The sequence below is a fragment of the Bombus vancouverensis genome, chromosome 10, assembly GCF_051014615.1.
Source record: "Bombus vancouverensis nearcticus chromosome 10, iyBomVanc1_principal, whole genome shotgun sequence".
In the NCBI taxonomy this organism is placed as follows: domain Eukaryota; kingdom Metazoa; phylum Arthropoda; class Insecta; order Hymenoptera; family Apidae; genus Bombus; species Bombus vancouverensis.
This window is the reverse complement of record NC_134920.1, coordinates 3,293,500-4,446,932: the sequence shown is the minus strand read 5'-3', so window position 1 is coordinate 4,446,932 and position 1,153,433 is coordinate 3,293,500. Positions and strand designations below refer to the sequence as shown.

Genomic DNA, 1,153,433 nt, shown 5'->3' with positions numbered 1-1,153,433 from the left:
TACAACGTTATACCATATAACGTAGTACGTTATGACGTTATTGTATATAACATAGTACGTTATAACGTTATTCCATATAACGTAATACGTTACAACGTTATACCATATAACGTAGTACGTTATGACGTTATTGTATATAACATAGTACGTTATAACGTTATTCCATATAACGTAATACGTTATAACGTTATACCATATAACGTAGTACGTTATGACGTTATTCTATATAACACAATACGTTATAACGTTATACCATATAACGTAATACGTTATAACCTTATACCATATAACGTAATACGTTATAACGTTATACCATATAACGTAGTACGTTATGACGATATTGTATATAACATAATACGTTACAACGTTATTCCATATATCGTAATACGTTATAACGTTATACCATATAACGTAATACGTTATAACGTTATACCATATAACGATATTATATATAGCGTAATACGTTATAACGTTATACCATATAACGTAATACGTTATAACGTTATTCGATATAACGTAATACGTTATAACGTTATACCATATAACGTAGTACGTTATGACGTTATTGTATATAACATAATACGTTATAACGTTATTCCATATAACGTAATACGTTACAACGTTATACCATATAACGTAGTACGTTATGACGTTATTGTATATAACATAGTACGTTATAACGTTATTCCATATAACGTAATACGTTATAACGTTATACCATATAACGTAGTACGTTATGACGTTATTGTATATAACACAATACGTTATAACGTTATACCATATAACGTAATACGTTATAACCTTATACCATATAACGTAATACGTTATAACGTTATACCATATAACGTAATACGTTATAACGTTATTCGATATAACGTAATACGTTATAACGTTATACCATATAACGTAGTACGTTATGACGTTATTGTATATAACATAATACGTTATAACGTTATTCCACATAACGTCATACGTTACAACGTTATACCATATAACGTAGTACGTTATGACGTTATTGTATATAACACAGTACGTTATAACGTTATTCCATATAACGTAATACGTTATAACGTTATACCATATAACGTAGTACGTTATGACGTTATTGTGTATAACACAATACGTTATAACGTTATACCATATAACGTAATACGTTATAACCTTATACCATATAACGTAATACGTTATAACGTTATACCATATAACGTAGTACGTTATGACGATATTGTATATAACATAATACGTTACAACGTTATTCCATATATCGTAATACGTTATAACGTTATGTTATATAACGTAATACGTTATAACGTTATACCATATAACGATATTATATATAGCGTAATACGTTATAACGTTATACCATATAACGTAATACGTTATAACGTTATTCGATATAACGTAATACGTTATAACGTTATACCATATAACGTAGTACGTTATGACGTTATTGTATATAACATAATACGTTATAACGTTATTGTATATAACATAATACGTTATAACGTTATTCCATATAACGTAATACGTTACAACGTTATACCATATAACGTAGTACGTTATGACGTTATTGTATATAACATAATACGTTATAACGTTATTCCATATAACGTAATACGTTATAACGTTATACCATATAACGTAATACGTTATAACGTTATTCGATATAACGTAATACGTTATAACGTTATACCATATAACGTAGTACGTTATGACGATATTGTATATAACATAATACGTTACAACGTTATTCCATATATCGTAATACGTTATAACGTTATGTTATATAACGTAATACGTTATAACGTTATCATGTTATACCATATAACGATATTTCATATAACGTAATACGTTATAACGTTATACCACGTGACGTATTACGTAACGACGTAATTTTATATATCATAATACGTTATAACGTTATTCCAAATAACGTAATACGTTATAACGTTATACCGTATAACGTAATACGTTCTAACGTTATACCATATAACGTAATACGTTATAACGTTATACCATATAACGATATTATATATAGCGTAATACGTTATAACGTTATACCATATAACGTAATACGTTATAATGTTATTCGATATAACGTAATACGTTATAACGTTATACCATATAACGTAGTACGTTATGACGTTATTGTATATAACATAATACGTTATAACGTTATACCATATAACGTAGTACGTTATGACGTTATTGTATAAAACATAATACGTTATAACGTTATTCCATATAACGTAATACGTTACAACGTTATACCATATAACGTAGTACGTTATGACGTTATTGTATATAACATAATACGTTATAACGTTATTCCATATAACGTAATACGTTATAACGTTATACCATATAACGTAATACGTTATAACGTTATTCGATATAACGTAATACGTTATAACGTTATACCATATAACGTAGTACGTTATGACGATATTGTATATAACATAATACGTTACAACGTTATTCCATATATCGTAATACGTTATAACGTTATGTTATATAACGTAATACGTTATAACGTTATCATGTTATACCATATAACGATATTTCATATAACGTAATACGTTATACCGTTATACCACGTGACGTATTACGTTACGACGTAATTTTATATATCATAATACATTATAACGTATATTCCAAATAACGTAATACGTTATAACGTTATACCGTATAACGTAATACGTTATAACGTTATACCATATAACGTAATACGTTACAACGTTATACCATATAACGTAGTACGTTATGACGTTATTGTATATAACATAATACGTTATAACGTTATTCCATATAACGTAATACGTTATAACCTTATACCATATAACGTAATACGTTATAACGTTATACCATATAACGTAGTACGTTATGACGATATTGTATATAACATAATACGTTACAACGTTATTCCATATATCGTAATACGTTATAACGTTATGTTATATAACGTAATACGTTATAACGTTATCATGTTATACCATATAACGATATTTCATATAACGTAATACGTTATAACGTTATACCACGTGACGTATTACGTTACGGCGTTATTTTATATATCATAATACGTTATAACGTTATTCCAAATAACGTAATACGTTATAACGTTATACCGTATAACGTAATACGTTATAACGTTATACCATATAACGTAATACGTTATAACGTTATACCATATAACGATATTATATATAGCGTAATACGTTATAACGTTATACCATATAACGTAATACGTTATAACGTTATTCGATATAACGTAATACGTTATAACGTTATACCATATAACGAAGTACGTTATGACGTTATTGTATATAACATAATACGTTATAACGTCATTCCATATAACGTAATACGTTTCAACGTTATACCATATAACGTAGTACGTTATGACGTTATTGTATATAACATAGTACGTTATAACGTTATTCCATATAACGTAATACGTTATAACGTTATACCATATAACGTAGTACGTTATGACGTTATTGTATATAACACAATACGTTATAACGTTATACCATATAACGTAATACGTTATAACCTTTTACCATATAACGTAATACGTTATAACCTTATACCATATAACGTAATACGTTATAACGTTATACCATATAACGTAGTACGTTATGACGATATTCTATATAACATAATACGTTACAACGTTATTCCATATATCGTAATACGTTATAACGTTATGTTATATAACGTAATACGTTATAACGTTACACCATATAACGATATTATATATAGCGTAATACGTTATAACGTTATACCATATAACGTAATACGTTATAACGTTATTCGATATAACGTAATACGTTATAACGTTATACCATATAACGTAGTACGTTATGACGTTATTGTATATAACATAATACGTTACAACGTCATTCCCTATAACGTAATACGTTACAACGTTATACCATATAACGTAGTACGTTATGACGTTATTGTATATAACATAGTACGTTATAACGTTATTCCATATAACGTAATACGTTATAACGTTATACCATATAACGCAGTACGTTATGACGTTATTGTATATAACACAATACGTTATAACGTTATACCATATAACGTAATACGTTATAACCTTATACCATATAACGTAATACGTTATAACGTTATACCATATAACGTAGTACGTTATGACGATATTGTATATAACATAATACGTTACAGCGTTATTCCATATATCGTAATACGTTATAACGTTATGTTATATAACGTAATACGTTATAACGTTATCATGTTATACCATATTACGATATTTCATATAACGTAATACGTTATAACGTTATACCACGTAACGTATTACGTTACGACGTTATTTTATACAACATAATACGTTATAACGTTATTCCAAATAACGTAATACGTTATAACGTTATACCGTATAACGTAATACGTTATAACGTTATACCATATAACGTAATACGTTATGACGTTATTGTATATAACATAATACGTTATAACGTTATTCCATATAACGTAATACGTTACAACGTTATACCATATAACGTAGTACGTTATGACGTTATTGTATATAACATAATACGTTACAACGTTATTCCGTATATCGTAATACGTTATAACGTTATACCATATAACGATATTATATATAGCGTAATACGTTATAACGTTATACCATATAACGTAATACGTTATAACGTTATTCGATATAACGTAATACGTTATAACGTTATACCATATAACGTAGTACGTTATGACGTTATTGTATATAAAATAATACGTTATAACGTTATTCCATATAACGTAATACGTTACAACGTTATACCATATAACGTAGTACGTTATGACGTTATTGTATATAACATAGTACGTTATAACGTTATTCCATATAACGTAATACGTTATAACGTTATACCATATAACGTAGTACGTTATGACGTTATTGTATATAACACAATACGTTACAACGTTATACCATATAACGTAATACGTTCTAACCTTATACCATATAACGTAATACGTTATAACGTTATACCATATAACGTAGTACGTTATGACGATATTGTATATAACATAATACGTTACAACGTTATTCCATATATCGTAATACGTTATAACGTTATGTTATATAACGTAATACGTTATAACGTTATACCATATAACGATATTATATATAGCGTAATACGTTATAACGTTATACCATATAACGTAGTACGTTATGACGTTATTGTATATAACATAATACGTTATAACGTTATTCCATATAACGTAATACGTTATAACGTTATACCATATAACGTAATACGTTATAACGTTATGTTATATAACGTAATACGTTATAACGTTATCATGTTATACCATATAACGATATTTCATATAACGTAATACGTTATAACGTTATACCACGTGACGTATTACGTTACGACGTAATTTTATATATCATAATACGTTATAACGTTATTCCAAATAACGTAATACGTTATAACGTTATACCGTATAACGTAATACGTTATAACGTTATACCATATAACGTAATACGTTATAACGTTATACCATATAACGATATTATATATAGCGTAATACGTTATAACGTTATGCCATATAACGTAATACGTTATAACGTTATTCGATATAACGTAATACGTTATAACGTTATACCATATAACGTAGTACGTTATGACGTTATTGTATATAACATAATACGTTATAACGTTATTCCATATAACGTAATACGTTATAACGTTATACCATATAACGTAATACGTTATAACGTTATTCGATATAACGTAATACGTTATAACGTTATACCATATAACGTAGTACGTTATGACGATATTGTATATAACATAATACGTTACAACGTTATTCCATATATCGTAATACGTTATAACGTTATGTTATATAACGTAATACGTTATAACGTTATCATGTTATACCATATAACGATATTTCATATAACGTAATACGTTATAACGTTATACCACGTGACGTATTACGTTACGACGTAATTTTATATATCATAATACGTTATAACGTTATTCCAAATAACGTAATACGTTATAACGTTATACCGTATAACGTAATACTTTATAACGTTATACCATATAACGTAGTACGTTATGACGTTATTGTATATAACATAATACGTTACAACGTCATTCCCTATAACGTAATACGTTACAACGTTATACCATATAACGTAGTACGTTATGACGTTATTGTATATAACATAGTACGTTATAACGTTATTCCATATAACGTAATACGTTATAACGTTATACCATATAACGTAGTACGTTATGACGTTATTGTATATAACACAATACGTTATAACGTTATACCATATAACGTAATACGTTATAACCTTATACCATATAACGTAATACGTTATAACGTTATACCATATAACGTAGTACGTTATGACGATATTGTATATAACATAATACGTTACAGCGTTATTCCATATATCGTAATACGTTATAACGTTATGTTATATAACGTAATACGTTATAACGTTATCATGTTATACCATATTACGATATTTCATATAACGTAATACGTTATAACGTTATACCACGTAACGTATTACGTTACGACGTTATTTTATATAACATAATACGTTATAACGTTATTCCAAATAACGTAATACGTTATAACGTTATACCGTATAACGTAATACGTTATAACGTTATACCATATAACGTAATACGTTATGACGTTATTGTATATAACATAATACGTTATAACGTTATTCCATATAACGTAATACGTTACAACGTTATACCATATAACGTAGTACGTTATGACGTTATTGTATATAACATAATACGTTACAACGTTATTCCATATATCGTAATACGTTATAACGTTATACCATATAACGATATTATATATAGCGTAATACGTTATAACGTTATACCATATAACGTAATACGTTATAACGTTATTCGATATAACGTAATACGTTATAACGTTATACCATATAACGTAGTACGTTATGACGTTATTGTATATAAAATAATACGTTATAACGTTATTCCATATAACGTAATACGTTACAACGTTATACCATATAACGTAGTACGTTATGACGTTATTGTATATAACATAGTACGTTATAACGTTATTCCATATAACGTAATACGTTATAACGTTATACCATATAACGTAGTACGTTATGACGTTATTGTATATAACACAATACGTTACAACGTTATACCATATAACGTAATACGTTCTAACCTTATACCATATAACGTAATACGTTATAACGTTATACCATATAACGTAGTACGTTATGACGATATTGTATATAACATAATACGTTACAACGTTATTCCATATATCGTAATACGTTATAACGTTATGTTATATAACGTAATACGTTATAACGTTATACCATATAACGATATTATATATAGCGTAATACGTTATAACGTTATACCATATAACGTAGTACGTTATGACGTTATTGTATATAACATAATACGTTATAACGTTATTCCATATAACGTAATACGTTACAACGTTATACCATATAACGTAGTACGTTATGACGTTATTGTATATAACATAATACGTTATAACGTTATTCCATATAACGTAATACGTTATAACGTTATACCATATAACGTAATACGTTATAACGTTATTCGATATAACGTAATACGTTATAACGTTATACCATATAACGTAGTACGTTATGACGATATTGTATATAACATAATACGTTACAACGTTATTCCATATATCGTAATACGTTATAACGTTATGTTATATAACGTAATACGTTATAACGTTATCATGTTATACCATATAACGATATTTCATATAACGTAATACGTTATAACGTTATACCACGTGACGTATTACGTTACGACGTAATTTTATATATCATAATACGTTATAACGTTATTCCAAATAACGTAATACGTTATAACGTTATACCGTATAACGTAATACGTTATAACGTTATACCATATAACGTAATACGTTATAACGTTATACCATATAACGATATTATATATAGCGTAATACGTTATAACGTTATGCCATATAACGTAATACGTTATAACGTTATTCGATATAACGTAATACGTTATAACGTTATACCATATAACGTAGTACGTTATGACGTTATTGTATATAACATAATACGTTATAACGTTATTCCATATAACGTAATACGTTATAACGTTATACCATATAACGTAATACGTTATAACGTTATTCGATATAACGTAATACGTTATAACGTTATACCATATAACGTAGTACGTTATGACGATATTGTATATAACATAATACGTTACAACGTTATTCCATATATCGTAATACGTTATAACGTTATGTTATATAACGTAATACGTTATAACGTTATCATGTTATACCATATAACGATATTTCATATAACGTAATACGTTATAACGTTATACCACGTGACGTATTACGTTACGACGTAATTTTATATATCATAATACGTTATAACGTTATTCCAAATAACGTAATACGTTATAACGTTATACCGTATAACGTAATACGTTATAACGTTATACCATATAACGTAATACGTTATAACGTTATACCATATAACGATATTATATATAGCGTAATACGTTATAACGTTATACCATATAACGTAATACGTTATAACGTTATACCATATAACGTAGTACGTTATGACGTTATTGTATATAACATAATACGTTATAACGTTATACCATATAACGTAGTACGTTATGACGTTATTGTATATAACATAATACGTTATAACGTTATTCCATATAACGTAATACGTTACTACGTTATACCATATAACGTAGTACGTTATGACGTTATTGTATATAACATAGTACGTTATAACGTTATTCCATATAACGTAATACGTTATAACGTTATACCATATAACGTAGTACGTTATGACGTTATTGTATATAACACAATACGTTATAACGTTATACCATATAACGTAATACGTTATAACCTTATACCATATAACGTAATACGTTATAACGTTATACCATATAACGTAATACGTTATAACGTTATTCGATATAACGTAATACGTTATAACGTTATACCATATAACGTAGTACGTTATGACGTTATTGTATATAACATAATACGTTATAACGTTATTCCACATAACGTCATACGTTACAACGTTATACCATATAACGTAGTACGTTATGACGTTATTGTATATAACACAGTACGTTATAACGTTATTCCATATAACGTAATACGTTATAACGTTATACCATATAACGTAGTACGTTATGACGTTATTGTATATAACACAATACGTTATAACGTTATACCATATAACGTAATACGTTATAACCTTATACCATATAACGTAATACGTTATAACGTTATACCATATAACGTAGTACGTTATGACGATATTGTATATAACATAATACGTTACAACGTTATTCCATATATCGTAATACGTTATAACGTTATGTTATATAACGTAATACGTTATAACGTTATACCATATAACGATATTATATATAGCGTAATACGTTATAACGTTATACCATATAACGTAATACGTTATAACGTTATTCGATATAACGTAATACGTTATAACGTTATACCATATAACGTAGTACGTTATGACGTTATTGTATATAACATAATACGTTATAACGTTATTGTATATAACATAATACGTTATAACGTTATTCCATATAACGTAATACGTTACAACGTTATACCATATAACGTAGTACGTTATGACGTTATTGTATATAACATAATACGTTATAACGTTATTCCATATAACGTAATACGTTATAACGTTATACCATATAACGTAATACGTTATAACGTTATTCGATATAACGTAATACGTTATAACGTTATACCATATAACGTAGTACGTTATGACGATATTGTATATAACATAATACGTTACAACGTTATTCCATATATCGTAATACGTTATAACGTTATGTTATATAACGTAATACGTTATAACGTTATCATGTTATACCATATAACGATATTTCATATAACGTAATACGTTATAACGTTATACCACGTGACGTATTACGTTACGACGTAATTTTATATATCATAATACGTTATAACGTTATTCCAAATAACGTAATACGTTATAACGTTATACCGTATAACGTAATACGTTCTAACGTTATACCATATAACGTAATACGTTATAACGTTATACCATATAACGATATTATATATAGCGTAATACGTTATAACGTTATACCATATAACGTAATACGTTATAACGTTATTCGATATAACGTAATACGTTATAACGTTATACCATATAACGTAGTACGTTATGACGTTATTGTATATAACATAATACGTTATAACGTTATTCCATATAACGTAATACGTTATAACGTTATACCATATAACGTAATACGTTATAACGTTATTCGATATAACGTAATACGTTATAACGTTATACCATATAACGTAGTACGTTATGACGATATTGTATATAACATAATACGTTACAACGTTATTCCATATATCGTAATACGTAATACGTTATGTTATATAACGTAATACGTTATAACGTTATCATGTTATACCATATAACGATATTTCATATAACGTAATACGTTATAACGTTATACCACGTGACGTATTACGTTACGACGTAATTTTATATATCATAATACGTTATAACGTTATTCCAAATAACGTAATACGTTATAACGTTATACCGTATAACGTAATACGTTATAACGTTATACCATATAACGTAATACGTTATAACGTTATACCATATAACGATATTATATATAGCGTAATACGTTATAACGTTATACCATATAACGTAATACGTTATAACGTTATTCGATATAACGTAATACGTTATAACGTTATACCATATAACGTAGTACGTTATGACGTTATTGTATATAACATAATACGTTATAACGTTATTCCACATAACGTAATACGTTACAACGTTATACCATATAACGTAGTACGTTATGACGTTATTGTATATAACATAGTACGTTATAACGTTATTCCATATAACGTAATACGTTATAACGTTATACCATATAACGTAGTACGTTATGACGTTATTGTATATAACACAATACGTTATAACGTTATACCATATAACGTAATACGTTATAACCTTATACCATATAACGTAATACGTTATAACGTTATACCATATAACGTAGTACGTTATGACGATATTGTATATAACATAATACGTTACAACGTTATTCCATATATCGTAATACGTTATAACGTTATGTTATATAACGTAATACGTTATAACGTTATCATGTTATACCATATAACGATATTTCATATAACATAATACGTTATAACGTTATACCACGTGACGTATTACGTTACGACGTAATTTTATATATCATAATACGTTATAACGTTATTCCAAATAACGTAATACGTTATAACGTTATACCGTATAACGTAATACGTTATAACGTTATACCATATAACGTAATACGTTATAACGTTATACCATATAACGATATTATATATAGCGTAATACGTTATAACGTTATACCATATAACGTAATACGTTATAACGTTATTCGATATAACGTAATACGTTATAACGTTATACCATATAACGTAGTACGTTATGACGTTATTGTATATAACATAATACGTTATAACGTTATACCATATAACGTAGTACGTTATGACGTTATTGTATATAACATAATACGTTATAACGTTATTCCATATAACGTAATACGTTATAACGTTATACCATATAACGTAGTACGTTATGACGTTATTGTATATAACACAATACGTTATAACGTTATACCATATAACGTAATACGTTATAACCGTATACCATATAACGTAATACGTTATAACGTTATACCATATAACGTAGTACGTTATGACGATATTGTATATAACATAATACGTTACAACGTTATTCCATATATCGTAATACGTTATAACGTTATACCATATAACGTAATACGTTATAACGTTATACCATATAACGATATTATATATAGCGTAATACGTTATAACGTTATACCATATAACGTAATACGTTATAACGTTATTCGATATAACGTAATACGTTATAACGTTATACCATATAACGTAGTACGTTATGACGTTATTGTATATAACATAATACGTTATAACGTTATACCATATAACGTAGTACGTTATGACGTTATTGTATATAACATAATACGTTATAACGTTATTCCATATAACGTAATACGTTATAACGTTATACCATATAACGTAGTACGTTATGACGTTATTGTATATAACACAATACGTTATAACGTTATACCATATAACGTAATACGTTATAACCTTATACCATATAACGTAATACGTTATAACGTTATACCATATAACGTAATACGTTATAACGTTATTCGATATAACGTAATACGTTATAACGTTATACCATATAACGTAGTACGTTATGACGTTATTGTATATAACATAATACGTTATAACGTTATTCCACATAACGTAATACGTTACAACGTTATACCATATAACGTAGTACGTTATGACGTTATTGTATATAACATAGTACGTTATAACGTTATTCCATATAACGTAATACGTTATAACGTTATTCGATATAACGTAATACGTTATAACGTTATACCATATAACGTAGTACGTTATGACGATATTGTATATAACATAATACGTTACAACGTTATTCCATATATCGTAATACGTTATAACGTTATGTTATATAACGTAATACGTTATAACGTTATCATGTTATACCATATAACGATATTTCATATAACGTAATACGTTATACCGTTATACCACGTGACGTATTACGTTACGACGTAATTTTATATATCATAATACGTTATAACGTTATTCCAAATAACGTAATACGTTATAACGTTATACCGTATAACGTAATACGTTATAACGTTATACCACATAACGTAATACGTTACAACGTTATACCATATAACGTAGTACGTTATGACGTTATTGTATATAACATAATACGTTATAACGTTATTCCATATAACGTAATACGTTATAACCTTATACCATATAACGTAATACGTTATAACGTTATACCATATAACGTAGTACGTTATGACGATATTGTATATAACATAATACGTTACAACGTTATTCCATATATCGTAATACGTTATAACGTTATGTTATATAACGTAATACGTTATAACGTTATCATGTTATACCATATAACGATATTTCATATAACGTAATTCGTTATAACGTTATACCACGTGACGTATTACGTTACGACGTTATTTTATATATCATAATACGTTATAACGTTATTCCAAATAACGTAATACGTTATAACGTTATACCGTATAACGTAATACGTTATAACGTTATACCATATAACGTAATACGTTATAACGTTATACCATATAACGATATTATATATAGCGTAATACGTTATAACGTTATACCATATAACGTAATACGTTATAACGTTATTCGATATAACGTAATACGTTATAACGTTATACCATATAACGAAGTACGTTATGACGTTATTGTATATAACATAATACGTTATAACGTCATTCCATATAACGTAATACGTTACAACGTTATACCATATAACGTAGTACGTTATGACGTTATTGTATATAACATAGTACGTTATAACGTTATTCCATATAACGTAATACGTTATAACGTTATTCGATATAACGTAATACGTTATAACGTTATACCATATAACGTAGTACGTTATGACGATATTGTATATAACATAATACGTTACAACGTTATTCCATATATCGTAATACGTAATACGTTATGTTATATAACGTAATACGTTATAACGTTATCATGTTATACCATATAACGATATTTCATATAACGTAATACGTTATAACGTTATACCACGTGACGTATTACGTTACGACGTAATTTTATATATCATAATACGTTATAACGTTATTCCAAATAACGTAATACGTTATAACGTTATACCGTATAACGTAATACGTTATAACGTTATACCATATAACGTAATACGTTATAACGTTATACCATATAACGATATTATATATAGCGTAATACGTTATAACGTTATACCATATAACGTAATACGTTATAACGTTATTCGATATAACGTAATACGTTATAACGTTATACCATATAACGTAGTACGTTATGACGTTATTGTATATAACATAATACGTTATAACGTTATTCCACATAACGTAATACGTTACAACGTTATACCATATAACGTAGTACGTTATGACGTTATTGTATATAACATAGTACGTTATAACGTTATTCCATATAACGTAATACGTTATAACGTTATACCATATAACGTAGTACGTTATGACGTTATTGTATATAACACAATACGTTATAACGTTATACCATATAACGTAATACGTTATAACCTTATACCATATAACGTAATACGTTATAACGTTATACCATATAACGTAGTACGTTATGACGATATTGTATATAACATAATACGTTACAACGTTATTCCATATATCGTAATACGTTATAACGTTATGTTATATAACGTAATACGTTATAACGTTATCATGTTATACCATATAACGATATTTCATATAACATAATACGTTATAACGTTATACCACGTGACGTATTACGTTACGACGTAATTTTATATATCATAATACGTTATAACGTTATTCCAAATAACGTAATACGTTATAACGTTATACCGTATAACGTAATACGTTATAACGTTATACCATATAACGTAATACGTTATAACGTTATACCATATAACGATATTATATATAGCGTAATACGTTATAACGTTATACCATATAACGTAATACGTTATAACGTTATTCGATATAACGTAATACGTTATAACGTTATACCATATAACGTAGTACGTTATGACGTTATTGTATATAACATAATACGTTATAACGTTATACCATATAACGTAGTACGTTATGACGTTATTGTATATAACATAATACGTTATAACGTTATTCCATATAACGTAATACGTTATAACGTTATACCATATAACGTAGTACGTTATGACGTTATTGTATATAACACAATACGTTATAACGTTATACCATATAACGTAATACGTTATAACCGTATACCATATAACGTAATACGTTATAACGTTATACCATATAACGTAGTACGTTATGACGATATTGTATATAACATAATACGTTACAACGTTATTCCATATATCGTAATACGTTATAACGTTATACCATATAACGTAATACGTTATAACGTTATACCATATAACGATATTATATATAGCGTAATACGTTATAACGTTATACCATATAACGTAATACGTTATAACGTTATTCGATATAACGTAATACGTTATAACGTTATACCATATAACGTAGTACGTTATGACGTTATTGTATATAACATAATACGTTATAACGTTATACCATATAACGTAGTACGTTATGACGTTATTGTATATAACATAATACGTTATAACGTTATTCCATATAACGTAATACGTTATAACGTTATACCATATAACGTAGTACGTTATGACGTTATTGTATATAACACAATACGTTATAACGTTATACCATATAACGTAATACGTTATAACCTTATACCATATAACGTAATACGTTATAACGTTATACCATATAACGTAATACGTTATAACGTTATTCGATATAACGTAATACGTTATAACGTTATACCATATAACGTAGTACGTTATGACGTTATTGTATATAACATAATACGTTATAACGTTATTCCACATAACGTAATACGTTACAACGTTATACCATATAACGTAGTACGTTATGACGTTATTGTATATAACATAGTACGTTATAACGTTATTCCATATAACGTAATACGTTATAACGTTATTCGATATAACGTAATACGTTATAACGTTATACCATATAACGTAGTACGTTATGACGATATTGTATATAACATAATACGTTACAACGTTATTCCATATATCGTAATACGTTATAACGTTATGTTATATAACGTAATACGTTATAACGTTATCATGTTATACCATATAACGATATTTCATATAACGTAATACGTTATACCGTTATACCACGTGACGTATTACGTTACGACGTAATTTTATATATCATAATACGTTATAACGTTATTCCAAATAACGTAATACGTTATAACGTTATACCGTATAACGTAATACGTTATAACGTTATACCACATAACGTAATACGTTACAACGTTATACCATATAACGTAGTACGTTATGACGTTATTGTATATAACATAATACGTTATAACGTTATTCCATATAACGTAATACGTTATAACCTTATACCATATAACGTAATACGTTATAACGTTATACCATATAACGTAGTACGTTATGACGATATTGTATATAACATAATACGTTACAACGTTATTCCATATATCGTAATACGTTATAACGTTATGTTATATAACGTAATACGTTATAACGTTATCATGTTATACCATATAACGATATTTCATATAACGTAATTCGTTATAACGTTATACCACGTGACGTATTACGTTACGACGTTATTTTATATATCATAATACGTTATAACGTTATTCCAAATAACGTAATACGTTATAACGTTATACCGTATAACGTAATACGTTATAACGTTATACCATATAACGTAATACGTTATAACGTTATACCATATAACGATATTATATATAGCGTAATACGTTATAACGTTATACCATATAACGTAATACGTTATAACGTTATTCGATATAACGTAATACGTTATAACGTTATACCATATAACGAAGTACGTTATGACGTTATTGTATATAACATAATACGTTATAACGTCATTCCATATAACGTAATACGTTACAACGTTATACCATATAACGTAGTACGTTATGACGTTATTGTATATAACATAGTACGTTATAACGTTATTCCATATAACGTAATACGTTATAACGTTATACCATATAACGTAGTACGTTATGACGTTATTGTATATAACACAATACGTTATAACGTTATACCATATAACGTAATACGTTATAACCTTATACCATATAACGTAATACGTTATAACGTTATACCATATAACGTAGTACGTTATGACGATATTGTATATAACATAATACGTTACAGCGTTATTCCATATATCGTAATACGTTAAACGTTATGTTATATAACGTAATACGTTATAACGTTATCATGTTATACCATATTACGATATTTCATATAACGTAATACGTTATAACGTTATACCACGTAACGTATTACGTTACGACGATATTTTATATAACATAATACGTTATAACGTTATTCCAAATAACGTAATACGTTATAACGTTATACCGTATAACGTAATACGTTATAACGTTATACCATATAACGTAATACGTTATAACGTTATACCATATAACGATATTATATATAGCGTGAGACGTTATAACGTTATACCATATAACGTAATACGTTATAACGTTATACCATATAACGATATTATATATAGCGTGAGACGTTATAACGTTATACCATATAACGTAATACGTTATAACGTTATTCTATATAACGTAATACGGTATAACGTTATCCCATATAACGTAGTACGTTATGACGTTATTGTATATAACATAATACGTTATAACGTTATTCCATATAACGTAATACGTTACAACGTTATACCATATAACGTAGTACGTTATGACGTTATTGTATATAACATAATACGTTATAACGTTATTCCATATAACGTAATACGTTATAACGTTATACCATATAACGTAGTACGTTATGACGTTATTGTATATAACATAATACGTTATAACGTTATTCCATATAACGTAATACGTTATAACGTTATACCATATAACGTAGTACGTTATGACGTTATTGTATATAACATAATACGTTATAACGTTATTCCATATAACGTAATACGTTATAACGTTATACCATATAACGTAATACGTTATAACGTTATACCATATAACGTAGTACGTTATGACGATATTGTATATAACATAATACGTTACAACGTTATTCCATATATCGTAATACGTTATAACGTTATACCATATAACGATATTATATATAGCGTAATACGTTATAACGTTATACCATATAACGTAATACGTTATAACGTTATTCGATATAACGTAATACGTTATAACGTTATACCATAAAACGTAGTACGTTATGACGTTATTGAATATAAAATAATACGTTATAACGTTATTCCATATAACGTAATACGTTACAACGTTATACCATATAACGTAGTACGTTATGACGTTATTGTATATAACATAGTACGTTATAACGTTATTCCATATAACGTAATACGTTATAACGTTATACCATATAACGTAGTACGTTATGACGTTATTGTATATAACACAATACGTTATAACGTTATACCATATAACGTAATACGTTCTAACCTTATACCATATAACGTAATACGTTATAACGTTATACCATATAACGTAGTACGTTATGACGATATTGTATATAACATAATACGTTACAACGTTATTCCATATATCGTAATACGTTATAACGTTATGTTATATAACGTAATACGTTATAACGTTATACCATATAACGATATTATATATAGCGTAATACGTTATAACGTTATACCATATAACGTAATACGTTATAACGTTATACCATATAACGATATTATATATAGCGTGAGACGTTATAACGTTATACCATATAACGTAATACGTTATAACGTTATTCTATATAACGTAATACGGTATAACGTTATCCCATATAACGTAGTACGTTATGACGTTATTGTATATAACATAATACGTTATAACGTTATTCCATATAACGTAATACGTTACAACGTTATACCATATAACGTAGTACGTTATGACGTTATTGTATATAACATAATACGTTATAACGTTATTCCATATAACGTAATACGTTATAACGTTATACCATATAACGTAGTACGTTATGACGTTATTGTATATAACATAATACGTTATAACGTTATTCCATATAACGTAATACGTTATAACGTTATACCATATAACGTAGTACGTTATGACGTTATTGTATATAACATAATACGTTATAACGTTATTCCATATAACGTAATACGTTATAACGTTATACCATATAACGTAATACGTTATAACGTTATACCATGTAACGTAGTACGTTATGACGATATTGTATATAACATAATACGTTACAACGTTATTCCATATATCGTAATACGTTATAACGTTATACCATATAACGATATTATATATAGCGTAATACGTTATAACGTTATACCATATAACGTAATACGTTATAACGTTATTCGATATAACGTAATACGTTATAACGTTATACCATAAAACGTAGTACGTTATGACGTTATTGAATATAAAATAATACGTTATAACGTTATTCCATATAACGTAATACGTTACAACGTTATACCATATAACGTAGTACGTTATGACGTTATTGTATATAACATAGTACGTTATAACGTTATTCCATATAACGTAATACGTTATAACGTTATACCATATAACGTAGTACGTTATGACGTTATTGTATATAACACAATACGTTATAACGTTATACCATATAACGTAATACGTTCTAACCTTATACCATATAACGTAATACGTTATAACGTTATACCATATAACGTAGTACGTTATGACGATATTGTATATAACATAATACGTTACAACGTTATTCCATATATCGTAATACGTTATAACGTTATGTTATATAACGTAATACGTTATAACGTTATACCATATAACGATATTATATATAGCGTAATACGTTATAACGTTATACCATATAACGTAATACGTTATAACGTTATTCGATATAACGTAATACGTTATAACGTTATACCATATAACGTAGTACGTTATGACGTTATTGTATATAACATAATACGTTATAACGTTATTCCATATAACGTAATACGTTACAACGTTATACCATATAACGTAGTACGTTATGACGTTATTGTATATAACATAATACGTTATAACGTTATTCCATATAACGTAATACGTTATAACGTTATACCATATAACGTAATACGTTATAACGTTATTCGATATAACGTAATACGTTATAACGTTATACCATATAACGTAGTACGTTATGACGATATTGTATATAACATAATACGTTACAACGTTATTCCATATATCGTAATACGTTATAACGTTATGTTATATAACGTAATACGTTATAACGTTATCATGTTATACCATATAACGATATTTCATATAACGTAATACGTTATAACGTTATACCACGTGACGTATTACGTTACGACGTAATTTTATATATCATAATACGTTATAACGTTATTCCAAATAACGTAATACGTTATAACGTTATACCGTATAACGTAATACGTTATAACGTTATACCATATAACGTAATACGTTATAACGTTATACCATATAACGATATTATATATAGCGTAATACGTTATAACGTTATACCATATAACGTAATACGTTATAACGTTATTCGATATAACGTAATACGTTATAACGTTATACCATATAACGTAGTACGTTATGACGTTATTGTATATAACATAATACGTTATAACGTTATTCCATATAACGTAATACGTTATAACGTTATACCATATAACGTAGTACGTTATGACGATATTGTATATAACATAATACGTTACAACGTTATTCCATATATCGTAATACGTTATAACGTTATGTTATATAACGTAATACGTTATAACGTTATCATGTTATACCATATAACGATATTTCATATAACGTAATACGTTATAACGTTATACCATATAACGATATTATATATAGCGTAATACGTTATAACGTTATACCATATAACGTAATACGTTATAACGTTATTCGATATAACGTAATACGTTATAACGTTATACCATATAACGTAGTACGTTATGACGTTATTGTATATAACATAGTACGTTATAACGTTATTCCATATAACGTAATACGTTATAACGTTATACCATATAACGTAGTACGTTATGACGTTATTGTATATAACACAATACGTTATAACGTTATACCATATAACGTAATACGTTATAACCTTATACCATATAACGTAATACGTTATAACGTTATACCATATAACGTAGTACGTTATGACGATATTGTATATAACATAATACGTTACAACGTTATTCCATATATCGTAATACGTTATAACGTTATGTTATATAACGTAATACGTTATAACGTTATCATGTTATACCATATAACGATATTTCATATAACGTAATACGTTATAACGTTATACCACGTGACGTATTACGTTACGACGTAATTTTATATATCATAATACGTTATAACGTTATTCCAAATAACGTAATACGTTATAACGTTATACCGTATAACGTAATACGTTATAACGTTATACCATATAACGTAATACGTTATAACGTTATACCATATAACGATATTATATATAGCGTAATACGTTATAACGTTATACCATATAACGTAATACGTTATAACGTTATTCGATATAACGTAATACGTTATAACGTTATACCATATAGCGTAGTACGTTATGACGTTATTGTATATAACATAATACGTTATAACGTTATTCCATATAACGTAATACGTTATAACGTTATACCATATAACGTAATACGTTATAACGTTATTCGATATAACGTAATACGTTATAACGTTATACCATATAACGTAGTACGTTATGACGATATTGTATATAACATAATACGTTACAACGTTATTCCATATATCGTAATACGTTATAACGTTATGTTATATAACGTAATACGTTATAACGTTATCATGTTATACCATATAACGATATTTCATATAACGTAATACGTTATAACGTTATACCACGTGACGTATTACGTTACGACGTAATTTTATATATCATAATACGTTATAACGTTATTCCAAATAACGTAATACGTTATAACGTTATACCGTATAACGTAATACGTTATAACGTTATACCATATAACGTAATACGTTATAACGTTATACCATATAACGGTATTATATATAGCGTAATACGTTATAACGTTATACCATATAACGTAATACGTTATAACGTTATTCGATATAACGTAATACGTTATAACGTTATACCATATAACGTAGTACGTTATGACGTTATTGTATATAACATAATACGTTATAACGTTATTCCACATAACGTAATACGTTACAACGTTATACCATATAACGTAGTACGTTATGACGTTATTGTATATAACATAGTACGTTATAACGTTATTCCATATAACGTAATACGTTATAACGTTATACCATATAACGTAGTACGTTATGACGTTATTGTATATAACACAATACGTTATAACGTTATACCATATAACGTAATACGTTATAACCTTATACCATATAAGGTAATACGTTATAACGTTATACCATATAACGTAGTACGTTATGACGATATTGTATATAACATAATACGTTACAACGTTATTCCATATATCGTAATACGTTATAACGTTATACCATATAACGTAATACGTTATAACGTTATACCATATAACGATATTATATATAGCGTAATACGTTATAACGTTATACCATATAACGTAATACGTTATAACGTTATTCGATATAACGTAATACGTTATAACGTTATACCATATAACGTAGTACGTTATGACGTTATTGTATATAACATAATACGTTATAACGTTATACCATATAACGTAGTACGTTATGACGTTATTGTATATAACATAATACGTTATAACGTTATTCCATATAACGTAATACGTTATAACGTTATACCATATAACGTAGTACGTTATGACGATATTGTATATAACATAATACGTTACAACGTTATTCCATATATCGTAATACGTTATAACGTTATGTTATATAACGTAATACGTTATAACGTTATCATGTTATACCATATAACGATATTTCATATAACGTAATACGTTATAACGTTATACCACGTGACGTATTACGTTACGACGTAATTTTATATATCATAATACGTTATAACGTTATTCCAAATAACGTAATACGTTATAACGTTATACCGTATAACGTAATACGTTATAACGTTATACCATATAACGTAATACGTTATAACGTTATACCATATAACGGTATTATATATAGCGTAATACGTTATAACGTTATACCATATAACGTAATACGTTATAACGTTATTCGATATAACGTAATACGTTATAACGTTATACCATATAACGTAGTACGTTATGACGTTATTGTATATAACATAATACGTTATAACGTTATTCCACATAACGTAATACGTTACAACGTTATACCATATAACGTAGTACGTTATGACGTTATTGTATATAACATAGTACGTTATAACGTTATTCCATATAACGTAATACGTTATAACGTTATACCATATAACGTAGTACGTTATGACGTTATTGTATATAACACAATACGTTATAACGTTATACCATATAACGTAATACGTTATAACCTTATACCATATAACGTAATACGTTATAACGTTATACCATATAACGTAGTACGTTATGACGATATTGTATATAACATAATACGTTACAACGTTATTCCATATATCGTAATACGTTATAACGTTATACCATATAACGTAATACGTTATAACGTTATACCATATAACGATATTATATATAGCGTAATACGTTATAACGTTATACCATATAACGTAATACGTTATAACGTTATTCGATATAACGTAATACGTTATAACGTTATACCATATAACGTAGTACGTTATGACGTTATTGTATATAACATAATACGTTATAACGTTATACCATATAACGTAGTACGTTATGACGTTATTGTATATAACATAATACGTTATAACGTTATTCCATATAACGTAATACGTTATAACGTTATACCATATAACGTAGTACGTTATGACGTTATTGTATATAACACAATACGTTATAACGTTATACCATATAACGTAATACGTTATAACCTTATACCATATAACGTAATACGTTATAACGTTATACCATATAACGTAATACGTTATAACGTTATTCGATATAACGTAATACGTTATAACGTTATACCATATAACGTAGTACGTTATGACGTTATTGTATATAACATAATACGTTATAACGTTATTCCATATAACGTAATACGTTATAACGTTATACCATATAACGTAGTACGTTATGACGATATTGTATATAACATAATACGTTACAACGTTATTCCATATATCGTAATACGTTATAACGTTATGTTATATAACGTAATACGTTATAACGTTATCATGTTATACCATATAACGATATTTCATATAACGTAATACGTTATAACGTTATACCATATAACGATATTATATATAGCGTAATACGTTATAACGTTATACCATATAACGTAATACGTTATAACGTTATACCATATAACGTAGTACGTTATGACGTTATTGTATATAACATAGTACGTTATAACGTTATTCCATATAACGTAATACGTTATAACGTTATACCATATAACGTAGTACGTTATGACGTTATTGTATATAACACAATACGTTATAACGTTATACCATATAACGTAATACGTTATAACCTTATACCATATAACGTAATACGTTATAACGTTATACCATATAACGTAGTACGTTATGACGATATTGTATATAACATAATACGTTACAACGTTATTCCATATATCGTAATACGTTATAACGTTATGTTATATAACGTAATACGTTATAACGTTATCATGTTATACCATATAACGATATTTCATATAACGTAATACGTTATAACGTTATACCACGTGACGTATTACGTTACGACGTAATTTTATATATCATAATACGTTATAACGTTATTCCAAATAACGTAATACGTTATAACGTTATACCGTATAACGTAATACGTTATAACGTTATACCATATAACGTAATACGTTATAACGTTATACCATATAACGATATTATATATAGCGTAATACGTTATAACGTTATACCATATAACGTAATACGTTATAACGTTATTCGATATAACGTAATACGTTATAACGTTATACCATATAGCGTAGTACGTTATGACGTTATTGTATATAACATAATACGTTATAACGTTATTCCATATAACGTAATACGTTATAACGTTATACCATATAACGTAATACGTTATAACGTTATTCGATATAACGTAATACGTTATAACGTTATACCATATAACGTAGTACGTTATGACGATATTGTATATAACATAATACGTTACAACGTTATTCCATATATCGTAATACGTTATAACGTTATGTTATATAACGTAATACGTTATAACGTTATCATGTTATACCATATAACGATATTTCATATAACGTAATACGTTATAACGTTATACCACGTGACGTATTACGTTACGACGTAATTTTATATATCATAATACGTTATAACGTTATTCCAAATAACGTAATACGTTATAACGTTATACCGTATAACGTAATACGTTATAACGTTATACCATATAACGTAATACGTTATAACGTTATACCATATAACGGTATTATATATAGCGTAATACGTTATAACGTTATACCATATAACGTAATACGTTATAACGTTATTCGATATAACGTAATACGTTATAACGTTATACCATATAACGTAGTACGTTATGACGTTATTGTATATAACATAATACGTTATAACGTTATTCCACATAACGTAATACGTTACAACGTTATACCATATAACGTAGTACGTTATGACGTTATTGTATATAACATAGTACGTTATAACGTTATTCCATATAACGTAATACGTTATAACGTTATACCATATAACGTAGTACGTTATGACGTTATTGTATATAACACAATACGTTATAACGTTATACCATATAACGTAATACGTTATAACCTTATACCATATAACGTAATACGTTATAACGTTATACCATATAACGTAGTACGTTATGACGATATTGTATATAACATAATACGTTACAACGTTATTCCATATATCGTAATACGTTATAACGTTATACCATATAACGTAATACGTTATAACGTTATACCATATAACGATATTATATATAGCGTAATACGTTATAACGTTATACCATATAACGTAATACGTTATAACGTTATTCGATATAACGTAATACGTTATAACGTTATACCATATAACGTAGTACGTTATGACGTTATTGTATATAACATAATACGTTATAACGTTATACCATATAACGTAGTACGTTATGACGTTATTGTATATAACATAATACGTTATAACGTTATTCCATATAACGTAATACGTTATAACGTTATACCATATAACGTAGTACGTTATGACGTTATTGTATATAACACAATACGTTATAACGTTATACCATATAACGTAATACGTTATAACCTTATACCATATAACGTAATACGTTATAACGTTATACCATATAACGTAATACGTTATAACGTTATTCGATATAACGTAATACGTTATAACGTTATACCATATAACGTAGTACGTTATGACGTTATTGTATATAACATAATACGTTATAACGTTATTCCATATAACGTAATACGTTATAACGTTATACCATATAACGTAGTACGTTATGACGATATTGTATATAACATAATACGTTACAACGTTATTCCATATATCGTAATACGTTATAACGTTATGTTATATAACGTAATACGTTATAACGTTATCATGTTATACCATATAACGATATTTCATATAACGTAATACGTTATAACGTTATACCATATAACGATATTATATATAGCGTAATACGTTATAACGTTATACCATATAACGTAATACGTTATAACGTTATTCGATATAACGTAATACGTTATAACGTTATACCATATAACGTAGTACGTTATGACGTTATTGTATATAACATAGTACGTTATAACGTTATTCCATATAACGTAATACGTTATAACGTTATACCATATAACGTAGTACGTTATGACGTTATTGTATATAACACAATACGTTATAACGTTATACCATATAACGTAATACGTTATAACCTTATACCATATAACGTAATACGTTATAACGTTATACCATATAACGTAGTACGTTATGACGATATTGTATATAACATAATACGTTACAACGTTATTCCATATATCGTAATACGTTATAACGTTATGTTATATAACGTAATACGTTATAACGTTATCATGTTATACCATATAACGATATTTCATATAACGTAATACGTTATAACGTTATACCACGTGACGTATTACGTTACGACGTAATTTTATATATCATAATACGTTATAACGTTATTCCAAATAACGTAATACGTTATAACGTTATACCGTATAACGTAATACGTTATAACGTTATACCATATAACGTAATACGTTATAATGTTATACCATATAACGATATTATATATAGCGTAATACGTTATAACGTTATACCATATAACGTAATACGTTATAACGTTATTCGATATAACGTAATACGTTATAACGTTATACCATATAACGTAGTACGTTATGACGTTATTGTATATAACATAATACGTTATAACGTTATTCCATATAACGTAATACGTTATAACGTTATACCATATAACGTAATACGTTATAACGTTATACCATATAACGTAGTACGTTATGACGATATTGTATATAACATAATACGTTACAACGTTATTCCATATATCGTAATACGTTATAACGTTATACCATATAACGTAATACGTTATAACGTTATACCATATAACGATATTATATATAGCGTAATACGTTATAACGTTATACCATATAACGTAATACGTTATAACGTTATTCGATATAACGTAATACGTTATAACGTTATACCATATAACGTAGTACGTTATAACGTTATTCGATATAACGTAATACGTTATAACGTTATACCATATAACGTAGTACGTTATGACGTTATTGTATATAACATAATACGTTATAACGTTATACCATATAACGTAGTACGTTATGACGTTATTGTATATAACATAATACGTTATAACGTTATTCCATATAACGTAATACGTTATAACGTTATACCATATAACGTAGTACGTTATGACGTTATTGTATATAACACAATACGTTATAACGTTATACCATATAACGTAATACGTTATAACCTTATACCATATAACGTAATACGTTATAACGTTATACCATATAACGTAATACGTTATAACGTTATTCGATATAACGTAATACGTTATAACTTTATACCATATAACGTAGTACGTTATGACGTTATTGTATATAACATAATACGTTATAACGTTATTCCACATAACGTAATACGTTACAACGTTATACCATATAACGTAGTACGTTATGACGTTATTGTATATAACATAGTACGTTATAACGTTATTCCATATAACGTAATACGTTATAACGTTATACCATATAACGTAGTACGTTATGACGTTATTGTATATAACACAATACGTTATAACGTTATACCATATAACGTAATACGTTATAACCTTATACCATATAACGTAATACGTTATAACGTTATACCATATAACGTAGTACGTTATGACGATATTGTATATAACATAATACGTTACAACGTTATTCCATATATCGTAATACGTTATAACGTTATACCATATAACGTAATACGTTATAACGTTATTCGATATAACGTAATACGTTATAACGTTATACCATATAACGTAGTACGTTATGACGATATTGTATATAACATAATACGTTACAACGTTATTCCATATATCGTAATACGTTATAACGTTATGTTATATAACGTAATACGTTATAACGTTATCATGTTATACCATATAACGATATTTCATATAACGTAATACGTTATACCGTTATACCACGTGACGTATTACGTTACGACGTAATTTTATATATCATAATACGTTATAACGTTATTCCAAATAACGTAATACGTTATAACGTTATACCGTATAACGTAATACGTTATAACGTTATACCATATAACGTAATACGTTACAACGTTATACCATATAACGTAGTACGTTATGACGTTATTGTATATAACATAATACGTTATAACGTTATTCCATATAACGTAATACGTTATAACCTTATACCACATAACGTAATACGTTATAACGTTATACCATATAACGTAGTACTTTATGACGATATTGTATATAACATAATACGTTACAACGTTATTCCATATATCGTAATACGTTATAACGTTATGTTATATAACGTAATAATTTATAACGTTATCATGTTATACCATATAACGATATTTCATATAACGTAATACGTTATAACGTTATACCACGTGACGTATTACGTTACGACGTTATTTTATATATCATAATACGTTATAACGTTATTCCAAATAACGTAATACGTTATAACGTTATACCGTATAACGTAATACGTTATAACGTTATACCATATAACGTAATACGTTATAACGTTACACCATATAACGATATTATATATAGCGTAATACGTTATAACGTTATACCATATAACGTAATACGTTATAACGTTATTCGATATAACGTAATACGTTATAACGTTATACCATATAACGAAGTACGTTATGACGTTATTGTATATAACATAATACGTTATAACGTCATTCCATATAACGTAATACGTTACAACGTTATACCATATAACGTAGTACGTTATGACGTTATTGTATATAACATAGTACGTTATAACGTTATTCCATATAACGTAATACGTTATAACGTTATACCATATAACGTAGTACGTTATGACGTTATTGTATATAACACAATACGTTATAACGTTATACCATATAACGTAATACGTTATAACCTTATACCATATAACGTAATACGTTATAACGTTATACCATATAACGTAGTACGTTATGACGATATTGTATATAACATAATACGTTACAGCGTTATTCCATATATCGTAATACGTTATAACGTTATGTTATATAACGTAATACGTTATAACGTTATCATGTTATACCATATTACGATATTTCATATAACGTAATACGTTATAACGTTATACCACGTAACGTATTACGTTACGACGATATTTTATATAACATAATACGTTATAACGTTATTCCAAATAACGTAATACGTTATAACGTTATACCGTATAACGTAATACGTTATAACGTTATACCATATAACGTAATACGTTATAACGTTATTCGATATAACGTAATACGTTATAACGTTATACCATATAACGTAGTACGTTATGACGTTATTGTATATAACATAATACGTTATAACGTTATTCTATATAACGTAATACGTTACAACGTTATACCATATAACGTAGTACGTTATGACGTTATTGTATATAACATAATACGTTATAACGTTATTCCATATAACGTAATACGTTATAACGTTATACCATATAACGTAGTACGTTATGACGATATTGTATATAACATAATACGTTACAACGTTATTCCATATATCGTAATACGTTATAACGTTATACCATATAACGATATTATATATAGCGTAATACGTTATAACGTTATACCATATAACGTAATACGTTATAACGTTATTCGATATAACGTAATACGTTATAACGTTATACCATATAACGTAGTACGTTATGACGTTATTGAATATAAAATAATACGTTATAACGTTATTCCATATAACGTAATACGTTACAACGTTATACCATATAACGTAGTACGTTATGACGTTATTGTATATAACATAGTACGTTATAACGTTATTCCATATAACGTAATACGTTATAACGTTATACCATATAACGTAGTACGTTATGACGTTATTGTATATAACACAATACGTTATAACGTTATACCATATAACGTAATACGTTCTAACCTTATACCATATAACGTAATACGTTATAACGTTATACCATATAACGTAGTACGTTATGACGATATTGTATATAACATAATACGTTACAACGTTATTCCATATATCGTAATACGTTATAACGTTATGTTATATAACGTAATACGTTATAACGTTATACCATATAACGATATTATATATAGCGTAATACGTTATAACGTTATACCATATAACGTAATACGTTATAACGTTATTCGATATAACGTAATACGTTATAACGTTATACCATATAACGTAGTACGTTATGACGTTATTGTATATAACATAATACGTTATAACGTTATTCCATATAACGTAATACGTTACAACGTTATACCATATAACGTAGTACGTTATGACGTTATTGTATATAACATAATACGTTATAACGTTATTCCATATAACGTAATACGTTATAACGTTATACCATATAACGTAATACGTTATAACGTTATTCGATATAACGTAATACGTTATAACGTTATACCATATAACGTAGTACGTTATGACGATATTGTATATAACATAATACGTTACAACGTTATTCCATATATCGTAATACGTTATAACGTTATGTTATATAACGTAATACGTTATAACGTTATCATGTTATACCATATAACGATATTTCATATAACGTAATACGTTATAACGTTATACCACGTGACGTATTACGTTACGACGTAATTTTATATATCATAATACGTTATAACGTTATTCCAAATAACGTAATACGTTATAACGTTATACCGTATAACGTAATACGTTATAACGTTATACCATATAACGTAATACGTTATAACGTTATACCATATAACGATATTATATATAGCGTAATACTTTATAACGTTATACCATATAACGTAATACGTTATAACGTTATTCGATATAACGTAATACGTTATAACGTTATACCATATAACGTAGTACGTTATGACGTTATTGTATATAACATAATACGTTATAACGTTATTCCATATAACGTAATACGTTATAACGTTATACCATATAACGTAATACGTTATAACGTTATTCGATATAACGTAATACGTTATAACGTTATACCATATAACGTAGTACGTTATGACGATATTGTAAATAACATAATACGTTACAACGTTATTCCATATATCGTAATACGTTATAACGTTATGTTATATAACGTAATACGTTATAACGTTATCATGTTATACCATATAACGATATTTCATATAACGTAATACGTTATAACGTTATACCATATAACGTAGTACGTTATGACGTTATTGTATATAACATAATACGTTATAACGTTATTCCATATAACGTAATACGTTATAACGTTATACCATATAACGTAATACGTTATAACGTTATTCGATATAACGTAATACGTTATAACGTTATACCATATAACGTAGTACGTTATGACGATATTGTATATAACATAATACGTTACAACGTTATTCCATATATCGTAATACGTTATAACGTTATGTTATATAACGTAATACGTTATAACGTTATCATGTTATACCATATAACGATATTTCATATAACGTAATACGTTATAACGTTATACCACGTGACGTATTACGTTACGACGTAATTTTATATATCATAATACGTTATAACGTTATTCCAAATAACGTAATACGTTATAACGTTATACCGTATAACGTAATACGTTATAACGTTATACCATATAACGTAATACGTTATAACGTTATACCATATAACGATATTATATATAGCGTAATACTTTATAACGTTATACCATATAACGTAATACGTTATAACGTTATTCGATATAACGTAATACGTTATAACGTTATACCATATAACGTAGTACGTTATGACGTTATTGTATATAACATAATACGTTATAACGTTATTCCATATAACGTAATACGTTATAACGTTATACCATATAACGTAATACGTTATAACGTTATTCGATATAACGTAATACGTTATAACGTTATACCATATAACGTAGTACGTTATGACGATATTGTAAATAAAATAATACGTTACAACGTTATTCCATATATCGTAATACGTTATAACGTTATGTTATATAACGTAATACGTTATAACGTTATCATGTTATACCATATAACGATATTTCATATAACGTAATACGTTATAACGTTATACCATATAACGATATTATATATAGCGTAATACGTTATAACGTTATACCATATAACGTAATACGTTATAGCGTTATTCGATATAACGTAATACGTTATAACGTTATACCATATAACGTAGTACGTTATGACGTTATTGTATATAACATAATACGTTATAACGTTATTCCACATAACGTAATACGTTACAACGTTATACCATATAACGTAGTACGTTATGACGTTATTGTATATAACATAGTACGTTATAACGTTATTCCATATAACGTAATACGTTATAACGTTATACCATATAACGTAGTACGTTATGACGTTATTGTATATAACACAATACGTTATAACGTTATACCATATAACGTAATACGTTATAACCTTATACCATATAACGTAATACGTTATAACGTTATACCATATAACGTAGTACGTTATGACGATATTGTATATAACATAATACGTTACAACGTTATTCCATATATCGTAATACGTTATAACGTTATACCATATAACGTAATACGTTATAACGTTATACCATATAACGATATTATATATAGCGTAATACGTTATAACGTTATACCATATAACGTAATACGTTATAACGTTATACCATATAACGTAGTACGTTATGACGATATTGTATATAACATAATACGTTACAACGTTATTCCATATATCGTAATACGTTATAACGTTATTCGATATAACGTAATACGTTATAACGTTATACCATATAACGTAGTACGTTATGACGTTATTGTATATAACATAATACGTTATAACGTTATACCATATAACGTAGTACGTTATGACGTTATTGTATATAACATAATACGTTATAACGTTATTCCATATAACGTAATACGTTACAACGTTATACCATATAACGTAGTACGTTATGACGTTATTGTATATAACATAGTACGTTATAACGTTATTCCATATAACGTAATACGTTATAACGTTATACCATATAACGTAGTACGTTATGACGTTATTGTATATAACACAATACGTTATAACGTTATACCATATAACGTAATACGTTATAACCTTATACCATATAACGTAATACGTTATAACGTTATACCATATAACGTAGTACGTTATGACGATATTGTATATAACATAATACGTTACAACGTTATTCCATATATCGTAATACGTTATAACGTTATACCATATAACGTAATACGTTATAACGTTATACCATATAACGATATTATATATAGCGTAATACGTTATAACGTTATACCATATAACGTAATACGTTATAACGTTATTCGATATAACGTAATACGTTATAACGTTATACCATATAACGTAGTACGTTATGACGTTATTGTATATAACATAATACGTTATAACGTTATTCCATATAACGTAATACGTTACAACGTTATACCATATAACGTAGTACGTTATGACGTTATTGTATATAACATAGTACGTTATAACGTTATTCCATATAACGTAATACGTTATAACGTTATACCATATAACGTAGTACGTTATGACGTTATTCGATATAACGTAATACGTTATAACGTTATACCATATAACGTAGTACGTTATGACGTTATTGTATATAACATAATACGTTATAACGTTATTCCATATAACGTAATACGTTATAACGTTATACCATATAACGTAATACGTTATAACGTTATACCATATAACGTAGTACGTTATGACGATATTGTATATAACATAATACGTTACAACGTTATTCCATATATCGTAATACGTTATAACGTTATACCATATAACGTAATACGTTATAACGTTATACCATATAACGATATTATATATAGCGTAATACGTTATAACGTTATACCATATAACGTAATACGTTATAACGTTATTCGATATAACGTAATACGTTATAACGTTATACCATATAACGTAGTACGTTATGACGTTATTGTATATAACATAATACGTTATAACGTTATACCATATAACGTAGTACGTTATGACGTTATTGTATATAACATAATACGTTATAACGTTATTCCATATAACGTAATACGTTATAACGTTATACCATATAACGTAGTACGTTATGACGTTATTGTATATAACACAATACGTTATAACGTTATACCATATAACGTAATACGTTATAACCTTATACCATATAACGTAATACGTTATAACGTTATACCATATAACGTAATACGTTATAACGTTATTCGATATAACGTAATACGTTATAACTTTATACCATATAACGTAGTACGTTATGACGTTATTGTATATAACATAATACGTTATAACGTTATTCCACATAACGTAATACGTTACAACGTTATACCATATAACGTAGTACGTTATGACGTTATTGTATATAACATAGTACGTTATAACGTTATTCCATATAACGTAATACGTTATAACGTTATACCATATAACGTAGTACGTTATGACGTTATTGTATATAACACAATACGTTATAACGTTATACCATATAACGTAATACGTTATAACCTTATACCATATAACGTAATACGTTATAACGTTATACCATATAACGTAGTACGTTATGACGATATTGTATATAACATAATACGTTACAACGTTATTCCATATATCGTAATACGTTATAACGTTATACCATATAACGTAATACGTTATAACGTTATTCGATATAACGTAATACGTTATAACGTTATACCATATAACGTAGTACGTTATGACGATATTGTATATAACATAATACGTTACAACGTTATTCCATATATCGTAATACGTTATAACGTTATGTTATATAACGTAATACGTTATAACGTTATCATGTTATACCATATAACGATATTTCATATAACGTAATACGTTATACCGTTATACCACGTGACGTATTACGTTACGACGTAATTTTATATATCATAATACGTTATAACGTTATTCCAAATAACGTAATACGTTATAACGTTATACCGTATAACGTAATACGTTATAACGTTATACCATATAACGTAATACGTTACAACGTTATACCATATAACGTAGTACGTTATGACGTTATTGTATATAACATAATACGTTATAACGTTATTCCATATAACGTAATACGTTATAACCTTATACCACATAACGTAATACGTTATAACGTTATACCATATAACGTAGTACTTTATGACGATATTGTATATAACATAATACGTTACAACGTTATTCCATATATCGTAATACGTTATAACGTTATGTTATATAACGTAATAATTTATAACGTTATCATGTTATACCATATAACGATATTTCATATAACGTAATACGTTATAACGTTATACCACGTGACGTATTACGTTACGACGTTATTTTATATATCATAATACGTTATAACGTTATTCCAAATAACGTAATACGTTATAACGTTATACCGTATAACGTAATACGTTATAACGTTATACCATATAACGTAATACGTTATAACGTTACACCATATAACGATATTATATATAGCGTAATACGTTATAACGTTATACCATATAACGTAATACGTTATAACGTTATTCGATATAACGTAATACGTTATAACGTTATACCATATAACGAAGTACGTTATGACGTTATTGTATATAACATAATACGTTATAACGTCATTCCATATAACGTAATACGTTACAACGTTATACCATATAACGTAGTACGTTATGACGTTATTGTATATAACATAGTACGTTATAACGTTATTCCATATAACGTAATACGTTATAACGTTATACCATATAACGTAGTACGTTATGACGTTATTGTATATAACACAATACGTTATAACGTTATACCATATAACGTAATACGTTATAACCTTATACCATATAACGTAATACGTTATAACGTTATACCATATAACGTAGTACGTTATGACGATATTGTATATAACATAATACGTTACAGCGTTATTCCATATATCGTAATACGTTATAACGTTATGTTATATAACGTAATACGTTATAACGTTATCATGTTATACCATATTACGATATTTCATATAACGTAATACGTTATAACGTTATACCACGTAACGTATTACGTTACGACGATATTTTATATAACATAATACGTTATAACGTTATTCCAAATAACGTAATACGTTATAACGTTATACCGTATAACGTAATACGTTATAACGTTATACCATATAACGTAATACGTTATAACGTTATTCGATATAACGTAATACGTTATAACGTTATACCATATAACGTAGTACGTTATGACGTTATTGTATATAACATAATACGTTATAACGTTATTCTATATAACGTAATACGTTACAACGTTATACCATATAACGTAGTACGTTATGACGTTATTGTATATAACATAATACGTTATAACGTTATTCCATATAACGTAATACGTTATAACGTTATACCATATAACGTAGTACGTTATGACGATATTGTATATAACATAATACGTTACAACGTTATTCCATATATCGTAATACGTTATAACGTTATACCATATAACGATATTATATATAGCGTAATACGTTATAACGTTATACCATATAACGTAATACGTTATAACGTTATTCGATATAACGTAATACGTTATAACGTTATACCATATAACGTAGTACGTTATGACGTTATTGAATATAAAATAATACGTTATAACGTTATTCCATATAACGTAATACGTTACAACGTTATACCATATAACGTAGTACGTTATGACGTTATTGTATATAACATAGTACGTTATAACGTTATTCCATATAACGTAATACGTTATAACGTTATACCATATAACGTAGTACGTTATGACGTTATTGTATATAACACAATACGTTATAACGTTATACCATATAACGTAATACGTTCTAACCTTATACCATATAACGTAATACGTTATAACGTTATACCATATAACGTAGTACGTTATGACGATATTGTATATAACATAATACGTTACAACGTTATTCCATATATCGTAATACGTTATAACGTTATGTTATATAACGTAATACGTTATAACGTTATACCATATAACGATATTATATATAGCGTAATACGTTATAACGTTATACCATATAACGTAGTACGTTATGACGTTATTGTATATAACACAATACGTTATAACGTTATACCATATAACGTAATACGTTACAACGTTATACCATATAACGTAGTACGTTATGACGTTATTGTATATAACATAGTACGTTATAACGTTATTCCATATAACGTAATACGTTACAACGTTATACCATATAACGTAGTACGTTATGACGTTATTGTATATAACATAGTACGTTATAACGTTATTCCATATAACGTAATACGTTATAACGTTATACCATATAACGTAGTACGTTATGACGTTATTCTATATAACACAATACGTTATAACGTTATACCATATAACGTAATACGTTATAACCTTATACCATATAACGTAATACGTTATAACGTTATACCATATAACGTAGTACGTTATGACGATATTGTATATAACATAATACGTTACAACGTTATTCCATATATCGTAATACGTTATAACGTTATACCATATAACGTAATACGTTATAACGTTATACCATATAACGATATTATATATAGCGTAATACGTTATAACGTTATACCATATAACGTAATACGTTATAACGTTATTCGATATAACGTAATACGTTATAACGTTATACCATATAACGTAGTACGTTATGACGTTATTGTATATAACATAATACGTTATAACGTTATTCCATATAACGTAATACGTTACAACGTTATACCATATAACGTAGTACGTTATGACGTTATTGTATATAACATAGTACGTTATAACGTTATTCCATATAACGTAATACGTTATAACGTTATACCATATAACGTAGTACGTTATGACGTTATTGTATATAACACAATACGTTATAACGTTATACCATATAACGTAATACGTTATAACCTTATACCATATAACGTAATACGTTATAACGTTATACCATATAACGTAGTACGTTATGACGATATTGTATATAACATAATACGTTACAACGTTATTCCATATATCGTAATACGTTATAACGTTATGTTATATAACGTAATACGTTATAACGTTATACCATATAACGATATTATATATAGCGTAATACGTTATAACGTTATATCATATAACGTAATACGTTATAACGTTATTCGATATAACGTAATACGTTATAACGTTATACCATATAACGTAGTACGTTATGACGTTATTGTATATAACACAATACGTTATAACGTTATACCATATAACGTAATACGTTCTAACCTTATACCATATAACGTAATACGTTATAACGTTATACCATATAACGTAGTACGTTATGACGTTATTGTATATAACATAATACGTTATAACGTTATTCCATATAACGTAATACGTTACAACGTTATACCATATAACGTAGTACGTTATGACGTTATTGTATATAACATAGTACGTTATAACGTTATACCATATAACGTAATACGTTATAACGTTATACCATATAACGTAGTACGTTATGACGTTATTGTATATAACACAATACGTTATAACGTTATACCATATAACGTAATACGTTCTAACCTTATACCATATAACGTAATACGTTATAACGTTATACCATATAACGTAGTACGTTATGACGATATTGTATATAACATAATACGTTACAATGTTATTCCATATATCGTAATACGTTATAACGTTATGTTATATAACGTAATACGTTATAACGTTATACCATATAACGATATTATATATAGCGTAATACGTTATAACGTTATACCATATAACGTAATACGTTATAACGTTATTCGATATAACGTAATACGTTATAACGTTACACCATATAACGTAGTACGTTATGACGTTATTGTATATAACATAATACGTTATAACGTTATTCCATATAACGTAATACGTTACAACGTCATACCATATAACGTAGTACGTTATGACGTTATTGTATATAACATAATACGTTATAACGTTATTCCATATAACGTAATACGTTATAACGTTATACCATATAACGTAATACGTTATAACGTTATTCGATATAACGTAATACGTTATAACGTTATACCATATAACGTAGTACGTTATAACGATATTGTATATAACATAATACGTTACAACGTTATTCCATATATCGTAATACGTTATAACGTTATGTTATATAACGTAATACGTTATAACGTTATCATGTTATACCATATAACGATATTTCATATAACGTAATACGTTATAACGTTATACCACGTGACGTATTACGTTACGACGTTATTTTATATATCATAATACGTTATAACGTTATTCCAAATAACGTAATACGTTATAACGTTATACCGTATAACGTAATACGTTATAACGTTATACCATATAACGTAATACGTTATAACGTTATACCATATAACGATATTATATATAGCGTAATACGTTATAACGTTATACCATATAACGTAATACGTTATAACGTTATTCGATATAACGTAATACGTTATAACGTTATACCATATAACGTAGTACGTTATGACGTTATTGTATATAACATAATACGTTATAACGTTATTCCATATAACGTAATACGTTACAACGTTATACCATATAACGTAGTACGTTATGACGTTATTGTATATAACATAGTACGTTATAACGTTATTCCATATAACGTAATACGTTATAACGTTATACCATATAACGTAGTACGTTATGACGTTATTGTATATAACACAATACGTTATAACGTTATACCATATAACGTTATACCATATAACGTAGTACGTTATGACGATATTGTATATAACATAATACGTTACAACGTTATTCCATATATCGTAATACGTTATAACGTTATACCATATAACGTAATACGTTATAACGTTATACCATATAACGATATTATATATAGCGTAATACGTTATAACGTTATACCATATAACGCAGTACGTTATAACGTTATTCCAAATAACGTAATACGTTATAACGTTATACCATATAACGTAATACGTTATAACCTTATACCATATAACGTAATACGTTATAACGTCATACCATATAACGTAGTACGTTATGACGATATTGTATATAACATAATACGTTACAACGTTATTCCATATATCGTAATACGTTATAACGTTATGTTATATAACGTAAAACGTTATAACGTTATCATGTTATACCATATAACGATATTTCATATAGCGTAATACGTTATAACGTTATACCACGTAACGTATTACGTTACGACGTTATTTTATATGACATAATACGTTATAACGTTATTCCAAATAACGTAATACGTTATAACGTTATACCGTATAACGTAATACGTTATAACGTTATACTATATAACGTAATACGTTATAACGTTATACCATATAACGATATTATATATAGCGTAATACGTTATAACGTTATACCATATAACGTAATACGTTATAACGTTATTCGATATAACGTAATACGATATAACGTTATACCATATAACGTAGTACGTTATGACGTTATTGTATATAACATAGTACGTTATAACGTTATTCCATATAACGTAATACGTTATAACGTTATACCATATAACGTAGTACGTTATGACGTTATTGTATATAACATAATACGTTATAACGTTATTCCATATAACGTAATACGTTATAACCTTATACCATATAACGTAATACGTTATGACGTTATACCATATAACGTAGTACGTTATGACGATATTGTATATAACATAATACGTTACAACGTTATTCCATATATCGTAATACGTTATAACGTTATGTTATATAACGTAATACGTTATAACGTTATCATGTTATACCATATAACGATATTTCATATAACGTAATACGTTATAACGTTATACCACGTAACGTATTACGTTACGAAGTTATTTTATATAACATAATACGTTATAACGTTATTCCAAATAACGTAATACGTTATAACGTTATACCGTATAACGTAATACGTTATAACGTTATACCATATAACGTAATACGTTATAACGTTATACCATATAACGATATTATATATAGCTTAATACGTTATAACGTTATACCATATAACGTAATACGTTATAACGTTATTCGATATAACGTAATACGTTATAACGTTATACCATATAACGAAGTACGTTATAACGTTATACCATATAACGTAATACGTTATAACGTTATACCATATAACGATATTATATATAGCGTAATACGTTATAACGTTATACCATATAACGTAATACGTTATAACGTTATTCGATATAACGTAATACGTTATAACGTTATACCATATAACGTAATACGTTATAACGTTATACCATATAACGATATTATATATAGCGTAATACGTTATAACGTTATACCATATAACGTAATACGTTATAACGTTATTCGATATAACGTAATACGTTATAACGTTATACCATATAACGTAGTACGTTATGACGATATTGTATATAACATAATACGTTACAACGTTATTCCATATATCGTAATACGTTATAACGTTATGTTATATAACGTAATACGTTATAACGTTATCATGTTATACCATATATCGATATTTCATATAACGTAATACGTTATAACGTTATACCACGTGACGTATTACGTTACGACGTTATTTTATATATCATAATACGTTATAACGTTATTCCAAATAACGTAATACGTTATAACGTTATACCGTATAACGTAATACGTTATAACGTTATACCATATAACGTAATACGTTATAACGTTATACCATATAACGATATTATATATAGCTTAATACGTTATAACGTTATACCATATAACGTAATACGTTATAACGTTATTCGATATAACGTAATACGTTATAGCGTTATACCATATAACGAAGTACGTTATGACGTTATTGTATATAACATAATACGTTATAACGTTATTCCATATAACGTAATACGTTATAACGTTATACCATATAACGTAGTACGTTATGACGTTATTGTATATAACATAATACGTTATAACGTTATTCCATATAACGTAATACGTTATAACGTTATACCATATAACGTAGTACGTTATGACGTTATTGTATATAACACAATACGTTATAACGTTATACCATATAACGTAATACGTTATAACCTTATACCATATAACGTAAAACGTTATAACGTTATACCATATAACGTAGTACGTTATGACGATATTGTATATAACATAATACGTTACAGCGTTATTCCATATATCGTAATACGTTATAACGTTATGTTATATAACGTAAAACGTTATAACGTTATCATGTTATACCATATTACGATATTTCATATAACGTAATACGTTATAACGTTATACCACGTAACGTATTACGTTACGACGTTATTTTATATAACATAATACGTTATAACGTTATTCCAAATAACGTAATACGTTATAACGTTATACCGTATAACGTAATACGTTATAACGTTATACCATATAACGTAATACGTTATAACGTTATACCATATAACGATATTATATATAGCGTAATACGTTATAACGTTATACCATATAACGTAATACGTTATAACGTTATTCGATATAACGTAATACGTTATAACGTTATACCATATAACGTAGGACGTTATGACGTTATTTTATATAACATAATACGTTATAACGTTATTCCATATAACGTAATACGTTACAACGTTATACCATATAACGTAGTACGTTATGACGTTATTGTATATAACATAATACGTTATAACGTTATTCCATATAACGTAATACGTTATAACGTTATACCATATAACGTAGTACGTTATGACGTTATTGTATATAACATAATACGTTATAACGTTATTCCATATAACGTAATACGTTATAACGTTATACCATATAACGTAGTAGGTTATGACGTTATTGTATATAACATAATACGTTATAACGTTATTCCATATAACGTAATACGTTATAACGTTATACCATATAACGTAATACGTTATAACGTTATTCGATATAACGTAATACGTTATAACGTTATACCATATAACGTAATACGTTATGACGTTATTGTATATAACATAGTACGTTATAACGTTATCCCATATAACGATATTTCATATAGCGTAATACGTTATAACGTTATACCACGTAACGTATTACGTTACGACGTTATTTTATATAACATAATACGTTATAACGTTATTCCAAATAACGTAATACGTTATAACGTTATACCGTATAACGTAATACGTTATAACGTTATACTATATAACGTTATACTATATAACGTAATACGTTATAACGTTATACCATATAACGATATTATATATAGCGTAATACGTTATAACGTTATACCATATAACGTAATACGTTATAACGTTATTCGATATAACGTAATACGATATAACGTTATACCATATAACGTAGTACGTTATGACGTTATTGTATATAACATAGTACGTTATAACGTTATTCCATATAACGTAATACGTTATAACGTTATACCATATAACGTAGTACGTTATGACGTTATTGTATACAACATAATACGTTATAACGTTATTCCATATAACGTAATACGTTATAACCTTATACCATATAACGTAATACGTTATAACGTTATACCATATAACGTAGTACGTTATGACGATATTGTATATAACATAATACGTTACAACGTTATTCCATATATCGTAATACGTTATAATGTTATGTTATATAACGTAATACGTTATAACGTTATCATGTTATACCATATAACGATATTTCATATAACGTAATACGTTATAACGTTATACCACGTAACGTATTACGTTACGATGTTATTTTATATAACATAATACGTTATAACGTTATTCCAAATAACGTAATACGTTATAACGTTATACCGTATAACGTAATGCGTTATAACGTTATACCATATAACGTAATACGTTATAACGTTATACCATATAACGATATTATATATAGCGTAATACGTTATAACGTTATACCATATAACGTAATACGTTATAACGTTATTCGATATAACGTAATACGTTATAACGTTATACCATATAACGTAATACGTTATAACGTTATACCATATAACGATATTATATATAGCGTAATACGTTATAACGTTATACCATATAACGTAATACGTTATAACGTTATTCGATATAACGTAATACGTTATAACGTTATACCATATAACGTAGTACGTTATGACGATATTGTATATAACATAATACGTTACAACGTTATTCCATATATCGTAATACGTTATAACGTTATGTTATATAACGTAATACGTTATAACGTTATCATGTTATACCATATAACGATATTTCATATAACGTAATACGTTATAACGTTATACCACGTGACGTATTACGTTACGACGTTATTTTATATATCATAATACGTTATAACGTTATTCCAAATAACGTAATACGTTATAACGTTATACCGTATAACGTAATACGTTATAACGTTATACCATATAACGTAATACGTTATAACGTTATACCATATAACGATATTATATATAGCGTAATACGTTATAACGTTATACCATATAACGTAATACGTTATAACGTTATTCGATATAATGTAATACGTTATAACGTTATACCATATAACGTAGTACGTTATGACGTTATTGTATATAACATAATACGTTATAACGTTATTCCATATAACGTAATACGTTACAACGTTATACCATATAACGTAGTACGTTATGACGTTATTGTATATAACACAATACGTTATAACGTTATACCATGTAACGTAATACGTTATAACCTTATACCATATAACGTAAGACGTTATAACGTTATACCATATAACGTAGTACGTTATGACGATATTGTATATAACATAATACGTTACAGCGTTATTCCATATATCGTAATACGTTATAACGTTATGTTATATAACGTAATACGTTATAACGTTATCATGTTATACCATATAACGATATTTCATATAACGTAATACGTTATAACGTTATACCACGTAACGTATTACGTTACGACGTTATTTTATATAACATAATACGTTATAACGTTATTCCAAATAACGTAATACGTTATAACGTTATACCGTATAACGTAATACGTTATAACGTTATACCATATAACGTAATACGTTATAACGTTATACCATATAACGATATTATATATAGCGTAATACGTTATAACGTTATACCATATAACGTAATACGTTATAACGTTATTCGATATAACATAATACGTTATAACGTTATACCATATAACGTAGTACGTTATGACGTTATTGTATATAACATAATACGTTATAACGTTATTCCATATAACGTAATACGTTACAACGTTATACCATATAACGTAGTACGTTATGACGTTATTGTATATAACATAATACGTTATAACGTTATTCCATATAACGTAATACGTTATAACGTTATACCATATAACGTAGTACGTTATGACGTTATTGTATATAACATAATACGTTATAACGTTATTCCATATAACGTAATACGTTATAACGTTATACCATATAACGTAGTACGTTATGACGTTATTGTATATAAAATAATACGTTATAACGTTATACCATATATCGTAGTACGTTATGACGTTATTGTATATAACATAGTACGTTATAACGTTATTCCATATAACGTAATACGTTATAACGTTATACCATATAAGGTAGTACGTTATGACGTTATTGTATATAACATAATACTTTATAACGTTATTCCATATAACGTAATACGTTATAACGTTATACCATATAACGTAGTACGTTATGACGTTATTGTATATAAAATAATACGTTATAACGTTATTCCATATAACGTAATACGTTATAACGTTATACCATATAACGTAATACGTTATAACGTTATTCGATATAACGTAATACGTTATAACCTTATACCATATAACGTAATACGTTATAACGTTATACCATATAACGTAGTACGTTATGACGATATTGTATATAACATAATACGTTACAACGTTATTCCATATATCGTAATACGTTATAACGTTATTCGATATAACGTAATACGTTATAACGTTATACCATACAACGTAATTCGTTATAACGTTATACCATATAACGATATTATATATAGCGTAATACGTTATAACGTTATACCAGCTAACGTAATACGTTATAACGTTATTCGATATAACGTAATACGTTATAACGTTATACCATATAACGTAGTAAGTTATGACGTTATTGTATATAGCATAATACGTTATAACGTTATTCCAAATAACGTAATACGTTATAACGTTATACCATATAACGTAATACGTTATAACGTTATATCATATAAAGTAATACGATATAACGTTATAACATATAACGATATTTTTTATAACGTAATACGCTATAACGTTATGCCATATAACGTAGTACGTTATAACGTTATGTTATATAACATAATACGTTATAACGTTATCATGTTATACCATATAACGATATTTCATATAACGTAATACGTTGTAAGGTTATACCACGTAACGTATTACGTTACGACGTTATTTTATATAACATAATACGTTATAACGTTATTCCAAATAACGTAATACGTTACAACGTTATACCGTATAACGTAATACGTTATAACGTTATACCATATAACGTAATACGTTATAACGTTATACCATATAACGATATTATATATAGCGTAATACGTTATAACGATATACCATATAACGTAATACGTTATAACGTTATTCCATATAACGTAATACGTTATAACGTTATACCATATAACGTAGTACGTTATGACGTTATTGTATATAAAATAATACGTTATAACGTTATTCCATATAACGTAATACGTTATAACGTTATACCATATAACGTAATACGTTATAACGTTATTCGATATAACGTAATACGTTATAACCATATACCATATAACGTAATACGTTATAACGTTATACCATATAACGTAGTACGTTATGACGATATTGTATATAACATAATACGTTACAACGTTATTCCATATATCGTAATACGTTATAACGTTATTCGATATAACGTAATACGTTATAACGTTATACCATATAACGTAATTCGTTATAACGTTATACCATATAACGATATTATATATAGCGTAATACGTTATAACGTTATACCATATAACGTAATACGTTATAACGTTATTCGATATAACGTAATACGTTATAACGTTATACCATATAACGTAGTACGTTATGACGTTATTGTATATAGCATAATACGTTATAACGTTATTCCAAATAACGTAATACGTTATAACGTTATACCATATAACGTAATACGTTATAACGTTATATCATATAAAGTAATACGATATAACGTTATAACATATAACGATATTTTTTATAACGTAATACGCTATAACGTTATGCCATATAACGTAGTACGTTATAACGTTATGTTATATAACATAATACGTTATAACGTTATCATGTTATACCATATAACGATATTTCATATAACGTAATACGTTATAAGGTTATACCACGTAACGTATTACGTTACGACGTTATTTTATATAACATAATACGTTATAACGTTATTCCAAATAACGTAATACGTTATAACGTTATACCGTATAACGTAATACGTTATAACGTTATACCATATAACGTAATACGTTATAACGTTATACCATATAACGATATTATATATAGCGTAATACGTTATAACGTTATACCATATAACGTAATTCGTTATAACGTTATTCGATATAACGTAATACGTTATAACGTTATACCACGTAACGTATTACGTTACGACGTTATTTTATATGACATAATACGTTATAACGTTATTCCAAATAACGTAATACGTTATAACGTTATACCGTATAACGTAATACGTTATAACGTTATACTATATAACGTAATACGTTATAACGTTATACCATATAACGATATTATATATAGCGTAATACGTTATAACGTTATACCATATAACGTAATACGTTATAACGTTATTCGATATAACGTAATACGATATAACGTTATACCATATAACGTAGTACGTTATGACGTTATTGTATATAACATAGTACGTTATAACGTTATTCCATATAACGTAATACGTTATAACGTTATACCATATAACGTAGTACGTTATGACGTTATTGTATATAACATAATACGTTATAACGTTATTCCATATAACGTAATACGTTATAACCTTATACCATATAACGTAATACGTTATAACGTTATACCATATAACGTAGTACGTTATGACGATATTGTATATAACATAATACGTTACAACGTTATTCCATATATCGTAATACGTTATAACGTTATCATGTTATACCATATAACGATATTTCATATAACGTAATACGTTATAACGTTATACCACGTGACGCATTACGTTACGACGTTATTTTATATATCATAATACGTTATAACGTTATTCCAAATAACGTAATACGTTATAACGTTATACCGTATAACGTAATACGTTATAACGTTATACCATATAACGTAATACGTTATAACGTTATACCATATAACGATATTATATATAGCGTAATACGTTATAACGTTATACCATATAACGAAATACGTTATAACGTTATTCGATATAACGTAATACGTTACAACGTTATACCATATAACGTAGTACGTTATGACGTTATTGTATATAACATAATACGTTATAACGTTATTCCATATAACGTAATACGTTACAACGTTATACCATATAACGTAGTACGTTATGACGTTATTGTATATAACATAATACGTTATAACGTTATTCCATATAACGTAATACGTTATAACGTTATACCATATAACGTAGTACGTTATGACGTTATTGTATATAACATAATACGTTATAACGTTATTCCATATAACGTAATACGTTATAACGTTATACCATATAACGTAGTACGTTATGACGTTATTGTATATAAAATAATACGTTATAACGTTATACCATATATCGTAGTACGTTATGACGTTATTGTATATAACATAGTACGTTATAACGTTATTCCATATAACGTAATACGTTATAACGTTATACCATATAAGGTAGTACGTTATGACGTTATTGTATATAACATAATACTTTATAACGTTATTCCATATAACGTAATACGTTATAACGTTATACCATATAACGTAGTACGTTATGACGTTATTGTATATAAAATAATACGTTATAACGTTATTCCATATAACGTAATACGTTATAACGTTATACCATATAACGTAATACGTTATAACGTTATTCGATATAACGTAATACGTTATAACCTTATACCATATAACGTAATACGTTATAACGTTATACCATATAACGTAGTACGTTATGACGATATTGTATATAACATAATACGTTACAACGTTATTCCATATATCGTAATACGTTATAACGTTATTCGATATAACGTAATACGTTATAACGTTATACCATATAACGTAATTCGTTATAACGTTATACCATATAACGATATTATATATAGCGTAATACGTTATAACGTTATACCAGCTAACGTAATACGTTATAACGTTATTCGATATAACGTAATACGTTATAACGTTATACCATATAACGTAGTAAGTTATGACGTTATTGTATATAGCATAATACGTTATAACGTTATTCCAAATAACGTAATACGTTATAACGTTATACCATATAACGTAATACGTTATAACGTTATATCATATAAAGTAATACGATATAACGTTATAACATATAACGATATTTTTTATAACGTAATACGCTATAACGTTATGCCATATAACGTAGTACGTTATAACGTTATGTTATATAACATAATACGTTATAACGTTATCATGTTATACCATATAACGATATTTCATATAACGTAATACGTTGTAAGGTTATACCACGTAACGTATTACGTTACGACGTTATTTTATATAACATAATACGTTATAACGTTATTCCAAATAACGTAATACGTTACAACGTTATACCGTATAACGTAATACGTTATAACGTTATACCATATAACGTAATACGTTATAACGTTATACCATATAACGATATTATATATAGCGTAATACGTTATAACGATATACCATATAACGTAATACGTTATAACGTTATTCCATATAACGTAATACGTTATAACGTTATACCATATAACGTAGTACGTTATGACGTTATTGTATATAAAATAATACGTTATAACGTTATTCCATATAACGTAATACGTTATAACGTTATACCATATAACGTAATACGTTATAACGTTATTCGATATAACGTAATACGTTATAACCATATACCATATAACGTAATACGTTATAACGTTATACCATATAACGTAGTACGTTATGACGATATTGTATATAACATAATACGTTACAACGTTATTCCATATATCGTAATACGTTATAACGTTATTCGATATAACGTAATACGTTATAACGTTATACCATATAACGTAATTCGTTATAACGTTATACCATATAACGATATTATATATAGCGTAATACGTTATAACGTTATACCATATAACGTAATACGTTATAACGTTATTCGATATAACGTAATACGTTATAACGTTATACCATATAACGTAGTACGTTATGACGTTATTGTATGTAGCATAATACGTTATAACGTTATTCCAAATAACGTAATACGTTATAACGTTATACCATATAACGTAATACGTTATAACGTTATATCATATAAAGTAATACGATATAACGTTATAACATATAACGATATTTTTTATAACGTAATACGCTATAACGTTATGCCATATAACGTAGTACGTTATAACGTTATGTTATATAACATAATACGTTATAACATTATCATGTTATACCATATAACGATATTTCATATAACGTAATACGTTATAAGGTTATACCACGTAACGTATTACGTTACGACGTTATTTTATATAACATAATACGTTATAACGTTATTCCAAATAACGTAATACGTTATAACGTTATACCGTATAACGTAATACGTTATAACGTTATACCATATAACGTAATACGTTATAACGTTATACCATATAACGATATTATATATAGCGTAATACGTTACAACGTTATACCATATAACGTAGTACGTTATGACGTTATTGTATATAACATAGTACGTTATAACGTTATTCCATATAACGTAATACGTTATAACGTTATACCATATAACGTAATACGTTATAACGTTATACCATATAACGTAATACGTTATAACGTTATACCATATAACGATATTATATATAGCGTAATACGTTATAACGTTATACCATATAACGTAATACGTTATAACGTTATTCGATATAATGTAATACGTTATAACGTTATACCATATAACGTAGTACGTTATGACGTTATTGTATATAACATAATACGTTATAACGTTATTCCATATAACGTAATACGTTACAACGTTATACCATATAACGTAGTACGTTATGACGTTATTGTATATAACACAATACGTTATAACGTTATACCATGTAACGTAATACGTTATAACCTTATACCATATAACGTAAGACGTTATAACGTTATACCATATAACGTAGTACGTTATGACGATATTGTATATAACATAATACGTTACAGCGTTATTCCATATATCGTAATACGTTATAACGTTATGTTATATAACGTAATACGTTATAACGTTATCATGTTATACCATATAACGATATTTCATATAACGTAATACGTTATAACGTTATACCACGTAACGTATTACGTAACGACGTTATTTTATATAACATAATACGTTATAACGTTATTCCAAATAACGTAATACGTTATAACGTTATACCGTATAACGTAATACGTTATAACGTTATACCATATAACGTAATACGTTATAACGTTATACCATATAACGATATTATATATAGCGTAATACGTTATAACGTTATACCATATAACGTAATACGTTATAACGTTATTCGATATAACATAATACGTTATAACGTTATACCATATAACGTAGTACGTTATGACGTTATTGTATATAACATAATACGTTATAACGTTATTCCATATAACGTAATACGTTACAACGTTATACCATATAACGTAGTACGTTATGACGTTATTGTATATAACATAATACGTTATAACGTTATTCCATATAACGTAATACGTTATAACGTTATACCATATAACGTAGTACGTTATGACGTTATTGTATATAACATAATACGTTATAACGTTATTCCATATAACGTAATACGTTATAACGTTATACCATATAACGTAGTACGTTATGACGTTATTGTATATAAAATAATACGTTATAACGTTATACCATATATCGTAGTACGTTATGACGTTATTGTATATAACATAGTACGTTATAACGTTATTCCATATAACGTAATACGTTATAACGTTATACCATATAAGGTAGTACGTTATGACGTTATTGTATATAACATAATACTTTATAACGTTATTCCATATAACGTAATACGTTATAACGTTATACCATATAACGTAGTACGTTATGACGTTATTGTATATAAAATAATACGTTATAACGTTATTCCATATAACGTAATACGTTATAACGTTATACCATATAACGTAATACGTTATAACGTTATTCGATATAACGTAATACGTTATAACCTTATACCATATAACGTAATACGTTATAACGTTATACCATATAACGTAGTACGTTATGACGATATTGTATATAACATAATACGTTACAACGTTATTCCATATATCGTAATACGTTATAACGTTATTCGATATAACGTAATACGTTATAACGTTATACCATATAACGTAATTCGTTATAACGTTATACCATATAACGATATTATATATAGCGTAATACGTTATAACGTTATACCAGCTAACGTAATACGTTATAACGTTATTCGATATAACGTAATACGTTATAACGTTATACCATATAACGTAGTAAGTTATGACGTTATTGTATATAGCATAATACGTTATAACGTTATTCCAAATAACGTAATACGTTATAACGTTATACCATATAACGTAATACGTTATAACGTTATATCATATAAAGTAATACGATATAACGTTATAACATATAACGATATTTTTTATAACGTAATACGCTATAACGTTATGCCATATAACGTAGTACGTTATAACGTTATGTTATATAACATAATACGTTATAACGTTATCATGTTATACCATATAACGATATTTCATATAACGTAATACGTTGTAAGGTTATACCACGTAACGTATTACGTTACGACGTTATTTTATATAACATAATACGTTATAACGTTATTCCAAATAACGTAATACGTTACAACGTTATACCGTATAACGTAATACGTTATAACGTTATACCATATAACGTAATACGTTATAACGTTATACCATATAACGATATTATATATAGCGTAATACGTTATAACGATATACCATATAACGTAATACGTTATAACGTTATTCCATATAACGTAATACGTTATAACGTTATACCATATAACGTAGTACGTTATGACGTTATTGTATATAAAATAATACGTTATAACGTTATTCCATATAACGTAATACGTTATAACGTTATACCATATAACGTAATACGTTATAACGTTATTCGATATAACGTAATACGTTATAACCATATACCATATAACGTAATACGTTATAACGTTATACCATATAACGTAGTACGTTATGACGATATTGTATATAACATAATACGTTACAACGTTATTCCATATATCGTAATACGTTATAACGTTATTCGATATAACGTAATACGTTATAACGTTATACCATATAACGTAATTCGTTATAACGTTATACCATATAACGATATTATATATAGCGTAATACGTTATAACGTTATACCATATAACGTAATACGTTATAACGTTATTCGATATAACGTAATACGTTATAACGTTATACCATATAACGTAGTACGTTATGACGTTATTGTATGTAGCATAATACGTTATAACGTTATTCCAAATAACGTAATACGTTATAACGTTATACCATATAACGTAATACGTTATAACGTTATATCATATAAAGTAATACGATATAACGTTATAACATATAACGATATTTTTTATAACGTAATACGCTATAACGTTATGCCATATAACGTAGTACGTTATAACGTTATGTTATATAACATAATACGTTATAACGTTATCATGTTATACCATATAACGATATTTCATATAACGTAATACGTTATAAGGTTATACCACGTAACGTATTACGTTACGACGTTATTTTATATAACATAATACGTTATAACGTTATTCCAAATAACGTAATACGTTATAACGTTATACCGTATAACGTAATACGTTATAACGTTATACCATATAACGTAATACGTTATAACGTTATACCATATAACGATATTATATATAGCGTAATACGTTATAACGTTATACCATATAACGTAATTCGTTATAACGTTATTCGATATAACGTAATACGTTATAACGTTATACCACGTAACGTATTACGTTACGACGTTATTTTATATGACATAATACGTTATAACGTTATTCCAAATAACGTAATACGTTATAACGTTATACCGTATAACGTAATACGTTATAACGTTATACTATATAACGTAATACGTTATAACGTTATACCATATAACGATATTATATATAGCGTAATACGTTATAACGTTATACCATATAACGTAATACGTTATAACGTTATTCGATATAACGTAATACGATATAACGTTATACCATATAACGTAGTACGTTATGACGTTATTGTATATAACATAGTACGTTATAACGTTATTCCATATAACGTAATACGTTATAACGTTATACCATATAACGTAGTACGTTATGACGTTATTGTATATAACATAATACGTTATAACGTTATTCCATATAACGTAATACGTTATAACCTTATACCATATAACGTAATACGTTATAACGTTATACCATATAACGTAGTACGTTATGACGATATTGTATATAACATAATACGTTACAACGTTATTCCATATATCGTAATACGTTATAACGTTATCATGTTATACCATATAACGATATTTCATATAACGTAATACGTTATAACGTTATACCACGTGACGCATTACGTTACGACGTTATTTTATATATCATAATACGTTATAACGTTATTCCAAATAACGTAATACGTTATAACGTTATACCGTATAACGTAATACGTTATAACGTTATACCATATAACGTAATACGTTATAACGTTATACCATATAACGATATTATATATAGCGTAATACGTTATAACGTTATACCATATAACGAAATACGTTATAACGTTATTCGATATAACGTAATACGTTACAACGTTATACCATATAACGTAGTACGTTATGACGTTATTGTATATAACATAATACGTTATAACGTTATTCCATATAACGTAATACGTTATAACCTTATACCATATAACGTAATACGTTATAACGTTATACCATATAACGTAGTACGTTATGACGATATTGTATATAACATAATACGTTACAACGTTATTCCATATATCGTAATACGTTATAACGTTATGTTATATAACGTAATACGTTATAACGTTATCATGTTATACCATATAACGATATTTCATATAACGTAATACGTTATAACGTTATACCACGTGACGTATTACGTTACGACGTTATTTTATATATCATAATACGTTATAACGTTATTCCAAATAACGTAATACGTTATAACGTTATACCGTATAACGTAATACGTTATAACGTTATACCATATAACGTAATACGTTATAACGTTATACCATATAACGATATTATATATAGCGTATTACGTTATAACGTTATACCATATAACGTAATACGTTATAACGTTATTCGATATAATGTAATACGTTATAACGTTATACCATATAACGTAGTACGTTATGACGTTATTGTATATAACATAATACGTTATAACGTTATTCCATATAACGTAATACGTTACAACGTTATACCATATAACGTAGTACGTTATGACGTTATTGTATATAACATAGTACGTTATAACGTTATTCCATATAACGTAATACGTTATAACGTTATACCATATAACGTAATACGTTATAACGTTATACCATATAACGTAATACGTTATAACGTTATACCATATAACGATATTATATATAGCGTAATACGTTATAACGTTATACCATATAACGTAATACGTTATAACGTTATTCGATATAATGTAATACGTTATAACGTTATACCATATAACGTAGTACGTTATGACGTTATTGTATATAACATAATACGTTATAACGTTATTCCATATAACGTAATACGTTACAACGTTATACCATATAACGTAGTACGTTATGACGTTATTGTATATAACACAATACGTTATAACGTTATACCATGTAACGTAATACGTTATAACCTTATACCATATAACGTAAGACGTTATAACGTTATACCATATAACGTAGTACGTTATGACGATATTGTATATAACATAATACGTTACAGCGTTATTCCATATATCGTAATACGTTATAACGTTATGTTATATAACGTAATACGTTATAACGTTATCATGTTATACCATATAACGATATTTCATATAACGTAATACGTTATAACGTTATACCACGTAACGTATTACGTTACGACGTTATTTTATATAACATAATACGTTATAACGTTATTCCAAATAACGTAATACGTTATAACGTTATACCGTATAACGTAATACGTTATAACGTTATACCATATAACGTAATACGTTATAACGTTATACCATATAACGATATTATATATAGCGTAATACGTTATAACGTTATACCATATAACGTAATACGTTATAACGTTATTCGATATAACATAATACGTTATAACGTTATACCATATAACGTAGTACGTTATGACGTTATTGTATATAACATAATACGTTATAACGTTATTCCATATAACGTAATACGTTACAACGTTATACCATATAACGTAGTACGTTATGACGTTATTGTATATAACATAATACGTTATAACGTTATTCCATATAACGTAATACGTTATAACGTTATACCATATAACGTAGTACGTTATGACGTTATTGTATATAACATAATACGTTATAACGTTATTCCATATAACGTAATACGTTATAACGTTATACCATATAACGTAGTACGTTATGACGTTATTGTATATAAAATAATACGTTATAACGTTATACCATATATCGTAGTACGTTATGACGTTATTGTATATAACATAGTACGTTATAACGTTATTCCATATAACGTAATACGTTATAACGTTATACCATATAAGGTAGTACGTTATGACGTTATTGTATATAACATAATACTTTATAACGTTATTCCATATAACGTAATACGTTATAACGTTATACCATATAACGTAGTACGTTATGACGTTATTGTATATAAAATAATACGTTATAACGTTATTCCATATAACGTAATACGTTATAACGTTATACCATATAACGTAATACGTTATAACGTTATTCGATATAACGTAATACGTTATAACCTTATACCATATAACGTAATACGTTATAACGTTATACCATATAACGTAGTACGTTATGACGATATTGTATATAACATAATACGTTACAACGTTATTCCATATATCGTAATACGTTATAACGTTATTCGATATAACGTAATACGTTATAACGTTATACCATATAACGTAATTCGTTATAACGTTATACCATATAACGATATTATATATAGCGTAATACGTTATAACGTTATACCAGCTAACGTAATACGTTATAACGTTATTCGATATAACGTAATACGTTATAACGTTATACCATATAACGTAGTAAGTTATGACGTTATTGTATATAGCATAATACGTTATAACGTTATTCCAAATAACGTAATACGTTATAACGTTATACCATATAACGTAATACGTTATAACGTTATATCATATAAAGTAATACGATATAACGTTATAACATATAACGATATTTTTTATAACGTAATACGCTATAACGTTATGCCATATAACGTAGTACGTTATAACGTTATGTTATATATCATAATACGTTATAACGTTATCATGTTATACCATATAACGATATTTCATATAACGTAATACGTTGTAAGGTTATACCACGTAACGTATTACGTTACGACGTTATTTTATATAACATAATACGTTATAACGTTATTCCAAATAACGTAATACGTTACAACGTTATACCGTATAACGTAATACGTTATAACGTTATACCATATAACGTAATACGTTATAACGTTATACCATATAACGATATTATATATAGCGTAATACGTTATAACGATATACCATATAACGTAATACGTTATAACGTTATTCCATATAACGTAATACGTTATAACGTTATACCATATAACGTAGTACGTTATGACGTTATTGTATATAAAATAATACGTTATAACGTTATTCCATATAACGTAATACGTTATAACGTTATACCATATAACGTAATACGTTATAACGTTATTCGATATAACGTAATACGTTATAACCATATACCATATAACGTAATACGTTATAACGTTATACCATATAACGTAGTACGTTATGACGATATTGTATATAACATAATACGTTACAACGTTATTCCATATATCGTAATACGTTATAACGTTATTCGATATAACGTAATACGTTATAACGTTATACCATATAACGTAATTCGTTATAACGTTATACCATATAACGATATTATATATAGCGTAATACGTTATAACGTTATACCATATAACGTAATACGTTATAACGTTATTCGATATAACGTAATACGTTATAACGTTATACCATATAACGTAGTACGTTATGACGTTATTGTATGTAGCATAATACGTTATAACGTTATTCCAAATAACGTAATACGTTATAACGTTATACCATATAACGTAATACGTTATAACGTTATATCATATAAAGTAATACGATATAACGTTATAACATATAACGATATTTTTTATAACGTAATACGCTATAACGTTATGCCATATAACGTAGTACGTTATAACGTTATGTTATATAACATAATACGTTATAACGTTATCATGTTATACCATATAACGATATTTCATATAACGTAATACGTTATAAGGTTATACCACGTAACGTATTACGTTACGACGTTATTTTATATAACATAATACGTTATAACGTTATTCCAAATAACGTAATACGTTATAACGTTATACCGTATAACGTAATACGTTATAACGTTATACCATATAACGTAATACGTTATAACGTTATACCATATAACGATATTATATATAGCGTAATACGTTATAACGTTATACCATATAACGTAATTCGTTATAACGTTATTCGATATAACGTAATACGTTATAACGTTATACCACGTAACGTATTACGTTACGACGTTATTTTATATGACATAATACGTTATAACGTTATTCCAAATAACGTAATACGTTATAACGTTATACCGTATAACGTAATACGTTATAACGTTATACTATATAACGTAATACGTTATAACGTTATACCATATAACGATATTATATATAGCGTAATACGTTATAACGTTATACCATATAACGTAATACGTTATAACGTTATTCGATATAACGTAATACGATATAACGTTATACCATATAACGTAGTACGTTATGACGTTATTGTATATAACATAGTACGTTATAACGTTATTCCATATAACGTAATACGTTATAACGTTATACCATATAACGTAGTACGTTATGACGTTATTGTATATAACATAATACGTTATAACGTTATTCCATATAACGTAATACGTTATAACCTTATACCATATAACGTAATACGTTATAACGTTATACCATATAACGTAGTACGTTATGACGATATTGTATATAACATAATACGTTACAACGTTATTCCATATATCGTAATACGTTATAACGTTATCATGTTATACCATATAACGATATTTCATATAACGTAATACGTTATAACGTTATACCACGTGACGCATTACGTTACGACGTTATTTTATATATCATAATACGTTATAACGTTATTCCAAATAACGTAATACGTTATAACGTTATACCGTATAACGTAATACGTTATAACGTTATACCATATAACGTAATACGTTATAACGTTATACCATATAACGATATTATATATAGCGTAATACGTTATAACGTTATACCATATAACGAAATACGTTATAACGTTATTCGATATAACGTAATACGTTACAACGTTATACCATATAACGTAGTACGTTATGACGTTATTGTATATAACATAATACGTTATAACGTTATTCCATATAACGTAATACGTTATAACCTTATACCATATAACGTAATACGTTATAACGTTATACCATATAACGTAGTACGTTATGACGATATTGTATATAACATAATACGTTACAACGTTATTCCATATATCGTAATACGTTATAACGTTATGTTATATAACGTAATACGTTATAACGTTATCATGTTATACCATATAACGATATTTCATATAACGTAATACGTTATAACGTTATACCACGTGACGTATTACGTTACGACGTTATTTTATATATCATAATACGTTATAACGTTATTCCAAATAACGTAATACGTTATAACGTTATACCGTATAACGTAATACGTTATAACGTTATACCATATAACGTAATACGTTATAACGTTATACCATATAACGATATTATATATAGCGTATTACGTTATAACGTTATACCATATAACGTAATACGTTATAACGTTATTCGATATAATGTAATACGTTATAACGTTATACCATATAACGTAGTACGTTATGACGTTATTGTATATAACATAATACGTTATAACGTTATTCCATATAACGTAATACGTTACAACGTTATACCATATAACGTAGTACGTTATGACGTTATTGTATATAACATAGTACGTTATAACGTTATTCCATATAACGTAATACGTTATAACGTTATACCATATAACGTAGTACGTTATGACGTTATTGTATATAACACAATACGTTATAACGTTATACCATATAACGTAATACGTTATAACCTTATACCATATAACGTAAGACGTTATAACGTTATACCATATAACGTAGTACGTTATGACGATATTGTATATAACATAATACGTTACAGCGTTATTCCATATATCGTAATACGTTATAACGTTATGTTATATAACGTAATACGTTATAACGTTATCATGTTATACCATATAACGATATTTCATATAACGTAATACGTTATAACGTTATACCACGTAACGTATTACGTTACGACGTTATTTTATATAACATAATACGTTATAACGTTATTCCAAATAACGTAATACGTTATAACGTTATACCGTATAACGTAATACGTTATAACGTTATACCATATAACGTAATACGTTATAACGTTATACCATATAACGATATTATATATAGCGTAATACATTATAACGTTATACCATATAACGTAATACGCTATAACGTTATTCGATATAACATAATACGTTATAACGTTATACCATATAACGTAGTACGTTATGACGTTATTGTATATAACATAATACGTTATAACGTTATTCCATATAACGTAATACGTTACAACGTTATACCATATAACGTAGTACGTTATGACAATATTGTATATAACATAATACGTTATAACGTTATTCCATATAACGTAATACGTTATAACGTTATACCATATAACGTAGTACGTTATGACGTTATTGTATATAACATAATACGTTATAACGTTATTCCATATAACGTAATACGTTATAACGTTATACCATATAACGTAGTACGTTATGACGTTATTGTATATAACATAATACGTTATAACGTTATTCCATATAACGTAATACGTTATAACGTTATACCATATAACGTAATACGTTATAACGTTATTCGATATAACGTAATACGTTATAACGTTATACCATATATCGTAGTACGTTATGACGTTATTGTATATAACATAGTACGTTATAACGTTATTCCATATAACGTAATACGTTATAACGTTATACCATATAACGTAGTACGTTATGACGTTATTGTATATAACATAATACTTTATAACGTTATTCCATATAACGTAATACGTTATAACGTTATACCATATAACGTAGTACGTTATGACGTTATTGTATATAAAATAATACGTTATAACGTTATTACATATAACGTAATACGTTATAACGTTATACCATATAACGTAATACGTTATAAAGTTATTCGATATAACGTAATACGTTATAACCCTATACCATATAACGTAATACGTTATAACGTTATACCATATAACGTAGTACGTTATGACGATATTGTATATAACATAATACGTTACAACGTTATTCCATATATCGTAATACGTTATAACGTTATTCGATATAACGTAATACGTTATAACGTTATACCATATAACGTAATTCGTTATAACGTTATACCATATAACGATATTATATATAGCGTAATACGTTATAACGTTATAGCATATAACGTAATACGTTATAACGTTATTCGATATAACGTAATACGTTATAACGTTATACCATATAACGTAGTACGTTATGACGTTATTGTATATAGCATAATACGTTATAACGTTATTCCAAATAACGTAATACGTTATAACGTTATACCATATAACGTAATACGTTATAACGTTATATCATATAAAGTAATACGATATAACGTTATAACATATAACGATATTTTTTATAACGTAATACGCTATAACGTTATGCTATATAACGTAGTACGTTATAACGTTATGTTATATAACATAATACGTTATAACGTTATCATGTTATACCATATAACGATATTTCATATAACGTAATACGTTGTAAGGTTATACCACGTAACGTATTACGTTACGACGTTATTTTATATAACATAATACGTTATAACGTTATTCCAAATAACGTAATACGTTACAACGTTATACCGTATAACGTAATACGTTATAACGTTATACCATATAACGTAATACGTTATAACGTTATACCATATAACGATATTATATATAGCGTAATACGTTATAACGATATACCATATAACGTAATACGTTATAACGTTATTCCATATAACGTAATACGTTATAACGTTATACCATATAACGTAGTACGTTATGACGTTATTGTATATAAAATAATACGTTATAACGTTATTCCATATAACGTAATACGTTATAACGTTGTACCATATAACGTAATACGTTATAACGTTATTCGATATAACGTAATACGTTATAACCATATACCATATAACGTAATACGTTATAACGTTATACCATATAACGTAGTACGTTATGACGATATTGTATATAACATAATACGTTACAACGTTATTCCATATATCGTAATACGTTATAACGTTATTCGATATAACGTAATACGTTATAACGTTATACCATATAACATAATTCGTTATAACGTTATACCATATAACGATATTATATATAGCGTAATACGTTATAACGTTAAACCATATAACGTAATACGTTATAACGTTATTCGATATAACGTAATACGTTATAACGTTATACCATATAACGTAGTACGTTATGACGTTATTGTATATAGCATAATACGTTATAACGTTATTCCAAATAACGTAATACGTTATAACGTTATACCATATAACGTAATACGTTATAACGTTATATCATATAAAGTAATACGATATAACGTTATAACATATAACGATATTTTTTATAACGTAATACGCTATAACGTTATGCCATATAACGTAGTACGTTATAACGTTATGTTATATAACATAATACGTTATAACGTTATCATGTTATACCATATAACGATATTTCATATAACGTAATACGTTATAAGGTTATACCACGTAACGTATTACGTTACGACGTTATTTTATATAACATAATACGTTATAACGTTATTCCAAATAACGTAATACGTTATAACGTTATACCGTATAACGTAATACGTTATAACGTTATACCATATAACGTAATACGTTATAACGTTATACCATATAACGATATTATATATAGCGTAATACGTTATAACGTTATACCATATAACGTAATTCGTTATAACGTTATTCGATATAACGTAATACGTTATAACGTTATACCACGTAACGTATTACGTTACGACGTTATTTTATATGATATAATACGTTATAACGTTATTCCAAATAACGTAATACGTTATAACGTTATACCGTATAACGTAATACGTTATAACGTTATACTATATAACGTAATACGTTATAACGTTATACCATATAACGATATTATATATAGCGTAATACGTTATAACGTTATACCATATAACGTAATACGTTATAACGTTATTCGATATAACGTAATACGATATAACGTTATACCATATAACGTAGTACGTTATGACGTTATTGTATATAACATAGTACGTTATAACGTTATTCCATATAACGTAATACGTTATAACGTTATACCATATAACGTAGTACGTTATGACGTTATTGTATATAACATAATACGTTATAACGTTATTCCATATAACGTAATACGTTACAACCTTATACCATATAACGTAATACGTTATAACGTTATACCATATAACGTAGTACGTTATGACGATATTGTATATAACATAATACGTTACAACGTTATTCCATATATCGTAATACGTTATAACGTTATCATGTTATACCATATAACGATATTTCATATAACGTAATACGTTATAACGTTATACCACGTGACGTATTACGTTACGACGTTATTTTATATATCATAATACGTTATAACGTTATTCCAAATAACGTAATACGTTATAACGTTATACCGTATAACGTAATACGTTATAACGTTATACCATATAACGTAATACGTTATAACGTTATACCATATAACGATATTATATATAGCGTAATACGTTATAACGTTATACCATATAACGTAATACGTTATGACGTTATTGTATATAACATAATACGTTATAACGTCATTCCATATAACGTAATACGTTACAACGTTATACCATATAACGTAGTACGTTATGACGTTATTGTATATAACATAATACGTTATAACGTTATTCCATATAACGTAATACGTTATAACCTTATACCATATAACGTAATACGTTATAACGTTATACCATATAACGTAGTACGTTATGACGATATTGTATATAACATAATACGTTACAACGTTATTCCATATATCGTAATACGTTATAACGTTATGTTATATAACGTAATACGTTATAACGTTATCATGTTATACCATATAACGATATTTCATATAACGTAATACGTTATAACGTTATACCACGTGACGTATTACGTTACGACGTTATTTTATATATCATAATACGTTATAACGTTATTCCAAATAACGTAATACGTTATAACGTTATACCGTATAACGTAATACGTTATAACGTTATACCATATAACGTAATACGTTATAACGTTATACCATATAACGATATTATATATAGCGTAATACGTTATAACGTTATACCATATAACGTAATACGTTATAACGTTATTCGATATAACGTAATACGTTATAACGTTATACCATATAACGAAGTACGTTATGACGTTATTGTATATAACATAATACGTTATAACGTCATTCCATATAACGTAATACGTTACAACGTTATACCATATAACGTAGTACGTTATGACGTTATTGTATATAACATAGTACGTTATAACGTTATTCCATATAACGTAACACGTTATAACGTTATACCATATAACGTAGTACATTATGACGTTATTGTATATAACACAATACGTTATAACGTTATACCATATAACGTAATACGTTATAACCTTATACCATATAACGTAATACGTTATAACGTTATACCATATAACGTAGTACGTTATGACGATATTGTATATAACATAATACGTTACAGCGTTATTCCATATATCGTAATACGTTATAACGTTATGTTATATAACGTAATACGTTATAACGTTATCATGTTATACCATATTACGATATTTCATATAACGTAATACGTTATAACGTTATACCACGTAACGTATTACGTTACGACGTTATTTTATATAACATAATACGTTATAACGTTATTCCAAATAACGTAATACGTTATAACGTTATACCGTATAACGTAATACGTTATAACGTTATACCATATAACGTAATACGTTATAACGTTATACCATATAACGATATTATATATAGCGTAAGACGTTATAACGTTATACCATATAACGTAATACGTTATAACGTTATACCATATAACGTAGTACGTTATGACGTTATTGTATATAACATAATACGTTATAACGTTATTCCATATAACGTAATACGTTACAACGTTATACCATATAACGTAGTACGTTATGACGTTATTGTATATAACATAATACGTTATAACGTTATTCCATATAACGTAATACGTTATAACGTTATACCATATAACGTAGTACGTTATGACGTTATTGTATATAACATAATACGTTATAACGTTATTCCATATAACGTGATACGTTATAACGTTATACCATATAACGTAGTACGTTATGACGTTATTGTATATAAAATAATACGTTATAACGTTATTCCATATAACGTAATACGTTATAACGTTATACCATATAACGTAATACGTTATAACGTTATTCGATATAACGTAATACGTTATACCGTTATACCATATAACGTAATACGTTATGACGTTATTGTATATAACATAGTACGTTATAACGTTATTCCATATAACGTAATACGTTATAACGTTATACCATATAACGTAGTACGTTATGACGTTATTGTATATAACATAATACTTTATAACGTTATTCCATATAACGTAATACGTTATAACGTTATACCATATAACGTAGTACGTTATGACGTTATTGTATATAACATAATACGTTATAACGTTATTCCAAATAACGTAATACGTTATAACGTTATACCGTATAACTTAATACGTTATAACGTTATACCATATAACGTAATACGTTATAACGTTATACCATATAACGATATTATATATAGCGTAATACGTTATAACGTTATACCATATAACGTAATTCGTTATAACGTTATTCGATATAACGTAATACGTTATAACGTTATACCATATAACGTAGTACGTTATGACGTTATTTTATATAGCATAATACGTTATAACGTTATTCCAAATAACGTAATACGTTATAACGTTATACCATATAACGTAATAAGTTATAACCTTATACCATATAACGTAATACGTTATAACGTTATACCATATAACGTAGTACGTTATGACGATATTGTATATAACATAATACGTTACAACGTTATTCCATATATCGTAATACGTTATAACGTTATGTTATATAACGTAAAACGTTATAACGTTATCATGTTATACCATATAACGATATTTCATATAGCGTAATACGTTATAACGTTATACCACGTAACGTATTACGTTACGACGTTATTTTATATAACATAATACGTTATAACGTTATTCCAAATAACGTAATACGTTATAACGTTATACCGTATAACGTAATACGTTATAACGTTATACTATATAACGTAATACGTTATAACGTTATACCATATAACGATATTATATATAGCGTAATACGTTATAACGTTATACCATATAACGTAATACGTTATAACGTTATTCGATATAACGTAATACGATATAACGTTATACCATATAACGTAGTACGTTATGACGTTATTGTATATAACATAGTACGTTATAACGTTATTCCTTATAACGTAATACGTTATAACGTTATACCATATAACGTAGTACGTTATGACGTTATTGTATATAACATAATACGTTATAACGTTATTCCATATAACGTAATACGTTATAACCTTATACCATATAACGTAATACGTTATAACGTTATACCATATAACGTAGTACGTTATGACGATATTGTATATAACATAATACGTTACAACGTTATTCCATATATCGTAATACGTTATAATGTTATGTTATATAACGTAATACGTTATAACGTTATCATGTTATACCATATAACGATATTTCATATAACGTAATACGTTATAACGTTATACCACGTAACGTATTACGTTACGAAGTTATTTTATATAACATAATACGTTATAACGTTATTCCAACTAACGTAATACGTTATAACGTTATACCGTATAACGTAATACGTTATAACGTTATACCGTATAACGTAATACGTTATAACGTTATACCATATAACGTAATACGTTATAACGTTATACCATATAACGATATTATATATAGCGTAATACGTTATAACGTTATACCATATAACGTAATACGTTATAACGTTATTCGATATAACGTAATACGTTATAGCGTTATACCATATAACGTAATACGTTATAACGTTATACCATATAACGATATTATATATAACGTAATACGTTATAACGTTATACCATATAACGTAATACGTTATAACGTTATTCGATATAACGTAATACGTTATAACGTTATACCATATAACGTAGTACGTTATGACGATATTGTATATAACATAATACGTTACAACGTTATTCCATATATCGTAATACGTTATAACGTTATGTTATATAACGTAATACGTTATAACGTTATCATGTTACACCATATAACGATATTTCATATAACGTAATACGTTATAACGTTATACCACGTGACGTATTACGTTACGACGTTATTTTATATATCATAATACGTTATAACGTTATTCCAAATAACGTAATACGTTATAACGTTATACCGTATAACGTAATACGTTATAACGTTATACCATATAACGTAATACGTTATAACGTTATACCATATAACGATATTATATATAGCGTAATACGTTATAACGTTATACCATATAACGTAATACGTTATAACGTTATTCGATATAACGTAATACGTTATAACGTTATACCATATAACGTAGTACGTTATGACGTTATTGTATATAACATAATACGTTATAACGTTATTCCATATAACGTAATACGTTACAACGTTATACCATATAACGTAGTACGTTATGACGTTATTGTATATAACATAGTACGTTATAACGTTATTCCATATAACGTAATACGTTATAACGTTATACCATATAACGTATTACGTTATGACGTTATTGTATATAACACAATACGTTATAACGTTATACCATATAACGTAATACGTTATAACCTTATACCATATAACGTAAGATGTTATAACGTTATACCATATAACGTAGTACGTTATGACGATATTGTATATAACATAATACGTTACAGCGTTATTCCATATATCGTAATACGTTATAACGTTATGTTATATAACGTAATACGTTATAACGTTATCATGTTATACCATATAACGATATTTCATATAACGTAATACGTTATAACGTTATACCACGTAACGTATTACGTTACGACGTTATTTTATATAACATAATACGTTATAACGTTTTTCCAAATAACGCAATACGTTATAACGTTATACCGTATAACGTAATACGTTATAACGATATACCATATAACGTAATACGTTATAACGTTATACCATATAACGATATTATATATAGCGTAATACGTTATAACGTTATACCATATAACGTAATACGTTATAACGTTATTCGATATAACGTAATACGTTATAACGTTATACCATATAACGTAGTACGTTATGACGTTATTGTATATAACATAATACGTTATAACGTTATTCCATATAACGTAATACGTTACAACGTTATACCATATAACGTAGTACGTTATGACGTTATTGTATATAACATAATACGTTATAACGTTATTCCATATAACGTAATACGTTATAACGTTATACCATATAACGTAGTACGTTATGACGTTATTGTATATAACGTAATACGTTATAACGTTATTCGATATAACGTAATACGTTATAACGTTATACCATATAACGTAGTACGTTATGACGTTATTGTATATAACATAATACGTTATAACGTTATTCCATATAACGTAATACGTTACAACGTTATACCATATAACGTAGTACGTTATGACGTTATTGTATATAACATAATACGTTATAACGTTATTCCATATAACGTAATACGTTATAACGTTATACCATATAACGTAGTACGTTATGACGTTATTGTATATAACATAATACGTTATAACGTTATTCCATATAACGTAATACGTTATAACGTTATACCATATAACGTAGTACGTTATGACGTTATTGTATATAAAATAATACGTTATAACGTTATTCCATATAACGTAATACGTTATAACGTTATACCATATAACGTAATACGTTATAACGTTATTCGATATAACGTAATACGTTATAACGTTATACCATATAACGTAATACGTTATGACGTTATTGTATATAACATAGTACGTTATAACGTTATTCCATATAACGTAATACGTTATAACGTTATACCATATAACGTAGTACGTTATGACGTTATTGTATATAACATAATACTTTATAACGTTATTCCATATAACGTAATACGTTATAACGTTATACCATATAACGTAGTACGTTATGACGTTATTGTATATAACATAATACGTTATAACGTTATTCCAAATAACGTAATACGTTATAACGTTATACCGTATAACGTAATACGTTATAACGTTATACCATATAACGTAATACGTTATAACGTTATACCATATAACGATATTATATATAGCGTAATACGTTATAACGTTATACCATATAACGTAATACGTTATAACGTTATTCGATATAACGTAATACGATATAACGTTATACCATATAACGTAGTACGTTATGACGTTATTGTATATAACATAGTACGTTATAACGTTATTCCATATAACGTAATACGTTATAACGTTATACCATATAACGTAGTACGTTATGACGTTATTGTATATAACATAATACGTTATAACGTTATTCCATATAACGTAATACGTTATAACCTTATACCATATAACGTAATACGTTATAACGTTATACCATATAACGTAGTACGTTATGACGATATTGTATATAACATAATACGTTACAACGTTATTCCATATATCGTAATACGTTATAACGTTATCATGTTATACCATATAACGATATTTCATATAACGTAATACGTTATAACGTTATACCACGTGACGTATTACGTTACGACGTTATTTTATATATCATAATACGTTATAACGTTATTCCAAATAACGTAATACGTTATAACGTTATACCGTATAACGTAATACGTTATAACGTTATACCATATAACGTAATACGTTATAACGTTATACCATATAACGATATTATATATAGCGTAATACGTTAAAACGTTATACCATATAACGTAATACGTTATGACGTTATTGTATATAACATAATACGTTATAACGTCATTCCATATAACGTAATACGTTACAACGTTATACCATATAACGTAGTACGTTATGACGTTATTGTATATAACATAATACGTTATAACGTTATTCCATATAACGTAATACGTTATAACCTTATACCATATAACGTAATACGTTATAACGTTATACCATATAACGTAGTACGTTATGACGATATTGTATATAACGTAATACGTTACAACGTTATTCCATATATCGTAATACGTTATAACGTTATGTTATATAACGTAATACGTTATAACGTTATCATGTTATACCATATAACGATATTTCATATAACGTAATACGTTATAACGTTATACCACGTGACGTATTACGTTACGACGTTATTTTATATATCATAATACGTTATAACGTTATTCCAAATAACGTAATACGTGATAACGTTATACCGTATAACGTAATACGTTATAACGTTATACCATATAACGTAATACGTTATAACGTTATACCATATAACGATATTATATATAGCGTAATACGTTATAACGTTATACCATATAACGTAATACGTTATAACGTTATTCGATATAACGTAATACGTTATAACGTTATACCATATAACGAAGTACGTTATGACGTTATTGTATATAACATAATACGTTATAACGTCATTCCATATAACGTAATACGTTACAACGTTATACCATATAACGTAGTACGTTATGACGTTATTGTATATAACATAGTACGTTATAACGTTATTCCATATAACGTAATACGTTATAACGTTATACCATATAACGTAGTACGTTATGACGTTATTGTATATAACACAATACGTTATAACGTTATACCATATAACGTAATACGTTATAACCTTATACCATATAACGTAATACGTTATAACGTTATACCATATAACGTAGTACGTTATGACGATATTGTATATAACATAATACGTTACAGCGTTATTCCATATATCGTAATACGTTATAACGTTATGTTATATAACGTAATACGTTATAACGTTATCATGTTATACCATATTACGATATTTCATATAACGTAATACGTTATAACGTTATACCACGTAACGTATTACGTTACGACGTTATTTTATATAACATAATACGTTATAACGTTATTCCAAATAACGTAATACGTTATAACGTTATACCGTATAACGTAATACGTTATAACGTTATACCATATAACGTAATACGTTATAACGTTATACCATATAACGATATTATATATAGCGTAAGACGTTATAACGTTATACCATATAACGTAATACGTTATAACGTTATTCGATATAACGTAATACGTTATAACGTTATACCATATAACGTAGTACGTTATGACGTTATTGTATATAACATAATACGTTATAACGTTATTCCATATAACGTAATACGTTACAACGTTATACCATATAACGTAGTACGTTATGACGTTATTGTGTATAACATAATACGTTATAACGTTATTCCATATAACGTAATACGTTATAACGTTATACCATATAACGTAGTACGTTATGACGTTATTGTATATAACATAATACGTTATAACGTTATTCCATATAACGTAATACGTTATAACGTTATTCCATATAACGTAATACGTTATAACGTTATACCATATAACGTAATACGTTATAACGTTATTCGATATAACGTATTACGTTATACCGTTATACCATATAACGTAATACGTTATGACGTTATTGTATATAACATAGTACGTTATAACGTTATTCCATATAACGTAATACGTTATAACGTTATACCATATAACGTAGTACGTTATGACGTTATTGTATATAACATAATACTTTATAACGTTATTCCATATAACGTAATACGTTATAACGTTATACCATATAACGTAGTACGTTATGACGTTATTGTATATAACATAATACGTTATAACGTTATTCCAAATAACGTAATACGTTATAACGTTATACCGTATAACTTAATACGTTATAACGTTATACCATATAACGTAATACGTTATAACGTTATACCATATAACGATATTATATATAGCGTAATACGTTATAACGTTATACCATATAACGTAATTCGTTATAACGTTATTCGATATAACGTAATACGTTATAACGTTATACCATATAACGTAGTACGTTATGACGTTATTTTATATAGCATAATACGTTATAACGTTATTCCAAATAAAGTAATACGTTATAACGTTATACCATATAACGTAATACGTTATAACCTTATACCATATAACGTAATACGTTATAACGTTATACCATATAACGTAGTACGTTATGACGATATTGTATATAACATAATACGTTACAACGTTATTCCATATATCGTAATACGTTATAACGTTATGTTATATAACGTAAAACGTTATAACGTTATCATGTTATACCATATAACGATATTTCATATAGCGTAATACGTTATAACGTTATACCACGTAACGTATTACGTTACGACGTTATTTTATATAACATAATACGTTATAACGTTATTCCAAATAACGTAATACGTTATAACGTTATACCGTATAACGTAATACGTTATAACGTTATACTATATAACGTAATACGTTATAACGTTATACCATATAACGATATTATATATAGCGTAATACGTTATAACGTTATACCATATAACGTAATACGTTATAACGTTATTCGATATAACGTAATACGATATAACGTTATACCATATAACGTAGTACGTTATGACGTTATTGTATATAACATAGTACGTTATAACGTTATTCCATATAACGTAATACGTTATAACGTTATACCATATAACGTAGTACGTTATGACGTTATTGTATATAACATAATACGTTATAACGTTATTCCATATAACGTAATACGTTATAACCTTATACCATATAACGTAATACGTTATAACGTTATACCATATAACGTAGTACGTTATGACGATATTGTATATAACATAATACGTTACAACGTTATTCCATATATCGTAATACGTTATAATGTTATGTTATATAACGTAATACGTTATAACGTTATCATGTTATACCATATAACGATATTTCATATAACGTAATACGTTATAACGTTATACCACGTAACGTATTACGTTACGAAGTTATTTTATATAACATAATACGTTATAACGTTATTCCAACTAACGTAATACGTTATAACGTTATACCGTATAACGTAATACGTTATAACGTTATACCATATAACGTAATACGTTATAACGTTATACCATATAACGATATTATATATAGCGTAATACGTTATAACGTTATACCATATAACGTAATACGTTATAACGTTATTCGATATAACGTAATACGTTATAGCGTTATACCATATAACGTAATACGTTATAACGTTATACCATATAACGATATTATATATAACGTAATACGTTATAACGTTATACCATATAACGTAATACGTTATAACGTTATTCGATATAACGTAATACGTTATAACGTTATACCATATAACGTAGTACGTTATGACGATATTGTATATAACATAATACGTTACAACGTTATTCCATATATCGTAATACGTTATAACGTTATGTTATATAACGTAATACGTTATAACGTTATCATGTTATACCATATAACGATATTTCATATAACGAAATACGTTATAACGTTATACCACGTGACGTATTACGTTACGACGTTATTTTATATATCATAATACGTTATAACGTTATTCCAAATAACGTAATACGTTATAACGTTATACCGTATAACGTAATACGTTATAACGTTATACCATATAACGTAATACGTTATAACGTTATACCATATAACGATATTATATATAGCGTAATACGTTATAACGTTATACCATATAACGTAATACGTTATAACGTTATTCGATATAACGTAATACGTTATAACGTTATACCATATAACGTAGTACGTTATGACGTTATTGTATATAACATAATACGTTATAACGTTATTCCATATAACGTAATACGTTACAACGTTATACCATATAACGTAGTACGTTATGACGTTATTGTATATAACATAGTACGTTATAACGTTATTCCATATAACGTAATACGTTATAACGTTATACCATATAACGTATTACGTTATGACGTTATTGTATATAACACAATACGTTATAACGTTATACCATATAACGTAATACGTTATAACCTTATACCATATAACGTAAGATGTTATAACGTTATACCATATAACGTAGTACGTTATGACGATATTGTATATAACATAATACGTTACAGCGTTATTCCATATATCGTAATACGTTATAACGTTATGTTATATAACGTAATACGTTATAACGTTATCATGTTATACCATATAACGATATTTCATATAACGTAATACGTTATAACGTTATACCACGTAACGTATTACGTTACGACGTTATTTTATATAACATAATACGTTATAACGTTTTTCCAAATAACGCAATACGTTATAACGTTATACCGTATAACGTAATACGTTATAACGATATACCATATAACGTAATACGTTATAACGTTATACCATATAACGATATTATATATAGCGTAATACGTTATAACGTTATACCATATAACGTAATACGTTATAACGTTATTCGATATAACGTAATACGTTATAACGTTATACCATATAACGTAGTACGTTATGACGTTATTGTATATAACATAATACGTTATAACGTTATTCCATATAACGTAATACGTTACAACGTTATACCATATAACGTAGTACGTTATGACGTTATTGTATATAACATAATACGTTATAACGTTATTCCATATAACGTAATACGTTATAACGTTATACCATATAACGTAGTACGTTATGACGTTATTGTATATAACGTAATACGTTATAACGTTATTCGATATAACGTAATACGTTATAACGTTATACCATATAACGTAGTACGTTATGACGTTATTGTATATAACATAATACGTTATAACGTTATTCCATATAACGTAATACGTTACAACGTTATACCATATAACGTAGTACGTTATGACGTTATTGTATATAACATAATACGTTATAACGTTATTCCATATAACGTAATACGTTATAACGTTATACCATATAACGTAGTACGTTATGACGTTATTGTATATAACATAATACGTTATAACGTTATTCCATATAACGTAATACGTTATAACGTTATACCATATAACGTAGTACGTTATGACGTTATTGTATATAAAATAATACGTTATAACGTTATTCCATATAACGTAATACGTTATAACGTTATACCATATAACGTAATACGTTATAACGTTATTCGATATAACGTAATACGTTATAACGTTATACCATATAACGTAATACGTTATGACGTTATTGTATATAACATAGTACGTTATAACGTTATTCCATATAACGTAATACGTTATAACGTTATACCATATAACGTAGTACGTTATGACGTTATTGTATATAACATAATACTTTATAACGTTATTCCATATAACGTAATACGTTATAACGTTATACCATATAACGTAGTACGTTATGACGTTATTGTATATAACATAATACGTTATAACGTTATTCCAAATAACGTAATACGTTATAACGTTATACCGTATAACTTAATACGTTATAACGTTATACCATATAACGTAATACGATATAACGTTATACCATATAACGTAGTACGTTATGACGTTATTGTATATAACATAGTACGTTATAACGTTATTCCATATAACGTAATACGTTATAACGTTATACCATATAACGTAGTACGTTATGACGTTATTGTATATAACATAATACGTTATAACGTTATTCCATATAACGTAATACGTTATAACCTTATACCATATAACGTAATACGTTATAACGTTATACCATATAACGTAGTACGTTATGACGATATTGTATATAACATAATACGTTACAACGTTATTCCATATATCGTAATACGTTATAATGTTATGTTATATAACGTAATACGTTATAACGTTATCATGTTATACCATATAACGATATTTCATATAACGTAATACGTTATAACGTTATACCACGTAACGTATTACGTTACGAAGTTATTTTATATAACATAATACGTTATAACGTTATTCCAACTAACGTAATACGTTATAACGTTATACCGTATAACGTAATACGTTATAACGTTATACCATATAACGTAATACGTTATAACGTTATACCATATAACGATATTATATATAGCGTAATACGTTATAACGTTATACCATATAACGTAATACGTTATAACGTTATTCGATATAACGTAATACGTTATAGCGTTATACCATATAACGTAATACGTTATGACGTTATTGTATATAACATAGTACGTTATAACGTTATTCCATATAACGTAATACGTTATAACGTTATACCATATAACGTAGTACGTTATGACGTTATTGTATATAACATAATACTTTATAACGTTATTCCATATAACGTAATACGTTATAACGTTATACCATGTAACGTAGTACGTTATGACGTTATTGTATATAACATAATACGTTATAACGTTATTCCAAATAACGTAATACGTTATAACGTTATACCGTATAACTTAATACGTTATAACGTTATACCATATAACGATATTATATATAGCGTAATACGTTATAACGTTATACCATATAACGATATTATATATAGCGTAATACGTTATAACGTTATACCATATAACGTAATTCGTTATAACGTTATTCGATATAACGTAATACGTTATAACGTTATACCATATAACGTAGTACGTTATGACGTTATTTTATATAGCATAATACGTTATAACGTTATTCCAAATAAAGTAATACGTTATAACGTTATACCATATAACGTAATACGTTATAACCTTATACCATATAACGTAATACGTTATAACGTTATACCATATAACGTAGTACGTTATGACGATATTGTATATAACATAATACGTTACAACGTTATTCCATATATCGTAATACGTTATAACGTTATGTTATATAACGTAATACGTTATAACGTTATCATGTTATACCATATAACGATATTTCATATAACGTAATACGTTATAACGTTATACCACGTAACGTATTACGTTACGACGTTATTTTATATAACATAATACGTTATAACGTTTTTCCAAATAACGCAATACGTTATAACGTTATACCGTATAACGTAATACGTTATAACGATATACCATATAACGTAATACGTTATAACGTTATACCATATAACGATATTATATATAGCGTAATACGTTATAACGTTATACCATATAACGTAATACGTTATAACGTTATTCGATATAACGTAATACGTTATAACGTTATACCATATAACGTAGTACGTTATGACGTTATTGTATATAACATAATACGTTATAACGTTATTCCATATAACGTAATACGTTACAACGTTATACCATATAACGTAGTACGTTATGACGTTATTGTATATAACATAATACGTTATAACGTTATTCCATATAACGTAATACGTTATAACGTTATACCATATAACGTAGTACGTTATGACGTTATTGTATATAACGTAATACGTTATAACGTTATTCGATATAACGTAATACGTTATAACGTTATACCATATAACGTAGTACGTTATGACGTTATTGTATATAACATAATACGTTATAACGTTATTCCATATAACGTAATACGTTACAACGTTATACCATATAACGTAGTACGTTATGACGTTATTGTATATAACATAATACGTTATAACGTTATTCCATATAACGTAATACGTTATAACGTTATACCATATAACGTAGTACGTTATGACGTTATTGTATATAACATAATACGTTATAACGTTATTCCATATAACGTAATACGTTATAACGTTATACCATATAACGTAGTACGTTATGACGTTATTGTATATAAAATAATACGTTATAACGTTATTCCATATAACGTAATACGTTATAACGTTATACCATATAACGTAATACGTTATAACGTTATTCGATATAACGTAATACGTTATAACGTTATACCATATAACGTAATACGTTATGACGTTATTGTATATAACATAGTACGTTATAACGTTATTCCATATAACGTAATACGTTATAACGTTATACCATATAACGTAGTACGTTATGACGTTATTGTATATAACATAATACTTTATAACGTTATTCCATATAACGTAATACGTTATAACGTTATACCATATAACGTAGTACGTTATGACGTTATTGTATATAACATAATACGTTATAACGTTATTCCAAATAACGTAATACGTTATAACGTTATACCGTATAACTTAATACGTTATAACGTTATACCATATAACGTAATACGTTATAACGTTATACCATATAACGATATTATATATAGCGTAATACGTTATAACGTTATACCATATAACGTAATTCGTTATAACGTTATTCGATATAACGTAATACGTTATAACGTTATACCGTATAACGTAATACGTTATAACGTTATACTATATAACGTAATACGTTATAACGTTATACCATATAACGATATTATATATAGCGTAATACGTTATAACGTTATACCATATAACGTAATACGTTATAACGTTATTCGATATAACGTAATACGATATAACGTTATACCATATAACGTAGTACGTTATGACGTTATTGTATATAACATAGTACGTTATAACGTTATTCCATATAACGTAATACGTTATAACGTTATACCATATAACGTAGTACGTTATGACGTTATTGTATATAACATAATACGTTATAACGTTATTCCATATAACGTAATACGTTATAACCTTATACCATATAACGTAATACGTTATAACGTTATACCATATAACGTAGTACGTTATGACGATATTGTATATAACATAATACGTTACAACGTTATTCCATATATCGTAATACGTTATAATGTTATGTTATATAACGTAATACGTTATAACGTTATCATGTTATACCATATAACGATATTTCATATAACGTAATACGTTATAACGTTATACCACGTAACGTATTACGTTACGAAGTTATTTTATATAACATAATACGTTATAACGTTATTCCAACTAACGTAATACGTTATAACGTTATACCGTATAACGTAATACGTTATAACGTTATACCATATAACGTAATACGTTATAACGTTATACCATATAACGATATTATATATAGCGTAATACGTTATAACGTTATACCATATAACGTAATACGTTATAACGTTATTCGATATAACGTAATACGTTATAGCGTTATACCATATAACGTAATACGTTATGACGTTATTGTATATAACATAGTACGTTATAACGTTATTCCATATAACGTAATACGTTATAACGTTATACCATATAACGTAGTACGTTATGACGTTATTGTATATAACATAATACTTTATAACGTTATTCCATATAACGTAATACGTTATAACGTTATACCATGTAACGTAGTACGTTATGACGTTATTGTATATAACATAATACGTTATAACGTTATTCCAAATAACGTAATACGTTATAACGTTATACCGTATAACTTAATACGTTATAACGTTATACCATATAACGTAATACGTTATAACGTTATACCATATAACGATATTATATATAGCGTAATACGTTATAACGTTATACCATATAACGTAATTCGTTATAACGTTATTCGATATAACGTAATACGTTATAACGTTATACCATATAACGTAGTACGTTATGACGTTATTTTATATAGCATAATACGTTATAACGTTATTCCAAATAAAGTAATACGTTATAACGTTATACCATATAACGTAATACGTTATAACCTTATACCATATAACGTAATACGTTATAACGTTATACCATATAACGTAGTACGTTATGACGATATTGTATATAACATAATACGTTACAACGTTATTCCATATATCGTAATACGTTATAACGTTATGTTATATAACGTAAAACGTTATAACGTTATCATGTTATACCATATAACGATATTTCATATAGCGTAATACGTTATAACGTTATACCACGTAACGTATTACGTTACGACGTTATTTTATATAACATAATACGTTATAACGTTATTCCAAATAACGTAATACGTTATAACGTTATACCGTATAACGTAATACGTTATAACGTTATACTATATAACGTAATACGTTATAACGTTATACCATATAACGATATTATATATAGCGTAATACGTTATAACGTTATACCATATAACGTAATACGTTATAACGTTATTCGATATAACGTAATACGATATAACGTTATACCATATAACGTAGTACGTTATGACGTTATTGTATATAACATAGTACGTTATAACGTTATTCCATATAACGTAATACGTTATAACGTTATACCATATAACGTAGTACGTTATGACGTTATTGTATATAACATAATACGTTATAACGTTATTCCATATAACGTAATACGTTATAACCTTATACCATATAACGTAATACGTTATAACGTTATACCATATAACGTAGTACGTTATGACGATATTGTATATAACATAATACGTTACAACGTTATTCCATATATCGTAATACGTTATAATGTTATGTTATATAACGTAATACGTTATAACGTTATCATGTTATACCATATAACGATATTTCATATAACGTAATACGTTATAACGTTATACCACGTAACGTATTACGTTACGAAGTTATTTTATATAACATAATACGTTATAACGTTATTCCAACTAACGTAATACGTTATAACGTTATACCGTATAACGTAATACGTTATAACGTTATACCATATAACGTAATACGTTATAACGTTATACCATATAACGATATTATATATAGCGTAATACGTTATAACGTTATACCATATAACGTAATACGTTATAACGTTATTCGATATAACGTAATACGTTATAGCGTTATACCATATAACGTAATACGTTATAACGTTATACCATATAACGATATTATATATAACGTAATACGTTATAACGTTATACCATATAACGTAATACGTTATAACGTTATTCGATATAACGTAATACGTTATAACGTTATACCATATAACGTAGTACGTTATGACGATATTGTATATAACATAATACGTTACAACGTTATTCCATATATCGTAATACGTTATAACGTTATGTTATATAACGTAATACGTTATAACGTTATCATGTTATACCATATAACGATATTTCATATAACGAAATACGTTATAACGTTATACCACGTGACGTATTACGTTACGACGTTATTTTATATATCATAATACGTTATAACGTTATTCCAAATAACGTAATACGTTATAACGTTATACCGTATAACGTAATACGTTATAACGTTATACCATATAACGTAATACGTTATAACGTTATACCATATAACGATATTATATATAGCGTAATACGTTATAACGTTATACCATATAACGTAATACGTTATAACGTTATTCGATATAACGTAATACGTTATAACGTTATACCATATAACGTAGTACGTTATGACGTTATTGTATATAACATAATACGTTATAACGTTATTCCATATAACGTAATACGTTACAACGTTATACCATATAACGTAGTACGTTATGACGTTATTGTATATAACATAGTACGTTATAACGTTATTCCATATAACGTAATACGTTATAACGTTATACCATATAACGTATTACGTTATGACGTTATTGTATATAACACAATACGTTATAACGTTATACCATATAACGTAATACGTTATAACCTTATACCATATAACGTAAGATGTTATAACGTTATACCATATAACGTAGTACGTTATGACGATATTGTATATAACATAATACGTTACAGCGTTATTCCATATATCGTAATACGTTATAACGTTATGTTATATAACGTAATACGTTATAACGTTATCATGTTATACCATATAACGATATTTCATATAACGTAATACGTTATAACGTTATACCACGTAACGTATTACGTTACGACGTTATTTTATATAACATAATACGTTATAACGTTTTTCCAAATAACGCAATACGTTATAACGTTATACCGTATAACGTAATACGTTATAACGATATACCATATAACGTAATACGTTATAACGTTATACCATATAACGATATTATATATAGCGTAATACGTTATAACGTTATACCATATAACGTAATACGTTATAACGTTATTCGATATAACGTAATACGTTATAACGTTATACCATATAACGTAGTACGTTATGACGTTATTGTATATAACATAATACGTTATAACGTTATTCCATATAACGTAATACGTTACAACGTTATACCATATAACGTAGTACGTTATGACGTTATTGTATATAACATAATACGTTATAACGTTATTCCATATAACGTAATACGTTATAACGTTATACCATATAACGTAGTACGTTATGACGTTATTGTATATAACGTAATACGTTATAACGTTATTCGATATAACGTAATACGTTATAACGTTATACCATATAACGTAGTACGTTATGACGTTATTGTATATAACATAATACGTTATAACGTTATTCCATATAACGTAATACGTTACAACGTTATACCATATAACGTAGTACGTTATGACGTTATTGTATATAACATAATACGTTATAACGTTATTCCATATAACGTAATACGTTATAACGTTATACCATATAACGTAGTACGTTATGACGTTATTGTATATAACATAATACGTTATAACGTTATTCCATATAACGTAATACGTTATAACGTTATACCATATAACGTAGTACGTTATGACGTTATTGTATATAAAATAATACGTTATAACGTTATTCCATATAACGTAATACGTTATAACGTTATACCATATAACGTAATACGTTATAACGTTATACCATATAACGTAATACGTTATAACGTTATTCGATATAACGTAATACGTTATAACGTTATACCATATAACGTAATACGTTATGACGTTATTGTATATAACATAGTACGTTATAACGTTATTCCATATAACGTAATACGTTATAACGTTATACCATATAACGTAGTACGTTATGACGTTATTGTATATAACATAATACTTTATAACGTTATTCCATATAACGTAATACGTTATAACGTTATACCATATAACGTAGTACGTTATGACGTTATTGTATATAACATAATACGTTATAACGTTATTCCAAATAACGTAATACGTTATAACGTTATACCGTATAACTTAATACGTTATAACGTTATACCATATAACGTAATACGTTATAACGTTATACCATATAACGATATTATATATAGCGTAATACGTTATAACGTTATACCATATAACGTAATTCGTTATAACGTTATTCGATATAACGTAATACGTTATAACGTTATACCGTATAACGTAATACGTTATAACGTTATACTATATAACGTAATACGTTATAACGTTATACCATATAACGATATTATATATAGCGTAATACGTTATAACGTTATACCATATAACGTAATACGTTATAACGTTATTCGATATAACGTAATACGATATAACGTTATACCATATAACGTAGTACGTTATGACGTTATTGTATATAACATAGTACGTTATAACGTTATTCCATATAACGTAATACGTTATAACGTTATACCATATAACGTAGTACGTTATGACGTTATTGTATATAACATAATACGTTATAACGTTATTCCATATAACGTAATACGTTATAACCTTATACCATATAACGTAATACGTTATAACGTTATACCATATAACGTAGTACGTTATGACGATATTGTATATAACATAATACGTTACAACGTTATTCCATATATCGTAATACGTTATAATGTTATGTTATATAACGTAATACGTTATAACGTTATCATGTTATACCATATAACGATATTTCATATAACGTAATACGTTATAACGTTATACCACGTAACGTATTACGTTACGAAGTTATTTTATATAACATAATACGTTATAACGTTATTCCAACTAACGTAATACGTTATAACGTTATACCGTATAACGTAATACGTTATAACGTTATACCATATAACGTAATACGTTATAACGTTATACCATATAACGATATTATATATAGCGTAATACGTTATAACGTTATACCATATAACGTAATACGTTATAACGTTATTCGATATAACGTAATACGTTATAGCGTTATACCATATAACGTAATACGTTATGACGTTATTGTATATAACATAGTACGTTATAACGTTATTCCATATAACGTAATACGTTATAACGTTATACCATGTAACGTAGTACGTTATGACGTTATTGTATATAACATAATACTTTATAACGTTATTCCATATAACGTAATACGTTATAACGTTATACCATATAACGTAGTACGTTATGACGTTATTGTATATAACATAATACGTTATAACGTTATTCCAAATAACGTAATACGTTATAACGTTATACCGTATAACTTAATACGTTATAACGTTATACCATATAACGTAATACGTTATAACGTTATACCATATAACGATATTATATATAGCGTAATACGTTATAACGTTATACCATATAACGTAATTCGTTATAACGTTATTCGATATAACGTAATACGTTATAACGTTATACCATATAACGTAGTACGTTATGACGTTATTTTATATAGCATAATACGTTATAACGTTATTCCAAATAAAGTAATACGTTATAACGTTATACCATATAACGTAATACGTTATAACCTTATACCATATAACGTAATACGTTATAACGTTATACCATATAACGTAGTACGTTATGACGATATTGTATATAACATAATACGTTACAACGTTATTCCATATATCGTAATACGTTATAACGTTATGTTATATAACGTAAAACGTTATAACGTTATCATGTTATACCATATAACGATATTTCATATAGCGTAATACGTTATAACGTTATACCACGTAACGTATTACGTTACGACGTTATTTTATATAACATAATACGTTATAACGTTATTCCAAATAACGTAATACGTTATAACGTTATACCGTATAACGTAATACGTTATAACGTTATACTATATAACGTAATACGTTATAACGTTATACCATATAACGATATTATATATAGCGTAATACGTTATAACGTTATACCATATAACGTAATACGTTATAACGTTATTCGATATAACGTAATACGATATAACGTTATACCATATAACGTAGTACGTTATGACGTTATTGTATATAACATAGTACGTTATAACGTTATTCCATATAACGTAATACGTTATAACGTTATACCATATAACGTAGTACGTTATGACGTTATTGTATATAACATAATACGTTATAACGTTATTCCATATAACGTAATACGTTATAACCTTATACCATATAACGTAATACGTTATAACGTTATACCATATAACGTAGTACGTTATGACGATATTGTATATAACATAATACGTTACAACGTTATTCCATATATCGTAATACGTTATAATGTTATGTTATATAACGTAATACGTTATAACGTTATCATGTTATACCATATAACGATATTTCATATAACGTAATACGTTATAACGTTATACCACGTAACGTATTACGTTACGAAGTTATTTTATATAACATAATACGTTATAACGTTATTCCAACTAACGTAATACGTTATAACCTTATACCATATAACGTAATACGTTATAACGTTATACCATATAACGTAGTACGTTATGACGATATTGTATATAACATAATACGTTACAACGTTATTCCATATATCGTAATACGTTATAATGTTATGTTATATAACGTAATACGTTATAACGTTATCATGTTATACCATATAACGATATTTCATATAACGTAATACGTTATAACGTTATACCATATAACGTAGTACGTTATGACGTTATTGTATATAACATAATACGTTATAACGTTATTCCAAATAACGTAATACGTTATAACGTTATACCGTATAACTTAATACGTTATAACGTTATACCATATAACGTAATACGTTATAACGTTATACCATATAACGATATTATATATAGCGTAATACGTTATAACGTTATACCATATAACGTAATTCGTTATAACGTTATTCGATATAACGTAATACGTTATAACGTTATACCGTATAACGTAATACGTTATAACGTTATACTATATAACGTAATACGTTATAACGTTATACCATATAACGATATTATATATAGCGTAATACGTTATAACGTTATACCATATAACGTAATACGTTATAACGTTATTCGATATAACGTAATACGATATAACGTTATACCATATAACGTAGTACGTTATGACGTTATTGTATATAACATAGTACGTTATAACGTTATTCCATATAACGTAATACGTTATAACGTTATACCATATAACGTAGTACGTTATGACGTTATTGTATATAACACAATACGTTATAACGTTATACCATATAACGTAATACGTTATAACCTTATACCATGTAACGTAATACGTTATAACGTTATACCATATAACGTAGTACGTTATGACGATATTGTATATAACATAATACGTTACAGCGTTATTCCATATATCGTAATACGTTATAACGTTATGTTATATAACGTAATACGTTATAACGTTATCATGTTATACCATATTACGATATTTCATATAACGTAATACGTTATAACGTTATACCACGTAACGTATTACGTTACGACGTTATTTTATATAACATAATACGTTATAACGTTATTCCAAATAACGTAATACGTTATAACGTTATACCGTATAACGTAATACGTTATAACGTTATACCATATAACGTAATACGTTATAACGTTATACCATATAACGATATTATATATAGCGTAAGACGTTATAACGTTATACCATATAACGTAATACGTTATAACGTTATTCGATATAACGTAATACGTTATAACGTTATACCATATAACGTAGTACGTTATGACGTTATTGTATATAACATAATACGTTATAACGTTATTCCATATAACGTAATACGTTACAACGTTATACCATATAACGTAGTACGTTATGACGTTATTGTGTATAACATAATACGTTATAACGTTATTCCATATAACGTAATACGTTATAACGTTATACCATATAACGTAGTACGTTATGACGTTATTGTATATAACATAATACGTTATAACGTTATTCCATATAACGTAATACGTTATAACGTTATACCATATAACGTAGTACGTTATGACGTTATTGTATATAAAATAATACGTTATAACGTTATTCCATATAACGTAATACGTTATAACGTTATACCATATAACGTAATACGTTATAACGTTATTCGATATAACGTATTACGTTATACCGTTATACCATATAACGTAATACGTTATGACGTTATTGTATATAACATAGTACGTTATAACGTTATTCCATATAACGTAATACGTTATAACGTTATACCATATAACGTAGTACGTTATGACGTTATTGTATATAACATAATACTTTATAACGTTATTCCATATAACGTAATACGTTATAACGTTATACCATATAACGTAGTACGTTATGACGTTATTGTATATAACATAATACGTTATAACGTTATTCCAAATAACGTAATACGTTATAACGTTATACCGTATAACTTAATACGTTATAACGTTATACCATATAACGTAATACGTTATAACGTTATACCATATAACGATATTATATATAGCGTAATACGTTATAACGTTATACCATATAACGTAATTCGTTATAACGTTATTCGATATAACGTAATACGTTATAACGTTATACCATATAACGTAGTACGTTATGACGTTATTTTATATAGCATAATACGTTATAACGTTATTCCAAATAAAGTAATACGTTATAACGTTATACCATATAACGTAATACGTTATAACCTTATACCATATAACGTAATACGTTATAACGTTATACCATATAACGTAGTACGTTATGACGATATTGTATATAACATAATACGTTACAACGTTATTCCATATATCGTAATACGTTATAACGTTATGTTATATAACGTAAAACGTTATAACGTTATCATGTTATACCATATAACGATATTTCATATAGCGTAATACGTTATAACGTTATACCACGTAACGTATTACGTTACGACGTTATTTTATATAACATAATACGTTATAACGTTATTCCAAATAACGTAATACGTTATAACGTTATACCGTATAACGTAATACGTTATAACGTTATACTATATAACGTAATACGTTATAACGTTATACCATATAACGATATTATATATAGCGTAATACGTTATAACGTTATACCATATAACGTAATACGTTATAACGTTATTCGATATAACGTAATACGATATAACGTTATACCATATAACGTAGTACGTTATGACGTTATTGTATATAACATAGTACGTTATAACGTTATTCCATATAACGTAATACGTTATAACGTTATACCATATAACGTAGTACGTTATGACGTTATTGTATATAACATAATACGTTATAACGTTATTCCATATAACGTAATACGTTATAACCTTATACCATATAACGTAATACGTTATAACGTTATACCATATAACGTAGTACGTTATGACGATATTGTATATAACATAATACGTTACAACGTTATTCCATATATCGTAATACGTTATAATGTTATGTTATATAACGTAATACGTTATAACGTTATCATGTTATACCATATAACGATATTTCATATAACGTAATACGTTATAACGTTATACCACGTAACGTATTACGTTACGAAGTTATTTTATATAACATAATACGTTATAACGTTATTCCAACTAACGTAATACGTTATAACGTTATACCGTATAACGTAATACGTTATAACGTTATACCATATAACGTAATACGTTATAACGTTATACCATATAACGATATTATATATAGCGTAATACGTTATAACGTTATACCATATAACGTAATACGTTATAACGTTATTCGATATAACGTAATACGTTATAGCGTTATACCATATAACGTAATACGTTATAACGTTATACCATATAACGATATTATATATAACGTAATACGTTATAACGTTATACCATATAACGTAATACGTTATAACGTTATTCGATATAACGTAATACGTTATAACGTTATACCATATAACGTAGTACGTTATGACGATATTGTATATAACATAATACGTTACAACGTTATTCCATATATCGTAATACGTTATAACGTTATGTTATATAACGTAATACGTTATAACGTTATCATGTTATACCATATAACGATATTTCATATAACGAAATACGTTATAACGTTATACCACGTGACGTATTACGTTACGACGTTATTTTATATATCATAATACGTTATAACGTTATTCCAAATAACGTAATACGTTATAACGTTATACCGTATAACGTAATACGTTATAACGTTATACCATATAACGTAATACGTTATAACGTTATACCATATAACGATATTATATATAGCGTAATACGTTATAACGTTATACCATATAACGTAATACGTTATAACGTTATTCGATATAACGTAATACGTTATAACGTTATACCATATAACGTAGTACGTTATGACGTTATTGTATATAACATAATACGTTATAACGTTATTCCATATAACGTAATACGTTACAACGTTATACCATATAACGTAGTACGTTATGACGTTATTGTATATAACATAGTACGTTATAACGTTATTCCATATAACGTAATACGTTATAACGTTATACCATATAACGTATTACGTTATGACGTTATTGTATATAACACAATACGTTATAACGTTATACCATATAACGTAATACGTTATAACCTTATACCATATAACGTAAGATGTTATAACGTTATACCATATAACGTAGTACGTTATGACGATATTGTATATAACATAATACGTTACAGCGTTATTCCATATATCGTAATACGTTATAACGTTATGTTATATAACGTAATACGTTATAACGTTATCATGTTATACCATATAACGATATTTCATATAACGTAATACGTTATAACGTTATACCACGTAACGTATTACGTTACGACGTTATTTTATATAACATAATACGTTATAACGTTTTTCCAAATAACGCAATACGTTATAACGTTATACCGTATAACGTAATACGTTATAACGATATACCATATAACGTAATACGTTATAACGTTATACCATATAACGATATTATATATAGCGTAATACGTTATAACGTTATACCATATAACGTAATACGTTATAACGTTATTCGATATAACGTAATACGTTATAACGTTATACCATATAACGTAGTACGTTATGACGTTATTGTATATAACATAATACGTTATAACGTTATTCCATATAACGTAATACGTTACAACGTTATACCATATAACGTAGTACGTTATGACGTTATTGTATATAACATAATACGTTATAACGTTATTCCATATAACGTAATACGTTATAACGTTATACCATATAACGTAGTACGTTATGACGTTATTGTATATAACGTAATACGTTATAACGTTATTCGATATAACGTAATACGTTATAACGTTATACCATATAACGTAGTACGTTATGACGTTATTGTATATAACATAATACGTTATAACGTTATTCCATATAACGTAATACGTTACAACGTTATACCATATAACGTAGTACGTTATGACGTTATTGTATATAACATAATACGTTATAACGTTATTCCATATAACGTAATACGTTATAACGTTATACCATATAACGTAGTACGTTATGACGTTATTGTATATAACATAATACGTTATAACGTTATTCCATATAACGTAATACGTTATAACGTTATACCATATAACGTAGTACGTTATGACGTTATTGTATATAAAATAATACGTTATAACGTTATTCCATATAACGTAATACGTTATAACGTTATACCATATAACGTAATACGTTATAACGTTATTCGATATAACGTAATACGTTATAACGTTATACCATATAACGTAATACGTTATGACGTTATTGTATATAACATAGTACGTTATAACGTTATTCCATATAACGTAATACGTTATAACGTTATACCATATAACGTAGTACGTTATGACGTTATTGTATATAACATAATACTTTATAACGTTATTCCATATAACGTAATACGTTATAACGTTATACCATATAACGTAGTACGTTATGACGTTATTGTATATAACATAATACGTTATAACGTTATTCCAAATAACGTAATACGTTATAACGTTATACCGTATAACTTAATACGTTATAACGTTATACCATATAACGTAATACGTTATAACGTTATACCATATAACGATATTATATATAGCGTAATACGTTATAACGTTATACCATATAACGTAATTCGTTATAACGTTATTCGATATAACGTAATACGTTATAACGTTATACCGTATAACGTAATACGTTATAACGTTATACTATATAACGTAATACGTTATAACGTTATACCATATAACGATATTATATATAGCGTAATACGTTATAACGTTATACCATATAACGTAATACGTTATAACGTTATTCGATATAACGTAATACGATATAACGTTATACCATATAACGTAGTACGTTATGACGTTATTGTATATAACATAGTACGTTATAACGTTATTCCATATAACGTAATACGTTATAACGTTATACCATATAACGTAGTACGTTATGACGTTATTGTATATAACATAATACGTTATAACGTTATTCCATATAACGTAATACGTTATAACCTTATACCATATAACGTAATACGTTATAACGTTATACCATATAACGTAGTACGTTATGACGATATTGTATATAACATAATACGTTACAACGTTATTCCATATATCGTAATACGTTATAATGTTATGTTATATAACGTAATACGTTATAACGTTATCATGTTATACCATATAACGATATTTCATATAACGTAATACGTTATAACGTTATACCACGTAACGTATTACGTTACGAAGTTATTTTATATAACATAATACGTTATAACGTTATTCCAACTAACGTAATACGTTATAACGTTATACCGTATAACGTAATACGTTATAACGTTATACCATATAACGTAATACGTTATAACGTTATACCATATAACGATATTATATATAGCGTAATACGTTATAACGTTATACCATATAACGTAATACGTTATAACGTTATTCGATATAACGTAATACGTTATAGCGTTATACCATATAACGTAATACGTTATAACGTTATACCATATAACGATATTATATATAACGTAATACGTTATAACGTTATACCATATAACGTAATACGTTATAACGTTATTCGATATAACGTAATACGTTATAACGTTATACCATATAACGTAGTACGTTATGACGATATTGTATATAACATAATACGTCACAACGTTATTCCATATATCGTAATACGTTATAACGTTATGTTATATAACGTAATACGTTATAACGTTATCATGTTATACCATATAACGATATTTCATATAACGTAATACGTTATAACGTTATACCACGTGACGTATTACGTTACGACGTTATTTTATATATCATAATACGTTATAACGTTATTCCAAATAACGCAATACGTTATAACGTTATACCATATAACGATATTATATATAACGTAATACGTTATAACGTTATACCATATAACGTAATACGTTATAACGTTATTCGATATAACGTAATACGTTATAACGTTATACCATATAACGTAGTACGTTATGACGTTATTGTATATAACATAATACGTTATAACGTTATTCCATATAACGTAATACGTTATAACGTTATACCATATAACGTAGTACGTTATGACGATATTGTATATAACATAATACGTTACAACGTTATTCCATATATCGTAATACGTTATAACGTTATACCATATAACGTAATACGTTATAACGTTATACCATATAACGATATTATATATAGCGTAATACGTTATAACGTTATACCATATAACGTAATACGTTATAACGTTATTCGATATAACGTAATACGTTATAACGTTATACCATATAACGTAGTACGTTATGACGTTATTGTATATAACATAATACGTTATAACGTTATTCCATATAACGTAATACGTTACAACGTTATACCATATAACGTAGTACGTTATGACGTTATTGTATATAACATAGTACGTTATAACGTTATTCCATATAACGTAATACGTTATAACGTTATACCATATAACGTAGTACGTTATGACGTTATTGTATATAACACAATACGTTATAACGTTATACCATATAACGTAATACGTTCTAACCTTATACCATATAACGTAACACGTTATAACGTTATACCATATAACGTAGTACGTTATGGCGATATTGTATATAACATAATACGTTACAACGTTATTCCATATATCGTTATACGTTATAACGTTATGTTATATAACGTAATACGTTATAACGTTATACCATATAACGATATTATATATAGCGTAATACGTTATAACGTTATACCATATAACGTAATACGTTATAACGTTATTCGATATAACGTAATACGTTATAACGTTATACCATATAACGTAGTACGTTATGACGTTATTGTATATAACATAATACGTTATAACGTTATTCCATATAACGTAATACGTTACAACGTTATACCATATAACGTAGTACGTTATGACGTTATTGTATATAACATAATACGTTATAACGTTATTCCATATAACGTAATACGTTATAACGTTATACCATATAACGTAATACGTTATAACGTTATTCGATATAACGTAATACGTTATAACGTTATACCATATAACGTAGTACGTTATGACGATATTGTATATAACATAATACGTTACAACGTTATTCCATATATCGTAATACGTTATAACGTTATGTTATATAACGTAATACGTTATAACGTTATCATGTTATACCATATAACGATATTTCATATAACGTAATACGTTATAACGTTATACCACGTGACGTATTACGTTACGACGTAATTTTATATATCATAATACGTTATAACGTTATTCCAAATAACGTAATACGTTATAACGTTATACCGTATAACGTAACACGTTATAACGTTATACCATATGACGTAATACGTTATAACGTTATACCATATAACGATATTATATATAGCGTAATACGTTATAAGGTTATACCATATAACGTAATACGTTATAACGTTATTCGATATAACGTAATACGTTATAACGTTATACCATATAACGTAGTACGTTATGACGTTATTGTATATAACATAATACGTTATAACGTTATTCCATATAACGTAATACGTTATAACGTTATACCATATAACGTAATACGTTATAACGTTATTCGATATAACGTAATACGTTATAACGTTATACCATATAACGTAGTACGTTATGACGATATTGTATATAACATAATACGTTACAACGTTATTCCATATATCGTAATACGTTATAACGTTATGTTATATAACGTAATACGTTATAACGTTATCATGTTATACCATATAACGATATTTCATATAACGTAATACGTTATAACGTTATACAACGTGACGTATTACGTTACGACGTAATTTTATATATCATAATACGTTATAACGTTATTCCAAATAACGTAATACGTTATAACGTTATACCGTATAACGTAATACGTTATAACGTTATACCATATAACGTAATACGTTATAACGTTATACCATATAACGATATTATATATAGCGTAATACGTTATAACGTTATACCATATAACGTAATACGTTATAACGTTATTCGATATAACGTAATACGTTATAACGTTATACCATATAACGTAGTACGTTATGACGTTATTGTATATAACATAATACGTTATAACGTTATTCCACATAACGTAGTACGTTACAACGTTATACCATATAACGTAGTACGTTATGACGTTATTGTATATAACATAGTACGTTATAACATTATTCCATATAACGTAATACGTTATAACGTTATACCATATAACGTAGTACGTTATGACGTTATTGTATATAACACAATACGTTATAACGTTATACCATATAACGTAATACGTTATAACCTTATACCATATAACGTAATACGTTATAACGTTATACCATATAACGTAGTACGTTATGACGATATTGTATATAACATAATACGTTACATCGTTATTCCATATATCGTAATACGTTATAACGTTATACCATATAACGTAATACGTTATAACGTTATACCATATAACGATATTATATATAGCGTAATACGTTATAACGTTAAACGATATAACGTAATACGTTATAACGTTATTCGATATAACGTAATACGTTATAACGTTATACCATATAACGTAGTACGTTATGACGTTATTGTATATAACATAATACGTTATAACGTTATACCATATAACGTAGTACGTTATGACGTTATTGTATATAACGCAATACGTTATAACGTTATTCCATATAACGTAATACGTTACAACGTTATACCATATATCGTAGTACGTTATGACGTTGTTGTATATAACATAGTACGTTATAACGTTATTCCATATAACGTAATACGTTACAACGTTATACCATATAACGTAGTACGTTATGACGTTATTGTATATAACATAGTACGTTATAACGTTATTCCATATAACGTAATACGTTATAACCTTATACCATATAACGTAATACGTTATAACGTTATACCATATAACGTAGTACGTTATGACGATATTGTATATAACATAATACGTTACAACGTTATTCCATATATCGTAATACGTTATAACGTTATACCATATAACGTAATACGTTATAACGTTATACCATATAACGATATTATATATAGCGTAATACGTTATAACGTTATACCATATAACGTAATACGTTATAACGTTATTCGATATAACGTAATACGTTATAACGTTATACCATATAACGTAGTACGTTATGACGTTATTGTATATAACATAATACGTTATAACGTTATTCCATATAACGTAATACGTTACAACGTTATACCATATAACGTAGTACGTTATGACGTTATTGTATATAACATAGTACGTTATAACGTTATTCCATATAACGTAATACATTATAACGTTATACCATATAACGTAGTACGTTATGACGTTATTGTATATAACACAATACGTTATAACGTTATACCATATAACGTAATACGTTCTAACCTTATACCATATAACGTAATACGTTATAACGTTATACCATATAACGTAGTACGTTATGACGATATTGTATATAACATAATACGTTACAACGTTATTCCATATATCGTAATACGTTATAACGTTATGTTATATAACGTAATACGTTATAACGTTATACCATATAACGATATTATATATAGCGTAATACGTTATAACGTTATATCATATAGCGTAATACGTTATAACGTTATTCGATATAACGTAATACGTTATAACGTTATACCATATAACGTAGTACGTTATGACGTTATTGTATATAACATAATACGTTATAACGTTATTCCATATAACGTAATACGTTACAACGTTATACCATATAACGTAGTACGTTATGACGTTATTGTATATAACATAATACGTTATAACGTTATTCCATATAACGTAATACGTTACAACGTTATACCATATAACGTAGTACGTTATGACGTTATTGTATATAACATAGTACGTTATAACGTTATTCCATATAACGTAATACGTTATAACGTTATACCATATAACGTAATACGTTATAACGTTATTCGATATAACGTAATACGTTATAACGTTATACCATATAACGTAGTACGTTATGACGATATTGTATATAACATAATACGTTACAACGTTATTCCATATATCGTAATACGTTATAACGTTATGTTATATAACGTAATACGTTATAACGTTATCATGTTATACCATATAACGATATTTCATATAACGTAATACGTTATAACGTTATACTACGTGACGTATTACGTTACGACGTTATTTTATATATCATAATACGTTATAACGTTATTCCAAATAACGTAATACGTTATAACGTTATACCGTATAACGTAATACGTTATAACGTTATACCATATAACGTAATACGTTATAACGTTATACCATATAACGATATTATATATAGCGTAATACGTTATAACGTTATACCATATAACGTAATACGTTATAACGTTATTCGATATAACGTAATACGTTATAACGTTATACCATATAACGTAGTACGTTATGACGTTATTGTATATAACATAATACGTTATAACGTTATTCCATATAACGTAATACGTTACAACGTTATACCATATAACGTAGTACGTTATGACGTTATTGTATATAACATAGTACGTTATAACGTTATTCCATATAACGTAATACGTTATAACGTTATACCATATAACGTAGTACGTTATGACGTTATTGTATATAACATAATACGTTACAACGTTATTCCATATATCGTAATACGTTATAACGTTATGTTATATAACGTAAAACGTTATAACGTTATCATGTTATACCATATAACGATATTTCATATAGCGTAATACGTTATAACGTTATACCACGTAACGTATTACGTTACGACGTTATTTTATATAACATAATACGTTATAACGTTATTCCAAATAACGTAATACGTTATAACGTTGTACCGTATAACGTAATACGTTATAACGTTATACTATATAACGTAATACGTTATAACGTTATACCATATAACGATATTATATATAGCGTAATACGTTATAACGTTATACCATATAACGTAATACGTTATAACGTTATTCGATATAACGTAATACGATATAACGTTATACCATATAACGTAGTACGTTATGACGTTATTGTATATAACATAGTACGTTATAACGTTATTCCATATAACGTAATACGTTATAACGTTCTACCATATAACGTAGTACGTTATGACGTTATTGTATATAACATAATACGTTATAACGTTATTCCATATAACGTAATACGTTATAACCTTATACCATATAACGTAATACGTTATAACGTTATACCATATAACGTAGTACGTTATGACGATATTGTATATAACATAATACGTTACAACGTTATTCCATATTTCGTAATACGTTATAATGTTATGTTATATAACGTAATACGTTATAACGTTATCATGTTATACCATATAACGATATTTCATATAACGTAATACGTTATAACGTTATACCACGTAACGTATTACGTTACGAAGTTATTTTATATAACATAATACGTTATAACGTTATTCCAAATAACGTAATACGTTATAACGTTATACCGTATAACGTAATACGTTATAACGTTATACCATATAACGTAATACGTTATAACGTTATACCATATAACGAAATTATATATAGCGTAATACGTTATAACGTTATACCATATAACGTAATACGTTATAACGTTATTCGATATAACGTAATACGTTATAACGTTATACCATATAACGTAATACGTTATAACGTTATACCATATAACGATATTATATATAACGTAATACGTTATAACGTTATACCATATAACGTAATACGTTATAACGTTATTCGATATAACGTAATACGTTATAACGTTATACCATATAACGTAGTACGTTATGACGATATTGTATATAACATAATACGTTACAACGTTATTCCATATATCGTAATACGTTATAACGTTATGTTATATAACGTAATACGTTATAACGTTATCATGTTATACCATATAACGATATTTCATATAACGTAATACGTTATAACGTTATACCACGTGACGTATTACGTTACGACGTTATTTTATATATCATAATACGTTATAACGTTATTCCAAATAACGTAATACGTTATAACGTTATACCGTATAACGTAATACGTTATAACGTTATACCATATAACGTAATACGTTATAACGTTATACCATATAACGATATTATATATAGCGTAATACGTTATAACGTTATACCATATAACGTAATACGTTATAACGTTATTCGATATAACGTAATACGTTATAACGTTATACCATATAACGTGGTACGTTATGACGTTATTGTATATAACATAATACGTTATAACGTTATTCCATATAACGTAATACGTTACAACGTTATACCATATAACGTAGTACGTTATGACGTTATTGTATATAACATAGTACGTTATAACGTTATTCCATATAACGTAATACGTTATAACGTTATACCGTATAACGTAGTACGTTATGACGTTATTGTATATAACACAATACGTTATAACGTTATACCATATAACGTAATACGTTATAACCTTATACCATATAACGTAAGACGTTATAACGTTATACCATATAACGTAGTACGTTATGACGATATTGTATATAACATAATACGTTACAGCGTTATTCCATATATCGTAATACGTTATAACGTTATGTTATATAACGTAATACGTTATAACGTTATCATGTTATACCATATAACGATATTTCATATAACGTAATACGTTATAACGTTATACCACGTAACGTATTACGTTACGACGTTATTTTATATAACATAATACGTTATAACGTTATTCCAAATAACGTAATACGTTATAACGTTATACCGTATAACGTAATACGTTATAACGATATACCATATAACGTAATACGTTATAACGTTATACCATATAACGATATTATATATAGCGTAATACGTTATAACGTTATACCATATAACGTAATACGTTATAACGTTATACCATATAACGATATTATATATAGCGTAATACGTTATAACGTTATACCATATAACGTAATACGTTATAACGTTATTCGATATAACGTAATACGTTATAACGTTATACCATATAACGTAGTACGTTATGACGTTATTGTATATAACATAATACGTTATAACGTTATTCCATATAACGTAATACGTTACAACGTTATACCATATAACGTAGTACGTTATGACGTTATTGTATATAACATAGTACGTTATAACGTTATTCCATATAACGTAATACGTTATAACGTTATACCGTATAACGTAGTACGTTATGACGTTATTGTATATAACACAATACGTTATAACGTTATACCATATAACGTAATACGTTATAACCTTATACCATATAACGTAAGACGTTATAACGTTATACCATATAACGTAGTACGTTATGACGATATTGTATATAACATAATACGTTACAGCGTTATTCCATATATCGTAATACGTTATAACGTTATGTTATATAACGTAATACGTTATAACGTTATCATGTTATACCATATAACGATATTTCATATAACGTAATACGTTATAACGTTATACCACGTAACGTATTACGTTACGACGTTATTTTATATAACATAATACGTTATAACGTAATTCCAAATAACGTAATACGTTATAACGTTATACCGTATAACGTAATACGTTATAACGATATACCATATAACGTAATACGTTATAACGTTATACCATATAACGATATTATATATAGCGTAATACGTTATAACGTTATACCATATAACGTAATACGTTATAACGTTATACCATATAACGATATTATATATAGCGTAATACGTTATAACGTTATACCATATAACGTAATACGTTATAACGTTATTCGATATAACGTAATACGTTATAACGTTATACCATATAACGTAGTACGTTATGACGTTATTGTATATAACATAATACGTTATAACGTTATTCCATATAACGTAATACGTTACAACGTTATACCATATAACGTAGTACGTTATGACGTTATTGTATATAACATAGTACGTTATAACGTTATTCCATATAACGTAATACGTTATAACGTTATACCATATAACGTAGTACGTTATGACGTTATTGTATATAACACAATACGTTATAACGTTATACCATATAAAGTAATACGTTCTAACCTTATACCATATAACGTAATACGTTATAACGTTATACCATATAACGTAGTACGTTATGACGATATTGTATATAACATAATACGTTACAACGTTATTCCATATATCGTAATACGTTATAACGTTATGTTATATAACGTAATACGTTATAACGTTATACCATATAACGAAATTATATATAGCGTAATACGTTATAACGTTATATCATATAACGTAATACGTTATAACGTTATTCGATATAACGTAATACATTATAACGTTATACCATATAACGTAGTACGTTATGACGTTATTGTATATAACATAATACGTTATAACGTTATTCCATATAACGTAATACGTTACAACGTTATACCATATAACGTAGTACGTTATGACGTTATTGTATATAACATAGTACGTTATAACGTTATTCCATATAACGTAATACGTTATAACGATATACCATATAACGTAGTACGTTATGACGTTACTGTATATAACACAATACGTTATAACGTTATACCATATAACGTAATACGTTCTAACCTTATACCATATAACGTAATACGTTATAACGTTATACCATATAACGTAGTACGTTATGACGATATTGTATATAACATAATACGTTACAACGTTATTCCATATATCGTAATACGTTATAACGTTATGTTATATAACGTAATACGTTATAACGTTATACCATATAACGATATTATATATAGCGTAATACGTTATAACGTTATACCATATAACGTAATACGTTATAACGTTATTCGATATAACGTAATACGTTATAACGTTATACCATATAACGTAGTACGTTATGACGTTATTGTATATAACATAATACGTTATAACGTTATTCCATATAACGTAATACGTTACAACGTTATACCATATAACGTAGTACGTTATGACGTTATTGTATATAACATAATACGTTATAACGTTATTCCATATAACGTAATACGTTATAACGTTATACCATATAACGTAATACGTTATAACGTTATTCGATATAACGTAATACGTTATAACGTTATACCATATAACGTAGTACGTTATGACGATATTGTATATAACATAATACGTTACAACGTTATTCCATATATCGTAATACGTTATAACGTTATGTTATATGACGTAATACGTTATAACGTTATCATGTTATACCATATAACGATATTTCATATAACGTAATACGTTATAACGTTATACCACGTGACGTATTACGTTACGACGTTATTTTATATATCATAATACGTTATATCGTTATTCCAAATAACGTAATACGTTATAACGTTATACCGTATAACGTAATACGTTATAACGTTATACCATATAACGTAATACGTTATAACGTTATACCATATAACGATATTATATATAGCGTAATACGTTATAACGTTATACCATATAACGTAATACGTTATAACGTTATTCGATATAACGTAATACGTTATAACGTTATACCATATAACGTAGTACGTTATGACGTTATTGTATATAACATAATACGTTAAAACGTTATTCCATATAACGTAATACGTTACAACGTTATACCATATAACGTAGTACGTTATGACGTTATTGTATATAACATAGTACGTTATAACGTTATTCCATATAACGTAATACGTTATAACGTTATACCATATAACGTAGTACGTTATGACGTTATTGTATATAACATAATACGTTACAACGTTATTCCATATATCGTAATACGTTATAACGTTATGTTATATAACGTAAAACGTTATAACGTTATCATGTTATACCATATAACGATATTTCATATAGCGTAATACGTTATAACGTTATACCACGTAACGTATTACGTTACGACGTTATTTTATATAACATAATACGTTATAACGTTATTCCAAATAACGTAATACGTTATAACGTTATACCGTATAACGTAATACGTTATAACGTTATACTATATAACGTAATACGTTATAACGTTATGCCATATAACGATATTATATATAGCGTAATACGTTATAACGTTATACCATATAACGTAATACGTTATAACGTTATTCGATATAACGCAATACGATATAACGTTATACCATATAACGTAGTACGTTATGACGTTATTGTATATAAGATAGTACGTTATAACGTTATTCCATATAACGTAATACGTTATAACGTTATACCATATAATGTAGTACGTTATTACGTTATTGTATATAACATAATACGTTATAACGTTATTCCATATAACGTAATACGTTATAACCTTATACCATATAACGTAATACGTTATAACGTTATGCCATATAACGTAGTACGTTATGACGATATTGTATATAACATAATACGTTACAACGTTATTCCATATTTCGTAATACGTTATAATGTTATGTTATATAACGTAATACGTTATAACGTTATCATGTTATACCATATAACGATATTTCATATAACGTAATACGTTATAACGTTATACCACGTAACGTATTACGTTACGAAGTTATTTTATATAACATAATACGTTATAACGTTATTCCAAATAACGTAATACGTTATAACGTTATACCGTATAACGTAATACGTTATAACGTTATACCATATAACGTAATACGTTATAACGTTATACCATATAACGATATTATATATAGCGTAATACGTTATAACGTTATACCATATAACGTAATACGTTATAACGTTATTCGATATAACGTAATACGTTAAAACGTTATACCATATAACGTAATACGTTATAACGTTATACCATATAACGATATTATATATAACGTAATACGTTATAACGTTATACCATATAACGTAATACGTTATAACGTTATTCGATATAACGTAATACGTTATAACGTTATACCATATAACGTAGTACGTTATGACGATATTGTATATAACATAATACGTTACAACGTTATTCCATATATCGTAATACGTTATAACGTTATGTTATATAACGTAATACGTTATAACGTTATCATGTTATACCATATAACGATATTTCATATAACGTAATACGTTATAAAGTTATACCACGTGACGTATTACGTTACGACGTTATTTTATATATCATAATACGTTATAACGTTATTCCAAATAACGTAATACGTTATAACGTTATACCGTATAACGTAATACGTTATAACGTTATACCATATAACGTAATACGTTATAACGTTATACCATATAACGATATTATATATAGCGTAATACGTTATAACGTTATACCATATAACGTAATACGTTATAACGTTATTCGATATAACGTAATACGTTATAACGTTATACCATATAACGTAGTACGTTATGACGTTATTGTATATAACATAATACGTTATAACGTTATTCCATATAACGTAATACGTTACAACGTTATACCATATAACGTAGTACGTTATGACGTTATTGTATATAACATAGTACGTTATAACGTTATTCCATATAACGTAATACGTTATAACGTTATACCATATAACGTAGTACGTTATGACGTTATTGTATATAACACAATACGTTATAACGTTATACCATATAACGTAATACGTTATAACCTTATACCATATAACGTAAGACGTTATAACGTTATACCATATAACGTAGTACGTTATGACGATATTGTATATAACATAATACGTTACAGCGTTATTCCATATATCGTAATACGGTATAACGTTATGTTATATATCGTAATACGTTATAACGTTATCATGTTATACCATATAACGATATTTCATATAACGTAATACGTTATAACGTTATACCACGTAACGTATTACGTTACGACGTTATTTTATATAACATAATACGTTATAACGTTATTCCAAATAACGTAATACGTTATAACGTTATACCGTATAACGTAATACGTTATAACGATATACCATATAACGTAATACGTTATAACGTTATACCATATAACGATATTATATATAGCGTAATACGTTATAACGTTATACCATATAACGTAATACGTTATAACGTTATTCGATATAACGTAATACGTTATAACGTTATACCATATAACGTAGTAAGTTATGACGTTATTGTATATAACATAATACGTTATAACGTTATTCCATATAACGTAATACGTTACAACGTTATACCATATAACGTAGTACGTTATGACGTTATTGTATATAACATAATACGTTATAACGTTATTCCATATAACGTAATACGTTATAACGTTATACCATATAACGTAGTACGTTATGACGTTATTGTATATAACATAATACGTTATAACGTTATTCCATATAACGTAATACGTTATAACGTTATACCATATAACGTAGTACGTTATGACGTTATTGTATATAACATAATACGTTATAACGTTATTCCATATAACGTAATACGTTATAACGTTATACCATATAACGTAATATGTTATAACGTTATTCGATATAACGTAATACGTTATAACGTTATACCATATAACGTAGTACGTTATGACGTTATTGTATATAACATAATACGTTATAACGTTATTCCATATAACGTAATACGTTACAACGTTATACCATATAACGTAGTACGTTATGACGTTATTGTATATAACATAGTACGTTATAACGTTATTCCATATAACGTAATACGTTATAACGTTATACCATATAACGTAGTACGTTATGACGTTATTGTATATAACACAATACGTTATAACGTTGTACCATATAACGTAATACGTTCTAACCTTATACCATATAACGTAATACGTTATAACGTTATACCATATAACGTAGTACGTTATGACGATATTGTATATAACATAATACGTTACAACGTTATTCCATATATCGTTATACGTTATAACGTTATGTTATATAACGTAATACGTTATAACGTTATACCATATAACGATATTATATATAGCGTAATACGTTATAACGTTATACCATATAACGTAATACGTTATAACGTTATTCGATATAACGTAATACGTTATAACGTTATACCATATAACGTAGTACGTTATGACGTTATTGTATATAACATAATACGTTATAACGTTATTCCATATAACGTAATACGTTACAACGTTATACCATATAACGTAGTACGTTATGACGTTATTCCATATAACGTAATACGTTATAACGATATACCATATAACGTAGTACGTTATGACGTTATTGTATATAACACAATACGTTATAACGTTATACCATATAACGTAATACGTTCTAACCTTATACCATATAACGTAATACGTTATAACGTTATACCATATAACGTAGTACGTTATGACGATATTGTATATAACATAATACGTTATAACGTTATTCCATATAACGTAATACGTTACAACGTTATACCATATAACGTAGTACGTTATGACGTTATTGTATATAACATAGTACGTTATAACGTTATTCCATATAACGTAATACGTTACAACGTTATACCATATAACGTAGTACGTTATGACGTTATTGTATATAACATAATACGTTATAACGTTATTCCATATAACGTAATACGTTATAACGTTATACCATATAACGTAGTACGTTATGACGTTATTGTATATAACATAATACGTTATAACGTTATTCCATATAACGTAATACGTTATAACGTTATACCATATAACGTAATACGTTATAACGTTATTCGATATAACGTAATACGTTATAACGTTATACCATATAACGTAGTACGTTATGACGTTATTGTATATAACATAATACGTTATAACGTTATTCCATATAACGTAATACGTTACAACGTTATACCATATAACGTAGTACGTTATGACGTTATTGTATATAACATAGTACGTTATAACGTTATTCCATATAACGTAATACGTTACAACGTTATACCATATAACGTAGTACGTTATGACGTTATTGTATATAACATAATACGTTATAACGTTATTCCATATAACGTAATACGTTATAACGTTATACCATATAACGTAGTACGTTATGACGTTATTGTATATAACATAATACGTTATAACGTTATTCCATATAACGTAATACGTTATAACGTTATACCATATAACGTAGTACGTTATGACGTTATTGTATATAACATAATACGTTATAACGTTATTCCATATAACGTAATACGTTATAACGTTATACCATATAACGTAATACGTTATAACGTTATTCGATATAACAAATACGTTATAACGTTATACCATATAACGTAGTACGTTATGACGTTATTGTATATAACATAATACGTTATAACGTTATTCCATATAACGTAATACGTTACAACGTTATACCATATAACGTAGTACGTTATGACGTTATTGTATATAACACAATACGTTATAACGTTGTACCATATAACGTAATACGTTCTAACCTTATACCATATAACGTAATACGTTATAACGTTATACCATATAACGTAGAACGTTATGACGATATTGTATATAACATAATACGTTACAACGTTATTCCATATATCGTTATACGTTATAACGTTATGTTATATAACGTAATACGTTATAACGTTATACCATATAACGATATTATATATAGCGTAATACGTTATAACGTTATACCATATAACGTAATACGTTATAACGTTATTCGATATAACGTAATACGTTATAACGTTATACCATATAACGTAGTACGTTATGACGTTATTGTATATAACATAATACGTTATAACGTTATTCCATATAACGTAATACGTTATAACGTTATACCATATAACGTAGTACGTTATGACGTTATTGTATATAACATAATACGTTATAACGTTATTCCATATAACGTAATACGTTACAACGTTATACCATATAACGTAGTACGTTATGACGTTATTGTATATAACATAGTACGTTATAACGTTATTCCATATAACGTAATACGTTATAACGATATACCATATAACGTAGTACGTTATGACGTTATTGTATATAACACAATACGTTATAACGTTATACCATATAACGTAATACGTTCTAACCTTATACCATATAACGTAATACGTTATAACGTTATACCATATAACGTAGTACGTTATGACGATATTGTATATAACATAATACGTTACAACGTTATTCCATATATCGTAATACGTTATAACGTTATGTTATATAACGTAATACGTTATAACGTTATACCATATAACGATATTATATATAGCGTAATACGTTATAACGTTATACCATATAACGTAATACGTTATAACGTTATTCGATATAACGTAATACGTTATAACGTTATACCATATAACGTAGTACGTTATGACGTTATTGTATATAACATAATACGTTATAACGTTATTCCATATAACGTAATACGTTACAACGTTATACCATATAACGTAGTACGTTATGACGTTATTGTATATAACATAATACGTTATAACGATATTCCATATAACGTAATACGTTATAACGTTATACCATATAACGTAATACGTTATAACGTTATTCGATATAACGTAATACGTTGTAACGTTATACCATATAACGTAGTACGTTATGACGATATTGTATATAACATAATACGTTACAACGTTATTCCATATATCGTAATACGTTATAACGTTATGTTATATAACGTAATACGTTATAACGTTATCATGTTATACCATATAACGATATTTCATATAACGTAATACGTTATAACGTTATACCACGTGACGTATTACGTTACGACGTTATTTTATATATCATAATACGTTATAACGTTATTCCAAATAACGTAATACGTTATAACGTTATACCGTATAACGTAATACGTTATAACGTTATACCATATAACGTAATACGTTATAACGTTATACCATATAACGATATTATATATAGCGTAATACGTTATAACGTTATACCATATAACGTAATACGTTATAACGTTATTCGATATAACGTAATACGTTATAACGTTATACCATATAACGTAGTACGTTATGACGTTATTGTATATAACATAATACGTTATAACGTTATTCCATATAACGTAATACGTTACAACGTTATACCATATAACGTAGTACGTTATGACGTTATTGTATATAACATACTACGTTATAACGTTATTCCATATAACGTAATACGTTATAACGTTATACCATATAACGTAGTACGTTATGACGTTATTGTATATAACATAATACGTTACAACGTTATTCCATATATCGTAATACGTTATAACGTTATGTTATATAACGTAAAACGTTATAACGTTATCATGTTATACCATATAACGATATTTCATATAGCGTAATACGTTATAACGTTATACCACGTAACGTATTACGTTACGACGTTATTTTATATAACATAATACGTTATAACGTTATTCCAAATAACGTAATACGTTATAACGTTATACCGTATAACGTAATACGTTATAACGATATACCATATAACGTAATACGTTATAACGTTATACCATATAACGATATTATATATAGCGTAATACGTTATAACGTTATACCATATAACGTAATACGTTATAACGTTATTCGATATAACGTAATACGATATAACGTTATACCATATAACGTAGTACGTTATGACGTTATTGTATATAAGATAGTACGTTATAACGTTATTCCATATAACGTAATACGTTATAACGTTATACCATATAACGTAGTACGTTATGACGTTATTGTATATAACATAATACGTTATAACGTTATTCCATATAACGTAATACGTTATAACCTTATACCATATAACGTAATACGTTATAACGTTATACCATATAACGATATTATATATAACGTAATACGTTATAACGTTATACCATATAACGTAATACGTTATAACGTTATTCGATATAACGTAATACGTTATAACGTTATACCATATAACGTAGTACGTTATGACGATATTGTATATAACATAATACGTTACAACGTTATTCCATATATCGTAATACGTTATAACGTTATGTTATATAACGTAATACGTTATAACGTTATCATGTTATACCATATAACGATATTTCATATAACGTAATACGTTATAACGTTATACCACGTGACGTATTACGTTACGACGTTATTTTATATATCATAATACGTTATAACGTTATTCCAAATAACGTAATACGTTATAACGTTATACCGTATAACGTAATACGTTATAACGTTATACCATATAACGTAATACGTTATAACGTTATACCATATAACGATATTATATATAGCGTAATACGTTATAACGTTATACCATATAACGTAATACGTTATAACGTTATTCGATATAACGTAATACGTTATAACGTTATACCATATAACGTAGTACGTTATGACGTTATTGTATATAACATAATACGTTATAACGTTATTCCATATAACGTAATACGTTACAACGTTATACCATATAACGTAGTACGTTATGACGTTATTGTATATAACATAGTACGTTATAACGTTATTCCATATAACGTAATACGTTATAACGTTATACCATATAACGTAGTACGTTATGACGTTATTGTATATAACACAATACGTTATAACGTTATACCATATAACGTAATACGTTATAACCTTATACCATATAACGTAAGACGTTATAACCTTATACCATATAACGTAAGACGTTATAACGTTATACCATATAACGTGGTACGTTATGACGATATTGTATATAACATAATACGTTACAGCGTTATTCCATATATCGTAATACGTTATAACGTTATGTTATATAACGTAATACGTTATAACGTTATCATGTTATACCATATAACGATATTTCATATAACGTAATACGTTATAACGTTATACCACGTAACGTATTACGTTACGACGTTATTTTATATAACATAATACGTTATAACGTTATTCCAAATAACGTAATACGTTATAACGTTATACCGTATAACGTAATACGTTATAACGATATACCATATAACGTAATACGTTATAACGTTATACCATATAACGATATTATATATAGCGTAATACGTTATAACGTTATACCATATAACGTAATACGTTATAACGTTATTCGATATAACGTAATACGTTAAGACGTTATACCATATAACGTAGTACGTTATGACGTTATTGTATATAACATAATACGTTATAACGTTATTCCATATAACGTAATACGTTACAACGTTATACCATACAACGTAGTACGTTATGACGTTATTGTATATAACATAATACGTTATAACGTTATTCCATATAACGTAATACGTTATAACGTTATACCATATAACGTAGTACGTTATGACGTTATTGTATATAACATAATACGTTATAACGTTATTCCATATAACGTAATACGTTATAACGTTATACCATATAACGTAGTACGTTATGACGTTATTGTATATAACATAATACGTTATAACGTTATTCCATATAACGTAATACGTTATAACGTTATACCATATAACGTAATACGTTATAACGTTATACCATATAACGTAGTACGTTATGACGATATTGCATATAACATAATACGTTACAACGTTATTCCATATATCGTAATGCGTTATAACGTTATACCATATAACGTAATACGTTATAACGTTATACCATATAACGATATTATATATAGCGTAATACGTTATAACGTTATACCATATAACGTAATACGTTATAACGTTATTCGATATAACGTAATACGTTATAACGTTATACCATATAACGTAGTACGTTATGACGTTATTGTATATAACATAATACGTTATAACGTTATTCCATATAACGTAATACGTTACAACGTTATACCATATAACGTAGTACGTTATGACGTTATTGTATATAACATAGTACGTTATAACGTTATTCCATATAACGTAATACGTTATAACGTTATACCATATAACGTAGTACGTTATGACGTTATTGTATATAACACAATACGTTATAACGTTATACCATATAACGTAATACGTTCTAACCTTATACCATATAACGTAATACGTTATAACGTTATACCATATAACGTAGTACGTTATGACGATATTGTATATAACATAATACGTTACAACGTTATTCCATATATCGTTATACGTTATAACGTTATGTTATATAACGTAATACGTTATAACGTTATACCATATAACGATATTATATATAGCGTAATACGTTATAACGTTATACCATATAGCGTAATACGTTATAACGTTATTCGATATAACGTAATACGTTATAACGTTATACCATATAACGTAGTACGTTATGACGTTATTGTATATAACATAATACGTTATAACGTTATTCCATATAACGTAATACGTTACAACGTTATACCATATAACGTAGTACGTTATGACGTTATTGTATATAACATAATACGTTATAACGTTATTCCATATAACGTAATACGTTACAACGTTATACCATATAACGTAATACGTTATAACGTTATACCATATAACGTAGTACGTTATGACGTTATTGTATATAACATAATACGTTATAACGTTATTCCATATAACGTAATACGTTACAACGTTATACCATATAACGTAGAACGTTATGACGTTATTGTATATAACATAGTACGTTATAACGTTATTCCATATAACGTAATACGTTACAACGTTATACCATATAACGTAATACGTTATAACGTTATACCATATAACGTAGTACGTTATGACGTTATTGTATATAACATAATACGTTATAACGTTATTCCATATAACGTAATACGTTACAACGTTATACCATATAACGTAGAACGTTATGACGTTATTGTATATAACATAGTACGTTATAACGTTATTCCATATAACGTAATACGTTATAACGATATACCATATAACGTAGTACGTTATGACGTTATTGTATATAACACAATACGTTATAACGTTATACCATATAACGTAATACGTTCTAACCTTATACCATATAACGTAATACGTTATAACGTTATACCATATAACGTAGTACGTTATGACGATATTGTATATAACATAATACGTTACAACGTTATTCCATATATCGTAATACGTTATAACGTTATGTTATATAACGTAATACGTTATAACGTTATACCATATAACGATATTATATATAGCGTAATACGTTATAACGTTATACCATATAACGTAATACGTTATAACGTTATTCGATATAACGTAATACGTTATAACGTTATACCATATAACGTAGTACGTTATGACGTTATTGTATATAACATAATACGTTATAACGTTATTCCATATAACGTAATACGTTACAACGTTATACCATATAACGTAGTACGTTATGACGTTATTGTATATAACATAATACGTTATAACGTTATTCCATATAACGTAATACGTTATAACGTTATACCATATAACGTAATACGTTATAACGTTATTCGGTATAACGTAATACGTTATAACGTTATACCATATAACGTAGTACGTTATGACGATATTGTATATAACATAATACGTTACAACGTTATTCCATATATCGTAATACGTTATAACGTTATGTTATATAACGTAATACGTTATAACGTTATACCATATAACGATATTATATATAGCGTAATACGTTATAACGTTATACCATATAACGTAATACGTTATAACGTTATTCGATATAACGTAATACGTTATAACGTTATACCATATAACGTAGTACGTTATGACGTTATTGTATATAACATAATACGTTATAACGTTATTCCATATAACGTAATACGTTACAACGTTATACCATATAACGTAGTACGTTATGACGTTATTGTATATAACATACTACGTTATAACGTTATTCCATATAACGTAATACGTTATAACGTTATACCATATAACGTAGTACGTTATGACGTTATTGTATATAACATAATACGTTACAACGTTATTCCATATATCGTAATACGTTATAACGTTATGTTATATAACGTAAAACGTTATAACGTTATCATGTTATACCATATAACGATATTTCATATAGCGTAATACGTTATAACGTTATACCACGTAACGTATTACGTTACGACGTTATTTTATATAACATAATACGTTATAACGTTATTCCAAATAACGTAATACGTTATAACGTTATACCGTATAACGTAATACGTTATAACGTTATACTATATAACGTAATACGTTATAACGTTATACCATATAACGATATTATATATAGCGTAATACGTTATAACGTTATACCATATAACGTAATACGTTATAACGTTATTCGATATAACGTAATACAATATAACGTTATACCATATAACGTAGTACGTTATGACGTTATTGTATATAAGATAGTACGTTATAACGTTATTCCATATAACGTAATACGTTATAACGTTATACCATATAACGTAGTACGTTATGACGTTATTGTATATAACACAATACGTTATAACGTTATTCCATATAACGTAATACGTTATAACCTTATACCATATAACGTAATACGTTATAACGTTATACCATATAACGTAGTACGTTATGACGATATTGTATATAACATAATACGTTACAACGTTATTCCATATTTCGTAATACGTTATAATGTTATGTTATATAACGTAATACGTTATAACGTTATCATGTTATACCATATAACGATATTTCATATAACGTAATACGTTATAACGTTATACCACGTAACGTATTACGTTACGACGTTATTTTATATAACATAATACGTTATAACGTTATTCCAAATAACGTAATACGTTATAACGTTATACCGTATAACGTAATACGTTATAACGTTATACTATATAACGTAATACGTTATAACGTTATACCATATAACGATATTATATATAGCGTAATACGTTATAACGTTATACCATATAACGTAATACGTTATAACGTTATTCGATATAAAGTAATACGTTATAACGTTATACCATATAACGTAGTACGTTATGACGTTATTGTATATAAGATAGTACGTTATAACGTTATTCCATATAACGTAATACGTTATAACGTTATACCATATAACGTAGTACGTTATGACGTTATTGTATATAACATAATACGTTATAACGTTATTCCATATAACGTAATACGTTATAACCTTATACCATATAACGTAATACGTTATAACGTTATACCATATAACGTAGTACGTTATGACGATATTGTATATAACATAATACGTTACAACGTTATTCCATATTTCGTAATACGTTATAATGTTATGTTATATAACGTAATACGTTATAACGTTATCATGTTATACCATATAACGATATTTCATATAACGTAATACGTTATAACGTTATACCACGTAACGTATTACGTTACGAAGTTATTTTATATAACATAATACGTTATAACGTTATTCCAAATAACGTAATACGTTATAACGTTATACCGTATAACGTAATACGTTATAACGTTATACCATATAACGTAATACGTTATAACGTTATACCATATAACGATATTATATATAGCGTAATACGTTATAACGTTATACCATATAACGTAATACGTTATAACGTTATTCGATATAAAGTAATACGTTATAACGTTATACCATATAACGTAATACGTTATAACGTTATACCATATAACGATATTATATATAACGTAATACGTTATAACGTTAAACCATATAACGTAATACGTTATAACGTTATTCGATATAACGTAATACGTTATAACGTTATTCGATATAACGTAATACGTTATAACGTTATACCATATAACGTAGTACGTTATGACGTTATTGTATATAACATAATACGTTATAACGTTATTCCATATAACGTAATACGTTACAACGTTATACCATATAACGTAGTACGTTATGACGTTATTGTATATAACATAATACGTTATAACGTTATTCCATATAACGTAATACGTTATAACGTTATACCATATAACGTAATACGTTATAACGTTATTCGGTATAACGTAATACGTTATAACGTTATACCATATAACGTAGTACGTTATGACGATATTGTATATAACATAATACGTTACAACGTTATTCCATATATCGTAATACGTTATAACGTTATGTTATATAACGTAATACGTTATAACGTTATCATGTTATACCATATAACGATATTTCATATAACGTAATACGTTATAACGTTATACCACGTGACGTATTACGTTACGACGTTATTTTATATATCATAATACGTTATAACGTTATTCCAAATAACGTAATACGTTATAACGTTATACCGTATAACGTAATACGTTATAACGTTATACCATATAACGTAATACGTTATAACGTTATACCATATAACGATATTATATATAGCGTAATACGTTATAACGTTATACCATATAACGTAATACGTTATAACGTTATTCGATGTAACGTAATACGTTATAACGTTATACCATATAACGTAGTACGTTATGACGTTATTGTATATAACATAATACGTTATAACGTTATTCCAAATAACGTAATACGTTACAACGTTATACCATATAACGTAGTACGTTATGACGTTATTGTATATAACATAGTACGTTATAACGTTATTCCATATAACGTAATACGTTATAACGTTATACCATATAACGTAGTACGTTATGACGTTATTGTATATAACATAATACGTTACAACGTTATTCCATATATCGTAATACGTTATAACGTTATGTTATATAACGTAAAACGTTATAACGTTATCATGTTATACCATATAACGATATTTCATATAGCGTAATACGTTATAACGTTATACCACGTAACGTATTACGTTACGACGTTATTTTATATAACATAATACGTTATAACGTTATTCCAAATAACGTAATACGTTATAACGTTATACCGTATAACGTAATACGTTATAACGTTATACTATATAACGTAATACGTTATAACGTTATACCATATAACGATATTATATATAGCGTAATACGTTATAACGTTATACCATATAACGTAATACGTTATAACGTTATTCGATATAACGTAATACGATATAACGTTATACCATATAACGTAGTACGTTATGACGTTATTGTATATAACATAGTACGTTATAACGTTATTCCATATAACGTAATACGTTATAACGTTATTCCATATAACGTAATACGTTATAACGTTATACCATATAACGTAGTACGTTATGACGTTATTGTATATAACATAATACGTTATAACGTTATTCCATATAACGTAATACGTTATAACCTTATACCATATAACGTAATACGTTATAACGTTATACCATATAACGTAGTACGTTATGACGATATTGTATATAACATAATACGTTACAACGTTATTCCATATTTCGTAATACGTTATAATGTTATGTTATATAACGTAATACGTTATAACGTTATCATGTTATACCATATAACGATATTTCATATAACGTAATACGTTATAACGTTATACCACGTAACGTATTACGTTACGAAGTTATTTTATATAACATAATACGTTATAACGTTATTCCAAATAACGTAATACGTTATAACGTTATACCGTATAACGTAATACGTTATAACGTTATACCATATAACGTAATACGTTATAACGTTATACCATATAGCGATATTATATATAGCGTAATACGTTATAACGTTATACCATATAACGTAATACGTTATAACGTTATTCGATATAACGTAATACGTTATAACGTTATACCATATAACGTAATACGTTATAACGTTATACCATATAACGATATTATATATAACGTAATACGTTATAACGTTATACCATATAACGTAATACGTTATAACGTTATTCGATATAACGTAATACGTTATAACGTTATACCATATAACGTAGTACGTTATGACGATATTGTATATAACATAATACGTTACAACGTTATTCCATATATCGTAATACGTTATAACGTTATGTTATATAACGTAATACGTTATAACGTTATCATGTTATACCATATAACGATATTTCATATAACGTAATACGTTATAACGTTATACCACGTGACGTATTACGTTACGACGTTATTTTATATATCATAATACGTTATAACGTTATTCCAAATAACGTAATACGTTATAACGTTATACCGTATAACGTAATACGTTATAACGTTATACCATATAACGTAATACGTTATAACGTTATACCATATAACGATATTATATATAGCGTAATACGTTATAACGTTATACCATATAACGTAATACGTTATAACGTTATTCGATATAACGTAATACGTTATAACGTTATACCATATAACGTAGTACGTTATGACGTTATTGTATATAACATAATACGTTATAACGTTATTCCATATAACGTAATACGTTACAACGTTATACCATATAACGTAGTACGTTATGACGTTATTGTATATAACACAATACGTTATAACGTTATACCATATAACGTAATACGTTATAACCTTATACCATATAACGTAAGACGTTATAACGTTATACCATATAACGTAGTACGTTATGACGATATTGTATATAACATAATACGTTACAGCGTTATTCCATATATCGTAATACGTTATAACGTTATGTTATATATCGTAATACGTTATAACGTTATCATGTTATACCATATAACGATATTTCATATAACGTAATACGTTATAACGTTATACCACGTAACGTATTACGTTACGACGTTATTTTATATAACATAATACGTTATAACGTTATTCCAAATAACGTAATACGTTATAACGTTATACCATATAACGTAGTACGTTATGACGTTATTGTATATAACATAATACGTTATAACGTTATTCCATATAACGTAATACGTTACAACGTTATACCATATAACGTAGTACGTTATGACGTTATTGTATATAACATAGTACGTTATAACGTTATTCCATATAACGTAATACGTTATAACGATATACCATATAACGTAGTACGTTATGACCTTATTGTATATAACACAATACGTTATAACGTTATACCATATAACGTAATACGTTCTAACCTTATACCATATAACGTAATACGTTATAACGTTATACCATATAACGTAGTACGTTATGACGTTATTGTATATAACATAATACGTTACAACGTTATTCCATATATCGTAATACGTTATAACGTTATGTTATATAACGTAATACGTTATAACGTTATACCATATAACGATATTATATATAGCGTAATACGTTATAACGTTATACCATATAACGTAATACGTTATAACGTTATACCATATAACGATATTATATATAGCGTAATACGTTATAACGTTATTCCAAATAAAGTAATACGTTATAACGTTATACCGTATAACGTAATACGTTATAACGATATACCATATAACGTAATACGTTATAACGTTATACCATATAACGATATTATATATAGCGTAATACGTTATAACGTTATACCATATAACGTAATACGTTATAACGTTATTCGATATAACGTAATACGTTATAACGTTATACCATATAACGTAGTACGTTATGACGTTATTGTATATAACATAATACGTTATAACGTTATTCCATATAACGTAATACGTTACAACGTTATACCATATAACGTAGTACGTTATGACGTTATTGTATATAACATAATACGTTATAACGTTATTCCATATAACGTAATACGTTATAACGTTATACCATATAACGTAGTACGTTATGACGTTATTGTATATAACATAATACGTTATAACGTTATTCCATATAACGTAATACGTTATAACGTTATACCATATAACGTAGTACGTTATGACGTTATTGTATATAACATAATACGTTACAACGTTATTCCATATATCGTAATACGTTATAACGTTATGTTATATAACGTAATACGTTATAACGTTATACCATATAACGATATTATATATAGCGTAATACGTTATAACGTTATACCATATAACGTAATACGTTATAACGTTATACTATATAACGATATTATATATAGCGTAATACGTTATAACGTTATACCATATAACGTAATACGTTATAACGTTATTCGATATAACGTAATACGTTATAACGTTATACCATATAACGTAGTACGTTATGACGTTATTGTATATAACATAATACGTTATAACGTTATTCCATATAACGTAATACGTTACAACGTTATACCATATAACGTAGTGCGTTATGACATTATTGTATACAACATAGTACGTTATAACGTTATTCCACATAACGTAATACGTTATAACGTTATACCATATAACGTAGTACGTTATGACGTTATTGTATATAACACAATACGTTATAACGTTATACCATATAACGTAATACGTTCTAACCTTATACCATATAACGTAATACGTTATAACGTTATACCATATAACGTAGTACGTTATGACGATATTGTATATAACATAATACGTTACAACGTTATTCCATATATCGTAATACGTTATAACGTTATGTTATATAACGTAATACGTTATAACGTTATACCATATAACGATATTATATATAGCGTAATACGTTATAACGTTATATCATATAACGTAATACGTTATAACGTTATTCGATATAACGTAATACGTTATAACGTTATACCATATAACGTAGTACGTTATGACGTTATTGTATATAACATAATACGTTATAACGTTATTCCATATAACGTAATACGTTACAACGTTATACCATATAACGTAGTACGTTATGACGTTATTGTATATAACATAATACGTTATAACGTTATTCCATATAACGTAATACGTTATAACGATATACCATATAACGTAGTACGTTATGACGTTATTGTATATAACACAATACGTTATAACGTTATACCATATAACGTAATACGTTCTAACCTTATACCATATAACGTAATACGTTATAACGTTATACCATATAACGTAGTACGTTATGACGATATTGTATATAACATAATACGTTACAACGTTATTCCATATATCGTAATACGTTATAACGTTATGTTATATAACGTAATAGGTTATAACGTTATACCATATAACCATATTATATATAGCGTAATACGTTATAACGTTATACCATATAACGTAATACGTTATAACGTTATTCGATATAACGTAATACGTTATAACGTTATACCATATAACGTAGTACGTTATGACGTTATTGTATATAACATAATACGTTATAACGTTATTCCATATAACGTAATACGTTACAACGTTATACCATATAACGTAGTACGTTATGACGTTATTGTATATAACATAATACGTTATAACGTTATTCCATATAACGTAATACGTTATAACGTTATACCATATAACGTAATACGTTATAACGTTATTCGATATAACGTAATACGTTATAACGTTATACCATATAACGTAGTACGTTATGACGATATTGTATATAACATAATACGTTACAACGTTATTCCATATATCGTAATACGTTATAACGTTATGTTATATAACGTAATACGTCATAACGTTATCATGTTATACCATATAACGATATTTCATATAACGTAATACGTTATAACGTTATACCACGTGACGTATTACGTTTCGACGTTATTTTATATATCATAATACGTTATAACGTTATTCCAAATAACGTAATACGTTATAACGTTATACCGTATAACGTAATACGTTATAACGTTATACCATATAACGTAATACGTTATAACGTTATACCATATAACGATATTATATATAGCGTAATACGTTATAACGTTATACCATATAACGTAATACGTTATAACGTTATTCGATATAACGTAATACGTTATAACGTTATACCATATAACGTAGTACGTTATGACGTTATTGTATATAACATAATACGTTATAACGTTATTCCATATAACGTAATACGTTACAACGTTATACCATATAACGTAGTACGTTATGACGTTATTGTATATAACATAGTACGTTATAACGTTATTCCATATAACGTAATACGTTATAACGTTATACCATATAACGTAGTAAGTTATGACGTTATTGTATATAACATAATACGTTACAACGTTATTCCATATATCGTAATACGTTATAACGTTATGTTATATAACGTAAAACGTTATAACGTTATCATGTTATACCATATAACGATATTTCATATAGCGTAATACGTTATAACGTTATACCACGTAACGTATTACGTTACGACGTTATTTTATATAACATAATACGTTATAACGTTATTCCAAATAACGTAATACGTTATAACGTTATACCGTATAACGTAATACGTTATAACGTTATACTATATAACGTAATACGTTATAACGTTATACCATATAACGATATTATATATAGCGTAATACGTTATAACGTTATACCATATAACGTAATACGTTATAACGTTATTCGATATAACGTAATACGATATAACGTTATACCATATAACGTAGTACGTTATGACGTTATTGTATATAACATAGTACGTTATAACGTTATTCCATATAACGTAATACGTTATAACGTTATACCATATAACGTAGTACGTTATGACGTTATTGTATATAACATAATACGTTATAACGTTATTCCATATAACGTAATACGTTATAACCTTATACCATATAACGTAATACGTTATAACGTTATACCATATAACGTAGTACGTTATGACGATATTGTATATAACATAATACGTTACAACGTTATTCCATATTTCGTAATACGTTATAATGTTATGTTATATAACGTAATACGTTATAACGTTATCATGTTATACCATATAACGATATTTCATATAACGTAATACGTTATAACGTTATACCACGTAACGTATTACGTTACGAAGTTATTTTATATAACGTAATACGTTATAACGTTATCATGTTATACTATATAACGATATTTCATATAACGTAATACGTTATAACGTTATACCACGTAACGTATTACGTTACGACGTTATTTTATATAACATAATACGTTATAACGCTATTCCAAATAACGTAATACGTTATAACGTTATACCATATAACGTAGTACGTTATGACGTTATTGTATATAACATAATACGTTATAACGTTATTCCATATAACGTAATACGTTACAACGTTATACCATATAACGTAGTACGTTATGACGTTATTGTATATAACATAGTACGTTATAACGTTATTCCATATAACGTAATACGTTATAACGATATACCATATAACGTAGTACGTTATGACCTTATTGTATATAACACAATACGTTATAACGTTATACCATATAACGTAATACGTTCTAACCTTATACCATATAACGTAATACGTTATAACGTTATACCATATAACGTAGTACGTTATGACGTTATTGTATATAACATAATACGTTACAACGTTATTCCATATATCGTAATACGTTATAACGTTATGTTATATAACGTAATACGTTATAACGTTATACCATATAACGATATTATATATAGCGTAATACGTTATAACGTTATACCATATAACGTAATACGTTATAACGTTATACCATATAACGATATTATATATAGCGTAATACGTTATAACGTTATTCCAAATAACGTAATACGTTATAACGTTATACCGTAAAACGTAATACGTTATAACGATATACCATATAACGTAATACGTTATAACGTTATACCATATAACGATATTATATATAGCGTAATACGTTATAACGTTATACCATATAACGTAATACGTTATAACGTTATTCGATATAACGTAATACGTTATAACGTTATACCATATAACGTAGTACGTTATGACGTTATTGTATATAACATAATACGTTATAACGTTATTCCATATAACGTAATACGTTACAACGTTATACCATATAACGTAGTACGTTATGACGTTATTGTATATAACATAATACGTTATAACGTTATTCCATATAACGTAATACGTTATAACGTTATACCATATAACGTAGTACGTTATGACGTTATTGTATATAACATAATACGTTATAACGTTATTCCATATAACGTAATACGTTATAACGTTATACCATATAACGTAGTACGTTATGACGTTATTGTATATAACATAATACGTTACAACGTTATTCCATATATCGTAATACGTTATAACGTTATGTTATATAACGTAATACGTTATAACGTTATACCATATAACGATATTATATATAGCGTAATACGTTATAACGTTATACCATATAACGTAATACGTTATAACGTTATACCGTATAACGATATTATATATAGCGTAATACGTTATAACGTTATACCATATAACGTAATACGTTATAACGTTATTCGATATAACGTAATACGTTATAACGTTATACCATATAACGTAGTACGTTATGACGTTATTGTATATAACATAATACGTTATAACGTTATTCCATATAACGTAATACGTTACAACGTTATACCATATAACGTAGTACGTTATGACGTTATTGTATATAACATAGTACGTTATAACGTTATTCCATATAACGTAATACGTTATAACGTTATACCATATAACGTAGTACGTTATGACGTTATTGTATATAACACAATACGTTATAACGTTATACCATATAACGTAATACGTTCTAACCTTATACCATATAACGTAATACGTTATAACGTTATACCATATAACGTAGTACGTTATGACGATATTGTATATAACATAATACGTTACAACGTTATTCCATATATCGTAATACGTTATAACGTTATGTTATATAACGTAATACGTTATAACGTTATACCATATAACGATATTATATATAGCGTAATACGTTATAACGTTATATCATATAACGTAATACGTTATAACGTTATTCGATATAACGTAATACGTTATAACGTTATACCATATAACGTAGTACGTTATGACGTTATTGTATATAACATAATACGTTATAACGTTATTCCATATAACGTAATACGTTACAACGTTATACCATATAACGTAGTACGTTATGACGTTATTGTATATAACATAATACGTTATAACGTTATTCCATATAACGTAATACGTTATAACGATATACCATATAACGTAGTACGTTATGACGTTATTGTATATAACACAATACGTTATAACGTTATACCATATAACGTAATACGTTCTAACCTTATTCCATATAACGTAATACGTTATAATGTTATACCATATAACGTAGTACGTTATGACGATATTGTATATAACATAATACGTTACAACGTTATTCCATATATCGTAATACGTTATAACGTTATGTTATATAACGTAATACGTTATAACGTTATACCATATAACCATATTATATATAGCGTAATACGTTATAACGTTATACCATATAACGTAATACGTTATAACGTTATTCGATATAACGTAATACGTTATAACGTTATACCATATAACGTAGTACGTTATGACGTTATTGTATATAACATAATACGTTATAACGTTATTCCATATAACGTAATACGTTATAACGTTATTCGATATAACGTAATACGTTATAACGTTATACCATATAACGTAGTACGTTATGACGATATTGTATATAACATAATACGTTACAACGTTATTCCATATATCGTAATACGTTATAACGTTATGTTATATAACGTAATACGTCATAACGTTATCATGTTATACCATATAACGATATTTCATATAACGTAATGCGTTATAACGTTATACCACGTGACGTATTACGTTACGACGTTATTTTATATATCATAATACGTTATAACGTTATTCCAAATAACGTAATACGTTATAACGTTATACCGTATAACGTAATACGTTATAACGTTATACCATATAACGTAATACGTTATAACGTTATACCCTATAACGATATTATATATAGCGTAATACGTTATAACGTTATACCATATAACGTAATACGTTATAACGTTATTCGATATAACGTAATACGTTATAACGTTATACCATATAACGTAGTACGTTATGACGTTATTGTATATAACATAATACGTTATAACGTTATTCCATATAACGTAATACGTTACAACGTTATACCATATAACGTAGTACGTTATGACTTTATTGTATATAACATAGTACGTTATAACGTTATTCCATATAACGTAATACGTTATAACGTTATACCATATAACGTAGTAAGTTATGACGTTATTGTATATAACATAATACGTTACAACGTTATTCCATATATCGTAATACGTTATAACGTTATGTTATATAACGTAAAACGTTATAACGTTATCATGTTATACCATATAACGATATTTCATATAGCGTAATACGTTATAACGTTATACCACGTAACGTATTACGTTACGACGTTATTTTATATAACATAATACGTTATAACGTTATTCCAAATAACGTAATACGTTATAACGTTATACCGTATAACGTAATACGTTATAACGTTATACTATATAACGTAATACGTTATAACGTTATACCATATAACGATATTATATATAGCGTAATACGTTATAACGTTATACCATATAACGTAATACGTTATAACGTTATTCGATATAACGTAATACGATATAACGTTATACCATATAACGTAGTACGTTATGACGTTATTGTATATAACATAGTACGTTATAACGTTATTCCATATAACGTAATACGTTATAACGTTATACCATATAACGTAGTACGTTATGACGTTATTGTATATAACATAATACGTTATAACGTTATTCCATATAACGTAATACGTTATAACCTTATACCATATAACGTAATACGTTATAACGTTATACCATATAACGTAATACGTTATAACGTTATACCATATAACGATATTATATATAACGTAATACGTTATAACGTTATACCATATAACGTAATACGTTATTACGTTATTCGATATAACGTAATACGTTATAACGTTATACCATATAACGTAATACGTTATAACGTTATACCATATAACGATATTATATATAGCGTAATACGTTATAACGTTATACCATATAACGTAATACGTTATAACGTTATTCGATATAACGTAATACGTTATAACGTTATACCATATAACGTAATACGTTATAACGTTATACCATATAACGATATTATATATAACGTAATACGTTATAACGATATACCATATAACGTAATACGTTATTACGTTATTCGATATAACGTAATACGTTATAACGTTATACCATATAACGTAGTACGTTATGACGATATTGTATATAACATAATACGTTACAACGTTATTCCATATATCGTAATACGTTATAACGTTATGTTATATAACGTAATACGTTATAACGTTATCATGTTATACCATATAACGATATTTCATATAACGTAATACGTTATAACGTTATACCACGTGACGTATTACGTTACGACGTTATTTTATATATCATAATACGTTATAACGTTATTCCAAATAACGTAATACGTTATAACGTTATACCGTATAACGTAATACGTTATAACGTTATACCATATAACGTAATACGTTATAACGTTATACCATATAACGTAATACGTTATAACGTTATACCATATAACGATATTATATATAGCGTAATACGTTATAACGTTATACCATATAACGTAATACGTTATAACGTTATACCATATAACGTAATACGTTATAACGTTATACCATATAACGATATTATATATAACGTAATACGTTATAACGTTATACCATATAACGTAATACGTTATAACGTTATTCGATATAACGTAATACGTTATAACGTTATACCATATAACGTAGTACGTTATGACGATATTGTATATAACATAATACGTTACAACGTTATTCCATATATCGTAATACGTTATAACGTTATGTTATATAACGTAATACGTTATAACGTTATCATGTTATACCATATAACGATATTTCATATAACGTAATACGTTATAACGTTATACCACGTGACGTATTACGTTACGACGTTATTTTATATATCATAATACGTTATAACGTTATTCCAAATAACGTAATACGTTATAACGTTATACCGTATAACGTAATACGTTATAACGTTATACCATATAACGTAATACGTTATAACGTTATACCATATAACGTAATACGTTATAACGTTATACCATATAACGATATTATATATAACGTAATACGTTATAACGTTATACCATATAACGTAATACGTTATTACGTTATTCGATATAACGTAATACGTTATAACGTTATACCATATAACGTAGTACGTTATGACGATATTGTATATAACATAATACGTTACAACGTTATTCCATATATCGTAATACGTTATAACGTTATGTTATATAACGTAATACGTTATAACGTTATCATGTTATACCATATAACGATATTTCATATAACGTAATACGTTATAACGTTATACCACGTGACGTATTACGTTACGACGTTATTTTATATATCATAATACGTTATAACGTTATTCCAAATAACGTAATACGTTATAACGTTATACCGTATAACGTAATACGTTATAACGTTATACCATATAACGTAATACGTTATAACGTTATACCATATAACGATATTATATATAGCGTAATACGTTATAACGTTATACCATATAACGTAATACGTTATAACGTTATTCGATATAACGTAATACGTTATAACGTTATACCATATAACGTAATACGTTATAACGTTATACCATATAACGATATTATATATAACGTAATACGTTATAACGTTATACCATATAACGTAATACGTTATTACGTTATTCGATATAACGTAATACGTTATAACGTTATACCATATAACGTAGTACGTTATGACGATATTGTATATAACATAATACGTTACAACGTTATTCCATATATCGTAATACGTTATAACGTTATGTTATATAACGTAATACGTTATAACGTTATCATGTTATACCATATAACGATATTTCATATAACGTAATACGTTATAACGTTATACCACGTGACGTATTACGTTACGACGTTATTTTATATATCATAATACGTTATAACGTTATTCCAAATAACGTAATACGTTATAACGTTATACCGTATAACGTAATACGTTATAACGTTATACCATATAACGTAATACGTTATAACGTTATACCATATAACGTAATACGTTATAACGTTATACCATATAACGATATTATATATAGCGTAATACGTTATAACGTTATACCATATAACGTAATACGTTATAACGTTATACCATATAACGTAATACGTTATAACGTTATACCATATAACGATATTATATATAACGTAATACGTTATAACGTTATACCATATAACGTAATACGTTATAACGTTATTCGATATAACGTAATACGTTATAACGTTATACCATATAACGTAGTACGTTATGACGATATTGTATATAACATAATACGTTACAACGTTATTCCATATATCGTAATACGTTATAACGTTATGTTATATAACGTAATACGTTATAACGTTATCATGTTATACCATATAACGATATTTCATATAACGTAATACGTTATAACGTTATACCACGTGACGTATTACGTTACGACGTTATTTTATATATCATAATACGTTATAACGTTATTCCAAATAACGTAATACGTTATAACGTTATACCGTATAACGTAATACGTTATAACGTTATACCATATAACGTAATACGTTATAACGTTATACCATATAACGTAATACGTTATAACGTTATACCATATAACGATATTATATATAACGTAATACGTTATAACGTTATACCATATAACGTAATACGTTATTACGTTATTCGATATAACGTAATACGTTATAACGTTATACCATATAACGTAGTACGTTATGACGATATTGTATATAACATAATACGTTACAACGTTATTCCATATATCGTAATACGTTATAACGTTATGTTATATAACGTAATACGTTATAACGTTATCATGTTATACCATATAACGATATTTCATATAACGTAATACGTTATAACGTTATACCACGTGACGTATTACGTTACGACGTTATTTTATATATCATAATACGTTATAACGTTATTCCAAATAACGTAATACGTTATAACGTTATACCGTATAACGTAATACGTTATAACGTTATACCATATAACGTAATACGTTATAACGTTATACCATATAACGTAATACGTTATAACGTTATACCATATAACGATATTATATATAGCGTAATACGTTATAACGTTATACCATATAACGTAATACGTTATAACGTTATACCATATAACGTAATACGTTATAACGTTATACCATATAACGATATTATATATAACGTAATACGTTATAACGTTATACCATATAACGTAATACGTTATAACGTTATTCGATATAACGTAATACGTTATAACGTTATACCATATAACGTAGTACGTTATGACGATATTGTATATAACATAATACGTTACAACGTTATTCCATATATCGTAATACGTTATAACGTTATGTTATATAACGTAATACGTTATAACGTTATCATGTTATACCATATAACGATATTTCATATAACGTAATACGTTATAACGTTATACCACGTGACGTATTACGTTACGACGTTATTTTATATATCATAATACGTTATAACGTTATTCCAAATAACGTAATACGTTATAACGTTATACCGTATAACGTAATACGTTATAACGTTATACCATATAACGATATTATATATAGCGTAATACGTTATAACGTTATACCATATAACGTAATACGTTATAACGTTATTCGATGTAACGTAATACGTTATAACGTTATACCATATAACGATATTATATATAGCGTAATACGTTATAACGTTATACCGTATAACGTAATACGTTATAACGTTATACCATATAACGTAATACGTTATAACGTTATACCATATAACGTAATACGTTATAACGTTATACCATATAACGATATTATATATAACGTAATACGTTATAACGTTATACCATATAACGTAATACGTTATTACGTTATTCGATATAACGTAATACGTTATAACGTTATACCATATAACGTAGTACGTTATGACGATATTGTATATAACATAATACGTTACAACGTTATTCCATATATCGTAATACGTTATAACGTTATGTTATATAACGTAATACGTTATAACGTTATCATGTTATACCATATAACGATATTTCATATAACGTAATACGTTATAACGTTATACCACGTGACGTATTACGTTACGACGTTATTTTATATATCATAATACGTTATAACGTTATTCCAAATAACGTAATACGTTATAACGTTATACCGTATAACGTAATACGTTATAACGTTATACCATATAACGTAATACGTTATAACGTTATACCATATAACGATATTATATATAGCGTAATACGTTATAACGTTATACCATATAACGTAATACGTTATAACGTTATTCGATATAACGTAATACGTTATAACGTTATACCATATAACGTAATACGTTATAACGTTATACCATATAACGATATTATATATAACGTAATACGTTATAACGTTATACCATATAACGTAATACGTTATTACGTTATTCGATATAACGTAATACGTTATAACGTTATACCATATAACGTAGTACGTTATGACGATATTGTATATAACATAATACGTTACAACGTTATTCCATATATCGTAATACGTTATAACGTTATGTTATATAACGTAATACGTTATAACGTTATCATGTTATACCATATAACGATATTTCATATAACGTAATACGTTATAACGTTATACCACGTGACGTATTACGTTACGACGTTATTTTATATATCATAATACGTTATAACGTTATTCCAAATAACGTAATACGTTATAACGTTATACCGTATAACGTAATACGTTATAACGTTATACCATATAACGTAATACGTTATAACGTTATACCATATAACGTAATACGTTATAACGTTATACCATATAACGATATTATATATAGCGTAATACGTTATAACGTTATACCATATAACGTAATACGTTATAACGTTATACCATATAACGTAATACGTTATAACGTTATACCATATAACGATATTATATATAACGTAATACGTTATAACGTTATACCATATAACGTAATACGTTATAACGTTATTCGATATAACGTAATACGTTATAACGTTATACCATATAACGTAGTACGTTATGACGATATTGTATATAACATAATACGTTACAACGTTATTCCATATATCGTAATACGTTATAACGTTATGTTATATAACGTAATACGTTATAACGTTATCATGTTATACCATATAACGATATTTCATATAACGTAATACGTTATAACGTTATACCACGTGACGTATTACGTTACGACGTTATTTTATATATCATAATACGTTATAACGTTATTCCAAATAACGTAATACGTTATAACGTTATACCGTATAACGTAATACGTTATAACGTTATACCATATAACGTAATACGTTATAACGTTATACCATATAACGTAATACGTTATAACGTTATACCATATAACGATATTATATATAACGTAATACGTTATAACGTTATACCATATAACGTAATACGTTATTACGTTATTCGATATAACGTAATACGTTATAACGTTATACCATATAACGTAGTACGTTATGACGATATTGTATATAACATAATACGTTACAACGTTATTCCATATATCGTAATACGTTATAACGTTATGTTATATAACGTAATACGTTATAACGTTATCATGTTATACCATATAACGATATTTCATATAACGTAATACGTTATAACGTTATACCACGTGACGTATTACGTTACGACGTTATTTTATATATCATAATACGTTATAACGTTATTCCAAATAACGTAATACGTTATAACGTTATACCGTATAACGTAATACGTTATAACGTTATACCATATAACGTAATACGTTATAACGTTATACCATATAACGTAATACGTTATAACGTTATACCATATAACGATATTATATATAGCGTAATACGTTATAACGTTATACCATATAACGTAATACGTTATAACGTTATACCATATAACGTAATACGTTATAACGTTATACCATATAACGATATTATATATAACGTAATACGTTATAACGTTATACCATATAACGTAATACGTTATAACGTTATTCGATATAACGTAATACGTTATAACGTTATACCATATAACGTAGTACGTTATGACGATATTGTATATAACATAATACGTTACAACGTTATTCCATATATCGTAATACGTTATAACGTTATGTTATATAACGTAATACGTTATAACGTTATCATGTTATACCATATAACGATATTTCATATAACGTAATACGTTATAACGTTATACCACGTGACGTATTACGTTACGACGTTATTTTATATATCATAATACGTTATAACGTTATTCCAAATAACGTAATACGTTATAACGTTATACCGTATAACGTAATACGTTATAACGTTATACCATATAACGTAATACGTTATAACGTTATACCATATAACGATATTATATATAGCGTAATACGTTATAACGTTATACCATATAACGTAATACGTTATAACGTTATTCGATGTAACGTAATACGTTATAACGTTATACCATATAACGTAGTACGTTATGACGTTATTGTATATAACATAATACGTTATAACGTTATTCCAAATAACGTAATACGTTACAACGTTATACCATATAACGTAGTACGTTATGACGTTATTGTATATAACATAGTACGTTATAACGTTATTCCATATAACGTAATACGTTATAACGTTATACCATATAACGTAGTACGTTATGACGTTATTGTATATAACATAATACGTTACAACGTTATTCCATATATCGTAATACGTTATAACGTTATGTTATATAACGTAAAACGTTATAACGTTATCATGTTATACCATATAACGATATTTCATATAGCGTAATACGTTATAACGTTATACCACGTAACGTATTACGTTACGACGTTATTTTATATAACATAATACGTTATAACGTTATTCCAAATAACGTAATACGTTATAACGTTATACCGTATAACGTAATACGTTATAACGTTATACTATATAACGTAATACGTTATAACGTTATACCATATAACGATATTATATATAGCGTAATACGTTATAACGTTATACCATATAACGTAATACGTTATAACGTTATTCGATATAACGTAATACGATATAACGTTATACCATATAACGTAGTACGTTATGACGTTATTGTATATAACATAGTACGTTATAACGTTATTCCATATAACGTAATACGTTATAACGTTATTCCATATAACGTAATACGTTATAACGTTATACCATATAACGTAGTACGTTATGACGTTATTGTATATAACATAATACGTTATAACGTTATTCCATATAACGTAATACGTTATAACCTTATACCATATAACGTAATACGTTATAACGTTATACCATATAACGTAGTACGTTATGACGATATTGTATATAACATAATACGTTACAACGTTATTCCATATTTCGTAATACGTTATAATGTTATGTTATATAACGTAATACGTTATAACGTTATCATGTTATACCATATAACGATATTTCATATAACGTAATACGTTATAACGTTATACCACGTAACGTATTACGTTACGAAGTTATTTTATATAACATAATACGTTATAACGTTATTCCAAATAACGTAATACGTTATAACGTTATACCGTATAACGTAATACGTTATAACGTTATACCATATAACGTAATACGTTATAACGTTATACCATATAGCGATATTATATATAGCGTAATACGTTATAACGTTATACCATATAACGTAATACGTTATAACGTTATTCGATATAACGTAATACGTTATAACGTTATACCATATAACGTAATACGTTATAACGTTATACCATATAACGATATTATATATAACGTAATACGTTATAACGTTATACCATATAACGTAATACGTTATAACGTTATTCGATATAACGTAATACGTTATAACGTTATACCATATAACGTAGTACGTTATGACGATATTGTATATAACATAATACGTTACAACGTTATTCCATATATCGTAATACGTTATAACGTTATGTTATATAACGTAATACGTTATAACGTTATCATGTTATACCATATAACGATATTTCATATAACGTAATACGTTATAACGTTATACCACGTGACGTATTACGTTACGACGTTATTTTATATATCATAATACGTTATAACGTTATTCCAAATAACGTAATACGTTATAACGTTATACCGTATAACGTAATACGTTATAACGTTATACCATATAACGTAATACGTTATAACGTTATACCATATAACGATATTATATATAGCGTAATACGTTATAACGTTATACCATATAACGTAATACGTTATAACGTTATTCGATATAACGTAATACGTTATAACGTTATACCATATAACGTAGTACGTTATGACGTTATTGTATATAACATAATACGTTATAACGTTATTCCATATAACGTAATACGTTACAACGTTATACCATATAACGTAGTACGTTATGACGTTATTGTATATAACACAATACGTTATAACGTTATACCATATAACGTAATACGTTATAACCTTATACCATATAACGTAAGACGTTATAACGTTATACCATATAACGTAGTACGTTATGACGATATTGTATATAACATAATACGTTACAGCGTTATTCCATATATCGTAATACGTTATAACGTTATGTTATATATCGTAATACGTTATAACGTTATCATGTTATACCATATAACGATATTTCATATAACGTAATACGTTATAACGTTATACCACGTAACGTATTACGTTACGACGTTATTTTATATAACATAATACGTTATAACGTTATTCCAAATAACGTAATACGTTATAACGTTATACCATATAACGTAGTACGTTATGACGTTATTGTATATAACATAATACGTTATAACGTTATTCCATATAACGTAATACGTTACAACGTTATACCATATAACGTAGTACGTTATGACGTTATTGTATATAACATAGTACGTTATAACGTTATTCCATATAACGTAATACGTTATAACGATATACCATATAACGTAGTACGTTATGACCTTATTGTATATAACACAATACGTTATAACGTTATACCATATAACGTAATACGTTCTAACCTTATACCATATAACGTAATACGTTATAACGTTATACCATATAACGTAGTACGTTATGACGTTATTGTATATAACATAATACGTTACAACGTTATTCCATATATCGTAATACGTTATAACGTTATGTTATATAACGTAATACGTTATAACGTTATACCATATAACGATATTATATATAGCGTAATACGTTATAACGTTATACCATATAACGTAATACGTTATAACGTTATACCATATAACGATATTATATATAGCGTAATACGTTATAACGTTATTCCAAATAAAGTAATACGTTATAACGTTATACCGTATAACGTAATACGTTATAACGATATACCATATAACGTAATACGTTATAACGTTATACCATATAACGATATTATATATAGCGTAATACGTTATAACGTTATACCATATAACGTAATACGTTATAACGTTATTCGATATAACGTAATACGTTATAACGTTATACCATATAACGTAGTACGTTATGACGTTATTGTATATAACATAATACGTTATAACGTTATTCCATATAACGTAATACGTTACAACGTTATACCATATAACGTAGTACGTTATGACGTTATTGTATATAACATAATACGTTATAACGTTATTCCATATAACGTAATACGTTATAACGTTATACCATATAACGTAGTACGTTATGACGTTATTGTATATAACATAATACGTTATAACGTTATTCCATATAACGTAATACGTTATAACGTTATACCATATAACGTAGTACGTTATGACGTTATTGTATATAACATAATACGTTACAACGTTATTCCATATATCGTAATACGTTATAACGTTATGTTATATAACGTAATACGTTATAACGTTATACCATATAACGATATTATATATAGCGTAATACGTTATAACGTTATACCATATAACGTAATACGTTATAACGTTATACCATATAACGATATTATATATAGCGTAATACGTTATAACGTTATACCATATAACGTAATACGTTATAACGTTATTCGATATAACGTAATACGTTATAACGTTATACCATATAACGTAGTACGTTATGACGTTATTGTATATAACATAATACGTTATAACGTTATTCCATATAACGTAATACGTTACAACGTTATACCATATAACGTAGTGCGTTATGACATTATTGTATACAACATAGTACGTTATAACGTTATTCCACATAACGTAATACGTTATAACGTTATACCATATAACGTAGTACGTTATGACGTTATTGTATATAACATAATACGTTACAACGTTATTCCATATATCGTAATACGTTATAACGTTATGTTATATAACGTAATACGTTATAACGTTATACCATATAACGATATTATATATAGCGTAATACGTTATAACGTTATACCATATAACGTAATACGTTATAACGTTATACCATATAACGATATTATATATAGCGTAATACGTTATAACGTTATACCATATAACGTAATACGTTATAACGTTATTCGATATAACGTAATACGTTATAACGTTATACCATATAACGTAGTACGTTATGACGTTATTGTATATAACATAATACGTTATAACGTTATTCCATATAACGTAATACGTTACAACGTTATACCATATAACGTAGTGCGTTATGACATTATTGTATACAACATAGTACGTTATAACGTTATTCCACATAACGTAATACGTTACAACGTTATACCATATAACGTAGTACGTTATGACGTTATTGTATATAACATAATACGTTATAACGTTATTCCATATAACGTAATACGTTATAACGATATACCATATAACGTAGTACGTTATGACGTTATTGTATATAACACAATACGTTATAACGTTATACCATATAACGTAATACGTTCTAACCTTATACCATATAACGTAATACGTTATAACGTTATACCATATAACGTAGTACGTTATGACGATATTGTATATAACATAATACGTTACAACGTTATTCCATATATCGTAATACGTTATAACGTTATGTTATATAACGTAATAGGTTATAACGTTATACCATATAACCATATTATATATAGCGTAATACGTTATAACGTTATACCATATAACGTAATACGTTATAACGTTATTCGATATAACGTAATACGTTATAACGTTATACCATATAACGTAGTACGTTATGACGTTATTGTATATAACATAATACGTTATAACGTTATTCCATATAACGTAATACGTTACAACGTTATACCATATAACGTAGTACGTTATGACGTTATTGTATATAACATAATACGTTATAACGTTATTCCATATAACGTAATACGTTATAACGTTATACCATATAACGTAATACGTTATAACGTTATTCGATATAACGTAATACGTTATAACGTTATACCATATAACGTAGTACGTTATGACGATATTGTATATAACATAATACGTTACAACGTTATTCCATATATCGTAATACGTTATAACGTTATGTTATATAACGTAATACGTCATAACGTTATCATGTTATACCATATAACGATATTTCATATAACGTAATACGTTATAACGTTATACCACGTGACGTATTACGTTTCGACGTTATTTTATATATCATAATACGTTATAACGTTATTCCAAATAACGTAATACGTTATAACGTTATACCGTATAACGTAATACGTTATAACGTTATACCATATAACGTAATACGTTATAACGTTATACCATATAACGATATTATATATAGCGTAATACGTTATAACGTTATACCATATAACGTAATACGTTATAACGTTATTCGATATAACGTAATACGTTATAACGTTATACCATATAACGTAGTACGTTATGACGTTATTGTATATAACATAATACGTTATAACGTTATTCCATATAACGTAATACGTTACAACGTTATACCATATAACGTAGTACGTTATGACGTTATTGTATATAACATAGTACGTTATAACGTTATTCCATATAACGTAATACGTTATAACGTTATACCATATAACGTAGTAAGTTATGACGTTATTGTATATAACATAATACGTTACAACGTTATTCCATATATCGTAATACGTTATAACGTTATGTTATATAACGTAAAACGTTATAACGTTATCATGTTATACCATATAACGATATTTCATATAGCGTAATACGTTATAACGTTATACCACGTAACGTATTACGTTACGACGTTATTTTATATAACATAATACGTTATAACGTTATTCCAAATAACGTAATACGTTATAACGTTATACCGTATAACGTAATACGTTATAACGTTATACTATATAACGTAATACGTTATAACGTTATACCATATAACGATATTATATATAGCGTAATACGTTATAACGTTATACCATATAACGTAATACGTTATAACGTTATTCGATATAACGTAATACGATATAACGTTATACCATATAACGTAGTACGTTATGACGTTATTGTATATAACATAGTACGTTATAACGTTATTCCATATAACGTAATACGTTATAACGTTATACCATATAACGTAGTACGTTATGACGTTATTGTATATAACATAATACGTTATAACGTTATTCCATATAACGTAATACGTTATAACCTTATACCATATAACGTAATACGTTATAACGTTATACCATATAACGTAGTACGTTATGACGATATTGTATATAACATAATACGTTACAACGTTATTCCATATTTCGTAATACGTTATAATGTTATGTTATATAACGTAATACGTTATAACGTTATCATGTTATACCATATAACGATATTTCATATAACGTAATACGTTATAACGTTATACCACGTAACGTATTACGTTACGAAGTTATTTTATATAACGTAATACGTTATAACGTTATCATGTTATACTATATAACGATATTTCATATAACGTAATACGTTATAACGTTATACCACGTAACGTATTACGTTACGACGTTATTTTATATAACATAATACGTTATAACGTTATTCCAAATAACGTAATACGTTATAACGTTATACCATATAACGTAGTACGTTATGACGTTATTGTATATAACATAATACGTTATAACGTTATTCCATATAACGTAATACGTTACAACGTTATACCATATAACGTAGTACGTTATGACGTTATTGTATATAACATAGTACGTTATAACGTTATTCCATATAACGTAATACGTTATAACGATATACCATATAACGTAGTACGTTATGACCTTATTGTATATAACACAATACGTTATAACGTTATACCATATAACGTAATACGTTCTAACCTTATACCATATAACGTAATACGTTATAACGTTATACCATATAACGTAGTACGTTATGACGTTATTGTATATAACATAATACGTTACAACGTTATTCCATATATCGTAATACGTTATAACGTTATGTTATATAACGTAATACGTTATAACGTTATACCATATAACGATATTATATATAGCGTAATACGTTATAACGTTATACCATATAACGTAATACGTTATAACGTTATACCATATAACGATATTATATATAGCGTAATACGTTATAACGTTATTCCAAATAACGTAATACGTTATAACGTTATACCGTATAACGTAATACGTTATAACGTTATACCATATAACGTAATACGTTATAACGTTATACCCTATAACGATATTATATATAGCGTAATACGTTATAACGTTATACCATATAACGTAATACGTTATAACGTTATTCGATATAACGTAATACGTTATAACGTTATACCATATAACGTAGTACGTTATGACGTTATTGTATATAACATAATACGTTATAACGTTATTCCATATAACGTAATACGTTACAACGTTATACCATATAACGTAGTACGTTATGACGTTATTGTATATAACATAATACGTTATAACGTTATTCCATATAACGTAATACGTTATAACCTTATACCATATAACGTAATACGTTATAACGTTATACCATATAACGTAATACGTTATAACGTTATACCATATAACGATATTATATATAACGTAATACGTTATAACGTTATACCATATAACGTAATACGTTATTACGTTATTCGATATAACGTAATACGTTATAACGTTATACCATATAACGTAATACGTTATAACGTTATACCATATAACGATATTATATATAGCGTAATACGTTATAACGTTATACCATATAACGTAATACGTTATAACGTTATTCGATATAACGTAATACGTTATAACGTTATACCATATAACGTAATACGTTATAACGTTATACCATATAACGATATTATATATAACGTAATACGTTATAACGTTATACCATATAACGTAATACGTTATTACGTTATTCGATATAACGTAATACGTTATAACGTTATACCATATAACGTAGTACGTTATGACGATATTGTATATAACATAATACGTTACAACGTTATTCCATATATCGTAATACGTTATAACGTTATGTTATATAACGTAATACGTTATAACGTTATCATGTTATACCATATAACGATATTTCATATAACGTAATACGTTATAACGTTATACCACGTGACGTATTACGTTACGACGTTATTTTATATATCATAATACGTTATAACGTTATTCCAAATAACGTAATACGTTATAACGTTATACCGTATAACGTAATACGTTATAACGTTATACCATATAACGTAATACGTTATAACGTTATACCATATAACGTAATACGTTATAACGTTATACCATATAACGATATTATATATAGCGTAATACGTTATAACGTTATACCATATAACGTAATACGTTATAACGTTATACCATATAACGTAATACGTTATAACGTTATACCATATAACGATATTATATATAACGTAATACGTTATAACGTTATACCATATAACGTAATACGTTATAACGTTATTCGATATAACGTAATACGTTATAACGTTATACCATATAACGTAGTACGTTATGACGATATTGTATATAACATAATACGTTACAACGTTATTCCATATATCGTAATACGTTATAACGTTATGTTATATAACGTAATACGTTATAACGTTATCATGTTATACCATATAACGATATTTCATATAACGTAATACGTTATAACGTTATACCACGTGACGTATTACGTTACGACGTTATTTTATATATCATAATACGTTATAACGTTATTCCAAATAACGTAATACGTTATAACGTTATACCGTATAACGTAATACGTTATAACGTTATACCATATAACGTAATACGTTATAACGTTATACCATATAACGTAATACGTTATAACGTTATACCATATAACGATATTATATATAACGTAATACGTTATAACGTTATACCATATAACGTAATACGTTATTACGTTATTCGATATAACGTAATACGTTATAACGTTATACCATATAACGTAGTACGTTATGACGATATTGTATATAACATAATACGTTACAACGTTATTCCATATATCGTAATACGTTATAACGTTATGTTATATAACGTAATACGTTATAACGTTATCATGTTATACCATATAACGATATTTCATATAACGTAATACGTTATAACGTTATACCACGTGACGTATTACGTTACGACGTTATTTTATATATCATAATACGTTATAACGTTATTCCAAATAACGTAATACGTTATAACGTTATACCGTATAACGTAATACGTTATAACGTTATACCATATAACGTAATACGTTATAACGTTATACCATATAACGTAATACGTTATAACGTTATACCATATAACGATATTATATATAGCGTAATACGTTATAACGTTATACCATATAACGTAATACGTTATAACGTTATACCATATAACGTAATACGTTATAACGTTATACCATATAACGATATTATATATAACGTAATACGTTATAACGTTATACCATATAACGTAATACGTTATAACGTTATTCGATATAACGTAATACGTTATAACGTTATACCATATAACGTAGTACGTTATGACGATATTGTATATAACATAATACGTTACAACGTTATTCCATATATCGTAATACGTTATAACGTTATGTTATATAACGTAATACGTTATAACGTTATCATGTTATACCATATAACGATATTTCATATAACGTAATACGTTATAACGTTATACCACGTGACGTATTACGTTACGACGTTATTTTATATATCATAATACGTTATAACGTTATTCCAAATAACGTAATACGTTATAACGTTATACCGTATAACGTAATACGTTATAACGTTATACCATATAACGATATTATATATAGCGTAATACGTTATAACGTTATACCATATAACGTAATACGTTATAACGTTATTCGATATAACGTAATACGTTATAACGTTATACCATATAACGTAGTACGTTATGACGTTATTGTATATAACATAATACGTTATAACGTTATTCCATATAACGTAATACGTTACAACGTTATACCATATAACGTAGTACGTTATGACGTTATTGTATATAACATAGTACGTTATAACGTTATTCCATATAACGTAATACGTTATAACGTTATACCATATAACGTAGTACGTTATGACGTTATTGTATACAACACAATACGTTATAACGTTATACCATATAACGTAATACGTTATAACCTTATACCATATAACGTAAGACGTTATAACGTTATACCATATAACGTAGTACGTTATGACGATATTGTATATAACATAATACGTTACAGCGTTATTCCATATATCGTAATACGTTATAACGTTATGTTATATAACGTAATACGATATAACGTTATCATGTTATACCATATAACGATATTTCATATAACGTAATACGTTATAACGTTATACCACGTAACGTATTACGTTACGACGTTATTTTATATAACATAATACGTTATAACGTTATTCCAAATAACGTAATACGTTATAACGTTATACCGTATAACGTAATACGTTATAACGATATACCATATAACGTAATACGTTATAACGTTATACCATATAACGATATTATATATAGCGTAATACGTTATAACGTTATACCATATAACGTAATACGTTATAACGTTATTCGATATAACGTAATACGTTATAACGTTATACCATATAACGTAGTACGTTATGACGTTATTGTATATAACATAATACGTTATAACGTTATTCCATATAACGTAATACGTTACAACGTTATACCATATAACGTAGTACGTTATGACGTTATTGTATATAACATAATACGTTATAACGTTATTCCATATAACGTAATACGTTATAACGTTATACCATATAACGTAGTACGTTATGACGTTATTGTATATAACATAATACGTTATAACGTTATTCCATGTAACGTAATACGTTATAACGTTATACCATATAACGTAGTACGTTATGACGTTATTGTATATAACATAATACGTTATAACGTTATTCCATATAACGTAATACGTTATAACGTTATACCATATAACGTAATACGTTATAACGTTATACCATATAACGTAGTACGTTATGACGATATTGTATATAACATAATACGTTACAACGTTATTCCATATATCGTAATACGTTATAACGTTATACCATATAACGTAATACGTTATAACGTTATACCATATAACGATATTATATATAGCGTAATACGTTATAACGTTATACCATATAACGTAATACGTTATAACGTTATTCGATATAACGTAATACGTTATAACGTTATACCATATAACGTAGTACGTTATGACGTTATTGTATATAACATAATACGTTATAACGTTATTCCATATAACGTAATACGTTACAACGTTATACCATATAACGTAGTACGTTATGACGTTATTGTATATAACATAGTACGTTATAACGTTATTCCATATAACGTAATACGTTATAACGTTATACCATATAACGTAGTACGTTATGACGTTATTGTATATAACACAATACGTTATAACGTTATACCATATAACGTAATACGTTCTAACCTTATACCATATAACGTAATACGTTATAACGTTATACCATATAACGTAGTACGTTATGACGATATTGTATATAACATAATACGTTATAACGTTATTCCATATAACGTAATACGTTACAACGTTATACCATATAACGTAGTACGTTATGACGTTATTGTATATAACATAATACGTTATAACGTTATTCCATATAACGTAATACGTTATAACGTTATACCATATAACGTAATACGTTATAACGTTATACCATATAACGTAGTACGTTATGACGTTATTGTATATAACATAATACGTTATAACGTTATTCCATATAACGTAATACGTTACAACGTTATACCATATAACGTAGTACGTTATGACGTTATTGTATATAACATAATACGTTATAACGTTATTCCATATAACGTAATACGTTACAACGTTATACCATATAACGTAGTACGTTATGACGTTATTGTATATAACATAATACGTTATAACGTTATTCCATATAACGTAATACGTTATAACGTTATACCATATAACGTAGTACGTTATGACGATATTGTATATAACATAATACGTTATAACGTTATTCCATATAACGTAATACGTTATAACGTTATACCATATAACGATATTATATATAGCGTAATACGTTATAACGTTATACCATATAACGTAATACGTTATAACGTTATACCATATAACGTAATACGTTATAACGTTATTCGATATAACGTAATACGTTATAACGTTATACCATATAACGTAGTACGTTATGACGTTATTGTATATAACATAATACGTTATAACGTTATTCCATATAACGTAATACGTTACAACGTTATACCATATAACGTAGTACGTTATGACGATATTGTATATAACATAATACGTTATAACGTTATTCCATATAACGTAATACGTTACAACGTTATACCATATAACGTAGTACGTTATGACGTTATTGTATATAACATAGTACGTTATAACGTTATTCCATATAACGTAATACGTTATAACGTTATACCATATAACGTAGTACGTTATGACGATATTGTATATAACATAATACGTTACAACGTTATTCCATATATCGTTATACGTTATAACGTTATGTTATATAACGTAATACGTTATAACGTTATACCATATAACGATATTATATATAGCGTAATACGTTATAACGTTATACCATATAACGTAATACGTTATAACGTTATTCGATATAACGTAATACGTTATAACGTTATACCATATAACGTAGTACGTTATGACGTTATTGTATATAACATAATACGTTATAACGTTATTCCATATAACGTAATACGTTACAACGTTATACCATATAACGTAGTACGTTATGACGTTATTGTATATAACATAATACGTTATAACGTTATTCCATATAACGTAATACGTTATAACGTTATACCATATAACGTAATACGTTATAACGTTATTCGATATAACGTAATACGTTATAACGTTATACCATATAACGTAGTACGTTATGACGATATTGTATATAACATAATACGTTACAACGTTATTCCATATATCGTAATACGTTATAACGTTATGTTATATAACGTAATACGTTATAACGTTATCATGTTATACCATATAACGATATTTCATATAACGTAATACGTTATAACGTTATACCACGTGACGTATTACGTTACGACGTTATTTTATATATCATAATACGTTATAACGTTATTCCAAATAACGTAATACGTTATAACGTTATACCGTATAACGTAATACGTTATAACGTTATACCATATAACGTAATACGTTATAACGTTATACCATATAACGATATTATATATAGCGTAATACGTTATAACGTTATACAATATAACGTAATACGTTATAACGTTATTCGATATAACGTAATACGTTATAACGTTATACCATATAACGTAGTACGTTATGACGTTATTGTATATAACATAATACGTTATAACGTTATTCCATATAACGTAATACGTTACAACGTTATACCATATAACGTAGTACGTTATGACGTTATTGTATATAACATAGTACGTTATAACGTTATTCCATGTAACGTAATACGTTATAACGTTATACCATATAACGTAGTACGTTATGACGTTATTGTATATAACACAATACGTTATAACGTTATACCATATAACGTAATACGTTATAACCTTATACCATATAACGTAAGACGTTATAACGTTATACCATATAACGTAGTACGTTATGACGATATTGTATATAACATAATACGTTACAGCGTTATTCCATATATCGTAATACGTTATAACGTTATGTTATATAACGTAATACGTTATAACGTTATCATGTTATACCATATAACGATATTTCATATAACGTAATACGTTATAACGTTATACCACGTAACGTATTACGTTACGACGTTATTTTATATAACATAATACGTTATAACGTTATTCCAAATACCGTAATACGTTATAACGTTATACCGTATAACGTAATACGTTATAACGATATACCATATAACGTAATTCGTTATAACGTTATACCATATAACGATATTATATATAGCGTAATACGTTATAACGTTATACCATATAACGTAATACGTTATAACGTTATTCGATATAACGTAATACGTTATAACGTTATACCATATAACGTAGTACGTTATGACGTTATTGTATATAACATAATACGTTATAACGTTATTCCATATAACGTAATACGTTACAACGTTATACCATATAACGTAGTACGTTATGACGTTATTGTATATAACATAATACGTTATAACGTTATTCCATATAACGTAATACGTTATAACGTTATACCATATAACGTAGTACGTTATGACGTTATTGTATATAACATAATACGTTATAACGTTATTCCATATAACGTAATACGTTATAACGTTATACCATATAACGTAGTACGTTATGACGTTATTGTATATAACATAATACGTTATAACGTTATTCCATATAACGTAATACGTTATAACGTTATACCATATAACGTAATACGTTATAACGTTATACCATATAACGTAGTACGTTATGACGATATTGTATATAACATAATACGTTACAACGTTATTCCATATATCGTAATACGTTATAACGTTATACCATATAACGTAATACGTTATAACGTTATACCATATAACGATATTATATATAGCGTAATACGTTATAACGTTATACCATATAACGTAATACGTTATAACGTTATTCGATATAACGTAATACGTTATAACGTTATACCATATAACGTAGTACGTTATGACGTTATTGTATATAACATAATACGTTATAACGTTATTCCATATAACGTAATACGTTACAACGTTATACCATATAACGTAGTACGTTATGACGTTATTGTATATAACATAGTACGTTATAACGTTATTCCATATAACGTAATACGTTATAACGTTATACCATATAACGTAGTACGTTATGACGTTATTGTATATAACACAATACGTTATAACGTTATACCATATAACGTAATACGTTCTAACCTTATACCATATAACGTAATACGTTATAACGTTATACCATATAACGTAGTACGTTATGACGATATTGTATATAACATAATACGTTACAACGTTATTCCATATATCGTTATACGTTATAACGTTATGTTATATAACGTAATACGTTATAACGTTATACCATATAACGATATTATATATAGCGTAATACGTTATAACGTTATACCATATAACGTAATACGTTATAACGTTATTCGATATAACGTAATACGTTATAACGTTATTCCATATAACGTAATACGTTACAACGTTATACCATATAACGTAGTACGTTATGACGTTATTGTATATAACATAATACGTTATAACGTTATTCCATATAACGTAATACGTTATAACGTTATACCATATAACGTAATACGTTATAACGTTATACCGTATAACGTAGTACGTTATGACGTTATTGTATATAACATAATACGTTATAACGTTATTCCATATAACGTAATACGTTACAACGTTATACCATATAACGTAGTACGTTATGACGTTATTGTATATAACATAGTACGTTATAACGTTATTCCATATAACGTAATACGTTATAACGATATACCATATAACGTAGTACGTTATGACGTTATTGTATATAACACAATACGTTATAACGTTATACCATATAACGTAATACGTTCTAACCTTATACCATATAACGTAATACGTTATAACGTTATACCATATAACGTAGTACGTTATGACGATATTGTATATAACATAATACGTTACAGCGTTATTCCATATATCGTAATACGTTATAACGTTATGTTATATAACGTAATACGTTATAACGTTATCATGTTATACCATATAACGATATTTCATATAACGTAATACGTTATAACGTTATACCACGTAACGTATTACGTTACGACGTTATTTTATATAACATAATACGTTATAACGTTATTCCAAATAACGTAATACGTTATAACGTTATACCGTATAACGTAATACGTTATAACGATATACCATATAACGTAATACGTTATAACGTTATACCATATAACGATATTATATATAGCGTAATACGTTATAACGTTATACCATATAACGTAATACGTTATAACGTTATTCGATATAACGTAATACGTTATAACGTTATACCATATAACGTAGTACGTTATGACGTTATTGTATATAACATAATACGTTATAACGTTATTCCATATAACGTAATACGTTACAACGTTATACCATATAACGTAGTACGTTATGACGTTATTGTATATAACATAATACGTTATAACGTTATTCCATATAACGTAATACGTTATAACGTTATACCATATAACGTAGTACGTTATGACGTTATTGTATATAACATAATACATTATAACGTTATTCCATATAACGTAATACGTTATAACGTTATACCATATAACGTAGTACGTTATGACGTTATTGTATATAACATAATACGTTATAACGTTATTCCATATAACGTAATACGTTATAACGTTATACCATATAACGTAATACGTTATAACGTTATACCATATAACGTAGTACGTTATGACGATATTGTATATAACATAATACGTTACAACGTTATTCCATATATCGTAATACGTTATAACGTTATACCATATAACGTAATACGTTATAACGTTATACCATATAACGATATTATATATAGCGTAATACGTTATAACGTTATACCATATAACGTAATACGTTATAACGTTATTCGATATAACGTAATACGTTATAACGTTATACCATATAACGTAGTACGTTATGACGTTATTGTATATAACATAATACGTTATAACGTTATTCCATATAACGTAATACGTTACAACGTTATACCATATAACGTAGTACGTTATGACGTTATTGTATATAACATAGTACGTTATAACGTTATTCCATATAACGTAATACGTTATAACGTTATACCATATAACGTAGTACGTTATGACGTTATTGTATATAACACAATACGTTATAACGTTATACCATATAACGTAATACGTTCTAACCTTATACCATATAACGTAATACGTTATAACGTTATACCATATAACGTAGTACGTTATGACGATATTGTATATAACATAATACGTTACAACGTTATTCCATATATCGTTATACGTTATAACGTTATGTTATATAACGTAATACGTTATAACGTTATACCATATAACGATATTATATATAGCGTAATACGTTATAACGTTATACCATATAACGTAATACGTTATAACGTTATTCGATATAACGTAATACGTTATAACGTTATTCCATATAACGTAATACGTTACAACGTTATACCATATAGCGTAGTACGTTATGACGTTATTGTATATAACATAATACGTTATAACGTTATTCCATATATCGTAATACGTTATAACGTAATGTTATATAACGTAATACGTTATAACGTTATACCATATAACGATATTATATATAGCGTAATACGTTATAACGTTATACCATATAACGTAATACGTTATAACGTTATTCGATATAACGTAATACGTTATAACGTTATACCATATAACGTAATACGTTACAACGTTATACCATATAACGTAGTACGTTATGACGTTATTGTATATAACATAGTACGTTATAACGTTATTCCATATAACGTAATACGTTATAACGTTATACCATATAACGTAGTACGTTATGACGTTATTGTATATAACACAATACGTTATAACGTTATACCATATAACGTAATACGTTCTAACCTTATACCATATAACGTAATACGTTATAACGTTATACCATATAACGTAGTACGTTATGACGATATTGTATATAACATAATACGTTACAACGTTATTCCATATATCGTTATACGTTATAACGTTATGTTATATAACGTAATACGTTATAACGTTATACCATATAACGATATTATATATAGCGTAATACGTTATAACGTTATACCATATAACGTAATACGTTATAACGTTATTCGATATAACGTAATACGTTATAACGTTATTCCATATAACGTAATACGTTACAACGTTATACCATATAGCGTAGTACGTTATGACGTTATTGTATATAACATAATACGTTATAACGTTATTCCATATATCGTAATACGTTATAACGTTATGTTATATAACGTAATACGTTATAACGTTATACCATATAACGATATTATATATAGCGTAATACGTTATAACGTTATACCATATAACGTAATACGTTATAACGTTATTCGATATAACGTAATACGTTATAACGTTATACCATATAACGTAATACGTTACAACGTTATACCATATAACGTAGTACGTTATGACGTTATTGTATATAACATAGTACGTTATAACGTTATTCCATATAACGTAATACGTTATAACGTTATACCATATAACGTAGTACGTTATGACGTTATTGTATATAACACAATACGTTATAACGTTATACCATATAACGTAATACGTTCTAACCTTATACCATATAACGTAATACGTTATAACGTTATACCATATAACGTAGTACGTTATGACGATATTGTATATAACATAATACGTTACAACGTTATTCCATATATCGTTATACGTTATAACGTTATGTTATATAACGTAATACGTTATAACGTTATACCATATAACGATATTATATATAGCGTAATACGTTATAACGTTATACCATATAACGTAATACGTTATAACGTTATTCGATATAACGTAATACGTTATAACGTTATTCCATATAACGTAATACGTTACAACGTTATACCATATAACGTAGTACGTTATGACGTTATTGTATATAACATAATACGTTATAACGTTATTCCATATAACGTAATACGTTATAACGTTATACCATATAACGTAATACGTTATAACGTTATACCATATAACGTAGTACGTTATGACGTTATTGTATATAACATAATACGTTATAACGTTATTCCATATAACGTAATACGTTACAACGTTATACCATATAACGTAGTACGTTATGACGTTATTGTATATAACATAGTACGTTATAACGTTATTCCATATAACGTAATACGTTATAACGATATACCATATAACGTAGTACGTTATGACGTTATTGTATATAACACAATACGTTATAACGTTATACCATATAACGTAATACGTTCTAACCTTATACCATATAACGTAATACGTTATAACGTTATACCATATAACGTAGTACGTTATGACGATATTGTATATAACATAATACGTTACAACGTTATTCCATATATCGTAATACGTTATAACGTTATTCCATATAACGTAATACGTTACAACGTTATACCATATAACGTAGTACGTTATGACGTTATTGTATATAACATAATACGTTATAACGTTATTCCATATAACGTAATACGTTACAACGTTATACCATATAACGTAGTACGTTATGACGTTATTGTATATAACATAATACGTTATAACGTTATTCCATATAACGTAATACGTTATAACGTTATACCATATAACGTAATACGTTATAACGTTATTCGATATAACGTAATACGTTATAACGTTATACCATATAACGTAGTACGTTATGACGATATTGTATATAACATAATACGTTACAACGTTATTCCATATATCGTAATACGTTATAACGTTATGTTATATAACGTAATACGTTATAACGTTATCATGTTATACCATATAACGATATTTCATATAACGTAATACGTTATAACGTTATACCACGTGACGTATTACGTTACGACGTTATTTTATATATCATAATACGTTATAACGTTATACCATATAACGTAGTACGTTATGACGTTATTGTATATAACATAATACGTTACAACGTTATTCCATATATCGTAATACGTTATAACGTTATACCATATAACGTAATACGTTATAACGTTATACCATATAACGTAGTACGTTATGACGTTATTGTATATAACATAATACGTTATAACGTTATTCCATATAACGTAATACGTTATAACGTTATACCATATAACGTAATACGTTATAACGTTATACCATATAACGTAGTACGTTATGACGATATTGTATATAACATAATACGTTACAACGTTATTCCATATATCGTAATACGTTATAACGTTATACCATATAACGTAATACGTTATAACGTTATACCATATAACGATATTATATATAGCGTAATACGTTATAACGTTATACCATATAACGTAATACGTTATAACGTTATTCGATATAACGTAATACGTTATAACGTTATACCATATAACGTAGTACGTTATGACGTTATTGTATATAACATAATACGTTATAACGTTATTCCATATAACGTAATACGTTACAACGTTATACCATATAACGTAGTACGTTATGACGTTATTGTATATAACATAGTACGTTATAACGTTATTCCATATAACGTAATACGTTATAACGTTATACCATATAACGTAGTACGTTATGACGTTATTGTATATAACACAATACGTTATAACGTTATACCATATAACGTAATACGTTCTAACCTTATACCATATAACGTAATACGTTATAACGTTATACCATATAACGTAGTACGTTATGACGATATTGTATATAACATAATACGTTACAACGTTATTCCATATATCGTTATACGTTATAACGTTATGTTATATAACGTAATACGTTATAACGTTATACCATATAACGATATTATATATAGCGTAATACGTTATAACGTTATACCATATAACGTAATACGTTATAACGTTATTCGATATAACGTAATACGTTATAACGTTATTCCATATAACGTAATACGTTACAACGTTATACCATATAGCGTAGTACGTTATGACGTTATTGTATATAACATAATACGTTATAACGTTATTCCATATATCGTAATACGTTATAACGTTATGTTATATAACGTAATACGTTATAACGTTATACCATATAACGATATTATATATAGCGTAATACGTTATAACGTTATACCATATAACGTAATACGTTATAACGTTATTCGATATAACGTAATACGTTATAACGTTATACCATATAACGTAATACGTTACAACGTTATACCATATAACGTAGTACGTTATGACGTTATTGTATATAACATAGTACGTTATAACGTTATTCCATATAACGTAATACGTTATAACGTTATACCATATAACGTAGTACGTTATGACGTTATTGTATATAACACAATACGTTATAACGTTATACCATATAACGTAATACGTTCTAACCTTATACCATATAACGTAATACGTTATAACGTTATACCATATAACGTAGTACGTTATGACGATATTGTATATAACATAATACGTTACAACGTTATTCCATATATCGTTATACGTTATAACGTTATGTTATATAACGTAATACGTTATAACGTTATACCATATAACGATATTATATATAGCGTAATACGTTATAACGTTATACCATATAACGTAATACGTTATAACGTTATTCGATATAACGTAATACGTTATAACGTTATTCCATATAACGTAATACGTTACAACGTTATACCATATAACGTAGTACGTTATGACGTTATTGTATATAACATAATACGTTATAACGTTATTCCATATAACGTAATACGTTATAACGTTATACCATATAACGTAATACGTTATAACGTTATACCATATAACGTAGTACGTTATGACGTTATTGTATATAACATAATACGTTATAACGTTATTCCATATAACGTAATACGTTACAACGTTATACCATATAACGTAGTACGTTATGACGTTATTGTATATAACATAGTACGTTATAACGTTATTCCATATAACGTAATACGTTATAACGATATACCATATAACGTAGTACGTTATGACGTTATTGTATATAACACAATACGTTATAACGTTATACCATATAACGTAATACGTTCTAACCTTATACCATATAACGTAATACGTTATAACGTTATACCATATAACGTAGTACGTTATGACGATATTGTATATAACATAATACGTTACAACGTTATTCCATATATCGTAATACGTTATAACGTTATTCCATATAACGTAATACGTTACAACGTTATACCATATAACGTAGTACGTTATGACGTTATTGTATATAACATAATACGTTATAACGTTATTCCATATAACGTAATACGTTACAACGTTATACCATATAACGTAGTACGTTATGACGTTATTGTATATAACATAATACGTTATAACGTTATTCCATATAACGTAATACGTTATAACGTTATACCATATAACGTAATACGTTATAACGTTATTCGATATAACGTAATACGTTATAACGTTATACCATATAACGTAGTACGTTATGACGATATTGTATATAACATAATACGTTACAACGTTATTCCATATATCGTAATACGTTATAACGTTATGTTATATAACGTAATACGTTATAACGTTATCATGTTATACCATATAACGATATTTCATATAACGTAATACGTTATAACGTTATACCACGTGACGTATTACGTTACGACGTTATTTTATATATCATAATACGTTATAACGTTATACCATATAACGTAGTACGTTATGACGTTATTGTATATAACATAATACGTTACAACGTTATTCCATATATCGTAATACGTTATAACGTTATACCATATAACGTAATACGTTATAACGTTATACCATATAACGTAGTACGTTATGACGATATTGTATATAACATAATACGTTACAACGTTATTCCATATATCGTAATACGTTATAACGTTATACCATATAACGTAATACGTTATAACGTTATACCATATAACGTAGTACGCTATGACGATATTGTATATAACATAATACGTTACAACGTTATTCCATATATCGTAATACGTTATAACGTTATACCATATAACGTAATACGTTATAACGTTATACCATATAACGATATTATATATAGCGTAATACGTTATAACGTTATACCATATAACGTAATACGTTATAACGTTATTCGATATAACGTAATACGTTATAACGTTATACCATATAACGTAGTACGTTATGACGTTATTGTATATAACATAATACGTTATAACGTTATTCCATATAACGTAATACGTTACAACGTTATACCATATAACGTAGTACGTTATGACGTTATTGTATATAACATAGTACGTTATAACGTTATTCCATATAACGTAATACGTTATAACGTTATACCATATAACGTAGTACGTTATGACGTTATTGTATATAACACAATACGTTATAACGTTATACCATATAACGTAATACGTTCTAACCTTATACCATATAACGTAATACGTTATAACGTTATACCATATAACGTAGTACGTTATGACGATATTGTATATAACATAATACGTTACGACGTTATTCCATATATCGTTATACGTTATAACGTTATGTTATATAACGTAATACGTTATAACGTTATACCATATAACGATATTATATATAGCGTAATACGTTATAACGTTATACCATATAACGTAATACGTTATAACGTTATTCGATATAACGTAATACGTTATAACGTTATTCCATATAACGTAATACGTTACAACGTTATACCATATAACGTAGTACGTTATGACGTTATTGTATATAACATAATACGTTATAACGTTATTCCATATAACGTAATACGTTATAACGTTATACCATATAACGTAATACGTTATAACGTTATACCATATAACGTAGTACGTTATGACGTTATTGTATATAACATAATACGTTATAACGTTATTCCATATAACGTAATACGTTACAACGTTATACCATATAACGTAGTACGTTATGACGTTATTGTATATAACATAGTACGTTATAACGTTATTCCATATAACGTAATACGTTATAACGATATACCATATAACGTAGTACGTTATGACGTTATTGTATATAACACAATACGTTATAACGTTATACCATATAACGTAATACGTTCTAACCTTATACCATATAACGTAATACGTTATAACGTTATACCATATAACGTAGTACGTTATGACGATATTGTATATAACATAATACGTTACAACGTTATTCCATATATCGTAATACGTTATAACGTTATGTTATATAACGTAATACGTTATAACGTTATACCATATAACGATATTATATATAGCGTAATACGTTATAACGTTATACCATATAACGTAATACGTTATGACGTTATTGCATATAACATAATACGTTATAACGTTATTCCATATAACGTAATACGTTATAACGTTATACCATATAACGTAATACGTTATAACGTTATACCATATAACGTAGTACGTTATGACGATATTGTATATAACATAATACGTTACAACGTTATTCCATATATCGTAATACGTTATAACGTTATACCATATAACGTAATACGTTATAACGTTATACCATATAACGATATTATATATAGCGTAATACGTTATAACGTTATACCATATAACGTAATACGTTATAACGTTATTCGATATAACGTAATACGTTATAACGTTATACCATATAACGTAGTACGTTATGACGTTATTGTATATAACATAATACGTTATAACGTTATTCCATATAACGTAATACGTTACAACGTTATACCATATAACGTAGTACGTTATGACGTTATTGTATATAACATAGTACGTTATAACGTTATTCCATATAACGTAATACGTTATAACGTTATACCATATAACGTAGTACGTTATGACGTTATTGTATATAACACAATACGTTATAACGTTATACCATATAACGTAATACGTTCTAACCTTATACCATATAACGTAATACGTTATAACGTTATACCATATAACGTAGTACGTTATGACGATATTGTATATAACATAATACGTTACAACGTTATTCCATATATCGTTATACGTTATAACGTTATGTTATATAACGTAATACGTTATAACGTTATACCATATAACGATATTATATATAGCGTAATACGTTATAACGTTATACCATATAACGTAATACGTTATAACGTTATTCGATATAACGTAATACGTTATAACGTTATTCCATATAACGTAATACGTTACAACGTTATACCATATAACGTAGTACGTTATGACGTTATTGTATATAACATAATACGTTATAACGTTATTCCATATAACGTAATACGTTATAACGTTATACCATATAACGTAATACGTTACAACGTTATACCATATAGCGTAGTACGTTATGACGTTATTGTATATAACATAATACGTTATAACGTTATTCCATATATCGTAATACGTTATAACGTTATGTTATATAACGTAATACGTTATAACGTTATACCATATAACGATATTATATATAGCGTAATACGTTATAACGTTATACCATATAACGTAATACGTTATAACGTTATTCGATATAACGTAATACGTTATAACGTTATACCATATAACGTAATACGTTACAACGTTATACCATATAACGTAGTACGTTATGACGTTATTGTATATAACATAGTACGTTATAACGTTATTCCATATAACGTAATACGTTATAACGTTATACCATATAACGTAGTACGTTATGACGTTATTGTATATAACACAATACGTTATAACGTTATACCATATAACGTAATACGTTCTAACCTTATACCATATAACGTAATACGTTATAACGTTATACCATATAACGTAGTACGTTATGACGATATTGTATATAACATAATACGTTACAACGTTATTCCATATATCGTTATACGTTATAACGTTATGTTATATAACGTAATACGTTATAACGTTATACCATATAACGATATTATATATAGCGTAATACGTTATAACGTTATACCATATAACGTAATACGTTATAACGTTATTCGATATAACGTAATACGTTATAACGTTATTCCATATAACGTAATACGTTACAACGTTATACCATATAACGTAGTACGTTATGACGTTATTGTATATAACATAATACGTTATAACGTTATTCCATATAACGTAATACGTTATAACGTTATACCATATAACGTAATACGTTATAACGTTATACCATATAACGTAGTACGTTATGACGTTATTGTATATAACATAATACGTTATAACGTTATTCCATATAACGTAATACGTTACAACGTTATACCATATAACGTAGTACGTTATGACGTTATTGTATATAACATAGTACGTTATAACGTTATTCCATATAACGTAATACGTTATAACGATATACCATATAACGTAGTACGTTATGACGTTATTGTATATAACACAATACGTTATAACGTTATACCATATAACGTAATACGTTCTAACCTTATACCATATAACGTAATACGTTATAACGTTATGTTATATAACGTAATACGTTATAACGTTATCATGTTATACCATATAACGATATTTCATATAACGTAATACGTTATAACGTTATACCACGTGACGTATTACGTTACGACGTTATTTTATATATCATAATACGTTATAACGTTATACCATATAACGTAGTACGTTATGACGTTATTGTATATAACATAATACGTTACAACGTTATTCCATATATCGTAATACGTTATAACGTTATACCATATAACGTAATACGTTATAACGTTATACCATATAACGTAATACGTTATAACGTTATACCATATAACGATATTATATATAGCGTAATACGTTATAACGTTATACCATATAACGTAATACGTTATAACGTTATTCGATATAACGTAATACGTTATAACGCTATACCATATAACGTAGTACGTTATGACGTTATTGTATATAACATAATACGTTACAACGTTATTCCATATATCGTAATACGTTATAACGTTATACCATATAACGTAATACGTTATAACGTTATACCATATAACGTAGTACGCTATGACGATATTGTATAAACCATAATACGTTACAACGTTATTCCATATATCGTAATACGTTATAACGTTATACCATATAACGTAATACGTTATAACGTTATACCATATAACGATATTATATATAGCGTAATACGTTATAACGTTATACCATATAACGTAATACGTTATAACGTTATTCGATATAACGTAATACGTTATAACGCTATACCATATAACGTAGTACGTTATGACGTTATTGTATATAACATAATACGTTATAACGTTATTCCATATAACGTAATACGTTACAACGTTATACCATATAACGTAGTACGTTATGACGTTATTGTATATAACATAGTACGTTATAACGTTATTCCATATAACGTAATACGTTATAACGTTATACCATATAACGTAGTACGTTATGACGTTATTGTATATAACACAATACGTTATAACGTTATACCATATAACGTAATACGTTCTAACCTTATACCATATAACGTAATACGTTATAACGTTATACCATATAACGTAGTACGTTATGACGATATTGTATATAACATAATACGTTACGACGTTATTCCATATATCGTTATACGTTATAACGTTATGTTATATAACGTAATACGTTATAACGTTATACCATATAACGATATTATATATAGCGCAATACGTTATAACGTTATACCATATAACGTAATACGTTATAACGTTATTCGATATAACGTAATACGTTATAACGTTATTCCATATAACGTAATACGTTACAACGTTATACCATATAACGTAGTACGTTATGACGTTATTGTATATAACATAATACGTTATAACGTTATTCCATATAACGTAATACGTTATAACGTTATACCATATAACGTAATACGTTATAACGTTATACCATATAACGTAGTACGTTATGACGTTATTGTATATAACATAATACGTTATAACGTTATTCCATATAACGTAATACGTTACAACGTTATACCATATAACGTAGTACGTTATGACGTTATTGTATATAACATAGTACGTTATAACGTTATTCCATATAACGTAATACGTTATAACGATATACCATATAACGTAGTACGTTATGACGTTATTGTATATAACACAATACGTTATAACGTTATACCATATAACGTAATACGTTCTAACCTTATACCATATAACGTAATACGTTATAACGTTATACCATATAACGTAGTACGTTATGACGATATTGTATATAACATAATACGTTACAACGTTATTCCATATATCGTAATACGTTATAACGTTATGTTATATAACGTAATACGTTATAACGTTATACCATATAACGATATTATATATAGCGTAATACGTTATAACGTTATACCATATAACGTAATACGTTATGACGTTATTGTATATAACATAATACGTTATAACGTTATTCCATATAACGTAATACGTTATAACGTTATACCATATAACGTAATACGTTATAACGTTATACCATATAACGTAGTACGTTATGACGATATTGTATATAACATAATACGTTACAACGTTATTCCATATATCGTAATACGTTATAACGTTATACCATATAACGTAATACGTTATAACGTTATACCATATAACGATATTATATATAGCGTAATACGTTATAACGTTATACCATATAACGTAATACGTTATAACGTTATTCGATATAACGTAATACGTTATAACGTTATACCATATAACGTAGTACGTTATGACGTTATTGTATATAACATAATACGTTATAACGTTATTCCATATAACGTAATACGTTACAACGTTATACCATATAACGTAGTACGTTATGACGTTATTGTATATAACATAGTACGTTATAACGTTATTCCATATAACGTAATACGTTATAACGTTATACCATATAACGTAGTACGTTATGACGTTATTGTATATAACACAATACGTTATAACGTTATACCATATAACGTAATACGTTCTAACCTTATACCATATAACGTAATACGTTATAACGTTATACCATATAACGTAGTACGTTATGACGATATTGTATATAACATAATACGTTACAACGTTATTCCATATATCGTTATACGTTATAACGTTATGTTATATAACGTAATACGTTATAACGTTATACCATATAACGATATTATATATAGCGTAATACGTTATAACGTTATACCATATAACGTAATACGTTATAACGTTATTCGATATAACGTAATACGTTATAACGTTATTCCATATAACGTAATACGTTACAACGTTATACCATATAACGTAGTACGTTATGACGTTATTGTATATAACATAATACGTTATAACGTTATTCCATATAACGTAATACGTTATAACGTTATACCATATAACGTAATACGTTATAACGTTATACCATATAACGTAGTACGTTATGACGTTATTGTATATAACATAATACGTTATAACGTTATTCCATATAACGTAATACGTTACAACGTTATACCATATAACGTAGTACGTTATGACGTTATTGTATATAACATAGTACGTTATAACGTTATTCCATATAACGTAATACGTTATAACGATATACCATATAACGTAGTACGTTATGACGTTATTGTATATAACACAATACGTTATAACGTTATACCATATAACGTAATACGTTCTAACCTTATACCATATAACGTAATACGTTATAACGTTATACCATATAACGTAGTACGTTATGACGATATTGTATATAACATAATACGTTACAGCGTTATTCCATATATCGTAATACGTTATAACGTTATGTTATATAACGTAATACGTTATAACGTTATCATGTTATACCATATAACGATATTTCATATAACGTAATACGTTATAACGTTATACCACGTAACGTATTACGTTACGACGTTATTTTATATAACATAATATGTTATAACGTTATTCCAAATAACGTAATACGTTATAACGTTATACCGTATAACGTAATACGTTATAACGATATACCATATAACGTAATACGTTATAACGTTATACCATATAACGATATTATATATAGCGTAATACGTTATAACGTTATACCATATAACGTAATACGTTATAACGTTATTCGATATAACGTAATACGTTATAACGTTATACCATATAACGTAGTACGTTATGACGTTATTGTATATAACATAATACGTTATAACGTTATTCCATATAACGTAATACGTTACAACGTTATACCATATAACGTAGTACGTTATGACGTTATTGTATATAACATAATACGTTATAACGTTATTCCATATAACGTAATACGTTATAACGTTATACCATATAACGTAGTACGTTATGACGTTATTGTATATAACATAATACATTATAACGTTATTCCATATAACGTAATACGTTATAACGTTATACCATATAACGTAGTACGTTATGACGTTATTGTATATAACATAATACGTTATAACGTTATTCCATATAACGTAATACGTTATAACGTTATACCATATAACGTAATACGTTATAACGTTATACCATATAACGTAGTACGTTATGACGATATTGTATATAACATAATACGTTACAACGTTATTCCATATATCGTAATACGTTATAACGCTATACCATATAACGTAATACGTTATAACGTTATACCATATAACGATATTATATATAGCGTAATACGTTATAACGTTATACCATATAACGTAATACGTTATAACGTTATTCGATATAACGTAATACGTTATAACGTTATACCATATAACGTAGTACGTTATGACGTTATTGTATATAACATAATACGTTATAACGTTATTCCATATAACGTAATACGTTACAACGTTATACCATATAACGTAGTACGTTATGACGTTGTTGTATATAACATAGTACGTTATAACGTTATTCCATATAACGTAATACGTTATAACGTTATACCATATAACGTAGTACGTTATGACGTTATTGTATATAACACAATACGTTATAACGTTATACCATATAACGTAATACGTTCTAACCTTATACCATATAACGTAATACGTTATAACGTTATACTATATAACGTAGTACGTTATGACGATATTGTATATAACATAATACGTTACAACGTTATTCCATATATCGTTATACGTTATAACGTTATGTTATATAACGTAATACGTTATAACGTTATACCATATAACGATATTATATATAGCGTAATACGTTATAACGTTATACCATATAACGTAATACGTTATAACGTTATTCGATATAACGTAATACGTTATAACGTTATTCCATATAACGTAATACGTTACAACGTTATAACATATAACGTAGTACGTTATGACGTTATTGTATATAACATAATACGTTATAACGTTATTCCATATAACGTAATACGTTATAACGTTATACCATATAACGTAATACGTTATAACGTTATACCATATAACGTAGTACGTTATGACGTTATTGTATATAACATAATACGTTATAACGTTATTCCATATAACGTAATACGTTACAACGTTATACCATATAACGTAGTACGTTATGACGTTATTGTATATAACATAGTACGTTATAACGTTATTCCATATAACGTAATACGTTATAACGATATACCATATAACGTAGTACGTTATGACGTTATTGTATATAACACAATACGTTATAACGTTATACCATATAACGTAATACGTTCTAACCTTATACCATATAACGTAATACGTTATAACGTTATACCATATAACGTAGTACGTTATGACGATATTGTATATAACATAATACGTTACAACGTTATTCCATATATCGTAATACGTTATAACGTTATGTTATATAACGTAATACGTTATAACGTTATACCATATAACGATATTATATATAGCGTAATACGTTATAACGTTATACCATATAACGTAATACGTTATAACGTTATTCGATATAACGTAATACGTTATAACGTTATACCATATAACGTAGTACGTTATGACGTTATTGTATATAACATAATACGTTATAACGTTATTCCATATAACGTAATACGTTACAACGTTATACCATATAACGTAGTACGTTATGACGTTATTGTATATAACATAATACGTTATAACGTTATTCCATATAACGTAATACGTTATAACGTTATACCATATAACGTAATACGTTATAACGTTATTCGATATAACGTAATACGTTATAACGTTATACCATATAACGTAGTACGTTATGACGATATTGTATATAACATAATACGTTACAACGTTATTCCATATATCGTAATACGTTATAACGTTATGTTATATAACGTAATACGTTATAACGTTATCATGTTATACCATATAACGATATTTCATATAACGTAATACGTTATAACGTTATACCACGTGACGTATTACGTTACGACGTTATTTTATATATCATAATACGTTATAACGTTATACCATATAACGTAGTACGTTATGACGTTTTTGTATATAACATAATACGTTACAACGTTATTCCATATATCGTAATACGTTATAACGTTATACCATATAACGTAATACGTTATAACGTTATACCATATAACGTAGTACGTTATGACGATATTGTATATAACATAATACGTTACAACGTTATTCCATATATCGTAATACGTTATAACGTTATACCATATAACGTAATACGTTATAACGTTATACCATATAACGTAGTACGCTATGACGATATTGTATATAACATAATACGTTACAACGTTATTCCATATATCGTAATACGTTATAACGTTATACCATATAACGTAATACGTTATAACGTTATACCATATAACGATATTATATATAGCGTAATACGTTATAACGTTATACCATATAACGTAATACGTTATAACGTTATTCGATATAACGTAATACGTTATAACGTTATACCATATAACGTAGTACGTTATGACGTTATTGTATATAACATAATACGTTATAACGTTATTCCATATAACGTAATACGTTACAACGTTATACCATATAACGTAGTACGTTATGACGTTATTGTATATAACATAGTACGTTATAACGTTATTCCATATAACGTAATACGTTATAACGTTATACCATATAACGTAGTACGTTATGACGTTATTGTATATAACACAATACGTTATAACGTTATACCATATAACGTAATACGTTCTAACCTTATACCATATAACGTAATACGTTATAACGTTATACCATATAACGTAGTACGTTATGACGATATTGTATATAACATAATACGTTACAACGTTATTCCATATATCGTAATACGTTATAACGTTATGTTATATAACGTAATACGTTATAACGTTATACCATATAACGATATTATATATAGCGTAATACGTTATAACGTTATACCATATAACGTAATACGTTATAACGTTATTCGATATAACGTAATACGTTATAACGTTATACCATATAACGTAGTACGTTATGACGTTATTGTATATAACATAATACGTTATAACGTTATTCCATATAACGTAATACGTTACAACGTTATACCATATAACGTAGTACGTTATGACGTTATTGTATATAACATAATACGTTATAACGTTATTCCATATAACGTAATACGTTATAACGTTATACCATATAACGTAATACGTTATAACGTTATTCGATATAACGTAATACGTTATAACGTTATACCATATAACGTAGTACGTTATGACGATATTGTATATAACATAATACGTTACAACGTTATTCCATATATCGTAATACGTTATAACGTTATGTTATATAACGTAATACGTTATAACGTTATCATGTTATACCATATAACGATATTTCATATAACGTAATACGTTATAACGTTATACCACGTGACGTATTACGTTACGACGTTATTTTATATATCATAATACGTTATAACGTTATACCATATAACGTAGTACGTTATGACGTTTTTGTATATAACATAATACGTTACAACGTTATTCCATATATCGTAATACGTTATAACGTTATACCATATAACGTAATACGTTATAACGTTATACCATATAACGTAGTACGTTATGACGATATTGTATATAACATAATACGTTACAACGTTATTCCATATATCGTAATACGTTATAACGTTATACCATATAACGTAATACGTTATAACGTTATACCATATAACGTAGTACGCTATGACGATATTGTATATAACATAATACGTTACAACGTTATTCCATATATCGTAATACGTTATAACGTTATACCATATAACGTAATACGTTATAACGTTATACCATATAACGATATTATATATAGCGTAATACGTTATAACGTTATACCATATAACGTAATACGTTATAACGTTATTCGATATAACGTAATACGTTATAACGTTATACCATATAACGTAGTACGTTATGACGTTATTGTATATAACATAATACGTTATAACGTTATTCCATATAACGTAATACGTTACAACGTTATACCATATAACGTAGTACGTTATGACGTTATTGTATATAACATAGTACGTTATAACGTTATTCCATATAACGTAATACGTTATAACGTTATACCATATAACGTAGTACGTTATGACGTTATTGTATATAACACAATACGTTATAACGTTATACCATATAACGTAATACGTTCTAACCTTATACCATATAACGTAATACGTTATAACGTTATACCATATAACGTAGTACGTTATGACGATATTGTATATAACATAATACGTTACAACGTTATTCCATATATCGTTATACGTTATAACGTTATGTTATATAACGTAATACGTTATAACGTTATACCATATAACGATATTATATATAGCGTAATACGTTATAACGTTATACCATATAACGTAATACGTTATAACGTTATTCGATATAACGTAATACGTTATAACGTTATTCCATATAACGTAATACGTTACAACGTTATACCATATAACGTAGTACGTTATGACGTTATTGTATATAACATAATACGTTATAACGTTATTCCATATAACGTAATACGTTATAACGTTATACCATATAACGTAATACGTTATAACGTTATACCATATAACGTAGTACGTTATGACGTTATTGTATATAACATAATACGTTATAACGTTATTCCATATAACGTAATACGTTACAACGTTATACCATATAACGTAGTACGTTATGACGTTATTGTATATAACATAGTACGTTATAACGTTATTCCATATAACGTAATACGTTATAACGATATACCATATAACGTAGTACGTTATGACGTTATTGTATATAACACAATACGTTATAACGTTATACCATATAACGTAATACGTTCTAACCTTATACCATATAACGTAATACGTTATAACGTTATACCATATAACGTAGTACGTTATGACGATATTGTATATAACATAATACGTTACAACGTTATTCCATATATCGTAATACGTTATAACGTTATGTTATATAACGTAATACGTTATAACGTTATACCATATAACGATATTATATATAGCGTAATACGTTATAACGTTATACCATATAACGTAATACGTTATAACGTTATTCGATATAACGTAATACGTTATAACGTTATACCATATAACGTAGTACGTTATGACGTTATTGTATATAACATAATACGTTATAACGTTATTCCATATAACGTAATACGTTACAACGTTATACCATATAACGTAGTACGTTATGACGTTATTGTATATAACATAATACGTTATAACGTTATTCCATATAACGTAATACGTTATAACGTTATACCATATAACGTAATACGTTATAACGTTATTCGATATAACGTAATACGTTATAACGTTATACCATATAACGTAGTACGTTATGACGATATTGTATATAACATAATACGTTACAACGTTATTCCATATATCGTAATACGTTATAACGTTATGTTATATAACGTAATACGTTATAACGTTATCATGTTATACCATATAACGATATTTCATATAACGTAATACGTTATAACGTTATACCACGTGACGTATTACGTTACGACGTTATTTTATATATCATAATACGTTATAACGTTATTCCAAATAACGTAATACGTTATAACGTTTTACCGTATAACGTAATACGTTATAACGTTATACCATATAACGTAATACGTTATAACGTTATACCATATAACGATATTATATATAGCGTAATACGTTATAACGTTATACCATATAACGTAATACGTTATAACGTTATTCGATATAACGTAATACGTTATAACGTTATACCATATAACGTAGTACGTTATGACGTTATTGTATATAACATAATACGTTATAACGTTATTCCATATAACGTAATACGTTACAACGTTATACCATATAACGTAGTACGTTATGACGTTATTGTATATAACATAGTACGTTATAACGTTATTCCATATAACGTAATACGTTATAACGTTATACCATATAACGTAGTACGTTATGACGTTATTGTATATAACATAATACGTTACAACGTTATTCCATATATCGTAATACGTTATAACGTTATGTTATATAACGTAAAACGTTATAACGTTATCATGTTATACCATATAACGATATTTCATATAGCGTAATACGTTATAACGTTATACCACGTAACGTATTACGTTACGACGTTATTTTATATAACATAATACGTTATAACGTTATTCCAAATAACGTAATACGTTATAACGATATACCGTATAACGTAATACGTTATAACGTTATACTATATAACGTAATACGTTATAACGTTATACCATATAACGATATTATATATAGCGTAATACGTTATAACGTTATACCATATAACGTAATACGTTATAACGTTATTCGATATAACGTAATACGATATAACGTTATACCATATAACGTAGTACGTTATGACGTTATTGTATATAACATAGTACGTTATAACGTTATTCCATATAACGTAATACGTTATAACGTTATACCATATAACGTAGTACGTTATGACGTTATTGTATATAACATAATACGTTATAACGTTATTCCATATAACGTAATACGTTATAACCTTATACCATATAACGTAATACGTTATAACGTTATACCATATAACGTAGTACGTTATGACGATATTGTATATAACATAATACGTTACAACGTTATTCCATATTTCGTAATACGTTATAATGTTATGTTATATAACGTAATACGTTATAACGTTATCATGTTATACCATATAACGATATTTCATATAACGTAATACGTTATAACGTTATACCACGTAACGTATTACGTTACGAAGTTATTTTATATAGCATAATACGTTATAACGTTATTCCAAATAACGTAAGACGTTATAACGTTATACCGTATAACGTAATACGTTATAACGTTATACCATATAACGTAATACGTTATAACGTTATTCGATATAACGTAATACGATATAACGTTATACCATATAACGTAGTACGTTATGACGTTATTGTATATAACATAGTACGTTATAACGTTATTCCATATAACGTAATACGTTATAACGTTATACCATATAACGTAGTACGTTATGACGTTATTGTATATAACACAATACGTTATAACGTTATACCATATAACGTAATACGTTCTAACCTTATACCATATAACGTAATACGTTATAACGTTATACTATATAACGTAGTACGTTATGACGATATTGTATATAACATAATACGTTACAACGTTATTCCATATATCGTTATACGTTATAACGTTATGTTATATAACGTAATACGTTATAACGTTATACCATATAACGATATTATATATAGCGTAATACGTTATAACGTTATACCATATAACGTAATACGTTATAACGTCATTCGATATAACGTAATACGTTATAACGTTATTCCATATAACGTAATACGTTACAACGTTATAACATATAACGTAGTACGTTATGACGTTATTGTATATAACATAATACGTTATAACGTTATTCCATATAACGTAATACGTTATAACGTTATACCATATAACGTAATACGTTATAACGTTATACCATATAACGTAGTACGTTATGACGTTATTGTATATAACATAATACGTTATAACGTTATTCCATATAACGTAATACGTTACAACGTTATACCATATAACGTAGTACGTTATGACGTTATTGTATATAACATAGTACGTTATAACGTTATTCCATATAACGTAATACGTTATAACGATATACCATATAACGTAGTACGTTATGACGTTATTGTATATAACACAATACGTTATAACGTTATACCATATAACGTAATACGTTCTAACCTTATACCATATAACGTAATACGTTATAACGTTATACCATATAACGTAGTACGTTATGACGATATTGTATATAACATAATACGTTACAACGTTATTCCATATATCGTAATACGTTATAACGTTATGTTATATAACGTAATACGTTATAACGTTATACCATATAACGATATTATATATAGCGTAATACGTTATAACGTTATACCATATAACGTAATACGTTATAACGTTATTCGATATAACGTAATACGTTATAACGTTATACCATATAACGTAGTACGTTATGACGTTATTGTATATAACATAATACGTTATAACGTTATTCCATATAACGTAATACGTTACAACGTTATACCATATAACGTAGTACGTTATGACGTTATTGTATATAACATAATACGTTATAACGTTATTCCATATAACGTAATACGTTATAACGTTATACCATATAACGTAATACGTTATAACGTTATTCGATATAACGTAATACGTTATAACGTTATACCATATAACGTAGTACGTTATGACGATATTGTATATAACATAATACGTTACAACGTTATTCCATATATCGTAATACGTTATAACGTTATGTTATATAACGTAATACGTTATAACGTTATCATGTTATACCATATAACGATATTTCATATAACGTAATACGTTATAACGTTATACCACGTGACGTATTACGTTACGACGTTATTTTATATATCATAATACGTTATAACGTTATACCATATAACGTAGTACGTTATGACGTTTTTGTATATAACATAATACGTTACAACGTTATTCCATATATCGTAATACGTTATAACGTTATACCATATAACGTAATACGTTATAACGTTATACCATATAACGTAGTACGTTATGACGATATTGTATATAACATAATACGTTACAACGTTATTCCATATATCGTAATACGTTATAACGTTATACCATATAACGTAATACGTTATAACGTTATACCATATAACGTAGTACGCTATGACGATATTGTATATAACATAATACGTTACAACGTTATTCCATATATCGTAATACGTTATAACGTTATACCATATAACGTAATACGTTATAACGTTATACCATATAACGATATTATATATAGCGTAATACGTTATAACGTTATACCATATAACGTAATACGTTATAACGTTATTCGATATAACGTAATACGTTATAACGTTATACCATATAACGTAGTACGTTATGACGTTATTGTATATAACATAATACGTTATAACGTTATTCCATATAACGTAATACGTTACAACGTTATACCATATAACGTAGTACGTTATGACGTTATTGTATATAACATAGTACGTTATAACGTTATTCCATATAACGTAATACGTTATAACGTTATACCATATAACGTAGTACGTTATGACGTTATTGTATATAACACAATACGTTATAACGTTATACCATATAACGTAATACGTTCTAACCTTATACCATATAACGTAATACGTTATAACGTTATACCATATAACGTAGTACGTTATGACGATATTGTATATAACATAATACGTTACAACGTTATTCCATATATCGTTATACGTTATAACGTTATGTTATATAACGTAATACGTTATAACGTTATACCATATAACGATATTATATATAGCGTAATACGTTATAACGTTATACCATATAACGTAATACGTTATAACGTTATTCGATATAACGTAATACGTTATAACGTTATTCCATATAACGTAATACGTTACAACGTTATACCATATAACGTAGTACGTTATGACGTTATTGTATATAACATAATACGTTATAACGTTATTCCATATAACGTAATACGTTATAACGTTATACCATATAACGTAATACGTTATAACGTTATACCATATAACGTAGTACGTTATGACGTTATTGTATATAACATAATACGTTATAACGTTATTCCATATAACGTAATACGTTACAACGTTATACCATATAACGTAGTACGTTATGACGTTATTGTATATAACATAGTACGTTATAACGTTATTCCATATAACGTAATACGTTATAACGATATACCATATAACGTAGTACGTTATGACGTTATTGTATATAACACAATACGTTATAACGTTATACCATATAACGTAATACGTTCTAACCTTATACCATATAACGTAATACGTTATAACGTTATACCATATAACGTAGTACGTTATGACGATATTGTATATAACATAATACGTTACAACGTTATTCCATATATCGTAATACGTTATAACGTTATGTTATATAACGTAATACGTTATAACGTTATACCATATAACGATATTATATATAGCGTAATACGTTATAACGTTATACCATATAACGTAATACGTTATAACGTTATTCGATATAACGTAATACGTTATAACGTTATACCATATAACGTAGTACGTTATGACGTTATTGTATATAACATAATACGTTATAACGTTATTCCATATAACGTAATACGTTACAACGTTATACCATATAACGTAGTACGTTATGACGTTATTGTATATAACATAATACGTTATAACGTTATTCCATATAACGTAATACGTTATAACGTTATACCATATAACGTAATACGTTATAACGTTATTCGATATAACGTAATACGTTATAACGTTATACCATATAACGTAGTACGTTATGACGATATTGTATATAACATAATACGTTACAACGTTATTCCATATATCGTAATACGTTATAACGTTATGTTATATAACGTAATACGTTATAACGTTATCATGTTATACCATATAACGATATTTCATATAACGTAATACGTTATAACGTTATACCACGTGACGTATTACGTTACGACGTTATTTTATATATCATAATACGTTATAACGTTATTCCAAATAACGTAATACGTTATAACGTTATACCGTATAACGTAATACGTTATAACGTTATACCATATAACGTAATACGTTATAACGTTATACCATATAACGATATTATATATAGCGTAATACGTTATAACGTTATACCATATAACGTAATACGTTATAACGTTATTCGATATAACGTAATACGTTATAACGTTATACCATATAACGTAGTACGTTATGACGTTATTGTATATAACATAATACGTTATAACGTTATTCCATATAACGTAATACGTTACAACGTTATACCATATAACGTAGTACGTTATGACGTTATTGTATATAACATAGTACGTTATAACGTTATTCCATATAACGTAATACGTTATAACGTTATACCATATAACGTAGTACGTTATGACGTTATTGTATATAACATAATACGTTACAACGTTATTCCATATATCGTAATACGTTATAACGTTATGTTATATAACGTAAAACGTTATAACGTTATCATGTTATACCATATAACGATATTTCATATAGCGTAATACGTTATAACGTTATACCACGTAACGTATTACGTTACGACGTTATTTTATATAACATAATACGTTATAACGTTATTCCAAATAACGTAATACGTTATAACGTTATACCGTATAACGTAATACGTTATAACGTTATACTATATAACGTAATACGTTATAACGTTATACCATATAACGATATTATATATAGCGTAATACGTTATAACGTTATACCATATAACGTAATACGTTATAACGTTATTCGATATAACGTAATACGATATAACGTTATACCATATAACGTAGTACGTTATGACGTTATTGTATATAACATAGTACGTTATAACGTTATTCCATATAACGTAATACGTTATAACGTTATACCATATAACGTAGTACGTTATGACGTTATTGTATATAACATAATACGTTATAACGTTATTCCATATAACGTAATACGTTATAACCTTATACCATATAACGTAATACGTTATAACGTTATACCATATAACGTAGTACGTTATGACGATATTGTATATAACATAATACGTTACAACGTTATTCCATATTTCGTAATACGTTATAATGTTATGTTATATAACGTAATACGTTATAACGTTATCATGTTATACCATATAACGATATTTCATATAACGTAATACGTTATAACGTTATACCACGTAACGTATTACGATACGAAGTTATTTTATATAGCATAATACGTTATAACGTTATTCCAAATAACGTAAGACGTTATAACGTTATACCGTATAACGTAATACGTTATAACGTTATACCATATAACGTAATACGTTATAACGTTATACCATATAACGATATTATACATAGCGTAATACGTTATAACGTTATACCATATAACGTAATACGTTATAACGTTATTCGATATAACGTAATACGTTATAACGTTATACCATATAACGTAATACGTTATAACGTTATACCATATAACGATATTATATATAACGTAATACGTTATAACGTTATACCATATAACGTAATACGTTATAACGTTATTCGATATAACGTAATACGTTATAACGTTATACCATATAACGTAGTACGTTATGACGATATTGTATATAACATAATACGTTACAACGTTATTCCATATATCGTAATACGTTATAACGTTATGTTATATAACGTAATACGTTATAACGTTATCATGTTATACCATATAACGATATTTCATATAACGTAATACGTTATAACGTTATACCACGTGACGTATTACGTTACGACGTTATTTTATATATCATAATACGTTATAACGTTATTCCAAATAACGTAATACGTTATAACGTTATACCGTATAACGTAATACGTTATAACGTTATACCATATAACGTAATACGTTATAACGTTATACCATATAACGATATTATATATAGCGTAATACGTTATAACGTTATACCATATAACGTAATACGTTATAACGTTATTCGATATAACGTAATACGCTATAACGTTATACCATATAACGTAGTACGTTATGACGTTATTGTATATAACATAATAGGTTATAACGTTATTCCATATAACGTAATACGTTACAACGTTATACCATATAACGTAGTACGTTATGACGTTATTGTATATAACATAGTACGTTATAACGTTATTCCATATAACGTAATACGTTATAACGTTATACCATATAACGTAGTACGTTATGACGTTATTGTATATAAAACAATACGTTATAACGTTATACCGTATAACGTAATACGTTATAACCTTATACCATATAACGTAAGACGTTATAACGTTATACCATATAACGTAGTACGTTATGACGATATTGTATATAACATAATACGTTACAGCGTTATTCCATATATCGTAATACGTTATAACGTTATGTTATATAACGTAATACGTTATAACGTTATCATGTTATACCATATAACGATATTTCATATAACGTAATACGTTATAACGTTATACCATATAACGTAGTACGTTATGACGTTATTGTATATAACATAATACGTTATAACGTTATTCCATATAACGTAATACGTTATAACGTTATACCATATAACGTAATACGTTATAACGTTATACCATATAACGTAGTACGTTATGACGTTATTGTATATAACATAATACGTTATAACGTTATTCCATATAACGTAATACGTTATAACGTTATACCATATAACGTAGTACGTTATGACGTTATTGTATATAACATAATACGTTATAACGTTATTCCATATAACGTAATACATTATAACGTTATACCATATAACGTAGTACGTTATGACGTTATTGTATATAACATAATACGTTATAACGTTATTCCATATAACGTAATACGTTATAACGTTATACCATATAACGTAATACGTTATAACGTTATACCATATAACGTAGTACGTTATGACGATATTGTATATAACATAATACGTTACAACGTTATTCCATATATCGTAATACGTTATAACGTTATACCATATAACGTAATACGTTATAACGTTATACCATATAACGATATTATATATAGCGTAATACGTTATAACGTTATACCATATAACGTAATACGTTATAACGTTATTCGATATAACGTAATACGTTATAACGTTATACCATATAACGTAGTACGTTATGACGTTATTGTATATAACACAATACGTTATAACGTTATACCATATAACGTAATACGTTCTAACCTTATACCATATAACGTAATACGTTATAACGTTATACCATATAACGTAGTACGTTATGACGATATTGTATATAACATAATACGTTACAACGTTATTCCATATATCGTTATACGTTATAACGTTATGTTATATAACGTAATACGTTATAACGTTATACCATATAACGATATTATATATAGCGTAATACGTTATAACGTTATACCATATAACGTAATACGTTATAACGTTATTCGATATAACGTAATACGTTATAACGTTATTCCATATAACGTAATACGTTACAACGTTATACCATATAACGTAGTACCTTATGACGTTATTGTATATAACATAATACGTTATAACGTTATTCCATATAACGTAATACGTTATAACGTTATACCATATAACGTAATACGTTATAACGTTATACCATATAACGTAGTACGTTATGACGTTATTGTATATAACATAATACGTTATAACGTTATTCCATATAACGTAATACGTTACAACGTTATACCATATAACGTAGTACGTTATGACGTTATTGTATATAACATAGTACGTTATAACGTTATTCCATATAACGTAATACGTTATAACGATATACCATATAACGTAGTACGTTATGACGTTATTGTATATAACACAATACGTTATAACGTTATACCATATAACGTAATACGTTCTAACCTTATACCATATAACGTAATACGTTATAACGTTATACCATATAACGTAGTACGTTATGACGATATTGTATATAACATAATACGTTACAACGTTATTCCATATATCGTAATACGTTATAACGTTATGTTATATAACGTAATACGTTATAACGTTATACCATATAACGATATTATATATAGCGTAATACGTTATAACGTTATACCATATAACGTAATACGTTATAACGTTATTCGATATAACGTAATACGTTATAACGTTATACCATATAACGTAGTACGTTATGACGTTATTGTATATAACATAATACGTTATAACGTTATTCCATATAACGTAATACGTTACAACGTTATACCATATAACGTAGTACGTTATGACGTTATTGTATATAACATAATACGTTATAACGTTATTCCATATAACGTAATACGTTATAACGTTATACCATATAACGTAATACGTTATAACGTTATTCGATATAACGTAATACGTTATAACATTATACCATATAACGTAGTACGTTATGACGATATTGTATATAACATAATACGTTACAACGTTATTCCATATATCGTAATACGTTATAACGTTATGTTATATAACGTAATACGTTATAACGTTATCATGTTATACCATATAACGATATTTCATATAACGTAATACGTTATAACGTTATACCACGTGACGTATTACGTTACGACGTTATTTTATATATCATAATACGTTATAACGTTATTCCAAATAACGTAATACCTTATAACGTTATACCCTATAACGTAATACGTTATAACGTTATACCATATAACGTAATACGTTATAACGTTATACCATATAACGATATTATATATAGCGTAATACGTTATAACGTTATACCATATAACGTAATACGTTATAACGTTATTCGATATAACGTAATACGTTATAACGTTATACCATATAACGTAGTACGTTATGACGTTATTGTATATAACATAATACGTTATAACGTTATTCCATATAACGTAATACGTTACAACGTTATACCATATAACGTAGTACGTTATGACGTTATTGTATATAACATAGTACGTTATAACGTTATTCCATATAACGTAATACGTTATAACGTTATACCATATAACGTAGTACGTTATGACGTTATTGTATATAACATAATACGTTACAACGTTATTCCATATATCGTAATACGTTATAACGTTATGTTATATAACGTAAAACGTTATAACGTTATCATATTATACCATATAACGATATTTCATATAGCGTAATACGTTATAACGTTATACCACGTAACGTATTACGTTACGACGTTATTTTATATAACATAATACGTTATAACGTTATTCCAAATAACGTAATACGTTATAACGTTATACCGTATAACGTAATACGTTATAACGTTATACTATATAACGTAATACGTTATAACGTTATACCATATAACGATATTATATATAGCGTAATACGTTATAACGTTATACCATATAACGTAATACGTTATAACGTTATTCGATATAACGTAATACGATATAACGTTATACCATATAACGTAGTACGTTATGACGTTATTGTATATAACATAGTACGTTATAACGTTATTCCATATAACGTAATACGTTATAACGTTATACCATATAACGTAGTACGTTATGACGTTATTGTATATAACATAATACGTTATAACGTTATTCCATATAACGTAATACGTTATAACCTTATACCATATAACGTAATACGTTATAACGTTATACCATATAACTATATTATATATAGCGTAATACGTTATAACGTTATACCATATAACGTAATACGTTATAACGTTATTCGATATAACGTAATACGTTATAACGTTATACCATATAACGTAATACGTTATAACGTTATACCATATAACGATATTATATATAACGTAATACGTTATAACGTTATACCATATAACGCAATACGTTATAACGTTATTCGATATAACGTAATACGTTATAACGTTATACCATATAACGTAGTACGTTATGACGATATTGTATATAACATAATACGTTACAACGTTATTCCATATATCGTAATACGTTATAACGTTATGTTATATAACGTAATACGTTATAACGTTATCATGTTATACCATATAACGATATTTCATATAACGTAATACGTTATAACGTTATACCACGTGACGTATTACGTTACGACGTTATTTTATATATCATAATACGTTATAACGTTATTCCAAATAACGTAATACGTTATAACGTTATACCGTATAACGTAATACGTTATAACGTTATACCATATAACGTAATACGTTATAACGTTATACCATATAACGATATTATATATAGCGTAATACGTTATAACGTTATACCATATAACGTAATACGTTATAACGTTATTCGATATAACGTAATACGTTATAACGTTATACCATATAACGTAGTACGTTATGACGTTATTGTATATAACATAATACGTTATAACGTTATTCCATATAACGTAATACGTTACAACGTTATACCATATAACGTAGTACGTTATGACGTTATTGTATATAACATAGTACGTTATAACGTTATTCCATATAACGTAATACGTTATAACGTTATACCATATAACGTAGTACGTTATGACGTTATTGTATATAACACAATACGTTATAACGTTATACCATATAACGTAATACGTTATAACCTTATACCATATAACGTAAGACGTTATAACGTTATACCATATAACGTAGTACGTTATGACGATATTGTATATAACATAATACGTTACAGCGTTATTCCATATATCGTAATACGTTATAACGTTATGTTATATAACGTAATACGTTATAACGTTATCATGTTATACCATATAACGATATTTCATATAACGTAATACGTTATAACGTTATACCACGTAACGTATTACGTTACGACGTTATTTTATATAACATAATACGTTATAACGTTATTCCAAATAACGTAATACGTTATAACGTTATACCGTATAACGTAATACGTTATAACGATATACCATATAACGTAATACGTTATAACGTTATACCATATAACGATATTATATATAGCGTAATACGTTATAACGTTATACCATATAACGTAATACGTTATAACGTTATTCGATATAACGTAATACGTTATAACGTTATACCATATAACGTAGTACGTTATGACGTTATTGTATATAACATAATACGTTATAACGTTATTCCATATAACGTAATACGTTACAACGTTATACCATATAACGTAGTACGTTATGACGTTATTGTATATAACATAATACGTTATAACGTTATTCCATATAACGTAATACGTTATAACGTTATACCATATAACGTAGTACGTTATGACGTTATTGTATATAACATAATACGTTATAACGTTATTCCATATAACGTAATACGTTATAACGTTATACCATATAACGTAGTACGTTATGACGTTATTGTATATAACATAATACGTTATAACGTTATTCCATATAACGTAATACGTTATAACGTTATACCATATAACGTAATACGTTATAACGTTATACCATATAACGTAGTACGTTATGACGATATTGTATATAACATAATACGTTACAACGTTATTCCATATATCGTAATACGTTATAACGTTATACCATATAACGTAATACGTTATAACGTTATACCATATAACGATATTATATATAGCGTAATACGTTATAACGTTATACCATATAACGTAATACGTTATAACGTTATTCGATATAACGTAATACGTTATAACGTTATACCATATAACGTAGTACGTTATGACGTTATTGTATATAACATAATACGTTATAACGTTATTCCATATAACGTAATACGTTACAACGTTATACCATATAACGTAGTACGTTATGACGTTATTGTATATAACATAGTACGTTATAACGTTATTCCATATAACGTAATACGTTATAACGTTATACCATATAACGTAGTACGTTATGACGTTATTGTATATAACACAATACGTTATAACGTTATACCATATAACGTAATACGTTCTAACCTTATACCATATAACGTAATACGTTATAACGTTATACCATATAACGTAGTACGTTATGACGATATTGTATATAACATAATACGTTACAACGTTATTCCATATATCGTTATACGTTATAACGTTATTTTATATAACGTAATACGTTATAACGTTATACCATATAACGATATTATATATAGCGTAATACGTTATAACGTTATACCATATAACGTAATACGTTATAACGTTATTCGATATAACGTAATACGTTATAACGTTATACCATATAACGTAGTACGTTATGACGTTATTGTATATAACATAATACGTTATAACGTTATTCCATATAACGTAATACGTTACAACGTTATACCATATAACGTAGTACGTTATGACGTTATTGTATATAACATAATACGTTATAACGTTATTCCATATAACGTAATACGTTATAACGTTATACCATATAACGTAATACGTTATAACGTTATTCGATATAACGTAATACGTTATAACGTTATACCATATAACGTAGTACGTTATGACGATATTGTATATAACATAATACGTTACAACGTTATTCCATATATCGTAATACGTTATAACGTTATGTTATATAACGTAATACGTTATAACGATATCATGTTATACCATATAACGATATTTCATATAACGTAATACGTTATAGCGTTATACCACGTGACGTATTACGTTACGACGTAATTTTATATATCATAATACGTTATAACGTTATTCCAAATAACGCAATACGTTATAACGTTATACCGTATAACGTAATACGTTATAACGTTATACCATATAACGTAATACGTTATAACGTTATACCATATAACGATATTATATATAGCGTAATACGTTATAACGTTATACCATATAACGTAATACGTTATAACGTTATTCGATATAACGTAATACGTTATAACGTTATACCATATAACGTAGTACGTTATGACGTTATTGTATATAACATAATACGTTATAACGTTATTCCATATAACGTAATACGTTATAACGTTATACCATATAACGTAATACGTTATAACGTTATTCGATATAACGTAATACGTTATAACGTTACACCATATAACGTAGTACGTTATGACGATATTGTATATAACATAATACGTTACAACGTTATTCCATATATCGTAATACGTTATAACGTTATGTTATATAACGTAATACGTTATAACGTTATCATGTTATACCATATAACGATATTTCATATAACGTAATACGTTATAACGTTATACCACGTGACGTATTACGTTACGACGTAATTTTATATATCATAATACGTTATAACGTTATTCCAAATAACGTAATACGTTATAACGTTATACCGTATAACGTAATACGTTATAACGTTATACCATATAACGTAATACGTTATAACGTTATACCATATAACGATATTATATATAGCGTAATACGTTATAACGTTATACCATATAACGTAATACGTTATAACGTTATTCGATATAACGTAATACGTTATAACGTTATACCATATAACGTAGTACGTTATGACGTTATTGTATATAACATAATACGTTATAACGTTATTCCACATAACGTAATACGTTACAACGTTGTAGCATATAACGTAGTACGTTATGACGTTATTGTATATAACATAGTACGTTATAACGTTATACCATATAACGTAATACGTTATAACGTTATACCATATAACGTAGTACGTTATGACGTTATTGTATATAACACAATACGTTATAACGTTATACCATATAACGTAATACGTTATAACCTTATACCATATAACGTAATACGTTATAACGTTATACCATATAACGTAGTACGTTATGACGATATTGTATATAACATAATACGTTACAACGTTATTCCATATATCGTAATACGTTATAACGTTATACCATATAACGTAATACGTTATAACGTTATACCATATAACGATATTATATATAGCGTAATACGTTATAACGTTATACCATATAACGTAATACGTTATAACGTTATTCGATATAACGTAATACGTTATAACGTTATACCATATAACGTAGTACGTTATGACGTTATTGTATATAACATAATACGTTATAACGTTTTACCATATAACGTAGTACGTTATGACGTTATTGTATATAACATAATACGTTATAACGTTATTCCATATAACGTAATACGTTACAACGTTATACCATATAACGTAGTACGTTATGACGTTATTGTATATAACATAGTACGTTATAACGTTATTCCATATAACGTAATACGTTATAACGTTATACCATATAACGTAGTACGTTATGACGTTATTGTATATAACATAGTACGTTATAACGTTATTCCATATAACGTAATACGTTATAACGTTATACCATATAACGTAGTACGTTATGACGTTATTGTATATAACACAATACGTTATAACGTTATACCATATAACGTAATACGTTCTAACCTTATACCATATAACGTAATACGTTATAACGTTATACCATATAACGTAGTACGTTATGACGATATTGTATATAACATAATACGTTACAACGTTATTCCATATATCGTAATACGTTATAACGTTATGTTATATAACGTAATACGTTATAACGTTATACCATATAACGATATTATATATAGCGTAATACGTTATAACGTTATATCATATAACGTAATACGTTAGAACGTTATTCGATATAACGTAATACGTTATAACGTTATACCATATAACGTAGTACGTTATGACGTTATTGTATATAACATAATACGTTATAACGTTATTCCATATAACGTAATACGTTACAACGTTATACCATATAACGTAGTACGTTATGACGTTATTGTATATAACATAGTACGTTATAACGTTATTCCATATAACGTAATACGTTATAACGATATACCATATAACGTAGTACGTTATGACGTTATTGTATATAACACAATACGTTATAACGTTATACCATATAACGTAATACGTTCTAACCTTATACCATATAACGTAATACGTTATAACGTTATACCATATAACGTAATACGTTATAACGTTATTCGATATAACGTAATACGTTATAACGTTATACCATATAACGTAGTACGTTATGACGTTATTGTATATAACATAATACGTTATAACGTTATACCATATAACGTAGTACGTTATGACGTTATTGTATATAACATAATACGTTATAACGTTATTCCATATAACGTAATACGTTACAACGTTATACCATATAACGTAGTACGTTATGACGTTATTGTATATAACATAGTACGTTATAACGTTATTCCATATAACGTAATACGTTATAACGTTATACCATATAACGTAGTACGTTATGACGTTATTGTATATAACATAGTACGTTATAACGTTATTCCATATAACGTAATACGTTATAACGTTATACCATATAACGTAGTACGTTATGACGTTATTGTATATAACACAATAGGTTATAACGTTATACCATATAACGTAATACGTTCTAACCTTATACCATATAACGTAATACGTTATAACGTTATACCATATAACGTAGTACGTTATGACGATATTGTATATAACATAATACGTTACAACGTTATTCCATATATCGTAATACGTTATAACGTTATGTTATATAACGTAATACGTTATAACGTTATACCATATAACGATATTATATATAGCGTAATACGTTATAACGTTATATCATATAACGTAATACGTTATAACGTTATTCGATATAACGTAATACGTTATAACGTTATACCATATAACGTAGTACGTTATGACGTTATTGTATATAACATAATACGTTATAACGTTATTCCATATAACGTAATACGTTACAACGTTATACCATATAACGTAGTACGTTATGACGTTATTGTATATAACATAGTACGTTATAACGTTATTCCATATAACGTAATACGTTATAACGATATACCATATAACGTAGTACGTTATGACGTTATTGTATATAACACAATACGTTATAACGTTATACCATATAACGTAATACGTTCTAACCTTATACCATATAACGTAATACGTTATAACGTTATACCATATAACGTAGTACGTTATGACGATATTGTATATAACATAATACGTTACAACGTTATTCCATATATCGTAATACGTTATAACGTTATGTTATATAACGTAATACGTTATAACGTTATACCATATAACGATATTATATATAGCGTAATACGTTATAACGTTATACCATATAACGTAATACGTTATAACGTTATTCGATATAACGTAATACGTTATAACGTTATACCATATAACGTAGTACGTTATGACGTTATTGTATATAACATAATACGTTATAACGTTATTCCATATAACGTAATACGTTACAACGTTATACCATATAACGTAGTACGTTATGACGTTATTGTATATAACATAATACGTTATAACGTTATTCCATATAACGTAATACGTTATAACGTTATACCATATAACGTAATACGTTATAACGTTATTCGATATAACGTAATACGTTATAACGTTATACCATATAACGTAGTACGTTATGACGATATTGTATATAACATAATACGTTACAACGTTATTCCATATATCGTAATACGTTATAACGTTATGTTATATAACGTAATACGTTATAACGTTATCATGTTATACCATATAACGATATTTCATATAACGTAATACGTTATAACGTTATACCACGTGACGTATTACGTTACGACGTTATTTTATATATCATAATACGTTATAACGTTATTCCAAATAACGTAATACGTTATAACGTTATACCGTATAACGTAATACGTTATAACGTTATACCATATAACGTAATACGTTTTAACGTTATACCATATAACGATATTATATATAGCGTAATACGTTATAACGTTATACCATATAACGTAATACGTTATAACGTTATTCGATATAACGTAATACGTTATAACGTTATACCATATAACGTAGTACGTTATGACGTTATTGTATATAACATAATACGTTATAACGTTATTCCATATAACGTAATACGTTACAACGTTATACCATATAACGTAGTACGTTATGACGTTATTGTATATAACATAGTACGTTATAACGTTATTCCATATAACGTAATACGTTATAACGTTATACCATATAACGTAGTACGTTATGACGTTATTGTATATAACACAATACGTTATAACGTTATACCATATAACGTAATACGTTATAACCTTATACCATATAACGTAATACGTTATAACGTTATACCATATAACGTAGTACGTTATGACGATATTGTATATAACATAATACGTTACAACGTTATTCCATATATCGTAATACGTTATAACGTTATACCATATAACGTAATACGTTATAACGTTATACCATATAACGATATTATATATAGCGTAATACGTTATAACGTTATACCATATAACGTAATACGTTATAACGTTATTCGATATAACGTAATACGTTATAACGTTATACCATATAACGTAGTACGTTATGACGTTATTGTATATAACATAATACGTTATAACGTTATACCATATAACGTAATACGTTATAACGTTATACCATATAACGATATTATATATAGCGTAATACGTTATAACGTTATACCATATAACGTAATACGTTATAACGTTATTCGATATAACGTAATACGTTATAACGTTATACCATATAACGTAATGCGTTATAACGTTATTCCATATAACGTAATACGTTATAACGTTATACCATATAACGTAGTACGTTATGACGTTATTGTATATAACATAATACGTTATAACGTTATTCCATATAACGTAATACGTTATAACGTTATACCATATAACGTAGTACGTTATGACGTTATTGTATATAACATAATACGTTATAACGTTATTCCATATAACGTAATACGTTATAACGTTATACCATATAACGTAATACGTTATAACGTTATACCATATAACGTAGTACGTTATGACGATATTGTATATAACATAATACGTTACAACGTTATTCCATATATCGTAATACGTTATAACGTTATACCATATAACGTAATACGTTATAACGTTATACCATATAACGATATTATATATAGCGTCATACGTTATAACGTTATATCATATAACGTAATACGTTATAACGTTATTCGATATAACGTAATACGTTATAACGTTATACCATATAACGTAGTACGTTATGACGTTATTGTATATAACATAATACGTTATAACGTTATTCCATATAACGTAATACGTTACAACGTTATACCATATAACGTAGTACGTTATGACGTTATTGTATATAACATAGTACGTTATAACGTTATTCCATATAACGTAATACGTTATAACGATATACCATATAACGTAGTACGTTATGACGTTATTGTATATAACACAATACGTTATAACGTTATACCATATAACGTAATACGTTCTAACCTTATACCATATAACGTAATACGTTATAACGTTATACCATATAACGTAATACGTTATAACGTTATTCGATATAACGTAATACGTTATAACGTTATACCATATAACGTAGTACGTTATGACGTTATTGTATATAACATAATACGTTATAACGTTATACCATATAACGTAGTACGTTATGACGTTATTGTATATAACATAATACGTTATAACGTTATTCCATATAACGTAATACGTTACAACGTTATACCATATAACGTAGTACGTTATGACGTTATTGTATATAACATAGTACGTTATAACGTTATTCCATATAACGTAATACGTTATAACGTTATACCATATAACGTAGTACGTTATGACGTTATTGTATATAACATAGTACGTTATAACGTTATTCCATATAACGTAATACGTTATAACGTTATACCATATAACGTAGTACGTTATGACGTTATTGTATATAACACAATACGTTATAACGTTATACCATATAACGTAATACGTTCTAACCTTATACCACATAACGTAATACGTTATAACGTTATACCATATAACGTTGTACGTTATGACGATATTGTATATAACATAATACGTTACAACGTTATTCCATATATCGTAATACGTTATAACGTTATGTTATATAACGTAATACGTTATAACGTTATACCATATAACGATATTATATATAGCGTAATACGTTATAACGTTATATCATATAACGTAATACGTTATAACGTTATTCGATATAACGTAATACGTTATAACGTTATACCATATAACGTAGTAAGTTATGACGTTATTGTATATAACATAATACGTTATAACGTTATTCCATATAACGTAATACGTTACAACGTTATACCATATAACGTAGTACGTTATGACGTTATTGTATATAACATAGTACGTTATAACGTTATTCCATATAACGTAATACGTTATAACCTTATACCATATAACGTAATACGTTATAACGTTATACCATATAACGTAATACGTTATAACGTTATTCGATATAACGTAATAAGTTATAACGTTGTACCATATAACGTAGTACGTTATGACGTTATTGTATATAACATAATACGTTATAACGTTATACCATATAACGTAATACGTTATAACGTTATTCGATATAACGTAATACGTTATAACGTTATACCATATAACGTAGTACGTTATGACGTTATTGTATATAACATAATACGTTATAACGTTATTCCATATAACGTAATACGTTACAACGTTATACCATATAACGTAGTACGTTATGACGTTATTGTATATAACATAATACGTTATAACGTTATACCATATAACGTAGTACGTTATGACGTTATTGTATATAACATAATACGTTATAACGTTATTCCATATAACGTAATACGTTACAACGTTATACCATATAACGTAGTACGTTATGACGTTATTGTATATAATATAGTACGTTATGACGTTATTGTATATAATATAGTACGTTATAACGTTATTCCATATAACGTAATACGTTATAACGTTATACCATATAACGTAGTACGTTATGACGTTATTGTATATAACATAGTACGTTATAACGTTATTCCATATAACGTAGTACGTTATGACGTTATTGTATATAACACAATAGGTTATAACGTTATACCATATAACGTAATACGTTCTAACCTTATACCATATAACGTAATACGTTATAACGTTATACCATATAACGTAGTACGTTATGACGATATTGTATATAACATAATACGTTACAACGTTACTCCATATATCGTAATACGTTATAACGTTATGTTATATAACGTAATACGTTATAACGTTATACCATATAACGATATTATATATAGCGTAATACGTTATAACGTTATATCATATAACGTAATACGTTATAACGTTATTCGATATAACGTAATACGTTATAACGTTATACCATATAACGTAGTACGTTATGACGTTATTGTATATAACATAATACGTTATAACGTTATTCCATATAACGTAATACGTTACAACGTTATACCATATAACGTAGTACGTTATGACGTTATTGTATATAACATAGTACGTTATAACGTTATTCCATATAACGTAATACGTTATAACGATATACCATATAACGTAGTACGTTATGACGTTATTGTATATAACACAATACGTTATAACGTTATACCATATAACGTAATACGTTCTAACCTTATACCATATAACGTAATACGTTATAACGTTATACCATATAACGTAGTACGTTATGACGATATTGTATATAACATAATACGTTACAACGTTATTCCATATATCGTAATACGTTATAACGTTATGTTATATAACGTAATACGTTATAACGTTATACCATATAACGTAGTACGTTATGACGTTATTGTATATAACATAATACGTTATAACGTTATTCCATATAACGTAATACGTTACAACGTTATACCATATAACGTAGTACGTTATGACGTTATTGTATATAACATAGTACGTTATAACGTTATTCCATATAACGTAATACGTTATAACGTTATACCATATAACGTAGTACGTTATGACGTTATTGTATATAACATAGTACGTTATAACGTTATTCCATATAACGTAATACGTTATAACGTTATACCATATAACGTAGTACGTTATGACGTTATTGTATATAACACAATACGTTATAACGTTATACCATATAACGTAATACGTTCTAACCTTATACCACATAACGTAATACGTTATAACGTTATACCATATAACGTAGTACGTTATGACGATATTGTATATAACATAATACGTTACAACGTTATTCCATATATCGTAATACGTTATAACGTTATGTTATATAACGTAATACGTTATAACGTTATACCATATAACGATATTATATATAGCGTAATACGTTATAACGTTATATCATATAACGTAATACGTTATAACGTTATTCGATATAACGTAATACGTTATAACGTTATACCATATAACGTAGTACGTTATGACGTTATTGTATATAACATAATACGTTATAACGTTATTCCATATAACGTAATACGTTACAACGTTATACCATATAACGTAGTACGTTATGACGTTATTGTATATAACATAGTACGTTATAACGTTATTCCATATAACGTAATACGTTATAACGATATACCATATAACGTAGTACGTTATGACGTTATTGTATATAACACAATACGTTATAACGTTATACCATATAACGTAATACGTTCTAACCTTATACCATATAACGTAATACGTTATAACGTTATACCATATAACGTAATACGTTATAACGTTATTCGATATAACGTAATACGTTATAACGTTATACCATATAACGTAGTACGTTATGACGTTATTGTATATAACATAATACGTTATAACGTTATACCATATAACGTAGTACGTTATGACGTTATTGTATATAACATAATACGTTATAACGTTATTCCATATAACGTAATACGTTACAACGTTATACCATATAACGTAGTACGTTATGACGTTATTGTATATAACATAGTACGTTATAACGTTATTCCATATAACGTAATACGTTATAACGTTATACCATATAACGTAGTACGTTATGACGTTATTGTATATAACATAGTACGTTATAACGTTATTCCATATAACGTAATACGTTATAACGTTATACCATATAACGTAGTACGTTATGACGTTATTGTATATAACACAATAGGTTATAACGTTATACCATATAACGTAATACGTTCTAACCTTATACCATATAACGTAATACGTTATAACGTTATACCATATAACGTAGTACGTTATGACGATATTGTATATAACATAATACGTTACAACGTTACTCCATATATCGTAATACGTTATAACGTTATGTTATATAACGTAATACGTTATAACGTTATACCATATAACGATATTATATATAGCGTAATACGTTATAACGTTATATCATATAACGTAATACGTTATAACGTTATTCGATATAACGTAATACGTTATAACGTTATACCATATAACGTAGTACGTTATGACGTTATTGTATATAACATAATACGTTATAACGTTATTCCATATAACGTAATACGTTACAACGTTATACCATATAACGTAGTACGTTATGACGTTATTGTATATAACATAGTACGTTATAACGTTATTCCATATAACGTAATACGTTATAACGATATACCATATAACGTAGTACGTTATGACGTTATTGTATATAACACAATACGTTATAACGTTATACCATATAACGTAATACGTTCTAACCTTATACCATATAACGTAATACGTTATAACGTTATACCATATAACGTAGTACGTTATGACGATATTGTATATAACATAATACGTTACAACGTTATTCCATATATCGTAATACGTTATAACGTTATGTTATATAACGTAATACGTTATAACGTTATACCATATAACGATATTATATATAGCGTAATACGTTATAACGTTATAACGTTATTCGATATAACGTAATACGTTATAACGTTATACCATATAACGTAGTACGTTATGACGTTATTGTATATAACATAATACGTTATAACGTTATTCCATATAACGTAATACGTTACAACGTTATACCATATAACGTAGTACGTTATGACGTTATTGTATATAACATAATACGTTATAACGTTATTCCATATAACGTAATACGTTATAACGTTATACCATATAACGTAATACGTTATAACGTTATTCGATATAACGTAATACGTTATAACGTTATACCATATAACGTAGTACGTTATGACGATATTGTATATAACATAATACGTTACAACGTTATTCCATATATCGTAATACGTTATAACGTTATGTTATATAACGTAATACGTTATAACGTTATCATGTTATACCATATAACGATATTTCATATAACGTAATACGTTATAACGTTATACCACGTGACGTATTACGTTACGACGTTATTTTATATATCATAATACGTTATAACGTTATTCCAAATAACGTAATACGTTATAACGTTATACCGTATAACGTAATACGTTATAACGTTATACCATATAACGTAATACGTTATAACGTTATACCATATAACGATATTATATATAGCGTAATACGTTATAACGTTATACCATATAACGTAATACGTTATAACGTTATTCGATATAACGTAATACGTTATAACGTTATACCATATAACGTAGTACGTTATGACGTTATTGTATATAACATAATACGTTATAACGTTATTCCATATAACGTAATACGTTACAACGTTATACCATATAACGTAGTACGTTATGACGTTATTGTATATAACATAGTACGTTATAACGTTATTCCATATAACGTAATACGTTATAACGTTATACCATATAACGTAGTACGTTATGACGTTATTGTATATAACACAATACGTTATAACGTTATACCATATAACGTAATACGTTATAACCTTATACCATATAACGTAATACGTTATAACGTTATACCATATAACGTAGTACGTTATGACGATATTGTATATAACATAATACGTTACAACGTTATTCCATATATCGTAATACGTTATAACGTTATACCATATAACGTAATACGTTATAACGTTATACCATATAACGATATTATATATAGCGTAATACGTTATAACGTTATACCATATAACGTAATACGTTATAACGTTATTCGATATAACGTAATACGTTATAACGTTATACCATATAACGTAGTACGTTATGACGTTATTGTATATAACATAATACGTTATAACGTTATACCATATAACGTAATACGTTATAACGTTATACCATATAACGATATTATATATAGCGCAATACGTTATAACGTTATACCATATAACGTAATACGTTATAACGTTATTCGATATAACGTAATACGTTATAACGTTATTCGATATAACGTAATACGTTATAACGTTATACCATATAACGTAATACGTTATAACGTTATACCATATAACGTAGTACGTTATGACGATATGGTATATAACATAATACGTTACAACGTTATTCCATATATCGTAATACGTTATAACGTTATGTTATATAACGTAATACGTTATAACGTTATCATGTTATACCATATAACAATATTTCATATAACGTAATACGTTATAACGTTATACCACGTGACGTATTACGTTACGACGTTATTTTATATATCATAATACGTTATAACGTTATTCCAAATAACGTAATACGTTATAACGTTATACCGTATAACGTAATACGTTATAACGTTATACCATATAACGTAATACGTTATAACGTTATACCATATAACGATATTATATATAGCGTAATACGTTATAACGTTATACCATATAACGTAATACGTTATAACGTTATGCGATATAACGTAATACGTTATAACGTTATACCATATAACGTAGTACGTTATGACGTTATTGTATATAACATAATACGTTATAACGTTATTCCATATAACGTAATACGTTACAACGTTATACCATATAACGTAGTACGTTATGACGTTATTGTATATAACATAGTACGTTATAACGTTATTCCATACAACGTAATACGTTATAACGTTATACCATATAACGTAGTACGTTATGACGTTATTGTATATAACACAATACTTTATAACGTTATACCATATAACGTAATACGTTATAACCTTATACCATATAACGTAATACGTTATAACGTTATACCATATAACGTAGTACGTTATGACGATATTGTATATAACATAATACGTTACAACGTTATTCCATATATCGTAATACGTTATAACGTTATGTTATATAACGTAATACGTTATAACGTTATACCATATAACGATATTATATATAGCGTAATACGTTATAACGTTATACCATATAACGTAATACGTTATAACGTTATTCGATATAACGTAATACGTTATAACGTTATACCATATAACGTAGTACGTTATGACGTTATTGTATATAACATAATACGTTATAACGTTATTCCGTATAACGTAATACGTTATAACGTTATACCATATAACGTAATACGTTATAACGTTATACCATATAACGATATTATATATAGCGTAATACGTTATAACGTTATACCATATAACGTAATACGTTATAACGTTATTCGATATAACGTAATACGTTATAACGTTATACCATATAACGTAATACGTTATAACGTTATACTATATAACGATATTATATATAGCGTAATACGTTATAACGTTATACCATATAACGTAATACGTTATAACGTTATTCGATATAACGTAATACGTTATAACGTTATACCATATAACGTAGTACGTTATGACGATATTGTATATAACATAATACGTTACAACGTTATTCCATATATCGTTATACGTTATAACGTTATGTTATATAACGTAATACGTTATAACGTTATACCATATAACGATATTATATATAGCGTAATACGTTATAACGTTATACCATATAACGTAATACGTTATAACGTTATTCGATATAACGTAATACGTTATAACGTTATACCATATAACGTAGTACGTTATGACGTTATTGTATATAACATAATACGTTATAACGTTATTCCATATAACGTAATACGTTACAACGTTATACCATATAACGTAATACGTTATAACGTTATTCGATATAACGTAATACGTTATAACGTTATACCATATAACGTAGTACGTTATGACGATATTGTATATAACATAATACGTTACAACGTTATTCCATATATCGTAATACGTTATAACGTTATGTTATATAACGTAATACGTTATAACGTTATCATGTTATACCATATAACGATATTTCATATAACGTAATACGTTATAACGTTATACCACGTGACGTATTACGTTACGACGTAATTTTATATATCATAATACGTTATAACGTTATTCCAAATAACGTAATACGTTATAACGTTATACCGTATAACGTAATACGTTATAACGATATACCATATAACGTAATACGTTATAACGTTATACCATATAACGATATTATATATAGCGTAATACGTTATAACGTTATACCATATAACGTAATACGTTATAACGTTATTCGATATAACGTAATACGTTATAACGTTATACCATATAACGTAGTACGTTATGACGTTATTGTATATAACATAATACGTTATAACGTTATTCCATATAACGTAATACGTTATAACGTTATACCATATAACGTAATACGTTATAACGTTATTCGATATAACGTAATACGTTATAACGTTATACCATATAACGTAGTACGTTATGACGATATTGTATATAACATAATACGTTACAACGTTATTCCATATATCGTAATACGTTATAACGTTATGTTATATAACGTAATACGTTATAACGTTATCATGTTATACCATATAACAATATTTCATATAACGTAATACGTTATAACGTTATACCACGTGACGTATTACGTTACGACGTTATTTTATATATCATAATACGTTATAACGTTATTCCAAATAACGTAATACGTTATAACGTTATACCGTATAACGTAATACGTTATAACGTTATACCATATAACGTAATACGTTATAACGTTATACCATATAACGATATTATATATAGCGTAATACGTTATAACGTTATACCATATAACGTAATACGTTATAACGTTATGCGATATAACGTAATACGTTATAACGTTATACCATATAACGTAGTACGTTATGACGTTATTGTATATAACATAATACGTTATAACGTTATTCCATATAACGTAATACGTTACAACGTTATACCATATAACGTAGTACGTTATGACGTTATCATGTTATACCATATAACAATATTTCATATAACGTAATACGTTATAACGTTATACCACGTGACGTATTACGTTACGACGTTATTGTATATAACATAATACGTTATAACGTTATACCATATAACGTAATACGTTATAACGTTATACCATATAACGATATTATATATAGCGCAATACGTTATAACGTTATACCATATAACGTAATACGTTATAACGTTATTCGATATAACGTAATACGTTATAACGTTATTCGATATAACGTAATACGTTATAACGTTATACCATATAACGTAATACGTTATAACGTTATACCATATAACGTAGTACGTTATGACGATATGGTATATAACATAATACGTTACAACGTTATTCCATATATCGTAATACGTTATAACGTTATGTTATATAACGTAATACGTTATAACGTTATCATGTTATACCATATAACAATATTTCATATAACGTAATACGTTATAACGTTATACCACGTGACGTATTACGTTACGACGTTATTTTATATATCATAATACGTTATAACGTTATTCCAAATAACGTAATACGTTATAACGTTATACCGTATAACGTAATACGTTATAACGTTATACCATATAACGTAATACGTTATAACGTTATACCATATAACGATATTATATATAGCGTAATACGTTATAACGTTATACCATATAACGTAATACGTTATAACGTTATGCGATATAACGTAATACGTTATAACGTTATACCATATAACGTAGTACGTTATGACGTTATTGTATATAACATAATACGTTATAACGTTATTCCATATAACGTAATACGTTACAACGTTATACCATATAACGTAGTACGTTATGACGTTATTGTATATAACATAGTACGTTATAACGTTATTCCATACAACGTAATACGTTATAACGTTATACCATATAACGTAGTACGTTATGACGTTATTGTATATAACACAATACGTTATAACGTTATACCATATAACGTAATACGTTATAACCTTATACCATATAACGTAATACGTTATAACGTTATACCATATAACGTAGTACGTTATGACGATATTGTATATAACATAATACGTTACAACGTTATTCCATATATCGTAATACGTTATAACGTTATGTTATATAACGTAATACGTTATAACGTTATACCATATAACGATATTATATATAGCGTAATACGTTATAACGTTATACCATATAACGTAATACGTTATAACGTTATTCGATATAACGTAATACGTTATAACGTTATACCATATAACGTAGTACGTTATGACGTTATTGTATATAACATAATACGTTATAACGTTATTCCGTATAACGTAATACGTTATAACGTTATACCATATAACGTAATACGTTATAACGTTATACCATATAACGATATTATATATAGCGTAATACGTTATAACGTTATACCATATAACGTAATACGTTATAACGTTATTCGATATAACGTAATACGTTATAACGTTATACCATATAACGTAATACGTTATAACGTTATACTATATAACGATATTATATATAGCGTAATACGTTATAACGTTATACCATATAACGTAATACGTTATAACGTTATTCGATATAACGTAATACGTTATAACGTTATACCATATAACGTAGTACGTTATGACGATATTGTATATAACATAATACGTTACAACGTTATTCCATATATCGTTATACGTTATAACGTTATGTTATATAACGTAATACGTTATAACGTTATACCATATAACGATATTATATATAGCGTAATACGTTATAACGTTATACCATATAACGTAATACGTTATAACGTTATTCGATATAACGTAATACGTTATAACGTTATACCATATAACGTAGTACGTTATGACGTTATTGTATATAACATAATACGTTATAACGTTATTCCATATAACGTAATACGTTACAACGTTATACCATATAACGTAATACGTTATAACGTTATTCGATATAACGTAATACGTTATAACGTTATACCATATAACGTAGTACGTTATGACGATATTGTATATAACATAATACGTTACAACGTTATTCCATATATCGTAATACGTTATAACGTTATGTTATATAACGTAATACGTTATAACGTTATCATGTTATACCATATAACGATATTTCATATAACGTAATACGTTATAACGTTATACCACGTGACGTATTACGTTACGACGTAATTTTATATATCATAATACGTTATAACGTTATTCCAAATAACGTAATACGTTATAACGTTATACCGTATAACGTAATACGTTATAACGATATACCATATAACGTAATACGTTATAACGTTATACCATATAACGATATTATATATAGCGTAATACGTTATAACGTTATACCATATAACGTAATGCGTTATAACGTTATTCGATATAACGTAATACGTTATAACGTTATACCATATAACGTAGTACGTTATGACGTTATTGTATATAACATAATACGTTATAACGTTATTCCATATAACGTAATACGTTATAACGTTATACCATATAACGTAATACGTTATAACGTTATTCGATATAACGTAATACGTTATAACGTTATACCATATAACGTAGTACGTTATGACGATATTGTATATAACATAATACGTTACAACGTTATTCCATATATCGTAATACGTTATAACGTTATGTTATATAACGTAATACGTTATAACGTTATCATGTTATACCATATAACAATATTTCATATAACGTAATACGTTATAACGTTATACCACGTGACGTATTACGTTACGACGTTATTTTATATATCATAATACGTTATAACGTTATTCCAAATAACGTAATACGTTATAACGTTATACCGTATAACGTAATACGTTATAACGTTATACCATATAACGTAATACGTTATAACGTTATACCATATAACGATATTATATATAGCGTAATACGTTATAACGTTATACCATATAACGTAATACGTTATAACGTTATGCGATATAACGTAATACGTTATAACGTTATACCATATAACGTAGTACGTTATGACGTTATTGTATATAACATAATACGTTATAACGTTATTCCATATAACGTAATACGTTACAACGTTATACCATATAACGTAGTACGTTATGACGTTATTGTATATAACATAGTACGTTATAACGTTATTCCATACAACGTAATACGTTATAACGTTTTACCATATAACGTAGTACGTTATGACGTTATTGTATATAACACAATACGTTATAACGTTATACCATATAACGTAATACGTTATAACCTTATACCATATAACGTAATACGTTATAACGTTATACCATATAACGTAGTACGTTATGACGATATTGTATATAACATAATACGTTACAACGTTATTCCATATATCGTAATACGTTATAACGTTATGTTATATAACGTAATACGTTATAACGTTATACCATATAACGATATTATATATAGCGTAATACGTTATAACGTTATACCATATAACGTAATACGTTATAACGTTATTCGATATAACGTAATACGTTATAACGTTATACCATATAACGTAGTACGTTATGACGTTATTGTATATAACATAATACGTTATAACGTTATTCCGTATAACGTAATACGTTATAACGTTATACCATATAACGTAATACGTTATAACGTTATACCATATAACGATATTATATATAGCGTAATACGTTATAACGTTATACCATATAACGTAATACGTTATAACGTTATTCGATATAACGTAATACGTTATAACGTTATACCATATAACGTAATACGTTATAACGTTATACTATATAACGATATTATATATAGCGTAATACGTTATAACGTTATACCATATAACTTAATACGTTATAACGTTATTCGATATAACGTAATACGTTATAACGTTATACCATATAACGTAGTACGTTATGACGATATTGTATATAACATAATACGTTACAACGTTATTCCATATATCGTTATACGTTATAACGTTATGTTATATAACGTAATACGTTATAACGTTATACCATATAACGATATTATATATAGCGTAATACGTTATAACGTTATACCATATAACGTAATACGTTATAACGTTATTCGATATAACGTAATACGTTATAACGTTATACCATATAACGTAGTACGTTATGACGTTATTGTATATAACATAATACGTTATAACGTTATTCCATATAACGTAATACGTTACAACGTTATACCATATAACGTAGTACGTTATGACGTTATTGTATATAACATAATACGTTATAACGTTATTCCATATAACGTAATACGTTATAACGTTATACCATATAACGTAATACGTTATAACGTTATTCGATATAACGTAATACGTTATAACGTTATACCATATAACGTAGTACGTTATGACGATATTGTATATAACATAATACGTTACAACGTTATTCCATATATCGTAATACGTTATAACGTTATGTTATATAACGTAATACGTTATAACGTTATCATGTTATACCATATAACGATATTTCATATAACGTAATACGTTATAACGTTATACCACGTGACGTATTACGTTACGACGTAATTTTATATATCATAATACGTTATAACGTTATTCCAAATAACGTAATACGTTATAACGTTATACCGTATAACGTAATACGTTATAACGATATACCATATAACGTAATACGTTATAACGTTATACCATATAACGATATTATATATAGCGTAATACGTTATAACGTTATACCATATAACGTAATACGTTATAACGTTATTCGATATAACGTAATACGTTATAACGTTATACCATATAACGTAGTACGTTATGACGTTATTGTATATAACATAATACGTTATAACGTTATTCCATATAACGTAATACGTTATAACGTTATACCATATAACGTAATACGTTATAACGTTATTCGATATAACGTAATACGTTATAACGTTACACCATATAACGTAGTACGTTATGACGATATTGTATATAACATAATACGTTACAACGTTATTCCATATATCGTAATACGTTATAACGTTATGTTATATAACGTAATACGTTATAAAGTTATCATGTTATACCATATAACGATATTTCATATAACGTAATACGTTATAACGTTATACCACGTGACGTATTACGTTACGACGTAATTTTATATATCATAATACGTTATAACGTTATTCCAAATAACGTAATACGTTATAACGTTATACCGTATAACGTAATACGTTATAACGTTATACCATATAACGTAATACGTTATAACGTTATACCATATAACGATATTATATATAGCGTAATACGTTATAACGTTATACCATATAACGTAATACGTTATAACGTTATTCGATATAACGTAATACGTTATAACGTTATACCATATAACGTAGTACGTTATGACGTTATTGTATATAACATAATACGTTATAACGTTATTCCACATAACGTAATACGTTACAACGTTATACCATATAACGTAGTACGTTATGACGTTATTGTATATAACATAGTACGTTATAACGTTATTCCATATAACGTAATACGTTATAACGTTATACCATATAACGTAGTACGTTATGACGTTATTGTATATAACACAATACGTTATAACGTTATACCATATAACGTAATACGTTATAACCTTATACCGTATAACGTAATACGTTATAACGTTATACCATATAACGTAGTACGTTATGACGATATTGTATATAACATAATACGTTACAACGTTATTCCATATATCGTAATACGTTATAACGTTATACCATATAACGTAATACGTTATAACGTTATACCATATAACGTAATACGTTATAACGTTATTCGATATAACGTAATACGTTATAACGTTATACCATATAACGTAGTACGTTATGACGTTATTGTATATAACATAATACGTTATAACGTTATACCATATAACGTAGTACGTTATGACGTTATTGTATATAACATAATACGTTATAACGTTATTCCATATAACGTAATACGTTACAACGTTATACCATATAACGTAGTACGTTATGACGTTATTGTATATAACATAGTACGTTATAACGTTATTCCATATAACGTAATACGTTATAACGTTATACCATATAACGTAGTACGTTATGACGTTATTGTATATAACACAATACGTTATAACGTTATACCATACAACGTAATACGTTATAACCTTATACCATATAACGTAATACGTTATAACGTTATACCATATAACGTAGTACGTTATGACGATATTGTATATAACATAATACGTTACAACGTTATTCCATATATCGTAATACGTTATAACGTTATACCATATAACGTAATACGTTATAACGTTATACCATACAACGATATTATATATAGCGTAATACGTTATAACGTTATACCATATAACGTAATACGTTATAACGTTATCCGATATAAAGTAATACGTTATAACGTTATACCATATAACGTAGTACGTTATGACGTTATTGTATATAACATAATACGTTATAACGTTATTCCATATAACGTAATACGTTACAACGTTATACCATATAACGTAGTACGTTATGACGTTATTGTATATAACATAGTACGTTATAACGTTATTCCATATAACGTAATACGTTATAACGTTATACCATATAACGTAGTACGTTATGACGTTATTGTATATAACACAATACGTTATAACGTTATACCATATAACGTAATACGTTCTAACCTTTTACCATATAACGTAATACGTTATAACGTTATACCATATAACGTAGTACGTTATGACGATATTGTATATAACATAATACGTTACAACGTTATTCCATATATCGTAATACGTTATAACGTTATGTTATATAACGTAATACGTTATAACGTTATACCATATAACGATATTATATATAGCGTAATACGTTATAACGTTATATCATATAACGTAATACGTTATAACGTTATTCGATATAACGTAATACGTTATAACGTTATACCATATAACGTAGTACGTTATGACGTTATTGTATATAACATAATACGTTATAACGTTATTCCATATAACGTAATACGTTACAACGTTATACCATATAACGTAGTACGTTATGACGTTATTGTATATAACATAGTACATTATAACGTTATTCCATATAACGTAATACGTTATAACGATATACCATATAACGTAGTACGTTATGACGTTATTGTATATAACAGAATACGTTATAACGTTATACCATATAACGTAATACGTTCTAACCTTATACCATATAACGTAATACGTTATAACGTTATACCATATAACGTAGTACGTTATGACGTTATTGTATATAACATAATACGTTATAACGTTATTCCATATAACGTAATACGTTATAACGTTATACCATATAACGTAATACGTTATAACGTTATTCGATATAACATAATACGTTATAACGTTATACCATATAACGTAGTACGTTATGACGATATTGTATATAACATAATACGTTACAACGTTATTCCATATATCGTAATACGTTATAACGTTATGTTATATAACGTAATACGTTATAACGTTATCATGTTATACCATATAACGATATTTCATATAACGTAATACGTTATAACGTTATACCACGTGACGTATTACGTTACGACGTTATTTTATATATCATAATACGTTATAACGTTATTCCAAATAACGTAATACGTTATAACGTTATACCGTATAACGTAATACGTTATAACGTTATACCATATAACGTAATACGTTATAACGTTATACAATATAACGATATTATATATAGCGTAATACGTTATAACGTTATACCATATAACGTAATACGTTATAACGTTATTCGATATAACGTAATACGTTATAACGTTATACCATATAACGTAGTACGTTATGACGTTATTGTATATAACATAATACGTTATAACGTTATTCCATATAACGTAATACGTTACAACGTTATACCATATAACGTAGTACGTTATGACGTTATTGTATATAACATAGTACGTTATAACGTTATTCCATATAACGTAATACGTTATAACGTTATACCATATAACGTAGTACGTTATGACGTTATACCATATAACGTAGTACGTTAAGACGATATTGTATATAACATAATACGTTACAACGTTATTCCATATATCGTAATACGTTATAACGTTATACCATATAACGTAATACGTTATAACGTTATACCATATAACGATATTATATATAGCGTAATACGTTATAACGTTATACCATATAACGTAATACGTTATAACGTTATTCGATATAACGTAATACGTTATAACGTTATACCATATAACGTAGTACGTTATGACGTTATTGTATATAACATAATACGTTATAACGTTATTCCATATAACGTAATACGTTACAACGTTATACCATATAACGTAGTACGTTATGACGTTATTGTATATAACATAGTACGTTATAACGTTATTCCATATAACGTAATACGTTATAACGTTATACCGTATAACGTAATACGTTATAACGTTATACCATATAACGTAATACGTTATAACGTTATACCATATAACGATATTATATATAGCGTAATACGTTATAACGTTATACCATATAACGTAATACGTTATAACGTTATTCGATATAACGTAATACGTTATAACGTTATACCATATAACGTAATACGTTATAACGTTATCATGTTATACCATATAACGATATTTCATATAACGTAATACGTTATAACGTTATACCACGTAACGTATTACGTTACGAAGTTATTTTGTATAACATAATACGTTATAACGTTATTCCAAATAACGTAATACGTTATAACGTTATACCGTATAACGTAATACGTTATAACGTTATACCATATAACGTAATACGTTATAACGTTATACCATATAACGATATTATATATAGCGTAATACGTTATAACGTTATACCATATAACGTAATACGTTATAACGTTATGCGATATAACGTAATACGTTATAACGTTATACCATATAACGTAGTACGTTATGACGTTATTGTATATAACATAGTACGTTATAACGTTATTCCATACAACGTAATACGTTATAACGTTATACCATATAACGTAGTACGTTATGACGTTATTGTATATAACACAATACGTTATAACGTTATACCATATAACGTAATACGTTATAACATTATACCATATAACGTAATACGTTATAACGTTATACCATATAACGTAGTACGTTACGACGATATTGTATATAACATAATACGTTACAACGTTATTCCATATATCGTAATACGTTATAACGTTATGTTATATAACGTAATACGTTATAACGTTATACCATATAACGATATTATATATAGCGTAATACGTTATAACGTTATACCATATAACGTAATACGTTATAACGTTATTCGATATAACGTAATACGTTATAACGTCATACCATATAACGTAGTACGTTATGACGTTATTGTATATAACATAATACGTTATAACGTTATTCCGTATAACGTAATACGTTATAACGTTATACCATATAACGTAATACGTTATAACGTTATACCATATAACGATATTATATATAGCGTAATACGTTATAACGTTATACCATATAACGTAATACGTTATAACGTTATTCGATATAACGTAATACGTTATAACGTTATACCATATAACGTAATACGTTATAACGTTATACCATATAACGATATTATATATAGCGTAATACGTTATAACGTTATACCATATAACGTAATACGTTATAACGTTATTCGATATAACGGAATACGTTATAACGTTATACCATATAACGTAGTACGTTATGACGATATTGTATATAACATAATACGTTACAACGTTATTCCATATATCGTAATACGTTATAACGTTATGTTATATAACGTAATACGTTATAACGTTATCATGTTATACCATATAACGATATTTCATATAACGTAATACGTTATAACGTTATACAACGTGACGTATTACGTTACGACGTTATTTTATATATCATAATAAGTTATAACGTTATTCCAAATAACGTAATACGTTATAACGTTATACCGTATAACGTAATACGTTATAACGTTATACCATATAACGTAATACGTTATAACGTTATACCATATAACGATATTATATATAGCGTAATACGTTATAACGTTATGTTATATAACGTAACACGTTATAACGTTATACCATATAACGTAGTACGTTATGACGTTATTGTATATAACATAATACGTTATAACGTTATTCCATATATCGTAATACGTTACAACGTTATACCATATAACGTAGTACGTTATGACGTTATTGTATATAACATAATACGTTATAACGTTATTCCATATAACGTAATACGTTACAACGTTATACGATATAACGTAGTACGTTATGACGTTATTGTATATAACATAATACGTTATAACGTTATTCGATATAACGTAGTACGTTATGACGTTATTGTATATAGCATAATACGTTATAACGTTATTCCAAATAACGTAATACGTTATAACGTTATACCATATAACGTAATACGTTATAACCTTATACCATATAACGTAATACGTTATAACGTTATACCATATAACGTAGTACGTTATGACGATATTGTATATAACATAATACGTTACAACGTTATTCCATATATCGTAATACGTTATAACGTTATGATATATAACGTAATACGTTATAACGTTATCATGTTATACCATATAACGATATTTCATATAACGTAATACGTTATAACGTTATACCACGTAACGTATTACGTTACGATGTTGTTCGATATAACGTAATACGTTATAACGTTATACCATATAACGTAGTACGTTATGACGTTATTGTATATAACATAGTACGTTATAACGTTATTCCATATAACGTAATACGTTATAACGTTATACCATATAACGTAGTACGTTATGAGGTTATTGTATATAACATAATACGTTATAACGTTATTCCATATAACGTAATACGTTATAACCTTATACCATATAACGTAATAAGTTATAACGTTATACCATATAACGTAGTACGTTATGACGATATTGTATATAACATAATACGTTACAACGTTATTCCATATATCGTAATACGTTATAACGTTATGTTATATAACGTAATACGTTATAACGTTATCATGTTATACCATATAACGATATTTCATATAACGTAATACGTTATAACGTTATACCACGTAACGTATTACGTTACGAAGTTATTTTATATAACATAATACGTTATAACGTTATTCCAAATAACGTAATACGTTATAACGTTATACCGTATAACGTAATACGTTATAACGTTATACCATATAACGTAATACGTTATAACGTTATACCATATAACGATATTATATATAGCGTAATACGTTATAACGTTATACCATATAACGTAATACGTTATAACGTTATTCGATATAACGTAATACGTTATAACGTTATACCATATAACGTAATACGTTATAACGTTATACCATATAACGATATTATATATAGCGTAATACGTTATAGCGTTATACCATATAACGTAATACGTTATAACGTTATTCGATATAACGTAATACGTTATAACGTTATACCATATAACGTAGTACGTTATGACGATATTGTATATAACATAATACGTTACAACGTTATTCCATATATCGTAATACATTATAGCGTTATGTTATATAACGTAATACGTTATAACGTTATCATGTTATACCATATAACGATATTTCATATAACGTAATACGTTATAACGTTATACCACGTGACGTATTACGTTACGACGTTATTTTGTATATCATAATACGTTATAACGTTATTCCAAATAACGTAATACGTTATAACGTTATACCGTATAACGTAATACGTTATAACGTTATAACGTTATACCATATAACGATATTATATATAGCGTAATACGTTATAACGTTATACCATATAACGTAATACGTTATAACGTTATACCATATAACGATATTATATATAGCGCAATACGTTATAACCTTATACCATATAACGTAATACGTTATAACGTTATACCATATAACGATATTATATATAGCGTAATACGTTATAACGTTATACCATATAACGTAATACGTTATAACGTTATTCGATATAACGTAATACGTTATAACGTTATACCATATAACGTAGTACGTTATGACGTTATTGTATATAACATAATACGTTATAACGTTATTCCATATAACGTAATACGTTACAACGTTATACCATATAACGTAGTACGTTATGACGTTATTGTATATAACATAATACGTTATAACGTTATTCCATATAACGTAATACGTTATAACGTTATACCATATAACGTAGTACGTTATGACGATATTGTATATAACATAACACGTTACAACGTTATTAGATATATATCGTAATACGTTATAACGTTATTCGGTATAACGTAATACGTTATAACGTTATACCATATAACGTAATTCGTTATAACGTTATACCATATAACGTAATACGTTATAACGTTATACCATATAACGATATTATATATAGCGCAATACGTTATAACCTTATACCATATAACGTAATACGTTATAACGTTATACCATATAGCGTAATACGTTATAACGTTATTCGATATAACGTAATACGTTATAACGTTATACCATATAACGTAGTACGTTATGACGTTATTGTATATAGCATAATACGTTATAACGTTATTCCAAATAACGTAATACGTTATAACGTTATACCATATAACGTAATACGTTATAACGTTATACCATATAACGATATTATATATAGCGCAATACGTTATAACCTTATACCATATAACGTAATACGTTATAACGTTATACCATATAACGTAGTACGTTATGACGATATTGTATATAACATAATACGTTACAACGTTATTCCATATATCGTAATACGTTATAACGTTATGTTATATAACGTAATACGTTATAACGTTATACCATATAACGATATTATATATAGCGTAATACGTTATAACGTTATACCATATAACGTAATACGTTATAACGTTATACCATATAACGTAGTACGTTATGACGATATTGTATATAACATAATACGTTATAACGTTATTCCATATAACGTAATACGTTATAACCTTATACCATATAACGTAATACGTTATAACGTTATACCATATAACGTAGTACGTTATGACGATATTGTATATAACATAATACGTTGCAACGTTATTCCATATATCGTAATACGTTATAACGTTATGTTATATAACGTAATACGTTATAACGTTATCATGTTATACCATATAACGATATTTCATATAACGTAATACGTTATAACGTTATAGCACGTAACGTATTACGTTACGACGTTATTTTATATAACATAATACGTTATAACGTTATTCCAAATAACGTAATACGTTATAACGTTATACCGTATAACGTAATACGTCATAACGTTATACCATATAACGTAATACGTTATAACGTTATACCATATAACGATATTATATATAGCGTAATACGTTATAACGTTATACCATATAACGTAATACGTTATAACGTTATTCGATATAACGTAATACGTTATAACGTTATACCATATAACGTAATACGTTATAACGTTATTGTATATAGCATAATACGTTATAACGTTATTCCAAATAACGTAATACGTTATAACGTTATACCATATAACGTAATACGTTATAACCTTATACCATATAACGTAATACGTTATAACGTTATACTATATAACGTAGTACGTTATGACGATATTGCATATAACATAATACGTTACAACGTTATTCCATATATCGTAATACGTTATAACGTTATGTTATATAACGTAATACGTTATAACGTTATCATGTTATACCATATAACGATATTTCATATAACGTAATACGTTATAACGTTATACCACGTGACGTATTACGTTACGACGTTATTTTATATATCATAATACGTTATAACGTTATTCCAAATAACGTAATACGTTATAACGTTATACCGTATAACGTAATTCGTTATAACGTTATACTATATAACGTAGTACGTTATGACGATATTGCATATAACATAATACGTTACAACGTTATTCCATATAACGTAATACGTTATAACGTTATTCGATATAACGTAATACGTTATAACGTTATACCATATAACGTAGTACGTTATGACGTTATTGTATATAACATAATACGTTATAACGTTATTCCATATAACGTAATACGTTACAACGTTATACCATATAACGTAGTACGTTATGACGTTATTGTATATAACATAATACGTTATAACGGTATTCCATATAACGTAATACGTTATAACGTTATACCACGTAACGTATTACGTTACGACGTTATTTTATATAACATAATACGTTATAACGTTATTCCAAATAACGTAACACGTTATAACGTTATACCGTATAATGTAATACGTTATAACGTTATACCATATAACGTAATACGTTATAACGTTATACCATATAACGATATTATATATAGCGTAATACGTTATAACGTTATACCATATAACGTAATACGTTATAACGTTATTCGATATAACGTAATACGTTACAACGTTATACCATATAACGTAATACGTTATAACGTTATACCATATAACGATATTATATATAGCGTAATACGTTATAACGTTATACCATATAACGTAATACGTTATAACGTTATTCGATATAACGTAATACGTTATAACGTTATACCATATAACGTAGTACGTTATGACGATATTGTATATAACATAATACGTTACAACGTTATTCCATATATCGTAATACGTTATAACGTTATGTTATATAACGTAATACGTTATAACGTTATCATGTTATACCATATAACGATATTTCATATAACTTAATACGTTATAACGTTATACCACGTGACGTATTACGTTACGACGTTATTTTATATATCATAATACGTTATAACGTTATTCCAAATAACGTAATACGTTATAACGTTATACCGTATAACGTAATACGTTATAACGTTATAACATATAACGTAACACGTTATAACGTTATACCATATAACGATATTATATATATAGTAATACGTTATAACGTTATACCATATAACGTAATACGTTATAACGTTATTCGATATAACGTAATACGTTATAACGTTATACCATATAACGTAGTACGTTATGACGTTATTGTATATAACATAATACGTTATAACGTTATTCCATATAACGTAATACGTTACAACGTTATACCATATAACGTAGTACGTTATGACGTTATTGTATATAACATAGTACGTTATAACGTTATTCCATATAACGTAATACGTTATAACGTTATCATGTTATACCATATAACGATATTTCATATAACGTAATACTTTATAACGTTATACCACGTAACGTATTACGTTACGACGTTATATTATATAACATAATACGTTATAACGTTATTCCAAATAACGTAATACGTTATAACGTTATACCGTATAACGTAATACGTCATAACGTTATACCATGTAACGTAATACGTTATAACGTTATACCATATAACGATATTATATATAGCGTAATACGTTATAACGTTATACCATATAACGTAATACGTTATAACGTTATTCGATATAACGTAATACGTTATAACGTTATACCATATAACGTAATACGTTATAACGTTATTGCATATAGCATAATACGTTATAACGTTATTCCAAATAACGTAATACGTTATAACGTTATACCATATAACGTAATACGTTATAACCTTATACCATATAACGTAATACGTTATAACGTTATACTATATAACGTAGTACGTTATGACGATATTGTATATAACATAATACGTTACAACGTTATTCCATATATCGTAATACGTTATAACGTTATGTTATATAACGTAATACGTTATAACGTTATCATGTTATACCATATAACGATATTTCATATAACGTAATACGTTATAACGATATACCACGTGACGTATTACGTTACGACGTTATTTTATATATCATAATACGTTATAACGTTATTCCAAATAATGTAATACGTTATAACGTTATACCGTATAACGTAATACGTTATAACGTTATACCATATATCGTAATACGTTATAACGTTATACCATATAACGATATTATATATAGCGTAATACGTTATAACGTTATACCATATAACGTAATACGTTATAACGTTATTCGATATAACGTAATACGTTATAACGTTATACCATATAACGTAGTACGTTATGACGTTATTGTATATAACATAATACGTTATAACGTTATTCCATATAACGTAATACGTTACAACGTTATACCATATAACGTAGTACGTTATGACGTTATTGTATATAACATAGTACGTTATAACATTATTCCATATAACGTAATACGTTATAACGTTATACCATATAACGTAATACGTTATAACGTTATTCGATATAACGTAATACGTTATAACGTTATACCATATAACGTAGTACGTTATGACGTTATTGTATATAACATAATACGTTATAACGTTATTCCATATAACGTAATACGTTACAACGTTATACCATATAACGTAGAACGTTATGACGTTATTGTATATAACATAGTACGTTATAACGTTATTCCATATAACGTAATACGTTATAACGTTATAACATATAACGTAGTACGTTATGACGTTATTGTATATAACACAATACGTTATAACGTTATACCATATAACGTAATACGTTATAACCTTATACCATATAACGTAATACGTTATAACGTTATACCATATAACGTAGTACGTTATGACGATATTGTATATAACATAATACGTTACAACGTTATTCCACATATCGTAATACGTTATAACGTTATGTTATATAACGTAATACGTTATAACGTTATACCATATAACGATATTATATATAGCGTAATACGTTATAACGTTATACCATATAACGTAATACGTTATAACGTTATACCATATAACGATATTATATATAGCGTAATACGTTATAACGTTATACCATATAACGTAATACGTTATAACGTTATTCGATATAACGTAATACGTTATAACGTTATACCATATAACGTAGTACGTTATGACGTTATTGTATATAACATAATACGTTATAACTTTATTCCATATAACGTAATACGTTACAACGTTATACCATATAACGTAGTACGTTATGACGTTATTGTATATAACATAGTACGTTATAACGTTATACCATATAACGTAATACGTTATAACGTTATTCGATATAACGTAATACGTTATAACGTTATACCATATAACGTAATACGTTATAACGTTATACTATATAACGATATTATATATAGCGTAATACGTTATAACGTTATACCATATAACGTAATACGTTATAACGTTATTCGATATAACGTAATACGTTATAACGTTATACCATATAACGTAGTACGTTATGACGATATTGTATATAACATAATACGTTACAACGTTATTCCATATATCGTTATACGTTATAACGTTATGTTATATAACGTAATACGTTATAACGTTATACCATATAACGATATTATATATAGCGTAATACGTTATAACGTTATACCATATAACGTAATACGTTATAACGTTATTCGATATAACGTAATACGTTATAACGTTATACCATATAACGTAGTACGTTATGACGTTATTGTATATAACATAATACGTTATAACGTTATTCCATATAACGTAATACGTTACAACGTTATACCATATAACGTAGTACGTTATGACGTTATTGTATATAACATAATACGTTATAACGTTATTCCATATAACGTAATACGTTATAACGTTATACCATATAACGTAATACGTTATAACGTTATTCGATATAACGTAATACGTTATAACGTTATACCATATAACGTAGTACGTTATGACGATATTGTATATAACATAATACGTTACAACGTTATTCCATATATCGTAATACGTTATAACGTTATGTTATATAACGTAATACGTTATAACGTTATCATGTTATACCATATAACGATATTTCATATAACGTAATACGTTATAACGTTATACCACGTGACGTATTACGTTACGACGTAATTTTATATATCATAATACGTTATAACGTTATTCCAAATAACGTAATACGTTATAACGTTATACCGTATAACGTAATACGTTATAACGATATACCATATAACGTAATACGTTATAACGTTATACCATATAACGATATTATATATAGCGTAATACGTTATAACGTTATACCATATAACGTAATACGTTATAACGTTATTCGATATAACGTAATACGTTATAACGTTATACCATATAACGTAGTACGTTATGACGTTATTGTATATAACATAATACGTTATAACGTTATTCCATATAACGTAATACGTTATAACGTTATACCATATAACGTAATACGTTATAACGTTATTCGAGATAACGTAATACGTTATAACGTTATACCATATAACGTAGTACGTTATGACGATATTGTATATAACATAATACGTTACAACGTTATTCCATATATCGTAATATGTTATAACGTTATGTTATATAACGTAATACGTTATAAAGTTATCATGTTATACCATATAACGATATTTCATATAACGTAATACGTTATAACGTTATACCACGTGACGTATTACGTTACGACGTAATTTTATATATCATAATACGTTATAACGTTATTCCAAATAACGTAATACGTTATAACGTTATACCGTATAACGTAATACGTTATAACGTTATACCATATAACGTAATACGTTATAACGTTATACCATATAACGATATAATATATAGCGTAATACGTTATAACGTTATACCATATAACGTAATACGTTATAACGTTATTCGATATAACGTAATACGTTATAACGTTATACCATATAACGTAGTACGTTATGACGTTATTGTATATAACATAATACGTTATAACGTTATTCCACATAACGTAATACGTTACAACGTTATACCATATAACGTAGTACGTTATGACGTTATTGTATATAACATAGTACGTTATAACGTTATTCCATATAACGTAATACGTTATAACGTTATACCATATAACGTAGTACGTTATGACGTTATTGTATATAACACAATACGTTATAACGTTATACCATATAACGTAATACGTTATAACCTTATACCGTATAACGTAATACGTTATAACGTTATACCATATAACGTAGTACGTTATGACGATATTGTATATAACATAATACGTTACAACGTTATTCCATATATCGTAATACGTTATAACGTTATACCATATAACGTAATACGTTATAACGTTATACCATATAACGTAATACGTTATAACGTTATTCGATATAACGTAATACGTTATAACGTTATACCATATAACGTAGTACGTTATGACGTTATTGTATATAACATAATACGTTATAACGTTATACCATATAACGTAGTACGTTATGACGTTATTGTATATAACATAATACGTTATAACGTTATTCCATATAACGTAATACGTTACAACGTTATACCATATAACGTAGTACGTTATGACGTTATTGTATATAACATAGTACGTTATAACGTTATTCCATATAACGTAATACGTTATAACGTTATACCATATAACGTAGTACGTTATGACGTTATTGTATATAACACAATACGTTATAACGTTATACCATATAACGTAATACGTTATAACCTTATACCATATAACGTAATACGTTATAACGTTATACCATATAACGTAGTACGTTATGACGATATTGTATATAACATAATACGTTACAACGTTATTCCATATATCGTAATACGTTATAACGTTGTACCATATAACGTAATACGTTATAACGTTATACCATATAACGATATTATATATAGCGTAATACGTTATAACGTTATACCATATAACGTAATACGTTATAACGTTATTCGATATAACGTAATACGTTATAACGTTATACCATATAACGTAGTACGTTATGACGTTATTGTATATAACATAATACGTTATAACGTTATTCCATATAACGTAATACGTTACAACGTTATACCATATAACGTAGTACGTTATGACGTTATTGTATATAACATAGTACGTTATAACGTTATTCCATATAACGTAATACGTTATAACGTTATACCATATAACGTAGTACGTTATGACGTTATTGTATATAACACAATACGTTATAACGTTATAGCATATAACGTAATACGTTCTAACCTTTTACCATATAACGTAATACGTTATAACGTTATACCATATAACGTAGTACGTTATGACGATATTGTATATAACATAATACGTTACAACGTTATTCCATATATCGTAATACGTTATAACGTTATGTTATATAACGTAATACGTTATAACGTTATACCATATAACGATATTATATATAGCGTAATACGTTATAACGTTATATCATATAACGTAATACGTTATAACGTTATTCGATATAACGTAATACGTTATAACGTTATACCATATAACGTAGTACGTTATGACGTTATTGTATATAACATAATACGTTATAACGTTATTCCATATAACGTAATACGTTACAACGTTATACCATATAACGTAGTACGTTATGACGTTATTGTATATAACATAGTACGTTATAACGTTATTCCATATAACGTAATACGTTATAACGATATACCATATAACGTAGTACGTTATGACGTTATTGTATATAACAGAATACGTTATAACGTTATACCATATAACGTAATACGTTCTAACCTTATACCATATAACGTAATACGTTATAACGTTATACCATATAACGTAGTACGTTATGACGTTATTGTATATAACATAATACGTTATAACGTTATTCCATATAACGTAATACGTTATAACGTTATACCATATAACGTAATACGTTATAACGTTATTCGATATAACATAATACGTTATAACGTTATACCATATAACGTAGTACGTTATGACGATATTGTATATAACATAATACGTTACAACGTTATTCCATATATCGTAATACGTTATAACGTTATGTTATATAACGTAATACGTTATAACGTTATCATGTTATACCATATAACGATATTTCATATAACGTAATACGTTATAACGTTATACCACGTGACGTATTACGTTACGACGTTATTGTATATAACATAGTACGTTATAACGTTATTCCATATAACGTAATACGTTATAACGTTATACCATATAACGTAGTACGTTATGACGTTATTGTATATAACATAATACGTTATAACGTTATTCCATATAACGTAATACGTTACAACGTTATACCATATAACGTAGTACGTTATGACGTTATTGTATATAACATAGTACGTTATAACGTTATTCCATATAACGTAATACGTTATAACGTTATACCGTATAACGTAATACGTTATAACGTTATACCATATAACGTAATACGTTATAACGTTATACCATATAACGATATTATATATAGCGTAATACGTTATAACGTTATACCATATAACGTAATACGTTATAACGTTATTCGATATAACGTAATACGTTATAACGTTATACCATATAACGATATTATTTATAGCGTAATACGTTATAACGTTATACCATATAACGTAGTACGTTATGACGTTATTGTATATAGCATAATACGTTATAACGTTATTCCAAATAACGTAATACGTTATAACGTTATACCATATAACGTAATACGTTATAACCTTATACCATATAACGTAATACGTTATAACGTTATACCATATAACGTAGTACGTTATGACGATATTGTATATAACATAATACGTTACAACGTTATTCCATATATCGTAATACGTTATAACGTTATGTTATATAACGTAATACGTTATAACGTTATACCGTATAACGTAATACGTTATAACGTTATACCATATAACGTAATACGTTATAACGTTATACCATATAACGATATTATATATAGCGTAATACGTTATAACGTTATACCATATAACGTAATACGTTATAACGTTATTCGATATAACGTAATACGTTATAACGTTATACCATATAACGTAGTACGTTATGATGTTATTGTATATAACATAATACGTTATAACGTTATTCCATATAACGTAATACGTTACAACGTTATACCATATAATGTAGTACGTTATGACGTTATTGTATATAACATAGTACGTTATAACGTTATTCCATATAACGTAATACGTTATAACGTTATACCATATAACGTAGTACGTTATGACGTTATTGTATATAACACAATACGTTACAACGTTATACCATATAACGTAATACGTTATAACCTTATACCATATAACGTAATACGTTATAACGTTATACCATATAACGTAGTACGTTATGACGATATTGTATATAACATAATACGTTACAACGTTATTCCATATATCGTAATACGTTATAACGTTATGTTATATAACGTAATACGTTATAACGTTATACCATATAACGATATTATATATAGCGTAATACGTTATAACGTTATACCATATAACGTAATACGTTATAACGTTATACCATATAACGTAATACGTTATAACCTTATACCATATAACGTAATACGTTATAACGTTATACTATATAACGTAGTACGTTATGACGATATTGTATATAACATAATACGTTACAACGTTATTCCATATATCGTAATACGTTATAACGTTATGTTATATAACGTAATACGTTATAACGTTATCATGTTATACCATATAACGATATTTCATATAACGTAATACGTTATAACGTTATACCACGTGACGTATTACGTTACGACGTTATTTTATATATCATAATACGTTATAACGTTATTCCAAATAACGTAATACGTTATAACGTTATACCGTATAACGTAATACGTTATAACGTTATACCATATAACGTAATACGTTATAACGTTATACCATATAACGATATTATATATAGCGTAATACGTTATAACGTTATACCATATAACGTAATACGTTATAACGTTATTCGATATAACGTAATACGTTATAACGTTATACCATATAACGTAGTACGTTATGACGTTATTGTATATAACATAATACGTTATAACGTTATTCCATATAACGTAATACGTTAAAACGTTATACCATATAACGTAGTACGTTATGACGTTATTGTATATAACATAGTACGTTATAACGTTATTCCATACAACGTAATACGTTATAACGTTATACCATATAACGTAGTACGTTATGACGTTATTGTATATAACACAATACGTTATAACGTTATACCATATAACGTAATACGTTATAACCTTATACCATATAACGTAATACGTTATAACGTTATTCGATATAACGTAATACGTTATAGCGTTATACCATATAACGTAGTACGTTATGACGTTATTGTATATAACATAATACGTTATAACGTTATTCCATATAACGTAATACGTTACAACGTTATACCATATAACGTAGTACGTTATGACGTTATTGTATATGACATAATACGTTATAACGTTATTCCATATATCGTAATACGTTATAACGTTATACCATATAACGTAGTACGTTATGACGATATTGTATATAACATAATACGTTACAACGTTATTAGATATATATCGTAATACGTTATAACGTTATTCGATATAACGTAATACGTTATAACGTTATACCATATGACGTAATTCGTTATAACGTTATACCATATAACGATATTATATGTAGCGTAATACGTTATAACGTTATACCATATAACGTAATACGTTATAACGTTATTCGATATAATGTAATACGTTATAACGTTATACCATATAACGTAGTACGTTATGACGTTATTGTATATAGCATAATACGTTATAACGTTATTCCAAATAACGTAATACGTTATAACGTTATACCATATAACGTAATACGTTATAACCTTATACCATATAACGTAATACGTTATAACGTTATACCATATAACGTAGTACGTTATGACGATATTGTATATAACATAATACGTTACAACGTTATTCCATATATCGTAATACGTTATAACGTTATACCATATAACGATATTATATATAGCGTAATACGTTATAACGTTATACCATATAACGTAATACGTTATAACGTTATACCATATAACGATATTATATATAGCGTAATACGTTATAACGTTATACCATATAACGTAATACGTTATAACGTTATTCGATATAACGTAATACGTTATAACGTTATACCATATAACGTAATACGTTATAACGTTATCATGTTATACCATATAACGATATTTCATATAACGTAATACGTTATAACGTTATACCACGTAACGTATTACGTTACGAAGTTATTTTGTATAACATAATACGTTATAACGTTATTCCAAATAACGTAATACGTTATAACGTTATACCGTATAACGTAATACGTTATAACGTTATACCATATAACGTAATACGTTATAACGTTATACCATATAACGATATTATATATAGCGTAATACGTTATAACGTTATACCATATAACGTAGTACGTTATGACGTTATTGTATATAACATAATACGTTATAACGTTATTCCATATAACGTAATACGTTACAACGTTATACCATATAACGTAGTACGTTATGACGTTATTGTATATAACATAGTACGTTATAACGTTATTCCATACAACGTAATACGTTATAACGTTATACCATATAACGTAGTACGTTATGACGTTATTGTATATAACACAATACGTTATAACGTTATACCATATAACGTAATACGTTATAACATTATACCATATAACGTAATACGTTATAACGTTATACCATATAACGTAGTACGTTATGACGATATTGTATATAACATAATACGTTACAACGTTATTCCATATATCGTAATACGTTATAACGTTATACCATATAACGTAATACGTTATAACGTTATTCGATATAACGTAATACGTTATAACGTTATACCATATAACGTAGTACGTTATGACGTTATTGTATATAACATAATACGTTATAACGTTATTCCATATAACGTAATACGTTACAACGTTATACCATATAACGTAGTACGTTATGACGTTATTGTATATAACATAGTACGTTATAACGTTATTCCATATAACGTAATACGTTATAAAGTTATACCGTATAACGTAATACGTTATAACGTTATACCATATAACGTAATACGTTATAACGTTATACCATATAACGATATTATATATAGCGTAATACGTTATAACGTTATACCATATAACGTAATACGTTATAACGTTATTCGATATAACGTAATACGTTATAACGTTATACCATATAACGTAATACGTTATAACGTTATCATGTTATACCATATAACGATATTTCATATAACGTAATACGTTATAACGTTATACCACGTAACGTATTACGTTACGAAGTTATTTTGTATAACATAATACGTTATAACGTTATTCCAAATAACGTAATACGTTATAACGTTATACCGTATAACGTAATACGTTATAACGTTATACCATATAACGTAATACGTTATAACGTTATATCATATAACGATATTATATATAGCGTAATACGTTATAACGTTATACCATATAACGTAATACGTTATAACGTTATGCGATATAACGTAATACGTTATGACGTTATTGTATATAACATAGTACGTTATAACGTTATTCCATACAACGTAATACGTAATAACGTTATACCATATAACGTAGTACGTTATGACGTTATTGTATATAACACAATACGTTATAACGTTATACCATATAACGTAATACGTTATAACATTATACCATATAACGTAATACGTTATAACGTTATACCATATAACGTAGTACGTTATGACGATATTGTATATAACATAATACGTTACAACGTTATTCCATATATCGTAATACGTTATAACGTTATGTTATACAACGTAATACGTTATAACGTTATACCATATAACGATATTATATATAGCGTAATACGTTATAACGTTATACCATATAACGTAATACGTTATAACGTTATTCGATATAACGTAATACGTTATAACGTTATACCATATAACGTAGTACGTTATGACGTTATTGTATATAACATAATACGTTATAACGTTATTCCGTATAACGTAATACGTTATAACGTTATACCATATAACGTAATACGTTATAACGTTATACCATATAACGATATTATATATAGCGTAATACGTTATAACGTTATACCATATAACGTAATACGTTATAACGTTATTCGATATAACGTAATACGTTATAACGTTATACCATATAACGTAATACGTTATAACGTTATACCATATAACGATATTATATATAGCGTAATACGTTATAACGTTATACCATATAACGTAATACGTTATAACGTTATTCGATATAACGTAATACGTTATAACGTTATACCATATAACGTAGTACGTTATGACGATATTGTATATAACATAATACGTTACAACGTTATTCCATATATCGTAATACGTTATAACGTTATGTTATATAACGTAATACGTTATAACGTTATCATGTTATACCATATAACGATATTTCATATAACGTAATACGTTATAACGTTATACAACGTGACGTATTACGTTACGACGTTATTTTATATATCATAATAAGTTATAACGTTATTCCAAATAACGTAATACGTTATAACGTTATACCGTATAACGTAATACGTTATAACGTTATACCATATAACGTAATACGTTATAACGTTATACCATATAACGATATTATATATAGCGTAATACGTTATAACGTTATGTTATATAACGTAACACGTTATAACGTTATACCATATAACGTAGTACGTTATGACGTTATTGTATATAACATAATACGTTATAACGTTATTCCATATAACGTAATACGTTACAACGTTATACCATATAACGTAGTACGTTATGACGTTATTGTATATAACATAATACGTTATAACGTTATTCCATATAACGTAATACGTTACAACGTTATACCATATAACGTAGTACGTTATGACGTTATTGTATATAACATAATACGTTATAACGTTATTCCATATAACGTAGTACGTTATGACGTTATTGTATATAGCATAATACGTTATAACGTTATTCCAAATAACGTAATACGTTATAACGTTATACCATATAACGTAATACGTTATAACCTTATACCATATAACGTAATACGTTATAAAGTTATACCATATAACGTAGTACGTTATGACGATATTGTATATAACATAATACGTTACAACGTTATTCCATATATCGTAATACGTTATAACGTTATGTTATATAACGTAATACGTTATAACGTTATCATGTTATACCATATAACGATATTTCATATAACGTAATACGTTATAACGTTATACCACGTAACGTATTACGTTACGACGTTATTCGATATAACGTAATACGTTATAACGTTATACCATATAACGTAGTACGTTATGACGTTATTGTATATAACATAGTACGTTATAACGTTATTCCATATAACGTAATACGTTATAACGTTATACCATATAACGTAGTACGTTATGAGGTTATTGTATATAACATAATACGTTATAACGTTATTCCATATAACGTAATACGTTATAACCTTATACCATATAACGTAATAAGTTATAACGTTATACCATATAACGTAGTACGTTATGACGATATTGTATATAACATAATACGTTACAACGTTATTCCATATATCGTAATACGTTATAACGTTATGTTATATAACGTAATACGTTATAACGTTATCATGTTATACCATATAACGATATTTCATATAACGTAATACGTTATAACGTTATACCACGTAACGTATTACGTTACAAAGTTATTTTATATAACATAATACGTTATAACGTTATTCCAAATAACGTAGTACGTTATAACGTTATACCGTATAACGTAATACGTTATAACGTTATACCATATAACGTAATACGTTATAACGTTATACCATATAACGATATTATATATAGCGTAATACGTTATAACGTTATACCATATAACGTAATACGTTATAACGTTATACCATATAACGATATTATATAAAGCGTAATACGTTATAGCGTTATACCATATAACGTAATACGTTATAACGTTATTCGATATAACGTAATACGTTATAACGTTATACCATATAACGTAGTACGTTATGACGTTATTGTATATAACACAATACGTTATAACGTTATACCATATAACGTAATACGTTATAACATTATACCATATAACGTAATACGTTATAACGTTATACCATATAACGTAGTACGTTATGACGATATTGTATATAACATAATACGTTACAACGTTATTCCATATATCGTAATACGTTATAACGTTATGTTATACAACGTAATACGTTATAACGTTATACCATATAACGATATTATATATAGCGTAATACGTTATAACGTTATACCATATAACGTAATACGTTATAACGTTATTCGATATAACGTAATACGTTATAACGTTATACCATATAACGTAGTACGTTATGACGTTATTGTATATAACATAATACGTTATAACGTTATTCCGTATAACGTAATACGTTATAACGTTATACCATATAACGTAATACGTTATAACGTTATACCATATAACGATATTATATATAGCGTAATACGTTATAACGTTATACCATATAACGTAATACGTTATAACGTTATTCGATATAACGTAATACGTTATAACGTTATACCATATAACGTAATACGTTATAACGTTATACCATATAACGATATTATATATAGCGTAATACGTTATAACGTTATACCATATAACGTAATACGTTATAACGTTATTCGATATAACGTAATACGTTATAACGTTACACCATATAACGTAGTACGTTATGACGATATTGTATATAACATAATACGTTACAACGTTATTCCATATATCGTAATACGTTATAACGTTATGTTATATAACGTAATACGTTATAACGTTATCATGTTATACCATATAACGATATTTCATATAACGTAATACGTTATAACGTTATACAACGTGACGTATTACGTTACGACGTTATTTTATATATCATAATAAGTTATAACGTTATTCCAAATAACGTAATACGTTATAACGTTATACCGTATAACGTAATACGTTATAACGTTATACCATATAACGTAATACGTTATAACGTTATACCATATAACGATATTATATATAGCGTAATACGTTATAACGTTATGTTATATAACGTAACACGTTATAACGTTATACCATATAACGTAGTACGTTATGACGTTATTGTATATAACATAATACGTTATAACGTTATTCCATATAACGTAATACGTTACAACGTTATACGATATAACGTAGTACGTTATGACGTTATTGTATATAACATAATACGTTATAACGTTATTCCATATAACGTAGTACGTTATGACGTTATTGTATATAGCATAATACGTTATAACGTTATTCCAAATAACGTAATACGTTATAACGTTATACCATATAACGTAATACGTTATAACCTTATACCATATAACGTAATACGTTATAACGTTATACCATATAACGTAGTACGTTATGACGATATTGTATATAACATAATACGTTACAACGTTATTCCATATATCGTAATACGTTATAACGTTATGATATATAACGTAATACGTTATAACGTTATCATGTTATACCATATAACGATATTTCATATAACGTAATACGTTATAACGTTATACCACGTAACGTATTACGTTACGATGTTATTCGATATAACGTAATACGTTATAACGTTATACCATATAACGTAGTACGTTATGACGTTATTGTATATAACATAGTACGTTATAACGTTATTCCATATAACGTAATACGTTATAACGTTATACCATATAACGTAGTACGTTATGAGGTTATTGTATATAACATAATACGTTATAACGTTATTCCATATAACGTAATACGTTATAACCTTATACCATATAACGTAATAAGTTATAACGTTATACCATATAACGTAGTACGTTATGACGATATTGTATATAACATAATACGTTACAACGTTATTCCATATATCGTAATACGTTATAACGTTATGTTATATAACGTAATACGTTATAACGTTATCATGTTATACCATATAACGATATTTCATATAACGTAATACGTTATAACGTTATACCACGTAACGTATTACGTTACGAAGTTATTTTATATAACATAATACGTTATAACGTTATTCCAAATAACGTAATACGTTATAACGTTATACCGTATAACGTAATACGTTATAACGTTATACCATATAACGTAATACGTTATAACGTTATACCATATAACGATATTATATATAGCGTAATACGTTATAACGTTATACCATATAACGTAATACGTTATAACGTTATTCGATATAACGTAATACGTTATAACGTTATACCATATAACGTAATACGTTATAACGTTATACCATATAACGATATTATATATAGCGTAATACGTTATAGCGTTATACCATATAACGTAATACGTTATAACGTTATTCGATATAACGTAATACGTTATAACGTTATACCATATAACGTAGTACGTTATGACGATATTGTATATAACATAATACGTTACAACGTTATTCCATATATCGTAATACATTATAGCGTTATGTTATATAACGTAATACGTTATAACGTTATCATGTTATACCATATAACGATATTTCATATAACGTAATACGTTATAACGTTATACCACGTGACGTATTACGTTACGACGTTATTTTATATATCATAATACGTTATAACGTTATTCCAAATAACGTAATACGTTATAACGTTATACCGTATAACGTAATACGTTATAACGTTATAACGTTATACCATATAACGATATTATATATAGCGTAATACGTTATAACGTTATACCATATAACGTAATACGTTATAACGTTATACCATATAACGATATTATATATAGCGCAATACGTTATAACCTTATACCATATAACGTAATACGTTATAACGTTATACCATATAACGATATTATATATAGCGTAATACGTTATAACGTTATACCATATAACGTAATACGTTATAACGTTATTCGATATAACGTAATACGTTATAACGTTATACCATATAACGTAGTACGTTATGACGTTATTGTATATAACATAATACGTTATAACGTTATTCCATATAACGTAATACGTTACAACGTTATACCATATAACGTAGTACGTTATGACGTTATTGTATATAACATAATACGTTATAACGTTATTCCATATAACGTAATACGTTATAACGTTATACCATATAACGTAGTACGTTATGACGATATTGTATATAACATAATACGTTACAACGTTATTAGATATATATCGTAATACGTTATAACGGTATTCGGTATAACGTAATACGTTATAACGTTATACCATATAACGTAATTCGTTATAACGTTATACCATATAACGATATTATATATAGCGTAATACGTTATAACGTTATACCATATAGCGTAATACGTTATAACGTTATTCGATATAACGTAATACGTTATAACGTTATACCATATAACGTAGTACGTTATGACGTTATTGTATATAGCATAATACGTTATAACGTTATTCCAAATAACGTAATACGTTATAACGTTATACCATATAACGTAATACGTTATAACGTTATACCATATAACGATATTATATATAGCGCAATACGTTATAACCTTATACCATATAACGTAATACGTTATAACGTTATACCATATAACGTAGTACGTTATGACGATATTGTATATAACATAATACGTTACAACGTTATTCCATATATCGTAATACGTTATAACGTTATGTTATATAACGTAATACGTTATAACGTTATACCATATAACGATATTATATATAGCGTAATACGTTATAACGTTATACCATATAACGTAATACGTTATAACGTTATACCATATAACGTAGTACGTTATGACGATATTGTATATAACATAATACGTTATAACGTTATTCCATATAACGTAATACGTTATAACCTTATACCATATAACGTAATACGTTATAACGTTATACCATATAACGTAGTACGTTATGACGATATTGTATATAACATAATACGTTGCAACGTTATTCCATATATCGTAATACGTTATAACGTTATGTTATATAACGTAATACGTTATAACGTTATCATGTTATACCATATAACGATATTTCATATAACGTAATACGTTATAACGTTATAGCACGTAACGTATTACGTTACGACGTTATTTTATATAACATTATACGTTATAACGTTATTCCAAATAACGTAATACGTTATAACGTTATACCGTATAACGTAATACGTCATAACGTTATACCATATAACGTAATACGTTATAACGTTATACCATATAACGATATTATATATAGCGTAATACGTTATAACGTTATACCATATAACGTAATACGTTATAACGTTATTCGATATAACGTAATACGTTATAACGTTATACCATATAACGTAATACGTTATAACGTTATTGTATATAGCATAATACGTTATAACGTTATTCCAAATAACGTAATACGTTATAACGTTATACCATATAACGTAATACGTTATAACCTTATACCATATAACGTAATACGTTATAACGTTATACTATATAACGTAGTACGTTATGACGATATTGCATATAACATAATACGTTACAACGTTATTCCATATATCGTAATACGTTATAACGTTATGTTATATAACGTAATACGTTATAACGTTATCATGTTATACCATATAACGATATTTCATATAACGTAATACGTTATAACGTTATACCACGTGACGTATTACGTTACGACGTTATTTTATATATCATAATACGTTATAACGTTATTCCAAATAACGTAATACGTTATAACGTTATACCGTATAACGTAATACGTTATAACGTTATACTATATAACGTAGTACGTTATGACGATATTGCATATAACATAATACGTTACAACGTTATTCCATATAACGTAATACGTTATAACGTTATTCGATATAACGTAATACGTTATAACGTTATACCATATAACGTAGTACGTTATGACGTTATTGTATATAACATAATACGTTATAACGTTATTCCATATAACGTAATACGTTACAACGTTATACCATATAACGTAGTACGTTATGACGTTATTGTATATAACATAATACGTTATAACGGTATTCCATATAACGTAATACGTTATAACGTTATACCACGTAACGTATTACGTTACGACGTTATTTTATATAACATAATACGTTATAACGTTATTCCAAATAACGTAACACGTTATAACGTTATACCGTATAATGTAATACGTTATAACGTTATACCATATAACGTAATACGTTATAACGTTATACCATATAACGATATTATATATAGCGTAATACGTTATAACGTTATACCATATAACGTAATACGTTATAACGTTATTCGATATAACGTAATACGTTACAACGTTATACCATATAACGTAATACGTTATAACGTTATACCATATAACGATATTATATATAGCGTAATACGTTATAACGTTATACCATATAACGTAATACGTTATAACGTTATTCGATATAACGTAATACGTTATAACGTTATACCATATAACGTAGTACGTTATGACGATATTGTATATAACATAATACGTTACAACGTTATTCCATATATCGTAATACGTTATAACGTTATGTTATATAACGTAATACGTTATAACGTTATCATGTTATACCATATAACGATATTTCATATAACTTAATACGTTATAACGTTATACCACGTGACGTATTACGTTACGACGTTATTTTATATATCATAATACGTTATAACGTTATTCCAAATAACGTAATACGTTATAACGTTATACCGTATAACGTAATACGTTATAACGTTATACCATATAACGTAACACGTTATAACGTTATACCATATAACGATATTATATATATAGTAATACGTTATAACGTTATACCATATAACGTAATACGTTATAACGTTATTCGATATAACGTAATACGTTATAACGTTATACCATATAACGTAGTACGTTATGACGTTATTGTATATAACATAATACGTTATAACGTTATTCCATATAACGTAATACGTTACAACGTTATACCATATAACGTAGTACGTTATGACGTTATTGTATATAACATAGTACGTTATAACGTTATTCCATATAACGTAATACGTTATAACGTTATAACATATAACGTAGTACGTTATGACGTTATTGTATATAACACAATACGTTATAACGTTATACCATATAACGTAATACGTTATAACCTTATACCATATAACGTAATACGTTATAACGTTATACCATATAACGTAGTACGTTATGACGATATTGTATATAACATAATACGTTACAACGTTATTCCATATATCGTAATACGTTATAACGTTATGTTATATAACGTAATACGTTATAACGTTATACCATGTAGCGATATTATATATAGCGTAATACGTTATAACGTTATACCATATAACGTAATTCGTTATAACGTTATACCATATAACGATATTATATATAGCGTAATACGTTATAACGTTATACCATATAACGTAATACGTTATAACGTTATTCGATATAACGTAATACGTTATAACGTTATACCATATAACGTAGTACGTTATGACGTTATTGTATATAGCATAATACGTTATAACGTTATTCCAAATATCGTAATACGTTATAACGTTATACCATATAACGTAATACGTTATAACCTTATACCATATAACGTAATACGTTATAACGTTATACCATATAACGTAGTACGTTATGACGATATTGTATATAACATAATACGTTGCAACGTTATTCCATATATCGTAATACGTTATAACGTTATGTTATATAACGTAATACGTTATAACGTTATCATGTTATACCATATAACGATATTTCATATAACGTAATACGTTATAACGTTATACCACGTAACGTATTACGTTACGACGTTATATTATATAACATAATACGTTATAACGTTATTCCAAATAACGTAATACGTTATAACGTTATACCGTATAACGTAATACGTCATAACGTTATACCATGTAACGTAATACGTTATAACGTTATACCATATAACGATATTATATATAGCGTAATACGTTATAACGTTATACCATATAACGTAATACGTTATAACGTTATTCGATATAACGTAATACGTTATAACGTTATACCATATAACGTAATACGTTATAACGTTATTGCATATAGCATAATACGTTATAACGTTATTCCAAATAACGTAATACGTTATAACGTTATACCATATAACGTAATACGTTATAACCTTATACCATATAACGTAATACGTTATAACGTTATACTATATAACGTAGTACGTTATGACGATATTGTATATAACATAATACGTTACAACGTTATTCCATATATCGTAATACGTTATAACGTTATGTTATATAACGTAATACGTTATAACGTTATCATGTTATACCATATAACGATATTTCATATAACGTAATACGTTATAACGATATACCACGTGACGTATTACGTTACGACGTTATTTTATATATCATAATACGTTATAACGTTATTCCAAATAATGTAATACGTTATAACGTTATACCGTATAACGTAATACGTTATAACGTTATACCATATATCGTAATACGTTATAACGTTATACCATATAACGATATTATATATAGCGTAATACGTTATAACGTTATACCATATAACGTAATACGTTATAACGTTATTCGATATAACGTAATACGTTATAACGTTATACCATATAACGTAGTACGTTATGACGTTATTGTATATAACATAATACGTTATAACGTTATTCCATATAACGTAATACGTTACAACGTTATACCATATAACGTAGTACGTTATGACGTTATTGTATATAACATAGTACGTTATAACATTATTCCATATAACGTAATACGTTATAACGTTATACCATATAACGTAATACGTTATAACGTTATTCGATATAACGTAATACGTTATAACGTTATACCATATAACGTAGTACGTTATGACGTTATTGTATATAACATAATACGTTATAACGTTATTCCATATAACGTAATACGTTACAACGTTATACCATATAACGTAGAACGTTATGACGTTATTGTATATAACATAGTACGTTATAACGTTATTCCATATAACGTAATACGTTATAACGTTATAACATATAACGTAGTACGTTATGACGTTATTGTATATAACACAATACGTTATAACGTTATACCATATAACGTAATACGTTATAACCTTATACCATATAACGTAATACGTTATAACGTTATACCATATAACGTAGTACGTTATGACGATATTGTATATAACATAATACGTTACAACGTTATTCCACATATCGTAATACGTTATAACGTTATGTTATATAACGTAATACGTTATAACGTTATACCATATAACGATATTATATATAGCGTAATACGTTATAACGTTATACCATATAACGTAATACGTTATAACGTTATACCATATAACGATATTATATATAGCGTAATACGTTATAACGTTATACCATATAACGTAATACGTTATAACGTTATTCGATATAACGTAATACGTTATAACGTTATACCATATAACGTAGTACGTTATGACGTTATTGTATATAACATAATACGTTATAACTTTATTCCATATAACGTAATACGTTACAACGTTATACCATATAACGTAGTACGTTATGACGTTATTGTATATAACATAGTACGTTATAACGTTATACCATATAACGTAATACGTTATAACGTTATTCGATATAACGTAATACGTTATAACGTTATACCATATAACGTAATACGTTATAACGTTATACTATATAACGATATTATATATAGCGTAATACGTTATAACGTTATACCATATAACGTAATACGTTATAACGTTATTCGATATAACGTAATACGTTATAACGTTATACCATATAACGTAGTACGTTATGACGATATTGTATATAACATAATACGTTACAACGTTATTCCATATATCGTTATACGTTATAACGTTATGTTATATAACGTAATACGTTATAACGTTATACCATATAACGATATTATATATAGCGTAATACGTTATAACGTTATACCATATAACGTAATACGTTATAACGTTATTCGATATAACGTAATACGTTATAACGTTATACCATATAACGTAGTACGTTATGACGTTATTGTATATAACATAATACGTTATAACGTTATTCCATATAACGTAATACGTTACAACGTTATACCATATAACGTAGTACGTTATGACGTTATTGTATATAACATAATACGTTATAACGTTATTCCATATAACGTAATACGTTATAACGTTATACCATATAACGTAATACGTTATAACGTTATTCGATATAACGTAATACGTTATAACGTTATACCATATAACGTAGTACGTTATGACGATATTGTATATAACATAATACGTTACAACGTTATTCCATATATCGTAATACGTTATAACGTTATGTTATATAACGTAATACGTTATAACGTTATCATGTTATACCATATAACGATATTTCATATAACGTAATACGTTATAACGTTATACCACGTGACGTATTACGTTACGACGTAATTTTATATATCATAATACGTTATAACGTTATTCCAAATAACGTAATACGTTATAACGTTATACCGTATAACGTAATACGTTATAACGATATACCATATAACGTAATACGTTATAACGTTATACCATATAACGATATTATATATAGCGTAATACGTTATAACGTTATACCATATAACGTAATACGTTATAACGTTATTCGATATAACGTAATACGTTATAACGTTATACCATATAACGTAGTACGTTATGACGTTATTGTATATAACATAATACGTTATAACGTTATTCCATATAACGTAATACGTTATAACGTTATACCATATAACGTAATACGTTATAACGTTATTCGATATAACGTAATACGTTATAACGTTATACCATATAACGTAGTACGTTATGACGATATTGTATATAACATAATACGTTACAACGTTATTCCATATATCGTAATACGTTATAACGTTATGTTATATAACGTAATACGTTATAAAGTTATCATGTTATACCATATAACGATATTTCATATAACGTAATACGTTATAACGTTATACCACGTGACGTATTACGTTACGACGTAATTTTATATATCATAATACGTTATAACGTTATTCCAAATAACGTAATACGTTATAACGTTATACCGTATAACGTAATACGTTATAACGTTATACCATATAACGTAATACGTTATAACGTTATACCATATAACGATATAATATATAGCGTAATACGTTATAACGTTATACCATATAACGTAATACGTTATAACGTTATTCGATATAACGTAATACGTTATAACGTTATACCATATAACGTAGTACGTTATGACGTTATTGTATATAACATAATACGTTATAACGTTATTCCACATAACGTAATACGTTACAACGTTATACCATATAACGTAGTACGTTATGACGTTATTGTATATAACATAGTACGTTATAACGTTATTCCATATAACGTAATACGTTATAACGTTATACCATATAACGTAGTACGTTATGACGTTATTGTATATAACACAATACGTTATAACGTTATACCATATAACGTAATACGTTATAACCTGATACCGTATAACGTAATACGTTATAACGTTATACCATATAACGTAGTACGTTATGACGATATTGTATATAACATAATACGTTACAACGTTATTCCATATATCGTAATACGTTATAACGTTATACCATATAACGTAATACGTTATAACGTTATACCATATAACGTAATACGTTATAACGTTATTCGATATAACGTAATACGTTATAACGTTATACCATATAACGTAGTACGTTATGACGTTATTGTATATAACATAATACGTTATAACGTTATACCATATAACGTAGTACGTTATGACGTTATTGTATATAACATAATACGTTATAACGTTATTCCATATAACGTAATACGTTACAACGTTATACCATATAACGTAGTACGTTATGACGTTATTGTATATAACATAGTACGTTATAACGTTATTCCATATAACGTAATACGTTATAACGTTATACCATATAACGTAGTACGTTATGACGTTATTGTATATAACACAATACGTTATAACGTTATACCATATAACGTAATACGTTATAACCTTATACCATATAACGTAATACGTTATAACGTTATACCATATAACGTAGTACGTTATGACGATATTGTATATAACATAATACGTTACAACGTTATTCCATATATCGTAATACGTTATAACGTTGTACCATATAACGTAATACGTTATAACGTTATACCATATAACGATATTATATATAGCGTAATACGTTATAACGTTATACCATATAACGTAATACGTTATAACGTTATTCGATATAACGTAATACGTTATAACGTTATACCATATAACGTAGTACGTTATGACGTTATTGTATATAACATAATACGTTATAACGTTATTCCATATAACGTAATACGTTACAACGTTATACCATATAACGTAGTACGTTATGACGTTATTGTATATAACATAGTACGTTATAACGTTATTCCATATAACGTAATACGTTATAACGTTATACCATATAACGTAGTACGTTATGACGTTATTGTATATAACACAATACGTTATAACGTTATACCATATAACGTAATACGTTCTAACCTTTTACCATATAACGTAATACGTTATAACGTTATACCATATAACGTAGTACGTTATGACGATATTGTATATAACATAATACGTTACAACGTTATTCCATATATCGTAATACGTTATAACGTTATGTTATATAACGTAATACGTTATAACGTTATACCATATAACGATATTATATATAGCGTAATACGTTATAACGTTATATCATATAACGTAATACGTTATAACGTTATTCGATATAACGTAATACGTTATAACGTTATACCATATAACGTAGTACGTTATGACGTTATTGTATATAACATAATACGTTATAACGTTATTCCATATAACGTAATACGTTACAACGTTATAAAATATAACGTAGTACGTTATGACGTTATTGTATATAACATAGTACGTTATAACGTTATTCCATATAACGTAATACGTTATAACGATATACCATATAACGTAGTACGTTATGACGTTATTGTATATAACAGAATACGTTATAACGTTATACCATATAACGTAATACGTTCTAACCTTATACCATATAACGTAATACGTTATAACGTTATACCATATAACGTAGTACGTTATGACGTTATTGTATATAACATAATACGTTATAACGTTATTCCATATAACGTAATACGTTATAACGTTATACCATATAACGTAATACGTTATAACGTTATTCGATATAACATAATACGTTATAACGTTATACCATATAACGTAGTACGTTATGACGATATTGTATATAACATAATACGTTACAACGTTATTCCATATATCGTAATACGTTATAACGTTATGTTATATAACGTAATACGTTATAACGTTATCATGTTATACCATATAACGATATTTCATATAACGTAATACGTTATAACGTTATACCACGTGACGTATTACGTTACGATGTTATTTTATATATCATAATACGTTATAACGTTATTCCAAATAACGTAATACGTTATAACGTTATACCGTATAACGTAATACGTTATAACGTTATACCATATAACGTAATACGTTATAACGTTATACCATATAACGATATTATATATAGCGTAATACGTTATAACGTTATACCATATAACGTAATACGTTATAACGTTATTCGATATAACGTAATACGTTATAACGTTATACCATATAACGTAGTACGTTATGACGTTATTGTATATAACATAATACGTTATAACGTTATTCCATATAACGTAATACGTTACAACGTTATACCATATAACGTAGTACGTTATGACGTTATTGTATATAACATAGTACGTTATAACGTTATTCCATATAACGTAATACGTTATAACGTTATACCATATAATGTAGTACGTTATGACGTTATACCATATAACGTAGTACGTTATGACGATATTGTATATAACATAATACGTTACAACGTTATTCCATATATCGTAATACGTTATAACGTTATACCATATAACGTAATACGTTATAACGTTATACCATATAACGATATTATATATAGCGTAATACGTTATAACGTTATACCATATAACGTAATACGTTATAACGTTATTCGATATAACGTAATACGTTATAACGTTATACCATATAACGTAGTACGTTATGACGTTATTGTATATAACATAATACGTTATAACGTTATTCCATATAACGTAATACGTTACAACGTTATACCATATAACGTAGTACGTTATGACGTTATTGTATATAACATAGTACGTTATAACGTTATTCCATATAACGTAATACGTTATAACGTTATACCGTATAACGTAATACGTTATAACGTTATACCATATAACGTAATACGTTATAACGTTATACCATATAACGATATTATATATAGCGTAATACGTTATAACGTTATACCATATAACGTAATACGTTATAACGTTATTCGATATAACGTAATACGTTATAACGTTATACCATATAACGATATTATTTATAGCGTAATACGTTATAACGTTATACCATATAACGTAGTACGTTATGACGTTATTGTATATAGCATAATACGTTATAACGTTATTCCATATATCGTAATACGTTATAACGTTATACCATATAACGTAATACGTTATAACCTTATACCATATAACGTAATACGTTATAACGTTATACCATATAACGTAGTACGTTATGACGATATTGTATATAACATAATACGTTACAACGTTATTCCATATATCGTAATACGTTATAACGTTATGTTATATAACGTAATACGTTATAACGTTATACCGTATAACGTAATACGTTATAACGTTATACCATATAACGTAATACGTTATAACGTTATACCATATAACGATATTATATATAGCGTAATACGTTATAACGTTATACCATATAACGTAATACGTTATAACGTTATTCGATATAACGTAATACGTTATAACGTTATACCATATAACGTAGTACGTTATGACGTTATTGTATATAACATAATACGTTATAACGTTATTCCATATAACGTAATACGTTAAAACGTTATACCATATAACGTAGTACGTTATGACGTTATTGTATATAACATAGTACGTTATAACGTTATTCCATACAACGTAATACGTTATAACGTTATACCATATAACGTAGTACGTTATGACGTTATTGTATATAACACAATACGTTATAACGTTATACCATATAACGTAATACGTTATAACCTTATACCATATAACGTAATACGTTATAACGTTATTCGATATAACGTAATACGTTATAGCGTTATACCATATAACGTAGTACGTTATGACGTTATTGTATATAACATAATACGTTATAACGTTATTCCATATAACGTAATACGTTACAACGTTATACCATATAACGTAGTACGTTATGACGTTATTGTATATGACATAATACGTTATAACGTTATTCCATATAACGTAATACGTTATAACGTTATACCATATAACGTAGTACGTTATGACGATATTGTATATAACATAATACGTTACAACGTTATTAGATATATATCGTAATACGTTATAACGTTATTCGATATAACGTAATACGTTATAACGTTATACCATATAACGTAATTCGTTATAACGTTATACCATATAACGATATTATATGTAGCCTAATACGTTATAACGTTATACCATATAACGTAATACGTTATAACGTTATTCGATATAATGTAATACGTTATAACGTTATACCATATAACGTAGTACGTTATGACGTTATTGTATATAGCATAATACGTTATAACGTTATTCCAAATAACGTAATACGTTATAACGTTATACCATATAACGTAATACGTTATAACCTTATACCATATAACGTAATACGTTATAACGTTATACCATATAACGTAGTACGTTATGACGATATTGTATATAACATAATACGTTACAACGTTATTCCATATATCGTAATACGTTATAACGTTATACCATATAACGATATTATATATAGCGTAATACGTTATAACGTTATACCATATAACGTAATACGTTATAACGTTATACCATATAACGATATTATATATAGCGTAATACGTTATAACGTTATACCATATAACGTAATACGTTATAACGTTATTCGATATAACGTAATACGTTATAACGTTATACCATATAACGTAATACGTTATAACGTTATCATGTTATACCATATAACGATATTTCATATAACGTAATACGTTATAACGTTATACCACGTAACGTATTACGTTACGAAGTTATTTTGTATAACATAATACGTTATAACGTTATTCCAAATAACGTAATACGTTATAACGTTATACCGTATAACGTAATACGTTATAACGTTATACCATATAACGTAATACGTTATAACGTTATACCATATAACGATATTATATATAGCGTAATACGTTATAACGTTATACCATATAACGTAATACGTTATAACGTTATGCGATATAACGTAATACGTTATAACGTTATACCATATAACGTAGTACGTTATGACGTTATTGTATATAACATAATACGTTATAACGTTATTCCATATAACGTAATACGTTACAACGTTATACCATATAACGTAGTACGTTATGACGTTATTGTATATAACATAGTACGTTATAACGTTATTCCATACAACGTAATACGTTATAACGTTATACCATATAACGTAGTACGTTATGACGTTATTGTATATAACACAATGCGTTATAACGTTATACCATATAACGTAATACGTTATAACATTATACCATATAACGTAATACGTTATAACGTTATACCATATAACGTAGTACGTTATGACGATATTGTATATAACATAATACGTTACAACGTTATTCCATATATCGTAATACGTTATAACGTTATGTTATATAACGTAATACGTTATAACGTTATACCATATAACGATATTATATATAGCGTAATACGTTATAACGTTATACCATATAACGTAATACGTTATAACGTTATTCGATATAACGTAATACGTTATAACGTTATACCATATAACGTAGTACGTTATGACGTTATTGTATATAACATAATACGTTATAACGTTATTCCATATAACGTAATACGTTACAACGTTATACCATATAACGTAGTACGTTATGACGTTATTGTATATAACATAGTACGTTATAACGTTATTCCATATAACGTAATACGTTATAACGTTATACCGTATAACGTAATACGTTATAACGTTATACCATATAACGTAATACGTTATAACGTTATACCATATAACGATATTATATATAGCGTAATACGTTATAACGTTATACCATATAACGTAATACGTTATAACGTTATTCGATATAACGTAATACGTTATAACGTTATACCATATAACGTAATACGTTATAACGTTATCATGTTATACCATATAACGATATTTCATATAACGTAATACGTTATAACGTTATACCACGTAACGTATAACGTTACGAAGTTATTTTGTATAACATAATACGTTATAACGTTATTCCAAATAACGTAATACGTTATAACGTTATACCGTATAACGTAATACGTTATAACGTTATACCATATAACGTAATACGTTATAACGTTATATCATATAACGATATTATATATAGCGTAATACGTTATAACGTTATACCATATAACGTAATACGTTATAACGTTATGCGATATAACGTAATACGTTATGACGTTATTGTATATAACATAGTACGTTATAACGTTATTCCATACAACGTAATACGTTATAACGTTATACCATATAACGTAGTACGTTATGACGTTATTGTATATAACACAATACGTTATAACGTTATACCATATAACGTAATACGTTATAACATTATACCATATAACGTAATACGTTATAACGTTATACCATATAACGTAGTACGTTATGACGATATTGTATATAACATAATACGTTACAACGTTATTCCATATATCGTAATACGTTATAACGTTATGTTATACAACGTAATACGTTATAACGTTATACCATATAACGATATTATATATAGCGTAATACGTTATAACGTTATACCATATAACGTAATACGTTATAACGTTATTCGATATAACGTAATACGTTATAACGTTATACCATATAACGTAGTACGTTATGACGTTATTGTATATAACATAATACGTTATAACGTTATTCCGTATAACGTAATACGTTATAACGTTATACCATATAACGTAATACGTTATAACGTTATACCATATAACGATATTATATATAGCGTAATACGTTATAACGTTATACCATATAACGTAATACGTTATAACGTTATTCGATATAACGTAATACGTTATAACGTTATACCATATAACGTAGTACGTTATGACGATATTGTATATAACATAATACGTTACAACGTTATTCCATATATCGTAATACGTTATAACGTTATGTTATATAACGTAATACGTTATAACGTTATCATGTTATACCATATAACGATATTTCATATAACGTAATACGTTATAACGTTATACAACGTGACGTATTACGTTACGACGTTATTTTATATATCATAATAAGTTATAACGTTATTCCAAATAACGTAATACGTTATAACGTTATATCATATAACGATATTATATATAGCGTAATACGTTATAACGTTATACCATATAACGTAATACGTTATAACGTTATGCGATATAACGTAATACGTTATGACGTTATTGTATATAACATAGTACGTTATAACGTTATTCCATATAACGTAATACGTTACAACGTTATACCATATAACGTAGTACGTTATGACGTTATTGTATATAACATAGTACGTTATAACGTTATTCCATATAACGTAATACGTTATAACGTTATACCATATAACGTAGTACGTTATGACGTTATTGTATATAACACAATACGTTATAACGTTATACCATATAACGTAATACGTTATAACCTTATACCATATAACGTAATACGTTATAACGTTATACCATATAACGTAGTACGTTATGACGATATTGTATATAACATAATACGTTACAACGTTATTCCATATATCGTAATACGTTATAACGTTATGTTATACAACGTAATACGTTATAACGTTATACCATATAACGATATTATATATAGCGTAATACGTTATAACGTTATACCATATAACGTAATACGTTATAACGTTATACCATATAACGTAGTACGTTATGACGTTATTGTATATAACATAATACGTTATAACGTTATTCCATATAACGTAATACGTTATAACGTTATACCATATAACGTAATACGTTATAACGTTATTCGATATAACATAATACGTTATAACGTTATACCATATAACGTAGTACGTTATGACGATATTGTATATAACATAATACGTTACAACGTTATTCCATATATCGTAATACGTTATAACGTTATGTTATATAACGTAATACGTTATAACGTTATCATGTTATACCATATAACGATATTTCATATAACGTAATACGTTATAACGTTATACCACGTGACGTATTACGTTACGATGTTATTTTATATATCATAATACGTTATAACGTTATTCCAAATAACGTAATACGTTATAACGTTATACCGTATAACGTAATACGTTATAACGTTATACCATATAACGTAATACGTTATAACGTTATACCATATAACGATATTATATATAGCGTAATACGTTATAACGTTATACCATATAACGTAATACGTTATAACGTTATTCGATATAACGTAATACGTTATAACGTTATACCATATAACGTAGTACGTTATGACGTTATTGTATATAACATAATACGTTATAACGTTATTCCATATAACGTAATACGTTACAACGTTATACCATATAACGTAGTACGTTATGACGTTATTGTATATAACATAGTACGTTATAACGTTATTCCATATAACGTAATACGTTATAACGTTATACCATATAATGTAGTACGTTATGACGTTATACCATATAACGTAGTACGTTATGACGATATTGTATATAACATAATACGTTACAACGTTATTCCATATATCGTAATACGTTATAACGTTATACCATATAACGTAATACGTTATAACGTTATACCATATAACGATATTATATATAGCGTAATACGTTATAACGTTATACCATATAACGTAATACGTTATAACGTTATTCGATATAACGTAATACGTTATAACGTTATACCATATAACGTAGTACGTTATGACGTTATTGTATATAACATAATACGTTATAACGTTATTCCATATAACGTAATACGTTACAACGTTATACCATATAACGTAGTACGTTATGACGTTATTGTATATAACATAGTACGTTATAACGTTATTCCATATAACGTAATACGTTATAACGTTATACCGTATAACGTAATACGTTATAACGTTATACCATATAACGTAATACGTTATAACGTTATACCATATAACGATATTATATATAGCGTAATACGTTATAACGTTATACCATATAACGTAATACGTTATAACGTTATTCGATATAACGTAATACGTTATAACGTTATACCATATAACGATATTATTTATAGCGTAATACGTTATAACGTTATACCATATAACGTAGTACGTTATGACGTTATTGTATATAGCATAATACGTTATAACGTTATTCCATATATCGTAATACGTTATAACGTTATACCATATAACGTAATACGTTATAACCTTATACCATATAACGTAATACGTTATAACGTTATACCATATAACGTAGTACGTTATGACGATATTGTATATAACATAATACGTTACAACGTTATTCCATATATCGTAATACGTTATAACGTTATGTTATATAACGTAATACGTTATAACGTTATACCGTATAACGTAATACGTTATAACGTTATACCATATAACGTAATACGTTATAACGTTATACCATATAACGATATTATATATAGCGTAATACGTTATAACGTTATACCATATAACGTAATACGTTATAACGTTATTCGATATAACGTAATACGTTATAACGTTATACCATATAACGTAGTACGTTATGACGTTATTGTATATAACATAATACGTTATAACGTTATTCCATATAACGTAATACGTTAAAACGTTATACCATATAACGTAGTACGTTATGACGTTATTGTATATAACATAGTACGTTATAACGTTATTCCATACAACGTAATACGTTATAACGTTATACCATATAACGTAGTACGTTATGACGTTATTGTATATAACACAATACGTTATAACGTTATACCATATAACGTAATACGTTATAACCTTATACCATATAACGTAATACGTTATAACGTTATTCGATATAACGTAATACGTTATAGCGTTATACCATATAACGTAGTACGTTATGACGTTATTGTATATAACATAATACGTTATAACGTTATTCCATATAACGTAATACGTTACAACGTTATACCATATAACGTAGTACGTTATGACGTTATTGTATATGACATAATACGTTATAACGTTATTCCATATAACGTAATACGTTATAACGTTATACCATATAACGTAGTACGTTATGACGATATTGTATATAACATAATACGTTACAACGTTATTAGATATATATCGTAATACGTTATAACGTTATTCGATATAACGTAATACGTTATAACGTTATACCATATAACGTAATTCGTTATAACGTTATACCATATAACGATATTATATGTAGCCTAATACGTTATAACGTTATACCATATAACGTAATACGTTATAACGTTATTCGATATAATGTAATACGTTATAACGTTATACCATATAACGTAGTACGTTATGACGTTATTGTATATAGCATAATACGTTATAACGTTATTCCAAATAACGTAATACGTTATAACGTTATACCATATAACGTAATACGTTATAACCTTATACCATATAACGTAATACGTTATAACGTTATACCATATAACGTAGTACGTTATGACGATATTGTATATAACATAATACGTTACAACGTTATTCCATATATCGTAATACGTTATAACGTTATACCATATAACGATATTATATATAGCGTAATACGTTATAACGTTATACCATATAACGTAATACGTTATAACGTTATACCATATAACGATATTATATATAGCGTAATACGTTATAACGTTATACCATATAACGTAATACGTTATAACGTTATTCGATATAACGTAATACGTTATAACGTTATACCATATAACGTAATACGTTATAACGTTATCATGTTATACCATATAACGATATTTCATATAACGTAATACGTTATAACGTTATACCACGTAACGTATTACGTTACGAAGTTATTTTGTATAACATAATACGTTATAACGTTATTCCAAATAACGTAATACGTTATAACGTTATACCGTATAACGTAATACGTTATAACGTTATACCATATAACGTAATACGTTATAACGTTATACCATATAACGATATTATATATAGCGTAATACGTTATAACGTTATACCATATAACGTAATACGTTATAACGTTATGCGATATAACGTAATACGTTATAACGTTATACCATATAACGTAGTACGTTATGACGTTATTGTATATAACATAATACGTTATAACGTTATTCCATATAACGTAATACGTTACAACGTTATACCATATAACGTAGTACGTTATGACGTTATTGTATATAACATAGTACGTTATAACGTTATTCCATACAACGTAATACGTTATAACGTTATACCATATAACGTAGTACGTTATGACGTTATTGTATATAACACAATGCGTTATAACGTTATACCATATAACGTAATACGTTATAACATTATACCATATAACGTAATACGTTATAACGTTATACCATATAACGTAGTACGTTATGACGATATTGTATATAACATAATACGTTACAACGTTATTCCATATATCGTAATACGTTATAACGTTATGTTATATAACGTAATACGTTATAACGTTATACCATATAACGATATTATATATAGCGTAATACGTTATAACGTTATACCATATAACGTAATACGTTATAACGTTATTCGATATAACGTAATACGTTATAACGTTATACCATATAACGTAGTACGTTATGACGTTATTGTATATAACATAATACGTTATAACGTTATTCCATATAACGTAATACGTTACAACGTTATACCATATAACGTAGTACGTTATGACGTTATTGTATATAACATAGTACGTTATAACGTTATTCCATATAACGTAATACGTTATAACGTTATACCGTATAACGTAATACGTTATAACGTTATACCATATAACGTAATACGTTATAACGTTATACCATATAACGATATTATATATAGCGTAATACGTTATAACGTTATACCATATAACGTAATACGTTATAACGTTATTCGATATAACGTAATACGTTATAACGTTATACCATATAACGTAATACGTTATAACGTTATCATGTTATACCATATAACGATATTTCATATAACGTAATACGTTATAACGTTATACCACGTAACGTATAACGTTACGAAGTTATTTTGTATAACATAATACGTTATAACGTTATTCCAAATAACGTAATACGTTATAACGTTATACCGTATAACGTAATACGTTATAACGTTATACCATATAACGTAATACGTTATAACGTTATATCATATAACGATATTATATATAGCGTAATACGTTATAACGTTATACCATATAACGTAATACGTTATAACGTTATGCGATATAACGTAATACGTTATGACGTTATTGTATATAACATAGTACGTTATAACGTTATTCCATACAACGTAATACGTTATAACGTTATACCATATAACGTAGTACGTTATGACGTTATTGTATATAACACAATACGTTATAACGTTATACCATATAACGTAATACGTTATAACATTATACCATATAACGTAATACGTTATAACGTTATACCATATAACGTAGTACGTTATGACGATATTGTATATAACATAATACGTTACAACGTTATTCCATATATCGTAATACGTTATAACGTTATGTTATACAACGTAATACGTTATAACGTTATACCATATAACGATATTATATATAGCGTAATACGTTATAACGTTATACCATATAACGTAATACGTTATAACGTTATTCGATATAACGTAATACGTTATAACGTTATACCATATAACGTAGTACGTTATGACGTTATTGTATATAACATAATACGTTATAACGTTATTCCGTATAACGTAATACGTTATAACGTTATACCATATAACGTAATACGTTATAACGTTATACCATATAACGATATTATATATAGCGTAATACGTTATAACGTTATACCATATAACGTAATACGTTATAACGTTATTCGATATAACGTAATACGTTATAACGTTATACCATATAACGTAGTACGTTATGACGATATTGTATATAACATAATACGTTACAACGTTATTCCATATATCGTAATACGTTATAACGTTATGTTATATAACGTAATACGTTATAACGTTATCATGTTATACCATATAACGATATTTCATATAACGTAATACGTTATAACGTTATACAACGTGACGTATTACGTTACGACGTTATTTTATATATCATAATAAGTTATAACGTTATTCCAAATAACGTAATACGTTATAACGTTATACCGTATAACGTAATACGTTATAACGTTATACCATATAACGCAATACGTTATAACGTTATACCATATAACGATATTATATATAGCGTAATACGTTATAACGTTATGTTATATAACGTAACACGTTATAACGTTATACCATATAACGTAGTACGTTATGACGTTATTGTATATAACATAATACGTTATAACGTTATTCCATATAACGTAATACGTTACAACGTTATACCATATAACGTAGTACGTTATGACGTTATTGTATATAACATAATACGTTATAACGTTATTCCATATAACGTAATACGTTACAACGTTATACCATATAACGTAGTACGTTATGACGTTATTGTATATAACATAATACGTTATAACGTTATTCCATATAACGTAGTACGTTATGACGTTATTGTATATAGCATAATACGTTATAACGTTATTCCAAATAACGTAATACGTTATAACGTTATACCATATAACGTAATACGTTATAACCTTATACCATATAACGTAATACGTTATAAAGTTATACCATATAACGTAGTACGTTATGACGATATTGTATATAACATAATACGTTACAACGTTATTCCATATATCGTAATACGTTATAACGTTATGTTATATAACGTAATACGTTATAACGTTATCATGTTATACCATATAACGATATTTCATATAACGTAATACGTTATAACGTTATACCACGTAACGTATTACGTTACGACGTTATTCGATATAACGTAATACGTTATAACGTTATACCATATAACGTAGTACGTTATGACGTTATTGTATATAACATAGTACGTTATAACGTTATTCCATATAACGTAATACGTTATAACGTTATACCATATAACGTAGTACGTTATGAGGTTATTGTATATAACATAATACGTTATAACGTTATTCCATATAACGTAATACGTTATAACCTTATACCATATAACGTAATAAGTTATAACGTTATACCATATAACGTAGTACGTTATGACGATATTGTATATAACATAATACGTTACAACGTTATTCCATATATCGTAATACGTTATAACGTTATGTTATATAACGTAATACGTTATAACGTTATCATGTTATACCATATAACGATATTTCATATAACGTAATACGTTATAACGTTATACCACGTAACGTATTACGTTACAAAGTTATTTTATATAACATAATACGTTATAACGTTATTCCAAATAACGTAATACGTTATAACGTTATACCGTATAACGTAATACGTTATAACGTTATACCATATAACGTAATACGTTATAACGTTATACCATATAACGATATTATATATAGCGTAATACGTTATAACGTTATACCATATAACGTAATACGTTATAACGTTATTCGATATAACGTAATACGTTATAACGTTATACCATATAACGTAATACGTTATAACGTTATACCATATAACGATATTATATAAAGCGTAATACGTTATAGCGTTATACCATATAACGTAATACGTTATAACGTTATTCGATATAACGTAATACGTTATAACGTTATACCATATAACGTAGTACGTTATGACGTTATTGTATATAACACAATACGTTATAACGTTATACCATATAACGTAATACGTTATAACATTATACCATATAACGTAATACGTTATAACGTTATACCATATAACGTAATACGTTATAACGTTATACCATATAACGATATTATATATAGCGTAATACGTTATAACGTTATACCATATAACGTAATACGTTATAACGTTATTCGATATAACGTAATACGTTATAACGTTATACCATATAACGTAATACGTTATAACATTATACCATATAACGTAATACGTTATAACGTTATACCATATAACGTAGTACGTTATGACGATATTGTATATAACATAATACGTTACAACGTTATTCCATATATCGTAATACGTTATAACGTTATGTTATATAACGTAATACGTTATAACGTTATCATGTTATACCATATAACGATATTTCATATAACGTAATACGTTATAACGTTATACCACGTAACGTATTACGTTACAAAGTTATTTTATATAACATAATACGTTATAACGTTATTCCAAATAACGTAATACGTTATAACGTTATACCGTATAACGTAATACGTTATAACGTTATACCATATAACGTAATACGTTATAACGTTATACCATATAACGATATTATATATAGCGTAATACGTTATAACGTTATACCATATAACGTAATACGTTATAACGTTATTCGATATAACGTAATACGTTATAACGTTATACCATATAACGTAATACGTTATAACGTTATACCATATAACGATATTATATAAAGCGTAATACGTTATAGCGTTATACCATATAACGTAATACGTTATAACGTTATTCGATATAACGTAATACGTTATAACGTTACACCATATAACGTAGTACGTTATGACGTTATTGTATATAACACAATACGTTATAACGTTATACCATATAACGTAATACGTTATAACATTATACCATATAACGTAATACGTTATAACGTTATACCATATAACGTAGTACGTTATGACGATATTGTATATAACATAATACGTTACAACGTTATTCCATATATCGTAATACGTTATAACGTTATGTTATACAACGTAATACGTTATAACGTTATACCATATAACGATATTATATATAGCGTAATACGTTATAACGTTATACCATATAACGTAATACGTTATAACGTTATTCGATATAACGTAATACGTTATAACGTTATACCATATAACGTAGTACGTTATGACGTTATTGTATATAACATAATACGTTATAACGTTATTCCGTATAACGTAATACGTTATAACGTTATACCATATAACGTAATACGTTATAACGTTATACCATATAACGATATTATATATAGCGTAATACGTTATAACGTTATACCATATAACGTAATACGTTATAACGTTATTCGATATAACGCAATACGTTATAACGTTATACCATATAACGTAATACGTTATAACGTTATACCATATAACGATATTATATATAGCGTAATACGTTATAACGTTATACCATATAACGTAATACGTTATAACGTTATTCGATATAACGTAATACGTTATAACGTTATACCATATAACGTAGTACGTTATGACGATATTGTATATAACATAATACGTTACAACGTTATTCCATATATCGTAATACGTTATAACGTTATGTTATATAATGTAATACGTTATAACGTTATCATGTTATACCATATAACGATATTTCATATAACGTAATACGTTATAACGTTATACAACGTGACGTATTACGTTACGACGTTATTTTATATATCATAATAAGTTATAACGTTATTCCAAATAACGTAATACGTTATAACGTTATACCGTATAACGTAATACGTTATAACGTTATACCATATAACGTAATACGTTATAACGTTATACCATATAACGATATTATATATAGCGTAATACGTTATAACGTTATGTTATATAACGTAACACGTTATAACGTTATACCATATAACGTAGTACGTTATGACGTTATTGTATATAACATAATACGTTATAACGTTATTCCATATAACGTAATACGTTACAACGTTATACCATATAACGTAGTACGTTATGACGTTATTGTATATAACATAATACGTTATAACGTTATTCCATATAACGTAATACGTTACAACGTTATACCATATAACGTAGTACGTTATGACGTTATTGTATATAACATAATACGTTATAACGTTATTCCATATAACGTAGTACGTTATGACGTTATTGTATATAGCATAATACGTTATAACGTTATTCCAAATAACGTAATACGTTATAACGTTATACCATATAACGTAATACGTTATAACCTTATACCATATAACGTAATACGTTATAAAGTTATACCATATAACGTAGTACGTTATGACGATATTGTATATAACATAATACGTTACAACGTTATTCCATATATCGTAATACGTTATAACGTTATGTTATATAACGTAATACGTTATAACGTTATCATGTTATACCATAAAACGATATTTCATATAACGTAATACGTTATAACGTTATACCACGTAACGTATTACGTTACGACGTTATTCGATATAACGTAATACGTTATAACGTTATACCATATAACGTAGTACGTTATGACGTTATTGTATATAACATAGTACGTTATAACGTTATTCCATATAACGTAATACGTTATAACGTTATACCATATAACGATATTATATATAGCGTAATACGTTATAACGTTATACCATATAACGTAATACGTTATAACGTTATTCGATATAACGTAATACGTTATAACGTTATACCATATAACGTAATACGTTATAACGTTATACCATATAACGATATTATATAAAGCGTAATACGTTATAGCGTTATACCATATAACGTAATACGTTATAACGTTATTCGATATAACGTAATACGTTATAACGTTATACCATATAACGTAGTACGTTATGACGATATTGTATATAACATAATACGTTACAACGTTATTCCATATATCGTAATACATTATAACGTTATGTTATATAACGTAATACGTTATAACGTTATCATGTTATACCATATAACGATATTTCATATAACGTAATACGTTATAACGTTATACCACGTGACGTATTACGTTACGACGTTATTTTATATATCATAATACGTTATAACGTTATTCCAAATAACGTAATACGTTATAACGTTATACCGTATAACGTAATACGTTATAACGTTATACCATATAACGTAATACGTTATAACGTTATACCATATAACGATATTATATATAGCGTAATACGTTATAACGTTATACCATATAACGTAATACGTTATAACGTTATTCGATATAACGTAATACGTTATAACGTTATACCATATAACGTAGTACGTTATGACGTTATTGTATATAACATAATACGTTATAACGTTATTCCATATAACGTAATACGTTACAAAGTTATACCATATAACGTAGTACGTTATGACGTTATTGTATATAACATAATACGTTATAACGTTATTCCATATAACGTAATACGTTATAACGTTATACCATATGACGTAGTACGTTATGACGATATTGTATATAACATAATACGTTACAACGTTATTAGATATATATCGTAATACGTTATAACGTTATTCGGTATAACGTAATACGTTATAACGTTATACCATATAACGTAATTCGTTATAACGTTATACCATATAACGATATTATATATAGCGTAATACGTTATAACGTTATACCATATAACGTAATACGTTATAACGTTATTCGATATAACGTAATACGTTATAACGTTATACCATATAACGTAGTACGTTATGACGTTATTGTATATAGCATAATACGTTATAACGTTATTCCAAATAACGTAATACGTTATAACGTTATACCATATAACGTAATACGTTATAACGTTATACCATATAACGATATTATATATAGCGCAATACGTTATAACCTTATACCATATAACGTAATACGTTACAACGTTATACCATATAACGTAGTACGTTATGACGATATTGTATATAACATAATACGTTACAACGTTATTTCATATATCGTAATACGTTATAACGTTATTTTATATAACGTAATACGTTATAACGTTATACCATATAACGATATTATATATAGCGTAATACGTTATAACGTTATACCATATAACGTAATACGTTATAACGTTATTCGATATAACGTAATACGTTATAACGTTATACCATATAACGTAGTACGTTATGACGTTATTGTATATAACATAATACGTTATAACGTTATTCCATATAACGTAATACGTTACAAAGTTATACCATATAACGTAGTACGTTATGACGTTATTGTATATAACATAATACGTTATAACGTTATTCCATATAACGTAATACGTTATAACGTTATACCATATGACGTAGTACGTTATGACGATATTGTATATAACATAATACGTTACAACGTTATTAGATATATATCGTAATACGTTATAACGTTATTCGGTATAACGTAATACGTTATAACGTTATACCATATAACGTAATTCGTTATAACGTTATACCATATAACGATATTATATATAGCGTAATACGTTATAACGTTATACCATATAACGTAATACGTTATAACGTTATTCGATATAACGTAATACGTTATAACGTTATACCATATAACGTAGTACGTTATGACGTTATTGTATATAGCATAATACGTTATAACGTTATTCCAAATAACGTAATACGTTATAACGTTATACCATATAACGTAATACGTTATAACGTTATACCATATAACGATATTATATATAGCGCAATACGTTATAACCTTATACCATATAACGTAATACGTTACAACGTTATACCATATAACGTAGTACGTTATGACGATATTGTATATAACATAATACGTTACAACGTTATTTCATATATCGTAATACGTTATAACGTTATTTTATATAACGTAATACGTTATAACGTTATACCATATAACGATATTATATATAGCGTAATACGTTATAACGTTATACCATATAACGTAATACGTTATAACGTTATTCGATATAACGTAATACGTTATAACGTTATACCATATAACGTAGTACGTTATGACGTTATTGTATATAACATAATACGTTATAACGTTATTCCATATAACGTAATACGTTACAACGTTATACCATATAACGTAGTACGTTATGACGTTATTGTATATAACATAATACGTTATAACGTTATTCCATATAACGTAATACGTTATAACGTTATACCATATAACGTAGTACGTTATGACGATATTGTATATAACATAATACGTTACAACGTTATTAGATATATATCGTAATACGTTATAACGTTATTCGATATAACGTAATACGTTATAACGTTATACCATATAACGTAATACGTTATAACGTTATACCATATAACGTAGTACGTTATGTCGATATTGTATATAACATAATACGTTACAACGTTATTCCATATATCGTAATACGTTATAACGTTATGTTATATAACGTAATACGTTATAACGTTATCATGTTATACCATATAACGATATTTCATATAACGTAATACGTTATAACGTTATACCACGTAACGTATTACGTTACGACGTTATTTTATATAATATAATGCGTTATAACGTTATTCCAAATAACGTAACACGTTATAACGTTATACCGTATAATGTAATACGTTATAACGTTATACCATATAACGTAATACGTTATAACGTTATACCATATAACGATATTATATATAGCGTAATACGTTATAACGTTATACCATATAACGTAATACGTTATAACGTTATTCGATATAACGTAATACGTTATAACGTTATACCATATAACGTAATACGTTATAACGTTACACCATATAACGATATTATATATAGCGTAATACGTTATAACGTTATACCATATAACGTAATACGTTATAACGTTATTCGATATAACGTAATACGTTATAACGTTATACCATATAACGTAGTACTTTATGACGATATTGTATATAACATAATACGTTACAACGTTATTCCATATATCGTAATACGTTATAACGTTATGTTATATAACGTAATACGTTATAACGTTATCATGTTATACCATATAACGATATTTCATATAACGTAATACGTTATAACGTTATACAACGTGACGTATTACGTTACGACGTTATTTTATATATCATAATAAGTTATAACGTTATACCATATAACGATATTATATATAGCGTAATACGTTATAACGTTATGTTATATAACGTAACACGTTATAACGTTATACCATATAACGTAGTACGTTATGACGTTATTGTATATAACATAATACGTTATAACGTTATTCCATATAACGTAATACGTTACAACGTTATACCATATAACGTAGTACGTTATGACGTTATTGTATATAACATAATACGTTATAACGTTATTCCATATAACGTAATACGTTACAACGTTATACCATATAACGTAGTACGTTATGACGTTATTGTATATAACATAATACGTTATAACGTTATTCCATATAACGTAGTACGTTATGACGTTATTGTATATAGCATAATACGTTATAACGTTATTCCAAATAACGTAATACGTTATAACGTTATACCATATAACGTAATACGTTATAACCTTATACCATATAACGTAATACGTTATAAAGTTATACCATATAACGTAGTACGTTATGACGATATTGTATATAACATAATACGTTACAACGTTATTCCATATATCGTAATACGTTATAACGTTATGTTATATAACGTAATACGTTATAACGTTATCATGTTATACCATATAACGATATTTCATATAACGTAATACGTTATAACGTTATACCACGTAACGTATTACGTTACGACGTTATTCGATATATCGTAATACGTTATAACGTTATACCATATAACGTAGTACGTTATGACGTTATTGTATATAACATAGTACGTTATAACGTTATTCCATATAACGTAATACGTTATAACGTTATACCATATAACGTAGTACGTTATGAGGTTATTGTATATAACATAATACGTTATAACGTTATTCCATATAACGTAATACGTTATAACCTTATACCATATAACGTAATAAGTTATAACGTTATACCATATAACGTAGTACGTTATGACGATATTGTATATAACATAATACGTTACAACGTTATTCCATATATCGTAATACGTTATAACGTTATGTTATATAACGTAATACGTTATAACGTTATCATGTTATACCATATAACGATATTTCATATAACGTAATACGTTATAACGTTATACCACGTAACGTATTACGTTACAAAGTTATTTTATATAACATAATACGTTATAACGTTATTCCAAATAACGTAATACGTTATAACGTTATACCGTATAACGTAATACGTTATAACGTTATACCATATAACGTAATACGTTATAACGTTATACCATATAACGATATTATATATAGCGTAATACGTTATAACGTTATACCATATAACGTAATACGTTATAACGTTATTCGATATAACGTAATACGTTATAACGTTATACCATATAACGTAATACGTTATAACGTTATACCATATAACGATATTATATAAAGCGTAATACGTTATAGCGTTATACCATATAACGTAATACGTTATAACGTTATTCGATATAACGTAATACGTTATAACGTTATACCATATAACGTAGTACGTTATGACGATATTGTATATAACATAATACGTTACAACGTTATTCCATATATCGTAATACATTATAACGTTATGTTATATAACGTAATACGTTATAACGTTATCATGTTATACCATATAACGATATTTCATATAACGTAATACGTTATAACGTTATACCACGTGACGTATTACGTTACGACGTTATTTTATATATCATAATACGTTATAACGTTATTCCAAATAACGTAATACGTTATAACGTTATACCGTATAACGTAATACGTTATATCGTTATACCATATAACGTAATACGTTATAACGTTATACCATATAACGATATTATATATAGCGTAATACGTTATAACGTTATACCATATAACGTAATACGTTATAACGTTATACCATATAACGATATTATATATAGCGCAATACGTTATAACCTTATACCATATAACGTAATACGTTATAACGTTATACCATATAACGTAGTACGTTATGACGATATTGTATATAACATAATACGTTACAACGTTATTTCATATATCGTAATACGTTATAACGTTATTTTATATAACGTAATACGTTATAACGTTATACCATATAACGATATTATATATAGCGTAATACGTTATAACGTTATACCATATAACGTAATACGTTATAACGTTATTCGATATAACGTAATACGTTATAACGTTATACCATATAACGTAGTACGTTATGACGTTATTGTATATAACATAATACGTTATAACGTTATTCCATATAACGTAATACGTTACAAAGTTATACCATATAACGTAGTACGTTATGACGTTATTGTATATAACATAATACGTTATAACGTTATTCCATATAACGTAATACGTTATAACGTTATACCATATGACGTAGTACGTTATGACGATATTGTATATAACATAATACGTTACAACGTTATTAGATATATATCGTAATACGTTATAACGTTATTCGGTATAACGTAATACGTTATAACGTTATACCATATAACGTAATTCGTTATAACGTTATACCATATAACGATATTATATATAGCGTAATACGTTATAACGTTATACCATATAACGTAATACGTTATAACGTTATTCGATATAACGTAATACGTTATAACGTTATACCATATAACGTAGTACGTTATGACGTTATTGTATATAGCATAATACGTTATAACGTTATTCCAAATAACGTAATACGTTATAACGTTATACCATATAACGTAATACGTTATAACGTTATACCATATAACGATATTATATATAGCGCAATACGTTATAACCTTATACCATATAACGTAATACGTTATAACGTTATACCATATAACGTAGTACGTTATGACGATATTGTATATAACATAATACGTTACAACGTTATTTCATATATCGTAATACGTTATAACGTTATTTTATATAACGTAATACGTTATAACGTTATACCATATAACGATATTATATATAGCGTAATACGTTATAACGTTATACCATATAACGTAATACGTTATAACGTTATTCGATATAACGTAATACGTTATAACGTTATACCATATAACGTAGTACGTTATGACGTTATTGTATATAACATAATACGTTATAACGTTATTCCATATAACGTAATACGTTACAACGTTATACCATATAACGTAGTACGTTATGACGTTATTGTATATAACATAATACGTTATAACGTTATTCCATATAACGTAATACGTTATAACGTTATACCATATAACGTAGTACGTTATGACGATATTGTATATAACATAATACGTTACAACGTTATTAGATATATATCGTAATACGTTATAACGTTATTCGATATAACGTAATACGTTATAACGTTATACCATATAACGTAATACGTTATAACGTTATACCATATAACGTAGTACGTTATGTCGATATTGTATATAACATAATACGTTACAACGTTATTCCATATATCGTAATACGTTATAACGTTATGTTATATAACGTAATACGTTATAACGTTATCATGTTATACCATATAACGATATTTCATATAACGTAATACGTTATAACGTTATACCACGTAACGTATTACGTTACGACGTTATTTTATATAATATAATGCGTTATAACGTTATTCCAAATAACGTAACACGTTATAACGTTATACCGTATAATGTAATACGTTATAACGTTATACCATATAACGTAATACGTTATAACGTTATACCATATAACGATATTATATATAGCGTAATACGTTATAACGTTATACCATATAACGTAATACGTTATAACGTTATTCGATATAACGTAATACGTTATAACGTTATACCATATAACGTAATACGTTATAACGTTATACCATATAACGATATTATATACAGCGTAATACGTTATAACGTTATACCATATAACGTAATACGTTATAACGTTATTCGATATAACGTAATACGTTACAACGTTATACCATATAACGTAGTACGTTATGACGTTATTGTATATAACATAATACGTTATAACGTTATTCCATATAACGTAATACGTTATAACGTTATACCATATAACGTAGTACGTTATGACGATATTGTATATAACATAATACGTTACAACGTTATTAGATATATATCGTAATACGTTATAACGTTATTCGATATAACGTAATACGTTATAACGTTATACCATATAACGTAATACGTTATAACGTTATACCATATAACGTAGTACGTTATGTCGATATTGTATATAACATAATACGTTACAACGTTATTCCATATATCGTAATACGTTATAACGTTATGTTATATAACGTAATACGTTATAACGTTATCATGTTATACCATATAACGATATTTCATATAACGTAATACGTTATAACGTTATACCACGTAACGTATTACGTTACGACGTTATTTTATATAATATAATGCGTTATAACGTTATTCCAAATAACGTAACACGTTATAACGTTATACCGTATAATGTAATACGTTATAACGTTATACCATATAACGTAATACGTTATAACGTTATACCATATAACGATATTATATATAGCGTAATACGTTATAACGTTATACCATATAACGTAATACGTTATAACGTTATTCGATATAACGTAATACGTTATAACGTTATACCATATAACGTAATACGTTATAACGTTATACCATATAACGATATTATATATAGCGTAATACGTTATAACGTTATACCATATAACGTAATACGTTATAACGTTATTCGATATAACGTAATACGTTATAACGTTATACCATATAACGTAGTACTTTATGACGATATTGTATATAACATAATACGTTACAACGTTATTCCATATATCGTAATACGTTATAACGTTATGTTATATAACGTAATACGTTATAACGTTATCATGTTATACCATATAACGATATTTCATATAACGTAATACGTTATAACGTTATACAACGTGACGTATTACGTTACGACGTTATTTTATATATCATAATAAGTTATAACGTTATTCCAAATAACGTAATACGTTATAACGTTATACCGTATAACGTAATACGTTATAACGTTATACCATATAACGTAATACGTTATAACGTTATACCATATAACGATATTATATATAGCGTAATACGTTATAACGTTATGTTATATAACGTAACACGTTATAACGTTATACCATATAACGTAGTACGTTATGACGTTATTGTATATAACATAATACGTTATAACGTTATTCCATATAACGTAATACGTTACAACGTTATACCATATAACGTAGTACGTTATGACGTTATTGTATATAACATAATACGTTATAACGTTATTCCATATAACGTAATACGTTACAACGTTATACCATATAACGTAGTACGTTATGACGTTATTGTATATAACATAATACGTTATAACGTTATTCCATATAACGTAGTACGTTATGACGTTATTGTATATAGCATAATACGTTATAACGTTATTCCAAATAACGTAATACGTTATAACGTTATACCATATAACGTAATACGTTATAACCTTATACCATATAACGTAATACGTTATAAAGTTATACCATATAACGTAGTACGTTATGACGATATTGTATATAACATAATACGTTACAACGTTATTCCATATATCGTAATACGTTATAACGTTATGTTATATAACGTAATACGTTATAACGTTATCATGTTATACCATATAACGATATTTCATATAACGTAATACGTTATAACGTTATACCACGTAACGTATTACGTTACGACGTTATTCGATATAACGTAATACGTTATAACGTTATACCATATAACGTAGTACGTTATGACGTTATTGTATATAACATAGTACGTTATAACGTTATTCCATATAACGTAATACGTTATAACGTTATACCATATAACGTAGTACGTTATGAGGTTATTGTATATAACATAATACGTTATAACGTTATTCCATATAACGTAATACGTTATAACCTTATACCATATAACGTAATAAGTTATAACGTTATACCGTATAACGTAATACGTTATAACGTTATACCATATAACGTAATACGTTATAACGTTATACCATATAACGATATTATATATAGCGTAATACGTTATAACGTTATACCATATAACGTAATACGTTATAACGTTATTCGATATAACGTAATACGTTATAACGTTATACCATATAACGTAATACGTTATAACGTTATACCATATAACGATATTATATAAAGCGTAATACGTTATAGTGTTATACCATATAACGTAATACGTTATAACGTTATTCGATATAACGTAATACGTTATAACGTTATACCATATAACGTAGTACGTTATGACGATATTGTATATAACATAATACGTTACAACGTTATTCCATATATCGTAATACATTATAACGTTATGTTATATAACGTAATACGTTATAACGTTATCATGTTATACCATATAACGATATTTCATATAACGTAATACGTTATAACGTTATACCACGTGACGTATTACGTTACGACGTTATTTTATATATCATAATACGTTATAACGTTATTCCAAATAACGTAATACGTTATAACGTTATACCGTATAACGTAATACGTTATAACGTTATACCATATAACGTAATACGTTATAACGTTATACCATATAACGATATTATATATAGCGTAATACGTTATAACGTTATACCATATAACGTAATACGTTATAACGTTATACCATATAACGATATTATATATAGCGCAATACGTTATAACCTTATACCATATAACGTAATACGTTATAACGTTATACCATATAACGTAGTACGTTATGACGATATTGTATATAACATAATACGTTACAACGTTATTTCATATATCGTAATACGTTATAACGTTATTTTATATAACGTAATACGTTATAACGTTATACCATATAACGATATTATATATAGCGTAATACGTTATAACGTTATACCATATAACGTAATACGTTATAACGTTATTCGATATAACGTAATACGTTATAACGTTATACCATATAACGTAGTACGTTATGACGTTATTGTATATAACATAATACGTTATAACGTTATTCCATATAACGTAATACGTTACAAAGTTATACCATATAACGTAGTACGTTATGACGTTATTGTATATAACATAATACGTTATAACGTTATTCCATATAACGTAATACGTTATAACGTTATACCATATGACGTAGTACGTTATGACGATATTGTATATAACATAATACGTTACAACGTTATTAGATATATATCGTAATACGTTATAACGTTATTCGGTATAACGTAATACGTTATAACGTTATACCATATAACGTAATTCGTTATAACGTTATACCATATAACGATATTATATATAGCGTAATACGTTATAACGTTATACCATATAACGTAATACGTTATAACGTTATTCCATATAACGTAATACGTTATAACGTTATACCATATAACGTAGTACGTTATGACGTTATTGTATATAGCATAATACGTTATAACGTTATTCCAAATAACGTCATACGTTATAACGTTATACCATATAACGTAATACGTTATAACGTTATACCATATAACGATATTATATATAGCGCAATACGTTATAACCTTATACCATATAACGTAATACGTTATAACGTTATACCATATAACGTAGTACGTTATGACGATATTGTATATAACATAATACGTTACAACGTTATTTCATATATCGTAATACGTTATAACGTTATTTTATATAACGTAATACGTTATAACGTTATACCATATAACGATATTATATATAGCGTAATACGTTATAACGTTATACCATATAACGTAATACGTTATAACGTTATTCGATATAACGTAATACGTTATAACGTTATACCATATAACGTAGTACGTTATGACGTTATTGTATATAACATAATACGTTATAACGTTATTCCATATAACGTAATACGTTACAACGTTATACCATATAACGTAGTACGTTATGACGTTATTGTATATAACATAATACGTTATAACGTTATTCCATATAACGTAATACGTTATAACGTTATACCATATAACGTAGTACGTTATGACGATATTGTATATAACATAATACGTTACAACGTTATTAGATATATATCGTAATACGTTATAACGTTATTCGATATAACGTAATACGTTATAACGTTATACCATATAACGTAATACGTTATAACGTTATACCATATAACGTAGTACGTTATGTCGATATTGTATATAACATAATACGTTACAACGTTATTCCATATATCGTAATACGTTATAACGTTATGTTATATAACGTAATACGTTATAACGTTATCATGTTATACCATATAACGATATTTCATATAACGTAATACGTTATAACGTTATACCACGTAACGTATTACGTTACGACGTTATTTTATATAATATAATGCGTTATAACGTTATTCCAAATAACGTAACACGTTATAACGTTATACCGTATAATGTAATACGTTATAACGTTATACCATATAACGTAATACGTTATAACGTTATACCATATAACGATATTATATATAGCGTAATACGTTATAACGTTATACCATATAACGTAATACGTTATAACGTTATACCATATAACGTAGTACGTTATGACGTTATTGTATATAACATAATACGTTATAACGTTATTCCATATAACGTAATACGTTACAAAGTTATACCATATAACGTAGTACGTTATGACGTTATTGTATATAACATAATACGTTATAACGTTATTCCATATAACGTAATACGTTATAACGTTATACCATATGACGTAGTACGTTATGACGATATTGTATATAACATAATGCGTTACAACGTTATTAGATATATATCGTAATACGTTATAACGTTATTCGGTATAACGTAATACGTTATAACGTTATAAGATATAACGTAATTCGTTATAACGTTATACCATATAACGATATTATATATAGCGTAATACGTTATAACGTTATACCATATAACGTAATACGTTATAACGTTATTCCATATAACGTAATACGTTATAACGTTATACCATATAACGTAGTACGTTATGACGTTATTGTATATAGCATAATACGTTATAACGTTATTCCAAATAACGTAATACGTTATAACGTTATACCATATAACGTAATACGTTATAACGTTATACCATATAACGATATTATATATAGCGCAATACGTTATAACCTTATACCATATAACGTAATACGTTATAACGTTATACCATATAACGTAGTACGTTATGACGATATTGTATATAACATAATACGTTACAACGTTATTTCATATATCGTAATACGTTATAACGTTATTTTATATAACGTAATACGTTATAACGTTATACCATATAACGATATTATATATAGCGTAATACGTTATAACGTTATACCATATAACGTAATACGTTATAACGTTATTCGATATAACGTAATACGTTATAACGTTATACCATATAACGTAGTACGTTATGACGTTATTGTATATAACATAATACGTTATAACGTTATTCCATATAACGTAATACGTTACAACGTTATACCATATAACGTAGTACGTTATGACGTTATTGTATATAACATAATACGTTATAACGTTATTCCATATAACGTAATACGTTATAACGTTATACCATATAACGTAGTACGTTATGACGATATTGTATATAACATAATACGTTACAACGTTATTAGATATATATCGTAATACGTTATAACGTTATTCGATATAACGTAATACGTTATAACGTTATACCATATAACGTAATACGTTATAACGTTATACCATATAACGTAGTACGTTATGTCGATATTGTATATAACATAATACGTTACAACGTTATTCCATATATCGTAATACGTTATAACGTTATGTTATATAACGTAATACGTTATAACGTTATCATGTTATACCATATAACGATATTTCATATAACGTAATACGTTATAACGTTATACCACGTAACGTATTACGTTACGACGTTATTTTATATAATATAATGCGTTATAACGTTATTCCAAATAACGTAACACGTTATAACGTTATACCGTATAATGTAATACGTTATAACGTTATACCATATAACGTAATACGTTATAACGTTATACCATATAACGATATTATATATAGCGTAATACGTTATAACGTTATACCATATAACGTAATACGTTATAACGTTATTCGATATAACGTAATACGTTATAACGTTATACCATATAACGTAATACGTTATAACGTTATACCATATAACGATATTATATACAGCGTAATACGTTATAACGTTATACCATATAACGTAATACGTTATAACGTTATTCGATATAACGTAATACGTTATAACGTTATACCATATAACGTAGTACTTTGTGACGATATTGTATATAACATAATACGTTACAACGTTATTCCATATATCGTAATACGTTATAACGTTATGTTATATAACGTAATACGTTATAACGTTATCATGTTATACCATATAACGATATTTCATATAACGTTATACGTTATAACGTTATACCATATAACGATATTATATATAGCGTAATACGTTATAACGTTATACCATATAACGTAATACGTTATAACGTTATTCGATATAACGTAATACGTTATAACGTTATACCATATAACGTAGTACGTTATGACGTTATTGTATATAACATAATACGTTATAACGTTATTCCATATAACGTAATACGTTACAACGTTATACCATATAATGTAGTACGTTATGACGTTATTGTATATAACATAGTACGTTGTAACGTTATTCCATATAACGTAATACGTTATAGCGTTATACCATATAACGTAGTACGTTATGACGATATTGTATATAACACAATACGTTATAACGTTATACCATATAACGTAATACGTTATAACCTTATACCATATAACGTAATACGTTATAACGTTATACCATATAACGTAGTACGTTATGACGATATTGTATATAACATAATACGTTACAACGTTATTCCATATATCGTAATACGTTATAACGTTATGTTATATAACGTAATACGTTATAACGTTATACCATATAACGATATTATATATAGCGTAATACGTTATAACGTTATACCATATAACGTAATACGTTATAACGTTATACCATATAACGTAGTACGTTATGACGTTATTGTATATAACATAATACGTTATAACGTTATTCCATATAACGTAATACGTTATAACCTTATACCATATAACGTAATACGTTATAACGTTATACCATATAACGTAGTACGTTATGACGATATTGTATATAACATAATACGTTGCAACGTTATTCCATATATCGTAATACGTTATAACGTTATGTTATATAACGTAATACGTTATAACGTTATACCATATAACGATATTATATATAGCGTAATACGTTATAACGTTATACCATATAACGTAATACGTTATAACGTTATACCATATAACGTAGTACGTTATGACGTTATTGTATATAGCATAATACGTTATAACGTTATTCCAAATAACGTAATACGTTATAACGTTATACCATATAACGTAATACGTTATAACCTTATACCATATAACGTAATACGTTATAACGTTATTCGATATAACGTAATACGTTATAACGTTATACCATATAACGTAGTACGTTATGACGATATTGTATATATCATAATACGTTACAACGTTATTCCATATATCGTAATACGTTATAACGTTATGTTATATAACGTAATACGTTATAACGTTATCATGTTATACCATATAACGATATTTCATATAACGTAATACGTTATAACGTTATACCACGTAACGTATTACGTTACGACGTTATTTTATATAACATAATACGTTATAACGTTATTCCAAATAACGTAACACGTTATAACGTTATACCGTATAATGTAATACGTTATAACGTTATACCATATAACGTAATACGTTATAACGTTATACCATATAACGATATTATATATAGCGTAATACGTTATAACGTTATACCATATAACGTAATACGTTATAGCGTTATTCGATATAACGTAATACGTTACAACGTTATACCATATAACGTAATACGTTATAACGTTATACCATATAACGATATTATATATAGCGTAATACGTTATAACGTTATACCATATAACGTAATACGTTATAACGTTATAACATATAACGTAGTACGTTATGACGTTATTGTATATAACACAATACGTTATAACGTTATACCATATAACGTAATACGTTATAACCTTATACCATATAACGTAATACGTTATAACGTTATACCATATAACGTAGTACGTTATGACGATATTGTATATAACATAATACGTTACAACGTTATTCCATATATCGTAATACGTTATAACGTTATGTTATATAACGTAATACGTTATAACGTTATACCATATAACGATATTATATATAGCGTAATACGTTATAACGTTATACCATATAACGTAATTCGTTATAACGTTATACCATATAACGATATTATATATAGCGTAATACGTTATAACGTTATACCATATAACGTAATACGTTATAACGTTATTCGATATAACGTAATACGTTATAACGTTATACCATATAACGTAGTACGTTATGACGTTATTGTATATAGCATAATACGTTATAACGTTATTCCAAATAACGTAATACGTTATAACGTTATACCATATAACGTAATACGTTATAACCTTATACCATATAACGTAATACGTTATAACGTTATACCATATAACGTAGTACGTTATGACGATATTGTATATAACATAATACGTTGCAACGTTATTCCATATATCGTAATACGTTATAACGTTATTTTATATAACATAATACGTTATAACGTTATTCCAAATAACGTAATACGTTATAACGTTATACCGTATAACGTAATACGTCATAACGTTATACCATGTAACGTAATACGTTATAACGTTATACCATATAACGATATTATATATAGCGTAATACGTTATAACGTTATACCATATAACGTAATACGTTATGACGTTATTCGATATAACGTAATACGTTATAACGTTATACCATATAACGTAATACGTTATAACGTTATTGCATATAGCATAATACGTTATAACGTTATTCCAAATAAAGTAATACGTTATAACGTTATACCATATAACGTAATACGTTATAACCTTATACCATATAACGTAATACGTTATAACGTTATACTATATAACGTAGTACGTTATGACGATATTGTATATAACATAATACGTTACAACGTTATTCCATATATCGTAATACGTTATAACGTTATGTTATATAACGTAATACGTTATAACGTTATCATGTTATACCATATAACGATATTTCATATAACGTAATACGTTATAACGATATACCACGTGACGTATTACGTTACGACGTTATTTTATATATCATAATACGTTATAGCGTTATTCCAAATAATGTAATACGTTATAACGTTATACCGTATAACGTAATACGTTATAACGTTATACCATATATCGTAATACGTTATAACGTTATACCATATAACGATATTATATATAGCGTAATACGTTATAACGTTATACCATATAACGTAGTACGTTATGACGTTATTGTATATAACACAATACGTTATAACGTTATACCATATAACGTAATACGTTATAACGTTATACCATATAACGTAGTACGTTATGACGTTATTGTATATAACATCGTACGTTATAACGTTATTCCATATAACGTAATACGTTACAACGTTATACCATATAACGTAGTACGTTATGACGTTATTGTATATAACATAGTACGTTATAACGTTATTCCATATAACGTAATACGTTATAACGTTATAACATATAACGTAGTACGTTATGACGTTATTGTATATAACACAATACGTTATAACGTTATACCATATAACGTAATACGTTATAACCTTATACCATATAACGTAATACGTTATAACGTTATACCATATAACGTAGTACGTTATGACGATATTGTATATAACATAATACGTTACAACGTTATTCCATATATCGTAATACGTTATAACGTTATGTTATTTAACGTAATACGTTATAACGTTATACCATATAACGATATTATATATAGCGTAATACGTTATAACGTTATACCATATAACGTAATTCGTTATAACGTTATACCATATAACGATATTATATATAGCGTAATACGTTATAACGTTATACCATATAACGTAATACGTTATAACGTTATTCGATATAACGTAATACGTTATAACGTTATACCATATAACGTAGTACGTTATGACGTTATTGTATATAGCATAATACGTTATAACGTTATTCCAAATAACGTAATACGTTATAACGTTATACCATATAACGTAATACGTTATAACCTTATACCATATAACGTAATACGTTATAACGTTATACCATATAACGTAGTACGTTATGACGATATTGTATATAACATAATACGTTGCAACGTTATTCCATATATCGTAATACGTTATAACGTTATGTTATATAACGTAATACGTTATAACGTTATCATGTTATACCATATAACGATATTTCATATAACGTAATACGTTATAACGTTATACCACGTAACGTATTACGTTACGACGTTATTTTATATAACATAATACGTTATAACGTTATTCCAAATAACGTAATACGTTATAACGTTATACCGTATAACGTAATACGTCATAACGTTATACCATGTAACGTAATACGTTATAACGTTATACCATATAACGATATTTTATATAGCGTAATACGTTATAACGTTATACCATATAACGTAATACGTTATAACGTTATTCGATATAACGTAATACGTTATAACGTTATACCATATAACGTAATACGTTATAACGTTATTGCATATAGCATAATACGTTATAACGTTATTCCAAATAAAGTAATACGTTATAACGTTATACCATATAACGTAATACGTTATAACCTTATACCATATAACGTAATACGTTATAACGTTATACTATATAACGTAGTACGTTATGACGATATTGTATATAACATAATACGTTACAACGTTATTCCATATATCGTAATACGTTATAACGTTATGTTATATAACGTAATACGTTATAACGTTATCATGTTATACCATATAACGATATTTCATATAACGTAATACGTTATAACGATATACCACGTGACGTATTACGTTACGACGTTATTTTATATATCATAATACGTTATAACGTTATTCCAAATAATGTAATACGTTATAACGTTATACCATATAACGTAATACGTTATAACGTTATACCATATATCGTAATACGTTATAACGTTATACCATATAACGATATTATATATAGCGTAATACGTTATAACGTTATACCATATAACGTAATACGTTATAACGTTATTCGATATAACGTAATACGTTATAACGTTATACCATATAACGTAGTACGTTATGACGTTATTGTATATAACATAATACGTTATAACGTTATTCCATATAACGTAATACGTTACAACGTTATACCATATAACGTAGTACGCTATGACGTTATTGTATATAACATAGTACGTTATAACGTTATTCCATATAACGTAATACGTTATAACGTTATACCATATAACGTAGTACGTTATGACGTTATTGTATATAACACAATACGTTATAACGTTATACCATATAACGTAATACGTTATAACCTTATACCTTATAACGTAATACGTTATAACGTTATACCATATAACGTAGTACGTTATGACGATATTGTATATAACATAATACGTTACAACGTTATTCCATATATCGTAATACGTTATAACGTTATGTTATGTAACGTAATACGTTATAACGTTATACCATATAACGATATTATATATAGCGTAATACGTTATAACGTTATACCATATAACGTAATACGTTATAACGTTATTCGATATAACGTAATACGTTATAACGTTATACCATATAACGTAGTACGTTATGACGTTATTGTATATAACATAATACGTTATAACGTTATTCCATATAACGTAATACGTTACAACGTTATACCATATAACGTAGTACGTTATGACGTTATTGTATATAACATAATACGTTATAACGTTATTCCATATAACGTAATACGTTATAACGTTATACCATATAACGTAGTACGTTATGACGATATTGTATATAACATAATACGTTACAACGTTATTAGATATATATCGTAATACGTTATAACGTTATTCGATATAACGTAATACGTTATAACGTTATACCATATAACGTAATTCGTTATAACGTTATACCATATAACGATATTATTTATAGCGTAATACGTTATAGCGTTATACCATATAACGTAATACGTTATAACGTTATTCGATATAACGTAATACGTTATAACGTTATACCATATAACGTAGTACGTTATGACGTTATTGTATATAGCATAATACGTTATAACGTTATTCCAAATAACGTAATACGTTATAACGTTATACCATATAACGTAATACGTTATAACGTTATACCATATAACGATATTATATATAGCGTAATACGTTATAACGTTATACCATATAACGTAATACGTTATAACGTTATACCATATAACGTAATACGTTATAACCTTATACCATATAACGTAATACGTTATAACGTTATACCATATAACGTAGTACGTTATGACGATATTGTATATAACATAATACGTTACAACGTTATTCCATATATCGTAATACGTTATAACGTTATGTTATATAACGTAATACGTTATAACGTTATACCATATAACGATATTATATATAGCGTAATACGTTATAACGTTATACCATATAACGTAATACGTTATAACGTTATACCATATAACGTAATACGTTATAACCTTATACCATATAACGTAATACGTTATAACGTTATACTATATAACGTAGTACGTTATGACGATATTGTATATCATAATACGTTACAACGTTATTCCATATATCGTAATACGTTATAACGTTATGTTATATAACGTAATACGTTATAACGTTATCATGTTATACCATATAACGATATTTCATATAACGTAATACGTTATAACGTTATACCACGTGACGTATTACGTTACGACGTTATTTTATATATCATAATACGTTATAACGTTATTCCAAATAACGTAATACGTTATAACGTTATACCGTATAACGTAATACGTTATAACGTTATACCATATAACGTAATACGTTATAACGTTATACCATATAACGATATTATATATAGCGTAATACGTTATAACGTTATACCATATAACGTAATACGTTATAACGTTATTCGATATAACGTAATACGTTATAACGTTATACCATATAACGTAGTACGTTATGACGTTATTGTATATAACATAATACGTTATAACGTTATTCCATATAACGTAATACGTTAAAACGTTATACCATATAACGTAGTACGTTATGACGTTATTGTATATAACATAGTACGTTATAACGTTATTCCATACAACGTAATACGTTATAACGTTATACCATATAACGTAGTACGTTATGACGTTATTGTATATAACACAATACGTTATAACGTTATACCATATAACGTAATACGTTATAACCTTATACCATATAACGTAATACGTTATAACGTTATTCGATATAACGTAATACGTTATAACGTTATACCATATAACGTAGTACGTTATGACGTTATTGTATATAACATAATACGTTATAACGTTATTCCATATAACGTAATACGTTACAACGTTATACCATATAACGTAGTACGTTATGACGTTATTGTATATGACATAATACGTTATAACGTTATTCCATATAACGTAATACGTTATAACGTTATACCATATAACGTAGTACGTTATGACGATATTGTATATAACATAATACGTTACAACGTTATTAGATATATATCGTAATACGTTATAACGTTATTCGATATAACGTAATACGTTATAACGTTATACCATATAACGTAATTCGTTATAACGTTATACCATATAACGATATTATATGTAGCGTAATACGTTATAACGTTATACCATAGAACGTAATACGTTATAACGTTATTCGATATAACGTAATACGTTATAACGTTATACCATATAACGTAGTACGTTATGACGTTATTGTATATAGCATAATACGTTATAACGTTATTCCAAATAACGTAATACGTTATAACGTTATACCATATAACGTAATACGTTATAACCTTATACCATATAACGTAATACGTTATAACGTTATACCATATAACGTAGTACGTTATGACGATATTGTATATAACATAATACGTTACAACGTTATTCCATATATCGTAATACGTTATAACGTTATGTTATATAACGTAATACGTTATAACGTTATCATGTTATACCATATAACGATATTTCATATAACGTAATACGTTATAACGTTATACCACGTAACGTATTACGTTACAACGTTATTTTATATAACATAATACGTTATAACGCTATTCCAAATAACGTAACACGTTATAACGTTATACCGTATAATGTAATACGTTATAACGTTATACCATATAACGTAATACGTTATAACGTTATACCATATAACGATATTATATATAGCGTAATACGTTATAACGTTATACCATATAACGTAATACGTTATAACGTTATTCGATATAACGTAATACGTTATAACGTTATACCATATAACGTAATACGTTATAACCTTATACCATATAACGTAATACGTTATAACGTTATACCATATAACGTAGTACGTTATGACGATATTGTATATAACATAATACGTTACAACGTTATTCCATATATCGTAATACGTTATAACGTTATGTTATATAACGTAATACGTTATAACGTTATCATGTTATACCATATAACGATATTTCATATAACGTAATACGTTATAACGTTATACCACGTAACGTATTACGTTACAACGTTATTTTATATAACATAATACGTTATAACGTTATTCCAAATAACGTAACACGTTATAACGTTATACCGTATAATGTAATACGTTATAACGTTATACCATATAACGTAATACGTTATAACGTTATACCATATAACGATATTATATATAGCGTAATACGTTATAACGTTATACCATATAACGTAATACGTTATAACGTTATTCGATATAACGTAATACGTTATAACGTTATACCATATAACGTAATACGTTATAACGTTATTCGATATAACGTAATACGTTATAACGTTATACCATATAACGTAATACGTTATAACGTTATACCATATAACGATATTATATATAGCGTAATACGTTATAACGTTATACCATATAACGTAATACGTTATAACGTTATTCGATATAACGTAATACGTTATAACGTTATACCATATAACGTAGTACGTTATGACGATATTGTATATAACATAATACGTTACAACGTTATTCCATATATCGTAATACGTTATAACGTTATGTTATATAACGTAATACGTTATAACGTTATCATGTTATACCATATAACGATATTTCATATAACTTAATACGTTATAACGTTATACCACGTGACGTATTACGTTACGACGTTATTTTATATATCATAATACGTTGTAACGTTATTCCAAATAACGTAATACGTTATAACGTTATACCGTATAACGTAATACGTTATAACGTTATACCATATAACGTAATACGTTATAACGTTATACCATATAACGATATTATATATAGCGTAATACGTTATAACGTTATACCATATAACGTAATACGTTATAACGTTATTCGATATAACGTAATACGTTATAACGTTATACCATATAACGTAGTACGTTATGACGTTATTGTATATAACATAATACGTTATAACGTTATTCCATATAACGTAATACGTTACAACGTTATACCATATAACGTAGTACGTTATGACGTTATTGTATATAACATAGTACGTTATAACGTTATTCCATATAACGTAATACGTTATAACGTTATAACATATAACGTAGTACGTTATGACGTTATTGTATATAACACAATACGTTATAACGTTATACCATGTAACGTAATACGTTATAACCTTATACCATATAACGTAATACGTTATAACGTTATACCATATAACGTAGTACGTTATGACGATATTGTATATAACATAATACGTTACAACGTTATTCCATATATCGTAATACGTTATAACGTTATGTTATATAACGTAATACGTTATAACGTTATACCATATAACGATATTATATATAGCGTAATACGTTATAACGTTATACCATATAACGTAATTCGTTATAACGTTATACCATATAACGATATTATATATAGCGTAATATGTTATAACGTTATACCATATAACGTAATACGTTATAACGTTATTCGATATAACGTAATACGTTATAACGTTATACCATATAACGTAGTACGTTATGACGTTATTGTATATAGCATAATACGTTATAACGTTATTCCAAATAACGTAATACGTTATAACGTTATACCATATAACGTAATACGTTATAACCTTATACCATATAACGTAATACGTTATAACGTTATACCATATAACGTAGTACGTTATGACGATATTGTATATAACATAATACGTTGCAACGTTATTCCATATATCGTAATACGTTATAACGTTATGTTATATAACGTAATACGTTATAACGTTATCATGTTATACCATATAACGATATTTCATATAACGTAATACGTTATAACGTTATACCACGTAACGTATTACGTTACGACGTTATTTTATATAACATAATACGTTATAACGTTATTCCAAATAACGTAATACGTTATAACGTTATACCGTATAACGTAATACGTCATAACGTTATACCATATAACGTAATACGTTATAACGTTATACCATATAACGATATTATATATAGCGTAATACGTTATAACGTTATACCATATAACGTAATACGTTATAACGTTATTCGATATAACGTAATACGTTATAACGTTATACCATATAACGTAATACGTTTTAACGTTATTGTATATAGCATAATACGTTATAACGTTATTCCAAATAACGTAATACGTTATAACGTTATACCATATAACGTAATTCGTTATAACGTTATACCATATAACGATATTATATATAGCGTAATACGTTATAACGTTATACCATATAACGTAATACGTTATAACGTTATTCGATATAACGTAATACGTTATAACGTTATACCATATAACGTAGTACGTTATGACGTTATTGTATATAGCATAATACGTTATAACGTTATTCCAAATAACGTAATACGTTATAACGTTATACCATATAACGTAATACGTTATAACCTTATACCATATAACGTAATACGTTATAACGTTATACCATATAACGTAGTACGTTATGACGATATTGTATATAACATAATACGTTGCAACGTTATTCCATATATCGTAATACGTTATAACGTTATGTTATATAACGTAATACGTTATAACGTTATCATGTTATACCATATAACGATATTTCATATAACGTAATACGTTATAACGTTATACCACGTAACGTATTACGTTACGACGTTATTTTATATAACATAATACGTTATAACGTTATTCCAAATAACGTAATACGTTATAACGTTATACCGTATAACGTAATACGTCATAACGTTATACCATATAACGTAATACGTTATAACGTTATACCATATAACGATATTATATATAGCGTAATACGTTATAACGTTATACCATATAACGTAATACGTTATAACGTTATTCGATATAACGTAATACGTTATAACGTTATACCATATAACGTAATACGTTTTAACGTTATTGTATATAGCATAATACGTTATAACGTTATTCCAAATAACGTAATACGTTATAACGTTATACCATATAACGTAATACGTTATAACCTTATACCATATAACGTAATACGTTATAACGTTATACTATATAACGTAGTACGTTATGACGATATTGTATATAACATAATACGTTACAACGTTATTCCATATATCGTAATACGTTATAACGTTATGTTATATAACGTAATACGTTATAACGTTATCATGTTATACCATATAACGATATTTCATATAACGTAATACGTTATAACGATATACCACGTGACGTATTACGTTACGACGTTATTTTATATATCATAATACGTTATAACGTTATTCCAAATAATGTAATACGTTATAACGTTATACCGTATAACGTAATACGTTATAACGTTATACCATATATCGTAATACGTTATAACGTTATACCATACAACGATATTATATATAGCGTAATACGTTATAACGTTATACCATATAACGTAATACGTTATAACGTTATTCGATATAACATAATACGTTATAACGTTATTCCATATAACGTAATACGTTACAACGTTATACCATATAACAGAGTACGTTATGGCGTTATTGTATATAACATAGTACGTTATAACGTAATTCCATATAACGTAATACGTTATAACGTTATACCATATAACGTAGTACGTTATGACGTTATTGTATATAACACAATACGTTATAACGTTATACCATATAACGTAATACGTTATAACCTTATACCATATAACGTAATACGTTATAACGTTATACCATATAACGTAGTACGTTATGACGATATTGTATATAACATAATACGTTACAACGTTATTCCATATATCATAATACGTTATAACGTTATGTTATATAACGTAATACGTTATAACGTTATACCATATAACGATATTATATATAGCGTAATACGTTATAACGTTATACCATATAACGTAATACGTTATAACGTTATTCGATATAACGTAATACGTTATAACGTTATACCATATAACGTAGTACGTTATGACGTTATTGTATATAACATAATACGTTATAACGTTATTCCATATAACGTAATACGTTACAACGTTATACCATATAACGTAGTACGTTATGACGTTATTGTATATAACATAATACGTTATAACGTTATTCCATATAACGTAATACGTTATAACGTTACACCATATAACGTAGTACGTTATGACGATATTGTATATAACATAATACGTTACAACGTTATTAGATATATATCGTAATACGTTATAACGTTATTCGATATAACGTAATACGTTATAACGTTATACCATATAACGTAATTCGTTATAACGTTATACCATATAACGATATTATTTATAGCGTAATACGTTATAACGTTATACCATATAACGTAATACGTTATAACGTTATTCGATATAACGTAATACGTTATAACGTTATACCATATAACGTAGTACGTTATGACGTTATTGTATATAGCATAATACGTTATAACGTTATTCCAAATAACGTAATACGTTATAACGTTATACCATATAACGTAATACGTTATAACCTTATACCATATAACGTAATACGTTATAACGTTATACCATATAACGTAGTACGTTATGACGATATTGTATATAACATAATACGTTACAACGTTATTCCATATATCGTAATACGTTATAACGTTATGTTATATAACGTAATACGTTATAACGTTATCATGTTATACCATATAACGATATTTCATGTAACGTAATACGTTATAACGTTATACCACGTAACGTATTACGTTACGACGTTATTTTATATAACATAATACGTTATAACGTTATTCCAAATAACGTAATACGTTATAACGTTATACCGTATAACGTAATACGTTATAACGTTATACCATATAACGTAATACGTTATAACGTTATACCATATAGCGATATTATATATAGCGTAATACGTTATAACGTTATACCATATTTCGTAATACGTTATAACGTTATTCGGTATAACGTAATACGTTATAACGTTATACCATATAACGTAGTACGTTATGACGTTATTGTATATAACATAGTACGTTATAACGTTATTCCATATAACGTAATACGTTATAACGTTATACCATATAACGTAGTACGTTATGACGTTATTGTATATAACATAATACGTTATAACGTTATTCCATATAACGTAATACGTTATAACCTTATACCATATAACGTAATAAGTTATAACGTTATACCATATAACGTAGTACGTTATGACGATATTGTATATAACATAATACGTTACAACGTTATTCCATATATCGCAATACGTTATAACGTTATGTTATATAACGTAATACGTTATAACGTTATCATGTTATACCATATAACGATATTTCATATAACGTAATACGTTATAACGTTATACCACGTAACGTATTACGTTACGAAGTTATTTTATATAACATAATACGTTATAACGTTATTCCAAATAACGTAGTACGTTATGACGTTATTGTATATAACATAATACGTTATAACGTTATTCCATATAACGTAATACGTTATAACCTTATACCATATAACGTAATACGTTATAACGTTATACCATATAACGTAGTACGTTATGACGATATTGTATATAACATAATACGTTACAACGTTATTCCATATATCGTAATACGTTATAACGTTATGTTATATAACGTAATACGTTATAACGTTATCATGTTATACCATATAACGATATTTCATATAACGTAATACGTTATAACGTTATACCACGTAACGTATTACGTTACGACGTTATTTTATATAACATAATACGTTATAACGTTATTCCAAATAACGTAATACGTTATAACGTTATACCGTATAACGTAATACGTCATAACGTTATACCATATAACGTAATACGTTATAACGTTATACCATATAACGATATTATATATAGCGTAATACGTTATAACGTTATACCATATAACGTAATACGTTATAACGTTATTCGATATAACGTAATACGTTATAACGTTATACCATATAACGTAATACGTTTTAACGTTATTGTATATAGCATAATACGTTATAACGTTATTCCAAATAACGTAATACGTTATAACGTTATACCATATAACGTAATTCGTTATAACGTTATACCATATAACGATATTATATATAGCGTAATACGTTATAACGTTATACCATATAACGTAATACGTTATAACGTTATTCGATATAACGTAATACGTTATAACGTTATACCATATAACGTAGTACGTTATGACGTTATTGTATATAGCATAATACGTTATAACGTTATTCCAAATAACGTAATACCTTATAACGTTATACCATATAACGTAATACGTTATAACCTTATACCATATAACGTAATACGTTATAACGTTATACCATATAACGTAGTACGTTATGACGATATTGTATATAACATAATACGTTGCAACGTTATTCCATATATCGTAATACGTTATAACGTTATGTTATATAACGTAATACGTTATAACGTTACCATGTTATACCATATAACGATATTTCATATAACGTAATACGTTATAACGTTATACCACGTAACGTATTACGTTACGACGTTATTTTATATAACATAATACGTTATAACGTTATTCCAAATAACGTAATACGTTATAACGTTATACCGTATAACGTAATACGTCATAACGTTATACCATATAACGTAATACGTTATAACGTTATACCATATAACGATATTATATATAGCGTAATACGTTATAACGTTATACCATATACCGTAATACGTTATAACGTTATTCGATATAACGTAATACGTTATAACGTTATACCATATAACGTAATACGTTTTAACGTTATTGTATATAGCATAATACGTTATAACGTTATTCCAAATAACGTAATACGTTATAACGTTATACCATATAACGTAATACGTTATAACCTTATACCATATAACGTAATACGTTATAACGTTATACTATATAACGTAGTACGTTATGACGATATTGTATATAACATAATACGTTAGAACGTTATTCCATATATCGTAATACGTTATAACGTTATGTTATATAACGTAATACGTTATAACGTTATCATGTTATACCATATAACGATATTTCATATAACGTAATACGTTATAACGATATACCACGTGACGTATTACGTTACGACGTTATTTTATATATCATAATACGTTATAACGTTATTCCAAATAATGTAATACGTTATAACGTTATACCGTATAACGTAATACGTTATAACGTTATACCATATATCGTAATACGTTATAACGTTATACCATACAACGATATTATATATAGCGTAATACGTTATAACGTTATACCATATAACGTAATACGTCATAACGTTATTCGATATAACATAATACGTTATAACGTTATTCCATATAACGTAATACGTTACAACGTTATACCATATAACAGAGTACGTTATGGCGTTATTGTATATAACATAGTACGTTATAACGTAATTCCATATAACGTAATACGTTATAACGTTATACCATATAACGTAGTACGTTATGACGTTATTGTATATAACACAATACGTTATAACGTTATACCATATAACGTAATACGTTATAACCTTATACCATATAACGTAATACGTTATAACGTTATACCATATAACGTAGTACGTTATGACGATATTGTATATAACATAATACGTTACAACGTTATTCCATATATCATAATACGTTATAACGTTATGTTATATAACGTAATACGTTATAACGTTATACCATATAACGATATTATATATAGCGTAATACGTTATAACGTTATACCATATAACGTAACACGTTATAACGTTATTCGATATAACGTAATACGTTATAACGTTATACCATATAACGTAGTACGTTATGACGTTATTGTATATAACATAATACGTTATAACGTTATTCCATATAACGTAATACGTTACAACGTTATACCATATAACGTAGTACGTTATGACGTTATTGTATATAACATAATACGTTATAACGTTATTCCATATAACGTAATACGTTATAACGTTACACCATATAACGTAGTACGTTATGACGATATTGTATATAACATAATACGTTACAACGTTATTAGATATATATCGTAATACGTTATAACGTTATTCGATATAACGTAATACGTTATAACGTTATACCATATAACGTAATTCGTTATAACGTTATACCATATAACGATATTATTTATAGCGTAATACGTTATAACGTTATACCATATAACGTAATACGTTATAACGTTATTCCATATATCGTAATACGTTATAGCGTTATGTTATATAACGTAATACGTTATAACGTTATCATGTTATACCATATAACGATATTTCATATAACGTAATACGTTATAACGTTATACCACGTAACGTATTACGTTACGACGTTATTTTATATAACATAATACGTTATAACGTTATTCCAAATAACGTAATACGTTATAACGTTATACCGTATAACGTAATACGTTATAACGTTATACCATATAACGTAATACGTTATAACGTTATACCATATAACGATATTATATATAGCGTAATACGTTATAACGTTATACCATATAACGTAATACGTTATAACGTTATTCGGTATAACGTAATACGTTATAACGTTATACCATATAACGTAGTACGTTATGACGTTATTGTATATAACATAGTACGTTATAACGTTATTCCATATAACGTAATACGTTATAACGTTATACCATATAACGTAGTACGTTATGACGTTATTGTATATAACATAATACGTTATAACGTTATTCCATATAACGTAATACGTTATAACCTTATACCATATAACGTAATAAGTTATAACGTTATACCATATAACGTAGTACGTTATGACGATATTGTATATAACATAATACGTTACAACGTTATTCCATATATCGCAATACGTTATAACGTTATGTTATATAACGTAATACGTTATAACGTTATCATGTTATACCATATAACGATATTTCATATAACGTAATACGTTATAACGTTATACCACGTAACGTATTACGTTACGAAGTTATTTTATATAACATAATACGTTATAACGTTATTCCAAATAACGTAATACGTTATAACGTTATACCGTATAACGTAATACGTTATAACGTTATACCATATAACGTAATAGGTTATAACGTTATACCATATAACGATATTATATATAGCGTAATACGTTATAACGTTATACCATATAACGTAATACGTTATAACGTTATTCGATATAACGTAATACGTTATAACGTTATACCATATAACGTAATACGTTATAACGTTATACCATATAACGATATTATATATAGCGTAATACGTTATAGCGTTATACCATATAACGTAATACGTTATAACGTTATTCGATATAACGTAATACGTTATAACGTTATACCATATAACGTAGTACGTTATGACGATATTGTATATAACATAATACGTTACAACGTTATTCCATATATCGTCATACGTTATAACGTTATGTTATATAACGTAATACGTTATAACGTTATACCATATAACGTAATACGTTATAACGTTATACCATATAACGTAATACGTTATAACCTTATACCATATAACGTAATACGTTATAACGTTATACTATATAACGTAGTACGTTATGACGATATTGAATATAACATAATACGTTACAACGTTATTCCATATATCGTAATACGTTATAACGTTATGTTATATAACGTAATACGTTATAACGTTATCATGTTATACCATATAACGATATTTCATATAACGTAATACGTTATAACGTTATACCACGTGACGTATTACGTTACGACGTTATTTTATATATCATAATACGTTATAACTTTATACCATATAACGTAATACGTTATAACGTTATTCGATATAACGTAATACGTTATAACGTTATACCATATAACGTAGTACGTTATGACGTTATTGTATATAACATAATACGTTATAACGTTATTCCATATAACGTAATACGTTAAACCGTTATACCATATAACGTAGTACGTTATGACGTTATTGTATATAACATAGTACGTTATAACGTTATTCCATACAACGTAATACGTTATAACGTTAAACCATATAACGTAGTACGTTATGACGTTATTGTATATAACACAATACGTTATAACGTTATACCATATAACGTAATACGTTATAACCTTATACCATATAACGTAATACGTTATAACGTTATTCGATATAACGTAATACGTTATAACGTTATACCATATAACGTAGTACGTTATGACGTTATTGTATATAACATAATACGTTATAACGTTATTCCATATAACGTAATACGTTACAACGTTATACCATATAACGTAGTACGTTATGACGTTATTGTATATGACATAATACGTTATAACGTTATTCCATATAACGTAATACGTTATAACGTTATACCATATAACGTAGTACGTTATGACGATATTGTATATAACATAATACGTTACAACGTTATTAGATATATATCGTAATACGTTATAACGTTATTCGATATAACGTAATACGTTATAACGTTATACCATATAACGTAATTCGTTATAACGTTATACCATATAACGATATTATATGTAGCGTAATACGTTATAACGTTATACCATATAACGTAATACGTTATAACGTTATTCGATATAACGTAATACGTTATAACGTTATACCATATAACGTAGTACGTTATGACGTTATTGTATATAGCATAATACGTTATAACGTTATTCCAAATAACGTAATACGTTATAACGTTATACCATATAACGTAATACGTTATAACCTTATACCATATAACGTAATACGTTATAACGTTATACCATATAACGTAGTACGTTATGATGATATTGTATATAACATAATACGTTACAACGTTATTCCATATATCGTAATACGTTATAACGTTATGTTATATAACGTAATACGTTATAACGTTATCATGTTATACCATATAACGATATTTCATATAACGTAATACGTTATAACGTTATACCACGTAACGTATTACGTTACAACGTTATTTTATATAACATAATACGTTATAACGTTATTCCAAATAACGTAACACGTTATAACGTTATACCGTATAATGTAATACGTTATAACGTTATACCATATAACGTAATACGTTATAACGTTATACCATATAACGATATTATATATAGCGTAATACGTTATAACGTTATACCATATAACGTAATACGTTATAACGTTATTCGATATAAAGTAATACGTTATAACGTTATACCATATAACGTAATACGTTGTAACGTTATACCATATAACGATATTATATATAGCGTAATACGTTATAACGTTATACCATATAACGTAATACGTTATAACGTTATTCGATATAACGTAATACGTTATAACGTTATACCATATAACGTAGTACGTTATGACGATATTGTATATAACATAATACGTTACAACGTTATTCCATATATCGTAATACGTTATAACGTTATGTTATATAACGTAATACGTTATAACGTTATCATGTTATACCATATAACGATATTTCATATAACTTAATACGTTATAACGTTATACCACGTGACGTATTACGTTACGACGTTATTTTATATATCATAATACGTTGTAACGTTATTCCAAATAACGTAATACGTTATAACGTTATACCGTATAACGTAATACGTTATAACGTTATACCATATAACGTAATACGTTATAACGTTATACCATATAACGATATTATATATAGCGTAATACGTTATAACGTTATACCATATAACGTAATACGTTATAACGTTATTCGATATAACGTAATACGTTATAACGTTATACCATATAACGTAGTACGTTATGACGTTATTGTATATAACATAATACGTTATAACGTTATTCCATATAACGTAATACGTTACAACGTTATACCATATAACGTAGTACGTTATGACGTTATTGTATATAACATAGTACGTTATAACGTTATTCCATATAACGTAATACGTTATAACGTTATAACATATAACGTAGTACGTTATGACGTTATTGTATATAACACAATACGTTATAACGTTATACCATATAACGTAATACGTTATAACCTTATACCATATAACGTAATACGTTATAACGTTATACCATATAACGTAGTACGTTATGACGATATTGTATATAACATAATACGTTACAACGTTATTCCATATATCGTAATACGTTATAACGTTATGTTATATAACGTAATACGTTATAACGTTATCATGTTATACCATATAACGATATTTCATATAACGTAATACGTTATAACGTTATACCACGTAACGTATTACGTTACGACGTTATTTTATATAACATAATACGTTATAACGTTATTCCAAATAACGTAATACGTTATAACGTTATACCGTATAACGTAATACGTTATAACGTTATACCATATAACGTAATACGTTATAACGTTATACCATATAACGATATTATATATAGCGTAATACGTTATAACGTTATACCATATAACGTAATACGTTATAACGTTATTCGGTATAACGTAATACGTTATAACGTTATACCATATAACGTAGTACGTTATGACGTTATTGTATATAACATAGTACGTTATAACGTTATTCCATATAACGTAATACGTTCTAACGTTATACCATATAACGTAGTACGTTATGACGTTATTGTATATAACATAATACGTTATAACGTTATTCCATATAACGTAATACGTTATAACCTTATACCATATAACGAAATAAGTTATAACGTTATACCATATAACGTAGTACGTTATGACGATATTGTATATAACATAATACGTTACAACGTTATTCCATATATCGCAATACGTTATAACGTTATGTTATATAACGTAATACGTTATAACGTTATCATGTTATACCATATAACGATATTTCATATAACGTAATACGTTATAACGTTATACCACGTAACGTATTACGTTACGAAGTTATTTTATATAACATAATACGTTATAACGTTATTCCAAATAACGTATTACGTTACGACGTTATTTTATATAACATAATACGTTATAACGTTATTCCAAATAACGTAATACGTTATAACGTTATACCGTATAACGTAATACGTTATAACGTTATACCATATAACGTAATACGTTATAACGTTATACCATATAACGATATTATATATAGCGTAATACGTTATAACGTTATACCATATAACGTAATACGTTATAACGTTATTCGATATAACGTAATACGTTATAACGTTATACCATATAACGTAATACGTTATAACGTTATACCATATAACGATATTATATATAGCGTAATACGTTATAGCGTTATACCATATAACGTAATACGTTATAACGTTATTCGATATAACGTAATACGTTATAACGTTATACCATATAACGTAGTACGTTATGACGATATTGTATATAACATAATACGTTACAACGTTATTCCATATATCGTAATACGTTATAACGTTATGTTATATAACGTAATACGTTATAACGTTATCACGTTATACCATATAACGATATTTCATATAACGTAATACGTTATAACGTTATACCACGTGACGTATTACGTTACGACGTTATTTTATATATCATAATACGTTATAACGTTATTCCAAATAACGTAATACGTTACAACGTTATTCCATATATCGTAATACGTTATAACGTTATTTTATATAACGTAATACGTTATAACGTTATACCATATAACGATATTATATATAGCGTAATACGTTATAACGTTATACCATATAACGTAATACGTTATGACGTTATTCGATATAACGTAATACGTTATAACGTTATACCATATAACGTAGTACGTTATGACGTTATTGTATATAACATAATACGTTATAACGTTATTCCATATAACGTAATACGTTACAACGTTATACCATATAACGTAGTACGTTATGACGTTATTGTATATAACATAATACGTTATAACGTTATTCCATATAACGTAATACGTTATAACGTTATACCATATAACGTAGTACGTTATGACGTTATTGTATATAACATAATACGTTACAACGTTATTAGATATATATCGTAATACGTTATAACGTTATTCGATATAACGTAATACGTTATAACGTTATACCATATAACGTAATTCGTTATAACGTTATACCATATAACGATATTATATATAGCGTAATACGTTATAACGTTATACCATATAACGTAATACGTTATAACGTTATTCGATATAACGTAATACGTTATAACGTTATACCATATAACGTAGTACGTCATGACGTTATTGTATATAGCATAATACGTTATAACGTTATTCCAAATAACGTAATACGTTATAACGTTATACCATATAACGTAATACGTTATAACCTTATACCATATAACGTAATACGTTATAACGTTATACCATATAACGTAGTACGTTATGACGATATTGTATACAACATAATACGTTACAACGTTATTCCATATATCGTAATACGTTATAACGTTATGTTATATAACGTAATACGTTATAACATTATCATGTTATACCATATAACGATATTTCATATAACGTAATACGTTATAACGTTATACCACGTAACGTATTACGTTACGACGTTATTTTATATAACATAATACGTTATAACGTTATTCCAAATAACGTAATACGTTATAACGTTATACCGTATAACGTAATACGTTATAACGTTATACCATATAACGTAATACGTTATAACGTTATACCATATAACGATATTATATATAGCGTAATACGTTATAACGTTATACCATATAACGTAATACGTTATAACGTTATACCACATAACGTAGTACGTTATGACGATATTGTATATAACATAATACGTTACAACGTTATTCCATATATCGTAATACGTTATAACGTTATGTTATATAACGTAATACGTTATAACGTTATCATGTTATACCATATAACGATATTTCATATAACGTAATACGTTATAACGTTATACCACGTGACGTATTACGTTACGACGTTATTTTATATATCATAATACGTTATAACGTTATTCCAAATAACGTAATACGTCATAACGTTATACCGTTAACGTAATACGTTATAACGTTATACCATATAACGTAATACGTTATAACGTTATACCATATAACGTAGTACGTTATGACGTTATTGTATATAACATAATACGTTACAACGTTATTCCATATATCGTAATACGTTATAACGTTATTCGATATAACGTAATACGTTATAACGTTATACCATATAACGTAATTCGTTATAACGTTATACCGTATAACGTAGTACGTTATGACGTTATTGTATATAACATAATACTTTATAACGTTATTCCATATAACGTAATACGTTATAACGTTATACCATATAACGTAGTACGTTATGACGTTATTGTATATAAAATAATACTTTATAACGTTATTCCATATAACGTAATACGTTATAACGTTATTCGATATAACGTAATACGTTATAACCTTATACCATATAACGTAATACGTTATAACGTTATACCATATAACGTAATTCGTTATAACGTTATACCATATAACGATATTATATATAGCGTAATACGTTATAACGTTATACCATATAACGTAATACGTTATAACGTTATTCGATATAACGTAATACGTTATAACGTTATACCATATAACGTAGTACGTTATGACGTTATTGTATATAGCATAATACGTTATAACGTTATTCCAAATAACGTAATACGTTATAACGTTATACCATATAACGTAATACGTTATAACGTTATATCATATAAAGTAATACGATATAACGTTATAACATATAACGTAGTACGTTATGACGTTATTGTATATAACATAGTACTTTATAACGTTATTCCATACAACGTAATACGTTATAACGTTATACCATATAACGTAGTACGTTATGACGTTATTGTATATAACACAATACGTTATAACGTTATACCATATAACGTAATACGTTATAACCTTATACCATATAACGTAATACGTTATAACGTTATACCATATAACGTAGTACGTTATGACGATATTGTATATAACATAATACGTTATAACGTTATTCCAAATAACGTAATACGTTATAACGTTATACCGTATAACGTAATACGTTATAACGTTATACCATATAACGTAATACGTTATAACGTTATACCATATAACGATATTATATATAGCGTAATACGTTATAACGTTATACCATATAACGTAATACGTTATAACGTTATTCGATATAACGTAATACGTTATAACGTTATACCATATAACGTAATACGTTATAACGTTATACCATATAACGATATTATATATAGCGTAATACGTTATAGCGTTATACCATATAACGTAATACGTTATAACGTTATTCGATATAACGTAATACGTTATAACGTTATACCATATAACGTAGTACGTTATGACGATATTGTATATAACATAATACGTTACAACGTTATTCCATATATCGTAATACGTTATAACGTTATGTTATATAACGTAATACGTTATAACGTTATCACGTTATACCATATAACGATATTTCATATAACGTAATACGTTATAACGTTATACCACGTGACGTATTACGTTACGACGTTATTTTATATATCATAATACGTTATAACGTTATTCCAAATAACGTAATACGTTACAACGTTATTCCATATATCGTAATACGTTATAACGTTATTTTATATAACGTAATACGTTATAACGTTATACCATATAACGTAGTACGTTATGACGATATTGTATATAACATAATACGTTACAACGTTATTAGATATATATCGTAATACGTTATAACGTTATTCGATATAACGTAATACGTTATAACGTTATACCATATAACGTAATTCGTTATAACGTTATACCATATAACGATATTATATATAGCGTAATACGTTATAACGTTATACCATATAACGTAATACGTTATAACGTTATTCGATATAACGTAATACGTTATAACGTTATACCATATAACGTAGTACGTTATGACGTTATTGTATATAGCATAATACGTTATAACGTTATTCCAAATAACGTAATACGTTATAACGTTATACCATATAACGTAATACGTTATAACCTTATACCATATAACGTAATACGTTATAACGTTATACCATATAACGTAGTACGTTATGACGATATTGTATACAACATAATACGTTACAACGTTATTCCATATATCGTAATACGTTATAACGTTATGTTATATAACGTAATACGTTATAACATTATCATGTTATACCATATAACGATATTTCATATAACGTAATACGTTATAACGTTATACCACGTAACGTATTACGTTACGACGTTATTTTATATAACATAATACGTTATAACGTTATTCCAAATAACGTAATACGTTATAACGTTATACCGTATAACGTAATACGTTATAACGTTATACCATATAACGTAATACGTTATAACGTTATACCATATAACGATATTATATATAGCGTAATACGTTATAACGTTATACCATATAACGTAATACGTTATAACGTTATACCATATAACGTAATACGTTATAACGTTATTCGATATAACGTAATACGTTATAACGTTATACCATATAACGTAGTACGTTATGACGATATTGTATATAACATAATACGTTACAACGTTATTCCATATATCGTAATACGTTATAACGTTATGTTATATAACGTAATACGTTATAACGTTATCATGTTATACCATATAACGATATTTCATATAACGTAATACGTTATAACGTTATACCACGTGACGTATTACGTTACGACGTTATTTTATATATCATAATACGTTATAACGTTATTCCAAATAACGTAATACGTTATAACGTTATACCGTTAACGTAATACGTTATAACGTTATACCATATAACGTAATACGTTATAACGTTATACCATATAACGTAGTACGTTATGACGTTATTGTATATAACATAATACGTTACAACGTTATTCCATATATCGTAATACGTTATAACGTTATTCGATATAACGTAATACGTTATAACGTTATACCATATAACGTAATTCGTTATAACGTTATACCGTATAACGTAGTACGTTATGACGTTATTGTATATAACATAATACTTTATAACGTTATTCCATATAACGTAATACGTTATAACGTTATACCATATAACGTAGTACGTTATGACGTTATTGTATATAAAATAACACTTTATAACGTTATTCCATATAACGTAATACGTTATAACGTTATTCGATATAACGTAATACGTTATAACCTTATACCATATAACGTAATACGTTATAACGTTATACCATATAATGTAATTCGTTATAACGTTATACCATATAACGATATTATATATAGCGTAATACGTTATAACGTTATACCATATAACGTAATACGTTATAACGTTATTCGATATAACGTAATACGTTATAACGTTATACCATATAACGTAGTACGTTATGACGTTATTGTATATAGCATAATACGTTATAACGTTATTCCAAATAACGTAATACGTTATAACGTTATACCATATAACGTAATACGTTATAACGTTATATCATATAAAGTAATACGATATAACGTTATAACATATAACGTAGTACGTTATGACGTTATTGTATATAACATAGTACTTTATAACGTTATTCCATACAACGTAATACGTTATAACGTTATACCATATAACGTAGTACGTTATGACGTTATTGTATATAACATAATACTTTATAACGTTATTCCATATAACGTAATACGTTATAACGTTATACCATATAACGTAGTACGTTATGACGTTATTGTATATAAAATAGTACGTTATAACGTTATTCCATATAACGTAATACGTTATAACGTTATACCATATAACGTAATACGTTATAACGTTATTCGATATAACGTAATACGTTATAACCTTATACCATATAACGTAATACGTTATAACGTTATACCATATAACGTAGTACGTTATGACGATATTGTATATAACATAATACGTTACAACGTTATTCCATATATCGTAATACGTTATAACGTTATTCGATATAACGTAATACGTTATAACGTTATACCATATAACGTAATTCGTTATAACGTTATACCATATAACGATATTATATATAGCGTAATACGTTATAACGTTATACCATATAACGTAATACGTTATAACGTTATTCGATCTAACGTAATACGTTATAACGTTATACCATATAACGTAGTACGTTATGACGTTATTGTATATAGCATAATACGTTATAACGTTATTCCAAATAACGTAATACGTTATAACGTTATACCATCTAACGATATTATATATAGCGTAATACGTTATAACGTTATACCATATAACGATATTATATATAGCGTAATACGTTATATCGTTATACCATATAACGATATTATATATAGCGTAATACGTTATAACGTTATACCATATAACGTAATACGTTATAACGTTATACCATATAACGATATTATATATAGCGTAATACGTTATAACGTTATACCATATAACGTAATACGTTATAACGTCATTCGATATAACGTAATACGTTATAACGTTATACCATATAACGTAATACGTTATAACGTTATACCATATAACGATATTATATATAGCGTAATACGTTATAACGTTATACCATATAACGTAATACGTTATAACGTTATTCGATATAACGTAATACGTTATAACGTTATACCATATAACGTAGTACGTTATGACGTTATTGTATATAACATAATACGTTATAACGTTATTCCAAATAACGTAATACGTTATAACGTTATACCATATAACGTAATACGTTATAACCTTATACCATATAACGTAATGCGTTATAACGTTATACCATATAACGTAGTACGTTATGACGATATTGTATATAACATAATACGTTACAACGTTATTCCATATATCGTAATACGTTATAACGTTATGTTATATAACGTAATACGTTATAACGTTATCATGTTATACCATATAACGATATTTCATATAGCGTAATACGTTATAACGTTATACCACGTAACGTATTACGTTACGACGTTATTTTATATAACATAATACGTTATAACGTTATTCCAAATAACGTAATACGTTATAACGTTATACCGTATAACGTAATACGTTATAACGTTATACTATATAACGTAATACGTTATAACGTTATACCATATAACGTAGTACGTTATGACGATATTGTATATAACATAATACGTTACACCGTTATTCCATATATCGTAATACGTTATAACGTTATGTTATATAATGTAATACGTTATAACGTTATCATGTTATACCATATAACGATATTTCATATAACGTAATACGTTATAACGTTATACCACGTAACGTATTACGTTACGAAGTTATTTTATATAACATAATACGTTATAACGTTATTCCAAATAACGTAATACGTTATAACGTTATACCATATAACGTAATACGTTATAACGTTATACCATATAACGATATTATATATAGCGTAATACGTTATAACGTTATACCATATAACGTAATACGTTATAACGTTATACCATATAACGATATTATATATAGCGTAATACGTTATAACGTTATACCATATAACGTAATGCGTTATAACGTTATTCGATATAACGTAATACGTTATAACGTTATACCATATAACGTAATACGTTATAACGTTATACCATATAACGATATTATATATAGCGTAATACGTTATAACGTTATACCATATAACGTAATACGTTATAACGTTATTCGATATAACGTAATACGTTATAACGTTATACCATATAACGTAGTACGTTATGACGTTATTGTATATAACATAATACGTTATAACGTTATTCCAAATAACGTAATACGTTATAACGTTATACCATATAACGTAATACGTTATAACCTTATACCATATAACGTAATGCGTTATAACGTTATACCATATAACGTAGTACGTTATGACGATATTGTATATAACATAATACGTTACAACGTTATTCCATATATCGTAATACGTTATAACGTTATGTTATATAACGTAATACGTTATAACGTTATCATGTTATACCATATAACGATATTTCATATAGCGTAATACGTTATAACGTTATACCACGTAACGTATTACGTTACGACGTTATTTTATATAACATAATACGTTATAACGTTATTCCAAATAACGTAATACGTTATAACGTTATACCGTATAACGTAATACGTTATAACGTTATACTATATAACGTAATACGTTATAACGTTATACCATATAACGATATTATATATAGCGTAATACGTTATAACGTTATACCATATAACGTAATACGTTATAACGTTATTCGATATAACGTAATACGATATAACGTTATACCATATAACGTAGTACGTTATGACGTTATTGTATATAACATAGTACGTTATAACGTTATTCCATATAACGTAATACGTTATAACGTTATACCATATAACGTAGTACGTTATGACGTTATTGTATATAACATAATACGTTATAACATTATTCGATATAACGTAAAACGTTATAACCTTATATCATATAACGTAATACGTTATAACGTTATACCATATAACGTAGTACGTTATGACGATATTGTATATAACATAATACGTTACACCGTTATTCCATATATCGTAATACGTTATAAAGTTATGTTATATAATGTAATACGTTATAACGTTATCATGTTATACCATATAACGATATTTCATATAACGTAATCGTTATAACGTTATACCACGTAACGTATTACGTTACGAAGTTATTTTATATAACATAATACGTTATAACGTTATTCCAAATAACGTAATACGTTATAACGTTATACCGTATAACGTAATACGTTATAACGTTATACCATATAACGTAATACGTTATAACGTTATACCATATAACGATATTATATATAGCGTAATACGTTATAACGTTATACCATATAACGTAATACGTTATAACGTTATTCGATATAACGTAATACGTTATAACGTTATACCATATAACGTAATACGTTATAACGTTATACCATATAACGTAGTACGTTATGACGTTATTGTATATATAATAATACGTTATAACGTTATTCCATATAACGTAATACGTTATAACGTTATACCATATAACGTAATACGTTATAACGTTATTCGATATAACGTAATACGTTATAACCTTATACCATATAACGTAATACGTTATAACGTTATACCATATAACGTAGTACGTTATGACGATATTGTATATAACATAATACGTTACAACGTTATTCCATATATCGTAATACGTTATAACGTTATTCGATATAACGTAATACGTTATAACGTTATTCGATATAACGTAATACGTTATAACGTTATACCATATAACGTAATTCGTTATAACGTTATACCATATAACGTAGTACGTTATGACGTTATTGTATATAACATAATACTTTATAACGTTATTCCATATAACGTAGTACGTTATAACGTTATACCATATAACGTAGTACGTTATGACGTTATTGTATATAAAATAATACTTTATAACGTTATTCCATATAACGTAATACGTTATAACGTTATACCATATAACGTAGTACGTTATGACGTTATTGTATATAAAATAATACGTTATAACGTTATTCCATATAACGTAATACGTTATAACGTTATACCATATAACGTAATACGTTATAACGTTATTCGATATAACGTAATACGTTATAACCTTATACCATATAACGTAATACGTTATAACGTTATACCATATAACGTAATTCGTTATAACGTTATACCATATAACGATATTATATATAGCATAATACGTTATAACGTTATACCATATAACGTAATACGTTATAACGTTATTCGATATAACGTAATACGTTATAACGTTATACCATATAACGTAGTACGTTATGACGTTATTGTATATAGCATAATACGTTATAACGTTATTCCAAATAACGTAATACGTTATAACGTTATACCATATAACGTAATACGTTATAACGTTATATCATATAAAGTAATACGATATAACGTTATAACATATAACGTAGTACGTTATGACGTTATTGTATATAACATAGTACTTTATAACGTTATTCCATACAACGTAATACGTTATAACGTTATACCATATAACGTAGTACGTTATGACGTTATTGTATATAACATAATACTTTATAACGTTATTCCATATAACGTAATACGTTATAACGTTATACCATATAACGTAGTACGTTATGACGTTATTGTATATATAATAATACGTTATAACGTTATTCCATATAACGTAATACGTTATAACGTTATACCATATAACGTAATACGTTATAACGTTATTCGATATAACGTAATACGTTATAACCTTATACCATATAACGTAATACGTTATAACGTTATACCATATAACGTAGTACGTTATGACGATATTGTATATAACATAATACGTTACAACGTTATTCCATATATCGTAATACGTTATAACGTTATTCGATATAACGTAATACGTTATAACGTTATACCATATAACGTAATTCGTTATAACGTTATACCATATATCGATATTATATATAGCGTAATACGTTATAACGTTATACCATATAACGTAGTACGTTATGACGTTATTGTATATAGCATAATACGTTATAACGTTATTCCAAATAACGTAATACGTTATAACGTTATACCATATAACATAATACGTTATAACGTTATCATGTTATACCATATAACGATATTTCATATATCGTAATTCGTTATAAGGTTATACCACGTGACGTATTACGTTACGACGTTATTTTATATAACATAATACGTTATAACGTTATTCCAAATAACGTAATACGTTATAACGTTATACCGTATAACGTAATACGTTATAACGTTATACCATATAACGTAATACGTTATAACGTTATACCATATAACGATATTATATATAGCGTAATACGTTATAACGTTATACCATATAACGTAATACGTTATAACGTTATTCGATATAACGTAATACGTTATAACGTTATACCATATAACGTAGTACGTTATGACGATATTGTATGTAACATAATACGTTACAACGTTATTCCATATATCGTAATACGTTATAACGTTATGTTATATAACGTAATACGTTATAACGTTATCATGTTATACCATATAACGATATTTCATATAACGTAATACATTATAACGTTATACCACGTGACGTATTACGTTACGACGTTATTTTATATATCATAATACGTTATAACGTTATTCCAAATAACGTAATACGTTATAACGTTATACCGTATAACGTAATACGTTATAACGTTATACCATATAACGTAATACGTTATAACGTTATACCATATAACGATATTATATATAGCGTAATACGTTATAACGTTATACCATATAACGAAATACGTTATAACGTTATTCGATATAACGTAATACGTTATAACGTTATACCATATAACGTAGTACGTTATGACGTTATTGTATATAACATAATACGTTATAACGTTATTCCATATAACGTAATACGTTACAACGTTATACCATATAACGTAGTACGATATGACGTTATTGTATATAACATAGTACGTTATAACGTTATTCCATATAACGTAATACGTTATAACGTTATACCATATAACGTAGTACGTTATGACGTTATTGTATATAACACAATACTTTATAACGTTATACCATATAACGTAATACGTTATAACCTTATACCATATAACGTAAGACGTTATAACGTTATACCATATAACGTAGTACGTTATGACGATATTGTATATAACATAATACGTTACAGCGTTATTCCATATATCGTAATACGTTATAACGTTATGTTATATAACGTAATACGTTATAACGTTATCATGTTATACCATATAACGATATTTCATATAACGTAATACGTTATAACGTTATACCACGTAACGTATTACGTTACGACGTTATTTTATATAACATAATACGTTATAACGTTATTCCAAATAACGTAATACGTTATAACGTTATACCGTATAACGTAATACGTTATAACGTTATACCATATAACGTAATACGTTATAACGTTATTCGATATAACGTAATACGTTATAACGTTATACCATATAGCGTAATACGTTATAACGTTATACCATATAACGATATTATATATAGCGTAATACGTTATAACGTTATACCATATAACGTAATACGTTATAACGTTATTCGATATAAGGTAATACGTTATAACGTTATACCATATAACGTAATACGTTATAACGTTATACCATATAACGATATTATATATAGCGTAATACGTTATAACGTTATACCATATAACGTAATACGTTATAACGTTATTCGATATAACGTAATACGATATAACGTTATACCATATAACGTAGTACGTTATGACGTTATTGTATATAACATAGTACGTTATAACGTTATTCCATATAACGTAATACGTTATAACGTTATACCATATAACGTAGTACGTTATGACGTTATTGTATATAACATAATACGTTATAACATTATTCGATATAACGTAATACGTTATAACCTTATATCATATAACGTAATACGTTATAACGTTATACCATATAACGTAGTACGTTATAACGTTATTCGATATAACGTAATACGTTATAACGTTATACCATATAACGTAATACGTTATAACGTTATACCATATAACGATATTATATATAGCGTAATACGTTATAACGTTATACCATATATCGTAATACGTTATAACGTTATTCGATATAACGTAATACGTTATAACGTTATACCATATAACGTAATACGTTATAACGTTATACCATATAACGATATTATATATAGCGTAATACGTTATAACGTTATACCATATAACGTAATACGTTATAACGTTATTCGATATAACGTAATACGTTATAACGTTATACCATATAACGTAGTACGTTATGACGATATTGTATATAACATAATACGTTACAACGTTATTCCATATATCGTAATACGTTATAACGTTATGTTATATAACGTAATACGTTATAACGTGATCATGTTATACCATATAACGATATTTCATATAACGTAATACGTTATAACGTTATACCGTTAACGTAATACGTTATAACGTTATACCATATAACGTAATACGTTATAACGTTATACCATATAACGTAGTACGTTATGACGTTATTGTATATAACATAATACGTTACAACGTTATTCCATATATCGTAATACGTTATAACGTTATTCGATATAACGTAATACGTTATAACGTTATACAATATAATGTAATTCGTTATAACGTTATACCATATAACGTAGTACGTTATGACGTTATTGTATATAACATAATACTTTATAACGTTATTCCATATAACGTAATACGTTATAACGTTATACCATATAACGTAGTACGTTATGACGTTATTGTATATAAAATAATACTTTATAACGTTATTCCATATAACGTAATACGTTATAACGTTATACCATATAACGTAGTACGTTATGACGTTATTGTATATAAAATAATACGTTATAACGTTATTCCATATAACGTAATACGTTATAACGTTATACCATATAACGTAATACGTTATAACGTTATTCGATATAACGTAATACGTTATAACCTTATACCATATAACGTAATACGTTATTACGTTATACCATATAACGTAATTCGTTATAACGTTATACCATATAACGATATTATATATAGCATAATACGTTATAACGTTATACCATATAACGTAATACGTTATAACGTTATTCGATATAACGTAATACGTTATAACGTTATACCATATAACGTAGTACGTTATGACGTTATTGTATATAGCATAATACGTTATAACGTTATTCCAAATAACGTAATACGTTATAACGTTATACCATATAACGTAATACGTTATAACGTTATATCATATAAAGTAATACGATATAACGTTATAACATATAACGTAGTACGTTATGACGTTATTGTATATAACATAGTACTTTATAACGTTATTCCATACAACGTAATACGTTATAACGTTATACCATATAACGTAGTACGTTATGACGTTATTGTATATAACATAGTACTTTATAACGTTATTCCATACAACGTAATACGTTATAACGTTATACCATATAACGTAGTACGTTATGACGTTATTGTATATAACATAATACTTTATAACGTTATTCCATATAACGTAATACGTTATAACGTTATACCATATAACGTAGTACGTTATGACGTTATTGTATATAAAATAATACTTTATAACGTTATTCCATATAACGTAATACGTTATAACGTTATACCATATAACGTAGTACGTTATGACGTTATTGTATATAAAATAATACGTTATAACGTTATTCCATATAACGTAATACGTTATAACGTTATACCATATAACGTAATACGTTATAACGTTATTCGATATAACGTAATACGTTATAACCTTATACCATATAACGTAATACGTTATTACGTTATACCATATAACGTAATTCGTTATAACGTTATACCATATAACGATATTATATATAGCATAATACGTTATAACGTTATACCATATAACGTAGTACGTTATGACGTTATTGTATATAACATAATACTTTATAACGTTATTCCATATAACGTAATACGTTATAACGTTATACCATATAACGTAGTACGTTATGACGTTATTGTATATATAATAATACGTTATAACGTTATTCCATATAACGTAATACGTTATAACGTTATACCATATAACGTAATACGTTATAACGTTATTCGATATAACGTAATACGTTATAACCTTATACCATATAACGTAATACGTTATAACGTTATACCATATAACGTAGTACGTTATGACGATATTGTATATAACATAATACGTTACAACGTTATTCCATATATCGTAATACGTTATAACGTTATTCGATATAACGTAATACGTTATAACGTTATACCATATAACGTAATTCGTTATAACGTTATACCATATAACGATATTATATATAGCGTAATACGTTATAACGTTATACCATATAACGTAGTACGTTATGACGTTATTGTATATAGCATAATACGTTATAACGTTATTCCAAATAACGTAATACGTTATAACGTTATACCATATAACATAATACGTTATAACGTTATCATGTTATACCATATAACGATATTTCATATATCGTAATTCGTTATAAGGTTATACCACGTGACGTATTACGTTACGACGTTATTTTATATAACATAATACGTTATAACGTTATTCCAAATAACGTAATACGTTATAACGTTATACCGTATAACGTAATACGTTATAACGTTATACCATATAACGTAATACGTTATAACGTTATACCATATAACGATATTATATATAGCGTAATACGTTATAACGTTATACCATATAACGTAATACGTTATAACGTTATTCGATATAACGTAATACGTTATAACGTTATACCATATAACGTAATACGTTATAACGTTATACCATATAACGATATTATATATAGCGTAATACGTTATAACGTTATACCACGTAACGTATTACGTTACGAAGTTATTTTATATAACATAATACGTTATAACGTTATTCCAAATAACGTAATACGTTATAACGTTATACCGTATAACGTAATACGTTATAACGTTATACCATATAACGTAATACGTTATAACGTTATACCATATAACGATATTATATATAGCGTAATACGTTATAACGTTATACCATATAACGTAATACGTTATAACGTTATTCGATATAACGTAATACGTTATAACGTTATACCATATAACGTAATACGTTATAACGTTATACCATATAACGATATTATATATAGCGTAATACGTTATAACGTTATACCATATAACGTAATACGTTATAACGTTATTCGATATAACGTAATACGTTATAACGTTATACCATATAACGTAGTACGTTATGACGATATTGTATGTAACATAATACGTTACAACGTTATTCCATATATCGTAATACGTTATAACGTTATGTTATATAACGTAATACGTTATAACGTTATCATGTTATACCATATAACGATATTTCATATAACGTAATACGTTATAACGTTATACCACGTGACGTATTACGTTACGACGTTATTTTATATATCATAATACGTTATAACGTTATTCCAAATAACGTAATACGTTATAACGTTATACCGTATAACGTAATACGTTATAACGTTATACCATATAACGTAATACGTTATAACGTTATACCATATAACGATATTATATATAGCGTAATACGTTATAACGTTATACCATATAACGAAATACGTTATAACGTTATTCGATATAACGTAATACGTTATAACGTTATACCATATAACGTAGTACGTTATGACGTTATTGTATATAACATAATACGTTATAACGTTATTCCATATAACGTAATACGTTACAACGTTATACCATATAACGTAGTACGATATGACGTTATTGTATATAACATAGTACGTTATAACGTTATTCCATATAACGTAATACGTTATAACGTTATACCATATAACGTAGTACGTTATGACGTTATTGTATATAACACAATACTTTATAACGTTATACCATATAACGTAATACGTTATAACCTTATACCATATAACGTAAGACGTTATAACGTTATACCATATAACGTAGTACGTTATGACGATATTGTATATAACATAATACGTTACAGCGTTATTCCATATATCGTAATACGTTATAACGTTATGTTATATAACGTAATACGTTATAACGTTATCATGTTATACCATATAACGATATTTCATATAACGTAATACGTTATAACGTTATACCACGTAACGTATTACGTTATGACGTTATTTTATATAACATAATACGTTATAACGTTATACCATATAACGTAGTACGTTATGACGTTATTGTATATAACACAATACTTTATAACGTTATACCATATAACGTAATACGTTATAACGTTATTCGATATAACGTAATACGTTATAACGTTATAACATATAACGTAGTACGTTATGACGTTATTGTATATAGCATAATACGTTATAACGTTATTCCAAATAACGTAATACGTTATAACGTTATACCATATAACGTAATACGTTATAACGTTATATCATATAAAGTAATACGATATAACGTTATAACATATAACGTAGTACGTTATGACGTTATTGTATATAACATAGTACTTTATAACGTTATTCCATACAACGTAATACGTTATAACGTTATACCATATAACGTAGTACGTTATGACGTTATTGTATATAACATAATACTTTATAACGTTATTCCATATAACGTAATACGTTATAACGTTATACCATATAACGTAGTACGTTATGACGTTATTGTATATAAAATAATACGTTATAACGTTATTCCATATAACGTAATACGTTATAACGTTATACCATATAACGTAATACGTTATAACGTTATTCGATATAACGTAATACGTTATAACCTTATACCATATAACGTAATACGTTATAACGTTATACCATATAACGTAGTACGTTATGACGATATTGTATATAACATAATACGTTACAACGTTATTCCATATATCGTAATACGTTATAACGTTATTCGATATAACGTAATACGTTATAACGTTATACCATATAACGTAATTCGTTATAACGTTATACCATATAACGATATTATATATAGCGTAATACGTTATAACGTTATACCATATAACGTAATACGTTATAACGTTATTCGATCTAACGTAATACGTTATAACGTTATACCATATAACGTAGTACGTTATGACGTTATTGTATATAGCATAATACGTTATAACGTTATTCCAAATAACGTAATACGTTATAACGTTATACCATATAACGATATTATATATAGCGTAATACGTTATAACGTTATACCATATAACGATATTATATATAGCGTAATACGTTATAACGTTATACCATATAACGATATTATATATAGCGTAATACGTTATAACGTTATACCATATAACGTAATACGTTATAACGTTATACCATATAACGATATTATATATAGCGTAATACGTTATAACGTTATACCATATAACGTAATACGTTATAACGTCATTCGATATAACGTAATACGTTATAACGTTATACCATATAACGTAATACGTTATAACGTTATACCATATAACGATATTATATATAGCGTAATACGTTATAACGTTATACCATATAACGTAATACGTTATAACGTTATTCGATATAACGTAATACGTTATAACGTTATACCATATAACGTAGTACGTTATGACGTTATTGTATATAACATAATACGTTATAACGTTATTCCAAATAACGTAATACGTTATAACGTTATACCATATAACGTAATACGTTATAACCTTATACCATATAACGTAATGCGTTATAACGTTATACCATATAACGTAGTACGTTATGACGATATTGTATATAACATAATACGTTACAACGTTATTCCATATATCGTAATACGTTATAACGTTATGTTATATAACGTAATACGTTATAACGTTATCATGTTATACCATATAACGATATTTCATATAGCGTAATACGTTATAACGTTATACCACGTAACGTATTACGTTACGACGTTATTTTATATAACATAATACGTTATAACGTTATTCCAAATAACGTAATACGTTATAACGTTATACCGTATAACGTAATACGTTATAACGTTATACTATATAACGTAATACGTTATAACGTTATACCATATAACGATATTATATATAGCGTAATACGTTATAACGTTATACCATATAACGTATTACGTTACGACGTTATTTTATATAACATAATACGTTATAACGTTATTCCAAATAACGTAATACGTTATAACGTTATACCATATAACGTAATACGTTATAACGTTATACCATATAACGTAATTCGTTATAACGTTATACCATATAACGATATTATATATAGCATAATACGTTATAACGTTATACCATATAACGTAATACGTTATAACGTGATTCGATATAACGTAATACGTTATAACGTTATACCATATAACGTAGTACGTTATGACGTTATTGTATATAGCATAATACGTTATAACGTTATTCCAAATAACGTAATACGTTATAACGTTATACCATATAACGTAATACGTTATAACGTTATATCATATAAAGTAATACGATATAACGTTATAACATATAACGTAGTACGTTATGACGTTATTGTATATAACATAGTACTTTATAACGTTATTCCATACAACGTAATACGTTATAACGTTATACCATATAACGTAGTACGTTATGACGTTATTGTATATAACATAATACTTTATAACGTTATTCCATATAACGTAATACGTTATAACGTTATACCATATAACGTAGTACGTTATGACGTTATTGTATATATAATAATACGTTATAACGTTATTCCATATAACGTAATACGTTATAACGTTATACCATATAACGTAATACGTTATAACGTTATTCGATATAACGTAATACGTTATAACCTTATACCATATAACGTAATACGTTATAACGTTATACCATATAACGTAGTACGTTATGACGATATTGTATATAACATAATACGTTACAACGTTATTCCATATATCGTAATACGTTATAACGTTATTCGATATAACGTAATACGTTATAACGTTATACCATATAACGTAATTCGTTATAACGTTATACCATATAACGATATTATATATAGCGTAATACGTTATAACGTTATACCATATAACGTAGTACGTTATGACGTTATTGTATATAGCATAATACGTTATAACGTTATTCCAAATAACGTAATACGTTATAACGTTATACCATATAACATAATACGTTATAACGTTATCATGTTATACCATATAACGATATTTCATATATCGTAATTCGTTATAAGGTTATACCACGTGACGTATTACGTTACGACGTTATTTTATATAACATAATACGTTATAACGTTATTCCAAATAACGTAATACGTTATAACGTTATACCGTATAACGTAATACGTTATAACGTTATACCATATAACGTAATACGTTATAACGTTATACCATATAACGATATTATATATAGCGTAATACGTTATAACGTTATACCATATAACGTAATACGTTATAACGTTATTCGATATAACGTAATACGTTATAACGTTATACCATATAACGTAGTACGTTATGACGATATTGTATGTAACATAATACGTTACAACGTTATTCCATATATCGTAATACGTTATAACGTTATGTTATATAACGTAATACGTTATAACGTTATCATGTTATACCATATAACGATATTTCATATAACGTAATACATTATAACGTTATACCACGTGACGTATTACGTTACGACGTTATTTTATATATCATAATACGTTATAACGTTATTCCAAATAACGTAATACGTTATAACGTTATACCGTATAACGTAATACGTTATAACGTTATACCATATAACGTAATACGTTATAACGTTATACCATATAACGATATTATATATAGCGTAATACGTTATAACGTTATACCATATAACGAAATACGTTATAACGTTATTCGATATAACGTAATACGTTATAACGTTATACCATATAACGTAGTACGTTATGACGTTATTGTATATAACATAATACGTTATAACGTTATTCCATATAACGTAATACGTTACAACGTTATACCATATAACGTAGTACGATATGACGTTATTGTATATAACATAGTACGTTATAACGTTATTCCATATAACGTAATACGTTATAACGTTATACCATATAACGTAGTACGTTATGACGTTATTGTATATAACACAATACTTTATAACGTTATACCATATAACGTAATACGTTATAACCTTATACCATATAACGTAAGACGTTATAACGTTATACCATATAACGTAGTACGTTATGACGATATTGTATATAACATAATACGTTACAGCGTTATTCCATATATCGTAATACGTTATAACGTTATGTTATATAACGTAATACGTTATAACGTTATCATGTTATACCATATAACGATATTTCATATAACGTAATACGTTATAACGTTATACCACGTAACGTATTACGTTACGACGTTATTTTATATAACATAATACGTTATAACGTTATTCCAAATAACGTAATACGTTATAACGTTATACCGTATAACGTAATACGTTATAACGTTATACCATATAACGATATTATATATAGCGTAATACGTTATAACGTTATACCATATAACGTAATACGTTATAACGTTATTCGATATAACGTAATACGTTATAACGTTATACCATATAACGTAATACGTTATAACGTTATACCATATAACGATATTATATATAGCGTAATACGTTATAACGTTATACCATATAACGTAATACGTTATAACGTTATTCGATATAAGGTAATACGTTATAACGTTATACCATATAACGTAATACGTTATAACGTTATACCATATAACGATATTATATATAGCGTAATACGTTATAACGTTATACCATATAACGTAATACGTTATAACGTTATTCGATATAACGTAATACGATATAACGTTATACCATATAACGTAGTACGTTATGACGTTATTGTATATAACATAGTACGTTATAACGTTATTCCATATAACGTAATACGTTATAACGTTATACCATATAACGTAGTACGTTATGACGTTATTGTATATAACATAATACGTTATAACATTATTCGATATAACGTAATACGTTATAACCTTATATCATATAACGTAATACGTTATAACGTTATACCATATAACGTAGTACGTTATGACGATATTGTATATAACATAATACGTTACACCGTTATTCCATATATCGTAATACGTTATAACGTTATGTTATATAATGTAATACGTTGTAACGTTATCATGTTATACCATATAACGATATTTCATATAACGTAATACGTTATAACGTTATACCACGTAACGTATTACGTTACGAAGTTATTTTATATAACATAATACGTTATAACGTTATTCCAAATAACGTAATACGTTATAACGTTATACCGTATAACGTAATACGTTATAACGTTATACCATATAACGTAATACGTTATAACGTTATACCATATAACGATATTATATATAGCGTAATACGTTATAACGTTATACCATATATCGTAATACGTTATAACGTTATTCGATATAACGTTATACGTTATAACGTTATACCATATAACGTAATACGTTATAACGTTATACCATATAACGATATTATATATAGCGTAATACGTTATAACGTTATACCATATAACGTAATACGTTATAACGTTATTCGATATAACGTAATACGTTATAACGTTATACCATATAACGTAGTACGTTATGACGATATTGTATATAACATAATAACTTACAACGTTATTCCATATATCGTAATACGTTATAACGTTATGTTATATAACGTAATACGTTATAACGTGATCATGTTATACCATATAACGATATTTCATATAACGTAATACGTTATAACGTTATACCGTTAACGTAATACGTTATAACGTTATACCATATAACGTAATACGTTATAACGTTATACCATATAACGTAGTACGTTATGACGTTATTGTATATAACATAATACGTTACAACGTTATTCCATATATCGTAATACGTTATAACGTTATTCGATATAACGTAATACGTTATAACGTTATACAATATAATGTAATTCGTTATAACGTTATACCATATAACGTAGTACGTTATGACGTTATTGTATATAACATAATACTTTATAACGTTATTCCATATAACGTAATACGTTATAACGTTATACCATATAACGTAGTACGTTATGACGTTATTGTATATAAAATAATACTTTATAACGTTATTCCATATAACGTAATACGTTATAACGTTATACCATATAACGTAGTACGTTATGACGTTATTGTATATAAAATAATACGTTATAACGTTATTCCATATAACGTAATACGTTATAACGTTATACCATATAACGTAATACGTTATAACGTTATTCGATATAACGTAATACGTTATAACCTTATACCATATAACGTAATACGTTATTACGTTATACCATATAACGTAATTCGTTATAACGTTATACCATATAACGATATTATATATAGCATAATACGTTATAACGTTATACCATATAACGTAATACGTTATAACGTTATTCGATATAACGTAATACGTTATAACGTTATACCATATAACGTAGTACGTTATGACGTTATTGTATATAGCATAATACGTTATAACGTTATTCCAAATAACGTAATACGTTATAACGTTATACCATATAACGTAATACGTTATAACGTTATATCATATAAAGTAATACGATATAACGTTATAACATATAACGTAGTACGTTATGACGTTATTGTATATAACATAGTACTTTATAACGTTATTCCATACAACGTAATACGTTATAACGTTATACCATATAACGTAGTACGTTATGACGTTATTGTATATAACATAGTACTTTATAACGTTATTCCATACAACGTAATACGTTATAACGTTATACCATATAACGTAGTACGTTATGACGTTATTGTATATAACATAATACTTTATAACGTTATTCCATATAACGTAATACGTTATAACGTTATACCATATAACGTAGTACGTTATGACGTTATTGTATATAAAATAATACTTTATAACGTTATTCCATATAACGTAATACGTTATAACGTTATACCATATAACGTAGTACGTTATGACGTTATTGTATATAAAATAATACGTTATAACGTTATTCCATATAACGTAATACGTTATAACGTTATACCATATAACGTAATACGTTATAACGTTATTCGATATAACGTAATACGTTATAACCTTATACCATATAACGTAATACGTTATTACGTTATACCATATAACGTAATTCGTTATAACGTTATACCATATAACGATATTATATATAGCATAATACGTTATAACGTTATACCATATAACGTAGTACGTTATGACGTTATTGTATATAACATAATACTTTATAACGTTATTCCATATAACGTAATACGTTATAACGTTATACCATATAACGTAGTACGTTATGACGTTATTGTATATATAATAATACGTTATAACGTTATTCCATATAACGTAATACGTTATAACGTTATACCATATAACGTAATACGTTATAACGTTATTCGATATAACGTAATACGTTATAACCTTATACCATATAACGTAATACGTTATAACGTTATACCATATAACGTAGTACGTTATGACGATATTGTATATAACATAATACGTTACAACGTTATTCCATATATCGTAATACGTTATAACGTTATTCGATATAACGTAATACGTTATAACGTTATACCATATAACGTAATTCGTTATAACGTTATACCATATAACGATATTATATATAGCGTAATACGTTATAACGTTATACCATATAACGTAGTACGTTATGACGTTATTGTATATAGCATAATACGTTATAACGTTATTCCAAATAACGTAATACGTTATAACGTTATACCATATAACATAATACGTTATAACGTTATCATGTTATACCATATAACGATATTTCATATATCGTAATTCGTTATAAGGTTATACCACGTGACGTATTACGTTACGACGTTATTTTATATAACATAATACGTTATAACGTTATTCCAAATAACGTAATACGTTATAACGTTATACCGTATAACGTAATACGTTATAACGTTATACCATATAACGTAATACGTTATAACGTTATACCATATAACGATATTATATATAGCGTAATACGTTATAACGTTATACCATATAACGTAATACGTTATAACGTTATTCGATATAACGTAATACGTTATAACGTTATACCATATAACGTAATACGTTATAACGTTATACCATATAACGATATTATATATAGCGTAATACGTTATAACGTTATACCACGTAACGTATTACGTTACGAAGTTATTTTATATAACATAATACGTTATAACGTTATTCCAAATAACGTAATACGTTATAACGTTATACCGTATAACGTAATACGTTATAACGTTATACCATATAACGTAATACGTTATAACGTTATACCATATAACGATATTATATATAGCGTAATACGTTATAACGTTATACCATATAACGTAATACGTTATAACGTTATTCGATATAACGTAATACGTTATAACGTTATACCATATAACGTAATACGTTATAACGTTATACCATATAACGATATTATATATAGCGTAATACGTTATAACGTTATACCATATAACGTAATACGTTATAACGTTATTCGATATAACGTAATACGTTATAACGTTATACCATATAACGTAGTACGTTATGACGATATTGTATGTAACATAATACGTTACAACGTTATTCCATATATCGTAATACGTTATAACGTTATGTTATATAACGTAATACGTTATAACGTTATCATGTTATACCATATAACGATATTTCATATAACGTAATACGTTATAACGTTATACCACGTGACGTATTACGTTACGACGTTATTTTATATATCATAATACGTTATAACGTTATTCCAAATAACGTAATACGTTATAACGTTATACCGTATAACGTAATACGTTATAACGTTATACCATATAACGTAATACGTTATAACGTTATACCATATAACGATATTATATATAGCGTAATACGTTATAACGTTATACCATATAACGAAATACGTTATAACGTTATTCGATATAACGTAATACGTTATAACGTTATACCATATAACGTAGTACGTTATGACGTTATTGTATATAGCATAATACGTTATAACGTTATTCCATATAACGTAATACGTTACAACGTTATACCATATAACGTAGTACGATATGACGTTATTGTATATAACATAGTACGTTATAACGTTATTCCATATAACGTAATACGTTATAGCGTTATACCATATAACGTAGTACGTTATGACGTTATTGTATATAACACAATACTTTATAACGTTATACCATATAACGTAATACGTTATAACCTTATACCATATAACGTAAGACGTTATAACGTTATACCATATAACGTAGTACGTTATGACGATATTGTATATAACATAATACGTTACAGCGTTATTCCATATATCGTAATACGTTATAACGTTATGTTATATAACGTAATACGTTATAACGTTATCATGTTATACCATATAACGATATTTCATATAACGTAATACGTTATAACGTTATACCACGTAACGTATTACGTTATGACGTTATTTTATATAACATAATACGTTATAACGTTATACCATATAACGTAGTACGTTATGACGTTATTGTATATAACACAATACTTTATAACGTTATACCATATAACGTAATACGTTATAACGTTATTCGATATAACGTAATACGTTATAACGTTATAACATATAACGTAGTACGTTATGACGTTATTGTATATAGCATAATACGTTATAACGTTATTCCAAATAACGTAATACGTTATAACGTTATACCATATAACGTAATACGTTATAACGTTATATCATATAAAGTAATACGATATAACGTTATAACATATAACGTAGTACGTTATGACGTTATTGTATATAACATAGTACTTTATAACGTTATTCCATACAACGTAATACGTTATAACGTTATACCATATAACGTAGTACGTTATGACGTTATTGTATATAACATAATACTTTATAACGTTATTCCATATAACGTAATACGTTATAACGTTATACCATATAACGTAGTACGTTATGACGTTATTGTATATAAAATAATACGTTATAACGTTATTCCATATAACGTAATACGTTATAACGTTATACCATATAACGTAATACGTTATAACGTTATTCGATATAACGTAATACGTTATAACCTTATACCATATAACGTAATACGTTATAACGTTATACCATATAACGTAGTACGTTATGACGATATTGTATATAACATAATACGTTACAACGTTATTCCATATATCGTAATACGTTATAACGTTATTCGATATAACGTAATACGTTATAACGTTATACCATATAACGTAATTCGTTATAACGTTATACCATATAACGATATTATATATAGCGTAATACGTTATAACGTTATACCATATAACGTAATACGTTATAACGTTATTCGATCTAACGTAATACGTTATAACGTTATACCATATAACGTAGTACGTTATGACGTTATTGTATATAGCATAATACGTTATAACGTTATTCCAAATAACGTAATACGTTATAACGTTATACCATATAACGATATTATATATAGCGTAATACGTTATAACGTTATACCATATAACGATATTATATATAGCGTAATACGTTATAACGTTATACCATATAACGATATTATATATAGCGTAATACGTTATAACGTTATACCATATAACGTAATACGTTATAACGTTATACCATATAACGATATTATATATAGCGTAATACGTTATAACGTTATACCATATAACGTAATACGTTATAACGTCATTCGATATAACGTAATACGTTATAACGTTATACCATATAACGTAATACGTTATAACGTTATACCATATAACGATATTATATATAGCGTAATACGTTATAACGTTATACCATATAACGTAATACGTTATAACGTTATTCGATATAACGTAATACGTTATAACGTTATACCATATAACGTAGTACGTTATGACGTTATTGTATATAACATAATACGTTATAACGTTATTCCAAATAACGTAATACGTTATAACGTTATACCATATAACGTAATACGTTATAACCTTATACCATATAACGTAATGCGTTATAACGTTATACCATATAACGTAGTACGTTATGACGATATTGTATATAACATAATACGTTACAACGTTATTCCATATATCGTAATACGTTATAACGTTATGTTATATAACGTAATACGTTATAACGTTATCATGTTATACCATATAACGATATTTCATATAGCGTAATACGTTATAACGTTATACCACGTAACGTATTACGTTACGACGTTATTTTATATAACATAATACGTTATAACGTTATTCCAAATAACGTAATACGTTATAACGTTATACCGTATAACGTAATACGTTATAACGTTATACTATATAACGTAATACGTTATAACGTTATACCATATAACGATATTATATATAGCGTAATACGTTATAACGTTATACCATATAACGTAATACGTTATAACGTTATTCGATATAACGTAATACGATATAACGTTATACCATATAACGTAGTACGTTATGACGTTATTGTATATAACATAGTACGTTATAACGTTATTCCATATAACGTAATACGTTATAACGTTATACCATATAACGTAGTACGTTATGACGTTATTGTATATAACATAATACGTTATAACATTATTCGATATAACGTAATACGTTATAACCTTATATCATATAACGTAATACGTTATAACGTTATACCATATAACGTAGTACGTTATGACGATATTGTATATAACATAATACGTTACACCGTTATTCCATATATCGTAATACGTTATAACGTTATGTTATATAATGTAATACGTTATAACGTTATCATGTTATACCATATAACGATATTTCATATAACGTAATCGTTATAACGTTATACCACGTAACGTATTACGTTACGAAGTTATTTTATATAACATAATACGTTATAACGTTATTCCAAATAACGTAATACGTTATAACGTTATACCGTATAACGTAATACGTTATAACGTTATACCATATAACGTAATACGTTATAACGTTATACCATATAACGATATTATATATAGCGTAATACGTTATAACGTTATACCATATAACGTAATACGTTATAACGTTATTCGATATAACGTAATACGTTATAACGTTATACCATATAACGTAATACGTTATAACGTTATACCATATAACGTAGTACGTTATGACGTTATTGTATATATAATAATACGTTATAACGTTATTCCATATAACGTAATACGTTATAACGTTATACCATATAACGTAATACGTTATAACGTTATTCGATATAACGTAATACGTTATAACCTTATACCATATAACGTAATACGTTATAACGTTATACCATATAACGTAGTACGTTATGACGATATTGTATATAACATAATACGTTACAACGTTATTCCATATATCGTAATACGTTATAACGTTATTCGATATAACGTAATACGTTATAACGTTATTCGATATAACGTAATACGTTATAACGTTATACCATATAACGTAATTCGTTATAACGTTATACCATATAACGTAGTACGTTATGACGTTATTGTATATAACATAATACTTTATAACGTTATTCCATATAACGTAATACGTTATAACGTTATACCATATAACGTAGTACGTTATGACGTTATTGTATATAAAATAATACTTTATAACGTTATTCCATATAACGTAATACGTTATAACGTTATACCATATAACGTAGTACGTTATGACGTTATTGTATATAAAATAATACGTTATAACGTTATTCCATATAACGTAATACGTTATAACGTTATACCATATAACGTAATACGTTATAACGTTATTCGATATAACGTAATACGTTATAACCTTATACCATATAACGTAATACGTTATAACGTTATACCATATAACGTAATTCGTTATAACGTTATACCATATAACGATATTATATATAGCATAATACGTTATAACGTTATACCATATAACGTAATACGTTATAACGTTATTCGATATAACGTAATACGTTATAACGTTATACCATATAACGTAGTACGTTATGACGTTATTGTATATAGCATAATACGTTATAACGTTATTCCAAATAACGTAATACGTTATAACGTTATACCATATAACGTAATACGTTATAACGTTATATCATATAAAGTAATACGATATAACGTTATAACATATAACGTAGTACGTTATGACGATATTGTATATAACATAATACGTTACAGCGTTATTCCATATATCGTAATACGTTATAACGTTATGTTATATAACGTAATACGTTATAACGTTATCATGTTATACCATATAACGATATTTCATATAACGTAATACGTTATAACGTTATACCACGTAACGTATTACGTTACGACGTTATTTTATATAACATAATACGTTATAACGTTATTCCAAATAACGTAATACGTTATAACGTTATACCGTATAACGTAATACGTTATAACGTTATACCATATAACGATATTATATATAGCGTAATACGTTATAACGTTATACCATATAACGTAATACGTTATAACGTTATTCGATATAACGTAATACGTTATAACGTTATACCATATAACGTAATACGTTATAACGTTATACCATATAACGATATTATATATAGCGTAATACGTTATAACGTTATACCATATAACGTAATACGTTATAACGTTATTCGATATAAGGTAATACGTTATAACGTTATACCATATAACGTAATACGTTATAACGTTATACCATATAACGATATTATATATAGCGTAATACGTTATAACGTTATACCATATAACGTAATACGTTATAACGTTATTCGATATAACGTAATACGATATAACGTTATACCATATAACGTAGTACGTTATGACGTTATTGTATATAACATAGTACGTTATAACGTTATTCCATATAACGTAATACGTTATAACGTTATACCATATAACGTAGTACGTTATGACGTTATTGTATATAACATAATACGTTATAACATTATTCGATATAACGTAATACGTCATAACCTTATATCATATAACGTAATACGTTATAACGTTATACCATATAACGTAGTACGTTATGACGATATTGTATATAACATAATACGTTACACCGTTATTCCATATATCGTAATACGTTATAACGTTATGTTATATAATGTAATACGTTGTAACGTTATCATGTTATACCATATAACGATATTTCATATAACGTAATACGTTATAACGTTATACCGCGTAACGTATTACGTTACGAAGTTATTTTATATAACATAATACGTTATAACGTTATTCCAAATAACGTAATACGTTATAACGTTATACCGTATAACGTAATACGTTATAACGTTATACCATATAACGTAATACGTTATAACGTTATACCATATAACGATATTATATATAGCGTAATACGTTATAACGTTATACCATATATCGTAATACGTTATAACGTTATTCGATATAACGTAATACGTTATAACGTTATACCATATAACGTAATACGTTATAACGTTATACCATATAACGATATTATATATAGCGTAATACGTTATAACGTTATACCATATAACGTAATACGTTATAACGTTATTCGATATAACGTAATACGTTATAACGTTATACCATATAACGTAGTACGTTATGACGATATTGTATATAACATAATACGTTACAACGTTATTCCATATATCGTAATACGTTATAACGTTATGTTATATAACGTAATACGTTATAACGTGATCATGTTATACCATATAACGATATTTCATATAACGTAATACGTTATAACGTTATACCGTTAACGTAATACGTTATAACGTTATACCATATAACGTAATACGTTATAACGTTATACCATATAACGTAGTACGTTATGACGTTATTGTATATAACATAATACGTTACAACGTTATTCCATATATCGTAATACGTTATAACGTTATTCGATATAACGTAATACGTTATAACGTTATACAATATAATGTAATTCGTTATAACGTTATACCATATAACGTAGTACGTTATGACGTTATTGTATATAACATAATACTTTATAACGTTATTCCATATAACGTAATACGTTATAACGTTATACCATATAACGTAGTACGTTATGACGTTATTGTATATAAAATAATACTTTATAACGTTATTCCATATAACGTAATACGTTATAACGTTATACCATATAACGTAGTACGTTATGACGTTATTGTATATAAAATAATACGTTATAACGTTATTTCATATAACGTAATACGTTATAACGTTATACCATATAACGTAATACGTTATAACGTTATTCGATATAACGTAATACGTTATAACCTTATACCATATAACGTAATACGTTATTACGTTATACCATATAACGTAATTCGTTATAACGTTATACCATATAACGATATTATATATAGCATAATACGTTATAACGTTATACCATATAACGTAATACGTTATAACGTTATTCGATATAACGTAATACGTTATAACGTTATACCATATAACGTAGTACGTTATGACGTTATTGTATATAGCATAATACGTTATAACGTTATTCCAAATAACGTAATACGTTATAACGTTATACCATATAACGTAATACGTTATAACGTTATATCATATAAAGTAATACGATATAACGTTATAACATATAACGTAGTACGTTATGACGTTATTGTATATAACATAGTACTTTATAACGTTATTCCATACAACGTAATACGTTATAACGTTATACCATATAACGTAGTACGTTATGACGTTATTGTATATAACATAGTACTTTATAACGTTATTCCATACAACGTAATACGTTATAACGTTATACCATATAACGTAGTACGTTATGACGTTATTGTATATAACATAATACTTTATAACGTTATTCCATATAACGTAATACGTTATAACGTTATACCATATAACGTAGTACGTTATGACGTTATTGTATATAAAATAATACTTTATAACGTTATTCCATATAACGTAATACGTTATAACGTTATACCATATAACGTAGTACGTTATGACGTTATTGTATATAAAATAATACGTTATAACGTTATTCCATATAACGTAATACGTTATAACGTTATACCATATAACGTAATACGTTATAACGTTATTCGATATAACGTAATACGTTATAACCTTATACCATATAACGTAATACGTTATTACGTTATACCATATAACGTAATTCGTTATAACGTTATACCATATAACGATATTATATATAGCATAATACGTTATAACGTTATACCATATAACGTAGTACGTTATGACGTTATTGTATATAACATAATACTTTATAACGTTATTCCATATAACGTAATACGTTATAACGTTATACCATATAACGTAGTACGTTATGACGTTATTGTATATATAATAATACGTTATAACGTTATTCCATATAACGTAATACGTTATAACGTTATACCATATAACGTAATACGTTATAACGTTATTCGATATAACGTAATACGTTATAACCTTATACCATATAACGTAATACGTTATAACGTTATACCATATAACGTAGTACGTTATGACGATATTGTATATAACATAATACGTTACAACGTTATTCCATATATCGTAATACGTTATAACGTTATTCGATATAACGTAATACGTTATAACGTTATACCATATAACGTAATTCGTTATAACGTTATACCATATAACGATATTATATATAGCGTAATACGTTATAACGTTATACCATATAACGTAGTACGTTATGACGTTATTGTATATAGCATAATACGTTATAACGTTATTCCAAATAACGTAATACGTTATAACGTTATACCATATAACATAATACGTTATAACGTTATCATGTTATACCATATAACGATATTTCATATATCGTAATTCGTTATAAGGTTATACCACGTGACGTATTACGTTACGACGTTATTTTATATAACATAATACGTTATAACGTTATTCCAAATAACGTAATACGTTATAACGTTATACCGTATAACGTAATACGTTATAACGTTATACCATATAACGTAATACGTTATAACGTTATACCATATAACGATATTATATATAGCGTAATACGTTATAACGTTATACCATATAACGTAATACGTTATAACGTTATTCGATATAACGTAATACGTTATAACGTTATACCATATAACGTAATACGTTATAACGTTATACCATATAACGATATTATATATAGCGTAATACGTTATAACGTTATACCACGTAACGTATTACGTTACGAAGTTATTTTATATAACATAATACGTTATAACGTTATTCCAAATAACGTAATACGTTATAACGTTATACCGTATAACGTAATACGTTATAACGTTATACCATATAACGTAATACGTTATAACGTTATACCATATAACGATATTATATATAGCGTAATACGTTATAACGTTATACCATATAACGTAATACGTTATAACGTTATTCGATATAACGTAATACGTTATAACGTTATAACATATAACGTAGTACGTTATGACGTTATTGTATATAGCATAGTACTTTATAACGTTATTCCATACAACGTAATACGTTATAACGTTATACCATATAACGTAGTACGTTATGACGTTATTGTATATAACATAGTACTTTATAACGTTATTCCATACAACGTAATACGTTATAACGTTATACCATATAACGTAGTACGTTATGACGTTATTGTATATAACATAGTACTTTATAACGTTATTCCATACAACGTAATACGTTATAACGTTATACCATATAACGTAGTACGTTATGACGTTATTGTATATAACATAATACTTTATAACGTTATTCCATATAACGTAATACGTTATAACGTTATACCATATAACGTAGTACGTTATGACGTTATTGTATATAACACAATACTTTATAACGTTATACCATATAACGTAATACGTTATAACGTTATTCGATATAACGTAATACGTTATAACGTTATAACATATAACGTAGTACGTTATGACGTTATTGTATATAGCATAATACGTTATAACGTTATTCCAAATAACGTAATACGTTATAACGTTATACCATATAACGTAATACGTTATAACGTTATATCATATAAAGTAATACGATATAACGTTATAACATATAACGTAGTACGTTATGACGTTATTGTATATAACATAGTACTTTATAACGTTATTCCATACAACGTAATACGTTATAACGTTATACCATATAACGTAGTACGTTATGACGTTATTGTATATAACATAATACTTTATAACGTTATTCCATATAACGTAATACGTTATAACGTTATACCATATAACGTAGTACGTTATGACGTTATTGTATATAAAATAATACGTTATAACGTTATTCCATATAACGTAATACGTTATAACGTTATACCATATAACGTAATACGTTATAACGTTATTCGATATAACGTAATACGTTATAACCTTATACCATATAACGTAATACGTTATAACGTTATACCATATAACGTAGTACGTTATGACGATATTGTATATAACATAATACGTTACAACGTTATTCCATATATCGTAATACGTTATAACGTTATTCGATATAACGTAATACGTTATAACGTTATACCATATAACGTAATTCGTTATAACGTTATACCATATAACGATATTATATATAGCGTAATACGTTATAACGTTATACCATATAACGTAATACGTTATAACGTTATTCGATCTAACGTAATACGTTATAACGTTATACCATATAACGTAGTACGTTATGACGTTATTGTATATAGCATAATACGTTATAACGTTATTCCAAATAACGTAATACGTTATAACGTTATACCATATAACGATATTATATATAGCGTAATACGTTATAACGTTATACCATATAACGATATTATATATAGCGTAATACGTTATAACGTTATACCATATAACGATATTATATATAGCGTAATACGTTATAACGTTATACCATATAACGTAATACGTTATAACGTTATACCATATAACGATATTATATATAGCGTAATACGTTATAACGTTATACCATATAACGTAATACGTTATAACGTCATTCGATATAACGTAATACGTTATAACGTTATACCATATAACGTAATACGTTATAACGTTATACCATATAACGATATTATATATAGCGTAATACGTTATAACGTTATACCATATAACGTAATACGTTATAACGTTATTCGATATAACGTAATACGTTATAACGTTATACCATATAACGTAGTACGTTATGACGTTATTGTATATAACATAATACGTTATAACGTTATTCCAAATAACGTAATACGTTATAACGTTATACCATATAACGTAATACGTTATAACCTTATACCATATAACGTAATGCGTTATAACGTTATACCATATAACGTAGTACGTTATGACGATATTGTATATAACATAATACGTTACAACGTTATTCCATATATCGTAATACGTTATAACGTTATGTTATATAACGTAATACGTTATAACGTTATCATGTTATACCATATAACGATATTTCATATAGCGTAATACGTTATAACGTTATACCACGTAACGTATTACGTTACGACGTTATTTTATATAACATAATACGTTATAACGTTATTCCAAATAACGTAATACGTTATAACGTTATACCGTATAACGTAATACGTTATAACGTTATACTATATAACGTAATACGTTATAACGTTATACCATATAACGATATTATATATAGCGTAATACGTTATAACGTTATACCATATAACGTAATACGTTATAACGTTATTCGATATAACGTAATACGATATAACGTTATACCATATAACGTAGTACGTTATGACGTTATTGTATATAACATAGTACGTTATAACGTTATTCCATATAACGTAATACGTTATAACGTTATACCATATAACGTAGTACGTTATGACGTTATTGTATATAACATAATACGTTATAACATTATTCGATATAACGTAATACGTTATAACCTTATATCATATAACGTAATACGTTATAACGTTATACCATATAACGTAGTACGTTATGACGATATTGTATATAACATAATACGTTACACCGTTATTCCATATATCGTAATACGTTATAACGTTATGTTATATAATGTAATACGTTATAACGTTATCATGTTATACCATATAACGATATTTCATATAACGTAATCGTTATAACGTTATACCACGTAACGTATTACGTTACGAAGTTATTTTATATAACATAATACGTTATAACGTTATTCCAAATAACGTAATACGTTATAACGTTATACCGTATAACGTAATACGTTATAACGTTATACCATATAACGTAATACGTTATAACGTTATACCATATAACGATATTATATATAGCGTAATACGTTATAACGTTATACCATATAACGTAATACGTTATAACGTTATTCGATATAACGTAATACGTTATAACGTTATACCATATAACGTAATACGTTATAACGTTATACCATATAACGTAGTACGTTATGACGTTATTGTATATATAATAATACGTTATAACGTTATTCCATATAACGTAATACGTTATAACGTTATACCATATAACGTAATACGTTATAACGTTATTCGATATAACGTAATACGTTATAACCTTATACCATATAACGTAATACGTTATAACGTTATACCATATAACGTAGTACGTTATGACGATATTGTATATAACATAATACGTTACAACGTTATTCCATATATCGTAATACGTTATAACGTTATTCGATATAACGTAATACGTTATAACGTTATTCGATATAACGTAATACGTTATAACGTTATACCATATAACGTAATTCGTTATAACGTTATACCATATAACGTAGTACGTTATGACGTTATTGTATATAACATAATACTTTATAACGTTATTCCATATAACGTAATACGTTATAACGTTATACCATATAACGTAGTACGTTATGACGTTATTGTATATAAAATAATACTTTATAACGTTATTCCATATAACGTAATACGTTATAACGTTATACCATATAACGTAGTACGTTATGACGTTATTGTATATAAAATAATACGTTATAACGTTATTCCATATAACGTAATACGTTATAACGTTATACCATATAACGTAATACGTTATAACGTTATTCGATATAACGTAATACGTTATAACCTTATACCATATAACGTAATACGTTATAACGTTATACCATATAACGTAATTCGTTATAACGTTATACCATATAACGATATTATATATAGCATAATACGTTATAACGTTATACCATATAACGTAATACGTTATAACGTTATTCGATATAACGTAATACGTTATAACGTTATACCATATAACGTAGTACGTTATGACGTTATTGTATATAGCATAATACGTTATAACGTTATTCCAAATAACGTAATACGTTATAACGTTATACCATATAACGTAATACGTTATAACGTTATATCATATAAAGTAATACGATATAACGTTATAACATATAACGTAGTACGTTATGACGATATTGTATATAACATAATACGTTACAGCGTTATTCCATATATCGTAATACGTTATAACGTTATGTTATATAACGTAATACGTTATAACGTTATCATGTTATACCATATAACGATATTTCATATAACGTAATACGTTATAACGTTATACCACGTAACGTATTACGTTACGACGTTATTTTATATAACATAATACGTTATAACGTTATTCCAAATAACGTAATACGTTATAACGTTATACCGTATAACGTAATACGTTATAACGTTATACCATATAACGATATTATATATAGCGTAATACGTTATAACGTTATACCATATAACGTAATACGTTATAACGTTATTCGATATAACGTAATACGTTATAACGTTATACCATATAACGTAATACGTTATAACGTTATACCATATAACGATATTATATATAGCGTAATACGTTATAACGTTATACCATATAACGTAATACGTTATAACGTTATTCGATATAAGGTAATACGTTATAACGTTATACCATATAACGTAATACGTTATAACGTTATACCATATAACGATATTATATATAGCGTAATACGTTATAACGTTATACCATATAACGTAATACGTTATAACGTTATTCGATATAACGTAATACGATATAACGTTATACCATATAACGTAGTACGTTATGACGTTATTGTATATAACATAGTACGTTATAACGTTATTCCATATAACGTAATACGTTATAACGTTATACCATATAACGTAGTACGTTATGACGTTATTGTATATAACATAATACGTTATAACATTATTCGATATAACGTAATACGTCATAACCTTATATCATATAACGTAATACGTTATAACGTTATACCATATAACGTAGTACGTTATGACGATATTGTATATAACATAATACGTTACACCGTTATTCCATATATCGTAATACGTTATAACGTTATGTTATATAATGTAATACGTTGTAACGTTATCATGTTATACCATATAACGATATTTCATATAACGTAATACGTTATAACGTTATACCGCGTAACGTATTACGTTACGAAGTTATTTTATATAACATAATACGTTATAACGTTATTCCAAATAACGTAATACGTTATAACGTTATACCGTATAACGTAATACGTTATAACGTTATACCATATAACGTAATACGTTATAACGTTATACCATATAACGATATTATATATAGCGTAATACGTTATAACGTTATACCATATATCGTAATACGTTATAACGTTATTCGATATAACGTAATACGTTATAACGTTATACCATATAACGTAATACGTTATAACGTTATACCATATAACGATATTATATATAGCGTAATACGTTATAACGTTATACCATATAACGTAATACGTTATAACGTTATTCGATATAACGTAATACGTTATAACGTTATACCATATAACGTAGTACGTTATGACGATATTGTATATAACATAATACGTTACAACGTTATTCCATATATCGTAATACGTTATAACGTTATGTTATATAACGTAATACGTTATAACGTGATCATGTTATACCATATAACGATATTTCATATAACGTAATACGTTATAACGTTATACCGTTAACGTAATACGTTATAACGTTATACCATATAACGTAATACGTTATAACGTTATACCATATAACGTAGTACGTTATGACGTTATTGTATATAACATAATACGTTACAACGTTATTCCATATATCGTAATACGTTATAACGTTATTCGATATAACGTAATACGTTATAACGTTATACAATATAATGTAATTCGTTATAACGTTATACCATATAACGTAGTACGTTATGACGTTATTGTATATAACATAATACTTTATAACGTTATTCCATATAACGTAATACGTTATAACGTTATACCATATAACGTAGTACGTTATGACGTTATTGTATATAAAATAATACTTTATAACGTTATTCCATATAACGTAATACGTTATAACGTTATACCATATAACGTAGTACGTTATGACGTTATTGTATATAAAATAATACGTTATAACGTTATTTCATATAACGTAATACGTTATAACGTTATACCATATAACGTAATACGTTATAACGTTATTCGATATAACGTAATACGTTATAACCTTATACCATATAACGTAATACGTTATTACGTTATACCATATAACGTAATTCGTTATAACGTTATACCATATAACGATATTATATATAGCATAATACGTTATAACGTTATACCATATAACGTAATACGTTATAACGTTATTCGATATAACGTAATACGTTATAACGTTATACCATATAACGTAGTACGTTATGACGTTATTGTATATAGCATAATACGTTATAACGTTATTCCAAATAACGTAATACGTTATAACGTTATACCATATAACGTAATACGTTATAACGTTATATCATATAAAGTAATACGATATAACGTTATAACATATAACGTAGTACGTTATGACGTTATTGTATATAACATAGTACTTTATAACGTTATTCCATACAACGTAATACGTTATAACGTTATACCATATAACGTAGTACGTTATGACGTTATTGTATATAACATAGTACTTTATAACGTTATTCCATACAACGTAATACGTTATAACGTTATACCATATAACGTAGTACGTTATGACGTTATTGTATATAACATAATACTTTATAACGTTATTCCATATAACGTAATACGTTATAACGTTATACCATATAACGTAGTACGTTATGACGTTATTGTATATAAAATAATACTTTATAACGTTATTCCATATAACGTAATACGTTATAACGTTATACCATATAACGTAGTACGTTATGACGTTATTGTATATAAAATAATACGTTATAACGTTATTCCATATAACGTAATACGTTATAACGTTATACCATATAACGTAATACGTTATAACGTTATTCGATATAACGTAATACGTTATAACCTTATACCATATAACGTAATACGTTATTACGTTATACCATATAACGTAATTCGTTATAACGTTATACCATATAACGATATTATATATAGCATAATACGTTATAACGTTATACCATATAACGTAGTACGTTATGACGTTATTGTATATAACATAATACTTTATAACGTTATTCCATATAACGTAATACGTTATAACGTTATACCATATAACGTAGTACGTTATGACGTTATTGTATATATAATAATACGTTATAACGTTATTCCATATAACGTAATACGTTATAACGTTATACCATATAACGTAATACGTTATAACGTTATTCGATATAACGTAATACGTTATAACCTTATACCATATAACGTAATACGTTATAACGTTATACCATATAACGTAGTACGTTATGACGATATTGTATATAACATAATACGTTACAACGTTATTCCATATATCGTAATACGTTATAACGTTATTCGATATAACGTAATACGTTATAACGTTATACCATATAACGTAATTCGTTATAACGTTATACCATATAACGATATTATATATAGCGTAATACGTTATAACGTTATACCATATAACGTAGTACGTTATGACGTTATTGTATATAGCATAATACGTTATAACGTTATTCCAAATAACGTAATACGTTATAACGTTATACCATATAACATAATACGTTATAACGTTATCATGTTATACCATATAACGATATTTCATATATCGTAATTCGTTATAAGGTTATACCACGTGACGTATTACGTTACGACGTTATTTTATATAACATAATACGTTATAACGTTATTCCAAATAACGTAATACGTTATAACGTTATACCGTATAACGTAATACGTTATAACGTTATACCATATAACGTAATACGTTATAACGTTATACCATATAACGATATTATATATAGCGTAATACGTTATAACGTTATACCATATAACGTAATACGTTATAACGTTATTCGATATAACGTAATACGTTATAACGTTATACCATATAACGTAATACGTTATAACGTTATACCATATAACGATATTATATATAGCGTAATACGTTATAACGTTATACCACGTAACGTATTACGTTACGAAGTTATTTTATATAACATAATACGTTATAACGTTATTCCAAATAACGTAATACGTTATAACGTTATACCGTATAACGTAATACGTTATAACGTTATACCATATAACGTAATACGTTATAACGTTATACCATATAACGATATTATATATAGCGTAATACGTTATAACGTTATACCATATAACGTAATACGTTATAACGTTATTCGATATAACGTAATACGTTATAACGTTATACCATATAACGTAATACGTTATAACGTTATACCATATAACGATATTATATATAGCGTAATACGTTATAACGTTATACCATATAACGTAATACGTTATAACGTTATTCGATATAACGTAATACGTTATAACGTTATACCATATAACGTAGTACGTTATGACGATATTGTATGTAACATAATACGTTACAACGTTATTCCATATATCGTAATACGTTATAACGTTATGTTATATAACGTAATACGTTATAACGTTATCATGTTATACCATATAACGATATTTCATATAACGTAATACGTTATAACGATATACCACGTGACGTATTACGTTACGACGTTATTTTATATATCATAATACGTTATAACGTTATTGCAAATAACGTAATACGTTATAACGTTATACCGTATAACGTAATACGTTATAACGTTATACCATATAACGTAATACGTTATAACGTTATACCATATAACGATATTATATATAGCGTAATACGTTATAACGTTATACCATATAACGAAATACGTTATAACGTTATTCGATATAACGTAATACGTTATAACGTTATACCATATAACGTAGTACGTTATGACGTTATTGTATATAACATAATACGTTATAACGTTATTCCATATAACGTAATACGTTACAACGTTATACCATATAACGTAGTACGATATGACGTTATTGTATATAACATAGTACGTTATAACGTTATTCCATATAACGTAATACGTTATAACGTTATACTATATAACGTAGTACGTTATGACGTTATTGTATATAACACAATACTTTATAACGTTATACAATATAACGTAATACGTTATAACCTTATACCATATAACGTAAGACGTTATAACGTTATACCATATAACGTAGTACGTTATGACGATATTGTATATAACATAATACGTTACAGCGTTATTCCATATATCGTAATACGTTATAACGTTATGTTATATAACGTAATACGTTATAACGTTATCATGTTATACCATATAACGATATTTCATATAACGTAATACGTTATAACGTTATACCACGTAACGTATTACGTTATGACGTTATTTTATATAACATAATACGTTATAACGTTATTCCAAATAACGTAATACGTTATAACGTTATACCGTATAACGTAATACGTTATAACGTTATACCATATAACGATATTATATATAGCGTAATACGTTATAACGTTATACCATATAACGTAATACGTTATAACGTTATTCGATATAACGTAATACGTTATAACGTTATACCATATAACGTAATACGTTATAACGTTATACCATATAACGATATTATATATAGCGTAATACGTTATAACGTTATACCATATAACGTAATACGTTATAACGTTATTCGATATAAGGTAATACGTTATAACGTTATACCATATAACGTAATACGTTATAACGTTATACCATATAACGATATTATATATAGCGTAATACGTTATAACGTTATACCATATAACGTAATACGTTATAACGTTATTCGATATAACGTAATACGATATAACGTTATACCATATAACGTAGTACGTTATGACGTTATTGTATATAACATAGTACGTTATAACGTTATTCCATATAACGTAATACGTTATAACGTTATACCATATAACGTAGTACGTTATGACGTTATTGTATATAACATAATACGTTATAACATTATTCGATATAACGTAATACGTTATAACCTTATATCATATAACGTAATACGTTATAACGTTATACCATATAACGTAGTACGTTATGACGATATTGTATATAACATAATACGTTACACCGTTATTCCATATATCGTAATACGTTATAACGTTATGTTATATAATGTAATACGTTGTAACGTTATCATGTTATACCATATAACGATATTTCATATAACGTAATACGTTATAACGTTATACCACGTAACGTATTACGTTACGAAGTTATTTTATATAACATAATACGTTATAACGTTATTCCAAATAACGTAATACGTTATAACGTTATACCGTATAACGTAATACGTTATAACGTTATACCATATAACGTAATACGTTATAACGTTATACCATATAACGATATTATATATAGCGTAATACGTTATAACGTTATACCATATATCGTAATACGTTATAACGTTATTCGATATAACGTAATACGTTATAACGTTATACCATATAACGTAATACGTTATAACGTTATACCATATAACGATATTATATATAGCGTAATACGTTATAACGTTATACCATATAACGTAATACGTTATAACGTTATTCGATATAACGTAATACGTTATAACGTTATACCATATAACGTAGTACGTTATGACGATATTGTATATAACATAATACGTTACAACGTTATTCCATATATCGTAATACGTTATAACGTTATGTTATATAACGTAATACGTTATAACGTGATCATGTTATACCATATAACGATATTTCATATAACGTAATACGTTATAACGTTATACCGTTAACGTAATACGTTATAACGTTATACCATATAACGTAATACGTTATAACGTTATACCATATAACGTAGTACGTTATGACGTTATTGTATATAACATAATACGTTACAACGTTATTCCATATATCGTAATACGTTATAACGTTATTCGATATAACGTAATACGTTATAACGTTATACAATATAATGTAATTCGTTATAACGTTATACCATATAACGTAGTACGTTATGACGTTATTGTATATAACATAATACTTTATAACGTTATTCCATATAACGTAATACGTTATAACGTTATACCATATAACGTAGTACGTTATGACGTTATTGTATATAAAATAATACTTTATAACGTTATTCCATATAACGTAATACGTTATAACGTTATACCATATAACGTAGTACGTTATGACGTTATTGTATATAAAATAATACGTTATAACGTTATTCCATATAACGTAATACGTTATAACGTTATACCATATAACGTAATACGTTATAACGTTATTCGATATAACGTAATACGTTATAACCTTATACCATATAACGTAATACGTTATTACGTTATACCATATAACGTAATTCGTTATAACGTTATACCATATAACGATATTATATATAGCATAATACGTTATAACGTTATACCATATAACGTAATACGTTATAACGTTATTCGATATAACGTAATACGTTATAACGTTATACCATATAACGTAGTACGTTATGACGTTATTGTATATAGCATAATACGTTATAACGTTATTCCAAATAACGTAATACGTTATAACGTTATACCATATAACGTAATACGTTATAACGTTATATCATATAAAGTAATACGATATAACGTTATAACATATAACGTAGTACGTTATGACGTTATTGTATATAACATAGTACTTTATAACGTTATTCCATACAACGTAATACGTTATAACGTTATACCATATAACGTAGTACGTTATGACGTTATTGTATATAACATAATACTTTATAACGTTATTCCATATAACGTAATACGTTATAACGTTATACCATATAACGTAGTACGTTATGACGTTATTGTATATATAATAATACGTTATAACGTTATTCCATATAACGTAATACGTTATAACGTTATACCATATAACGTAATACGTTATAACGTTATTCGATATAACGTAATACGTTATAACCTTATACCATATAACGTAATACGTTATAACGTTATACCATATAACGTAGTACGTTATGACGATATTGTATATAACATAATACGTTACAACGTTATTCCATATATCGTAATACGTTATAACGTTATTCGATATAACGTAATACGTTATAACCTTATACCATATAACGTAATACGTTATAACGTTATACCATATAACGTAGTACGTTATGACGATATTGTATATAACATAATACGTTACAACGTTATTCCATATATCGTAATACGTTATAACGTTATTCGATATAACGTAATACGTTATAACGTTATACCATATAACGTAATTCGTTATAACGTTATACCATATAACGATATTATATATAGCGTAATACGTTATAACGTTATACCATATAACGTAATACGTTATAACGTTATTCGATATAACGTAATACGTTATAACGTTATACCATATAACGTAGTACGTTATGACGTTATTGTATATAGCATAATACATTATAACGTTATTCCAAATAACGTAATACGTTATAACGTTATACCATATAACGTAATACGTTATAACGTTATATCATATAAAGTAATACGATATAACGTTATAACATATAACGATATTTTTTATAACGTAATGCGCTATAACGTTATGCCATATAACGTAGTACGTTATAACGTTATGTTATATAACATAATACGTTATAACGTTATCATGTTATACCATATAACGATATTTCATATATCGTAATTCGTTATAAGGTTATACCACGTGACGTATTACGTTACGACGTTATTTTATATAACATAATACGTTATAACGTTATTCCAAATAACGTAATACGTTATAACGTTATACCGTATAACGTAATACGTTATAACGTTATACCATATAACGTAATACGTTATAACGTTATACCATATAACGATATTATATATAGCGTAATACGTTATAACGTTATACCATATAACGTAATACGTTATAACGTTATTCGATATAACGTAATACGTTATAACGTTATACCATATAACGTAATACGTTATAACGTTATACCATATAACGATATTATATATAGCGTAATACGTTATAACGTTATACCATATAACGTAATACGTTATAACGTTATTCGATATAACGTAATACGTTATAACGTTATACCATATAACGTAATACGTTATAACGTTATACCATATAACGATATTATATATAGCGTAATACGTTATAACGTTATACCATATAACGTAATACGTTATAACGTTATTCGATATAACGTAATACGTTATAACGTTATACCATATAACGTAGTACGTTATGACGTTATTGTATATAACATAATACGTTATAACGTTATTCCAAATAACGTGATACGTTATAACGTTATACCATATAACGTAATACGTTATAACCTTATACCATATAACGTAATGCGTTATAACGTTATACCATATAACGTAGTACGTTATGACGATATGGTATATAACATAATACGTTACAACGTTATTCCATATATCGTAATACGTTATAACGTTATGTTATATAACGTAATACGTTATAACGTTATCATGTTATAACATATAACGATATTTCATATAGCGTAATACGTTATAACGTTATACCACGTAACGTATTACGTTACGACGTTATTTTATATAACATAATACGTTATAACGTTATTCCAAATAACGTAATACGTTATAACGTTATACCGTATAACGTAATACGTTATAACGTTATACTATATAACGTAATACGTTATAACGTTATACCATATAACGATATTATATATAGCGTAATACGTTATAACGTTATACCATATAACGTAATACGTTATAACGTTATTCGATATAACGTAATACGATATAACGTTATACCATATAACGTAGTACGTTATGACGTTATTGTATATAACATAGTACGTTATAACGTTATTCCATATAACGTAATACGTTACACCGTTATTCCATATATCGTAATACGTTATAACGTTATGTTATATAATGTAATACGTTATAACGTTATCATGTTATACCATATAACGATATTTCATATAACGTAATACGTTATAACGTTATACCACGTAACGTATTACGTTACGAAGTTATTTTATATAACATAATACGTTATAACGTTATTCCAAATAACGTAATACGTTATAACGTTATACCGTATAACGTAATACGTTATAACGTTATACCATATAACGTAATACGTTATAACGTTATACCATATAACGATATTATATATAGCGTAATACGTTATAACGTTATACCATATAACGTAATACGTTATAACGTTATTCGATATAACGTAATACGTTATAACGTTATACCATATAACGTAATACGTTATAACGTTATACCATATAACGATATTATATATAGCGTAATACGTTATAACGTTATACCATATAACGTAATACGTTATAACGTTATTCGATATAACGTAATACGTTATAACGTTATACCATATAACGTAGTACGTTATGACGATATTGTATGTAACATAATACGTAACAACGTTATTCCATATATCGTAATACGTTATAACGTTATGTTATATAACGTAATACGTTATAACGTTATCATGTTATACCATATAACGATATTTCATATAACGTAATACGTTATAACGTTATACCACGTGACGTATTACGTTACGACGTTATTTTATATATCATAATACGTTATAACGTTATTCCAAATAACGTAATACGTTATAACGTTATACCGTATAACGTAATACGTTATAACGTTATACCATATAACGTAATACGTTATAACGCTATACCATATAACGATATTATATATAGCGTAATACGTTATAACGTTATACCATATAACGAAATACGTTATAACGTTATTCGATATAACGTAATACGTTATAACGTTATACCATATAACGTAGTACGTTATGACGTTATTGTATATAACATAATACGTTATAACGTTATTCCATATAACGTAATACGTTACAACGTTATACCATATAACGTAGTACGTTATGACGTTATTGTATATAACATAGTACGTTATAACGTTATTCCATATAACGTAATACGTTATAACGTTATACCATATAACGTAGTACGTTATGACGTTATTGTATATAACACAATACTTTATAACGTTATACCATATAACGTAATACGTTATAACCTTATACCATATAACGTAAGACGTTATAACGTTATACCATATAACGTAGTACGTTATGACGATATTGTATATAACATAATACGTTACAGCGTTATTCCATATATCGTAATACGTTATAACGTTATGTTATATAACGTAATACGTTATAACGTTATCATGTTATACCATATAACGATATTTCATATAACGTAATACGTTATAACGTTATACCACGTAACGTATTACGTTACGACGTTATTTTATATAACATAATACGTTATAACGTTATTCCAAATAACGTAATACGTTATAACGTTATACCGTATAACGTAATACGTTATAACGTTATACCATATAACGATATTATATAAAGCGTAATACGTTATAACGTTATACCATATAACGTAATACGTTATAACGTTATTCGATATAAGGTAATACGTTATAACGTTATACCATATAACGTAATACGTTATAACGTTATACCATATAACGATATTATATATAGCGTAATACGTTATAACGTTATACCATATAACGTAATACGTTATAACGTTATACCACGTAACGTATTACGTTACGACTTTATTTTATATAACATAATACGTTATAACGTTATTCCAAATAACGTAATACGTTATAATGTTATACCGTATAACGTAATACGTTATAACGTTATACTATATAACGTAATACGTTATAACGTTATACCATATAACGATATTATATATAGCGTAATACGTTATAACGTTATACCATATAACGTAATACGTTATAACGTTATTCGATATAACGTAGTACGTTATGACGTTATTATATATAACATAGTACGTTATAACGTTATTCCATATAACGTAATACGTTATAACGTTATACCATATAACGTAGTACGTTATGACGTTATTGTATATAACATAATACGTTATAACATTATTCCAAATAACGTAATACGTTATAACGTTATACCGTATAACGTAATACGTTATAACGTTATACCATATAACGTAATACGTTATAACGTTATACCATATAACGATATTATATATAGCGTAATACGTTATAACGTTATACCATATAACGTAATACGTTATAACGTTATTCGATATAACGTAATACGTTATAACGTTATACCATATAACGTAATACGTTATAACGTTATACCATATAACGATATTATATATAGCGTAATACGTTATAACGTTATACCATATAACGTAATACGTTATAACGTTATTCGATATAACGTAATACGTTATAACGTTATACCATATAACGTAGTACGTTATGACGATATTGTATGTAACATAATACGTTACAACGTTATTCCATATATCGTAATACGTTATAACGTTATGTTATATAACGTAATACGTTATAACGTTATCATGTTATACCATATAACGATATTTCATATAACGTAATACGTTATAACGTTATACCACGTGACGTATTACGTTACGACGTTATTTTATATATCATAATACGTTATAACGTTATTCCAAATAACGTAATACGTTATAACGTTATACCGTATAACGTAATACGTTATAACGTTATACCATATAACGTAATACGTTATAACGCTATACCATATAACGATATTATATATAGCGTAATACGTTATAACGTTATACCATATAACGAAATACGTTATAACGTTATTCGATATAACGTAATACGTTATAACGTTATACCATATAACGTAGTACGTTATGACGTTATTGTATATAACATAATACGTTATAACGTTATTCCATATAACGTAATACGTTACAACGTTATACCATATAACGTAGTACGTTATGACGTTATTGTATATAACATAGTACGTTATAACGTTATTCCATATAACGTAATACGTTATAACGTTATACCATATAACGTAGTACGTTATGACGTTATTGTATATAACACAATACTTTATAACGTTATACCATATAACGTAATACGTTATAACCTTATACCATATAACGTAAGACGTTATAACGTTATACCATATAACGTAGTACGTTATGACGATATTGTATATAACATAATACGTTACAGCGTTATTCCATATATCGTAATACGTTATAACGTTATGTTATATAACGTAATACGTTATAACGTTATCATGTTATACCATATAACGATATTTCATATAACGTAATACGTTATAACGTTATACCACGTAACGTATTACGTTACGACGTTATTTTATATAACATAATACGTTATAACGTTATTCCAAATAACGTAATACGTTATAACGTTATACCGTATAACGTAATACGTTATAACGTTATACCATATAACGATATTATATATAGCGTAATACGTTATAACGTTATACCATATAACGTAATACGTTATAACGTTATTCGATATAACGTAATACGTTATAACGTTATACCATATAACGTAATACGTTATAACGTTATACCATATAACGATATTATATAAAGCGTAATACGTTATAACGTTATACCATATAACGTAATACGTTATAACGTTATTCGATATAAGGTAATACGTTATAACGTTATACCATATAACGTAATACGTTATAACGTTATACCATATAACGATATTATATATAGCGTAATACGTTATAACGTTATACCATATAACGTAATACGTTATAACGTTATACCACGTAACGTATTACGTTACGACTTTATTTTATATAACATAATACGTTATAACGTTATTCCAAATAACGTAATACGTTATAATGTTATACCGTATAACGTAATACGTTATAACGTTATACTATATAACGTAATACGTTATAACGTTATACCATATAACGATATTATATATAGCGTAATACGTTATAACGTTATACCATATAACGTAATACGTTATAACGTTATTCGATATAACGTAATACGATATAACGTTATACCATATAACGTAGTACGTTATGACGTTATTATATATAACATAGTACGTTATAACGTTATTCCATATAACGTAATACGTTATAACGTTATACCATATAACGTAGTACGTTATGACGTTATTGTATATAACATAATACGTTATAACATTATTCCATATAACGTAATACGTTATAACCTTATATCATATAACGTAATACGTTATAACGTTATACCATATAACGTAGTACGTTATGACGATATTGTATATAACATAATACGTTACACCGTTATTCCATATATCGTAATACGTTATAACGTTATGTTATATAATGTAATACGTTATAACGTTATCATGTTATACCATATAACGATATTTCATATAACGTAATACGTTATAACGTTATACCACGTAACGTATTACGTTACGAAGTTATTTTATATAACATAATACGTTATAACGTTATTCCAAATAACGTAATACGTTATAACGTTATACCGTATAACGTAATACGTTATAACGTTATACCATATAACGTAATACGTTATAACGTTATACCATATAACGATATTATATATAGCGTAATACGTTATAACGTTATACCATATAACGTAATACGTTATAACGTTATTCGATATAACGTAATACGTTATAACGTTATACCATATAACGTAATACGTTATAACGTTATACCATATAACGATATTATATATAGCGTAATACGTTATAACGTTATACCATATAACGTAATACGTTATAACGTTATTCGATATAACGTAATACGTTATAACGTTATACCATATAACGTAATACGTTATAACGTTATACCATATAACGATATTATATATAGCGTAATACGTTATAACGTTATACCATATAACGTAATACGTTATAACGTTATTCGATATAAGGTAATACGTTATAACGTTATACCATATAACGTAATACGTTATAACGTTATACCATATAACGATATTATATATAGCGTAATACGTTATAACGTTATACCATATAACGTAATACGTTATAACGTTATACCACGTAACGTATTACGTTACGACTTTATTTTATATAACATAATACGTTATAACGTTATTCCAAATAACGTAATACGTTATAATGTTATACCGTATAACGTAATACGTTATAACGTTATACTATATAACGTAATACGTTATAACGTTATACCATATAACGATATTATATATAGCGTAATACGTTATAACGTTATACCATATAACGTAATACGTTATAACGTTATTCGATATAACGTAATACGATATAACGTTATACCATATAACGTAGTACGTTATGACGTTATTATATAAAACATAGTACGTTATAACGTTATTCCATATAACGTAATACGTTATAACGTTATACCATATAACGTAGTACGTTATGACGTTATTGTATATAACATAATACTTTATAACGTTATTCCATATAACGTAATACGTTATAACGTTATACCATATAACGTAGTACGTTATGACGTTATTGTATATATAATAATACGTTATAACGTTATTCCATATAACGTAATACGTTATAACGTTATACCATATAACGTAATACGTTATAACGTTATTCGATATAACGTAATACGTTATAACCTTATACCATATAACGTAATACGTTATAACGTTATACCATATAACGTAGTACGTTATGACGATATTGTATATAACATAATACGTTACAACGTTATTCCATATATCGTAATACGTTATAACGTTATTCGATATAACGTAATACGTTATAACGTTATACCATATAACGTAATTCGTTATAACGTTATACCATATAACGATATTATATATAGCGTAATACGTTATAACGTTATACCATATAACGTAATACGTTATAACGTTATTCGATATAACGTAATACGTTATAACGTTATACCATATAACGTAGTACGTTATGACGTTATTGTATATAGCATAATACGTTATAACGTTATTCCAAATAACGTAATACGTTATAACGTTATACCATATAACGTAATACGTTATAACGTTATATCATATAAAGTAATACGATATAACGTTATAACATATAACGATATTTTTTATAACGTAATGCGCTATAACGTTATGCCATATAACGTAGTACGTTATAACGTTATGTTATATAACATAATACGTTATAACGTTATCATGTTATACCATATAACGATATTTCATATATCGTAATTCGTTATAAGGTTATACCACGTGACGTATTACGTTACGACGTTATTTTATATAACATAATACGTTATAACGTTATTCCAAATAACGTAATACGTTATAACGTTATACCGTATAACGTAATACGTTATAACGTTATACCATATAACGTAATACGTTATAACGTTATACCATATAACGATATTATATATAGCGTAATACGTTATAACGTTATACCATATAACGTAATACGTTATAACGTTATTCGATATAACGTAATACGTTATAACGTTATACCATATAACGTAATACGTTATAACGTTATACCATATAACGATATTATATATAGCGTAATACGTTATAACGTTATACCATATAACGTAATACGTTATAACGTTATTCGATATAACGTAATACGTTATAACGTTATACCATACAACGTAATACGTTATAACGTTATACCATATAACGATATTATATATAGCGTAATACGTTATAACGTTATACCATATAACGTAATACGTTATAACGTTATTCGATATAACGTAATACGTTATAACGTTATACCATATAACGTAGTACGTTATGACGTTATTGTATATAACATAATACGTTATAACGTTATTCCAAATAACGTGATACGTTATAACGTTATACCATATAACGTAATACGTTATAACCTTATACCATATAACGTAATGCGTTATAACGTTATACCATATAACGTAGTACGTTATGACGATATTGTATATAACATAATACGTTACAACGTTATTCCATATATCGTAATACGTTACAACGTTATGTTATATAACGTAATACGTTATAACGTGATCATGTTATACCATATAACGATATTTCATATAACGTAATACGTTATAACGTTATACCACGTGACGTATTACGTTACGACTTTATTTTATGTATCATAAAACGTTATAACGTTATTTCAAATAACGTAATACGTTATAACGTTATACCGTATAACGTAATACGTTATAACGTTATACCATATAACGTAATACGTTATAACGTTATACCATATAACGATATTATATATAGCGTAATACGTTATAACGTTATACCATATAACGTAATACGTTATAACGTTATTCGATATAACGTAATACGTTATAACGTTATACCATATAACGTAGTACGTTATGACGATATTGTATATAACATAATACGTTACAACGTTATTCCATATATCGTAAGACGTTATAACGTTATGTTATATAACGTAATACGTTATAACGTTATCATGTTATACCATATAACGATATTTCATATAACGTAATACGTTATAACGTTATACCACGTGACGTATTACGTTACGACGTTATTTTATATATCATAATACGTTATAACGTTATTCCAAATAACGTAATACGTTATAACGTTATACCGTATAACGTAATACGTTATAACGTTATACCATATAACGTAATACGTTATAACGTTATACCATATAACGATATTATATATAGCGTAATACGTTATAACGTTATACCATATAACGTAATACGTTATAACGTTATTCGATATAACGTAATACGTTATAACGTTATACCATATAACGTAGTACGTTATGACGTTATTGTATATAACATAATACGTTATAACGTTATTCCATATAACGTAATACGTTACAACGTTATACCATACAACGTAGTACGTTATGACGTTATTGTATATAACATAGTACGTTATAACGTTATTCCATATAACGTAATACGTTATAACGTTATACCATATAACGTAGTACGTTATGACGTTATTGTATATAACACAATACGTTATAACGTTATACCATATAACGTAATACGTTATAACCTTATACCATATAACGTAAGACGTTATAACGTTATACCATATAACGTAGTACGTTATGACGATATTGTATATAACATAATACGTTACAGCGTTATTCCATATATCGTAATACGTTATAACGTTATGTTATATAACGTAATACGTTATAACGTTATCATGTTATACCATATAACGATATTTCATATAACGTAATACGTTATAACGTTATACGACGTAACGTATTACGTTACGACGTTATTTTATATAACATAATACGTTATAACGTTATTCCAAATAACGTAATACGTTATAACGTTATACCGTATAACGTAATACGTTATAACGTTATACCATATAACGTAATACGTTATAACGTTATACCATATAACGATATTATATATAGCGTAATACTTTATAACGTTATACCATATAACGTAATACGTTATAACGTTATTCGATATAACGTAATACGTTATAACGTTATACCATATAAAGTAGTACGTTATGACGTTATTGTATATAACATAATACGTTATAACGTTATTCCATATAACGTAATACGTTACAACGTTATACCATATAACGTAGTAAGTTATGACGTTATTGTATATAACATAATACGTTATAACGTTATTCCATATAACGTAATACGTTATAACGTTATACCATATAACGTAGTACGTTATGACGTTATTGTATATAACATAATACGTTATAACGTTATTCCATATAACGTAATACGTTATAACGTTATACCATATAACGTAGTACGTTATGACGTTATTGTATATAACATAATACGTTATAACGTTATTCCATATAACGTAATACGTTATAACGTTATACCATATAACGTAATACGTTATAGCGTTATACCATATAACGTAATACGTTATGACGTTATTATATATAACATAGTACGTTATAACGTTATTCCATATAACGTAATACGTTATAACGTTATACCATATAACGTAGTACGTTATGACGTTATTGTATATAACATAATACTTTATAACGTTATTCCATATAACGTAATACGTTATAACGTTATACCATATAACGTAGTACGTTATGACGTTATTGTATATAACATAATACGTTATAACGTTATTCCATATAACGTAATACGTTATAACGTTATACCATATAACGTAATACGTTATAACGTTATTCGATATAACGTAATACGTTATAACCTCATACCATATAACGTAATACGTTATAACGTTATACCATATAACGTAGTACGTTATGACGATATTGTATATAACATAATACGTTACAACGTTATTCCATATATCGTAATACGTTATAACGTTATTCGATATAACGTAATACGTTATAACGTTATACCATATAACGTAATTCGTTATAACGTTATACCATACAACGATATTATATATAGCGTAATACGTTATAACGTTATACCATATAACGTAATACGTTATAACGTTATTCGATATAACGTAATACGTTATAACGTTATACCATATAACGTAGTACGTTATGACGTTATTGTATATAGCATAATACGTTATAACGTTATTCCAAATAACGTAATACGTTATAACGTTATACCATATAACGTAATACGTTATAACGTTATATCATATAAAGTAATACGATATAACGTTATACCATATAACGATATTTTTTATAACGTAATACGCTATAACGTTATGCCATATAACGTAGAACGTTATAACGTTATGTTATATAACATAATACGTTATAACGTTATCATGTTATACCATATAACGATTTTTCATATAACGTAATACGTTATAACGTTATACCACGTAAGGTATTACGTTACGACGTTATTTTATATAACATAATACGTTATAACGTTATTCCAAATAACGTAATACGTTATAACGTTATAACGTTATACCATATAACGTAGTACGTTATGACGATATTGTATATAACATAATACGTTACAACGTTATTCCATATATCGTAATACGTTATAACGTTATGTTATATAACGTAATACGTTATAACGTTATCATGTTATACCATATAACGATATTTCATATAACGTAATACGTTATAACGTTATACCACGTAACGTATTACGTTACGACGTTATTTTATATAACATAATACGTTATAACGTTATTCCAAATAACGTAATACGTTATAACGTTATTCGATATAACGTAATACGATATAACGTTATACCATATAACGTAGTACGTTATGACGTTATTGTATATAACATAATACGTTATAACGTTATTCCATATAACCTAATACGTTACAACGTTATACCATATAACGTAGTACGTTATGACGTTATTGTATATAACATAGTACGTTATAACGTTATTCCATATAACGTAATACGTTATAACGTAATACCATATAACGTAGTACGTTATGACGTTATTGTATATAACATAATACGTTATAACGTTATTCCATATAACGTAATACGTTACAACGTTGTACCATATAACGTAGTACGTTATGACGATATTGTATATAACATAATACGTTACAACGTTATTCCATATATCGTAATACGTTATAACGTTATACCATATAACGTAATACGTTATAACCTTATACCATATAACGTAATACGTTATAACGTTATACCATATAACGATATTATATATAGCGTAATACGTTATAACGTTATACCATATAACGTAATACGTTATAACGTTATTCGATATAACGTAATACGTTATAACGTTATACCATATAACGTAGTACGTTATGACGTTATTGTATATAACATAATACGTTATAACGTTATTCCATATAACGTAATACGTTACATCGTTATACCATATAACGTAGTACGTTATGACGTTATTGTATATAACATAATACGTTATAACGTTATTCCATATAACGTAATACGTTATAACGTTATACCATATAACGTAGTACGTTATGACGTTATTGTATATAACATAATACGTTATAACGTTATTCGATATAACGTAATACGTTATAACGTTATACCATATAACGTAGTACGTTATGACGTTATTGTATATAGCATAATACGTTATAACGTTATTCCAAATAACGTAATACGTTATAACGTTATACCATATAACGTAATACGTTATGACGTTATTGTATATAACATAATACGTTATAACGTTATTCCATATAACGTAATACGTTATAACGTTATACCATATAACGTAGTACGTTATGACGTTATTGTATATAACATAATACGTTATAACGTTATTCGATATAACGTAATACGTTATAACGTTATACCATATAACGTAGTACGTTATGACGTTATTGTATATAACATAATACGTTATAACGTTATTCCATATAACGTAATACGTTACATCGTTATACCATATAACGTAGTACGTTATGACGTTATTGTATATAACATAATACGTTATAACGTTATTCCATATAACGTAATACGTTATAACGTTATACCATATAACGTAGTACGTTATGACGATATTGTATATAACATAATACGTTACAACGTTATTCCATATATCGTAATAAGTTATAACGTTATGTTATATAACGTAATACGTTATAACGTTATCATGTTATACCATATAACGATATTTCATATAACGTAATACGTTATAACGTTATACCACGTAACGTATTACGTTACGACGTTATTTTATATAACATAATACGTTATAACGTTATTCCAAATAACGTAATACGTTATAACGTTATTCGATATAACGTAATACGATATAACGTTATACCATATAACGTAGTACGTTATGACGTTATTGTATATAACATAATACGTTATAACGTTATTCCATATAACGTAATACGTTACAACGTTATACCATATAACGTATTACGTTATGACGTTATTGTATATAACATAGTACGTTATAACGTTATTCCATATAACGTAATACGTTATAACGTTATACCATATAACGTAGTACGTTATGACGTTATTGTATATAACATAATACGTTATAACGTTATTCCATATAACGTAATACGTTATAACCTTATACCATATAACGTAATACGTTATAACGTTATACCATATAACGTAGTACGTTATGACGACATTGTATATAACATAATACGTTACAACGTTATTCCATATATCGTAATACGTTATAACATTATGTTATATAACGTAATACGTTATAACGTTATCATGTTATACCATATAACGATATTTCATATAACGTAATACGCTATAACGTTATACCACGTAACGTATTACGTTACGAAGTTATTTTATATAACATAATACGTTATAACGTTATTCCAAATAACGTAATACGTTATAACGTTATACCGTATAACGTAATACGTTATAACGTTATACCATATAACGTAATACGTTATTACGTTATACCATATAACGATATTATATTTAGCGTAATACGTTATAACGTTATACCATATAACGTAATACGTTATAACGTTATTCGATATAACGTAATACGTTATAACGTTATTCCATATAACGAAATACGTTATAACGTTATACCATATAACGATATTTTATATAACGTAATACGTTATAACGTTATACCATATAACGAAATACGTTATAACTTTATGTTATATAACGTAATACATTATAACTTTATTCCACATAACGTAATGCGTTATCACGTTATACCATATAACGATATTTTATATAACGTAATACGTTATAACGTTATTCCATATAACGTAATACGTTATAACGTTATACCATATAACGAAATACGTTATAACGTTATTTCATATAACGTAATACGTTATACCGTTATACCATATAACGTAATACGTTATAACGTTATTCGATATAACGTAATACGTTATAACCTTATACCATATAACGTAATACGTTATAACGTTATACCATATAATGTAGTACGTTATGACGTTATTGTATATAACATAATAAGTTATAACGTTATTCCATATATCGTAATACGTTATAACGTTATTCGATATGACGTAATACGTTATAACGTTATACCATATAACTTAATACGTTATAACGTTATACCATATAACGATATTTTATATAGCGTAATACGTTATAACGTTATACCATATAACGTAATTCGTTATAACGTTATTCGATATAACGTAATACGTTATAACGTCATACCATATAACGTAATACGTTATAACGTTATACCATACAACGATATTTTATATAGCGTAGTACGTTATAACGTTCTTCCATATAACGTAATACGTTATACCGTTATACCATATAACGTTATAACATATAACGATATTTTATATAACGTAATACGTTATAACGTTATACCATATAACGTAGTACGTTATAACGTTATACCATATAACGTCGTACGTTATGTCGTTATTGTATATAACATAATACGTTATAACGTTATTCCATATAACGTAATGCGATATAACGTTATTCGATATAACGTAATACGTTATAACGTTATACCATATAACGCTATTTTATATAACGTAATACGCTATAACGTTATACCACATAACGTAATACGTTATAACGTTATATCATATAACGATATTTTATATAACGTAATACGTTATAACGTTATGCCATGTAAAGATATTTTATATAACGTAATACGTTATAACGTTATACCATATAACGTAATACGTTATAACGTTATTCGATATAACGTAATACGTTATAACGTCATACCATATAACGTAATACGTTATAACGTTATACCATACAACGATATTTTATATAGCGTAGTACGTTATAACGTTCTTCCATATAACGTAATACGTTATACCGTTATACCATATAACGTTATAACATATAACGATATTTTATATAGCGTAGTACGTTATAACGTTCTTCCATATAACGTAATACGTTATACCGTTATACCATATAACGTCGTACGTTATGTCGTTATTGTATATAACATAATACGTTATAACGTTATTCCATATAACGTAATGCGATATAACGTTATTCGATATAACGTAATACGTTATAACGTTATACCATATAACGCTATTTTATATAACGTAATACGCTATAACGTTATACCACATAACGTAATACGTTATAACCTTATACCATATAACGTAATACGTTATAACGTTATACCATATAACGATATTATATATAGCGTAATACGTTATAACGTTATACCATATAACGTAATACGTTATAACGTTATTCGATATAACGTAATACGTTATAACGTTATACCATATAACGTAGTACGTTATAACGTTATCATGTTATACCATATAACGATATTTCATATAACGTAATACGTTATAACGTTATACCACGTGACGTATTACGTTACGACGTTATTTTATATATCATAATACGTTATAACGTTATTCCAAATAACGTAATACGTTATAACGTTATACCGTATAACGTAATACGTTATAACGTTATACCATATAACGTAATACGTTATAACGTTATACCATATAACGATATTATATATAGCGTAATACGTTATAACGTTATACCATATAACGTAATACGTTATAACGTTATACGATATAACGTAATACGTTATAACGTTATACCATATAACGTAGTACGTTATGACGTTATTGTATATAACATAATACGTTATAACGTTATTCCATATAACGTAATACGTTACAACGTTATACCATATAACGTAGTACGTTATGACGTTATTGTATATAACATAGTACGTTATAACGTTATTCCATATAACGTAATACGTTATAACGTTATACCATATAACGTAGTACGTTATGACGTTATTGTATATAACACAATACGTTATAACGTTATTCGATATGACGTAATACGTTATAACGTTATACCATATAACTTAATACGTTATAACGTTATACCATATAACGATATTTTATATAGCGTAATACGTTATAACGTTATACCATATAACGTAATTCGTTATAACGTTATTCGATATAACGTAATACGTTATAACGTCATACCATATAACGTAATACGTTATAACGTTATACCATACAACGATATTTTATATAGCGTAGTACGTTATAACGTTCTTCCATATAACGTAATACGTTATACCGTTATACCATATAACGTTATAACATATAACGATATTTTATATAACATAATACGTTATAACGTTATTCCATATAACGTAATACGTTATAACGTTATACCATATAACGTAATACGTTATAGCGTTATACCATATAACGTAATACGTTATGACGTTATTATATATAACATAGTACGTTATAACGTTATTCCATATAACGTAATACGTTATAACGTTATACCATATAACGTAGTACGTTATGACGTTATTGTATATAACATAATACTTTATAACGTTATTCCATATAACGTAATACGTTATAACGTTATACCATATAACGTAGTACGTTATGACGTTATTGTATATAACATAATACGTTATAACGTTATTCCATATAACGTAATACGTTATAACGTTATACCATATAACGTAATACGTTATAACGTTATTCGATATAACGTAATACGTTATAACCTCATACCATATAACGTAATACGTTATAACGTTATACCATATAACGTAGTACGTTATGACGATATTGTATATAACATAATACGTTACAACGTTATTCCATATATCGTAATACGTTATAACGTTATTCGATATAACGTAATACGTTATAACGTTATACCATATAACGTAATTCGTTATAACGTTATACCATACAACGATATTATATATAGCGTAATACGTTATAACGTTATACCATATAACGTAATACGTTATAACGTTATTCGATATAACGTAATACGTTATAACGTTATACCATATAACGTAGTACGTTATGACGTTATTGTATATAGCATAATACGTTATAACGTTATTCCAAATAACGTAATACGTTATAACGTTATACCATATAACGTAATACGTTATAACGTTATATCATATAAAGTAATACGATATAACGTTATACCATATAACGATATTTTTTATAACGTAATACGCTATAACGTTATGCCATATAACGTAGAACGTTATAACGTTATGTTATATAACATAATACGTTATAACGTTATCATGTTATACCATATAACGATTTTTCATATAACGTAATACGTTATAACGTTATACCACGTAAGGTATTACGTTACGACGTTATTTTATATAACATAATACGTTATAACGTTATTCCAAATAACGTAATACGTTATAACGTTATAACGTTATACCATATAACGTAGTACGTTATGACGATATTGTATATAACATAATACGTTACAACGTTATTCCATATATCGTAATACGTTATAACGTTATGTTATATAACGTAATACGTTATAACGTTATCATGTTATACCATATAACGATATTTCATATAACGTAATACGTTATAACGTTATACCACGTAACGTATTACGTTACGACGTTATTTTATATAACATAATACGTTATAACGTTATTCCAAATAACGTAATACGTTATAACGTTATTCGATATAACGTAATACGATATAACGTTATACCATATAACGTAGTACGTTATGACGTTATTGTATATAACATAATACGTTATAACGTTATTCCATATAACGTAATACGTTACAACGTTATACCATATAACGTAGTACGTTATGACGTTATTGTATATAACATAGTACGTTATAACGTTATTCCATATAACGTAATACGTTATAACGTAATACCATATAACGTAGTACGTTATGACGTTATTGTATATAACATAATACGTTATAACGTTATTCCATATAACGTAATACGTTACAACGTTGTACCATATAACGTAGTACGTTATGACGATATTGTATATAACATAATACGTTACAACGTTATTCCATATATCGTAATACGTTATAACGTTATACCATATAACGTAATACGTTATAACCTTATACCATATAACGTAATACGTTATAACGTTATACCATATAACGATATTATATATAGCGAAATACGTTATAACATTATACCATATAACGTAATACGTTATAACGTTATTCGATATAACGTAATACGTTATAACGTTATACCATATAACGTAGTACGTTATGACGTTATTGTATATAACATAATACGTTATAACGTTATTCCATATAACGTAATACGTTACATCGTTATACCATATAACGTAGTACGTTATGACGTTATTGTATATAACATAATACGTTATAACGTTATTCCATATAACGTAATACGTTATAACGTTATACCATATAACGTAGTACGTTATGACGTTATTGTATATAACATAATACGTTATAACGTTATTCGATATAACGTAATACGTTATAACGTTATACCATATAACGTAGTACGTTATGACGTTATTGTATATAGCATAATACGTTATAACGTTATTCCAAATAACGTAATACGTTATAACGTTATACCATATAACGTAATACGTTATAACCTTATACCATATAACGTAATACGTTATAACGTTATACCATATAACGTAGTACGTTATGACGATATTGTATATAACATAATACGTTACAACGTTATTCCATATATCGTAATAAGTTATAACGTTATGTTATATAACGTAATACGTTATAACGTTATCATGTTATACCATATAACGATATTTCATATAACGTAATACGTTATAACGTTATACCACGTAACGTATTACGTTACGACGTTATTTTATATAACATAATACGTTATAACGTTATTCCAAATAACGTAATACGTTATAACGTTATTCGATATAACGTAATACGATATAACGTTATACCATATAACGTAGTACGTTATGACGTTATTGTATATAACATAATACGTTATAACGTTATTCCATATAACGTAATACGTTACAACGTTATACCATATAACGTATTACGTTATGACGTTATTGTATATAACATAGTACGCTATAACGTTATTCCATATAACGTAATACGTTATAACGTTATACCATATAACGTAGTACGTTATGACGTTATTGTATATAACATAATACGTTATAACGTTATTCCATATAACGTAATACGTTATAACCTTATACCATATAACGTAATACGTTATAACGTTATACCATATAACGTAGTACGTTATGACGACATTGTATATAACATAATACGTTACAACGTTATTCCATATATCGTAATACGTTATAACATTATGTTATATAACGTAATACGTTATAACGTTATCATGTTATACCATATAACGATATTTCATATAACGTAATACGTTATAACGTTATACCACGTAACGTATTACGTTACGACGTTATTTTATATAACATAATACGTTATAACGTTATTCCAAATAACGTAATACGTTATAACGTTATTCGATATAACGTAATACGATATAACGTTATACCATATAACGTAGTACGTTATGACGTTATTGTATATAACATAATACGTTATAACGTTATTCCATATAACGTAATACGTTACAACGTTATACCATATAACGTAGTACGTTATGACGTTATTGTATATAACATAGTACGTTATAACGTTATTCCATATAACGTAATACGTTATAACGTAATACCATATAACGTAGTACGTTATGACGTTATTGTATATAACATAATACGTTATAACGTTATTCCATATAACGTAATACGTTACAACGTTGTACCATATAACGTAGTACGTTATGACGATATTGTATATAACATAATACGTTACAACGTTATTCCATATATCGTAATACGTTATAACGTTATACCATATAACGTAATACGTTATAACCTTATACCATATAACGTAATACGTTATAACGTTATACCATATAACGATATTATATATAGCGTAATACGTTATAACGTTATACCATATAACGTAATACGTTATAACGTTATTCGATATAACGTAATACGTTATAACGTTATACCATATAACGTAGTACGTTATGACGTTATTGTATATAACATAATACGTTATAACGTTATTCCATATAACGTAATACGTTACATCGCTATACCATATAACGTAGTACGTTATGACGTTATTGTATATAACATAATACGTTATAACGTTATTCCATATAACGTAATACGTTATAACGTTATACCATATAACGTAGTACGTTATGACGTTATTGTATATAACATAATACGTTATAACGTTATTCGATATAACGTAATACGTTATAACGTTATACCATATAACGTAGTACGTTATGACGTTATTGTATATAGCATAATACGTTATAACGTTATTCCAAATAACGTAATACGTTATAACGTTATACCATATAACGTAATACGTTATAACCTTATACCATATAACGTAATACGTTATAACGTTATACCATATAACGTAGTACGTTATGACGATATTGTATATAACATAATACGTTACAACGTTATTCCATATATCGTAATAAGTTATAACGTTATGTTATATAACGTAATACGTTATAACGTTATCATGTTATACCATATAACGATATTTCATATAACGTAATACGTTATAACGTTATACCACGTAACGTATTACGTTACGACGTTATTTTATATAACATAATACGTTATAACGTTATTCCAAATAACGTAATACGTTATAACGTTATTCGATATAACGTAATACGATATAACGTTATACCATATAACGTAGTACGTTATGACGTTATTGTATATAACATAATACGTTATAACGTTATTCCATATAACGTAATACGTTACAACGTTATACCATATAACGTATTACGTTATGACGTTATTGTATATAACATAGTACGTTATAACGTTATTCCATATAACGTAATACGTTATAACGTTATACCATATAACGTAGTACGTTATGACGTTATTGTATATAACATAATACGTTATAACGTTATTCCATATAACGTAATACGTTATAACCTTATACCATATAACGTAATTCGTTATAACGTTATTCGATATAACGTAATACGTTATAACGTCATACCATATAACGTAATACGTTATAACGTTATACCATACAACGATATTTTATATAGCGTAGTACGTTATAACGTTCTTCCATATAACGTAATACGTTATACCGTTATACCATATAACGTTATAACATATAACGATATTTTATATAACGTAATACGTTATAACGTTATACCATATAACGTAGTACGTTATAACGTTATACCATATAACGTCGTACGTTATGTCGTTATTGTATATAACATAATACGTTATAACGTTATTCCATATAACGTAATGCGATATAACGTTATTCGATATAACGTAATACGTTATAACGTTATACCATATAACGCTATTTTATATAACGTAATACGCTATAACGTTATACCACATAACGTAATACGTTATAACGTTATATCATATAACGATATTTTATATAACGTAATACGTTATAACGTTATGCCATGTAAAGATATTTTATATATCGTAATACGTTATAACTTTGTACCATATAACGATATTATATATAGCGTAATACGTTATAACGCTATTCGATATAACGTAATACGTTATAACGTTATACCATATAACGTAATACGTTATAACGTTATACCATATAACGATATTATATATAGCGTAATACGTTATAACGTTATACCATATAACGTAATACGTTATAACGTTATTCGATATAACGTAATACGTTATAACGTTATACCATATAACGTAGTACGTTATAACGTTATCATGTTATACCATATAACGATATTTCATATAACGTAATACGTTATAACGTTATACCACGTGACGTATTACGTTACGACGTTATTTTATATATCATAATACGTTATAACGTTATTCCAAATAACGTAATACGTTATAACGTTATACCGTATAACGTAATACGTTATAACGTTATACCATATAACGTAATACGTTATAACGTTATACCATATAACGATATTATATATAGCGTAATACGTTATAACGTTATACCATATAACGTAATACGTTATAACGTTATACGATATAACGTAATACGTTATAACGTTATACCATATAACGTAGTACGTTATGACGTTATTGTATATAACATAATACGTTATAACGTTATTCCATATAACGTAATACGTTACAACGTTATACCATATAACGTAGTACGTTATGACGTTATTGTATATAACATAGTACGTTATAACGTTATTCCATATAACGTAATACGTTATAACGTTATACCATATAACGTAGTACGTTATGACGTTATTGTATATAACACAATACGTTATAACGTTATTCGATATGACGTAATACGTTATAACGTTATACCATATAACTTAATACGTTATAACGTTATACCATATAACGATATTTTATATAGCGTAATACGTTATAACGTTATACCATATAACGTAATTCGTTATAACGTTATTCGATATAACGTAATACGTTATAACGTCATACCATATAACGTAATACGTTATAACGTTATACCATACAACGATATTTTATATAGCGTAGTACGTTATAACGTTCTTCCATATAACGTAATACGTTATACCGTTATACCATATAACGTTATAACATATAACGATATTTTATATAACATAATACGTTATAACGTTATTCCATATAACGTAATACGTTATAACGTTATACCATATAACGTAATACGTTATAGCGTTATACCATATAACGTAATACGTTATGACGTTATTATATATAACATAGTACGTTATAACGTTATTCCATATAACGTAATACGTTATAACGTTATACCATATAACGTAGTACGTTATGACGTTATTGTATATAACATAATACTTTATAACGTTATTCCATATAACGTAATACGTTATAACGTTATACCATATAACGTAGTACGTTATGACGTTATTGTATATAACATAATACGTTATAACGTTATTCCATATAACGTAATACGTTATAACGTTATACCATATAACGTAATACGTTATAACGTTATTCGATATAACGTAATACGTTATAACCTCATACCATATAACGTAATACGTTATAACGTTATACCATATAACGTAGTACGTTATGACGATATTGTATATAACATAATACGTTACAACGTTATTCCATATATCGTAATACGTTATAACGTTATTCGATATAACGTAATACGTTATAACGTTATACCATATAACGTAATTCGTTATAACGTTATACCATACAACGATATTATATATAGCGTAATACGTTATAACGTTATACCATATAACGTAATACGTTATAACGTTATTCGATATAACGTAATACGTTATAACGTTATACCATATAACGTAGTACGTTATGACGTTATTGTATATAGCATAATACGTTATAACGTTATTCCAAATAACGTAATACGTTATAACGTTATACCATATAACGTAATACGTTATAACGTTATATCATATAAAGTAATACGATATAACGTTATACCATATAACGATATTTTTTATAACGTAATACGCTATAACGTTATGCCATATAACGTAGAACGTTATAACGTTATGTTATATAACATAATACGTTATAACGTTATCATGTTATACCATATAACGATTTTTCATATAACGTAATACGTTATAACGTTATACCACGTAAGGTATTACGTTACGACGTTATTTTATATAACATAATACGTTATAACGTTATTCCAAATAATGTAATACGTTATAACGTTATAACGTTATACCATATAACGTAGTACGTTATGACGATATTGTATATAACATAATACGTTACAACGTTATTCCATATATCGTAATACGTTATAACGTTATGTTATATAACGTAATACGTTATAACGTTATCATGTTATACCATATAACGATATTTCATATAACGTAATACGTTATAACGTTATACCACGTAACGTATTACGTTACGACGTTATTTTATATAACATAATACGTTATAACGTTATTCCAAATAACGTAATACGTTATAACGTTATTCGATATAACGTAATACGATATAACGTTATACCATATAACGTAGTACGTTATGACGTTATTGTATATAACATAATACGTTATAACGTTATTCCATATAACGTAATACGTTACAACGTTATACCATATAACGTAGTACGTTATGACGTTATTGTATATAACATAGTACGTTATAACGTTATTCCATATAACGTAATACGTTATAACGTAATACCATATAACGTAGTACGTTATGACGTTATTGTATATAACATAATACGTTATAACGTTATTCCATATAACGTAATACGTTACAACGTTGTACCATATAACGTAGTACGTTATGACGATATTGTATATAACATAATACGTTACAACGTTATTCCATATATCGTAATACGTTATAACGTTATACCATATAACGTAATACGTTATAACCTTATACCATATAACGTAATACGTTATAACGTTATACCATATAACGATATTATATATAGCGTAATACGTTATAACGTTATACCATATAACGTAATACGTTATAACGTTATTCGATATAACGTAATACGTTATAACGTTATACCATATAACGTAGTACGTTATGACGTTATTGTATATAACATAATACGTTATAACGTTATTCCATATAACGTAATACGTTACATCGTTATACCATATAACGTAGTACGTTATGACGTTATTGTATATAACATAATACGTTATAACGTTATTCCATATAACGTAATACGTTATAACGTTATACCATATAACGTAGTACGTTATGACGTTATTGTATATAACATAATACGTTATAACGTTATTCGATATAACGTAATACGTTATAACGTTATACCATATAACGTAGTACGTTATGACGTTATTGTATATAGCATAATACGTTATAACGTTATTCCAAATAACGTAATACGTTATAACGTTATACCATATAACGTAATACGTTATAACCTTATACCATATAACGTAATACGTTATAACGTTATACCATATAACGTAGTACGTTATGACGATATTGTATATAACATAATACGTTACAACGTTATTCCATATATCGTAATAAGTTATAACGTTATGTTATATAACGTAATACGTTATAACGTTATCATGTTATACCATATAACGATATTTCATATAACGTAATACGTTATAACGTTATACCACGTAACGTATTACGTTACGACGTTATTTTATATAACATAATACGTTATAACGTTATTCCAAATAACGTAATACGTTATAACGTTATTCGATATAACGTAATACGATATAACGTTATACCATATAACGTAGTACGTTATGACGTTATTGTATATAACATAATACGTTATAACGTTATTCCATATAACGTAATACGTTACAACGTTATACCATATAACGTATTACGTTATGACGTTATTGTATATAACATAGTACGTTATAACGTTATTCCATATAACGTAATACGTTATAACGTTATACCATATAACGTAGTACGTTATGACGTTATTGTATATAACATAATACGTTATAACGTTATTCCATATAACGTAATACGTTATAACCTTATACCATATAACGTAATACGTTATAACGTTATACCATATAACGTAGTACGTTATGACGACATTGTATATAACATAATACGTTACAACGTTATTCCATATATCGTAATACGTTATAACATTATGTTATATAACGTAATACGTTATAACGTTATCATGTTATACCATATAACGATATTTCATATAACGTAATACGTTATAACGTTATACCACGTAACGTATTACGTTACGACGTTATTTTATATAACATAATACGTTATAACGTTATTCCAAATAACGTAATACGTTATAACGTTATTCGATATAACGTAATACGATATAACGTTATACCATATAACGTAGTACGTTATGACGTTATTGTATATAACATAATACGTTATAACGTTATTCCATATAACGTAATACGTTACAACGTTATACCATATAACGTAGTACGTTATGACGTTATTGTATATAACATAGTACGTTATAACGTTATTCCATATAACGTAATACGTTATAACGTAATACCATATAACGTAGTACGTTATGACGTTATTGTATATAACATAATACGTTATAACGTTATTCCATATAACGTAATACGTTACAACGTTGTACCATATAACGTAGTACGTTATGACGATATTGTATATAACATAATACGTTACAACGTTATTCCATATATCGTAATACGTTATAACGTTATACCATATAACGTAATACGTTATAACCTTATACCATATAACGTAATACGTTATAACGTTATACCATATAACGATATTATATATAGCGTAATACGTTATAACGTTATACCATATAACGTAATACGTTATAACGTTATTCGATATAACGTAATACGTTATAACGTTATACCATATAACGTAGTACGTTATGACGTTTTTGTATATAACATAATACGTTATAACGTTATTCCATATAACGTAATACGTTACATCGTTATACCATATAACGTAGTACGTTATGACGTTATTGTATATAACATAATACGTTATAACGTTATTCCATATAACGTAATACGTTATAACGTTATACCATATAACGTAGTACGTTATGACGTTATTGTATATAACATAATACGTTATAACGTTATTCGATATAACGTAATACGTTATAACGTTATACCATATAACGTAGTACGTTATGACGTTATTGTATATAGCATAATACGTTATAACGTTATTCCAAATAACGTAATACGTTATAACGTTATACCATATAACGTAATACGTTATAACCTTATACCATATAACGTAATACGTTATAACGTTATACCATATAACGTAGTACGTTATGACGATATTGTATATAACATAATACGTTACAACGTTATTCCATATATCGTAATAAGTTATAACGTTATGTTATATAACGTAATACGTTATAACGTTATCATGTTATACCATATAACGATATTTCATATAACGTAATACGTTATAACGTTATACCACGTAACGTATTACGTTACGACGTTATTTTATATAACATAATACGTTATAACGTTATTCCAAATAACGTAATACGTTATAACGTTATTCGATATAACGTAATACGATATAACGTTATACCATATAACGTAGTACGTTATGACGTTATTGTATATAACATAATACGTTATAACGTTATTCCATATAACGTAATACGTTACAACGTTATACCATATAACGTATTACGTTATGACGTTATTGTATATAACATAGTACGTTATAACGTTATTCCATATAACGTAATACGTTATAACGTTATACCATATAACGTAGTACGTTATGACGTTATTGTATATAACATAATACGTTATAACGTTATTCCATATAACGTAATACGTTATAACCTTATACCATATAACGTAATACGTTATAACGTTATACCATATAACGTAGTACGTTATGACGACATTGTATATAACATAATACGTTACAACGTTATTCCATATATCGTAATACGTTATAACATTATGTTATATAACGTAATACGTTATAACGTTATCATGTTATACCATATAACGATATTTCATATAACGTAATACGCTATAACGTTATACCACGTAACGTATTACGTTACGAAGTTATTTTATATAACATAATACGTTATAACGTTATTCCAAATAACGTAATACGTTATAACGTTATACCGTATAACGTAATACGTTATAACGTTATACCATATAACGTAATACGTTATTACGTTATACCATATAACGATATTATATTTAGCGTAATACGTTATAACGTTATTCGATATAACGTAATACGTTATAACGTTATTCCATATAACGAAATACGTTATAACGTTATACCATATAACGATATTTTATATAACGTAATACGTTATAACGTTATACCATATAACGAAATACGTTATAACTTTATGTTATATAACGTAATACATTATAACTTTATTCCACATAACGTAATGCGTTATCACGTTATACCATATAACGATATTTTATATAACGTAATACGTTATAACGTTATTCCATATAACGTAATACGTTATAACGTTATACCATATAACGAAATACGTTATAACGTTATTTCATATAACGTAATACGTTATACCGTTATACCATATAACGTAATACGTTATAACGTTATTCGATATAACGTAATACGTTATAACCTTATACCATATAACGTAATACGTTATAACGTTATACCATATAATGTAGTACGTTATGACGTTATTGTATATAACATAATAAGTTATAACGTTATTCCATATATCGTAATACGTTATAACGTTATTCGATATGACGTAATACGTTATAACGTTATACCATATAACTTAATACGTTATAACGTTATACCATATAACGATATTTTATATAGCGTAATACGTTATAACGTTATACCATATAACGTAATTCGTTATAACGTTATTCGATATAACGTAATACGTTATAACGTCATACCATATAACGTAATACGTTATAACGTTATACCATACAACGATATTTTATATAGCGTAGTACGTTATAACGTTCTTCCATATAACGTAATACGTTATACCGTTATACCATATAACGTTATAACATATAACGATATTTTATATAACGTAATACGTTATAACGTTATACCATATAACGTAGTACGTTATAACGTTATACCATATAACGTCGTACGTTATGTCGTTATTGTATATAACATAATACGTTATAACGTTATTCCATATAACGTAATGCGATATAACGTTATTCGATATAACGTAATACGTTATAACGTTATACCATATAACGCTATTTTATATAACGTAATACGCTATAACGTTATACCACATAACGTAATACGTTATAACGTTATATCATATAACGATATTTTATATAACGTAATACGTTATAACGTTATGCCATATAAAGATATTTTATATATCGTAATACGTTATAACTTTGTACCATATAACGATATTATATATAGCGTAATACGTTATAACGTTATTCGATATAACGTAATACGTTATAACGTTATACCATATAACGTAATACGTTATAACGTTATACCATATAACGATATTATATATACCGTAATACGTTATAACGTTATACCATATAACGTAATACGTTATAACGTTATTCGATATAACGTAATACGTTATAACGTTATACCATATAACGTAGTACGTTATAACGTTATCATGTTATACCATATAACGATATTTCATATAACGTAATACGTTATAACGTTATACCACGTGACGTATTACGTTACGACGTTATTTTATATATCATAATACGTTATAACGTTATTCCAAATAACGTAATACGTTATAACGTTATACCGTATAACGTAATACGTTATAACGTTATACCATATAACGTAATACGTTATAACGTTATACCATATAACGATATTATATATAGCGTAATACGTTATAACGTTATACCATATAACGTAATACGTTATAACGTTATTCGATATAACGTAATACGTTATAACGTTATACCATATAACGTAGTACGTTATGACGTTATTGTATATAACATAATACGTTATAACGTTATTCCATATAACGTAATACGTTACAACGTTATACCATATAACGTAGTACGTTATGACGTTATTGTATATAACATAGTACGTTATAACGTTATTCCATATAACGTAATACGTTATAACGTTATACCATATAACGTAGTACGTTATGACGTTATTGTATATAACACAATACGTTATAACGTTATACCATATAACGTAATACGTTATAACCTTATACCATATAACGTAAGACGTTATAACGTTATACCATATAACGTAGTACGTTATGACGATATTGTATATAACATAATACGTTACAGCGTTATTCCATATATCGTAATACGTTATAACGTTATGTTATATAACGTAATACGTTATAACATTATCATGTTATACCATATAACGATATTTCATATAACGTAATACGTTATAACGTTATACCACGTAACGTATTACGTTACGACGTTATTTTATATAACATAATACGTTATAACGTTATTCCAAATAACGTAATACGTTATAACGTTATACCGTATAACGTAATGCGTTATAACGTTATACCATATAACGTAATACGTTATAACGTTATACCATATAACGATATTATATATAGCGTAATACGTTATAACGTTATACCATATAACGTAATACGTTATAACGTTATTCGATATAACGTAATACGTTATAACGTTATACCATATAACGTAGTACGTTATGACGTTATTGTATATAACATAATAAGTTATAACGTTATTCCATATTACGTAATACGTTACAACGTTATACCATATAACGTAGTACGTTATGACGTTATTGTATATAACATAATACGTTATAACGTTATTCCATATAACGTAATACGTTATAACGTTATACCATATAACGTAGTACGTTATGACGTTATTGTATATAACATAATACGTTATAACGTTATTCCATACAACGTAATACGTTATAACGTTATACCACATAACGTAGTACGTTATGACGTTATTGTATATAACATAATACGTTATAACGTTATTCCATATAACGTAATACGTTATAACGTTATACCATATAACGTAATACGTTATAACGTTATTCGATATAACGTAATACGTTTTAACGTTATACCATATAACGTAATACGTTATGACGTTATTGTATATAACATAGTACGTTATAACGTTATTCCATATAACGTAATACGTTGTAACGTTATACCATATAACGTAGTACGTTATGACGTTATTGTATATAACATAATACTTTATAACGTTATTCCATATAACGTAATACGTTATAACGTTATACCATATAACGTAGTACGTTATGACGTTATTGTATATAACATAATACGTTATAACGTTATTCCAAATAACGTAATACGTTATAACGTTATACCGTATAACGTAATACGTTATAACGTTATACCATATAACGTAATACGTTATAACGTTATACCATATAACGATATTATATATAGCGTAATACGTTATAACGTTATACCATATAACGTAATACGTTATAACGTTATTCGATACAACGTAATACGTTATAACGTTATTCGATATAACGTAATACTTTATAACGTTATACCATATAACGTAGTACGTTATGACGTTATTGTATATAGCATAATACGTTATAACGTTATTCCAAATAACGTAATACGTTATAACGTTATACCATATAACGTAATACGTTATAACGTTATACCATATAACGTAGTACGTTATGACGATATTGTATATAACATAATACGTTACAACGTTATTCCATATATCGTAATACGTTATAACGTTATGTTATATAACGTAATACGTTATAACGTTATCATGTTATACCATATAACGATATTTCATATAACGTAATACGTTATAACGTTATACCACGTAACGTATTACGTTACGACGTTATTTTATATAACATAATACGTTATAACGTTATTCCAAATAACGTAATACGTTATAACGTTATACCGTATAACGTAATACGTTATAACGTTATACCATATAACGTAATACGTTATAACGTTATACCATATAACGATATTATTTATAGCGTAATACTTTATAACGTTATACCATATAACGTAATACGTTATAACGTTATTCGATATAACGTAATACGTTATAACGTTATACCATATAACGTAGTACGTTATGACGTTATTGTATATAACATAATACGTTATAACGTTATTCCATATAACGTAATACGTTACAACGTTATACCATATAACGTAGTAAGTTATGACGTTATTGTATATAACATAATACGTTATAACGTTATTCCATATAACGTAATACGTTATAACGTTATACCATATAACGTAGTACGTTATGACGTTATTGTATATAACATAATACGTTATAACGTTATTCCATATAACGTAATACGTTATAACGTTATACCATATAACGTAATACGTTATAACGTTATTCGATATAACGTAATACGTTATAACGTTATACCATATAACGTAATACGTTATGACGTTATTGTATATAACATAGTACGTTATAACGTTATTCCATATAACGTAATACGTTATAACGTTATACCATATAACGTAGTACGTTATGACGTTATTGTATATAACATAATACTTTATAACGTTATTCCATATAACGTAATACGTTATAACGTTATACCATATAACGTAGTACGTTATGACGTTATTGTATATAACATAATACGTTATAACGTTATTCCATATAACGTAATACGTTATAACGTTATACCATATAACGTAATACGTTATAACGTTATTCGATATAACGTAATACGTTATAACCTTATACCATATAACGTAATACGTTATAACGTTATACCATATAACGTAGTACGTTATGACGATATTGTATATAACATAATACGTTACAACGTTATTCCATATATCGTAATACGTTATAACGTTATTCGATATAACGTAATACGTTGTAACGTTATACCATATAACGTAATTCGTTATAACGTTATACCATATAACGATATTATATATAGCGTAATACGTTATAACGTTATACCATATAACGTAATACGTTATAACGTTATTCGATATAACGTAATACGTTATAACGTTATACCATATAACGTAGTACGTTATGACGTTATTGTATATAGCATAATACGTTATAACGTTATTCCAAATAACGTAATACGTTATAACGTTATACCATATAACGTAATACGTTATAACGTTATATCATATAAAGTAATGCGATATAACGTTATACCATATAACGATATTTTTTATAACGTAATACGCTATAACGTTATGCCATATACCGTAGAACTTTATAACGTTATGTTATATAACATAATACGTTATAACGTTATCATGTTATACCATATAACGATATTTCATATAACGTAATACGTTATAACGTTATACCACGTAAGGTATTACGTTACGACGTTATTTTATATAACATAATACGTTATAACGTTATTCCAAATAACGTAACACGTTATAACGTTATAACGTTATACCATATAACGTAGTACGTTATGACGATATTGTATATAACATAATACGTTACAACGTTATTCCATATATCGTAATACGTTATAACGTTATGTTATATAACATAATACGTTATAACGTTATCATGTTATACCATATAACGATATTTCATATAACGTAATACGTTATAACGTTATACCACGTAACGTATTACGTTACGAAGTTATTTTATATAACATAATACGTTATAACGTCATTCCAAATAACGTAATACGTTATAACGTTATACCGTATAACGTAATACGTTATAACGTTATACCATATAACGTAATACGTTATAACGTTATACCATATAACGATATTATATATAGCGTAATACGTTATAACGTTATACCATATAACGTAATACGTTATAACGTTATTCGATATAACGTAATACGTTATAACGTTATACCATATAACGTAGTACGTTATGACGTTATTGTATATAACATAATACGTTATAACGTTATTCCATATAACGTAATACGTTACATCGTTATACCATATAACGTAGTACGTTATGACGTTATTGTATATAACATAATACGTTATAACGTTATTCCATATAACGTAATACGTTATAACGTTATACCATATAACGTAGTACGTTATGACGTTATTGTATATAACATAATACGTTATAACGTTATTCGATATAACGTAATACTTTATAACGTTATACCATATAACGTAGTACGTTATGACGTTATTGTATATAGCATAATACGTTATAACGTTATTCCAAATAACGTAATACGTTATAACGTTATACCATATAACGTAATACGTTATAACCTTATACCATATAACGTAATATGTTATAACGTTATACCATATAACGTAGTACGTTATGACGATATTGTATATAACATAATACGTTACAACGTTATTCCATATATCGTAATACGTTACATCGTTATACCATATAACGTAGTACGTTATGACGTTATTGTATATAACATAATACGTTATAACGTTATTCCATATAACGTAATACGTTATAACGTTATACCATATAACGTAGTACGTTATGACGTTATTGTATATAACATAATACGTTATAACGTTATACCATATAACGTAATACGTTATTACGTTATACCATATAACGTAGTACGTTATAACGTTATACCATATAACGTCGTACGTTATGTCGTTATTGTATATAACATAATACGTTATAACGTTATACCATATAACGTAATACGTTATAACCTTATACCATATAACGTAAGACGTTATAACGTTATACCATATAACGTAGTACGTTATGACGATATTGTATATAACATAATACGTTACAGCGTTATTCCATATATCGTAATACGTTATAACGTTATGTTATATAACGTAATACGTTATAACGTTATCATGTTATACCATATAACGATATTTCATATAACGTAATACGTTATAACGTTATACCACGTAACGTATTACGTTACGACGTTATTTTATATAACATAATACGTTATAACGTTATTCCAAATAACGTAATACGTTATAACGTTATACCGTATAACGTAATACGTTATAACGTTATACCATATAACGTCGTACGTTATGTCGTTATTGTATATAACATAATACGTTATAACGTTATTCCATATAACGTAATGCGATATAACGTTATTCGATATAACGTAATACGTTATAACGTTATACCATATAACGCTATTTTATATAACGTAATACGCTATAACGTTATACCACATAACGTAATACGTTATAACGTTATATCATATAACGATATTTTATATAACGTAATACGTTATAACGTTATGCCATATAAAGATATTTTATATATCGTAATACGTTATAACTTTGTACCATATAAAGATATTTTATATAACGTAATACGTTATAACGTTATACCATATAACATAATACGTTATAACGTTGTACCATATAACGTAATACGTTATAACGTTATACCATAGAACGTTAGTCTATAGAACGTAATGCGTTACTACGTTATACCATATAACATAATACGTTATAGCGTTATACCGTATAACGTAATACTATACTACGTTTTACTATATAAAGTAATGCTACATTACGTAATGCTATATAACGTTATGCTATATAACGAAATAACGTATTACGTTGTAATGTAACACTATGTTACGGAATACTATATAACGTAATACTATATAACGTAATGCTATATACCGCAATACGTTATAACGTAATACAGCATGACATAATGAAATATACCGTAATAGGTTATAACGTAGTTCTTCATAACATAATACTATATATCGCAATCTGTTCTCACGTAGTATCGGACTACGTAATACTATATACCGTAATACGTTATAACGTAGTACTGTACATCGCAATGCTATATAATGCAATTCTATATACCGTATTGCTATGTAACGTATTATGGCAAACCGTAACGCTATATGACGTAATACTGTATAACGTAATACTATATAAGATAATAATTTATAACGTAATACTATATAACGTAATAGAATATACCGTAATATTATATCACGTAATACTATATATCGTAATGCGCTATTACGTAGTACCATATATCGTAATTCTATATGCCGTAATACTATGTAACTTAATCCTGAATATCGTAATACTCTATAAAGTTATACTATATATCGTAATGCGTAAGAACGTGATAGTATATAACGAAATACTATATAACGTAATTGTGTATACTGCAATACGTTAGACGGTAATGCTATATAACGTATTGCTATATACCGTAATTCGTTAAATCGTAATTCTATATCTCGTACGAGTATGTAGCGAAATACTATATACCGTAATACGTTAGACGGTAATACTATATATTGTAATACTATATACCGTAATACGTTATAACGTTATACTACAACGTATTCTATAATGTACAACGTAATACCAAATACCGTAATACTTTATAACGTATTACTATATACTGTAGTACGTTATATCGTAATAATGCATAACGCAGTACTATATAACGTAAAACGCTATAATGTAATACTATAGAACTTAAAACGTTATGACGTGTTACTATATAACGTAAATCGTTATAACGTAATACTATATAATGTTATACTACATAACGTAATATAATATAACATAATCTAAAATATTATACTGCTTATAAAATACTTACTGAAACAGTTTCATTGCGAACTATGAAAAATTTGTTGCGCGTGCATATTATTATGTGTCAATTGCGATTTATAGTGGGACCTTTCTTACAGTTACACCAGGACAAGCTTTTACTTCCTACCTTACATGTTTATAAATTATAATACTTCTTTATCTCTCTAGCACTCTACTTCAAAATAATCACTTTACATAATATTATTTCACTTAAATCTTCCTGTTTTATCAGCTGCGTTATATCTTGCTATTTTTTCCTTTTTTTTTTTTTGCTGTTGAACATGTAACCGTGTTTTTGATGCAAATACCACTTCAATATTAATCAACATTAATATTAATAGAAATAAATTTTTCTATCCTTTAATCTATCTTTAAGTCATACCTTCCTTTCTCCTCGAATATATACAATTTAAATATTGGTGCTGCTTCTTTATTTCTGCAAATCGTCCAATTCTCAATATAGTTCTTTCTATTAAAGTTAAACAAATATATTTTCTAATCTATAAATTTTAAATTATCTACTTACACATTAATTTATACATAGAAAAAGGTTAAAAATATAACCTTTTACAATCAAGACACTTCGTATTTTGTACTTTTAATTATTTATAATTACTTAATATAATATTTAAAATTGCACAAATGCTTACGGCAAAAATTCAATGCCGAAGAAAACCGTCGATCATAGATTAATTTAATGCGATTGATTATCAGCATAGTAACCCGTGGCGCTTCGTATCGGCGCCGCGGCGGTACCTTGAGTCGTGCGCGTTGGAGTGGGGAAGCTTGTGGAAAGTCCAATGGAGTAGGGGAAGCGAGGAGCCCGGCGAGCTGCCGGGAAGGAGTACCACCGCGTGTCTGCCATCTCTGTCTTTAGTTTAGTTCGAGTTCGGCGCGCAGCCGGTTCGTGTCTGTGTGTTCTGCGTGCGATTTCCGCCTGATCGACGCTGTCTCATCTCCGCGACTCGCGTCGATACGTCGTCGACCTCCACAGTGTTTCCTCATCTTCCTTTAATCCAGAACGCGGTCACCGGGTCGAATTCCCAAAATGTTCGTATATATAACGTTCATATAAATTCGTAGCGTCGCTAACCATTTTCACGAGTTTCTGCAGTTTCTATGATTCAGTGTGATCTTTAGTCGAAAACATCGTTGTTTCGTGTAGGTGAATCTGCGTAAAATTCCATGGTGTACGTCGATCTATGGTGGTGACGTACAGCAATCGATAGTATGTAGATTGCTTGTTGCGACGCTTCCAAAGAAACGGTGATTCATTGGACGCACGTAAGAAACACGTAAGCGGTTTGTTTTGCTAGTATTGTTTTCGCGCGAACGATTCGTTGTGTTTACCTATCCAAGCTTCTTCGATATTCATTCTCCGAATAGTGACATTTCACAAACGTAAATACGTATTGCTCTCTAAATTACTCTGAAATATCGATTGGTAGAGATACATATGTTCACGAAGCAACGATCGATTATGTACGTGTTCGAGCTGCGACATTCAGACTAGTAGCACACAGTTTTCCTTTAAAACACATCTTACTTGTGTTGATGTGTTTTTGGTTATGACAGTTTTCGTTATAAGTACGCGAAATAAAAACGTGTTCGATATTATCTCGTTATTATATTGTTGTTGTTAGTTCGAAATATCGAGATAATTAACTTTAAAAGTGAGCTCTTTGTAGCGGTTATTAAGCTAATAATACTATACTATTAGGTTGTCCGAAATGTTTTTTTCCTTTCATAAGGTGACAATAGATGAACAACAATTTCTGTTTTATATTATTTTATTGATTTAGGTATGATCCATTTCGTTCTATTTCAATTATTATGTTCGTGCATAATTCAATAAACTAATATAAAACAAAAAACATTGTGCGTCTATAGTTATAAAACGAAAGAAACATTTCGGACAATCTAATATTTAACATGAATGTCATAATTCGATATAGAGCCGATTTAACACTTTTTTAAAAGATTTTTCTGTTGATTTAATAGTTCAAATTCTAGAGACTATTAACTAAATTAGAAGAATACGAAGAAAACGAAATTTTTCATTGTTAAATGGTTGAATATTCAATGGTATTCCATTTATGGTCGATTTGTAGAATTTACTCTGTTAACGAACCGATGCGACGATATATGTACGTAGTTCTATAATTAGTGTTTTGCAGTGAATAATCGTGTGATACAATTAAATTTGAGGCTTTATAGTGGGGATAGTGTTATTATATATAGTGCATAGTTTTCTTGTCGTTCCTCCAACATTACGTAGATTATACTCGAAGCTGTCTCGATTTTTCGACCGTGGTAATGGTGGTAGACGTGATGAAAATAAAAAACTTGAATAAGATTTCAAGAGCAGGTACAGATTTTTCTGGAAATTCGAAGTTAATTATTGGCTTCATTATTGCGACGAACGATTAATCAAAAATACCTAGGTAGCGCTGACATCATTGGCGACTAATTAATCAGTGGCATACGTATCTTCTGTACAGCAGACATCCCTCGTAAGACGTTCGTAGAGATGTCTACCGTAACGAAGATTCTCGTTGTTTGACAGCCATATTGTCAATATGTTTTCCTCGCCAAAGAATAGAAAGTAATAATTAATTGATTTCGATATCTATATTTCTCGCGTTTATTGTGTAATTGCTAAAGATCACACATGATAAATGTATAAATTGTTGCCTTGTTGACCAAAAAAGAATAATTTCTTGTTCTTTGAAAGATCATATCAGTGAGACATCTCTTTTCTGAAATGTCATTTTATCTTGAATTTATAATTTTTCGGTTGAGTAACTATAATCGAGTATTTCAAGCATATCGTGTTGATAGTGGTTTATTGATAAGGCAATGAATAATGTTATCGATACAATCTATTCATTTTTAATATTTTTCTTTAACTTCTTTTTCAAAATTAACACATCATCACTATTAATATATTTTTTTTTGTATCTTGCATTGAAATACAATTGCAGGACGTTCACCCATATTGACGTGCAAAGACCTTATTATGCATGAACGGATCACAGGGACTGTAGAAGTTCTTTGCTAGTCGAGCTTGAAAGTTTTCTTATCGTCAGTTACTCGAGAAAAAAGTTACACAAACGTCGATAAGGAAGCATTAATAAGTCGCGTTATCCAAAGAACATGTTATTTGGTTTTATACAGGCAAAAAATAGTTGAGATAGATTCTATGACTGTAGTTGATTCAAATTAAGCGACTAATTAGTCGATAGGATTTTTGGTAGCAGCGCTACGATTGGTAGTTTGTTTCGATCGTCTCGCGAATCGCGTAACTTCCCGCGCGAATCAGTAGACCAATTAGGGAGTTTGTTTGACTCTTTTTGCAGCGGATTCGTGAGAATCAATTGATCAAGTGTCGAGCTGTTCGCGATAGACCGATAACGGTGCGAAATAAGAAATTACATAGTGAACGATCATGGTGTGACTCGGGTGACTAGATTGATCTTTCGGAAAGATCGACGAGATTGACCGGTGGTTGTGTAGTGATTGGTTTTGGTTGTGGTGGTTGATACGCTCTTGGGAGTCGGAAGCCCGTTGGCACTTGGGCCTCGTTTACATCGGTTTACTCATGCTGGGAGTTTTGAAGCGGCGCTGGAAGCCATCAAAAAGGTGAGTGCTCTTTTACATTTTTCTTTCTTTTTCACTGCTACATCGTACATGTATCCTAAAAGTGTTACGACTTGTAATAATTCAGTTGTATTAAAATGAAGAGATTCACTTGAATGTTCTACAGCTTGTTTTACAAAAAAAAAAAAAAAAATACATTGAAACGGTGAAAGGGGGGTTTCAAAGGCTAAGAATGAAAAATTACAAAAATAATATTTGACAATTATTCCATAGAATCTATACATTTTATCAACGTTATGTGTTTAGTAACTTATCCTTTTTGTAAGTGCTGAATAATTTGTTGCTTTTTCTCAAGAACTTGTCCGAAATGTCACTTTTGAAATAACATGTACAATGTGGTACTTGACTTCAAAACAAGAGATATTAACTAAAAAGAAACGTCTCAACGAGTAACAATTTTATTTAACGATTAATTTCCTAATTTATAAAAAATGTGCTAGGAGAAATATCGATAAATTGCTTTGTTTGGAAACGATACGAGAAATTGGCGTCGTTCGGTAATCGATAATCGCGAGGTATCGTTCGGTGCATTGAACTTGCCGCGTAAAGTTAGAGCAACGTAACGTGACACTTTAATTACGAAAGTGAGGTCGTTGTACGATAATTGCGCTTCAAATTTCATCCGAAAACTAGTCATACCTAACGTTACTCTTATCAATGATTAACAAATATATCCGTGGTATCGGCGTTTTCTTTTTGTTAGTTATCAGTATCGATTCTTATATTTCGTTTCAATCGATCTACATAACCTCTATATCAAAAGTGATGTAAATAATATTGCGAATATATTCAACTACGATATACCTATCTAATAGTTTATTTGAGTATACATAGCTATTTCAGTACACACGCACTCGAAAGATATCCAAAGTCGACTTTCGAACACAAAACCACGTACAGTGGCTCATAAAACTGTTCGAATATGTATCTATTTATAGAAACCTTTTATGAATGTACTGTGCGTGTTACATAAAACATATTGAAATTTCATTAATATGTAATAAGCTGTTATATTGATAATAAATAATCATCATATTTCTTAATAAATCTCGATATTGAGTGGGTACATTTGCAATGTTTATTACAATATATGCTATGACACCTACTGAAATATATGTATGTTTGCAATAAATATCTTGTAACTTCTATATACACTTTCAGATTGGCTTGAAACTTTACCAACATAATCATGACAATCGTCTCTCATTACAGTACTACGATGAAATGTTTTCTATACAATATACATAGAATAGGTTTTATATACCATAATATATAGGATGAGAATTATTTATGGTAGGTAAGTGTTCAAATATATTAGTGAGCCACATTACACGTATATCTGTACACGTACATACGTGTACCATAAAACACGGGTAAATTTGTGCCAATATTTACGGCACGAAGAAATTTGTTAGTGCGTTATTTATAACTGTGCTACCTATAACTAACCACAGTAGAACAATGGAACAATAGAATAATGCGGTCGGTAACGAGAGGCAGCGTTGTAAGAACCAGAATCCCTCTAACCATTCGGTTTACCGAAAAGGCAGAAAAATAATCGGGACATGGAGTCGAGATCAAAGACAAATTCCAACGTTTCGTTATTTGTCGTGGAATTTTTCTTACACTGTGGATCTCCTTGTGTGTATCCTGTTCATGGAACGTCCTAAGGAGGTTGTCTTTGTGACTCGGTGTGCTCGTCAGTTTCGTTCGTAGAAGCAAATATACCTGTTTTTTTTTTCGTATCATATTCGTCGGACGAACGCGCCACATGTATATAGGTTTTATAAGAGCGAAAAGCTTTGAAAAGAACAGACGCTTATCGGAGCAACGACTTCAACAAACGATTGGTATTAATTTCGAGTGAAAAATTCATTCGAATGGAATCGGAATGGCGAACTGACGTTATCCTCTCCTGTTATATTTTTCCGTTATGTAGAAAATTTTCTTTTTTATTTTTCTCGCCTGTTTCGATACCGAAACAACGGGAGCCGTGTATGTAGCTTTTCCTCTGCGTTTTTTCTGGATTGAAAAAATTTTGGAATTTTTATGTTTCGTGCTTAGGCTAATTGGCATTGAATTTGAAATTGGAGAGAAAGTTTGTAAAACGAAGGCAATATAGATAATAATTAGGCGGATTTCTGTGCACACGCGAACGTTAGACTAATTGGAGAAAGCAATATAAAGTTTGTAGTAAAATAATCGATTCGTTGGTATTTATCGTGCCAAGTAATTAAACTTCTCACGTTTGGCTCGAAGTTCAGCAATATATTTATGATGCGGCACGCGAACTTCTTGATGCATCTTCCTTCAGGCTATCTGAAAGTTTTGTAGGTCGATCCTTCTTTATTCCTGTAGTGGCTGGCTAAAATTAATTTATCAATATCTGTGTAAGTAGTGATAATGTATGCACCATCAAACAAGTGAACCACGTATATACCTAGAATATTCAAACTTAATTTATATTCCATATTTGAGTACAAATCATGTCCCATATCGTAAAATAAATATCTATCTCTGTTAAATTTCTGTTAAATCATGAGATTACACAATTTTAAAAATTACCTTTTGTAAAATTAATAATGGGTTTAATTCATCTCCCACGCCGGTTTGTACTCGCTTTATGTGTTCGTTTGTTCCATCGATTAAAATATACCTGGTGGGCACGTCGAGTTCCACGAGATCTTTCAACAAGCAGAGCACAAACGACGAACTACATCTATTATTATCGGAACTGAACTGTAATCCAGATAAACATCGGTGTGCATACTTGCACAATAAATTAAAATAATACAGGCAACAGGGTTGCGGGATCAATGTAACATAATTGCAACGGCGTAAATAATACCGCGATCCCTAGTGTACGGCGATTCACACGACGAAGGTTTAACTCCCTGCATAATTTTGCATGCCGATGTTTACCTGGACTAATTTAAACGAATTATCATAACACCTGCTGCGTTCTGGTCTCTCTGCATTAATTTTCATTAGACTACTTGTGGTCGATTAGGTTTGAAACGAAATGATTGTTATCAAACGATGATTCTTAAAAAATTATTTTTGCTTATTATAACGCAAGAACTGTAAAAAAAAGTGGGAAGAAAAGCAGGGCGTAAAAGCAGGGCGTTGTTTAAAAATACAAGAGAAATATGAAATGTGTATTTTTTAAGTTTTACCGTATGGATATTGTACTTAGGTAATTAGGTTATCTCAAGTGTTTCGTATAATTCAACTTTTTTATAATGACAGCTTTTAACCTTTGTTACGTAGAATCGAAGAAGATCATTGGAGCAGCGATCTTCCACTCGTTTTTCTATTATTACAAAATTCTTTTAAGTTGAGGAGAATAGTGTTTCTTAAAAGTCTTTCAAAAGACTTTTGAAGTTCGTAATAGACGAACGAAATTGAAATCATCTCAGGATTAAAATTCAATACACTGTGCTTAACTATGCCACATTATTTAGGTTTTGTTTCTGGCTAATTCGTAGATTGCGTTTGTATTTTTCATCATCCTCTCAAATATTTCGAAAATATCGATTGTTTTTTGTGTATCTTAACAATTATCGCATGCCTTAAAAATTATTAGCGTAACGAGCACGGTGAATTCTTCACGTATCTTCTCGAGGATTATTCAAACGGCTTTTCCACTTGTTTCCTCTTAGAAACGAATCGTCGACATACATAGGTGCACGTATTTATTTGCTCTCGAACGTGTTGCTCGGAACTCCGTTCTGTTAAAATAGATCTCAAGTGTTTTAAGTACGACCTGCGATAAAATGTTGCACCGACCTTACACGCTTCTAAATGTCGGCTATGATTCGTAATCTGATGATTCGTACGAGCAAAATCTACTATTTAAAATCATCATTTACGCGTAATCAGAGATTGCTTCGTGTATATCGAACATTTGATACATTTCACACCTTTTATGCCAAAGTATATTCAGTTTATTTTGCACGAAATGTGTTGAGGAATATTTCTGTGTGAAGAATAGATATAGATATAAATATGTTGCAACTATCAAGTTATCAAAAATCAAGGTATCAAAATAACTTACGTAAGTATCGTCAAAAAAAGAGAGATGTAAAACATTCGTCAAATACTACATTATTTTATTTTATTAGTTTCGATAACAGAGGTCTCCTTATCTTTTCAATCTCGTCCTCGCACGTTACATTATCTGCTATATATGTATTTTCTTTTAGTTATTATTCAACGGTGAATATTTAAAGAAATTTATGTTCTTGTGAAAACAATTAAAGGGATGAAACTTAACTTTGTACTTTCAAATTTCTCATAAATACGTAAGAATCTATAGCTTAATTATTATTTTCCTTCTTTCTCCTATACGTTATTGTCATTCCGTTCTGCTACGTGAAACTATCGTTCTTATAAATTTCGATTTACCCTTGCTCATTCTCATCACGCATTTCCTCGACGAAATGAACTCATTAGCCGAATCATCTGTTATCTAGAATTTTCTATATTCTATAAACTTCTCTAATCACGATATTAAAAATTCGAGAAAACAAATTGATTTCAATTAGATCGGTTTCAGTCGTCAGAAACATAAATTCGATATAATTTATTTTTTACAGAAATGGAATGATAGTGGTAAAAAAATAAAGATAAAATAAATCAATTATTATACCCGAAAGATTTGCAATCTAAATGACGAGTTAACTCGTCTTGCTCGTTTAATAGATCCATATCGGATACCTATATCTCTTCTAATCCGCAACTTATCGAAAACGACCGATCTCTCGTCAGTCTTATCGGCTCGATTCATTCAATATAAATTTGTCGGGCGAGTAATTTCGTAACGGTACTTCTGATCAAGCTTCTATTCGGTCAAAATGTTAACTGGTGCGCGGAATTCCCGAGCGAAAAAATGCGCGCGATGCGGTCGAAATGCAAACGTAGCTGAAAACTAGTTCGTCAAGGAATTTACCCACAGGAAATGCGCCGAGTGTATCATGCGATACAGTTATAGGGAATTTAGGGGAGAAGAGAGGGAATGAACCGAAAAGGACAGTGGGTGGTACGGGAGAGGATTGTGGTTATTCTAAAAACAATGCAATTTCGCGCGCTTGGATTATCTCATGCAAAATACGTTCCTTTTGCTTGTTCGCGTGAACATAAATGGACAAGCTGGACTTTCCTTTTATAAATTTCCGCGTCGATCGTTCGAGCGTTTCCATTCGAAACGCTGCACCAGGATATTTAATTAATTCATCCTGCTTTTCCCCGATATTTTATAATTTATGGAGCTTTTTCTCGTGTCGTGTGTGTAACAGAGTTTATTGGCTTTGGTCCACTGAATGGAAGTTGGAATTAATCGAGATCCCTTGAAGTTTTCGCAAGTAGCTTTGAATAATGTCACATTACATATGTATGTCGATAATCACATAGTCGTAATATAAATTTAGATATATACATATAAACGAAGAGAATACTGTTCGTTGAAGAAGATAAATATTCGCGTGATTTTTTGCTGATCAACGCGACAGACACACGCGTGGTGGATTTATATTTTGCAGGAAGACGCGTATCGTCATTGCTATTGTTCACATTTGCACTTTAATAAAGTTTGTAAAAAGGTTGATTAGAAGGTTGAAAGAGGAAATTATTCTCTGATAAAAAATATCTCTCTGTCTATCTTGTTTCGTTTAAAAACTATTTGCAAGTCAAGGGATAGCCTAATAAATAAAGATAAGAAAGTAATAAATAAAGACAGCAATAATTCCTATTTCAATCCGATAGAAGTATTCCAAATTAGGGACACAATTCTTATCTGTATAAAATTCATCTGAACGCGTCATGTTGTTGTTATGTGCATAACTGTGTAGAAACAGGAAATGCTAGGAATAAAAGAGACAGGATCATGCCCGACGTCAAATAAGCTGCAATTAGACGGTAGAGGTGGCCTTTTGGAAAGAGTATAATGGACGAACGCATCGTTACTCGATAAAAATCAGCTAGCTTTTTTCCCTGCTCTCTTGACGCCGGTGTATCCATCTCGCAAAAGTGCATGAAACGGGGAGCTACGTGAAACCGTTGAATAGGATTTGCTGGAGGCTGTAATCTCATTCACAATTATATCTGTCGCGCGAGAGAAGCGTGCAATTCGATCAAGCGAAATCCTCTCTCGTTTCCGGATATTCCGGCCTTCATGCGCAAGGAACGAAAGAAAGGGGGGATGAAAGGAGACGAGAGGAGCAGAGAAGTCTAAAGAGACCGCGCACGGCATGAAAAAGAGAATAAGCTGCCACGCTACGAAAAATAAGAAAGGATCGTAATCGGGTTCCGTTGCACTCAAATTTCGTCAGCTTCTTGCAAATAAAGTAAGATAGCTCGAGAATGGATGGATCATGGGCATCGGATGAAACGACGTGATATTTCGAAAAGAAATATCCAGGAGAAAGCCGTTAATTATTAGTTAAATCAATCTTTGGTACAATAATAGGGAAGAAATTATCTTGAATTTTAATTGGAAGAGACATAAAAAACGAACGAGCGTACTTTTAATCGACTGAAAGATGTATAAATATGTAAAAGGATCGCAGTAATTCATGCATTAGAAAAGCAGTGATTTTGGTTGGAATTTCATTGTGTCGGCACATAACGATGGACAGATGAAATTCCAGCGGTAAATCCAGCCTCTCGGGCTGCTTTTGCGGCGCCAATTAGAAGTGGAAACGAGCAAGAAATCGTACTGAACGGAGTAGAGCTGCTAAATTCCGACCGAGTTTCTGGCCTGTCGAAAGTTTTTACTCGTGGAAATACGATGCGCTCTTCCTCCGCACGGTTACTCGACGATTTCGTTGCGTTCCTCGTATTTTCGAGGAAAGCGTCGTGGCTTCAGATTTTTTGAAAGCAAACCGAAACCTCTAGATCGCCTCGATAACGATTCTCATCAAAGAGAACGCTTTACCGTTGGGTATTTGGGTCACACGAGACTCTGAGTCGTCGCGAAAACTCCTTTTTCTTCTCTTCTCACCTCTTTAGTATGTTCCAATAGTCGAGACATTGGTTTTTAAGCGACGATTTATTGGCATCGAACTTTTAATCGTGACTTACGCAACTTGTATGTATAAAGTATACAATTGCTTACGAAAATATTTGAATACTCCCCATAGAAATCTTTTATATATGTCGGGTTAACATTAGAATTAGGGTTAGGGGCGTAAAGCGAATCTTCGTTTGGATTACACGTCGTCGTTATGCAATAGAGAAGACATTGGCTAGTGCAAATGGTGTCCTCTTATCTCCGACATATATATACAGTGGCTACAAAAAGTATTGCCACACACCCTTATTAATTAATAAATCGTTTTTTTGTCAGATTCTACATTTCTTTTTCATAGCGCCAAATTTTCCTAACGATATGAGTGCGTTGCTAACTCATACGAAATTTAATATGCTTGGATCTAGTTGGTCAAGTAAATTCAGAAATCATCAAAATCGAGTAAATCTAGTTGATGAATGTAAATGCTATAATAATGTATAAATTTTTGTAACCGTTATATCGTACGTGTTAGATAGAATATTTTGAAATTTCATTAGCACAGTAACGAGACGCGACTGTCGTGATTATGTTGGTCGAATTTGAAACCAATCTGAAAATTTATATAAACGTTACGAGCTATTTACTGCAAACATATATATGGTACAAATTTGGTATGTAGTAGATATTCTACGAGTATTCGAACACTTCTGTGAGCTGATGTGAGTTGAAAAGAAACAAAAGAACGTTCTGAAATAACATACTTTTAAATGTGTCTTTTATATGTGGTAGAAATGCGAAATATTCAAGTCGTAGTCGTAGAACTTTGTTGCCTATCCAGCGGAATTTGTTCGGTTAGCAACAACCAAACACAATTCTGCGAACTCGCGTCGAACAGAAATTATGCAGAGAGTCGATCTAACTTTAGAGTCGACCTTACCTATACTTGATCGATCCTTCTTTTCGAAGAAACTGGTTGCGTACCTACGCTTTAACCTACGACGTACGTCTTTGTCTAAAAATAAAGTAATTTAAAGATTCGTAAAAGGTGTAAAACCAGAGAACTGAAACACAAAGAGCTTAAAAGAGAAAAGTGATAAATGCTAAAACTTTGTTGGAATAATTTCGAATGAAAATCTGAATCGGATAAGAACAAGTAAAATATAAAAATTACATTACGATACAAATGTCATGATTGAAGGAATAAAGAAAAAAAGATTTTATTTTGTAATACTCAAAGATGAGATTTTTCTCATCAGGTTCCAAACGAGATAATAATTCTTAAAAATGTAATAGTAATCTCTGCGGCTTAATTCGTTTTCTGTAAGTGTCCTAATACTTAAATGCGTAAAGCTTTTCGGTGACCGTGAAATTATGAGAAACGTTTGTCGCATTTGTCGATACTTTCTTTGAAACATCATCATTGATAGTAATCGGTCGTAAACCGGGGAACGAGATGCGATACCGACGTGTTTTACGTTCGCATCGCTTGAAAAGTTTGGATATTTTCGACTTTTCTGAGTACCATCCTCGGTTCTTCCTCCGGTTACCCGCTTTAGAATCATAGTCGAAGCTTGATCAGCGGCTAGACGTGTTTATACAGTGCTTGATATTCGGGCTAGTGATCGAACTCGTGTTTGGAGTTGGCTTTTACTTGCTTTCGAACGTGTTTTGTCAAACGAAGTTGTAAAACGCTTTAATCCTACAAACAACTTTTTAAAAACAGGCAATGTTTATTTCATTATCGCTGGACTACGTTTCTACTTTGTATCTTTAATTGTAATTTTATATTTTTACGAATATATCTTCCTTGTTGGGAATTTGTTTCGCTTATCGATTAGTATGACTAGTATTCCATTTTTGTTATCCTATGTAATTTTGCATATTATGTGTATTCTATGTATCTTTGCACTTTGAAATATTACATTGACTTACTGTAAATAAAATTACAGAATAACATAGACATCTGCATCATTAAGAATTAACGAACGATTTATTTTCCTCGTTCAAAAGTTTAACTCACAAGAAATATTTCTCGTTTCCTTTTCTTCTTTTAATTTATTTCACAAATCTGAAGAGCGTCAGTGTGAATCGTGGTTTTACATTCTTCTTTCGCGGAGCTTTTCGAGTACACGCAAGCTTTGCGAACCTGAATCGCGGGGACCCTGGTTGGGTTGCGCGTGTGCACCGACTAAAAGGAGTAAAAATAGCAAAAGCTAAGCAGCGGTTGCAGCGATTTCGTGTTCCTCTGGCGGAACCCGAAATTCCGACGCAGCTAGGTGCTAGGCGCGCAATAAACTCACCAGAGTGCCGACGACTCGGCTTGGAGCTGCGAACATTCGACCACGTCACGAGAATAGCTTTTTCATGTGAAACTAGAATCGCATAGCGTTTGCACGAAAAATACGGCTTATTGGAAAAATGATCGAAAGAGTTTTATTTTAAGAATTTTATACATCCATTGAAGCGTTAAATATATATGTTTCTTCCAGAATATCCATTACAGAAAGTACTTGCATTGTATTTGTATTGTATTTTTATTATATTGTGTTTGTTTATTGCGCCGAACCTTATTCCTATTACAATCTTTTTGTGCATGTGCCCGCCCTTTACATTTCGTTTCTGTCTTAGCTTATTGCGTAAAGCTAAATCTTTATTGAAGAACGTTGATAGAAAACACTGTAAGTGCCAAGAAATAAATTTCCCAGGAGGGAAAATTATGCATTAACGTAGCATTAACGTATGCATAAACGAAGCGATGTTGTGACAGTATCGTTTAGCATTATTAATAACTATTTACAAAGGGAAATTGCACTTAAATTCTGTGCTACAGCGTTCTCATTGATATACAGAACATTTTCCAATAAAAAATAAAGATTCTCCAATTTTACTTACATTTTACGAAGTTCCTATATTTGTTTTTCGGTCGTCGTTGTTACTGTTATCTCTGACCATTTCTTATTTCTCAGTGTAATTGGTCTGATTTTTGTATATATTATACAGTTGTTTATTATGTGTTTTCTGTTTTATATTTCTCCGGTGTCACACAGTTGATATATTAGATTCTCTTCTATTTTATATTTCATGCCTTGTCATGTTATAATTAAAGCGCTGTAATCGATTCTGACATCGTCAGTGTTAGTATCGACTCCAACGATCTTTTTTTAAAAGTAACTTATCATTCACAATCCTTTGCCACTTCTTCCATCATGATCTCCTCTATTTCTCTATAAAACAGAAACTGCCTCGTGGTTCATATAGAATCCATTAAGTCTGGATATAAATCGTGAAAAAGCGAAGGAAAACCATAAAATCTCATTGCAACTATATTTCTCTCGCAATTACCAGAACCTCGTCAAACGCAATGTTCTCAGCAGAAATATCGGTCACTGTGTCTCACGATCGGTGTACCAACTCGAAACTCGCACTTTAAGCCGATAATCCATTCAGAGTGCATCGATGTATCGTCATATAAATCGTGAAAAAGTAGAACATAACCGTAGAAACTCGTTACGAAAAACCTCGTCGAACACGATATTCTTTACAGCAGGAAGATCGATTAAAGTGTCTCGTGACTAGTCTACCAGCCTCAAAGTCACGTTTGAAACCCGTGACCCGTTTTCACGGTCGGTTTGATAAGGACGAAGAGTTTTGCGACCTCGAGCACATCGAAGCGTTAGCCATCGAGTCTCTACCATCCGTACGAGCGTTTGAAAGAGGGAGGCTGATGGAGTTTTGGCGTCTCAAAGTTCCATTATCGTTCTGGCATCCACGATGACGCAGGCATAACAAACAAATTCCGCCGGTAGAAGCGCTTTTTCATTTGGCAAGGAGCCGGTCTCTCGCTCTTCTCTGGCGGATAAATTTAATTGCTAGAGGCTCGTGGACACCATGGAAGAATGACCCTACGACCGGCTCACCTTGACGGTAATCATGCCTTGAATTATTCAAGTTCTTCCGTTGATAAGCGACTGTGGGTAATATATTGCTTCTAATTAGCGTTTGTCCATAGGAAAAAAAGCCATGTTGGAAAGAGAGAGAGAAAGAGAGAAATAAAGAGATTCGTATCGTTAGATTAATTACCTCGGTAGAAAGATCGTTAGGCTTCGGGACACGTTCAGTTTTTCTTTATCTATTCTGTCTGTTTCCCCTCTCTTTCTCTCCGTATTTAACATATGTGTAATATATGTATAATACACTACCGTTCATAAACATCCAAATGCTATGATCGATTTATGGTAACGGTATTCGAATTTCACTAAACTGTGCAACTTAACGATGAATAAATATGCAATTCGAGTAATACTTTTTATCTTCGTACAAAGATAGCGGATTAAATATCTATACGCTTGAAACAATAAATGTAAATTATTGTTAAAAGACTACCGTATATAGGTCGATGTAAGAAGTTTTTCTACCTTTGGAAGAACCTTCCTGATTTGATTGATGACTCAAGGATTGTAGAATCTGAAGATGAAGCGTTTTCGTTAAGAAAATAATTCAGCAAGGATTGAAAATTATAAATACCAGCTTTATCGTTGCATATTGGTTTTTAAAAAAGTAACGTAATCGCGTCAAAATATTCTATTATACTAGACGATCGTAAAGCAGGTATTTGTAAAAGCATTTGTAAAAGCATCTGCAACTTCATAAATAAAATATATTCTCTTGAACGATATTGTACGTTATACGTGTGTGATTAATGATAGCAGTCGATCGATTTGGAGGAGGCTGCGATTGCTTCGATCGATATCCCGATCGTACGGATAGATTCGAATGGTATTGTACTGGAACAATAGAATTGAAATGATTTTCCTTTAAATTGCCTGCGATTTTATCCTATTTTATACTTGAAATAATGGTATAATGGTGTGTTTTCTGCAATTCGAGCAGGTTAATAACATTGGACTATAATGCACGGTGAAAATACGAACACGAAATAGCTTCGTCCACGAAATTCCAGCACCTGTGCCAAATAGTTGGAGGTCCCTCTGAATTCCGTTTATACAGAATTCTGACCTCTTGGATTTTGCAAGCGCTGAGAAAGCTATTTTCATAGCCGGTTGCTTGAAAGAAATAATCTTCTTTAGAAAGTTATTGAAGGGATAGGATAAGATTCATCGTCGGTAGAAATTTAATTTACCGGACTAGCGATGCAGTATAGTAAATGGTATGTCAAACATCGTAATGAGAAGGGATAGCGTCCTTTAGGTTAATCAATGTCCGCTGGTTTTACGTTAAACTGAGAACACGAGACACATCTGATATTTAAGTTTAAAATATTTTCTTTACTTCAGTTATTTGTATCCAGAGAATTCTTTAATAATATCGATCAACAGTTTCAATATTCTTTCTCAAAGTTTTTTTGGAAGATATATCGCGGGAAGGGAAGGATATAAATATCCGCATTCAAAATTTAATTTATTTATATACGCTAGCTAACCGTCTCCTTTTCTTTATCTTCAATTCGTGAACAAAAAATCGAATAACACTTTTCAATGAGTCAAGTCGCATTACGTAATATCAAATGCAAAAAGGCTTTTTTTTATTAATTCTTTAACAGTATACACTTAGAGAGACTCAGAAAGATGATCAAATGTAACGTTATAAATTTCACGCTTTAAATATTATCACACGCATTGTGAACAATTTCTGTGAACAATTGAAAATATGTATTTTTGTATGTCATAGAAACGCAGGAAATCTTGAGGGCCAGAGAATAATTATTTTTTAAATCGTCCATTTCTGCATTCCTCGTGATTTTATCACGCCATCAAAGAGCAAAGGATCTTTTGAAACTGATATACATTCGATTTCGTCCATTTATCAAAACGTATCATCCTGTAGCTATTATCGTTACAAACTCTCGAAACAGATGTCCGCTTATTACGATGCAACGTGTATATACATAACGTGGTGTCCACTCGACACACCTACTCGCCGAAAATTTACGCGTGGCGTTCGATTCGCGAGATGAGCCGCGCAGATTTCAAGGAATCGCGGATTTAGAGGCGCGCGTTAGAGTCGTGGTTGGCGCGTTCTTTAATGGCTTGCTTCCAACGCTCGTATATCCCGAGTCTATGCGTTTATAGCGGTTTAACGACGTCTGGTCGTTTGTTGAACGACGATGCACGGCTACCAGCGCCGCATAATGTTCACGGTGAATTCTTCGAGACACGTTGGATTCACGCTCTACGCGAGACTTCTAAATTCTGGTGTTGTTACTGCTGTATGAGGATTTCAATCGTTGTGACCATTGGCTTTTAAATAGTTTATTTGCATAAGTCTTTTTCTGTATCGTTTCTTATTTTTACGTTTAGTATCTGGATTAGCGAACTTAGTCTCATAAAGAACGAAAGCACGTTCGTCTTAACTGAAGAAATTGGACATTTCACACGTTACGACATAATACCATCTGTTCTTGCGGTATCATTGCGGTCTGAGAATGACCAGTTGTAGGATTTTATCAAATCATAAGATGCATTTCATTTTCCAGACGTATGAGAATGAAGTATCTTGGATTTTTAACGAATAAACGTAAAATTTAAATATCCGTATCGACGAATTTTCAGGCTGGCTTCGAACATTCGAATATAAACTACTATACAGAATTGTTCAAGCGACATCAAGAATCGGTAGGTATTTTTTGTATAATTTAAATTTAATTATGAGATTTATATGTATATTTAGTACCTACTCCAACTATAACGTACAAGCACGCGTGATTAGTTAATTCTACGCAAAATTCGTAATTAAGAACCTCGTAATTACACAGTTCTAAAATTACACTCCATCACATTGGCCAGATTATAAAATCAAATATCTATAATCATAATAGATATTGAAGCGTAGTTTTTATTCCGAATTGCATGCAGATCTAACCAAAATAGGGGAGCATCGGAGTTATATAGTCCTGATACTATTGTTTTGTGCGGACTACGGACGCGGATGAACTTATCCTCTTGCTCTTTTCACCTTTTCTCGGCTGACTTGAATCGTAGGTATCCTCTCCCATCGCGGGTCGAATCTCAAAGGTCAGTGTGTTCGGTTGCCAGTGTGTTCCGTGTTTAGTCGATAGAGGTAGCCTCGCGATCACGAACAGGGTCGCATGCAAAATTCTGCATAAGGGTTGCACGTTCTCACACAAAACTGCCGGATATCTTGAGTTTCTTCGAGCCTCGTCGTCTCGGGTTCTTCTCTTTTCCCCGTAGAAAAACGCGCTCTGGTTTCCAACTTCCGTTTCTACTCGATTACCTGCCAGAGTTTCGTGCGAGTTCTAGCCTTAGAACGATGGTTCAGCAACATTTCTAGGATGTGGAATGTTCGCGTTCCGATGCTAGAAATTCTACTTGCGCTTCCGCGGTTCGGTCTTGTATGTTTACTCCAGGGAGTTGTAGCGTTTTGTCTATCTAGTACGGTGTCCAAAGAATGTAAGCAAAAAGGTAATTCTTAGGTAACTTGAAAAAAAAAAACAGCGAAAAATAAGTTCTTTGAAATCATTGGGGAATTGCATAGTGCAATCATCGTTTGCTTAGTTTGATGTAACGTTTTCTTTGATATCATCTGTTTCTCTAGTTGTATGCTCTTTGCTTGTACAAACGTTATACAGTGGATACAAAGGTATTTGGACGTACTTTGTTTCACTATTTCCAATGAAGCTTTTTTTGATAATATTCTGTACATTTTATTTTCATAGTATTTATTTTTATAGTCACATAAGAATATTGGTAAATGGTACGAAATTTAATAACTCGAACCTAATTAAACTAGTATGCAAATGTTATAATAAATATAACAATACGCAAATATTTTTGTGTACAACTGATAGAATTATTATATTATATTACATTGCTGTGTCAAACCGTTTAAAGTAATGATACTCTAATTATCCCGAACGGTGTATATTCATTGATTAATACGAAATATGAAATTTAAAAAGTTGAACAAATATTTTATAATAATTCCTTTTGATTAATTTTGCACAAAACATGCACGCAGAAAATAACCCTCCTCTACACATTTCTTTGCGGTACAGTCACATCATTTCGTTGAAATCATTCACTGATATTTTTATGAATGAACCCAACACTGATTACGACATTCCCCGGATGAATGGTAGGAATTCAAGAATGAGCTGGCAGTATCCTTTCCTTTTTCGTTCGTTCGACTGAGAGAAAGAGAGAGAGAGAGAGAGAGAGAGAGAGAGAGAGTGAGCGCGGGAGGGAGGGAGAGAGAAAGAGGGAGGGAGAGAGAGAGAGAGAGAGGGCCAGGAACGTTGTTGGCTTGCTTTTAAATACGTCACTGAAATATGACGTGAAAACAGCCAGATTCTGCTTTAATCGTATACAAGTGGGCACCGGTGACTTCCTTGTTCGTAGATTGATTATCATGGGACTATGGAACATCGTTTTCGCACAGGCAACCGCAGCATTGTTGGTGGGTGGTTACGTTGAACGACAATTCCAAACGATGTAACTCATGAATACGCCTTTAAAAGGTAACGGTACCTGTCCTGCGTACATCCGTTTTGTAGAATCGGATTCTCCCGCGTGTAGGAGACTACTTGCATTGTACGTAACTCTACCGACGAAGCAAGGGAATTTTCAGTGGTCTCAGTGGAATTAGATATTTAAACTTTTATATTTCCAAGATTATTCCCTCTAAGTTTTACGGTATCGATCCAATATGGCATTCGTCCAATGCTTCAATTTGGTAATATTTGATGACTACAGGAGAAGCAAGGAATAAGTAAGATTTTTTTATTTTTAGCGGAGGACAGATTAAAAAGTTGAGTCACGTTGTTATTCGTCGTACCAAAACTGTTTTTTTATTTGGTTTTGGTACTAAATGCGTATTATTGCACCTTCTTCATAAAATTCTTCATAGAATTCTTGAGAATATTAAAAGTATTGGAGATATGAAAATGTTGTTTGCCTTAAAATGATTGTAAATTTCACATCAAATTCTAGTATTACATTTTTATCGTTGTACTTCGTTGCTAAACTTCATAGAATTCTACTGCAACAGTACGTAGGTAGAAAGGTCTTGGCAACGTTTCATCTCCATTTGTCTTTTTCTTTTCTTAATCATTTCTCGGCGACTTTCCTCTATTTCAGTTGGAAACTCTCAACGAAATGTTGCAAGTTTCGGCCTTCGTATACTCTACGCGTTTTTCACCATCTCCCAGGCTACCACCTCTTTGGGTCGTTGGTTGCACCACTGTAACGCAGGCAATTGAATTATTGCCTTGGCACATCCTGGCGAATCCGACTGTACTCGAAAATCCTTCTTCGTTTCTTTCGCGTCGCGTCCAGGCGAGAACTTTTGTTTCTTAAATAATTGACATGGACGACGAACTCGAACGGGGAGATCGTTGCACATAATTTATCATTTCTGCATTTCTCCACGACTTTCGTGTTCGTTCATGCCTCTCGAGCTGTGCACCGTGCCCGGTCGCTTCGATACATTGAATTATTGCCGCAGTACAGGTGCACCTGCAACCTGTAAGCGCTCTCCGCATATGGCGCTCTTCCACTTTACATAGGTAGCTGCGTGTGCATTGCATAATTCCGGGTTATTGCGGCGCTTGAAAATAAGCTAGCTCTGTTTTGTTGCATGAGAAAACCGCCAGAGTATTCGAAAACTATTGTAATTATTGCTCGACTGGAATCTCGGTTACTACGCGGCTGCAAACGTTTCCATTTCTTGGTTGATTTATACAAGTTCGTGTTTCAAGCTAATTTCAAGTTAGAAGAAAAATTCAGTGGTAAGTGATTTACATAGTACTTATTACCATCGGAAATTGCTGTTTGCGCGTTTAACGTGTCTCGCTTGAAGGAAATTGCAAATACCGGCCAAAATTTTTTAATTATTTTACTAATTGTGTCTTCAATGAACTTTTGTTAATTTTCTCATTAATTCGAGATTAGTACCACGGATAGGAATATTGATTTCCTTTATTTCGACAGATTTTTAATTACAAAGTATTCTAGGATAAAAGAATTTCGATCCAACTTGTCTTTCAATCCTTAGATCTCATGGAATCACTTGTAAATATATGTTATTAATGTATACGTGTAATGTATTTAAGAGGGAGGGGAGGGAGTAAGGTTAATTCGTACAAAATAAAACATGTTTTTGTGAATTATTTGTGACGACACAGTTAAAATCTCTTTATTAAAACCAATAGTACATTAAAGTATGACATTCGAAGAATATTGTATAAAATTTTCACGGAGAAATATTAAAAAATACGGCAATGGCAGCAATTATTCGGACGTGTCTCGGAAAAAAGGTAGAGTTGCGGTGCCTCTGATAACTTGGTGCTGGATCATCTGAAATAAAAAAATCAAAGTTCATTCGTTAGGTAACAGTTTTCCCCAGGTAACGCTGGGAGGGTTTTTTGAAATTTCAATTTTTCACTTTTTTGGAACACTTTAAAGGGAAAATTAGCCGCAAATTTTCGCAAAATCGGCTAATTTATCCCTTCAAAGTGTTTCAAAAAAGTGAAAAATTGAAATTTCGAAAACCCTCCCAGCGTTACCTGGGGAAAACTGTTACCTAACGAATGAACTTTGATTTTTTGATTTCAGATGATCCAGCACCAAGTTATGAGCAATTCTATTTTTCTCGGAGACACGTCCGAATAATTACTGCCATTGCCGTATTTTTTAATATTTCTCCGTGAAAATTTTATACAATATTCTTCGAATGTCATACTTTAATGTACTATTGGTTTTAATAAAGAGATTTTAACTGTGTCGTCACAAATAATTCACAAAAACATGCCTTATTTTCGCACGAATTAACCCCGCCCCCTTAATGTATATGCGTGTGCAACATCAATAAAATATAGATATTATATATATACTTATATACCTACAGGTATATCTACTATCTTAATAACGATCAAAATAGACAAAAGTGTTTCAAAATGAGTTCTAGAAATCGAGTTAGACCAAATCTCCGAAGTTACCTAATGCCTCCTAACAAAACGTTATTAACTTAGCTGGCAGTTGTTGTTTGTCTATGTTTCTGCCAAGTAATTATGACAAGTAAAAACACAAAGGGGCAAGGCTTTGGGTAAGGCGCTTCTTGTTGCCGGTTGAAAGGAAAAAATGTTCGTTTCTGTCGTTTCATGGTTAGAGAGAGGCTCCCTTCATCGAGCCGGTTCGTCCCTACGATACGCGGCCACGTAACCCCCGTCTAATGGATGCTCTTGTCACATAGTGGGTAGCGATTGTGAAGGTACCGACTGCATTTAGAAAGGTCGTTAAGGACTTATTATAGAAACGTGGCGTGCTACCCGTATCTCGAGGGTGAGAAGTAGCAGGCCTCTCCTCTTCACCCTCGAGCGCTTGAAGCGCCTTCGCCCGTTAAGCTTCATTCACACGTGAAACTAGCTGTCCTCTTTGTCGTCATAACGTCGTTCGGTCGAGACTTAATATCGTTCTTATAATTCTGCAATGAATTTAGAAAACGATATTACGTTTGCTTAAGTGTGCTTAACGATCTCTGTGGTTCTTAATTCAAAGGTTTCATGTACGTCGTAGAATCATTGGGAACTATAATCGTAGAGTATTACGTAGCAGCGTTAAGTCCGAAGTTTGATCGATAAGCTCGCGGAGAGTTGATCGTGTTCTTTCGTTCTTGAAAAATATAGTAACTGTAAATGATTTGTAATCTAAAAATTTTGTAGAATATTAGAAGAAACAAATTTAATAAAACGTATCCTTCCACTTGGTCCTCAAGCTGTGGTCATTTAAACGAACAGTAGCGTATATACGATAGGTATTCTTGATTAACTTAAGAAAAATGATCTCAAAATTAGTCGAAGATCAACGGATCAGTCATTTGAGACAAGCAAACAAGCCTATCTATTTTCACGAAAATTCCCATCTGAAACTCGCTGATCGTCTTGCACAAAGATAGACCTTGTTCCTAATTGTCAGGGAAAAAAAAGTTCAAGGGCAAAATTTAATTCAGGTTATCAACGATCCAGTTCCCGTACAAAACGTTAGATGATGAAATGAAATACGACAGTAACTCGTAGAGAATATCTGGAAAGCAATAAAGAGAGGTTAAGAATAGTGAGAAACGTAGTTGTACCGTGACGATCTGTGGACAGACCTTTAAATATGCACGCGTACGTCGACAATATGCATCGCACGCGTTTGCTTCTGGAAGATGGTGCCACGATGCCGCGTATTTATAGGCGTCATGCTGTTTGCTTCTGTATTAGCCCAATTTGCTGCACAACCCCCCAGTGGCATCGTGGCCACCCTCCAATTAGTAGATTAGTCGGAGCAGAACGCCTCCGCCTTGTTGGCGCGATTCGCGAATTCCAGCCTCGCTATGGGAACGCTCGATTTAACGCCGGGCGAACCCGCGAATTCGCTTCGACGACCAGTCAGTATTTCTGGCAAAAAATCGGAATCCTTCTCCTGCGAGTGTTGGTTGATCTGTGTTCCAGCTAATTGCTCGGTATCTTAACGACGCTACTGAATCTCGTTTCCGTCGGACGTCTCTAATTTCTTTTCCCTCTTTCCTTTATTTAATCGAATCTCCACAGTGCACTTAATTCGTGGAAATTACGTTTATTATCCGAGGTATTGCCAAGAGAAAGGACAATGTTTATTTTATTCGACCTGTGAAAGTTAATCGGAGAAGTTACAAAATTCCTGCGAGAATTGTTTTCACAAGAACAGCAAACGAAGGTTACAGATGAAAAGTTACAATATTTTGAAAGTCGAAATGTTTAAAACACATATACTGTTATTACACTACGAACAAACGTAAAATTTCATACTATATCGGTAAAAGGTTTTGGAACACGTATTCTTCGCGCGCGATGGTTGTCTCGCGATATTTTCGACAATGCAAGAAAGTATATATTATTACTTGGTTTCCGGGGAAGTATTTGTCACCGTGTTTCTCGCAAGAAGGCGTTACACGAGCAGCAAGCTTCTCGCTTTTTGAATTTGTCAACCGTGCGTCGTTATCCGAAATAAATTTCTACGTACAAAATTTTCTTGCGGCCGCGGGGCACGCCGTCAGCAAACTTCCCACCCTGTCCCGCGTCGTTTCTTTTTTACCACCGTTATTTCGCCGGATTTCGCGGAACTCTTGCATGACACATTAACGTTGCAAGAAAAATCAAAACACGGTGCCGTTCTCTGGAAGCATTTGTCTCGACGTATAACACGCAACGCTTTTAACTTTACACGCGCCTTTTTCCTTTCCATTCCTTTCGTCCAGAGTGCATTTAGGAATCGCCTGAAACATTCTGTAAGAAAATGATCCTGGCGCGAACCATTTCAGAAGTTTCCTACAAATTCGAAGGTTGCGCAATATCAGTTTGATTTAATTAACATTAACCGGTGTATAGATAATGTTATTAATATTTCTAAAATGTCTAAGAAAGTGACGAATATACACATTTACAATTCAAAAGTCAAATGGAAAGATTGTTTTGATATAAAGCTAGTCGACAACATTATTGAAATGCAAGATTGCTTGTCCATAAGAGCCGGCAAATGTGACGAGGTGGTTTGTTATACGTGTTGGTTTATTGAAGAGACGAGTGATAAAATTATAATAAATTATAATTATAAATATAATTATAAATTATATAATTATTATATAATTATAAAATTATAATATTATTATTATTATATATTATATATATTATATATTATTATATATTATATAATAATTATATAATTATAAAAAATCAGTTGAAATACAAGTACAGAGATAGTGTATGCCGGTCGTAATCGTCGCTCCCTCAATGCTACTGTTCAACTCTACGCTTGCTATTCGACTGTATGACTTGCTATAATAACTCGCTATAATAATTGTCCTAGAGAGCACGTTCGTCTGTTTGTATCGACCGGTGGTATTATAAAAAGTTCGAATGTAACTCCGGTTGACGATTACAAATAACGGCGATAATATTTTGTCCGGAGTTCATTTACCTTTCAACCTAGCAAACCAAAACAACGTTGACACTCCAGGTTCCAGTTGACACACAACAATATGAGTCTCTCCCGATTCGAATCTTCCGTTTACTCATGTGCCACTACAGTGACTTCTCGGACATTTCAATTTTTAAACTTCAAAGAATTATTTAAACGATTTATATCATTGTCTTCTTGAAGACGGCTCATGCAGTGTACACTGGCAATCTGTTACGTCAACGATATTTGCGTTTCTCTTTACCAAAGGGCATCCCAAAACGGTTACATAAATATTACGGTAGAAACGGAGTTTGAGTCCCTCTTTTCGTGTACGGATGGTACATTTCGTGAAGCGACGACCTTACGGGCGTAGTTTCTTCTGTTAGACCGAATTCATAGGGGGCTGGTTCAAGGGAAACACACAGGAGGGCAGGAGAGATACGCTTCGCTGCCTTTGCGCCTTCGCCTTTTCGCCCATTCCCTATTTTCGTGTTTCTCTGTTTTCGAGGCGGAACTAATAACTCCTAAATGACTCGTTACTCTTTCTGTACGAGTTACTCGTATGACATACTACATCCACTCACGAAAACTAAAGAAACCACGTTGGACGAAAAGTTTGATGTTGATACGGTAAGAATTGATTTTCGATCTTTGAACAATAAATAGAGACTCTTTCAAGTACTTGTCTCTTTCTAGATGTCTTATAATTTATTTCAAGGGAAAAGAACATTTTTATCTCTTCAATTACATTGATGATTTATTATTTGCATAGTTTTTCCGTGTTAGACATTTTCTGTTTTAGCCATATACGTATCTGAAAATAATTATCCGATAATTCAATCTTCAGATTTAAATTCTATTTGATACAAATAGAATCCACTTCCCCTCTATTTGATTCCTAATCCACGCTACAAGTGGATTTGATGTAATTAAACTTATGAATAAACCGCAGAAAACTTACCCCATTAAGCACCGAGCAGTGATTTATTTTAACGAATGTAGAAAAAGATATCGAGCGAGCTCTCGGAATTTTTTTTCGTAATCACAATGTTAAAAAGACAATTGTGTGGATAAAAATATAAATCTGTGCATAGTTTACTCATAATTTATGATTCAAGATCTTAATTCCTTAACGAGACCTATTTTTAATTTTGACCTCCTGCCGATCTACGAACAGCAGCAGAACGAAATGTGCCCTTTGCACCAGCTGCAGCTTGAGCAGTGCACAGGAAACGTATCTCTACGGTTTGAACGATTCTATTTTTAAAGGGCCAGACAATAATGCCGTCTATGCGTTGAAAGATCCACGCTCGGATCTCTTCGGTTCTTCTCGCTTTTATCCAGCGTTTGTCCGCGCGCGTTGCTCTTAATGAAAGCTCGTAAAAATTGCGCGAGCTATGCGCACGTCACATGGAAATTTAGTGTCGCGAGAAATTGCAGCGAAGCCAGGCAGAAGTAAGGAAGGCCTCCGTGGTTCCTCGGGCAGAGGTCGTAAAATTCAAATTTCTTTCCCTTTTTCGTCTCTTTTTCTCTTACCAGAGTTTTTGGCACCGACACGGGGTATAACGAACCCTTCGAATGACACGTCCGCGAAAAATATCGCCGATAAACTCTCGAACGCGATCCCACGTTCTTTACGAGGTCGCTTCGACGTGGATGAAAGTTCCGCTGGAGTTATTTTCAGGCTGATAACCGGACCCATGGATCTTCTACATTCCCCTAAGCATCTTCTGCACGATACGTAACCTTGGAATACCTTGTTTGTCTTTATCATTTACGATTTTCGGCAAGTTTTTGGCATAGACAAACCATTAAGCTTGAATAAGCTTGAATTTGTCTGAGACAGTCGTTAGGTTAATGAATATGCGTTCTTCGTGTTCAACTCCTTATATTAATTTACTCTTGTATCGAAGACTCGTCTCTCGTTATATCGATACTTGTCTCGCCATACTTAAGTAAGATACTCGACGAAATATTAAATCGTTTTCTCCGTTATCATCGTGAAACATATACATGAGAAATCGAGTGGGTGGATCTTGAAGTGAAACTCTGTGTTTAACCAGGCGGAACACCCTTTGCCACTGCGAAGTTCCCAGCAGTTAAGACCTGTTCCGAATTTATAAGAACACGGTCGACGCAAGTTTCTCGACCGTGAATTCAGATAAGATCGGGTCAATTCGTTAATATCAGCGAGTGTTATTCGAACAACGACGAGAAGTCGAACGTTGTAACATAGATAGGGGAATGTTGATGCAAAGTTTCCGCATGTAAGAGTCGGTTGTTTCTGGAGATATCATCTTTTTCCCATCAGGGTCTGCGGCGGAAAGTTTAAAGTCCGTTCTGGCGGAAGCGGTTAGACACCGAAACCACTTCCGGGCAGAAGAGACAATCAGCTTTCAGGACGGTTCCCCTGTATTTTAAGAGCAGTCTACCGATGAAAACCGAACCGGGAAGCAAGGCGGAAAGGAAGTTGCACACAGTTGCCGCACTGATATTGATTTCTTTCCATTGAACGTGCACAATAGCTTATCTTTGCTGGGATTAAAGAAGTTGCGCTGCTTCGAGTCTAATGACTGTCCTCGATATGTTCGTTGTATCTTTTAATTTCCCTCTACATCTCTTTCCTTTCTCGTTTCTTTTTTTGCTCCTTTTCCTTTTTCATCTTTTTGAAAGTTGTCATGGAACCGTGGAAAAGTTGTTCGAGAAGAGAAGGATTCACGATGGGTTGGCAGGGCGACGCGTTTAACCTTGAAACGTCGCCTCTTAAAATCTCCAGTGGACCTTTTAGACCCACTCGACCGCGCGGGATCTTTTTAAAATTTGAATTCGAGCGACAACTCTTTACGATCTCGAGGCGCCGTCGATTCGCGTTCTTTTTTCGATATTCATGCGAGCAAATGCCCGCCACGGGATGCTCTCAGGATATTAAAAAGAGACGCTACAATCGCATCGGGCTTCCGCCACGCTCTGTCGTATTAATTTAACATGCCACGGACATATCTCCTTCTGGCCTCAGTCGCATTGCTTATCATAACCATTAACCTGTTTTCATGGCGTATAAATTACAGCTTAAAAGCTTTCGCAGCTTTCTGCGAAATTTCGTAATATATCTAGTCGTTTTCGTTTTAAACGATGTTCTGGGAAAATTAAATTAAACGATGATAGTTTGGTGTAAAAAAAGGACTCCGACGTCGCTGATGTTTATTGGTAAAAATAATCGGTAATGGTTATTCCCGACGAAAATCATTTAAACTAAAACACTAATTCCTATATTATGTAATAAGTTTTATAATTTAGGTCATAACTGTTATATGATCAGCAAAGATATCCTTAATCAATAATTGCCACGATTATGGTTCGTGTCTACAAATTAGCGTAAACCTCAATTTTCCATAGCAGCCGTGTACTTATGAGATCGTAGATGGAGTATATCTTAGAGTCTGTTAGTTGGTGGTATATTGGCACGATCGTTTAGAAACACCTCGTTGAACCAGCACTTTCCTCGTTTGCTCTGTCAGATTTTTCTGTTATTAGCGAGATACTTTACGAACGTGTAGCCGATACTTATTAATTTTCACGCGGCTCGCGGATCGGGCCTCGCTCCAGTGCATCGCCATTAAGCGCAACATCCTAGGAGAAAGATTATAGGCGAACGTTTTATGAATAGCTCGATAAATCTTGCCCCTTGATACCGTTGCGACCGGTTATGCGTTGCTTTTAAATACTCGCTTAACGCTCGTGACGATTTATTACGAGATTATCATTCCGACCAATTCGCGTATTACTATACTCTCGGAGAAGAATGACCATACGATTTCAGCAATTGTTCACGTTGTCAGAATTTTTGCCGCGTTTGTCGTTCGACAACAGTCGATGTGCGAGTGCAAGAGATTTGGTCTCGTTTACCTGATTGCTTTCTTCGTTATACGAGATTATACTATAATGCCATTCGCGTGACTTATCTTTATGATTGATCGTGAAAGAAGGTGTGTCTATGAGGGAAGTTTGAATTCTCATCCAAAGCCATCATCTGTAGATGACATTTAGGATAAAAAGATCGTCAGGTAATTATAGACTTTAAACGAGGCACTTCAAATTTTTTCACAGACGGTTGACCATGTTTTAAGAAAACACAGCGTAATTTTGATGTAACTATCTCAATTACTAATTACGTTATTAAACTATCCGCGTGATGTCAAAGACATTTTCAATGAGCCTATGTTTAACATTTCAAGCGATGCATCCTTTTCCGTAAATGTCGGGAACACGTTTTTACAGAAATTTTCACGCGTTCTTAATAATAAAAAAACACGACTATTTAAAAAATGACTAAAAGCATCGTAGCAAAATTAATAATTATACAAAGGAAGGATTTCTCGATCGATTCTTCGTTATTACGCTTTTAAGCGATGATTTTAAACGGGAAGGAGCATTGGCAAAGATGGCATTAGGTCGTTATAAATTCAACGATAAAGTCATGGTTGAACGTTTAACTATCTTGTCAACGTCTGTCTCCATGGGAGTTGACGAGATCGCACTGAAACCATTATATGCCTCTCATTATACGCTCTTAGGTTCCATTGTACATCTCAGTTGCAATTCGGTGCAGTCCCTCGGGGCAGGTTTTGGAGGTCAGTCTATTCTTACCTACCTCTATTCGCTTCTTCCGTCTACCGAAATACGATCCTCTAAGCATTGCCGCGAGCCCGAGGTGAATCGTTAGAGCATCATAATTTGCACAGTTGTCTTCTGTCGTCCGGAAGATAGAGATTTTCCGAGACTGAACAGACAAAATCATACTTATGACGTGCTAAAACCCATCGTTGAGTTTTATTAGCTAATTTGGCACGATAGGCACAGCTAAAGTAGCAGAGATTAGTCTCTCAAGTATAACAGTTTTGAATACATAGTGGCGCCATGTAGAGCAGAGTTTAAAGAGTTCGAATTCGAATCTGTTTTGGATTCGTTGTTGGAAATATTATATTAAGCCGCGTAAAGGTCATCCTCCTCAGAATGATAATTTTGTGCATTTCACCTCTTGTATCTCATATCGGATACAAATGTAATAATCTTAAGGATACATATTCAAATCTTATCGAATTACATGCCTTAGTTTTTTTTACAAAATTCTAGTTCAAAATCGCGCAGTAACAAATATCTTGGTTTTAGTTTTACGTTTTCGCGATTCCTTACTCTCCGTGGAGTAAAATAGCGTTTCACCTACTTACGACCTTATAATCAGATCCTGTACTCGCACTCGGTAGGAATGAAAATGTATTTAATTCAGCGCAGCCTCTATATCAGAAATTATTTGCTTTTGAAAAGATCGATCGCCTTGTCACAAACCAGTCGAGCAAGTTTGAAAAATACAGAAATAATCCTTGTTACCGACAGAGAAGAATGATATCATCGTTGTCGAGTGCGCGGATCGATTCGAATTCGAGTCCCGTGTGGAAACGAAGCGTTAAGGAGGTTGTTGTGGTATAGCGTGGCTGTTTGCGGAGAACACGGGATCGTTTGTATGTAGCCCCATTTGCCATTCGGCGAATAAACGAAGGACAGGGCCAGCATGTTTGACACAGGAAGGTAGTTGCCTGTGCGCGACACTCCTGTATGCCGAATAAATAAGACTCCACCCCAAGGGCGCTGCTTTGTTGAATTTTCCGAGTGCCCCATTAGTTTACGACATTGGACAACGAAACGACTACGGAAGAAATGATTTTAAAAGAACCTCGAGAAAACCTTGAAGGAAATGTGAACGAGACAGGGTTCTTTTGGACGATCAGAAAGGAGAAAGCACCAAGTCATCTATTAAGTAGAAATCATGACAGAAGTAACGTGATTTCTTATCATAACGATAAGTGCATCAGGCGAAAAACCAGCAATTATTTGTCGGTAATTAATACATTAAGAACTACTGTTAATATGATGTCTTTCAGGATTAGGGCAGATAGGTTAATTATTATTAGTATCAATGATTCTGAAGAAATAATAATTCACGAAGCATATAATATTCGAAAGAACATTCTCCTAATTTTTATTTTTGACTTAATTTTTAGAAACTTGCGATTTTCTAGTTTCAAATTTTCATAAAATTACCGATTGCAAATGTGTCAATTAACGTTTATTAGTAGTGTATTTTCTCTCATTTCTATATTTATTTACTATGTTTCTTCAGATATTTTACTCCACATTTATAAATTCTTACAATTCCACGCTTAAATTCTTGACTTCTATTGCTTCGAAAATTCAACTCTCAGAGAAGCATCGTTTTTTGTAAAACGACTTAATATTTTGTTTTAATTGATTTACTTCTTTCAGTTTATTTCATCCCACTGCATTTGTTGATTATGGTTTTGTCGACCACATGTAATTCAATAACAATAGCGTCGAGTTTATGTCCGATGCAATAACTGTGTTATATTGTGACACACGAACGTAGAATGCGAGATGGAATAGCATCCGATCTTTTCCTGGAACAAACGACGACAGTTTCTTCTCAGGTAAACCACGAGAACTCGTATCTTTGAAGATTAGAAGCATGGAAAACATGCACGTTTGTATTCCGCCGAGCTGTGCGTGAATTTCTTCATTCAGGTACCAAGAACTTCGTAATTATGGGAAACAGGTAAACGTATTTTCTTTACTACGACATCCAAACAAATAACGCTATCTGACCGGTTTTTCTCGTTCTAATCTTGAATTCATTTTTATCATTGCTTGTTTTAATTACTTAATGATAGCGTTTTTCATCTTTCTTCGTTTAAATATATTCTCAACTTATACAACGTATACCTATGCAACATCGTTTATGGCTGATAACAATATAAAAAATATTTTGTCTGTAAAAAGGTAGACAGTTTCCTAGAAACCTAATAGTTTCTTTTAAAGAAAATCCACGCTGTTAATGTTGGAACGGTTTTTTACTACATGTTCTCTCAGCGATCTCATCTTTTAGTAATCTCATCTCTTAGTATCAGGATTGATATATCTAATGCAACGTTCCTTCAATTTCCTGCTTATGTTCGGCTCATTTCCTTCAGGTATATAACGTTCTATGGAATCGTTTTCAACATGTATGGAATAAGACTACTCATACGTATGAAACATACCTACATACCATGTGTATGTATCTATCTGCATGTTACATATAACAGGTTATGTTTCATTTTCCGCATTTATGATATATATATATATATATATATATATATATATATATATATATTCGGATTATACAAGCTGTTTTTAAACCTCAAAACGTATCAGACTAAAGAATACACTTCTATATTTGAAAAGAATTGCATTTAAAGCAAAAGTAATACTCGTACCTTGAAAGATAAGAAACCAGATATATTATCATCTTTTATTATTTTATTTGTGATCCATGCCTTTCGGTTTTGGATGGCTTTCGGTTACGTCTGCATTTAGAATATTTTATCTTATATAATATTCTCACCATAAATTATACCTTCCTATCCTCATAGTCTTACTAAATTAGAATTAGAACCAATAGAAGTAAGCTTAACATAGACTTTATCGATTTTTCTGGAATTTAATACTGCGAACTGAAGCTATTACGAGCTTTCGGCTGAAGTTTTCACGCAAAAGATTTCGAATTTACATGGCCAAGTTTAAATTACACTTTGAAATTACCTCTTAACTTTTCTAAAGTGCATATTTGTGAAAGATTCTTACCTATCTTGTCTAGATTCCTTCTCTCGAGATACCTCTGGAATCTTCAGAGCTTTATAACCAGCTTTGAATCGGCTTAGTCAATCTTACGTACACTTGCAAGCCTTGTTTCTTGTCTACCTTTTTCTCGAAATACTTCATAAAATTATAAATATATTTTTAACCTATCCAATCTAGCTTCTTTCTTCCACGAAATACTCCTGAAATGTCAGATAGCTTTTTGTTCAGCTTCGAATTTATTTAGTCAAGCTTGATCTGTACCTCTTAGATTTCTCAAAATATAACACTCGATAAAAGATTCCAATCTGTCTTATCTAGATTTTCTCTTTTCGAGATGCTTCTAAAACATTCTAAACGTCACCTGCGAATTTATTTAATCGAGTTTAAGCGGTATCTCTCCAATTTCTCAAAGTATTTGATCAAAAATTCGAACCTGTTTCTTCTACACATTTCATCAAAGTACTCTCGAAATATTGAAAATCTCATATTCAGGAAGATCTCAAGCTATTTACAGCATATTTGATCCAACGATATACTTGATCCTTAGACATTTCGTGCTCCATCGTAGTAAGAGAACAGAGTTTGCCACAGCGGGTTCTGGCATTTGCCTGTTACGGTGACGCAGTCGAGTTCCTGACCGAATCTGAATGTCGCCAGTTGGAGGTTTATTGATTGAGGAAGCTCGGCGTGCCCCACCCTGTCCTCTACTGGCGAATATAGTTCAGCAGCTCGCCCTCGGCATTACTGACCTACTACCACACGAGCAGCATTCGCAAGGTGAGGGTTGTCTTCAAAGAGGACATTCGAACTGAAGAGAGCCGTTTCAGAGGCGGCTCCCCCTCTCTATTCTAATACGCGTTCGATACAGTTCTGCTGCTTTGTGATTTTCAATGCGAGTAACCTTTCGGCAAGAATTTCCGAAGGAACATTCGCCGAGGAAAACAGCTCGGAAAGTTTCACGCGCAGCTTGTGAATGATTTTTCCAGGAGAAACGAACAGAGAGACACGTTGCCTGGAAGACTTTCGAGGTGTAAATGTAGGTGAAGGAATCGGTTTGAAAGATGGACTTTGGCAAGTGCGGCAGGTAATAGAACGAATACCAGAATGGAAGTTCTATTTCGTACGTCTCTGATGCTTCCTTTCGATCTTGATTTTATTTTGTATTTTCAAGTCTGTGAAATCATCGTTTCCATCTTGAGAAGAACGGTGACGTTTCTGCGAAAATAGAATTTGATGGATCGTATTATTCACTAAATTTCGAGCTGTTACCGATCACGTTAATTTTGTTGCATCTTTTGAATTATTTTCCACCTAGTCCTGTTTTTCTAGCGTTGAAAGATTTCTTCAGTTTAAGGAAAATATACGCAATAGAATCGTTATTTGTATATTTATATGATAACGAATTGAGTTATTTATCGTTTTATTAAGGTACACAAAATATATTAAAATAATGAATACAAAATCAGAATACAAGGAAAAGATACAACAAGAATTTGTATGATTTAAACAAATATATGTATTATACTTTGTGATATTAATGGGTTAAAGAAGAATAAGCTATGGATCACGCGTATTCAATGTTAAGAAGAGTTTCGATGAAAATAAAAAGATTTTCGAAAAAGGTGTGGAAACATCATATTGGCACGTTTTGTATTGGCGTCACGATTTCTGGTTCGATATGGTTGAAGTAATTAAAGTAGCGATCATGCGTCCACGAATGTGAAATTGGCAAGTGACGAGCATGTTTTCCAGAATGTTTTCTCGGTGTTTTTCCGCAATGCATATAAAGCGACTACTTCACGTCGCATGCATTAAATCCTCTAAAGAGATCAACCGCTTTCAGGGTAAATCTTTGAAAAGAGGCGTCTCGAATTTGCTTTGTGCGTGAAATGATGAAAAGTCCGCTCCCGTTGCTTACCCTTCTTGACCTCGGCCCTTTGTATTTACAAGAGATTCTCCAGCGCAATTAAAATTCTTTGAATTCCTCTGACGTGTCACGGGACATGCATATTCATTGGAAATGTTTAACAAAGAATAGAATTTTCGTTTGATTTTGATAGAAATCTATTTAAATGGAAATTTAATTGTGGTATGAAATAACGGTGTCTGATATCTGGGAATATTTTGGAAATTCAATAGTACGTTGAGATAAATAGAACTGATATCTGAATACATTGGAATTTCACATTGTATTGAATTTTATTAATTTAGCTATGTAGAATAAAATTGTAGAATACAATATACAATATCTTCATATCTTCTTTTTACGAGAGATTAAATATCCTATACGCTCTTCCGATATTGGATTTTCAATAAATTATAGCTCTGATTTAATAGATTATTATATTAGAATTTTATATAGATATTGAATGTTACTAAATTTATTATAATGTTTAGCAATGTAATCATAGAAAGTGACAGACCTAACTTTCGATAGAATGTAATTGTCATGTTACATTACAATCAATATGTTTCTTGAATTGTTTTATAAATATATTTAATGCATCGATGGATTATTGTAGGATGGATTATAATATCATTGTATTAAAGTTTCGTAATAATTGCTTGATTTTTATTACTGCACGTTTATGGAAACTTTCGTTGCGGTGACTGACTTACAATCGTTTGAACGTCACAATCATTTTGAGTGAACGCTGTGATAAATGTGCGTTGCGTAAGCAATAGATGTTCCAGACATAATCTACGATCTTCTGCTTATCGTGCCTATTGCGCGTAGAATAATAATCATACCGTAAATTAGTGATAACGGAAATTACACGTAGAAAGTGTCGGACAGTGCGCGACACGATGATAAATCCGCTGTAATGTTGAGATATCAGCGAATTCAACGGTCGCTAATGATCAATTTCTCGACATAAGATGTCGAATAGATAAAATTTCAGAGCCTCGAGTCTTCTTGGATTAAATTGTTAAACTTTTAAATTGCCCAGTATTCGAGTTTTTTAACTTTGCCATATTGTAATTTTTTAATCTTCAAATATTCGAGAGATTAAATATTGCAATTTTTTAATTCCCAAAGTTTCGCAACTTTCAAACTTTCCAACTTTCCGACGTTAGAGCTTTTTAACTTTCAAATTCCCAAACTTCTAAATATACTAAATATACTAAATTTCACAACCATGAGAAAAATACATAGCTCCATCCGTAGCATCCTAAACTTTGCTGCCGAAGTTTGTAAGCCGAAATAAACGCGTTTCATTTCATTCGGAATAATAGAATTAAAAATGCGTCCTTAAACTCGAAGTACACGATCGTTTGACTCGGATTTCTTTCTTCTTTGGTCCAACTGGGATTAAAATGTGAATTATGCGCGGGTTGGTAGCTGGTGAAATTCGTGCAAAAAGGAGCATGGTCTTCCTGCGCGAGTACGAATCCGGTTTAATAGCCCAAGAGGGGGTGGTGGTCTCGAATTACTGTTTCGACGATATTTATGTCGGGGCAACGGGAATGCAAGAACAAAGGGCTCTCTGTGGTGGCTCGATCTTAATCGTTTAGGATCCTCCTGGCGGAATCGCAGCGCGCCATTAAATCGTCGCTTATTTTCTCTTCCGCTCTTTCGTTGTTCCTCTAATTACCTGCAACTGGTAATTTTTGCTCCTTAGAACTATGAATTCTCTTTGGATAGTCACGGGAACGTTTCTACGATATTTCATGTATCGACGTCAAACAGGCTTGGTAGCGGAAGATTTAGAGGAGAGTTTAAGACGATGAATTATGTTCCTTTGAAGTATATGCATGGGTAAGAAGACTTTACTTAAATCACGTTAACCTTCTCTAAGTTCTCGTGAACTATTGAATTCGAGTAACTTCGCTGTACCTGTATTGTCGCCTATGTAAGTATTCGCAATCTTTCAAAATATATGAACGTTATTTGGAATGAAACTTTTTAATCTAATTCTATTAATATAATTAATCCAGTCTTAATCTAATTGGCATCTAGCTGCTATATTTCAAACGATCATATACAGTTAACTCAGCCGGTAAAACGTAAATTCCTGTTTTGTCAAGGTACAAAAATCGTATTAGAATAATAAACGCATTGCGAGATTCCACTATAAAAAGAGGAGAAACAGGACATACGTTATGGAACTGTTAGGATATATCTGAATTAAAATACGTATGTGTATAATCTATTGACCATGATGAATCAGTTGGTAAAATATCGATAACGAATCAAACCTTCTCAGTCTATCTCCACGTATTTCAAATACCGTCAGGAAAATCGAAACATTTTTATTCAGGCTTTTATTCAGAAAATATGAACCAAGCAAGGGCGGTAAGCGCGAGAAAAGGAAAAAAAAACACGATCGTAATGAAAGTGGAGAACGATCCTCGACATCCTTACGCACCCCGATATCGAGGTTCCCATGGTGGTGAGTGTGATCAGAGTTCTATCTTTTCCTTTTTACACGACGACGGTTCTCCATTTGCTTTCAGAATCCGACGCGAAACGTCCGTGAACCGATAAGCCGGTCCTTTTGCGGCCGACACCTTGCAGGATCGTTACTCACTTATCGTTTTTCGAGAGCGCTAAAAATTGCAGTCGCACGAGATACGCTCGAAGGTGAACAGGTGTTGACTAAAAATACCCAGACACGTACACGGAAACACACACCGTGGACTCTGGATTCGCTGTAATCCGCGAGATTAGTCGAGGAAGAATCGGCGGAAGAATTTTGGGAATTTAGAGTGGATCCCGGGCTCGTGATAAAATCGAGGTCAAAGTTCAAACGCTAAACTCGCCAGGAACTCGAACTACAAAATAAAGGTTAGCACAAGCTTGAAGGTGAGGTTGTTGAATTTGCAAGATTAAATTGTTGGAAGGAGGTTTCTTTAATGCGATCAAACCTGTTCGTTTCGTTTTACAAGTCGCTCAGAGCATCGAATTTATGTTTCTGCGCTTCGAAATTTATGTCTAAGCGTTTTCTTAGGGCAGCGAAGAAGTTTTGCTCGATTAACGGAAGCACGATAACATCGCTGGCGAACTTCACACGTGCAAGCAATTAAAGCGTTGGCAATTCTCGACTCGTAGATCGTGATCTGCTACGATCGAAAGTAGAAGAAATCGTTATCCAATTAACGAAGCGTGTGGCGTAAGGCTAGTTATCTTTATGCGTTACGTGTGTCGTTGAAAAATCTAACTCACGAATCTTACGATTAATCGAGAACATGGGAATAGTTAGTAGATGACATTAAGTACATCGAGTTTCGATGCTCTTGTTATTGAAACTAACCTGAAATGCAAGACGTTGTATCAGTGATAAAATCAATTGGACAAAACCGATGTTATAATACATAATTAGCCTACGAATAGTCAAACTTCAGATTTGTATAAATTAGTTTATTTTACTAGACGAAATGAACGAAGTATAACAAACTTTTATTATACTCTTTTTTAATACTCTTATTTATTTTTTATTATATATTTATTTTTATATATTTATAGATATTTTTATTATACTCTTAACACAATGTTATTGATATTTGCTAAATACAGTTTGTTGAAAATTTTGGATCTTAGTCGCCGAAATAAATGTATAGGAACACTCACATTACACGTAGAAATGATATTAAAATAGTTTCAGATTTATTTAATATGTGATTTACAAGATATTCATAGATACCCATTGCACGCGTCTCAGCACTCTTTTTGTTACCATCTTCTTACCACCATGCGTACGGAACAGTTGCATTCTTTTGTTTTACGAGACGCTGCGCACGCACCTACTCCCACACACGCTCATACTCATATATGTGTGTCACTACTACGCGGCTAATCCAGTGTAGCACACAAAATTACACATATCTCAATAAAATTCAAGAGAGTAAGAACGACACGTATCTGATCTCAAAATTTAAGAAAAAGGTAGTTTTGACGTGTACTTGGTTGGAAATATATTGAATTTTAATATTGTTCGTTTGAAATATATTTTATATATTTGCAATAATTTAAAAGTGCTCAAATACGCATATGCACAATAATGTATGCTACATTCAACAGCAAATAAACACAGCTTCTGTCCAAGTTCACGTCGTGTATACTACATTATATGTACGTGGTTTTGATTCAGTGAACAATGCGGTGACCCGATTGGGCGACCGTTAATTGATGTCCCTTAATTAATTAATATGCAGGATGGTCCGGCGTGTAGCATTTGCTCCGAGGAACGCGTACACATAATTTCTCCTTCTGTCTGTAGAGCCGTGTTACGTTTATGGTTATATCGTGGCACACAGGTGTATCGATGCTTCTACGCGTAAAACGATTACGTTCCAGTCGTACGACTCTGAATCTTTTTTAATTTAACCGAGAATGGATGGAGCATTCGCTGAAGAGATTTCAGCGCACGGTTTTGCATCGTTGGAAAAATTGTACGCAAATTGCACTGAAATATTCTTCGTTTTTCGCTTTTACGTACGTTCAATCTTACGTTATTTTATTTATGAAATTGAGGTAGGTTTTGTAATAATCCTTATCCTGGACGTCTTTTGTACAGATCTTTACCGTTTTCTTATTAGTGTGTTTTATTCTGTTTGCGGAATGTAATAAGTCTGTTAGTAACAATAATTTGTTGTTTATACATTGTACTGTTATAGACGCCTATGCTATATCGTGGTTTATTGTACATTTATGTTAATGTTATTGTAAATTTGTAAAATGTTCTTGTAAAAAGAAGGTAATTTTCAAAATCGAGTGATATATGTAATTGTTCTATAGTTCTTCAATTTCATGCAATTTAAGGAATTTGAAGTATTTATAATATTATAATAAACTATTGCTTGATCCTCGATTGATTAATGTCCAACTATTTCGCCATTGGCACGTTGGTCACATTATCGTAAAGGGAAGAATCATTTTTAAAAGCATAGAAATCAAATCGTATTTTCTCATTATCTATGCACTTTCACGAGATGGTTTGCAACCATCGGCTCGAACCTTTAGGCGACTATTTGCGAACGTTCCAGCGGATAACCCTATCGATCGCTGCAGGTTTCGCCTGGACCTATTAATACTCATTCATGTCGTGCGAAACGTTTAGTCCGACGGTAATCGGCAACACATGTTGTTAATTGCACGCGCAGCCTTTATATAATCTGCTACTGGATCGATCGTGTCAGCCTGAGATCGAAGAGGATGCGAATTTAAACGCGAGAATTAAAACGTAAACATCGAAACGGTACAGAGTATTTATCTACAAGCGTATTTTTCACGGGATCCTTCGTTTTTCCAGCAAAATCGATGAGCTTCGAATTTGTTTAAGCCACACCAGCGTACCGTTGAAATTTAATTAAACGCGCGTACCTTGAAGCTTTTATTTGCGCGCCGCGCTCTGCCATATTTTCCTTGGCCACGTTGCACAGGTAATTACGTTGCCCGCGCGAAATATACATATATCGTTGGCTGAAATCACAGCCGGCGAAACGCCAAATTTTCCGCGCTCTTTCGCGTTGAATCGGTCGTTCAATGCGCGAATCCTCTCGACGCTTCTCACAACGAGACTGTTTCACGAGAAGGGAGAGAATCGCTCGTGGCAATTATTAAAATTTCAACGTGTTCGAGCAGCGAAGAATCGCCGGATTTCACGGGAGAACCTGCGGTAGAAAGGATATCAGCTATTCAATTCTACCCTTCGTTGACGTAGAGCATTTTTTAGCAAGTGGACGATCGAATCCTCCTGGAGGGCAGCGCGGCCGAAACACGTTGTGATATCGAGTTAAAATTTTAAATCGACCGCGTTTTTCGTTACGACGAAACCTGGATATCGTAGAATTGCTTATTAGGAAGAAATCTGTCGAATATCAAATTGTTATCGAGTATCGAATTGATCTAGCGAATTATAAAAGAACCATCTATAAAACGAACATTAACTTAATTAACAGTACAAGATTTTTGATCTAGCGAAGTATAGAAGATGTACGACGAAGACCATATATATGAAACAAAATTTAAGCCGCTCTAACTTGAATTATTCCTCTTAAATGAAAAAAACGTAGTTTTTTCAAAAGTTATTCGAATCTCTGATTCAGAATGAAATCTCACGGCCGTAAAGAGTTAAACTTAGATCTTATGTAGCAATTCCTATCATCTCGATGGCTAATGCATATTTCCAAATCATAAATTTAGGCATGAAATTCCTCTATCAGTGATGCCTACGTCAGCACTCAGGCTATCGAGGTGAATAATGTCGCAATTAACGACAGCCATTTGAATATCTGCAACGCAATAACGCGTCAATTTATCCACGGAAATTTAGAGGGAAACAAACGAGTTCCCATAAAAGTATCCAACGCTATGCGCGAAATATTATCAAGTTCCATCCGCGCTCGTCATAAATTCGGTTTACGGCCAGACCGCCTGCAAACTTTTCCATTGCTGCATTCAGGGTGTTATGTCGTCATCGTCGATCTTAAACGAACGAACGTAACTCGATGGAATTTCGGTGACGTTCGCTCGAATTTCTTTCGAAGATTTACGTGTCCCTGTCGATGATAGAACATTGGGGACAATACGTGTTCTCGATCCTTGCAGCGAGACGTCCGATTTTTCAAGCTTCGCGTATCTTAGAGAGAAACGAGAAGCGTGTGCTACATTCGTCTTTTGATTTTCGAGGGTAGGATTTCTACTTGAGGACGGTCAAACAATATCCTTGGGATAAAAGGATTCGCTGAAGAAGATTTTTTGCTCTCATTGCGGAGAAATGTTCTTCCTCCTGGATGAAAAATCTGTTTGCCTAAGTTCTTTTTGTGCTTTCGATCGAACATACACATCCGTTTGTAGGTATTAGGGAGCTTAGAAAAAAAAAAAAGAAAACAAGGTAAACCTTGATAAATGATCAGGAGATTATTAAACATCGCTTGGAACATTAAGCTGTAAAGAACTCATATTTCCAATATCGTAATTAGAATCTGACCGAGCGTATTTCGCTTTATCATGTTCTGTATGTCGTTGTTTTTGATAGCACCCTGTCAATAATTTAAACTGAAACGTTTCATTCATTTTTTATCTTTTCGATGTGTTTCAAATCGAACAATTATATAGCGGATAATTTATTATCTATATGCAATTCTTGCAATTCATTTTCACAATTTTCTGCTTGGCATTTTGAATCGTTATTTTGTACAAATACAAAATTCTAATCCTTAAGACTAAGAGCTAACAATTCTACATCGTCTATTACGTTATGTACAAGTTTAGCAGGTAAACACGACTTGCTTCCATTTTGTGTTGCACAAAGTGTCGTATGGATATATTTATGAACATTTGGTATTCTTTAGATAGAACGATAATTCATGACGTTCTTAGATCTAATTAGAAATCGCGCGACAGCCGCAGTGCTACGAGATCGATGAGCAAATTAGCGGGATGCGAAAATCGAATTTGGGAATCTTGCCAATCTCGCATTTAGAATTCAAGAGCATGGCCATTCAGGTTCGCTGTGTCGATTCATAAGTATTGTAGCGGTACGAGCGTTACGTAATCGATCCACAATGCTGGTGGATATAACTAGATGTTATTTAACGATCACTATGGTTGTTATCAGATGTCGTTACCAACCTCTTGCACAATAATTCCTGGACTAATAATATCGGTAAAATGGAAAGTTACAAGTTGCTGGTTATACATCTCTTTTTTACAATGTTGCAACTTTACGTCACATGGAATAATCAAATTATTGGTCATTTGTCAGATTTATGTATAAACTTGAATGACTTTTATTACCAAAATCCAAAACTGTAACTGTAATAAAGGAGACTTTACACTTATTGGTAACTTGTGAGTTGTAGAGAATTTTTAGTAATAATATTCGTCCAATTGTACGTGCAAGAGTGTGCTGATTTTGCAGAACTCAATGATAAAAAAATAAAGAGAAAGATAGAAAAGAATGAACGAGCAAAAGCAAGCGAAATTCGAGGATATTTGTGGAATTTATTCCATTTGCAGCGCTGATCGTCGAAAATACGTTGCATAGAAATGAAATGCCACGCTTTGTTTCGATATAACGCGCGATGAAAGAGATTGATTGGGATTTTTTTGGCAGTTTTTTCGGGTTTTGTGAGATTGAACTCGCGTCGAATCAAAAGAATGCGAATTTCCTTTTCTTTTTTCCTTCTTCCATCCAACGTCGATCGTTCGTCCGGTTGATCGGAATTTTTTATGACCCTCGAATAATTTTTCTCGTAGAAGGAGGTTAACTTTTTAAACCGAGCAAAATATGTTAAAATCAATAAGTTGGAAGGGATTGTGATCGTTTAAGGATCGATACGTTGCTGTCGGGGATGAACGTGGACTTAAAAGTAAATTGCTCGGGTAGACCGATCGAACGCGGGAATCTTGCCAACCGCAGATTTAGAGGCGAGGCGAAGCGCAGCGAAATAATCGCTTAGATTCGGTGCCTACGATAGGAACTCTGTGGCAGAGCTCGTTCCTGCTTTCACAACTTGATATAATTGCAAGGAGTCTGAGTTAGGTGAAATCTCGCGATGATTAAGACCGATAGCTGGTGCAAGAATAATTGATCTCTCATGCCGGCGTTTCGTAACTTGGCACTTTGCATTGCTTTTAATACACAAGCGCCGTCGCAAGCAGAAGAGACGCAAGGTTTCGTTGAACGCATAAATCACGATTACGGAACACTTCGAAGCTTTCAAAGGAAACGAAGACAAATAAAGATCACAAGGTAAGAGAACGACGAGCAGTTTTAAAATTCAATTGTTATCTATCCCATGCGCGAATAAAATAAAACAATAAATTGTAAAGGAGCTCGATGTCGATACTCGTACGTTGATGCAAACGAGAAATCGTTACTTCGTCTCGTAACGATGATCCGCTCGTGACCCCCCCTCCCTCCCAAATACGTTGGCTTGTGTAGCGAAAATAAATTTCACAGCCGATCTATACTAACTGAAAGCAACTGCATTGCAGTTAGACGTAACGAGATTGAAGAGCAAATTGCCAGAGTGTATTGATCGGAATCTGCAATTTCGTCGATTGCACTCACCACGTAAGGTCGAAGAGCCGCGTCGTCCTGCGAGTTTTGCATCCGTTGAAAACAAAACGAATCGTTGTGCGTGGTACGTGAACGTATATCGAATAGATTTATCGGTACATCGAGCTAAGCAACGACAACCGTGTAGCTCAGCTGATGGATGAGATCGCTACGTTTGTTCGTGGAATCATACGGGAGTGTCGGAATTCTCTGCATAATGTATGAACGAAAGAAGCATCTTTCTTGGATCCGGCCTGCGATCATTTCGTCTAACTTTCGTCTAACGGACGATCAAGTTGTTTGGAGGGCGTTTGACCCTAATTATGATAATTGGAAGGTCCTTCGAATGGCTCGTATATCGAATATATTTGGAATAATTTGACGCGGTAGGAAGTTTGCTGTTGGTGAATCAACGCGTAAAGCACAAATTGAAAGTCAAAAGTTTGTAATTCACAGGGACGATTATACAGATATTTACACTTATGGATGGTTGTTACATGTTAAATAAAAATCGATATTTGTAAAATTTGTAGAATGTTTATCCATTTGTATGGAATCTGAAGGTGTAAAAATGAGTCTAATATACAAAGATATCTTGTAATTTTCAAATACTAACGTAGTCACAATAGCCGTGTCTCGTTGCAACGCTAATGAAATTTCATGTTTCGTACAAAACGCATACAAAATGTTTGTTAAAGCGTTCGAATATTCGCGAGATACTGTATAAATTAGTAAACATAGACGTTACGATTTAGTCTTAATGGGTTCATGTTTCAGCAAGTTCATCGGTGTTCTCGAAGCGAGCTCGAACGAATAGGAAAAGTTTCTTTTGGAATCAGCGAAGATGTTCTGTGTCGCCTCGCACACAACCGGAATCTCCGATCTTGTGAAAGCCAATCGAGCCAAGATATTTCCCTCGGTTCCGAAACCAGCCAAGTAGTATTGGCTCAATTTTCTATTATATCCGAACACGATTACGGAAACTTCCAAGAATTCGACTATTTCAAATATAGAATTCCTGTTTGCTAGAGGCGAAGAAGAAAACAGAGCCTCTAAAAGGCTTGGAAAAATTGGAAATGCGAAATACGACCGCCACAAGGGTCGCTCGGTTGCACTCTTGACCTCGCCATGCAAACGATCGTACGTAATACGTACGAGAATTTAGGTCACGGTACTCACGACTATTTTCACGAATTTCATTCTTCGAGTCTGACAAGTCTTAAACGGTGACTTTAAATAACCCTTGATGGCCTTCACGGACGATCTGTTAATAGTTTCACGAAGCTCAGGAAGTTACATCTGTCATCTGTCCTTTAACCGCCACAATCCGACAAGACACTAAGTTTTACTTCCGTAGATTTCAAGCAAAGGATATTTATCAGAAGCGAAAAAAGTATATTTTACCTTGCCTTGCGATAGATCGAGATATACTACACCACAACGGTATTTACTGATTTTTTACTGACGATATTATCTGTCATTTACAATATTGGAAATTTTTGTAGAAATACGGGAAGATCATGCGGAAGTCAGACCTCAAAATTCGACAGTATTTTCACCGATATCGTTCGATCGTTCGCAATTAACGAACACACAATTTTTACAGTTCTTCTTTTTTTTATCGAAAAATGACGTTAGAGAGAAGCGACTTAATTGCATTTTAGCGAGAGGCCAGGCCCAGTTTTTGTGGAACGAATAACGAACGACGAGTCGTTAAATGACGTCGTGACGGACCGGTGGAATGGAAAGGCCGAAAGGGACGAGAAAAATGGAGAAACAAAAGCGGATGTGGGCCTCGTTTCGCGGTGATCGTTTTACGAAAAATGAGGGCTGGCCTGCGCTTCTGGTGAAAAATGAATATCCGCCGGGAGAAGCGAGCCTCTATCGCCAAGAAATCGGAAGCGATGGATCAACGACAAACCAGCAGCGGTGGTCGGTCCTCTTTCCAACTAAGCCGGGACAGCCTGCCAATTTATGGCCGATTGATTAAGGCTGCGATAAACTGGTAATCCGGAGGTAGCGAACAGCCAACTTCTTGCTCTTGGATGTCGCGTTGTGATCGCGGAGGGTCTCTGTTACTTTTTACATTGGCTTTTTTCCCCCAATCGCTGCCATTCATCGTTTCGTTGTTGAGCCATGCCATGGTTCCGTCGTCTCGTTGGCAACCACCAGGATTCTGATTCAGTTCCAGATACATACGATTCATTGATCCCCGTCATTCTTCGAAATCTTTCAAAAGTCGCGAAAAACATTTGGGTATGCACATGTTTATTTGTGTAGGAACGATGGGTCTTGGATTTATTATCGTTGCTTAGTCATCGAGTGATGGTATCGAGCGGACATTAATAAGTGTTTCTTTTTCTTGTTTCACTGTACGTTGAATCCTGCTCCTTTATCGAGATCTCGAAAGTATTATTCCATTGTGTATCGGTGTTCGCGTAAGGTTCGTATGAAATTCAATGACTCGTGGTTTTTATTACTGAGAGAAAGAGCATGCAGATCAATGTTCGATCTTGATAATTTCAGAGTATGGCTGATGCCTTTCAGGAGGATGAAAAAATAAACTAATTATAGGAGAGGAAAAAAAGTGAAAAATTGCGTTATATATTTGTATGACGAATGCATTGAAATTTTAATATGATCTTGTTTACGCGAGTATACGTGGTTCAAAGTCTCGAATAAATTGGATTCATCGAAGAGACGTAAAAATGCGAGTATTAATCATTTTGCAATTCTAGCTTTAAGACAGCTTTCCCATGTTTGCATCTAAGTAATTGTATAAAGTTATGGATTTGATGAAATAAAACAGGTTAGTTACCACAGCGAGATAATTTATTTTCCAACTCATTACCTCCATAATAAGGTTTCTAATAGTTAAACGTGTGAAGAAACTGATACTGTAAAAACGCAATATTCGCAGAATTAAATAGAATAAGTCTAAATTTAGAATTCTAGAAGTGGAATAAAGGGGTTATAGAAATTATCGCAGAAACTATAAAAGAATCGAAGTATCGTGAGAATGCGATACCTGAAACAGACCCAGAAAACCTAGGATCTCCATCATCACGAACCCAAAATAGCGAGATCCATCTCGTATTAATCGAATCATAAATATCGTGCACTGTCGACCTTGACGTAAATCGAATCGAGTTCTACGACTCGAAAGTTACAAAGTTTGCGATCTTTCAACAGTAGAATGTTTTAAGTCAGATCTTTCTCTCGGCTCCAGACCATCTCATAGTCGTGGATTTTGATCAACTCGATGGTAACCCGTGGTAAATCTCACGATATCAAGATCATGTTGTTCCTGCTGCCTCGAATCGGTATTACTATGTTGATTCTTAAGACTGTGGTTTGCACGAACTCCTACGATTCCAGACTACTATTACGTGGTATCCAGATGTTTGGAATCGTTTGGTTTATAATTAGTTCCTAGCGACCGAGTTAATCGGATTCCTGCTGTTCGAATTCTATTTAAATTGAAACCTCGAATCTTGAATAGTCTGTCGCCCATTATGCGACAATGAAGCGTATACCGCAACCTTTAAATATCTTCATTAAATATACCGTTCTCTTTTCATTAAATTAAGTTTATCTTATCGCTTATTGTTAATTGCAAATCCCCGACGGTTCTTTAACAATGATCGTTTCTTTTATAAGACGCTCTCGACTCGTTGTTACCGTAAGTGTTCCACATGTTGCTGTCTCAATATTGAAATGTCGGTCGGTATTATTCCATGCAATTGACCTATGAACTCGATCCGAACAATAGGACAATAAGCGTCAAGGTCTTTACTGATTCGTACGTCTTCATCGAACACGTACTTACGTGCTTCTTATAGCCGTCGGATATTTTGTACTGTCGCGAATTAACAATCGTCGTACGTGTCTTGCCATTGCAAGTCTGGACAACAATGTCCCTCGGTTTCCTGGTTGTGGCGCGGCGGCAGATGTTAACTGCGACTACCGACTGCGCGCAACTTGTGTCAAAGGTGACGTTGAAAGCCCAGGGATAAGGGAATGACGCGATGTAACGCAACTGTTACGTCCTACGGAAGAATGTGCATAACTAAACGACGCTCTGTTGCTACGTTCTCAACTCGGACGAACGAACGACGCGTGCTGAAGCAGCGACTGAAAGCAGAATTTTTTAAATTCCGAAGGAACGCGCGTTATTTCTGAGCAAAGCGAAGCTTCGAAAAAAGAAATTACCCTTTCACGTACAAAAAGGAATTCAGGATCAGGTAAAATTTACTTTACGGTATAGCGTCAACGATATGTCAAAACATATCGGAAAATATATGAATAATAAACTAAAAGACGACGATACCTAGGGAAAATGAAATTAGATATGAAAAGGATTAAAGTAGATAAACCAAAGTTTTACATGGATAACATGGAGAGACGCGTCGTGTTGGAGTACGATGAGTTATGGTATCGTCATATTAAGCATTCCATGGCGAGTTGGCCGATGAAGGGAAGGCAAAGGAGGTAGAGTTTCGATAAGAAGGAAGCGAGATGAATTTCGAACGTGGAACGCACTGCGCAGACTGGTCGGCGTCCTCGTCTCGTTCGCGAGTTGCATTTCAATCGAAGCTTATATTAACCATCCCAGTTGCATTCTTTGACCTTCGCCAGTGCGGTGGTCGGGAGGTACATGCGCAGTGCTGTAGGCACCAAGGGCTGCACACGGGGCGTTGCTTTCTACTCGATTAAAGGTAGGTTGCCGGAGTTACGTAAGATTCATCGATGAATCGCAACAACGCTTTTACGCTCGTAATCCCCATGGAAATCTACTTCGCGATTCAAGAGATAAAACAGCTTCTAATTATGGGAATCACATGAATTTGTTTCTTTTAAATTGAATTTTAATGTGTAAGCAATTTGTATTTAAAAGTTAGTACGTATCGATTTATACTAATCGCAATGTGGAGTCGTAGTAAACGAAATGTCATCCTTGGATTTTCTTCCTTGCGATCTTTAATTTTACTAAGTGATACTTTAGGTAATCAAATAGTTGTGTAATAGAGTCATCGATAAGTACAATGGCTCGTGAAATATTTGAAGACTTATAGGAAACTTCTCACGAATATATTCTATGTGTTATACCAGACATTTTAAAATTTCATTAGTATCGTAATGAGAAACGACTGTCAAAATATTGGCAAAGCTGATTCAAATCTAAAAGCGATATATTTTTCTGAGTCACTGTATGCCAGAATTTTTTCATATTTTTGGAAAGTCTACAACGGTAAAAAGTTCGATTTGACCGAATAAAAAATCAAGTTTGTCTACGAAATGTGAAAAACATTGTTTATGGAGGACTATTTTTCTTCGTTGAGGTTCGAAGGCTTTCGATGCAAAATTCCTCCCTTACGTGAAAATTCACAAAGCCAAATACATGACAAGAAACAACGCAAAATAATAATTCTGGCTGCCAAAAACAACTTTCAAAGTCGTACGATTCAAGACTCGGTGGAGATGCATTACCATGGTGGTGTATTGCTCGGACTCCTTTAAAAAACCGTCGTATTCGTCTGAAAGGGTGTGCGACCCTTTGTTTGAGGTTCCACCGTCTTCAAACATTTTTGCGAGACAAAGGGTTGTCGCACCTTCGTCGGGGCGTACGCCAATGGTCGCGTCTCGAGGTACGGGAGGAAGTCGAATAAACGTGAATCGAAGTGACTCCCATTGAAAGGAACTCCGCAGACGTTCTGTACAAGAAACGGGCCGTGTTCTTTTACGTCATAGCAAAGTCAATGCACCGGTTTTTCGCCTCGTATACCAGCGGACAGTCGTTCGTCCGGCTGCCAGGGACAAGTTCTGAATTTCTGATCGTTGCCAGCCGATCTCGTCGGACCGGATACGCGTGTCGAAAGTCGCTGGAATGATTGTCGTTAGTAGTCACGTGCCGTGCAGCTTCCTTCTTGCCCGCGAAACTGGTTCGAAAATTATTCGGGTCGCTTCCGTTTGCTTGCTGCTTTAATTATCGAGGAGCTGGCACGGATCGTCGTATACATCGGTTGCGTCCCTTTCAACTAGACGATTGTCTTGAATCGAATCCTAAGACTACTACTGTCTAGTTAACTTCTCGTTAGATAAGTAGAGTTATAGTCTTTGTAGGTAGATGACTCGATTTTGTGGAATCCGGGCTTTTACATTTTCAGGGGAATATCAGCACGTGTGCGTGAGCCATTCAGAAGCTGCATTGCTGCAGCCAACTCCGTGATTGGAAAGCAGAGAAAAGCGATAATGCGACAAGCATCGCTTCTTTTTAACTTCATCTTGAAATTTATCCTTATTCGTGTAACTTTTACGACGAACCAATTTATGCAAGTAGATGATTCTTTTTTTTTTTTTTTTTTAGAATTGAACATTGGTCATTCATTCGAATAACGAAATTGAGAAATTAGCAAAAGGTTGATCAGTTCGGTTTCTGAAAGACCCGATTATCCTCAGTTCTCCGATAAAAAAGATTTAAAGGATATTACAGTTACACAGGTAAACGATATTTTTCTGAGAGAAATAATTATCTTTTCTGATATTAACAAATTCGTCGCAGAATCTTCTATCGGGCAATTTTATTATGATTTAACGTACATTTCCAAGTCAATTGTTTTCAATTTCCATAATATACATAACATGTCCAGTTTATCGTACAACAGCACGACACGTGTGTGATAACTTTAATTGTCGCGTTACGATAATTGTACGATATTTCGTCATGCGAATTGCCAATTCGATGGAGGGAACGTCCTACTTTTTCCGTGGTGTAGAGCCATCGAGAGAGCGCATTATGCAAACAGGCATCGATTCTTGCTTCCAGCATATCGATTAACGTGCAGCCAGAATAAATCGGACGGTCTCGTTTGCGCCCGGTCAACGTTTTTCTAATTAATTTCACAATGCTACAATTAAACGGTGAACGCGCCAGTCACGAAGAAAACGTCGTGACGAACATGTTTCATGCGGACTTGGTTAGGCTCTTTGCTACGCGACCTTGCTTTTTTAATCCTACCATGACCGTGATCATGCATTTGTCGTCTTCGTCTGTTTAGTATTACGGTAGAACCTCGCTCAATTACAACAACATTGTTTTATGGACAATTTAAAGATAGTCTCTTGCAAAAAAGGATTAGGAAGTAAGAATAGGCATTGAATGAAATTGTATTGTTTTTATTCGAAAACTTTTAGTCGTGTTTCAATGGATATTTATAAAGTGGTTGGAAGTAAATGACCTCTAATATGAAAACAAAGTTATTTGACTGTCTGAATAGCGTGTGCCATGATTAGTTCGAATAATCAAGATTTTGCTATATTTCGATTGTCTGACCAATAATACGTATCTATTTAAAATAACGTGGCTCGTAATAAAGAAGAAAGGGAAGAAGGGATACGATAATATTGTAAATGGAAACGTTAGTTTTCCCTTGTAGTTCCATGTCTCTCGAAAAGCGCGCTTAAGACTAATACCGAAAAATCAAAATTAAGACCCATAAGATTTTGGTCAACACGGAATTCGATGACACAGGTATTAAATTCTTATGGCAGCTTTAACAATCACTTTACTCCCGTGTTAACTTTTTCTCGATAACGATAAGAACGATACGTCTTTATCTTAACGTGCATATCTGAGAAAAAAGCAGGCGAATGATAATAATAGTAATAAAATACGTATATATATAGACACGGATAGCATCATTAAATTTGATCCTGATTTAGCATCGAACAATATTGAAATTACCATGAATCATGATATTTGAAGAATATCATTTATGTATCTTAAAAAATATGGTGCAGCGATGATCGAAAAGATGAAACGAGAGTCGTATCGCAAAACAGATCTGTGCTATCAACGTATATCTTTCTCGGACGCGAATCACTTCACGGTGAATTACACGAATCGAATTCGATCAACATTCTTGCGCTTCGCGCGAATTTATCTCTGTAAGTGGTTTTTGATCGCGGACAGACATCCGAAGTCACGATGATCGAAGGATGAAAGACGTGCGATTGATAACCGTCGGCGAGATAAGCCGAACGTCGGGAAATATCTGGGGCAGTTCTCTCTTCCGCTGAGTTAATGAATAATCAATAACTATGAGGAAGGTTCGCAAGGTGAAGCCCCTTTCTCCCGTTAGCTATGGCATTTGTTGCAACGCGAACGATTAATTGGGTCACCCGAGTCGATTGTACGGAGATAATTAACGGATGTTACGTAAAGTCCAGAAGAAAATGTCAATGATCGAACGATTTATGGGAGACAGAAACGTGTGTGACAGTGTGCAAATAATATACAGGGTGGAACGAAAACTGTAATGCAACCGAAGACAAAATGATTCTATATAAAATGTTTGCTACGAAGATTTTTCGACCGAGGCATTGGTTTTGGGAAAAACCGATTTGCAAAGTTAAATTGGTTAGAACGAGTAGAATTGTGTGTTGTATATTTAACTGTCAGTGATGTATGCAGTAATTAGTGAAGTAATTCCGTCCACGCTATCTAATATGTTTAAGTACCGACAGTGGCATATTTAGAGTAATACATGTCTTCGCAAATTTTCGTTTTTTTATTCTTCATCTGATCAGCACTAACTCTAACAGAAACCACTAATGGAATAACATATCAAATTTTCAGAATCAATTTTCAAAATCAATTTCCAAAATCATCTTTCAGAATCATTTTCGAAATGAGTTTCTACTAAACAAGCCCTCTGACGAGGTACTTCATATCAAACGTTTTACTTATTTCTTTTATGTGAAATCACTCACTTTTCGATTGTACCCCGATTTCCAAGCCATCCTGTATGCACGGTAAATACATAGTAAACAGTATATCCTATTCATAGTAACGAGACTTTGTCGTAATCAGTAAGCAATATAATCTTTTTAGTTTTGAGAATCTATCGATCGATCGGTAGGCACGTTATTATCTGAAATGCAGCGAGATTTTTCGACACGATTATATTGCGTCGCGCATTGCATCGCGTTTTCGCAAAATTAAAATAACGAGTCATGTCGTTATCCCAGGGAAAATCTTGGGTCTATCTTTTGTTGGATGACGATAAACGGGGTTTATAAAATGGGCCAATAAATCCATCGCGCGGGATCGAAACTCGTTCTCACTGCGGAATATGCATTTTGCAACGGAGTTGGGATACGATATTTATTATGTGCCAGAGTTATAACGGTTCGCTGTTACGCCTTTAACGCGCTTATCTGTAGATACGGGCGTTCTTAACCATTGCAAAATGTCTTTTGATACGCAAATACGCGTGTCGATGCAAATATTTGCAAACGTGAAACTTATTAGGCTTGAAACGTTATCGTTCTGTAATTGATCGTAAATCGTACGGGACGACAGTGGTTTTTTTTTCCACTCGTAAGAATATTCGAACAAATTTTGTCGAAAGAATCTATCCAGTTATCGACACGTCCAATTGGCATTCGTAAAATTAAAACCGACGAATTTTCAGCCAGTCATCCAATTAAATCGAACCAGTTCCGAGCGATTGGTCGTTTATTAAATATTAGATACGAGAGAACGAAAAGATCAGAGTTCGAATCTTGATACGGTCGATCGATTCTTTTTTCTTTCACAGTGATATGAGTCACGCGATCGGGTTCCAGCCGTATCTATTCCTCGATCGAAGGGGGCAAAAAGTAACGGTGGAAAAAGGTTGAATGGTATAATAAAGCTTATCATCCTTGGATCACGGTTTTTCTGTGGTGACGCACCTGTTAAGTGCAACTGCTCCTGCCTATGTTCGAATGTAAAACGTACATTGAAATTTCAAATACAGCCGGTACAATACAACTTGACTTAAATGGTAAATGATACGAGAAACTTCAAATACCTCAACATATCATGAGAAATGAAAAAACGTTACGTGGAGCACTTTATTAATGCGGATCAATTTAAGGTGATCAGCATACATCATAAATTATCCATGAACAATTTAAAAGATCAATAGTCAATGAGATCGTTGGAATGCTTTTTAAGTTCCAAGGATTTCCTTGATTTATTTTTTAGGAAAACAACTTTTTGTCTTAGCTATGGTTCTGAAAGATCTATCTGCGGTGCTAAATCAATACGAGGATATACCTAACTACTGTTGGACACCTTTGTCTTATACGCGAAAGCCTAAAATCATAATAAAACATACAGGGTGTTTCATTTATCTTAATATGTGCTTATCTTAGTTACTTTCGGTGATGGCACGCAGTGTTCAAATATTGTCATTGCCGATCATAAGTACCGCAACACCTGTTAACATTTAGTTCAAAATATCCACAAATTAGATGCTTTCCAGCGCTTCTATTTTCTACTCACTTTATTTAGAATTTTATTATTTCGTTCTGATTATGCGTCTATAACGTGCTTAAAATATCAAATAAAATACAATCTGATCAAATCTTCCAATAAAAGTAACAGCAAGCAAATGCCCTGATACTTATGACCGGCAGTATACATATTCCACGTTTCTACATCGCACGATGAATCACCTCGCCATCAAAAACATCGATTTCACCGCGAAAAGAAACGGGCGCCGGACACGAAGGATTAGGGACATCGTTTTTGAATACGTGGCTCGTGAAACTCGCTCTTGAAACGAAGGCACTCTCCAGGCTTTCACGCGTCGTTCCTCCTTCGAACTCATTACAATGGACCTTCGGTGGCTGAAAAGGGGCTGGTTCCGTCCGGGTCTTTTGTCTCGCGATGGCTCTCGTCGCCCACGTGGCGTTCACCAGCGGGAAACGCGAAACGCGCACGTGCAACCAGTCCGGATACGCCAGCCTGTTCGTCACGCGCCAACAGACACACACGGCTTTCGTGTATCATGTAAATATGTATAGAGATGCGCGCGCGACAGCTCCAAGTGCGCTCGAACTTTCGTTGCATGGCCGTTTCATACACAAGACATACCGGTGCGATATTCCTCAGAGGAGTACCGTATCCAGTCAGAGTGATTCAGCGAGGAGGAACGACTTCAAGCACGTGCGAGAATTCAGACGGTCGCGCGTCGTAACATTGGATTTCTAGTTGTGTGCCGTGGAATTTAATAAGCCTGTCCGAGTGAATCTCGACCACGCGGCGTGACTCTACCAAATCGAGCAGCTTCTTTCTCTTTTCCTTTTACACTTTTAACCTAAGTAACCTCTGATTGGAACTTGTGTCGCGTTTGTAAAATGTTAGGTAATTATATAGTTGTCAGTATGTTTGCGTGATTCTTTGATAAATTTTGATAAGCGATACTATTGTCTGAATGAAATCGAAGGATCGTATATGAAAACGATAAATTAGGAGAATTTGCAATTGAAGAAACGCGGTATTAAAGGAAACTTGATCTAATATTACGATTAGGTTATAGCATTTGAATACGATAGTAGAGTAGAACTTATCTCATCTCTCTTCGTTAATTGTGATCTTTCGTTTATATAATTAGATTGAGGTAGTGCCAGTCCATTTAATCAAACGTTAATAGAAATTTCATTTCGATAAATAAAGTTCGAATAAACGAGTTTCCATTTTGTCTCTACATCGCTTTAATTTAAGCATTGTAGCTCTGATGTCTTTATTCGAACGTGTAGTGTCTCTGCAGACCTATCATTTGGAGGCATTCATCATTCTAAACCATTCGAGATCGAATGGCAACGATAAGCATTTTAATGGTCGTTGATTCACCTGTTCCGCCCGAACTCGGATACACTCGCGCGAATCGCCCTTCGTTTACATACTAGCAACTCTAATTGCGGTTATTAAAACCATCGTGGCGTTCACGAAATCTTTTCAAGCACTATATACTTTAATCTGTGCACGCGTCGAAGCAGTCGCGACCAACTTTATTGCTCTCGTTCCGCGTTCTAATCTCGTTTCTATATAGAATGTCGTGCACGGTTATCGATCACGAGCCCACGATTCCAGTCAACGATTAGAGAAACCAACAATCGGATGTGAAACACTTCGATACATCCCGAGTCTGTGTATGTAACGAACAATTTTTTTTGGAGGTCTTGATCAGTTTTGGAAGTCTTGGGAGGCTTGAGAGTACGACTAACTTGATAAATATCAAATATTTGACAAGCATTTTCAATGTATTTAAGAAAGCACCTAAACATCGTCGTAAATATATTTATTTACGTTATTCATCCTTATAATTTGCATATATTATAAATGTTGATATTTCTGGAAACTTTCAAGAAATGCTCGAAACTGTAGATTTCAGATTGAATACTAATCAGCACTCTTACGAGTTCTAAGATCGCGAGTTACAAGTTCTGGTTTGTACCTTCGTAATCTGAAAAAAGTTCGTTTTGAAAAAGAGTGGCTTCGATATTGAAATTCAAACACCCATCGCTGTCTACGACGTAGGTCCACCAAAGTGTTTGGAATCGCGTTTTATTGCGTCTGAACGCGTGTGCGGCATCCACGTTTCGTTGTAGATAACTATCGTGTTCCCATCAAGATCTTTGTCGAGGGCATATGTTCATGCAAATGGGTCTGCTTGAACGCATAAAGGGGCAGCAGGTGCGTTTGCTCGCGAAACTGGCGGCCAATCGGCTGGCCCGTTCGTGTTGGACGCGTGCACACGCTTGACGAGTATGCCCGCTTTGCTCTTGTTTGAAACGAGCGACGTGAGGATTGGCACCGTGAAATACGCCTCTCCGCACCTATGGCACCAAGTGCGACGTACAGGGACATTTACTCGCGAAAATAGTCCAGATTCGATGTATCTTCTTGGGACATAGCTGGATGAGCAACGTGAGTTTAACGTCTGTAAAGGTTGCCAGAGAGACGACACAGGGGCAAGAGATGTCTGCTTGTCACTCTTCTGATCTGTAAATGTAAAATGGTTATAAAAATTATTTGCACATATCCGCTCTTTTTTTCGATCAAACGCGTTTTATCAGATTCCAGAATTCACTTTCAAATTTTTGTGGCTATGTGCAAGTGGTGTATGCAAATAGTACTAAATGATACGAAGTTTAATATACTTGGGACTAATTAATTAGTATGTAAATGATATTTGTAGACGATGAGCGATAGATGATCACCGTAGATGACCGATTTTTGGGATGTGACTATTTTGAGCAGTAATGTAAATATACGTGCACGCATTTTACCCATTTTTGATACACAAAATGAAGTCAATTTTTATAAATATGGAAAAAATATGAGCGTGAATATTAAACCGCTATAAATAATTAATTGTAGCGTAATACACACAAAGGGAAATAAAAATGAGTCTACGTTATAAAGAACGTATTTGCGTACCTTTGGCATAGGATTGTTTACGCTATAAATCAATCAGATCTGCATTCCTCCTGTTAATTAAGTTCTCAGTCGAGAACAGTAGACATGGTCGAAACTTCTGCTCTTTTTAAAGCTTTATTTGGTGAAAGGTGCAAGATAAGGCGGCAGCTGAAATCACTTGGTCAATTTGTTGGACGCATTTTAAAAACGAATCAATCTTGAACAACATTGATGCAACTTTTTAATAAGATTGGCGACTGCAGTAACTTTTGACGAAGATTATAATTGGTTGTCTCCTTCATTGCAATTTTGTTGCACGTAGGATGGCAGGTGGGTCGTATCTTCGATATGTTTCGAATTGAATGATCAGGCTATTTATCAGAAAGATTTGTTATTTCTTTTCTTCTTAGCAATCTTTTTCCAGACGACCATATGTATATAAATAGATACCTCGTTTAATTTTCTCTTAAAATTAGAATTGAATTACAGATTAGAAATAGGAAATACTGACACACTTTCGAGGCTTAAAATTAAATATTAATAAGCAATATTTGTGTTCCCATTCATTTACACTGAATGCTCTCTGTTACAATTATCTAGAGCAGCTCGTCATTCGATACATTGGCATTGAATACATTGGCATTGAATACTTGAAATGAGCTAGATTACAATCATCTCAGTAGAGAAGGTTAACTCGGTTAGCATTGAACGATTCAAGAATTTAATATTCTTCAAGGATTATCCCGGTTAAATGAACGTTCTATATTCCACAGTGTAATCCGAATAATTAATGAGTAATCCGAATAATGAATAACTAATTCTACATAATTAATTCATAAATAGTTCCGCGCGTTAGAATCTGTATTTGAGTAGCAATAGAATGTAGCGCGCGCGACTCATGGTCGGACATAAGTAGAATACGAATGTTTATCCAATGCGAAACTATAGATACAGAATATCCAATAAATATCCAATGTGAAACACGCCAGATTTAGACAATGAGACGTATCTTTATTTAAGCCTTTTAGTGACTGGTATTAGTATCCGTATATGAAACTTGAGCATTATTTATTCTATTGTTACCGGTTTAAAAAAGCATACAAAATATCACATACTATATTTCCTTTAATATACTAAGAACAATTTATTGTTAATACTATTATAAAAATATGTGCATCAAAATAATGTCCAACGTCGATAAACCGATAATATGTTCTTTCGAATATATAATATTCATTAATACGATTGCAAATGCAATTTGTTGGCTTGTAAAAATAAATTTATCCTACTTTCGTGTATATATTATATGTACTGTATAAACGAGTTTACGTTATAATCCGAAGGAAATTAAATTTCTATCGCTTCCTCCGTTCTCGACGTTTCCGAATATCTAACTCGTTGATATTATTAATGAAATATGAAAAAAGGAAACGGCGGCGCAGCAACATTCACAAGGAATGGCTGCAAGCTTTTTATTGGGATTGCAATGGTGCCGCTGTGGATGCGTTATCTCGACGTTAAAGGATCCCGCGGAGGAGGGAAAAAATTTGAAAGAAAAGGTTCTGGTCAGCAGAACTGATGCACTGGTGTAAGAAGTCTGACGTTAGCGTTTCGATGCTAACATAGAGCTACTGTCTGGACCGCATGCCAAGGAGAATGTGGCAATTCTCCAAGCTGCGTGGTACACAACTGTCATCCTCTTTTGCTTAGAAGTTGCTTAATAATTCAGAACACAAAGTTACCGAGGCCCTGAGTTCGGCCGAAGTAAATACATCTTGGCGGTGAAATCGTTTAAGCGACATGATGCATTACAGCTAATTCAGCCGTGCAATATAATCCGACAGTAAATACGGATCGTTGTGCGCCCCTTTCGTAATAATTATGATATATTATCGAAACGACGCGTATAAGCTACATGAACGTCTATTTTGCAAATCGTGCGCGAAACTCGTTTACGTGTGAGAAGCACGTTTACACTTCATATGTGCGATGATATAGCGAACAGTTTCGTGGAGAAATATAAATACACTTTATAGAATAATAGGATAAATATAGGAGAGGATGGGTGAAATCTATAGACATCTGTATTTATCTAGAATTTCATTATAAGTTGTTGAAATTTTATGACCACGTTTTATACGTTGTTCGAATTCTTGTGTGATTTTATACAATTTCTATGAAAAATGATATTTTGGGATTTTGTTGGCTTGATTAATCCGATAGTTGCAATGTTACTGTATAGAAGTATACATCGAAGTTGAATTTTATCCATCGTTTCTTAAATTAAGGATTTTATGACCGCGTCTCTTATATTCAATTATTCGTCATTTTGCGTTTAAAAGAGACATTTTCCAGTATATTTGCAAGTATATTAACACAGATCAGATCGATAAAAGCAAGAAAACGCTTGTGTTTAAACAGTTATTAATATTCTACGAAAATGTGTATCGCAGACTTATATTATAATTAAATGTAATTACACGTCATGATCGTAATGTAACATCCTGCTTGGTGATACATCGCGCAAAATTCGACGCGCTGCGTTCGGTAAAAGGCTTGCCAATAAAATTATCGAGGGTTTAATTGGTAATTCGCGTTAATTGAAAGCATTTTAAGTAAATTGCGCGCGTCATGTGTGGTCTCGTGGTCTGAGACCTTCGACGAGCTGCGTCCTTCACCTTTCCGAGTTTCTTTGCACCGATCTTGCACGTACACTCAAGGTCGATACGTTCTCTCGTCTGCAAGGCTCTTCCTTCGTAAATTTCTTGCCTGTCCCCGTCGCTAACGGGATAGTTTTCCATGTTGTTCGCGTGGCTAGTTATGCACGTGCAATAAACTTGCCGCGTTGAAACAAGGGGCTGCGTGAAAAACGTTTTCTACCTTCGCAACGTAATCTTTTAATAAATAGAGATTTTATTATCTATATAATATCTTGTATGTACAACTTTTTATTATTTGCTCACATATCCATATTCATTATTTAACTGTTTAAGTAATATTTCCGAGTATTTAATTGATATTTTTATTGTTTTCAGGTAAGAGCTGTTGAAATTTCTTATCTTACGATTGATATTCATTCAGGATCTTCGAGAATGTGTAAGTACTTAATAAATTATCCAAAGGATTAGTTCTAAATCTGCAAGTGCAACACCGAATAGCTTTGATTTAGAAACTTTACTATTACGAGATTTAAGGTTGAGAGATTTACTTAAAAACGTCCTATTTCTCTATATATTCTTAAAATCTCAGTTTCAAAGGTCTACGTTCACGATAAAGAAGCTCGTGTGTACTCTGTATGCCAGAAAACTTGGATCTTAAAAGTTCAAAGACCAAGGCGCGTAACGATCAAAGAAAGTTCTTTCATCTAGAACGCTCCACCTCAAGAAAACTTACCTTTCGGGTACGAACGACAATGTTCGAACGACAATCCGCGAAGATCCAAGGTAAACCCTTGGAATAAATTATTTAATTTTACAGTACCTAGTCCCAATTTCTACATGGTATTTTGCACGATAGAGATTGCCCGACATCTATCACGTGAAATATAAGACACAGATAGGAATTAACCCCTTGTCCTATAACCACGAGCGAGAATCGTGGTAAGGGATTTGTACCATAAGCAAAAACCACGAGTCATACTCGTGGCTAGGAATTTATATCGTATTCACATCGAGTATCTTTCCTTGGAATGTAAGTGTTTTGTTTTAATCAGTGTTTTGTTTTTATCATTTGTTTCTGACGACATTGGATAATCTCTTTAGTTCAGCGTAAGACTTCGTTACGTCCACACCTTTCAAATATAGAAAAAACAAGTTGCGTTACATGTACCTAATTGTTTTGAGAGATACTATACAGTTTTTCTGTACTACTAATTTTCATTAAATTAACTAAGTATTAATTTACAAATTGTTAATGATTCATTATCCACTTTGAAATAATAAATTGTTTTTGTTAACTGATTAATTGATCATGATTACGCCCTAGACGTCTTAAAAACACTGTTTGTCCTCAAACGTTGTTTATTATTTCACAATTCCTTTTGTAGCCCCTAAATATACATGTCGTAAGAATACGTCTTGCGCCAGTTCGGGCACACGGCTGAACAGATGAATGGCATGGCGCGCGACCGAACTTCTTGCTTACTGTGGCTCGCGCGATCGGCAGATAGCGTGTAGGCGAAGAGGTTAAGCTTTCTAAAACGGAAAACATTACGCGTAGTAACATCAGTCTGATACAGTACATAACAATCAAAGGTTAAACTCTGTCAGAAAGAACGTTTTGCTGTACGAAGAAACGTTCGGTGTGAGATCTGCGTCACGCGTTAAATTGTGTCAGAAAAGGGAGACTCGACGCTCAGTGCGTTCTATCATCGTCGAATTTTTCGTACTGGCAATTAGCGGCGAGTGCCGTGAACAAGGAGGAAGAAGGATGCTGCGAAGGGCTGAAAGGAGGCGAGGCGAAACTTGGTATTGCGAAGGAAGAAACGAGACGTAGGAAGGAAAGGAGAGAAATGGTTCTCAAGTATTTATACATCTTTGCATTCCCGGCTGCCAGGACAGGAACTTTTCCTAGTAAACCCGGAATAGATAGCGCGCGGATGAGAAGTTGAAACTCGTCGTGGACCCCGGCTCTCGCGACACACTCCGCTCGCTTTGTTAAATCACGATTTGTTTGCGCTCTGCACCGCACGAAGCGTGCAAGCATCTGTCTTCTATAAGTTCTAGGAAGGATCGCAGCTTATGTTTGCAAATGGAAGTTAAATGGGAGGATATTAGGGTTGATAGAAAACGAGGTTACGGGGGATCTTTGTTGTGGGTAGCGCGTGCTTCGCTTGTCTGATGAATGAACAGATTTGTGCTTCGTCAGTGGGTTAGTCCGGATCGTTGATGGAATGCCGTGGGGGAGGATGATGAAGTGGTAATGAAAATTATGGCTCGAATCTTTGTTCGTTAAGTGGACTTTAAACCATGCTTTCATTTTCAAATATTAAAAAGTATCTAATGTTTCAACGAACAATTGTTTAATCTTGTTTTTGAAGAAACTTGTTAATGGTTGAATAGATTGACTCGATTAATATAGAAATAATATGAGTAATTGATCGATTAACGTAGAAATAGGACATCATAGTGGAACGTGACAAGCGTCCTACACAAATTATAGAACATTTTTTATGTTTAAGAGAAAGTAAGTTGCTTTGGTCGAAAGTTAACGGCTGCTTCTGGCTTCTGACGAATCGATAAAAAACTTTCCTTGATGGTCGAGTAAAACTCGTTCCGTCGCCTTATACTTCTCCAACAGTTCACCCCTACAACAGAGTATTCGACTATTAATCGTAATTTGTTTTTGTTCGAAGAGAGCGTCGAGTGTGTAAGCAGTAAGCACCTGTGCGTTCGGAGTTCTCAGAAAGAAAATGATCGTGGAGTGTCGACAACCCCTTGCTGGAACGGGAATAATGTTTGACCACGTAGTTCCTCGGCTTTTTAACGTCGATTTGTATCAACGAAGCGGCGTCTTCACAGGGCAGGATATTTCTGTTTGTTTTCTCAAATCTTCGCGTCTTTTATTGCTCCGAATTTTCTTTCAACGTTTTATGATTCTATTTTTAAACGTTCTTTTATTCTATAAATATCCTTTGTACGAATTTAGGTTTACAATTTGTCAGAGTTCTCGCGTTTTATTCTTCAGATTACCGTATCCGTTAACGGTAAACTCAGACGTCTTTATACATGGTGTATTCAGTACTCATTCGTTCTGGTGTTATCAGAACGTAATATTTCGGAGTAAGATTGATGACGATAGAGTATTGAAAAAATGAAATGAAAAAGAAGCACGACTACTGTGTGCGATAATAACGAATGATTTATTACTGTTCGCCCCGAAACTTCCACCCGGCTTGATTTTCGTAAGAGCAATAATTCTTCCGTTATTCGGAAAGCAACGGAGTTTGTAATGTCTTGACTCTAGCTACGTTGCAGTTATTTTTCAAACACCTGCTTCGTTATTAAGGAAAATCTACCGGAGGATGTTCGTCATTTTTCCAGCGAAACTTTTTCACAGTTTCTTCTTTAACCAACGATCCATGTTTGCAGTCTCTGTTTTAACCTACTTTCGTTTTCACTTTTTCTCGAATATCCCGCACTGGAATTACTGATGGAAACGTTTAAAGCGAAACAAATTGTCTTATTTTATAGAATATCATAATTCGCGATCATAAATCACGAATTACAGTACAGTAAAAATTCTTATAAATTTTTCCTTTGTGATATAAAATGAAAAATCTATCTGATGGCTAACTTTTGCTTGAATCTGAGCATGATTTTCTATTATATGAATGAAAGATATTAATATTAATAGAGAAAAAGATATTAATAGAGAGAAGAGAAGCAGCAGTTGATAGGGAGAATCAGCGCGTTTCTATTATATGTATTTACAAATTCAAATTAAATTCCAATATATTATTGGAAAGCACAGAATACAAAATTCGAGATTCCTTTAAATTCCACGTAAAACCATGCTTTTATATGGATTTTGCATTTTGTAAAACTTTGTTCGAGAAAAAGAACGCATCCTAAAATAGAACTTTACTTTCAACATGTTTACAGTAGATTATGAATAATGGTAGAAAAAGGCGCTGCAGGATCAAAAGAAGCTTTCGTTTAGTAAGGGAAACTTTAGCTTTTCTGGAGGTTCTGCCAGAAGCAGCGATGCCTTTTGCTCCGGAAGTTTTCGAAGATGCAACGAGAAAGAAATTGCCGGACCCAGGCTGATATTTTTCAAATGCAGAATTTTAATGGATCCAGTGCGGCATGAAATTCCTACGGGTGAAAAGGGCGACTCGCGTACCTACTAGTTTGCATTCATTAAAATGCATGAAGGAGAAACATTGTGCGAGTCTGTATTTACAGAGCCATTAGTAATTATGTAAATACGCGTGGTTCGTTGTTTATTGAAAATTATCTCGCCTCGTTGGCTCAATTTATTCAACCCGTTTCTACCAGATACCAATTAATAACGCGATTACATATCAAACGAAAACTGTTTTCGAATTTCTTTTTTCAAGGGGGTTTGCCAGACCCAATGTATACAGAAGCGGAATTGATGTTTATCGCGACTTTTGTTTATCTTCTCGCCAGTCGTGTAATGCTACTCGTTTCGATTAATATCAATTATTTTTCTGCAACTTTGTATCGGTTGTTTTCCTTTGAAATTTGGAAAATGTCCATTGAAAACTGTTCGAACAACGTGTATTCTAAGCATAAATAATTTTTGCAGTTTTTTATCACATTTTTGTTCCTATCATTTGCTATACTTACCCATCAAACTTTATGTCCAAATTGTACACAAATACAGTTTTTTAACAACGTATCGAATGTTAAAATTTATTGATATGAAATATGAAAAACAAAAAAAAAAAAAAAATGTTGCATTCTTCGCGAGCATCGTTAAGGCATAAAGTGTATAATAAATGACCGTGAAGTACAATGAAGGAACACAGTGCAACTATGCGTACAATGTGAATCGATCTTCTTTGAACAAAGTACGTGTATACAGAGACTTGTAAGTTGTTTAGGCGAAGTAATTTGTAGTCCATTCATTTCCCCTAAGCATTACGTAGCAGCAAAATAATATAATTTATGGACCAGGCCGCTTTCCAACGACAGTGTTCGCCATTACGTAAGAACAAGGGGTTGCTAATTGGCTTGCACCTGCACCCGTTCGCGGTTGGCAAGACGCGTTCCTGTAGCAACGTTTCGCTTCAACGAACCTTCTCGCGGACAGGTAGGGACGCTTTAACGATTCTGCCCTTAAACAGTTTAACAAGCTGGTTATATCTTGTGCCGAAGGACGAACGTGGCGTCATTGGCCGCGTGAACGAATCGCGTTTCAACTAGAGAAAACTCTGTTAAAACACGTGGCATCGTTGGAAGCTTATAAAATGCTGTTGCTGGTAAATTTACGTTAGAGATATTTTTCAGTTTAATGAAAATTTACGCTCGTAGAAATGGCAAACAGAAAGAGCTTGCAGATGGGAACATCGACGCAGAAACTTTGCCATTGGATGCGATTAATTTACACGAAGAAGTTGTCAACCTTTATCACGTAAATCGTAATAAAAATGCTCGAAAATCCGACAAGTGGAAAATGTTCGTTCGAAAGTTAAAACGAAACTCCGATATTTTGTTCCAACGTTCGGACGATAATTAAGAAAATTGATCTTGCATCGCTCGAGTAATTTGCATCATCGTTTTAAACGTGTATAGTATCGTGCGATTTGAAAGTTACATACTTGTACGTCTGTATCTTTTGGATTTTATGTAATCATCATGTTTCATTGTACCCACTGTGTTGGAATTTTTATTGGCAACTGTTAATTCTGAAGTCTCAAGAGTAAAAGAGAATAAGATAGAATAATTTTTTTTCCTTTAAATAAACAGGAATGATTAAGGAAAGAAGATTACATATGAATAAAGAAAAGACACAATATTTCCTTTGCACCAAATTCGAACGAAACCAGTTTTCACCTTCGACTGCGTACATTTGAATCATACGGCAAATACCGAAGCAGGAGGCTTTACGCAGGCGTGCACAAATTATTCCGTAATTATTAGCGATTACAGAGGAACGTGTTGCGCGAGGAATGCCGACGACGAGCCGGGGATAATTTAGCCGGCATGAACGTTTCAGCCGTTTTAAATATAATTTAACGAGGCGAGCCTCTCTTTAGGGCTGCTGCACGCATATTTGCATAGGCATACGAGCGAGGACTGCACGCGCGCAGACTGCACCGATGCAACGTACACGAATCGTGTACACGGCCAATGTCATACTCGTGTAACTGCTGCGGATACCTTTTAACATGCCTTCCCCCCTTTCCTCTTTGCGTTTGTTCACCTTTTGCACAGCAGGTGCTTCCTATCTCTATATTTTAATGAAAGAATATCACTTCGGATTCGTTATTATTCATGCGATCCGAATATCAAATTAGCGCGGAAGATGCTTTTAGCAGCGATCATTTCCTTCTTGCTTCTTTTTGAAGATTTGTACCATGTGAATGAAGCGGATTTTTGGGGATGGGCAAGAGCGAAAGATGAATATCTTTATGACCGGAATTAGAGGAAATCGTTATAGTAATTTTTAGCTTCTTTCTTTTTAAGCATTCGTGCTGCCCGAGACGAATTTTTGAAAATAGAGAAAGGAATGAACTACGAACGTTTGCGCGATGGAGTCTTTTCTGTAGTACTTTTATAGTAATTTTTTATTTCATTATTTTTGTAACTTTTTAAATTAATTTTTAGCTCGCTTTTTTTGTGCGAATGAATGAGCTTTGCGAAAATAACAAGAAGGCTAAAACACGAATGTTCGTGCGATGGGTACTTAGAATAGATTAGAATAGAAGAAATGCAAAATTTAGTCTGATACGAAGTTTTGATATTTGTACAATTGTATTAAGATAAATTTTTCAATAAAATTTTCAACCTCGGTTTATTAGGATTTTCTATAATGTTTAGTTTCGCTACAAGCTCGAGCGGATTATGTAAATAGATTTTAGTAGCAGCTGTTAGTTATCATATCACTAGCGAGATATTGTCAATACCGATGTCGAAATGCTGGCATTCGTGAAACCTTGTTTGAACAACGTGTTCAAGTTTGCCTATTACGAAACTGCTAAACGCAGCCACGGAACAGGGCTACAGACACGCGACACAGTTTCTTCACCCAACTCCGTATATAGCAATCGAGGGGATAAGAACAAGCAGATTTGCCACTAATAAACAGACCTAACTTCCAGAAGCAAACAGAGTGGCCCTGTCTATTATCTCAAATTCACAATACACGCGTACACGTGTAGAAATATTAGCCTACTAAGTGTGGTACACTTTGACGAGTTCAATGAGTAACATATTATCATTCGAAATCAAGTAACATCTAAAGATATCAAAACTCTCGTACAGTTTCAATAGACGACATTTTCCCACTTAGAAACAGATAGCATCTAAAGAAATTAAAATTCTTGTACAAAAATCAATAGACGACATTTTGCTACTTGAAAACAAGCAACATCTGAAGAGATCAAACTTTAGAAAACGTTTTGTAGAGACATTGTTAACGTGTAACGTTTTATGAGTTATAACCATAGAGATATAGGAATGGAAAGAGAACGCTACATAGAGACAGCTTGTGTTCTTGTCTAACAACGCATATAATTATCGTACGATAAATAGCCTGCATGCCCGATTAGACAAGGACAGAAGGCTGTCTATGAAACGTTCTCTTTCTATTCCCACAACGCATCCATTTACACGGTAACATATGGTTCTATCTCTGTGTTTCTATGTTCGTAACACTGGCTGCTATGTAAGTGTTAACTGAATTATATACCAAGGGATTAGTTTATAATTTATAACATTCAAGCGCCAGCAGGATTATGTATGGACCAATTAGTTCGTAATTTATAACATTCAAGCGTCCCGATCAAGCCTGAGCAACGTAATAAATCTTTATCCTCAATCTTGGAAACATTCGGCATCTAACTTTCTCTAGTTGCCTAAGCTTCCATCTGCTTCGATCAATCTAATCGATCGACAGGAACGTTCCTATCTCTGTTACGTCGCAAGCTTGCAAGCGGTGGATCAAACTGAGTTAGTAGTACGCTAAACTAATGGAATCGGACGAGTCGGATTATTTTACTCATAACGGTAAATTTTCATCAAAAGAGAGGCGATCGAGCAAAACCTATCAAAGTCGTAAGATCACATATATGCGTCAGAGCGAAAGAAAAAAGAAAAAATAAAGAAAGAAGAAGATCCCAAAGAAGCTTCCCAACTTTTCCTTGCCTTGAAAACGACCATTTCAAGCCAATACGTTTCACGAATCCACTCGCACAACCATAAACACGCAACCGTAGGATTTCAAGATGCCTAACGACGAACGTTAATACCTCGATGCCATTCGCGATTCGTCCATCGGCGTATTTCGCTTTCTGCGAAATTACCAACTATTTGTATAGGTGGAAGAGCCTATAATTGTACTTTGGTGGGGTGCTTGGTGCGCGCGTGGTGGCAGCTGTTGGCCGTTTGCGTTCAATTCGTCCATCGCGTCATGGCAATTCCATATGTTCTCGAAGCCTCTGGCTTCCTTTATGCGCTATAGACCGTTGAAAATTCGCGTACGTTCGCACGCGACAACAAGCCACCGGCAATAAGATAATAACGCGAACTAGACCCCCGTTGGCGAGAGGGTAAAAAGGAAGCGAACGCCTCTTGAACGTTGTTCAACCTCTCGTTCCGACGACGACAGCTATACGATTTCTATATATAATTTCCCTTTTGCTCCGCGTTATATGGTCAGATTTTGCAAAAGAGTCGCCCCGTTAATTCGAAACACACGGAGGTGTGTTTAGACTCGAAACACGTCGCTACGCTACGAGAATAGACCTTCCTGATAGCAGCAGGATTAATGGATCTTCGTGCGTGCCAGGATTTTGAAGAATTATTTCTCGTGCTTTAGCAGACGTTTGCCTTGAAATTCTACCCGGTTAGGTTCAGCTGGTTAAGCTTTAATTGTTGTTTCGTGACATGTAGTGCCCTAGCTTTCGTAAGTTCCGAAAGATATATCAAAGAATATGGTATAAATTGCAAGTTACATACACTCTCGTTTGTAAGTATTAGAACACCAGGTAAAAATGAGATTGACCTCAGAAATGGTCAAAAGTTATTAAAATTTTTAACAATTATTATCTGCTTTGAAATGTATACAATGATAGATAAAGAATTCAAATACATATATTCAACGTTACTATAATTATCACATCTCTGTGTCTAATAATATCTATTAAATTCCTTGTTCTTTGAAATAGGATTATTCCCCTAATTTCATTAAAACTTCCAAATTTCAATTGAGATTTTACATTCGTAATAAAGTAACACCTCGTGTATGTAACTTGCAACCACATTTATAGCATTTCTCTCTTCTACCATCTTTTCTCTTTCCATTCATTTCATTATTTCTCACGCCTCTCGAGCTAGTAAAACTAACGGTATATCTGAAATATTATCATCACCTGTGTGCACTTTAAAACGTAATAACGTAGGGATCCTTTGTGGTGTGTCAGCTATTCACGCACGCATGAATTCTTCAAGATCTCCTGGGACATACGTAGCTATGTCAGTTTGAATGTTGTTTCAGGCTGAATGGTAAATTAGTTCGTTTGGTGGTGAAAAGCGTCGCGCTTCGTGAAAATCGACGCGTTCAAAAGCCAGACAAATCCAAGGATTTACGTTAAACGCGTCACGCGTGAGATTGTAAAACCGCAACTGCGCTTGTAATGCGTACGGTCGAAATTTAATGGCCCGGATCGACCATGAATGGAACGCGTTTGTGTATCCCCTAACTATGATTCGTATAACGTTAGAAATACGGTTTAATCGCTTGTTGGTCCGTGGATTTTATCGATTTTATGATCTGATTCAGATAGAGACGGTTTACTTGTTACTTTATTCTTTATCAGTTCTTCATAGTATACAATTTTTCTAGTCGTATAAAAATACCACTAAATAGTACAAAAACCATTTTTGGATCTGATTTAATCCAAATGTAAATTCTACAACAAATACGATGCTATGCGAATACTTTTTCTAGCCGCACAAATTATTTGTCTAATTTGTTACAGTGATTGCAATAGAATGTGTCTGAGAGTTCCACATATTTCATACGTAAAAATATTCTGTCATAAGAATTACACGTTTTAAGAAAGATAATCCACTGCACGAAGGAGGAAGTCCAATATTTGACATTTTTTAAATACTCAACTCAATTATATATAATAAAATACTCAAATTATATATAATAGAAAACTCAATAAAAACAATCCAAAAAGGACGTTCCGCTAATTTCTATCCATTCCAATAAGAAAGTTACAATTTTTCTTCCTATTAAAAATCATATCCTTCTAAAAAGTTTAAAAGCATCCAAATTTCTCCTCTCAGCACCGTCTAATTGTTGCTATATTAAACTGGATATTGGAACGGAAGTTTCACTTGATCGTCAGTGACAAACAAGTGAGGGTAGAAGTTTAACAAGTTCGATGAACGCACCAAGAATTTTACCTCGTTCGATGAAAATGTACGAGGAACCGATTAATCGAATCTGACGAGGTTTTGATAACACGGAGGTTATTAAAATTCCCCTTGAAAGGACGCAATATCGTGGCCCGCTGTACATCAATTTGAAAGAACTTCTCGCTAACACAGTTATCCACGGGCTCACCTTGTTATTTCTTCGTTATTGCCGCTGTATCGTCCGTGAAAGCGAATCTACGGAAGATTATCCGATTAAGCGACTGAGATACTGCTTTGTGTAAATCGAATCATCGAAATAACCAACCTCGGAATTATTTTCCGCTTTTGTCGAGCATGGCCGATGAAGTACGCTTTTGTTCCCCTGAAAATTCAATTTCGTTTATCGAAATGACTAAAAGACACACCCGACGCGACGAAATTTCCTTTTCCATCGAGTGCTAGGTAATTCTATTTACGGATTGCACGATTTACTCGTCTGCAGTTAATCTATATTTTGCTATATGAAAGAGTGGAACGTTTGTCGTTCGCAAATGAAAATGAGAGGGGAAAACGCGATAAGTATACTTTTATCGAGTTTCTCACTCTCGTGTCGCTGTATATATTTGATATGACGTAATTCAAAATGGAAAATACCTGTCGGTTAAACGTTACGGAAAAATGGATATAGCAAATATTATACACCAGTAGATATATAAATTAGCAATACAGCAATCTGAAAACAAAGATGTCAATATATTTGTAAATTATTTTAAACTTCAGAAAGCATCGTTTTAAATAATATCTCACGTTCTTAGGAAAACACGTAAACTCGTCCAGAAATTACCGTTTCCAGCTTCGTATTCAATTTCAAAGCGTTTACTAGATGAAATACGGAACGTATCTGGCAGTTTCTCTCAAACTCCGGAGTGCAAACTGGTAGGCAAAATGTAAATGAAAAGGACAAGCGATTCGTAGTCGACGTAGAATCCTGACGGTGATTAGTTGATTACAAAGTGTATTCACTCTGTGTTTCCATTTTCCAACGGTACATTCTCTAATTACGTGGCTTGTTTTTAGAACAAAGGAAACCTTGTATTCTTTGACCAAGTAAAAAACATCACGACACATTGGCATGACATCTCTGGTAAATTATGCGTGTCAAAGAAGCAGCGTATAGCGTAATTAACCGTGTTGACATCACTGGTTGCTCTGAGTCGCCATTGTGAATTTGCCTGTTAAATCTTTGAACAAAATTTTTATTGCAGCTTTATGTTCAATATGGTTTCCATTGTATATTAGGTGTCTTTGTCGTTTTTTAAATTCGCATTGTTATTATACATGTTATTCTATTGTTCATTGGGTTGATTGTTGGTTAAAGTAATTAGAATCTTGTCTCTTGATTACTATCTTATTTTTCTAACGATTCTTCAAATAACAATTGACATCAATTTTTGATTGAAGTTTAAAGAACAGACGAATATTATTTATCTTAATTGTTTAATAGAACAATGAATGAATGGTTTAAATATTCGAAGATTATTTCACGAATATTATTCAAAGTTGCTAAAATTTCACAAAACTGATCGTTCCATCGCAACTATCACGTTCCATATGAAAGTATTATTATTATCCTAAACTTTCATGGAGACCCTAAGATTCTCTAATTCAACTTAACTAAAATTCGAAAGGAAGCTTCAAAATAAACGTCGTATATAGAAACAAATGTTCATTGAGAAGACAAGTTCATGAAACAATGTATGATCGGATGGTCGAACGAAATTTCACGGAAGCACAGACGTGAAACGAATTTTCGACCATAAACCCATCGACAAGTAACTTTAGTGGCGTGTAGACGACAGCCTCGAAAAATCGGTCCATTGTAGGCGCGGCTTAATGTCGTCCCGACGTTGGTCCATCGGTTCTATTCAGGTGAAACCTGTCGTCGTCGGTCTAGACTTGCTGGCTGGCCGAACAACCTTTTTCAAGCATGAAGCGCCTCAAATTCAGCCGACCGATCACTAGCTGTGTCTGGGCTTCTTGCTCTAGACCAGAGAACCGTGACTGTTAGACTATCGAACTGCCCGATTGATAACGAATATCGGGCTCGAAGATAGCCAATAGCTCCCCTTCCATCGATTGTACATCCTGTGTTTGTGCAAACACTGCGTACAGCCTGATTTTAGCAGTTTAGGTTAGGCTATATAGTTCCGTTTGTGTAGCTTCCGCTAAATTTAGAAAATTGTAATAGAAAATCTTGAATCGTTTAACAAGTTTTAATATCTCGTGGTACGATTTTTTAAAAACGTAGATTATTTTTTCTTATTTTTTTTGTTGGTAAATAACCAATACCATAAATAGTCTATAACTTAATATTATTACAAATTAATAATATCACAAAATATTTGTAATGTAATGTTTATTTGGTTCAGTTTCAAACACAGATAGGAGAGGGATATGAACATCAAGAGCAGCGTATGAAATACGTGTTATAATTCGATAGTAAAATCATTCAAAGTCAGTACTTGAAGATGTGTTCAGATGCGTTCAGTAAATACAAAAAAGTCAGAAATAATTGAAGTAACTAAAAGAAAGCTAATTGAATTTATTCACAAAATTAAATATTGTCTGTATTACATTGAGAGCGAGACCATTACAATTTTCCTCACGTTTCACATTTTTCCCATAACTTTCTACCGAACGATTTATTACCTTACGTTCACGCAACGTTTTCATCTTGTTTCTATTTTATAAAATACTCTACATCTAACCTAAAAGCTGCTGCAAACCAGCAAATATCCAGTATGTTCATACATATTAATATCAAAGGCTGGTTGTTTTATTAAGTACACGATACTGGATATTGTATTTTACACATCAAATCTGACGGTATATCAATTAGAAGAATCGAATATTGATTATTACATAGAGAATGAGCTTTTAGAATTAAAGACTCGAAGATAAATGCTCGGTAATGATGAATTTGACGCGGTACTGCTTATCAATTAGTGGTTTCATGTAACGCAATGCATGAATTCATTACGAGTAATTGCAACAGAGATTAACTAATCGAATGCTTACGTGTCTTCCCTCTCTTTTACATCTTCACACGCTTCTTTCTTCATACTGCAACTTGTCTTAGACGCAACAGCAAAAGAAGAAAGCTCACGGATTTGCACGTTGTTTCTTGGACAAGTTTCAATGCAATTTACCGATCCTTGTCAGCATCGAAAGGATTATTAAGCAGGCAATTAAGCGGCGCGATGCATTATTCAAATTATTCGTCTTTGACGAATGACGCTGAATAATCGATCAAAATATTCCGCATGGTAAACGTCGTTTTTTAATTCGACTCGCCGTCGATACATTTTCTCGTAGCTGGAAAAAATTCCAATTCCAGTTTACAAGCACGCTGCTCGCGCTTGTCGTTCTGACAATATATGATAAAAAGCCATGAGACCGTAAATCGCGCTAATGATGTTTGCCAACAGTTGTATTTCACCATGTCCACCACTTTGGTCGAGTTCGTTCGCAAGTAATTGTCGTTAACACGTTTGTATTTGCAACACGTTTTGTATTTGTCATCTTTCTGTATTTTAGTTATTGCAATTTGAAATTTCACTTGGCCAGCATTTAAAAATATTATAGATGTAAATTTACAAACGTTTTCTATTGCTATTAATTTCAATTTGCACACCTTCAAATGCGATATGATTCCAGTTTCATAGCTTTTGGTTACTCTGATTTAATATAAACAACTAGAGTAGTATAAATAACCAATCGAATGCGTTGCTGCAGTAACCAAATTGACCAAAACCAACTCAAAGTCAATCGAAATCAAATCACCTTCTGAAACGTGCAATAAATTCATAGTCAACTGACATTCGTATTGATAAACTTTTTATTCCCATTTCTGTCCTACAAATGTTATTAAAATATAACATTTTTTGTCATCTGTAATCCTATTATTAAAAGCGCCTGGCTAAATTTTAAATACAGTTTCCACAAGCTACTTTGTCTTGAATTTTTCAATCCTCATTTAATTGCAAATTTTGTCATGGAATATTTCCCTGACAATTTGCCAATTCGCGAAAGAATTCTTTCCTACTGTTTTATCTAAGAATCGAATAGCTAAAAGATCGATTACGAGACGTAGATTAGAATAGATAGAATGTAGATGGAGACGTAGCAGGTCGACCTCGTCTCTGTCACGAATTCTTCAATTTTCATTTAATGGTAAATTTTGTCAAAGCATGTTCCTCCGACTCTTTTATGATGCACGAAAGAATTGCTTCTCTGTGAGAATCGAGTTGCTAACGATCGGAGATCGAGACGCAGTGGGTCGACTCGATTTCGTGCAGACTGTATCTCGAAGCCGTCCGAGAGTGAAGCACCGGTATGTCTCTCGACCAGACATACCGGTTGATCGAGCAACCTTTTTGAAGCATGAAGCGCAACAAGTTCAACGAAGCGGACGGTGCGTGTCGAGCGGTTCGAAACCCGGAGGTTGGAAAAGTGGACGTCGTACGAAATTATCATCGAACGCGGTGCCATTGTAACGCGTTTTTCATTCGGTTAAAAAAATCGGGGACGGTTGCTTTGAAACAATTCTCTCTTACGAAGGACGTCAGTGTCACGGTTTGTCGACGCTTTCCACGCGACCGTTCAAACAAACCTGCCGGAATCGCTTAGTTCGATCTGCGAAAATAATTCGTTCGAACAGCGTGAAATATAATAAGCGGCGAGCACACGAGAGAGAAAGAGAGGGCAGGAGAAAGAGAGTAATTATAACGTAGAATGTATTGGAGCGATATAGAGGAAAGATGAAATATGTAAAACGAAAGCGTTTGCTCGATGTGACAGCGTATATTTCGTTGAGTGAACTCGTGCGTGTGATAAAACGAGATCGTTACAATGTTTCTTACGTTTCAGTCGTCTTATGTCATTTAAGGTTTGATCGTTTCTGACTCGAGTCGATGACTAATGAGGGTTACTTGGAATTGTTAATCTGACGATAAAGAAAACGCTGGAGGGGAAGGAATGAAACGTCTTGAGAGATTATCAAGGTACAGTACAAGCTGATTGTTCTCGCGGTGCTGCTGTTCGTTTGACGGAGGATTCACCGTGTAACGTAACAAATTCGAGAAAATTAACCGAGCTAAGATGTTCGTGCCACGAACCAGTTTAGTACGCGTTAGAACGGATCTCTTGTCAGTTGGCACGAAGTAATTTTAAACGTCACTCAAAATATCGTCGGCAGGCCAGGCTACGACTGGTGTAACGAGTGTAGTAATCGGTGCATCACGATTTCTGTACTGGAAACGGAGATGGTCGTTGCCCGGGCGAAATATCCACTTGGCTGATTTGTACCGAGCAAATCTCTACCGTTCTTTTATTAACGCAGCAGCGAATGATATTAAAGTTTCTATAACCTGAGTTTCAAATTCCAGTGTTTACTATTTCCAGCGGTAAAGAACCTTGGAAAAGACGCTCAAATGTCGTCAACGATAACTCCTACCAAGATATAAGGAATAAAAGGGATAAAATATTCAAATGCGTTGCAATAATTCACTGTTCAGTGAATGTTTACCGTTTATTACAATTTATTATTCTAAAACAAACATTCACTAACACAAACAATTCCCGAAAAAGGATTCGAATGTTACGATTCGTTGTTCCACGACAAACGTTCACCAATAGACGAAAAATCTCGCAACTGCCTCAAACCTCCTCGACGAACAAATGATTATTCTACAACAAACATTCATCGACAAATACTACAAGATTCTGCAAACCTCGTCGAAGCTCAGCAACGAATTCTTGAAAAAGAATTCAAATCAAATTACGATTCATTATTCCGTAACAAACGTTTACCAACAAATTTCGCGGAGAAACTCTAAACCGCTTGAAACCTCCTCAACGAAGCGCAAACCGAGGAGAAAAATATAAAGAGATAACCATAGAAATCTTGAAAAAGTATCGTCCGGTCTCGAGCGTCTCCCTGGAGCGACTACGTAAGCGTGGTTGTAAAAGGAAGGGAAAACTCGCGTTGTAAAATTGTTGCTATCTGTTTTATCTGGTGAACAATACGCTGGCACCGCATTCAAAAGACTGGCAGTGTATAATGGATGTCGCAACGCGGAGGGTTGTCAGCTCGAGGCCAAAAACGAAGCCATCGTTCGAGGCAGACGCGCCGGCTGGCCGAGCATCCTTCTTCAAGCGCGAAATGCAACGAGCTCAGCGAGGCGGACGCGCAGCGGATCCGCCTAGACGAGCAACAACGTCTAGGAGCTGGAAAAGCGATATCGTGGCGTGTTGTGCCATGCCACGGCGGTGCCAAGTGGAACAGAACGGAACGAGCGTAAGGTTGAAGGAACGAGGAGAGTGGAGCGGTTAGGAGCGGATGAGTCACTCTTACCGCGCCGTTCTCGTTGCCGATAGTCGGCCTGCCGTGTAACCGGCTGCACGGTGATAGGTCACCGCACCTTGCCTTTCGATCTTCTCAGCTTCCAGACGTTCCACGCTCGCCTCGCGTGTAGACAAGCTGATTTCGTGACGGAATGATTCAAGATTGTCATTGTTTTATTAGGTTGGTGAATATGAAATGACGTTTTCGTTCGAAATGAAACTTTAGCAGCACGTAATGCGTCGAAGCACGGAAATATTTGAACATCTACGAATGAGATCGAACTTCTGGGATTCAAAGTTTCACAACTTAGGATTGACGTAGGGTGGGTTCTCTTCTAACAGAGTTCAAAGTGTCGCTTTCTCGAGGAGATTGTATTCAAGTTTTGAAGTATCTTAATCTTCCGATTTAATCCTTCGAGTCTTAGAATTTTTTATGTTTCACTTTACAATTAGCGTTACGCGTTTAATATCATCATAGATGCAATATCTTTTTTATCTAAAATACACGGGATATTAAGATTCGTTAGAATCTGATTTCCACATCGACGAGGCAAAGGATTTCAATACTTGCGTCACATTTTCGATTCTCGTAATCAAAACGTGTTTCTTTTCCGCTTTAATCGCATTTACAGTTTCATCATAGATAATAATCTGAATATTATTCACAAGCCGGAGAATCCTTCGCTCAGTATTTACGATTTCACGATGATATAAACCCATCGTGTCGTAAATTTCTTTATTTTCGAAACTTGATCCGTACAATCTCGTCGTTAAAGGTTACACCTAAAATCTGTCTCGAGGAACTCCTTAATCTCATTATACGGTACCACGATGGCATTGCCACACGTTCAAGGCTTCTCTAGAGGTCTAAGAAGAATTCTGACAATTAGATAACGCAAGTTTGTACGTTTACACAGACGTTACATGTGAGCGGTTTACGATTCGTTCAAGTTCCGTTATTTGCACACGCGTCGGTCGTTGCAGGTTTTATCACGATCTCCCAGCTTGATCAGAAGTTGGACTGTCTGCAAGTTAAGTTGAACTCTCGGTATTTGCACCCCACGGCTACGAGGAATACGACAAAGTGTATCTCGTAAGTTGCTCGTCAGCGTTGGCAACTTCCACTGGGAAAGCTCGTAAAATGCAGCTTGCACTCTCGTAATTGCAGACACGACTCAAGCGAACGGACCTTTGAGAGTAGAGATCCGTGGAGATGGAAACTCTTCAACGTAACTGTCTTGGGTGCCGTTTCAATCGTAATATCGTGGAATTGTAAAAATTGAAAGCCTCGGGTGTTCATCGAATCGCCTCGGAGAAAAGCGACTAGCCTCGTGGTTAGAACGAACGACATTTGTCTCGAAATTGGTAAGCTTTCATCGTCGTCTTTCACTGTTTTTCATCCGTTTGGTAATCGACGTTCGTCGACACGTGGTCAGACACCATCGAGTTTTATTAGCACGCCTACTTCTTCGACCTTTGCCACCTTGAGACGCTTTCGAAACGTGTACCTCGGCCTCTGCACTTGATGTCGATGACCTCATCACCAAAGCCGCTATTTTCATCTTGACACTCGAGCTTACTTGAAGTGCGAAGTACCGAGGTCAATGTCTCGAGAGAAATCTCCCTTCTCGAAGAATACTCCGTCTTTGATACAACTATCTCTATCAATTCTTGCATCGCGTCACCCTTCTTCCTTATATTTTCGAACGAAACAGCTACATCCTCTCTATATCCATCGACCCACGATTCAAAGTTTACCTTCTATTTTCCTTGTCTCTGACGTGGATATCGCACTTAAGTTTCCGTTTCGCTTAACCTCTTCCATTGATAGGCAACGAAACGCGTGTCCGGAATAGGTTCGCGTGTCGTACGATGATAATATTCGAGCGTTTTCTGCAATGCAAATGTCAGCCACCTAGTTTCTCCCGGTTGACCCAGTCCGAATGCGCTATATTTGTCGCGGTGGCATTTTCATTTGCGCCGAAATGCGCCCGTTCGCGGTTCGAGGAAACGCGGTAGCCGGTCGCTAAACTTTCGTGATAGGTGAGAAGTTCATGCATCTATTAGCGAATCCTCGAGAAGCTGATTCCGTGCCACGAGTTGATATGTCAGAGGTCGGCGAAGAATTAACGGACGTGTTCCGGTTTTCGAGGGATTGTCCGGCTTTCCGTGTACTGCAGCACGGATTAACAAATATTCTGCGGTATGATTAATCGACGCGACGCAGGAGCATCGCGTGACACGCCACAGTTTCGTGCATTTTAATTGCCGTTCCATGTCACGCGTATCGTATGCTTCGGGTCAGATGGACTTCGCAACGTGTATCAAGACCGTTTTTAAAAAGGAGAAATCATTTTTTTGTTTTATACGTTCATTACCGCGGCTGTCGTGGTTGATCGTTTAAGCAAAATCTGTCTATGTTTTCTAAGTTACTCACATACGTGCATACGTACATAAGTAGGTAGTGGTAGGGTTATTTAATTTAGCTAAGTTTCTGTACCTTGAAATTCAGTCCGGAACTTGGAGAATAATCAAACTTGCGTATTATTAGACGCTGCTGGCTTTTGATATAATAACCAAAGTATGAGAAAGTAACGTGGACATTGGATACAGGAAGATAAAGTATTAAAAATGAGAAAATGATTTAGTGGTGGGGTTATATTTGAATCAGGCAGAAGGTTACTCGGATCTAGTAAGGATTTCAGACTTCAATTTTCTGTAAATCTCTTCAATTTAGTACCAGTATTTGATGTTATTTAATTTTTCAGCTCGCCAGTTTAATATCGAAAAGGACGGTGATTAAATTAAAGAAGAAACGATGTTCGTACTGTAACTCACAGACTTCCCGTTAACAAAGTATTTATGCGAAACAAAGGCAATCTGTTTGGTGGGATTATTCTAAAAGCCAATCATGCTGGCCTGGGTTGCAAGAAAATCTCATTTTAGTCCGTAGAATCGTCGTCGGAAGAAAGGTATAACGGCCGCAAATATCAACGCGTTGATGACAGGAACTAAGAGGCAGAACAAAGAGAGATCGGTGAGAATACTGAAAGCTAGTTGCAAAAACTGTTCCCAGTGAATCATGGAATCGCAGGAAGTTCCAGGCGAATGAATGCAGCGCGATTAGAACGTTCAGTTACAGCCTGCGCATAAAAGCTCGCCAGGGGATGCTGCGCTTGCTGATAACTCGCTAATTAGCGAATAACTTCGCGGGCCGAATGTACACGAGCCGAGAATTAGCAGCAAGTAGCGGCGATGTTTATCGAAAAACAGTTGATCTTCGTGCCACGGTGGATTCTCTAGGAACGTGAAACTCGACTGCGTTCCTCTCGTCTTTTTTTTTTTTTTTTCATTTGGAAGCATTTCGATCGTTGCCGATTTCTGGTACGAACATTTCGAGTAAACTCCTCTTACGATTAATTCCACCGTACGTAGTATTCTATCGTTTGGAATATGCTTTTTGATGTCATATAAAACAGGGTTATTCAATTTTCGTATTTACGCTCGCTTTTCATTCTTGATTATGCACGTAATGTTGTTAGATCATATTGTGCTTAATATGTTATTAAGGAATTAAACGACAAATATATTTGACTTAAATAATCCTGTTCTTAATTTTAGTCTTTTCAAATCAAAAAGATCAGAAAAGGTGCGTTTCTATAATTGATAATCAACAAATAAAAAATCGTCTACAGCTTAACAAACTGAAAAGGAATTTGGGTTTCAAAGAGTTGGGAATCATACGCGAAGAAAATATATAGAATAGAAATGAAATACTAAAGTAATGAAATTCATAGGACGGAACGATATTTACCTCGTCGCAATGCAGTGAAGTGGTTTATTCCTACGTAATAGAAAGATTATAAAAAACTTGGCAAATCGCCAGCTAAACGATGGAACAATAAACGTTATTAAGATGTGAAATATCAATCGAAAGTTAGATTTCGTAGATTAAATCCCGGCACCTTCGCCTCGCTGCGAACTCGAACGAAAGAGAAATCGAGGAGTAAATAAGCAAGCACACGGTGGTAATAACACGCGTCTCTTAATCCGGTTCGTAAATTATTGCTGGCTAGATCGTAGATATCACGATATCATCCCGTCGGTCATTCATTCGCGATGATTTGTCCGACAAGCGCGTAGCGCGAGCAAAAACGTGTACCATTCATTATACGAAGTTGTTTCTTGAACGCCGGCGTCTAACGACTGGCGTGTATCGGTTCATTAGCAGCTTAGAAAGAATATTAACCGATTAAGGTCCGGTAATCTGATTCGTTCCGCGACCAACTGGTGTTACTGATTGTACTACACACTCTAAAACGATCTTTCGAAACAATCGTTACACATATTGTTCTCGTTCCTTGAGAAAGTTTCTTTCTGTCTTTCGTGCAGAAAATAATGTTCCTAATATCTCCTTTAGATTAGTCAAGTCAGTCGAAGTTGAGCAACGTGAGGCAATTTTGTCCGAGCGTAAATCTGATATTTTAGTTGACTTGAAATTCGTTCTTAATTCTTTTAAGCTGAAAAAACTGAGTCCATGTTACAACCATTGCTTGATTTAGAAGGAAGAACAGTCGGTTTAAGTATATACACCATGTTAACCATTCATTTTCTATTATGTATCTACTACTTGAATTGTGGTTATTTGATTTCAACTCAAACAGCTTGACTCGTATGAACACTTGAAACTTGCTCTTAAGTTAAGACACTGAAATTCGCTCTTAATTCCTTTAAGCTGAAGAAACTGACTCGATGTTACAACCATTGCGTGATTTGGAAGGAAGAACAGTTGGTTTAAGTATATACACCATGTTAATCATTCATTTTGTATTATGTATCTATTTGAATTGTGATTACTTGATTTCAAGTCAAACAGCTTGACTCGTATGAATACAGACTGGAAGTTGAGTATAAACTTGAAGTCAAATCGCTCGTACGAATAAAAGTACAAAGTCAAGTTGCCGATTCTAGCCTTATTTAAGCGACTTAAATTCGACCACCACGAATAATTTGAATGAGACTACACAGAATCGTGATACTTTGAAGTTTCGTTTCCTTTCGTTCGCCGTACGATGCTATTTATACAAGTTTCATCCATCCGTGTATTAAGTGATTTCTCTTCCCGTAAACCCCCATTGATTACGACATCGAGATATCCGACACGGGATCCTCCTAGCTGTACTCTCTCGTAAATTTCACGATCCGCCATTAATCTCTTTTCGCGTGGCTCGTTTTTCTCTCGATTCGAAATACCTTTCTTCCCTTGTAACCATTCATTGGCAATCTTGCACTCGCCTGTATTTATATCACTGCCGTTGTATCTGACAAGGAAACGTCTCCTTCATTTACGACTCGCAAACCTCTTAACCAAAACGAATCGAATTGTCTGAAGAACAAACAGGAAAGACGGTCGCCATAGACGCAGACAGTTAATTGCTTTTCCTTCGTACACGTTGTTACACGCTAATTTCATTTTAACACCAGGCTAAAGCTCAACAAACCTTTCTAGTGCCTGTTCCTCCTCGCTCGTTAGCTTCTCGTCCACGCTTTATATTATCGGTTTAATCGTTTTCCTCTCCACCCGTATCCTCTGTTTTTCTCTATCCTTCCACGCCCTCTCGTTCCAAGCTACTTCATACGAGCTCTCCGCACAATCTCTATATTCGTTCGTTTATCGTGATTTAGAACGGGGCGTTAAGCTCTCCGCGATAATTTTCCAGTGACTGGTGTCGTTTTATCGTGACAATTTTTGTTATAGTATCTTCGAAAAGGTGAAAACATAGGAGTATGATGACGTTAGAATAAAAAATAAAAAATAAAAAATGAAACTTTAATCGGGCGTATGTGTGTTGAAAATAATTTTAAAATAGAATACATTAGAATGCGAGATAATTCGACGACTACCATTCGAAAACTATCTCTGACGCGTATTTGCTATGCAATGTATCTTAATATCCATATATGGTTCTTTTTTAATTTCTCAATTGTTTCAATCGCTTCGAGCAATCTACTCAAATATTATCAAACGCGACATTCGGACGCATCCGCATAAAGACTTGGATATTCGAAGGTTGAATTTCCTATAAAACATACGTCTTATTGAGATATGTATAATTTTGTGTGCTAGACTAGATTGACCGTGTAGTAGTGACACACGCATGTAGGGATGAGTGTGTGGAACTATGTGTGTGTCTCGAAAAATAAATGAATGTAACTGTTCCGTTGGCAGTGTGGTATAGAAGATGGTGAGACACAGAAAGTGCTGAAACGCGTGCAAATGTATATTTCGATGAAGATACTGAAAATCGTTTATTAAATAAATCTAAAACTATTTTAATATGAATTCTAAGTGCAACCCTTGTGTTCCTTTACTTTTATTTCGGCAATTAAGATCTACAGTTCTCAACACGTCGTTACGTTCTTAATTCGACATATTCATCCACAGTGACTTCCTATCAATGCGAGGTGCTTGTTACGTAACGTAACATTAAAGAAGCATACTTCTAAACGATCTTTAATTGTCTCATTCGCGCCGGTACTTACGCTATCGTATATAGGTATTTGGGCACCTGTACCTGATGCAATTCGATCAAAAGATTAATACCTCTGTTATATTTTCAGTTATAATCGAAGAATGTTTCCGATGAATTCCTATACTCCGTGCCATAATTGGGATCAAATGCTCTGCTAAGCTTAAATCGAAACGAGCAATATACTTATCTGCATCGCTCAAATTCCATATTCATCTCTAACAAATAGCTAACATTTCAGAAAATTCATATAGTCTTTTCAGAATGTGGCTGGGAATGAATACTTTAATCGCTCTAACATTCCAACATTGAACAGACACACTTAGAGCCACGTATCTGAGGTGTCTGCAGGACCAATTTTCATCCATCTCAAATTGTTGCCATTTTATTTATGCCGATTAATATTAACTATTACTTTTATCAGTATTTACTAACATCAGATGTAAAGATGTTTGCAGTAATTTAGAAGCGTCCATATACTTATGTACGGTAATGTGCATGACTGAAATGTCAGCTTAAAGAGAATCAATTTCTACTACCACAGACCCTGACAAAAAGTTTCTCATCAGACGCGCTAATACAAAAGTTACTAAAAACATTCATGTTTCGTAATAAATAGAAGTTTGTAATATATATTGCTTATTTATTCATAGAAGTATTTATATATAATATAAATTTGTTGACAATATATATATTAGCATAGTTCCGAAATATGAATGTTCCTAGTAAAATTCGTATTATTGTGTCTGATTGGAAGCTTTTCATCAGGAGTTTTGTATCGTCCGTAGCACCAAATAGAAAGATGTAAATCTGCAAATGAATTTCGCCTACGTCTTGACGTTTTATCTAGTAGCTATCCACGTTGAATTGCTATTTCATTAACCACTTCTTCTCCCTTCTTTCGCGTCCCTCCTTCTACCTGTATCGTTTGTTTTACGACGTGATTCGTCGTTCTAGCTGCGTCCCCAGAGCTCGCTTCCGTGTACATAATGCAAGGCGAGCGCGCCGCGGCTAATGTAAATTAAGCCGTGCATGCATATTAAGTACGCGTTGTCCGCCGCGTAACGGATGCACCGTGATATAATCTCAGTGTAACACATTCGCGGAGAGCAGGCGAGCGCGCGTTAAATTATTCGCGGCTACATCCGCGGAACGGTACTTCGATAGGACGCACCGTTGCGTCTTCGATCCCTTGGCTTAACGAGCCGAGCCGAGGCGTCGCGACGCCGCCCCATGCACGACACTGAGAAGATGGTCGGACCAACGATCACAGAACTCTCTTCCCTCGTCGAGTCTGCGAACGACCCTTTCCTGCTCTTCGTATTCCTGATTTATGGAATCTCGTTTGAAGGAGGCGTGTATCACGCGGTAGTTGAGGGTTCGTTCACGCGTGTTCAACGTTCGGGAACCGGCGATCTGGTTGTCGGATGGATTGTTTGAATTCTGTGTTGGTGTTTCTCTGCTGGACAGTAAATGATGGAACTGTTTTCTAGTGTGGCGTTCAGTCTGCTAGCTGAATCGATGCCTCTCTTTAATCGGAAGTTTTAGAGTTGCGAATTGTACGTTCAACACGTTGATTGATAGCGAATGATTGATCGTGTCGTTTAAACTAAGTAAATGATCGTATCGAAAGAAATGTTCAACGCTTCCAGTGTTACGATGTTGTAAAGTAATAAATACGCCCTGAGGCGATTAAACAGCGATGGATTTATTAAATTGTTTGAATAGTCGTTTCGTTCGACGTAAGTCGTTCATAGATTGTGAAACCAACTTTGAGCAACGATAGTGCAACGCGGTTCGTCGCTTTCCAGTTTCTTCGAGTTTCATCCATCGGTGTACGTTCACGCACGGTGATGAGCTCGTAGAAAACGTTTCCTGCAAAACAGTAATGAATCATCAGCGTGGAATTAAATTAAGTGTTAACCGTAGCGCAAGAAGCGTGACGCGTCGATCGGCAGTTCGTATTTCTCGATTAACTTCATTTCCAACGCGATACGGCCTTTGATTTTGCATTACGTAACCCCGCCTGAGGCCTGGCCAAAGATGTGTGCTAACGATTAGGATTATACGGCGCGCTAGATCGCGATTAGAACGATTATATAAGGGAATACAGCGATAATATTGAATAAGACTGGTCCGGGCTGGCATTTAAATTCGCCAGTGTTTGTCTCTGGTCTCGCGAGCCGGTTTTTCGAGTAACGCCACTAAACTACCGTGCCGAGCGACGATATGCAGAACTATTTAAATCAGATGCATTAGGATCCATTACGCGCGATATCTTTTCAAAAGGCAGAAAATTGAAGCGTATTCGAAGAAACAGACGTTCAATGTCTTTCGCAGATTGAAGGAACTGCACCGGCCTGCTCGATTGAATTAATTCACAAGTATTGATAAACATCATTGCATAATATCGACAAACAAATTTTACAAATGATAAGTTATTTGATTGTTCTATTCGACGTAAAATTGTAAAATCGTAAAAGGAAAGTCTGTAACTTGTAACTTATAACTTGTCAATGAAGTAGTAATTAGTTGGTAACTTATTATGTAAGAGAGCCGTAAGCGATAAAATCGAAATAATTCATGGGCGGTCTTGTTGCCGTTTGTGATTCATTTTATGGACTTTAGACTGGGACTTATCCGACGTTGTACCTGGATTAAAGTTATTGGAGCTGCAGAAACCGTTCCAGAATGATACTCGTAAAATGCGTCGTAGAATATTAAACTCCTGTGTCTGTGTGTCTGGAACAGTTGGCAGTGGTTCTACAGGACGAGGCGCATTTAAACTGAAATTAAATCGCTAGCCTACTACTTGGCAACCTTCGCCGTCCGCTAATTTAGACCACCGGCAAAGTAATTCTCTCACACATTTTTCACGATTATCACTGCTGGAAACCGGGCTAGATCGTTTTTCATCAGAAGGATGCAATTAACTCCGAACACCTTGAAAGTGGGACGCCTTTTCTTCTCGGATTCTACTCCGTGAACTGCTACCTTGTCTCGTATACGTTACACGCTCTGGTTTAACTATCGTGAACGAAACAAAACGTCAAGTGGATCTGCGGTTAGCTTTGTTCTCCTTGTATAATTAATGATTCTTAATTAAAGATTCTTCGCCGATGAGTGTGAAATGTTTACTACGAGTAATAGATTTTAATTCTCTTCCCGTCTCTTCCTTCTTTTTCTTCTTGCTTCTTCATGCTTCTAACCTTTTCGTTTCTTCGCTCCCCTTTTCTTTTATCCAGTTTTCTTCGTTCTTTGTCTTTTTAATACTTCGTTCTCTTTTTAAAGAATCTTTGCCTACTTTTTAAAAAATAAGTGATAAATTGACCACGTTTTATGGAACCCAGAGATATAACCGTGAAGACAAGGAATGTTTTAACGCCTCCGATACTGTAATACTCTGACTATGAGAAATAGCTAGATAATTTTATAGTGGACTAAAGAACCTACGTTTAATTCCAAAATCAAATATAAAAATATAAGAATTTTGCCGATACGAGATTGCTAGATAACGCGGTGAACCTTAACGTTTCTTTCCCACAGAAAATAGATGTGATTCTTCGTGTTTTTTCCCTATGATCTCCACTTCTGTAATCTCTCCTGTCTAACTCGATGATCCACCGCATTCGTTTGGACGCAGCCAGGTTTAATTCTCCGTTCAATAGAATCACCGTACACCTCGAATTCGCAAATTGAACGTTTGTCGCGGTTTTACCTGGAGATCACGAGAACGGTAGTTCGGCCTTTGACATCGGAGAAGTTCATGTCGTTGTTTGGTTGCCCCGTGACACAGCCACGGATGATAGGATTGAGCGATTAGGTAGAATCCAACGGTTCACAGATTCCTATCGTATCTACACGCCGCGGCGATGCTCGATGTCGACCACCGATATCTCGACTTGTTCGAAGCAACCCTGTGGTTCCCGTTTCGACCCTCTATCTAATAGCTAGTGGAACGTGCGAGAGTAGTCTGGAAACGCGCATAGTTTCGGCTTTACAGGACTTTACAGGGTACTCGTTTTGTATTCAACGCTCGTCGCTCGACAACGTGAGTTAGATTCGTTTGAAATAGTCCGCTGGACGCCTCCCGTATTATTTCTATCACGGCCGCTTTCATTCTCTTGGGAATCTGAGCAGGTAACACGAAGGTAGTGTGTTCGTGGATGAAGCGAAGCATCATGAATTTTGACTATTGAGTTGATAGATCGGAGATAAAAATAAATGGATAGGTAGTGGAAATAGGTATTGATCAAGTTTCGTTGAGTATATGGTAGCTTGTTCTCACAAAAGTGTCAATATTAATTCCAATTATTTAGAGAATAGTACGTATAGCATAAGAGTATATAGTAGATGTTCGGAATTTTGAGCGGACAGGCCCATTCCCTTCTTTAGGAAATTCCGAATTACATGTCCTCCCCGAACTGTAAACCTAATGACTCCGAGGTCAGGTAAAAAACCCCGGGAAAGGATCAGCCGGAAAGGCACGATGGACAGACGAAACCCAACGGCTGGTAGGGAGCATCAGCAACGTAGGAGGACAGTTCGTCAACAAACATCGTACGGGTGAAATACTTCACTCCCAACAAGCTTACCACCGCCGTGTTCACAACATCACGCTTTAATTTAATGCAACAAATGAAAATACAGTGCTGGATTGCTCTAACACTCGATCTATTAAACTCCCTCCACCTTGAGCGTTCATTTATTCGAGGTACGCGATATCGATCGATCAGTTTGACTTGACCGGTTGCTCTTTAGTCGATAATTCGCAACATTAGATAAAACTTGAATATATAACAATGACGCCAGTTTCGTTAAACTTCACTGATATCACTGTTAAATAGATAGTACATTTATATTGTACGTGTGAGAGTGAGGGAGCGAAGAGCGAGCAGACACATGTATGCATCCCCTCCCTAGAATGTATGTGAGCGTCGCAAGACAGGTCTCCGTTGAGACAAAAAAGCGACTAGAGGAACAAAAGCAAGCGAGTGAGAGTGTCTTTTAGCCCTTCAGCGAGTGGCCCACGTGTACAGTTAAATTTAGTTAATATGTAAATAAAGTTTAACTTTTTATTCTCTCCAAATTCTCTCCATACCTTAACAATCACTCATTTTTGTCCCTGATCAGTTGCGTAAAGTTATTCCCACGCTCTATCTTGATTTCAACTCTATTTCTAATCGATTTTACTTGTGTAAAATATTACTAAATTTCTTAGAACCACCCGTGCGTAGCTTATGAGACACAAAAATTCACGAAGTAAATATATTACAAGCAAAACTACCAAAGTGCTTAAAGCAACACGGTCTTCGCTACGAATTCAAAGCGAACTTCAAACGAAGTAAGCAAAACCCTTTTGTAACAACGTTGAACAGATCGATCGATCTGATCTTCTAAACGAAACGTTTGACTTCGTAGAGATAGTTCGAACGTTTTACGATATGTGTCACAGCAGGTTGTTGGACAACGAAACATATCAGATAAAGGAACGATTAAGGGTCCTGCTCCGAGATGTAAAATTTCCAGCAGAATAGAGGGATATATGAGTCGGAAGTTTTACGATTGTCGATATCGATCTACGTTCGTCCGACTGCCTTGATACTTGCACGCGCAACCCTGAAATTGAAAGCAAGTCCATGGGTATGCTCGTGACAAAGCTAGAGGAATGAAACGTCATGTATCTGTCTGCCCTCTGGGAGGGTTCTCACGGCGGAACGCTAGATGCTGGTGCAAGACATCAGATATCAGCTAGTCTTGTAACGATGATGCAACCCTATCTCCAGGATCACCAGACGAAATAATGCGTTTGATGGTAACGAGGTACGCGACGTGAAGAGAAATACTTCGAGAGGCCATCGTCTCTTCTTTGTGATTTACTGGAATAATGTCTCGAGCTCCTAACAAAGAAGTTAATTTACGAAACTTTCTTTCTCGAGGATATGTCTCTTCGTAAATCGACTTGAGGTATCGAAAATATTTGAAAATATTTAAGCAGTCGATTAATTAATCATTATATTAGTACGATTTCACTATTCTTATGTTAATTATATTCTTGCGATCATTCCTGTGTAAGTCTTTAGATTTCTTTCAAATTTTATCGACGTAATCACGATCATCGTCTCGTTACGCTGCTAAGCATTTCTTGTGATATTTCTTTCTTTTCTCTGGTAATTTTATTAAATTTGGTACGATAGACAGAATGTGTCCATGAAAGTATTTTAAGACTTCAAATACTTTCCAGATAAGTTATCTAGATGATGAATTACAGTATCCGGATTGTAAAATTTTTGATTTTGGTACTTTAGGTCGCTAAAGTCGAAAATGAGGATCATTTTTCATGGAACTGTACGGTTTTAAAAATTCCATCTTATGAACATTTGCCACAGCCAATGCCGATATTCCAAATGCCAATTTGGCCATACTCATACATACTCAAATAAAAAGTAATCCAAGCCTCATTCAACACCCACGATCCAAACATATGCAGAGTAAGCCACGCAACGGGTTAAGAATACCAAATTTTACGAAAGGTATCGTCAAAATCCACGAGAAAGTCACACGCGTCAATGGGTTGACCGAAATTTATTACGCCTTGTTTCCGTGAAAATCACGTTTAGCTTCAGCGACCTGAAAAAGTCACTCTAGCCGAATATTTTGCCGAATATTTTACTATACTAGAGCCTAAGTTACAGATAATTTACAATAAGATTTCTAAATACGCAGTTCATTCTAGGCATCGCATAGTTAGGATTCTCCTCTGCGACTGTTATCGCGATTAATTCAAGTATTCTCAAGTTTCCAAAGAAGATTAAAATTGTACGTTTCACTTAGCTTCTGGCGGTTTCCGTAAGAGAAGAAAGATGATTCCTTGTTTATCGTGGCGTCAAGCCGGAGAAGCATATTTCATACTTGCTACCCTCGTCGATAAATAACGCGTAACGATTTGAAAAAGACCTCCTTTATAAATTTTGCCAGGCTCCTTTATAAATTGCCGATGTCGTTCGGGCATTTCCCATTCTTTCTGCCATGGGACACGTAAATATTTACAGGAATTGGCCCGCGATAAAGAAGGTTCTGGCACGAAGCAATGGACAAAGGTCAAGCAGCCACGAAGGAGTAACGATTCCAGCCGATCGTACATCAGAATACTTATACGCGGACCTTTTTGGACTCGACCCGAAAACAGAGAGGTCAGAGATGGACCACACGCGTGGCGCGTACTACCTGATCCGTGGCTGGGAATCCTTTCACAAGTCCCGATCTCTGTAATGCCTCATGCACCTCGTCGTATCGCCGATAACTCTTCCGTTCTTTCGTCCTTTTTCCTGTTTTCATCTTTTTGAAGCTTTACTTTCTCGTTTGTTGGCGAACCGAGTAATCGAGTTGAAAGGAATGAAATAAACGACGGACACTTGGAATGGATAGTAGGAAACATATCGAAGCGACAATCGCGATAAACGCGACGTGTTTTCCGTGCGAGCGTCAATTCGTAAGCGTAGAAAATTCAGTTTCTACCACCTATGCTATTTTTCTCTTCCTAAACAGAAATCGTTCGAAACAATCGCGCGTACCTTGTTTTTCCACTATTTTTATTTCAAGAGTTTTGTTCCGTTCTGTCCTGTCAAAAATGGGAACGTAACCTATCGTAAAAAAATACTCGCTGGGTTTTGATTAAAAAACTTCAATATAGATGGAGGCAGGAGAAAAATTCCAGTAATATAGGAAATTTTGGGTAACAAAAGTCCACAGAAATTTTAGCTTAACGCTTCCGTGGGCGTAACGCGATTTTTTAAAAATCAGTTCGTTCTTTTTCACGGGCCGCTATAAATTTTACATTCAAAGATATAAAATACACAACGTAATAGAAAAACAGCAAGCCTCCGCAAGAATTATTGAAATTTCCAGAAATGCACTTTGGAAAACGCTTGAGCGGTAGGTTTGACTTAGGATTATTAGTTTTATCCCTTTTTAAATGCGGGACTAAATTTCACATTCAAGGATATATATATATAAAAATACATAAAGTAATAGAAAAAAGGCCTTCGCAAGAATCATTGAATCGCCAAAAATACGCTTGTAGCGGCATATGCGTCTTAGGACTTTTGCCTCAGAGGATTAACACTGTACAACGCACATATGTAATAAATAAACTCTGGATAAAGCAATTTCGCTGCTACGTACAATCTACCACGGTGACAAGTTCAAACCCTTCGGTACCCCCCTCGACTAGTACAAATAGACGACCAAGTTCTCCACGAGTCATTAGTAGTGCGAACGAATATCAGTATGGAGTCAGTAAGTAAGTCAGTCAGAGCGAACTAGTATTACGAATCAATCTTATGCAGAGTATCATCAAGCGAACGACGCTTGCGATTAATTTTGTATTCTACAGTTTAAAATACCTGTGAATATAGTTAATTAAATTAACTCGTCTCATTATTGATTTAACCAACAGCACGTTACACCGTCCACCACACTCTTATGAGAACACGTGGGCGGTAGATTTCCTTCTCGTTTCTCCTCTCTCCTCGATTTCGTTGGTCCCTTTGTTTTTGCCATTGATCCTTATTGCATTGCCCGGCGTTGTGTCGTTAAGACGTATCTCATTGTCATAGACGGCACATAAACCATCCACATGGTGGCCTGTTAATACGGCGACGTGTTTTATCGCCGGAGGAATTCGCGTATCGGAGATGCAATACGCCATTCCACCCGGCGTTTGATAAATGCGCGACGTGTTGGTACACGGTCGCGGCGATTTCGCCTAAGAAATTATTGGATTTTCGGTGTAACGCGTGACAATGCCATAATCCCTTGCGCGTTAAAGCTTGTCGATGGTCGCGAACCCGCGTGTTCTACTACGTGCACTTTATGGATGAAAATAAACGAGCTTGGAATTATTTATCCCTCGTAAAGGGATGGTCATATTGCCTTTTGTTTATAGAAGCATGAAAACGAATGATGCGTTTGACTTATTATTCAGTCCTCTTAATCACGAAAAACGAGCAGTAGGAGGATGATAAACGAGTATGAGATAACATTATGGACGTCGGGGGTAATTGGAAGATTAGAGGGTGAAGAAGTTGATTTATGCAAGAGGCTATTAACCCCTGATCTTATGACTTTTCCGGTAACTACTTAAGATTTAAGTGGTCGTTAGGTATTCTCTATCGTAATATCGTTCGCATAATCTGTATTTGAAGATTTGCAGTTCGAAAGATTAAAGTCGTAGCTGAAGCTAAACTTCATTAGTGATATAGTTGGCAATTATTAAATCGTAATCGCAACACGTATCACGACTGTGACACGATATTATAAAGCAAGGGTGAGTTTCGATTACGAACATACAGCAAATTATCGCTAACGAGTCTCTGGAACTGCTTTCTTTACTTATGAATTATCTCTTTTCTCTGTTGCAGGTAAGGAACAATTCTGCGATGTTAAAATGCCATCTGCAAATATTTATCCTCGTGACGCTAAATCACCAGGGATACTTCAAACCTGTAAGCGATAGAATCGTTTTGAAAAGAATTTTCGTTTAACGTGTATCTAATTTTAAAACCGGGAAGCTAATTTCGCCGAAAAGATACTTCGAAGAAGCCATTCTGCTTCATCAATTTTTCTCGTTAAACGAATGTTTGCTCGGTTTTCATACGTGTTTCTTATGTTCTTATCGTGTATCTTCGTTGCCACGGAAGATAATTGGGTAGAACGCGAGAGTTTACATAGTATCGATGTTTATCTTTCGCATAATAGCGTAGGTTCCTACTGGAAAAAGCAGTATGGCGTACAGCATGTTAGAGCGTGGCTCCAAGTTACGCCACGGTCGAAACTATTTGGACAGTCTGTTTGGACAATCGATTTCGATTCGATCATTGATACTGGCCTGCCCTATTTAAGGCTGAACGAGGATCTGCAATATTCATGCACCCTACCGCGCTTAGGGTCACGATCTATTGGAAAGATTTACTACCGCACCAACCCTTAGTTTCTGGTTTCTATCAGGTTCTTGGCCCTTTGAAACTTTTAACTGATTCTGTATATTTACTTTAACTTGGACATACTAGAAGACTTGTAACATTTCAAGCAAGGACTTGGTAGAATCGATATCAAAAATTGATATAGGTCGGAATTGACGATTATCAGAATCGATGATGATTATATAATTGAATTGATCGATACATATATATAACAGCGACTGTTTTATATTTTCCTAAAAATTAAGAAACTTTCTAACGATACAAAACTAACGATGACTAACTAATTATCTAGCAATTGATTGGAGAATGATACGAAGAACGTAATGGTGATAAAATATAATCTACGAATTTGAGAGTTCAGCTACGTTTAAGGCTTCTGATATTTAACGAGTATTTCATTCCAGTTTAAGTAGATGCAATTTTATTTGTGCGAAGGTCTCAAGGGAACCTTTGAATCACAGAAGACCGAAATACAATGTTCGACGAAGCAAGAATCAAAATGAATCTCGTAGTCAGAGAGCCGGGTAGAACTTGCTTTCCTAAATTATTTGCACGCTCTGTGTGCCAGATGATGCGGCCCGTAAACTATTAGGAACGAACACGAGTGGCACTTTGAGATAGTCGGTCGATTACGAGCTCGTTTTATGCTCCCGTGGATAGGAATATAAACTGCGGCTTCTGCGGTTCCCTCCTATCGAGTTATTCAACGATATCACCACGTCTTGTTTGCATTTTGTTTCGTGCATTCTCTCTGTAAATCACGATTCGGTCGTTTTCGCCAACTTCCTGCGTTCCGCGAAAATTGTACATTCTCTGATATTCGAGAGAAGTTTCTTCGTTCAACGAATTTACAGAGGCGAAACAGGCGGAGCAAGCAACATTCACGATCGAACTAAATTTCCAATTAGCAGCTAGTTTTGCCCGATTCATGGAAATTAAAGCAACTTAAATATTCGTTGGCCACGAGCGTTTTAGTAACGCGCGTATCTCGTGTCGTTATTTGTCGAGAGTTGCGTTGAAAAAAGCCAGTGTCCGAATGAAACGTGCAACAGCCGAGTTTGTTTGGAAATTTGATACAGAGGCGAATCGAAAAACGTTGGATGCAAGTTTTAAAGCTCGAACGCTGTAAATTATTTCGCGTTCTTCCGTGCGGCCGGGGAATCGAAACGCGTAACGACCACATTGAATTATGATCGAATTTCCGTTGGAAAATACGGGCCAACGGAGAGACGAAGTACGAATCAGATATAGAAATATACTGGTTAGTCGGCTGATTCTAGACGAATAAGAAAATATGGATCTCGTTAGTTTTTGTCCCCGCGCGTACGTTCTATTTCCGATTTTAATGGTGTATGCTTTTTTATCATTACTTCATTTTCCAGGAAATATTAGTGGATCTCTCTCTCTCTCTCTCTCTCGTGATTCATCTCTTTGAAAGTAAAAAATCTTCGTTCGCGCTTTGTTACATGAGAAATTAATCGCAACGATCGTTTTGCGTTCGTTAAACAACATTCGTTAAAAGAATTGTCCTTTGGCAGAGCAAACGAAAACGACGGTTTGACGATTTTATTCCGATCTGTTTTTTCTTTTGCTTTGTCCTTTCTGGATGGACGTTGATGTTTGTACACTTTTATCCTATAACAAGATCATTGTAATCGAATATTCGGTACGATGCCACGTTTCGTCGCTTGTTCAAACTTGCGCGAAAGTAAAATTACAACAAACGGAAAAGCCGAAAGCTTTTTCAGTTTAAAAGAAAGAAAAAATGTTGTTTAGTTTAAATTGAGAAACTGAGAACCGTAAGTAAAATATCAGAGAAGTTGGGCAATTTTTACTCATACAAATAGCGTTGCACAAATATTCCATCGTTTGTACCTATATGCAGGTTTATTGAACTAGTATCTCCAAGTTTGATACAGAAATAATACCTTGCAGATTGATGTATTTATTCCAAATAGAAAATCGAATCTGAAGGGAATTATTTTTCTTGTAAATTCCAACTTTCCTGTTCGAAGATTAACTATAAAAATGTTACTCGCTATTTTTATTAGGTTAATGCATGTATGACATATTGCTTGTCACAATAATACTTCAACCACATTATTCTTCTTCGAACTATAATTTCGATTAAACTTAAATACTATGCTTTGGATATTTTATATATTTTTATATATTTGCACATTACAGTCGAATCTCTATAACTCGAAAACCGTTACAAACCGCTATAATTTTGTTAATCCCCCGCCGGTCCGCCACGAAAATCTCTAGAAGCCGAAATAAATGTTACTTTAACTCGAATTATTTGCCACATGTCCAGCTGCATTATTTTATCTCTGTGATTCGAGCTTAGAATAGCCAGACTTCTGTAAGTCTTAAGTTTACCTCTGCAAGTGAGAGTTTTATCGTTGCTAGCTCTTCCAGCTCGATGTGTACCGCCTATAACTATGCTATGCGTCACAAGATGTGAGAAACCAATCAATCGATATTATTGTCTCCTTTCCTCCAACTGTTAGGATTCTCTCGAATAACATAAGACGACAAACGTAAAACGTAAACGTAAGGCTTCCATATCCATGGAAGCTAATCGTTTTTCGTCAGGTTAATAAATAATAATTAAAAAAATAATTGCTGCTATCTCGCGCGCCTTTAAGCGTTGCATTTATGTGCGCCGAATAAAATTAGTTTTAAGAGAAAGGTTAGAATACTAACGCTTTCTGAGAAGATGAATATAACTGTGCCTTCGTACAAAGCTTCTTCTTCTTTGTTAAACCTTCTTTATTTGGAAATTTTGATAAGTCGAATACAATTCGAAGATTTCAGCTCTTCCCTTGAGATTCGAGTTAGCTAAACTCGAATGTATATGCATCTTTTCAAGCAATTATAATACGCAGGATATAGTCATAAGCAATTGTAAGAAATAAACTGCAGATATTCATCCATTTACGGGAAACTTAAAAAATGCGCAAATTTGCGGAATAAATCTCTGTTTAGGCCTTTCTTTTTTACTATCTGTCACAAGTTTGCACGCGTTTTTCGTCACTCTCCAAAACGAAAAAACGTCTACACCATTCAACCGCTTGTGGAACCATAAACCGACGCAGCTCTGTAACAGTTTTTTGCTGTGTCAAACAAAGCTGTGACATTTTTGTCACTCGCGTTTCACGAAATACTGAAATCTCGCGCGCTGTGTAATCGTTCGATGAAAGTGCAGTAGGGCCATTCTACTCGGTACCATTTCGCCAGCTGCATTCAGTGTATCCAGTGGCGCAGTTCGCGAGAATCGTCGGCAACGTGGAAGCGTGCTCGCAGATAAGCGCCATAAAACGTCTGTCAGCGCCGTTGGCACAGGCCACAGGTAGAATGGGAAGCTTGTCAGGCCGTGTAATGAATTTATTGTCGGCTGAAAGAAGGGTACTCGTGCCGCGAGCGACACGAGCTCGGATAAGATAACCGCGGAACGAGATTAGTTTGTTCGTACGGTTTTCTGTTTTGCGGAGGATCGCGACCGTTTCAAGGCGAAAATGGAAAATTGCGACCGATTAGTCGCAAAGAGACAGTCTGCGCGTGCTCGTTATACGCCTTGAACGAGAAAACTTGAATGGCGGTTGGTTTTCAATGGGGACGAAAGCAGGAGATAGGAAACTTGTTTAGCGGAATATGTTTTTATGCTGCTATGAAAGCTTTCGATGGAGAGTCGAGAGATCAGCATTCTGTTTTAAATTGCCAGAGCTTGTATTCATTGTCTCGGACGTGTATTGTTAGCGATTGTTATTTTAATCGCGGACTTTTTGGAAAGCTGACGAGTAGACTTTAGAAGCTGGTTGTTTTTGGAGCAGCGAAAGAGGATTATAACCGTTGGCCTGTTTCGCCAATGTATCGTATTATACAGTTGTAGTATAAATTCTGTTTGTATATCATGATCATTTATTTTCATATTGAAAGAACAAGAAAAATGGTTAGAAGGAAAAAGATTGAGAAGTACTCTACGAGTATCTATCGAGCATTTATCGAGTATTTATCAGCGATCTTATTTTGCGACTTATACACTGTACGAACGTTTCAGCAAATATTGTTTATATAATAATTTATTTAATTATTTTAAATATATTCGACGGTTTCAACAACGAGCAATCTCGTTTAATAAATGTCACGATCAAACACCCTCTACACAAGTCCTCTGCAATCGTATAGAAAGTATTACGAGTTGGTGAAAAACGTAACATCTAATTGTATTTCATAGCGTATCTTAGGAAATCGAGTATTGGACAGCGAACGGGTAGCTAGTAGTTGGAAATATGTGTAGATCTGACCGGTACGGTGGCTTGTTTGACTCGTAAAATGGTGAATGTTTACTATCGTTAATCCGCCTGTACGGCTCAAAGAGGGTGTTTAGTATAGCTGGTTCTTACGAGCATGCCAAACTGGATTATCGGCGTTCGAGGATCGTCCGGTGAATCAAGTCTCCGTGGACATTAGCGAGCGACCAATATGCGGCTTTATAACGAATAAAAAACATCGTGTCTTGTGCTTTATTGTCGGTGCAGGAATTGTAATGCTACTTTTATGTCACTTCGCACCTTGTACCCATACACCTTCCTTCGATTCTGTGTTCCGAGTTTAATGTAATTGCACATTAAATCTGCCACTTCGATTGCACTGAATCTAACGAGAAAACTGGAAAGACTGGAACGAACCGAAAAGAATAAAAGAATTCTCGTGTACCAACCTACTTCGATGATGATTACTGCTCCATGTAATTATTCTATTTTTAGAATCGAAACTAAAGTCTTCTTCGAGACTAAAACGTACCAAATCGAGCTCGATTTAAACATCCAACAGTTTGAAAAAAGTTTTCAACATTAATCATCTCGTTCTAAACGCACAGAGAAACCTCTTATGAAACCTGTCTTCTTCGACTTCTCGATCTTCAAGCGACTTTGAATACCTACGACACCACTTCGATGATTCTCCGCGACTTTCGACTAACTTTGAGTGCGAATAACACTACCTCAATAACTCTTTGTAGCGTTCAAATGACACTGGCCCCCACAACCTCGAATATCTTTCCGCAACTTTCAAGAACGTAAGTACTGTAATATGTCAACTTTTGAAGATTATTTGATTTTACGTTTCTCTGGATGAGAATAGAGTTTCTATACAAGTTTTGATCATTTCTCGTTACGTTACCAGCAGGTTTCGTCCTTTGGTAACTTAATCCTCGAGTTTGTTCCGCACTAGTTTGCCCTTAATGTTTAAGACGATAAGGCTATGTCTAGGTGACACTCGGAGATACTGGCATTACAACTACCGGTTTTCCTCTGGTAGTCTACCGTGGAAGGTTCAAGGCACTCGTCGGAGAACCTCTTCCACGAAGTTCGTTATAAAATGTTCGCAGAAAATCGCTTGCCGTTAGTGGCAACGACTACTTTCCTAAGTTCAAGGAAACACGCTTGATGAGGATAGTAAAACTGCTTGCACTTGGCGTAATTAATTCGCGTTCCTTTATTATTTTAGATTTGCAATGTAATTATTAGTACGATACGTACATTTTGTAGTGTGATGATGGAATAAATATTTTGACGAGTAAAGATTACAGTGACTTGCGAAGGAATAAAACTCGAGATTTTGTAGAAAAATTTGAAACGTTTCGTTCTGAAACGAGTTCGTGGTACTTGAGTTTAGATCGAGGAATCCAAAAAGCTTTCAACTCCGTCGTGAATTCTGGAATTAGCATCTGTTCTCTCTTTAGTCGGCCGAAGAGAACTTATATCTGCTGTCTGCAACTTTTCGAGCTGTCCCTTCTTTCGGTAAACTGGTTTCAGGACTTTGTTTCCTAATGGGATTAGCGAGATTAGCATTTGATCTCAGCTCGTGAGTCCGGCCACGAAACACGTGAATCCATTTGTGTTCGTTAGTTCGATATCTCGTCAACACACGCATATTAAATTTACTTTATGCACGCACGTATATGTGTGTATTAACGTTCTTCAGCATACCAAAACAAGGGAAAATCTTGACAGAAAATATCGTAGAAATTCGTAGAAAGTAGGATTCTCGCATCTATTTTTATTTTTCATTAAACTGTACTATCCTGATACGATAAAATAAAGTAAACTACTCTTAAATATAGTTAACCCGCATTAAATCGTGTAATCCTGCAACATCCAATCATGTTGATATAATAAAATAAATTCAAATAAAATGTTTTTCTATTAGGAAAGTCGACAAAATATATATATATCTTAATCCTCGATTCATGGTCGGTAAAAGTCGATCGTTGGACAGCGAGGAGTCGAGACGAAGGATTATTCATCGATGTATCCGATCGGGAAAGAGCGCGTGAAAGGGGATCCAATCACGGGGCAAAAAGAAACTCGATTTTTCGTTTGATCGGCGCCGGATGATGAAACGTGAGACGAAACGAGAGTAGGTACAGGAATCGAGATTGTTCGCGTGACGCGTTCCATGCAAATCTGAATAAATATGCTAGATAGGATCGGCCATTTACCTCCGACTTCTGTCAAGTTTTTTCCTTTTTTATCCGCATAAAAATCTCGCCCCTTGTTATCCATTTCGAGTAATCGAATAGCGTGAAAGGACCAGCGAGGAAACAAGTGCCGATCGTTTACAGTTTTCCATGCGTGAAATTAATTCGATCGACGGTACGACTAGGAGCTAAACTTCTACCAGGTTCCAATAGCCAGAATCCCGTAGGACATTTGAAAATTAGTGATTCAACAGAATTTAATGGCTGCTTCGATCGGTACGAAGATCGTCGAGAGAAACATTTACCGATCGTAAATTGGAAAACTTCGAATCTTGGAAATTGAAATTTCGTCTGGTTTTCGTTCGCTAATTGGCTAAAACGAAACCTCGTTCTGCTGACTTTTGGTTTCTGGTGCTGACGTTAACTTCTTACAAATTTAAATGCACGTTTAGGTCTTCCACAATTGCTTCTTTATTATCAAAGAACGTTACAAATATCGCGGAACATCACTTTTCTTCTACTTATCGGATTATCTTTTTTACTAAGAAAGTTATTCAGCCAATTTTAATTCTACAAAAGCGTAGTCGCTTCGATCTATATCAGAACACGCAAAGTCGATATCCGAGATATGAATCTAAGGAATTCGTGATCCTCGAGATTGAAGCATTCCATCTAACCGTGATCTCGTTTCGGCGAACGAAAACCGAGAGACGACGAATAAAAGAGATCGACACTAGCCATGAGAGATGGGAATCTCGAGTGATTTTCGAGCTCTGATTTCATCGTCTTCTGTGTAAAGAGGTTCTCTCTCCCGTTAATAACGCCATAGCCTGACCGCTTGTCTTCTTCTATTCTATCTATTTATCTACTTGTCGTCTGTCCAGCTTCCTTTGCCTTTGTGCCCTCTGCCTTGCGTTCTTCATTGTCCACGGTCGCACCCCTTTTACACGGCCTCTTGTTAATTCGAGCGTCCGTTTCTTCGTCTCAGCTTCCCTGAATTCCTCTTCTACATTGCCACATCCTCTTCTTCAATTTTATTTTGCTTTCCAGATCAAGTAGTTTACTATTTTCAGCTTGCAATATCGTGTTTTAGACTTGCAGTTTGAATTGTCGATCCTTTTATTCTTCTGCTGTATCTCGTAATTATGAAATCATCAAAAAATCTGCTATTTTTATACATCGGTTTGCTTACGGCCGACTTTAAATTCATCGATACGTGTACCTATTCTTAACGATATGTTTTCACTCTTTTCATCTTTTTCAATGCATTCAAATATTTTCTGTATATAACGTAAGTTTACATTCTGCAAAGAATCGCATCACCATTTAATTCCTCCGTTATTTAACAAGTACCGTTCAAGAAAACAGAAAAACAGAAGAATCAGTTTAGTATCAGGCATCGATATCGAGAGAATTATTTCTCGATCAATAAATCTCAAAAGTGATTTATATTTTATATGGTAGCGTGGCCGACTTGGTCGCTGTCAGATCTTATTATTAGTGTGTTTCAGTATCGTAAGAATCTCCAGATTGGGTTTAATTGAAACAGTAAATATAACGGGAAGAGAAAATCCAATGCTGCATGTGTGAATTAATTGAATTTTGTCATGTTGGAAGTTTCCTTAACACCACAGCCACTTCTGTTCTCGTTTAATTTGGCCTTTCCAATGTAATACTAAAGCTACCAACTTGTAATGTGTACATACAGATGCTTATAATTCAAATGACATAATGAAGATAAACAGTTATATATATATGTATATAACCGTGTTTTTATCCGAATGAAAGCCAAGATTAATTTTGTCAGAAACATTCTGTACAATGTAAATAATTTTACGGGAGAAAACCTATCAATTAATTTCGATGGCTCTAATGTTGAGATATCTAGCGAAAATAGTAAAGCAGATCAACATGTTGAGACTCTTCATTTATTTCGTTTCACATAGGAAGAATTTAATTTTCATAGTTTTATAATTTCAGTTGTGCGAGTATTTTTATTTCAAGCTTGGTTACTTTTACGAACCAGAAAGGCGAAGTAAATCTCTAATTCTACCAAAGGCCGAAATACCAGTCGGCGTTATTAATCCGAGAATTTATAAAAGGCGACACTGATGTCGGATGGGATAGAATTTATAGTTCGCTCTTACTATAACATATGTCTTTTGATAAATTTTCATTCCGCTCTATCGCGAGCTTATTGAACGAACCTGACGTTTTTCATCGTAATTTTTACTTCTGTCTCCGTTTGTTACTCAAGAAAAATTTGAGAAAATGAAAGCATCGAAAGATAAACGATTCAATGCCATCTTTTTTTTCTCTTTACAACAACTCATTCTCTCCTTTTTTTCTTTACAAAATAAGGACGAAGGAGTTATACTTCAGATGTATTATGGAATCACGTTTATTAATAACAGTATTTTCTTGGATAAATTGGACCAGCCACATTGTTCGATTCTATAGCGAAGTATAATAGTATAAAAAGAGTAAGATAAGTTGCAATACGGACCTCCACAATCTACATTGTACTTCCTTTTCCTCGCAATCTTATGTTTATGTTATATTCTATAAGAAATAATCCACGCTGAATAGACTTGAGAAAGCACCGCTCTTATTAAAATTCTGCTCTGAAGCGGATGTTTTATCCAATAATCGGATCATCTTGGTTCAAGATGCTTCTGAAATCTTAATGATTACTTATAAATATTTCTTCCTTGGAATTTTATATCGTGTGTTTCCTAGAAGAGCGATACGTATAAATATCGCCACTTTTGAAACACGTATCTGCAAAAATTAACGCTGGAAGTGAGCTAGCAGAAAATAAGACAGCAGTAAAAGGTTACATCATGCAGCAAATAAAGTAAATTAAATAGTGACGTACATAAAGTAAATTGTCACGATTAAATCTAATCGTAATGTATCAACAAATTTCATGATTCTCCTTCAACTTTACATCGAAATCCCTAAAGCCAACGACTAACGCGCTAGCTCCATTCTATTTACAAAAATTACCTTCATTTTGGAAAACTGGGCTAGTTTCCTTGGGCGTTGTCGCCATTTCTTCAAGTTGAAGAATTCACTCAAAGTCCTCTCGGTTGGTTCGTGAATGCAAGAAGCTACATGAATAATAAATACGCACTTCTCTCAAAGGAATTGCTAATTTCTTCCTCTCTATGGTCACAGAATGCGTTTGCAACGAGAAAAATAAAATTCATGAAATAGATACCGATAATTACACACTGCTCTACGCACGCAGTAATACACACGCATTCATACATTGTATCATTCCTACGTATACGGTAGCGGGCAAAAGAAAATTTAAATGTAAATAATACAAATACAAAAAGTATTGTAACTTTATAAAACAGAACTGTATTTGACAAAAGCAACGAATAAAAATGTTGAATAATGTTGAGGTTATTAGATGTATGAACAGAGAAACGCGTGGATAAATTGTAAAGTAGAAAATATATTTTAATACAGAAGTGTAAGTACAAGTAGGAATATAATTTGAGCTGATCCCGATCCGCACGCTAACAGTGTTGCCCTGTAACTGAAAGCCCTGAAGCCATCGTCGCCTGTCTACTGTCTATGGTCTGCCTTCGTCCCAGTCTATTGTCTATACGCTGTCGATGGCTTCAGTGCTTGAGAAAACTAAAGAGACCAGATGTAGAGTTTTCTTAGAAGTGGTGACCACTTCAACAAATAAAAATTTGTCAGTGAAACTGAAAGATTATTTCAAAGAAAGGTACGTTAGGTTATTCAATCAAAATAGTAATCACCGTTGCTTTCTATAACCTTAAGTCATTCATCAGGCAAGTGACGAATTCCATCACGGTACAATACTGCGTCCTTAGACAAGATCCAATCGTCCAGTCATTTATGTATCTCATTCCTTAATTGGAAGTGTATATCGGATAAGGCCTGTTGCATCGATCGGAACAGGTGGTGATCCGATGGAGTAACGTCTGGTGAATAAGCTGGCTGTTGCAAGACGTCCCAACCAAGGCTCATTATGATGTCTTTTGTCGCAGAAGCAGTGTGTGACCTAGCGTTGCCACGCAACAATTTCAAAGGACGTTCACCTTTGTCCTGACTATTGGATCTTGTCTACAGGCATTTTCCGCATTGGAATTCATCACTTGGCTAATAGATGGCTTAAAGTTGTAGAAATCAATGACAGACACTTTGATCGAACGACGTGCGATATTTCTTCTTTTTAAATAAACTTTTGGATTATCCACTAGTACACCTAATAATATTATACTCTGTAATATAAAACATAACGTAATATAAAATAAGTGACTGTTAGCAAACTAGTAAAAAATATCCAATATAAAAGTTACTAATATATACATATGCAAAGTCGTGTACGACGCGAATAAACGTCTTAAACAATTTTAAACCTTCTTTTGTCCGCTGCTTATACGTCTGAGAGTCTACAAAAAATTCATTATATGAAGTATTTTGAAAGCGATTGTCATGATACAAGTGTCACTTCTCGAAATTATTGTCGAACAGAATACAGTTAATACGTATATATATATACGTATAAATTGTGTGTATTTCCGCATTATTCGCAAGCTTGCAACAGTGTTCTCATCCGCATAGTTGGCGAAATTACAGACATGACATGTACATGTAATGAGAGGCGTAATGAAGCCGGATCGAGAAAACGCGGCTGTTTTATCATACTCGTACAGAGGGCTTGATTGTATTATTCCGGCGATGCGGAAAGTTGTTCGTCGCGACTGTTCCGCGCAACGTAATTGCTAATCTCTCGATGCCGTTTGCGATTCCATTTTCATCCCTGTTGATTACCATTGGGAATTGTTCGCTACGATGTACCGTTTCCATCGCCTGCTGTTACGCACAGCTATTTCTGGTGATATCTAAATAAGAAACACCATGCTGTAATTGTTAGCTTCCTGTTTCTAAATTCAATACATATTAACGATTAACTCTCATGTGGATTATGGGGATCGCTATAGCCCTGTGGAACTTTATATGAAATTAATATTTTAATATCTTGTTCTACACAGTTAAAGTTTAATATCTAACGATACAGAGTAAAAGCAAAATTTCCATTTACAAATTTTCTACGAAACGACATCAATTGATTGCGTTATTAACGATTACATTATACGTTAGTTTCCATTTTTAAAACCCATCGTACTTAGATGAAACCTGTGTGAAGAACATTAAAAGCTAATGTATAGCGATTGTTTGTAATTGAGGACTATCGTATAGTGTGTATTTTATGTTATATCTATTTTTGTATTGTAATAATCTTATCTATACATATCTACATATAAAAATATTGCCATGATATTTTAATATATTAGAATGTGCATATTCGTCGTTTTCAAGGAACTGATGCATACAAGATAAACCTGTATAATCGCGGCAATAAAAATTAAAAATTGGATTTGTTAATCCACCATTGAACCGTTTAATAATCCCGGTGTTTCTACGCGGGTTACTATTCATTCACGTGATTCTGTCATTGGCTGAGTTTATATCGTTCTCATCAGGCCTTTAGACTTTATCCACCAACGATATTAATGCAGCGAACAGCTTTCGACCGGTAGTTGCAACAGATACGCTTTGATTACGGTCCGTTACAATAATCATATCAATGGATGTTGGTGGAGAATGTTTGCTATTTGAAACGTGGTGCGCCGCTAAATAAGCCTCTGGTTTCCTGCCACCATATCTTCCGTAGATTTTGCTTTATCGTGGTGTACCTATGCTTCGTATTAGCCGGACGTTCTACGATTAGACTCTTTGTTGTTCCAACGAATGCTGTGGTTGAATTTAAAATGAAAAGTTCTAGATTAAAATTATTTTCCAGTAAGAATTCTTCGACATTATCCAAAGCTTCAAAATATGGATTTTTCCATAAATATTCGTACCTTAACCATTTCTCCACATCGCTGTTAAGAATATTTCCTCTAACAATATCTGTGAATAAAAACATTTATGAATAGGAATACTAGCAAATAACGATATAGGTAAATAACAATGCGAGTAGATAAATAAAATATAATAAATAAATAAAAGTAACAATGCAAATTACAGTATTAGTAAATAATAAAATAATACTGATGAGTAACAATACTCGCAATATTGGCGAATATTTAGCAACTTAGAGAAATTTAAGGGATGCTGATTCACTCAGTGAAGAATGAAGGGATTTGCGAGTCGATTTGCGAAAGCAAAGAAGGGTGAGTCGGACAAGGAAAATCAGGGGTGAGAGAATGGAGACACACGAGAAGTTGCTCCGGGTAATAACCGAGTTGTGCAGCTGAATTGCCTCGGATAAGATACTCGATGTCCAACCGGAGGCGGATCCGGTATCACGTCACGCTCGCGTACATCGTGGTTGCGCCAGACCTCAGAGGATCGCGTGTTTTCTCCGAGATCCCTGATGGATCGGAGTCTGGAAAAATGTGCTGTCGGCTCACGCTGTCGACTTGCTTCCATCGGAGTGGACTCTTTTTAAGGTGATCCCTTTTTTCAGCCATCCTTTTTTAAGTCTTCTGCTGCTCTTCGACGTCAGCTTTTTAATTTAAAAGCGTGTATATTGATACAGCGAAGGATTCCACTCGAGTAAATTATTATGTCGGTGTCGAATAATTGATGAAAAAATCTGCCACGGAGAATCATGCGAGATTGGATGATTAAAAACTGATTTGTTTCTTTTTCCAGACCAAGTCGGAGGAAAAGACATAATTAGCCCTACGATATTATACTATGACGGGGAACTGTGTACCTCGATTTCATGAAAATACGCGAAGGAAGGTTCGAACGATCAAAAAACATGCACTTATTAATAGAAAAATTACTTGGAACAAGGTGACATCCTTTTTGCCACTGTAATGTCTTGGTTTTTCCATGTCAAACACGGTAAATAATAAAATAAACAATACAGCGAAGGTAAATCCTTCGATTTCCACTAGAGGCGCACGAAGCTCGGAAGTAATTCTGCGCATCGAAGGAAACACGCTAATAAAGATTCTTGCCGAACGTGAAGAATGCGTCTTGAAGCAGACGCGGAAGCACAGTGGAACAACGAAACACTCAGTCACGTTACTTCCAAAATGAGAAGTGTGTAGCTCTTTGATTTCAATTTTCACGCTGTTGTCTTGAATGAGCCATTAGCCGCTGGCACGTGTGCCCTCGCGAACAGACAGTGTGACGCTCCTGCGGTACGTTTCTGAAGCTGACGAAAATAGCCAAGAGGCCGAGGTTTGCGCGTCTTCTCGCTCGATGAACGCTTTGCTCTGGCGCTCGTGCGTTAGGCAGGTGCAGTGAGCGTACGCCGGTCACGCGATTGGAATGCAGATTCGCGGAAGAGATGGCGTGGTTCAGGCTGTCGCCCACTTAGGGCCAATTAAAATTGCTCTTAATTACGCTTGTCCGCGGCGGATAGCTCTCTCCTTTAATCTCGAAATTTATGAACCGGCATGCGGACAGAATGGTGTTGTTGCACGTTGAAAGGAGTTTGATTAATCGTCTCCGGGAGGATCGCTCGTTTTTTGGCATCAACTGGAGAAAACGAGCGAGGGATTAAACGGCTGGAAACAGTCTGGGTTACCTGGCTGCATGATTTACGATCGTGGAAACCAAAGTTTTGCGGGATGTCTGATCTTTTGATGGTGAAGATTCCGTGAATGATTGTTGCTAACACTATAACTTTAGCTTACACGTCGTGAATCAACATGTTATGGGTTTTACGTATAGATTTTATGCGAGAGAATTTAGTAATTTCGAGTATTTGGTAAATAAAGTACTAGAAGTAATGAACGTTTAAAGGAATGCGTAAATGATAGTGCAGCATCATCGGTCCTTGTAATATTAAACTTCCTTTAGATCAATCAAATTGTTTAAAGTGCTAAAAGATATAAAAATCCTCTCGACCAACGTGAATCTGTTATTTACTGTATTATTATTATAAACCTGCCATTTCTCACGTCATTTTTTACTATTCGAAGTCGTTCCACTAATTTGAACCGTTCGATTTGAATAATTCTGATTTAAATGAACTGGAGCTCGACTTCAAGGAACCTGTCTAACTTATGAACGAATTTTTATGGTTGAGAGATGTATGTTGGAGATTTAATGCGAAGGTAGTCAAGTAACAAAGATAGAAAGGCTAACTAATTGTAAGTCTGTCTTTTTCTTGTTTTCAAACAGCATTTTGGATTACACGATGAGGAATGATTTTTTGCGTTGTCGTTAAAGAGATTCATCTACGGGTTGTACGCGGGATTAGATTTCGCAATGCTTGTCGTAACCTTCTTCAAGCGGCGGCCTCTGATGTAATTAAACGCATCCACTGTAGACCAATTAAATTTCCTCGTAATTGCGTCCGGCTCCTTTGAGATTGCTCGCGTGTAGATGCAAACCCGGCAGGGGGCATAAAATGTCACGCGTCGTTGAAATGTTAAAGAGGTATTTTAGCTCGTTCGTTATGTCGACGTTAATCGGGTCGAGGAATTGTTGCAAAAATAAGATGGACTTTTCAAAGTAGCGTTTTTGGATTACGAAAATGTCACTTGTATCTTTCCAAAGGCAAAGATAACGAATTATTTATAAAATCTAATTATATACCGCTCGAAGGATATATTCTATCATTTTTTAAATCGATATTTTTATCACTCTCCATTTCATTTCGATCGATTTCATTAAAGGTGACATGGAGATTTAATCACCTGCCATGGCGATTCAAGTGTCTGCTTCTTTGTATCTAGCGCGGAAAGGTAGTCGAAATCGCTGTCGATGAAAATTCTACCGACTCATCTTTTGAAATGTAAAATATTCGAGGTACGGTTTGGACAAAGAATTACTCTCGATAACGATTGACTCGATCAATGAGAAGATCGATGATGGTTCGCGGGCGTTGAATGAATATAAAGGGACATTTCAGCTGTTCAACCTGCATGTCCACGTGTTCGGTTCAATCTTGACTTGGAGCGAGATACGAGGCGTATCGATGCGTCTTGACAGATCGATCGATGATTAACGATCCGTGTCGATTAAATTTTCTCAACAACGATGGTAGATAATAATAATAATAGCAGCGCTTGAGTAATTGTTATTAATAACTGGACTGAGGAATTGTTAAGTCATATTTTTATGAATACAATTAGAAAAATTGAACTTGGGACATTTGTTTCATCTGCTAAATATTATAACGGGTATCGGATATTTTACGTATATTTTACCTATTATGTAAATTCTATGAATGTTTGTATCTTTAAATTTGCAAACTCTCATAATCTGAATACCTTGAAAATTCCATTATCTAGACGTTTTTGTCTCTCTAGCGGTTATCATAAGTACAACGAGGATATTTGTAGAAAATAGGCTAATTGTATAACATATAATTCGGTTATCATGGTGTAATAACTTAATACTAATAATAACAGTAACACAATTTCCCAGGCACGAACTTAGCTTTCACCAAGTTTGCTCCAATTTCCTGGTAGTTTGGAGAATTCAATTTTAATTTTTGCGCCATCGTCGACCAACTCTTTGAAATTGTTTTACAACGTGTCTTATTACTTCTCGGGACGAGTACAATGGAAGATTGAATTTCCAGAGCTGGCACAGTTTTGATCGGCGACAGTTCCCATTAGTGGCCGTGTCGGACGAAACGAAAAGAACGGTCGCTTAATTGAGTTTATTGTTAGACGACGGGCTCTTCCTTGCGGTAATTCAATGGGTGTCGCTCGAAGATGACGAGTTTTCTAACGGTTCGCAGTAAAAATAACGGTGACACGAAAGCTACATGGTCGATAGGTGCACCATTATGAATTTCAATGAAATGTGAACCCGATAACGCAAGCAAATGACATTTTGCTAATCAGTCATACATAAAATAGTATTACTTTTATCTGAAACTTGTTTCCTGTAAGTTTGTGCTGGATTATTACGGCAACTAGAATGTCAACCTTTTTATATCATCCCCTGTGACACGTTGCATATTTAAATCCTCGATAATGGATGGTTCTACATTGTGTACAAATTTATATCGATATATTAAGACGTTTCTGCTTGTGTTCTAACTAAATCTGAAAACGATCTGGAAGTCTGAAACCTGGAATGTGTCTCAGAAGTTTGAAAGAAGAAACAGCTCTCCAGCCGTGACACAATTTCTCCTAATTAACATTAGAACTACCGATAGTTAACACGAAGCTATTTCTACCAAAACCAGTGAAAATGACTGGTCTTTAAAAAATACGTAATAATAAAATATTTTTATACTTTTTTATAACTATATAATACTATTTTATTACTTTTTTACAGTTATTTTGACTGGTGTGGTATTTCTAGTGTTAGCATCTAGCGATCCAGCGATCGATCCGGAATTTTCCTGATAACTGATATCATCATATTGAATGATACGCAGTAAAAATTTAAAAAATGTGCGGGAAGTTGTACAAAACGAGGAAACTGGTTAATTAGGGTTCGATAAACAGATTGCAAGATCCTTTTACACTTTGACAAGTATCAGTCATTTTGACTGGTATAAGTATATAATATAAGTAAGACTTGGTATAAGTAGCCTTGATACAAAATTATTTTGAGTTTGAATACATAAAAAACAAAATAAAATTCATTATATTATTCTTTTAGTTATTGTTGCGAATGTGATTACATCATTGCGGAAAAAAATATAACATAACATGAAGTAGGTATTTTAAAATAAAATTATAAAACCAGCCAATTTGACTGGTGTAGTAGTTCTAGTGTTAATACTATGAGTATTTCGGTCGATGGAAAAGTATCTAAGAGACGCTAGTTGCTTCTCTATCATACACGATGGCCAAGGTTTATTAAATCTCGACGATCAGGTTGGCATCTTCTGGATCTTGGTCGGTGCCTATAATTTTCAGAAGAAGCGTTTATCCTCGCGTCACGAACGGCAATATTGTGTTCCCCCGGCTGTGGATGATCGTTCCAGTCAACGTGACTCGTAGGCGGTAGCTATTTTCTCAACGATAGAGATAGGTAGCGCGGATGATTAGTCTTGCTGCTCGTCCTATTTGCGCCACAGTAACGTACAATTGCATCGAAGAAACTTGGATTTATCTTGTAGAAGATTACCAAACTTCATTATCTTTCGTTGGTCTAATTCTTTTCCAAGTTTCACTGCTAGATTTTCTATCCATCGTCATATGATGGTTCTCGTAGTAACGAACTTGCTATTTTTATGAATGTATCGTGTGTATTATACGAGATATTTTGAAATTTGATTAACACTGTAATGAGATACGACTACGGTGATTATATTGCCAAAATCTTAAATCGATCGAAATGTTTCGTATAAGCGTCCAAGTGTGTGTTTCATAATTATCCAAATATTTTCCTGGACTACTATATTCTCTCTCTCTCTCTGTCTTTCTGTCTCTCTTTGAACGTGTTGTTTCGATGTCTCGAGAAACGCAGCAGACCTGCCTTTCATTGCTCCAGGGAAGGATGCAGATGGGATCAAGCCGCGTTTACATCGCACGTACATCATCGACAGCATAGAAAATTGATACCTCTGGCTAGCCAGCGTACAGGATTCGACTATGGAAATGTCGACGTAGACAAAGGTGTACTGCTTTGTACATGAAATACCTGGTTCAATTGAATCAAATAGAGTGTAAATTCTGTTCGAAAGCAGTCGTGTGGATTAATTTGATTGAATGTTACTTTTATCGGCTAGGATCCGTTTAATGACCCTTTGTGTTCTGCAGTACGTTGTTGTATTGAAATGGATGGAATATCTTCTTTATCTTGAGGTGAAAGATAGAGAACGTGAAAGAAGAAGAAAATCTCTTTCAATTAAGTAGAACCGGTTTATCTCAATAATACGATATAGATTTGCCCATCATATTATCATATTATCACAGAAAAATACCAATACCGACCAATTCTACTGCACCTATTCTTCTAATCGAAATTCTATTTGCATTATGTTTCGTTTATCGCCTTAATTAAGTCTTAAATATGCTTCAAAATTAGAGTCATTAGTACCAAGTATAAAGTCGTTAGAGTCCAGTTATGATATAATATACGACACGCGAAATATGCAGATGAGTGACAGATGTCCATATCAATCGCAATAATTCCAAAGCAAACAATCAAGTTTGACAAGCGTAATCATAAAACAAAAGGTTAAAAAACCCGATCGATAAATTCATCCCGGGCCTCTCAAAAAGCGAGTCTGCAACCAGCTACAGGCTGTCGATTAGATTTTGATCAACTCGGCCTGTCAACGAGGAAACCTACGACAAAACGGCAACAAATACGCCAGATTTCCCAATTCCGCTCGATTGTTTGAAATTCACGAATCAATTACCAACTTGATCCCATCTCTAGCCTGCGTGCACGTACCTACATACGTACAGACATATACACGTGTGTCGTATTATTTATAGAGGCTCGAGCCACGGAGTCTGATAGGCAATCAAGGCAGGGCGCGTGTGCGGCATTCCGCGACTGAGTCACCAGTCGTACGTAAACCAGTCCTCGAAGCCGCGACGATACGTCGTAATAACGGCGAATCCCGATATCACCATTGTTTACGTCTACCTGAGGATCATCCCTGGATTCCTCACCAAGACGATACCACGAGGATACACGAGCACAGATCAGATACGACGTATATACGGACAAATACGAGAATTTATTGTGTGAACGATACTTAGAGTACGTACAGCTGAGTATAATAGAACCGAGAAGAAAATTAGGTAAATTCGGCTTCGATTGGTTTTTTAATAATAACACAATCCACAAAGACGAGCACGCGCATTGATCAAAACTGTCGTGTAATATAAATTGTTTGCTATCTTCCATATAGTTTTCTGCGATTTGCTTGAATTTTTGAAGAAACATTTGACAAATTATTATATATAATAGCGTATCGCTAGCTGACGCGTCCTGGTGCCACTCTTTGAATCGATCGAAGACCATATGAGAAAAATAAGATAGGTCGAATTTCGTAGATACTCTGACTCGATAATCCTTTGAATTTGAAGGTATAAGCATTTTAAGAATAGATGGTAAATCCAAAATATCCTTTAAAAAACGACTAATGTTTGTTTGATTGTTATGCCAATTTAATTGAATTAATAATAGTCTATGCGTAATTGATGTTATTAATATTTTTCAAATGTATATGTCTCAAAATCAAATACAGGGATAGTTTTGATGTAGCATTGTAAAATTGCCTATCTATAAAAGACAAGAAACGCGACTTACCATATCTTCACCTTTAGCCGTCACAATCTTTTTGTTTCCCACATCTCCGCGGATTATCTTCTGAAATAAGTACAGCCCATCGACGGTTCTTAAAACCTAAACCTCGAAAGGCACATGAGAAAATCGCTACTATTACAACAACCTCACTTTCCAAACATCTTAACATCTTCTACCAACGTTTTCCGCCGGATAAAAGGTTCAAGTCCCTGAGGGAACAGGCGTAACACGTTGCATCATCAGGAAATCCAGGTCCATTAACCTTTAACGTCCTAATGCCACGTGAATGGAACGAAGAAAAGGAAAAACAGGTATACGTATATTTAGAAGCACAGAAGAGTATATGCTTGTAGAATGGACATAGAAAAAGACAGAAAGGGTGGGTCCGCGGAGTGAATGCAATTAGAAACGTTTACACCTTCTTCGTTCGCCTTTTCTAACATTCGCGTGCGTGCAGATAAGACGCATACGCGTTTAATGGTTCCCACCGGTTGTGTGTAAAACGTGTGGGACGTCGAAGAGTATTTTAATGACGCGGCCATTGCACGAACGTAATTTACGTCTTATTGTGCCAGTTCGTAGCCGTTCCCGTATATTTATCGCGTAATGGTCCAACGATCGGCCGATATTTTATTTCCGTGGAAATAGTCGAACAAACGCCTCGAACGATCCAGAGAGAAACGTTTCCACAAGGATCGTTTTGATCCTTCTTCCACCTATCGGAGCTTGTTCCGTCATTTTGCAATCTGTAATTTGCGAGCTCGTGTATATTCCAAGCGATTTTCACGCGTCAGGAATTTCCATCGCGTTTCAGTGTCGATTTCATCCTGCGGTTATTTTTCTTGTAGGATCTATTTGTGCGTTTTACATGTACATGTTCTTGCTTCGTCGAGGAATGTGTAATATATGTTATCGGACATCTCGTGGACACCGTTAGGCGCGCTAATTTTAGATGGAACGCGAGGTGTTTCGTTTTTCAGGAATTTAATCGTGTACGGTTGAGCTTCGTTCGCGTCACAGCTAGGTAAATTGCTTATTGGATCTGTATGTTTAGACTCGCGTATGATAAGATATCGATGAAAAACCTAAGGACTTTTTTTCGTTGTGCATGGTTTAGATTTGCCTATGTTTCGACAGGAAAATTCTTGACACGTCATCGTCAAAGTAACAGTCATTTCTGATTTCCACAGACAGATCACTGTACAAGTTGTTACTTATACGCGTGCAGACTGATATAAAATGATATATCGATAAAAACCTGATGTTTTTTTTTAAATTTGACCGTGTATAATTAAGATTGCAACAGAGGTAGATTGGTCATTTGATCTACACGTGCAAACTGTTGCATAATATCTATATTTATAAAAATCCTGCGGTCTTTTAACGCAACCAGTGATTAGGACAAATACTGAAATATTTTGAAAAAATCACGTTTCTTCGGTATCTTTTCAGGCAAACAGCATCGTATCTGAACGCACATCGATTATTCGATTATTCGCCTTTTCACGAAGATACTTTACACACGCAAATTGCTATCAACGTAATCTCCTGGCGACAATAAAATGCTTGTCACGAGGCCAGATCGAAACAAACGGCCATGTAACTCGGTATTTCTTGCTTTCGATAAACGCCGGGTTCGCGAACACGATTTCAGTGCGCACCCACATTTCCTGGGCTGGGACGGAGATAGGCCTTTAACGTGGTCATGTCCGGTCCCTGCTGCAATAAGACATAACGACGGCACGACGTACGCAATAATAACGCGATATGCATGCGAACCCGGCTGTATCCGCCACACAAGCTGTGAATAATGCGGCGCGGTGCATGATCCTCACTGAATTCGAACCTCTCGAAGAACATCTGTGCATTACTGAGGAAACTGGACCTTGAAAAACGTCAAGGTCATGATGAAACGATATTTTCGCCGCTGAAGTACAAGTGACGTCAGAGCTAGAAGTTAAAATGTGCGTGAAGGTTCCGTCTTTTTTTAGAATTTGAAAAACGCCCACTTCTCCCTCTTGTCGGAGACAAAGCGTTATTAATATATGACTTATATTCAAAATATATATTGCCACACTCAATCTCTATTATTCCTCATCTCTCGTTCAGATTCTATTACTCTGCAACTCTCTGCGTAAAAAGATTGAAGAACAACGCTGTTAAGAGTTGGCATTCGTACAATTCGTCCTGACGTTGTTATTCATCGAAGAAACTCGTAACACGTCACGACAAATAGATCATTTCGTATATCAAACACAATGTTTTACCCTTTTTCGCAATTAATCGGCTATCGTGGAATCGACGATAAAATCAACCGACCAAACGAGCAAGATTAATTCATAATCAATATATGTAAACGCGAATGGCGCGTTTCAGCCCGCGCATTGTTATTTTCCATAATACTAGAAATTATCTTGGCTTTGTGCAATCACAATGGCCAGCTGTACCACGATAATTCAAATTGCACAATGGAATACAGGGTTCCCTTTCATCGGGCAAACTTTGACCGATCCGAATCTCGATTCCATTACACTCGGACAATCTCTGCTATTGGTAACTTTATTCGAGTTAGGCGTCGATTCGACGAAACAGTTCTAGGCAGTGGATATTGAAGCTCGATCGGTAAGGAAGCGTGGATCACGATAGATCACTCGGCGGGATCCACGGTGCACGAGGTTCAGTATCGGTGAATCTGAAATTCTTTCTCTTTTTTTCTTCTCTTTTTGCTCGCCGTTTCGTTGTACACGTAAGCGCAGAATCCCGACGAATCGTGCGAGAGAAGCCTTTCAACTGGAACGTCTCCGCTTTTAGTTCCCGCGAAGAGAATTCTGCGAGATTCGAGCCTCGATTCACCGAGCGTTCCTTTAGCTTTTAATGCTCTCGATCGTCTCTCTTTCGTACGATTCAAATCGGTGATCGTAATTCGAAGACCGGCACGCTAGCTTTACCCTCTTTCTCCAGCCGCGAATACGAATTCGATCGAGAGCCGTGAATAACCCCATGATTTTCTCGCCGCTTTGCGTCGCTTGAGGCGCGAGAAAGGAGAGGCAGGATGGATATTTCCCTCGGTGAAGGCCTATCTTAGTTACACACCTTCTTGCATCGTGTTCTTCTTGTCGAATTTTTGTGGGATTTCCCTTAAGAAACGTAATACAGTTGGAGAAGATTATATTAAGTAGGAAATTTTACTATGAATATTTACTAGGAAATTTTAATTTCACAATGTTTCCAACATACTCGTAACCAGTTAGTCAAGAGGTTTCTTCTTATTGAGAATTGTGGATCTTAGTCGCAGAAATAAATGTATGGGAACACTCACATTACACGTAGAAATGATATCAAAATAGTTTCAGATTTATTTAATATGTGATTTACAAAATATTCGTAGATACACATTGCACGCGTCTCAGCACTCTTTTTGTCTCACCACCTTCTTTTCCGTTAGGCGTACGAAACAGTTGCATTCTTCTGTTTTATGAGACGCTGCGCACGCACGTACTTCCACACACACTCATACTCATACTCATATATGTGTGTCACCATTACGCGGCTTATCTAGTGTAGCACACAAAATTACACATATCTCAATACTTCTGATAATATTTCACTCTCAAGAATGTGAAACGACTATCCTGCGACGTACGAACGTACAACTGAAAAACTTAGTACGTTGCCACTACGTCGGCCTTAAAAAATCTCCCTTCGAACATCTCTGAAAATTAACAAGCCCTTCTCGAAAATACATCTCCATTGAATTGCCCTTAGAAAAATCTCCTCTCTTCAAACATTTGCAGAAGTCAAAAACCTTCCACTGAAATATTTAAAATATACGAAAACGCCCGAATCGCATTCTTCTGGATTAATTCCCAACCGATAATCCCGAAATTTCCCTCTGGAAAAGTAATCTAAAATCACAAAAAAGAAGAAACAGAGGGAAAGTGGCTGCGTGCGTGCCGACGGGGAGCGGAAACGCGGCAGGATGTTTACCACGACACGTTTCGAGTTCGATCTTAACGAGGAGGAACGGCGGGTGCAGGTTTTCGTCGTAAATCATTCGCGGCTTACGCTTATCTGCCTTGTTATATCTGCTTAGCAGAAATGCTTCGTGTTCGAACTGATCTTTACTCGAGAGCGACGAACCGGACTGTCATACTGGACGCGATAGAATTGAACCGGTGAACGAGCATCGAGGTAGCCGGTGCTTCGTGTCGTTTCCGTTTTCGCGATCGGAAACGGGACCGAACGTGTTAACACGTTTTACGACCGCGCGAAATGTTGCGCGCGCGACGCGATCTTTCATCTCGCGTGACTCATCCGCGGCTTCAAGGCTCGAGATTACTTTCTATTAGACTTCAAGGGGATTGTTTAAGTGTTTAGAGATGAAGATTGGCTGGGAATAGGTCGACGAGTGGATTGCTTCGAAAGTTAATGGTAGGATGTACTTTTAGAAATTTTGTTTCGATATATGCGGGTAGATCGTGGGAAACGATTTTTCGAAGTTGTTGAAAGAATGCTAGATCCAAGGATATTTGTTATTTATTTATTTTATCGAATCCCATTAATGTATGAGTAGCGTGTATATATTTTGAATGGATTTGTAGAAGCCAAAGAAATAGTGTAACACAGCAGAGATTGTAAAGGATGTAAGACGACAAACAAAGAGATGCTGGATTGAATCTTTAATTATAAGAGTCTGTAAGAGACAGAATGAATTGTAATGATACATCTCGTTAGAAAGAACAAGAAATAAAACGTCAGAGACACCGAACACTAAAAAATTGACTGAAAGCTCGTAGGTTTTAGAGATACAGACTGTTGAGTTCATAAATAAGAGAAATATCCGCGCAGAGTATAACTCAGCATTCTTTCGATACACAGTACCACACAACAATAAACTTAGACATCTAATCGTTCGCCGCAACAGCCTAGTGACTCATGACCGACAATAAACCATTCATTCTACTTAAAAATTTCCTTTCACAGAAACTACAGCCCCGTGCCACCGACGAATATCGTTATACGCGCGTCAAATGCGAATATTATTACATTTGCCGGCGAAATTTACGCAATCTCGTTGAGGCACAAAGGAATATCGGGTGAATCGTCGATTTCAAAGCGGCTGTTGGATTCATCGGACCAGAGCTTTGTGGCAACCAACGCATGTCCGCGTCTCGGTTTCCATGCAATACGATATTTTACGAAAAATTCAGAACGCATTGGTCGATCTCGAGGTGGATCGTTGAGTCGATGATTCGGATTCGAGCGTATTCTTTTGGCCATTGAAAAACGAAAGTTAAATCATCGTTGTCAAGAGCGTCGAATGTCTTATCGTATAGCGATAACGCAACGAGCTAATTAAGAAGACTTTCCGATTCGAATAACGACAATTAAAATTCCTTAATTCTGCTGCGTGCTTTGGCTCATTTTCGAGAATCCTATTTTTCTGTCGTTAGATATTTTATTTAATTTGAAGAAAATGAATTAGAAGAATATATAGTATGATATATGATACAATATACATGAGGCAAGAATATACAAAATATCGAAAGTTACGTAATCGTTAAGTTACTCAGAAGATGAAACAATAGAAAGTAACGCTCGTGAAATTGAAAAATAACAATCGTGAAATATCTGCACGAGTCGGAATCGATCGAGCATTCGTCATTCGAGAGTTAAATTATTTTGTGCCGCCTGAAAATTCCCCTTAGCTCGATCGCTTTTGTATTTCTGTTTCGCGGTTGTGTTTCGTCTAGAAATGATCAGACTATTAGCGTGGCATTTGTGTCTGCGTGTGTATACAGTTAAAAGTTGGAATCATTGACATAGTTGGACCAATGTAGGAGTTGAATACGAACTTGTAGCGGTTTCTGCAGATTAGAGAGATATTAGCGAAATTGGTAGAAATTTGTCGAATGTTTCACGTCTATGGTATGACGTTCTTTGGCGAATATCGAATATGAATTTAGCAAATTAAACGCGATGACGAATCATAAATTTCTTCGCTAGGACATTTTTCTCTTCTCTATATTACAAACATGCTTCTGAATTCGCCTTTTTCCATTTTTAAGAACCCATACACTAGCACTCTTTAAGAAGCTTCCCCATGTAGAAACATATGTAAAGACATGTACAGAAAGGTCACTTGATCTCTCGAGTGCACATGAATTCCTAAAAGGTCCATTTCCTAAACGTTACGCTGCTAACTCTCTAGGAAACCCGTTCTTACAAACGGCTGCATAAAATACTACTGGTTCAGTATTATTGCTGTTGTATAATAACAGACAACTCTTAGTTATCTCTTCGTTTAAACCATCCTGTCAATACTTTCGTTTATTAGAAGAAATCATCGATTTCTGATCGAAGTTTTCTTCTTTTTCAATGGGTTAAAAAATATTTATTTTTCTTATTTACGACACTATCGACATTTCACATGTACACAGGTTTAGGCAAGCGTTTGAACGTTTGTCAGAGAAAATTGTTACGTTCATATGCGTTCTATAAAATACAATAAACATTGAGTTACGAAGAAATTTAGCTCGTTTTCTGTACAATTAGCGCTCGATGGTAATTAACGAGACGAATTACGGTAATCCAAGCCGTTTCGGTAAGTCGTGCACTGGTTTCCGGTAACGTAGACAACAATCGAAAGGTGAAAATCACACGGAGTAAGGTCGTGTTTCGGTTGTCCAATTAACAGCGTGTGGTCGAGCATTGTCGTGAAATAAAATGGCGGTTTCGAATAGCGTTCCTCTATGTTTAACGAGAATAGTTGGTCTCCGTTCATTAATTAGTGTTTCACGATCACATGGGACGCCGCGCCGGTCGTTGTTCCGTTTTCAACGCTGAATTCGCATCGCGTATCGTCTTCGACACGAACGATCGCGTGACGGATTTCCAATTATTAATTAACCTCTCCTTGAACGACTCCTTTTACTTATCGCTGACATCGTTTCACACAAGTTTCTTGTCTTGCATGTAGCTCTTGATAAACGCATTGCTAACGAGCTTACGTTCTTAATAATAATTTTCCATTTTTATACGTAGCTTACCTAGCAAGTTTTGTTTTATGCACCGTGACCCACGCACAGTTAATTCGTTGTATGCATTCTACAAAGCTGTTTGAAGTTTCATGAGTGCATATCATGATTATACCGATAGAATCTCAAGCTAATCTGGAAATTTATATAAAAGTTACGAAACATTTACTGTTAATATATACGTCTGTACTTGGTAAAGAAGTAGTGTATAGTATGAATAATCATTTGAAAAATATAACAAATGTTAAAAATGGTGCCATGGTAAACGTTGAAGCTTGTTGATACAATAAATAATTCATCATGATCATAATTAATAATCATTTATAATAAATTATCATGATTCTTTGAAACGCTTAACTGATTGTACGCTTGATTAACTTGGTTTAAGCTTGATCGATCGACGATATGTGAAATGACCTGTGTAGTTCGCCGAGTTTGTGAAGGAAGAGAAATTAAAATAAAATTTGTACAAATTTATTAGCGACAGAGGGGAACGATACTACGAACGATAATGTGAAAGATTCCTTCTTATAGCATTCGTAATTGCGTATGTTACCAATGTTTTTACTACAATAGATGAACTTTCATGGTGATTCAGCCGGATATTTTGAAATGAACACATCATGCTATCGAATTCTACTTTTCCATCATAGTTTCATTCGACGCGATTACACATCTTTCTATTCTTCTGAAGTAACAACAAACCAAACACAATTCAACGAGCAGAGTCGATTAAATTCGATCGCCGTGCTGAGGAAAAAATCGAACCTACAAATACCATCGATTCTTTGCCTCTTCGCATTATCGACGTTCGTAAAGAGCACGATCCGAAAGAGAAACCAGCGAACACGGTTATTCGCTCCCCGTTCGGTTGGCCTTTTCAGCATGTTCAATAAATAGCAGAAAGCATGCGAGTAAATCTTTGTTTCTGGAGCCGCATCTTGAGCCGCGTTTGGCTCGTAGAATCCAGGTAGAACGTACTTAAGTACACACGTTTGATGCATATCGGGCCAGATGCAGCGGCAGATAGTTCGATGCAGCGCATAAATGCAACTCGCGCCGATAAAACAACGTTTCACGATCACGATCACGCCGAGGACAACGCCTATATTTTTCGTTTTTGCATCCATTTGGACCTAGTTTACAAGTCAAAATCGGGATTCTCTTTTGTGGATCGTGTATTGGATGTTGCATTATAACGTTTACAGACACGTAATCCAAATATCACACCTTCTTTGTAGAACGATATATCAACTAACAATATTAGTACATTGAAAAGTTATAAATTATAGGTAGTGTAGTTTATAATTTATAGATGGTAGAAAGATTGTTTTATATACAAATATAGCTTTTTTTACAATTAAGCGTAATTTATAGCTTTCAAAATTTACTTGGAAAGTTTCGTTTGTATTATTATCAAACTCGCTAGTGTTTTGCTAGTGTTGAAATTTAGAATTTCTCTTTTGTAAAACGGAGGTAAGATATTAATTATCATGTTCTTCGTGTGTTCAAGAATTATTTTAAAATAATAGTAAAAGATAGAAGAACAGATCTGTCGTTACGATGCTATTGCGTAATAACGTTTTTAATTAAGCTGTTCACGACAGAAGGGACTTCATTTGGAAGTAATTAAATTCTCCGCCTTTGAAATAGTAATTAAACGTAGTGTAAATTTTAGTTCATGTTCTCGGTGTTGTTTCGTCCTCGCCATTGTTGCTCGTTGCAAGATTCAGGTTGATTAAAATACCGCGTATTTATCGTCAGCTTGTTACCATAACCAACAATCGAGATTGCGTGGTGGTTAAGCATCCGCTTGGAAACAATGAGATTTTCACGAATTATGTGTCTTATTTGTATAACAAATTCTAATTCTCCTAAGATAAAAAGTTAAGAAATTAATGGAATAAAAATAAGGGAAAAAACACGATAATATAAGAACGAGAATACGAAGGAAATCATATTTGATCGACAAACCCAGATAGTCCAAAGAATAAGAGGATAACATAGAATATTAAAGGAGCCGTATTGAAATTCACAAAATATTCCAACTCTCCTATGGAGAGTAAAATATTAAACCAGGACAAGCAAAAATATAAGAAAAAAACATAAAACGCAACAAAGAACACTGAGGAAACCGTATTGCAGTCTATAAAATACTTCTATTCTCCCACGTAAAATAAAAAGATCAGAAAGCTGAAACAAAAAGCATAAAGCATATCAAAGTGGGGGACATTAAGGAACTCCTTTTTACAATTTAAAAAATAACATCTCCCAAATCTTGAATTCATTTTAACCACGACACGCTTCCAATATATCCAATACCACGGGCTTGAAAAATTCATATATACATAGGTACTCTATTCAGAAGGATTCTCTCACCGATTTTCTCCACCCTCGTATCTTCCATCGAGGCTTCTGCCCCAAAAAACTTCTCCCTCGTCGACCAGCAGATACCCTCGGTTACGACGTTGCGTTTATGGATGCACGCAAGGGAAATTGCTCGAGCCGTGGAAATCGATGTTCCGTTAGCGATCGATGTTTTGGGTGGTCGACGTTGGGGTAGCTACCCCGTGGCGTTTTTCGGGGTTTCTAGGCTGACGTGTTTCTATTTTGAAGCGAACCGAGCCAATTACGCTCTTGTCGGCAATCTGCAGTCGCATAACGAAATAACTGGTTCACTTCGATTGCCATGGCGCGATTAATCCTTCGTTCTACCCTCGTGCGTATTCGCCTCGAGGATGATCAAGTAGAAAGAACGGACACGTCCTTTTCATTCGATTGCTCGAGGCTATCTCGCTCGCGATGACTCAGATCTTCATCGTGGTGATTCGATTTTCGCCGACTATTATGATTGGTAAATCGGAGACAGCGAGAACGAGAAAATTACAATCTTTGGCCATCGAATTAGAAACGCTCGAAGTTTTTCTCTTTTTACTGAGAGTTGGGAGGTGAGAGAATTTTAATAATAAAGTTTATTAACTACCAAAGTGATATACATTCTTTGCAAATTATCTGAATTCTATGCATTTTTGTACCTTTAATTTCTAATGAAATTTGTAAATGCGTACAAATTCGCAGGTTGATGAGTAGTCGAAATGAAATGACGCGTGTATCAAAAAGATATAATGCAGCGAAAGATGAAACTTTTATCTACGTTCCTTCGAAATAGTTAACACAGTATAAAATTTGATGTAAATTGCAATCACTAATTTCAATATATTATTTTCTATATATCATGACAGAAAATTTGATTAAAAACTCAGGGTATCAGAGATCTAACAATACCTTCGCTCGTAAGTAACGGATCTCCATCAGCTTAGCTACAGATAATAAAAAATCATCCAAATATTGACTCGGCTCTTGTCCCGAGAATCAGTTTATTCTGCTTCGGCGACAGTCGCCAATGCGCTTTTTCCCCTCGTCTACATCACTTCGTGTCCTAGCATTCATCAACGGGAAAGCGTATTTGTCGAAAACAATCGAAACGTTTCATAAACCGTTATTCTACACTGTGAATGAAATTCACTGGCCCTATCATATCAGTGCATACGTATCAAACAGTGCTTTTAATCAGTCAACACGAGAATTCTCGTTTGTCAAAATGTCCACGGTTACGAATATATTTTTACGTGTGCACACAATATCCTTGATTTGAAGGATAAATTCTCTTTAGCTTTGAAAGACAAATTGAAAGATTCGAATGGTTTCCAAAAATTCATTGCATTCAAATAATATCAACACTCTCAATTTTAATATTTTGCTCGTGTGACACTCATTCCGTATACAAATGTCCGCTCAATCACACGCGCACTTGTCAAAATCTGTCACGAGCACGCAAGTACACTTAAGTACACTTGCTCCAAGTACACGTATGTTTAACCCACTAAATGTTATATCAAATAAGTAGGTACTTTGCTCGGAATACATCTAACGTATATTTACATATTATATACTTTTGCATATTGTACGTATTAGAAAATAGATGTGTGTTCATATGTATTGTACGAGCGAGGAAGACAAAAGGAAAACGCCATGAGACGAGCGCATCGCGTATATTGAATGAATGAATGTGTAATAAAACAAATTCATTCCTGTTTGACATGTATAAGAGAATAGAGCGGTGTACGTTAACACTTCAAATTATTCTGTTACATACTATAAATTGTATATTTAGTAAAACGTTATATATTGTTACTTTAACAGTACGATTCTGCATCTTTAAAGTTTCCATAAATAAATAATTTCCATAAATAAAAGCATAAACATTCGCCCTACTTGTAATCGTAACTCGCCCACCCCGAACGCCTCGACTCGAACCAACTCGATCGAATTTCCATCAACGTTCGCGGCCGGTTACGCTTTTGGCCATTCTCGTTCGATATCAAACTCCCCCTTTCCCGGATGGACCGTTACTTTTTCTGGCTTACGACCGTGGACGAATTTATCGTCTTCCACGGTCATTTCTCCTCTTCTCCTCGCTTTCTTCCGATAAATGCAGCGTCGCGAGGCCAGAATACACCGTAATCGCCTTACGGTCGCCACAGGACATTTTCAGGAACATTCACGCCATCCCTTATCGTTGAATATTATCGGAATTTTGGTTGGATTCGAGACATATGTATATACGTATTATATAGGGTGTTCCTCGCGTGCGAAATCACGCGACCGCGCGGATAATCTCGTCAGCTATTTCAGCCAGCTATTTCAGTGTCAAGATTGACCTCCCATTGGTCCGTCCTTTTTTTCTTTCACAACGACCTTTCAGAGGAACGACGATGGTTTCCCCTCGTTTCTTACGGAAGAAGGGACTTTGGATTTGCAGAAGTTTTGATTTACTCGAGCGTAGACCACGGTGAAAGGATTTCTCGATGAAACTGTCAGAGTCGATCTTTACGGATATAAATTCTTACGCTCGAGATATTGCTAATCGGTAGAACTTGAATATTTATGAAAATTCATATTTTTACGAGCATAATTTCAAAAGCGGAATCTAGACAGTGTGTTTTACTTACTAAATGTCGTAATAAATATTATAGTTTGCATATTTCGTATATTTCTGTGTAGTATGTGCATTGTGCGCATCGTTGCGCCTTAAAACTTCCCAGAAATGCGTAACATTTCGCAGTAACTTCTTTCCAATTATCCAAGTCACGATCGACGAAGCATTGGAACAACTCGTTTCTCCTTTCCTCTCTGTTCAACGTAAACGACACCTCCGGAAAGAAACAATTTACCCCCTTATTAGCATATAAATTAATCGCTCTTGAAACTGGTCTCTGACGACGGAGTATCTCCTTGTTCTTCAATGTTCTTCAATAACGAAGAAAGATTCCGTTGATGTAAAAGGGCGAAAGTTGGGACAAGCAGAATTTGTATCATCGTATCGAGATTAGCGAAATTAGAAATGATCAAAATCAAATCTCCACCATTCGTTGTATATCAACCATTATACTGATCTCAACTATAACTTATGCACAGTTTGTTCGAGTTTTTTGTTCGTTTTGCTCGGATTAAAGAACCTTATCGAGTTGGCGACGCAGAGTGTTGTCCTTTGCATCCGAATGGAACGGATAAAGCTGAGAGCCGAGGATTAAATTATCCGTGGACACCTTGCTGAATCGAGGAGGCTCCTTCTTTCGGTCAATTATTCCAGATAAAACCCTAAGGGCACTCCCGAAACTTGTTTCGGCCTTCTTTCGCTCTCTGCCGGTTGAAAACATCGACGATATCACAGTTGCTCTTCTTTTCGTTCTTTCGCTACTCCGACGTCCTTCTTTAATAAGAAACAAGCGATGGTACATTACGCAAATCTTCTTCTCCTTTTTTTAGCTTCTTGTACCACGCGTAGAATCTTGTCGTTGGAAGTTTTGGCTTTCTTTTTGGCGATTCTGACGTTTATAAAATGAAAATCGTATGGTAATGAGTAGATATTGCGGATATTTATGCATTTATGGGAAATTTCAATGTGCAAAAATATACAGACTGCGTGTAATATGCAAAAATGTACAAAGTATTCAAAGTAAAGTAATAATTATAAACGTTAAAGGGCAAAAGTATCTCTACTTAAGTTCCACTTATCTAGCTGTATTTATATTTTATATTATGTGAAAATATAAATTTACATAAACGTCCGCGCATCCGCAGTGCAGCAATGAAGAAGACAAGGAGTGGTTTTTATTATTTTTAAAGATTCGTTTTGCGCGAGTTTCAGATTACTTCTTATTGATTTTTCAATATACAAGATTTTACTAGATAAACATAGAAAGAATTAATTGAGGTGTTTTGTACAAAGACTTGCAGCTTTAGAAAATTGAATTACACAGTTAATTCTGATAGGTGAACATTTTCACCTCGTTAACTATCTTTGATTTTCGACGATATTGATTTTTGTTGGAAGCTAACTTTGGACAGTTCACTTGTTAGTGTTCACGAATACGCTTTTAAAATATATTTTACTGTGCGAAAGAAACAAATTCGTACACGCCGGTCGTAAAAAGGGTGTTATCTAAAAATAAAAATCTACAAGGTCGACAGCCACAGAAGAAAAATGCAACGCTCAATGCCAGAGCGGAAGCGACCAATGGTCCGTGAAGCTTTATTACCTTTCGCAGAATTTAATTATGCAGGGGAAAACAATTCTACAAAATTCCACGAATTTTTCGCCGATCGCAACTCGAGAAAATTCAGTTCGCACGTCTCTTAATATATATATATATACACATATTTCTAAGTATTTAAAGGTCACTTGCTTGTTGCACAATATCTCGACAGGAGCAGATCGCACTCGCGTTTCTAGTCTATTGCATACTTGTCGATTGCAGTTCGTTCCTCGAATCGAACACATTGTGATTTTAAAAATTGTATGCGATTCGCGCGGTTGCGTGTTTTCCACGCACTGTATCCTGCATTTATAAAACATTGAGTAAAGCCATTACAAACATCGACTGTTTGCGATTGTTTGGTAAAAAATGTTTGAACGAAAGGTCAGCAGCAATTTCTTTCGGAAATCATTCCGCGGTTAAGCAAACGTTTGCCTCGCTTTCATCGCCAGTGTATTTTTATTTAAAGACAGACTTTTGAAAATAATGAAACATGCAGTCGAGGGACAGATCGAAGTATCGATAGATATGTTTGGCTTGGTAATGTCAAGTTGGTGCCTTATCTCTGTACATGTCGCAGATTTTTTAAGGTGATAAATTGACGGATTTTATATATAGAGAAACTCGTATCGACGACTGTAAAATATTAACCTATCGAGCGATATTTTCTATGGAAACACGTAGAAGACTGGTTGCGCACGTAACTCGTGCTATCGATTGTTGTAAATCTCGCGTTCGTTTTCCAGTTCTTGCTATAATCTAGCGATTTTTATTTGCCACGATTCTAGCAGCGTGTTATAAAAATCAATATTTCTCTCGCTCTGACTCTACGCCGCTAAGTTTGCGTCTCCTGATTTATTCATGAACTTTATCATCCTGTACTACAACTTATCTGTCTTATATCTATTACACCTCGGCGCTTACTTATCAGCCGATCTTTCATTTTCTTTTCTCATTTTCTATATTATTTGTTTATCACCTTATCATTTTACGGATCATGTTATCGTGAAACTATAGATCGTTTCACTGATTTATAAAACCGGGCACTACCGTTTATTCACAATAGAATATCGCGTAGTTGTCTAACAATTCACGCGGTGACCGCGATTGTCGCGACCTTAATGGCGCTGATGAAGTTAACTTCCCATAAACACGCGATCGACGACGCATCGAATTAAACTGCCGTTGGGGATGATGAAGCAGACGTGCACGAGAAACTAGGGGTTTCTAAATATAGAAAATGGAAAAAAAGAACGTCAAAGATAAAATGGCTGTAGACTTAGGAAATAAGAAAGGGAAAGAAAATATAAAAGATCTAGATTTTTAGATATATAAAACAAAAGGAAAATTGAGAGAAAAGGTTTCCTATGTTGTCACTTATTTATTTATTTAGAAGTAACATTCCTTTGATACCTGACATGTCATACAAACAAAGTCCACTGTTTGTACGAAAAATACTTGTCAATAAAAGTTCAATTATATTAAGCAGCTACATAGAATGGAACTTTTGAAGGACAAAAATCTATGGAAAAGATGAATTTTCGTTGAAATTAGTTACAGATAAAAATAATGTATTAGTCCAATTATAACCCAAGTATTTTTGTATAGAAGAGAATAGATTAAAAAGTCGATAAAACAATTATTCGCATGGATAAATTCGATTTGATCACGATGCGAACGTGTCACTTTATTATTTCAGAGAGGAAAAGGGATATTGTGCGTTGGGTAGCTCGAAGTCTCGAGTCAGCGTGAGATCGACTGCGAGACGATCGATGGTTCGCACTGGAAGATTGGTTGCTCATCGATGCCTTTTCCACTCCAAATACGATAACGAAAGTGGATGAAATGGTCAGCGAGCCGATATCACGCCGTGCATAATGCGCATGGAAATTACTTTGCGCCATGAAAGCCCTGTCAAAATTGATCCTAACGACTCTTCGATGTTAATTGAAGAATTTATTACCATTTGATCGTTCATGGTTCCAGGATCGTAAATTCAATGGGCGTCGAAGCGGAAACGAAACTTTGATTCGTTGCGAGAGAACGGTTCGAATATTTCCATAATCGAAACGCGTCTTTTCAAACAAAAATGTTGCTAATTGTCACATGTCGAGTTACCTGCTATGCTCATAATTTACGCTGTCGGAGAACCGACATGCATAACGTACCGCGATATTTCCAGCCAATGTTTTCCTCTCTCTCTCTCTCTCTCTCTCTTTGACCAATATCCATTTCCATCATTTGCATAACGTTTTCACCAGAAACATCCAGTTTTAGTCGAAATACGAATATTCCTCTGATTACTTCCATTAACGTTCCACATTACACCATTGTTTTTAATAAAATATACCTAGAATTTCCCATATTTTTCTCTCTCTGTCTCTCTGGATATTTCAGAAAAAGTTCTCCTCTTTCTCTTTAATTATTACCAATATCCATCATTTGCCTAACGTTTTTCCACCGAACAAACAACTTAATTATTACAAATATTCCACCCACTAATTTTCCATTAGCTTTTCGCCAATATTTTGAATGAGATGTATCTAAAATTCTCGATTTCATAACATGTTTTCACCAAACATGCAGTTCTATTAATAAAAATATTTGTCCGATTACTCCCACCAACATTTCTATATCTCACGACATTGCTTCTATATAATAAAATACACGTTGAATTTTTAACGAATTTTATATAAAATTCCAAATTTAGCCGATATAATTTCCTGGCAAAAGTGGCTGCTCCTCGACGAATTCTATTCTCTGAAATTACTGTTAATCCTGGAATAGCACACCAAAGTTTTTCGTAAGCCCGACAGAATACTGATTCCGATTCCATATCGCAAAATACTCGCAAATATAAAGCTTCTGTAAGTTTTGTTGAACGTTTGAACTTTATAATTTATCGTTAGAGCAGGAATTTTTATACATTTGTAGGAAATTTCAAGATGAAAACTCATACAAAATGCATGTAAGGCGTAAACACCTGTAAAATGTCTATGTAAGAATCTTGAGTTTTTGGCCTAGCATATTTTACATACTTACGTTTCTTAATTTAGTATTTCAAATTGAGGAATACTTTTTACTTTATATCATTAGGGTATACAAACTTGGACATTACGAACTAAAAACAGTCAAGTTCAAGTTCCATGATGCAAGTATAATCTAAAGCCAAATTCCATACTCTCGTAGCAGACCAATTCAACCCTAGAGACCACAAGATGTACCCCGAGAGTTCCCCGTATTACGTCTCCCAACTTTGACATCCTCGATATCCTCTACATCATCTCTGACGAACGATACTATTCCAAGTAATAGTTTCCAGATCTACAGGATCTCTGCTTTCGAATTTCATGGTTCCAAAATTTCAGTAGCCAGTATTCAGTATTCGGATGAATATAGGTACCTAAGTCTCAGTTATCGAGAATTCTTAGTCTTCTCTTTACTCATCATCAAGTTTGAATTTCTCAATATTTTAGGAACAGTCTATTAGATCATGGGATACTTTGTGTACAAATATGATGTCACAAGATTTTCTTCTATTTTCTAACGTAGTGAAGCAAAGATCGGGCAATATATACCACTGCTGATGTACTATACGTACAGTGGCTACAAAAAGTATTTGCACATAGCGTTATTTTTCAATGAAACTTCCCTTCTTATCAACTTACGCATTTCAGTTTCATAGTATCAAATATCTATAGTCTTGTAAAAGGTCTACCAAATAATATGGAACTTAATATACTTGGATTTAATTAATTAGTACTTACGTAAACGTATTTTTCGCAAGAGATAACGATAAATAAACGAAAGAGCAATTCTTTGAATTCGTTAACTGATACGAAATGTTTTGCAACTCTTTAGCACGTTTTATGGTTTCGAACTTCATTTCTTACAACGGTATATGTTAATAAAATATCTTCTTACAATACCTGTCTTTATATTGCGAAATACGAAACTATTCTGAAAAATATTTCTTTATAATTTTCGGATTTTTAATTCACGCGCCACATTCAGGTCGATACGATTATCATCTAAAAGCCGTGAAGTCCTTAACACTAGAACTACCGATAATTAACACGAAGCTATTTCTACCAAGACCACTCAGAATGACTGGTCTTTAAAAAATACGTAATAATAAAATATTTTTATATTTATTGATTTATTGTTTTCTTACAGAAGCAATTCCATGTTATGTAGTAGATTTTTGGTATTATTAATCCATCTGGGACCATGATCTCTAAACGAGGGTTGACACATTTATAAAATTGTAGAATCAGTCATTTTAACTGCTGTGATATTTCTAGTGTTAGCATCTGGCGATCCAGCGATCACTTGATCCACCTGATAACTAATATCATCATATTGAATGATACGTAGTAAAAATGTTAAAAACGTGCGGGAAGTTGCACAAAACGAGGAAACTGGTTAATTGGTGTTCGATAAACAGATTGCAGCACCCTTTTACACTTTTACAAGTACCAGTCGTTTTGACTGATATTGGTATAAGTATTTAATAACGAAGATACTTCGAATCTACTACATATCGAACCCCAACTTGTTATAAGAAATACGACAATGTACGAATACTTTTTGTAGCCACTGTACGTTCGATCGAAACAAGCTGTCGCGCCTTCCTAAATGGCTCCAAACATTTCTATTCGCGGAACTGGATTAGCTCTTCGATATTGGCGATTTGCACGGGCGTATTTCAATCGGTTGGGCCTGTGGCGTGTTTCATCGTATATTTCGCCGGTATTAATGTGGAACGGCAGGCGTGCCGCTTAAACCAACCGGGGCCCGCAATGCCGAACTGTCACCGACAATATCGTTGATTTAAACCCTGCCGTAACAGTTTCGCGATAATTTGTTTCGACTCGTGTACCGCTTTATCGCACCGCTCGCAATTTATACAATTTCCCCTCGCGTCGTTTTACGTAAGCCTCATTAAACGCAGTTGCCACGATTTTTCACGACGTTCCACGGCCTACCACTCGGCCAAGGAACGTAGCACACGCGGTATTGTCTAATCTCCTCGCATTAGTCGTTATTCATTGCTCGCGTTACAATAACTGGCCGTCTTGTTCGCAGTGAGATATGATAAGATCGATAGAAAGTGCGGCTGCCGGTCGGCTACTACTCGGACCACATTGTTGCGGACTCGAGTCCTTGGCGTTGACACAGACTACGCGAGAAACGGAACGCGGTTTCGCGACGAAAAAATAACATGTTGTCTGTTGCATGGTGCATTATTACACAGGCTCACGAAAGTATACCAACGCTTGTAGACAGTTTGAACGCGAATATATGACGCGTATTATGCGAAATATTTTGGAATTTCATTTGACACTATTATAGGTGGACTGCGGATTTTTACGTGTTTATGGAAAATCCGAAAACGCGGAATTGCACAGAAAGCACACGATATGGAAAATTATATAAAATATCCAAAAGTATTTGGATTTATATAAAATATCCAATAATATTCGCCAGGTAAACAATTCTCTATCGAGCTTCTATATTTTTAATTATATTTTAAAAGTTACAAATCTGCATAAAAATCCATAGTCTAGTTACGAGACTCGACTACGATAAACAGACTGCAGATATTTATAGAAATTCGTGTTTCTCGAATGTGGTTAAAAAAGTGAAAGCCAGATCAGAGAGTGCAGCAATCACACGCAAATTATTCAACTCCACGCGTATTATCAAATTCTCGTTGTACATTTCCCATTCTCGACAGCGGAACGTGCAATTCTCCGCTTCGATTGACCAATTTCGATCAAACTTCCGTCAACTACGAAGCACTAAAAGCCGAGAAGCGGCGAAATAAATGCCGTACGACGTCTGAAATGCTGAAAGCGGCAATTCGGAGAGAAAAATCTGCGCCGGAGTAAAACCTTAATATTTGTGATCGGCGATCCCAGTCCCGGCTACTTTTTATCGAAAGTTCATCTAGGTGGAACTTTAAAAAGATCGACGACTCTTTCCCGTTTTTCTTTTATTGCAGCGTTTGAAAGGCTCGCAATTACAGCGATTTGCGAGCAGTGGCACGTAAATCATTGAGTACCGGTTCCTGGCTAACGTCTAGCCCCTGAACGTAAAAGAAATACTAGAATAGTTAAAAGGCACGATATCGTTTACATTAGTCCTGGTATTAGTAAATTCTCGTCCTAGCTTGTTACGAACCACAGCCAATATTTGCCTTGTCGCGTATACGTATAGATTGCCAATAAACGTAGGTAAAAGAAGGAAAGCTAGTGGAAGACTAATAAAGAAGAAAAGAAAGCGAAATTTGTGTCCAGGCAAAGGAACGAATCGTTTGATTTCGGACGTTTGTGAATTCGATCGTTTGACAGACTTTGCCAAATTTCCAGTTAAAGTTCAATGAGACTGATCAAGGAGTTTTCTAAAAAAAGCTTCTACATTTCTCTATAGTAAAAATATATAATAGCTATAATTATATACCTACAAATGCCTAGAATACAATATCTATAGTTTCCGGGTGTATTTTTTGAACAAATAGTTGAACCATTATAAAATTTGTATTTATTTCCTAAATATAAAACGAGGATATAAATAAAATATAAAAAATTGCTAACCAAAGTAATAAAAGTAAAGAAATAAATACGAGAAAGTGTAACGATTCAAGCGCAGTTATATATCAAAAGTGTACAACTAAAATTGCCGACGAAATTTAATTAACTTACCGTTTTGTCTTTCAGAAAGTTTCTCAATTGATTCCTATTAAAATTACCCACAGCTCTCTAAAATTAAAATTGCGCGAAGAGATCTATATTTTCCTACGTAATTTATTACGTATGTACGAATATTAATTTATTACGTATGTACGAATATTAATAAATCGTCCTTTTACGTAAATAATGATAATAACACAGCTTCATGTTATCATGGCATATTTACAATTAATTCCCATCGAATTCTCCGGGATATATTCAAATATACATCGAATTTCGATGTTTTACACGGAAATACAAATATCCATTTACAACGTCAAAACATGTCCGCCCCCCGAGTACAATACACTCATTTCATGAATTGGTATTTCGAAAGGATTTACTGATGGATATTGAATATGAACACAGAGGAAGGGCATGAAAATTCTTCCGAATGGATATGCTAATTACAATTGAATCGTTTATTCAACCATCGATTAGCTTTCATTATCGATAATTGTTGTCGGAAATCACGTGTTATATTTTTCTCCGTGCCTGGAAATACATTTTCCAATATGAATATTGTTTTAACCGCCAGAGACTCGATTATTTTGACGAGCGCTAATGAAATTATTTCCATTTACTGATATTTTATAATATATTGTTATTTCATAAATTCTATCATTTTTTGATTATCATATCTGTCAAGAGACCGTGATCGTGTTAAATATATAATATGTAGTCGTTACTTTACTTTACATTTCTGCAATCCACCATTTCCACGCTAGACATTTAAATGTTATTAAAAATTGACAGTAAAATTCCCATCTGTCCTTTTAAAAATGATAAATCAGTTGTTCAATATTAATTTAGTACACATATTTTGCGTTAGTGTTCTCATTAACTCGTTCTAGACGTCTTAACATTTCTAAGTTAATCGGTTAAATATCCCTAAAAATTTGCATTAAGATTCCAAGTGTTTCTATGAAAATGGTAAATTGGTTGTTCAATTTTAATTTGGCGCGTATCTTTTGCGATTTATATAATTCTCGTGATCCACAATTTACAATAGTAATTAATATTTACTATTATATTGATAACAGAAATTTGCTTTCGATTATATTGCTGATCATAAAATATACGATTTGTAAATTATATTATTGTAGTATTGTTGGTATAATAACAGTTATTAATTAACGATAAATTTCAGCGTTAAAACTCCACGGAGAAATGATATTCGCACGATTCGACTCGCGATGGCAACGGTCCCGTTTATCGGACAGTAGTCGATAGATTTGTGGTCAGACATAAGTAAAAGGTCGGAGAGGAGCACGAAACGCTTCTAGGCGATCGCGTGCGCGGTATACTTTATTCGTGCAATCTTCATTCTCGGTCGTGTGTTATTTTCTTCGAGATAATGAAAGTGGGCGCGTTATATTTTTTCCCTTCCGGTTCTGGTACAAGAGAGGGAGAAAATACACGAGAAGTCTTTGGTTTCGTTGCAGCCGAGCTCTTCTGATATTAAAATCTCTTTGAATACCTGGGCGTTTTCATTCGAGGATCCAAGAAGACTTCTTTCTTCTGTTCCTTGTGCATATTCTAATATCGTTTTCGCGTGTAATAGAATTCTTGTGGAACTTCTGAAATTCCTGCGTATTTCTCGCGCGTTTCTTGTCTGTTTGCCGTTGGAAATGTTCGCGTTTTACGGAGATTTTTATTCGAAATATTTGTCTTAAACGGAGGAGAAACATAGATAAACAGAGAACCGTGAAATGTATAAATTTTAGGAATGTAAATAAAATTTGAGTGAAAATAAAGAATAAAAAGTCGTAGAATATAATTAATTCTAGACTTTTACGATAAATCGTTAATTATAATTCCAATATGTAAATGATAAATGCTTTGAGATCGATTTTAAAGTCAATTTTTCGTTTACTTAATTAGTCTATCGGAAGGTATAATTTCAACGTAAATTTCGAACATTTAGAAACACAATGAAACAGAATAGATGCTCGTTTATGAACGATAGAAGAACTTGGGGCAACGTTTTAACCAGAGGTTGTTAAATTCATGATACGATCGTGATTCTTTCATGGAAGTTCCGAACGACCGCGGTGCGGTCACCGCTGTCAGGTCGTAAAGACGGTTTAGCGCGCGATGACCGATTTTGTGGTCGGCGTTTCGATTTGCTACGCGTTGTTAATGGACGTCGTTAAATCGAACGTAATACGGCTTCGCGATTAATTCCGGATACATTTACATTGTGGAGAGATGTATACGTACTTTACGCTGGTCTTAACTTTAACTTGAATATCGTCACATGTTGCGATATACTTCATAAACCACGAAGACAAGTACATATGAGTATGTATTCTCGTGCTATAGTTTTCATGTACATTTTGGAAACTTGGTATTTTCTCCGTTCCACATGCAGCTGAAAAGAAAGCATTCCTAGATACTTCAGAAGAATTTTGTTATTTATGGACAAGTTTTGTTTCTTTTCGTTATTTGTTATTATTATCTTTTTTATGTTGTAATTGTTTTTTATTTTTTGGTTTTATGTTTATTGGCCATCATTGGTATCGTTTACTTTTTACATACGTGTGATTATATGATATTACGTAATTTCTGTAATTTTGAAGAATTAACTGCAATAGACTTCCGTACCAAATAAATTACCGTAGCTTTTTAACATTTTTGTGATTTCGCATACTTGTTGAATAACATGATTATTATATAGAAATTCTATTCTTAGAAATTTCTAAAGAATTATACTAAAAACGTATCGTTAATATCTAATTCAACAAACAAACGTGTTGGCTATTTAAACGGAACCTTTTTGTCCGAGTTTCATCATTTCAATTGTCCTTTTCCTTTGTCGAGCCGAGGGACAAGTTTTCGCGGATAAAACCTAGGAAACGTCGCTTATATTATCTGTGTTACGCAATCAAACCTCATTACATGCGGCACGCAATCCGTAAAGTCTTTTCTTTTTTTGTTGAATTCAACTTTGTTGAAGTTGCTCAAGCCACGCAACGGTTCGCATGGTTCACGTTGAGAAAGAATGCAAATTTCGAGCGAAAAAAGATCTAGAAACTCGTTGGGACCTCTAATTAAGATAAATGGTTTTGTCGAATCTGTTTCACTTGTGCTGGTCGTGCACCCATGCGCTCGCTACTAATTTATAACACTTGACCGTTGGAATTTGTCTCCATCAGATAGCATCCCAGTTTTAGCGGCTGTTTTTATCGAACGGGTAAAAGTATTTTCTGCGAAAGGCCATGGCACGCTTTCTCACGGTATAAGTCTGGTAAAACATAGCCAAACATGTACAAATAACTATCGTCTTTCTCATAAAATTGCATAAAGCAGTGTTTGCGTCTGTGTGCTTTTACTTTGTGCCGTATTTATCTGTTTGCAAGATTCTTTAGATTGTTGGATCGTTGACTTCGTGGCCTCTAATCTGTTAACCGGATGCCTAAATTTTAATTAAATATTTCAACATCAAGTAAGGATAGAAAGAAATCAGTCTCATATAATACGATTCGTTCTTAACACAAAATGAAACGACACATCATTTTCAGGATAATTTCAAAAAGAATGGAGGATCTCTAAATAAAGAAATTTATTTTATTTAGAAATTAAAGTAAACTTATCATTTCGAATGACAGGTTAATTGGTCGTCTCAAATTAACAAATAAAATCTTGTAGCGAATTACGTGTTTATTACGTTTTTGAAGCTAGCTGAAAGAGAATTTGTGTCTTTTAAATTTCTTCTTTGAGAATTGTTCAAAAGCTGTTAAGGTAATACTTTTTGCATGTGCGTCGAGCTTTTGGAACGAGGTTTAATTTAGTTCTTCTTTGAACTCTGAGTATAGTCGGTCGAGTGATCCAATTTCGCGGTTCGCTTACGAACATTTTTGGACTGCGTGGACGTTTAAAGTTCGTACTGGAAGATATTTTGTATAACATCGCTGGAGAAATACAACTTCCAGTACACTGAATACGATTGAAGTAGCTACAGATTTTTTCTTGAGCTTTCGGTCATCGGTATTTATCGATTCAAGGATGAAAATAAAGCAGTTCTTTTGATGATAAGTCACTTTTTAATTAATGCCATCGAATATTAAAATTCAAGAGCCCTCGTAATTTCTATTTATTGTTGCTGACGTGATACTAGAAATCCGCTGCATTCGAGATAGCATTGTGTATCTATCGCGTAACAATTATTAAAGCAGAATTGATTTCTCGTTGCAATCGGCACACGTGAACGAATCCTTGATCATTTGGATCAAAGGTATCGTCTATAATCTCGCGATGCTTCGGCATGCCATTCATAATACCGCACATTCCCCATACCATGCGAACACCATACCGATATTCGTGTGTCTCTGACTGTTACGCGTAGCAAAATCTATCTCACGTCTGGTTTCAGTCTTCACGAAGATCATCCAGACTATGAGACGATTATTCAAAATTAACCGTTTGTTCCGCTGCGATTTCTAACCTTACACTGAACACGGTGGTCCGAAAAAATCTTCGGACACTCTACAAAATTATTATACTAAACTGAAGTGCTACGAAATCTCAGAGTAACGATTTTAGATACTTCCAGAAGATGAGCTTTACATCAAACATACCTATTATTGACCTTTAAAGGAAATTCTGTCAGTAAAAGATCTTTCAAAGAAAGTTCTGTGTTAACGGTAAAATTTGTGTATAAATTTTCCAAGTAAAAATACCCGAATAATGTGAGTTCAAAGTCGTTCCGTGATGCTTTCTTCAGGAAAGATAGAATTGTAAAAAAAAAAAAAAGAAAAAGAAATGAATATCATCGAAATAAAATGAGAAGCATCGATAAACAAAGTGCATCGTTAATTTTGCTCGATTTTATGATTCGTCACGTATTCGACCACGTAAAGTCGATTTTCCGCGGTCGACGAACATCCCGCGTGAACTCGTGTGGATCGATTTATTCGTTGCATACCAGCGGCGTGTTTATGGGAGGCAGCGTAACGTTAAACAGGTACAAGTGGTCACGGCCATATTAAGCTGGCGCGGTTGAATTCCGTTCGCGTCACCGATGAAGGATTATTCATGGTCTTCTAGCGAGCTTAATTCGGCTGCGTTAATCCTGCGAATCGCACGAGTGCACCACCATGCTTCGTTAATAACTCGTTTCGCGGCGAGGACGAGATTGCTTTCGTGATTTCGGGACGGAAGGAACAGATCGCGTCCGTCTCGCACTCGACTATCTTCACTATGCTTTCCAGACTGCTCGTGAATCGTAATTGCTAATTAGACACGGCTCGCAGCCTCCTGTCCGCCCAGGAAGTCACCTTCGGCGAGTCTCGCCTCTGAAAACCTGAGAAACTTTGGCGAAATCGAGAGCAGACGATGGTTTGTTGCTTTTGGTTTCCGGCCTCTTTCGAGTTCTTTTTAAAGCTTTTTTGAAGCTTCTTTTTCTCTTTCGTAAAGACAGATTCGAATGGAAATATCTGATAAGAATATGACAATATAATGGATAATAAAAAATTCTTGGTTTATTTGGAGGGATAAACTTCAAGAGGTTGATTGAAGTTAAACGGTGAACATCTACGCGGTTGAAAATTCTCCGACAATCTTTGGAGAATATTTCAACTTATGGTCCTCTTGTACTTCTTCTCGATATTTTTAAGCGTTTCAAGGTTTCTTCTCGATATTTTCTTGAAAAAAAAAATCGTTTTTAAGGGAAGAATTTATATAATAAATGATAATAGATAACGGATAACAAATGATAAATGGTAGTAGATGATAAGAAGTTAATTGAAGTTGCATAGTGAGGCATCGATATGGTTGGGAATTCTCCGACATTTTTTATAGAAAATTTTGCCTCATGACCTTCTTTGAGTCTTTTTCAATGTTTTTAAGTTTTTTAGCAATTCCCTTTGCGAAAAAAGATTTAGTTTTAGCGAAAGTACGATAACAGATAATAAATGACAAATGACAGTAGATAATAAAAATCTGTTGGTTCATTCGAAGTAACGAGAATTAGAAAGTTGGTCGAAGTAGAACAATGGGCATCGACGTGGTTGAGCATTCCACGCGAATCTTTGTACAAGGTTTCGGCTCCTGGTCTGCTTTAGGTCTCTTTCCTGAAAAGAGGTTCCTTTGGAACAAAGCTGTACAACAGGAATAACCACGGTAGGTAGATTATTCGCACAATTAACTCCGGACTTGTTTCTCCTATAAACGAACTTCCTAACTACCAAATCCACTAACTGCTATCAATCCCTCTACACGATCCACGCAGACGGCAAAAGCTAAAATTCCAGCGATCCCGTCGTATCTCAAAAATTCCATTCTGCCTCATTAACTTGCAGTCGCATGCTGCTTGGCAGATCTCAGATCGGGGAACGCGCGCAGAATTCGCGGCACTCGCGGAACTCGAGAGCCATTGGGGTAATACGTCGCGTCGCAAAGACGCGGGACGAGCTTATAGCTCGTCCATAATATTACGTAGGAAACGGGCTTGTGGCCGGATGCACACGTATACGGGTCTCGCGGCGGGATCATTACGCGTCATTACGGAGTTACACGGTCGAATGGACGACGTTACAAATTACAGAGAGACCGGCAACCTGCTGCTCCGTGGAAGCAACTATCTCGCACGCGGCAGAACGCTCGAATCCCTCGGTGCATTGTTATCGGGATTATTTGCGTCCAGGCGGCGACAAATCGCTGGAACGTTTGCACGCGTTACGAAAAGCTTTCGTAAGCTGTGAGAGCGCGTTGTAATTCTCTTAATGCGTCGCGAGAAAAGCGAGAAACGCCGCAGCTGACTCGGTCTTTGGATCGTGTTTCGTCGACGATGAATAACGCACGGATATGCGGATATGCACAAAGAGTTCGGTGTATTATCCGGCTAGTTTAACGTTCGGGTACTTAACTGGATTTATGGTACGAGGACTAGCTCCGAACTCTAGAATTTTCCCAAGGCTCTTAAGCTTAAGGATGTTTTAATAGAAAATAATTTCAAAGGCATTTACGTATGCGAGATTGCAGCATCGGAATAAATATATTCAGTAGCAAGTATATTAAGCCATTAATAAGTACATTTTTTCCGATTCTGACTGTATAGCTGTAATAATCGTACAAGAGTGGAGAAATTCGTTTCTTTTTTTCTTTTTTCGAGTGAAATTCTCTGTGGAACGAAACCAATAATCGCACCGAAGATCTTGCTCTCACGTCAGTTTCAAATGGGAAATTACTCTCTTAGCATACTTCGTATTAATCACATTTTACGTGTAACATTGCTATCTATTTATCTATATTATGATAAATATACTATATCTGCACATGCAATGGATTCGTGATTGTATTGTGTGTACACGTAGAAGTTGATAAACATCTCTGCATAAATATGTAGTTATGGTAATTATCGCAATAATTATTTCCTGTTTAAGGTACGCAATGATTGATTTAACATCGAAGATAGACTCGTCACGCACGTAAGCAAAAGTCAATTTTTCCTCGCCGCGAAACCTAATCCACAATCGATTATATCTGACCACGGATACTAATACTCAAATAGTCAGGTAAACTTGGTCTGTTGGGATATTTGAGTTTGGGTAAACCGGGTATGTTCGTTGTTTCGAGGTGTGTTTTGGCCTGTGAGCGAATTTCGTGATTAGATTTTGGAATAGCGGGTGTTTGGGCAGCATTTGCCTTCGGACCTTTGAATCGAGAGAATTTGTTGACCTAGGCGGAATACGATTCAATATTTAGTCAGTGTTAATCAATAACGTTTAGATTTGTATTAAGTGTGCTTATGATTTTAAAATTTTGTTGCATTGTAATTAAAAAATTTTTTTATTTCACACGAAATTCATAATAATTAAAAACTTGATCCGCAATATTTTGATTTGTATTTGTGCATTCTGATTATCCTTGTATTGTCATCACGTTGATATCGTCTAATTTTTTAAATCTCGTATCTTCAAGTTCTACAAATACTTAATTTTCTAAATTAGCAACAGTGAAGAGAAGCAAAGAAATATCATGATCGCTACTTTTTTCACGCAACTTTGCCAGTTTCGAAATATCCATTTGAAACTGTCGACACTCGGACGAGAACCCGAAGGAAATATTTCCGATCTCTTTAATTATCTCCATGGAATCATCGAGTTTCTCTTTATCCTTACACCCACTCGACCGCTTCAATCTCTCTTTTAATCTTTTAGCGTAAAAATGTCTGACAAAGAAACAGGAATTAAAGGATCGTGTTGAGACGGCGGAGAGGTTCTTGTAATTCACTTCTTGCTCCCTTTGACGGTGTTTATAAATGAAGGATTGTCGCGCCGGTAAGCGGAACACCAAGAGCGACAAGTAGAATGCACTCGATCGATACTATCAGCGAATGCTAATTTCATTGAAATTCACGTTGTCTGTTACTTTGTACCTCGTTCAAGTGTGAATCTGTGTAAAATGTATCTTTCGCAAAGGCTTCTTTGTTCTACGAGCGTGTCACGCTTCGCGAACGAAGCCTCTCGCGATATTTACGCCTCGAGACGCTTGAAAAGGAAAGGTCGCGAATGGTCTAATTTGCATGGAACTTTATAGATTTGAAGAACCGCCACAAATATTAGACGCGTAACTTTTTTGACTGCCATAACCCAAATTCAAGGGATGAAGCCACCCTCCAAATTCCAATCCCCTTAAGGGAAGAGAGATTACCTAAATCGAAGGGGATAGGAGAGAATTAGTGGAATAAGAATTGAATGGCCTCCAACAGGTTAGAAGAGAATGCTGCACTTAACAACGAATTTTCAAAAATATTTGAAAATATTGAGAAAATAATCGGCCAGTGTTTAATGGAAAAATATAACGACTGCGCATATAATGAAAAGAATTGGATTTTTATTGCAAAATAAACCATATACATACGTACATAGCTGTTACATAAGTTGACACAAAAATTCCATTTTTTTCTTTTTTTCTTTTGAAAGGTGGGCGTTGGATGGTGAATTGCAAATTTGACGAAGTTTAACGAACGGTACAAATTTGTACGTATTTATTTTTTCATCTTTTATCGTTGTGTCAACCTGGCACCATATGAAAAATTGTAATAATTATAATAAGTGGTAAAATGATAGAAGAGGGACGGATGAGTGTTAATATGGTGCGTATACATTTGCAGAAACGAATACAAATCATTCGCAGGATGTTCCAAACATTTTTATGAACCCACCGCAGACGAGAAAGAAAGCAACTCGTCGTGAAACAATTTAAAAGCAGGAACGGAGCAAAAATAACACCACACCGCCACAGCCGGCACATCATTTCCTTTAGATTTTGTTTGGCCACGCGTCTGAAACTTTTAGTCGGATGATATCTCCAACTCGTAAATTTTCGCGGCTCGAGCTGTATCGTTGCGCGAACTTGCCTAAAATCCCTCTGTTTGTACTACGAATTCCGCGAGCAGCCAACGTACAGATCAAATTTCGAAATGTCGAAACTAATCACTCGACAATGTTCGACGATATCGAACTAAAGACTTTGTCAGTACACGGAGGAATTACTGACCAAGCTTTGTACAGATTATCCTATTTGAAGCTTTAAATGCCATTATCTTCCCAACTATTCGCTCTTCCGAAAAACGTTCCAAGTAAATCTTATTTTGTTCCTGTTGAAGTAATTACTTCAAGAAAAAATCTTTACTTTTGTATATCCGTAACATGGAGACCGCTGTTACGAAGAGAATAGAATTTAGTGAAACAAAAAATTCGAAATAAGAAGAGGTCCATATTATTGTGCCTTTGAATATAAATTATGTTTTGAGTTACAAGATCTAGAAACGAAAGAACTATAAGTAGATTTCTATTGTTTCTTGTAATCTTCAGCTAGAGTTACAAGGTTAACTTTTTGGTAATGTCTTTTGCTATAAATATATGAACGTGTTCCCTATCGTAGCTTCTTCTTTTATATTGTAACACTGTAAGAGCGAGGATCTGGATCAGCATACACTATACTTATACTTATTTCAATATATTTTTCTATTAGAAATTCATCCACTCGTTCCTATACCAGTCAACTTCAACAGTTTCAAGGGGTATAAACGTGGAATTAGTGGCAAAGATAGATCCACTAAATATTGTGGCTTGTTAACGTAACAAATAATTAACTGACGTATGCGTGCGCTAAATATCTTGTTACCCCGTACACATATTTTTAGACTTTTTTCAAATTTTATCGATGATAGTAGGGAAACGTCCCAATTGAAATATAATTTCCAAATGTTTTGTATGACAGACATAACACATTGATATAATAAGTATTCAAAGATCTTCGTGAGCCACTATATATATATATATATATTCTTTTGTACAATCGAACTAAACTTGTATGGAAGTGTCAATTCCCCGATGAAAAACCATTTCATAAAAAATGATACTGAAAAGCAATAATCATAACTACAGTTAAAAAAAGAGCGTTCACGGAATACTAAAAGTATAAACACGCAGAACAAATGTTGACGGAAGCGCTTAAAATTGCAGCTTATGTCACGAATCGTGAAAGAGAAATCGCGAGTCAAGAAAATCGTGTACTCTACCGACTCCCGTTGACGGTTTGTAGAAGTTAATTAAAGCGTTTCTTTATGAACGTGTCATCGTATCTTGGATTTCGAGTACCGTGAAAGTAGCACATGTACTGATGGCGATATTCCGTAAACAGAAGGTTCGACCAATTATCAAAATGCAGTGCTGCAGCGCAAATTGTTGCCTGAAAGCTCTGATAATCGTGTAGTTCGAAATATTTAGGATCTTCGATCGACTCAGTATAATCTCGTTTCACCGCTTAACTTCGCTCATTTGCACCGCCGCAACCGAATAAATCCAGCTGTTTATTACCTTCTGACAATGGCGATATTCACTTTTTCTTTCTCAAGTTTTTATCCGGAACACCTCGACGCGTTTCTTTGCCGCCGCTGGAGTAATTCAATCTGTCTTATTAACAACGACATCATTAAGGATAAATTACGAAGCAACGTTATTCTCTTAACAGCAACTTAATTAGCTGAAGCGGTTCGCCCTGTTCCAAAGATCCAACGTCCAATTCTTTGTCGAGCGTTAACTAGTTCTCGGTTGGAAAACTGAAAATACTCGCCACTGTCGTGGTCAATAATATCGAGACTTTATATAACAATTAAAAGTTGTAACCACACGCGTCTCTGGTTTAATGTGAAGGTGCGTTCAATTAAAATTCCAAGCGGAACTTTCTGTTAAGAAGGTAGGAAGCATACGAAATAAAGATCTTAACGAAACGATCGCGTGTTGAGCTTTGGCTCCTCGATGCAACCTATTAAGGCCAACGAAATATCACTTGACGAAGCATCTTCGATGTTTCCGTTGTTCCCGGCCGGTAAATCTGGCCCGGATAACTCGCGGAAATGGAGATGTCTCGTGAAAGCGTGCCTCGATTTTCAGGAGAGACGTCGTCGTCGTTCGCTTTCACGATTTCTGTCCCGGTATCATATCCTCGTGATGCGATTTATCCGCAATTCGATATTCGATTTTAGCACGTTGAATTTTCCACAAGATCGATTTGTTACTATGACAATTTCGCTGAGACACGAATTTCTTGAAAAGTACGGAAGTCCTCCATTTTCATCTACGGTCTTTGAATCTTATTTAGAATCTTTTTCCTTTTTCTTCGACGTTCTAGCTCCGATCTTTGAAAAGCCGTTGCAACGTGCCGCGAACGAAGTTTATCAGAATTCTCATGACAATACGCAATTGTATATACAAAATACCATAGTGCACACGTTGCATTTTTACCGCGGAATATTCTGCTCGCATCTTCAACTTTCGAGTCTTCTTCCTTCTTTCTTTAATCTTGTGACAGCGACCTCTGGAAAAGAGTTGCGATTTTTCGCGATTGAAATTTAGAATTGTCTTAGTAATATACGTTTGTAGATTTGAATTATTATCCTATATAGTGTCCCCGACACGCTGAATTTTTCCGAGATACGAAAGTTTTCTGTTCCCATCTTCAACTTTCGAATCTTTCTTCTTCTTTCTTCAATCGCGTGATAGCAATCTTTGGAAAAGAGTTGCGATTTGTCGCGATTAAAGTTTATTTGGATGACTGTAGCAATTCTACGATCTGTCAAACTTTGCTGAGAAACGAAAGTTTTCCACTGTCATCTTCGATCTTTGGATTTTATGTCGAGTCTTCTTGCTTTTCTTCTCCGGTCTTCTGATTTCAATCCTTGAAAATTTGTGCTGATTTCGCAATAAAAAAAACCTTAAAGTTTGAAGATGATAAAACATAAGAGAGTCATTGAGGATATTTTAGGTAAATTTCCCCCCATTCTGTGGTGCTACGTAAGCTTGTTACACGAAATGTAAGGCAAGTATGCAGTACACGTGGCACACTCCACTCTACTCCAGAAACCAAGAGTTAATCCCATAATCCCTGCTTTGAAATCTCCGTTTTGCCGGCTTTATCATACATCACTCACTATGCAGAGTCAGGAAACTTGAGTATCTGCAATTTAATTGGAATATCAAATTCTACTCTCGCGTAAATACAAGGGGACTTTCAAGAATAATTAAATACTTTATCGAATACCTGTAACATATTTAACAAAGCTGTAGAACGCCGAGTAGTAGAATTCAAAGGAATATTTGATATTTAAACGTTTCTCTTACGAATAATTATTCATTCGTGACCCAGAATTCGACTATTTCATGATCAAATAAATAAGACTCAAGAGTTACAAGATCATTCATGTTCATAGATGATTCTTTTTCTTTTTGTGTCCTATTTCTATGTTTATTGCATAAATGGGGAAACGGGACGAATTTATGTTATCAGCCATGTTTTATACTAAGACATCGCATAAATCAATAGTAAAATGAAAAACTGTGACGAAGAAATTGAATGATAGAGAGATAGGGAAACTAATAGAGAAATGGAATAGGATTTGGAAAATGAGAGAAAATATATCGATCATAAGTACTTGTAATTATTTTATTTTATCTTCTTCAAAAACAAAAGATATTTTCATTACAAATAACGGGGTTACCTGACAATATTCCGAATCTCCAGAAATAACGAAAATCACACGCAATATACCTTTTTTTTAGTTTTATTAAGTAGTTTTATCAATATATTTTATCTTTACTCACAAAATTGATTCCTTCACTAAAAGCAAAGAGAAAGACACAAAGTTCTTCTATCCAAAGTCTCTCTGTAAACAAATACTGGAAGACCAGCACGAACTAGCGTGCAATCGTCAGCGTGGACACGGTTGGTTTTTTAAGAGTCGTCTCAATCGGTGACGAACGAACCATGAACGAACCTCGATCCTTAGATGGATAAATATTCAAACATGGTCAGGGCACGCGTGGGTGAGCTCCCACGCGTGGCCGGCTCTCTCACGCATCTATAATGTTTTACCAGTGTATCCGTGTGTACGTTGTGTTTTATGCGACGGAGACATCGCGTCCGATAAATTTCGTCGGCTGGAACTTGGTTCGAGAGCGAAGGTGGAATCGGCGCGTTTGTTACGGATTGAGAAAACCTTGATAATCATAGGAGAAACGTACGGGCTCTCGTCCCACGCGAGTTTAACAAGTCGACGTTGACTTTTTCTCTTATGGATTCTTCTCTCTGTAGGATTCGTTCGTTCCTATTGAATGATTTCATTTGAAGGGTTCGAAGGTTTTCGATGGTATTAGCCTTGATAGAGTAAAATCGAATAAGCAAGTATGTTACAAAATAGGTTTTTGATTTACGATGCTGATTCAGAGTCTGTCACAATTTTTGTTTTAAATAATAAGCATGTTTTAAATAGCAATAGCTAAATATCCCGTATTTTGTATAAAGAATCTTCAAAAAACTTCAAATGTAGCTCTCCTTTTAGCTTCACCAATTATTCAGGTAGGGTAGAGATAGAAATTTATTTTAATTCCATTTAATAAAATGTTTGAATAAAAAACGAGATTTTATTTCATGTCCGACCTGCGCTGATTAAATCTACTTGTTCATCAATCTCTATTATCCAAGCGGAAAATCATAGATAATGAAGAAAAATCGCGAAAATTTTAGTACAAGTGCAGTTACACGAATTCTTGGAAATAAAATTTTATCATAAATCGAACAACCATCTTTTAAACTATCAACCGAAAAATACGAGTTAATTTATCGCTTAGATCAGCGATCTCCTGGACCTAATAATTTCGTTCAGGAATTCAGAGTTTCACAACCATTTTACATTTCTTTTCACTTGGAAATAAATTATACGATATTAAAATTTCCAAGAACTAGAACTCACTTAATAGGAACTGATTTACCTTTATTAACTTTTTATTTCGTGAATATGGAAGCTCCTGATTGATGTTCATTTCGTAGTTAACATCAGAGAATGAAATTTCTATATCACGATGTAAAAGTCCAGTAAAAGAAATATGAAAGACGAGAGACATTTCCATTCTCATTTCAGTTCAGAAAATTCCACTTCAGTCAACTTGTTATTTCGTTTCTCGTTGCACGAATGGAACAAAGCTTCTATGCCCCAAGTAAGCTGTATTTTCACGGCGTAAATTCGCCGGAAATAGGGCGTCCTATAATTACCAGGGCGCTGTAAAAGGTGATGACCGGTGAATTCTTCCGTGTTCCCGAAAATCTATTTCAGATTCGCCGCCGGCTACCAGCGTGGAATGTAATTAGCGGCTGAATCATATTACCTCGCTGGGACCGTATAAACTCGAACGAATCCCGCGGGGGGTTGGTTGCGTTAGAAGCGTTGGCCAACGTGAGTCATTGCATCGTTGACAGTGCTCGCCGTGTATCCGGACTCTACTGCAAAATGGTCTTTCACAGCACAGCGCGCAAGAAACGTTTCTAATCTTCCGTTCCTCTTTATTAATAGACCTCGTCCAGGTTTATTAATAGCACCGTCTCCCTTGATTGATCTCTCGCGTTACCTTTAGCGCGAGTTACGCGCATCTCGTTCCAGTATTAAACGCGTCGCGTAATAACGAATCTCGAGTCGCGATAGAACAGAGTAGAATTAATGGCTTGTACCGGCAACATTTTTCCTCGCTTGTTTCATTCATGGTCTCGCGAGGATTCGAGCTGTTTCACTTTCTGCGAATTCGAAGCGCAAAATATGTCTTGGACATTGTAAAGAGTTGAAATTTTAACGTTGCTTCGTTTCTTATTCACATTCCTGAATTCCATTCTGTTTAATTTTCAATCAGAAGTTTGTTAGGTTTTCGAGAGAATTCATTTGTTGACGGAGAATTGCGTCGATAATTGTATTTTTCATATTTTTATTGAATTTTTGAACCGTGATTTAATCATTTGTTATATCGTTCTTCGAAGTTCTGAAAAGTTATTATCTGCAGTTTCTTGCTTGAAGCTTTAAAACGACAGAAAGAACGTAGATACCTTTGGATGGTAAATTCTGAACCTAAAACGTTAAAATGATAAGCCGTGGTTAGCCGCAAAATTCTCTTCATTAGCAAACGAAGCTCTAATTACAGCGAGCTAAATAAACGTTTTAATGAACCAAGACAAATTTTAGATTAATTTCGTCAACTACGAAACACGATCCACCGTAACTCAAACAAAATTCCCCTCTTACTAGTTCGTTTCTATTAATTCGTAGTACCAGCGGCGTATACGTCTCGGTCTTTCGCGGTTGACATGATTAAATATCGCAGCATCGGGCCTCCGTGCGATGAAATGAAACCGCGCGCTGATTAATCGTGCGTCCAACCAAGCCGCATCAACGAATTCCGCATAGACAAGAAACAAGTGTTTACAGCAACGTTACGATCGTCTCTGGTCTTTTTGTATAGCGAGCGATCAGCTTTGATCTTGCATTTGCGTAGGACAGATGGTTCGTTTTGAAACAAGACGTAGAATTCTTGTTAACTACTCGTTGTCTTCTGTCTTGCATGTTTATCGATACAGAGATAGAATGTCGAGGTCGGATTGTTATCCCATGTGTTTTTAAAATTTTCTTATTCATTGCAAATTTTTAAATATCTGTTCTATCATACCGACAACTAACGTATAATTTAACAACTGCCAGTGTATGTATAACGCATAATACTGCAGAACTCCATTTATTTGAATTTGTCAGGAGACGAGCACTTTATATGAGTTGGAGTTCATACAACAGAAATTCACCCATTTTCCTAACCACTTACGAGTACTGTTATTTTTCGTTCACATAATGGGACTTCGTCTAAATAAATAGATCCAATCCATAAATTTCAATTAACCAACAAATATTGCCTTTCAATAAATGTAGTTCGAACGAATGAAATTCCACTACTGTACCACCTTTTATAAATTTCTAAACATTTCTCGTTAAACTCTCGTGAAACTTCTCTTCGTTTGCCTCTACGTAACAACTACCATACCAGTTAGCTAAAAATTCAAAACTATCAAATACAAGAAACTCATTTTTGAAAAAATAAAACACCATGTCGTCTTCCATTCAGAAAATAATTTTCCAGTGACTCATCGAGGAAACATCCACCGGGATATCCTGCTTCCATTGCATCCCATCAACAAATTATAGATAACAATGAACGCAACAATACAGTCGGTTTATCGTCTCGCGTGCTGGTTACGAATTACGAAAGTCGGCAACAAAGCGGGTCCGGCGATTCCCATCTACGCGATTCTACACAGGGCCCACACGAAAACCGCTTTCATCGGTGCAACGACACCAAGCACGATGGCGCAACCGGCGCGTAAAGATCGACACGCGGAAAAATAGCCAGGAACTGGTTCTGTACGAGCGATCCATCGCTTTCCGCGTCGGTGTCACGGAATTACGCAAACGACGTCGCCGTGAATGATCTACGAGAAGTCGACCGCCGTATATCGTCCACGTTACGAGTGTCACGCCGCCGGTTCAAGTTTCGCAACCCACCCGCCACCGGGTTCATTCGTAAATGAATTTAACCTTTACTGCCGAAGGCCTTCGTCTTCTAGCTGCTAGACCGAAACAGTGTTTTCCTATAGATACGAGGAATTTTGTGATTTTTCTTAAGAGTTTCACCGTGTGGTGATTTGTCTCAGTTTCGCGTGTAACCGAGTTTAACGTAAAATACTAACGATCATCTCTAACCTGTTAACCAGGTGCCCTGTTTCTGGTGAACTGAAAAATTAGAATTCGATAGAGATAAATCAATTTCAGCCACGTCGATTCTTGCAAATATAAATACAATATAATTTATTCTTAACAGACGCGAGTATGTGAAAAAATGGAGGATATCTGTATAAAGAAATTATTACGTGCAACAGATTGGTAGTCTGAATGACGAGTTAAATCGTTTTCCATGGTTAATAGGTTGAAGAATAAAACTCGAAGCAAAATTACTTCAGACATTATAAAGAACATCTTGCTCGATTATACTAAATTATCCGGACCATTGATTCGTGTAAAGAAGAAAAATTTACGAAGCATAGCTGGAAACTCGCGTGCATACATCAGCGGATAATCATTACCAGGCCGCGACTCGCTAACTTACATTACAATGGCGGCTGATAGAGGTGAATGTCTGCTCTCTCTCTCTCTCTCTCTCTTTTCTTTTCTCTCTCTGTATAATATATTGCGTTTCATATTATGTAAATAATCTTTCACGGAAGATGAGATTAGAGAAGCTTCGCATACATCATAGTAACAATAATTAAGAAATAATCGAAAGCGCCTGCCTTGATGAACATTTTTCGCGATATATTCCATGGTAAATTGTCCGAAACGATGGACACAGATGACCGTGGTGATCGGGTCGAAAACAAGCTGCTTTTAATGCACCGAAAGAATCGTAAAGAAAAGACGATTTCAGGTTTTAAAAATTTCTTTGTGATTTGATACGTAAGAAATTTTGTCGAAACACTTTTGAAAAAGTTACGATTACTTTTCTACGTTGTTCCTGGCTTTGTAGCTTTTTCCGTGTTCTTCTGTGGTATCTATTATAAAAATATCCTGAAATGTAATCTATTCATAATATTCGGATTAGGTTCGTAGCGATGTTAAGAAACTGGTTAAGATGGTTGCACGTTACTAGAATGTTAATAGCATTGAAACGCTATTGCGACGAAAGTATTTTCTCAGTGGTAGAATGATTGCTTAACTCTTTCAAGCGTGGGTTTTTTGGGGGGAATTGATAGCATCAGGTAAAAGTGGTTGATTAGAGGATGATCGATGAGATTGAATTTCAATAGAATGTTGGATACAAGTAGGAGAGGAAGATTGAATGTGGTAATAGGGGAATTTATACATATAAATTCATATTATAGTCCATCCATATCGGATGTATAATTATATTTCTACTCACAAAGATCCAATTTATGTAATATTTAGTAAATTGAATTTTTACAAACCAATGTTATATTTTCATGAAAATGTAATATTAAGCGAAATCCTCTCTCACTATGAATTATTCTGAAAATATGCAACAAGTTTATAATTATATTCCTACTTACAAGAATCCAATTTATGTGATATTTAACAAATTGAATTTATATTTGAAATTTAACAAACCAACATTTCCACGAAGATATAACATTAAATTATTAAAAGAATCAATACTCTCTTATCATGCAGGCCATGCACTGTCCTAAAAGTAAATGATACATTCACGAGGTCGTCGTAGAGATTTCGATCGTGGAAACAAAAAGACAAGTTGCCTGGACGTTGGGAAGTTTCTCGCGCGTCGTTTGTTATTTTTTAGACATTTCATTTCGAAGCGAACGATGGCGAGAAGCCGTGTTTCGGAATCGTGTTCGTGTAAAAGAATCGAGACCGAATCGCCGGCGGATCGAGAGGGAATAAAATTGAAAGTCACGAAGGAAAAAGGAGCCGTGGCTGAGAAAGGAGGATTCGTGAGTGGCGTATCCGGCGGAAGTAGTTATCATTCGTGGCGAACCGAGTGTTTTTCCAAGAGCGTTCCGCTCTTCTTCACGATATTATACCGTTTCTTGTTTCGTTGCTCTTTCGTACCTTTCTTTTCTTCCGGATGACGCTTAATTTTCTCAAAATTTATTAGTCTAAATTCATTTTCTCCACCTTTTCCGAATGCTGCTGTCTTAAATAAATTTATGCTAGGATATTGCAATAAAAGGATTTTCTACGTATCTGTTAACGTTAAACTTGTTCTTCTCAGAGCTGTATGACCCAAAATAAAAGTTATAATTCAATAGATATTGCTAGAACGTATTCTGTTGAAGTATTCGATATAATTTTACTACGTTTATTACGTGTGGTTTACGCTCTCACGAACAAAGTGTTTCGAAATTTGAAAAGAAGGTACTTCACAGATACGAACGAAGAAGCAAAGGGAAATAGCATATAATAAAGATTTGACCTTTGCGCTGATTAATAGGTCTGAAATTTATGGTATGAAATTACGACGTGACGTAATTAGAAATTCAAAGCTCATAAATCTGAATGTCAGTAATCGATGTTTATTACAGTAGTGTCTTGTAATTATAAAATTAAGTTGTTATAATTTTGTGTAATTAACTACAATTTAGAATTATAGACGTGAATGTTGGTATAAAAAAAATGTTACTTCACGTATTTGGAGGATGTGTCGGACATAGAGAAAGGTGCAGTAGAGAGATAGTTTCTTTCGCACGAGCCATCAACTTTTACGCCCAGATTTCTTTTCGTTCTGTAGCACCGCGGAATAGTCGAGAAGATTATAGGTTTGCAGAATTTTATGTGCGTTCATAAATATAACGCTTATTGCATACATAATAGGTAAAAACGTTTAGGAGAACATTGCGTACACGACAACCGTGTAGTTACAGCATCCCGGAAAAACAGGTGAATTTTTGGTCGACGAAAGAACAAATATCTAAACTTTCTCCTGAAGAAGAATTTCAGGTTCAATAAAAAAGAATAATATTTACTAATCTTTTGATAAATTTAACAACAAGATACAACTTATACGAGAACGCGGCTAAAGAATCAGAATCTAAATCCAGATTTTTATCCATTTTATTATTTCTATATTGCAACAAGTATCTTGCTATAAATATTTCATGAAGTTATGTAGATTATATTTTACGTTCGTATAAATTTCTTGTAAAAACATGAACATCCGCCATTTAATTATTAGTTCCTAGATTTCATATTAAACTACAAAAGATCGATGATTTATAATCCTCCTTTCTGCCGAAAAAATTCTGGTTACAGAAGATTAAATATTCCATCAAAATCCGCATCATGCCACGGATTCTCCGATGCTTTTAAAAATTTCAAAAGCTTTGTCTATGCACCAATAACAAAAATTCCTGTTATTTATTACACAACAGACACCAGCCGAAAAAATATAGAACACTCGCCAACTTGATCAATAACTCCACAGCATCGAAAGTTTCCACTTGGAACACGTACAAAAGTACGAAGCACGGAAACAGAAATTGCACTGCCGCGTTCCGCGAGCCACTTGTTTCGTATTCGAGGCTCTTTCTTCCTCATCGACCGCGGGGAACTTTTGACCCAGAACGAGGAGTAGCCGCGGAACGTCTCGACATTGTCTCGAGTACGAGGAAGCGGTAAATATAACGTCGTTTCAGTGGCGCGTGGAACGGCTACGAGTACTGGCCAGAAATAGTGTGGCGCAGGTGCCGAACGCCGTGGGAAACGTTGCGTTTCCACAGAAGGATGTCTTTCTTGCAGTTTCACATTCTTTTCTCCTCCAGACTCCCTCGGATCTGGTCTTTTTAAAAGCCTCGGTACTCAGAAAAAAATACATTTTATTTCACGTCTATAACTGTGAATAATTCACTCGTCCATGTTAAACAAAAATTAAAGAAACAACAACGTTCCTTTAAAGATACATACAGTCTTTTAAAAGATTCTCGATATAATTTGTTACAGAAGAAATTTTGTTGCCTATTTGCTTAATTTTAATTTGTAATTTTAATTTTAATTATAATTTTAATTTTTGATTTTATTTCTCATTATTTTTTTCATATATTATTTTCTTCGTTTCATTTTAACAGTATGAAAAGTTGGGTTAATAGTGACACGTCTTGAAAACTCGAATTCGGACAAATCTTGTCAAATACTGTCCCTAAAGAATCCACGAAAAAGACAAAAATTTGCACTTACACTGTGCATCTAAATTCCTCGTGCAAGGGAAGTCAGGAAAATTTTATGGCTGAAAATAAGATAAAAGTCAAGAATAACAAAATTGCGTTAGAGGCTCCATTTTTGAGAAAGTCGAGTTTGTAAATTCACCAAGTGTGCACGTCCAATTCTACTGTAAAATTGTTGTACGTATTTCTGAAGGATCACCTACGATGTAGAACTCGGGATTGTACGAACAACAAATGGATGGTTGAACAAATTTTTAAACGAAGTTATGAAAACTATGGTTGAAACTAGCGAAGCTACGAATTATTTGAAACTATTCCTGTGGGAACTGTCCTATGGGTTTCAAAGAACCACAGTGTTCTCTTCTCTACTACTTATTTAGTTTATTATTTATTATTCTATTATTTGTTATTCTACGATATAGAATCGTCGCAAAATCCTTTGGAAAACTTCAAAATTTTCTAGTTACAAGATATTCGAATATATTTTTAGACTCCTAGCAATAAGTCAAGTATCATCTGAGCGCTGATACCTAAATGGTAAAGAAGCGAAAATCTGTCTTCCAAAAACAAGAATTGCCCAAAACGTGTTGTCCTTAATACGTACGATTGAGTGCACGACCTCCTTGGAATAGACCGAAGAATGGATCGACCATCGAACGTCGAAAAGAAATCTTCCTCGATTTGTCTTCTCGTGATCAAACTGAACTTTGCTCTTCGTTCGATCGTGGCTTCGTGATGACCAAACTCGTTTTAACGACGATAGCCTGTGCGTGTCGAAATGGATTTATGAGATTTATGAGGTAGCACGTTGCGAAGATTGAGATTGCTGGATACTTTGATAAAGAGACTTTTGATGATGAATCGTTTCAATCGATTAAATTGTTTAAGGTAGAAGTGGTGGTTTCTGTGACCGGAATGAAAGGCGGACAAGTAGGTTTTAGTGAAACTTAGTGAGAAGATAGGAAAGTGTTTAGATAGGTTGGAAATTTACTTGCCGGACACGTCAACGATTTACTATTTTACGAATGTAACACCTGTTCTCTCGCTCGAAACTAATTCTTCTCGCTTGGATCTGTGTATCTTGACTGATATCTCCACCATCTTCTAACGTTCAGAATGTTGTCAGCTTTCTAATCCGTGATTCTTGTTGGAAAACCTAACTGACAAAAGTTTCGTCGATGTCTATAGAAAGAGAACGAATCGTCCTTGCTATTCCTGCGGTGATTCACATTAAACGACTGAAATAAAAAGAAACTTGTACGAAGAAGCTCAGACTGGAAGGTATATGGAAAAATATACAAATGAAAATAAGGGTTCGAACGAAAAAATGTTATTCTTTATTTTTGACGTATTGTTTCATATGACATTACCCTATACTTGATTATACAGCCTGTATAATTCAAAGGAAAAATCAAATCTTTATTCAGATATCTTATAAAAAGTCATGCGAAGACCTGAAAATGCACCGTTGTAAATCTACGTATAAATCTTTGACACAAGATCGCTCTCGTTTTGATTACTCTGATATTTCGAGTATTATACTGCGCAGAATCGTTATTATATGGCCTCCAGTGGTAATTTAAGGGGAAATTAACCACCATGAATGAGTGACACTTGGATGCGTGAAAACAAAAAGTCTCGGAAGCGTAGTCGGTCTGTTTACGCGCGATGGCGGTGGCTTTCTGCTCGCTTCCCTTTTTTCTCGGCTCGTGGCCGCTCACTTCCGCTCGCAAATCCTCGGACGGACGCATTTGGCGCTCTTGGCAGCAGCTCAGACGTTTGCGATGAAATATCTAACACGGCTGACTTTGATCTTCCGTCGCGTGACCGAAACGACCTGGAAGTTCTGGATGCGGACGCGGGACTACACTCGCGACACTTCTCCGCCCAGACATTCCACCGGAACCAGGAAGTCTGTTCGAAACACTCATTTTCTTTTCGTATTTTAAATATTTTCTTATTACGTTTAAGTGTATTTTCATTTATCTTCGAAACATTTGTCTCTTTTAATTTTTATTTCTCTTCTAATTTTATTCTTAAGGTTTCACCAAACCTTAGAAGTTATTGGCAAACACATTGGTTTAATAAGAAAGATATATCGAATTAAATAATTGAACTTATTTTAAGAATCTAAAGACTTTTGAATTTAATTTTACATTTCTATTCTATTCTCCGAGATTGTCATTGACTTGTGGTATAAGCTTCTTTTGTGGCATCATTTTGTGTCAAAAGTGTCGCATATTTATTGGACATTCTTCTTAGGCGAGAAAGGACGCGTGATATTTGTGTGGTCGATCATCGCCTTGGTTAGTGCTACTTCACATTTTAACGAGCTTTTCTTCTATAATAATCTCGAAAGGGAAAAATTTGGAAGAATTATCGATTATACTTAATGAATTCTTTATTTATTCGACGCAGTAAACGTGCCATATGGAAAGATTTATGGGGGAGAAAGCGTAGGGAAATTGTGAAATGTTTCGAACAGAAGTAATTTAGAGAAACTTGCGCGTAATTCGTTAGTGCAATCGAAGCAACTGTTCTTGCAAGTTAATTCATGGCTTTTTCCATACATTTTTTACTGTATCTAATTACAGAATTTTCTCGCTTCGCGGTATATTATTTAATTAAATTGAACCACACTAATTGAATAACATTAAAACAGAAGAAATTTAAGAATAAGTTTTGCACGCAATGTATATTGTAATATTATACTTAAGAATTCGTTGCATCAAAATTAAGGAGAATCCACGATGAATTCAGAGGAACTTCGGTGCAAGCGTTATTCGCTTAAATTCGATGTGATCTGTTTCCTTCAATTTGTCCAAATTAATCACGGACGCTTGACAAATCAGATACACGAACAAGCTATTCGGTGGTTGGCATTGAACAAATCGATGGCATGGTATTTGTTTCGAATGCGAGTGTCGCGAGCTCGCCACGCGTTTCGAGCTTGCATTCCGAGCACATACCGTGTCATGTATCGGTATTGTTTGTTGTCTGATCGACGTGCAGCTTGAAACAACTTGTACAGCATATTGTCTGAAATTAAGCGTGTTTAATTCGAATCCAACGTTGATTTCCTGCGATTCGAATTACGCATGTTGTTCCAAAAACTGGTCTCATTTTTAGAGAACCTAACTTCAACTTTAGTAAATTTGTACTCTATTGTATCCCTGTCTATCGTTAAAAGCTTCCCCAAAGCAACAATAGTTGTTAACATTTAACATGAATTTTAATTTTTGAGCAATTAAGTTAGAAATTTTTAATTTAACGTTTAATTTTAAGATAAAATAAGAGTGAGGCTGAGACATAAGAATTCAAGCACCGTAACAGAATTAATTCTATATTTCTCAAGTCAAAAACGTCAAAATTACTATTTCCCTCGAGACACTTTCTTCCTTTCGCGAAGCAAACAGCAGTCTTCTAAACACTGGTACAATCCTCTAAACGTAAATTCGCCGAAACTATTCAGGCAAGTTGCTACGGAAGGACACTTCTGAAGCAGCCACAAATTGGCGGAACGTTCGTAAACACCTCGCATGTTTCACCGGTTTAAATTACCTTCGGAATGGCATCTCCATTTACCGGGAAAATTATAATAACAATCTCGTTCCGCAAATTACGCCGTCAACGTTCCACCCTCGAGCTGGCATTTTGATACAACGCGAGGGCAACGAGCATCGTCGTGCGTTCCACGTCGGGCATGCTAAGCCGAAGCAATTACCAAAATTGCTGACAGGCACGAGCAGAACATCGCGACCAGTCGACAGCTGCTCGCATACGGAATCGCGGTCGAAATCTCGCTTGACCCCCTTCTTTCTCCTTCCTCTTCTTCGTTTTCTACCTTTTCCTCATCTCGTCGTTCTCGTCGGATTCCCGCGCGTAGAAAGGCTGAATCACACCCTCCTGTGAAATTCTAAAAGTGCCGGTTTCCCGAAAGTCTATTACGAACCACTTAGAATCATGCAGCGTGGCATTCGACCCCTCAAGACGCTGGCCAGTGAACTCAAAGCGAACCACGAGCGTAGCCCCGCGTTCGTTAGCAACGCGAGTAAAACCGTTGTTCGACGCTTTTTTAGGTTTAGCGTTTCGTGCCTTTCGCTCTTGCTATCGACGCTGATTTACGACGTTCGAGACAACCCGGTGTTTTATACTCGCGCGGTCAGTTAAGTTACTTTAATAAGCCACTTCGCGCTGATGCAGTTTGAGGCGCTCTCGTTAAGGTTACTAGAGGTTGCAGGGTTTCTACGTCGAATAGGTACCCTTGTTCTTATCTGAAATTCATGGGTTCGATGAAAGTTCTCGGGACACGTCAGGATCGTTGCACAAATGACGAGGAAGTTTCGTAAAGGTGTACTTTGCTACGTGTGTAGGTGGTTGAAATTAAGGAGGGCGAATAAGTTATGAGAGAGGGGTTCCTCGAATCTTTTAAAATTTCATGTTTCTGCTGGAACTTCTGTATCAATTTCTTTGTACTCATTACACGAGATACGTAGCGTGTCTTTTCATTAGAATACAGCGAAGTTGATCGGAGCAATCTTTCGCGTATACGTTTCCTATGAAAAGAAGGATATACTTAAGAAGAAGCATTGAATAGCATTGAAGCATTATAAAGAAGAAGCATTGAAGTAGCTTCCTTTTTTTCCGATATGTTAACCTATGCAATCGTTTTTCTTTCTATTTCATATTTTCTTTCATATTTCTTTTCATTTCTATGCGCCGTACCACAAGTACTTTCATTTCTACGCGTTACGTAATTAATTACGAAACAGTCTCAAGCTATTATTATTATATTATATTATTATAGTATATTAAATTGGTTTTTAGCTTTAAGTTAATTTTAAAAGTTGAGGAACCTATGCAGAAAATTGTACATCTCCAGAATCTTTAGAATCACAGAACTTTTTCGAGTCGCGTTGTCCCAATTACCATGTGGGATCTCGGCAAGACCAAGTAACTGCTTTGACACGAATCGGACGATAGGACTCGGTTTCACGACTGAATTAGCGCTCAGTCCTCCCTTAAAGGGCAAATGACGCCGTAAAACAACAGCCATGGCTACCGGATAGCAATAAACGTGTAATACTCGGCCGCCGGTGGTATTATCATTAACGTTGGCGACAGCTTCGAGCTTGTGGAGCTGTCTCGCTAACACAGCTAGGGGGACAGATAATATTAATCCGACTGGTAGCGACGTTTTATGCGAATCGGGCTTGTGTTTCGTTTTAAACACGACATCGTATCCACTGTGCTCTGCTGGACCAGCTATAAAGCACTCTGGCTATTGGTATAGCCTGAACGAAAATGGCAGTGAAAGACTACGAGGAAATACGAGCGCTGTTAGAGTTTAATGGTTTGTTTAAAATAAGGTTGAATAGAAATCACGATAGTAATATAAGTACAGAGTGCTATCTTGGTACTGGAACTATGAATGAGAAAAGTATTCTGTTTCAAACAGATCAAACTAACAGAAGTCCATCACAGAAGTCCAGAAGAAGGTAGAGGTTCACTTTTCTCAACGAAATTTTCGTTAGAGTTCGATCAAATACACTCGTGTATCAGCTGTATTCGGGTTCCGTATTACGGCTCCGATTGTATGTATAAATTAATTATGTTTCGACGAAGGAAGCTTACGAAAAGAAACATTTCTAAATAATCTTTCTATAAATGATGTAGCGAGGTGGATTTCGAAATTTTAAAAGTGTCTTTTGGTGAATTGTAACCCACGCAAGACATTTGTGGTTTCGTTTGCTCCTTTTTTATGTCGAAGGTGTTACGTAGCAGTAATTCGTATAAAAACTACACTGGTACAGTTTACGAGCGAAAAAACGAGGAGAGAGAACAAGGGTAAGAGTTAGGAAACTGTTCTACCGTCTAAACGAAAATTTTATTGTCGATGGTTGTATCTTTCATAATTTGTAAGCGCGTAGTACATTGAAGTTAAATTTAAAGTAAATTCGATTACCATACATGTAAACTAATATCTGTTCTCCTTTATTGCAGGTAAGAGAAGTAAAGTGACAGTTACTGCTCCCACACGTATGCCTTTCTAGAGAATAATAGAGTCACAAGTAAGTACTGTCGTTGTAGGAACTTAATAACTATGGTCATAACCTTGTGCAATATGTCATGTGGATTGTCATATAATCATTCCCTGAGTATTAATTGAATGTTCATCGAAATCACGATCGTAATCCGACAAATTACAAATTTCTTACAATTCATTGCGAAGTACGAAAGATCTTAAGTAAACTCTTCTCACGAAATACAGCTATTAACTCGGATTCTACTTCCTTGAAGGAAAAGCTGGAGAATTCTTGGAGAATTGCTCCTTTAGATCGTGAAAAAGGGTCGTGATAAAAAGAAGAAAAATGGGGAAAAGGGGAAGCGACGTAGTACGTGACTCGGAACGAAGAAGAATCCGAGGAAGTGGCAGAACGAAAATTTCATTCCGGTCCCCGTGGAACCTAAATTGTGGGCCGCTGTTGCCTCGCTGTTCCCGTTGTAAAAAATGCAACGGGAACGTCTGGTCGGTCGAAAATCATGGCGAAACAGAAATGGCCACCAGGAAGGCAAGTTATTTCGCACCCAACGTTCTCTTGGTTGTAACTTAAACCACAGGCTGGCTGGTTGGCGCTCTTTGATGAGATCATGGAAAAATAAGAGGAACGCCGGGGGAAAAAATGTGTGCCAGATGACGGTACGCTGTTGCAGGCTAGATGAAAAAAATTGCTGATTGCCGAGCGTAGTTGCACGGTATAATAAGTTACAGGTTGGGCTCGGCAAGAGGTTTCTCCCTGTGAACTCTTTTTGGAGGTTCAGTGAACCTATATTTAAAAATAATCGTCCGTGCCGATGAAGCTTACATTGTACTGTCCCAAATTTCTTATTACGGTCGTTTCGCATAATTAAATTAATATCAGTGAAGTTTTACAAATCGCGAGTTACAAAACTGATTAATTCTCTTGAATAAAAGCAACGAAGGGAATAGGAAGAAGCCAATGTTACTTTTTTCTTCTTTTTACATACCCTCATTCAAAAATTAATAAATCATAAAAGAAGAATTTCTGGTTTATTAAATTTATATAAATTTGTAACTTATCAATTGATCAATATTATTAATATGTAAATTACGATGTAAGAGGTCTTAGTTAACGAGTCCAATTGTATAACCAATGATATATTTATTTCCTTACGATCAACTCTAAGTTCCAAAACTGCAAGAGCGCTTAGAAACTCGTTACTTCATAGACGATAAACGAAGCATTTGAATTATACAATAATCTCATACAGTAAATTCGAGGTTAGTCAAAAACGAAAAATAAATATTTCGATTTTTTTGACTTTTGATATAAACAGACAAATTGATCAAGTAGGGTTTACTCAATTTCCAATTAAAAGGTGTAGTTAAAAATCGAGGAAGATGGCAGACAGTCAGAGATTCGCATGACGTATCGGCCTTTTTCTCAACTGAAGGGCAATTTAATCTCTCGGAACACCCGTTTAATCATCGGCGTGTAACGTAAAAGAGCGAGCAATTTAATTAACAAAGGAAAGAGACGAAACGTTTTTTCCTACTCGTTTTGCATTGCATAATCCGCGACAGCAAAGCTGTGCGACCGGTAACGGTACACCCTCGGTGCATATTTCTCGAATGAAGTCGGTGTCAGATGCTGGTGCATTAGCAGCTTCGGGATCTCGTCTCCGCGTTGTAACACAATATCCTCCTCTAAAACAACCGCAACTCCCAACTTGCGTTGCTCCGTCGAGCTTCTGCCAGCGAGGAGAAGCGGCCTGGAATTATTATTGTTGACAGTGGGCTGACGAAACTTTAACTTCGTGAAATCGTCGCGTCGTAAATAATAAAGGTAGACCGAAATCTAGGTTACTCGTAGTCGACGTACGCTAAATCGTGTGTTAAATATACAGCGCCTTAAGATAGAATTTTCGTTTCTGGAAGGTGTCTGATTTTATGATATGATTAAGAATTATAGTAGAAGCTATCATATATCTAGATTTCGTATGACTGGATGTACTACTAGCTATTATTTCTCGTTTACACGTTATTAATAGAAGTTCACGAGCAAATAAATGATTCAGAGACAGAATTTCTCTATTTCGAACGTTCTTATTTCGTTTTTGATAAATAGTGGTCGTTTGTGTACGTTCATACGAAAGAAGTTCGTCGACTCTCTTCATTAGCTATGATTTTTCGTTCGAATTAACTACAAGTTGTTTCGAATAAGTGGAATGCTACTACGTGTAACATTTAACATAAAACCACGAATTGTAGAAAATACACGAACACGTGAGGAAAATGTTCGATATTCTTACAAATCCTACGTATAAATCCTATTTATATAGCAATAAACCTATCTCGTGAAAGGGATGGTTTCCCAAGTTGAAAAATAATAAACCCCAAAGTAATAGACAGTAATCCAGAAAAGAGCAGGTCACTGGGGATATTAGTATCACTGAACTGAATACGAGGGAATCTCTAGGTCGTGAAATCCGAATTTTACTACCCTGTAACCACGGAAACAGCTACAGGCTACGGAGTCTGCCGTAAAATCTTGACCTTCGTGGTCACCAGATCGAAGGTCCATAGCCGTATCATTCTGAACTCGCCGAACCTCGAAAACCATTCCAAGGTTGTGCACTCTAATCTTAAACTACAATGATGTCGTAAAACATGCTCGTATCACTCAAAATTCTCAGGGGAAAATAGCGGACGCAATAAGTTCCGGTTCATAGAGCATATCTAGTGTGTTCCAAACTCGAGAAGCTGTAGAGGTTTGGGAGATTTGCGGTGAAAACTTTGGTCTCGCGGAGATGCAGAGAGTGCCTTTTGATTTCTGACAAGTCCAGAGTGTGTCTTCTGGTTTTGCCATGGACCAGAGGCTAAGTTTCTCGGTCTTAACCTAGTTTGCGATAGACTCCCTATTCTTGGTGTGGTCCAACGCAAATCCTTAGACCTGTGAGTGATTCATAATGCTTTAGATTAGGTTCTTCGACGTGAATTTTCATTAGGAGACGAAGCATCTGTTAATGTATTCTCTGGCAACTTCTAATTAATAATAATTATTCTGTGAATAATTTTTGCTCGGTTAGACACAGGTTGGATAACACGTGTATAGCCGATTAATTTGTATTGTTACTAATTTACAACTATAAAGAGCTTTTATAAGTAAAAAGCAATGGTCATGTTATGATGCTTTCACTGCTTCTGAACCACGGCCTCTATTTACAAATATTACGTAACAATTGTGGTCGATAAGTTCAGATTTCCATTTTCTGTGTTAATTTTGAAACGGATCGCTTGCCGGCCAACCGCGGTCAGATTTTTAACCGCAGTTATTTACTCATGCGGAACTGAACAACAGAATCAGGAGGTATATTGTCTTGCTTGCATAATTGCGTGCTCGATCGTTGCGTCACATTCCACAACGAAGAATTATGGAAACTATATAATTTATCTAGCGAGCGTGGAACGTCTCCCGTTTGTTTCGCATACCTGGTTACGTGTCAGATGTTTCAGATGTTGGGATTTCTGTAACTCCGTCCACGAATTCTGTTTTCGTACGTGAAATTTCAGTATGCAAACTGTACGCCGCGGAAAACTTGTGGCACCCAGTTGAGACATTGCTTGTATAATAGAACGAATCATATCTACGAAATGTCGACACAGCGAAGTTTCTGTCTCTGTAATATGTTATCTCATATTACGCCACGTTGATCAAACCTAGTTCAATTCTATATCTAACCTAATCCCTTTATTTTTATTGGCTGTCTTATATTCCATGCAATAATTCGTTTTACAATTATCCAATTAATAAGGTTTAGTAAGAGAATTATCATCTACAAATGTCTCGTATATCTTTTTATCTGCTTTGTATTAAAATTAAATGCTGATTAAATTTAAAGTTTATGAAAGTGGCCATCATTCTCTGATAATGAAATCAAGGATTGTAATAACACGATAATTTCATGATACAATGAGGTAACTGGAACAAGAGTTAAAACTGTACATATGAAACCTCATTTACTCGATTCAGTTATATCTGAAGTTATTTCTTTATTATCTCCCTCTGTTTAGGTAGTAGGGCAATGTTATTCTTTTTATAAATCTTGAAGAATCGATAATTATATTTTCCTGTGGAGAAAACGTAGAAACGACATTGCTCAATAATATCATTATTTTTAAACAATCTCGAGAAAAATCTGCCAACTTTCAATTTCTTCGTCTACGATCTCGCCACGCGGAAACGTTGACACGATATTTTCCCTTTCCTCTGGCTTTTCAAACGTCGGTTTTGTCCTTTGGAAGATTCAGTGTTCGTTGAAAGGCGAAGAGTTGACAAACTTCGCGATCTACTTTCTTGCCGGTAGGCAGCTTATTAAATCGGGACCGGAAGCCACAGTGTGGAACCAGCGTTTCTTACAAAGACGATAGACGATAGAGGATTCCCGTTAATGCACGTTTTGTGCGAATTCAACATCGTCTAGATTTCCTCGGCGGAAACTCCTCGGCGACCATGGGGAAAGGCAAATGCTTTACGAAACAGCGAATGGATCGCGCGATAAAACTGGGAACGTTGAAACGCCCAACGGCTTCCAGTTTTGTCCACAAAGAGTGCCAATTGCTTCTTTCCTTCTTTTGCTGTTTTCCTGCTTTTGCTTCTTTCCTTCTTTTGTTTCTTTCTATTCTCTGTTTCGCGAGGACTCGCTTGTTTTCTTCATACGTATTTCTTTTTCTTGATTCTCTTTATTTTTCCAAGACAATAAGCTTCTTAGAGATTCGAGAGTTATTACTTCTCCTTTAAACAGATTCATTCAGATTAATGAAATGAACCCTGCTGTATTCCTTAGATAATTTTTCTAGTAGTTTATTAAATAGTTTATTAAATCGCTAAAAATGTCTTGTGCAAATCATGTACTATAATTCTTTTCAAAATATCAGAAAAGATATTAGTTACATATAAATTTGTAGCACGTTTGAAGAAAACGATTGAATTTCCATTGATTTGCAGTTTGTTTTTATCGGTGCAAATTATTGAAAAGTGGATTATTGAAAGTACACATCCATATGCAATGCAGAAGTCGACTATTAAGTGAGCTTTGAATTTCTTTAATTCGACTCTGCCAACCGATTATTCCAATGAAAATACCTTACGGCGATTAATAACTGACCAGAACGTTTAACAGCAAACATCGAACGATAGAGTTTACCGAAGCACGAGCTCATAACGTTTCGAAGTTCCTGTCGATTTTAATTAAAACGACTTCAACGGGATTCGTGTCTGATCGCAAACGGGGATATTAAAAGAGGTGGAAGGTACGTCTGATGAAAATGCTTCAGGCGTTCTGTCAGTCGTTTCTGCAAAAGGATGAACGAGTTCTCCCGCACTTTTATCAGGGGTTCTTTTTCCCTGTTAACTTCCATCCTGGATCAATTTTTCGCGATCACTCGTAAACCTCGAAACTTTCGATCGTGATTTTAAGGTACAGTCATTTTATCATAATTTTATTGGCAGGAAAAAAGGGGAAGCTAATTGAATTTTATTACCTTAACCTGAGAAATCATTAACGAAATTATTAAAACGTTCAAGAGTTATTTTCTTATTCAAAACGTTAGATTACAAAGAACTCATATTTAATATTATAACAATAATTTTATCAATGTGATGTAATAAAATTATCTTTCTCCCTTCGTTGTGTATATTTGTCATATGATACCTTTATCGAAAATTTGAAATATAAATTTCATTACTTTTCTGTACTACCCAGTCTCGTGTTACAAATGATATTTCTCTTCAACAACGAATATGTTCGATTTTATTTCATCAGTGGTGTTACGATATGAGTATCGGAAGAGATTGGTGGACACATGCGTGAACGAAGTTATTGACTCGCTGAACCGTGATTCGCTATTTTATGTATTTTGTACGCGAATACCGCAGCATACCCCGTGCGAAACTAACATCTGCCCTCGAGAAATGTAACTACCTTCGAGCGATAGGTATTTTCGCGTTGCACGAGCATTGCCGATCGATGATTGAGAAAGCTGTCGAATATTATAGAAATATCGGATTAATATTCTCTAGGTACTACAATAGCCGACAATGCCTCTTTGTACAATTTGTTAAAATATTATCTAATACATTGTTGACTAGAGACATATCTGACGCATCGATACGTCTTGTATTATCCGATTGGTTTGTGGTTGTGGTATATTGGTTTGTACAAAGAAATGCATTTGCATTAGAAAAAAAGTTATTGTCCAATGTCCGCACAATGCTGAATTTATAAAAAAATGTCTTCTTACCTTGATGTTTTTCTGCTATTATTATAACCTGAAACAATCGCATGAATAATCCTATACACATATTAACGTTTGCCAAAGCATAATAAATATTAGCTTAATTAATAAAGATAACAGTCAGATAATGATTTTTTCACTAAGTGCGATCATCACGAGTTAAATAGAAAAAACGATGAATAATCCTTCCTGTTTATAAAACGATAAATTCAGATATGTTTTCCGAGATAAAACGTGTTTATCATGTAATTCAGACGAATTTCCAGCAAGAATGGTACAGCATATTTTACAGAACGTGTCTGTTTCGCCATATCAACGCGATATAACCGTGTGCTTTACCGTGAAACGCGCGCGATAAATTCTCTCCGTAAATTGTTAAATTAATTAGAAGACTTTTCGTTGAAACGCATTATCATGGAAATTCACGTTCAGTCGACGTACTCGCCGGATCGATCCGTTTTTCGTTACTTCTAGCAGAGCAGCAGCGTGCACATCTCGTCCTGAAAATTAAAATCTCGATAGGCGTTCGATGCTCTCGATAAGCAACGCAGAAATAATGAAGTCGCGCGCGAATCTATCAAGTGAATGAAAGTTCCAAAATACAAAGCCCTTTTTGCCAATTATACGGCCACTGAACGAAGCCGTGCCATTCTTTTACACGAGCATTTTTCGTCCATGTCCTACGCGTTTTCTTTCTCGTTCCAATAGTCTCGCTTTTCCTGCTGTTATTAACTTTTAATGAAAGCTATTGATTTTTCGTTTAACTCAAATGCATTATTCATTCATTTTCGTTACTGATTGGACCTGTATTTGGTTTGAATTAAATAAACAGAAATATGTGAAATAGTGGAGAACAGCGTTTCAGCCTTCAAAATGTTTGTCAACGAAATTGTTGCTAATTACTTTTTTATACAAACGTATGGAACAATATCTCTTACGGGTAATTTTAGATTCTTTATTTTGTTTTATGTTCCAAATAACACGCAGCAATTTCCAACTGTTCTGCGACTGAAAAGTAAATTAAATTATCTTGATATTCTTAATTTTCCATCCAAAATTATATATATATATATTTTTTTTTTTAGAATAAAATCATGTTTTTCAAAAACTAAGGTTGACAGATCGATACTGCTTCCAGATTCGTTTGAAAGGAGGAATTCTCTAGGCAGTGTATTAACGAAACAAACGACAGAAAATGTTTAGACAGATGATAGGTGTATCGTACAAAGAAACGAGTTCTTACGTACTCGTGAAATCAATCGAATAGGTCTAATTACAGACATCCTGTGCACGGTTCACTTTTTAATTGATTAACGATGGTCTAACTGTGTACAAGCAATCGTAGACGTTTTCAGAGGAGCCGGTATTTTAATTGAGATAAATACGTGTTAACCGTGAGTCTGGATCGCCACTTCCAAAGACAGACGTAATTACAAACGACTGGTTCAGTTGGAACCCGTGATAATATACAGGCTTTATCACGAGGAGCGATCCGCAGATGATTATTATTAATTAGCCAGAACCTCGTAATTGCACGTTTCTACCGACTGGAAATCCACTTGGAGTATCCTCTTTCTCTTTCATTATGTTGAAATATATTTACTCTCGTCGGGGCATTAATCAGGGAAATAACTGCCCAAGCAGTTTGAAACTGAGAAAGGAATCTCGTAGTCGCGATTGTCTTCGTCCGGCAAATCTTGTTACAGTGAGTTGAGGGAAAAGGAAGAAGATTGGATATAGCAAATATAACCATCGAATCGCTTATAAGATAATATCCTTACGGTACAGTATTTACTGATTACTATTATCTTCTATAACAGAGATTGTGTAACAACTTGTATCCTTTTATTATTGCGTAAAGTATTGATCGAAAGTAGCAACGAGGGTATAGGATTTTAAGTCGACTTCTCACAATACAATTTTGGTGAAATGTCCATCGAACAGCGATAAAACGGTGGAGGATGTATCGCTTCCGCGTGAATAGATTTAACGCGGTTTGCAGTCTACAAAGTATAAAATACTCGACGGGTTTTCCGAGTGTAAGATGTTCTGCAAAAAACGTTCGTTCCAAGTTGAAATAGTGATTAATCACAGCTTTTAAGTTGGTGGAAGCTCTATGGCTCTCTTGCGACAGCGGGGAATAATTACCAGCGTTGAGTGTAGTTTTAAGTGGATTTAGGGATGAGATAGCGGAACTATGGCTTGGAGTATCGGTCAATCACGCCAAACTTCTTAGCCTGGGTCTAGGCTGCTTAAAACCACGCATTAATCACGGCATTAGAAAGTTCCTCTATTCAACTAAGTTCGTTTCTAACTATCTTTTTCACGCAAAATAGCCTATTAAGATATCGAACTACACAATGAAGCGAACACGCGAAGCTACTTACGAATCAAAAGGAAATAGAGTGTTTATGCGTATAAATGAATCAATTGAAAAGTTCGGCTACGAAATAAGACGATATCGTTACATAATCCTAACGTTAAGGCCGAATCGGCGAAACGATCACCGCGAATTTCTGCAACATACTTATCGGTACGATCACGCGATCGCCTTTGCATCCGGGATGTCTGTCGTAAAACGAAAAGCATCAATTCTACGATTGCGCGTAAAGTATCCGAGGCTGTCGCGTTTATTCGTCCAACTTATTAATTTATGTCACGCAGTCGGGCGCCAGAAGTTGAGTTACGGCACGTTCTCACGAAAGGCGAGTTCATGATATCGGGCCTTGTCATATACCGGGAACGAAGATATAAATATCGTAATGGGGAGAAACGCATATTGAATCGTGATTATGTAATCGTAATTCGTTCGAATCGAACGTCGTTTTTTCAGTATCGCTGATCGAGATAAGGGCAATGAAAATAGATCTATAGCGGGTAGGGTATGGTCCGCGAAAATGAATTTTATATTTTAACTTCGATACGGGAGCTGTTTTATGTATTCAAAATTATTTAAAAGCATACGATCCGTAAAAGTGTGGACGAGGTTCTCGGGTGTTACGCAAGTGCAACAAATTACGTGCGTGCGTTGTCATAAAAAGAAATTCACGAGACGATTCTGATGATGCTTCGTTGCGTCTGAATAACCACGACACTGTACGTAAGTACTTGCGTATGTATGGTAACGACGTCGACACGTAACGCCACACAGAAGGGTGAATATCCTGTAAAGCTTATTCTCAGAATAATCGTTTGACCCGTCTACCGGAGAGATACCCATTTTCCAATAATTTAAACCGCATACCGTGTAATTTACGATCGATCCCGGACACTTTATTTTCATAGCGTAATTATAGCAGTTCGAACGATGATTTAATAAGTCGAGAGCTCGAGGGAATTTTAAACGCCGCAGAATTACGTAAATGCGTGTCTTAAATCATACATCGTCCATCCTGTGCTATTCATAATTATAAGGATCGATACCAGTAATAAAGAAGGTCTTTCTATAAATATTCCATAATGGTTAGAAACTTTGATTATGTACGTCGTGTAACTGTGATATCGATTATAGATCTTTCAAAATCCGCGCGCCTGCGCGCGCTTTTACTGTCCTGGCGCGTAACTTAGAGGGTGCGCGCATGCGTCGATCTAATTCGCAATTAATACGTCGCCATAGTTTGTGGACAGTGACAGAAAATTTCAACTCGTGAAAATAGGAACTCGTGAATAATACATCTCCTACATAACGTGTTAGTTAATTAACACATTAAAAGTACATTGTAAATTGATTGTTCGATCTTGTGAGCTTTGGTAACAACACAGTCATCGTAAAAGTACTTCAAAATTTTATACGGTGTTTGTGTAGGTAACATTGTAGGTTATATTGACATCTCATCTACACACAAATTGATTAATATGCCGCAAAGCTCATCAGGTATCGATCGTTCTAACCCGTAAAGTTCCGCAACTAAACAGCTGTTCTCGAACTGTACGTTAGATTGGCATTTCCCCTACACACAAATCAATTAATATGTATGCTGCAAAGCACACCATGCGTCGATTGCTGTATCCCGTAAAGTTCTGCAGCGACACCAGCTGTTGTGAAATTGTAAGTTAGATTGGCATTTCTCCTATACATAAATCGATTAATATGTATATTGCAAAATACACCATATACCGATTGTTCTATCCCGTAAAGTTCTGCGAGAACATAGCTGTTGTGAAATTGTAGGTTAGATTAGCATTTCCCCTGTACATAAATCGAGTAATATTTTGCAAAGCATACCGCGTACCTACTGCACGATTCCGTGAAATTCAGTAACGAGACAGTTCTCGTCAAATTGCTTTAAAGCTTTGTACATTGTTTACAGATATTATAGTTTGTAATAATGTTTCTCTTATAGGGTTAGATACTATATTGTAAGTTAATCTGAAGTATGTGTGTGTGATGATAATATGGATACTTATATATACATATATATGCACTATTTGCTGGACATCGACCTCCATAAAGGCAAACGTAAGATACAGCCTTCTTTATACGTTATTGGCTTCCGAATAGCAATCGAGCTAACGATAATTCTGTTTGCCTAGGGCTTCCAGCGTCCGCGGACCTGATTCGCCCCTGAGCTCGGATCTGGCGCTTGATAAGCCTCGTCCCATACCATCGCCCAGGTAAGCTACTTTGCGATTGCAGCCTTTTTTCACCCTTTGAAAGCGAATGAAAAACCTCGACCTCGATTTCCCGCGTAATAAACACGGGTTAATTGGAAAACTTGGCCAGGCAGTGTCGAAGGACTCCGTTTCTCACGGTCGGGGCTGTTCATCTTCCTGAAGGGCTTCGACCTACATTAAGGAGAGGCTATGATGTATCTATATCAATCGGAACTGTGCTCTTGGTATATAATTCATAAAAGTAATTTAAAAGATTATGTTCGTAATCTATACATAACGTATTCCGTGTTCAGCCAGGTGTGTTCATTTTCAAGAGAGCGCAATTCAGAAATAATACAAAAGTTATGTCCTAAGTGACTTCGATGCTGTTGATAACATTTGTCGGATTAATTTACTACAATCATATTATCATTATGAATTATTATTCTCTGGAATACATAGGATTCAATTGAAAATTCGTATCGAACAACGGCGGAAGCTTCGTAATTATATTAATTCAATTAGTTAAAAGGCAACTGGTTCTTTGCCGATTTAATATCATCGTATTTGCGTTCGAAGTGCTAATAAACCGTAGTTCCTGAAGCGTACTCAGGAAATTCTATTTTTAACCGTGCTGGTACATTTCATCCTCTACCCACCGAGATTCACCCCTCGACGAAGGCTTGACGTTCGATAAGCCTGGCAACAATAAACCATTCGCCGTGCACACTGAAACGCCTATTTTATTTCCTCGTCGACATGTGATATTTCGAGCCCTTGGCTCTGTCAACTACGGCGGAATCGAACCCCCGTGAACTCTTGTTCGCCACCTGATGAGAGAGAGAGAGAGAGAAAGAGAGATTCACCCTATCGCATTTCCCGGCTAAACCACTTATTATCAAGCATCCACGTAGCTTTCCTTTGTTTTCTCGCTCTTCTTCTCTTTTTCCTCGCTCATGTGTGTTTCGCTTTGCCCGTGAGCGCAGCGAGAGAGCAGTAAAAAAGAAAAAGAATATAGAAAGAAAGGAAAGGAAAATTCCATGGCGGGAATATGAAAACGACGAGACGCGAGAGACTCGAAAGCAGTCATAATTAGAGGGCAACTCGTTCCACCGTCTAATTAAAATATGTTGCTGGTTTTCAATAGCGTATGGATTATTCTGCGGAGAAAAAGAATAGTAAAACTTGTTTCGTAACTAGAGTCGCAATGTATTAGTTAAGTTTTAATATTGATTCTTATTTAAGGAGGTTTCTCTTTTTCATATAAAAGTTTGGAAATTTATTTGTGAAATTCAAGCGACGATAAGGAATTTTTTATTCAGATATGCATGTATAATTTAAAAATTTGTTTGTTATTAATGCATTTCATTTTTGTCGTGGGCAAAGTGAAACATACATTAGAAAATCACTCTCTGCTGTAAATCTTATTCCAGACGATTAATGTTCGAAGTTTACCAAAATGGCTCAGTTTCGCTTGCAAATTTTGGTCGGCCAGTAGCCAGTTAACAATCCAATGGATCGTGTACGCCTGAGCATTACCCTCGAAATTCTCCTCGAAATATTTGCACGATCGTTTCGCGTGGTTGCATTGTTCGCATAACTTGCAGTGCTATTTCTGTTCATCAATTCAGCTGACCTAGTGCTAACAGGTCAGTTGTAAAATAGCTTCGTCGAATATCAGTACGATATTGTAAATTGAAAAATTTCATTCTTCTTTGGAATATTAAAACGTCGTGCCGTTCTTTTTATCGAAAAATTTCTCAGCGCAAACACATTTTTCATTGTATTCAAGCTATTATTAAATATTTCAGAAATTGGAACGTGACATAAATATTTGCTATTGGATGAACATTTCGATCAAATCTTGGCAGATATAAATGATTATTTGAGTTCGAATAAACGAATATCATAAAAATACTCTTCATCTCGAGTAATAAACGTAAAATTTATGGGATTTCTTCAACTTTTCGTGGCTCTATTACAATCTGAAATCGGCACTGCGCTTTATCGCGTTCAATTTCACGTCAGTTCAAATTCGATGGAAACTTTTACGATGATTCAACGTAAATGATAAAAGGTCACTTTATACGCTTCTTAAAAACCAATATCCTTGGTGTATCTTTCTTTTTTTTATTAAAACATAATAATGTGGTTTGTGTGCAGAGAATGCTATTGGTTTTATGTTCTCTTGAAACATCCATGAATCCACGATAAACCGATTACTCATTCTCTCGTCCACGAAATTACGATTTCATGTTATGTCGGTGCACGGTTTTTCTGCTTTTTCAGATTTCCATAAATATTTCGTCTTCTCCTGTTATTGTGACTTTATTAATAAATCATTTCATAAATGCGCCTTTCAAATAACGTGAAATTCGATAATGGACTTTAATTTTCTTTGAAAGTATAGTATGTACATGTCGTGTACATGCTAGAGATATATCAATACATATTTTAATACGCTTAATAGCATAATGTCAAAGTCTCGGTCTGTCAGTTACTATTGTTGTCACAATAGTAAAATGTTTTTAATAGACGTAAGACGTAAGTTTCTATAGAGTGGCGTCCGATAAACGTGTGAAAATGGATGTGCTATTAGTCGATCTCTTTGTAATTGTATCAAAGTTGAGCCTTCGTAAGATTACTTTCGTTGATACGCAAATGCACTCCTCGCATAATCGGCGCCAAGCGTGAACGAATAATCAACCAAATGGCTTTGTCAGCGTTTAAGTTGCGTGGTTAAGTCGGTCAGTTTTCCGGTTGCTCAATAACCGCGCGTTGCATTGAAATGCATGTATAAAACTGGTGTAATGCATTACGTGATGTCAGAGTGTTCTACAATATATTACAATCGCATCCGTGAGAATTAGGCCGTCGTTCACTGTTAAAAAGCTTTCCATAGGAAACGCTGGAAATAATTTAAAAATTAAATCGACAAGATTGGATTCGTTATTAAAAAAAATAAAAATAAAAATAGAAATAGAATGAACTTGATACTTAATAAAAAAGCAGCGGTGCATGTTTCATTTGACGACACATTGACACATAAGTGCTCACAACTTTAAACTTTTTCTCAGCTGCAATGCAATAGAGTGAAGTGCTAGTTACGTAACTCATGGAACAGGTCCAACTTGACCTCAATCTCTAAAGTACACGAATTGGTACGCTTTACCTGATTAAAAAATGCGACCCTACTTAAGTTTGATGCCTTAACAAATTAACCTGTTACACAAGTTTAACCCGGAAAATTTAATATACGCATTCCCTGCTTCTTCTAGTCAAACTTTGAGTTTCCTTTTCTAGTGTGTTTTGTGAGTATAAATTTATTAAAATGTTATAACAAAAATATGAAGTATAAAGAGGACGGTAACTTGAGGTTTCTATGGTGCAAGATGAGAATTGCTTAATAATCGCTTCTTCAAAATCTTCACCATTTTTTGTTAAAACAAGAATAACATGGTTATATAAGATGCACGAATTTATTGATTTTATTATTGTACAAATTTCATCCTGTCCCATTTCAATGGATAAATCGATTCTTTTTATTAGTTAACCACAAGTATAAATTCTTATTCAATATGGCTTACAAATAAGAATTTCAAAATTCCTTACAAATAAAAATCTAATGGATAAAATCAGTTGGTTTTCAAGAGTATTGTTTTCTTTATGTATCACATTTTTATTACAATTTGTAAAAACTTCAAACGATTAATGTTCATACAACATTTTCTTATCTACAGGTACTTAAAGGACATGTTGAAATAGCTTGGCCGTAAGAAGTTTTTCGCTCTGTATAATAAATTCAATGCTGATTCACAATTCTTTGCGAAGCTGTGATTTCAATGAAATAAACAGGAAAATTAAATGAGTTCACTGACACGAGCGCAAATGCCAGTTACAAAAATGTTACGAAACCCGTTGCTAATGAAACTCATTCGCTCGCAAGAAAGACGTTATGCGTTAATTCAGTAAAGTATCGCGTGCATCGTCGCGCCGGCGCAACGTTAGACCCAAAGTTGCGAAACATTTTTACTCGGTCGAGCTCACGTTACAAAAGGCAGAAAAAGCGAGAATTGCGTATGCACTGTCCTTTTAGTCGTGATGTGCCGTGAGCGTCTGCCGTGAAAATTCAACTAGCGGTAATGTAATTTCCTCCCCGTAGTTTTTATCTCATCGACCAGAACGGCAGCGGTTTTAATCGTCGTCGCGACCGCATCAAGAAACCTTCCCCACGTAATCGAGGTTCTACGACCGCTATATTGTCAACATCGTTTTTATTTTATATGAACTAATTCTGTTAATTAATTCTACCTACGTACACGGTCTCACGAAAGTATTCTAAGTTTGTAGATACTATTTATTTATTTTTATATATTATGCGTATTCTACGGAACGTATTCCAAAATTTGATTAGCCTTGCTTTAAGATTGTCATGATTATATCGGTGAAGTTTAAAACCAATTTGGAGATACATTTAGAAATTACAAGATATTCAAATTCAAGTATAATATATTTTATTAAGATCATCAAAATGTTGAAATAGCTAACGATACACTATATTAATAAACCTTAATATTCAATGGGATCATATTTAACGCTTTACTATTACTTTGTTTTAAGATAACTATTCATACTGTATATTAATTTTTTTATTAAATATACGTTTGCAATAAATATCTTGTAATTTCTGTACACATCTTTAGATTGATTTGAAAACCAATGTAATAATGGCAGTCGTGTCGCAATACGATGCTAGTGAGCGACAAACAGGCACAATATATTCATAGAAGCTTTCTATAACAAGTGTTTAAATACTTTCGCGAGCTAGTGAATACGGTTTCCATATCACCAATGAATCGGATTGCTATTTTTCCCCATTACGCGTACGCAGTACGTAAAATCAATAATTGGATCGTTTTGCATTTCAAATTCCCGATTGATAATCGTATCGTCTACTATCTTCTATTTGATTTCCAAAGCAAGTACTTCGCAAATTTTCATTTACCAATTTGAATTTCAACGAGCCTGGAGTCAGCTAGCGGTCAGATTTATTCCCTTAAATTGGCGATTCAATCCTGGTCGAATACTTTTAGAGCTATTGGCGCGTTTTCGCGGTTCGTTTACTCTCTGCGAGGACAGAGACGAATGGAATATTAAATCATTGGAGATCATATGCGCGCAAAAGCGAACGTTCCGTTTTATCGGAAAACGGCGGGGAGAAGAATGCATCGCCGATGGACGATTAAACGCCAGTCGGTTTTTAATTTCGTTAGCCTGCAGTTTCATCGATAAATGTCCCGATTAAAAGCAGCTTTCACCTCGGCGCGATCAATTCGATTCGCCTCGAAATTCTCGTCGCGTACGAATTATCCGTATTCACGTGCAAATTTACAATATCTCTTGTTCGAATTGGTTGCTCATTCGCTCGTGATTCATTGTTCAGGCCACTCAGCTAACGATTTAAATTCCTCGTGAGGAGACTTTCACCGGAAACCTGCGGCTCCTTCTCTGGTAGCAGCTCTCGTTCTAGAATTTAAGTTGAAAACTCCATCTGGATTTGCAACCCTCTAACAGTGGCGCGTCTTTACCGACTGTTGCAGACAAATTCACCCCCTGTACGGGGAGAAAGCCGGGCTCCTAGGCTACTGCGATCCGCTCGGTAACGCAGAGAATTTTCCACCAGCCCCGAACATCGTCGTCGAGGGTGGCAGAATCGAGTTTGTCCGCCCCTCGCAGGATGGCACCACGACACCCCGTAGGAACACCATGTCTCGTGGCTCGCAGACCTTCAACGACGAGTCCGAGAAGTCTGACCCTGCGAAGGTAAGTGGATCCTCATTCGTTTTCCATCGGTCGTTCAACTTGCACCCGCCCGTTTTTCACGCGACCGTTTGCTTAGACACTGTTTACACGACTCATTCGGACTGGGGAACTCGGCCAACCGAGTGAACCACGACGGTATTGGTTAGTACTTACGAAAACCACCACCGAATTTTTACTTCTTTTTAAAAGGGCAAACAAAAGGAAGATGACGGAATCTCGGTTAAATAAATAGAAGTTGGTTAGACTGTAGTGCACGTCCGCGTGTCTGTGAAACGGTTTCTTTGATTTGTCTTCGTATGTTACATGCTGCTCGAAATAAGCGAGGATCAACTGTTTAAATGGCCTTTGTCGCTCGGTTAAGAGGCAAATATTTTAAGAGCTTCAAGAAGAGAAAAGAACTCGAGTTGTTTCGATGCATCGAAACAGTTTCTTTGCCCATACTACGTTAGTTTTAACTCTTTCCAGCTGAGCTTGTTATATTATTTATCGAAGGATAAGATAAGCCACGCACCTGGCACGCCACTGGTTATAATTGTTAAATTGAATAGAATAATGCAGCCTTTTGATGAATTTTTTGGCGAGATGCATATGAAGATTACGTTAGGATTTGACTTTTTTTTATTTTTATGTCGCCGCGTGATAATGTTCGTATTAACGTTAGCAATGCTAACAATTCGTTTAATGTTTAAAGTCCATTAGCCGCCAGCTCGTGAAAGGGTTGAATACTGTGTAATCTTTAATTGATGTCGCGACGGCGTTTCTTAATGCGGTCCAGTGCTGTTCGCAGCTTGACAAATCGCATTTCTTCGACCCACTCAACCATGAATTCAGTTAGCTGTGTTTTTGATGGGGTTGAAACGCGCGCTGATTTTTGTTGAACACCCTTAAACCCTTCATGTTGTATTCATTAGACGTAACCATAATGGAATAAGTCGTAACGTGTGAAAATACTGTAACCATCGTCTAACGACAGCTTACCAACGCGTCTGAAATCAACGTAGTTCGTTAGTTTCTAGTCGAAATATCGCATTAAATCCTTCTGTCCTTTCTTTCATTATTAATGTTCTTTTAATTTCCAACTGACAACGCACGATAATTATATTACGCTTTCTACGTCTTAAAAAAAAAGCGGTATATTCATTAAATTTAAAATTCCTTCTCCGCTCCTTGATTATATGCTTCTACGTTTTCTCTTCTTTTCTTTCGTTCCCACTGTAAGCATCATATAGCTGCGTATTTAGAATTATGAGCCATAATTTTCCTCTCGTCAGAAATGAGACATAATTTCTCTCTCACCAGAAGTTAGTCATAAAATTAGAAATGAGTAATGGGTATAACGTTTGCACTTATCTGTCATATTATGGGAATCTTATACTAAAAGAAAAGACCAATATTTTATAAAATCGTAATTAACAGAAAAGCGATGCTATCTCATATTCCATTCGATAAGAAAGTATGAAAATTCACACGATAATAGTTCGGACGGATCGGACGCGTGATTTAACCCTCAAATTGCGCTGAGATTTCATTAATTGGCTATATAACTTTTCCAACTGACTTCATTCCAGCGCCACCATTTAGCTTCGTTCGAAAAACAGTCACGTTTAATCAAATGATCTTGGAAACGTTGTCGCGGCCGCCGCAATTCGACTGGAAATTTTCACCCTGTTCTTTCTCGCCGTTCGAACGTCACTCGAATCGGGGGAAAAGTGCGCGCAGATTCCTGCCGAACCCTTTAACCCTTCATGTTGTATTCATTAGACGTAATTGATTTTCTCGATAGGGCGTAGCGCAGGATTTCCATATTAAATTGGAGCGAGCAGCAGGCGACAGCGAACGTTCGCACCCGCTCGCGTCGATACGCAGCGATTATTCCGAAATTAACGACGTTTCGCGGCGTGTCGCGTTTTCGTCGCCGGCAATTCTAACGACTTATCGCTTTGCCCGTGTCCGTTTCTTCGTTTCTACGGTATTTAGGGTCGATTATAGCTAAAGCGAAGTCCCATTGTCGAATTCGTGTGAAAACTCTTTCTGGCGCTGTTAACTTTCTGCCATAGATGAAGCCTAGAAACCTATAATTGTGTACATAATTGTGAAAAAAGTAAAGTTGGAAATTCACACGATGTATATTTTCGCCGGAACATTTGGAACGTGTTAGGATTTAAAAAAAAATAATGATTTCATTAAGGAAATAAATATTTCGTTCGTAGCATTCTGTTATTATGTCGAAGCTATAGTTAATTATTTGAAGAGCACACGAAATAAACATGACAAATCCACTTTTGATATAGTTAGAGAACCAGATTCTTCAATTGGGTCAATTTTAACGAACTTAAGTCGACCTGGTCTCAAACGTATAATGTAAATTTATCGACATTTGTCTGATGTCATTCGTGTGAGCTACTTAGAAGCCACATTAATCGACTGTATAAATTGAAAAATACAGAAAAACGATGATGTTGATATAAACATTGTTTTTTAAATTTACCTTAGAATTCACTATTATTTATGACATCTTCTCGTAATGAACGAGCCATCCATGTTTTTGATAATCGAATATTAATCTTATACTTAGGCAACGAAGTTAAGAAATTCAGAAAAAGTTAATCATTTTGACTTCTGAGAAGCTCATATATTATGCTTTCAAATAAGCGACAGCCTTAATAGACCGTACATTCCACCTAATCGCCCAGAAACAATTTACAACGTTAGTTGCCTCTTTACGTTATTGATTCACGTTAGGTAATGCGGAAAAACAGCTTTAGATACGGTTGAAAGTATGATGAAATCCCTTTTACAGCATGTTCATTCGACCTTTAGCAGGCCCAGGGACACGTTTTCTGACAAAGTACATATTAAACTTCTTCGAGGTGTCGTCACAGGGCATTTGCATGCGATTAATCAGTCGACTTTCTTCGCCACACTCGCTCAACTGGGCGCTCTTTCTTCGAATTCTTTCTTTTATTATTAACACTACGATAGGGAAAATTAGGGGAACCTAGAATACTTTGGCACGGTCCTCTCTCTATACCAAACTAAGTGCAATTTCGTTTGATGCCATTGACGGGGTGCCTTTTAATTAAAGGGTGGTTGGACAAAAATTTAATTTCGGGATATTTAGAAGCTACCAGCTGCGATGTTATTAAGTTCCACGTACGACCATATTAAAAGAGCTATCCATGTTTTTCGTGGTTATTATGGTAGTTGTATCTACTTTAGTGACGTTCCTCAATTTCGATTATTTGATTCCAGTCTTTTTTTTTTTTTTAAAGCAAGAAAAGATTAATTAGCGTTATCAGCTTCTTTGATTGATCTCTTGTTTTCATGATACGATAATGCTCGTAAAAATAATCCTAACTTACTGAACTGTATAATTATTCAGATTATTAATTCATTCTTGATTCCGTTTCGTTGTAGCTTAATGTGGATACGAACGTAATTAGGACGACTGGTCAAGTATTTGGTATAAATTCGTATTCATATAATCCGCCGAAATAATTCGTTTCTTTCACGCGAGCAATCAGTTCTTTGATCGACTTCAACAAAACCCTCCACAGAGCGGAATCCAACGGTCGCGTACAACGCTCTTTCAATTCGTCTACACGTAGGATCCCATGGAAATTCGTGATGGAAATGAGTGCATTACGACGGCGGCGAAAGACTTTTTACGCGGTTTCCACGTAGCCTAGCCGGCTGGAATTATTCGAAGGTTTTTTGCGGCCGAGCGAATTAATTTTAATTACGAACACTCCGCGGCTCGCGGTCAAATAAAAGGGTAATAAAATATAGGGATAAAATAGTGGCGCAACTGAAATTCATGCGTCCGTGGAATACTTTCAGTTTACTTTTATATTATTTCGTAATTACCGCCGCCTCCATTAACTCGAATTTCGACCAACTCTCGCCAACACTCGTGCAATTATACCGAATAATCCTTTGCACTCTGTGTGTCTATTTCATGTATTTCATGTATCTTTTTATTTAATCCGGTCACAGTATGATACGTTATAAGATATTGTAAGATTTTTCAAATTTAATATCCTTCTCTTACTATATCGCACGATTCTAAACGAATTTACAGCAAAATCCGTGGTTTAGTGATACAATAGAGTTTACTGATTCGAATAACACTTTCCCCCTGTGTGATTAATCGTACATCATAAAATACACTTGAAAGTAGAAAGAAACGAATTTATACGAATTATAAAACGTACATTTTGAGAAGTAAAATAAATAACTAGTAATTACTCGTGTGCAAATTCAACTGGTACACCTAATGAAAATGTCAATTTAAGATTGCAAATAAGGGTTAAACAAGGTTGTGGAAGGAATGAATAATTTGGTGGAGCAAAGTGGAGGCCTTTGGACGCGATGCGTATTGACGTGTCTAGCGGTTTGGTGGCACGCGCGTGTGTGCCGCCGTTACGAATAATAATTAATCGCGGTAGGAGAGTTGATTAAGGTCCTATTCATCGAGTGGGGACGTTATAAATCACAGTGGACAGTACTTTGATTGTTCCTATGCGAGCTCTACACAGCACGCGTTGCGTAGTTGCGCAAGTGACATTTCGTGACGTAGCTTTTGTCGAACAGCTGTTCGGCGACTTTTCGGCTCTATATAAACTGGAGAAAGCGTGCGAACATGAGCTCCAAGCTAACGACTTTTGTATTTTTAAAAGAAGATTAGGCACTACTTCGTTTTATTATATGTCAAATTTGTGACCTTTTTTAAATCGTAGCATGATACTTCTTGACGAGAAGAATTAAAAAATAGTAATATTCTAAAGCGAAGAAATTAAAATAATTATACGTATATACATTTTTGGATGATTTTTACTTCGAGAACTATCTTTTTAAGCGAGAAATTAAGGTTGAACAAAATGACGGATTCGTTGAGTAATTCTCTTTTTTACGATGAATAGTCCCACCGAGTGATTTTGGTTGGAAAATACGAGTGATACATGTTAAAAGGGAAGGGACGAGTTATTATATTTATAGACGGTTTAATTTCCTAAATGCAAGTGTCCATTTCGCGAAACAGAGACCGATGTTTTTCGCGAAAATGTTTTCAGGAAATTAAATAAACTGAAACGCGAACATTGGAAGGAAACACACGAGCCGGTTCAATAACGATAAAATCTTTTCGGTGAATCGGTACAAATTGACGTTGGTATCTGACACTGGTATCTAGGTACCGTTTGGCCAATCGACCAGCTACGAAACAGCCAGTCGAGCTTGCAGCCCCAGGAACAGGCTAAAAAAGATTTTAATAGCTCTTCTAATTTATGTTAATTTTCGGCCTGAAACTTTTTACCTCGTTCAATTCAATTAGTTCCGCTCTTTGATTACTGTAATTAACATATTCTACGAGCGTTCAGGTTTCCTCGGGGAGGATTCATGAAAATGTACCCATGGCATGGTGGACTTTCGACACAGCCCCAACGTTTCCATGTTTATTGAAATTTCTTCCTGTAAAATTTAAACCTGTAGCTTTTATGCCAACATTATAGCCCCCATATGGATCTCTCAAAAGCCGAACTCCTTTTATCAATTTCTCAGTTTCATTACATAATCGTAAGATTAATGTTCATTTCTTAAAACAAATCACTTACCTCCATGAATTCATTTATCACTAGAAAATGACACAAGTAATAGTAAATTACAAGGTAAATATAGAATATAAAAAGCAGCGTTTGCGACACCATTACCATGCACCTGATCAATATGCCTTCTAAACGACTTATATACGTACAAATCTATGAGCAAATATTATAAAAACCACAACCCCCGTGAAAGTATTTTGTTGAAGGAATTAAATAATTTTTCACTAAATGAATTTTCAAAAATTAATCTTCCAAAGTTATCTTGTCGAATTTTCAATTAGACTTTGCAACAAAATTGATTTCAAGAAACGGATGTTTCGTTAAACAGGTTTGTCTGTGTTTAAAACATCGTTCTATTTAAAGTTTTAGCTTGTACCACGAGAAATCTTCATAACGTAACTTAAATATCACAGATCCCTTAGTTACATAAATAGATTCATTAAAAAAAAAAAATCAAGTACAATTCTATGATATCCAAAATGTCTATATTCACAGTATCAAATCATGTAATTATAGAGCAGTGGTTTTTCTTCACAGTGGATAGTCCGTTTTATCCAGTTTACTGAAAACTTGATCGAAGTTACCATCGACCGGAAACGAAATTAGCAGGGTATGGTTGGCGGTGATTCGATGGGATCGACGGGTCACGTCGAAAGAATTCGAGATAAAGTTCGCGCAATCGAGTACGGAAGTTTTCCAGGCACTGAGAAGTGGTTCTTCTACTTCTGCAACGAAGAAACAGGCATAACTGATTGCCGATGCAACTTTTCTCGGTGGTTCTTTGTTTCGTGGTGTTAACAAGAAAAATGTGTAGAAGTAAAATGTTCGTAACATCGTTGAAGGCACAATAAAGGCGTAACGTGACTTACATGTTTCCTCGCGCGAAACTGCAGAGCTGTTCCGGCTGCAGCAACGAGGAAAATAACGAGTGATCAAAGCGAAACGATCCATAGAGCGTGTCAGCTATTAAACAGAAGCCTGGTTCCTTCCTTGAGAGAAATTTTGTTTATTTATGACGAACCATTGGCAGAAGTAACCGCTTCGTTTACGGGCGAAATAGAAGAGTTTCGTTTATACCTTGCGATATTTTGTAATAGTTTTAATCGATACATTTTCTAGAAAGTGTTTTATAGCATCACGGCGCAGGAAAATATTTTGTTGATTCGTGGAATAATTAAATAGGACGAGTAATTATTTTGAGTAATTCAAATATGACGTGATAAATACATGAGAATACGTTGATTGAATGAGTGTAATTAACCTGTTGACCGGGGAAGACGAGTTAATTTCTCGCTGGAAATTACCAATTTGTTGGATACAATAATTTATTTATCGCCTATCTTCTTACGTGTCGTTTCATTTCTCTTAGAAATAACTTACGTTGTATTTATACTTCAAGGATTTATTACAAGATTACATCTTGAGGATCAAAGTTTCTATAATCGTGCGATTATAGACATTTTCAATTGAGAGATGTCTCGAATAACAAGTTGAAACTGACGTATCTTTTCTACAGGTAGTTTCAGAAAAGGTATTCGAAAATTAGGTTAGGACAAATTCTCACCCACAAAGAGGTCATAGTGACCAGGATCTGATAATATCCGGATATCCCGGGTAAAACTGTCCATATCTGGGTGACGTTGACCCTAGTTGTAGGTTATCTGTGGCATCATTAATCGAAAGGATTTCCCTCGGACTTATCCATTGTTATCGCGAGACGTATAAAATTTTAAAAGGCTCAGAGTAGACGCGAACAGAGTGAGCAAGGAATAAGTACCAACATAAAGATATGGCACGTGACAAATTGCTGTTGTTGGGTGCTTCAGATTTCGTGAAAGATATTCGTTTCTTTACGACCTCTTCAAATTCGATCGTCTATTCTTTGTTAATATACCTACCTTACATTTCTACTTGATTATCGATACTACTTGATAAATTACAGCCTTGAAACTTCTGCAACTAATTATAATGAGACAAATCTAAGATGAATTATTTCTATGTGAAAAATATTGTGACCAGTATGGAAAACAATTATTAAAATTTCCCAGTAAAAGCACTGCAGAGTATACAAATTTTCCAACAAACATTTGCTATTAATATTTCTTGTTAATCTCGCGATCGTGAGTGATCGTTGTGCTAAAAATTATATGTCATAATAGCATGAAATAATTTCCTCTGTTTCTCAAAGCCCCCACATGTGGCAAAGTTAAGTCGAACAGAATAGTTTAACGATAGAATAGAATTGGTGGAAACGAGGAGAAATTTACCCTCGGAAATTTGGACAAATTCTCTTCCTGATGGACACTCTCATATTGTGTTCCGGATAGGAGAAAACGTAGCTTGAACGACGGGAGCAATAATCGCTGTCGATACGATTGCATCCCCGTGTCAAAGTTCTATGGCTAAGTGCTGCTGTCTGTTTCGATGTCGAAGATACTTGACATGGGGGATATTGTACAATAGCACGGAATTATCGTCGTTTCTGTTTAAATCGCACGTAATTTTCAGTATATCAGGGAGTGGTGTGTCCAGGTATTGGAATATAACAATGAAACATTCGTCTCTTTAATTAAACACGGTAAATCCTTTGTTCTGTTAACGTACTACAAAACAATTCAGTGTATTATACCTTTAACCAGTTAGTTGTTTTTGACGAGTATACTCGTCATCGCTTACTTTTGGCGACATATATTACACACACACTTTTCAAAATTTTTAAAGAGGTCGCAACAGCCAACTGGTCAACAGCTGGAAAAATCGTCTATCGAAATATGATTTTCATTTCTGGAAGATATACGTGGAACGGTTTGGAATTCTTTTACGTCATAAAAGTAGAATTTACATTTGTGTTTTAAAGTTCTGCTTCTTGCAACAATTTTATCAATATATACGTTATCTAATTATTAGACTGCGGCTGTTTATGCATTTATGGGGAATTTATACGCGCAAAAATACACAGGATGTATTTAATATGTAAAGTATACGTAACAGTAGTTAGAAGATGAAGCAAACATGAATTTAGATTCTATGTTGTCAGTTGTATATATATAAATATATCTTGTTTGTATAATAAAGTTTGTATAAAATTGAACAAATCTACTCATTATCAATTGCAAAAGAACTAAATTCGTTTGTCTCGATAAATCCGGTTTCATAAAGCTAGCGATCCTTTCCACTTTTTCAGTAATTTCTTTTGCGTCCCATTAAACATCAACGATAAAATCTAAGAGCCGCTGACGATCGTTATTTTTAGAAGCAAAGCAACGATATACACATGCTCGACGAATCAGTTTCATCGAGTTATTTCATTCGTGATCGTATTTAGTGGTTCTCGCTGAAGAAATCGACGAACGTGCTTGTGACCTCAGGAACTCGTACACCGATCCTCAACATGAATGGCGGACGAATTTATGAATGAGGAGGTTGCACGAGCGGTACGTGTTCTTGCTAATTAGGAGCCCCTCAAGGTTCAGTACACGGTCAGCCGAGGAGAAAGTTTCAAAGCGGCGGCCTATTGTTATTGCAATTAGCGTGGCCTGCCACTCGTCCGCTGGTTTCCTTTGGTACCGTCTGCGATGTTTTCCGCGACGATATTGTACCGCGAAGACGTCGCTTTTGTACCGTTAAGTAGGTACCACAAGGTTAATTAAAAACTTGAAGGAAAAACAATCGTGAATCGTTTCTTTAGTGATCTGAAGGATTACCGGGAAAAGAATTAGTTTTAAATGGCTAGGATGAAATAAAAAATTATTCATTATGGAATTAATTTTTCTATGAAGGATACTTCGGAGCAAAGTACAGTCGAGAATGTTATCAACATTTTAAAGTAGAGGAAACTATTCAACAAAGTAATATAATACGATATTGTATGCTAGTTTAAACTTTATCTGAGTTTTCGTCGTAAATAATTGATGTTAATAATCAAGAAGATGTGATATAATTCTCTCTCAGAACTCCCAGAGCTCCCAATCTCTCACTATGCTCGCCAAGCTCTCACCGTCAGAACAGCATTTAACTTTAATAATATCTAACGTCTTTAAAATCCTTTATTCCTCTTTTCTTCGTTCTTAACTTGAATCTCGTTAAGATCATATATACTTCATGGAAAGAATTCAACATAAGCTTTTGCGCTTCGTTACCCGTAAAATTCAAATGCTAATCTCGAGAACTTGCTATGATTATGGCGCAGTTCTAAGTTCGCTCGGACTTCCTATCGTTCAATGACCTATGCTTATATCCGACTCGTCATTTCTTTCCAAAATTCTGAATTACCATCTTGAATGCCCTGACATCCTCAGTTTAGTTCAGTTTAATGGCCCGCTTAGGGCCCTCAGCAGGCACTCATTATTCCATGTATCTCCATGTCGAGCCAACGTTACTGTTAATGATTGTATTAACCCGTATGTGTAGTCAGGCCAGCTCGTATACTCATCGGCTTGACCTTTTTGGTTGTTCTCTTCGCTGTTTTATAAATCGTGTACAGTTTACGTCACGCGATATATCATAGCGCTGTTTTCGCGTCTTATTATGCATATTATTTATTCATCTTTAACTGTATTCACTTTTTCAAACAGTGGTACCCGTTAAAATAAATAAATGATGGTCATCAATACTACGATATCAATGTGAAATATGAACTATATTAGTAAAAGCGTAAACAAGTTGCTATTCTCATAAAATATATGTACTATTGAGATATGTATAATTTTGTGTGCTAGACTAGATTAGCCGCGTAGTAGTGACACACGTATGTGAATATGAGTGTATGGAAGTATGTGTGTGTACAGCGTCTCGAAAAACAGATGAATGTAACTGGTCCGTTGGCAGTGTCATATGGAAGATGGTGAGACAAAGAGAGTGTTGAGACGCGTGCAAGTGTATATCGACGAAGATCCTGGAAATCGTTTATTAAATAAATCTAAAACTATTTTAATATGAATTCTAAGTGTAACCTTAATGTTCCTTTACTTTTATTTCGGCAATTATGATCCACAATTCTCAATATGTACATAAAATATACGTGCATTATACGTATACTGAGAATGCAATAATATATCAGCGCTATGAGTAAAAAATACAAAATTTATGTAACATTCGTCATATGAGAAGAGGAATGGAGGAAGAAATCGTTACACGTATTTTTGTTCAATTTGTACAGTTTGAAAACTTCCAAAGAAGTCAATCGAAGGGTTCGAATAAATGGCGAAACGTGTACGGGATGTATCTTCCCTCGGAGTGTCTGTTTAAAGCTATAGAGAGTGAAAAATTGGTGAAACGCGTCGGTATTTGCGGAATTCATGGTGGGACGAAAATATTGCCTGAAATCTCACGGCTCTGGGCGTTACAACTTTCGAACACTCGCTTTGACGTTCCATTGGTTTTCGATCTTATCGTCGTGGTAGAAAAGTAGTTCTAGCAGATTAAATGGCGCATCATCGACTGGGCCGATAGTTTCGTCGTTAATTAAGGGTTTGTGATAAGTCGCGAATAAAACCATGGCGATTATACGAGCGTGCGTTGCGCGTTAATTAACGTGTACAATGCGGTTGCACGAGGTTCGCGAGAAAAAAGCTTGGCACGCGCACCTTTACCGGAGTTTAATTGATCGGAGGATCACGCGTATCGCTGCTGCTAATTAGAAATAATTACACCAGTGATACGCAGGTGCATCTCCACTGATAGGGGACTATTTTAGGGCCGGCAAGGATTTTTACATCACCATCAATTTTTTGTTCTAAACGGTTATCAACCAGGACACTGTATAATTCTTTCGTGGTTCAAAACCCTCGAAACTATCAGGTAGATAATGATTTGTACAAATAATATACAAAGATATTGTGACGACGTGAATTTATTTTTATTTAGCTATCATAATAGTAATCGAATGCAGCTTATTTAAACTTTATGCCTTCTGCAATTGACATGATTTCATATTTTTTCGGTTCAAAATTTCCTCGAATTTGAATTCCTGGCGAAACCGATACTCTTTTGGTGAAAGGGAATGAACGTCTGGGTTTCAGGAGTTTCGATATCTTGCAAAATTTCGGATTCGAGTTTTACGAACGTAGAAACAGGTTTCGCTTCACTTATTAACCCTTCAACTCTCGTAATATCGATTTAAAAAAATTAAAGACGGCGAAGAGAAATGATACCTTGGGAAATTTTCCAAATTCAATAAAACTCGTAAATTTCAACAAAAAAGATTGGAAAATACGAACCAATTGCATAGAAAACGAAACGTAGAATCTGCGGTAAACTAACTGTAACTTGAAGATTAAAAATTTGGGTATAAATATCACAGAAATCATTGCTCTATCTGAAATTATTTCACGACGTTTACAAGGGAAAGATCTAAGAGAAACATTTTTGCTGGAATTGCGAGAGTAACCGTTTCATTACCGGTTGACACGTTAACTCAGCACTCACGAGCGCTACCTGAACTCTAGGAATGTTATCTTCAGCCGACGACACTTGCCCCGGTACTCCTGGTTATCTCTGTCCCATTATCGACCAGCCAGTGGCTATTTTGCAAACGAAAGGCGTACCCGATAATCTCGCTTGCGATAATCAGTGTGCGTGTTGCGTCTAGCGAAGCTCGTTGCTCCATTTCAGATCGAAGCGAAGATTAAATTAAGCCGAGCCTACCACTTTCCCTTTTCCCTCGATCGTATCGACTGGATTTTAATTAGGTTTTAACGCTACGACTCAGTGATGGCGATTTCTTCGTTTCTTTATTAAGGAAACTTACATATTCACGATATAAATGTAGCGATAGAGGTAACACGGTTCGTGTTATTGTAGTTTTATATACCGAATTCTCTTCGTATAAAATTTTGTAAATTCTGAATTCGTAAAAATTTCTTTAGAACAGAGACATCTTTAGTTCTTTCTTTCATTTTTAAACGCGAAAGCGTTTTCGAAAAGCTTCAATTTGGAATTGCGAACGTAAATATATCATATTTTGGAATAATCTCAGGTAAAGTGTTGTAAGATTTTTCTTCAGACAGTTAAAGTAGTTTACGGATGGACAATTTTTCGGTGAAAAATGTAGAGATCCTTAGATTCTATGGACGAGTGTTATATATATGCTTCATTTGAATAAAAACTACCTTTCTGTAAGATGCACAACACGTTTGTGAGTGACTAGCACAAATTAGAAAATCATCGCTAAATAAATCAACAAGTAAAAGAGGAGGGATTGAAACGGAAAAGCTACTAGAATAGACAGAAAAGTGAAGAGGAATAAAATTTTCTCCAATATGCAAATATCGAAAAATTGAATGCAGAGAGGTATTAGGCGCCTAACGAAGCACGCGGAGAGCGATGATACGCAGAGCACGACCTCCTAAATTTAATTATGGCGCCTCTAGTAATTAGTGAGATATGTCCGTACGCGAAGGACACGCGAAAATCGAGCCTCGTATCGTTTTCCACGTGAAATATGGCAGACACGGCCTTGATGGGAGCACAGTCATGGACTTCAAAGGATGCCGCGCCGACGACCAAATCGCTTGTTTGCCGAAAACGATAGGCACACAGCGATCCACATGTAGCTTCCACCCTGGCGAGGGTGGAATACCCGCCACGTTGCATGGCAAACGTAATTTCGCTAATAAATGGTTAAATCATGGTGTTAACCGTCGTGGCATGAATTTGAAACGAGTGACGAAACTTCCCGCCGGAACGCAAATGGATCCATTTCCGCCTTTTCTACGATGAAACTCCGTTTTAGATGCAATGAAATGGAGTTTGTGATTGGGATCGATCGGTGGAAACAAAATTTGCCGCAATAAGAATATCGAGATATGTACATTTCTCTGTTATGGATTGTTCTGAAGATTCGCAGTGAAAGTTAAGGGAGGTTTAACTATTGTTGAGAATCTTTTATGAGCTTCTAGCATATAAAGAAATGTTAGAAGAAATTCTGGTCCTAGTTTGATGCTAAAGGGAATTAGGAAAAACGTTTAAAACTCGTTGAAGAAAAATAGGCTTTTCTTTTTAATGAAACAGGTTTGAATTTCATGCATGAAGAACAAGAAAGGAATTTTACGTCTTAGCTGATACGTTCAACTCTACCTGTGGCATTCATCTAATATAGAATAACCTTATTTTAGGTAGAAATTTTGTAAATCTGTAAAAATTATGCGTTATTATACGTTACCAAAAAAGACGAAAAACTTTCTAGAAGGTAAAACCCATTTTTTGACAATCTAATACATATATCAACGAGCTTACATGATCGCATAATTTGAAAGAAACTTATTCGGCTACTTAATAATCATACGCGTTTGTGAAGGTAAATAATAAATCATCAAGCACTTCCTCGCATTTACAATACGTCGTTGAGGCGATTTCAGCTACTTGGCAGCAGCTGTGCTTATGTTGATCGTGATGGAAAAGTTAGCACACAGTTGCACGGTGGACCCTTTGAAGTCCGTGGCGATAGTCATGAATCCACGTCGCGCAGGGACGTATCGGCAAACGTACACGTGTACGAGGCCGATGCAATTCGATTGATTAGCCTAATTACTCGTCGTTCTATCGCTATTCCTGTCGCAAGCAGCGCCGCGGGGAACTCGGACGAATACATTGGCTCACCCTCCTGCAGAGTTTCACGTTCGAATTTGCATCGAATCGCATGAAATGGATGCTTGAACATCGACCGGTGTCCTGAAGCTGTCAGTGTTCATTTAAGACGATCGTTTCGGGATCCAGCTCTTTAATCGTCGAATCAAACTAGGACCTGTTATGAAAGAAATGGTCTTGAAGGAATACGTAACCTGAATTTAGAAATTCGTAGCTCGGAGAGACAGAATTTTCAAGGGAAACGGGTGTCGAAAGTTTTTCGAGAAAAAAACGAGCTTTTCGATTCGCTGGAAGTGTTCTTGGTTTCGAGAGTAACTTTGGTAAAATAAGTTTAGCGGAATCCGAGGGTGTTTATGAAAGTTTAATAACTCGAGAGTGGGTGTTCCAGAGGTGCACTTTTATATTTTTCACATTCTATGAAATATTACGTTATCTCATAAATGATGCGGTTTTCTACCTATGTACGCGATGGACAATATGTAACTGACTAATTTCAAGGTTTCGCCATTCTGAAACGACGCATCATCTTTTGTTCCAATTTAGGAATTGTTTTATGGATCCACAGCGAAATAATCATGGAGCGTTATACATTCCAGGAGCGAGAAAAAATTGTTAGAACATTTTGTCAAAGAAATTCACCGATGATGGCGACCTTACACGAATTAAGTCAAGCTATCGATATCGTCGTTTTGGCGATATCATCTGACTACATAGATCGTCTAATTTAACTGCACCGTACTTCTTCTTATGGGCTTTTCTTAATAGTAAAGCACATGTCGATAAACCAAACGCAATTAAGTAGTTGAAAGAATTTTCCACCTGAAAATGTAATGAAAGTTTCGACAGTGACTAGAGGCGGACATCTTTCTGATATTCCATACACAATTTCCAAGTAGTAACAAATAACTTATATTAAAGCGACTGTTGTTTCTTGTTTCATTTGAAAGTTATTAACAATGAGAATCAGTCAGTTATATATTGGTCATTGTATATTAGGTGAAGATATACCAAGACAAAGAGGGGAGGAAGATGATAAGTCACATTTTCTATTTTTTAAAGGGAACAGTTTTAAAACTCAACATATTATCAAATAGGAAGTTGCATGTTAAGGAGATTCTAAAATTATCTTTTTATTTCATTTTAGAGTTGAACGCGTGTTTCTTTATCCTCTTCAACATTTTCAAAACATTACAAGTCATTTTTTTTAAACAGATCCCTGTCATTTATACGATTCAGATACCAGGATACATAACTCAAAGTTATTTTAATTCGCTATATTCTAGAGTCGATTGTCGTGAACAAATTTATTCGTAACTCGTCCAGATTGCAAAACACGACCGATAATTCTACGAATTAATTCGCGATGTTACAGAATCTCGTCGGAGAGATTCGATTTGCTCAGAAGTTTTTAATCGCGACATCAGACCGGATTCGCTCGAATTAATCGAGAAAATTTATGGACACTGGTCGAGAACAGGTTACTTCAACTCGGAACAAGACTGTGCGCGGATAAATTTTCCTTTCGAGAGACATTCACGGCTGTTCCGTCGCAGTAACTTCATTATGAATTTTGATTCTCTACGGTTCAGTTGCTCCGACTAATAAATAATCCGCGTACGAAGTTAATCGATAAAATATCGATTCGTCGAAGCTTTATGATCTTTGTTCGACCAGCTTCTGTTTATTATACTTCTACAATTAATGATAATCCGTATGAATAATTTTCGAAAAGCGATCTATGAGGAAATTGTAAATCAAGTTTCAGTTCTTTAAAAGACAATTTTTCGTTTAAACTTTTCTAAGATAATTAAACTCGTACGGTGGTCAGTCTATCAGATAGACAGAAATGTTCAGAAATTTACAAAAGGTGCTACTAGAAATTATACATAAACTGCTATTTGTTATAATAACTCACAATACGTCATTTCCAAGTTACAACAATAATAACAATTCTTAGAGTTTCATGGACCGCACTTACCAGTTTCGGATTAAATACTACGAATTAGAAGATCTCTCACTAGAAATGCTCAAGAACGAAATTCTGAATAGAAATGGGAATTTCTAATGAACATTTAAACCTCAAGAATATTGAATTCGAAGATTTGTAGGCATTGTAAAGTAAACATTTGAATTTTAAACCAAGTGACTAATTTCTGAAGGATTTAGGTTGCTATTTAGGATTTTCGATGAACAGGACTGAAGGTATCCTATACATGTTTTGTATAGTTCATCTGGATTCTCTAAAATATATGTTGCATTTATCATATCATTTTCTTCGTCATGTAGGAATTAAATAAAATAACACTTTCTTCTATCTTCTCCGATTACCTAAACTCCCTTAAGTTAAAAAAGAAAATAGAGTAACACAACTTGAAAATATCTTTCAACGACCTCTGAACGACGATGTAAATTTTCTTATTTATGATTCATATATTTTTCCTGCAATATTTAATTCCTGATACGATACATTAGTACGTTGATATATCTTGTTCATTTTTTAAACGTGTTAGGAGCATACCTAAATCTTTAATGCGAAAGATCGTAGATATATTATCTTGGGAAGAAGGACTTCGAGTGCGTTCTGTGGCAGACAATTAGATTCGCAAATGCTTCCTGCTGCGACTCGATCCTGGCCCTCGGGTCTGGTACATATGCAGTCGATTGTACGAGAGCAATTGCCTCAGGTCGCACAGGTGGTTGGCTAATAATAGCTCGTGTGTGTACGGGTACGCGTGCGGGCACAATCTAGTGCAGTGGTGCACAAATTTTTTATCGGTTAAAGTGCATATTCCAGCCAGGGGCTCTTAACTTGCTCGTAGGAAAAATAGTCGAGCTATTAACCTCGGTACTGAACCATTTTCATTGATCTTATTATACCGCGGGAGGAAATTAAAATTATACGTATAAGTACATAATATCGCTAAAGAATTTAAAAAGCGAAAAGAATATACGTTGAAACGTGGCGATACTACAAATTCTAGCACTTTACGTCCATAAAAGTTAACTTCTTTTCAAGAAGTATGAAACTAATGATACAGTAATTTACGACCAACTGGATATTTCGGTAAATTCATATTTTTATCCTTATCGTTATTAATATCAATATCTTTATTTCTCAAGTATTTCGATTACATGTATATTTTATGGAACTTAGGTATACAATTATTATAACGACTACTATATTCTGACCGTTTTACATATTTTTCCGTATTATGTGTATCCTGTGCATTTTTGTACTTTCAAATGTTCCATAATTGCATCAAAATCCGTAGTTCAGTGATAAAATAAAAACGATAAAAAAATCCAGATTCTGAAATTTCCCAAGATAAACAGTACCATTCCGTTTTGTCGAATTTTCTGATATTAATCAAAATAATGAATAGGCTGTAAATGATTCTACGTCAAAGTTTAGCATTTAACAATTGCTTGGCATTGAAGATTTATTTAGAATTCAGTGTTACCCGTTGGCAAGCTGAACGTAACGCAAAGTTGCGCGTCACTGATGCAACTTTACCCGTTGAAAGTGCGCTAGGCACCAGAGACGGCTTGTATGAGCAGCAGCACGCGGAAAATGATATCTATAGAACGATGAAATCCGCAACGTTAATAATTCCTGTCCGCTGGAAAAAGGTCGCACGTTGGAAAATGGAAGGTTACCTAAGCGACGAGAAAATTATCCCTTGATCCGATTACGGGTTAGATAGACGCGATCGTTTAGAAAGAAATCCCGTGTTACACACCGTAGTAGGCGGTTAACAGAAGTTTGCTCCTCGTTCTTCGATGCTGATATTAGAAAATCTTGTTGTCTTATAATTGGGCGATTTCCACGGTCGTCGAGATTGGCGTAATCTCTCTCGGTGGTATTAAGATTATGTCGGCGTGAAACGACGAGCAATTTCCTTGGGCCATACTTTTCGCTGGAAGCGAGTAATTTGCGCTGGAAACGGCGACGCATAAATTATTCTCACGCGTCGTTTACGTTCGTCTACGTTAGTCATTTTTGCAGCTCCGGTAACAGCTGTCTCATTAATCGGATTTCAGAGTAGAGATTAATTCAGATATATTCAAATTTTCTTTCTTCTTTCCTCCTAATTTAGGAATTTGAATGGTATGAAATTTTGAACGTTCGTGAGTGGTTGGTATAGAGATTCTAGGGACAGACGATGACAAACATAATTTTTAATCTTGCTCTTTTCAGGTCTATAAACCTCGAAATGGGTATCAAGTTTTAATAGATATTATTAAAATATAGGTAATTTTTAAATATTAAATATTTGGTTACTTGCGTTCGATATAATTTTACTATCTTTTCTGTATTTCATACTTCTTTCGAGCAAAATGTTGCAAAAACAGAAGACATCTAAGGAGATGAAAACACGAAGAAGTAAGAATAGTAGAGTTAAAATTGGTAAAGATAGATATTGACATTGCGACAGAAAGTTGCAAAAGATCTAAGTTCTAGAAGTTACGAAAGTATAGTTAGAACGCGTGAAGTCGTCACGATCGGAAACTTCTACTCCTGATTCTCAAGACTGATCTATTTCTAAATGCGAGTCCCGATTTCTCTACCGAAGGCGTTCGCAGAAGTCTATGTTCGTAAATAGGTTTGCCAGGAAATCTGCAGAGGACTTTTATCAATGACTAATCCTTTAAATATTTGATGTACCATTACCCAACACGTTCAATCTTGCAAAGTTACCTTTTCATCTCTCAACTCTCAATTACTATTCTAACTTCGAGTCAATGCAAGAAGAAATCGTATATGTAATTTCATATTTTCGAACTTTTTCCCAATCTTCTTTTCAAATCATACGCAATATTATTATTCACGAATAACTCGTGGTGGCAATAATAATTTGTTAAAGTTGCTTCGATATTCGTACGAAAACATATCTTTGGGCAGAAGACGGACGACGTGGGAATATATTCCAATCAGGACACATTTGAATATAGCAATAATAGTTCGGCAACTCTGGGACGGTTTTCGTGGAAGCACGCGCCAACAAACTCGGCCGCGTTGTTTCCATCGGTCACCCTTCCTCGTGCTTTGCTCCACGTGCAAAGAAGAGGGCGGATACCAACGATTCTCGTGCGCAATACTACTGATATCGATGCTCGAAAGAGGGTCTGAAACCTCAAAGGGTCGACTAATTACGGCTGTTCCTACGGGGCCGCGTTGCTACTGGCTCAAGCGAATTTCCAAATGCGAGCTCGAAAATATCCCGGCCTGGTGAATGATGCCTGCTAATTACTAATGGGCACACCCGAACAATTTCATAAACAATCCAGAGCGAATTTGTTTCAACACGGTAGTTGAACTATTCGAAGCATGAATTTCGTAACTTGTTTCAGGAAAATTGTTACGATTAAACGAGGTGGAATTTATGTTTCTTTGTATCGAATGGTGGATTTTGTGTGTTACGTGGATTCTATCGTTGTTTCTAGAAGTATTCCATTACCTGTGCTGCTATGTCGGTTGGTATCACGCCGAGAAGTCTAAAGAAATTTTTGCTGTACATAGAGTAAGAAACTTAACGAGTAGTGCAACTGAAAGTGGGGAGTAATTCTACGTGCGAAAATGGTTAGAACGCATAGACTAACATTTCTGTTAGAAGTGTTTATTTCTGAGAAAATTTCATCTAAAGATTCTTTAGCTACGCGCCTATCATATTAAAGATCTAACATATAGCATAATAATAAAGACCTTTTAACTGTAGAACTTTCCAGTGGCTGATTAAAATCTCGTAATATTGGAAAAATTAAGTCTCATCTGTTTAATTAATTTTCTTTTTTGCGTACAACGGACAATCGCATCGGAAAATCCTTTTCTAAAAAACGTAACGCGAAACACGCATGTCGCTTTATTGCGAGTGGTTAATAATCGATATGGGTATATAAAAATACACGAAGTAGGGATCTGCGTAGAAAGGTTGCAGGGGTTAAGTAACGATTGATACGCATCATTATATTTTATAAAAACGACAAGTACCGTAACACGATTATTATTCGCTGGATGTAGTAAATCTTCAAGCCGATCGTACATAAGATACAGGGGTACACGTGTTATTTTCCTTTTTTACGGAAAAACAGAAGATCAAGAACGTTTTCGAAGGAGCAATAGCACGCCAGACTGTCGTGAAACCTGTTACATGCGGTATTTAACACCTATTTTCCCCGGAGTTCTCGACTTACCGGCGGCTGATCGTAATCGAGCGGCTTGTTTCGCGAAACACGACTCCTAACCCGATGGAACACGCGTTTATTTATTCTCGGGAAGCATTGTACGAGATTAGTCAGCGTTTACTCGTTCTGTTTCTGTCGTTTTCGTTCTGTCTTGCTAGGGACTGGCGACCTCACCTAATTGATTTCGTAACAACACTTTCGCTGATTCCCGAGATCATTCTGCTGTTTATCTCGTTACATAGATTTCGGACTTTTACTAATAACTGTAATGGTTATTCGATCGGTATCTTTCGCTATCGGTTTCCATCGAAACTCGTTGCGTAAGTACAATGTAGAGATTGCATGTAGTGTCTACATGCAATCTCGTACAGCTCCTCGGTCAATTTAACACGATCTATGTCCGAAGAAAACTGAGCGTTTTGTACTTCCTGAACGTAGAAATTTAAACCCAGACGAAAAGAATATATTGATGTATTGGATTATCGAATTAGGCAAACGTAATATTTGCGTCGAATTCTTCATGTTTTCATGTTCCCTGATATTTATTCTAATTAGGCGATGTGAAAAAGCATACTCTCGCGAAGCATTACATATTTTTAGTTGGAAACTAGATTCTTTGAATTTTCTCTAAACGTAAAAATATAAATAAATCTTGATATTTTCTTGCATTTATCTTAGTTGGCGAAGCATACTTCTGTTTCTTCGACGAACATTTCACTTTCATTGACCATCTTTCACTAATCAAGATCACTAATTCAAGATAGTCAAATATTCAATCGAAAAACGGAAGACCAGAGCAGAGAGCGTAAAAACAAAGGGGTGAATGACGAATGAGACTGACACGGAGGCTTTTGCCCGAATTCCGGGTAATTTCTCATTGTTACGTTCGTTCACGTTGACGTAGAAAGCTGCCTAACAGCGTTAGGCACGCAGCAGCCTGTGCCAATGGCATCTAGAGGCCGGACTACGGTTGCCAGGAACGTTAAACAGGTTGGGTGTCCCGTAATTATTGTTAATTAACATTTATAGAGACACGTACAGGCTCTTTAGACAATTTTGGCAGACGTGAGCGCAGGTCTGCATCATTCTGATCTGTCACAAAGATGTGGCCGCCAAAGAGAACGGAAGAGGCTCCATTATATTCTAATTAACGTTGAAGGGCTCTTCACGGGTCCGAGGGATTCCAGAGAAGACGTGAAAATTGCCTGTCATACGTGACATATGTTACTGGGAATTTCCCAGAGAATTTGAATGTATAATTATGTGAGATAATTAATCGTTTAAAGATACAATCATATGGTATTGTTTGATTAGAATGTATATATGTATGTGTGTCTTATTAGCAAATATTACTAATAATGAAATTAGTAAATACAGTGGTGACGAAAAGTAAAATATTTGCACACCACAGTAGTTACGAGAGAATTTATATTCTATTTAATTAGGCCTACGTATATTAACTTTGCTATCATTTAATAGTACGTTTATATCATGACTAGTACGCTACATGCTATGAAATAGATGCTATGGAAACGAAATGTAGATTACGTTAAAAAAGAAACACTGCGTTGAAGATAAGGATATATGCAAATACTTTTTGTAGCCACTATACATTTTGCTGGAGTATACTGAACCAGTACATCGTTTATGTAAGGTTTTAGCGGAGGAATTAGAAATTAGATAAATTCTCCATACTTTAGAAAGTATGTTTAACATAAAATGTAAAATACAATATATAATATTCTAATATAAAAACATGTTTAGATACTACTTCTGTCTAGTAAGTGTATTTATCTATACTATACAACTGAATGCAGTATACCAATGCTAGCAAAATTTTCAGTTTAATTGCTTGCGTATACATTTCCTACACAGCTATACATTTACTTATCAAATTAATTGGCCGTAATAAGTGTAGATATATATTTAGTTAACTATGTCCACTGTAACAAGCAAGAAAAATTCTCTCAAACACTTTCTAACAAACAATTTCTTCCTCGGTTCTCCGACGAAATTCTCTCAATTCTGTGCAACATTAGTTTCCTTAGAACAACATCCGTTTCAGGCAATTCAATTACGTAGATTAAGCTCGACTATCGAATAACGGGAGCGACGCGTACCATCCCGTGGATCGTCTTTGAAGGTTTGCTTATTAACGCAAGTAACGGGATCCACTTCGCTTAACAAATTCTGGAAAACAACGCGATTCCTTTGATCTCGTGGCAGATCGTTTAGAATGCAGATAATCTCTCGATGAAAGTATATCAATAAGCTACCCGTGTAACAATAGCAAAGCGGGGCGGTTCGCGCCTCGTTCTGCCCTCGAAATCGGAGATCAAAGATCGGCTCACATCGGCCCTCGCTTCGCCAATGTTTTTCACAACCCCAGCCCTCTTTGCTCGCAACAAGCCGCGGCGTGCTTTCAACCGGGCCACCGAATTTCCATAAATCAACCCCCTCGAACCGCGATCTTTCCACCCTTCGTCCTCGACCACGTCCCTTCCTGAAATTCTCTGATCTCTGCTTCAACGACAACGGCTCGTTCATTTTCTACATCTTGTCAAAAAATTGTGAACACCGTTAGAAAATATAATATATTGATCGATGACTTCATTAGTAGATTTTATTATACACACATTTTTAAGGTGAAAAGTTAGCTCTTTTGCTTAGTACGTTCGATGCGGGAGCATTTACGCAACGAATATCGAGAAAGATATCTTTTTCTCGTTTTTACTTGAAAAATGTCCAGGACACGGAACAAAATAAGAAAAAGATATTTAGAATAATAATGTCGATACGCGTATCGACGTGAATCGATCGTATGCGTTAATGTTTGAAATATCATATGTGTGTTCTAATTTTTTCCGGCCAAACGTAGTTAGTATATTCTATAGGTCAGGATAAAAAAAATCATGTAAACATATGTCATTGGAAGCATTACTGAAGAGTTCTAACAAAAAAACGATACACCAAATAAACGGGAACGGTCGAGCATACTATGGTACAAAGTATGAATAGGTCAGACATATTTACATCTAGTAGTAGTCAGAAGGTATAATATGTATCATAATACATGCATCTACGGCACGAACTCCAAAACGAGTTACAAACGAGAACTTCAAAGAGTAATAAATTCTATCTTTTACCGCTGCCAATCTCGTATTGACAGGAATGCTGAACATTTTGAAATGGAGTTGTAGTTGAAGCCATAGAAATATTATAATACTTTCTGACCCCTACTACATAACCTATGTAGTAGGTCTAACCTAGTAGGTCTACGTAGTATGTGTCTAACCTATTCATATTTTGTACCGTAGTAACGCGCATTCGTTACCGTTCCTTTCTTATGTTTCTTCTTCTTTTTTTTTTTTTTTGCTATAACATTTTTAAAAAGCTTCCAACGACATATGTTTATATATCATTTTCTTATCTTGGCCTATAGACTCATAGGCTATAGGATGAAGACTGGAACAACCTGTATAAATAACCTTTTTTTAATAAAGTTCTGCCTACGAACTGCGACGTACATAGTCAGACGCTAAGGAAGTTTCTATGAACGTCGTATGTATCTACCGAGTTGTTATAGTTACGTATTTGTATATTTGCGATGCCTAGGTATTGTTAATTTGAATTCTCACTTTCCATAACTCTATTATAATCCGAAATAATAAATAATTATAGAATTGATCAATTCTTTTTGTATAGAATAACACTTTTTTATGCTACGTGTGTTCTAAACTTTATGAAACTATTTCTTATTCTAAAATTACAAATTTTTCTAAATCTTCCAAGTAAGTGTATATATATAAGCATTACCAAATTCCATACATAAAATTACGTCTTTCGGTACTCGAGAGATCGATCGATGGAGCCGAAGCGCTTTCCTTCTAGCATCATTTCAGGGCAATTCTTCGTGATCGCTACGAGAACACGACCTAGCCCGTCCCTACCAGCGTCGACCTTAAAACGCAAGTGCGAAAATTTCCAGTTCATTGCCTTGACAAACGCGTAGCCAGTCAATGACTCGTTGCTTAAAGGCTCTCGAGCAGACAGGAAGCATCGATCCTGTCTGCCGGGTGTACCGTACACCAGGAATCCCTGTACCAACGCCTTCCACCCCCCCCCGCCTCTCTCTCTCTCTCTTCTTTCTCTTTATCTCCCGTCCCCTCTCTTTCTCTGTTCGATATCTGGTCCCGCGCGTTTACGTTGGAAACCGGCTTTACGTCCCGACACCCTCTGCCAGAATTCATTAGCCCGCCCTTCCTTGATGCTGGCGAGCCTCCCTAAAAAAGACTCCAAAGAGATTTTAATTGGCGGAACTTCGACGTCCAGGCGGAACGTACAGGCGTCGCGGCGTCCGGACGTTCGGCATCATCGGTTTCGTAAAATGAATTCCTTCGGCTCCGATTAACGCTTTATGTTCGGCCATCAGCGGCACAACTTGGGGTCGTGGACCTTGGGTGTTAATTTCGCGACGGTAGAAACGATTTGTCACGCGTGTACGACTTTTACTCGGCTCCAATGTCCACGATGGAGAATTGGGATAAGCTTGGGTTAGTTCGAGGTATTGCTGTACGATTAATCAACACGTACCTTTGTCAATGTGTATAGGTACATTTTTGTAAAATTTCTGGTTTTCTATGTTGTAGCATTGAAAAACATGAGGTTTTAACGCGTGCAGTACCGATGCTTTATTAACATAGAGCTTTCATTGTGATTGCTTTTATTCAAATTGTATTTTATAAATTAACGAAGGTATATCGTTATGAAGATACCGAAGAGAATGAAAATCGTAAGTGAATAACTAGAGACACTTTTATAGAAGAGCAGCTTCCAAATCCGACATGTTGTCAATCAATCCCGTATTATAAAAATTGCGTTCCCTTTTTTCGTTTCGAAAGATGCACTTATTATGTTTTTCTCCTGCGACCTTCGTATATTAAATATAGAATTATATAAAGATATGCGGATATAAGAAACCCTGATTATTATTTCTACGTTATTCATCTAACATTGACGAAAGCGTGTACTACTTGGTCCGGAAAATGTCTTTCATTCGCAAACATGTTTTTTACAACAATACACCACCATACAAACGTGAAATCAAATCTGTGAAATGTCGCGGTGTTTATCTCAGCAGAACATAATGGATCGTACGTAATTCGACAAAATAATATAAAACAAAAGACGTTGTGCGTCTATTATATCCTCATAAAACGAAAGAAACTTTTCGGACAACCTAATATTTATATCTCGCGTGCACACATTACTTCACATAGATCGTCAATTGTCGTTAAAGCGTCGATGCGATTCGCGAAGTAATCTCGTGTAGTAATAAATAAACGCGAGAAAACGCTTTCTCCTTAAATTCTTAACTTTCGAGAAGCTATCAGTTCTCAGTGACTTCACTTTCCTCGTTCCATTGCGCAGCGAGGTTATTGTTTATCGTCTGCGCTACCTCCCTCACACCTACGTAACGGAATGACACGTCAATCGCGGGACGAATCGTGGAGGACGAGCGGCTATCTGAATCGCCATTGAGAAAGCACGGAAAACTGGCATCGACTCGCCGGCAGAGGTGGAAATTGCAGTCGCAGCATCGATGCATCGAGGCGCGAGGGTGTTTTATACGCCGTGCGACCGGCGCCGGTTGTCGGCGAGACGAGAACCGTTATCAGACGTTTCCACCCTCTTCCACCCTCTACATCCTCTGTTCCTCTATTTTCTCCGTTTCCCTCTCGCGTTTTCTGCGATCCACTTCGCTCTCGCACCTCATCCTTTACTCCTTCTTATCTGCTACTATCCGACACCACATCTTCGACTTCTTTTTCTTCCGTTTCTCTCGTCTCTCCCTCTTTCTCTTTGTTTCATTGTTTCTGCCTTCTTCCTTTCGTCTTCTCTAGTTCATTGAGCTTTATATTTTACCTTCTATGGAAGGAGATGGGGTTTGTTGGACCAGAAGAAATGACCGGACGGTTGTGAGATTGTTTTGGTATTGTCTGTATTTTTAAGCGCGAAGTGAGATATCAGTGGAAGAATATTTGGTAGTTTAGATCGGGAAGAAGTTTTGTGAAATAGTTATCAGTGGCGGAAAATATGCCTTGAATGCAAATATGGGGCTTTTCTTGATGCAATATGATTTTTATACGACTCTTCGTTATCTCCGTACGAGTCCCTTTAATTCAATAATAGATGTTGACCATATACAAGTGCAATTCTTAGGGAACAATAGCACTATCAGTTCACGTCTAATTCATATACGCGTTTAATATCACCTAGCAATGACTCGTTAATTGATGCCTAAAACGTCTTACGATTTTGTAGCGGTCCATGGCTGTAGAGAAAATTCCAGGGTTGGTTGTGTTGGTCACATGGCCCGCGAAACGACGTCCGAGGATAGGACGTCGTAAAAGAATAAATCCTGGGACTTACTAAAAAACCCATGGGCCTTCGAAAAGAAAATTTATTGTTTTATCGCCTACAGAATTTTCCATCCCCACCTCGGAAGAAAACTCCCTCTTCTAGGAACCTCGGCACCCTATAAAAAGGGAAACGAGAAAAAGCTCGGGATAGTCGATGTTAGTCCGTCATAGTCGATAGCTGATAGCAGTTCACGGTAATTGCTGGTAGTTACACCATTAGTCCGTCAGACAGATAGTTATAGTAAGTTTGTATCACTTCTGTATCGTCATGGTTCGAGCTCGACAAGTGCTCGTTACTATCTAAAACGACGCACTCTCGACATCGAAATAAACATTGTTAAAGCTCTACACTGAATAATTTGATATCATTCAACACGTCCTTACCATCTCAACTTCGTTGGAAAGAATGCACGTGATCCTTGTCTAACATTCATATTTCAATCACAATCTCCTGTAACCTAAAATCGCTTTTTTCTCACAACTCACAATCAGCAAGTGTACACTTTCCTAATTTGCAATGGCAGATTAAAATCAAATTTTCTCGTTTCTATCTTGCACCTCTAACGTCTCTTCTAATTCGGAAATAACATTTATCTACGTCCTCTAACTTGCACGTCTCTTTAAAAACGCACAATGATTGCCGCATTATCTCATTCCGTGATACACGCTTTTTCCCATCGTACTCTCTGACCTTACTCTTCCTTTTCGTTATTTACGTAATCTCGTCCTTCCTTCTTTCTCTTCCCTCTCACTCAGTGCACGCGTCTCCGTTCGTTATCTGCAACGTTTCTGCGTTTTCGGCGTGAACACGCCGCGTCAGACTTCCCGAGGCTGCAAAAGCAACCCCCTGTCTTCTGTCAGAGACCAGTCACGCGCGTCCACCGAGATAAGGCTTGCCATCATCGGCGTCGACAAGGTCGAACAATACCACGAGCATCACCCTAATGCGAGTACCCGACGAAGAACGAAGATCCCTCCAAAGATAAGACCACCGCGTGATGTGTCACCCTAATAGTTCTTCGCTGCCTCTGTCTTCCTTAGGCTATCCTGTGACGCGGTGCTCCATAGCAAAGGACCTGTCTTTTTTCCTTTCTTTTCGTCTTTTTTCAAAGGACAAATTTCTTTGGTTCTGCTGAAAAATCTTATCAAGACTTTGGTTTGAACCAGATTCGTGTCACGTAGGTTTGCTCACTATTTGTTAATGGTTCTTCCAAGTTCTTCCCTTTCTTAGGGTACACTGGTATCGTGTTATCTTGATTTGTTTGAGAACTCTCTTATTCTAGGTTTGAAGAAAAGTAGTTCTTTGTATTTTTAAAGAATATTAGGAGAATTGATATGATACTTGTTTGCTGGAAGCTATCAGGTTATATTATAATGTAGGATCTTTACTATAATTAGTTTATGTATAATAAATGAATTAAACAAATGTTGGTTAAACAGGAGACGATGGTTGTTTAACGTGAACTAATCACAATAACGTATTATAATTAAGACAACTAGATAGTTAATTTGCAATTCTCGTCACCACGGATCCAACGCTCTCTCTCACGCGGGCCACACTCTCTCGACAACGCTAGCAACACTATCTCCCTGACTTTTCGATTCACACTCTCTGACTTCTCAACTCACACTCTCTGACTTCTCAACTAACACTGACTATTAATTCGTCTTTCTCCCTTAGCATCCCTTTGTCTTTTGTCTTAACCCCACCACGCACGTGTTCCGCAACCGCTCGTGGCCACGGTCTCGCAGGCCTTTTACGCGAAACTATTCGATTGAAGGACCTACAATACATTGCTGGGCCTGTCGGCACTTCGGTTTTCTCACGATATTGTTTATAGTTCGCTCGATATCTCTTAGGCCTTTCGTCCACGATACTACAATAATATACACTTGTACCTTTTTATAAGTTGTATAATACTTATAAAGTAGGAAGTATTTATGTTAGAATTTAAAACAGATTGCTAGTATATATCTTTCATCGTTCGTTTTTCTTCAAGTTTACTTTAATCGATATTCTGTACTGTGTTATTCCAAATTAAACAACGCAGAAAATTAAAGTGACGCGCAACTTAAATCGATACAGAAAAAAATTTCCATATGATTCTTCGAAGGGACACCAAAGTACCAACAAACATTATGGTCATTCATTAAAGGCGGAGCGTAATAGTCGGATCTATGGTCGAATAAGCAAGAAGCAAGAGAAAGGGAAGGGAAGAGAAAAAAAGATCATGGGCTACGAAGATCCTTGCCAAATTGAGATTATACTCGATAAAAAAGGAACACAGCAGGGCGCGGTGCGCAAGAGAAATCGTTCCTTTCGACGGTGTAATCCGTCGGATTCCATTAAGGGCGCCACTCATATTCGACGCCGGTCTCTTCTTTTTCCTGCGGGGTATCGAAAAATACTGTAATTTATCAAGCTGTGGTTACGGCACTGCCCTACAGTTCCCGAGCGGGGACTTTAACCCTGTCTGGGCTTTCTCCGTTCCCTCCCCTTTGCGTCGTTCGGTTCGTTCCTCTTTCTTCGTCCTTTCAGGATCCCTCCTGTAGTAGTTGTTAATGCATACGTCCACCGTAGTCGGCCTCGAAAGTCAACGCCCACCGCTAAGGCTGTGCTTAACAATTCTGAGAAGACCTGACTTAGTCCGCAGCTACGCGATGAAAAGGCGACTCGCGATTGCCGAGAAAAACGGGAACAATGCTCGGCCAAGAATTTATTTCGACGAGTACGAAAGTATTGCGGGACGTATACGTTGTGTCGAATCGTTTATAATATCGCGAGGATCTGTGAAATATTTGAAACAGTTCATTTTTTGGATTGTGGTTTAGACGATATATTGTGAATATTTAAATATATATAAATAAATATATTACATACATAAATATAATACATAAAATAAATATATTTAAATACATATTCGATTTCATCTATTTTGAGATATTTTATATATTTTCGAAGATCACGTGCGTTTTATACATTTCTGTTTAGTTTGTCATAAAAGCGTAAGTATTGGCAGTCTGGTTATAAAAATACTACAACGTTGATTTGTTCATCTATGTTGTATAATAATATTTGATACAGCATTTAAAGAAAATGTTTCTTTTTCTGTTTCAGGTATGTCTTTTAATACATTGCTATTATGTTCAGCAACAGTCTCTTCGATGAAACGTGAGTACATTGAAGTTAAGATCGTAAAGTAAGTGAAGAAACAAAATGTGCTCTCCTTGGTAATCTTTTTCCATTATAAAATTATCTGTGCTATACATGTTTAATAATTTTCTTAGTAAAGTACGTTTCTTAATATCGATATTCGTATCGTAAATTTCGTCTATATATATTAAGGTATTCGTATAAGTCCATGAGCCATCTGTATTAAACGAGTATGATATTAATTGAGAAGAAATGAAAGAGGGGCTTTTAATAAAATGAAAATTAGCGTAATACGATATTCGCGACGGTGGTGGAACGCTGACACAACAAATTTCCATACGCAATTATTACCACCGGCGTGACCATTAAAGAATTAATGGCCTGGAAGCATTCGCAACTCCGCAGCATGAAAACTAAATTAACCCTCGGCATTGGCCAATACTCCGCCTAAAAATTGTATTCTGTCTAATGGCTGTTTCGTGTAGAACGATTTTTATTCCGGCGCTGAATTGCGTAAAAAACCAATCGCGTCCCTATTTATACTTTACAATTTGACATATTCGTTTCACATTACGCGTAATCGAGACGTTTCAATCGTCAAATCTTGCACGCTACTTAAATCAATTTAACATGGAACTCAAACTGATCGTCTCGCAACTTTCTATCCAAATATATTCAAAAAATATTCAGAATCAAATTTTCCAACTGTTAAGTACAATGATTTTTTTTAGCGATATAAGAAGAGCACGTATCGTACAGAAAAATATAAAACGGCGTATATAATTATATTTTTATCAGGAATGAAAGTCAACATTAATTTTCAACAAGCGTACGTAATTGTATCTTTTTCTCGATACCAGTAAAAATTAATCCTATCAAAAACATTTACACGCGTTTAATGATTGCAAATCGAAGGATTATATTTGGATATTATACTTGGATTGAACGATTCATAGCAGAATTACCATCAAAGAGAAACGCCAAATAAAAAGAAAAAATCAATTTCAATGCTCGCAACCTACTATCGAACAAATAGGCCGATTCAGTTTATTTTAATAATACTTGGATCATATCGTGCTCATCTGAGATTGTCAATCCTGCCCTGGCTGTAAACTCCTTAGAGATTTAGTCTCCAGTTGCGAGTAATTCCTACGAAGCACGCGAGCAGTGCATTTACTATGTAAATGAGTAATTAGTAGAATTTCGACTAATCGAGAGGATCAGCTCTAATCGAAGAATAATCCGTGATTAATCGGTCGCTGTGTGGAGTAACGGTAAGGACCGGTATCGTTGTTGAAAACGAGCCGGCACACGCGTGTCTGTGTGCACAATGTGTCTATGTGTATGTGTGGAAGAGCTCACGAAACGATTCATTGCCAACGAGTACGCAGATATCTGATCGTTGGTAGCGAATTCATTAACGGAAAACGCGGCACTGGCGTCGCAAGGGAAGGAAGAAGGAGAGCAAGAAGTTGAATCGAAATTGATTACCCGCATAAAAGCGATTGTAATATCGCTAAATCATTTCGTGTATTTATAACCATCCGCGATCCATTTAGAGAAAAGGAAAAAGAGAGAAAGAGAGAGGGAGGGAGGGGGCGAAAGAAGAGCGTAGAGAAGGTTTCGCATGCATGGACATTTTCGAGTGTCAGCCTGAAATACGCCGCTCGTTATTTATTATCGTAATTAAACGATGCAATTACAGGCGTAAAATATGAATTTTATCGCTCTCAGCAGTTACAATCGACCGGGACTAGAACACATTTTAATTACATCGCGCGCGAGATTAATAAATAAATTCGCGCCGTGCGTTCTGCAAATAATAATAGAACGTTTGTCAACGGAATGTCGAAGCGTTGTCGATGGAATTTGGCGATCAGATTCTATCCTTGCCGGATTGGAAATTACGGCGTTGCAGTTATCTTAAGAATTTTCTATGAAAAACCACGGAAATTCCGAATAATTCCTTCTAGGAATAAAAATTCACGCGTTACATTGTTACAGTTTTATATTTTATTCGCCACCTTTTATCAATTTTATTCCATTATGTCAACGCACCAAACATCATCGCGTCAGCTATAAAGCAGAAATCGTGACGTCGTAATATTCATGTCGGGGTTTGATTAGCATAATTTCAGCGTATATTGATGCGAACGAAAGCGTACGTCGAGCGATTTTTCCGCGCAACTTGAGACGTATCGATAAGCAGACAGAGCGTGAGCTACCGAGCGTTACCAGAGAGAGAATTCATTAACAAGACACCGGGCAGGCTATTGATAGCTGCGACGGTGACTCTGGTTGCACCGAAACACGCGGGGGTGGCAACAAAACCGAGAGCAACGCTGGCCACGAGGGTTAGCGGACAATCGAAACCGAAATCGATAACTCATCGTATGCGTCTGCCGATCGTCCTGCCGCGCTCCCTCCGTCTCGTCTTTTCCGTTGCTGCCTCTACCCTTTCCGTTATGCGTTTTCGACCCCATGCGTGTCAATCACGCGACGATACTGAATGAGTAGAACGTCGTCGAATCGCGTTTAATGACGCACGCTTTATGCTTCTGTTTGGAGAAACCGTTCCTGTTACGGACGAGTTCGGCTGTTGAAAAGGAACGGTAGAGGGTGGTTTTTGAGTCTGCTGGTGCTTCGTCGAGTTCGTTAGGGTTGTCTTTTATTGGCAGTATAGAACATTATATCGATCGTTGGTTAGCAGTAAATTTTTGAAATTATGGTCCTGTTTTGAAAAGGAAGCGTAGAACGATTTTGAGTGTTTTGGCGTTTCATCGTGTTTGTTAGAGGTGTTTTCTTTCTTTATGAGTATCAGGATTATTTTGATCGTTAATTAATGGTAGATTTTTAAAATTATAGTTCTATTCAGGTCCCTTTCATTGTTGATTCTATTTCATTTTGAACGAATTCACTAACAATAACGTATTATATTTCTACTTGTTTTCTTTAGTTATTTACATATAAGAGAAACCTGGACCTTTTTGACTAGCTGAATAATAGATTTAAACTCGTTTGAAGCAAACGTTTAACCATCTAAACTTTATTCTTCTTTAGCTTCATGGTTGGAATATTTACGTACGTTAGTCACACCTTCCATTAAGCAACGCTGAAAGCTGGCCAAAAAACCAATCTAAATCCCCGAACAATCAAAGCAAACAGAACAATAATAGAATAATTCGATTTGCTAACCACGCACGCTCACCCTCGCGCGAGAATTCACGAAGAATAAAGCGTCAGTCAACTCGTTTATACAACTCTACGGTTCCACCCTTGAGTGGCTGGACTCACGCGACCGAAACAAGACGTCACACCCAGCGAGTTCTGTCTGTCAAGAAGATAGAACGACCGACGCCGACGCCGACGCAGCTTGAAACGCGTTCAACGCGCCGTAAACGAGCGAATTCCGTGATCCTGCAACCGTTTCGTAAACAACACGGGGTTCCTTTCACGTAAAAATTAGAGAACATCTTTGGTATTTTCGAAGAAGCAGCCAAAATGGTCGGACCGCTTCGATCGTTCCACGCGAGCTCGAAAAAAAATGCCACTAAGGCGATATTAAAACGACATTTCGAGGATATTTTCTGCGTTCCTCTTTCGTACTTTTATCTTCCCTTTTCTCTTCCGTTGTCTATTACGATCTTTTACGGACCTCTTTAACGTCGATTCCCCGCACGGCAATCGTTAAAGAATTTTACGATGCCGTAAAATGTCTCGGTACTCGTCCACTCACCTTTCCTCCATGGAATACGTTCATCTGTTCGATAAGATGCGTTAGATGCGCGACCCGTGTCGTTTATAATGCTCATCGGGGCAATTTTAGAAAAGAAGGAGAAAGAGACCCGTGCTGACTAGACGATTTTCATCACCTGTGTCCCTTGCAGAGCTTAGCGGACGAATTCGTGTGAGCAGCTAGAAATACGATTATACTTGAGTATTTGTAGTGGAAGATTTATTACGGGAGGATTTCATTAATTTGTAGATTTAGTTGTTTTTATATAATTGTTGTTATATATACATTCGGAGATTGTTTTATTAAATTAATTAAAATCGTAAACCCTTGAGAAAGTGATTACATCCAACGTGTAATTCTTAACTTATCATATTTCTCCGGTAACTCTTTCAAATAGCTTTCACAAATTACTACATCTTTATTTTGCGCGAACACAATATTTTGATCGATTAATCGTAATTAAAAATAATTTGGACTAATTATCAGGTCTTATATAAATTCAAAATATGTCCTAATATTTATGAATGAGCGTGTACATCCCCGAGTTGTGTCATTCTTCTACCAAACGACATGAAAATTTAGTTTACCTCTCAGTGTCGTTTCCCACGATCCAGCGAAACGCAACAAATAAACCGCTAAACTAGCGCATGTAGCTGTTATTAAATTATCTTACGGCACGTATCAGCGCATCAACCATTAAATCCCCCGAAAAACATCGCAGACACGAAGTTCCGAGGGTAAATCAACTCGTTGCCGAGATCGATTTCCCGCGATCCCATCCCATCGGTTTGATCCCGGTTTCCTCTCGTTCATTCGAACGACGAGGCCGATCCCAGTTGGTGGAGATTTCACTATTAATTCGGCCGTGTTCCAAACGCGTTCCCGTCGGTTCCGAAATTTTCACGTGCCAGCACGTCGCGTCACGCCTCGTCACTGACGGCCTGCCCTCTTTTATTTTTACCGTCTGACGTTAATGAGAATTGGCAGGGTGATACGAGCGAGCGCGCGAGCGCACGAGAGCGTTAGGTAACTAACGAGACTGGTCACAATGCACAAAGGGTATTATTTCCAGGATAGGTTTGAACGGATCCGCCGAATCCCATTCAGGTTACCTCTTTTTCCTTCCCTTCGTCGCGTGACCGATCTCTCTTTTCCGTCTTTCTACGCTCTCCTCCTACATCCTCCCATATCTATTATTCTCTCTTTGTTTATGTCTCCATTTATCTACTTACCTATCTGTCCTGTTTGCTTACGGAATTCGATGTCTCTTCCCTTGCATCCTTCGTCTCTCTCCTTTTTTCCCTCTGGCACTTTCCTGGCTCTTTGATCTCTTTGCCAGTCGGAGCTATTCTAGGGGTGAAAGTGTCGATCTTCAGAGGAGTTTTAGGAGAGAAAAGAAGCTACGCCTAACGATGATAGATAAGTAGAATTTTGTATAAAATTAGGTATTTTTATGTTGATTATTTTTTGATATAATTTAACAATAATTTAACGAAACGTTAATATTCAAAGATCAGTCACTCTGACACTTCGAAACTATCACTTTTCGAATGCCCTTGTCGAAACCACTCATTTTCCGTTCCGGCCACCCTTTTTCCTGATCGTTCAATCTATAGTTTATCTACACCCTCCGCACAATACTTTAATTATCAGAAGCACTCCTATATGTCCGTTCGATCAAAGAGGAGGTGCACAGAAGTAGAGAAAAAAAAAGATTGAATTCGTCCAGCGTCTATCCACTCAGACGCGTACTCTTTTCATTTTCTCCCTTTTACCCCGAGCTTTTGCTGGTCCTGTGTATTCCTGTCTTTCCATCCCCGTTTGTCCGTTTCACCCTCTATCTCGTCGATAGACAAATAAATAGGCAGGTAGACGTTGCTCGATCGACACCTTTCTCCCCTTCACCCTCTTTCAGCTCTGTTAAAACGTGAGCTATAGTTAGTTTGAGGCAGTGTCTATGATGCGAACGTGATTTCCCTGCTATTTTAGATTTTCCATGCGCAATTTTACTATACTTCGTCTTCTAATTTGTTAGAATTAACGAAGTATTCGAAGTTTCTTTCTGCACTTCGATAGCAAATTTACTCGTCGTCGATTCGCGAATTCTCAAGGTCTGTGCGAGCGACTAGTCTGCTACCTTAGGTTCCTCCTGTCTCGCGTGATGTATATTCGTTCTAATACTCTAAAAGAGATAATTATTTAATAACTTGACTAATTCCTTTCGGTCAGCACGCCAGCTATCAGAAATAGGATTTTGATAGCCAAGCTCAGGAAAGTATTTAAACTCTCGTAAACGCTTTTTATGAAAGGTTCACCCTCATTTCCTCAAAATGTTTTATGTAACAAATATAATATAAACGCAAGAATTTTCCATAGCTAAGTGTTCAAACATTGCGTAACCGTAAATCTTTACCAATCGTGCGGTCCACTTTGCTATTATATTTTAAAATGCGCTGTTTGAGTGCAAGTGTGCGGATTCGCGGCACAGCAACACCGTCCCGCACTATCTTTTTTTCCCTCGTTTCTTCGTCATTTTGGCAAACGGAGGGACGCGCGCTATTTCATACGAGCAATTTAAACGGGTTATTCGCCGGACACGGACACCTGGTGTCGTGATGTCGTTACGCCAAAAGCCAGCTGCGTTCGCCGCACAGATTATGGCTGCGTTTTTCGCATCGAAATTCTTAATGATATTGCCGGGGAGCGATGATACAGTGCCGATCGTTAAACGCACACCGGCCACGCGAATCGAACATGGCCGACGTGATCTTTTATTTTCACCGTGCCGCTATGCGACCGGATTTTATCTGTTATGCGGCTCTCTCAAAATATAGATGTGCTGGATCCGTATGATTTTCGGGGCTGAACCGTGGCAATTAACGTGAATCGACCTCAGAACGTTCGTTTGATTTTTGATCGATCGCGTATTGGTCCTCTTTTCTTTTATTCGTAGCAGTTAGAAGAATGCGAGAATAGTTTGTTTTAACGCTACTGAAAGAGATACAGATTTTTTTGGATAACAGTAAAACCGAAAAACAGTAGCGCTTGTCATAAAATTAATATCGACTTTTGTTGGGATGGAATTTTATGTTTATTATACTATTTTAATTATAATGATTTATACGTATAGAATACGTATAGAGTACGCTTAAATGCACATTAAAACTTTATTGTTCTGATGTTTAAAACAAAGGAGGTTATTCTTATTGTTAAGGTTTTTTAATTAAAAAATGGTATAGGTGTAATTTTGTCCATGAACGAAATTATTTTCAAGCTTTCATGACTACGTATGGGAAGATATTTTAATATTTGGAAACGTATAAACTTCTATATCGGGATTGAATTTCATTCACAGTTTTTAAAAATTAAAGGTTCACCACGTGTATCACTTTCCTTATGAGACCCATGATTCTTTGATGAGTCGTTACATTTTACGTTATAAAACAGAGAGATATAGAGATAATTCACATTGAATTACATCCCAGCTCTAATTCATAAATTACCTGAACAGTATCTTACCATCAGTCGCGCAATGCTGTCTGTGTGTGTCGCTGGCACCGATCCTTTTCCATTTCCGTTCTTCGTGATCGACAATTGCAGTCGCGTTTCTTGCAGCGAAAACACATCGATGTGCGCGTCTACCACTGTCACACCGACAATTACTATTCTATCGGAATAATTTATCGTCAGATTCTATTGTACAAAGTGAAAATAAGCTGACACGTCCGTAGCGAAGAAACTCGCCCGAAAAGGAGAGAAACTTTCCAACTGTGAAACACCTTTGTGCCGACCTCATCAAACGTCTTTTCTCGATTCTCGTTCGCGCGAAGCTTTTCTTTTCGAATAGATAAACAATCATCCTTCTGCCTTTCCCGTAGGGATTAAACAAGGCAGACTCTTTTCTCCGGCGAAACCGGCTTGTAATTACGTAAACTGCGTGGATAACAAGACTACGGCTCTAAAGAAAGTTACTTCTTTTTTCTTTCTGGCAAAGAGCGAAGGCTTCGTTAAAATACGACCACGGAAAATAGCTTGGAAAAGCATTCGGTATAGAAAAGCCGGGGATGATTCTTTCGCCGAACAGAAGCGTCCTTCGCGTCCTGTCGCCCTTTTCTTCGAGTTCCGTGCGCGAACTCAGGTTCTTCCTTTTCCTTATTTTCGTTACTTCCGCTTCGTGTTATCATCAGTTACTTTAAGCTTCTTCGCTCGCGAATATACGCGAGTGCCAGCTCGTCGAACGTGAAAAGAGAAAGTTAGTCACTTTTATCTTTGAACAGTATAAAATTTTACGTAGCGTTGAAGCAACTTTTAAATAATTTTGCGAGCTTGTAATTCTGAAGATGGTGAAAGGGTCGCGTGATTAAATAAAATTATTGAGTAGACTTATTATTAATCAACTATTCAGTATTACACGATAAGTTATATTTTTCATGTATTATGATGGAATAATTTCAATATTTCATACTTTGATAATCAGTTCTATTTTTGTTAATCTTGAAATTAAATTTATATCTTTATTATTAACATTAACAAATAACATTAGTTATATTTTTGATTTTTAAAAACTCTATAAGTATGTCATCTATTTTTTAAATGGTTATATCTTCACGCAAATAAGTTTTTCTCTTCTTCATATTAAAATGTTCTTCGTTAGACACCATCAAACTCGTACAATCAGTTCAAGTGTACGTGTTATGTCATTTTTCATTTCTTCGAACGTGTCCCGAATTTTTTAAAAACTAAATCCCAAAACATTTATCACAGATTCTTGTCGCTGCATTACACAGACGCAGGTTCGTAATCGCATATTAAATTTTACAGTGTTGTTCGTTTCGTACCGCGCAGTAGGCGTGCGATCAATGTAAAACATACATTATCAATGCTACAAGAAAATTTGTTTTATAGTTTTAGAAAGGCTGCAGGCTCGAATAATTGTATTTAAGTTTTGTAGTTCTTCGAAATCGAAAGTTGTAACTGGTGTAACGTTCCTTCGAAGAAGTCGTTCCCACAATTACTACGGAAACGTAAAGACAAATCGAGCCGTGCGTCGTTAAAGTTGCATTACGCTGTTATTGCTATTACACGTAGAACCGGGAATTCGATTAAGTAGTCTTACGTTCAGTGACGTTCGAATTAATAACATTCTATTACGGCGAAATTGCCATTGATGGAAGAGCTATTAAGTGCAATTTATAAACTCGATCTCTTCTATTCCGTCACGTAGATCATGATACTCGTAATTCTAGGTGTTTCTCTCGCAGAACTCGATACGTTGCATGTTTTTGCCAAATATAGACTTCATTGTTGCTTACATAAATAATAAAAGATAAGTAAAAAGAAAGGTAGAAAGTTTTCGTCGCATCGCACCTTTGCTCGCAACTTTGCTTGATTTTCCTTAATGATTGACTATGGAGTAATTCTATGATCTTTGCACAAGGGCAAATGAGTATGAACGAATACAAAAAAATTGCAAAGTAACTTTGCGACACTAAATTAATTAGAATATCTTACAGCGATTTTGGTGAAAGTGTGTTAGAATTTTGTAATTCGAATTCATTCAAGTATAACCATAAATAACCAACTCCATGAAATACCCATCACTTCAACTTATTTACATAACACCCAAAACCTCAGGCTATATTCTTAACATAGCAGCAAAGTGTCAAAATATTCTCTTAAAAATACACAATTCACCCTTGGAAATATGAAAATCCAGGTTAGCCCATAAAAGGCAGGAGGTTCTTAAGGCGATTGGAATAACGACGAACATGTCCTTGGACATGTGTGAAAAACAAACTCATCGAATTTTAAGGGCGAGGAGCATGGACGAGAGACCGTAATCCCTAAGACGCAAAATGGGTTTGGGAAGGGATTTCTCGGGGCGATGTTATGGGGTTGCAGAAGGGTGCAAAGGGCCAACCCTCGTTCTGTTCGTAGCAGGATGCGTAAATAATGACGGTCATACGAGCCAGCGGTATTCTTGCATCGGATCGTGATTTACTGGCAAGGGAAGATTTCGCGAGGCGAACGCACGGATGTTCCGCGATACGACCGAGATCCGACCAAGGTAAAGGAAAAATATGATATCCCGTGGATCGCATTAATAAATCGTTATAATAGCTTCTAAAAGGAAGCTCTATAGCTTTTAAAAGGAATAACGGCATATTATTTTCTTCGTGGTTCGTAATATATTTTTTACCTGAAGAGAAACGATCGATGTCGTGGAAATAAATGTAGGAAGATTTGTGATTTCTAATATTGTTGCAATATAGTTTGTGAATAGATCTACCGTCAGTGTCTTCCCAATTTTTCTTTCATTTATTGCTCGATGAGTTGATACAGACACCAGACTTTTTATTTATGTAATGGTGATCATTAGAGACTGACGATACCGGAATTAATTAAAATAAACAAGTGTGTGTAAAATTTATAGTAAGAATATGAAGTTATTTTACTCGTTTAGCGTTGAACACACGTTTCTTTAAATTTCTTCTTCCTGTCACAAATTCACAGAGATACCGTTAAAAACTCGTGTCTGATCATTGACGGCCGTGTCTACTTAAAAACGTTCTTCACAATGTTCATTGAGTAGCTCCAATCTTAAGACCTTCAAACTTAAGTTTCGACCTTTAATACCACTTCTACAAAGCGCCGAGTAGAAAGGGCCTGTAATATTTTCAGGTCCATTCGCGCAAAGTCCGATTCCACCATTAAAAATAATCTCCCACAGAGTGGTGGTTTTCTTCCGAGAATGTCCGCAATTAAAGCTGTTTTACGAGGAAAACTCGAGGTCGGGAAGAGGGATCAGCTTCGGAAGATGGCCACGCGGATGAGAGGATTTCGTTAAGTACTTCCCGCGAGATGGGACGTTCATCCTTTTTACTCCCAAAACCAGCAGCATGCGAACTCTATTCTTTCATTTAACCACGCCCCTCGTCACGAAAGTGATGTGCTCTCTTGTCCGCCTCTTTATTCCTTTGGTATCTTTAAGAGCATTCGCTAATCTGTTTGCGATGGCGATGGGGATAAAGACCACAATTGAATCGAATAGTGTTAGAAGTTGCAACATCTTTGTTGGAATTCACGCGAAATATTTTGAAAGTTGATTATTTATTCTACTGTTCTTTTACCTTTTTCTTTATATCTCTTCAGATATCTTCTCTTCTTTGACTATGCTACTGTATTTATAAAAAGCGTGGAGCATCCAAATGACTATAAAAAATGACTATATTATGTGGAATACTAAGAATCAAATGTTTAAAAACTATCTGTATTTTAATAAAGTCTATCGAAGACAACAGCAGAGTTAACTATTTTCTGCGATATTAGGAAAACGATTAATTCACGTATCTGTAGATCTTCTATAAATGTCACAATAGCTTTCAATGCGTTTGGCGATTTTATAAAGAGAATTTTATGAAAAATTTTACCAAGAGGATTGTAAAATGTGACAAAGTGACGATTTTCAATTTAGTTTATTGCAATTACTTTTTAATATTCATATCGAGGAAAGTTACCAAAGAACAAATCGAATCATTATTCCGTCTGTCTGAATGGATTCCGCGAAATGAGAAATTTGCAAGTACAAGTCGGAGGGCTAATTTCGAGCGGAATGAAAATGTTATTTGTCCAGAGTTTAGGATTCAGAAACGTTGACTCATTTCTCTGACCTAATGGCGTAATAATTCTCATCAGACTGTCACCGCAGGCCAATTCCATTGCAGCGAAATACGGCAATTAATTGCTCACCACGATGCACATCCCGCCAATTAATTAGCCATTTAATTTAGATCCTATCGGCGGAAGAGGTCACCGCGTTGCCTCCTCCCTTCCATCTTCTTTATCTTCTTCTTTATCTTCTTCTTTATCTTTTCTTTAACCAGGCAAGAATTTCTCGATAGGAAATCGAAAAAGATTAAAGAGACATTTCCCCTTTTTACTCTCATAGCCAACTCGATCCCCCATTCTCTTGCTTTCCGCCTTGTTACGACTACTAAAAGTGCCAATAAAATTTTCTACAACTTACGACTAGGTACGGGAATCGGACGATAGAATTATAAACTGACATATACGTTTTACAGTTTGTGTATGATTCAGAGTTCTAGAAGTTTCAATTTCCATCTTGTATATTTAGTATACCAAGATTTTAAACTTTTGTCTTTATTTGATCGGAGACAAAACTACTTTTAAGCATCGTTATTTTATTTTCGAACAACCACGATTTCACCAAACTACATCCTTCACCCGTTAATTAATTGCTTTGAATTCCATAGCCATAAAATTCATTGCCCGTCATTCCACAAGACAAAAACCTCTTCAAGTCAAAGATCTTATATTCGCGATTCATCCAAACTTTCCGTACCCTCGCTTTCCATTCCTTAACCACGATACCACCAAATTACGTTCCCATACTCCACAACATTGTCACCTGGCGTCTTTCTTTTCTACGCTTTCCACCTTTCCGCTCCGTTCTTCGTAAGCGAGCCACTCGAGGATAAAATCTCGACGGTAAGAGGAGAAGAAGAAGAAGAAAAAAGAGGCGGAGGAATTTCCTCCTGTTCTTCGGTGTTCGTTGCCTTCTCTCGCTTCAGCCAGTCATCGGGCTGAACGTTAATTACCGGCTTCACCGTGTTGCACTCTCCGAAAGTCGGCTGTTTACGGCGCCTCCTTCGCGGCTACTCATTTTTAAGCGACAAGTTTAATTACGCCCGCAGGCCAGACTGTTCATTCCAGGCTGGTTCCGCCTCGTGCAGCCGTGGAAACGTCTCCGGGGTTTCTTTTCACGGTCCGTACACGAGAATCGTCACGCGATATCCTCGGTTCACGCGTGTCGAAACCATCCTTTATGATCCTTGGGACCGTTTTCCTCGCCGGCGCCAGGATACTTATTATCCATGGAGCGAGTCGTTAGTTGGAATAGCGGCGTAGCTTGCAGGGTGTCTCTACCGACGTGGTTTTTTCTCGAAAGGACACGGCTCGCTCGATTATCGCGAGTAAGTACGAAGGATGAAGGCAGACGTTTTATATGCTGCTCGAGATGTGGGTCTGATCGGACGGCATACGAGGTAAGATCGGTGATGGACGATAATTGCCGGCTTCATGCGGATGAGGTTTTAGGTGCAATGTTTTTAAACGTTCGTGTTTTATGCGAAGAATATGTTTTTCATGGTTGTAGTTGAAGTTCTCTTTTGGTTTTTGTTTAACGGTTTCTCATCAGTTTGCCTGCGGAGTGACTTGTACATAATTCTCTGATTATGTTTTTCTCGATTCTGTTTATTTTCTTTGCAATTTAAATCGACCCTCTATTAACCAGAAAGCAATTTCACAAACGCAACTTCTCATAATAAGATTACTATTTATTACACGGTTTCTCGAATTGTGAACTACCATATTTGCTTTATACCAAGCGAAAAGATAGTATTATCTCCTTTTAATGTTCCCATTTGACACAATGACTCTTAACGATAACAAGCGACTCTGGTGAGCTTCGTCATGTCACATTCGTCATCTATGCCATGTGGCGTCAGTGAAATCGTTTATAAAGCCATCGAACAGCTTCCCTTTGTGATTCTCCCTTGGAACGGCCATTGTTCAACGATCATTAGGCCATAATGGATTTCTGTCTTTCGCGCATGGTCAACTTCGATACGCTATCTATCGATTTGCCCGCATACTTCGAAATCTCGACCGATCTTTCGTCGAATCCCAACTGCTGGGATTTAAGGCGGGTCATTAAGGTTCATCGTGCTAAATGCTGGTATCGTTCGATCACTTTCGACCGGTCCTTTGTTATTCCGAATAGAAGTTTCTTACTCTGGCTTCAAAGTTAATTTCAGTTCCAATTTGAAACAATAAATTCATTCTTGTGCAGAGAGGATTGTGTCTTTCAGGCACTTTAGGTACTTGTACACGTTAATTACGGAAATAAAGTTAGTTGATAGTTCGATGTTCTTTGTCCCTTCGACCATTTCCGTATTCGTCTATCAATTCTCAATTGTTAATTCTTGTATTAAGTTTGATAAAGGAACCGCCGTTAACACGTTAAATGCCATAGGGGTCACCGGTGATCGGCACTCAACTTGGCCGTGGCGTTGTGGGGGTCGCCGATGATCGGCGCACCAAGATTAGTAAAAATACATAATTTGAACAAATGGCAATAGTTATACATTTTTTATTATTACGCTGCAACTTGTCACTATAATGGTGTGATGAAATTAATGCAGTGTAAAACATATAAAAATAGTTTTATTTATACATGAAATATAGGTCTATTATGTGCGTCTCCACCAGTGGCTGTCGAACATGTGAAAACCCCGCTTTTTCCGTGTTTTACCCTAATGAACAATAACCCTAAGGAACAACTTTCAACTTGAAAAATGTTTGATGGCAATTAAGGGCTTCGACAGTAAAGTAAAAAATGCTAAATCTTGTGACGATTATTGCGGGTCCGAATAAGTATGACCGAAGGCTGGATTGCGGTTTATGGTAGGTCCCGAAACGTAACAACAGAGAACAATTATTCAGCAACGTGAAGGAAAGGAACAATATGAAATAATTGATAATCGTAAAAATAAGTGAATCGATCGAAATTGCACTACAGCTCCATAGGAGTCACCGGTGACTTCAGTGAGATAAATTCATTAATGATGAATATACACCGTAACGTATCTCTTGTAGGTAATATTTCAACATTATATGTATCGCATAATAAAAAATTCATCGTGGCGCTACGGCCAAACCTTGTAAAACTAGCGTGGCATTCAACGTGTTAATATTCGCGATTTCTCGTTCCAATTTCAAGCTATAGTTTCTCTCGATACATAAAAAATACTTTTGTCCATCGAAAGGAGAGCGGAATTGAGACATCAAAATTAATCACAAATAATCCAATATGAAATGCTTAATTTTATAAAATCTCTCAGTGATCTCTGTCTGGTAAAATATAAAATGCAAAGTAAATTTATATACTACAGTCAAATGACGAAACTGGACCATGGATAAGCATTTACGATGTGAATAGAAGTAACTTCTGAAAGGATCCAACAATAGCCTCGCCAGGGAAAATGGAACGAGCGCTGGAAAGCAGGCTCGCCGTACTACAAAATTCGCATGGAAGCCGCGAGAGATTTCTTCCATGGCAGACACTTTCACGGCTCGTTGGCTGCAACATCGATTACGATGTTAGTCGGCAGTGGCCGCCGTTTGATCGATACAAGGCGCGGCTAATTTCGAAAAAAAAGAAAAAAATTAAAATCCATTAATGCCTAGGCCACTTGGGTGCTATACTTTCATCGATGTCGCACGTGACGAAACCATGTCCCACCATGACGTTAATCACGCCTCTCTTATCCGATAGCTAACCTCCTTTACTTGACAAGAAATATTCAAGCAAGTATTTATATCTCGTAGCAACCGTCTTCACGATCCATTTATCTATACTTCACTTGCGATGGTCAAATTCACGTTATTATAATAGAAGGTTTAATAGAGGAGACTCTGCTAAAGATATGAAAACTTTTATAGAATGTTCCATTCTTTATGGCACAGGTCGGCGCTTGCACAAGTACTTCGTCTATACAAAATTGGCGTGAAGATTGAAAGGATCTATTCTATCTTACTACACATGTAACTTGGTTATATAATGTACATGTTCGTGTATGGACATAGATCGTTTACAGTTTAGTCTATTTGTAGTAAAATATATTATAAAAGATTACAATATATCTTACCCAATGCAAGTACGTTACTATGATCGGTGAAAGTTGGCGTATGCTATTTAGTGCTTCGAAGGATGACTCGTTAAAAGTTTCTGAAGGTGATTAAGATTCGATGGTAAAAGCTCGTATAAAATATAGAAGCAACCACAAGTCATATCTCAATCACTTTGGCGATAAAATAAATATCGGTAAGTAAACAAATATCTCGCCGTCGCCATCGAGAAACAAAAGCGACGATCATCGAAAAAGCATCAAGGGTTCCGTGATTAATAACCCGGTGCTGGCCACTGCAGACAGACGATCGACGATCAAAGTGGATAACAGGGACGATCGACTAGCGTCAAGAAGAGACTTCGTTACGCGATTTCCCGCGCTGCTACTCTACGATGAATCTCTCGCGAGCGCAAGAAATCTCTGTTCGATAAAGCCGTAAATCGAGAAAGCGCTTCGAGGCAAGGACCGAGTCTAGCTACCAGAACGGGTTAATATCTGCGAGAGTAGCTGGTTGTTACTCGGAGCCGGTCCAGGTCGAGAACAAGCGGATTCCGCGACTCAGAAGGCCGCCTGTTAGTTAGATGAAAGGCAATTATCGTAAATAAGACGTGTGCCCATCGGGTATGTGGGTGTTCCGCTCGTGCCAGATCCTCTGGATCTTGTTCTGCTTCTCTCCAACGGAAGTAGCTGCAAGAAGAAATTATGTAACGAATGGCTATCGTATCTGGAACACATAATCTGTCAATGTAATATGCAATTTCATCGGTTGATGGGATTATTCGACAGGATAGAGGAAATGTTTTATTGTAGTGCAATATATTCTAGTTTTATAGTATTGTACTGATTGTAGTACACGGATCTGTTTGTGATTTGAAGTCTGTTTGAACGAATTTGATATTAAAGGGAGATTGGTAAGGTAGAGTACTTATGTTGAGATTGAATTTGTTTGAGATTAAGTTGATCTTTTAAGTTTCAGTAAAGGTTTTTTTATATTTTGTTTGAAGGATACTTTGGAAGAGTGTATTTTGTTTGAAAAAGTTTGGCAAGAGAGGTCATATTGCAGTTAGGTTTACACAGTTCGTTTTTGTAACTAGGTTTTCTATTAACAAAAATACTTTTTTTTTTAAATTTGTATTTCTTTTGACGGATATTTCCGTGTATTATTTCTACAGCTGGTTTTATCAATTCGTGTCTTTTAGCGGGACACTGTTATCGCAAATGAGGCGTATATTCGGCGTTGTTCTCGTGATTCATTGTTTCTTCGTCCCTTCGAACGAAGGCGAAAAAGGAACAGAAAGGGGAGGTTGCACCGGAAGGCAACCCCATTTCGTTTATCTTGCCGTGGTAACAAATCTGCGTCCATCAGCAGCTTTCGAACGCATTGTTCTACATCTCTGCATTAACTGACCTTTTGTTTAAAAAATTTTCCATAAATATGCTGTTGCAAATTATAAATTTAATACTAAAGAATACACGCCCAATCGTATCAGGACATATAAAAACATTTCAAACAAACCCAGTTTCTTTTCTAATTTCATTTTTTAATTATAAATTCCCTTTTTCATCGTACTCAATCAATGAGATTGAGTTTTAAATCTAAGCTTAATATAATTTTTGGCGAATGCACTCCGATTTATTTATACAATTAACTATTATAAACAACAACAATTGTAAATATTCCTCTTCATACATCTTCAAAGATGAACGAATAAGTAATTACGTAATTGCGTAATTCATCTATAGCACGTTGATTTACATTTCTTAATTAACAAAAGCAGCGAAATTACATTCTTTAAGAAAACTTATCGTTCTGAGATCCCTCGCTGCACAGCGAGTCTCACTGCACCCCCAGTGTTATCAAGAAAAATTATAGTAGTCGCGATGATAGGAAGTGAACGTCGGCCACGCGAATAGTGCAAACTGATTCGCCTTTTCTCTTGGCGTAAGAGTCAACAGGCACGCAATCATACATCGTACGTAAGCACGTGAAGGGAAACTGTCGTGACAAGGCAGTCAGGGGTCAATCTTTTGTTTAGCCGCGACCTTTTGTTTCACTGTCTTGCAATTACTCACGTATCCGGCGCGGCCGTAAATTGGAAGGAAGCCTTTTCTGCACTGCGCTTCCTCTGTCTTCGTTAGCCGTATTTTCACCGTATCCTCGCGAGAACATCCTCTTTTCATGATTGACACCTCGGATGCGGAACTCGTAATTGTTGAACGTGTAAAAAGACATCCCGCCTCGAGTCGAGGTCCGTTTGTAACCTTCGTTGAGTCAAGGATAATGATTTAGCGGAGTACTGCTAATTAACAGTCGGTCGCTTAATAAAAGCTTCATTTTTGAAAATAATTGTCCTAGTATCGATTAGCTATTATATCATGAAAGAGAAGTTTTATCAGAAATCGTTCGAAGGTAGACGATAACCGATAGTAATAAACATTATTCTTAAAAGTATGCTTTGAAATTTATTGCTATATATGTCGTTCTCTCGCAATGAATTGAAAATTATTAATTGCGTGGACGATGATTGCGAGAAATTTACAAAAACTGAAGTTGATCAGTTTGTTTCCCCAAAGACTCAAATAATAAGCCTCTGGTCATAATTTCGTTTCTATTTCTAGACCTAAGGAAGCTCGTAAAACGTTCCATCTTTGCACCAATTCAGATCTTTATGCTAAAAAATTCGCTCACTGAAGCAGAGTCTCATCATCACGAGCGGAAACACGATCAATAACTCTGACCATGAACATAATTTACATTTCTATCAAGCGTGTCTAAAACCAGTCACCTATCTCTTTCGACTCAACCCGCCGTGATCATCTTTCTTTTTATAGATTCGTAAGCACGAACGAAGTCGAACATTAAGAACTAGAAGTCTCCATCGTAAGCCCTTTCATTTCGTTTGCAGCGTATTTAAGACCAGATTGAGCAATAATTCGACTCAGAGTAACGACAGGGAGTTGCTCATGAAAATTTCAAGAAGAGAATTCGTTCTTCAACGTTCACACCCTCGAAAAACCGTTTGTATATGGTGAAAAGTTCCTCGAAAAGTCCCCTCTACGGTGTGCTCCGCGGAATGTCCACTCTTTCGGCGGGTTTCCAAGTGACCGTTGCCAAGGGAGGCAAGAGACTCCACTTCAGCGACCCTCCGCCGCTTTCTAACCCCTGCTCCGTCCAAGTAGAACGAGCCGTCGCGGCCTGGCCGTTTTCGAAAACGAGGAAAACGGTCGGACATGCTGGAAGAATGGAAGTTGATCGCTTCTCTTCGAAAGAAAAAAGGGATCTTGACGGAGGGACCGACTTGAAGAGCGTAATTTGTCGATGAGCGACTTCCACCATTTTCGTCCCTTCGCTAGCTTTTTTCCATGTTACGTTTTTGTCTACTTCTCCTTTGTGATTCCTGGCACGTTTGGATGTCTGTGTGTCCCATCGATCCTAGCATCTTCTTCTTTCTATTTTATGTACGATATGGGCTGAAAGTTTGAAATGATACGATTTTACCCATATCGTATCTCATGATTTTTCTATGAACTTATGTTTAAACACGTTGCATAAATAACTTTTCCTAGAGTTTATAAGAATTTCATATTTTAGTCGTAGATATTACTTCTTCGATGCTCAAAGGTCTTCAAATACGTTCTATCTTTAATAAAGCTTCCGTGTTTGATGTAGATTATACGTCTCTTGAATCATATCCAGTTTACAGTATAAGTTTGGACAAATTAGCACTTCGTTCGTTAAGTACACATAAAACCATATATAATATCAAGTTGTATCTAATAATCGATTGCAAGAGGTTTTAAAAAACGATGGTTCGATCTACGATTATTTATCTCAGTACTCATTGTACTATTAAGCAAAATAAATTACAAGAAAGAGATAGTTAGTTTGTCGCTGGTAATTACGTCTAATGAGAGTCAGCAGAGCTTTGGGGAAAGTTTGAAGCGTCGGCACGGGGACTTTCTATTTACCCGCGCGGTGTCCGGTAATTGAGAAAAAGAATTAAGGGACGATAGGATCGGCAAGCGCAACGAACAGCTCATTTAGCTACTCGTTGGACGTAGCAATGCGACGGGGGAAAGAGCAGGAAAAAAGGCGGAGGAACTGATTTTATTCCCTTGCATCCGAAGCTTTAAAGAGTTTCGAAGGTGCTTCGAGAGGCCATTGAGAATCCTTAAGAAGCTTCCCTGTCTTGATAACTAATTAAAATTCTTCCCTCTCGAATCTTTGAAACTCCTGAGCCGATCAATCTGTCGAGATCTAACATTTCCCTGTTACGAATCGAGAAAATGTACCGTTCCGTGAAAGAAAACCGGATAAAATAAAGGAAAAGAGAATGATAACTCACGCACGTTCACGCTCGAACAATTTCAGTTAAGTTTCGTTTGTCGACAGAATGGAAAACCGCGAGTTACGACCGCGGTTTCTCGACGATGAATGTTTTAACCCGCATTGACCTCCTTGATAGTGGTCGTGATTATCTCAATCAGTGAGGCTAATTCTTCGCTGCCATTCGTCGTTGACCTCATCCTTAGTCTGTCGCTTTATTCGCCTTCGGCCTCTTTGTCCTCGTTTATTAAATCTTATTCAAGATTATGACGTTCGCTTGAATGAAAACCGTCAAGTTGTAAACTTCTTGATTAGGTCGTTTCACAGAAGTGAAAGGTGTAAAGAATTATAAGGAATACTTATTATCGATATACTATACTGAATATTTAGTATACGAGTTTAAGAATTTCCTTCTTTACAGAAAGAAAAAATTATACTAACTAAACTAGTTTTCTGTTGGCTATATTTCTATCATTTAATTTATAATATAATTTATAGCGGCTATAAAAATATTTTTCCTTGCCCTTATTTTGTGTAATTAAGTGTTTCTTATCAAAGCGTACGTTTCATTTCCATAGTATCAAATTTACCGAATACTATAAAATTTAATATACCTGAACGTCAATTAATTAATACGTAAATATTATAATACACAAATATAATGATGTGCAAATGCTTTATTACCCACTGTGATAAATAATTTTCATACGAAATCCATTTGTATGTTGTAAAACCTTAACGTGTGCTGTATAAGAAAATTTGTTGTTAAAATTCCACTATCAAAGTTAAGTTTTGCGTTCCAAGCAATCGGAGATTAATTGACTCCGCGCACGAACGAACCTTTTTCGAAAGTAGCATTTGTCTCGCGTTCTTTACCCAAAAACAAATGGAAGATTAAACCAGTGAAAAGCACAGAAGCACCAAGCGTTTAATTAATTACGATTGCATCGAGCAGCCAGTCTGAATCCTCAAAACTCGTTTTGACGAGAAACGTACTATTCCGCTTTGCAAATTACAAATGTAGCGACACTGTTGTGACGCGTAATGTGGCGCAAACAAGTTTCGAGAACAGGGATACAGGATGTCTTAATGCGTTTGGTGCCAGTGACCTATGATAGGGAGAAAACAAAGATAAAACTTCATTAAATGAAGAAGGATATCTTTCGATTGATTTTTAAAACATTTATAAAGATATTTACAAGATATACGAATATACAAAATATTTATAAGAAAAGACTATTTTTATTCATCTGTAACTAAATACTCTATCGTGAACTCTTGACTTTCTTCCAAAATTATTTTCATAATCTTAATTCTGTCAAGAAATCGAAGCACCAAAAATTCTATTTCTATTATCCAACAATCAAATATTTCTGCCTTCGATTCTTGTCTAAATTTTAATGCTTTTGATTTACCTATATCAGAGTGCCAGAGATATAGATCAATTTCTATTCTTCGCTTAAATATTCTTTTCATAAATCTTTTATGTGCCAAGAATATATACAATAGATCTACTTCTATTATTGTACGATCAATCTATCTGCAAATGTATGAATTTATCAAAATTTTCATGTTACTCGTAATTTTCTCACGTCTTGCCAATGTCAAGAAATTAGATCTACTGTATTCCTATTATTCCACAATCACATATTTTATCTTTGAGAATTGATTGTAAAATTCATCAAAAAAAAAAAAAACATATTTTATCTAACAATTCACTCTCTCTCCATACATATATAAGAAAATAATATATATATATATATATATATATATATATATATATATAGTTTCTTTTAATCTTTTTACATTTACTTTATATATATATAAACTTGTGTCATAGTCCTAATTTCCTCGTGCCGTGTACCGCGTCGAAAGAGAGCCACCAACTTAAAAAATCAATGATACTTTCCTCCTTAGAGGCGTTAAAACAGCACTTCCTCGAAGCTATACGTCTGTGCAGTTGGAGTAGTCTGCGGTGAAGGCAGTTTGCGGTCGCGAGCGAATGTTAAATTGGCCGGGCACGTTCGCGAGAGCCCGAAACGAACCGGAATTCACAGGTGTCTCCGCGACGAGCGTAAGCAGACAGGATCCTCTGGCCTCGTCCCGCCTTTGCCTTTCTACCTGTTCCTTTCTCTATCCGTTTCGTTCGTTCCTCTTTCGTGGCTGCAATTAACCGGTTTGTTTTGCAAACCGAGAGCTGCCACTTGTCACGGTGCAGCGAAGAAAAAAGTTCACGAATGAATGCTGGCTCATTTGCATGCCATTGTTTCAATATTAGCTCGGCTCTACGACCCTGTTCGGCTGTCCTGGGAAATATACGGCTTTCAAGTATACGAAGAAAGCGAATTTACTGGACGAGAAGGACACGAGAGAAAGAAATTCATAGAAGTATCATGATCTTTGTTAAGATTCTGAAGAATTCCTCTTTTCGATTCTTTCATAAAATAAGGCTTATTTAGAGATCTCGAGGAAGTTTTCTGCATTGGAATTGGTCGCTGGTAGCGTTACAGAAGGATAAAACCGCTCGAGACTCAGCATGAAAGTTGAGTAGAATATACAATGGCTCATGAAAGTATTTCAACACTTGCAGACACCTTTTGTAAATGTACTATGTTTGTTATATGGAAGATTTCGAAATCTCATTAGGAGTCGACTGGGGTAATTGCATTGGAAAAGTTTGAAACAAATCTGAAAAAAATGATATATATAAGTTTCTGCAATATATTTGGTGCAAATACATGCGTATTTCGCAGAAATGTCAAAAGTATTTAAGTAGCTAATTGCCTCTTATATTAATAACTCACGGTATTCAGTGGAACCATCTTGAATACATATTATGTATTCAAAATAACTTGTAATTCTTCGTTAAATTAAATTCATATTTAATAAATTATTATTAAACATGAATTTAATAATTAATAATAAATTAATTTTATAAATACCTTATAACTTCTATACATGCCTCTATACGTATAGAAGTTACGTGCTCGTATATTTTAAGAAGACTGGTCTCAATTTGATCGATATAATTATGGTCGTGTCTCACTACGTTTCCAGTGGAATTTCAAAATGTTCCACGTAACACTTACGGTATGAACGTGCAATTTTTTTATTATAATTATTCAAATACTTTCATCAGCCAGTGTATGCAGTAACATAATATCATCGAATCGGTATTTCGAGATTTCCAACGTGGATCATAGGTGTTCTTTCACCAGATGCACTATACTTGCCAACCATTCTAAATTGGCTGATTATGCTTTGGGAGTCCGTTCGCTCGTCCTCTCCGTTGCTGGATAAGCTCGATGATTTCCGTCGAATTATGTAAACGAGCGGTCTGGAGCCGCTGCCCAACCCAGATCCGCCGTAATTGAGGCTGGGGATGTGTATTTGCGGAAAAACGAGTGCTTCCATGGAAAAATTCGAAGTACGTCGTGTATTTCACTGCTCTCGTTCGCCTCGGGATTATTTTAATCGGTAGAATGTACCGTGAAGGTTTCACTACCCTCGTCGTCTTTAGAATTTCCTTCTGGAATTAATTGGCGTCGAGGAAGATATTAATTTTGCGTCGTTTCCATTGTTTAAAGAACAAAGGCTTGGCTTTACGACTCTTTATATCAGTTTTTATGCTAAATTCTTGGCAATCGTTGGTATTTCTTTGGAAGAGCATCAAAAATAGTTACTTTCGTAGGAGATCTATTCAGCCAACTCATTATTTGATTTTATTATTTGTTGTAATTGGATTATGTGACATTTTATTCCATCACTCCAGCTTTGATCTTTTTTTTTACAGCAAATTCCAATATAGGTGTATTTTCATGTTCTTCAAATATGTGCACAAAATTTCCCAAATATTGAAACAATTAAAATTTTAATAATAATGTGAAATATTGTAAATCGAAACGAAGCTGTGATAATTTCTACGGCGTCACGAAAGAAACCTAGAATCAAACATGTTTAGGTATACAGTTTTATGACTTAAATGCATCGTTTCTTCGATACTATTTATAAATATCTCCGCTATCCGATCCGCGATACCATCAAAAATCCATAAATATCAATCACGTGGCTAAGATATTAAACTGTATTAAAGTGTGACCGAGTTTAGCGGTAAAACGCATTTCGGTGTTCGTTGTTCGCGGATGATTCACAGGTAAAACCATCATTTTCGCCGTGGAGAATGTATGGCCCTTAACGATAATTACAACAGTCGAGTTACATCAACGCGCTGAGTATCGTGAAAAAGAAAAATAATAATTCGCCATGCGTTCAGCTTGGTACCGTTATCTCCAAAAAAAGAGATCGAAGACAGCGACCGAGATAACGAGCAGCGCAGACTGTGCCTTTTTTGATGATAAAACACGGGAGAACGTTTTGAGGAAATGAATTAACAGGTCTTTAAACGCGATAATTCGTCGGCCTAATAGAAACGCAATGAAACTTCGGTAACAATTTTTATTAGCATTCACGTTTCAAAATGCTTCTTTGTATATCAGTTCGTATAGTTTTTGGTATTTTCGCGCGTAATTTCCATCTAAATGTTTTCATTCTTAATTTTCAAATACTCAATTTTTCTAAAATATTTAATTCCAATATTCCTAAAACGTGATCCAGATATACTTTACTGCGATATACACATCCTCTGTCAAACAATTTAACGATGTATGAATTTGATCGCAAAGCTCTGTCGTAAATCTCGTTTGTCTATTTACGACCTCGCTGGTAATTTCCGCAAATTGCACGTAATTACGCGTATATTTTAATTCAACTACACGTAACATATTTTGATAGTGGAGTCGTGAACTATAAAAAGACGGTGTAACGTTGCTAAAAAAATAAAACGTTATGGAAAATTTGACGAAGAAATTATCTTGAATTCTCCAGCGACTCCAAATTTTTCCACGTTACTCGATTTTCGCTACGTAGTTTCTTTGCAAAATTCCCGATCCTTCGGTAGTTCTATCCTTTTTTCGAGCAGGACATTCCTCCAGACTCGCACGAGGACACAGCTAACAAATAAAAGCGTTAATGAACGCGATACGTTCGGAAAGTGGAAGAGCCCGCCCGTAAATTAACGCTAATTCCCGTGAAAGTAGCGTCACCTATAATTTTCTCCGTGTTACTTCTTCGTTCTTATCGCTAAACAAGCGCGCGAAGCAAGCGAAGAACGTCGGCGCCAAGCTTTTTCAAGCCAGTGCACACATGCACGTCGTGGGCGTGTAAATTTCACAATTCGCGCATTTCCGAGGGCCTCGAGAAGCCAGCAGTCATTAATCTGGTTATGGATACCGCCAAAGCCAAGGTCTCTGCCACCAGACGGCTCGAGATTCAATCTCTCTTCTCAACTTCTTCCTTTCTCTGGCATCCTCGTGTTCAAGTACAACCATCAGGTTCCCTCTTTCTCCTGCTCTTGGTCTGTGCTAAGAGTTAAAGGCAGGACGTGACACCTTTTACGCATGTACTCCCCTCGTTTCTCTTTCTTTCTTTTTCTCCTTCTCCTTTAATTTTTTTCTCTTTGCTGTGCTACGAATTCTCGTACGAGTACCTCAGCATTCGAGACTTTTAAAATGGCAAAATGGACTGCAGGATTACTGAAATTACGCTGCATCTCGAAAGTACTTGAACACCTACCATAGAAAACTTTTATGTTCACACTGTATATGTTATATAAAGCATTTCGAAACACTAGGACCGTAATGAGATACGATGGTCGTGATTTCGTTGGTTAAGTTTGGAACGAATCTTAAAATACACGTGGAAATTGTAAGAGATATTTAAGGCATTTTGTGTGTTCATAGCAATTTATGTACGTACGAAAACTACATATAGAGTTACATATAATGAGTTACAATTTCCATTCTTTTCAGGCTAGCACTTTGCAAATTCAAATTGTCAATTAATCCTATGTTATCAAAATTGTGCTTTTATTAATTGTGCTTTGAAGCTAAACCTCAATATCTTCCACTGTCTTCGAAATTTAAAAGACATTGCTTATTGGAATATTAAACTATCGAAAGTCACTAAAACATCCAGACCGTCAAAATATTATTTTGCAATTATACCTTGGTTGGATCCAACATATCTTTTTTCCATTTTTATCTATTTCATATTAAAATATTCATTTTTAGTCATAACGCGATGTAAATATGAAAAAATCAACGAAAACGTACTTATCATATTTATTCTTGTGCTATTTAATTGCTCCGATACGTTGGATTCGCCAAAACATACATCCACTGTAAAACCAGAGTCTTACAAGTAATTATTGCCAGTGTCCTGACAGTCTTTCTGTCGTTCGTTCAAGTTGATTGCGAGAATTCCTGAAGATTGCACGAGGTCAAGTCACCTCGGAGTAGTGCCAGCTGCCTTTTTACGATCCCAAACCTCCGACCACGATGTTTTGGCCTGTTCCCCGTTCCATGGTCCTCGTTCTACACGCGGTGAACATCGTAGAACGACCGTTCGGATATTTCTTTCCGCGGAATGCTCGGTAAATTGCTTATATTTAAACGGTTAAGCACCCTCGCCGGCGACCATAAATAGCGGATTATTACGAACGAACGCCGCGAAGGGGCATTGCCGATGTAATTGTGCGATTACCGTTAACATTTGCATGTGTGTTAGTAGCTCATTGCCGATTAAACTTGGTAGGGCGGCTCACTGATCACTCGGTTACTGATTATCCAGATTTTTCTTTTCAATTAATCTACCTCCGTTTTCTTTCTTTGTTTCTTTTTTTTTTTTTTTATGAGAACTCCTGCTCACCTGCATTGATAATTGAAATATCCTATCACTGACAACTTGCATTATTTATATCATTGAAACTTAGAGAAATCATGGAAAAATGAAAGAAAAAGTTGTTAAGTGCGAGATAGGAGAGAAGTGGTCGATAGGAGTTTCATTAATTAAAGTAGAAGAATCACAATCTTCTGTAATTAAAGTAACGCTGAGTATGTTTAGATTTTTTTACGGAAGTTTTTATACGAGTAGTAATCTTTGAATATGTTAGAAGGATAAAAGCTGAGGCAGAGACGCCAAAGATAGATAAATTTTTGCTCGACATCATTTACTGTTAAAACGACTGATTACCGAAAGGTTCGTCGACGACACAATTTCCAACGATAATATGCGTACAAATGCAAATAGGATTACGGAAGGCTAACTAGGGAAAGGCAAAGAGAAAGCTAAATCTCGTGGGCAGTGGAATCCAACGATCGAGCTGATTCACCTAACTCGCGTCTCCCACGAATATTCGGCAACATCTGGACGAACGAACCTGTTCCCCGTTAACGAGTCACGTTTCATTACGTAGCTCTTCGAAATTTGCCGATCGGAAATCGAATCGTCCCAAATGACCATCGTGACGCGCATTTTAATTCACTTGAGGTGTAAAACGCGCTGACCTAAGGCGAAACTATTTGCTTAGATAAATCAAATATTTTCAGTGCAGTTGATTGTTATGAATTCTAAAGATTCATTTTTCGTATTAAGTGTTCTACATTTCATGGGGACCGCTTGAACAATCAAATTAATATTATTAATTTAATTTAAATTTAACATCATAATAATAATTTAATATAATATCAAACTAGAATATTAAGTAATAATAAATTAAGAAATTCAAACATACTCGTGTAAGTTGAAGCAAACCTCGAGGTTTCAAATGCTTATAAAAAGAAAAGGTTTTGATTAAAACAAGTATGGCCAATTTTCATAACTATAAATAAGCTGTATCTATTCTATGTAAAATTATAAAATTGTAAAAGCTATTTCAGCATCAAAAATCTACACCTTATCGCATATTGATTCACCAATATTATTAATTCATAACTCATGCAAGAGAATCTTGGTCAAGATATAACAATTTACTTTGAGAAATGAAACTGAATTCCGACAATACAAACGCGATCATGAATATATGTAAATTCGCAGATTGAAGCCATCTACAAATTTAGCAAGATACTGTTCGTTACAGACAACGACCACTTTGGCATCGCCTACAGGAGATGTTGGCATGACTAAGTAATTCAACGCGCATGAATACCCATACGGTATTCCGTATTCGGCAGACATCCACACCGTTAAATATTTAATAGTTCGTGCAAGGATTCGCCATCCTATATCTCTACGTTTCCCATCGTTTCTAACGCATTAACACTGCATCGATTACGTAATATTGGATCTTCTCGTGGCTACTGATACGAATAAAAAATTCATTGATGACTCTAAGGCATCAGTTTGCAGTCGTACTACTGACTGGTACTGCACTCCTCGTCAAAAAGATAACCCAAATGTGTTATCTTTAATTTCTCAATGACGCGTGCAAAGTTTTTTGTCTGTAACGTATAATATCAAAACATTATGAGCTCAGGATATGCGGCTTGCTGGAAATAAGTCGCGCAATATCGTAGATGTTTGTATACAACAAAGAAAAACTGTTCCATACTAAGATCGAAATAATAATACACTCTGTTAATATGTTTAGATATTGCTCAGTAGTTCATGATCTATGAACGAGTAAAGATTACAGTATATATATTATATAAATTTGTAAGTATGGGACGCGGAAAAAGATTAAACGAGTCTGAAAAAAAGGAAATTCTTGAACTAAAACAGCAACGGTTATCGGTAGCAAGAATATCGAAAGTAATAAGAAGTCGTAAGGTAATACACAATTTCTTAAAAAAATGTTGAAGATTATGGCAAAAAGAAAAGTACTGGTCGGCCGTCATCGTTATCCGATCGTGATAAGTGAGAAATTTTACGTGTAGCTTTCAATTCGCAGTTAACAACAAAGCAAATAATGGAGAAATGTAATGTTAGTGCCAGTGTTTCAAGTGTTCATCGAGTTCTACTATCCTGCAAAAATATCAAGAGGCTAAAATTGAAACAGAAACCTTCGTTAACAACGAAACACAAAGTAGAACGTTTACGCTTTGCAAAAGAAAGAGTGCATTGGAAAAAGGAAAGGGGAAGGTACTATTCTCAGATGAAAAAAGATTCAACTTGGATGGTCCTGGTGGGTTCCAATATTATTTTCATGATACAAGAAAAGAGACAATGTCAGCAATTCGACGATAAATGAGAGGAGGCAGCGTGATGGTTTGGACCAGCATCGGTTATTTCTGCAAGACAAATATCAAGTTCATCGATGGGAGAATGAATAGTGTCCGATACATAAATTTAATCAAAGAAGAAATAAATAATCATGCAGAACGCATTTCTGGATCTGATTACATCTTTCAACAAGATAATAAACCTGTACACACATCAAGATTGGTTCAATCATATTTTAATGAAAATAATATATCTATTTTGCTGTGGCCTGCACGCTCCCCGGACCTTAATATTATTGAAAATTGCTGGACAGAACTCGTTCACGGCGTATACGCGAATGGAAGGCAATATCAACACGTACAAGAATTAAAAAATGCAAATGTACGCGAATGTGATACGTTAAAATTATATCCAGAAACTATATAAATCGATACCAAATCGTATAATAGAAGTAATAGAAAATAAAGGGGGATGTACCCATTATTAAATAAGTATATATGTTTGATAAGTAATTATTGTTAGTCACAATTTATGTTGATTATTATTTTCTTATTGTACATGTGTTATCATTTCGTTCTTAAAATAAAACAATTTTTTTTTTGTTACACACTAAACCTCATAATATTTTAAATTATTTTCAACGAACATATCCTGAGCTCATAACCTTTTGATATTATACGTTATAGACGAAAAACTTTACACGCGTCATTGAGAAATTAAAAATAACACACCTGGATTATCTTTTAGACGAGGAGTGTATCTGTCTCAAGTATTAAGCATTAACGTCGATAACGACGTTAGACAAATCTGATCGTCGATAACAGTGGATTTTTTTCAATTTATTAACACGTTAAGAAAAATTTATTAACACGTTGACTGCCACGTGAACTTTATATATTTTTCTCTGGAGGCGCAATGAATTGGAGTATAGTACGCTATAATATTTCAGTTTTGCAAAATATTATGTTGTATTTGCGCATCATTTTCTTGATAGTGTTATCTAAGTCGGCCACGGTGCTGAAGCTTCCTTAACCGATGAAATTTATCTTATTTTAATCATTTTAAAATATTTAGTAACGTGGCTCTCCGACTGTCACCACTTTCTAATCGTATTATTGACATCTGTCTCAAGTATTATTTCAATTAGTTTATTCGAAAATTTGCATGTGAAATGTTTTCGGTGAAACTATCGTCACTTTATAGCGCAACAATCTCATCTCTTGCCACATTTCCTCTATCTCTTCAGTCTACACAAGCGTTTGCAAGGGGATTCACGTGTCTCAATTGCATATTTGTACGTTTCTGTCTGAGCATTGGTTCCTCTTACGCTGCTCGATGCATAGCTTTACTATATGCACAACCGTTCGATCCAACCACGTACGGTTCTAAGCTTCTTCCTCGATTTTCTTGATCTTTTGTTTCCGTGCGTGCTTCTAAAGAGGAGCACGTATAGATACGATTCTCTCCTCCTCATCCCTGTTAAACTGAGACTGTTTAACATCTCGCATATCCCGAGAAGACTTCTAGACTTCCCTTATTTCCGACATGTTAACATCTACCTGTTAAACCATAAATTACCTTCGACCGTTCAACCTACTCCCACACAATTATCGTACTTACCTATTCATTTACATATCTCACTTTACCTTTCATCTCGCCTGTCTTCTTTTTCTACTATTCTCCGCCTCAACGTTAGCGAAACACAAATTTCTCAGTGACCGTGAGACTTTTCTCTTTATAATGTTTTACGTTTCGTTCTTATAATATCAAATTTTTGTAATCATATGAAAGTATTACTAAACGATATAAAATTTAATATACTTTCAGTTAATTCATCTGGCTGTAAATGCTATAATGAATGCAAATTATGTTCACAAATAATTTCTATAGCCATTGTATATTGGCAGAATCAATTAATCTATTCAAATTTTATATTCATATTCTATATGAATATTGTATATGAATATAAAATTCCGATCGATTAATCGATTCTTTGATAATTCACTTTAATTCTTCCTAGTTCCTATACTTATGTGTATCCTGTTCCAATACTTATGAACGAGAGTGTGCATTTATTTCCCTTTCGATACAAGAAATTCCACGGCTTCTAACTGAAAATCATCTTCCGTCTCCGGCATTCACGCGCCTTGGAAGAGGCCATCAGCTCCTCGTTGCCGTGCGATTTTCATCTCTCTATCTTCACTGACCTCGAAGTGGCTACTCTTGTCTCCGTTCATCTTTTCTGTCCACACGCGAGTCGAGAATGGAACAGATGGAGGGAGAGGCTGAAAGACAAGGAAGGAGTATGTATATGAGAAAACGAGAGAGAAAGAGAGAGAGAGAAGGCCAGGGCACAACCGCAGACTGAAGGAATGCCTAATGAGCCAGACATCTCGCGTGGGAGCAATCATTTCCATGGGGACCGCTTGTAGATCGTCGCACGAAAACGAGCCACACGGTGAAATCGTAATTCAACGGGGCGGAACTCGGGGAGACGCGAAATTTGAATTTAAAGCGGGCCGAATGGCCGACGATCAGCAGGCCCGGCCGCCATCGCCGCCACCGAATTAACCTCCGTCCGGACTAAATCCTGCCTACGTGATTATATTTGCTCGTACGGCTGCTGGCCTGGACGATAAAGTCCGCGGAAACGAGGGATTTGCTTTTTAAGCTCGCGCCTCGGATTAACCGTTGCTCATTTATTCGGCATCGTTTTCGCCCGGTTCGCTCGTTTCACGTCGTTAGTTTTCGTCGTTATCTTTTCGCTCGTAATGTCCTTTCGATGCTGTCGCGATTCCCGACGATGACGGTCGAAGCCACTTCGTGCTCGTTCCGTTTCCACGTTTTGTTATCAGCTGTGACTCGCAACGATTAGATCGTGTTTCCATGCTATACAATTTACGACTTATAGCGGATGCGGGGTGGCTATACCTTCCACTCTTTAAACGACCCTTTTTTTATCACAGAACTCGGATTTCGAATTGCGTTTGGAGATAGTGCGGGATTTTTTTCTCCCTGCGTTCTTCTTTCTCTTTTTTTTCGGGTTTGCGGGTGAAGGAGTATATCTACGAAATGTAGATTTCCACGTTTATCGCTTTTAAATTAGTGAAACACGTTTCGATAATCGGGTACTTTATTCTAAATCGTGCTGTTTCCATTATACTTGAAAGATGAAAAACAGGATGAAGCAAATCTATATATCTATTTGCTACCAGCCACGTAAATTTGTTATATTCGTGGTACACTGTACTCTAAGTAGCATTTCTTTCGAATTCTCGCGTTAATTCGATAAGTAATGTCTCTATATCTGTAATAATTAGCGAATACACTTTCTACGTCGACTTAAATATAATCATTCTGTAAACCTCGATTTAAGAGGAATCGTTTAAATCTACGTGCAATCTGAACAAACTAAACAACGCTGCATTCAATACGACCTGATCATTCCACGAAACAATCTCCACGGTAAATTCTACAGAATTTCAGTTAACCAATCGGCAACGAGAAGTCCTAAGCCGAAGCAATTTTTGTTCCATTTCACGATCCACTTTTCTCTTTCTTCTGTTTAACTCGACAACGTTCTAAAAAATATAAGAGATCGAAGAAAGGTGGTTTCGCGACTCAGTTCGGTCGGAAGCTTTTTCCTCGTGGCTCGAGCCGCGGAAAGCCTGCAATCACAAGCAGTTGTGGTCCGATAGCAAAGCCAGAAAATAAGGCAACCGATCCTCTCGGTCCTGAGACGATACCAGTATCGACGTTCGACCAGGAGAACGACGTATCCCACCACGTCTCGAGCGAAGAGAAACGTTCTCGGCACGAGCGATTATCTTAATGTCTGCATCATGTTGGCAGAGGGACCCTGAAGGCGCTGACGAGAGCCAGGGGAAAACGCTGGACGAAAAAGTTTACTGGTGGCGATAAAATTTGTTCCTGTTCGGCTTTCAGCGACCGAAAACTCGAACGTTTCTCTTTCTTTCTTTCCTTTTTACTCTGTTGCTCCTCTTTCGGAGCAGGTTTCGTTCGTTCGTAGGTGGGGTAAAGTTGAAACGTTTATTGGGTTGGATTACCAAAAGTGCTCGTTCCTGGCAACAAGTATAATTTCTTTCAAGTACGGTATTTTAAATAATTGAGGGGTATTTACTTTGAAGCAAGAATGGAGTACGATGAGAAGATGTATAATACTCCATAGGTTAATCTGATCTCAGCTGATTCTTCCTTCGATTCCGCTTCTTCATTGGATAGTAATCGCGATACATAGGAAGATAGGTAGAGATAATCGATACGAATTCAATTTATTCTCAGATATTGATACCGAAGATAGGTAAGATGACGAGAAAAATTGAAATCAATCGTAGCCTCGACCGCAGAGAGCCTTCGGGATTATCTGGATTGCCTGCTACCGAAACGAGAAAAGTTAAGAGCCGGAAATCGATTTATTCGCGAATCGTTGAATTATCGTGATTTATCGTTCGAAAATTATTATTTCAGTTTGTTCAAACTATGAATAATACTACAACGACATCTCGATAAACGAGTCAGGATACTTTCGATATTGTATCGTGTGCATGTTGTCGCTGTAAATTACTCCAAAATTCGGCCTTCATTGTTCTGTTAGAACGTGTATATATCATTTTAATATCAATTGTGAGAATATTCTCTTACGTGATTTCGATTGTTCCATTTTTAGAATTCAGTGAAATACGTCGTTGAAAGTCAGACACTCTGTACGTTACAACGCAATAAGTGAAACTACGTACATACTTTAACTACTCAGATAGCCCATTCAGAGCGTAATAACACATATACGTGTAATAGAACGATAACATACATTACCCTAATCAATTGTCGTTCACGTCCGACCCGTACAATGCAGTTCGTACGTTCGCAGTTAATGCACAGATATTTTTCAACAGATTCACGAGGCGAATGATTGAAAATATTTCATTCTATTGAGCGGCGCGATAGGGCAAAGATCAGGCTGTCGGTAATTCTTGGGGATAATGGCTTCATATCTCTTCGGCGTTGAACGCAGGTTTCATTATTGTCGGCTTTTCTTGCCGGCGTTTGTTTTTTTTTCATGTCGTCCCTCCGATACCCACGAGTGTAATTCATAGCGCCATATAAAACGTAACGCTCGAACGTGCAATTGCTCGGCAATTTGCATTTGTATGGTGATTCGTACATTTACCCGTGAGAACCTGATGAATCACGGAAAATAATGTCGCGCAATCATCGGAACATGAGTATAATGTCGGCTCGAATGCATTGGAGAAGCATGTAGCCGCGAATACTAGCATCGTCAGGTGACTGTAAAATTCGTGTTCGATCGGGTATAATAAACGTAAGATGAGGTTTCATCTTGAAAGATAGTTGATAATTGTCGGTCTTGAAATGTTAATAGAGATTTAATAGAGAAACGTTTCGATTCGAAATTTATTCGGTAGGCTGGTGTGTATATCTTCGTTTGTCGAAGTTCCTTCGGAAGTTCTAAATCTTCGGTATTCTTGCTCCTTTTTTACACTCGTAAAGCCAGGCGCCTAAATCCTAGAATTTTCCTTCTCGTCGCTTCGCAACGTCTCACTGAGGAAAGATCTTCCATGATCCTTCAAAAAGAGGGAAAGGAATGAGCAAATGATATAGAAGATTTTGTCTTTCCGATTTAACTAGAAAGAGATCCGAGATGTAAATAGATGCTGCCTCCATTTCGGAAATTAGTCAGCATCCATGTAGAAGAACAAGACGCCAGCAATCTAACTGAAACAAAACTAAATTCCAGTTAGAGTTAACGCGAAACCTCTACGACGCTTAGTAGAATAAGCTCGGCAAAGTAAACAGAAGTTTAATTAAAAAGAGGTCGAGAATATCTGTTGTATCTTCCCAAATGACTACATTTTCCATTGGAAAACTTCAGATAACATCCTCATAAAGGAACAAGACACGAGTAATCAAACTAAAAAAGAACTAAATTCAAGGTAGAAGGTTATTGGTACAGAACCTGTGCGACGTTCAGGAGGATAAATTCGGTCGGAACCGAGCGTCGAACCGTGACGTGCTCCGGATCAGTACCCTCTGGGCAGGCTCTCGCGAAATTCCCTGCTCTTCGAGATCCATAATGGACGTCGAAACAACGGACCGTCGTCGTAGCTGCTCCGCCGGCTCTCTCCCCGGCCCGATTGGCCGTAATTTACGCGTTGCGTGGAACAAATAGTCCTTGGAAGGATGAGGACCCGACGCAGACACATTCACGACCAGAGTAACGCTCACGGCCAGACATTATCGTTCGCCACTATCTTCTTCTTCTCTTCTTCCTTCTTTCTCGTGTTGTTCTTATTGCACAGTCTGTCTTGGCCTTTCTCTGCGAATCTTTGTCTTCGTCTTATGTTAGTTTCATTCGATGCGATCACGTTCCTATCTTCTCTTGTTCATTCATTCGGACGATTCCATCTTCTTTTATAGATACGGCCAGCGTTCGATTCGTGATAAAAGCGTTACGTGAATTTCACATGTTTTGCTTTAGCATTCTCGATAGATCGAAGTATACTACATCATAACGTTTAACTGATACTATACTGTATTCGCGTACTTTTTTCTAGCAATGCTATCTAAAGCATTCGTATTATTGGTAACTTCTTGGTCCATGAAATCTGTCTGATTTTCATCATTCTGAGTAATGTAGTAACCTGGTTGACTAATGATCATCGTTAGTGTATTAAATTAAAGTCGATATTTGATACGTTAATGGTACATAAAGTGGTAAATATTTTCACCGAGGAATTGAGTGTTGGAAAATAATTTGTCGATAAAGTAAAACACAATATGAAATAAGGAAATAAATAACGCGAACGAATGAATAAGAATAGAATCGCAAATTATAAACATGCTACGTCGTTGAATTGTTGAACGTTGAGAAACATTGCATTGTTCGCTTAGTCGTCGATTCCAAAGAGTTAAATGGTGTTCTTTATTCGTTGTTGAGCATTTTTAACTTAATTAACATCTTGAAAAACGAAAATCTCCCCTGGTTTCTTCTTTACTCGTTGACTCCCTTGCATGTGCCGTTCGTTGCACCCTATACGTCGGCGTTTTGCTCCTTTTTAACGGATATTCTTTCTTGTGCGGTGAATGGAAGAAGCTCGTTGGGTATTTTTAAGTTCCGCCTGCTTTCAGCCGATCATCCCACGTTTCCCCGGGGAGCTCCTTCCAGTTTTATTATTGTCGAGCTGCAAAAACGCGTGTGACTAGGGAAGATATTATCCAGACACCTATGTTTGTTTGTTTCTTGGGGTACAAATTAAGCCGGAAATCGCGGTAGAATCGGAAAGGGGTGATTCTACGTGAAAACTTTAGCGTGAGGTTCTTTCAAGCCCTTTGTTTAGAAAACAAAGCTCTGAATGAAAAAATGCATAGTAAATTTTTTATTTGCTTTTCCGCGTAGAATCATTCTCTGTTCTCTTGTACTGCAATTTCTTGCTCACTCTGTATTTGTCCGGCGATTATATCTAAAACAATGCTGTTTGTTCGTTGGGTTTAATTAATTTTTTATACAGAGAAGAGAAAAGAACAATTGGAACGGAGAATGTTTCGGAATGTTCAATTTTGCCACGTCCGTTTCCTTTATTCTGTTCTCAATTTCATCTTCCTGGTATATTCTTAGTTTCATCCGGTATACTCTCTCCTTTGAATCGTTTTCTTCGACCCGTCCACGTTTTTCGTCTTGCTACGTAGCAGCAGTTTCAAGAACGTGCTGTAATTTTCTGTTCGATCGACCCTGAAGGACAAAAAGCGACCAATCTAACCGTCCCTCGCGGATTAGGTGAACGATATAGCTAGCTACTTCTCTCTTAGAAACTGTGGTCAGGAAAATGGCACGAAAGAATTGCACATTTGTGTTTTGAGTACTGCGGTGTATCTATTAATTAATCTATTTTAATTTATAGTAAAATATTGAAAGGTCGTTTGTTAAAAATGCACTTTTGTTTCAAGGAAATTTACAAATTTGCTAATGTCTCTTGGTATCATTTTCTGTTGCAGGTGAGTGAAACCACGTCCTGTTGCTACTGTGCCAAACGAACAACTGTAAGGTACATGTACATCGTCGCAAATATACATAAACTTCCGTATTAGTTTATTACTACATATTATTATTTAGTTTTCAATATTCGTTTCTATAAAGAATAATTCTATCCTTTTTTATGATTCACCGCTTCTGATAGCAAGGTGCATCAGAGCGTTAGTTCGTGAGATTTCCTGATTCAGAACCGTGGCGAGACCCGATAACGTTCCATTGATCCAGCTGGTTTTTAACGGAAACGTCGACGAACTCCTAACTGTTTTGTGAATTACAAACACTTTCATGTCTATGCATTCTCTTCGGTGTAATTAAGAGTTCGTTGATCCAGCTACGAAATGATCTATTAACGCATAGTTGTTTCTCTTTAAATCTATACAAATCTCTAGACAAAATCTATTCGTAGATTAAAGTCAGTCGACGACAAGCTACATCATATTTTTTCTATAAAAATTCTCGCTTGACAAAGGTAATATTCATGGCAATTACTCAAATGCAATTTTATATTTATCATAACTATTATCCTTCCCATGGACAGAAATTTTACATCCTTTTTAACAAATGTATCTGATATTTATCGCAGTCGTTTAAATTCGATTGAATATTCATCATACCACAAATTTTATATAAACGTACAACAAAAGATTCGCATAGGAAAATCGAGTAAATTATAAAGCACTGTACCGTAATCACTCAAATTTAGCTCAATACTTATCAGTAGACTGCGGATATTTATGACAATTCATAATTTTATAAATATAATGTAATTATAAAATACTACCAAAACTTGTGTATTTTTACATACTATGCGCCTTATTATTGCGCTTTCAAATTTCCCATAAATACATAAAAACCTACAGTCTATTTATCAGAATATTTCTCATAACTCCGCTACTTCTTCTACGAACACACATTTTGCATAAAGCATATAACCAAGATGCAGCCAAGATACACCGAACAAATTGAATTGCGAATCAAACGATTCGTTCATTCATAGTTTTAACAATCAAGACTGCGAAACCTCAATTTAATATGAGTGTCGCTGAATTCTATCTCCAGCTGGCAGTCGTCTAACTGCGTAAACGATTATCGATCGCGTCGCATACCGATCTGATGCGTATCGGTCATAAAGCAGCCACGGTTAATCTGGTTGTCTCCGCTCTTCGGATCCTATTGTTCCAGCAATCGCTTGTTGCGGCTTGTGTACGCGACCGATAATCGAAATACAGCGTGTTTCTTTCCAACCCTTTGTCAGCAGCAATGACGGAAAAAGGGTGAACCGCGTTGAAAGTGGAACGAGTGCATGTGCGATAAGACAGGGACATTAAGCAAAGCCGTGCTAATACTTGATCAGAAATGTAGACCTTATCTGGCTCGTTCGCCTGCTTCGTTTTCTTCTATCGTGCTATTTGACGTACGATCACGATACAAGACGATCGTCTATCGGGTAACTTTCGTTTGCCGTGTCTCTGTCCATTACGGAGCCACTGATTGGGGGAATAGGAAAAATCAATTGATGCATGGCTTGCGAGTCTCGTACAGCGTTTTTTTAACGAAGGCAATTACAAACGTACAGTTTCTTTGGGCAAACTATAAACATTTGAAGATATTCGCGAGAGATCTTGTCATTTCTTATATATAGAAATCTGCATGTATCTTCTAAAGGGCAATTTTCGTTTAAACAAACCATATGGATCACAGAAAAAATGTATTAAGTATAATTTTGTTGATTTGCAGATTTTGACGTTATTTAGCGATTAGGGAGAAATGGTTTTATGCAAAATAGTTAAAAGGCGAATCTAGAAAGTTTTGTGAAAAAATAAGGATATATCTAATATATAATAAGCAATATGTTTGAGAAATCAATTTTTTTAATGTAAATATTTTTCATTCAGAAAGAAAAAGACAAGTTTGGTAATTCACGAAGTAGTGAGATTTAAAGTTGCTGTCATATGAAAAAGAAAAATCATTATTGTGTTTTTCTCCTGTGCTCCTCGTTACGTTTCTCCTGTGCATTTGTTACGTAAAATGCCAAAACTAATGAATTATACGGATTTAAGCATTGATAAGATAAAATATTAATCTCTTATAAATAAGATTTTATGAGAATTAAATTATTACTGAGAAAGTTTGATGTTGAGTGTATTTAATGGAAAGTCGTTTGTATGAAAAAGAAAAAGTTGCCATTAATTCTATATAAACGTTGATAAATAACTCTTCTCTTTCTGAGTCTAAGAAGAGAAATTCTTCAGAAAAAGAAAAATACTTTCTTCAGTCGATCATGGTTTCCTTTTTGTCATTATTGCTTTTGGTCAGCTGTAGATTATCTTCTATTTATTAACGTAGATTTAACACACTGTGGAAAGTGGCGAGAAAGCTCACTGGCAGAATCGAATTTATTGCTCTTTCGTTTTTCTACGAATTCTATTAGCATTATAGTATTTTCGTTAGTTCAATAGTCGCCAAAACTCATTGTATACCCGTCGAACTTTCGATATCCTTCCATTTCACAACAAAGCATAAATTATTTTTTGTCAAATAATTGTCTATGAAATTCTCCGAATAATACACAATTCCATTTATGCGGATATTTAGCAAACAATAATTTCTATGAATTTCAATCAACGTTATATTCCGGAGGACGTGAACCAACAGCTGTGTTGAATAACAAATCTTTTGGAAAATGAATTTTTCATAGTAATACGGGGTTATTGTTTAATAATGGAATTCGTAGCAATTTATCGTTACGTAATTTACTTTCACATCCGCAGCATTTCTTTGTTTTTTGGCATCGGTCAGTAATGAATAAAAATTTGCTTCTACATGGGGGTTTGATTAAACGAACAAGCCGAGTTCCATCTCTACTGCAACGGCAAATTTAATTTCGCTCTTCCTCCGTATTTGGTCTATTGCTGGTCATATTATTGCACGGCGTCAGAGTGCAATTATATGTAATTGCGAACTGACTAATCTGATTAGTCAGATCATGATACCCGTTCCTCAGTGTCGGGCAATAGATCAGCATGATGTATTATTACCACGATACATTGCTGCTACTCTGCTGTTTACAAATATGACCCAAATCAAGGCATATCGATAGCTATCTTACTTTCGCCATGCAGTTACAAATGTCTTCAAACGCAGAACACTCTAGCCAGAATGAATCCTATCTTTTCTCTCGAAATTATTTTGTTCCTATGAATATGTGCTGAACGAGGAAGAGTATCAATTACTCTTTAGCATCTGAACTTCAATTCACAGAGTATCTGGCATATATTATATCGTTTAAATAAGGAAATCGTGTTCTCCTTAGACATCTAAACTTCAATTTGTAGGATGTCTCTCGTATCATTTGAACCTTGAAGGAAGTGCTGTTCCACTTAAGCATCTAAACTTCAATTTGCAGGGTGTTCCTCAAAGAGTATATGCACTTTGTTGCACAGAAACTCGTGTTCAAATAAGTGAATTTAATCAGCAAGGTTCAAATAATCGGACTAACATTGGAGTAAATTTTGTTCGAATAAATGTACACGTAAACGTAAAATGTTGAAAATGTAACAACTCTATCTGTATTAGATATTCCTATCGACAATTAAAAAAAAAATTATTCGACCATATTCGAATTATAAATACCGTAAGAAAATTCGTCGTGATAACAAATAAGAATGGATTGATAGATAAACACAGGAAATACAAAATGCAAAAATAGTCTTATAAGAACTTTCTAGCCTCGCTAAAAGAATATGATTCTTTTAACCAGAACGATATCCTGCTCAGTGATACCACACTTCACAGGACACCTTATACACAATAACATCTATTTGTCCTTACACGACAGATAAACTTGCAATCCTGCTTCAGAATCTCAATTTATCGATTCTTTATCCTGAGAAGTAATCGCAGGATACTGTGATCGAGCAAAGAGTCTCTGTATCTTGGTGTTATGGTTGGCGTACAAAAGATCCAGTTCCATATATCTGCAAGAGTACCTAACTCCGAGGAAAGTCGTGTTAGCTGTCAATGCAATTACCAGTCGATTGTTCGCGATCGGGCAGAGCCCGACGGATTTATCGAGCGTGATAAATATCGAGACGCGTGCAGGATCAAGCGCGTTGTCCAGCTGCGAGCTCGTCCTGGAGGCCTCCTACGAGGACACGCGCATTGTACTCGCGGTTATCCAGCGCTCTCTCAATTAATCGACCGGCTGATTGCAACCGCGATACCATCTGCTTGTTGCCTCGCATTGTAGGACGTGGAAAGAGCGGTGAATACGACGTGATTAACGGGACGCCGCCTACGTCGCGACGCTCGCCCTCCAAAGGGTCGTTCCAACTAATCGAAAACTGCTTTCGCTAGAGCCTCCATTCGACGCACTCGAATCATGCCAATTTCCAACTGGGTATTTATTCTACGCTTAGGTAATTCAAACAAGTTCTTTGGGAAAACTATTTGGAAGCTTACAAAAATATTATTTAAAAAATACGTAATGTTAGGAGAAGAAATAGAGCGCAGAAAACAATTTTTGTAATTTTCTATTCTTAACTATTGAAATATCCGTTTGGCGATTTTGTTCTTCTAACGCAGGGCTGAATCATTTTCATTTGCGATACTTTTTAGATGCAGTGGCTATTATTTTCATAGTAGATGTTAAATTTTTGTAGTCGCATGAAGGTATGTGTGAACGATACAAATGATACGAAATTTAATATATCTACATCTAATTAATTGGAATATAAATGTTATAATAATTACAATGGCGTATGAACACTTCTTGTAGCCACTGTCCATGTGTAATATTATAATAGTCTTCAGCTAAACATAGTATCATAATCCAATAGTATCACAGTATCAAGTTCATCATAGTATATATTCAACTTTCTCAATCTAAAATTATATTCTAAACATACTGCACATCAGTTTCGTTTAATATTCGCTTGGTGTTCCCAGTTGTCTTTTATCTTTCATGGGTCATTCGGCGGCGTCCTTAGATTCAATGTCACGACAGAATGATGACTTGTAGGGTAAGCCAACGTGTCCCGAATTTGCAAACTCGTGACAGCGAAGACGTATAGTGGATCAATCAGAAATTTCCCTGAGATCGAAAGCAAGGGGGGTCAGATGTGCTCGCGAATTAATCGTGTTATCTGCTTATCCGCTTCTCGTACGGTTCAACGACAACGCTAACTAAGTTTACACCGTCGCACCGTGCAGATACCGACAAACTGCTTGCTAGAAGTCGAACGCATTTGCGACGTGCGGGACTAGTCCTATTATCGAGTCGCGCGTGTTTAATAGTACGACGCTGATAAGGTGATTTATGTCTAGCCGACTTCGTATGAATCTGTTTTCCCATAAGAAACGCGCGTGTCTTGGAACAAGTTGTATCTTGTATGTATAGAATTTATCGACAATAATTTAAAAGTGGAAAAGAAATACCGAGTTTAATATAGATCGGGTTTAATGCAACCTGAAATTAATTAAAGCTAATAATTTTTCTTTTCAATATATATATAGTGTACAGTATATACTACGTCAAGTGTCGCAGCTCGCAAACCATTTTCACTTCAATTTTTTCCTTTCCTTTTGGTTTATGCTAAATAGAACTGGGCTGATTATTTGGTGCGCAAATTTCTAAGGAGGTAAAGGGTATCTTTCTCCGCTTTTTTTTTCGAATGTAGTGGATTTAATAACGTTCATTTAAAATATTTTTTTTATTCTACATAGATAAAAAATTACGACCAAGTATAGTTTTCTCGAGACATATTTTCGAAAGATATCAAAATAAACGTATACCGGTTGAAGGGTATTTTTATTGGAAGTTTGAAATGATCTCCTTGATCTAAACGTTAGATTCTTTCTTACGGCATTGCATAAAATATAAAACGATAGCTATCGTCTCTGCAATAAAAAGAGACAAAAATAAGAATACTTACCGCCTATGTATTGGTTGCCTTGTTCATATTATGAAATATTTAAAACATGATGTTCGTTTAATAAAAATTGTTGAGGTTATTCGGCGTGTAAACAGAGAAAACTCGTGGATAAATTGTAAGGTAGGAAATATATTTAAATAGAAGTGTAATTATAAGTAAGAATACAATTTGAGCTGGTCCAGATCCACACGCTAGCTGTGTTACCCAATAACTGAAAACCCCGAAGCCAACATCGCCTGTCTACTGTTTATGGTCTGTCTTCGTCGCAGTCTTTTGTCTACACACTGTCGATGGCTTCAGTGCTTGAGAAAACTAAAAAAAGACCAGATGTAGAGTTTTCTTAGAAGTGGTGACCACTTCAACAAAAATGTTACAAGTATTTAAAACTTGAAGAATACCATTTCGTGAGAAACAAAGAATAATCTGAATCGATACTGAACAGTCTGTGACACTTTATTTGGTCAACCGAGTATAATATTAATTATATTTGATATCGAGAACGATTGTAAGCTCTTAATTTATTCTTCATGAAGACATTATCATGAATGTATAGCTGCATATACAAGCGCATCATGGAATTACGCAGAAAGTTTTCACATTTCCTCTTCTGTAGGTTGTTTCGATGAAACTTCTCGCCAGGTCCATCGACTATCGCGATGGTTGCGTAAAAGAAACGTTGCTGGTAAATACAATTTTACTGGTTACTTTCTGTAAGCTTCCAGTATCTTTATAGTGAAGACTGTAATTGCAATCGTAAAAGAATTTTGCGAAACACCTCGAAAGTGTCCTGTCATTCGCTTTCTAATTCTTTCGCCTCCGTTAGGCTACCTGACTCGTTGCGCACGATCGTAAATAATAGGGAATATTTTTTGCAGTTTCATCGTTCGCTTTATTGTCTCGCGATTCTTTCGATTTCCCTGCAGCCTTCGCGCAATAAAAACGGGGAAACTTTCGCGGATTATAAATCGCCACGGTATTTCTTTCCTTTATCCGGTAGGAACATCTCCTCGCTATTCATTATGAACATTAATCGCTGTTATTTGTAATTCTTAGAAGGACTTTATACTCTTCTTTAAATTCTTTATTAATCAAAGAACGGTGCGCTTCGAGGTTTCAAAAATTTTATGAGATGCTTCATTAAAGATTCTTTTCCCGTTTTTAAAACCCTCTTGAACCTTCAACGAATCTTCTTCGTGTTTATCAACCTCGTAATAGTTTCAATAAAATATACAACACGATCAAGTGTTTGAATTAATTAAATTTTATTTCCTTTAGAAGTATTTCTACAATCTTCTACTCGAAATTTAACGACGAAATTTCTACTCGAAATTTTCTAAATCGACGAAAGATTTAGCAATTTTAAACGGAGTTAATCTCGTGGATTTTAATTAATTAAAGTAAGTCATACTTACTCTTGAACACTATATTGCATTATCTCAACTGTATTCTACCCTCTGTCACCAAACACGAACCAGAACAATCCAAACGTCTCAGTCCCCTCTGTAACCCTTTTCAAGTCGCTTCGTGGAAAGATCGATGGTCGAAGAGTCGCCTCTGTGGCACATGTTCCTCGAGGTTATCCGTGCACGAAAGAAAGAAATTATCTTCTCGAATGGAAATTCGTGCATTACGAGGCCAGGCACGATCCTTGCCAGTGATAGAACGCTGTGCGGTTCGCCGTTTGTCGCCAGGGTTACGGAAACAAAATAATTAGAGGGGAAAGGAGAGTGAAATAGAGACAGAGAAGGAGAGAGAGAGAGAGAGAGAGAAGTCTCCCCTGTAGCTGACAGGATACGAAACGACGAAAAGGAAAAGGGGACCGACGATTCCCCGTAGGAGTTATTGCGTAATCGGGTAAACTCTCGTTCAACCGGCGTAACTTCGTTTAAACGTTACGTACGTTTATCGCCAATTAAATTTCCAGTCCTTCGTCGATTTAAACTGGCCGTTGGTGCTGTCCGTACACCAATTTAAAAATTACTCCGATATAATGAACTCGAGCTCCTCGATATAATATATTTTTACCTTCCTCTTTCCACATTTTTCGTTTACCTTGCGTTTGCTGATCGCTAAAGATTGCAACGAAAGTATAAAAAAGAATTCCGATTAAGGAAGAATATAAAAGTGGGATTGGAACTTGTGATATTGCCTGTAGTGGTTTTTAAAGACGTTGGTATGTCACGAAACTGATCGATATTATCTCCTCCCTTTTTTTATCGATTATTTTGTACTTGTTAATTGTCGATTGGGATACAAAAATGGAGCAAGAGAAAAAATGTAAAAAGTAAAATTGGAACTTATGATTGTCGTTGATCGTCGAACAAGATGTAAAAATAAAGGAAGAAATCTAGTTCAAGAGAAATGTACACAATAAAATTGTAATTTCTTGACTTTATTATGTCACGAAAGTGGAATTCTCCAGCGATGATAATCGTCGCGAAAGGTACATCCTGTTGCTCGATTTAAAACGACCGCACGGCTGTTGATCCTCGACGGACAAGCCTTTGATTTCTCCGCGTGAGCCACCTTTCCACGTACGATATCTCGTGTTTCGTCTGTCCATGCGTTCGATCGTATTCCTTGCTCCGTTTCACGCATCGTTCCTAAGTGATAAATCGTCTGTCTGGATCAGGGTTACCTTAAAAGGTCGATATCGATCGCGCGTGCTCGATAGAGTCGTTCGAAAGGAAAGAGAACGCGCGCGAACTCTTGTCCGGATGATTGATGAGATTTCCCGGTTATTTCTGCTGCTTTTTGTCTTACGCTGAATTATTATACCTCCCTTCGACGGTCATTAATATCTTCCAGCCTGAATGATAAAAATTCACTCTTCTGGTCGTTTGATTCGATACAGCACACTTTAGTTCTATTACCCTCATGGATCGTGGTGTAATTATTCCACAACGTTAAAACAACTTTTCTGCCTCTCAAAGGATCATTAACAGTGATTATGGATTCATGGAATTAATTATCTACGATTCATACAAACGTGAGAGATAAGAGGAGATTTGAATCGTTATCGCAGATTGTCAATTTAATGTGGATCAAACTTTTTTTAATGCGTCGCCTATGAAATTTAATTATGGAGTTACGTTACGAAGCGTGAACAAGGCTGTAGAGATAAAAGCGTGTATTATTAAGAAAGTTGACGTATTTAAACTATATCTAGTTTACGCTCACGTAACTATAAGATTTTCGTACGTAGAATGATCCAAGGTGGCGATCTATCTAAGAAATGTCACCTATGTAGTTCTATCTAAAAATAGGTGCAGCTTTAAATAAAGTTGTAAACGTATACGGTAGGAAATATATATAATAAAAGTAATGCAAAACATTCTTTTCTATTTCAAGTCGTTTGGTCAGTTGAGCGTAACACTTTATATGATAGTATGACAGGCATAATATTCCACACAAAATCATAACGCACATGATATTAATTCTACTTATTTCTGGCCGTGATAACGTGCGTCCACATTCTACTGCTACTCAAAACCAGATTGCTGTTTGCGTTTCCTAACTTCTAATAAATGTAATCTGGATGTTTTGCATATTTTTGTAGACTTTTGCACCTTTAAATTCCCCCAAAATGAATAAAAATCCGCAATCTATTTGTAATGTCAACACCAATACGATCGAGCAATCAGTGTAGAAATATCATCAAAAATAAATAAAGCGTCAGCTTCACGCTCGTTTAATGGAAAAGATAGAATGATAGCAATATGGGATGGGATAGGATATGACGAGTGAAAGAATAAATAAATCGGTGGATGAATTTTTCCCGCGACAGGAAATATTTGTTCGGCGGTCATGTCGAGCTCTGGCAGCACCGGGGGCACTTTATAATTGCAACTTGTTGCCCGGTTGCACGCTAGCAGCGTGTTCTATACCAGTTCGCGGTACATGTAATTTATGGTCGTCGGAGAGGCGGCCAGGGTGGGGGGAGCAATTGCAATTTTAACGACCGTGCACGACGGCATAAATATCGAAGGACGTGGAACAAATAATTGATCAAGAACGTAGTCACGTTTCCTGCGAAACGATGTATCTAGAAATGAAACGCGTAGGCAACTCGCCTATTCGTCATGCATTCTAAAAATGACAATTTTTCCTTCTTGCTTGCTTTTTTCTTGTACTTTTTCCTTTCGATAAGTTACGGGATAATTTGTTGTAGTCGAGTCAATTTAGTGTGCAAGATATTTAACCAGATGGAGTATCGTGGAAGAGAGTCTCGAGCAAAGTATGGTTCGAAATATAAATATGAAATTACAGTTTGGTAGAATAGCATTGAGTAGCGATGAATGATAGCAGTACGAAGCTAAGAAAATACAGAGCACAGGCGGAAAACGTGGGTCGTGTTTATTGGTCCAGTCAATGAATGCCAGCTGTATTTATCGATGATCTTTTATAGCAAAATACATACTTGCGTCGACCGTTTGCAACCTCGTGTTTTTATGGGAATATTTGCGAATTTTTTATTACGGATACCAGATCGAATAATAAAAGGTTATCGTGAATGAAATGTTGGTTTCTAAAAATACGATCTGCGTATTGAGTACAATATCGTTCATATTCTATAATGCAAGTTCCACTGCTAAACACATATTTCAGTTTTATTGACTGATAACTTTGTAATAAAACGTATATAGGAAACCTTTATAGAGAATATATTCTTTCTTTCTATTCTTGAAACGTCTCAGACAGTCCAACGTTCTTCTAATTAAGATCAAAGTCACCCACATATTATTACTTACTATTGAGAAAGCTAAAAATTAAAAGCCTGATCTGTAAATTCTCGCAAAAGACAAACCTTCTCTCGCGAAACGTAACAAAAATTAATTTGCAGGAAACTATTTCACGCGAGGCCTGCAGAATCGTTTAAAGTTTGAATCTTGAACCAGCAGTATCGTGAAATCGCAACGTTTAAATATAGTAATGAGACGAAACCGATATTACTCGACTGTGCAGGAGTTCCTTTTATAAGGGAGACGCGCGATTAAACGCAAGTCGTTAATGGAAGGGCGTAAAGTTCCTCGTAAACAATCCTTATTTGGGGGTAAAGTTACTTTTTACCGTCCTCGTGCTAATGCTATAAACAGTATAAACTCGTTACACATAGAAACAAGTAACCAGTCCTATTAAAACAATTTTAATCAAGACGAAGTTTCGCGCGAGTCTCTCGTTGCCCCTTTGTTTCTCCAGGTGAACAAAAGATTTCGCGTCGACGCTTTCAATTATTTCGCGACATTTCGGATTCTCGTTTTATTCGCCACAATAAACTACGTTATGCGGGCTTGAAGTGTTCGATATGATGACTTAGTCTTCCCCGTTTCGCGAATGTTGCGGAGAAACTTCTGCGGTTATTTTGGTGTTCTATTCCGATTTTGGAAATGAACAGCTGGTTATTGATTTTGGGGGACTTAAGCAATAACGCACGTGCATGATGATTCCTTGATGATTATGAACTTTCATACAGGAGCTAATTTTAGAAACGAAAGTTAAGAAGATTGTTTTCTTTTTATTTTTAAAATAAGGTGAAATATGTATATATTTTAATATATTGAATTTTGGTATAAAAAATATGTATGAAGAATGATCTATTTTCATAGTAAAGTTTTACAAAGATAGAACAGATTCTACTAATACTTTGTATCATTTTATATATGTAGTGTCTTTATCAATAGACTGCGTATATAGATTATATTTATATACGAAAGAATATAAAATACCTGAAAGTGAGGCATTTGTTATAAAATGTGGATGGTGAAACGAATCTCTATTAATTTTTAATTGCATTCATAGAAACATGTATTTGCTCAAGCATTCGCAGTCTGAAATACGAGTTTCAATAAAAAGACAGTATCGACTTCTCTCAACTACTTAGTGCCTTTTAAAATTGAAAATTCCCCTTTCATTTTCTATAGAAGACTAAACTTCGAAGGTACAAGATGCTCCAGCAAAATAAATATATTTCTCTTTTCATCTGTGTGTTAACAAAGAGCATTCGAGTATCTTAAGTAATTATCAAAGGTAATTCAATGAGCGGTTAAGATCCTGGTGAAAAGGCTAGCAGCAGCAGCCATAAGTACTCGTCGAGTCTGTAGGGAGTGAAATTAAGGGGTTGGATCGAAGGTCGCGAAGAAAGGACAGTGGTATAAGGAGCCGGCGAGCGATAGAGAGAATGATAGGGTGATAGAGAGAGCTGATGAAGAGGACAAGGCTTTGAGGACAGACTGAGACTGCTACTAGGTCGAGGGTTGTCGTGAATGAAACCGTGAAGGAGTCAGCCTCTCGTCTTTCATGTCGTACCAAGCCCAAATTGTCTCGAGGGTTCTCTTTCTATTAATACTGTTTCCACGATGCGCTTAATTTTCCTCGGTGCTCTATGTTTCGGACATCCCTTCGCTCTACATCGTGCTAGTCCTCATGAATCGTGTGGAAGAGACTAGGTAAAGGAGGTTGATTGTTTGATGATCTGTCTGTGGGTTACCCGAGAGTGAAATCTTCCTGTGCATAAAATTTCGATTAACGAAACATTAAGAATAATTACTATTTTGAAACAGTGTGAATACAAATTTCATATCAAAGTTTTTGTGATCTAGATTCTGGTCTCTAAAGATTTAAAAGTTAAATGTTGTAGGATATTTTCATGGAAAATTGAAAAGAGAATAGTTCCAGTTTCTTCGGAAAATAATGCGTTACTCTGTCGATATGAAAGTTTAATTCTTCACGATTGTCCTCTAGGAAATTGTTACTTATGACAACAGCACTTAAACGTTTAATTTCTCACGATTTCTTACAGGAATTTGAGAATTGCGAAATAGAAACTATTTTTTAAATTATCAAAACCCCTTCGTTTCACTTTGCCGATTCGAAAGTGTCCTTCTTTCATAGAAAAAGGCGAATTGTAGAAATAATTTTCTACACCCCGTTAAAAGGACATAAATATCTTTGGTGTTTCATGCCCGTAATTGTAACACGATATTGCTTGCTAACACGCATCGCGGCACACGAATCGATGAAAGTGGCGCTCTCGGTGCGTCTTGAATGTAAGCCAAACGAGTTCCGTGCGCGAGCCACGCATGAAAAGACTCCCGACATTACTGGAACAGTTTTAATCAAAGTAAACTTCCCTTCGGGTATTCTCGACGTTGCTATCGTCGTCGTCGACGAAGGTTCTTTGTCCCGTGCTACAAGACGAGAGAGGTTTCTCCTCGGTGGTTTCATTCATTCGAACCCTCGACCCAGTACCGCTCTTCATCTGTCCTTAGAACCTTGCTCTCTTCATCAGTATCCTTCTTCTATTCCCTCTTCCATCGATTCACCCCTCTTCATCCGCGCCTTTTCGTTTTCATTCCGGTTGAAAAGTGTTCGATGTTTTGCCCACGTACGTGCGTGTGTATTTTTGCCATTGGTGTTCTTTGATGCGGTAAATGTATATACGTCTTTATCTTACGTTGGATTAAGAAAATGAAGATAAGAATGGAAAATGGACGAAATCTGGGTAGCTCTGGCAAACTAAAATATTGTGTATTGGGTTAAGAAACAAAATTTTCAGAAATTTGTTCATGTATATCTATGCTCTTGAAAGTATGTTTCGTTTAATTTCGTAAAAGGTATAACTTCATCGTCGGCCTTCTTTCCATAAGATCAAAAAGTAGATTTTTTCGTAGCGACAAATATGAAACAACATTTTATGAGAAATAGTAATGAACTGACGTACACCATTATGATCCTCAGATCACCATGTGTTATAATAATTGTTTTTTATTTTTCAAGTCCAACGTGAACAAATTTATTTATACAAATAAATGTAACAACGATTAATCGCTCTATGTATAGATTTCGCTATTTCTTCTCTTTTCATGAAACTTTACAATCAAGATAATTTACAGGTTTTACCAGTATGTGCAACTTTAAACAGGCAGAGTTAAGCTAGACGATTCGACGCCGATCGAGTCGGTAAAGAAACCTAACACCAGCAAAATAGATATCTAGCAAATTGAATAAAACTCGAATAAAGTGTTGGAATAACGACTCAGATAAGATCTCGATACTGAAAGTTATAATCTAACCAAATTATCGATCCCCGAATCAGTAACACGACATGTATTCTGAGTCGTATTACTGGCCTAAAACACGGGTTCGAATGACGGTTCGATTAGGGTTCTTACAAGGACTATTTCACGCGTTAGTTCAATGTAATTCTATCTGTAATTATATGCATTATCTGTAATTCTATCGAAAGTCAAATTAGAGTCTGATAATAACTCGAGCCTGTTCCTCATCTGTAACAGCATTGAACAATACGTCAGCTAGTTTATCGTTAGTTGAATGGATAATTTCACGATGGAACGAAGCGTCGACAATCGAAGGTCGGAGTTGCGAATTGAATTCTCAAATTATGTGCCGCGTAAATTGCCTGCGTATCTTTAATCCGTCGGTGCCGGAGAATCTCCACGGAAGATGCAGTAATCGTAAAAGGTAATTCATGGACGTCCGTTCACGAGTATTCCATCTGGAAATCTGTTACGGCACATTTGTCACGAATGTTGCCTAACGTTGAGTCAATGTAATCCTCGACTGTAACAACTTGTTGGCAAAAAGACCATCTACGATTGAACATCGGAAGCAATTTGAAAAATTTTTAAATGCACCTATACGACCTGGCAACCTTAGGATTAAAACTTGGAAACACAATGAACACCTGCCAGATACAAATTTTAATTCTTACATATATTAATACTCGAAAGTTTTCTAAAATCTTATCGAAGTATAAAGATTCCTTTTCATGGAAATCCGAAATTTGCTAACATTTGTCATGCAATACCTAAAACTGCTACGTTCACTACGCACTTCATACTCAAATATCCTTGTTATCTGCACTTCTTCGATACGTCGATCTATCTGCAAATATTCCAACCATAAGTCTACGTTGCGGAAGCTCTAACACCGACGACAAGCAATATCCCATAGAACAAACACTAGAACCTACTACTCCTACGCGTTGTCCCGTTGCAAAACAATCTTCGAACTGTCGACTTTTGCGATTCTAACGGGCGAAGGTTAGAATAAAACCGTGCCACATGTACACGCTTGCAGACGAAAAGTGATCATCGAGATTACTCGTTATCGCAATAAGAAAAAGCACGGACGCCCACACGGTCGATCGCGTTACGAACCTTAATTGCAGCTGGGTAATTGCATGGAGGCCTTTCGAAAGCGAGACCGGCCTCCTCCTCCTCCTCCTCTGATTCACGTTTCTCTATTTAAAGACCGCCGGTGAATTTTTCCTGATCGAAGACTAGCGGTGTCTGACCGTCGCGTCGAGGTTCGCTTCAGCCAGGAAGAAAACGCGGCGAGGAAAGACAGGCGAAGGCGGGAGAACACAGGCGCGAGCGTAGCGAACGTCACGCTTTGCTTGTTCGTCCCACGCGAGCCAATATCCAAAGCGGATACGCGATATTGCGATCAATGCCATTGGCCTATCTGGAATACGATCCGTGGCAACGAGACTGTGGCTCTCTACGTGTGAGAATCCCGCCGGTTCGACGCGCTTCGAGATCGATTACCAGAGATACGCGGTCGAGCAATGTCCCGTCACTTTTCATTCAAAAAGCAGACCGCAAGCGTACAATCGAACGCGCGATCGACTATACGCGATCCACGCGACTCCGATCCGAGACTTCTTCTTCGTGTTTGCGCTGTCTGTGTTCTGCTGGACTTTATTTAGTTATATTTGTTTATTCGGAGCTGAGATCTTCTTGGATATAAAAAGTAGGTTAGAAGTATGAGTACATATATATATATATATGCACTCCATTTGCAATAACAATCTGAATTAACATTTCTGTGGCTCTTTGAGGTTCAGTGATGTTTTTCTTTGTATACCGCGCTTTGTTCTGATGTTTCGTGAACATTGCTGTTCACTTCTTCGGAGCATGTCTGAGAATGAAGGACATATTTGATTCTAATCATCATTTCACATCTAATTTTCGTGGAGGTTGAAAAGTCTGAAGAAGTATCTGGATTGTATCAAATGTACGAGCTAATGACAAATTAATAATTAGAATCAGCGCTTATTACTTTCTTATAGGACCAGCAGAGTATACATTTCAAGTATCTGTTAAAAAGCATGGTAATAATATATTTTGCTATTTATCTTATTCTTATTAGTTTATAAGAACCTTCTTAATCCAACGTACAATGCAAAAAATAAATCGTCTAAAGAGCTTGTCTTAAGATGTGACGATTACGAGTATCAGTTTTATTATTATATATTGACTTTTAAAAATCAATTTGATCATCGTGATTGTAAAGAGTAGGATCATTTCCGCTTGATTTGTTCGTAATTTCGTAATTAATGTACATCTTGTCATGACACCGTTAATTTGTCGGAGGATAAACAGTTCGTATATTCATGTAATCTACTCATTAATTAATCTACTCATTCTGATGTACGAGAGTAATCTATCCATCAGATACGATTTTTCGTCTGCGTAATAGGAGTTCACGTTCAAATAAGTAGATTCAAGCAACAGAAATTCGCTTAATCAGACACCGATTAAAATTTCATCGAGGCAAGTGAAATTCATATAAACGTAGTGTTATCGCACTTCCATCTATCTTCGCCATATTTTCCCTCGAGTATCGCACAAATAAAGAAGAACAGTACCAACCAGAAGAACAGGAATTTAACGCCTAATCCGCACGAAAACAGCGCAAGTCGACTTATCTCTGCGCGCACCGAACGTGTACTCGCATTAAAGAGGATTAAGGAGCCTCATCTCTGCCCAGCGCGATACCTGGAGCCTTTAGAACGGTAAATGTACTCAAGAAGGATAGTCACGAATCGAGCGTGCGGTCGATGATGTACAGATAAAGGAGGGAAATTTTACTCGAGAGAACAGAAAGACACTTTCTTCCTCTTTATCATCCTTTCCCTGTTTGTCGTTCTACTTGGCGTGTACCCGTTTCTGTCTCGGTGAAGGGACTCGCGATAATTATAAATCGTTTTGTGGCTGGTGCTAACGAGCTCCTCGAAGCCGCCTCCGCACGAGCTTTGAGCTTGGACATAGCAAGACCTCGGAACTTATGTTGTCTCTCGCCAGGAGGATATTATTGCTTTAGATACACCGTGGCTGATACTTGGTCGATCCGAGGCAAGTTTTTAAAAGTGTAGGTACAATCTATGCGAATTCACTCGTATGTAATTTATCGTGCTATTCGAAGTAATTAAAGGGTTGCTCGTGTAATCTTCCAGATTATAAATAGTCCCGAGTATAGTACCTGTGCTTATGTTTCTTTGGGTTTAACGTCTTGTTAATTGCAAATTTTTTGATCGGCATGTGTTTCTCAAGGTTGTAATTGACAAGGTTGAAGTGAGTTTGCATAAGTGGTTTCGTATTTTCCTTCGTCGATTAGCTACGAAAAGTGTAGCTGTCGTTAAGAGAAAGAGCAATTATGCTCTACGACTGCGTGCACTCGTGTAACTGCAAAATAATAACAGGGAATACATGGAGGAAATTAAACGTATCTATTTTTTGTCTCGTGCCCCGATTTTTTTCATCGGCTTAATAACTTTGCCTTCTCTTCTCGATTTAAAAATCAGTTTGTTAGCGTAAAAATAGTTCGCTTTTAAAACTTAACAATACTTATTTGTTTAATCCTTAAACTCCAGTATTACTCCTTAAAGTTCCAGTATTTATTCTCAATTCTAATGAGCAGGCTGCGGATATTTTATGAATAGAACTGGAGAAACGTAAATTCTAAGTGATATTTGTCTCGCTCGTGAAGTATTACAACAAGCGTTATACTTTGAATATTTTATACTTTTGTGTTCAAATATCCTAACTTTTATTGCTGGAATATTTGATATCTTTTTATATTATTTCTAATCGTACACGTTTGTTTCACGCCACTAAACTTGCCATAAATGCGCAGATGAATCCATAATCTACCGATAAATCAACTTGCACGCATTCAAATGATCGATCGTTTCCTAATAAAGCAATGTAATGTATCGGATCCATAAGAGATAATATCAAATGTTTAATTCAACGTTTATTTCGAGATCAAGGAATCTTATTGATTAAGAAATACAGAAACGGCGGGACAAGAAGGAAAAGAAACGTGGCGCAGATCTCTGAAGTAGATTAATCCCAGCGTGGGTCAGACGGTCGGATATTGGGCTAAACGTCACGCGCACCCTCTGCACGTTGCACGAATGTGGTCAACTCACCCTCCACTCGGTGATCGCGCTCGATCCCGGATTGTTTTGATTGACAGGAACAAATAAGAGTGACGTGCATCCATGGGGACACTGTGTTATCGCGTCTGATCCTTCGGTATCGCCTCCCATGGGTGGATTAAGTGAAACCTTTTACACAAATATTCTGTGACGTGTATCTTTTACTGCGTCGAGAGTTCAACGTTTCAACGAGTGAAATATGGTTTATAATCTGTACACTATTTTCTTTCTCTCGTCTAAGGAGACGGTAGAATTTAACATTTTTTTCATAACATTGAAATTCTAATTGTACTTTTTCTTATCAAAGAAATAGGGCGAATTGTATTGTATTGTATTGTATTGGGATTTTATTCACATTGGAATATGATAATTTGTAAATGTTGGAAAAATTTGGTACTTGATTGTACATATTGCTTTTATACAGAGAGTGTTAGCGTGGTTGAGGTTTGATTACAATCATCGTGAATGGAAGCGAAGGATGTTTGGGGTTCGATTGCGTTAAAATCGTAGCCAGTGTCAAGTGTGGCATCTGAATGTTCCCATCAGATACAGACAGTGGCTGGAAACCAGAAACCACAGTTTCTACTTACATTTTGCTGTGAACCGTCTGTTCTCGCGGTCAGGAAGCGGAAACGGTAATAGATGATCTTTTTGCTCCACCTTTCGCTGTTTCTTGTACAAACCGTCAACGGTGTCATTTGAATGTCTTTGATCACATCGAACAACTATCTGTTCCAAACAATCTATCTTTAAATATATAAGAGCTATTTTATTTATTCGAACATCCCTAAAGAATTTAAGAAATCATAAATAGAACGAAGTGGGTGAAAAGATTTCAAAGTACTTTAAAATCATTCTTATTTCCCCTACATTGAAAATGGTCGACACGGCTTTCATTTTCGAGCAGATGAATCGATAAGGACCGACTCACGGCCATCGATATCCCTTTATTCTGCGAACTGTGGCTTCTTCATAGCCCCTAGTCATCGTTACTACGATTATTTTCAAATTCGTGCCCATGAGAGGCGAACAAAAGGGAAACGAGAAGCAGGTAATTCCCTCTGGAATCGCTGAACGGCGCTGGCTTGTCCAGCCATCTGTTGCCTTTCAAGGATAAAACCAAAAGTGGAGCCAGGAAAGCCGACATCCTCTTCCGTGGTCTCTGTCATTTCTCTCTTCCCTTTGTTGCAAGCAATCTTCCCCGAACTTGCATAAAATGATTTGATAAATTCCACGTTTGTATGTTACATAAACTTGTCCAGTATAAAGACGTATTGAAGATTGAATTCTTAAATCAAACAGATTAATTGAAATTTCAGTATGTACGAGAAAAAGCCGATCAATCTAATTCTTTGCGAAATCTAATCCTTTATGAACGGTATATGGTAGGATAAATTATATATATTATAAAACGATTACCATTATGACACCATAATCTGCCATAAGCCACCCCCTATTCTACGAAGCGCCCTTTATCGTATAGTAACATTGCCTGCATATGTTCGACCCGAAATCTTAAGAATTTCAGAAAGTGGAGTTCTACAAAGTGCAAAATTGTGTCTAATATTACAAAATATATAAAATATTCAAAATATATATTTTTCCATAGTACTTGATAGATAAAACAATTTTTTACCGAGATTCAATTTTTTTAATTAATTTGTGCAAAATATAAATTCTCATAGGAATCCAAGCCTACTTATTACAGTGTCGATGATACTTGACAATTTTTCATATGACACATATAATGCGTACACAAAATTTCTCCGTAATATGTGTTCAAATACTTTCCCGAGCCACTGTACCTTTGGGTCGGGTTCGGTGTTTTATTGAGCGGTAAAATTTAACGGCGAACGCTGGCCCGTAACTTCCGGTGTTTCGTAGGTTGGCGGCTCTGGCGTTCGCCCGCCACGAGTCACAATGAAAGCCACCCCGCGCGCGGAAGGATAACAATGGCAACGGGAGCAGCGCCGGTCCTGGAAATACCTTGATCCCACAAAAGGTAGCTAAACACGAGCCAGGACGAACACCCGAACCCTGGCCCTTCCAATTATACGTACTCTCGACTCGCAAGCGGATTGACGGTTGGTACGCAACGATAAATCGCGACGGTGATCCGACTTCTCCATTGAATCGCGACCGAACGAACGCCAGGGAATCCGATCGTACCGCCGAATATTTCGAGCCAGGGGCTTTCGTGGCTTTTCAACCGACCACGTAGCCGAGTTTGTTCGTGCGTTCATTGTGTTACCGAGCAGTCGACTTTCAATATTCGAAACTTGCATTTTGGGGATCCGCCTTGATCAAAGTTCTTCAATTGGAATCTTTGGCTCTTTGACATTTTTAATTGTGGAATTTGTCAACTTCTAGAGTTCCGCGAATAGTTGTATCCTTAGTTCTTGGCATCGTGGAACTTTACAAGTTTCGGATTTTTGAATTTTAGATTTATATAGAATACAGAATTGTTTAATATATAATGGTAGACTTAAACTTTCGAATTGTCGAATACTTACACCTTTGAAACTTTGCATCCTGGAAGCTTAGAATCTTTGAGTCTTCTGAAATTAAAGATTGTCCTTGATCCTTGGATCTTGGAGTTTTTGTTGAGAATTATGGATCTTAATCGCCGAAATAAATGTATAGGAACACTTACATTACACGTAGAAAAGATATTCAAATAGTTTCATATTTATTTAATATGTAATTTACAGGATTTTCGTCGATATATATTTGCATGCGTCTCAGCACTCTCTTTGTCTCACCATCTTCTATACCACACTACTAACGGAACAGTTGCATTTATCTGTTTTTCGAGACGCTGTGCACACACATACTTCCGTACACTCATACTCACATACGTGTGTCACTACTACGCGGCTAATCTAGTCTGGCACACAAAATTATACATATCTCAATAGTCTTTGAATATTTGAAACGTTGAATCTTTGCAAATTTTAATTCTTTAATCTTTGAATCTTTGTGTCTTTGGAATGTTCGAAATATAATATACAAAAATTTCCTTTGAAAAAACTGATTATACATTTTCCGTGGGATTTCGGAAACAAAAACGCGTTCGAGGGTTTTCATTTTCGTAGTTTCTATTAGAGCAACATCTGCTTCCTTGCTTGCCGCGCATTGATGAATTAGTTGGGTCAAACGACAGCCTCGCAGCTACGTTCACCCCCTCACAATTATCTTTTCTCCCTATGTATTTTTCCCTTTGTTGTTCATCTGTCAGTTCGCTTGAAGGATGCACAAAGGCTTTCTGGTACTCGCCGACGAATTCTGACGTTCCTCGCCCGCATGGCTTGTCATAATTTTCTAAAGTGCTGGTCACGCTTCTGATTACGATCGCGTAACGAGTGAAGGAATTTATATGATAAGCAAACATTTGCAAACAAACGAATGTCCGTAATTTCGTTAATGCTACAGAGTTTAATAAGCTTACTTTTTCCCCCGTACAGAGGGATTTTCGTAAGGCAAACAAAATGGAAGCTTTTACACAAATTCATAAATGCAGCTTAATTCTTATATCAATATCATCTAACAATTTTAAATAATTTGCGATACTTTACATTTTAACCTTTCGAGTATTTATTTCTCAATCTTACTCTGAATCTGTTGAAGCTGTAAGGATATTTTTTAATCTTAGAAAGCATGTAAAAGCGTTAAATATTTAATTCAATAACTCTAAACATATTTTAAATAAATCGATATCTAAAGTATATGTGTAAATAATTTCTATATGAATTTCCAAGCAAAATTTTACACCAAAAAAGCTTCGAATAAAGACCAACGACCGGATCATCCATCAAACATTCTATCAGCCAATTATCGGAAATCACCGCTGTCATCCAAAGAAAATGAAAACCAAACTTCCACTCTCAAGAATCCTTCGAACTTTCATACGTGTGACTTTACACAGTCTGAACGATCTATAATAACTATCGTGCGTCGATCGCGCATCGTAGATCGAAGGGACAGAGCCAGGAAGACCGGTACCGCGAAGAAAAGTAATAAGGGTGGAATATCGATATTCATCGACTAGAAAGCAAGTGGAGGCGACGAAGCGCAACGATGCGCGCTAGATTGGCCGGCACTTTCCGAGATATGAAATTATTGTCCGGGCCAGCAGCCCCTGTCAAAGGATCGACTGACAAGCGATCTCGAACGAAGCACGACAGCTTGACTAATGCGGTTACTACGGCCCCTCGTGATATAACCAAATGAAATACTCCTACTCGCAAGAAGAAGCTGATGTCACGAAATCAAAGTTCTTTTCCCCTGTGCTTGAATCATCCCTTCTTCTTCTCTAAAGAAGAAATCATCTTTTCCACCGCATCAGCGAGAATTCCTCTGCTTCTTCTATGTCTTCTTTTTCGCTCGTCAATCGATATGCGAGAAGGCGACGGTGACGTCGATTTATTTGTTGTTGATGTTTCGTAGCATTTAATTGAATTGCGATTTGCTAGGTTCAGACTCGATAGATGATTAATGATGGCTTCGTCAGGTTGTAAAGGGACGATCAAAGAAATTGTTGGTAGTTTAGAATCGAAGATAGAATTCTTATTGTGATTTTGCGTAATTGAATAGCTTAAGATTTGAACAGTCAAATGTCGATTCTTCGATTCTGAAGATTATTGAGATCAGTTGAGATAAATTGAGTTTGTTTAGGATTTTTTAGATATTATATTTGTTTAGGAGGATTACTAACTGTGATATAGTAATCTTAATATCATCCATTTCTGATAAACTCGCGTCTTTAATCCCTCGCCAGACAAAATACCATTTTCATGTGTTCGTAAGTTGACCACATCAAAGTGTACAGTGACTGATGATTAATAATCTATATTATTGGGATATTTTATCTTTAACATGATATCATTTTTTCTCTTTTAGATCACCTTCTTAAACATGGTCATATTTTTTATTTAGAAGCCTTTTTCGTGTTATTCTACTTTTATTACAAATAGCACTGAACCTGGTTAACTTAACTGCCAGTTTCTTCGGTGCTTTCAATAACAGAAATGGAAATAGTACAACCGAGGTTCACAGTATTCTCGAAACGTGCAGCTCGTAAACTGCTTGTCGAGCGAGTAGCTGTACACCTGACAGTCGAATATTTTATTACTTACGGAAGTTCTAACTCGCCTCCTCCATCGCGGACCGTGACCCTTAAGGTGCGGTCAAACTCGCTCGACAGCCGCGCAATATGTAACATGAACTTCTGATGTGTTCTCCACGAGGAATTCAACGAACAGTTGCACGTGTTCATTCCATTCGTGCTTGGAATAATTCCGAATCGTTCGGTACTTGCATTTGACAATGTAATTTGTATATTTCGCGCGAAGAATGCAGCATCAACAAGAAGCATCGACACATATCGCCATTTTCCATTAAAGCTTTTTATCAGTTTCCATACACAGTGGCAGACAAAAAGAAGCTTAAAATTCATACTTATGTATAATAACTGCACTACATTAATGGTAACTTTGTTGTACTAAACATTTTTATGTTCATATCATATGTTGACAACAGTCATCTATAATATATCTATTCATAATTTAATTGTTCTTGTCAATTATAATCGTTTTGTACTGCTCAGCCTTTAAACTTTCTTTCGCCCTCCAATATGTATTTAACCTTTATAGTATCAGATTTTTGTAGTCGTATGAAAATACTACTAACGATTCGAAATATAATATTTGTATTTCGAAAATTTAAATATTTCCAACGCCCGAAATTTTAACAATTTGAAAGTTTCTATCCGTCCGCAGCTTACAAATTTTCTATGATTTTCTGTCCCGCTTTTCACGTATTCCCGTTTCTTCCTACCTAATTAATTAGTATGTAAATGCTATAATAAATACTGCTAACATTTATGTAGCCACTCTGAATTAAAGAACTAGAAGGGTAGAAATAATCAGAGTACATCAATACGTTGAATAATTACAATTCTATTTCTTGGATTCTTCAACGAAAGTATTCGTCGAGACTTTGTGTTACAAGCAGTAAGCAGATTTCGATGTTTGCTTTAATATAAAAGTGGAAACAGTCGATCAGGGAATCTTTCTTTGTCTGCGTAGAGGGAGGAAAGTGTGTACATCGTTCGTTTGCCAGGGCAGAATGGAAGCTGTATTCTTCTTCTGGTAAACCTCTTCGAACCTCCACCGTTCGAAACGTATTTCACCAGGAATATATTTTTCCTCCTTGATTTGCAAAAGATTGCGTTGGTATTTACATAAAGTAAAGAGCGGGAGACGGTGAGAATACGTTTCGATCTCTTTATCGGCGTATAATAGACCTTGGTATTCGCCGGTATTCGTGCAAGGGATTGTAAAATAGTCTTACTCTCCTTGTATGTAATAAGATTCGGTAAGGCTAAACGTTTCGGAGAGATTTCAGGGAGATTACATTTGAAATTAGTATAGTCAGTCCGTGAAAACTAGAAAATTTGGAAGAGCGAAGATTTGAACCAATTCAAAAAATCAAGCCGTCGTGAAATTAGAGATTCGAAAATTTGGAAAGTCGAAAATTCAAACATTTGGGGGATGGAAAATATGACCGTTAAAAAATTGAAGAGATCAAGAATTTGGATATTCATGGACTTTGTGAGATCGAAGCTTGGAACATTCAATCCAAATTTGCGGGGTCGGAAATTGCAAGATTTAAATATTTGAATATTTGAAAATTTGAGAATCGAATACTTGTACGTTTGAAATTTTCTACTTGCTTCTAGCTTACCTTTGCGCTACTTGCGACGTATAACAATTTTTTTTACCCACTTCCGACCCACTTTTCACATCATTCCGTTCTTTCTTCCACGATTCCCACGTTCTCAAATTTCCAAAGTCCCACGGTCTCAATTTCCAGTTTCTAAAAATAACAATACATATATCAACTGACGGATACCTAGCGTAACCAATCAAAGTTTCCCAACTACACGATGGACATCCCCTAGTCTCTGCACCCTACAATTTCACAGGCTGGGTCCGTATACAAGAATAGTCATTGCTACCGTGAAACGAAGCATGCGACAAGCATGCTTTCTTCATCAGCAGCGTTTAATTTGAATACACGTGCACGTTGTTACATGCAAACACGCGCAAGAGGAAGGAATCGTCGCGCGCGAGTAACCGTGGATCTCTTTCGCGTAACAAGACACTGCAAAGTAGGAGAGTACATATTGATCTTCCATTTCCTGCGGCTGAAACCAAGGGCTCTGCGCCTTGGTGAATCGCGATATTCGCCGTACCGTATCCTCCCACGTTGTTCGGCGAACGATGACGACGGCCAGGGTTCTTTCCAGGCTCGACGACTCTTAACGGAGTCCCACGAGGCACCGATTACACGAATCGGTGATTCATAATCGTCGTTCGGGCTTCCTTCCTGAATGCAATCACAGCCGCGGGGCCGCCATCCGTGAACAAAAAGAAAAGAAAGTCTCAAGGAGCTCGACTTCCATGGTCGATCCTTGGTTTCTCGCCATTCACCAAGACGCTTCAGGAAGCTTCCAGGTCTGTGGATATTTCACGAGAGGATTTATTTTCATTTGGTTTGCGGTTAGTTAGATTAGACTATATAATTTCATTTTTCACTTAATCGATAATATCTTTAAGGTGATATAAATTTAGGATTTCTTACTTGGGAAGTTTCATCGAGTTTGGCACATTTCGTCAGGACGATTGTAAAATAAATGCGGATAAATAAAATAAAGCTTTAGCAAAAATATGTAACGATCTATTTTCCTGAGGTAATTTTATTGATTGTAGCGTTGTTGTAATTTTGCTTTTGGCTTCGCCATACACCAAGACATCTCAGGAAATTTTTAAATCTCTGGATTTAATTATTTGATGGGAGGGATCGATTTTTCGTGGTTCGTGGCTAGTTAGATCCGATTATAATAATTAAACTTCTCAGTTTAATTGGCAATTATTTTAGACTGATATAAATTTAACATCTCGTTCTTGGGAAGTTTGTCCGAGTTCAGGGACGAAAGTAACTGCAGATATATTTTTTAGAATTTATGTTTTCTGAGAAGTACCAGTTATTTTACAGTTATTTTTTATTAAACGATCCGTGTTTCTTCAGAGATTCCTCTGCATTCGCGTAAGAAGAGTCCTGCAACAACCTATTGTACCCAATGTCGCAGAAGCAACAAATCACAAGGACACTGCACACCAGAGAAACATGGAACGAGGATCAATTATGCTCCGCTCGTAAATCTCAAACTACCCCAAGAAGAATTTTATCATCGTAGGTAGTTTATAACCTTAAAGCTTCGGAGTGGCAGTCCACGTTCCATATACGTAGCGTTTCAAACGAAAGCCTTGAAACTTGCTTGTAACTTTATAAAGGCGAACGTTCTTTATCGGCGAAACTTTGAAAAGCGTTACATTCAGCCGTGGTTTCGTAGGGAAATACACGGGAAACGTCGACTTGCGACGATCTTTGAGAACGCGTTAAAATACAAATTGCATTCATTAAAGTTGAATGGACACGTAATGACACTAAACGCTATTGATTTCGTATCCTATAGAGCAGCTAGTTCGAGTTGGCATCGGCGAGACTGATCTCGGATACAGGTGTCTTATTGTCTGAATACCCCGAAGCTCTCATTGTTTGGATGTTCCAGATGTTAATTTTAGGTGGTACATCCGCATGAAATACCTTTTGAGTCTCATGAATACGAAAAGCAAACGAGAGCCGGTCGGATGAACATGAAAAATAGTTGACATACCCTGTCCACGATTTTTTTACGTATAGTCAAGATGAAAGTAGGTTGATCGAAATATCTGAGAGGGAATGGTACAATCTTTTTTTATCCGGATCCATTGTTTGATGAACTAGTTTCCTTTTCCTCGATCCATACACATTCCTGAGTGGAACGTGAACGTGCCAAGTGAATGTGCCAATATACAGCTCTATTCATAAATATTGGCACATTGTTGATCTCATACAAAATGCAATAATCGGGCTGGATCGTCAGGCAAACCAGGCAATCGATTAGACTTTTGCATTTATACAAGATAAGGACCCACGAAATGTACGATAAATAATTGTCAGGAACTGTTTACGTTATAAGATAGTTATAAAATATAAAATATACGAGAGTTATAAAAAAAAAGTAAAGAATAAACGATAGTCCCCACAGTTTCCCGATCGAAATCTTGTCGAAAAAATTTCAGCTGAATTGCGTAAGTATCGTCGATGAGAATTGAAATCTGAAAACTCTATCCAAAAGCAGAATCTGATCTATGAAAACCCGTGCGACATTTATGGAACCAAGTAACCACAGACACATTAGGAAAACTAACGAAACGAAGACACGCGATTTGTCCAAACTTAATCTGTAACTGCAGAACAGAAACTGCCGCAGGAGCCGAAGAAATGATCGGTAAACCGATACATCTACGACTGACAGAGGAACCCTCGTTAAACCGGCGATTCATCATTCGTTGAGGAGTCTTTAAGGACGATTAGGCAGTACGTCGACGAGCAAAAGGGTCAACGAGGCTGGCCTACGTCAAAACGGATGGGAACCTGTTTTCCTCCGCTACCGTCCGCATCTTCAACCCTCGTAACGAAACTTGGTTAACCCTTTCGGGTAACTGGAGCAAGTCTACTTCTGTGTTTTTTTCCTTTCGTTTCATCGAAGGGAGAGGACCACGTGCCTTCAAGGCTCATTTTCACCAGAACTTATCTCCGTTAAACGTATACGCGAACTAGGATCTTGCTGGTGCAGGGGACGAAGGATTTCGTAGATGTCATCGCCAGAGGCAATCTGGGCACCAAATTGAGCCGTACTTTCGTCGAGGCGACACGCGCCCTCTGATTAAATCGGGTGTATTATTGACGACGACCTGCCTTGTCTTCGACATCGTGAGACTTTACACAATGCGTTTTTACAGCTTAGAAGAGCTGTTGAGAACTCTGTCGCAAATTTCTCTCATTAAAAGACGACATTGCGCAAACGTATAACATTCCATCTGCAATATTTTTCAATCAATTTACGTTATATTCTCGTGTTAGAGTTTGATTTCTAACATTGTAGCTTGGGAAACAGGTTCCAGGGATTAACTCATCACCATAGCTCGACAATATCTACGCAACCTTATTATTATTCACTTCTCCACATATAATTTCTTTTATTCGATTCTATGGAATTCATACGATGAACTTGTTTTTACATCTTAATTTAGTTTGCCATTCACAATCTCTTAGACGAACATAGGCACTAATCTCAGGTCAGATCTAAAATTTCAACGAGTTACTTATAAAAAAATTAGTATGAAATTCTCTTGAGTTCATATCACATTTTATTCGTTTATATCCTTTCAAAAAAACAATATCTTCTTTCTGCTTTCAGGTACGTACCTGCCACTGCAGCATCACAAATTCTTCCCTGACGTCTCGAGCGTGCATTAACGTGAGTAGATCAAAGCACGAAAGGTATTCGTATCCCCCAAAAGACAAAGAGTCGTCTTTTTTTCGATAATGAAACAGGGTTGAGAGGGATGAGTTGTGATTGTTTCGTACGCGAACGTAATCTCAAGGGAGTATTCCCCGCGGTGGATGAAATTTCAATTTTCGGCGGGAATTTCCACGAAATCTGCATAACTGGAGGATCCGCGAGACGCACGAGTGACAGAAAAGGGAGGAAAGTGTCGGAACCGAAGGAAGCACTAAATCTTTTAAGTCTCACCCATTTTTGCACCAGAACCGCGAACAAAAAGAGATCGAGTCGGGAAGAAATCCGTTGGAACTTTCCTCCTCTTCTCGAGATGCTTGAAACGTCGTCTTCTTCGCTGAAATTTTGAGACAAGAAGAGGAATTTGAGGAAGTTGGAGGTTTCGATTTGAAGGAATTCCAAGCGAAAAACGTCGTGAGGCTTTAAATAATGTATAGCTGCGGTGGATCTGGCTTTTATTTATTTAAAACACGATATTTTTAGATGAAATTTTAAGTAAAGAAATATAACCTAGTAAAGTTTTGGATGGAATTCGTAAACAAATGATAGATACCGAGAATTCGTGAAACGTATTTCTTATCCGTTCGAGGGTGAACTACCCTCTTCCCGTCGATTCGATGCCAATTCAAGAGTATTATTTCGAATACCAAACGTTCCTTCCAGAATTTCCATTTTTATCGACAATTTCGAAGCTCTTCAGAAAATTTGAAATTTACTTACTTTTACAGACAGCTTTTCACTTGAATTTTTAGATAAATTCCGACAAATTCTATTGAATGTTTATTCAAGAACTGGAAATTTCCCATATCGAACGAAACAAGAATATATACTTCCCATTAATATGTTAGCCACGAAGCTATGTTTCATCGAATATTTAATCCCGCTGTTCTCCTATGGTCTGCATAGTACGGGATAAAAATTCTCACCTCGATATATATTGTTAAAATATTGTTGAATCTTTATTAATATTGTATAAAATATTGTTGAAATCTTTGCATATTTCACACTGTTCGTGAATTCAAATTTCGAAAGAAGATATCGGAAAACGTAGGAATGTAAAACGGTACTAAGCAGAACAGCAGGATCAGTTACCTTTTTAAACAAAATTCCCAAAGACTCTATGGATCTGTCGGTTTGTTCCCCGTTCGATATTTTGAAATTGCGAAAGCAGCGAGAGAACGATGGCACCTGTACAGTTTACGGCTTTATGCCTTGACGACAGGCGGCCTCTTCATTTCTATTAGCCTCCCTTCGAGTCGCTTCACCCTTCTATCTCTCGCTAGGCCTTCCACCAAGAAGCCCGAGAGAACCCATGACACAAGCTCGAATCCCCTCGCTCTAAACCGCTCACTCCCTCCCATACTCTCCTCGTTCATCCTTCCCCTATTGTTCTTCATTCTCTGCCGCCCAGACTTCGATCTTAAAGGTGCACCCCTCGAGCCCTTTCGCCAACCAACGTCTAACTCATCCGCCACCAGAGTCAATTATTTCGTGAGAAGATTTCAGGATCTGAGAAACGACAAATATTTTCTGTTCGATGCGAAAAGTGGAAGACAAGTTGGGGTAGTTTACCCTGGTTTCCTGGAAGTTTACGGCTTTTTATGGGGTGTCGAGTAATGGATATGTCCTTTGAGTCGGTTGGATGAGATTGTCGTTGGATAAAGTAAGTTTCTCGAGATTCTATTCGATTTTGCCGGTCAGGATAGGGTCGATAGATTGGTACGATTGTTTAGGGTATTTTATTGTTACGTTTCAGTATTACAGACTGCGGATGTTTATGGAAAAGTTTATATTTTGAGGAAATTTAAGGGTGCAGAGATCCGTGGCATATATATCATATAAGAATATATGTAAAATATTCAAAGTAGAGTATTTATTATTTCATGAAATTTAATGGATGAAACAAATATGTATTTAGGCTCTGTTTCTTCAGCTACGTACATCCAGTACAAAAAATAATTTGATTTCGATTGATTCTAAATTGGTTTTCGCTAGTTTGTTCAAATTACTGGAAAGTATGCAAAGAGTGTCTCCTTATTGCAACAACTCCTTCGATTTCTTTACACAAAAAGCTGCAACACCATAAAAAGGAAATATAAATAGCAGTCAAGTACAAACATCCTATTTACCATACAACGATGTCCAATTTCCAGCAACGTAAATCCGAAAAATCTCAATGTTAGCACACCCGCCGATGCATCAACGCGAAATATAAATAGCCAGTTCGCGTGATACGCGCGCGAACCAGCAAATAAGGCGATAACGTATCGCCATCAACACCACCAGCGCTATACAAAAGGAAGAAAGATGAGGAAGAAAAAAGAAAATCGAAATAAAAAGATAAATTATCTACAGTTATTCATACATTAAACTCGCGCGTGCTATATTTCACCGTTGTCAGTTTACCCGCGACACCTGCTACATCGAATCCCTCTTATTTCGACGGGTATCAACGGTGCAGAACAGTCGTGCAGGGAATCTCCGGGATCGGCGAGATCGATAGCGCCAATAAAGCGCCACTTTCGCTGCTATAAATCGAACCGGAGATCTTTTATTGCGCCGAATATATTTGCGTGGTAATCACTGATGGATAGGCGAACACATGAACGCGATGGATGGCCGGTAAATCGCGTCGCGTTGCTGCGTTCGATTTATTACGATGAAAATACTGGCGACGATGCGATGGAAGGAAGAGAAGAGATTAGGGTCTTTTCAAATGCTTCTCGACGCCAATGACTTAAGAGGGTTGCGGACTCCCGTTGTCGTGAATAAGAAACGACGCGAGCTCTTAAGAAACGCGGAGAAGCGTAATTCATTTACGTTAGATTGATTAAAGCGTTCGTTAAGGTTGCGTCGAGGCAACAGCTTTTAAACGATTAATCGTTAATAGCACTGCCATGGCTGTTGTTGCACCCTTGACGAGATCGTTAGGTATTCATTAGAACTTTTTAAATATTTGTTTGTAGCAATACTTGATTTGATTTGTTAGCTCGAATCTTCTGAACGATTAATAATAGTAGAGTGATGGATTGCACCTAGGCAAGATTTTTACAAGAAGCTCTTTATATATCTATACTAATAAAAATAAAAATAAAAGCGATAGTACTAATATCTGACTTTTGTCGATAGGTTTGTTTCTTTATCCTGCTGTGTTTTTCCAGATCCCGTTTTTCACCTAATCGTATTTTTCTTTCGTCAACAGGTTCCCTAAGTTTGAAGGAGAAGCGACGTGATCATTATTCTTCTTAAACTTAAACTTCTTAGTAAATATTTGAATGAAATTATTGAGAATTGTGGATCTTAGTCGCCGAAATAAATGTATGGGAACATTCACATTACACATAAAAATGATATTAATATAGTTTATGCGTTTTAATATGCGATTTACAAGATAATCGTAGATAGGTAGATATAAGAGATTTGTAGCATTCTTTTTGTCTCACCATCTTTTTTACCACCATGCGTACGGAACAGTTGCATTCTTTTGTTTTATGAGAGGCTACGCACGCACATACTCCTACACACACTCATACTCGTATATGTGTATCACTAGTTCGCGGCTAATCCAGTGTAGCACACAAAATTACATATATCTCAATAGAAATAGTAAAAGTCTTCTTGTTTGAAGACTGCAGCAGGGTTGATTGGTTTCCAACGTTTTTGGATGGGACGAGGTTTAAGTAGAATATGTTGCACGTATCGGTTTCCCATATGTACAAAACAATCTTCGACAAGCACTCGCTAAGGATGTGGTCTCAATTTTCCGCGGCAAAAATAGGATAAGTAAATGTTGATTTAGTTAATGGCGCACCCGTTTCGACTGACTTTCTGTCCGCGTCGACTTAACTGTATAGGGTGTATATTTTAGGAACGGAGTTGAAAAAGGATATAATAAGAGAGATATTGATAAAGTATTCAGTCGTTCGATAAGTTCGTAACGAAATTTAAGAGAGATTATATTATAAAATTAAAGAAACCTGTAATAAAAATTGAAGATCTTTTTATTATTTATATACTTTTCATCTACCACTAAAAAAATATATATGCGACGAATTAATATGTGGAAACGAAAAAAGAATCACAAAACCAAATTTCCTGAGATTGTCAACTTTAAAACACGAGATTATTTATAGAACCGAATATCAGGCCTTTCATAAATTATTCAGCAACTCAATTTTCTCTCAGAAAAACAAAAAAAACGTGAAATCCCTGTAAAGTCCTTTGTTCCTGGCGGAACAATGCAACTCGAGCGAAGTTTCTAGATAAAAATCCGATCCAAGTTTTCCAAGAGCGTACGATCCGCTCACTGAAGTATCCGCTAATTAGCTACGGACGAAATAAAAGACATAATCACCTCGATAATAATTCGAAACTTGGACAAACTTGGTCGTTCAATGGTTTCTTCGTCTTGAAATATGACAGTGAGAAACCGAGAAGATTGGCAAATGGAATTCGATACGTTGTCGCTTAGAAGGGGCGTAAAATTAAAATGTCTCCGCGGAGAAGAAGCGTATCGAGGGGTAGAAGATTTTTTGCTCCTCCACGCTTTCCATCGTTCTCTAATCTCTACATCTGCGCCTTCTTCCGTTTGTATCCTTTCTGCTCGAGAATTTCGTCCTTCCGCGAGATCGATTCCCCTAGGAACGCTTTGGAAACCCGGTCGTCGCAACTTCTTTGCAAAAAGGAAGTCCGTGAAGAAGGGACTCGATACTCGTATTCTATCCCGTAGGGTTTTGTGGCAAGAACGATGAAGAGTCTATTATATGCGTTCTTTCCCTAGGGCATCATAAACTTAGCAACGACTCCTTTTGTTGATTTTTAGGCTCGTGGGTGCTTTCATTTTATTTATTTATTTATTTTCCAGTAAAAGCCTTTTGACATCAAATGCAAATAAGATAAAATTGGATAGAATAAGATTAATCGTGCATCGAATGCCTAAAACATGCCTCTGTGCCGTGAAAAATATCAATGTGTTGGTACTATGAAACGTAAATGAGCACAAGCGAATGATTAAAAGTGGATGTGGTACCAACAGAATAAGAGATGAGCTATTATGATTTGGCAATAACAAAGAGAATTCTAATGTAACGTTAACGTTTAAAATAACGTTGTATCGTTAAAGAGTCATTAGAATTTGTCAGTGACTATTTACAAAATTTCTCTAACATTTCTGGGATTACTGAATCAATTGTTTCGTGAATTTTTGGACACACGGTCGTGCATTTTCTACTTCCTTGCAAATGAATTCAGCGACGAACAGAGACGTTTTTATTCGAAGGAACAAAGCTGCTCTTCAGAAATTATAGTAGTGTCATTACAAAATAGAGTTTTTACAAGAATACGAAATTGGACTTATTTTATGGAAGTTGATTTGCTCGCCAAGGTGAACAAAAGCGACCAACGTTTTGTTTCCCGGTGGTGTATTCGACGTTTCTATAGGGTTGCGTGGCGCAATAAAACGCAGATGCCAAATTCAAGAAAGCTACTTTCATCAATCGTTCTTTTTCCGTTGTCGTCTCTTTGTTCCCCGATTCTTTTCTTGTTATTTCGACTGTCTTCCCTGCTCAGACGAACGTGTTCCCCCTGCAAGTCTCATCATTCGACCGAATCAATTCTTGTCGAAATACCTTGTCATTTCGAAACTACTTTAGCATTTTTCTCTTTTTCATAAAAACATAAAATTAGAACACTTTCAACATTACTAAATTCCTACGTATAATTCGATATTAGGAATGTGTAATTTATTACGTATAAAGTTATGAGTATATTTTTTCGTGTCCAACATTTGATGATTAAATAATAATTGGCAGAAGGAACCGAATACATTCATCGATTTATACAAAACACAAAATTGCCAAGTACTTTGAATCTTCAATAGGAAAATAGAAACGATGGCTTCTTCGCGATTCTTAGCTTCATAAATCGAAAATGATTAAAAAAAAAGATACTTGACTGCGTTTTATATAAAATTAATCGACGAGTTATTATATTCACAGAAAATTCTTTGTATGTTTTATATAATTCAATTCATCAAACAAACTTCTCTATTTCCTCGATTTCGAAGCTGAGTCAAAGAGCTTAACATTCGAGTTAAATTATGTCTCTAAAATTCCTAGATTTTCTCCGATGGAATGCCATATAAATCATATTCTTCAACGAATAAATTTTTTAAGCACTCCTTTCCGCAATAATTCTTCATTTCCGTTGTGTACTCGGCATTCCACCGTTAACCATACTTTACGTCATCGGACGCGTTCTTCCGTATGCTCCGGCTGGTTCTCCTCCATTCCTCTTTGCCTGACCTTCCTCTATTTTCTTTTTTCCCCGCTCTCGTTCCCGGCTTCTCCCATTTTCCATTTTTCTTCCCAATTTCGGCGGCGTTCTCCTCGAGGATTGAATCCCCTGTGGGACTCTTCGTAGGTTCCCCACAACTTCCTTATAAAGCGAAACATTGTCTGGAAAGGGTTGATATATTCTACGCGAAGCCAACGTTTATAGCCGACTCGACTATGGTCGTCTGCATCATACAGATTTCTCCGTTTCGCCAAACAAATACGCGCCAACTTCTTCGATGTTCACTGCCCCTGAATTGCTTTCGCTAGAAGAAATTGCTCGTACCGTTCGAGAGATTATGGTTTCGCGCTGTGGTACCCAGCAGACGAACGTTGACGTTTTATTATAGTGTGACAGAAATATTAATGAAGGATTATGTGTACACATACCACGCTATATACAATCGGTCAAAAGTTTAGAACTCGTAATAAATCTCCTGCTAATAGTCTCATTAATTCGAAATTCTTTGCTGCAGTAGATTCTTTATTAAAAAAAATTTTTTTTTTTGAAAAAATAGATTTCTATGCTAAAATTTTCCTTGAATCGTTGAATTTGATGGGATGCTAGTAGTGATTGCAAAGTTTCGACCGACAGTATATATCTAAATAGATAGCAAAGTTTGATTAATGTTACTCGACAATTAATAATCGTAGCAGGTTGGTCGAAGTAGTTTTGTAAAATAAAACTTAAACAGCTAGCGATACATGGACATGTTTCTTTCCTTTTAAATTAAAATAGCGCGAATGTTATAGAATTATAAAATAAATATGAAAAATTGATATTTGCATTAGATATTCTTTAATTTTCGAGCTGAGTTATTCTATGTGCGAGGATGTTAAGGAAATTGAACAAATTTCGATATTTAAAATAATAATTAAAATAATTGTTCTAACTTATTGAAACTCGAATAGAAGATATACCTAAAGAGGGCAGACAAAAAGAGACATAAGAGTAACAAAATGATCACATACATTTTATAGGATAGGAGCGTGTGATACATTTTAACGAAATAACGTGGAGTCAGTTTCATAAATAACCGAAATGAAATCCTGCCGGGATGTAGTAAGTGAAGATAACAACGTGTCGATATAGGTTAGAGCATGGAAAGAGACGTTATAAGGCTGGTGCCTATAAATTTCGTACTATTACTTCTGGCAAGTATACGGTGGGGTAATAAAATGCAATATAACACAGAGCCTGAACGTGTCTATGTAAGATTCCTCGCTACACGCCGCGAACATAGAAGACCACCTATGGAGTGAGTTGGAATTCTTGCAAAGACAAAGAAAGTATGCGACGTTTCTGGAAAGTATCAGACGAAATGTAAATGAATAAATCTTCTGAAAACAGTAGATTATAATATTCTTTATTTTATCTTTAATTTTATCATTAATAGCTTTCAAATAATAATTAAACGACATTAAAATCGTAAATTTTATTGCAGACCTCACAGACTAAAATAAATATAGTCTCAATTGCATCAAGAAGTTTAATTTTTCATATAGCACACGACGATTAAAATTCAAGTTATCAGGACTATAAATAATAGTGAAAGCAAAACGTAATTGGTGGTTGCTCGAATCTTAGCAAATTTGTTAAAACTCTTTTGTAAAATGAAAGAAGCTTCGATTGTGCTTTAACGAAGAGAAACTACTAACTCCAGCGATAATTTAAACAATTTGTCCAATTGAAATTTGAATCTTTCCATCCTTGAATTATCCATCGTAAAAGTGTCGAAACTGATCGATACTCATCAACGTAAACATCTACTCGCTGTTATCCACTCTAAAATCTTACACAGCAAAAAAGGAGCGCCAAGATACAGTAAATCACAAGCTGTTCTCTCAGAAACGTGTCACCATCGGTATCGAGAAGTCGTGACATTTATCTCGTCACAGAGAAGAGACGATGACGAACGGTCGCGCGTACTATTTCCTCGATCGACGTGTCTCTTGCTGTACGCGGATGATTTACATGGCAATAAACTAACGCCTTGGTGCACCACGAAAAACGCTTTTGATTTATCCGCGTACTTTCTCGAAGCACTGGACTTCTGCCAGACCGGAAGGTCCATCTCGCCGGAAATCACGGTCATAATTCAGCGACGACTACGGAGCCAAGGACCATGAAAACACCCTCCAGTCGAGAAGTGTCCCGCCGCTGGAATTTACATAAAGCGGACCGTGGTTTTGCAAAATCAATTTGAACTTTTGCGGTTCCACCTTAGCCTCGTCCACCTACCACTGCGTTTCCCCTTGCCTCACCGCTGGCTGCTTCTCTCTAACTTTATTACGTCCCCAAGAACGTCTGTTTGTAGAGCGCGGTAATAGAGTCCCTCGGTGGTGAAAGGAAGCCGCCGTCGAATCGCGTGAAACGGATTTCTATTCCTCTTTTTATCGGTACTATTCTGCCGCCTTTTCTCTATTTCCGAAGTCGTGGAATTCCCAATGCATAATTGCTTTTTGCTAGCCGTATATTCACATTTCTAATATTTTATTTTCTGGTGAATATTTCGCTAACTTTTCTCAACCTCGTGAGGCTGACGGTACAATATATCACGAGATAACTTTTAGAATAATTATTGGATTGTTTTATAACGTTTCTTTCACCACTGAGACATACTGAGACATGGGATCTCGTTATAAATGCTACTACATATCCCGTTTTAAGAATTATGATTAACCTATTTTTTTCAAGCATGAGCGTGTTATAGTTCGCATTATTATATTACAGTTAAAAGAAGAATCCTTGTCGAAAAAGTTAAATTGTATATTAATTAAATTAGAAAGAAAATTGTTGTTTAATCTAATGTTATACTGTTTTTGAGGGTCAATTTATCTCTTCTTATCTGATAAATCAAAGTTAATAGGAATTTTCTACAAAAATGATAAAACTTTGGATCCTAAATATATGATCAAACAGATACACAGACAATTGCTATGAAGAAAAAAGGATTACTATGCGAACATACCGGAAATTATTGTTCGCAAAACGATCGAAGATGATGATCCACCGACAACGACTTGCCTCTCTTTGTGCGTGGCCGATGCTTTTAAGCAGATGGAGATTTATGCGCTGGTAGACGAATTCCAAGCGTTCACCGGGTAATGGAGAGCACTCGTGGAAAAATCATGCATGAACGATTCGTTCGTTGACCCCCTTTGCATCCCGCTGACTCTCGGCCCTGCAACGGCCCTCGAAGACGATTCTACCGGGACTTTTAACAGAAAATCGAAGGAGCTCGTCGGGAATGGCACTTCAGGTTCCGTTGTCCCCTTTCAGCTTCGCATACCTCTCCTCTTCGTGTCTAAAATCGGCCGAACATCGTTTTATGACCGTTTTATGATCGTTTTACGACCAGCCGATTTTTGGTTTATTGAGAAGCTTTGCAGAAGCATAATGAAACGTTCAAAATTATGAAGTCTCCAAGATTAATCCTGTAATTTTATGATCTATAAATGTTCAGTTATTTATTTGTTCACGATCATTCTTTACCAATTAACATATTCACCGAAGCCTTTGAAGGTCTTCCGTTCTTTCTTCAAAACTGTTTCCGTTTTATGTAATACCCGATATTTCGTTTATCTTCTTAAGCCATTTTATCGAAACGCACACACAAATTGCAGCAGTTGCATCTGCAACATTACCAAAACAATTAAATCGACGCAAAACTTTCATCAGTAGCAACGAATATATTAAATTCTCCGTTTCTGCAATCTCATCCGATTAAAAATTTAAGCTTAAAAAAAGTTAAAAATTGCGCTTTAATTCCGTCGCTCTCAGAAGGCGTGTACGATCTTCTGACAAACGCTAGACCGGAAACGGCGCTGCATTTGCATTAACGCATCAACAGTTTCAAAGTCTGCAGACGACGAGGACGACAACGATAATTCTAGCCGTATTTGCAGGCGTATTTACAAGGCGCAGGGTGGGCCGCGTTTTCTACCTCGACGGCCAATATACAAGAGTGCCTTGTACATATGTATTTCCTGCATAATTTTGCACCAGCCTGGCCGTGTTCTCACTATGCGAAACTCGCGGAAGCCCTCGAGATATCCGCGGAACTTAATACGCTGCACGAGCTTAACTCGTTGTCACTTTTCCGTTCTAGCATTCTCCGACGTGAATCTCGACCTTGTTGGCAATATCGAAAATTAATCAAGTTAAGGAGCTAGATGATCTTGAGAAATCTTTTACGAGACACGAAGAAGGAGTGAAGATTGGCTTTTGATGTTGGTCGTTCGGTATAGGATGAGAAAGGATTAAGGTGTCTGGACGAGCAAATGTTTATACGGAAATATTTAAAAGACTATAGAAAGAATTTTATTATAGATGAGATTTCAATTATTGTACGATATATCTGTTTAGTATTATCGTTCTATAACAATTCAGTTTAATATTATTGTTGCCATAGCAACGTTACTTGCATCCTTTAAGAACGATCATTTTTCTACTTTCCAGTCAATATCGAATAATAATATAGCACTTAACTGCGCTATTTACGTTTAATTTAATGAATATGTAAAATAAAAAATATGTACTAGACTGAAATTTCATATAACACAAGCGTTAATGTTATTCCATTTGATAATAACTTTTGGATTAACATAGCTATTAAATGATAAAATGATACTTCGAATGTCAAAAAATATCAGATTTAGGGTTTAGTATACTCATTCGTAAAATTTAATCAAACCAGCAAGTATTTCGATAATCCCCGAAATCAAAATAAGTCTTAAATTATTAGATCGTTTTGAATCGTCGATTGAATTTTCCATTCTCCGTAAAACACACTACCCTCTCGCAATTCTGAAATTCACCATATCCTTAAACCTCCAGCTAAGAAAACCGGCTGATCAAAAAGACATTTCCTGTTTCCTTGCACAAGGTTAACGGCCCTCAATTTTCTTTCACCTTTGTACACGAACTGAACGAACGCAAAACGGTCGTTCTTGGTTATTTTGGCCGTGTATCAAGGAAAGAAAGCGTTCGAACAGTAGCGTAACGAGGTACACAGGCCTTTGAAGTACATTGTTTTCCACCTGATTTGTCTCATCCCCCCTGTTCCCTGGCTTTTTCACCACCTAATTATCGGCCCGAAAAGCTCAGCTGGACGTGAGAACATCTGAGAGCCTTCTTCCGCGTACATAACGTGGAGCAACACGCGTAGCAACGATGGGCCCCCCTTTTTGCCAGATTTTCGATAGCCCTAAAAGCGTGCTCTCGTTACGATGGGGGCAGCCCACGCTAATCAGGATCAAAGTTAGGAGCCGCGTTCGAAAACGGCAAAGAGGATTTCGATGCTGGACCTATCGAGCCGGTACGAATACGGGCTATTCGCGTTCGTGATCTTCGTTAAATTGGCTAATCAGCTAATCCTGTCTTTGATTCGCTGGGTATCGGTTAGTTGGTAATGGCGAGGGTGAATCGAGAGACTTTAAGTTGTTTCTGGAGTTCATGGAATTTCATCGTGTAATACATTATGGCATTGAGTTAAATATTTTCAGGATTATTTATTTTGTTTAGTATTATCTTATTTAAAGTAGATTTAATGTGGAAAAAGAAAGTATATGTATATATTACGAAGGAATTGAAATACAAAGAGAATATTTTTGAAGAAGAGATAGCAGAGGGAAATTTTTAGATTGGGTAGATATTGAAGAACAATGCACTAGATCTAATTTGGGAAAAGAAAGTATTCTTTTGAGGAAAGAAAGTAATTGGAAAAAGAATTGAAAGAAATGTAAGAGAAATTTGTTTTGAGAAGAAAGGCTAGGAAAAATAATTTCATAGGATACTGCGTTAAAGACCTGAGATATGACTAAGATATGAGTTATTAAAAAGTTCTTTATTTCTTTTTTTATTTTTAGTGAAGTATTTTATGGAAGAATTGCATATTCAAAGTATACGAAATGTCACCATCCTCCAACCATGAATCTCTCTATGTTCGTTTATCGAAGATATTAAAATTTGCAAAGTATGTTAAATGAAATTATTTAAATGTACTTTAATTTAGCAGAAATGAAGATTTCCATGTTTACCAAATTCCATTTGGTCAAATATGTTAAATTTGAGCAGACGTTTAGTTACATTCTGATGCGATCCGAATGTTCTTCAAGCGGGCCGACCAGAGCAAGCACGTGTTGCATTTCGGTCGACGTGAATGCCAGGCGATACTCGCTCTTGCAAATAGTTTACATGCAAACGAGTTGGGCGTGTTCGTGCATGTGGAGCACGTGTATATTTTAGGTACGCGTTGACTAACTTGGTGCATTTCGAGTAAATTTGGAACAGACGTTCAGCATAGACCGAGTGAACGTCTGTTATTTTAATTATTACTCAACGCGAGCACCTACTCGATAATTTCTACCAATTCCCTTCATCTTCGTGTTTAATCAACTTGTTAGTCGAAAATCGAATTTACAAAGGAAAATTTACGATTACTTGTCCGCTACAAACTAGCAAATTTTTGACGAATAAAACATTATTTTTATTCTTATTTTTCTATTTATTTATTTTCTTAACAAAGATATTTCATATGGTTTAGAAAGGAAAATAAGGAAGATAAGGAAGATAGTTATCAACGTGAGCGAAGCACTGATTAATATTAATGGGACGCGAGTCAACTTGCTCTTCCGGTTCGCTACAAATAATAGCCGTGATGTCGCATTGTTCTATAGAAAGCGACCGCTGGCATTGCACATCGATGGCTGTGAGGCAATTCGCCGCGACCATCATCCCATTTGCACAATATAACGATACCGTGATCGTAATAATCGAGTTCGATTCGCGTTACTGGTAATTAATGTTAACATGCTGGATGATCGGCTGAATTGTAACGAGGTTACAGGAAGTTTGCTCGTTATAACGTACCTACCCTTCTCATCATAGAACTTTTCATCATTAAAACAATTTTTAAATATCAAAAGATTTGAATTGACAAATTGAAAGTTACGTTCTACTTTAAATTTTAATCTTCAAATTTCAGGATAATACAAATAAAAATAAAAGTTATTGCTACTTGTTCTATGTATGTAATTTACTGCTCAAAGATACTCAGATACTATTTGTCTTCATGTAATTCAATTACAAACTGAGAGATGAATTGGCAAGTTAAATTAATTTTCGACTGACGTCTGCAATTATCAAGATCATAGAACTATTTCGTTGTTTGACAAGCACTTAATCTCCAAATTCTTCAATTCTTCAATTACAAGCAGATTGTACAAAAGCTCCTCCAAACCGATAGAAAAATGTCCGATATTGATCCAAGCAGTGATATTAATATGGCAAATGTACCTATGTAGCAGTAAATATATTTCGTGGCTAAAGTTCGAATAAATAATTTTACCTCTAATTACACTCCGCTAGGACTCGCGTCCTATTACTATAAATCGATCATAGCGTCTGGATCACTTCCAGCCGGTATAATATCTACCTGATCAAAGATTTTCATTATTCAAGGCCATCCTCTTCTCCACAAGCCACACCAAAGATTCTAGCCACCACTCTCTACATTCCCATTCCTTGTTCCAACGAACCCCATCGACCTCGACAATCTCCAGCAGCTATCAAATAATTTCGACCAATTAACGACCGAGTAATTACAACAGCCTGTAAAATTGCGATACCGACACGCAATCAGAATTTTACGCGGATCGATCGTTGTCGAGGCAAAAACACTGGGCCAAGAAAACGGGTAGTAATTATGGCGATTATGGTATCAAAGGAACATACGTATACGGAATACCGATCGCGATCGCAGATTCTACAGCCGGTGCGTTTTAACGTTCGTCGAGCGGCCGTTTTAACGTGCGCACGGCGATTTATTATCACCAGTTGACACGTTGCTATAATTTACCGCTACGGCAGCAGAATATTTCTTAGATCCCGGATACCAGAGGGAAACGCGAAACAAACTGGCGATGCCCGGTCGGCCAGGACTAAGCGTTCATCCTACTTGGCGAAACGATATTTATAACGACGATTCGTTACCGTTTGTCCCGGTGTGTTTTATTCGCCGCGATACTCTGCGTCGACCTGTAACTGTATTACGAGAAACGACCGGGTTTCCATTCGAGAGAAAAGTAATCCACGTTGATGAAGCTTGGTAAAAGTTGTGCAAGTAACACGTGACCTCTTTCAGTCCGCTACGATGGCGACGATGGGAAAAAGTGGATTTGTGACTATTGAAAAGATGATACGTGGAAGGTATATAGCGTTTTCTCTTTTCTTCCTTTAGATTTAGTGGTTTATACTAGTTGGATTTTTACATACTTAAAATCAAATGTAAAAATGTAGGGAATTTACATATGAAATGGGCTGAAGTACTAAGAACTTCCATAATAAATATTTAATCCTTTTTAAATAAGCAAAATTCACTTTCGTTGTCCGACAAGTGTATAAGTGTATGATTCTCGAGCGTTTTTAAATATGAGAAGTTGTTACTTAAAGTTTTCAAAATAGAGTATTCTTTGATATAAACAAAATGTCGCGCTTATCCAAAAAACGTGTAAGTTTAAAGCTTCGATATTTAAATCTTTCGATGGAACATCTCGATATTACGTTCTTACTGAAAGATAAGAAGAAAGATGTAGAAATGGATATTCGATTGTCCATACTAGAATTCAAATATGAAGCAATTCTTTATTCGAGAGAACTCCAATCCCTGTAACTCTTCAAAAAATAATCCATTTCCACCCTACATCCGATAAATCTCCCTTAAACCGCTTTCGTCTGAGTTCTGAATTGATTTCGATAAGCCAAAGTCACATTACTGAAACCAAATTAAAGCGCAATATTTTCTCCAATAAGTTACCCATACGGAATACTTTATCCAACGATAGGAAGCCTGCGTTAAACGCGTTTGACGAGATTTTTTCGATTTCTGACGCTCTGCGCGCGACTCAAAGGGAAAATAGCTCGAATGGGAATCGCCTTTTCCAGCTCTTGATCGTTCGATTTTCATTAGCCGCGCGCCGTAGGAGTGAGACGAGCTTTGCAGAGGGCGGCGGTGGCTTTCCTCGCCAGTTTGGGGTTCGCCTTTAAAGCCGCTCACCAGCATTTGCACGCGGAAATTAAAAACGCGTGTCGGCGACGTGAACGCCGCTTTGATTTTACGGTTTTGCATCTGACGATATTGACTAATAATTCATCGAGAACCGAACATGTTCAACGACGATACGTACGCCGTTTTCTATTGGGCGCTCAGAAAATAACGTCCAGTTTATTTAAACGTAAATCAGGCAGATGGCCGTTGCAACATGTCTCGGACGTATGATCAAATGATACTCGGGGAAACGATCGTACCGTTAGAAATTCCGTTTATGGTCGTTTCACTTGAGTTTTCATAGCTCTAATAATGATAGGTTATTGGTGTATTCGTGCTTTTAAAGAAAAATAACAAATATAGAGGAAGTATAAATAGCAGTAATAGTAATATTTAGCAAAAAATTTAGTTCGACATATGAATCGCTTTATAGCCACATTGATCGATTCTATAAATTAAAGAATATAAGAAAGTGATGATATGTAAGAAAACCTTTTGAAAAGTGTTCTTTAAATTCGCCTTATAATTTGCCATTATTTATGTTATCCTCCGATGAATGAATTTATGAAAATCCTTGGTTTTTTGAGAATTGAATATTCGTTATGTACTTACATGATAGCAATAGAAAGTGGAATTGATCGAATTGGCTTCCGAAGGGCTCATATGTTAATCATTTAATTTACAATTTATTAATCTCATCCCTATTCTGACGTAATGATGACGAACTAGATCGTTTTATAAACGTTACTGATAAAATAAATACGCAAAATAACGTGACTTTTTAACACTTCACTTTACCAGTAGAATAGTGCTGACACGGTCAAGTTCCTCGACTACTGAGTCAGACATGTGATAACTAAATATGTTAGACCATCTGAACCCGGTTTCTAACCTAAACGAAAATCCTTAAAACACTTTGAATATGTACAATATATACCATTTCTTAATTTCACGCAATCGATCTCTGCAATACTCTCATTGTGTAATATTATTTCTTCGATTAATTTTTCATTATCTGATAATTTTCGATATTAACTGATTACAAATTGTTTACACTTGATTACAAATCGTGTTGATTACAACTGATTAAAAATCATACTATGGCCAAGGAATACTTTCAACCAAAATTAGCTTGATGGTCAAAGAACTTCAGCGTTTCTTCCTATACAAATCACCGTTAAAATTATGTCCATTTTAGTGTTCTAAATCACTCGAGAAACTATCAAATTGCTCGAACTATTTGATCAAACAAACTGAATCTTTCACACGCCACAAATCTGCCGACTCGTATCTCGACATTTCATTTCACGAGTTCAATTAATCTTCCGAGAGTTTCCAGCAACGTGTATAAATGATTCGTAAATCCTCGATGTTCATTAAGATTTATGGGTAACGCGTTTTGAAGGAATACGCGAGCCGAGCGTTTGCACGCGTCGAGACGATGAAGAGAGAAGGGGATGATCGTGGAAGCGAGAGAGGTTGGTGTTAACCTGAGGCGTTCGAATTTAGAGGCACGAATGCTTCGCACGTATTTCGACACCAAAGAGCCGTTGTCGTCTTTAGGGTGAGTCGCTTTGCAGTAAGTGGCAGCCGCTCTGCAAAGGACACCCTTGCTTCGGGCTCTCGCGTATGCAAAGCGATCATATTTCGCGTCGAAAGTCTATTAAATCTCCGTACGAGAAGCCACAATCCGAACGATATTTTCACTTTACGAATTATCCCATTTAAGTCGTGAGTTTCGCCGGCTTCTTCGCGATTGTGAACGCATTCGTTCGATATCTCCCTTCGAGTTCGTTTGATTCGGTCTCTTACGGATGGAAAAAATTCTTCTATTTGGCAGATCCACTTTGATGTTAGAAACAGAAAAACTCTTTCAGTTATTGTTGTTCCTGTCTACTGGTAGTGGTATAAAGAATTTTTAACTTTCGATATTGATTCGAAAGACAAAAATCAGGTCAAGAAGTCTTCTTATAATAGTAAATTATGCAACAGAACTTTGATTGTGAAAACTTCATGGGTATCCGACAAACTGAAGCCGATAAATTCTTCAAAATTTTGGGATTTTTCAACAAATTACACGAAACTTGAAATAGCATTGCATTCTCAGTGATGTTTCGGAACATAAAAATCGAATTCAGAGATTTTCATGTAATAGCACATAACTTAAAAAGTTGTATCTTTGAAACCTTGAAAGGAAGCCTCTTCTCCGTTAAACTCAAACCAATGAATTCTTGAAAAAAAAAAAAAAACGCGAAGTTTTAAAGAGAGTCGTGCAATATTTAAAACAACGTGTATCTTCGTCGTCTGGTATATTAAAAATCGCGTAAATCAAGTCGCGGAACGTACGATAAACGTTAAATAAAATCTATGACAATTAACGGAACGAACACAGTAACATGAAACGTTTCGTAGAGAAAGAGAGAATGTTGGAGGGTCTGGACGCTTTGCTCGACGTGTCGCTGTTTAGAGACGAGTTTCACACCTTCGTTGACGTCGAAATTGAACGGGCGCGTCAGCATCAGACGGCGACAAAGGAGCGCCGCGATGTCGGCGCAAATTTCCCGACGCCAGCGTCGCTTTGGCCGAGAGCTGCGTGTTCGACTCCCACCCCTGGACGAACGCGAAACGATCGTAATTTCAACTAACAGCTGCTCGGCCCGACGCGTCTCAACGAGACACGAAACACCCTTAAATCAAGATCTTGCCTAAACATGACCGTTTGAATAGTTCGTTCTCGTTGCTCCGTCTCGAAATAGACGGCGCCTCTCTCGTATCCAGTTCGTTTCTGTTACGTGCTGTAAATGGTGAAAGAATCCTCGATTATGGTAAAGTACATGTGTTTGTGCGCGAAACAAATAGGGCTAATTAATCGGAAATAAAAGAGAAGTTCGTACGTTTGCGTGAAAAAGTACTGGAACTTCAATTTCTTGTTTAACCTTTTACATATCTATGTATCTACTTATCAATTTTGTTTTGGATTTTGTTTATTATCATACAAAAGGATAGTCTTGCTACTTTTCGAAGTACTTCTACTAATATTGAATACTTCTCGTGTACGTTCTCAGACGAAGTGATAAAAGTGATTAACGATGATAATCATGGAAATTTTAGAAACGTAATATACAGGGTGGTTGGTAACTGGTGGTACAAGCGGAAGGGGGTGATTGTACGCGAAAAAGGAAGTCGAAAATGTAGAATAAAAATTTTTCGTTTGGGGCTTTGTTTTCGAGAAAATTGACTTTGAATTTTCGCTCGTTATAACGGACCTCACTGTAGATCATTGTCTCGATGGAAAAATTAAAAAAAAAAATAAAAAAAATTTGTTATTCTATATTTTCGACTTCTTTTTTCGCATAGAATCACCCCCTTTCCGCTTGTACCGCCAGTTACCAACCATCCTGTATAAGTATTGGAGTGTAACATAAATTCGTTCTGTTCTTATATTCATTATATGAACGAAGACAAATGATAATTACATGTAATAATTACACGCAAATAAAATAGAAACAACAAATTCTTCTAGAGGACGTGACACATAAAATTTGGCGAACTTGTCTCGATTCAGAAAACTACAAGTTACACGTGGAGTTCGAAATTACAGAAACTTTACACAGATCGAGTCCCTAAGATGGTCAAAAAAATCTTCTTTTTCCTAATAATCAACCAGAAAACCAATCACCATCGGAATTTTGCTTTCATTTAGCAATAAGAGGCAGCTGCATGCCAACTGACTCCATTCGATCGATGTCTTTCATAACGATTTCAACGAGTCGTTCGAGCGCGATTTAATCTTTTCTGAGTGAGTCGAATAAATTCATTCGGTCGAAATTAACATTCCCCGAGGAGATGATCCATCGACGAGAAGATACGAGCGTAGTCACAGGCTTTTCTCTTCGGGGCACAAGAAAATCGGCTCGGGCTGTCGTCCCGTAAACGTTCACAGGATCGAGTTAACCGTCTGATTACTCGAGGGCGGCGTGCGCGGGACCTTACCCTTGTTCCCGTTCACCTTTATCTATCCTCTTCCGACCTTGGAAAATGGACGTTTGCAATTTAACGGAATCTCTGCATATAGAGTGGCCTCATCGTCACGGTTCTATACTCTAAATGACGTCCCGGAAGTCCCTGTACTAATTCTATGGGTCTTCCAATGGTGACGCCCTTTCGTCCATAGTGTAGGGTGAACGCGAGACAAGGGCCAGTTACACAGGGGTTGGCTTGTTATAATTGCGCCAGCTTTCTTCATGGTGCACCTGAAAGACCAAGGAAACAAGTATCTTTCTTCGCTGCAGAGATCCGATGGATTTAATTAATTATGAAGGAATGCGAAGAAAGACGAGGATCTTTCAAAGAAAGCATTCTACTTGAGCATCTGCGAAGGAATTCTTGAAATGTCGGTGGAATTAGAGATAGATGACGGAGTTTAACAGGTTCACTGATGTGAATGCAAGACGCACAAGTTACATGATCGCAACGAAATTTGTATAATAATTATGGCAAGCATATCCGTAAAGTTTTACAATATGAACAGAGATCTCTGCTTCTGTTTTGGGATTCGTTTTATTTTTCAAGGTGCATCGAAAAGATTGAAGCTCCCGTGTTCTTTGTCTTTCAAGTGAAGTTATATTATGCAGATTGTTAAGAAATAACAATTGGGTAGCCTAAATTGAATGGAGAACAAGAAAGCTTACTTCAGTTTCGAGATGGTTGATAGGATATTTAATTAAGAAAGATATTATTGTGTGAAAATTGGTGGGATTGAAACATTAATTTGGCAAGTTGTACTCGAAAATAGTATTTCGTGTAATGCGTTAATGGATAAGCGATAAAGAATCAAATATTTTAGGGGAAATTCGGGAAAAAGGGAACAAAGGGTGATATACAACTCGAAGCCAGACAAAAATTACAGCGAGGGTTGGCCAAGCCTTAAATCTTTTCTTGTTTGTTCTGGTCTTGCCGACTCATAATTATTCACAGCGTAGTACACGCCATAAATCCAAGGGAAACCAATACTTTCCCGATAATGTCAACCATGGTCATTCTAGGAACCCTTTAATACAGATTTACAAGTATACGCGAGCCAACAAGGAAACCTACCCCAGCCTGTTTATATAGGGTGTATTACGAATTAATCCGAAACAAATGAAACTCTCTCGCAAACGTACACACTTCTACGATTTAACTGCATTTTTCCCCAATTACATTTTTACTTTCGATTCATAGCGCGAAAAACTTTATATACGTTATCAAATTTTCAACAAATCTTCTTAAACAGTCATTAAAATGTTCAGTTTAAAGACTACAAGGATAATTCAAAGAATTAAAACGAACAAAAACGGGGCAGCTGTGTACAATAGTTACAAACTAAAATAATTTTCATAATCATTTATTAGCAACTACAATTTTTAAACCTCCGCCCTTCTTCTATTTTTACACGCTTCGTATCGCATAAAAACTCATACCCTTGCTAGGCACACAGAGTAACGAATGGAACATATAAAAAAGAATCGCTGAAGCTTTTTATTTGTCCTCGTGGAACGGTGGCCGTAGACACGCGGCACACCCGGTATAATTTCGTTGGTTCGCGACAAACAATAGCCAAGCGTGCTCGTGGAGCAGCAAAACGTGGACTCGAGCTGGGAGGGGTTGGAAAGGGTGAATTGCAGCTACGTGCACCGGCATACGAATCATCCCTTCGCGTGGACCGGCGCACGGGCGCGAAACGTCGTTGCCTGGCTCGAGGGCCCCTGAAACCGTCGGCGTCGCCTCGAATCTAATGGATCGCACCGATACTTATGGTCAAATCGCGACCAACAGCCCTTCGAGGCCCAATGCTCATTAGCATTCCGTTCGAGCACAACTGAATGAGCGCTTTTGATAATCGGAAATACCCGCTCGAAGACGTAAATTAGGCGAGGGCGGTGCCGTTATTATTGCACCGCGCACAGGGGTTACCGGGGCGAAAAGTGAAAAGGGTGGTTACGCGGAGACCTTGAGGACAGCTGGCTTTACGATTCGGACGTGACTTCTCAGGTGTTCTTTAGATGATGGAATTTTTCTGGGCGGTTGGAGCGCGCGGTGCACTTGAACCTGGCTGGTAGGGAACTTGGGCGGGAAGATTGGAAATTTTAATTGGGATCGAGGAAGTTTTGAGATTCTTCGAATTTAGTGAATTTTAGAGGTGGAAGGCGGGTCGAGCGTTCTTGACGAGGTTTGTGAAATTGTTTTTGCCGCGTTGATCAGATCGGTGTATCAATTTGTTAATAACTTGACAGAAGTATCTTGTCAGACGCAATAGCTTCTTTATTTGCGGCGTCTTACTTTTTTATGTGTCATTTCGCATTTCTTAAAGACGAATTGGAATATACTTGTAATGTAAATACATTTAATCACTTTATTTCTTAACCATTCTATCGTGTGGTGTTAAGGCTTAGAACTGAATATCTTTTTTATTGTATTCTTTATGTTAATGAGACGTATGCGGATTGATTAATTACATTTATTTAATAAATGCGGTTAAATCACTTAAGAACTAACGCGGCGATTTGTAAGAACTAAAATGTAATAGAAAATTATGTATATTAATTTTTACTTTTATTATATAATATCCTTGAAGTTTTTCGATCTATTTAAGGGATGATTAACAGGTTAAAACGGAAAATATTACATCAAAACCGTCGTTAAGAGCTTTCACCGATGATTAAAATATGCAAAATTTATGAAAATTTTCTTCGATAATTCTATCCATATTTAAGCTGAAAATTGTATGACGAAATGTAACAGAAAATATCACAAAATATCAATTTTAACTATCAAATCGCCTATTCACAACAATTCTATTTTATTATTCAATTGTCAAGTAATATTGTATCTTCTATTACAATGTCGGGCTAGCAATTAAAAATCGTTTCTTAAATTGAACGACAATCGAAATTCTATTCGTTCGAAGTTCAAACTCTAAAATGTTATCTCATGGAACAAGTTGACCAACGATTGGGTTCTGAATCGCGCATAGATCGGAAGCTTACGGTCGAGCGTTTCTCAATTAACTTTCGCGGCCACAAACGCAACGGAACTGGAAACTTTCCCTGTAACTTTCAGCAGGATTTCCTTCTCCCGCGTAATTCCTGTTGCTCGAGTTTTAAGCTGCCTTAACAGGGGCTTAAAGTTCCTCGAGAGATCGCACTCTACGTGTACTTAGAGATTACAAACACGCGGATGCCGAATTCCGTTTTTCCAAACTGAGAAGCACACAATTTTTTCTTCTCTTTCTTATGAATTCGTAACTCTGATATATAGGTCTATTAATAATTCTAAAATTATTAGAATTAATATTAACCTAATTTAATAATTTGCGACATCGATACCGATGGTTCATGTTTGATGTTTCAAGTGCTTTGAAATTCGCATACTTTGATCGTCAGCAACTCTAGTGTTGAAGTGGAACGGTAAAATATCTGTAGAGGACTTGTGTAGGATGGTTGATCGTGAGATTTATTAGATGAGATTACTCGTTGTTGAAACCGTCAAGTATATTTAGAATGTTAAATAAATAAATACAGTTACTGTTCGCAAAGACGCTCGTACTAACGGATTCGCCAAGACAGTCTATAAGTCGCAAAATAAGATCGCTAATAACTTGTTGATAACTGATCGATAACTCGGTAGATACTTGTAGATACTTGATAGATACTCGATAGATACTCGTAGATACTCGGTAAATACTCGGTGAATACTCGGTAGATACTCCTAGATACTCCTAGATACTCCATAGATACTCGTAGATACTCGTAGATACTCGGTAGATACTCGGTAGATATTCGTAGATACTCGGTAGATACTCGTAGATACTCGTAGATACTCGGTAGATACTCGTAGATACTCGTAGATACTCGGTAGATACTCGTAGATACTCGTAGATACTCGTAGGTACTCGGTAGATACTCGGTAGATACTCGGTAGATACTCGGTAGATACTCGGTAGATATTCGTAGATAACTGACTGATTCGACTAACTGATAACTGCTAGATAACTGAACTCTTATGGTCACGTTCGTTTATTTATACTGGTCGGGGGAGAGCCGGAAAATTTGAATTCGAGTTTGCTTGACGGTTGCACGTAGCGGCGACATTGTTTTGTCCGGAGTTTATTTATTATTACGTTGATTATCGAAATACTAAAATACTTAACAGCTGTGACATTAAAATATTCAAGCTTAACTGTTTGAGTTAAAAAAAACGTACTAAAGTACTGAAACAATTGCATGCAAGAGTCTAAGAGCAGAATGAATTATTCTAAGCAGTCTGTTGGTACCTAACGATTGTCTTCCATTTCAGGAGAGCTTGGAAGAGCGGGTACAAGAACTGGAACAGGCGTTGCAAGCAGAACGTCTTGCTGCGCAACGAGACCGAGCGACGATTACGAAGCTGCAAAGACAGATCAACAAGGTGAGTCAAACAAAACTGACTCTGATTTCAAGTAATCATATCGTATAATCAATCCATGACTATCTACAAACATTATCGAATATCATATCTATCAAACATACGTAACTCACGAACAATTCTTACAATGCATAACTTATTCGTGATTCATTGTAATCACGATGAGATAAGATATAATATATTATCGGAAACATACGAATCAATAACTGAATTATCAATTGCCCATTACACAAATTAAATCGATTAATCGTTTGAAAGAAAGTGCTGATTAAAGGTAGCCAGTGAGACGTGAAAAATCAAAAGAAAGAGATTAGACTTCTTCGAACGAGTTGCAGTTGTCGTATCGCGAGTTCGGTTAAACTCAGTGAAACGTTCGCTTAATTATAATCACGTGTCTTTCCTTTCTCGCGATTTATTTCGAGTTGTGTAATTTAGATATTGCCTTGCAACGCCTGTAATCGCTTCCGTCTGGTTTATGCGACCTGCAGTTCTCGCGGAATCCGTTGAATTATCTCGCACCATTCCGCGGATTATCCAGAGACCAGTTATTTCGTGATACGCGAGAATTTAACTGCAATTGGAATGTATTAGGCAATTTACAGTGACCGTTGTGGCAGGGCTCCTGCCTAAGATCATTTTTCCAGATTAAAAACGCTGTGGGAATGTTATTTGATTTGTGTGAAAATAGCAGAATACGCGACAGTCGATTTATTAACGCACAGCAATTTATTAACGAACAGTTGAATTTTCAATTCATCAGCTCTTAAAAATAAATCTCTCTTTTCTAACGAATTAAGCTCTGATCATGTACAGTAACTACAAAAAGTATTTCTACGCGTCCTTATTTTCCAATGAAGCGTTTTCTATTGAGCCCTAGGTTTCTTTTTCATAACATCACATTTTTCTAGTTATATAAAGCTAATACTAAGCCATACGAAATTTAATATACTTGAAGCAATTAGCATGTAGATCCTCCAACAAATGCAATTGTGTGCAAATACTTTTTATAACCATCGCACTGAAATTAAAAAATTCGTAAAAGTGGCTCTATCTTTTTCCTGGCAGAATCAGATGAATGAAACCTTAGTTTGATTCTTTCTCTGTCTCTTTGTCCCTCTGTGACTCTTGAACTTTTAAGATTTTTATGTCGAACGAAGAGCTAATCATCTTCATCAATAATTCTCTACCACTTCCCTTTCGCGAAAGCAAAACATGAAAACATGAAAAACCACGCGAAAAATTCCCAAGAAACAGCCACTCTCCGGGATTCTCCTGAAATCCTTAGGATTTCACTAACAGCACGAAGGAAGCTGCGTCTTACGAAGACGCATAAATTCCCAGCAGATCCCGGATAATCCCGTATACTCCCTTTTAATCCGTTCGCGTTTCCGAGTTTCTCACATTCGAAACGGTGCGGTGGAAATTGCCCTGGCTGAAGGAAAATGATGCACGAGCGGGACCAGCGTTTGTGGTCTGTTTCTGACATCGTCAGCCTTTTCCCTTCGTTTCAACAGGCCTATAAACCATCGTGACAAAAACAAACGGGGGTAACGAGTGGAAAAATCGGGAAATACAACAGCGGAACGTAATCTCGCATGATTTATGTGCTTTCGGTTAAGTTTCCGTTAACGCCAATCTGGAGACTGACTCAGAGACGCGTTAAAATTATTTATTTCTCTTCGATACTCTGTGCGGAACAATTCCGTGCACGTGGAGAAATTGATACTGACGATCTCGATCAAACAGTAAACGCTGCGAAGTCGAGCGAAGTTGTGTCCTGAAAATTTATGACCGAATTTTTCATAGTGCTGAACAAAGTGTCCATTGTGAAATGTTTTAACTTATCGGTTCATAGGTGATTACTTGGATCATAGATGATCGTAATCGAATGTTTCACTGTGGTGAATGAACTGGAGTATTTTAAACCTTGATCGGTATCATTAAATCTGTGCACATATATATATATTATATTTTAGCAGATAAATACCATTAATCGTCTTTATCACACGATGTACGAAATATAAATTACAAGTTCTCTAAAATTAAATAATCCACGTCAAACTGTTATGCATCACCAAGATACCAGTTGATTAATCGTAGCAAGATTTTAATTGACAAGAAAAGTAATTTTTAGAAATGCTGTTATGTTCTTCGAATATTTTTGAGGCAATTGAGGCTAAAATCCCATCATAAAAATAAATTCATCAAAAAGGGTTAAGAAAATAGAATTAAAAGAGTTCTTGGAATTTTTGAGTATAGTTCCTAAATAAAATTTAGATATATTTAAAAGAAGTAGGAGGAAGCGATACATATAACAAACGATAAAAAAATCGAAGTTTCTTTTTGAAAGGGAAGAAAGTTAAGGAAGAATCTATAGTACAAAGTCATTTTTCGGTTGATTTTTATTTTTTCGCGGGCTATCTCCGATTATCCTTTGTACCCATTCGTCCCCGACTCTTCTTTGTCTGGCTGTTCTTGTAAGTAAAAGGCAAAAAGGAGAAGTTTAAGGAGGTCTCCTGGTAACTGTTGGTAAGAGAGTTTCCCGCAACTTGCCGGAGAATTTCATCGGAGTTATTTGAATTTCCGCATAGCTCTCGAAGCTGGAATGCAAAAAATTCGCGGGATACTTTCAGACAATTTTCAGACCGTGTCTAAATCACGTCGAAACTTCGAGTTGTCTCTCCGACCAGTTTTCGCTATCGAACTTCTTTCCTGGTACCTAAAAGGCATATGAAAATTCTTTGTCTGTCTTTCAAAATATCTCATCTCTTTGATAAAATATGCTAAATACTTCTCTTTCTTTTTCTTACAGGATCGTCTTAAACGCGTTAATACATTTTGCTGCTCTTTCCCCTATCTTCCTTTCGTGTCAAATTTTGTTCTTTTCTCTTAAGACGTTACAAACATTCGGTATACGACTTCGCTGTAAACGAATTAATTCATTTTCCATCTTTTTACCACCATTACCATTTGAAGTCAGTTTAGGACGACGATATCGCTTCTTGCAAATTTTTTACATACTTTTTTTTCATTACACAATGCAAATATCCTGCATATATCTTTATTATATATAATCCTTTTATTTTTCCTTCTTCGACCACGTCAAATTCTATCATTCAGATCGGATGTTGTCTTACAATTTTCAAATGTTATTTCGCGCCACATGCCGCACTGTTCGATAAGTCAGAGAAAAGGGTTGCTGGAAAGCGACGGATGGGAGCCATGGTGCTTCCAACTTATTTCAACGCCACTCGAGTAACACGCGTGCCGTGTACGAAGTGGTTGTCGAGGAAATAGCCTATTATTTGTAACGAATACTGGCTTTGCGAGATAAAATTGCTTAGGGTGGAGATTGTAAAGGGTCAGATCCAATGGAAATGTTACTCGATTATAATTTTACGTTCTTGGGGTTGCTATTAAACGTGCACCACCTAATTCTATGCAAAATACGGGACGTTAATTTTTATTTAATTGCCATAGTAATAGCAATAAAGGCAGTAAACTACAATTGGCACTGGTTGTTGTATATTGGCATCCCATTTAATATTAAATTCGAATAGAATTTATTTTACATGAACGCAGTCGTCAAATGAATACAAATTGCTGGTTTGATGCGAATGCAATAATATATAATCTATCATAATAATTCATAGTATTCATAGTATTTCAATTATATTGTGTTAGAAGATTCATTTGTTTTCTGTAAATATGCCTGCTATAGAATAATACAACAAACACAAATTAACGTAAATGAATAACTTCTACAAATTTCTATCGATACGTAGAGTGATTCAAATTAGTCAAAAGAAGAGGATAATCAAAAGATAGAGATATAAGTATATTCACGCACGCTTGTTGAATTTTACGAAGAAGAGTAAGAAAGACAAAGCACATTCTTGGCGAAGCAACGTTCCGTGAAAGTGAATTGAAAGGGAGGACAGGTGAAAGCTCGAGACTCTTGAGAAAACACCCCGGTTGACATTTGCAACGTGCGTATTCTTAGAGAAATGCTAATGCAACGATATTGTCAATTATGTGAGTCGTTTGCCGTGGAAAATTTCGTTTTTGTTGTTAACTTTCCCTTTTAACGGAATTCAACGTGAACGCAGTGCACCTCCTATGATAGAATTACTTTTCGACCAATGTAGATTTCGTAAAATATGCAAGTTGAACGATCATCGTATTTTTTACTTAACGTCGCGTCATAAGGAAAGAATTATCGAATTCTCAAATTTTTTATTCGACGCTCTTGTTAGAAATTTTCATTCTATATTATTCATAAATGAATTACAGATATTTATGTATCGTATATCATGTATAGTAGTCTAAAGTAGATGTTTAACACACGATCAGTCAGAAAGTAGTCACTAAAAGTCATTTTTCCCGAAATTGTTCCACAGAAAACACCTCTAGCGTAAATATTTTAGGGGCTTTGCACTCGGTTCCAACTACTTGCGTGGACAATGTCTATTCGAGATCAGTGATAGGAAACAATATATCTCCCCAGAAACTTCCCTTCGGTAATACCTTCATGGGGTGCACGCTCTACCGTGATGAAATTGACACTTCGAAGCATTTTCACGTTTTCATGTGGGGAAGAGTAATTTTTTGGCGGAGGGGGAATCTAGGGAGGATTCTAGTAACGCAAAGACCTTTTTAGAAAAAAAGGTGCCAGCAATAAAAAACAACGCTATAAAAATAAATAAATAAAATGAAACTGCTACATTGGAAAAAGGTTCTAGCCATATGAAAGAAACGCAAGGATTGCAAGCAACACAAGGTTATCAAAAAAGCAGTTACTAACAATAAAAAAAAAGTTAACATATAAGACAACAAAGCACAGATGCTAACGGGGGGAATTTCAGCACTAAAAAAAGATACCAAAAGAAGGAATTGTACCCATAAAAAACCAGGACCACCAGAAATAGAGGTTGATCTATCAAGTAAGAACACGAAGAAAAAGGAGTAAAAAAGTTTTTCAGACTTCGTTTCTCGCTCGATTTCGCCAATTTCCACCTATGTACCTACATCAAGGCAACAGGTTGAAGCTCCTAGAGTATCACGGTCCCACTTTTACTATTTCCTTACTACCAAGAAAACCCAACTTCTTGCTGAACATTCGAAAAAGAGGAAGTTATTTTTATGCGCACGGCCACACAAATATTGTTCTATCCTTGCCAAACAAAATAACCATCAACCCGAGTAAAACGGTTTAATGGTCGTTAACGCTGGCAACCAGTTCCAGAAATTCCTCTCCGGATAGATTTTTTCGATGTGTATACCTGCGTGCCCTTAGAACCCCTTGGCACGCAACGAATTCGACGAACCGTCGCCAGTGCGATTTGCCTTCGGTCCATTTGCAATCGGAAACGACCTTAACTTTCCTGCCGTTTGCGGCAATGCGTTCCATTAACCTAACGGAGAGGACCGTTGGGGACGCCGCGCGAACGGAAGGGAAAGTATAAGGCCGAAGGGTGAGTTTAAGGAGAGCCAGAATCTCCTTCGTGCCAGACTGCCGCCTGATCCGGAGGCTTTCGTTCAACCAAGAATCTGCGTTCTCTTTTCAATGTTCGACTTTGCCATTGAACAATAGCCATCATTTTTTCTTCTTTTTCTTCTTCTTTTTTTTTCTTTTTGCTTCTTCCAGATGAGAAACTTCCGCCGAACAACTGCTAACGATGGATTAATATCTCCTTTAACGAAGTTGCAGAAGTTCTTTCAGCAACTTCATTATTCAGAATTACTCGTTTGCGAAAGAGAACTTGAACGTTGTAGATTTTTTATTTTTGACGATTAATAGAATTAGAAGATGTGTAGAAGTATCTATAATGAAACTTGTGGAAATATTGAAATGCAAATATTGTATATTAGTAAGCTTTGAAGGACACATAAAAAGTAAAGTCAGTCAACGTTACTCGGTTGAAATCAATTTTACTGAAAAGATATTCTAAAATAAGAATAATAAAAATAAAAATAATAAACGAAAAAGGAATAATAATAAACGTAGTAGAAGATCTTTTATGAAATATGTTACGATATACAAATAGACAAATTTTATATTAGCGAGCAATCGAAGATATAAGAAAGAAATAAAGTAAGACACTGTAATTAATGTATTAATGTATTAATAGAGAATAAATTTTACCAAAATATATTTCACGGAAAAAGAATAGTGAAATACCTTTTCCAGAATGGCTTTAGTAGATCGAGTAATGTTGCCAGTAAGCTCCAACGAGCAAAAGTTAAGCCAATTGAGATAAAAGTTTGAGGGTAAAGTTATATTTGCACGAATCCCTATCTCCAACCATACGGATCGCTATCGTTGAAAAAAAAAGAAACACAATTCTCCATCGAGATCGTAGATATCTGTGAAAACTAGGTCAGTCGTTGGAAGGAATGTCCCTTATCCGAAAAGAACTGGCTCCTATTTCCGTGCTTTACAGCGACTTTATGGACAAGCTCGAAATTCGAGTAGATCCGAATGGCCGTTTTACGCACGAGGTGGACGATATCACGGAAAAATGAACTTACGAACGGTGAAATGGACCGGCGAAATGGAAAGGAAGGAACTGGAAGTATCGTATAGTATAGGGGACAGATAAGATACGTAACTATTTGCACCGAAACACGCCAGGGTTGTAGAAGTAACAGAAATCGTCGATCGCGTTTTCGATTCTTTTTCATTGTCAATACTTCATTGAACGAATAGAAACCATAAAAGAATTGAGTGCAAAATTCTCTTTATAAAACGGTAAAAGGTATACAACAAAAAATGGCTAAAATAAATTCTAAAACGCTTTACAAAAATATAAATCCATGTTGACTACTAAAATTTTGTAGCTGCAGTATATAGTTTTATTATATCACTAGGACGATAAATTATTGAATATAGAGGCAGATTTACTGCATAAGTATAGTAGAAGATACAGTAGATCCATTTACTGAAATTAAATTTTGTATATCAGAAGTCCATAGCCTACAATTTGTAAGTTGTTAATTCGCCGATGTTATTACCTGATAAATTATTCTACCATAGCCAAAATGTAGTATCGAAAAAGCGTAATATCATATCAACAACTATAAGATATTGAAGTATCTAACTATACAACTACGTGTCTTCTTTCCCTTCTGCACACGGCTCTTTCCAGAATGTCTCAAACAGTGTTAGACGAAGCAGTGTTGAACGTATCAGTGCTAAGTGCAACAGTGTAAATAGTATATACGTATCGAACACTTAAGTACGCAAAAACACTCGAGTATCCAAATTATTGCAAATATCTAAGTACTTAAGCATTCCAGTTTCAAATGTCTAAGGGTACACAAGTACCTAAATATTCATCTATCCCAATTAATACTCGAACATCTAACAACAGATACCTACCGAAACGTTAAATTACCAGAATATTGAACTACGAAAATACCAAAGATCTCAACTCCCTGTAGAATCCTAGTAATCCCCCAAGTGCTCGATCACTCGATTTTAAATACTTTTGCATAAACATCTAAATATTCCATTACGAAAATACCGCATTCTCTCCAAAAAAAAACTCAAGCTCCACTCTGTATTCTTCAACCTTTTACTCTTCCTGGTACACCCAGCTCGATCCCCCGAGTAATGCCTACAGCACGTGGCAATCAGCTAAACAGGGTGAGAAAGTGCGCGATCTATTGGACGATCTTGTGGATCTTGGACGTATTCCATTAGCAGGGGATTTCTATTCGGACGAGAAGAATCGAACGGCGGAGACACGGTCCACGTGTACCAGGACTTTTCCCAGCCGCCTTATAACCTACAAGATCCGAAGCGTTTAGTAGACGCGATCCGGTCCAAGCCGGCGTAAATCACCCCGATAGGGAAGCGCGTCGCTACGATTCCGACCAGAAACGAGGAAAACCGGACGACAAAACGGCAGTTCACGCCGGGACCCAGCCATTCAATTAAGTTTATCTCTGGCCCTTTCAGACCGCGCGCCGCGTCCACATACATCAGCTTTCTGCTGGAATCTTGCAACCTGACCACGTACCCATGTGCCTGCTCTGGTTTTTCAAACCTACTCTGCACTGTTAAGGACGTGTACGCAGCTGCACGGAAGAACCTAATCTAAAAATCGTCCAGCGTACAGCCATCCTCGGAGAACCGCCATGTTCTTAAGGGATGCTGGAATCGTGCAGTCGAAAGTATTTCTTTGAAACAGGCTCAATTAACAGACAATTGCTCGAAACAATTCAAAGGTCGCTACACTATATTTAGTTCTATTTAACTAATCGAAACGACGTTTAGGAGATTGATAGATGGAAATACGTATAAAAGTGTGATGCAGATTGGCTTTAAGGTATTCGTTTTAAACAATGTATAAGCACTAGAGTTGAATATAGAAATCATGATGATACGAAAGGATGATCCTCCAATTGCTTTGAGTACGGTAGAACCGCGCTGATATAAATCTGTTGAAAGATAAATAATTTATATAACTGAAGTTCATATATAAAGTTTATTGATTCTACCAAATATCTACCGCAGTGTATTAAACACGTATTTGAATTCGACGATAATTGACTAGTATTTATTAATCATAGATCGCCACTTAGAAATATAATATCCTTAATAATACAAATTCAAGGTAGTTATCCCACGCCATTTATCCATCGTATGAAAACAAATCATGTACGCACAAAAAATACAAATTTGATACAATGACCACCCTTTAGTCAACAAACTTACGTCGTATCATTTCGTTTCCCCGTATCTGAGACGAGAATCGTTGGCAAAGCGTCGTTCCCTACAGGCGTTCTAATCTTTATTGAACATAAAATCAACCATAGCGCCGTTCTTGTTCCAACGTGATCGATAACGTTCGTCCAAGCTTGCTCGAGATCGCCGTGGCTCGCAATTTGCTTCCAATAAAGGTTCCTCCCCGTAAAGGTTAAAGAACCTGTCGCTTCGACTGTCTTCGTCGTTGTTGCGTCTATGTGCTACAGCTTCTGGGCTTTTCGAAGTGGAAAGCCACCCGTCGCGACGGCGCCACACATCTACACGTACACGCACATCCATATGTCCATACACTACGGGCCAAAAGTTTGGAATTACCTTTACAACTCTACCTATATTAAAACTCCTGCTAATCTTTATTACTAATTCAAATATTAATATCACAGATATCAATGGCAATCTTCTTTATTTCGATAAATTCGTGATTAGAATATTACAAAAAAAAGAAAAGAAATAGAAATTTTTATATTCTGCAAAATTGGGAAAAAGATGAGCGAATGGAATACGAGTTCGATTGATCATAATACTCATGATGGATTAGGCGCTGGTAGATTTTAGTTACTTATAAATTAATAATTTAAATTAAAAAATTTTTAAGTTAATAATCTCCTATTGCGCAACTGTAAAAATTACTTAACTTTACGAATAAACAAAGGTAACATTAGTGATGTTTTGTATAGTCAACTCTCAGTGGCTAACGACTCCTTTGACCATATTACAGCTACTAGGTCTATAAATAAAAAGAAAAAGCTGTTTGCTATGTTTATTCCCACAATATACAAATATACAATATGACTACCTCGATCTCTGGCGTATTAAACTTACCTCGACTCTAGCGTATTATAAACCGAAATGGTTTATTAATTATGTCACTTGACATGTAAAACAAACAGGATATTCTTATCCCTCTTCTGTCTCGCTAGATTTCTTTTCAGCTCTGCATAGTTGTACGAAACTTTTGGTCAGTATTGTAAGAGGAACATGTATATATGTACTATCTCGTCATTGATACAATAGCAACTTGGCCCTTACTTCTGATCTATAGTTACGCGCTCTTCGTCGAAATTGTTTCTCGAAATGAGAGTTAGGTTGCGTCTATTATCGTTTCACATTGTTCATTGTTACGTTTATGAACGCCAATCATACGCGGTGACGTAGTTTGGCCATCGTCCACTATATCGCTGTTTTTCTTCCGTTTTCAATCCGTTTCAAATTGTTTCTCGCTGTTTGCTATTCAAACTCGATGTATTAAAATGTATTAAAAACAAATAGAAACATAGCAAGGCAATGGATGTTTGAGTGGCGACGATTTATAAAAATTCGCGGACTGATGGACAATTAATATTTCCGTGATAGATTTTATCGTTCGTAGTATTTATTCGTGAAAATTCCAGTTCTTGTCGGTTTAACGTTGATGGTAAATTGTAGGAAAAGTTTTCTTTGTACGAGGGAAATTTAAAAGTACAGCTACAATTGCAAATAAAGGTGACTTAAACCAAATAGGAAGTAAAAAGAAAGTAGAAGTAACGTTCTCAGCCTCTCCAGACGTCAAATTATTTTGCCACGCGCAAATAAATTCAAATATTGGATCGCTTCCTGTAAATCGCTACAAAATAAAGGTGATAAATGACCCAGAAACTTCAAGGGATCACAAAGATTAACAAGAAGATGATGAAATGTATATCGGTGTGACGGTAACACAAGCATTCTCTTGGAGCACGCACGTGCGTGATCAATGCGTACTCATCCGTCAAGTCCAGAACATTAAATTTCCCGATCGAAATAAATGAAGGTGTCTCATACATCATCGAAGAAATGAATTCATCTTCCGTTAATGAGTGATGCGGTCCCCATGGAGCTAAGGAGGATACGCGAGAGTCGGAACCGCTGACGGCGAAGGGAAGTCGTAACTTTAATGCGCAGGACGACAGGATAATCATTATTACACCGCGGCTCGTCTGCGGGGGCGTAAACCGGATGTTGCCCCGCGTGCTCTGCGGTTCCGCCCTGCGGACGAAGCTTCTAATCTTCCAACGAAACTCTGTTGCCTGATGTACATGTGAGTTTCATTGGTACTTATAATAAAGAAGACATTTTCCTAAAAAATATGTAGCTCTAAAATATGAAGTTACTGCAAAATTATATTACTCGGAGGATAAGAAAGGAAAGGAAAGAACTTATTTGAGTTCGGTATTGGCTTGGCTAGATTAGATTTACTACATCTTTAGTAACTTCTTGTTTTAGTTTTATTTATAGTTCATCTCGAGTGGTATTTGATTTGAAATGCTCAGAAGATAGGTGGTATAAAGTGTGCAAAGTAGTATTGTAAGGATATAAAGTAGTGTAATGTAAAATATAAACATGGTTTATATTTTTCGTTTATGTTAGTATCGCAATTTTTTAATTTAGCCCTTCATTTCTTAATTTGGATCGTGCGTTTTGTTTCTTCATTGTAATTCCCGTGTGTAACTTGCACAGATCTAGCTCTAACCGATTCCAACATTGATCTTAACACACTGAATACTATCATGATCACCGATGACGATCGATGTTTAAATTAACTAAAATATTCAAATTGAAACGACTCATACGCATCAAATTTCTAATACTTCTATCATTACAACGGCAATATATAAAATAATGAATTTGCTATAAAACAATCCCTTAAACAATCCTATTCTCCTAACGAACGAGCGGATCGATCCATTAACAAGGTAGTACCTCACATTACATGGAAGCAGCCGTGGCTCACGCATGCCAACATTTTCGCCAGTCTGAACCACTTGTTCAACGTAGCCAAATCGCGATCGCCTATCACCGTGTCGCGTCGTTGGTTGCTCGTGTTAACAATGGTATGCCATAATGGCGTCGTTTTCACGCGGCACGCGTATAACGAGTCACCGCGATGGCGTTGACGTATCGCGGATATTTGCATGCGGCCGCAATTTATCTCGCGCGTCTCCGCAAAGTGAATCTTAGAATTGCTGTTGGCCGTGGCTGGCAGAGGGGCTGACAGAGAGGCGAGGGAACGAGAGGAGAACGCTCATCAGTCATTCATTCCCGCGGGAACCAGCCTACCTATAAACGAACGCCGCTTTTCAACTCCTGTATATACCGTTCTTCTCCTTTCGCTCGGATTCCTTAACGATTATCGATTAAACGTCGCGAGAACGATGACCAAGAACCGAGGAAAGTTTCGAAGTTTCCACGGTGGCAAAGATCTCCCCGTGATCTTTATCTCGAACGCCTTCCCCACGGGGTTAATCGTTGACAGTGATTTCGACGGGGACGATACGCTCCCTAGTAAAGTTTGAACCTCTGGTTGATACGTTTTAGGAGGTGAATACCTCGTTTTGCGTAGCGCGAGTTTGGCGTGCGAGGTGGAATGAGTTTTAGGATGATTTAACATATTAATACGCATATTTAACGCATTGCGTACGACAAGCAAGATTCGAGTCGGTGCATACTTTCAGATTATGTGTGCTATTGACTCAAATGTTACATGTGGACGAGAAATCCCGCGATTCTGAGAAAGTATCTCTTAATTGTTAAGGTATGGAGAGGACTTTGGAGAGGTATTACAAATAATTTTATTCTAATATTCACATAACTTCGCTCACCACGTGGGCTACTCGCCGGAAGCCTAGGGCACGAGATTTTACACTGCATCCCCTTTTTTCTCAACTAGGTCATCATACGACGTTACATACATAGTATGGAGGGGATACATACTTGTGTGTGTTTTCGCTCTACGTTCCCTCACTCTCGCGCGTACAATACAAATGTACTATATATTCAACATTAATAATTCATATCAAAAAGGAGAAGGGAATATTTTGATGACTTTTAAATATCGTTACGACGAACTTATCTCTCTTGTTCTTTGTTCGCTATATTTTCCGTAATTGTATATACAGCTGGTCACATACCTATTCGTTCACCTATCATATCCTTGTCTCTTCCATGCTATCTCCTCTCAGGCGTGCACGATCTTCAATTGAAATACGATGCTACAATTGTTTATTTTTTATATCACACTAAATGCATGATTTATATCACGTACCCAATTACTACATCTTGGAAAATACCTCTAATCTTCTTAACCCTTTGCACTCGAGAGGCGAATCTCAATCACCACGACGTTCCGCGCTGCAACTCCAGTGGCGAGCGAGAGGCTACAGTCCCTGAACTTTCGACCGTTCGCGGGGAGACGCGATCTCGAATAAGCGCGCCAACGGGAGTCGTAAATTCCCGTTACGATTTGAATAATCTACGCCACGAATCGTTCGATCCCTTATTTCGGTTATGATAATAGGGGTGGTTGAATGAATATAACGCTGATATTAACAGGTTAACATATATTTTCAAAGATCCAACAACTTCAATGTGATACAAGGTTACGTATGTGGAATGACAAACTACAAATGAGTACCACCTGAGACTCGTTTCGTATTGGCGACTGTGATGATGTATCTTCTGTCGATTGACTGTCTTCGATTTGGCGATTCTGCTGACTTGACTTCTGACTCCTTCTGTTCCTTGAACTGTGTTTTAACTCGAACTGGTTTTAACTGACTATTCGCTCGTATGTTATTACGGAGGAAAGCTCGGTATGGGTGTTCCCTTTGAACGAAGAACGCGGATTCGTTATTCACACTTTTCGTCAGGAAAGTGAGGGCAACTATCCGCGATGCCCATTGGTTATGGCCCATGTTAATGAGTGAAGATATGAGGAGGAAACCTCCTACCAACGTGGCTCGTGGGTGATTTTGTTCATGGGAAAAACCAGCTTTTCCGTTAGACAAATATTCGTTTTTCCTGTTAGGTAACTACTCGCTTTCTTCGTGATTTTTAAGAGAGAATAATAAACCCAAGGACTATTTTAAGTACCAGCCATAAACAGAAAATACTTACAGGATTGAAGATTTCGTTAAGAAGATTCTGTTAGTGGTTGTCCTTTAGGTATATTGAAGGCTTTTGATGACAATGAAAACGGCGCACAGAATGTGCCACGCGACATAACAGTCCCTGTTTATGCTAGATTTCGATATCTCCAATTGTTGAGAGTGCAATATTGGTTCGTAAATTGGTTCCTTAGCTCTTTATATTGTTTGATATGGAGGATGAAGTGTTCCACTTTAAAGATGGAGATGAAATATTTATGCTCAAATTCTTCCGAAACTATGGTTCGGACAATGTCTCCAACGTTAGTTCGGATTCGACGATCATGGCAAAAGTATTATAGTTTAGAAACCCTAAAAAAATGGATTGCGGAAATGAAATTGGCTCAGATGAAGATGAACTTAATTTTGAACTGTTGAAAAATGAGATCAATTATATTCAAGAATGCATCTTTGTGAATGCTTTATAAATTATCATACAAAAAAATACAGAAATTAATATTGGAAAATCATATTTTCAGAGATGTAAATATAGATAAATTATTAGAATATAATGTTCCTGTAAGTTAATTTGTATATAAAATCATTTTACGCTAAATCATACGGAGTAGCTGCCACGCCCGACCGAAAAAGTCCTCGAGTACAAAGGGTTAATTTAAAAAACTTGGAAGTATCTGTTTGAGATACAGAAGATTAAGAAATAGTTCGTCGTTAGTTAGTTTCCCAAGCAGTCGATGAAAAATTGACGGACGAACGTAACGAAATTGAAGCGCACGATATAACTAGCCATTGGTCGAAGGAAGATTTAAAAGCTCTTGACGACACTAGGATCGCAATTTCTACGCGAGCAGTCGTTACGTCAGGTGCTGCGGGGATTCATCGTAGAGAAACTGCTCGGAGCAGACGCAATTTATCATTGTTGAACGGCCGTGTACCCCTTTCGCGTCCGCCAATTAAGACGATTCCGGAGTCAATTTTCGCGCGTAAAATATCAGGGTTGATTGATGGGGAGAAGCCGACAACGGGCTACGACGACATGGAATACGTTATTAAATATTATTTCGCGGGACAAAAAAGAGAAGAGAAGAAACAAAGAAGAAGGAAAAAAAGATATTCGTTGGAGCCGAACAGGATAGACGAGCTTTCGTTAACGTCATTAATCATCGTTCATCAAGAGGGATCGATCAATTTACCGTAAGTGGCATAAATCGTCGAAGAAAGTTAGTTGCAGCCGTTTATCGATTAATCACCATCCTCCGCGAGTTAAGTCCGGTCAATGTCTTCTTCTTTTGCAGTTACGTAATACTTGAATGTCCTTTTACTCGGACGCAACAGCTCGATTATTAATCGTCGCTGATTAACGATCGTCCGTGTTATTCCGCGACAAATGGAGAGAATTCGTCGCAACGGGACAGGCTGTCCGTTGAACGACCCGTTTCGCAGATTTTATCTCATTATTCTTGGTTACGTCGGCGCCATCGTCGAAAGTCTATTCGCTGTTTCTATTTAAAGCTCATCCGTCAAACGCTTACGGTTTCGCTCTTTTATTTCTTGAGTAACAAACGGAAGATCCTTGTAGAAGTTTTCTAACGTTTGAACTACCGATTATAAAATATAAAAGTTGTGACAGAGAAATCGAGATGAAAGATGAATGAGGAAGATGTATCGGGCAAGGAGAAAAATAAGCTTGGACAAACAAGTATGTTTGCGTAACAAATTATGAATCGGTAGTCTTAGCCAGACTTATCTTTGCTTCAAGAAACGAAAGAACTTTTAACGTTTTGAGAAAATCTTTAGACGAGATTGAAGATTACGCATTACAACAGCGATTTTCTCTTATTTTCCTCGAATGTAAAACACTTTTTTAGCAACACGGAAAACACAATTGAGTGGAAAATGGCCGAGACAACGCAGGATTAAAGAGACATAGATTTTTTCTACGTCGTTAGCTTGTGAAGAAAATTGGAGAAGGGAAACGAAAACCGGGCAGCAAAGGAAAACGATTTGTATTTTCTCCTCGTGGTTGAGAATAAGAAACCACGACACACAGTCGATAATCGCGCTAATATTCTTGTTTGCCGTTTTGCAACTTCTTGGCTGGAACCGAGGGTCGAGCAACTGGGGACTTAAGTTTCCCGGAGCTGGATTAAAATTTCACGTCGAGCTGCTCTTCGAAAAACTTTCACCCTCGTCGCCGTTGGTACTTTCCCCTGTACAATTAGAGGAGGAAACTGAGTGCGAATCTTTGGTAGATTCGCCATTAAAAACATATAAAATTTCTTATCTGGAAACAAGCATTTTCATATTATTTAAAAGAAAATCAAGTAAAATGCATAAACTAAGACACAAAAGGAGATGAATTAATAAACAAAATTTTCTAGAAAGCACAGAACATATTTCACGATAACGTTCACCTATGTCATCTCGATTTCGCGTGGAAGATAAGAGGATCGATTTTAACAGCAGCAAACGGTAATCCAGTGAAAACGCAAACGTGGTTTGAATGCGCGGCGATAAATCACCGATATCGAGAAACGTAGTCATCAGACAGTCGACCTGACTATCTCCCAGTTGCGTATCCAGCGGAAACGCGACAATAAACCTTGTGGATACGTCGTAAAAAGCAAGATTTACCGATCCACCCCCGTTCTTCCTCAATGATATGCGCGACCGCGTGGACCGTGTGCCACCTACTCGAAAAACCATCTCGCCTTTGCCTCTTTATCGTGTACACGACATTAATTAACCAATTTCTGAAGCTTAATAACATCGGTCGTTGTACTCGCGAATATCTTTCTCTCGCGCTCTATTACTATTTCTCTCTCTTTTTTCATTTGCTCGTTCTTTCATTTGCATTTCTTTTCATTTGCTCTCCCTTCGTTCGCGCATTCTTTACTGTTGTTACTTTTTGCATTAGTCGATAGATGGAAAGCGAAAACGAGAAGAGTTAAAATAAAAACAGCGTCAGTTTAAATATTTAAATCGACGCGTTATTGTTGCCACGAGTCGGCTTAATGAATAACGATTTCAGAATTGCGAGTGGGCGACTGCGGATTGAAGGCCGAGGGAATGGCGAAGGTTTTATTTGAATACTGGCGGTGAAAGCGTATGAAGTTCTGTGGGAAAATAAACAAATGTCTGGCTTAATTAGAACGAGCTTTGGCTTAAAACTCCGGAATGTTTCATGAGGTGATGTAGTAGACTCTGTTGCCGAGCTGGTAAGCTCGTGAAAGCAGCGATTTGTCATTTGTTTGAACTGGGATTAGAACGCCGGTATTAATGTGCAAACTAACGACTTCGAAGATTAAATAAATCTATATTAAATATAGGATTATTCGTGTACGCGCTCCTGAGAAGCCGAATTAATCAACTTCACTTTTCAATTCTTCGAGCAGTTTCTGGCGATTTATTCGAATTATTCAATTGTTGCAGCAACTCTGCTACTAAATATCTTTTTAAAAATTCTACTGTTTACTAGTAAATAATAAACACTAAACATTTGCACGTCATAAATTTTCGAAGAAATCAGAAAGCATAACGTAAAAATCTTTGAGTGATTCTCATTCTTGATCGGTTTAAATGAGAAGTCAGGGCAAAGACGCGATCGAAGGTAACAACACGCTCGCCCTTTCGGACAGCGGGTTTAAAATGAAGAAGTTCATCCTCGGGCGAGCTGGCTGCTGAGCGCTGTTAAAATCTTACCAAACTTATAATGAAGAGATTTTTCACCGAGTGCACCGGCCAACTCTCAACCCGTGGTTAATTAACGTTTTGTTTGCAGCGGGGAAAGTTATTGAGATGGTCTTCGACGTTCCAGAAAATTATTAATATCGTCGTCGATTAATTAAGTCTTTGCCGGTTAACTGGCGTGGCACGGACGGTAAAAGGAATTTTCATTGTGTTGCCATACGAAGCAGCTGGAAGATCGTGCAGCTTGTTCAGCCAAGGTGAAAGAAAAATTTGGCTCCTTAAGGCAGTCGATATTGCCTTGAGAGATTATTAAACTTTTAATATCGAAATTCGATGAAATATTTAAAATTACGAGTCTTCTATCATCGATAAGAAAAAAACTCACGAGTTATTTTATCGTAGAACACTTCTTTAAAATTAACACGTTGACCGCCACGGTGGTCATCGGTGGCCCACGTTACTAAAATTTTTTTAAAATGATCAAAATACGACAAATTTCATAGACTGAAAAGTTTTCAACAATGCGTCTTCTAAAGCAAAATGTATATAAGATTCACGTGGCAGACTCGCTAAAAGCTTCGATGAAATGTTCGAGCAAATGCAAATATTGCAAGGTTGCCCTGATCTTCTTTAGTTTAATTTAATTAATTTATCCGTTATTATGTATTACGTACGTTAATTTTTGGAAAATTAATTTCCATGGGAAATTTCAAATGATGTAGAATCATTTCATAAAACGGAAGAAATTCCGCGGAATGATCACACTTCCACGAGTGGAAAGAAGAAGTCGACATGCAAATCGGTCCGAAATTCCATCTACGTGAAACTAGCGACCAATTTCCTCTCGATCGAATTTATTTCATGTTAGGTCGCACAAGCGTCGTTTGATGGCAGACGCGAAAGATAAACGGAAACGAGAGAAAATAAGGGAGCCATAGAAACGGACTGCGATGGCCGACTTTGACCGATAGGGACGAAGTCCACGGAGACGAGAAACTGCAGACAGGAAATAACCGAGGCAACGAAGAGCGTGCGATAGGAATGTAAGCAAGAAATTCTGATAGTGCTAGTGACAATTTCTGATCGAATAGATATACGTATATATTCTATATTTTTAACTCTTTGAATACTCACTAAAATTATTGAAATTCTTCTTTCGGAAGATGAAATTTGGGCAATGAAAATGGTAATAGCAAAATTAACAATAATAGCAATAATGACGACATTATGATAGTAATAGCAATGACGAGCGTGCAAATGACAATAGGGACAGCAATAGCAATGAAAATGGAAATGGCACCAGAGTTACACATTTTTGAGAAATTAGACAGTAATTACATCTCTGGACAATAGCGATGATGACGAAAATGACAGTCGGAATAACATTGACGGTAACAATGTGAACGACATTTGGAATAATAATAACAGCAACGTTACGAATGATAATGGCAATATCTCCTGCGAAACGTAATAATAATTCTGAATGTGATAACAATCGTATAAAATTCGATCGTCGAGGGCAATTTCTCTCTCAACAATGGTAACGCGTTTCATTAGGTTTAGTATTAGTAGTAGTAGCATTCACGAGGCAAAATGCAGGAAACTTGACTGGACAAATAACGCGGAGACGAAAATAAATACGCCGCGTAACGGAGGGAAACGCGAGAAATGAAATTGTGGAACATTTGACAGCAAATGGAAGAAAAAGGAGCGGAACGGTAAATAGAAAGCAAATATAAAAGGAATTCCGTTGGTTCGACGCGACGGGTTGCTTTGTAGGAATACAGAAACGTGTGTGTATCTTTACTACGATACCGATACCGTTTTGAGCACGACAATAGAGGAGCTTTTGTCGAGAAATTTCGAGAAACGGAAATATTTCGAACACAAAGGCACGAAGCTCTGTTTCTGATATCTTTTCTTGCACAATGCAGAATCAATGAGCGGAAAAGTCGTTCTTTCTCCTCTTTTTCCAGTACAGGAAAGTGGTAATTCTAAATATGATCTATGTAAAACCGATTAAAGTGAAAGATGATTATTCGAGATTTTTGCAAAGTGATTTTCATCGTATCGTTCAATTATATACCTGCTATTAATTTTCTTTATCCCTATCAGATGTAGACAAAAATTGTAAATTTGTTAATGATGGTCTCCTAAGGTACACTTGGATCAAAATAATCAAAACGATGAAATCCTAATTAGAAACGAACATTACACTCTACAAATCATTCAAACACCCGCGTTCAAAAGTCGTATGATAGTTACTCAATTTGCCCCAAGTTAGAAAAAGATTATGAATGATCTAAAGTACATAAATTACTAATATTTTAATAATTTTATTAAAAGATGTATACAATGCAAAATTCATAATCTTTAGCAAATACCAAAATCCTATTAAATATAAGAGCTAAATAAATAAAGCGGTAAATAATAAGGCTTCCTAACTACTTTCACTGATATTCCAAACTCCCCACAATATAATAGACACGAGAATTTATATCAAAACTAGATTCAAACGCTTGAACTAAAACAACAATGTCTAACAAAAAGCTCGCACAAAGGCTGACCGAATACTAAGAGAAAGGCGGTACACGTGGAAGTGGAGGAATGAGAAAAGGAAAGGGCATCCACTCGGTGGCAACAAAGTGGAGGGTGAGAGGGCTGCGAGTGATGATGACTAATGTCCGTGCGAGCAATTTACATCCCACTTTGCAAGAAGATATCCTCCGTTCCTGGCCTTTCCTTACGAACCCTCCTTTCTGTCTCTCCTCTATCCTTCTCCCCTTTGCCTTCACCCTCCTTTCGCGAGTTCTTGCCGAGTTTCCTGTCTGTCGAGGCCGCTCTCGAGCCTCCTGTACATCGTTACCCTCGTGTCTGCAACGCGAACAGCCATCAAGCCGACGTTTTGGCAAATTGCCCCTGTTTTTATCGTGCGCGAATATTTCTGCGGCCTCGAAGAGACGCGTCGCGTCGCGACGCTTCAGCCGGTCAAACGAAACGTTCGGAAGCCCAATTTCGAAAAGATGCTACGAAGGATCCTGTAGGATTCCAAAACACGGTTTGATCTTCTCGAAAAGGTAGCAACGACTCGTTCCGTGTTTTTCTACGAGATTCTTCCTGGTGGTGCAGGCGGAGATCTTGGCGATTGGCTGAACGAAAAAGTTTCGTTGGAAGGATGCTTCTATTCGGCGTGTCCGTGTTAATTAGAACGCCTTCATGTTAGAGGTGAAATTAACGTTTTGCTCGGTGGAGATCTCTGCTACCCTTGGGATATGTATGGGTTTCATTTGGTTTGTATGTGGATGCACGTGTGTGAGGTATGTGTGATAATTATTTGAAGAACAATTCGAGTAGTCCCCTGATAGTTGTCAAAACGAATATTCGCCATGTGAATCTGAAGATCAGGTGTTTTTAAGAAGCGATTAGTCGAATAGGTCGATGATTCTGTTGGAGTTATACGTTTGAATATTCTTGAAGAGGCAGAATATAATAGAATTTTTTATTTCATGAATATTCTACTCTGTTTCGTAGAAAACATAGAGTCTTCTTCTATTTGGAAACCATCTGAGCCTTGCTTAGTTCAATCTTATATTTCGAAATCTTCGATTTCATATTATACGTAGATAAAAAATAAAACCTAGGCAGATAGGAAATAAATAATCCAATAGTCAGACGGAATATTCTACTTGCTCAATAGATAAACTCTATTATTAAGCTACTTATATTTCTTTGACTTATTTCTCTCGCTACCTAAAGAAGATAACTTATATACGTACATACGTTGGAGATTACAAAATTTATCTGACTGAAAATCTCCACATCAAGATAAGAAGTAAAAATAGAGATTTCCATAAACACGCACCAGAGATTCTGCAGAATCTTGAGTTTTAAGCTGACCTTGAACGTCAGCGAACAGGTCGATATATGTTAATCCCTGGATATTTATGTGAGAGACGGGCAAGCCTTATTGATGACCTTACCGCGGTATTACACGTACATAGAGACGGTCTCTGGCTCGCTGGATGAAAAATGATAGGTCGAGAGAAAAAATGAAGCTGAAGTTACAGGCGGAGATATAGATTTTTTCCTGGCGCACGACGACACGCGCGCGGCTCGCGGATTTTCGCTTCTCTGAACGATTTTAAGCATCAATCCGACACGGTTGGTACACTCGTCGAGGGAAAAAGATTAATACGCTCGACGACGTCTGCAGTACGCTTCCTGCGTCGATGGGTTCGTCCTGACGAGACGATTCTGACAAATCATGCCTGTTCTGACCGAATTATGCGAGCTCTTCTGACGAAAGCAGATGGATAATAAATCGAATCGATGAGAAATAAATCTACTTTGCATGGGGAGAAATAGAGCAGCACCAGCTCGAGAAGTCATGATTGATAAATCGTACAACCATAGAAAATATGAAAGAATGTATGAGAAGATAAAAGTCTTCGGAGATTCTTCTTGCCAGGAAACATTCGAAAATTTCTATAGTATAATTCTCCGAAAATTATCTTTCCCAAATTTTTTAGTAAAAATTGTTCTATCTAGTTGATATTCCATTCGATTGTCCCATATTTTGTACAAAGACGTATATAGTATCTACGTAACACTTTTCTATATTAGTATCACTACGTTATAATTCTTAGAATTAATTCATTCGTTAAATATTTAAAAATCCAGGTGAATCACCGTTCGTGCAACGCAGTTTATGTCGTAAACTTTCACGCAATCACTCGTGGTGTTTGCGCTTATTTTTTCGGTTATTATATCCGAGCTCGCCCCTCGATTCTGTATTCACGCGGCTCGAAGATCGACGGGGGGTTCTCCGCCACAGAAGGAAGAAAGGGTGAACGAGCAGAGGAAGGGGAAAGTAACAAATTACCTTGCCAGTTGATAAAACCACGATAGAAAGCGAAACGAAGGAAACGACAGCTAGGAAAGCACGTGTAGAAAGAGGGACGTGGAACAGGGTAATTTAATACGGGAATGTGTCGCGAAATACAGCAAAATAGAATTTTCATTTTCGCTCCCCGCGATTATTCCGCTTTAATCGCGTTATCGTCAGTCACGATGTACATTTGCAATACAATAAGTATCCCGACAGGACGATTCAAAGGGCCAGACGTCGAATTGTTAAAATATGCATGGAATAATTATCCAAAATGTAAGCAGACCGCCTCACGGTATAATTACTTCTATCTCCAGGCAGGTAAATAATAATTAACAAGATACGCCGTAGATCAGTGAACTTGCAGGCTTCTCTGCATTGAAAACGCTTCACCTTGAGTAAAGTTTCGTCCTTGCGCGAGGACAAATTGGGAAGTTTCCGGAATGACAATAACAATAAGAAATAAAGCAACTTGTGACGGTGATTCCGGAAACTTCTTAATCTGTCTTCGTAGTTTCCTTGTGGTGTTCTGGTTACGAAATCTGCGAATGAGAGCAATTTCATTTAGGAACACATACTCGATCGAGCCTTTTACCCATTAAAAGTTTCAATCTGATACTTCGTAGAAAAGACTTCTTTGACTTTTCTGGTTTCTATAACTACGCAACTTTCCCATCTTTTTAACCACCCCATAATTGTAAAAATGATTTTAAAGGAAATACGACAATTAACTATTCAAAAAGTGATCAGCTTTATTTTCTATTAATTTCTTAATTTCATTACTTAAGTACCGAATTAAATATAAATACATAAGTAAAAAATTAAAAAAAATAACTTCATTCTATTATGTCACTGTCTTAATTATCTTAATAGACAACAATTTAGAAAAAGATCATCTCTTTCCCATTTTTTATAAATATTTTATAAATCATTCTTCACGCTGCAAGCGCCACATCAATATTCTGTAGATAAATTACCACCTGAATCGCTCATTAGACACGTTCAAAATACCGCAAAATTCCAGCCGAATTTACGCACCGTCCACGCTTCGTTCTTCCGTCTTTCTCGAACGAAATTCTGCTTTTTCACAACGTTGTAATACGATTGTGGATAAAATAAATCGGTACAACTATTCCTCACGACATCTAGAACAAATACAGCGAGAGTTGTAGGACACGAAGTTCCCACGTTGAAATTCAAATTTCGTCGGTACGTGAGCCGCGCATAATTTCCATCTCCAGCGCGCGGATCTGTTTTGAAAGGATTACAGGGTTGCGCACGTGCAGGGTGAGACAGTTCTTTGTTGTCCAAGCGACCAGGGTGAATCTCCAATGAATCGATGTTAACGGTGCGCATGATACAAATTTACATAAATAATCATCGATGTTTGCGTCGCGTCTTTCATAACGTAGTTAGCATCCCTTTGATATAGAAATTTTTCCTAATTTTTACTCCTCCTCCCACATTTTTTGTTTCATCCCCTTCTCTTTCTTTTTCCTTTTTCTTTTTTTTGCGAGTAATGCAACCGAATTAGCATGCACCACGAAAAGAGACACGCGGTAATTTCCTTTGCAAATTTTTCCCCTTCTTGTACCGTATGTGTACACGTATGTCGTGGAATTATGAATTACCGTGTCTGGCTTCTCGATACTTGCTCGTTTCCGCCAGCCGTATTTTATTCCATTATACCCGCTTCCAAGAGATGCTTTTTCGCGAGCTGCTTGAATTTCTGATTCGCGGTTATCGGTGTTTCCATACTTTCCTTTTTTTACTCGACCGTTATATTATTCAAGTTTCCAGGTTGTTCACTGTGGTTTCGAGATTTTGGTGGGTCTGTTGTTTTACGAATATTTGCTTGTTATTAATTAACGATCGTACAGTTTGTAACCGCATCTATCTGTTCAATCGGCGGTTCCCGGAAATGTCCAAATTTTATCTATTGAATCGATATTCAGCGATTCAGTCCGTTTCAATAGCCAATTGTATCGCTTGTACAATGGTGGGAATAAAAAATATTTGTACAGTTGGTTTATTATAGACATGAAACACGAACATACATGTAGTAACCGATGGATTCTTAGAGTAAGGACAAGTAATGATGGTAAATTTAACTGTGTCCGCTCAACTCACACTCTGCTTCTCAACTGACTCTCTGGCCGTTGTAGCATTCTTTTGTCTTTTGCTAGGCCCACCGCATACGTGTTCCGCGGACGCTCGTAGCCAGGGTCACGTAGGCCTTTTCGGCGAAACTATTTATTTGAAGGATCGATAACACATCAATGGAGCCGACAGCGCCTCGGCTCTCGCGACATTGTCTATAGTTAACTCGATGTTTCTTAGGCCCTTTTCCCCGATACTACATACATGTGTGACTATACAATAAACATTAATCCACAAATGCCATACAACGTACAAATAAATGTTTAAAAACGATCCGCAATACCAAATGTTATTAATAACTTGGTATTATCTGTACCCAATAAATTGCAGCCATTTATTCGTCGAACAAGGAAGCCAACGAAAAATTAATTACAACACGGACACTAATTATTAATATTGTATGAATACTTTTGTCTTCAGAACGTTATCATTAGATTGTCTCGTTATAAATTACCAAGTAAAACGTTTATATTTCTATAAATTTATTGTTATAATGTCTGTGTAATATGCGATTACACATCATTTAAATATATTTAACAGTATAGAAAACTCCTTGCTCCTTTTACTTCTAATATAATTAATAATTTAATAATTCCAACCGTACGAATACTTTTGTCTCTCACTGAATATAATTTACATTTGTCCGTGTATCTCATTGACCCTCTGCATCGTGGAGAGAATAAGAATAAATGCATCGTTGGAAAACGAAATTTATCGGGGCGGGAATGGTGTTTGAGCTGGATCGGCGATCCACGTAGCAACGTTGATCGAAACGACGATATATCAATACGCAGCCAGTCCTTGAGGCGACAGAAGTAAATTCAAAGGCGTCGAGGATGAAGGATGGCGAGGGATGGAGAAGAAAGGGTCTGAATGGCAGAGCGAGAAGGATAGAAGTCGAAAGGACGAAACAGAGAAGGGACACTACCCTCCGGATTTCATGGCGCCGCGACGTCGCAAACAGTCTAAAGGTACGATATCACCAGAACGACGTCGAACCGTGACTCGTTGCTATATCGATCATTAATACGATGAAAAACAATCGGGACGAAGAAACGGAGAACCCTCGAGAAACGTCTGGTATCGTCGAAAAAGATTGTGTTTCTTATTGGCTGATTTTTTCTTATCAATCATTGGCACCGATGTCGCCTCGCAGTATCGATTAGTTTGTGGCTGTACGAGGTTGAGAGATGCAGGAATTGCTAGTTTCATATACATTTCATCTGCAAGTTACGAATGATTTAATTTTACTGGAAATCCTATGATGTTCCTTAATTAATTATATTCATATTCATATGTTAGGATATTGCATATTTTGAACTGGTAATATTGTAATTTTTGCTAATTATTTCGAAATGTGGCCTCCACAGCGATTTCAATGATCTTGAAGTACATGGTCAAGGTCATCGTACATATTAGGTCGTCCGAAAAGTTTTTTTCGTTTAATAAGGAAATAGTGGATGCACATTTTCCGTTTTATATTATTTTATCGAATTACGTATGATCCATTTTGTTCTATCAAAATAAAGATCACAACGTTTGACAGATTAGGCTTCATGTTTGTATAAAGATGCGTCGTTGTAAAGGACGTGTCTGTAAAAGAAAGACTTAACTTCGGACAACTTAATAAAACAACTTTTTCCTATACACGTTACCGCAGCTCGGTTTTGGTTTCCAAGATATTTGCAAAAACTTTTGTTAAACCTACCTCGTGAATGTTCGTTACAGCGTGAATTCAGACGTAGGCGGTCACCTAGCGGCGACCACATTCCCATAATGTAGCCTAATCTACATAACAAAGCAGAAAAATTAATGGTTTATACGATGTGCTAAATTTATATCCGGCCGCTTCTTGGCGGCCGGCAGCGCTAGCATAGAAATACATGTGCCACCAATTATAAATCTAAATTCAACAAAAGCTTTTTGCAGATATGTCAGAAACGAAAGCCGAGCGGTAACTGTATAAGAAAAAGTTGTTCAGAATGATGACCTTGATATTTCGAGATCATTGAAATCGGTGAGGAGGCCACGCTTTTAAATAATTATCGTAGCTATTTGAAAAAGATTTATTTCTTCTATAGTAATGCATAATTACGTATTCAATATAAGCATAATTCAATATATATTACATACCCAATATAAATATTTGTACATATGCAATAGTACATATTTTTCAATAGCGACTTAAGATAAGTGAAATAAGATACATGAGGTCAGACGTAAGACAAACATTCAAACAAACTGAATAGAAATATACGTTTTCGCTTGAAAATCTCAGGACACGTATTGTTTTTAATAAGTGTATTTAATATAGATTTAGTATACTTGTTTATAGTATGAATTTTAATAGATTAATACCTTATACATTACATTTTCCTTATCGCATAAAACATCAAGTTAACTGATTTTCCTTCGTATCTATTAATTTTTAATTTTAATTATTTAAAACTTCAGTTACTTAATCTAAATACAGTAGCTATCCTAAGACTTTTGAGCAGAAGTGTAACTCTAAAATGTGTATTTTGCATGGACAAAATTGTTTGATTAATTCGAAATTTGTGAAATTTTCTATTTCATAAATTCATTTTATAGATTCGAAGCCACATAATCGGAGAGACACTTTTAGGAAGCGTAAACCAGTTTTTCTCATTTCTTGGAATCCTTTGATATCCATGGTGTTTGTCGACTGGCGAATCTGCTGCGGCAGACGCTCTTACGCAATGTCATAAACGTTAAGGTTTTTAATCGTTCGCGGGGATATTTGCCGACGCGCGGAAGAAGAGTATCTCCGTGTGGCCTTGCTTGATAATTTTAAAATGTACTCCGAGCGTGTTCAGCCCCCGCAGGTATCTCTCCGGTGACGAGGGTTGCCAAGGACAGTAAAAATGTCGTAAAACCGCTTCCAAGAATTACGCCGGGAGAAAAAACCATGGAAATTCACGCGTATTTAAGTACAGGACGATCGTTATCGTTGCATAAACTTTACTTTCGTTCGTCGTGCGTTGCTGTGCTTTAGCTTCGCGCTTGGTCTCGTTCTCTGTGTAAAAATTCTACGTGTTTCGCGAGACTCTCAACTTGCACGATGAACGTCACTTGGATATGAAGATTGCTTTCATTCTTGTGAAAAGTGAAATAGAATCTTTGAGACGCGAGTATGTGGTAAAGATTTGAAGGTGGTGGAAACTGGCTACTAAACGGCTACAATGTCTCAAGTATAATTTGACGGTAGTAGCGAGACTTTAATTATGATATAAATATTTGAAGGAATATATTCAATATATCATACGATCGTATAATTGAGATATTTTTGTAAACAGATCGAAGAAATTTAATATTGCGCAAAGTTTAGAATAAATTGAAAACTTGAGGGTCTTGAACGTAGATTCTGCAATTTCATAAAATTTAAAGAAATTTTAGTATTCATAACGTTATGATAAACCACTGCTTTTGGTCTTCAATGTGTTGTTTGATGTCATTCTCCTAATTTCATTATTTGCTCGTTATGACTTCCATTTAAACATGCTTGAAGAAGATTTAATATTATTACATTTAAAGTATTTCCGACGAATAGTTTTAAAATATAATATAATACGAGCATTGAAGTTTCGCAAAAAAAAATTCTTCCTTTTGCATCGATAATTCCAACATCGTGAACAACGACTACTTGAAACTCAAAATTTATATACGACCATATGTTTACTCAATTAGCACATACCTCAGACCAATCAAAACATACAGAATCAAGCTTATATCCTGTCCGGTCCTATGGTTTTCAGTCCAGGGAGTCAAATATTTCCCTATTTCCGGCTGTTGAATCAGAAACGAAGGAAATTCGGTCGGTATTCCTCGAACGAGGAAGAACGCATGGGTTCCCGTGCAGAACCGCAACCAGAAAGGGAGGAAAGCGGAACCCGCGGTTTTCCAACGAAGGGTCATCGCGTACTCGAAGGGTTGAACCGGATAGGCTCGCGTAGGGCGCGAAACCCCTTAATAGATTGCGACTCTGCTCCGAATGCAACGCGTGCACGCGTTCTCGACAATCGGGTAAACGTCGTCCTCGCGCTGTTGCACAACCCATCACCATTAATTGCTATGTCGTTGTTTAAATATTGAAAGCCATCCATGAATAAACCACCCTTATTGAAGGGGTCATTCTTGCTATATATAGAGAAATTCAGTTCATCCGATAAATTGAGGCATGATTGTTTTGTTTGCAATGAAATATAGGAATTGTGAGGTTTTTAAATCTTTAATAAACAATCTTTTTTCTTGCGCTATTAAAAATCGTGAATCCAACGAATGAATAGTAAATAATATTTTCCTTGTATTGTATTGAAGGAAAATTCTGCATGCAGCAAATGTTCACTGTGGTCAAGACTGAACTAGAATGTATTTTTCAAATATTTTAGATTCAACGAACACAGTGCAAAGAAAATGACGTAAAGAAGTTGAAATTAATTTAATTAATCTGATATTTATTAACTGGTATTTAGTTTACGTTCGATTTTGCTTGTTAGAATGACGGAAATCCTATACTGAGCTTGTATAATGTAACCTTTTTGCAATCACGAAACGGGAAGCATCGAAGACGAAGAACTTCGTTAACTTTTTGCGAATAACAAACTGTCATCACCATCTTACGGAACATTTACTTTCGTTTCATTAATCCCAGTTTTTTCCCAACGCTTCGACGATAAAGTGATGGGTAACTAGTTTTTGTCAGTCTGTAATTTGCACAAGCATTCTTCTTTTACCCTCTTTTTGTGAACACCGAGGTAAACGTACCTTGTCTAAAGGAGTATTTAATCATCCGCCTAACCCTCGCGTGTTTACACTCGGACTGAGCCTGTTAGCATCTTCAGCAATGTAAATTCAGTAATGCAAATTTCGAAGCTACTTATCTTTTCAAAAATTGATTCGTTTGCATTTTCAACGGTACATTAATAAAACTTGTGATAAATCGAATAAAATATCCGAAACAAGGAACATCTAACGTAGATACGAACTTGGAAAAGTAAGAATACCATTGTTAATCTTATTCATAATATTCCGAATCTACGTAAAAATAGTCTTCGATTGTTATATAATAATTATAACTCGATAATTTCACTGTCCATCGATTATCCATCAAGTGCACGGCTGAAATCGCTTAATCTTGCGCACATTGCATTCGCGTTCGGTTACACCGCGCGAACGCAATCTTACGCTTCGAATCACCGCGTGATTACGTCTCAATTAATCGCGACGTAGTCACGTTCAATGCAAATTGTCATCGAGGGGAATAGCTCGCGATGACTGCTATCAGCGTGTGTTGATCAAAGGATCGCGTCGACGGTTCAAGATCGGCCGAGTATCGGTACGATACTCGTTTCAATGATTCCTCGAATCTACGCCGTGGATACGCTGATCGACCCGCGAAAATTCAGTAAATCATAGGAACCAATTAATTCGATGGTCAAAGGGGACTACGTAGAATTCGATCGATCCCTCCGAGGGCAATATTATCCTCTGATTTACGAGTAGGACACGATTATACCTGGCGCTACAGGGTGCAATTTTCACTACTTTTGTTCTTCAGAATATCCAGATAGCCCTTGGAATTACAGATTTTTATTAGACTATGTATGTTTATGCAAGTTCATATTTCTCCAAACGAAGACCATAGGTGAAATACACGATAAGCAATATAGAACTTAGCTTTTTCAATAATTTTGATTGCCATACAATTTGATTGTTTACAGAATTTAATAGATTAAAATGTTATTTCCTTTCCTACTATCCTAGTCACTAATTGAAAGCAAATGCCTCTTCAAATATAATTAACGCGAATACGTTTGAATTGTTCTTTTGTGTATTTCAAAATAATGTTACTTTTGCTTTATTTCAGATTTAAATACAACAGTGTTGAATGTTTCGTTTTAATATTATCGTCCTGTAAAAAAGCAGCTATGCGTTCGAAAGAATATTGCGTACTGTGAAAACAATATATAAAGATGAGAGAATATAATAAGATTATTTTCTGATCATTCTTTCGGAAGAGTAATACGCATGCCTGAGTTATTAATAATCTTTTATATATATATAGATTCTCATGTAACCATCAATCATAATAAAATCACGAGAAAGCTTCAAAAAGTTAGTTCCATCGCAAGAGGGTGAAATCTACCCTTCGAATAGAAGTCGTATCGATGGCACACGTTCCATGTGTCGATTTTTCCATAACAATGAACGCGTTCGAAGACGCGTCACGCCCCTTACGATAGTATCTGGAGGCAAAAGGCTGAAAATTCCCGCGGGATAGTAAATCGCATCCCACTAACCCATTCTAATCGGTCGAACAGCAGGCCTAAGTAATGACTAATGACCGGGCCACATTAGGGGATGAAACAGTGCGCGTTGTGGTTTACGGTGGCGCAGCTGATCGGTACATAACTTCGCACTTCGACCCGCGTCGTTTCTGTGCGTTGCATCAAATCCGGTATGATATGCTCGTTGCTTGGAACAATGAGCATCCGTTGTATAACTAAACGGCAATTTATGCTTGTACACGTTTACATAGGAAAGTAAATTGAAAGTGATATTGAATCGTGGGGTAGTAGATCTTTTATTGTAGAACGTAGACTAAAACAATGAAACCTGGAAGTACATCGATATGTGTTTAGCTGTAATTTTTACCGTGTCTTTAAATAAGCAACGTGAATTTATAAATATATATAATTTGTCAATCACGCAAGTTCCATCTCTATACGAATAATTCATAAACACTTCTTAATGAATATTATATGACGGACATCGTTCAGTATTTTCCGGGATTGCGTACACCGTTCATGCATTCAGAATTACAAATGTGTAACGAGCAGATAATATTCCAATCGCTGGTAACGATAATCATTCGATCTAGTTAATATGAAAATCCACAGTCTGTAGTCATTATTACTGTTTTTTCCATGCTATATTAACCAGATAACGCGGGACAGTAGCCATTATTATTGATTACACATTTAATACCTGTATTACGATGCCACTTGATATCACAGATGCAAATAATCTCTATAATTATGCAAATAATTTGAAGAGTATAAATTGATCAAACAGATCGCTAATCGACTAATAGAAGCATATTTACCTATAAACGTTTCAACTCCAGAATTCTTTCAATATCAGACCGTATGGAGAGCACAGTGGAAATATTTCATCACCATATTTGCTGATTTCATACTGTCAATGTTAATTAGCGGCTAACATAGTTGAAGAAATAGTAATTTCTTAAATTCGAATATAAAAATTATCTCCTAATAACAGATGGTATATCTACGAAGCCTTGTAAACGATTAAGAATATATTTAATATTGCAACAATCGACATTAAATCCTTAGAATATTCGAAATGTGTTTAAAAAATGAATAGTTTTAGATAACTAGTAACAAAATGGTATCTGATCGATAGTGCGCTGAGTCCTAAAATTGTTTATCACATTCTGTTCCTGTGATCTTCATGTTCTAACGTAAATCCAAACTTGCCACGAAACAGACGTGTCCGCCAGCTTCTATACAACAAACTCTTCGGTCCGTGCACCGAAGATACGCTCGTTTGCAATCCGCAAATTGATAAAACGTCGTGCCAACAATATGGAAATGTTGCCGGCCGATTATTTATGAACGAACAATCGAGACAGTCGATGAACTAGCGCGGTGAGGAAGTGGTATCGGTGACACGATAACGCGGACCACCCTTTTACACGTTGGCGTTTTTTAATGGAGTCGACCGAAAGAGGGATGGAAGTCAAAATGGAAATTTCGCGAGGTAGAAATTTCGTTCGTTTCGCGTTCGTTCCTCGGGTCAGAGAGAAAAAAAGCCCTGGTTCAAGTGTTTTCTAGTATTTCAATTCGCACGTATACTCTTCGACACACGGCGCGCTGGAAAACAAGCCAGACGACGATAAATCGTTGCGCCCAGCCAGACAACGAACGTAAATTGTTCGCCGACCCGCCGATACAAAAATCTGCGCCCAGATCGAACAGAACTTGCCGATAAATTCTATAGCCTCCGCTCCTTTCTTTCTTTGTTTCTATGTCCTGCCTTTCGCCCTTCTTTTGCACAGTAGAAAGCCGATCTAGCGCGTTCTTGCGTGTTATTAAAGGCATAGGGGATAGAAGAGCAAAAAGTATTAAAATAAAATTGCTGCCTAGTTACACGTACATAGTAAATCTTTGCTGAAACATTTTTGATAAAGTAGCTATGGTGTAGTTATGTTATGTAAAGTAAGATTCGAATATTTAAAGAGAGTAAAAGGAAAATATAGGTATACAAGAATATTCTTGTATCTGTGTATCTTGTACCGATACTCATATGAGTATCGGTAGAGTTGTGTATCAAAAGAGTTCAGATTACGCACTAGAATAACGAGAAATTAGAAGAACATAATTGAGAAGTTAAAATGGCAAAGAATGTAACCAAAAAGTCACAAGTCAGTTTTTATTAATTTTATACCATTTATCGTTTGAACGTTATTGATTTTCAGTAAAATTTATCTTCATAGATTCAGAAGGAGATTAAACAGAACAAAATTTATTTAGATTCGTTACATTTATTTACTTGTATATTATACGGTAAAAAGTTTGTTTATTCGTTAAATTATCATTTATCATTTCAACGTCCCAAGAAAGAATTTTTGAAGATCAATGACCTTCTTCTCTTGTATGACAAATTATATCCCAAAATCTATTTTAAAGTTAAAAAGGCTCTGATCTGGAATCGATAAAAGGGTTGAAATCGATCGGTGTTTCCGACTAGCGATAAATCGCCGTTAATGACACGGCTTGTAGCTGGAAATTTAAACTAAAATCCGGAGATCGTCGGTGGACCGTACGACCCCACGTTATTTCGGCTATCTCGAAGCCGCACCCCGGCATTCGCGGAACAACCATCGTCGCCCCCGCGCTCTATACGCCCGGAGGTTTTTATCGAGAAGGGTGCACTCCGGGGCCCCTTTAATTAATGGCGAGACGCACACACGCCCACCAACCACGCTCAAGAGAAAACAGGGATGCGACTCGTATAGACTCGTTCCTCGCCGACGAATTATGTATTTGGAGAAGCATCACCGCTTCCTGGGGGTTACCACCAAGGATAAAAGGGGTGTCGTTACTGACCCACCGAGGGACGTGCCCTCGTTCGCCAAATTTGACAGAATTTCCGGTAACTTTGCATGCGACAGGTACTCTCATGGGAAGAAGAAATTTATGTAACGTTGGATCTTGTTGTCGAATTTAAAAAAGCATACGATTGTAGACTGGACATTTATGCAAATTTATATTTTTACGGATATAATTCAAAAGTGGAACATATGTGGAAAATTATCTAATAATATTTTTTTTTCAAATTTGCCATGAATGCGCAAAAATTCATAGTCTATTTATATTAGTTTATACGATATTACTAAACGTTAGTTGAATAAGTTATAACTTCGGAATAATTGAAACTAATTATGAAAACAAATGAACAAAATTAGAAGAAGCGGGAAGTGAATAGAACAAACATGACAATGTCTCAGCTTCGATGTTTATGTATTGACGAAATAGAGAATTGTAATTTCCTCTTGCTCGTTAGGACAAGAATTTATTGTGCATTAAATTCATTAAATGAAAGAAAGAAGATATAGCTATCTTCCTCGGGGTGGATCTTTGCGATTCCCTGCAATATCATTGCACGCATGACCGAAGATGAATAACCACAGAGAAAATCTAAATGATTGTCATTACTGCCCTACCAATTATTCGACGAGCATCATCCAACCCCTGTTTATGGTGGGGACAAAGAGCAAAAACATCAACGTAGATAACCTAACCAATGACACGCCCTTATTTACGAAATATACGATTGTTCGCCAAAAATGTTTTCGTAGCAGGTGGCCATAAAGTAATATACGTTTATTGTGATCAGATATTTGTCCAAATATCAAAGGCAAGCACAGAGAAACTCTGGTTCGTTCGAAAGTTATTCAAGGTCATAACAAGGCCGTTTGAATAATATTTATAGCCATTTCATGGTTGAGATTATTGAAAATTACATCAATATTTGAAACATTTTAGAGCCATTCAAAGTCGTACACTTATCTTAAATAGGACCATTCAATCACACTATTTCAGTTCCACCTCATAGAATATCAAAAGACGTATCTATTGTATTTATATCCATTCGTATGAACCTCGAATTTAAAATAAACGAAAAAACCATCGTCATAGTGTACGAATTAATGATATACCATCGTATGTACTCACAGAAGTCTGCATAATGCAACTTACGTATTTCAAAATTAAAAACATATATAACACTCCAGACCCGAACAAAAACCATGATTCAGCTACTAAATAATCGTCTATCAGATGCACTGCCAAATTGAAGAAAACAGCAGAATCGCGTGATTTACATCGACACGAACGACGACAGAATTGGAAAGTGCAACAACTTGCAACTTGCGATGTAAAAAACGAGCCAGTATCGCGCAACGGTGCTCGCTAAAAGTTATTTTATTGCATGCCGCTAATCGTCGTTCTCCTGTACGCTTACAAGTCGCCGTGAGTCGTTTCATACTTTCACGCGTAGTAAATACGATACAGTACAGCGGAAAGCTCTTCAGCGTTATCATCGCTCGACTCGTTTCTTGTTCATATTCACCGAGAGACTCGGTTCCGCTTTGCCGTGCAGAGTCTTCAGCGAGTCCTCGCCGAAATATCAAATCTCGAATTTTCCTCCTGTCGCCGTCAACGTTTTCCTTCCTATCGTAAAAGTCTCGTCACGTTTCCTTCCCGACGTGTAATTCCTGTATTAAGAGCTGCTCTCTTCCTCTCCCCTGCCTCTTTCTCTCTCTTTCTGCGATTTACAGAAACGCCACGTTCTTTTGATCCTCGTCTGCGACGCTTACGTTGTTTGCTACGCTTCCTATCTCGCTATACGGAATTCATTTTCGTAAAACATGTTGGCGAAATCTTATTTTGGAGCACTACGACTTTGTGACATATTTTTCTTATTGTAATAATATGGTACTTTTTGACGAGTAGAATGCAAAAATCACAGTTTCAAAGCGCGGAAGTTTTTATCATAAAAGTTGCGTACATAGTTGAAGTTTATGGCATGAAAGTTTCAGAAATGAAATGAGCCACGTAATCGGTTCGCGGTAAACATGAAAAGATGAGAAGGATGTAGGGCAATGTTTCCGAAGTCTCGAATAGCACATTTTTTTAAATTGATCGAGTCGTTTACAAACATTTACAATTGTACACTGTGTCAGCTTGATTGATCATAGTACGTGAGGAAACTTAATCCTTCATTTCATAGTGCATCGCTGATGAGAATATTCTTCTTCTGTTTCAGGTATGTATCTTCCAACCATTCGCTACTTCCTACAGGAACGTGAGTAGAATAAAGAAACTGGTTAACGAATACTACTTTCTATTCTAAAAATTTAAAGTCCTTTTTTATTTGACGAACTTCAATGAATATTGTCAAATATATCTTATCGAGCAACCAACATTTAACCGATAAGTATCTAACGATTGAGCATCACAGGAAAAGACACGATAAGTTCACTCTTATTGATTTCTGTACACGAACGTTACTTCTCATTCAAAAAGGAATATTTCGCTAAAAGTGCAATACGTCAAGTTGAAAATTATATTTGGCCAAAGATACTTATAGAAGCCAAAGATACTTATTAGCGATAATAATTATGATTTTAATTCATATCGTACGCAACGTCTCAATTAATCATCATCGATCACCGCTGATCCTCGCTCTGTTTCCAGAGGACAGCAAATCCTCTGGCTGAAGTAGATCGTTATTAAACAGTGGTTACAGCAATATGGTTGATCGATTTTCAGCAGGAAACAAATAAAGCCGGGTGGGTTCCCCGGAGTAAAAAGGGAAATTATTCAAAGGGCTCCGCCCTCTTTGTTCCCCCCACGTGGACGTAATACAGGGCTACTTGTATACGTGGGGTTTGCGGCAAGCACTGGCATAAGCACAGTGCATATGGGTATCGGAAACGTGCGTAGATCACGCGGGATTATTCGGACACCCCCTCAACGTGGCCTAAGCTCCGCTGGATGCATGCTAATTGCCATGAAGACGTACACAGCAGCGCATTATGATGGGCATACGTCATTGTTCCTGCCGGTTTCTCTCGTACATTGTTATGCGTGGAAACGAGCCGTGTGTGACTTAACACGTTACCGGTTGCTCGTCGTGTTTCCTCGCTGTTTTCGCGACCCCCGTGTAACAACACGCATTTTGCGTGTCTTGAACTTTAGCTTTGTCACGTTGCATCACTTTTCTTCCGGGAATAAGATGTGCAGAAACGAATTTTAATAACTTCTGTACTAACAATTTTTTACCGCATTAATAACGCTCATCACTTCCCTGGTATATCGTATATTTATCCGTTTCTTTTGGTAAATATAAATACATTTTGGAAAATTATGGTGTCTTTTTGTGTTTTTTGTTTGGCTAATTTCCCGTTGTCCACCGTGTCTGAGTATAACGCTTTTTAGCGAGATAACATGATTTTTTTGAAATTTATACATTTGAATAGGTGTGAGGTAGGACTGAGGAGAAAAATTGTCTTTGATTTTCTAGACAGTTGGGATTTTAGGTTGGAAGAATTTTCGGATTTTAGAAGCTTTGAATTTGAAGTGAAACCAATTCTTAGGATATTGAACGTCGAATGTAGACGTTTCAGCGACTGACATATGTATGAAACGAGACTCATTTGGTGAATTTCGCCGTCGTGAACGTTCCGTCTTTCATATGTCGGTCGACCGTACTGGTAGAAAAAGGAAAGAACAAGGGAGGCACAGAATCCAGCTGTTCGAGCCGTCCTTCGAGGGTGGCATGCTTTCGAAGCAATGCAGTGAATGAAAAAAAAATGCACCGTGCAAAGGAATGAACGTGCCGGGATCGAAGATCACAAAAATATGAAAATTCCATACTTCTATCTTGTCAAGATAATATTTAGCGTAAATAATTCTTCATTTGAATTCTTCATTTTAAATTCTTGGATATCGATCTTTTATTTGTCAAGTTCTGGGAGAATTTTTTTTTTTTTTTTACTAAATATCTTAAATTTGTCATAATCAACATAGTTTTCCTTATCTCAAATTCTTAAATATACGATTTAGTCTTTCTTCAACCAAATATCCACCGTTTCTCATAACACAATGTATGTATAATCAGCATAATTCACGATTTATTTTCTTTTAAATTCGTCACAGACGTTCAAGGAAACCTTCCTCTCCTTATTTTAAATCCTTAGAAACACAGTCCTGCCGTATTCTTCAATTCCTACGATCTGTCGTTCTCTTTGACTAAATATCTGAATCGCGTCCACCGTGACTTAAAACCACCCTTTTTCTCTGAAACACCCTAGCTCTCCCATAACTTCCAGAGATCAGAGAAGAACAAACCGAGTGAAATCCGACTCAACGCCGAATAAAATTCCACTACGACTACGATGTCTTATCTCGTCTAATTGTATAGCTCGAGAAGATCCAGGCAATCTCTCAAAACGGGAAATGCCAGGCAAATTCCGCTTTCTACCGAATCAGGCCCGCGTACCACGAAACGTTGAACAGTCGACAGATAAGAGGCACCGGAGCTACCGGCTTCTCTGTATCGATGATACGGAACGGACAGAGATGAGAACAGAGAAGAGGAGAGAAACAAGAAAGAGAGAGAGAGAGAGAGTGAGAGAGGGAGGAATGATGACGGGGGTATAGAAGCACCTTTCATCCTGGCCGGGGATCGCACGACAGTAGAACTTTCCAATAAACGTGGAGATCTCGGCTTTGTGACTGTTAGAAGACAGATAAGGTATGCCGAGGAAGGGTCCTTAGCAAGGACTTTCGTTGAGAGGCGGCGCATATTAAATTGTTTGCCTCACAATGTCGCCCTCCATGGATCCTCTTGCCTGCTCGCCATCGGGATATTGGCAACCTGTTAATATACTTTGCGGAATGGCGAAGCAACGGACGCATCGATCGAACAGGGCAGTTTCGCTTTCCTTCTGAAAGCAACGTGTATTTATCATCGTCTAGTGTTGTTTCTGTGGTCTAACGATACTCCTGATTGATCGTCAGTCCATCAGCAAATTAATAGAGTTATTGTCTCACGAGTTATTTCACATGTGAAATCTTGTGATATAAATATTTGATATTATTACAATACTCGTTAATTAGGTCGACGCTGTAAGATGATATTTTTCCTTAGTTTATATTAGTTTATATCTTTCGATCTCTGGTTTAATATCAGAGAGTTAGAAACTTCATTCGTTTAGTTTGAAGTTTTCTTCTTTTAAAATGTGAATGACATTGCATCAAGAAATATCGTGTGTCCGTGTCAAAATGTATGTGTCTTAACGACGGTTAATTTCGACGAACGCGTCAAGAGCTTTTAAGCTTCTCATCGCGCCAAGTCTTTGACAGCTATTTCGCCAACTGCTGCTACTCGTTTCGCGTCAGGTTTGCAAACTTGGTGCATGTCGACGTAACGAACACCGCTATCCATGCCATTCAATTTAATTCTCAAAGTAGCAGCTCGCAGGGAATAATCCCACGAAACAGAATTCCTCGTTCGAAACAACGACCGCGTCGTTCGCCGTCAGCGATTTGTAAACGTCGTCAAACCTCAATATCTCTGACCCCAGCGGCTTATATTAAACGCGGCGGACAGCGAAAAATTCCCGTTATAAATATAAAACGCGGTAACGCCATTTTACCCTCCGACGAAAATTCTAGCAAATCACGGTGTTCGAATACTCCGCCGTTAAAATAAAATTCACGTCGTTCCGTAGTAAAACGCGCGATAATAAATCACGAGGATCGATTATTTCGTACGTGATTGATACGCGACTATTGTTCGTCGATGAATTTTCAAAATAATGGCGGTTTCTATGAGGGGCAGATGATGTGAGCGCAATCCTCTAATCAGTTTTAAAATGTCATAAAGCGGATTAACCGCGAAGGATATCGGGGGTCAATCGATGTTATGAATTTATTAGAGGATAGGAAACGAGATTACGAGACCTTAATCTAAGCGATTCCATAGCGACCGCCTTCATACCCTGTTTACGTAATTACCAGTGTCTTACGAGGGAGTGGATTCTGATGAGCTTGAGCGATTTAGATCGCTGCTTGGCCGAGTTGCTTTTACTGACCCTAATCAACGCAAATCTTGCTCGTCTACCATCTACATGGTTTTTTATAATATCATATGTATTATTATATCGTATCGAATTTTATATTCGAAATTCTTTTAGGCTACCCAAAACAATTAGAAAATTGCATATATTGTTTGTACATTTTTATCTAACGATTGTCTTAAGCTTAATCTTTTTTTTGTTGTGTAACTAAAAACACGTCAATCTATAAAACTTTCAATCTATCAGTCTATAAGACTGTCTCATTTCTGATCATTTGATTGATCCAGTAGAATAATTCACAATAGAGGTTGAGTAAATTATTGGACAAAAAAGATCAATACGGATTTCGTAATCGAATTTCGTTGTCTAGTTTGTTCATTAATTGTCTAAAAGGAAAGCTTTTACAACTTCATAAAAGAAAATCCAAGAATGAAATCAAAATCCCAAACCACGAACTTCCTCGATCACCAAATACCACCAAATGATAGAATCATTCATGATAGAGATTGAGTGTACTTATTTAAGAAAAATCGATACTGATCTTCTAATATAATCTCGCTGCCTTGTTTGTTCGTACAAACTAGAGATTTTCAATTAGTCTTTCGCTATTAGATTTTCTATTGCGAAATACCTAAAAACGACACGCTATAAATGTACTTCTACAACTCCTTAAAAAAAAGACTCAAAAATGAAACCAAAATCTCGAACAAGAAACTTTCGTAACCATCAAAGACCGTGAAAAATTCTGATCCTTAAAAAAACCTAAAAAAACTACCATCCGCGTTACCATCCTCGGTCACCACCACCACCATTACCACCACCCCTTTTGCTTTAGAACCAAACTGCAAACGCAACAAAAAGGAAACGTGAAAGAACGAAGCAGAAGAAAACACCACGAAGAGGTATACGTAGAAAGTTTTACTAGCTTTGTCCAACGAGAATCTCGCTTCTTCGTCGTTTTTCGAACATGTAAGAACAGGAGGATCAGCAGCGCTGTTTCACGCGCTCCACCGTGCGTATGCACGCGCGAGCCACGCAAGCGCACCGTTGAAAATCCTCCCCAAGGGTTGGAGTGAGTCAGACACACGGCGAAGGGAGGCCGTTAATCGGCGATAGGCAGTCAGTCGGTCGGCAACCAGCGCGCCACACGGACGTCAGCTCGTGTTTTCGCCCCGTTCCACGCCGATCTTCGTCGTCGTCATCGACGCGCGTGACACCTTCGCTCGTATCAGCTACCTCTTCCACTATAAGAAAATATTCTTTGCTTGGATAGTTTTGAACAATTTCTTAAATGTCCTATCAATGACTCTTATACTTTTATTCTGCGATCTTCTAAATTGCAACTTCGAGAACTTGGTGCATGCTTAAATAAGGGATGAATAAATGTTGGAATATTCTATAGAGAACTTCGAATATTCTATATGTAGACTTTACTAAAAGTTTCCTGAACTCTCGATGCCTGAAATATCAAAGTTTTAACTGGCAGTGGAGGTTTAAGTAACAGTTGGCGAGGTAGTTAATCGAAAGAGAAGATCGATCGGAGTTTTGAAGGACAGAAGGGGTGGCTCGTTGTCTCGCTGTCGGCCGCAGCGACGTGCGAGTATCGATGTCCAGTGAACACGAGTTCGTATGACGAGTACCGTCTACCGGGACATGACAGTGAACGGACTGTGTAATGGGAGTTGACAGGCGGACACCTGGTACGTTCGAACGATGCACAGAGATGAACGAGAACGTGTTCAGCTGATGGCCGATCCGAAATTTTACCGATCCTAATCTAGAAAGATCGTTGCCTTACTCGCACTAGAACGTAACTCGCTTTCAACCGCGAAATCCTCTACCTCCAGATCGTGATATATCTTTTGTATGTATTTTTTACAAGTAAGCGAACCCACGAGATCACTCATCAATCATCCAAAACACCATCGCGAGCAAGAGTCTTCCAGGAAGTTAATTCACCCTCCTATCCTTCCATAAATACCATCAACTTTATCAACGAGATTCTGTTTTAAATCAGAAATCGACATATCCGATGAATTTCTAAACAAGTCAAAATTAAGAAGAAATTTTCGCAATAACAAAGATCTCCACTTCAAGAGATTCTTCTTTTTGGAGAAAAAATTCCATTTACAGAAAAGATCCGAATAAATTCATAACAGAGAGAAGCGTTCGTGAGCCACGAGGCTCGAGCAACGACACGAGGTTCGTCGATCGAGCGGTCGCGTTGCAGCTGCAACGATTTCGAGACAGCTGCGACGCGCTTCTCCAGAGGGTGGCGGAGACCGTGGGGAATCACGAGGACGCCGATCATCTGCGAAGGTGACAGGAGAAAGACCAACGGGGAGGGTGGAGGAGACGAAACATACAACGAGGCTGGAAACGAAGGAGGTGGAGGGTGAAAGTGTCGACGACAGGAGTGGTGGTGGCAGTGGTGTTATCGGTGACGACAGTGGGACTATCAACGAACACGGCGACAGTCGTGGGCAGAAGAATAATAACGGTGGTAGTAACGGCGTTGGTAGCTGCGTTACTAGTGGTGTCAGTGGTGGTGGTGGTGGTGGTAGTGGCGGTGGTGGTGGTGGTGGTGGACTATCGTGTAGGGGTAGTACGTTACGACTTCTAAGGGGACTGGTGGAGGGCCCAATAGGCAGGGTGGCCGCACGAGTGCACCGTTGGGGAACAGCAGGAGGGGTCAATCCCTCTGCACCCTCAGGACGGGAATGTCCCGGCGGAGAGGGCACCCCCCGTCGGAACGTCCTCGACGCCACGAAGAATCGCCGGCTGATGGGCGCCAACCTCACTAAGCAGAGCAGGGTGAGTCGCTCGAGAGGGGTGGCCGTGCGAGCTTCTTTCGATTCTCGACCCGTTACCAACAACACGCGTGCTGCGTCCAGCCTTCATTTCTCCTTTTTTTCCTTCCTTTCTTTCTTCCTTTTTTTCGCTGGATAATGAAGCAGTATATGGGTTAGAACGTGAATGGGGAATATAAAGGTACATTTATAGATCGATTGTTTAAGAATTTGCGGGGTTGCATATGGTGCTTTGTGCGAATAGAGCGATTCGAGGTTAAGGACAGTGTATCGGGTTCAAGATCGGAGCAATGGATATATATTTGGAAAATTGCGATTTTTCTTTTGAGACATTGAAGTTGAGTAATTTTGGGTTCGTTAGAAAGTATGTCGTATTACGAGTAGCATAATTGCATCGTGATTTTATACTTTTTATTGTCTCTGGAGCATTCCTTGCGATTTTAAAAACGTTTAGTGTAGTTTTGTTTGGAAAATCATATACTTTCTGTTATTCGTACGAGAAATTGAAACTGATATCCACTTTGTGATGAATCTAGAAGCAAAGATAAATTACTTTAGTTACAACGATTAACCGTATATTCGGCGCAATTATTCTCCAGTAAAAAATATTTCTTATTTCTTCTTGCCACTTAAACTCCCCGAATAGAGCGGTAGAAACATTGAAGAGGAAATTCACATCAACGGTTAAAGCGACCACCCATGCCCTGCAAAGCCATCTAACTTCTATTAAACTACTATCGCATAAAGCTTCCATATTCAAGTAAAGGACATTCCAAGGCGAGCCAAAACACCATACAAACGGAAGGCATAATTCATTTTATTATCGTTACACGAGCAAAACGGATTATCTTTGAAAGTTCCAGCGATGAAACATTTTATTCGTTGCTGGAAACTAGCCGGACCATTCGTTCTGAACGCCAGGAAGAGTTTCGCGGCGAATCGTACCGTTGAACTTGTTTGGATATTCGTCTCGCGCTATAAACGACAATCGGGTAAAAAGTTTCGTCTGGCTAGCAGGGGCATAACCGTTGTCCCGTAACAAAACCGTCCTGGCTAGTTTCGTAACTTCTATACTTTCGTAACTTTTTACGTCCCTCGATTCGCGTCCTTTGAAAGAGTAGCTGCTGTGGCCGTAGAAAAAGTCGTACGATAATCGAACGGAACCAGCAGTCTTTTTTTTCGACGACGTATAAAACTGGGAAATGTAGAAGGACGTTAAAGCGTGAATTTTCAAGCAAGAGAGAAATTTCACGATAGTGGTAGAAACCAAGTTTTTAGGTCAAATTGCTAAGTTAAAGGGGAAGCGTTTACGTTTCTTGCGTCTCTGGCGCTTCGTAGTTTCTTTATAGTTTAGAATATTTCTCCCCTGCGAGGGAGCAGCATTGAAGTCGCGCACACCGCGGTTGTAAAAACTCGAAGTGCGCTATATTTCTGCGGAGAAGAAACGTTCTTTTCTGAAGACTGAGATGAAGTTTGGATTAGTCTTTCTTATAACTATAAGGCCGAAGGGTTGTTTAACTTGAACTTCGAAGAAGAAGAAATGGTGAACCATTTACTTTCCCAAAAAAAATATTTCATTCTTACGATCGTTTCTTTATTTTCGCCTTCGAATATCTGTAATTTTCTTCTTTTCTGCAAAATCGTAGAAGCGATGATTATCCTTTGAACTCGATGAAAAACCTGTGAAATTGTTTCAACCGTCCAAGATCCCGTTTCTTTGAAGGAAAAGAAGAAACGCAGTCTGTTCTTGTCTTAGAAAATTGATATCACCGATTCTGTTAAAAGAATACCGTTGTTCGACAGTTTCTCGTTGAAATCGGAGCACACGGTAGCTTGGAGGATAAAAATGCGAGGCGGAAGAGGAGAAGGGACAAGAAGAAAAAGGTAACGAGGAAATTCATGGGCCATTTAAGCTCTGCCGCAGGTATCACGCGTAGATATCTGTGCCCATGAGAGACACCCATTCACCGGCCGCTTTCCGTGCCGATGAATGAAGCATTCATGCGCCTCGTGCGTTCGTAAAAGACAGAGTTTACTTTGACGATTTGAATCACGCCCGCTGAATCTCTTCCGATTCAGCTCACACAAACCCTCCACGATTTCTATTCATCCGCTCTTTTCTCTCTCTCTCTGTCTTATGATCAAGATCGTCCAAGTAATTGAAGATTGATTAACCCGAGCATCGCTAATGTCAGTACCTACGGCGTTACGTCTTTTAAAATTACTATGATTATTCTGACGATTGCATATTGAGAGATATCGAAAATTTATGTGATTACAACCTTTGAGTTGTCTTAGAAGAGATATTTGGTTTTCGTGAAAATTAACAAATTTGACAAAGAAAATTAGGCAACATTGAACGACAAAATTAATTTTCATAAAGTAAATTTCATCCTGCGAATTCTTATTTTTATTGGAAAACGGTTTGTATCTTAGCAAGGAATTATATAACATCGTAGGAATATTGATAAACATCGCGAAATATTCTTAGATTTTTCAAACACGTAGAACAGCGAGAAAATCAATTTTGCATACAAAAGATCCAATTTCACTACGAAATATAAAAAATATGTTTGTTTGAAAAGGTTAAGGATGCTGCTACAGGAAAGAAAACTATTATTTATACAAACTTTAGTGTGTATTAGTGTGTACTTTAGTGTGTAGATTTATACAAACTGTGATGAATCCATGCTTTTTACATTTCATGATTATCAGCCCATAATATCTACTCTTGGCCTTACAAGTCAATTGGAATGTAGAAGAATAACTCAGAAACGTTCTATTTTGTCACAAAGTGTTTAACGTGCTTATAGACTGCCCTGAAATCATTAAGAATTTCAAAATCAATGTTGCTGCTAGAAGAAACTTGCGATATCATACCTTATCCTAAGATCTCCTTCATATGCAGTGTCAAATCGTTTGGGTATGTTTCTGGTTTCAATCGCATTGCGTTAAATACGAACATTGCACATCCATCTATTATTATATTTTCTCAAACTTAAAAAGCAACGAAGTACTTTTTGTACCGTGCCTCGTCTTAATTCACAATTCTATTATAACTTGTAATCTGTAATATAATATTGTATACTGTAATGTGTTTGCTCGCCATAAATAAACTGAAATTCAAATTGAGAAAGGAAATTTTAGAATCAAAATTCTACACGATATTATTCCTCCATGAATCACCGAATTTCTCCAACATGTTCAAAGAATTTCTTCCATAACCGTGATCCGCTATGCCCAGCATTCTTGCTGTAGCAAGCCGTACGATTCACAAATTCTCTCGAGTAGAATACCGGAAACGTAGCCGCGGTTCGCACGGTGCATACCGAGAGGAATAGCCCCGTATATCTGTTGGCTAATTCCAGGATTTTCAACGAGTGTACGAAACTAGCGTTATCATCGTTAGCACACGGATCAATGTAACGACGCGTATCAACGCGGTTCACAGCGATAAATCATGGTGAAAGCAACCCCTAAATAATACGATACCGGGAGGCTGATTGTGCAACCGCACGAAACTCGACGAATTCGTGGAAAAACGTCGTTGACTGGCGTTCATTTTGTAAATGAACGGGACCACGTCGTTTGTAACTCGTGCAACGTCGTGTCGAAGATCGTAAGTTACGGTTCCTTTATCGCGGTTCGACTAATTACCGATCGATCGCTAAAGAACGCGTTACACTGTCCGGTCGAAATGGAAAACCATGAAAATACGAGAGAAAGGATTTAATTATTCTTCACCAGAGGCAAGGTGAATTTGCATTTGGGTTCGTTACTCGAATTACACTGAGGCATGCTCCACGATTACCGATTCTTTTGATAACCGCCGCGAAATTGTTATACGGTCGGTAATGGTTATATGGAAGCTTTTGTACCAGGCTGGATTTTGGAAGCGAAATTGCATATGCGGATAATACGAAAAAGTATTAATGAAAGAGACGATGGAGTTTTAAAATTCGTAGGATTCGTTGATCTGTGTGACGCTTCTCGTAGATTATAATAAAATAGAAAAATTAATATTGAGTCACTTTTTATACGTTCATAATATTATGTGAAGTAAAATTATAGATCATGTAGCTCCGTAACGTCTAATAATAGTAATAGTAGACGTAATAATACGAATATGTTTCATCTATTTTACAAAAAGAATTAATTTTATGTGCTATATCGTGTTCACGATCTTGTGTCACAAAATTATACGCATTACTCTCACAAAAAATATAGTAAGACTATACCAAGCTGTAGAAAACATATAACTGTACCAGACAAAAGCTAACCCATAAAATCTGTACTATCTGTTCCTCGTTGACAATGGAGAACGAACAAGTAGAGTATGCAACGATAGTAAAAAAATTGTTCACTTACGACAAAAGAAACAAAGGAAATTGCAGAATCATCGTTGTACAAATAATCGAAGCCAAAGAATTTTTCGTTGATAATAAAAACTAAAAAAGTAGAACATACAAAAAGCGAAAGAGAAAGGCGATTCGTAGCCATAACGAACACGAATATTAACGCGTCCAACGACCCAACTCGCTCCTATTCGCACATCGATTCGCTTTAGTAGCCTGTAGACTCATACACCCTGCAAAAACTGCTTCAAATCATAGCCAGCATTAATCGGCGCTGTTGCAATGCGAATTTTCGCGCGAATGCACAATTCGATGAATCGATCGCAAGTTTGTCGACAAACAACGACGTGAAATCCGTCCGTGAAATGGAAAAGTACACAAGGCTCGTATGCTGCACCGATAATGCCGAGGTCGAGAGGTGTTAATTATCTTGTTTGCACAGTTGTGCTCGTACCGCGATTGTTTGTCGTGGCTACCTTTGATACGTGTCCGGTGTTTGACACCAGCTTTTATAATTCACATCTGCGCCACGAATTTAGCTTCTTTTTCTGTTAAGTGAAACGCGATGCGTGGAATCTTTGTTTTCGAGAGTAATTCTTTTTGCAATTCGAGGATTGTATGGATGTGTACGGTGTGTTTGATAATGTTTGAAGAGAAAAATTGATTTTTTTCATTTTTCATGATCTTATAGATACCTATGTAGTTTTGATATTTTGATTTGGACAAGTCATTGGTATTTGTATGAAATACATATGTTATTTTTCTATTCTTATTCCATAAGAATAACTAATAACTCTCGTAACTCTATTCTTGGTTTCTCTATAATTCATGTTTCTAAAATAACGACGATCCTATGTTTATACGACATCGTCATAAGAGGAAAGAAATTCGCGTTTTTATAATTTCTCTACTGGAAAACCTCGCAGAATGACATTTGTACCGTTCAGGCAATTATCAAACGCATACTAAAGACAAAAATACAAAATCCATTCGCTAAAAACTGGGTCTTCCAAATTACGTCGAACGACTCACCACAGGCAATCAGACGATGACCAACTTCGTAACACATCCTCTGTCATTTAAAAAGGGCAGATAATTGACTCGATACGTGTCGTAATAAAACAACTATGGCACAGTTACGTCCCCATAGGGCAACATTCTCCTAGAAGGCGCGAAGGAGCCTGCAAGATTTATCGCGATTGCTTTCCCAACGACGAGAGGTGAGGATCAGTGGCACGTGACCCAGCTATCAATCCCTTTGCGCCACGACCACTCACCTGCCTTTCCAGCTTTTACTTTCCCTCTGAAAACGACGATCCCCTCGCGTACAAGTAGCTAGAAATCCGATCGTGGCCGAGAATTTGCTCGCATTCTGAATTATTCAGCCCTCCACGCGTTTCTCCAATACGCGTACGCGCTATCATTGGCGAATCTCATTAATAATTTGTCACTCGATCAACGAGCCCTCGAAACATATCGGGAACCCTTTTAACTCGAGCCAACGTCGACGGTCCAACGTGGAGGTCCACTCGCAGCTTCCTCGCGGCTCGCACGTGCTTCGAATGAAACGAACGCGTGCACGCACTGAGTCACCGGGGACTTTGAACAGACGCGACGCCGCGTCCTGCCCGCCGAAAAACCAAGAATACTAATACAACGAGGTGAATGGAAGAGCTGCGTGGCTAGGTTGCGAAGAGTGTGTCGCTTTGCGTTAAGAAGGAAATGTTCCTGGGACGTATTAGTGATAGAAAGATGGGATTCTCGAGATTTTTGATAATTAAGTTCAATTAGGAATATCTACTTATATCACGAAACGAATGGGAGAGCTGAGTTACGAGGAGAGTTTATCGCTTGTTGTTAGAGGAAAAATGTTCCTGGTGTGTATTGGTGATAGAAAAGTGGGTTTTGGAGATTTTCGATAACTGAATTTATTCGCATTTATATTAAAAATATTTAAATTATCAGGCGTATGGAAAACCTGGGTTGCGAGGAGTGCGTCGCTTTGTATTAAAGGGAAAAGCTTCCTGGAACGTATTGGTGATAGAAAAATAGGACTTTGGAGATTTTTGGTAACGAAAATTATTCGTAGTTAGATTAAGATTGCTAATATTATGAGGCACATGGAAGAGTCGCATGCTTTGAGTGAAAGACGAAAGATTATTGCAACTTATTGGAACTTGCGAAGTGAATTTATTCGTAATTAAATCGAGAACGTTAATACGATGAAGTGAATTGAAACGTTGTACTGTGTTTAAGAGATTAGCGAATAAATAAGAAATTTGGAATTTTAAGGCGAATGAATATAATTACCGAGAGTATTAAGTTAGGAACGGAACTCGATGTTAGCGGAAACATGACAGGCTCGGAGCTAGTTGCTAATGAATACGTGAAGGAATTAAGTTGGCTCGTTCATAGTGCAGAAATGGTTTGACTTTTTATGAATAAAATTAATTGCATCATTATATAAAGTGTTTCGACACATATATATTATGTTATGTCCATATTTCAAGGAAGAAATTTCGTAGAAGGTATTAAGGAGGAGTGTAACCTAAGTACTACAAGCTTATATAGCATTATATCATGTTATGCGTATTATAAGGCTGGCAAAGAAGAAGGGATGAACATGAGAAATAACTCTTTTGTGATTGATGATGTAGTAATCGTATTTAAGGAACGGGTATATAAATGAACCTTTCCGTGATAAATGATCGAGTACAAATGTTCGAGGAATTAGATTATGAATCATATTTTCGTAAAAATTAACATCAAAGATTTCATATCTATTTTCCAAGTTGTGACTACAGCCTAGAAGAAGAAAAGAAAGAAAGAAAAAAAATGTCGGTCGATGTAAATAAAACGTGTACAAGAAAGATTGTTAAGACGGTCGAAAGCTTGTTAATCTATCGATGAATCCTTTCGATACGCCATTGAGACAGCTCATCGCTGAATCTCGTTAGGAACGTAAATTTTTTACGTGACGCACGTGTCTCGAATGAAACTCACATGCGGTTATCGATCGACGTGCCCACCTTACTCGTTGTGTAAGCAATGCCGTTCCTTTTAGAATACGTTAAGCTCTCTCTCACGGACACTGCTACTGTATTCCTTAATTTTTGCTCCCTGTGTTCCGCAATTTCAATGCCTCGCTTCGTTTCCACACGAACGTGATTTTATCAAGAAACCAAGAAACAAAGTCTCCGATATATCAGTTACAGTGAAATGTCGAACGCTGTTCAACCTGCAAAGAGTTAATTCTTCTGAAACCACATACCTGATCTTAATGAAATTGAATTCTGTAAAATTCAAACGATCCTTCTAAATAATCATCATTATACAATCGCTGAAAAGTGCACACAAGTATTGTTATTTTTCGATGGAAACACCTTCCAAACGATATTATTTAACGCTTAAGAGATCGCATAATACGCGTAATAGCTGAAATAGTCTAAGCAATCATCGATGTGTCACCAACACAAATATTACTTTTCTATTGAAATCTTCTAAAACAATATCGCTTGTGATATAATACACTATCATATATTATTTCACGATAGCATAATAAATCTTCCTCAAAATAATAGAAAGGTAAATGATCCTAAGCCTTTGAAAAATCTCTACATGAAACTCAATACGAAAGCTTTCCAGCTTTTATATTCGCATCCATTTAAATCCTCTTTAAATTATAGAAAAGACAGAGTTACGAAGTCAAAAGTAACCCCGATTGGCCTGTGCTTCCTTCAAAGCCTTGCAATGGCGGCGTTTCCGTCGACTGGCAGCCGAAAAAGGACAAGATCGCATTACGTCTCGACGAGTGGCCACCCCCCGAAAAAGAAGAATAGCACAACGAGGGAGAGGAACGTTCGTCGGGATTTAAGGCTCCATAAATCCGATCGAAGCATCCCTTAAGCCCCGTACGCGGTGGTCACTCGGCTTTTACCAGATTGTATTCCGCGATATCTCCCGTTTCGACCCTCGACTAAACGCCTTTCACCTGACTCCGCTTAATGGACCGCCACCTATTTCGATCGCGATGACTTTAAGCGCGGCCCGGTTTAATTCTCCGCTTGTGTTCGATCTAGAGAGCGTCGAATTTCCTGCAAGATTGAATTTTCTTCGTCTGGCAAACTACTAGTGAAATCGGAGGATCTGAAAGATCGAGACAAGGGAAGATAAGAATGCTGTAGTATTCGGTGTTCTTTGTAGGATTAAATGAATTCGGGGATGAAGAAGAGGTTTGACCGGGCTGTAAGATACAAAGCACGTTTGATTCGTTGTCGTAGTGTAGATTAGATTTTAAACGATCGACACAATTCATCGTGAATATGTACAGTGAATTAGTCCTGCGCGTAATACGCGTTTATGTGTCAAACTGGATTTCCTTTCAACGAGCAAGAAGACTGTCGAATCCTCCCGTTTCAAATCGGAACATGGCAGACAGCGTAGAAGATATGCCAAATATCACGCATCTTATATTTTTCTCAAACTTAAGAAATATTTCAATGATAAAACAACGCGATCGTTATTTGTAACAGTTGGCAAGCAATTGACCGAATTGCTTTGATAACAAAAATTTGTAAAACGCTCAAACGAGGTACAAATCTTGACTGAGTTACGTGCAAACCTAATAACAGTTCCAATACTCGAAGATATTTAACCTTCCTGATATCGAGAGAATGCTTCGTAATAACATTTATCCTACCCGTCTCTTTTCTACAAAAATCTAAAAGAATCCAAACTCGAAGAATTTCATTTCGACAAATAGATCAAGCAACTTACTCTCTGCAGCCTTTCAAGGAACTCGGCCTGAGACACCGGTATGTCCTATCCGACGAGAAAAAAGCGATGTGGTCTTTTCCTGGAACGAACGTATCCACTAAAACCTGACAAACAAAATAACGGAATTCCGAGGAAATTTCTCGAACATCCAACGAAATTGAAACATCGAAGAGGCCGGGAGGACGGTTTAAAACTCGTTTGGTTGGAGTTGGGACCAATACGAGTGCGGTTCGTCGCGCATTTTCCAAGTTCCACCGGTTCTGGCAATTTATTATCGACGTCGATAGTCGCGGCGGGCACATTGAGTTAAATCGCGTGAAATACTGCTTTCGGCACATTCGTCGAGCGCAATTATTGATAGGACAGCCAGCGGATTCGCAGCAGAAGCATAGACGAAGGCTGTAGCCGCGCTCAGAATCGAAAGGGTGCAATCAATGTACCGTGCAACGCTTCGATTTAAATTCATGAATAATTCCTCCCAGCGGCCAGGCCGAAGATCGACGAGCTCCCTTCCATTCTCTTCCGTCTTTCTTTTTTCTTTTGTCTTCCTACGCCGACCATCCTGGCTTTATCGGGTCGTTCTGCTCGATCGGGCCGAGCTTAATCAAGAAAATGTTCGATACCCCCGAAACTTTCGTGGTTGTCTTTTGGTTCTTGGTGAAAATAATGTGGTGGAGATTGTGTCGTGCAAATTCAAAGAAGCTTGCATATGGTTCGAGTTACGAATAACTTGAAATATGATCGGAACAATCATTGTATAAAAGTCAGCATATTTGACCTATCTCTGTTTAACGTAAAAGTATTATAATAATGTTTCATTTTAATATAAAAAACAAAGGATACTTGTGAACATTTTTTCTATGAAAAATTCAAATCATCTTGCGTTCTCTAAATACTATTTTACATATTCGCGTGATTTAAGAATATAATAAGAATACATTCTATATATTTAAATTTTCCGCAAATGCATAAATGCATAAACGCATAAACATAATCTTCGTAGTAACAAGCGTTTGAAACTTTGTCCCATTTTCTTCTACACGGACATGCATCTATCCTTTCATGTGCCATTCAAGTTACAAATACTGTCAATTAACGCAAATCTTAATTCCAAAATTTACAAAGAAAAGGAAACGAAGAGGATCGAGCCATTAATCCACGATGAATCAATTCAGGTTCGTTCCAGTCGATAATCCGAGCGAAATTAATTCCAACATAAAATCCTCTAACACGAATGTCCATCTCTGATCGAATCAATCGCGCAACCGCGTAAACAATTCTCGTTCGATTTGCCTTCCTCCCTACTAGCCCGAGTTTTCACTCTCCAATAGCCGAGACTTCCCACTGAAAATAAAATCGAAATCGACAAATTCTGAACTAACGTGACGTCGCCGGAAGCCAAAGTCCCATTGTCGATATACACGAACATTTTCTAACGGAAAAGAGATCGTAAATAGGTCGTATTTGCCTGACAGACTACTGTCCGATATTTTACTTCCTCGGCAAACTTCTTTCTTCTTCTTTTTTTTACGATTCATTTCGCGTCCTGTGGAGTCGGCGATAAATTTGCTCGCTTATGCTCGTTCGAGTCGAAAAGCGTTCACGATGCATAAAACTCAGCAGAGTCTTGAAGGGGTGGAAGCAGCATTGAAAATTATCATGAACGAGGGGAGCGAATCGCGTTCGCCTGATGAACATCTGCAGAGATAGAGACATGGATAAAAACGTGCACGTTTCAGTGCATCCATGATGAGATCAATGGTCTTGAAGTGAAATAAATTTGCACATGAATAAGGGTTCTTGATGATCGGTATGGAGGGCAGTGGGACGTTGCTGGACGACGCTGGAGAAGAACTGGCTCAATGGGGATTGAATAGATTCGCTCGAGAAGATGAAGGGAAATATGTACTTGTGTTTACTTTCATTAGATGCTAGATTTTTCTGCGTGAAAATTAAAAAGATGTCTCCAGAGCGGGAACAAGAATCGTTACGTTGACTGATAGAAAACACTAATTCGTTTGTTACAGAGAGAGGCTACGCAACGAGATGTGGAACGCGAACGACGACAACGAATGGAAGCCGAAGCTCGGGTACGCGAAGCTACGGCTGAAGCTGAAAGAGCACGCTCCAGGGTTCATCACCTTCAGAGAGAACTGGCCAGGTAAGAAAACATTCTATATTATATATGACAATTACAGAAGAATGATACGTTATGTACACTTTCGTTAATTTTCTGGTTTCTATATTATTTGATGATGAAAGGTAAGATAATAATATAATGTACTTTGACATAATATGATTAAGGAGAAACACAACATATTTGATCTGAAAATATAAGTCATTTATTAATAGATGATAAATTGATGAAGATTTATGAAAATATTAATGGCATACCTAATACATGTATAATATGTGATAGCCAATATTTTTTGACAAATAAATATTTTTCAAGAGAATCCAATAAACAAATTTAATAAAAAGATAGTTTTGGTAATGTATTATTGGTTAACAAAGTACTGGGTTTTAGCATTATTGTCATATAATAAACAGAAAATGTGACCCATCATATTTTTCCCATAAAATGTTCATACGAAAATTGAACCAGTTTGTTGTGGATATATTTTTTATTAATATCCTAAAAATTCAGTCTATAGATTACAAGATACCAGATTTAAAAACTATTTCGTTTATCAAAATCTAGTCGAAATAAAAAATTCCAATTTCATTGCAGTATCGATTAATTTTTTATTTTCCCCGTCTGCAACGTTTGTACAACACGTTCAACCAATTTAATTAAAACACGTTCATGTTGTACATAGTAAAAAACGCTTGAACCAGCCCTATGGAAAAATACATATGCATACGGAATATAAATTGGTCTACTCGAGTTCGAAGCGAATACGTGCTTTCAGTAATTTTCTATCTATTTCAAGTGTGCTCGTGCATCAACTACATTAATTGAAAAATCCCCCTGTTGCCAATTAAATCTAAATTCTGACCAAAATTAACTTTACAAATATTTTGACATATATATATACGTAAATATATTTATACATAAAGTGCAGCATAACGAATAACGCAAACTTAATATGCCATTCCATAAACACTCACCCCAGAATTTTATACAGTGTGAAAGGTTAACCCCTCTGACCTATTTAAGACAAACAATATTGCGAATTATGAGCATAACGAAAAATTACATAATATGTAATAAGAATAAAAATATTTTGATTCGTTTAATTCTCTATTGAAGTCGTTAAAAATGTAAAAAGCTTTACAGACATTAATTATATCGACGAATTAGTTACGATACAGGAGCGACGAGATACGACGAGCTGGCCGTTAATTGAATAGATTCATCAACATAGAGAATTTTTTAAAGCGCAGTATAAAATTACTACGAAGCGAGGAAAACAATAAACTCATAATTCGTCGACAAATTCAATTCGGTATCTGCGGTGCTTTCGAAGAAGATAGCTTCTAATACTTTATTACCCTATATATTCTACCGTCAGAAGAGAACAAGGTCTCCCGTAACCCTGGGAGAGCACAACTCGGTGCAACTTCGTTTATGCAGGGATCCACGTTTCCCATCGATAGACAGGAAAAGAGAAACCAGGCCTGCAAATCGATGCGGTTGCCAAACATCCGGTAATAATTCGAGACGCTTGTTCGACATCGATTTCTCCTTCCTTTGCCTTCCTCTCTACGTAAATGTATCTATACACGCGTATATATGTGCATGTGTGCACGGGTTCGCGAAAATCGCTTATTTCATCGAGCCACAGACAGCGCTTTATTTCCCGTGCACAGCTCGCCGGAAAAGTATCGACTCGATATAACGTATAAATAATGCGACCGCGTTTCCCACGCAATAACTACCGGATTTCATGGTAAATCATCGATATTGGCGTCCTTCCAATAACATATCTCGAACCGGCCAAAACCTCCCTCGCGAACGTATTATCGCAGCGTTGTATCGAGATTACAAGTTTTCCCTTCTCAGCCAAACTACGGTGCGAATCGAACGCGGTGGGCTGCGGAAATTTTACCTTGGCTAACATTTACACATTTGTTTCACACGATCGTTTTACCGTGCTACGTAGATTACCGTTGTGTCCGCGTTCATCGAACGTTTCGAGGGATTCAAGTGTTTGCACGATGCATCATCCGCTGCTCATGGAATGTTTCGAGTTTTTAACCCCATCGTTCGAGGGTTGTTCGAGCATAGTTTCGATATACGAGTATTCGAAATAATAATAATAATTACTGGTATTTATCGTACGGATAACGTTCGTTAATAAAATTAAATACAACGAGGAGTATATACGCGTCTGCTCATAAATATTAAGACTGTTCATAAATGGTAATAATAGATTTTTTATACGAGTAACATTCTTTGATGGAATTAAATACAAAGAAAAACGTATACATTCCCGTTCAGAAATATCAAGGCGCTTGTGAAAATCTAAGTAAATCTGAAAAATTATTAGGGAATTATCAAAACATTTGAGGATGATATTTCATTCGAAACGTTAGACTATAAAAAATCTATATATTCCATATTATAATAAGAATCTCATCAGTTTAATGTAATAAAATTAATTCTCTTCTTTTCTCTCTGTATATCTATCTTCACAATTTTGACCTTGGGAGTAGATCGTAATAATATGAAAAATTGTTGAATTCTTTCTATCGGAATAAGGTTTATGGATAACGTATGCCTATGAGATAAGAGGTCGGCGATAATTCTTTCATATCGGAACCTTTCTCGATGACAAATCTCGCCGTCGGAAATGCTATCAACCGGATATATTACACCGGATATCGGAAGCTGGTACTGTGACGTTAAATCATAGTGGTTGTTCGTTTTATTGAAGGATCACGTTCGCGAACGAAGTTGGAAACGTTGTCTTCGAAGATTGTATTGAATGTAAGACCTTTAACCTTTCGCTGCGTTTAAACTGTAGAAACATTAATACTATTCTACATCATAGACAACGTACACATACGCCTTTAACAATTGATATTATATAATAATATTATTTAATATTTCTATTAGTTACTATCTATAAATATATACATATTGAGATATGTATAATTTTGTGTGCTAGACTAAATTAGCCGCGTAGTAGTGACACACGTATGTGAATGTGAGTGTATGGAAGTATGTGTGTGCAGAGCGTCTCGAAAAGCAGATGAATGTAATTGTTCCCTTAGCAGCGTGATATAGAAGAGAGACAAATAAAGGTGAGATAAAGAAAGTGCTGAGACGCGTGCAAATGTGTATCAACGAAAATCCTGGGAATCGTTTATTAAATAAATCTAAAACTATTTTAATATAAATTCTAAGTGTAACCGTAGTGTTCCTTTACTTTTATTTCGGCGATTAAGATCCACAATTCTCAACAATACATATACATACCCAGTCAATTTAATCAGATTTTATCAAAAAATAGGTGTAACATCATAATTCCTATCAAATACTAAACTCTTACTAAAATTGAAAGTCATCCTAAGACTTTTATACAGAAATGTATACGTTGTCCGTAGCGAAGGGGTTAAGGATATTCGATAATTGTAAAAGAAAATTACAATATCGTACAAACTTCATATAATCTCCAGTACAATGTGTTCGGGTCATTTTACCATTAATCAAACGATCTTATGTAACGATTTTCCTGTATCTTCCTATGTCTCTTATATTCGTGATCAGTGATAAGAGATAAATTAAATCAGTCCATTAACGAATCTTATCGATTCCTTATTTCATGCCTGACAACATGTAAGCCGATATAACGACTAGCCAATAAATTATATTCCCATCGCGACGAACATTATTACTGCGTAAGATTCGAGGGGTCGTCGATTTCTTCGTTTCCGCTACAATAGTTAATCGCAAATTCATTTGAAGATAAATGAGACAAAAAGAAGAAGAAGCTGACTTGGCGAGCTCGTTAATGACGCAGTCGACTGCAATGATTCGCAGGAATCGAATAATTGCTTAATTATCTGCAATTCATTAGTCATGTCCAATTACACGAAAGCAAGCGTTAAATAGGGTATTAAGTGCGGTGTAAAATACAACGTTAAAGGACCGCCGCGTATCCCGGTTCTCCCATAAATGATTAAAATTTAATTCCCGCGTTCGATTGTACTCCCGCGCAAATGCCGCGTAAACAGCCTATTGAATTCGAAAATTTTAATCGATGCGTCTGCTGGCCGTATACTTACGAATTAAATTAAAGAAATCTTCCAAGTCAGAAAATGACGTCGACACTGATCTTTTGTGAAATTTTTATTAGTCGGATTAAGTAATAAAAGCAAGTAATTACACTTTTTATTGGAAAATCCTTTGAAGATAATTTTTGTAGCTGATGTGAAATATTAGGTTATTGTATGAGCAATATAATTCTTTCAAAAGTTTATACTTTATATGGGGAATAAGATATAAAGTGAATTGATTACATTAATTCATATTAAGAATCTTACTAAAAAATTCGTACAATTTAATGCTCATAATGTGCATCAAATATTAGTAAAAGTTGAATTAAAAATGAAAGGTGTCCTAGTGCTTTTCAGCTGGAAATGGGCATCTATTTGTCGGTAATTTAAACTCGTCACTTACAAAAACCAGATTAGCCATGAACTTAATATGAATTAAATTACATTAAAAAATCTTCTTAGAAGAAATTGAAATCTTAAAAAACATGAATGCTTCAGAAAAGATCGAAATTGATAAGAATTTTTTTTATTCGCCTCTGGAAAGGTCGACACAATACGCAATACTACTGTCGCTATTATGAAAACTTGCATTTATTACATCTTCTATCAAGGAATGATAACGATTCCGAAAAGACATACTCTTTCTCCTTACCTTGAGCCATATCGCATTTATGTCAGAAATACCTACGGAAATATCAGACAACGATCCTTGGCCAGCATGCACATTGTCATTGGAGCAATAAAAAAACGGAGACTGGAACGCGTGTTTGGCGAGAAACGAGGCTAGCCAAGCAGACAGAAGAGCACGTTAAGGCGGAGCCATGGGATCTACCCCTCGACTCGAGTCACGTCGAACGCATCTCGGAAACGGGACAGGGTCGATTCTGCGAAGGGGTTGCTTATGGCAGAATGCCACGAGAAGCGAGACAACAAAGCATCGTGCGTGCTCGCAACAAAAGCGTCGATGCGCTTCTCACGCTATCCCGGTTGCACAAACGCAGATGCACCACGACTTCTCGATGCCCTTTGCACGTCATTTCAGCTGCGAATGGATTATGGTTATGCTAATGCTAGAAAGATACGATAACTGTGCAGGGAACGCGTCATCGAGGAAAATTGCATCTATAAGCAAGAAAAAGCGTTGATATTAATTCAATTGCGCAAAATTCTCTCCAGCTGCTTTTGCTATTAATTCGAAATTAATATCGTAGACATGAATAATAACCTCGTTTATCGCGATAGGTGTTTGAATAAAATTTCTAAGATAATAGTTTTCCCGTAAAATTCTTGGATTCAATGAAACGTGCAAGTAGTATTTTCCAAGCTTTAAACCAGTAGTGTATTTATACTTAACGCTAAAAGGCAAAACCTAATGAAACTTGAATAGACGTATTCTCGTCGAAAAATAAAGAAGAGGAACTTCGAAGAAGAGAAACCAGAAAATTACAGTTATCATTCGCGATAACCATAGATATCGCGATTTCAATATCTGTATGTTCTAAAAATCTGACTTGTTTTAATTCTGATTCGCTGATCTTTGATCAAATAGATCGAAGGGGCTCTACAATCTTCTGCTCTTACGATCTAAGGAAATTTGTAACGATTCTCGTGACCATAGATACGAAGAAAGATTTCATACTTTAGGGGGAAATGTTGGTTTCGCGAGCTGGCATACATAAAGACATTTTGAATATAGTGACATAAGTTGAGGAATGGATTCAGTCAGAAACGTCCAGATGAAATTTCATCGATAAGAGCGTATTTCGCGTTTTCCCGTCTTTTGGCATGTAAGCACGTCTCCTTACGATTTCTGCGCGATGCTATTCCCAGCCGGCGAAACGAATTTTTATCGCCAACCCCATTTGGCACCGGTATCGTATTTCCCGTCGCCAATAGCCTCCGAAAATCGGGACGGTTACGCATTATATCGTGGAAGTTTGAATTTTATTAAGGAACTTCTTGGCCCCTTGCCGGACAATAACGTTATGTCGATTGGATCGCTGGTATGCTCGTGCCATTTTTAATACTTCTTCACAATGTAATCCATTGGACCCTGAAAAATTTCACGATTCTTAAACTCTGTACTTTGAGAAAACATTACTGGAATAAGCTTCGCTCATAAATGTCCGTATATATTTTTACAAATAAAGCATAAAATTATATGTGCTTTTCAAGTGACTTTAGATGTCAATAATACGATTTCGATGACTTTTGGAGGTCTCTGAATGTCCTTGAATACTAATAGTAAGGCTTCAGTGCCTAGTAACTTAGCAATGACACGACCTCGATATAAATCTGTGTAATCATGTAACGATCCTGACTGCCAGTGAAATGACTTTTATAACACCTTATGACCCTGAAACGACTTTGATGATCAATGGTCGTCAATTGTAATGACTCTCCAAAATTTTGAAACGATTAAACATCAAATCGATATTTTCTTTATCCAATGAAATTCAGAAATCAAGCAAACGGGAATGTTTATAAATAAGTTAAAAATTCTCTATATTTGTTTCATTTTTTGATTTGTTGAGGTTTATCTTCATAGAAAGGAAAATTAAATACAGAGTGTAACGTAATGTCCATTCTCTTATCGAGACAACATCAGTAATACGAATGTATATAAAGCTCGTCTGCGCAAGAATATTCATGAAAATGGCTCGTCTCGCACGAATGGCACGTCGGCTGATCTAAGTGCGAAGCATATGCCTCGAGTATGACAGCGCTGCAAACAGCTACTAGAAACTTCACGGCGCGACGATATCTACGAATTCGGCGAAGGGCCATGGAATCAGCGAAACTCTTAACAAACATGAAGGCATTTAGCTTGAAAGCAGCGATACCCACTATAGACTAAGATGCGTAATAGAGACGCGTCTCGTTAAAATGCAGTTTTGAACTTGGAGAACAGTGTGAAGCGTACTTGAAATTGCATGGGAATCTCACAGACCTTCCCCGAGGATATACATTGCGTTCTCGTAGACTCGCGTAAAACCTGCGTACTTTGTTCGTGTTGCGTTTGATTTTGTTAATCGAATGCGGGAAAAGATTCGAATACGAGAGGAAGTTTGGGTCGTACAGAGGCTGCAAATAAAAGATGTAGTCGCTGTTTACAGGATCGATTTTAGATACCAAGACAATGGAACAATAAATAGGAAACAATTTAATTAAATATTCCTGTATATGGTCTGTTTGTGTATGAATCTTTTTTTCAATCGGTGTAGATCTGGCCTTGACTTGGAAATTTCAAACTTTTTATTTCATCTTATAAAAAATGTCAAAGCAGAAGACGTTAGAGTAGATCAATCATTGAGAAAGCAAAGATGTGCGATACGAATAGCCTGCTGATATTCGAAATAGCGCAGAAAAGGTGTCGTAAGAAACATACTCCGGAACCTAATCATTCTCTTGCAAAATGGAACAAAAGTTTCGTCTCAGCACATAAACCGGTTTACGTTTCCAACGGATACAGATGTACAGAATTTGGATAATAGATATCCGAGTCCGATGAGTGTAGGTTCTTGAAAATGGATGATACGGCTCAGGAAGGTATACATATGTAAAATGTAAAGGTTTCAGAAAGTATTACGGCGACAGAGTGATTCGTAGCATTTCAAGGGTCTCGAGACCATTAGGTAGTTTGAAAGATTTCTAGATCCCTGAAATCCTGAGGCCTTAGAAGTCTCGTGGGTTTCAAGGTTTCCGGAGATATTAGAAATTTCTGAAAATCTTGAGAATTTGGCAGGGTTTCAGAATACGAGGTCCATGGAAACTCTGAAATATTCAACGTTCCTAAGATCCTGGTAAGTCTTAGGTCTTTATGAATGCCAGATGTCTAAACTCCCTTTAGATCTTGAGATCCCAAAATTATCGACAATACCAAACAAATAATCTTACCACATATAATATAACAAAAGAAAAAAGATAAAAAAAAAACATGATAATTTTCAAGCCCTATTTAACATAAAATCACATACAGACCCTCACAAAGTATTCGAATATTTGTAGGAAATTTTTTACTTGATCTATAAAGTGGAACTCGACTATCATTATTACATTAGTAAAATTTGAAACGAATCTGTAAATATACATCAAAGCTACAAAGATATTGATTTAAATAGTCGTTATTATTCATTATTCAATGGGACTATACTTGACACTCGTTGTTTGTTTAAAATGAGTATTCACAATTATACTAATTTGTTATTAAATGTATGTTTGCAATAAATATCTTGTAACTTCTATATACATTTTCAAATTGGTTTCAAATTCAATCAATATAATCGTGACAATCATTTTAGTTAGTGAAATTTCAAATTATTTTGTATATCACGCACAATATATTTATATAGAAAAGTTTCTTACCGTAACTGCTCAGATACTTTCATGAGCCGCTGTAAAGTCATAGAAATTGCAAAGTGGAAGATCTATCGCGATCAATCGTGTCTGGTATCTGCTGAAAAGTCGATAACATCCCTACGACACGGCTATATCAGCCATGCTACCGACGGAAATGACAGTCTACAGACAGCAATAACGACGCCACCCTTTGGTCCCATCGCCCCTCCGCTGTTCCGAGTCTCAATTCATCCGAACATCCCGATAGGACGTCATGTTCGATAAATCTATGCTGTTTTATTACCTCTTTAAACTAAATTACAGTCTACCGTTTGCTTTTCGCGGCGCCCTGTAATTTCATAGGCTTTTTTTCTGTTTAACGTATCTTAACGTTAAATTTATCTTGTAAAAAGCTTGGGCACCCTGTCCAGATTGACTAAATTATCTGTTGAACTGTTTCTTTAGTGGATTATCATACGATCGAAAGAATTATTCGATGCATTTACCTACGTTGCGTTTTTACGTCGCATTATCTGTAACTATTTGATATATTTCGACCCTGTTGTTCTCGTCAAGTCTATGTGACTTGAAATGAACATTATATTTCAGTAGATATTATCAAAATATAAGTAGTCTTTACATACGTGATCTTCATCCATGCAAATAATCGATATATTTAAATTGTGCTACTTGTGTAATCCTTACGATTCTATGCACTTTTTATGAATAAACTAAAAACTAAAATAAAAAAAAAATAAAATTTGGGAAGAAGATATCAAAGGGATACATCTTCCCTTGAGGAAAATTTGATTAATTATTTGACGTTAAATGTATCTCAATTGTCATTATGTATATCCATTATCATATTTTTCAAGAAGAATTTGCAAGGAATTTCATGTAATAAAAATCAACATTATGCTTCTCGAGAAATATTATTTAACGTAAATAATGCAGTAAAAAATGTCTGTCAAACTATATTGAACGATTGTACAAATGGTATTGATTGATCGAAACCAGATCATTTCAAGGATAACGAAACGAGCAGATGAAGAAGAAGAAGGAACCTCGACAAGATGTTCTTTACGCTAATGAAAAGTCGAAGCATGGTGATTTGAACACGAAGAGAATTCCAGCCGCAAAGATGGGCGAACGTGTCGCGTTAACCGATGTGATTATTCATTCAGGACAGAAAACCGTCAGCCGGTATATCCGGCCGGTTGTAATGCATCATGTCGCGTTATATCCTCGAGAACAAAAATGTCCGGCCAATGTACACGCATTCTGCTTGCGTGTTACGCGGTGCGTGAGTTGGCATGCCCCTCCTTCCTGGAACGGTTCCCGGCAGGAATTCACAGCGTCGGAGAATTGATCCCTTCGACCCTTTCTGGAAATCTTTCGTTTCATCGACACTGGTCGTGACAAGGGTTACGTATACGACCGAAAATTTTTTAGCTTTCACGTAAAAAAAGGAATGGCGAAAGAATCGACTATTTACCTTTCTCTTAATTCTGCGATAATATATCTATATAATATAATTTTATAACTATGAATATAGATAAAAGTATTATTAAGCCTTTAATAAGGGCTCACTGAATTTTAGAAAAATACGTGAGAACGAAACGCTTTACGTGATACGTATAACGTGTTTTATCGAACGTAATATTACGGAGGTGGACTTCGAAGGGTTAAGGAATTGAAATGGTAAGCGGTGTACCAGATATTTGTATCGAATAGTATAAGAGTATAATAGTATAATATATGATAGAAGTAAATAATAGAAATTAATAATAATAAGCAATAACAATAATAATAATAACAATAAAAACTAATTTTGATACTTGCATTATTTATCACTTGAAAGTTATGCCACTGCAGCGTTTACCATTTTTATTTTAGAAGGGAAATATATAAAACAATAAAAAATGTATCGAACACATTTCATACAATAGCAAATATATAAACAGCGATATAATTGAGGAAAAATACGCTCTTGATTAACGTTAATACTAATTTAAACATGACGTTATCAATTAAGTTCGCCATGAACCCTTTAGTTCCGCATAATTAATACTTTCACATTTCCAAAAAAAATCCTATTACTTATTCATTGCGGTCCGTCGCGTAAATCGATTGAAATTCTGATGGTATCGAATTATCCGCGTGCTTCGAATATCAGGAACTTATTCGACCGGTATTAATAATTAACAGTGGTCGGACGTATTAATTTGTATTTAACTTGTCAGCGCGTTTATTTGCCGCAATGGTCAGTTAATTCGCAAACGTATGCCCGGTTAATTTATTATTTAACTCATGATTAATTAATGAGCATAATTACCCGGCGGGGATCGCGTGGCGATAATCAAAACCGAGCAACAACAGACGACGAGGATCGTTTTATACTTTTGTTTTGTACCGCTGTAATCGGTTACGTGCCGCTTCGCTGTGTAACTTATTCGTAGAAAAGCAAAAACTAAATTGAATCATCGTTCGAAGATAATATAAAATAGGAAAAGGAAATTTCTGTTTGCACGAATGTCGAAGGAAAAGGCATTTTATGGTTGATATATGAGCGACAGAAATTTGACACAATAATTTATCACGTATATACGTGTATATCTTTATTTTTGACCTCACAGCCCTGAAAATGATATCGTTCACAATCTCTTTACAATGTCAATTAACATCAAATAACTATATGTATACATATGCTTACGATTTTCTTCGTCTTTCTTCCTTTTCTCCACTTCGCACAACTAATTTTGTTAGCTGTTCTCTTTCCCTACCATTGACTATGTCCTTCTCAAGTTCCCCCTTACCAGTTCTTTGCATTTCCTGAGCATATGCTCCAGATGCTTCGTCCTTCATGGCAAATCTCGCACTTCCTTTCCTCTTCTTCTTTTCGTATTACCTATCCCATGTTTCTATATTACCACATTTAGCCTTTGTTATTAGCATCTGACTATTTTCAACCCAGCTCTTTTGAAATACTCTGCCGGTACATTTATTCTTATCTGTTTGTAGCTTACATTATACGTTGCACTTTTTATCTTGTCTTATATTGCACTTTTTTTTTTTTATTTATTTGTTGAAATTACAATCAATTCTCGCGTTGAGAATTTTCAGTAATTTTTCTGGCGTGGCGCAGTGACATGGCTGATTATATTGCACTTGTCTTTGAATTTCTCTGTCCCTTTCCTTTACCTTTTTCACCATTTCTTGCTTTCCTAAGCTGTTCGATTCGTAATCGTCATCTCTCGATCTCTTTCCCTTTCCCTTTATCTTTCTTTCAACAGTTTTCTTCTTTGTTTTTCCTCTGCTTTTTCGTGAAACTTTATTGCTCTTTGCTTTATCTTAATTTCTATCTTGTCTCCTTTTATCACTCCTAGCAGTATGTAAATTTACCAAGTATAACGATATTAACAAATTTACAATTTACAATTTATAGATTATTAGCTTCTCTTTTTTTTAATCCTCCTCCGCCAGAATGATCCTTTTTTGATAATTTCTCATCAGATAGAATAACCAAACCACTTGCAAAATTTCATTTGTTTTATTACCGAAGTTATTATTAATTAATTTATTTATGCGATGGATCTGGTCTCGATACATCCTCTGTATGTTCCCTTTCTTCGTCACGTGATTTTACATAATTCAGCTTATAACAATTTCAGTTAATAGTACAGTTTCGTATACCTTGCTGTTACGATTATTATGTGAGAGAAGATAGTTCTATCGATATACATATTATCCATTGCAAAAATAAAACGCAAATTAATTTGCATAGCTAGTCAGCCAGTAAACAAGTGGTAAATTCAAATATCAACTCCGTTTTTTCCACCTTCCGCTTCTCTGATTTTTCCAGCATATCCTGATTCCTCTAGTAAAAACGCGAATTAGGGATAATAAATGGTACACGCGTACAGAGTAGTGACTCGGAAAGAGGAGAGAGCCGCTGCGACGCGTGAATCAACGATAATTAATTCCCGCAATTTCTCGCGTAAGTACGCGAACCGTGTGCACGGTCGCAATTTATGAACGGCCTGCACGAAACGTCATCACGCGCTGTGCCCCGCCAAAGGGGTGGAAGAGCCGTGTGCAATGTGCACGTTTCGATCTTCATTCTAACGCATTTACACGTTTTGCACCCTGTGGCCGAATATCTCGATTAATCACTGAAACCGAAACTTTTACTTTACAAACGAGAATATTCTTTCATTTGATGTTAAAATACAGTAGATATTAAAAGGACTAGATCTAGTATATTTGAGTCTTTTACATGTACTTTGGAAAATGAAATCAAAATAAAATCATCTAAGTACATATAATCGAATGCCGGTAGAGTAGAAATTTTTGTGTGTACTTCGCCAGAAATTCTACTCAGGAAATTTTTTAATTACCTTCGGAATCAACTGAAAACTACAATTGCTCGATTCTGAAACTAAACATGTTTTACTTTTTGCATACTTCAAAACTCTTGGTTGCCGCAGCATTGGTTATATTATTGACTTTTTATGGAACTTCAACTAATTTTGATTACGAAAAATCTTTATATATATGTCGGAGACGAAAGGAAAACCGGACCCTTCCCTTTGCAATTTTGAGGAAGTCTTCTAATGCTTTAGCCTAGATTTTATCACAGCTGTAATTAAGCAATTGTCATTTGTAATTGTTTGATATTTGTGAAAGCGAAAGTGGGTTTGAGGTGACAACTGGTCGCCGAACGTAGCCACGGTCACGGGATAAACGTTTTGCCTGACGAAGGTGTGGATCGGTTGTATTGTTCTCCCTAGAAATCACATAGAATTGTACTTTGGAGATGTCGATATAATGGGACACACGTTGTATTAGGAATCAAACTCCAGACAGAAACTGCCTAGCAACGGCGTTTGGATCTTTCTCGATGCTTTCAAAGAGTATACAACAAACTTTTGACAGAAACTGCCTAGCAACGACGATTGGAACCTTCTCGATGCCTCCAGCGAGCATATAACAAACAAATGCAGTCGTATAGCGAAACAGATTTTCATCAGATATTCATTCGTGTGATCGCCTTGGAAAGTGATACATCGAGCAATTTACCGAGTGTCTCAGCAATCGTATTTTTGTGTTTAAAATTATTCTACGCATAGTAAAGAGTTATCCCGTCGACCGTGGATTCGTTTGAACCCCGGAATATTGTTAATAGCGTTAATTAAATTCATTATTCGTAAAACCTATCAATCGTTAATCTCATTATTCGTTAAACTTATTATTCGTAAGACATATTATTCGTTCCTCTTATTATTCGTTAAACTTATTATTCTTTAATCTAATCATTAGTTAAACTTATCGTTTGTTAATCTTATCATTCATTAAACTCATTATTCATAATATTTTGTAAAATCTTGTATATTCGCGTAAATATAATCTCTGTTTCGTAAAACAATGGCTATTTCAAACGAAGAATCGTTACGCGCCTTAAATTCTAATGATAACCCGATATATATATTATCGATTAACTTCAGTTAATTAACTTCATGTATCCAGTGAAGCAGAATTACCCACATGTGTAACATCTATCTCTGTGTTTAATAAAATTCAAACTATATGTATTATATTTATCATATGGTTAATATTAACAACATTAATAATTCGTAAACTTCCGCTTAATTCTTTAAGCGTCAGCCGAAACAAATTCGCGAAATAACGCAGCCTGCAACAGCTGCGAATCTCCAGCTTCAAATGCAACCGTCACGAGCGACTTTCCTTCTTGCTCGTTCGTTAAGTCGTTCTCTTTCTCTTTCGCTTTTATCCGCGCGACGCTTCCGCTCCTTTTTTCCTCGTGCTCGTTTTTCTTCTCGTCTACGCGGCTCTTCAGTCGCCTCCGCCTCTCTTTGTTCCATGCTGCTCTGTCTGTCCTTTGAATTGTTCGTCGCTTTAACTGTTCTTCCTCCACTTTTGTTTTGCTCGGTTCTCCACTCTTCTCGTTTTATTCCTTCATGGTTTTTAACTTCCTCGTTCTCTGCCCTTTGATTCCTATTTACGCTCTGTCCTTTTTTTTGCACTGAACTACTTCTTTTAACCACTTCATTATACCCCGAAGACTTTCTCCTCTTCTCATCCCATATTAATTCATCTTTGAGGATTTCCTTCCCTATTTCTCCCTTTTTTAAATATACCTATTTTTAATTTATTTACTCAACAAGGTAGAGTCGTCTTTAATAGCAGATCACTCACTGTATCTTATGTTTTATTTCACAGATATTATTTCCCCTCTTTCTGTTACAATTGTCATATAACACGATAATAAATTATAATGCATTATGTTACGCCCCGAGGCTCACTATAGACCATGTTCCTAACCGTCTCCCTTGGTGCTGCAGTGTCGCGGACAGATCGTCTTACATGACCGTCGAGATATACACAAAGTAGCGATAAACGCATAGTTGTCGTCAAAGAGAGTTCGCCTTCGGTCCGTTATTTTATCTACACAAAAAAGATGGCATACGTGATCATAGGCGTGAACGGTTGCGCCGTGCGTGATGGGGGTCGTCTCCCAGAGAAGATAAAGGACAAGATCGAAGGGCAGTCAGTAGCAAATGAGGATTCAAACCGAATGCATCGAGAAGTTCAGAAGAATAAAATCGAGGTAGCTTAGTCAAACGAATACATCGAGAAATACCATAAAATCGGGTCGAATTACAGTAACAAACTAATTGTATCATCGTTAAATCATTTGTGACGTGTTCATTATAATTTTAAATATTGTTAAATATGCAAGTTTATACTAATCCCGTTAATTCAGTGTCACAATCATTTGAACTACCTCTGTTATCCTAATCGAAACAGGGGAACGGCTGATTCGCGGCGTCGATTGTCAGAATCGTAGCGAGAATTTACGCCTCTCGCTGACGCGTTTTCCTCGCGATCACGTCTCTCCGCGAACGGTCGTAACACATTATGTCTTACTTTTTCATTCCTATTATTCTTTCATTCGATGATATGAGAAGCATTTACAAAAAATGATCCATCCATCCTCCTTTGTTTTTCATTCAATTTTTCTTCGACATCCTCGTTACATATTCTGCCTTTCTTCACAACCTAATTCGACTCCCTTTTTCTAGCCTTTCAGCCTTCTCTTCGAATTCTTTATTTCTGACTTTATTCGCTGGTTCAACGCAAAGATTTACAAAAACTGTTTCCACTTCTTCTTATCGTTTACTCGCTATTTTCCCAAGCTCTCCATTTGTCCTCCCTTCAACACAATCTAATTCTACACCTCTTCCTCATCTTTCATCTTCCTCTTCGATTCTCATTCCATGAATCTCCTTCTCCCTCGTTTCTTTCGCATATCACTCTTCGCGCTCCTCCGGCACCCTCCTCCTCTCCTCATCCCCTTCTGTTCCCAAAGCAGCACCCTTTCAGTGCGCCTATTTAGCAGGCATTGTTCCTCAGCGCTGTTAATGGGCCCTCTCGGACGCAGAGAACGCTCACGGTTACGTGTCCAGCGGCAAAGGGTGGATGGAAAATTGAATTTCGTGTCTGCCCGCGCAAAAATAACGCGCGACTCCGCTCGTAAAACACCGCTCGGCCCGTACGAGGATGGAATTTTTAATTTTCACAGAGGAGAGCCTCTATCGCGAGACTGTTTGCCTGTCCGATCGTACGGGAAATACACGAGTGTCCTCGCTTCGAGCGCGAAATCGCGAAATTTCGAGCGGTTCCGCGTCTGCCAGCCAAGCGACTAGCCACGAACAAACGCGCTTAACAGGCTGTTAGGTAATTTCCGCTGGCCTGGCAGGGTGCAATGTTTGCTCGTGATTTCAAAGTGACGTCGAACGAGAGTTCGTTGCACGTCTCGTCTCTTTCGACCCAAGAGGACAATGAACGAGTTGCGTCACGATCGTCGATCGATCTTCCTTCGAGACGCTGGTAGTTTCTCGTGACTGGCGATTAAATTGGCGAATTTGGTGCCTTGAGGTATACGGAAAGCTTTTGGTTTTGTTTTTTGATTTGCATTTCTCGGCAGTTACACCGACCGGCTCCATCTTCCGTCAAGATTTCAATTTCATCGCAAAAATACACGAATAATGTTCAGTTCTCAAGAAACTAATAACTTACTTCCATTAGTTTATTTCTTGCCAAAAATGAAGTAATTATGATACTAAAGTCTAAGAATTTAAAATGCCTGTCTTTAAATTTCTTCAAATTTCACACGACTGTATATACGTTCGTAATCTACTAATAACGATAAATATAGTAAAAAATAATACGAATTAGTGGAGAATAAAATGTACATGGAACAAGTGTAAACGCGAAGGAAGTTTGCATCGCGACATAATTTCGTTTCTTTCTCTTCGATGGATAGATCCCGAAAATGTCTCATCGATTCCAAAGAGAACATACGACGCAATCCCCGAAGGAAGTTTTTCAACGGTAATTTAAATGCAATCAGAATTCAAAACATGTTTTATTTCGTGCATTTTATATACTACAGCGAGTGCATAGTAAAACGAAACTTTTGAGCTGGCTTATCCCTATGAAACGTGGCAATTTCGCCGTATTTGCGATGCAAACGATCGGGAATGGGATGGTTACATCGTAAAGCGCGGTCTATTGCAGCCGTAAAGCGTACTGGAACGCGTTCGCGCGATACCTGCTGAAAATCGAAAGTTCGTCGCGCAAATTACAGACCGGAATTCCCATCTACTCGGCAGAAGGCGGCCGAACGATTTCCGTCGTCAGCTCGGAGAGGCCGAATTAGCCAGCGAAATTTGCGCGTCGCCAGAGAACACGGAAATGATAGGTGAAAATTATTCAATTCCAAAGTCCACGTGGAAATGGCAATCTCGATGGTAACGATCGAAAATTGCCGCGAAATTATGGCCGGCCTGTGTGCGGCCGCGCCGCGCCCATTAACCTCGAATTAGCCGCCATTTCCTGCCGACATTTTTCATTTTTCCGGGTAATTACGAGCCTTCCTTGTAATTATACCGTAAAGTACGACGCATGCCGCACATTTCGGGTCTCTGCAAAATGTTACGATATTCACGCGTCGCCAAATTCCCTTCGAAAATTGCTCTGGCGCCGTAAATTCTTGTCGATGTCAGATATCAAGTGATTTCTAATCGTGTTTCTGTAAATCTTTCGCATCACCTAATTCGTATTATTTATTGTTCTACGTTGGATACATAGAAAAATTTGGACAGCCAAAATTTATTTATTATTGAATTCTTCTTCCCATTATACAGGGTTGTCCGCGTAAAGTGTTACGAAAATTCTGTAAATCCGTACCTGCAACAATGTTGTCCGATGTACAGAACGATATTATGAAAATAACAACCAAATGTTTAGAAACGAATGATCGTCATATTGAACACCTAATGAAATGAATTTCATCTCACAATAGGTCTATTTCAATTACTCTTTGACGTCTTAGATAGCCTCTTCACAGAGTTTCCTTTCGTTAGACTTCTTTAATTAGGCAAATTAACGAAAAACGCTTCAGGCAAATGTTCTTTAGTTTTGTAAGAAATATCTTAACAAAGCGAAATTAATATGGCATTACATTTCAAAAGAATTGTTCCTCGAATAATTAGTCCTCTTGTATCATTAAAATGTAAAAAAAACCTAGTCCGCTATAGTTTCTAAGAAGATGGCTTGTAATACTTCACGCGGAATAGTCTGTATATTTCGATTTGTATTTTCACACGTTGTGCGTTGCGCCATCATTGACCGTGCAAAGTATTTAACCCATAATTGGTAGGACCTATGAATCTTTAGGAATTTTTATTCTCGTGGTAATTTGGAATGTGTGAGTCATGAAGTACTATGTCGTTGACCAATCTAGAACTTAATGTCTACCAGTCTATGTTATCATCTTTTGCAAACTCCTGAACAATTTGTCTATCTAATTATATACCAATATACCAATCTAAATATGAGCTGTACCAATATACCAATATATAGCAATCTATATACTTGGTATACTAACATACCAATCTATAGTAATTACGAGCTAAATGTTCACACGCATACGTTTTCCCCTGTAAATCAAAAATTGCTTCTCTCTGACACCAAAGATATTCACACTTCCGACTATATCGTATCAAGAGGATCAGGCACCCAATTCGCCAAACATTTTCAATCATAGCTGTCGATCGCGAAGCAGATCAACCAGAATTGTTTTCAGCACGCGATCAACCGAGGCTGGAAATAAGCCTAACGATCGATGAAAGATTTAATCGTGGCCTCGGGAACGCCGCGTTCCATTCGCTATTGTTCCAGGACACGTTCGACGTTATTGCGTAGCACAGGATCAGGATGTTTCGCCGTATGACGGCGCCGTTCAATTTATTTCACCAAATACAGGTTTACGAGTGCCTGTTAAGCACGGTTACCGTCGCATTGTGTTAGTCAGATACACGGAGCACCGTTTATTACGCGTTTTATAGCCACCACCTCCCATCCACCGACTACTTTTGTCGTAAATGCATCCGCGACTGAGCACGATCGCGCCTCGAAACGATCATCGCCGGTTAAACGTACCTATAGAATAGCGATGGCAGAATGGTGAGTAAAGACGCGCGCGTCGAACGCTTTCGTTATTAACACTTTACCGACCGATAGCCGATTAATCGGTTTTTTGTCGCCAACACTTACCGACCGATAGCCTATTAATCGGCTTTTTTTATCGCCGACAATCTTTCTCATTATTTGAACAGTAATTTGTTATTTAGTGCTAAGATGCATTGCTCAGTTGCGTTGCTTTGTAAGCTCCCACAGTTTTATACCAATTTGAAAAACTTACCGTTCGCGATCAACGAAAAGAATGATATTGGAGAGTCTAAACCGAAACAGAGCCTGCACCAGGGAGAATCTGCGCCTGAGCTGCTGGTCGGACGTGCGTATGCTGTTGAACCGCTAGCGGTCGGTAAAGTGTTAATAAATTAACTCTGCTCCCGTGACAAGAACCAGCGCGTAAAGGAATATCGTATCGCGGTTATCGGCCACTTCATACGGGAATATATTATTAGCATTCGCGATGCAATGTATTCGGGCTTCTGATCAGTTTCAGAATGAATTTCATCTGTTCAATATCGATATCGTGTTTGGAGATAGTATACATTATTATTATTTGAATATTATAGTACTATTAATATATTTATAATTTTGATTTTAGTTTTCATAGATTTTGTATTAGAGTATTTCGAGGACCAATTTTTTATAGATCGATGGCTGATTAGGCATTTTTTTTATTTGGGAAACCTCAGTCAAAGTTTATACGATGTGAATATTGATAAGATCGAAGCGACAATATTTGTAAATAGAACTGATTGTAGATATGGATCATGCTATGGAATATCGATACGATCGTAAAAAAAAGGAAATTATTATTCGAATATAATTTTTCTAACTGCGATATATGTACGTGTTTTTTCAACTCCCTTGAAAGCATTAATAAAGTATATAGACACGTGTGTATATAGGGTGAGCGTATTTCTATGTAAATTTGAACACAGCTATCAGTACACAGAAGAATGAATTCGTCGGGGGTATTGTTAATAGTAATTCTGGTGGAACACAGTCAATTTTCGTGGCTATCGGTTGTATTTGATCAAAGCTGTCATAAGCGGGGATAATCGAACGTTCGGTAGATTGAAAATTGGGGTAGATTTCGCTTCTCATAATAGGATCGCAGGAATGGCACGCGATCCGATTCGACCCGATAAAAGTAGGTCTCTGTGGGAAAATAATCGCGAGACTTTCGCTCGATCGTTATCACCCTTCAACAAAGCTACGCCACTGCGAAGATAAACAATCAATTCCCATACACCATCATGGACATTTTGATGTTCGTATCTTGACACTGACAAGAGGAGCTCGAAAGACAGATAAACTGTATTCCAAATTTTCGGTGGAAATTCTTTACAATAAACATTGGATTAATTCATCGAAAAAGATAGCGTAATATTTTCCTATCTAAAATATTCTTGTTATTGAAATGAAAAACAAAGACCAAAAACTAGATACATTAATCGTATTCCAAAGTTAGAATTCTTTAGAATAAGCGTCAAATTAATTTGATAAGAAACATATAACATAATTGTACCTGTCTAAAGTGTTCTTATTTAAATAAAAAACGTAGATGAAAACCAAATACATAAACTGTATTTAAAAAAAGAATTTTTTTTAGAATAAACGTCAAATTAGTTCGATAAAAAATATATAACATTCTTTCTTATTTAAAATATTCGTGCTATTGAAATAAAAATCTTCCTTATATGATAAAAAACGAAAATCGTGGAGAAATTACGATCGTAACATTTTCAGATGAATTTCATGCTCCGAACAGACGAAACGATTCTTTTTCAACCCCCGTGCAGACACTTACCCCGGAGCCGGTGCGTGTTAGACGAAAGCGCGGTCTCGTATAATAAACCAGCCATTATCGTGTCACTGTTCACCATCCAATCTTCTTTGTTATCAAACTTTACCGTCGCCTTCTGGGAAAAGGTTCACAATCACCCTCGGCCCAGAAACCGCGTTTGTCTTCGCTGCTAACGGCACGTCGCCTCCGTGCAATCCGTATAAATGCATTGCGAGATGCTTTACCCTATATTTCAGTTAGTTTCTGCGATTCATAAATAAATTATGCACTTGTAAGGCTCTGAGAAAACGAACGGCCTCCGCTGTTTTAGAGTATTCGCGGCTTCCTTGTCTTTCCCCCTAGAAACTGGTGCAATTATTATTTCCTTTCAAACATAATGCATCATATTGAAGTAATAGTACAGAAATTAAGGAACGAGATAAAGCTATGGAGTGCGAACTGCTTTCGATATTGCGAGAGACTTATTCGCTCGGAAATGTAACTTGTAAGAAAAGCCAAATAGAGAAAAACACAGATTGGATAGCGAACCCCCAGGATGATGTAATAGGGACATTTGGCAAAGACAGACTACTATACCCGTTTAATCCGACAAATGGGAACCTAGTTCCATATATGTGATCTTCCAGAGCAATTACATGAGATCTTTCATGGTCTAGAATAATATTGTTTGCTATTTATTACCTTGTAAGCTAGTCTTTTTAATTACACATCCCAAAGAATTCAAATTATCGCGTGTAGATTTAAATTAAAATTTAAATGAGATTCTTCTATGGTTACAAATATTCTATGCATGAGCTTTCAAAGCAACGATACAAGCGCTTCCAAGTTTTCTCAATAGAAAAAGATTTTTAAGAGCAGCTCTTAAACTCTTCCATTTTCCTTACAAATTCCATTTACCTTTCTTCCCCTTTTGAAAAACTTTGTAAATGCCCTGCAAACCACGATCAGCTCCTTGTTCTCATAGCCAAAAGTATTTTCTTGCATCCCAAATTCGCAAAGTGTGCGGAAACGATTCGATTCTACCGACCTTACGCGTTTTTTCAAACAAAAAAGTTAAATCTCCTTCTCGCAAAGCAACATCAACCCCTTTTTCTGCGCTACTAAAAGCATTTTCTTGCATTCCAAGTTTGTAAAGCGTGTGACTAATTTGCAGAAACGGCTCGATTACACTCCCTTTCGCATTTCATCTGTCATCAATAGGCGACACGTGATTATACTTCGACGAACATTTCTACCCCTTCTAAAATGGGAAAATCCCCGTCGACGACGCGTCTCGAGCTGCTGAGAGTAATTATTGTTTACACGTTAGATCGCACGTGAGCGATAGTACGGAGCATGCACGTTCATGTACACGTGAGCTATGCAAACGCAGACGGCGGCTAAGACAAACAGGTATCCATGAATGTAGTATTGAATCGGGGTGTCAGAGCCACCTTTGTGTACTCGCGCCATTATTATCCGCGGAAACTATAACGCTTACAATAAGACTGCAACGATAGTGCTCGTTTCTCCCCTCCTTTTTCCTCGTTAATAAAGACCTTTCAATACGTTGCTGTTCCCAACCTTCTGCCGTGTTTTTATTGCATAGCATATCCTACGATACATGAGAATTAAGATTTGCAGAATGTAAGGGATAAGAATTTTTTAAAAATGTTCAATTACGTAAAAGTCATTATTTCTCTTAAAAAATACATTTATTTTTCATTTTATACCTGGCACGTTTTGTGTCAGATTAAACTTAGGCGAATGAAAAATTTTGAAAATAAAAATTTTCTTAGAATATTCAGTTACGTGAAAGCAACGTATTTTTTATTCTATGCCTATCACATCCTATGTCATCCTAAAAGTAAGTTAATACAAAATTTGTAGACTGAGAATTAGCTTAGGATATTTAGTTGGGGAAAAGTAACTTCAAATTTTGTTAGCCATCATGAAACGCGATGTTATTAATATATTTCCAAAGGTAACACAGTAGCAGTCGATGCTTATGTACAGTAATAACTGCAATATAATAGCGTCCAAAGCCTCGGAGCTTAGCACGAGCAACATTGCTTTAACCCATTGAGACTGATGTTGCGTTATAACGATTTTATCGTAGATGAGCGTTTAAAAGCAATACATCTGCACATGGTGCAGCTGTAGTACCGAAATACGGTATTCGGCGAGGATTATGTTGTAAGAGAGGGTGATAGTTGAACTAGTAACGGAATTTCTGTATATAATGAGCTCCCTTGGTTTATTTGGCAGGGTGTTCCCAGAGAACAATATCTTGTACAATACCCTAGGTATTGTTTTAGTCCGTTGTTGAGACTAAAGATTTGGTTTTGTTTTTAATTTTGGTCTCAACGAACTGCAATTTACAGTCTACTCTCATTTACATTGTGGTCTATCTTTACTATATTCTTCTATCATTAATATAGTCGTGAAAATTACGTAAGGTGTTTGCAAGTAGTTCGAGTAAGTAATATCGCAAACGCGAGTAGATAGAATACAAATTGAGGAATACGTTCGAGCATTCTTGATTAAAATTGAGTAGTTTACGAATTCAATAGTCGTTTGATCGTAGAAATGGTGCAATATCGAAGATTCTTATGCGCTACTTGAAATATTAAACATCGAATTCCAAATACATTATGTTCTGTTTTATCGACCCTATGCTATCTCTCGTAAATATCTCAATATTTTTATTCGAACGATACTTTGAACACATAAACGATATGAGGATATAGAATCTTTTAAACAACAAAAGTGCTCCATAACGTTTGATAATTATATTCAATACTATTAATATCAGTACTGAATGTTCCATTGATGTTCGACCAAATGCACGCACTGATGTAAGCTGGATTGCATATCTACAGGCGAACCTAGCGCAACATTCAACTTCCTCGAACTTGAAAAATAAGTGCCATGCACATTCGACATTTATATACATGAACTTTCCTTATTATCTTAATGTCTAGAATTATCCATATAATTTATAAACATTCTTTGTAATATACACTGGAATAAAAATAAAAAGAAAGATCATGATTTATCTTTTCGTCTGCATTTTCGCAATGGAATTACATCCAGGCCAGAAACAAGCAAACGTCCAAGCAATTTTGAACAGTATGTATAGTATGTTTCCCATTTTACTGTGAGAAAAACCTACGTCTGGCTACATACATGTCTACAAGACCGCTCTCCTAATAAATCTTATTTTGTCGTCAATATATCCCTGTAACCGGCTCCCTGCTCGTCCAGACGTAATACGAACGAAAGTAATCGCGCGATTTTCCAATTTATCGTCCGAGGATCGGCAATGGTTTGGCAATCGCGTCTTGTAACAATACGTCTTCCACGGATGCTTGTTCCGGGTTGAAAAATGCCCGTGACCCGGACCAATTCACGAAACGAGATTAATGGTTTCGCGAGGATGTTGCCTGTCGTTGAGAAAGAATCTCGTCGAACAAAACGGAACGAAACGGAATGAAATAAAACGAAGGGAACGGAAACGCACGAGCGCCTCTTGATCAATTCCTCGACAAAGCACGGATCGCTGGCAATTACCAGCGCTCGTGCACACGACTACAATAATGCCACAGGGGCAGATTACACTCTGCAGGCCAACCCTTTTTCCGGATTGCTGCATTTTATGCGCCTTTTTGCGCAAAGTGCAGCGACCGAACGCTGCTCGATCGTTCTGTACGCTCTTCTTTTTTTGCAGCGATAGATTTTAATGAAATACGAGTTTATGGCGGTTCTTTGCGAGAGTAACATGGAAATCGATGGATAGAAACGTGATTAATATGAAATGATCCAGACGAGACTGTTGTAAATGAAGATTACAGGCTGTAGAATTCGATATAAATCTTATTTTCTAGTTTTCGAATTCAGTACATTGTGAACTAATCTGCAGTTACTAAAATTATTCTTTCATTTTCACTCTGGAGCTGAACAGATTTTTTTCTGTCCCTTTTTAATTTAAAAAATATTGCTCGTAATACTAAAATATTGAGAAACATTAACACGTCGAAGATATTATGATATTGTTTGTCTTAACAGTGAATGTATCTGGTTTACTCATAAAGCGACGTTCAAATATTGAAATTAACAAAAACGTATTATTATATTTTGTACTTATTTCTAGTGTGTATTTTTATTTATTGTACAATATATAATTTTTTATATGATTTTTCGATATATTGTGCCTATAGTTCCAGTATTTCGTTTCGAATGTAATACGTCAGCGATGAAGTTCTTAGACAGTTAAGCATACCATTTAAAGTTCTTGTCTCTAAACTCTCCCATATTTGTCATTCTTGAAACTTTCACTCTCTACATTGACCGCCCTTAGAAACTTTCCACCCCATATACACTTCGAGAGCTCTGACTTTTACGCGTGTTATCCATCTCCACTTCGCTGACCCTCGATATTATATTAAAAATTCATTTCAATTTTTTAACTGTCCGTAAAGTACCTTCGTTAATTAATACTGCTACTAAAATATGAAAATTGCTCCTGATGAAGTGGTATATCATTAACAATTTAACGAATAAAGGTAAGTACAATATAAATATATATAGAAAAAAACGGTACATAAAGATTAAATTTAGAAAATTCTTATAAAGAGTCATGAATTCGTGAAATTATCTTTGCCACTTTAACATAAACAAAGAAAACATAAATCGACTCGCATAAAAATATCGAAAGAATATTAGGTAAATACTAGATGCAACTGATACGTACAAATATGAATTGGTCACTTTTATCATTCTAGAGTTACAATCTTCCCAAAGAAATTTGTTACATGTCTACTCATGCAAAAATACTCAGAGAATATTATAATAAATAAATAATTATTAAATAATAATAAAATAATACTAACAGCAACTGCAACACATGCAATCATAACAGGAAGATTCAGAAATTGTTAACATAATTTTATGGTAATTTCGGAACTCCATCTTCCTGGCTGTTACATCGTCGCCGAGGCATCCGGAGTTTCTATCAGCAACCGGAACACATGGCACCGGCCAGCCGTTCCTCGTGATTTACTGCTATTGCCTTGCAAACTTGATTATAATGATGCAGGAACACCGTTTGCCGAATTATACGCGGAACCGCGTGTAGCCGGACTTTCATTAAACGATAATCATCTTCCGCTCACTTGTTGGAACGGCCGGAAACTGTTGGGGACAATGCGTCTTCCACGTATTGTCTCCGGTATCGCACTTCGCCTCTTTATCGCAGCTCAAACAGTTTTCCCACGTGAAGAATGCAACCATAGTTGATAAAAAGTTGGCGACGTTTTGACGCCGGGAGAAAGCGTTAAATTTGCTCTGGGATTTAATTAAAAGGAAGAACAAGCGTTTTTCGCGATGCTGCTGACGTACTTTAATTAGCAAGAAGAATATAAGAAAGCATAAGAATTGTATTTATCCGCAGCCTTAAAGTGCAAAGAATTTGTAAGAAGAATTTCTAATCTTTGTATCTTTAAATCTTTGAATTTCTAAATTTTCAAATCTAAACGTAATTTAGTTTTAGATTAAAAAGTTTCTACTTGAGAATTGCATTCTAAATTTGAACTCCAATACCAGTTGAAAGCAGAGCCGTTTAATCTTCCGATAGTTAAGTTCTAGTTGAATTTCCTGCAGACCAAACAATCGAGGACGAACGAATCCACGAAATGTTGGAGGGAGAGCATAAAGGAACGATGTGCAAAGTGAAGGTAGCCCTAAAGGCTGCAATCTTGATTATTCATCGTATGACGGGCTCGCTGACAATCGCTCTTCTATTTGCACTTATAATTACTGTTTGCGGAGCATTGTTCTTAAGTCTGACGCCTGAAATGGCACCCTAGTTGATAAGTTACGGGGAATCACCGCGCAAAGTCTCCCCGTTTCACAACTGGAATCGACTTCCAAGTAAAACTCTAATGAAGAAGGTTACGAGGTTACTTGCAGATCTCGTGAATTATTACGTTATCCCCGGAAGAGGAATAAGGCTCCTACGTTCGTTAATATTCACGAGCTATACGTATAGAAAAACTGCTCTTCAGAATAGAAATTTAACTTAATAATACACAAATATTATTATTTATACAAAGATCCAAAGACAGAGAAATAAGAGTCCTATGTTCGTTAATATTCACGAGCTATACGTATGGAAAAACTGCTCTTCAAAATAAAAATTTAACTTAATAATACACAGATATTATTATTATATATGTACAAATATCCAAAGACTCAAAGATTCGAAAATGTTTATATAAATTTATACTTCTACAATATAGACGCAATTACAGAAATACAGAGGCGGAACGTAATTTGTAAATTATTATATATATAATTAATATTTTGTATATATTATATAATATATTACAACGAGGATTCTACTTTGAATATTTTACATGTTTTTCCATAGTATGTGCATTCTGTGCATTTTTGCATCATTAAATTTTCCATGACTGCAGAAACATCTAATTATAATAAATTATGTTACATTAGATCTAAAACCTCTCTAATCCAGATATTTTAAAATAACAGAGCAGTTAGCTGGAAAGTTATGAAATTCTATGGAATAAAAATAAAATTTCACTTTTTAAAAGACTTACGCAATCACGGAATAGATATAAAAATTTAGTAGATAAAATGTTGTTTCAACAAACCACAACAATCTTTCGTTGATGCTGTAGCTCATCTCGTATCAGAAACGATTCTATGAAGCCTCAAGTAAACGAGATGGAAATGAGACGAGCGTAAAAACAGGGCAGCGTGAACGATAACGGGATGAGATAGCGAACGCATAAAGACGTTGTCACCTTCCAACGAACGCGTTAATAAAGGTAGACGGTTTAAGGCCGATCGGATACTTCAATCTTACTGAATGCCATTTTCATAATCGTTTCGGAAGCACGGTAAGAGTTAAAGTAAACTTGGAGCTTTAACGAACGGACTTCTAAGCCGATTAACATCCTCGAACTCCTCGAATATACACAATCCAGGAGTCTGAACAAGCAAGTTCGCTGGGACAATCAGCTTATTCGCGGAGTTTCTTTCCACGATCCAGTATGTACACAAACGAGCTATCTATGAAACGATGCTGAGGAAAAACGGACAATAAAAATGTCTTCCAGGCGTTCCAAAGCGAGAAACAATTGAAATCGATCAGCTGCTTATCGACTTTCTCAAAGGAGACTTAATTACGAACTTGGGCATTGATCGCGCTCTTTCATTGATTTTAAACCTCTGCATTATTATCTCTTCATCTTTCTCGTTCGCTGGAAAATTTGTACTCTAAAAGTTTTAGGCTTCGACTTTTACACTTTGGATCTACATTCTCATTACATCTAAATTCTCTAGGACGTGAAATTCCGAATAAAAGCATTTGAAATGTTCAATGTTTCACGTATCTTTTCATCTTTCGTTGCATGTTTCCTGAAAATTCATGTTTATACGTTGGTAAATTTCGAAATTCAGAGGTTCAAACATTCGAAGGTTAAAAATACCTTCGTCGAACTCTTTGCAATCTCCCAATCATTAAAAGTATCAAACATTTGTCAAACGTGACCATCTAATTGAATCTTGACTTTGATCCCATCACTCTTGATTGCAGTTAGATAAGTTTCATCTGCTTTAAAATTTATTCGCGAAGAAACGCTACGAGCGATATGCATTGTATATATTGTTCTACTATTTATCCAACTTCTTCATGGCACATAATATAAGTTCAGGAACTCGTTATCAAGACGAGAGAGTCGCAACAAAGTCGTAATTTTTCTAATAAAAAAAACGCAGCTCTGGAAAGGATAGTCGAGCGTGGCAGTGAGTAATTATCAATTAATCTTCATTAAAGCCTTCCGCGTTCCTGCAGATGGCTGCTACGATGGAAAACAATCGGACGCTTGCTCCAAGGAGCGTGCAGTTAGTTTGGAAAGTTAGTTTCGAAAGAGGCAGAAGGAGAGAGAGAAGAGCGGGGGAAAACGAAAAGGGTGTTGCCAGGCGTGTTGGAGACTCGCCCTCGACTCGTCTCCCTCGGAAAGCTTAAATCGGCTTCATATCTTAGCCCCTGCAACCCTCTTGTATCTCTAATCAGATCATTAAGCTCGCGGAGCGTGCGCATGAAGAAATTTGTCGCAAACCGAGTCCTCCGCGTGACTCGCGAAGAAAATGTATAATCGAATCAACATTGACGAGGGGTCGCGACTTTTTCCGTTTCGGTTTGCGCGTAAATCTGCACGCCTGTCGATAAACCTTCGGATACACTCGACGAGTTATTAAGTTAGAACTACGACTGGGGTTGCTTGTAAAGTGGGTGGCCAAACTTGGCGAAATTCTGCCCCTCTCTTTTTATGTATATTTCAGCTTCCCTTTGCCTTTCGTTTCTTCACCATGCTCCTGCTTTTCTTTTTTTGCGTAATATATTTTCCGGACGTTTCCCGCCTCAAGTTCTTTTTTTCTTCTTTCGACGCGGAACACTACGTTTAATCAAAAGCCAAGCAATGAAATTAATTCACGAAAATGTTGAAACTCGTCGTAACGTTAGAGATACCTTTTTAATGCTTCGTCAAATATTATTTAAGCTAATTTACTTCTTTATACTATTCGCTTCTTTGATGCTTATTTAAGCTTCATACTTATTTAATCTGATACTTATTTAAATACTTTGTTGGATTACAGAAAATCGTAGAATCCAAGTGTCTCATAGAGACAATGACGAGTACTAAATGTATTCAAAGTTACTGCGGTTCTCGAATTTTGAGCATTCGTGACTAAAGACGTCTGAAGTGTCGTTACAGTAATAGAGAGAATGGTTTCTACGACAGATGGTTAAAGTTCCGAAACTCGTAACGGGGGTGGAAAGCGAAGGTGGTAGCAAAGTATAGTGGCAACTGTCTTCCAAATGAGAGCCATTTTTTATCCACGACACAGCTGTGACAACATGTTCCACAACTGTATCCATTACCATCTCCCTTTATAATAATTTCTCACCTTCATAATCATAACGATTACATCGACGATGCAGCGATCGTTTAAATCCACAAACTGCTCCACCGTGAAACTCAGTGACAAAGGATACATTTTTTACAGGCTAATTGCATTGGAACATTTTTTCCTTTCTTTTCTTTTTTTCTTTATTTGAAATTTTATTTATCGTCAAACGTTTCGACCTCGGTGAGTTATATTGGACTCTGAAGTATTAATATTTCACGGTAGAATTATCACGCTGGAAGCAATTGAAACATGCGCAACAATGGCAAAGGGATTGAACGGGGCCACGGTACGGGTTCAGTTAGAACCTTTTCGACGAGAATTAAAACTGGACAGCTCCTTCAAGCGAATTCGATTTGTTCCAGGATGGAGGAGACATCACGGGGGTTGCTGCAGCATAAGCACAGGGCCGAACAGCTGAAGCAAGAGAAAACTGCGCTCACACTTTCTTACGAGGTAAGATTTTACCAAAAAAATGTTTCCAAGTAGCTCAGAAGTTTAATCGATTATCCATAATATTAATAAACCTCGATATTCAGCAGAACCACTTTTAACAGTCAGTTTAGTACCTATTCAATGATTATTATGTCTCATTGCAGTATTTGGTAAAACTTCAAAATGTTTTGCCAGTCACTTGTAAGCTTCGAACTTTTCGAAAATGTTAAATTATGTAACATTACGAGATACCATTAAATTTTCTGATTTCAAAAGATCAAGATCGCTCGATAATTAGTCGTATCGCATGTTACATCGAAACATAAGTCCCTGAAGGAATTCAATTTCTGCAGAATTTCAATTGCGCGTACCGTCCTCCTTGAATTTATATTCGTTCGAGTGGTTCGTCGGATTTTAGCTTCCCGAATCTAGGGTGAAATGAAAAGCGGAGTGTCTCCCCCTTGATTCAACCATTGGTCCCGTTGTCGATAAGCACGAACAGATAACGAAGAGGCTGTCAAATTCTCTAGTCTATCGAACAGAGTTTCCATCGTTTATCGTGGCGGCTATTTCTTTTTTTCTCTTCTACGATTTATTTGTTTTTCTCTCTTTTTTTTGTAAACAGAAGTCGAGACACGATGACACTCTGGTAAAAAGCTTCCAGCTGCCATGGTCCAATAACAACGCTCTCGTAATGCGAACCAACAAGCTGTTATTGTATTTCAGCTGAAGTTGTCATGTACGATTGTTCCTGCCGGCGACACAAAGCGGGGTGCTTTATCGTTGAATTCACGTAACGCAATTTATTTCGTCCTCTTATTCGGTACTTTCGGTCCATGAAGCGACACAATGGGCTAAAGAACGCGATATGCACGCGATGTATACTCCGCGTCGATTAAAAACACTCGATCGGTGCGATTAAGGATATTCTTTTCGATAGACCTGTTACCGATCGGATGGCGTTTCAATTAATTTCTCTGTACATTTGAAGCAGACGCACACGCAAGTGGAAGGGAACGCGTTTATTCGAAACTCTTCCAACTTGACTAATCTATGTTCCCAATAAACCGAAAGATTGACATCTATGAATTGGTCTGAGAAATTCGTCCGTCGTATTGTAGACAGGAGGGTATGGCATTTAAAAAAATCAAGTTGACCTTAAATTTTCCCCTTTGTTTATAGAAAAACTATGTATGTTACGTAATGTCTCCCACCGTACCGAAAACTTCTTTTCTAAAAACAATGTTTTCATGTTTTCATTTCTTTACGATATATTTACTTTAAATTCAAGGAAACTTCTACATTTCTAGGTTCTACAGGTTTCATTTTCGAATCCATATGCCTTATGAACTATACTATAATATGACGTAGAATCACCCTCAAACTGCTTTTACGATCATTTACGACCTACAGCATATGTGAAATCTATGTTTAAAAATCTGTTTTTATCCGTTATACCTGTCCAAGCACGTCGGAAATCAAAGACAGAGAAACATATTTGAATAGAATGTGGTTTCGTAGAAAGGCAATTTTGGCAAAGACCGCCAGCAAATTCCCTAATTCTGCTCGATCCTAAGCGAGCCATCTGCGAACTGACAATACTTTCGCCACATATTTGCCAACGACCAATATTCCTGACTTAACGAAGTAACGTAACGCGGCCGTGTACAATGAAAGGGGAGGAAACGGTAAACGGTCGCGTTTGCTACGAACCCTTAGAATGGTACGCACTATCTCGTTCACGGCCGGTTTGCTTCTAAAAGAGTCGTAGATTTAGAACGCGTGGGGTGTGCATCACTGCCCCACGAAATACCGTTTATTATCGATCGTCACTCGATCCCCTGGTTCAATGTCGTCCCGCCCCACCGATGCCACCCCCTAAAAGTCCCTTTGCCGGCTATGAGGAAGTATATCCATAATGCCTGCAAGTGTTCTCTGTAGCTGTTCGATTTTACTTGCGGAGCGCGCATCCCCCTTCTTTCTTCGCGATCTCAGGACGAAAAGTTGCTTGAAAATTCCGCTTAACATAATTTTTTCTGGTAAGAAAGGCGAATGGGTTTCGTTACATCGCTGACGAATTTTTTTTTAGTTCTATTAGTATTAATAAATTAACGTTGTTTTATTAGTAGATTAGAGGGGCTGATAATACGAGGAAAGAAATCTAATTCAATAGGATGTGCTAAAAATTGCAACTCGTAACCTTCGCTCCTATGTTCTTTATAAATTCGAGTAAATTGTCTTTTGAATTCTTCGTACATTCGAATTTAACGTCTTGTTACAAGTGTGTTTTCCAAGATTAGAAATTGATTAGATTAGAAATGTCCCTGTACTCGATGCGTGCAATTCAAAGGCGAGCAGAAGCTGTCGAGTGCGACGATAGATTAGTCGAAAGTGGCGGGAAACGACGCGAAAAGATACGCTGCGGGAAGAACTCCATGAAGCGGACAGTTTATATTTCTATTTTTCGTTGCTCTTCTCCCGCGAGATGACAGAAAATCGTTGCTCTCCCTTCAGCTTTGAAAGAAGAAGGGAGTGTAGACATTAGCAAGGGCCGGTTGGCTGGCACGACTGTTATAAATCAGACACACGCACCCTCTATTAGCACCCCTGTCCCCGACAGGTCTCTACAGCCCTAATTTAACGTTAAACGCTTTTCTGCTAATAACGACCGCTTGTGTTATTAACTCTGACTACGGAACTGCGCCGAATCCTTGAGAAAAGTGCAGTTGGCCACCGAGGAGGCGCGACACTTCTTCGAACTATCGCCATAGCCCTTCAAATTATTGCCGATTTCTCAGTAAGCAAAGGAGCGCTCCTTGATTTTCTTATCCATCGTTTTGAAACATCCGAGAAAAAGTTTTATCATCTTCTCGTGACATTTGTATTATTTCTCAATTGATGCTATAACCTACGAGAGTTTGAATTAAATATTACATATAATTTTGGAATATTTGTTATTCTCATTTGTATTCTGCGATTTACATGACGAAGATTATCATTTGTAATCCACTTAAAATTAAATAACTCAAATCTAATCCTAGTTCGAGTTATTGTAATCACCTCGTCGAGTTAGAACTGTGACGCGAGTTACATTGAACCGCTTTTTCGTTAATGACGTTTTATTTTTTGCTTTTCATTTACCAACAGGCACGCGTGCATCAGTATCAGGCTCAGATTTCGAAGCTGCAGCTGGAGAACGAGTCGATGAGGGGTCAGCTGCGCGGTTTGGAGGCTGCATGTGCTGGTGAGGTGCATGCTGCGTTGGTGGCACGTCTGGCGACCTTGGAAACGGAACACGCTGCCTTGGCACGAGACGCGGACGCTCAGCGTCGCCAGTACGAGCGGTGCCTGGACGACGTCGCCAACCAGGTGGTCCGCGCCCTTCTATCCCAAAAGGTTCATTGCTATGCTCTCGTTACCACGTCCTCGACTTGTCTTTCTTCTCTTCTCATTTCCTCTTTTAATTCTCATTTTTTATTCATCTTTTGTCGTGATGAAATACTCACGTCATTCGATCTTTATGTCTAATTATTTGATGATATCCGAAGATTTGTGATCTCGAAGTAAATTATGTTGCATTTGAGATATATTCATACTTCTGAGTCGATTTCGTTGATTAGTATAAGACGTTGGCCTTTAAGGGATAATATTTGTATTTAATTTCTTCTCCTCTTTTACGTGTACTACCCGTTTAAAAGAAATCTATCAAGGATTAACCAGATTTCACCCTTAATGTCGATCCCGTCTAATCCATCTGCTGAGCTGCGAGATTGCAAAGCTGCAAATGTGTGTTCACGCATACTAAATTAGCTCGATTAAATAACACGAATATATTTATCAATATTTTCCAGGGGATAAACTTCTGCGTTCGAATAACTTGACGTTGCTCGAACCTTTTAGCACGTAGAAGGAAAAACAGCGAACAGAAGAATATTTTATTTTATTTAATGCTAGTTTTCGTGTAGCAAACGCTTGTTTATCCAATCACATTTTCAACATTTTACTTTGAAATCCTCATTGTTTGTCCGCTAACGCGCTTTCTATTGTCATTTTTAAGGTTATGTTTGAAAAAACGGCGTACTTATTGTTTCTTTATGCTGTATAGGGTCTGAGGGAAGAAATCGGTGCATTGCAGAGGCGTATACGGGAGCTGGAGGCTCAAAATCGAGCACTTTCAGGATTATTGGCCCAGGCCGCAAATCCTGGAAGTCCGACAGAATTGATTCAAGGGATCCTCGAAGCTGGACCGGCGGCACTAGTCGCTGCTCTTGGTCTGGACCCAGCTTGGGTTCCCTTATCAAGGCCACGCTCGCTCAATTTACAGATACCAGTCATGGCTGCTACGAAATGTCGAAGAAACAGACCTTTGGGTACGTTTATCAATACCAAATAGAAATATCTTTTATGAACGAGTAATCGTTTTAAAAATATATATAGCTTGACTAGATAATTCCACGTGTGATTGTACGTTGTGCGTGTGAAATCTTTAATCCTTACGCGTTCGATTGTAGTTTCAAATTTTAGTAATTAATTAAACGGTAAATATATTTTACTTTCAATGAAACTGATTCTAATTTTAGTACATTGCATCTCACTTATAAAAAGTTCACAAATATATATAATAATTAAGAAGGAAAAATTTGTTTACACAGTCCAAGAAACATTTCGCTCGTAAAAGAATTAAGGATACGATATGACTTGAAAGAGCCAGAATTAAAATAAGCGTTATGCTTATAAATCAAATGTACAGTTGAAGTATTCACAATAGTCGTACGACAATTACCCGTGTTACTCGTTATATCTGCAATACCATTATAGTATTAACAATTAACACAAATGCTAAGATAATAAGATTAAAGTAATGCTCACCGCGATAATTCAGCACAAAAACCGTCAGAAGAGGAAGGTAGCGAGAGTCCAGAAAGTGGGAATAGAGACGAGGGTTATTCAACGATGTCCAGCGACGTACAGGGTGAGGGTGCTCGACAGGAACCATCCCGAGGGTTAGAAGATCTAAAGGAGGCGACAGACGAGACCGAGGCAGACGTTTCACCGGATGCACGGCTGGTCGCCCTCGACGCTGGCGACCCGGACGTGCTGTTTTTGCCGTTGAATCTCACCGTAGGAATAAATCCACGTCACAGTTATCCCCCAACCAAAGACTTGCTGCCGTATCAGCACGTGATGCGCAGCTTCTCTGACAGTCACCTATGCCTCAAGCTGACTACTACAACCAATTTCACACCGTACAAGCTACCAAGCCCCATGGGATCCTCTTCTCTTCTTCTAGTCGAAGAAGAAGGCTGGGATGCCGAGTATGTGCAACAATGGCTCAGGTTCGTTCATAACTTCCTAATTACTTCCCTGTCCTTTTCTTTCCGTAATCATTAATTACAAATTATCAAAAAAAAGTAATATGATTTTTTTGTTTACTTTTATTAATTTACTTTTATTGGAAATTGATCGTGACGATCAAATTGGTTTGACAGTTTAAATTCGATTTAAAATTGAATATATGTAAAACACAATGGTATGGGTTGAAAAGGAAAACAAATTGAAATTTTTGCAACCCAAAGGTTGGACGACAGCAGAAGTGCTCAACAACATCGAGATCACCTCGAGTTGGAATACGACAGAGCAGAACTGGAAGATTGGAGTTTCTCGTTGTCCACCGAGGACCTTGTTCAAAATGAATCTACGGTATGGAAGGAACCTTCCACTACTACCACCCCAGCTCTTCCAGCAATCAAGGAACATAATCCTTTGGAATTGGAAGAAGACGCGAATGAATGTTTGTGGAATGGTGCCAGTTACCTTGCTGATAGAACAGGAGGCGAACTGGTAAGAATAGAAAACAATATTGTTTCTTTATATCTTCTTCAAATTAGATATGGTTTTAACAATTGATAAATTTTTGATAGAACTCCATTTATACAAACTTTCCAATAGAAAGGTAATGTATGTAATTAGATTTCATACAATAAAAGTCTACTGATTCTCCGCTTTATGATCTTTCATTCAATGGTAAGAGTTTACATTCGGTGGATTTAAGTGAATTTAAGTGGATTAAATAAATGGATTTAACTAAAAAGAGTTAATTTAACCGGGTATTGAATACAACTTGGTTCAAATAACTGGAGTTCATATAAACAGAGTTCTACTTAGTCTTAGATTGGGCTATTCGTTAAACAATGCAATTGTATACAATTTTTATTTGGGAATCTCTTGTTCGTTACCTAGGTTGCTCTTCTTATGGATGCCAGAGCGACTGGGTCGTGGCCATACGCTACGAGTCCTGGTGCTTCCTGGAGCAGCGAAGAAGGAGCATTTGAAAATTCCAGCAAACGATCCTCTGCGGCGTTATCCGGCTGCAGCGATGATCCAGACTCTCCATCCATTGGCACGGATTTCACCAGAGACTTTTATAGACTGGTAAAGTTCGAGAGTACGAAAAGCTTGGCAAGCACATCGTCGAGAAGCGGAAGACCTCCACCGGACAGGGAACAAGCATTGCAGAGCGTGTTGTCCTTTATCGCTGAACAACAAATGTATTTGGCTGAATTGCCAAATAATCTACTAGAACATAATAGTGCAACTCTTGCAACGGAAGGTATATTCTTTTCATGTCTATATGCCTTATCGTTATGTTTACTGTATTTTATTATTTCAAAATTTATTCCTAAGTTCACGTGTCACAACACAAAATTAATGGTACAATTCTAAGCAACAAAAATGTTGGAAGAAAAGAATACTTAAGAAAACTAATAACGAAATATCTTGGAACACGGATTAAAATCGAACATTATGTAAAAAGTTCTAGAGGAAACCGAACACAAGGATGAGTCTGGAACCGAGGCGATGTGCGCCGAAATAGAAACATCTGTCGATCAAGATAGCAGCAACATCGAGAACATTGCTGAAACGAGCAGTAACGACGATTTGCTCGATCAGATACCCGTACCCTCTTTAGCGCCGGAGGAGAGAATAATCAGTGCGGTAGCTTGCAATGGTGGTGTTTCTTATACTACGGTCGCGCCGTCTGAATTAGGTGCCGTTCCCGAAGAAGACGAGGAAGCTGCTACTTCCTCTACACCAAGCACAGTTGTAAGTTCTATAGTAAACATTTGCAACGAAAAATCATAATTTAAAATTTAAAAAGTTACATCTTTGTTTTAAATTTCATTTATGTGTTTTCTCCAAAGCTTTATGGTTAAATGTTTTATGTATAATATGGAAAATTTAGTTCAATCCTTATTGCTCGGACAGTATTTTGACATTACGTTTTCATTAGGTAAGTCCAGCAAGAGCACCGTTATTAGTTGAAGGCAGGGACAGATCGTTGAGCTTTCACGAACGTGCCACGTCGAAAGATGTGATAGATGAACTGAATCGAATGATCAGAAAAGGTGAAGAGAACACCGTTACCCAAGAAACCCAGGTGCCGCTTGAAAAATTGGATCTCGCTTGCTGCTGTCCGACTGGATGGGTTCACGTTGAACGAGATATTGACTTTACCGACCCAAAAGTGAGTACTAGTCGTAAAAAATTCAATAGTTATTTTAACCAGTTAACTGCGACTCGTCGTCTCTTATATTTATTGATGCACTCCATGACCTAAGCCCATGAGAGATTCCTAAAACTAAATTCCGCAGTTAACTGGTCAATTAGAAAATTGCGAATTTAAATTTATAAAATAATAATTACCTAATTATCATTTTTTTCACATAAAATTCATATTTCTCCAGGCAAGAGCCAATTTATTAGACGTGATGCTAGAAAGCAGTGAAAGTTCTTCGGCGACATCGAGCAGCGGATCAGCCGGAAGTGACTCGGGGGATGAACCACCTGATTACCGTCACTTGCATAGACTACACCGATACCGACGACAAAAGAAAGGTATTTATTAACAATTCCTTAGTAGTACATCTTCTTGTCCAATCTTGCACATCACTCTGAGATACTTTCTCCTATCTATAAAGTGTATCTTTCGCTGGACACGATATAATTCAACAGACACAAAGGTTATTAAAATATAAGATTTCAAAGCTTGCGAATCTCGATCATACTTTCAATTTCGACATCTTTCTGCCTCTCGTTCAATATATACATGTTTCTTCTTCCAAGAATGCATTGTGAAACAAAGAATCGCTTCCGCTTATCATATTCGAAATAACATTACTAACAACAGTATCAAAAATCACGCTACTATACTCCAATATGTGAAATATTTATTTGACGTAGAATGTGTTCATTTAAGAAATATTTGAATGTATTTAAAGTAAATGGAAAAGTTAAATAAAAATAATTGCTCAGTGCCGTTTTAAACTTTCACAGTAATAAGTATGTATATTAGCGTGGATTGAACACCAACACGCATTAACACGTCACGCTGTTAAGTGGCTTTGGCCGATTAACACCCCGTCACTGTACAGTTACAAAAGAAAACGGAACATGAACACGAACGCTGGTAGCCCTCGCTGTACATAGCCTTTTCCACGTTTTCTGTTCAGATGGTAGCTCCTACGCGGTGTGCTTTGATTGTCACAAGAAAAGCTACGTAGTTCGGCTTAGTGACGATCAGTTTCTGTAACCGACATGCCAGTTGGGAGGAATCGTTTCACCGGGACCTATTTTGGCCTGATCCAACGTGAACTGTACGGCTACAACGGATTTTCTATTGGCTTACTAACCGATTATTAACCAGAAGACGTTAGAACGAATTCGTTACGAGTCACCTTTACGCAATTCCACCTTTGCTATTAAACGAATGAAAATCCGATATATACATATCTAATAAATTCCGATCTGACGTCGGTTAACACATTACGAACGATGCGTTTGACAATTTTTTATATTACATATATTTTTTGTTTTATTATTTTTAAACATTTAATAAAGGCAATGTCTATAGTTTTTCCTGAAAATTTGTCCGTAATGTGTTAATAATATTGTTATTTATTTATTTATTTTTTTTTTACACGTACAAAATAACGTTCGTTATTATTTAGGATGATTTTGTAACTAGAATATACGTGAAATTTGTACGCAGATACGTAGTAAGTTTGGTTAGTTAATAAAATAGAACAGATATTTGAAAATTGTTTTCGTATTTAAAAATTACATGTTATGTAAATACTTCTCTATTGTTCTATTATTTATTATATATTGTCATTGTATCTAATCTAACTGCGTCTGGAATTGCGTCAAGGATTATATAAAACAGTTACTTTCTCTCTCATTCTGAAAAGTACTACTGCTGGTTGATTTCCGTCATTGGCAGGTGTTCGACTTTTCCACTATTTCTATTTCGATCATTTTCCTATTATTCGTCATCTTATAAGAAAAAGCACGGAAGTAAGACACAAACCTTACATACCTAGTACATTAACCTTTAGCATAATAATTTTCGTATATAAATATCTCATTTTCATTTGTTTCAATCACGTCAAGTTATTCGTGGCAGACAAACAACATGTATTTGCAGGTAAATAACCGAAAAAGAATCAGTTTCTTTCTAAACATATCAACGTTACATAGCAATACTTCCAAAGTTACCTCTACGTAAATAAATTTTACAAAACATATCTGCAACTGTGCTGTTTGGCTGTCACGAAATCGTACATGGAAAATCGAGCACTTGCCAATATTTAAAACTCTCCATACGAAAGTAGCCATTCATGAGAGAGATCAACAAACGATCACGTGGCAATGGAAGACAGAGAAAAAATGGACAGATACGTTATGATAAAGGAGAGTGAGGGAGAGAAAGAGAGAGGAACGTGATACGTGTAAGAGTGCTAAGCCGAGCTACTCTGTGTCTGCTAGAGCCGGTATAGGAAGAAAGAGAAAAGAGATCAAGTGAGGTCTGAGGCATGTTGACCCGCTGCGCTTGGTTTCTCAGCATCGGCGGCCCAGGCACACCGTGTGCTGCGATTGCCGTCAACCTGGGGTTCATCGAGGCCATCGATCATCGGACGAGGTGACGATTTCTTCGTGCGATACGGAGACAAGGAGCGCGAAGCTGTGGCCTCGTTTGACTTCCTCGACGAGATCGTGGCACCTTCCTCGACAGGCTCGAACGCTAGTCTCATCGATTTGGATGACACACCACCTACAGAGCTTCGTAGCGACATCATGAAGCTTTCTCCTCTTTAGAATCAGCTTCGACATAGAAGTCTATCGTAAAATTGCACGTTGACACGATGGGAGCACTCTTGTAAGGGTAGGAAAAATATCCTGTTTTAATTGTAGGTCGGCGCGCATGCTTTGTTACACTGTGGTGAACTTACGCTGCGCCGGTGTTAAGCTTCAATGCTGTATCAAAAGTACATAAGTACATGAAACTGAAATCTACGGAGACAAAATGTATTATAACATTTTGAAGGGTACATTGATTTTGTTTTATTACTCTTGTTAAGTCGCGCGTACACTTACATTACACGTACACTTACAGCGAGTAATTTGCATATAATTTCGATGGAAACGTACAAGTTGCTCTTCTTGTACGAATATATTCTACGGGTGTTTTGCTAAGGGTCAGTATAGTGTTATTGCGACGATATCTATTTATTTTTGTTAAATTACCCCAAAAATCTTCGACACAAATTTTCAACGATGTGTATTCTTTTTTCGTAGTATAACGTATAAAATATAGAGAAAATTCGATAGTATAAAAAGAATTTTTTCTTATACTCTCTTATTACTTTAAATCGTACCTCCTTTTTGAGTAAACATGAATATTTCTGCACAAAATTAATTATTAAATAAATTAACGAAATAAAAGCCACTAAACGTAGGTACTGTTATATTGTTTGCCTATTTATCATAGAGATTCTCAAGATGTACATCTTTCTTTGGTGTCTAATGACTTGCTACTTGTTATCACATTCGTAAATATTCAAATCTGTAAATAGGATATTGATTTTCTTATAAATAAGAATAATTATTCATGATCTACTTGCATCTTGAATACCATGGTGTATTACGGCTTTTATAAATTTTTAGATATAAATATAAATTATTATTGAGATAATCACAATATAAAAAATATTGTTTGACTTTATGGTGAAAACTTAGGTATATAATTTCTAGAATTAATGCTCATTTTTTGTTTGAAAACTTCCTTTGAACAAAACGTTAGATGAATTTCCTTTTACCTTTTCTTTATATACATAAAAAGTCCTAGAACAATTTATCATACTTGAAGTATGCTCTTGCTCACAAGATGGAAGTAGACTCCTTAATTATTATATACACATAAACATTAAAGTATGGATAACATTATCTAAGAGGTGGTCTATACATATATACAAAAAAATACTATTAGTGTAATATGTACAGTATATGTGAACTATCATGAGAAAAATATCATAGACTGGAACTATGATTATAGGTTACTGTACACTTGAATACATATTTCAAATAGTACTTCCATTGATGATCTTGGCAGGATCATAAAATATCAGGTGATCTTAACAAAATCTACTTCTTACGCACATGAAATTTAATTTACACTTTTAATATACGTTTCATAAAGAATTTTAAAGGTTCAGAAGTCGATTACAACAAATCATGATCGGAACGTAACTTTAAAATATTTAGATAGAACAACTGTTTCTACATTTTTCAAACCAAAACATATAATTAAAAGAATGCGATGTCGCGTATTATCTTCCCAAAATTGAGCTTAGAAAAATTTAGATTAAGAGTACTCGACGATTTTGTATGAATATGAATTTGTACTCTTCTTCGTCGATCATCAATAAACGTTGAGGACATACTCTAATATCCTGTTGTTGGTATGAGACACGTGTTATATGTACGCTATGAGTGGATATAACCTTTTGTTCCGTCCTCAACGAAAATATATTGAATGTAATACTTATGATCTGTAAGATAAAATAGAAGAAGTTCAAATTCAAACGGATATATTTAAAATACGCTCGGCGAATGAGTCATACCTAGATGATAGAAATAACGTAAGTAAAAAAAACTCGCAACAGAAAAATAGTAACGCTATGATCAAAACGCCGTACCAAGTAGATAATTTCGTCATAACTTGTACAAGATAATTCATACTATTTCAAGAACATATAACGTTCGAGATAAATCGTTAACTTGCGTTTGGTCAAATTACTAGAAATAATATAGTTCATATAATGTTTAAGGTATCAAGTCGATAGAAATTGAAATATTTTACACGTAGGTATATATATATATATTAAATTATATAATATATATATGTATTAAACACGGTGAACATTTTCAATATTGAAATGGAGACTGTACGAATATAGAATTGTATTTTCCATTAGTCCATTTTTTACACACAATTTCTTATTATCATATATACAATGTGTATGAGACTAGAATAATCAATTCATCCTTTATGCATATGTTAAAAAGAGATAAAAAATACTATACATACATATTATATTGAAATCCAGTATATTATTATTGTTTATATCTAATGATTACATAAAACTTTACCGCATCGCTGATTTTAATATTTAATAACTACAACGAAGAAGTTCCAAACGAAAACAACTTATATCCTGCAGTCTCAAAGTAATCATTTAATGATAGTTATAAGGTACGTGTGAGATGCATTATATCGAAAATGCGATGATTAAAGCACCGATCCTCTATCCCAATTGACAGAAAGAAAATCCATCGATGGATATAAACTCGTGATTGGGACATTGTAAATAGTATGTATTATAGCACAACAGATGTAAGTTATCCTCTCTTGAACTTAATAAATAACGACAATATAACGAATGTAAAGGCGCATATTCGATGTTCAATCTAGAAAACCGTTCCTATAAAAATAATATTGATATACATATAAATATTATCAGTCCACTCGATCATATTGTCCATTAAGATAGACAAATATTTCAATAAATAATAAAAGTAATTTAATTATGTGAATGTTTCATTTGCATGTAAATAGCTGTAATAGTTAGATACTGATGCATAAATTAAAAGTATGATAGTCTCAAGTTTCGTAAATTATAAGATTAATTTCTTTTAGAGAGACAAAATAATATGTTAATAATCTTAAAAATTTGGATCAAATAAATTTTATTACAAGAAATAATATATATTTCGACATCCTCTGAAAAATATAGTGAATGTGTGCTGTATAAATAACAATATAAACGGTATTTTATAAAAGCATCTGAAAGCACTGTGTAATACATATGTATTTTTTTAAATATTATTATAAAAATATTTTCCTATGATAGTCGCAGAACTACATAATGCAATGTGACTTAACTTATTGTTTTAGTGTTTTACCAGAATATTCCGTAATGTTTAATTTTATATTATAAAAAATGATCTGATATTCTGGTGCATCGATAACAATTTTTGCTAATTGTGTGCAAAAGACATTATATTACATATATAGATATATTTATATATATATATGTATATATATGTATATATATATATGTGAATGTATACAAAAGTTATACAACAAGAAGTGGCATGAAATGTATCGAATCTCTAGAAACGTTTTGCACCAATTATTATTATTAATGACAGGTTATCATTATTACAATTATTTTATTTGTCGTACATAAAAAAATATATCCAATTTAACAGAAATGTACCAAAATTAAAAATATATTAACCCCTTAATGATTTACGTTCGAGAATTTTGGGCCGAAAACGTAAACAAGCTATTATATATTATATTACATATTATATTTGGGCCGATCATCGTACTACGGGCTATGCCCGTAGTTGTAAGTTAAGGGATTAAATAACATGTTTATACATTTCATATTACATACAAAGTCAAAATTTAAACAAAAATCGTGCTTCAACTTAGAAAAACAGGCACTTTTCCCGTCTTCGTTTTCATTGATCCATTTAAAAAAATATCTAAATTTGTTTTCATAGAATAACTGCACTTCTTCTGTCACTTAAAATCAAATTATTAATGGTAGTGTTACCAATTATATTACTTTTCGTTTTTAATATATATTTCTTTGATTCCTGCGTTCAGCGTTCCTTATAGAATTTGCCAAGCAAAGTGCGAATATGATTCCGATCAACTGAAACATGATATACATAATTTATATACAGATCTTACATATTCCTACTATATTTTATAGTACACTATATACTTTATGTTGTATATATACATAAAACACAGAAGGAATTATAAAATATCGTGAAAATCGGCACAAATACGGCTCACTAGTTTTATTTACGAGTAACGCGATATTTACTGAATACAGCGATAAAAAAAACTTACCTCAACACCGGCAATAGCAATAGCTAAGCTGCCAAGTACAGTTCCAGCGTTCGAGATCGCTTGCCTTAGTTCTGGCACACAGCCTACCTCATACACATCGTTTGAAGAGCAGGTTTGATTTTCTGCTAAACCACAGCAACTTGGCGGAATACGGAGATTGTGGAGAATGAAATCTTTCGAAGAATAGACACCACAGCAATGCAACTGTACAAAAGCAATCCGAATTTGATATATCATAACGTTTTTAGATAACGTTTTAGATAGATAGAATGTTTTTCAAGAAACGAATACTTTCTTTCATTTAACAACCGTAAAGTTACTTACGCTACTCTGCACAATATCAATCACTCTTGTGCTTTCTTTGTCCGTGCCGTAATTTTTGAATATCTTCTCGTAATTCTCGGAGATATCAATCTTGTCATCGCTGTTTTTAACAACAACAAACACATAAACAGCAACTGCCACTTGCACGATTAAGATGAACAAAAGGAACGATGCGAACTAAAAGAGGGAAATAATTTGTATCTTATTAAGTAATATCTTTATAATAAAATGTTAGGTGGAATTTGAAGTGATAAATATGATCAATATATTTACGGTAATTGTCATGCAATGACTCTCCCGGATGGCGCCACAGCATCCGAAAAATGATATTATGAAGATTATGCTGCCGATAACGATCAACGTTATCGATGGGAATAAAAGATTGGTATCAATGTGATCGGTTATTTCTGACACTCGCAGATGTACAATAACGCCAAGAGTTAAAATAGCCAATCCACATATCTGCAACACGTAAAAATGTCAAGGATGAACAAAAATTCAATTTGAGTAAATATAATACAAAATATAATATATGTCTAATATAAGAAATATAAAATTTACAAAAAATATCAATTAGAGGATTATTTAATAATATTTAATATTATTTCATTTTAAATTAATTTTTGTGCCACTTTTAATCGATTGGATCGTCGAGTTTCTAAATATATATACCGATTGAAGGTTAAGATAGCAACTTATTACATCACATTGCACAATATTAACCGGTTGGCATTGAACATTCTGTAGACGGTACACTACAATTGCAACCGTCCGTAGGTGAATTTAGGTCATGTTCCAGGTGCGAGCCAGGTGGTAGTTGAACAGACTTTCAACAAAGCATACTGACAATAGACCTGGAGCAAATCAGGATCTTTTCAATAAAATACACGTTCAATGGTATAACTTGCACAAAAGAAATGAGCAACCAAAAAAGAAGATAATAAATATCGTTGGACAAGAAAAAAGAAATGTTAAAAATTCCTATAGTAATATCAACGGACTTTTTTATCAATAAAATTTTGAGTCATCATTGCCTTTCTGTAATGTAAATTATCTGCACTCCATATTACTTACAAATTTACCAAAATCCACGATGATTCAAAATAAACAGAATACAATACATGTAAAGAATACAATATTCTAAAAATTTCATTTTTATTTTTGTAATGTTTAACAACTAAGCACAGTATCTATATAAATGAATTTTCTTGTTAATATCAAGTGTCTCATTGATAAAACAAGAACAATGATAATGCTATCTGCTCGATACTTGAAACGTTTTTTAGACAAGAGACAAGAAATATTTACAACGTAACATACGCAAGTCTTTCTAACTAATACAATCTAAGTAATAAAATTCTAAGTAATACGATCCTGCATATCATTGTTATGATTATATCGAAATATAAATTTTGATTGATATAAATATCTCTTTTTAATCGGATAACTAACTTCAAAATAGATACTCTTCCATGAAACCATGTTATCATAGGAAAGATATCTAAAATTAACGTTTTAGGAATTGTAAAAATATAATGCGATTAATAAAACGGAGTTATTAATTTTTTCTATTTTACAGATAATATCAAATCTTTCGTAGAATTTTACTACCGATCAAAAATATAATAATAATAGCTACTGTAAAATGTAAACTGTAAGCGATCCTGGATAATAAGCAATCAATGATAAGATATTGCTATGGAATACAATCATTTGATTAAAGTAGGAAATAGACCGATAAACGTTTCAGTGAAATTGCGATTGCTCGAAGTTTTGTTTAGATTGGATGTGCACAAATATTGATCATGGCATCGAGATCAGATAAATAACTTCTTAAAATATTGGATTGAGAAAAAAGCAATCCCGAGGGCTACTTCGGCAACGTCTAATCACAAAATCGGTTAGGAATCACTTGAGATCACGCAAAATCGAGCAGAATTAAAAATTCACGATATTGAATTTGTCAAAATTAATAATAATTAATAATTTTCTAGGTTTTATTGATTCTAAACCATACATCATTGTGCTCACTATCAGAACAATTCATTTTCACAGATCAAATTAAAGAAAGAGATTCTAATGTAGCGTAACTTTCTTTTTTAGAACTAGGTGAGATTCTAGTTTTAGAAGTTAAATTATATTTCACGAGAATAAACAGATCAATGGTTGTACTTCGCTTGAGTAAAGCCAATTGCATATCAATACGTAAATACGCCGTTTGTATCCTTGACACTTTATATTGTAGTATATTTCCTTTGTGTCTCGCGTATGTTTGAAACTATTGTGATCGATACTGAGAGTTGAATATGTGAGAATGTCTGTCACGCAATTTTTAGTCCGCGATGTGAATTTATCATTTGAAATCTGCTTACAATTCCTCGGCTATAGCTTCCTCGAGTTGGAGGACTGTACACTTCGATTTACTTGGAGTAGTTATTTTCAAGTTATTATTATTATTCTTATTATACAAGTTTCTACAGTAGATTTTAAAGAATCGAGAACAATTTGAAGATCGATGCACAGACTCTTAAATGATGAATGTCTGACACGGAGGAGCTCATGGGAATTCAAGACTGATTCTAAGTGGCGTGATGCATTTTGTCGAGAATAAATTCCAATAAAAAAAAAAGCGTAACGGTGCGTTATTTAATCTATGCATTATTCAGAAATTATGATACTGTGCCTCTCTCTATCACTCTCGATGATGAAACATCAATATATTTACAAGCTATTTACGTATTTCTTTCGATTCAATTCCCAATTATTATCACCCTACCTTTGATCAGAAAAAAAGATACGTAAATTGTTGAACTCCAATTGAAGTGTTATTATTTAATTATATATCCATAAAATTAATCGTACTTTTGTTTAATATTTTTACTTAAATAAAAATTTTTATATGAGTCTATAATGACGAAGATGACATTCGAGAGAAAATTATCATGATAATTGTAACGTCTAAGATGTCTCTCACTATAAGGATTAAGAGTTAAGAACTTTTGAAGTCATATCAAGCTGGTTTAATCGGACACAATATTCCTAGACGTGATAACATGAATAGTCAGAGAATAGAGAACACGCGAGCTATATACTTGATCGCTCAAACTAGATGACATCATCCTATTCAACATATACCTCGGTACTGACTTCCTCTGAAACAACATACGTCTCTGTCGATGGAAATAAGTTTCGAATTGACTTTGTCTGAACTGTACGTTCTTTTAACTTGCAGTTTGTTTCTCGTATTCATTTATATCTCCGCCTGAACAAAGATTCTTTCTGAATGAAGAGCCAAGGTCTGCCATCTGGAACTTTCTAAATGAAAATCGTGTAAAAGTAGTTTGTAGCTTGAAATATTTGAAAAATAATACTGGACAATTTTATAGATAATACCAAGTTTTCCAAGAAATCAACAGAAATATAATCGATATTCAATAACACAGAGTTTATCTTGAGATCGTAATCAATGATTTTAATAAAAAAACTAAACTAAAAAAGCTAATTGCAGTACCATGATAATAATCTTATTTTACGTTATTTACGTTAAAAGCAACGTTAACAATAAATCATAATATATTATCAAATAATTGAAAGAGACAGTTTAGAAATTCGGAAAGATTAATATTTTAGACAGAAAATATTATTCGTATATGTTAATACATTTCACATTTCCGAATAGGAAAAAATATTCTAACGCCAGTAATAGTTCGTTTTGTGAGTACATAAATCAATTTAGCCGTAAAGCTTAATGCTTGCAGTTAAAACTACTATAGGCGTATTGATAGTTTCAGAGAACGATACTTATTGGCACGTTATTGCTGTTAATTGACGGTATAAAGCATCATCGTTCTATCATCTAGAGTTCTTTTAAACATGCAATGCAAAGTTAAAACGAAAAAGAAGAAAAAAATATATATTTTCAACTGTGTCACGTAATGGAAATGGTTTCAATTTCAGAAAAATCAACTATCTTGCTAGTTTTCTAGAACGCTAATAAAACCTGTTTTCGGTTTGAAAAACAGCGAAGCCTTGAAAAGTGTTCCGTCGCGACACAAAAGAAACGTTGCCAAACGAGCAACGTCTTCTTTTTCTTTTCTCTGTTTGAAAAATCTCGCATACGTAGCTACGTTTGTAGTACCTGCGCGCAAAATACCCGAAATATACCGAAACGCAGATGAGTCAACATTTCCAGGACAAGGTTTCTGACGCATATATAATCAAGTTCGTGATAACAAAACTATAATGAAACGCGATACAGTCGTCGAAATTTATGAAAGACTGTGAAAAGCAAACGGAACCGGTTATTTCACCATTGATCCGATATTTATTTCCATTCTTAGAAAGAGTAAAATCGTGTACTTCCCTGTTGCGACGATAGTTATCTTTGTGAAATGCTACAAAAGTCGATCCACTGCATTCCACGAATGCGTTAAAAAATTACGAAAACTATGTTCATGTACGCTTTTATATGTTAGCTTGTTACCATGATTCCTTTTTACACAAGTCGATTCCTCAAATAAATCTTAATATAAACTTAATTGTTTGTATATGTCCATAGATTAATATAGATCATGATTTTAAGGTAGAAATTTTGCGTAAGATTAATTGCTGATATTAAATACACAATGTAAATACGATAGAGCAGGTTTATATGATAATGATATATTAAATAACTACATAAAATAAATAGTGCAACCTTGCTTTGTAGATAAACTAATTTATCGCGAATATTTTCTTTTTTATATTGCTACTTCGTATGAATTATTGATCGCGTAGAAAACTGGTCAAACATTTGGAGTACATCATGCGTTAGTATGTGTAATGTATATCGTTTCACAGAATACAGAATGAGATTTAAGTTTATCTTCAATAGATTCGATAACCGACCAATGTGTCAGGCAATCTTTTTTACTCGTGTTGGATTAATTGTCTGGTTAGGGAGAAAGAGTTATCAGCGATATACTAAATAGATGAATTGTATACATCGATCGTTTAACATACAAAGAATCCAGCTCAAGTTATTTCAATCAAACAATCAGTCTGATTAATTCTTTTTATTCGTTTACGTAATGAATTAAAACTTAAAAATGCCAATACTTAAATATTATCTCATTCGTCAAGCTATTATATTACGGCAATCTCAGAATTTCATTTAGTTTTACGTGCCAATTTTATATAGGTTTCTGTGCCAAAATTTTATTTACAATATAGAAATCACACAGTGGACAATTTAATCTCCGTTTATTCAACGCTAGACGTGCTTGCAATATTGTACTTTTTCATAATGGACAAAGACAAAGAAGAAAATGTACTACCGATCGCATGATCCCGTTTCGTACGTGATGTAACCAGTAACTACTGATCTCACAGTACCTCGTGGTACGCTCGAAAATTACTATGTTACGTAAAAAATCTAATACAAAAGACTGTGAGTAAAAAAAAAAGACTATGTGTAATTATATGCAAAATGGTTAGAAGAGAAGCAAGATTTGACTGAAATAATGAATACGGTTATGTGGTGGAAATATTTTTCTGATTGAACCATTCTCTTCCAAATATTCGGCAATTATACAAGAAAATCAAGAAAATGCCTTCGATTCACCTAACTTATTCACTATACACAACTTCTTTACCAAAACATACAGACTATCAAAGAGCTTTACGGCATCTCACTAGGAAGCTATGCTATGTATGTAAAAACAAACAATTCAGAGAATTCAATATTTTTTAAAATTATTTTTCGACATTTATTGTTAAATAGACAAAGCGTAATTTTCAGCTATAATATTTTTATTTTCATATTTCAGTGCTAATGTTACTAGTATTATTGTCGACGTTAATTAACACGATTTCAGACTTCCTGGAAAATGGCGTCATATATATAAATTGTGAGATATCTCAGAACATGCCCATAATCACGAGCAAATACCGCATGACGTTGAATTTACATCGTGATAGCGATTAAATTTCACACCAGCGTACTCTAAAACTCTACCTATGTATGAGTTCTTAATGACACAACGCACAATACAAGAAACGATTCCTTTAATTAACGTGGAGATATCAACAACTATAATAAGACATACACCGAATATTTCACTTTGCAACGATTCCTATTATTCATAAAGTGTTCTTACATAAACACATCTCATTATATGTAATTTGCATTTTTAACTATGAATGTACAGTAGTATGAACTCTGAATTCATCCAATATTATGAAATATTAATGCAAAATATATGTAACATATGTAAAATACATGCTCGAGTTACTTGAATAATATGATAATGTTTAGAAACGGAATATAAAGGTGCGTTCTTAACGATCCATAAAATGTCAAGGATACTACAGTTCAACCGAACCTTGACTAAAACGTACAATTTAGAGCAGAATTACATCCAGTTTTTCTCTGACTGGAGGGGAGTTTCTCTGAAGAAATGACGCAATTCCATTGTAAAACATGCAAACCGTTGTGATCTAATATCCCAGTTTTATCGTGGCAGTTAAACATCAGAACGTGCTTTCTTATTTCTACAACCCTAAAATTCCAACCCCATTTCCTGTTTTTCTCTTGCTCTGTTTCACAAATAGAAAACCAGTTGGTGACTAAACCTAGTCTCGACAGATTCCCTAAGAAATATTTAAAACTCTTTTTAGTACCTTTTTCTCTTCCACTATAAACTATTCCTTTCCTAAATTTAAGAAAGAAGAAGAGCCATCTATAATCCGGCCATTTGGTAGGTAAAACAGTTTAAAGGTTTTTGAATCGTGATCTTGCAGAGCTTGTTGGCTTCGAAGTTTACTTACCAAAAATATAAAATTAAAAATAAAAAGCAAATATTTAATACAATCCGAGATGCAACTCATCTTGATCTTTTCACCACACGATTTTGATGACAAAAAATTAAACGACACAATCGAAACAGAAGAGAAACGCGCGTAACGTCACAAGGACGATCGAGGCGATACGCACACTGATCTAACGAGACGAACGTGGAACGAGCATTAAAAACACCTACGGTTAGCGTATCTACCGCAATACGTGAGAAAAAGTCTCTTCATTCTATCTCTGTTTCTCGTCCACCAATGCAACATACACTCATCATTCGGGATTCCCTGGCAACCAATGATTCGCGTTTACGTCATTTGTGAGAGAATGCAATTTCTTAACACTATATGCAACACTACTATTATTAAAAAAGACGAAGAGAGAAGAACGTGCTTGCGAGAGATCAGCAACGTAACCTTAAGACATAAAAACGTAAAATCTCGATAAGGAAAAAACGATAAGAGTTCAGCATGAGTTTACAATCATGCAGTTTATATATCGTGATAATTTGCCAAGAAACAATTATGTTTTAGATTACTAAAAATGTTATGGAATTTTACTTTTTGATCAGTATCGATTTAAAGACTACATTTTTATCTTGAGATTACATTATAGAAAAAATTATTGAGGTTGAGATATAGATGTTCTAATTCAACTACTCTATCTAAGCAAACTTTATAAAATCGAGAGTACATCACAGTTCTAATACAACTTGAATCGTTACATCGATTATTTAATATGTCCGGTTCACATTATGATTAGGGTTAGGGGCGTGTAACGAATCTTCATTTGAATTAGACATTGTTGTTATGCAATAGAGAAGATATTTACTAATACAAATATGATTATTAGTACAAGTGTGGATATTGCAGAATTGACAACCGCGGTCAACGGGATAACAAATGTACTTTCTTACAAAGTCTAAGTTGGACTCGATCTACTCGTCTACGGCACAAGTATTACTAAACTAGCTCTTTGTTAAAACGTAAAGTATTCACCGAGCGTAAAGACGCTATGTAACTCGCTAATGAGACCTCACGAGAGAATGACTTTCCGTCACGATGATGCTGCAGAGAAAAACTATAATGGGGTGTGTCTAAGGACACGAGGTCATCGGATTCGTTAAGAAAAGTCTTCGTTCGGAAAGTGAGGTAAATTGATGTTGTTGTTAATTGCTCAATTTCCATGTTGGTGGTTAGAGAAGGATGCTAGCCGCCCTTGAGGGAAAGTTGCTAGTGGGAAGCATCGTTCGTGAAAAAAATAGATTTCCCCTATCTTCCCGTAGTTGGGACAAAGACTGTTTGTCTGTTTGAAGGACTTTAGTTAACTAAATCTTAAAATTTGTAACGGGTCCTCAGGCTAGCTGAACATATACTGTGGAGATGCGTCGACATCTGGTAATTATCTTACCTAAGAATAAGGTCTGCGTGTGGCGAGCCACGAGACAGAAACCGTTGGAATGTTTACTATCGAGTGCCGCTACAACTATTTCTTTTTAAGGAGAGCTATACTATTGCCCCATACCTTTGTTAGACAAAGCGTTCATCCCTTGACCGCGGCTACGTTCGGCGACTGGTTGTCGCCTCGAGCCTAAACTCAATATCACAAATCTCGAACAAATACAATCGAATTGAATGACGACAATTGCTTAATTACAATATCCCCAGTTGTTGCTAATATTTTATCGAATTGCGCAATGTTATTTATACTTATACATATTTACATGCATGTAACGATATTATAATGCGCATTTAAATTTATGCTAAATTTTAATTCGATGTTATTGCTATTCGTAGTTTGAAAAGATTGAATTCAAAAGAATACGAAATATAGAATAAATTATCTAGATTTATATCTTTCACTGAAATATATTTGAGTAAAGAAAAAAACTTATTTTGTATATTTTGCTAAACATCGCCTAGTGTTGACAGTTCCCGAAAGGCTTAGTATTTTTCAACCACAACGGATTTTTCTTATCGTATGACTCATGACTCATGACTCATGGCTTATCATTTACATCGTCGTATGCTTAAACAACTGTGTAAAACTTTCTCTGACTCAGTATTTGTGACCCACCCTTCACTGTTATCTTTGTTGCTATTTCAAGTACTGTATAATGATTAATATTAAGGAAATATCAAATTTCACAGTTGATTGGCGCGATAATGTCGACGAAGAAAGCGTTAAATTTATTGCGAGATTTCCATAACGTATTGTTATTGATACGCGAGTAATCATAATTAATAACATTATAACGGTAAAAGAAAAATCATTATTTTTTAGTTCTTGAATAAGAACACGTTAAACGAAAGTATTAAAATCAAAATTGTTGAATAAAACCAAATTCACGTATAAAACTTACTCAAATTTTTCAATTACTAAGCTCCTTTTACGCGATTAATAAAAAATCATAGAAGGACAGTAAAATTAAAAGAGATCAATATTCAAAATAATCAGTATTCAAAAATAGCAATGGTGATCGGTTACAAATCAAATACGGCGTAAAATCTATTCATATCGCATAGTGAAACGGCAGGCTACAGTATACTCTTTAGTAAATTACCAACGTGCCTTCGAGTAATGCTAGAAAAACAGTAACATCATTACACGTTTAAACATTCATTTTATAAGCACAGCATTCGCTTTTATCATTATTGCAGACAAGCTTTTTTCATTTCATTTATCTTTCAATATATTTTAAATGATAAATCGTTAAACGAGAACACATTGGAAAATTATAAGATATAAATTGAATATTACGCCATGGGCAAATAAGAAAGATCGTGGAAATATGTTAGATTAATACTAAACATACTAACCGCAAAGATGAAGTTAAATATGAAAAGCAGGTATTTTATCATTCCTATTCCACAGCCCATCTTCGTAGCTTTTTTCTTTCCAGCAACTTCTGTTTCAAGAAAATAAATCCGTTAAAATACCAGAAGTAATTCGGAAGACGCGCAGAAAGATGCTCAACAGGTTAGGTTAAAGGACGGCACGAACCAGAACAGCAACACTTACAACACTGACGTCTCGCGTTCAACTGACGCTACTGACGCTAAGCGAAACGAGTTTCAGTCATGAAGCGTAATAGCGCCGTACCTGTCTTATCTAGAAAGATTAAAAAAGCTCTTGTATGAATTTCCCGTTGATTTTGATAACGTAACATTAAAAATATAAGTCGTAGAATATGAAATTCACCGAAGGGTTTACTGAAATTTTTAACGATCAATTTTAAACTTCTTAAAAACAATTCAACATCCGACCTAAGAAACTTCTAATAGCAAAGATTTTCGTGCTCGGAACTTATCGAAACTTAAAAATTTGTTATTTCATTTTATATATACATCAAGATTGGGTTTGATTTACTTACAATTATTTAGAAACGTTTATTTTGTTCATATTAAAAGTATACAAATTTTTAATCAAAGTGTAAATCACTGACATTCTTGGTATAAGGATAAATCTTATAATAAGAGATTGATTTTCTCGCATTAATATATTAATAATATTTAGTAATATTACTTGATTCTTTGTTAATAATGATTTGCTTACTTTTTTGTGTTTAATTGTAAAATGTCTTTCAGCTAAGGAACTTCGTATTTGGTACATTTTGTAAAATGGCACAATATTTTGGCATGAATAGTTTCATAACACCATGCAATGTACATGATATTTTTGTTACTGATACTTATGTTAATATTGGAGAATTATGTATTTAACATATACAATATAAACGACACTTTTAAAGTAAAGGAACACGCTAAAAAAAGATACTAAAGTACAGCACACAATCTCTATAAAATACTACAATGATTAAAATGAAAGTGCTTATGTAATGGAATACAGGCATAAACAGTAAATATCAAAATACAAATATTCCTTCTGAAGAGAATAAAAATTCAAATTATCATGCATCAGGCACCGTTTTTGAATATTTTCATTGATGATTCAGAAGATTATCGCCTGTTCCGAAATCTTTAGACGCTCGCTCGAGTGACTGAGAGATGACCATCATGTTCTTTCTTCTTTCCATCCTTTCTCGGCATGCTTTTACGTAACATGACATGCACGTTATGAAGCAGACCTAAAAATAGCAATACAATCACATTTCCGATTCTATCTATAGTGGTTAACTGATTAACAGATCTCATTACCTGTAATAATACTGAGCACAGTGCAAGCAAAAAAATATGAAGAAGAATCGATTTAGTACGATTTAATACTACATGCTGGCAACCACGTGTATACATGGTGGTACACACGCCTTTATCATCATTAGGATTTGCAAGTGATGAAGTATCGCAACAAGACCAAGGAACTGCATTTTGACTACGATAATCGGCTGGTCCGTTTATTCCACAACAATGTAACTAAAGAAGGAATACGTAAGTATTTAACTCGAATATGATATGTGATATATGAATTATATATAAACTTGAAGTAATTAAATGTACCTTCGAATGCATACGATCCCAACGAGACTTATCGTCCGTTATAGCAAGCTCAAATACATGTTCGAGATGCGCTATTGGCAACAAATCCACTTGTTCATGTCTAACAAGGGCCCAAATTCCAGCGCTCGTGTTAACAATTGTAACAATTATAAGCAGTACAGAAAACTAAATGAAAAATTATATGTTTCTTTATCGAAGATGGATAAGGAAGGAAATCTTATCGAAGAACAGAAAGCGATATAATGATCAGAAATATATAAATGTATATACTTATACACATATATATTTCTAAGTAAAATCCGTTATTGTTAGAAAAAGGTATTTACAAGCGTTATTAATTGATAATTGAAATAAATAATAATTTAAGGTTCACTTACAATTATAACTTGGCCCCTATTTGTGAAATCTAGGAATTGCCAAACGCACCAAGCTATCATACACGTTATCAAACCCATCACGACCAATATTATCGCTGAACCACATACATTGCTAGACGTGAGGGATGAATATTCATACAACTGGTATATGAAATATCCCGCGCAAACACTTTCTATAATACCGCACACCTATGGACAGTAAACAGAAAATTTTTTATCATTTATGGTGTAATACAATGAATTCTACGGTGATAACATACTTTAACATCTGTGATAAGCGATGATTAATTATATCTAATCTTGATGTTGCTTGTAATCGTGAGATTAAAGGTTTCGAAAGAGATTGGATGATAAGACATTTTAAGTTTTTATGAAATAACATTTCTCGCAAATTACGAATTTTGATTTTGACATCGATATTAAAGATCGATTTCACTCCCTTTTCCGTGAACAAATCGGTCTTGACATACTTTAGCATTATCACTCTATCTACATTTCAATTTCAGTTGTTGACTATAGATCATTATGTTGTTTGTCTATAAGTTCAACACAATATTAAAACCAATGTTACAAATATTTTTAATTAAATTTGATAAAAAATTTTCTTTGAATATATATAATAATGTTCTATTGCACAAATTTGCATTCACATATACGGAAGTACCAGTACGAAGGGTTTGAGCTATCGATAATGCGATAATTTTACTGTGCATACGAGATATTGATATGAAAGCCAAACAAAGTTTATCTACTAGATATCAAAAACTTATGCGAATCTATATAAAAAATTTAGTTACGTAAACTCCAATAATTTTAACAAAAGAAAGCATTCTTTTTTCTTATTTTATTCTTATCTATTAATCAATAGATAATAATAATCAATAGATAAAAATAATTAATTGAGAAAAAAAATACATAATAATTCAGAAGTCGAAACAATTTTTATGCTGAGTAATTCATTTCTCCAATTATTTTTAAGACATTTTAATTCTAAATGTACAATAAAATTCTTCAATTTTCAACTCTTTTTAATCCTTACAATAAAGAAGAATAAATTTCTGCTGCATATGTATTAAAATCGATACGTAGCAACAACATTCGACTACAATCGAATTTCGAAACATAAAGGTTAAAGTGTCCAAAAGAATGACGGGGGAATAGCATGCACAGTAAGTTGGCGGATATCCAATTCCACGACAAATCTAAAACTAGTCACCAACTGCTAAACACTTAATAATAGAATGTTGAAAAACGAAACTGAGAAAAGGTAATATCATTTGATACTTATCTGAGAACTTAAATAAGACAAATTTTCTTTGAGATAACATTAAATCGTGGTCCATCAGGCGTAAAAATAAACCATTTAAAATAAGGGTAGCAAATTTGCACTTACACCAATGATAATAGCACCACCGATGAGAAAGTACTGTATACAAACAAGCGTCTGTGCCATCACAAATTTATTAATAGAAATCACTTAAACAACATGAACGGAAGGTGTAGTTAATACAAGCCAAGGAAAAGAAGAAAGCGTCACTATCAGGTATCGAAGAACTGTCACCACGGTGACCAGGCGCAAACCTCAGACCTGAACCGACATTCCTTATAGCACTGAGCTACAAACGTAACCAATTATGCTACTAGCCTTATCAATAGAATTCGAATGTTATTACTTCATATAAATAATGTACGTTTCATGTTGCAATATTTCTTTTTCCTCCTTTATTCATACCAAAGGATATATCTACACTTTTGTTTTTCATCGATTAAAATCGAGGATCATGTGTTTTCCATAGACAAGAAATAGTGTAGATGCAATAGAGAATTCTGATGCTAAAATACCGACCTCGCCAAAAAATCGATGATTTTTGCGCCCTCTATAATTTAGAATGAATACATAAAAAATTACGTATATTGAACCAGAAACGAAATTCAAAATAAATCTGGCATTTTATGGAATTTCTCGTTAACATATTTTGAAATATCCACTTCCAAAAACAAACTTTTTGTGCAGAATCGGTAATGTTGGGGATGACATTGAAATGGTAAAGGAGTACTAGAGCTCCGTATTACGGTATTACATATATAATACAAAAATACATTGAGTCTTAACGTATTGAATATTTGTGTATGAAATTCCATAACATATCATGTCTATTCTATCACTTGTTAATAACGAAACTTCGGTTTTCTTAATTAATTTAAATCTTAAATGGCCGGTATTTCAGAATATGTGATACAAAATCCCCTAAGATGTCAGATCTATACTATATCTTGTTAGTGCATGTTGATGTAACTGTATGACTCATATAAGAATGAGTAACAAGATATCCGTTGTTTTGCTTACCTTAGATTACAGATGTGAACTGTCAGAGATGATAAATAATTTAATATAAGGTTGTTATTTCGTAAATAATTAAATTTATCGATTATGGATCCGAAGAAGAATGAAACTTGTGATTTATCGGATGTTATTTTAAACGAAACTGATACTGGCATGCAAGTATGTGATATTATAGAAGTAAACATTTGTCAAAATTGTATTTTTATTAAAATATAAAACAATTTTAGGATCGTAAGTCATTAAAACGACCAAAGCGTATATTGCATTTTTCGGATGGTGATTTAGAAGAATATTCTGAAGACGAAACAGATGTACCGCATATAAATACCACAGTGAATCAAATAGATCCAGTTAAGTTTTATTCTAAGCTGCTATTACATCGAATAATACGACGTAATTACGTATTACGCCGAATTCTATATATTTTATAAATAGTTTATTTCAATGGATTTTATACTAAATTAAAAAATAAAATTACTAGAAATCTCTGACTTGGTTACCGTGGGCATGGTATCAAACCACTTCAATTGGTAATAAAGTACTGGAAGGATGTGATTGTGTAGGTGAATGGTTAGCGGGCTTTTTCGGAATTACATCACCCAAGTATCAGTTTGAAATCAATGAATTCTATAGAATTCAAGCTCTTGAAAATAAAATGCAACGTAAACAGGATTTGGAAATGGGTGGGTGGAACGATCACAGCAAAAATAATATTGTAAATAATGTGCAATAAATGTATCATTAAATTATGCATTTTATAATATTTATTCATTCAATTATTATATTTATAAAGTATTTTATGATTCAATATTGCAAGTGTTCAAAAATCTTTAAGTTGTTACAATGTTAAATATTTTAACAATTATAATCATTTATTTCAATATTACACATAAAAAATGTCACTTTTAAAAATACCTATGGTATCTTAATCATTTTTTACATATGTATTTAATAGTATAACAACTTTTAGAAATACCAGAATATATTGTATTTGATTAACACAAATTAATATTACAAACATATAAGTATAAAAGTGTTGTTTTAAGAAGAACTTAACAATACTGTAAGCTTTTGAATTATTTCACATTGGATACTAATTAAAGTATCGTTTAATATAGTAGTAATGTTACTGTAAATTGTTACATATTGATATAAAGGATTCATAGTGTACAAATATTACCTTGTTTTAGTAACACTTAGTATTAAAATACTTTCGTGCATAGGTTTGTAATACCAATCTCGCCACAAAAATCTTGTACAATTTATATGTAATGACTTGGAAGCATATACATAATTACTTAATACAATCATATTAAATAAAAATAATTCTATAATTTTAATTATCACTTTTCATATTATAAATTGGCAAAAACAATACTTTGTTATATAAATATCTTATTAGACCTTGAGAATGTTCCCTTAGATACATGTATAATTATTTTCACATAAATATTAAATGTTACTATAATATGAATTGTTCTATTGAAAAGAACAATTAAAGTTGTATTTGAAATAAGTGGAATGCTGTCATGTTACACTATTCTATACTAGCAAATTTTGTTATAAAGGAACATTCATAAGTTCTCTATATAATTGCTTTTAGCACAGCATGTATATACCTGCAGTCTTGTATAGCAGGAACTGATATTCATTTTGTATACTTATACAAATAGTCTTTTATATTTTCAAAGCTCAAAAAATTATGTTTCTGGCACGAACCTATGTAAAGCACTAGTCAAGACTAGTAGAGAGCTTTGAAGGCCCTGAGGTAAATGTCTTTGTAACCATGAACCTTTATACTGTTCTATATGAGCCAACATTTTGTTTGCTACATCAGTCCTAAATGTAGGAGGCAGATTACATATACCTAAATTAATCACTGCAAGGCCCATATTACTATTTGGATTAACACCAACGCCAATCAATGTTCTGCCAATTTTACATGCTGTTAACATTAAATCAGCGGTCAACTGGAGCTCTTGTAGTTCCATTGATGCAAATTTCGATGATAGACTTCCTTCATATAATGAATGTGAAATACGTTTAACTTGTTTTGTTACTTTCTATTAAATAAAGCGAGAACATTATTCATTTGTCTTTAATATACTCCGGGTTGTATAGTTTTTCTTACCGCAAATAAATCAGCCGAAAGGTATTCTAAATTTACATTATCCGGATCTGTTAATAATCTGTACAAAGTTGATCCTCGATTGTCAGGGATTTGTTGTAGATCTTTTGTTCCTTGATTCTTACTTAAAGTAAGTACTAAAGTATCTAAACGTCCTAATTCTAATATTGCATTACCAATTTTATATTCAGAATCTTGAAAAACATGAATATCTAATAATTTCGTAATACATTTCTGCCTGTAAAATAATATACAATTTCTCTTTTTAACACTTCTACATGAATGTGTAACAATTATACATTATTTTTAATTTAATATATTTATTACCTTGATCCAAATACTTCAGGTATTTCATAGTTATCATTGATACCTATATCTACTTCACTAGCTGGGTTCCATGCCAATCCTGCTGCTATTAAGTATCCAATCCATGCAAAAGGATGAGGAGTAAGATGATGACTTCCAGACCAATGAGCTACAACTATACCCACTGAATCCTGTTCAAGAGAAGTTTTTATTGCGTTCTTTGTATTTGCATATGTTGATGCTGGACATCCTGCTAAACTATTATAACTTGCTGTTCCAGAACTAGGTAATACATTACCACCTGCTGTTCTAAATGCTTCTGTCCATTCGGAAAAATCATAATCAGCCTGTAATAAAGTATCTTATAATAACGAATTCAATTCAATTTCGATATTATATTTATTGAATCACATAAAACTTTATTTACCTGAAATCCGTATTCAACAAGAATAATATTACTGGGTATGTTATGAAATTCTGCTTTAGAATGTAAGCCATTTGAACAAAGTAGTAAAGTTGTATTTGGACCTAAATCTAAGATATGCCAAAGTTCTTGGAGACAAGAGTATGATTTAAATACTTCTGACATATCTGTTTCTATAGTTTCATTAACTGACAAATTCAAATCAAGGTTCTCTGCTTGAACAAGCAAATTAGCCAATCTAGGCCCAACATGAACATAACTTAAACTTGGAAATACTGCCAATAATTCTTGGAATATAGGCCACATTTGTGACAAATGATGTTGTCCTACATTAGAATCAACATCCAAAGTTGGAACTAAATCCAAATGTCGATCTCTGAAATAAGAATTATTTACAAAACATATCTAAGTTACATAAACATAAGAATATAAGAAAAATAATGTTACAGAATTGTACACATACCTGCAGTAACGATCTAGAGTAACCATTTCTGATTTTGAATAACATAATTGCCAATCACAATTTGGTGTAAGTCTTGAATATAAATGTAAGTAAGATATTTTAAATGACGACCATAAATCGATCATATGAAGTAAGTATTCTAATGTAGGTATTCGTCCTCTCGGTGAGATATCTAACAGTATACCACGATGAGTAAATCGCGGTTCATCTTTTATAAAAACTGGTTCGATTTCACATGCTTCTGATTTACTATGATTTTTACTTAATCGCAAAATCTGTACAAAAGTACGAACTGCATAATGTAAACCAGCTAAACTTCCAGCACCAACTTTAATAGTATTTTGTGAAATATGCAATTGATATCCTTCAGGTGTATTAAACAGACTTTTATTAACTATACATTCAATTCGATTATCAGTTAATAATTTGCCAGAGCTAGGATGTACTTCACCAATTTTAACGTCATAACCTAATTCTAGTAAATGAGTCCTGCTAATTTCCCAAACATCTAATATTCTGTGTATGGATTCACTACCCTATATAACAATACATTGTATAAAAAACTGAATAAAACAATATTACAGTTGTCTATCAACAATATACCTGTATTATAGATATAAAAAGTTCTTTCCCAGCAATAAAAGATGTAGAAGAATTTTTCAATTCAACAATGGTTTTTGGTTGTGGCCAAAGTAAACTATAAATTCCATCTTTTTCTGTACTTTTAGTGGGGCTTTCTTTGCCTGATTCGCGTAATGGTAAGTCATAAACTGGATCTAATGATTTGGTAGATTCAATAGAAAGTTGACTCATGTTACTTGAAATGCTTTTTTGACAGAAATTTCCATCTGTAAATGTTGCAGTTGGGCTATGCATTGTTTCACTGTCGTTCGATATAAAGTTTGATAAAAATCTTTGAAGAAAACAGTGCAAAGATTGTTTTCCTCTAGTAAGATCATATGGAGTCTTCCCTGCAAAAGTTCTATAACACAATCCTTTAAAATATGTTTAAGCGTATGTTATAGAAATACAATATTGCCTATTTACCCTTTAGTTGCTCGTACAAGGGGATTTGCACCAGCTTGTAATAATTCTTGACAAATAGCAACATCACCACGATTTACTGCATCATGTAATGGTATAGCACCACAGCCATTAACAGCATTTACATCTGCCCCTCTATCTACAGAAAAATCGTACGTGTTAAATTAAAAAATAAAAAACAAGTTTCACAAAATTAATACTTTTAAAGTTTTACCAATTAAATATGCGACAATATCTTTATTTCCATAACAAGCTGCCCAATGTAAAGGAGTATTTTTACTGCCATGGGAATCCCATGAATTTACATTTAATCCAGCATCTAATAATTGTACTACCCTATCCAACCTTTAAATAATTGTATCCTTATATGTAAAATTATTTTAATATATCATATACTTATATAATAAAAATATTGATCACATACTCAGATGCAGCAGTTGCTCTTAATAACTCTTCAATATAAGTACGACGTATTATGTCACTTGATGCAACATCTACAGCATTATGTCCATTAGTATTCTGGACAGCTGGATTAGCACCACAGCTTAACAATGTTCGTACTATATCTGGTTGGTTTGCCTGTATTTTAATATAAACAGATAAAAAAAGATTTTAGTCCTTATGAACCTACACAAATTATTTGTTTATGATGTATGATATGTATGATTACCTTTGAAGCATATGAAAGGAAAGTACCTTCTTCTAGAAGTGGTTGATTTAGAATTTTTTCCTTTGTTATACCTTCAGTTGCATTGCCATTCTCACCTATCATAAAAGTGACATAAAGATTTTGAAAGATTGTACTTTAAAGGATTCAATATACGAATTATAGTCCATTTTACACGATACATTTTTATTCACTCTGTTATTCTATTTTAAATAAAAATATTTTATTTACAACATTATGTGATAATTATATTTAAAATTTAAATATAATGTAAAATTTGTGACACGTACATGCATCTAAAAGGGATCTAATTATATCGGTACGTCCATGTTCAATAGCTGTACGAATATTTTCGCAAATGTCTTGCATTTCTGCTTATTCTTATGTCATATCAAAGTTGTATATTGCACAACATTATAAACAAATTACTTGAATGTCAGCTATGAAAACTTATTACAAACATTTCACGGAACTTTCTCGTCATATTGTTAGTGCAGCGTTAGGTTGCATATCGCAAAGATATCGATATACCGAATGTATTCAACATCGAATCATCGAAATCATTTATCGATTTAGAAAATTTAAAAATGTTATTCCTAAGATATATATTTTAATAATTAAAATTTCAAATAACGTCAATTATAGTTCATTCCGTATGTAAATATAATGAATTTATTTTTATCTAATAGTTGGTTCCTTTTTAATTTATAATAATTTGAATATGTAAAATGTCGTTTGCATTTACTTGTTTTATTCTTATTAAAAGTCCATTCATAATAATAAAATATTAAAACGAAGTTAGTAAAAGTGATTTCAATCTCAATCACTTAAAAATATATGATAAAGCGGTTAAAAGATAATGTGAAGTCAAAAGCAATAAAATGATATGAGGGACACAATAAACGCTTCATGATGATTTTGTAAAATCGAAGAGTGTATCGATTTGAAAGTGTATCGTGTTCGTGTTGTGTTTTCTGTGTAGTGTTTCTGTGACAATAATGAGTTCAGAATTGATTCTAGGTGTACGTTTAGATCCTCAAACATTAACTACCATTAAATTAAATGATATTAATTTTAAGACAAAGGTTGAAAAATTGAAATATGAAACAGCTGGAAGGGTTAACCTATCAAAAGATTTATTTGGTGAGATGTTTTCTTTGTTTCTTGTTTCCATTTCTCTTGTGAATCACAGTGTTTTAAGTTTTTTAACATTGAAGCAATAATGCAGTAATGATGTATTATAAAAATAATGTATAATCATCTTTGTTAAAGTAATTTTTAAATTATAACCATAAACATATTTAAAACACAAATATTTTTCTTTTGTTTTTCCATAGAATTAATTTATTGTGGATGTGTCCTTGAGGATGACATGACTTTAGAATCGTACGGTTTGAAAAATGGTTCAATGGTACATGTTTTAAGAAGAAGGGAACCAGAACTGCCATCATTTCCTAAATGCATATCAGAAGACGGAATTTTACAACTAGTATCTGCATTTAAGTCTTTTAAAGAAAATCCTGGGCTTCGAAGCGCTTTAAATGTACATTAGTTAATATGCACTTACGTAAAAATACTTAAATTTTATTACAAAATGTATTTGTTAATTTTAGCGCATAGGTAAGAAACCAGAAGTTATGGACAATATCATTTCATCTTCTCCTGGGTTACACGAAGATACAGTAGCAATTGCAATTTTACAAGACCCTGATTTAATGTCTTATTTCACAGACGTTGATACTGTTAGAAGGTAAATTCTATTATGTATATTTTTCAAAACTATAATTCTAGAAAATTATTACGTGTTTTAATTATATGAGTAGATTTGCAGAAGCACATCCAGTCTTGGTGGAAGCTGCTCAAAATATAGCTGCAGCTGTTCATGCTGAAGCACATAACAACGTAACTGTTGGCTCCAATTCTTCACTATCTAATTCACAGCCTGCCGCTTATTCTTATAGTTTAGACAATTTAAGTGGTGATGAAGAAATGGCAGGAGATTCTTCTCAGTCTTCAGATTCTACACAAACACCAAATTTATCTTCTAATCCAGCAAACTCTACCGTTACTGTTGCACAACTTGCAGCAGCAGTTTCTAGAGCAAGAGCTGGAAGTTTTCCCCTCTCCAATCCTGCTTCTTCCACTTCAGCTGGCAGCACGAATTCTGGAATAATAACTACGGAAATGTTTACACAAGCTATGCAGCAAGTTCATTCACCGTCCGTTTTACCACGCTCTTCGGATTTACGACGAATGTTAGCGCAAATGCATGAACTAGGATTGCAAAATGATACATTAAATCTTCGAGCATTACATCTCACAAATCATGATGTAATAGCAGCAATTGAACTTGTGTTCAGTGGATTTAGCAATAATTAAGTTTATAAAATTAGAATCACCAGTGCCCTCATTTGAACATTATATACAAAAATATAACGGTATATGTCTTATTTTTATGCATTAAACTGAATGATCTTTATGAAATTTAAAAAATGGAAATTTTCTTTAATTTCAAAAGAACTTCAATCATTGTAATTTCTCTGGTTTTAAAAACAATTGTTGAAAATCTATAAACAAAATTTTCGAGCTAGATATATAAGATAAAACTTTTATGTTAAAATAAGAAAAAAGAATTATAATCTGTTTATATACTTTTGATAATATTAATAATTATATTTTATACAATTTTGTTAATGTACATAAAACCGACAAATATAAAGAAGTAATAAAATTGAATACTTAGTAATTAATATGTTTATTTCTTGTGAAATATCTTTTATCATTTAATATTTCCGGAAACTGATGGTTTTGCTCATACATGGTTTACATACATACATGGTTTATGTTAATTTTATGCATTTTATAATAGCACGTGCAAACCATGTGGTATAATAGCGGTATTTACATTGCAATATTAAATAAATACGTCATACCCTTTAACTGCATGGTGATAAAGTTTTATTGCACTAAAAATAATATTAAAAATTGATCTATTACTCGATTCTTATTTGTTATTATCCGATACAGTAAATACATTTATACGCACTTATATAGAATAAAATTGAAGTAAATAAAATTTTAATTGAAAATATTACAGTCTAATAAAATATTCAAATTAATAAAAAATTTAAAACTTACACCAGATAAAAGAATTACAAATTTCACGAACTCAAACCTTAAACCTGCAATTGCAATACTACTATATATTTTTTATTTGAAACAGACGAAAAGAAGAATAGATTATTCATAAAGGATGTTCCGACAGCGAGTAAGTAACGTCTCGGAGGGCTTTGTAAGAAAGTGCATGTACAAAATAACGCTTGTATCGCGATGGTCTTTATGACATGTATACAAAGGTGGTGCACGTGTATGTATACATATTGGTACGAATGCGATTGCGTGTGAACTAGTGTACGCGAGCGCACGAACGGTTTAGCTAGAGTGAAGGGGAATTGTGCGATGTTCCGTCAGTAGGAATCGGGATTTTGTGACGGCTGGACGCGTCGTGGAGTGGCGAGTCTGAGAAATCACACGAGTACGTATGACAGAAGCAGCACGTGCTTACGCAAACGTATAAGTGTACACATCGGTCCAATTCTCGTACAGTGTAAGTTCATTGACAGAAAGGACAGTCGCGTCGTGGTGTAACTGGACATTAGTTAAGAAGTTGCCGGCTTCGTTTTATGTTACCTGACATGCGGTCGATTATATTCCAGAAAAACATCGAATGTTAGCATCGTTGTTTCATATTCAATGGACAGATGTGAGAACAAATCGAAAGCGTGAATATTCATGGCGTGAGGTTATGGGGGGATCGAATACCTGACGGATACTCTGTTCTACTTGACGGCCTTTTTACCTGACTGAGAAAGAAGGTGAAGAATGAAATGCTTGCTTCTATTTATTCCCTTATACCTGATCCCTTTATGAATGATTCCTTTTCGAGCATCTGCACTGGCCTTTCCCTTCTGTATCTATACGAATAATGCTACAAAGTGCTAGACTTCATTCGCCTGCGTCTAGGGTGAGTCGGCTTCCTTCCTACAATGAACCCCGTAACGTTTCTTCAAACTGTTTATTTTTTTAAAATGTTTATTTTCTCAGATTTTCGTCATTTCTTTAATAGAAAATTTTACAATATCTTCAATATAAAATTTTATTATATCTATTAAAATACATATTTTTCTTGGGTCAATATTGGGGTTGATTAATTCCGTTAGCAAATTTTTTAAAAGTTTGTGTTCTTACAATTAAATTTTATATATCTACACGTGGATTGTCTATATATATATATATATATATATATATATATATATATATATATATATATATATACATATGTGTATGTGTAATTACATAAATTAATCTTTCTTAGTTGCTAATCGGGATTTTGAAATTTTCATGAACAGACTACGATCAATCGTGAAATGATTAAAGAATATCCGAAAACTTAAAAAAATGAAGAAAGAGAATCGATTCCTTTCTTTCTAAAAAGACCAATCGAGAGGCATGCTAGTGTTAATATGAATTAGTAAAACATGACATAATATATGTATACATATTTATAATAGAGAAGACAGAGAGTAGCTGCCCTTTTTTCTGATAAGCAGCGATATACCGACTTCTTATTATTTTTTGACATACAACGATAAACTTAAGAGAATATTAATCGTATTTAAAATAGAACATAGAGAAAATCATTTTACTCATACGTGAATCGACGACACAGTCGAAATATGAAAAAGTAGGTGGTCGTGAGAGTTACCAGGATATTTGCCACGGTCTCTTGCTTATCATGAACGTTTTTTGTGAACATTATGTGAACCAGCGAAGTACGACTTCCGGTATTTCGCTCGAATTTCAAATTTTTCATTGAATAATCGAATTGAAATATATTAGATTCTTAATATTTATGTTAAGTCAATAGTCAAAATAGTGTAAACGAAATAAAAAACTGTTCGATGATGAACGAAATGTAATCAAATGATATCGTATACTTGCATGAAAGAAGACCTTTTTCACTTGTTGATTAATCTGATATTTTCCTTGGCTTGTATAAAAATGTTGCAAGTTTACTTAAATTATGTTTTTAATTTACCATAATAATTTTCAAAGGGAAATAATAAACAATTTCTGAATGGGCCGTAATTCGAAACTATAGGTAATTATTATACTTAAATGAACAATAATTTCGTATGTAAATTCAATGATATACGATCGTTTAACAGTTTCAAGTTAATATGTTACGCGATACTCCTGCGTTGCAGCTATTTTGAAATGATACGGACTGACGAGCTGTCGTTAAAAATGCAGTTTTGAACTTGCGTAAATTAGAATGATCTAGTTAGACGTTAATCGAGACCAATTTTTGCGGTAATTACTTGGTTTACTTTATGTACTTTGACTTACACCGAAATTTGTTCTTATAATAACAAGACAAAAGGTCTGTAAGAAAGTATGTAAACCGGAAGTCGTCCAAAGCCGAAAGGCAGGGACTATGTTTAATAAATAATAACAAGATAAAAGGTCACATAAATTCTTTTTACAACTATTAATTCTCTTTACGATTCGATTCTATTCCGATTTTAAATCGAAGTTAAGTTAATTGTCAAGAGCGGAACATTAATTGACAACGAATAGAGTGCTTTTCCATTATTAGTATTACTTTTTCTAATTACCAATAGCATAGCTCATTTGCAATGAATTTTCATTTTAATGAAATATTTATGGTAGTAAAATAACGAAGAAGCTGCTCATAAAGCGATTGAAATAGTTATACATTCGCTTATAAAACTTTTCCGCGAAGCGTTTAATTGTTCGTTTAAAGTACACCCAAACCATTAACCGTTAAGGATGCATTGCCAGCCTCCCATCTTTTTTAATCTTGTCATGAAATAAATTATAAAACGTTTATCAATTAATCGAGCACCGCCCAAGATCGTTTCACGGAAGCAGCGTACCATACAGAAAGAACCTTTTCTCATTTTCCATTTTATTAATTTGAACTTCACAGATGTTGATAAATATTTTCCTTCTGTTCGTACATTAAAAAATAAGACAGTTAGTTTCTACTCCAATCAGAAAACTATCTTTTTACGGCGTTAGAAGAAACGATTAATTCAATAACTAGATCATTCATGCATTAACCCGTCGAGAGCTAGTAATTATGTACGGAGTGTTGTAAACAAGGGTAATTTCATAATTGACAAGCCTACGCGGCAGTTGTTAACTAATTGTAACTGGAGAACCAAGGGCATCGGGTATCGATCGTATTTAAGACAGACCGATTCAAAAAAATGTTGCGAATACGGATTTTCATCTAGCTTGTCCCGTATTAAAATCGAATACTCGTGAATAATTCCATATCTACAATGGCATATGCAAATAATCTTTACGATCGTTGCTTTCGGTCAAGATCGTTGTAACTTCTCCCCCTTCGTTCTTTCAACGCCCTTTCCGGCTAATATTATTCAGAAATTGCAAATGCCAGTCGCATTTTTGTAAACAAGATCTCTCGGCGGTTACTTAAAGATCGATTAGAATTATCAAACCGCGAATGTTTATACATTTATAGAAAATTTGAAGATGCAAAAATTGTACACTTACAAAAAATTAAATTAGTTGACAAACCTATGAATCTGCCTAAACATCCGCAGTCTAGCTATTAGTCAGTTCCAACCTTTTTTTTAATTATCAAACCACACGTATAATGCAAAATGAAAATAGATCTTCGTCTTTCCGATAAAGACAAAAGGAAGTTACGTTCCCCGTTATAAAACTTTCCAAGACTTGACTTACTCTTACAAAGGCTCGAAGAATATTATCCGTAGTTAACGATTTACAAACTTGCATTCGTGAGCCAACTGTTAATAGAGAATTTTAATTCGAAGGTGAATCAGTAAAGGCGAAACGATCGTACGTCCAGTTCACCAGCTTCCAGAAGACGTTGTCGAACCTGATTGTCGTCAGCTGCATCGTCAGCGGTGTAACGAACGAAAAGTAGAAGGATCACAGAGCCAAAAACAAGTAATCAAAGAGATATTGAAGGAGAAGATGGATCACGAGAACGGCGTAAACGGCGATACCGATTCCGAAACGGTGGAATTGAATTCCCTGAGAAGAACCAGATTCCACGTAAATCGAGTAGACAGTCTGGAAGGTCGTGCCAGCCTTCTTGGCGAACAGGAAACGAGAAAGTCTCTTAGGCACATGACGAGGGAGGCTCTTCCTAGACTGGATAATTATAGAAACATTATGAGTATTCAGGCTGCTCATAGACCGTCTTTGGACGAGCTTCACAATCCCACTCTGCTTAACAAGGTAAGGATGATGATACTTGACCATTAATAGGACCGCTATTACTTTGTTTTATAATGCGTCGGTAGTTGTGTTCATTATGATTACGACGATGTGTGATATTATGCACTTGGTATTCTCCTCGCTTGATTTCCAGCTCCAGACGTCTTTGAATCACCCAACACGTGCTTTTACGAGACAATTTTTCACTTCATTTTGATGTCATTTTGATAAACGAGCAAGTTTATTTTCGAGTCTCGTTATCGCGTTATTTATTGTTCTTTAAATCGTTGAATCGTATAATTGAATAGTAAACTCGTATAAAATTTGTTTATCGTTTAGAGAGAAGTTTCATAATTATTTCGTGGCTACTAGGATGAGATCAATTTAATTTCAATTGAAGCGGTAGGTAGAATTTACGCTTTATGTATATGATTGATGTCGTTTTACATAACGTCGTTTGCATTATGTTTGCACGTCGCGAAATTGCAATTACAACAAACAATTAATCAACTTGCAGCTTATCGCTAACTCAGTCAGTGTGTCGGTACTTCGTTTACAGACTAAACATTAGACTTCAGCGACACGGCAAATAGTTGTGGAAAAGCATAATCAATGAGACTCCACCCCGTGAAAAAATTATGTGGGTCACTTGAAAGTTGCCCTTTGCTATTTAAACGAGTGTCAAGCCTTAAGATCGAGTCAACGTTCGTTCGGAGAATTTTCGAACTATATGATATAGTATACATATACTACGAGAGTATTCGAACACTTATCGTAGAAAATTTTCATGAATATAATAACACTTTTTGAAGTTTCATTAGCATTGCAACGAAGTGATACGAATGTCACGATTATGCTGGAAGAATGTATACTAGTAAAGCTAATTTGGAAATGTATACACAAGTTGCGACGTATTTATCGCAAATATATGTTTGATAAAAAGATTGTTACGCGAAAGATGGTCTTATTAAGTGTCGAGGCTTATTGATATAATGGAGCATTGACTGTTTAAATAATTCTGTGATTTTAATATCTTGTAACTTTCATATACATTTACAGCATTCTTTACAAACTATCTCGATCGTAACATAATCGTATGTAACATATAGAAAATATTTTGTATAACAAATGTATGGTACAGTATATTTAGAATAAGTTTCTATACGTGTTGCCTTGTATAGTCGTCGCGTTTTCTCTATCTTCCTCGTTTGAAACAGCGGTACGTCGATGCATGTACGAACACATGTACGTCGGCTGACACGGTGTACATTGACATTCAAGCATTTCTTAACCGAGTTCGTCCCTTATCTACGACCCTCTCTCGTCAACTACTCCGGTCTAAAATTAACCAAGTATAGTAAACGTGGTCGTGCACGCATTCGCCAACGAACAATGCCTTACAGATTCGTTCATTCTTTCTTCATATATATGTTCATACGTCTGTTGCTTGTCGATGAGATAATAATTAAGCAGTTTTGTCAGATTGTAGGAAAAAGAAAAAGCATAGAGAAATAACTGGAAGAATTTTGTGGGACTACCACAACGGAAACGAAGGGAAATGAACAGTATTTTATCTTCGTTCGTACTCGCCACGCTGATTTATCAAAAGTCTGTGTATATTGAATGTACGTCTGAATTTGTATTACTAGCTGCTGAATCGGTGTATTCTTTGTATCACATAGCGTTCCGTTTCCTGTTCGTGTTACTCGGAAATAGTAAGAGTCAATGGAAACGGCGCTATATTTACGAGCTTGTTCGATTTGAATTTATTCTGTGTTGGAAAGCGATAACTTTTTTTTTCGATAATCGGTTTGTCGTTAGTTTCTTATGAATATTTTAGTATCTATACACAGTGTTTATCAAACTTAGCTAAATAAGCGTGTTATTTTATTCATTTTCTGAATGCCTTCTAATAAGTTACATAACTTACACGATTAAAGAAAACGATATTCATCTTGTTCTATTTACCGTGATTGACCTATTCCTTGTGATAACAAAGAGGCTTCGTTAAACGTTATTTTCTTAATCCTTCTTCCACTAAGAAACTGATTAGAACGTTTGTTTATTCACGTCATAATGTTTCACTCTGTCAACTACAGTTGATGCAATAGTCCAACAATATTTTTACGTTCGATACATCTGTTAAAACAAAAATTTGTCATATCTAAATACCTTCTTCTGAAACACAATTTGTCGTTTGCTATTTATGCTTGGGTCAATATCGAATTAGATGAATTTCAATGAACCTGATTTCATACTACACGTACCGAACAGCTAAGTAGGGAGTAAGATGTAAATATACCGTGTTTTAAGAAATAGTACTCCTAGAAAGGATAACTAAAACGACTAGTAGGGTTTCTTAATTGTATATCCCATTGTGTAAAAGTATTTAAAAATACAGGGATTAGAAGCGATTAACCCCTTTCTTGATTAACCCCAGCTGAAATCATATAACGACGGAACAGACGTTACATTTGTTCCCATCAAGTTTTCTCATTTCAAGTTGACAATAAATCCTCGCCATTAATCATAATAGAACAGTTTCGAGCCAGCAGAACTTTTTCACTAAGTCTCATGGTATGTTTAACTAAATATAAGCTCCGCTAAACTGACTACTACGACGAAATATGATATGTCCGGCATAACCGTAGGATCGTAACGACTTAAATCCATCATCTAGATTGCCCCTGACACGGGGTTAACTATAATTCAACCTAAATAAATTTCGGATACAATCGAGTTCGCTCGATCGCCTCGATGCGTATAATCAGATCGATTGAGATGAGTCGGTACGGCCAAACTTATTCGATTACGAGCAACCACGTTCCTCAGGTAATTCGAGGAAGTTGGTTGAAAGAGAAAGGAGAGGACACGGAGCGTCTTGTACAGTACGTGACGAAACGAAAACTTTCCAAACGGATCAAAGGAGAAAAGGGAAGAGCTAGAGGGCTAGAGAACGACACAGAGTTAGAGAAAGTACACTGTGTGGCATACATTAGATGGATGGTCATTTTTTGACAATGTTAACAGGTGAAAACGCACGTGCGTAGTTTATCGATCGTGCATTTGGATGTAGAAATCATTTCCCGACGCGCTCTCCTTTCTTGTTAATTAAAATAATGAAAAGCGAGGAGAAAATATTCCATTTCCGTCTCTTTATTTAGTCTACGTTATTTGCAATATTTTAACAATTAGCTGCGTTACCCTTAGTAAATTTTCATAGTAAATTTTCAAACATCGTACGTTTATAATGCTTCCGCTTTTTGTTTTGCTTACAGAGCCATTCGCTGCTGCTGTTAAGTTTATTATCAATATCCATTTTTGAAAATTTGAAAGTAATCCACGAACCTAAACAAGCTTCACTTTGAAAGATTAAAAAGTCAACATTGATTAGCGATGCGTCTTTTATGAGGTTTTTAATTAAAAGATCAAGAAGGATCGGCAAATATTAGTAAACGCGTATGAGCAATTTTTATTTTTAGGGGCGTATCGATCCATGTGAAGTCAAACGAATTCTTGAATCGTAATCTTTCGAATCGGCAGAACTAATTAGCAACGCGTCTTTCAGCAGGATGAAAGTCGACTATGTTTTTGTCGTTGTCTGCGATTCCTATGGAAAACGAGCACGATCGAGCGCTATTTTCGAGATCGTTGTCCATTTCGTTGGAATTAATTAGCAGAGACTTACTTCCGCGAGGATCGATTATATGGCCCTTGCCATGAAATCTTAGAAATCGCGTGCAGAAACGCAGCAACCTTCGCGGATCGTAGAATGTTAAAATAGGAACCCCCACGTTCGGCTGAACAATTAAAGCATCACTTGAAGTAATCGTAAATGCCATGAGACTGTCTCATCCACAACGCAATGCTCGACAAATCGTACCGTCTTTTCGAGAAATTAACATCTTTGTACAAGCACAATAGAATTTTGTCTTACCATGAGGCACCATTTACTTTGATCATTTTATCACACGTTTGTATCGATGCGGTTATCTGTTTCTCTTCGTCTGCTTCGTCGTACCAAGACCATACGAAAGTCGTTGAACAAATTTGGTATCAATGCATGTACTCGTTCTTATTACTTCATCGTATCAGTCGACCGCAACGTGCAAAAGGTCAACGATAAACGATTCAATTTTATTTGACTAGATCGATTACAGAGTAATAAATATGTAGATTGAACGACTGACGACGGTGAAAAGGAACGAATAGAGAAGAAAATTGAAATATCACTTGTAAATCCAAATTGTGTGGCACACATGAGTTAATGATAGCATCTGTAGGACCAGTAAAACGCGTGCTCCGAATACATTACGAGTCGAGAGATAAGCGTTCGTTATTATTTGACTATTATACCACGTATCGTACGGACGTGTCGGTTTGAAAGAGTGTGTATGTGGCCAGTAGGCGAGAAGCGTGTTCTTTTCCTCGTCGATTTTTTCTTTCGATGCAACGCGCTCGTAATTCACTTATGCGCGTCGTAAGTACTTACGTGCATGATCTGCAACGATGAACAGACGACTCATCTTTGGACAGGCTGCTTTTTCTCTCCAAGTATATCTTCATAATGTACTGGTTCCGAGAAGAGAAGGATCAGGTTGGTGCCTCTCGTTGTAACATTTCAAGGTACAATAATTGTAGTAAGAGGATCGCTCGAGAAATTTTCTCTCGTTAAGTTAAACAATTTGCGGCATTGAGAAACACGACACGTTTTTACGAGGCGATGAAATTGTTGAAAGTTAAGTTCAAGTTCTACACTTATATTTGGACTGCGTTATCGACATTGAAATATCGAATGATTGAGAATCTGAAAATATTATTTGACAGTTCATAAGCTTCTTGTCAGGGTAGCTTCATTTATTTGATCGATTCGAGGAACATTCTCGTCACGTTACGAAGGGTAAGTCGACGCAAGATTGGCTCCGTGCAGATGCTTAAGAATAATTTTACAATTATACCGAACTTCAAGGCACGATATTCGAGGATATAACGGGAAATAATGGGATGAAATAATCGTCTCTCTAAGAGTTAGACGCTAGTTGAAGCAGGCTCGTAGAAAAATATCTTTGAACCGCGGATATTCGTGCTTGCTATTTATTCTTCGAATAAATTTTTGGCGTATTAACGATAGAAAAGAATCATCGTATTAGCTGGTGCAAATTGAAATAAGCTGCTATAAAAAGCATTTAGGTAATTCATAATACCTAAATGTTTCAGTTTCGTATCGAAAATCCTTGATTTCTCTATTCGTCGTAAATATCATGTTATTGCAGAGGGTGTAATTCAATTAGTGTTTACATAGTAGCTTGTTTCTAAGGCTTCTACAATCGTTTGTTTGATCAGATCCATACGTATTTAGAGAGACGAAAGTTCCTTCAGCTTTGTTTGATTCTCATGTAAATACTCTGAAGAGTTCGCATCGACACTACTTCGTTCTATAAATTCCACTTTTCAGCTTTCATTGATTTAGATTTCCATTGTTTTAATTTCGATTATTGTGTTTATTCTGTTACGCCTGGGATTTACAGCGTAGATATTGTCAATATCATTATCAATGTTATTTTTCATCCATAACGAGTAAAATATATTTTTGCTTATTGATAATATTCGCTGCTAATCGTCGACATTTACGAGCTGAATTTCTAAAAAGTATCTGAACATTGGGCGACGCGTGTAATGTATGGCATGTGAGGCATTGTTACGTAAATCGTTAGTCTTCATTGGTTGACTGGCGACCCTTCCTCTAGACGAATCACCTTCAATGCCGATAACCACCTCTAAATCTCAATTTACGCGTAACACTCACATAGAGAGATCTACGAATCTCTCGATAAATTCTGCAGTTTATTTCCATAAATATTTGTTTGTTCCAATGGACCTGGAAACTGAAACAATCTTATTCGTCATCCAAGAAAATCTACCAGTCATCGACCAGTATGTAGGACGATGATTTAACTTGAACTTGAATGAAGTAGATAATTGATTGTAATACATCGATGTTGTATTTCTATTCGGGCTTAAGCTAGATTGAACGATATCATTAAGTCGCTTTAAAATTATGCTTATTGCTTTAATGTCGTAGGACCCAGGCTCGCATATATTACAAATAGCACAGGTGAAATCATCGATTTCCGGTATAAAATTCGGATGGATTCAAGGAGTCTTATTGAGATGTCTTCTGAATATTTGGGGGGTGATGCTCTTTCTACGACTCTCTTGGGTCGTAGCACAAGCTGGCATAGGTAACTATGAAAAAAAAAAAAAGAAAATGTATCTTATAGATTTCATGCGATTTTCCTTCTGTTCCCTTTAGGGGAAGCTATTTTATTGATTTCAATAACGACAGCTGTAACCACAATAACATCTTTATCGATGTCGGCGATTAGCACAAATGGGCTCATTAAAGGAGGTAAATACCAACGAATACGTACCTGTTATATACTATCGATTCGAACAATGATTGGAAAAAATGTGTCTACGTCGGTCGACACGTTTTGCTTTCTTTATTGTCTCTGATGTCAGATGATAAGATTAATTACTTGCCGCAGGTGGCACGTATTACATGATTTCCAGATCACTGGGACCCGAATTCGGAGGTTCTATAGGACTTATATTTTCTTTGGCGAATGCAGTCGCTTGCTCCATGTACGTTGTTGGATTCTGTGAAAGTATGGTTGACTGTTTAAAAGCGAATGGGATTTGTATCGTTGATTGCGACAATACAGACATCAGAATTATAGGTCGGTATAAAAGGCCATGATTTTTTTGGACAGAATTTCTTATGGTTCCCTTCCGTACAGGTTGTATCACGATAGTTCTGTTGCTGTTGATCGTTATGTTCGGTTTGGAATGGGAGGCGAAGGCTCAGATTGGTTTGCTGATTATTTTGCTCTTAGCTATCGCAGATTTCATGATTGGCACCATCATTGGACCTAAAAACGATCAGGAACGGGCCAAAGGATTTATAGGATACAACGGTAATACATACGGTTACTGCTGATAATATCATTTGTTCAAGAGATAGTAACTAAGTTATGAATTAAATAACGATCAGTAATCAACTTATGTTGCAGATAAAATATTTAAGGTTTTTACAATAGTTTAATTCATATCCTATTTTCTATATGTCCACAGCTGATCTATTTAAAGAGAACTTTTATTCGGACTACAGATACAGCGAAGGGATGGAACACAACTTTTTTTCAGTTTTGGCTATTTTCTTTCCTGCGGCTACGGGTATCCTGGCAGGTGCGAATATATCCGGTGATTTGAAGGTGATTTAGCCCTTTCGTCTATAGGGAATATCTTTTAACATTTTGATTGCTAAGAAGTTTCATTGATATTACATTATATTGTTATTTTATACATTACATGTTATAATTACATTATATTAAATCTTAGCATTTAACTCGCCGTGTATCTTAATGTTGCATACATCTGTAGTATTAGCAACAAATATATGTCTATTATAGTCCATACAGAGAATTTGTATTTTTGATAGGATCCACAAACAGCTATTCCTAAAGGAACACTGTTGGCTATTCTTTTAACAACTATATCTTACCTCTTTATGGCGCTTATGGTGGGCGGCACAGTTATGCGAGACGCGTCTGGTGATATTAATGACTTGTGGAACATTTTCAATAGTTCATATACTGCCTTATCGAGTTTGAATGCGACTAATGAAACAACCGAGTCCCCAATTGCTACCTTAAATACTAGCGAAATAGTATGGAGCATGTATGGCACAAAATTTAATTGTACAGGACATTGTCTTTATGGTAGTCATAATAGTTTTCAGGTATTTCTTCCAACAGTTAGCAATCAAAGGAATGCGAATGAATATTTAATTTTCATATTGACTATTTCATACGATTGTTTTAGGCGATTGAATTGGTTTCTGTATTTGGACCATTTATTTATGCTGGATGCTTTGCAGCTACTTTATCAAGTGCCTTAGCATCACTAGTTTCTGCACCTAAAGTATTTCAGGCACTTTGTCTTGATAAATTGTATCCTGGAATAGAGTGGTTTAGTGGTGACAAAGATAAAGAGCCAATTCGTGGTTACTTTCTTACATTTATAATTGCTGTTGGTTTCATTTTAATCGGTTAGAGTTATACTATCTTGTTCTAGATAAATAATGACATTATTCACCGATGTTAATTGTTTCTAATAAAAAATTTCATTTATTGTAGGAGAATTGAATGCCATAGCTCCGTTGATCTCAAATTTCTTTTTGGCTGCCTATACTCTTGTTAACTTTAGCACGTTTCATGCTTCATTGGCTAAACCAATCGGTTGGAGACCAACGTTTAAGGTACAATTTGCATTAAATTATTTTTCTAACAAGAGATTATTAGTCGCAAAATAAATTTTATTCCAGTATTATAATATGTGGCTAAGTCTTGCTGGTGCTATTCTCTGTGTTTCTGTGATGTTCTTGATCTCATGGTGGACAGCGCTAATCACGTTATTCGTAGTTTTAGCACTTTATTTAGTAGTATCGTACAGAAAACCAGGTAATATTTTACAAATTAAGTATTTTTTATGTTGTAATGACAACGTTAATAATCTAAAAATGATTTCGTAGATGTTAATTGGGGTTCTACGACACAAGCTCAGACATATAATAACGCCTTAAACGCTGTTCAGCAGTTAGATAGAGTTGAAGAACACGTTAAAAACTACAGACCTCAACTGCTAGTACTCAGTGGTACTCCAAGTACAAGATCAGCGCTCATTGACTTTGCACATTATATTACTAAAAATAATAGCTTATTTATTTGTGGGCATATTATCGAGGTACAGTATTTTTCGGTAAGAAGTGATACACATCTTTTATGTAATGTTTAATACATTTAAATTTCCATACTGTAGTCACCAATTTCATATAAGACGCGCAATTCCATGACCGTGAACTGTACTTCGTGGTTTAGAGCGAATAAAATTAAGGCATTTTATTCCATGGTGGATGGTGCAAATTTTCAAGACGGTACTACTTCTCTTTTGCAAGCCGCTGGCTTGGGAAAGATGAGGCCCAATATTTTGTTAATGGGCTACAAACAAGACTGGGCGACTTGTCCTCGAGAAAATTTGAATATGTACTTTAATGTAATGCAGTAAGTATTTTCATATAATTAAATATAATAATTAAATGAAATCAAAATTTCACGAAAATTTTATATATATATATATATATAGCAAAGCTTTGGACATGCATATAGCAGTAGCACTTCTTCGAATAAGCGAGGGTTTAGATTGTAGCACGGTTGTAGGAGATGCTGAAGAAGAAAAGAAAAATGCGCAAACAATTCCAGGAAATCAAAGCTTTTCCCAACTTAGCCAAGGTTTGTGGAATATCTGAAAAGCTTGTTTTCATAAACACTGAATTTTTGTTATAATCCTTATCGTGCCTTTAAATTAATATTTATTCTTGTAGCTAGTAGTGCGTCAGATATTTCTATTCCTGGGAGTCCAGCTCCAAGAAGGTCCAAACTAATTAACGAATATCCTAATCCAACTGCGCAAGGTCAACGCGAAAATCAACAGAATTTTCTACCGGTAGCAAAAGATATACTTAGTACCGTAACAAAATTTCAACGTAAGCAAAAAAAGGGTACGATAGATGTATGGTGGTTGTACGATGATGGTGGTTTAACCCTTCTGCTACCCTATATAATCAGTACAAGACGTAATTGGTCTAATAGTAAGTTAAGAGTTTTCGCTCTTGCAAATAAAAACTCAGAGCTCGAATATGAGCAAAGAAAGTAAGTATATAATATGTATTTCTACGAGTAAAAAAGAAAGTTAAAACAAATTTATTAATATTATTATTGCTTTATCATTAGTATGGCAAGTCTTTTATCGAAATTCAGGATAGATTACTCTTCCTTAAACGTGATACCAGATATTTCAAAACCAGCTCAGGATACTACCAAAAATTTCTTTAATACACTAATAGCAAATTTTCAAGAAACGGAAAATACAAAAACAGACGATGGTAGTATTATGTTAATTACACGCGTATTTTGATAAAATTCTAAAAAATTCCTAAAAATCGATTTATTTTCAGATATCATTAAAGATTCTGAATTAACCGCTATGAATGAGAAAACAAATCGGCATTTACGTTTAAGAGAATTATTACTTGAAAATTCAATGGAAGCTAATTTAGTAGTTATGTAAGTACTTGTATAAACAAAATTACACTTTTACCGCCATGTTTTCGATTCACTGAAATTATTTTTGTATTATTTTATTCTCCTTTCAGGACATTGCCAATGCCTCGAAAGGGTGCTGTATCAGCACCTCTTTATATGGCTTGGCTTGAAACTTTAACACGCGACATGCCACCATTTTTGCTTGTTCGAGGCAATCATACATCCGTCTTAACTTTTTATTCTTAATAAAGGAAAGCAAATAACAATACTTGTGCATTGTGACGTTAATAACTATCAAAGTTAATTGAAGTATTTTACCAATGACTTAAACATTATAGATGCACATACGAATGAATTGATTAAAATGAAAAGTAGAACTGCCGCGGAATATAGATAACAGTAAGAGGCCTTTATAATGAGAGCGACACATGTTTGAATGAGTTAGTATTCAGGTGTGTTTAGCAAGGATTAACCCCTGAATATATACAACGAATGCAGCAAGACTGTATTATTTGTTAAAAACACGTTCGCTACGATAACTGTTCCTGAATTTCGAAATGTTTTCCATCCACCAATTGTAAAAAGAAATAACTGCATCCTCATAAATATTTAAAATAAATGACGTTATCACATACTGTAAATTGTACAATCACCAATAACATGTTTTACATATTTAAGTACAATTATTCAAAATTTCGATAATATATAAAGATATTATAGTTAATTAATTTATTTAGAGAACTATTGACAATCGTTAAATAAAATATTTTGAATAATTAGAGGCAAATATGAAATATGAAATATGAAATATAGGCAAATATTAAGATAAAAATTTGAGAAAAAATACTATTCCTAGGTGTAGCACTATAATTGAAATTGGTATCTATTTATATCAAAGTATAAAACCATGTATAAAATTTTAAAATTAAATTACATTGCAGGTACTATACTGAGTCACTCATAATAAAGTATTGCAAATGTTTTGTGAGAACGTTTTTTAAATACGTAAATCTCTTATTTTATTAATGAATCTAGTAATAAATACATTTACATTCCTCCATTCACTTAGGTAGGGAATCAATTAATCAAAACTAGACTATAACGTCTAGCATATATTTTTTATTTTGTTTACAACTTCGTAGCCTTATACACTTTGGAAAATTTTTTGAGAAATATACAAAATGACACTAAACCTAATATTATAACGTGTAAAATATTCGTTGTGAAATTATTTTCAATTTACAAAATTTATATAATTGCAATAAAAAAGAATAAGAAAAGTTGCAAAAACGAAAGAAAAATTTGGATTAATATGAAAACATTCATATTAAAGTATATAAAAATATAACAAACTGATTTTAATATTGTCATGATTTTAAGAAATATCAAGAAATTATATTATAGTACTACAAATCGTATTGATACTCTACAGTTGTAAATTTGCCAAAACGGTTTAAGCTTGCTGCAATATATATTGTGTATATATGAAATTTGTTCTTATACAGAAATTTTACTTCTCCTTTTGCTCAGTAGACTCTTAACCATGTAACTTTGCTATAATGTGAATCAGCATGTTAACTCTTAACTATCAGTGCTTTTATATATCATTAACTCTGTAGTATATAATTGAATTATAGAAGAACTCTATTTGAATAGGTGAACATTAAGTGAACACTTTTAATAGACTAGTAGCAAATGCATTCAAAGGTATTAGAATACTGATGATTGATGATTCTAATAACTGATTTTTAATAATATAACACAAAATATCAAAAGACGAAGACATAGATTGGTATTAGGTTTTTTATTTTTATTTTATGATTTTGTTCTTTTTGTGCTTAATTAAAAATTCATTTTGATTTACTTGTATAATCTATAGATCAATTTTTTTTTTATATTTTTGGTCTTTATAAAAAAGAAATTTTGTGCAATATAATTAAATTACTATAATATTTTGATATTAAATTTATTGTATGTAAAAGTTCATCATATATTATTAAAATATAAAATATAATAACTAAAAAACAATCATAAAATAGGTTTGAAATCACGAAAATATAAAAAATATGTATTTATAAATGCTGTCATAATAAAATTGAAACGTATCAAAAAAAGATAAATATTATATAAATGGCAAGATAGAAATTATGACTTCATGTGATATAAAACTACAAATTAGGTAAATAAAGTCTCAATATATTATCTCTACTGTAAATACGTTAAAATCAAATATATTAATCTTCTTAATTATAAAATCTCTTTTATATTAAGATAATCTTTTTATAAAATAATTACAAAATAATCTTTCTGTTCATTAAAGTAGTTATTAGAGTTTTGGAGTGACGTACGTGCTACGTCAATATTATAGTTTTTTGCACAGCATTTCGGTAATATTTCCTATTAGAAATATTTAAATTCTTGATTTTATGGTTCACATCAATATATGATCCTAGCAATTTAACACGTTTGCTAGGTTGTCATAGGTTTCTGGTCTTCATTCCATAGCTTAAATACTGCGAATATGTCTGGGTCTACGCACCAGTAAACAACAAGAAGTTAAACCGGAACTAACCTTCGCTAATTCAGACATACGTAAGGATCTGGTTGGAAACTCAATTTTTTCTGCAAAAACTTTACTTGATTGTGGAATCTCATCTTCTGATCTATGAATTAGAGTTCCATTAACATAAAGTACATTCGCTGCAGCATCTTCAGGCACAGTTAATGTTTGGTAACTATAAGTTGCTTCCCTCTCAATTCTCTGCATTATAAACAATATATTATGTAAAAGATGGGCAAATTAAAAAGATATAGACAAATGTAAAAAGTAATGATATTTGAATTACAAATAAATACCTTCAAGACTTCTTGAGATTCTTTTCCAGCACCTACACAAATAATATCAGGGCCAGCCATTGTAACTAAACCTTTAAGACGCTTGGATTCAGCAACCTATAAACAATAATTAAATAAAAATATAAGTATTTTCAATCTCAAACAATACATGAATTGTAATCATGAATGTAATAATGATAAAATTATTAACCTTTTTTTTATATTCATGATATTTATATTATTTCAGATATAACTTAGGTTAGAACAAAATAGATACATATTTAGATAATTTAAGCATCATTTTCACCAGCTAGCTTTTATAATAAACACAATGCATAAAATAGAAAATGAAAAATGAATACATATATGTAAGTCCTCTGTAGCATTGCATAAGAAAAATAACCAAGTAAAATTGATGGAATTACTATTTTTGATTTATGAGTTTAATATGCATAATAAGAGTAGCAAATAATGTATCTTCAATCAATTATTAAAATTTTATAATTATAGAAATTAAAATATACTTTTTAACAAAAATATTTTTGTATATTCTACATACATTTCTTTTTATATATACTTATAAAATTGATTGAAGTTGCACAGTATGAAGTTCTGCAATATGACAAATTTATGCAAAAAGATACAAACATTAATCACATGCAAGAGTGAAATATGATCTTGTGTATCAGTGTATGTATGTGTTTCATGTGCATAATTACAATAAGCCATAACTTACATACTATGTATATAAAACTCCATTTCTGAAAGCATTCTGTTTAAAATCTGTAATGGGTAATTGTAAAAAGTATATTCACAAACAAATTTGTTGGAACCGTGCAAAATTGTGTTTCTAAAACGTGAAATCTTTTTTCAATATAATATGCAAAAGAGAGTCAGTCTAATACACCCAAACCTGAATTGGGGCTGAGGTAAGACTCTCCACTATCACCTCTTCACCACCATCACCCACCTTAAATGAATACCAGAATGGTAAGTTGTTTGATCTTAACCTTTTGTTGTGGTCAATCATATTTTATAACCTATATGTGTAAGTGTGTGTGGTCTCACGCGCATTTTGTTATGTATTATATAAGTAGTATGCTTTAAACGAGTTTTCTTAATATAAGTAGTAATATTTTTTAGTTTAATATTTACTAACAAAACTATTTGGTAATTCATATGCAACTAATAATATAGACTATAATTATTAATTTAATATATGGATATAAAATCCAAAGTACAATTACCCATATGATATATTATTACATGACTTCATTAAACTAACTTTCAAGATATAATAAAGACTACATGATATAGATACTAATAATACAAAAGTATATTTCTAAAACAATCACAATACACATATATGTTTTAATTTCTTTATAACACATGATACTCATTGATGACACAGATTATATAATGAAATAAAAATGTTGAAAAATATCAAATAAAATCCAATTATGCAAACAACATCAATTCCTTCTTACTTCAAGAGATATTTAACAAAATAATTCATGCATTATTTTACACTTTTAGAGTAAATATAGATTTATATAAAATAGAGGACTGAAATGTTAGTGTAATATATATTAAAAAGCAGATGACTATATAAATTATATTAAATACTACTAACATAACTTTTAATAATTAACCAACCTTAATAGGTACACATGGATATTCTGGGAATGCTGCTGCAACTGCTCTTGCACCTGCTTCATTAGTATAATGAGACAATCCAACAAAAAATTCACGACCTATAATAATCAGTTACTTCTGTTTAATAATTTGGTTGTAAGTTCATTAACTTAATATTAAAAACAAAACTTACCAGTAAATAAAACATCTCCTCCATCTAGACGAGCATTTTTGTCAGCTATTTCTATAAGTGGAATTTCCAATTCCTTCTTTAAAACAGCTCTAATTGTCTCAATCTGGAATTAGATCATCATCATTTTAGTTATTCACATACTGGAAACATTACAGAATAATAATGTTAATACATGTAACAATGTAATGAAGTTATATTCTTTTTATGCGAATATGCACGAAATAATTGTTCAATTCATATTTTTAATTTAATGTTATAATTTGATATACAATATAGTATATTGATATATACTTAAAATGATATTTAATGATTTAGCTTTTCACTTAAATAATACAATAGCATAATAGACTGAAATTTCATTATTTATATAAAATAACAATAATATAATTAGAAACTATATTAATTACTATACGATTTTATAAATATACCTCTTTTAGGCGCGATGGTTCATTGGGCCGTGCTATAAGTGCAATACCATTGCACACAACTGCGATGTCTTCGACAAAAACACAGAGCGGTGAATTTTCATCCGGTGGCATTTCAACAACGTCGATGTCGAGTTCTCGTAGAAGCTGAGCAAGTGCCAAATGTTGAGTTCTAGCTTCGTCTAATGTGACCTCGCCTCTTGTACGAAGCGAAAGAGGAATTCTACATAGAACTGCATGAGTATAGCGATGGAGAGGCATGGTACTTCGATAGAAAGGCTTCCGTATCAAAGTTTATCTGAACTTTATTACTTCTCGTTTACGTAAATTATAATACAATGATCACAGAACTAGTTCTACGTTCCTACCAATTTCATTGGAACGCCGATTGCAACAAATGTAGACTTTGACGTTTATGTAAAAACAACAGCAAGACAGTATTCTAAACATTTACATTTGTAATGTCACCAGATCGTAGCGTAATATTGAATTTTTTAAATGTTGGATTAAAACTTTCGTTTTTTATTACGGAAAATTAGTTAAAAATATAAAAATCTTACAATAATACAATAAATATTTATTAAATGATGATGTAATATAAATAGTATTTCAATTGTTATATTTTTATGTTGCATCCGGAAAATAATAGATTGGCAATGCTGAGTAGAAGTGAATTGAAACATGCAGAGGTACTGTGATTTGTCAAACATTTAAACGTAATTTGGAGGTGTGATAATATAAGGATGAAGTAAAAAAATTTGATCTACGATGATATCACAAAATATGTGATAATTATGCGTTTTAAGTTTGTAAGAACGTTATTAGTGCTTGCACTACTAGCTAATATTATTGTGTGGCACAGAATATGGAGGTTATTTTCAACGCAAAACACTTTGCGATTGTTGACACCAACTACCGTCGTAACACCTGATCCTCCGCAAAAACTTCATCGGCGATTAGCTCGATTAGTAACTGTGGTTATACGACAATTTGAAACCTTTGAAAATGATGTAACTTCCACTGTAGAGTCTGTGTTAAGTCTTTTTCCTACTATACCAATTTTAATAGTAAGCAATGAATTACCATATCCTCCACTGGAATTGGACTTTGCAAATGAAAGCATGCAAAATGTTAAACTAGTAAACTTGCAACCGGAATTTAATAAATCTTACGACGAAAGAAATCCACTATTTTATATACGTACAAAATACGTTTTATTTTTACCTGATGGTAGTAGGCTTTCTACCAAGCGAAGCATGGAAGTAAGAAATACGTTATATATAACATTATTACTTTATTGTAAGACAATAATTTGCTTGTTTTTAATTGTCTTATATCAAATATTTTTCAGGAGACTGTATCACAAACTACAAAATTAGGTGCTGTAGGTGTACCAGTAGGAAGCATAACTTTAAATTGTGTCAATATAGATTTAAAAGTAAAAGAATGGAGCCTGAAGTTCTCGTACACAATGGGCACTGAATGTGATGGAATAAATGGAAAACATGCTACAATGCTTGAGACAAAATTATTACGAAAATTAACTGATCCTTTCTTACTACCTTTTACGGATGCATTATATATTCAAACAACTGCATTAGGTGTAAAGGTTTGTAATTTATATTTAATTTTTAACAAAGAAAAGGTTTTTATTTGTATATTTGAAGGTTTTACTTATTATTTCTTTGTTTAAGTTTATGATTCAAATACTATGATCCACGATGTTTAATGTATAAAAATATATTAATAATAAGCAAAATTTATTCAAGTAAATAATTTATTACATGTTGTCAGATTCATATGTTGTCAAATTATCATTTCAACGAAGGAAAATCATTATATAAAGGTACGCAATTCTTATGGAAGGTACAACAGTTACATCAAGATCGTGAACGAACTATGTTTGAAAAATTGGGAATTAAGAAGGTTACAAGAGCTTCCGATTCTATAGAATGGTATGGTTGTTCTAGAGAAAGTAGTAGATGTTTTGGACCAGTCATAAGTGGTATTCCATCTTATCTTTATCAAAATCGGTTTACTCCACCTTGCTGCATCTCAGGATTGAGAAAAGTTGCTCATCATGTGTTTGATAAATTAGAAGAAGTTGGTATCAGATATTGGTTAGAAAGTGGATCTTTACTTGGTGCTATGAGAAATGGTGATATTTTACCATGGGATCATGAAGTACAAATAGGAGTAAATCGTGATGATCTTGAGAGATCATCATGGTTAATTCAAGCCATGGATAAACCTGTTGTTGACAATCATGGTTTTGTCTGGAAAAAGGCAATAGAAGGTGAATTTTTTAAAGTACAGTATTCAAAGGTAAACCATTTAACTGTAAACATACTTCCATTTTATGCAAAAAATGGGTCTATGCTTAGAGATGCGTGGTTTTTAAACAATAAAGATTTTCCAGAGCAATTTCTTCATCCAATGTCAAGTATCGAATTTGCTGGCAGACAAGTGCCATGCCCAAATAATATTAGGGATTTTTTAGAATTAAAATATTTCAGGGGTGTGATAGAAAATCCAGAACTCCCTGGTAAAATTTCTTTTCAAGAGTTTCTTCATTAAAAGTTAATCTTGTAGTATGTCATATATGAAATTGGGAAAGAAATTTTTCCAAAATACATAATTTAAATTATGTAATCTATAATTATCTTATCTACAAATATATTTAGGCTTTACAATCTTTTTCCATAATTTTAATCATCCGAATTAGTATATCCTATGAAAAAATTGTATTGGGAATACATTATAGCATTTTCGAATGAGAAATATTATTTTCCGATATTGTATAAGGTTACGCGATTTTATGCTAGAATAAGAATTATTACTAATTTGGCTAGAAATTTAGTATGAGAACAAAGAGAAGGTTCTATAAAATGTCCTTAAAAATGTAGATGTTATATATTTTCTAACATTTATAATAAATATATAGGTACTTAAATTTTAATTGTATTTAAATAATTGCGTATTGGAGATAAAAAAATTTTCTTTTTTTTTGTTTCATTAATAATAAATTATCATGATATCAAGTTCCTAAGAAAGATTCAGATTGTTTTGAATGTAATATAGTAATGAAACTTGTTGGTTAGATAATTATAAAATATGTTTTTTTTTGTAAAAGAAATATAGTTTCTAAGTTGATATTATGATTTTAATTTCTTGCATATGCATTGTCAGTATTAATTATAGTATTAAATGTTTCATTTCGATTTCGTTTTATACAACAAATAGATGTGCCAAAGATATAAAAATTATTCAGTTTAATGAATAATATACTTTTTATATTTTTAACTGTATTTATAACCAATATTTTTGTATGTTATTTAGTATTTTTATATATTATTTTAAAATTATTTCTATTTAATATTATATGTTCCTAAATTGTTTTATATAAATGTTAATATTTTTTCATATACATCATTTTTCTTTCGAAAAAATAATTTGTTCAATAACATTTAATTTGATATAACAACTTATATATAAATATTTCTTTGATATTAAAAAGGTAATTAAAGATAACAGACACTGTGATAGCCAGTGCTTAATACATTTGAAATATCAGAAAATAAGATTTGTGTAATAATAATGCTTGTATTAAGTTTATAGGAAATTGTGCATACTGTTGAATTAAAACTTACTGAATTAAAACACTTTTTAAAACCATTAATCAAATTTTTCTTTGTAAGGATATTACAATTTCACTTGGACCACATTTTCTTATAATATTAGCTATTATTAAATACGTAACTCGATATTTACATTGATATTTTCTTAATTATTATCCTTTTTTAATACATATTAAATTTCATATACAAATTTAGGTAACAACAAATATTATTATATGTATATAATTAATGTAAACTATTTCTGAAATCACTAACTTATTCTTTAAAAGTATTTAAAGACTTATTATGAAACTATGTGGTACTGTTATATATGGAATTGCAAAAACATTAATAATTCTGTTTACAAAGGAATGTATTAAAGTAGTTTCATAATCGTTAATAATTCGCTTCTAGTCTAGAAGACATGTTATAGTAATTATATAGATAAGTTTAAATTTGTAAATCATTCTAAATTTAGTGCCAATTTCTTCATATAAAGACATAGATATTAATATGTATTTTCTGTTATAGCAAATGTTAATAAAGTGTTGATGTTTACAAAAAATTAGAGAATATTATAATTTTTTATTATAGTATTATACAATAGTGATGATTATCATTATTATCTGCAATATATAATTTTCATATCTAAACAGATTTTATTTTAAAAAAGCACATGCAAATATATTTGTGATTAAAAGTATGGCTTAGATTTCTACCCTTATATCTTTTGGTGGTGGTAAAATAGCTGGTTCACGTACAAAACTTAATAATCTTTCTAATTTCATAATTTCTAATTCTCTATCTGTCAAATGAAGTTGCCTCTTAGTTGGTTTTACTTTTAATCTAAGGTTTGGTGACAATTTCAATGTATTTATGGTACCTCTGTTGACGAGACATGAAAATGGAATTGTATTATAACATTATTCATTAAACATACAATTATATTATTGAATAAAACTATAAAATAATTACATACTTATCATCGCCCACTATAATGAATGGTAATTTATTGTTAAATGCAAGTCTAGTTAGTTTATATTTTTTTCTGCTAACAACTGGTTGACTACATATTGGTCGATATTTATTTACATTCAAATCAAATACTGTAACTTTCCCATCATTTGAAACACAAGCTAATACTGTTGAACTATATGGTGCCCATTGAACATCTCCAATGGGAACGCCAAGATCAAACATAAATAAGGGTTCCCTAAAACAGTGCATACTTAACAGATAAGAAAAAATTAAGAATTTAAGAAAACTATGAATGTAATTGAAACTTACATCCTATCATCTTCCCATATTTTTATTCTCCAATCACCAGAACAACTTGCAAATATGCTGGAATTGAATTTATTAAATACTATCCGGTAGACTGGCATATTGTGTGCTTCATTATAAGTTCTCATATAAACACTACTATATGCTGTATTGCACTTATAAATTGTTCCTTCTTCTGTTCCTACCAAGAATACATTTTGATCTGCAGGGTGAAATGCTAGACATGTTCCACAACCTAGTAAATTTTATTAATATTTATTGGAGCTTGTTAATCTTAGAAATTATATTAATGGTATAAAATATTCTCACCCTTAAGTGTAATTATAGTACCATCTGGTCCAGGTATTGGTGGTCTGTCCAGAAAAAGGGTCATCACAGTTGTCAAACCAAGATTATTTTCACTTAATATCCAGTAGTTTACTTTTCCATCAATGCTAACACTGTAGAATGCTAAATTACCTTCTTCCGTGTCTGGTGCCCAATGTACCTTGAACATTATATATCATAAATATTGTATTAATGATAAATACATTTCGAAATAATTAACACAGTGATGTTAGGCATTTTAGATATTTTTATTTGTAATCAACAAACCTCCCACACAATACCTCCATGTTTTTGAACAACATCATTGCTTCTATATTGAGGGACTGTAGGTGGCAACATAATATTATAAACAGCAACAGCACCATCCATAGTACCTTTATCATTAAAAAAGACAGTATTATAGTAATGATATTATAATGAAAATGTACTATATAATATTTGTTTTTATTACCAATAACTAAAAGATGTGGATGTTGTTCACTGAAGTCTAAACACATTACGGGAGATTCTGTTGGACAGATCCACTCTGGATATGATGGATTTTTTAAACTAAATAAGCATACTGTTCCATCTATTATCGAATTACTAAATGACACTGAAATATTTTGTATATAAGCATTTGTATATAACCGAATTTTTATATTTTTTACTAACTTGTCCCATATGAAACTGCAAATAAATCATAATATCTACTATTGAAGCATAAATCTGTAACATCATGTTTCTTGGTTTTTTCATAATGAAATTTCCATAAAGGTAGTAATGAACCTTCTCCAACTTTAAATTCATCACTCGGATCATCCCAATATCTGTAATCTAATAATATTTATATTAAATATTTCTCTAAATAAAGTATAAATTTTTTGGGGAGTCACTGAATTAAAATATTAACCTTGTGCTATTTCATCAAAAATATTTTGATTTACCATTCGTTCCAATGTTTTTGCAGCTTGTAACATTCTACATGTTAATGCTGTGGATTCAGTTTGAGCTTTTTTCTTCATATCCTCCTTCTTCAGTTGTAGAAATGGAATTCTTCTTTCTCTTTCTCTTTCACGTTGTTGTTGAGCAAAATCTTCCTAAGATATATATTCATTCATCTTTCTAATTCATATAATTATGAATGATTTAATTCAAAATAAAATACATACCTGATATTCATCAAAAATTGTCCATTGAAAAACATGGGTATTAAATGTCTCTGTTGGAGGTGGTATTGTTTGGGTACTCATTTCCTATAAATTAATATAAAAATAATTAAATAGATCTTAGTCTATAAAATCTAAACTGTTCTATACTTACTCGCATAGGATTGGTATAAGTTAAAGCAGCTCTTTCACAAAAGTTAAATTGATTTGGTATTTTTTTTGGTTTTACTCTTTCTTCTTCATGATCATCTTCATGGTCAGGTTCAGGTTCATGTTCTTCACGATTTTCAATGTTTTTTCAAAATTTTGAATTTTGAACACAGAAATTTTTTAATTATTTTTCACTTTTATCAAAAATAAATATTTGAAGAGATTTTTGTAACTTTCTCTATTATTATAATTAATCATCTTACCTTCTTGCTCTTCAACATCTACTCCTTCTTCTTCATCTTCTTCCTCTTCTTCTTCTCTTTCTTCCTCATCATCATGTAATATGGCTTCTTCAAAAGGAGTATCCACTACAATGATATATTTAAATGTTACCTAATAAAATATTAAATTAATTGTAAAATTCTTATATTTGTATTTATGGAATTTTACCAACAAGTCCTCCTGCCAATTGTATTCTAGCTTCTTCAGAATCTTTATGCAATAGTGATCCAGGAACACTTAGAACAGTTATTAAATGTGGTGGAGGAGGTAATAATATGAAACTTTTTAATTTCCATGACCACTCAACTAAAGAATCTGGAACTCTTGTGTTATGTATAGTCAGAACTCTTGCAATCTCTTCTTGTAATTCCTAAAGTTTTATTTTTTGAATTAGTTACAAACTTTCTTAAAAACTCGTAGTTGGAATGTATGATGTTTCAATAATGAAAAGGTGCACATACTGCATCTGATAATACTAGTTGATCTTCTGGTTTTAAGAAAACTTTTCCTCGTAACCAATCCATATCACCACCACCTAGATCCACACGACTCTTCAAGAAGCTTATATGCTAAACATAAATAAAAAACTAGTTATTAATTCTTTATTAAATGAGTCTGAAATTGTATTAAATTAAATAAAATGTGTGAAATACTAACTCTTGCTGGTTCTTTTGATACCTCTGCGACTTTAGAAAGTGTTCTCTTTACTAGTGATGGACGCATGATTCTTGGATTAGAACTTACTTAGTATCCAACTACATAGAGAAATATTGTAAATTAGTGTTTATGTTTATTATTATATAAAAGTTATTATTTTCTCTCTCTATGTATATTTTTATTCTTAATTTTTTAATTTCTCGTTTTCTTTCTAACAATAATGTAATTTTAATATTATATTATTGAATAATATTTATTCAAACTCTTACAATTTAAAATAATAATATTAAATTTTTCAGTTTATGAAAAGATATGGAATTTCGTTTGTATATTTGTATTAACTAAATTGGCTTTTGTACTAGATGAATAGAAAACTGTTCTACTATAGTAAACATATATTAAAAAACTAAATAAAAACTAAACTGAAGTTCTTTATATCTCTTATTTTTCTCAATAAATACATAGAAATAAGTTTTGGTTTCCTAGGAAACTTGTTATACTATCATAACATTTAAATATTATCTGTTTTAAGTTAATAATTCTGTCATACAATATAATAATTTATTTAAGTTACGCCAGGATACAAATTTTAAAGCTCTGAAAATTTAAATATTCGGTGGTTTATGTATTAAAAATTTAAAATTATATTATAGTGCTGAATATATGCATAAATAAAGGAATATAATATACTGTGCTCAAATATATTTAATTGTAAATTTATATACATTTAGATAGAGGTAAAGTATACATTTAAACATATAAGATTATCTTTTAAATAAGGGCAATATTTTTAACATATTGTGTGTGGTTATATAGAGAAAGAAAATCAATAATGGAGCATACCATGATAATGTAAGCATGCTTCCTACTAGATAAGTCAGAATAGCTTGCAAATACTTGTGAGTAACAATTTTCAGATTATCTTTCATTAAGCATGGTTTTACATAGAATGTGCATTACATGTAAATTGTATTATATTTCAGAATAAATTATTATTTTTTAAGTACTTGTTCAAAGTACTTGTATATAAAAGATGACAGTACATAAATTAAAGGTGGAATGTGTGCATTGTTATTGAATATTTAAGTGACAAGAGGTATTATTTTATTAGTTATTTTAAAAAATGTTGTTATATTTATACATGTGATTATGTGTATGAAAATTTTGTGTAATTGGAAATTTAAAAATGTCTTACCTTCATTTCAGATGAATTGAGAGATTTAATCTTTAGTTTACAATACATCTTTATTTTGTGATGGAAGATAGTGGGATTGACAGTGATCCAAAAACCACTAGTCATACAGAAGATGAAAGACTTTTCTTGGTAAATATATGATCCATAATATTATCCATTTTATAAATTAAAATTAAAATAAGTAAATAGAGATAACAATGAAAGAGACACGTTGTTTTATTTCTTTTTATTTTAGGGAAGCGATAGCAGTTGTAGCAGCAATCAGACACAGACATCACAGCATAATTCTACTACTAAACAATTGCAAAGAAAGCTTGGTATTGAATTGTTAATTGTTGTTTTATAAATTACAAATATCACAATATTTACAATTTCCTTTATATGTTATCTGTTTTGGGCAGAAGCACGAATTGAACAAGCTAAACGTATTCAGCGTAATTCAGATTATGTGAAGTTGCCAAAATATGATAAGGGATGCGGGAGTGGTAGTAGTGCTGCTGGTCTGATTTCTATTCAAAGACTTCCTGTACCAAATAAGAATAAAGAACATCTTCCTCTTGTTGAATATTGGCATAGTGATAGTGAAAGGTAGTTAATAATATATATATTATATATGTAGTAATTCTTAGTATAGTAAATGTAGTATAGTTATGTATCTTTATATATTTTTAGTGAAGGAGAAATGACTCTTTTTCCAACAACTAAATCGAAAGATTCCTCCAAGCATAAGCAAGATCTAACTGATACATTTAGCATTGAAGAAATGAGTGAAGAAAGTGAAGATTCTTTAAATTTAGGACCTGCACAACCATCTCCGGAGCTCAAATTTATGAAATCTTATAGATGTACTGGTGATTGCTTTCATTGTCAGTGCCACATATTATAATTCATTGTTATGTACATATATCTTGAATATGTTACAGATTATTTTTTATGCATTATTAAATATTAATTTAATCTCTCAAAGTTTTATGTAATTATGTAATATGAAAGATTTTATATATATATCGAATGAATACTAAATATATCAAATATTTATAAGTTAGATCTATTAAAATGTATAATTGTCTCAATATCTTCCATAAAATGATAAATATTAAGAATAATGTATGAAAGTTGTATTTTACATTTAATTATAATGATGTTTGATGATTAAATGATGTTCAAAAAATCAAATTAATTGCTCTAGTGATTGTATTATGCGAGCAAAATGATACGCGTCTTATTCGTGACTGAAGAAATTATTGCTAAGGAAATTATTCAAATAGTGTTTCTCAATTGTGCATCGGCAGACCTCGTAACGTCTATTTTGTACGAAGTTGCAGTAGGTAATATCCGCCGCTGTCACTTCAGGATATTACTTAAGCCTTAAGACATTGCTATAATGGTGCCGTGCGAAAATTTCAAATTGGTAAAATGATGATAGCGTGTCGTGGCGGGATTTTATGACTGTGTAAATAAAATTTTGCAGCTAATGAAATTAAAAGATCATATAAATATATGTTTATTTTTTCTAGTTCTTTATATTAATAATAAACTATCTTTGTACTTTTATTTAGTATCTTTTTCTGTGACATCATTGCAAAGAAACATAATACCGTATAAGATCACCCAAATAGACGTTTCTGTAATAAAGTCGTATGGAAATCTTGTCTTGTACCAGAGAAGAAATTTCTTCTCTGCTTGTACCAAATGTATACACAGATAACCTGAGGAAATGCGGTCCCCTTCGTAATGCGCGGTTTATTCTGTAATCTAGATCGTCCTCGGGGAAAAAGACTGCGTATTCCATTTCTTGTTTTCTGCAAGCAAACAGTTCCACTATATTTTATACCGTTATAGAGGTTTCCTTTCTGTATTCCCACTCGTTATATCTTACCTGTCCGATCTGGTGTACATTGTGCGTGCCTAGAAAAATTCTTTTAAAAAATTCCTCGAGCTATGTGTATGATACAGAAGTCTATTGCACATTGTTCACGAATTCTTTGTCAAAGATATTATTTCCTAGATATACGTATGTGCCTGTATTAACATTTTTTCCAAAAAGAATTTACTAACATTTTACTTTGATAAACTTTTTATTAATATTAAACTAACTTTTTATTAATTTGAATACTTAATAATAATTAATTCAATATTTGTTCGTCCAATAATTGTATTACCTGTTTTTCACGTTTGATGTGCCTTTAATCTTTACACATTACATACTTATATAAATGTAGTTTCAATATACATACAATGAGCTGAGATACGGAGGAAGCACAGGATTAGCATAAGAAAGGGTGATCCTTAAGTTTTAATAAACATGCGTCAATAGAAGAAGGCAGAAATTCCATTTGACAGTTACGTATCCCTTGTTTAAGCAAACATTTATTTTGTATTTTAAAGCTGTACGTTTAAAATAAATATAGCGTTGGAGTAAGCAAAATATGTGTCTCCTTCTTTTCCGAAGATATTTTAATGTCTGTAAAGAAAAAGACAACTGTTAAATCGGTAGAAGTATGTTAGACAAAATTTTATACGAAAAGATAAAGTTGTATTAATACAAAACTTAGAGCCGCGATAGTTACGCGGGTTTGATGTTGTAAGTATTAACACTCATAGTAATGAGATGAGCATTGCGGTTATTCGTAGCAGCATCTTAGCACGATGCAAGTAAGTAAGTACGTACTTCCCATGAGTTCATTGCTCGCGAAACCCGGCAGCTATAAATGTGTTTGTGTAGAGTTAATTGTTTTTCTTGCCATGTTTTCCTCTCTCTAGTCCTTCACGAAGAGAATTCCTTTCAAATTGATTTAACATATCTATACAATCCTCAAATTTAGTTTCCGAATTACTACTCGACGCAATTGTTGCAAATAAATCATTAAAGTTCGAATTGTCGTTTAGACGTAGATAGGATTCTGTAACCCAGAACGAGTTCCATTGGGGTATTCCTTGTCCCAAGACGAATGTAGATAGATTTGTGGGATTTAGAATAAGTTAAGATCGTTCGGTGCAAAACTAGTGCTATTGAACTTTTTCGACGTAGTGATTGATATTAGCGGGATCGTTCGATTTGTCTAAGCGTAATATCTTCTTATTTTTTCGCTGATTCTTATAGTAAGCATAGTTTATTCCAGTGACGATATAGAGTTGTTGCTCGATCCAAGACTGGTCCTGGCGATGTCTTTGGACTCTGGCTTGTTATTCTCGGTTTCTGCTTGTATTCTTTAGCCTTTCAGGTATATATGAATTATGGACATTTTTATGTAAATATATGATTGCACTTTACCATATTTAAACGTACTATATAGGTTTCGCGCGTATAATGTTGTTAGTTTTTATTTCCCATACAAACGTAGCAAACAAATCGATGTAGTTACGAAGGTTTTTTTTGGAAGCACATTCTACGTACGTTACGCCCTCCTTGTATAATAAGAATATCAGCAATTGGACCGCTAATTAATGGCTCATACGTATTAAATTTATTCTTCTCTCTGATATTCTGACCAGTTCAATTTTTAATGAAGCCCACCGCCGTGGATCTTACAGAGAGGAATTAACAACCTGTTGTGCAGGAGATGGTGTTTGGCTACATGATATTTTTGCATACAGAGTGAAACATTTATCTCCCGATACTAGCTATGCATTGTTACAATTTCAAAGAACTTCTTTTACTTGTTGAATACTTTGGCTTTTTTAAAAGTGATATTTTTTAAATTCGCGGCAGACATCATATTTATTTAAATCATTTTTTGTTTCACATAAGTCATAAGCATTGCACATATTAATAAAAGGGAGGTAATCAATGATTTTATTAAAAAGTCACTCTGTATATGTTGCGTAGACTCGGCGTTTGTAATGCTCGTAGCCGCAAACTGATGTATGATTCGTGATACATTGCATATGAATATTTAAATACACCTGGTCTCTCGTATTGCTCTCGTATGTATAATATTATATGAGAGAGATGTATTCACGGGATGCGTCGTCAACACCATCGGTACAGTCATAAATTATGCGAGAGTTATGGCGTATTTTGTAACCAATTTGAAGTAATAAATATCATCTCCTTTGAGAACGTGACAACCTGTAATGTGAGCGCCGCTAATGTCTTTTCATTTATTCGTACGTAACATATGAAAATGAGAAAGAGATTGCAACCAAAGATAAACGCCGATATCGAGATTAATCTACAAATTAATTGAAAATTATTTAACTAGCATCATTTTAACATCTGCCAAAATCGGATTATCAACTTTATTTTTGTTCTGATTATATTTATTAATTTTTAGATATTTGTAAAGCTACAGAATGATATGGAGTTTACTTAAATGAATAGTTGAGTCTATATGAATGAAAAGTGTTCATTATAGCGTTTAGATTTGGATTTTACAGTCTTATTTCTAACACGGCAGCTACATTCTTTTACGTAATAAATGAACTAATCTAATGCGGTGCATTGCAGTATAGTAATCGACAGAGGTGCCGATTTCCCGGGCCACCAGAGACTAAACTTTACCTTCGTATCTAACACCAAACCAGTAGAACCGGATTTCGTGAGAATATGTCCCCCAAGGCTTGAAAAAGGGCGACTAAAATGAAGAAGCATAGAAGAACTTCGTTGGTACGTAGTGCAATGTTTAGACACTATACCGAAATTACGCATCAACTGTGACTTTCCTCTTGAACACCTTCTGAAAGTTATTCAATACCTTAAGTGTGATACATCTTGTACATAGAATAACATTAAATAATTATTCACCATAAATGACAGATGTTAATGCAATAGCCTGGCAGTTACGATCAGTTACAATCACACCGGAAGATATTTTAATGTTGTAGCGACTATTAGAAGGAGGCAAAAGTCTGTCGTCTTCAGAGGCTGAACAATAAAGTATTGTGAATTCTTCATACGTGAGAAAGATGGTTGAATAGTAGTGGCTCATTAAAAGGAAGATACGTTTTACGATCTTCTATACTTTACGCTATTCTAAAACCACAGAAAGCTTCACTACCTGTGAAATCAGCTCGATCTTCATTTCCTCATTTTGTTCTACATATTTTCTAAACTCTACGCTATTGAGTAAACAATCATTATGTCAAATCTCATTCCCATTATCCTACGATCATGCTAAAATTAGACAGCCCGTTTATCAAGGATAATATGCAGGTGGCAAGTCGTGTATTTTTTTCATCTTAATTCTTCCATTCGAATCTCATGGTATGCACATTACTCGATTCGGTTGCCGCTGTGCGCTCAGAGATTACGTATCGCGATCGAACTGCGATTGAAAGTGCATCGACCGTCCGTTTTCTTGTCAGGCTGAAAAACAACACGGATCGTTTGCCTTTTGTGGTGGACAGATAGAGCGAGATAAAGCGGAAAAAGGGAATGCGCGACAAAGACAAAGACGGTGTTCTGCTCTGACCATTACTCTCGGGTCTCGTGTCGATAATTTTTAAGGTCGACGCGGTTCGCGATCCCTGCGGAATACCGGCGAGAAGTTGCACCGGCATTCTGCAACGGCGTCGAGGCGCCGCGATGCGCAAACATCCGTTGTGCAAAGGACATTGGCCGATCGATTGGGACTACGCCAATGAATCTGTCCCGTAACGGGGCTCGAACTACGGTCCGCTGCTCGGCGTACTCGAAACCCATCGCTTCCTGTACCAACGGCTTTTTTTCTCGAACGACCGGGCTTAATTAAATACCGGTAGACCGAGCCATCCCTGTCCTCTTCGCGGAGAGGCCACGCTTACGTGACTGCGACGCGTGATTTTACCTTGCTAAGGCCGGGAATGGAGAGAGAGAGAGAAAAAGAGAGAGAGAGAGAGAGAGAAAGAGAGGGGCGGTGAGAAATCGCCGCCGATAGGGAAATGTAGGTAACGAACGAATCGCGACTGCTTTCGTGCAGGAAACTGTTTAGAAGTAGCCGGCGAACGATTCGCCGGTGTTGGGTAACGTTTGCACACTGTTTCAAGTTTGGCAATCATAAAAGGGAAGATACGCGTTTGGAGGTATTTGTGGAAGATTGAAAAAGCGATAAATGCAAAGATGATTTTAACCTCTAACTGGTAAGGCGAAGTTTATCGCGTCCAAGCAATTTTTACTTTGGTAATGATAGTAATTTGGAAAACAGCTACTGTGAGATGTCGTGCGTAACGGCAGCTACCTGCTAATCAGTATGATTCAATCAGTTTTTAAATACAGTAATAAATATGATATATATATATATAATATTATTGTACTTTTTTCATTAACTGTAAATTTCTAAGAACTTTTATAGAGTTCTGTACATATATTATCATTCAGTTTACGTGAGAAAATGACTACCATACCAGTTATTGGTTAAAGTTGAATCACGAGTGCATGTTGAATAAGAAACCAGCAAGGGAATAAAACACGTGTTGATTTTTCGATTACGTGTAGCTTATAAAATTCAGTTTTCCTCGAATCGATTATGTTTTGGTTGGCTGCGGCCGATTCGTAGAAGCGTTCATTACACCGCGTGCATTTTTATGGAGAACCTGCAACGCATCGAAATCGATTTATCGAACGAGTAATATTTTGACGATACCTCGTTAGGCTATGAGAAATCGAGGTGTCAATAATAAAGTAATGGATATAATTTCCGCTTTGCATATATAGAAACTGTGTTGCATAGTGATGGAAAAAAGGAGAAGAGTTAAGAACGACGCATAGCTACGCACCCGGTTGATACTTACGCATACACGCTCGTAGTATAAAAGGACCTGTCTCCATGAATGAAGTCAAGTGACCACGTGACACAGAAAGAACGACGTAAGGAACGTGCGCGTGAAAAGCGTGCCGGTGGTTTACGCGCGACGCCAAAAGTTCGGTGATAGGCGGACAGATGGCGCGGATGTCGCGTGGCGGCTGCTTGAAACACCTGACTGGTGCCTAGCAGTGCAGCATGGACTCGTGCGGCAAGCGCACACTTCTTTTAAAACAGGTAGCACGCGCGGTCTCAGATAATTCTTTTTATTTTCGCGTCCGAGCAGGCCGTATTCAATTAGGCATACGCGAGTGACAGTCGACGAGTGTGTAATGTCCGTCGACTGACAGCCCTTCGTGTGTCACGAATCGAGGGGGACGAGATCGGACGAAGAAGATTCGTAAAGTTTCACCGACCTCGAGTTTCTCATCCGTGAACGGTGCACTCGTTTCGCACGCGAATTCTGTCCTATGCGCAGTAATAATGACAGTTCGTTCGATCTGCGCACCTATCGATTACGCGCCCTCAAAGGGCCAACTTTGCACCACACAAGGTTAAAATGCGCGGGAAAAATGCGCAAATCATAACGAATTGACGATTTCGTATATTCTATGTAATCGTGTTTCGTCCACGTATAGTCGCGTTCGTTTGGGTTTGAATAATATGCGAGGATTGACGCCCGGTACGCGATTCCGGCATTCGAACTTCCCGCTTCGAGCGCTCGATAATTTCGAGCTTTCCTCTTCGAAGCGCCGATTCTCGCGGCTCGTGAAAATGTGATCGAACGGCATACCCTGTGTCGCGCGACGGATTTTTCGTGCCCGGTAAGCGCAAATCTTTTTTCTATCAAAATGACGGTGAACCGATCGGTGATAACAATGGTGTTGATGCTGGTGACGAGCGTAATTGTTTTGGTTCATACGAAGGACGTGACGACACTGGAGTACGACGATCTCCTTCCGGTGAACGAGACCAACGCCCGGCACCGAGTCCATACAGGTCAGATTGAATGATTTTTGCTCGTTTTCCTCCATCTTTCTCGTTCGTTTAATTTATCTAAACTTGTTATTCGATGTTTTACAAATGTATCAAAATTTGAATATTATCGAGATTGTTTCCTATAGATTTTTTAATATTAACCTATATTTATGTGATTATGTGTATGTACATATATATATATATATATATATATATATATATATATATATATATATATATATATATATATATACATACATACATACATATATGTAATGAATAACACTACCATACAGACAAAAATTCTACAGTATGTATTTTGAATACTATCGGTAGTGAGCGTTCAGATTCATATATGATTTTTCCCTTACTTAGCGTCGTCAATACGCGACTACATAGTATTATTATTTACATTTGTAAATTTTACTGAATTTACAAGATTTATGGGATAGCATTTTTTAAATAGCTTTCAACGTATTTTACATATCAGTACATAACCGAAAGACTATTTTTACGCGTGAAAAAGACTCCCTTTTTCCCGTTTTGTTCATCCCATTCAATATATTCGAGTTTTCTCGGCAATGATTATACACGTCACGATTTGCATTGAATGTCACCGCTCATTTAAATTATCGAAAGTATCGCTTATGTTTGTTGCACAATGTGTGTCACGATACCTTCTTAAGACGTATGACCTTACTGTGAAGAAAATATTAGCATTGTTAATTACGTGTACTATTTTGTAAACTATATATCTATTTTCAATTACCCATATTTTATGATCGTTATAGAAGATAATACAATACTTGAATTATTTTTTTGACGTTAATTTATTCTTTTGGAAGTCTTCACCGTGAAATGAAAAAATAAATAACATTTATAAATGTTTTCTGTTTGCGGTATGGCAATTGCACTGTCTCGAAAAGAACAGTATGACGGTGAATGCTTGAACTTTGTTACCCGTCTTGGATTTGCTAGGGAAGAATGACCTTTGCTCTAACGCTTCTGTGAAAGTATTATACGTTCGCCGAGTAAGGCCTTGTGCCTTTCCGAAGTAATCTTCTAACGCACGCCTACTTTTCACGGGGAAATTTCATTTTTCCTTTGGTTTCTGTGTCGTCGAAATTTAAGTGAAATCGTATTTTCGTCAAATATTTCCACACGCCTCCGTGTTTGGTCTACGTTGTTATTTATAAATAGAACTATGAAATAATCATAAATTTGCCACGCGCGTTAAGAAACGCCTGGAAAGCCATTATTAGAAACTGTAATCTATTATTCTTAGGCGTAATTCTTCGTATATATTAACTTCTAAATATATTTCATGATTCAGATACTTGTAATTAAATTTTCAATATTTCATTCTATTAAAATATTTGTTAATTTCAATAAATTTAAATAATTGCTAAATTTCTATTAAAAATTTTCATTATTAGTTAGAATTAATATAGTTCATCCCATTTTTATTCAATTAATCCTATATCATCGATACTCTGTGTAGTATAATAAAGTTTTCGCAAATTTTTAATTCAAAATAAGCTATCAAGATTAAATAATATAACGTAATGCAATTGACGATATGAAAAACAAAAGGATTTCATGGTGGATATGTTGGAATGATTCTCGATTTATACGGATTCCTCGCTCATAATTCAATGCAAAAGAGGAAAGAGTTTGTAAGATGACTTGACTCTCCACTAGGATTAACGATCACGTATGTCGTTGAACTGCATTGTCCCCGTTGTTTCGATAATTCACGTCGAAGTAACTGGTACTGAGGTAACATCCGTAGCGAAGGTTCGAATTACGTAATTTCTAGCGAAATCTGTCGGTCGGTTGTTTCACTGCTCATTTTTAATTGTGTGCATTATACAGACAGACAGCTTTGCGACACGATCATTTCGTTTTAATGACACTTCTCAATGAACTTGCTTCATTCGGATGAAACTTTTTCAAATATAGTTTGTTTAATTTTTTTCTTGCTGTTTGACTATTCGTTATCGAAACAATGTTTGAAAGGTAGGAGTAATGTAAATTTTAACATTTTGAGTATATCTTTATTTCCGTACAATATTATTCATATACTAATTTTTATTGTATACTAATTGTATACTATTATTGTATACTAATTTTTTACCAAGTGTCTTGTAACGTACTAATGTATTTTTGAACTAATTAAACATTTTGAGAACACATACATGTTCATGAGAAGGTTCTGTAAATGCTCGGATGCTTTTGCCAGTCATTATATCCATAATCGCTAGTTTAATTAAACTACTTTATGTTCAAACATTTCAAGGTCAGAATCTCTCATTCCAATTATTTACATTATTTAATTAAACGATAGCTACCTGATCATTTCATTAAAGGATTAACGGTGACTAACTAACGCATTCACCTCGTCTAGAAAAATTTCCCACGCCGTAAAAGAATTCGTCGATAGCTATCGTTGGACTGTGTCCATCGCATTAGCTTTAATCGCGTTCGCTTAATTTGCATTCGTTTAGAAAGGCGGAAATGCGTTTCTGTGCGTGTCGAGGGAGGTGTCGTATGCCAACTCGATGAACTCTCAAACGAACGTCTAACTGTGCGTGCAAATTATTTGTGCGATTGCGCTTTCTATCAGCGTACGAACGTTAAATAGAATTTTACGTCGTGTCTTGTCCGTGAACGTGCGCGTTCTTTAATCACTCCTGGCCAAACGATAATTAAGTCAAAATTCTCTGCTTGAGGATCTTCATACACGAAGGCTGCCGGTGTGAAACAATACAGGATATGGTGTAACCTGGACGTGTAGAAACCGTGGTACAACGAAATTGATTCAGAGACATTCTAACCGAGTGGTCGCAAACAATCGGTTTTTCTCTAATCTAATAAGGCAAGGCTATGCACATATTCGTCTTCTATCGTTGTTCATTTCTATGTATGTATTATCATTGAAAAGGCGTGTTATTTTTATAAGAACTTCCTCTCCATTCCCTGATAACTATTTCGTATAAAAATTTTTTTAAAAGATTTCTTTTTGGTCCGAATAAACAAATTTGAAACACTAATTACTAATTACAAATGATCAAATCATTTGTAATTGTAATCACAATTTATGCTTCAAATAACTCACGTCGTTTAGCATAATCGTCTTTTTTCTAATTAACTGGTTATTAATGAAACATAGCTGCAATTTTCGCCGGACAAGCGAATCAAACATTACGAGTTATTTTAGTACGTGAGACACTGTCTGGCACATCTGATGCATATGCATGCACTAAACGTAAACGTGCTGGCAACGTAGAGTTCTTTTTCAACCTTGGTGCGAATGGTATCCCGTGTACGTGTTGAGCCTGTTGTTAAAAGCTCGGTATCGTACGAATTCTACCAATGGTTGACCGTACGAGCCTGATGTGCTCCGAGCGTTCATTTAACAATACAGCAGTTACGATTCGTTAGCATTGTTTACGGTTTGGAACAAGTTCGTTAATAAATTACCTGACATTTTAAGCATGCGGGATGATGACAATCCACGATTGCTGCCTTTTTCGTTCCACAGTTCGACATTTGCTTGCTGTGTCATAATTAATTTTCTTTCTACGTAAGTGCGATACTTACGATTAGTGTTGTTGGATTTTTACTGAAATTCTTCATGTTATTATACGAAACGTTAATGCGAATCTACAGAAACGTTGTGTTAAAGCATTCGTAATTCTTTTAAATGATTCGCCAATTTAACAGTTTAATTGCGAAAGAAAATCTCAAGAATTTGTCTAATATTTTTTCGCTATTATTTTTTTGCAACCTAGAACCTACAATTTTATGAAGTATAAAGAAATTGAAGTAGTCACTATAATAAACTATTTTTTTTCAAATCATGGAAATTCTTCTTGTGTCTCATTCGTCATCTCTTTATCGTCATTTGTTTAACGACCTTCTATAAAGTATTTATAGTGTCGTGATTTACAGTGTCGTGATACGTGCTTTCAAATAGTAGTTGCCTGATTTTTTTGATCAACATGTGTTTATGTACTATCCGGTATTATTTTAAAATTCTTGCTGTTCTTTAAAAAGTGTTAGGTTAGCCATTCGAAAATCTTATCTGCAAGATGTAAGTGTTCGTAGAAGTACAGGAAATGAATTAAAGGTACGCGAAGGGAGCACCATGCACTACAGCGTATAGGAACTATACGTTTTGATAAGAGAATCTACGTATAAGATCGTGAGCGAACTTCTTATCTTCTTACGTGTAGATAGTTACACGCAAGAAAGCAAATAGGATAAAAGAGTGAATTTCGTGTTAGGCACTAGGAAGCCTCGAAGATTAATGTACACGCAATGTTAGATGATTGGAGGAGATTTAATTAAGATTAATTCCATCGCTTTAGATGATTCTCCTAATTCGCAAGTATACAGTGTTACGCTGTTACGGAACAAATGTAATTTACAGTTTTCGTGTCCCATCGAATCCAGGAAGTTCCGTAACTGGTCTATTAAACATTAACGTATTGTAACTTAATACCGTTAAAGTAAAGTATTTTCAAAAAATAATTTAATCGATCCTTTAATATCATACAAATTTTGCAGAAATACACGAACAGATATAAAATAATAGAAACGATGAGCGTACAAATAACATTGTGACTCCATCTCAGGAAGAAATTTAGTTTCAATTGTGACCGCGAACGGTCGCGTGCATCATCACGATCTGATTAGAAATATTCGATAATTATTTGCTTATTTATAATGGATCTATGTACGCGCAATTTTAATGATAATAATCGTCAGGGCCGCTACGTGTTCCTTAAAGTGTTGCGCATTGCCTTCTACGTGTTACGTGTATGGTCTTGTAATGCGATGCAAGGATTTCAAGGTTTCGCCTATATGGTTATGAACAGTTCTCCTATTCGTCTGTGTTGCGTACACCGATAGGATCCAAACGAGATTTAAACGAAGTTGCAATAAATCATGCATAACTTGCCATTGAAAGTTGGACAGCAAACCAGTTCTCCCGCAATACCTCTTTTTCCCCGCGATTTTATTGCTCCAATTATTTCGCCGTACATGTGAAATTGAAATTTCACCAATTATCCGAACAAAATAGAACGTACCGGTAGATACTAGTTTTATACACTGAATTCGTGACATTCTATTTACTTTAATGCACATTTGCAAACAATCTCAAAGCATGATCATGATGGTAAGTAGAATTACAAGGGGAACCTGCATTATTTGAATAACGCTATCCGATGTCATTGAAATCTCGAATAGATTTCAAATTCAGTGTCGTTCTGTTAATTATTTATGACAACACCATCGATTATACACTTGTATTCGTACCTTATTAAATTTACGTCGTGTAAACTTCGTTACTTTTCTTTTTACCTTGTTCGTGTATCACTTTATAACAAAACGAGCTGAGAATTCGAGTGTGCGAAAAGAACTTGGCACGTTTCGCGGTGTGTTTTAGTAACAAGCCGAGTCATCGAGTTTTCTTACGCATTACCATTTCCTGCACGGAGCCCTCCGTTTTTTCGGTTTGGTTTTACGAGCCGAGCAAAATACGATCGTTCGCTCGTTCGCGATTCGAAGGGTGTAATTTTGCCACCGATCGCGATTAGGGACATTAACTTCGCTTAACTTCTTTTTGCCGAGCAGATATGGCTTTGCATTCTTCTCGAAGGCGCATAAGTCCGCCCGTTACGTCTGGCACGGTCGTTTCGCTCCCGTTATTATACAGAACAATGAATAGTTAAGATCGCTTTATTGCCGAGCCACCAAAGCTGCTGGTCGTTTCAAAGCTATCATTACAGGAATCAATGACCTCTTCCTTCGCATCTTCTTCTCTTTCGAAGATAACGGAGTCGTCTGATTTTTGAGAACATTTCTTTGTTTCGATATGAAGAGCTAAGCAGTATTGTTTATCATTAAATTTTTTTAATTTTAAAGAAGGGATGAATAAATTATATAGTGGAGAAAGTAGGAATATCAGACACTAGGGTTTTTATTTATATATACGGTACTGATATCTGTAACAATGATTACAGATCAAGGATTATGAAGATTATAACATTTTTCTACGATAGCCATTGTAGTGTATCGTTCCTTGGTTAGAGCTGTCCGTTTAAATATTTATTTACACCTGCTCTAAAATTCCATAAACCAAAAAGTGAAATAAGTATTTGACACTTTTGTCCTTGCCTCGATTACTATCGCGACATGCACTTGTACAGTGGGTTATAAACCCTGAAACAGGACTCCTACCAGCTCGTGACAAAGCAACTCGCACCTGCTGAAATTCACCACGCACAGTAGCATTGCTGGAGCATGAGCGAACGCACGGAAATAACTACCCTGTTGTTTCAAGCGAGCTGCGGGAAAAAAATATCCCAAGGCGTATAATTGGTAAATAAAGGGGCGGTGGGAAACGTGGCTCGGTGAAAACATTGACGAGAAAAAGGCGTTGGTTCCGCGTCTCTCGATATCGTCGAGCAATAAATCGGTGCCGCGGGACAGTAATTATCACACGCAGCGATGTTTTTCGCTTCATTGTATGCCGGTTCCGTGCACGCGGAATGCGGTTTTTCTCGCGTCGTTTTGACGTTCTGATACCTCCTGTTGCGGGCTGTTCAAGATTTTGCTAGCGCTGACAGTACAATGGTACTAACGCGAACATTGCCAACGTTTCGCCGTCATAGCTTCTCCAGCTGGAAAGACGCATGCATCGTTACGAGGGGACGATCGTTGGTTTGCGTGGATTCGTTAAATCAATTGAGGAAGGCATCTCCTTTTTTTTCTCTTGTGTTTGCTATTTCTGAAGGACCGCCGCGATCAGTGAGAAATAAATTTTAATAGCAGAAACTATCGGAGTTGTTCGTGCAGCGGTTCCGTTTAAAATGGTACCCAAGAAGCAAAATGACGATTATCAAGTGGTACAACTAGGATGCGTGTTTGTATTGGTACAGGAGGTGAACGTGAATGCGCGTACAACGTGCTCGATATTTGCAGAGAAGAGGGTGTGGAACCTATACTCCGTATAATAGCGTATTATGTTAGTTGTTGGTCGAGATGATATCTGATATACGTAGCAAGAAATAAATATAAAAGTATGGAGCGTTCGTGTATGCGTGATTTTCTAATTATTTCGAACACTTCGGGCTATTGGAATTTTTGTGAGAAAATTTTATTACCTCGTATCGTGTATCGTTATTTGTTATATAGAGGATTGATCTTATCTGTCGCGAATGCTTCGAATCGTAGCAAACGAACCAGTATATCATGATTCACATTGATCGGTGGTCCGAGTTTCTGATTGCGGTCGTTGCGATAAATAAGTAACAACAGGATTAAAAGAGAGCAGATTTGCAGAAATGGTAGTGGCGGTAATTAAAAAGATAGTCAGGTAAAATGATGATTATTGACTGCCGCTGCGAGCTCCGGGTATACACAGGTGAATGTAAATGCAGGTTAGTTGGATACTCGCGATGAAATGGGTGTGTAGGGTAGACTTCTGCAATAGTATACTGTACAGTGTAGGTATAGCTGGTTCACAAGGCTGCGCTTCGTTATAAAGTAGGACTAGACCGCTATTTACTGTAGATAACAATATAAAAGAGAAACCTTTAGAACTCATCGAGAAAGTGAATAAAATATAGTATATTTCCTTAAGAAATGTTCAAAGTATCAAGTAAAGATCGGAATTTTATTATTTATCACGAGAATGCAATATCGAATTTGCCCAGTGGTTACAGGATATCACGGCGTTAGATGCAAAAGATAGCATTCCAAATCGGATTTCAAGTTGAAAGACTAGATTTTCTATATTTGGCAACGCGGCTTACAATCCAGTACGACGACCGCTGTTCACGCCTAGTTTTTGTGGTCAAGAATCGGTAAATATAAAAGTGAAGCGAGTAATAGAAACGATCGAATACTATCGATAAAATGTATTGATCGATCATTCGCAATGTACGATCGGATTTTCTGTAACGTAATCTCCATTGATTACACCTGTGTTCTATTTGCAAGACCCGACGTTTACAAGAAAAATTCATTGTGATTAGGTTATCATTCTGTGACTCGGATGAGAAATTTCTTCATCGACGATCACGTTGTCGTAATTAAAGGTAAAGGTAATAAAGTTGATTATAATAACCGGTCACGACGTTAAAATTCGTGGCAACATCAAGGTGTTTTTACTTCTTAAACCGATGAGGGAGCGTTTCAGCCACTAAAACGCAGCAATTATCCGCGATTCGTATTTACTGAAACGGTATAGATGTGGGTACTACAGGCGAATCACCGACATGCTTTTTTCAGGAATGATCGCGCGGCGCGTTGATTAAAAATGAAACAAAAATTGTTAATACTACGAAAATGCGCATCTAAACGTTGATTCGAAATGTTCGCAGAGGAGAAGCAAGTTTAACATTTTCTCCTTCGCATTTTTCTGTTATCGAAGCGATTTTCCACTGAAAAAATTGAAATAATTACGATTTTTATCACGGTTTATATTGGGACGAATCTTCTCTATTTAACGTGCTATGAATCTTCGTAATTCATGTTTAGTTGAAAATTTTGTTCTAGAGAATATTGAATTTGCACGAAGAGTTAAACGAATTCTAGTTCCAGTTTAATAACAAAGAGATCGCATTATCATAAAGAGTCAGTTTCCGAATACTATAACATCAAAATATTAACAGAAATGACAACTTGTCATGTTTTCTTCCGGTGACCTTCATACGAAATGCCATCTGAAGCAACTTGAAGTTTAAATTCTAAAGTAGAATCTCGAGAAGTTACTAGTTAGATAAAAGATTGAATTTTTCCAAACGGAAACAGGCCCCATGGGACTGTGTCATGCCACGTTGTAAAGATTGAGCCCTCCTTAGGGGATCTGTGTTGGATGTCCTGATCAGAAGGAGCGAGGTGGGTTTGAATTCAACATTCGCTGTGTAACACAGCGTGCGTAGTCGAGTACACGACGCATATAAGCTGCACAGGTGAAGCGGGATCTCGGTGGTAAACGGATGCCACTCTCCTTCTCTCTTTTTCCTTGTGTCTCGTTCGCCATTTTATATGATACGAGTTACCGTCGTCGTGGTCCTCTTGCTGAATGCGCGCAGGTTTATACTGGTCACTCGCATCCTGTGTCATTATCCATCATTACGGAGTCGGACAACGGTGAGGAATCGCCTGTGTCGGAGTCCGGCGTGCCGTGTAAAATCTCTTCCTCCTCCGTTCGTCCTTTTTTTCGTCGGTCACTTTGATGATCGTTGCGTCCCCATGAATTCGCACGATGGTGCTTCTGGCGTGACTCGGATGGCAGTTATTGAGCACGATGGTAGCACTGCGGAGAAAAAATTATAGCACTTATTTTGTAGAATGTCGAATACCCATGAAATTGAATTTTAGAAGAATTGGTCGATTATATTGAAAGTAAATTCTTAGAACACTGCGATTGATATCGCTCGTGTGCTCGTTGAAGTCTCCCGCAGTGTGCTTCTATGCCCTTACGACTTATATGGATTACTCTTTTTAATTCGACTTCTTAACTTGCTTTATAATATCAAGTTGCACTTGTCGCGTAGATTATGATTCTGATCTAACGAAGGCGAATGATATTTACGGTAAGGTTTAACGTTAGCTTTAACTTTATTTGGAATTAATCTAGTAAGGTCCACTAAATACAAATTACGTATAGTTCTGCAATTTATTGCGCCTGATACGTTATAAGAGCACCAAATATAGCTAACGATAAAAACTATAAGGCAATCGATTAATGTCAAAATAAAGAAAAATTCCTTCTTACGTATACGTATAATATAATTTTTGTACAGGTATAACTTAAATTTTCGTTCCTCCATAATTTTTTTTTAGATCTAATTATACAGTACGTCGTTTCTCTTTATCCCGAGCTTCTTCTTAATCGCGACAACCCCTCAAATTCGTGCGATAACACTCAGTCCGTAAATATTCTGGCGCATACACGCGTACGATCCTTCTTTCTCGTGATACGAAGCATTAAAGTCTCTTACATGGTATTTCCCCCTTGGTTAGCTTACCTCTTGTTATGTCCTGCTGTTGAAGGTGGTTGCTGGTATATGGGGGGTTCCGATGATTACACCAACCAGCTCGGTCAGTCGAGATAGCCAGGCCGAGGCTGCTCCACTCATGGATGCTTTATTTTCCGAATAAGCGTTCGGTCAGGTGATAGATTTTTCTCTGGTCTTTTTCTGATGAAGATCCGCAACGGATACTTCGATTTTGCTGCTCTGCGAGAATATACAACGAAGGGTTTAATAAAATCGCAAATTCCCATCGAAAAATAGCGCGAATCATATACAGCAATTTTTGCAGTTGTTCGTAATTTAGATTTTATAGTTATTGGCTATAATATTCGTACTTTGCCTATCATGTTTCACTCAAAATTATGGTGGTATTTGGAATTAATTCCATACAACTTCGAATTTGATAGCTAAAGAGATATCTCTTTATTATTATGTTACACATTATTATGTTAAGCCGGTTTAGATCGAAATGTCTTCTGCTTTTGCATGTATTCCAGTCGTGCATTCTTTTATCCAATAAATCTGTTATTTAGTATATTTGAAACGATCTTCTTACTATAATAGTACATAGTATCGTGTATTTTTAAGACTCAAAATTTACGAGCCATTTTACGATCAAATCCAAACTTGTGTAACCTGTATATCTTTGAAACGTTGAAAGTAAAGTAGGAAACAGTAACGGGCGCAAGGTTCAACTGAAAATTTTTCTGGTAGAATTAATTGTAATATATTGCGGTATAAAGTACATCTATAATAGAACGCCTGCAGCGATGGCTTTCAGGCATTCGATGATTTATTTAAACGTTCACGGGGCCTCCGTTCTTCTTGGAAAATTTATTGAACAAGATTTAAAGAGCAATGGGAATCTAGGAGTTTCACTTCGTAAACATATTTCATCCTTCGCAAGTTTGCTGCTACATGGGATATTCTTCGAGCGGCCGTTTCATATACACAATTTATTTCCAACGTACAATTAAATATGCTAAGTAGAAAAAAGCATCGAAGCCGAAATAAACTTCGTACGCGCATTGTGAACCTAACAGGTGTTTTTACTGTTTGATGTAATAATCAGCCTGTTAACGCGCGAGCATTGCGTTGATCTTAATATTATGTCTCATATAAACTGAAAAATTGAGAAACATCGTTGTAACAAGAGCAGCGAAAAAAGGAGATGCTTCTCTAAGATAGCGACTCTTTGTCTTCGAGTACAATACAATTATTTAAACAAGTGTTTCTTCGATATACTATTTCACTGTTTTCAAGATATCTTTCATAAACGTGAAAATTGACAAGTCGTAAAAACCGAATGTGCCAGCAGCTCCTAACGCGTTACGAAAGAATGGTAAATGTGCGTGTCCTGGTGCGCTTACTTTTCTCAGAAGAGTAATTACCAGCCGGTTCTAGCTCTTCTTGAAATTCTGAAAAAAGTAACTAGCATTTCGATATTTCGTAGTCAACCGTGATCTACGTCCTTTCATCGGAGCGTGGTGCTTGAACATAACACGCAGCGTATTTTGCTCCGTTTTAATCAGAATATCGGCAATTTCCCAGAGCGGATAGTCGTACGACAGCCGCGGTACACATAGCTATAATCGCGGCTACTCTAAACAGGTTTCCAAGGGACGCCGGATGAAAAATCGCCGCGACACCGGCGTGTTTCTGAGAATCTACCGTGCGATCGAACTCGAACTTGAAATCGAGACTGGCTTGGCGCGCTCGTAATCCAGCGATCGCGATTTTTCACCGTGGTTTTTCTTCCGTTTCACAGCGGTGAGCCAAGATAACAGTTGCGCTGGCCGGTCGTTTCCCTGGCGACGTGGGATTTTCTTTTCCTCGGTCGATCGACGTCGCGCGTATACTTACGATCCACCGTGGAAGAATCTTGGTTGATCGTAAGCAACAAGTACTTACGCGAGCGTCGAGTCGATGGCGCAGGACGCGACTATATTATAGTAGGTTGGGACCATCCATCAACCGGATCAGGGTAGACGAGTAAAAAGCTCAAACTTGTCTAAACCGATTGCTCTGTGCAGCTCTCACGGTCGAGCGCGACCGCTCATTTCAGATAATCCGCGATTGCGTTCGTCTTCGTGGGCATTTTTATCGCGTCAACTTCATACGCGGTCTCGGTTGCCGAGATGCGTGTTCGGGAATGTAGATAGGATCGCGTGTGTGCGTGAGCTTACGCGCAGACGATACCCGCCGTGGACCTGTTCATCCTCGGGCTTTATAGATGATAATGTCTTCGTGGAATGTAGGCTCCTTTTACGCGGCGCGACGCCACGCGGTATTTGGATTGATGCTGGCGTTTGATGCGAAAATAAGAGGCCGTGTAATTGCAGGGTGGCACCGTGGAATTCTATAAACGTAAACGGTGGAATTTCGAGTTGGTCATTAAGGGTGCGTTTTTGATAACCATTAATACGGTATTTGCTATTTGAAAAGGAAAAAGAGCGAGGATAATCTTATATAGAGCCCAATTAAGGTTTATAGAAAACAGTTTATACGAGAAGATAGTAACTATCTGAAGTTTTCCATCGTCTCGTGGCGATGGTAAGTGGTGTTTTTACAATTTGCGACGGTTTAACGACCACGAGATAGAGAAGAGCAATTATAGGATATCCCTTCGCTGTAACGTCCATCAGAGAGCTGTGTGTTTATAAGCGCACGAGTCCACACCAACGCATTTTCCTAATGCTCGTAAACCGCAATTTTGCGTTGGGGATGCGTTGCGCGTTGCCGCCCTCTAATGAAGACGTCGGTAAATGACTTTTCTTCCATGACAAGAATTCGTGCACGCGATGTTATTATTAACGATCTAACTGTTAGTTCAACTTCTTTAAATAGACTCGTTAGTTTAACTTCTTTAAATAAACTCGTTATTCAACTTCTTTAAATAGACTCATTACTTCAATTTCTTTAAATATACCCATTCTTCAACGTTCAACATTTGTACTTTAAACTGTATGTTTCTCTATGTTAAATGAAGAGCACGCGAAGGAAATATGACAACACTATTTTTCACGTTAAACGGTTAATTTCAGCATTCTATTGCGCGAAACGTGAATGTTGTTCTGGTACGCGTAATAGACGGCCGAAAGTTTTCCTCTGTGAACAGCATTGCGGTCGTTGCACGTGCTATTTACGAGGATCGTGGAAGCGAGGTAAAATGCCGCTCAATGAGCATTTACGCAAGTCAAAAACGCTGTCATAGCGGCTTATTATTATTTCATGAGGTAAAAAGGCGTTGCCGAGCCTCTGGTAGACCGACCCTGTTCATTACGCTTCGCGTGTTTCACATGGAAACATTTTTCTGCAATTTTTCTTGCGTCGTTCGTTTTGATTGCTCGATCACTATACTTCCGAGAAACTGCCGTTTAAAAACACTTTTCGTAGGCATTTTTACTACTCGAACGTCCATCGGCATGGTTGACCATCGCGTCGCTGTTGCGGCTAATTGTATGTGTAATTGTGTCATCGCGTACCCAGCACCGTCATTAAATATTTCGTTTCGACATTCGTGCATGCCTCCTCGTCACGCTTTTGGAAAATGAGGTTATGGCAATTCTGTCTTCAAAGCAGTTTATTTGTTGCTTATCGTTGTTTGTATTGATAGTTAGTAAAGAACTAATTGACAAATTTATCGATAATTGACGGATGTATGAGAGTTAATGGTAATTTGAGCGTATCAAATTTGTCGATCTCGTTCGTTAAGAATAAATTACAGAGCTACGTCGAAATCATATCATTTAAGAGTATTTGACTATTAATATAGATTTGATATCGGAGATTTAAATGCTTGATTTATTGCCTTGTATCACTATAATTTGTAGGTGATACTGATGATGATACATCGAGCATTAATCGAAGGCGAACGTGTCGCTTGCGTTGTAAATTAATTAGTTGAGCACCTTGTCACACTTTTGTTCTTGAATTCTGTACCTGAGCCCCATACTGCATCTATAATCCGAGCTTTAAAAATAGTAAATTTTTAATTATTTTTAAAAATTGATTAAGTTAATTATGATTAGTAACTATTGCTAACAATAATTACTGCTGCAAAGAGCGAAATGTTTCATCCGTAATATGTAGGTGAATAAAGCTCAAAGTATAAATAAATAAACCAAAGATACGGCAAAGATAAATCGTGCTCAAGATTTCTGAGCGCCTATTATACGGTTTTTTTAGAACTGTTATATCGACGTCTTGTTAAATGGCGATGATGCAGCAACGTCCGATGATCGAGTAGAACTGGAACTAATTCTAGCAGTTTGCTTTTTCCTCAATCTTCCAACTAGTGCTCTATTAACCCAATATCGTTGGCCTCTTCATGTTCTCTCGATGCTTGACCTATTTTAGATAAATATCACAATTACCTTTATATTCTTTTAACATACGAGATACCTTTATTTCTACAATATTAATCAGGTTTGTTACATACTATATTAAGTATCTTTCAAGCATATTTCTCAAAATATTTTCAAGCCACATTATAATATCGCATCTTTCAATTGTTAACAGTCGTATATTAATATTTATTTTGATTTAAGTCTCGGCTGGAAACCAAGGGGTTTGTTTCTCGAATATTAACCGCAAGGTGAGTCTCGTCTTTACGAACCACTTAATAATTTCTGCTTTACGAGGCCGACGTATTACAACCTCTACACTTCCAACGTGCTTTGCCCGGCTACTCGAGGAAACTAGCTTTTTACGTCGACCGCGGATCCCCTGTGTGTGCCGTACACGCGTCATCATAGGAGCTGTTATAACGCTAAAAGTAATTGCAACGTGTAAGTTGAACCAGCCTCTCGTTTGAGTTGGCCGTAGAACTTGAACTATCGCGGATTCATGAAAGTTTTATGCTTCTCGAATTCTGCCAACCTCCCGACAGATGATAGTTATTGACCGTGAGATGCTTTAAAATACTGACGATAGCTACTCGCGTTCGCTATGCTAAATTCATGTCGTGTCTCAACTCTGATCGACTCAGGGTCATCTGACATTGAAATTCGTATCCATGGTGGTCACCCGCTTTTAGAATGTTTCCTCTTTCTACCTAGCGCAAAGACTTTATCTTTGAATACCACGTAGTACAAATTTCAATCGTCAACCAAGCAATTCACACTTTTGCCCACATTCCGCATTAAAGATTCAGCATTGCTTCTAGAATTTATTGTCTTAAGATCAAATAGCACAAATTTTGATTTCAATTTTTACCCAAGCAATTCAGATATTTCTTAGATCCTACACCGAAGTATCGCTTTCGTAACTTATCTTTAAACATTTAAAGTTCTCAGAAATATTTACCAATGTTGTATCAGAACTAGGTTTAATAACGAACTGCCTGTTACACACCGTTGTTGACTTACGAGCGTGAAACGCACGCGATAGTCGTGCTAGAGCGGATATAACTCCTTCCATCGGCGATAGGCAAGCTCGCGCGGAGACAAGTCGGCGTAATTTAATTTAACGAACCACGTAAATCCTGGCGATCGGTCATCGGATGCCGTAGACACCGCGCACGTCGCATTTCACGAAGATCCAGATAAGAGAGGAGGCCAGAGGCACGCACGACGGCACGCTTAACCACGGGTTTATATACCGCGAGGGTGCTGGTCGTCGGGACGCATCGATCGTCTTAATTAATTCGCGCCGGCGAAAGGAAAGCTCCCATCGTTTTATCAATGAACGCTCTCGTCGGATCTCCAGTCCAACACGAAACATTCGCTTGCCTTTCTGCCATGCTTGAGAACGACTTGCGTGCATCCTGCGATTGGGAAACGACTCGTAAATAATCGTGTACTCTACGTTACACCCCTACGTTCATAAGAGTTAGGACACTTACCGATAGCGAGATTATTCTCAGAAATGATTAGAAATTTCTTTAAGAGTTAGTTTATCCGAGTTATCTTGCACTACTGAAAATAATTAGTGACATTTTGCAAGTTACAATACTTCTGTATAACATTAACAAGTTCCGTAATAAAACGAATAAAGCTTTTTGCTGATAAATTTTACAAATTATAAGTAGGAATTTTTATAAATCATAATTAACTAAGCTTTCAATGTGATTTAGCTGAGGAGGTTGTGAATATTAACACGTGTGATTCTTAATACATTTTGTTCGCCTTGAAATTTGTAACAAGATCGTGGTCGATTAATGATTTCCTTGATATAACTTAAACAAGTTGTCGCGTTCGATACGAGATTAAAATCTGTCCTATTACTTATAAACGGCAGTGTACATGTTAATAAAAACAGCGAAGCAAGTCTATAAAGAGGCAAGCAAAAAGGTAAATGAAGAGAAAGAAGATTTAGAAGAATAACAATTAAGGAAGAAGGAGAAAAATGAAGGGTAAGGATAAAGGAACAGTCAGCGAGAGCGAAAGGCGAAGAAGAAGACGTGGAAGAATGGATAGGAAAAGAGAGAAACAAGTGGACGAAGAGGGCTCGAAGAGAAGTCCGCGACGGTGCGTGGGTGGCTCGATGCATAATTACGTAAGGGTCTATTAAACGCAATCATTAGTAGAAATCTAATGGTGGCGATGGCTTCGTGCACGATGCCCACGTGGTCGCGTGATCATTTGTACCGTGCGTCGAGGAATCGAGGCCGATCTTTGATTTATTTCCTGGCAGCTGTCTCGGTCGTCTCGCAGCTCGGCTGCGCGAGTTTGTAATGCATCGATGGCTGACTGGTAATAGGTTTGGAGCGTAGCGATTATGTACCGGCACGCTTTAACGTCGAAGATCCGCCGCCATGGTCGCGATTGTTCATGGAATCTTCATTCGTTTCGGATGCGTAACACGTAATTCAACTTGCGTTCTCGACGCGTCCTGCTAGTGTATGCACGATTTGCTAGATTCACGATGGTTTCGGATATTTCGTATGAATTCAAGGCCGATCGGGACGAGAAGTAACATGGGCCGGTTCAAGGATCGGTTTTCAAAAAAATTAGTTCCTCGACACGTGTTTGGAACCAACAGACTTTCATTCGTTGCGTATTGAGTTAATCTTCTGGGGAATATTTTCAAACCGAGGAATCGGATTTCTAACGATTTTATATGGAGATCATAGAAGAAAACTATAAGTATACTTTTGTTGATTTTCTAGTTTCAATGGCGTTTGGCGATTACGCGGAAGAATTATAATACCACATGATTGAAAACGAAAACAACCTGTTTAGCTTCTAAACCATAGCCTGGCATTAAAAACAATTTTGATACCGTGAGACTAATTCATGACGCAATTTTAAAACTGCTGTATTTGTAAAAAATAGAAAAAGTGAATTATCATGTTCTTGTCTTTTAGTATTCATATAGAATTCTATACAATTCCGTCGACCGTTGTAACGTTTACACGATTTGCATAAAATTCACAAGACCTCTCTATGAATGCCTATATATTATACTTTCGCAAGCGCATTTCAAATGATGTGCAATTGCTATCTGTACTCCAAGGTGGATATTTCCACAAAACGAGGTAACAATGTTGCGAAATTACTCGTCGCAACGTACCTAGATTGCAGGCCCTTTGTAATAAGTATAGTAAAACATGTAAAGTTTATCAAATCGGAGCGAAGCACGCCCGTCTGGTGGTCGTTACAATCGTCATTATTTCTCATTGTCAATCAATTCGTTGTTCCGTACACACGCATTGTTCTTCGTTCTCGCTTGTCGTTTATTGTCACAACGATCGTCGATCTCTTAACTAGACGTTAATGGAAATTCCGTAAGCTGCCGGTAGATTATGCGGATAGTAACGTGGGACTTCCCCTGTTGTCCTCCTTGTTATGAAACTGACTGGCACGAAAACTACGAGACGAGATCCTAGATACGGAGGGACTAATCCTGAAATGCATCTTTAGCTAGAAAATTCATGCCGGCTGTTCTCTATTCCCTAAGGATTTTATTAATTCTCCTTTGATCGTAATTCAGCAGGTACACTTTCATTTTCCATTAAGCTGTCTTTTCGTTAGATTTTATATCCTATTAGTTACTGCGTTGCAATTGCTTTCAATTTCAATTTAACACAGTATAACATGGAAGTCGTATCTCTACGGATTCACCGTTTCGTAATTGAATATTTCATTATTGTCGATTGAAATACGAGGTTCGGCTTGTATCTCGAACGAGGCACACAATAATTCCTGCCACCATCTTTCTACTGCCTCCACAGGCTTTTCTTGGTATAACTTGTTCGTTTTTAAGGATGGACATTCAATTAACTGAAACGATTTTCCTTTCACGCGAGAGGACGGTTTCTAGTTCGCCTGTGACAGTGCGTGTCATAAAATCGAACGTCGTCATAAAGTTTAGGCGTCTAGCAGACTGTACAGTGGTGTCCGATCTCGATGTCGAGGAGTCGACACGCACTGGTGGGCGTTCAATCGTTATTCACCACCTCGCCAGGAGTCTGGTCGCTCGGAGAACCGCCAGCAGTGGCTTTTCGAACTTTATATCGTGCCGTGCGCCGCCAATCAACAGCGTGATTTCATTCACGCTATCGATCATAAAGGATGATTCGATAGGTATTCGGATTTAACTCATTCATAAATTAAGATTTAAAAAAAGCGAAATATCGTGATTCTGAAATCATCTTCTTCCTTATATTCTTCGATTTTGTTCGTATCCACTTCAATTTATTTTTATTCTATGCATTATGATTTTTTCAATAATGCTTCTCGTACGTCCAAGCAAGTTAGATGTAACTTTGTTCTTCTATGAGTATAATCACAAGAGAAATATTTTGCTTCGTTTTATCCGAAATATCACGCACCTGGCATTAATGAACAAATATTAAATTATTCTTCTTTCTTGCACCTTTGATCTCATTCATGGACCGGCTCGATTTATTTTCGTTATAAGCGTTATTTCATTAACAATGGTTCTCGTATGTATAAGCAGGTTGGTCGGTGTTCTTTATTCTTTTGTGAGCGTAATCATAAGAAGAAGATCTCCATCGATGGGCATGTGTCCGTAATTGGAATTCTTCTGATCCCAGTTCGGTAAGCGTCTCCGACTCAATCAAAAGTAATTGCGTTTGACGTGTTAAGAAAGGCGTCCGAATACCAAGATAAATAGCAGCCGAATCGTCACTGTCAGGGTTTGAGTGTTACTCTCTGTGCGTGCGCGTAATCGATTTGAAAAATGTCGGTACGATATCGTCTCGGCACGGAATCAATTCCGTTCGGCTATAAATGCTTGCCCGTATCCACAACGATTATTAGGGTGTCCTCGTAAAGTGGCCATCTCTCAAGATGATTTATCGGACCTCTCGAGAGGTTCACAATTTAACGCGTGATCCGATCTTGAAATGTCCCACACTGTCTACCAGTGTTTCTTGATCGAACGCTAGAAAACGAAACGAAATGAAACGAACGATCGAATGAGATGGGAAGTAGAACCGGGGAAAGAAAGGAATGGAAACGAAACGAATGGGAAGGAAGAGGAAGGACGAATCCTTTCCGTAGGCGTTTTGTTTGATTACATTCATTAAACGTACGACCGGTACGTTCGTTTTACCCGCGGTATCAGTTTCTTCTTTGCCGCGCTCGTTCTCGTTTGCTGCCGATATCGAGCTGCTGTGATCTGGAGCGTGTAGTTGGCTGCGCGGCCGAAAGGATCGAGATCGAACGACCGCGAAGAGAGATATAAGCAAGGGAACGGAGAAAGAGAACGCTCCCGGCTCCTCGCTCGTGGACGAAGAAACAAGAAGCAGAGGAAACAGGAGGGAGAAAAAAAATATCGTACGGTCGGTCAGGAGGGAAAGGGAGAGGAGATCGGATCGCGAGAAGAGGACAGTAGAAAATGCTAGGAAAGGAGGATAACATCTCGTTAGACTAGTCTAGCAAGCTCTGGGGGTCTCGTTCCACTGCTTCTTGCCCTATACACGAGATTGATCATCTACGCATATGCCGCGCTTATCCGTGGCTCGTTCCTCCGTTGCTTCGGCTTCGATGAATAGCCTCGACTCTTTGTCGACACCGCGTCGAGGAAAATCGTTTGATGTTTGTTTTTCGCTAACGTGTTTGCTTAACGGTCCTACGACTCTGTTGCTTCTTTTCTTAATCGTTTCTTGCCTCTTCGTCTCCTCTCCTTTATTTTTCCTGCATCCTTCATGGGTTTCCATCGTAATAAATGATCGCGATAATTAAAATACGAATTGCATTTAATTCAGAGTCTACCTGGTAGCTTATAAAGGAACGCGTGTGCCCCGGAACTGCAGTCTTGCTTGATTTATAGCGCGGCCCCAGAGAACACGAAATGGCGATGTTAAGCGTAGATGCGATGTGGGGAGTCCCAAATTGCTGTTTCTTCTTGCGAGTGCAATCCTTCACCACCCTTGTAACCCACGCAGTCCTTTGTCCCGTTGGTAGGTACACTGGCACAAAAATGCCTCGTTAGGTTTCGCCGTGTAAATGAACGTCATTTGTGTATTAACATTTTGGTTCAACGGACGACGGTGGCGGTCATTAGTCACCAAATACGTTTTGTTGCCTTCCAATTTTATTCAATTGGTACTTTATCTCGTTATTCGTATATCAGTGATTTCTTTGTTAATCAAATAAATTCGACGTTTGCAGTGAAAGGAACCTATTTAAAGCGTAATTATGCAGCAACGACGGGAGAAACCTACTTTAGTGGACGATTAATGGCACCAATCATGGTTAATTTCTATTTAATTGCTTCTTACTAATTGATAACGATTCATTTAGTTTGTAACTACTTTAAAATAAGGTTAAAATATTCCGTGTTCTCGATATCGCTATAAATCGTCCGAGTAAATCCTCATTCTCAGCGAAAGGTCGAAAAATGCGCAAGAAACTAGGCGAAAGGAATTTCCATTTCTGTCGTCTCATTTCGATCAATTTTACGGTTTCACGGTCTGTTGATAGCATTTCACTGATCTCTTGACGACTTTATTATTAAGGGGGATTCTCGTAGAAATAGCCGTCGCAATGACGAGACTGTGTACACCAGCGGATAAAGCGTGATTTGCATCAGATGACGTGTAACGCATTGTCCACGCTTACCAAGCAGATAAGTAAGTACTTACCTCGCTTTTTATAATCACGAGCATTGGAATTCGCTTTACGGCAGTTTCTTTATTCACGCGTGAAACGACTTCCGCGTCAGTTTAAAAGGAATGTTGTTCATGCGTGATACCAGGTCTTTGCCGGATGAATGAAACGTCGATCGTTTTTTTGTCGAAATTTCTATCGTGTAATTTGATTGAATCTTTTCCTTTATATGAAACGTTTCATTTTTGTTACGTGATTGAAACGTCAAGCTCACTTTTTTTGCTGAAATTTCCATCATATAATTTCGAACTTTTTGTTGGCATACAGTGATTTTTCTTGTCTAACGTTTCATGCCTGTTTTTTTTAAGAACAGGTAATTGAGTCATAATGATCATGAACGCGAAACATTACTTAGCGGTGCGAGAGTAATTGAAGAAATAGTATCACATTGCTTCATCGCTTGAAATAATGCGGCAGCCGTTAGATAATGGCACCTAATGTCACAAGCGTTTGATGTCGGTACGGTCTATTTGACAACCACCTACATTAGATACATAACAAAGGCGTAGAAAATAATGTTCTTCTGTTATCTTTACCATACATTTTGATTTTTTCTTTGAATATACAGGTACCATTATCTTTGCATTCGAGTCAAGATATTCGAGTTATACTGTCATTTCGTGTTACTGGAAGTAGGTGTAACGTTATACCCTGAAGAGTACAGGTACATTTCTTGACTTCGATGCTACTACTGCGTTCACGTAGGCGGATGGTGATTGGATTGTTACCGCGCCAAATGTTTCTCATACTACAATGCTATGTAACCACTCTATTACAACAGCAGTGTCCATGACATAGTAGGATTTTAAATTAAAGGACCAAGAAGTAAAGGGACCGATTGATGCTGCGGCATACAAGGCTATATGGTACTTAACATTCTATCCTTTGCAATGGGAGCTGAGTCGAGGCTAAAATATGCAAACCCACAGCAAAGAAGGAACTCCAGTAAAAAATGACAGTGTATCACAAAGGGATTTAAAAGATAGTGCAAGAACATCGAGACCATGATTCCAGTAATAAAGCAAGTGGCAGGAACGCTAAAAAAGGGATTCCAGAAGCAAAAAAAGTAGAACAAGGATGTTAAGATGAGAATATTTTAAAGAATATATGTGACATGATCTTAGATTAATTAGTCTTATATTTGGTCCTTGTATCGATTGATCTCGTACCATTTTGATTTTCCATACATATCTAGTTTTATATCGCACGAAGAAATCTCTCGCGAAACTTTGGATTTTCTCATCATCATCTTGCACCACGTTGCAAATCGCATCTTGGGTCTTCTTACGAACGAGTGCCTCGTCCATCGATCGAAAACACGCGTCAAACACCGCCCACGGGATCAGTCAGAGTTAACTCAAAGCAATTCGTGTGGAGTACGCGAGCGCGAGAGGTTCAACGAGCGCACAATGTAGAAAGACCTCTATCATTGAATCCAATTTACCGAACACAACGGACCGATTACATCGCTACAAGAACAGGTCTCGCGTAGAGCCAGTCGGAGGCCCGACTCCTCTCATTAGGGTATCGGGTCACGGGTTATGTCTATCACATTGTTGTTCTGGCCTGGTGTGCGGTTATGGAGGATTATTCGGTTTGTAAGGTAATAACGCCGACAGCGTTGGTCAAGGGTTGCCGAGATAAGGCCGGGTAACCAAATAAATGAGGTAGGAGCTCAGCCTTCGAGGATGAACGTATCGGGAGCCTCTATCCGAGGGCAAAGTCTCACGGTAATCAATTAATCTTTCGACTCTCATCATTCAGCCTATCGACCCTTTGTGAACATCTGCGGATACTAATAGTCGAGTGGATATCGCATTGGTAGGATTTAGAGGCGTTTCTAACTTGTATCTATCTGAGAAATAGATTTGGAAATAATTTAACGCTTCTTTGATTAATGAGGATACTGAACGACTTACGTAGTCCTTATATAAGAACTCGTTAAATTTGAAATCATGTTCGATAAGAATATTACACGGCATATGCGAACTTTTCATTGAACTTTATGATTTGAGTTATACGCGTGTGTTTTACAAGATATTTCTCCGGTATAATAGTTATCGACTCTTTGAGAACTAGCCTCGAATGCTAGTAGTCGAACCGGTACGGCATTGGTAGGATTCAGAGGCGTTTCTAACTTGTATCTACCTGAGAAATAGGTTTGCAGGTAATTTAAAGTTTCCTTGATTAATGAGGATCTACCGTAATAATTAGGTATTACAGAATTTGATTAAACAGTTAGTCTTTGTAACGAATAACTCGTTAAATTAGAAGACAGATCATTTCGATAAGAACATTGTGCGATACGTGTCGGTTTTTCATACAAAGTTCATGCCTTGAATTACATGTGAGACATTTTACGAGACGCTCCTCCGCTATAATAGTCATAAACAAACAAACTGAGCGCGTTTGACCTTTGAACATTACTGCAACTAAAGCAGCTACGCGGCGAGAGTGACACAAGAGGGAAATCAGGTTCTTCAAAGTGGCCGTAACCACGGAGTAATTCTTGCGTATGAAAGAAGAGTCGCTAAGAGCGAGAAGAGATAAAGACCCAGAGAAGAGACGTTAAGTTCGTGACGATGCGTATATTCGGTGTCTCGCTCGGTCGAAATAAAACAACCGAGGGAAAGAGATCGTGATGTGGCCCACTTGCGGTGACATGACATAACCGGTACGTAGTTCCAAGGCGACTGGATGCATCCAGAATTTCAATAAGCTCCTTTACATTCCTTTAGTCGCCGGAAATGTAATAGCGTGCTTTTTCTTTAGTTACTTATTCATTCGATGAATTCTTCCTCTTTTAACGGATTTCTATTGAAAAATGGTACTAAAATAGCGTTTTAAAGAATTCGTTAGAAAGCGATTACGAAAATAACATTATCATGTAATCGCATCCTTCGTTTTTATCCTGCATTCTCAAGGTACGACAGAGAATATTTAAGATTTACGAGTCATCTTTGACTTCAAAAATCCTGTATGCATTATGCCGGGGTCACAAGATTCGTATCAGATAATCTAGCATTACGAAACGTAGGATGAATTCTAGTAGGATTAGCCGTATGACGTTGCATTTGGTTACAACTGTTTCACCATATTAAAACTAGTTACTATGATTTGAATATGGATCGAAGAACTTACTTTTGAAGCCACGAGACTTAGCATAGATTATCTCTTCGAATATTAGGTACTACAAATTCGGGTTTGTGTAATATTCCTCATGGATCATATAAGAATTGTAAATTGTAAGAACATTGTGACTTCGAAGTCGTTGAATTTCCTACGATCTAGCTCTACACTCAGGAAATTAAATTAGAACTTATTTTTAAATTTAGAGATGATATCCCCGAGCAAAATCTTAGAACAAAATGGCCTTCTAAGTTCTAAAGTAACTAGGAAATTCGAGGTTTAAGAGAGTTTCTGCGAAACGTTCGTTCGAAGAAAATAGTTTCCCTTAGTAACAGCACCAAACCATGAAATACCACGTAAATGTAAGAAAAAGCTGGCTTTCGAGCAGTAATCACACTGAAGGTTATATCCTTTTCCTCCGAAGAGGAATGAGAATACAAAAAAGGAGAACACGACGAGAGATAGTCAAGAAGTATGGAGAAAAAGTACGGATGGTTTCTTTAAGGATACCAATGTTTGCTAAATCTTCGACGTCGTCTCTAATAGATAATTCTGAAGTTTCACATAGTTTTCATTGTATTATTAATTTAATTTATATCACCACGAATCAGTAGATATTAATCCTCTACGATTATTTGTTTTACGTTGGTTTCTCGTCAAATCACACATCACCTCACTATATTTTTATATACTGCGAGTACGTCCATATTTTGGTTAATTGATATTATCGAGTAATTTAAATAAAGTAACAAATGCAAAGTATAAATTCAGGATATTTCTCAAACTTTTTCTTGCGAACCATTTTCGAAACCAAAAAGGCTACTGTCGTTAACGTTCGAATAAAAATAGACACCCAAGTACAGTAGTTGTACATTGGTATTACTTCACGATCGTACGGGGTTGCAATGGATACGATCGGCCCAAGGCTGACTAGGAACGAGGACTAAAAACAGGAATTTCCTTTTTCCCATTCGCGAGCGCGATTCCTACCGGAGCACGTATTATCGAGTCTCATCACAGAAGTCGAGTGAGCTCGAGTAGATGCGCGATCGGTGCTCGAAGAACAGGTTGCCATCCAGGTTTTTGCAGGTGGCTTATAGTGCAACCACTGTCTTCTTTCTCTCTCCATCGATCTTCTTTGTCTCTCTTCTCTGTTTCTTTCCTCTGGCATTTCTAGGTACCTCATATCTAACGATCTCGTCTGGAACCCTCGCTGGTCTTGAAACTCGTTACAAAATGTTCTGGTCGAGACCGCGAGCCAACGTTAGTTTTATCACGGTATCTTCGCAGCCATTTCGATTATGTTTCATTAGTATACTTACGAGATGAGCTTCTGATACGTAGGTGTAAAGATCAAGGTATGAGACACCTGTCCCACCGGTTGCACGATAGATTAAGGTCTTTCCAGGTGCAACATTTCCAAACGGTTAACGTCGAGTTATATATGTAAAACAAAATCGAAAGCATGCTAATCGGTTTACGCTTCCTTTTCTGTTTACCATTGTGCGGTATAGTTTCTTATGAGAAATGATTGATGCTTGAACTTTCACGATCAACGTGTTTATCGATAGTCAAGGCTTCCAAGTGTCAGGTTTGTGTATGTAAAAAATGATTCCAATGTATTACATTATTAACGTTAGTAATAGATAGTTGCGATTCTAATGTTAGAATTGTTTTTCACGTTCATATACTGAAATTATTGCAATCTTTACATTTATCGTAGGTAATGGTTTTATAAATAAATGTTCAATGTAGTTAAAATATGCCTCACATTTTTAATAATTTTTCGCAAAATTTTCTAGATCTAATTGACACATCTTGAACTTCTATCATGATACTATACGAATTAAAATATTAGTGAATTTTTTGACAAATTTCGAGTTACAGTTTTACGTTAAACGAAATAAACATTTTCTGTGCTTCGTGACCAAAATTGTTTTGATTACGGAAGAAAATCTATCGTGCCAATAACATGTAATTTATGAAATTTCGCTAATAATATTAGTTTGATTGTGCAAGAGGACACTATATGTCAAGATAAACGTTCGCTTTGGATGCTTGTTCAGTTGTTTCGAAACAACGTTGTTACGGTCCCATTTCTGGCGTCGATAGGTTATGAATTCGTCTTTCATCGTGGATTCCTTATTTGGTTGGGCGGCTCGGCACGGTTAGGATCCGCGAGTTTAATAATACCACATCTAGCCAGATTTATGTTCGCCGATATGAAATCGAGATTGTTCGAAGGTAACTTGTTTTTGACGTAGACATCTTCGTTCAGCGGGGAACTGTGCCATCTGATTCACGTGCCGTGCGTAAACTTTATTCCAGTCACGTTTGCTTATGCGCATATGCTACGCATAGTCCTTTATTTTCTCTGTATCATTTACGCACGTTCCTTGCGTTCAGATGCGGCTTCATTATAACTAATGACGCTGTAAATTCCACGATAACAATGCTAGATGCGGTTTAAACGCTAGGCGCGTTTGATTAACATTTCTGCTACCGTTGTGAAAGCTGGGTGGTCATCAGGATGGATGTGTGATTTTTACGCGGGAACCAGTTAGAAAATGGTGGGGGTAGAAAAAAAATGGATTGAAATTCCCACGTAACAATGGAAAGAATATGGTTGGGATAGTGGAATGTGTGATCGTACTTACATGTACGCTATCGTATAAGCTCGCACAATGTAGTAAATAACAGGTCAGGATTTCAAGAGTACGCCTTTGCTTTCTACGAATACGAAGCTAGCTATTATTTTCGAACTGTATGCGATCGTGTTTCGCTTTTCCTTTGACGCTGTTTCGCCATCATCGAAGGGAAATACTTTCGTCTGAAGTCTGTTCTTTCTTCAATCGATCGTGTCCTAATTTTGAATTTTAAACGATCAACGAAAGAAATCACAAATCTACGAAGTTCTATGAAGAATATGACTTATCATCTGTTCCCGTCTTGTCTTTATAATTACAAGGAAGCAATATTTTTGAACAATTATAATTTGCTGTAAAAAGTAAAACGAAAACAAACTGAATTTAGTATTTTTACTAGCTCAATCGTTATATACTAAATAAAGGAGATACAGATAAGAAATCGATACAATCGCAAATAAGCCAAGGAAGCGTTGGCTACTGGTTCTATGGCACATGCTTACAGTCGGTGAACTGTAGCGCAGTATCTGCATTCATGAACTTCTATTTTCAATAGCGTGCTCGAGTGCCAGTTGTCCGTTGCATCTTTTAAATCCTGATACCTATGAAGCCGCTTACGGTAAATTATAGAGCAACGCGAAATAACGTTAATCTACAGCGAGGTCCAATGAGAACAATGATTTATCGTAACGAGTTAAACGCAAATTATACGCTATAATTAAATCGATCAATTCCATCGGCAAATCGAAAGCTCAATTTCCTTCCGCCAATATTATCGAGATTATACTCTATCCTGCTATCTTCATGTTCCTTTATTTCTATATACACTCCAGATTGTTTATAAATTAACTATTATATATACAGTTACTCATAAAGGTATTTGAATATTTAGCATAGGAAACATACGTACATATTGCGTATGTCATACAAAACATTTTGAAATTTCATTATCACCGTAATAAAACACTACTACTACGATTACATTGATCAAATTTGGCTTCGAGGTAATTGTAGATATTATGTTGGATTATTTCTGGAGAGATGAAGAGGTGAATTTTTATACGATACGGAAATTTCGAAATATTTTATGCAACAAATGCAATATATACATACAAGTTTCCTATGATAAGTGTTTAAGCGCGAGTCTCGTTACAGTGTTAATGAAATTTTATAATGTTTGGAACTACGCGTATAATGTTTCTATAAATATTCGAAAACTTTCGTGAATAGTTGTACACGCATCCATTTCGACTAACTTGAAATCAAGTGAAAAGAAATTCAACGGTGACCCTAAACGACATCATTCCGTTATACTTTTTACGTCGCGGAAATTGAGGATAAAAGGTGTCGGCCACGAGCAGTTTAGACTCTGCGATCGGCTTTGAACGAGTTCAGCCCGAGGGAGCAGCAATTCCAGTAAATAAAATCGAATAGGATTCCTCGGTGGGCCAGCTTCGTTCCGCTTTCAGCCTACTATTATCTAACTTGATTTCTGTGTTTCGCGTTACCGCTCTCAACCTAGTAATATCTGGCCTCTGCGTGGCGAGAATTTTTTCTTGTTGGCGATAATCGCAGGGTGTCTGCACACGTGACGGCTTTTACAAGTCTTCGGGCCGCGCGGAACGCGCAGCAAAATTGAATTTCGACGATCTCTGCGTGTATCTTGCATTTTATGGGATAAGTCGGCGAGAGTATCCGTGCTCGTGTTGCGCTCGGGATAACAAGCTTGTACGTTTGCTCTCGATAGCTATTTTCCCTCGGAAGCATATATACGCGACTGTTTGTCCTCCTATTTTCACTTTCGCTTTTGATTTTCGATCGTAGGTGTAACTTTTATACAAAATAGCAATCTTCTTAGACTCTTATCAGATAGGAGGAAGGATAAAGGAAAAGAGCTATTGAAAATTAAATTCTATATTGTAAAAGTAGAAGATGTTCCTTTTATTTGCCGCAATTAGACGTGCCTATTATACCAACAAGATCATGTTTCATGGAAATGAAAATTTGATGCGAATGTTTGTGACGAGTGCTTGAGTTTTCAATGTTTAAGATTAAATACTTGAATAAAGAGACTAAGATTACTGGAGTTAAGTACTTGACAAAAGACCTGGCTGAACGGTCTATGGACATATGAATTGATTTGAAGATTTCTGGATCTTAGATAGAAGATATTCTATAAAAATTCAGCTTTCCATCTTTCGAAAGACGACCCACCAAAATTCCTATAATCACATGTTCTAAAAATGTTCTACATCACGTAAACCTGTTTTACTATCTGACGAAGACGGTCGATTTCTCCTGAACGCAACTGATTGCATTCGGCGTCATGTCGGTGTCCGGCGGAATAAGAATTCGCGTGTGTATCGTTTTCACAGCGATCGTGTACTTCGGCATGCTGCAAGCGTAGAAACAGAATTCACGCGAGTTTCTCATGAGACGGTATCGTTTTGCTGGCTTCTGTTTACGGGCAACATAGCTGCAGCTATCCCGTCACGGGATCTCGTTGCTGGCGGCCACTCTCCGCGTGCTTCGTGCAAGAATCTAACCTTAATGAGTAAAATTGAGTCCCGAGGGGCCGGAATCAACGAAGACCGGCTTCTAACCACCGCGTGGCTTCCTTCTGGATGCGTTGTCCCGCAGGCGTAAAAAGCGTAGCGGACGAAAAAGACGAACAGAACATTGCTCCCCTATTGGGCTGACTCTGGTATACGTTGCTATAGCGAATCAGGATTCTCTGTGTACCACTGGTGGCGACCGATACGCGTTACGTTACGTTCTTGCGGTTCGTAGAATTACATCGCTGTCGGACGTGTTGGTCAGAGAAACAGGAATCTGCGCTTAGGTCTGGCTAGCGTGAGCTTACGCTCGATGCTCGTTGATTATCGAGCAGCGAGAAGTCTGTTGCCTGTTTTGCTCCTTTCTCCCTTTACCTAGCTGCTTGTCCGATGTTGAAATATGTCTTTGATAGGCGTGGCATTGAAACTATCGACTTAGATGGTTATAGCGTTGAACAGGATTGATTAAACTTGATTAGGTGTTGACGTTCCTCGATATACAGATACTGTAGATTGACTTACGATGAATGATGACTTATGTTACGTGCTTTGATGTTGTGTGGACCTGGTTTTCAAATTTGTTGAATAATGGTCCGTTCAAACTAGTTAACTTGACAGTTTCTTTGTCGGGTCGACCTGTAAATCTGATATAATCTGCCCTTAACATAAATAAGACAACATGTAAGATATAGAGGATTCTTTAGTCTGTTAAGGATAAAGGGTTAAGGGTAAACGCGATTTTTTTTCACGCGATATTTCGTTCGTAATGTTTCTTAGTCATTTCACATCATTCAATTCTACTGAATTTACATTGTGATTATGAAAAGGAATTTCAAAAATTTTCTCAACATCTTCTTCGTTATTATAGTATTTCTTTTCCCATCTAGATCCTGTAACTTTATGAACATTGGCTAAGTTGAAATACTTTACTTTATCCTGATAAACTATTCTTTTTGTTTTCAAGCTATAGAATTTCTTTTTATGTCTCTGATCTATATAGTGGGCTTCTGTTATGTATATTTCGCTATATCGTTCTCAATGGGTTAATAAAGGAATTACGTTAAAGAGATAGTCAATGCGAACGACAAATTAAATTCTTCCCTAGTCTTCTCTAGTCAACAGGCTGTGAATACGAGATGCAATAATTAGATTGGTTTCTCCTGACACATTAGCCAGTTTATTTTAATTATTTTCCGGGTTACAATGTCACTTAGCTTTCTCGCAGATCACGCAATCTTTATTGTATTTTATTCGTGCTTATTGTGTTCTAGGATTTCTCCGTTCAATTTTATTGTTCCCTCCAGTTATGAGGCGGGAAAGTCGGCTAATAATTGTAAAACGCTTTCCAGCTTCGATATTAATGTCAGTCAGGGATTAATCGTTGGAAGCGTAGGTGGTTTCCCGCGGAGAAATCGTCACGAACGGCCGATACTTCCTCTCCGGGAATCTCACGAACATATGTTTGAAGATGTTGGACAGCGATTCGATGCGTTTCTTTCCCGTGAATCGTGGTCGAATCATGGTTCTTCCCTTCGGCTTGCATCTTCGCGCGAGAAAGTAAACGAGTCGACCAACTTTCTCACGGTACGCAACTCCTACGAATTTCTGACACATTCAGCACACTCGCGAGTGCATGAAACGATCGTTGATCGTGAATTTACCTTTCAACTTTGGGGTTTCTAATTTATACATAGATTAGTAGATTAGCGGATTATCATATAAAGGTTCGGTGGCGATTGTTCGCGGAGACAATACAGAGATACAAAATTGTAACTCACGGGTTTGGCAACATTTTCTTCAACTGTTAATTGAAATTAAAAGGAAACTGTTTACTTGTAGTTAGTTTTTCTTTTCAGTGTGTGAGTATGAAGATAAAAATGCAGATTTGAGAGAGATTAATTTCTTAGATTATTTATCTTATCTTGAAAATTTTTACTTTGCAATACCACACTTCAAACAAGATCAAATTAATTACCGATTCTTAATTACCGAGCTATTCACAGAGAGCTATCATCTCTTACAAATAGCTAAAAGAAAACAAATGGAGAATGCAGTATCCCCCTATAAGATTCCAGAGTTAATAAATCTTTATCGTCGATTTACTTAAATTTTTTCAAATTTCCTAATAAAAAAAATAACTCGTCCATTAACTAAAAAATAATGAAACTTTCCCAAAATTATTTCCAAGTTAAGAAACTCCGCATTTATTAAAATTACCATTTTACTGAACTCCAATCGTTCCATTAACAGAAACATTCAGGTCATTGGAGCGTCGCAACTGCCTCCCATGCGACTCGATTCGCGGTCGATTAAAATCACTGTGTTTCGATCCCGCGCGGTTCTGAATCGTCGTGATTGCATGTTGAGTCTATTCGAGAGGCACGAGAGAACGCGCGTTTCGTGGCGAATCACTTTTACAACGACTTGTTTGACTTTCGTGTCCCACGCAAAACTTGTATGCGCGTAAGCATGCAGGAACGACGACCACGGCGAAAGTAGGATGCACTTGGCGACTCAGTTTTCGCTCGGTGCATGTAACTCGCTAGGGGAACGAACACGGTGAAAATATACGCGCTTTAAATCTACAACTCCTATATCGTTGGATGAAGAAAACGAATTTTATTGGCGGTCGAGACGTTTATTACGTGCGAATGGATCGTCGATTCGTTCACGACCAATTTGTCTAAGGCAATAACATGACATATAGCGAATTACTCGTTTGACTAATTTTCGACGTCTTTTACCTGTTCCTTTTGGTATGGTTTTAGCGTAATGATGTATAAATTATTGGTATCATTTGGCAGACTGAATTGAATTTAGCACTGATTTTCCATTTCTGGTATTGAAGATCAGTAGTATAAGATAAAAGTTGTCAGACACAGTTTCCTGTCGCATGAAAAGAAAGTGATTAAAAGCTTAATCTTTTGCTGTAGCACATGTTGTTGGCTTTGTAAAATTGTCTCATATTCTTGTATTATAATCCTGTAATTTATTGTCTTTCGGAAAAAATGATAAAAAATTGAATAATTGTATACCTTGTAATTGTATAAAATCCAAGTACCAAGTCGATATTAACATATTATATTCATAGTTTCCTCTCTTACATTCATTCTAAATACTTTCGCTTAATAATTAAATCTATGCATACTTTACAATTTCATCATCGCTATTTTCAATCCCCCCGTTAAAACCTTTTTATACTTCATTCAAATCAAACTGTAATCGATTCAAAGGTTTGGGAATGAATTCTGACTCGAACAAATACTTCAAGCGAATTGTAGAACTGACCTTAGTATCCGTCGAAAGTAAAAGGAAATTGAATTTTCCATCGGCTGTGAAGCGAGTTCACGGTGTATGGAGGCGCAACTTTTAAAGTCTGGACAGACATGAGAACGACTATGCTAGTGAAAGTTCTCGGCTCCCTGCACTTTATTAACGCCCGTCGTTGCCTTCGGAAAAGCGCGTTCAAAGTCATTAATTAGAGGCTGCCTACGACCGATATTCTTCTCGACTTCTAATGCAAGATCCGCGTCGTTTGCATTCTTCTTGATTTTATCGAGTAATGTTTTGTCGCATCGCTCAAAAATAATTAATCGTTCGTACGTAGCATTGGTGTTAGAAAGTCTGGCAATTACAAACAAGTAATTAGCTTGCGAACGATCACTGGAGTTCTCTTTTTGCTAGGAGTTTTGTAAGTAAACAGCTATCGCGTGTTCGAGTGACTTTTTGACGAAGACTATGTTATATAAACGCAATGACAGTATAAAAATTTCAAACGGCGTTTGTACATATTTCAACCAGTCGGTGGTCTTAAGTTTGGTATTATCCTGCACCGATGGCGGACCTAAATCAATGGATCATTCTGATCAATTCGTTCATTTACATTTTGTTTCAGTTACGTTCTGTTTTTCATCCCCAAGAAACTACGAATTCCGATGCAAATATTTCGCAAACGATCTTTTACATTTCTTACTGTTAGAATTGTCAAACCCAGTTGGAAACTTAAAATGAATGTTTCTTTAAAAACTGTTCAATTCTCGCTACTTTATCACATTCTAACAGCACATTCATATATGTATAATATCATGTAGAACCTCTGCACACTAATTTGACCAATAAACAAGGCTGACGAGTGAAATCGGCGTTAGCTTGCAGTCTAACAAATACCACGGAGGTTCTCCTGCTCGTCCATACTCTTGAATCAGTAAGAAGCCATGAAAGATACAATCACAAATAAAAGGTTCGACTTGTGCACAGTCGAATTAACCTACATTCTACTTATCTATCGGCCACGCGAAAGTCACGGACGTGTTCCAGATTCATCGCGCAACGCAGGCACGCAACGCCATGTGCACCCTCGTTCATAGGTACAAGAACACTTGCAGAAAAATAAAATAAACCCCACGAAGCATTAGAAAATTTTTAAACATCGTTTCGAACCTGACTCTGTATGATAGGGTTAGTCGTTGTTGTTCATATTAAACATTAAGTTTCTGCTATTTATATTAAATAGTTATTCCATTCTATTTTTTAAATCGTTATTTACTCGTATGCTATTAATAATTCCAAGCGCCAGGTTTAAACTATGGGCTATTCGATTCAGTTAAAATTCTTTCAATTCTTCTTAAACCAGCAAATTGTATAGTCTTCTACATATAATTGTTTACTTCATTATTTTCCCTCGAAATTCTTAAAGATAGTTTCCACAACTTTCCCTCGTGTATTTTCGATGAAATTGATCAATTATTTTCCAGAAATCTAGGTCAGTTATCCTGTTCGAAACCAGCGAGCGTCTTCACGCTTATCAACAAGGGTGTAGATATCTGGGGCGAAGGGTTGAGCAGGGTTTTCGTTTTCGACGGCCCGTCCAATATCGCGAGGTGGCTATTAATATTGTTTTAAGAGACGACGGTGGTCCGACACGTGACTGCGAACTGGTTTCGTTGTCGCCTCGGGCCGATAGGAGACCCTGACACTAACATTCCTCAAGGCTGCCTGTGGGATCGTTCGCGTTGCCCGGGGGCTCCATCGGACCATGACATTGACTTCGAGATGGAAGCCTCGTGAATATGGTAATACCGGGTCTCTCTGCTCTACGCGAAGCATTCGTTTCCCCGGCGATGGCAGAGCGGCGATGTAGAAGCAAACGGTAGAACCGTTCGCTCTCGTCCTTCTTCTTCTCAGTTTCGCCACGAGGAGAACCTTTATCCGTCTTCCCGTCGTGTTCCTCTATCGGCGTGCTTGGCGCATCTCCTCGGCCACCGGATGTTGTCCCCTTTTCTAACCGGCTGCACGTGACTTAGGCAGCATAAACTGTGTTTTTAAAGGGCGGCCAAGCTGTGAACAAGCGGAGGGAACAGGGATCGTGGCTGGCCTGCAGCTTCAATTCAGAGTATAGCCTTACGTATACGTGATGTTGTATCGTTTCGTGCTTGGAAAGCGTATGGAATTAAGTGACAGGCATTCTCTTATTCTAGCGTTTTTGGTTGTTACGTGTAGCCGTATACGTAGGTGATGGGAGTAAAGAAAAAGAGTAATGGTGATTTTAAGCTCTAGACTTTTTTCTTTCTAGTGCATTTGGTTGTATTTAATTAAGTAACTTAGACAGATTTGTAATTAGAAAATTTTTCTTTGTTGCAGGTATGATGAATTTTATTATGTTAGAAGACAAAATCTATCGGGTGGATATGTAAGTGCTTTACAGTTAATTTCTCTAACTCTTCTCTCTTTGTTAATCATTTGAAGAATAAACGAGGTGTCTCGATACTATCTATAGTATAATTTACATTATTTTGTCGCTTCTGTTTTATTGCAAAACGAAATATGTGAAAGTCTTTAACATCGATCCTAATCAATATTATCCGTACAAGTCAGACATTTCTGATGTTAATCCTATATAATGTTAGTACTTATTATCGCTTACATGTGAATTCGCTTGAGAAATTACAGCGTTTCAATCGTTACACATATTCGATCGAGACGTCTCAGTTAGAAGTTTGATACATTTCAGTAATCGATATTTCAATTTCCGCGAAAGTTTCGTGCTGGAACGGAAGTAGGAATAGAGGCGTACTTTCTTTTTATCGAGATGCCATTTAGGAAAAGTTGTCATTACGAAAATTGCGGCATTCGGTTCTTTGCGTCCTCAATTAGAGCAGAATTCGCTTTCACACGAGTCCATCGTCCTTCTCGTACGTAGGTGCAACGTGATTTGCCACTTTGTGGCCCCTGATCGCGAGCAACGTCAACCGGTGTCTGACGCGAAGACCCAACGTCACTTTCTTATCGTTACATTAAACATGACGTATGCATTATGGATGACAACGATCAAAACTCTTGTTTTGCGTCAAAGTGTCACGTAAGGGACGCGCAATACTCATGATCCCGAATAATTTGTACACCATCCTAACTATCGCGAGACTTTATGCAAATCATCTTGATGGTTATGCATAACGCGAAGCGTGTTCAAGTGTTTCGTCATTCGATGAAAATCGTCGAGGATTTACATATTTCAAACGTAAAAGCCTAAACTGTTGTTTATAAATAACAGAATCTATCGAGTTTAAATCTTTAATCTTTTAAAATCTTCAGAATATAATACATATATGTAATTGAATTTTTGTTCTACGATATTTATGACAAATAAAATAAACGAGCTTCTCAACGAGGCAATCCGATCAACTCCGTCCTCTGTCAAAAGTAAAATACGGAGAATAAGATGTTCTTTTATTTGAGTCTATATTCCTCGTCTGTATCTCTGAAAGCACGAATTTGTATAAAGATCCATAGCCTTCTAATGATCGTTGCCTCCAAACTCTAAATACTTCCATTACCTAGCTAATCACCTTTCCACACTGAACCACAGCGTCACGCTAGGGGAACTCAAAGCGGACCATTAAGTTTCAATTCGCGTGAAATTTACACCGCGTGGTACACGGGACATCTTAATCTCCTTCCATAAATCCAGTGAAAAGCGTAAACGTCAAGCCGGGCGCGATTCACGTTCGTTTCCCCTTGACTCTTAGCCTTATGCTCCTATCTTCGTCATTTCTCGCATACGGTGCACGCGACGAGATCGCGCTTGCCCGCGTACTACAGCGTGCATTACAAGCTCGGATTCCCGGCTGACCTATGACCCTCGAACGATGTCGGGCGATGTCGTACGCGCGGGGATAGCGTTACGCTCGCTATAATTCGAGCACGAGCGCGCGGCCACAGGCGCGCCGGAGACGCTCCGGCAAACGGACGAGTGAGGTTCTGCAGCGTCGAAAGCGAGCGACGTGCTACATGGGAGCTCGTTACCGCGAGAAAGAGTCAAGCCGCGTTTCTCTCCGTTCGAGAGGCGAGCCGCCGCGAGCCAAGCAGTAAGGAACTGCCACGCTCGCTGCCTACCTGATCCCACGACCAGATTTATTGGCGCGCGGAAAACTAATGGTAACACTCGAGGGATTCCTTCGGGATGGCACGTCGTGAGCGCAAGTTCTGTCTCTTAACCATCTTTCACTGAAAGTACGATGGAACTCCGTTTGTATGAGCTTTTCGGGGGACGAATAATTTACAAAATTGCAGTTCATATATATTGGGCGGCTAACAACTTTTCCCACTACCTGTTAATTTTTGTTCATATATGCAAAGCCTGTTTCTTGAGTATCTGCCGATATGGTAGAAGATATAGTAGAATTCCGTTTATATGTGTGAATTTTTCGGGGGCAAATAGTTTGTACAGGATGTTAACACACAGGAGTAAGATTTTTAGGGCTAATTATAGTCACGGAGAGGAGTAAAGAAAGTGCAATAAAAATCAACTTCCAGCATTCGACAACGTAAATGAATCTTCTTCTCAAATTATTGGTGAGAATTTGAAGATTTTGTATTAACACGTTTAATAATATGCATTTTGTATTTATAGATGTAAAAAGGCGAAGAATTCAGAACGAATGATTTCATAGCGGTTTATTAGATAGTTCGAATCTCCTCTGAGCTACACTGTTAAATAGTTAATCAATGTGTTTGATAGAAGCTGTAGGTGTTTAAGTTTATTCAGAAAAGGAGTTGATAGTAGACTTGGTTCCAAGTTTCCGAGCAGAACTGCAAGTTTCCAGGTTTGACAAAGGAGCACGATGTTGGCAAGATCGAGTGGTTGGAACGTATGTTTCCAGAGAAATAGTCGTATCGATGTTGATTAGATAGCAGGGAATTAAGAACAGATTTCTGCAAAGATTAGGAATTTTCTAGATGTATGAGATTTAGTTAAGCAAAGGTAGCAGTTTGCTGAGACTACAGATTTCTTAATATTTTTTGTGACATTTCTTTGTCTATCCCTGTTGTTGCAGAGGAATGACAAAATAGTCAGGTTAGCCATAAATTTCATAGCGTAACAGTTAGTAATCAGCTAGTATGCGAAAGAATTTTGCATAACAAACATATGCATAGCTTTGTTCGATCGAAAAGTATATACTAGACGTTGATCGCACGTTTGTGCATGAAAAAGGATAAAGATATATCTCATACAGAAGCAACTACGTTGTGTTTTTCGATTCGTTTCGATGTCAGAGGTGATCATTATCTGATTACATACGTGGTAGGAAATGACTAATAATTTGAGGAAAGACTACGTTCAATCTTTGATTAATTTTGAAAAAACAAGCCAAATATATAATGATCAAACTTTGATCAAACCTTCTGTAAAACTCGCATCGATCAAACATTTTGTAATGAAAATTTAAAAACTAAAGCACTCGTAGCATAAAAATTAACACGAACGAGCAAAAGTATGTCAGTAAGTAGCTACAATCATATTACGTCGATCTTATCATTCACCTTGCCCTTAACATCAAGGACACTCACGAAGAATTTTATTTTATTCTGGAGAAAGGTTACGCGTACCCGAAAAACCTGTTTCGTCCGAAGTTTTGCTAGAACTGGTTGTGGATAATTAAGAATAATGAGCTTACGCAAGCTGGCATAAACTGTTAGGGAAGGCGTTCCGGGATAACGAAATGTTGTAGATAATTATACTCACCATACTCCGTGCATAGTATACCGTTCAATAGGCACTACATAAACTTTATTCTATAAATTATCCTCAGTTAATATTCTAATAAATTCCTTCTCTTATCGATCTTGTTTTTCCTTTATATTTTTTATCGTGCGTAAGAGTTTTAAACTAATAACAACGATCTCAGTCAAAGCGTCAGCAAAATCGTAAATAAAACCGGAAATCGACCATACAATAAAGTTAATTCCTGCAGCCGGCTGAGTGAAATTTATCGATGCTTAGAAGGCATCGGTTTATCGTTGTAGGGTTACCAGCGTCTCCGATATTCCTCGTGCACGCTAAAGGGCCTGGAAAAGTAGACGCACTTTGAAGCGTTCTCCGGATAGAAAGAGAGAGAAAGGAAGAGAGTTTTGTTGCACGGTCGCTAGCTACGGATAATTAAGGATAATGGAGGTGCCCGAGGGAAGACGAGAATGGATGAGGTATTTCCAAGTGATGGAATATTATGAATAGTACGTTGCTCGATACTGCAGAGATATCGGTCTCTTAGCTGGAAAGGGAACTGGTTTTAATTTTTGCGATATTTCGTATTCATCACGCGCACACCATATGGAAATTTCTTTTGCCCCGAGTGCTTGAATAATGTACATTGTTATTACGTGTTAAAATAACGCATCCGACGATCTGCCGTTGAGAAACTATCCTTGATCCGAGTTTTCCTCGCGCGATAATCAATTCAAGCTCACGCTCGGAATTTTACATACGCAGGCTCACAAAAGCATTTGAATATTTGTAGAAATCTTTTGTGGGCACATCTTATAAATTTTATATACGTTTCCAGATTGGTTTCAAATTTGATCGAGATAATCGTAACAGTCGCATGTCATTATAGTGTTGATGAAATTGTAGAATGTATTATATAACACACCCATGACATATAATAAACATAAAAGTTTTCCACGATAAATGTTCAAATACTTTCGTGAGCCAGTGTATAATCGAACGAATATGCGTTCACGCACCAGCATGAAATTAACGTGGCGTGCATTATAATTCTACGAACACGATCAAAGCATTGGGTGTTATCGTTGCACCGAGTAACCAACGACTAATAGTACGCGGATAATATCGAACAAAAAAGAAAAGAGAAATTATTATGTACACGTTTGTTCTCGTTCCCACGTTCAAGCCGGTCGTTTTCTCCAACCGAAAAAGTTTTTCCACTTTGAATAGAAATTAGCGAGTTTTTTTTTTGTATTAGAAGGATTCTAACGAAGTCTCGGGTAAATCATTAACGGCAGTAATAATATTCCCCGTTAGACTGGTTACGTTGCAAATAATCTGCCGTGGAGAATGGCCGCAATTTATATCGTCAATGCGGCGTCAGGTAAATCTGCCCGTTATAAACAGATCCACTCGTTCGATCATTTTACGAGAGAACTGTCATCGATTACACGTAGGTATTCGCGAGATTGCGTTGTTGTCTCGTTACCGGTATTAAGACAGAGTCTGCAATAGATAATATACTTGTTTCCTTTCATGAATTTGTTCCACTTGCGAGTTCTCCTTTTATTTATGCGTTCTAGCAACGCAACCACCGAGTGTTCGATAGTTACCATATGAAATCCAACTATCAGTGATAATTTATACGGTTAACGAAATATTTATGATACTATGAAATCGCCGATTCTCTTGTTCGTTTTTCAGACTCAATGAAAAATCATTTGCGAGATATATGAGAAATAGGAGCGTAGAAAGCGTGTCGGCGCAGAAATCGTTACGAATCTTCTAAAATAACTTAGGCGCTGGTTGATTCGTAGCCGTAATAATTCAGATAATTATGCCTGGACGTTACCTCATTAAGAAAGCGTGTTCCACAAACGGTTAAGGCAGGGGTCGTGTAAAACGGCGCGAGTTATGCCTTTTTACCGTGGCTGGAGCCATTCATCACCGTGGCAGCCGGTGTTAAAAGGCAAAACTTCCGATGACCTCCCGCGTTGAAATCGGTCGTGGATGAGAACGGGAAGTGGCACCCATATCCGGCAAGAACTGCTTTCATCGTCGTCCACAATGCAGCCGAAAGCGTGGCTTGCCTGTAATCCATTGTGTTGCGTCCCCGTTTCGAGAAACGTGCTCTTTCTTGCAACCGCGATGTTACGAGTTGCCTCCTTCGATCGCGATAAACTGGAAGGCGAACAAAAATTTCGCTCGTCAACGCGAGGATCCTGTTGCTACTTTATTCCGTAGAGAACGAAACCGTGCTCCCTCTACCGTAACGTTCGCTCACACACGAGTAACGTTGGAATAATTATTCTTTTTCGTCTGCTTCGTACAAGGTCAACGTCGATTCACGTGTGGCCGCCTTTCTTTTTTCTTTCCTCTTCGCACGATTTGCTCGCACGCACGTGTTTCATATAGTAGTACCGTTTCATGCATTAACGGTCAACGTTGCGTTAGCGTTGTATTACGCATGCAAAACTTCCTTCGCAATGTAGATTATTGAACTATGTTTTTCGATATTATGGTTATGAGACGGAATAAGAAACGAGCACGAGTTCGATAGTTGTGTCGAATCTGGTCTATTTTACTAATTTCTTTTCTTTGGAAAATTTTCGAAGGTTTCTATTGGACATTTGACAAGAGATCAGTAATAACAAATAACAGAAACGAGTGGCGTTTAGAGATGACCACGAATGGCAATTTTAGTTTTGGTCAGAGAAAAATAGATTCTACATTTTTTTAGATTTGAAAACGATTTTGAGAAGATTTGTTGCGCGTAATTGCTCGACACTCGAGTATCATAAATTACAAGCATCCGCCCTGCGGCTGTCATAATGGTTTCAAAAGTTTTATTAACGACTTCAATTACGAGTGATCGTTGGTTCAGTCATTACGAAGGCATCGTATCCGCTCTGGAAATTAATTAAATCTTTTTGTACGTTTGCTCTTGCTTTTATCTTTATTATAACCTGCCACGAAGCTTTCGCACACGTTTATTTCGTAGTCAGAGAACGATTTACTTACTTTAAATAGCTCGATCTCTTCCTCCCCAACGAAACGTATTATCTGGTACAGCGATCCATTTGAAAAAGCGAAAGCAGTGTAACGTGCACGTGAGGTCCACTTCGAGTAAGGAACCTATCGATCCAGTGATCTAAATTAACTCTCGTGTGGCCGTGAATCACCTGCGTCAGGTAGCTTAACACGTACACCGGATGATTTTCTGTTGTTCTTCGGGCCACGGAATTTTTTATCTCCATGGAACATATAATTTCAGAGAAATGTTTAACACGTGCGTTGTTGTTGACCATCCTGTTCTCCGAGATTTTACGGAACCTACAGCGATTACGTTTTAATAAAACAACTTCAAGCGAAACCCGAGTTTAATGGTAAACATAAAGATTTTTTCGTTAGTTATTCCTTTGAACCTGAAAACTGATTTAAGCAGCTCCGTGATACACTACAAAGATGCAAAATACGAAAAATGTAATACGAACAACGAAAAATATGTTATACTAATCAAAATAGTTATCTGAGATTCTATAAAACTTACAACAATTATATTTCGACAAGAAATGTCAGAAAAAATGTGTATGGAAGAAAAATGGATATAGACATAAAGATTTCTATCGAGCATATCTCCGAACCTAAAAAATTATTTCAATAGTTTTCATAATACGTGAGAAATATACGAAATATAGAATACGTTACAGGTACTAGTCGAGGATTAGATTTGCTTATCGAGAAATTTCATTTTATCGAGAACAGCAAGATACGAACATCGCCCACTCTCGAATTCTGTCAAGAGGCAGTTGCAATCTTTCCCACGGTTGCTAATGATTTATTTTCAAGGAGCACACAGGTTACACACGCGAGGTTCGCGGCATTATTCGTTGCGTATGCGAGTTTTAGATCGATCAAAAACAGGATCGGCTTAAGAATTCGTTTCGCGAGTGCTTTACGTTGCTCATGCAGCGAGAATTGATATTGTGGTTAATAAATACGGTAGCTCAAGAATTTCATTCAGCCACGCGCACCGAATTCTGATGAATGGAAAGGAGCGTGCTGGATGCAAGTTTCATAGAGAAGTACGAAATATATTTTTATAGTGGAATGATCTGTTGTCGATTAAATACTAATCCCCACTACGTTACAATCCCTATAACTGTAGATTATAATTGAATAATAAAAATAATTTTTATCTCTTCAAAAACTAGCTTAACACGAAATTCTTGTTTCTACAATACTTGATCTCTTGATATTTTGACCTCTTGATTATGTTTCAATTGATATAATTGTACACTATATATATACATCTATGAAGAAATAATACATAGAAATAATTTTTGATTACATTTTTCAATACAGTTCAATAATCCAAGACTTTCCAAAAACCAGTTTAACAGGAAATTCTTGATCCCATAACATTTGAACACGACTATACAAGGATGCTGTCTCGTCTTAAGCTTATCATACTGAGCGTCGCCGTCTTATGTTTGACCCATTGTTCGCCCACAAGGCCTTCAATGGTGCTGTTATTTGTCCCGAAATTGTATCTTCCTTTGGACTAATAATATTTTGGCCAGCTTTAAGACACAGCTACCTACAACGTCAGGGTCAGCATAGCACTCTTTATGGACAGTTTAACTAATTTGACCGTATATTTATTAATGTCAATAATTTCTGCAAATGTCTTAACTTTTTTTGTTCACATACTAATTTCAGACCGAACAAGTATTCCACTATTTTTAGTATTCGACAACGGCTCCTTTTTGATTCTGTTCTTTTTCTCTACACTTCAGGCGGTTTTTTCCCATTAATCTTGATGAATATATGAATAAATGAATACTTACTATCAATATTCTCCGCTTCTCTATTTTCTGATTTTTCCAAAGCATTGTACATTCTTCTACCTTCCTCCGCTGCTTCTCCAGACTCGATACGAGATTCTTTATATCCGTGAACTATTTATGTGTGGTCCGTTCGCAAGCTCGTTTCCTATTCCTCTTGTTTCCTCCAACAAACAAGCGACAATACAGTACAACCTTCTCCATCGGATCGTCCCTTGGCTCCGTGTTTCGTTCTCGTCGCAGAATGGAACAGGTCGACGGTCCTGTTGTCGATAAATCATTTCGTAGTCGTTATACTTTGTCGCAACCGGCGATCCTCATCCCTTTTCCCTCTGCGTCTTACTGCCTTGCAGCGTAGAAGAATGCAACTGGGGAATCGAGAATGTGCATCGTGGCTATGCGGAAGAGCAACAAGATGATATGTTATTTGATTTGTGGCGCGTTGTGCCGCGAATAAGCTCCAACCTCTTTGCGTAAGCTCGCGTTAAGCCGCGTATCCATTGGCTTTGCGATAGGTTCATGGACGTTTGCTAGCTACTTGTTGCATACGAACAAGGTAGATAACTTTTGCGAGTACTTGCAATTAGCGTCGAGACCTTAAACCTGAGATTACCATATTTTTGCTTTTGTGATTTAAGCTTCTTTTCATTATATGTACGTTAAGTAGATGAAATGTTTGTAGGATTGTTGAAATATATTAGAAGCAACGGCAAGTGTTTTTTAAATTATCTCAGATTCTTAGATATGGTTAGTAGTTTAGCTACATGTCTCTTTTGTAGTCTGAGAATTAATCAAAAATTATCATTTGTGCGCGTTCACAGCTTCTTTTGAAGTTCGTTTAAAGTTGGTTCCACGTATTCGATATTCGGCAAATGGAATTAAACAAAGAGTTCTCTGTACTTCGCGCATTTACTCGCTATATAACGAATATTTGACGTCCAAATATTTTTCATTCATAGTCTAGAGAATCCTTAAATCTACCAAGTCTAAGTCTACTTAAATCTAGCTTTACTGCTACAAAATTCCAACGAGATAAGAATCTCCTCTTCGATGTGGACATTAACGAAAAATTTCCAAAAAGTATTCGTCAAAATTTCCAGCTGATATCTATTAATACTAGAAAAATATATTATATACGTTGTGTATGCTATGATATAATATTCAGCGTAGTGAGGACGCGGCTTTAGACAGTATACGATACGCGGATGCAGTGTTTATTACTATTGCAAGGTTAGAAATCGGTGACGTTACCGCGGGCTGTTTAACGATCATTTCATAATCGACGTGATCGATGGTATAACGCGAGGTCCTGTCTATGGCGCGCATCCTGATCCGCTGCAGACTCGAAATCCTGGCTAAGCTCACGAAGGAAAAGGTAGGTTGCAAAAAGAGACACGTGGAGGAGGTCCATCTGCATTGCAAATCGGGTAGGCTTAACGCTTGTTCGCCGATTTCCCGGGAAAAACGTGACACGTTACGTGCCAGGCCTTCTAATTAATAGTGATCTCATCCCGTTTCCATGGTAACGTTTCAATCATTTAACGGTCGCCGTGTTTCGATCGGTGAGAGATTTACAAATCGTCGTGGTATTAATATGAATTTTCTTCGATGAAAAATCTATCGTTGAAGTAACGTTATGAGATTGAGAATTCGTGTGGGTGATGAGTGGTTGTGATTCGGTGGAATGTTGATGCTAGAACGCTGGTGGCGAGAGAGCAGCAATTCAGAAAATACACGTGGATGATTGATATGCAAGGTGCGACACGAAGATTTGATTGCACGTGGCAGGAATATGTGTTGCGCGTGTAAGATTTATAAGATTGCGGTATGATTGAGTATCGAGAGATTACTGAAAGTAAGAGTCAGGGATCAGAGAAACGAAGTTTGAGTGTCGAATCGCGTTGAACGAAAATCATTGTAGAATTACTGTATTATTGTCGTATTGTTTCTATTTTACTGTTAGATACAGTTCTTATTATTTTATATCGTATCCATCCACGTGATTCGTGTTGGTAGAAACTAAATTTGTGAGATGACGCGTAAGATGACAATCGACACTTAATTGTGACAGCTTACAAAGCTTCACGACGAGACACGTGAATTTACTCGTATATATTCTTGAAAATCCTCTTATCTAATAAAGTAATAATTTTCCTCACCATCGAATAAAATGTACATTTGTCATATTAGCATAAAAAGATTGCGAAGAATTATACTATTTTTAAAACGTTTGTAATCATAGATATAGGCAATGATGCGGTAGCAATAAAATTCTAAACGATATATCCGTTTCAACGTAATCGTACCTAATGGCAATTATCATCGCGGTGAGGAGTTCGAGGCTGGTTGCAGAAAAGTCACCTTCGATTATATCATTAGCTTCCAAGGATTTACTCCATTCCCATAAAGCTATCTTCCGTTCACCGTATTCCGGCAACAATATCGTGCCGTGTCAGATTTGTTGAGATTCGATCGCACCTCTTCTTCCAATCATAAACCGACGAAGATTGCCATGGCGCAATAATCAGTCTGACATTCTGCGAAGCCTCGTAAGTTGTAATCCACCATTCAGAAACATTTTGACTTTTGTATCTGGATCGAGCATCTTAATTCTTGGAGATGCGCTCGATGAAAAGGCGAAGGAAGATATTTATAACGCCGATCACATTAACGTAAACCAGATCGTAACCTTTGCAGCACGATAAAACTTTGTATAGTAATAATTTGTATTAGTGCGATTATTGTGCAAACTTTGAAGCGAATAAGTGTTGACCAGTAAGCGAAATATACGATACTCTGTTTGATATCCAGCAGTGAATTAAAATTCTAATAATAAAATACAAAATTTGTTAGAATTATAATATACCAAATGGAATGTTGATAGATTCTGATAAAATGCAGGGTCTGTTTTCATTAATTTCCCTCTTAAAATTCTTCGACAAAACGAAATTATTTCAAACACTGGTGGATTTTAATGCCTTAAATATAATTTACAGTTGTAGTAGAAACGAGAATTGCGTCTAGTTTAAATCGGAGTAGGTTTCTACGTAAATCTGCGTAGGTTCGTTATAATATATCGAGTTGTTGTAGCGTGTGACAACGTTAAGTACCAACCAGATGAATATGTATTTTCTGTTGCTGTTTAGTGAACACCGGGATCAGTGATGACTGATGTAATTTGTATTCGTAGTAGTAACAGCTCTACACCTTGGTTCAACGTTCACGACAGACGTTCGAATTTATCTCTTCCTTGATACGCGAAAAATGACTCCGTGCATTTATCACGTGCTTATTGCGTTTCCGTATTCTCAGAGAAAATTATCATACCCACCAAGTGTAGCGATGTAAATGCCGTAAGTGAATTTTTACACGGTCGTTCCAAGTATTTAAATAAATTTTGAATGAGCATACTCGCGTATATCAAATTCACTTTGTTAATCGAATCGAACACAAACCGAGGACCATACAACAGGGCAGAATCATTTATCTCATCTTTGAAACCTCTTCTCTGTAAAGAATGGAAAATGTTATCATGATTTTTTCCAGCGGTCTTCAATGGCTAGATTTTTGAAGTTCTGTTCATTGAATTTTATCCATAGAAGATTTTAAGGTGAACTCTAACTCTGTATAGATTCGTTAAGAACGCGAGCAGGAATCGTTTATTTATATCGATCGATGTACTCTGATCGATGAGCGTAATAAATCCCATTGAAATTTCATCGTGCGAGCTTTCGATGATCTCCAGGGTCGAAATCAGTCAAGGTTTGTTCAGACTATTCGATAGTTCTTTTGCGGCGTCTCGTTCCTTTCTTCCGTGGCAACGAGTTCATTTGTACGCCGCCGAACAATAGGTTCCAACGTTTTCGCAGGGCATTGATTAATGATTGACGATGCGTTTCTGCGTGGCAGGCATTGTTCTTTGTGCATGGAAAAAGGTCACGATATCGAAAGTGTTCCTTTGCAGTCGGCCGAAAGTCGATCTTCTCTTTGCGATGGCTAGCGCGTCCCTCTAATAAATTATTTACAATTATTCGCATCTATTCGTATTCAATTTTATTTATTAATTAAATTTCTATGTGAGATTTCTAAATAAATTTTATAAAAGATAGTTCTTCGTTTTTCGCGAAGAAATTGTTCGAGTTGTGTCACTTCTGAAGAACACGTACGATGTTCTGATAAATTTAATCTCGGAATATAATCTTCTCTTCGAAAAACACTTTGTGTAATGAGGGAATGCAGAATCGGTTCTCGAGTATTTTGTACGAATATTACAGGGAATGAAATTCCGATAATTTGCGCGATTATTCGCGTGATGACTCGAAGCACGTGATGTCAGACGTGCGTTCGGCAAATCGCCAAATTGGAATGGATCGTTCCACCTCAAGGCTGCAGGTAGAAGATCCATCGTAAACGAGCCGTTCAACTTCCACGAAACGGATTATTATGGAGATGCGAATCGAGAGACCACGATTGTGGGTGCTATTATACGTATAGAATCTGCACTTACTTCCACACGAAGAAGTTGAAACATCTGTTCAAGTAAAAAATTCCTTCGTTCGTATAAAAATATATCATCGAGTTTCACCTTTACATATAGACGTATTATTTAAGATAAATTATACAAGATCATTTTGGGCAGCGATTTTGATTTAAAAAAAAGAGAGGCAAAAAACTATTACGTGTTAGAAGTAAAAACATTATTGTCCGTTTAAAGTAATAAATTGCGTCGTAAATGTAAGTCACAGTCGAGCTGCAGGCAAAATTTAACGCATAAATACAGACAAATAAATCCTGATATACCGAGTATTCACGTATAAATTCACGTCATATGCTTCGCGCGATTGTTAGACATTCAAATATTAAGAAAAAGAGGCGGGAAAGGAATGATGTATAATTATACACGTCTTGTAATTTAAAAACCATCAGTGGTCATTATTTTATTAATTAAATGCAGTATTCTTCAAAGCATGTTCTGTGCTTGATATGACTTTGGGTTATCTTCGTTTTCTTTAAACGTTTCCCTTGAGCAAAGAGAGTGATTCTTTTCAGAAGTCTTTGGGGCAGATAGTAAAAATTTGTGAAAACTTTTCAGAATATCTTTTTAATTAAAGAATGTTCGATTACTTGGATATTTAATGCAATGATGGCGGCACGATCTCGCGTTATCTTCAGGATAGCTTCCCCCTTTCGAGAACCTTCCATGTTCTTTCGACTACTTATTATCTGCTTTCCGTTTTCCTCGTTATCTCGTTTTATTTTCTCATGGCACCGTGCTCGTGGCGAGGATCTCCGGTCCTAATGAACGCAACGGACGATGTAGAAATCGTGGGACCGTGCTGTAGATCCGCGGATAGATTATTTTCATCCAAAAGTGGGATACAAAGCCGGGCTACTTTTGGATGCGGCCGAACGAAATAGAACGTAATTAGACGATCGTTTGTGCCAAGATTCACCGCTGGATAACAGACGAAATAAAATAATAGAATATTCATCGTAAAATTTAGAATCCTCTTATCGTGAATGTTTAAGAGTTTCGGAGGTTCCGAGCATTGTGTCAATGTTTTCCGACTTTTTCTATTAACGATATTTGGCAAAACTAATGTTATATAATTCTATGGAAAAATATTATACATAATGAATAATGTCATAATGAATACAAAATGAATTTTTTTTATAAGCGAATTTCATAATGTTTAACATTGTCGAATAATGTTGTAATAAATTCATTTCATACTTTCTGTCATTCTGTTTCCGACGTTTCAAAAGCTGTTTTTCTTTCTAAGTGACTTCATACGTATTCAACATATTGCAGAATGTTCAGCAAACTTATTCGTCGTAAAAAATCATAAAATAAAAAGTAACACACGAAAAGAGTACCTAAAGATTCCATTACATGGAGCAATATATAAAAACATTTTCAAAAAAATGCACTTAGTACCTGTCGTTGAAAGACCAGTAACATAGCTGTCGAAAACTCTTGCATACGGTATATTCATCGAAACAAGTTTTCCACATTTGCTTAAAACAAGTTTTACACACTTTAAAGAGATAACTGAGTATATTAACTAGATACTTGTTTTTCACATTGTAAACGGATTTCCATATTCATTACATATTTTCCATACGTGTATATGTATTTACTGGTCGATTCAGATCCCAGGCATCTCGTATCTCCGCAGCAAGAAATTAAAATCACACCAGGTCCACAAGGATGGACAGCAACGGAAAACATAGCTGGAGGATACGACTGCATTCATCCGAGCAGGCTTATCTGCCTCATCAAACTGTCTGAAAGTCACGAATGAAGGGATCGTGTCTCCCGCTAAGACACGAGTCGTTGAACGAAGAGATTATCCCTCAAGGTCTACTAATTACGCTGACTCGGAACAATGGATAGCTTCGTACGAAACGGAGAAAAAGAAAAGGACAGGGACAAAGGCTTTATCGAAGGTTAGGTCCAACAATGAACTCGATCGTCCTAGGTGAGGTATGCACGAGATATCTTCTCCGCCTGCAGCGACTCCTCTTGTAATAGCTACACGTCTATCGATTCTCCTCGAGTACGCTGGTCACAATAAAACATCTTCGGTATTATTCAAGGAATGAGCTCGTAGTGATCGCTCTTCCATAGCTACGGGTGTTGATCTTGTTTTTGGAAATTGTCAATTGGAACGTACTTTTTTCACAGCCTTTTTGGAAATCGAGCATTTGATAGTTATTCGGGATGTTTCGGCTGAGAAATATTTAACGCGAGAGTGAGAATTTACGTGGATGACGAGCGATCGAAAATTTCGTGGATTTTTATATCAGATATCTATTCGTTTTAGAATATTCATATAGAAATTTGGCATTGCAAGGTACTGCATTTGGCTGCTCGTCGCAAAATAGTTGTACGTTTGAAACTTATAAAATTGCGGTATTATTCAGAAATATGTAGGAATTTTATGTGAATCGTTGAAAAGTTGAGAAAGTAATTTGAGATCTAAATAAACAGAGGTTTGAGAGGATTGAAAGTTATTCGGAAAGACTATGCTTTTTACTATTTTATTTCATATTCCTAAGTAAGAATCTGTCTGTAACCCAACATTAATTTTGTTTTCTAAAAAACCGTTGGTTAGGGCAGTTGTTCTGGTCGTGCGTTAAAGATGTTTAGCAGTTTGTCAGTGAGCTGAAGCGAAACGAATTTGCGTGGACTCCGATCACGATGCAACGAATCGTACGAGCTGAACAAGCGGATTGAAAACAGTAGACGGGTAGCGAGATGCTTCTATAGGGTTTTAACGTCAGTGGAGCCGAAAATGAAATCGCTACCATGTCAGGTGAGGAGATTTTTTTGCTTTTGCGGTTTGCCGGAATACTTTGAACTACCTGTTTAGCTGTCTGATTTGCGATATAGCCGATTAGTTGTCGAAAAAAGAGCACAATGGGTTAGCGATATACGTAAATGGTGAGATTTTATGCCCGATTCGCGAGTAAACGTTGCGTCGAAAGCTCTATCTTAAGAACGTATCTAAGGATTCTCTTCGTGTGTTTTGTCTTTCAGCTCGTGACTCATCGAAAGTTAAATTCATTCTCGTCTCGTTCTGTCTGCCGTCAGGTACAATCCAAATTTCGCTTCGGGACTGATTCTGATTTGTGAGGCAAATCCTCGAGCGCGAAAGAAAATAAGAGCCACGATAGAATCGTTCCGACATTGATTACGTTCTCAGTCTGCACCGACCTGAAAAGGAAATGTTTGAAGAAAGCGTATCATCAAATTCAGTTCCCTTCGTTCCCTGCTCTGATTTCTACACGCCCATGGTGCATAATTTTAGGAAATTTTAAGGAGCTAAACTTCGTTTTAGAGCACAGCAAATTCGTGACTTCTTCTGTATAACACATCATAGTTTTTTGACGAGTAGATTCTAAAGATAAAAGTAGAATCTAGAAAAATACTAGCTTCATGGCGTGGAGGTCATCATTTAAAAATTTTAACACAACACAAAGTTAACACGTTTCACTAATCACTTTGTCAAGCCTATTATAATTCATGATATAATACATAACCGATTAATATTCGTAGTATTAAACTTTTGCATTTTTAGCCATACAACTTAATACATCTTAAATATCGTTGCAAACTCCTCGATTACTATTCTATATGTTTTTAAGAGAACATTCCTTAGCTCCACACCTTCTCACACTGGATACGAAAGGAATCTCGAAGAATATCACTGCCACAGGCCCCCTCTTAAATTTTTGCTTCTAATTATAAATAATTTCATATCTCAGATAGGGAATCATCTTCGAACTTATAATCGTATCTCCAAACTGATTGACAAGCTTATAATTCCACCACTGTGTAAACAATCTAAACCTAGTCTGCTACAAAAGTGAAGAAGCAATTCGAAAGACCTGCAGATTCTATCGAACAGAGAAGGGTCGAGGCGCACAGACAAGAGACCAGAGAGAGACACTCGAGCAGGAAGAAGCTTGCATAAAGGGAGACGGTAGAAAGCAGAGGCGTTCTTACCGCGCAAAGCATGCGAGTGTCCTACGGTGGAACTAATGACGGTGCCATTAATATAACTTCGCCTTAGCTTAGATGCAACCGCGGTTTGTGTACATACGCATATTGTAGCAGCTAGGAGTGATGCATGGCACGCCGCGATTCACGGTCCTCTTAAACGTCACAATGCCACTCGCAGGATGGGAACATTAATCCTTTCGCCGAGTTTAGCGTTTCGTCCGCGTGTTTCTTGCAACCCTCTCCGAGTAGCTTAGACACTTGGCGCACTTAGTCTCTCGGACTAAGCTCGAAGCAAGCTGGAAGTAAGCAGTGACGTTGGCGGGGTTCTCTCGTCTAAGAGGATAAGGGGAGTTTCGTTACTTGTTAACGTTTAAAGGGCGTCGCAAGGATCCGGAGGGGCACGATTATTCAGCTTGGGATCCTTATTATCCGCGTAATCCTCGTACGTCGCGCATGATATGCCCTGGTCAGACCTTTCTCTCGATTTATACGTTCCTTCTGGGCACCGATTATCTTGTTGAATTTTATCGCGTTTTAATCGTAGCTTGATAAACGGATCACGTCACTGTAGCATTGAACTGCATTTTCGGGCATATCGAATTTATTATCTTCTTTTCTTTACAAGAGTACAATAGATACATTTTCGTTAACTTTCTGATTTTTATATCACTTGGTGGCTGAAAAGAAGTATTGTAATATGAAATTATGGAATTGAAGAAGGGAATAATCCGATAGATTCGAAGATATAGGCCCCTTTGGAAGTTTAATTTAATTAATATCAGTCTGTATAAGTAATGTTATTAATGTTTTTTCGACGTTTAAGAGGGTGACAAAAACGCATAGCTTCAAAATCAAATAGGAAGATAGTTTTAGCATGGAATTAGTTAACAACATATTGAACTTTAAAGTTGCTCTTCTATGAAAGACAGGAAATGTGACTCATATGCTTTCCACCTGCGGTCTTCATATGAGATATCCCGTCTTTAAATGCGATATTCTATACATTTCTACTTAACAAAAAAGGCAATATACAGCATCTAATTTCAGCTTACGTTAAATGGAGCGTAACAGCACGATCTCGTAGATAACGTTGGAGACGATTAGAAAGGAAAGCAAGAGGATATAAACTAGTTCGTCGGAAATATAAGAGTTGAAAAATGAACAGTAAATTTTCATTAAAGTCGCGGTGAATGTTTTGCCGGTCGATGAGACTCCGAATGATCGCATCTTTCGAATCAGCTTGTTAATTTCGAACAATTAATGAGCTGATCATCCCTGTAACTAACTGGGGGAGTTCAATGAACTGATCGAACAAGAAGAATTGTTTTGCTCGAAGGGAGTTGCTTCATTAGCTTCGAGCAATTAATTTGGCTCGTTCGATGAGAAAAGAATGGAAAAGAAGAGTAGAATCCTTCCTCTTGCGTGTTTTTAGCTCTTGTTGCGATCTTCAGTAACGTTCTCTTCTCTCATCTCTGTTCGAAAGAACACTTCCTGCCTTTGGCTGGAAGCACATTGGTCATTAAGTTGATTTTCTCAACTTTGTTGTTGCTTCGCTTAACGACATTTCCGAGGAAGATTCCTGATCTTGCATTCTAGTGCTTTGCATGGCTATTAATATCACCATCATTGACATCTACGTTCCTCTTTTCTCTGAATAGTTGCTCTAAATAGTAACGAACTGATTAAGCTTCAAGTTGATAATTAAATCATACTTGCTTTGAAAACTGAATCAAATTGATAATTAAATTACGTTTGCTTTGAAAGTTGAATGGATAAATATGCTAATTTTCGTATGAAGTTAATATGATCTTATTGAATTAAAAAGACAGCTATTTTCTGAAGTTCCATCTAAGTCTTCTCGTCTTTTATTCCGTTCTTTCTCTGTTACCCATCATCTGTTAAGAAATAACCTCGTAATTTTCTTTGCCCGTTAAGCTGATCTCCTCTTGCGTTGTATGATCAGTGTATTCACCTTTAAGAGTCGGTTGAACAAGCACGTATTAAGGTTCAATCTATGAGATGACAATCAGAATACCGCTATAGCCTTGGATTTTCCTTGTTCCAAAGGATATTGCCCGCGTAATTACAGTCGTTTTGGAAATAATGAAAGAGAAATTTTTGTCGGCGTAGCGGGAGAAAGGAGAAGGATGGTCAACTTGGGAGAAGACTAGATGATGTTGCTCTCGATTCGAGATATTCCGCTACTTTCCTTTGGTCTTATTCCTTTTTACCGCAATTAAATCTTTATTTTATCCGAGGAGAAAAGACTGAATAGAGTGTCTTTCAATTATTTGCATCTCATGGCAGTGTCTTAAAAAACAACAATAATTAATTTCACGATAATTAGAATTCAGTGATGAGAAATTAAATGCTATTACGGATCATCTTTCTCTTTGCGTAAATTTAAATATTTAGATTCAATGAAATTACTTTTGCTTGGAAAATCTTTGAATCTTCGACATGCGAAACAGTTTTTATGACGTAGTTTCTTCAATCTTAAACGTTTCACTTTCTACTTTATAGTTTATCTCCCTAATAATAGAACTTTAATAATCACGATCTGAAATGCCATAAAAAGTGTTAACATAACAGAACAGGGAATTTTTACTGGCAGCGAACTTGTGTTTCTTGTGCGTATCGCTAGCATAAAGTTCAATATCGTAGGTTGCCGTTCGAGCAAATTTATCGCTCCCATGTGCACCCCATATTTAAAATTCCTGCACGCGTTACGTCGCGGCCCAAGATAAAAATCCATATTTTCCGTCCGTGCCAGTGTTCTGAAAGGCTAGTTGCGGCAACTTTTATGGGATTTTATGGAGTGCACCTTTACGTAGTAACATTACACCGCGGTTAAGCGAGAGGAGCGAGCAAGGGAGAGGTAACATTTCACTCCGGTTCAACGAGTCCGACAGAAAAATTGTTGTGGTCTATGCACCGGTCGCTCGTGGACCATAATATTCTTACGATTCTTCTAGATGCAATCGTTTCTTGCATTCAGAAATTGGATCTGCCACTAATACGAATTCGGTCGCGATCTTTTTCTATCTGATGTTTCAATGCCAATCGTGAAATTTTGTCTTAATGGTACATGATTGAAGAAACGTAACAAGATTGCCAATACGTATCGATTCAAATACGCGTCATGTTTTTAAAAATCGTCCATTTCTTTCGAATCCTTGTCGTATCCACCTATACGGTTCTAATGTCTTCGTGGCGAGCCTTCTATTGAAATGTCGAATGAAATAGAAAGTAATTACAGAAAATCAAATCAGATGGATATACAATCATTGGCATTTGCTTCTTGTTCAATATATTTTCTTATGAACGAGCATTGGTGTTTGCTTTTCGTTTAATAATTTAATACAACTGCTGTAGCATGAAAAAATCAGATGTATTAAGATCCTATCACTTTCATTTTTATCTTGATTATCACTTGTATGATACATGTATACATGTATATTTTGTGGTTACGAAATATCGTCATTAACACATGTAAATATGACTTCGAAACAACAGTAACGATTGCGTAAATAGCGTTTACATAATTAAATATTTGTTTCTTGCTTAAAAGTTTGCATGCTCGGTTGAGATATTATCTTCGACGTTCACTCGTTATTAATTTTTGTGAAAACGGATGTTTCCAATTTGTTCTCTGAATTATACGGAAGCAGGCATCGGCTGTCTTTATTGGCATTGAAATTCAAGGCGATAAAAGTGGTCCAATGAACGTGCGGTAATATCGTCGCGACAAATTGCGATGTAATTGCACGCTATACGCGTTCATTCGTTAAACAAGCATAGACACTGCGGCAAGATATCTCTCTCTCCTCCCCCGCTTCCTTTCCCCTTTCGACATTGTATTCCCTTTAAGGCTGCGAAGTCTATCCGGTCGCGTGACGATTGAATCTTACCCTTGTAGCAACTGTTAATTGAAAACCCGACACGGTGCCGTTAATTGTGGTTAAACAGGTTAATAGTTATTCGCGAGAAACGAAACCGAGATGCGTAACGTAATGCTTTAGGTAAGAAATAGGGAAATGCTATGCGTTTTTCCCCGATCAACGTTCTTCGATCCGCGAATTGGAGAAATCGTTTCTCACACGAGAATCTTCGTTCGTCTAAATAGAAAGAATTCTTTGTACACCGAGAGTTCAGACTCTGCAATCCGATATTTAAGCTAGATGTGAATCTCTGGGAAACCTAAGCACTCGTAATCAACTCTACCATTTATTAATTTCTTAATCTCGTTACGTAAGTAGATAATCAATCTTCGGTACTTAAGAAACATAAATAATGATACGTTCTAAGTGTTTGTAACACCATCACTTATCTGTACTTCTCAATTTATGGACTTGATCGATGCGAGTTCTAAACGGTTTAAATGTATCATTTTCTCGAAAGAGTAATTTCAAATTTCGATACTGTCCGACATTTTTTTCCAAATATGACTGGTTTCTGAAAGCGGTTAACGATAATTAAAAATTTGGTCGACACGTAGGTCTTTCAATTTATTTCGCAAATAAAGGAAAAATTACATCGCTATGAAAAGTCTCAGGCATGTTTGAGCTGAACTGCTGAACCTTTGTTCTAGAGATAAGATAAAGTTTCATCCCTTATCCGATCTGTAACCTAAACTCTGCCAGGGTCATACGAGTACGTATACAACAGAGCAACAACGAAATCAAATAGATTTATCATCGAGGCCGTCATTTGAAAAAACGTTTTCTCCATGGAAGGATGGCTGTCGCAGGGAGTAAGGAACACCGTATTCACGGCAGGTTATGAGAGAAACGCTCTGGGCAATCTAATCCAGCGCATTCCAGCTGTCAGTGCATGCGAGAGCGGCTAGCAGCCACCTAGGCACACCCCGCTCGTAATATGCAGATGAGAGTATAAATATGAAACATGAGATCACTAAGCCACCTACGGACCCGCTGTTACACCGCCGCCAAGCGTTGCAGCTCCTCCGACACGCATGTATGCACCGATGCACCGCGAATATGCGCACCGATGTGCATGCGCGCATGCACCGGCGCTCCAATCCTGCTCATCTCTCAGGTCCTTAAGAAAAAGGCGGGCTTGAAAACGCGCAGAAATCGAGGATTTGAGGGACGTCACTGGACAGTGGATTTTTACGCATTTGTAGGAAATTTGAAAATATATAGCATACCCAAAATACTTTACGATACTTTCTGTAATACTTGGTAGATAAAACAATTTTCTATGGAATCTGTGCCTTTTTAATTATATTCTGGAAAGAAATATGAATTTGAACATAAAAATCTGCAGTCTAGACATCACCGTTAAGAATGTTTTCGATCATGTGATTTAAGAAGACGATTTATCTTCGTTTATCTCTTAGATGATCAGAATGTTTAACAGTGCATTTTTAGAAATTTGAATGATTTTCTGTAAAATATACGGATCGAAGCTTGTTTTCCTTTTTATACTATGTTTTTTTCATATACTTTTCATTTTAATTTCTTTGATAGAAGTTTTTATAGGAGAGACAGTCGTTTAATTTATGAGTTGGGAAGTTATGTTTTGGTAAATAAGAATTTGAAAGGACAAAATGTGATGTATTTATGATAACACAAAATGATATACAATATGAACATAAATATAACGTGACATGGAATAATTTAAAAATACAAGGATGACATCCGTTATATAATAACTGTAAGTAGACTCGGAACTTCAAGTAAAAAAAGTTGCACAATATAAATGTTATCCGCTTTCGGAATATTACGAATTAGAATTCAGTTCGTCTCTGATTATATAAGTAATGTACTTACATTGCAGAATAGCGTACGTCTTTATTTCGACTGTCACGCTGTATCAACTAGAAAACAGAAATCTTTTTTTTTCTGAATAATACCAGCGTCGTTTTCTCTCGGTACAAAGTACAGTTAAGTTCTTGCCGGTTCTTTCACGACGGTCCCTCATGTTCATAACTGAAATCAGTGAGCGTAAAGACGATGTTAACGAAAGTACTTTCTTCTGTGCCTTGCAATTTCAGGATCATAAACCAAGTTAAACTTTTAAGGTTCAGTTTCTCTTAGTTGTCCACGATAATTATATCGTTACCTAACGGTATAACTCATGCATCTAAATACCGTACACCCCATTATCATCGAAAAGAATAGAGAAAACGATGATTTTCTTGTCTTCAACGAACTTTTCGCTTTCGCTGTGAAACCGTTAAACGGTCATTAACATTAAACTAAATCTTTGGATATGAATTTCATAACCGTATATTTTACAAATCTAATTAAATTAGCGAAGATTTATAAATAATAATAATTACAATAATAGTAATTTACAATTCGAGTAAAGGAGAGTTTAGAATGGTAAGAAATTCTACTCTACTAACGAGATGTTCACCATTATCTTGAACTATAATCTAACTATAATCATTTCGGCGATTCGGAAACTTCTAATTGTCGCAGTTGCATAGTAAATGATTGAAAATCAGTATCGGTAACGACCGATTGTGATACATCCAATCTCGACTCCCTGCTTCGTCATCGGTTCGATGACATTATCGATTCGTAATTATACGGTTTAGAACTGTCATTGGTAAGGAATCACAGATCGACTCGAAGCTTTAATTCGTTATCGTTATGACAAATCGCGGAATAATCGTGTCGTTCGTATTTCAATAGCCACGTCATCAATGAACAATTCTTCGTCATAACATTTCTCAACGTCCTCATATAACACTTACATTTACATTTGAACAGAAAAAGTATAATATCATTATTCTTTTGCGCGAATATGACACGAACAGTAATGAATATCCATGTATCTTTTTGAACTGAAAAACTGAACACGATGAAGATCGAGTTGGACGATCTACCATGAAAACATCGTGCTTGTATCCACATTGAAGAGTCCCGTTATTATGTCATAATTGGCCAGATATTGTGTCATACAGACACGACACCATCAAATTACCATGAACGCTTATAAATTTAAAGATTGAATTCTCAGTGAAGATAAAACTCGGCAGTGTCCAGCGAGAAGATTGCGCTTATACTTACATTGTGATTTTCGTCTCGTTGCTTTGGACAGAAAGTTTATAAGATTATCCTTTGACAAGAACATGACACCAACGGTGACATATTATCATAAACTTTCTTAACCTGAAAGAAGAATCCAGTGAAAATCAAGCTCGAAAATTTGTCATGACAAAATCGTGCCTTTGTTCGCGTTGAAGTTTCCAGCTGCGTCATTTTGGACAAAAATTGTAACGTTACTACTGTTTCATCCAAACATGACACCGACAGAGACAAATTACCATAGATTGTCGTAAATTTAAAGTTTTAATAATTCTCAGTGAAGATGAAACTCGACGGTGTGCAGTGAGAAAAGCAGCGCTTGTGCGAGCGTCGAAGTCACCAGCCGCGTTACCGTAAGGTGGTCACGGTTATGAAATCGTCTGTGATCGGAGCAGCATTAAACTTCGTCCACTAATCGCGCTTGTCTGGCGTGCACGCGTGCCGGTAATAAGAATTGCATCTAGCTGTTTGTAGAAACGGGCAATTGACTTTGAACGGTTCCATTACCATGCGACCGTGCTGTTAATACACCCACGTTTTCTGGATCGATATCTTATTGCGACGCACGAGACGTTGCTAAAGCTAATGCTGCAAAGCCAAAGCTGTAAAGCCAACGCGATGAATTGATTGATTTAAGATCGAATACGGTGCATGGAAACGGGCGTTAAACACGTATGGGCACTTTCTAATTACAGCGTAAATAATAGTTAATAACGTGTGTCAATAATTATATCGATATGGTGTTGATACAAATAACTATGATGTCTATTGTCTTATGATCAGAACAGTATCGTAAGTCTTAACGGTATCGTTAAGATTTGATCAAAGATTAAAGTCAGCTTAATTATTGAAAGCATTAATGCAATGCGGACCACATTTTTATACGTTGGACTTTGTTCACTTAGAAACGTAGCATTGGTACTCCTACATCGAAAAATTCAATTCTGGATTCATATTATTGAGCATGATTTTATTTAACGTGGCATGTTTCGCAGTGTAAAATACAGAACAACTCGTTAGATTCACAAATACAAGCTTTCTGAAGATAGCTGGTAAATGTATAAAATTTTAGAAACACAATCGAGCGAAGAATTATTTCTGGAATGATCAATAAGATATAAAAATGGATATATGTATGTATAAAAGGAAAATTATGCTAACATGGAATTGATTACTGAATTTTAAAATTGTTTATTATATTCTTTACCTGTGATCTTCGACTATTATCCCTTTATCAGTTTCCTATGACTCAGCAGTACCAAGCGAAGGTTAATCAAATTTCAAGAGTTACATAAATTGAATCCATGAACTTGGTCAAGACAAATTCCGCGACCAAAGATTCAACCAGTGCCAATTCTAAGTACGGAAATCCGCCCAGGATCAGTCGTGAGACCAGATACTCGAACAGGACCAACCCTAGGGTCGAGACACTCAATCCGGACCAAGAGGTCAGAGGTTGCCAGACACCATGACTGCACAATCGCCTCAGGTCCTAGATGGCTGGTCCAGAGTGGGTCTCTCGATTCGAAGGATAGGCTTTTGTCGGATCCCTCGACTCACAGTCGGAGTACGCCCCAGACTGGTACCTCGGCCCTTAGGGCTAATTCTATCTAGGTCTGTGTGCTCTGCATCATTCTTGACCGAGTCATTCGAATCTGCGATCGTAACATTTGCGTTCATAACTTGATTATGCTTCGTCCCACGCCCCAAGAGTTGTTCGACTTGTACATCAGGATCTCCAAGTAATTTGTTATGTTCTTATTGTTAGCCCTGTGCTATTATATTTTCTTGAGCTAACTGGAGATTATTAATATGACTGTATCCATTGTTACTTGGGCGGTGTTTCTCTGTTGCCTTGGCACTGTGTCATTAGTGTGTCCCGACTTTTGGTATAACTGTCTACATTATTATTTTGTTAATGTTTTATTGCTATATACGCTAGTGAATTACAATCTCTATCATTACCGGTCTGTGGATATATATTTATGCAAACTTATATTTTCAGTAAAATAATTATAAAAGTAGGACCTAAGTAGAGATTTGTTTCACCTATTAAGTATCACGTCGAATATTTTATTTTGGATATTTAATATGTTCATGTATATTCTATGCATTTTGGCGTCGTTTAATTTTTTATGAATGAATAAATATTCACAGTTTAATAATTACTTAAAGAAAAAGTCATTAGCTACACTACGCTATTGGCGTTACCAACCAATTATTATGAACGAAAATATGTTTTTTCTTTAGTATGCATATGTGGTACGAGGACATTCTTTGTCATAGTCGCTTGTCATCGTGCCGCATTACTCGTCAACGTGTGTCAACTACTGAATACACCGTGTGTTTTCAGGTGAACACCTGAATTCGTGACTCATTTCACTTAACAAATGCGTAGATCGGTTGAAATGATGTGCGCCGATTCTTTCGTCGCGTGGTTAATTATTCTCTCGTGTGTCGTATTCGTGTAATTACGTTCATTTTTTACACGTTGTCTAAAAATAGCCGATGTTTTGATTTTCTTAACCGCAATTACGCAATGACATGTTTAACGAGAACTATAAAGAAAGTAACTTCCGTAGCGAGCTGGTTGGCCTTTTTAGATGAAGATATTTCATCAAAATTTGATTCTCTCTCTCTCTCTCTCTTTTGTAATTTGTTTCATTACGTATAATGTACGACCTATTGTGAAATAATCTCTATACGGAGATCTCAATTACTTCAATAAAAAGACTTAAACTTCTTCTGCCTCTTTTCGTAATAAAACAAAAATAATTAGGAACGAAACGTTAGCATTTTCGAGTGCTCGATTCTCTTGGTATACGGAAAGTAACGTTGATATAAATCAAATCCGTAACCGGCAGATCTCCATGTAGAAATTTATTGGAAGTTAGGAAACCGTTTCGCGAGGTATCGCGACACGGGTTCGTTAGCGAAACGAGGGAGAAAGGACTGCACAGCGTTCGCTACTTTCATAAGCGGAAAGTGCATCTGCACGTGTATCTTCGTTTGCTCGTTTTTGCGCTTTCGGATCACGAAGTCTGTACGCTAATTGATCGAGTCCAAGCACGGTTCTACCGTTGTATACACGGATGCCCTTAGGCCCTGAACGAGGATAATGAAGATGCGCGAGCACGACGGTTCCTAGAACCTCCGTCCTTCCTTTTCTTCCTATCTGCTTGGCTCCTTGAGTTCCTTTCTTTTTCCATCTACCGTTTCTCTGCTCCCTTGTATCTCGTGCCTTTCTTAGAGCCGATACAGGGAGTTTCTACCACGTCCTACGCTGCGGGAGGACGCTCGAAATTGCATTTCGATTCCTCGAAGCCCTCTATAAATTCGGTTAATAGACTTGCATCATCTTCTCGCCCTCAGGTGAAATTATAACGGTGGGAATCGAATTCGAAACAGGAGCGACGAAGTATAGTCACTTCCATTTTACGCAGGAAATATCTTCTTCGGCTCGCTTCGCCAAATATATTGCTGAGGATTTCTTTTTTCAGTTTTTAGAATGTAAATTGGAATGTCTAAATTTGTTCCTTTTCTGACCCTTGTAGGGTGCGCGGTCTTATATGGGTTGCTTCGATGATCTAATCTGTTTCTGCTAACAGATACCTTAGTTCGTTCTTGTTCCTTTGGCTTGATTGTTTATTCATTGTAGCGGTTTCTCTGATATTGTATTTTACGTATGTAGATACAGGACTGCATGTACTATTTAGAATTTTTTTGGCAATAGAATATACTATCATCAGATTTTTAATTAAGATTTTTTCAATTCTACTCTGGAAGGTTGAAGCATCTTTATAGTGTTATACGATCTAAATTCTGGTCTCTGAAAATCAATAGAAGAACTCAAACAGTCTCCTTACGAACTGATTATTTGCATCATGCTGATCTCGTTTTTTACATTTTTATCCGTCGAAGAATTTCCCCCTTTTTTTTTTAGAAACGAACTTTATAAAGGTTGGTTACTTTATACTTTGATGAGTATCTCCTACCTTTTAATATCAGCGATGCCATTTTACAAGGATGGATATCAAGCCAAGTATAGAGTGCTTCTACGGTTGCGTTTAGTAGGCAGAATGAAGTGTTAGAAAAGGAACAAAAATTCGCAGAAACGAAACCAATGAAGACGTGTGGTAGATCAGCTTAGAGAAACACCCTTTGCATGTTTTTCCGCTGTCATTTATTTTATTTAGATTAGTTGGCCAGTGGAACCCGGCTGTCAAATAATTTCTGCTTCCCTTCGTCTTTATACCTTCTTTTCTAGTTCACTCTTCCTTCTCACGCCGTTAACAATTCGTTTTACGACTGTCATTTCTAGACACTTCTTGCTTCTCGTCGTAAAAATTTGTTCTTTCGAAAAAATAATTCTACATCGTTATAAATAAAGTAAGAAACGTTTTACCAAGGAAAAACTTAGAAACGAGAAGTATTCTGATCTTTTATCGTATCAATTCCAAGTATCTTTCGTCTGACCAAATAAACGAACGAGCGCATCTCTTGCCAGTGAAGTTATTTACGGTGTAGTTACTTTGTTACGTACGGAATTGAACAATCTCCAGCCAGTTTATCTAACCGATCGATCTGTCGAGATATATATTCTCTTTCAGATCCTCTCTCGCTGAAATTGTTAGCCTTTACGTAAGAAGAGGTTCGTAAGCGAGTTAATAATTACGACGCGTATGAAATATTTAATAAGCAAACGTGCACTTTCTCTTCGATGAGGATTCCCCTTTCGACTCGACTCATCCTTTCGAAGAAGAACCGCAACCAAGGGTAGAACGGTCGCCCATATTACGTTCAGACTTTCTAAAACTGTGACACAGTTTTCGATTTCATATCGTGAATACTCACGATTCTCGCGAATAAATTACGGATGTCTGTGTATTTGTGGGAAATGTAAATATGTAGAAATATACAAAATATCCAAAGTGATATTTAAAGGATAAAATACACCGTTGATCAAAAATTTGGAATCGTTCCTCTAGATGTGTCTATAGCGAATTTCCTGGTAATTTTACGATTAATTAGAAATGAATGCCGTTAATGTCAATAATAATTTTCCAAGCTCGACGAATCTTTTAGAAAGAAGTTCTCCGATCTATCAAAATTTTCAACTGTTCTCTTTCTAAATTCTTAGAGTTCAATGATAATTTTCCATATTTTGATAGATTTTTAAGAAAAGAATTTTCTAGATCGATAGAATTCTGAACTGAGCTTTTCTCAAATTCTTCAATGCTGTAAAACACGTATTGATTTTAAACTTCTGGCACGGTGACTATCTAGCCTCTACTTCCTTAATCCACATCGTAAAAATATAAATTTACATAGATATTAGTATTCTACTCGTGATGAAAGTCGATCGGTTGGCAACTAAGCGAAAGGAGAATTATGCCACGATCTTTCACATAGCATTCACAAGAACTCCGAGAACTCAATTAATGGCACATTGGAGAATGTTCCGTGGAGAACCACGCAGGCGGACTCTCGACTTCACGACATCGGAGGTAATGATCCTGAAAGGTGACACAAGAGGTAACCTACGCATTCGAAAGTTCACGTTCTCCGTTTGTCGGAATCTAGATCTCCCTGTGTTCCCGCCGATCGTAGCGGAGAAAGTGCACAGATGGTTTGCGGGACACGATCGACACGATTCGAGAACTCCGCCGTTATCATTTTCCGCTCTCCAATACCGATATCGTATCTATATCGAGAACAAGTTAATACGTTAAGAATCCCCTGTTATCGAGTTACATTGGGATCTCCGATTTTTTGGTCGGTCAGGTAGTTGATCGTTTTTAAAAGACTGAGTCGAAGCTGTGATTCAATGATTTTCGAGTTTGTAACTAAAAAATAAAGAATTAAATTGATAACCAACACGAATTACTTATTTTATATTTATCGAGTCTGTTTACTTAAAAGACTCTTTGTGACGGTTCTTGTCTTTAAAGTCTTATTTTTTATACAGCGAGAGAGTCACATGAAACATAGAATTTAATTAAAATATCAGTTTGGATAAAAGACACAAAGAATGCAAGTGAATTTATCTTTGAACTGACTGGTTGAGAAAGTTGAATGTTAATAAGACAGTTTGTTTGATCTGAGTCGATGTCAAATGTGTCATCTGACACATGCTCTTCCTTCAATTCGCAGAAAAGATATAATGCTGATTAGAATGTTTAATCAATTTTATATAATATTGAAAAGTATCCGTATAAATATACGAAATAAGGAAAGACGAAACAAATTTTTATTTCTCTCTCATTTCTTTAGTTACGTTCAGAAAAATCAAATTTACATAAAACTTCTTAATCTTATAATTATCTACTAGTTTACACATCGAAAATTAAATTATCGTTAAACTCGAGTAGATGTTATTTAACTGTAACCAGCAACGGTACTAGTGTCGCGAAATAATTACAGCACCGTCTAACCGGCATTGGTACCATTATCAGTGACCCAATCTAATTTAATAGGTTCGCCACTAGTGGCTACAAGTGCGTTGTTTCTATTCTTGTCCGTATATGCTCAATCACGGCAGCATTTTCTGTACGACACAATGAGACTCGAATTTCACTGTGTACTCGTATGTGACTTTTGTATCTTTCTGCGTTTAACAATTGTTCGAAATGAGTACCATTAACGGCTATTTGTAGTCGGTTGCAAGAGAGAAGTCTGGAACAAAGGCAACGTACCAGTTTACAATTCGAACGGGGGCGTTAAGGTTCGTTTACGAAACCTTCGTGTTAGCCTCAGACCGCTATTAGCAGGTGAACCAAACTCTTTGAAACGGTAATAATCGTACCTTGATGATTTATTGTGCTAATAGATCAGGCAAATCACTGTAGAATATATCTGGGTCAATGGTATCCGGTGTCGTGTTATTATATTATTATTGCTTCGACGCTAACACGCTTTGCAAATAAATACTTTTAAGACTATGTTACGTTTGCACATAAAAAAATACTACTCGCACGGTATTTACTACGTGTGCAATTTTATAATTCTTTCGCGAGTGTTGACTCGTTACAAGAACAGTGACATTGGTTCGAAAAGAATCTCGTCGCGTGACATTTCGCTGCTTCCTGTAGAATTCGACGAAACTGGACTTGGAAGATCCTTAAAAGGACGAGACAAGTTTTGGAACCGGGTGACCCACATAAAATGAGCAAGTCGCCAACTACTTTTTATTCGTTTCGTCCTACGAATTCCTCGTTCCGTTTTAACCTTACAATATACGGTATATATAGATATTAATGAATGAACTCGTATTGTATATAGAACCAAAACTAAAATTATGCTTTGAGATTTCATCAAACACCTTAAAAACATAATTCAATATAAAGAGTTTTTACGAAAATTCTTAAAAAGAAATTCCAAGAATTTTCTCAATACCATTTTCCTCGTTATTACTGTCACCTTTTCTCACAATTTTATGAAATTTAAGAAAGTCGAACTATATATAACATTATGATAAACTACCGCTTGATGCTTAATGGGCTGAAGCAGCTTCACAACGTAAATAGTTTTTTCTACGAATTTCAGTATTTTGATGAAATCCAGCAGCGAAGTTCCACGATCGTAATAATCCACCAATAAATTACCCATAACATCCTTATTCCTTACGAGAATTATCTCAGAGAGTATCGAAGACACGCGAGTATCTTGGTGAACGTAACCACCGTATCGATTACAGTTCCTGTTCCTGCGTGGAGGAGCTCAGCTGTCGCTACGTAGAGAGAAAGAATTTGGATGTGTTCGCTTCCTGACCGGGCGAACACGGGTTTTACACGGTCGAACGTGGTCCACGGAAGGGCGGAACGAGTTTCTGGGACCGGGTTACCCAGATAGTATTCGAGCTGTGCGCCGTTGCAGCTGCCCACTTATTCCGCGTGCATACGGGCATCGTGGACGCCTACAAACACGCAAATGAAGATATTCACCGTGTTTACGGAGCCAGTCGCGAGGTCAACGTCTCGTAAGTGTGTCGCCGGCTGTACGGTGAGCCAACTGAAAAACCGACAGCTTGTCCTATCCCGACCTTGGCGTCTCCGCGATGAAGGTTCGACAACCGTGTCCCTGTCTGTCGATGTCTGTCAGCGTTACGTTATTCTTCGCGTCTCAAGTACTCACACACAATGGCTACAGAAAATATTTGCAAATATCTTTACTTTTTAACGAACCTGTTCTTTTTTTTTGTATCAGGCTCCGCGTTTTATTTTCACGGTATGAAATTTTTGTCGTCGTATGAAAGTACTACTAAATGATACGAAATTTAGTTCGATCATGGATCTAGTTAGCAACGTTTAGTAAAAAAGAGATTCGACAGGTCACAATTTTAGAAATTACAAAATAGTTGATTGTAATCGTAAATCATAAAATTGATTGTATTTGAAAGAAAGTTGTGAGATTAGAAGAGAAAGATTTATAATCTGTGATTTCTAACTTGTCAATTTAGAAATATTACTGGTTGGTAGGTTATTGTACAAGAGAGTCCTGGTCTAATATAATCGAAGATCGGGGAGATTATTAAAGATGAAACTGCAGAATTCAGAGTTATAATAGAAATATGTTGCAATATCAACTTTAATCGGCATAATGGGAATATAATTTGAAGGAAATTAGCTTTCTACACGCGATGCTCTGATTTCACCTCTCCCGTAAATCGACCGGCGCCAGAGTAAAAAAAACGAATATAACAGTTGCGATTTTAGTGCGATTAAAGTCTGCGAGTGCCATCATGAAACAAGGCCGATTAGACAGTACAAATAAATTACTTTCTTTCCTTAAATCCAGCGTGTAATTACGTCGATCGTTCTCTGTTATTAGTGGTCTCGCTGGGAAATTTCCATGAGACAATTTGGATTTCATTAAACACGACGGATGATCGATTTTCGTGTATTTATCTTGAAGAATTTTTGTTATATTATAATATAATATAATAATATATAAATAATAATATATATAATATAATATAGCGCAATTCGAAAGCATGTTTCGCTATTCTAATTTAACCTTGATCGATCGAACAGTATTTTCGGTATAGATCGGCGATATTCAATGTTGTCGGATAAGATCTTACGAAATTTATTCCTCCTTTGTGTCGAAGGCGTGGTTAGAACAATGAACAAAGAGCACCGGGATGTTGCGAATCGTCATAAAAGTTGCGGACTTCTGACAAGCGAACTCGATCGTAAAACATTTGCGTTCGTATGTTCGTTTATGTTTGGTAGGAAATAGCCTATTGAATCGTACACAATCCGCGGTTTACGCACTCTTTCTATGCAGATATCCACGCTTCTGTCCCTATTCTCTTTGGCTTTCAAATCTTTTCCATTGCTCGCGTTGCGTAAGCTAACGTTACGTTCGCGAAACGTGCGTTTTGTTCAAGTTTCCAAACGTTAAGGTAATCTTACGATTTATTAGATATTTTATAGTAGGATTTTTAACGATGCTGTTGATTGGAAAGTTCGATAGTCTGGATGATGGATCGCGGTGCAACCTTAATGAAACTTTAAGAACGTACAGGTCAGATGGTATCATATACTGTGAATTTCTGACGGGACCATTTGTCATTGTAGATAACATTACCTGATTTGTCCGACTGTTCCTAGGTTTTGGCAGTTGGGGTCATTTGAAGGTAGTTCGAGGGTCTGTGAGATGACCGATTGCACGAGTGATCTCACTCTCTCAGATTTTAATAGTCTTCTTTGAATGGGACGCTAAATAATTAAATATAAAGACTTGAAAGTCTGAGAATTCGAATGATTAAATACTAAGAAATTTAAATATTCCAAAATTTAGTTGCAACTGTATAATATTTCAAAGTGACCAAAGGATGTAGCGTTAATATTATAAATTTGTTGTCTATCTTGTCGCTAACACTGCTACCGAGCGCAGCATTTTTTTCCATCCAAAAAATGAGAGATTCGGGGCGTCCCATAGCTGGTCCGGTGCGAGTGGAACATTCGTTTTGAAAATATCGCCTCCCATGATTCTAACTCGTAAAGTAAGCAGCGTAGCGGGATTCGGTGGCCTTTGAGAAGCCGCTGAGAGGCGTAGTGCTTGTACAAGCTGTCTAGGAGACGATGTTAGAGAGGGACTCACAGGCATAAATCGCCTAGGAAAGATAAAACGTCGTAGATGGAAGGTGGAACGCACGCTCGCACGTGTGTACGTGAACGTGACCCTCGCTGGCCAGGTGATTTGTGAAACAAACTGCTACCAAGCGTGCCTCTCTCTTTACGTTTCGGACACCACTAACATTATCGGCAAGGGAGTATCCATGTTCATCACAATTCCCCTATCTAGTCGAAAAACTTCGAATATTTACTCTGTGTGCGTTACCATAAGCGATATATTTTATTATCTATTCTGGATATCGCACAGAACATAGCACGCAAATAAACTAACATTTTTACCATAAATTTATTACAACAGCTTCCTTGCACAATTAAACTAATATCGTTAGTAAATTTGACAAGTTCCTAGCTACAAGTATTAATAAATTTTCTTCTATAGCAGTAATATAATAAAAGAAATTAAATTTTTAAGTAAATTTTACAAATGACAAATCGTCTAATGATCCTGTTCCAAGTCGTAAAATTATAAAATTGTAAAGAAGAAGTTTCTAAGCTGCAACTTGTAGCTTGTTAATTTAATAATATTATTACTCGGTAAATTATTGTGCAAGACAATCAAGGCTGCGATGTGTATCTATTATTCAATCTGTCTATCAATTGTCATTGGGCTTTCGCAACAGGATAACGATTAACCGCATTTATTCCAGTTGATCTTCGTACGTGACAATACTTGGTATTCTGAATAGGGAAAGGATTTCTCACAGTTAAGCTAATCGCTTCCTCGATACGGAAACCTTGGACTCGTAGAACGCGAATAACTTTCTTGCATACGATTTCAACGTAATTTTGACCTTCGGTTCTTTTTTTCACAGAGAATCGTTATAGTTTTATCGCGCGGAGACGATAAAAGTCGTTTATTTTAACAAGTTTATTACCATATTTTATAGATATACGGTCTATAATTATTTCCGTTTAGTGATACGCTTGAGGACGCTTAATATCGTATTATCCTTGTTGTAAATTGCTGACATTCAGAGTGTAAGCGACGGGTAATTTACCGAGCGTGCGCTTTCTCACTTTGCTCGAATAACACTCGAATCAAGTAATGAAAATTGCATGTATTAATTACATTGCCGCTTATCGTATTCTCGAACGATTACTAATTCGATTAAACATATTCGACGCATTCTGTGTCATTATCTCTGAATGCAACTAACAATTTACATAATTTATTCGCCGTTACCTTTTGCTATTACTATTCTTTATAGGTGTACATTAAAACACCATGTAATTCTTCAAATATGTAAATGTATAATCGTTTGATAATTCAAAAATTTTTGAGATTATAAAGCGCAAAATGTTAGTTTACTGCATATAAATTGTCGTTTCTCTAAATAAGATTTTAATCATATATATGCTGCATGTATTTGCATAATTAACTCCTCATAACATATGTACATCGGATCAAAGTAATTTCTATGTTAATCAATGCCTTTTTCCCAACCGATAACGGAGTTTCATTATTCTAGATTTACAAGAATTATGAGCTCCAAGTAAATCTTCTTGACACGGTTGTTAATCGACAATAAGACAGTATTAAAAAAGAAAAATTCCAAGGTAAAATTCAGAACAATTAATTCTTTCTTGTAACGGTAGCAATTTCGTGAAAGTTGAAACAAAAAGATTCTTCGACAAAATACCTATGTAATAATTGCATTGTGAAACATGTGAATTTCTTATTGGTTCGTGCCATCGAGAATTCCAATGCGACGTTTCCGAGAAACCTTTTATTTTCTGCGAGGCAGAGCAAATCGTAAATCTATGATGCGTTTGCGTAACTATTAAGTGCGTTATGGTTTTATTTATCCTTTTTACGAGGTATTAAGAGCTCGTTCGATTTGGTAACGGTACGAGCGCATTTTTTATTCCTTCCTCGACGATATCGTTGGTTAAGTAACGAAACTTGTATCTGTCATTCGTGTGTTGTCCAGAACATATGCAATATACATACTCGTGTATGTATATCTGAAGGAGTACTCAGTCGTGAGAAAGGAACAATCGAATCCATAAGGTCAGGTATGCGTGCGGGTATGATTGAATTGTTTATGAGTACGGAAGAATGAGTTTGCGTGCACCGTGTATCGAGAGTTACAAGTTAACAGACGTTGAATATTCAAATTGGTAGTTCGTGCGGTAAAACATCGTTGTTATGTATCAAAAGTATACAGGTTTTACATATTTTATAGCCCGATAGTGGCTCGCGGGAGTATTTAAACACTCACCATGGAAAACTTCTACGTGTATATAGTATGTGTTATGCAAGACATTTTGAGGTTTCATTAGCGTTATAACGATATAGCATTGCAATACTAAATCGGTAAAATTTTAAACCAAACTGAAGATGTATGTAGAAGCAACAAGATAGCTACAAGATTGTATTGCAAACATATATGTCGGGTTTACATTAGAATTAGGGTTAGGGGCGTGAAACGAATCTTCGTTTGGGTTACACGTTGTCGTTATGCAATAGAGAAGACATTGACTAGTGCAAATACGATTGTTCTAGAACCGGACAAGTAACCGTGGTAGTTAGGTACTCGAGAAACTAATGACAATGATCCTAGGTTCAATAACGAATCCGCAGTCGACGGGATGATAGATGAACGTACTCACAAAATCTAAGTCGGACGCGTAATATTCACCGGTCGTAAGGGGTTACTCTTTTCATCGATGAGATCGCGAGCGAGAATGCCTTTCCCGTCCCGATGATGCCACAGAGGAAAGCTATAATGGGGTGTGTCTAAGGACACGAGATCATCGGATTCGTCGAGAAAAGCCTTCGTTCAGAAAGTAAGGGAAATTGGCGTTACTGCTAATTGGTCAATCTCCATATCGGTGGTTAGAAAAAGATGCTAGCCGCCCTCGAGGGAAAGTTGCTAGTGGGAGACGCTGCTCGTTGAAAAATAGGTCTCCCCTATTTTCCCGTAGTTGGGACAAAGACTGTTTGTCTGTTTGAAGGACTTTAGTTGGCTAAATCTTAAGATTTATAACAGGCCCTCGGGCTAGCTGAACATGTACTGCGGAGACGCATCGACATCTGGCAATCATCTTACTCGAAGAATAGGGTCTGCGTGTGGCGAGCTACGGGACAGAGACCGTTGGAATGTTTACTGTCGAGTGTTACAACTATTTCCTTTTCAAGGAGAGCTATAGAATTATTCCATGCCTTTGTTAGACAAGGCGTTCATCCCGTGACCGCGGCTACGTTCGGTGACTGGCTGTCGCCTCGAGCCCAAGCTCATTATCACAACTCTCGAACAATTACAATCGGATTGAATAACTACAATTGTTTAATTACAGCTATAGTAGACTCTAGGTTACAATGTTGCGGGATTAATCAAAATTCCAAAAACTCCGGTGTTCTTTCATCTCCGACATATATATATATTAAGATATATTGGTAATGTGGAAATTAAGATATAAATTTTTCCCTGATTACTTACAATTTATTAATAATAAATTGAATATACATGTTTGTTTAACTGAAACTAAATGCGATACTCGTATCTATCTCAAATAACTTTACAGTTATTTGGCAACTCTCGTCACAACGAATCTAACACTCTCTCTCTCTCTCTCTCTCTCTCTCTCTCTCTCTCTCTCTCTCTCTCTCTCACCAGCAACACTGACAACTCGATCAATTTTCTCAACTCTACTCTCCGACATCTCGATCAACTCTCTCAACTCTACTCTTCGATGTCTCGATCAACTCTGACTCTCGCAACACACACACTTTTCGACTCGCATACTCTGACCTCTCGGTCATCCCCCGTTGAAACACGAAACCGTCCTTCTGCTCTAACGTTGTTTATTGTTTTTCTCATATCTCTGTAAGAACTAGGTGACTTTAGTTACATAGGCGCTCTTAAATGTAAACGAACCACAGAAAGACGACGTACACGGTTTTTTCTAATTTCAACCGATCTCTAATTCAAATTACTTTACGATATTACATATGCTTAGTAAAAAATTAATATACTGTATGAATAGTTCTTTCAGATATATAATAGGCGCTAAAAATCGGCCCATTGAACTTTTTTATATCAATATTTTTCGAGAAATTTATTTTTATGTTTTAATTTCATAGCCTTTCTTTGAAATTTTTTCCCTTTTTCCACCGTTCGAAATGATGGAAGGTTCTTTGTTTCATATTTCAATGGCACATAAATACATTATTCGAGCACATAAGCGCGCTCTTGAATACCCCATCGACAACACCTTGCTTCGCCATCGTCGTGTTCATCGTGCACGTCAATAATAAGTATAAATACTTTTATAACTGTAATATCTCTTGCTATACAAGAGATTTCGCTGTGTAAGATATGGGAATTGTGCTGCGGCGGTTATACACGCATGATCGACGAACCCATAAGCCATGAAGCTACGAAACGGAGAAGGCGTATTACAAATATTACAATACACACTCCCGGGGGCACGCTTGACGTCTCAACGAAATATACAGCGGGATAGTCGGCCCTTCTTATAATGTCAGTGTTATCAAATTAATATACGTGGTATGATAGATAACAGAAACGGTAAGTATAATTTTTATGTTACTATACGAGAGATATTTTGGGTCATTATAAGTTATTCGTGATGTTAGATAATGTTCATGGAAAGAATATCTCTAATTAAGAGAATTAAGAAAATCTTAAATAAGATCTAGAAATTGTCCTTAAATCGGTTTCCTACCTAAGTGAACCTCTATGTTGAAGTCCATATCACTTTTTATATTTAAATTTTTTAAATTATTTAAATTATTTATTAAATAAATAATAATAATAAATTATTTAAATTATTTATTTTTTAAATTATTTAAATTTATATTTAAATTATTTTTATATTTTATATATAAAAGTTACGATTTATTTGAAATCCAATATGCATTTGAATTGGCAAACTTTGTGTCCAATAGAAGTATAAAATTGGGATAAAGTGTTCAAATTACACTCTCCCCTCTTTTATATTCTACCTACATTTTAATTTTCCATTGTTAAAACTTACTCTTAAATAACTAAATTTTACTTCTTATTACGCACTTAATTCGACAAAGTTGCTTCCAAAATCTTTTCCAATTTCCCCAATCAATTCCAAAACTATTTCTCACCATTATCTTCATTATGTAAATCCGATTAAAAGAGTTACTCTTTAATACTAATCAAGCCCGGTTACAAAATTTAATTAAAGATTGTACGTTCGTCGTTGTCTCTTTTGTTCATCCAACTTTAGGTAAATTCTTATATCAGTAAAAATTGAGAAATCGATCAATCAGATAATATAAGAATTTACATAAAGCTAGATGAAGAAAAGAAATAACAATGAATGTACAACTTTAAATTAAATTTTGAAACCGATCATTTGATCGAACCTGGCAAGGTTAGTGTTAAATCCCCTTTATTCATTTTTACATTCATCAATTTCTTATTCCAAAAAGTTATGACTCTCATAACACGGTTAGTTTCCTCTGTGGACACCTGAATAAAGGTTCGTGTTAAGGTCTAATTTCCATATGATCGATGAACGAATTGTTCGGAGACACACGAGAGTGCGATGGGGGATCCCTGGGGCCGTCTTTGACGATCCGACGAAACACACAGCCGGACGACCGTCGCGTCGTTCCTCAAAGTGTCGTCACCATCAAATTAACATACGAAATCCAACCGGTCGTAGCCGCGTATATCTTGTTTAATGGCGGGCAGTCGCATTACTCGCCAACAGGAACGACCCCGGTACATCACACGCCCAGTTGTCTCACAGTACGCGGCGTTGTATACGTTGAAACTCGATACCTTGACTCGGTTCGAGACTACGATCGATCGAACCTCCGCTCGGCTCGTACCGTAGAGAGAAGACGCAGAAAAATCGGATTAACAATCTCGAACATTGGTCGAGTATCGAGAAAACGACCCCTGAGAAGGTTGTTGGATTTTATTCCTATCTCTGGCGTTTTGCCCAGTCTCACGGTGATCAACTGCGTTTCGTATGCGTACGAGAGAACCGTTTTTTTCCTAGTACATATTAGATTACGCAACCGTAGAAATGTACGGGAGAAAGAGAGACTCGGCATCAAGGAGAATAGGATCTCGCGCGGGAAACGTTCCGCTGAGGGAAATTGTGTGTTAATTTTTGCTCGCATTCCTCGGATATCTGTTCCCTATGGGAGAAGTTACGAGTTGTGAATTTTAACGAAATAAAGAATATCAAATATCTGATAGCCTTTTGTAATTACTTTTCAGTTAAAAGTATCAGGGGTCGTATTATTTCATAAATAAGTAACAATCATGTTATGTAACTGTACATAGCAAATAATACTTAAGAATAGAGAGATGTAAATCGGCAGTGAGAGTTTCCAACTTAATGGGAAACTATTTTCTGTTTCAGGTAAGAACGAGCATCGTGTTTCGTTATAGATATACTTATGGCGTGGATTTCCCTCCGTGGTTCGACCAATAACAAAATCAAATAATCTGAAATGCTGCTAAGAACGCGTAACATACCAAGTAAGAAATCTCCGATAATATCAACCTGCCTTCCTCTACACCATTTTCAGCTTATTTAATTAGACATTTTATTTCGCTAAAAAAGGCAAAAGCAAGGAAAGCATAATCATTCTCGTAAAGCCAGCCGTAAACGCAGCGAGAGATCGTAAATGGCGGCAAGTCGGATCGAGCGACACGGTTTATTTTCGCGATGATGCGCAGGCGTCGCATCGATTATTCAGTATGGCCATTAATTGCGCTCGTCCGTAATCCTGTTAACTCGCGGCGACAAGCTGCAGGGTTCATCCGGTTGGTTTCTCCTTATTATCGCTCGCAGCGTGCTCCAATTTCGATAAATCCGAAGGTGGACGTCGTCCGTTGGTAATTGCCTGCCGAGTGAATTACGCGCTCGCGGGCCAAGAATGCAGTTAGGTACGTCGGCTTTGCGACACACGACTCTGCCACGACCTTGTTCGACACGGTTCCGACGTGGATTATGTGTGATTTCAACACGTGAACAATTGTCACGCGTGTCGCCGTAAAATGTCCCGGGTCACCGTTACGACATTACAGAGGAAGCTCGTGGCCCTTGATTATGATCGGACAACGTTTATGGAGTTACTCGAACATACTTGGTACGTGCAATAAAAAAATACGTGTGCTGAGTATAACAAGCTTAAATTTTGAATGGGACAAACGTTCGGGTCAAGGATGTTGTAAAATTTAACATAAAAATTTGTTAATCGATAAGTCGTCTTCGCACGATAATTTCCTGACTGATAATATCAATATATCGACAAGTTACACGTTGTCGCTTATAGACTTCACTTTTCCAATCTTGAAATTTTGCATTTGATAAAATAATCGAATGATTGTAACTTATCAGAGCTCATTTTTGTTTATTAAGAAACTTAACATTGTTTTTTAAGGGTATTTCTTGATACCGGTAAGTTGTAACATTTAACTTGTTAAATTTTACTAACAATATTAGTTCGATTGTGCAAGAGGGCCGCGGTAATAGTTTAGACTCTTACAATTAGAAAAGATTCTGAAACCGTAGTGTATGGTGATTGGCAGAATCTGATATCAACGATCGTTAACTCGCGTGATTCGATACCTGTGAACCTGTAGAGTCCGTAAATAACTCGAGATTCGTGGGATTCGAGGTAAATATCCTTGGTTTTACGAGGTTCCGTCGTAGACTCGTTAACTACAAGCACAATGCTTTACGGTTACAAAATCATGAGATCCTATGAATTTTCGTAACTGTTCGAAACCAACAGGCATCGTGAAAGAAATAGGGTGTCGTGTTTGGGCCATTAAATGTTCCACAAAGATGCTTCGAACGACGTATCGAGACATATCTGGAGCACAATGTAACAAGCTGGAACAATGGAAAGTGGAATTGCCATCGTTGACGCGCAGGATGGATCAGGGAAAGATGTTACGTTTTGAGATCGTGTTACGGTTGGTCGATTTTCCTTCGGAAGTCTAGCGTAATCAGCTGGCGATAACTGTGTCGTTTCCAAACTTGTCGTATGCCTACGCGCGTGGAATAGCTGTCGTTCCTCTCGAACGAGGCCAGGATTTACTCTCGATCGTAGAATTCTTTAACTCGCATCGCGAGCCGTATAAAGTCGGTCGCGAGGCCGCGGGGTGGCTCCGAGTGACGACATGCTGTTTGCAACTTTTTTTCTCCAACGTTCCGAAAATGGATCTCGTACACACCCATCGAGCTCTTCACGGAGGACAGCAATCGTTAGTCGATAATCCTTGAAGACTCGAGTAAGCGGTTTACGATGCGTTCTGAAGCGACGTGGAAAAACGCAGAGGAGATAAATCGATCCTCGTGATTAATAGCAGACGAAGAATACTTTTGTTGATTTTCTGAATTTTGATATCGCTTTTCATTTGTTGATTAAAACGAAGTATTTTAACGTGAAATAGTTGCAAAGGAATACTTGAAAATAGGCGATGAATCCACGGTATTTACTCTGTTTTATTTTACTCTGCATTATTTACAATCTACTCTTTAGCATATAGAATAATAAGCAAATGTGTTGTGATGTGATTTGACGTGAGCAGAGACATCATCCAGCGACGATACCGATCTTTATACCGACCTCTAGGTCTTTGTACTTGATCTTCGATAATTTTGGCTTGCTTCTGCTCTCGCCTGTAGTAGATCAACTACCTATTGTTTTTTTAGCATTCTTGTTACATTTCGTGCAGCTTGATACTTTGATGATAGTGCGTTGATAGTCTACCTATTTCTTCTGTAGCGAAAAGAATTTTGAGATCGTTATGGAGGATATAGTTTGAGGTGTACGAAGGGTGTTTTTTAAGAAATGATTAATACTAGTCTACGTAACTCTAATGTTATTAATATTTCATGGAAGAAAGTAACACAACACGTATTTAATCCGAAAATCAGATGTACAGATAGTTCTGACGTGAGATTCGCTGACAACATATTGGATTTTAAAATCGCACGTCTATAAACCTTCTTTACCTGCGGCTTGCAAAGTGAAATGATTTTCCTTAGATCTCCTTCTTTTTTTACACAACTCGGAGATCTTTTCGCGATAGATATTTTTCAAGCCATGCCTCAGTGAAGAATTCTTGGTTGGTCATTAATAACGTTAACTTTGTTTGTTTAGGGTGAGCATGAAACACAGTCAGGGATGATAAATGATGCAGCGACGCGTATCGTTATTGAATTTTAAAGTCCAATTAACTTTCAATTTATTCCAACGACGTTCGTTATCTGCAAATCATACTACGACAATTATTAGTCGTTTTTTAGGTTTTACTTTGGAACGATTTGATTTTTGTTGGCGCTGTTAGGCATTGCAGAAGAAACTGATGCTTCTTCGCGGCGTAAAAGGCCGCCTCGCAATATACCGCGTCGTATACATCGACGTTGCACGTGATAAGCAGAACCTTTATACATTTTAATGACGAAGTCATAAATTGCACCTTCGAGGCATACGTTCGGCTTTTTTCAAGCCTTATAGAGCCATCCACGAGGTCAGCTTTCTTAGTTGCTATAGATGTGTCCGTATAGGCTTGGTGAATGTATTAACACACGAATAACTCGGTAGTGAAACCGGGGCATATTAAAAACAATGGTAAAAGTCATTATAGAATTTATGAAGGTAACTCCCTTAAATTGTCAGTGTTATAACAGCGCATTTCATTCGCGTTGTTTATTCTTTCACACGATGAAAGAATTAGCCAGAAATGGAAATTAAATATTCATTCTACTCGAAGTGTTGTAACTCGTCAATATTTTTCATACTTTTTCAGTATCGGATGAGAAATTTCAAGATACAGAAATGCATAGAACGTACATAATGAGCAAAAATATATTAAATATTCAAACTATATAGTACTACCAATAATAGAACAATAGGCGAAAAAATACCAATTGTCTGGATGTTATCTTTTTAATTATTTTCGTAAAAATGTAAATTTGTCCGAAATATTTACAGCGTAGTTATTAGGATCAAAGTTATCATTATCTTTCTCGTGACGTTTTGTACATTATAAATACAACAAATCCTTTTTACATCGTGATTTTCTAAGTTCAAGAATCGTGTGAAAAATTCGAATATTTAATATCGTTGCGGTCACTGAATACGATAATGCATACGAACGGTTTTAACGCATGAATCTTAATACATAACGCATCAAATATATGTAGCTTTCACTTGTCCTGGGTACATTGTTCTCATGTTCCACGTATCGCGCTGTCTTCTGAAAAAAATCACCATACACTCAGCTTTCCAGAGGTCTGTGAAAGAAACTGTTCGCGACAATGGCCACATTCGTATTCTTTGTAAGAGTATCGTGGCGTTGCACACGAATAGCAAGAACCAACACTCCGCCACGAATTTCCAAACGGGTACTAATCGAGCATTAGAAATCCCCGACGCGTAATTCAAGCTGTCTGCAAGAAGCTTTACCCGTTAACTAGGTAATTCCTTAACAGGAAACTTTTATAATCACGAACGATTCGATCCAATCAGTTTCAACTTCATGATAGTCCATGAGAGCAAATCAATTTCGATTATGTCAATTCTGGTCACTATAAAATAATGTTTCTAACAAAGTGACTATTAATTAAAAAATAAAACGACACACAAAAATTAGGGGATTCGTAAATAAAGAAATTATCATATGCAAAAAATTGAGGATTATCTACTTGATCATCATTTAATTCGTTATTCTTATAATTTTTCTCACGTAAAATTAATATAGCGTCGAAGAAATAGTTCTTCTCCTTAGCAATTATTTTCTTTTCGTAATACTATGTTTCGCTTTGAGTACATTCTGTTTCAAGGATGAAAATCCATACATTATGAGATACTCTGTGAATCACAAGCATCATCCATGGCAGAAGAGAGAATTTCGTAATATCCAGTAAGCCGCGTTCGAGTGGAACTGCCCCAGATGTAACTTCGAAGCAGTAAATCGTCCATGAGAAATTTAGATGGTACATTCTAAGCAAGGTTCTCGTTCCGACCGGACATTGAGCGTTTTGTAACCGTGGAACGACAAACGTACACAAAACGCCTCGCAAACAGTTGGATTCCGTAAATCACCGAGAGGTTCTAGGGCATCGATGGGAGGTTCGTGTGTTACATCACAAACGTTTACGCTGCGCTGTTATCGCGGAGAGACTCGTGTCAGACGAGATGCGTGGGTGTTCAACGAGAGACAACGGTTCGTCGAAAGTTTAATGGAAAAGTTGATGTACGCGCGAGAAAGACAACTTGTTTATTAAAGTCTACGAGAACTCGTATCTTCGATCGTGTTGCCAGTGGACGAAGATGAAATGTGGTTAATGTCGAAGATGGTCTCGTTTCAGCGAGTTAGACGATTGTTTTTTCACGAAGAAATCGGTATTATACATAGGGTGTATCGTGAATTAATCGTTAATTCTTTAAAGATTTTACGATATTAAAGGAAGCGAAAAGTCTCGAGTGTTTCGACCTCTTATTTTTTCAAGCGTGTTTCCATGGCAAAAGATTACGAAAATAATAAAGATCGAAGTCATGCTGTGTATACATTGTGAAATATTATTAGGATATTTATGGGTTGAACTAAAGATCATGGGAAACGAGTTTATTACTTATAACCGTTCTTCGTCTATCCGCAGAGAACAGTTTTGTTTGTAGTTTCGAGAAAAAAGAATTTTATTGTTTCAATAGTAATAAAAGTGAAATATAGGAAATAATTTAACGTGTTATTATTATCGTCATTAAACCACATCGTCTTAATGTTTGTTTGCTTTCAATCAATGCCATGGAACTTCAATTACACAGCCACCAATCTATCTACCTCCAACCTCAATCACCTCTAATCACAAATCAATTCAACGACAAACCTATCTGGCAAGGGTCCCACAATTCATCGAATCGATATCGACAGAACTTCACATTTGCCATTCGTCACGTAAACGTACGAACCAGCGACTGAATCAGTTGGCAATAGATTCGCGGCACACCCTGTACATTTATTGCCGATTGCGTTATGTAAGGGGATCCACATGCTCGACTGGCCGCACGATGCTTTGTGAGGAACGTTACTCACTGTTATTCTTATTAACTATTCCCCGGCGTTGTAACGATACAGCTACGAGGGACGCGATACGATCTCTCGCGCGCGGAAGATCTTGACGCAACCATAATCGTATTGCGATCATTGATTACGCTCCGCGTTCTCGATAAAATGTTCGCGTACTTCGTTTTGTGCGTTAGATACACAGTATCCTTAATTGTGTAACTTCAAAACTTCTTATTAGTTTTCTACGGTAAATGTTCAAATATTTTTGTCACCCACTGTACGTGTATCGTATATGCGAGTTTATAGGCGATTGATAAGGACATCAACGTCGGATTAAGCAACAATAGCGCACGTTCTTAGGCAATGTCGTTCGTGTCGCGTTATGCTGCAAACGTGTTAATCCCCGAGGTCGGTGTACGACCATTTGCTAGGTGGTCAATCAGTCCGAGTGTCAAGAAACTGCATCGCGGATGGTTTACTGCTACGGAGCAGCGTAAATCTCGTTTAACAATATAGGGGAGAAATATAACGAGGCGAAGGCCGTAGGTTGCCGGGACTGATGATCTCGTTTTCTCGCTTCAAATGGTAATTCGAACACGCGATTTAGCTTTTCATCGTTCAGTCGACTGGAAGCAGTTGACTCTTAGAGAATTAATGGTTCCAATTACTCCCGTCTGAAATTTTTATTTTTCGCCCGTATATCGTTCCTCATTTACTTCTCACACGTTATATCGTTCGTACCTTGAATAATCATAATTGATGTATCAACGTTTTCTCGTGTCCTTATTTGCTCCATTTGAGTTTCAATGGCAATTTAGCTATTGATAAACGACAATTACAGAACGGGAGCTAATGAAGAACGATCCTCAAATTGAACGTGTAATTTGAAATAAAATTGTCGCCCGAGGGCACAGGTCGGCGGAGGAAGGCCAATGTTAATGGTCGAACGCGTATCGCGAAAACGAGAATAAATCGACGCGAGTTCACGGCACGCATCCACTTTGCACGTCGTGACGTGAAAGTTGATTCGAGGTACGTACGTGTCTTTATACGCGATTAAACTTTTTACGACGCGATTGTGTCGGTTATAGGTACGTGGCCGCTGGCCACGATCGTAACTCACGCGATTCGTAAACCTCGCTTCTCTGCACGAAATATACTCATCATCCATAACCCTTGCTCTGAAACGTTTCGTTAACGAGCTTCAAAATCGCATAGAATATTGATTCATAGATCGTTCGAAGTGAAAACTCAGAATCACAAATAAATTTTCCAGTATTTACTATCGACATTTTAACTAGAACATTTTATACAGCATACTTCGGTATTTTCTGTTCTATTTTATATCGTGGCATCATGAAATATCGAAACGACTACTTATTTCTGCTATGAAAACCAAGAACTTTTGTAATATCGTTTAACACCATCGCCATAGCGCCATTGTATTACCGCGACTTATTGGCGTTTCTGCAAAATGATAGTACTAAGGTTGATGGCCAAACGACAGAAGGAGAGAAGAGGAAAAAAGAATGTAAAAGGGAACCATTCTTTTCGTGTACAAAGCTTAATTACGCAGGGCTATAATGAAGGGTCTTGTCCAGTGGATCGTGCGCTATCCTCGTGAGCGTTGTTAACGAAGGAAAAAAGTCTTGTTATCTTGATGGGAGGCCGATAAATGGATAGCTGCGTTAGTTTGCCCCGTGCTACAATAAGCTGACAAGCGGCACTCACTCCTCAAAGACGACCCGATCATTTTGTCTGTACTTTAATAAGAGACCTCCTCGACCTATTCGATGTCTCCCCTTCCCCCCCTTCGCGATATCGTGAAGGCACTCTCAATCACGATCGGCCAACCCTTATATCGCTAATCGACAATTAGAGGGCTCTATGATAGATCGTGAACTCGTGATCGCTCGACAGATCGATCTCTCGGAATGCACTATCGAGATAAGTTCAAGGCTCTACTTTTTATCTTTGAGAAACAATGGTTGCTTGCTGATTGTGATGCTATAGTAATAACACTAACACACAGTTTGTATCGACGTGATTGTATATCTGTGTTTCCGTACGAGGATTGAAGATGTGATTCTCAACATAGAGATAGAAAAGATGGATTCATTTAATCAGTACCTTAAATTACTAATTCTGGAACGATTGAATTTTGAATGAGAAAGAATGGAGGAAAGAATAATTACACCAATCGACAGAGGCAAACACAAAGATTTGCCTCCTTTGATCTTTCGTGAAACTATAGCAAATATTTCAGTAAAGTTCGAAATTTTATTATAAAAACGAAAATCTTTCTTCAAATTTATCTAATTTATTTACCTAAACTTGAAAGATTATACAAGAACTAAATATCGAATAGCCGTTAATTTCATTTGGATTGTAAAATCTCTGAATCACACATAGTTACTATTATTATGATAAGTATAAGTAATACATTTACGCGTCTCGTAGGTGCGTCATTAGCTCAGAATAGACTTAGGTCTTGATCACGAGGACAGATTGAAACAGTAGTCGATCGTTCCCAGGAAAAAGTAGCTTACATAGAAACGAAGCAGCAAGCGAGTCAAAGTCACGATGAGTGAATGAACTAGAGTAAATGACGCGATCCCACGAGGAGAAGCTGCCTTTAGCAGACATCGAAGTCATCGTGGTCGATCGAACGCAACCGATCGTTGACGCGAGGCCAATCGTGCTGCAATTCATTTCGCGTGCATAACGCGGGGAATTTAACCGGGAAAATCGCTAGATTCGTGCCCGCCTACTGTCATTAGGTTAATCGAATCATCTAAAAGAAACTGATCGCGTAGCCGTGAGCGCGTTTCTCACGAGTGGAATGTTATACTGGTCGGCTTGTAACACACGTGAACGTGCCGATCAAGAACGCTTACTCAGTTTACTGTAATATTAAAATCGTCAGAATGACGAAAATGACCAATTTATATTTTTTACAGCAATCAAATTTCCAGAATCATTTACCAGCAGAGATTTCGAACTGCTGCGAATTTAAAAATTGGAAACCAAGAATTTAAAAGAAACAACGTTATTTTAGAATGTTATTTCTTTAGAAAATTGTTTAGTGAACAATCTGCCGAAGTAAGGACAGTTACTTTTGATACCTATAAACTTGAATTAATAGTGATTTATGAACTAGATACTTATGAAAATTCATATTTTGTTGAAATGAATCCTGAATAAAAATTTATTTTACGTATTAAATGTTGTAATAAATACCTACATGTTTTCAGAAGGTTTATATCTTTGAATATTAATTTGAATATCAAGCTATTCCTCTCTTCAACCGTTCCACGTTTATCCACCAAATGGCATAACAGTCAGAGGATCAACAAAAACGAACTTATCATATTTTTCTCTTGCGATCTTCAACTGTTATATATCTTCCTCGTTTGTATTTCAATGGAAACGTCAAAACTCATAGCAAGAGATTTAACACGAGGTCATTCACCCTTTTCTTCGAGGTTCGTTAACTTTACTGACTCCGATCGGTAAAGGACGTAGCTCGATTTAATCGCGAGTCGATAAGACGAGCAGCGTTCTGGCTAGCGCAGCGCTTACGAGTCGGAGCGCGCGAACTCGAGCGCGACGAACGGAGAAAGGAGTACTGAAAGGTTTATGGCGACTTCTAAAGTTCAATAGCAACCGAAGCAGGCAAGGTTCGCCGCTATTTATTTTATAGGCGTGCTCCACTTGCTAGCGGAGCGAAAGAGGCAGCTTCCATTCACCAAAAGAGGGAAAGAGGACTCAGAAGGACAGAGAGGAAGAACAGGTAGGTACAAAAAAAAATCAAGGTTTACGATGCCGCAGTTCAGTTGTTTCTGCATGCCACCGCGGTGCCGCACTATACACACACCGAGTTGATACGATTTACGCGACAAGTTTGCACGGCTCACTTCGCGAGAGACGCGTCTCCGCTCCGGATTCCGCGAGAAGATATCGCGCGAACGTTTCTCCGGTCGTAGTCACTCGAAACAACGTGGCTATTGGTCCTTTTTTATCCCCTTTTTTATCCTTACCTCGATCAACTTTACGCATACGCAAACCGGTTTAAATTCACTTCGATCGAAGCTCCGATCATTTGCCAATGAAATCGCTTTAGGAAAACGAAGACGTTCGGAGGTATAAGGTGGTCTCCCAGAAGTTGTTGTTTCTCAATAACTGTGTTAGCCTCAATAGAGTTAAAGAATAGTAGTTCTCTGTGGGTAAGCTCGTGAAAATATTTGAATATTTACCATGGAGAACTCATTATATCACTTTGCGAGCCACTATATATAGTTTTGTTTTTCTTAATGGAGTTTACAAACACAGATTCGATTATTGTAATGTTTATAGTTCAGTGTCAGAGTACGTAGCAAGATCGTGGGAGAATGTCTATATTCGTAGTTAAGAAAAGACTCTTGAATAATCAATTAACTGCAAACAAACCTTAGCTCATCAGCCATTAGTCGTCTATTATCCGAGTGGTTCATCGCAAAAACATTATTTCTTGCGCGACCTTCTATACCAATAAGATAAGGTCCATCAGTATACACCCATCCATGCTGGTAAGTCCTATAGAATGCCCATTCATTACGGTAGCATTAATCAACGTCGCTTATAATCGCTTTCTACACTCGAAATTTATCTGCGCCAGCACGCACCGGCAACCCTTCGAACGGAACGTTTTATCGTGGTCGCGTACTACTACCGTGTGTACAAGAGAGCTCCACCTAGCTCAGCTACCAGCTGAACAAGTTGCTCGTAAATTGGCAAGTGCGCGACTAGCTCGATTCACAATAAAACCACCAACGAAATTCGCATTACATTCGCACTTATCAAGCACCGCGACACGAGCCTCGGTTCGAGCACCACTTTGTTAACTCTAGAACTAAACGACGACTACGATATGAAATTTGTATCGGAGAGATCAAAATGAAAGATGTTTAAAAAAAATGTGTAATATATACAGCATATAGACCATTAGTCGACAGTTTGGAGTCGTTAGACTGCGGATATTTTTGGATTTATGGGAAAGAAGCTGCAAAAATGTACAAAGTGCATATGATATAAAGAAATATATAAAACATCCGCTTAGATTTTCTTTCTTTACTCGTATTTATAAAAATTTGTTCGGTGAGAAGCCCACGATATTTTGTAAGAGAGGAATAATATTAGTTTAGTTATTGTGTTCACTTAATTGTTAGTTTAATTTAATTAATATTAGTCTGCATAACTGATATTCAAGAACGTAGTTTTCGTTTCTTTAAATGTTCAAGGAGGCACTAAAAGCATAATATACGCATTTGTAATCGCAAGACTAAAATTAAATTACTGAAAAGTGAAGCTGCGATGAATTCCAGAATGCTGGAATTTAATAAAAAATGGTAAGTAGAGAAAATGAGTTCAACAACGATCGTTAGTCGTGAGATAGGAATTACAGTGGTCTCAGGACGAAGTTGAGTCTTCTGCTTAATTTGAAACTGTGTTGCGAAGATAGGCGAAGAAATGGGATAGGGGCGAATGAATAATGGAACGAATGAAAATAAATAACAAGCGTACGCTGTTCAATACTTAATTAAAACGCTTTTATCGCGTCGAGGAACCGGATTTATCCCTTAAGAAAAAACGTTGCAACGTTTTAATCCGCGTAGAGATCAGCCGTGAGATTACGCCGCGTAATCGGATGATTCAATAATAATTATTCGTCCGCGAGTTCCGCCGCCGACTGTTTTCTCATCGATGTTCGTTTAAGACGCATTGTAACCTTAGGTGAACGACTCACGTTCTGCAATAACAGAATTTTCTATCGAGAACACGCGGTAATCGTTCGATGGAATTGTATTATTTTATTCAATCGTACGAACTTTGAACTTGAATGGTAAATTTTATACTTAGATGGAATCAGAAACTTGTATTTTTTTCATTTTTCTAATTTTTCATACTTGCCTCAAATACCAGGCTACATCGTTATACGTAAGAACGTCTGATATTTTACTTCGAAGTTTCACCAAATGAAGAAATCGCAATTTGTGATTTGGAAGAGATTCCATTTATCTTGCCGAATAAATAAATAGTTGTGGCCTTACATATCACTGAAGCGAAATCACGAATGTATCGAATGGTATTTATCATAAAGTATTTCATCTTTCCTATTTATGAATAAAACTACCGTATCTTTCGTTTGGAATTTTCGAGATAAAGATTTGTTTCATAATATATATTTTAAATAAAAGATTCGAAAAATTGAATATTCTTTCGTCGTTGTGCGATTAAAATTCTATACAATCAACTATAGCCATCAAATTACCCTGTTGTTAACTATCGTTTATTCGATCGTTCAATCGATCAGTTCGATTGCTGGAAATCGCGTGACTATTATCATACCATTCCGGTCACTTGCATTACACAGGTATATGATTAGAACAGGATTGTTGTACCTATGGTTTTAAACAGCTCCGCGGATAAGCCTTCCGGTATTTTAATTGTTAAATATTTAAATGTAAATGGAAAAGGACCAGCTAGATGAACAGACAACGAGCGTTGAGATAATTAAAATCGTACCTAATCACTATGAAAGCGTTGCAATGAATTTCATTGGATTCGAACAATCAAAATCCGATTTTCAGATTATCAGCGATGTATTAATCGATCGGAATTTAAGCAATCATAGGGATTGGACTTTGAAGCCAATGTATTGTTAATAAATATCGCTTAGAACGATAGGATGATCGTTATGTTGGTATTTGACTATAGACGCATGATTTATCTGATCGCTCTTAATACAATTCCTTTTCGAATAATACGCGAAGGAACTGGTTCATGGAATTTAGCAGCGTAGCTTTGCTTCTCGGAGAGCTATAAATACGAGTTTAAAAGGGGGATAGAGGCGGTATTAATATGTATATGAATCATTGGTTCTTTTTCGATGAGCCCGCCTTCGAGCGAAAGACGCCGCGCTGTCTTGAAAAATTCCCATCGACACACATTTCGTCGTATCTGCATTATTTATGGCCTTGTATAAAAATGAATAAAGGATCTCGTTGCATTTTTTCGTAAAAATCATACTATAATTGTGGGGTGGCGTAGACGGAGCAGAAAAAAAGGGGAAGATAGAGCGTGAGACCTTCTGGGCACGCGTTGATAAGCCTGAAATATGAACGGAGTATCGCACGAAAAGCACAGATGAAATATGGCGAATAGTGATACTGGACACTATCGAAGGGATGGCTGGACTGTTGCGTTTTTAACATTATTCTATGGTCGTTCAGTTAATATGTTCTCAAAGGACAATGCACCCTCGAGGCAAGAAACAACTTTGAGAAATGTATATCTTTCAATGGCGGCTTATAATTAGAGGACGGGGCGATGTGAGATAATGTTGATTGCCATCGTGATATATCGGACTCGCGCACGAAACGTTCGAGAAAACACTTCGGAATATATTGCCTAGTAAAAATGAGTTAGTAAGCGCGTGTCTCCGCGGGGAAATTATCGAACTGTGCAACCTTAAAGTACGCTGTGTGCCATTTTTTTGCTTCTCTGAATAAACTTTTCAAATTAGTGAAATTACACTTTGCTACTTTGATCGCGATGATCCAAATAACGTCAATGAGTAAATTTCATTATCTTTCATTCTTTAAGATCGTAAACTCTTCTGTAGAATTCTCATGAGAATAATAAACTCATCCCCCTTATTCTTCCTACTTTCGTTCTACTAAATTCGTTTTTTCACCGTCCAAGTTGCTGGGCGTTTCATCAAAATGAATGGATTTATTCAATTAGCGAAACGTGTTGCGCCACGCTGTGATTCACGAACTTGGGCAAAAGTGAAAATGCAGCGAAGACAGACGAGGGAAGGTTTCGTGCATTAGAGGCCACACGGTGCCCTTGAACCATCCACCTGTTCTCGTAGAACGTTACGCTCGGATTATCTGATCGTAATAACAGGACTGGCACGCCAATTGCCTGCGAGGTTTAATTGCAACGAACTGCAACATCACGTGCACGCGGGACGCATCGCGGTGTTCGCTTCGTGTTGCTTGAATTTAACGCTGCTTATTCAGACATGGATCCCTTTGAGGGTCGTATCGATGCTCACCGAGCGGATTATGTTTCACAGAAGAAACCTGTTACGAGAGTGATACGCGTTCTATCAAGACACGTAATTGCGGCCAAATGACGATCGTATCGCCTCTCGTAATTATGATCAAATTGTTACAATCTCTTCTGCGTCTACTCGTCGAGAAATTTATTACCCCTACTTGTATGCGCTATACATATTATATACAGCTAGTTGGACTTTTATACGTTTCATTCTTTCTATTTGTTCCTGACGAGGATTATTGAAATATTTTAATGCGAAAAAGATTATTCAGAAAGAAAACTAAAGGAAATTCAGATCGTTGAATCTGGATGTTCCGAAGTTTCTATAGATATTGTCATTGAGATATAATATAGTATAATTGAGTATAATTTTGTGTGCTAGACTAGATTGGCCGCGGCGTCTCGAAAAACAGATGAATGCAACTGTTCCGTTGGCAGTGTGGTATGGAAGATGGTGAGACAAAGAGAATGTTGAGACGCGTGCAAATGTATATCGACGAAGATCCTGGAAATTGTTTATTAAATAAATCTAAAACTATTCTAATATGAATTCTAAGTGTAACCTTAGTGTTCCTTTACTTTTATTTCGGCAATTAAGATCCACAATTCTCAACAATTGTATCTTATAACTTTTAGTACGTATACTTCGTAGCTGTAATCCATAGCTTTGCCCCGCGAGATAATATCGAAAGTCGATCACGAGGGAACGTTTCATCGTGGCATCATGGGTAAAGCGCAAACTCCTCGACCGCAAATTCCATCGTAACCATCGCTAAGTGGACGATTTGGCTGATATCGAAGTATTAGCTGCGAACAGTCGGTTCGTCCTTGTTATTTTCTTATACGCGTGTCACGAATTTTTACGCGGTTCGACCACAGTGAAATGGTAAAAATGTCAATGAAAAATTTGTTGTGAAATTCGTTCCAACTTGATTTTGACTAACCCTATCACTTTCTCTCGTGTGGTTGAAACAGGAATTTAATTATGGAACTCGCAAATCACACCCTACGCAACTAGCTTGCATCTTTCGAAATATTGCATGTGAGTCATTTAATTCCAAATAAAGTTCATTTGAAACTCACTTAAACGATAGTTCGTTCGCATAGAAACTTACTGCTCTATGTACAAAATATCGTACAATTTGTATATATATAAATAACGTACAATTTATTCAGCTAACTTTTACAAGTCTTTGGAGTATCTTTCTTATGCCTCTTAAATAAGTTTTATAAAGACCAAAATGAATAATAATGACATGATATTATATGTATTGAATTGGACAGATAGAATTGAACCTGCCTAAGATCCATTTGTTCAATTATTTCATTACCTCATAAAGGTTCATGAGAAAAATGCATTGAACTTTCCGAGTAATCTTCAATTGTTTTCGGTTATAATTTCTATTAATCATTCGAAAGAGCGCAATTAAAATTAACGAAAGTGCTCGCGAGGGCCTGCCAATGTCTCGAGTTTCTCTCTGCAAATATAAAAACGAAGCCCTGCAGCACCTCACGAGACCAACCCACAAATACAGGCCGCAAAAAGTGGCGTGTACAAGGGCCAGTGTGTTGAGAAAAAAAGTGATAAAGCATCGTTGGCACGATCGGGGGCCGGTTCCATCGCCGTACAATACTTTTTTCATAAAGCATGGCAGGCCTGGAATTTGGGGCGTGCTGCTACTCCAATGGTAATTGCTGGCCAGCAACGGATAATTAACACGGCATTAAGGGTTATCTCGGCAAATCTATCGGTAGAACCAAGCTCGAAACGCCTCTTTGCCGTTCAAACCTGATATTCACCTAGTCTGAATTACGAGTGGCTGTCACGTCAGCCTACCACTATGAAAAACAAAGCAAGTACTCTCGTTGAGCGTACTTTTTCTCTCTGTTTAATTGCCTCGACAAAATTAAACTAGCTCCATATTACTGGATAATTGGATCTGATGATTTTAGACTAGATGCAGCTGAGCGATTTTTCTCGTTTATTGTCACAAAGATTAGGTAGTGTTAGCGAATAAAACGCTAATCGTCAAACGAGATCTTAAAATACTATACTTGTTATAGTTAAGTACTATACCATAGGTACTATTCATTTATGTGCAGCAGTTTACTGGATCTCAGGGATATTGAAATGCTAAAATATCGATAATTAATGACGAAAGATTCAAATGTTTAAATGTCAGTAACTAATAAACAAATTTTCAAACTAAGTTAAAACGTTAATACTTATTAAATAGAGCTTTAAATTTTTCATTTTCCTCTTATTTTGACTTATAGAAACATCTATTAAATTTTCTATCACCAGTTATCAAATACTTCGTATCCATACTCGTGTATTTCTTCGTATAATCGAGTGTTTGCATCGAGTTGACTTTGTGCGATACAACATCGTCACCGGCGTAGAAATCTTTCGTTTGCTCGAAGCCAGATAATTGAAAAACCATTAGGATCCAGTATTCTTAAATGGTTACAACGAATATACTCGGCAGAGTATCCATGAGCGCCGATCAAAACGAAATTAAATAGCGCTTGTGTATATAGATGTCGTAACGATTCGCGCCTGTAAATTGCGCGTTCTCACGTCACGCTGTCCGTACCATAAATTACCGGGCCGCGGTCCTGGAGATGTTCGTTGGACTGTTGCTTGCTCGTTCAGTGATTTTTCATTCGCGGTTTCTATGCTCTGCCCTCGCCGGCAGATCATTATGATGCGCCGCGTGCGCCGTTCGTCTACCAATGATTCAGCGGAACTCTTTTCCTCGGGAAACTCTCGAGAACGATGAACTTTCCAGTGGTTGCGAGTCTATACGTTCCTCCATTACCATACGCTTATTGCTGTTTTTAGTTTCTTTTCAATCAATTCACACTATTGGATTCTATCGAATTTATATTGTGATTATAAAAAGAAATTCCAAGAATTTTGCACAATGCTTTTGAGTTTGAAACAGTTAAGTTTGAGGTTTGAAAAGATTAAAATATTTATAGCATTATGACAAAGTATCTCTTTTTTCAAAGTGTATTTTGTATTCGGGTTTTGCAACGTATTTATTATTCTAGTACATTAAAGGAAAGAGGAATATCAGATTCTCGCGATGTAACTTATTAATTATTCGCGGGTCACTAAACTGGGTAATTACATTGTTAATCATTGCAACTGACTTTTCGATGGAAGATTGAGCGACGAATCAGGAAAGAGAGTTCGCGTGTCATCGTATCATTTGGTGCTGAATTTGTCAGGCACGATCGATCCACGTACCTGTTGCGCGTTCTGTGTTATCACGAACCCTATCTGTTGCAATGTAACGAGAATTAATTTCGACGCTGCCGGCAGCAAGCTGAGGACTTCTCTTTATGCACACGGCATTGTACAAGGTGATTCGGTCGATAGTCAGACGAGTCCTGCGAACTCGAAAACTTGGACGCACAAAAGAATCCTTTCGCCCAGTCATCGGGGTAAAGAGAGCTAAAACCGAGACTCATCAGGTGGATTGCTTGAGAAACAGATACCTATTGGGATTTTTTGATTACATCTTCGAAAGCAATGTAAGGTGGAACTGATCTTGCGCGTCGGAAGTGAAGAAATTCTACATTGTCTACTGGAGCATCATTTGTCAAGTACGGGACAAGTATCATTACTCTAGCAAAAGGAACGTAAGAGGATGGTCACGATACTATCAGAATTATAGATTATCTAATGAATCTTTAAGCAACTAGGAACTAAATTATTACGGACCGTTTAGACGATCAATATTATTGTCAATATTCAGGGTTCTTAACATAGTATTGACAATTGGTCGTACAGAGTGTCTTTTACGTACGATAATGTTGAGAACCTTGGATATTGACAATAATAATGCTTGCAACAAGCATGCTTTAACAATGCTATTGCTTCAACAATAATGAAGCTTGCAAGATAATTTAAAAAAGATCAAAAGCAAAATTCAAGGACAAGAATATTAAGTTTCCGAGTCTTTCATTAATTTTTGCGAGAATCAATGAATATTTTTACATTAATGATATCCTATTTGATGTCCATACCTCGTGATGTCCTTGTAATTCATATCTCAGTTTGTATATCAATGTTTCGTAAATTCTGCATGCAGTCGCAGATAATTAATTGCACAAAAAGCACTTCGTTGATTAAGGTGACGAAATGACATACGATCGAGATGGTAGAAACGAACTGAATGATGAACTTAAATGAATTGATTGATTTATTTGGATGAAAAGTTTAAAATTTTCAGCAAGTCCAATGTGGTTAGTGATTTTACTATTGTTCAGTGTTCAATTTCATTGTATAGCCTAAATTGCCTAATTAGGGATTGTATGCCTAATCACACGATATTTCAAGCGCTCTAATAAGGCACGAATGCTGCTTAAATAGAAGATTCTCTTCCGCGTCGATACCATACAATCGATCGTTTTTAAAATCAATATCGTAAATCGTGGCGAGCAACGTGTTGCCGAGCCATTTTTGGTGAACTCCTTGCCAGCAGCTCGTTCCTTCTGGCTTGACCTTTATGGGCATCGTTACGAATCACCATGAAATCGTCCTAGAACGAACGCGGAGACGCGCGCCTTGACGTGAATTACGCGGTCCGGCTGCGCTTCCTCTTCAACTTTCTCTGCTCCAGTCACCGGATGTTTGTAAAACGCTGTGAAAACGTCTGGCTCCGACGATTCTTCGCGGGTCAAGCGTGAAAAAGTACTTACAGGCCGGACATGGAAAGTAACGATACTTTGAGATCGTAAACTCTAAACGCACTCATTCCTCTCATTATGTGACAACAGTGAAAATTATATGAGAACATATCGTTCTGTGGGATACTCTGGTTCATTTGTGTTTTTGTTTTATTCATTATTCATTGAAAATATCTATTAGTTTGGTTTGACTTAAGTTTCGAATGAAATTAAAAACGAACGTTAGAAAAGAAACATTATAAATTAGATCGAAATAAAATGTAACATCACTTTAGTTTACTTCGAGTTGAGATGGAATAAAAATACTGACTTTGATCTGGGTTAAATTTCGAAACCATTTGCGAAATTTTTGTTCAGCCAACAAAGATATTTGCTTATTTTCTTTTAATATTCATAGAGAAGGGAGAGGAAAGTAGGACAAGATAAAGGAACCCATAATAACTAATCGTTGTGATATAAATTTCGCATCTGTTTCTAATACCCCGTATAAATGTCGATTCATACAACGTGTAAGATTATTTTTTTAAGCAATGTTAATCGTTTATTTCCACCAGGTAACATTTCGATAAGAATCGTAATAAATTCTCGCATGATTTTTTCATCTGCGCATAAAACATCATTTCAGTACATAATAACGAATACTGTGTAATTATTTGTAATATCGAGATTTACTATCGTCTTTCGACTTGTATTTAATCTTTCCCAAGCACGATGATTTCACCGGGTACATCGTGCGCCGATCAAGCGAATCTGAAAGCACTTAAGAACAATCAGGTAGCAGAGGTGCGTACTACAAACCTGTGGATCTCTTCTCACGGTGGTTCGAACGTCGTTGAAATTACCGACGATTTCTCTCGTGATCCTCGTGTACTCCCACTCGCTAAACGAACGTCTTCAGATGCTGATTATAGGATTAAATGAGCGAAGAGACGGGAAACGATTCTATGCCTGCAGTGCATCGTGTAACGATGTTGCTTCTTTTCTTTCTATTGAGTCGATTATTTTTGAAAATTTATAATTTATAGAAAAGATTGAGAGAGGGACACGTGTAACATTGGAAAAAATTTTTTCTCAGGTTCATTTTTTGATCGATATTCTTTCAAATATTTACTCTTTATACACCAATCGATGCACTTTTTCAATTCCTATAATCCAAAAGCAAGGTAGGTATTTGTGTGTGAAAATACTTAATCAAATATCTAAGTATGCTGTTTCTCATGATTCATTCTCGTATAATAACTTATAACGTTAGAACAGCAAATATTACGTAAATCCAACTTCTCATTATTAGCATTAAGGAATCAATATACACAATTTTCTATTCGATGAACCTATAGATAAGGTTACTATAGGTAAGGTTGGACTATAGTCCAATGTCAATAGCAACGATTTAACGTCTTCCCAAGTATGAAGCTTGATAACAACGCTCTATTCACAACCTCGCTTATCGTCATCCAAGGTAAATTTTTTCAAAGGACAAATATACGATGCAGATATTTTTCCTAAAGCATCAGGCATAGAGCGATGATCCACAAAAGTCGTGGAATTGGAAGAAGCACGCCCCTGGCGCGATCAGAATTGACCGAGTGAACGGTACGAGGGAATGGAACGAATCGTTTAAGTTTAAAGGTATGTAGGCACGTTCGACAAGAGAGACGAATCACTGGGGTCGAAAGGTCTCTGATAGATGTTCCCAGATAAGAGGGTTTTGCTATCTCGATTTCACCGATGGGGGCATAGCCACGATGCACACGCGCGCCACGCGGATTGAAATCTGGTATTGCGTTTCACCAGGAAGCCGAGGGAATCCCTTCGATCGCCAACGTGGAATGTGGATAATGTGTGGCAATCGAGCCGTAACTCTTGTAACTCTATTGTGAATCATTGCGTCCGATGGACATCGAGGGGAACGAATCGCGTTTCGTGCCGGGGTCGCTGAATGCAAATTGATCCTTTTTCCCATTGTGTAATCGGAGAATTGGATATTATGTGCGTTGTCAATTGTCCGGTGTACACGCAACAATTGGTGGCAGCATGTACGGGGATAACAGTGAATGTTTATTGAATTATTTTGTTTGATGACGCAGGTATAGCGGGGGGAGTGGTATAAATGCGACGCGGATTACGAAATAGTTGTTATACAATACGGTTATTCCACGTTTATTATCATTTGTATCCTTCTACTTTGTGATTACCTTACGACGAATCAAATTGGTATTTTTTAAAGATTAGATTTGTTTAGAAATTTAATAAGTCTTGTTTGTTTCGTCTGGAATTTGAGAAATAATACTTAGTAGTTAGTAGGATGGTGTATTAGTAAAATAGAATAATACAATAATAGCAAAGATGATAAAGTTAAGAAGTAAACGTATATACATGTAACTTATATGTATGTTAAATAATGTTATAAAAGATTAAACGAAAAAAAAGATTCGTTTCATAATCATAAATAGAACGTTACTATATACATCTCGAGTATCAAACGATATTCTAACGCGTGTTATTTAAACGTCATTCATCCCGATAATATCACCGCTACCAGGAACATTAAGGAAATCACGGATGAAGTGACACTACACGCAGCCCGAGCACGAAGAAGCAAGTGTCGGAAGCTGTTTCTGCGATAATATTATCCTGTTACACAATATCGTAACATAAAGGCGCTGCTATTGGCGTGGCTTACGTCTTACGTTACATCGGAACCAGTCGAGAAACATAGCGCACATTATTACGAGCACGGACGTAATGTATGCAGAGAGCTTCTGCTCACGAGCAATATACAGCTTCGACGTTTCCCCGAGAAAACCTCTTCACATCTCGTCTAACCTCTCGGTCTATTCCTGCCACGATATTTGCAAGCGAAATACCACGTTTGTCTATCTACACTTCCTCAAGACACGTTTCTATCGTTTTTAATATTGCATTGCATGAAACACGCGAACTGTATGTGCAGAAAATTTCACTCATAAATCAATTGTCACGATATCTTTTTTTTTTATCCTGATAGGTTAAAGAAAGAACGTTTCCAAGTGGAAGTTAATCGATACTAAGTGAGAATCTATTGGTATGAAATCAATTTTTGAAATTGTTTCGTTTCTATAAAATGCTAAAATCGTCGGGGATTTTCTAAGTGGCAGTGTATATTTTTCTGTACAAATTTTTGGATTGTAAAAATTAGATAAGTCCAAATATTACTACAGTCGATTCGTGACACATTCCGCAAATAAAAATATTTATTTCGCGATTCCCGTTTGATTTATTTACGAGATATAATATTTCTTAAATTTCCTTGCTCTCCAAAATTGAAGATTACTGGAGTTACATAATGGTCACTAAACTGAATACAAAAATTACACAATGTAATTTCGAGTCATTTAAATTCATCAGTAACACTACTTTCTTTCCTCCGTTGCAGCTATCAGAGTCTTACTTTCATTACTCCATAAAGTTAGTCGGAAACCGCGCTACGAGATCAGGCGAACGAGTCCGTATCCTCTCTTCATTCATTAAAAACAAACGGTATACTTAAGCAGGCCCATTCCGTACGAAACGTTCGCTATTTAACAGTACCTTGAGTCAAAACGGATCGCTTTGCGGCCGAATTAATTAGCTTGCATAACGCTTCCACACATAACCCAGCAATCTGCGCATCGTAAACCGCACAGCACCAAAGAACTGGCTTGCTCTGTGCCCCTTTTGGTGGCTATGATACGTGCATAAATAACCAGTAGTATCTTTGGAAAGCACGTTTCTGCGTCGGTTGAAACCGTTTTCCCATGAGTTTCACCGACCATAATAACGTTCCACTCGCGAAGAGAGTTCTATAGGTCAACGTTAACGGATTAACGCTTTGATTTAGGCTACTGGTACACGCCTACGACAATTAGTGTTTCTTCCTTTCCTCCTTTCTGCCGATTAGTGCTTCTTCGCGAGGCTTTCACACAGGAAGAGGGCATTTCCTTCGCGCGAATAATTACGGGCCTGTTGCTCGTAAAGTAAAAACCGAACATATTCTCTCGGTCGATTACGTCAATTGCATAAGACGCACGACGGGTTGGTTGGTTACCACTCCGTGGTTAGTCTTGACGCGGCTCCAAGAAGTTTAAGAGCCTGTCGGTGCTTCGGGATTCGTTGCAAGAGGTTGGTTAAGAGCCAAGAGATGCGCGAGTGGTTAATTGCACCGATTGCATAAAATATGTTGCTTCCTTGTACGTCAGCTTCCGCTTGGTGTTTTACTTTAGTCTCCTTCAACGATTGTACAGAACGTAGAGATATTCGCTTGCGATTTGTCGTCTGATCGCTTAAACCAGAGGGATCAAGTTTACAAGATTTTTAGACAGTTAAATTCAGGTTGCTTATTGTTTTACAATTGCTCGCTGTTCGTTTTCATTGTTTAACCCAATACGTAATATTCGAGGCTAATACTCGTAGAGTGGAAAGTGTATATAAATATAAAAGCATGATCGATCGTTTTTAAAATATTTTTCGTAATAATCGCAGCGACGTATAAATTTCTGCTCTCTCGCTCCTTGGTTTCCACTTGGCGTCTTACTTTGGTTTCTCTGATTGATTATAGAGGGAATAGTGATATTCGCGTGGGATTTGTTGCTCGATCGTGAAAACGGTTCTGTACTGATCGATTTATCGACGAATTAATTATTAATGGGTCTGGAGGTAGATAATTGCGATATCCTGTCAGAATTGCTTTTTCACTTGTTATATTCCAAGAATAAAATCTTATCTGATAGATCTGTTAAATACATATTCGTGGTAACAAATCTGTTTCTCCTAAGAATAATTGCAAGATAGATCTTAACCAAATGGAAGTACATGTAGATGTTTTTTCATTGTCTATTGCAAATGAATCTTTATCGTGTTTACTTTGAAATTATTTGAAATTGTTTGTTACTTTAAAAGAGTTCGCTTGGAATTCGTTAAGAAGTAGAATGACTCGATGAGCCGAGGCATTCCTAACTATTTACCACAACAAGAGACGATTGCATTAAGAATCCAAGTTTCGTAGCTCCTGGCTGTAATTGGGGTACACAGTGCTCCGATCCGTTCGCCGACGTAATTTAAGGGCACCTACATTCCCGATGAAAATGATTCACAATTGGAACACTCCTCCCAGCTATGTATTTATGTAAACGCCTGATGTTTCGTCGGTAACACGACCGATCACACGGAATTATTTGAAAGACCGTAATCTCTGTAGACGCCAAATACCATCTTTTCTCACTTTAACTTCGCGCCCATTGGTTTATTTTCTATTCAATCGATGTTTTCTGTTCTCAAATGAAGATTCGTTTGATGAAAAATCATTCAAGAATCGTTGTTACCACGTGTAATTTCTCGCTTCAATCTTATTTTACAATTTGCTTTAAAAATTTGTAAGTCATTCCGTTTCTTGAAACGTCAGTTTGGATTAGCAAATTAGATGATAGAAACTCACAGATCATAACAGACTCGAGTATGAACACCTGTTCCCGTTTTTAATTGAATAATGCATAATATTTATAAAAATAGGAATTGGAGAAAATATCAGAAAAACTCGTAATAACATCGGTCGGAACAAGAAACTGAATTTAAAATGGCATTTTCGGATGAGTAATGGGGAGAGATAAAAGAAAAAAAAGAAAGTTGATCCCGTGAAATAATGCGCAAAGCTTGTCGAGACATCAACGAGAAACTTTTGCTCTTTTTCTCGTAGAGTAGCCATTCTGGTTTCGAGATTTTCTACGGTTATCGTTTTGCAAAATGCTCGTTTTTTTTACCAGCTCGACGTGCAAAGTGGTGTTCACTGTCACGATGCTTACGTAATTAGCGAATGATGAGCGATAACGAAAGCGAAACGTTGTTGCCTGTCTACTTACTCGTGACCTCGTTACCATCAGTTTCTTCGCCCAGTAGCACCAATGTCGGCTAATCGCTCGTTAGCGACGACTAAAGCCGATCTCGCTGTAACGAGGCGAGACCGATTCTCTTTGCCATGCTTCGAACCTTTGCGAAATACGAATCAAGATCCCTATCATTGAATCTGATCGAATCGGAGATTTATCTAGAGCAGTGTATCGGTATTTGTTTTCAGTAGAGAATTTTTCTTCGTTTCATTATTCGTCTAGAAATTTATTATCGTACAATTAGATGTATTACAATTCTGACAAATTTTGTTCTGCTAATCTTTAATAATCAGAATTTGATTCGGAACATGTAAATGCCTTTTATATGTGTTATTCGAGGTATCAAATCTGGTCGAAGGAGATATCCTCACTCAGGTACAGGTAACTACAGGAAATCGATTGAGACGGCCTTACATGTTCTCTCACTCATTATATTTTTACCAAAAGATCACTACCACTTATCGTTACCTGTATGAACTTCACCCTTCGTTATACTATTTTTATAAGTTACAAGCAAGAACCTTACACGTTTCATATACTATAGCAAAGAAATACAACTTTTTCTCACTTGCCATATTTTTATTAATATTCTTATCACTACCTTCATATCGAACTCAACCCTTGTACCTTTTTTAAAAGTTTCAAGCAAAGATCTTACATATTTCATATGTTTTAACAAAGGAACAAGACTTTGGTTTCAAGAGGGTGCTCGAAAGTCGATGGCGACAAACGACAGCCATTAGCGGCAACGGACTCGTGGATGGGTCCCATAAGTTCGATAACCTTCGGCAGCAGGCAGCAGGCACGAATGAATAGACCGTACGAGCTCAGGCAGTCATTAATTTCGTGAGAGCTGGCCATGTTTTAACATTATCGTAATCATCGCCAGGATGTTCCCGTTATTTCCTGCGCATCTGACCGTGGGAATAACAAGCGACTGGTTTCGGGCACCGGACCAATCGATGGTCGGTTACGTTTTGTCGTGTCTGCCAGGTTTTCAATCAAAACGTGATATAAATCAGATCATAAATCACTGGAATAATTGAAATTGCGGTAAACTCCTCGTTCTGTTCCTTTCAGTCGATCGTTATGCAATTTCATGACGTAAAACACGCCGATTAGGTTCAACGATCAACAATTGCACGGATGAATCATAAACCTCGAATGCAACGACCGATCAGAATCACGAAAAACATTATACAGAGGATTCCAAACAATTTCAAACGATTAAATCGATCGGCAAGTTTCATGCAGGGTCGAATGTTCTTACAAACAAGTGCACAAGTGTAAAATTTGACCCATCGTGTGAATAGTATTTTCTCAGAGTAATTAATTTTAGTCAGGCGCAGTTGATATTTAATTCCGCTAATTTGTGCGTGGATGATTTTATGAGTAAATTATGGATTACCTAATGTGATTTGCGTAAGTAGCTTTTCTCTTCCTTTGATTGATGCCTTTTAAATGTCTAGAATGATCGAAACGTATAATTCATACTACGGTACGGTGTTTTTTTTGTTCTTTATTAAATTCAAATAAACTAAAATGCCAGGAGCTGGAAGTTTTTTGTTTTTGTTGAAGGATAAGATAAATGGCTAGATTGGAATTTGAAGGTGTACTTAACGTATACACAGTACGTAAAAATATTAAAACACGTTAAAATCGAAACATTCATTACGATATATAGTTGATATAAAATCTCAGAATTTTCATTCAAATTCCATCTCTTTATTTATCTTCTCTTTATAAATTTTAATAATTTGCATCATAGTCATTTTCAATTTGCTCATCAATTACAAATGAGTTTAAATTTATTCAAATTACCGTAAAGTGCAATCAAGCGATTGGTATATTTACGAAGAAGAAAAATATTCATTCAATAAATATCTCCTAGCTAACAATGAGCCATCCTTCATCATTTCCAGGAAGCATCAGCTTCATCATAAACTTAATTTACTGTTCAATAATCCTCCTCCACATCGACAAGCGACATTCTTCCCTAACGGTATCCTATCTAACGTTTCTTTGCTTCGTAAACAATCAATTAAAAGAAAGCTTGTTAAAAAATCAAGCGTTATCTATAAACGGAATTCTTCAGAAATTCCCTTGGTTAGCAAGCAATCATCGATTCCCTCTATAGTACCTTGGGGTAATCAATGTTAGCTAGCGATCGAAGGAACGCTGTGTTCGCACTTCCGCCGTGGAAACTAGTGGATCTCACCCGAGCAAGTTCGACAACCTTGCGGTGTGGAATCGCGTACATGTTCGCGCGTGTACGCACGCTGATGCGTGCGCGATGTTCCGCGTTAAGATGATTATCGAACACGCGAAACGGGATTCGAATCGTCATAGTAGGATGGCCAGATATCACAGATCCTCACCGAGATAGAAACCTTTCGATGAAATAACAGCTTGTTTTCACGTATATTGTCGGCCATAAATACGTTGAACCCTCTTATAACATAGCAAACTGAAAACGCGGTTTCGGCATAACGCGACGCAAAAATTGCCGGTTCCATATAGCATAACTTCACAACCATCCACAGGTAGCAGGAATGTTTCCATCACATTGTTCTGGTTTCGTTTAACGCGATTTCTATATACCGTAGAACCAATTAATCGTTTTATAGATGGGTTGATTGTACTAAAAATCCAACAATTTTTACTTTTTCTAATAATATATGTCAAGTGACACGTGTAAATAACATAACAGACTCGTATTCAAATAAAATATGACGTGAACAAAATAACAGATTTATAGTAAAATAAGTAGAAAATAAATGTGGTGGAAAACATTCGATTTGTACTAAATATCAGTAGATGTCCTAATACTTATGGCCGACCGTATAGTATACCTTGCTTACCCCGTGGTTGCTTGTTTCCTATTATGTTCTCTCTCTCTTTCTCTCTTTCGTCTTTGTATAATTTGATTGATACCTTGTCGATGTTACCTCACCTGACTTCGTATTATATTATTCCTGCTGGTTATTCACCTTAATGGTATTTCTCTCTTCGTGTGTACGTGTTTTGTTTCTGGGATGTACATGTCCAATTTGAGGATACATTGTCTGATAGAGAATGGAGGAAGTGATTTCGTTGCGAATGAGATTCTGCAGTTGCTCACGAAAGTATTATAAACAAATCGAAGAGGATATCGGCTTGAAACGAAACAGTGTTTTCGCTTTCTACGATTAACGATCTTCAAATTTGTTTTCGTATTTCCCGATGCTTAAGATGTTGCTGTAACTATTGAATAACGTTGAACAAGAGGAAGACGTTGAGCAACGCGTATTTAGAGGATTTTGATGGAGACACAGACGTATCGCCAGAATGTAACAGCCGTTTCGCAAGCGTTGGCTAATGTGCTGAAAGGAAAATCGTTTGGAACACATTTCCAGAGGATGCTGAAATTCCTAGGATACCGTGCCCTCGGATTTATCGCAAGTGTAAAGAATCATTTCCTAACAGGCCGGATTCTAAAATTCGTGTAACAACAGGTTCAACGAAATATCTGTCACATTTTATCGGTATTCACCGCGTCGTTTAATGTCTGGGAAAGTTCCTGGGCTCGTTGTTCGACCTATTACAATCGAGTCGACCTAGCACAATCATGAGAAACGAGATAAATCTATGTAATTTCAGTCACCTGTTAAAAATTATCTCGTGTCCCTCGTAAATTGAAACAATTCGCTATAGTTTCTTTCTCTAGCATATTTTATCGCCAAACTGCAGGTGATTAACAAATAACAGGATAAAGAATGTAACTAAGCTACAGACAAATTTATTCCAAATATTGTCACCTAGATTTATTACCTAATTCAATCATGTTCTAATAGATTATCACGTTAAAATACTTTACTACATGTATATAACCCTAAAGTCTCGAAACTTCACAATAAAATTCTTTGGATAAATTCGGATGTTATATATATATCATTTTTTGTGTGTATCACTTTCCCACCTTTAAATTAATCGTGTAATCATTTCGTCGTGTTCCATAATCTAACCCCTAATTGACCTTAAAAACGTATCCGCATTATTACATACATCACATTTCCCATCCCGTTACATAAACCATGCCCCCTGCAAATTATACTTTCACAAGAAAACATCTTTAACGAGCAATTTTTTGAAGATCGAATCACCTGCAGCTTCTCCAACCGGACATGTTTCCTACAGCCTCCTCTTACTCACTGATCTAACCATTCTTCTCCTCCAGTGGACGAGCGTCAAAATGGCTTGCTCGCGCTAACGACTAGGGTAAATTATCAGAGAAACCGTAAATGGATAAACATTCGCCGGACATCCGATCCGGCGGCGCGAATAAGCCCAGGATTTTTCACTTGGCCCGCGATTTATGATCTTACAAAAGGCCGGCGATATAGGTGCAACGTTGCACCGGCGATGCATTCGCGGTAACACCAGCTACGTATTCGAAGAGAGATGCAGTGAGCGAGGTTGGCTTGCCTCTAAAATATACACGCGAGAACCGTGACACCAGCTATGCCAATAATTTAACGCGGCCGTTTTTTCTTTCTATTTTGTTTTTCTTTCCGTTTGTTAGGCGAGACTGGCGCGGACTCGCGACCGTGCAAACCGGAGGTGTGCAAGACGTGTAAGTCTCTATGCGACCTCTACCGGTTTCTAGAAGATACGGCCGCGTTAATAAAGCAGGTGTACGACCGGTGAGTATGCACGAGACGCGTCAGTCGGCGTTAATGCGTCTTATGAGCGATTGCAGCCGGTGTACACACGCATCCTGCCGCGCAACGCGTTAATACGTGGTAATTCATTTTGCAAACGCGGATTCCGCTCCCTCGGAAATGGGTTTCGCGGCTGGAGTTCCCTGATTTTTCTCAACAGCGTAGGAACTTGGCGCGAGTCTCTCTAGGAGAGTTTACAATTTATTCGAAGGGAAATCTTTCTGGTGGTTAATTTGTATCGACAACGATCGGTGATTTCATAGATTTCCGTAGACTTTGAATAGTTTAGGTTACGATAGTGGATTTGACTATGTTATAGAACGTAGAACGGGTATACAGCGATTCACATTAGCGTCCGGATATTATTTAGCTTCTTGTTTCGTATTCGAAGAAAGTATGTGCATTGTGTAAATAAAATACATGCTTTTGCCAACAACGATATTTGTTTTAATATATTAAGCTGTTAAGCAACATATAGGCTTGTATATTTAAGAACATCTAGTTATGCGTTATAGGCAAATGTATATAACGATAATGTACCGCATCTCATTGTACCTGAATATTAATGCGGGTAGATAGATTGGACTCTATATTGAGTGTAGAATAAAATTCATAAAATGAATATAGAAAATAGGGCAAATGTAGATTGGACATAGAACACGGAAATAATGAAAAATAAAAGATCTGAATAGATAGAATATAACAAATTTTGAATATATTATTTTATCTATATATTTCCTTTATTTCTTACTAAATTCGTTTCTTACTTGGATTAAGCTATGATATAATAATATACCCCAGACTTGTTTCAGTAGACTTGATTTTATTTAGTAGTCTGTGTGTAATCATCCTTGCAGATATGTATAATGTTATAATTCTGAATTCACAAGCTATGTGAAAATATGTATGGGCACTTTCGGGTGTCATTGGATATTCGTTATTTTATAAATTTCAGCATTATGGGATAAAGTTACGTTGCCTTGAATTTACATGTATCAGCCAAGAGGCTTCCATAGCCTTCTCGCCTTGATTTCCATTCCAACTTGTCCTACCTTGAAATTCATATTTGCTGAACAGATGACATTTCGATTTATCGACGTTTACTATTTGATATTTTGGGAATTGTGTTTGCTAATTATATCATTCGGAAGTTTACTTTTTTACGTAATACGTCATTAGTTGGATTTAATCTCAAATCAGTAGAAGATTGCAAGGACAAGCTGTTAATTCAAGTAAGTAAATATTAACAGGAATCTTAGGCAAATTATGCAAATGGAATAAAGATTAGGCAAATTCTATAAATCATGGAAACTAAGAAGGTTAGGCAAAAAATTTCTTTATGCGATATCTACATACTGGACAATAATCTATATTTCACAGTAATACATATGTAATCTTAAAATTTACCAAGATCATATCAAACCAACATGAATCACTGCTTTTGCCGAATGAAATCTATTCGTCAAGGCGCGAACGGCCGAATTCACGCAAAAGGTAATGAAATTTTTTGTAGTTTCGTGTAGACTGATCGACCGATTCCGGAACAGTCAAATGACCGTCATAAATTATCGTCGTTGGTCTCTGTCGAAGGTGTGCACCCGCCTACCATTGAATTGCGAGACAATCTCGCGGCGCAGAAACCGGCGAAAGAGTTTCTTCGATTTACTGTACACAGCTCCGTGATTCCCTTTCACCTAACGGTTCCCATGCATGCCGGTTAATGGCGGGAAGAAAGGTCTCGCCAAAGGAAAGCAAAATCGTCCATGGATCTCGTCCTGTTTATTTTTCGCTATCGAGTTCCTTTTACTTGCGATTCTCTCTTCATGTTGCTGGGTGAAAGCACCTAATTCATCGTCGATCTTCCTCTATCTCGTTTTATTTTCTGTAACATTTTGTAAATTTCTCTGTGAAGACTGAGTTGAATCTGCAATAAAGTTTAATTGCATCGAAAAGTTCGAAGACATTGCGCTCTGAGTCATCGAACAGCTGCTTAATCGAGGAATCTACATTTATCTTACAACTTTCTTGTTTCAGCCTGTTCCGTCTCATTTGTATGAGTTATTATCCGTACATTACATTAGAATTATAGACTTTGCATGAGAAATAAAACGGTACTTTTACCTATAAATTCTCAGCTAGTATGATTTAATGTGGCCGTAAAATCATGCTGCATTCTTTTATTGCAGAAATTTCTATTTCGTTTCTTTAGTTCCTCATTATTTTCCATCTTATTGCCAAGATGCTTTTTTTAACGTGTTTGCATTGTTTTCTTAATCGATGGAATTTCTCCTTTCATTTTCTAGTACTGTATTTTATTGCTTAAATTCTGCCTGAGTAGGCTTACTCAAATGTCGACATGTTTGAAAGCCTTAATTTCATCACGGTAAAATGATATTGTCGATTGGGGTTGCCCTCAGGGTGATCGATAATTTATCATATTACCGTCTCAGGATGAATATTGTGTTTATATAAGTATAGGGGTTCTCAGAAACATCCATAATAGGTGATTAAGTATTAAGTAAGAATAGTTTTGGGAAAAATGTCCATTAGTGGTTTCTAACTGACTATAGATAACTACAGGTGTGGGTATCAAAGTCCTTCGATTAAGATATGGCTCTATATGCACTGGTATTAGTTACCTAGTTAACTGACTATCACAGAGAAATTTAAGGTTCTTGGAGGAATTAGATTAAAGTTATTCTTGAAAAATGAAAAAAATCATTTTTTCATAAATTTTAATAAAAGGTGCTTTCTAACTTTCTGATCTCGAGACACCTTTTCAAATGATAATGGTTATTGTTACAACTCTCAACTTCAGATCTTAATTCATTCCTGTAATATACACATACTACAAATTAAGAATGAATTAAACATAAATTAAGAATGAATTTAATTGAATATTATGTTAATAATTATACTTATAACGGCGGGGAAAATGTGACAAGATCAGTCAAGTATGAAAGATCATATATTCAAATATATTTCGTTCTTTGTCGTTATCCACGCAATTCCCGATTCCAATATTGCCATCGAGCGAGTACGTTGTTTTGTTCCGACCATCGCCAGCAATATCGAGAATATCAAATTATACAAATGCAGTCGTGGATGGTCACGCCGATTATCGCGAACAAAATTTATCTTTCGAGCGGTGTTCCCGCATCCACTGTATTTCCAGCATCCAACGATTACAAGACGAGGCAGGCTACCGACATACACACAGGCGTACGTGGCCGCTTCCTTTGATACGCTGCTGCAATCCTAATCCCCTGTGCTTACATATCGCCGATGTTGTCCGTGAAATTGCATAATATAATCCACCCACGGTAGCGGAAATTCTTCGTGGGAGTACGCGCGCGTACCACCCAGCCGACAGCTGGCAAAACGATGAATAATGTCTTGAAACGGAATACGAGGGATATTGGTTCTTGGGTAGGTTACCACAGACCACGTGTGCAATTATTTTTGACACAATGCTGCGGTAAAATCATGATCTCCTTAACTAAGCATTCTTGCTTCTTTAAATATTTCCGAATTACTTAATACTTGAGTTATTATCAAACTTTTTAATTAATTACGATCTGAGTAATAGTCATAATGTTATAATCTATTCGTCAATTTCTTTAAATTTTTACAAACAAAATGTAAGATTTAGGAAAATGTATGATAACGATCGAAAAAAATATTCAGTGAACACTTGGAATCCTTTTTTATAGCTGCAATGTTAAAAAGTAGGATACGAAAGATAATGTAAATTCGTTGAAAAATAATTACAAATGAATATTAATTTCGATTAAAACAAAAATTTCTGATATTTTCATACACTTTTCCTAGAAATAATAAATTTTCTTAGATTTCAATGTTTTAGAAATAACAGGAATTCTCCTTTTTCTGCAACTTATTTATCTTCGTCATTAAAATTCCTTGCCTAAAATGAATTGTACACCGTCCAAGAGTCTTGCTTCTTATAATCAGTTCTACGAAAAACATTCTTACTCAAACTCGTCGAGAATGAATTACTGTTAACCACGAGGACGTCTCCACCATTCCACTCACATCACTCCATCCCAGAAACAAATCCTTCAAACTCAAACCCGCCGATAGAATTTCCAATCATCTTCAAACGGTCAGAAATTATCTTCCTCTGACGTCAGGATTTCATCGACGAATCAGTCGAAACCCTTTTCCTGCCATTGAAACTCAAGATACTCGACAGCGCAATCGTGAACACAACCGGAGAAGCGTTGACAGTAGATTTTTACGTTTCGCAGTCGCTTCTGCGCGTAGAGTGGACGGACCACCGGTGAACATGGCTCGTTCGGAACATTCTTCAAGGAACGTTGCATCCTCGCGCGAATGACATACGATCGAGACGTTTAAGCGAGGCGTACAGGTGTCGAGGTCCTCGAGGCTATCTTTAATCGGCCATCGAAGAATTACGCGACGTACCAAGCGTACACACGGTGGTTCGTTCACGAAATCGGCGTCAAATACACTTTACGTAGCTTCTTAACGATGAACAGTGGTCCCTTGTAAACGATCGTAAATACCAAAATCGCGTGCGTTCGATCAATTAACGGCGCACGCGTAAGCGCAGTGACCGGTATTCGGTATTTTCGATGATGTGTAATGCCTACGGCCTGTAAATGCTCCTTAATGTTCGATTACCGCGCCATGGGGTAGAAACTGGTCGTTACGCGTTTATTCGTAGCTTCTTGCGCAAACGACGAATACACGGTATCTCGGTAGTCTTAACAGTCGGCTAAAAATAATGTTTAACAAGTAGGGATTTTTTGCAGGTTACATTAATTCGAACGTTTATCACCTTGTGCTTGATGATATACGCCAAAGTATAGCGTTTTCACGGCAGGCTCGTCACTCGTTGTATTTCTTCCTTTTCATTCCATTCTGTTTACTTGGACCTAGGAATATAAGCACCATGCTTGAACGTAGTTTATGGGTGACTGACGTAGCTTGTGGGGGAATGAAAACTAATTCTGCTTAAGTATTAGCTGCATTTGTACCTGTATCTTATATTGCTAATTATGACAGTCGTTTATCATATATGTTCAGTGGTTAGAATTTAGAGAAGTTTGGTATAAAATAATATATTGTTATCGTAGCTGCGCCAGGTTTATCGTTCTTTTTATTCTTTCCTTTATTCGTGGATTACAGTACGTTCAGTTTTCCATTTCCTTTTTCTTGTCGGGAGATCCGTGTACAAGCCCGAACGACGCAGAAAGAAACTCGAGGAGATTCGACCGACCCTTGGTGCGTTTGAATGCGTTCACAGCATCTCGTGCAGCGATGTCATTCGAAAGGTGGTCGCTACCAGAAGGCGATCGTGACAGTCAATGTATACCTCGTTATTTACGCGACATAGTTTAAGACCACTTGTATCTTACAAATACTTACTTAAAATGTACAAATACGCTATAACGTACTAATACGCTTATAAGGTAGAAATATTTCTTGCCGGTTTGCTACAAATTCTAATAACAATGCAATGTAAAAATACGCAAATCGTGGTAAGGCGAATGAAATAAGAATTAGCGAGATTGAAAATAGAAAACAGCGAGATAGAAAATTGAGAGGATTTAAAACGGTTCATTTGCTTTATCCTCTCTTTATTGACAGATCTGTTCTGTGAGGCAGTCGATAAGATAACTCTATACTTGTACATTTATTTAACGATACACAGAATTAAAACTGTGCAAATGAAGCTATTCTCGTGTTGTACAATTTTTCTTAACTTTAACAAGGATTAATTCTCAAGGAGTGGATTAACGTAATTATCGTTAAGACAAGAATCCACATCGTTACGTTTACATTCTTTGTTACAACACTTTTAAAAACCACATTTATGGAAGGTACGACCTATCCCAATCGATTTAAAAGAAGAATTTAAACGATCGTTTCGCTTCAAGCGCAAGAAACAATTAAAACCGCTATCAGCGATCATTACTTCCACTCAAGGTCCGGTCCACTATCGACGACCTAACTCACGAATCTCTCGTGGAGTTTCACGAAAGAACTCGATACGAACGTCCGGTTCGAAGCTGGTTCGCGATCCGAATAAATAACAGGGTCGTAAAGATGGAGCAGCCGTATTCGTCCGACAATGATTACGCCATAAAGACTCGTTTGCGGTGTTCGCGCACGACAGCTGTAGGCGTTACAATTATTTCAATAATCGATGCATAAAACTGGTCGTTGAAAGAGATAGAGAGAGACGAATAAGAGAAAAAATGAGAGGGAAATAGGCGACCAACAGACTAAAAAAGCAGAGTTGGACGCACCGAATGGTCTGGTGGCCCGGTGAAATACACGTCGCTACAGAGCAACGTATATATACGTGTAGCACACGGGATACCAAGGTACCTACGAGCCTACCTGCAATCTATTTGCATGCAAGAAGTTCGCATGCTGCGCCGCCGCCGCCGCCGCCGCCGCGTTATTTTTACTATTATTATAAAGTGCATGTTCCTACCCTTGCGTGCAGGCCGCATGCCGCTGCACTGTCCCGGCGATGGTTTATAAGGACTATAAGTTTTATTGAAAAGCCCTTGAACTTCTTTTCTTCTTATTTTTTCCTTATTCTGCCTTGGTTCCCTTTTGCCTGAGAAGTTCAGTACGATATCGATAAACCAGGTCTCCGCAGCGAGGGAGGAATATGGCAGAATACGACCACATGTAATTTTTACGCATACCTTTTAGTATATCTTTTAGCACATATGTATATAGTGAGGTAGGATTGTATAAATCATCTAAGTTTCAACATCGTAAAATTCAACCTTGATCTTTGCACAGAATAATCAAACTTGTACGTTATGAGTCGTCGTTAGTCTTTAATATAGTATCGAGGCAATGAGGAAAAATCTGTTTTTTTTTTTATTTAACCTGTTTGTTTTCGAGCTAGAAAAGTTGATATAACGAAGATTTATTTGACATATAACCGTGAAAAACCATGGCCGCCAAGCGTCGTGTCAGCTTGCGATGTACGTTAGGTTGTATAATGGTACTATAAGTACTCGCCGGGTGAAAAATAAAATATCGTAAAAGAAGAAAAGTCAGTGTTTTAGTTGCTTTACCGCCGTCCTTTGTAGTCTCGTAAAACCTTTTGATTTTCGTTTTTGGTAGTCGGAGGTATAGCGTTTAGAGAGGTAATCGATTATGAATGGCGAACCGTAGCGCCGGCAACATGAAGTACTAGAGAAGTGTATGGCTCTCATCGAAGGATGTTCTATTGTAATTAAACGTTGGAGGGAGAGGATTATAAAGCGAAGAGTGGTAGGGATAGACGGCGGTAAAACAAAACTAATTTACGACTGAAGAATTTATTGGCAATAAACAATGGGCTACGAGCGAGGAATTTAGCGAGGCTTTAAACAGTCGCGAGCATAATTTCATTCTAAATCGTGCAACTAACAGCGTACGAACGCTCGTTTCAACATACCGAGATATTGTTTCTGATGTATTTATTATTCTTGTAGCTGATTCGTGGGATCATTAGAGCCGAGCCTGTTACCATTACCACTACCCATTACGAATGGCCTCCATTTAAATAATAAATGACTTCATACAATTGATTCATACATGTGCTCCTACGCCGTTCGTTAAAATTTAATGCGCCAGCCAATTTGTTTAACTAAAGTCCCGCGCCTGCCCGCAACTGAAGTCCCTTTCTTTCTCTCTTGACGAGTTCTCTCACTGCTATATCTCGAAGCCCCACGGGGATGACGATCCTCGGTTCTTTCTTTTTCTTCCCTCTCGCGCGAAATTGAACATTTCTGCCAAGTCAGAGAGCCCCTCATCGAGAAAGAGAGAGGGAGAGACCGCATCAGTATGTATACCAATTACCGGACGCAACGCAGCGTATTGTTGAGCGAAAGTAACGCAACGCCCACGCGTAGGAATCGTACCGAGCGCGCATCTTGTCAGGGTGATCGTGTAGAGAACCTCGTGCACATTGCAGGAAGTCACGTGCACTTGTGTGCATCCCTGTCAGGCGCGCGTCCCGAGCCTGTCGTACGCGCGCCTCTGAAACGAAAGCAACATCCATTTGCATGAAACTCATCGGTGCACACCGCAAGAAACTGAGGGATCGCTGCTCCACGGGCGTAAGTGGAAGGAGGAACGTAAAATGATCGATCGGTATAATAAACGGTTACTTTTGAACGAACGCCTTTAACCCTTGTCTATGGAGTGCCTTTGTCATTAGCACTGTCAGGATCGCTGGAAAGGAAACTGTAATGCATTTTGTCTTTGTTCGTTTGCTCTTAGCTTATTGCGAAATAGACTACATTTTTATAAGAACGGGTAACCTACTTTGAATATTTTATATACTTTTGTATGTTACATGAATTGAGAATTTTTCACAAACGCACAGAAATCCATTAATTATATGTAATATAATGTACAATATTAATTATATGTATTATGTCTAATTATATATAAATATGTTAATTGAATGTAACAAGTTTTGAGTCTCGTGAGTTTTGTGTGCCAAAATGAATAATGTAAAAGTTACATGTGTATTTTTATTAATTACGTATTGATGCGTACGAGTAACGCATAAATCTCAACAAATTGTCTCTAGTTAGGGTTAACTTTAAATACAATAAAGTAGGGTTACTTCAATTTTTTGTCACATACATGTTTTGTGACGTAATATGATGCTTTTCTGATAACAAGCAGCTATTGTAATTTTCTGATGTATTCTATTATAAAGTTCCTCTATATCTCTTCACGGTATGTAAGATGAATCGCAAATAGCAGAGATAGCCGAGGGCAGGTTAGTTCTGTTTAACGACCGATATCAGCTAGTGATAACGCAATATCCTCGTGTACACATGGGTTGAACGTCTCGCATGGGTAGGCCAAGTAACTGTAAACCGAGTTTGCGAGTATGCGAAGCTTAGAGACGCGAACTCATCTCTGAAACCTTGTTCTATCAGTTTTGCCTAGGTTTACGGTACTACGAACAACGCCTGGTTGGTTGTTTAAGTAGGTCGTGGTGCCCAAGTCGATTCCTATCCTTTGTCTCTGTGAAAGAAGTCTGCGATATCGCATTTTTATGTCCCTTCCAATCTTTAGAGAAGATATTGGAATTCTAATGGGAATGATAAGTGTCATTCTAGAATTCATTCTTTTATAACAGTTTTTTAAATCGTTAACTGAGAAACATGAATTATTTCCATCTTTTATTTAAATACCGATTGTTGTTTTACGTATAGCTCCGTTCTTTTATTAAATAAATTACGTCACATTTTCGTTTACAGTTTTCTTTATCAGCCTATAATTCTGTACTTGTAGAAGTTTAAAGGTAAGCTAAATGTGTTTTAGTAACTTTCCACGATCAATATTCGGAAGCTAGCTAATAAATCCGTATCAAGGTCATAAATCTTGAACGTAGTGTCTTGTTTAAGAAGAAAAGGCACGAACAAGCGTTTTCTAATCGATCGAATTAACGATACGTTTAGTGGAACAACCAATTTATTTCGATAAAAATAGAGCTCTGGAAGGTGGTCGTGTTTCACGATTTCGCGGAGGTTCGCTCGATACTTGCTCAATGATCGTTCGAACGAGAAGTGGGACAACGCGTTGCAGGATCGTCATTCCTAAGACGGTCTCGTGGCGTTGCTAAACATTGATATATGTGCGGCGAAAAAACCTGTGAATATGTGACGTAGGATGGTTATCTTGTTATTGTGGCGACGATGGCGAGTCATTGTTTCCTCGCGTATTAATGCAATTGACACAATGATACCAGTTAACAGTCGTATTAATCCACATGTTTATTATATCTATCGACTTTTTACATTGATTTTCAAAATTATTAGATATATAAATAAATTGGAGAATTCATGAAAACAAAATAAAATATAAAAGGTCGATCAATTTTCTGTTTTTAGTTTTCTATATTCTCTCTTACAAACTGAACAGTCATCTAGCTGGATATCGAGCGTAATGAATTATGTTTTGTTTCCTGGCAGTAACCAGGCGGGAAGTGAGCAACAAATCATATCGACACACTCGACACAAGATTTCTGCATCCTCCCACGTCCTCAATCGATCCTCCCCTTACACATGCTTCTCCTGTAAAAAAGCAGTGTCGATGTCTTCATAAACATTTTCATCTGTTTATTAATATTGTCTTGTATTGGAATAATTAATTATCAACCTATCGACATAATATTTGATAGCAAACTAACGAGTAAATCAGAGCTACATACCATTATCCCTGTTGCTTCAATGTACTCCAGGATATCTGAAGGTTAGATTAACACTTACTCCTTCGTTTTGTTAGACAGAAACCGAAGACCTTCGAGTATCATCGTTCTATCTATCTTACCAATATACATCCTATTTCTTTCAAGAAAAGTTAAACGTATTGATTCACTCTATCATATTACAAAGCTTCAGATCAAAAGGATCTGGTGGATAAGTAACACATCAATTTTCCAATGCATCGACGTTTCGAATCAGCGAGTAACGCAACGTTATTCTACAATCTGTAATAGAGCTAAGCTCTACACATTTACCCTTCATGTTCATCGCTTCTCGACGAAAAGAAGGAAAGCTATACTAAGGATATGCGTTACGAATGCCTTAGCAATTAAAATGCCAGCATCGTTTATATTTTACACGTCTGGAGGTCTGGTATCTCGATGAAGATTCGTTGCGCTGGCCGACGTTGCGTTGTGTATACGAGACGCTATTCGCGAGAGTCAGTCGGTAATTGTTTTCAGGGGAGCAAGAAAAAGAGATTGTGCATCCCCGATAGGTTCACCTTGAAAAGTTTCTCGCGCCGCGCCGTGATCGAAATCGTGGCTTAATGAAACGTGCACGATTTTTGCCAGGAATTATGCTGCCTAATGGACATCGTTCTTCGTCGCTACTCAAAGTTTAATAAACGCAATCGGCTTTCATATATCGTCCGCTAAGAAACAAGAGCTACTCGAGTACATCCTAGTCAGCCGGTTTTAGAGGACGACCGTGTAGGTTTCTTTTTTCTGCACAGCCGACTGCACCAAGATACGACGATTTTAATTGAAACGTATTACTATCGGAACGGACGAACGCATATTTTATATCCGGATTTCCACTGTGGTAATTAGAGGTTCTAACATGGCGGATGTTCCTTTAGTTTTATTGGTTTTATCGAGGATAAGAGGATTAATGGAAATGAAAGGATGTTGGAAAGATTACGTCGATTTTGTTGGTGTAGTAGTAGAGTACACTTGTCGGATTTCATTAGGGAACAAATAGTTGATATTAAAGCAGTATAGTGATTTTCTTTGTTATTGGTTTATTGGTTTTATTCGTGTTTGGGATGGGAATTAATGGAAACGAAACTACATTAGAATGATTATGTCTGATTTCTTGGTTTAATAGAGTTTCATTCGTCGAACTTCCTCAGAGACATATGATTCATATTATAACAGTTTATATTAAAGGGATATACTGATTCTCCTTATTACGTAGGCTTTTTTTAGAGAACTTTATGATTATAACTTCGCGTTCAAATAAGTGGTTTCAACCGAAAGGAGTTTAGTTGATCAGATATCAATCGAAAGTTTGTTCTAACAAACGGAGTGCAGTTCTCCAATTTAAATTTAACTAAGCTAGAAACATTGGCTACTGTGAATTTGTTACTTCCAGTTTGAAATTTCCAGTTTCAAGTGAAGCTGTAATATTATTTTCAATTTCGTACTTGCTGATATTTGTTCTATAAGTCAAGTTGGCCAAATAACTTGAATTCGTACAACTGGAATTAATATGAACAGAGTTCTGAATTTTCAAACGTGTCGTTTCATACATAGGTAAAACGTGAGCGCGAAGAGTGTGTTCAAGTCACGAACGCGAAGAAAGTAACGAATGGTACTAATTTATTCGATATTAAGAACGTATGAAGATATATTTCGCGTCATTGTCGAGGCACGCAAACTCAATCGAGGATTACATTAGGGTACAGAAGAGGGATAAGGAGATAGAGGAGCAGAGAAAGAGACGGTGCCACGTTAGCTGTGGAAAATGAGTGGAGCCGCGCGGCTCAGAGTTGCTGGAATTTATTAGCGATCGTACATACAGATACACCAGCGCATCGCAATAACACTTCTTCTAACAGGTTTCCTTGGCTTCGATAAAATCGTCGGCGGTCGCGTTGCACCTTTTGCAACGCCCTGTACGCACCTGCGCGTCACGTTCTCTACGTCGGATTCTTCTTAATAACGCCATTAACAGCGACAGTATATCCAGTCGCGCTTTCCTCCTGGAAAATCCTAATGCGTCACACCACGAACGGCAGTACTACTGGTATCGAATTACTGGTTAGTTTGTTCATTGGAATTATCGATTCTTGAGTAGAATAAGACCCTGTTTGATATTCGAGAGCTTCTGCTTTGATATTACGTTTGTTATCGAGCATCTGAAACTTCAATGGCAGTAAATAAATGATTTTATTTACAATCTTTTAAGAAGGAGGAAATATAAAAACACGCAACATTTGGTTCTGTCATTGTAAACTAGTGTTAAAGAATAATTCAAATTTTACTTCTCGTCAATTGTTTCAGTTGAAATTATCGTTTTTGTTACTTTGAGGCAAGCAGACATTTAAAAGTAAATGTTCAAAAAAATGTTATTGCGAGAAATGAATGATGTATTCAATGCTATATTCGATAATATATTCAAGGAAGTAAATACAAATGAATCTTCGATTTTTTACTTCTTCATACCAAATGAAAAATAGATTGGAACGTAAGATGAAAATAAAAGGATGCTCGCAGATTTCCATACAATTCTTCGATCTGGACTTGCGTAGCAAGTATCAAGAATGGAACGTTGGGTCATCCAGCTTTCCATCAAGCAATTCTCTAATTAATTATCGTTATTCCGTGCCACATGAATACTCTATTCTCTCCTTACCATACAGGTGGTTATGTGCGGCGTGGCGAAAGATATATCGACATCCTCCTGTATGGCAAAGCGCGCGGCGTGTTTAGCGAGAAAGCGCATGGGTGTAACGTTGCAACGGAGCCTATTTTTCTTCGTAACTGTCTAAATGTTAAACGCGAACGTGGCAACTCCAACCCGTTAATTATTTCGCGGCATTGTGTATTATGACAATATATTAGACGCATTATTTCAATGTTTCTTCGTTGTTTCGTGTCAGAGTTATGTTAACTGTTCTTAGGTACCTGTGTAATATTTCATCGTTATGAGATGAGAATTTTGCCGATTTGTAAAATTCATTCTTACGCAAGTCTACGCAACAATTCTACGCTGTTATTATATCCGATATGTATGACATTAAATGATAGGTTGAAAAATTAAAAATTAGCAAAAATACGGACAAGCAATGTGTAAAGGTGATGGCTATATAAATAGCTTTGTATAATTTACCGCTGAGTATAAACGAATGTATTGTTATGACATATTCTATTAAATTCTAAAACTTTACACATTATATTGAATAATTAAGTTTGTTCGATTTCTACTAATATATACATTTCGAAGAATTTATAAAAGTTGCTTAAGGAATATAAAAATACCCGTTTGAATTTTTTTGATAAAGGATATATATTTTTAGAGAGATGGAAAAATTTTATATAAAAGTGACGAGACTGCGCGTGCTCTTTTAAGAAGACACGAATGAATTTATTACAATTTTGCACCAACTATCAAAAATTCCTATCAAAGTTTCTAGTCGATTATAGATTTTTCATCTTAGAATTCCCTTGTTTCCTCTTTCATTATGATCCTTTCGCTTTCCGAGTTTCGACTTGATTCGACTCGATGAGTCGCCGAGCAGCGCTTTCTAGTAACATTAGCATTTGAATGTATCGCGTATTGCGAAATTGCGTCTATCTCGAGGTACCGGCTAGCTCGTTTACAAACACGCGTCTCGAATGTTAATTAACGCGGATTATGGGGCACGGCGAGAGATGATCGCTAAAGAGCCGCGCAAACTATCGACGAATTGATAGAACCGGCGAGATATCTAAGTCTGATCTCGGAAGTTGAATTTAAGACACGTTAGATGCGGTAATTGGTGCATGAAATAATGTTTGTAGCCTTATCGTATAACGTAAGAGGAAAAAATTAAAGGAAATTAAATAATAGATAATAAGGAAATGGTATTCCTCTATTTACGATATTTATACGATATAATAATTATTATTGGAGCTCTTTCATTTCCTGCTTGAATAAGGAAGAACATGTTATTGTTAGATTGCAGGTGCTCGGATATATGTATATAAGAAATTTAAAGACGTAAAAAACGTAGAGTGAGAGAAAGTTACTTTAATAAAGAAAATTTCTGTCAAAGATATCAATTTGCGTAAACTTGTGTTCGAAGCTTAGTTATTCCACATTATCGTACGTATTGCCAACAAATATTTGATTTTTCGATATTTATCAAATTTTTCATCGCGAAAAATATAAAATATATCAATAAACTTGTAACATCTGACATTCCACGAATCCAACGTCTTACCGAATTACACACAATACCCACAAGGTATGTACCTAATCGTGGTGGGTTCATGTAGAAACTCTGGAGGCTGGCTATTGCGTATTCCATTGCAACGGAAGATACACAAGAGCCGGTAGAGGAAGAGAACGAATAAAAAAAAGTAAATTTCATCCATTCTCGCGCGAAGTCCAGCCGCGGCGCATATTGCACTTCGATAGTGATTCTAAAACAGTCGGGGGAGAACTTCTATGGTGCAGTAAATTCCCAACCGTCTCGTGCAATCATTCTAACCTACCCTTTGCTTAGCCTTCGTTTCACCGGCGGACCTTTGACTCTGAAATGGACCCTTTCTTCCTTCGTGGTTCCGCTCGGGTAATTTGCGATCAGGGCACTGAGCATCCGATTCTTTTTCGCCAACGATCGACGCTTGTCCTTCGATCTCGAACGTGAGACGACGCGCACGATAGCCTTCCCTGTCCTTATTCTCGTGTAGCTTTCTAACAGGATTCGAAGAAGAAATATTTTTTATCCTTCGCTAGTTTGACTTTCGTGCGAGACGATCGTAGATCTTCGTTTTCTTCAATGGATCCCTTCGATTTGTTCTTCTGTTTTTCTTTCGAAGAAGCACGACGAGAGACGAGACGAGAATTTAGATATTGTCGTGATCGTTTGATGAGGCTTGATTTTTGAGGCTTGATTTTTCAGCAGAATTTTTGGGACACTGAACGAATTTATAAATATTTTACAATATAACGGAGAAGGGATTAGTCATTCAGATAGAGGTCGGATTGAATTCTCGATGATTTTACCTCTGGTAGTTATTCAATTATGGTATTTATAATTTTCCAGTAATTTCCTTAATCGTCCGCGTCCTTCGGCACGATAATTTTCTTTCTCCGATTATCGTCGTTCGTCGGTTTTTAAGGACTCCAGTGTCGTCGATTAAGCCGATAAAAGCATCATCGACACCTGGGAATTTTATTCATCACTCGAGGTTGAGGCAAACGGATTCACAGCACGAGGATTATACCGTTTGGTTCGGTTATTATTATTGGAAAGCGGAAAGAATCGCAGCGTCTCTTGTTTTCCACGATTTCGCGAAATCGACACGCTGACACAAATTACCGCAATTTTCCACGCTACTTGGTGTGCATTGAATGTACCTAATATCAGTAGTTCTTTCTCCGAGAGGAACGATATTTTAATTGAAATTTAACAAGTCTCGATGAACCATGGCATTTCTTTCGCCGAAGTAAAAAATATCCAATTAAATAATTGATTAAATTGACGGTGCAGAAAATACCCAATTAGGCAATTTATGCAGTTGACGACGTAAAACATATTCAATTAGACGATAATTGATAAAATCAATCCTGTATAAAACTCCAATCAAAATTGACGATGTAAAAAATATTCAATCGATAAAATGAACGCTGTAGAAGATACAATACGACAATTGATAAATACCCAAACAGAAAACCGAGAAGAAACATATGAAAAAAAAAAAAAAACAGAAAAACGATGAAACAACAATGACTAAAAATGTATAAAAATAATTCGACCCATATATACTCTCTCTGCAACGGATTCTGAAACGCACATGACGCAACGTAGGGAAGAAAAAAACGATCTCCCGTGTCATCGACCATGTTGATGACGATACCATTATCCGAGGATCGTGTTTAGCGCTCGAGGTTAGAATACTTCGAACGTAATTAAGAAACGTTCCGGCTGGAACGCGTGTAACCATATAGCTTGGCTTCATTGTCTCTAGCATGTGATGTTCGCGCGTGCACGTACATATTTTTTTTATCGCGAGGTCGATAATTATTATCGAATCAAAGGGGACGACGCCGCTCGATGAGCTCCTCGCTGGCTCTTTTATGCAGCGTGCACGCCTGCCGATGGCAAGAGGTCAGCTCGCGAGGCCTTCAGCCTATGGAGACGTAGCGCAAACCAACCAGAGAGATTCGCCAGATACATCCATCTCCGGACGCGGCCGATGCATCCTTGGAAATAATCAGTCGGCCTTCCGCCCGTGTCAACCGCATTTTTCGTCTTCGATTCCCCGTTGAATCGACTCGTCTCGTTCCACCGCGATCCTGCCTGCCGCAGATTCAAAGGGAGATGTCCTCGTGGAACGCACCATTTTGATCCTGTCGGCAATACATCAAGGTTTCCATCTGCTTGCTCGACGCTAGGGGAAGAATAGAGGACGAGTTGGTCGCAGGTGTGAATTGTGAATCGATGGAATGGGTGACATGGGATAGTCGTATGGAGTCGCAAAGGTATACCCAGGTGTTGTCGGAGCATATAGTGGTTTGCTAGAAAGTGTTTGAGCACTTATCACAGGAAACTTTTACGTGTATATTGTATGTGTTATATTTTGCCATCTTAGGTATGCGGTGAATGTTGAAGATGGACCCACTAAATATCGAATAATAAATAAATACTAAATATTTATTAAATAAAATGTTTCGTATTAGACGCATAATATATTCGTTAGGGGGCTTTACAACTGCTTGAATACTTTCGTCAGCAACTGTAAATATACATAGAGGAAACTTTCTTTGGATGTAAAGTTGCATTCGTAAAGGACGTAGTTTGGACGTATAAAATTATAAACCAGGTATCGCCGAGAAAAGCTTGTTATTTATCGTTATTGATTACTCGATTAATAAATTGTTCATTGAAATATAACGGTTTAATTTGTTGCGTCGTCAATGTGGCCCGAAGTAAGCAAGCAACTCTCAGAAACAATGGATGGAATTATCGTGCGTATGTTTCATGGTATTACCATATTGCGTTAACCGTGGTTTAAACCGCGACTTCGTTCGGTGAGATCGCTATTTGTATCGCGATGCGTCCTTGGCGAGAAATTCACTCTAAAAAGGCTGCGAACTGACTGCGTTGGAACACCGGAAGAAATGTTTTCTTGCCAAACATCGTCCCGAGACGCTCGCTGTATAAACTACGCTCAGTTTTTGCTCGTTTCTTGCACGCACAAAAATCTTATAATGTGCGCATCCGCCGTAAAATCTCATAACAGGAGGAACATCGAGCGTGTCTTGCCCCCAAAGAGAGGCGCTCGTTATTTCTTCTCCGGTGAAATATTATTTCCGGCCGGGGATCGGTTGTTTTCTTAGGCAACAAAGAGCTCCTTCCGCGATCTCCTCCGTTGTCGATTTTCCTTTCTTTTCACTATTTTCTCTAGCATGCGCGGAAATTTCTCCTGTGGTCAAGTTTTCATCCATTACAAATGAAAGACAATTTTCTTCACTTCCTGTATCACATTCCTTGTGTCTATGAATATATAATTTGAAACCGTATACAGTCGGGTATCAAAGGTAGTAAAATATTCGAAGATTCACGAGGAAGGTCATAGTAAATTCCATTCATTTTCATCAACGTGAATGGACAGAACTTTCGACTCGATTAATAATCTCTCCCTCTTCCTTCACGGTTTTAGACTCGGTTTATAAACTCGACGCTTGACGTCCCTTGATACGCTTAACGAGCACTAAATCCCGAATTAAACGATCCAGAAACTCGTTCAACGGAACGCACCTCGTTCCGCTGTGTTCTAAAAAACCGTGTTTCCCCTTAATGAGTCTTGGCAATTAATACCGCGCGTATCGTTTAAAAGTGTCTCGATGAAATTGTCCGTTTCTTCCATAAACTATTAACAAACAAAAGGAAAAGAAATACTTTTCGTACTCGCTGTACCTAATTATACAATGATGTTTATTCGTCATAGCGTTTTATTTTATTTATCACTATACCCTTGTATCGAATGATATTAAAAATTTCCTTAGATATTACTATCGGAATATAAAGCGAAAAAATTATCTGACTGGAAATATTTGCACGCTATTATCAATTCGTTCGTGATTGCAAAAGAGCATCAACCTTCTTGCAATTTACAACAAGAAATCAAGAGGAATGTGGAGCTATGCTGAGTATCGCCGTTAAACGTTAATCAAGTAGAATCGCGTCCCATTAACCGCGGCGAAAGGAGGACCATGACGAGCGAGCCTTTGACCTGCGAATCCATTGGAATAAGAAATCACGGTTCAACTTCGCCGCCGCTTTCCACCGTGGCTCTGAACGTTCTCTTCGCTGGCTGTTTATTCATTCGGCGCCGTTTCAGTGAATGCTGATAGAGTTTTGATTCGCGGCCGATTTGAATTGCCAAGCAGCCTCATAGTACACGACGACCGCACGCGAGCGTATTTCCTTCGTTCTGCTTGCGCCGCCTCGCCATGAAATTCAAATTCTCGTCGAACAGTCGAAGGTTATACCGAATCGACGATTAGGGAAATATCGTAACACTTTCTGTTTCTGAAATCGATGCGCCTTTCTTAAATCTAGCAGCTGATCGATTCTGCGATAAATTGTACTGGTGGTGTAGATAGAAGCATTCGTTAAATGCACATAATATCTCGAAATTTTTGCCATGCTAATGAAATCTCAAAACATTTCTAATGTGCTAATGAAATTTCAAAATATTTCATATAACACACACAATATGAATATTTTCTATAGTAATATTTTCGTGAGTCATATAACACTATAAGACTCCATAATAAATCCTATCATTTCCAAAAATCATCGCTAATATAAAAAGAATATGCTTTGATGAAACAGTAGCTTTACCTCATTTTTTACCGAATATTGTCTTGTCTCAGTTCAGTCGAGAACAAATCCATAGTTACCGAAATTTTTTCGTCGAAGACAGGAGCTTATAAGCTTCTCGAATTCGTGTTTTTGAAATTGTCAGACTACCCAGAGAAATTGTAGAACTTCAATACATCGCCTCCATTAAACGAGCGAAAAACCGTAAGAAAGGAGTTTAAAAAAAAAAGACGAGTCGCTTCTGAAAAGTGGCGGAACGGCCGTAAAGCTGTAGAACAATTTGAGGCGGGTTGGTGCGTAGGCGCTGTTTGAATTTTTTTTGTCCCGTGCGAAGGAAGCTGGTCGACTCGACGAAGAAGAGAGAAAGAAGGAAAGGAATGATTCACGATTATTACGACCGCTCCTCATTCTGGCCACGAGGTCGTCCTTAGTCTTCGCCGCTTTAACCGGTAAGGTGGTCAGGGGTTTCCGTACGATATTAACGTGTTTTACGGTACTGGTGTCATAGGCCATATTTTTGTTTGGCGGCGTTCCTCGTTCGTGGCAGACGTACGGCGCCGCGTAAATTAATTTCCCAATTGATGGTCACGGAAGCTCTGTTACTTCGCTTGCAGTTCAGTTGACTTATGTGTTTTAACTATTGTCCAAATCTCTTTTGACATATCGTCTACCACATAAGTATTTATCCATCTACTTTTTCAACGTTTCATATCATTTAGAAATGCTTTTGCACCGCTAGAAAAGTTTGATATTATGAAATGTAGAATTTTATAAAATGAAGCTTCATTTGAAACTCAGGGCGTATGCAAATACTTCTTGTAGCGATATATTTATACATCTTCTTTTTCTAAAAAAAAAAAAAAAACTCCTCGATAATGGTGTACACTTTCCTATGGATTTATTCTACAAGGAAGCGTTCTTGTAATCAGTTACAACGTTTAGAGTCAACCAGCGCGATTGTGTAATCAATTGTGAAAGGATGTTACACTTTTACGTCTTTCCGTAGTTCGTACAGGTGTGAAAGTATTGTGAAATAGGAAGCAGAATCTCTTCGTTCTTCGTTTCAAACGCGTAATTTTCAAAATTTATTACAGAGAAAGTGATCTAAATAGCAGACAACAAGCCTTCGCGAGTCTAATAACAGACATGCTATACTATAAATTACTACACTACAAATTTACAAGAAGATTCGATAGCGACTACTACCTCTCTCGTTTATCTCTTCGAATTTAATGGAACTATTACATCGATCTTTCGGATCAACGACTCAAAGATATCGTCGCGAGATAATCATAGAACAAATCAGACATCTTTCCTATCAATTATGTGGAACGTTTTCAGTCAGGTTCCTAATAGAATTGCCTGGTATCGGACCGAATACCCTGAAGAAATCGATAAAAGCAATCACGCGATTCCGTTCACGCTGATTCGCTCCTTCTCTCTCCGCTTCCGTATCGTTCCAGCAATTAGAAGCATCAAAAGAGCTGGAAGATAATGAGCTAACTCGAGACGGATCGCAGTTGCTGATTTTAGGTACGGTTCGAATACCTGGCGATCTGCGATTCGTAGCTCTCTCGCAAGCCAGAGAGATTATCGAGCCGGATGGTATGCGCTTCGAAGAATGTGGAATCGATATTTTTTCGCTTCGACCGAACTCCGTGATTCCAGTCTCTCTCTAATTATACCATGGCCTCGGTACGCTCCCTTGCTAGCCTCAGATTATCTTACGAAACGAAAAAAAAAAAAAAAAGAAAACAGTCTCCTTTTCATGGTCGAGACGTAACGAGTCGTTAATTGACGGACCTCGAGATGCATTCAGTCGCCGTTTGATTTTTGATCCACCATCGTAATGGCGATCGACTTCGAACGGATGTTTCTCGATAGCTTTACCCCAGGCAACTGCAACAGGAGTTGGGATGGAATCTTGGTATGGTTGTTTTTGTTTCGTACGTAGATGGTAGAATCGATTAAATGATTAGCTTGCTGGAATTAAATATCGGCTCAGTGCTTTTCTCTTTATTATTTCATCCGTTATTTCTCTTTTCATTTCTACTGTCTTCTCCATTGTTCGAATTCTAATATAGATTTCATGGAAAAACCTGTCATTGTTCTGGCCATCTAAGACCTATTGTTTCTTAATCATATTACCAATTTAATCGATCGTTAGTCGTTAAGGTGCACGTCGCGAAAGCTGCGAAATCAATTCCTTAACGAGCAGAGAAAGTCCCTCATGTTACCATCACCTTTTCATTAGCAGAGATCCGGCATCAATCATCTAGCCGTTTCGGCCACTCCTGAAACATCGTAGAATTTCAAATACTGCGCGAATCTGACGGGATCGACCGCCACGATCAATCACCGTCAGTCTGAACCGCACCTGGTCATCGAGTACCCACCTAAAGTATTTGAAACATTGGCATCAGAATCGTGGGAGAACAAGCTTTGCGAAGCTAGGTTGGCCAACAGGGGAAACCAATACAAAACCACTATTTAGCAATTGTTTAATGATAATAATGACAACTACCTTTGCGTACGTTTTCATGAGTAATATGGCCAGTAATAAGCCATTTGGACAAACGTTTTACACGGTATGTAACGAATGCTGAGTGGGTATATTTCATCTTCACTGTTTATAAATTCGATGTACCCGACAATCATCGATATTACTATTCTTAGTTTATATTAAAAGCAAGATCCATTCTCCATGGACATCAAAGTCAGAGAATAAAGGGATTTTGTTTTATTGTTAATTTAAGTACTACAATTGAACTCTTGAATACTATTTGTATTATTTTATGTTCATTATGGAGACATTTAATAAATGCGATATTGATTACACAATTTGTTTCATAAGTTCAAAAGTTATGGGGATCTAGAACCTGAAGTACACAGTTTTGTACTTTTCCATACCAAGTGCATACTCGTTGTTCCATCTAACGACAGAGAAACGGAGGGACGACTACCAGCAGCGTCCTTTCCGCGGACAATCTGTTGATTTATAGTAACACGCGGCCTCGATTCGTATATATCCCCACGCGGAGAAATATACAGTCCGGCATTTATTTCTCCGTGGGTGATTTATGCTCGGCCGATCCTCTACTTGTGCCACGTCCGCGTCGCAACGAGGGCGTCACATTGCCGCTGCATCGAGGGATTCCGATCTATAACGTTGAACGCATACCGGACGGTGGTTCGGGTTCGATCGTGCTGACCGAGGCATTGCAAAAAGTCCTTTGCTTCGAAGAAACATGTCTCGCGAGGCCAGCTTCCAGAGAATCTTCTCGCGACTTCGAAGCTTCTTGGGGAGCTCAGTGCACATTCAAAAGGGGTAATCGATCTCCAAGACGATTTATGACGCGGAGGATAGCTTTTCTTTCTATCGAACGTGTACCACTAACAGAATTCATCTTTGTGCAGCTAATATCGCGGAGCAAGACTAACTGGTTTATCTTGTTTTGCAAGAATTCGATTGGTTCTGTAAACTATTCATACATTCCTATTATGCAGGGCTGGAGAGAAGACTAACCGATGTTACAGATGGTTTCGTCAAGCTTTGCATTGCATCAAGCAACTCTTCACACGATCAACCTTTCGCGACGAATTTTTCTCTTAATCATACGATTCTTCTAGAAATCAATATGGTTAACTATGGTTCTTATCAGTTTCATGATTTAAGTATTCATAAGTTCTTTCGTCTTATAAAGATGGCACAAGTAAATGTATAATGGCAAATAAAAAAATATAATGGTAAAATAAATGATAAATTTTAAAAGATACAGAACTCGTAATATCTTTGCTTTTGTCTATAATACCAGAATAATAATCGTGCCAGAAAAATTATATCAATGTTTCTAAAAATCACCTTGCTACATCTTGTGCCATTACTCTGTAAGAGTACACATAACCACTTCGGCCATTAATACGAAATATAGCCAAAAATTCGTATAAGATTGAGGTCTTCCCATCTCAGCATAGTACGCAATGTATTTCACAACTCCAGAAACCTCCAGCTACTCCAATCCTATCACGAAATCTGATTAAATTTTCATTAAATTTTCGCTTTATTATTCGATCAAAATACCTAGCAGAATGTCCAATTATATCTTTAAATTTTCGAGTCTTCAATTTTACGAAACAGCGTATACATCGAAACTTCCAGGCGCCATGTCGAGTGGCGGTTAATCCGGCGATGCTGAGTAACAAGGTCGGAGCAAATCGGAGCAAATGAGGTTGCGGGGCGGTTGAAAAGGGGACGGAAATCGTGGGCCACGGTATCCGTTCATCTCCTTAATCACGCGGTCGTGTTTGAGCATGGAGGGCCGTGGTGTTCACGGCGAAATAAATAAGCCGGCCACGACCACGCTCGCGGTACACAATGCGCCACCATTTGTCTTGCCAGGTTCGTTTATTTGGTGCTTATTAATTTCAACAACGAAGCAACCTGCGAAAGCCTCGATGATAAAGTGTCTCTCCAACCTGGCGTAGAGCATAAGCGTGAACCTCTCGCGGATTTAGGCAGTTCGTTGTGACAAAGAATTTTGTTAGGCGAATAAATGAGTTCGGTAGCTAGTCGTGTCCCTTTGTCGAGTCACCGCCAACTATTCGTGATTACTTTCTTTTAGAATCTCTAGAAACTGATGGACGATTTGTTTTGCGTCTCTACAACGCGGATTTGCTTTCTTTTTTCTCCTTTTGGACAATAGAATTAACAAAGGAGGATCTTAACAACAAATGGACTCGTATACGAACGTCGGGGGACACGGAGATTAAGGTTCGATGATTTATCGGTGAGATTTTTGCGATGTATCTTGGAGGATTTATACGTAGTTTTCTGACGGTGCTTGTAGCAATTGATTTTCGGAAGAGATTTTTCGTACACGTTCGATTTACGTAAACGCTGAGCTTGATTAATATCCTCGGTCTCTGTGATGTATCCTTAATTGCAGATTAAACAGATTTCTCAATTCCTCCGTTGCAACTGCATTCTATTCAGTCATTCCCTTCGGACGTTAATCGTAAATGATGCGTTCGTTTGAACGTGCGAAACAAAGGTATAACCCACATCTTCGTTTGTACGATACGATGTACTTAAACGATCATTCATCAGAGTAAGAGTATCTATGTTGGTAAATAAAATTCTTTTTGCATATATTGCGCATCGTTCCCTTCTGTCAAGTAAAATCCAAAATCTCTGAAACAAAAATTCTTGGTTGTCCAATATAAATCTTCTTACGTACTAATAACGATGCGTCTTTTCGAGCTAAAGAAAATCATATCCAATTCGTGTAAACACGAGATAGGGTAGAAATCTGCAAGAATCAAAGTCAGAGAATAAACTATGAGCGGAATTATATTTTATCAGTGGGAATTTATGTGGTCGTAGTCTCAATGCGGCGTTCGGCCTGATAAATGACTCCGATAGCTCGTTCGCGATTCAGCCACCGTCAGAATTGCGTTATTTATTCCTCTCGGAAGTGGCGTGTCGGGCCATTCTTTGGCGTGGATTCTTTCGAGATCGGATCGGAGTGGCGCGTATATGCACGCGTGAGCGGTAATAACGCGCATCCGTATTCCATGGCAGTTTGATAACTTCCATGCGGTTGTACTACAGATTTGAGTTATTCAAGGGAATTTGTTCGCGTCACTGGTACTGCACGGCTCTTCAGGGCGCATAGTTAGTACGTTATTCCGTTGGATAATGCTTCCACCATTCGACTCCACGTGTCTGCGTATTTATTGATTTTTACAGAGAGCTTCGAAACATTACGAGCTACTTTCATACCTGTGCGATAGACGATAAGACAGAATCTTCGTGAGTATTTTGTTCTCGCTTGGTTTAAGATTGAAATTAGTAGTTCGACGATCGCGTGTGCGTTACGTTGCATTTGAAGTTACGTCGAGGTTTACGATACTTGGGTAATTAACGATGCTTGGGTTAACTCAGTTCCCTCGATATTCAGTAGGTCGTTTAATTACTGATAAATATTAATATGATAATTTTACATTAGGATTGGAATTAAAAATACTTGTTATTCACTTCTTTTCTCTTGATTTAGTACATAATTTCGTATCTCCTCCACCCCTTGTATTTATTTAATATTTACAATGATTTCGACACTATGTGTCAAATTCATTGTAAAAACGATCTTCAATTTTCAATAGAATCGATTAACCGCTATAGGAGAACATTTCTATACTCGTCAGACTAATAAACATAAAAATAATAATCGCGAGTATACGTATGCTTCGTTATCAATTCTCATTCTCCTTTCTCTCTGGGTACACTTATGCATAATTCGAGAGAAAGAACTTTATTATTTCATCTTGCTGAATCAATCAGATTGAATACCATGTTTATGTATTACGTAGGATCCTGAATATCGACTTTTTATCTTGATTAAACGTTTCTTCGACTAACGTGTTGATTTTCTCCGCAATAATCGTCTCGTTGATTTACGATTACAACATAGCGAGGAAATATTAAAGTAAAATGTATTATTAACTCGCCCCTGTAACACTATATGTATCTACTCACAAAAATGATTACGACAAAATTACAAAGAAGAGAACAAAATTCCAATCGCTTCACGCGTTGCTGGTTTGAAGGATAACCACGCTGCAAAGGTTAAGAATTCTCACGACCGTCCAGTATACTTAACCAAAGTTCTCGGCAATTTTCATCCATACCTGTCCCGATGCCACGATCACTTGGCGTATTATCGTCGCGTACATTTCAATGATCAATAGCTCGAGGTCGTAGCGAGCACGTAACCACCATAGCAATCCCGTACACGCGTGAAACTGCATCGTATTTATTCGTTTAAGGATCTAAATATCGTTGCTGTATAATAATGCAATCATGTGAAAATTAAACCGAATGTAGCGAGAAAGTATGCACTATAAATCGAGGAAATAACGCGAGGGGGGGACGGGGGGGGCACAGTTTTCTCGGTATCCAAAATGGAAACGAGAGTTGGCGATTGTAAAATTCAAATCGATCGCCTCTTATTTCCATATTAATGTCACGCGCGATATTCCCATTCGTAACGCGTCTGTGTGGTCCAGTAACGCGAGAACAACAATTTCTCGAGATATTTCATAAACCGATAATTTGCATCGAGCATGTACACATATTAAAAATTAACCTTAAGGAACGGTAATATTTAAGCTCGAACGAAACAACAGGTTGTTGCACGATGCTTGTAGAAAGACTTATCGATTTACGCGCTTTCGAGCAAGCAGTCCGTCACTGTAATAATTCCTTTATAATTAATTTTTAGCGTAAGTACACCATGCGAAGATTTAAGGTTATCGACGTGAGAGTTAAATCGTAACCTGGCTGCATATTTCGTGAGTGATCTTAAAAAAATAATTATTGTTTGTTTGTTTTAATGCGCTATCGGAAAAAAGTCGAATCTCTCTGCATTAAGTAAAGGAAGATAAAAATCATCTATTTGAAGGATATTTAAAATGTATAGGTTTGAATGAAAACCTTAAAAGAAGAACACTAAATAATATGTTTATTTACTCCAACGAACTTTCCCAACGAAAATTGCTACGTTATTGGTAAGGGGGTTAATCCAATCTCCAATGGTTACAAAATAAGTAGACTTTGCATTAAAGGATCACAAAAAGTGTGAAAGAAACGCCAAAGGAAGAAGCTGCTCACCTTAATTCTCGAAAGAAATTCCAAAATGTCTTGTCATATCTTAACTATAAATTAGCCACGGCTTGCCATTATAGTCTATTAGCGATATGGTCGTGAGAGTTGTTCGTGCATTACGATAATAGTTTCCAGCCGGATATTCCGTGTAGCGCAATTTCGCGACTCGTACTTCCTACGAACCATCAATGATCGAGAAATCGTTACGCACGATCGCGTGCAATCACGTTATCGGCCAGGGCCGTAAGACGATACATAGGAATCGCATATACGAGGCTTTGATAAAAAGGAAGAAGCGCGGTTAATGCGCGATTCATGCTGGCTTCGCTCGAATTATGGCTAGCGTTATGAGAAATGATGCACAACACGGTTATTGCCTCTCATTTAATTTACCAATCTTTGCAATAAAATTTAGCACTATAAATTTTATAAACTGTCTGCTATTAAGCACAAAGGTTCTTTAAATTATTCATATTAAAATATTCCCTGCAATAAAATTTTACATTATAAATCTTATTTTATAATTTGGCTGTCGTTAGGGATAACAAATTCGTAGAATATTCTTCAGATCTTTTTCAGATATAAATTCGGAACAAGATCACACAAATATTCTGGTTACTCGTGATGACGAATAACCAGCTCGTTATTGTGCATTTTCTTCACATTGAACAGATATATTACTTCGCAGTAAGTTTCTTCTACTTTAATGCGATCAATAAACGACGATGTACGAACTCAATAAAATTAAGGCAACGCGTTTAGAAACGGACAGTAATAGTAACATAGAAGCAAATAGTAATAAAAAGTAAGCTGGGTTGATAATAAGGAACAATAATGGTAGAAAATAAGCAGACGCTAGGGTGTAACAGATGTGGAAAAACACACGATATTGTGAAATCACTGGAACATGAGATTTTGCAACGAAATTGGCGGCGGGACGTCAAAAATCTATAAAATACAATGGTATGGGAAAGGTTTCTCGGTGATGAAAGAAGAGTAAAGAATTGAGTAACGCTCTTTTTACTTTCTGTGCATCGTAACAGGCGTTTGAGCACAGATAATTTCGAGGTGTAACTTCGTACGTGACGACGTAACGCGAATTTGCGCTTATCCCTTCAATGCTAATTACGCATCTCTGTTTGCATCCTTATTGAAGATCTATTCCATCGCCTGTGCTATAAACGAGTTCTATGTATCTATAAATCGTTGAACACGTTGAACGTTCTCAGTTTTGATACGCACAGATCGACTCTACACGACATTACGCAATTTACACATATGTATATACGAAGTTATACTTTCTGGCGAATCGAAGGATCTTATAAACAAACCCAATGTCATGTTTCGAGAGATGCACAAATATTTAAACGACTGATCTAACGGTACATCGATGGCATTATGGCGATTTCCTTCACGGGCCGTGAATTCACGATTGGGGAATTACTATCAAACTTTCAAGCGTGATACGTGAAAGAGTGCCAGCCACCTGCCTCCGGTACGTTGACTTTTCTTCCCATCTTGCTAGCAGGTTCTCAACTTCCTTCGAACTATTCCTCTACATTGTAACTCAATATATGAATATTAACTATTATATAACTTACCGTATTAATGAAGGAGCTGTCTAATTTGCATTCTCTGAGAAATAATCACATTAAAATGTATAAACCAAAAATATATGTATCGCAAATAATATTTTGTTAGATTAGACACAGAATTAGTGTAATCACGACACCTGTTGTTGTCATCAACGAGTCATTGTGTATTGTATCGTATGATAAACGCCGCGCTTTGTTGTTACATCACTGTTGCCTGCCGAGCGGTTAAGACGCACAAGTAACGAACTTTGTGAAATATAAAATAACGATTAAAATCGCATACGAGGTATTCCTGTCAATTTACAACATAAGTTTTTAATTTGGAAAGATGATTTCAACTCTTTAACATATTCATAAATTGTCATATTAATATTGTGATTAATTTAAAAAATACAATTCGAACAACGTCGTTATTCACAGTAAAAGGAACCTGATTATTTTGCACGACAATTTATTAGATAATTTATGAAATAATTTACAAAATAATTTTAACGAATCGACCATTGGCAAATTACAGGTTATAGGCTCTTGTCTTATAATTTCACGCAAAATAGAGTAATCAATCGCGTTCTGTTAAAAATTCTTAACACAAAACCAATCGTTGTCGATATGCATCATTTCTCGTTTCAATTATACTCGAAACGTTTTCTTCAAGTATTAAAGCCATCTTTTTTGTTGAAAGAAGATTCAATTTGAAAGATATAAATTCAAGGAGCGCGGCGGGGTTGAAGCCATTCATCCAGAATACTTCCGCAATGTGTGTACGTGTAAAAAGCGAGCATCGACAGAGGTAAACGAACCGGTCGTGGAATCCAGGCTATCGAAAATCGATGGCATCTCTGGCACCAGGAAGCGAGCGTGCGTCGTCTGCCGGCGCTAGGGACTCGGAGCCAAAAGAAAGAAACGAGAGTGTGGACTCGGTCGAATTTTACTGCGGTAGTCGTGTTCGACGAGGCGCAGTTTATCGCGGATAGCCGGATGACCCGAGAGTGTATAACGGTTCCTCGCAACATCCCGCCTGTTCCTGTCGGTTTTTTCGAACCTCCGTTCAGCAAAACTCGTCCCATTTAAGCCGATTATTCGTCACGGAGTATATATGTACCAGGTTGGTCCCGTGCAAAAACCACAGGGATATCGCGACGAATCGGCTCGCGAAGTTAATTGAAAACGTACGTCGATAATGGAGATGCGAGTCTTTACTTTGCAGCGTGTGAATCTTAGATAACGTAATGGTTTGGTAAATTGGTTGGTTTAATTGGCTCGTAGGAGATTCCGAAATAAATTCTCGGGAGTTGATTGCTGGGAAATTGGTTATTTCATATTTTTAGATACAGAGACTCGCGAGATTTACAAAGACTGCAGATAGTTAATGTGGATTTAAACGTTTCAGACAATGCCACTTGCGATTCCAGATCGCTAGAAAGATGGCGAAATTTACATATTAGATTTAATTTTATTAATAGTTCGGTATAGATCCTTAGTAGAATCGCACGTGCAGATTGCGGACATTTATGTAAGCATATATTTTTATGAATGTAGCTATGAAAAATGGAATTTACTCAGAGATTTGTTTTACTCGCAAAATATATTATTACAGCAAGTATTATAGTTTGGATCTTTTATGTATGTATTCGGTGCATTTTCATATCATTTTCCCATAAATGCATAAACATTCGTAGTCTACGCGTATACATGAGTTCACAATGTGGATATAATTTAATATAAAATAAATTAATGTGAGAATATGATTTCTTATATTATCTTCTACTAATTAGAGGGGTAATTTGTTAAGGCGTAGAGATTTGATTTAGATGTTTTAGTGAGAAATAACGATGCAAGTGAAAGACTGTAGAAAGGCTATAAGAACGGTAGGTATAGTTGGGATCGGCAGTAGACTGCCAATTGAAAGTAAATTATGGAAATAGCATAACAGTTCACAGCATAATTATGAATGCTCGTTATCGTTGAAAGTCTGCCACTCACTGAACATTTCACTGATCATTCGGTTCAATAGATCGGATTTTTGGAATCGATGCTTATCGTTAAACGAACAGTAACGGAAGGAAGTAGTTGGTGCAATTTTGCATTCTTCCGTCCTTAAAGTTCTTTCTTTCACCTAGGAAGTGTATCTGTTGATACATATCTAATAGGTAAAAACAACGTAATTTTGATTGATTAGAATTTATTTTACGATTTAAATCATGCCTTTCATGAATAATAATATTCCAAGCTAATGAAGCATGAAATTAGAAAATATATGTATAAAAGCAATATAAGAACAAGGATTTTTCGAAAGAGACTATTTTAAAAAGATTCTTCCTCTTCATATTTCCTTTTATCTATCAATAATAAATGTACACAACTCCATTTTTTAAATGAATCAATTACAGAAATGGAGAAAGGTAAAATATATATAAATGTAAATATATGTAAATTATATATTTTTAAATTTATCTGGTTGACTAGCATCTTTTTACTCACTTTCTGTAATTGATTCATGTTAAAAAGTGGAGTTGTATACATTTATTATTGATACATAAAAGGAAATGTGAAGAGAAAGAATCTTTTTAAATAGTCTCTTTCGGAAGATCCTTGTTCTTATACTGCTTATATATATATAATAATTTTGTTAATAAGATGTATAGTGTATAAAGTGTATTCTGAATCCATATATCCTGAAAGAGCAGTGGTCTTTCAATAGAAAAAAGATATTATTCAACTATTTGAAGAAATAAAGATAATTAAAAGCAACATTTCCTTAGATGACTGCCTCGTAAGTTTCACCGTTTTTATGTTTGATTCTCAAGTAATTGGTCTTGAACGCATTCGTAAGGAAGCAAGAGGCTCGTTAGAAAGGGAAACGTCTCAATAGATGTATTCTGATTCTCTCTGGTGCATAGAAGTGGCCGGGAAACAAATCGCATTGATTAGAATCGGTTCGTTATTTACCAGCATAAAGAGTTGCGCGATTCTATTTTAGCTGTCTTTATTTAGCGTTGGAAAACGCGGCCATTGTATCCCCTTTTAAGGCTGTTTTGTGTTTGTGTTTTTAGAATATCCGATGAATACGGAAACGAGGAGATAAAGAGAAGGGCGATCGTGACAAAATTAAAGACAAGAAATTTACTTCATTTAATATTTTATTTCGTAATTCAATATTCAGATTTCAATGCAACTGGCCGACTGAGAATTATAGTAGAGTATGTCAGTTCATTGCTATTTATCATAAAATAGTATCCTGTGTTTATTATTATAAGGAATTCAGTATATTTTTTAAATCGGGAAAGCGTATTGTGGTAGAGAAGAAAGTTATAGTTTAATTAGCTATGAAACTAAAAGGATTATACTCGTAAGAATTGACTAAATAAGTGTCTAAAATGAAATTTTCAAAATCTTGATTTACATTACCAGTCATTTCCAATCTATAAATTGTTCCGTTGTGGCGGCACTTGACAGTAAACTTCCCAACAGTTTACGTCGCGTGACGCACGACACAAAGACCCTATACCTGCGGACAAGATGATTGCCAGATGTCGATACATTCGTACCGAATATTTCCAGCTAGCCTAAGGACCGCTATAAATCTTAGGATTTATTTTAGCTAAGGTCCTCCAAAGAGACAAACAGTCTTTGTTTATCAGTTTCAAAGTCGACCACCTACCACGGGGCACACGAGAAATCTGCTATCTCTCACGTACGATGCTTCCCGCTAGCAACACCCTCTCAAGGGCAGCTAGCATCCTTCTCCAACGACCAACACGAATTAGCCAATAAACATTAACGTACATTTCCCTCACTTTCCGAACCAAAGCTTTTCTCAACGAATCCGATGCCTTCGCATCCTTAGATACATCCCAACGCAGTCTTCCTCCGCAGCAGCATCGCGACAAAAAAGTCAGTCTATTACAGCGAGTCAACACACAACGATCGTTACACTTACGCGGTTCGAGCCGAATAATTACCTAAGCTCTCGACATCTCGCGCAATCATTGTCCGCACTCGTAGCGCATCTCGAATCATAGCTATCCGAGCTCTAACTTATAACCGCGCATTCGCGAACCGAATATAATCGCGAGTCCTGCGTCAAGTGTACTCATTGACATTACAGTGAATAAACATTTATCGTTGAATAAATCTGAGTTTTCCTTCCGACCCTATCACGACACATCCCCTCACCGTGTTAACAAGAAGCAAGTCTTTGGATAATTTCAAATCGAAGTCAGAGTATAACAATTAAAATTAAAAATTCTTCAGAATACTAATATTTGTCTAATAAAATAGTTACAATATTTAATGTTATAATAAAACGATTGACGCGCCGTTACCATTATCCAAGAATTATTACATAAAAGTAATCTGTGTCACACTTGCGTAACAGAGCGCCACAATATTTTCCATTCAATATAATTCCTATATAATTCCTTTTTCTTCGCAATAAAAAGAAGGAATAAAAAAGAACGGAAACAATCTGTAACACGCGAAGCCAGAAGAGGACTCGTTTATGTCATACTTGTTTCCTTGGCGTAGTTTCCATGTCATCTAGTCGATGATCTTTGTCCTGACGGGACGACGACGGTTTTCCTTACCATCGGCGCGTGACTCTGTGAATCGTGTAACTGTTAACCTCGTGCCACTTTCATGACAGTCACTGATTATCATGATAATTAGTCCATAGAAAAATCAACGTGAACCTCTTCCTTGGCTCGTTGCGTTGTCTGTGCTCGTTCAGAGAAAAAAATGAACAAGAGCTCGACAGCTTCGTGATCGAGTCCCATCGATTTCGATTATTACCAGTCATCAGAAATCCGTGGGAGCGTAATTTTCTTGACTCTGTGCCTTCTAAGCACAGTGTGCCTACTTTTCGTTAATTCCGTAGATAATTAGATAGTAATTATCAGGATCCTAGAGATGATGCTAATTTATAGATCATGGAGAAGGTTTTTGGCAAATGACTTTGTGACATGAAGCTAGTCATTTCTTTTGGAATTTAAAAATTGCTACAATAGTGGTAATAATTTTTGAACACGGGACAATTATAGTAGCCACCATGATGCAACAAGATTTTATAGCGATTGCAAAAAGTATTGGCACGTAACATTATTTTTCAACGAAGCGTTTTTTTGATCCAATATTTGTGACATTTTATTTTCATAGCAGTCATATAAAGTAGTGTTAAATGGTATGAAGTTTAATATGCTTGGACGTAATTAAATTCTATGATAGACAGGATAATTTGTCAGTACTTTGTGCAGCCATTGCATATTATTATAGCATGGCGACTAAGAATAGAAGGATAGATTAAATTAAAGATTACGGTAATCGATTAAGGATGGAAGATTAGCATTCGGTTTAGTAGTTCGCTTCAACCTTTAATTTGATTTCTTAACAATGAAATATCTACTTTCCATCATTACATGATTTCATGGACTGCATAAAAGAACAGAAAAGATGAATAAGAAACACAGGATGCATTCGCTACTAGAACTCTATCGAGCTCTTTGTTCAAAGAACAATCAAGTACACAATATAAGTGTCTGTCAATCATTTCATTTACCACCTTTAACTAAAGCAAAAGTAGAAAAGAGAACTTAAACAATTAAGTGCATCCAATAATCAATACATGTGTGAGTTTACTACAATCGTCAACTCTCTAACAATAAACATGTTCCAATCTTCATCTCCCTAAAGAACAATTAAGCTCATTGTTAAATGAAAGATGATACAAATAATAGAATCTTAATTCGATGGAACTTTAAGCGAAGTTAAATCGAACTACAGAAATCCGTATGCTTTCGAACATGAAAATATCTTGCTATATATAGGTACTATACGTAGCTACAAGGATTTAGAAATTTCTAAGAAAATCTTTCTTCTGATAAATACTTGTATAAATACTTCTGATAAATACTCATTCTTAGGAAAAATCCACTTAGATCGCTTTTCCACTAAATTCCTCGCCTTGATCTTTTACATTTTAATATGAATCTTGATCGTTTATTATAGAATATAATATCAAGAATTTCTTATTAATTCCATTGCACAGAGAAAAATTCTAGAATTAGGATTTTCATTCAAAAATACAACAAAAAATAGACCGTCATCCAATTTATATTAACCGGAATGAAAAACTTGCTTCTTCATACGCCGACTTTATATCAAATTGTCCACTGATGATGAACTTTTAATAAACCATATTAACTTTAGTAGTAAACTTTAATAAACCATGTTGCTGGGCTAAAGGCTACGTAAAAAAGAAAGGAAAAAAAGGCAACGAAAGGCTCGTTTATTCGAAAATTGTTTTGGGTAGCCCTGGTTGCCACGTGGGTCGACCCCTAACCTTAAATCTCGACGTATCGAAATATAATTGAGGGTCTGCCAAGGGATACATCCGCGATGCGGTCAGCCGTATGAGTTTTTGCGTCAGGGTGCATCGGTTCCCGCCCATTCTCCTTTATTGCTGGGCGTACCGCGACTGTATAAAACATGCAAATCTCTCGGATATTACCGATTCCCGTGTGACGACCACTTCGTGGAACTTCGCCCCGTTCCACGATCACGTTCCACGTTTCACGCGGATACGCAAACGAGATTGAGCGATAGCGACCCCTCAAAATATGTAATCTTCCCTGTACTTTCATTTTCCCTTTCATAGCATAGCTGCAAATTTGTAGTTACATTGTACTCTAGAATTTTTGTTCCTGGAATAAACTGAATTTATTGATTCGTAATCACCTGAGAGTTACGTGGTCCTATTTTTACACGTCAACGTGACTCTTTCCGCTTCTTTATTTTCTTTCGAATTGTGCTTCTACGGAGAGTAGAATTTTATTTGTCTAAAATTCTATTCATCGAAATAGAATTTTCTAATGCGTAAGTAACGTATCAACAGTGATTAATTAAATTTTTATCAATTAAATCCATTTATCTGAACTCCATTTACTTATCTGTGCTCCTATCATTTGGATGAAAAATCCTAGTGGGAAGAATCAGCGAACTAGTATTGTGTCAATCTACGATATTTGTATACATTATATATTCCTTGATAGGTTCAAATAAATAGCAAATATTTCGTTGCATTTACATTGATATTTTTACCTCTAAGATGAAAAAGTGTAAAAAGTTCTTTTTTCCTATACTTGAAGTTGGTTTGATTTTCCGTAGTGGTTGTTTTATTTTAATTTGTGAGAATGGAAGGTTCTGAGAGTGCCGCTGCGAAAAATATACAGTTACGTCGGAGACTGGATCGGTGAAGAAATTTCGTACGTGCGTAATTTAATCGCTGCTCAAAGAAGTATTTTAGCTCGGGGCTTGAGTAGCGATAAATAAGCATACAGAAGAACGATAGTTCTTCTTTCCCGTTTCTTGTTAATTCACGCTATCGATTAGCGTAAGAAGTGTGACAAGGTTTCTGGTGGACTGAAACCTCGTTATCGAGGAGGTGCGTGACTATTTCTTTTGCATGTGGAAGGTTCAAGCGAATCGGTTCGTTAACCGAACTTTCTATTAAAATTCGGATTATTAACAATTTCATATATCCACAGAACATTTAAATGTACGATGTATTAAATGTTTGAAATAATTTTGTGCGTAAACTAATAATACCCATTATGGCATGTAGGGTGAATGTCAAGTGCAGATGCCGATAATAAGACACCTATCATTACAAAACCTAAAAAAGGTAGCTTTTTTTAGTTTTCTACCTGTAATTAGATGGCATGCGCATGTTATACAGTATGCATACGTTATAAAGTGACTCAGGCTGAATATTATGATCCAACAGACACGCAATTAGCTCAAATTAACTGGTTTTGCCTGAGGCGTTCGCCAGTCTTTCCATATTTGCAATAATTGCGCTACCACCACCATCATTTATTTTGCAGTCTTCTTACTTTAATCGCGCAAAAGTGTTGTATCTTGCGATTTTAATTACTTCTGATATTTTTACATACATCGGGAATATAAGACAGAATCTTAAAAATTTGCAGATCTGATGTTTAAAACCGACCAAAGGCAGGTATATTTTCGCAAAAGTTTATCTGCCAAGTTAACAAGTACAAACGCGATCAATTATACCTACACGCCACTAAATTGAGGAAAACAAAAAAGGAATAAAGAGACAAATAAAAACAAGAAGGAGAAATAACGTACGTATCAAGCAACATCCATAGATCTTTGAGTTTCGCACTCAGAGATCAGAATCTTTACAAACCTATATGAATCGCAACAATCGTATGAAGGAGTCGTGAAACATCGCATACCTTATCAACTCGATAATTAATTAATGTAACCTCGATAATTATACAGAAAAATAGCAAATTTTGTATCATACATACGACCTAATCAACACCAGTGGAACGCAGTAGCGTTAGTAGCGCTCGTTTCACTGCAAGAATTCACCATAAGAATCCATTACAAGGATTCACGATACGCGATTAAAAAGATCGGATTTCTTGGATAGTAGAACGACTTAAAATACACGAAAAGTGAAATGAGGCCGAGCAACGATCGTACATGCCACGACTATACAATAGCATGACTCCGAATGCAACAGCGCGACGTGAAATTCCGCTCGTTCCACGGCGGGCGAACTTCGCCGAGTTTCTGGGTTGCTTTATGTAACAGTCGCGTAATTGTTATCTCATGGCGTCGTGGGTCGAATTTTTCGTATCGGCTAGTCGTCTCTGGGTGGTCGCCAGGTCTCAAAGAACGCGTTTCACGTATGGCTGCTAATACCACGTGAGAACCGTAAAACGAATTTGAACGATCAAAACGACGTCTCCCGCCCGAAACTTTCGGCGTGTCTCCTTCGCGGTCAATTAACGCGCTGCCCGTACATTGCCATTGTTTGTTTAGTTATGACATTCCTTTCAGTCCAATGAAACCGTTCTAAACGATTTTGTCTATACTAATAGAGCATTTGGAAAAAAATTGCTTTATTTCTACAAAAGCTGTTAAAATAGAATTCGGAGTTGTTGATATGATCGTTGGTAGACGAATGGGAAACTTAAAAATGCCAAAATACATACAGTGCGTATAATAATATCAAAATATATGAAATATCCAGAGTAGAGTATTTATTATAATATTTAGTAAATGAGACAAATTTCTATTTATGTTCTATTTCTTTAACTATGTTTATGAGAATACAAAAGTGCGTTATAATTGGCAGTCTTATCATTGGTTTTAGATTGAAAAATTTCATTGTTTTTTATAATGGTTGGAGATGAATATATTTCCTGTATAAGGTATCAAACTGGTCTTGTTTCAAAGTAAACGAGTTTCAAAGAAATGCTTCTAAGTACCATTCCCCTAAGCACCTGGAAATTATAAGCATCTTCGAACAATTACTCGTAAACCTTCGATTTTACACCGACGTAATAAACAAGCCTAATGAATGGAGACAGCCACGAAGAACAGTAAAGGATAATGCGCACCACACCTTTGGATTGATTCGCATAGGTGTGTACCAGTGTTCGATGAAATTAGATTTGATGGCGTACTAAATGAAAAATTGAACTTTTAAAACTATTTATAAACTGTTCATTATAGGCATCACTTATATCAATTACACGCGATTCATTCTAAAGAACATCACATAAAGATATTCATTATTGATATCCAGAAAATGTTCTTCTGACATGTATATGCACTATCGATGAATTAAATTTTAAGCAAAGCCGCAATAAGACATAATTCGGTTAATGACAATTTAGATCTCAGTAGAAGCAGCGTAGCTGTAATACTCTGATTATCACGGCAAGAATATTAACAAATTCTTGAAATTGCTCTCGTTCGGGTCGATATTAATTAAACAAAAATGTTCGATCGCGAGTAGATCTCTCGAAAGCGAATCAGATTTACCTTGGCTCGTTCAGTATTATTCCCGTAAAAGGAAGGAGAGTAAAGTTGGATGTCGTAGTCCCGATTTTTCAGACGCGTTTATCGGCCGATTAGTTCGAGGTACACATGGATTCACTTTCGCGCCTTGTCGCCGAACATGTCCTTTCGCTTGCGGCGCGTCCGGCCAGAAAACGATTCAGTACCCACGATGTGGCCATTGTCATTAGCGTGAAAGTCGGTCTTTCCGTCTTGATCAGACACGTTAATGGTCTAAGCTTTTAACTCGCAGCTCCTTTTGAAGGAATGAATTCTTTTTGGTTAGCCGACGTTCTCTTGACAAAACTGAAAGTCGAGAACGTAACTCGAATAAAAGAATACCAATTAAACTTATTATGTGGACATTATGTAGTTCAAAACATACGTGTTTAAAATATGGCTGGTCTTATATCTGACAGTTTGATCATAAGAATCAGCGTGTAATAAGGATCGTTGAAAAGTAGAAAATTTAAGTTTTGATAAAAGAACAAATCCTTTAAATAAGATTGTAAAAGCACGATTATTGCGTGAATGTTACACAAGAATATAATAATTTGTATAGAAAAATCATTTCGTATTGCGTGCCCAATTCCGCACGCATATATAATATGTACATAAATCCATGTATTATGTGACCAACAACGTAATCATACAATTCCATCTTTCCATCAAAGCCAGAAATATTCGACAAATAAAATTCCTACACGATAAACACATCCCTGTAGAATTTATTAAAATTACCATGCTATTATTGCGATTATCGAAAATACCCTACTCGACCATGAGCACGATCCATCATACTTTAAACTGGCTTGCATCTCATGTAACTGGCCCGGAGGCCTCGTTCCTCAGCGACTCATCGTTACACGCTAATCATGCAAATTTCCCAAAGGACAGTCCCCTCGACTCACTCGTGATCTCGAACAAATTACTCGGCTCGTTTTCCACCGGTTGTCGTTCGAGGAATATTCAATGCAGCGATCGATGGCACGTAAATTCAAGCGGGTTCCCGCATATACGCGCTTGCAACAGGTTCATCGCGTCCTTACAAGTCCGACAAGTTCTGGCTCTCGTACAGTCTACGTCGCAGAATTTTCTTTTCTCGCTCGGCACCGCTCGCCCTGTCTCCCTATGCTCGTTTCGAACGATCTCGAGAACTAGTTGTCATACCGGTGTCTCTCGACAGCTCCGTGATTTTTCAAACCGGTGCGCGTTCGCGGTGAATCTGCAAAGTCTAGGGGCACTTGCCTCGACGGGAACAAGTGCGAGACGCCAATAAGCCTGTTCGATCGGTTCTCCAGCAAAAACAGAGCGTTTAAATGCTTTAAATGTCATTCGAGTTCTGCGATAAGGGAACTAGAGACGAGTCGATTCGCGACTTATGCAGATCCGGTGCGTCGTTTTGTTGTTATCTGATCGGCGATATTAAAATTGCGAATGTTAAACTGAGGGAGAAAAGTTGACAGAATTTAAATTAGAAACGTAAGTTGGTGTTACATTATACGTGATTCATAATTTATGAAGTGGTCCATGGTTTTATGTTATTCGATCGGTAATATTAAAATTTATTGTTAGAAAAAGTTAATTGGATTTAATCTAATAGCCTAACTTGTTTCCTTTATTTTCTTTCACAGGATTCTTCTATTATTAGTTTATAGAGTAACTGGTATTTGATTTAAGATATTAAACTGGAGGCTTAGTCTTGGATCATTGAGTTCTTAGATTCAAAGCTCGATCCGTGTCCTGGTTGCATTCCTTAAACCATGGTCTTGGCACGATTTTGATCTCTAGAGATTAAGATATCTCTAAAACATATTTAAAATTCCTCTGTCTGTGTTATTCATTTGGACTTGATATCTCATATTGTAAATATGTTATGACTAGACTGTAGACATTTATGTAAATTCTAATTTTTATGGGAGATAATAAGATCAAATATATTAAAACATCGACCGTATATTAAATACATTATGTGCATTCTACACATTTTTGTAAAATACTAGTAAATTTCTTATAGATGCATAAACATTCGCAGTCTAGTTATGACATACCAAGCGTCATGCTTGTAGCATACTGACACCGTTTTATGTTCTACGTTTTCCTTTACCGTGGTTGTTTTCACGTTTCCATATTTACACATCGTTCCGCAATTACGCTCGCAAGTCGCTTCGGTCTAATTCAAGCTTGCTCGCTCTTCTTTTCCAGGTATGTTGACCGGATGCTATTGTGGCGTGAGAATATCTGGCTTTATCGGAAGTACGGTATGATGCATTTACTGCCAACTGCTTGAAACCTTCTGCACGGAAACGGATGTTTCGTTGAGACTTATCGATTACTAACGCAAAATTGCAAATATTTGGTATGAAACGAACTTATTTATTCTCCTTGTTAAACACGATTTTGTTGAAAATAATTATCGTTGAATAATAAATGCAACAAATATTAAAATAATTCCATGGAAGTAGGCAAATAATAAAATTGAATTTTTCGTATAAAAGTGTACTAAATCAATCGTGATTTTATTTTTCCTGATTTCGTAAAGGTATCAGGACGTGAAAATTTTCGTGATTACGAAACCAAAACGTCCTCTCTCTTCTTTCAATATTTAATTTTCGTAACATCTCCGGATATCTAACGGTGATGAAATACCAATATGGGAAACGCGAGGAGAACCGTTTGCAAGGACAGGCTTAACCGTTTGTTTGGACTTGCATAATCTTTCGTTCGTTTCCAGTGAAAGAGGAAGGAAGAATCAATATTTAGATATCGTAGTGACGTTAGGTCCTGTAAACTGGTAAAACCAGGTTATTAGAACCAAAACCTTAATACATTTACAAACAAGAAGTATATCTCAAATATTCCTCTAAATTTTTTTTAAAGAGATCTATGTTTTCGAAAGAAATTTATGCGATTTAATGAGTGATTTTAAGGTACATTAATTGGCATTATGAAAATTGTAACATCAATCGCGTAATAAATTGGCAATTTCGACAGTCGACGCGTTTAGCTGGCTCGAGGAAGCAATGGTATCAAAAGGGACGCAACGTATCGCAACCGCGAATCCGGTAAATCCCGCAATTAGATAGGCATTGTTGCAAACTTTGCTTCTTGGCTTTACTTCAGCGAATTGCAGGTGAAAATACAGGTTGGCCTTGTGTCTGATTACCGTAACGAAGCGCTCAGCGACCGCATGTTACCGAATTATCTCGTTAGTTCATTAAACGAATCCGCATACTTGGCTGATAATTAAGCGCTTCGTTGCAGGCAATGTCGCAGATTAATTTTTCGCAGTCATTATCTTTTATAATTAATTTCTGGATTAACAACCGTTCATTCTACATGAATAAAAGTCCTCGTAGATTTCCAAGCAATGAAATTCCACTAAAATATTTTATATCCACTTAAAAGAAAGGACATTGATCGTTCAAATTATTGCACGTATAATTTGATCTGTAGGTCGAATATAGGGTTAGAGAATATATAGTTTACAAAGATTGATTAAATATTTCATAATTGAGTGAACGAGTAGTCTGTAAAATTTACGAAAATATAGCGTTTCCTTATTGTCTATAACAACGATCCAAAACGAAGAAATCTTTCCCGAAAAGGAAACCGTTTACGATCTTCAATTCACGGTACCGTAACGTCGCACTTTATGGACCATTTGCAGAAGCGTTTCGAATAACACAAGCCGAGAATTCCAAAGGAAATAACGCGTTTAGGTAACGACAATGTTTTCGAACGACGTTAAAATCTTAGGATATATAGGAAAAAATACGCTTTCACCTGTGTGTTTCGATACAGAGTAGAACATAGAAGAATCATTATTAAGATCGGCGATTTTCCAAGCAAGCGAAATTGCTTTCACAGAAACAACGATCCTGGCGGTTACGGTAAGCGCAGACGACGGTAATTGATAGAAACGATACCGGATGGCGACTTGTTGTTAGTAATAAAACGCCGGTCTCGCGGTTGCAAGTTCGTTCGAAGCCGAGGACGTGACCTGACCATCGTGTCAGGAAGTTGTAACGGAGAACGACATGAAAAATGGATAACTACACCAACTTCTGTCGTGTTTTATTTTCGGAAAGTTGATCTGTGTACAACGCTAATTAAAAATTTGGTATCATCATCGTTCCATCGGATTTCAGAATTAAAAGGAAACGTAAAGGCAGCTCAGAATTTGTTAGGGATGTTCATCTGCATATACTGCTGGTTAAAGATTTTAAATCATTATACTGTTTCATAGAATTACAGAAGATGAATTAGACCAGCTTTTCTTATGTTTTATTTTTAAAAAATTAGGCTATGTATATGTCATTGCCGGTTAAAAATTTCGAGATTTCGAATTCAAGAATCAAAGATAGAAAAAGTAAGCTTAAAATTTTGTTTCTTTAACAATTTTTTAGTCAAAGGAATTGCTATTGATATCTACAACATTAATTTTGCAGTAATAATCAGAGTACAAATAGAAAGGTGTATATGGTTAGGTATGTCAGAACTTGTCGTTTGAAGTACATCGAATTTCTCCTTACGTTATCGCGACACTCATTAGATTACAACGGGATACGCAATTTGCCTCGCCATTAAAGCTTCTTCATAGCTTTCACTGTCTGTTGAAGACCGGATTGCATGTTCATATACGTGCACCGATGACGCACAATGTTACAGATGCGTGCACCCGCATTTGGACACTTGGTTGACTTCTACTTTCGTGGGATACTTTACTGATGTACGCTTCGAAACGTTGATTGATTGGTTTGACTAATGAAGTATCGTTCGCTATGATGCGACGAGCTGAATTATTATAAAGATCGATCTCTGCTAAAAGAGAATATAATTTTTAAAAATTCTAATTCCTACATTTTTGTTTTTCTAAATATTTGAAATTAAGAACTTTTAGTTCTATAAATCACAGGCTTTCAAGTACAGGCTTTCATCAACTCTCTATCAACATTAACACCTTTTTACGCCTTGGGCCTCAACTGACCAAGTCAGGTGTGCGATAATTTGCAGCCGGAAGTATCTATGTACCTAAGTCATACCTGTTAAATAATCAATGCTTCAAAGACTAGAATCTCTCTAAGTGGTTCTTCCATCAAATCTTAAGCACCTGACTAATCCAAGAATCGTAAAGCCACCAAAAAAAAGTGAAATAACCGGAGTTTACATTACGGAAAGTAGAAATGTTTTCCCGGTAATGAATCATAGAAATGCAATTATAATTAGTCGTAAAAAATCCTACACATAGAAGTGATTACTTGTAAGATAAGGATTGGAGTAAAAGTAAAATGCGGGAACGGTGTAATAAAGAAGAAACGAATTCCTGACGAGAAACACTTCTGTCGTAATTCGAATTACCTGATGGACGAGGATACGAATATAAAGTATACAGCAGTGCAGTGGCACGATAGTATTGCGGATACGTTGCACGTCCGGTTGCATTTTGTCGCATGTGCAACCAGTGTTGGTTTAACGAACCGATCGAAGGTCGACCATCGATTTTCACACGATCGGCTACACTACCACGCAACCATTTAACTCGTCGTTTATCTTCGTGCACGGCCACCGTATCAGCGCAACGTCAGTTTAGTCAGAGAAGACTAAAATGAAAAATAAATTGCGCTTGAGGTTTAAATTATGCTGTTCTTTGTGAAGATAAAGTTTTATCGGAAAAATTTGATTCGAGGCAATCAACCTAATCGGCATCCAAAGAAAGTCATACATTACACACGCGGACGATAATCGAAGCAGAAACTGTATTACGGTATCGATTAATTTTCCGCGCCAGACTAACGTTGAGAAAGTCGTTCGAACTTAATGAACTAGAAAGTATTTCGAGAAGGAGAACATCAGAGAACGTTCGTATCATTGTCCGAGGTAATCTAATCTCTCTAATAGAAATTGCTTTCTATCTTGCAATTAGTACAACATTTTTAAGAAAGGCACAGAACTACAGATATTGATAAAAGTCTTCGTATATATGAGCTTCTTAGATGGCAAATTGAACGATTGCACTAAATTTATCAATTCTCAAGGAACAGGTACTTCCATCAGTTCATTTAGTATAAGAAGAAGACAACAATAATAGCAAATTGCAAGATAAATTTGACTGTTTCGGTACTTTTAGCATTACTAGAAATAGCCTTCCTATAGAATACATGAACGTTCTTATGGCTATCTATACACTGACTTTAAACTTTCGATCTCTCTCAAACTTGACCTACACTTGGAAAGACATGTTCCGTAAAAAGAAAAAATTAATATTTAGAAAAATTGAAGAGAAAAGTAAAAATGTGACAATCTTGAAATTAAAATCTGTATCGATTCATCGGCGTTCGGAACATGAACATAACCCGAATACTGCGTACATTGTGGAACGAGTTCGCGTGGCCACTCAGCTCGTGAGTCGTGCATCGACAAATCGAGCCCGACTTTCGCACGACCCGCATATCCCGCCGATACGGTTTCCGCCGCACCATCGTTGGACTCATCGTGACTTACTATACCGCCATGCCCCGGTGAGAGCCGTGCACGATCACCTAGACACGAGCTAGGGACAAAATCCTCTCAGAAAAGTTGGTGATAAATGCAGATATGTGGCCGCGGTGGAAGAGGTAACACGCAAATGCAATATACCCTCATCCACCGTGACCAGCTACGGATTAGCAATGGTTGCCTTAGAAAACCTAAATACATTGCTTGTTCCATGGTTGCTCGCTTAGAACTTTCCTAGGAATTCGGATTTTAATGCAAACTATTTAAGTAAATATCGACATCGCACAGATTCAACCTAACGAGGAGAAACGAAGTCAAGGAGTTCATTCCTCAAATAGCAAAAATATTTTACAATCCTTAATCTTTAATTGTTAGAATTTTTTATCATTTAAAGTAGAGAAAAATTGTGAAAAATTTTCAGAGTAATGTATAGAGCGTAAAATGTGGAAATAAGTATAGAAAATACCGTAAGCTTTATTTTCTTATTTGAATTTATTATAATATGTCTATAAGGAACTTCATGCCTTGTTAGAATTTTGTGAAGGAATTTTGTGAGGAAGAGGAAAATTGTGAAAAATTTCAGAGTGATGGACAAAGTATAAGATATGAAAATTAGTACAAAATATGAAGCAAATCTTACTTACGTTCTTCGACTTTGTTATACCTGACTCATAGTTTCTCCTTTTGAAAAAATCACGGTGACGGCAATTGTAAGAAAGATTCTCGGAATCGAATGCGATTGAAGTTGATACTTGACATCATCTAAGGGACCAGACAGCAGACTTATAATTTTAGTGCGACTTCAAGGTTAAACGGAACACTTTTGTAGATTTTTTACTAACTATAACACAATGACTTCACGCGCTAATTCTTCAATTACGTCTGACATCATTTGCCGACAGTTGCTCGAATCGATCATTCTCCATCGAATCTTTTGTTTTCTCGTTGGCGTCTTCGAAGTTTTTACGGGCGTTAATGACGCGTTCGAACGCGGAAGACCACGTAACGAAAGGTTTTCAGAAGGCAGCTACCACCAAAGCCAAGAGTATGTTCTTTGTGGGGAAGAATCAATTACGAAAGGAATTTCGTGCGCAGAAAACGGATACATTAAAGCGAGCGTACACCGGTTACGTAAGTTGATCGTTCGTCCATCGACGTTCCGGCCGCAAAAGCCATCACAGCACCTCCGTGCGAAGAGAAATCATACCGACGCGAATGTAGACACCGAGGGCAAGAACTCGTGCTTTCGCTTGATCTTACAACTAATTATTCGACGAACATGCCGATCAATCAAGGAACATCCAATCTCGACGACAGATTCTTCCAAGCAGTTTCATTCGAATATTTAACCAACGTATTATACGAGTCTGTCTCATGTTCGAGAAACTAGTCAATAAGAGCTCATCGTCGGTTTTGCAACATTTTGGGTCGTTTTCAGTGCTGGCTGAAAAGTATTTATTCTCTTCGGAATTGTCGATCACAGTTGAGATCGGTTAACTATCATATTAGGAGAAGAAAGTACAATCTTATAGGTCAGATAACAATTACTTGATTGGCGATCGTTGTTATAAAGTTGGTTTAATTGCTCTTTAAGGAAATATGTGAACAGTTGTGTGGCGACAAAAAGTATTTGTATATTTTTCTTATTTTCCAATGATGCATTTTTTATCAGATTCTACATTTCATTATTTATAGTATTTTTTCCAGCATCTACCATTTTTTGTTCATTCTATAATATAATAACGGTTCATGCTCAAATAATTAAAATTTCGTTGCAATAAATGCAGTTGAGACAAATGAAATTCTATCGTTTTCACCATCTAAAGAATAGAACATTTTCAGCGCTTTAGCTCGCTGTATTAAAAAATTCCAGATACAATTTAAAATCCGCTCCACTCATTTTCACATATCCCACCAATTCCCAAGACCCGTTCTTCTGCTACTGGATGGTTTTTGTCACCCTCCTCTTTCTTCCTCCGGTTCGGCCGAAAACTACGAAGTAGGGGATGGATGAAAAGAAAACAGACAGACGTTTCGAAGAAACATCGGTCGATGCACGTATTATCCGTGGCTGCATAAAGGTAGCGTAGTCCTAGCTACCAGGCATGTATAAAGCATGAGCTCTCAGTCCCAGGACGCAATGAATAAATGTAAATTCAGCCCCATAATAATTGCTTTACGGGGGTACCCACCACTGTAATCACTTTAATAGCCGCTTCTGTCATGGCGGCTGGAGAAGTGCCTTCTAGACGCAGTGTGATGCGCCATCGCATTAATGGCGCCTTTTACGAGGCCCTTGTCTGTGGTGTTTCTGTGCTGTTTTACGCGTACGCGTTACCCGTATAAGTTACACCCATACAAATATAACAGACCACTTTCGAATGAAAAAAAAGAATATGAATGACGAAACAGCATAACGTTTGTTGTTTCGTATCGAATTTATCGTGCATAAAGGCGGACAGATATTAATGGTAAATTAATTGCTAAATAAATTCATTTTTATCCAATCACGTCGAATATCTTGCACTTTCTTTTCTCCTCGTCATGGCCTGGTTTGTACATTACTCGCGATGACAGATTGTCGGACATATTCATCGTGCGCTTCTACCGGTCGTGGCGTTTCGAAATTGTTGTTAGACTTTGGCGAGACACGTTCTTTTGCAGCATCATTATGAACTATACGATATACAACTAATTAATAAAGTATTTGAAAATCGATAAAGATAATTTTGTACTAGAGAAATATTGAGATTGTAACAAAAAAATCTTCGATTTCATTAATAAATGTTCCTTGGAGAAATTTTTACAAATGTTTGAAAATACATATGTGCAACAAAGATTTCTTTAAATAATGAAAAGCGAAAAGAATTCGAAGAATTGAATGGTAGAGAAATTAGTACTGCGAGGAGATCGTGGTTGGCTTTTCACGAGAATGTAAGAATTCGCTTGTCACACAAAACGAAATAAATTATCCTTACCCTAAGAAGAAACGCACGCTCTTACGATTCCGGCAGACGCGGCGCCAATTAAAAGCAAACACTCAGCCCGCGCTTCTTGTTACCAACATCACGACCTCTCGTTATTGAGAATCGGGTTTGATAGTTAACCTGCTACGTGGAGCTCAACTCGACCATGGTATTCGCGCGAAATCCTTATTTTTCTTGTATGACGCAATTCCTTACAAATCTACTCGTTAATTAATTTAAAATGTTTCAATCAGCATCGTACTTCATTATTGACCTATTCCAGATAAAACTACAATCTATACGTGCAATAATTAACGTCTGATATTCTAAGGAAACTGTAGTCGATGTAAATTCTTATATCGTATAATTTTAATAAAAACGTCATAGAATATCGTTCATTAAAGAAATTTCAACATGTGTACACTGATGTCATAAATATTAAGACACGCATTGATATTTTTATTTTACTTTGTTCCTAGACATTTTATATTATTGGAGTTTTGTAATGTAAGATATTAAATAAAGTAAAATTTGTTAAAGATTTCCGGTGATTGTAACCAGTAAATGTCATGATATTTATGGCCAGTCGGTGTACGTATTTTTAGAAATCGAATGTTAATTTTATCCAAAAAACTAACAAGAACATACACGTACAATTTTCACAAAAATCTGTGTTTTCTCTTATTTCACTGTAATTATTACTATCCAGTACAACGATTAACGATCTTCACGAAATGGCCTTCAGCGATCTAACGAACACTAAAAGCTTCTTCTGAACTGGAAGCTGTCGCAATTACTTAGCAAAAATATGGCACGTTCGAAGAATTCATCGAATCTTCGCGAAGAAGAGCGGACGTTCCCAAAGGCTAGTCAGGACCCTCTGAACTGCGATGACGAGGGGAAGCCATTCGTTTCGGGCGTCACACTTACAATGAATCCTTAAATTATCCTCCGGCACAGAGGCAGAAGAAACGTCCGCGTCCTTGCGCCGTGGTAGCCGCCACGCGGATAGAAGTACGTTGCCTCCAATTAAAATAAATGCGTTCGCTGCTTTTCTTGTCACCGTTCCACAGTTGCTCCAGCGCGGCATCTCGTCAGCTCCCTCTTTCCTTCCACCTGCCCTCCTCTCACCATTTTCTTTCTCGCCGTGTACCTTTGCACCAACGATGATCGCCGATGTCATTGCACCGATCGAAAGTTACTAGACAAACTTACTATAGTAAAGTACTAATGTTATTTGAGTCAGTCAAGCTAAAACGTCTCCAAGTTTAATCTTGAATATTGCACAGTATAATTAAACTTGTTGCATATTATGAAACATCGTTTGTCTTGATTAAAAACAATTGATCTAAATCACCTATTGCACCTTGAAATTCTCTGATACCACTTTGATATTTTACCTTCAACGTAAGACGAGACATGAACGGCTATTTAACAATCAGAAACGAGAATATTAGTTCAATATTGTGAATGAAAATATTCTCTTATTCGCTGCAATACAAACTTTCGGCTTTTAATCCGGCGCTAAAATACTTCTCAAAGTTCTTTAAAAAGCATCGACTTATTTAAACAGCGCTTCAAACAAGCACGCTGATCATCATTTATATTCTGACACGGCAAAATCAACGCGGTCATGCTGCATGCTTTAACGTCCTTTTTACGCTGCTTCGTTCGCGCCGATAATTCCTTCATGCGATATACAGATACTATTATTCATTTGCAACGTCACGGGAATATTGAGGTTTCCAATAACCATGAAACAACCTCATACTCGGGAAATAAGAAACCTTCCAGAAATAGAAGAAGGACATTTTTTCATTCTAAGGATAGCTATGCTCTCGTCTGTCATGCAAAAAACGATTGCAATAATAAGAATATTCGACGATATTGTGTTGCAAGTGTTATTTGTTTAAGAAGAATGTTAGAGGCGAATTAGATAATTCGTTTTGTAATTCGTCAATTTACGAGACTCTCAATTATTCAGATCTTGAATTTTAAGATTGAAACCTAAATGACTAAAATAAGCTTACTGTACCTTACTCGATTGGCACACTGATGCCACACATTCTTGAGCCAGTTAAACGTCATGACGCGCAAACGAACCACCGTGGATTCCGGCCGTGTCCTCGTCCCTCTTTTCCTATGCTCCAGCTCTCGCGGGGTGCACGCGGCATAGGCTGTCCGCGCAGACAACGACGACGAACACGAGGTGAACGACACCGTTGGCATTGACCACTTCTGTCGCTGGCGTACGGCCGCCGCAAACGACACACGCGGGTAGATCTCTCAAGCTTTTTGCCACGCCGGCCGACCTGTGGAAATTGCGCTCGTCCACGGAGACAGAGACGCCGATCTAAAATCCTTTCGTTCGTCGAGCGATTACCGAGCGCCGCGAAAAGAAACGAAAGAACTCGTTGCTTTTCAACGCATCGTGCCATTTCTTCGTGAGAAAAAAGATTTCGTTTGTGCGTTGAATAGAAGACGAGTGGATATCGTCGACGCGATTCACGTGTTAGTGAATTTTTATTTGTCGTTCGTCTGTATTGAGGAGAAGGTAGAGACGGTTTTCGGCGAGTTAATCCGACGGTCTGTCGGATTCGACAAAGCGCTTGAAGCTTATTTAAATGTCCCCGTGTGCGACGGGAGTCCTCCTTAAAGTCCTGCGAGGCGCATCACTAAGAGGACACTACGGAGACATAAGGGGACGTAAAGGGACGCATGCGGACGTAACGAGACGCGTAGAAGTAGAGTGATATGAATACAGATGCTGAGCGAAATTCATATGGAACGAAACGCGTAAACGATGTACCTATGATTTTATAGTATCGTTCGTAAATATTTGCTCGATCGAAAATACGCGTGCCATTAAGATACGTTAATGTAAAATGAATGTTTTATTAAAAAACGTTTGAGATTTATCATATGCCTGATTTTGATGAGATTTATCATGCATAGTAGATTCTGAAAGTATTTGAACACTTGTCATAAAAAATTTCTATATATACGTATATACTTCTATATATACATGTACATATTGTATAATATTTCGTAGCTTTTGTGTGCATTTTTAGATTTGTTTCGAACTTCAACAATACGATCTTGATAATCGTGTTTCATTAAAATATCACCAAACGAATAACGCTTATAATATATTCACAAAAGTGTTTTACAACGCATATTATTAGTGTTAATGATTAATTTCTTATACTGATTTGTGAAAATATATTATGTAAAATAAATTGCATACTTAATTTGCTTGTTTAATTAAATTCTTCAAAGTTATGTAAAAGAATATATTAATATCGATAGTCTATAAAGTTTCGTGAGTAATGTTAATTCATAAGTGTGCAATAGAGTTGTAAAAATAGTTTCAATGATTCGCGACGAATTATATTCAGTTATTACATTCTGTTCGACTCGATTTTCAAAAAGGCCTCCGTAAGAAAGGTTTCCTGCAATATCCTTCGCGATCGATAGCCCTCTCGCTTTCGGTAAAAGCGTCACGCTCCCAGCGGCAGAACTTATTTCTTCGTAGAAGCTCGGGACCGACGACGACTTCTGGATTTCGTGCGCGTGTAAAAGCATTCGATCGGCGACATGGAAAGCAACGGTAGCACGGTAAGAATATTGAACAGCGCGATGAGAATATTGAACAGAGCCTGCACGGAATAATCTGTGAATCTCGCGGATTCTGGGTTCCTCGCGCTCGCGCCATCGTCTTTGACATAAGCGCTGTGTCTTTATCTCCGATTTGCTCGCATGAGACGCGAACGTGAAAGTGAATCGACCTGTTGGTTTGGAGCGGGATGGTAGCGAATAGTTGGCACGTAGCGCTCGAAAGAAAATTGAATCAAGTGGCTGCGAGGTGTCATTTAAATATGCATGAAGCTGAGTGATGAGTTTTGCGTAGACTGACACGCTGGCTCCCACGAACGTAGCGAACTATGTTTCGTGTTCTGACATTGTGGATTCCTGTGTTAGCTGGTTTTCGGAGAATTCTTAGTGATGCAGAATTTGCGATGTTTTTGACACGTATTTTTCTTTTTGGTAAAAGGTAATCGAAATAAAAGAAATAAGATAAATATCGAAAGATTAATTTGAAGCAAACTGCTTTTTCATCAGAGATGTTGGTATAAATGATTTAAAAATTACTACGATTAGAAAATTTATTGTCTCTTCTTCTGACGCAGGAGACCATTTCATTGTCGCAAGTGATGATAGGTAGAATTTTTTAAAGGAGATGAAGGATGATCCAAGCAAGGTGATGTCGAGCCATTGTTGATCGCGGTTGATTGTTTACGCGTTCCATTATAACGCACGCCATAAATCTTGAAACAAATGTACAATGCCGCGAACAAGCGGTAAATTCAATTATTGTAATCAATCAGATATGAAGCTCCGGATCATTATGGAAATGTATTACAAGGTGAGTTTCTTAACTCGCGTCCATGGCACGACTACGAAGGGGACACGTACTTGCAAAGAATTTTTCAGGATTCTTTTCTAGAAAGGCTGGCAAATCGGATATAGCGTCGCTATTGTACTTGCGGCTAGCTGTTTAAACGTATGCGACGTACAATGTACTAAAACTGTCGTGACGTAGCCTCGAGGCACGAAGAAGGTACTGTGAAGTGATTCATTCGGCGATCGAGAAGGATTCGTGGAAAAGTGAGTGTACTTTCGTAAAACACGTAAGGAAGACAGAGTATTAATCTACACGAGGTTGCGAATAATAGTATGACTAATCGTTAGTTTCCTGTTTTCAATGTGAATAGGGGCCGTGTTCTTGATAAAGTGACAATTATCATTCTGTTGTTAGTTTATTCATTGCAAATGACCAACTTCAGGAAATTATCTTTTATGTACATCCTTCAGTCGTAATTGCCTTCGCGATGTAGCGAGATTGTAAATTAAGGCGTCAAGTAGCGAGATCGATTAATACTGGCAGTAGCGTGCAACGTTTTATCTTTTTTCAATGGAGACATCAGCGTGTTTTACCTTTTTCAATGGAAACGTCAGGCGAGAATTCTATCATTCCAAGGGCTTTTTTCCCAAAGGGCAACAATTTTATGGGATATGCAACATCATGATGAAATTGGGATTCTTAAAGAGTCTCTACATTTGAAGGATCAGTTCTAAGAATCATAAAAATAAAAGTCGAAGTACGAAAGGAACGACAGAGGTGAGAAAAAATGCAAGGAATGAGACGATAGGAAAAAGAGAAGAAATCTTTGAGACTTCCATTTCCATAGGATTATATTTATTGTCAGATATTCGTTATTAAAGGTAAACTTTATCATTAAGGTTACTTCATCGTGGAATACTAGAAATCATCACCGCCTTTCCACTTTTCCCTTTCAACCACAGAAGCATCCAAAACCATCGTCGAGCATTCTCATCAACATCAATCATTTTTCATAGCAATTCTCATCAATATACTCCGCCGGCCTCCTTTTGCTCGTCATTAGCACAAGATAAACTCAATTGCCGCAACCCATATACCCGGCCATCAACCACGTTTCTCCATCATCCATATTTGCCGCTTCGATCATCCAGAAACGTTTCTCTCCTCTTCCTTTCTCGATCAACCATGTCAAACGCATTGGTCCCACTTTATGCGTGTGACCCAGTGAATAGTTGAAACGTGCTCGGAGCATTTACGAACTTTGATCGTAAACGTGATTCATGAGTCGTAGTCGACCGTATCGCAACCTTGAGCAACCGACGAAGGCCAAGGTGAGAACGCGCCAGCCACTTACTGCTCTCGATGAAAACGAACGAACAGACTTACGCGGTTCAACGTTCGCCATAATTAGGGACCGGCTTGATTTTTCCGAAAGCGTCGCCACTCATCATTCGTCAACCGTTGCTACCTGCTGGGTAAACCGCGGGAAACGCGAACACCTTGACGAGTTTCAACCGTCTGCCATCTAATGCGTCGACCAATACAATGACGGTTTTCGGATTTCACGCTAAGGGAAAATTGCCTTAGGTGCCCCAGGAGGTGATGGAACAGCTTTCGTTACAAAATTGTGTTTCCATTCGTTCAAGTTTTATTGTTAAAATATGTGTTTATTACTGGAACTTTCGAGAATTTTTACTTATTTTTGAATAGGTTTATTAATGTCACGATTTTTATTTATTACTACCTGCACATTGGGGCACCTCAAAATTTTTCATAAAGAAAATTTCATAAGAAAATAGTATAGAAATTTCTAGTCTATTTATTATTTTCTATCGGATGATATTATTATCAATTTGAGCTTGTGTTTCAGTGATTGGCTTATCAAGATTGAACGAATGTAGCAATGCAGTTATTATAATTACATAATGACTAGGCTCTCTTTTGTAATGTATATTAATGCATAGTAGTATTAGGTTAATTACCAAGTGTTCCTAGATACAGTCGCTGTTTTCTATTTCTCGGAATATACTTTCACGTGTGCTCTCTTTGTACTTCCTGATTGTTCTTTATATGTATGTAGAGCTATTTTAACTGCATCGCCGTAGATTTTTATTGAATTTATGCGTGTTCTATTGCGTATACGTCTATTCAAATGGTGTAAGAAATTATCTCAAACGATGCTATTCTGGAGATGACAAAGAAAATGAAATGTTGACGTCAAGTGTACGATAATTAACGATTCCTCGATTTCCCCTATCGCGTGTAGGTCGTTGTTCAATGCTGACGTTGAAATCTACCGAATGCAACGCGGTGGCTACACTGTTTGACGGCCACTCGGCACTTTGGATAATCATCCGGACATGTGGGAAGATGGACGCGAACGATACAAGCGTTGCTTTTTCAAAGCACTCTCGACCCGAGAGACGTTCCTACCTTGTAGAAGGATTGACGGGTCCTTCTGCGATTTTTATTCACTTGTCGATTGTGTAATGCCTGACCATAATATTACATGCTACTGGCAAAAAGTACAAGGAAACAGGTGTGTATAAGGAACAATGTTATTAACTTATTATCAAACAATGTCCATTTTTTAAATACGAAAAGTTTTGACAAACGATATTCTACAATCTGTCATAATTTAAATTAGAAGAAACGAGTCTCGTAGAGGCCATACTCATCAACTTGATTAACATTTACAATTGATATTCAATACTCAAGCAATAAGTGACTTACTTTTGTAAGTTTATTCGTCGTAGGAAGATCATCTAAATTATGGTAAATTCTAAGATAAATTTAAAAACGAGTGTGTGAAACATCATGACTTTTGAATACTTTTTAGTTTATAAAATTGATCAAAGTATGGCTTGTACTTCATATAATAGAATTATCTCGTTATAATATAACAATCAATTCTACATAGTAAACTCCATCAAATAGAAGAATTTCAATTTTTCAAGTGATGGATTCTTGATGGACGGAGAGTAAAATGTCAATTATTAATATCTCCATTACACGATTGGCATAACAATCTTAAGATAGAAATTATACAAAAATCCTAAAACAGATAAACACGGTTTCTGCGAAGTACAAAAGCAAGTTTCTATAATTAAAGCAAAGACAAGAATTTGAAGATTATACCTATTTCCGAATGTCATTATTAATACAAATAAATACGACAAGATGTAGCCTTTCCCTTAGAATTATTGATACTTAATTTTGATACATGAGCTTACTCTCACCTAACCGTACAATTACAAAAATCCAAATTCTTGTCCAACAATTTATACCATTTTCCATTTAAGCTTCTCAATTAACCAAGATTGCTTCATTTTTTCATTGAACTAGAGCTTATCGCTCATCAATGGATCTATCTTATACAAGATATATCATTCTAAAGGTGCGCAACTTGATGGGCTCCGCTTGTACCGCATGACGTATTCGCATTAATGCATGCAGGTTGTACGAAGCTACAAAGCCGTGGCGAAGATCCGCTTGCAAGCCGATCCGCAAGGTGCGCGCTGTAATAAAGATCGCGCTTGGATTATCGCGACCGGCATCGTGTTCACCTCGGGATCGAAATTCTCGCGGCGTCTTTCGAGCGCACCGACGATCGAATTTTGCGCGTGGCTCGCGATGTCACGCGATACGCGCCACGAAACGCTTCGTGTATCGTTGCACAACGCGATTGTGCGCTACAATGCGCTAGCGTTTCACTTCGAGCTTCACTGTCTGTGCGTGATCAATGCGGGTCAGTGTTAAGAAAGTTCATTGTTAAAGGTATTATTCAGGGAATTAGGTTTTCTTCGTTTCGAGGAGAGTTGCAATCGGCTTTGATTTTGTTGAGTTAGGTTCAACTTTAAAAATAATAGCGATGGTCGAATCTATACACAACAGTATATGTTTGATTAAGCTCCAAAAAGTATTAGCATATAGATTCTCTTATTTTCCAATGGAGCACTTTTTTATCAGGTTCTACATTTCGTTTTCGTAGTACCAAATTTTTGTGTTCATATAAAAGTACTGGAAATACTTGGGAATTAATCACTAGGTAAATGTTATAATAAATTATTGTATCAATTTTTATTAAATTCGAGCAATTTAATCATGACTATCGTGTCTCATTATAGTACAATGGAATTTTTAAATGTTTTATATAGCACATACAATATATGCATAAAAATTTTTTATGATAACTGTTCGAATACTTTTGCGAGCCACTTATACGTTTTTCTCAGACGTATAATTTCGAAAGAGATCGATTTCTTTTTTTTCTAATTTGATTCCTTTTGATAAAATTTTTCATAAAATTTCTCCTCACACTTAAAATTAGCCAAGAAAAGCTTTAACTACCTTATGATGCGTAAAATGAAACTCGCTAAACGAATCCTGTATATCGGAATGTTTGTTCATGTAAATCGAATAACCTCCATTAAATTCGCTTCAAGATGTCTTCAGTTACCTTGCATGTTCTATTTTCGGGATAAGTTTAATTTGACGGACGCACGAGAATGCGGTTGGCGTCAGCCGACAGCTCGCCTCGTTACGCGTTTGAAATACATGTGCGCGCGTCGCAGTAACGGGATCACTCGGTTTTATTATTTTGCCGGTTTACGGCAGGAAGTCATTACCGCATGCAGATTCGTGGTGCACCGAAGGCCGGAGGGCAATCTTCAGGGGTAGAAAAAGGTTGTACCTCGCGCCTGCACCGCGCTCGCGCTTCTTCACTCAAGAAGAAAATACGTTCCGATGCATGAATCCACGGTGAGTTAAATTGAAGATGCTAGTCAAGATAGTTATTCGATTTTTCGAGATTGCATCTGTCAGAGAAATTCAAGTCCTTCACATTTCTGGCATAGTATCATAATCGTTTTCTAGAATCATAAGAGATTACTCTAAAACGATATTTTTTGAATTAGAAATGTGCTAAACGTTCGTGTGAAAACTTGGCTAGGAAGCGAAGCTTCGACGCAATTGCCTCATTTTTTCTTCCTCTAATTTTTCTCAAATTTTCTATCAACTATAGTAAGCTATAGTAACAACTACATGTTTAAATAAATAAAACAATGAAAGTTGTTACTATAGCTTTATTAATTGGAATAAAAAACATAATAAGGAAAGATAGAGGTTTACAAAAAGACAAATGAGAAGACATCACTGATCAATTGCCAACGAGCAATTTTCTATTTTCATATGAAAACCACAGTCCATGTTACTCCACGACCTGTATCAACCTAATACATATAGAAGAGGAACGTTTATTTCAATTTCTGATATTATCTTCCTCTTAAATTCTTACTTGATATACGTAACAAGACACGTCTGAGCCTTTCGTTAATAAAATATCGTGGTGCCAGTAGAATGAATCCTCAAGGAATCCCTACAACCAACGATTCAAGCAATCTCAGAGGGAACACGCTGAATCCTCGACAAGGTGGCGAGTTTACAACAGATGGATATCCGCGTCCCACTGTACTCCCGTGAATCCGTTGTAAAGTATGCGCTGACACGAGTTCGACCGTTTACAGAATAGATGCACGCATGCACGTACGTGAAATACCAGGCCTGGCAATTACAGAATTTCTGTGGATTTTTCATTTCCGTCAGCATTGTTTTCCATCCGGGCCCAACTCCCGGGGAATGCCACCGGTTCGAGGAGAGAAACACGTGGCCGTGCTGTTGCTCGCAAACCCTTATAGGTCCGTAGTAAATAGCACCGTGGAGAGAAAGAGAAGGTGGAGAAGGAGGAAGAAAAAAATAGCTGACAATGGTTTGCACGGATACCAGGATGAACAGATGGCCACGCAGCCTTTAGGCAATTTACGATTCCTTCGAATCGTACTTCGTCTCTCCCTTTCGTACCCTAACGCTTATTCCCGTTCTCCTTGCCCCTTTCCAAAGCGGGCACCGGCCCCTGGCTTGTTCACGAATTCTTCCCCGTTTCGATCCTTCTTTCTTCCAGGCCTGGTTCGAGCTTTACACGAAACGCGGTCTCGTGGACCACGTAAATTTCCTGGCCCAGCTACCATAACGCCCATACTTAAAGTTTCCTTTGTTCTAGTAGTTTGGAACCATTGTCTTCTTACTCTGGACCCTCGTCGTTTACTTTGAGGATTCCTTAAAGTTTTTTGCAAGGGGAATTCTTGCTGCAAATTTATAAACTTCGTTAGACTCAGCTGTTATACCAATTGAAAAGTTCTAACCATATCACGGAATTTCAATTGGGAAATTCTAGTCAATGGCCCTAAGTTTGTGAAAGTAAGAAGTTTGTTACAAGATTCGTATAATCATTCAAGGGTGAAATAGTAATTCTTATTGAAGAAAGTCAAGGCTGTCGTGAATCTTACTCCACCATGCTAGGTTTACAATCTCATTTATACGACTAAATCTTAATAGTAGTAAAACTTTGGAGAAATTATCCCCCTCGTAAAGTCTCTCAGCAACTTGTACAACTTCGTATCTCGACTTTTATTTCGATACAAAGATTCCAACTGCATTGTAAAATTTAAATTAGGAAATTCTGACCAGTGGCTCTAAATTGATCACAGTAAGATTGTCCCAAAGTCCCCGTAACTGTTCGTGAGTAAAATAGAAATCCATACTGAAGAAATTCAAGGGTGTTGCAAATCTTACTCCACGATACTAAGTTTACAATCTTATTTATGCGATCCAGTCTTAATTCTAGTAAAAGTTTCGAAAAATTATAATCTCTCTACAACTTCCATCGTAATTCAAAAATTGCAACTACGTCATGAAATTTAAATTAGGAAATTCTAATCAGTGACTCTGAGCTCGTCAAAGCAACAAGTTTGTTCAAGGTTCCTGTAATTATTCGAGGGTGATGGAAGAACAAAGCGTCCCGGTAGGGTCGTTGCATCTTAGACGGTCCTTATAGGATGCAAGCCGCGAGGCAGCATTGTCTAAGCGTTTTTCTAGCGGACCCAGGAGGAGGATGCTCGCGTGCGAGTTATATAACAAAATGGCTGCACTCCAACGTAGCTGTCGGTGATAGTCCCTGTGTGCGCGTCGGCACGTAAGGAAGGAAGGAAGGGTTCTATGGAATTGTGCGTTAGGCTAGGTTAAGTAAGGCTCGGTTAGGTCTTTAACCGAGGCGAGGGAATGCCAGCGAAGCGTACAGTCGAGTTATCATCTCGCCCGTACGATCGGGATGAAACGAATGAATGAGTTCGCTCTCGCGTTACCGTAGATCCTTCCGTTCTGGATCGGTGGACTTTTATGCGTAGCCGTCCGTTCTTCGCTCGTGCATCGATCTCTGGTACACGGTCGATGATGCTTCATGTTTAGTCGTAAGAATGTTTGTAACATAATTTTACATTTTACCAAATTTTTTCTAATAACATGATGTGATTTTAACCTTATTTTCCCCATTTACTTTCATTCTTACTATTTCTAGAAGGTTTTTGTTATTTATATTTGCCTGATAATCTTCCAATAAGAACATGATTAATACAAGTAGGTTTGGACTTGTTTGAAATGAATATTATGTCAATAAAATTATATTTCGTATTAAATTCTACTTTTATTTATCTACAGATTACAAGTTTTTCAGTATAGCATAAGATTATGTACAGATATAGTATAGCAGAGTTAATTTTGAAATTTACATCGTTTTCACATGTCTGAATTCATATTTTTTAATTTTTTCTTGTACCTTTTGCTTCGATATTGTAATAAATTGTCGATTAAATTGTAGACGTGTTTTATATTTCTTCGGTTTTTTTACAAACGAATTGACTTATTTAATTCGACCAATAAAATAACACGTCATTCTACTTGACGAATATAATAGATCATTCGACCGAACCTCGATCATAATCGGTACAATCGTTGGATGGTATAGCGGACTCAATCTTTCGATCTTTAAAACGCACATTCTAGCGACGATCGATTCCATCCCATGTCCAGTGCACGCTATTTCTTTTCTCTGCAGGCGAAACGTCGCGGTCGTTTCGTTTTCTTTCCCATCGGCTCGTTCTCAAAGAGAGACGCCTAGGCGATCGAACGCGACGCATTTCGCTTACGGGGAACGTGAAACGGCTGGAATTCGTTTCATCCAACAGAGCCACAATGCGACCCTGATGAAACGATAGGATCGATTATTCCCGCGAGAATAATCGCGGCTATCGAAAGGACCACGCAATGCCCCGTGCAAGGCCGCAGCTAGGCGTGTCGACGAAAAGATTTCTCGTTTCGCATCGTCTCCTTTCGGTTGTTCCTCGAACACGCGAATCACTCTTTCGATCTTCCACGCTGAGGAATAACAAACGAGAAATCACGAATTTAAAATGAATTGTAGGGACTTATTGACGATTTCTAATTAGTACTTTATATAAAATAATCATACTGCAGTGTATAAATATTAGATACATAAGTATTTCAAGTAATACGTAAATTGAGTAATTTAAATAAATACTGTAGAGATAATAATCAAGGCTTCAAAATTCTTAAATTTGCATACATTCTTAAATCGATATCTTCGTTAATTTAAGAGATATAATTAAACAATAAATTGTTTAAATGTTTTTTGAACGAAAAGCGCATCGTTAGTAACCTGTTGGTGATTCCGATAGAGTAACTGCGAATTAGACTTCTTAGGCAACGTTTGTTTGGTTTAGCAAGGTGCAAATTCAATTTCCCTCTCAAAAGCATGAATGGAAAGGTTTACTGGTTACAGGTAGATTTCCAGTGAGCCAGTAATCCGATAGCAGGAAGAAATATTTGAAAAGAAGCGACGAATTCGATTTTTCTTTACTCGAACAATAGGTGATTTAACGTTTGCGATGGGAACGTGTATAGTCGCGAGTTTTATCTCTCCATTTGCTGGCAGCGGTGAGTCCGACTGTCTAGTGACGGAGAGGGGTGAACAGTGTCTGGTTTCAATGCGTTTCTTGAATAAAATACACCATATCGCCAAGTTGCTAGTCGAGGAGAATATTTCGGTTCAAGAATACGGTAGAATTAAATATTATTTCTACTTATTATCCAAATTATTTATGGATGAAAATTTCTCGGTAGCTGTATTACAAATATAAAATTACTCAAATTACTCGAAAAAAAAAAAAAATTGGAAAGAAATTACGTCGCAAGAAATGATCCCGTAATCGAATTATCATCGGTTGTCGATATAAAATCCATTTAAAAGCAATAAAATCCGTATGTTATATCTTTCATTCGACTGCGATTATTCGAATAACTCAGGTTTCTTATTCGGAACAGCTCCTCGAATTTGAACTATCGTTCTTGAAACGAACACGAACGATCGTCGGCCACGGCCAAGCAACTCGTTCCGCCGTCATAATCGACTTTGTAATCCGCTTAAAGCCGCGCCACGCTGTAATTACATAATTCAATCAGCATGCGCATAAATCGCTCTTGGAACAATATGCAACCGTGAGAGTGCGGCGATACTGGCCCCCTTCACGGGAAGATAATTTCAACACGTACCTAAGATGTGTCTAATTTCGCGGCGTTTCTCAATCGATCCCGAGAGCAAGTAGCATTTGCCATAGCCCCGAGAACTTCGCATGAATTATCCGACGTAACGTACGTGCGAGACCTCGTGCAAAGATTAGAGAAACGTTCAATGCGTATAATGGTTCACAGAGTGTAATGAGAGTGTAATCGTTGCAAAATTTCATTTACGATTGTTGTCAATCTTTCTGGAATACGCTTGTCTTCGATGTATCTCTGAACTTTGAGCTGTTGTTGCAGAAATCGTGAAGAATAATGATAAATGTGCAAGAATTTATTTCATTACAGAACTCATTCATATATCACTTACGTTCTATACAATTTTTTATTTCTTTTAACGTTTTACAATTTCCAGAATAAGTTGAGAGAAAATTTGTTACTAATTCCAACACAGAACTTTGCATTTCTGTTGTTGTTTGGAAATGTCCAGAATGAATAAAAGGTAAGTCGAGCAAGTATTCATTAGTAATTACTCGTAATTACTATTCTAAAGTACTGGATTGTTCGAAAAAATCGGAGGCAATTTATCTTATCAAGTACCATTGCTTTAGAAATAATTCTATTTTCTCTACTTCGCTAAATACATAGCAGAAGATAATGTATTAATTCTATGCCCTACTTCTACGACTCAACATATAAAATGAATTAAACATTTGTCGAAAGAATATTCCAATTTCAATGAAAATTCCCCAAAAAGCAAGAAACGAAGTTAGCTCGACGAGAACCTCAAATACACGGAGCACAGTGAACTTACACGATTACACGGAGTAGTCTTAAAGAACGTAAAATGTCTGACCAAAGAAATTACTGAACTGCGAGCAAAGTCGTGCTGACCGAGGTACACAAACCGCTGGCTCCCTTCCAAGGTATATAAAAAAATCTCCTTCCGCGAGGTGGCCGTGCGCATTTCAATTTTCCCGTCGAACGTGAAGAAAGACGGGACTGGGGAGGAGGGCTAAAGGATGTGTACACGACTGGAGGAAATTCTAAGAGTCACGGGAACGAGTGGCGGCGTTGTAGGTACGTGGCGGCGGCGTTGGGTTCGAGCCTAGTTCTCTAATGTCCTTTTGCGTGGCAGTCACTCGCAGCACGTCCGTCTATGATTCCTCAGCAACATTCTTCGAGCTGCTCGGCAGCGTTATAACCGTAGCGAGCAAGGGCCGCGGCAGCCTTAAGACGGTACACAAGTTGAGCGCACGACCAACCGACCGTCCATTCTCGTGAAGTGGAACGAAGACGGCCGGTACGAAGCTCACGGCTCCAGTATTTCTTCGTCCGTTCCCCTTCCTAGTACCGGCCAAGTCCTTCTTCTTCCCGTCGTTTTTCCCCTCTTTCCAGTTTGTATCGTCCTATGTGATTCCACCAGGCGGAACTGCCGGTATATCAACCGCCTCGACGTTTTCCTATACATAGCGGGGCGCGCGCCTACTGCCGTGCTTTTGCTTCCCAGCTTTTTCGATAAAGCTCTCAACGTGCCTCGGGAATATTGCCTCTTGGATGGTTGATGGTTCCTCGAGAACTGTGTTACGGGCTTGTAGACTTTAAAAGAGCTGGGTTTCACGTGCGATGTTTCATTCGATACGGTTTACTAATGTTTGTTGGAATTTATTGGAATTGCTGATTTGGTTCGGATCTTTTTTTAGGAGATTCAGTGTTATTGGAATATCGTATGGGTATCCTTGATTTTATACATATCAAAGTTACTAAGATTAACTTGTTTGATATAATATGGTAATAGCATGTGATTAAACTTGAATGTTATGTAAATTCATATTTACATGAACGCAATTGAAGCGATGAATCTTCTATGTATCATAAGGAATATTTTACTTTGGATAGTTTGTACATATATACTACAGGGGAAAAATATAATAAGTCATGATGTTTTCTTTTTCTTTTTATAGGGCAACAGTTTCTAAATTCACCCTTTTATTATGTGTACTCTATACATTTTTGCACCTTTCGTATCAATGTATAACCATCTGCAATCTAATTATAATAGCATATTCCAATTAGAAACACCTTAGAGGAAGACATTTGACCACGACAAACGGAGAGAATTAACATTTCCATATACCAATTCTCTCTTCAAAGATCTTGATAAAAAGCAGAAATGTTTTCCACGCAGTCTCGCATCAAATGGAAACTACGAAGCGTGCAGAATGTTAGCGCAACAAAATTCGTCACGGTTGGAACAAGTGAAAGAGACCGATGGGAATAAAACGTGAACGGAAGGAAGGTAGAAAACCCTTGGGGGGAATGGTGCCTCTCCCTTTTGCGGGCTGCCTACGCCTCGAGACGATGTTGCATTGTGTACGTACAATATTAACCGCGATATGGTAGGACGACAAAAAGGACCACGAAAGTGCAACGGGCGCTGCAACGCCACGGGACGAATGAATGATTCAGAGCCGTGGCTGTCACGATGTCCCTGCTGCCACCAGCTAATGCAGAAACGCTCGTGCGCGCGCGCGCGCGCTCATGCTCGTGGTTCCCGTGTATATTGCTTGGAATAATGGTACAGCTCTCTACGCACGTGTGCCTACGTTCCGATTTGAATTCTGAAACTCACTTTTCGTCGTGAAGGCGGACAAGCCTACGGAGGGTTCGAGACTTCTCGAATGAAAAATATACTTATTGTCAGAGAAACGAGAATCGACCGATAGACATTCTGCAAAGTGGCAGTCTGACTGATATTTCATTGGTTAGATGAAAATATTAACTCATTACGAGACAATGCTGCGTTAACGAAACGTTTTATTTGCAATCTTTTTCATTTTATTTACATTATTTTATTCTTTCTTTTTAAATATTGTAACTATGGAAGGAAATTTCATGAACTCGATTGATATCTTTTTTTCTCGCTATCTCTTTCACCTAGATTCTACAATTTTACGAAGTTTACAGAAATTGGAGTATTTATAACATTATTACAAACTATTGCATGGTTTTTAACGGATTAAATTATTGGACGTCTTGTTTCTTATGTTTTTATATGGTTTCTATACGGTTTTGCGAATTTTTGTTGGTTTCACTTCTGAGAATTTCACAGGAAGAGGATTATTTTCTTATCTGTATGGCAAACGAACAACGCTTGTGAAGAGAGAACTTTGAAGAAAACTTTTTTTTTACTAGGCGTGGTTTCCTAAAGTTCATAAATATTCATATGCTTCACAGGTATTGCGTATATGCACGTATCTGCGGAAAGTGGAAAGTTCAATACGCGTGATAGGTCGCAAATTTGATACGCGATGCCTTTTCTTACTTCCATTGGCATTTTAGCAATTAATTTCGCCATGTCGAAGATCGACAATTGATCAGGTGTTGCTTATGAACCAAGTTTATTGCATTCTCAAACAATTCAATTCTTAAATCTTTCACTCTTGAGAAGAGTAAATTTCCGCACGATAGCTTCTTTTTATTTTTATTATTTCAAGTATTCTCCTCAGTTTCCACGAACTTTTGTCCTTCAGAAGCACCCTTCGTCTCTCGTTTCAGCCGATGCTCGCGCTTGGAAACGTGCGAGTTTCACAAAGTTGGCAAGGTCGGGGAACAAGGAGAAGCTAAAATTACCCTTCTCAAGCGGAATTCCTAGGCACTGTAGCTGCAGACACTTTGCACTTCTGCATACTAACTGCGCTGCTCGCGAGTTCACACAATTCTATCGATACGCGTCAATCGATTTAATGTATCGCTGGTTGCGTAATCAGTCACCCTGAAAGCACACTTGTTGCCTCGAGTCGAACGACAGACTGGTTATCGACCTCGAGCTCCTTATTTTTGGGATTTCTCGTGACCGACAATTCGTGACGAGATAGCATACAGCGAACCGTTTCGAAGTGATAATAAACATTGTATGCAACGCAATAAGTCAGCTGTAGATAATCTAAAAGGGGTCTACATTCTACACTGCTGAACATTTGTTGGCAATTTTGATCAAAAGTTAGATAAGGTCCGTTACAAAGTTATAGAGTTACAAATAGTGAAAGTGTACCGGTTTCGAACAAATCATAAATACATTGTGAATATTTATACAAATTTATATTTTTATGAATGAAATGGAATTTGCGCAGAAATTTGTTTGACTTAAATATTATAATGAGTATTATATTTCGGATACTTTATATGAAAAATACAAGGGATAAGTCACATTTTCTATCTTTTTACGAGCGAGATTAAAATTCTTACGTTATTAAAATTGCCTTCTTATTTTATTTTATTTTATTTTATTTTATTTTATTTTACAGACGTTGCGCGTCATCGTAAAAAAATTTCGCACATTTTTTCATCTTTAAACTTCAATATAAATGCACAAACCGCAGTTTAATAATAAATGTTCTGTTTAAAATCAGATTTGTTTTTAAGTATAATTGTTAGACAGAGTTATTCGTCAGGGTTCATTAAACGAACTCAATTTCTTAAAAAAGCACAATAGACAATTGTTCCCCACGAGACAGGCTAACGTTCGTTCGAAGGTAGTCTCCAGACACCGGAGACAATCATTTTCAAGACGCATCTTCCGCAGCCTACGCAATCTCACACTCGACTCATACTGTCTTCTATGCACACAGACATCTAACACTTTGAAACGTTTCCAGTCATAAAAAGTGTGCCAAAACCGAGATGATTCGTTGAATGTTTCGTCATTGACAATCCAATTTGCAGGTCAAATCTGTGAGACCTGACAAGGGTCTAGTTAAAAAGAATAGATTCTATTGTCTGTGAGATCACATTCTTTAGCAGGTGAGGCCATATGTTCAGCTAGGTTCTCTGGAAATCCAATTACCAACAGTTCTATTCTATTTCCTGGAAATCGTCGTGAGGTTTCATTGATATTGAATTATGGAAGAACTTTAGGAATCAAAAGTTTTGAGGAAGATTCTAATGCTTGAGTGAGTGTTTAAAGTTCACTGATAAAAATTAGAAATATAGCAATGTTTGTTTGCATTCTAATAAAATTATTTCAGCGAAAATCACAATGACACAAACTTATCACTTCTACCGAATCTATTCTAGAGCTATTCTTTTTCCTTGTAGAATGAACTCGGGAATAATTGTGGGAAAAAATCGCTACCATTACGCAAGAATTACAATGTAGATTCCCGATTACTATGGAGAGTATTAAAAAAAATGGTCAATATTTATCTGATGTGATTATAGACAACAAAGCAATGACGCGATAAAAAATGAAAGAGGTAAACTGTATCAAAATCACCGTATTTCCCTAATGAATTCGCGCAATCGACGATAGCCGTGGGGTTAAAGATCAATTCTGATTCGAAGAAAGTAAGACGCTCCAGAAAGCTTACGTCAGAATCTCAATTTATCAACGTCGTTCCATGAGATTCCTTGGTGGAAGTAAAAGGAAGACGGATAGCGAACGTGGGGATTCGCGCGTCTCGACCGGACGCAAACTTTTACAAAATCCTTATTCCGTGAGATACGATCCGCGCGGTTGTTCCTTCATCTTTTATTCAGTCGCTATCACCCCCGATTCTAAATCGCCGACAGTCATGTGCGACAGCGCCCGGCTCCAGCCCTGCAGACGTTTCCTTAGATCACTCTTGAAGAAGAGCAGAGGACATAGAACCTTCTCACACACGAGAAGAGCCAACAGCGGACCACTCGTGGCCCAGGAGAATGTAAACGTGGGCGGTAGTTTACATAGAACTTTGAACCGTTTGTTCGTCGATGTCGGCTGTGGCAATGGCTCTCGCCGGGTAAGGGCAGTAATTCAAATCGACAGTAGCATCCATTTGGTTAAGGGGGCCTTACCGAGATACGAATCAGTGATTTATAACTGGCTGCCGGAATGCGTGCGGACGTGCCAATGTCTCTTCCAACATCATCGATATCCATTATTGAGCTTTTTCTTTCACCTACGGACCACTAGAATCACCACGAACTTTGTACCAAACAGATGAACCGCGTTCGTGTTACCACCTTCTGTGTTTATCGTTTTTCGCAATTGTTGACTGATAACTTGGTACGTTTGAGAGATAGTCAGTAATGGTTTGATTATATCAGGAAGAATATGTTTTAGTTACTTTATCTTAACCTTTTTGAGTGTTTAGTTCGTTATATTAAGCGATGCTTGAAACCGAAATAGTTCCCTTTATATTTGGGGAACTTAGATACTATGCATGTAGAATAATATATTTTAAAAATATATGACATAACGAATAAATATCTGTAATGTCTAAAAACGAATGTATTCTTAGTTCGTACTTATAAGGTAGTAATATTTCATAGAAATTTTGTTGTTAAATTAACATTTTATCATTAAATAGACAACAAATAATACAATTAATTACTGTAGTAGTGGAATGGTATCAGATCAGCCCATGAATATTTATTTATGTCCACACAGTCATGGAATTCACGTTATCCAGCCTCTAGATCGTACAACATAGAATACAATAGGGGTTTAAATACAAGCCCCTGGGTCATCGCAGGCCATTCTAAGTCATGGTATTTGTGATAAATTAGAACGAGGTCGCAGAATCATGATCCCGATGACCTTGATGACACGAGATTTATTTGGGATCTTGTTGTTGTAGGACACAATGGGGAAGATTTCAGGACTATAGAATTTAACTTCAACACCTTCAAAATTACGAGAATACTTCAGAATCGTATCGTTTATACCAAACTAGTCAAACTTAGATCCGTTGACCTCTGTACATATAGTATTATGGTAGCCTATGCCTGCTAACTTCGATTTAAGTCATACGACCTCGAGGTGATCGAATTCGGATTCTGCCACCTCGAGGTTATAGAGGTCCCACAATCATGGTTCGACTTAGATCCCACAATCTCAGGGTAGTTAGATTCGATTTGTACTCTTCTGAGAACATGGAAGTCAAGTTCCGTGACCTCAGTGTGACCCAAATTGCATCCTGTGACTCCACCTTCAAGGTTTCACATTTGTGTATTATTTATGTGTTTTATATAAAGTATTTACATAATATATGTTGTCGCGTATTTATTTGTTATATTTGTCATAGATACGACCAATTTTCTTATGATACAATTATTTGATTTTATTTGTGCGTGTAATGTGAATAAATGGAATTGTTTGATGCCATCGAAATCCAAATGTTGGCTGTTTTATACATCTTGGGGTGTACATACATAGATGCACCTACGTTGATACCTCTTAACCTTTGCGATTTTCTGCGTGACCCTAAAGGGCAACTATAGGCCCGCGCATTGTAACAATGCATCATCTTGTCGCGCTGGGAGGTTCACTGCTTCAAGGCTAGCCGAACCTGCGACTCCGGCTACGGAATACAATGGACAGTTCAGGCACCGTCGCCGGTTCAATGCTTACATTATGACTATCCCTGTGGCTTGGCACATGTAACGATACTTATCCCTGTATCCTTACAGGCTTTGTCTCACATTGGTGGGAGGACGCGATCGTAGGCTGCACATTCTGCAAAAATTAATCTCTATTAACTTCACCCAAAGTCTATTTCCTATTTCCTTGAATATATATTCTTTACAATTTTATACATATATATATTTGTAGTCTATAGTTTTAACAATACAATAGAATAATGCTTTTTAATTTGATTGTTATCTGCATTGTTCCCCTAAGACTTTGAAATCACGTGTTTCATAGAATATAAGGATTAAACAAAGATTTATTTAGAATTCTGCTATTTCCGAAAACTTCTCCCGCTAAAAATGATTCAAAGTAGTATCAATTTAAAATTAATAATAAAATTACGACTTTGATTCAGTATAGGAACAGTTGGAAAAGTGATTCATACTCCTAACTAATAGATAAGATATTTAACTATAGTTAAGATGATAATAATAATAAATCTTAATTTATATAGTTAGATCTAGCAAAACGTTACTGCATGTAATGCTTGCCAAGATTGCTATTCGTTTAAGTTCTCGCAGGTAAACCATCGTATTGGTCTTTCTTGTTTAAATTATTCCGTCTTTCTCGGGATGCATCCACATGTTTATGTAACTTGTACTCAAGATACGTAGGCTCATTAGCCACGGTATTACGTGCCGGAAGAAGATCGCGTGTAAATGATCGGCGTGTGTACAGTCGACGATCCGCTCGATCATCGAGTAAATATTCTGTACTATCTATTCCGATCATACATGCTGTACATACAAGATCTCAGTTATTTAAACTTTTATAATCATATCTTTTCTCTTACTTCAGCTCTAACAAAGGCACGTTATTGGTCTAACTTTATCTCAAGTTCCTCTTTTTAAAGCGAAGCTTAAAATTTATAATTAGCCCTATTAAATTTAGAAAATCAACAAACTATACCGTATCACGTTGTTCCCATGTTATCTTTGGGAACGTTTAGAATCTCGAAGAAGGTTGTACATTTCATTTTTAAATTCCCTTACACCAACGGCTAATTGTCAATTCGCTAATTAAAACTACCACCAGTGTGACTAATTACGCTACAACGGCTGGCTCGTGTGACTCGAATCGTAAGAGAGAAAAATCTGATCCACGGGACACGATTGTTGCATCTTCGTCTTTCTAATAACGACAAGCCAAATACCGAAATACGAGCAGGTTCGTTAGTATGTAACACATAGTAGCACGACATCTACCTTTCCAACCCGTAATCAAAGTTCAATGTTCGTGCAAAATGTGGCGACGGAATGGTCGAAGATAGACGAGCTCAGCTGATGATCACGGTGAATCGTACATCAAGGGACCTTGGTACGAGTAACACCCTGCAGCAGAGATTACGTTCACCTCTATGAGTGAACATGCAACATACTGCAAGACGGGAAGCACTCTTGATGATACATATGTATAGACCTCTTCTGACAAAATGTTAGTGGAAGGTTAATTTGTTTGGCTACAAGAGTGATGTTTAAATTCTCTCGACGTGAATTGATGAGACTGTAATTTTTTAAATTGTTTCGGTAATTAATGTTTTCCACGGTGGCTCGAGAGTACATACGTTTTCGTTATCATCGAAGAGGTAGAAGGTCTCGTGTTTTGTTTGTTCTCTTTAAAGCATCGGATTAAATGCTTTCCCGAAAGGAAGATAAAAATAAAATTGCAGCATTAAGAGCCTCCGATGTATTAAGAGTGCCACTTAAGATACGCGCTTTTAGTTCTGTACTCTCCTTCGTTGGCCTTCGTTTCGCAAATATGTTTGTCTGCCTCGATGCAAAAATAGATATTACTTGCGATGACGGTAATTCCAAATGTGGCTTCGGTAAGTTGTATGCAACTTTTGATTTATTTTCCATTGGTTGGATGTCAAATATCGCGAGAACTCGCTAAATAATACCTTATATATGTCAGAGATGAAAGGATACCGGGGCCTTCTCTTTGGAATTCTTGGGAAAATCCCCAATATTTTAATCTTTATAATTTAACTCGATTATAATTGTCCGAGATTTGTGATAATGAGCTTGGGCTCGAGGCGACAACTAGTCGCTGAACGTAGCCGCGGTCGCGGGTTGAACGTTTTTACCTAACAGAGATGTGGAGTAATTCTATAGATCTAGTTAAAAGAAATAGTTGTAGCGGCACGCGAGAGTAAACATTCCAACAGCTTCTGTTCCGTGGCTCGCCACACACAGACCCTATTCTTCGGGCAAGATGATTACCAGATGTCGATGTATCTCCACAGTACGTATTCAGCTAGTCTGAGGACCCGCTATAAATCTTAGGATTTAGTTAACTAAGATCCTTCAAACGGACAAACAGTCTTTATCCTAACAGTCCCTGAATCTACCACCTACTACGGGAAAATACGGGAAATCTGCTTTTCTCACAAACGACGCTTCCCGCTAGCAACTTTCTCTCAAGGGCGATTAGCATCCTTCTTCAGCCACCAACATAGAAATTGACAATTAACAGGAACCCTCACTTTCCGAACGAAGGCTTTCCTCGACGAATCCGATGATCTCGTGTCCTTAGACACATCCCATCATAGTTTTCCTCTGCAGCATCATCGTGACGGAAAGTCATTCTCTCGTGACGTCTCATTAGCGAGTTACATAGCGTCTTTACACTCGGTGGATATTCTACGTTTTAACAAAGAGTTAGTTCAGTAATACTTGTACCGTAGACAAGGAACTTGGGTACAACTTGGACTTTGAAGAAAGGCGCATTTTGTTATCCCGTTGACCGCGGATTCGTTGTTGGGCCTGGGATCATTGTTATTAGCATCTCGAGTATCTAATTACCACGGTTACTTGTCAAATTCTGTAATAATCATATTTGCACTAGTAAATATCTTCTCTATTGCATAACAACAATGTTTAATCCAAATGAAGATTCGCTTCACGCCCCTGATCCTAATCATAATGTGAACCCGACATATATATCTTATATATACCTTATATTTTACATCTATCTTATATCTATAGGATTTTGGTAACCAAAGGAAGGCTATATAGGGTTTTATCGACAAAAGAATCAGTATCTGTTGCACCGAATTCATCAATTTAAAAATATGTCAGTTTATGATTCTGGTACCTAAGAATTTAATTGAAAATATATTCAAGGCTATTATTATTAATATCTGTATATTCAATAAATAAACAAATGACAAGTAGGTGTTCTAATATTAGCGGCTGGTACGTTATGCATATTAAAAAACAGACTATACATCATGTATGATTACAAGACGTTGAACGTATTAGTATCATAAATTTATCTTAAATTCTGAAATATCTTCATAACCCGAATCGATCTTCTGAAACTCCATTGATTCAGCAATATCCTATTGTAATAACCTTGGAAGGAGCAGCATGTGCACGCGCGACGAGTATCGAGAGATCTAAACAGCTCCCCAGGCTCGACTTTATCACGCCACTGGTATTGCCGGGAAACTTACGAACTGATAAAGGGAATAAATTCAATGGAACGCCTGGATAGCGTAGTAGCAGCGATCAACCGAAAGCAAGTATGACTTTCCATCTTTGCTCGATGCTGAAATGCTCATTCAAGGCCACACTCTCAAGATCACGGTCACGTCGTTAGTGTTGGACAATCGCCATCTGTCATCGACCGTTTCTCTTATACGATGTCCAACGAGCGCAAAATAAAATAAACAGAAAACGAACAGTAATATCGTGTCGTGATTACCTGTACATGCATCACCTCCCTCATTTACATTTTCATTGGAGAAAAACTCAAGGAATCTCGAAAGATTCTTTTACATTTCATCTAGAGAACACCTGTCAACTTGATGCTTCGCGATCATAAATATAATGATTATTCATTTGCTTCCGTATTAGCTTCCAAGAAGGTTAGGAAGGTAATTTAATAAAAGGATATATCATTCCACAAAGATTTTCCTTTTCTTCGAATCGCGTTATTTCGTAAATGGGTATTCCCCTCTTATGAAGAATATTTTCTTTAGGATTCTCTTCAGCTACGAATAAAAGTTTGAAATCAATTTTTATGTTGTAACTGTACTGAATCTACCGATAATTTTGTTATTGGATCAAAATTAACGTTCGTCTAGTGTGTGACTAAATTCACATAAGAATGTTTTTGAGTCCCCTGTATGGAGTTTGGATTAATTCAGCTGGATGATTCGCTATCCTCGTTGTACGTGCTTATTTCGAACAGATTTTAATGGTCCTTCTAAAAATAACGTATTTGATAAAATATATTTAGAAAAAGAACATATATCTAAACGATATTTAAACTGGATATTTTATTCTTTTCTGAATAGAAATTAAAGGTTTGAACGATGAACGTATTATATTAGAAATACGAGATACAAAGCAATCTTGTATTTCAAAATTCTCATTCGAAAACATAGAGAAAGAATCATATTTTTTTCTGCCGCAAGCATAAAGGTAACAGAAAGAGATCAAGAAAACATCTTGTGCCACGGACAAATTACGAACATATCTTCTGAGATCCAGAATATAAAAGAAGGTATAAATAAGGCTTAACTGTGCCGTCCAAAATATAAAGAAAGAATGAGAAAGAGGGAAGGGCATACAGAGCATCGTGGTGATAGAAAGAATTCTGTGTGAGCCAGTTCGTGACGTGGTGGCGATGCACGACTTTGATAATTCCTTCCTTTCTCCGTGTCCACGTGATATCCGGGCGAAAGATCGCACCGACAGAACGGAGGCTTTCAAGGGATCGCTTTACATTCGTGAGAAGTCAATGATCTTGATCGTGATCGTTGGTACGCCCGCTAACCTTCTGGAGGAAGAAGGATTCCGCTGCAAAACCGCGTTCATTGGTATTTCTATCGTTTGTTGCTGATTGTAAAATGCCACGAATACCTTAGAGGAAATCATTGGAAAATGTTCGATACTTATGTAACGTAGTTTATGAATATTTCAGCTCCTCAGAGAAACTCCATATTTTTTCCTCGTGACTTGACATAAATATCGCAAGAAGCTGCTTGAAGATGCTTCGAGCGGCTGATGAAGCTTTAAAGAGTATTCTACAATTTTTTATAAATTCTCCGAAGTTAAATTTTGAATAGAAGCAGAGGAATGATTCGTAGAATCCGGATGATCTTCGACCCACGAACGTCGTCGGAGATAACGAACGTGTCGGGCACGCATGATCGATCACGTGCTCACCGAGAAACGATTCGAATTCCGTTACCAGGAAACATTCGAGATCCGATGGTTTCTAGGAAGAAGATGAATTTCTGTTGCTGTCAAGGAGGCTGGATACGGAAACGAGGCGTCAATTACGCACGGTACGCAATATCTTAAATCATCGGCCCGTAAATTAATACCCCACTGTCGTACAATTTGTTATAATTTATATCGAATCATTGACGCCTGCGGGTTAGCGTGTCTAACGGGATTCATTTTTCATACACAATCATAATAAATGTCTAACAAGTATTTCACAGTAAAAAGTTGGTGATTATCACTTTCTTTGCTATTAAATTTAAATAAGAACACTCGAAAAAAAGGAAAATAGAAAAACGTTCTGTTCTATCAAAATATTTAAAAGTAGCCTGGAATAATAATTAATTATTACATATATGTATAAGTCTATATTTTCAAAAGAATGTAGTCGATAGTAGTATTGTAATATAAAAATATTGATACGTTGGAATTTTAATATGGAAGTATTAAAATATTTGTTCGAGATTCGAGTAGTTGCAAGATGGGTTGGGTACGATCTCGAATTTTTAGAATCCTCTTCCATGGATCCTGTGGATCGCTTGCCACATCCAGGAAGCGTTCCGGCAGCCGACCACTGACTTTTCGCGAACGTCGATCTGACCGTCCGCGTTCCATTGTTCTCCCGATATTTGCATACGGTTTAATGGAACATCGGGGCCCTATTGTGCGTCCCTGGAAATCTTATGTAACGACGCTCTAGGTGATAACATCTTCGACACGTAATCGCATGCGTAACTTTATCGATGCTACCGAAAGGTCCTTAAACGGACATTCGATGCAATGTTAGTTCCTTGTGAAACAGGCTTAAGATTCGACATCGATAAGCGTGACACGAGTTCTGTGGTTAACATCAAATTTTAAACAAAATTAACTGAATTATACCTGTATATTACGTATTGTAATTTTTATCCGGCTTTGCTTTATTTTACCGTATCTTTATTTTGAGATATTGCAAAAAAGATGTAAAAAGATCCGAAATATGTAGAATGATAACCATTATTGTTATATCATATTTGAAAAGATACGATTATTTGCACTTAAATTTCAATACGTAAACCAGAAATTTTTCAACTTTTTACGAAGTGTCACGGTCACTCCCACGTTTCCAAAGTGACTTACCAGCAATAAAGACGCACACATGTGATCAGTCCTGCGGCAGTAACTCGCGAATCGTTCGAACTATGATTACATACCGAAGATTGCATCGGTCCGACTCCTCGTTGCATAATAGCTCTTGGGATCTTCCATTAAATCATACACAAGTCTCGAAGAGAAATCATGAGCGCATTTTCAGATTGCAGAACGTGGAAACTTTCGATAGATGGTTGCTATAAAACGCTTTATAAAAGGGTCATTAAGCTCGCTGATCGCTGTCGATTCGATTTCGTTCGTGAAAGTTTTCATTGATGGATCTACCGTGAAATCTTCACTGCTCAATAACTTCGACTTTTCCGATTCAAAAATGACTAAAAATTAAACGTCAATTTTAAGGAACACGCAAGAATAAAATTATCTTTTTCTATTATTTTTAACAAAAATACCTTAAGAATAATTTATAATCCTCACTAGAAGAGTATTACAAAACAAAGAAACAGAACATTAAATATTAGAGCGAAATACATTTTTTCTATTGTTTTTAGTGAAGATGCGCAAAGAATAATTTATAATTTTCACCGAAGAGCTATTAAAAGAAGAAGAGAAAGGAAAAAAAAACAGAGCGCAGCTATCGTCCATTTTTACACGGCAGAAAAGCGTTCTCCGTCTGACACACACGGGCGCACCTACTGCCACTGCGTCTGTACATGCATGGCTCGTTCCACTTGTGGTCGTCTTTCGTGAAGCGTGTATCCGCTTCCGGCGGGACGAGTCGCAGAGGACACTCCGGTCACTGAACACAAATAACTCATTGATAATTATGTAATGAATTCGTCGTTTCGTGATGATCGACGAATGCCTATTATTTTGGAATTCAATGACTAGCAATTAGCTCTTTCACGGCGATTCAGCTTGTATCAATTGTCGAACGGCATTCGACAATTTGTCAGTACTATTCAGAATAGAATACGTTCCTCCAGCCAAGGAAACGAAACAAAAATGTCAACTTTTGTGAACTTATCGAACAGAAAGCAATTTAACAAAAATTAAATTATTTTACTGAATAAAATTTGTTATTTATAGTATATCAAAGATACATTAACTTACGAAAGTATTCGGACTCCATTAGCACCGACCAGATTCAAACCAATCCAAAAAAATGGTATGTAGAATTTGTATGAAACTTATTGCAAACATGCACTGAGAAAATTATCTTGCAATTAGTAAATATCGTGACCTGATACTGTAATAAATAATTGGCTACTCAAGTAGTTTGATAATTTTCGTGAATATGTTTGAAATAAATATCTTGTAACATCTATATACATTTTCAAATCCCTTCTAAATTTTACCAATACTATCATGTTCGTCGTGCTTCACTACAGTGTTAATGAATTTTAAGAATGTGTAATATAACACTTATAAGATATTTATGAAAGGTTTCTTCAAGTGTTCGGATACTTTCATGTGCCACGATATTTCAAAACATTAAATTGTATTGAACTCACGATCCTTTCCATCAATTCTGTTCGATTCCTATAAATCGTGCTTCACCGGTAGGTTAATGTGTTTTCATCATAGTCGAACGCGTTTCTCTGGCGTAGCAGATACGGACGCAGGTTGCAGAACACGGTAATAAACATTCGGGTACAGTTGAACGTGTTCAAAGAGCGTGTAACCTGTTGCGTTGCCATTCCTCGAGTATTGTTCCGAAAAATGGCGTGCAACAAAGGGAGTGTGTCCAACAGGTGGTTAGACCTGTTCAACATGTGCGCATCATATGTGCGTTGAATGCATTCGTGCGTCACTTAAGGAACATGCGATCGTTCGCTTCTTTAAAACAGCCAGCTTCCAATTGAAATTCTTACTTGCTTCCTCGGTAGCGTTCATTAAGTGCAACTATTTTATGATTTTTTATGCCTACTTTGTATATGCATAATTTTCCATTCAATGCATAACGATCAGTTTTATTCTCGCGTGAATTTTTTATGCATGGATTTATAAATTATTTAAGAGTTGGAAACAATACTGCATCGTGAGAAATGTTTTCAATTATCTTAGGAGTAAGTGATGGATCAAAATTCTAGAAACCATTTTAAAGATTAATTCTTTTAAAGAATATAGTCGACTCAAATGTTCATAGTCTGTAAAATTTTTATAAATTTTGTAATTATTTGCTATACGTAACTCTGTTTGCAGACGATTGATTGCTTTAATTAGATGAATATTGCTAGTCTACAGGAATCGAGTTCGTTCTACCTCTTTTCGATCGGTAGCAACTTCTCTGCAAAATTTCCTAAGCGTCCATAACAATACGTATAAATCATTCATAGTTCTTAAAGTCTATGATTGGCATAATTGTTTGGTCGTAACACGGTACTATAAATGATTTGTATCTTGGTTGGAACACGACACGAATAAGAAAGAAATAAATTCGGAATATCATTAGGTAATTATTATCGATGCCGATAATCGAATTGTAATAATGAGAAAAAACGGAAGGGTCAATGATCTCGATATTATCGATTTTGTTTGTGATAGACCCCGGTCGCCCCGAGGCTAACACGAACATCTGGTTCTATGAATATTCGAGACTGATCCAACAGATTTTAATGCGAATACGCGCTATGGTTATTACCACATCTATTATAAATTTAATGAATACTCTTCGAGACGTGTAGTATAATTGTAAACGAATAACTTCCGCAAACTTTTTCTCTACCCAATTAGTGTTTGTGTTAAATGAATTGTCTGTTCATTAATTGATCTGTTCAGGTAATTGATATCTCAAAAAATAGAATAATGTTCTCGGATGCCAAAAGACAAAAGAGAATTTATCAGAGCAACAGAGGTAAATGTATTGAAGCAAATGGAGTCGGAAGCATTAACAAATATTTTTTAACGAATTTCACGAACGTTGTAAGGAAAAGGAACGTTTGAAGAACTAGTCTGGTCTTCTGGGTCGTTAATCTACATCTTTCAAGAGTATTACATAAAACCATTAGGCGAGACCTTGATTACGTCAAGTCTGTAAAATGAGGTTTCCATGGATAATTACGCGATGACTAAGCGTATTTGATGGAAATTATTTATTAAGTTATGATGAAACAATTTTTAATTTTCCATTAAGATTTTCTAAAACCCTAATACAATTATTATAGTTATTGAGTTTTTTATCAAATTTGATCAAAGATTTTTCTCATAATTAGATTAATAAAATTTTAATAATACTGTAACAACATTTTCGACAAGAAATGTGCAAAATTTTCAGCTCTTTATGAAGGACATATACGCAAAATAATTCGTTTACACGGATTACTAATCTCCCCTTTGGTTGCTTTGAGAAGGAGCCATTCATGGCATCCACGTTGTCACAGGGTCACGGCTTCGGCATAAATACCGAGATAGTACTCATAGATACGGAGCAATCCTACGAGTTATCTTATGCACGATGCCTTGGACAACATTGAAGCGTGATTACGATCCTGGCCAGTTTAAGACAAAGCCAGCAAATTGCCAAGATGCTACCTCTGTCTCGTGCATGCATATAAAAATTGAATTCAACAACCGACCACTAACTTTACATCACGTAACGCGAATTAAGTTAATTGTTCTCGAACGAACCTAAATGCAAAATTTAATACTACCCTTCAAGCGGACAATTCACTTCTACACAGAAAAAACATTCAAACGAAATTACGCGGCAATTACGTTGCTGGAACATCAAACCATACGTATTACGATAATCACATTTGCGCGTAAGTGGCTCGAAACTTTATTAACCGGCTAAATTAAGTTAAACGACGCTGGGGGAGGTGAACGCGTTGGAACCATCGCAATAATTCTCTAGAATCGCCGTACCGCGCATGTACATCCGAATAAGGACGAAAAATATGATACTATATAGCACGTACATCGAAAGTCCGCGCAATCGGCGGACACGCTTGAACAATTACAGTAACTTATAGTAATCGGCGCGCTACCCGCGAGTCTCGAGGACAATGAAGGCCACGAGGTGACGAAGTGGCTGGATTAAAACAAGAGACGAGTTGGGGATACAAGAACGTTTCCAAGCATTTAGTCGCCGAGCGCAGTCCGTTTCGGCCTTTGAATTTACGATGGAGAGCCGCGGACGCGGGCAAAGTTATCGCGCTACGAGTAATGAACACTTGTTCGTTTTAAAGTAGCCGTCCGGCAATTTGTACGTCAGTCGGAACGGCGCGACAAGACCGACTTCTATCTGGCGCGAATCTCGCGCACTTCTTGCGCTCCTCCTTTTGTGGCGCGTGCACAGTTCGAGTCGCGCGCTCGTAAAAGCGTACCATCCGTTGTTCCATCCGAAATTCCACGCGACAAACCCTACAAAGTTAGATCTTTGAAGCGATATTTTAACATTTTGAAATACCTTGAATACCTTCCTTTGATCAAAATTTACGTAGAATTAACGTTATTGAGCGTTTGGATAATTTAATGACTTTAATGAATGTTTCATTGAACTATCAGAGAAACACCATCGTGAAATACAACAATAAAAATATTGTAATTGTTCAAATATGACACCACTTTCACGAAAATATGGATAACAACGCACAAGTATTGGTAAAATATAAAATTCACAGTGAGAGTCAGACAGGAATCAAAAAGCCATTGTTTAGAACAGTTTATCAATTGTACGGAGCATAATCGTAGTTTAGCTGGAACTCAATTAGGTAGTGTATGCAATAGCTACATAAACTATACTGTACTTTGTTCTACATATTACGCTGTAAATACCATTACTTTTTAATAAAGCATTTTTTTTATCAAGCACATTTCATTCTTAATATTTATATATATTATATAATCATATTTAATCACATAAAAGTACTATAGAGTAATACGAAATTCGATATATTTTGATTTAACTAAACATAATGCTGGTATAAATGCTGTAATAAATATAATGATATGCAAATGTTTCTTCTAGTAACTGTACATTCTCGTAAATACACATTTCGACATATCACAAAGTATTCATTTATTCGATACCTCCACATCGAATAATAATTTATTCAAACACCTGCGATCCAACTAAAAGATGTTCGTACAACCTACCATCATCTTACATCACGTCAAATACTAACAACTTTCGTTCCAATTTTTGCAAAATCCTGTCACCAGATTCTATCATCCACTTGATGTTTAAAATTCGTAAATATGTATATAATTCCGTATGAGACGCGAGATACGATCCCATGAAAGGACAAGAGACTCGAGGGCCGTCGTGATCGATGAAGAAACAGTAATCGCTACATCGTCCGGCGACATGGCTGTTTTCCGCGCGGAACAATGGCTGTTCTAGCGGAGAGAGCCGTAGTGGAATCAAGGAAACAAGGACAGAAAGAACAGCACTGACCTTCCTTATACACGTGTTCACATAAAACATTACGATCTTTTATGCGGTCACGTTCGCGGCGATAACCCACGACTTCTCGTGCCTTCTTCTGTTGCGACGCCAGCTTCGCCACCGAGTTCTCCCCTTTCTTCTCCCTCCGCCATTATTATTATCCGCCAATTCTTTTTTTCGCCTGTGCCAGTCGGTTCCTCCGGTTTCACCGGCGGGACAGGGAGGACACCCATGGACCCCTCTAGAATTCCGTGCAACGTCGGATTCTTGCGCGCCAGTGCAGAAGGTCAGATGATGACTCGCGATTCCGGAAGGGATAATAGGTGGTCTGCATTATTCAGGACCTCAGGATGCAGGACCAAGACCATGGCTCGGTGTCGGACCTCACGTTTAACCGCTACGATTGCGCCGGACAAAAATGCCCGCTCGTCGATGTGGAAGCGATTCGATACTTCGAATTGAATAACAACGGTGTACGGGCTCGTTTCTGCCCCGATCTTCCTATGCACCAATCCCTGATAATTTGGTGAATCGCTTGAAACGTTTCGACGATCAGTGATTTTGTACTTGTGAGTTCTCTGGGATACGCTGAGCTCATATTCTTCAGTGTTTGGTTTTTGAACAGTTTTCAGAGATGACAGATATTTGCTGATATTTGATTAGCCGCTATGTTTTCTGAACGCTATACCAGTTACAAATTAAACTTAGACTTTTTGGATTCTGAAAAATGGGTACGTTTATTTAGAGGAAGGGGATAACGAGTAAAAGAAGTTTAATATTTTATTCTCAAAATTATATTGCAATTTGTGATGCAATCTTGTAGATTACCACTTGATGATTCAGTACTTGGGGTCTAATTTCTATGGAATTCTACTCTGTATAATTTGTGAATAATTTCAGAATCACGTAGCGCAATACGCGAGTAAACTATTTCACTGGAAAACAAGTAAATAAAATGTCGATTAAGCTGCAATTGTAACGCCCTTAAAATTTTTTCCAGGTCATCCGGTTCTGAAAATTGCGACCGGTTTGCACGGTTCCATGCAACAAAGTGCATGTTCTCATAGCAATCATATCTGGTTTTGCTGAGTGAACGAGATCTGGTACTCACGTTTTTGTCATGAGCGCTGGTTATGCGTATCTCGACTTTGTTGTGTGGTTTGAGCACGCCAATAATCAAAATACTGAATCGTTCGAAAACAACATCAATCAGGATCCTAAGACGTGCTCGTAAAAATCAACGTAATACCAAGTCTATAGTTGAACATAAACAACATCAACATACCGATATCATACTAACATATTGACTGGAACTCGAAGATTCATAAATAAACACCATCTGTTCACCGTGAAAGCTTAAAATCCAAAAATAAGTAAATCGTATTTAAGCACCGAAGAAAAGAAGTTGGATATGTTTTACAATCCTCTGTCAAGTTTTATTTAAACGACATCGAATACTGGGAACAAAAATGACGGAATTGCGTGGCAGTCAATTCCCCCGATTCGCACAACCATTCATCTGACTGAAGTTGGAGAAGGGGTCATTTTTCGTGGTGAAACAAAACGAGAATTGCCCATTAACCGCACGATAGGGTGGAAGATGTCGATGTACCATCGCGTGTGAGAAAGTCACGAACGAAGATCCCCCAGGCGTTCCTTGCCTGTGTATAACGTAAATATAGTGCATCTAGTTAGTTTTCTTATCAACCACCAGAGAAACGATTCCTTAAATCACATTAATTTTGAATCAACTTTAATATACCCTCTACACTTTTGATATAGTTCATTGTAATAATGGTATTCTAACCAGATTAATATTAATCTTTTATTTTCGTATAAAAATTCTGTATTCCAATGTAACAAAGCAATATTTATACATAGGAATTTCTTGGTAAAAATGTACGCATGGTAGATTGCGTTTATCATGGATATATTGATGAAGTCATTAAATTAATTGCTTCTTTCTTGCTTTGTAATTCGTTTCGCGAAATACGGTGTTCTGCCGTGAAGTTTATGGCACTCCTTCCATGCAACGATACGTATGAGCTGTCGGAAGTTGATGGGTCGTCAATTATACTTGACCTCGATAAAACTTTTTTTCGGAAGTTTTTGTCCAGTCTTGATAAGTTACGATCTGAAAAGTGCCGCAGAAGGCTTTGTAGAGCTTTTAGACATCAACCATATTCTTGCCGTTGATAAAGCGGAACCTTCTATTGTGATTTCATTTCTTCAGTTATATTCGTAAAACGCTGGCTAATATTATCTGCATCTTACGATTCGAGTATTACGGAAATTTAATTATTACAGAAATTAAATGAATTTCTAAAACACAATAAGTACCAATTAATTTAACAGAAAGGAAGACAAAGTGTAATAAATGGAAAAACGGAGGAAATTAATGAATAATTTACGCTTCACGTGGAAACAGTAAGACAACTGTGTTAACCGTGCACGGAGGCATCCCTTTTCCCGTCACTGATGATTTACCACGGAAGCGGTTCTCGCGCGTTTAAAACTGCTTTCCACGTGTCGTAGACTTGTAAGTTATGCGCGTGCATATGGAGACGTAAGTGCCTGATGCGGTCATTCTCGCGCCGTGTAACATCGTCGCGGCCTACGGATAAAATTTTGTCCATCCGTACCTAGGATATAGGCGTCAAGAAAAAGTGTAAATTATCGCGAAACCTGTGGAACGTTGCCGGAAGAACTAGCGGATTCGCTGATTTATCGACCGCCTTTAATTACGAACGCGTTACTGATTTGTAACATCTTACGAATAAATTTCACGTTGAATATTCCCCAGACACGACTACACGCCGTCAATTATTTCGCTGCGGGAACTTCTCTTTGTTTGTAAATTTTCATATTTATTATTTATGTAATTGTTAAGAGATAGATATCGGCGTCGTAAGAAATGAATTCGATAAAAATCTACCTATCGTGTGCAAAATCGAACACTGATAAAAAAGATGGTTAGAAACTTCAATGTTTGCTTAGAATATTGATATTTAAAGTAAAAATGGTAGATTGCTTTGGATCATACGAAATAGGAACTATTTACTTTTTGATTATTCTCCGAGATATTAACGCTAGAACGAACCAAGGATTAATTGTATTTCATTTGTCTTGAAACATATCGTAAATAAGGATTACAGAGGCGAAACATGATAAGTCATTTTTTTAAACTAATTGTGAATCATATTAAGATATCCTCTTTTAGCCAATAAGTTATGTATACACAAACGTCTTTTTTTCAAATAAATGTACCGATAAGTTAGTGCAGATATAATTTCTTCTGCGTAGTATTTCTGATAATACTAAAACCAATCTGAACGGTGAAATAACGTAGATTAGCAGAGAATGTGATGGAAAAAATGGACACGAGTCGGTGGGATTGGTCGTCCGCGTGGCAGGTCGCTTCTTCAATATCTTTTATTTCTGTTTGCTTATAAGGAAACTGGTACCATGTAATTACCTTGGGATACCGCTACGGTGTTATCACACCCTTTCCACTTTTCTCTTTGTCGTACCGTGAGTCGAGATAGAGATCTCCTCTCGTCCGTACTTATAAAGTGGTTTGACCCGAGACCTTGACACTTGACTTCAACCGCATCCTTTCTTCATTGAGGGACACCGTTAGCTTCGTGGACCCTACAGAGGGTGACACCACTTTCCTTTCATTGGATGCAAAGCGTGTCACAGAAATATAATATACGAAATACACAAGTAATGACAATTTTTAGAGAAATCCAAATTTTATTGATTCCTTAATTACTGACAAACAATCTGATTGGGTTCTAGGCGATATGTTTCTTTACGCTTGCTTGGTAGCTTTTTAAATTCTGTTTATAAACATATAAAATATTTTCAAACAGCAATTTGTACTGTATTAAAATTTAAAGTTAGTGTTACATTAATTTTATAAATACATAGCAGCACTCAATTTTCATCAGAATCTAGTAAACTTCGTATGAGTATTAGTGTCTCAAAATTAGATGTTGGTAGTTAAGCATTGTACAAATAGGTTTAAATTTATGTATAAGTGAGATAAAAAAGTTAGTATTGAATTTAAGCTGTCTGTTGTTACATTTTATGAGTTTTATATTAATGATTTTTATAGGAATCGTTTCCTTCGTCATTATTAACTTAATACTTGAAATTAATGTAACTGTTATATGTTATCAGAAGAAACATGCTAATATGCTTTAAATAATGGTAAACTCTTTAACTTTCTCCTGAGAGTCTTCCTCAATATCTGTTCGGAAGTTCAAGAACGATAAACGAGTACTATACTTCAATGCTACTAACGGTACTATCAGATCCTTTCTCCTTCTCCTGCCGATGTATCCACGATCACGATGAAAGTCTTCCTCTTGTCTACATGCACGAGGTAACTCGACCTGAGGCCTTGGTACTTGATCGACCAAATTCTTTTCTCACAGACTACCGATCTTATTCTACTACTCACGTTCTTTCTACAAGAAAAATTGCTCTTCACATCTAAGATAACATCCTTTAAATAAATCAGTCGTAATGAAACGATTACAACACGTTTTCAGACGGTTTGAGAATCAAACATGATTGAGTGTACAATATAATTAATTTCAGTCAATACATTAGCACTGCCTTTTTCTTCGATCTTGTTACTTAAATCTTACGTTCATCTATAAAAGATTGCAATCAGTATCGATCGATTTCGCGTTTCCATAGAGGTATAGAGCAATGAACGAAGCGTCTACGGTGTTCAGTGATCTCGATATGAATAATTGACCAGATTAAGGCGGTGCTACATAATCACGACGACATGCAATTCCGTCTCGTTCCGGCTCTATTCGTAGAGAGAAAGTCCGGTTAATGTAAACGGATCCGTAACAATACGTCGAGAAATAGTAAAACATACAGTTGTTACACGAGCTCGTACTCACGGCTACGAATTCCTTTCCTTCTTTTTTCCCGTTTTTGAAACACGCATAATATACGCCAAAAGAATTCACGAAATCGATAGATCAATGCAAAAGTATCTTTCCAATGTTTCGTAATTGATTGCGTTACGATACAAGTCTGAGATTAACCAGACATTATTTAACAAACAACGATCTTGGAAAATTAAACATTGTATGACCAATTAGTTATTTAATCGTTCCCATTCGCGACATTAACAAACGAGTCTATCGTTTCCATCGTTCGTTCGACTCGCTCGTAATCGTTTCTTGTCATGATATACCTACCAAAAGTAGGTTCAACCTGTTTATCGAGCATTTAGATCATCTGTTCAGAGGCTAATTATTATCAATCAGTCGATTTACACCGCATTCCATTCAAATTGCACACCATCGACCAACCGGGGATAAACAGAACGTGAATGGGACCGAATTCATGGAACATCGAAATAAGCGGAACGTTTCTTAAGATCACGGATAGCCGACTGGACTTGTTATCTTTTTTATTTTTCTCCTTTTTTCATTCTTCTCTCCACGCAGGGTTCCACGCACCCTGTACCGTTATTTCACGGTTCCGTACGCGGCAGTGAACGTTTGCTTCTTTACGTCACCTTCTTCGTGGCCCGTCACACCGCTGAAATTCCCCGAAGTCATGATCCGATTAAAATCGCGCGTCAAATTCAAGCCAATGATTTGGTGCGCAGTTAGATCGATCAAACTGATTTCTTACGTAATTGCTAGATCGTGCATGTTTATGCAAATTTACATTATTAGATGTGTAACTAAGGAAGTGAATTCTGAATGGAAATTAGTTTCGCTTACTATGTATTGTAACTACGGATTTTTTAGCGTTTTTATATTAAGAAATGAATAGAATGAATAGAATATAACATGCAAAAATAAAGTAGAATATTTAGTAACGAAACAAATTTCTGCGTAGTTTTCATTTCTTTAGTTCGAAAAATTATGACTTTACATAAATATCTGTAATCTTGAAAAGTTAATTATAAGTTATTAGAAATTAACAAAAATGCTCAATTACGAACTATACAGAATTAGTAAAGCGTTAATATAAGTCGCCGAATTCAAAAATTGATGAGTGTGCACGAATTCGTTTGATTTTAATATTCGACCGCCAAGTTCGTAATAATATTATAATTGTTTGATTAACGTTGCGGAAGTCACAAGAAGAAAGGTGTATATTTAATCAAATTCCAATCCACGGAAGATAATCCTCCAGCCCAAAAGAAATTTGTTAAATAGAAATAATTTCTATTGTTCGGTAAAGAAGGAAAAATGCGTCGTTTGTACTTGAAGTTAAGAATTGTTCGTTAAAGTTGACGACGAACTGTTTGTTTGCAGATTCCTCGATCGGCGATCATCGTCAGGGTCGCATGTCCCTTCAAGCCGAGCTACCGTCGTCGAAGGCGAAGAGGGAGCAGGCGCTTCGCAGCATCCTCGCGGCGAGAAGACGACAGATCTTCAGCCAACGGCCGATCGAATCTCGGAATCTGAACCGCACACCAAGACCATTCGACGCGTCCGCGAAAGATTCGCCGGATGTTCTCGAGGCTCAAGAGACGAGGCATGGAATGTACGTAACCGCACCAGCTACCATTAAACAGGACGAAGAAACAGCAAGTAGAATCATCGTGTCAGAACTGTCGAGCAAAGATGTGGACATCGAATTCGTATCGAAGGACGTAGAAGGCAAACAAACGATCGAGCAAAGTTCAACAAAACTGAGCAATGAGAATCTCACTGTCTCTGCTATCGAAGATAAACCAGTCTCTAGTAACCTTAAAAGCAACCATTCAATTAATCAAAGAAATTCCTCTTCGTCATCCTCGGCGACTGTCATCGTAAATACACAGAAAGCTTCCGATACGGAAGTTCGTAAAAAGAACATTGTCTCTATGCCAGAATCTTTGTACAATTACTTTAGACCGGTAGAAAGTAATATACCCGTAGAAGACATGTCACAGTTTCTATATTTTGGTCAGAAGATTCAACCAGATACGCAGAATACAACTGGGAACAATTCGGTTGAATCTACGCCAACCGTGCCAACTGTACCCAGTTCTCGAAGAAGGTATTCCATGAAGAGATTCAGTGTTACGACGCCTGTACCAGTGCCCAGGCTGGAAGAGATTATCAATGAAGAGATGAATATAGCCGTAGAAAGGCAGACGGTCGAGAAGAATAAGGTCTCGAAGATTAAGAACGCATTTAGAAGCGCGGAAAATGGCGTTTACTACAGGAAGGCCAGGCCAACGGAGGGGGCGATCGCCTCGAATATGATCGCAGTGAAGGAGGCAGGAAACGGCAGCGAGGCTAGAACAAACTCTGGAGATAAATTTCGCGACAATAACTCGTCCGCTCACGCTGACGCTGCGGACCAGCTGCGGCGCGAGAGAGGAAGTGCTGCAACCCACGTGGCCGTTGAAACGAGGAATGCGACCAACTCGACCCAGATACCGTACGCGCAGCCCGTTTCCGCGAACATGTACGACCAGACCGAAAGTGAAATCAGTTTTAAGCATCGTCCTGCGGATACGAACGAGTCCAAAACCGCTTCCACAACGTTGAACCGCGTGGAGCATACGAAGGCAATGAAGAGTTATACACGAAGAAGGAAGTACAATAATTTGTCCGTAAACGTCAGTACCGAAAATAAATCCGCATTTGAATATGAGAATCCTCCAGAGACTACAGATACAGAAATGTACGGAGAGCAGACGGAGAAAAAGATACGAAGGATCGATGTATACGACATAAACGATCACCCAGATATCTTTAAAACGGAAGAACCGCAAGCGGACCAAGTACACGTGACTAATTCCCGCGAGAGTAATAACATCGAGACTTCGACTTCCAGAGACAAGATTGGTCGATCGACTACCGAGCCATTTCGGATCGTTTGGGCGTCTCCTGAGACGTCCACCCTGCGGATCATCGTAACCGAGGGGAGTTTAGAAGAGAGTTTCGCGATCGGTGCAGATGCCGCGGAGAAGTATACCGTTAAACCGGTCGATTCTACGATGGAACGAGTTCGCAGCTTGGCTTCCGGCGATGTTCCCGCTGCGGACGCGGTTGCATCGAGCACGCCGATCGCGTCTACGAGTTGGTCCGCAAGCAACGTTCAGTCAGGCGCGTTTACGATCGAGCCGGTGTTAGTTCGGTCCAAGTCTCGACATCGGGAACAGAAACAGCAGCAGCTGGAAGGAAGCAGCAAGGTAGAGCACGAGGGGAATCAGGATCCTCATCAGGATCGACATCAGCGGCAGGAACAACAACAGCAGCAGCAGCACGTGTACGCTTACACGATAACGAACGTGACGCGGCTATTGCGCAACTACACCGGACCTGGGTTAAGCAGAGAGGAACAAGGAGGTCCAGAGCGGAGCACCGGTACGACCGAGATAACGACCGGATCAGCGCAGCGGCGTCAGCCACCGCCGCTGTCTCTTCTGCTTCCTCGTGCCGGTAGTGGTATAGAGGCAGGCCGAGCGCCGGCGGAACTCAGTGCCGGCACGACCGTCGAACCAGCCGCAGCCGGTGGAGCGTCCGCTGCTCACCTGGTGGGGGAACGACAGAGGAAAGTGGTTACAGTCGCGCCGCCGCAGTCGCAGCAACGTGCGGTCAACAGAACGTCGCTGGTGCAGCTGACCAGCGTAAACAAGACCGGGCCGAGGTCAACGAAGCCGACGGAACCGAGCCACCGAGGCGCCGTCCGCTGGAATCACACTAAAGTTAGAAATACGGATTTGGAGGGGTTTAACGACAGGAGGTTTCTCAGGAAGTCGGCCAGCGCAGTGCTCAATCAACGAATTGGAGCAAGTCCCGAAGAGGACGCCGTGCCCCCGGTAATAGGCAAGAGACGAAGGTTAACAAATGGGCAGACAGTATCCAATAGAAGAGTTAAAGGGACGAGCAAGATCGTAGAAGAGAATTTAAGTAAAGTGAATGGGTCCGGATCTTATTTGGGCAGCGATAAGAAAAATTTGGAGGAGAAGAATGTAGAGGATGTGGTGGAGGGTCGAGGATTTAGGTTAGCAAAAGTTGATGTGAATCGAACAAGTACCATTTTGGAAAATATGACGGCGGAAAGCGTAACAATGCAGCAGAGAGTTTCGCCTACTACGATCTCGTTTCCTCCCTCCGTGGAAGAAACGATCGATTGTACTACTCCTCAGACACCTGTGAATACCACAGAGGAAGATGGAAACAATGTGACAGAAGTGGTCACTTCACCAAGTGGAAATACGAACGTTGATACCAAAGACGAAAATACCGAGTTTGAGAGTGAAAACGAGAGTGTTCCCACTAGTAATGGTAACGCGTCCGATAGGAATGACGAGAGTAGTGCGAATAATGGTAATAATAACGGAAGTGGTTCGCCGACCGTGACAGTGACCGCGACGGCCGACGAAACGATCGTGCCCAAAGAAACGAGTACCACGCCGATGTCGGCGCCAGTTTTTCCGGTTACACCCAGAATAATCACGGAAGCGAGTCGAGCGTCAGTCGAGAAAGAAACTTTCACCTTGAAGCCAACGGACTCCGCTATGACGGATATCAAAACGACCGAACTGGATAAACCTAAAACGTCTAACCTACATCCTTCGGAAATCCAAAAGATGTACAGGTCAAAAGACACCACCGTAACTACGACTACAGCTGGTGCACCGACTTCGTTCACTACAACGGAAGCTCCGACCACTACGATAACCACGGTTCAAATAGAAATTTCTACTATTCCCGAAAACCAAAGTACAATCTCTGATTCGAAAATACCGAGTTCAGAAGTGAAACCTGCCCCGTTTTCAGATTCGACTTCGCAAGGAGTAAAGTCAGAAATATCCACAAATCCGTCGACAGAAACTGGAAAGCGAGCGTCTGGTGAAAGGTCACCTGAAGTTAGAGGCCGAAACCTGTCTGATAAATCTCAGGACGCATCATCCGACAAAGATGACGTGCTACCTATAATGCATCTATACAACACTTCAGATATCTTCAACAACACTGGTCCCGTGAACTCGTTCTCCCGCAGTATGGAACGACGAGCGGAACTTCCGGCGAGCACGAAGCAACCGGAGATTTCGAGAACGACCGAGAAAGCCAACGACACGGTTACCCCGAAAAGTGCTACGAACGAAACGAATTCTATCCGCGTGCCAGAAAGCACAAGGAAGGATAAACAGGAAGAAAATCGTGATACGACCACGCAGGTTCCACCGACGGGTCCAGGTAGAGGATCCACGGGCGGAAGTAGTAACAATCGAACGAAACATAGGCCAATTTATCACCACACGATTCTGCCGGAATACAACACCTCTGTGTATTCCAACGAACTGAATAGGACGTTCTTTGAAAGTGGATTGATATCGGTTAGTCCAAGGGAATCGGTGAATATCAGTGAAGTGATATCGAAGAGACACGATGGAGATGCCATTGCATCGCAGGAGACTGTAGCCGTGGTGAGCTACATCCTGGCGACACTGGTCGTCTTTCCAATCGCTGTTGGCGTTGGCCTAATTCTAAGAAGACTGATACTTAGGAATCGTAAGGTGAGTGAGATTTTTTTTCGGTTAAAGTGGATATACAGTACCTCACGGAAGTAATATTTGAACACTTACTATAGAAAACTTTTATGTCCATATGTTGAAATTTCATTAGCAATGTAGTGAGATACGATTGTTACGACTATGATCTTCAGCTAATTATAAGCGTTAAAGCCTGGCTCCACTGAATATTGATGTTAATTAATATAATGCATCTTTAACTGTTTAAATATTTTTGTGATTTTTGCGGAATACATGCTTGTATTAAATATATTGTCATTACTATATACGTTTTTAGATTGTTTTCAAAGTCTGCTCAGGCTCATAATGGTATAAATGACATTTTTAAATGTTTCATATATCATATCATATATATTCATAGAATATGTCTACAGATGTTAGAATACTTTAAGTCTTTACATACGGAGTTGTGAATATAGGGTGTCAGCGTTAGAAAGTATTTGTAGAGGTACTATATAATATAGGTCGCCGGATGAAAGTGGTCTAGTGACGTTTGATGTTGGTCCAGTGGCCAGACTCCGTTTCACGTGAAAGTTCGCAGAGGTGTAGGAACAAGGTTGGTGTCAGTGACCTGATTATTTTTGGGCCGGTATCTCGAACTGTGTGTTTTGTCTACTGATCGAGTTGTTAAAGCATCAAAGAAAAGCTTGTAACTCTTTTTTTAGTTATCTTCTATTATTTTTTATATCATGAGTGCTATGAGTAGATGGATGTAATAGATTTTCTAGATTTTTATTAAAAAATGTTGCATACTTTATTCGTAGTAGTTGAACCTGTAGGATTACATTTCACGTATAACAAGTGATGATCATATGGAAGAGAAAACCATGATAAGTACATTTTTATTGATTTTAATACTTCTTTATGGTTAAAGAGCAGAATTTTGATATAACATAATGAGACATACAAATAATTTGCCAGATTCAGAGTTCTTAATATGTGAAAGTAGGTAATAAATTGGCAAAGTGTAACTAATCAAAGATAAAATTATTGAAACAAGGAATTTTTTAATATTTTCAATGTTGTATAATGAGATTTAGAAATTCTATTATAATGTCATCCATACGTTATGCATGAGTGTATCGTACAACAAAACTTCTATGTCTGGAAAAACATTCCTCTCCAAATTCTGTCTCAAACATTTCGTTTTAGCCAGAGCAGTTATTACGTCAAACGCCCTGAAATAAAAACATCTTGCTCGAGTCTCACCCCTAGAAAATTTTCTCTCCCAGGTTATCTACCCTGGTTTGTTCGACGGGACGGTTTGAAAGCGACGCTCCCAATCGTGTAGCCGAGGGGTGGCCGTTTGAAATGGTATCTTTCAGCCGCTAAACGTTTCATTTTTATTCGCCGTGATTCTCGTCCAGCGGTGTAATTTCCTCTTGAGCCTGCTGCTCACCAGCCGTATTATCCCGACAAAAAATTTTGATTTACGATTGTGTACCGTAAAGCGTATCTGGCCGATGATCGCTAAATCGAAACGCGAATTGTATACCAGTGCCACTTAAGTACCGTTACGCTGGCCCCGTGGATTATCGTCGACCGCGAGCATTTATCATCTGGCCATTAACAGACAAGACTTTCGTTATCTTCCGCAAAGTAGATCCACGTGCGTGTGTTTTCTTGACACTTTTCAATAATTACCCTAAAAACCGACGTTTCCGTACACGTCGAAATTAGTAATATCCCGAGGTCGAGGAACTTGTTCAATTGAAGGAATTAATGAAATCATAAATAGACTGTGATTATTTATGCTACTTCGTATTTCTAGAAAAACAAATATAGACATAAAACTCAAGCAGAAATTAGTTTCATCTACTAAATATCGTAATTGGTGTAAAATTGCATATTTTATATACTTCTGAATATTATGAGCATTATGTGCGTCTTTGCTCTTCTAAATGTCCTAGAAATGCATAAAAATTTATAGTCTAATTACAGTTACAAGAAACACATAAATTTTCATTATGAATTTATTATTATTACTTATTACGAATTTGTAATTTCTTATTCTTATGCTAACACAGAAAGAATTACTTGTATCTCGAATTTCGTAAATTTTATGACTATAATCACTCATTCGTATGTTTATCGTTACAAGTAAAAGATACAGGAAGCTGGCTCTTATTAATTACTATTTTTTATTTACTAGAATTGCTATTGGATACACTGTGCGTCGCTAAGATCGAGCTGGCGCGTATACCCGAGTTCGCGTTGAATGAACCATAATGAAAGATCGCCACTTCCTCCTCCTTTGTAACTGGAAATGCTTTCGCATAAGCGCGTACTAGGAAGCGAATGCCTTCAGCGATCGTTAACGATACGACAATTCGAGTTTCTGCAGATAATTTATAGATCGTGATGGATTTCGTTGGTAATGAATTTGTGGCATAATTTTTTGAATGGTCTCAGACGAGGAAAATATTTGTATGACTGCCGATAAAAAACATGAGACGTGTTAGTCATTTCTATTTTGGAATGGTTTGGCGAAGGTTCGTCAGATTAGTTTGTATGACGAGTGTTAGTTGGATTCTTTTTTACTTGATCAGTTTGCCTTCTGAGGGTCTTACATAAATCTTTCTTCATTGTTACTATTATTATTATTACTATAAAAAATATGAAGAGAACTCTGCAATCGTTTAAGAAAAACGCTCGATATCATTACTTTTTACGTAAATACTAATCTTTTGGTTGAAATAGACGGAGTAGAAAACCAAATCAGGCATCGTGACGCGATCGCTTTTTTGCAAATTTCTTCGCGCTTTGTCCCTGAACTCGCCGCGAATGGCCACAACAACTCGGTCGTCGACTAATTTTTACGGTTCGCGAAGGATCGCCAGTGATTCACCGGATTTGTAATGAACGTCCGATCACGATGGTTAGGTTCATTGTATCGATTGAATAATCCGTTGCCTTTTTTCCCGTAAAAATACAGTGTGTCGTTTCGTGTGTTTCGATCTATCGGATAGTACAGTGTCTTGAAATAATGAGAAAGTAAATTATATAATGCGAAGATCGTTTGCGTCTTTGTCTTCGATAAGCGTTTAATTGCGCACTCTCTGATGAGCATAAAAGTTGAAAAAAATTAAATTGCAACCGTTGAAAAATCGCAGTAATTTAAAATATTGTATAAAGAAAGGAAAAAAAGAAAATGGAATTCAACTTCGCTGAATTTTTCAGAATCAACCAATAAAAAATGTATAAATTTTTAAGTAGGGATAAGTATTGACGTAAATTAATCATTTTCCATGATAAAGAGCTACCCGTGTCCCGCTTTATCCACGTCGTGTTTTCGTCTTGAAAAATTACTGATTTATCGTGGTATGCAGGAAACAGCTTCTTCAAAGACGATGTAAATGTAACAAAGATGATCTTCGAATGCAAAAGTGCGAACAGTCACGTATTTTCTCTCGTATTTGCGTCAAACACATATTTCTTCGTTGACATCCTAACGTTCGTTCGTATTTTGCATATTTTCAATTTCACTCTCATAATATTTTCATGTTTATCAACGTTATTCACGAAATTCATATTTCTTGAGCGGCTATAAATAAATTCTTTTTATAACGAAACGCCGTGCTACTTGTCGAACGTTCGTAATTAAATAAACAAAACGATCGATAAAACATGACTACTTGTTATTGCAGACTCGATTCCTTTACTCGAGTCACGATTACTTTATGAGCTGCGAAAATACTCGAAGGAAATCGAAGTTTCTCGTAAATTGCACGCTCGATCGTTCTTGTCGACTGCATGTACAACACGATGACGTTGATTTTTTCGTAGGTACTGGAGGAGTCGGACACATCGTCGGAAATAAGCTGCCGGAAAGACGCGCTGAATCTTGAAAATGGTGACTTCAAAACATCCATCGAGAAGGCGATCACGAAGCTTCCGAGGATACAACACTTGGTAGTCGCATATCTTATGTATCTTCTAAATCATATGAATAGAATATAAATTTTTTTTTAATAACATAATTATTTACGTGTTCAATTTTATCGTTTCTACGATAATCGGTTACATATTTAAAATCATAAGATAGAATGTAACTTTTATCAGAAAGTAATTATAACAGATAAGACTTTTTCTATTCGTGAATAATTTATACACGTTATTAGAGTTGTTAAAATCTTTATATAAATCATATGTATTTTTCATAAAAGGTAATCAAGGGTTAACTTAATTAAAGTAAGTGAATAAAAAATTACGAAAATAAATTACAATAATACTCGGCCATTTCGGCGTAGTTCCATGCTGTTGCGTCTATTTGGATGGTTCATTTGAAAATAATCGCCGCGAAGAAACGATAATTCACGACGCAGAACGCCATTCTGCTCACCTTTTCGCCCGGAGTCGCGGTACATCAAAAGGAACTGGCCGGCCTCAGATTTATTCGTCAGGCATTTTTAAATAATTATCGTTCGCGATTCAATACAGTCTTCTTTTTCTGTTTAGTGTCACGAAGCGGAGAAACCACCGCCTCCGTCGTCGCAAGAATCCAGATGGGAGTTTCCTAGAGATAAGCTTAGGTTACAGACGGTCCTTGGCCAAGGAAACTTCGGCCAGGTAAAGCGTTAGTCTCTCCCTCGAACGGAACAGGAACAGCGAGTCTTCAGGCGAGAGACGGCGATAATAAATCGTCCGACGTTAACGTGAAACGCGCGCCGCCCGCGAAATTTCGGTTACAACTCTTGAAACGCTCTTGTGAAACACTCTTTTATTCATTTATTTACTGGCGAGAGTGACTCATTAATAAAAAGTAGAGGAAAGAAAATTATACATGTATGATGCATATTTAGTTTTTCTTTGTATTAAATTCTTTATTATCTTTTTCACTAAATTTCTTAATCTATTATTCATTATTTTTATTAAGTGTGTATTAAATTGTTCGATCGTATGACGATTTTACGGACGTTTATTGATTTCATGTGTTTCAATGGACGATAGATAGATCGTTGTTTATCATTTATGTAATGATCCGTGGAACTCGCGGTGATATAATGGACTTCAAATGTTCAATAAACAGTTGTTGTTTGCATAGACATTCGAATTACTTTTGATTTAGTGATTCCTGGAATACTGGTTAGGTGGAACTATGCTTCTTATTAAGCAAATAATCAGTGAATACCTTGTCGATTGTCGGCAACATGTGAATTCTTTTATTATACAACTGTATTGTATAAGAATTCTTTATACATTACCGATTCTTTTCTTTGAAATACTTTGTGAGAATTACAATCTAAGATATATCTAACGAGAAAATTACTTTGCAACATTTAGTGTACTGATCTTTAATACTGTTTTAATTGCTACTAACGTATGTTTTTCAACCAAAAGACATTCGTTAGGTAATACTTATTTATTACATAATTTTCTGTCTAACGTGTAATATCGTATGCAATTCTGAACGCTAAAACCTAGTTTCACGCAGAAGATGGAGTTTATAATTAAAATCCTATTAGAAAGTCGAATTCACGTTGTATTTTTTGGTCGTTTAGGTCTGGAAGGCTGAAGCCGACGATTTGACTGGTCATCAAGGAACGACCCGGTTAGTAGCCGTCAAAACCGTCAAAGAAGGTGCTTCCGAACGAGAAAAGGAGGATCTGGTTCGAGAACTTGAAATCATGCAGCAACTTGGCAGCCATCCGAACGTCGTAACTCTTCTAGGTTGCTGTACAGAACAAGGTAGGCTCAATTAAATTAATTTTAACATAGTTCATACAGTTTTTAATTCGAAATCATGTCATTTAATATGTGCACAGACAACACCTCAATTATAATGTCAAAATACTTAATATCTGAGGAAGTATTTCTTAAAAATATTTTTATTTTTGTAATTAGTATAAGAGATAATATGAATAAAGGTAGTTCTTCATTTCTTAGATCAATATGTCATTCCTTACCTTAATGCTTTTATAAAGAAGACAAAGAAAAGTCCAAGTAAAGGTATTATTTAATGTGTAAGAAAAAATCTATTAAAGAATTCCTTATTTTTGTAATTTGTCTAAAATGGTAATATCTCGTTTCTTAAACCATCCTTATATTTGCACAAGGAATGCGATGGAGTGTTGGAAATGGAATACTCAGTACTTGTTAAATAAATATCGCAGGTGTTGTTTTCGCATTCGAGTCCGGCAGATATTACTTTGTTACCAAGTTCACGAGTCACTTATTCCTGACCTTGCCTGTGTAAACGTCAGCGACTAGCTTTACAAAAACTAGTGGAGTTTTAAGTGGCAGTTCGTTTACGGAGATTGCAAAATACGATGATTAAGTAATCAAGATTCTAATTGTAAGAAGAGGCTTCGTTTGTTTGAAAAGTTACATTCCAACCCATCCATGTTGTCAAACGATTGTTCTTCGGTCTTTTTCTGACGTCTATCGCATAAAATAACGTCTCCATTAATATTCCTATTGTGATGACGATACTGCAGACTCTATGCAATTTTTTATTTCTATGAATATATCCAAAAAAATGGAACTTAATTTTTATTTCACTTACTAAATATTATAACGAGTATTTTACTTCGATTATTTTATATACTTTTGTACATAAATCGCGTGCATTCACGCATGTGCCTTCGAATTTTCCATAAACGTATAAAAATCTAGTCGTGAGGATTTTTTCAATCCCAAAATGAAGAGCCAATCTCTTTCGTTTCGCTCTTCACGTTTTCCTCCCTGTTATTCAACGCCATCGCGTTTCCCGAGAATTAATGGCTTAAATAGTAATTCACACCTGCGTTGCGTAGACTACGAAACTACACACAATAACTGGTTTTGATCGTAGTCGCCTCTGAAATCGCGCTTATCTCGCCGACTAGCGCATCTTTAATTATTTACGATTCCCTGTTTTCGACGACCATCCACAGATTGTATCGCCATGAAACACGGCGTAATGCATATTGAAGACGTCGTTAGGGGATCGCAAGAGAGATGCATTCCTCGTCATTGAGTCAGCAATGATAGGTCTTCTTTCTCCTTCGTCTCCGTCTCAACCGACCACCGTAATCATTTACACGCGTGCACTATTGTTTTGCAAATAAAAGGAAGATCGATCGCTGGTACCAGCGGAGGAGGACTCGCTGTTTACGTGCGATCATCCTGCAGGTAATTGAGTAATAGTTCTGGAGAACTGCCTCCGCAGAGTCACCACGAAGGAAGGATTAATGAGTTCCAATCGGTTGGATAATCGCGACAATGTTAGAATTCGATTTTTTTCTTTGACTAAGAGACACTGTGCGATAAAGAATACAATCCGTTATTGTATTTGAATTGTTAAGAAGATACATTGGTTAATATTATGTATTAAAAAGTGGAAAAAAGTTAGATTGTGTTTTTTAAGAATTTTCTTTATATCTACGATTGTTTGTGTCACCTTCTTACAGTGAATCAATTTGTGGAAGTAAATAGTTTGGGTTTTGAGAAGGGCAAAACCAATTCTGAACTGGAATAATGAAATTAAGACATTTATGAAAAGCGAAGTTGATTGCTTTCGCTTCTGAATGGTTTGTTTGGAAATAACGTACAATAAAGTATTGTGTAAAGAAATTATATGGAATTCGCTAATTTGTGAATTTTACCAACTTCAGCGAATTGCGTGAAATACATTTTTGCTAAGTTCAGCACATACCGATCGTGATACGAGTATCGATTATGAAACATCGAGGAAAGGAAATTTTATTTTACAACGTTATCGTGCAAGTTCGTGGTGCGTTAAAAGTCGAAGCGTGAAATGGTTAAAAGCTATATGCTTGCGTATGGGTTGTAACTATTGTCTGATTAATTGAGGTATAATAAATTGCTATTACATCGACATAGGATGGTCGCAATTATCTCGATGGGAGGATAAACCAGTGAATTGCCGTCGTGTTTTTCGTTTTTCCAGTTGTCGATTGTGCGCAGTTATACGCGTGAAACTGCGACGAAGAACGCAACGAAACACAATCGCATCGGACAATAAAAGAATGACCAGCTGTTTCAATACGATAAACCGAGTATTCTTCGAGTACCATTCCCTTGAAAAAAAGAAATTCAAAAATTCTTTCTACAGCATCGATGAGAATCTTTCAAAGAATCAATTCTTGAGAATAAACAGATCAACGATCAAGTGATGGCAAAAGTTCTTCTTCTTATCAAAACTGCATATCCGCATCATTGCATAAATATGTTTCACTGTCAACAAATCCAATGCCAGGGACATCAGAAGAATTTTTCAAAGTATCGAATCTTGAGAATAAATAGAAGAATAATAAACAAACAATTAGATATAGAACTAAAAGTTCGTTTCTCAGTTTAAGTTGCATATGCATCAACAACTGCATTAATGACAAATCCGATGGTTGAGACGTCAAAAACAGCAACGAGACAATCTCGAAGTTTTAGTCGTGGTAGATTTCAAAGAGGGAGGCCCATTATACGTCTTTCGTTGGAAGCTCGTCGGTATCGTCGCTCTCATCGTATAAATTTCCATACGCGTCCCTACGGCGACGATCCTCGTGGCACAATACGTCTATTAAGTCGGCGAAATGATGGTTCGTAGCGGGGTTCGGAAGAGGATACACCGGTATTGATACGATCGGTCCGCTTGGACGTCGATCTGGATTTGACGTCGTTACGGCCTTCCCTCGATATTTATGCGCGGAATAGTCTTTTTCGCGATTGTATGCTAATGCACACAGAGCTGGTCTAGTAATAGTATAAAATGTAATCCCTTCTGGGAAATAGCTTCTTGATACGTTTAGAAAAATTAGGTTTTACGTACGATAAGCTTTCGAAGAGAAATTATTGTAGGTTTCGTGATACTATATTAGGTTGTACGAGATTTATGATAGTTTTGTCAGCTATATGTTGATAGTTGTATGGAAAATGTATTAGTACTATAAGTATCACGACACCTTCTGGTTTCATATAGAACGATCATTCATTTAAATTATGATTAGGAGATAATGGTGCAAAAACTCGTAAAAGCTACTTGCAAAAGTTAGAAGAGATTATTGCAAATATTATGTGTTGTATTATGTGTAAGTTTGTGTATATTTGCATTTTTTCATAGATGCATAAACTATCCACAGTTTATTGATGAATATTTGAAGAATTTTCTTTTAAGAAAAATATTCTTTTGAGATGGTCGTATAAAGAAAGAGTTGAAGTAAAAGGTTCTAATAATTGTGGGCGACCCTCAAGGTCCATGGAGGACGTGGCGTGTTCGTTTTGGGATGCACCACCCCGAAAGTCCTTCGACTACGTTCGACGTGTGTAGAAGAAAAAACACGCCTGCGTGAACCTACTCGCAAGATTTACGGCATCTAAATTTCTGGCCCCCCGTATTTATCGTTTCGGTCATGGTGGGCGCGTTCGAATTCCTTCCGAGCGACGTTTTCGTCCTTTGACGGCCGGTTCTTGTCAAAAGGATCCCTTTCAACAAATTAAAAAGAGGGACTAAATAAAAGGACTGTGACTGTCTTCAAGGATGGAAAAATATTTATGAACTGCTGTGTCGAACTTTAGCAGAATATTTGGCATTATTTCCCATCAGCAATAAAAAGAAGAAGATAAATGTAATTCAAGCAAGTATTTCTAGGTAAAGGTGTGACAGTAATTAGTCAGTTTGCTTAGGTATTTCCTTTGAAAAACAAATCTGTGGCACGTTGAAAAATTTCTGACATCCCTGGTGTTCAGAGTTCACGATCCTTAAAAGAGTTCTTTTGATGATACCGACGTTTTTCTTCTCTCCGCTTTATTCTTCTTCTTCTTCTTCTTTTCACGGTTTAATCGAGAGTCGGTGTTATTCACATGGAACATGGAGATTCTATAATACTTTATCGTGGATAAATTAGGAGCGCAAGTAAGGATCCACTTAGTGTCGTATTTTTCTGATCTCGCGACAGATCGATACTCTTCGATAAAGTATCGCGTGTGACATTAATTATGTCACCACCGCCAATTACCGGTGACAAATTTTTGCCTTTTGAGGGGTTGTAGCGGCGTCTCGTTCGTTCAGAATCCGATTAGCCCAGGTGCGAAACACGAATTTCGTTACCATTTATTGATGTCGGTAGTAATTTATTTCTAAATTAGCGGTGATCAGTTTCTGAAATACGAGATTGAGGATATTTATTAGGATGACCGTCTGAAAAAAGCTTCATCGAGGTTTTTACACTTTATTTCCCCTGTAGCAGCTTTGGATAACAACTAGTTAAGCTGAATTAGTATATAACATGTTTAAATATCAAAGACACTACATTACTGAAATTTTGTCTCTTCCTTGGAAAAGTAGAAACATAAGGGAAAAATAATCACAAGATCGTGGAGGCCTCATTCAAGACATTGTGTAAAAGACCAAAATGTACGACCTAGATTACTATAATTTTACAAATCATCAAATATGACTCCAAGATGATTTCAATCGAGTCCTTATGATCATTCTATCGTGGTTGCGTAATTTTCTCATGTTCCACGCCAGATTTTATGACTTTTACACCGCAAGCTAAAAATTGGAACTGCTTAATCAAACAATGAAGTCGTATGAAATTTTGTAATTTGATCTAAAGAATAAAAAACTACACCGATGTTTAATAAAGATCAGTTCCTATACTCTACATTATAATCCTTGAATAAGATTTGACTAAAGTTTGCCGATGCTGTCGACATGATAACAGCAGCAAGCACATTCATTGTTGAAGAGTACAGCTGTTAGCCCCAGTAACAGCATCGTTACAACACAACCGGACCAAACTTAGAATTCACTGTATCTTGATTGCGTTATCCACTCGCCATGTTACATTTCTCGCCGTGCAAATATTATGACTGAGTGTACAGATCGTCTTGCGCGGAACGAATCTACTCGTAGAAAAGAACGCTCCTTAACAAACGAAAATTATTAAAGGCTGGTAATGCTATCCTAATATGAAAGTTACGAGCTCGTGCAGCCAGCAGAAGTGGGCCCATATGTTACAATCAGCCTGATACTACCTACGGGGGCCCGAAAGTGCTCCGGTTAAATTACTTTAAGGGCCTCACTGTGTAGTACAGCTCTTCGTATTCTCACCATATGGGGTCCCCTAATCCCATGCACGGCATCGTACGCGCTATTTCATTCACCGAGTTAATGCTGATCAAACTGCAATTTCGCGAAGCTTTAAGACCGTTTAATTGTGTAATCGTGTATGCTTGTTCGCAGAGCCTCATTATCTTATACTCGAGTACGTGATGTACGGGAAATTGTTGGCGTACCTGCGTGATCATCGCACCAGGCAGGATTTCTACAATTTCAGTGAGGACTCGGCCGCGCTCACCTCTAGGGATCTCACTGTTTTTGGATACTGCGTGGCAAGAGGCATGGAGTATCTTGCGTCAAAAAAGGTGAGAGTGTACTCTGATTTTACTATGTATATTTCTTTTGATTTTTTTTATTGTTTATTTTAATATAAATCATTTTGGTGTATGTGTTTCTTAACGCAATTGTGCATTAACGCGACATTTTATTCGCACTTTTCCTCGGTTAATTTATTGTAGATTATCATGACGATGTGTAAATGAATTGAGAATAGATTTTAACTCTTAAATATACAATTCTTTTCTAATAGGAGATTTTGAAAACGTGAATTTGTGCGATACGAAATACTATAGAAACATAGTTTCAAAAATCCATCTCATCTTTTCTGTATTTTTTATTTCAAGAGAAATTAATTGTCAAGTGGATTAAACGATACTATATCTATTAATAATCTGAAATACTTTAGAGCTAAATCTTTTTATCATGTTGATTTTTAAGGACGTTAAATCGTAAGTATCGCGTCGCGTACAGCTTTTAATATCTGTGAATTATTAAAAGTACCCTTTCGTGGTCGCGTTTAAATTATCACTCCCCCCTTATTTGTATTTCCATTACGCTCACGAGGCTTCTTGGTGTTGGCCGAAAATTTATTATGACCTTACATGCTCGCGTGTTAAAGGAGTCTTAGAGACGAAGCCAAAACGATACAGCGACCGTCTACTTACTGTAACATTATATCAAAGTATTACCCCCGATGTTGTTATATTCGTGCCATGCCGATCTTGTTCTTAATTCTTTTCAAATCTATGATCGATACTGCATTTCATCCCGCAACAACAAAGGAAAGATTCAGACTTCGTAAATGTCATACAAATTTATTAATTCATAAGAATGTCAATGATTAAACTTTCAGTATTTTTGGTAACTTAATTGGAAATTAACTTAGATGAAATAGTTCTCTTTCGTAATCAATATAACATTTTTCTCTGTACCTTTTTACGCAAAATATGCAAACCTTCAGTTTCTCAAATCTACATCCTTATTTCATTTAATTTCTTATATTCTTATGTTTCTAAATTTTTCTCTATACAAAAATTCCTCTTTTGCAAATTTATAATCCTGCTTAATGTAATTTCTTACATTTCCACGTTTCCAAATTGTATCTGTGCAAAAGTTTCTTTTCTTTTCATTTTCACCCCCCCCTCCTATTTGATTTAGTCTCTTATAATTCACATTTTCATACTTTTTTCTATGCGAAAATTCCTTTCTTCGCGTATTGTATTTTTCACGTAGTATATTCTTTAATCTGACAAAGCTTTATAAACTCGCCATAAATCGAAGCTTCTCAATAACGAAGATAATGAAACGATAAAATATGGCCTTTAAAGTCTCCAATGTGTTTCAAAAACATCTACGCGTCAAAAGAGTACCCCGCATTAAAAACCGAATACCTCGTCCTTCGAGGTTGCCTATACGTTACGACTGAAGGTCGCGAGTGAAAAAGCGACGACATGACAAACAGCTTGCCGGTGGTATTTGTACGTCAAATATTTTCTTAGCGTCGGAAAGACGCGGGACCAGAGATCATTTCACCAGTAAATCTGTGTCAGTGGGCAAAAATGGATGACATGGTCAAATGAGATAAATTCTGACACGATCATCCTACAACCCTAAGTTGGTGTGAACAGCAATAAACTTATATTAGCGGGAATACGCGAAGAAGTTTGTATCGATTAAAGCGAGTTCTTTCCTTGTAAGAAAGTTAGCATAAGACCTAATATCTTTTTGTCTCGTGTCTGATGAAATTTATTCGACGGTGAACCAGTTTCCAACTTTTCAGTAGCTCAATTATTTAGATTTACAAAAAATTAATAATTTTAGAAAGGATGTTGAATATGGTGATTTAAAAACTGGATAATTAAAAAAAAATTGTATTACTTTGTCGAGACAAATTGATCGAAGAAAATGTTCGATGTTAATAAAATCTCATTGTTGAAATATTGCTGAAGAAAATCGGGATTCTATGAAGATCGAAATCTTAGAAATGTAGAGTACTGAAAATGATCTTATGGTTCCAAGTCGTTTACGTAGATTAAAAAAATTAGTTAGGCATCCGCGGACACATTTTAAATCATGCTAAGATCCAAGTTGGGGCACTGACAGAGGTGTCGAATGTTTATTGTCGATTTATGAAATTTCAAGCCAAAAAACGTGTGACTCGAAGCTGATAATGCCGCCGTAACCGTAGAGTGACACGAGCGCGTTTAATATTACGGTTCTAACCTCCTTGCTGAAGGCACGTGATTCGCTTCGGAACCATAAAACAGACATTTTTATGCATCCAACGACGTTTAATGGACTCTTTTTTTGAGATAGTATCGTGACTCGAAGTCCAAGTCAACATTCTAAATTATTGTTCGTTTTCTTTATAGTCCTGCGTAAATATTCGAATAATATATCTTTTGGAGCTTCTTTTTGTACATAATATCCTAAATTTCACTTTTTTCATTTTATAACATGTTTAATAATTCGAAACGTAATAGTCAGTTTCAATGGCGCAAAAATGAAATTCATCTCTGTGGAAGCAACTATAGAAGGAATATTACCGATGGTAAACCTTCGATTAGAATAATTTCACGCTGTTTCTTACAAGGGCAAATATCGAATGAACCGTTCATAATTATTTTCTACGAATATCGAATGGTGTTCACGTAATCGTCTTCGGAGAATTGCCGCGTGAAAGCTAATTTTCTGAAGTTAGTGGACGATAATTACTCATCGGGAGGAAAACGGTAGTGTACATTCCGGTATGGAGAACATCAAGGTTCTTTTTCGCTCTACCAACCGCGAGAAACGTGCCTTAAACTTCAACTGTACGTTAACTATCTCTGCTAGCTATAACATCGTTTAAAAGGTGCAACTCGAATCTCGTCGTTATCTTCTCGAGTGTGAAAAATTCATTTAAAAACATATTACTCGTTATGGATGAAGTTTTTGCATCGTATGAAACATTCCTTAGCAACTGTTTTACTTAACTTTTTATACAAGCATACGAAGCAACCAACACGTATCTGCATCATTTCCATAATTCATCTGACTGGTTCCTGCTTCTGTCGTGTCATCTATTCCATAATCCTCCCTTTGCCGACGTATTAGAATAACAAATCATGTACTTCATAGTGCGAACATGAACGCTCATGAGTCACGAGGTATTTTAATAATTTTTTCGTATGTGTTGCAAAATGATTGGAGTTTTCAAATGAAGGTGATGTTGCGCCTTGTTCGGAAAATTAATTACTCTTGAAAACTTGATGAGTAAGTTGTTTTATAATAAGGTGAACCTTAGACGAATGTCAGGCAGAAACATTGCATGAAGGTAGATATCGTAACCTTTTTACGCTTTCAAATAATTCCATTAGACCTTTATAGAACTATTTTACAAAAGAGAATAACTAGGTTTCTGAGAATCAGACTGTAAATGCATTAAGAGAATACTTTAATAATAAAAAATAAAAAACTAACAGTTCACTACTTAAATTTACTAAATAAATTGCTAGAATATTATATCAAAGACTAATTAATAGGAATTTTAATTAAAACAATCGATTCCCTTTCTTTCCTGAAAATCTTTCTATAGACAAAAATATACCATAAAATACTGGACGCTGAAAAAATATATACATATAGATTAAGCAATTGAGGAATGAATTATTAATACTCGGATAGATATAACTCAGATGAGTTACTAGATAAAAAAGGTTTCGATTGTAATAAGTAATTTCCGTCCTGCTAAAAGTTGAACCAACAAAACTTTCCGATCAACCTGACACTTTTACTGGAATAACGCAGCGACGCAGACTTTTTCTTTTATCGAATATCGATGACAATGCAGTAGCAATGTAAAAAATGGTAAATAGCTAAATATCATCATCGACCGGTTATGATTCAGTTGATGGAGATGCACGCGGCGAGGCTGCTCGAGGCATCGAACAGCGGGAACGAAGTCTCGATTGGAATCAGTATGCTATGTTCGTCGTTGGAAGGACGGGCAAAGAGCAACCGAGTCAGGATGTCGATTTCAATCAAAGATTATATACGAGTTCGCAGAAATTCTTCTCAAGAATTGTTCCTCCAATAATTCTCCCGACATACATAGTACCCTTAATTGAAAGTGGAAGCCACGGCTGATGCACGAACGAGATGAAATGATTTAAAGCCTCGAAACAGCGAGGCTTATTGGTTTAAGATCGAGATCATTATGCTTACTTCGCACGAACCGTGGAGGTATTGTTTCGGTTGCAAATTAATACGGATATACATCCGGGGAAATATTTATTCTGAATTATTTATCGTCTTTCCTCTCAATATTGAAGGATGATACTTAACGTCGTAACATCATAGAATCGAGAATACTTTACAGAATTATAATTTTTAGAAATTTTCTTCACTTGACATTTTTTAAATAACGCGAGTCTTCGACAAGTTCAAGATAAAAATGAAAAGAAAGACACAAACACAGATAAATTTAAAACAAACGGAGGATATTTATGACAGTTAAAACGATAGCTGGAAAAGCAAAATTTCCTCCTGTCAGTGTAATAAAGATAACAATACGTAAGCAATGAAACAATTTTAGATTATTTATCAATTATATGACACGCGTCCAAAATATTTATCACGAGAACGTGACTTAAACGTGATCGGAATACAAATCGCTTGGCTTCTTGATATTTCATCTTTTTTTTTTCTTTTGATACGGTAACGCCGGCATACCATAGATACACTGGTATCTTATGTTACGCGCAAGTAGTCGCGAAAATATATTTTTCATCTGTACAAAACGTTGAGGAGCGGGCAGAAACACGAGCAGGTCGACACGACAAATGGACTCGCGTTCGAGTTTTGCACCGGTGGTCGCGCGGCGCGCTATAAATCTAGAAGATGAAGTCATTAAAGAAACGGCAAAGACGTATGTATATCCAGCTCGCCTTGACATTGAGCAGCGCAAGTTCATTAGCATCGGCCACGGTCGAACGGCGAGAGCCCGCTCACCCGATTTTCCGACAGCCTAATTCGTACTCTTCCGTGTTGTTTCAAAGTTTCTTGAATATTCTTTTGAAACAAAATTTTCTTGGAAAGTTACAATAATCTGCTGTTTATTCTGTGAAAGATTTCTGTTAATTAATTGGTAATAAGATGATTCATAGCGTGTTTTTATTGTGTAACTTTGATTTTCAATATGGAGACTTTGGTGATTCATTGATGATGGTCCATTTTATCTTCTGAGGTCGGAGAAATGTATGTATGTACGCGGATTAACATTGTTGATCGGTTAATCGATCAAAAATAGCTTTTGAGAAAATTGCTACTGCTATGTTAAATATATTTTCTCCCGACGATAGGTTCTTAACTAAAAGAAACTCTACCATTTACACTTTTGACTAGGCTTTGCACCCAAACTCGTGTTATATAACGATTGTACCATTTCCTCGAATATTCCCCGGAGAGTTGAACCTGTAATCATCTATGACGGAAGTCTGCAACACAGTTCAGTACTGTTCACTAGTTTAATCGAAGCTTTCATTGTTGCTCAAACATCATCACCGACTTTGATCGACGCGTCGAGGTCGTACGACAATTAAATTTCACGCGTATTTACCGGTACGCCAAGCAATTTCCATTGAAGCACACGGTTCACGAGGTCCGCGGTGGCTGGCCACATGAGAACGTAAAATAAATCAAGCTCAGGCTTCCGCGGCGAATAACAGTACGACGAACACGCGATAAATCAGACGTACAATAAATAATCAGCAATAACGTGTCTCTGCCGCCGTATTACGAAGCCGAGCAACGTAGAATCCGCGGGTCATAAAATCTATTCGTCGAGTCCCGTCGTCGAAGAATACCTTTGGTGGTAGAAGAGGTCTTGAGACTTTTCTACGCGACAATCCAACCAGTTCGAGGATTCGACTTTGCTCGCTCTATCACTTGATACCTTGTATATGCGATGTGGTAACTATAGTGCGGTTGCATAACAGGACGTCCACCTGCGGTCACTGTCTCATGGAGGAACGTTGATCGAGCCGTGTGCTTTTGTTCGATTTTGCAGATCATCCACCGTGATCTTGCCGCGAGGAACGTGCTAGTGGACCATAACAAGCTGTGCAAGATCGCCGACTTCGGTATGTCCAGATTTGCGAACGAAGATGGGGAAGTGATCGAGACGAGACACGGCAGAAACGCGTTGCCAATAAGGTGGATGGCGCCCGAGTCATTGATCTACTCGCTATTCACCACTAAGACGGACGTTTGGAGCTTCGGGATATTGATGTGGGAGATCGTCACCCTGGGTATGTGTGAATCATTGATTTCTCGAATTTGGTATTTTATATTCCTATCACAGTTCCAAATTTCTTTAATGTTAAGTCTGATTACTTTATAAATGAAATAATAGTAACTATATTGACGATAAAATAATAATACAACCTTCCTCCTTACTTCTATAATCTTAACTCTTCGTCGACTCTTGTCTTCTAATTCTTAACTAATTCGTTCGCTCATTCGCTTTTCTTTATTTCTCTGTCTCTTTTACTCTTGATACTTTCGTAGTCCTATTAATATTCTATCATTTCCTCATTTTTATTTTATATTTAAGTAATTATTTAATTCCCTTATTTCTATTTGCCATGCCCATTTAAGTAATTGTCTTAATAATTTACAACTTATAAAACAGATATGTGTTTTTAATGCATTATTTTATCTTTGTGAATCATAATATAAGATGTTACTTAGAAGTATTGCAATTTTTTTTAATTAAATATTTAATGATTATTGGAGATATTTTTCCTATTATATTATCAACGTTATCAATAACAAAAGAACTAATTTCCCTAACGCAGGTTCGACACCGTACCCGGACATGACGGCACGAGAAGTGATGCGAAACGTGCAGAACAGTTATCGGCTGGAGAGACCTTCGCATTGTCGAAGCGAGCTGTTCAGGGTGATATCCCGATGTTGGCAGGCTGATCCAGACCGCAGGCCGGAGTTCCAGACTCTAAGGAGGGATCTGGCGCAGTTACTCGAAGACAATATGAACGGACATTACGTAGATCTCGAGAGCTTCGCCTCAGAATGCACCGATTGAGCATCATCCAATAGAGATTCATTGGAAATCGTTTCTCTGTCGTTTGCTCGTTTTTGTCACATATAATCGAGCACTCTGGACCATCGGTTCATAAACACGATTGTTTCATGTCCAATAATCGATCCTCTGTCTTGAACAGGTGGACAATTTCAAGTTCGTGAAATTTTGATCGTAAGTTTGGTTGTTTCGATCCATTCGAAAGGTATCGACAACTGATCGATGCTTGTGGAACGCGTGAATGTGAATGGAATATGATGTTTCTCTTTGTATGAGGTAATCTGCGCGGTTTTACGGAAGTAAGAGATTTTTTGCCTCAACATGGATCTGGTAATGCGTGAAATTTGTGAATTCGTAAAAATTCCAAATATCTGTTGCGAGATGTGAAAATCAGGATCCGTCCATATATGATTCTAATTTTTTATATCACTTCTATGTACTTAGGACAAACAAGTCTGTGAAAAGTGATACGGGTGCATACGGGTTTCAGAAAAAAAGTGCTGATATGTTATGAGATTCGTGAAAGGTGAAGAATATTTTGCATCGAACGTAAAATTATGGAAAGACAATCGATAGCATATGTGTGTGAGAGTGATTTTATCGTTAAAACGAAGACGAAATTGCGAATTATGAGGCGAGAAGGATGATTTAACAATGCAAATACGATGGTAAAGTAACGTGCAGTCTGTACAGTTAGGGATAACAGGCGTTCTTTACTGTTTCTTTCTTTCAACGCGGAGAAGATGTCTAAGATTCTCTTAAGTATTTCGTTTAGTATTACTACACTATGTCTAGCGTCATTTTCTTCAATTAATGCGCCAGTCGTCGAAAGTTCGTTCATATCGGTGTTTTTCGTTCAACATAATGCAACAAACATGATTTACTACATAGAATAAAATAACAATATTATAACAAGATTCAAACACACACAAAAAAGGAAAAAACGAAGAAGTAAGGTGATAGAAAAACTTCCATATTGTTTAACTTTGCTCACATTCAACAGAAACTTTTTGAAATAAAAAAAACTCCGATATGTAAACGATCAATTACGCAACCCATCGCATAAATTTCATGACAACGCAAAACGATCGACGTACATCGTTTTCCAGTTGTCTAATGTATTTTTCTCACTTATAATCATTGTACATAAACTCGCATTATTATAAACGCGTCGTGTCAATCAAAAAAAAAAAGTTGAAAAAACAGAAGAACAATTTTTCTTGATCGTCTCATCGTAGTTATATCGAGAATTATTGTAATAATTATTATTATTATCCGTATCATTATTAACGAATCGTTATTAAACACGTACGTTTATAAGTTTCCAATCGTCGATTAATATTCTTAATCATTCTAGTCTTTCTTAATGCGTATGGGGTGGCGATTGGTCCTGAATTAAGCACAGAAATCGCGTGTAAATTTATTATTCTGGATTGTGATATCTTCGTACGTTTTTTTTCTTCTTTTTATACGATATGTATATTACGAGAACTTCCCTTTAGAGCCGATTAAAGCCCCATCATTGTCGGTTGATTGTTTTATTAAGTTTTGTACGTTAAAATGGAACGTCGACTCATCTCTTCGAGAATCCCGACCTCGCTTCTATAATATCGAAGAGAAGCGATTCTGTCAATTTTTTTAGACTTTATCGTGGCGTTACTTTTTGCGTAGTTTTGCGATCCGATCACATATATACATACTCTTTTCCTATTTTTTTTTTGCCTGCCGTTCTTTGTTACCCCTGCCCCCAAAAAAATGCAAATTATTGTATGTAAACTCAACTACTGTAAGAAGATTTTTTTGTCAGTAAACGTTGTCGTAAATTCACGCAGTTTTTATTTTTTTTATAAACAATTTTCTTGGTCTTTGATTACCATAGATCAGTGAATTACTTAATCACTTTAAACATATGAGGTCGTCAATCGGATTTTGTCAAAACTGTGTAAATAGATTCATTTATAACGTACAACAGCGAGAAAAAAGTAAAAGTTTAGGAGCGATGATACAAGATAAAAACAACGTGGAAGATATGATAAAAAGGATATATTAAAAAATAAATATGGACATGATTCATAATATTATAATTTACAATAAGATTCAAAGGCACAGACAAACGTTATAATCTATTCTGAAATGTTAATTAAAAAGTTTTTATGTCTACGTTCCTAGCGAGGCATCTAAATAATTATAATAGTTCCATTAATTTTATTCATTAATATACATGTACGATAGCGATTTTTCTTCGGTACCCTGCAATCGATATAAATTTCCTTAAAGGATCTATATGTATGTTAAGAATTCTTATTTCCTTTAAAAAGTTTTAGAAATATTTAGATAGGTATATGTAGCGATAAATTATGGATTTAACTCATAAAAACTATAAAATAATATGCCACGATCAAAATTAATAATTAAAAATGAAAAAGATTAAAGTTTGCAATTAAAATAACTAATTTGAATAAACAAGATGGAAGCCGAAACGTCACGCAAAGAGTCAAGAATTAAATATAGCATTTAATTAATATGCTTTCGTTTAATTAATACCCATCTAGGTAAAGAGAGGAAAATGTTTTAATATATAGAATGATTGCATTTTTCGCGTGAAGAATGCGCGAATAATTGACCGAGAATGCAGGCTTCAATTAAACTCTCGGTCTCCCGCCGGTTTAATTGCGAAATTGTAGCAACGAATTGTTACGATGATATCGTGCGTGAGTTTTCTTGTTTCTCGATTATTTTTTTACTGCTTGCATCTTAATTAACTTGCTTCCAACGCATCAAAGAGGGTGCATTCCTACGCACGATTACACGCGACACGGTTATCTTAAATTTTTATTGAAAACGGCTAAACAAAGAGAGAATAATATTTGAAAAATTTGAAAAGAATTTAATCATGTATAGGCAATTAAATAATATATTTAATAAATAATGAGTTTACAAATTATTACAGCAATCTGTTACCTGTGATAAAATCGTTTAACATGTATTCTGAAGTAGCGCATTAGAAATCAAATTTCAGAAACTTCCATTTCTTTATTAACAGTAGAGTGTGTAAATGGGAAATTATGTGTAAAAATTATTATCAGTATACTGTATTAGTAGCCAAGTTTAGGAATAATATAGGTAGTTAGAGTAAATTTAATCTTATACATATTGCATTTCTAGACTTGATATTTCCTGTTCAAATAAATGTACTCCCTGATAATTTATTTCTGTGTAACAAGAGATTCATCTTCATTACAGTATGATGTTGATGGTCACAAAACTTTCACCTGTCTCTATTATCCTACGATTTTAAATCGTAATTATACCTGTTTGTGGTGACCAACTTTCTAAAAGGTATGTAATCCCAAAATCTTCTTCTGAATTTTTTCCTAAAACCTTAAAAAGAAACGCAGATAATATTTTTCATCGAAATAAGTTCGTCGGGTGATGTATCAATTAAGTTTATGATATGAATTGCCAAATTCAAGGGCCGTAATAAAATAATTATTTAAAGGCAAAATTATTTAATTTATTACTTATTAATGCAATAAACAAATATTTAGGGATTAATGATTAATAATAACTGTGAAACCAAATACAATTTGCAATTAAATCCAAACTTCCGAGTGGTCAATGAAAGCTTCATCAAGCTGAATCGGTAAAATTGGATTCCGTTATCCCCGCCTGGGCTTCTCTCATAAAATTTTCAGAAGTTGTTTGCATAATTTTAAGACTTTATCACGCAATCCTTGTAACGGTAGTGTTCTTCGGTGGAAAGATTCCGCAAAAGGCGCGAACAGTTGGTGCGTTAATTGAATTCTCGCATCACGCGATGTTTTACGGCTGAGTGAATTATTCGAGTTATAGTGCAATAATTGAACTAAGGATTTTGTAATTTATCGCCGACTATCAGATAAGATGGCGAGCCATTTTAGTTTTTGCCCGGCATGAAATTAAGCTCACGCTCCACGAGTTTACACCCTATCGTCTCGTGACGTTTCGATTTGCGGTGATTTGATGGGCGTGTAATATCCTCGTGCATCTGAAATTCCTATTGATACTTATTCTTGTGAAGAATTCGTGTACTAAAGAATTTCGTAGTGAAGAATTTCGTATCGAATTATTTTACATACTTTCGTATATCGTGGATAGAAAGCGATAGAAATATTTAACATCGAATTGCCATTAATAGTTAAAATATAAAATAGCTAAAAGTACAAATAGAAGGACACGTTATATATACAATATAAATATTGAAACATTTAAGGTTCGTATCTTTCAACTCATTTAATCAATTATAGTATAAACGCATCGAACGAATATATTAGAAGGAACTGAAAGTGAATATGATAGGAGTCACTCGAGTCAGATTGGCCCTAAAGGAAACATGCGGAACGCACGAAGAATCGTTGAACGTCTCCAATCATCCCCGAGAATTGTCAGTAGGAATTGCGTGGATGGCATATATGTATGAACGTCTCGTGCAGTAGTTCTCAGAGCTGTCGTATGTTGCAACATGTATTGGGGTAAGGATCGTTATCGTAAATTGGATCGCATTCCGGAAATCTTGAAATAGCCGTAAAACGTCGAAACCTGTTTATAGTGATGGGTAGTTCGATGATCGAATGAGATCGAATGAGATCTTACGTCGATGGAAAAATACTTGTAAATTTAGTTCATTCAGTGTATTTCGCTTTCGTTCATATACATTACAAAATGTAAAAGTTATTATGTAGAAACTATTATGGATATGTATGTATTTTTAATGTTATAGATTTTATACGTTGTAGAATGTGAAAAATATTGAACAAATAATATTATACAGTACATCATGTACATACATATATTAGGTCGTCCGAAAAGTTTCCTGCGTTCTATAAGGAAATAATGAGATGCATAATATTTTCCGTTTTATATTATTTTATCGAATTACGTAGGATCCATTTTGTTCTATCAAACTAAAGATCACAACGCTCGAAAAATTAGGTTTCATATTTGTATAAAGATGCATTGTTGTAAAAGACGTGTCTGCAAAAGAAAGACAATTTCCGGACAACCTAATACATACAGTAGATACTCAATACATTCTGTAGATAAAGATAAAAAAAGATGTTAAAAAACACACGTCATTGGAAGCATTGTTAAACAAAAAGGTGCTATAACAAAAAAGAAACGTTATACGGAATGAGTGACAGTGGGCGTGCATTAGTACAAAGTATGAATAGATTAGAAATACTTAAGTAGCAACAGTCAGAATGTAACATAATTAGAGGTGTTCGCAAAGCCGAAAATATCAGAAATCCAATATTCGTATAATACGAGTCGTTTCGGATCCTGAAAGTATCTCGTAATTCGAGATTGTCATGATTCAAGAGTTATAAAATTATATAGCAAATTATAATACTTCATAATGAAATATTATATCTATCATGTAGTTCACCCCCTTTTTTTTTGCTCAGTATTCTAGCTTATATAATTTGAAAATTTTCAAGAATTTCAAAAGTCCTGAGAATTCCCACTTTCTCAAAAATCCCGAAATTCTCGGGAGTTCCGACTTTTTTAAGAGTTTCGGAATTTCTGAAAATACGAGACACCTTCGGGAAATCGACCAGACCCCGGGAAAAATTCTTGACCCGACTCAACCCGATATCTTCGAGTTAACGCGTAAATCCAATCGTAATACTTCTACGACTTCAGCTATAACACCATTTCAAAATGTTCGCTATTAATTATTTATTAATTATTAATACTCTTTGAAGTTTTCGTTTATTACTCGTCGATATAACTCTTTTACAATGCTTCCAATGACATACGCTTGTATGACATTCTTTTCTTATCTTGACCTATGGAATCTACTGATAACGTTTGACTGAAAGGACTGGCTCACCCTGTATATTTCTTCACTATTCTAGATCTTCAAAATAGATCTCTTAAATTCATTTAAGCGACAGATTGACCTTGTAACGAACCAAATGATTTAGAAATGACCTTCAGATGGCCTTAAATATCTCAAGCAACCTCGGAGTTAGTGTTGAATAACCTTGGCATAATCTTCATGTGATCTTGAGTAACCTTCAAATCTTTCTTTAAATCTTAATTAAAATTAAATTCTTTAAATGTTGGAGGATGATAATTTATGCTTGTTTATTGGTGTGACTTAACGAGTTAAGTACGATGCCTTGTAGTCTCATGAGGATCACTTGAGGAGATTTACGCAGGAAACATTCTCCACGTGACTAGGTCGCGGTTGCTATCTATGGAAAGACTTTCGCCTAGAGATCCAGCAACGGTATCGAGGTAACAACATGAGAATTTAATGAAGATGAAAAACGACTTAACATATATCGAGAGTATCTCAAATCACATTCGATTATATTGGATATCTCACGAACACTATATTTTGAAATGATATGAAAGCAAAAATTATTAATATTGTCATTATTAATACATCAAGTTGTTCAAATAATTAATGTTTTATAAAATTCATTTTGATGAATTTCTAGCTTACAGTTAGAACTGACAGCTAGAACTAACTTTCTCATCTGCATTTATACGATAATATACAGAAATCATTTGAAAGTACGTCAAATATTTTGTCCAGCGATAAAATTCCTGCTGGATAGTTATTAATTTTATCGCGATAACTTATGGCCGTAAAACGAACAAATAATTGCTGGATAGTTAGAAGATCCTTTCCATTCCCTGGGACGAACGCGCGATTAAAAGTAAGATCGCGGCGACACGTTCCACTTTCATTCGTGGCCAATTGAAAATTCTGTCTTGCGTTGATCAACACCATATTTTTTATAGTAATGTTAACGAGCCGCCGACCCAAATATTCTTCGAAATGAGCGCGTTTCACTTTACTGAAAACGTGCTGAAATAACGTCAGAACGTGTGTATCGCATCGAAAATATCGTTAGTATGTTATCCGTCGCTGTTGGATGGTTTTTGATATCGGCTAAATAAGTTTCTGACGAAATGTTTTTGCACTTACCATCCTTCGCGAGAACAAAGATCAGCAACGAATTGAGGATGAGGAGAATCTCGTAGAAACAAAAGGCACCGCCGCGCAGTAATGAGTTTCGATTGGTTCCAGACGCGAGACGTTTTTCAGGCTTTTTCAAGCAGATCCGTCTTCCAATTTTGTGAGCAGAACGAATTACATCGTTTGATCCTTTGAAATAAGAGAGATCGGCAGCCTTGAGGTCTTGACTTGACGATTCTTGTTTCGAAGGTCAATTCTTCTTCTTGACTTTTTTGCACAATTAATCACAATTAAAATCATGACAGTGAATCGACAAGTTGCAAATTATAAGTTATAGACTTCTTTCTTATAAATTTACAATTTTATATGTACAACTTCGTTCGTTCTACCATCAAACGTATTGGCATTGTTCAAGAGAATTTATCGGAATTATTAACTTGTAATTTATGATTTGTAAAATTTCGAATTTCATATAAGAATTATTATAGAATTATTGTAGAATTATTGCATATTAATATACAATAGTATGTAATATGTAATAAGATATATTACAGTAGAATTATTGCAATAAAGCGCAAATGAGCTCTAGATAATTTGATGCTCCTTGATATCACATACAGACGGTAAGGAAAGTTAAATACAACGAAGGGATAAATACTTGATCTTAAAAATTCTTTAATTGCTAGTGCAGATGAATGAAACATTTTTATATTCAAGCACGGTGTACAAATGATAAGATGACATACAGAGCATACTATATTTTTAGTAAAATGTAAAAATAAGAGTTAAATCGAATATAGCATATTACGATTTTTAAGCGTCGACAACATGTTACGAGTTTTAACTTCATATTAAAAACCAAAAAAGAGTGAGAATATAATGAAAAGAATAAATAGCTTGTACATTACAATAACAATCACTATAACGGTAACGTTATACGGATACCGGAAGTATAAAACGACTGAGAGGGAATATAATTGGTTCTCACGAAAGGAGCGAACAAGGGAAACGGGTAATTTCAGCCGTCGTGTAAATTATATTGCTATGTGGTGCTCAAATAGTCTTTCAAATGTCCAGTGAAAGTAACTTCCACTAGTCTGTATCAATAACAAAAAGATACGCCTGTATTGTAATAAAAATAAAAATAAAAATAAAAGATACGCTTGTATGTGTAATTGTAACCAGTAAGGATGCATGCAAAAAAGGTATCGTAGTATCACCTTTTTAGTATCACAGGTAATAAAATTTCAACTTACTCTTTACAATTTCTCCGTAGCTTCTGAGCATTTTATTCCAGGTTTGGGCAAGTTTCATTTCAAACGAGGATATAAAGTAAAAAGTTGAAATAAAGAATCATTTTAACTAGAATATTACTTCTATATTAGAAATAACATAGGAAAATAATAAGTTTATTTATATCATTTTCTTTAATTAACCCTTGAATTAAACCCTTGAATAGAAATATCATTCTATATTAATCTTTTTTAATATTGTACTACAGTACCGTATTTGCAATCACTGAAAACAATGACTCTCCTGCTCTTCGTCTAGAATCGAATAATAATGAAACATTTAATCTTTCATTTAAAAAGCACGTGTTGCGCAGAACACTCACTTATGATAATCTTTAAAATTAATATCTGCAAATAAAATAAATAACTTATATTTCAATATTAATTTCTATTTGAAATATCACACTTTGCGTACACCTAAGTCATAAACAGTATGGCCAAATTATTTTACTCTCGTCTACAATATATCTATCCACATAGAACGATATATCATTTATATAATGATTCTCCAAATATTCTATTTAGACAATATTCAAGTCAATTCGTTCAAACTAAACCCATTTAATTTTAATCGATCCACGATAAACCGTTTGATACTTGTTGACAAATTTTACGAACACTCTAAATCTCCCATGGAATCCGATCGAAAGCGTCGTTAACATCGCCGGGTTTCTAGTCGCAGGGTTTCGAGCGCATCGATGCGTAAATCAAGAACGAAGGGTTACAATATTCCTTTTACCACTTTAACTTGAACTCGTACGGTCGTACGCGTTCCGACACAACAAGACCTACTCTCTAGCTCAACATGCACTTGAATACATGTACGCGAATGGTTCACACGCTGGCAATAACCATTCTCTTTATCGAGTTAAGTGAGCCGCGGATCGTTTCGCGATCGATTCGTCGTCCGTTTATTTCGATTTCCACGACTGCTTTAAATACTCGCCGCGCCACGATACACAGGCTATCGTTAAGTTTAACAGAGGAAACACCTCACGGCCGCGTTCCAACGATCTTTATGCGGGTTGCACGCGCCGTTTCGGAATGCAGATTCGCCACGAAGGACAATGGAAACGGCGCCAAGTATCTACCAAGCCAAGTACATCGTGACAGTTTACGCGTGCCCCTGACAGTTTCACAGTTGGATATTTATCGAGTGGAGTTAGGAGGATGCTTAAAGAGGATCGTGGGTTTACAAAACGATCGAAATTTGTTGGTTTATCGATTGTCTTCGTGTTCTGGATTGCTTGAAAGGTATTTGAGAATGTTTTGAGAAAGATTTGTCAAGGTAGGGTTGATATGAAATGTTAGAGCATAGTTGACGAACGAACACTAGTTAACGAAAATATTTGAACAGCTAGAAAATTTTTAGGTATATATTGTACGTGTTCTGTAAAATATTTTGAAGTTTCATCGACACCGTAATCAGACACGAATGACCATAATTATGTTGGTAAAATTTGGAACCAATCTGGAAATATATATAGAAATTATAAAATATTCATTGCAACCATATATTTAGTACAATATCAGTATACAGGATAAACAGTTATCTTAAGCATATAATATTATTATTTTATTGTTTATTCAAGAATATAGGTCTATCTTAGGTCTATTTAATGAGGGTAAGAATAGTTTACACCTATAGTGAGCCTCTCTGCTTACTAATAAACACTGCAATAGAAACGTAATAGGTACTAAGAATCCCATAAACAGCGATAAGAGTATCCAGAGGACTCAATACCTTCTCTCGCTTCTCAAGATATCTAAAACCAGTTGCTTCATTGCAAGTTAATCACGTTCTATCTGCAATTTCGTTCTACCGAACGTTGCGTTAAACGTCGAGACGACTGCTCGTTTCTATACAGAATGTCGCCAATTACAGACTACGGCAAGGGTCGTGAATATCTCATAAACTTCCTTGAGTGCCTTATGTGAGAGTGACGAACGCTGGTCGTGGGTTTAACTCGAAGACTCGCGCCGTTTGATTCGGAAACGCTTGGTCGCTTTCACCCTTCGATTCGTCGCAACAACGCCATTAGAAACACGAGAAAAACGAACTTGAAATACTGCAGGATTTAATATCTCGAACCAGGAAATTTATATACGCGAAAATAAAGAACAGGATGTAGACGTACTAATTTTTAATCGCTGTGATTTATTTTAATGATCGGTTGTTTGGCCGTGATTTAATGAAAATTAATTTTTTGTTAATAAAATTATTTGATGTGTGTAGAAATGATTGCAATGTTTAGAATCTTTTATTTGAGTGTACGTTTTATGTAGATACGTTTTATAATAAGGTATTTATAGAAGTAAGAGTTTTATTATACCTTATTTTCTACATTCTTTGACGTTCTCCTAACGCTCTGACAATTCAAACAAGATTATAAATTAATTTGTTTGAATTTCAACGTATCTATACACACGATATATTTTTTATTAATGTTAATAAATGAAAGATTAGAAAGTAACATAGTCTCATTTTCTATTCATTGATACTCGTATACACGTATATGAATGTTGATTCGTCCTGTACTTACGAAATTAGTGTATCGACATTGATTAAGGCATTACTCTTAACTTTCTAAAATAGTTTAGCTTTCCCAACGTGACATCGAACGATACATAGGTCGATCTTTTATCCCAGTATTTCAAAATGCAGATTGTATCTTACCCTCTTTTCTCAACTTGGACCTTATCGAAGGATTCGAAGAGAAAACATCATCAACCATCTGTTGCCTGAATCATAGTTGTAGACGATGATATTTCGTTTTAATGAAAGCATCTTTCTTTCTTAATGTGTAACGAGAGTTAGAAAAATATTCAGGAGAAGTAAATGAAGATTTATGTCCTTTCTATAAAACCACTTGTATTGCGCCTTTTATCATACAAATTTACTCGTGCATGAAGACAGACAAAGGTAAGATCGCGGTAGAGATGGAACTCCGATTTACATCGAAAGTTACATGCGTGCTAATGACAGCAATCACGGAGAAAACGTCGCGCGTCACTTCCAAAGACGAATCAGACGTCATTTTTCATTCGATCACGAGAATTTAATCATAGGTGCTTGAAAATATTTCACTTTATCGTCTAGAAAAAGTAACGAAAATTAGTGAGAATATATTTTCCTGCGTCGTTTTTCATTGGAAGCATCTGTTCATAAATATTTCATTTGCAAGGTGTTCAGTTTGTAAAAGTTTCATTGGAGCAAGGAAGCTCAAATCATATACTGAATTGTATTAATTCTACGACTGTACCCTCGTTTCTTCACAAATCTTTTATTACTTCATCTAATAACGTTGCTATATTGAAATTTCCTAATTTTGAAAAGCCGCTACTACTTCGAACAACCGCTACTAACAAAAAGCAAGAGAAGAAGGAGAAAAAAAGGAAAGGAAAAGAAAAGAAAGAAAAAAAGTATGGAAGTGAGCGGGACAAAATACCTAATTCCACCAACATAATTAAAATAGAAGTTCCAAATTACATTACGGCACAAGTTCCCGAAATAGGCAAAATCTCTAATTTCACCAACACAATTAACATACAAATTTCAAATTACTCACAGTGACGATAAAACAAATTTCCACAAAAAAAAAAAAAAGAGAAGAAAAGAAAGAAAGACGCAACGAAAGAAAGTAAGGAAGCAAGAGGATGAAAAGCAACAATCGCGGTGAAAACGTCACGTGCTGTCGTATCAAGGGTGATGCGGGCGACCACCACTCTGTCGGTGCTCCCCATGAGTAAAGCTGTAGGCTGAGCCGAAGAAGAGCAAAGGAGGAGATCGACTGGCCGACTTCTTCCTCCTCTCGAATACGACACGCTTATCCGGCCGTCCGGTTTTCTCGGTCATGGCTCGACGAGGGGGGAACACGCAGGACGAAGCACGCTCGTTCCTACATTATCCCCACGTGAGACCCGCCAGGCATCGGGCCACGATTCTTCTTCTCCTTTGGCATCTCTCCTTCCACCTGATGAAGACGAGGACCGTGCCCGTTCCGCGGCAGCTGTAACCAGAGGTCGGTGCGCTTCCACGAGCGCACAATTTTTCGTCCCCTGGTGGAACACGCAGCCTCCAGACGTCGTTGTTCCGTGGACGTCGATGAGAAGTGCGATTGAACTTCAAGCAACGTCGATTAATTGCTTCAGAGACTTTGTTAGGCTTGAGGAATTGTCGTCGAACCGGAGCACGTTGTTTTTGCTGAAGAACTGCTGGGTGAATGATTGAGAATCGATAGGGGAGGCTGATATCGATGTTCAGTGATTTGTTCCATTTTTCTAATTGATTACTATTAGATATTAGCCGTATTGGTACTTGAAAGATAGTTTATTTAAGCGTATTTAGTATTGAAAAACAGGATTAAAATAATTGGTGGTGATAGTGAATGTGGTACTGTGCGTTGGGAAGAAGTGAGAAGACCTTGATGAGAGATCATATGAAGGAATGATGATGACGCGTGGACTATTTTTTATCACGGTGGTAAGAAATTGAAATTTTTGTTATATTATTAATTTTGGTAGTTTTAATGGTTTTAAACACGTGTCTTGTCTTAAATGTATGAGAACATGCCAGACAATTCTACTTTCGCCAATTTGTCGATAATTAACTAATGTCCCATGGCTTTTTAATCGCGAGTAACTTTCATGGACACGATTTCATAAATGATCCTAATATTTTAGTTATGAACATTACAAAAATGATCTAAGAAAGTTCAAATTAGTCCGAAGCATTCATGTGCAACCAAGTGTTGCCACTTGTTATTGACTTGTAATTAAGTTACTCGGAAATCAAACCGAACGTATCTAATTTGTACAAATTTATTATTATACAAATTTTTCAAGTAGTTTCAAGTATTTCATCAGTTTGCTTTTTATGTGACTTGATTGTTTTTGATTTTTTCTTTTTCATTGAAGTCTTCAATTTTCGAGAAAAAGTATTAAAATCCGTACATATACAATATAGTTCACACGTTAAATTTTTCAATAAAGATAAAAATGACACATACGAAGCTATATTGTAACATCTTCGTATCGATCGACAATTAATATGTACAGAGATAATTAATAATTACCAGAAGGCAATCTTCGAAGTAATTGTTCTTGATTAATACATATATATATCACGTTTATATACGTATATAAACCGTAAGGTATCCCGTTAATTAGTTCCTAACGATGAAACACGAAACATGAAACGTCACATCACTGATATGTAACATGTTCAACCAAACATTCCTAAGTTCGTCGATAGGAACTCGAAAGAAGTGAAGATTTTCGTGAAGATGACTAACACTCTGCGCCTGTGATTCTCTTCGCGTAAAGTGGAACAACCTTTGCATGGCCTTGATCCGGTAACCTGACGGAATCAGGAAAAGTAAATAGATTCCCTTAATTGCTATGAGTTCCCTCTCACGTGCTGGCGAGTGAAAGATTTATCGACGATTACAAATATAAGATCGTTGGCAGAACGTGCAACTACTCGCGTGTTTTTTTTTTTATCAATAGAGTCAATTCCTTTTATCGTATTTAATCGATCAGTTTGCTTATTCCTTCGGTTTCTCCCTTGTTGGGCCCTGAGAATTAGGTTGTTCGATAGATAGCTCAATGTGCGTGCTTCGTCATCAGTTCCTGTTCGTTTCTGATTGACGAAATCACCTATCATGCGATATAATTTACGTATATTGTAACTTACGTTAGTTACCTTTAACTGATCTTTGTAAAATTCTCGAATGAGATGGTTCTTTGAAAGTTTGATTTAACAGATTAACGTACGATCTATTGATCTTCAAAGCAAAGATAAGTTGTGTAGTGTTGTAAATGGTATAGATATTAGTATATTTAAAATATCTATTTAAAACTGTATTTTACAAATTATGTACATCATTATTCAGTAAAAGACTGAGACAGTCAAGAGGAGTAAATTTTTTCTAGAACTCAATCTCAGAAAGAAAGTTATTAATTACCTGAGCATTTTATAATGACAAATTTTTGCTCATTTATGATTCAACTAATGGTCTCTGGCTTTTAAGGATCAGTAATAAAACATTTGTTATATGTATTGCTTATTATTACAGGAAGGCTGTTTTCTAATTGCGACCTTCTTTTTATTAAATAGTATAACTTCATTATTAATATTTTATTATTCTATTAAGTAAAATATTGACACTATTCTTGAAAATGTTAGATTGTAATATATATATACAAATAAAGATAAAAATAGAATAATTTATGTTGTAATCAAATAATTCATTATCGAAGTTAATTTTTGCAGGCATCTTGAAATCAAAGATTTTCTTAAATATATCGTTATTTGAACAAACCAACGATGTGATTACGGCACTACCTGATTTGTGAAAGATTCTCCATCTTTAAAATTACAAGTAATTCCTTTGAACCGTAATTATAATTACGTATTAAATTTCACTGAACAGATCTTTTGATTTGATACGTCGGAATAAATCAATGATATCGACGTACTGGCTTATAATTTGCAACAAGTGTATATCTTCTTAGGACGATAAGTACGGTGAAAGTTCTCGATAATAATCTAAGGTGAAATGTTTTATCTTATGAAATGTTTCATGAAAGTTTTGTAACTCGAGGAATTTAACGACGTCGATATTCGTAACGAGAAAGAAAAAACATCGTGTACGAAGGAAATGTTATAAAAAGAAGCTGCTACATGTATTGGTAGAAAGCCTGTCGTATTGTTGTATTTTTTCCATTCACACGAGAGGTATTAACGTTTCAAGCATTTAAATGAGGCTCCTTCAAAATTTGTGACTCATTATAATATAATATGGTATTCGAAAGTTGTTGATTTCTCAGCTAATTACAGGCGAACGGAATTCACAAGCGCCGATTGTGGATTTTTATGAAAATTTACATTTTTAAAAAGAATAGATTTTATATCAAAGTAATTACACTCGACGTACATTAACGTCGACATTCGATGTTTTGAGAAAATGTAAATGAATTAATTACTCAACCTAATACGATATAATATTACAGAAATAATATTTTATAAAACAAAAAGACGAATCCATGTACAGATTTTATTTATATACAATTACGTATATATAATATACATATACACACGATATTTAGTCCTCCATTCGGAAGACTACGAAGAAGTAAAAAGAAAGATCACCAGAAATCGATATTAATCGAGTAACAAAACACCAGGAAATGTTACACGTGTTTTAAACAAATAATCGTACAACAATGTTACAAAATATCCTGAAAAATCGTACGTTATTGGCTAAGAATTGATGAACACCCGCGATATAAAAAGAAAAAAGGATCACTCAGTGAAATCGTAGCTCTTCCTTCTGCTGAGCATCATGGTTACTAGGTCAGCGCTCATTGCAAACAGCAGAGGATATGTTGGAATTTCCACGTTTATGGTTATTTCACGTGGCATAATACTGTCGAGTCTCCACACGTGTTGTTACATCGACCATTTCCTGCAATGGCAACATTAACACAAACACTTCGTATTCGCATTTCTCTTATCTTTCTATGTTAGGAAATCTCGAACACATTGTGGTCCGTGTTAGAACTATAGAAACTCGAGAAACGTCCCATAGGGATGGAACAATGGGAATAATAATTTATTGAAACGATAACAATGCAATAACAGTGTTGTAACTGATAAGGGTGGCGTTAGTGGAAACTGAGATACACAGTCCAAGGATATCGTTAAGAGGTGTGACAGAATGTCGCCTTTGGCTATGCTAAACTCGACGTCAGACAGATCACAAAGTAGCCAGTTACAGCTTTCCGTAGCTACGAGACCACCCATGATACGATAATATCTAACTTAATTTGATAAGAAAGAAATCAACTGTACAGCTGTCGTTAATAATTACTTTGTGAAGTCAAATTGTAATTAGCAAAGTTTAATAACAATTAGCATAACGTTAGTGGTTAAATAATGTAGAATAAACTAGAATGAGTTTAATAAATAATTTGTATGAACAAGGATGAAAATGCATATATACATATTTGAAATATAATAGAATTGAATCACACTTAATAATTTATTATATGTATTTTACATAAATTATTAAATATTTTGAAAAATTGTCTATGTAGCAAAATTTGCCATTAAAAATTCAGGACTCTTGTCCAAACCATTTTTGTTTGTATTCAGAAACTGATTTTACCCCTTAGAAAAAAACAATATGTGTCAAATATCTTTCTAGGAATTATCTCATGTAAATTTCATTAAAATTGACGTGTTATACTTAAGTGATATATCCTGTTAGACGGCTCAAAGTAAGAGCGGGAGATTATTAAATTCTCAGAAATATACCGACTCCACTCAAACAATCGTAGATCCATCTTAGGCTAGATCTTATCGATTTTGTCCCCAATTTAGGATAACCCTAAGATAGAAACACTGATATCATCGATATCATTAAGAAATTCATATTTTAGAAAGTATCCTCTGTTCAAGATCCTGCGTCGGGGTGAAAGTTACACAACCATTCATTTAAATTGAAACAGAGAAACCAGGTAAACGTAATAAATGAATTCATTATCTTGACCACTACGCTCGTCATCGATCGCATGATTTACATTTTACTCGATGCAACTATGGCGCGTGAACGCTGTTCAATAGAAACTTTCGTTCAATCTCCCAATCGCAGAAAAATCCGTGCATGCGACTGCACACACCGGCAGTTGCGTTTGCTCGAAACTAATCATGGATGCGGAACAACGTGACTTTCACCCGCGAATTGCGAGCGTGTTGTATCTATGTGCATTTTTTATCATTTCCTAGACTGGCGTCGTCCGGAGAAAAAATCACATAATTTCACCGGACCGACACGTGGTCCGTGTCGTTAAATCCACTCGGTCGTGTTTTCACGACGATTTCACGACGCGTTACGCGTCGTCACTTTACAACGCCACTTCCGCTGCAACGTAAACGAAATTAACGTTTCTCTATGGCTCGCGCTTCCACCACGCGCCAAAGATTTCTTCCGTGATATCCAGACCCACAGAAACGAGAAGCTCGCTCGTACAACGTTTCCCTAGCGATCAATTCCCGCAATCATAATAGAAGAATTGTGCTATTGTATCCGCCGGGAAATCCTATCGTTGTTACGATTATGAAAGGGAAAGGATTTGTTTCGAATAAAAGATCGTCTAGGCGATAAACTGTACTGTCTCAGCGAGAAACAAAAAAAAAAAAGAAAAAACGGAAGACGGTATACGTGTTCCTGAAAGAAGCAATGTCTGCTTGCATAGTCTAAGAATTTATTGAATTATAATTGTTTAATTAAAGGAAGAGGAAGTTTCCATGAAAAATACAAATTTGAATAATATAGAATTTATTAGATCTATAGAAGAGGAATATTCTACAGAGAATATGAAATTTGCTGAATTAAATTTATTTATAGTAAATTAAATGGAAATATGTATACGTGGTTTTAAAGGGGGAATGTCTGCTTTCTTTGTTTAAAAGAATTTATTGAATCATAATTATTTAGATAATGTAAAACGAAGCTTCTGTAGAAGGTGCACAATTCCTTGAAATAATTTATTGAAATAAAGGGAAGAATTTATGGACAATGTAGAAGTCGTTGAATTAAATCTATTTAAAGAGAATGGAAGTCAATGAATGTGTTCCTGGACGATGATTTTCTGTTTTGTCTATTTAACAGAATCTGGCGAATCGTAATTATTTGGATAAAGGAAAAGGATTGTTCTTATATAAAATATAGAATTTATTAAATTAAGTTTAATATTTTGTGTGGAAACGAAGAAGGGATAATTAATCAGATATTCGAAGATGACAATAAGTCATTGATAATTCGATAGCTAGCTCAAGGTATCGAATTTTACATCGAATCAAGGAATTATTATTAACAGTACTTATTTGTCTACCTGGTGTATGAGTATCCGATATCTTCGTAAGGACTATTAATATGGACATTTCTACTAACTGTGGTTTACTATTTCGGTTAATATTCATATGTGTGACTATCTATGGAGTAAATTAGTCGGTGAATGGCAATAATCAAACTAATTGAAACTGTACATTTATTGTACAGACATCTGCGTGACATTTTAAAATGTAACTTTAGAATACTATGAATTAAAAAAGAAATATAACAGGAATTAATAGGTTTAAATCTTTCTTTAAAATATTTCCAATCTAAATATAGCTCCTCGTACGTTTAAACTTTCTTTCAAAGCACTTTCTTTTCTCAAACTTCTTCTTTTAAAACTTACAAAAATTTTTAGAACGTTATTTCTTCTCTTCTTGGAAACTTTCTGCATCTAATCATTTAAATATCGTACGAACGAAAGCGAATTCGAGGTCGAATTATAGAAAATACGTTTTACCTTACAAAGTGAAAATATGATTAATAGTTGAAGAAGATTCGTCGAGAATAAATGAAGAATAAGCGTGTCTGAGTTGAGATCTCGCTGACCCAGAATTTTCGGCGGTAATAATAAGTTTACGCGAATACACGGGGTTCGTTTCACTCTCTAGGCAGTCGTGCTACTGTCCTCGATCGACGTCAGCGTTGAGAAGGATTTGAAAGACGACGTGGATCTCAACGATCATAAAGAAAACAACGAGACGACGGTCACGTCCATCAAGATCAACGACGTAGCATTCAAGAACAGGACAGATAAATTACGGGAGAGTGTGAGTGAAAGAAGTTTCTATTTACTTAAATAACGCTTACACGCCGTGTTAGTCGGGTTAACTGCTGTTAATTTAACGAGCTAAACATATCGTTAACGTATTAGCGTTGATGAGAACACGAAAACAGACCTGCATGAAACACACCTTGCAGTACGTGCACATCCGTATGTGTTTCGGAAAAACTATACTTTGACAATTATAGTCATCTTTGAAATTTATTAAGACATTCATTACATTCTGTAAATTGCTTCTGCCATGTAAAGTTATAAATGTATTATAGTTGCTTTTCGAAGCATTCTTCCTTTTCTTGGTTTGCTGATTTACAAAATTTTTAGAGAAACTGGAAAGCAATATTAGAATGTGTCAAGCATGAGCTATTCAGAAGCCACATTGATCAACATGGAAAAATTTCAAAATGGAAAGTAGTCCTGTATTTGGGTAGTTGATCAATTTGATTTGTGAAAGTTGCATATTTTTTGTAAAGGTCAATCACGATTATTTTCTCATTTATTATAATTCTCAACAGCAATTGGAAAAAGTTCGTGCACTATTGAGTAATGGAAGTCGACAAAATGCCAGCAGGGAACTCATGCTACCGAAAAGCGCGGACATCGCGAAGGTCATATCCGATGATCCCACTGGTGATGAGGAAGGATTGGAAGAATTGCCTGAGGTAAGTGATAAAAAGAACAAATTATGCTATTCTGTTGTCAATTATTTAGTATTTTGATGATATAAATATATTTTATATAAATTATTCGTTTAACACCATTACGTCTGTTAAATCATTTTGTATTCAGACGTTTCTCCCTATTGTTGCAAAATTTCTTAGATTTATAGAAAATATTCAAGATTTGTTTCATTCTTAATATACATGATTTTTCGTTTTAAGTATATGTTAAATTTATTTCTTCAAACATTAAGTATCCTTTCGTTTGTAGAAAAAAGAACGAAATTGGGAAAAGAATAAGGTATATGAAAAAATAACTATCTAAGAAAAAACTAACGCGAGTGACTCAAAAAAGAATAGTATCACTTAATAGAATTATAAAGGATTGTTAGCTCATCCTCGATACCCTTTTTGTATTGTAAAGTTGACCCTGTTCCGATCGAGGATGACGTCGCGTCGCGATGATTGCAAAGCTTACTTCTATTGGCAATCACTTTTATGTATTTATTCATCCTGGCACGTTTCTATACCTAATATAGGAAAGTAAATTATACTGCATAACCCATAAATACCAAATAGCAGGCATCGATTTAACTTCAATCACTTTTATGGTTGTACAAGGTTCGACGAACGCTAAAGAAGCAACTTCTAAATCGCTTTGCATTTCCCAGTAAATACGATGTTCTGGGTCCAATATTATTGTATTCAAATGAAAGATTGATGGCTCTTTACCTCGTTACAAGAAAAATTCCTAGAAAGTCATACTTGGAACTCCTTTCTATCGTAAATCATATCGAAATGTACAATTTTGTCATATGTGGCCGCTATTCCGTGCAATTATTGTATTTTCGGACTTCAACTTTCTGTTCGTAACATTACGCGCAAAGATCTGTGTAAAACAGGTTTGTTAATACAGGGATTTCTAAAATGATATCCTTTATCCTTTCCTTCTTTAAACATTGTCATTTATACAATATGCATAAATTTTTGAAAAAATCTTCTATAAATCTTTAGAAATATACAGGGTGGTTGGTAATTGGTGGTACAAGCGGAAAGGGGGTGATTCTACGCGAAAAAAGAAGTCGAAAGTATAGAATAAAAATTTTTTTTTTAATTTCTTTTTTTAATTTTTTTTTTAATTTTTCCAACGATCTACAGTGAGATCCGTTGTAACGAGACGTGATAAAGTGCACGCGTACCGAGCGAAAATTCAAAGTCGATTTTCTCGAAAATAAAGCCTCAAACGAAAAATTTTTATTCTATATTTTCGACTTCTTTTTTCGCGTAGAATCACCCCCTTTCCGCTTGTAGCATCAGTTACCAACCACCCTGTATAAATCTAAATTAAAAGGTTAAAACATAAAAACTTGAAACGTGATAATTTCCAAGAAAATGCTTTTCTTTTTGATGACAACATATATATTTTCCGCGATTACTTTCACGAGTTTCTAATTGGTGTGTTTATTATATTACCAGTCGTAATTTTCAGAGGGTCTCGGGCAAAACTATGTATGTAAATTTCTCAAAGGATGCCGCGAAACCTTCCTTACTGAATACTAATTAGCAACCAGGCTAAAATGGCTAACGGACGCTCGAGGAACATATATTGTTAATTATGTGTAATTAAGATTTCTCGACCGATAAATAGAATTTTCTAAAAGAATACATGTTCGTTTACTACTGACGAGATAAAGAAATAGCTTAAATAGCCTGTATCAGAGTTCACTGATTATGATAAGTTTTCTTTTTCTCTTTTTATTACAGCCACAAGAATTGAGAATTATAAGACCCAACCTGCGGAAACGACCTGGTTATCGACCTCCTCCAAGAAGACCAACTTCTCTAAATCGAAGGAATGTCTATGCAGGTTATTTTTCATACTTTTATTCTATATTTAGTCCTAACAAATTTCGGACAGGATATTGCATGAAACTTTTTGTTTAATACGTTCCATATTACGTAATAGACTGCGTATGTTTATGTAAATTTACTTTGTTTCAGTTACTAAATATTATAATTAAACAATGTTCGAGCGTTTATTGAGAATTTGAAAATGCAGAAATGCACAGAATACGTATATAAAATATTTATAGTACTTGTTACAATATTTAAGAAAGAAACAAGTCTCTGAGGTTCTGTTCCTTCTCAGCTCGCAAAAATATAAATCTGTATTTCTTGTGTATTTACGGGAAATTTACGGGAAGATGTAAAAATAAGCATGATATACAAAAATATATAAAATAGCCACAATATAACTTCATAGTATGGTTTCATTTCTTTTCTATTCGTAAAAATATGAATTTACATAAACATTCTTAATCTAATTTTAATGAATGTTTTATCTTGTGTATTTTACCATAAATGCATAGAAATTTTCAGTCTATCAATCATATAACAAAATCGATCTATAATAATTACTTTCCAGATCTATCGAGAACACCACTAATAAGACCACCCAGACGGCCCACAGAAGTAAAACGAGATCCGACAGAAAAAGAATGTACTTTCTTCACGAAGACAGTTTGTCTCGAAATAGCTGATTACCCACAGTAAGTTTCATGTATTACTATTTTTCTTCTCTTTTTTCCTCTCTTCCCTCCAACAAGTTGCAACAATTACGCAACTAATTCAGTGTCTCGCATTTAAATTAAACTTTCTCTGATGAACAGGGATTAACGTTAATTAAAACGTCGTTTCACGATAGTAAAGACAATTCGCAGGCTCGTTTAACTAAAAGAAAGTGCGCTCGCTTTTCTACGATTCCACGTTCGAATTGTTCATTGCGCAATGCTTATTCGACCTCCGTTTTCTCATAACCATAACCATAAGTTGTTTTTTTAATTAGGAATTATGGGTATCCAGATAGGGAAGGAAGTCGTGGAAGCAATTGTCAAAGCTTTCGTTTCCTTTCTTCCATTTGTTCTCATGATTTCGTTGAATTGTGAGAAAGTTGTTACGAATTAAATTAGAGGAAGAATAATCCTCATTGAATTTATTATTATGTTTATTATTACGTGGATTTAAATAGAATGAAATTTTCTTAGCGAGGCGATTACGAGGAGTCTGAGAGGCAACAAGGAGATGGTCGCTGCATTGTTGACTGATTACAAGTCGCAAGATTTTGACGAATCTGCCGAAAGTCTTCCGATTGCATTGCCCCTGGAAAATAAATATGAGAATCGATACGAGAGTAATGAAATTAGGAGGTGAGACTCGTAGACTTATAGTAATTATTAATTTTTCAATTGGGGAAGACGAATTAATTCCTCATTTGAATATAAGAATTCTTTCATTTATAGATCCCAACTTTTACTCGTTGTTTTATATTCAACTTTATTTAAAATAAATTATATCAGATTTATACTGTATAACTAAAATTTATCTAACTAGAATTCGTCTTTGTTAACTCGTAATTCTATAATTATAGGAATTTCTGGTTAAGAAATGAGTCGAATAAAAGGTTTAGTTCTATTGTGCTCCTGTTGAATGGCAACTGGGGCCAACAGCGATGCTTTGTAGCAACGCGTGGTATCATGATACAGGATTATATACATTTTACACTGAATCATAATATCTATCGAAGTTTTCTTTTTATAAATCACAATCATTTTTCCTGTAAGATTATTTTCTATTCTATTAAATTAATTCGTGTCAATTTCATATCAATTTATCTTAGAAGATCCGATGCAAGTTCATCATTTGAAAATGTCGAAGAAGGTTTCACGTGTCCATCCGTCATCAAATATGCACGACCACAACTAGCTAGAGCCGCTTCCGGTATTTGGAAATACATAATAAACACCGGTGAACACACGCAAACTCTACGAATGGAGAAATGCTCGTAAGTAAAAGACAATCGCAATTAATTCGCATCAAGCGTTACATAAAATCAGCAATCTACCAGAACGTTCCTTCTACTTTACGCTCAAGATTGTCTTTTAGCCACGGTTAAAGCTGAGATTTCCTGCTCGGTTTAAAAGGCAATTCCGTTTACCTCGGTCGTTCGTTCCAATGATTTATTTTTGTAGTTGAATGCAACTGATTCGGTTAACACTTTCCCAGTAAAATTTAGCGGAGGATCTTCTCTCGCGATAGAAATCGAAATTCGATACTTTGTTACAAATCAATGAGCAAAATATCTTCTTTGTGGTATTGAAGCTGAATATTCCTTGAAAATAAGAGAATGATACTTTACCACGTTAACAAGGCAAATTGAAATACTGCAGAAGAAAATTTCCAGGAAAAAATTATTCGAAATTTTTTACCATTGTACACTCTGACGTTAAATTTCGCTTTCAGAAACCCCCAGTCGAGCTGCTCTTTCATATCAGAGAACTATCGATCTTCTTGCATGCAAGTGTACAATTACCATAGACTTTTAACCTGGGATAATAAATTGGGTCTTCACATGGATATTTTCAAAGTTCCATCTTGCTGTAGTTGCCATGTACATGGTTACGCTGATATTTTTCCACCTCATCAAAAGGACCCATCACTCAGAATTAAAGAATCGTTTCCTGGATCTGACTTCGCCACCAGCGATCAAAAAGATGACTTTGAAGAGTCTCCGAAATTAAATTATTTAAACAAGTTCCCTTTCGATTCATCTCTTGGTATGTAAATTGATCAAAGATATAACATTCTTTTTATTTATCGTGAAAGAATTTGAAAGATAAAACCAGGTGAAAATGTGGGACAAATTTCTAAAACCTTGCAGGTGCAAGCAATAAAAAACCTACAGTAGAAACTACCCCTAGTAGACCACCGTTTATTCTACCTGTAAGAACAAGACCAAAGAAACCTTCGTCTACAAGTTCAAGGCCATTCGATAAATTGCCTCAGCAACACGCACCGAATACTAGAGCACCAGGATATACTGGACCATTACTAAAAGGTTCTAGACCAAGTAGACCCAATAGACCACCATATAGAAGAGAATCCACGTCTCATGTTGAGGAACAAACCGAGACTGCGAACAGTACGATTTTAAATAGGTAACTATCAATGATCTTACGTATCATGACATAAAGTCAGGAATCTTAAGTTTTAAATTAAAAAATCTGAAATTTGGAATTAAATTTGAATTATTTAAAATTTAAATTTTTTAACCTGGAATTTTGAATTATTTAAAATGTAAAAATCCGAAATTTTTTATTACTTAGAAGTAATAACAATTTCAATTTTAAATATTGCATTAAATATGAAAAATCTAGAATTGAATTTAAATGAACTTTTTATTTAAATTTAAGGATGTAAAACCTATAGATGTTTGGACGTTGAATTAAATAAATTTGGAATTACACAGATACAGTCAACCATACGATTTGCAAATGGACGCAACGTCAAGGCTACAAAATGGTGGTTTCGACGACGAGTACCAAGAACCGCAGAGGCGAATCAATTATAATTACCACCCGATTATCGACTTTTTCAGACCAGAAGCAATGATGTTACAATCGTCTGAAGATTCTTCGACATCGGACCAAAACGATTCCAATTCGTGGAAACCTTTGATTGCATCTTGAGCGTAATTTTGCTTCTTTTCGGAGTACCTGATCGTTTCTTTCTTTTGTAAGAAATTAAAATTGTCGGATGTTCATCGTGTTTTAACGTTAATCAACCTTGCAAAAACGAAAGTATTATATATATAATAAATATATACGTCGGAAGTAGATACTACAATTCGACTTATTGTTAGTTTCATAGTTTATTTTCTGTACTCGCTCGTATTCGTCGGTGTCCTCCAATTTCGATTAATAAATCGTTTTTATGATGCGTTACGTGAAACATGATTTATCATGACAAAAATATGACATTTAAGAAATAAAAATGTCGAATACAATTGCAATATGTGATTCATCCTTTGAGTTTATATTTTATGATCATATATAGAAAAATAAATTAAAGGGAGGGTACTGACGCAATACTTACGATTAGTATAACGGTAGTAAATGTTTAACGCCTATAGGAGTATTACAATCATACAGTTGGGCAGGTGCAATTGCAAATACGTTGCAATTAAGCAGCGTCGCGCGAATTTTTATATATTTATTATTCTGTACGTGTATTATTTATAAATCATCGTTAATATAATGTCTATTATAAAATATCGCTAGTTGGATATATGTGTTTCGCGAATCATTAAATAAATAATGTAACAGCGACTCAATGATAGTTTTTTGTTCTTAATATTGCACATTCTCTACTAACAAAGATTGCACGCTGTTTCTAAACAGTTCCATTTCTTATTCCACATTTCTCAATTCTTCAATTGTCTTACTAAATAGCTACTTGTCAATCGAATCGTTACTACTTCATAATCGTGATCCATTAAACTGGCATATTCATCAACACAGTATGATACATAAGCATTTGAAATTAAAGAAAAATATGAATATCGTATTTTTAAATTCATCAAATTTACGCCAAACTGTAGAAATATTTTCTAACACGTTATATAAATATAATAAAATATGTAAACAACATAATATAGACACAGTTTCTGTTATATTTGATAATATTTTATTAATGAACTCTTGAATAAAAATTCTGAGATTAAATTAAGTAATCTCTTGCAATAATATTTAACAATATTCAAGTTGAAATACATTAAAAATATGTAATATAATAATCGGAGATATGAATCCTCCATTTCTATTATATTTCATGGATCTTTCACGACACATAGGAAATACGAAACCATTCTATTGTCCAAACTTCCTGTCGACTTATCCATTACGATAGCGTTAACGCGGCTTAAGCTGCGGCTGACTATCCACAGTCAAGAGCACCGAGCGTTTTGCTTAGCTCACTCGTGTGTAAATCGTTTGTTTCGCTTGCCAAGTTTCTGGCGAGGCAATTACACTGAGCCTTTCCGCGTCGAGCCGCGAAGCGTGTCGCCCGAGCCACAGTTTTCTTCGCATCGCTACCTCCGGATGAAACATTATCGAGAGCCGCTAATTCTAGAAACGCTGCCGAAGCTAGAATCAAAGATCCACTCCTTTCCCATGGCTCGTGGGTTCCACCGAATCATCTTCAATCTTTATTATTAAAGGAGCGAATCAAAATAAACAAATTGAAATTTCCATATTTCGTATAATTTTCATAGCAAAAATCTAATTGTATTTTTGTAACGTTACAGAATATCTTAAAACGTTACAAATTCTTTTTGTTTGCTAGAATGAGAACAAGATTCGGATATTAAAATTTGATGGTCGTAGCAAGATTACAAAATCCCTGTCAATCTTTGCCTTCTACGGAGGAAGCCAAACATATGTCAAGATATACATCGTATTGCTGTGAATCTAGCGTCTGACTGATAGAATGCATTCTTATCTAAAAAAATTGGAAAATTTAACATTGTTCTCTATATGAGCCCCTTAATTACTAATATAACTCTATAAATTTCAGAATTAAATCCTTGGGATTTGAATCTCAAAGAATGATCTGTAACCTCCAAAGATGAATAAATACATCAACGTTGACGTTCGATGGAGTTCAAGATTTCGCGTAATAATCGCTGGGAACAATTTATTCAACGGTTCTACGGATATCAATCACTGAATTAAAAGATTATTACATAGAGTACCAATTAAACAAGCAGCAAATGAGGCTGTCCCATTAAACGAATACTATTGCGTGATGGATAATTACGTTTTCTCATGTACCGTTTTAAGATTGCAGTTATTATATTGAAACTGAGGAGTAACGGGAAATATGTCTTTAGCACGACGATCTTCTAACACGAAGAAACGAAACATCTGAATGCAATTTATTATATATATAGTTATACAATGATTTGTAAAAACATTTCAAACAAATAGAACTCTTAGAAAGAAATCTCTAATTTTATATATTTTATATATTGTATAACTATATATATTTGCATTATGCAATATTGCATGCATTATATATATAGTTATACAATTTCAAACAAGAAATTTCAAACAAATAGAATTCTCAGAAAGGAATTTCTAACTAATTTTCATAATTCTTCTCGTTCTTTGCAGTTTGATCTCAGCTTCGAAAGTCTCTGAAAAAGTGAAATAAAGCGTATCGTGTGATCGAGGTAGAAGGAGCAAGAATTTAGAACAAATTAGCGAATCCGCAGAAAGTGGTTCAGTAAAAAGCGTTGATGCAATTAATGCGTCGTGCGCGAGCTAGACTGCTCACGGATTTCTTTATTCCCTTTCCAATGAAACGATCCACCGAGGGGCTCAATCGAGAGTGACAGAACCGTTCTGTGTTCGGCACTGCACGGTCCCGTGAACAACGACACTTCAGACCCTACTGCTGCCTTTCCGATCCACTGGAAAATATAAATTAGGCCACGCGGACCGTGCCGCGTGCAGTTCGATGCAAGCTTTCAATCGAAAATGATTGGAAACCTATTGGTTTCGCGCCAATTCGAATCGTATCGATCATAATTTGTTCGTGCACCTTGCGGCCGAATAACTATAAAGTTTTTGGTGGCGCATTTTCGAAACGATCACAATTTATTCGCGCATCTTTGAATTAAATCGATTTCAATTTATTCGCGCGTTTACAAATCGAATTTAATGTCATTTGTTCGCGTATCTTTGAATCGTAACTTATTTGTGCAATCAATCGAATAATCCTCATTTGCTTACGTTGAAATTTTTTATGAAAATAGTGAGCCTTGCGTTGTTGCGTGCTTTGTAAAAATTCGTAAGAGCCATTCGTACACAAAATGCGTGTTTCGATTACTTCTTCCTTTAGAAACTTGTAAACCTACCCTGTTACAAGATAATTCGTTTTATTTATCGTGTCACGGGGATATTGTTCAAATTTGTCTGACTGCAGTAAAGTGATACTGACTATAATAGTTGTCTGACTGAAATAAAGTGATGTTAAACTTCTCAAACGACAATTCCATGTTCCACTTGTTATGGTATTGTGCATAGACAAGGATTACGAAAATTGACTGACTTATCTTTGCTCAAGTGCAATGGCAAGCTCACAATAGCGCAATGAATCAAGTGTTGTTAATGCTGTTACTGGTGTCGGTTTTCGGGTCTCAAGGGAAATCAGTGTCGGATATTTCACATGGTTCAGGAAAATTTACCAAGGGGTCTCCCACAAATGACATCCAGCCACAACCCAACATCTCTAAAGAAGAATTCTTCTTCGCAGAATCATCAACAACTGAGCAAATCTCAACCACTGTTTCTCAAGAAGAAAATCAGAGAGAATCAGATCAAGAATTGTCTGACACCAGTGTATACAACAGAGTCCAGAATCCAACGGACGATGAATCTTCTATAGATGATTCTTCTTCCGAAGAAGAAGAGCCTGATGGACCAGCTGATCACGCGATTCCTTATTCAGAGCACGAAGAACCGAGAAACGTTCCAACAAAACCGAAATACACTGCTCCAGGTGAATGGGCCAAGCCACCAAAGGACAAAAAAGTTCACTTAGAATTTGTACCAACGAAACTGTACGCTCAAGTGAGAAAAACTCATACATTGAGGAAGCTGCCTCGAAAGAAAGCTATAGAGAACGCGGAATCTGAAGAGGAGAAGGAAAACGCAGCAAGATTAAGGGCAGTGGTGAAGAATACTAAAGTGAACACGGTTTATACGGAAGAAGGCTACGAAGATTCTGCGTATGATCATGCTGGACATATCAGAGACGCTGATTTTCACGAAGGTTACGCCAGGAAGTTGCACGATCATTTAGATCTTAAGAAAAAATCTGAAGACGATGATTATGATGATAATCACGAGAAAGAAGAGAACGAGACAAAGGATAAAAACTATAAGAAGATTAAACCAGAGGAGTTCAAGGAGTTTGATGAAGATGATAGTGCTCCTCCTAAAACGAGTGCAACGAGCAAAATCAGTGATAATGTTTTAGTAAATCCAAAATTAGTTGCTGAAAAGGGAATAGAGAAGCTGCAGGAGGATTTGGAAAGAGAAGCTGAAGAAATGGAGAAAGGGATTGAGATAAGTAAACTGGAGAAAGTTCAGACAACCACTGATATGGAAACCTCAGCTGGATCAAGGGAACGTGATAATTATGACAGAATGAAGGAAAGAAGAAAGAAAACGGATAAAAAACGAAGAAAATTGTCATCGTCTGAAAATGTTGAGAATTCTACTGCAGCGTCGATGCATGAGAATATAATTTCTATGGATCGTACAACGGATACTACGAGTGTCATAAAAGATTTGGAAAATTGGTCTCAGAATTCTTCAGGGTTACATAAATACAAAGTCGATAGTAAATCTTCGCCTAACGTCGATATAATTGATTTTACACGCACTGAGGAGAATCCAACGACTGTTAGCTACGGTCAACTCTTCTGGGATTATTTTAAAACAAGGCAGGATCAATTGACAACCACAGAATTTCCATTGATATCGGAATCAACGACTTTGAATCAGAATCTCGCACAACCTCCCTATATTAGAAATTTGAATAATTTTGTACCTTATTCTGTTTACGAAGAACCTACGACCATATTTCCAATCTTGGAACCTGAGATCTTAGGTGTTCAGGAAATAACATCTGGCCATAGTTCTGTGGATTCAGCATATTTAAAAAATAATGGGCAGAGTAGTGAATTGCTACCTGTGGATAGCGCAAGTATGGACGAACTGTGGCAATCGATTAATTCCGATGAACAATTAAAAATGGAACCACCTTCCTTTTTAGAATCTCATAGTGATAAGATACTTATGAATGATCAAGAAATTTCATTATTGAATTCCCAAAAGATTTTAAACAGTAACGAAGAATCTAACCAAAACTTTGACAGTTCTCTTTTCAATCCAACGTTAAGTTCGGTGAGCAATCGCAAACCACGTTACAAAATTACAATTAGAAACAAATCAAAAGAACCTCAAAAACCCTTGAATCTTAACATTCAATCTTCAAATCAGGAATTATCGACATCGAGTATCATAAACCAACAACTGACCGATATGACGACTACGAAGAAACCTGTCTCAATAAATGAAAATTACATGAAAGTTTTGATGCACGTGAAGAACGAAAAAAACCTGAAAAATGTTCAACACCAGCATCCAAACAGTCTGTATCGAAATCCTCAACATCCAAACAGTTTACAACCTAACAATCTTTTTCTGTCTAACACTGAAAATAATCTACAAGACTTAACTATACTGAGACCCCCACTTCCTCAAAAAACACCAGATTATTATTATTACAACGTTGTTCCGCGAAGTAAACCGGAGATCGACACCACGCTGTCTGACTGGAGCTCGATTCCGGTTTCTCAACAACGTCGTCAGGTATACAAAAATCCTAGAATGTATCGGATTTATTTCGATTTACCACAGATGCAACGACATCCTCTAAATCGCAAGAGAAACACGAAGTCAGGGTCTGATTTGATTCGAGGCGCTCCGCCGCCGCAGAAGGATTTAATCTGGCACAATGAACCGATAGATTACGTAAATCGTGGCGGAAACGGGTCGAAGCAGGGCAGAAACGTTCTGAGACCGTTTCGTCAGGCGTCGAATCTCGACGGGGTTCGTGGAATTCGTGCAAAAAGGCGTAAAAGAAGATTTGTCGGAGTTGATGACGAAAGCGATATCGTGAAAGGCTCGATAGTAAACAATGGCACGTCGAATCGAGGTGAAATAGAACGAGCAGCGAAAAATCCATCGATCGAGAGAAATTGCTCGCAGAAAGTGACACGCGACCTGGAAGTGGGGCTCGTTCTGGATACGTCGCAGGCAAAACAGTTTGAGGAGAAGAAATCGAGACATTGTGGGAAGGATTGGGGAGAAGAGTCGCGTGTCGTGGAAAGAGAAAGCATAGATGTGAATGGGTATAATGGGAGGAATGGGTGTATTAAAAGCAATTTGAGGGCGCCGAGGTATGACGATGGAAAGAAAGAGGAGGGAAATGTGATTTATTTGGTCAGGAAGGAGAGGGACGTTGAAAAAAAAGATTTTAAAGCGAGGGATGAATTAAAAGAACGTGAAGAATTATTGGATGAAACATCTAAAGTGTCCGGAAGAAAGAAACGAGAATTAAATCTGATTGATTTAGTAAGAAAGAGAAAGGACGTTAAAAAGGATGACTCTAACATGGCGAAAGAATTAAAACAACGTATAGAATTATTAAATAAAACATTTCAGGTGACTGATGGGCAGAAAGAAGAAAAAGTGATCGATTCAGTGGAAGAAAAGAAAGATGTTCATGAAGAGGTTTCTAAAATAAAGGACGAGTTAAAAGTGCATGCAAAATTATTAGACGAGGCACCAACGATAACTGAGGATGTCATAAACCAGGAAATAAACAGTCGTTTTAACGAAGAAACGAATGAAAGTAAGGAAGATAACGATAAAGAAATTAACAAAGGGAAAGATGACGAAAACGAAGAACATATTGACATTGATGTCGAAGTTCCAGAGTTCGATTACGTGGAAGAACTAACCGAGGAAGATCATGCTGATGAAAGTACTGCTACCACAGAAGCTACCATAAATATAGAAAAATATCCATTTTACAATAACGAAAAGATGCCAACTCCATCTGCTTTAAAATACGCGGTAGATCCTAAGAGATTACCTACGAAAACATACGGAGCCATGGACTTTTACAATTCGAGGGATGCTTATATGCAATGTGACGAGGTGGAGCCTAATTTAAAGGTATTACCAGAGAAAGAAGAACCAGTAGGAAATAAAGATCCGGAGGGGAATCTTCCTCGTCTTAAAGGATTAGGAGACAAGCTCGACTGTTTCAAGGCTAAATACTTTGACGAAGATCCATTCGATAATCCCTTATTTCTAGAGAAACAAGTGGAAGATCCAGTTCCTCCAGCTGAAATAAATGGCAAGCAGTTCGTTTCGAGAATCATGATGTTCCCTAAAGAAGAGGATGATCACGTGATACAGAAATCTTCTAGGAGGCCAGAGAATTATCGACAACTTCGAAAACACATTTCCAATCCCATCGTAGCTCAGAAAACAAGGCGAATTCGATATAAAATTTATCCAAGAACGACGCCAAGAACAAGAAGAAGACCTGAGAGTTATAGAGTTCAAAGTTCACGGACTAAGTATACGAAAAATTCTAAAAGGCCACAGAAAATTGAGAGACGTCCTGTCACATCTGCCAGTGAAATATCCTCGATAAAGCTTTCAGATAGTATACCATATCAGAGTCAGGTTTATGAGGACGTTATGGGTACCATAAAGAATTTAGCGAATTCTTATCAGGTTCGTGAGACGACAACGATTCCAGCTTCAGACGAAATTACTTTAATGGATGATACAGTGGATGATGTTAAAACGAATTCTAGTACAAATTCGACGAGTTACAGGAAAAGAGAGAAAGAGAAGAATAGTGTGTCGATAGATATCATGGATCGTCCGAGTGATATGAGAATTAATATTAAAGGACCGATGCCTAAGTATCAGAATAGGTACAGACAAAGTGTGTACAAGAGAATTAGAGTTCCACAGAAAAGTCGATTAAGGGTTCAGCCGGTACAGAAACCTGTAATTGGGATTAGAACTGTGAAACGTCGTCGAAAAGTCCGCATTTATAAACGGGATCTGAAGGATGACTTGAACTCTAGTCGTGAAAGAAAATTATTAGTTGCTTCCATTGAATTGGGCTCACAGTCGGCGGAAAAGAAAGAAGACAAAATAGGAAATAGGTTCTTGAAGTGGAAGGAAAATGATTATCAACTAAGAAACTTGGAAAATTCGACGATTGAGGACGACAAAGATTCTTCTACTCAAGAAAATTCAATGACTTCCACCAAACTTCCAAAAACGATCGATACAAAGAGAAAATCGAAGATTCTGAATAGTGTAACGATTAATTCTTCGAATAATAAAGACGATCACGAAGAGGAAGAATCTCAAAAAGTTGTGTACACGATTAAAGACAGGATAAGGTACTCGAAACCAAAAGGTGATCTTTGGAATGTTGGCAAATTTGTGAATAAAACTATGGTGGAAGAAGACAAGAGACGAAACGAGCCAAGGTATAATTATATTAGAAGAAAGAACCCTTCAAACCAAACATTAACCACTACAGAGAGTTCTTTGTTGGACTTGACTAATAAAATTAATTGGACAGAAACTGTGACGACCACAGATAAAGTCAATGAACTCGACAGTCAAGAAATTGTGAAAGAAAACCGCAACGTAGAATATATGAGCAATAATACCAAAGACGATTACCAGAACAAATCTGAAAATTTTACTAATTTTAAATATGATCTAATTAACCAGTCAAATGAAGAAGGTGTAAATAAAACAGGAAGTGGTTATGCAGTTTATGAAAGTGTGAACGAAGGTGAAGTAACAACAACCACACAGAAGCCACAATTGTCGACTTCTACTGAATTCTTTAACTTGGAAAGCTTCCTGGATACCGATCCTCCAAAATATGGAGAATTATCAAACGAAGACTTCGAGAAATCATTTTCATTGAATACTACTAATAGTTCTGATGAGAATAACAAAACTTCAGACTCTACGAATTTCAATGAAACACAGAAGGGAAACGAACATGAAAAGGAAAAGGATGAAGATACTTCGAAACCGTTTCATCAATCATATTTTTCCAATGAAGAATCTTCGGAGAAAGCACAGACAGAGACGAAAGTTCAGTCAAGCACAGAATCTTCCGAAGAAAGCAGCGTCGCATCGAAAGAAAGCGAATCAGAGGAAGATCGAACGTCTTTCTCATATACTTCTAGGCCATCTTCTCCAGCAGAGAACTATGAAGATGAAAAATATTCGCAGCTTGGTCCACGTATAAACAAACCAGCCTTCTACCATCCTCCATTTTTCAATTACAAAAGATTCCATCCAAAGGAAAACTCCGAAGAAACGCAAGAAAGCAACGAAGAGAAAGAAGAATATGTTTTTCCGTGGTATAAAGACAAAGAAGACCGACGGAAACGGAGACGTAGTCGATATCGCGATAAAATGAATTACGAATACGAATATCCATGGGAAAGAAGAGAACGTTTAGCACGAGAAGATAGAAAAAGAGAGGCAGAGAAGCGTAAAGGCTTGCTAAGAAAATTCAATGATGAGGAGGAAGAAGCAGAGGAAGCCTCTGCTACGAAATATCGAACGAATACTTATCCACGTGGAAGATACCGATTTTGGGGTCGAATAGATACTGACACTTCAGAAGATAGAACTTCAGATAATATAGAAAGTAGCAGCGAGTATAGACCAATAATGAGGTATAGCAGCAGATATAATTCGAGAAATATTAAGCTACCTCTGGACAAACAATTGACGAATATCAAATCGAGAAATATAGAAGAAATTAGTAGATCGATCAAGAAGACTTTGGAAGACAATTCAGAGGAGATGGGAACGTTGGAAGAAACGAAGAATGATTCGTCACAGGAAAAGAAACTCGAAGAAAAAGAATCTGTGACTTCTTATAAATCTAGAGGTATTTCCCGAGGAATGATTGTTCCTGAAGATGTGACATTAGTCCCAAGCAGGAAAACAAGAAATAGAGAAAAATCGATAGATAATAGTTCTATGGATACCTTGTTTGAAAGTAGAAACTCGAGCGAGTTGGTGAAGAATACTTTAGACAATTCCGAGCCTCGAATAACCGTGGTCGAGAGTCCTCGAGAAATTGAGAATTCCACGAAGCAGACAAGCAAGAAAAGACGAAGGCCATCGAAGAACGCTATTTCTACAATGGAAACTGTGACAAAATCTGCCACTGAAGCTAATCGAGCTCGTCGAAGACAGAAACCTTCTTCTACCACGGTTGCCACGGTCGAATCTACTTCTTTAGTTGCAACAACGACGTCAGCTTCTAAAATTGCTCGAAGGAGAAATCAGAAGAGTAAAGATTCGAAGAAGAATTACATTTCTAACGTCCTGAATAAATCTGTCAACGAAGCTAGCAACGAGACAGATACTTCGAGTAAAACTGGTACAGCGGAGCAGCATTCCAGAAGCAGAAAGAAGAATCAAACGAATGAATTAGTGAACGAATCGGCAAAAAACGACAGAAATCAAGAACTATCTGTAAAAGGTTCTATAAAACAGGAGCATCTAGAGAAGGTGAACGATGGTCGAGGAAAGAATCAAGGGAACGAAACTATGGAGGAAAGATTGGTTGACGTGAATCAGAATAAGGAAGCAGAGGAATCGAAGAGAATATTTCTTCCTGTCAAGAGTGATGAAAGGTTCGATTTCAAGGACGCTAGGATAGAAACCTTGAGTGACTTTGATAAAACTCATAATGATTACGAGATTGGAAGCATATTGAAGACAGATGCGAATTTTATACCTCAGAACAGAGCTCTTCAATTGACCGAACAAAGTTCCAGGGAAATTATTTCTACTGTTTCTTGGATATCGGAGAATTATGATTTTTAAGAATGCTTATTTTTTATTTGTATTTTATACCAGTACTTTAAGGTCTTTTTAGTAGAGTCCAGAGAAAAGAAGGAAAAATTGAAAATCGTGCTGTTGCTGAGCTAATTGGGAAAGACTTATGTAGACGAGTAGAAATTGTTTGGAAAGGATGTTAATGACACGTTAAGATGATGTTACTCTCATTAGAGATTACCATTAGAGTTTCCTTTCATTAACCTGACATATTGAGAGAGTTTTGTGTGATACGGTATTTTAGAAAGGCGAAACGAATTTGAGTTATTTTAGTGATTATGAGTCACTTATGAAACAATTTGTTTTAGACTAGTTTTTGAGGGCAAGTTGGTAAAAAGTATATCACGTTTACCTGTGCAATGTTTTCAGACTTAAATAACTTGTGGAAAGGAAATAATTATAATGCTGGAAGGATGGAGATCGAACGGTCATATTCATTGGGTGTAAAGCAAGAGGCGAGTAAAAGAGATAGCGCAAAGAAAATGTGAAGAAAGAAATCAGGATGGAACGTTTTAACAAATCTTTGCAAACTATTTTCTGTAATAAATCGAAATTATTCTAACTAACATTTAAACAAATTTGTTACAATTATAATGACATTAATTCTATAAATCTTTTACTAAACGAATAAAGTTACATATTTGATATCGTTAGTTCTTTACCTATTACATGTACATTGTACATAAATCAGACTATTTGAATAAAAATGAACGTTGCACAAAAAACAAGAAAGTCCTTAAAGAATCCTTAAAAAAGTTTTTAAAAAAATTACTAAAATATTTTCACTTAATTAAAAAAATTCCATAAAAGATCTTAAGAAAATTCATAAAACATCCTTAAAGAAACCTTAAAAAATTCTTGAAAAATCTTCATAAACAATCTTTAACGAATTTCTAGCGTTTTACTAACATGTTAATTATTTCTTTCTACAATTGATTATAATCTAAATTGTTGCGCTCATTACGTAACATCAATCCTTGTTCTAAAGTGGATATCCTTGATCCAATTCAGTACAATAGAACGTCACAATTTCTCCATGGAATTTAGTAAGTAACTTCTGAATCATTCTTCCGTTTATCGTACTGCAGACGTGATGAATGATTCGTCGATGAAGAATGATGTACTTGCACTTAACGATTATTATGCAGTTTAGAATAATGATCCATGCTATTATATTAATTACTCGATGCTTAGAAAATAATCGTCTTATTAAATCAAATGCACCTATGAACTTCATGGTCTGAATATCGTTATGGCTAAGAAACTATGTAGGCAAAGTAATTAGTTACTAGTAATTAATGCGTGAAACAGAAGTATCTTATACAATAACTGATCGTATGAAGATTAATCAAAATAGCCTTTAGTATTCAATTAACGAGATCTTTAGCTATATTTAGATATCTATTTCGATACTTATTTGTTGTAATACAATTTTCAATTTCTTCAGTCAGGAAAGTGGAAATATTTAGTACAATAACTGAGTGTATAAAGATTAATATAAATACATCTATTCTTTAGTATTTAATTAATCAAATTTGATAGTGAAATTATATTTGCTGGACGATTGTAATACCTATGAGGCAACAAAATTTTCAATTTTCAATTTGTTTAGTGAGCAACGTGCAATGAACAACTTTCAAATATTTCCCAATCGGAATCAGATTTTCCCTGATAAAAATACGAATTACAGAGTATTTACCTTATTCTGTTGGCACGACCGACGTGAGTGGTAGCTGGACGTTCACCAAGGTTAAGGTGGACGATATCCTCCATTTAGGTACGTACTGCATTCTAATAAAATCCTGTATCGATGAATAACACTCGATACTGAAAGGGAATACAAGCCTTTGATTGGCCAACTGCGAGACCGAGCCCCGTATATAATTCGATCTTTAGTTTCGTGCTTTAGTTTCCTTCTTGTCTTGCAAAGTGACTACCAAAAGGTCAATATGATTCCTTTGAAGGTATGTCGTCGCACTTGTGCTCGTTTTACATAAGAATAAATAAGAAAGCACTTCGTAATCATCTAAAAATGGGATCTTAAATGAGTGATGTTCCTTAACAGTATAGTTATTACATTTATTTCTAAATGACGACTTTTATACATATATGAGAATATATAAATATTAATTTCCTTAGTGAAGTGCGATAAAGTGTTATTATAATAGTGTTTTTGACAGAAAAGAGTTAAACGATATAAAAGATTTAAAATAATGAAAATTATCTAAACGCAATGATTGTTCGTTAAAATTTTCGTTTTTCTTCCAAATTTCAAATATTAAATGTTACAATTTAATTTCTAATAATCTTTAGATACGTTCGTGTATACTAATCATTTACAAAATATTGAATTAATAAAAGCAAAAGGAAGCGATAAAACATTTCGGTAAACATATGCTTTGATAATGTCAAATCGGTGTTCCTCACGTGATAATTAAATCGGGTTTTATAAGCGTTCGAACTAGAACGAAAAAGAGAAAATAGTCACAGCAACATGACTCGCGTGACTAACGTAAGAGAGGTGATTGTGTTCTCCAAGGTCCATATGTTTCACAGTAATGCTAATTCTAAAAACATGTTTAATGAACTTTGCAAATCGAACCGTTTTGAAGTGAATTTAAACGAAATAATTATTTAAACCAAATTTCGTGGCTGTGTAATTTATATCTGCTTTCCATTATTTGTTAGATTTTAATAGTTGAAATATAATCACTGCCTTACGCGAATTCTCTCGTTTACAGTGTTCTCTAATAACGAAATTAGTGGAAACGAAATCCCGGCCTTGGATTGACTAACAGTAACCTTACGCCGAGCCTATAATTCAATCTTCAAGTTTGTACTCGAGTTTCGTTCTTGTTTTACGATTCGACAAACAGAAAACACGACTACGTGTGCTGAAATAAAAGTAAACTTAAACGATGCATCCAAATGAAACTGTGTATTTTAGCTGCATATATATGTTCCTGCTTTTTCTCTTTCTTTCTTTTTTTTAACAAAAATAAAATCACAGGAGAAAGCGAAAACGTTTAACATCTAACAGTTAATATTTCAAACATGTTTGTTTAACGTTTTGCGAGATTTCTATATTCGAGTAACGATAAGACACTTTGCTTTTTACGGTATAATTAATTTATATTACCAGATAAAAACTAACATGCAAATAATATCATACTTTCTATCGATGACTGTCGTTTACTGCCATTACCTAAGTTTGCTATCGCGAAATTAAATTCGAGGATAATAGGCTTACCTCGTTAATAATTTCTTAATTGAGAATCTGATATACCTGATTAAATTCTGTTATATCGACGAACTGAATATTGTTTTAATAATATGGGAAGATAATTTCTTTGTCTTCAGTATCTGATTGAAAGCACATATAAAAGAGCGATAAAGTACGTTCAGCTTCAAAAATTACATTGATTTAGCCAGCAGAAACAACTAGGATTTTCCCATTTCATTTTAGCGTCTGCTTATAAAATGGCAATAATTAATTGTTTACAGATCATTCTACTGTTAACTATGGTTGGTTTGCTGAACTTATCGACAGTTGCGCCGGACAGCGCAGGAATCGTAGAGATGGTGAACGGATTGGCGTATGGTAAGTCAGTCTTCTTACTTTCCTTTTACATTACATAATATCAAGAAATTTCCTTAACTTTCGTTTCTCTGCGAGTAATTTGTAATTTTGCTATTTCTATGTGTGCATTATTGTTATAACTAACTTCAAATTTGATAAAAGTAATCAAACGTGTTTTCACATTCGATTGAATCACGACAGAGGACGACACTGCGTTTCGAGAACATTTCGCTCGAATTCCTTTCACTTTTATTATAAACAGTTTATCTTCTGAGAATCAGAGTAGAAGACCACAAATTCCATCATACTAAGCAAGGTTATAAAAACAGGATATAAAAATATTGGACCTGATTATACATTTTTATTGCGTGTGATTTAGAAATCGTAGAGATTTCAATGCGCCGAGTGGAGATTTCAACACTTGCGTAGGCGATATCGACTGCTTCATGTTATATCGCTCGGAACGTATAAGATTTAAGTCAATATAAAAATGAAACTAAATTAAATATAAAGTTAGTTAGTATAATTGCTACTTCAAGGATAAAAATATTGTTTAATTTATTAAAAAATTATACGATAAAGTATAATTAATATTATCATTTTAATTAAACTTTTTATCCAATTTTAATTCGATTCACTTATTAGAACTACGATGTTTACTTACGAATTGTTATTTTCCATTATTTACTAATTATTATTATTTTATTCTAGGAGGCATTCCCTACGGAAGCGTAACTGGAATGCTGGCAAAGTATCCAGGATTCATGAGACAACAATTTAATTCCATTCAGGCTCAGCAATTAAATGGATTCGGAAATGTACAACCGGTAGTTGTCAATCCAAATTTTAGGGCAACGAGACTGGTAGGCGTGCATCCGCAACCTGTACAAGTTTACAATGCTCGTGGTGTCGTTGCTCCTGGCGTTGTTGGCACGATCAGTCACATAGGATATTGAATTCCATTAGTTATAAAAAATTTCTAATAAAAAGTACAAAAGCTTTAAAATTTTCATTATACATTCCAAAAACTTCATTATATTTATTGTCACGTATGATTGTATGTATGTGTATTTAAAAATCATAGTTAAATGAAACTTTTTTAGGTAGTGTCATTAAAGATATGAGAAATCGCTAGAATACTTTTATTCCTCTTTAGCAACTTGCTTCTTAAAAGTATATGTAAGGTAAGTATCCCTTCAATTATATGCTCTCAATCACTATGTAGCAAATGAAAAAGATTGATGGTGATATGACAAGTATATAATTCGGATGTGATCGACAACTTTCTATCTTGTGAATCAGTATTTCCGTAGCGTATACTGTAATTCTATTCCAAAATATTACTTTAAATTAGTTCCTTCCTGATTATACAATAAACTATATTATTACTCAATCTAAATAATAAATTACAATTCTAAGAATGAATCAAACGATCAATTGATACCATTTCTGTGTGTATCAATTATATAGATTCGATGATGATATTCCCGTATGAAATATATAAAACTGATCGACCATTTGTCGATTGCATTAGTTATCAGAAATTCGAGTAAAAAAATTACACGTAATTTCGTTTACGTATGAAATATTCAAAATTGGTTGGACTTATATCAATTGAATTAGGGCAGAAGCGTTTATGGAGAGAAAGTATAAATGACATCGGGTACGGTGTATGCCTGTTAGTCGTCACGAGCTGCACGCACGATGCATTACCCTCTACACGTGAGTACCTATATGAACGCTAATACGATCCTCGTTGACAGAGAGAAAAAAAACCAACTGTTTCGTAACTGTGAAGATGATATTCGTCCTACATCGATGCACCATGCGGTAACGCGGCTACTTTCTTGAACCGTCAATCGAGAAAATACATTTTCGTTTCGTTTGCCTCTAACGATGTACACCGACCAATTGTTTCTTACATAATACCGCTACCTTTATCGTTTGTTAAACCTGTCAGATTGTCTTATCATATATATTTAATATAAAAAAATATCGTACCGGTACTTTGCATAAACGAACATCATAAATCATTAATAAGGATTAAAAATTAATCGCCGCACGATGTATCGTATATAAATTACAGAAGATGATAAAGTATAATAAATTTGAAACAAGTCAGTGAAACTTCTCGATTAAATTCCGTAAAAGAAGTTTGGGTACGCAAACCTCACAGATCTCAGAGTATGTAATCGTAAAATGAAATTGTCGCCGTTGATTCTAATCGTCGCAACAAAATCGTAATCGTTGAGTAGCCATGAAAATTTATTGCTATTTGCAAACAGTGTAGTGCACAGATGCTGTATCAGATTTACACGTGTCAGATAAATTTTAATGAATCGTTCTGCAAACGTCGTGTGTTAGATTCGCACTAATATATTCGCAAGTGCACGTCCTTGCGAGAAAAAAGGCTTAGACGTTGCATAATCGTGCTAATTACGATCCGACCAGAACAATATGAGACAGTATGCATGTACATCATGTTCTGAGAACGCGTTCCACTTGGAGTCAATGCAATTAACTGTAAACGAATATCTATCTAAAGCAATAAATTCCATAAAATCTTCGTCACTGATAGAAAGAAGAAAAAAGGAAACATTGATTGTCAACAAGGTGTTTTATTGTGTTATGTTTCCCAGACGTTTAATTAAGAGAACAAATATGTGTGTTAAATTAACGGACACAGATTCATATCGATTGTTGGAAAATCCTTTTATCGTTCATGTCGAACGACAGTCGGATCGTTCATTGATCGGTTGCTATTGTTCAATGGAAACTTATATGTCAGCTTCGTTAGAAAATAGATGAAACGTGGGCGTTCTTCGGGTACAACTTTAGATCGCGATAGTGACCATTCATAAGGACTACGGCACGTATAAATCGTGAGTGACCATGTGTATTTTATTGCGATCGCGGTGTACGCCGCTTGTAGAAATTAACTTCGTGAATGAATAAACCATGAATGAAACGGGAATACAACTCCTTATTTGCTTTCTACGCGATTTACTTATTGCCGATTGATACGTGCCGAACAGATTTATGTACTTGGCTTCGTGTAACTTTTCGCTGTAAAGATCATTCGATAATCAATTAATCGATCACTGATGATAATATATCTACATTTATCAGTTATCAATATAATATAATACTTACACATACATATTTGTTGCTATCCAGACAGTATCAAATCAGAATTTAGCTTCTGGTAGATACTATTTGTTACTGGAGATTGATTTGAAAGAGAAAATATTTCTGAAAAGAAAGAATTTTTAGTACTTAGAAAGTACCTACTGATTTCTATAAATGAGTATCTATGCATTAGTAAGCTGATGTGCAGTCATATAAGTCCATAATTACGATCATATGAAAAGTCGCGAATAATAAGTAACAATTCACACAATTATTTCCTTATGCGGACTGCGACGAGTGATACAATAATTGCAATCTATTTTCTTTGGTTCCTTTCATGCGTGCCGCACCTTTCACAATGCAATTTTAATGTTATATAACCGTGGTCGATTATTTTCTCGATTGTGTTCGCTCAGTTTTATTCTTGGAATTCTAGATATTTCAGGAAGCAACAAGTTTGCTACGATCAATTCGTTCGCCATAGGTCACAATCTCGTGGATAACAGGTTCCATGAAAACTAAATGAGAAATATTGATGAGTTTCCATTGCAAGAGTGCTATATCTTGTAAACAAACACGAATACCTGTCATACTTTGATAACTGCTCATAAATAGCGACACTGGTCAATGAAACAAAAAATGAAAAAGTTATGCTTACAAATATTTATCAAAATTAAATTTAAAACTAGTTTATAGCGAACATCGTAATGTATTAAAAAATCATAAGTTATTTCAAACTTAATACAACATTTCTACTCACACTCAAATCTGAGAAGGTTGAAAAATTTAATCCAAATCCGACATCGTAATCGTCTAAAACATTAAGTCAGACCTTAATTCAAAATTTTTATTCAAACTCAAATTTAAAATAATTAAAATCCTAAATCGAAAGCCAATATTACAATCGTGTAAAAAAACTAAATACAGAGAAAACTGAAACAGAAGTGCTTGAATCAAAACATTTCGAAACTCAGAGACGTTCTTCCGCCTCCGCGATTGCCTGCTCGCAAAATTTTCACAATCGGCCATACCACGTGCAAACCAAGTGTGTCATGTATGAAACAGTGCGTTGATCTTCGGGTTTGAGCATGTAGCTTCTCCCATTGCATAATGAAAAATAAAACATCGTATTACAGAAAATTGGCGGGCACGGTATCGCGAGCCTCTCATTACTCGCTCCGTATTACGTAGTTCAAAGGGAAGCTTATATTTTCCTCATTTAAAAAGAGAAGGAAAGCCTTCACTCTTCCCATTGACTATTTTTACTTTAATTTTCATTGCAGATAACGGCGGTGATCGTTAGTCTATGGATTCTTCGGGACAACGTGAACGCGGCAAAAAGCGGACTCAGTAAGTCGATTATTATTCCGTTCTGGGAAACGCTTTTAAACATCACTATGCACACCCTTGAACTGCTTTTAGAACAATGACAATTATTTTTAGAAAGGAAAATTCTACGAGACGAATGAGATCAGTTTTATTTTATTAAATGCGTTGATATTTAGAATCGTTTGATATTAAATCGCGCCGATATTTGAAATTGTTCGCTATAAAATGCACTTGACGTTTACGAATCTTTAAACTTGTTTAATTACTTAGTAGCTTGTTTAAATTACTCTGTTTACTGCTGAGGAAAACTGCAAAGCTGCTTTAATAAATCGCGTAATTCGTTCTATCCTGATTTATTATGGTCAATGGAGAAATTCAAAAAGACAAATTAAACATATTTTGATCTTTGTAAGTATATGTAAATATACGAAATTGGCCAATCTTGTATGAAGTAAACGATGGCAGAAGTATTCGAACAGAGAAAGTGTAATTGACATCCAATATGATGCATGCCAGTTGGTCTTCATGAACGATGCACGCACGTTGCATTATCCACGTGAGTTCGCGAACACTAATAGGATCCCCGTTGACAGGTTAAAAAGAGCACTTTCGCAACTATGACGATAAATGACAATCTTCGTCCTACATTGATGCTTCTCATGGCAGACGAGTCACTTCTTTTATATCTTTGAATCGTGACAACTAATTTATGATTTCCAATTTAAATGTTAAATAATATAGTACATGAAATGTTATCTCTAATTATGAAAATTTCTGGTTTCTGTTCGTTCAGAATTTCTGTGGCACTTCGAATACTTTTAGTTGATGACGATTGTAATAATTAATTTAATAATAATAATAATTCAAACAGAATAATTTAGACAGACTTTCTATTTGCAAATACGCTATTTGACGCAGAAGTAAATTTTTTAAATATAATTGTACAGTAACTCTTTCAAAAATAAGTATCTGTCTATTTAATTCCTATTTCAATTCAACTTGCATGCTTTTAATCCTCATGGACACAATTATGCTAAAAAATTCTTCACTAGTAAATTGTGTAGTATACGTGTAGAACACGGGTTTTGCCGCGGGCAAATTTTTTCTTCCTTACTTTCGACTATTCATCACACTCACAATTTCCTTATTGCGCTTGGTTTAGACTTTGGGACTTTTTCTAGTTACACTAAACCATGTTTGCATTGAATGGTGTCTGTTTGCCTCTGGCTATACTTCCAGCTTCAGCCTTCCACATCTACTATCGTGGCGTTTATCCTTACATCCGTAAGCTGTGACATCAACATACTGTATTGACCCGAACATTTGCTTTCTTGTAATTTGTCTCGAGCGTGTTGTAACATGCTTGAATATCAAATTAACGAAACCACTAACAAAGATACTAGCTGTCTTTTCAAAGTCTAAGATCCACGCGATAAATATGTAAAAATGTAAATGGCAAAGGTTGAGATACATAATAATGTGAAATGATTGTATTTATACAGAAAATTTCGAATTAATAAAAAAAAAAAAAAAAAAGAAACTAGAAAAAAGCTAAAAGATCCTGTCAAACAACATAAAAAGATAAGTTAATTATTTAAATTCTGAAATTCTTTAAAACTATATCGAACCAATAACATCTAAATCGTTTTGTTGCGAAATAGGTACCGAGGTACTGACTTCTTTCGCCAGGAACATCGCGTCGGTCCTGTCAACGACCTTGCTAAACGATTACCAGGATCCACCATCGAACCAATCATCGAGTAACCTTCTGAAAAGAATCCAGGAAACACAATTCTCCTTAGACATTGGCCGTACTCAGCCAGAGAGTTCCGAAATCTCATCAAATACTTCTTTCAATCGTTATCCGCGATATACTCGTGAATCTTCTTCAAACGAAGGAAAACAAACGTTCCAGAACAGTTTCTTAACGAACACACCCCAATACTCGAAATATTACAATTCAGAAGCGTACAAACCATACGAATTCGCGTCGAATCGCGATGCGCGAATTTCTTACAACCAACTGAACGTAGAAACACCTGGGAACGTCAATAGTGGTACGAAAGATAATTCTATCGACGTAAATATTAAGGCAGCTCCTTTGCATTATTCCAATCAATACCAGCAACCTTCAGGATTCAGATACAAATCTGAACCTATACATCAATTATCTAACGCAAATCACTATGCTCAGTTTGACCCTCAGCCGAATTATCATCATCTATCGTCTCAGACACCTGTTAATTCTCAGGAATCTTCAACAACCGAAGGGCTTAACCCAAACGATGAAAACGAGAATACTCAGATCGCTCGAATAACTCGTAGGCCGTTTAACTTAAATTACCATAGTCCCTTTACTACTCCTTATTATCCATTTCATCAACATCCAGGATTCTATTCTCACCATAGGCCCATCGAAGGTGAGAACCAACCTGTGAACCCAAGTAGTGGGCAGGATGAAAGTAACCCGCCTAGATTGATCAATGATCAGAATCAAGGCCAGACCGCTATAGGGGGATACGATTACAGTCCTCGTTTTCATCACAAGCAACCTTATTACGATGGTTTTTATCATGGATTTCCTGGATTTTACCCTGGTCCTTTTAACGAGTCTTTTTATCGGGGAAACGTGGAACAAGGTGGTGGTAATGGAACATATAGTCCTTATGATCCTTATAATCCGTTTTATTTTCATGGTTCAAAGTTTGGTCCTTATGTTCCTTATAATCAACCCTATTATCCGAACTTTAATGGGCAAAGAAGACCCGTGGAACCACAAAATCCACCTGAGAATCAAGGACATCCTGAACAAATAACATCACCAGAAAATGTACAAGGTGATGTCAATTCTACCGGATATTATCCTCCGTATGGTGGATATCCTTATGGCTTTCCACCATATGGACCCTACTATGGTGGTTTTAATTTTCATTCCTATCCTTTGGCACCGTTTCATGGGTTACCTTATCGTTTTGGCTTCCACAATTATCTATTTCCAGGAATCAAACCTGTACCTTATTTGAATTTCTATCCAAGTAGTTATCCACTGGTTCATTCTTATCCTTTCGGTGGATATTATCCTTATTATAAACGACCTGCGGTAACTGAGAAACCTGAACAAACGGAGAAGGCTAATGAAAATCATAAAACCGGGTCAGCCCCCAATAGCGAAGCTGAAATGTTGTCTGAAAGCAAGTCGGAAGAGGTTCGATCTCTTACTTCAAATGGATATAAGAAGCGCGCTTCGTTTGGACTTGTGACCAAAGAAAGAAATAAAGTAGCGAGTGATCGATCGTTGAATCAGTTATCTTGATGTAATTTATAATTATCACTAAATTGTGGATTTTTATACAAAATATATTTTTTATGGGTATAGTTAAAGAAATAAAATTTAAATATAGATTTGTTTTAAGAATTATGACCAGTATTTTATTTTACATATTTTATATATATCTGTATATTATATACATTCTAAATTTCACCAAAAACTACAAAAGAATTCACAATATAATTATTGTAATATGTTAGTATTTATGTATTTAATGTAAGAAACATTTGTATGTATCGATCATTAATTAAAGTATTGTGGACATTTTCTCTTTCCTTTGTAATTTCCTTATTATTTTCGCTACTACTGACCCTCTCCCAATTCTTTTAATAACATCGGTGACGCATACATTCTCTCAATTGTGTCAATCACATTGTTGACACGTATGATGCGCTCCCTCAATTGTTTCAATCTCACTGGTGCATTGTCGCAACTATTTTATTTTTGTGTTCATCATTGCAATCAAAATTCACTATGAATTTCATAATGAGTTTGTTTGAGTCAATTTTATTATATCAATTTTATTATTTGGGTTAATTTCTGTGAGTCAATTTTATAATAAAAATATTTTATTACTTCTGCGAAGGAAAACGAGGAGGATAAACAGAATGAAATAGGCAGGATAAACAGGAAAAATGGAATTTCGGTGTGCAATAGCAAAATGATCCTTCTATGATTAAAGATATATGTCCTTTGTCCTAGATGATTGCAACAAATACTTACCTAGCGATTCATTAAAATAGTCACTTTACATTCATCGAATCATCGAATTCTATTGGAAACCGCAGCGGAAAATTTTCAATGTGATTATAATTACGACCTGTTCTCAGGTCGCCTCCGACGTTGGAAAAATTTAATTGAGGTCCAACAAGGTGTTCCGACGACTTAATTGACAATTTATCTGACGACTAATCCGACGACACGTGCCGTAACTTGGCATTGCTCAACGAAACGTTCCCATACTTATGATATACAAAAAAGTTCCCATAGCTCTAGTTGGCCTTATCCTGCAATTACACGCCGTGCCCATCACGCATGCCAACTATTACGGTCTAATAATTTTCGTGACCTTCGTAAAGATCTCTTATATACGCAAATGTGACCTATCAATCGATCATTAAAGATGACACGATGCAATTAAGAACTCGACATTTATAATATGTATGAAAAATGTATAGATGCAAAAACGTAGAGAATGAAATATGATATAGAAAAATATATAAAATATCAAATTTATAATATTTAATGGGTGAAGTAAATCTTTATTTAGATTGAAAATTTCTATTAATTGTATCCATAAAAATTTGTGTAAGCACCCTTAATCCAGTGATCAAAGATAAGAGATAAAATGACAATTATCCGTTCAGAAGAATCAATCGAATCCTGATTGTCCTCCAATGGATCATTTGGTTCCAGAACGGTAACAACGCAATAAAATTGATATATTGTTTTCCCCTCAAGGTGAACAAATCGTGATACGTAATACGCGGAAAATCCTTCATCGTTCACAACATTGCCGATCATAGATTCTGGGGAAGTATTTATCGTGAAAACAAGAAAAAAGGATCACGTAACTGATGGAATTAGATTCTGAATGTTTTTGACGCGATGATTAAGGCGAGGCTGATTATGTATCATGCAAATTAGCAACAATATCGCTGGCAATAGTTTAATATCACTCAATAACGAAACTGATTTTACATACATATATATGTATGTATGTTGGTCATTCGAGCAGGTTTCTACTTGATCAGTTATGAAGATTACGAGTCACGACTGCAAATGCTCAACCAAACCAAACCTGTTGGTTACAATTTGTGCACAAAGTTATATAATTAAATGGATCGATAAATCAAGCAGCAAAACACTAACGGAATACGTGATATGTCTGATGCATATGCAATAATTGCACGCGATAAACGAAACATTCGACATAAAGAAATGCAGCAGGTATTTACGAATCGTGAAGTCACGCAATTCTTTTCCAGAGAAACGAAATGATTATTCATTGCATATATCAATTACGCGATTATGTTATAGAAGATGTGCTGCGCATTTCCTCGAGTCATCGATGAATTTCAATGCGGTGTAATATACTTTCGATTATATTATATACTTTACCGATTCGTCCAGTCCATCGAAAGGATTCGCTGAATAATTTAAAATAAAAAATGAAAGGAAAGAAAGGAACGAGAAAAATTCATATACATTCGTGCGAACACCAGAATATTTTTGATTCAACGAAGATCCAGTTGGGCAACGTTACGCTCAATGAGGCTTACAAGTATCGCACATTAACTGCAATTAATGACAGACACATCCTCGGTTCCATGTGTGTCGCAACGATCATTTTTTTTTCTCGATTTCGTCCCGCGACCCATACCGTGTAATTTCACCATTTTGTAACGTGTTCCCCTCTTCCATGCTCCTGTTACACAACCCATAACTTTTCTTCTTTCTGTCTCGATCACGATACCCACGATTGCATCTTCTTTCGTCGCATCGTGCATTCGTGCACACACTGCCCTTACTCGAGTAATAATTAAATTATTCAACAGCGTAGAAATGACTAGTTGAAAATCTTTTTTTATTCAATAACTTCTACTATCTATTATTAGAAGATGATTAGATAAATATTAATTATTAATTCGTACACTGACACAATTCTGACTATTTATCTTCTGAACCTTAGAATTACCAACTGATAATTTTTCATAGTAATTTTATGAATTTGCAGCTCTTATGGGGAACTAAATGATTTTTAAGCTTTCTAAGATTTAAGATCTAAGATTTTTAAGACACAATATGGATAAAGCTATGCATAATAATTTCCTATGCATTGCGTATTTTCTCGCATATTTTTTACGTCGATTCCCTCAATTTTATACTTTAGAAGTTTTATTCCGAGTTTTAATTTCGGCGCTTTATCCTTAGTTTTATTCTCAACTTCATTAGCATATCTTAGTCAGATAGATAGAATTCTAGCGTTAGCAAGTTATTTTAGGAACAGCGTTGATTACAAAGTGACACAGTAGACCGTGTAAATCATCACAAGAATGACAAGAAGAATAGAAATTCATACTATTAAAATTGAGATCGACACGAACACGATAATTTCAGCTGTCATATATCAATTCGAAATACATGACTCGCTTCTAATCACGTTATATTCTTGCTTTGCAAATGCATGAGATTTCCAAAAAGAAATCCAATTTTCCAAATCGAGTCGCCAGTTCAGGTCTCGAATAATAAGTAAACCCATTCTTGTCGCGGAGGACCAACTAATTTAGCGGGTCCACGGAATTTAGAATGCAAATATCACGACAACGTTCTTCTGGGTAACGTATTCTTCTTTCCAGGTACGTAAGAGGCATTGGGAAATTTAATGGAAGGTTTCTCAGACGAAAAGCGTAGATTCCTCGGCAAATTTGGATGTCAAGGCACTGTTCACAGGGCGTGCACACGGTTGACCACCCCGAAACACCGTTGTTGCATCGTCTCTCTTTCATAATGACGTGTTGCATTCGCATAATCCCAGAGTAACAATACCAGTCTTTGCTATTAGTGTTAACAGAGGGAAGCCAATACGAAGGCTGGGAAAATTGCTGATGGGGGCCGTGGCGGAACTCGCCTTTGTTATAAAAGAAACGGAGACCAACGTTGAACGGACAGTGGTACACTACTGACAGATCGGAAAAATTAGTGCAATTCCTCGAGGAGATAACAGGTGTGTCAGCTGACAGAGAATGGCTTGCTTGAAACTTGTGAGTAAAGAAATCATTATGCCCAACAAAGAAATAAATTGATCAATTCCATTAAAGATAATTTAATTTTTGAAAAATCACACACTAATAGTGCATTCATACTAAAATGATGAAATTTTGGAAAATGTTGATCAATTTGATTTGTGAATAGCGTTATCCACGTGAATATATCATATAGGGGATAAAAAAATTAATTTTCACTCGTTATTAAATTGATAATTGACGCTTAAATATTTTATTTCTTATTTATTTTGAAAATAATATGCAATCACTGAATACTGCAAGTGTAGATGGTTTTCTATATTCTATTTCGACAAGAGAAATTTTTATTCAAATTTTGTTTGGAGTATTTCTTTTTTCCCTTCATAATGCGACGAGACGTAAATGATTTATACATCTTCAGGTTATATGACTCGTTTTTCGTACTGTGAATTTTTTATAGTTTTTAACAAGTTATATTTGGAGAACATCGTAAACTTAAAAGGAGGTATTATATGGGGAAAAAATACACAGGTAAACAAGTGTAAAGGAATATGTTAGTGTATAAACGAATTTTTTAAAAATATAGTTTCGTGGAATTGAACAATATATAAGATTTGTGACATTTATTATGCATGTATATAATGCATGTATATTTATGCACATTTTGAGGATGATGTTTCTTTCTAGTACACAGTCCTGCTGCTGGCTGTCATTATTGGCATTGTCGCTGCGAAACCAGGATACTTAGGTGGATACTACGGCGGATATTATCCTTACATTTATAGCTACAGATATCCGTTCTACGGATATGGCCACGGATTCGGACATTATGGTAAGAGTACAGAATGCATGAGAAAATTTAGAACGCGAAAAAGTGCTTTCAACGTCAATGAATTTTTTGTAAGCTTTAGTTGACATTCCATTAAATGTTATATCATGTGAGATTTTATATTTCTAACTATATTATAAAGTAAATTTTGTTAAATTTTTATTTGATTATTGCTTGAGATCCTTTCTAACAATTATTGTAAAATGGACAAAATATTCATCGACGTTGCACATTCACGAGCAGAATTATGTATCATAAAATGAACAAAATATTCATCGACGTTGCCCTGTCATCCTAATCTGCTTTTCCCCTTAGGCTACCCCTATTATGGTTATGGTCACGGATTCGGTCACTATGGCTATCATTAATCGAAAAGACGACTGTTTGGATACCACGATACCCAAGGAAGAAATATTTTAAAACCGATCTATCCTCGTACATTCGCCAATTTTATAATCGAAATCTTCTTTTATACAACAAGCTTTACTGCAAACTGCATTTATTTTCTATTAAATAATATTCTCGAAGTTCTAGTTATTGCTAAAGCAATGACGAAGATGTTTGTCAAGTAAGCGACTTGAACTGTAGTTGATTAAATTTTATACTTTCATCGTCGTTAAAAATGTTGTGCAAATGAAACAAATAAAACGTAGATTTCAGTGAGATTGTCGTGTCTGGAATATCTTATCATAGAGCCTTACATAAACCTTTTCTGTTACACAGTTCTTTACGAATAATAATAATAAAATTGTAAACCTACTTGTTCGATCGTTTCGTGAAAGTATCATTTAATATAATTTTTTTACATATCAGTATCATTACGTTTGCTTACGATCACTTCTGCAAGTGGACAAGAAAAAGGAAGACGAAACTTTAATAATAATAAGAATACATATATATATTTGTAATAAATATTACAGTGCATTTCGTGAAACTCTAAAAATCAACTTTTAATCATAACATTCATTACTAAAATGAAAACGAATTCCTTGAAAAAAGAAGGTTACAGTTACAAAAGAAAAAGGAGGAAATATAAATAAATACATCATAGCGTCTAAATTGAGCAAATACTTAAACTTAAAATTCATTGCATGATAAAGGACATTAAGCGTAAAGTAGTGATTTCATAGAGTTTCATAATATTGAATCATGAACTGGCGACTGATCGTGAATCACGAAAATGCAGCAGAGAATGTGACAGACACAAAAAGTGAGAAATATGACACTTTTATGTCTGTCACAAGCTACCTGATATCGGAGAATAGACCAATATAATTTGAGATGGTCGAATATTTTGAAAACATCGAAATAAAATTCCACGAAGTTTAGTCGGTATCTTTGTCTTGGAAATTAGATACTAAGGCGACATTCATATGTATGAATTCCGACGTTCTGCTTGATATTACGAAACGTTATAATACTTATTTGAAAAACTTCGAATTTGTTGCAATTAATTCACACAATGTAGAGAAGTTTCAGTTTCATCAAAAGTTAGAATTTCGTAGGTGAACATACCCAACGTTAAAGTCATTAGGGTCTGACGTACTATTTTATTTGAAAGATCAGAGATAGACAAAGAAGAGTTAATTGTTACGGCTTAAAAGCATTTTTAGTCTCAAGATATATATGTATGGCCTTCTAACGTCAGGTGAATGGTCGGACCTACATAATTTTTTCGACCTTTTTAAGGCTATATTTTATATATCAAGTCTTCCAGGTATCTTGAATACGAATATTTGTGATTCAAGAAAAGTTTGCAGAAAAAGAAAGTGAAGGATACTAGATGAATACAGTTAAAAATCTTTAATGGAACAGTGATTAAAAATATTTATACTCGAAGTAAAAGATATAAGAATATTCGGTGTCTTTAGTTATAAATTTTATTCAAGGTTTTACTAATAAACGGAAATATTTTATTCATATAAGCAATTCCCGTTTAATACTATATAAATTAAGCAAAATGTTACCGGAGTAACTAACAGCGTAAAATGGAGTTTTCAGAAAAATCTGGAATAAATTCTAAATTTCATAAAATTGCACAAATATGTATATTTCTGAAATTTTGTCCAAGATCAAATAAAAATGAAACTAAAATAGCGATACGATTAATAAACGAAGGAATCCGTGATGTCTGAAGTAGTGGTAAGCTTAGGTAAAGAATTGTGCACAAAATAACCCCAAGCTTTAGCACTTTCGCCAAGTGATCAGCACCTAATTGTCAACAACAGTCACTCCTGGGTTTACCGTGAAACGAGATAGAATTGATACGTTGTAGAATCGATAGTGTTTGTGGGAACCACTCGACGGTTCAGCAAGGGTTAATAAAATACATAGTATAATGACTGACTACTAGTCAATGAACATATTTAGTATATTGAATTCATATCAATATGTTGGTATATCATTGGGCATATCATCTAATATGTTGATCGAGTATTTAAGCGCAATAATCGACAGGACTTGTAGTCTCTCGATTGAGCACTATTGACGATGCTGTATACTTATATCTTCTACATCAATTCATTTATTATGCAACTTTGTTTTCGCTTTAATATAGATTAAATTATAGTAAGACTACGGATATTCATGCAAGTTCATATATTTATGAACACAATTAAAAGAGTAGGATTTTTAATAGAGATTCTTTTATCTATTAAATATTATAACAAGTAACTTTGAATATTTTATTTTTGCATATTACATTTTTAATTTCCCATAAATGGATAAAACTCAATCTAAATCTCAATCTATTTTATCATATATATTACTTTTTATTTAGCAAGGCAAGCAAAAAATGTATCAATATAAAAACTACTGCTGTTCGATTTTTTTATGATTGTGTGTGTTGAATGAACGTTGTCCAAGTTTCTAATTCGTTGGATTTCCTAATTTCCAAGATTCACAAATCGTTAGGGACGAATTGCATAATATGAATATTTTATTAGCTTATCGAACATCTTCAAAGTTGTCGAAATACCGTTGCCCACGTTTAATTAAACATTATTTCCTAGATGGTGTTTCTAGTCCTATCTAAAAATCTTTATATTACGGACTATACGTCAACGAATGTATAGAATTCTTCTAAAAGATGTTAAACATTATTTAGCTACTTTTATCAAAGAATCTCGCCTAATAATAGCAAAAAGTATTGCAGCTAATAAATACGGGTTTAATTATAATGATGGAAGATTTGGAAATAATTCAGCATGGAAGAAGTTTACAAGCAGCATGTTGCTGAAGCCCTGTTTCTATGCGTATTTCTGTTTAATTGGGCAACATCCGCGCGATTAAGAGGGAATGCATCTGCGGTGATCCGTATGTGCAGGTGCAGAGGTCATTCACGATGTTTCAGGTCGTCCACACTTTTACTTTGCTGCGAGCAAACCGCAATAAGTGTGACTTTAACATCAACATATAACATTCATTAGTAACAATTTACGTTCTTATAGAACACGCTTAAAAATATATACATTTATCTTTATTATTCATATATATATATATATAATTTATGTATGTATGTATTATGTATGTATTATATGTATAACATAACATATACATATATCTATATTATTTATCACTGATCTTAAAACAAAATAATTTTGACTCCCATATATTTGTTCATACTTAAGGTTAACAATCTTCCTTTTATCCTAAAATGATCTACTCTACAATGAAAAAAATTGACTGATCGTTAGTATATGAAAAACACATATATCAAGAAAAAACTGTGAATTTATGGCGTTTTGCATTTGTGAAATCGTAATGAGATGACGACTTCGAGGTTGTCGCCTCTGTATCCGGAATGCGGTATCTTAAAATAACGAAACGAAATCCGAGCTAAGAATCCAAGATTTTTAATGTATCCTAAATGCCAAAGTATCAAATTGTTAGCGTTCATTCAAATAAGACGAATACAAGATGATGGAGGAAGGAAAGAAATCTAATGATAAATTTACGATTATACATATCGAAGAAAGAAACAAGGATGAAAAATAAAAAGTGAAAAAAATGTTACATAATCTTTTTATTTCGTGTGGCTATATATACCTTATGAAATCGACTGTAAGTAATCACTTACGTCACTTACACGTCAGGTTTGCCTTGATATATTGGAGATTCACCAATGATATACTAAATTGTTATAATAAAAATTGTAGGGTTATCTTTTCGTATCGCATTGTATCTTTTGTAAATTTTTTAACACATTCCTTGCTACTGACGTATATGTTGTGTCGACTCAGTTATAATAAATACAATATAGCGTTGATATAGCTGTCGCGTTTTGGTCTCTAGGGATTTGGATGATTACAAGCGTTCTTCTGTGATTATTAATTATTAATTAATTTCCTTATCGATTCTACAAATAGTTATATAATTTTAATAATTGGCATGTTTACTAATTTAACTAATTTCTTTTTTATTCCTTACCATTTCTTTATTGAATTAGTAATTCTACGTTAACACTGTATCCTATAGTTTTAAATTGCACTACGTCTTAAAAAGAAATTCTTTCAAGAAATATTTCCCCTTCGTGTAGTTCTCTATCATTGCTCATAACTCAGGTTATAGACACGCTATAAATCATGTTACACACGTAATACCAGGGAAAAAGTGCTTATAAACTGGATATCATATAACCTGTTAAGAAATAAAAATTTCATCTAAAATATTAAACAGAAACTTGGACCATAATGTATGTTTCTTAAAAATCGATGCGTAATCCGATCTAGCCTTGAATTTGAACGGTTAATTTACTTTAACGGGCCATGATTCAGTCCAGAAAATATAGGCATTGACTGTGACTATTTTATCCGACATAAGGAAACGATCGAATGAGCCTTGATTACGACCTTTTCTATGGTCAATGTAACTTCTTCATTCAGGTGAAAAGTAAATAATAGTAAGAGAAAGGATAGGTTTATATGAAGAAAGGAACTTCATTCATGCGTGGAAATCAGGATACGACCTCAGTATTAATGTCTGAAAGGATAATTATAATTTGCAGGGCCTCCTTTGTTACTATTGCTTCCTCATGCAAAGACAAACTATTTGTTGATTGATTATCCATGATTTCTTTAATGCACAGCAATTCTCATACCGATCTTCTCTCGAAGAATAATTCGAAAAGAATGATCACGGTAGAGTAATTTTGATAATAAGAGCACGAGGGTTCAAAGTCGATTTGTACTACTTAAAACGCGTCCCTCTGTGTTCTAATTCTTTATTGTTATAATCGTAGGAATTCAGCCGTTATTTGTGCAATAGGTTGGCGCAACTACGAAGAAATATGGTTAATAACAGTGAAAACGTTTATGGTGATTACTGTTGTTGTTAGTAATTTAATCTAAAGTTCAGTTTACGACTCCAACTTGAAGAGAGAAATCATGAAGTCGAAGTCAGAAAAGAATTTTTGCTGAAGATTTAAGAGCATGTTGCGGAAGATGTGCTATTATACAAAAAGATCCGACGAAAGCACGTTTACTTCAACAATTTTTATAATTCGTAACGTTATGTACGTGTATACATAGATAATATGAAAGAATTCATTATATCGTTCCAATTTCTGCTTTTGCTTTCAAGAAGAAGTTGAAGAATCAAGATTGATCAACGATTGCAGTAGGGTCAAATATCACGGTTTATCCAACCTTCGATTCGTTATCGAGTGTTAGATCGATCAGATCTATGATCGTTACATCTATTGAGCGAAGAGTGACTCGTATTTTCAGATTCTCTCAAGGTTTCATCAAAGGGAATCTTTCACGTACAACGTTTTATAATCGGTCATTATGAGTAAAGAACGTGATAGCGTCGAATGGACAGTTGCCTAATAGAAACTGGATAGTGAAACTGAAGTGGCGATTTCAATCAATAATTTCGCATTCTCGGCATCATTATATAAATATATATTAGTCGCTATGGATTTACATACACTTATCTACTCGCCAGTTCTTAATGCAATTTAAGGAAAAAGTAACCCAGTTTAACGAAATAAATAAACAATTTCAAGGAATTAATTCTTTTGCCTGTAAGTAATTAACATTCGTTCTAAATGGTTTAAATAAGCCATGCATTTCATACAATTCGAATGAATTAGAACTCTCAGATGTAGTTACGACCAATTACCGGTTTTCGAGCGCTTATTGTATTATTTGTCGGACGAACATCTTGGTTACGGTAACACGGAATGGCGACATCGGTAATGCAGGTGCAAATATATACGAGCATACGGATCACCAGGGACGGTGAACTCACGTAGCGTTCACGATGATTATGGTCGATCGTCGAGCATCATTGTGTCCGAGGTTCTTCACCTGCTTGAGAATCTACATGAATCTCGATGACAGTGATACGAGTGAGACCTTGCGTAATATAGATTTTCTTATAATCGTCTATTTTACACGGCAGTTTCGTGGAATTTTAACCAATACTTCGCAGAGGATATAATGGATCTAAATAACAAGTTGTCGAGTTGAGAAAGTAAATATAGTAACTTTCGTGTACTTTTGCCTTTTTGAGAATACGCCACATCTTTTACAATATTATTTTCTATTCCTGTTTAGTACTAAGATTAGATCAATTATTGACAAACCCGGATCTGATTCCAGGATTGCAGAAAGCGAACGAAGAAAAATGCTGTCTCGTCGATTTATTACAGCATAATTATGGCAGCACTTACGTACACCCTCTACACCAGAACAAGAGTCTTTCATTCTCCTGAAGAGATAACTTAATTACCCTCAATTATTCAGATAGTATGCGACGGTAGACATTCTGTAACCGTGGAAGTCGACGCTAAATAATTGGGCGAGAACGAGCGGGGGGATGAAGTTTCTTCACTGTTCGACCGCGCTGTCCGCGAACAACTTAATTACAAAGTGTTACGCAGTTTCTTGGTGGTGTATTATGTGATTACGATATATTACGTGTCTACTTTCTACGGTCGTTTTAACGAGATTTGTTTTTGCAACTTTTTTGAGAAAAATTCTAGAAAGACCTCAAAAGTATAAAAGAGTAAGTAATCATAAAATGTCAGTGGTCGGTGAAATCTTGACGAATATTTCGAGTGAAGATAGTAATAATATAATTAGATGTTTTGCATATTATACCGCATTTCAATTAAGAGAATTTAATCAAATATGAATACGTTCGATGCGAAACCCTTGATCAAGCAAAAATCTGATCCACAAGTATCTTATGCGTAAGTTTACTTAATAGAAGTACACCGTTCGCCCGTTAAACAATAAATTTCATTTTAATGGGTGGGTAACATAATGGGTAGCAGTAACATAATCTCAGATGACGGTGACTCCCACCATTGCCAGTGTAACGAACGAACGTGAATGTCCTTCGATCGTGAGCCTGCGAGAGTGAAATTACCTCATCCCGTAATCAGAACAGAGTTTGTGACCGCATCGATCGATCTCCCTTTAATCATCCACGTGTGCGCTACAAAGGAAACCACGATGTCGAATCTGCTAATCGCTGATTTACTTCTTCATCGAAATATGTAGCCGTTGCCGCAAAGCATGGTGAACATTCAAGACGAATGTCCTTCGGTATCGGCGCACGTTAGACATCCACGAGGATAGTCAAACGCGACGTCGGACCTTTTCAGACGACGTTGTACATCGTCCCGTCCTTCTTGCTAGCCAACGACTCTCACTTTCTCCTTCTCTGTCTCTCTTTCTCTCCTTTCCTCCCTCTACACATTTCAGTCGCTCTAGCTGCCGGCCGTTGGTCTTTCTTTCTCTTTCCACTCTATTCACCTCGTCTCACGAACAAAACGAAGAGTTACAGCATCCTCCCGTGGACGTCGGTTCGCAATAATCGCATGGACCGAACGTTTTACCCCCACCAGTCAATCGGGTGAATCCTATAAATGCTCTCCACGTTCCTCGAGACGAAGAAGTCACCTCTCTCGGGACCACCAAGCGCACCCGCGAGACATGTGTCCGTGTTGAGTGTCCCATTGCGCACGGTGACCAGTTTTTTGGTTCAGAAAGGCCAAAAAATATAAGATCGCGACCACGAAAGATGGTAAGTAAAGTGCGGCGACGGACCAAGTGACTCGAATGTGGGGGTTGATTACGGACGCGAGACGGGTTCAGGGTGAACGAGAGGGAACGAGACGTCATTACGATACGATGGACACGATAGACCGCGTAGGATTGTGTGGAACGATTGGAAAATTAATACATATTTGAAAAATATATATAGTATCTGTGGTGAAAGTGTTTTTTCCGATGATTTCACGCTAATTGTTGTTGGTGCGTTCTCGTTGAGAACGAAGGGTGAAATAGAAAATCATCGTGTGTTTGCTTCGATACTAGTTGTGTTCCGGAGAATAGTTTTGAAAAATTCACAGTATTAAGGTTACTCCGTTGTGATCGAATTTTTGTTGAATTCCTTATGGAGATATAGTTGTATTGAAATTCTAATTATTCTTCGTATGTAACAACGAATTATCGTTGCTCCATAGAAAGTTCATCCCGTCTAAAGATTTCTCCTCAGTCCAAGTCGTTCTTGGAACCCAAAAAATCATTGCTCGTCTCGATGAGGCAATTCTTTCTTAGAGAAAATCGCTTTGAGCTTTTATTCAACGTGTAAAGGGCCCATTGTGCCCCAAACGTCCCGAAAAACATTTTCATTGTGGAATTTTCGAGTTGTGCCGCGACTTCACTTTCGTTTTTGCAAAACATCGTTTCCACTGGTGAGCTTACTGCTTGGTATTTACATGTACGGTCGCATCCACAGCCTCGCAAGAATTAATACCGAGATACAAGCATTAACCAGCTGTTAGCGCGCGAAATATCAAAGGTTATCATTGTTCCTTAACTTGAAATCCACCTTTCTGGAGCCTCCGTTTCCCAACAGTCAATCTCAAACATTGAACATCATCGATAGCGTCGTAGCCCCGAGCATGGAGAAAAATCGTTTTCGAAAGAATGAGGTTACGACGTGTCACAAGAATCTTAAGTAAGATGAAGTTTCTTGAAGTAAATGGAATTTGTGATTGCGATACGTTTGAGAGTAAAATAATGTTATTGCGAATAAAATTTCTGTAAAATTTTAATTAGAAAAATGTAACTCTATTTTGTTATATTTTTATATTTTTCGTGACAATTTTTTTAAGTCTTTGAGTATTTGAAAATTAATTGTTATAATAAGAAAAATGTCCGACGAAAATTCAGGAGAAAAATATTTCTCCCACGCAAATTATACAGCTGTTCGAATTATAATTTTCTCCAAGCTACGATTATTCAAATCGATTGTATTAATACCCATATACGTATCTCCTATTTACTATGCGTTTAGGTAAAGGCAGCTCTCCGGTCACGTAATATAGAAATTTTTAGCCGCGAAAGGTCAACAGTGTAATTCTGTCATAAAAAAAAGATACCGTGCCATCAAAATATTCGTACGTCATTAGAAACTTCATCGCATCGATGACGTAATTTCTTTTATGGTTTCTTCTTCAATTCGATGTTAAATTATGGTCTGTCACTAGTGACCGTATGTATACGCGTCACTTTAAGATACAGATGTAACAGTTGCTCAAGAGTTTCAATAGATGAAAGATTCATCTTTTAATTATATCTTAACACGTTTAACGTATTTGAAGCTTTTTTACTTGATTAAAAAAAGCGAACAGTTGAATACATCGATCAAAGAGTTAGAAGCGTGAAATCGCCGTGAACATTAGACTATTACCCGCGTCATTGATTTAGAAATTAATTATCCCGAGGAATACCTGATTGAATCACTCAATTGAAATTCGCTCATCGACTGAAAGACTGATTGCTATCTGTACAGGTTTCTAGCTCAGTGATGCGTCGATATGACGCGTTGGTCAGTAAAATTCACTTGTCGGCGTCAGTCGGGGCAGAATACCAACATGTATCAATCTCTCGCCTATTATGTAGCCGCAGATTTTCCTAATTAATGCCATCCTTGCGTAGAAACGTGATTTCCTTCGATATTTCTTTTCACGAATGCAACAAGGCCGTGGAACTCTAACCTATCGTCATTTATTAATCATTCGAACAACTTCATTAAGCTATACAGAATAATTCCGTGAAAAAATTTTTGAATACATAGTGAACGACGAAAACGATAGTTTGACCAGGTTGCAACTCGTTTCATAACGTTATACAGCCATGATTGATTTCACAATTTTCCTTTTAAAAGTCTTCACGAACTTGAGAAGTATCAGCTGTATCAGAACTTTCAACCATAACTTAAATTGCCTTATGATTGATAATAAAAATATACTACCTTGCGAAAACGTGTTTGGTAAACAGTAGCATACAGTAACAAACGTAAAATTGGTCGTAACCTATCGCATAATATTCGTGGTATCGTTTAATAGGCTAATAAACTGAGGAAGTGCGTAACGCGTCGGAATGCGATAAAAAGTTCTAGATTTGTATTTTGTTACGTAGAATAAGAAGTTATTAATAAATGTTACATATTTTTGCATTTATAGGAAATTTAAAACATGCACAGAATGCACACGATATGCAAAGATAGATGAGATATCTGAAAGGTAGTACTCGTTACGATCTTTAATGGGTGAAACGAATCTCTTCTTAGATTTCATTCCTGCGGCTGAATTCATAAAAATAGGAATTTGCATAAACATCCGCAGTTTACCGACTTAACATTCACTGAGTTGCCAATGTGTTTGTACTTCGGTCACAGTTTCGTGAGAGCTATGAACTTATTCGACAAATGATTTTTCCAAGATCTGCATCGTCAATATGACGCAAAAGCCACCATGATGCCACAAGAATTACGAACAATTACGAAAATTGATTAATTCATCGTTTGCCAATCGCTCGATTCGTTCTGTGACGTTAAAATGATGAATTGATTATGTGACTTGCCTTTGAGACGTGAGACGCGAACGTGATTTAGTCTATCAGAAGACTTCGATTCCTTCGAATTAGCATCTTTCATTATGCTACGGTTTGACAGAATTCCTTTTTCCATGCTACCACTCGACCATAATCACGATTTATCAAGAGATCTATCATCGACGACTAATCTGTCGAAGCTGACATTTATAACCAATGACGAACAATGCCTCGCTAGAAGCGATAATCAGGTGATCTTTCATAGAACTGACATTTGCTCCCAGGGAACAATTTTTTTGCACTCATTGTCCGTTTCAACTGTTTGTATTTCTTATCTGGTGACTCTTGCGTAGTGAATCGTGGTTGCATTTTCCGCTCCCACGCCTACAGAGGTTTCCAATCCCTGTTTCCGCAAGTTCTTGCCTGAATTTCAATTCCTTTGAATACTAATATCGCAAGTTTAGTACAACTTACAACCGATGGTACCCTGTAGAATGTGCAATCAAACTAACTAATCCAAGACAGTACCATTCAACAGATTACAATAGTTCACGAAAGTATTTGAGCAAACGTATTTTAGCGAACAAAACTTATACATATATAATATTTTAAAAGTTTATTAATACTGTAACAAGAAACACTTCTTTTATATTAATCAAATATGAAAACAATCAGAAAACTACATCCTGTAATTACTCTGTCAGTACATTTCCAGATATGTTTCAACATATCAGGTAGTAACACCTGATTGCAGTGCTAATGAAATTTTAGAATATTTCATATAATTATCCGGGTGAGCTATTATATATTTATCAATCGAAGTTTAAAGTTTACCACAGTGTTCATAATGGGAACAAGATCGACTGTTGGTCGACGTGACCACTGACCAATGTCAAAAAGCATAGCAAATAGAAGCAGAGAAACCACAAAGCGAAGATCAATGATAGTTGGTCTCAGATGGGGCGATTGACATCTACCGCAAACAACTTTCATATTCTCAAACGACTGCTATTGAACCACCGCCCCGCTCTTTTGTGCCCTGATGATGTTCTCGTGTTTGAAGTTTAGTGCCTTCATATATCCACCTGTCCGTACTCCCTCTGTATGCCGTAATACAGCCTTGATGAGAAGGATGAGCGTCTAGCGTCTGAATTCCACGCGTTCTTTTCTCCAAGCATCATCTGAGAGATTTCAATTAGAGACCTCATGTGGGTGGGTGTTGGATTTTGCTCGGCAGAATCGATAATTGCGTTGCACGCCAAATTTAGTGTGAACTATGAAGTCATTGGTATTGGGCATTATCATTATCCGAGACGTTGGACATTAATTCGACAAGAAATGTTATGGTAATTCAGCAAAATTTTATAGATATTATATGACAATGGCAAGCCATATTTTATAACACACCTTATAACGTAATCTCAACGCTGAGTAGATCGTGGAATTGAAACAGTAAACGGTATAAGTGCTTACAAGTAGAGATATACAGTGAAAACAAAAATTCATTTCTGTTAATTTTGACACTTACGCCATTTATCGCTTGAACGTTATGGGCTTTCAATGTTTGCCAATTTCAGAGATTCAGGAAAATGGTAAAAATTTTGTCTGGCTTCCATTTTCTTCAATCACAATTTAGTTGGCAGATAATTTATATTTTATCTACAAAAGGAAAAAACATTTTTTATTTTTGGTACACTTGCAACATTTACCGTCTGAAATATTTAAATAAAAAAATTAAAGAATTATGATTTTGTCACGATAATTAATCTTGTATTCGCTTTAATTAATAAAACTCGTCTCTTCTCCCGGTTATGTCATCTTACTGCAAGTTTATTGCAACTTTTATGATTGGAAAGTTCGAGCGATAAATTAACAAGTGTTAAATTCGATAGGAAAGAGTACATTCATCGCCGGAGGAGCGTCAATTTTTGTTGTAACTGTCATGACTAGTGGTTATTGCCACGTTAAAGAATGAATGTTAGCGCTGTGTTAATAATGTCAGATTATATATCCTTCGAGAATTACTACATAACGAAATATCGCGTAACAACTCTTACAATTTTGCAACGGGAATGTAAAACATGCAACAAATGTATAAATCGAAGTAAACGTCACTTTAAATATACATACCTTTGTATCTAATTCTCCACATCACCACAATTAATTAGCTCTTCAAGTGTAATTTAATCGCAAGGAACTTTCTTTTTCAGCGACTTCATTTTCGATATCTTGAAAAAATATCAATTAAACGAGGACTTTTGTATCTCTAAAAGATTTTGTAATAATTTGGAAATAATTTTGTATCGACGGCATAACCAAAAGAGTATCGTCCATAAGATTCAGAGGATCGTGAATAATCATTTTTGCGTCGGCCGATCGAACATGAGATCGTCGCTATGGCATTTTGATTGCGTAACGATCGGCCATGGCTGGACCAAATTGACCAATAAATTTCACGATGATCCATGCTCTTTCACATAAGAACGATAAATAATTGTCGGCTCTTCCTTCTACTTTTTCTTTCTGTTTTTATTTTTTTTCTTTTCATCTGGCCCGATCGCAATTTCTGTTCCTTTTTTGTATATCGTCCGAGACGAGATCCAGCGGCCAAGTTATAACTTTGTTTACGTAATAGTTATAACACTTTTTCCTGCGATCTTCAACCTTTTCTCAAAAAGGATTCACAGGTAGCTCTCTGTTCGGCAATTCGTGACTCGTGGAGCATAACATACTCCGATTCCTTCGATTGCGTCAGTGAACGTTAGTTAGAACAACGATATCGTCTATGGTGAACGAGGCAACACTTATAGAGACGACACGCTATGCTTATTTATTAAATGTTTTGTGAATTTATCCATGAGTTAAATTTATAATCAAACGAAGATAATGTACATTAATAAGATTTATTAAGGATATCTAATATTTATTCTAAATGAAGACTAGGAAGGAAAGACAAGATAAACTAACTTCTTCCATTTTTTACATAGGTGCAGGTTTTAAATATTCACTATGTTTTTTTCATATAATCAATCCCATGTTACGAAAATTGTTCTTTTATTTATTATATATTTAAGCGTATATTTATCCATCTTTTTTATAACTTTAGATATATTATTCGTTATTAAGATATTGTTACAATATAAAAATGTCGTTTGTTAATAATCATACCTTTAGTTACTACAAAACCAACTATATAACTGATATAACAATTTTTTAAGGCTTTTATATTAAAATATTTCCTTTTTTTTAAGATACAGTAACACTAAAATAAGAAAAATTGTCAAGAATGTACTTATCGTGTTTTCTCCTGCAATTATCAAATGAAACACTGCACCAAAAAGTTTTGTACCCACTATATACTACATACAAAGGATGAAAAGTCATGAATTTCCAAAGAAAACATTCGGTTATAAAAACGTTCATTTGTATTGAAGAAACGTTACATTGTCTCAAGAGTTGAAAGGAAATGTTCTTACTCATTTTCCTCGACAGGATCGTATGATAAAAACGCTTGTCGCTGAATGTCATTTGCATCCTCGTATAAACGCTATCGCAGAGAGCAGTAGAACACCGGCGATTTTTTTTCTCGTCCCAATAGAACAAAGCCGATCTTTGTTATGGTAATTAGTAAAAGTACGCGAACATTTCGTCGTGTCATCGTCCTCCAATTTTTTTCGCTGCATTCCTCCTTGATTTTGCGATGGTTGCATGCATTGTTACATGGGTGGGGAGATACGAGCGAACTGTGGCGTACCGTACTTTCTCCGGAGACGTACTTCTTTTCGCGCATCGTGACGCGTGACAGTGGCCTGCCCTGTTTAATTCATCGGCACGATCCACGAGAGAAATTCGTCACGTAGTAGCCTAAAGTGGTAGTTTGTGCGATCACGAAAACAATGAGGGTGATTACGAATCTACTTTATTCTTTCGTTACTCCTTTGACTTTGGAAAGGCTGCTGGATTGTTCAAATTTTTCCGAGAACGTTGAAACCTATTAGACTGTAAGATTAAGGCATATGCCCCATTTTTGAAGTTATGCTTCATTTATATTAGCTATTTCGTGGAAGGATCAAGAAGGAATTTTTTAAATCTAAATAAGTATCAATAATAATAATAATAATAGAGAAATCTGAATAAGAAGAAAGTTTGTATGGTAGATGTTGAATATGGGATTAATAGGTGAATATCTTTGAGAATAAAATTATAAATGATAGAATGCACCTACGACTAAAAGTGGAGCATTCTTTAAATAAAAATATAATTTTATGAAATGTATGCGCGTATGGGATCGAAGGAAGAGATTACAGATATTGCTCGGTCAGAAATGTCCTATTAATCTTTACCGTAAACCTGGCCGTAAATTAAAACTGTCTAAAGCAGTAATTGGCAACCTTCTGTTTTCATAATGTTGGCAATTTATGTATACTCATTTATTTGTCAAATAAGGCACTTAGGTAATGTGCATCGACATCTTCTAATTGTACAGTGACACGGACCGATAATAACAAGACTTGATGTAATTGCTATTAATTTTCTTCAACGTAAGACGATACTTCAACACTCATTAAAATAACCGCTTTGCTAACTTAAACCTCCTACTGTTTAATGTTTTTACTTTCAATAAAAAAAATTGTATAGCTTCTAAATGATTAAGTTGTTACATACCTAAACAATTCAGATATTACGAATCATTACTTCCATTATCTATTTCTTTAATGGCAGAATAATTAAAACGCGATAAGGTATCACGCGAAACTAAATCGAAAACCACCCACGAGCATCCGTCACGCATTAATTAAACTCAATTTATACCTGTTCCGCTTATAACTCCACTTAGTCTTCTTTTCTGCTCTCGTGAAAATGATTTCCCTTCTACCCGGTTGCCATTTTCGTTGTTCGCCGCGCGAGTTACGACAAACCTCGATGGATACGCCACGATGTTTCTTTCTTCGTTTAATAAGTACTCGCATTAGCAGTGCACGAAGCAGAATAATTAGAAAGCCATATTCTCGAAGACGCGTTGCTCAGACTTTATTAGTACAGGTAAAGATGCAACCCGCGCCTTCGCTATTATGCAAGATGTCATTTTTGCTCGTATCATAGTTGATCTAGCCGTTTGTCTATTGAACGGAACTCGTCTGTCCGATTCAAATCAACCGAAGATAAATCATCCGGTTATAATGCGATAAATGGGTGTTCGATCGTAAAAAATTCAAAGCGAAATTATGTTTCTGATATTTTATGTTGCCTCTTGAATGATATCATAGATATTATTACTCAACGTTTACCATTCATGAATAATTATGAATCTTCTTAAAAATGCAAATATGTATTAAATATCTAAAAGATTTGAAGGGTACCATTGAACTACAATCACTCGCGAAAGAACTTGAGCCCTTATGTAGTCGTGTTTCAATTCATATGCTATTGGAATTTCAAAAATATTTCAATGACATACATAGTGTATTCATACAAATTTTCTATAAAGTTTCTATAAAGTGTTCTATATATTTGTAAAAGTTTTAATGTAATATTTTCATGAGCCATCGTAGTTTCGAATCTTCTTTCGAGAATCTTTTGTCGGTGTGAACGGTGAACCAAGTAACCAAATGCAGCTGTAGGCAGTTCTAGCTATTACGACACAATTTTGCACCTGAAGCCGCGCGAACTGCTGACCCATAGGAAACTGTTGTCATATTGGTTTCTCATTAGAACCGAAGACGTTCTAGACGTACAGTTTGCAACTTTCCCTAGGTGCAAATAAAACGTTGATGGGGCTACTAAGATGTGGCTAATTGTTTGCACTATTCATCCTTGCACCTGAATATCTTTTAAAGCTTTGCTAGTATTAATCATAGAATTTCTCGCTAGCCCGACATAATTACTTCTACGCTATGGAGGTTGCATAATGTAAATTAATGGAACGTTATAAATCAGAAAGTTAGAACGGTACTATTTTAATAAATAATAATAATGAAACATCATTCATTATGTTCTTTAAGTTAAACCTCTTGACACAAGCGGCTCGATATACATTAAATATTTCACCAGATGCTACCTATATTATCTTCTTTTCTACAGAAACAATGTTGTATAAGAAATTTCTCAAGTCACGAATATCCCCAGAGGTTAAGGAGGCTTGATTTCGCAACCTCACCGACAAAGATTGATCGTACTAAATTGTACTAAATTGTACTAAAAAGAAAATATAATTTTCGTTCCCAAAGTACTGCAGAGGAAAGTTTGTCTATGCAAAATGTCGCGAACAAAAATTATAACCGATTTTCTAATTACTTAAAAATAATCATGAATGGCAAACGTGTTTCTTTACATAAATTATAGTACTTCTAAGAATTACGAAGGATCTTTGTTGAAGTCAAGGACTAGTTCATTAGCAGTATCCGAGAAGAGTGAAACGAAAGCGTGAGACCTCAAAATTTCTCAAGAAACGGTAACCTTGCGATCTATATCGGTTGTTCCGCAAATCTAGCCGTGACACCACTTATACATCAGTAGCCTTTCACATACTGACGAAAGAGATTCTCTCCCCATAGCCCGCGCGATCCTCCTATATAAATTATACGCCTAAAGGTCACTGGACGTTTCTTCGAGCCAGAACCATCATTCGTAGCGGCGCTCACGATGTCGTAAACGGATAAGACGGTTTTAAATTTCTGGGCAACGAAGCTTCCATCAGCTTTCTCTGATTTATGACGCTTATTCAATCAACGAAAGATAATTACGTCGGATGGTAGCATTATTATGATTCGATCGAATTAATTCGAAACATTCAATAGTTTATTGCAAAGATACATACATACAAAATATGACAATAAACACTTTTCAACGATGTAAAATCATGCGGTCAAATGGGCATACTCCTCGCGTAGGATATTGACTGTATTAAAAACAGCTAATAAATAACGTACGCTATTTTAAGTATGAAACTAATTAACGAGAGAAGGAAGATAAGAATCGCGACGTGAATTAGAATAGTGAAGTTAAATGCGCACATGTGAAGTTAATCATATGATGGTTGGTTAAACTCAGGAACAGAAAATATTAGGGTCAGAAAGCATCTTCAGCCTGGATAGGACATTGATCAAAAATTCCAAATGACAGGTTTTGAAGATTAAGTACATAATGATCAATGACACGCTGAATGCTGTATCTCGCACGAACGAACCTTTCACGATCACTAGTGTATCACACAAGATGTATCGTAGTCGAGACAGGTTATGTAAGTTCTTGGTTAAGGCGTGAGATAATCCCACGAAGACAATCTTCGATATATCATGGCCAATTGCGTGGCGATCCATGATCTAATACATATATTTCGAATTCATTCAGGTTAATAATTGAGATCATTATTGTACATTTATGTGTGAGATGTTTGATTTATATGAAAGATAATAATGACATGTATTTTCTGATTCAGCGAATCTTGTGGATTGCCACAATAGTGGCAGTGCTCTCCACATACCATGCGCAAGCATCGAGTGAGAAGAGCAAAAGGGCGATAGCAAGCAATGGAGGCTATATCTATGAGCCACCAAATGAAATATTCACGCTACCCCCGAGGTAATAATTGATTGCAAAATTTTGTGTAAAACATTGTACGATCATTTACATAATTACTCGAACAAATGTACACACAAGTAGCTTTAACATTTTGGCTACAGTAGTCAGTTATACAAATTTTCAACAGACCAACGTCGAGACCACCGACAGCAGTGACTCATGGATATCCAACATCGCATGCATCATCAAGCACACTGCGTCCTGTAACAACGGCACCATATACCTATCCAACACCACAAAAATTCACAACGTCACGCACACCATCTTATCCTTATCCAACTCCATCACAGTAAGAATTGATCGAAAATTCATCTTAGAACATGATGCGATTATTCTAGATGTAACTTTGATATAAATTTAAATCATAATGTATATACCACAATTATCTCACAGACCAACAAAAAGTCCACCATCAAAGACTACAGGATATTATTACGAAACACCTAGTAGGCCATATACGCCACCTCAGACAACATCATATGTTCCACCAAGGACTGATCGTCCTGCAACAACACCAGGACTTTCACCTCGGCCGACTTCACCACCGCAGTAAGCATTTGTAGAAACTTGAATTTAGAAAATTGTAAAGAACTTGATATTATTAGACTGATGAAACTATAATTTGTAGGACAACTTGTAATAAAATCATCATTTATGAATACACTTTCTTACAGAAGGCCAACGATAAGAACATCTCCAGGGTATAATTATCCAACACCTGAAAATCCATTTACGCTGCCGCCTCAACGACCGTCTCCACGCCCTCAACCACCCAGAACCCCAGCACCACCTCCACCTTTCCCACCACAAACACCAAGACCTCCATCTCCTCCGCAGCCACCAAGACCTCCAACGCCACCACCATATGTACCTCCATCTCCTCCACAACCACCAAGACCTCCAACGCCACCACCATATGTACCTCCATCTCCTCCACAACCACCAAGACCTCCAACGCCACCACCATATGTACCTCCATCTCCTCCACAACCACCAAGACCTCCAACGCCACCACCATATGTACCTCCATCTCCTCCACAACCACCAAGACCTCCAACGCCACCACCATATGTACCACCATCTCCTCCGCAACCACCGCGACCACCGACGCCACCACCGTATGTGCCACCATCTCCACCACAAACACCAAGAACACCACCAACTGGTTACACTTATAAAACACCATCACACCCATTTACATATTCACCTCCTACACCATCACGGCCTTCAACACAACCACCAAGAACACCACCGCCTGGACCACCATCAACTGGTTACACTTATCAAACACCATCACACCCATTTACACATCCACCGCCAAGACCTTCAACACAACCACCAAGAACACCACCACCTAGACCACAGACACCTTATTTGCCTCCAACACCACAACCTCCAAAAACACCAGCACCACCACCACCTTTTCCTCCGCAACCACCACAAACGCCAAGACCTCCATTACCTCCGCAGCCTCCTCAACCTCCAAGGCCACCTTCTCCACCACGACCACCCGTGACACCACCACCTAAACCACCAACACCGTATTTACCTCCTTCGCCGCCACAACCACCAAAGACCCCACCACCTTTCCCAACGCAACCACCACAAACACCAAGACCACCTTCACCCCCACGGCCGCCTCAAACTCCAAGACCACCTGCTACATCTGCACCGGGCTATCTGCCTCCCGTACCACCTACGCCTCCACCAAGACCACCGCTTCCGCCACAGCCACCAAGGCCTCCAACTCCACCACCATATGTACCGCCATCTCCTCCACAACCACCAAGGCCTCCAACTCCACCACCATATGTACCTCCATCTCCTCCACAACCACCAAGACCACCAACTCCACCACCATATGTACCTCCAACTCCACCACCTAGGCCCCCAACTCCACAACCATATTTACCCCCATCTCCTCCACAGCCACCAAGACCACCAACTCCACCACCATATATACCTCCATCTCCTCCACAACCACCAAGACCACCAACTCCACCACCATATGTACCTCCATCTCCTCCACAACCACCAAGACCACCAACTCCACCACCATATGTACCTCCAACTCCGCCACCTAGGCCTCCAACCCCACAACCATATTTACCCCCATCTCCTCCACAGCCGCCAAAACCTCCAACTCCACCACCATATGTACCTCCATCTCCTCCACAACCACCAAGACCACCAACTCCACCACCATATGTACCTCCATCTCCTCCACAACCACCAAGACCACCAACTCCACCACCATATGTACCTCCAACTCCGCCACCTAGGCCTCCAACCCCACAACCATATTTACCCCCATCTCCTCCACAGCCGCCAAAACCTCCAACTCCACCACCATATGTACCTCCATCTCCACCACAGCCACCAAGACCTCCGACTCCACCACCATATGTACCTCCATCCCCTCCACAACCACCAAGACCACCAACTCCACCACCATATGTACCTCCAACTCCACCACCATATGTACCTCCAACTCCACCACCCAAGCCTCCAACCCCACAACCATATTTACCCCCATCTCCACCACAGCCACCAAGACCTCCGACTCCACCACCATATGTACCTCCAACTCCGCCACCTAGGCCTCCAACCCCACAACCATATTTACCCCCATCTCCTCCACAACCGCCAAAACCTCCAACTCCACCACCATATATACCTCCATCTCCTCCACAACCACCAAGGCCTCCAACTCCCCCACAACCGCCAAGACCTCCAACTCCTCCACAACCACCAAAGCCTCCAACTCCACCGCCTTACCCTAAACCATCAACGCATGGCGGCTCGTACTTACCTCCAGACGATCAGACTACTTCAAGGACTACTCCAAGATATACCACTGCCCACACAACACCAAGTCCATTCCCACCAACACATAGAACTCCATTTACTACCTTGTCCACATCTAGTACACCTTATCATCCAACAGTACCAAGCACGCGACCTCCGCCATATCTCCCACCCTCTTCTCCCACTACGCCACGTGTTACGGTAACTCCGCCACCTCCACCAACTCCAATTTACACTCTCGTACCAACATCGACTATCTACACTGCCCCACCAACTGGTAGACCAGCTCCACCACCAACTTTACCACCAACCACGAAGAGGCCTATTGGTTATTTCTACGATGTACCAGAGAATCCACTGGAATTACCACCCTTCGTTCGATGAAGACGGGCAATGTTTTTGCCCTCTTTTTTGTAATTTTTAAATGTATAGTATACAAAGCTATTTATGGATCACCATAGGAAATGATAAGCAATCTGTAATCGAAAAATGGGTGAAAACGATATGACAGGTTTGCTGTATATATTATATCCAGTAGCTTGTACTATATACGTTTAACTAGAATGGTAATTATTGTAAGTGTAACGAATGCTTCGAACAAAGTCGTAAAGTAGTTTACAATGAAATGATTGGAATAATAATAATTGATTTAAAAAGCTGATGATGCTGTGTTACATTTGTGTAAGAAAAATACAGTGAATATAAGATAAAATGGATGCACATAACTTTGTACATCTGACACACGCATATTACAAAAGAAATAAAAAATTTATATAAAAAATAGCTGTCGTTTCGTGTTTCATTTCACAAAATTAAAATATATAGAAGATAGAAACCAGTCGTGACATATGATAAATACTTCTGTTATATTACTTGATCGTTTCGATGTAACATTTTCGGAAGATCGAAAGTGAGGTACACCTGATTTGCCAGAGGGTCTTGAGAATCACCTTTTCGCCTACGACATCCTCTTCTCTCATGAATATTAACTCATGATTATGAAATGCATTCGAGAATTCAGAATAACGCGACTGGCTTGAACAAACACTATAAATCGAAAATAGTTTGCTGTTGCAATCAATCGAGAGTTATTTTACATCACAACAAGGAACGGTAATTACAGTGACTTTCCTTCCGCGTGAACCATGACGGAATGACGATAATAGTTGATGTGCTTAACCAGCCAGCATGACACCGTGACATTGGCATTCTCTTGCAGTATCGTGCAATAATATTTGACTCGAATCTCCTTGCGTAGTAAGTAGTCCATAACCTATCTCCTACTACCATAACAAGCCTCCCCCACGAACAAAGAAATTTTCTACGTTCATGATAGAATTCAAACAGTGAAAACTCCGTTGCGAGAAATGAGTGCTCGTTAGTTGTATATGGAACTTCGAAAGAATACCGTCTCGTGTTCTTGCGACACAGGATTTGCAAAACTATTTGTTGTTAGAAATTTTTAAACAATAATTCGATTGTTTGATTGAAAATCGTGCCCATTTTAATTACCATTTCGATTGTTGTATCGTTGATATTGGAATACTAATATTTTTTAAATCTTCTTGTTATGTTTTATTTATATTTTTATTATGTCCACTTTATATTGATAAAGATCGTAATCATGTGGTAAAAAAATCCCTGAGTGTGCGAAAGATCGATCGATCCATCTCAAAAATGTCATGCGAATAATCAAAAGATGCTGGAAACAGGAAGAAGAACTGTAATTAATACGTCTCAGCTTGGACTTTATTCCGATCACGGTGATCGATACTATAGAAGTCGATACAGTTCTATTACGAGGAAATTTGTAATTGGAGTTATGGTGGTAGTGGCAGTGGCATTAGTAAGTATCCAACCGTAGTACCAATAAAAATCTTTTCAGTACTTAGTTCTCTCGTCAACCCTCTTAACTATTTCACATGTGAAATTTTATTAACAGACTTAAACATGAATATATTTATTTTTTATAAATAAATAAATATCAATAAATAATATTTTTAATAAATAAATATACTCCCAATATAGTCCCATTTTTAGTATATTAGATTTCCTTTGCAAAAGCAATAGAAGAAATGTCTTATTTCTAAGATTATTATGTTGAAGATTATTAATAATTGAAGAGAAGAATTTTTTCCACAGTCCAAATAACATTCATTCCTGAAAGAATTAATGTCTCTAAATTTTTACCATCAATCATTTCTCTTTGTTTCCTCTTGTCAAAAAAATGTTGCATCCTCAATTGAACTAGTTATCGTATAAACTCAAACATTATAACACAATCTATTAGCATTACATATACTCGCTATGCAAACAGTAGCACACTGCTCACCTATATATCGTATTATTTGCTTTAAAGAGTATTGGTTTCTTTTACGCGATCCTGTACCTATTGCCACATCGAGTAAGTTCAATGACTCACCCCGCGTGATCGAGAAACATTACATATCGATCATTAACAGTGCATTACCGTTCTACCGCGTTCAAACGCTACTGTCTGCATAGCTGTAACACTTACGATGATTTTTTAATGAGTACCAAACTATGTGCGAACAATATATCAATTAATAGTACTTAATGCATTCATACCAGGAATTGGATTCATTGCAACGTAAGAAATGTGATTTTCTAATTGTTTTAATAGAAAGTTGATTTTCATGTTTTTACTTAATTCGAAATTTGTTTTGTAATTAGATTATGAATGTTTATGCATTCATAAGTGCACTTAAAAATGTAAAAATCTAAAAAATAATTATTAGAATATTTAGTGGGTAAAACGAGTTCCTATTTAGTTTCATTTCTTTAGTTATGTTTATACAAGTTTGGAATTGCATAAACATCCGCGATCTCTTTATAACTGATTCAAAATGTGATTAATTGTAAAATTAAAGCAACCTGACAGAAAGTAAGCGTTTAACTTTGCAATAACAAACGTTTCGTTAAAAGTAAAGTTTTTGTCACTCGGCGCCTTAATGAGACGCCATTGTGGTGAACAATAAGCGCAATTACATTTCACGAGTTTTCTCCCATGATTAATGCAACAGGTACAGGTAGCAGAGTTAAAAATCACAATTTCACCGTGAATCTCGCCGCAACAGATTCGCATGCATGGCAAACCAAGCGTCTCAAAGAAGATTTCTGCGTGCTTCACATATAGGGCGTTAACTGTGTTTTGACACGAATTAACGTGCGCCGAGACTGGTTCCCGTTTAGGCTTCGTGTATAAACGAAATCTAGTGAAGAAATGTCTTTTCTTGCGAACAGGATACCAGTTCGGTTTGAATTGAGAAGTGAACTTTCCAATACCTTTTGTGTTGGAAAAAATCTAAAATTAATTTCACGAAATAAAATCAAATATTATTTAGTACACTATGAAAATATGCTTTATATGTTTAGAACAAGTTGAGAAAGATGAATTAATTAAAATTTAGTACAAATTAATCTTAACAATTTTATTCTTTCTCCTATTATAGGTCGGCATATTTTTATACGACTTCACATCCGCTTCATCAGTGAACAGCAAACTGAATCAGGAAACAAAGCATATGTACATCTTGCAAAATGCTCTTAAGAAACCTTCGAACTTTACGAAAAAATTGTTTAACTCGACTGTTCCGCCAGAAATGAATAGAACCAGTTCCATTTACATTCAAGATCGTTTAGACAATGATGGGAATCTGTTCCTTTACGATGAAACGACCGATCAGAAAGTAACTGACGCAGAATTTAAGTCTCAGAACCTGAATAACTTCAAGCTAAGGAAAAGAGTGCTGAAATCGGTGGAGAACAAGGTGGACGAGTCGGCAGAAGGGAAACAATTGTTCGACAATCATGCAATTGTTTATCGTGTGAGACAAAGGTAAAATATTGTCTACGTTACTCTTTATTGAAATAAGTGATTGTATTGTGGCCTTTTCTATAACCTGACAACATAAATATGTAATGAAAATGTTCGATACGATTTCTCAAGTCATCAAAGACGTCATAAACGAACTAATATTCATAGAGTTTCGCTTCAATCGTCAGGACTGAAGTCGAGGATTTTAATACGGTGTTACATAACGCTTACAAAACCCGTAACTGGGTTTTAAATGTCCGTTAAGTATTTATAATCGTCACATTTTTCCTTCGTTTAAAAGTTAATGAGCACCCTCTGTGACGTACGCACACACACGATTCGTATTCGATGGAAATATACATGAACTGATTATCTCAGTTTCATTATATCGGTGTTCCCTGCCTGTGCCTCAAGCCGGCAATAAATCAACATTACAGCCTACAGTATGTAAATCCTCAAGAAACACTTTCTACTCTTCAGCAACACTTCTTCTTCCCTCGAACATAGCTCTATTATCACTCACTTTGTTCTTACTTAATACGCATTACGTATACCAACGTAGGATCGCAAGTACTAATGAATCAAAATTTCAATCTCATTTATATATTACAAATCTTTTATTTCATTCGGCATAAATCTCTAGAATTGAAATTTGAGAACTAATTGGTGGAAAAAAGTGTCTGTGTGAAAAATATTTTGAAATACACTTAAACAGGCACAAATACCCAGAGTTGGAAGAAGATGGAAGTTCAGAGGAGAATCGACCTCTTCCTTTTCATTGGGAATTGAAGACACCACAACCAACTGCCTTTAAACGTCCAAGATACCCTCAACTCACCCAGTACAGATATCCATACGCCTCTAGAAATATTCAGGATATCATCAAATATCTGACAAACGACGCTGACTTATCAAATAGAGGCATCAAGTTCACTGGCGTGTACGTGAATCCAAAGAAATACGATTTGTATCCTGGAGCAGGGGAGATGATGTCCAACAGCGATAGGTCGGAAGAAGATGAAACTCCATCTTATTCGCTAAACGAAGATCCGTTTTATCAGTACAAACCCAAACATCCAGCGGACGTGAATTTATTGGCCACGTCCAATGTCAGGTCTGTAGAAAAAGAATCTACGTATCATTGGTGGTTGGAAACTGTGCAAGCGGAAAGAATGCAGGTTTATTTGTCCTACATAAAGTTGATAGAACCACTCTAGTGGCAGAATTTTTAAAATAGGGCACGCATATTGGAAATTATTGATTATTTACACACTTACAGATTGACAGAGGAGTAAGTAGAGTATGTCGTTTGCCTTTGTACCGTTCAGCTATTTTTCCAACTGCATATAGTACATACTGAAAAATCTGTTCGCTGAACGTAAATTTAATAATAAAATTATTTAACTATCGTAGTTGGACATCGATTTAAATATATTACAATAATTTCTGTAGCACAAGCTATTGCTTGTAAATAAAAAATATTATAGTATATTAAAAAATATTATACTTCTGAAAATATTACACTTAGAAAATATTGAAATGCAATAAACTCTCTGGAATAAAAATGTTCTTAAATATGGAAAAGTGAAATCAGTTCGATTTTTCAGATTTTCACCGACAGGTCTTCACAGATACAACTACGATGCTTACGGACGGCCATCTAATTATTATAAACCGACGTCGATTGAAACCATGTACGAAAATCCAGCTTCCTATTCGAGTAATTATGGAAAGAAGCGGAAACCGCAGCCGTTCAGTGTTATGTTGGACATTTATCCCATCACCGACATTGCAGAGCAAAATAAAAAGACAAACAGGCCGAAACAAGTGCCTATGGACGATTACGAACTGCGAAGACCGATTCAATATAGCAGAGGGCCGAGGTTTCATTCTCCACTCTCGCAATCATTGACGGGAATGTCTACTCACAATCAGGCAATGACTGACGAAGAAGAAAGACAGCAGATGATATTCCATTTGAATCTATATCCAAGGAAAAAAAGCAAGATGAGCAGGTGAAATTTTAAAATACATAAAACAAGTTGATAACCATGTTGCGTTCTTTCAATGATATTAGATCCGGTTGTGTTTCTTATTCTTAACAAACTTCTTAAGTTTGAGGAAAACATGGAAGAATCGTTATTGCATGTTATTTGCGTGATTTCCCGTTTTAAATATGCACTAAAGTATTTTTTGAAAAATAAAAAGTCCTTTCCCTTGTTCAAATAAGAGTAAGATTTGGACATAGAAACTTGAGAACCGCACCAGAATTAGATACTGCAAATTCATTTTTTTTTAAGACAGCTTATTCTAGTCAAAATAGAATATATATTGACGTGCCAGAAATACGATATTAAAGTACAAAATAAGTTATATTCAATTTTGTTCAGAATGAAACATAAATAACATTTCCACATTTCCGGCTCGGCGATTACGTAAAAATTTCTGTGTGCAAATTTTCCACCCACGGTGTCTACGTTCTTGTATCGAAGACGATCTTCCTTACTTTCGATTACATAAGACTCGAGGATCACTTTCGCGAATCCACCTAGATTTATTCGCAATCGACGAAACGCGATTTCCCTGTAAACCATATCGTCCGATGGATCGTGGAATCGTTACAATGGCGATCGTGGCTTCGTTCTACGTTGGATTTATCTGCAGAATTGTCGGGAAGATCGGTAAATTCATGCGGAGAACTTTCACCGAACGTGCGACGTCGATAGGTGAAAAAATCTTGTCGAAACTGTTCGACGACTCGTTAGAGACGACCACGTGAAATGTCATTGACTAAATTCAAGGTATAAACGATCAATTATTCCGAATGAAAATTATTCGTCGTAAATTCTCTTCAACGATCCTTGCATGATTGCCTCCTGAAATATATGCATTAATGTATTTTACTAACTGCGAAAAACGAACTGACATCAGTTATTGTCAGACGACAAGGATAAGAGTTATTAATGCTATAATGTAAAAATAACAGTTAACTAAAATAAAGAAGCATTGTTTGAAAACATTTTTTGAAAAATTTAAATGAAAATTATTCTATTTCTAACTACTACACTATATATTTTTAAATATAATTATTATAATAGCATTGTAAAAACAATACTTAAGCTTTATCCTTTGATTTTAGGTACGATATTATTCACAGATCGGAATCCATGGCACCAGAAGATCGACAACAATTCGTGGATAAAGTATGGTCACCTTTAGAAACGATAGCCAAACATTTAGCTGTAGAACAATCAAAGTTCATCGATCAGGATAATGAAAGATCTAATCTTGCTGCCACGCGATATCAAGAAACTTTTCTCGATAACAAAGACGAAGTAAAAAGATTACAAAAGACAAACGATTTTTTAAGATTAAGTGAGAACGAAAACCCGGACGAAACCATCACTGTCCCACCTAACCATAAATCAAGCATAGAGGAAGATTACGCTAGTACCGAAAAATACGAGTTCGAGGTTCAGAAAATTGTAGAAACTACCACGGAGAGTGAATCGAATGACTGTAATACGACTGTCATTTCGAAAGAAACCAAGATCAATAAAACTGAAACTATCGATAATTCAAAGGACATTGACACCGTTGAAGGATTTAAACAATTCAACGACAGTGTCTCTTAAAGAGACTGCAAGAAGAAACATACATTTCTGAGAAAGAAAAATAATAAATATTAAAAAGGATATGGTTGGTCAAGGTAGCTGCGTAATTGTAATAGAAAATTGTCTAAAATCACGCAACAAATACATTAGTGTTCTTTTTTTCTAAATATATTACGATTTCTAATTATATCCTCGAATGTAATTATAGATGTTGTCTGAACTAGACAATCATCAATCTCCTTGAGATTTCTTCGTATTTCCCACCAGATCAAATTATCTACCGAGCTCCACCTCGCCTTGACATTTTCGTCGAGGGCGTTCGAGAGTCTCTCAAGATCTTTGCTGTAGCAATCTTAAGATATTCGTTCAACGCGATTGCTTAATAGGCCAAGAGATCGTGGTCTACAAAATTGGTATTAGTCGCTGAGTACATCTTCTCTGGAGGATCTTTAGACGACTATAAGATCTATTATCTATTGAAGTAGAAAATATTGAAATATTTTATCACAATTTAAAATTAGGAATCATACAAATTTTGTCCGAAAATTTCCAGTTATTTTCTTAAAAATTTCGAAGGAGGCAATGAAAGAATTACTTATTTTGATATTACGATTATACAATATATGATTTACAATTACTTAAATACAAATCATAAATCGTTACTTCTCAATTTTTACTTACTTTCTTTTTAGTTTAGCTTCGAAGTTTTAGTTTCGAAGAAGATGACGAGGTAATGATTTATTTTAGGCGTCGAATGTAAATTAAATAGATTCGAAAGTTGATTCAGGATCTTACAAATGTTAATGTATCCAAATTGGTATATATAAAAAAGACAGCGATATTTTTCTTTTTTTTATAAACATAACTCAAATGTACAGTTTTTATTTCATCCTTAAATACTGCATATATTACAATAGCGGACGCGCATTTTCTATGACAATGTCGCAAACGTTTTATGAATCAGATCCGTGTACAGTCTAAGAAATATACAATTCACGCAAATTAGTTTCACTTAATACTAAATAATGTCGTACTTTACACGTGTCCCTGTATTTTGGCACGAATTTCTCGATCTTACATTATAGCACCATTCGTCAACTTCATTGCACGATTCTCGTAATTTTCTCGATGACACCGCAAATGACTATAATACAATTTATTCGTATGCTTCGGGCGTTTCCAGCAAGAAAAGCGCATTGTCAGTTCTTGAAATGTGATCCACGATTTTTCTCGTTCTCATTGAATGAATCAATTCACTGATTTTAATAACGTTGTGCGTTTGAACAATTCCCTGCTAAGCCACATACCTTGAATAAGTTTCGTTGCTTTAAAATAACATTCAAAACTAACGAATAGCTACGAGCAAGTATTATAGTTGTACTCTATCTTTGATTGACGTTCGTAACTATGGTTGTCAGATATATTCATCTTAGAGATTTTTTGATTGAGGAAATATCTAATTTTTCGTGAATGCTTATGTTCAACGTTTCTATTGTTAATATAGCATTCAAATTATTGTTTCCATCTCGTATGATAATCACTTCTCTGGTATTTCTTCCTCCAATAATACTTTTAGGAAATAAAATCTCAATATGGCATGCTCGTTAAGTAATATCGAAGTGATACAAATACTTATCCATCGAAATCTCGGTTCTGAGCTAAAAAGATCTTTCTCAAGGCGTTTTCTGTACAGAAGAATGAAAATCTTTATGCTGTTCAGTCATCGTCTACTCGTTTACGTCCTAGAACCGAGAGTACTCGGATGATAGAGAGTTGTATCCGCTCCCCATTCGTAAGGACCTTCGTGTGGTCCTAGAGAAACCATGGTACCAGGTCCCAGCGTTGTATGTGACGTGGCACTGACCATCCCTGGACCGGAAGAGACGTAACTTAATGGCGGCCGAGGCTGATCACGCAAACGGGCGTGTTTTACTTGTCGTTTGTACCTGGAAGGAACAATTAAACTAATTGTAATTTTCTTCACAAAACTCGACTACTTGTTGTTAAGAGAAGATTGTGGTTACGGATAATATATGTGTAATAAGATAACGAACTTCTAAGTTGGAATTTTAAATTAAATTCCTAAATTCTTAATTTTATTTACATTCTGAAAATCTGTAGAAGATATGGGGTGATTCCAAACTTTTGATCGATAGTGTATATAACAATAGCATTTAAAAATTTGGATCATTCGAAAATATAGCTAATTCCTCTTACAAGTCGTAAAAATCCAAGAAAATCATGGATACTCACTTGGCGTGCATGCAGCAAAGCGCACAACTAGAAATTACCGTAGCAATGCCAACAAGAACCGCGATGGCAAGCACCCACATCTGCGTCATCGAGGCGTCAGCTCTAGCTACCATGGCAGCGCAATGTTGCACCTTCTCCACATGATACGTCCTATAAACTTTCTTCAATTCCTCGTTTTTTGGATCAGTTAGAAGAGCTTTCATTTCGTCCAAATCATATGCTTCTTTTCCAACCATTTGAAAACAGGAACTGGTCGAAGAGAAATCCAAAGAGTTGTCTTCCTTCGAATAAAACTGCGTATCGTAAACATTGACAGTTATCGGTAAAGACAGAGCTTGTTGCACAGATTTCTCAAAATCCTCCAGAGTCTTTCTGACCTCTACAGGTGGCTTCGAAAACACAAACTTCAACATGTCTCTGTCACGCAGCAGAAATATCCTTAATGTGATATTCGTCTCTCTGCCTGGTGTAACCGAGTTATTGGCCGAGACAATGATTTCCATGTAACCATCTGCGTAACTGGTCATGGAACCAGTCGTTCTGAGTTCTCCAGTTTGAGGATTCAAAGACAAATGCGAGGGAATCTCTCGTTTAGACATAGAAGGATCAACGAGGGAAGTAAAAGAAGCTTTGCCCGTGCTGTAATTAATTGGAAGAGCGTCAGAATCAGCATCGAAAGCTTCCAGAGTGATGAGACTCGTGTCTATTGGAACATTTAGACGGACACCCAATGTAACATTCTCCTTTTTAAACTTTGGCTTATTATCGTCGATATCCAAAATATTGACAAGAATTTGTCTTTCAGAAGGATCTTGTCGATTGTAAGGTTTTGGAACGATGTCACTCTTCTTTGTGGAAAAGGGGAAACATTTAATCGTTAGCAAATGACGATCAGCTGTCTCTCTATCGAGTCGACCGTTTGATTTGATCACTGCCGAATTGTTTTCGAGTCTTTCTACAATAAACAGCCTAGCTTCGTTTCCATAGATAATTGAATAGTCGATCATTCCATTTTCTCCGATGTCTTCGTCAATCGCCTCGATCACGCCAACTTTTGTTCCAATTGGTTCTTCTTCGAATATTGTCAGTTCTATAGGTGAACTGTCTAAGTTTCTTTTAAAATGAGGCTTATGATCGTCGATATCATTCACTAGAACTTGAAGAACTCTGGTTGCCTGCTGAGGAGGACTTCCCAAGTCTTGAGCAACTAATATCAAGGTATAACTATCCTTTGTTTCTCGATCTAGTAATTTTCTGGTAGTAATTAGACCAGTTTCGCTGTTTATTTTGAAGGCACTCGCGTCTTTGCCGAAGTTTCCATCTTCTAGAAATTTGAAAGTGATCTTTCCGTTTGGTAAATTCGGATCATCGGGATCTGAAGCTACGACTTGGAACACTGGACTGCCAATGGTTGAGTTTTCAGCTATGTGAGCTATTTCTTCGAGGGTGGGTCTGATGAAAAGAGGTACGCCATCATTGCTGACTACATCACCGATGTAAAGTGTCAGAATTACGTCGGAATAGAGTTCTGGCACGCCGCCATCTTGAGCTCTGATTCTCATTATGTATGGCTCTGTCCTTCCTTTGCCTGTCAATTCTCGAGCTGAATAAATTTCGCCGGTTATGTGGTTTATTTTGAACAGTCCTAGAATTTTTATAATCCACAAGTCAATCTTAGAATTCCTTGGCGATTGATTGTATTTTAAAATTTAAAACATTTGACTCTTTTACAGTGACGATAAAGAAATAATTATTGTTCATTCTGAATTTTTCATTACAATCAAAGAGTTAAAGAAAAAACATTAATACTTCGAAAACGGAAAAAATGTTATACTTTTGCTTACCACTTGCTTCGCCCTCATCAATGATTTCATAATTGATTATTCCGCCATTGCCTTCGTCTGGATCTGTGGCAGTAATATTCACTACACTGACACCTGATGAAGCATTCTCAGGTATTACAGCTGTATAAGATTCTTGCTCAAAACTCGGAGCGTTATCATTGACATCTAAAACATCTACGGTCACCAAAGCTCTAGTGCTTCTCTGTTCTGCTCCACCTTGAGGCATGTCTGATGCAACGACGTAAAAACGGAGAACCGACTGTTTTTCTCTGTCAAGTGTTGTATTGGTAGCAATCTATACAAATAAGGTTAGAAATATTCAAATTAATGTAACATAGATATAATGAATGTAACTTAAATTCTAGTAAAATTTATAAAGATAAATTTATTCACCTGAATGTTACCAGTTATTGGTTCCACCTCAAACATATTAGCGTTTTCCCCAACCAAAGAGTATCTCACTTCACCGTATCCTCTCTTAACTTCCTGTTCCGTGCTGGAGCTATCCATGTCCGTAGCTCTGACGTTCAATACGATCTTTGGAGGTTTTACCGATTCTAATACAGAAATTTTGTAATCCTTTTGAGTAAAGATAGGACTGTTGTCATTCATGTCTTGCACTTCGACTATCAAGTTGGCTTCCGACATTTTTCTTGTTATCTCGTAATCTCTTGCTAACGCTCGTACTTTAAATCGAATGAACTGAAAATCACAAACCGTTTAAATCCCAAAACATAATTATGTATAGACACAGGAACTTAGTTTTAAAATTATAATTTGAATAATTTAATTACAAATAGAACAATAATAAATACTAAATATGAGCTTAGAAATTAGAATTTATAGAATTAAAGTGAATATAAAAAATTAGCTTTAAAACTAAAATTTACCTTTTGATTCAGAGCTTCATAGTCCAGCCGCTTGCTCAAAACAACGTTTCCGCTTTGAACACCCACATTCACATACCCTTCATCATCATCTTCCCTCACCAATTCAAACCTTTGAACAGCATAACCAGTAGTTGGTTCTTTAGCTGATAGCATTAGCAAAGTAGTTCCAAGAGGTTGTTCCTCTGGCACGGAAATTTTGATTGTGGGGTTATTAGGCGACCATCCTGGATTCGTAAACGTTGGATTGTCGTCGCTGTAAGCTTGGATATAAATCGTCACCTCGACATTCGTAATCTGTTTCTCTTTATCAACGACGGCGTTCAAATCTTGCACCTGAACCGTCAAAATGACTACTGCAGCCACTTGATAATCTAACACACGATTTACTGTAATTAAACCAGTCATGGAATTTATTCGAAACGCTGTTTTGTAATCATAGGAAGTTGTGCTCTTCAGAGCCACGCCAGTTTTGTCGACAGCCCTGATGGGTTCTACTAAAGAATATTCCAAATAAGCGTCTGAGTCTGGGTCTGTTGCTACTACTTTCAATACTGGTTCACCTGTTTAACGATTATTAATTATCAGCACTGAATTCTTTCTGTTGTAATTTATATTGCATGATCCTGCCGCTAGTTAACATAAGGACTGTGTCGATAATCATACCGGGAACCACATACTTTTCTTATATTTTTATATACAGTGATGTACAAGATAGTTCTGACCAGAAAGATTTTTCATTTTATATTTTAAAAGTGATACGTGAAAAATTTGTTGCTAATATTGAATATGACGACGTGACACGTAAAAGATCTCAGTAAAACAAATGGACGCTACCAAATAGTTTTATAGTTATATAATATTAGCGGAAACTTTTTTAAATATCATTTTTGAAAGAGTATTAAATGGACATTTTATCTAACTTGAAAGTTTCATGCACCACTATATACAAAGTGAGAACGAGAGTATGCGATTCACTACTGTTAATGCTGCCTATGAATTAACTAACAAAAGAATCATGCTGTATGTTTTTTATTAATTTGGAACCTACCAATAGATGCTCTTTCCGATACGTAAACGAGATACGTCGACTCGTTGAACATCGGTGGTTTGTTGTTCACGTCTACCATATTCACTGTGACAGTTGTCGTAGCGGTTTCCCTAAGTGGTGTGCCAGAGTCTATGGCGTAAACTATTACTTCGTACTTTTCTCCTCCGGTTTCCAAATCCAAACGAGCATCCGGTGAGACCGTGATAACACCGGAACTAAACAATTCATAACAGATTTTAATATTTAATATTTACAATATATTATTCTAGATCTCTGGAAACATTTATTGGAAAAAGCATTTACGAAAATTGTTACGTATTTGTCTTGAATAAATTATAGAGATGTAAATTATAGTGTAAATTACCTAGAGTCTATGACAAAATTATCTTTAGCACCGGAAGCAATGTGATACTGCAACAAGTTGTCTCTTCCGTCAGGATCGTTTGCTACGACTCTAATGACTTCCGTTCCTGGCGAAGCGTTCTCCAACAATCTTGCTCGGTAAGTGCTAGGTCCTGGTACATTAGATTTGTAATTTCCTCGGAAGATGGGTTTTTGGTTTCCAGGTACTCCGACCCTGACTGATAATTTTGCTTCGGAATATAATGGCGGCGTTCCAGCATCCGTAGCACGAATTATTAATTCGTAAATTCCTCTTTCTGTATCGTCTGAACGCACTGCTTTCGCCATTGTCACTTCTCCGGTCTCTGAATTTATCTGTAAAAATATTGTTATTAATTCTGTACACGAAATAACTTTTAATAATAACCTACAATAACAATATGCAAATAAGACTTTATAGGATTGCTATTTTTTATTCATTATACTCAGTGGTGGATTTAACACTTTGGCTGCTTGAAGCTAATAATCATTTTGAGCTAAAACGAATTGAAAAATGTTTAAGATGTTTCTTAAATCAATAGGAAATTAATATTTACGTTTAGAGATCTTTTGACTAATCTGTCAAAATATGATATTCACTTAGACGGTGCACATTAACTTCATGTGTAGCAATTAAAATACGCACGATGGCCAGTCCAAAATTGCTTTTAAAACTCCTCGAAATTGTAAGCGAGGAAGATTCTCTTTTTTTCACATATTTTAGAAAACGCAAGGATCCTCCAAAATGTTTTAGAATGGACTTATCGAATGCTCATTTTGGCCAAGTTAAAATTTTTATCCCACCCCTTGGATACTAACAAATGTATTTTATATGATTCTTATAATCGTTTATTAATCTTTTTTGCAACCACTTTTGGGGCCTCCATAGTGTTCCGGGGCCCGGATCTTATTGTGTCATTGGCGTCAAGGTAGATCTGCCTCTGATTATACCTATGCTTATTTCATTTATTTTTACTCTTTCATATTTATCTGACTGCAACACGTACCTTGAAAACACCGTTCGTCATACTGTTGTGCGAACTGATGGAGTACGTTACTTTCCCATTTCCTTGTGCTGGGCCATCGACGTCAGTGGCTCTAACAAACATCTGTGGATCGAAACTTGTTGCTCCTTCGCGGACAGTTCTGGTATATTCGTTTTGTTCAAATACTGGCTTATTGTCATTAACATCATCCAATTCTATCAAAATATTCACAGCAGATACTCTTCCACCTCCATCTTTAGCTTCCATCGTCAATGAATACGATTTCTGAGCTTCGTAGTCCAATGGTTTTGCTACCGATACTCCACCTGTTTTTAGATTAGTTTCGAATTTGTCAGCTCCGAAACCACGTAGAGTGTAAGTCAATTCACCAAAAGAACCACTGTCGTAGTCTCTTGCGAACACATCACCGAATCGTGTGCCTATTTCCGCGTCTTCTGGCACAGATAGTTTGTACACCGATTGAGAAAATTCTGGACTGTGATCGTTGGCGTCCATTAACTCTACGTGAACTCTACTTGCGGCCACCTAAAATTTATTTATTAATATATTACTTTTCATACATCAATCGTTATACAAATATTTATTTGTATATGGTCAAAGATAACATGGACGTTCTACAGAAACAAATCTAGGAATTGTTAAGAATGTATCTATTACTGTGTTAAAAATATTTATATGTAAACTAGGAGTATTTATACAAAATATAGAATTTATACTTTTAAGCCTAGAAATTTATTTTATCTACTAAACATCATTCCAAGTATATTATATTGTATTTGTATGTTATATTCTTATAGATTCTTGCATATTGTGGTGTATTTTTTATAGTATATCTCCAAATTTTTCGTAAATGCATAAAAGTCCATCTATTTACAAGTTATTGACGACAAATTCGTACCACTTCATTTGCAACCAGTGCAACAACTTCGAACTCTAGTTGCCTTTTAGCGAGGTCATCCACATCATAATCCAAGACATTGACATCTTTTGCTTTAACCACAACTGGCACACGACCTTGAGCTTCTTCGGGACTAACAATGAAAGCCTTGCTAATTCCAGGATAATCCGGCGCATCTCTAAGAGCCAATCTGTACTTCGCATTCTCTCCAACATCTCCGTCACTCACTATCATATTTAATCCCGGTAAAGGTGTACCTTTACCTATGTCTTCTGAAATTTTTATATTAAAGTACTTCTCGTTAAACACAGGCATCAAATCGTCAACATCTGTAACGACTATCGTGACAATCGAGGTTGCAGTGTCTGCTGGGATCTCGTTATTGATTAATTCCGTAGCTTTCACTTGGAACGTATAAATCCCACCATTTTGTAGGATTCTAGGATCCTCTCGATCGAGGGAAATGTTGGTGGTAACCAGTTTTCCTACTGTCACGTCACCCTCTCTCGATACGTCGAGATCAAAGTGGCCTGATTCCTCGTCTTCGAGAGTTAATAGGAGAACTCTAGGTTCACCCGTGTCACCATCTCGCGCTCTGATTGTTAGGATCGTGTGACTAGCTGGCGTGTTCTCTGGAAGTGCCGCGCTGTACGGCGCGTTCAGGAACACGGGCGGCTGATCCTGAAAGCAATTTATGCAATTTGTTTATCATTTAGAATCCGTAGTAAATGTAAATCCCTGATTCAAAGGTTTGCTAGTGGATGATACTGGAGCAAGAGATGTATTCTGCTTATTTGACTTCAGCTTTTGATCAAAGCTGACACAGTACGTACTGCCAAAACTATGCCTATTGCTTTGAAACCTGTTGCAATGTTTGTCACCTCTTTCACGTAAAAAGTTTTAATTTCAAGCGCCAACCGATTATTTTTGGTAAAGAATTTTATATTCTAGATCTCGTATTTAATTAATAGTACTCTCATAGTAATACTCATATGTGTACAATATTTAAACCGAAAATACAGTTATTCAGCATTATAGCAATTGTGAAATAAAAATGTTACAAAAGTTGTACCAGTATATCCAAATTCGTTCATCACCATATTGAACTATCTGATTTGTAAATGTGACTATTTCAACCAACTGTTTTAACAAAAATACGTGTGCTTCGTTCTTAAAATTTACTGCTAGCCAAGTCTTCAACCACGAACGGTTTTAACAGTATTTTAACAAAATATCTATATCTATAATCTACTGATTTAGAGATAAATAAATATCTATAATCTACTGTCAAATATCACTAGTATCACCTCACTTGGTTTTTCATTTGTCTAGACTAATTCTCACGATTCCCAGGAATTAATTAAAAGAATTTGAGACCGTTATCTAACGGAGGATTTCGAGAATGATTAAAGTTTGTGTTAGAACGAACGAACGAACGAACGAACGAACGAACGAACGAACGAACGAACGCACAAACGAACGAAAACGTTTACCGTTCTGGTGAAAGTTATTTCGCGAACAACGCGTACACATAATCAGACGTTCCGCGAACAGAGTCACTAGGTAACGGACTGCGCTTTCCTGCTTAGATTATCGTAAACGATCTTACTAACCAATACGGAATGATCACACTGGATGTACAGTTACATCCGCGGTTAGGTCGAGACCCACTTACCTGAACATCGAGAACGTCCACGGCTACTGTTGCCCTGGCCTGTAACCTTTTCGATACATCGCTGGCACCGTCTACAGCCAAAAGGTTGATCAAATACGAGTTTCTCCTCTCGTAGTCCAGAGACTTCGACAGGGTGATCTGTACGTCGTATTTTCCCTCCGTCAACTGAAAATGTAGTTTTTGATTTATAGGTTTGATCGACTTTTCGTTGAACAATCGTAGAAGAGGAATTCGAGCGTAGGATGTAAATAATTAGCAATTTTTCTTAACTTAATGATATTTTCGTTGAAGAAATGGTAGAAGGGAAATTTAAGTATTGAAAGTAAGTACTTAAGAATTTAAGGATAGTATAGTGTACAGAAGAAATGAATAGTTGAGAATTTTGGCGTGTAGGATATAGGGAAATAAAAATATATATAATAGGATCTGGAGAAGATATAGTTAAGATCTTAGAAAGATCGTAGAATGTAAAGAAGTAATTAACTGAAAATTTGGAAATCATATAATATACAGAAGCAAATAGCTGAGAATGTAAGCAAAGCTGAGTGTAGAACATAAGTAAAAATTCTAGATAGTAATTACGTTTAGTGAATCGCCACGAATTGTTTGTTACAATGAAATGTCAAGGTTTCTACCTTTTCTGTAGAAACGTTGAAGACCTCGCAGACATCATCGTCTCGCGACGTAGAGACACACTGCACGTGAATATCCGCGTTTACACCACCATCGCGATCTGTGATCGTGATCGTACCAGGTGGAACTAGAAGACCACCCACATGTGCGCTTTCTGGCACCCTGGCTGCATAAGGTCTGCCGTGGTATACCGGTGGATTATCATTCTCATCTAACACAGCTATCTCGCGTCGGAGGGATACTGTGTTGGGTTCTGATCCTGCGATCCCTTCGTCTAATAGAATATTGATTTTTTAATATTACTCATAGATATCTCTCATTGTCTGGTAAATAAGAAGTGTACGTTTGAAGTGAACACAAGGAAATAAGGAATATTGTTTGATGAATTGAGTTGTTTAAAGAAGAAGTGATACAAGTGAAAAAAGCTATGATCGTATTTTCATTGAAGAAAGTTATGAATGAAATTATCTCTATATATACTCATGGAGGCCCAGAAGTTTTCAAGATAATTCTTTATATCAATTATTATGTGTATCTCGTTGTTCAAAGACATTTGTATAATTTCTTTACCGAGCCCCTCAAATAAAGACTGAAATCAAAAGTTTAAAGGTATAGTCGCGTAATAAATATAGAAAACAAACTTCACCGAAATTTAATTGCACAATCGAGTCATCACTATTCCGCTAGCGTATCGGTCATCTAATGCTCTATATATACCGTCATCTATCCATTGATATTCTACAGTAACAGTGTAACGGAATATCTATAAAAACAGTGTAGTTACCCGTTATACTGATGATCACTTCAATCAAATCCTGGGTCTCCCTGTCTAGCGCCTTTCTTAAAACAACGACACCGCTGTCCCGATTTACAGTGAAGTATTCACCACTGATCGAATAATGTAACTTGGATCCTTCCGGATCTTCTCCTTGAAGAGTGTATACAGGTGCACCTGGAGGTGTGCCTTCTGACACGGCCAGTCTGGCCATGTCTCCACCTTGCACGAAATGCGGCGCTCTGTTGATCACCTGACCCCATGACGAAGACCACGTGGAGAGTGTGAAGAGCAAAATTGTCCACATCGTCACCTGCGGGTTAACGAAATAAATATGATAAATATTCTTTTACTTTTAATTTTTGAAGATTAATTTCGATACAGACACTTGATGCGAGATTTTTAGGACTTTTATGTTAAAAATATATTTTTAGTATATTTGCGATTCAACCGATTTATATTACTAACGATGCAACACTCGAGAGCGTAGCTCATGTTCCTATTTAAATAGTATATATTTCTAATAGATTTTTAATTTAAATCTGTCAGATCACATAGTTTTAGCATGCAAAATGTTAACAATTTTCATCCCTCCATTTTCACCAAGCCTAAGATCCAATTGCAGCTCGTTGGGAACTTGTTCTTTTTATAATTAGAGGTTCTTTAATTGTCGTGAGATGTTTGACATCGCAAGACCATTGCTTTCATTCTCCGCTGTATAATTTGAGAATGTAAATTAACAATCATAATGCTATTTACTGATATGCACAAGGACCATCATTAGCATCAGTGGTTGACGTTGCATTCGTTGAATAACGGTTATTTAGTGGACGATTAGAAAGTGGATTCAAAGATGAAAATGTTGGGTGTAAGAAGAACAATTCCGCGGCTTATGCTTGGAACTTTCATTAAACAAATTGAAACACGAAGTTTTATACATAAAAGCGCGTTCTCTCTTGCGTGAAAGGTGAACACTTCCTACACTGCGATTCGTCACGATTCCGTTCACTTCCGGTCATCGAAACAAGCGTATCTTAATAATTGTACCGCTTTAAATAATGCAAAAATAACATCTCCGCGTTCATGGTAATGTTTTCTCCTATAAAACTGACTACAAAAATTTAAGAAACAGACAGAAAAAGGACAATAAATTTTATGATCTATCAACAATTACGACAAACGATAAATTATATGACCAATAATCGCTGTGAAACTTCGGTTTCAAATTATCCGTTCACACACAAATTTTATACAAAAGTATTCAAACTAATTTAAAGTATATAAAAAAATGTGCTCTTGTTATAAAAGCTAATAGGTGAAACAAAGTCTTGTTACATTTCATTTCTCTAACTGCATTCACAAGTATCTAAATTTCTATAAACGTCCACACTCTAGTGATATTTATATATTTCCATGTATAGTGATACTTTATATCTCCACATACGTACAAGACCACTCACTTTCTATCCAAACAACGATTAATTACACAGCAAATAGACATCACTCAGATAATAGTTCGATCAACGTCTTCAACTAGAAAGGAAACTATCGAGAAGAAGCTAACCATAGGCGAGCTCGAGAGCCATCTGAAATAAGCGTACGTGCATTTGTTTCTTGGACGTTGTTGGGATCAATGTTCGCGGTCTCTGTTGGAAAAATGCGACGCATAGACGAGTGGGCAGGAGAGAGGAAATGGTTAAATACTGCGGAGGATGCAACGATCTATCGGAGCCACCGGTTACCACCCATATAAAACGCGGCAGCGACCGAGCCGCGTTCTTTCTGTGGCATTCCGAAAAAATGCTTTCAGGCGAACCACCAGCCGGCAGTGTAGCCACCGAGTACGGTGTCTGAATGACTTCTAGCGGGTGAGCACGGTCAGTGAAAAGCCGTTAGAAATCAGATTCCATTTCAGGAGTTCGCGGTATTCTTGTGCTGCGATCCGTAAATTAAATTGTCCTATTAGTCATCGAACATTTATCTACGCCTTGAGTACTGCTCTTCTGTTCTAATTAATTTAAGCTTGTAAAGTGTACGAATGAATTTGGTGTTGGTGGATAATCGTGTTGCTTTTATGGGTAGGGTTTAGCAAAAAAAGGTAATTGTTGCTCTTATCTTTAACGAGATACTAGAAAAAAGTAGAAAATTACTTTCAGATAATTGATAAACCTCAAATCTTAAGGATTAAGAAATACTTTGTAATTGAAACTTGTATGAGTGAAATATGCATATTATAGAAAAATATGTATGAGGCAAAATAAGGTTAATAAATACTGTAAGATAAGATTCCTAAAAAGATCTGCATACACGCACATAGTTCCGGAATATACTGATAAAAGGTGTAAAAGATTTGAATCAAAGTTGGAATTCGCCGAACAAGAAAGTTTAGAATGCAAGTACTGACCGCGATCTTCGTTAATCAGAGTGTGTAGTAATCGATTAAGTATTTTTTCGTGAAAGCAGCATTCCAAACGACTTTTTCTGGTAGTGTAAACGGAAAATAATATTTCAACGTGATTTCAAGATCAGCATACGAAATTTCATGGGCCAATGAGTAGCGCGTATTAATGTTACGCAGGATTGTTAAGAACTCTGCGGTAACTTTCTAGTAGAGTCTCCAGACAGATTCCGAACAAATGTCTTGCACAACAGCATCGGCTTGGATAAATGCAGATTGCGTTCTATGCTATTCCGCCTCTGTCATAACTCTCACTCAAGACAGCAATTTGTGCGGAATCAAAACCACTCGACCAATAATATTTTTCTGTAGCGTTTAAATGGAACTGCAACGATATTCATTTAGACTCTGGTATTTAAAGGCCAAGTATGTGGAGCAAAATGATGGATTACGAAGTTAATAGGAAATCGTTCAGATGAATTGCGGAATTTAAAACACAATGGGTTATGTTAGAATAAATAATACACAGCATGATTTCTACCCGTAAAATTAAGGTAGGTACTAGAATGAAAGCACATATGATTATTACAATTTATCCTTTTTATGAATGACAGTTTGCTTGTTCTTTTTATTAAGATAGGTTTGAAATGTACCTATCATAAAAATATTGTATAAAAGTTACGCAAACTACTCTTGTAAATTATTTGCATTATATAAGAATTTCTTTAAACTGTGAATTTGAAATTTTCTCTAAATGCGTACATATATTTTACTGTATGATAGAATAGACAAATGTAATAAACAAATAATAAAATATTTTATAATGTATGATTAAAAAGCTCCGTTTATATGAATTTGTTAGGGGAAATATAGTTTGTATAGCTAACTGGAGTTCATTTTCATCACCACCTGTGGCTTTTTGTCTAATTTTTTGCTTAATTTTGAGAATTTTGAAACTGTTCATTTTGAAGGCTTCAATGAGAACCAGCTATTGCTGAAAGTAATACGTGGGAAGCAATCATTCTGCGAAGAGAAACAAGCGACGACTACGGGACAGTATACTAGCGATTTTCCGGTGACTTCGTACCACTAGTTGACTTCCGTGTTCTGAAGGTTGTTATCAAGTATTGTCTTCGGCAAACCTAATTATTAATCATGTGAAACTACTAGAAATTTTGTATGATACAGGAAAGGCAGGAGACCTGCTACCTTGTTGAAACAATTCTCACAATTACTTCACACCGGAACCTTAATCATAGGATTAAATTTGAGTATCTTTAAATACCACCAAAAGAACACGTTGCTATGATCTTGACTCATAGTTAAACTCAAGAAATTTTACACAAAATGGATAATATTTACAGTCCTTATGAAGTCATTTATATTCAAATATTCGTGCATCACTATATTACCCAACAATGGAGAAAGGCTGCAACTACTAAAGAAGCAATTTGTAGTACATTGACATAAAGTTTTCACAGCTTACTACGTTTATTATATGTTGTGATAGTATTAGTGATTTGCTTAGCAAATTAGGCATATTAGGCATATTAGGCGTACAAACTAATTCGGACTTTTGATTCTTAGATTTACCTATTTCTAACTTAAATTCAAATATTTTTTCTATCTTACAGGAGTTTTATGAAATAAAATCTACAATTAATATTAGCAATATTAATATTAGTTTCACGCTTACTATAGTTAATGAAATAATAAGAACGGTTTTGATGATTAAAATATTACATAATGAATAGAATTTCCATTTTCTTTCTAAAGGCACCGAATTCATTTACATTTATAATACACATCTAATATTTTATTTTCTTTTTTCATAGTTGAGCAGTATAGAAGAGGAATTGACAACGAAACATACAAGAAAATTTACATTTCCACATAAACCGCTTAAATAGATTCAGCAATAACAAACGGACTCGAAGTATTCCAACGTTGGTACGATTTCTATTATAATGTGCGCAACGCGGGAAAGCATGGAACGTTAAAACTCATGACCAAGAGTATACTTCTACTGTTTAAAAACTCGTCCGAGATTCTGAACAGTGTAATTGCAATTATCAGCGACGGAACATAAAACGATACGACTAGATTATGCGATGGATTCAATTCTAGCCAGGAAGAAATTCACAGATCGAGCTTTCGCCATTCGCCATGAACGAACCATAAAACACATGAAATCTCGCAGAAATAATAGTAAACGGAATATTACACCGTAAGCGCAATGATCGCTGACCACAATGTATTTACTAAGCGCGATTCTCAAATATAAGATATACATATAAATATTCTGTAATGAGAAAAAAATCTTTTAAGATTATGGAAAAGGATGAAAATAAAGGAGATAATGAGAACACAAAATTATTCAAATAGAAACAACGCCATGCTCTATTTAATAATGCATGATCCCATTATTCATGATATTAAACGAATTCGAATTCATGACGTTGTCTTGTATTCCTTATGAATTATACTTGATGGTAACTACCGCAATGCATGCAATTTGCTGTTCAAAGTTTAAGTGCTGGTGCTTCGTTATATGGGTCATCGTGATTTAAAACATGATTAAAATAACAAGATAAAAGCATTCTATGCGCCTCAATTTTGAAATAAAAGTGGTCGTTACCTTCAATCAATTTGAAACGATGAAATTGATCTGCTCGTTAGGTAGGGGAAGAAAAATATATTCTTGGCTTTTAACTAACAATATCTATACACACGTATATTCTATCTTATTGAGATTTTATATCCAGTTAGTTGATGATACATTTGTTTAATGTATCACGATCTTATTTTATTACTGTGATAATTTGTTCATTTAGACGTTACTTTTAAAGAGAATTGATTGTAGCCATCAATGAAGATAATACTGTAAAATAATCAAGAGTTCAAAGCGATACTATAAAATTGAATAATCAACTACTCGAGAAAGTTATAACTGTTTCTTCGCTCCTTTATTGCAACACATGTATCAATTAAAAGAACATGAACTTCATTTCAAACAGAAATGAAAAACAAAGTCAGGAACAAAATGAATAATTACTTTATTAATATTTTATGATTTTCCATCAACTATAAACATATCGATTTCAAAACATAATCGTTAAAACGCTGAAATTGAGCTCAATTTCATGGACTGTTGTTCGATCAACAAGGAAACCGGTTTCATCATCGGCTAAACGTATTTCGCCATTTATTACGCGTTGCGACGCTCCGTGCAAGAATTAATTCCTGTGCTATCTGATAGAAAGCTTTTCTCTTTGCGTTTGCTTCCGCACGTTCGTTTCCCGTGAATGAAACATACTACGTAGAAATTATACGCCGCGGTGCATGGTGATGTGTCACAATAGAATTTGCTGAAGTAATACGCGGAAAAATATGTCACGGTACTAGCCATTTTTCCAACGCGATGCATATTCGAATGTACTCAAAACGCTACACCGCGCCGCGGAGAAACTCGAATACATTAGCTGCTCATTCGATAAATTATTTTCCATTTAGGTCGATCGTAAAAAAGATAATGTAATGTTCGTTTCGCGTTCGTTAATGTGGATCAAAACTTATACTACATAATTCGAAATGAATTTAAAGAGTTGATCATAAATTCATAATCGTTTAAAAAATTACTTAACTCCTTAAATGCAGCGTGTTACTGTTTTGTTTCAGTTGCGCAATACTTTTTTTTTGTAGTGAATTGAGAAGAGCAAATGGAATTTACATTTAGAATTTTATGTGAAGTAGAACAATTTAGACAATGAAATGGATTTGTATATTTTGTAATATTCACATGTAAATCGTTGCTACTATTATACAAGAGAATTTATTAACATTGGTAATTTGTAACTTGTAACTTATGCAGTTTTACTAGTATAATAATTAAACAAATTAATTCGATTATGCAACAGGTCTTACATGATCTTAGTAATGTTCCAACACATTTCTTAGAAAAACCAGGATTATTCAGAATCTAGCAGATGGTAGTGAATATACTATTTTAATAAAATTACGTTCTTCAAGTTTTGCGACCACTCAACTTTTACTTATTTTCATGGTTGAGCTACACAATTTCCTAGATTACACATAAGCGTAATATTACAACATTACCTAAAGCACTTTACCTCAATCAATTCTAAATTCTCAAAATCTAAGATTCTGTACAAATATTTACCATATCCATTTTACAGCTTAGGCACCTACTACGTAAACACCCGAGACATTGTGTATACACGCAACAATCCCCAAATTACAAAAGTCCACAGTGGAGTTCACGCGTGACAAACATCTATCACATTCTCGCCTTTGAGACCAATTTCCCGGAGAATTTCTGTGCAAATAAGTTACCTAGATTCGTTCATTGACCTAGATACGCTAAAAAAAATTGCGTACCAAGCACGAACGGCTCGTAATTGGTTTTCGATACCGGCAACAAGCATTTCGAAACGCGTTCCTTGTGAAATTTCGCGAACCGCCATCGCGGTGATACCGGTCAGGCCAGCAACATTGGCGTAGGATCTATTCTCTCTGTTTCTCGGAGTGAAGCGCCCGGTTTGATTCGTATCCGCGATACCGATTTTCTCTTCGGATTGCGCGAAAAGCAAACGAGTACGCGCGGTTAACTGTTCCGTGCTGATCGTACGAGTCTCGACGTCCTAGACTCGTTAATCGCCGAGAAAGGAGAAGAGGCAGAGCGAAGGCAGGCCATAGAAAAGCGAGAGGAAGACGGAGTAGCCGGCGAGAGGAAGAAAAAAAACCGTTATAGAGGCCCCCTCTACGATCCACACCATTACGTTACGCGCCTGGCATCCTGACACTGTGTGACCAGGTGATGCCCAGGATGAATGACTAAGAAAAGTACCATCTTGTCACGCGCTTCTTTCTGCCCTGTCTTTGCATTTTTGCTACACGAGACGCTGCTGTTCCAGACTATACTGTGTACCGGATAGACGTGTCATTAATACGGTTTCTTTAACGCTGGAACCGTTAAAGTGTTTAATAAATCAGTATATTATAAATTAAAGATGTATATGTATATAATTACTGTAATATAATGAAAATGAACAAGTACATAAAACTACATTTCTATCTCTACAGGAAATAAAATTAATTCTATTGAAACAACTATGATTTTAGTAGCAACAAAATTAAAAAACGTGGAACGCGTCCTTTTAAGGAATTAAATAATTCTAATGTGGTGAAAGTAATTATGGAATTTTTCCAGAATTCTTCCAGTTTTCCTACGGATTACTTCGGATGCTATTCCTCTAATCTTAGAGTTACTTTAATATATATTATTTTTACTGTGGACAATTTTTTTAAGAAATCTGCAAACAGAAAATTTCAAGGCCTAAAGGTAAGGCCAAGGAAATTTGTACATAGACCAACGCGTTGATGAATGATGGAATATTGAAATAAGTGTAGAGATTTAATAGCACAAGTATCTAAGTTTTATGTAATAATAAAAATACCACAATGTTTACGAAGAAAAGATCTGACGTACATCATATCTTCATTGGTCGATCAAGAAAGCTGTAAGTCGCAGAAAAAGTCTTTCAAGCAACCTTGAGGAACGCAGGATCGGTATTTATGAAAAAATCAACCGATTAATCTCTGAACGTGTTAATACATGTATATTCAAGCTTTTCCTGCTCCACGAACTTGACACCGGTTCCTTGAAACCATGACTTCGACTAGTGCACTCGCTGGTCAGACTGGTTTTCCTCGAACTGACGAAAACGATGACGGGCATTCGGCATAGTTTGTCACTATTTTATTATTTCTTAGTCATGTAAAAGGAATGTGTAAAAAATATCCTTTAACAAACGTATATTCCTGATAACAAGACTGGCTGGTTTTAACTTTTCATTTTTCCAGCCTTTCACAGACCACTGAAATATTTGATATAATTGTTTAAAGTTTCTAGCCAACGACTTTAACTATCTCTCGATATAAAGGTCAAGGAAATACCAGTAAGATTGAGCCTGATATAGAGTTACCTTACACAGTTGGTCTCAACTTCATCAAGATTTATACGTATTTATAACTCCACTTTTACCGTTTCAATTCGTATTCTATCTAAACCAAACTCTACGCAACAACGCGTGTATCAAGTTTTCAAGATGCTACCTCGATAGTAGCACGTGACTAAAACAAAAACAGGAAATCGAGACGTGCTTGAACGTCAATGAATTTTTATGGAAGATACGTTGTATAGCTTTGATATTTCCTTTCACATATCCACCCGTTCGATTCACAATATTATTAAACCAAACGATCCTTAAATGACAAATTATTCCAATAAATATAGCGAACAATAATTAAAGTAACGTTTAATAATCCAATGAATGTTGTTTTGAACTTTCGTTCGGACTCGATCAATCACTTGAAAGTAAAGAAATACCATCTGCCAAGGACCTTACCTCATAAAGTCGGTCCAAGATCCTTCTTCCTCGCAGCACCGTATCAACTCATCATCACACCACGTGTATTTCCGTTTGGGAGATCACTCGTTTGAAAAATAACATTTAGAAAAAATCACGTACATACACCCTACCTCATGACGCATCGGTACACGAGTGTGTCTAACACGACTTGTATCCTCTATCCTCTCGGTTTCATGAGTCGTTGTCGTTTCGAAAAAGAACCGATGTCTGTGCCAGCCAATGGACAGGTCTATACTGCATCCTAAGGAGGTATGCGGCCTCTGCTATGGGAGTGGAAGGAATGGAGAGAGAGAAACAGCTCGCCGCGAAGGAGAGACTACAGTCCGTGCCCGGTAACTGTGAGCGAAAGGGGGGCGAACCTTTTTGATTCTTTTGTACCTCGACGTGCCAGGTGAGTGTCTTTCGTGGTTCCATCGTGACTGGGAGTGTGACGCGAAAGGGATCCAAACAAAATTAGAGAGAACTTTCCTTGGTGACATTATCTGAAAAAATATTTTAGTTTCGTCATTTTTGATTGGCTGGAAAACTCCTATTTTTATGATATATATATATATATATATATATATGATATATATATATCATATCATATATATATATATATATATATATATATATGATATATATATATCATATATATATATATATATATATATATGATATATATATATCATATCATATATATATATATATATATATGATATGATATTGTACACTTTATCCTTGATTCATAGTTTAATGATTTAATAGTTGAGAATCAAAGATATTATTTGGAACAAATGAAACCTATTTTAGTCATAAATTTTAGTTATGAGCAGTTGCGTTCTGGGGCTAAATATGTTTGCAGCAAAATTGAGATCACAAATTATCGTAGATTCATCAGAAGTTGAATGTTGTGAAACACTTTTTACTTTAGAACTTTTTGCTTCCTAAATTAATACTTTCACGTCGTCATGTATATCAGAAATTCTCTGCTACTAATGACAAACTAGAATTCTAGTAATAAATCGAAGAAATTTATCACATACCATTTCCTATTAAAGCTCCCAATTAATTTTTCTTGCTTTCACCGACGTCCAATAGCGCCAAAACAAGTCCATTAAAGCATCTCTTTGCACAGTTACATAATCCCTACTATTTTCATCTCCGTAAGAAACGCGGCGGTATCCATTAATTCCCTTAATGTCCCTTAATGTCCTTGTTTTTCCCATATAAGACTAGAAAGTTCAAATTACGGAACGAAGTGGCACCAGGAATTGCCACGAAACATACACAATAATCATTCCGCAATCCTCCGTGTCTCGCAATGATACTTGTTCTTAACGCTATCGTTAGTCCACTTTCGTAACTCTGCCCACTTTTCTATATTCACACAACCAATCTAAACGCGATTCTCATAGAGAAAAAGATACGTGCACAGTAGATATCAGAAATTTATAAATTATCATTCATATTTGAACTGTAATGGTTTTATTTTTTATAAACTCTATCCACGTATTCTGTCAAGAATCTTAGGGCAGATATGACGTTAACTTTAATCGTACGGTCGCAGGTGACGTTGAAATCGTGTTCTATATATTTTGTTATTTCAGTGAGCTACGCTATCTGCACGTTGAAAGTTAATAAATAAAACTATTCCTTCCTCTCCATTCATTGCAATCTTTATTGTTTTGCATTAAAAGTCTCCCAATGATAAAGCTATACAAGATATACAGGGCAGGGAGAGGGAAGTGGAGAAAATTTGAAATTAATATACTATGAATTTTACTAGAAACTTTTGTGCTACAAATTGTTTTCAATATTAGTAACAATCTTCTATCTTATGGTATACACTGCATATATATCATTGCTCTCATTAAATTATAAGTCCATTTTGTAAAATTACCATGTCTTCTTATAGTTCTTATTTTATAAACTTTCTTTCATCCGCCGCTATACATTTTATTCGTGATTTTGTAGATAGAAATGTGAAGATCGGTCATGGTTGATAGATTAGAATTGATAAAAATTAATTAGTTCGCGACACCCGCGCGCTCGAACTGTACCCTGGAAACAACGAAGCATTCTACCGGAAGTGGAGGACGACACAGTTACGGAAGCCTGACTAGCCGCATGCTTCCACGTAGAAGGCTTCCACGCATCCTGAGGGACGCAGACGCGTGCACCAGCTCGATAATAACCGCGTAACCGGCAATTCCGTGCGAGCTGTTTATCGTTGTTTCGCGGGCAACGTCTCGCAGCGTATTCCTTCTTGATCGTTGATAAGGGTAAGACCGGTAAAACGAGGAAGACACACGTTCCTGGATGATTTCAGCCTCTGCTAGAGATAATGACCCTTGCTCAAACGCTTCCTTCGCGAGACTGCGCAAGCCAGTCAGTGATAAGCAAAGTAGAAACGAAGTGTAATTGCCCTGAGATATCGCGAACGTAATTTTTTTTATGTGTTCTCGGAGGTGTATAAATACAGAGAATGTTGTACGAAGTGTTAGGTGGTCTCGTAATTATGTAGAAGTTTTAGAAGAATTAAGCTTTAACAAGGTTCTAGGCTTGTAGATTTTATGCACCAGAGAATGCATTTGGTTGTGGTAGCAGCATATCTCTGTTAATTATCATCGGTGGATTTAATTGAATGAAATAAATAATCCTATGTTTTGAAATTGCAACTCTCATACAATTATAGATTGAATTAGTTAAATACATCATATATGGTATATTATATGTGGTAAATTTATAGCCGGTCTGTGAATATTTATAGAGATACGTTATAAATAAAGATACCTGATATTAATATACCTATAAATAGAAAATTTAAATAAAGATTTCTTTCATTATCTTAATATTACAATAAGTACTTTACTTTGGATATTTTGAATATATTTTTTAATATTCTGTGCTCCGGATATTATATCTTAGATATTTCTGCGTATTGAAATTTTCTGTTGAAGTCGACTGATAGAGGGACGAGTGGGTGAATTTGTAATAGAAAAATATATTAAAATAAGTATATGAGTAAGTATAAGTACAGGTATAATGTATGCTGATCCAGATCCTCACTCTTTCAGTGTTACAATACAATAAAAGGTAATAGGGAGTACGTTCATATATTTATAGCAAAGGATATTACCAAAAAGTTAATCTTGGTGTATAGCTCTAGCTGAAGGCTACAAGACACAGAAATAGAAATCTATTTATCGCTCTTTTGTTTCTGGACCTTATAACCTAAAACAACATTTATATTCAAGGGAACAATAACATGGTCCTCTCCTTGTTTCGAATATTTGTTTCACTAAGTTCTATTCTCTTCGTAACAGCAGTCTCCAGGTCACGGATATACAAAAGAAAAGGTGTAGAGTGTTTCTTGAAGTAATTACTTCAACATTTTTCATAAATGCGTAAGAAATTTTCTATGACAAGTGTTCCAATACTTTCGTGAGGTTCTGTACTCAAGAATAGTTTTATCACACTCCATGCGTCATCGTTACGTATATGCTATTCAGGAAGAAGGAACCAACTCGATGCAGCTGGATGCAACGCGTATGTATATATTATGTAGACCGTGGATGGCGCACGATGGAAACTGCACACGTGCGCACGCGACAAGCGTGACCGCGCGCGGCGCCGAGTGGGTTCGTTCGCGCCCGCCTCATTCCGTCTCGCGGCTTTCTCATCGAGCCGGTTCAAAAGGTCCTGTCCAGGATACGGAGGTGAGAACGCAACAAGCATAGGCTATAGGGGAGCGACGCTCAAATGCGGCTGGGCCACCCTGCAGTCTCCTTTTTTCTCTCCGTTTCTTTGACCTACGTGACTGGTGGTGGCAATGGTGGGGACTCGAAAGGACGCGGAAAAAGAGGACTCACGGAGATCGCGCGAGAAAGTGAGAGGAACACCACAGTCCACCGGAGGAGGATGTTCCTGATAGGATGTGAACGAGATGACTCGTGAACTCTTCCTTTAACAAGATGACTGCTACGGTGGTCATCGATGGACCACGTAATTCAATTTTTTAGAATTATTAAGGTGAGATAAATTTCATGGATAAACAATTTTCGATAATGTGAATGACTTAAATAGCATTGTGAATATAATGTTATTAATATTTGATACAGTATTTAATATCTTGTAGAAATTAAATATTATTGTATGTTGTAGTATATCTCAATTCATTGCAGCTCCCAGGACAGAATATGTAAAACTCACGTAGCATTTCACGTGTTAAGTACTCATTTCTCTTATTATTATATGTAGGTTATATAGAGGACTTAAGAGTTGGACAGTGTAAGTCAGTCAATTTCATGAAAAATGACTTATGCCGATAAATATCTCTTCGTTATGAAAATCTTCAGTTACTGGAACAGTTCAATAATTACATTAGAATGACTGAATTATTAATTGTATTATAATGATTAAACTATCCTGTCAACTGTACGTTTAATGAGAAAGAATAAATGGAATATTGACTTACATTAATCGAGTTGTGGCAGTCATATTTCTGCCTTTCTTCTTTTTTTCTTTTTAGGTGAACAGAAAATAGAAAGATTCGCGATTGGAGCAAAAGTCGTGCAAACAGATTATCGAGAAGGAGGCCACGAATAGAGAAAAGAGAGGAGTAGATCGAGGTAGCTAAAGAAGGACGTTGCTGGAAAGACGAGAAGGGGACGTGTACAGTTACCAAAGGCCGAGGCGAACAGCTCCACCTCTGACGATAAAGTATCGACTTTGAAAAGTCGGACAAAGATTGTTTCTCTTTTCTGAAAAAATGATTTCCGGCGATGGATGAAGCACTTCGATGGGAACTGAGGATTCGTTGCAATAAGCTGATGATTTTTGGAAAACAAAGATATTACTTCATTTTAAGATGTTCGATTTTTATCATTAGCAATACAAAAGTATGAAGTAATCTGTTGGCGAATAACAGGTGCTAGCGTTGAAGGTCGAGACACTCTCATACTTTTACTAGCTGCACCTTTAGCGCATATTTAAAAGTGGGAAGATACGCAATTTACTCCTTTCTTATATAAGGAAACGAATAAGGAATGTAAATAAGTTTAAAAAAAGAAGAAAAATAAAGAACAGAAGTGTATATTATTATTATTGTTATTATTATTGTATAATCATGTATACGATTGATACGGAGTGTGTAAATGTATATTACTATAAACAGAAAATTTGAGAAGATAAAGAAAAAGATTATAAACAAACAAAGAATATAAACACGCAAGAAGAAGTGGTAAGTAAATAACAGACGTAAAGAAGCAAAACATAAATAAGCAATCAAGATGGACACAAATACCTCAAATCGCTTTTATTACACATCTGCGCTGAGAAAATCTAAAAGAAATATCAATACATACAGCGTTGGCAATAAACAGATGTTTTCTTTGAATCTAATTTCTCATTACAGCATCATTACTGTGTAATCAACGTAACTGTGTAATCATTGACATCGTGTGTAAGACAATGACAACCATGCAATCGTCTGCCCCTTCATAGACGGCCGTATTGTCGTAAGAGGAAGAAAGTCGTGGGATAAAACATAGCTTATACAAAGATCGACTGCGATCTTCTCTCTTTCTATCCGTCGGAGCTCGTTACAGGTCTGGGAAAACTCCCGTGAACTATATGAAACATGGGTGTTGCCAGTTAGTTAACCTACTTCTCACGACGCGCGCCTTTTCCAGGCGAAACCTTTTAAGGAGATCGATTTATTATGGCGAAGCCTAACCTTGTACCATTGAAAATATTAATTCCATATATCTCAAATTTATATTACATTTAGAAGTTTATTCGTCTCGTCTTTAACAATCGTTATGTAATAGATTTGAGGAGGATTATTTTATTATGAATTTTATCAAATAATAAACACTCTTCTTTATCTTTCTTTCTCTCTGTTATGTTTGATAAAATTTTGCTCCTGTCAAAAGAAACTTCTATTTTACTTAATAAAATATGAGTTCTATGAAAGCACATTTTCTTCAACCGCTACTTGTATTTCACTACCAACTTTTTAAATAATCTAATATTGCATATCTACTTAAACATATCCATGAAAATATTCCAATTCATAAATTCTATCAATCATTGAAATTGGTAAAATGAAACGAGGAAGATGAATAATCCGTAAAAAGGCGTTTGCGCGATCGAGAAGAGAGACGTTATTTATTGCCATAACCGATAAATTATCCAATTAGAGCGAATCGCTTCGGCAGCTTTCCGCAAACCCTTTTTTAGCATTCGATACTACATATCCTCACGCCCCGTTTTCTTTTTATTTGATTTTCGATTCTACACGCACCCTGCAGCAAATCTTTCGTGTAATTCCCAATATTTCCGCGGCCTGATCGAACATGTGTCTGACACGGCATCGATTTCACGGCGTCCTTTTATCGACGAAACGGTACGAATTTTCTAAGTGTGAAAAAAGGGTTGATCGGAACCTTTTGCGGCAGAGGGTAGGTATTTTAAGGGTCGACGGTCGTTCGAAAAATAATGTTCAGTCGCAGACTTTGGATTTCAGGCAACTATCTATAAATTGATATATTTTTGTGTAAATATTTTACTAGAAACAATATTTTTTTAATTATTCTACTGTATTCCAATTTCCAGAACGTTCTGTATTAAGAAATTAAGATGTTAAGAATCAATACTTTAGAGAAAATGTTTAGAAAGAATGTTTTATCAAATTTCTTTGATCTAAAATTCAAAGTTTTAGTTGATTTATATTCGCATGGATTATTACATTTTCATGTACATATTTTATTGGAACTACTTTTACAATCATTTTATTATGTTCCAATTTCTAGAAAATTTAAAGAATATTTTACGGAATTTCCTTGATCTGAAATTCGCAGTTTTATAAAATTCGTATTCACGTAGATTTATGTAAATGGCGAGAAGTTATAAAGAACGAACTTACCACTAAAACGGTAATTTCACGGTATGCCAATTTCTCTGCTCTTAGGAGTACCATAAATGTTTATCAAAAGTCGACTTTCGCATGTCTACTTTGCAAACCGATCTATCGTAAACCGCTTTCTAGGCAATAAAGATTTTACTTGAACCGTTGAACAAAAAGTTTTTAGAATATTTTATATTGCTAATGTAAATGGCAAAATTCATGATACCGTGAAAACTTAGCATATTTAATTATCGAATATAAATGTTTCTACTTAATCGTAAAGTATTTTATATTATATAATTTTTAAATTGAAATTACGGTAAACTTTTCAAAGAAGCAGATTCATTAGAAGAGACTCTGTTGCACTATCCAATGTTGCACTATCAATGGCGCTGATGAGCATCTTAAATGCAAATGAGGTGCATAAAAAGTGGTATTATACACGGCTTTCGTTTATAGTCAGTTCAATAGAGTCGATCGAATCGTATCAAAGCGTATCATGCAAATCACGTATCATCAATCGCATTGATGGTTTGCACTCGAAATCGATCGGCTCACTACAGCATATTTTATCTCTAGAGAGTAGAATCTTGAACTTAGTATAATCATGAATAAACGTATGTAAGCAATAAACCGACAGTTTCAGAAAATCCTATTCTAATTACTAGATATCAAATAGTAGTCTTATTTTAATATACTTAAGAACTTATAACGGAAAGAAATGTTAAGTGTTGATGAGAATAAACTTTTATGAAAAGACCAGATTTAGGATGAAAATTATAACAAAAAGACTCAACGTTCGAATGAATGACGATCGCGCTCGAACGCTCGATGACCAGATAATGCAATTATGTAAATCTTACGCTGCAACTGTTTCATAATTTTCGTTCATTAAACGAATCATTATCTGTCTTCCGTTTACGATAGGAGAGAAATTGGAGTTAAAAAACTAATAGCCGACTACCGGTGCAATTATCGTACTTGCGTGTTTTAAATTGCTATCGTGCATCAGTGAAGATCCGAAGAAGAGAAACTGTTATCGCTCGAAGAAAAAAGAAAGCTGGGAGGCGCTGTTAAGTCAGTTATAGGTTCAAGCTTTTCTTTTGACACAAAAATAAGAAAAACAGGACAAGTAATCCTTGAGATGATAAAGAAAATTATAATGTAGGCCAACTGTTAATATAAATTAATAATTAATTCAAGTATGTCAAGAATTATAATAGAAATACTAAAATAATGTAAATTATAAATTGTAAGACATATATTACGTTGAATTATTACTAAAGATATGCCAACCTTGTAAATATCAGTCGGACACTGGCTTGAAAATCACAATTTGCTCGTGTTTATTGGATAAATTACTCACTTTGAATACGCGAATATATTATCGATAACAAATCGTTATGCAAACACACGTGATTCTGATATTTTTCGTTCCCTTACGAATCAATCTTGCATATTACTCGTACACCTTTTCATGCTAGACAGTAGACACGATGTTCCAATCATACGCGATTAATACTGAAAGATATTGTCGATTACATAACTTGTCAAATAATGTGACGGAGATTGATAAACTTTAATACTTGTAGAAAACATTGATTAATGCTTTTCCTATCGTGCTACCGATGATCCCTGTGCACACTGCAAACTGATATTTCGTGGGAGCTGGAAACTGTGAGTGTGTACTCTCGTGCAATTGCCGATATTTCCCGCGGACATTCGTGATGGAACAAGTAGCTGCGATACGTCAAACTTTTTTACGTTTGATGATATAATTGGAAATTTATGAAAAAAAAGAAAAAAAAAATTCTATTATGCAGAATGTTTTAATAAAGATATATTTTTAGGAAAATACACCTATAGAAGCAAACTACATTAAAGTTTGTTAACTGCAACAATTTATTTCATTGAAAAAGCTATTGTAAACCGATTAATTGTAAAATTCACAGTCGATTGGAAGCTTGTTTATCAGAGGTGATCTACCTATTCGTTTCTATAGTGATGTTCGAGCATTATCAGCTGATTAGCAAATGTGACAGATGGCCATAGTTGGTTTTATTAGATTATCGTTCACTTATTTCCAACCGTACATCCTTGGACAGTATTCAACGAGGTTGCGAAGGTGAAAATTTCAGTGAAAGTCGACAGTGGTGAACGGAAGGATAATTGAGTTTCACTTTTTTGTATAATAAGCGAGGTAAGAGGTATTTGATTAATCTCGTATATTCACTGATCACATTACAGTACAGCAGACGCGCGCCTTTATTATTGATATCCCGCTATACAGCATAGAAAGCCCGGTTACAAAGCGAAGAAATAACGGCGCAATTTCTTATCTTATAATATAATTCCAAAAATAGTTTTATCACATTCGAATTATTCAATACTAATTGAAATAATTTAGAGTTGGGAATGATAGTACATAGTCAGATTATCACATATCAGAGACACAAAAATCAATAAAGTTTATTAGATTTTTAAAAAGAATCAATATGAATCATGTTAGTAATAAGGCAATATTTTAATTACATGTAAGTCATTGTAGATAAGAAAAGAGAGTTAGTCAGTTAGTCAATAAAGTTTATATTAAAATTAAAATTATTGATAAAAGTCAATGTCAACAATTAATATGAAAATCACGAGAGACAAAGCGATACATAACAGTATATCAGAAGAAAGAATTAATATCTTTATACACAAAGGTGAAACACGTTTATCAAGTGACCACAATATCCTCACCATAGAAATTTCAATAACACGCCACGAAACTTGATAATCGTCCTCGCATGAGTTCCATGAAGAAGTGTAATAGCCCTAAAAACCTCTAATCTCCTCAACTAGACGACTGCATTGCCGTGGCACGCGTCTAATACATACAAAGAGAGTGGTGGGGAGAACGTTAGGTACCCCTACACGTCGTGATTATGGGGTGAACCCTTGGTACGGTGCCCCATAGACGGCGGACCGCCCTTATGGAGGGGGTAAAATACCCCCGGGACGGTATATATGCTCTAAGAGCCCCATGCCACTTTCACAGTACCAAATTGTACCCAGCCTAGAACAGTTCTCGTTTCTTATTTCCTTTTTCACGCTGCACACCAAACGTTCGGCTATGTCGTGACAAAAGCTTTTCCATATTATTAGCATATCGTGTTATAAAATTTTAATAGGAAGTTGGACTTTATGAAGTGATCGATTGAGGTGACAAATTCTACGAGGATCGTTTCATCGAGCTAACAAATTTATTAGGTAAGATAACTATTCGTTAGTCAATTGTTGCGCCAGTGAACGGCGCAATTAGAACGTTTGATTGAGTATCTAAGCATTTTGGAATATTACGGATAAAAAATAAAGAAAAGAATAAATTTAAGAGGTTAATCTAGAATTATAGAAGAAATGGAGTAATAAGATAAGAATAAATTCGCAAACTTAATGTGGAACTACAGAACAAATAGAATAACGAAAAATCACGGATTTAATATAGAACTACAGAAGAATTGGAATATCTTTAACGACTATTAATGTCACACATTTGACATTTCATTAATCAAAATTATTATTCAACAAAAATTACACAATATTGGAGTATCTTTTCAGAAAACCTTCCACAGCATGTCCTCGGAGTACTCATTCTGCAGCGAAGGCGGCTTCGACGAGCTCTCAAGTTCCTCGGATTCCGGTTTCGACGTCAGCTTCGAATCGCCAAAGCACGAGGTTCAATCAGACACCCTGTTTCCACCAGCCAAAGAAGGAAAACGAAAGAAAACCCGAAACACACGGTGCAAGAGTCCCACACAGGTAAGCGGATGTGTCTACCTTCGCTCAGCCCAACTTCCCTTATCTAAAAGAACGTTCACCCATCGCAAAGAGATCGAGCAAAGAGAATTCTTGAAAAAGCCGGAAGACAAAAAGAGGAGACTAAATGATCACAAGGAACCATTGATTCGCAGGTGCTCAGGCTGAAAAGGAACCGTCGAATAAAGGCGAATGATCGAGAGCGGCACAGGATGCACACATTGAACGACGCGTTGGAACGTCTCCGGATGGCGTTGCCGACCTTTCCGGAAGACACGAAGCTCACGAAAATCGAAACCCTCCGTTTCGCCCACAACTATATTTGGGCACTGTCACAGACATTGGGGAATTCCGAAGCAGGCGAGATCACAGTGAACGTGGGTAACGTGACGGTCAGTATCAGTGAGAATGGAAACATGATCACCTCCTCGACCGGAAGCTGTGCTGTAGCCGCGCAGAAGCGGCTTGGACCGTCGCATACTGTCTTTCCTTATCCTCAGGAAAGATTCGTGCCCGAATGGCAGGAGTACGATTGCTATAGCGATCAGAGTGTTAGTCCACCGATGCAGTATCAGCAGTGTTATGATCAGAGGATGTATCATGCGCAGCATCAACTTCCTGCGCCGCATCATATGGGACATAATAATATGTATCAGTGTCTTTAGGTAGCTTTTAGCTCGTGGATGTTTTCAAGCATTTTGGTGGGCGATGATGGAAATGATTATAAAAAAATGAACTTTCATAGTTTTTTCCATTATCGAAGAAGTTTATAAACGATTAGGCGATCGTTTAGAGTGGTTATGATAATGTATGAGAAAAGGTTGACAGTTAGAAGAAGTTAATGTGTCAAAGATGACGATTTAAAAGAAGTGTGTACCTATAGAATTTTACGGACGAATTGAAGGAATTTTCAGCGTCAGTATTTTTGAAGCTTCGAAATGAATTTAGTACTTGCGGAATACATATATCAGTAATCGCGAGTCGCATGAGTCATCGCCGCCATTGTACCTTTGTAATGAGCAACGATGCTTCAGAAATTGCATATGTTCAGTAGTGAATTCAGTGCTATACAGTGAAGTTAATTGGCAATTGCAGAAATTCTAACTAACTACTGATTTGTTAAGTGACGTTTCTGTAAGCAAAAATTTTAAAGTTAAAGTACTGATATCTAATTGAACCTTAAGTTTCTACTTGATAATTAGTAATCGAAGACCAAAGAATTTTAATCCTCCATGCTTTAGTGAATTTTTTTATTTTATTTTCTACAAAGTTCCAATAACAAGTATAATAGGTAAAAGCATGCAGTACAATTTACAAGCAAGGCAAATATATTTTGCTAGTAATTATATGTTACAGAAACCTGCATATCATTGCACGGATGTCGAACAGACATCGTCCAAGATAAATTCGCGTTGAATAATTGACGTGATTGTAAAAAGAAGTAGGCCAGTGCGCAAGATGATCGTTATTTACTTTGTAAGAGAGCATTCTATTTAAAACGAATTATTAGCATTAAGGTCTAATGTTAGGCAAACTGATAATCTCGTCGTTTCTTCGAAAACATATTTATCATTATTTCTTGTCTTATAAAAAAAAATCAAGGTAGTATAATTAGAAACACGTACTAAATATCGCGTTCCTTTTCTTTTCTAGTCATCGATGCTCTTAGGTTTATCTCGAATGCTTGATCTCACTCTTTGTTTCTAGAATATTGTATTTAAACATACATTTCCGCCAGTGCTCTTATCGGATCGTGAAAATGCCGATTCAAGGAATATATGTATATTGTACAGAATTTATATCTTATCAATAAATCATATTTTACCTAGACATTTATCCTTTTACTATTTACTTCGTCGACTATCCCCAATATGATTTTAACTTTAACTAATTTAATTGCTTAAAATAATTAAAATTGAAATAATTAACT

At 33.8% G+C, this 1,153,433-nt stretch overlaps 20 protein-coding genes and 4 long non-coding RNA genes across 46 annotated transcripts; 16 read left to right on the top strand and 8 right to left on the bottom strand.

Moving 5' to 3' along the window:
- The first annotated feature begins 374,456 nt into the window (after positions 1 to 374,456).
- LOC117159230 (uncharacterized) lies at positions 374,457 to 766,165 on the top strand. Of its 11 annotated transcripts, none has more exons than XR_004464529.2 (18): positions 374,457 to 374,614; positions 376,924 to 377,206; positions 544,144 to 544,224; positions 549,804 to 550,026; positions 645,423 to 645,482; positions 669,244 to 669,354; positions 722,922 to 723,055; positions 753,169 to 753,259; positions 756,386 to 756,634; positions 757,344 to 757,608; positions 758,121 to 758,574; positions 758,815 to 759,079; positions 759,479 to 759,848; positions 760,053 to 760,342; positions 760,530 to 760,763; positions 760,984 to 761,134; positions 761,749 to 761,892; positions 763,064 to 763,280. XR_004464529.2 is itself a non-coding variant. In XM_076622380.1 (18 exons), exons 3-18 carry the CDS (start codon positions 377,166 to 377,168, stop codon positions 763,391 to 763,393), a joined length of 3,273 nt encoding a protein of 1,090 aa, XP_076478495.1. In that variant the 5' UTR covers positions 374,457 to 374,614; positions 375,843 to 375,932; positions 376,924 to 377,165; the 3' UTR covers positions 763,394 to 766,165. The 11 variants fall into 11 exon arrangements, 10 of the variants coding, with proteins under 10 accessions (XP_076478495.1, XP_033194784.1, XP_076478497.1 ...); XM_076622380.1 differs by lacking the exon at positions 761,749 to 761,892 and adding an exon at positions 375,843 to 375,932 and having other exon boundaries at positions 763,140 to 766,165; XM_076622381.1 differs by lacking the exons at positions 374,457 to 374,614; positions 761,749 to 761,892 and adding exons at positions 374,647 to 374,859; positions 375,843 to 375,932 and having other exon boundaries at positions 763,140 to 766,165.
- On the top strand, positions 416,116 to 419,697 carry LOC117159236 (uncharacterized). Its single transcript, XR_004464530.2, has 2 exons — positions 416,116 to 416,580; positions 417,667 to 419,697. It is a non-coding gene; the product is annotated as an uncharacterized LOC117159236 (long non-coding RNA).
- Positions 766,166 to 766,755: 590 nt separating the features above from the next.
- Tspan6 (tetraspanin 6) lies at positions 766,756 to 777,743 on the bottom strand. 3 transcript variants are annotated; one of them, XM_033338903.2, is made up of 6 exons: positions 777,682 to 777,743; positions 777,480 to 777,568; positions 768,105 to 768,293; positions 767,832 to 768,008; positions 767,508 to 767,711; positions 766,756 to 767,304 (listed from the first exon to the last, which is right to left on the bottom strand). In XM_033338903.2, exons 2-6 carry the CDS (start codon positions 777,537 to 777,539, stop codon positions 767,224 to 767,226), a joined length of 711 nt encoding a protein of 236 aa, XP_033194794.1. In that variant the 5' UTR covers positions 777,540 to 777,568; positions 777,682 to 777,743; the 3' UTR covers positions 766,756 to 767,223. The 3 variants fall into 3 exon arrangements, with proteins under 3 accessions (XP_033194794.1, XP_076478499.1, XP_033194795.1); XM_076622384.1 differs by having other exon boundaries at positions 777,664 to 777,696; XM_033338904.2 differs by lacking the exons at positions 777,480 to 777,568; positions 777,682 to 777,743 and adding an exon at positions 774,639 to 774,815.
- A 276-nt stretch (positions 777,744 to 778,019) lies between these two features.
- LOC117159233 (uroplakin-1b) lies at positions 778,020 to 781,279 on the bottom strand. Its single transcript, XM_033338901.2, has 5 exons — positions 780,888 to 781,279; positions 779,495 to 779,683; positions 779,118 to 779,282; positions 778,818 to 779,033; positions 778,020 to 778,747 (listed from the first exon to the last, which is right to left on the bottom strand). Exons 1-5 carry the CDS (start codon positions 780,945 to 780,947, stop codon positions 778,601 to 778,603), a joined length of 777 nt encoding a protein of 258 aa, XP_033194792.1. The 5' UTR covers positions 780,948 to 781,279; the 3' UTR covers positions 778,020 to 778,600.
- Positions 781,280 to 781,791: 512 nt separating this feature from the next.
- On the top strand, positions 781,792 to 782,587 carry LOC117159235 (protein FAM177A1). Its single transcript, XM_033338905.2, has 3 exons — positions 781,792 to 781,997; positions 782,066 to 782,188; positions 782,320 to 782,587. Exons 1-3 carry the CDS (start codon positions 781,926 to 781,928, stop codon positions 782,569 to 782,571), a joined length of 447 nt encoding a protein of 148 aa, XP_033194796.1. The 5' UTR covers positions 781,792 to 781,925; the 3' UTR covers positions 782,572 to 782,587.
- A 102-nt stretch (positions 782,588 to 782,689) lies between these two features.
- Positions 782,690 to 787,409, bottom strand: LOC117159231 (uncharacterized). Its single transcript, XM_033338899.2, has 11 exons — positions 787,161 to 787,409; positions 786,874 to 786,968; positions 786,628 to 786,782; positions 786,418 to 786,548; positions 786,207 to 786,342; positions 785,763 to 786,141; positions 785,160 to 785,695; positions 784,700 to 785,072; positions 784,294 to 784,619; positions 783,970 to 784,204; positions 782,690 to 783,901 (listed from the first exon to the last, which is right to left on the bottom strand). The coding sequence occupies exons 1-11, from the start codon at positions 787,237 to 787,239 to the stop codon at positions 783,539 to 783,541; spliced, it is 2,808 nt and encodes a 935-aa protein (XP_033194790.1). The 5' UTR covers positions 787,240 to 787,409; the 3' UTR covers positions 782,690 to 783,538.
- Positions 787,410 to 787,672: 263 nt separating this feature from the next.
- On the top strand, positions 787,673 to 789,616 carry LOC117159232 (ubiquitin-like protein 7). The gene is made up of 4 exons (XM_033338900.2): positions 787,673 to 788,013; positions 788,208 to 788,413; positions 788,484 to 788,620; positions 788,694 to 789,616. The coding sequence occupies exons 1-4, from the start codon at positions 787,869 to 787,871 to the stop codon at positions 789,247 to 789,249; spliced, it is 1,044 nt and encodes a 347-aa protein (XP_033194791.1). The 5' UTR covers positions 787,673 to 787,868; the 3' UTR covers positions 789,250 to 789,616.
- Positions 789,617 to 790,354: 738 nt separating this feature from the next.
- Ncc69 (sodium chloride cotransporter 69) lies at positions 790,355 to 806,370 on the top strand. Its single transcript, XM_033338943.2, has 18 exons — positions 790,355 to 790,745; positions 793,761 to 794,190; positions 800,252 to 800,411; positions 800,483 to 800,578; positions 800,718 to 800,909; positions 800,970 to 801,146; positions 801,304 to 801,443; positions 801,671 to 801,970; positions 802,054 to 802,279; positions 802,368 to 802,489; positions 802,556 to 802,691; positions 802,763 to 802,974; positions 803,050 to 803,291; positions 803,374 to 803,519; positions 803,612 to 803,939; positions 804,021 to 804,172; positions 804,245 to 804,353; positions 804,443 to 806,370. The coding sequence occupies exons 2-18, from the start codon at positions 793,924 to 793,926 to the stop codon at positions 804,576 to 804,578; spliced, it is 3,141 nt and encodes a 1,046-aa protein (XP_033194834.2). The 5' UTR covers positions 790,355 to 790,745; positions 793,761 to 793,923; the 3' UTR covers positions 804,579 to 806,370.
- Positions 805,432 to 809,854, bottom strand: LOC117159261 (N(G),N(G)-dimethylarginine dimethylaminohydrolase 1). 2 transcript variants are annotated; one of them, XM_033338948.2, is made up of 6 exons: positions 809,424 to 809,854; positions 808,996 to 809,098; positions 808,824 to 808,921; positions 808,081 to 808,137; positions 807,189 to 807,284; positions 805,432 to 807,093 (listed from the first exon to the last, which is right to left on the bottom strand). In XM_033338948.2, exons 1-6 carry the CDS (start codon positions 809,679 to 809,681, stop codon positions 806,839 to 806,841), a joined length of 867 nt encoding a protein of 288 aa, XP_033194839.1. In that variant the 5' UTR covers positions 809,682 to 809,854; the 3' UTR covers positions 805,432 to 806,838. The 2 variants fall into 2 exon arrangements, with proteins under 2 accessions (XP_033194839.1, XP_033194840.1); XM_033338949.2 differs by lacking the exon at positions 808,081 to 808,137.
- Positions 809,855 to 810,000: 146 nt separating this feature from the next.
- LOC117159260 (ribitol 5-phosphate transferase FKRP) lies at positions 810,001 to 816,884 on the top strand. The gene is made up of 3 exons (XM_033338947.2): positions 810,001 to 810,682; positions 810,772 to 811,029; positions 811,215 to 816,884. Exons 1-3 carry the CDS (start codon positions 810,215 to 810,217, stop codon positions 811,995 to 811,997), a joined length of 1,509 nt encoding a protein of 502 aa, XP_033194838.2. The 5' UTR covers positions 810,001 to 810,214; the 3' UTR covers positions 811,998 to 816,884.
- LOC117159259 (dynein intermediate chain 2, ciliary) lies at positions 813,745 to 817,113 on the bottom strand. The gene is made up of 14 exons (XM_033338945.2): positions 816,886 to 817,113; positions 816,690 to 816,797; positions 816,397 to 816,598; positions 816,210 to 816,314; positions 815,951 to 816,072; positions 815,800 to 815,883; positions 815,541 to 815,727; positions 815,303 to 815,464; positions 815,100 to 815,243; positions 814,916 to 815,022; positions 814,631 to 814,808; positions 814,325 to 814,556; positions 814,017 to 814,250; positions 813,745 to 813,922 (listed from the first exon to the last, which is right to left on the bottom strand). The coding sequence occupies exons 1-14, from the start codon at positions 816,949 to 816,951 to the stop codon at positions 813,745 to 813,747; spliced, it is 2,109 nt and encodes a 702-aa protein (XP_033194836.1). The 5' UTR covers positions 816,952 to 817,113.
- A 643-nt stretch (positions 817,114 to 817,756) lies between these two features.
- Positions 817,757 to 819,332, top strand: LOC117159262 (uncharacterized). Of its 2 annotated transcripts, none has more exons than XM_033338951.2 (6): positions 817,757 to 817,784; positions 817,869 to 817,981; positions 818,092 to 818,209; positions 818,316 to 818,397; positions 818,485 to 818,668; positions 818,753 to 819,332. In XM_033338951.2, the coding sequence occupies exons 3-6, from the start codon at positions 818,141 to 818,143 to the stop codon at positions 818,964 to 818,966; spliced, it is 549 nt and encodes a 182-aa protein (XP_033194842.1). In that variant the 5' UTR covers positions 817,757 to 817,784; positions 817,869 to 817,981; positions 818,092 to 818,140; the 3' UTR covers positions 818,967 to 819,332. The 2 variants fall into 2 exon arrangements, with proteins under 2 accessions (XP_033194842.1, XP_033194841.1); XM_033338950.2 differs by having other exon boundaries at positions 818,482 to 818,668; positions 818,753 to 819,261.
- A 565-nt stretch (positions 819,333 to 819,897) lies between these two features.
- LOC117159257 (uncharacterized) lies at positions 819,898 to 823,496 on the bottom strand. Its single transcript, XR_013059311.1, has 5 exons — positions 823,081 to 823,496; positions 822,828 to 822,947; positions 822,585 to 822,759; positions 820,752 to 822,152; positions 819,898 to 820,544 (listed from the first exon to the last, which is right to left on the bottom strand). It is a non-coding gene; the product is annotated as an uncharacterized LOC117159257 (long non-coding RNA).
- Positions 823,497 to 824,979: 1,483 nt separating this feature from the next.
- On the top strand, positions 824,980 to 1,041,750 carry LOC117159256 (uncharacterized). Its single transcript, XM_033338942.2, has 8 exons — positions 824,980 to 825,801; positions 1,017,276 to 1,021,483; positions 1,025,285 to 1,025,410; positions 1,025,957 to 1,026,067; positions 1,027,000 to 1,027,186; positions 1,032,684 to 1,032,865; positions 1,038,889 to 1,039,129; positions 1,039,679 to 1,041,750. The coding sequence occupies exons 1-8, from the start codon at positions 825,654 to 825,656 to the stop codon at positions 1,039,924 to 1,039,926; spliced, it is 5,451 nt and encodes a 1,816-aa protein (XP_033194833.2). The 5' UTR covers positions 824,980 to 825,653; the 3' UTR covers positions 1,039,927 to 1,041,750.
- Positions 1,041,751 to 1,052,135: 10,385 nt separating this feature from the next.
- NT1 (Neurotrophin 1) lies at positions 1,052,136 to 1,065,922 on the top strand. Of its 2 annotated transcripts, none has more exons than XM_076621973.1 (10): positions 1,052,136 to 1,052,671; positions 1,058,702 to 1,058,860; positions 1,059,387 to 1,059,533; positions 1,061,295 to 1,061,397; positions 1,061,956 to 1,062,079; positions 1,062,575 to 1,062,736; positions 1,063,210 to 1,063,371; positions 1,063,830 to 1,064,143; positions 1,064,248 to 1,064,524; positions 1,064,836 to 1,065,922. In XM_076621973.1, the coding sequence occupies exons 1-10, from the start codon at positions 1,052,636 to 1,052,638 to the stop codon at positions 1,065,053 to 1,065,055; spliced, it is 1,704 nt and encodes a 567-aa protein (XP_076478088.1). In that variant the 5' UTR covers positions 1,052,136 to 1,052,635; the 3' UTR covers positions 1,065,056 to 1,065,922. The 2 variants fall into 2 exon arrangements, with proteins under 2 accessions (XP_076478088.1, XP_076478087.1); XM_076621972.1 differs by having other exon boundaries at positions 1,052,137 to 1,052,671; positions 1,063,207 to 1,063,371; positions 1,064,836 to 1,065,921.
- An 11,854-nt stretch (positions 1,065,923 to 1,077,776) lies between these two features.
- LOC117159199 (uncharacterized) lies at positions 1,077,777 to 1,080,507 on the top strand. Of its 2 annotated transcripts, XM_033338816.2 has the most exons (3): positions 1,077,777 to 1,077,885; positions 1,079,426 to 1,079,522; positions 1,080,213 to 1,080,507. In XM_033338816.2, the coding sequence occupies exons 1-3, from the start codon at positions 1,077,871 to 1,077,873 to the stop codon at positions 1,080,455 to 1,080,457; spliced, it is 357 nt and encodes a 118-aa protein (XP_033194707.1). In that variant the 5' UTR covers positions 1,077,777 to 1,077,870; the 3' UTR covers positions 1,080,458 to 1,080,507. The 2 variants fall into 2 exon arrangements, with proteins under 2 accessions (XP_033194707.1, XP_076478205.1); XM_076622090.1 differs by lacking the exon at positions 1,077,777 to 1,077,885 and having other exon boundaries at positions 1,079,329 to 1,079,522.
- A 630-nt stretch (positions 1,080,508 to 1,081,137) lies between these two features.
- Positions 1,081,138 to 1,087,461, top strand: LOC117159239 (uncharacterized). Its single transcript, XM_033338912.2, has 3 exons — positions 1,081,138 to 1,081,223; positions 1,083,914 to 1,083,980; positions 1,085,621 to 1,087,461. Exons 1-3 carry the CDS (start codon positions 1,081,206 to 1,081,208, stop codon positions 1,087,270 to 1,087,272), a joined length of 1,737 nt encoding a protein of 578 aa, XP_033194803.2. The 5' UTR covers positions 1,081,138 to 1,081,205; the 3' UTR covers positions 1,087,273 to 1,087,461.
- LOC143303253 (uncharacterized) lies at positions 1,082,123 to 1,083,443 on the bottom strand. The gene is made up of 5 exons (XR_013059385.1): positions 1,083,391 to 1,083,443; positions 1,083,215 to 1,083,250; positions 1,082,981 to 1,083,148; positions 1,082,655 to 1,082,753; positions 1,082,123 to 1,082,567 (listed from the first exon to the last, which is right to left on the bottom strand). It is a non-coding gene; the product is annotated as an uncharacterized LOC143303253 (long non-coding RNA).
- A 3,433-nt stretch (positions 1,087,462 to 1,090,894) lies between the features above and the next one.
- LOC117159208 (uncharacterized) lies at positions 1,090,895 to 1,092,527 on the top strand. Its single transcript, XM_033338830.2, has 3 exons — positions 1,090,895 to 1,091,051; positions 1,091,721 to 1,091,865; positions 1,092,178 to 1,092,527. Exons 1-3 carry the CDS (start codon positions 1,091,034 to 1,091,036, stop codon positions 1,092,228 to 1,092,230), a joined length of 216 nt encoding a protein of 71 aa, XP_033194721.1. The 5' UTR covers positions 1,090,895 to 1,091,033; the 3' UTR covers positions 1,092,231 to 1,092,527.
- A 7,176-nt stretch (positions 1,092,528 to 1,099,703) lies between these two features.
- Positions 1,099,704 to 1,113,877, top strand: LOC117159222 (uncharacterized). Of its 6 annotated transcripts, none has more exons than XM_076622176.1 (6): positions 1,099,761 to 1,099,899; positions 1,110,157 to 1,110,299; positions 1,110,427 to 1,110,588; positions 1,110,693 to 1,110,848; positions 1,110,974 to 1,112,364; positions 1,112,461 to 1,113,877. In XM_076622176.1, exons 1-6 carry the CDS (start codon positions 1,099,897 to 1,099,899, stop codon positions 1,113,489 to 1,113,491), a joined length of 2,886 nt encoding a protein of 961 aa, XP_076478291.1. In that variant the 5' UTR covers positions 1,099,761 to 1,099,896; the 3' UTR covers positions 1,113,492 to 1,113,877. The 6 variants fall into 6 exon arrangements, with proteins under 6 accessions (XP_076478294.1, XP_076478291.1, XP_076478292.1 ...); XM_076622177.1 differs by having other exon boundaries at positions 1,110,974 to 1,112,562; positions 1,112,710 to 1,113,877; XM_076622174.1 differs by having other exon boundaries at positions 1,110,974 to 1,112,091; positions 1,112,167 to 1,113,876.
- An 821-nt stretch (positions 1,113,878 to 1,114,698) lies between these two features.
- LOC117159172 (uncharacterized) lies at positions 1,114,699 to 1,120,649 on the top strand. The gene is made up of 5 exons (XM_033338759.2): positions 1,114,699 to 1,114,953; positions 1,116,581 to 1,116,966; positions 1,117,661 to 1,118,059; positions 1,118,553 to 1,118,960; positions 1,120,085 to 1,120,649. Exons 1-5 carry the CDS (start codon positions 1,114,807 to 1,114,809, stop codon positions 1,120,578 to 1,120,580), a joined length of 1,836 nt encoding a protein of 611 aa, XP_033194650.2. The 5' UTR covers positions 1,114,699 to 1,114,806; the 3' UTR covers positions 1,120,581 to 1,120,649.
- Positions 1,120,650 to 1,121,398: 749 nt separating this feature from the next.
- On the bottom strand, positions 1,121,399 to 1,141,070 carry Cad74A (cadherin 74A). 2 transcript variants are annotated; one of them, XM_033338779.2, is made up of 13 exons: positions 1,140,790 to 1,141,070; positions 1,131,973 to 1,132,276; positions 1,131,191 to 1,131,462; positions 1,130,556 to 1,130,720; positions 1,128,881 to 1,129,561; positions 1,127,983 to 1,128,507; positions 1,126,959 to 1,127,311; positions 1,126,595 to 1,126,809; positions 1,125,547 to 1,126,106; positions 1,125,050 to 1,125,358; positions 1,124,657 to 1,124,951; positions 1,122,813 to 1,124,457; positions 1,121,399 to 1,122,505 (listed from the first exon to the last, which is right to left on the bottom strand). In XM_033338779.2, the coding sequence occupies exons 2-13, from the start codon at positions 1,132,268 to 1,132,270 to the stop codon at positions 1,122,295 to 1,122,297; spliced, it is 5,529 nt and encodes a 1,842-aa protein (XP_033194670.1). In that variant the 5' UTR covers positions 1,132,271 to 1,132,276; positions 1,140,790 to 1,141,070; the 3' UTR covers positions 1,121,399 to 1,122,294. The 2 variants fall into 2 exon arrangements, with proteins under 2 accessions (XP_033194670.1, XP_033194669.1); XM_033338778.2 differs by lacking the exon at positions 1,140,790 to 1,141,070 and adding an exon at positions 1,138,542 to 1,138,665.
- A 2,499-nt stretch (positions 1,141,071 to 1,143,569) lies between these two features.
- Positions 1,143,570 to 1,146,642, top strand: LOC143303257 (uncharacterized). Its single transcript, XR_013059389.1, has 3 exons — positions 1,143,570 to 1,144,827; positions 1,145,327 to 1,146,037; positions 1,146,212 to 1,146,642. It is a non-coding gene; the product is annotated as an uncharacterized LOC143303257 (long non-coding RNA).
- A 3,182-nt stretch (positions 1,146,643 to 1,149,824) lies between these two features.
- Positions 1,149,825 to 1,153,231, top strand: tap (basic helix-loop-helix neural transcription factor TAP). Its single transcript, XM_033338831.2, has 3 exons — positions 1,149,825 to 1,149,905; positions 1,151,306 to 1,151,506; positions 1,151,659 to 1,153,231. Exons 2-3 carry the CDS (start codon positions 1,151,321 to 1,151,323, stop codon positions 1,152,166 to 1,152,168), a joined length of 696 nt encoding a protein of 231 aa, XP_033194722.1. The 5' UTR covers positions 1,149,825 to 1,149,905; positions 1,151,306 to 1,151,320; the 3' UTR covers positions 1,152,169 to 1,153,231.
- Positions 1,153,232 to 1,153,433: the final 202 nt, after the last annotated feature.

What these genes read in the sequence shown, in the direction of transcription:
- LOC117159222 (XM_076622179.1), top strand. An exon ending in ATATTCACGCTACCCCCGAG is followed by an intron (nt 1,110,300 to 1,110,426) that starts GTAATAATTGAT and finishes AATTTTCAACAG; the next exon opens with ACCAACGTCGAGACCACCGA. An exon ending in CCTTATCCAACTCCATCACA is followed by an intron (nt 1,110,589 to 1,110,692) that starts GTAAGAATTGAT and finishes ATTATCTCACAG; the next exon opens with ACCAACAAAAAGTCCACCAT.
- LOC117159260 (XM_033338947.2), top strand. Translation starts at nt 810,215, where the DNA reads ATGCGTTTTAAGTTTGTAAGAACGTTATTAGTGCTTGCACTACTAGCT. An exon ending in CTACCAAGCGAAGCATGGAA is followed by an intron (nt 810,683 to 810,771) that starts GTAAGAAATACG and finishes AATATTTTTCAG; the next exon opens with GAGACTGTATCACAAACTAC. An exon ending in CAACTGCATTAGGTGTAAAG is followed by an intron (nt 811,030 to 811,214) that starts GTTTGTAATTTA and finishes ACATGTTGTCAG; the next exon opens with ATTCATATGTTGTCAAATTA.
- LOC117159235 (XM_033338905.2), top strand. Translation starts at nt 781,926, where the DNA reads ATGGATCCGAAGAAGAATGAAACTTGTGATTTATCGGATGTTATTTTA. An exon ending in AAACTGATACTGGCATGCAA is followed by an intron (nt 781,998 to 782,065) that starts GTATGTGATATT and finishes AAACAATTTTAG; the next exon opens with GATCGTAAGTCATTAAAACG. An exon ending in CAGTGAATCAAATAGATCCA is followed by an intron (nt 782,189 to 782,319) that starts GTTAAGTTTTAT and finishes TAAAATTACTAG; the next exon opens with AAATCTCTGACTTGGTTACC.
- Tspan6 (XM_033338903.2), bottom strand. Translation starts at nt 777,539, where the DNA reads ATGGGCTGTGGAATAGGAATGATAAAATACCTGCTTTTCATATTTAAC. An exon ending in GTCATTGCATGACAATTACC is followed by an intron (nt 768,009 to 768,104) that starts GTAAATATATTG and finishes TCCCTCTTTTAG; the next exon opens with TTCGCATCGTTCCTTTTGTT. An exon ending in TTGATATTGTGCAGAGTAGC is followed by an intron (nt 767,712 to 767,831) that starts GTAAGTAACTTT and finishes GCTTTTGTACAG; the next exon opens with TTGCATTGCTGTGGTGTCTA.
- LOC117159256 (XM_033338942.2), top strand. Translation starts at nt 825,654, where the DNA reads ATGACGGTGAACCGATCGGTGATAACAATGGTGTTGATGCTGGTGACG. An exon ending in TGATACTTAGGAATCGTAAG is followed by an intron (nt 1,021,484 to 1,025,284) that starts GTGAGTGAGATT and finishes ATTTTTTCGTAG; the next exon opens with GTACTGGAGGAGTCGGACAC. An exon ending in AGGTTGCTGTACAGAACAAG is followed by an intron (nt 1,027,187 to 1,032,683) that starts GTAGGCTCAATT and finishes GCTTGTTCGCAG; the next exon opens with AGCCTCATTATCTTATACTC.
- LOC117159231 (XM_033338899.2), bottom strand. Translation starts at nt 787,239, where the DNA reads ATGCAAGACATTTGCGAAAATATTCGTACAGCTATTGAACATGGACGT. An exon ending in CTTGTACGAGCAACTAAAGG is followed by an intron (nt 786,142 to 786,206) that starts GTAAATAGGCAA and finishes ATTGTGTTATAG; the next exon opens with AACTTTTGCAGGGAAGACTC. An exon ending in CCTGAAGTATTTGGATCAAG is followed by an intron (nt 784,205 to 784,293) that starts GTAATAAATATA and finishes ATTATTTTACAG; the next exon opens with GCAGAAATGTATTACGAAAT.
- LOC117159232 (XM_033338900.2), top strand. Translation starts at nt 787,869, where the DNA reads ATGAGTTCAGAATTGATTCTAGGTGTACGTTTAGATCCTCAAACATTA. An exon ending in CCTATCAAAAGATTTATTTG is followed by an intron (nt 788,014 to 788,207) that starts GTGAGATGTTTT and finishes GTTTTTCCATAG; the next exon opens with AATTAATTTATTGTGGATGT. An exon ending in GACGTTGATACTGTTAGAAG is followed by an intron (nt 788,621 to 788,693) that starts GTAAATTCTATT and finishes TTATATGAGTAG; the next exon opens with ATTTGCAGAAGCACATCCAG.
- LOC117159199 (XM_076622090.1), top strand. Translation starts at nt 1,079,402, where the DNA reads ATGGCAATAATTAATTGTTTACAGATCATTCTACTGTTAACTATGGTT. An exon ending in GGTGAACGGATTGGCGTATG is followed by an intron (nt 1,079,523 to 1,080,212) that starts GTAAGTCAGTCT and finishes ATTTTATTCTAG; the next exon opens with GAGGCATTCCCTACGGAAGC.
- LOC117159208 (XM_033338830.2), top strand. An exon ending in CCACGGATTCGGACATTATG is followed by an intron (nt 1,091,866 to 1,092,177) that starts GTAAGAGTACAG and finishes TTTTCCCCTTAG; the next exon opens with GCTACCCCTATTATGGTTAT.
- LOC117159259 (XM_033338945.2), bottom strand. Translation starts at nt 816,951, where the DNA reads ATGCGTCCATCACTAGTAAAGAGAACACTTTCTAAAGTCGCAGAGGTA. An exon ending in CAATTTTTGATGAATATCAG is followed by an intron (nt 815,728 to 815,799) that starts GTATGTATTTTA and finishes TATATATCTTAG; the next exon opens with GAAGATTTTGCTCAACAACA. An exon ending in ATATGGGAAGATGATAGGAT is followed by an intron (nt 814,251 to 814,324) that starts GTAAGTTTCAAT and finishes GCACTGTTTTAG; the next exon opens with GGAACCCTTATTTATGTTTG.
- Cad74A (XM_033338778.2), bottom strand. An exon ending in ATCGGAAAGAGCATCTATTG is followed by an intron (nt 1,126,107 to 1,126,594) that starts GTAGGTTCCAAA and finishes ATCGTTAAACAG; the next exon opens with GTGAACCAGTATTGAAAGTA. An exon ending in CAATAACTGGTAACATTCAG is followed by an intron (nt 1,124,952 to 1,125,049) that starts GTGAATAAATTT and finishes TTATTTGTATAG; the next exon opens with ATTGCTACCAATACAACACT.
- LOC117159262 (XM_033338950.2), top strand. Translation starts at nt 818,141, where the DNA reads ATGGAAGATAGTGGGATTGACAGTGATCCAAAAACCACTAGTCATACA. An exon ending in AAGATGAAAGACTTTTCTTG is followed by an intron (nt 818,210 to 818,315) that starts GTAAATATATGA and finishes TTTTTATTTTAG; the next exon opens with GGAAGCGATAGCAGTTGTAG. An exon ending in ACAATTGCAAAGAAAGCTTG is followed by an intron (nt 818,398 to 818,481) that starts GTATTGAATTGT and finishes TGTTTTGGGCAG; the next exon opens with AAGCACGAATTGAACAAGCT.
- LOC117159230 (XM_033338890.2), top strand. Translation starts at nt 377,166, where the DNA reads ATGCTGGGAGTTTTGAAGCGGCGCTGGAAGCCATCAAAAAG. An exon ending in CCTCTACACCAAGCACAGTT is followed by an intron (nt 760,343 to 760,529) that starts GTAAGTTCTATA and finishes CGTTTTCATTAG; the next exon opens with GTAAGTCCAGCAAGAGCACC. An exon ending in ATACCGACGACAAAAGAAAG is followed by an intron (nt 761,135 to 763,139) that starts GTATTTATTAAC and finishes TTGGTTTCTCAG; the next exon opens with CATCGGCGGCCCAGGCACAC.
- LOC117159172 (XM_033338759.2), top strand. Translation starts at nt 1,114,807, where the DNA reads ATGCTGGAAACAGGAAGAAGAACTGTAATTAATACGTCTCAGCTTGGA. An exon ending in GTTTATCGTGTGAGACAAAG is followed by an intron (nt 1,116,967 to 1,117,660) that starts GTAAAATATTGT and finishes ACACTTAAACAG; the next exon opens with GCACAAATACCCAGAGTTGG. An exon ending in AAAAAAAGCAAGATGAGCAG is followed by an intron (nt 1,118,961 to 1,120,084) that starts GTGAAATTTTAA and finishes CTTTGATTTTAG; the next exon opens with GTACGATATTATTCACAGAT.
- LOC117159233 (XM_033338901.2), bottom strand. Translation starts at nt 780,947, where the DNA reads ATGGCACAGACGCTTGTTTGTATACAGTACTTTCTCATCGGTGGTGCT. An exon ending in GTGGTGCTATTATCATTGGT is followed by an intron (nt 779,684 to 780,887) that starts GTAAGTGCAAAT and finishes TACTGTCCATAG; the next exon opens with GTGTGCGGTATTATAGAAAG. An exon ending in TGTGCTCAGTATTATTACAG is followed by an intron (nt 778,748 to 778,817) that starts GTAATGAGATCT and finishes TGCTATTTTTAG; the next exon opens with GTCTGCTTCATAACGTGCAT.
- LOC117159239 (XM_033338912.2), top strand. An exon ending in CGCGGCAAAAAGCGGACTCA is followed by an intron (nt 1,083,981 to 1,085,620) that starts GTAAGTCGATTA and finishes GTTGCGAAATAG; the next exon opens with GTACCGAGGTACTGACTTCT.
- Ncc69 (XM_033338943.2), top strand. Translation starts at nt 793,924, where the DNA reads ATGGATCACGAGAACGGCGTAAACGGCGATACCGATTCCGAAACGGTG. An exon ending in TGTTGGTTTCATTTTAATCG is followed by an intron (nt 802,280 to 802,367) that starts GTTAGAGTTATA and finishes CATTTATTGTAG; the next exon opens with GAGAATTGAATGCCATAGCT. An exon ending in GAAGCTAATTTAGTAGTTAT is followed by an intron (nt 804,354 to 804,442) that starts GTAAGTACTTGT and finishes TTCTCCTTTCAG; the next exon opens with GACATTGCCAATGCCTCGAA.
- NT1 (XM_076621972.1), top strand. Translation starts at nt 1,052,636, where the DNA reads ATGATGATGACGCGTGGACTATTTTTTATCACGGTG. An exon ending in GAAATAGCTGATTACCCACA is followed by an intron (nt 1,062,080 to 1,062,574) that starts GTAAGTTTCATG and finishes AAATTTTCTTAG; the next exon opens with CGAGGCGATTACGAGGAGTC. An exon ending in CCCTTTCGATTCATCTCTTG is followed by an intron (nt 1,064,144 to 1,064,247) that starts GTATGTAAATTG and finishes AAAACCTTGCAG; the next exon opens with GTGCAAGCAATAAAAAACCT.
- LOC117159261 (XM_033338948.2), bottom strand. Translation starts at nt 809,681, where the DNA reads ATGCCTCTCCATCGCTATACTCATGCAGTTCTATGTAGAATTCCTCTT. An exon ending in AACCATCGCGCCTAAAAGAG is followed by an intron (nt 809,099 to 809,423) that starts GTATATTTATAA and finishes ATCTAATTCCAG; the next exon opens with ATTGAGACAATTAGAGCTGT. An exon ending in AATCTCAAGAAGTCTTGAAG is followed by an intron (nt 807,094 to 807,188) that starts GTATTTATTTGT and finishes TTTATAATGCAG; the next exon opens with AGAATTGAGAGGGAAGCAAC.
- tap (XM_033338831.2), top strand. Translation starts at nt 1,151,321, where the DNA reads ATGTCCTCGGAGTACTCATTCTGCAGCGAAGGCGGCTTCGACGAGCTC. An exon ending in GGTGCAAGAGTCCCACACAG is followed by an intron (nt 1,151,507 to 1,151,658) that starts GTAAGCGGATGT and finishes ATTGATTCGCAG; the next exon opens with GTGCTCAGGCTGAAAAGGAA.